This window comes from Mesoplodon densirostris, chromosome 13 (genome assembly GCF_025265405.1).
Source record: "Mesoplodon densirostris isolate mMesDen1 chromosome 13, mMesDen1 primary haplotype, whole genome shotgun sequence".
Classification (NCBI taxonomy): Eukaryota; Metazoa; Chordata; class Mammalia; order Artiodactyla; family Ziphiidae; genus Mesoplodon; species Mesoplodon densirostris.
Window position 1 is genome coordinate 60,687,079 of NC_082673.1, and position 1,073,374 is coordinate 61,760,452.

Here is a 1,073,374-nt window from a genome sequence, read left to right on the forward strand (position 1 = left end):
CTGATGGTGTGTGTTTATCTATCATAGTCCAGAGAAGGTTAAAAATTCAGATACTTGGCCTCTGTACCTGCCAACTCGGTTATTCCTCAGACACAAGTGGGCAATGTCCGTCCCTTCCTTCCTTCCTTCCTTCCTTCCTTCCTTCCATGGATTGTATATTATTCAGTAAACATTAAATGCCAGCCCTGTGTCAGGCACCGTGCAGATGCTGAGAGTTTTGGAGTCTGACCAGTCACGGTTGTATATCCTGAATTTGACAGTGAACTTAATAACTAGGGGCCTGGCTTAGACGCTGGGGTATAGTGTATGGTGTGAATTGCTCTGCAGTGTAATCTTAATTTTATAGCCAGGATAGGTTTCTGTCCTAAACTCCAGATCTGGACATTCTCCTAATCACTGTCCAGGCCTTTACTGTGCACAAAACTACACTTTCCCAAACCTTTGTCATTTTGTGATTCTTTGAGAAAGTGGAAGATCTTTCATCCTTGGGCCCTTGTTGTCACTCACATACAGTAAGCCGGAGCTGATGAGGTAGTGTTAGCCGAAGTTGGGGGTCTCCAGCTCATGAGGGCCCCCGCCACTCACTTTGGCTGACACACAGCAGCCTCCCCATTTGTTACCTGCTGGAGCCCTGAGACATTTGTGTTTGCAACCCCTGCACCAAACTGTGTTCCCAATATATTGTTTTCATGTTCTTTTTAGGAGTCATCAAAATATAGAAGGTCCTTTTACCCCATTCCACATTCTGGAAAGTCAATCTCAGGAGAATTTTCTGTGTAGGCAAACTACAAACATGATTTAATGGTTAACATTCTATATTCACTTCCCCTTTCACTTACTCCATACGTATTTATCAAGAAGTTCAATGTGTCAGAAGGTAGAATATGGTGAGGAATAAAATAGACTTGTACCCTGCCCTCGTGGAGCTGGTGTTCTAGTGGAGAAAACAGACAATAACGACATAAAGAAATTATTACGATAATTTAAGGTGGTGATGAATGCTGAAAAAAAAAATGTTAACAGGAGGATGGATTGGAGGGAGACAGGAATGGAAGCAGGGACCATTTAGGAGGCCACCGCAGCAGCCCTGGGGAGAGATATAGGGAACAGAATAATGGCTGTGAAGATGGGTAGAAGTGGATGGATGCTGAGTACATTTTGGAAATAGAAACATTAAGATTTGCTCATGGATTGGTTGTAGGAAATGAAGAGAAGGGACAAACCAATGTGATTCCTAAGTTTTTTTTTTTTTTTTTTTTTTTTTTTTTTTTTTTTTGATCAACAGGGTTCTTGGTAAGTTAGTATAAGACGAAGTGAAAAAACTTGTTTGGGTTTTTTGACAGGGCGGGTGGCTCTCTCAGCTGGGCCACGTTTACCAGCCTGCCTTGCTGTGAGTTGCTAAACTACTTCAGCAATATTTAATTCTCCTTAAAGTACTTCAAATTGTTCCTTAAGACCATCCCTGATGGAAGACCATAAAAGCCAGCATCAGAAGGGACATATACTTAATTCTCTTGGGAATATGGAACAGTGAAATGATCCTGACATTATCAGACAATAGATCACCCGGATTGCAACCCAGCAGAGAGCTAAGTCTGGGCACGTATTGCCAGAGTGAGCATTGCAGTTTCAATTTCTTAACTAGACCTTCTCCAGGTAGGACTTCATGTTAAAAGGAAAAGGGGTAAATAATATTGCCCTTTCTGATCCAAATAGCCATTTTCATACCATCACCGTGTGCCAGCGAGGTGGCTGAATTTGTTTGCTTTTTAAATTTTATTATCCAGAGAAAGTCTCTCTCTGTTCTAATAGATAAATCAACCATGGGATGGCCTCTGAAACAAGGGGCTGCAGCCAGACAGCCAGGAAAAGCAGAGAAGACAGGCTTCAGGTGCAGGAGACAAATCCTAACCTGGCATCTAACAGCTTTGTGCCCTGGGGCAAATGGTGGAGCCTCTCAGGGGAAATAGTAGCATCTTTCTGAGAGTGTGTTGTGAGGATTAAGTGAGATAACACATGCAGATAACATACTGTGTGCCACGTAATAATAATCACGGCCCTGTGCCAGGTACAGTGCTTGGTGTGTCACACACACGATCTGTAATCAATAAAGCTGCCCTGCCACATGAGCCTTGTTAGCCCCCCTTTACAGATAAAAGGAATGGAGACTAGAAGGTCAGAGGCCATGCAGCTACTAAACGGCAGAGCTGGGATTTGAACCTATGTCTGCCTGTCTGGGAAAACCCCTGCTCTGGCCACTGCACCATGAGTAAGTACCTAGAATGTGTTAATCTTCTTCCTGTCATGATGGATGGCAAGTGACTTCACAGCCCTTTTTATAGCATCGGTGTCTCAGCACCTCCAAGTTGTCCGTGTTAATGCCAGGATCAGTGACAGCACCCTGGATACAAATCTGTGAAATTTCATCTTTGTTTCTTTTAAACTTTTTTCTTAACAGCAGCAAAGGCAGTAGCCATCTTTTGGTTGTGCTACAATATTAAAATTCCTCTGAAAGTAATACTAGTAAATTTGGGGGTCTTTCTAAAACGTATTGCAAACCTAAGTATTATAGATCTATCATAGTAATCACTCCTTCCTCTTTGTTCTAGAATAGGAAGATGAAGGCCTGGGCTAGCTGGGTCCCCCAGGAGAAAGGGCAGCACTGTGTCTTATAGAAAGGGATGAAATGGAATAGAATTAGTTTCTAGTGGAAAAAAAAATTTAGCAGGTGGAAAGAATTATGATTGCTTAGCACTGACGGTTGGCAATATGGCTGCACATTGGAATCACCTGGGAAGCTTTAACGACTATTCAGGCCTGTTCCCTCCCCCAGAGATTCTGATTTAATTGGTCTAGGGTGCAACCCATATATCAAGACGTTTCAAAACTCCCCAGAGTGTTCTAATGCGCATTTAGGACTTAGAACCAGTGCCTTAGCAGATCACAGACAGAATTAGTGTCTCCAAAACTCTCTGAGAGGGTCTTAAATCAGAGTCCCTGGGTTTGGATCCTGGTTTCACCGCTTACTAGGTTTATGACCTTGGGTAAGTCACTTACGCTCTTCATGTTTCTGTTTGCCTGTTTATGAAATGAAGCTAAGAGTATCTCATGGTGTGACTGACTAGGGTTCTTGGCCTCCTTAAACAATAGAAATTGATAAGAGACCAGACAAGAAATTCAGGCGAGGCTTTACTGGGGCTCCTGCTTCAGCAGGGTGGAGCCAGAACAAGTAACAGGTTCCCCTGCTTCCTCCCTGAAGTGTGGGGGGGCGAGCTGGTCCCTTAAATGGGGTGAGGATGGGGGCTGATTGGTTGGTCAGTGGGAGGGGCAGCTTAGGTGGTCTGCCCACCCCCTCCTTGGTGGTGCTGTGTGCAGGGTGCATGCACAGTCCCCTGCTTTTGCTCCCAGCTCCTCAGAAGTGGCAGTCAAGTCTTTGGTCTTTTTGTATCTTGTTGTTCATAATTTGTCCCAACTGAGCATGCATGCAGTTATTTTTAGTCCCTTATAGTTTCTCTGTATTTTGTTGCTCCAGCAGACGTTTGTTCAGGTGCAAGCACTGCAGCAAATGGTCCCAGGTCCCATGTTTCAGGTCCCAGCTTGTCTCAGTGATAGCAGGAGGACTTAGTAAGGATGTATTGATACATGTAAAGCTCTTAGCACAGTGCCCAGCATATGAGGATAAACACAAGGTTGTTTATATTGTTGAACTGTTATCCAGCCCTGAAAATTCCAGGACATGGGCAAGGCCTGACATATAAAATTCAGCTCTTAAAGGTAAATGTACCAGAGAGCTGGCTCCTTACTTAAGTACTTTGTTTCTTCTCATGAACCACAAATGTACCTTTTTCCCAAGTAAGTACTTCTTTTGTTGGGTCTTCGTTTCTGTGCGAGGGCTTTCTCTAGTTGTGGTGAGCGGGGGTCACTCTTCATCGCGGTGCGCGGGCCGCTCACTATCGCGGCCTCTCTTATTGTGGAGCACAGGCTCCAGATGGGCAGACTCAGTAGTTGTGGCTCACGGGCCTAGTTGCTCCGTGGCATGTGGGATCTTCCCAGACCAGGGCTCGAACCCGTGTCCCCTGCATTGGCAGGCAGATTCTCAACCACTGCGCCACCAGGGAAGCCCAAGGTAGGTACTTCTTATCCAATACAAAATGTACCTTGGGCATCATGAGATGAAGACAGCAACCATCTTCAAGAAATCTTCCTAAGGAGCCTGTGCTTTACTCTGAGCAGAAGAACTGACCCAGGATAATGCAGAGGAAGAAAGCTTGCTTAGTTAGTTTTGGGTTCTGGAAACTTTATGCTGTCCCTTTAAACTTGTCTGAGCTTTCATTGGTAAGTTCTCTGGAGGGTAGTCATCCCCAGATTGGTAACTAGCAAGTGAGACATGATTTTAGATGTAAAGGAGTCCCGTGTGAGGAGTGGTACAGCCATGGATTTGGGGTTTCCACAGTTTTCCTTGGCACTAATAATGTCCAGCCGCTGGCATCAAATGTGCGATGCTGTTCTCTAGGAAGACAATGCCCCATTCCAGCATATTGGACAAAGCTGGCAACACCCCTGCAGATCCTGTGCAGACCTGTTTGGTTCTGTCTGTTCTTAAGACATCCCAGCTTTCTCCCTGGCTGTCACAACCAGGAAAGATTCAACTAAATATGTATATTCAAATATATCACTTGAATGAGCACAGAAAATTAATCCTTTAAAAGAAAAGATCCTTCTAAAACAGCTTTGAGAACTCTAAAAGAAGAATAAGGACAGTTCATGTACTACTTCTTGAGCAAAATCAAGGCTAACTTCTTTTTTTTTGGAATTTTATTTTTTTATACAGCAGGTTCTTATTTGTTATCGATTTTATATATATTAGCGTATATATGTCAATCCCAATCTCCCAGTTCATCCCACCACCACCACCACCACCCCCGCCGCTTTCCCCCCTTGGTGTCCATGTGTTTGTTCTCTACATCTGTGTCTCTATTTCTGCCCTGCAAACCGGTTCATCTGTACCATTTTTCTAGATTCCACATATATGTGTTAATATACATATTTGTTTTTCTCTTTCTGACTTACTTCACTCTGTATGACAGTCTCTAGGTCCATCCATGTCTCTACAAATGACCCAATTTCGTTCCTTTTTATGGCTAATATTCCATTCTATATATGTACCAAATCTTTTTTATACATTTGTCTGTCGATGGGCATTTAGGTTGCTTCCACAACCTGGCTATTGTAAATAGAGCTGCAATTAATATTGGGGTGCATGTGTCTTTTGGAATTATGGTTTTCTATGGGTATATGACCAGTAGTGGGATTGCTGGGTCATATGGTAATTCTATTTTTAGTTTTTTCAGGAACCTCCACACTGTTCTCCATAGTGGCTGTATCAATTTACATTCCCACCAACAGTGCAAGAGGGTTCCCTTTTCTCCACACCCTCTCCAGCATTTATTGTTTGTAGATTTTCTGATGATGCCCATTCTAACTGGCGTGAGGTGATACTTCATTGCACTTTTGATTCGCTTTTCTCTGATAATTAGTGATGTTGAGAAGCTTTTCACGTGCCTCTTGGCCATCTGTGTGTCTTCTTTGGAGAAATGTCTATTTAGAGCTTCTGCCCATTTTTGGATTGGGTTGTTTGTTTTTTTAATATTGAGCTGCATGAGCTGTTTATATATTTTGGACATTAATCCTTTGACCATTGATTCGTTTGCAAATATTTTCTCCCATTCTGAGGGTTGTCTTTTGGTCTTGTTTATGGTTTCCTTTGCTGTGCAAAAGCTTTTAGGTTTCATTAGTTCCCATTTGTTTATTTTTGTTTTTATTTCCATTTCTCTAGGAGGTGGGTCAAAAAAGATCTTGCTGTGGTTTATGTCAAAGAGTGTTCTTCCTATGTTTTCCTCGAAGAGTTTTATAGTGTCTGGCGTTACATTTGGGTCTTTAATCCATTTTGAGTTTATTTTTGTGTATGATGTTAGGGAGTGTTCTAATTTCATTCTTTTACATGTAGCTGTCCAGTTTTCCCAGCACCACTTATTGCAGAGACTGTCTTTTCTCCACTGTATATCCTTGCCTCCTTTGTCATAGATTAGTTGACCATAGGTGCGTGGGTTTATCTCTGGGCTTTCTATCTTGTTCCATTGATCTGTTTCTGTTTTTGTGCCAGTACCATATTGTCTTGATTATTGTAGCTTTGTAGTATAGTATGAAGTCAGGGAGTCTGATTCCTCCAGCTCCATTGTTTTCCCTCAAGATTGCTTTGGCTATTTGGGGTCTTTTGTGTCTCCATACAAATTTTAAGACCTTTTGTTCTAGTTCTGTAAAAAATGCCATTGGTAATTTGATAGGGATTGCACTGAATCTGTAGATTGCTTTGGGTAGTATATTCATTTTCACAATATTGATTCTTCCAAACCAACAACATGGTATATATTTCTCAATCTGTTTGTGTCAGATTTGACTTCTTTCATCAGTGTCTTATAGTTTTCTGAATACAGGTCTTTTACCTCCTTAGGTTGGGTTCCTAGGTTTTTTTTTTTTTTTTTTTTTTTTTTTGTGGTACACAGGCCTCTCACTGTTGTGGCCTCTCCCGTTGTGGAGCACAGGCTCCGGACGCGCAGGCCCAGTGGCCATGGCTCACGGGCCCAGCCTCTCCGCGGCATGTGGGATCCTCCCGGACCGGGTCACGAACCCGTGTCCCCTGCATCGGCAGGCGGCCTCTCAACCACTGCGCCACCAGGGAAGCCCCCCATCCTTTTGTTTTGATCTCCCCCTTCCTAATACCATTTCCTAGTTCTATAAATGTGTCCTCATCAGTGTGCCTTGCGTCTGGCCATCAATGGCTGACTCTTCACCAAACTGCTCAAATCATAAACTCTGGAGTTACCTTTGACTATTCCCTCTCCCTCTGTTGTCAAATTCGGTTTCATACACTTCCCACCTGCCTCTCACATCTGTCTTTTCTACTCTCAGTCTCACAGCCACCTCCTTAGCCCCAAGCCAACAAATCTGGATTTCTGCCCAAGTCTCCTCACCTCTCTGCCTCCCACTTTGCCTCTAATCCGGGTTCCACACTGCTGACAAAATTATCTTTCAAAAATGCAAATCTGATCAGAGCACTTGCTGCCCTCAAGATTTGGACTCTAATAAAACTAGCTGACTAAATAGTTGCTTGAACATCTGGCTCCTTCCATCATCTTCAGTCAGTTTCTACATGCAGATCAGAAAACCTTTGGGCTTCCCTGGTGGCGCAGTGGTTGAGAGTCTGCCTGCCGATGCAGGGGACATGGGTTCATGCCCCGGTCCAGGAAGATCCCACGTGCCGCGGAGCGGCTGGGCCCGTGAGCCATGGCCGCTGAGCCTGTGTGTCCGGAGCCTGTGCTCCGCAACGGGAGAGGCCACAACAGTGAGAAGCCTGCGTACCACAAAAAAAAAAAGAGAGAAAATCTTTCTTTATCTTCTCATTGGGAAGATGGGAGATGATCTTATGTGTGAGATGCTTTCTTTTTGGGAGTGACTCAGTGGATGAATGCAGAGGAAACAGCCCTCACTTTCTCTCAGGTGGCGCCCCTGGCTTCCGTCTCGCTCACTCCAGTCCTGCTTACCTCGGCACATTGAATGTCCCAGGGTTGTGGCTGGGGTCTGCTGGGAGTACTGAGTCGAGGGACCTTGGTACAATTCTGTGTCTGCCGCTTGCAGTCCGTTCGATTGTGGGCAAGTCATTTCATCTGTCTGAAACTCATTTGCCTCACCTGTAAAATGGAGACACTCAATAAACATTAATTAAATCTGAACAGTCCCTACTCTAAATTTCCAGTAGCTCTCATTGCCTGACTTAACAACTAATTTCTGAGTCTGGCTGGTTTTCAGAGCCCTCCCTGTCTCTGCAGCTCTGACCAACTTGCACATATTTTAGGCTTCCACCTAGGCTGCTTGCAGCCCGCTGAATGCCTATCACACTTCTGCCCTTGGCCCACATCTCCACTGGAGCATCCCTCTCCACTGCTTTTGGAATCTTATTCATCTTCTGAGGGTCCGTTCCAGTGCTACCTCATTCCTCAGTGAAAATTTCTTAATCCTCTTAAACCAGTGTGATCCCTCTCTGCCCTGAACGCCTCAGTTTTACCTCTGTAGCTTCGGGAACAAGTCTATTCATGTTAGAGATGTTCTTTTGCTTGTCTGTGAAGTGATCCGGGTACTGACTTTATTGTAAGGGACTCAGCTTCATAGAACACACTCTGTTGAACATTCTATATGTGGCACCATTCTATAGAATCCATATTTTAGATTAAATATCTAACAACATTCTTTTGAGGTGTTTTTAGATACCACAAATTACTTGGACTTTCTGTTCCATGTACTTTTTGATTTGCTTGTTCTCCGATGGTGGCTATCAGTAGGAAGCTTACAACTTTAAAGAACAAAACAATATTTGAAAATACCAAGTAGAACAAGATAACTTTTATTCTTTCATTTTAGGAAAAGATAATTTATCCGAAATAGTCCAGCTATTCCTTATTGCTCTAAGCTGCTCTTTTGTCCACCTAAGTGGAAACAGCCCTGCAATTGCTCTCTAAATGTCTTGATGTGAAAGCTGTGAAGGAAGATGCTGCCACCCAGGCCACCAGGAAGCAACAAAAGCCCTTGCAAGCTAGAGCATGACTCATGCTCCACGATACATACGTCTTTGAGGGCTCAATGTGACCTTCTCTGGCAATGAACTCAAGATGCTGGGAAAAAACCTGGACAAGCGGAGGGCGGTAGGGACAAGGAATTCAAAGGGCAGAGGAGTAAGGAAGAGTGGGTCTGGAGAGAGAGGTGGAAAGAAAGGGGACAGTCCAATGCTTGGGTCACGTGGAATGTGGCCCCGCCCACTGTTTTTGTAATAACCCCGTAGAAACTTTGTTGGACATCAGTTGATCTGAGAGTCAAACATGTTGGTGATTCTGGGTCAGATCTTTTTCCTCTCAGCACCGAAGAATGAGGAGCCAGCCTAGCACAGGGGATGACTCATCGTTGCATTGCTTTCCCTCCCCCTTTTTAAAGGATATAGTTATTAGGTACTACGATGAAGAAAAATCATGTAGATGAAGGGAACATGGGTTATTTAGTCCAGACTGTGTCTCTCAGAGGAGCAATGTTCATTTCATGAGAAATAAATCCCTGATTTGTATTTTTTAAGACAAAGAGGTTAAAATTGTCTTATAAAAGCTATGCCCATAAAAGTATATATTTTATGTCATAGAGTACGGTCTAAGAGCTTGGGCTCAGGAGGAGGATGGATGTCTGTTCAAATCCCAGCTCCCCAGTTACCAGTTATGTTGCTATCATGCTACGCCTGTTTCTGCCTCCATGGGATGAGAATAATAATAGTGCAAATCCACATCATACATTTGATGTGAAGATGAAATGCTGGTGCTGGAAACTCCAAGCGAGCCATCGATGTTAAAAATATGAGAAAAATTGCCTATTTAGAATTGATGACATATGGTCTGCAAAGCACTTAGAATAGTGTCTGGAACATAATAGGTGCTGATTAAGCCTCAGCTATGATCAGTGTCATCACCCTCTTCCTCCTCATCACCATACTAGCTTGAATTTCATTACCTATGACAATGTTTAGCCCCAAGTTAAGCTATTTTTGTAATACTTTTCTTTCTTTTCCCTCTAATTGCCAATGAATTTCTCCTAATATGTACTGTATTTATCCCAATATTTCCCAAAATGGCTCAAAAAAGTGTTAATCAGTTCCCCATGACCATGAGACAATACTGGATTCACGGTAAATGCTCAATACATATTTGTTAGTTAATATTTCAAAATATTATCTCTGTATACAGTTACTTTATTTTGTGACCCAAAAGTCAGGATTCATCATTATATCCATGGTCTGACAATGGGACAGAACATTTAGAATTGAGACGTCCCCAAATCATCCTGACTACATACTGTGCTATAGATATTTATTGGACTTGACCAAGCTTTGTCATCAAAATCGCTTCCTAATCAAATTCTGACCTAGGAACCCCATAGCATGCCTCTATTTAAAGATGGATGGGTCTCCTCTCAAGGAGAGTCCTGGTAGGTTCCTTGTTTGTACAATAGGATGCCAGCTTTCCTCCTGCTTGTCTAGTTCCTAGAGTACCTGCTCTCAGACAGCATCTCTACCTACCAGTATTCCAGAGCCTTATAAGAGATAGTGTCAGTCTGATCTTTTGCTTCTAATTAAGCCCCACTGAGAAAAGAGATGGTCCCTGGTCACTGGCTGAAGAATGTGTTCTTCAGTCTTCTCCTAATTGCTAGAGTTGTATCACACTGAATCCAAAGCTATATATGAATATTAATAACTGATGTTTATTGAGCACTAACTAGTTCCAGGCACTATGTAAGCACTCTATACTCATTATCTCACTTAATTCTCAAAATAATTCTTTGAGGGAGAGTCTTTTATTATTTCCTTATGGCTGACCCTGTAGAATGGCTACTCAAAAGTAATTTACATCCCTTTCCTCTTTCGTGACTGAAATGCTGGTTTGAGCATGAGGGTACAGCAGCCATTTTGCAACCATGAGGCAATAAGCATGAAGACAGAGACCTTCATGCTAAGGACGTCAAAGCAGAAAGACGGAGTGAACCTGGAGCAAGACAACATTCATTAATAGCTTCATTGGCTCTTGGATGGACCAATCCTGGACTTTTTATATCAGAAAAATAAATCCCCAGTAACTCTGACAGATTTTTTTGTTCCTGTAGCCAAACCTATCTCTAATTAATGCACTTCATTTTATAAATGGGAAACTAAAACTCAGTGAGTTTGGGTAACTTTTTCAAAGTCATGCAACCAGTAGGTGTCAGAGACAGGATCTGTACCCAAATCTACCCAACACCAATGCACATGCTCTTAATCACAAAAGCAGCTGCCCTACCCTTGCATCAACCACAATGCACATCTACGCCTCAAAGCTTGTGAGAAATCCTGCAACAAAGAAATCTGCTTGACTTTGATTAACTCAGTAGTTCCTAAACTTAATTGAGCATAGAGCACATTTTTTTAAGTTACACTCATACTAATATTCTCAGAACATTGTTCCCTAGAATATCAATTTGAGAGGTCATTCACAGAATTTTAACTGTTATTTTCTTAGCTTTGTTTTTAAAGTAAAACAAAATGAGTCATAAACAATTTGCTACTTTGTGAATATTGTTGAGGATTTTGTCCACCGTGCGACTTGGGGCCCCTTATAAAGTCCCAGAAGAAAAATTTCTCAGGGCTTCCCTGGTAGCGCAGTGATTAAGAATCCACCTGCCGATGCAGGGGACACGGGTTCAAGCCCTGGTCCGGGAAGATCCCACATGCCGCAGAGCAAATAAGCCTATGCGCCACAACTACTGAAGCCTGAGTGCCTAGAGCCTGTGCTCCACAACAAGAGAAGCCACCAAAATGAGAAGCCCTCACGCTGCAATGAAGAGTAACCCCTGCTCGCCACAACTAGAGAAAGCCCGCGCAGCAACGAAGACCCAATGCAGTCAATAAATAAATAAATAAATAAAAAGATAAATTTCTCTGAGAATTTGGTTCCAGGACAAAATATGCACCTCCTGAGGAAGTTGTCTGCTTCCTTTTTTCTAATAATGAGAATTATGTGACTTACTGTGCCTTCTCTTTTGCTTTGGCTTTCCGGAAGCTCAAAGACAAATGGGACAATTGCTGGCTCAGATTCCTGGGTTTTATATGTTTTAGTTTTCTTTGTTCTGATCTTGATTTTCCTTGGTCCTGATTCTGTATTTGAATTTTATTGGTAGTATTGTGTATGCTCTTGTGAGTGGTGTCGTATTCTTTGTGGAATGGGGTGGAGTATAAAATAATTAAACAAAAATCAAGACTGTCCTGAAAAAATGTCACACGGCCTCCTTGTCTACATGGTCGTGCTGCTGGTGCATGATCAAAGAATCAAGTTAATTCATGTAAATTGATACTGTAAAACTTGAAGTTAGGTCGTATAAATATCTAAAAAAGGAAGGGGAGTAGACCTTCAAAGGGGGAATATAATCTTGGAGATGAAACATAAATATCTTTACTTTTATTTTACTATGTTCTAGTACAAACTGAATATTTACTGGAATTAATTCTATTTCTCTAGATTCCAGAGCTATATCAGCATCCATTCCATCAACTTAGGTAACCAAATTCATCACAACCTTGCAGAAAAATAAAATTAAGAATGATAGACATGCCCTGTGATACATATCTATTTCAGGAAACTGAATTTAGTTAACCATGGTTGAATAACCATTACTTCCTTAAGAAGGAATAGAATATTTGCTACATTTGTCAACACAGGAGCTGCAGTTATTCATGAGGTTGGTTATCTGTGCCACTCATCGAAGGGGCAAACTGACAAGCCCCAGATCAATAAGGAAATGTGAACTAAGGGCTCACTGTGAAATTCAGCAGGAGATACAGAGAAATATGATACAGATGTTGACTCCTCAACTGTTGAGGGGAGAACTCTTAGGCTTGAGTAGCAGCGGCTGGGAGTGACAGATCAGAGTATGCCATCTGCAGCCACTGTTTTCAAACAAACTCCTGTAGAGCTGGACATTGTCAAATTTATTGAGAAAATTTTGGACCTCGTCAAATTTATTGAAAATCTTTCATTTCTCTCTGTGTTTTCTCTTAGATCTGTAAAGCTCTAAATTACAGGCTTTAATCCGAGACATGGTGACAGTTTGGATAAATTTCATGTGTGAAGATAATAACATTTGGAAGCATTAACATTTGCTTCTTTCTCTCTACTCCTTCAGGCAGCAGGAAGATGTCCTCCTCATGGAAAGGGTTGTTACAATATAAATGCAAAGAAACAAAGGGAATCCAATTTTCGCTTTTAAGTTTCAATGTAGACCTTTGAAATGAATGACAGAGAAAGTAGCTTGAGAGAAAAGGGTTTTCAAGAACAAAAGCCAAATCCCTTGTTAGAGTTAGTTAAGCTGTGTGAAACAGAAAACAAAAACAAAAATGGAAAAGGCATAAATATAGTAAATATAGAAGTTTATTTCTTTCTTATGAAAGCAGTCTGGTAGTGTAAAGCTGGTATTGTCATCAGATCCTCAGACTTCCTCTATATTTCAGTTCTCTCCTAGTCCTTGTTCCTTGCAGTTGCAAGATTACCTCCTGGTACAAGATGGTTGTTAGAGCTCCAACCATTATATCCACATCTGAAGAAATAGGAACTAGGGAAAGGCAAAGAGTATCCCTTCCCATTGAGTCAACTCACTTACATGGCCATTTTAGAAGTCCCATACAACACTTAGACTTACATTTCATTTGCCATAATTTAGTCACATGGTCATGCTTAGCTGCAAGGGAGCCTAGAAAATATAATCTTTTGTAGGGCACAAAACTGATCTAAATAAAATCAATACTGTGTTAGGGAAGTAGAAAGGGAGAATGAATATGTTGCAAATAGCAATCTCTGCCACATTCCTGAAGAACTCAAGGTGTAAAGTTGAAACCATAAATATCGAGAATAGGGTTATACAAGAGCAAATTTTCTCACCCCAGATGAGATAAGCATCCTTTGGACTGGGTGATGAGGGGAGGAACAGCCGAGAGAGGTCCACAGGCCTGAAGATGCTTTGAGATTGAGATGAGAGGGATGCAGGGTGAACTTCCTGGACCAACCACCAGAGACCACATGGAGAACCCAGATGTCCTAGAAATTTCCTGCAGGGATGAGGTACATCTCTCTAGATGCCGGCAGGGACAGATGCCTCCCCCTCCTTCAACACTGTGGCTCTGTGAATGCTCCCCGTAATTTAGACCTAATCCAGATAATGGGGGGTGGTGGAGAAAACCATGAACTGACTGCAAAAAAACCACCTGCTTTGAACGAGAAAACTGATTTGACTTAAGTTTTCTTCAGAATGGTGAGCATTACAGTCTGCCATCAGGCAGAATGGGGACCTGAGATGAAAATTAAGCTCAGTTATAGGAAAAGGAGTGTATGACTTGAGAAAATTTATCTGCAACACACACGTTCTCAGTTTGTCAGATCTCACACTCGGAAGTCATTCAGCTCAGAATTTTGACACCTTTCTTCAATTGTGTCTGAAAAGGAGTGACAAATGAGCGTTTTGCTGCTTCAACTGAAGTTATTTTGAGAGAGCAGAATTTCGCTGTCACGTTGCTTCAATAATATTGTGCCTCATATCTATGACTCACAAACACCCTCCCCATTCCCTGCCTACAAGCGGCTCCATAGATGGCCTAAGATGTAGTTCCCAAATCTGAGCTGCATCTGAGGTGACCAGTTTGTCCTGGCTTGCCCAGGGCTGTTCAAGTTTTAGCAATACAAGTCCTGTGTCCCAAGAATCCTTTCAGTAGTCCCAGGGAAACCAGGACAGTGGGTCACCCTTGCATCAGAATCACCTGGAGGACTTGTTAAGCAAGATTCTTGGGCTACCCCAGAGCTTCTAACTCAGTAGGGATGGGGGTGGAGGCCCAAGATTTTGCATTTGTGGCAAGCTCCCAGGGATCTGATGCTACAGGTCTATGGTCCATGTTGTACTACCTAAGAGATAGGTCCATTTTTTCCCCAGCGTTACCATAATAAAGCAATGATGTTGATCCATATATTTAATCAATGACAAATTCATGGGAAAAGCTTTGACCAAGAGCTTAACTTTTTCTCCTCTTGCTTTACAGCAATTCCCTGGCCAAGTCAGCTCTGAACTAGAGCTCATCCCTGGGGGGCTTAGCCTAGACCCTGCCCCTCCAGCCCTTCCAGAAGTTCTATAAGAACCTAATTTTTTATGGTAAATCCCTTTCTGCTAAAACCAGTGAAAGAGTGTTCTGTTATCTGTAACTAAATGCTGACTGATAAATCCCAGGACATCGGATCACAGGGCTTAAGAAATGGTAAAGGAAGGGGGAAAAGAGTTTGTGCACAACTCAGGGACCAGGAGAGAAAGAAAAGCAGAGATTTCCCATGGGTGCAAAGGCCTGTCTAGGCAAAGATGCCCTTGTACACCTCTGCCATTTACAAAACACTTATAAATTCAGCTATAGAAAACGATATCAATACATTCCTGAACAATTACTGCAGTCAGCAGAGAAATGACGTCATCCTCCTCTCAGTCAGAACAATAAGCCTGGCTCTAACTCTGTATACAACAAAAGCAAAATCTGATTCTCTAACAGATGGAAATAAACAGGCTTTAAACTCATGGTGATCTTTCTGTGGTCTAACTAGTCTCCCCCAGTACTATATCTCACCGTAAAAGATTACAAATCGAAACACTAGACACAGTAAAATCACCTGAGCCTCGCGAAGATTGCTAGAACCAGAGACCCAGGTCCTGCCGTACTAAGGGGTTTAAACACAATCTAGAAGAAAGGAGTCTTCAAATTCTCACATATCTTCAAAGAAATCAACTTCAAAACCATTCCTTTTGAACTTTTATTTAAGCCTTAAAAACTTAATTCACTATGTAAGGTAGAAAAGAGATGGCAGACATACTCTCAATTCTAAGGTCACTAATTTGCTAAATCAAGCATGGAGGGAGGAAAGTAAACCATGAAATCTCAATGTAGTCAGTCCTTGATTTTAACTCAGACATGCCCGTTAAATTCTTTTTTTTTTTTTTTTTTTTTTTCTTTTTGCGGTATGTGGGCCTCTCACTGTTGTGGCCTCTCCCGTTGCGGAGCACAGGCTCCGGACGCGCAGGCTCAGCGGCCATGGCTCACGGGCCCAGCCGCTCCGCGGCATGTGGGATCTTCCCAGACCGGGGCATGAACCCGTATCCCCTGCATCGGCAGGCGGACTCTCAACCACTGCGCCACCAGGGAGGCCCGCCCATTAAATTCTTTAAAGTGGATCATGCATGTGTAAGGAACCAGTGTTAGATACTAAAGTTAATATTGCTCCTGATGAAGCGGCACTTCTGCTAAGACTCAGCAAGTTGGTCAGCACCCCGATAGCCCCATCCATCAGCGGTGGCACTGACACACCTGGGGAAGTACCACACTTTTTTTTTCTATTATATTATTTATTTATCTATTTAAAAAATTTATTTTATTTTCCAGCTTTATTGAGATATAATTGACATATAACATTGTGTGAGTTTAAGGTGTACAACAGTGGTAATTTGATACACGTATATATATTGCAAAATGATTACCACAATAAGGTTAGTTAACACCTCCATCACGTCACATAATTACCGTTTTGTGTGGGTGTGGTGAGAACATTTAAGATCTATCTATTCTCATAGCAACTTTCAAGTATATAATACAATATTGTCAACCATAGGCACCATGCTGTACATGAGATCCCGGAAGTACTGTACATTTCACTAGACTGATTCTCATGCCATTGTAGGCACCTTATATGGCCAGCTTTGACTCACTTAAAAAATTCTGACTTGCAGAAGAAGTGCGATTGACCCTCTTTATGTAAACCTGATTACTATTCTGTAAGGTCCCATTCTTAGGAGACCAAAGAATCAGCAGCATCCTTTTTTTACCCTCTCAAAATGTGACTTCTTATCTCAATAGAAACTTTTCACCCACAAGGCTGTATACAAGGTATAAAACAATCATATGTTGCAGTTGTTATATTTTTACTTCTGCTTTTCTCTCCTGCTGCACTTGCAATAAACTTCCCATAATAAATTTATACATTCATTGGAAAGCACTTTATGTACAACAACTCGTCAAGTTATGAGGGAAGAGCAAAAGGGTGGCTGGATATGTAATGACTTGTTTCTACTCTTGCACATCTCTGATCCTTCCTCAACACAGCAGCAGGGGCTTTGCAAAATTTAAAACTGATCGTATCTCTCCCGCTTAAAAGCTCTCAGTGGTTTCCCATTGCACTCAAAATAAAAACAAACTCCTTTCCATGGCCCATCATAGCAGACCTCCTGTCTACAGTTTTTTTGTAAGTTCATAAACGTAAAACTCTTGGAACTGTGCTGGCACATAGCAAGCGCCCAGTAAGTCTCAGCTATCCTTCCCTTCCCTCCTCACCCTCTTCTTCCTCACCCCTACACGACAAGGCTTTCCTGCTTCTGTCCCTGGCCTCACTCTTCACTCTCAGCCATCTCCTCCCTCCTTCATATGCTGCATCCACACTACTCATCTTTCAGATACTTGAGCATGTCAAGCTTTTTCCCATTTCAGAACCTTCCCCCAGACTGCTCCCTCCCTTTCTTCCAGGTGGTTCCTCCTAGTCTTTTAGGCTTCACTGGCTCCTCCTCAGAAAAGCTTCTTTGTCTGCTTGCTCTCAGTTGGCCCCTGTGCTATTCCCCCAGGGCACCAGGTTCTTTTCTCTCAGCATCCTAATCACAATTTGTAATTGACACTTGTTTTACATCTTTAGTGTCTCTCTTTCCTATTAGCCTTTAAACTCTGTTGGGAAAGGGGACATCTGCTTTGTTCACCACTTATACTTGACATATAATATCTGGGACATAGAGAAAACTCAATATTGAAGGAGAAAAAGAAAAATAGTGTAAAACAACTTGAAATATTTATTAAACCTTTGCTACTTGGCTAGGCATTCTGCTGAACCCTTGGCACGTGCGAGCTCATCTAATCCTTCGAATGTCCATGAGGTAGATAATTACCTCCATTTTACATTTGTAGAAAGTGGGACTCAAAGAGTTTATAAAAGCCACATAAGGACTAAGTTTCAGAGTTAGGATTTGAACCGAGGTCTGTCTGGCTCCAAATTGCTTTGAGTAACAAGGCGGAGAGGGTGTGTAAGATTATGCAACATGATAAACAGCTGGTTCTACCTCATTTATGGCACCGTAAAGTCTTTCTGAGTGAGCGGTTTAGTTCTCTTGGAATTTGAAACACCAATGAGACAATGTGCTGAACTGTGATGAGCTTTGCCTTGAGTATGTGCTTTATACTTAAGTCAATAAATACTCAGCAATACTCCAGATCTTGGGTATGCACTATGTATTAATTGTGTGACTTCAAAGTACTGAACAGATAGTGCTCCCCTGAGGGCTGTGTTTTCTGTCAGGTGCCTTTAGGCTCTGGGCTTGTTATTGGTGTGAAAGGGAAAATGGTCCATTTCCAAAACAATCAGAGGCATCCTCTGCAAAACATGCTCACTGGGAAGAAAGCAACTGAGTATTAAAGGGACAAGGGAAAATAATGGGGGAAAATCTGTTGATTCCAAATCAGCAACTGTCAGTCTTAAAGTCAGTAACATCTTGTTATAGATTGAACGTTTGTATCAGCCCCAAATTCATATGTTGAAGCCCTAACCCGCAATGGGATGGTATTTGGAGATGTGGCCTTTGGGAAGTAAATAAGGTTAAATGAGTTCATGAGGGTGGGGCCTTCATGATGATATTAGTGCCCTTATGACTTATAAAAGGAAACCTGAGAGAGGTCCTGCTTCCTCTCCCTCTCCCCCTCCCCTCCTCCTCCCTCCCCCTCATCCTCCCTCCCCTCCCTCTCCCTCTCCCTCTCCCTCTCCAAGCACATGCAATGAGAAAAGGCCATGTGAACACACAGTGGGAAGGTGGCTGTCTGCAAGCCAGGAAGACAGTTCTAACAAGAAACTGAATCAGCCAGCACCTTGATATTGGACTTCCCAGCCTCCAGACTGTGAGATATGAACTTTTGTTGTTTAAGCCACCTAGTCTATGGTATTTAGTTATGGCAGCCTGAGTTAATACACATCTTAAGTTATAAGAGTGATTACCCATAGGCTAAAGGCTCTTTGGCTCCTGTTTTATTTCCTATTTTTTCCCAAATAGTGGCATATCCTTAAATATTGAGTTTTAACCTTTCTAACTATTTCCTTGAAATTTTCTAAGTGAAGCTAATGTTAATTGCAATTCATGCATCACTGGATTTATGACATATTAAGCCTGAGCTAATCAAGCTGGGAAGGGCAGCAATGGGGCCCAGGAGGAGGCATGAGGAATGGGAAAGAAGGAGAGGAAGAGAACTACTATCTCTTCACCCACAAAGTAATATTTGTTTGGCCCACATCATATGGCTGTTGCAAGAATCAGAGGATCTACATTTCAGCAAGTGCTTTGTATTCACAGTACACCATATAAATGAAAGGAATCATTACTGTTTAATAAGCCAGGGAAACAGTTCACTAAATTATTAGTGGTCTGAGTTACTGTTCAGTTCTTATGTATAGGATCATGCCTAAATGTTCCAAAGAAAATTTTGATGTTTGAAAGATTGGTGTGTATTATAAATATAAACTAATAATAGAGTCATTAATTGGCATAAATTGTCCTGCTACTGTGACTTAATGACATGTCAACAAAAATCTAAAATACATAATAAAATTTTCTCAATACCTTGACATAATTTGAGACAGAATTGAGACAAGGATATAAAAGCACTTTGTTAACTGGAAAATGCCAAACAGGTGCAAATTATTATTATCAGTTGAATTAAAGTTTTATTTATTGTCCTTTTTTTTTTTTTAAGTTCATGTTGAAATATATCAACCAATTTCCAATTCAGTCCCATGACAGTATTTATTGGTGCCATCTGCTGGAAGTTCCTGAAAAATTGATGATGTTAAGATGAACCAAATGATAAACAGCACAGTACATAGCATTTTAAGTACATGCATTCCTCACACATTAAAATTCATGTAGGTAAAATTCCTGGCATGCATTTCTTGTATTAAAATTTGCTATGCAAAACATTTTGATGTTGAATAGATGAATATATTTCATAAATTGTAACATTCAGTCATTGCTTCATTCATTCAACCATTATTTTGAACTCTGGCTGTCTGCCAGGCCTTGTGATGAAAACTAGGGATGCAGGGAGGTGTAAGTAACTGTCTCTGCTCACAAGGGGTCAGGTCCTCCATTTAGTGGGGGGATGACAGATCCACAAGCAACTAAGTGTAACGCATTGGGCTAAGCAAAGACTCCATGGGGGGAACTGAGGAGGGAACCTCTCCAATACAGGAGGCGATGGTCTTTTTCACAAAATATGGAAATCCACTATCTTTGCACAGGTGGAGGAGAGAAGGAAGAATTATAGAAGAAAAATCAAACTTGAGAAAGTGAAGCCATCAGAGAAGCAGAGGTAGGAATAAAAAAAAAACAAGCTTCCTCCAATTCTGTGAAACATCACAGGTGTCAAGTGGTCTCCATGAACTTGAGTTCTATTTAAATTAATCTAGCCTTTTGTCTATTAAATGCACCATGGATTTCAGTATATATTCTGAAGACATATATTTATCATAAAACCCCAGCATAATTTGCCCTGCAATGAATTCAGACAAAGCACAACTCTATAAGCTTTCATTCTCGTCAGAAAGCCCATGCCAATCAGTTCATTAATCCCACAATAATGCAACCTGCATTTTATTTTTTATTTTTTTTTTCTATTTTTTTTTTTTAATTTTACAAATTTAATCAGTTATACATATACATATGTTCCCATATCCCCTCCCTTTTGCGTCTCCCTCCCACCCTCCCTATCACACCCCTCCAGGCAGTCACAAAGAACCGAGCTGATCTCCCTGTGCTATGCGGCTGCTTCCCACTAGCTATCTACCTTATGTTTGGTAGTGTATATATGTCCATGCCGCTCTTTCACTTTGTCACAAATTACCCTTCCCCCTCCCCATATCCTCAAGTCCATGCTCTAGTAGGTCTGTGTCTTTATTCCTGTCTTACTCCTAGGTTCTTGATGACATTTTTTTTCCTTAAATTCCATATATATGTGTCAGCATACAGTATTTGTCTTTCTCTTTCTGACTTACTTCACTCTGTATGACAGACTCTAGGTCCATCCACCTCATTACAAATAGCTCAATTTCATTTCTTTTTATGGCTGAGTAATATTCCACTGTATATATGTGCCACATCTTCTTTATCCATTCATCCGATGATGGACACTTAGGTTGTTTCCATTTCCGGGCTATTGTAAATAGGGCTGCTATAAACATTTTGGTACATGTCTCTTTTTGAATTATGGTTTTCTCAGGGTATATGCCCAGTAGTGGGATTGCTGGGTCATATGGTAGTTCTATTTGTAGTTTTTTAAGGAACCTCCATACCGTTCTCCATAGTGGCTGTACCAATTCACATTCCCACCAGCAGTGCAAGAGTGTTCCCTTTTTTCCACACCCTCTCCAGCATTTATTGTTTCTAGATTTTTTGATGATGGCCATTCTGACTGGTGTGAGATGATATCTCATTGTAGTTTTGATTTGCATTTCTCTAATGAGTAAAGATGTTGAGCATCCTTTCATGTGTTTGTTGGCTGTCTGTATATCTTCTGTGGAGAAATGTCTATTTAGGTCTTCTGCCCATTTTTGGATTGGGTTGTTTGTTTTTTTGCTATTGAGCTGCATGAGCTGCTTATAAATTTTGGAGATTAATCCTTTGTCAGTTGCTTCATTTGCAAATATTTTCTCCCATTCTGAGGGTTGTCTTTTGGTCTTGTTTATGGTTTCCTTTGCTGTGCAAAAGCTTTGAAGTTTCATTAGGTCCCATGTGTTTATTTTTGTCTTTATTTCCATTTCTCTAGGAGGTGGGTCAAAAAGGATCTTGCTGTGATTTATGTCATAGAGTGTTCTGCCTATGTTTTCCTCTAGGAGTTTGATAGTGTCTGGCCTTACATTTAGGTCTTTAATCCATTTTGAGCTTATTTTTGTGTATGGTGTTAGGGAGTGATCTAATCTCATACTTTTACATGTCCCTGTCCAGTTTTCCCAGCACCACTTATTGAAGAGACTGTCCTTTCTCCACTGTACATTCCTGCCTCCTTTATCAAAGATAAGGTGACCATATGTCCGTGGGTTTATCTCTGGGCTTTCTATCCTGTTCCATTGATCTATCTTTCTGTTTTTGTGCCAGTACCATACTGTCTTGATTACTGTAGCTTTGTAGTATAGTCTGAAGTCAGGGAGCCTGATTCCTCCAGATCCATTTTTCGTTCTCAAGATTGCTTTGGCTATTCGGGGTCTTTTGTGTTTCCATACAAATTGTGAAATTTTTTGTTCTAGCTCTGTGAAAAATGCCATTGGTAGTTTGATAGGGATTGCATTGAATCTGTAGATTGCTTTGGGTAGTAGAGTCATTTTCACAATGTTGATTCTTCCAATCCAAGAACATGGTACATCTCTCCATCTATTTGTATCATCTTTAATTTCTTTCATCAGTGTCTTATAATTTTCTGCATACAGGTCTTTTGTCTCCTTAGGGAGGTTTATTCCTAGATATTTTATTCTTTTTGTTGCAATGGTAAATGGGAGTGTTTCCTTGATTTCACTTTCAGATTTTTCATCATTAGTATATAGGAATGCCAGAGATTTCTGTGCATTAATTTTGTATCCTGCAACTTTACCAAATTCATTGATTAGCTCTAGTAGTTTTCTGGTAGCATCTTTAGGATTCTCTATGTATAGTATCATGTCATCTGCAAACAGTGACAGCTTTACTTCTTCTTTTCCCATTTGGATTCCTTTTATTTCCTTTTCTTCTCTGATTGCCGTGGCTAAAACTTCCAAAACTATGTTGAATAAGAGTGGTGAGAGTGGGCAACCTTGTCTTGTTCCTGATCTTAGTGGAAATGGTTTCAGTTTTTCACCATTGAGGACGATGCTGGCTGTGGGTTTGTCATATATGGCCTTTATTATGTTGAGGAAAGTTCCCTCTATGCCTACTTTCTGCAGGGTTTTTATCATAAATGGGTGTTGAATTTTGTCAAAAGCTTTCTCTGCATCTATTGAGATGATCATATGGTTTTTCTCCTTCAGTTTGTTAATATGGTGTATCACGTTGATTGATTTGCGTATATTGAAGAATCCTTGCATTCCTGGAATAAACCCCACTTGATCATGGTGTATGATCCTTTTAATGTGCTGTTGGATTCTGTTTGCTAGTATTTTGTTGAGGATTTTTGCATCTATGTTCATCAGTGATATTGGCCTGTAGATTTCTTTCTTTGTGACATCCTTGTCTGGTTTTGGTATCAAGGTGATGGTGGCCTCGTAGAATGAGTTTGGGAGTGTTCCTCCCTCTGCTATATTTTGGAAGAGTTTGAGAAGGATAGGTGTTAGCTCTTCTCTAAATGCTTGATAGAATTCGCCTGTGAAGCCATCTGGTCCTGGGCTTTTGTTTGTTGGAAGATTTTTGATCACAGTTTCAATTTCAGTGCTTGTGATTGGTCTGTTCATATTTTCTATTTCTTCCTGATTCAGTCTTGGCAGGTTGTGCATTTCTAAGAATTTGTCCATTTCTTCCAGGTTGTCCATTTTATTGGCATAGAGTTGCTTATAGTAATCTCTCATGATCTTTTGTATTTCTGCAGTGTCAGTTGTTACTTCTCCTTTTTCATTTCTAATTCTATTGATTTGAGTCTTCTCCCTTTTTTTCTTGATGAGTCTGGCTAATGGTTTATCAATTTTGTTTATCTTCTCAAAGAACCAGCTTTTAGTTTTATTGATCTTTGCTATCGTTTCCTTCATTTCTTTTTCATTTATTTCTGATCTGATTTTTATGATTTCTTTCCTTCTGCTAACTTTGGGATGTTTTTGTTCTTCTTTCTCTAATTGCTTTAGGTGCAAGGTTAGGTTGTTTATTCGAGATGTTTCCTGTTTCTTAAGGTGGGATTGTATTGCCATAAACTTCCCTCTGAGAACTGCTTTTGCTGCATCCCATAGGTTTTGGGTCGTCGTGTCTCCATTGTCATTTGTTTCTAGGTATTTTTTAATTTCCTCTTTGATTTCTTCAGTGATCACTTCGTTATTAAGTAGTGTATTGTTTAGCCTCCATGTGTTTGTATGTTTTACAGCTCTTTTCCTGTAATTGATATCTAGTCTCATAGCATTGTGGTCAGAAAAGATACTTGATACAATTTCAATTTTCTTAAATTTACCAAGGCTTGATTTGTGACCCAAGATATGATCTATCCTGGAGAATGTTCCATGAGCACTTGAGAAAAATGTGTATTCTGTTGTTTTTGGATGGAATGTCCTATAAATATCAATTAAGTCCATCTTGTTTAATGTATCATTTAAAGCTTGTGTTTCCTTATTTATTTTCATTTTGGATGACCTGTCCATTGGTGAAAGTGGGGTGTTAAAGTCCCCTACTATGATTGTGTTACTGTCGATTTCTCCTTTTATGGCTGTTAATATTTCCCTTATGTATTGGGGTGCTCCTATGTTTGGTGCATAAATATTTACAATTGTTATATCTTCTTCTTGGATCGATCCCTTGATCATTATGTAGTGTCCTTCTTTGTCTCTTCTAGTAGTCTTTATTTTAAAGTCTATTTTGTCTGATATGAGAATTGCTACTCCAGCTTTCTTTTGGTTTCCATTTGCATGGAATATCTTTTTCCATCCCCTTACTTTCAGTCTGTATGTGTCTCTAGGTCTGAAGTGGGTCTCTTGTAGACAGCATATATATGGGTCTTGTTTTTGTATCCATTCAGCCAGTCTGTGTCTTTTGGTGGGAGCATTTAGTCCATTTACATTTAAGGTAACTATTGATATGTATGTTCCTATTCCCATTTTCTTAATTGTTTTGGGTTCGTTATTGTAGTTCTTTTCCTTCTGTTGTGTTTCTTGCCTAGAGAAGTTCCTTTAGCATTTGTTGTAAAGCTGGTTTGGTGGTGCTGAACTCTCTCAGCTTTTGCTTGTCTGTAAACGTTTTAATTTCTCCATCAAATCTGAATGAGATCCTTGCTGGGTAGAGTAATCTTGGTTGCAGGTTTTTCTCCTTCATCACTTTAATTATGTCCTGCCACTCCCTTCTGGCTTGTAGAGTTTCTGCTGAGAGATCAGCTGTTATCCTGATGGGGATTCCCTTGTGTGTTATTTGTTGTTTTTGCCTTGCTGCTTTTAATATGATTTCTTTGTGTTTAATTTTTGACAGTTTGATTAATATGTGTCTTGGTGTATTTCTCCTTGGATTTATTCTGTATGGGACTCTCTGTGCCTCCTGGACTTGATTAACTATTTCCTTTCCCATATTAGGGAAGTTTTCAACTATAATCTCTTCAAATATTTTCTCAGTCCCTTTCTTTTTCTCTTCTTCTTCTGGAACCCCTATAATTCGAATGTTGGTGCGTTTAATGTTGTCCCAGAGGTCTCTGAGACTGTCCTCTGTTCTTTTCATTCTTTTTTCTTTATTTTGCTCTGCAGCAGTTATTTCCACTATTTTATCTTCCACCTCACTTATCCGTTCTTCTGCCTCAGTTATTCTGCTATTGATCCCATCTAGAGTATTTTTTATTTCATTTATTGTGTTTTTAATCGATGCTTGATTCATCTTTAGTTCTTCTAGGTCCTTGTTAACTGTTTCTTGCATTTTGTCTATTCTATTTCCAAGATTTTGGATCATCTTTACCATCATTATTCTGAATTCTTTTTCAGGTAGACTGCCTATTACCTCTTCATTTGTTAGGTCTGGTGGGTTTTTATCTTGCTCCTTCTCCTGCTGTGTGTTTTTCTGTCTTCTCATTTTGCTTATGTTACTGTGTTTGGGGTCTCCTTTTTGCAGGCTGCAGGTTCGTAGTTCCCGTTGTTTTTGGTGTCTGTCCCCAGTGGCTAGGGTTGGTTTAGTGGGTTGTGTAGGCTTCTTGGTGGAGGGGACTACTGCCTGTGTTCTGGTGGATGAGGCTGGATCTTGTCTTTCTGGTGGGCAGGTCCACGTCTGGTGGTGTGTTTTGGGGTGTCTGCGGACTTTTTATGATTTTAGGCCACCTCTCTGCTAATGGGTGGCGTTGTGTTCCTGTCTTGCTAGTTGTTTGGCATAGGGTGTCCAGCACTGTAGCTTGCTGGTCGTTGAGTGAAGCTGGGTGCTGCTGTTGAGATGGAGATCTCTGGAAGATTTTCGCCGTTTGATATTATGTGGAGCTGGGAGGTCTCTTGTGGACCAGTGTCCTGAAGTTCGCTCTCCCACCTCAGAGGCACAGCACTGACTCCTGGCTCCTCAATTTGGGATGATTTGTTGTCTATTCATGTATTCCACAGATGCAGGGTACATCAAGTTGATTGTGGAGCTTTAATCCGCTGCTTCTGAGGCTGCTGGGAGAGGTTTCCCTTTCTCTTCTTTGTTCTCACAGCTCCTGGGTCTCAGCTTTGGATTTGGCCCCGCCTCTGCGTGTAGGTCGCCGGAGGGCGTCTGTTCTTCGCTCAGACAGGACAGGGTTAAAGGAGCAGCCTCTTCGGGGACTCTGGCTCACTCAGGCCGGGCGGGAGGGAGGGGCACGGAGTGCGGGGCGAGCCTGCAGCGGCAGAGGCCGGCGTGACGTTGCACCAGCCCGAGGCACGCCGTGCGTTCTCCCAGGGAAGCCGCCCCTGGATCCCGGGACCCCGGCAGTGGCAGGCTGCACAGGCTCCCGGAAGGGCGGTGTGGACAGTGACCTGCGCTCGCACACAGGCTTCTTGGCGGCGGCAGCAGCAGCCCCAGCGTCCCACGCCCGTCTCTGGGCTCCGCGCTTTCAGCCGCGACTCGCGCCCGTCTCTGGAGCTCCTTTACGCGGCGCTCTTAATCCCCTCTCCTCGCGCACCAGGAAACCAAGAGGGAAGAAAAAGTCTCCTGCCTCTTCGGCAGCTCCAGAGTTTTCCCGGATTCCCTCCCGGCTAGCTGTGGCACATTAGCCCCCTTCAGGCTGAGTTCTCGCCGCCAGCCCCAGTCCTCTCCCTGCGCTCTGACCGAAGCCCGAGCCTCAGCTCCAGCGCCGCCTGCCCCGGCGGGGGAGCAGACAAGCCTCTCGGGCTGCTGAGTGCCGCTCGGCACCGCTCCTCTGTGCGGGAATCTCTCCGCTTTGCCCTACCCAGGTATGTGGGGAGTTTCTTGCCTTTTGGGAGGTCTGGGGTCTTCTGCCAGCGTTCAGTAGGTGTTCTGTAGGAGTTGTTCCACGTGTAGCTGTATTTCTGGTGTATCCGTGGGGAGGAAGGTGATCTCCGCCACAACCTGCATTTTAAATGACTGAAATTTTTGGACCCCACTTATGGAACTCTAGGAGGATTTACAGGTATGGATAATAAAAGTTGTCTTTAGACCAGTGGTAATCAAACTTCAGTGTGTAGCAAAATTACCTGGAGGGCTTCTGAAAACACAGATCTCCTGGGCTCCACCCTCAGAGCATCTCATTCAGGAGGTCCTGAGTGGATCTGATACTTTGAGTTTCTAAGGAGTTACCCAGTGATGCTGATGCTGCCGGTCACTCTGACCAGTACGCAACAGTACCTCCTTGTAGTACTGGTTTGCATTTCTCTAATAACTGAGGCTTTTACTACTGTTGCCAGAGCTACTGACACATCACTGAGGCCCAGTGCTGCGACAGCTGCCACCCACTGACCAGCAGCAGCTGTGAGCCGCTCAAACTGCCTAATGGCACTGGAGTTTGTAGCCATTCTCCCTTTCTCCCACCTCCCATCAGTGTCTTCCATGGGCACTGGGAGTTTATTGAAAGGAAATGTAGTTTTCAGGATCTAGAATTCAGCACTGTCCGGTAGAACTTTCTGCAGTGATGGAAATGTTCTATCATCTTTGCTGTCTGATACAATATCCACTAGCTACTTGGGGACTATTGAGTGCTTGAAATGTGGCTGCTATGACTGAGGAACTGAATTTTAAATAGTGTTTAATTTTATTTTTTTATTTTTATTTTTGTTAATTAATTTATTTATTTATTTGGGGCTGTGCTGGGTCTTCGTTTCTGTGCGAGGGCTTTCTCTAGTTGTGGCAAGCGGGGGCCACTCTTCATCGCGGTGCACGGGCCTCTCACTATCGCGGCCTCTCTTGTTGCGGAGCACAGGCTCCAGACGCGCAGGCTCAGTCGTTGTGGCTCACGGGCCTAGTTGCTCCGCGGCATGTGGGATCTTCCCAAACCAGGGCTCAAACCCGTGTCCCCTGCATTGGCAGGCAGGTTCTCAACCACTGCACCACCAGGGAAGCCCTGTGTTTAATTTTAAATTAATGTAACTTGAAGAATCACATGTGGCTAGTGGTTTCTGTATTGGACAGTGAAGATTTAGCATCCTGCAATGCAGAGCAGATCATGGAAGGGCTAGATTGGAGCTAAGAGCAAACAGGCAAATGACTGGTAGAGGGTCAAAGGTCAGAGAGACCTGGGTTCCATCTTGCTCTCTACTTACTAGTGTGTAACCCTGGGCAAATTACCCGATCTTTAGAAGCCATCTGTAAAAATGGCAATGATAATAGTACTTACCTCCTAGGATTAGAGAGTTATTAGTAGAACCAAATAAGATGATGCAACCATTCAGCAAATGCCTGACTCATGTTAAGTACCAAATAAATGTTCATTATAATTATCATCTAAAATAAATATTTCCAAAATTTTTATTGGGAGGGAGAGGGTAAGGTACAGGAAGTCTTTAGAGAGATGGTAGTCTAATTCGTTTCCCAATGTTTCTTTTAGCTATAATTCTGTGCATATATTTGCTGAACATTTTCCTTTCCTATGTTATTCTTTGTCTCTTTGTCTAGCAAGAGATTTTAGTCTTTCTATCCTTCTTATAATATATATAGACTGTTTGGTTAGTTTTTGTTTTAACTTGACTGATAATTACTGATAATATTAAAGCCCTACTATTATGGAAAACTGACTTGATTATCATACGTTATAGAAGCTCACAATCATGCCAAAATAACGTTTGTTGGACTTGACACAGTGATAGAAGTTTTCTTGCTTTTTACTGTTTTGTTCCCAGGGGTGATTTCTCTGGCACCACTATGACATGCTATGAGGCTTTAATCACACTTTATTACACTGTATGTTTATGTTTACCTTTTCCTTATCATATTCTGAAAGATTTGTAAATGTTTTATAATAGTTCTAATATGATACTTAATTTATTACCAAATATATTATTTTGTGCCCAAACTAGCTATCTTTCCCACAATCTTTTCTGCTTTTTTGATGGTTTGGACAAACAGACTAACATCTGGATACTTATTTTTTACACAAATAACATTGATATGGCCTATATGTTGTCAGCTGCTTAGAGAACAATATTCCAGTTGAAAATGACAGGAATTTCACAGGACATAGCCATCCTTGCAAGGGTGTTGGAGGAGCATCTTATCTTGGTTCAAGTCAGAAACAATGCTAATGAGACACACCCAGGAGTGAAATAATTCTCTCATGAGTGTAAAATATATATATATATATATTTGCTCAACTACATTGTTAAACATGGTACATTTCTTAGATAACTTATGAGGGAGCCCCATGAGGAAAGGGTAAACATAAAAGAAATGTTGAGCTTTAAATGGAACCTAACACAACAGTAACAAGATGAGGCTGCAAGCAGCCAGAGTGGGCTGTGATTAGTATTCCCTGATGACATGTCCATGGCACTTAAGCCAGTCAAAGTCGTGTATGCTCTGAATTTTTCCTGTGTATATGCTATTAGCACTAGTGGGAGAGCTTTACATTAAGTAAAAAAAAAAAAAAAAAAAAAAAAAAAAAATCACAGTCTGCCATCCTGTCCCTCTCATGTTAAATCTAGTCCTCACATCTGGGAGACTGATCCCTAAGGACGGCGTTTGCTAAGACTAGGATCAATTTTTTTTTTTTTAAAGCAGTCTAAGGCACTAGAACATAGAAGTCAGTAATTTGCTACAATCTTCCTTTCTAACTCTGAACAACATTTAAACCAACGGCGGGAGATTAGCCGCAGGTCATCAGTTAGCGTTGTCTTTCAATTTTAAGTTATTTCCACATAGGTTATGCATACAAGACTGTCACTTGAAGAAAATCAGAAGAAAGCACGTGAGAAAATGCAGATGAGATGAAGAGGCAGTCACACAGTTGTTTTCCTACACTTTAGAGGACACAGAAAGGAAAACAGAAGAAAGCTTATTCAGCATTTACCTGTAACATTTGACAGTGCTATTACCGCTTTCCAAAAGAGACTCCGTCTAGTTGCCGTGCCCTGAGTTACAGCTGCTGTGACGCCCTTTAGCACTGTGTGAAACTCCTGGAAGGATGCCTGGACAAAAGAGGGCAATTTCTCTCTAACTTTGGCTTTCTAGACCACGATTCTTGATTATCAACAAGAGCGTGGCGTGGCACATTCGTGGGGAACTGAGACTCACAGTATGAGATTATTTAATCTTGGAAGGGCTTTGAATTTCCATTTGCTTGCACTCTCTACGGTCATCCCAACACTCCTACATAACTCTACCTCTGATAAAAGGAGTAAGAGAACCTGGAGGAAGGGAATGGTGGGCTATTAGAGATGCAAGCTATCCTGGGGACCACAGAATCCGTCTCCTCCCTTACACATTAAGGTAAAGCTAGAGTGGCTTGACCCAAGTTTTCTTATGATTCTTTCCAGGATGCCACGCTACACATCATGAAAAAGCATCAAGTAAAATTCACAGCGTCCATCTAGTAGAGAGTGGGCCGTGGAAGGACTCACTAAGCATCAGGCACCATGCTAAGGGTTTTATGTACATTCTCTCATATATTCCTCATACTAAATCTATGAATTATTATTATTCTCATTCTGCAGATTTATAAACTAAAGCTTTGAGAATTTAAGTCACAGAATAGTAAATGTCTGAGCCAGGATTCATACCCAGTTATGTCTGACTGGAAAGGCCATTTATTCAAACTGCTACACCATACTATATTGTCTATGTACAGTATAAACTCATTCTAAAGAAAGCATTGCCAAGAAGTGGAGAGTAATTTGAGATCCCAGGAGACCGTGAGATCCCAGGAAACATATCCAGGGCTACAGTTATCCCTTGATAATACTAATAATAGTGATAGTTGCCATTAACGGAGGGCCTACTAAAAGGCCAGGCACTTTATATTTGTTACTTCATTTAATTATCACAACCACCTTGTGAGGTAGAGATATTATATACCCAGTTTTCACATGAGGAAACTGAGAATTAGAGAAATTAAATAAATTTTCCAAATCACATAGTTGGCAAGTGGTAGAATGAAACTTTGCATTAAATATGAGTGCTTTGAAACACCACACTCTTATTCATATTAAGATGAGTGCCTGGCCCATGGAATCTGTTTCATAAATATTAAATGCATGAACAAGTGAATGAAAAAAAATGCATGAATGGGAACTAGAGTAGAGTATGTACCTGTTATGTAATGCCCAAGTAGGCCTTAATTAGAATCTTTTGAAAACAAATAGGTAATGCATACATAATGTACTGTTTTGCTCCAAAAGTTAGAACTGGGACAAATCAGTGGGAATTGCAGACTTCATGTGGCTTCCTGTACAGGAATCTGGCTACAAAAAGTTCATTGCCTGGATGACCTTTAATTCTGTGATTCAAAGATTCTATGAGAGTCAGTGTCTCTACAGAGGCATAATAAAGAAAAGCATTTTAACAATGACAGCTGCCTGGTAAAACAGTGACCTGCCCATTTTTGAGGGTGTTCCAGCTACGTGACCACCTGCTGGAAAATCTGTAGAAGAAATTATTAAATTGGGCACTGTAGAAGATTGTTTGCAAAAAATGGCTGCAATTATTTTCTTCCCTTTTTCCACTCCCCTTTGCAAGATGACATTGAAGCTCTGCCCATTGAGAAATGGCATTTCCCCACCCCTTGAATCTGGGCTGGCCTTGTGGACTGCTTTACCAAACAGAACACAACAGAAGCAATACTATGCCAGTTCTGAGTCTAGATCTCAAAAGGCCTGTCAGAGTTTCACTCTCCTTCTAGAAATTTCTGAGACCCATATGAACAAACCCTAGCTAGAATAGTCTGCTGGAGAATGCCGGGCCATATGGAGAAGTATCACAGCCAATAGCCATCCTACCTCTGGAAGCAGAGTCGCCTAGCTGACCTGTAGCTGATCACAGATACATGAGAGAGCTTAACCTTTAAATTCATGGGCAATAGTGGTTGTTGTGTGTTTCTCAAAGCACCTCCTGAGATGAAAGGAAGAGATAGGGAATGCCCGATGTCCCAATCAGAATAGGTCAGGCCACCATCATCTACCTGTATTCCAGAAGGCCTCCAGGGACTTTCTTCAGTGGACTTAGTGGTCAACATTAATTGGGCATCTTACTACTCTCCAGGCCATAGTTTTAATGCTTTATGTAAATTAATTCTTAAGCCTCAAAAGATCTAGTGAGAAATGTATTATTATTGAACTGATTTGACAGATATAGAAACCACACCAGAGAACTGAAGGCACTTATCTAAGGTACAGAGTTAGTAAACGTCTAGCCTATGTTTTTTTTTTTTTGTTTTTTTTTTTGCGGTACACGGGCCTCTCACTGTTAACAGTGGCCTCTCCCGCTGCGGAGCACAGGCTCCGGACGCGCAGGCTCAGCGGCCATGGCTCACGGGCCCAGCCGCTCCGCGGCATGTGGGATCTTCCCGGACCGGGGCACAAACCTGTGTCCCCTGCACCGGCAGGCGGACTCTCAACCACTGCGGCACCAGGGAAGTCCTAGCCTATGTTTTGAACTCAGGAAGTCCAAAGCTACAGCCCTAGGTGTTAGCCACACTACTCTGCCTCTTGCTATCTGACATAAAGGAGGAGATTGCCTGCAGGAACTATATATATCTTCACAAAACCTGGTAGTTGTAAATACTCCACCAATGCCTTTCACCAGGCTCTCTTTACAGAGCCTGGGATGTCACCGAATACCTCATTCATTTTCCAGGCCTCTCCCATCTCAAAGTTGTTTTCTTACTTCCCATTTCCTAAGGAATTCCATTGTTAATCTTAAAGTTTAGAACCATGATCAGGAGAAATGTTTTAAAAGACTCATTACCCAAAGCATGGGAGCAATTAGAAAAAAAACAAAAAACAAAAACCTCATTTTCCAAAAGAGAATCAATTTTCCAGTATGAGAGTTTCCATCCTACCCAGGAATGAAAATGTGCATAAATTAGGTTTAGAAAAATATATGAGATGGGCTTATGCAAAAAGGCTTAACCAGGGAATCAAATGCTAAATAAAATGACAAAAGCAGATCTAATAATCATGCTTAATGTCCAATATGTGTCGGGGTTTTTTCCTCCATGATACAGTTTCCCTGCAGCTCATGATATTTACAAAATGTCTCAAATCACTGTTTTTCTTGTTGAATAAAATGGACTGCCAACACTTCAACCATAGGTAAACCAGTCCAACAGGAAAAAAGCCAAGGAATATATCCATTCCAACATTTTTTGCAGTCTGCTAGTATATAGCTCTTTGGGAGAACTCCAATTGCCAAACTGGATGAAAAATGACCAAAACATACACATTTTTCTAGAAATTTCCTCTGCCTTATCTAATTTTTCCATTAGAGCAGGAGGTAGGACTCATTTCCCTCCCATTCTGTGTGTGTTTAGAGACCTCTCGTGGGAGAGTGGGTATCCTCTATCTCTTTCCACTTCACATCCCAGTGCTAGGGATTTGACCCTAGCAGAGCAGTGTGAATGCCTGTGTGTCTGCATGCAGACCTTCCTTTTATTTTACCCATTTGTCTAACTAATTATATTATTCTGTAATCTCAACTCCTTCTTGCCTGTGGCTTTTTAAGGCCCCGATAGGGACTCCTAACTTCACCTACCCCTTTAGACTAACCATCAAGCTCTCAAAAGCAAGATTCCAATCTTCTGGGAAGTTTTCCTGGAATGCTTTCTTTTTCTTTTTCTTTTCTTCTTTTTTTTTCTTTTCTTTTTTTTTTTTTTTTGTGGTGCGCGGGCCTCTCACTGCTGTGGCCTCTCCCGTTGCGGAGCACAGGCTCCAGATGCGCAGGCTCAGCAGTCATGGCTCACGGGCCCAGCCGCTTCGCGGCATGTGGGATCCTCCCAGACCGCGGCACGAACCCGTGTCCCCTGCATCGGCAAGCGGACTCCCAACCACTGCGCCACCAGGGAAGCCCTTCTTTTCTTCTTTTTAATAGACTTTATATTTCAGACTGGCTTTAGGTTCACAGCAAAGTAGAGGAGTAAGTACAGAGAGTCCCCATACACTCCCTGCCCTCACACACACAGCCGCCCCACTATCAACATCCCTGCCAGAGTGGTGCGATTTGTTGCAATTGATGAACCTATGTTGACATCATCATCACTCAGAGATCATACTTTACATTAGGGATCACTCTTGGTGTTGTACCTTCAGTGAGTTTTAACAGATGTCTAATGTTATGTATCCACCAGTATAGTATCATGTAGAATAGTTTTACTGCCTTAAAAATCCTCCGTGCTCTTCCTATTCATCCCTCCTTCCCCACTAACCCCTGGCAACCACCCATGTTTTACTGTCTCCATAGATTTGCCTTTTTCAGAATGTCATAGAGTTGTAGCTTTTTCAGATTGTCTTCTCTCAGTAATATGTATTTAAGATTCCTCCATGTCTTCTCATGGCTTGATACCTCATTTCTTTTTAGTACTGAATACTATTCCATTGTCTGGATGTACCACAGTTTATTTATCCATCCACCCACTGTCTCAGTCAGCTTGGGCTGCTATAGCAAAACACCATAAACTTGGAGGCTTAAACAGCAAACATTTATTTCTCACAATTCTGGAGCCTGGGAAGTGCAAGATCAAGGCATCAGTGGATTCGGTGCTCTTCCTGGCTCACAGATGGCTGCCTTCTGGCTGTATCCTTACATGGTAGAAAAAGAAAGCTCTGGTGCTTTTCTTCCTCTTGCAAGGAACTAATCCCATCATGGGGGCTCCACCCTCATGTCCTCATCTAAATCTACTTACCTCCCAAAGACCCCACCTCCTAATAACATCACATTAGAGGTTAGGGCTTCAACATATGAATTTGGGAGTGGGGAGGGGACACAAACATTCAGCCCCTAACACTACTGAAGGACATTTTGGTTGATTCCAAGCTTTGGCTATCACAAATAAAATTGCTGCAAACATCAGAGAGCAGGTTTTTGCATGGGCATAATTTTTCAACTTATTTCGGTAAATACAAGGGGGTATGATTGCTGGATCATATGGTTGTATGGAAAGTTACCGACCAGGGTCCCTGGACGCTTTAATCAATAGAAGTTGATAAGAGGTCAGACAAGGAATTCAGGCAAGACTTTACTGGGACTCGTGCTGCAGCACAAGGGAGCGAAAACAAGTATGAGGTGCCCTTGCTTGCTCCCCGAGGGGTGGCAGGGGGTGGGCTGGTTCCTTAAATGGGGGGAGGGTGGGAGTGGATTGGTGGGTCAGGCTGGAGGGGTGGCTTAGGTGGTCCGCCCACCTCCTCGTGACGCCGTGTGCAGGGATCGTGCACAGTGTCCTGCTTTTGCTCCTGGCACCTCAGAAGTGGCAGCTGGGTTTGGCCTTTTTGTATCTTGTTGTTCATGATTTACCCCAACTGCACATGCACACAGTTATTTTTAGTCCCTTGTAGTTTCTTTGTATTCTGTTGCTTGAGGAGATCTTTGTCCAGGTGCAAGCACTGCAGCAAAGGGTCCCAGGTCCCATCCTATCTCAGTAAGAGTATGTGTAGTTTTATAAGAAAGTGCCACACAGTCTTCCAAAGTAGCTGTACTATTTTTCATTCCCACTGGCAACTGAATGAGAATTCCTGTTGTTCCACATCCTTGTCAGCATTTGGTGTTGTCAGTGTTCTGGATTTTGGCCATTCTAATAGATGTATAGTGGTATCTCATTGTTGGTTTTAGTACTGTGTTTTTCTTTTTTCTTTTCTGTTGTATATATACTACATTGTAAGATTTTCCTACAAAATGTTTTTATAAGAGTAATATATGCTCTATAAAAGTCCCCTTTGCACATCAGCCTCTGCCTTAGACTCTAATATTCTAACCAGCCACAGGGGACTCAACATCAACAGTTTCTTATACCTCCTTAGAAGTATATCTTTTTCTCTCTCCTCTGCATCTCTATCCCTCCCACCATGTCCTGGTCTCACCCAACTCAAGCCTAGACCTGTCAGTGTGTTTTTGTTTTTAAATAATTAAATTTATTTAGGAAAACTTTCTGTAAATTTCATATTTGTTTTATAATTACAGTAAGCCCAGAGAAACGATTTTACAGTCTCTGGTGTCTCTGGTTGTTGAACTACCCATGTAATTCTCTTACTGTCATTTATGCTACAGTGGATTTATCCATCAAATTCAAATACAATATTTATTTTATACAGAGTTTTTACTAAAATGGAAACATTTTATTCATAAAATTCCTGGTTAAACCACCTCTCTTTTTAAAATAAAATATTATCCTTAAGATTGTAATCCATTCAATTTGAGCAGAAGTATCGTTATTTAAGTAAAAAGTGCATGTTCAAATTAAAAATGAAAGTGATCATATGAAATTATACATAAAAAGAGATTGAAATTGACCCAAGTTTTTATTGCGGTTTTAGTTGTTCATTAGTAGGTTTATTTGGAAGCTGAATCCACCTTGAGTGTGGATACTACTTTCCGATAAGGCAGTGTGGGAAAGAAAATCCACCCAATGGAAGAGGGTGATAAAGACCACCTCCCTATCCCCATCCTCACCCTCCACCTCCACCCCAATGGGAAGAAATGCCTCATCATTAACGGAGAAGGTGAAGGGCCAGGCCAAGCAATGTGAGAGAAGGACTTCCTTTTCCCATGAACTCTCCCTTTGGCAGCAAGGGCTCTAGATTGGAGGAAGTGGTGGAGGGCCAAAGACTGGCGCGGCTTTCCCTGGCATGAAGATTTCTGCAGCAAGAACGGGCATGTACGTGTCCTGCTCCGCACTCCATTTCCCCTCAAATTAATTAATTAAAGTTTTAAGCTTTGCCAAAGTTATACAAACAAAAGTTAACTAGTTCTACAAGGTTTATTATTAATAAGAACATAGGTCAGTAACCTCACCTCCCGTTATTTCCCCTTCCCTAGAGGAAATCAGTTAGACTCTTTTAATTGTTATTAACTGCCTCAAAGTCCACCTGAATTACTCCATTTCTCCGGCCTCCACTATCTTGTTTTCCTCCTTTCAAGAGGAACGAATTCTGATTGTAAGTTTCTTGAAACTTACAAATTTTAGGGACTCTTTTTAAGAGAAGGTCAGATTTCAAATGTAAAATAAAATGGAGCTCTGAGGCTTGAGCTTCATTAGCTTCATGGTAAATCTGCCTCTGCCTTCCAGTGAAAACACACAAGGCCTATTGTTTTAAACTATCCTGTTTCCCAATCCACATACCATGTCTGGAACACCAAATCTCTCAAAAATTTTACATTCCAGTTGCTTCCGAAAGCCCACCTCCTCTATAAAATCTTTTCTACTGAACAGTAGAAACAGTGATATTTCTTTAATTCCAGTTTCTCTAAAATTTAATTCCATTATTTTCCTCCACTTATCACCCTACAACACATACTTATCCCATTTGTTTTAAGTCAATTTTAGAAAATGACATATAGTCATGAGCAGCCCATGCACACAATTAGGTATAAAGTTGGCTTTGCATATCAAAGGACATTAGTTATTATCTTTATCATTACATTTGAGGCAGAAGCCCTTTTCTAGGTCAAAAAGATTTAGGGAAATACAATTTCTATTGTTTGACTTAATATAGCTGATTGGCTAGAAAAAGGGACAAAATATTAAATATTAAAGATGACCAGATGGAAGGTAGTGAAGCCACTAAAAACAAAACCAAGTAGGGTAAAATCACAGGCACAAAATGCAACTCAAAGCATTAGTAGAGCTGAAGCTGTTTTTCGTTCGCATTATGAAACTCTTTATCTGCAAATGACAATACCAGAGCTCCAACAAGGCAATCTTATACATCAAACTGTTACGAAAATATGTGGCTCTTTCCTGCAGTGTCATGTTACTACCAAAATTTTTATTTTCCAGTAATACTGGAGGTAGTAATTAGAAGGTGTATTATTTCTGGCCAACCATAATGGATACAACCACAGCAAAAGGTTAATTGTTATGCTACAAACACTGCAGTAATTAGCTTTTTTTTTGAATAGATCTTTATTGGAGTATAATTGCTTCACAATACTGTGTTAGTTTCCATTGTACACCAAAGTGAATCAGCCATATGCATACATATGTCCCCATATCCCCTCCCTCTTGAGCCTCCCTCCCATCCTCCCTATCCCACCCCTCTAGGTCATATGGTACCCGTGAACCTAGTTGCAGGGCAGTAATTAGCTTTTAAAGCAGGGCTCGACAGGCAACATACTTCAAATGAAAGCTTTTAAATAAAGGTTATCCTCGATGTTGTGCCCGTAGACTCCCCTAAATTAAGTCAATAAGCCATCAAATTCACACGTGTCACCTGGAGGGACTGGAGCCAAGAAGACTTTGGGAGGAAACTTCAGGAGGGAAGTAGCCCATGCAGCCCAAGCTCCTCTCTTTCCCTCTGTTCTTTTCTATGCCTCTGCTCAGTTCAGACTCCTCCAGTGGAGGTCCCCCTACTGCTGTTTGCTCCCCAGCCCCCTAACGCCTGGGCATCAGGTGAGTGGTCACAAGCAAGCCTACCCACATGTTTCTAGGCCCCAGGCAAGAGTACAAAGGAGGGCACCGTGCTCTATTTATTTTTTTAATGGAAGTATAGTTGATTTACAATGTTGTGTTAATTGCTGGTGTACAGCAAAGTGATTCAGTTATACATGTATATATATTCTTTTTCATACTCTTTTCCATTATGGTTTTTCCATTCAGGATACTGAATATAGTTTCCCATGCTATACAGTAGGACTTTGTTTTTATCTATTTTATATATAGTTGTTTGTATCTGCCAATCCCAGACTCCTAATTTATCCCTCCCCCACCCCCTTTCCCCTTTGGTAGCCATAAATTTGTTCTCTATGTCTGTGAGTCTGTTTCTGTTTTGTAAATAAGTTTACTTGTGTCATACTTCAGATTCCACGTGTATGGGATATCATATGGTATTTGTCCTCTTTCTGACTTACTTCACTTAGTATGATAATCCCTAGGTCCATCCATGTTGCTGCAAATGGCATTATTTCATTCTTTTTTATGGCTGAGTAGTAGTATTCCATTGTGTATATATACCTCATCTTCTTTATCCATTCATCTGTCAATAGACATTTAGGTTGTTTCCATGTCTTGCCTATTGTAAATAGTGCTGCTATAAACATTGAGGTGAATGTATCTTTTCAAATTATAATTTTGTCTAGATATACGCCCAGGAGTGGGATTGCTGGATCATATAGCAACTCTATTTTTAGTTTTTTTGGAACCTCCATACTGTTTTCCATAGTAGCTGTGCCTCTATGTTTACATAGTTAAAAGTCATAAATCAAGCTAACAAACTGTTAAATAAAATATGTTCAGTCTTCCTACATTTATCCTAAGATAAAAATTTTTGTAATGTATAAAGCTATATTTTAATGAGTATGGACAAGCTATCAGCGATGAAAAAATTTAATTATTATCACGTGTGTCTGCATAGTCTGGTGATAGGCTGTAGATGTTTGGATAAGTAATAAAATAAAAATTCACACAACTTACTCTATGACATTAATTTTCTCCCCTTCATTTCAGCCAAATCATTTAATGATGCTGTTATAATCATGATTTTCATATTGATATAACCAGTGTTCTATTAATAATAATGCCAAATTACATAATATTGTAGCTTTGGAATTTTTAAATTTAATTTCTTGGAGAAACTTTGTTCTGCTAAGGCAGTAGCAGTTGGAAATGTCAATCAAATTCTTAAAACAATACTTATTTTAGAAGATGAAGGATTGGGGTTTCTGGTCTGGCATGTAAAGTGTATAGAAGCCATCACTCCATCCTAACAAGTAAAAAGCTGAACAAACTGAAAATCAACAACTCTTCTTAGATGTGTTAGAGAATTGAGATCACAAAGCAAACTGCTGCTCCCAAAACTGGAGAGACAAACAGGCAGAAACAGAGAATCACAACTTACTGGGCAGAAACCTCCAGGGGAATCAGTAGGTGGTATGAAAACCTGAACTGTAATAGATGAACTCCTGGAGACTCATTGCAGAAGACTGCTAGAGTTAAAAACTCCATAGGGACCCAGGCTTTGGGGGATACCCACAGTTTTGTGAGTTTTATTTTCTGAAGCTCTACCAGATTCTCACAGTAAATATTGGAGAAAAAGCCCCTTACGTTTCTGGCAGGGAGGAAAAAAAAGGAAAATTGAAATATGTCAGAGCATTCTGTTCTTAACCAGACCTGCTCTTCAGAGAAATTATCTCACCAGAGGCTAATCTATTGGGGTTTTATCAGAGCCTAACTGACCAGAGGGAAGAGAAATACCCAATCCCAGCCCACTCTAGCCATACTATCCCACCTAATGGGGGTATAAACTGAGAAGCACTTGTGAAGTTCATAGCCCAAGGCCACAGGCTCACTAAAAGACTGAGACCTAACCATAGGTCTATAGAATGCGTCCCACACCACCCCCACCTTAACACCACAGCACTGAAGCCTTGTTTACCCAAGTCCCTTTTACCCAGTACATCATGTCTGACTTTCAACAAAAAGTTATATGGCATACTATAAAGGAAAAAACCCAATTTGAAGAAACAGAGCAGGCATCAGAACCAGACCCAGATATGGCAGTAATGTTGAAATTATCAGACCAGAAATTTAAAATAACTATGATTAATATGCTAAGAGCTGTAAGTGAAAAAGTAGACAACATGCAAAAGCAAATGGATAATGTAAGCAGATAAATGGAAATTCTAAGAAAGAATCACAAAGAAATGCTAGAGATCAAAAACAGTGTAATGGAAATGAAGACTGCCTTTAATGGGCTCTTTAGTAGACTGGACACAGTTGAGGAAAGAACCTCTGAGTTTGAGGATATGTCAATACAAACTTCCGAAACTGAAAAGCAAAGAGAGACAAAAGATTGAAAAAAAAATGGAATAGAATGTCCAGGAACTCTGGGACAACAACAAAAATGTAACATATGTGTGATGGGAATACCAGAGGAGAAGGAAGAGAGAAAGGAACAGAAGAAATATTTGAAGAAATAATGACTGAGAATCTTCCCCAAATTAATGTCAGGCACCAAACCACAGATATAGGAAGCTCAGAGAACACCAAGCAGGATAAATGCAGAAAACAAACATTACACCTAGGCATATCAAATGCATACTGCAGAGAATTAAAAATAAAGAAAAAATCTCGAAGCCAGAGTGGGGGGAAAATCTTACTTATGGAGGAGGAAAAACAAGAATTATATCAACTTCTCCTCAGAAATCATGCAAGCAAGAATAGACTGGACTGAAATATTTAGTGTTAAGAGAAAAAACCCACCAACCTAGAATTCTGTATCCTGCAAAATCATCCTTCAAAAGTTAAGGAAAAATAAAGATTTTCTCAGTCGAACATTGAGGGAATTTGTTGCCTTGCAAGAAATGTTAAAATAAACTCTTCACAGAAAACGAAAGTTATATAGGTCAGAAACATGATCTAATAAAGGAAGGAAAAGCATTAGAGAAAGAATAAGTGAAAGCAAACTAAAACTTTTATTTTTCTTATTCTTAATTGATTTAAGAGATAACAGTTCTTTCAAAACAGTAATAGCAACTACATATTCAATGATTATAGCTTATGTATAAGTGAAATACATGACAGCAATGATATAAAGGGTGGGAGGGAGGAATTAAGAATGCTTTGTTATTATAAGGCACTTGCACAACTCCTGAAGCAGTATAGTGTTATTTGAAAGTGGACTTGGATGAGTTGTAAACATATATTGCAAACAATAGGGCAACCAATTTTTTTAAAAAATGTAAAAAAAGAAGTATAATTGATATGCTAAGAAAGGAGAGAAAATGGAATTATACAAAACGCTCAATTAAAACCACAAAAAGCAGAAAAAGAATGGAAGGAAAAAATAGCAACAAGACCAAGGGCAATGAATAGAAAATAGTATCATAATCCAACTATATCAATAATCACTTTAAACATCAATGGTAAAAATCCACTAATTAAAAGGAAGAGCTCATCAGAGTGGATGAAAACACAAGCCCCAACAATGTGTTGTCCACAAGAAACCCATTTTAAAAATAAAGACACATATAGATTAAAAGCAAAGGAATGGAGAAAGATATGCCACACTAACACTAATCAAAAGAAAGCTGGAGTAGCTATATTAATTTCAGAAGAGCAGACTTCAGATTTATCGTAGGTATACAAGGCTGATTCAACATTTGAAAATTCATGTAATCCATCACATCAACAAGCTAAGGAAGAAAAATCATATAATCATATCAATATATGCAGAAAAAAACACTTGATGAAATCCAACACTCATTCAAGATAAAAACTCTCAGCAAACTAGGAATAGAGGGGAAGTTCCTCAAACTGCTAAAGAACATCTACAAAAAACCTACAGCTAACATCATCCTAAAAAGCTAGAAGCTTTCCTGCTGAGATTAGGAACAGGCAAGAAGTTTCCTTCTCACTACAGTATTCCTTTTCAACATTGTACTGGAAGTCCTAGCTAATGCGATAAGACCAAAAAAAGAAAGAAAGAAAGAAAGAAAGAAAGAAAGAAAGAAAGAAAGAAAAGTATACAGATTGGGAGGGAAGAAATAAAATTGTTTTTATTTATAGATGACATGATTGTCTATGTAGAAAATCTGGAAAGATCTACTAAAACACTCCTGTAACTAATAAGTGATTATAGTACACTTGCAGGATACAAGGTTAACATAAATCTCATCGCTTTCCTATATACCAGCAATGAACAAGTGAATTTGAAATAAAAAATACAATACCAATTAAAAACAAACAAATAAACAACCCCAATACCATTTACATTAACATCCTGAAAAATGAAATACTTGAGCATTAAACTAACAAAATATATATAAGATCAATATGAGGAAAACCACAAAACTCTGATGGAAGAAATCAATGAAGAAATAAATAAATAGAGATAGTTGATGCTCAGGGATAAAAAGACTCAATATTGCCAAGATGCTAGTGCTTCCCAAATCTATTGATCTATAGATTTAATGAAATCCCAATCAAAATCCCAGCAAGTTATTTTGTGGATATTGACAAAATGACTCTAAAGTTTATACGGAGAAGAAAAAGACCCAGAATAGCCAACTCAATATTGAGGAACTGAGGAAGAACAAAGTTGGAGACTGACACTATCAACTTCAAGACTCACTACAAAACTACAGTAATCAAGGCAGTGTGGTATTGGTGAAAGAATAGACAAACAGATCAATGGAACAGAATAGAGAGCCCAGAAATAGACCCATATAAATACAGTCAACTTATCTTTCACAAAGTAGCAGAGGCAATACAATGGAGCAAAGATCATCTTTTCAACAAACAGTGCTGTAACAACTGCATATGCAAAAAAAGAAATAAATCTGGTCACAAATCTTACACCTTTCACAAAGATTAACTCAAAATGAACCACAGACCTAAATTTAAACACAAAACTATAAAACTCCTAGAAGATAACATAGGAGAAAATCTAGAAGTCCTTGGGTTTGTGATGACTTTTTAGATACAACACCAAAGGTACGATCCATGAAAGAAAAAATTAACAAACTGGACTTCATTAAGATTAATAACTTCTGCTCTGTGAAAGATGAAGTCTAGAGAATTAGGTGTTAAACCACAGACTGTCAGAAAATATTTCCAAAGATACACCTGATAAAGGATTATTATCCAAAATATACACAGGACTCTTAAAACTCAACCATAAGAAAACCAACAACCCAATTAAAAGACAGGCCAAAGACCTTAACAGACACCTCATCAAAGAAGATATACAAATGACAAATAAGCACATGAAAAAATGCCATATCTTATTTCATCAGGGAAATGCAAATTAAAATAGAGATATCACTAAACACCTATTAGAAAAGCCAAAATCCAGAACAGTAACAACATAAAACCCTGGCGAGGGGTTAAACACCAGGAACTCTCAAGCATTGCTGGTGTGAATGCAAAATGGTATAGTCACTTTGGAAGACAGTTTAGCACTTTTTTTCTCTTTTATAAAACTGAATATACTTTTACCACATGATCCAGCAATCTGGTTCCTTGCTATTTACCCAAAGGAACCGAAAACTTACTTCCACACAAAAACCTGCACACAGATTTTTTTTACAACAGCTTTATTAATAAGAGCCCAAACTTGGAATCAACCAAGAGGTCCTTCAGTAGGTGAATGGATAAATAACCTGTGGTCCATCCAGACAATTCAATATTATTTATCACTAAAAAGAAATGAGCTATCAAGTCATGAGAAGACATGAAGGAACAGTACTGAATGACAGTGGCCAGTCTGAAAAGGCTACATACCGTACGATTCCACTGGAAAAGAGAATGTGTGACATTCTGGAAAAGACCAAACTTGGTGACAGTATGAAGATCTGGTGATTTTCAAACGTTAGAGGGAAGGGATGAATAGGTAAGCACTGTGAGATGACGCGTGGCACAGCTGGTATTAAAAACTGGGTTGACTCCTAAAGCAGTTGAACTTTCTATTACGGTTCTGAATCAGTAAACCATAGGACCTGCCAGGGCTGAAACCCCATTGCCACCTGTGCCTCCAGCTGGTGACCAGACTCCCTGAATTAATAAAAGGGTTTTTGGGTTTCTTGTTTTGTTTTTTTAAGACAGATACCCAGCAAGTTACCCACTCTCCAACTAAGGTCACTTAGGCAACTGACTTTCCAGAGCAAATTGGCCCCGTTTAAGAATTCTTGGCTCCTGAAATTCGGAATAAATTGGGTTCTTCTAAAAGAAGCTTTATTTGGGATTCTAGGCTGAACCCCTCTGGACGGCACGTAAGAGACGGCAAAGTGAAGGGGGCTCCCCGGCCCAACAGCTGAACCCCGACACCGCGACACCGCTCACCCCGGCCCGACGGGGCCGGCCCAGAACCAGGCCCGGCCGGCGCAGCGCGGGCGGGGCCCGGGCGGAGAGCCAGACCCGCCGCTGCCGCCGCGAGCCGTGACCTGCCCGCCAGACCTGGCGGCGCAGTCTCGCGGGATTCCTCAGCTCTCGCTCCCGGTGCGGCTCCTGAGGTGGCTGGAGTCCCGGACACTCCCGGAGCCGTCTCTGGTCGCGGGGGTACGGTGGGCTTGACGGGGACGGGGAGGAAGGTGCCTTCGACCGCTGCCCGAGGTGAGGGTCCCCGGGCCCCGACTGGGCGGGCGGCCGCGGCCAGGCGGGTGCCGGGGTGAGCGGGGGCGGGCCTCGAGGGGTGCGGGGCGGGCGGGGGGCGCTCGCTTGTTGCCGCAGGTGCGGGGAAGGCGGCGGCGGCGGGACGGTCCTCCCCGGCCAAAGTTTTCCCGGAAGTTGGGGAAAGGCGACGCCGGTGTCCGCGGGGCCAGGGGCAGGTGCCCGGCGCTGGGCCCGGGGCAGGTGCCGGGGGTGGGGCGAGTTGCCCTGCCTGGCGCTGGAAGTCGGGCACCGGTGTGTGTTGGGGGATGGGATGAGGGCGTGCGATTATTCGTGGCTCCGGGCCCACAGCCTCCCTCCCACCGAAACTCCGTCGCCGCCGCGGGACAGCTTTGCTCATTTTCCTTTTTCGTGAGATCGCTACTCCCCCCAGCCCTTGAATACTAGTTTCGCTCCTCCGCAGTAGAAATCCTGGAAGTCTCCCTCTACTTGGCATTTTTAAAAACGTAAAAGTATGTCTCCAGAAGAGTGCCACAAAAACTGGCCCTTTAGAGTCTTTAAAGAATTGAAGAACTCATGAGATCTTAAGGAAGTTCCCCGGTACTCGGTTTTCTTGTGCGTAATAAGATAGCCAACAGGGGCTTTTAGGTTTTACAATTCTATCAGCCCTTCTTAACTTATTCCTATCCCCACCATGTTCTCCATCTCACTCATCCAGTGCCCCCCTTTTACCCTGTGTTCCGTACAGCGCAAGCCTCCTATCATCCGTTCCCTAGAGATGAGACTTCCTCAGCAGGCGATAGATTCTGTGCCAAGGCAGGTGGAAGAGGATCTCGATGGGACGAAATTTTCCGTCGTTTTTCCGGTGTTAGTTACCTAGGGTGAAAATCTTAACTCTGCACTCTGACGTACGCATTTGAGTCTATGACAAACGTTGCTGATACACCCTTTTGGTTGTTTTTACAGTAATTGACCCAGAACTCATTTTCAGGAAAAAGGGCTTCCTTCAAAATGGTAAAATAATTAAACGAGGAATTTGAGCATTTTATCTTTGGATGGAAATCTGAGAATGAAAAGAGCGATTAATCCAAGCCATGTGGTAAAATTAGGAATTTGAAGAGAATGGAAACGTTTACATTTTTGTGGACATGTATTTTTCTACCCCTCGTACGAGGGCACAGTCTTTTCACCTGTGAACCAATTACTGTTCCCAGATGTATGAAAATGGCCTACAACATGACATTTTTCCCTAATCTGATGGGTCATTATGACCAGAGTATTGCGGCTGTGGAAATGGAGGTGAGTGATTCTTCGTATCTTTATGGAAAAGTAGTTTATGCTCTGTTCTGGAATAAACTATAAATAGGACCTTTTTTAAAAAAAAAATACAGACACAGTAAGGGATTTCTTCAAGTTGTATGTAAGTCCTACTTTGAATAAATCCCTTTGAGAATTAAACCTCCCTACTAAGTTACGCTCGTGTACAGCTGTGGCCCTGCTTAGTGGATTTGCTTAAGATCGGGTTCATTTTATATGAAGTATAGTTATGAATGATTTTGCAATGTTTTGCACCTGCCAAATATTTTGCTCTCCTGAGTAAATTATGGTAGTTCCTCTAGAAATGTGAATTCTGAATTTTTCCTTATTGATTGAACGTATAATCTATATTGCCTGGACTAAAAAGTGCTTGGATTACATATATTTTCATAAGTAATTGTTATGTTCACTTGGCCCTGTTTTTCTGAAGCAAATCAATGACTAGAAGATTTTGGGGCTGTAGATAAGTGTTTTGCTAAAAAGTGACTTTTTCTTTAAGCAGTGCTTCAGTATTCTTTGTAAGATACCTGTTTAAAAAAAAAACAAAAAACAACACACACGTCAGGGGAGGAGCAGAGTGACACTAAAGATTGCCTCAGGTGCCTCAGTTACCTGCCTCTGGTTTAGAGATTGCTAGGGAGGTGTGGGAAGAAAGAGTTACCTGTAGAAACCTGTCCTCTCCTACAGATCTGTTAGGTGGATAACTTTCATGAAGGAAAGAAGACAACTGTTTCTGTAGTTTTTTTCCAGAAAAACTGAGGATGGTAAAGGCTTTTTCCCCTCAGATTGTTTCGAAGAGTTGAAACCCCGGCAGTTTTAATACAGACACAGCTTTAAAAACTGACCAGACTTGATTTCGCAGCTTCTAAAGTCTTCCATTGTTGTTTAGTTGAATAGTTGTCCAGCTACCTCATTGTAGACTCATGTCTGAAATAGGAAGGCTTTTGAATACTAAGTAGAAGTACTTTTAAAAGATATTGCAAATTATATTACTATAATCTTTCAGTGGTTTTTCAAACCAGTGCAAGGTGTCTTGAACACTGAGCAGTTGAACGCTGAACAGATGATGTGGTGAGACTTCCATTGGTTAATCAGAACCATTGTGATTGTTTAATCTGATTAAATAAAGTATGTAGTATGAGTAACTTCAAGGAATAATTACAACCTTCATTCACATTTTTTCTGATAAGTGTTTTATAACTCATATCTTATAGAGTTCTTTAAAAATTTTTAAAATCTGGTCTCCTTTTTGTATAGTAGCTACATGCATTTTGAATGCTGACATTGACCTTATAAATTCAGATAATTTAGAATTCCTTATCATAGAGTACCATTATGAAGATAGGGAGAGATGTATCCCTGCTATTAAATACTGTAATTTTAAGATGATAAGAAGTAGTTTTTGTTCTAGACATGTCTTTTTAAAACCAATTGTTTCTGACTGAAAAAAAAGGTTATTTTTCATTTACCTAGCTTCTCTCCCAGGTAGTTTTGTGTCTGGACTTGATATCAAGAAGGCATTTTTGTTTTTCCCTCCTTTATTTGATTGCTGACATTACTAATCATTATATAATCTACACTTTCTCTTAGCCTTTACTATTAAGTTTTATTCCATAAATCACATTTCAGTTGGTTTAAGGATATAAAAGAAAGCCATCAAGCAGTAGTTTAATACCAGCATTAACCTAAGTTTACAAAAGAAGAAAGGGAAATGGAAAGGCAAAATAATATCAACCTAAATCAGACTTTAAATCCCTATAAATTATCTGTTTGGTCCAGTGTATTACGCTTTTCCTATTGCCCCGTTCTTATTTTTCCTTAGCCAGTGGCATTCTCTTTTAGTTCCTGTATTGAATGTCCAAAATTCTATAATTCGAGAGTTGTGACTTAAATATCATGCAGAGCTTCTTATCCTCTTTTGTGCCATTGACCCATTCTCAGAATTTTAAAATTTAAATAACATGAGTAGGATTACAAAGGAAACGAATTATATTGAAATGTACATCTATTTATAGCCCAGGTTAGGAAGCTTTGAACCTGTCATTATATAGGTGAAGAAACTGAAGCCCAGAAAAGTTATGATTTGTTCAAGATCTGAGCGCTATAATCTAATGCAGTCTTCTCTGTCAACGTGGACCATAATGTCATCTTTAACGGTTTTTGTGGGTGTATTTTTTATCCTTGACCTTATTAGATAAAAAAGAAATATTTCCTAAGATTAGGATGTCCTGTGTTAATTTCAATCTTTGCTGCTTCTTCCTAAACTTCATTTTGATAAAAATTAAGCTGAGAGATTTTTTTTTTTTTTTTTTTTTTTTTTGCGGTACGCGGGCCTCTCGCTGTTGTGGCCTCTCCCGTTGCGGAGCACAGGCTCCAGACACGCAGGCTCAGTGGCCATGGCTCACGGGCCTCCTAGCCGCTCTGTGGCATGTAGGATCTTCCTGGACCAGGGCACGAACCCCTGTCTCCTGCATTGGCAGACGGACTCTCAACCACTGCGCCACCAGGGAAGCCCTGGGAGATTTTTTTTTTTTTAACCTCTAATCAGCTCTACCTTTCTGTTTCTCATCCATTCCTTGAATACAAAGTCTTGTCAAAATTTTTAGATCAAAAATAAAATCCTTTGGGGCCTCCCTGGTGGCGCAGTGGTTAAGAGTCCGCCTGCCGATGCAGGGGATACGGGTTCGTGCCCCGGTCTGGGAGGATCCCATATGCCGCAGAGCGGCTGGGCCCGTGAGCCATGGCCGCTGGGCCTGCACATCCGGAGCCTGTGCTCCGCAACGGGAGAGGCCACAACAGTGAGAGGCCCGCATACCGCAAAAAGAAAAAAAAAATAAAAAAATAAAAAATAAAAAAAAATAAAATCCTTTGGCTTTAGCCTGTCCCCTCTGGTGGTGCCAAAGTGATTTCAGTAAAATGCAAGTCCACTCTGGGTTTAAAATTCTTCACCATTTCCCTAAAGCTGGAAAAATAAAGACCTGACTAGCGCGGCACCTAAGGTTCTTTATATGAGACCCTGCCTTCCTGTCCAGCTTCCCATCTCGTTGCTTCCTATGTTACACACTCTGCTTCGGCCAAGCTGACCTGTTTGTAGATGTAGAACTCAGATCCATATTACTCCCTCTCACTTCCATACAGTTGCACATATTGTATCCACTGCCTCCTGGGCTCCTTACCTACCCTTCTTCATCTGCTCAATTTCTTTACATCTCAGTTAAAGCAATAACTCTGTCTTTAGCGAAGCATTCCTTTCACCTTTCTCCCAAGCGTATTTAATCAGCTCACTCTCTACACTCTGATAGTACATAATACATACAACTGTTCTTATATTTACTGTGCTGTATTGCACTTATTTACATGGCTCTCTCCCTAGCTTTTGAGGTTGTTGAGATTAGGGATGTTTATTCATTTCTATGTCTAATGCCTAGTACAGTGTACAGTGCCTCTGAGCATGGTAGATGTTCAATGAAGGCTAAATAAAGGAAAAGGAGATGTTTCTTATTCTAATAAATCATCAGTGAGAATTTTCCCTCCAAATCTTTACCTTCCACCTTTATCTTCCTTCTGCAGAGTCTACGTGAAAGGCACTAATATTTTTATTTTTTATTATTTTTATTTTTTTTAACATCTTTATTGGAGTATAATTGCTTTGCAATCATATGTTAGTTTCTGTTTTATAACAAAGTGAATCAGTTATACATATACATATGTTCCCATATCTCTTCCCTCTTGCATCTCCCTCCCTCCCACCCTCCCTATCCCACCCCTCTAGGTGGTCACAAAGCACCGAGCTGATCTCCCTGTGCTATGCGGCTGCTTCGCACTAGCTATCTTATTTTATGTTTGGTAGTGTGTATATGTCCATGCCACTCTCTCACTTTGTCACAGTTTACCCTTCCTCCTCCCCATATCCTCAAGTCCATTCTCTAGTAGGTCTGTGTCTTTATTCCCGTCTTGCCCCTAGGTTCTTCATGACCTTTTTTTTTAGATTCCATATATATATGTTAGCATACGGTATTTGTTTTTCTCTTTCTGACTTACTTCACTCTGTATGACAGACTCTAGGTCCATCCACCTCACTACAAATAACTCAATTTTGTTTCTTTTTATGGCTGAGTAATATTTCATTGTATATATGTGCCACATCTTCTTTATCCATTCATCTATTGATGGACACTTAGGTTGCTTCCATGTCCTGGCTATTGTAAATAGAGCTGCAATGAACATTTTGGTACATGACTCTTTTTGAATTATGGTTTTCTCAGGGTATATGCCCAGTAGTGGGATTGTTGGGTTGTATGGTAGTTCTATTTTTAGTTTTTTAAGGAAACTCCATACTGTTCTCCATAGTGGCTGTATCAATTTACATTCCCACCAACAGTGCAAGAGGGTTCCCTTTTCTCCACACCCCCTCCAGCATTTATTGTTTGTAGATTGTTTGATGATGGCCATTCTGACTGGTGTGAGATGATATCTCATTGTAGTTTTGATTTGCATTTCTCTAATGATTAATGATGTTGAGCATTCTTTCATGTGTTTGTTGGCAATCTGTATATCTTCTTTTGAGAAATGTCTATTTAGGTCTTCTGCCCATTTTTGGATTGGGTTGTTTGTTTAATATTGAGCTGCATGAGCTGCTTGTAAATTTTGGAGATTAATCCTTTGTCAGTTGCTTCATTTGCAAATATTTTCTCCCATTCTGAGGGTTGTCTTTTTGTCTTGTTTATGGTTTCCTTTGCTGTGCAGAAGTTTTTAAGTTTCATTAGGTCCCATTTGTTTATTTTTGTTTTTATTTCCATTTCTCTAGGAGGTGGGTCAAAAATGATCTTGCTGTGATTTATGTCATAGAGTGTTCTGCCTATGTTTTCCTCTAAGAGTTTGATAGTGTCTGGCCTTACATTTAGGTCTTTAATCCATTTTGAGTTTATTTTTGTGTATGGTGTTAGGGAGTGTTCTAATTTCATACTCTTACATGTACCTGTCCCGTTTTCCCAGCACCACTTATTGAAGAGGCTGTCTTTTCTCCACTGTATATTCTTGCCTCCTTTATCAAAGATAAGGTGACCATATGTGCGTGGGTTTATCTCTGGTCTTTCTATCCTGTTCCATTGATCTATATTTCTGTTTTTGAAAGGCCCTAATATTTTTATGTGGTTTACATATCATCCACCTTTGATCTGCCTGAGCCTAGTTCTAATAAAATACATCAGTTGATATCCTCTATGTTCTTTGCCATTATTAGCTTGACACATGTTTATTTTGAATTTATTCAAAAGATTAGATTTTTTAACCATTTATATTTATTTATATGGAGTGAGAGAATTAATCTTTTGATTGGACCATTGTATTATAAACTATATGTGTCAGATTTCTTTTCAAACACTGTACTTTAGTACTTAATCTATAGTCCAGTCAAATACTAAATTATAACTGAATAGACCTCAGCTTTTACTTTTAAACAGTGTTTTATAGTTTCTCTAAAGAACTGATTGTGTTTTACACTTCCAACCCAATTGCCTTTGGCTCCTGCTGGTCCCGGTTGAATTTCCAGTGTTTACTATGAATTAACGTTAGGATGAGGGGCTGAAGAATTATCTGATGATTATGGCAACCAGTTGCGCCTTCTTAACTACCAAGAATTTCATGTAAGTCAAGAGATCTATTTCCCTCCTCTTTTATGCCTTAGTTTTCATTATGTGTGATGGTTATCCTGGTTTATAGAATTTATAACATTTGTGGTCATTGCTGATCTGTGATTATATGAGATGGTTTAGGGCAGTGGTTGTCAGTTCATAGACCAGCAGGTTGTGAGCTTGTTAGAAATGCAAATTCATGGACCCCATCCCAACCTACTGAATCATGATCTGTGAAAGTAGAGCTCAGGAAACTGATTTAACAAGCTGTCCAGGTGTTCCCTATGAGCGTTAAAATTTGAGACCCAGTGGTTTAGAGCATGGAATGCAGACATTTTCTGTAAAGGGGTAAATAATAAATATTTTTGGCTTTGCAAAACTTCACTTTCTGTCACAGCTATTCAACTCTTCAATTGTAGCCAATACAAATGAGTGTGGATGTTTCAATAAAACTTTACTTATAAAAACAGATAGGGCTTCCCTGGTGGCGCAGTGGTTGAGAGTTCGCCTGCCGATGCAGGGGACGCGGGTTCGTGCCCCGGTCCGGGAGGATCCCGCATGCCGCGGAGCGGCTGGGCCCGTGGGCCATGGCCGCTGAGCTTGTGCGTCCGGAGCCTGTGCTCCGCAGCGGGAGAGGCCACAACAGTGAGAGGCCCGTGTACCGCAAAAAAAAAATAATAATAAAAAAATAAAAACAGATAGTGCATCACTTTTGGCCCACAGGCTGTAGTTTGCTGAACCCTGGTTTAAAGTACTTGAAAATGTTCTTAAGGATTATACACATAAAGCATGTAATAAAAATCATTATTGTGCATTCTTATTAATATGTTACCATATGTGTTATGTGTTATTTTCTTTCCAGATAATTTTAAGTCAAATTTATCACAAACCAAAGGATCTGACTGAGATATCCTGGTCCTTTAGTTTTGTTTCAGAGATTGCTTGAAATAAGGGACTTCGATTTTTTTCCTTATTTTATTATCTGAGACTGAAGTCATTTGTATTATTACAAAGAGTTAATTTACAATTCTGAATAGTAACTTGGCTTTGTAATGAAAAGGATGTTGTACAGTCCAACTCTCCCAAGTGGAAAAACAAATGGTTGCTGGTTTTCCATTGTGTTGCTTTTTGTTTCATATCTAGAGCATTGTTTCTCAAATTGTGAGGTTGATGTCCCTTGAGAGACTGATTTCATCCAGAAAGAGCTGAGACTGATCTAGGGAAAATGGAGACCAGAATTTTGTATTTTTCTTTTTGAATTGCCTTCATTAAGTCCTAGACAAAGCTAAGTCATGTATTGTGTTTGGAACAGCATGTGGTTGTTCTACTTTTGAACAGTCTAAAGGGAAGTGAGCCAAAAAAAAAAAACCTCCTTTCCTTTCCACCTGTTAATATGCACTCTTTGAGAATGACTGCTCTAAGGCAAGTTGGGGAAGATGTGTTGCTGTCCTTGTTAGGTGAAAGTAAATTCCTTTTGGAGGAAAAAGCATTGGCCAGATTAGAGCTGCATATGTGTTGCCAAGGCTGTACTGATTTGCTATAGTAGAGAGACCACATCTGGAAAAGTACCTTAGCCATTTGATTAAGGTTGCTTAAGACAATGTATTAATAACACAGCCAGTTAAAATGGACAGGTGCCACCGATTACTACCCCTGAATCTGTTTTTGGTGGTGTCACTCATCTCTGAAAGCCCTGTCTACAGTATTGCTTTTGATTTTCTATCATGGTAGGGGGAGACCTCTAATGTTTTTTGTTTTGCCACCTCGACCATAAAAATGTTTATCCAGGAAGCCAGCATGGTGATTGTGCTATTGTGAAATACAGCTATTTGAAGTATACACACCTGGGCTTGGGAAATTACACTGGGTTGGGTTTGGGATCTGTTAGTTTGCATCCTCCTCCGGAGTTGCCCCTGTGTAATCTGAAACTGGCCCCCATACACAGAGGGCAGGGAGCGACTGAAGAAGAGGCAGACCACTCCAGATAGGGAGGTGGCAGGTTTAATAACAAGAAAACTTACATACGAGGCTTGTATTGGGTGGCCACAAGAAGAGTAGATCTCTGCACCCACCCAGCCAGAATCTTAAAAGTTTATATAGAGGCCTTCACTGGGCTCAGTCACACATACCGTCCAGGTGGTCTCAGCACCACTTTACTATCTCAAGGCTGAGACCTTGGGCAGCTTGTAGTGCGGGGAAGGCCAGTGGAACATACCTTCAAAGGGCAGGAGAGGGGATGAGGGACTTCTGTTTGCCAGGGTCCAGCTCATGGGTCACGTCCTCTCGATTATCTCCTCCAACAGGGTCCCACCAAGCCCCTGTCAAAAGCCCAGTCTCTGAAGCTAGCACGTTGAATCTAGAATCGATACACTCCTATCAGTATTCGCACCGTCTAAAATTTTGTTCTTTCCTCCATAATCCAGCACCCTCAAACCAATATAAGTGTATAGTGTCTTACAAATAATGTATAATCCTTTTTTTCAGATTTAATTTTGACTTGAGCCTCCCAGGGCACGGTGGGGTAGAACTCTTCTTACAGATTGAGACATTGAAGTGTGGTGGGGATGGGGTATGAGGCTATTTATTTGCTTCTTACAAAGTAAATCTTTCAGATGAGTGCCTCAACAGACCAGGGATGAGGGTTTGTTTTGAGGGCTGGGGGTTCAGAGTCCTGTGTGGGGATTCTGAACCTTGTCATGTATCCCCACTTCAGATCTTGATGTCCCACTGCCTTCTTATCACAATATCGCTGGATCTCCAATGTGAAAGGGAAGCAAATTTAACTGATATAATTTGGCAACCTGCAGGATCAAACTGTGCCTTTGGTTTTCAACTTCAGCCTTGAGATAGTAAAGTGGTGCTGAGACCACCTGGACGGTATGTGTGACTGAGCCCAGTGAAGGCCTCTGTATAAACTTTTAAGATTCTGGTGGGCGGGTACAGAGATCTGCTCATCTTGCGACCACCCAAGACAAGCCTCGTATTTAAGTTTTCTTGCTTACTAAATTTGCCACCTACCAATCTGGAGTGGTCTGCATGTTTTAATCTTTCTGTTTCACTCCACACCTTGAGCCAAGAATTCAGGGATGCCAGTATGTCGCTCTCTTCCTAAGCTGAACAACGCCCCTAGAAGCACTCACTTCAGCCCGTAGTCCTTGAATATGTGATGGTCTTTATACCTTTCTCTGCTTGTCTGGCAGCAGCCACTCAGCCTTGTCTTCACTGGGCACGTATTTCTAAGAAGTTCTTTGAATCTAAGTGATTATAAGGATAATGCAATTAGTTGTTTTTCTGCTGTATACCATGGGCTGCCAGATTTCCATCTTTAAATAGTGACAGAATGTTTGCTCGCTTTTGGCCCCAGTTAGTCCAGAAAACCAGTTCTAGAATTCTTCCCATTTCACCGAGGTCGCTTACAACTTGTTCTTTATATAATTTTTATGCCAGTTGGCCTTCTTGGTTGCAAACAATAGAAACCAACTTCGACTAACTGAAGCAGAAAATGGGTGGATGTTGGGTAGCTTGTCGGATCAATGGAGAGGCTGGAGAACCAGGGAGAAGCACAGGGAACCAGAACACAGCGAAGATCATGCCGTAAGGTCAGTCTATCACCAGTGCCAACGCCAGTGGACACCTCCTGAACCACTGTCCCTGCACACTTATTTTGGCACCGTGGGTATTATTGATGCCACTGCAACTACCTCAAATAATCGGACTGTTCTTTTATACAAGAATCTCAATACCTGGAGCATCCAGCTGGCCAAGCTTAGATTGTGTGCCTATGTTTTTGTTGTCAGGTTGCACCCCTGCATCTGTCCTTAAGCTTCTGTAGCATCCCACCTGGTTTGGGATTCCCCAAAATAGGACTGCTGGGCAGATGGATATGGAAATGTTCACCGTAAACCTCAGTGCGAGACAGAGTTGGTTAACTAACAAGGAGAAAATTTCATTGTGGTACCTACAGTTGCTTTGAAATTTATGTCCAGCTCTGCTATTCAAGTCTTTGTTACCCTCTTCATAAACTTTCTGAGCCATAAAGTGTCCTTCCATCCAGTAGTTCATCATGTTCATTTTACTGATGAATGCTCTGAGACTCAAAGACAGAAGATTACCTGCCAAAGGTGACACCAGCAGTTCATGACAGAGCTGGAACCAGAATTACAACGCTGGCATTATTTCCCGCGAAGGATTCTGTAAAATACTCCACGTCTTTTGGTTCTCATTGTCTCTATACCATAGTTTGGCTCTGCTCATGTTCAGAATGGAGGTATAGTTTGCCTTCTTAGTTGCCCTCTTCTTCCTTCTTCTTGCTAGTACTGATAGTAACTACCACAGGATTTCTACCAGGAACTGACCATTTTCTTAAAGGTTCCTACCTTTTATTTCTCTGAGTGTTAAAAGTATAATCAACAGGACTATTTTAATTATTACTTAATGGTAGAATTTCAAAAGCAGCATTGATTTTTTTTAATGCTGTGGTTAGTTATTGGGTGAGTTTCTGAGCCTTCTATGAGAATAAAATTTGAAAAGGAGAAATTCTTGCATGAGACCATGAAGGCTCTGGGTTACTGAGAGAGTTGAAGAAGGTGTATCGTTCAGGGAGGAGAGAGGGAAAGGACTGAAGAGCCTAGAAAGTTTGAATCATTGCTCAGTTCATGGGTTTACATAGCACTTACCATGCTAAATACTAGTTTAATAATATGATATTCTGAGTATAAGATTAAGGACACAGAAATGTCACAATGTGTCAGGTTAGTAGTCTTTCCATCTCAGTCAGGGTTTGGTTTCTGTGAATGATACCTAGGACATTTTGTGGAAGAACATAAAAGATTGCTGTCAAGAATTTTATTTAAACAATTAGCTAAATATGCTCATTCTGTTTTTTCAACCGTTTGGGATGAGTTCAATAACAGGCTGACTATCCATTATTTAAAGTGCTATTATTTGTTCTAAAATTACCTGTTCCAGGGAATTCCCTGGTGTCCTGTGGTTAGGACTCCAAGCTTGCACTGCAGGGGGCACGGGTTCGATCCTTGGTCGGGGAACTAAGATACTGCAAGCTGCGTGGCGTGGCCAAAAAAAAATTTTTTTTAGATAGATAGATTAATTGATTTTAAAAATTACCTGTTCCAGAATTACCTGCTTCAGGAGGTACATGTATCATCTGAATATGATAAACATAGTTTGAGGTTTTACTGTCTTTGATTAATGTGTCCTGTGAACATTTGTTGAGTTTTGTTTCATGTTAGAAGATTCTCAGTCCTCTTTTGATATCCTCCTTCTCCTTCATTCTTATTGGCATTCCCGCCTGTCTCATGCTTTGGGGAAGGGTAATTTTCAGGGAGAGTTGGGTGGCAACTTAGTATCAGGGTTGCAGAGGACAGATCTGGAGTCACTTGGACCCAGGTTCCTATCCTGGTTGCCACTTACTACTTATGTGACCCTATGAAAGGTGCTCTAAGAGCCTCAGTTTCCTTATCTGCAAAGTGGAGATAAGAACATCCCTCTCAGGGACTTCCCTGGTGGCACAGTGGTTAAGAATCCGCCTGCCAATGCAGAGGACGCAGGTTCGATCCCTGGTCCAGGAAGATCCCACATGCTGCAGAGCAACTAAGCCCGCGGGCCACACCTACTGAGCCCATGTGCTGCAACTACTGAAGACTGTGCTCCACAAGAGAAGCCACCGCAATGAGAAGCCCGAACAAAAAGAACATCCCTCTCACAAGATTGTTGTAAAAACAACCGGTATATGAGAAAACACAGTGCCTAGTTTATGGTAGGTGCTGAATAAATCTCATTTATTATCAGTAGCATTAGCTCAGGAATAAGGGCACTTAATTCTAATTTAGGCTAGATTTGGGGATTTCAGTACCAATTTCAATGAGAAATTGGATTTCATTTTCTCACTTGTAATCTGAGAAAATGGATTAGCTCAGTAGTTTTCAAACTGTGATCTCTGGAGGTGCTTTGAGGTCACTGGTGGGGAAGGGGAGCAGTGAGAGGTGTCTCAGAGGGAGGGCTTCCTGTTCAGCGGGAGCAGCTGTGCTTTTATTTGTTTAATATATTAAGCTTCTTTGTAACCTCTTAGTTAAAGAAACTATTCCTTGGCAGAATGCTCACACACATTTTAAAAACAACAGTCTTAAAAGTCTACTCAGGTCCCTTCCAAGTCTAAAAAAATTTCTTTATGTCTATTAGTTTGCAACAGCGCTTGAACATTAGTGACCCACACTAGATCTGATCTGAAGACATGTTTGTCCTGTACATTATTTTAAATGTTCACATTAAAATTTTTTTTTAATTTGGAGATTTCACGTACAAATCCAGGTTCTGTTTTCTTATGAAAAATTGAAATACCTAACAGCTCTGTGCTCCCACTCTCCAATAACAGTCCACTAGAACTGCGTAGCAGCTGCTCCCCAACTACTCCTGCTATCTTATACCCTTCTGAATTTATCTTCCTGGCTACTGAAGGTATTTGAGTTTTCAGCATCTGATTTATCCCTGCAGATTGCATGAACAGCAACGTTATTGGATTCACCAGTGTTGGCACTCTAGAAGAATTAAACAGAGCATGTGACTGCCATGTTTGCCCCATAAGAAAATTGTTCTAATTTAGCAAAAAGTACATGTGTTACTTTCATTTTGTCTGCCCTGGACAATAATAGTTCTTAAGTGCTGACCATCAATTTATTTATAGCTATTGTAGAATGGCTTCTGAGTTAGAAGAACTAAACAGTGTGTTTTAATTATTTCCATCAAAAGATTTGATTACCAGACACTCAAAATTTGTAGGAACTAGGCTTACTTGGAACAGGAAACAAAGAGGTAAATGCTACCAGTTGCCCACGCCTCCCTTTATTCCACCTCAGTCCGAGAGGAGGATACTCACACAAGCTGGGCATTCTCCCCTTTCAGACAGAGAAAATTGAGAAAAGTACCCTACTGTTTGCTCTCCAACAAGCTCTTATTAGGTGGCAAAGGTTTAGGCCTCACCACCATTCAGATAAGGGAGATACAGTGTACAACCGTGGCAGCCCTGTCTTTGCTCAGTCACTTTGCCCCATCAGGGCAGGGTGAATTCTCCACTGGTCCAAAGTCCTCCACAGCTCTTGTCCTCTAATTGTTGGGTGTGGGTTCTGTATGTGCCCTTTAAATGAGACTTGTTAATTGTACTATTGTAATCACATCTCATATTTACTTATTAATCTTTTTTTGTCTGCTTGGCCTTTCATTTACTAAGAAATATGAATTGAAATTTCTGATTGTGATCATGGAATTGTCCACTTCTCCTTGTAGATTTGTTGCTTTTCATTTTACATATTTTATGCTATTTTATTAGGCGTATGCAGTGCTCAGCAATGCATTTTAATGTATATCTGTTGCATTTTATCTAGAATCTGAATGTTTTGTGGCCAGAGATATTTAATTGGTCACAATGCTGAAAATAGAAGTCCTCATTCTCCTATTTATTTTTCAGAGATGTCTCAGTGTTCATAGCTCACTGATGAGACCGTTCCCCTGTTTTTTTGTACAGATATAGATTTTCTTTTTTATCTTTAAACATTTTCTCACATTTCAGTGGTATTTGGAAAGGAAGAAGACAATATATAAGTTCAGTGCATTGAATCAGATTTTTTTTTTTTTTTTTTTTTTTTGCGGTACGCGGGCCTCTCACTGTTGTGGCCTCTCCCGTTGCGGAGCACAGGCTCCGGACGCACAGGCTCAGTGGCCATGGCTCACGGGCCCAGCCACTCCGCGGCATGTGGGATCTTCCCGGACCGGGGCATGAACCTGTGTCCCCTGCATCGGAAGGCGGACTCTCAATCACTGCGCCACCAGGGAAGCCCCTGAATCAGATTTTTGAATCCAATTTTTCGTCTAACTCTTCATGTTCTCTTTGGATAATTACATTCAATTATTTCAGTTACTGTTTTTATAATGATGACTTCCACATCTATATCCTTAACCTAAAGTCTCTCACCTGCAGAGCTCTATTTGTTTAACTTCCTGTTAGTAGACATCCACACTCAAATGTCCCACAGGTACGTCATACTGTCCATCAACAGGTGAATGGATAAACAAATTATGGTATAGCCATACGATAGAGTACCACTCAGCAATTAAAAAGAATGAAGTATTGATACACAGGACAACAGGATGAATGTCAAAATGATGCTGAGTGAAAGAAGCCAGACAAAAAAGAAAATATACTGTATAAATTTATGAAAAATTCTAGAAAATACCACTCCTTAGTGACAGAAAACAGATCAGTGGTTGCCAGGGAAGGTTACAGGTGGGGGAAGAGGGGATGATGAGAGGGGAGATAAGTGGAGGGATTACCAAGAGGCAAGAGGAAACTTCTGGTAGTGATGGATGAATTTGTTACCTTGATTATGGTAATGGTTTCAAAACCCATCAATGTGTGGATTTTATACATGTTCAGTTTATCGTACTTCGATTGTACCTGAATAAAGCTGGGAAAAAAACCCTCATTATTAAAGACTTTTAACAGAAAAACAATAATCCCTGTCCACTGTTCTCTATCCCCACCCAGTCCTCCTCCCCAGTGGCAGCCACTTTGAACTCTTTTAGGTGTTCCTCTGCTACATAGGCCATATTCTACCTAATATGCTTAGTGTGTTATTTGGATTCATCAATTTAGAACTTCAGGCAGTAGACTTTTAGTCTTTCCTTCATTATGGTAGTTGATAATATATTTCTCTTACTTTACCACTTTTACTTCTCCTCTCAACCTCTTAATACAATTTTTTTCACTGCTGAATCAAGTAGTATACTTTGATTGCATTTATTTCCATAACCCACCCCGACGTAGTTAATACAGCAATTGCATTTTTCCCCATTTGCTTTGTTTTCTGTGTACCTATGGTTTTTTTTTTAGATATCCCAGCAGACCTGTTAGACATATAGCAGTAATTATCTCAGATGCTCAGAATATCATATAATCTGTCAGTTCCAATCCCCCACTCCCATCCCCTTGGAGATCTTCCTCCTTCAGCTGTCTGTCCTCCTATCAATATGCTCTGACTTCTTTTTGGTCTAAATGCGTAGCTGTCGTGCTGTGTCTTCCCCTTACCATGCTTAGTGTTGGATCAACTAATTCCCGAGTCCCACGTCATTTTCCTTCTTAGTTTATTCATGTACTCCTTCAGTTGGTTTTAGGAATACTACATCCTCTAGTTGCTTCCTAAAAAAGAATATTTGAAAGTTAAAAATTTTGCTTCCTTACAGGGCCAAAAAGGTCATTATTTTACTGTCACCTAAATGTTTGGTTGGGTATAGCATTCTAGGTTGAAAGTAATATTGCTTCAGAATTTTAGAAATTATTTCTGCATTGCCTTCTAGCATGATATTACCAAATAGTCAGAATTTAATTCCTTTGCATGTGACCTGTTTTTTTCTATCTGGAAATATTTATGATCTTTTCTTTATCTTGATGCTCTGAAATTTTTGGACATGCCTTGTCATTGTTCATTCATTGCTCTAGATAGTTATTGTTTATTCAGTAAATATTTATAGAGAAATCACTCTACACACACACAGTTCTAGGCACTATGGATACAGGAGTAAAAAAAAAAAATAGGTAAAATCCCTTCCACTCATGGAATTTACATTCTAGTGGTGAAGGCAGAAATTAAGAAATAAACTAGTGAACATATAAACTAGTAACATAATGAAATGTCACATACTGATAAGGACTATAAAGAAATACAAAACATAATAATGGAACTGAGAATGACAGTATAATTTTTTATGTAGGGTGGGTAGGGGATGCCTCTCTGAGGTAACCGTTGAGCAGAGACCCAGTTGAGCAGAGACACAAGCCATGTGACTACCTGGTGGAAGAGTGTTCTAGATGAAGGGAACAACAAATGCAAACCTTGAAGCAGACATAACGTGGAATGTTGAGAGGCAAAAGGCCAGTTTGGTGGCAATAGAGTAAGAAAAGGAGTTACAAAATGAAACTTGAGACATAGCTAAGGGCCAGGAAATTTAGGGCCTTAGAGGACTTGGTAAGGACTTTGAAATTTTTTCTATTGGGGTCTTTTGAACAAGGACAAACTTGCATTTTAAAGAATCACATCGGTAGGAGTACGGATTGGTACAGAAATTGTAAGATTAGCAAGAGTGGTAAGTAGTGAGACCTGTTAGGAGGCTATTTCAGTAGTCTAGGTGAAATATATACTGGCTGAGATGTAGTAACTTAATAACAGTGAGAAATGGTCAAACTTGAAATATGTTTTGCAAGGAGAGCCAATAGGATTTGCTGATGGATTGGATATGGGGTGAGAGAAAGAGAGGAGTAGAGGGTGCATGTTTAGATTCTTGGCCTGAGTAACTTGGTGGATGGTGGTACCACGTTACTGAGATGGGGAGACGAAGGGAGTGTTTGGGGGGTGGGGTGTAGTGGGTTTGAGTTGTGTTTTGGACATGGTGGGTTTGAGATAATGTGTTGGCAGACAAGTGGAGTTGTCCAGAAGGCAGATGGTCATTCAAGTCTGGGGTTCACAGGAGAGATGGAGGCCAGAAATAAACTTGTGAATCCTTCATGTATAGTTGGTGTTTAATACCACGATTCTGGATTAGTTTCTCCTGAGGAGTGGGTATACATAGGGTAGAGGTCTGAGGATTGAGCCCTGGAGCTCTTCAATATTGAGACTTGAGAAATGGAAGAAATCAGAAAAGGAACAGACAGTGAGATCTGTAGAAATTCAGGAAAATTCATATTCTAGAAGCCAATTGAAAAAAGTGCCTCAGGAGGAGGACAGGATCCCACTGTGTCAAATGTTAAAGAGTTGAGTAGGATGAGGACTCAGAATTGACCATTGGATTTGACAATTTGAAGTTTATTGGTAGCTCTGACAAGCTGTTTCATTGAAGTATGGGGATAAAACCTGATTGGAGAGTGGGCTCAAAAGGAAATGGAAGAGCAGAATTGGAGAAAGTGGGTAAAGACAACTGTTTTCAGGGTTTTTTCTATAAAGAGGAAGAGAAAAATGAAATAATAGCTGGGTGGGGGTGGGAATGTGGAGTCAAGGAAAGATTTTTTTTAAAAAAATTTTTGGCTGCATTGGGTCTTTGTTGCTGCACGCGGGCTTTCTCTAGTTGCGGTGAGTGGGGGCTACTGTTGTTTGCGATGCGTGAGCTTCTCATTGCGGTGGCTTCTCTTGTTGTGGAGCACGGGCTCTAGGCTCACGGGCTTTGGTAGTTGTGGCACGCAGGCTCAATAGTTGTGGCTCATGGGCTCTAGAGCACAGGCTCAGTAGTTGTGGTGCACAAGCTTAGCTGCTCCGCGGCATGTGGGATCTTCCCAGACCAGGGATCGAACCCATGTCCCCTGCATTGGCAGGCAGATTCTTAACCACTGCGCCACCAGGGAAGCCCAAGGAAAGATTTTTTTTTTTTATGGTGAGAGATAATAGAGTAAGTTTGTATGATGGGGGAATCACTGTAACACAGCGGGGGAAATCACTGCAAGGATAGGAGACAGGACAGTTACCAGAGCAAAGTCCTTGACTAGACAAGTGGGAAGAGATCCAGTGTACAAATGGAAGACTTGGTTGGTTAGGAGTTCAAGCTGTTCAACCATTTAAATAGTGAAGGCAGAGAATGTGGATAAGCTGCAGTTAGGTTTGGTACCTTTTGTGAGAGACTAAGGAAGTTGTCTTCTGGTTATTTCTGATTTCTCAGTGAACTAGGAACAGAATCATCAACTGAGAGGATGGGGTGTGGAACTGGAGGTTTGAAAAAAGAGTAGAATGTGAGAGAGACCTCTGTACAAGAGAGTTCATTGACTGACGTTTTAGCCCAGAAATGTTTTAGTAGCAGGATTGCAGTGTGCTGACAACCTTTTCAGTGTGGAAACTGGTATCCTGTTCTGAGAAATGTTCTTAATTTCTTCTTTGATTATCACTCCAACTCGCATTTTCCTTGTTTCTTTCTGGAAGTCCTTTAGTCAGGAGTTGGACACTTGGAGTGATCCTCCTATTGTCCATCTCTTCCTTCAGCTTTATCTTCTAATCCTTCTATAGAGTTTTTAATTTCAGCTATCTTACTATTTTTAAATTTTCCATAGCATCTTATTCTTTTTTAATGGAAGTGATAGCTTCTCACTTAAGTTATTCAGGGTTTTGTTTGTTTTGTGATTTGTTTTCTTCTGTTCCCTGCATAGTCTCTATTTCCTCCAAATTTCCTTTTATCTGCTTGCTTGTTTTGGTCTCTGTCTTTCATGATGCTTTCTTCAAATGCCTGATGATCGTTGGCTGCCCGTTCATGTTTGTGGGGCCCTGAAAAGCTCTGTGTGCATGAATGGGACTGGTCACCGGTGGGCTTCGTGGTAAGGTGAGCTTGAGGTTGACTAGCTTTTTCATTGTCAATGTGTAGAGAGAGGTCTTTTCTCCAAGACTGTCGGGTTTTTTCAAAGATTGGGGATGGTAGGTATATGCCTGTTTGCCAGCCTTTTGGGAATAGAGCAGGAAAAGAAGGTGAGGGCTTCCTGTTTCTGTAGGTAGACTCTTACTCAGTCCCCCTTTCGTCACTGTAGATTGTACTTCTGCCCTGCTCTGTGCCTGATACCCAAGTGCAGAACGTCTCTAGTGCCATCTCTTCTGGAAACAACTCTGGTAGAATGCGGTGGTCATCTGGCTGCCTGGGTGGGGATGGGGGGTGACATAGTGAGGAAGTAATTTTGTAAACATTCCTCCAATTTTAGCCTTTTATGCTACTTGGTGCTTCAAAGAACTGAGACTCTCAGATTCTTTAGGGCAAATCAGCTCATTCTCACGTGAATCCCTCCACTCCAGCTTTGTCCCGTTAAGTGACTTATCACTCCTCTAATAGCTTTCTGTCGCTCAAAGTTTAGGGCTTTCTTTTTTGTTGTTTTGTTTCATTTTTGTTCTTTGGAAAACTCAGATATGCTAATGTAGTTTCTCTTGTTCACTTACTAATAGATTAGTACCTTTTTTTTTTCTTTATCGTCAAGTTACTGAGGAAGCAAGGAGGAGGGAAAGGAGATAAACATATGTGCTCAATCTACCATGTTTTTCCAGAACCTGTCCACACTCTCTAAAGGGTAATCACAATAACTAATATTTATTGAGTACTTACCTGTATGCCAGACACTGTTATAAATGCTTTACATTTATTAACTTAGTATTCATAATGATCTTATGAGACAGGTACTGTTATTATTGCCAGTTTACAGTTGAAGAAACTAAGGCACAGAGAATTTAAGTAACTCGCCAAAGTTATAAAACTAGTAAATGTGGAGCTAACATTCAAACTTAGCTGTCAGACTGTAGAGACACCTCCTGCTTACAACTCTCCCATAGTATCCCACTCGTTATTTTTAAATCCAAGCAATTTAGCATGTCATCCATGCTCTCCATGATCAGGTCCAGAGAACCTCTCCAGTCTCATCTCTCTCTACTCTGTCCTTGACTTCACCTCTTTGACCTTATCTTGTAGTCATACTGGACTTCTTGCCCTGAATACTCCATGTTCTTGTGATCCTCATGCCTTTTTCATGCTGTTCCCTCCACCCCAAACATTCCTTTATTCTCTAGAATACACAGTAAAGTGTTAAGGTATTTCAGCATATACTTACAAATTAAATATTTGTATGATCTGTTTCATCTAGCAATCAACTCATACTTTTGATTTGTTTTGATTTAGCATGTCTTCTTGAAAAATGCATAGTTGAATAAAATAACATTTCACTGTGTATTAAGGGTTCTTATATCTAACTAAACAAAAGTATCTCCTCAAATTTGATTATATTGAGAGTGAGATTTAAAGATTCTTTTGGAGACTAAGTGAAAAAGTATATACCAAAAAATTCATTTGTTATATTAAAATATTTTCTAACCTTATCTTACTGTTTTTCTTAATAGCTTTTTCTTCCTCTTGCAAATCTGGAATGTTCACCAAATGTTGAAACTTTCCTTTGCAAAGCTTTTGTACCAACCTGCACAGAGCAAATTGATGTGGTTCCACCCTGTCGTAAATTTTGTGAGAAAGTGTATTCTGACTGCAAAAAATTAATGGACACTTTTGGGATCCGATGGCCTGAGGAACTTGAATGTGACAGGTAAATTATGTTTTCATCTGAAAGCTACTGATGATATTTCAATATTGGTATTAATTTTCCAGAATATTAGTGACAGGCTTTCATTATTTAAGTCAACAGCTGTTTACTGCACACTTAATATATGTTAGGCACTTACTATATATCAACACTGTAAACAATGGTGAGCAAAACCAGACTTGGTTCTTGTTTTCAGGGAACTCACAGTGGGGTGGGAGGAACAGAGAGTAATCAAATATATCATAAAAATAAATGCAAAATTACAACTGTGTTAATACAATAAATGAAGGTGCATAGTTCTATGAGAATGTGTGATGGTGCCTTTGCCCTAAACTGGGGAGAAATGGGCCTTATTATCAATTCATGGACCTTTTTGCATCTGTCTTGATTGATTACTTTTATCTCCTATTCTCTAGACGTTGGGAGCTTGTAATTTGAAATATTCTACTAACATAATGACACCTCATATAATAAATGTGGGAAGGAAGGTGGCTCTCTTTTTGTTTCTTTATCTGTAGACTGAAGAAACTACAGACCCTTGTGGAACTCATACATTTCTGGTAGATACCTAATCACTTTCCAGAACAACTTAGTACATAGTAAAGGTGAAGATGCTCATGCCATACATCTTAGGAGATCCCCTTCTATAGAAACTTTTTCACAAACAAGGAATCGTATGCAAGAATACTTATTGTAGCATTATTCGTATTTTTTTTAAAATGAGAAAAGGTCTGAAAGTCCACTGTAAGAATGATAACTAAATTGTGATGTACTTACACACTAGAATACTACTATACAGTTATAAGATGAATGCAGTTGACCCACATCTGTCAAAATGGATAAATCTAAAAATTATGGCATAAGTAAAAAAAAAAGTATGATGTATATAGCACAATGTCATTTATATAAAGTTCAAAACCTGTAAAATAATACTATATAACATTGTAGTTGGAAAATAACATAGTAAAATATTTTAAAATGCATGAGGAGAAATAAAAACTGAACTTGTAGTAATGAATATTTTGGAAGAGACAGAAAAGAGAATAGGACCAGAAAGGGGTCCAAACTGTATCTGTAATGTTATATTGCTTTATTTAAAAAGATATAAAATAAAACTGATATACCACCTTTTGAAAAAGCTTGTAGATACATCTGTGTTGTTTTTATGGGCATATGTTTTATTATTTTCTATTCTTATCTAAAGCATATTTCAAACGCTTTCTCCTTAAAAACCTCCACTAATTTCTAAACTATGTCGATCCTCCAAAATAATTCTGGTGTGTGGAGACAACTCAGTGATAAAGTGCTGCACAAAACAGCCATATCCCTTTCTATCACTCTGGTCTGCCCATAAACAAGGGAGGCAAACAGCCACACTGCAACAAAATGGTGATGTGAGTTAAGCTGGTCCTTGGCCTTCCTCTTCTTGCCCTTCTTTATGAACTTAGATATCACTTGAACTCTGTCCTCTCCATCCAGGAAATGATCTCATTTCAGTCATTTTAGTTGTCATCACCTTACTATGTGGCTGATCTACTTTGCTCATGGACGCTAGAAAATAAAAACTAATTTCCCCAAGACATATTTCAAATGCTTAAACAGACAAGCCAGCATTTTTTTGTCTAGAGAATACCAGTCAAGATAAATTCTTTCTTAAGTACTTAGTCTTGAAACCAGAAATTATTTAACAATTACTAATTGATTGTTTTCTGAGTAAGGGAGTTTTCATGTTCACTTGCCTGATACTTAATATATTTGTTAGTGTGTTGGGGCCTCATTAACACCTACAAGTTTTTAGTCAACTTCAAAATTTTCTCCCCAGCTCTAAAGCTGTAATCTCTTTAAGCTCGTATGTCTTCCCATCAGTTATGAATGCATAAGGAAATATTTTATAGTTGCAAAGCAGAGTATTAAAATAGTGACTCAAAAATGTCAACTTCATGTATTATTTTTTTAAATCTTTACAGATTACAGTACTGTGACAAGTCTGTTCCTGTAACTTTTGATCAACACACAGAGTTTCTCATTCCTCACAAGAAAACAGAACAAGTCCAAAGAGACATTGGATTTTGGTGTCCAAGGCATCTTAAGACTTCTGGGGGACAAGGCTATAAGTTTCTGGGAATTGACCAATGTGCACCTCCATGCCCCAACATGTATTTTAAAAGTGATGAGCTAGAGTTTGCAAAAAGTTTTATTGGAATAGTTTCAATATTTTGTCTTTGTGCAACTCTGTTTACATTCCTTACTTTTTTAATTGATGTTAGAAGGTTCAGATACCCTGAGAGACCAATTATATATTACTCTGTCTGTTACAGCATTGTATCTCTTATGTACTTCATTGGATTCTTGCTAGGCAATAACACAGCCTGCAATAAGGCAGATGAGAAACTAGAACTTGGTGACACAGTTGTTCTAGGCTCTCAAAATAAGGCTTGCACCGTTTTGTTTATGTTTTTGTATTTTTTCACAATGGCTGGCACTGTGTGGTGGGTGATTCTTACCATTACTTGGTTCTTAGCTGCTGGGAGAAAATGGAGTTGTGAAGCCATTGAACAGAAAGCAGTGTGGTTTCATGCTGTTGCATGGGGAATACCAGGTTTTCTGACCGTTATGCTTCTTGCTATGAACAAAGTTGAAGGAGACAACATTAGTGGAGTTTGCTTTGTCGGCCTTTATGACCTGGATGCCTCTCGCTACTTTGTACTCTTGCCACTGTGCCTTTGTGTGTTTGTCGGGCTCTCTCTTCTTTTAGCTGGCATTATTTCCTTAAATCATGTTCGACAAGTTATACAACATGATGGCCGGAACCAAGAGAAACTAAAGAAATTTATGATTCGAATTGGAGTCTTCAGTGGCCTGTATCTTGTGCCATTAGTGACACTTCTTGGATGTTACGTCTATGAGCAAGTGAACAGGATAACCTGGGAGATAACTTGGGTCTCTGACCATTGTCGCCAGTACCACATCCCATGTCCTTACCAGGTAAAACCTATCATTTGTGTTATTTCACTATTTAATTTTTTTTTTTTTTTTTTCCTTTTTGCGTTATGTGGGCCTCTCACTGTTGTGGCCTCTCCCGTTGCGGAGCGCAGGCTCCGGACGCGCAGGCCCAGCAGCCATGGCTCACGGGCCCAGCCGCTCCGCGGCATATGGGATCCTCCCAGACCGGGGCACGAACCCGTATCCCCTGCATCGGCAGGCGGACTCTCAACCACTGCGCCACCAGGGAGGCCCTCACTATTTAATTTTAACATGGCAAATGTTCCCTGGAAATATCTTTGAATTAGTCATGACCATAAAATTAGATTTCAGGTGAGAAAATCCAATAGACAGAGGGAGTTGTTCCCTACGCCTCGGTTGAAACTAGGGTAAGTGTCCCAAAGTTCTTTCCTGAAGTTTTAGCTTCAGTTACAATAGTAAAGTGCCTCCTTTAGCTATTCTTTTAAAAATTAAATTGGATTGCAAAGGCAGATGAATAGTACTGCAGAACAGAATCAGAAGAACAGGTCTTGTCATAGGGAGAAAAAGAGAAGTAGCTTGCAGGATTTCCCTGGCATACAGTGGTTAGGACTTGGCGCTTCCACTGCAGGGGGCCAGGATTCAATCCCTGATTGGGGAACTAAGATTCTGCAAGCCGAATGGAGCAGCCAAAAAAAAAAAAAAGAGAGAGAGAAGTAGTTGTTTTTAATTCTTCAGTTAGTTGGGGAAACCCTTATTTGGGTTTATAATAAAATGGTATATATCATCTTATACTTTGCTTGTATATGCTTATAAAAACAGAATTTATGCCAAAACCACCGTGTCATTTCTTATGACAAAACGCACAATTAAAACAAAATATGTTTCATATGTTTCTGGTTGGATTAAAGTGATGATTTTAGGATTAAAAAAATAAATATCTGAAAATAGAAAATCTCTTAAAGCATTTTAGTTGAGTTTTTTTAAATAGAAACTTTGTTTTTAATAGAATTTATACATTTTCTTGAATATTTATATATGGTATTAACTAATTATATTGAGTGTGAGTGCCGTCATCACAGTGTATCAGATCAAGCAATGTGTGGGCTGAATTATTTTACATAATTTATATTCTAGAAAATTACTTCACTGTAACACAGTGAAATCTATTTTACATACTGATATGTGGGGATAATGGTTTTACTTGCCTTACATCCTGTCCATAGTGTGTTATCCATTGTCTGTTTTTACTATATGATTAATAAGCGAGCTCTCTTAAAGTGATACTGCTGTATTAAATGTCTCCTAGATTCCTCAGTATTTTTGGCAAACTAGAGGGGGAAGGCAACTGTTACATACTACTAAAAAGTTTAAGATATATGATTTTTTATTTTTTATTATTTTTTTAAATTTATTTTTATTTTTGGCTGTGTTGGGTCTTCGTTTCTATGCGAGGGCTTTCTCTAGTTGTGGCAAGCGGGGGCCACTCTTCATCGCGGTGCACAGGCCTCTCACTATCGCGGCCTCTCTTGTTGCAGAGCACAGGCTCCAGACGTGCAGGCTCAGTAGTTGTGGCTCACAGGCCTAGTTGCTCTGCGGCATGTGGGATCTTCCCAGACCAGGGCTTGAACCCGTGTCCCCTGCATTGGCAGGCAGATTCTCAACCACTGCGCCACCAGGGAAGCCCAAGATACATGATTTTTTAAGTTTACGTTTCATGTAAAGAAAGAAACGATATTAGAAGATAAAATGAGAAAATTCTAATCTTATAGTGGGGAAGGACTTTATGATATAAAATGCAGGAGCTATAAAAGAAAAGATTGCTAAATTTGACTAAGGAAAAAACTTTTTTCAGATTCTGCGTGGCAAAAAACCCCACCATAATCAAAGTCAGGAGACCAACGGGGAAAATTTATTCACTCATCACATCATAATTGAAGGGCTAATTTCCTTATTTATAAAGAGTTCCTATAGATCAATAAGATAAAAGCCAACAATCTGATATAAAAATGAGGAAAGAATGTATAGAGGGGTCACAAAAAAGGAAAATAAAAAAGCTGTTCTTAAACATGAAAAATGTTATGACAGATGCAAATTAAAGTTATAATAAAATTATATTCCTGCTTACGACAGGTTTTATAACCACCGTATTGATGAAACTGGCAAAATACACGTTCTAGACTTTGCTGTTCAATTAGTTCAACCTTCTATGGAAAGCATTTTGATAATATCTGGCATTTAAAATGCTCATACTCTTTGATCCTGTCCTTCTGGGAATTTATCAACAGCTCTGTTCACAAATGTGAGAAATTATATACATACAAAGATAGTCACTGCAACATTATTTGCAATGGCAATAGGTTGGAAGTAACCTGAATATCTATTAGTAGGGATAGCTGAATAAATTATAGTTCATCCAAACAATGGAACAGCCTTTAAAAAGAATGAAGTACTCTAGAATGGTCTCCAAGAAATATTACTAAGTGCAAAAAGCAAGATATAATGCATAATGTATAGTATTTTGATACTTGTAACATTTAAAAAATAATATTTGAAAGTTTATGCTTGAAAGAAAAGCATGATTTAATTTTTACAAAATTTCCACATTTTTACATTTTACTGATACTTATTTTGCTCTAAGTTTTTGTAACAAAACATCAACAATGCATAAAGACTCTAAAATAGTATGTTATTATAATGAGTTTAAATGTATTTTTTAATAGATTATAGTGAAGGAAAAGATAAATATTGAGAGGCAGATATTTTGGCAATTATAAGAAGCTGCTGTACTTATAGGGAAAAAAATGCCAGATATCAAGCCAAGATGTAAGACGTCCTTCCTAAATATATTTAATAAGTATTTTTTCCCTTTCTAGCTATATATTTTGATAAAAGTTCTTTGTTCAGAACTTCTATATTACCCTTAAAGCACTTTTCATATTATGTTATATCAAACATTTCATAATAAAACAAACTGATTTATACTTTTTGTTCAAGTTTTGCATTGACTGTGTAGACTTTTCTCCACTTTAAATGTATCACTAAAATTCTTATTAATTACTTTTTTGTAGGCAAAAACAGAAACTCGACCAGAGTTGGCTTTATTTATGATAAAATATCTGATGACATTAATTGTTGGCATCTCTCCTGTCTTCTGGGTTGGAAGCAAAAAGACATGCACAGAATGGGCTGGGTTTTTTAAACGAAGTCGCAAGAAAGAGTAAGAATCTATTGAATTATATGACATTGTTTTAAAATAAATAGATCAAATACCAAATCATTGTACTGGAGTTTCATTATGTCATCTGTTGTTTCAAGTTGAAATCTTTTTCATGGAGAGATATGCTTTATTTTAGCATTTGTTACAATAGTCTTTGACATGTACTATTCTATTGAAATATGAATGAAAAGTTTGTAAAAAGTGCATTTTCTTTACATGGCTTATAATATATCCAGTATTATTACTGCTATCATTAAGTTCATTGCTTTGGGTTCAGAATTTTAAATAATTTTATCCTTTTTTATCAATGATGAAAGATGAAATGGGTCAAATATATGTAAGGCAATCTATAGAGTACGATTCAAATGTGATGTACAATCATTACCTTTAAATTTTATTACACATAATACTGACTTAACATGTCACTTATTTGCCTTGCTTAAGATGGTAAAAATTTGAGCTTATGAAATATTCTGTAACAATATAGTAGATTTACATTTATGAGTAAATAGTTCATTTTGTTATTTATATGTGTTATACATTGTGTACAATCAACAATGTAGTATAGGGTTTTTTAAACTGTTGCCAGTTGGTTTGATTAATGAACTCTTTTTGTGGTAAAAATTTCAGAACCTTTTCACAAATAAGTTTTTGAAGTCTGAAGAATTGCATTGAACTGGACTTTAATTTTTTTGAACTATTATTATATCTCTATCCTGTATTTATATACCCACACTAACTTCAGAATAACTTGCTATAACTTGAATGTTAGAAAGAAAACAATTGCATTTAAACAAAGACCACTAATTATATTCTGTGTTCTTTCTCTTTGGTTTACTTTCATATTTGATATATTTATATATGATACACATACAGATAATCCCCTACTTTATGCTGATTTGAGTTTTCTTGCCCTCATCTTCTGATTTTGTCTATTTAATTTCTTTCTACTCTTTATGCTGACAAAAGCAACTAACAGTGTATGCACAAAAAGATTTCATTTCATGGCAATCTACTTATATCTCATAGTATTTATAATCCCAGATTTTATAAATAATGTAAATCATATAGATCATAACTGTAATGAATTAGGATTTTTGGCACAAGATATGTGATATGCTTTATGATTTCTTTTATAACACTTAACATTTATCAAGTAAACTCTCTCCTTGGATTTTCTTACAGTCCAATCAGTGAAAGTCGAAGAGTACTACAGGAGTCGTGTGAGTTTTTCTTAAAGCACAATTCTAAAGTTAAACACAAAAAGAAGCACTACAAACCAAGTTCACATAAGCTGAAGGTCATTTCCAAATCCATGGGAACCAGCACAGGAGCTACAGCAAATCATGGCACTTCTGCAGTAGCGATCACTAACCATGATTACTTAGGACAAGAAACTTTGACAGAAATACAAACCTCACCAGAAACATCAGTGAGAGAGGTGAGAGCAGATGGAGCGAGCACCTCCAAATTACGAGAACAGGACTGTGAGGACCCTGCCTCCCCAGCAGCATCCAGCTCCAAACTCTGTGGGGAACAGACCGACGGGAAAGGCCGGGCAGCCAATGTGAATGATAAGAGCAGTGTGTCTGAAAGTGCACGGAGTGAAGGAAGGTAAGCTTGGGCTTTACTATCTTAAACCATGACTTTTTTGAATACTGCATTGCACATTTTTCATTAAAGCATAACATAGCTGGAAAGAAAGCATTCTTGAGATGACATGTCTATACACTTAATCCAGGGAAGTTTGGGTTTTGTCTATAAATGCTATTTCGTAGTTTAATTCTTAGTATTGAGAAGACCCTTTGATGTTTATTGTTCAAATAGAAAAGTAATGTTCATTTCTGTGGTAATTGTTAACAGTTGCTTGTATATTTAGGGAAATGTTTAAGATTCATATAAAATACAGGCCATTAAGTTTCAGTTAGTACTGCATTATAGTACTGTCTAAAAGGTATTTGTCAGACTTCCCTAGTGGTGCAGTGGTAAAGAATCCGCCTGCCAACACAGGGGACATGGGTTAGATCCCTGGTCTGGGAAGATCCCACATGCCACAGAGCAACTAAGCCAGTGTGCCACAACTACTGAGCCGGCGCCCTAGAGCCCACGAGCCACAACTACTGAGCTCGCTTGCCTAGAGCCCGTGCTTTCCAACAAGAGAAGCCACTGCAATGAGAAGCCTGCACACCACAATGAAGAGTAGCCCCTGCTCGCCACAACTAAAAGCCTGCGCGTAGCAATGAAGACCCAACACAGCCAAAAATAAGTGATAAATACATTGAATATATATATATATATATATATATATATATATATATATATATATATATATATATATAAAATAAAGAGAAGCAAGAAGAACTACAATCCTGCAGCCTGTGGAACAAAACCCACATTCACAGAAAGATAGACAAGATGAAAAGGCAGAGGGCTATGTACCAGATGAAGGAACAAGATAAAACCCCAGATAAACAACTAAATGAAGTGGAGATAGGCAACCTTCCAGAAAGAGAATTCAGAATAATGATAGTGAAGATGATCCAGGACCTCGGAAAAAGAATGGAGGCAAAGATCAAGAAGATGCAAGAAATGTTTAACAAAGACCTAGAAGAATTAAAGAACAAACAAACAGAGATGAACAATACAATAACTGAAATGAAAACTAGACTAGAAGGAATCAATAGCAGAATACCTGAGGCAGAAGAATGGATAAGTGACCTAGAAGACAGAATAGTGGAATTCACTGCTGTGGAACAGAATAAAGAAAAAAGAATGAAAAGAAATGAAGACAGCCTAAGAGACCTCTTGAACAACATTAAACGCAACAACATTCGCATTATAGGGGTCCCAGAAGGAGAAGAGAGAGAGAAAGGACCAGAGAAAATATTTGAAGAGATAATAGTTGAAAACTTCCCTGATATGGGAAAGGAAATAGCCACCCAAGTCCAGGAAGCGCAGCGAGTCCCATACAGGATAAACCCAAGGAGAAACACACCGAGACACATAGTAGTCAAATTGGCAAAAATTAAAGACAAAGAAAAATTATTGAAAGCAGCAAGGGAAAAACGACAAATAACATAGAAGGGAACTCCCATAGGGTTAACAGCTGATTTCTCAGCAGAAACTCTACAAGCCAGAAGGGAGTGGCATGATATACTTAAAGTGATGAAAGGGAAGAACCTACAACTAAGATTACTCTACCTGGCAAGGATCTCATTCAGATTTGATGGAGAAATCAAAAGCTTTACAGACAAGCAAAAGCTAAGAGGATTCAGCACCACCAAACCAGCTCTACAACAAATGTTAAAGGAACTTCTCTAAGTGGGAAACACAAGAGAGGAAAAGGACCTACAGAAACCTAAAACAATTAAGAAAATGGTTATAGGGACATACACATTGATAATTACCTTAAATGTGAATGGATTAATGCTCCAACCAAAAGACACAGGCTTGCTGAATGGATACAAAACCAAGACCCATATATATGCTGTCTACAAGAGACCCACTTCAGACCTAGGGACAAATACAGACTGAAAGTGAGGGGATGGAAAAAGATATTCCATGCAAATGGAAATCAAAAGAAAGCTGGAGTAGCAATACTCATATCAGATAAAATAGACTTTAAAAGAAAGAATGTTACAAGAGACAAGGAAGGACACTACATAATGATCAAGGGATCCATCCAAGAAGAAGATATAACAATTATAAATATATATGCACCCAACATAGGAGCACCTCAATACATAAGGCAACTACTAACAGCTCTAAAAGAGGAAATTGACAGTAACACAATAATAGTTGGGGACTTTAACACCTCACTTACACCAATGGACAGATTATCCAAAATGAAAATAAATAAGGAAACAGAAGCTTTAAATGACATAATAAACCAGATAGATATAATTGATATTTATAGGACATTCCTTCCAAAAACAGCAGATTACACTTCCTTCTCAAGTGCACACAGAACATTTTCCAGTATAGATCACCTCTTGGGTCACAAATCAAGCCTCAGTAAATTTAAGAAAATTGAAATCATATCAAGCATCTTTTCTGACCACAGTGCTATGAGATTAGAAATGAATTACAGGGAAAAAAACGTAAAAAACACAAACACATGGAGGCTAAACAATACATTACTAAATAACCAAGAGATCACTGAAGAAATCAAAGAGGAAATCAAAAAATACCTAGAGACAAATGGCAATGAAAACACGACGATCCAAAACCTATGGGATGCAGCGTAAGCAGTTCTAAGAGGGAAGTTTATAGCTATACAAGCCTACCTCAAGAAACAAGAAAAATCGCAAATAAACAATCTAACCTTACACCTGAAGGAACTAGAGAAAGAAGAACAAACAAAATCCAAAGTTAGCAGAAGGAAAGAAATCATAAAGATCAGAGGAGAAATAAATGAAATAGAAACAAAGGAAACAGTAGCAAAGATCAATAAAACTAAAAGCTGGTTCTTTGAGAAGATAAAAAAAATTGATAAACCATTAGCCAGACTCATCAAGAGAAAGAGGGAGAGGACTCAAATCAATAAAATTAGAAATGAAAAAGGAGAAGTTACAACAGACACTGCAGAAATACAAAGCATCCTAAGAGACTACTACAAGCAACTCTATGCCAATAAAATGGACAACCTGGAAGAAATGGACAGATTCTTAGAAAGGTATAACCTTCCAAGACTGAACCAGGAAGAAATAGAAAATATGAACAGACCAATCACAAGGAATGAAATTGAAACTGTGACTAAAAATCTTCCAACAGACAAAAGTCCAGGACCAGATGGCTTCACAGGTGAATTCTATCAAACATTTTGAGAAGAGCTAACACCCATCCTTCTCCAACTCTTCCAAAACATTGCAGAGGAAGGAACACTCCCAAACTCATTCTGTGAGGCCACCATCACCCTGATACCAAAACCAGACAAAGATACTACAAAAAAAGAAAATTACAGACCAATATCACTGATGAATATAGATGCAAAAATCCTCATCAAAATACTAGCAAACAGAATCCAGCAACACATTAAAAGGATCATACACCATGATCAAGCGGGGTTTATCCTAGGGATGCAAGGATTCTTCAATATACACAAATCAATCAATGTGATACACCATATTAACAAACTGAAGAATAAATACCATATGATCACCTCAATAGATGCAGAAAAAAATAAAAGGTATTTGTCATTTTATATGAAGATGATTATAAAATGTTTTTATTTTCTGAACATGAAAGGATATTGACATTATCTTTAATTAATTTTTCCAAATGGTCATAGGTGATCCAAACACAGGTAAATATCAAATTAGCCAAAATACTGACAGCTGACTACTTTAAGGTCTCAAGGTTGTCTTACCTCATCTCCTCCCAAATAGGCCAAATGTACCTCCAACAGCTTTTGCATACTGGATTATCTATGATTAGATACATGCCTTTATCTTTCACTAGATTTGTAAACTCCTCGAAGGCAGGGCTGAGGTCGGACTCATCTTTGTGCTCCCAACCTGTTACACGGTGTCTGATCCATGGTAGGAAATCGATAAAAAATTTGCTAAACTGAAGGCAAGAATCAAGCTGTCTTATTCCCCATGAGACACCATGCTCAGCCCATACAGGGGTGGTGCTTGATGAAGTTTCTGAAGTTAGCAAAAATTGTATTTGAAAATAAATTATTTGTACTTTGAGGAGTTAAGAGTATACATAAAGAGTTAATTATTTCTGATAAAAGTGGATACTGGTTGGAATAAAACTCATGGAAAGAGAAACAGCAATTATGAGGACAACTGGCATCACATTTGTGCTTTGGTGTGTATGTACATCAGCTTTTGTTCTTTTACCTAGGCTAACTCCAAAGAGTGATGTCACTGAAACTGGCCCAGTGCAGAGCAACAGCTTGCATGTTCCCAGGTCTTCAGAGCCAAGCAGCCTCAAAGGCTCCACATCACTGCTTGTTCACTCAGCGTCAGGAGTTGGAAAAGAGCAGGGCACTGGTGGTCCCTCAGATACTTGAAAACCAGATCATCGCGTTACTAAGAAGTGAATTCCTGTTACACTGGAGTTGACAGTACACTGTCTTATAAGAATCACTGTTATATTCTTCTTCTGCACTTAAAGCTACATTGCCTCCTGTTACACTGGAAACAATAGATTCTGAGAATATGATTCATTTCACATAGAGGTTAATTGACAACAGTATACCCCCAAAACGGAAATGTGCAGGTTAATGATATTTTTTAAGTTGTGTGGGAGGAGGGAGTATTAGAGGAACCTTCCTTTTCTATTTATGAAGATTCTACTCTTGTTAAAAGTATTTTAAGTTGTACTATGCTATTTCACTTTTATGGTATAAAATCAAGATTTTTCTTTGCTGAAGTATTTAAAACTTACCTCTGTATCTTTTTTTTATATATTTGAAAACAAGTTTATATGTTTTGAGCTTTTTTTAGAAATCCTGGAAAGTCTTTTCAAATATTTTTATTACATTATTCCAATACCTTATTTTAGCACTGCTTTGGTAGCTTTTACACTGAATTTCTAAGAAAATTGAGAAATAGTGTTCTTTTATAATATAAAAAATAGTTGATACACCAAAAGATGTTATAATGGGAATTCAACTAAAAAAATCCATTTACTCTACCTTATCGTCTTCAATGTGTGAATTTTTTTTTTTTTTTTTTTTTTTTTTTGCGGTATGTGGGCCTCTCACTGTTGTGGCCTCTCCCGTTGCGGAGCACAGGCTCCGGATGCGCAGGCCCAGCGGCCATGGCTCACGGGCCCAGCCGCTCCGCGGCATATGGGATCCTCCCAGACCGGGGCACGAACCCGTATCCCCTGCATCGGCAGGCGGACTCTTAACCACTGCGCCACCAGGGAGGCCCCAATGTGTGAATTTTATAAAGTCTAGTTGGTTTAGGAATTTCACAGATCTAATATGCAGCTGAAATAAGGTGCTTACTGAGTGTCCACTGTTGATAATATTATGCTGCTGGCTGATCCTTCTGATTTTTTAAAATAAAATGTCCTGAAGGATTAGTAGATGATATGTTACTCCTTTATAAATTAAGCCAAGTGCAATTGATTTCCTTTTTTTAATATATCATGACCACCCAAGATTATGTTTGTATGACCATTTACAGTTGCTTATACTTTTGTTTTAACTTTTGTTTTTTAACATTTAGAATACTACAGACCCTTTGCATTTGTGCAGTATCTTTCTCAGACATCATGTAGAATTCACCTCTGCAGCTAAATAGGATTTTGCTGAACATTCAGAAATGTACTAGCAGTGTTAGTGCCAAACAAATGGAAAAAAATGTAGTCCTGATAAACAGAATGAAATGTACTTCATATAACATACTTTGAAATATTAAAGAATTTTCTTAATTTTGTTTCCAATGACTTATTCCTTGAACAAGGTTTTCTTATACTTCTGTTTTTTTTCTCTATTTAACATTCTGTTAAAGCTTAAAAAGAAAATTATCATGTACTGTATGAAAAAGTTTGTAAATATTAACTTTTCCACATTTTTTAACTTTGTATACAAAAACTTTGTGTGACCTTTTCAGTAATAAAATTTTCTCTGTATATGAGATTGTAGAGTATTCTGTGGTTATGCACAGTGGTTCTGGCCCAGGAAGTGGTATAATTTTTCCGATCAGTGGCTCTATGACTAATAAGCCAGTAGCTTCTTTTTTTTTTTTTTTTTGCGGTACGCGGGCCTCTCAGTGTTGTGGCCTCTCCCGTTGCGGAGCACAGGCTCCGGACGCGCAGGCTCAGTGGCCATGGCTCACGGGCCTAGCCGCTCTGCGGCATGTGGGATCTTCCCGGACCGGGGCACGAACCCGTGTCCCCTGCATCGGCAGGCGGACTCTCAACCACTGCGCCACCAGGGAAGCCCTACCAGTAGGTTTTTAACTAGAGAAGGAGAAGACAATCAGGACTTGTGTTATTTTCTCTTTGTCACAGTTTCTTCCCAAAATATAATTATAGAGCTATATTTGTCATAACTTTTTAAAGCCAGTTTTAGACCTGGGATATGGGGTAAAGCAAAGGGAACCCAGGACCCTGCTTTCACTCCTGACAGTGGGAAATAAAACAAGATCATCCTGAAAACATTAGAAAAACCTAATAAGATCATGTGAAATAATTGCCAGTTTAAGATCTGGGAGAAGAGAAATTCATACTGCCAAGCCCAACATTTGGTGCTTCTTTTGCCTAAGGAGCATTTGATGATTTGGAAAAGCTAGCTGAGACATATTTTTTTCTGCTTTATAACAAATTTAATCAGTTATACATATGTTCCCATATCCCCTCCCTTTTGCGTCTCCCTCCCACCCTCCCTATCCCACCCCTCCAGGCGGTCACAAAGCACCGAGCTGATCTCCCTGTGCTATGCGGCTGCTTCCCACTAGCTATCTACCTTACGTTTGGTAGTGTATATATGTCCATGCTGCTCTTTCGCTTTGTCACTAGCTGAGACATTAACAGTGCTATTAACAGCCTCAAAGTCTGGAGGACAAGGAGAAGGGAGTCAGAATTTTGACCTCAAAGGTCAAAATTACATACATCTAGGAGTAAGAATAAATTAAATACATCTAGGAGTAAGATGAACTATATGGAAAGCAACCCTGCTTTGCTATCTGGGTGGACTAGAAAAATCTCTAACCCTGGAATTAGAATACTGTAGTTCTGGATGACTAGTACCCTCAGGCACCAGGCAGAAACAAATGAAAATCTTCTCTGGAGGAAGAAAATGTCATTTTACATACACTGTGAATACTTTTTCAAATGTCCATTATATAATCAAACATAGGTATGCAAAAAGACAATACATGAACAAGAATTGGCACAAGCATCAGACAAGAGAAAAAGATGCAGAGATACTCCTAAATTACCAGGCATAGTTTCATTAAACTCATATAACTTAAAAAGATAGCAAAGAAAACAATAATGAGATACTGCTACACACCTATTAGAATGGTTAAAATCCAAGAAACTGACAACATCAATTTCTGCTGAGGTTACAGAGCAACAGGAACACTCATTCGTTGCTGATGGAAATGCAAAATGGTATAGTCACTTTAAAAATGGGCGTTTTCTCACACAACTAAATAAGGTCTTACCATATGATCCAGCAATCACACTCCTAGGTGTTTATCCAACTGATTTGTAAAGATATGCCACCCTTGAGGTGCAGTATAAGACCCTCCACTCCTTCAGTCTGGACAGCACATAGTGACTTCCTCCCAAAGAATACAGTATGGGAACAGGGTGGGGGAAGAGTATTTGTTACAGTAGAGAAACTTGACAAACACTACCTCCACCAGGTGAAGGTCAGTATCAACAGTAGTAAGTCATGTTGAGAGTATGTACCCTTCACACTGTGTGCTGAAAATGGCACTTGACCTCTGTGATCTTCCTCCCCAAAATCTGTAACTTCATTCTAGTCATGACTTGTCCAGTCACATAAATCTAGGCAGATGGACATTTTACAAAATACTCCTCAAAACCAGTACTCCTCAAAACTATCAAGATCATCAAAGTCTGAGAAACGGTGACAGCCAAGAAGAGCCTCAGGAGACATGATGTAAACGTAACGTATCCTAGAAAAGAAAAAGTACATTAGATAAAAACTAACAAAATCTGAGTAAAGCATGGGCTTTAGTTTTGTCATTCAATTCAATGGAATATTCTTGAATTATGTATGTGATAAGTTTCTCCCTTCTGCTTGCTCTTTGTCTCTGGATTTCCTTTTCATCAGCTGGATTGATGCTCCAGTTTTCTTATCTTTCCTCTCCTTTTGTTCATCTCTGAATTTTTGTTCTCTAAGAAAATATCTCAAACTTTTCTAAATTGCTATTGAATTTTTATTTTGGCTATCATTTTTTTAATTTCACAGAACATTTTATCTCCTCTTTTTAAGTAGTATCTTCCTGTTTTTATGACTTTTATATATATTGGAAGATATATAATTTACTTTTTAAAGGTCATAGAAAATATATTAATGTTTAATTTTTATTTTGTAACAGATGACTTTATTAAAGTCCCTTAGTCCCTAATAATTTTGTAGTTGATTTTTCCCGGATTTTCTAGGTGGATGATCTTTTCATCTCAAATAAGGATAATTTCATTTCTCACCTGTTGAAGCCAGTAATCATTAATAGTGGTAGCAGCAGGCATTCTTGTTTATTTTAATGAAAATGCCTATAGTACTCCATCATTAAGAACGATGTTGGCATTTGATATAAGGTAGATATTTTTAACAAGTTAATAAAGAATCCTGTTCCATTTGACAATTTTTTTAATTAGCAGTAGGTGTTGAATTTTTATCAAATGCCTTTTTGTTATCAGTATTAGTCAAGGGGGCTAACTGCTCTAGCAAACCTCAAAATTTTAGTAGCTTAAGAAACTGTTACCACTCACATGACAGATGCAAATCCTTGAGGTAGCCTTCCCAGTGATTATTCAAGGACCCATCTCTTCCATCTTGTGATGCTGCCATCCGTTAGGGCTTCAGATTCTTCTGCAGGATTGTCCGCACCCAGCCAGCAGGTGGAGGCAGAGAGACAAAGAGTAACCGACTGCACACACACAAAAATATGGGTGGAGCGGGAACTGGCTCACATCATTTTCAGCTAACATTCCATTTGACAGAACTCAGGCACAGATCCATACCTAAGTGCAAGGGAGGTTGAGAAGTGTGGTCTAGGTGCGTGCCTGGGAGGGCGAAGAAACAGGCTTAATGAGCAACTGGACAGCAATATTTCAATCTACAAATGTGAGGTAGTCAGTACTTTTCCTAGTATGTATAATGTCATCCTTTCACGCCTTGAATAACTGTAATTGATCATGGTTTATCATTTAATATACTGCTGGATTTGATTTGTTAGTGACTTGTTTAGGATAAAAATTTTCATCTGTATCCACCTATATTCCAAATGATGTCTCAACCATGGGCATAATATTTGTAATCAGTAAGCTTGAATTTTTTTAAGTATTCATTTTTAATTACAAACTTCAAAACCATCATCTAATTCAAAAGAAAAGGGCAGTTTCTCTTTTTCGTGGGACAAGAGTCTTGGATGCAAAAAGAGCCTGCTATTTCAGAGCTGGTGACATTAATTTTTATAAGAATTTACATAGCATTTTTTTAACCAAGAACGTTTTAACCTAAATTACATAATATGTTTACATTTACAATGACAAGGTTGGCATGAGCAATGTGCAGCTGAGCTCAACAGCAGTAAAGATGTGATAAAGCAGCATTTCACTGCTTTTTATGACAGTCAGCCACAAGTTCTCAACAGAACTTTATGGAATGCCATCTTTAAAAAAAACTCAGTACCTCGTTGGAATCCATCACTGCTGGGCTATTCGTGGTACTGAAGGAACCTTGCTCTACACTCTCCTTGAAAAACTGGACCGAAAACAGCTTGTAATTGCCACCCATCATCAAAATCACAGTTTCAGTGTTTCCTTACTTCTCGGAGCTATACCACTGGTGAGAGTTTCCAGTTACTACTGCTGGAAAGTTTTAACACTGCCAAGGCAGTTAAACACTGGTACTCTCAGGAAATGAAAGATATAATTTTTTTTTTTTTTTTTTTTGCGGTATACGGGCCTCCCACTTTCGTGGCCTCTCCCGCTGCGGAGCACAGGCTCTGGACGTGCAGGCCCAGTGGCCATGGCTCACGGGTCTAGCCGCTGCACGGCATGTGGGATCCTCCCGGACCGGGGCACGAACCCACGTCCCCTGCATCGGCAGGCAGACTCTCAACCACTGCGCCACCAGGGAAGCCCGAAAGATATAATTTTTTAATAACCACAGGAGCCCTGGTGTTACTTTGCTGCATGGAAAGCATAATCTTTAATACCTCACTGTTCACACCACAGGTCAAAGACTTAAAATTCCAGATGCTAAAGGTTTTAACAGTAGCCACTGGGATTTATCATGTGCAGAAGAATCACACTTTCATTAACTCACAATAGCAATGAATCAACAAAGAGAAAAGAGAAGAAAAGATTAAAAGGATAATCCAAAAGTATCAAAAGACATTGGGACCCAGAGCTAAAAAGTAATGAAAGTGGCATAGTAAAGTTTGCTGTGAACATAACCGGAGGAGTGGAAAATAAAGGAAGCAGTATGAAGGAAGGGTGATAAAAGAAAAAGAAGGTGGAACTGGAAGTTGTAAACACTAGTTAGAAATGAAAACAAATGAAAAAATGATTGCTAGTTGAATACATTTTAGCAGGCAAATTGGAGGTTTTTATTTTCTATCCCAAGAAGAAAAAAAGGGAAAACCAGGAAAATGGTCTAAGTAGGTTTTCTAATTCTCCACCACAAAAGGTGGGGGTGAGAGGGGGTTAAGCTACTTAAGTTTTCATAGGAACATCTTGGAGAAATTTTTTCAAATAAACTATCTTCCAAATGCTTGCCATAGTTCATTTTCCTTTACAGTGGTCCTATTTTAAATAATTCCTGCTTATTTGGTTTCACTTATACTGTTGTTTTTTTTTAATTAACTAATTAATTAATTTTATTTATTTTTGGCTGCATTGGGTCTTTTTTGCTGTGCACAGGATTTCTCTAGTTGCGGCGAGTGGGGCTACTCTTCGTTGCAGTGCACGTGCTTCTCATTGTGGTGGCTTCTCTTGTGGAACACGGGCTCTAGGCGCGCAGGCTTCAGTAGTTGTGGCACGCGGGCTCTGTAGTTGTGGCTCGTGGGCTCTAGAGCGCAGGCTCAGTAGTTGTGGCTCGTGGGCTCTAGAGTGCAGGCTCAGTAGTTGTGGCTCGCGGGCTCTAGAGTACAGGCTCAGTAGTTGTGGCATACAGGCTTAGTTGCTCTGCGGCATGTGGGATCCTCCCGGATCAGGGATTGAACCCGTGTCCCCTGCGTTGGCAGGTGGATTCTTAACCACTGCGCCACCAGGGAAGTCCCTATACTGGGTTTTAACATACCTAAGTGCAAAGTGTTTATTAAACTCTACGTTTAATACCTATGTTATAAATACACTATTGCATACTATTACATTTAGGATATGTTGAGAAAAGAGGTATGAAATCAACAGAGATTAAGAAAAACTTTTTCCTAAACTCAGAAGGAAATAAAATATATTAATATCTTCTCCATTTATCTTCCAGAGTGCGAACCAAAGCAAAACTGTCTAGTTGTGAGTTTATTTCCTTGGGGGCCTATTCTAGGAGCTAATTAGTTTCACGGTCAGGAAATATATGAATCTGAATATATAGACTCCAGACTTTATCTGGGAAAAGTCATCAGCAAAGTACAAGCTCCCTAGTGGTTTCAGTCCTTCTGAATGGCCATTCCAGTGCCCCCATGAAAACTTTCATAAAACAGGAACCTCCAGAGCCTGTAAACCAAGCTGACAACTGGCAAAACCCCTTGCTGGCATTTTCAGCCTTTTATAAAACAGGAACCTCCAGAGCCTGTAAACCAAGCTGACCACTGGCAAAACCCCTTGCTGGCGTTTTCAGCCTCTTAGCTGCCACCTCTGTTAGTTCAGAGTCCAAGTGAAGAAGAATAACACACTGTGTTTCTAGAGCTGACCTTGTTGGCAGGCTGTGTGCAAATAAAAAGTAGAGTAAAACAAAACAGGCGGACTGTGTTTCCTCAACTGACAGTCATCACTGCCTCTTTGTCACTGTTCTGAGACTCCAGGTAGGGCTTTCCAGGCTGGCCCTGCAGACACTGAGAGATCCAAAGGTTTTCTTTATGAAAGCAAAAACCAAGGGAGGGGCGTGCAACACATCCAAAACTGGGGTGTTACCGACCAGGGTTCTCAGAGTCCTTAATCAATAGAAATTGCTAAGAGGCTAGACGAGAAATACAGGCAAGGCTTTACTGGGACTCACGCTGCAGTATGAGCGAGGGAAAACCAGTAACAGGTGCCCTTGCTTGCTCCCCGAGGCGGGGTGGGCTGGTCCCTTAAATGGGGGGAGGGTGGGGGAGGACTGGTGGGTCGGGCCAGAGGGACGGCTTAGGTGGTCTGCCCGCCCCCGGGTGGTGCCGTGTGCAGGGATCATGCGCAGCTCCTGCTTTTGCTCCTGGCACCTCAGAAGCGGAAGCTGGGTTTTGGTCTTTTTGTACCTTACTGTTCGTAATTTGCCCCAACTGTGCAGGCATGCAATTATTTTCAGTCCCTTATAGCAGGGCTCCCCAACCCCCGGGCCGTGGACCGGTACCGGTCCGCAGCCTGTTAGGAACAGGGCCGCACAGCAGGAGTGAGCGGTGAGTGAGTGAAGCTTCATCCGGGGCTCGCCATCGCTCGTCATGGCTCCCCATGGCTCCCCATCGCTCGCATTACCACCTGAACCATCCCCCCCACCGCCCCCGTGGAAAAGTTGTCTTCCGCAAAACTGGTCCCTGGTGCCAAAATTGTTGGGGACCCCTGCCTTCTAGTTTCTTTGTATTCCGTGGCTCAAAGAGACGTTTCTCCAAGCGCAAGCACTTCAGCAAAGGGCCCCAGGCCTTAGCCTGTCTCAGGGGCAGGGTGCCTTGGGGACTTTGGAGGCAGGGCAGAGTCTGGCTACCCTGGACACCCTGAAGAGACCAAGGACAGTTTAAGATCCTGTCCCTTCCGTTCAGCAAGCATAGAGCGTGACGGAAGGGGCTGACTTCACACCTGCAAGAGGTAAGAACATCTAAAGAATTAGCGTGAAATCTAAAGGCACTGACACGGAAGCCTTCCAAAATATTGCTCAGCACAAAAAAGCAAGTGGCAAAACTATACTTACAGGGTAACAGCACGTATGTGACCAACCCCCAGGCCACAGAATAATGCTGTATGTTTTCTCTAGTTACATAAGCAGGGACTCTGGAAAATGTAACGTGGGTTATCTCTGTGGAGGGGACCAGCATCGTAGGTGATGATCACAGCAGACTTTAGCCTGATCTGTAATGTTTAAATTTTTATAAGGAAGATCTATTAATATATCACATGGTATGATTAAGAATTAATTTTTTAATAGAAGATCTACTAAGCACCTGTCTAGCTAATGGCGACACAGTGGGTCCGCCCACATCTGGCTGCAAGGGTCCTTGCGTCACTGATGTGCACACCTACAGGCCAGGGAGGGGCAGCAGCCCACACCAGTGAGATCTGGAAAGGCCACCAGCTCATCCAGTTCAAACTCCCTTTGCGTCCTCCCTCCTGTGCTTCTCTCTGTCCCTGAAACAACCTTTAGGTGGCAATGAGCATATGGGCTTTGAGAGTGTCCCTTCCCCAGACTCTGCTCCCATCCCCACAAATAAAGCTCAGGCCTGCTGACTTGGTCCAGCCCTGGGAGACAGGACCAGAGGACCAGCCCCACAGGGTGTGATACGGCGGGACACGAGGGAAGGAAGAGAGGCTGCAGTAGGCTGAAGTCAGCTGAACAACCACAACGGCAAATCCTTTCTATCCACCACCCCTCCACCTTCCCACCCCCTTACACACGGACCACCACCACCTCAAGTGCTCCAGCAGTGGGTAAGTCAACATACAACTTGTTTCTGTGTTCATGAATTTCAGGTTGGGAAACTGGTCAAAAGTGAATGCCAGAGTCTGGAATCTGAAAGTCAGGGAGAGTCTAAGGTGTTTGTGGCTTTCTGAAGGAGGCAGACCCCTGCTTTTTTCTAGCGACTCCCCCAGTGTAGTCACCCACCCCTTAGGGCCATGCAGTTGGCCCAGGCTCCTGAGTCCTGGGCTGAGGGATTGGGGCCCACGGATCTGAGAAACAAGTTGGCTGTTTATGGCTGGCTCTGTCCTAGCAGCCTGGCTAGGTCCTCTTGGGACCACCTAGTTTTGATCAACCATTCCCAGCTGGCTCAGTAGTTCCAAATTTAGGCTGGACTGTGAAGGGAATAAGTTTCTTGTCTGTACCTTCCTGCTGCCTAAACTGCTAAGGGATTAGGTCTTGATTTTAGCAATTGACATGGTCTTTTCCCTCCAGACCAGGTGAGTCAACTTCTGCTCCTAACATGTTTGCCAGGAGCAAAAATAACCTTCTTAACCACCTGACACTTAAAGATTCACTAAATGTGCCAATAGGAGTACTATATATATCAGCCGAAGACAAGGCCCAGCTGTGGGCCATGAGAGCCTCCCACTGCTGGGTCTGCCATTCAGCTCCAGAAACAAGCCAAGAAGAAAACGTAAGTTATGTTTTGGCACGATTACTCACACACTGTAAACCTGAACTCAGGAACTCCCAGTAGCTATTTTGTTTGTATGTTTTGGTTCAGTTTTATGGTTTCTGCAAAACTAGAGGCTGGTGTCCAAGTTGGATTGTGTTCCTCCCAAGAGGCAGGTGCTGTAGTCCCTCCTTAGCATTTCCAGGCGGTGGAGGTGAGGTCCTAAAGGCAGCCATTGTCCGGACCCCAGGCTGAAGGCAAACTCCTCCTGGAATGGGACTCCAGATACACCAAGGAGTTAACATTATGTGTCTCATACAAAGAACAGGGGTCCATGACAACAATACAACTTTGTTTTTTTAAATATTTTGCTAAGACAGTTATTCCATATCACTTTGGATTTGGAAACAGGATCATTTCCTGGTTGTAAAAGCCTATTCATGAAGGAAAGCAAAGGGTGCTCTTGGCATTCCAGTTTAAAATGGATAAATATTGGGCTTCCCTGGTGGCACAGTGGTTGAGAGTCTGCCTGCCGATGCAGGGGACACGGGTCCATGCCCCGGTCCGGGAAGATCCCACATGCCGCGGAGCGGCTGGGCCCGTGAGCCATGGCCGCTGGGCCTGTGCTCCACAACGGGAGAGGCCACAACAGTGAAAGGCCCGCATACCGCAAAAAAAAAAAAAAAGGATAAATATTAAATGTGGGGGCGTGTTTGGAGGGTGATGGGAGTCGGTGTAAGCTTTGGAACCTCTAAGAAAACCTCACATCAAGCCTCCATCATGCACACTCAGGCAGATGAGTCTGTTCTGGAAGCTCCAGTTTTCCCTTGGGTGACCTGTTCTGAGGTCTAAACTTTGGAGGATCAGGGGGCAAGGAGCACAAGCGAGCCCACATGGCTCTCACAATAAGCCACATTCTCCAGTAGGTGTTTAATGTTAACAAAAGTAGGATATTTATCTTCATCTGTCTGACTTCTGTATCAATCTCTCAATTGCTTTCAGACGGAGGTATCATTTACTAGAGACCTCCAAAGACAAAAATTTAGCATGCAGTCTTGAAAATTAAGGAGGTAAAACTAAACGAGGAACCACTCAGACAAGCCATAGAGATTTTGGTAAATCAAACGGAAAAAGACAGGTTTTGCTTTCTTGAAACCCTGTGTTGCTAATCAGGGTTGGCTAGGTCAAAGTAAAGACTGAAAAAATTCACATACTTCAACAAATGGTGCTGGAACAGCTGGATATCCACATGCAAAAAAAAAAAAAAAAAAAAAGAGCCTAGGCATAGAACTTACACCCTTCACAAAAATGAAAATGGATCATAGACCTAAATGTAAAACACAAAAAAGTCCTAGAAGATAACATAGGAGAAAACCTAGATGACCTTGGGTTTGGAGATGACTTAGATATAACACTAAAGGCATGATCCATGAAAGAAATAACTAATAAGCTGGATTTCATTAAAATTTAAAATTTCTGCCCCATGAAAGACAGTCAAGAGAATTAGAAGGCAAGCCACAGACTAGAAGAAAATATTTGCAAAAGATACATCTGATAAAAGACTGTTATCCAAAATATATAAAGAACCCTTAAAACTCAAAATAAAAGAACAAACAACCCAATTTACAAAATGGGCAAAAGACCTTAATAGACACGTCATCAAAGAAGATACACAGATGGGAAATAATCCATCGGATTCCATCAAGAGCAAAGGGGTCTAGGGATGTGAGTGACTGAACGTGTCCTGGCTCCCCACCTACCCCATGCAGCCAGATAAGTTGTAAAAAGGAAAGGAGCTGGGTGGGGGGTGGAATTCCAGAGACCTGAACTGGTTCCTAATTTTCAGACTGGAAACTTTGAAGGTTTCAGAGAAGCAAATCTCCAAAAGGGCACTGCTTAGGCAGAAAAGAGTTCTAAGTGGCTAAGTAAGGGAACTAAGCAGGGAGAGAGCAGGAGTGGCTACCTCCCACCACGTTCCCCTCGGCTTTCATGCCTCGTGGAAGGGATCTAGAAATGCCCAAGTGCTCCCAGTAATAACAACAAATAATATTAACTCTCCTGGGTGCTAGCAATATAATGAAGAACAAGAGACAAACCCCTGCTTTCATGGGGCTCATATCCCAGGGGGTGTCAGACTATAAGCAAGTAACTGAATAAACCATCAAGGTAAATTCAGATAGGGATAAGCTTTTTACTAGAATATTATTCAATGATATTAATTGATGCATCATTTATAACAGAAACTTAAGTGTCTACAAATATGCAACTAGTTATATAATTCACTTCATTGAATGGAATACTGTGAAAATATTATAAAGAACAAGGAGGGGGCTTCCCTGGTGGCACAGTGGTTAAGAATCTGCCTGCCAATGCAGGGGACACGGGTTCGAGCCCTCGTCCGGGAAGATCCTACATGCCGTGGAGCAACTAAGCCTGTGCACCACAACTACTGAGCCTGCGCTCTAGAGCCCAGGAGCCACGACTACTGAGCCCACGAGCCACAGCTACTGAGCCCACGCACCGCAACTACTGAAGCCTGCATGCCTAGAGCCCATGCTCTGCAACAAGCAAAGGCACTGCAATGAGAAGCCCACACACTGCAACAAACAGTAGCTCCCGCTCGCGGCAACTAGAGAAAGACTGGGCGAAGCAACGAAGACCCAACACAGTTTGTTAAAAACAAACAAACAAACAAAAACTATGTTCCGTAATATCCCTTAAAAAAAAAAAAAAGAACAAGGAGTAACTCTAAATATTCATAGTGAAAGAAGTCCAGGAAGTATCACTGGTGAAAAAAAAAAGCAGGTTATAGAAAATCTGTTCCATCGTGGATGTATTTTCCGCACCACCAAGCAGTTAATTCAATTCTGACGCCGGCTGTCTGGAGACAGAAGTAGGTTAAGGCTTCAGTCCTGGAATTCCCCGGCAGACCGGTGGTTAGGACGCCGAGCTTCCACTGCCGGGGACCTGGGTTCTATCCCTGGTCAGGGAACTAAGATATCCCACAAGCTGCGTGGTGTGGCCAAAAAAAGGAAAGAAAGAAAGAAAATTATTGCTCACCAGATAAATATTCCTTTTTTTTTTCAATTTTGTAAAAGACACAATATGCTTGTTTCTATATGCATGAAAATTTCCTACATGATGTAAATTTTCATTTATTCCATGTTTAATATTAATGTATAAAATACATAGTTGATTTTACTTCCTACTGTAACTTGGTTTGGAACTTGACTTTGATGAGTGATCTGTGTCTCTGGATAGAGATCTTAGAAATAGTTGACATGTTTTAGTCCTATAGTGAATTCTAAGTTAAATATTTCAAGATGGCTTTGATCAGCCAAGCTAGACAGATGGTATGCAGACATGAGTAAATCACTAAGAAAAACAGTTAAAACCCTGACTTTGGATACTCAGCTTGGAGATTGGCATATCTGTTGAATGTATTAACAGTGACTCATAACCACATGAGTTAAATATACTATGGAATTAAATGTTTAGCTCATAGCTCTGGATGTGCTGAGGTCTAGGATTACTGTAACACCAACAGAAAATTGGAATTGAAATAGATGTACTGGACTTGACTCCTAAGTTCAAGGCCAAGAGTTTGCTAATAATGTATCTTGCTGGGTTGGGACAGTAGGGGAACCTCCCTGTCTCCCTCTGCCTTCTGTTTTCCAGGACTCTGTCAGGCAGGAGGGGGAAAATTCCATTGCAGCAGCCCATGGTATAACTTGGATTCTTGCTCCTGATTCAACGTCCAAAAATCTCAGAACAAAAGGAGCCCTGGTGACAAGTTATAAGGAGAGGGAAGTCTGTACTCTCTCACCTTCGTAGGGAATCCCCAGGAGTTCCCTGGGACTGGCATCTGGTCCCCTCCACCGGTGGAGGCAGCTCGCTGGCACGGTGTCGTCTGCTCTCAGCACATTCCTGGTCTTGGGGGTCATCCCTCTGCAGTGGGAACACCCCAGAGCTCTAGCCCCTGGGGCCAAATCCTGCTCTCTGGAAAGGAGCTGATGCACTCACTCACTCATCCTAAACTGTAAATGCTGATGGGGTATCATCTCTGAGAAATGGATAAACAAACCATGGAATTTTGCTCAGTGATAAGAAGAAACAAACTACTGATTTTATAATAATAGATGGATCTCAAAAATATTATGCTGAGGGCCTCCCTGGTGGCGCAAGTGGTTGAGAGTCCGCCTGCCGATGCAGGGGATACGGGTTCGTGCCCCAGTCTGGGAGGATCCCATATGCCGCGGAGCGGCTGGGCCCGTGAGCCATGGCCGCTGAGCCTGCGCGTCCGGAGCCTGTGCGTCCGGAACCTGTGCTCCACAGCGGGGGAGGCCACAACAGTGAGAGGCCCACATACCGCAAAAAAAAAAAAAAAAAAAATATTATGCTGAGCAAAGGCAGCCAGAGCCATGAGTACACAAAGGGTACATAGTCTGAAGGGGGTGAGTATGAGGCTAGGCCTGCTGAGGGGTCAAGTGTTGTACTACAGGCATTTCTAGCATCTCCCCATAGAATGTGCGGGGATGTGTCCTCTACTCGGGCTTCATCCAAAGTTCTGAGGAAAAGGGAACAGTCATCTTGAGCATCCTGTTATATATACCTGTGTCCTCAACCAGAAGCTGTTGGTTACCAAATCAACGTTCATTCCCCCATCTGTTTTCATTACCAACTACCCCAGTTTACTCACGTAGCAATTCTATTCTATGTGGAGAGTCTTCTTGATTTGCTGAAGTCTATTGTGGTTATCACCTTTCCCTCGTTAAGGATTACTTTAGGGATGAGTTTGTGACCCCCTTCTGGCCAATGAGATGTAAAAGGGCTGGGGGCTGCTGGGAAAGATTCTCTTCCTCCTAAAAAGGAGACATCATGAGAGATGGTCCTTTTATTCCTCTCGACATAGTTGCATGCAGCAGGGACACTTGGACTGGTTCTCTCCCCAGGGTGGGTGATGACGTGAGGACAAAGCCAAAACTCTAAGAGTAGCAGAACAGCAAAATGGAAAAAATCCGAACCCTTGATCATGTATTGAGTCACATGGAACAGCCTTACCTCTGAACTTCATGTTAATAGAGAAAAGAAATTTCCTTATTGTTTACACCACACAATTTTCTGTTACCTGCTGCTGAAAGCATCTTAACTGATATAAGAATCAGCTCCTTGGGGGTGATACATAGCCCCCAACACAAAGTGTCTATCACACAAATGATGCTCAATAAATGTTTATTGAAATATTATAAGAATGTATATATCAGGCCTCTGATGATCTCAACTAGAGTTACATCATTCCACCCAATACCACTGAATTTGAGCTTGTTTATACTGCAAAATGAGTTGCAAAGTAAGAGGACATGGTAGGGTTTACGCAGAGTGAGCACATCTGGGGATCACAGATGGTCAGGAGTCAGCAGGGAAGGCAGCAGTAACCAGCTGGCTGAGGAAATGTGGTTTATGCCTTGAGGGACTTCAACCTTCAGTGTGAAATGCTTGAAAATTCTGCTAGAAACGTGATGGCAGAGCAGAATAATAACTGGTAAGCTGAAAGCTTTTCCCAATCTGAGGTCTGGTGAGCAAAAATGAAACAGATACAGAACCTTTAGATGACAGGTTTAAAGCTTTTGGCTATGCCCTGAGTTCCTGTACTCTTTTGTACATACTTAGAGAAATGCCACTCCATACAGATCTGCTTTGCACATTCAAAGTGATTTTTGCAAAGGGGGAGATGGCAATTCTAGGAAGACTTTGTTCAAAAAATGACCCAGAGCCATAAATTCATGGGGACCTTATCCAACACGATACTATTCTACACAATCATACCCAATTTAAAAACAAAACAAAACAACAGACTTTTTTTAGAGCAGTTTTAAGTTCACGGCAAAGTTGAACAGAAGGTATAGAGGTTTCCCATATACTGCCTGCCCAGCGCATGCATAGGCTTTGCCATTATCACCATCACTCACCAGATCGGTACATCTGTTACAATAGAAGAACCTACTTGGTCACACCATTGTCGCCCAAAATCCACACTTTATATTAGGGTTCACTCTTGGTGTTGTATATTCTATGGGTTTTGACAAATAAATAATGTCATGTGTCCATCATTATAGTATCACACAGAATAACTTCACTGCCCACCATATCCTCTGTGCCCTGCCTATCCATCTTTCCCTCCTCCTCTGACCCTGCCACTCCTGGAAACCACCCATCTTTTTACTGTTTCCATAGTTTCGCCTTTTCTAGAATGTCATTTACTTGGAATCACGTACTGAAGAGCATTTTGGCTGCTTCTAAGGTTTGGAAATTATGAATAAGGCTGCTATAAATATCTATGTGCAGGTTTTTGTGTGGACGTAAGTTTTCAACTCATTTAAACTCATGTAAACACAAAAGAGCATAATTGCTGGCTCATATGGTAAGAATATGTTTAGTTTTGTAAGAAACAACCACATTGTCTTCCAAAGTGACTGTACTGTTTTGCATTCCCATCAGCAATGAATGAGAGTTCCTGTTGCTCCACATCCTCATCAACATTCGGTGTTGTCAGTGTTCTGGATTTTGACCATTCTAATAGGTATGTAGTGGTACCTTACTGTTGTTTTAATTTGCAATTCTCTGATGACATATGATGTGAATATCTCTTCATACACTCATTTGTTGTCTATAAATCTTCTTTGGTGAGGTATCTGCTCAGGTCTTTTGCCCATTTTTTGATAGGGGTATTTGTTTTCTCATTGTTGAGCCAAATATTTAACTTTATTTTGTTGACAGATTTCAAAAGAGATTGATCCTCATCCCATCTATTTTGGCTACTCTGGAATCATAGGAAAGCAAGGCTAGAATTTCAGTTCAATATAATGCACATTATTTAACATCTATTATGTGTCCCCACACATTGCTTTAAGTATTGTCAAAGATACAAAGACATGTCAGATACAATCCCTGCCATTTTGGAAATCTTTGGGGGAACCAAAAATATGGCTATAAAAAAATTAGACAGCACAGAAGGATATAAAAGGTTAATTGCCAAATGTGTGTTATCCCCTCTAAGTACTTACCATGAAAGTTTTTGATCTAATCAAAACTCAGGGCTTCCCTGGTGGCGCAGTGGTTGAGAGTCCACCTGCCGATGCAGGGGACACGGGTTCGTGCCCCAGTCCGGGAAGATCCCACATGCCGCGGAGCGGCTGGGCCTGTGAGCCATGGCCGCTGAGCCTGCGCGTCCGGAGCCTGTGCTCCACAACGGGAGAGGCCACAACAGTGAGAGGCCCGTGTAACGCAAAAATAAATAAATAAATAAATAAATAAATAAATAAAACTCAAAGTTTCTATCTATACATTTAAAAGATATTTTATGAAAAGTGATGATCAATTAGGCAGGTGTTTTACTGAGAACTATTAATTTATAAACTTATAAACTGCATATACATATCATTTTTACTGATGCACTGAACTACAGCAAGCAGAGTAGAAGAAGGAATGGAGCAATCCTCTTATACCTCTTTCAAATAGATAAATTGGTGGAGAACTCTGTAAATGGAGAAAGCATCACAAGGACTTATACTTTCTTTTTTGGTGTGGAAATAACGACCACATCAGTGGAAAAAAAGACTAGTGTGGAAACAACCAACCAGTGAGCTAAAGTACAATAGTGATTATTATAATAGAGGCATGATAGCAATCATTAATAGTAATTTGGAAACCAATGCCTAATAACTGAGTTTCTACCAATGGACCAATCCTTCAGGAACGTGGAGCCTGTAATGAGCCTAGGAAAGAATATGAGCATCAGGGGAGAGCCTAAGTTTCATCTGAGGCATTATCAAGAGACAGTAAAATGCCCATGGAAGAATGACTGACCAGAAAACCTTCGCTTGTCAGTGACATTTCCCAGACTTACACAGGCTCTTTGGAAAGTGGGGCCCCCCAGATGATCACCCCAGAGGGAAAAGGCACATTCCTTTGAGATTAGAATTACTGTGGCGGGGGGAAGCAAACATTACAGACAATACACTGAATAAGCAGAAAAATGTGTGCAAGCTTCTTGGACTTTGCATAAAACACTCATAAAAAATGGATCTTCTCAGACACATTCCATTGCAACCACACTGAGATGGTGCTATTCCCCTAAAATTAGAGCTCGTTCTCTGATTAGCCTTTGTATACTAGGAAAAGTACCAGTACAAGAAGAGAGTAGGTATCATGGGTTAATATCTATGAATGGAACTTGGTGATACATCCTTTGAACTTAAGGGTTTACTTCCTCTGGTGCTTTGCCCTAAGCCTGTCACCCAGGCATCTCCCATTTCCAAAAGATATCCAGAACTGAAATGACTGATGGTTGGTTGGATAAATAAACCAAGGACTTTCCTGAGGTTGACAGGAAGGGGGAAATGGCAAGATTATCACTCTGAGGGTTTCATTTTATCTTATCTTGTGGCAGATACACTCAGGTGCCTACCCAGTAGTCAACCGGCTATGCCTGCCACTCACCCTTCTTCCTTGCTAGTAGAACCCAAATGTTGTTCATTGTCCTCCAAGAAGCCATGTTCTTCAGGGGAGGCACAGTCTCTTTTTAGCCCCACAGAGCTAATTTCTCTTGCCCAAGGGATTTGTTTTAGGCAACAAGCATGTGAGACAGTCCTGGCCAGTGAAACTGGAAGGACGTCTACAGGGAGGACTCAGGAAAGGAAGCTCTTACCCTTGAAAGGGAGCACACAACAGGGTCATTTCACGTTTCTGCCTCTGGAAGAATGCTAATCTATATTTAGTTATTCAATTAATAAATCTGTATTGCCCAGCATGTGTCCTGAAATCCAAAGTCTATCTGTCTTTGAACTGGAAAGGAATGGCTTTTAAAATGTAGGTGAGTTTCAAAACCACAGTCTAATAAAGTCCTATACTTTAAAAATAGAGTGGAAAGGTAAAGGAAATAGCAGACCAGAAGAAGTAAGGGCTGGGTCTCTAGCTAGACAGTTCTGAAAGCCTAACTTGGTGGAGAGGTTGGGGGGCAGGGGGATGCTTTGTCCACATGCCTATTTCCAGAATGTAGTCTTGGTCTTCCAGAATCAACTGAAATTGCCCTATGCAAACCACCCCCAAATAAGAGGCCTCACAGAGGTACCACCGCACGTACTCTTTTTTTTTTTTTTTCCACACTATGAGGCTTGTGGGATCTTAGTTCCTGACCAACGATTGAACCCGGGCCCTCACCAGTGAAAGCTGGGAGTCCCATCCACTGGACCACTAGGGAATTCCCCCACTACACATTCTGACAGCACCTCTGTTCCTGCCTACCCACAGCCAGGACACGGGGATGTCTGTTGCAACGCAAGCAACATCCTCAATGATCACTTCCACTCTTCGCACCTCCTGGAACGTAGCAGTCACTCTCAGAGAAGTTTACACCACCCCATTAGTGCAATAGACCAAGGCTCTTCTCTCCCTTTTGTGACAGCCCTTCAGATTTTTGCATCTTGTCTCCTCTTAAGCCACCATGCTCTGGTTTTTTCAACTGTTCCTTCTTTGAGATGGTTTCTAAACCCCCTTACATTCATGCTCACTCTACTTAGAAACATTCCTGTGCTGTATTTGCAAATGTTCCTCTTAAACATGTTGCCTAGAAGAGAATACAGTACTCCAGCAAGTTCTTCACCATGCAAGACAGCGTTTGTCTGTCAGTGGATTTGTTTCTTATAGTGGTTATAATGCCACTAAGATTACCTTTGTTTATAGTAGCCACATCATCCTGGCCTTGATAATTGTGAAATATGGAGCCATATAATTATAATCAGAGCAGAAATTCAGGCCTTTGCCTTTGTCTACGTGCATGAATATGGGCTGGGGAGGCAAGGGGACTGGGAGATAGCCCAAGAATCTAACATTCCAAACACAACCTTGACATGTCATCGGACACTTAATAAAGGATTACCAAGAAGCTGAAGCTCCTGGAGACATATCAAGCAGACGCTGAGGATGTGACCTGGCTTTCAGAAGGATTCTACCTAAACGAAAGTGGTAGAAAGGACTAGGACACGAGTACAAATTTCCTGTGATGCTCAAGGGAGCGATCACTTAAAAATTAAGGTCCATGCCAAAGACTCCAGTTACCTAATGAAGAGATTTCACAATGAAACCCTGAGGAGGTCAAGCTCCAGGGTATTTCTTATCACCCCTGGTATGGGAGTCACACACAGCTAGTGGCAGCATCTAATCTGTGAATTTAAAATCCAAAGGAAATTTGTGTATGGATGGGGTTAGTAGACTTTTACATCTGTTTAATGAATAAGTGAGACTTTTAATTCTCTCTCATTATTCAGTGTCAGATGACTTTCCTCTGTATAACAATTCTTTGGTTTTCACTTAGCAAGTGGCTAATTCCGCCCTGCCCCCCTCACCCCCAGATCTATCCTCCCTGATCTTTTTCTCAGAAACTGCTGCAAAGCTGATCTTTCCCATCTGGCTTTAGTGCAGACAGCTTGAGCTATCTCTTCCAGCTTTGGGTCATCTATAAATTTCAAACATGCTTTCCATAGAATCCATAAATAAATGGGGGGGGGCAGTGTCCATAAAAATAGGAATCATTAATCTAGCCAAGAGTTAGAAGGGAAAGTGGTAAGAGGATGTTTCTGATAACACTGAAAATTCTGTAATTCTGATGATTCTGATAATACTGCCCAAGTATTATTAATGTTGCCAAAGGGTTATTTTCAAGTCATGGTAAGGAACATGGGAAGGGAGTTTGCCTAGACTTGAATTCTACACAGTGGGTAGTAAGTCCTATGACCACTAACTTTTATGCCATAATTGACAATGAATTATTCCATTAACTTTTTTTAAAATTTATTTATTTATTTATTTATTTATTTTTGGCTGCATTGGGTCTGTTGCTGCGCACCGGCTTTCTGTAGTTGCGGCGAGCGGGGGCTACTTTGTGTTGTGGTGCACGGGCTTCTCATTGTGGTGGCTTCTCTTGTTGTGGAACACGGGCTCTAGAGCGCAGGCTCAGTAGTTGTGGCGCACGGGATTAGTTGCTCCGTGGCATGTGGGATCTTCCCAGACCAGGGTTTGAACCCGTGTCCCCTGCATTGGCAGGTGGATTCTTAACCATTGCACCACCACGGAAGTCCCCTATTCCATTAACTTTTGTTTTTTCTTTGGACATTTACCCATTTCGTGTTTTGTATCCAAACCTCTTGATCTCTTTCTCTCACCTGTCACCAGTCAATTCCTATTTTGTCACTGTTTAGCATCCTCTATTGGACAGATTTGGGAGATGTAAAACTGCATTCAGCTTGCTTTGTCATTTGATAAAAACTCTGATAGGTGAGGGAGGGGATTAATATTACTGGCTTATTTCAATTTCCATTGCAATGGTCTGACTTTATATCAACAAAACAATCATATCAGGGGAGCTGGAGAAAAAGAATAACCAGAATCCACATTTTAGCTGATGGGGTTGGATATCTGTGGAGGGGGACAGGAGACCTGGATGTATGTTGTAAACCTAAATGTTTTAAGATGTAATTCCAAATATCCTACTTACTTTGGCTTTTTTTTGTCATAAAAGAGACAGTGCTTTGTGCCTGGAAAGAGACACAGGCTGCAAAGACTCATCTGAAATGTTCAGAAACGTCTTTAATCTTGACCATTTTCAAACACAGATCTCCATGGTGAAGAATTTTCTAAGGAATTCTTACAATGCAGAGTCTGTTCAGAGGATTCTGATTTCAAAACCTCTGTACACAGGGCATAATGAAGAGAGAAAGAAAGTGCACAGCTTTGGGTAACTTAAGAAAAAGGAAGAAGACTTGACAGGAAGTGCAAGACTACCCAAATAGAAAGCATGTAGCATGCTATGACTCAGAATAAACGAAATGTAACTCGAACTGTGTAACTCTTCTGGTCTAACACAGACCGCGGCTTGCCCTCAAGCACTGCAAAGGATGCCAGTTTCCAGTTGTATACATATGCACAAGTAAAACAGGATACATGTAGAGTGTACTTGCCATGATCGTGGGCAAGGGACTCTTACTCATCTTTCATCAATGATTTCGGTTCTATAATTTTCCATCAAATTTTATTCTTTTAGAACTATAAAAATTCCAATCACTCATGAGCTGGTAAGGGAAATGTATATTTAATGTCTATCAGTGCAGGATGTGGGTAGATTAACTATTTAATACCGATTTGAACAGTCTGGTAATCTAGAGATTTAGGAATGCAGATGAAGCCACTACATTGTTGGATTTTATTGCTGACTGTGTGTGCATGTGTGAACTTGAGCCAGTGGAGGGAGGAATTCAGCCCCCCGTTTCAGGACTTATCAGTGTTGTTTGCCCTCAGTACCATTCTTTGTGCTTCTCCTGCCCTGCTCTGTATCCCAGGAGGCTGACCTCTGCAGGCTGTTTCCAGGCTTGTCTGTTTCCCAGACTCTTATCATTAATACCACTACTTTTCCTTTCTTCTCCCTCCCTCCCTCCCTCCCTTCCTTTCTCTTCCTCTAGCTGGGTTTGGTCCATCAGAAATTGGAGGGTGGCAAAAGGGGAGAAGCCAGAGTACTGATCATCTTCCCTCTCCTGTAGTGGCTTCATCTCTTCCTTGGCTCCAGCTTCCAATGGACAGGCCCAGTATGATCCCAGCTTTGACTGGTCACCTACGTCTCTCCAGCTTAGGAGTGGTAGCAGCTTATAGCTATGACCAATCTGGGGTTGCTTCACTGTCCCCTGTTGAGCTTCTAGCCTTTGTGGTCAATTTCCTACATTAAATTCCTTCTGTTTTAAATACCTGGAGTGGTTTCTGTGTCCTAATTGGATCCTAAATGATACAATTGTTTTGTAGGTTAAGTGTCATCTATTAAATCAAGGCTTCCTTTAATTTTATACAGAATCCCCTACTTTTATAATAAAAATAATAATAGCTAACGTATATTGAGCACTTTATAAGTACCAGGTAAAAGTACTGAGTAAGTAACTCAGCAGAGGATAGCTACAGCTTTAGCCTCCAGCTTCTCTTGGCAGCAGCCATGCTATACTCCCTCGGAGGTACCAGCACCAGCTGCCCATGACCTCCTTGGTGGTCCAAATACTATGCACTTGGTGCTCCAGCCAGAAGTCTAAGGACAGCTATGCACCCTAGAGTTGGGGTTGGGACTTCCTCCAAGCTCTAGCTTCTAGGACCTCCCCCAGAGACTCTTCCCTTTTGGATTCTAGCCCTAGGTGTGGTAGCTGCTTCCTTCAGTAACTGTCTGATTTACCTCAGCATCCTGGCTTTCCAACATCTGGAAATACAATACAATATCCTGTATTAAATCTCCTCTGGTTGAAATAGTAGCATGGTTTATGTTACTGTGACTAGACCTTGACCTTGACTAATACAAAAGTTCTTTCACCTTAATTCTAGTAAGTGTCCCATTGATTCTAAACAGTTGGCACTTTCAGCCCATTTATTTCTATATGTATCTCAACTATACTAAGTTTAAGAGTTCTTATCATTACTATCACTACTTTTTTTAGAAAATACGAAAAATTATCAAATAATTGCACAAATAATGTTTACAAAGATAGAAATGCTGCTGAAATGAAATTTTGGACTGACAGGCAGTGATTATGTGATACTTTGAAATGTTTATCATCAACTGATGCATCAAAGATACACCTAGGGTGCTTCCCTGGTGGCGCAGTGGTTGAGAATCTGCCTGCCAATGCAGCGGACGTGGGTTCGAGCCCTGGTCTGGGATGATCCCACATGCCACGGAGCAGCTGGGCCCGTGAGCCACAACTACTGAGCCTGCGCATCTGGAGCCTGTGCTCCGCAACAAGAGAGGCCACAGCGATGAGTGACCCCCGCTCGCCACAACTAGAGAAAGCCCTCACGCAGAAACGAAGACCCAACACAGCCAAAAATAAATAAATAAATTTAAAAAATGAATTAAGAAGATAAATGACTTAAGAAAATAAATAAACATTAAGATTTGGGGAAAATGCCATATTCAACAAAAGAAAAAAAAAGGTACACCTAGCATGCAAAGGGTGATGGAGAGATATGTGAATGCTTAACAATTTAAAAGCTGAGGAACTTCCCTGTGGTCCAGTGGATAGGACTCTGTGCTTCCAATGCAGGGGGCCCATGTTCGATCCCTGGTCGGGGTACTAGATCCCATGTGCATGCCACAATTAAGAGTCCCCATGCCTCAACTAAGAAGCCCACGTGCCTGAACTAAGAGTCCACGTGCTGCAACTAAGAAGTCTGCACGCAGCAACTAAAGATTCTGCATGCTGCAACAAAGACCCCACGTACCACAACTAACACCTGGCGCAGCCAAATAAATAAATAAATAAATTTTAAAAATAAATAAAAGTTGAGACTCTCCTGTATTTGCTTTCCTACAAAAGAAATATAGAACTCTGTTGGCTGACTCTGACCACTAGTGTGATTAGAATAGTTTTATTGGCCATCTTGATCTTCTTGCCACCTACCGGACTGGTTACTTTTATGTCATAAGAAGGCAACTGTTAAAAATCAAAAGCTTCCAGCTATAGCCAGTTGATACATTTTGTAGACAGAACTCTGAGATGACTGCTAAGATTTCTGCCCTATGTTGTATAATCACCTCCACTTGAGAATGAGCAAAACTGTGAATATGGTGGATGTTGCTTCCATGATTATGTTACTTTATATGGCAGAAGGGATTTTGCAGGCGAAATTAAGTTTCCTAATCAGTTTACTTTGATTTACTCAAAAGGGAGATTATCCTGGGTGAGCCTAACTTAATAGTGTGAGCCCTTAAAAGGAACTGGACCCTTCCTGAAGACAGAGATTCAAAGTGTGGCAGAGGATCTATGGAAGGGGGCTATATGGCATAGACCTGACAGTGGCCACTAGTAGCTGAGAATGGTCCCCAGATAACAGACAGCAAGGAAGCAGGGGCCTCAGTCCTACAACCACAGGGAAATGAATTCTGCCAACAACCTAAGGAAGCTTGGACGCGCATCTTTTCCCAGTCAGGCTTCCAGATGAGGACTCACCTGGCTGACACCTTGACTTCAGCTTTGTATGACCCTAACCTGTGCTGGACTCATGACTCACAAAACTGGGAGGTAATAAATTTGTGTTAAGTCACTAAGATTGTGGCAATTTGTTACACGGTAATATAACAATAATACAGTCAGTGGGGAGGTGTAGATTCCATTTGCGACACCAGCAAAATACATAGTAGCCACGATAAAGAATATATAAGACCTATATAAGGAAAATTTTTACCTATGCATAAAATAGGATTTGGATACATGGGGAGCTATATTATGTATCTAAATGGGAAAATTAAATATTTAAAATATGTCATTCTTGAAGGAGTTTTTATGGGACTTCCCTGGTGGCGCAGTGATTAAGAATCCGCCTGCCAATGCAGGGGATATGGGTTCCAGCCCTGGTCCAGGAAGACCCCATATGCCGGGGAGCAACTAAGCCCGTGTGCCACAGCTACTTAGCCTGCACTCTAGAGCCCGCGAGCCACAACTACTGAAGCCCGCGCGCCTAAAGCCCGTGCTCTGAAACAAGAGAAGCCACCACAATGAGAAGCTCACACACTGCAACAAAGAGTAGCCCCCGCTTGCCACAACTAGAAAAAGCCCACATGCAGCAACAAAAACCCAATGCAGCCAAAAATAAAATTGAAAAATAAGTTACTAACTGTATGAAAAAAATCTATTAAAAAAGGCGTTTTATGACATAAGAAATGCATTAATAGCTCACTAGTGGGACTTCCCTGGTGGTCCAGTGGTTAAGACTCTGTGTTTCCACTGCAGGGGGCACAAGCTCGATCCCCAGTTGAGGAACCAAGATCCTGCATGCCACGTGAGAACCAAAAAAGTTAAAAAAAATTTTTTTAATTAAAAAATACAGTTCGGGCTTCACTGGTGGCGTAGTGGTTGAGCGTCCGCCGCCGATGCAGGGGACACGTGTTCATGCCCCGGTTCGGGAAAATCCCACATGCCGCGGAGCGCCTGGTCCTGTGAGCTATGGCTGCTGGGCCTGCGCGTCCGGAGCCTGTGCTCTGCAATGGGAGGGGCCGCGGCAGTGAGAGGCCCACGTACCGCAAAAAAAAAAAAAAAAAAAAGTTCGCTAGGAAAAAAAGTTAAATATTTGAACAGAAAATATGTAGAACATTTGGAAATCTTCAGGAAAGATCACTCTGGAAATAGCACCTAGGACTTTAATCCATAATCCCCAATGTAAACTAAAAATCTGTAATGGTAGAATGGGTCTAAGTTTTAAACCAAGAAAACAAATTCCAGAGGTAGTAGGAAAAATGACTTTGCAAACCCACAGACGTACAGAAGTAAGCATAGAGAGAGCGAAGTTAATCAGACCCAGAGTGGGAGTACTTTTATGATAATTTTAGGATCTGAGAGGGTATATGAAAGCCCTCTGTATGCTGTAAAACACTTATACATTATTATATATTATCTTTGAAATATAGATAACAATATCTCGTTTACTTATCTTACAGTGTAATTTAAGTAACTGTGGAGGTGTAGATTAAAATGCATGGATGTTAACACAGGATTCGCTAATTGCTAATCTCGACCCCAAATTCACACAGAAAGGGACCATCTGAAGTCACTGGGTGGTAGTATTGGCAGCAGTCACAGCAGCAAGAATTGTGGATAGAAGACAGACGCTGGTGGCGCCCTCTTCTCCTCTCCAGCCTGTAGACTGGTTTGGCTACAGAAGGGCATCAGCTGGGACCCTGTCCAGCTTTACACAGGGCCGGTTTCATGGGTGAGCAGCCCGTGTGGCTGCACTAAGATGGGTCCCATGCTTGGTTCTGTTAACACTGTCTTGAAATTCTTAATAATTTTTCAACAAAGGACCCTGAATTTTTATGTGCACTGGGCTCCACATATTATGCAGCCAGTCCTGGCTGTAGAACCCATTTGGATGTTTGTTTCTTCTGACAAACAGGAATGGAATTTACCTGAATTTAGGCACTGGCCCAGGAGTGAACACTCCTAGAACTGCCCTGAACTGCTCCCCTGCCAGACTGTTCCTTCTTTTTCATATCCATCTGTTGGGCCCACCATAACTTCCCAGAACCTGGCTGGGTCTGTAAAGCGAACCCTGCTGTGCTGAATTTGACCTCAGCATCATCGCCATTCTGTTGGCAACCTCTGTGGTTGCCAAGAGGTTGTGGTGTGGCAAGACTCCTGTCCTGCCTGACTCCAGCTAGTGGTGTATAAAGAGCTCCTGCTCTAGCCTGACCCTAGCTGGTGGGTGGCCTGGGTCTCTGAGGATGCTTTCTTCCAGAACGGACAAAGGAGGACAGAGGGGGTTAGAAAAAGCTAATTATCAATCAGAGGTCAAGAGTGACTGCTCAAAAGTGGACTTCTACCACTGAATGTTGCCTAACCTCCCGAGCCTCCGTTTCCCCATCTGTAAATGGGGCAAGCAGAGGAGGTATCAACTTCCACAGTACTGCCAAGAGGACAGAGAGTATGGGTTAAAGACTATGTGGTTCCTGGAGCTTTGTGTTAGCACTCTGTGAAGCAGGGGTTCTTAATTATGTGGGTCATGGGCCCCTGGGAGAACCTGATGCTATCTATGACTCCTTCCCCGCCCTTCCTACGCCTCCCCAAAACGTCATCTCTCAAAAGAGCTCGCCCACGGTGCCAGGGTTTGACCCAGGTGTTCCTGGACCCAGGTGAAGGCACGGGCCTCTTCAATGCTCATTTCAACGGTGCCGTCTCCACTCGGTTCTCGAAGCCTCCACCTGTGGTTCACTAAACACGGTCACCCGCATCCGCACCCGCACCACCCCTCCCAACACCAATTCCCTCCCCCGCCTTTGCAGGGTTCTGATCCCAGCGGCCTGCACAGCCCCCGAGGGTCCGCGCGGGCAGAGCGGCCGCAGGAGGGGGCGGGCCCGGCTGTCGGCCCGCCCCGCGTCGGGCTCGGGTTGAGGGCTCCGACCTATGACGGGAGGGAAACTCCTGTGTCCGGGGGGCGGGAGGGAAGCGCGCGGCTGAAAGGCGCATTGATGCAGCCGGCCTCGGAGCGCGGCGGGGTCGGACTGGGATCACGTCCCGGCTCCCGGGTCGTCGCCTCCTACTTCTCCTCCTCGTCGCCTGCTCCGCGCGTCCCGGGGCCACCGCGCGCCATGCGCCTCCAGGGCCCCGCCACCGCCTCCCCGCAGCGGCTCCTCGGCCTCCTGCTGCTCCTGCTGCTGCAGCTGCGGGCGCCGTCGAGCGCCTCCGAGACCCCCAAGGGGAAGCAAAAGGCTCTGCTCCGGCAGAGGGAGGTGGTGGACCTGGTGAGTCCGGTGGAGGGGACAGAGCTCCGAGAGGGGACGGGGGAGGGGGTGTATGTCTAGCGTGCGCCTGGGGGCCCCGCTTTGTCTGAGTCTCCGGGGAAGGAAGGACCTGGGCTTTGCGGGTAGTGGAGTCCTGGAACTGGCGAGGGAGACCGATATGAGAGGGCCATCGTGAACCAGAGATGCGCCGCGGGTCGTGTGGGACGCCCCACAGTACAGGGAGTCGCCCAATAATTTCTGACCTCTGAGCCCCCATCGATTCCCGACCCCCACACCCCCAGGGATGGAGAGGGTTAGGGCTACAATGAGAGTAGAATGGGGAGCTTGGGTAGGTTAGAACGTGGGCCAGGGAGCTGCCTGGGACACCCTGGACTAACTGATATCCTGGGTGGGCCTGGGCCAGGGACTTGCAACGTGTCCTTTGTTGGGGCTGGTGGCTACGTCTGCCAGCGGGAGAGAATAACAATCCTCACCCAACATCCGTCCAACTAACTCTTTGTAACTTGATGACAGTGAGTCATGTTGGGTTATCTTCCTAGGGAGTATGGGCTTCAGTTTACTTTGTGGGACGACCACAGCTGGGCCAGGAATTGTTCAGAGGGTTTACGATCAGAAGGGGAAATGAAGGGGCCCAGCACTAACCCTCCAAGGACCCATTTCATTGTTCTGTTGAGACAGATGGGCAGCCCTTCCAGACACCCTGGGTCTTCAGCCTGTGACCTCCAGGTAGGAGCATCACAGCCAAACTAAGGGGAGAGGACAGTTACCAGCAGAGCAAATAAATAGCCCAAGTGCTTTCCGAAGGGGTAATCTATGGGAAGGTCTGTTTACTTAAAGCTCTTTTCTTCTAAAAGTCAACAAACCCAGTGAAGGGCAGAGAGGTTCTCTACCCTGGAGCAAGAGTGATCCTTTCAAAACCACCATATTCCTTGGCATATAATAAACTTCAGTCTTTAAGCAGACAAATATGGGTTACAGGCATTGCAGGACATAAGAGGGGGCATTTTTTTGATAAAAAACTGTTTCGAATTTGTTAAGCTGCCATTGTAAACTGAGCTAATTAGCCAAGCTCCCTGGCAGCTAGTTCTATGCCAGATTCAAAAGCTCTGTAAAAAAAATTCCTGCCGTTCCACACTGCACTTTTTGGTGTGGTGCTATGTAATTTTGCTCCACAAAGCAGACTGTGTGTTCAGGGCTACAGTTCTATTTTTAGTGCCTAAGTTGTTTAAAACTGTACCAAATGAATGTGGTTCATGTGCAGTCTGCATTTTATGAATCTGTCGTTATGATACATAAAATACCCCCTTTCCCTATAAAGCTAGCAACTTTTTTTCTTTCTCTCCAAGGATTTACAGTACCTGCGGTTTCCCACAACTCTAGCCCGACTTGGAAAACTTTATTGTGCAGCCTGGCTCAGGTGCATCCTGTAATTGGATTTGGTTTTGCTGGGGGAAAAGAATCCACACAGTCATTAAGGTTTCAACAGATTCTATAAAGCACCTTCTTTGTACAGGATCTTTCAAAGCCTTCCTTTCAAGCGTGCAACAAGCTCTGCCCCCTGGTGGCCAGTGAAAGAAACAGGGGTTCCTTCCCCGGACATTTATGGAACCCCTACCTGATACTAATCATGTGCTGGGTTAATGAAAGAAGTGAAAGAAGGCAGATGTAATACCTGTGGAACCGAATTCAGTAAAATTTTGTGGTCTCTGAAATGCAGTTTTTAGATAAAAAGGTGAATAAAAATTCTCAACCATGGCACAATTGACTTTTGGGGCTAGATGATTCTTTGTTGCGGGGACTGTGCTGTACATCTAGCATGCTTAGCAGCATCCCTGCCATCTACCCACTAGGTGCAATTAGCAATCTCTCCCTCCCAAGCTGTGACAACCAAAAATGTCCCCAGACATTGCCAGGTATCCTCTGGGGGACAAAATTGTCCCCGTTAAGAACTGCTCATCTATAGAAAAATAAAACTTTGCTCTGAGGGGAATAACAGTGAAAAAAAATCAAAGAATACCAGAAGTTTTATTGTTTCTCCCTTCTCTCTTGAAATCTATGTGTAAACATTGCATATATCTGCTAGTGAAAGTAACCTATCTACTAAATGAAAATTAATATCTACTAAATTTAAATTTAAATCTCAATAAAATTAAAGTATATCTACCAAAATCAAAATTAAGTATAAAATAAAGCCAACTAGAATGTTTTATAATTTGACATGTTTTTGAGTACTTTTGCAATTTTGTTACATACGTTTCTTATTATTTCTCTGGCAGCAAATAAATAGAAGTGTCTTTTTTTTTCTTTTTTTTTTATTTTTGTAGTTGTTTTGTTTTTATTTTTTTATTTTTTTTATTAGTTTCTGCTTTATAACAATGTGAATCAGTCATACATATACATCTGTTCCCACATCCCTTCCCTCATGCATCTCCCTCCCTCCCACCCTCCCCATCCCACCCCTTTTTTTTTTCTTAAAGTCAGGAAAATGGCACTGGTCAAAGTCATAAAAATCATTTAGCAAAATAAAGATCAAATTGGTGATGTGAGAAGATTGATTGGCAAACATTAGATACAAAAGGATCTTCCCTAGGTGGTGTCATTACTGAATTTAATAATATGACCATATCCGATCCTAGATGGTGAAATTAAAAAATAAGCTTTGTTAGAGAAATGCAAATCAAAATTACAATGAGGTATCACCTCACACTGGTCAGAATGGTCATCATCAAAAAATCTAGAAACAATAAATGCTGGAGAGGGTGTGGAGAAAAGGGAACCCTCTTGCACTGTTGGTGGGAATGTAAACTGATAGAGCCACTATGGAGAACAGTACGGAGGTTCCTTAAAAAACTAAAAATAGAGCTACCATACGACCCAGCAATCCCACTACTGAGCATATACCCTGAGAAAACCATAATTCAAAGGGCATATACCCTGAGAAAACCATAATTCAAAAAGGGTCATGTACCAAAATGTTCATTGCAGCTCTATTTACAATAGCCAGGACATGGAAGCAACCTAAGTGTCCATCGACAGATGAATGGATAAAGAAGATGTGGCACATATATACAATGGAATATTACTCAGCCATAAAAAGAAATGAAATTGAGTTATTTGTAATGATGTGGTTGGACCTAGAGTCTGTCATACAGAGTGAAGTAAGTCAGAAAGAGAAAAACGAATACCGTATGCTAACACATATATATGGAATCTAAAAAAAAAAAGGTTCTGAAGAACCGAGGGGCAGGACAGGAATAAAGACGCAGACGTAGAGAATGGACTTGAGGACATGGGGAGGGGGAAGGGTAAGCTGGGACGAAGTGAGAGAGTGGCATTGACATATATACACTACCACATGTAAAATAGATAGCTAGTAGAAGCAGCTGAATAGCATAGGGAGATCAGCTCTGTGCTTTGTGACCACCTAGAGGGGTGGGATAGGGAGGGTGGGAGGGAGATGCAAGAGCGAGGGTATATGGGGATATATGTATACATATAGCTGATTCACTTTTTTTTTTTTTTTTTTTTTTTTTTTTTGCGGTAGCACAGGCTCCGGACGCACAGGCTCAGCGGCCATGGTTCACGGGCCCAGCCGCTCCGCGGCATGTGGAATCCTCCCAGACCGGGGCACGAACCCGTGTCCCCTGCATCGGCAGGCAGACTCTCAACCACTGCGCCACCAGGGAAGCCCTGATTCACTTTGTTATACAGCAGAAACTAACACACCATTGTAAAGCAATTATACTCCAATGAAGATGTTAAAAAAAAAAAAAGCTTTGGGCTTCCCTGGTGGCGCAGTGGTTGAGAGTCCGCCTGCCGATGCAGGGGACACGGGTTCGTGCCCCGGTCCGGGAAGATCCCACATGCCGCGGAGTGGCTGGGCCCGTGAGCCATGGCGGCTAAGCCTGCGCATACGGAGCCTGTGCTCTGCAACGGGAGGGGCCACAACAGTGAGAGGCCCGCGTATAGCAAGAAAAAAAAAAAAAAGCTTTGAAGTTATTTTAATATATAAGGAATCTTGATTTTTTTGGTTCTCACTGGACAGTATATTTATAGAGAATGATAATATTAGATCATTTATACAAATAGGGATTGTTAAAGTAAAAATTTAAATGAATTGGGTGTGCGGTTTGAAGGGTCTAATAATGGACCAATTCAGGGATAGGCACGAGAATTAGGCAGATGGAGATCCAGCTTTATCACCGATGCAACTATATTGCTGTGTGTGGCTTATGGCTATGTGTGTTAGCCAGCAGGTTTGCTAATGCTCTCTTCCCCAGTCCTAGTCCACTCAAGGGAGTGGACACACTTGCCCTGGGCCACTATCTCACATGGTCTTGAGGAAATAATAAGAATAATCATGGCTGACTATACTATGTGCCAGGTACTGCTCTAGTACATTTTATGTATTATCTCACTTAAATCTCCTACAAGGTAAGAATCTTTATTATTTTCCCCATATTTCAGTTAAGGAAACAGGCATTGAAATGTTGAATAACTTGCTCCATCTCACATAGCTAATAAGTGGTGGAGCCAGGATTAAAATCCAAAGTATATGACTCTAGAATCTATCACTCAACTTCTATGTGATACTACTGCACCACCCCCCAAGGAAAACAGATAATCCTAGCACTTAAGAGTTTGTTAGATTACTGCCACCCTATTAAAGACTAATGGTCACTTGCAATGAGATTATTTATTCCTTCTTTTTTTTTTTTTTTTTTTTTTTCCTTTTTTTTTGCGGTATGTGGGCCTCTCACTGTTGTGGCCTCTCCCGTTGCGGAGCACAGGCTCCGGACGCGTGGGCCCAGCGGCCATGGCTCACGGGCCCAGCCGCTCCGCGGCATATGGGATCCTCCCAGACCGGGGCACGAACCCGTATCCCCTGCATCGGCAGGCGGACTCTCAACCACTGCGCCACCAGGGAGGCCCTATTTATTCCTTCTTGATGGGGAGGGCTGAGTGGGGTTGGAGGCCAGAAGTGTTCCAGCACTTACTCCACATGAAAATAGGGAGGAGAAGCAGGTGTGCTTATCCAACTTAGAGATATTGCCAGTGTAAGATAACTATTGAGTTAAGATTTTATTTTATAATTATATCTCTGAGAATTTATCTTACGGAAATAATTGAAAAGAAGAAAAAAGCTATGTGGATAAAGGTTTTCATTACAATAATGTTAACGATAGAAAAAATAGAAATAACGATCCCAAAATAGTGCAATGTTTGCATAAAATTGTAAAAGTATAATTCTGAAATCCAAGTCTCTTTACAATATGTAGGGTTAGAAGAAAAGAGCAGTATATCAAATTATGTCTACCTTAGAATACAGCCATTTAAAAAATTATGTATGCTTTTAATGAGCAGTAGAAAAAAGCAGGCAAATGAAAACATTTTCTCTTCTTTGTGTGTGTGTGTAAAGTCTGCACACACAAAAAAAGAATAGGAAAGAAATCCCAATATTTTAGAAATAACTTTAAAAATCGGTTCTTTATATATAAAAACTCATCTGGAACATGGGCAAGTGGTATGAAGGGATTCTTGACTCCAAGGCCTCAAAATAAATGCAGTTCTGATCAGACTGAGTCTCTGAATCTTAAGTGAAGGGAGTTTTTCCCCCTTTCTTTTTTCTGATGCAGTATAATGGCATGTGCTTACAAGGGCCCACGGGGGTGCCTGGGCGAGATGGGAGCCCTGGGGCCAATGGCATCCCTGGCACCCCTGGGATCCCAGGTCGAGATGGATTCAAAGGAGAAAAGGGGGAATGCCTGAGGGAAGTCTTTGAGGAGTCCTGGACGCCTAACTATAAGCAGTGTTCATGGAGTTCACTGAATTATGGCATAGACCTTGGAAAAATTGCGGTAAGTAAAGTCTGAATTATTTTAAAGTTGAAGTAAAACTTAAAGGTTTTCATAGTTGAGTGGTAATTTTAAGTGTGCTTTTATTTTATTTTTACTAAAAGACAAAAATATTAAGGAATGGGTACCGTGTGACTTCTAACTTAGAATTAGGAAAACATTGATAACATTTCAGAATTAATTTTATAAAGCTATTTCTGAGATAAATATATCACCGTATTATTTTAGCCCTAACAATACTTAAAATAACTTACTCTTTTTTTTTTTTTTTTTAATGGAAACAAAAAGGGAGAGCATAGGCGTCTGTGTTGGACAGTAAGCAACTTTCCAATCTTGTCCTAAAGTGATTTTAAATTAGTCTAAGAAATTCTGCTGTGGCTCCAGATATAAAGGTGGAAAGAAATATCCAAGAAATTAACACATGATTGGAATTATCTAGGGGGGGGATTCCATTGGTATTAGTCCTTATTCTGGGTAGCAGGCCCAGCTTAAAATTGCTACGCTTAAGAGAAGTACAATGGACCAGAGATACACTACAATGACCATTTAAAATTATTCTGTGATGTTTAGGGAGAAAAATTACTCAAAACAGCCTGTCTGGCAATGCATTTGGATTAATGACTCAGTCACTTTGATTAGTGTTTGCTTCCAAAGTAACTGGCAAGTCCACTGGGATGGCACAGAGTTGAAGTTGGTGCCATTTCAAGCCTCTTTCTTCTTTTGTTGACAAACTCTGTACATGGTTCTGTATCCACAATATATTATTCCTTGATATTAACCACTACTACCACCAGGCAAATGGAAGTGATTTTATTTTCATAAAACTCTCAGGTTCTAAGTAGCAATCTGTGTATTATCTCTGCTCCTCTTTCAGCTCTTTAATGCCTGCTCTATTATCTATAAAAATGTTTGAGACTGTCGTGATTTGATCTCTGTGTGGTAGAATTTCTATATAGCTTCCATAGTTTGGTGACTGTGACCAGTTATATTTTCACATGTGATTTCTTAGAAAGCATTTTGTTAAAATGTTGCCTACTTCTTTAAACACCTGACGTTGATAGACTGGTTGCTTATTTATAGTTCATCAAAAGTTGCTGGCTGAGTTCTCTCTAAAAACTTACCCTATGGACTCTGGATTATTAATACAATATGTTTTCAAGTTCCTTTTAGCAGTGGTCGGAATGAGTTTGGGAGCCTTCTACAGGTAAAAGATAGTAGGACCATGAGCCAATAGACAAACAAATTTTGCAAAGACCTGGGTCTTATCATTGTGTCATATAGGTAAAGACTAAAAACCCCACCTACGCTTTATTCCTGATACTGTTTTCTGTTGCTTAAAAAGAAACAGGTCAGGGACTTCCCTGGTGGTCCAGTGGTTAAGACCCCGTGCTGCCAATGCAGGGGGTCTGGGTTCGATCTCTGGTCAGGTAGCTAGATCCTGCACAAGGCAATGAAGATCTCTCATGCCTCAACTAAGACCCAGCGCAGTCAAATAAATAAATAAATATTAAAAAAAAAAAGAAACAGGTCAAAGTGATATATTTGGGCAGTGCTAGCCTAGAATTTAAGTTCCATGAGGGCAGGGATTCTGTGTTGTTTACTGTTGTATCTGTAGTATCCAGAACATAGGAAATAATTTTGGAATAAAAAGAAAAGTAAATACATAGACTGTTTTGGTCTAAAATACTGAAGACTGGCTGTTTTTGGTAAAAACTGAAAGATACTCTCAATGGAGTGAATAATTCTAAGAAAGCCATAATTCGAGTTTCTAATATCAGAGTCTCTTTTCCATCTTGCAGAGAACTGCTTTCCCTCTGTAAAAGCTAAGCTTTTAAAATGCAGTTTTGGCAAAAGGATCGTTAAATAAAATGCACAATACAATTTGAAAGCATCTTTTTAGTTAAAATGAAAATGCTAATTAAGCCCTATTTCTGTGTTTGTGACAGGAGTGTACATTCACAAAGATGCGTTCGAACAGCGCCCTAAGAGTTTTGTTCAGTGGCTCGCTTCGGTTAAAATGCAGAAGCGCATGCTGTCAGCGTTGGTATTTCACGTTCAATGGAGCTGAATGTTCAGGACCTCTTCCTATTGAAGCCATAATTTATTTGGACCAAGGAAGCCCTGAACTGAATTCGACAATTAATATTCATCGCACTTCTTCTGGTACGTAGAATGGGGACATTGCAGAATGTGCCTCAGGTCTTTAGAGACCAAAGATTAGTTTTGAGTCCACTATCATGGTAGGTCATAGCAAGCTTTCTGTGCATAATTCTCAATCCTGGTTGCACTTCAGAATTTCTTATAGATCTTTTAAAAACTATGTGGATGCCTGGGTCTCATCTCTGATCAACTGAATCAGAATCTTGGGGTAAGACCCCAGCAGCTGTATTTTTTAAAAGATCACAAGGTTGAAAATCACTGAGCTAGATGAAATGGTGAAATAGCCAATAATGCCGTAGAGCAGTGGTTTTCAACCTTAGCTATACCTTGTGTTCAACTGGGGAACTTTAAAAAATCACCGTGCCTGGGTAACACTCCTCCATGAAGGCTGACTTAATGGGTCTGGTTGCACCCCAGGCAGTGGAACTTCCAAAGTCTCTCCTGGTTATCTCAATGTTCAGCCAAGCTTGAGAACCACTAGCTTAGATTGATAAGAAAGCTGATTTCTCTGCCTTGTTCTTTAAAAAGGTAGGTACAGTCTGCTGCATTTGTAAAAGAGAACATTTCTATATTGTTTTTGCATTCTCTGTTGGCTTCTACCTCCTATAAAAGAAACGACATTCAATTAAACCAGTGGTCACTTAAGCTGTTAAAAAAAAACCTTGGACTTCCCTGGTGGTCCAGTGGTTAAAACTCTACGCTCGCACTGCAGTGGGCACGGGTTCCATCCCTGGTCAGGGAAGGTCCCGCATGCTGTGCGTGGCCAAAAAACCCCAAAACTATTGGGTTTTTTGTTTTGTTTTTGTTGAGTTTTTTGGGGTTTGTTTTGCTGTATTTTAAGGTTCATTGAAAGAGTTTAGAAGCTACCAAAAGTAGAAGGGGAAAAAACTACCTATTAATGTCATCACCCAGACACACCACTATGAGTATTTGGCTGCCAGCTATTTTGCTTTCTTGAGTTGCTGTGTGGCAGGAGCTGGGAGTGTGGCACACCATGACAACACATGCCGAGAGAATCACAAGGTGTCGATAGCGATAGCTTCATTTCCCTGATTTCTTGAAAGGATTTCTCACAAATCTTGTACTTAAAAATGTCAGAGGGAAGAGAAGAGATCCCCTCACTGCTAACCAGAAGAAATATTTCAGCATTCTTTGGGACCAAGTCAGATGCTGATCCCCCAAATTAATAGAGCACATTTATCCCTAAGAAGTCAAGGGCATCCCTTCTATTTTCTTCCTCAGATCCCCACAATATCCTCAAGACGTAAAGAAGATACTTTAACCCCTTCTCTTTGCACATGGAGGAGGTCCAGGGAAATAAAGTATCTTACGCTGAATAGTAGACTCAGTGTCCTGAAGAGCAGAAACCAGAGCCCTGCTCTCTTGTCTCCCAAGACAAGGTTTGATCAGATGAAAAAGCCTCTTCACTAAGTTCTGTGCTGTAAAGGAAGAGGTGCTTTCCATCTGAGAAGCAGTCACTAAAATTTTTTAAATCTGGGTATATAAAATACAAAATTTGACTAGGAAATGATAGGTGTTTAAATAGTAGTTGATATAAGCAACTTACTTTCTATAGTAGTATCTTTAAATGTGTGTGTTAATATCTTGCTATAAATGTGTGTGTTAATATCTTGCTATAATGTAAGCTCTCAGGCCTAGGAACTGTGACCTATACATACATATACTTTGTAAATTATTTAACATAGCATTTCCCAACCATGTTGTGGAAACTTATTTGGTGTGATCAGTTGGGTAGAATGTCAGAAGTAATTTGTTATTCATAACAGTTTTTTCTTAAGATGAGTTAAAGGTTACCTCTATAATAAATTCACTTTCCCTTGCACACTGATACTCTTTCTTGAGGGAAAGGAAAGGGATGCACTTACAGTTTGCACATCAGAGGATGACGTTAAGCCTTGGATATGTCCATGGGAGTTTGACATACATTAGGATGTCATCTTCTTATCTGGATCTAGGAGGAAAACAGGTTGAGAACCCCTAATCCAACATAGTTTAGGTGTTTAATAATACTACCTTATCACAGCGAAAATGTTCATTCATTCAAAAAACATTATTTCATTTGTTAAAGACCATGAAGTGACCACTTGACTCTCCCCGTGTGAGGCTGACACCAAACGCAAACTTGTCTGATCTCCTATGGGATGAAGTGAACAAATTTTTAGGCTGTGGATGTCAAGACCTTGGGAGAACATGAGGATTTCCAGGCTTTCTCACCTGGCATGATACTGAGAATTCTAGATTAAATGGGATCGTGGGCATGCACTGCTTAGTTCTCCCAACTTTGAAAGGGGCCTGAACCAGTCACAGGTCCCAGGATTCAGAGGGACTTGCCTTCAATTCACTGATGTCACAGCTGGTGGAAGCAGATTGCTTTAGGCCTGCAACCCCTGGCTTGGTTCAAATGCACTGACCTTAACCAGGTAGGAAAAATAACTAGTCACATGCTGTCATCCCTACCCTACTTATATGTAAGAACCTGTTTTCTTAAAGAACATACCAATCTGCCAACCTTTTCCCCCTGACACAGACGTCAAAGGGGTTGTACCTTTTGCCTATTAAAATCAACACTGGGGGGATTTTTTTTTTTTAAGATATTAGCCATGTATTTCTTCTTTAGGTCTTTTTAAAATTTATTTATTTATTTATTTTTATATTTATTTTTGGCTGTGTTGGGTCTTCATTTCTGTGCGAGGGCTTTCTCTAGTTGCGGTGAGCAGGGGCCACTCTTCATTGCGATGCACAGGCCTCTCACTGTCGCGGCCTCTGTTGTTCCGGAGCGCAGGCTCAGTAGTTGTGGCTCGCGGGCCTAGTTGCTCCGTGGCATGTGGGATCCTCCCAGACCAGGCCTCGAACCCGTGTCCCCTGCATTGGCAGGCAGACTCAACCACTGCACCACCAGGGAAGCCCCTGGGGGAATATTTTTTAATGTTGGAGAAGAGCCTTGATAAGAAGGAATGCAGCTTATATATATTAGTATGTGAAAGTCGAGAGGACCTGTGAAAAGGCACGTGTTTATAAAGCATAAAAACACAGAGGAAAAACAGGATTTACTTAGTTTTTTGGTTTTTTTCATGGTGAGGAAATTCTGGATTGAAGGACTGATAGAATGATTACTCTAGAATTACTTTTAATGTTATTCAAGTCCTTTTTTTTCTAGTTGAATACCATCAAGTGTATATAGGTAAGTGTTGGAAAGGGCTTTCTTTAAAAAAGACTTACATATCACATCAAAGTCTTGGCTTTTAAAAGTGTAGGCTTCCTTTGTTTAGTCAAATAAATTGCTTTTTTTGTTTTAGGTCATCTCTGTAACTAAACAAAGTCTCCCTTTATGATTAAAACCTCTAAGAAAATTCCCCGTGAAGCTTATTTCATAGAATGGATATGTATACATCTTTAAAAAATATTTATGTGCTAAGAAAAAGAGAACTTATCTTTATGAGACCTTTATTAAGTATTAGCATTTTTAATTCCCTGTACATTAAGTAGATTTAACCTAGGTTGCTGAAGTAATATAGTTGAGCTAAAGGTTTTTGCTCTTTGTTCTATAGAGATTTGTAATTCTCACCTTGTTTTGCAGTGGAAGGACTCTGTGAAGGAATTGGTGCTGGACTAGTGGACATTGCTATCTGGGTTGGAACTTGCTCAGATTACCCGAAAGGAGATGCCTCTACAGGGTGGAATTCAGTGTCTCGTATCATTATTGAAGAGCTACCAAAATAAATCCTTTCATTTTTGTTCCCTACCTCCCTTGTATTATACCTTTGAATGGTTCATTTTAGTGACCCCTTATATAATTTTTATGTGTACATCTGAATGAAAAAACAAAATTAAATGTGTTTACAGACCAAAGTGTGATTTCACACTGTATTTAGATCCAGTATTCATTTTCCTTCCATCAAAACTGGTTTTGGGATTTTGTAGAAGATTAAAATACTTTCTTCATATATCCATTCCCTGAACCTATAATTTGGAATGTTATTGTGGTCTCCGTTTCTTTCCTGTTCTCTTAGTGTAGCACTTCTTAAAATATAAAAGCTACCAGTCTTTGTATAAGTTGTAAATGTTCAGAATTGTTTAATAGCTGTGAAATAAAACTTATTTCAAACAACCTTAATATCTTTAACGTAATTGCCACTAAAATGAGGGTTTCTGGTACTTTATATCTGGAAAGTTGAGGATAAACCTGATTTTGTATTTATCCATTTAACAATCATGTTTTATATTTAGTACGTGTATAGTCCTGTTCCATATTTTGAGGGATTCAAAGAGAAAGGGATATTTATGTGTCAGGAAATACACTAGCACTTTAGAAATTTTATCTTAATTTAACAGAGTAAAAAGACGGGGACTCTGGTCTCAAATTGCTTACCATTTAGTAGGGAAACTAAGATACACACAAAAATAACAAATCAAAGATTAATATGTTGATTGTGACAGAAGTTGTTGAAGAGGTGGTATAATTCAAAGAAAGACCTATCACTTCTGGCTGAGGTCATCAGAAAGAATTCATGATGAAGGAAGTACAGGTGTAAGACTGATAAAGTTAAGTAAATCCTGGGCTTGACTTGGATAAAGTATCTTATGAACTCATAAGTTACTTTATCTTAAATAAAGCTATAAAACAATTAACAACAGAATCTCCTAGCTTTGTTTACTGAAAAGACCTAGAAATAAAGACCAAACTAGTAATACCTGGATTGTGATCTCTATATACCATTTCCTACTAAAAGGAACTAAGGCTCCTTGAAGAAATGGGTGATTTCAGCTCTGGGGCAGGAAATGTAGAAGATGAGCCTGGAACATCTTGGCAACTATGAAAGACAACTCAACAGGATCCAAGAGCCAATGTGGATTGGTTCTCACTGGCAGAGATGATACGATTTAAGCATCAATGAAGGTAACAACTGGAATGGTTTGAAACACATCAGATATGTTTAAATGCATGAGTTCATAATGATATTAAAATAAAATTCATTGGTCAACTTAGAGGATGCCAGGAAATCAACTTGTTACTTTGAAATTTGGGGAAAAAAGCAAAGCATTTGTTCTGCTTTCTCTACATGAACTGTATTTCTGGGTAACCAAATTGTTGATGAAGGAAAATTTCTCTGTAGAATGTGTGTGTGTGTGTGTGTGTGTGTGTATATTTTATAGCAATATATATTGGTATAGATAACAAATGAAGACAGTGATAGCATATCCCTCTTTTCAACCCTGCATGATTTTAGGGCTCTAGCAATGATCATCAATGATTGATAACATTCCAACATGAGAAGAAGACTCTGTGCCCCCTAAGGAAAGCACATAACACCACCCGAGAAGTTGTTTTGCAAGAAAGAATCAAACCTGGATCTGATTTAGCCTCCAGATACAATCGTTAAATTTTAGGCAATACAGGGGATAGAAGAATATGTTAGTTGACATATCAGGATTATAATCAGCAAATCAGGACTATGGAAAACTTGAAAGACAACTGGGTTTCTTCAACAAATATGCTGCAACAATACTTGTCCCAGGGGGACAAGCCAGTCACCTAGTGGCAGGCTGATTACACTGGACTTCTATCATGGAGGGGCAGAGATTTGTTCTCATGGAAATGACATATATTCTGGATACAGATTTGTCTTCCCTGCCCTTAATGCCTCTGCTAGCACTACCATTCATGGACTCACAAGAATGCCTTATCCACCACCTTACATTCTAAACAGGATTGTTTTATTTAATTATTTATTTATTTATTTATTTGGCTGTGCTGGTTCTTAGTTGCAGCATGTGGGATCTTCATTGCTGCGTGCGGGATCTTCAGTTGCGACATGCAGGATCTAGTTCCCTGACCAGGGATTGAACCCAGGCCCCCTGCATTGGGAGTGCGGAGTCTTAACTGCTGGACCACCAGGTAAGTCTCTAAACATCATTGCTTCTGATCAAGAAACTTCATGTCACAGCAAAGAAGTGCAGTGATAGGGCTTGTCCCATGGAATTAACTCGTCTTTCCACATCCCCCATCACCTGGAAGTGACTGGCCTAAATGAAAGGGGAAATGGCTACTGAGGACTCATTGATGGTACCAGTTGGTAGACAACATCCTGAAAGAGTGGGGTTCTGTCTTACAGGTGCAGTATATGCTTTGGATCAGAAAGCATTACATGGTGTTCTCACTCCTATAGCCAGAATACAAGTGGCAGAAGTGGAAGTGGCTTCTCTCACTATTACATCTTAGAACCCATTTGCAGATTTTTGCTTCCTGTCCTGACAACTTTGAGCTCTGCTGGTTTGGATATCTAAGTATCCAATAAGGGAATGCTTCTGCCAGGGGATACAACAATGTTTCCACTGAATTGGAAGATGAGACTATGTGTTTAAAATAACAGACATGTCTTTATCCCGTGGTTTCTGTGGGTCAAGGATCTAGGCACAGGTTAGCTGAGTCCTCTGCTCAGGGTGTCACCATGCTGAAACCAAAGCATCGGCTGAGGCTGCAATCTCATCTGGGGCTCAGGGTCCTCTGCACAGGTCATGTGGTTGTTAGCAGAACTCAGTGCCTTGCAGCTGCATGATTAACGTCCCTGTTCTCTTGCTGTCAGCTGGGGATGGCTCAGCACCTGGAGGTCATTCTCAGGGCCTTGCCATGCGGCCCCTCCTATCTCAACATGGCTGTTTTGCTTCCAGACTAGCAAGAGAACTCTTCTGCTTTTTTATTGTTCTGAAACATGTTTTTATTTTTCATTTAACATTAAGAACATCTTTGTTGTTGTTGTTGTTGTTTTGGTGAGATTTTTTTGGTTTTTTTTTTTTTGGCCTCTAGTGCAGCATGCAGGATCTTAGTTCCCCGACCGGGGATCGAACCTGTTCCCCCCTGCAGTGGAAGCACAGAATCTTAACCACTGGATCCCCAGGGAAGTCCCAAGAATGTTTTTTCATGTAGACAAATGTATGTTTACCTCATCCTCGTAAACAGCTGCACAGCATTCCATTGTAGTAATAGATCATCATTTATTTAGCTAGACCCTATTGACTGACAGTTAGCATCGCTTTCTATTCCCGCTGTTCCAAACAATGCTGCAGTGAAATTTCCGTGCACACACAGTATGTCCTGGGGCATTTCTGCAAGTGTGCCTGTAGGGCAAATTATCCCTGGGTCCAAGAGGAAGCATGTTTCAAATTTTGATATATTACTGACTTACCCTCAATTATGACAATTTTCACTCCTGCCAATAGTGTTGGAGAATTTCTGTTCTCCCTACCCTAGCCAGCATGGGATATTATGAAACTTTTTTTTCCTTCCAGTTTCCTTGAGATATAACTGACATACAGCACTGTATAAGTTTAAGGTGCACGGCATAATGATTTGGCTTAAGTACATCTTGAAATGATTATCACAATAAGTTTAGTGAACCTCCGTCATCTCATATAGATACGAAATAAAAGAAATAGAAAAAAATTTTTTTCCTTCTGATGAGAACTTAGAATTTACTTTCTTAACAGCCTTCACAGATAACATACAGCAGTGTTAATTACATTTATCATGTACATTGCATCCCTAGTACTTATTTCTATAACTGGAAGTTTGTACCTTTTGACTATTTTCATCCACTTCCCCCTCCCCTCAATCCCCACCTCTAGTAACCACAAATCTGATCTCTTTTTCCATAAGTTTGTCTGTTTCTTTTTGAAACCTAATTGACCTACAACACTATGTTAGTTCCTTTTGTACAATATAGTGATTTGATATTTCTATACATTTCAAAATAATCGCCATGATAAGTCTGGTTGGCAACCAGCTGTTTGTTTTCTGAATCTACGACTCTGTTTCTGTTTTGTTGTGTTTGTTCATTTGTTTTGTTTTTTAGATTCCACATATAAGTGAAACCAAACAATATTTGTCTTTGTAAATATCTTCTCTCATTCAGTAGGTAGCTTTTATTTTTTCGTGAATAGATGTTGAACTTTGTCAAAAGATTTTTCTTCATCTATTGAGCTGATCATATGATTTCTATTCTTCAGTTTGTTAATGTGGTATGTCACACTGATTGGTTGGTAGCTATTGAATCTCTTTCATCCCTGGGATAAATCCCACTTGATCATGGTGTATGATCCTCTTAATGTGTTGTTGAATTCAGTTAATATTTTGTTGAGGATTTTTGCGTATGTGTTCATCAGTGATATTGGCCTGTAATTTTGTTTTCTTGTGTTCTCTTTGTCTAGTTTTGGTATCAGGGTGATGCTGCCCTTGTAGGATAAGTTCGGAAGAGTTCCTTCCTCTGCAATTTTTTGAACTAGTTTGAGAAGGATAGATGTTAACTCTTCTTTAAATGTTTGGTAGAATTCACCTGTGAAGCCATCTGGTCTGGGATTTTTTTTTTTTTTTTTTTTGCAGTACGCGGGCCACTGTTGTGGCCTCTCCCGTTGCGGAGCACAGGCTCTGGACGCACAGGCTCAGCGGCCATGGCTCACGGGCCCAGCCGCTCCGTGGCATGTGGGATCCTCCCGGACTGGGGCACGAACCCATATCCCCTGCATCGGCAGGTGGACTCTTAACCACTGTGCCACCAGGGAAGCCCTGGGATTTTTTTGTTTGTTGCGAGATTTTTTACTAAAGACTCAATTTCATCCCTGGTCATTCATCTGTTCATATTTTCTACTTCTTCCTGATTCAGTCAGGAGATTGTACCTTTATTGGAATTTGTCCTTTTCTCCTAGTTTGTCCACTTTATTGACATATAGTTGTTCATTGTAATCTCTTATGATCCTTTGTACTTCTGTGGTGTTTGTTGTAACTTCCCCTTTTTGTTTATGATTTTATTTTGGGGGGCCTTCTCTTTTTTTCTTGATAAGTCTGGCTAAAGGATTATCAGTTTTGTTTATCTTTTCAAAGAACCAGGTCTTCATTTCATTGATCTTTTCTATTTTTCTTTTTTTTAGTCACGATTTCATTTATTTCTGCTCTGATCTTTATATTTTTCCTTTACTAACTTTGGGTATTGTTTGTTGTTCCTTTAGATGTAAGGTTAGATTGTTGATTTGATATTTTTCTTGCTTTCTGAGGTAGACTTGTATCACTATAAAATTCTCTCTTAAAACAGCTTTTGCTGCATTCCATAGATTTTGGATTGTGTTTTCATTTTCATTTGTCTCCAGGTATTTTCTTATTTCCTCTTTGATGTCTTCAATGACCGATTGGTTGTTTAGTAGCATATTGTTTAGCTTCCACGTGTTTGTGTTTTGGGTAGTTTTTTCCTTGTAGTTGATTTCTAGTCTCATAGCACTGTGGTCAGAAAAGATGCTTGCTATGATGTATGGTCAGGCCCTCAAGATGGCTGTTCTCTTGCTCTCTGTACCTCCCCTGATCAACCAGTCCCTGCTTTACTCACATGACTCTCTAATCCTCTTAATTATAGGGCTTAATTAGTAACTGCCTACCTACTTGCCCCCTGCCCCAGCTGCTGGTTTCCATGGTAATTGATGAGCTAATCTGGCATCAATTCACCCTATAAATGGTAGCCGCCCTCTCCCCGGAGTGGTGAAGACTGCTTCCATGTCCTGCCTGCTGTCTGCCACGCATAGTGAGGTGTTGCTCCAGGACCTTGCTTCATGTGTAAGTTTCTCTTGTCCAATAAATCCCTGATGTTTCTGTTGCTGTCTCTGGGTGAGAAAATTCCTGGGAGCTGAGATGTCAGGACATAAGGATGGGAAACAGAAGTTGTGGAGGTGATCAGGAGGAAGCCATTTACTAGCATGTGGGGCCTTGTGGTAGCTGTGTACCATGAGAGATGTCTTTTTCTTCCATTATGTTGATGATATCCTGTTAACCTCAGTCTTTTCCCAGTTTAAAAGTAGCAGCCCAGTGCTCCTCATTCATCTGACTGCACGGGGGTGGCTGGTGAATAGAGCCAAAACTCAAGGACCTGGATTATCTACAAAAGAAAAGCATACCCCTGACCTACCACCCCTAAACAATTACAGACACAGGCTTTAAGGGATATGAATTCAGAGACAGACTTGTGAATTAACATGGCCCGTTACCCAGGAGTGTTTGGTTGAGGTCTGTGGCAACAGCAAAATAATAGGAGTGCCCTTGGGCTTCTGGTCCCAACTATGGAAGGGGGCAGAATGATGATAGAGTGTGATGAAACAACAGCTATATGCAGTCTACGATACATTACAACAGGTGGAAGACATTCCAAAAAACCTACCCGATTCTTTGAGCATGCAAAAAACCACTATTCATTTGTATGCAACATATAGGATCCCCGTGGACATCGATAGTGACCAAGGAATCTACTTTATTGGCCATGAAGTTCAGGAATGGGCCGATACAAAGGACATACAGGGGCATTTCCACCTGCCTTGCAACCCCACTGCTACTGGCTATGAAGAGACTACTTAAACGACAATTGAGATGGGAAACTCACTCAACATGTAGACACATCCTAGGAGCAATTATCCCAGTGCCGAGGCCATGTTAACCCGGAGGTAACTTAGTCAACACTGTTCGAGTTCAACTGTTGACAACTGAAGGACTGTTGCCAACTACAGGTCAGGACAGCAACTCATTTTTGCCCTTCACAGGATCTATCCCCAGGGGAACATATTATAAATAGCCCTTAGGACTGGCAGGTAAGTCCTCAGTGGTTTGGGTTTGCTGTCCCATTGGGGAATAGGATCAGAAAGGGATTTACAGATTTCACCTGTCTTCTACCCAGCCCCACCTCAGATTACTAAGGTAATTAATCCAGGCCTCTACTGTAGAAAGGCACCATTATACTAACCCTGTGTACTGTTACACCACCTCTCCAGTATTCGGCACTGGCTATGGAGACTGGGGGTGGGCAGGTGGTATGGTATTGCAGGACAGGACAAAACGCTTAGGCAGGGGTGGCATTACCTCAGAATGATGTTACTGCTCGTATTTTGCTTAATGGTCATGATCTTCCCTATATTGTGCCTGTTAGACATCTTGCATCTTGTCCTACTCTGAGTGAAGGGAATCTGTTTGTGGACTGGGTGACAATGGTGGCCTCACTGAGAAATGAGTTTGATTGCTGGCTCTACAGCTAAATGCCATTGTCAACCTCTGAGAGTCCATGGAAAAATTGACTTGATAAGCTCCTGGTTCCAAAGCTTGCCCACCTGTTGGACTGTCTGTATTGCATTTGTGGTATGTGGGTGCAGTTGCACTTCTACCTACCTGTCCTCAGGGATATAGCAGAAGAAGTATGGGCCAAGATTACAGAGGTCATGCAGGGTATGTAAAGGTGGAGTGTTTGAACACGCCATTCAGGATGACTGTCCTCTTGCTCTGTATATCCCCTGTTCAGCCAGTACCTACTTCACTCACATGACTATCCAATCTTCTTAATTATAGGGCTTAATTATAGGGCTTAATTAGTAACTGCCTATGTGCTTGCTTCCTGCCCCAGCTGCTGGTCTCTCTGGTGATTTATGAGCCAACCTGACATTAATTCCCCCTATAAATGGTAGCCTCCTTCTCCCCCGGGTAACAAAGACTGCTGCCATGTCCTGCTTGCTGTCTGCCACAAACAGTGAGGTGTTGCTCCAGGACCTTGCTTCAGGTGTGTAAGATCCCTCGTCCAATAAGTCACTGATGTCTCTGTTGCTGTCTCCAGGCTCTTCAGTCTTGAGGCTGGCAACTACAAGCCTTGCAGGCCTGTAGGGTGCAGCCCAACATACGATTTTAATCTTCAATTTACTGTGACTTGTCTTGTGGCCTAGCATGTGATCTATCCTGGAGAATAGAACTTTTGCTTTTAAAAGACTTGCCTGATTAGATAGGTTGGACCTACCCAGGATAATCTCCCTTTGAATTATAGTCAACTGATTAGGGACCCTAATTTCATCTGCAAAATTCCTTTTGCCATATTGTTGTATAATCATGAAGGTGATATCCAGTAGTATTTACAGGTCCTTACAATGTTCAAAGGAAATTACACTGGTGTTTACCCCAGGGGGCAGGAATTGTGGGATCCATCTTAGAATTCTGCCTACCACAGACTGCCCCCTGGCCATCTTAAACTCCTTATACCACTGAACCAACAGGTGAAAAAGGTTAATCTACTGGTGTTATGATCTCAGTTACTGCAGGAAATTGGTTGCCTTTATAATGGAAGCAAGGAGGACTTTTCCTGGAACCCAGGAGATATTTTCTGGAACCCAGGAGATTTTCTCTGGAACCCAGGAGATTTTCTGAGGTTCCTTTCAATACTTCCATGCCAACAGTAAAGATCAATGGAAAGCTACAGGAACTGGTAAAAGGCAGGACAATTGAGGATTCAGACCATTCAGAAGGGAAGGATTGAATCATTCTACCAGTAAAGAATCTGGAGCTGTGGGCCCTGGCTGTGGGCAAGGAAAATAGGGAATAAGTGGGTGATGGTGGAAGCTATAGATGTCAACTCTGACCTCGTGAATAACTACAGAAACCAGGACTGGTAGCTTTGCATATTTTCTGTTATATGTGTTTATTCTAACTTCTCCTTCCCATTTTAATTTTATATAACACTAGGTGGAGGTCAACTTTACAATGTAGTCTTTAGTGGGACCTAAGACTGAAATTGAGGCCTAATTAATATAGGCAGCACTGGATTCAATGACCGTTGGGGCTTTGTGTTTTACCTGGGGGAAGGACAAGAACTTCACTTATCAGAGGGTTAGCTGTTTCTTGCTAAAATGTAGTTTCTTTGCTGGGCAGGCGTTGAAATGTGTGTAGAATGGTGCATATGAAAGCTGAGAAGTCAAAGGGGTCGACTGAGCTGGTTATGAACTTACTGCTTCCCAGCTCCAAATTCATTCTCCAATTGCACACCCAGAGTGCTCAGTCCTTTGACTGTCTTGTAGCCCCAGCCCAGGAGCCTTGGTGATCACCTTTCTGCGGTCTTAAGAGGCACACCGCATGCTTCTGGCTTCATGCTGTAGCAACCCACAGCCCTCACCATGCACACTCCCAAGCATGACCAGGCCCGACTTCCCCGCCCCCTGCAGGGCTGTTCCTGAGACCTTTCCAAGGTGGATAATGTCTGCTCTGGCTTGGCACCTGCAGAAACATCCCAGCTTCCTCAGCAACCTGCTTACATGTCTTGGCTTGCCTGTGTCCTAGGTGATTGTTTCCTGTTTATCAGATGACCCTAAACCAGTTCTGGCACAGGCAACCCAGCAAACATTCTCACCAGCCAGTGGTCGTCTGCAACCGTACCTTCTCCAAAATTCAATTAACTATCAAGTTAAGAAAAAGGGAATTCTGTTGGAGCCAAACTGAATATTATAACCTGGGAAGCAGATTCTCAGAAAGCACTGAGAACTCTTCCACCTGTTAGAAGTTGAAGGCATAAACTTATACATTTTTTTTTTTTTTTTTTTGCGGTACGCGGGCCTCTCACTGTTGTGGCCTCTCCCGTTGCAGAGCACAGGCTCCGGACGCGCAGGCTCAGCGGCCATGGCTCACGGGCCCAGCCGCTCCGCGGCATATGAGATCCTCCCAGACCGGGGCACGAACCCGTATCCCCTGCATCGGCAGGCGGACTCTCAACCACTGCGCCACCAGGGAGGCCCAAACTTATACATTTTTGAGACAAAGAATCATACATCAAAATGACATGCTGATATTTTATACAAAGTTCACCAAAGATGCATAGTCCAGGTAAGCACATACAAAGTGAGCAGGGAGTCATGGTGACCCCCTGCAGAGCTGGGAAAGAACACTATTCCTTTAAGAAGTTACATTGCTAGCATCAGAAGAAAGAAAAAAAAAATTGAGCAGGCACTCCCACCTTTAAGGAGCTCTGCTTAATGTGTAATGCAGATGCACACTGGACATTAGGGAGGGAGAAGACCCAAACAGAATTTTATGTTTAATTTTTTTTGTCCGGCCTTTAAATTTTATTCCATCAGAGGTATGAATGCCAGAGGGGGATCCTCTTCCAAGCTTGCCTTTCCTTGGGTACTCTCCCTCTGCCCTAGGGTACTGTTAAGAGTTCTCAACATGCAGTCATCCCTCAGCATGAGCAAGGAATTGGTTCTAAGGCTCCCCCTGCACCCCTCCAGTCCCCTGCAATTGCTGAAGTCTCTTATATAAAGTGGAGTAGTACAGTCTGCCCTCAGTACCCCGGGGCTCCACATTGGAGGATTCTGCATCCGAGGATTCAATCTACTGCAATTCAATTTACGGTTGGTTGAATCCGGGGTGCAGAACCCGTGGATACAGAGGGGCAATTGTATTTATTTCACTCTATTATAGCTTAACAATTCTGGTTAAATTTACCGTGTTCTGTCTCCTGGTTGGACCCAGATTTGTAGAGATGTGATGACTTGCTTGAGTTTGGGACAAAGAAGTGAGCATGAGTAGCACTTTCTCCCCTCTCTTTGGGAATAAGCTGCTCACAGAAAGCATGTATTGGGCCCCATTTCTCCATAAGCCTTACAAGGGCAGGCGGCAAAATAGTCTGGGTCCAGTGCTGTCTGTGGCTGGATGCGTATGTCTGTATCATTATGGGGCTCGGTGTAAGGAAGCCTTCTTTTACACAGATATAAGGCTGAAATTAGAGAATGAGCGTTATTAGTAATAAAGACAATACATCATGCTCCATATACCTCTTGTCTACTTATGAATTACTTTAGAACCTGGGTGGGGAAGAGGTTAACATGCTTCACTTAAGGGAAGAAGCTTATTGGTATTTCTTTTGACAAGTTGAGTGTGAATTGGTTTTATCACTTTCTAGGCTTGTTCTATTCATAATTAACATATATTGAAACTTACATTAATATAAACAAACAATCCTGCAATATTTTCTGTCAGAAAATATATAAGGGACAACCTTCAAATCCAACTTTTGTGTAGCTGGGCCTTCAACTATAAGCAGCTTTTAGTTATTTTTCTAAGTCGACTAGTCAATCTCTTATGCTTTTCATGGTGAGTTGAATATCTTTATTATATAAAAAAAAGTTTCTCTGTAAAACTAAACGTTTTAAAGAACCTATACAACATACATAAGGGTCCCCAAATGCTCACTTTTCATAAGAATGACATCTATTTCCATAGATGAGTTCACCAACATCCTGACAGCTGATGGAAAAGTGACACATAGACTTTAGGGTCTAGATCACAGATTCTGTCACCTAGGAAGCTTTCAAGTACAGCAAGTAATAGAAAAACCCAACTGAGGATGGCTTACATAGAGTGAACCAATTAGCTTCCTTTGAAACTACAGAGATACATGTTGCTAGGAGTGAGACTAGAAGCTCACATAATGTGACTTAGAACATAGTTTCTTTCAGTTTTTAACTGTCACTTCCCTGGTGTTGACTGTTTTTGAACAAATTCACTCCCTCCCCCCTCCCCCACCCCAGTTCATAATCCTAAACTGACTTTGAGGAACTCTAAGAATTACATGAATCCTTTTTGTGAAACAAAGAGAATCTATATCATATATTCAGCAAAAGTGTCTAAGAGTCACTGATTAGACCAACTTAGGTAATCGTGCCAATTCCAAAACATTCAGAGATGGCACATTCAGGTTGGCTCTATGAATCAGGGCCTTTCTCTGGGGCAGGTGAGGTCCATTTTCCATCTAAATCACAAATGTGAGAATGGAGGGATGGGGTAGGTACTAAAAAGAAATTCAGGCTATTACTCCAAGAAAGAAGAAAAATAGATACTGGGCAGCCATATAACAGGTATTCATTATAGGTACTTCCAGAGTCTATTTCCTATTTACTCAAAGAAATTTAAGACTTTAGGTAACCCCAAAATTCACATATTTTCTGCATGTTACCTAACACATTTTTAGAAAATAAAAAGGTAAAATAATGTGAAATGATTTAATTTCTATAAGTGATCTTATAATCAAAGAGACCTTGCTACAGAAGTGATAAACTTTATCTAGAGGATTTTATATTCAGTGAAGTGTTCACATTCAAGAGCAAATTCTCATTCTGATGACTCATGAAGTCACTTGTGATATTCCTTCTTTAGTGTGGTGTTTATATAAAAACATGAGTCTCTAAAATTGCCATGGCAAAAACACATAGTGAAGCTTGATAACCTTCTTTTCACAAAGCATGGTTTCCATCATTGTCTTGGATCACACTGTACCTTATGTTCATTCTCTGGTACAGAGCTCCAGCAGATTTTTTTTTTTCTTTTTCTCTTGCCCTGCATCTTAATCTTCAAGCATTCTCCTACAGTCATGTTCTGGTTTTCTCTTTGTCAGTCTCCGCCACTTCCACACCCTCCTAGACTCAAGTACTTTTTTCAAGCTAAAGTTCTTTACCTTTATCTGCTGAAATCCAAGAAAGAGTCTGTAGTGAAATGAAGACTTGCAGTTTTCCCCACCTGCTTAGTTGCTTGCAATCTACTACTTTGCTTAGTTGCTTAAATCTACTACAATTTGAATCTGCCTCAAGTTATCACTGGCATTAATCTTCATCCTACAAAAATATTTACATGGTTGATAACCCCTTTTTCTTTGATCCTCTTATCTGATTGGTCTTCCTCTGTCACTCCTAAGACATAGCCATGTCTTTCTGTTCTATTAATTTCTCTCATTGCTCTTTTATGCATCAAATAAACAGGTTTAGTAAGGCTCTGAAAGTCCTCATCTTTCTGGTCTCAATCTTTCAACTTCCTCTTCCATTTCTTGTTCCATTACCACATTGACTATTCACTGCTCAAGACATGTCATCTGTGCTTTTTTCCAAGGTTCCCTTGGAAATATCTTCCTTCAAGGCTCAGCTTAAATATTTTCCCTCCATGAACGCTGCTCTACTTTCCTCCAAACTTGAACTACCTCCAACTCCGTTAACCAGGTCCATGCTCTATCACCAGCTCTTGATGGAATATTTGAGAAAGCTCTCTAGCTAGTATCCCTGCTTCTTGCCTGTCTTCTACTTGTTTCTCCATGCTACCACTAGAAGTGTCTCTCGTACAATCTTAACCCTTCATTGTGGCCTATAAGATCTGGCTCCTGCTAATGTCTATTTGTCCAGGAACTGTGCTAAGAATTTTACTTGAATTAATCCATTTAATCCTATGAGCTACATACTTAAAAAAATTTTTACATCTTTATTGGAGTATAATTGCTTTACAATGTTCCTCTAGTTTCTGCTGTATAACGAAGTGAATCAGCTATACATATACATATATCCCAATATCCCCTCCCTCTTGAGCCTCCCTCCCCTCCCTATCCCACCCCTGTAGGTGGTCACAAAGCACAGACCTGATCTCCCTGTGCTATGCAGCTGCTTCCCACTAGCTATCTGTTTTACATTTGGTAGTGTATATATGTCCATGCCACTCTCTCACTTCGTCCCAGCTTACCCTTCTTCCTCCCCATGTCCTCAAGTCCATTCTCTACTTCTGCATCTTTACTCCTGTCCTGCCCCTAGGTTCATCAGAACCTTTTTTTTTTTTAAGATTCCATATATATGTGTTAGCATATGGTATTTGTTTTTCTTTTTCTGACTTACTTCACTCTGTATGACAGACTCTAGGTCCATCCACATCACTACAAATAACTCAATTTTGTTTCCTTTTATGGCTGTAATATGCCATTGTATATATGTGCTACATTTTCTTTACACATTCATCTGTTGATGGACACTTAGGTTGCTTCCATGTCCTGGCTATTGTAAATAGTGCAGGAGTGAACAATGTGATACATGTCTCTTTTTGAATTATGGTTTTCTTAGGGTTTATGCCCAGTAGTGGGATTGCTGGGTCATATGATAGTTCTATTTTTAGTTTTTTAAGGAACCTCCATACTGTTCTCCATAGTGGCTGTATCAGTTTACATTCCCACCAACAGTGCAAGAGGGTTCCCTTTTCTCCACACCCTCTCCAGCATTTATTGTTTGTAGATTTTTTTTGTGTGTGTGCGGTACGCGGGCCTCTCACTGTTGTGGCCTCTCCCATTGCGGAGCACAGACTCCGGACGTGCAGGCTCAGCAGCCATGGCTCACGGGCCCAGCTGCTCTGCAGCACGTGGGATCTTCCCGGACCGGGGCACGAACTCGTGTCCCCTGCATCGGCAGGCGGACTCTCAACCACTGAGCCACCTGGGAAGCTCCTGTTTGTAGATTTTTTGATGATGGCCATTCTGACCCGTGTGAGGTGATACCTCATTGTGATATCGATTTGCCTTTCTCTAGTGATTAGTGATGTTGAGCTTCCTTTCATGTGTTTGTTGGCCATCTGTATGTCTTCTTTGGTGAAATGTCTATTTAGGTCTTCCACCCATTTTTGGATTGGGTTGTTTGTTTTTCTGATACTGAGCTGCATGAGATGCTTGTATATATATATTTTTTAGCATCTTTGTTGGAGTATAATTGCTTTACAATGGTGTGTTAGTTTCTGCTTTATAACAAAGTCAATCAGTTATACATATACATATGTTCCCATATCTCTTCCCTCTTGCATCTCCCTCCCTCCCACCCTCTCTATCCCACCCCGCTAGGTGGTCACAAAGCACCGATCTGATCTCCCTGTGCTATGCAGCTGCTTCACACTAGCTATCTATTTTACATTTGGTAGTGTATATATGTCCATGCCACTCTCTCACTTTGTCATAGCTTATCCTTCCTCCTCCCCATATCCTCAAGTCCATTCTCTAGTAGGTCTGTGTCTTTATTCCCATCTTACCCCTAGGTTATTCATGACGTTTTATTTTTTTCTTAGATTCCATATATATGTGTTAGCATACGGTATTTGTCTTTCTCTTTCTGACTTACTTCACTCTGTATGACAGACTCTAGGTCTATCCACCTCATTACAAATAGCTCAATTTCATTTCTTTTTATGGCTGAGTAATATTCCATTGTATATATGTGCCACATCTTCTTTATCCATTCGTCCAATGATAGACACTTAGGTTGCTTCCAGGTCCTGGCTATTGTAAATAGAGCTGCAATGAACATTTTGGTACATGACTCTTTTTGAATTATGGTTTTCTCAGGGTTTATGCCCAGTAGTGGGATTACTGGGTCATATGGTAGTTCTATTTGTAGTTTTTTAAGGAACCTCCATACTGTTTACCATAGTGGCTCTATCAATTTACATTCCCACCAACAGTGCATGAGTGTTCCCTTTTCTCCACACACTCTCCAGCATTTAATGTTTCTAGATTTTTTGATGATGGCCATTCTGAGTGGTATGACATGATATCTCATTGTAGTTTTGATTTGCATTTCTCTAATGATTAATGATGTTGAGCATTCTTTCATGTGTTTGTTGGCAATGTGTATATCTTCTTTGGAGAAATGTCTATTTAGGTTTTCTGCCCATTTTTGGATTAGGTTGTTTTATTTTTTTTGTTATTGAGCTGTATGAGCTGCTTGTAAATTTTGGAGATTAATCCTTTGTCAGTTGCTTCATTTGCAAGTAGTTTCTCCCATTCTTTGGGTTGTCTTTTGGTCTTGTTTATGGTTTCCTTTGCTGTGCAAAAGCTTTGAAGTTTCATTAGATCCCATTTGTTTATTTTTGTTTTTATTTCCATTTTTCTAGGAGGTGGGTCAAAAAGGATCTTGCTGTGATTTATGTCATAGAATGTTCTGCCTATGTTTTCCTCTAAGAGTTTGATAGTTTCTGGCCTTACATTTAGGTCTTTAATCGATTTTGAGCTTATTTTTGTGTATGGTGTTACGGAGTGTTCTAATCTCATAGTTTTAGATGTAGCTGTCCAGTTTTCCCAGCACCACTTATTGAAGAGACTGTCCTTTCTCCACGGTACATTCCTGCCTCCTTTATCAAAGTTAAGGTGACCATATGTGTGAGGGTTTTTCTCTGGGCTTTCTATCCTGTTCCACTGATCTATATTTCTGTTTTCGTGCCAGTACCATATTGTCTTGATAACTGTAGCTTTGTAGTATAGTCTGAAGTCAGGGATCCTGATTCCTCCAGCTCCGTTTTTCGCTCTCAAGATCGCTTTGGCTATTTGGGGTCTTTTGTGTTTCCATACAAATTGTGACATTTTTCTTCTAGTTCTGTGAAAAATGCCAGTGGTAGTTTGATAGGGATTGCATTGAATCTGTAGATTGCTTTGGGTAGTAGAGTCATTTTCACAATGTTGATTCTTCCAATCCAAGAACATGGTGTATCTCTCCATCTATTTGTATCATTTTTAATTTCTTTCATTAGTGTCTTATAATTTTCTGCATATAGGTCTTTTGTCTCCTTAGGTAGGTTTATTCCTAGATATTTTATTCTTTTTGTTGCAGTGGTAAATGGGAGTGTTTTCTTAATTTCACTTTCAGATTTTTCATCATTAGTGTATAGGAGATTTCTGTGCATTAATTTTGTATCCTGCTACTTTACTAAATTCATTGATTAGCTCTAGTAGTTTTCTGGTAGCATCTTTAGGATTCTGTATGTATAGTATCATGTCATCTGCAAACAGTGACAGCTTTACTTCTTCTTTTCCGATTTGGATTCCTTTTATTTCCTTTTCTTCTCTGTTTGCTGTGGCTAAAACTTCCAAAACTATGTTGAATAAGAGTGGTGTGAGTGGGCAATCTTTTCTTGTTCCTGATCTTAGAGGAAATGGTTTCAGTTTTTCACCATTCAGGACGATGTTGGCTGTGGGTTTGTCATATATGGCCTTTATTATGTTGAGGAAAGTTCCCTCTATGCCTACTTTCTGCAGAATTTTTATCATAAATGGGTGTTGAATTTTGTCAAAAGCTTTCTCTGCATCTATTGAGATGATCATATGGTTTTTCTCCTTCAATTTGTTAATATGGTATATCACGGTGATTGATTTGTGTATATTTAAGAATCCTTGCATTCCTGGAATAAATCCCACTTGATCATGGTGTATGATCCATTTAATGTGCTGTTGGATTCTGTTTGCTACTATTTTGTTGAGGATTTTTGTATCTATGTTCATCAGTGATATTGGCCTGTAGATTTCTTTCTTTGTGACATCTTTGTCTGGTTTTGGTATCAGGGTGATGGTGGCCTCATAGAATGAGTTTGGGAGTGTTTCTCCCTTTGCTATATTTTGGAAGAGTTTGAGAAGGCTAGGTGTTAGCTCTTCTCTAAATGTTTGATAGAATTCACCTGTGAAGCCATCTGGTCCTGGGCTTTTGTTTGTTGGAAGATTTTTTATCACAGTTTCAATTTCAGTGCTTGTGATTGGTCTGTTCATATTTTCTATTTCTTCCTGATTCAGTCTTGGCAGGTTGTGCATTTCTAAGAATTTGTCCATTTCTTCCAGGTTGTCCTTTTATTGGCATAGAGTTGCTTGTAGTAATCTCTCATGATCTTTTGTATTTTGTAGTGTCAGTTGTTCCTTCTTTTTCATTTCTAATTCTGTTGATTTTTGAGTCTTCTCCCTTTGTTTCTTGATGAGTCTGGCTAATGGTTTATCAATTTTGTTTGTCTTCTCAAAGAACCAGCTTTTAGTTTTGTGTTTTTTTTTTTTTTTTTTTTTTGTGGTACGCGGGCTTCTCACTGCTGTGGCCTCTCCCGTTGCGGAGCACAGGCTCCGGATGCGCAGGCTCAGCGGCCATGGCGCACGGACCCAGCCGCTCAGCGGCATGTGGGATCTTCCCAAACCGGGGCATGAACCCGTGTCCCCTGCATCGGCAGGCGGACTCTCAACCACTGCGCCACCAGGGAAGCCCCAGCTTTTAGTTTTATTGATCTTTGCTATCGTTTCCTTCATTTCTTTTTCATTTATTTCTGATCTGATCTTTATGATTTCTTTCCTTCTGCTAACTTTGGGGGTTTTTTGTTCTTCTTTCTCTAATTGCTTTAGGTGCAAGGTTAGTTTGTTTATTCGAGATGTTTCCTGTTTCTTAAGGTAGGATTGTATTGCTATAAACTTCCCTCTTAGAACTGCTTTTGCTGTATCCCATAGGTTTTGGGTCATCGTGTCTCCATTGTCATTTGTTTCTAGGTATTTTTTGATTTCCTCTTTGATTTCTTCAGTGATCACTTTGTTATTAAGTAGTGTATTGATTAGCCTCCATGTGTTTGTATTTTTTTACAGATCTTTTCCTGTAATTGATATCTAGTCTCATAGCATTGTGGTCGGAAAAGATACTTGATACAATTTCAATTTTCTTAAATTTACCAAGGCTTGATTTGTGACTCAAAATATGATCTATCCTGGAGAATGTTCCATGAGCACTTGAGAAGAAAGTGTATTCTGTTGTTTTTGGATGGAATGTCCTATAAATATCAATTAAGTCCATCTTGTTTAATGTATCATTTAAAGCTTGTGTTTCCTTATTTATTTTCATTTTGGATGGTCTGTCCATTGGTGAAAGTGGGCTGTTAAAGTCCTCTACTATGCATGTGTTACTGTCGATTTCCCCTTTTATGGCTGTTAGTATTTGCCTTATGTATTGATTTGCTCCTATGTTGGGTGCATAAATATTTACAATTGTTATATCTTCTTCTTGGATCAATCCCTTGATCATTATGTAGTGTCCTTCTCTGTCTCTTGTAATAGTCTTTATTTTAAAGTCTATTTTGTCTGATATGAGAATTGCTACTCCAGCTTCCTTTTGATTTCCATTTGCATTGAATATTGTTTTCCATTCCCTCACTTTCAGTCTGTATGTGTCCCTAGGTCTGAAGTGGGTCTCTTGTAGACAGCATATATATGGGTCTTGTTTTTGTATTCATTCAGTCAGTCTGTGTCTTTTGGTGGGAGCATTTAATTCATTTACATTTAAGGTAATTATCGATATGTATGTTCCTATTCCCATTTTCTTAATTGTTTTGGGTTTGTTATTGTAGGTCTTTTCCTGCTCTTGTTTTTCTTGCCTAGAGAAGTTCCTTTAGCATTTGTTGTAAAGCTGGTTTGGTGGTGCTGAACTCTCTCAGCTTTTGCTTGTCTGTAAAGGTTTTAATTTCTCCATCAAATCTTAATGAAATCCTTGCTGGGTAGAGTAATCTTGGTTGTAGGTTTTTCTCCTTCATCACTTTAAATATGTCCTGCCACTCCCTTCTGGCTTGCAGAGTTTCTGCTGAAAGATCAGCTGTTAACCTTATGGGGATTCCCTTGTGTGTTATTTGTTGTTTTTCCCTTGTTGCTTTTAATATGTTTTCTTTGTATTTAATTTTTGATAGTTTGATTAATATGTGTCTTGGCGTGTTTCTCCTTGGATTTATCCTGTATGGGACTCTATGTGCTACCTGGACTTGATTAACTATTTCCTTTCCCATATTAGGGAAGTTTTCAACTATAATCTCCTCAAATATTTTCTCAGTCCCTTTCTTTTTCTCTTCTTCTTCTGGGACCCCTATAATTCGAATGTTGGTGCGTTTAATGTTGTCCCAGAGGTCTCTGAGACTGTCCTCTGTCCTTTTCATTTTTTTTTCTTTATTCTGCTCTGCAGTAGTTATTTCCAATATTTTATCTTCCAGGTCACTTATCCATTCTTCCACCTCAGTTATTCTGCTATTGATCCCTTCTAGAATATTTTAAATTTCATTTATTGTGTTGTTCATCGTTGCTTGTTTCCTCTTTAGTTCTTCTTGGTCCTTGTTAAATTTTTCTTGCATTTTCTCTATTCTATTTCCAAGATTTGGGATCATCTTTACTATCATTCTGAATTCTTTTTCAGGTAGACTGCCTATTTCCTCTTCATTTGTTAGGTCTGGTGGGTTTTTATCTTGCTCCTTCATCTGCTGTGTGTTTTTCTGTCTTCTCATTTTGCTTATCTTACTGTGTTTGGGGTATCCTTTTTGCAGCCTGCAGGTTCGTAGTACCCGTTGTTTTTGGTGTCTGTCCCCAGTGGCTAAAGTTGGTTCAGTGGGTTGTGTGGGCTTCCTGGTGGAGGGGACTAGTGCCTATGATCTGGTGGATTAGGCTGGATCTTGTCTTTCTGGTGGGAAGGTCCACGTCTGGTGGTGTGTTTTGGGGTGTCTGTGGCCTTATTATGATTTTAGGCAGCCTCTCTGCTAATGGGTGGGGTTGTGTTCCTGTCTTGCTAGTTGTTTGGCATAGGGTGTCCAGCACTGTAGCTTGCTGGTTGTTGAGTGAAGCTGGGTGTTGGTGTTGAGATGGAGATCTCTGGGAGGTTTTCACTGTTTGATATTACGTGGAGCTGGGAGGTCTCTTGTTCCAGTGTCCTGAAGTTGGCTCTCCCACATCAGAGGGACAGCACTGACTCCTGGCTGCAGCACCAAGAGCCTTCCATCCACATGGCTCAGAATAAAAGGGAGAAAATGTAGAAAAGAAAGAAAGAAAGAAAGAGGATAAAATAAAGATAAAATAAAATAAAGTTATTAAAATAAAAAATTATTAGTAAGAAAAAAAATTTTTTAAGTAAAAAAATGCAGACGGATAGAACCCTAGGACAAATGGTGAAAGCAACGCTATACAGACAAAATCTCACACTGAAGCATACACACAGACACTCACAAAAAGGAAAAGGGGAAAAAATAATATATCTTGCTCTCAAAGTCCACCTCCTCAATTTGGGATGATTCGTTGTCTATTCAGGTATTCCACAGATGCAGGTACATTAAGTTGATTGTGGAGCTTTAATCCGCTGCTCCTGAGGCTGCTGGGAGAGATTTCCCTTTCTTTTTTTTGTTTGCACAGCTCCTGGGGTTCAGCTTTGGATTTGGCCCCGCCTCTGCGTATAGGTCGCCTGAGGGCATCTGTTCTTCGCTCAGACAGGACGGGGTTAAAGGAGCCTCTGATTCAGGGGCTCTGACTCACTCCGGCCAGGCGGAGGGAGGGGTATGGATGTGAGGCGAGCCTGCGGTGGCAGGGGCCAGTGTGAGGCGCGCCGTGCGTTCTGCCGGGGAAGTTGTCCCTGGATCCCGGGACCCTGGCAGTGACGGGCTGCACAGGCTCCCGGGAGGGAGTATGCGGATAGTGACCTGTGATCGCACACAGGCTTCTTGGTGGCGGCAGTAGCAGCCTTAGCGTCTCATGCCCGTCTGTGGGGTCTGCGCTGATAGCCGTGGCTCGCGCCCGTCTCTGGAGCTCCTTTAAGCCGCGCTCTTTTTTTTTTTTTTTTTTCTTTTTGCGGTATGCGGGCCTCTCACTGTTGTGGCCTCTCCCGTTGCGGAGCACAGGCTCTGGATGCGCAGGCCCAGCGGCCATGGCTCACGGGCCCAGCCGCTCCGCGGCATATGGGATCCTCCCAGACCGGGGCACGAACCCGTATCCCCTGCATCGGCAGGCGGACTCTTAACCACTGCGCCACCAGGGAGGCCCTAAGCCGCGCTCTTAATGCCCTCTCCTCGTGCACCAGGAAACAAAGAGGGAAGAAAAACTCTCTTGCCTCTTTGGCAGGTCCAGACTTTTTCCCAGACTCCCTCCCGGCTAGTCGTGGTGCACTAACCCCCTGCAGGCTGTGTTCATGCCGCCAACCCCAGTCCTCTCCCTGCGTTCCGACGGAAGCCTGAGCCTCAGCTCCCAGCCCCGCCCGTCCCGGCGGGTGAGCAGACAAGCCTCTCAGGCTGGTGAGTGCTGGTTGGCGCCAATCCTCTGTGCGGGAATCTCTCTGCTTTGCCCTTGGCACCCCTGTTGCTGCGCTCTCCTCCGTGGCTCCGAAGCTTCCCCCCTCCACCACCCGCAGTCTCCGCCAGCGAAGGGGCTTCTAGTGTGTGGAAACCTTTCCTCCTTCACGGCTCCCTCCCACTGGTGCAGGTCCCGTCCCTATTCTTTTGTCTCTGTTTTTTCTTTTTCCTTTTGCCCTACCCAGGTACGTGGGGAGTGTCTGAGGTCTTCTGCCAGCGTTCAGTGGGTGTTCTGTAGGAGTTGTTCCACGTGTCGATGTATTTCTGATGTATCTGTGGGGAGGAAGGTGATCTCCACGTCTTACTCTTCCGCCATCTTCCCCTCCCCCCCGCTTGTATATTTTGGAGATTAATCCTTTGTCAGTTGCCTCGTTGGCAAATATTTTCTCCCATTCTGAGGGTTGTCTTTTCATCTTGTTTATGGTTTCCTTTGCTGTGCAAAAGCTTTGAAGTTTCATTAGGTCCCATGTGTTTATTTTTGTTTTTATTTCCATTTCTCCAGGAGGTGGGTCAAAAAGGATCTTGCTGTCATTTATGTCATAGAGTGTTCTGCCTATGTTTTCCTCTAAGAGTTCTATAGTGTCTGGCCTGACATTTAGGTCTTTAATTCATTTTGAGTTTATTTTTGTGTATGGTGTTAGGAAGTGTTCTAATTTCATTCTTTTACATGTAGCTGTCCAGTTTTCCCAGCACCATTTATTGAAGAGGCTGTCTTTTCTCCATTGTATATTCTTGTCTCCTTTGTCAAAGATAAGGTGACCATAGGTGCGTGGGTTTATCTCTGGGCTTTCTATCCTGTTCCATTGATCTATATTTCTGTTTTTGTGCCAGTAACACACTGTCTTGATTACTGTAGTATAGTCTGAAGTCAGGGATCCTGATTCCTCCAGCTCCGTTTTTCTTTCTCAAGATTGCTTTAGCTAATCGGGGTCTTTTGTGTTTCCATACTAGCTCCCTTCAGGCTGTTTTCACATAGCCAACCCTGGTCCTCTCCCTGGGGCCTGACCTCCAAAGCCCGAGCCTCAGCTCCCAGCCCCCGCCCACCCCAGCAGGTGAGCAGACAAGCGTCTCAGACTGGTGAGTGCTGGTTGGCACCGATCCTCTGTGTGGGAATCTCTCCACTTTGCCCTCCGCACCCGTTGCTGCACTCTCCTCTGTAGCTCTGAAGCTCCCCATCCCCGCCAGTAAGGGGGCTTCCTAGTGCGTGGAAACTTTTCCTCCTTCACAGCTCCCTCCCAGAGGTGCAGGATCCATCCCTATTCTTTTGTCTCTTTTTCTTTTTTCTTTTGCCCTACCTATGTACCTGGGGATTTTCTTGCCTTTTTGGAAGTCTGAGGTCTTCTGCCAGCATTCAGTAGGTGTTCTATAGGAGCTGTTCCACATGTAGATGTGTTTTTGATGTGTTTGTGGGGAGGAAGGTGATCTCCACGTCTTACTCCTCTGCCATCTTGAAGTTCTCCTGAGCTACATACTTTTAATATCCTCACTTGCAGTAGATACTGTTGACCACCCACCCAGATCCCTTCTACAGGACTGGTGCACCCGCAGCCCAGCTGCTGCAGGTGTTGGCTAACAGCTCATACTTCCACCTTACTTGGAGGATTGCCTTTGACTGAGTAGATGCACCCAGCCAGCCCTCCAACTCCTCCTTCCCACACCACAGGTAGTCAAGGACTGCCTGATATGGGAACGTAATAGCCCAGCCCCTCAACTCTGGGCAGGACCACCCTGTGGTCCATCCATACTGCAGAGTGCCCTGCTGGGTCAGGCTGAGGCTGAACTTCTGAAAACTCTTTTTCCCCTGCCAAATGCTGTTTTCTTTACTCCCTTATAAATATCTTCTAAGGGCACTTCCTCAATAAATACTTGCCCAGGAATTCCCATCTCAGGCATGGCTCCAGAGGAACTGATTTTACAGATGATGAAACTTGAGACAGAGAAGGGTAAAGCCTTTGCCTTAGGTCAAACAGAAAATGGAAAAGCTGAAGTTTAAAGCCAGACAGTCTGGCTCCCAGCCTGCACTCTTCCCCACCAGTGTAATGACTACTTCTCCAACCTCCTTTCTGGCCACCTCCTTTCATAGGTGGCTGGGTTTTTGTTAAATTTGGCTTAAGTTTTAAAGAATGAGTTGATATATGGTTTGAACAAAACTTTTTACTACTGAAATAAGAGACTGAATTATTCACCTTTGAAGAGTAAAAGGACATATTGCTCCTTCTGGCCACAAGGCAGTCCTATAGGGGAACCCCACTATGACCATAAAGTAAGTAATGCACAACCAGGGGGCACAACAGAGGCTGATAACCTAGCCCCCCAACCACCCATGACGGTTTTAGGCCATCATAGGGAGAAACCAAGCCACATAAAAGAAGTCGAACCCATCCAAGGATAACTCCTTGGGGAGCTAGACTCAGAAGCAGCACACATGTGATCTACCACACTGTCCTCAGAAAGTTGTTCAGATATCTCATATCTGAATTAGGCTACGAAATTAATACTGGGAAATTATGCCCATGAAAACAGCCACCTGTGGGAATGCCAGCTGGGTTTATGTATGCTTGCAAGTACTCAGTTGGGCACTAAAGGAAATCAGGCCCTGAAATGGCCAAATTGGGGTCCTTTTGACACTCCAAAATGATTTTGAGTGTGAAGTTAAAGCCGGCAGTCTTCCGGATCTGTGCCTGCAACGTTTACCGGAAACAACAGTTGTAATATTTTTCTAAAATTAGATTAGGGGAAAATATTTGTAGGGCTAGCTCCATGGATCCTTTGGAGAAACATCCAAGTTGTTAAAATTTTAGAGAGCTCTTAAGCTATTGTACCTATTTTAATTGGTATGTAGATGCCCCCAAAGGTTTCAAAATTCCAAAATAGCCTCATTGAAAGATTTGTTGTAGAAGACTAATGAAAGTAATGATATAAAAGGTACCTAAAACTTTAACTACTGTTTCCCTCCATCCTTCTTTGAGTACTCATTCTAGTAATCTTCTGAATTGCCTTTCCACTCTGAAGACACTATTAAATGGTTACCTTTAGAAATGGGACCACATGAGGCTGTAGGCAAGCCTCTTCATATCAAAGGCCAAACTGAGGGTCGTAGTTAAACCCAGGGAGGATCCTCAAAAGTGTTTGTAAGTGGATTCCCAAAATGGGAGGCCACCAGTCTGACTGGTGGAGCCTGACAGGAATTGGAGCCTGATAGGAACTGTTTTTTGGGGGAGGGGCACTTCTCCCCCAAGCTAAATGAGGGAAAGTAAAATATTCTAACATAGATGAATGAGTGTGTCAGTCCTTTGATATCATTGAGGTGGCCACTCAATTCTTTGAGGAAAAAAAACTGTCCTTGTTTTACAAGTTTAGTCTTTACAGGACCAGAGGTGTGGATCCAGAAATAATCCAAAGCCTACCAATCCTTTTACCACTACCCAAACCTCCCCTATTTTATCAAAAGAGGCTTGTAAGTATTGAGGGAAAAAAATTGTTTTCTGGCCTTATGGGAACAGTCATCCTAGAAGGAACTTGCCTTTCTCCTTCTATGCCTTTGAGATGCAAATGTTTTACTTATCTTTTCCAGGAACGCTTATTTCTGCTATGTTTTTAAAATGCAAATTCCAGGAAAGGGGGTAGGTAATTTGGAACTTATCAAGGACAAATAGAAATCTTAAGTGTCTTTTTCATAAATATTAGTAAAAAGTGTTTAGCCATAGACATGTGAACTTGATTTGTTCCATCTGCCGGAAACCCAATGTGAATCCAACCTCTTTTGTAACTGATCGATTTCATATTGTTGTACCTGATTCATGACTGAAATTTTGGAATGGGAACTATGAGGTCTCTGTGTTTGTGTGTTTGTACGTAGCTATATGTGTGTTGTACATCTGTGTTGCAGATGTGTGGTATTGCCAAAATTAATTTGTAAAAGAGCTCTACTTAATTGGCTTAAAGGAAATTAAGTGTTTACAAAAATACTTGGAAATATAAAAGAAACTGGCCAGAATGAACTTCAGGTTCATGTGATCTAGAAAATATTCAGTATTGAATTAATATCTGGTATTAAAGTTAGACTAAGATTGTTGGTTTAATACGGACACGTCTTTAGAAAAGATTTTGTAGCCAAGAGTGGGGCACGAAAGGATGGTCATGTCCCAGGTCTCGGGCGAGTCCCTGGAATGGCCACCAAGTGTGGGTTCTTGGCTTTGCACAGGAAAGAATCAAGAGCGAGCCATGGTAAAGTGAAAGGTTTATTCAGGGAGATACACATTCCATAGACACAGTGTGGGCCATCTCAGAAGGCAAGAGGCCATGGGAGAAACACACTCCATAAACAGTGTGGGCATTCTTGGAAGGTGAGAGGTCCCAGGGTATATATAGGGCTGTCAGTTTTTATAGGGGTGGGTAATTTCATAGGCTAATGAATGGGAGGAGTATTCCAGCTGTTTTGGGGAAGAGGTGGGGACTTCCAGGAATTGGGCCACTGCCCACTTTTTTGACCTTTTATGGTTGGCCTTGGAGCTGTCATGGCACCTGCGGATGTGTCATTTAGCGTGCTGATGTGTTACAATGAGCGTATACTGAGGCTCCAGTCGACTAGTCTGCCATCTTGGACCTAGTTGGTTCTAACCAGTTTATGATGCGTCCTTGGGCTATGTCATTCTTTTAAAGGTTGTGCCCTGCCCCTTTCCTGTCTGAGTCATCAATATTAAATATAATACTTTTACTGTACCTAGGTTTACTAGAAATCAAATAAGACCTTATTACTGTTAAAGTTTGTCAGCAAGAAAAATAATGGTATGAAAACTTTTTAAGTAAATAAAATAGAGGTAAATGAGAAGAGCTTTAGGTAAACTCTTTAGGAATAACTGTTTTGGGAATGTCTACTTTAAGGATAATATCTCCATATTTTGGTAACCTGAAACAAAACTAAGTTAAACTACGAGAATTTCTTCACTATCTGGGTCATTACAAGTAGGATAAAATACTAGAACATTAACTGCTAGGCAGGCCTAAGTTTCCCTACTTTTGTCCTATGAGAAACTGAAGATGTTTATTAGATACATGTCTTGTATCACATTGAGGAAAGAAATTCTATAAGAAGGTGTATGTTTCTAGAGGTTATAAAATACGTTCATAATTGTCAATCAGGAAATGCTGGTATGACAGTTTATAATTACTTGCTTCTTGGTTTTCGCTAGAGATTAAGATTCTAAGGTTAAGAATTATAAGGGAGGGCTTCCCTGGTGGCGCAGTGGTTTAGAGTCCGCCTGCCGATGCAGGGGACACAGGTTTGTGACCCGGTCCGGGAGGATCCCACATGCCGCGGAGCAGCTGGGCCCATGAGCCATGGCTGCTGGGCCTGTGCGTCTGGAGCCTGTGCTCTGCAACGGGAGAGGCCACAGCAGTGAGAGGCCCACGTGCCGCAAAAAAAAAAAAAAAAAAAAAAGAATTATAAGGGAAACATTTCAGTATGCAAAGAAAGTAGGATGTGTGTTTTCAGCAAAAAAAGAGGAATGAAAATGCATTGTTAAAAAAGGTCATTTTGTCCTAGAGCTGGTTGTTTCTAAATGGATACATAAAGTTGTCAAATGTTTGTGCAAAGGGAACACTGAGAGTTTTGTACATCATCAGGATTGGCTTAGATACGATTGAACTTAATTAAGAAAGTGAATTTTAAAAGTAAAGTGGTACAAAACCTGAATTTGGTTCTCTAAAAGGACAAAGTTTTCTTAAAATATTGAACTGTTTTTGATAATAGATTGTGAGTTTCTTTAAGTGTTCTGTATTTGCCAGTGAGATCTTTTATTGTCACTTTAGTTAAGTGAATGGGTATTGTTTCACAGTGACCTGTGATTCTATTTGACCAAGCATTGTAAAACTTCTTGATATTTTTGACAAACTTCCTAAAGATAAAATCCTAAATGAAGCTCACCTGACCTCTAGCTAATTTTGAAGTTTTCCAAAGGGTCCCTAGAATACCTCAAAATATTTGTTTTCTCTCCATCTCAGAGAGAGGAATATTAATTAGCCTTATTTGGTATGTTAAATTACATGGGAAGCATTGTCAAATAAGTGGTGATAAAACTTCTTAGATTGTATCCTATGGGTAAATGTTACCAACATACATATTCTAGAAATTATATGGAACTCCTAAAATTCTGGTAGGTCCTGGTAAAAATTATATCAGTCATAATTTTAGTAATTATCTTAAATTGTTGTGTGTCACAGCAGTAACCCAGTTTTCCAATTGCATTATAATCAGGTCTTTAACCTTGACTTTTTAAGTCTTTTGACATTTATAGGCAGTTATTGTACTCTTTTTGCAAAATGCTTCATCTTCAAGAAGATCCACAGAAAGTACTTTTTGACATGAACAGATATCTGATAATTTTCACATCATACTGCTGAACTGGGTAAGAAATTAGAATTCTAATAAACTGGATGGCTTCATGTAACTGTTACCAGAAGATTAAGATCAAGGACTAGTCACATAGGAGTGGGTGAACAGACTATGGTTATAATTTTTGGTTTTTGTCTGAAATATTACTGGGTTTTAATCTGTTTTCCAGATATAAGGAAACCTTTAAAATATACCTCTGTAAGTAGAACTGAAACCTTATCTTTTCTCTCTACCAGATGCCTCCAGAATTTGGGAACTCTTAGGTTCCCAGCAGCTTTATCAGGCATATAAGGAAGGCCACCTCCTAAAAGGTATGGGAACCTCACAGTATTTGGGGGACCTCGAGAAGAGAGGAATTCGCCTAAATCCATCACCCAAATCCATAGATATCACAGGTTGAATCTATGACATACCTTTGGTATGGGTTACCTAGCCCTGAGGTTTTTAAAGTTCAATCTGAGATTCTTTATGAAAAGTTCCAGCACAGCCAATTTAAAAGTCTATGTGGTCAATTACCCCGACTTATTTTGCAAACAAATAAGTCTTAATTTGGCTATATTTGGTAGAAATGAGGGTACTTTTAGAGAGAAAAAGATTGTTTCAGTGAATACAGAATTCTAGTTTTGTTAATTGATATCTGTATTTACTGGCAAAGACTCACTTCCCAGATAACTCCTTGTTAAGTTTAGTCATTAAAAAGACACTGTTTCTGAAGTTTATCACAGTAATCTAACTTTGGAAGAAGATCGAGATGCATCATGACCTGCAACCAGCTTACGCATACTGGAAAAGACATCAGATAAAGGACCCCTTTTGGCCACTTCGGAAGGGACCTTATCAGACCTCTACAACTGAATGAACTGCAACTCCAATTTCTGACACCTGACTTAGACTAAGACCAGCACTACCAGACCAGGATGAGAATATTACTTCAGAAGTAGACAGCTGACCCAAGATGCCAGAGCAGGTCTGTATACTGATTACTTTGACAATTGCACATACTTTTGCTAATGAGCCAAATGTATTTCTTGGGCTCAATCACATGCAAGTTTCAAAAATCAATCCAATTGCTGGGTTTGTGGCCATTTACCAGTACCCCCAGGTTGCCTTGGTGGATTTCTCCTCTCCAGAGCTCTAACTGGATGGTCCTTAGAAATTTTATTTCAAACGAAACTCTAGCACCATGCAAGCTAACATTGCCACCAATATCACTGATACCCTCTTACCTGGCCAATTAATGGTGCATGTTCTGAACCTGGCCATAATACTCCTTTTTTATTAGATGTTGAATACTGGGTAGCTCCTAACAGGACCCAATGGATTTACTGAACAAGTTTATGACCTTGGCTCTCCCCAGGTTGGTTAAGAAGATAAAAAACTGGTTTCCCTTGGGCTCAAGGTCACCTATGGCTACTGTGGAAACAGCCCCTATCAATCTGTAATGTGAGTACTCTGGTTACTATCAGTTTTCCAAATGGCATGACCATTTAGCCATGATAATTGTTTACTCATCTTATGACCCATGAAGTGTCAGATTTCTGCTCTGAACAATCCTCTTCCTAGTTTAGGGGAAATACTAGGAAAATGGTTTTGTGCAGGAGGATTTTGGCTTAAATCTTTGCTAATGATATTGCTACTACTACCAATTTAGTTTGTGGAACTTATAAGTTGATACTTTCCTGCCTTTCATGCTGTGTCACCTACTCATACTAAGATAATGTCTAAATGACTTGAAACTATAGATCACATCTGTAGTTCTGTATAAAATAATGGACATACCCTACACACGTGAGGAAAATTGGCTTAAGTCTTACTGGACAACTTAGAATTGAATGTCAGTCCTTGCCAAACATCCTGCTAGTACAGCTCCCCTGAAAGGAGAGAATCGGGCCATTAAGACCAGGCATCAAGGGACAGGCAAGCAGCCACCCTGGTTTTGAGGGACCAAATATTTGATCACCTAACAAACACTTTCTACTGAAAGATTATTTCACAATTTCCCCCCATTGATCATTAAAGTGCGTATTTTATGGCAAGACTAGAAAAACTTAAACTTTTCTCTGCCCTTTGGTGACCTCTCTCGCCACTACTATGCATTGTGTATCTGCATTATGCATCGGCCAAACCTTCCCCATTGGCAGAAATACCTGCTCAACCATAAAGAGCAACACTCTCCTAGCATCAAAAAGACAACTCCTTAAAAGACAGTATTCCTTCTTGATCTTGTAAGGGGCCATGATGACGCTTAGCCTTGGATTGTGTAAACTGTCAATAATACGTCATCTAAATGTATAGCCTTCTGTCTCAACAAACTTCTATAACTAACTGTGCGTTTACTTCACTTCTCAGAGCTTTCTGAGATGCTCTTCCTGGGTTGTAATATCCAAATTTGGCTCGAATAACAGTTTCCATTTCTTAGGTTGACTGATTTTGTCAACATCTCATAGTGGCTTGCTTCCTCACTTATGTCAAAATGTTTCAAATACTACCTCCTCAGAGACCTTTCCCGACCCCAACTCTCCTACCTAGCACAGCAACACTATTCCCAACTCCTTAGTTTTACTTCTAGCATTTAATATTTGAAATTATATTATGCATATTTGTTTTGTCACTCACACTAAAATGAAAATTCCCTGAGGGCAGGAATGTTTTGTAGCTCATTTACTGCTATATCCTCAATGCTTGGTAACATACATGGCACAGCGCAGGAAGGGGTGCTGTAACTGTTGATCGAGTGGAATGAATTCTCTTCTCAGAACTCGTGCAGGGCTTGTAGAAATCTTCTTGCACGTTCTTAATCTAGAACTGTAGTTATTTAATGCTTATTCATCCCGCAAGCCTGTATGCTCTCAGAGGACAGGAATTATGGCTTATTAATTTAGGGGTACACAGGAGGCATTCAAATAATGGCACTACCTCTAAAACTCCAAACATCAACTGTAACTTGTCTTTCCATACAGGGACTACTATCAGGATTTCATATGAATAATAGTATTATTCAGAAGGAGGAAAATACATCACATTTAATTTATAATGCATTCCTCTGCATGTAACGAGATACAGAAAATACAATTAAGTACTTATCTTTATTTTTAAAACAAAGCCATTTTCAAAATATAAAAAATAGACCTCTTCTCAAAGAACCATTTAAATATGGCTTTGAGAGCCACAGTATTTTATTTATAACAAATAGATGGTACTGCAAAAAGCATTCGTAGATGTTTACGTAAATAAAAATGTTAGTATCATTCTGGCACCCTTTTGGGGCAGGCCTTTATATTTATAGAAAAATTACCGTAACTCAAAAGTAAAATCAATAATGGCCTTTAGTGTAATTTGTATTTAAACCTGAATTTGAGCAACCAATGTAGATTGGTAACTTATTTGGGATCTGGACCCATATATCTGAAATCTGAAGTAGAAAGCTAAAGCTTCTCACTTCCATACAGTTTGTCAACAAACGTACCCCAGTCATTCTAGTATCTATATAAGGTGATCTATCAGCAACACCAGTAAGTGATTTATAGACAAATATGCTAAGTAAGGGCTGACACAGCTGGATCCTAGTTCAGATTTTATAAAAAGACACTAAGCACCTATGCTGAAAAATAATAATGCGATCCAAGATTACATTTTAAATTATGAGAGAGCTTCTGGGAAAAAAATTCGTGATGGAATGACAACAGATGTCAGGTACTTCTCAAATTAAGAGAAGTACATAACTGCATTCCAAATGAATTCAAACAAAAGCACATTTACAGTGGATTTTTTTCCCCACCAAACTTTCACGTTTCAAAAATGGTCAGGATTTGGGCAACATCTTTCCCAGCAAACTCTTGAAAAAGCAATGACATCTTTTAAGAAGCCATTTTTTTTGCTATTGCACAGAGGTTGATTTTAAAGCCAATACAGACAAATGAGTTCAGAAAAAGCAGCAGTCTTCAAATCCATTCAGCAAGTGCTGCAAATCAGCTTCTACTTAGACAATGAAATGGAGAAAATCTGTGAAACTCTCCATTTGGTGTCAGTTTTACTGTTGTGTTTGCTGGCAACCATTTCAGGTAGAGGAAGCCAAGTCTCATATGTATGGGGAAAGCAAAAGCAGAAAAACAATGTGAAGGCTTAGCAGTTCTGTGACTTCTAATGATTATAGACTGAGTTCAATTATGAGCCATGTTGCTGTGCAGTATTCTTCTGAGTTTCATGTCTCAAATACAAAGGAGCACATGGCTGCCTTGGGCAGATATACTGGAATTATCTTCTTTTAGTTTACTTTTTCTTTTCTCTAAGGCCAAGTAAAAAATGTGAGGTATTTTCATATACCACAAAGGTAATACAGCAGGCTGGAGTCACTCTAATCAAATTGGGGGCAATTCCTTTGTAAAATCCACCGATGCCTTCTTTCCTTTAGAGAGAGAAAAAAAAGTATATATATACATATATACATATATACTTAATTTCCTACAGAGCTAGCCTGAAGATATAATCATAACCATCTTTCAAATGCCTTTAAATGTATGAACATGTAGGAGTATTAGCTGATCTAATGTAGGCATTAAACATCTCATAACTAATAAAAATGCTAGACAACACTAAATATAGCACACAAAAATAAAACTTTTTTAAGGACCATCCAGTTAGAGCTTTAGAGAGGAGAAATCCACCAAGGCAACCTGGGAGTACTGGTAATTGGCCACAAACCCAGCAATAAAACTTTATTTTCTTAATGCCTAGAATTGGAATAAAGCCTTGAAACTTTTCACTTACATTCTCAATATATATATTTACTAAACTGAACTGAATTTGAAATTTAAATACTCTGTTCTGGCCTTTTAGAATTAAAAAGAAACATGGGGATGTATACCTATAACAATTTAAACATTCCCACACTGAAGACATGCATGTCTTCCATACATGGAAACAAGTGTTTGCAAAAGTTCTGCTACCAGTAGCAGATGTGGGGCCTTTTTTTTTCTTTTTTTAAATTGGAGTATAATTGCTTTACAATGTTGTGTTAGTTTCTGCTATACAATGAAGTGAATCAGCTGTATGCATACATATACCCTTCCTTCTAGGACCTCCCACCCCATCCCACCCATCTACGTCATCACAGAGCAAGGAGCTGAGCTCCATGAGCTATACAGCAGGTTCTTTTAAGGATGGTCCTTAGAAATTTTATTTCAAATAAAACTCTAGCACCATGCAAGCTAACATTGCCACCAATATCACTGATACCCTCTTACCTGGCCAATTAATGGCGCATGTTTATCTTCTCAAAGAACCAACTTTCAGTTTTATTGATCTTTGCTATTGTTTGCTACATTCCTATTTCATTTGTTTCTGCTCTGATCTTTATGATTTCTTTCCTTCTACTAACTGGGTTTTCTTTGTTCTTCTTTTTCTAGTTGCTTTGGGCATAAGATTAGATTGAGATTTTTCTTGTTTCTTGAGGTGAGACTGAATTGCTATAAACTTCCCTCTTAGAACTGCTTTTGCTGTGTCCCACAGGTTTTGGGTCGTCGTGTTTTCATTGTCATTTGTTTCTAGGTATTTTTAAATTTCCTCTTTGATTTCTTCAGTGATCTCTTGGTTATTTAGCAGTGCACTGTTTAGCCTCCATGTGTTTGTGTTTTTTACAGTTCTTTTCCTATAATTGATTTCTAATCTCATAGCATTGTGGTTGGAAAAGATGCTTGATACAACTTCAATTTTCTTATATTTTCCGAGGCTTGATTTGTGACACGAGATGTGATCTATCCTGGAGAGTGTTCCATGTGCACTTGAGAAGAAAGTGTATTTGTCCGTTTTCAGATGGAATGTCCTATAAATATCAATTAAGTCTATCTGGTCTATCCTGTCATTTAAAGCTTGTGTTTTCTTATTTATTTTCAGTCTGGATGATCTGTCCATTAGTGTAAATGGGGTGTTAAAGTCCCCCACTATTACTGTGTTACTGTCGATTTCTCATTTTATGGCTGTTAGTATTTGCCTTATGTATTGAGGTGCTCCTATGTTGGGTGCATATATATTTATAATTGTTATATCTTCTTCTTGGATTAATCCCTTGATCATTATATAGTGCCCTTCCTTATCTCTTATAAGAGTCTTTATTTTAAAGTCTATTTCATCTGAAATTAGTATTACTACTCCATGATTTTCATTTGCATGGAATATTTTTTCCATCCCCTTCCTTTCAGTCTGTATGTGTCCCTAGGTCTGAAGTGGGTCTCTTGTAAACAGCATATATATGGGTCTTGTTTTTGTATCCATTCAGCCAGTTTGTGTCTTTTGGTTGGAGCATTTAATTCATTTACATTCAAGGTGATTATCGATATATATGTTCCTATTACCATTTTCTTAATTGATTTGGGTTTGTTTTTGTGGGTCTGCTGCTTCTTTTGTGTTTCCTGCCTAGAGAAGTTCCTTTAGCATTTGTTGTAAAGCTGGTTTGGTGGTGGTGAATTCTCTTAGCTTTTGCTTGTCTGTAAAGCTTTTCATTTCTCCATCGAAGCTGAATGAGATCCTTGCTGGGTTGTAGGTTTTTCCCTTTCATCACTTTAAATATATCCTGCCACTCTCTTCTGGCCTGCAGAGCTTCTGCTGAAAAATCAGCTGATAACCTTACAGGGATTCCCTTCTACGTTATGTGTTGCTTTTCCTCTGCTGCTTTTAATATTTTTTCTTTGAATTTAATTTGTTAGTTTGATTACTATGTGTCTTGGTATGTTTCTCCTTGGGTTATCCTGCCTGGGACTCTCTGTACTTCCTGGACTTGGGTGGCTATTTCCTTTCCCACGTTAGGGAAGTTTTCTACTATAATCTCTTCAAATATTTTCTCGGGTCCTTTCTCTCTCTCTTCTCCTTCTGGGACCTCTATAATGCGAATGTTGGTGCATTTAATGTTGTCCCAGAGGTCTCTTAGGTTGACTTCATTTCTTTTCATTCTTTTTTCTTTATTCTGCTCCTTTGCAGTTATTTCCACCATTCTGCCTTCCAGCTCACTTATTTGCTCTTCTGTCTCAGTTGTTCTGCTATTGATTCCTTCTAGTGTATTTTTCATTTCAGTTATTGTGTTGTTCATCACTGTTTGCTTGTTCTTTAGTTCTTCTAGGTCTTTGTTAAACATTTCTTGTATTTTCTCCATTCTATTTCAGAGATTTTGGATATCTTTACTATCATTACTCTGAATTCTTTTTCAGGTAGGTTGCCTTTTTCCTCTTCATTTATTTGGTCTTGTAGGTTTTTTACTTTGCTCCTTCGTTCGTAACATTTTTCTGTTGTCTCGCTTTTTCTGATGGGTGGGGCTGTGTTCCTGCCTTACTGGTTGTTTGGCCTGAGGTGTCTAGCACTGGAGTTTGCAGGCAGTTAGGTAGAGCTGGGTCTTGAGGACCTCCGGGAGACCTCACCCTGATTAATATTCCCTGGGGTCCGGTTGCTCGGGGGCTCCTCTCATCCCCTTAGGTGTCTGTGGTTCCCCACCAGTGCCTGGTAGGTGTCCTAGTTGTGAGGAGTCACGAACTCCGCGTCCTCCTGGTCTGCCATCTTGACTCCTCCCCACCTTGGGGCCTTCTTAATTCTATTAAACTAGGTTTTTTTTATGACTTCCTCTGTTCAATGCCATTCAAATATTTTATAACACCTAAATTTTAATTAATTTGTCAAGGTACTTTCACACATCTCATTTGATTTTTATAAAAAACTGTCAACCTAGATATTCAAATTTTATAAATGAAGAAGTTGAGGCTTATGGTTTTCTATGGAGTAAATGGGATATGGGGAGGAAGGGTCCATCAGCCATGTTTTCACCACAGACACTGGTCTTTGCTATAAAACTAATGATGTCAACTGGACAGTTTAAGATTTACAAGGTACCTCCTAAGAGCCATTTTGATATACCACATACTCTTACCTCCATGTCTTTGTGATTACATCCAATACACCATTGTAAAATATGTGTTGATCCTGCAGACGAGCTCTTACAACTTGGTATGGGTATGTTGCTGCCACAGCAAATATTTTGGATAATGCTGCAACTGATATATATTCTACTGTGCTCTAAAATGACAACAGAAAACATTTGTTTTTCTTTAGGTAGGGTTTCTTTAAAAATATAGAAGTAAAATTTACATAGGGGAACCAACAGTGAAGTGGATCCACAAGTGAAAATACTGTTTCCCCTCTTGAAACAAGGTCTGTGCAATGGGGTTCTATTTTTTACAGTTGTGTGCCATTATTCTGTAAAGTATTTAACTATAAATTAAATTAGCGGCAGAATCGGTACTTATCATCATAGCAATACTACCAAAGTAAACGTGACAAAATTTCCATCTATTAAATGCCCATAAAAATAAATACCAGTGTTTCTTTCAAGTATCACCTTACCAACTGTGCTTCTGGTAATCTATTGGTATGTTGGTTGTATTTCAATTTCAACAATTCATATGCCATAAACTGAAGGGCACCATGTGATGTTCCAAACAGCCCAGGAATAAACCCCTAGAAAGGAACAAGTGAAGAAAAAAAAAAGCTAAACTAAGCGAGTATCCAAGGGACCACAGCTTCCGGGGAGGGGAGTAAGGAATGAGTGACCTCAATGTGTGACTTAGAGAAATGGTTACTCAACAAAGTTTTATTTTAGACAGTCCTTCTCACACCCACCAGTGTCACGATGATACTTCTTATGGTAATGAGGATAAACAGTTTAAAGTACAATCTCAATACAGATTCCGGTTGTCGTTAAATTGTTCCTTGCCTAAGTCTGGTTTCTTTTCAGGACTGAGTACAGGTCATTCCGAACTCAGACAATAGAGCCAAGGGAAACTACAATTGTCAGCTATTAAAATATATTGATAATAATTCATTACCTTATACAATCCACGCACACCTTCATACTTATATATTTTCAAAAGTGTATCAAACATTCCTTTATATTGCCGCTGTGAAGCATTAACAACACCATCGTACTGTAACATAAGGCGAGTTTTTGTTACCCATAATGGGTTGGTAATGCAGAGGGTCATGGCTCCTGAAATCAGATTTAAATAATATTACTCAGCATACAGGTACTTTCTTACTTCTGACAAGCTGAATTAAGAACAGTCCATTTATATAAAGAATGGGGCTGTACCTGCAACAGCAAGGTGTGGTCCCTGAGGCACAGACCTAGGGTTAATGGGTAGACATAGTTTTTGGTGGTCTTAAAAAGTTCCCCATGTGGTTAGTGAGAAATAAATTTAAAAGGTGATAAAAATGTGAAACACTTTCCCTTTGTGGTGTGAGGGTAGCAAAGATGTCCTGGCTCCTAACCAAAGTGGCCTAGTGTAGAGAACAGACCAAGGTCCTGGGAAGCAGATGCTGATAAGGAGATACATATACTTAGGAGGAGGACACAGTATAACCCAGAGGGGCTGAAGATTAGGGGAAAAGGACCAGCAATCCAGCACCTCACTCATCTGTGCATGTGCACACATATCTGCCCCAACTTTATCACACTCTTCCTCAAACCCATTCAAAGTAGCCACAACACCTCAAAAATTAAATAACTATGTAATATCAAAAGAAATATTTACATTCCTTACAGAGAGTGATGATTTTGTTAAAAAAAAATTCAAATGGTTAAGTTTCTCATTTGCCAAGTTTCCTAAGTAGTCCTTTATTCAACAAGTATGAGTCAGGTCTCTGCTAGCAGCTAGGTATTCAAAATAAGCAAGATAATTCTTGCCTTAAAAACAATCAGTAAACATTAAGAAACCAAGGTGGGGAATTCCCTGGCAGTCCAGTGGATTCGGCACTTTCTCTGCCAAGGACCTGGGTTCAATCCCTGGTTGGGAAACTAAGATCCCACAAGCCGTGCAGCACAGCCAAAAAGAAAAAAAAAACAAAACACCGAGGTAACAAGGTATCAAAGTAGGAGTTAAAAGACTTATGAGTCGGGCTTCCCTGGTGGCACAGTGGTTGGGAGTCCGCCTGCCGATGCAGGGGATACGGGTTCGTGCCCCGGTCTGGGAGGATCCCACATGCCACGGAGAGGCTGGGCCCGTGAGCCATGGCCGCTGGGCCTGTGCGTCCGGAGCCTGTGCTCTGCAATGGTGGAGGCCACAGCAGTGAGAGGCCCGCGTACAGCAAAAAAAAAAAAAAAAAAAAGACTTATGAGTCCTACTTTGTTTTTCCTTCTGAATATTATACATACATGAGGCAATTAAACAAGACTATTAAATTGTTTAATCTGAAAACTGAAATCGTATTTTAATGGAAGAAACACTATACCAAATCATCTTAAATCATTGGAGAGTCATAACCTTTCTAAATATTATACCCTTTGTGACAAGTAAAATTCTTGAAATCCAGAGTAATCCATCACAATACTTGCCTTCTAAGAAATTTCATGTGATAACTGACTAGTATAGTTAGATGAGCATATTTAAACTCAGGTGTTCATAGGAAAAAAGGCAAATAAAGAACAAAAGTGAAAATCAAGTTGGAAGTTGATATTTTACATTTCACACACTACCTTACCAGCTTCAGCAGCTGAGATGAGATATTCTGTTGCCTCTAACCTTTCTGCTCTTCCTTCTGTCTTATATGATTTGATGGCATTGTAACTAAAAGAATTAAACATGAACAGTTGTATAAATATTTGAATGAGTGACATAAAGCAGTAAATTCTATTTTAAAGTGTGGGTAACTTAGAAATACCTCAAAAGTAGAAGTCAATGCGTAATCCAACTACAAAACAAGACCTTTTTCAAATAATGGATTTACTGGAAATGGTTTACTGTAAGACTATACCATCTCTCCCCCCAAATATGTAGTAGGCCGGCAATACATATATAAAATATTTTTTATCACATGTTCAACCATTAATAAAAACAGCAAACAGGAAAAATGGAAGTGGGAGGGTGTACTGGTGCAGCAATTGGGCAGACAAAAAAAGGGCAGCTAACTATTATGTTCAGATACTGTGGTTGGCAATTCTGATGAATAAAACACTCCACGGATCCCATCTCACAGATTAACAAGGACCACAGTGGCACACAAGAAATCCTAACAAAAGATAACACAAACAGTATCATGAGAGATTCAGGAAGTATTACTGAGATCAGAGAAGGCTTTGTGTAGGAGGCAACACTGAGCCAGGTATGGAGAGACAGGTGCAGTTTCAATAGGAAAACACAAGCATGAGCAAAAGTTATAGGGGTGGATGGGAAGGCAGGGCAAACTGAGCTACACTTGAGTGGCACACTGACACTTATGCTTTACTTGGCAGAAAACAGCCACAAAATGCTTCTGAGTAAGGGAGTTAAATCACGTTTTTTGTCAAACTCCAATTTCCACTTTCCTCCAGGAAGAAGACTTCAACTAAATCTTTCCAAACTTGACCAATCCATTCTATCATAAAACAAGTATACTGCTTTATGATAATTTCAACACATAAACCTTACATGGCTTGCCCTTAGAAACTCTCTTTAAAGAACCCACACAGCTCTGAAATTATTAACATAATAAATTTTATACATACGGTTTCACCCATCTAGGAATGTCTTACAACTGAAAATAGGAAAAATGTTTAAACAATATTAAGGCTGATTTTTATTTTGATTTCACTTAGGAAATATTTTAAGGTTGGTTTGTATACTGCCATAAGATTATGAGAGATCAAGTAAAATGTAAGACACAAAAGAGAAGAAGGCAAATATACCAGGTATTGATGTTTTCCTAAAAATGCCATGTATTAAAACAAAAGACTCCCCATTCATGGATTCAGTTTCAGGTATCAGAAGCAAGCTCAGAGCAGTACACACTCCTCCACTGCGGTGTGATAATACTTTGTTTCCATGCCCTTGTACACTCAACAACTTGAATATGGCTGCCACAGGTGTTTTCTGTGGCTTCTTCAGTAAGCATCCAATAGCAGTTATTACAAACGGTGATGATACCTGACAGTGAAGGAGTGAGGAAATGAATGAGCTACAAAGATGAAGGAGCAGGTCAAGTAGGAGGTAAGAAAGAACATGCCTCAGACTCTTTCAGTCATGCACTGGCTTTGGCTTTCTGTTCCCATAGGGCCATCCTGTGATACATGGTCTTATGAGGACTCCAAGATCTGTCCTCTTCTGCTTTTCCAACTTCATTATGAATCAATGTATTTTGGGAAGCCACCTTCCTGAATCCATCTCACAGAAATGGCTTCTGGAAGAATGTTTCTCCATCTCATTCTTTTACCTTCTTCTTATTAATAACTTTTTTCCAGACTAAATGCCTCTGATAATAGCTTACAGAGAATGAGACCAATATGCCATTTTGCTCTTTCTAGCCCTTCCAATTCAGAGAAACTGATTAAATGACTCACCTTGCTTCACCAACTGATTTTTTAAAAAATCATTAAAAACATAAATTCCTTTTTATTTACTACTGTAAAATCTCCCAGACCTACTCACAAGAAAAAGTAGAGTCCCCAGGATAAGCCTGCACCCCACACATTTGGGGTTACTCCTTGGTAAAGTCCCCGTAGTCCATCAAGTTTCCAAATGGTGGTCAAGCAATGCAAAACGCCTTTATATTTCGGTCTCAGTTCCAATCCATCACTCACTGCAGTAAAAGATACACAGAGTTAGGTGGGAGCAAAGTTCTATCTCTGAATTATATATAAACATATAGATATCACACAATCAATCACAGAAAGGAGGTAAGTTCAAAAGAAAAAATTTTTTGGTAGATAAAATTATTTTCCAGGATTTGATATTTTTAAATTAATAAATTCATATATTTATCTAAGTTTTAAGTGTGTAGTATACCCTCAATAAAAACTTGGATAAAGATGTGAGGAGTGATAAAGCAAATGTAGAGAATGGGATAAACTTTCCTGGAAATTCTCTTGCCACAGTCCCCACCAACACACACACACACACACACACACACACACACACACACACACACCAGAATAGAAAGTAGAAAATCCCATCCATTGTTTTCTTACTCTCAAAAGTTCTAAATTAATAAAACATGATAGGGTAAAACAAAAACTGATGCTACACACACTCTGTGTTACTTAAATAAGGAGAATTCAAATCTGTTTTGGAAGTTTAAAAGATAATGCTTATTTTAAATAACTTCTATTTCATGAAAGACTCCACACACCAATAAGAGATTGAAAAAATTTGTAGTATAGGGTTAATATATCTAATTTACAAAAAGGATTCACAAATCAATAAGAAAATGACAAACAGCCTCTAAAAAACTTATGGGCAAATTACATGAACTATCAATTCACAGAAAATTACTATGTGTAATTACACACAGTAATTTTCTGTGGATGGAACAGAAATGGAACAGAATGAAGAGCCCAGAAATAAACCCACCCACTTATGGTCAATTAATCTATGACAAAGGAGGTAAGAATATACAATGGAGAAAAGACAGTCCCTTCAGTAAGTGTGCTGGGAAAACCAGACAGCTACATGTAAAAGAATGAAATTAGAACATTCTCTAACACCATATACAAAACTAAACTCAAAATGGATTAAAGAACTAAATGTAATACCAGATACCATAAAACTCCTAAAGGAAAACATAGGCAGAACACTCTTTGACATAAATTGTAGCAACATTTTTTGAATGTCTCCTAAAACAAAGGAAATAAAAGCAAAAACAAACAAATGGGACCTAATTAACCTTAAAAGCTTTTGCACAGCAAAGGAAACCATCGAAGAAACGAAAAGACAACCTACCAAATGCGAGAAAATATTTGCAAATGATATGACCGATAAGCAGTTAATATCCAACATGTATAAACAGCTCCTATAACTCAACATCAAAAAAACAAACAACCCATGGCACAGGGGCTGGGTGCTGAAACACAGGCTGCAGTGAACAAACTTGGGGAGAGGACTGGGGTTGGCTGTGCAGAGACTGCCCAAAGGGACTGAAGTGTGGTCTGGGCCGCAACAGGGTGTGTGTAGGGTGCAGCCCAGATCTGCCATAAAAGCCCCATTGTTAATACACACACAAACACACACACACACACAAAGTGAGGGGTGGGGCCCCGCCATAGCAGCCTCATTCTCAGTGTGCTCACAGCACGTGCAGCTCCGCTTCTAGGAGCTCTGGGAGTGTGCAAGTGCCCACACGCAGAGATGAGGCTAAAATCTGAGCAGATCCCCAGTGCTAGAGACTTCAGAAGTGGGGCTGAAATCTGAGCCATGTCCCAGCAGCTGTGTGGATTTATGCCACTGGGGCTCTGAAAGTGTAGTGCCTGTGGGACATTGGAGCATATTACTGGCACTGGAGCAGGTCTGGTGTTAGCACTGGTGGGCTTTGTGGGCACCTGCATGCGGAGGTGGGGCTGGGGTCTGGGCTGATTCCATAGCTCCCATGGGTGGATCCCCATGCTGGACTTCAGTGGCTCTGTGCTGGCGGCTTTGTGAGCACAGCACCTGAGGGACATCCTGGCCGACTGCCTTCATTCCCAAGGCTGAGGGCAGTGCCAACAACACTGTACTTTGTGAGCTCACACAGGTGACACTACAGAGTGCATTTTCTGGTGGACAACTCCTGAGGAGGAATACTCAGCGGCTCCTATCCCAGCAGGAGCAATCCAGTCCCACCTACCTCACACTGTAGCTTAGAATTGAATATGGGGGCTTCTACTCCAACAACTGGGGAGCAGACCCTGCCCCTGACAGTGCTGTGACAGCCACAGAGCAAACATGAGGTCCCGTTCACGATCCAGTGCAGGCTCTGGTTACCACAACAACAATCACACCCCTTCTCAAGGGAATAACAGCCAGCACACACTGAGAAAAAGAAGCAGCAGGCATCCATACTAAAAACAGCCCTTGCACCAAAAATATTAGACTCACGCAGGCTACACAGGGATGCTCCCACATAAAAACAGCCTTTCAAGACCACAGTAGATAACTGTTTTTCCTAAACTCATAGTCAGACAAATATAAATAAAATGAAGAAACAGAGAAACCACTTGCAACTAAAATATCAAGAGACTTACCCTGAAAGAACAGACAATGAAATAGCCCTTGCCAGTCTACTAGACCCTGAGTTCAAAAAGGAGGTAATAAAAATACTGAAGGAATTAAGAAAGGATACCAACAGAAATGCAGATCACTGTAAAAATGACATAGAAACTATAAAGAGGAGCCAATTAAAATTAGAAAACTCATTTGCTAAGAAAAAAGCTGAACTAAAGGCAATAAATAGCAAACTGAATAATGCAAAAAACAAATAAGTGATCTGGAAGACAGAATAATGAAAATCACCCAATCAGAACAAAAGACAGAAAGACACATGAAAACAATATATGAGACCTATGGGATAACTTAAAGCATGGCAATCTATGCATAATAGGGATCCCAGAAAGAAGAAAGAAAAGGTGATCAAAAATGTATTTGAAGAAATTATGGCTGAAAACTTCCCAAACCTAAAGAAGGAAACAGATATCCAGGTACAGGAAGCACAGATGGTCCCAAACAAGATGAACCCAAACAGACCTACACCAAGACATATTATAATTAAAACAGCAAAAGTTAAAGATAAAGAGAGAATTCTAAAGGTAGAAAGAGGAAAAAAAGTTGATTACAAGGGAACTCCTGCAAGGCTATCAGCTGATTTTTCTACAGAAATGCTGCAGGCCAGAAGGGAATGGCAAGATATATTCAAAGTCTTGAAAGGGAAAAACATGCAACCTAGGATACTCTACCCAGTGGGATTATTGTTTAAAATAGAAGGAGAGATAAACAATTTCCCAGACAAGCAAAAACTAAAAGAACACAGCAATACAAAACCTATGCTAAAAGAAATATTGAAAGGTCTTCTCTAAATAGAAAAAAAGCAAGAATCTATAGGAAAGAGAATCACAGTTGGAAAGTAAATCATTTAAATAAGATAAATGTTTTTTGTGAAAGCAATTATAACTATAAACAGATAAACATGAAGATGTAAAAGAGGCCATCAAAATCATAAAGTGTGGGGAAGGGGAGTAAGAAAACATAGATTTCTTCTTTTTTTAAGAATGTGTTTGAACTTATATGACTATGAGTCTAAAGCAGGTATATAGTAATGGTTAATGTACTTGAAAAACAGGGTAACCACAAATCAAAAACACAACAGATTCACAAAAACCAAAAAGAACTCGTGCATAATTTTTAAAAACCCATCAAACCAAAAAAGTAGAAAGAAAAAGAAAGAGAAGAAATATAAAATCAACTGGAAAACAAGGTTTAAAATTGGAATAAATCCCTATCTATCAATATTTACCTTAAATGTCCATGAACTAAATGCTCAAATCAAAAGACAGAGTGGCAGATTGGATTAAAAAAACAAGAACCTCCAATATACTGCCCACTTTAGAGCGAAGGACACACATAGATTGAAAGTGAGGGAACAGGGACTTCCCTGGTGAGGCAGTGGTTAAGAATCCGCCTGTCAATGCAGGGGACATGGGTTCGATCCCTGGTCCGGGAAGATCCTGCATGTCACGGAGCAACTAAACCCATGCACCACAGCTACTGAAGCCCGCACGCCTAGAGCCCGTGCTCCGCAACGAGAAGCCACTGTAATGAGAAGCCCCCACCTGCCACAACTAGAGAAAGCCTGCATGCAGCAACAAAGACCCGACACAGCCAAAAAAAAAAAAAAAAAAGAGAGGGGATAGAAAAAGATATTCATGCAAATGGAAATGACAAGAACAGGGTAGGAATACTCATATCAGACAAAATAGACTTTAAGACAAAGGCCACAAAGAAAGATAAAGAAGAACAGTATATAATGATAAAAGCATCAATACAAGAAGAGGATATTACACTCAATATATATGCAACCAATATGATCACCTAAATACATAAAACAAATACTAACAGAGAGAAATTGCTGGGAATACAATAACAGTAGGAAACTTTAACACCCCACTGACGTCAATGGACAGATCTTCCAAATAGAAAATCAAAAAGGCAACAGAGATACTAAATGATACAATAGAACAGGTAGACTTAATTGCTATTTTTAGGACATTATATGCAAAAAAACCCCAGAATACACATTCTTTTCAAGCATGTGTATTTCGGAATACACATGGAACATTCCTTAGGATACACCACATACGAGGACACAAAACAAGCCTCAACAAATTTAAGAGGATAGAAATTATTTCAAGGTCTGCCCTCTGGGCTTGACTGAGGCTCCCTGGCCGCTTGCGCTTTTCGCTCCTTCTCCAAGATGGCGGCAGTCAGCGCACTGAGGCAGGATCCGGGTGAGCCTAGTGAAGATTGCTTTGATGGTGATCACGGCTTTTAGAACATAGGGCAAGCTGCTGGCTGAAGCCAACGAGAAAAGAAACATTCTTACAAAGATTTTTTAAGGGAAGAGGAAGAAATCACTGCTCAGGTCAGGAATTCTTCCAAGAAGAGGTTAAAGGACAGTGAACTTTACTTCTTGGGGATGGACAAGCACAAGCAGAGGGAGCACCCCTCTGATGATTACTACTATGGAGGACAGTGATTCTTGTTCTGAGTGCCGATAAACCAGGGTGAAGGAGGAGAGAGGTGGAGAGCTGGTATTTTGGAGGATTCAGCGTAGGAGAACAGTCTTCATTTGTGATACACCAGATATTTTGTCTTTGGAATTGTCACAAAAGAAAAAGAAAAAGTCCAGCCCGCAATCTGCTGATACAACTATGGACCTGTTGAAAGGGATCACTTCCCCTCTGGCAAAAGGCACCAAGCCCCCCAAAAAGACAGGAGAAAAGTCCTCCAGTTCTTCAAGCCATTCAGAGAGTAAAAAGGAACAACACAGGAAGAAAGCGGAAGCAGTGGGGAGCTGCCCCTGGAGGACGGTGGTTCCCACAAATCCAAAAAAATGAAACTGCTCTGTGTGAACACTGAGACACAGACCCTTTGGGAACCCGATGGGTTAAAGATGAAACTTATTCACTCACCAAAGGAGAAGGGAAGCAGCTCAGTTGATGAGGAGTCTTTTCAGTACCCCTCTCAACAAGCAACTGTGAAAAAACCCTCTAAGAAGTCAGCTTGAGATGAGCAAGGTGCTTTACTCATAGGACACGAGTTACGGAGCTTTCTGAAAACAGCCTGGAAGAAGCACAAGTCATTCTCAGATTCACGTTCGTCTCCTGGCCCTGAAGGCTATGGGTCTGATGCCTCCCAGTTCCCAGAATCCCACAGTGCTAACCTTGATCTTTCAGGGCTTGAACCTATTCTAGTAGAATCAGGCTCCTCCTCTGGCAGGGAGCTGGAGGCTGGGGAGTTAGTGATTGATGATTCTTACCGGGAAATCAAGAAGAAAAAGAAGTCAAAGAAGAGCAAAAAGAAGGACAAGGAGAAGCATAAAGAGAAGCGACACTCCAAGTCCAAAAGAAGGTTGGGACTTCCTGCTGCAGCAGTGGGAGAGGTCCCAGCGCCTCCTGGCCCTCTGCCCAGCATCCTGTACACTGGAGCAGCCACCCTTCCCCCACCATTTCCTGGCCTCCACACAGATAGGCACAGTGAGAAAAAAAAAAGAGAGGAGAAGGACAAAGAGAGAGACAGAGGAGAAAAGCCAAAAAAGAACATGTCGGCCTACCAGGTGTTCTTTAAGGAGTATCGTGTAACCATTGTGGCTGACCATCCAGGCACAGATTTTGGGGAACTGAATAAAAAACTGGCTGAGGTGTGGAAGCAATTGCCAGAGAAGGACAAACTGATTTGGAAGCAAAAACCTCAGCATCTGCAACACAAACAGAACAAAGCAGAAGCTACAACTGTGAGAAGAAAAGCATCCAGCTCAGAAGGTTCCATGAAAGTGAAAGCTTCCTCTGCAGGAGTACTGTTGCCCGGAAGAAATCCCCACCCACCAACCTGCTATTATTACCCGCCTCGCCAGACAAAGCCCCCAAGACAGAGCCTGTCGACGTGGCCGCTCATCTCCAGCTGTTGGGAGAGTCCCTGAGCCTCACTGGACACCACCTGCAGGAAACCGAGGGCATGGTGGCTGTGTGTGGCAGTTTGTTAGTGCTTCTGGATTTCATCATCTGTGTGCTTGGCCCCTTGGCGTGTGTGACCACACAACTACCTGAGTTGAATGGCTGTCCCAGACAGGTCTTGTCAAACATACTAGACCACATTGCTTACATCATACCTGGACCGTGATAGCAAAGACTCCTGGGACAGAAACCTTATCTTGCCTGTTGCTGGCTTGTGTATATGCGACTGTTACAGATCCCTTCACTGGCCTCTGGGTGTAGGTTTTAAATTTTTATATATATGCATAATGTGTATATATATGTTTATATAATGTATAATATATACATAGGACTGTAACTACTTTGCTTTTAATAATTTTATGAAATGGCAAAGGTTTAGCCAAGAGGAAACCTTGGCATGAATATGGGCTTGGGATTATTTATTTTCCTGTGGTGGATAAATCTGCCTTAGAAATCAATGTAACTTGGGGGCTGGGGGCTTGTTCTGGATGTCAAGTGCATCGCTTTAAGGTCAGCCAAAATGTGATTTTTTTCCAAACTCAATTGTACCTCCAGACCCATCACTGACCATTTTGCCTTACCTGTCTTACAGTCTGAAATGCAATAGGAAAGATTATGGGAAGACGTCAATTAACTGAAAGTACAAAGCTTTTCAACTTGAAGTGACCTAGGTGGAAGGTGATAACATCGTTCCCATCTGAAAGTTGTTGCGATGGCTTAAGTGAACTTAGTAGGGGGGTTCATTCCAATTCCTGCTCTACCAGTGTCCATGTCTCAAAACTTATTGTAATCATTGGTACCACTGGCAGCCTCAGTCGGAGCCAAGGAGATTTGTGAGCCCTGGAGAGGGTAAGGCCGTCAGTGCCACCAGCTGAATGGACTATATTGTGAGCTGACCCACAGCATTTGGTCTGCAGAGCTAAGAGCTGGTATCTTCCATTGGCAGCGTCAGCTTAGCTCACAGTTCTGCTGCTTAGTTGCTTGTTGGGTATGGAAGGTGAGCTTTGCCCAGCCTGATTCCTGGGTTCATCTCATTGGCTCCCCTGTTGGGCAGATACACAGTGTTCTGCATTCCACACTTAAGCAAATTGCGAAAAAAGTACTCTATTCTCATGTAGGTTTGTTTATGTGCGTGTGTGGATGTGTTTTAATTATGTGTATTTAACTCTTTAAACTCTTAGATTTTAATTTATCCTGTAAATTTCCGTATATATAAGTTAAAAACAAGAGCCTCCACCAGCAGCAACAGCATGTGGAAGATACAGATTTGTCATTTCTTCCTCCCTTCCTTCCTCTGGTCTCCTCTGCAAACTCCAAATCATCTACTTTCAGGTACTGTGCCTCGAAAAGGAATCATATAGGGATTCTAGTTCTTTACAACTGAACAATGTCAAGAAACTAAATAAAAAGGAATGTTACCATTCCCAGCTGCCCTTATGTCCAAAGAACCAGATTTTTGCTTCCCAGATCCAAAGAAAACAGTTGAGCGCTTCAGGGTTGTTTTTAAATTTGGTTTGAGAGTCCACGTCAAAACCAGGCTCTGAGGTGACTGCTTTCTTCCCTTGGCCTGGATGGAGCACCACAGTACCAAAGTAGATCTTTGAGGAAAGTGCCGCCAGCCTGCATCCTATTTAATTCCTTCCTTTCTTCCCACCAGTGTGGTCACAGGGCTGTTTTTCTTAAAGGTATTCTGGCTGCTGAATGCCATTCTCACCTCAGAGCAGTTTTGAGATTTAACTGGGGAAACAGAAGGAAACAGGAACGTCTGGGAACCAAAATCACGAAGAGCAGAAATCCTGGTTTGAGTTTGTGTGTTAGTACCTGTCCCACGCCTCCTCTGTACCCATGTCAGTTTCCTGTTTGACACAGAGTATCAAGGAAAGGCCTCAGAGACATGGATTAGTACAGAAAGAAGTCAATCCTACCATTGTCATTTGTACACATTAATAAAGTCCTGATGAGGACCTGATTTTTGTTTGTTTGTTTTCCTTTAAAATCCAACCCTATTGTATTTGTATTTAAAATTTGTACACATTTGTATAATAATCTGTTCCTTGTGATATTTGGTACTGTTAGAGGAAAACCTTTGGATTCAAACCTTCTTGCAGTTTTTATATCATTGTTTTATTTTGTCTTTTAAATAAATTCTAGCAGTTTGATCCAAATCCCATTAGAGTTGTATAAAGAAATAAAATTTTGTACTTACATTATTAAAAATCAAATTTTTAATATTTGTAAAGAAAAAAAATTATTTCCAGCATCTTTTCTGACCACTATGATATGAAATTAGAAATCAACCACAGAAAGAGTAATGAGAAAAAAAAAGAAAAAAACCCCACGATTATATAAAGATTAAATAACATGCTACTAAAAACCCAATGGGTCAACGATGAAATCAAAGAGGAAATTAAAAAATACCTTGAGAAAAATGACAATGAAAACACAACCATACAAAATCTATGGGATGAAGCAAAAGCAGTCCTAAGAGAGAAGCTCATAGCAATAGAGGTGGTCCTCAAAAGGCAAGAAAAATCTCAAATAACCTAACGTACCACCTAAAAGAAAAAAGGACAAACAAAACCTAAAGCTGGCAAAAGGAAGGAAATAATAAAGATAAGAGAGGAAATAAATTCAGAGGTTAAAAAAACAATAGAAATAGTCAATAAAACCAAGAGCTGCTTTTTTGAAAGGATAAACAAAATTGACAAACTTCTGGCCAGGCTCACCAAGAAGAAAAGAGAGAGGACACAAATAACCAAATTAAGAAATGAAAGGAGAAAAAACTGACATTACAGAAATACAAAAAGACCGTAAGACAATACTATGAACAATTATATGCCAACAAACTGGACAACCTAGAACAGATGGATAAGTTTCTAGAAACATACAGCCCACCAAAAACTGAATCAAGAAGAAATAAATACTCTGAACAGAATGATCACTAAAAGTGAAATAGAAACTATATAGGAAAACAAAAACAACGCCCCCCCCCCCCCATAAACCTCCCAGCAAACAGAAGTCCAGAACTGGTGGCTTCACTGGGGAATTCTATCAAACATACTAAGAACTTATACCAATCCCTCTAAAACTCTTCCAAAAGAAAAGATACACTTAATAAAAGTCCAGGACCTGATGGCTTCGCAGATGAATACTACCAAACATTTAGAGGAGAGTTAACACCTATCATTCTGAAATTGTTCCAAAAAACTGGAGAGGAAGGAACAGTTCCAAATTCATTAAATGAGGCCATCAACATCCTGATACCAAAACCAGACAAAAAAAAAAATCACAAAAAAGGAAAATTATACGTGAGTATCACTGATGAACATAGATATGAAAACCCTCAACAAAATAGTAGCAAACCAAATGCAACAATACATTAAAACAATCATACACCATGATCAACTGGGATTTATCCCAGGGATACAAGGATTTTTCAATACCTGCAAATCAATGTGATATACAACATGAATAAATTGAAGAGTAAAAACCAAAAGATCATCTCAATAGATGCAGAAAAAGCTTTTAACAAAATTCAACACCCATTTATGATGAGAAAAAAAAAATCTCTCCAGAAGGTGAATATAGAGGGGACATGCCTCAACATAATAAAGGCCATATATGGCAAACTGGTAGCTAACATAATAGTGAAAAGGTGAAAGCATTTCCTCTAAGATCAGAAACAAGACAAGGATGTCCATTCTTGCCACTTTTATCCAACATAGTTTTGGAAGTCCTAGCCATGGCAATCAGAGAGGAAAAAGAAATAGAAGAAATTCAAACTGGAAAAGAAGAAGTAAAGTTGTTACTGTTTGCAGATGACATAATACTACACATAGAAAATCCTGAAGACACTGCCAGAAAACTACTAGAGCTCATCAATGAATATGGTGAAGTTGCTGGATACAAAATTAATACACAGAAATCTGTTGCATTTCTATACACTAATAATGAAATATCAGAAAGAGAAATTAAGATAACAATCCCATTTACCACTGCATCAAAAAGAAAACAAAATACCTACTAATAAACCTACCTAAGGAGGCAAAGGAACTGTTTTTGAAAACTATAAGATGTTGATGAAAGAAATTGAAGATGATACAAACACATGGAAAGATATACCATGTTCTTCTTGGATTGGAAGAATCAATACTGTCAAAACAACTATACTACCCAAGACAATCTACAGATTCAATACAATCCCTCAAATTACCAATGGCATTTTTCACAGAACTAGAACAAAAATTTTGTAAATTTGTATGGAAACACAAAAGACCCCAAATAGCTAAAACAATTGAGAAAGAAGAACAGAGCTGGAGGATTCACACTTCCTGACTTCAGACTATATTACAAAGCTATGGTAATCAAAACGGTATGGTACTAGTATAAAAACAAACATATAGATCCATGGAACAGGATAGAAAGCCCAGAAATAAACCTACACACTTATGATCAATTAATTTATGACAAAGGAGGAAAGAACATACGATGGAGAAAAGACATTCTCTTCAATAAGTAGTGCTGGGAAAATTGGACAGCTACATGTAAAAGAATGAAATTAGAACATTCTCTAACAAAACATACAAAAATAAACTCAAAATGTATTAAAGACCTAAATGTAAGACCTCTTGCAGGAAAACATAGGCAGAACACTCTTTAAAATAAATCGCAGCAATATTTTTTTGGATCCATCTCTTAGAGTAATGAAAATAAAGATGAAAATAAACAAATGGGACCTAATTAAACTCAAAAGCTTCTGCACAGCAAAGGAAACCATAAACAAAATGAAAAGACAACCCACAGAATGGGAGAAAATATTTGCAGATGATGCAACCAACAAGGGATTAATTTCCAAAATATACAAACAGCTCATACAGCTTAATATCAAAAGAATAAACAACCCAATCAAAAAACAGGCAGAAGACCTAAATAGACATTTTCCCAAAGAAGACATCCAAATAGCTGACAGGCGCGTGAAAAGATGCTCAACACTCCTAATTATTAGAGAAATGCAAATCAAAACTATGATGAGGTACCACCTCACACCAGTCAGAATGGCCATCATTAAAAAGTCTACAAATAATAAATGTTAGAGAGGGTGTGGAGAAAGGGAGCCCTCCTACACTGTGGGAGGAATGTAAATTGGCACAGCCATTACAGAGAGCTGTATGGACGTTCCTTAAAAAAATAGTTATCTTATGATACTACAATCCCACTCCTGGGCATATACCCGGAGAAAACTCTCATTTGAAAAGATACATGCACCCCAATGGTCATAACAGCAGTATTTATAATAGCCAAGACATAGAAGCAACCTAAGTAGCCATCAACAGATGAATAGAAAAAGGAGATGTGGTACATATATACAATGGAATATTACTTAGACATAAAAAAAGCATGAAATAATGCCATTTGCAACAACATGGATGAACCTAGAGATTATCACATTAAGTGAAATAAGTCAGAGAAAGACAAATATATGATATCACTTATATGCAGCATCCAAAAAAATGCTATCAATGAACTTATGTACAGAACAGAAATAGAATCACAGACATGGAAACAAACTTGTGGTTGCCAGAGGGGATAGTGGGCAGGGGGGTGGGGAGATAAGTTGGGAGTTTGGGATTAATGTATACACACTACTATGTATAAAAGAGATAAACAGCAAGGACCTACTGTATAGCTCAGGTAACTATATTCAGTGCCTTGTAATATAATGTGTAGTGGAAAAGTATATGAAAAAAATATATGTATCTGAATCATTTTTTTAAATAAATAAAATACTTAGGAATAAACCTGATCAAGGAGTTGAAAGACTTATACACTGAGAACTATAAAATATTGATAAAGCAAACTGAAGATGAGAAATGGAAAAATACCCCATGCTCTTGGGTTAGAAGAATCAATACTATTAAAATGGCCATATCTACAAATTTAATGAGATCCCTATCAAATTACCCATGACATTTTTCACAGAACTAGAAAAAATAACCCTAAAATTTACCTGGAACCACAAAAGAACCAGAATTGTCAAAGCAATCCCAAGGAAAGAGAACAAAGCTGGAAGCATAACCCTCTGAGACTTCAGACACTACTACAAAGCTACAGTAATCAAAACAGTGTGGTATGGGCACAAAAACAGACATATGGGTCAACGGAACAGAATACAGAGTCCAGAAATAAATCCACACACCTACAGTCACTTAACCTTTGACAAAGGAGGCAAAAATATACAATGGAGAAAAGACAGTCTCTTCGGCAAGTGGCTTTGGGAAAGCTGGACAGCTGCATGTAAATCAATGAAGTTAAAACACTCACTCACACCATATACAATAATAAACTCAAACTGGCTTAAAGTCTTAAATATAAAACATGCCACCATAAAACTCCTAGAATATAACATAGGCAAAACATTCTCTGACATAAAATCATACCAGTGTTTTCTTAGGTCAGTCTCCAAGGCAACAGAAATAAAAGCAAAAATAAATAAATGGGTCCTAATCAAACGTACATGTTTTTGCACATCAAAGGAAACCATAAACAAAATGAAAAGATAACCTATGGACTGGGAGAAAATATTTGCAAATGATGCAGCCAACAAGGGCTCAATTGCCAAAATACACAAACACCTCATACAGTTCAACAACAAAAAAACCAAACACCCAATTAAAAAAATAGGCAAAAGACCTGAACAGACATTTTTCCAAATTGGAAATGCAGATGGCCAACAGGCACATGAAAAGATGCTCAACATCGCTAATCGTCAGGGAAATGCAAATCAAAGTCACAATGAGAGATTACCTAATACCCATCAGAATGGCTAGCATCAAAAAGAACACAAACAACAAATGTTGGGAAAGTTGTGGAGAGAAGGGAACCCTTTTACACTGTTAATCGGAAAGCAAATTGGTGCAGCCGCTGTGGAAAACAGTATGGAGGTTTCTCAAAAAAAAAAACAAAAAACTAAAAACAGAGCTACCATATGACCCAGGAATTCCACTCCTGGGTATATATCTGGGAAAAAAAAAAAAAAGAACAAAAACACTCACTAACTTGAAAAGATACGGGCACCCCAGTGTTCATAGCAACATTATTTGCAATTGCCAAGACATGGAAGCAACCTAAGTGTCCATCAACAGATGAATGGATAAAGAAGCTGTAGTACAATATATCTGCAAAATTTAATACTACTCAGCTATAAAAAAAATGAAATTTTGCTATTTGCAGCAACATGGATGGACTTGAAGGCCATCATGCTAAGTAAAATAAGTCAAAGACAAATACTGTATGATATCACTTATACGTGGAATCTAAAAAATACAACAAACTAGTGACTATAACAAAAAAGCAGCAGGGCTTCCCTGGTGGCGCAGTGGTTGAGAGTCCGCCTGCCGATGCAGGGGACATGGGTTCGTGCTCCGGTTCGGGAGGATCCCACATGCTGCAGAGCGGCTGGGCCCGTGAGCCATGGCTGCTAAGCCTGTGTGTTGGGAGCCTGTGCTCTGCAACGGGAGAGGCCACAACAGTGAGAGGCCCGCGTACCGCAAAAAAAAAAAAAAAAAAAAAAAGCAGCAGACTCACAGATATAGAGAACAAACTAGCAGTTACCAGTGAGGAGAGGGAAGGGGGGAGGAGCAATATAAGGGTAGAGGATTAAAATGTACAAACTATTAGGTATAAATTGTAAGAATATATTGTAGGTTGAGGGGCAGGGCCTTGGGGGGCTCTGGATGGAGTGGGTGGTGGAGCCAGTAGGAAGCGGAGCCCAGAGTGCCAGGAAAAGTGTGGACACTTTTCTACCATGCTGATGGCATTCTAAATATATTTGTCAGTTTTCCCAAATTTTAACTGAAGAAAGCCTTAAGAATTTATGCTTAAGGACTAAAGTGTGACTGCCAGTAATCAGGCTTTCAATATGAATCTGGAAAACCTCAGCAAGCTGGAACTCCTAACACTATTCAGCATTATCAAAGGAGAGCCTGAAGCAGGGGACCTTGTTATAGAAGCTTTAAAGAATTAGCTGAAAGAGTCTTGAGGTCTGCTCTCTGCCATGGGGGCAGGGGCTGAGGGCACAGCCAGCAGGCAGTGCATCACGGGCTCTGAGGCAGCCCGCTGAACGTTAGAGAAATATTAATCGAAGATGGCAGAGTAGGACTTGAGTTCACCTCCTCTCACAAAAACATAAAAATCACGATTAACTGCTGAATATCCATCAACAAAAAAGACTGGAACCTACCAAAAAAGATGTTCTACACCCAAAGACAAAGAAACGACGAGACAGTAGGAAGGGTGCATTCACGATACAGTCAAATCCCATACCTGCTGGGTGGGTGACCCACAAACTAGAAAATAACTGTATCGCAAAGCTTCTCCCTCAGGAATGAAAGTTTTGAGCCCCACGTCAGGCTCCCCAGTTTGGGGGGGTCAGGCATTGGGAGAGGCCCCCCAGAGCATTTGGCTTTAAAGACCAGCAGGGTTTCATCACAGGAACTTCACAGGACTGGGAGAAACATAAACTCCACTCCTGAAGGGCACAGAGAAGGTCTCGTGCACACTGGGACCCAGGGAGAAAGAAGTGACTTCACAGAAGCCTGGGCCAGACCTACCTGCTGGTCTTGGAAGGTCTCCAGGGGAAGCAGGGGGCAGCTGTGGCTCACTGTGGGGACAAGGACACTGGTGGAGGAGGTACCGGGGAGTACTCACTGATGTGAGCTCTCCTGGAGGCAGCCATCTTGACACCAAGACCTGACCCCACCCAACAGCCTGTAGGCTCCTGTGCTGGGATGTCTCAGGGCAAACAACCAGCATGGTGGGAACACAGACCCACCCATCAGCAGACAGGCTGCCTAAAGCCTTCTGGAGCCCACAGGCACCTCTAAACACACCCCTAGAAACGGCCATGCCCCCCAGAGGGACAAGACTCAGCTCTACCAACCAGAGGGCAGGCTCCAGTTCCTCCCACCAGGAAGGCTGCACAAGCCTCGTAGACCAGCTTCACCCACCAGGGGGCAGACACCAGAAGCAAGAAGGATTATAATCCTGCAGGCTGCAGAACACAGAAAGTTAGACAAAATGAGATGGCAGAGGAATATGTTCCAGATGAAGGAACAAGACAAAATCCCAGAAGAACAGCTAAGTGAAGTGGAGATAGGCAATCTACCTGAAAAAGAATTCAGAGTTATGATAGTAAAGATGATCCAAGATCTCGGAAAAAGAATGGAGGTACAAACCAAGAAGATACAACAAATGTTTAACAAAGAACTAGAAGAGATAAAGAACAGAGTTGAACAATACAATAACTGAATTGAAAAATAAAGTAGAAAGAATCAATAGCAGAATAAATGAGGCAGAAAAATGAATAAGTGACCTGGAAGACAGAATGGTGAAAATCACTGCCACAGAAGCGAATAAAGAAAAAAGAATGAAACGGTATGAAGACAATTTAAAAGACCTCTGGGACAACATTAAATGCACCAATATTCACATGATAGGGGTCCCAGAAGACAAAGAGAGAAAGGATCTGAGAAAACATTTGAAGAGATAATAGCTGGAAACTTCCCTAGGGGCTTCCCGGGTGGCGCAGCGGTTGGGAGTCTGCCTGCCGGTGGGGGGGACGCGGCTTCGGTCCCTGGTCTGGGAGGATCCCGCGTGCCACGGAGCAACGGGGCCCGTGCACCGCTGCTGCTGAGCCTGCGCTCTGGAGCCCGAGAGCCACAACTGCTGAAGCCCACATGCCGTGACTACTGAGGCCCGCATGCCTTAGAGCCCGTGCTCCGCGGCGGGAGAGGCCACCACAGTGAGAGGCCCACACACCGCGGCAGGGAGTGGCTCTCGCTCGCCGCGGCTGGTGGAGCCAACACAGCCAAAAATAAAAAAAAAGAAAAAACAAAAAACAAAAACTTCCCTAATATGGGAAAGGAAACAGTCACCCAATTACAAGAAGCACAGAGAGCGCCACGCAGGATAAACCCAAGGAGGAAAACACCAAGACACATTAATCAAATTGACAAAAATTAAAGACAAAGAGAAAATATTAAAAGCAACAAGGGAAAAGCAACAAATAACATACAAGGGAATCCCCATAAGGTTATCGGCAGATTTTTCAGCAAAAACTCTGCAGGCCAGAAGGGAGTGGCACAATATATTTAAAGTGATGAAAGGGAAAAACCTACAACCAAGAATACTCTGCTCAGCAAGAATCTCGTTCAGATTTGAAAAAGAAATCAAAAGCTTTACAGACAAGCAAAAGCTAAGAGAATTGAGCACCATCAAACCACCTTTACAACAAATGCTAAAGGACACTGTTGGTGGGAATGTAAATTGATATAGCCACTATGGAGAACAGTATGGAGGTTCCTTAAAAAACTAAAAATAGAACTACCATACGACCCAGCAATCCCACTACTGGGCATATACCCCGAGAATACCATAATTCAAAAAGAGACATGTACCACAATGTTCATTGCAGCACTATTTACAAAAGCCAGGACATGGAAACAACCTAAATGTCCATGGACAGATGAATGGGTAAAGAAGATGTGGCACATATATACAATGGAATATTACTCAGCCATAAAGAGAAATGAAATGGAGTTATTTGTAGTGAGGTGGATGGACCTAGAGACTGTCATACAGAGTGAAGTAAGTCAGAAAGAGAAAAACAAATACCATATGCTAACACATATATATGGAATCTAAAAAAAAAAAGGTTCTAATGAACCTAGGGGCAGGACAGGAATAAAGACGCAGACATAGAGAATGGACTTGAGGACGTGGGGAGGGGGAAGGGTAAACTGGGATGAAGTGAGAGAGTCGCATGGACATATATACACTACCAAATGTAAAACAGATAGCTAGTGGGAAGCAGCCGCATAGCACAGGGAGATCAGCTCAGTGCTTTGTGTCCACCTAGAGGGGTGGGATAGGGAGGGGGGGAGGGAGATGCAAGAGGGAGGAGATATGGGGATATATATATATATGTATAGCTGATTCACTTTGTTATACAGCAAAAACTAACACAATATTGTAAAGCAACTACACTCCAATAAATATGTTAAAAAAATGCTAAAGGAACTTGACTAGGCAGAAGAGAAAAGGCCACAACTAGAAACAAGAAAATTACGAATGGAAAGCTTACTGGTAGAGGAAAACATACAGTAAAGGTAGGAAATCACCCACACACAAATATGATATCAAAATCAGCAACTGTGAGAACAAATGAAGGATACTGGAAATCCATTTGAAATTAAGAGACCAGCAACTTCAAACAATATTGTATATATAAAGACTGCTATAGCAAAACCTCATGGTAACCAGAAACCAAAAATCTACAATAGATCACAAAAAAAGAAAAAGGAATCCAAACACAACACTAAAGATAGTCTTCAAATCACATGAGAAGGAAACAAAAAGGAAAGGAAGAAAAAAATACCTACAAAAACAAATCCAAAACAATTAGCAAAATGGCAATAAGAACATACATATTGGTAACTACCTTAAATGTCAATGGATTAAATGCTCCAACCAAAAGACAAAGACTGGCTGAAAGGATATAAAAAGAAGATCCGTGTATATGCTGTCTACAAGAGACCCAATTCAGATCTAGGGACATATACAGAATGAACACGAGAGGATAGAAAAAGGTACTCCATGCAAATGGAAATCAAAAGAAAGCTGGAGTAGCAATACTCATATGAGACAAAATAAACTTTAAAATAAAGACTGTTAGAAGAGACGAAGAAGGACACTACATAACAATCAAAGAATCAATTCAAGAAGAAGATATATATCATATATCATATATATATATACACACACATGCACACACACACTTATATATATACACACACACACCCAACATAGGAGCACCTCAATATATAACACAAATGTTAACAACCATAAAAGGAGAAATTGACAGTAACACAATAATAGTGGGGGATTTTAACACCCCACTTACATCAGTGTACACATCATTTAGACATAAAATCAATAAGGAAACACAGGCTTAAATGACACATTAGGCCAGATGGAGTTAACTGATATTTATAGAGCATTCCATCTGAAAGTAGCAGAATACACATTCTTCTCAAGTGCACATGGAACATTTTCCAGGATTGACCACATGCTGGGCCACAAAGCAAGCCTCGGTAAATTTTAAAAAATTGAATTTTACTGAATTTCACAACATTATGAGATTAGAAATCAACTACAAGAAAAAAACCGTAAAAAAAAACCCCACAAACACGTGGAGGCTAAACAATATGCTACTAAACAACCACTGGATCACTGAAGAAATCAAAGAGGAAGTAAAAAAATACCTAGAGACAAATGAAAACAAAAACACGATGATCTAAAACCTATAAGATGCAGCAAAAGCACTTCTAAGAAGTTTATAGCAATACAGTCTTACCTCAGGAAACAAGAAAAATCCCAAATAAACAACCTAACCTTATACCTAAAGCAAATAGAGAAAAGAACAAACAAAACCCAAAGTTAGCAGAAGGAAAGAAATCATAAAGATCAGAGCAGAAATACATGAAATAGAGATGAAGAATACAAAAGATCAATGAAACTTAAAGCTGGTTCTTTGAAAATATAAACAAAATTGATAAACCTTTAGCCAGAGTTATCAAGAAAAAAGGGGAGAGGGCTCAAATCAACAAAATTAGAAATGAAAAAGGAGAAGTTACAACTGACTCCACAGAAATACAAAGGATCATAAGAGACTATTACAAAAAACCATATGCCAAAAAAATAGACAACCCAGAAGAAATGGACAAATTCATAGAAAGGTACAATCTCCCAAGACTGAACCAGGAAGAAATAGAAAATATGAACAGACCAAATCACAAGTGCTGAAATTGAAACTGTGATTTAAAAACTCCCAACAGGGCTTCCCTGGTGGCGCAGTGGATAAGAATTTGCCTGCCAATGCAGGGGACACAGGTTCGATCCCTGGTCTGGGAATATCCCACATGCCGTGGAGCAACTAAGCCCCTGTGCCACAACTACTGAGCCTGTGCTCTAGAGCCCATGAGCCACAACTACTGAAGCCCGCGTACCTAGAGCCCATGCTCTGCAACAAGAGAAGCCATCGCAATGAGAAGCCCGAGGACCAAAATGAAGAGTAGCCCCCGCTCGCCACAACTAGAGAAAGCCCACATGCAGCAATGAAGACCCAACGCAGCCAAAAATAAATAAATAAATATTTAAAATCTAAAAACAAACAAACAAAAACCTCCCAACAAACAAAATCCAGGACCAGATGGCTTCACAGGTGAATTCTATCAAACATTTAGAGAAGAGTCAACACATATCCTTCTGAAACTATTTTAAAAAATTGCAGCAGAAGGAACACTCGCAAACTCATTCTATGAGGCCACCATCACCCTGATACCAAAACCAAAGATACCACAAAAAAAGAAAATTACAGGCCAATATCACTGATGAGCATAGATGCAAAAATCCTCAACAAAATACTAGCAATCTGAGTCCAACAGCACATTAAAAGGATCTACACCATGATCAAGTGGGATTTATCCCAGGGATGCAAGGATTTTTCAATATCTGCAAATTAATCAGTGTGATACTCCACATTAACCAACTGAAAAGTAAAAACCATATGATCATCTCAATAAATGCAGAAAAAGCTTTTGACAAAATTCAACACCCAATTATAAAAACTCTCCAGAAAGTGGGCATAGAGGGAACATATCTCAACATAATAAAGGCCATATATGACAATCCCACAGCTAACATGTGAAAAGCTAAAAGTATTTCCTCTAAGATCATGCACAAGACAAGGATGTCCACTCTTGCCACTTTTATTCAACATAGTTTTGTAAGTACTAGCCATGGCAATCAGAGAAGAAAAAGAAATAAAAGGAATCCAAATGGGAAAAGAAGTAAAACTATCATTGTTTGCAGATGCCATGATACTATACATAGAAAATCCTAAAGATGCCACCAGAAAACTACTAGAGCTCATCGATGAATTTGGTAAAGTTGCAGGACACAAAATTAATACACAGAATTCTGTTGCATTTCTTTACGCTAACAATGAAAGACCAGAAATTGAGGAAACAATCCCATTTACCATCACATCAACAAGAATAAAATGTCTAGGAATAAACCTAAGGAGGCAAAAGACCTGTACTCCAAAAACTATAAGACATTGATGAAACATCAAAGATGACACAAAACAGATGGAAATATATATGATGTTCTTGGATTGGAAGAATATTGTCAAAATAACTATACTACCCACGGCAATCTACAGATTCAATGCAATCCCTCAAATTACCAATGGCATTTTTTGCAGATGTGGAACAAAAAAAAAATTCTAAAATTTGTATGGAAACACAAAGTCTTGAGAAAGAAAAACAGAGCTGGAGGCTTCAGACTCCCTGACTTCAGAGTATACTATAAAGCTTCAGTAAACAAAACACCATGGTATTGGCACAAAGACAGACTTACAGATCAATGGAACAGGATAGAAAGTCCACAAAAAAACGACACATTTATGGTCAATTATGTATGACAAAGGAGGCAAGAAAATACAATGGAGAAAAGACAGTCTCTTCAGTAAGTGGTACTGGGAAAACTGGACAGCTACATGTAAAAGAATGAAATTAGAACACTCTCTAACACCACACACAAAACTAAACTCAAAATGGATTAAAGACCTAAATGTAAGAACAGATACTATAAAACTCTTAGAAGGAAACATAGGCAGAACACTCTTTGACATAAATCGCAGCAATATCTTTTTGGATCAACCTCCTAAAGTAATAAAAATAAAAAGAAAATAAACAAAGAGGACCTTATTACACTTAAAAACTTTTGTATAGCAATGGAAACCATAAATAAAATGAAAAGATAACCCACAGAATGGGAGAAAATATTTGCAAATGATGCAACCAACAAGGGATTAATCTCCAAAATATACAAACAGTTCAGGCAACTCAATATTAAAAAACAAACAACCCAATGAAAAAAGGGGCAGAAGATCTAAATAGACATTTCTCCAAAGATGACATCCAGATGGCCGACAGGCACATGAAAAGATGCTCAGCATCACTAGTTATCAGAGAAATGCAAATCAAATCTGCAATGAGGTACCACTTCAAAGCGGTCGAAAGGCCATCATCAAAAAGTCTACAAACAATAACTGCTGGAAAGGGTATAGAGAAAAGGGTAAACTCCTACACTGTTGGGGGGAATGTAAATTGGTACAGCCACTATGGAGAACAGTATTGAGGGTCTGTAAAAAAATAAAAATAGAGCTACCATATGTTCCGGCAATCCCATTCCTGGGCATATATCCGGAGAAAACTCTCATTTGAAAAGATACATGCACCCCAATGTTCACTGCAGCACTATTTACAATACCAAGATATGGAAGCAACCTAAATATCCACTAACAGATGAATGGATAAAGAAGATGTGGTACACACACACACACACACACACACACACACACACACACACACACACAAGGACTACTACTCAGCCATATAAAAAAGAATGAAATAATACCATTTGCAGCAATGTGGATGGACCTATCATACTAAGTGAAGTCAGACAGACAAATATCATATGATATCGCTTATATGTGGAATCTAAAAAATGATACCAGTGAACTTATTTACAAAACAGAAATAGACTCAGCGATTTAGAAAACAAACTTATGGTTACCACAGAGGAAAGGTGGGGGGCAAGGGATAAATTAGGAGGTTGGGATTAACATATATACACTATTATATATAAAATAATCAACAAGGACCTACTGTATAGCACAGGGAACTCTACTCAATACTCTGTAATAACATATATGGAAAAAGAATAGATACATGTATATGTATAATGAATCGCTTTGCTGTACACCTGAAACTAACACAACGTTGTAAATCAACTATACTCTAATATAAAATAAAATAATTTGTAAAAGAAATAGTAATATTAAAAAATATATTGTACAACATGGGGAATAAAACAAATATTTTATAAGTATAAATGGAGTATAACCTCTAAAAACTGTGAATCCCTATACTGTACACCGTAACATGTAATATTGTACATCAACTACTCAATAAAAAAAAGAAGCTCTGAAAAAGTTTTCAACCTCACCAATAAAATACAAATTAGACAAGGTGGCTTTTTTTTTTTTTTCCTCCAGATGGAAAACAATTTTAAGGTTTGTTAATTCCCAGTGTTGGTGTGGGTATTTGGAAATAGACACTTTCATGGCCTTTCTGAGAGCAGTTTAACACTAATAAAAATTCAAATGCAAATTATTCTTTGACTTAGCATTTCCATTTCTAAAAATATATCCTATAGAAATATAGCCCCAAATCTACAAAGATACACATAGAACAATGTTCACTGAAGCGTCTTCTACAACAGCAAAAGTGACAGTAATTTCAACATCCACCAATAGGGAAATGTTTAAATAAATTATGATACATGTATACTGTGGACTACTCTGAATATTTAGAAAAATTGAGAGCTATGAAAGTAATAGATTGAAACACTGCATATGGTTAATAGTAGCTATCTGCAGGGAATGAGACTGGCTGTGAGTGGCTGTAGGAGGAGAATGATAAAGAGAATTCAACAATACAAATTTCATGATGTAAAAAGTAAACAAAGATGACATACACCTTTTGTAATAAAATAAAACAGCGGCCCTAGGGAAATTTAAAAAAATTTTATTTCTGTTATCCTTCACCCAGGAACATTTTCAGATGCTTTATATCTGCAACTGAAATAGAGTAATTTTAAAACCTTTTCCATGTAATAAATATTAAACCAGCATACAATCATTAAAAATGGCTTTTTGAAAAGCAAAACGTGTACGCTGCAGAACATTTACAAAATATAGAAGGAATAAAGAAAATAAAATCACCCACAATGCCACCACTCCAAGATGACTACCCTTATTGTGGTATATTTCCTCCCTTTCTTTTTTTGTCTGTGGATATAAATGCCAGTTCTCTATCCCTAGACCAGACCTTTTTGCTTATCTTCAGATCTACATAGATAAATGCAACTAACAAAAGTTGCAGTTTGAACATACCCAAAATTGAACTAGTATTCCCTATCCCTATTGCAGCTATTCTTATTCTGCTGATGCATATTGGTCAATAAACAGAACTACCATCTACACAGATGCTCAAGACAGAAACCTGGGGACCATCCATGAACACTCCTCCTCTTACAACCTCTTACCAATTAAGATGTCCTGTTGATTCTGTATCACAAGTCTCTCCTGGACCCATTCACATCTCTCGGTTCACACTGCCATCACCCTACTTCAGGACACCATTTCTCAACTAGCAACAGAATTTAACCTTCTTATATCCAGTTTTGCTGCCCCGCCCCCATTAATTGCACTGTAGGTTAGGTAATCTTTCTAGAAACATGCATTTCAATAAGTCATTTATCCACTTAAAACTATTCTACACCCCAAACAATAAAGAACATATTCCTTTTTTTTTTTTTTTTTTTTTTTTTTTACGGTACACAGGCCTCTCACTGTTGTGGCCTCTCCCGTTGCGGAGCACAAGCTCCAGACGTGCAGGCCCAGCGGCCACGGCTCACGGGCCCAGCCGCTCCGCGGCATGTGGGATCCTCCCAGACCGGGGCACGAACCCGTGTCCCCTGCATTGGCAGGCGGACTCTCAACCACTGCGCCACCAGGGAAGCCCAAGAACATATTCCTTAACATAGTACATAAGGCCCTCCATCACTCTTCTGCAACAAGCCCCAGTCTCCTCTTTATTCTCTCCCTGCATTCAGTGACGCTGCCTTATGGAACTTACTGCATAGCGCCTGGCTCATTGCAGTTTACACTTCAAAATATTTGATGAAAGTTGCTAGAATGTTCAACAACTTTCAGCTCTTATACAGTCTCTGACCTTAACGCTTTGGTACAGGCTACTCTGTCTGCCATGAACATTCTCTTCTTACCTATTCCTTCACACAGTTAACTTTGATTCCTCTTTCAGGTCTCAGTTTAACAATCATTTCCTACCCTCTAGATGGGGTCAAGTTTCTCTGTTCCCATGGCATACGATACTTTCCCTACCACAATAAAACACTCTTCATTGCAATTATTAGATTTTTTGTTCAATGATCCTGGCTTCTCAGTAGCAAGATGCTCTGTGAGGGCAGAGACTACTACTTCCTCATTGCAATACGCCTACTCCTATCATAGTGCTTGGTACATTGCAGGCTCTCAATATATATGTGTTCAATTAATATAGCCTGAATATCTTCCGTTTCCTTTCCAGATCCAGGGTCCACCTCTCTCAACCATGTTCTGCTCCAGAAGCCTGATCTTGCCTTCTAGCTTCTAGCTGAGTTGGGTTAGTGGGGAGCCCTGGCAGATCAAAGGGATGGAAGAGAGCAGATGCAGATATTTAATCTTGCAGGGGTTGGCTTGGGCAGGCTGCATTCCTCTACTGAAGGTCACAGCTCCTCTCAAGGTGGCCCTCTCTCAATGACTCTTTCTCCCTGTCCTTTGGCCCTTCAGGTGACAGCAGCCCAAACGGTTTCTAGCCCCAAATACTACATTATTCCTTTCGGTTTTCCTATGATCTGCTTACATCTTTGTGAACAATCCTTTTAGGCACCCCCATGCCCCAGAGCTATACTATTTTGAATGTGCCTTCTGTTTCCTACAGGGAAATGGCATGAAAGAGAATGCCAAATTTATAATCTTAATTATGTTTTTTATAAAATTGGTATATCGTAAAATAAGGTTTCCAGAAGACTCAAAAAAAAAAAAAAAAAACGATTTCAACACTGACATGACGGTTTTGCCTCTCACAGATATCCCATCATTTGTACAAACAGCCCTCTAGTTGACATGTGAATTGTTTTTTTCTCTTTGCTATTATTAAAAGGTCTCTAAAGAAAATTCTGTTCAACAATTTTTTTTCTTATATCCTTAGAATGGGAATTAGAAGGGGTCAAAGAGTATAAATTTGTTCAAATACACATAGAAACTGCACCCCAGAAAGTTTATACAAATTACAGTCCACTAGTCATACTCAGACAGGCCCAGTTCACTGTCCCCTTGCCACCAATTTACTGTGCATACTGCAGCCTGGCAAAGAACCATTGACTGTTTACCAATGCCAGGCAAAGGGGGAAAAGTCAATTTCTTTCATCATAAATCTGACAATGTTACACCATGAAATGAGATTAAAGTACACTAGGCTCTGTTAGAAGACCTGGGTTTGATATCTAACTTCCCTAGTTAGCTACTTGGTCTTTTCTTCCTGAGCTTTAGTGTCCTCTTTAAGTGGGGATAAATATTACCTACCTTGCAGGTTCTCGTGAGGTTTATAAAAGATAAGTTTAAAAGCAAGTAGCAGAGCTACTGGTTCTCAAGAAATGTTTTGCTGTGTTCTTTATAATCTTTCTGATGCTTCCCTTGGATTTTATGGCTCTCATTCTCCTGTATAAATGTCCTCTAAGTAAATTTTCCTTTCAATAATAAGCTCACAACACAAGTTCTCTCTTGAGGTTTAAAAAAAACAAAAAAGCAAACAAAAAAATACAAATCACAAAACACCATCTTTGCTTTTCACAGATATGAACCAATGATTTCTTTGTTTTAAGAAGTCAATCCTAGAACTGTAGAGTATGAACTATCTCAGTAATAGGCAACAACATTCTGTACCCTATACTTCCTTAATACTATAATCTTATCACTTTATCATAGTTAGGATCCAATCTTTAATTTTGAAAGATGACTGCTTGTTCACAGATAATTATTTATTTTAAAAAATTAAGAAAATGATTTATTGACTATCACTGCCAGGCAAAGAAGGAATATAAACATAAGTAGGACACAAACCCTGACCCTGAGGAAGATATAATCTGCAAGGCAAAATGGACAAGGAATCTCATTACAAAGTTATGAGCACCATGGTAAACCTATGAAGTGCTATAGGAATATAGAGGAAACACAATCAACACTTGTGTATGGAGGAACTGGGGGGATGTAGGAGGGTGACAGGGAAAGTGGGAGAGCAGATACTGGGTAGAGCCCTGAAGACTGATTAGAAACTTGTCTTTGGGAAAAGGAGAGAAAGTTTATCTCTAGACATGTGGAACAGCTGGTACAAATACATGAAGTATCACAGCCCCTGGCACTGCTGGGGAGAATACCGGGGGAATGGTTCAGCTGAAGTAGAGGGAAAGGTTGGTAGGAAATCAGCCTCTAAAGAAGGGTAAGGGCCTGTTTAAGGACTGAATTGTGTCCTTCCTCCAGTTCATATATTGAAGTCCAAACCCCCAATGTAATTGTATTTGGAGATAGGGCCTTTAAGGAGATAACTAAGATTAAATGGGGTCATAAGGGTGGGGCCCTAATTCAATAGGACTGGTGGGTCCTTATAAAGAGGAAGACACACTAGGAGTGCATATGCACAGAGAAAAGGTCATGTGAGGACACAGCCAGAAGGAAGTCATTTGTAAGCCAAGGAGAAAGGCCTCACCGAGAAACCAACCCTGCTGGTCCCTTGATCTTGAACTTCCAGCCCCCAGAGCTATGAGAAAACCATTTACTGTTACTTAAGCCCTCTGTGGTATTTTGTTATGGTAGCCCTAGCAGACTAAGATAGACTTAATTGCAAAGGTTCTTGAAAATCACAAAAGAGAGTCTGCCTATGATCTCAAAGTCCCATATTTCTCAAACTTGGGTTCAAGTGTGCCTAAGATAACCAAATATGTGTTTAGAAAGGAGACCCAGGCACCCTGGGGGGAATGAATTTGAAGGTGGAAAACCTGGAAGCAAGAAAACAAGAGGCCACTGCAAAGTTACTGAGATGAAGAGGATCTGAATTAGGGCCTCTCTAATGTAGAATTAAAATTGCTATGTAAATAAAATACAGTAAATCCTCTACATATGAACAAGGTCCATTCTGAGAGCACATTCGTAAGTCCAACACTGTTAGCCTAGGTACCCAACTAACACAATCGGCTATACAGTACTGTACTGTAATAGGTTTATAATACTTTTCACACAAATGATACATAAAAAACAAACACAAAAAATCAAGAAAACATTTTTAATCTTACAGTACCTTGAAAAGTACAGTAGTACAGTACAACAGCTGGCATAGAGGGGCTGGCATCGAGTGAACAGGCAAGAAGAGTTACTGACTGGAGGAGGGAGAGGAGGTGGGAGATGGTAGAGCTGAAGGATCCTCAGCAATAGGAGACGGAGGGCAAGCTGCAATTTCACTCACGCCTGACGCTGATGGCACAGGTTCTGCTTCCTTGCTGGATTCGATTCTATCGACCCTCTTGAAAAAGCGATCCAGTGATGTCTGGGTAGTAGCTCTTTTTTCCTTGTCATAGATGACACGGTAGCACTGGATTGCATTCTGAATGCCTGCTGCAACCTGCGTGTACTGTCCTACATTCAGGTTCCGTGACTCAAAAAGGAACAGTGCCTCCTCAAATAAAGAAAAGAAAATCCCCTTGCCATTTCCTGCATCGTGAATCTCTTTGATTCTTCAGTTACTCTTTCTTCCTCTTGTCTCTTCGTCCTTTCTCTGCGCCTCCAATTCCACCAGGTCTTTATTAGTAAGCTCCTCGTTTTACACAGCAAGGGGTTCAGTGAAGTCGTCCTCTTGCAGATCTAGGTCCAGCTTTTCTCTGAGAGTCAATAAGCTGCTCTTTGGACTCCATCCACCTTCTCAAACCCATGAAAATCATCAACAAACTGCAGGCAAAGGTTCTTCCAAACCCCATTCATGGTGACAGCCGTAACCTCATGCCAAGAAAAGTCAATGTTTTTTATGGCCTTGTAGATGTTATAGTCCTTCCAAAATTGTTGCAAGGTTGTTCCTGATTCATCACTCGCCTTTACTGCCTAACGAAAAGTGTGATGTAAAAAATATTTTTTGAAAGTCACTATAACTCCCTGGTCCATAGGTTGGATGAGCCATGTACTATTCAGCAGCAGATGCACTACTTTGACTTTGGGATGAAAGTTGTCCATGAATGGAGGGTGGCCCAGAGCACTGTCAAGCAGCAAGAGAATGTTAAATGGGAGATCCTTCTCCAAGCAGTATTTCTCTACCTCTGGGATAAAGTGATGGAAAAACCAGTCCTGGAAAATGGCCTGTGTAACCCAGGCTTTGGGGTTATTCTTCCATACAAGAGAAGCCCTTGGCTATGTTTTTAAGGGTCTTGGGTTCTCTGAATGATAAACTAAGAGAGGCTTCAGCTTCATATCACTGGAAGCATTGCCACCAAACAGGGTTATCCTATCCTTTGGTGCCTTATAGCCTGGCATCAACTTTTCCTCCTTACTGATGTAACGTCAGTCTGGCATCCTCTTCCAGTATAGTCCTGTCTCATCCACATTAAAAACCTGCTCGGGTAAACACATGCCTTCAATAATTTCTCAAAGCGTTTCATGAAATTCCCAGGGAGCTACCATACCTGCACTCGCTGCCTCGCCACTTACTTTTACGTTGTGAAGGTTAGCGCTAGCCTTGAACCGACGAACCCAGACATGGTTGGCATTAAAAGATGCACCCTCTGATTCTCTGCTGTTTCTTCTTCAAGTCTTCATAAAGGCTTTTAGTTTTCTCTTGAATCAGCATTAAGGTGAGCAGGATGCGACACTGATCTACACACTGAGAAGTTTCTCCATGTCCTCCATCACTTTTCAACGCTTCTTTGATATTATTGTCAACATCATCGGCACAGCAGACTTCACAAGTTCCGTGATCTTGTCCTTGTTCTTTAGAATCATGCCAATGGTTGAACAATTCATGTTATAAGAACGAGCGACGTCTACCATCTTTTTGCCTCGCTCCACTCTCTCAATTATTCACTTCTGTTTCCATCGTTATTACTTGGCGCTTCTTAGCAGTACCAGCTACATCACCACTGCTTTTACACCTGCTTCTGGACATCATGGGCTTGAAATAAAGATACTGTACTGCAGTACTCTACACAGCACTGTAAAGTACACAAAAGCACAACCACTTGTAGAGGATGCATGCACATGACAATGTATGGCAGACACGTGAACTTACATGACTGGACATTGAACACACATTCGCATCTTTGAAAGTTCACGACTTGAAGGTTTGTATGTAGGGGACTTACTGTACAGTGAATATTTTTGGCCCAAACGGCCTCGTAATTGTCTTAAAAGCACTTGCCACCGAAGATTTAGTAGGTACATCTAAATACCTTCTGCATAATTGTTACAACGGCCTACGATAGTACTAAAAGATGTCAACAGACACAATTGGAAGATAGAAAAGTTTGCTGTGCAGGAGGGAGCCAAGACAGGGTACACTAATTTTTACTACCCTACTACAACCTGTTTCATTTGTTGGGTATTAGTTTTACCCCTCCTTTCCTCTGTTATAAACTGAAGAGTTGGTCAAACCAATCCCCTCTACCTGTACTCTATGTCAGCATTTTGAAACCTGCAGATGGGTCAAGAAATCTATTGAGGAGGTCATTAAAACAAAACAAAAAAAACCCAAACCAAAACAAAACAACAAAAAACAGCACCAACAACAGACTGGAATAGAAGACAATATAAATGACATCAAAAGTAGTACAGATAACTATTACTGTAAGGAACTTGTTTCAGTAATATGTGTACATGCATGCTCGCACCAGATAGCAAAGATAAAATTTATTTCCTACTGAGGGTTGTGGCCAAAAAAGTTTGAAAGAGACTGCTCTAGATTCTGCTTAGAACCCCTTAGAATTCTTACTCATTATCTTCCTGTCTCCATCTCCAATCTCTTTCTCACTTTTAGTTTTTTCCCATTAAAATGTAAACAATAAAGTATCTCCTGAGTGTCTCCTCTCAGATCCCAGTGCCTCCCTGTCAGTTAAGCTTCTGGAAGAGATAACTACAATCTCAGCATGGACTTTCTCACCTCCATTGCTTCTCAATCCACTGCAAGCTGGTTTGGGCCTCCACCTGCTACTGCAGGTTAAAGACCTCCAAGTGAACTTTGGGATTCCTCTCTATTTAACCCTTGAACAGCACCTGACATCGTTTACCTCCTGAAACACACCTCTTTGGGCTAGTTTCACTGTCTCCTGATTTTCCTCTTACTTCTTTGGCCACTAAATTTCCTTTGCAGCCTCCTTCTCTTCTGCCCATCCTTTAAATGTTGATTTTTAGGCAGTCTTTCCACTCAACAGGGGTAGTCTCTCAATCATTAAGTAGCTTCAATTTCTATCCCTGCGCTATGGTTTCTACATCTCTAGTCCTGATCTCATTCCTAACATCCAGACCTGGCTTCCATTTTTACATGGCATAAAAGATGTGTCAATCCAGAAGCTTAACTTTCTGGAATAATTTTCGTTTCAACCTTTAGCATTTTACCCTTTAGTTACACCAAACTACCTACTTATGGTTTCAGTCTAACAGCATATGCTATGAAATCAGACTTCCTGGGTTTGAACCCCAATTCCAACACTTACTGTGTGACCCTGAGTAAGTTACTAGATTACTCTGTGCCTGAGTTTTCTCATCCACAAAATGGGAAAAATAACAGAACCTAACTTTAAAAGTTACAGAGAATTAAGTAGGTTAATACATATAAAGCTCTTAAAAGCATGCCTGGCACATAGCAAACATTCAGTAAGTATTACTTTATTTATGCTACTGGGTCTTGCAATACCATATACATACAAAACTTGACTGTATGCTATTCTTGTTACGGGCTCTACATTTTGGTTCCTTGATTAACCTACAGATTAGGATTTCAGGTTATTTTAGAAAATTACTATTTTTATACCTCATTCACATTCTTTGTTGGGGCTCCCTCTCATCATTCTTGATGACTTAAAGTGTCATCTTGAATACTTTAAGTCTTGAAGTTATAAGGGGCCTCAATAATCACCTCAAGTGACCTTTCCACCCAACACAAGAATATCTTCTAACCTCTGTCATCCAACTGCTGAACCACTGCCAGTCATTGCCAGTTTCACTTCTGAGCACCACCACTTTGCCAGGCCAAAATCTGCTTCCCTGTAATTTCCACCCAACCTCTGTCTGCCCTTCAGATCACCTGCAATAAGGCAGCTTCTCTTCCCACATGGCAGTTCTCTAAATACCTTAAGTCTCTCCCACCCCCTAAGTTAAACTAGTTCCTCCAGTCATTTCTCGTATGAAATGATTTCTAATCCTTCGACTACTCTGGACACGTCTGAGTTCCAATCTGTACCTGAACTCACTGAAATATTGCAGGTTTGGTTTAATGGTCAAGACTAACACCCCCATCACTAGGTATAATTTTATTATAAGGGCTTAATTTTATGAAAGCATAAAAACTCTAGTACTAATGCTGGTGGCCAGGCAACTATTTTGATTTCAGTTATTTATCCTCCTAAGTTTTCTTCTTTCTTATCACCATTTCACAGCCACACTATGGGCTTGTTATTACAAAGTTCTGCTTCAACTCCTAGATCTTTAATTTTGTCCCCCAATCCTATCTCAGTCACTTCAGCCCTACTGGTCTCCTAATACTCTCTCCATTTCACCAAGACTACCAATATTCTCAGGTACCAAGAATTCCCTTTTCTCAGGCACAGTTTGCTTCACGGCACTGTCTTAAACTCATCAGGCCAACCACACTATTCCCCAGTGATCATCTCAACCATCACCTCTTCTGCTCTTACATAAAATGCTGCAGAAGAGAAATACCAAGTCATATAGGTCTGCATCTGCAGCCAAGTCCAGAATTCCTGCCTTCATGTTCAAGCCACAGTATACCAGGAATTCATAGAGGTACTGGGGTAAGTCGTTAAGTACCAGAGGGTACTTGAGTTAGCCTGCCTGGGTTCAAATTCCAGATCTACCTTTATAAACTTGTGACTTGGGCAAGTTAGTCAGCTTCGATTATTCTCACCTGTATAACGGGGATAATAAATTCACAGGGTTGTTCAGAGTAGTAAATGATATAATGCAAGTAAGGTTCTTAGTTCATTGCTCTTGCTGCAAGTAAATGCTCAATGAATGTTCCCTGTTGTCATAATTATTATTTGTGTGTGCATGGTAAACTATGGAAATTATATGCCTCTGTGGGTTTTCTTCTAGGGAGAACACTCCATAATTTTCACTGATTTTCAATGGCTTCTTGCCTCCTCTCCAGCTGTCAAAAATTTTAGTCCTTCTCTGGGGAACCTCAAGATCTAATGGAGGGCTTCCCTGGTGGCACAGTGGTTGAGAATCTGCGTGCCAATGCAGGGTACATGGGTTCGAGCCCTGGTCTGGGAAGATCCCACATGCCGCGGAGCAACTAGGCCCGTGAGCCACAACTACTGAGCCTGCGCTCCGCAATGAGAGGCCGCGACAGTGAGAGGCCCGCGCACTGCGATGAAGAGTAGCCCCCGCTCCCCGCAACTAGAGAAAGCCCTCGCACAGAAACGAAGATCCAACACACCCAAAAATAAATAAATAAATACATTTATATTAAAAAAAAAAAGATCTAATGGAACATTTACAGATACAGATATATATCTGTGGTCATCACCAATCTACACTTTTCTTAACAGTCTATCTCTACTCATGTTTTGGTATTTGCATTTATTCCATTTTGCCCTTAATTTTATGTTGTCTACAATTACTTTTTATTTGACTTAGTCTCAAACCTACCATTAGAATGTAAGTTTCCTGAGGGCAAGAACTTTAGGTGCTTCTGTATCCCATACAGCAGTCTACAAATGTTAAAAGACCAATATACACCAGGTGAACAGAATACAATTACCTACTCTTTAAGATAATCCACTTCTGATCTAATTCTCATGGTAGAAATTAACTTGTAATGAAATAGAGCAGGACCCTATGGTCCTTTCCCCCCACATCCTTTGCCTGGTTTTGCCTGTAGAAAAACTTTGGTCAAAGAATAAGTTTAATTAGAGAAGTGAGAAAATATGGAAGCAAAGGAAAACGGTCAAACAGGACCAAATAATAATAATTTACTCATTCAGCAAAGTCAAGGACCTTTAGTTCCTCTTCAAGGGCTGTAGATAATATTCTGAGCCATATCCTTTGAGCTGTTTTGTAGATACTGAAATGCTCGCCAGGTGGAAGAAGTTAACTACATGATGACCAGATTAGCCATGACATAAGCTGCCACAGTTCCAAGAACTGGCCTCAAAGAAATGGGAACAAACCGACCCTGGAACTGAAGACGAACTGTACTTAAAACAATCAAGATAATGCTGCACGGGCCTCCCTGGTGGCGCAAGTGGTTGAGAGTCCGCCTGCCGATGCAGGGGATACGGGTTCGTGCCCCGGTCTGGGAGGATCCCATATGCCGCGGAGCGGCTGGGCCCGTGAGCCATGGCCGCTGAGCCTGCGCGTCCGGAGCCTGCGCGTCCGGAGCCTGCGCGTCCGGAGCCTGTGCTCCGCGACGGGGGAGGCCACAACAGTGAGAGGCCCGCATACCGCAAAAAAAAAAAAAAAGATAATGCTGCACGACCAATTTCAAGAGGACTGTCAGAGCTGCCTGTGTTGTTTCTACATGTAGTCCCCTCCCTCCGCCTATAAAAGGTCTTACCCACTGACTGTCCGGGAAGTGGGGGGGTGGGAATCAGCCTTTGGACACGAGGTCCCCCTCCCGCCCCCAGATGCCTGCCTCTGAAATAAAGCAAACTTTCCCTTCCACCAATTTTGCCTCTTTATTGGCTTTTGAATGCCGAGCAGCCGGACCCCACTTTTAGTAACAGTAATAAGAGAACTGAAATGACATAAAATACTTTCCAAATAAAGTTATCAAAGACCTTCTTTGAATCTATCTTTTCCAGAATTTAATGTTGAGTTTATGTTATCAGTTTATCTGTACTTTGTTAATTTCAATATACTTAATTCACTTAACTCAATGAGCTTAATTCAATAAAGCTAAATAAAGAACAATACTATTTGAATTCTAGCTACTTATTCCTTCACAGGACATTCCTTCACAGTACACTGTAAACACCAAAAACAAACTTTCAAGAGAATTCTATCCCAACCTCATTCATAACCGTCTGCTAAGGATTACTCCCTACTCCAAGCACTTGCATTTCCCTCTCAGCCCTGAGGCCAAACACGTGACTATCCTTAGCTTTCAAAGTACAGGTTTCCCTGGCTATGCGAAAGTAAAGCATGAAAGCTTTAATAAGCCAAAATTGCATAAAGCGAAGAAGCTATTACCTTAACACACACCTTGCTAATGGATGAACAAAATAAATCCAGATAAAGCACAGATGCTCACAGACACAGTTCAAAGTTAATGGCGGCTTGATGCTGAGATGCTGAGTGCAGTTCCCAGGAAAGGAGCTGGTGGTGCCACTCGCGCTGCTGGCGGTGCCACTCGCGCTGCTGGCGGTGCATGCTGCCTCTACAAGGGCTTGCTGCAAAACAGACGCTGAATGCTATTTTCGCTTTTCGCCTTTTATTTGTAATGGCGAAAATCCACTTCGGATTTCTTTCGGATTTTTGGGTTAGCGGAAAACAGGTACTAATGTAAGCCTTTCCTAAAAGGGAGGTGCTGTAAAGCGAACTTTCGAAAAGCGGGAGAAACCTGTACCTCCAAGGGTGAATGATTTACACCTGTGAGGGTTAAGCCCTAAAATGTGATAAACCCTTTATTTTATAAATCAGGCTTTGAGTCCCACGTTCTATACCAATGAGAACTTTTCTCAGACTTTTATATCCATGTTCCTCATCCCTCAGTATTAGGGAAAGGGGACGACGGCTGCCATACCACTTTACCAAACACCCCTTCCTCATATCTGGCCCCAGGCGAGCCCTGACAGCATCTTCTTCAACGCTCGCCTCACCTGCCGTATGGAAGAGGCAGGAGAGGCCAATGCCTCCGTCTGCGTCTTTTATCACTCAGTTCGGGGTGACAGCAAGGAGAAGTCCAGGGTCTGAACGGTTTCTTACCGGCGAAGCGGATCTTCACGAGATCCAGCGGGTGCAGTGCGAGGTTGGAAAGGACCCCGCCGCTCACGCCCGCCACCAGATTCTCGTACCGGACGTGGCGGAATACTGTGCTCCACGCCGACGACCCGGACGCCGACTGGCCCTGGCCCGTCATGGGCTCAGGGCCCGGTGATGCCGTGGAAGTGGGAAGAGATGCAGTGGCCGCCACCGTGGCGACGGTCGCCACGCTGGAGCAGAAACCGCAGGGCACGAGCCCACTTCCGGGACCCGCGCGTGGAGTCACACGCCTGGGCGCGGGATGAAGCCGAGAGACCCAGGGGCCAGGGGTACAGGAGAAGTGTGCTGCCGCACGCCACGCCTACCTGGAGGAGAGTGAGAAGGGGCGGGGCGCCTCCGCCAAGTCCCCGCCCCGCCTCGCCCACCTCGGCGGCTGGCTTAGGCCGAAGGGCGTGGATGGGAGACCACCTCTGAAACACCGCCCCCTGCCAACCTTTGTCCTCAAAACTACGGAGCACCGCAGGGCCCAGCGGAACCCGGTTTCCGCTCCGTAGAAGCCACGTGACAGGAAGTAGTCTAGAAGAAGCGGAAGTGGTGTGTGTTGGTACAGGAGGAGGCGGCGGCAACAGGAACCTGAAGGGGTAGGCTCGTGGAGTCGGGAAGAGCTAGGAACAAGATGAAGGTGAAGATGCTGAGCCGGAACCCGGACAGCTATGTCCGCGAAACCAAACTGGACTTACAGAGAGGTGAGACAAGTTAGTCGGGAGTCCGCCAGGCTTGGATCTGGCCTCGGCTTCCACGGAATAAAGCTGGAGGGGAGCCTCGTGTTCCACTCTCGTTCTTTTCCTGTTCCCTTTCGCCAGGGCATAAAGCCGCTCTGGTACTGGGTAGCAGAACCCTTGTCTTCAAGTACCTTTTCTAATAACTTTCTCTAGGGGTAAGAGGGAAAGTTAGTTATATGGGGAAATGATTCCACCTCCCCCTTTCCAGCTGCTGCTCCCTGATTGTTCTCAGGTTCCTGTTGAAGAAAAGTGGAACTTGAGTGAGCCAAACTCGTGGATTGACGGATTTAACAATTGAGTAGACTTCTTTAAACCTTTCCTTTTGCTCTAACTTTTGGTTAATTTACTACTTAAAATTACGTCCTTCTGGATGTGGAAAGAGATAAAGGTGAAACGTAAAGCCATCAGTTCTCTCTTAAAAACTTGTGGAGAAGTTTGATGTGGGAATGGCTAAAATGAAATTAATGAGCTTTATTTTTCTGTTACTGGGTGTCTTGTTTCCCCATTAACATGCTGACTGCTTATGAATTATAACTCGTGTTACCTAAATGACAAGGGACCATCCATGTATGAACAGACTATTCTAAGCGAAGAGAATAGCAGGTGCAATGCCTTAGGGCAGGAATAAACGTAAGGCATAAGAAAAGGGCCATGTCTTCGGAGTTTGAGTAAGGGGTTAAGCCGTACAAGGTGAGGCTGTTTCACTATCATTGAGTCGTGGAGATTGTATATTATGAGCAATGCTAAGTAAATATATATTAAGTTATATTAAGTAACAAAACAGTAATGCTTCTAAAATGCAAATTAGGTTGTGTCATTTGGACTTGACATCATCCCTACTCCTTGAACTTGGTCCCATCTTCCTCTTCAGTTTCACCAGTGATTACTTTTCCCACAACAAGCTTATGTTTACTCTTGCCAGTCTGAGTGCATTTCAGTCATTTTCTTTGGGGCATCCTGTGTCACAAGCCCTCACCCAGTTTCTCTCCTAGCTCTGGGAAGCTTCCTCTGAACAATAATCTTTCCAAACTTATCCCCTGCACGTTTCCCCCCATCCTGTACACACTTAAGCACTCTCCTTCTATGCTTCTGTCACATATTTTTATACTAATATCAGAGTTTTTATTACATTGCCTCGTTCTTATCGTGACTATCGGTCTTTCCCATCAGACTGAGCTTGCAGAGAGTGGTACAATCGTATTTGGTTCTATATCCTGTATTTAGACATCACCTGGTACCTAGGAGTTGCATTATTAATGTCTGAATGAAGGAATGAGTGAATGACTGACTGGTCACAGAATCTTGAGGTTAGGAAGTTATTAGTTACCTGATCTTGTTATTAAGGGTCTTATTTCTTATAACATCTTCCTATTTCTTTATAGTTTCTGGATGGAAGTGTTAATAGATAACAAAATGGAAAGATTGAAGTATTGGAGCTCTGTGAAACATAAAATAAGGAAGACAATTCCATGATTTTCTGGTAATTTCGGAAAGGTTTTGGACAAAGGGTCTTCAACTTTTGTATTCTCCACAGTACTAGACACAGACAGTGTCCCTGCTAAAGGTTTTTTGAGGAACAAATTGAATGATTAGCTGAGGAAGACCACAGGAAATATTAAATGTGAATTATTTTATTAAGAGGAATCATTCTTATTTCAGTTCCAAGAAACTATGATCCTACCTTACATCCTTTTGAGGTCCCACGAGAATATGTAAGAGCTTTAAATGCCACCAAACTGGAACGGGTTTTTGCGAAACCGTTCCTTGCTTCCCTGGATGGTCACCGAGATGGAGTCAGTTGCTTGGCAAAACATCCGAAGAGTCTGGCTACTGTCCTTTCTGGGGCATGTGATGGAGAGGCAAGTGTCACTCTAATCGTTGATATTTTAAACTAAAAATAGTTATATTACAAATGTTCTTCCTTTAGCTGTGTGTTACTGTGGGTTTTAACTGTTTTGATTTTATTTTTCTATGTTCTGTTTTCTAATTCTCAAGAGTAAATTCTATTTGAATTGGTAATTTCAGTAGTTTCTTATCTAAACCTAAGATATTTAAAATGTATAACTTAAGGCTATTCGACAGTAAGTAATAAGGCATGTTTACAGTACAGATATTTAACTGTGAGTTTTTTTCCACAGAGGATGTTATTAACAATTCAACACTTAATTTCCCCACTCTGGCAAAGAAAGAAAGCTTTGAAACACTTTAAACTAGAATCAACAGAGCATTTAACAGATTCAGTTTTCTGCTTGTTGATATTCTTCTCCATAGACATTGCATTATTTTAATATAGAGGATTTGGTTTTTAGCTGTCTGGTAGAGTGATTTACAGCCTTTTCAGTGTTGAATTTATTTTTCTTGCAATGTACTCCTGTGTCTGAACGTTTTTTATTTATAATTCACTGAAATTTCCTAGTATGCTTTATCGTAGGTTAGAATTTGGAACTTAACTAAACGAAAATGTATTCGTATGATACAAGCACATGAAGGTTTTGTACGAGGAATATGTACTCGCTTTTGTGGGACTTCCTTTTTTACTGTAAGTATAATGCAGTTAAATCATTAACTCTTTTCAACATGTATAAGACTGATGTAATTGAATATTTTCTGAGTTCATTTACACGGACCAAGGCCCTTTCAGAGTTTCACAGTGCAAAATAACTTATTAAAACTTGGAAAAGTCCTGGTTTTCTTTATGTAATCCAGCCTTTTCCATACTTTTCAATCTTTTTATACATAATTACTTAACATATTACTCAACTAATGTTCTATAGGACACTCAGAAGTGGGATTAAAACAAGATGAGTAGGGACTTCCCTGGTGGCGCACTGGTTAAGAATCCGTCTGCCAACGTAGGAGACACGGGTTTGATCCCTGGTCTGGGAAAAATCCCACATGCTGTGGAGCAACTAAGCCCGTGCGCCACAACTACTGAGCCTGCGCTCTGGAGCCCGTGCTCCGCAACAAGAGAAGCCACTGCAATGAGAAGCCCATGCACCAAGAGTAGCCCCCGCTCGCCACAACTAGAGAAAGCCTGTGCACAGCAACGGGGACCCAAGGCAGCCCCCCACCCAAAAAAAAAAAAAAAAAAGCAAGCCACTTTAAAAAAAGAAACAAAACAAGATGAACAATTTGTACTCCTTTGTCTGTTATTAATACATCATTGAAGGATTTTTGTGTATGATAAAATATGCATAACGTAAGATTTACCATTCTAACCATTTTTAAGTGTACATTTCAGTGGCATTAAGTACATTGACATCATTGTACACCATCACCACTATCACCTTCCCAGACTGAAACTCTGTACCCATTAAACACTAACTCCACACCTCCCACCCCTACCTCCCACCCCCGAGCTCCCGGTAATCACTGTTGGACTTTGTGTCTCTGTGTGTCCCTGTGTGTCGCATTTATTTCATTTAGTATAAAGTCCTTAAGGCTCATCCATGTTGTAGCAGGTATCAGAATTTCTTTCCCTTTTAAGGCTGAATAATATTCCATTATATGTATATACCACATTTTGTTTATCCATTCATCCATCAATGGACGTTTGGTTTATTTCCAACTTTTGGCTTTTGTGAATAATGCTATCATGTACAAATACCTGTTCAAGTTCATTGAAAGCTTTTTAATAGGGGAATGACAGAATCTAAGCTGAGCTTTGAGATTTTGACAGCAGTAAGTGATCAGTTTGGAGGCTGTTTTAATAGTCTGCATAAGCAATAATAGTCACTCCTGGGGAGTGAAAACAGTTGAAAGTAGTTGTTAGGTTTAGAAACATTTTTATTTTGGGGATTAGAAACAGTTTTATGGAGGCATAATTGACATATAGTACTGTGTCAGTTTAAGGTGTACAGCAATAATGATTTGACTTACATGCATCATGAAATGATTATCACAGTAAGTTTAGTGAACATCCATCATTTCATATAGATACAAAATTAAAGAAATAGAAAAAAGATTTTTTTTTCTTGTGATGAGAACTCTTAGGATTTAGTCTCAACAACTTTCATATATAACATACAGCCATGTTAATTATATTTATCATGTTGTACATTACATCTCTAATATTTATCTTATAAATAAGTTTGTGCCTTTCACTGCCTTCATCCAGTTCCCCCTTCCACCTATGGTAACCACAAATCTCATCTCTTTTTCTGTAAGTTTGTTTTTTTGTTTTTGAAGTACAATTGACCTACAGCACTATGTTAGTTCTTGGTGTACAACATAGTGATTCAATATTTCTATGCATTTTAAAATGATCACTACAGTAAGTCTAGTTATGATGTCACCATATATAGATACCCATAGTTATTGACTATATACACTTATTTTGCAACTGGAAGTTCATACCTCTTAATCTCTCTCACCTATTTCTCTCATTCCCCTCCCCCCTCCCCTCTGGCATCCACCTTTTTGTTCTCTATATTGATAATTCTATTTCTATTTTGTTATGTTTGTTCATTTGTTTTTTAGATTTCACATATAAGTGAAATCATACAGTGTTTATCTTTGTCTGACTTATTTCACTTAGCATTATACCCTCTAGGTCCATCGATGTTCTTGCAAATTGCAAGATTTCATTCTTTTTTTAATGGCTGAGTTATATTCCACTGTATATATATAACACATTTTCTTTATCCATTCATCTGTTGATGGGCACTTAGGTTGCTTCCCTGTCTTGGCTATTGTTAATAATGCTGCATTGAGCATAGGGGTGCTTATATCTTTTCTAATTAGTGTTTTTGTTATCTTCCAATAAATACCTAGGAGTTGAATTGCTGGGTCATACGGTAGTTCTATTTTTAATTTTTTGAGGAATCTCCATGCTGTTTTCCATAGTGGCTACACTGATTTCCATCCCCACCAACAGTGCACAAAGGTTTCCTTTTCTCTGCATCCTCACCAACACTTGTTATTTGTTGGCTTTGATAATAACCATTCTGACAGGTCTAAGGTGATATCTGATTGTGGTTTTGATTTGCATTTGCCTGATGGTTAGTAATGTTGAGCATCTTTTCCTGTGCCTAATTTGCCATCTGTTTGTCTTTGAAAAAATGTCTGTACAGAGCCTCTGCCCATTTTTTATTTGAGTTGTTTTTTTGATACTGAGTTGTATGAGTTCTTTGTATACTTTGGATATTAACCCATTATTGGATATATTGTTTGCAAATATCATTTGCCTTTTCATTTTGTTGATAGTTTTCTTTGCTGTGCAAAAGCTTTTTAAGTTTGATGGAGTCCCATTTGTTTCCCTTGCCTGAGGAAACATTTCCAAAAAAAATTAGTAAAATTGATGTTTACCTAATATCTTGAACATATCTGCCACATACCAAAGTCTAAATTACCATAGTTTGTTGCCTTGCTTTCATTTGGGCTAAGGCGCCAACAGTTCTACCCACCATTTCTTTCACCATCTGTGCAGCTGTCAGCTTAGTGAAAAGACAAGCAGTGCCTTTACTAACACGAAAATAGTCTCAACGTCCTGGACCCCTGAAAAATTCTCAGGGTCCTTCAGAAGTCTACACTTCACGGTTTGACAACCTCTGACTTAATAGTTTCTGTAGTTTTGTGTCATGCAAAGAAGGACTTTACCCATGCCAAGATTTAAAAATGCCTTCTCTCTAGTATTTTTTATGGGTTTTGTTGCATTTTTTACATTTAAAATTACCTGGAATTTTATTTTTATATAAGATATCAGATTGGTTCATACTTCTTAAATGACCAATCTGATCTCGCAATACCATTTTATTGTAATTCATTTTCCTCCCTAATTTGAAGTCATCTTTATTACAATAATGCAGTTTTTGCCATGTTTATGACCTAACTTTGTTTCTACCCTACTCTTCTTTTGCTCTGCTCATGCTGTTTTAAATTTTGTGTACTTCATGTGTTTGTCACAAATCTTTACTATAACAAGGTGGGACATAAATGCATCAATAAATACAGTACTGGAAGAATATGGTATGTGTTCTTATTTATTTATTTATTTATTTATTTTTGCGGTACTAGGGCCTCTCACTATTGTGGCCTCTCCCGTTGCGGAGCACAGGCTCCGGACGCGCAGGTTCAGCGGCCATGGCTCAAGGGCCTAGCCGCTCCGCGGCATGTGGGATCCTCCCAGACCGGGGCACAAACCCGTGTCCCCTGCATCGGCAGGCGGACTCTCAACCACTGCGCCACCAGGGAAGCCCCTGTGTTCTTTTTTAAACTGAGAGGTTTATAATTTGATGTATGTGTTGGCAAGTTTACAGTTTATAACTTGTTCATTATCATCATCATCATAAATATTTCTAGGTTGGTGATGACAAAACTGTGAAGCAGTGGAAAATGGATGGACCAAGCTATGGAGAAGAGGAGGAACCATTGCATACAATATTAGGAAAGGTACAAAAATAAATTGACCCATACTTGGGCTATTAGAATTCTTCTCTTTTACCTACAATTATTTCATAATTTTAATTTCAAAAAAGATATAAATAAGAAATCAGAGACTTTAGGCTGCAATAATTGGCCTGTTCTAAGCAACATTTAATGCAATGAATGTCCTTTGCAGTTCAAGAATTTGAACAGTTCTTCGGTGTTCATTCCAGTAGGGTTCAGTTTCTGTTTTTAGCTAGAGGATGCAGTGAACCATTTCCTAGAGCAAGAAAATGGGAGGAAATCTGTAAGGTCAGAAAAAAATGCTTCAGCTTCTGATTTATATCATCATGGATCTTTCACAAAGCTCAGAATTTCTTACTTGAAAGAATTCTTTAGGAAATGAATAAATGTAATAGTGTGGTTTTTGTATAAATCTTACTTACATTTCTTAACATTCTGCAAATCAGATGATATAGTTTAGTTATAGCTTAATAGTTCAGATAATTTGGCCTACCCATGTTTTTTAATGCTTACGTTTTGATACTAAGTGAAATTCTAAAATTAGAATTAATCTTTAAATATCACATCTTTAAAATCTCTTTGTCATTTCAGTATTATATTTAGTATATATTTAGGTTCTGCTTTTCAGGTTTCAAGAAGTTCTAAATGTTCTTTCTTTAAATGAGGGGTCCAGCCCATGATCAGGGCCTTCCTGTGTTCTAATGGTCAATCTGCGTGTTCTTGAAGGGACATGGAGGTGGGATATTAGTATGAAATGGAATTAATTTGCAGATGGTAAAAAATAGTAATTCGTAAAACAAAATTGGTTTCATTCTTGTAAAATGTCTTTTCTTTAGGAGTTCCAAAGATTTTTGAAACATTTAGTGTTACCCCTTCTCTGTGGTATTGGGGGTTAATTCTTATTATGGAAAAGTTTGTAGGACTTGCCTTCATGAATAAAAAATAATTCTAAATCTGCGGATGCTGATAAGAGTTCTTAAAAGCTTAGAGTATTGGCTAAATAGTTCCCTTTAATTTGCTTTGCAAATATTTTTTGCCATACAGTACAAAGGTAGACTTTAAGCTGGTCCTGAATAGATGAGTCGCATATTTTTAAGTAAAGCATACCAAATTTATGAGATTTTATTGCTTTTAACAGTCTTAGCATCCACGCTCGCCAATTTTATTTCTCCCCATAAATTTTAATGCAGTTGTCCATATCTGTGTTTCTGTCCTGGGAATCAGTACTTCATATGTTAAATGTGGAATTAAGTTTTTTAGAAATTACCTTTGTGTTTCATTAGTTGGTTCCAAGATCCTTCAATACCCAATGATGATTTAAAAATTACTTCAGTGATATGTATTCAAACTTAATTAAATACATCCCATGTTAACATTTTTTCTTTATTCCCAGAAGGTGTGATAAGAAACATCATTTCTTATGGTAGAGTTTTCTCCTTTCAGTGAGGGCTTCAAAGAAACTTCTTTGTGAGCTGGGATTTTCTTAAACAAATGAGAGTGTAGAGAAATATATTTAAAATATTCTGTAGATTTGAAGTACTAATGAAAAGACTCATCTATAACAACATCTTTGCTTTAAAAGACAGTATATACAGGAATTGATCATCACTGGAAAGAAGCTGTTTTTGCCACATGTGGACAGCAAGTAGACATTTGGGATGAACAAAGAACCAGTCCTATATGTTCAATGACTTGGGGATTTGACAGCATAAGCAGTGTTAAATTTAACCCAATTGAGGTAATGTTCCTGTTTGAAATATGTTCTGCTTATTGTTTTCTTATTATCTAGTCATTTCAGCTCTGTTTAGGAAACTTTTGAATGTATGATACAAGAATTTTCTGAATTTTAGTGGTGTTCTAGCATTCGGTCCATTTTCCAGATTACATCTGAGTTCTGATACCTTTGGTCAGGTCTCGACAGGTTTGCCTGCAGTTATAGTCCCAGATACTAGTGTTCAGCACTGTTAAGAGGTGAGTGTGTGCATGTGCTCGTGGGGGTAGAATCCAAGCACATACTGTCCAGTGAAACTCTGGTTTTATTTGTGCCTTCAACACTCGATGTTCCACAGATTAACATTTTTGTACCTTTAGGAAAATGTGAATTTTTCTTAACTCTCTTGGAGGTCAGGAGAAGGAGTGTTGAGCATTGTTTTCTTTAATTATTTGTACGTGGCAGGGGCACCAGTGCTTCAAAATAATATGCATGGTTATTTTTGTACTACATGATAATTATATTTTTCTTTGCTCAAAAGTCTGAACTGTGATTCCTGATTTCTTCCAGGTCTAAGGGAAGAGTTAGAGATTAGCCTACTTTTTAAAAAATAAATTTATTTATTTTATTTTTGGCTGCATTGGGTCTTTGTCGCTGCGTGCGGGCTTTCTCTAGTTGCGGCGAGCGGGGGCTACTCTTCGTTGCGGTGTGCGGGCTTCTCATTGTGGTGGCTTCTCTTGTTGCGGAGCACGGGCTCTAGGCTCACGGGCTTCAGTAGTTGTGGCTCGCGGGTTCTAGAACACAGGCTCAGAAGCTGTGGCACACGGGCTTAGTTGCTCCGTGGCATGTGGGATCTTCCTGGACCAGGGCTCGAACCCGTGTCCCCTGCATTAGCAGGTAGATTTTTAACCACTGCTCCACCAGGGAAGTTCCTACTTATTGTTTATTCAGGTCCGAGTTTGGGAAAGGAGGCTTCCCTGAAGGCTAAGCTATCCCCTGGACTCCAGACTTTTCCCTGAGCTTTTCCTGAATACATAACAAATGATGAACTCATTTTCCAGAAGACTCAGTAGAGATGGCTTTTCCTGCAGAAAGAAAAGGAAATCACTGCATGTGTAAGCTGATTTTAGAAATCATCAGGAGATTATCTTGTTAGATGGTATCAGAGAAAATCCTGATCAGCAAGTTTTACACTCTTGGAGACCCTAACTGATAAATGAGGAAAAAAGGTTAAGTCACAGTAGCAGCGTATTAAGACTGAGGTGCTGCGGTGTGATGTGAACTTGGCTTTGAGGTGCTGCTGAGAAGTCAGTCAGAGGATGCGCTCCTGCCTCCAGCACACAGCTGCATATACACTTCTGGGAGAGGCTGCAGGTCTAGAGCAGGGGTTGCCAAGCTATGGTCTGTGAGCCCACTGTCTGTCTTTGTTTAAAAAAAAGTTTTACTGAAACACAGCCGTGCCGTGCCCTTTTGCTCCTTTATTGTTTGTAACGGCATTTGCACTACAAAGTAGAGTAAGCACTGCAGAAACCATATGGCCCACAAAGCCTAAAATACTTCCTTTCTGGCCCTTTACAGAAAATGTTTGCTACTCGCTGGTACAGGGTATCTGTCCCTACTATATCTTCCTCACTCCATCCTCTGTCTACCTTCCCTGTGTTCCCCTTGGTTGTAGAAGTGAGATATGGCATGAAGGGGCAAGCCAGCTTTTCAGAGCCAGCCCGAGGTGACACTAGGCAGAAGCAGGTTACAAACACAAGCAACTTGTGGGAACATTTTATGTCTTACTTGCGGTGGACCTAGGCTGGAACTGTATTTCCTGCCAGCATGCCTTTGCATTGACCTTATACAAGTCACAATTTTTCTCTGTATTTGTTTATTTTTTATTTTATTTTATTTTTTTAATAAATTTATTGATTTATTTATTGGCTGTGTTTGGTCTTCCTTGCTGCGCGCGGGCTTTCTCTAGTTGGAGTGAGCGGGGGCTACTCTTCGTTGTGGTGTGTGGGCTTCTCATTGCGGTGGCCTCTCTTGTTGCAGAGCACGGGCTCTAGGCATGCAGGCTTCAGTAGTTGCGTCACGTGGGCTCAGTAGTTGTGGCTCACGGGCTCTAGAGCGCAGGATCAGTAGTTGTGGCACACGGGCTTAGTTGCTCCGCGCATGTGGGATCTTCCCAGACCAGGGCTTGAACCCGTGTCCCCTGCATTGGCAGGCGGATTCTTAACTACTGCGCCACCAGGGAAGCCCTGTATTTGTTTATTTTTAAAATGAGATTAATTATATCTTCATTGTGCTTCTTAGGTTTGTTGTAAGCGTAAAATGTGATAATATATGTGAATATTTTTAAAAGGTGCTCCCCAAATTTAAGATGGTGGTGTTACTGCTATTAAAAAAAAAAAATAAACAGGAGGAACAGATAGATACTGATTCCTAGTTCTCTAAAGGGTGAATGAGATCTTTTGTTTCTCTGTTTTGGTGAACACCTGTGTCAGAAGAGCTGATGGCCAATTCTAAAATCATAATTAATTATGAGTGATGACCTAGCAACCATGTTTTTCAAATTTGCCTGTATAAAAACTCTATTTGTTCAGCTGTGTGTGAATGCGTGTTTTATTAACCTACGAACTGACTTAGTGGTAAAAGCAAATGGTGTGCATGTCTGTTACCCTGTTTTAAACTTAATGGAAAGGGCATGTTGCTATGAACAAATGGAGTGTATTTGTCTCCTAATCATTAATAATTAATTTTTTGTTAAAATATTGAAGCCTAGAATTCTCATAAAGCCGAAAGTTTATGCTGAGCAGTGCTACATTTTACAGTATGAAAGTCAGCTTTCCGTCTAGGTAGAATTTTTTGCTTTGTTCAAATTAAAGTCTTTACTTTTAGAAACAGAACCTGGTCAGACTTTGGAGTGACATAATGAGAAACTAAGAAAGGTTGAGAGGAGTCACTAGGGGAAAGGCTTAGAGAAGAAGTGGTTTAAGAAGGAGGGTTTTGGAAAGAACTGAGAAGAGATCGTGATGGTAGCATTGGCTTTATGAGTTTTATTTGAACTATATACACCCATGTAGTAGGAGCTGGCAGGCCATACAGCTGCTTACTAAATAACTCTTTTAGTTCCTCTTAACGCTTGCAGTAGGAATAATAGAGGCAGAAGCCAAGAGTTGTATCAGGAACCATGGGTGAGGAGGAATGGTACTACAGAGGGTGGGATTTGGGACTCCACTGGTGGGTAGACAGCTTATTTTCACTTAATGCCAAGGATTATGTAAGCACTTAGCACATTTATAACTGACTTACAAATAAATATTTTAAACATCTTGGAACAGTTGGACAAAGGACACGCCTAGTTTATATGGAGAGTTAATAAACATGAGGAAATGTTTAACTGCTAATAAAGCAGTAATTTATATAGTAGGCCCTCCATATCCACGGGTTCTGTGTCTGTGGTTACAGAGGGCAAGGGACTCATGCATCTGTGGATTTTGGTATCTGTGGGTGGTCCTGAAACCAGTCCCCCACAGATGCCAAAGGATGACAGTATATAGGAAATATTGCCATACAGATATTATTTTTAAATGGCACTACCTATTGCTGCCCAGTTGCAGTAAAATTAATATATTTCCACATTGTAATGTATATTGGTACAACTCTTTGGAAAACAATTACTCCTAAATATCAAAAGCCATAAAATTGTTCATACTTTTTTTTTTTTTTTTTGCGGTATGCGGGCCTCTCCCTGTTGTGGCCTCTCCCGTTGCGGAGCACAGGCTCCGGACGCGCAGGCCCAGCGGCCATGGCTCATGGGCCTAGCCGCTCCGCGGCATATGGGATCCTCCCAGACCGGGGCACGAACCCGTATCCCCTGCATCGGCAGGCGGACTCTCAACCACTGCGCCACCAGGGAGGCCCGTTGTTCATACTTTTTGATTGAGTAATGCCACTACTAAAATCTTACCCTTAGAAAAAGGAGAGCTAAATGTATGCAAATGTTTTTTGAAGTGTTATTTATAATACTGAAGAACAGGAAACAGGTCTAAGTTGAAGCATGGATAAGTAAAATATGTTGTTTTAAAATAGAATGCAGAATTATCTGTACAGTATCATCACAGGCATCTAAAGTGGGGATTTAACAATGAAAATACTTGGCTTAGGTTGCTGAGATTATGAGTGATTCATTGTACCCTCTGAAAATTGACTTTAATGTTATAACTTTGTATCTTAAACATAAACATTGAGGGTAATTAAATCATTTGTTCACTGAATGGACATGGTTTGCTGCCAAGCCTAGCTTTTAACTGATGATTGTTATACTTATTTTTAGACATTTCTCTTGGGAAGTTGTGCTTCTGACAGGAATATAGTACTATATGATATGAGGCAAGCTACTCCTCTGAAAAAGGTGAGTTTCAATTTGTCTTCTGCTTTATACAGTTGTTAATGCATCCCCCTGTAAGTGGAGTGACTGAAAATATGGAGCAAATGTTTTTTCAGAATTAAAAAAAACTCTTTAATAGAGGTGTCCTTGGAACCCAAAATGACCATAATGGCATTCTCTCAATTTCCTGTTGCTTGTTAGAGACCCTTAAATTTCCATGAGGTACTGTATCCTAGTCTTTGTGTCTTCCATAATGCCAGCAGATTTTAGGCATCTAGTTTGTACTTACTGAATTGGAAGTTCTTAAAAAAGTATTGCATCCCATTACGTCAGGCCCTGTGATTATCATATGACACATACGGTATTTTATTCCAGAAAGTTTTATAACAAATTTACATAACTACCTTTATTTGTTTAGTTACATGCCAAGGGGTTTGACGTTTTATTTAGACAAGCGCTGTCCTGTTCAAGGTGTCAGATTTCCCAACAGTTCTAAAGCAGTCATTCCAGGACTTAGATATCAAAGTTAATACAACCTTAAGCTGACTCTAGAGAGGGAGAGAAATATTGTTGGTAAAGAGGGGAGTGCCATTATAAGTAAAAAGGTATAAAGTTGACTTCGGGTGCTAGAATTGAGAGAGTGCAAGAAGAGCTAGACCTTGTTCATGTGCCACAAGTCCAATGTCATAGTCCACAGGTAACAGAAATGTTTTGAATATTTTTGTTGTTCCTAACAGGTAATAAATTCAGAAATATTAGGAGTAGAGTATATTCCTTGAAGTTTGAACTAGATAAATAGGATAATCTTTCCAAAGTATACTACCACTCCAGTCATTTCACTCATTCATGTGATATGGAGGGAAGATCCTGCATGAACTTTGGTGTTAGACTTTAAGCAGGTAACTTAACCTGTGTTTCTCCTGTGAAATGGTGGTATTAATAGCTACCTTGCAGCCCAATGGTAAGAATAAAACAAGATACTTAGGCATTTAGCAGAATGCTAACATGAAGTACTAGTTTAATAATAGTAATTTCTACCTCCTTCACTCCTCCATTCTCAGTTGTTAATAATAGTGCTTCATTACTTTTAGGTTGAAGAAAAGAACTGTAGCTCTCAAGGGCCTCCAAAATAACTGGTCCCAAATTGTATTCCATTTATTTATTTGCTTTAGTCAGTAAGAGTTTGTTACATGTATGTCACGTTGATGGATGCAGACATTCTACTTTCTATTATTTCTCTGTTCTACCTACTAGGCTATCAATGTTTCTTCTATCTTTTCTCTCCTTAATGTAGCTGTTCTCATTCAGGGGTTGTACCACCCAACCAAGTATATTTTTGGAAGTGTGAGAGGGACATTTAAGAGACTGTTACTCGCATTTAATGGGCCGGCTCCTGAGAGGCTAAATATCCTCCAGTGGACAGTCACACACACCAAAAGATTATCCTGCCCAGAATGTTCCTGTTGAGAAACACGATAATATTTCTGGACCTTCACAGATCAGCTCAAATCATGCTTATCTTTTGAAACCTTTCTTCTCCACTTTAACCTAAGCTCACCGTTAATTTTGCCCCTGATTTGATACTTGATTATTTGCTGCTTCACTGTTTATATTTTAACTCTTCTTATATGTATCTCATTTTTCCTGACTAAACTATAAGCTTTTTGAGGTCAAGGGACCGTTTATTAAGCATTTTTATAATTTTCAGTATTTAGCACTCTGCCTGTGTGTTCAGTAAACAATTATTGATTTTCTTTTCCTATTGCATTGAGCCAAGTACTGTGCACGTAATAGGTGTTTACTAAAGTACTTGCTTAAATCAGTGATAAAAGAAGGAAAGGAAATGAAGTGGGAACTTATCCATTTTAGAGGGACTTAATTTCATAGTAATGGGTTAGTGTATGCTTCTTTTCTTAGGTCATCTTAGATATGAGAACAAATACAATTTGCTGGAACCCTATGGAAGCTTTCATTTTTACTGCAGCAAACGAAGATTACAAGTAAGTTTCCCTCTTTAAAACTTACTTAATTTCTATGAGAAATAACTCAGTTGTATGTCTTACTAATGAAATATGTTTTCCTAGGTAGTATTCCTTCCTATACTCTAGAAAATTGCTATTTGTTTTGCTAAAAAAAATATTTCTCAAATTAGAGAAGTGCTTCTTAAAAAGTATTCTCAGTTTTCAAAATGATACAGACCATGGATGATAAACTGTGATCTGTGGACCAAATCCTGTCTGCTGCTTGTTTCTGTAAAGTTTTATTGGAGTATAGCTACATTTATTTCTGTATGGAATATGGCTGCTTTTGTGCTATAATGCCTGAGTTGAGTAGTTGCAACAGAGACTATATGACCCACAAAGCTAAAAATGTTTATTATTTGGCCCTTTACAGAAAAAATTAGCTGATCCCTGACATAGACCATATAAATAATGGCTGAATCACACATGTTTTGAGAAACTAAAAATATCTGCCTACAAAGTGTGTAGCTCTTCAGGTAGTTGATACTCATGTGGTCATGTTATCAACTACCACTATTAATTCAGTAAGACAAAAGGAAAAATAAAGTTTCAAGCTTTACGTTAATATTTGCAGATATATTATTCTGTGACTTCATGTAAAGGTGACATAGAAGCCTTATGTTCTTGACCTAGATGGAATTTTATGATTTCTTATATACTGCTTTAAAACTTGTTGAAGCATTTGTCATCAGCTAACTTATTTTATCTTTGCAGTATCCCTGTAAGGTGGATAGGACATGTATGTTATTCCCTTTTTACAGATGAGGCTATTGATGTAGGAAGTTTAATCTCCTGATGAGGAAAGAGTGTCTTATTCATCTTTTTTTATCCAAGCATTTATTGTAGTGCTGTGCATATGATGGACTCTTAATACATGTTTTTTGGGGAAGGTGGAAGTTTGTCGTTAGATTGAACTTTAGATCGTCTGTATTTAAGTTCTTTGTTCTTTCCACTACTGTTATTTATGAAAGCATAAGTTAGCTCAGAAATAGGACTTATTACATGATGTTTTAGTGGTACCAACTAAAAACATCTCTTATGACTTTCCTGTACTAAAAAGAAGCTCAGTTGGATTCTCATTAACTAGCAATACCAAACCACATTAATTGAAGCCCTTTTAGCCTTTCTCTCATGTAGAAATTAAAACAGAATTTACTAAAAATCAAAATTTTCTAAAACAAAACAAACCTGATTGAGAACCACTGCCTTAGATAGGGACTGTAAGGCAGTTGTCAACTCAGAAATTTAACCTCAAAGATCAGTATGACCTTGGCTGACAATCCTGTGGTATGTTTGAAGATTATGAAAGAGAACAATGACTTGTCTCTTGATGAGAATTTCATGGTATTTGGAAATTTGTATCATTAGCATCAGTGACTTTTCATAATAATTGTATGTAAAAATATTCTTTTTGAAGTGTTAGGTCTTTTTTTTTTAATTTTTGTTTTGAAATAATTTTAGGCTTACTGAAAAGTTACACAAATAGTACCAGTCAGCCAATTTCCCCAAATGTTAATGTCTTACATCCCCACAGTTTAATTAGCAAAACCAAGAAATTAACATTGGTACACTACTATAAACTACAGACTTTATCCCATCACCAGTCTTTCCACTCATGTTCTTTGACTGTTCTAGGATCCAGTGCAGGATCCCACACTGCATTTGATTGCCACGTCTCCTTAGCCTGCTCACTCTGTGACTTTCTCAGTCTTCCCTTTTCTTTCATGACCTTAGTACTTTTGAGAAGGACTTTCTTGTCAATTATATTGTAGACTGCCCTTAATTTGGGTTTAACTGGTGTTTTCTCATTATTTCATTGAGATTATGCATCTTTAGCAAGAATACCACAAAATTGATATGCCCTTCTTGGTGCATTGAATCAGGGGTACATAATGTCAGTGTATCTTATTATATTACTGGTGATGTTAACCTTGATCACTTAGTTAATGTACTGTCTGCCAGTTTTCTCCACTATAAAGTTACTATTTTTTCCTTTTGTAATTAATACATGTCTTTGGGGAGATACTTTGAAATTATGTGGATATCTTGTTTCTCCTCAAACTTAATCTTCATATGTGGAAGTATTTTGATGTTGGGAACTTGGTCACAGTAATGCTATATTACTACTGTCCATCATCCATGTTGGCTCATTTGAAGCACTGTTTTTTTCGCTGTTGATTAAGAATTTTTAAACCTCGAAAATCATGAAGTCATTGTTTTTGCCAATTGTGCGCAAAGTATAGTTTTCTAATTTTAGTATACCCTTTGAAAAGCTGTGCTCACTCATATATCACTGATGGAGTATAAATTAGTGCAACTTTGTTGGAAATGATTTGTCAACTCAAAAGACTTAAATATGCTCATGTCTTTTCTACTTGTAGGAATCTATTCAGATCTAATTGAATCTGTCCCATTCAATTAAAAATTAAATATGTAAAATTAAAATTTCATTTAAGAATTATTTATAGTAAAATGTTGGAAACTTTATTAATAGATTTATTTAAACAAATAATTATTTTAACTCATATTTACATATGAAAACATTAAAAATATTCTCAGATTATTTAATGGATAAATGTTCATAATATGCTACATGAAATATCAGAATATAGAGCTTTATACAGTATTATCTTAATTTTATTAAAAGGTACATAATTAAATAGTATGGTGAAAAGATTAGAAATAATTACACTGTGCTAACTGACTTTCTCTGAGTGGTGGAATTAAAGGTAATTTTGTACTCTTCGTACTCTTCTGAAGTTTGCATATTTTCTACAATGAGATTTATGTTTATAAGGTTGAAAGTGTGTAAGTGTAATCTTAAGGAATAATAAAAACTGTTGATATTTTTCCCTATCCCTTACCTACTGTGTAAAGAATTGAGCTATTTATTTAGATGTGCATTATTTAGCCAGCAGTCTTATTTTCACTAGTGTCTCTTAGTACTACTTATGCTTTTTTTAATAGAAATTTGTATCAAATAATTAAAAATTCTTTTACAGCTTATATACTTTTGATATGCGTGCACTGGACACTCCTGTAATGGTACATATGGATCACGTATCTGCAGTGCTTGATGTGGATTACTCTCCTACTGGGAAAGACTTTGTGTCTGCTAGTTTTGATAAATCTATTCGAATCTTTCCTGTGGACAAAAGTAGAAGCAGGTATGTTACTACTGATAAACATTTGTTTTTTGTTTGATGTTTTTCCTTGTCTTGATCATTTATCTTTTTTGAAAGGTTATTTGGTTGTGTGTATATGATGGAGCTCACACCCAGGTGTTGTGACTTGGGTTGCCAACTTACACTGCATCATCTATGGGTAAAATATCAGCCTACTGGGCAGTTTCTTCATTGAACAGGATATTATCTTTATATAATTTGTTTATATGAAATCTTAGTGTTTGCCTTAGAGCAAAACCTTTTATTTTAGTATTATTTTTAAGTGTTTTATAGTAATTTTTTTAAATAAAGACTTAATTTTTTTAGAGGAGTTTTAGGTTTACAACAAAATTGAGAGGAAGGTAGAGAGATTTTTCATATATTCCCAGCCCCTACACATGCAGAGACTATCGCATTATCAACATTCCTTATGGGGTGGTACTTTTGTGACCTCACCAGAATGTAAGATGAGCCTACATCATAATCACCCCAAATCCATAGTTTACCTAGGGTTCACTCTTGGTATTATATATTTTATGGGTTTGAATAAATGTATAATGACATATGTCCATCATGATACTATCATAGTATTTTCACTGCCCTAAAATGTAGTAAACTTAAAAATTTTTTAAATTTGATACTGAAGGACTTAGATAAGGTTTTCCCTAATACAGTTTAAGAGCAGTTAATAACAATAATACCTTACATTTGTTATTTCTTACTTATTTAAGTTCAGCTCTTACACACTGAGGCAAAAATAAAAAAGAGAAAAATAACAGTTTAAATTGTCAGGACCATTTTTCCTCCATCCCACTCTAGTAGGTATACGCCCTGGAATGATCAGGAGGTGGGAGATCTGAATGCTCAGCTGTCGTGCGCTCAGTTTGTGTGTCATTGTATTAGCACATTGAATGTAATTCTAGTATTTAAGAGGTGTGTTGTTTTGTACAGCTTGGCCCTCTACATGTTATATGTTACTGAATGTAGTATATATTTATACATCCATATTATTATTATGTCGTATGTTATTGTATTGAGGTAGTTTACAGTAAACTGTGGCATTTTAAGGTTTTCAAGGATAATTTTGACTGAATTTGATCTTTTGCTTTATAGGCCAACTTTAAAACTTAACTCCTATGTAAGATACAGCCCCTTGTATAGTGTGCTATGATTTACAGAGCACTTTCATGCATATTCAAAGCAAATCCAAGCAAACTAGAAGAAATTTTCCCATAAAAAATGATAGGTAAAGGATTATGGTGGTGTTGCTCACACTTGAAGATATCACCACCTCCATTTTAACACAGCAGTAAAAGTAACAGTAAAATGTAAAAAGAAAATATAAACATTCTCTCTAAGATAATATATATATACATGTATATGTGTATATATGTATACACACACACACACACACATACATACATACACAATACATGCATGCATATACATAATACTTGCTTGGGTGACCTAGTCTTGCTTTCGTGTGGGAGAAGGTGGACGTGGTAAAAGACAAAGGGGAATGATTGGAAGTCATAGAAAAGGAAAGGAGAAAAATAAGCAGAATCAGGGAAAAGAAAGAACAGAAAACCTGTATACTGAGGGTGGGAGGTGATGATCTGTTCTAGAGGACAGCAGTGTGGAGCTGGTGAAGCCGTTTCCCCAGCTACATAAAGATTGATTAGCAGAGAAGTTTTCTGGGTCCCTTCCTTCACTTCAAAAAAAGCAAACCTAAAGAACATTCAATTTAGTGTTGTAACTATAACAGGGTATAGAAATCTCACCATTTTAGTGCAATGATAAGAATTTTGATTATTACTTTTAATGATAACTAGCTAGCTTCTACAGTGCTGAAGGTGTCTGAACTTTCTGAAAAAATGATGTTCATTTTCAAAGACATATCCTCCTTTTTATGGCTGAGTAATATTCCATTGTATATATATGCCATATCTTCCTTATCCATTCATCTGTCGATGGACATTTAGGTTGCTTCCATGTCCTGGCTATTGTAAATAGTGCTGTGATGAACATTGTGGTACATGACTCTTTTTGAATTATGGTTTTCTCAGGGTATATGCCTAGTAAAACTAACACACCATTGTAAAGCAATTATACTCCAATAAAGATGTTAAAAAAAAAAGACATATCCTCCTGACTCACCGTCTTTCTGTTCCAGCAGGGCCAGGACTAGAGTACATCTTAGTGAGCTGCCTATGGTTCAGAGTTCAAGGAGTTACCCATTCTGAGGGTCATGCAAGTGCCAGCCCTGCATCTGCACCACCCTGAAAGAGATGCTTCCTTAAAGTTTAAACTGTAGGCACCGCATTTGCCTCACCCTAGTCCCAGCCCTGTGTTCACACAGAGCCTCTTCTTTAGAGTCACACAGCTCTTTTTTTGGTCATAGCCAATCTGCTTGTCTAACTCTTTGGTATTTTTACTTGTGATAATTGCATCTTTCTCCCCTCTAATTTGAGGAAACCATATTAATTCCTAAACCTTTTTGTATAATCATGAATTGCTAGCAAATAATTGTCAGCATCGTCATGTGTATGATTAAAAAAGTGCTTGAATTGGAATCAAAAGCATACTGAGTGGGTGTTCTGGTGACTTTGATCTTCATTCCATCATCTCTGCTGTGGAACTCCTCCTGGGGTTGGTTCTTATATGGCTGTTACAACTAACTTGATATTCTCCAAACTGTCATGAATGGTTTGTTGGGAATTGTTCAGTCAAGCCCAAGGCAAGGCTGAGAGTTTCCATTCTTCTCACCTCTCTGGAAAATATTAAGAATCAAGAGAGTGTGGCCCTCCATCATTTCTTGGCACCAGGACCTCCAAAGGTAGTAAGTAGGACAATACTTTTCTAACATGATGCGTAAGCAGACATAAAGAACAAAGGAAGAGTATGAGAAATGGGAATGTTTAGGCACCTATGATCCCAAGAGCCCTGCAGCTGAGCTCCAGCTGAATTGTTCTGCAGCCAGTGTGGGCAGTTAAATGCAAGTCTAGTTAAAAGCTCAAATTATTCCAAAACTGTATGAAGTGAGGAGTTCTTATACCCCGTTTCCAGGGAATTGTCTCCTGATGTCATTCGAGATTTTGTAATCACAATTTAATATGTGTTACTTCCTGTTGGGTTTAGTTATAAATGGTATTCCCTCTGACCTTCGTCTGCTTGAAAGCTGCTTCTGGTTTGTTTCTGTGGTCTGCTCTAGTTTCCTATCATTACAAACATCAAATAACACAGGCAACGCTTTGAATGATATGTATTTTTAAAATGTTTTCCTTTGAAAGATCTTAAAGTAGTTAAAGTGTATTTTAAAAGTAAATTTTGAGTAGGTTTTCAAAAAGTACAGTTAAATGAATATTTGAAGGTAAGCTTCTGTTGGGATTTCATTCAGTATTTACTTAGCAAACAAGTAAATTCAGTTGCATTCACACGGAACAATTCGTTTATCTTGACTACATATATAAAGAGTTTAAGTTTTTAAATGTATTTATCCCCAAATAGTATAACTTATAATGAACTTTATGTATCTATTTTAAGTACAAGCATAAACTTTATCTAGAAGTTAAGAACCCTGTGTAGTTTACCGTTAAGGAGGATTCTAAGTTGGTTAAGTGACTAACCATTGGATTTGTCTGGTCTAATACATGAACTGATCTAATACATGAATAGGTTATTTTTAATGGTTACCAAAGCCTAATCGAATTTCCTAATATTTAAATTCAATACATTGCTTTGGGAAAAAAGACATCTTAAATAGGTAGAGGTTATAAGAATTGAGTCTTGTAAAAGCAGAGCATTGAGAGAAGAAAAAGCAGTCTGTCTCATCTACTTTTTCTTTTAATAGGATGCCCTTTCTAACCATACTCTCTTTTAGAAATAAATTTCTTATGGTCTAGCTACATGTTCATTCAAGAGCTCAAAATGTATCTGTTGGAAACAGTGTAATAGACTAGTTTTGTGAGTGTACTTCAGAGATGTTTTTATAGATATGAAATCTGTTTGATTTCATCATCACATACGGGTTTTCTTTTACTGTGCAGAATTTACTGAGCGAGTTTCCTTTCCCTCAAGTAGTCTGCATTTTGAATCACTTAATCCAGATATGGAAACTTTACTTCTCTATAACTCTCATCCTTTTATTTTTTCTGACCTTGTCTTTTACTTGCTTTTTAATTCTCTGCTTAACACTTCCTAATATAGTATATTCTGTGAATTCACATAGTATGTTTCACAGCTTTCCAAATAGGTATGATATTTGACATCTCCATTTATTAAATGATCCTTACCTCATCACTTCTATAGCCCTCCATTTCTTTTCACATATGTAAATCATCAGCTCTCACTTCAATTAATTGAGCTTTTTAAACAATTTGACCAAAACAGAAATCAGACATTAGGATCAACATATCAGGATGTGCTCTTAGAGTGCCACTGCATTTATTTTTCAATTAAAAGAAACCCCAAAAAAAGTGTGGTGGTTGACCTTATTGTTACAAAATTACTCTAGCTTCAACATATTTTATTTGTGTTATATGCCCTCAGTTATTTTGTGATCTTTTCTGGACATCTAGTTTTGCTTAGTTTGTTTATACTTATTTTTCTTATTGGATTATAACATCTCTGAGGGCAGGAATTTTTAATTCCCCAACACTTAGAATAGAATCTTGTTAGATTGGTCCCATAAAGATACATTTAAATGAATTTTAATCTCTCTTTTATACTCTTTTAGGACTCAAAAATGTTATCCTGATACTTGATAGGCGTGGTTAAAGAAAATCTGTACCAAAATCCTAAGAGTTTTAACTTAATTCCTCTTCTATAGGGAAGTCTATCACACAAAGAGAATGCAACATGTTATCTGTGTAAAATGGACTTCTGACAGCAAGTACATTATGTGTGGATCTGATGAAATGAACATTCGTCTATGGAAAGCTAATGCTTCTGAAAAGTTGGGTGTGGTAAGAGACCCCATTTTCTTTCATTGTCATAAAGCTAGTTTCTAGATTTATTGAATATCATTATATTATAAAGAGAATTTATTTGAAATGTGTTAGTTGTGATAAAAAAGGCTAGCAACAAAACAGGGTTGTATGAGGTTTACTTTTTTCATGTCAAAGGCACCTTCAGAGGCCTTTGTTTTTTGTTTGTTTGTTTGTTTTTGTTGGCCATGCCGCATGGCTTCTGGGGTCTTAGTTCTCCGACCAGGGATTGAACCTGGGCCCTTGGTAGTGAAAGCGCTGAGTCCTAACCACTGGACCACCAGGGAATTCCCCCAGAGGCTTTTGTTAATTAAAATGTTTGATCATATTTGAGCCTTCTTGTTTTTTTGTTTTCTCCTTGAGGTGGGGAGAAAAGATGTAGGGACTAGAGGCTTAGAACTTAGAACGCCCATTTCTTCTGTTAAAGGAATAATAATCAGGCAAGTCAAAGGCTGCAAGTCTCTGTGAGGTATTTTAATATCAAAAAGACAGTGAAACACTTAAAAAAAATACACAGCTTCAGACTTTTAAAAAAGACTCAGTGAAAATATAACAAATATTACCATTGGCTAGTTACCTCTGGGTTGTGAGTTATGGTTGATTTTTGTTTGTTCTTAATGTTTTTCTCAATGTCTCATGTTTTCATACAGGGTATTTATAACTGAAACAAATATTAAGTTTAAGAAGGAAAGGTTAAGTGTGGGTTATGGAAGGAAAATCAAGATATGATAAGTAGTAATTAAAGATAGTTTTATTTTAGGTTTAATGACTACTAAGTACTACACTATGCCTAGGTTTCAGTTCATCATTAAATGTTCCTCTAAATCATATCATCCTTAACAGTTGTTAGACGAAGGCTAGTTATTACGGCATCAGACGCTTTCTTTTCTGTTTCAGAAGTTATTTTTACAGAAAAAAAATTTTTTTGAGTGATTCATTTAAGTGCTTTTACTATGCCTAGAGTGGTTCACAGAGCCCAGCTCCCTTGGCACTGCTCTTTTTCACTTGGTGGCATCCATCTACATTGTAGGCATGCTACCTAAAAGATTCAGTGCTCGCAAACCTGGTATCACTAACATAACCTTGTAAAGGGTATAGTTACATTAGCAGTTTTGGTCGCACGTCATGAAAATTTAGTTTTTTGGGGAAACATTGCTCCTAACTTTGTTGTACTGAAGCAAAACAAACACACCATTCATTAAAATATCAAAATGCATTTTTTCAGCTTACGTCACGAGAAAAAGCAGCCACAGATTATAACCAGAGGTTAAAGGAGAAATTTCAACATCATCCTCACATAAAACGTATTTCTCGTCACCGACATCTACCAAAATCTATCTACAGCCAGATTCAGGAACAGCGCATCATGAAAGAAGCTCGTCGACGAAAGTATGTTTTGGAGCATTTGACTCTCTCTCAGTACCCTTTTCTAACTCCCTGCCTTGCGTCTCACCAAAAAAAAAAAAAAAGTGCCTTTCAAGGGAATAGTTTATGTGCTGTTGTGCATCAGAGGTGTTTTTTTGTTTTTAATTGGGGTATAATTGATTTACAATGTTGTGTTAGTTTCAGGTGTACAGCAAAGTGAATCTGTTACACACACACACACACATATATATATATATATCCACTCTTTTTTAGCTTCTTTTTCCATGTAGGCCATTACAGAGTATTGAGTAGAGTTCCCTGTGCTATACAATAGGTCCTTATTAGTTATTTGTTTTATATAGTAGTGTGTATGTGTCAATCCCAATCTTCCAATTTATCCCTACCCCCCATATGCCCCTGGTAACCATAAGTTTATTTTTTACATCTGTAACTCTATTTCTGATTTGTAGAAGTTCATTTGTAGCCTTTTTTTAGATTCCACATATAAGCAATATCATGATATTTGTCTTTCTCTGACTTATTTCACTCAGTATGAGAATCTCTAGGTCCATCCATGTTGCTGCAAATGCCATTATTTTGTTCTTTTATGGCTGAGCAACATTCCATTATATATGTGTACCACATCTTTATCCATTCCTCTGTCGATGGACATTTAGGTTGTTTCCATGTCCTGGCTCTGGTAAGTAGAGCAGCAGTGAACATTGGGGTGCATGTATCTTTTCGAATTATGGTTTTCTCAGGGTATATGTCCAGGAGTGGGATTGCTCTATTTTCAGTTTTTTAAAGGAACCTCCATATTGTTCTCCAAAGTGGATATACCAGTTTGCATTCCCACCAACAGTGTAGGAGGGTTTTCTTTTCTCCACACCCTCTCCAGCATGCATTGTGTGTAGATTTTTTGATGATGGCCATTCTGACCGTGTGAGGAGGTATCTCATTGTAGTTTTGATTTCCATTTCTCTGATAATTAGTGTTGTTGAGCATCTTTTCATGTGCTTTTTAACCATCTATATGTCCTCTTTAGAGAAATGCCTAGTTAGATCTTCTGCGCATTTTTTGATTGGGTTGTCAGAGGTGTTTTTGAATACTTCTCTGGGCCTTTTTCCTTTTCCTGATAAAATTGGGGGCAATGGTCATCTCACATGGTGAGAATTTTCATTACCTATCTTTGAGCATATGTTTAAAGGGCAAACAATGTCAGTGACTTATATCAAAATAAGAAAATACTTTTGCTCATGCTAAAAAACTATTATAAATGGAGAATGTTTGTAAAAAATAATTTCTAGGGCTTCCGTGGTGGCACAGTGGTTGAGAATCTGCCTGCTAATGCAGGGGACATGGGTTCGAGCCCTGGTCTGGGAAGATCCCACATGCCGCGGAGCAACTAGGCCCGTGAGCCACAACTACTGAGCCTGCACGTCTGGAGCCTGTGCTCCGCAATAAGAGAGGCCACGACAGTGAGAAGCCCACGCACTGCAATGAAGAGTGGCCCCCGCTTGCCACAACTAGAGAAAACCCTTGCACAGAAACGAAGACCCAACACAGCCAAAAATAAATAAATTAAAGTACCCTTAATTAAAAATAAATAAATAATAATAATTTCTAACGTAGCTGGAATTAAGACGTATTGTGTATTTTCCAGCTTAAAGACTGCCAAGAACATTTGTTAGATAAAAATATGTCTACTATGCTTCATCATAGCATTTGGAATCTAACATTTTGGCTCTAAAGCGTAGCGTTCTACCATCACCACCATTTCCCCTGTGGAATATTCTTCTCCTTGCAGTCTTTGAATTCATGTGAAGTGTTGTAGAAATTCTAAGACAGAGTTCTTTTTTTCTTTTAATTAGACTATTCAAATGATTATTTTGTTATCTTTGGGTAGATGTTGGGGTTGAGTCACTTTTAAATATTTTAACAACTGCAGCAGGTTTTTAAAGTTAGTAAAGGACACCGATAGGTAGTAAGAGAAGAAGCTAATAAATAAGTTAACAAAACCTGATTTCTAGCTGCTTTTTACCTAATCTCATTGTGAAAACTTTTTTTTTTGTTTGTTTTGCTTTTTTTTTTTGCGGTACGCGGGCCTCTCACCGCTGTGGCCTCTCCCGCTGCGGAGCACAGGCTCCGGACGCGCAGGCTCAGCGGCCATGGCTCACGGGCCCAGCCGCTCCGCGGCATGTGGGATCCTCCCGGACCGGGGCATGAACCCGCGTCCCCTGCATCGGCAGACAGACTCCCAACCACTGCGCCATCAGGGAAGCCCCAACTTTTTTTTTAATAGATGGTTTTCCAGTGAAAGAAAATGCCTTGTGATTTATCTGAGGAAGTTTTCTTTGGTTAAGATGATTTCTCATAAACTTGCTTATATTTTGTGTATTTTGTTTTATTTCTAGGGAACTGAATCGTATCAAACATAGCAAGCCTGGATCTGTGCAGAGGGTGTCAGAGAAGAAGAAACGCGTAGTGGCAGTTGTGAAATAATATTTGGTATTCCTACCAATACTGATGTATAAGTATTTGTTATGTTTTGATTTGTGAACTCTACAAATAAAAGTACTGGCTCTAGTATAACAACGAATGTTATAGTTGTATGTGTAGAGCTTAATCGTTGCACATTTTTGCTATCCTGAAAAATTATCTTTAAATGTGACCTGGTCGATAAGACTATCCAGCATTTTATTCCTGATCTTCTTTCTTACTGCATTAAAGAATACAGTATTTACAAACTAACTTATTTTTTGCTGTTAGAAATTGCAGATATACTTTCGCTTTGATTTGTTATTTTAGACACTCTACGTCTGAATTTACATTTAAGACCAAACATCTCTTTTGTTACCTTTTAATATTACTTTAGATAATTATTGCAGTGATTCTTCCTAGGATTCCATAAACACATAGGAGAATTATGTCAGAACTTTTTTCATTTGAATTTATTTTCTGTGCTTTATTTATATTTGGCTTTTTGAGACGTTAAAGATGATCAGCCGGGGCTTCCCTGGTGGCGCAGTGGTTGAGAGTCCGCCTGCTGATGCAGGGGACATGCGTTCGTGCCCCAGTCCGGGAAGATTCCCACATGCCGCGGAGCGGCTGGGCCCGTGAGCCATGGCTGCTGAGCCTGTGCGTCCGGAGGCTGTGCTCCGCAACAGAAGAGGCCACAACAGTGAGAGGCCCACGTACCGCAAAAAAAAAAAAAAAAAAAAAGATGATCAGCCTACATTTATATAACTTTTATAAACAGTAATTTATAACGTATGGTCAAGTCAAGATAATAAAACATCCTTTTTCTCAGCATTGTGACTTTGATCCAATTCTGCTAAATAATTTCACTTTAATCTCACTAAATTGTAAATAGTTCTGTGTGACAAAGGTTGGTTTTTTTTTTAAGTCATCAGTTTAGTAAACTGTATTATAAATACATATAAGTCTAATTTTTAGGAAATTATAAGTTAAAAAGAAATTAAAAATCCAAAGCAAAAATATGTTGTTTAAGAATTCATATATTTAGGGACAATCCTGGCGGTCCAGTGGTTAAGACTCTGTGCTCCCAATACAGGGGGCAAGGGTTCAATCCCTGGTTGGGGAGCTAAGATCCTGCATGCTGCATAGCGCAGCCCCCCAAAAAACAACATATATTTGTAGTAAAAATATTATAACATGCACAACGATGATAAAGATCAAAATCTGGAGAGTGGGGGAAGGGTACAGTCAGAGTGGGATACACAGGAGATTTCAACTCTTTTGATAAGGTTTCTTTTTATATACATAAATTTATTTATTTATTTTTGGTTGTTTTGGGTCTTCATGGCTGCGCGCGGGCTTTCTCTAGTTGGCGTCGAGCAGGGGCTGCTCTTCGTTGCGGTGCGCTGGCTTCTCCCTGGGGTGGCTTCTCTTGTTGCGGAGCACAGGCTCTAGGTGCGCAGGCTTCAGTGGTTGTGGCACGCAGGCTCTAGAGCACAGGCTCAGTAGTTGTGGCGCACGGGCTTAGTTGCTCCACGGCATGTGGGATCTTCCCGGACCAGGGCTCGAACCCGTGCCCCTACATTGACAGGTGGATTCTTAACCACTGCACCACCAGGGAAGTCCCAATAAGGTTTCTTTCTTAAGCTGTGTGTTCATTCTGTTATTTTTTATGCTTTCTTGGATATCGTAAATATTTCATCATGTTTTTCTCAAGGCTGATAATATCACCCATTTCCTTTTCAATCCTTAGGAGCTATTGTAGGCCTCGAATTACTTGATTGACAAGGTGAACAAAGTTCTCTGGGGCATCTGTACTGCTCTTAGTTTGGGTGTGGTTTCAAAGAAAATAATGCAACTACTGGTCTGTAAATCTGAGCTTCTGTGTCAGTTTGATTCCATCAAGAAGCAGATGCCTATGGAAGACACGTCGCGAGAGATTGATTGGAGGGAAGTGTCTTTGAAGCATAAAGAGGAGGTGCAGGAGGAGGCAGGCAGAGCCTTCCATCTGTACTGTAGGCTTGACTCCTGGGGCAGGGGAGCAGGAAGGAAGGAGCACCGGCTGGGAAGAGCCTCAGACTGCAGTGCAGTTCTGAAAAAGGTTGGGCCAGGCTGTTGGGGTGTCCTCGAGCTCACGCTGTTTGTCAGAAGAGTCCCATGTTGTGCAAGACCGGGCCAGCGCTGGTACCCTCTCTGTGCTCAGTCAGTGGCAGGGAGCAGCCCCAGGGAAGCCTGGCCGTGCAGCAAATGCGGCGGTGAATCCAGAGCGGTGGCAGCCAGGACCCCTCAGCGGGGACTCAGTCAGCTATGCTTCCTGCAGCCAATTCTCGAAGGAATTCTGAACGGAGCATTCCTAAAGCTGCACCCCTTGCACCCCAGCGACCCACTTCTTGCAGGATTGGGGAGCAACTCCGTGATTTCTATGTACTTTGCTTAAGGAGGAGTTGAGTTGGATCATCGGTATCCCCTGTCACTGAAGGCCCACATCTAGTATTCATCCTGTCTTCCATCATTGATTTTAAATGTTCCTCATCCACAGCTATCACCTTAGCAGGTTTTTGTGGCTTATCTAATGGTGTGACCCAAACCTTCTTTCCTGAGGTGTTCCGACCTTTGCTAATCACACCCTTATCAGGCTGGGGTTGTTACACATATCCATTTACAGCTGCAGTGGAGCAAGGGAATACCAGTAGGCACCAAATGGGTCACCTGCGTTCTGCAGAGAGTTCTCCCAGCCCCCCGACTCCCGCTGGGCAACGTCAGTGACCCCTGCCAGAAGGGTGACTGCTCGTCTAGCTTGTTGGTCCCTGGACATAGGAAGTCTAGAGTACCTTGGTGACAGTAATGGCGTGTAGTTCAGTAGGACTTTTACTGTGTACCCTAGTAAGAGTGGATCCCCTTTGGTGACCAATTCTTGCAACCCTGAAGAGCCCAGAGTTTTAGGAATGGTAAGCAGAGTCCTCCAGTGGTTCACTGGAAGTGATGGTAATTGGAGCCATCACTTGTATCCTCTCATCTTGTGATTTGATGCATATACTGCATCCTGAAGGATGGTACCCCATCCTTTCAGCATGTTGCCTCTGAGCTGGTGCTTACATTGTGTCTTCAGTAGGCCACTCCAGTGATCTGTGAGACTGCAAATTGTGTTATGTGATATGATCAGTGGGTTCTGTGGTTGGGCCCACTCTCACTCCTTTGCTGAAATAGATCCCCTGGATGAAAACTGTTTTGGGGTGGGATTCATGCCTGTGAATTAGGCATTCCATTAACATCCAAATAGTGGTGCTGGCTGAGACTTTGTAGCTCTGGTATCTGGGGATATCAGAATAGGTATCCCTGTGAAGTTGAATTGCTGGCCTTTCTAGAATCAAAAGGATCCATTGTAGTCAGGATGACAGCAGGTGGTCTGTTGTCCTCCTAAAGGAATAGCACCATATTGGCATAGCATTAGTCTCTGTTGCTGACAGATCGGACAGTCAGAAACACAACAGCTAGGTCAGCTTTGGTAAGTGGGAGTTCATCTGTTGGGCTCAATCATAGCCTCTGTCTTTGCCACAAGCAGTTCTATCCATGTGCCCATTTTGCCTCTTCCAGGGTGGCCAGTGTCAAATGATGGGATCATTTTATCTACTTGGTTGTAGATGAAAGTGCCTCTTCTATGGTGGATGCCCACACCCTCACCAGAGGGCCAGCTATTGACCACTGCCCAGGAATCTCACCTAAGGCCACTTCTACATAAAACTATGAGCAGGTACCTTGCTCCCAGATTTTCTTTCACTACTGTCTTTCAAGGCCCACCCCTTTATATGTCTCTAATGCAGCCATGGCCCATTTGTGTCTCGCACCCACAATTTGAGCCAAGCCAACCCACTGGTTTTGGGCATCGTCCTCCTTCAGCTGGTTGTACCCCACCTCCCCATATGGCTGTAGGTACAAATGGGGAAAACAGCATTAATGCAACTGTGATTGACGTGTAGGTCTGGGCTACCTGCTCATTCATCTCACTTGTACCCTCTGGTCTTGCTTGGGCTCAATCACATACGTACCATTTTTGTCTTCTGAGGGACTGCTGCTGAGTTCATACAACTTTATATATCCTGGTGGGTCTGACTAAACTCGTAACGGGCAGTTCCGGACACGTGGTTACTTGGTGTTCATGGTCAAGCATGCTGTGTCTACCAGAGCTCAGCAACCTTTTAGGAACTGTTTCTCAAATGGTTTAATCAGCTGCAGATGACACGGCTTTGCTCTGGAATCCTAGAGTCTTGTGTTGTGATTCTGCTACTGGGGCTTGTCATAAACTCCACACTGCATCTCTCCCACCAGTGATGCTTCCTATACCGGAAGGTCTGCTGGATCTTATGGCCCAAGTTTCAGGGTTGCTTGCACCACAGCCTCCTGCAGCACTATTTTCTGCCCTGGGCCCCATGCAAAGCTGGTAGGCTTCCACGTTACCCGACATACGAGCCAGAGCATAAATATTCCTAGGTGTGGAATATGTTACCTGCACAACTCAAAGGGACCTGCCAGGCACAGTGCTTCCTTCCAATGCAATATTTTGGAAGAGATATCATGGCATGCCCCTGATCACTAGACCTCTAAAAAGTCACTAAAGTGGCAGATCGCTGAACTTTCATAGGATTAATTTTTCACCCTCTTGACTGCATATGTCTTTACCAAGGCTTCAAGGGTACTAGTCACCTCTGGCTTGTCCTGTCCAATCAGCAGAATGTCATCAATGTAATGGATACATGTAATGTTCTGTGGGATGTCCAGTCAGTCCAGATCTCTCTGGATTATGAGAGAGTGCAGGAGAGTTAACAGCCCAAGGGCAAAATTAAATGAATAGTATTCATTCCATGTGAATGTGAACTGTTGCTGGTCCTCTTTTTAAACTGAAATAGAAAATGCATTTGCCAGATCAATAACTGCATACCATGTACCTGAGGCCTAGCAACACATCTGCTCTAGCAACGGTACTATGTCCATCACAGCAGTTGTGATTGGGCCTGCTTGCATTGACATTACAGTCATTCTCCAGAATCCATCTGGTTTGTGCAGAGGTCAGACTGACAAATTAAACAGAGATATGAAAGAAACCACACCTGCTCCTCTCCCTGCCCCCCCGCCCCCATATTTTAAGTCCTTAATGATGACACTAATCTTCCCTATCCTACCCACCCCCAATGCTGTATTGGTTTTTATTTGCTAGATTTACCTTGGTTGGGAGGATGGGGTGAAATTTAAGTTTTTTACTTGTTTTTCCTTACCCTCTTACCTTACAGGGCAAGGATTCAATATGGTGTTTACTCCAACTACATCATTCCCATTTATGCATTTGGGAACTGAGGAAACGACAACTGGGTAAGTCCTTGGACTTAAAACTTACCCAGTCTATAAGTTAGACTTTAGATAGATCTTCATTTATTAAATGGCCCTCATGAGCTTCCATTCTAACAGGGTCATGATGACTCTTTAGGTCTTTGGGAATAAAACTCTGGGTCCAAGAGTCCTTGCCAATATCTAGCTATTCCCCCTTTCTCACAGTTCCCTGAGTAAATGGTCATAGGTCCTTTTGAGGAACCACTGTTGCGCATACTTGCTGTGGTTTTGCAAGGTCCTTCCTCCTAGGGACCCAGCCACCTCTCTAGTCAGTGGTTCCAGATATGAAAGCTGGCTCAGGTCTGGTAACTGAGCAAGAGCTTGTGCTTTTTATTTATTTATTTATTTGTTTGTTTGTTTATTTATTTATTTTTGGCTGTGTTGGGTCTTCGCTTCTGTGCGAGGGCTTTCTCTAGTTGTGGCAAGCGGGGGCCACTCTTCATCACGGTGCGCGGGCCTCTCACTGTCGCGGCCTCTCGTTGCGGAGCACAGGCTCCAGACGCACAGGCTCAGCAGCCGTGGCCCACGGGCCCAGTTGCTCCGCGGCACGCGGGATCCTCCCGGACCAGGGCTCGAACCCATATCCCCTGCACTGGCAGGCAGACTCCCAACCACCGCGCCACCAGGGAAGCCCCAGCTTGTGCTTTTTACTGTGACTACACTTGGCCCCCCTACTCCTACAGTCTTGCCTTTTTCTGGTTGTAGGCATCAAGGAGTACCCTCACTGGATGCCCATCCGTTTTGCCTAAAGGACACCATGCTTTGTTTTCACAGTTCCCTGCAGATTAAGATTATTTGGCTGTCCCTCAGCCTTGCTGATCATTACAGCCTCCTGGCTTCTAATGGTGAAGCACCACCCCATGACCTCTATTACTGGTATATATTTGGGGGCAAACGTATGGTCACCATAGATTTTAATGAGCCCAGCTCTGGCCTGCAGAGGAGAGCCAGCAATGAACATTTTGGTGATGTTAGTGCTCCTCTCACCAGCACATTCCTGTTGACCTTGGTGAATGGTGTGTCTTCTAGGCTTTCCCATGGAACATAATCGGTTTTAGCCTAACATAATAATATATCCATCCAGCATGCCAACTTCCTTCAGCTCTTCATTTCTTCCTTTATAGGCTACCAAAGCAACACAGGTGTTTCCACTTTGCTCAACATTGGCTATCACTTTCTCTAGGCTTCCAAGAGCCACACTTGTTTGCCCCATCTCCTGAGCCCTTGCCAGGGTGGTAAATCCCATGAAGTAAGAAAGTGCCCCCAGTTCAATGCGTTCTTCCTTTTTCAGTGTTATGTTCCTGCCCCCTTGATCAAGCCCCCTTAGAATCCAATCCCAGCAGCACTCCTCTGGCTCCTGCCAGTGTACACATGGCTCCTTTGATGTGTAAACTCTTTCCTGTCTTGTCAAGGCCAACATACCCCCAGACAAGAAATGCTGGAATTTAACTTTAGTTATTGGGCTGGCAGCATGCAGTGTAGATGGGGAGAGCTCCATACCTGCTGTGTTGCAAGGGAGAAGCCTCTGCAGTATCTTCCCATATGGGGAAGTGCTAGCCCTTGGGTGGACCACCTCTCCAAGTTCTAGGGATTCAGGGAGCTTTGCAGTGCCCCAATCCTTGGGACATCCTTAGAGATCTCCCACCCCATATTTCAAAATCCTATGTTTTCTCTACCAGAGCCCTGTCCTCAGCATAACAGACCTACATTGGCTGAGCATTTAAATGTCTCAGGAGCTCTACAACTCTCATTATCAAATCCTTTGTCTGCTTCTCATCTTTGTCTGCACTTATACTGCAGCAGCTGAGGGCCTCTTTGGAAGCTAGCAAAGCCTCCAGTCTCTGGCTCTCACACTTACATTTAATTGTTAATGGCCCTCTTTGTTGCTCTGCAGGGCACCAATACAATTTAATTACCAGTGACTCTGCAATCCTTACAGACTTTTTGCCCCTCGTATCTTTCAGATGCTTGAATCATCACACCTGCAATGGTAGTTTCCTTCATCAGGATATTTTTCTAGGTCATCACCACTGAAATCTTCAGCAATTGGGCCACTCAGGAGAGTTTTTATCAGCCAGGCAGTGAGTGAGCCTATTTCCAAACTCCATCTTACAGTCTATGTGTTTTCTTGAATCACTCCCCGTATCACCTGCGTCAGTTCAGGTTCTCTGAGGAACAGACACCAATCAGGGTTAGACAAGCCAGAGATTTACCGGAGGGAACTGTGTGTGAGGGATAAAGGGGAGGGAACAGGAGTAGGCGGCAAGAGCCGTCCACCTGTACTGAAGGCTTGACACCTGTGACAGGAGATGGAACGCGGGTCTGAGTAGGAAGAGCCTCCGACTGCAGTGCAGCTCTAGGAGGCCTTTAGCCAAGCCAGTGGGGAGTCCTTGGGACAGAGCTGCCTGTCAGAGAAGCCCTGAGTCCCTTGATGCCAGGCCAGCACCAAGACCCCTGCTGTGCTCAGACACTGGCTGGGAACAGCCCAGGAAAGTGTAGCTTGACAGGAGCCTGGTGGTGGATCCAGACGGTTTGCAGCTGGGGTTCTTAGGAAACAATGCTCCCCGTTGCCAGTTCTCTTGAAGGAGATCTGAGTGGCACATTCCTGTGGCTGCTACAGCCACCTACTTTCATTCGCATTGTCATTATGATTTAATACCGATTCGTATTTCTGTATAGGAGATCTCAGATCACTGTTAAGTGCACAGTAATTTTTTTACTTATCCTGAAATTAATGTAAGTGAAAGTGCAATTCATTTGTAAGGTGCTATTTAAATATTTGTCTTAAGTGATATTCACTTAAGTGATATTAATTTAATATTGGTCTTACGTGAAAGTAACTGTGACGTGATTGGGAGTGACCATGGGAGAGGAAGCAGCCAAGCTCAGCACTTAGCACTTGGCACATAGTGGGTGCTCAGTAAGTGTTTGTTGACATAAAACAAAACCCAGACTTGGGTTCCTGGTAGAATATTTGCTTATGATTTTAGTTACGTATTTTCATGACTTAGCTCTTTTTCCTTAATGCCTTTGTCCTCCATAAGCCGAGGAACGCAGAATGTCCCTATGTAAGGAGAATGCTGCCTTAAAATATATTTTGTCCTGAAATAGTAAAAAAAAAAAAATCGTCCACATGCATGAATAAAAAACATGTGGCTCAATTTTTTGATGGTTCTAATAATAAAAATTGTATTTGATACAACAAAAAATTGATTAAATTCATTGAACTATGCATTATAGCTGGTTACATTCTTTTTTTTAATCAATGTAAGTTTTTTTTAACATTTATTTCTTTATTTTATTTTTTGGCTGCACCGTGTGTTAGTTGCGGCACGCAGGATCTTTCGTTGCGGCACGTGGGCTTCTCTCTAGTGTGGCGCACAAGCTCAGTAGTTGTGGCGCACGGGCTTAGTTGCCACGTGGCATGTGGGATCTTAGTTCCCCGACCAGGGATCGAACCCGTGTCCCCTGCATTGGAAGGTGGATTCTTTACCACTGGACCACCAGGGAAGTCCCTGGTTAAACTCATTTTGATGAAAATATTCAAGGTATTTTTTGTCACCCATACCACACCTCAATTTGAATAAATTAATTGAAATAATTGATTAAAATAATTGAAAATATATCCATATACCAAAATTCAATCAAATATTTAAAGTTAGGCCAAATAGATGTTTACAAGATACCCTTCTGATGTTATTGTTCTGTTGAAGAGTAATCACGGTAACTGAAACAGGACCCAACCGTGACTCTTAAGGGACAGAGGATGAGAGTGCATATATCCGGTCATGTAGTTAAAAAACAAAGCCCCAGTTTTCCCTTTTGCTTGATTTCTTTTTAACCATGCTATATTTTTTCTTAAATTTTACAAAGCGTAAAGGAGGACCACAGATTTTTTTGCTTATTGAAGGTGATGGGCAAGGGTATTCAAGTGGTGGAAACCCTAGTACTAGTACAGTGTTCTGGCCGACCCACAAGCCATTTGATCACTTTTGAAAATTTCCATGTTTGCCATCATTCTTTCTCATGTTTACTTGAGGGCAGTGTAGAGGGAAATGATGGAGGGTGAATGGTCACAGAGCTTACTCTCAAGTATGATGACGGAGTTCTCAACTTGAAGTCAAAGAGAGAGGTCGATAAAATGAATGGACAGAAGCATTTTCTAAACAACATATAAAGTAATTATATATAGTATATATATATTATACTCGGCACATGTATTGCAGATGTCTAGGGAGGGGGAAAACTTCTGAAATGAGTCTTATTCCTCTGGCACTGAAGCTTAAAGTTCAATGTAAAAAACTTTTTTCCTCAAAAATGTTAAAGAAGGGCCTCCCTGGTGGCGCAGTGGTTGAGAGTCCGCCTGCCGATGCAGGGGATACGGGTTCGTGCCCCGGTCTGGGAGGATCCCATATGCCGCGGAGCGGCTGGGCCCGTGAGCCATGGCCGCTGGGCCTGCGCGTCCGGAGCCTGTGCTCCGCAACGGGAGAGGCCACAACAGTGAGAGGCCCGCATACCGCAAAAAGAAAAAAAAAAAAAAAATGTTAAAGAAGAGTCTGGATTCACAGCTCCCAGACACCTGGGAGCAAGGCTTTTTACCTTTGGACCTGTGGTTCTCAACTGGGGGCAGTTGTGTTGCCCTGGGGACATCTGACAATGTCTAGAGACATTTTTTATTGTTACAACCAACTGGGTAAGGGTAGAAGTTTGTTGTAATAGGGGTGGGGCAGGTGCCACTGATAGTGGTCCTGCTCAGCCATTGGTTGGCACCGCGGTGGGCCCCTCCCCCTCCCCTTCCTCTGTATAAAAGGAGCCCGAATTCGGACTGAGGCAAGATGGTGTTTGGAAGTCTGCCATTTTCTCTGTCTGCTGGCTTTCCGATTCAAGTAGTTATTCCTTGCCCCCAACAACTCGTCTCCAGATTTATTGGCCTATAATGTGGTGAGCAGAGTGAGCTTGGGCTGGGTAATACTGTCACTGGCATCTGATAAGTAGAAGCCAGAGATGGATGCTGCTAACATCCTGCAAGGCACAAGACAGAACCCTCACAAGGAAGAATTATCCGGTCCAAATGTCAATAGTGCCATCGTCAAGAGAGCCTGCTTTAGTCAAATTTAGCCAAGCTGCTACCAAAATTCCACCAGGGAGCCTTCTTTTTTTTTTTTTTTTTTAATTAATTAATTTATTTATTTATTTTGGGCTGTGTTGGGTCTTTGTTTCTGTGCGAGGGCTTTCTCTAGTTGTGGCAAGCGGGGGCCACTCTTCATCGTGGTGCGGGGGTCACTCTTCATCGCGGTGCGCGGGCCTCTCACTATCGCGGCCTCTCCTGTTGTGGAGCACAGGCTCCAGATGCGCAGGCTCAGTAGTTGTGGCTCACGGGCCCAGTTGCTCCGCGGCATGTGGGATCTTCCCAGACCAAGGCTCAAACCCGTGTTCCCTGCATTAGCAGGCAGATTCTCAACCACTGCGCCACCAGGGAAGCCCCCAATCCTTCTTTTTTTAAAAATCAAAATGCAAAACTGCAAATTTTTAACAGTTTGTATTTCATTAAGGAAAAAAAAAAAAAGATTCCAGGCAACAAAGCTGATCATCATCTAGCAATATCTTATCCTTACAGGTCATAAGAATGCGCCTAACAGGAAAGCGCATCCTTCCCTTACAGCTTCCCCTGAGTAATCAGTTCCAGTCACTGAGGCCAACTTTCAAGTGTTTTGCAAAGCTGAGTAGAATGGAAGTTTACTCTTTTTTTTCTCTCTCTTTCACCACTTGACTCTCATCTTTCTCTTGCTGTTTTTCCTGCTCGTGTTTTGGCTGATCTAAAATTTGGTTACACCTGAGCCCAGTGACCGTCAGTGTATACCACCTAAACAATGCAACACCCATAGTGTGCTGTTTGCTTGGCATCTTGTTGGGGCACTGGCTACTATTGACTTGAAGGGAAGTACCACCTGCTGAGTCACTGGATTGACCTCCTTCTACCACCTGTGGTTTCCATAGTGACGTCTCAGTGAATTGCTCTCAACAGAACCTGACTGGTTAAAGATGAGCAATTTCCTGTAATTTGAGCCTTTTACTAATCTTGAAATGGAAACATGCTTTCGACCATTCTGAAGAGTAAATTTTCCAGTCAAAATCTTTTGGAATAAAATGCACAGAGATGTTTGAAGAAGTGAGGTTATTAAGGTAGAACGCTGAGGGAGAAGATAAGAACGGTGGTGATATGGAAGTGTTGCTTAAGGAGAGAGAAATGTTAGTAAATACAGAGGGTTTCCAGTAGCTCCTCAGGAAAGAAAAGTTGCCCCAAATACCTTGTTATTAAGTCTTGCCACTTAGTCACTGCCAGCACACTTACCTGATAGAACCAGAGGAAGCAGATTGTTATTCAACCTATTTTAAAAAATAATCTCCACTCATCTTATTTTCGGAAAAAAGAAAGGGAAAAGATTCCCCTCACCTGCCACCCACTTAGCGATGTGAACACAGAACAGTCTTTTTGTCTTTTTCTTCTTTCCTTCCTTCTTCCTCCATCCTCTTTTCCACCTCCTCCCCTTCCTCCTCCTCCTTCTTCATTTGCTTCTATGTTTTACAGTTACAGGACAGATGAGGGAGAATTTTTCATTCTCCCTAGTATGTAGATGGTGTGACATCTACATACCAGGGAGACTTGAGGACTAGTTATAGGTAAGGAGGGATAATCAAAAAATCAGGCATCTTAAGTCCTTAGAGAACATTCGTGGTCAGTTTGGATGTTTGAACAATGAATCCAAAATTGGTTGCTGCCCAGTGAACATTGATTATTTATACAGGGCCTTAAAGCCCCATATTAGAAGGTACTAAATAAATATTTGATTATTTGGTGAAAGAAATTTAAAAACATATAATAGATCAGTGTTCTTCAGTTTTTTGACATTATAACATTCATAATAGTGCTAATGGTATATACAATTTAAAATAAGCATTACGTTTACTTTGATCCCGTTCCTTAAAGCTATTGAACAGCTAGGGTTAAATCAGGGCCAAGAACTCGTTTATTGAATGAACAAATGAATGAATGAATGAGCATTCTCTCATTTAGTCAACATTTACTGAGTCTCGACAATGGGAGTGTGTGTTTTTAAGTTAGCCTCATGCTTGGGTCTCTACATAAGCATTGAAGCTAATGTCCCCAAATGAACTCATTATTTTGCTCCAACTCCCAAATTTTATCTCCTTTTTAGTTCCCTATTTCTTAATGGCACATCACTCACAGGGATACCCAGACAGAAAGCTAGGTGGAAGGAAGCAAATTTTATTAATGATAATCGTAATAGTAACAATAGCTGCTAATGTTTATGGAACTCTCACAACACTGCAAATGCTTTGCATGCACTTAATTTAAATTCATTTACTTTCAATTCTCCTAAGAACCCCCAAAAGAAGGCCCTTTATAATCCATATTTAGTCTCTGTACTCTGTGCTCAATGTATAAAAGATTCTGAAAGGAGCGCAGTCTTTTTTTTTTTTTTTTGGCTGCGTTGGGTCTTCATTGCTGCACGTGGACTTTCTCTAGTTGTGGTGAGCGAGGGCTACTCTTCAGTTGCGGTGTGTGGGCTTCTCATTGCAGGGGCTTCTCTTGTTGCGGGAGCACGGGCTCTAGGCACGGGCTTCAGTCGTTGTGGCGTGTGGGCTCAGTAGTTGTGGCTCGCGGGCTCTAGAGCACAGGCTCAGTAGTTGTGGCGCACGGGCTTAGTTGCTCCACGGCATGAGGGATCTTCCCGGACCAGGGCCCGAACCCGTGTCCTGCACTGGCAGGTGGATTCTTAACCACTGCGCCACCAGGGAAGCCCAGGAGCACAGTCTTAAAAGAGATGGACTTGTGAAAACAAGACATTGCAGTACATTTTGATGCCTGAGAGGATACTACAGCCTCTCCCAAGAGAAAGGTCCTAGCTTCCTGTTGGGGAGGAAGAAGCCTCCAGAGCTGAATGGTGACCACCCGAAGCTGCTGGTTCTGGCATGTTGCCTGGGTGAGTAGAAACACAGCAGGACTGTTTTCAAAATAAATCTGTGATCCCTCATTCAGATGTATCACTATGAATGAAAGAAACTGTTACAGCAATGCTTATCAGAAACCTATTACCTAGGTCAAATAATATATAAGGTTTAGGGTAGTACTCTCTAGGGAGATAAGAGAGTTGAGGATAGGCATTTCACTAGGCACTGAAGATTAAGGGATCAGAAAGCACAAAAATTATATCGAGGGGTCTTAGGGTAAGTGGTAGGTAAATATAAAGGTGGCTGTGAGTAGCAGAGGTGCTGAGCCAGAGTAGGGTGCGCTGCAGGTCCCGGTGGGTGACCCATGGCAAGCTCAGCCGCCGGCAGGTGCCCACACACGTGCCCATGTGTGTGAAGGAGCGGGGAGAAGGCTGGCCGCAGTGAAAGGGAAGACGTCTTCTGATCTTTAAGGCCGTAACTCATCCAAACAAAGGAGGGAGTCAGGTTAACTTTTAGGGCCAGCTTCAAAAATAGGCCTGAATGCTTTTGTGGTTCCCTCTGTCCTGCCCCCACTAAATAAACCATCTCATTATTGCAACTAAACACAAAGATTGAAAATACAGGGATTGGTTAATACATTGATTTTTTTGGTTTGTTTTGTTGTGTATAGATTGAGGGTCATTTTGTCACAAGGAACAGTATTTTCCCCAAGGCAGTTCAAGAAATTTATGGGGAGGAATCTCACAGAAACCCAAGGACAGGACCCCCAGTACAGCTGAGCCAGATGGCCAGGACTCTGGAGCTGGGTGTTGGAGAGCCACAAGGAAACGAGACTCCTGCATCTGCTCTGCCTGTTCTCTACCAACTGGCTTCTTCTCCTTGCTTGTCATTGCTGCTTTTTTGTAACTTCAACTCTTCAAGTCCACAAATGGCTGCCCCAGCCTGATTCAGCATGGCTTTCTTGACCCATCAATTGGCTCCTTACCTCTATGTCTTTCAACTTCAATTCCTGAGAGAGGGAAATCCCTTAGTTGGGAATCACTTACTTGGGGGCAGAGTCCTTTGTAGCAGAGTCACGTCAGAGGCCCTGGCCCGCAGATCTGCCCTTGACCACTCGCATAGCGTGGGCTAGAGGTGGGACGTCTTCAGAATGAGCTCTGGGAATGCAAGTCCCCCAAATGCTTAATACAGTTCATTTAACCATCAAAACAAACAGCACTCAGTATTTTGCAATCATATCAGCAATCATATCAAAATAAACCACATCAGTATTTGATATGGGCAAGGAGGTGAAGACAATAGGAAGGAGTTGGGAGTCCACAGTATGGGACAGGTCACTCCTGAGCTGACAGAAGGGCACAGAGAGAGGAGATGGAGGTCAGCCTTCACTCACGTTGACTGCCTCTGCTTGCCTAGCTCCTCCACTCCGGGTCTCCTGATGCTCGCCCCAGACACATCCCAGTCTGGCCTCTGCTGTATCTAACCGAGGTAGGAAGTACAGGGGAGGCTTGGAATTCAGTTAGACTCCCTAGACCCTCAATGTCTCCCTGCGTCTGGTTGTAGATCCCAATCCTCCTTTCTCTCTATGGTCACCCTGAGCCCTGGTGGTGAGTAATGCCACGGAACTCTAACTAGTTCCTACTAAATTGGCCTCCCCCGTGGCTGGATCCTGCTGGCCAGGCCCTACTTTCTGGCGTAATGGATGCTTTGGCATGTGTCTTGTCTGGTTCCTACACTGAACCACCACTCAGGAACCCTCCCTCCATGCTCTGACCAACCACTAATAAGCCCCTGAATGCTTCTCGAGCTTGCTAAACCACAGCACCTCTGAGAGCACTGCAGAATTACCAGCATCCACCGCCCCTGTGTTGCCAGGCCAGACCTTATTCTTGCTGCTGAGGTCCCAGCATGCCTTGCACCTGAGAACAAACTTTGCAGACTTCATAATTACCTCCAAGGGAATTTTATCTTCACCTTAGCAGGGATAAAATAGAAACTCTGTACAGAGGTGTTGTTGTCCTGCTAACACGTTCAGGAAGCCTTGCTTTGCATGATTTATGAAGCTTTTTGTTGGCTTTAACACCTTGAACTTCCTCATGAAGAAACATTTCCCCAAGTATTCCTTAATCAAAACTTCACAACGTTAGACTTGTGAAAAAGTTCCCTTCAACAATTAGAATTTGTAGGGAATTTAAGCCCAAATATAGAGTTTGGCATGATGGTAATACACATTCCTCAAAGCTATTCTCAACATCCATAATTTTAATTAAATTCATTTGAACTTGTGTTATCACTGTACACAGAATCCCAAATATAAAAGTTTCAAACTCAAACACAACAACTAACTAGAACAAATATATTTGAGTCTAGTTTCAATTCTTTAAGGAAATAGGTCAGAAATGAATTTATAAAAAGCAGTCTTGTTAATTAGATTCTTTCCAGGTGAAATGTGAAGCTTTGAATAGCATTATCTATTCTGATTTATAATTAATGGACTCAATTTCTATTGTAACGAAGAAATTTCCTATTCATCCATCAGGGACTTTCAAATCACTATCATTCATTTTATGAAGAAAATATGTGAAATAATCCTAGATGAAATATATATTTAAAAAATAACTTTACAGGGGCTTCCCTGGTGGCGCAGTGGTTAAGAATCCACCTGCCAATGCAGGGGCCGTAGGTTCGAGCCCTGGTGCGGGAAGATCCCACATGCTGTGGAGCAACTAAGCCCATGCACCACAACTGCTTGAAGCCCGCGCGCCTAGAGCCTGTGCTCCGCAACAAGAGAAGCCACCGCAATGAGAAGCCCGCACACCACAACGAAGGGTAACCCCCGCTTGCTGCAACTAGAGAAGACCCACGTGCAGCGACGAAGACCCAATGCAGCCAAAAGTAAATAAATTAATTAATAAAAATAATTTTAAAAAATAATAATTTTACTAGTCGTTTTACTTAAATTGGAGTAAATAAGGTAGAAGAAATTAATTACTCCAAATCTGTTTATATTCCATAATAACCAATTAGGCCTATAGTACATGATTATAGGCAAAACACTATCCTCTCTGAGACTCAGTCATGTCATATGTAAAATGGGTATATAAAATGGATATACCTACACCTTCAGAGAGCTAAGGGTTTCTAATGAGACAATGCCACAAGTAGACAAATGGCAATCTTGACAAAGATGTGTGCTTCAAGATCTAAGAATCAAAGTCAAATGTAGACCTGGGTGGTGTTTATTATTTGAGTCAGCCAGTGAAAGTAACTGTTAGGCAGAATTTCTTTGCTGCCCTTGCAAATGCTTTTGAAATCCTTGGCTGAAATTCTACCATTTCATTAAAATAACACTTTAGTAAATTATCAGAAGCAGGGTGCAGTGGGCATTTGTCCTCTTTGTGGCTGCCCAGTATCTACTCTGATGGAATCCATTCTGTGTGATTATTGGAAGTGACGGAGCCAGACGTTCCCTCTCCCCATTCCCTTATGGGAAAACCCAATTGGATGTTTCTGCCCAGTGCTTTGAATCTGGGGCTAGTGAAACTATTATACAGGGACAGTTTTGAATTCACACATGGAGGTGCATCCAGCAGCAGTGGAAGGCAAAAATGGCTGTCATGTCCATTGAGACATCACAAACAGACGATTCTTGCAGTGGGAATTTGGCCTGCTCCCTAACTTTCCCTGGCTCCTCTCAAATTTCCAGCCTTGGAGTCTAGCCTTCCCATCCAATCTATGACCTATCCTCTACCTTTCCAACAAATTCCTTTTCTGCTGAAGTTAGCAATAGTCAGTTTCTGTTTTTTTAAGACAAGCATATAGCTCTGAGCCAATTAATTCATTAGGAAATTACCATTTGGTAGTTACATTAGAAATAACTCTATTACTTTTTCTTAAGTAAATCTTGCCTTTCAGAGAATTAATTTTCTTAAAAAAAAAAACAAAACAGTTGAGTGAGAATCCTACAAAGAATGGTAAGCCCTGTATTGATTTGGGTATCTTGCATATGAACTGCCTCCTCTTCTGATTTCAATGGGGACTCTCTTTTTGTGCCTGTTGGGAATGTATCTTTCCCTTTCTCTTTCCATTTGTAAGTCTGTCTTGCTTTTCTCAAGACTATTTTTTTGGGACTTCCTGGTGGTTCAGTGGTTAAGAATCCGCCTGCCAATACAGGAGACACAGGTTCGAGCCCTGGTCTGGGAAGATCCCACATGCCACAGAGCAACTAAGCCCCTGTGCCACAACTACTGAGCCTACGTGCCACAACTACTGAAGCCCACATGCCTAGAGCCCATGCTCTGCAACAAGAGAAGCCACTGCAATGAGAAGCCCGCACACCGCAAGGAAGAGTAGCCCCCGCTCACCACAGCTAGAGAAAGCCTGCGGGCACCAACGAAGACCCAGTGCAGCCAAAAAGAAATTAATTAATTTTTAAAAACTTTTTTCTCATTGTTCAATCCCTGCCCTACTCCACATTCCTGCCACTGATCCACAGATTAGCCCCAGTTGGTCGAGGAAGAGAGATTCCATAGAGAGAAGGAGCACAAAGGAAGGGAATCTGCGGCAGCGTCTGGGAAGGGGAGAAGGGGCAGGAAGGAAAGCCTATCACATTTCTACTTTAGTAAACTTCACTTTCCTACATTCCCTGGGCAGTTTCTGCTTTCCACTCTTGGGGTAGAGAAATGAGGAAGGGGTAAAGGTAGAAGAGGAAAGAAAACCTTGTTGCCATAACTCCTATCCTCAGCCCCTTATTTCCAACTAGGCTGCAAAGACCTTTGTATTGTTTGTTGTTGATTTCTCAGCACATAAACAGAATCTAACAGATGCTAGACTGAGCTTGTTGAGTAAATGTGATGGATCTCTTCAACATGATTTATATAGATTCTTATTCTAGCTATATTAAAGCTTAAAATAAATTTTTATGAACTGGTTTGGGAACTCATGATTTGTAACTTATTCTATTAGAAATTATATTCCAAGAGTCAAATAGTAGTCTTACAAGTAGGCTTCTATAAGGCAAGTTCAGGTAGACTAGACACTGCCCTTCCAGTACTAATGTTGCCAGTGATGATTTAGTAGGCAAAGGAGACTTCAGCTCAAAGTTGATTTGTGTTGATGAAGAAAATATTAACAGGATCTTAATATATGAATTGGCTAATAACTTTTCTCCATTTTAAAATTATCTGCTCAAATTCTACCTTCATCAGTAAATCTGCACCAGAGAGCTAAAGTGAATTTTAGTAAAATATTTAAGAAGTGTTTTTGAAAGTGGCAAAGAAACCTCAGGAGCCTCCCTCCCCACAACCACCCACATTCCGCTTCCTACTGTCATCCTAGGCATCAATCCCTGCCTTCTCCTCCCGCTGCCATACCAGCATCCTACACGCAACCTCCGGCTTCTATCTGCCCTGCAACTTGCTAGCATTGCTCCACTAACTAGTTTGATAATTACCCAGACGCTAGATTTCTACCTTTGGATGTCCCGGGCTCTTCCCTGTCTTTCCATTAGTAATTAAGTCCTAAGTACCTTCTAATTATCTTCGAGTCTTCCCTCTCCTTCTCCATCCCCACTGTCAACACCCCAATCTAGCCCTCCACCAGCCTTCACTCAAAGTACAATTAGGATGCAAAGACTTCCTAATAGGTCTTTTTACATAAATTTCTCCCTCTTCTAATTTGTTCTCTACCGTTTGGCCAAAGTAATCTTCTTAAAAAAGCAAATTTCACCATGACTCTCCTGTGTTGAAAAGCTTTTCCATAGCTGACTGTTGCCATTAGAATAAAGTCCAGGGTTCTCAACACGGTCTGCTCTCTCAATCAGCATCACACCTCCGCCTTGTGCTACACTCCTCCACCTCTGCTTTCCCCTAACTGAACTTCTCTCAGTTCTTTGATCACATTGTGCTTTCTCCTGCCTCAAAACTTCCACAGTGTGTTCCTCCTGCCCCCAGGACTCGTCCCAAATGCTTCAGATTTTCTCAAGCACCATTTCCTCAGAGAAAACTTTCTGGATCCCATAGGGCAGGAAGTTCCCTCATTCCGAAATCTCTGAGCGCTTCTCTGAGAGCTCAAAGGGGACACAGACCATGCTTGTCTTAACCTCAGTTGTATTCTCAGCTCCCTGACCTGCTTTGTCACATCCCTGAAAAAATCCCTCTTCCCTATATCCTGAGTAGATGTTATTTCTTTCATTCTTTTCTCATTCGGACTCTCTCTAAGCGAAAGGTATCCAACAGTTAACCGACAGGCCTGGCAGTTAATGAGAGAGGTCTCTAATCAACCTATTTCAATAAGTAATTTTAGAGAGAAAATAGTACAGTAGTAAGATCGTGGTCCCTCAAGTTAGACTGCTTGGGTTCAAATCCTGACTTTGCCAATCACAAGGAGTATAACCCTGGGTAAATTACTCAACCTCTAGCCTTGACTGAGTTTCTTCATCTGTAAAGTGGTAGGGATGTTGGGAGAATTAAGTGAAATAACATATGTCAAACACTTAGTGCCTGGCATAAAACACATGCTATGCAAGTATTAGCTATTATCACTTCTTAAACATGGACTCTGCACCACATTAGACTAACAAAGTTAGGCCTGTGAGGAGAGGGCTTATGCTGGTCTTGTTTAGTTTGGTTTTCCCAATCACTTGCACAGTACCTAGCACTAAGCAGTTGTCCATTAAATACTTACAGCATGAAATCAAGTATGACCAAGTGAATGATTGTCATTTGTTATACATCATCATAGTGGAGAATAGCAGAGAAGGGATCTAACTTTTACTGAGCAATTTTCCTAAGCCTCCTCTCCATATCTGAAAATGGTGGTAATATCTTCTTCACAGGAAACTTGTGAGATTTCAGTGACAATTAAGTATGTAAACTACTTATTCCAGTGCCCAGCACTCTTAGCTCACCACTTATGGGATAGCTATTACTATTCTCCAAGTTTGGAAGCTAGTAGGTTTAACTCTTTCTTTCTCTAGGTTCCAATATTAGATTCTCATGTCTGCAACTTTGGCTGTCCTTCTTCATTATAGCATTTGTGACAAGATGATTTTCTGTCTTCTCAGCCTCTGATCGTTGTTGTAAAATGTCTATGAAAGGTCAGCAGACTCTTCTGCCTTCAATATTAGCCAACACTTTCTGCGTCTGAAGCTTACTCCGTCCTTACGGGTATTGGGAAGATAAATGGAAATGATTAAATGTACTTTCCAAAATATAAAACACTGTACTATAAGAGTTTGCCAAAGGGAATTAATATAACCAGATATCTGTAGAAGAACTTTATGAAGACCCTGTGTAACTCTCAACCTTAATATCTAAGATTGTAGATACGGTAGTCTGTAAACAGCATGTAAAAGCAAATTTATTAAAGTCTGGGACAACTGCATTACCCAGCTGTACACAGCATGTTCTTTCCTCAGACGCTGAGATAAATGAAAAAAAATGGTTGCCATAGAGATAGTTAAACTGTGCCCTTTGGCTAGCAGATTAGAAGTCCATTTCAACCTGGGAGAAGAGAATGTATTTTGCCTTTCCAGTGATATTTACAGATTATTCCTATCACAGTTGCAACCAAGTTATTAAAGCTCAAATGCTAAACCTATAAACATTGCACTTTATGATGACTTTTGTTCTTTTGCTAAAACTTATTTTTCCATTAATGTGCAAACCTTAAAGCTACTATCTTTTTTTCTCAGAAAATGTATTTTTAAAGTTCTTCCCCCTAAGATGTTATTAAACTCTTCCTTGAAATCTATTCTACCACACAGTTGGCTTCATTTCCTTTGAAGCTCATATTTTATTTTTGAATCATTTGTCAGAGGCAATATGTAGTATCACAAAGGATGCGCCAGCACAGGAAATGCTTATGAAACATGGAAAACCCACTTAATAATAACTCATACTAATCAGTTAGCAGAAAGATTTGTGGGTGGTCATATTCGGATCCTTATGTAGTCATTTAGTCTGTTCTTCAAAATTAAGAAAGTCATTACAAATCCGTAGCTGGGAAAATCTGCCAGCTGATGCAAGCATTTCCTGCAGGGAGGCAATTTGTCAAGGTTAAGCTTAACTTTGCCTGGTTGGGTAAGATAGGTTCTGTGGATAACAAAGAGGAAGCTGGATTTTTTTGGGAAATTGAATGTATTTTATGTCATCATAAATCTGACCACTATTCCCTAAAATATTGCTGCATAAATCCATTTCTCAGGTGTGATAACTTAAAAGAGATTTGTATTCCCTAGGGAAAAAATAATTTCCCTCCTTTCCTGGCATTGGGTATTCAGTCACAGCCTTGCATTGCCCAGGGCAAGGTTTAGGTAATTTCTTCCTTCGCTTATGCTGGTGGTGACTATTTATAATCTGTGTGTGTGTGTGTGTGTGTGTGTGTGTGTGTGTGTGTGTTTGTAAGTGTATGTGTTTAATTGGGCATTTACAGGGAGGAAGAATAGTAGGGACAAAATACTTGGCTAAAATATCCTGAACTCCAAGCCAGGACCCCTTAAAATTTCTAAATTTGGGTGAGTAAATGATCGTGTGGCTCATTTCTCATCTTCCCCTCATCCCCAGTCTCCACTGTCTTTCTCTTAAATGTAGGAAAACCAAACGAGTCAATATGCATGAAGATATTTTAGGACCTGAAAAGGAAGGCCACAAACCATTTAAAATAGAAGATCAGTTTTCCTTTTTTCTGAAATGAAGTGGAAACAAGCATCTTCACACTTCCTAGATTAAGAGAGTTGGAAAAGGAGTCATACATTGTCCATGTTGTTATTATCCATAAAATTGGTTATTTTACTTCTCCATCTAAGAATCTTTTTAATGTTTGTACAAGGAAAAGTGTGGCAAACAATGAAATAAGACCAACCTAAACCCATTCCCCGCCCTCTTCCCCATTCCCAACCCTCCACTAGGGAGGCTAGAAATGCTAAATATTTTCTTTCTACCAGGCTTACAGTTAGGTCTGGCCATGTGACCTGTTCTGGCCAATATGGCATAAGCAGAGATCTACTGTGAGCCTTCCGGGAAAGATTTTTTTTTTTCCTAAAAAGGGGCAGATGTGGCTGATGCCACCTTCATCCTCCCAGCACTCATCCATCTTTCATTATGTCTTAAATGTGAACATGATATCTGGTACGGTGGTAGCCATATTGTGACCATGAGTCTAAAGTATGAGGCTAAGTAGGATGGAATAGAAAGATAGAAAAGGCCAGGGTCATTGATGGCATCATTCAGCAGGAAATCTGACCTCCTGTCTTCTAATTCTGTGAGACAAATAAATCCCTACTGGTTTAAGCCACTGTTTGATTTTCTGAATACTTACAGCCGAGAAAACATCTTAACTGATACCAGACTTGGTTTGAGTTTCAGTCTAACCACCCCCCACCCTACCCCAAAGGATAAACATAAGTTTTCATTTTATTTCTTGGCTATTTTAGGTGAGATTGTTCCATCTGTAGTGATCATTATAAGCTTTTTTTCAATTCGATAAGTAAACTCGACTTTTCCAAAGGGTGGAAGAGAGGTGATAGTTTAGTGTTATGGAAACATTTGCACGTTATCAAGCTGTGCATGTAACACAGTTCAAGAATCATCCTTAGGGTGATAATTTTTAACCAGTTTGGGAAATGAGACCAGTTACAGAAAAGAGCAAATTTAAAGTTAATCCCTTTTAATCAGAGGTTCAGGTGGCTCATATCAAAGCATTTCTTTGTGTGTAAGTTAATAAAACTGACTTCCATACAATAGAAAGCACATCTTCCCTGTAAGGATTCTTCATTTTTCTACCCCAAATCTGTATCTCTGGGGATAGAACCTGCTCTCCTGGCAGATTCACCTGCTTTTAGTAGAGTGATGTACAACTCTTCTAAAGCACTTCTCCTATTGATTTCCCGTGGTCCTAATTAGTACTCCTCAGAATAGCAGATGTACTTCTTTAGTTTCTAAGCTGTCAGCTGCAGTGCCATGTATCTATCAGCTTCATCACCTGGCACTATCAAGTTCCCCAGGATCTCCTAGTCACTTCGGATAGCCAGTCGTGTTCAAATTAATGTCACTTGTTCTGAACCAATTCTCCATCAGTTATGGGGAAACAGTGCTAAATAATTTATACTGCTATTTAACAGATATCAGCTAAACTTTGAGCATACACACTCATAAAAAGGATTCCCCTGAAAAGATAGCCTTTTATGGTTCTTTAGAAAATTATTTCAATTCAGTGGGCTGTATACGCCATCAAAAGTCATGGCTATAACAATGGGGCCTTCTGTTGATTCTGGCTTCAATTTTGCATGTCAGATCATTAAGTAACAATTATCAACTGCTTTTGGTTTTAAACTGAGGTTAAAGTCACATAACATAAAATCGACCAGTTTAAAGTGTACAATTCATTGGCATTTAGTATATTCACAATGTTGTGCAACCACCACCTATATCAAGTTCCAAAACATTTTCATCACCCCAAAAGAAAACCCATACCCATTAGGCAGTCACTCGCCATTACCCCCATTCAGTCTGGAGCAAGCACCAATATGCTTTTTGTCTTTATGGATTTACCTATTCTGGATATTTAATATAAATGGAATCATTTAATATGTGACCTTTTATATCTGGCTTCTTCAACTAGCCTCATGTTTTTGAGGTTTATCTACATCATAGCAGGTATTGATACTTTATATCTTTTATGGCTGAATAGTATTTCACTGTATTCATATACTATATTTTGTTTATCCACTTATTCATTGATGAACATTTGGGTTGTTTTCACCTTTGGGCTATTATGAATAGTACTGCCATAGACATTTATGTGAGAGTGTTTGTTTGAGTACCTGTTTTAAATTATTTTGGCTACATACCTTGAAGTAGATCTGCTAGTCACATGATAATTTTATGTTTAGCTTTTTGAGGAACCACCACACGATTTTCCACAGCAGTTGCACCATTTTAGTTATCCATCAACAAGGTACAGGAGTTCCAATTTGTTCACATCCTTACCGACACTTGTTTTCCTTTTTAAAAATTATATCCATCCTACGGACTTCCCTGATGGCACAGTGGTTAAGAATCCGCCTGCCAATGCAGGGGACACGGGTTTGAGCCTGGGTCTGGGAAGATCCCACATGCTGCGGAGCAACTAAGCCTATGTGCCACAACTACTGAGTCTGCGTGCCACAACTACTGAAGCCCGCGCTCCTAGAGCCCATGCTCCCAACAAGAGAAGCCTCCGCAATGAGAAGCCCGTGCACAGCAAAGAAAAGTAGCCCCCGCTTGCTGCAACTAGAGAAAAGCCCGCATGCAGCAGCGAAGACCCAACACAGCCAAAAATAAATAAATAAATGTATATAAAAAAATTATATCCATCCTAGTGGATGTAAAGTGGCATCTCATTGTGGTTTTGACTTGCATTTCCCTAATGATTAATTGGGCATCTTTTTGAGCATCTTTTCATGTGCTTGTAGGCTGTTTGCATGTCTTCTTTGGAGAAAAGTCTATATAGACCTTCCTCGACTTCTGGTGGGGCTATGTCCCAATAAACCCATTGTAAAGTGAAAATATCATAAGTCAAAAATGCATTTAATATACCTAACCTACTGAACAAGATTCAGCCTAGCTTACCTTAAACATACTCAGAACAATTTACCTTGGCTTACAGTTAGGCAAAATCATCTAACAAAAAGCCTGTCTTATAATAAACTACTGAATATCTCATGTGACTTATTGAATACTCTACTGAAGATGAAAAACAGAATGGTTGTATGGGTACAAAATGGTTGGAAGTGTATCGGTTGTTTACCCCCATGATCTCGTGGCTGACTGGGAACTGTACCTCACTGCCAGTGCCCAGCATCGTGAAAGTATCCTATTGCATATCGCTAGCTAGCCCCAGGAAAAGAATAAAATTCAAAAATCAAAGTACGGTTTCTATTGAATGTGTATCATAAAGTCAAAAAATCACAAGTTAGGGATCATCTGTACATCTCTTTGCCCATTTTTTAATTGGGCTATTTATTTTTCTGTTATTGAGTTGTAAGAGTTCTTTATATTTTCTGGGTACAAGTCCCCTCTTGGATATGTGATTTGCAAATTTTCTCTCCAGTTATGTGAGTTTTTTCAGTTTTTGACAATGTCCTTTGATGCGCAAAAGTTAAAAAAATTTTTTTTAAATAAATAAATAAATTTATTTATTTATTTTTGTCTGTGTTGGGTCTTCGTTTCTGCGCAAGGGCTTTCTCCAGTTGCGGCAAGCGGGGGCCACCCCTCACCGTGGTGCGTGGGCCTCTCACTGCTGCGGCCTCTCCTGCTGTGGAGCACAGGCTCCAGACACGCAGGCTCAGTAGTTGTGGCTCACGGGCCCAGCCACTCCACGGCACATGGGATCCTCCCAGACCAGGGCTCGAACCTGCGTCCCCTGCACTGGCAGGCAGACTCTCAACCACTGCGCCACCAGGGAAGCCCCAAAAGTTTTAAATTTTGATGAAGTTCAACTTACCTATTTTTTTCCTCTATTGCTCTTGCTTTTGGTGTCATAGCTAAGAAGCCATTGACAAACCCAAGGACATGAAGATTTACCACTGTGTTTTCTTCTAAGACTTTTATAGCACTAACTACTTTTTAGAAGTTAGCACAGCGTGACCACTTAAAAGAAAAATAAAAAGAAATAAAGTTTATGTACTAACCTGCTCCAGACAGAGCTTATTTAGTGATAAAGACTTTGTTTTCAGTACTGTATAATTAGGTTCTGGATTTTGCTACCTAGCTACCTAGACATCACCTTGTTCTCTTAGCATCTAATTAACAGAGTTTGTTAACTGATGAGCTAAGTGGGCAAAAGACAGCTTAACAAGAAGGTCAGCATAGCCCTTGGAAGACAGGCAGATGGTTTGGTGAGAAGAAGCCAGTCTTCTCACCAAATGAAGGCTTCTAGCACAAACCAATCTTTGTTTCAAAATACTCTACCCACCACATAAGCTCATTTCATTTCTTAAAATACTCCATTAGTGAATATCTTTCATTGACTATCAAGGCAGAGCCTCCATTAGTAAGATGTTAGATGTAGCTTTGAGATGAGCAATAGGAACCCCTCGAATGCTATCCAATGAGCAGAGCCAGCCTGTGGAAAACTGGACCAGAGATTAAGTTTGTCTTTAGTACCCGTTTACCTATTGAGGTTTCAAAGAAAGATAGGCTAGCCTTCTGATCAACCTGGGCCCCAGCTATGAATGATTTTCTTAGTAGAGCCTCCACAGATGTTTAGCCTTGCAGGTTGAAAAATTATTTCTTCTTACAAAATTGTTCAAGTTTAGGGGCAACTCATTCATTCTAACTTGGAAGAGGCTGATTTATAAGTTAGGATGCCAGTTTCAGAATTTACAGAATTTATATCTATCCAGATGCCAACATTGGCTATTTGCTTCAACTTCTCTCTCTTAGTGGTAAATCCAATTGGGAGACAAAATGTTGGTGCTACATTTTGGTAGAAACTCAATAAGGATGTGTGCAGTGGGTCCAAGTAGGCTGGATCTTTACCTGTTCTTCATAGTATGTGGGTACTTGAATATAAATGTTAGTTGATTTTCTCCAAAGAGGGTCTGTCTTTCAACAGGTACACTGTTCATTCCCATCCACAGCTTTTCTTTATGGTGTGTTGTAGCCTGAATAAAAGCATATTCAGTGTATCCAGGAGCAATCAGTCACTCCATCTGCCTCTCTACGTACACTTCCTTCCATACCAGGGGAGAGCTTGCTCTTCTATTAATCTAAAGCCCTCTTACAAATGGCTGCCCCCCTGGCTTACACTTTGAGTAATCAGTGGTTTCAATAACTTAAAAATAAGTCCCTGAGCCACCCAAGTAGGAGGGAATTAATGATGCTATATTTTCACTCCTTTTTCCTCTCAAAAGGGAAGGAACCTGAAGAAAAAGTGAGTTCTAAGTGCATTTAGTACTTGCTTTCTTACACACCAAACCACAACATTACTGTAGACAAACAATATATTGATATACCTTAGGGTTTCTCAGAATGGGATCTGTGTATCACCAGTTGTACAATACACAGGTTGATTTATTCTGTCACACAGATGAAGAAATTTTAAGGTTATACATTTACGTTAATATATGTTAGAAAAAGATGTAACTAGCTTATCAAACTCATGGGGTCATAGATACTATTGTTTAGGATGAAGCTAACGTGTGAAAAAAATTAATTGTTTTAAAGAATTACATTAAACAGAGTATAAGTGGTATGAGGATGTGGCCAAGATGATAAAGGTAGTTCCCAAAGACTAAAACTGGGGAAACCCTGAACTTATATCTTATACTAAGTAACACAGTTCTAGCAGCATTTATGCAATCTGTCTTGATAGCTGATTTAATACATCCAACTAATCAAATGCTATTCCCTATCTTCTACTTTGGTTCTAAATGCTTACCCCTCAATTGCTTGACATTATAAAGTATCAACTTCATTGGGAAAAAAATGCTTACTATGGCAAGCTTCACATGGGACGTCTTCTCCCAATTTTCCTCTTCATGCAGGCATTTAGATTCAGGTGTTATCTATAAATGCACTCCCTTGTGATTATGCCTCATCCTAACTTTCTCTTATCAGTAGGTCAGCCTTGCCTTTCTCTGAGTCTTTCTTTCTGTTCACCCACTCCTGAGCTGCATCTCTTGTGAAACTTCCATTTAGCAATTTATTTTCCTATCTGGCACTAAATGTACATTATTTTCCTCATCCGTGACATTCATATCCGCTCCTCTTCCTAGTTCTCTCTGCCTACTGCAACACTTGGCGAAAATAATAACAACAAAAATAGTTAGATGTAATTACTGGCTATTTTTTAAAAATTAAGTGTACCTTGCCCCTGCTCTATTCTAGGTATAGTCTAACTAAATAATGGACATTGGTCCTCTGAAGCCAAAGTGTCCTGCCATCTGGGGATGGTGGGTAAGTCTAATATCAGCTTGCTCCCTTGCCTTCCTTTTCTTAGGTCTGAGGCCAGCTTCCAATCCTCCTGTTATGACAGCACAACAAGAATCTGAGGCATTTGACAATATCCCTGAGTGGACTAGTTTTTTGAGAAACCCAGTGACTTTCTTAATTGGACTAAGAGACAATGGCTCCATTCGGGACATGTTTTTAAATAACTGAAAGTGAGTCATTTTTGCGGATGCAGTCCTATCCAATTTTTTTAGTTTGAATATCAGAAGCTAACCTTCCCTTGACCTCATCCCCAAATTTTGGAGCTATATTCTGTCTGGAGCCTTAATGAATGACTGTAATCTCCCATGTGGTTCCTAACCATCTCTGCATCCAGGTCCTAGGCTATGCCCTATGATAGGGTCTTCCCGTCTTAATCAGGTGCCAAATGTAAAGCAGTCTTGGCTAACAAGATTTTTGATGATTAAACTTGTGACTAAAATAAGATAACCCTTCCCCAGTGAATGTGTGGATTTAAGGATATAGTGCTCTTGTTCATATGGAAGCAAGAGTAACTGAAATGTAAATGGGCTTTATGTTTTATCAAGAGGGATAGGATGAAGGTTCTGGAAGTCCTGGAGGTAAAACTATGAGAGGAAAAGATGGATAAAATGAAAGGTAGAAGTTACTTAAAGAGACACTTGGGGAAAGTTCCAGAGGCATGAGGAGCCAGAGCAGGAAGGACACTAGGAGAGTCCAGTGGGAGAAGTACATTAGCTTTATACAGATAAGTTATCTAGAAAAGGCTTAGAATGAGGAAGAAGCAGCTTAAATCACTTCACCTGAATAGGCCTAGGGCTCCTGAGATTAGAAATTTGATAAAGAGGTTTAAGATAGACTCCAAAGAGAACTGTTCAAGCAGTATCCGGAAGTTGCAGAGAGAAAGCTGTTTTCATTAGTGGCTAGAACTGAGCTGAATCACCAGCTGACCTGGCAGTGAATTTTGAGTAACAGTCTGTTAAACTTGGGTTTAATGAGTTAAGAAGCATCAAACTGGTTTAAGTAGCCAGACAGTACTCCTATCACTCTGGATAATTTATATCCTGAAATTTTTGCACTGCAGAACAAAGCCATGCTGAAATATAAGTGACTGACTGCCTGAGATGAGATAACAAGACTCAGAAAGGAGGGGAAATCAGAGACAAAATTAATTAATTAATTAATTAAAAGAAAAGCCACAGTCCATATGACAGGTGATGATGCCAAAACTTACCAGTCAGGGAATTCTAGGAAGATACTCTCTGGGGGATATTCTGATATATTTTTGTCCCAAGGTATAAAAAAGATTATTTTAGGGTATGAGATCTTTCTAGTTACCTCCAAATCATGCCGTGTCTAGTCCTGAGAATGAACTGAAACGGGTCAAAATGTACCTTTTCCCCCAGTACGCACTGAAATCCAATGTGTGACTGCAACATAGTGAAAAACTTTCACATACATTTTCCTTCAAATCAAATTTTCCCTATGTCTGAGGTTAAACCAAAGAAACATATGTTCCAATTCTTTATTCTCTTTCTACCACAATTGCTCCATTCTTCCCTACAGGTAGAGGTTCATGTAGCCATTTAGGTTTGGTGAGCAATGGTATGTTTTTGATTACTTGTAACTCAAATGACTTTTAAATTATTTTGCTGGCAGTGTGATTAAACTCCAAACACATTTTTCTTAGAGCTCATTTTCCCCAAAGACCAATTCTATTTTAACATAGAGGATTTTTGTAGCCTTGTTTTTAAAACAAAGCTGCTAATTGAATCCAGTGGATAACGCAGGCAACACAAAATTTTGACTTTAGAATGTGGAAAAGGTTTGGAAGTTATTAAAACGAAGTGACTTGGGTGGTAGAAACAGCTCTCTAAGTGAACAAAAGAAAACAGGGCATATGACACTGTGCTATCTCAGAAATGGGAGACCCGTACCCGTGTCCAGTGTCAGTAAAAGATGGCATCTGGTTCAGAGACAGCCATCAGCCAGATAAGGCAAACCTGGGGATACTCTCCTGGGCTCTTATTTAGTGCCCTGCCCTCACTCACTGTGGTGGGAGAAAAACCCAAGGGGCAGTCAGACAAGGGAAAAAGAGATGGTCCATATTGCAGGTAATAAGATAAGAACTTCATAAATATACCCTTGGCAGCAGAAGTGCAGGCAGAAATTGACATGTAAGCCTAAGGAAGCAAGTGGAGTGGGTAGGGGTGATGGATAAGGCTTCTTTTGAGAAGGGAACAGCCACATAGGAAAGCTGCTACACTTTGTCTTTCATCTCAACCGTTTCTCAGTCTTTTTTTAAATGATTTTATTTGTTTATTTATTTATTTGGTTGTGTCGGGTCTTAGTTGCTGCTGCAAGTGGGCTCCTTAGTTGAGGCTCTCAGGCTCCTTAGTTCCGGCATGTGAACTCTTAGTTGCAGCATGCATGTGGGATCTAGTTTCCTGACCAGGGATGGAACCCGGGCCCCCTGCATTGGGAGCGCAGAGTCTTAACCACTGCACCACCAGAGAAGTCCCCCCTTTTCTCAGTCTTGATTTCACACTGCTTCTTCTACATCTTCCCATCATGGTACTAACAACTGCCAAACCTCATGATAGGAAATTGTTGGAAAAAAGCCACACTATAGTTGATACCTAAAACCTTTCATCTCCAAGGCAAATTGAGAGCTCCTGTACCCCTCCTGCCTCCTCCAATTTCCTTCCCAAACATAAGCACATGTGTGCGCATGATATTCAAGCTGTTTGTAGTCCTCTGTGACTTTTTCCCCCACCATGGTTTCACTGATGTTCATCTGTAAATGTTTCCTGTCCCTATAGAATGGCCCTGTTCAGACACCATGTACTCTCCACTACGCATATATTGATACAGTCAGTGGATATTCATGGAGAAGAACCTGCAGGTGGGTGTGATCTCCCCCTGTGTCTGCAGCTCCCAGGGGTTCTAAACTCTATCACTAGCCCACACTCAGCCTTTAGCAATTCATTAAAAAATTAGTTGTAGCCTTCTTACCTGCTTGTGCTGCACCTGGAGTTTCTCCCTTTTGTGCTCTGCCACGAGTGAGCCTGTGTTCTTGACCTCTCTCTCCTTGGAAGTTTCTGTCTTTCTTTGGATTTCAATGTACTTTTTTTGCCCTGTGATATCAGCTGTTTGATGGACTTAAGAAAAGGTATGAATATGTTGATTGACCTGCTTTTTCTTTTTATTAAGGTGGAAACAATATTCTTTTCAGCTCTCTCCATCCTAGATAGAAGTGGATTTGATTTGGGCTGGTGGCAAGATAAGCATGCAGATATTTCTAAGAAGTAGTTACAAATGTGAGACATAAGACATGAAAATTCAGGTGTCACCTATAGATGTGGTCATCAAAACTGATAGAATAGATATTTTAAAAAATTTTTATTTATTTTATTTATTCATTTGTGGCTATGTTTGGTCCTCGTTGCTGCACGTGGGCCCTCTCCAGCCGTGGCGAGCGGGGGCTACTCTTCGTTGCAGTGCGTGGGCTTCTCATCGTGGTGGCTTCTCTTGTTGCGGAGCATGGGCTCCAGGCGCGTGGGCCTCAGTAGCTGTGGCTCATGGGCTCAGTAGCGGTGGCTCGCAGTCTCAGTAGTTGCGGCTTGCAGGCTCAGTAGCTCCGCAGCATGTGGGATCTTCTGGGACCAGGGCTTGAACCTGCGTCCCCTGCATTGGCAGGTGGATTCCCAGCCACTGTGCCACCAGGGAAGCCCTAGAATAGATGATATTTTAGGGGAAGAATAAACTGGAAAAAAAAGCTCATGGTTGGAGAGACAGAATGAAATCATTGAACTCACTGTTAAAAGAATAATGTTTGTGTATATGTGTGTATTTGATGGCAAGTGGATGGTTGAACAAAATAATAATTATACTTTACAGTCTGCCATTCCAGTTTTATATCTGGTTTCCTGCTACCTGAGCCTTTTAGTTAAGCAGAACTGTTCCTAGAAAATCATCTGAAAGTTTTTCCTTTCTTCTTTCTCAGCTAGTTAATATTGATACATCCTGGCTTTATCAGCAAAGAAAGAAATCACTAATTCTTTTATATTTTTTTCCTTCAAATTTCATTAATTATTTAAAGCGGTGCTGCTCCAAATAGCTAAAGACTAACAAAAAAACCTAGCGGTGATTCATTCATTTCCTCTGCCAGAGCCACGTCTCAGCCCAAGGGCTCCTGATGGCAGCAGCCTGAGGTTAATTCTGGAATCACAGGCTGCTTGCCTGAGAATTGTTAGTTTTACTGCTCTTCTCTTCTGGGTGGGGAGTTCACACTGATTGCATATGCAGAATGATAGTTAGCTTTCTAATTGGGAGGTAGGTATTTTGAGCAAAATTAGGGATGATGTAGGTAGGGTGGATTTGGTTGAAATGACAACCCCCCAACAAAGCCCTTAAAATATACACACATACTAGATAACAAAGCCGCTATCCACCCTCAAGAACAAGGTAAATCACCAAACATCTGCAATGCCCTACTAGTTTTCTGGCAATAGCAGCATAGTACGATAATTAAAGTAATTAAGGCTCTGGACTCTGAGTCTAAATACCGGTTGCATCACCTGCTAGCTGTGTAACCTTGAAAAGTTATTTTGACCTCCCCAGGTTTCAGTTTCCTCTCGTGTTATATAGGGGTTAATAAGCATAACAAACATGCATCAAATATATGCTGTGTACAGTGTCTACTCACTTATTCACTTATTTTTTTATTTTGAGAGTGCATAGAATTCTTTATTTAGACAACAAAGTATATGTAAATATTTATTTTTGATTTAACAAACTGGAAGAAGGGTCAGAAAAAAGTTTTCTGACTTAAGCTCCAAAAGGGATAAAAAAGACAGAAAAGAGAGGAAAAGATAAATTGGACACAGTGAATAGGTTTAACACATGTAGCTGGAGTCCCAGGAGATGAGAGAGAAGGGGGGAGAAGTTTATATTGCCAGACCCTTCTCTAAGCACTTTACAGATATAACCAATTTAATCCTCATAAAACCTCTATGAGGGCCTCCCTGGTGGCGCAGTGGTTAAGAGTCCGCCTGCCGATGCAGGGGATACGGGTTCGTGCCCCGGTCTGGGAGGATCCCATATGCCGCGGAGCGGCTGGGCCCGTGAGCCATGGCCGCTGGGCCTGCGCGTCCGGAGCCTGTGCTCCGCAACGGGAGGGGCCACAACAGTGAGAGGCCCACATACCGCAAAAAAAAAAAAAAAAACCTCTATGAGGTAGGTACTCTTCTGGCCACACTCATTTTACGGAGGAGAAATCCGAGGCATTGATAAGTTAGGTAACTTGCCCAGGGCCACTTAGCTCCTAAGTAATGGAGCTGAGATGTAAACCCAAGCAGTCTGTTTTCACAGCCCACATTCTAAACCAGTCCAAACCTGAGGACATTATATGTATTAACTCATGAAATGCTCACCCAAAAGCCCTGTAAGGTAAGTACTACCATTATCCTCATTCTCTGGGTGAGAGAGGTTAGGTAATTTGCCCAAGATGACACAGCCAGCTAATGATGGGGCCAGGATACAATTCCAGGCAAATCTACCTCTAAAGCCCACCGTCAAAATCATCATGCAGTATCCCCTCTCAGTAACGGTACCTACATCATAGCGTTCTTGTTCTTGTGAGAATTAAATTAAGTATTTAAAGCACTTAGCCCATTGCCTGGCACACACTCAGATGGTATGCCTACTACTACCACTACTACTACTGTTACTGGTTACCCTCTGATGGCTTGTGGTGCGAGGAGCAATTGCAGTGAGGCGGGAATAGCATGAATGTATAAGACCGTACCTGATAATGACACCCTTGCTCGCTTGCTTTCTCTTCCTAAGAAGAGGGTCTTTGCTGGAGAATCTTTGTATCCCTCTTCATTTACCTCCAAGACCTAACTGCAATATAGCAGGCGACTGGATACCAGAAAAATTGTAGGAAAAGAGAAAGGGTCATAAATCTTTTGCTGGGAGTTTTTAAAATTTGATAGAATTCCAATCTATCTTAACTGACAGCAAGCTAACACAGAATACCACATCCCACTTCCCAAATGATGCCAAGGCATTTATAACAGCAAGAGGTTCTGTATAATCTTTACTCTGTGCCAAGTACTTTTCTAAGTGCATATATGTTAATTTACATATTCCTCAGAAGAGCCTTATGCGGTGAGTGCTATTATTCTGTCCATTTTATGGACGAGGTTCCCAAGACCATACAGTCGTTAAGTGGTAGAGCTGGAATTTGAACCCAGTTTGGCTCCAGAATCCAGGCTCTTATGTCCCTCTTACACTGGTACTAGATTTAACACTCTTCCCATATTACTGACTACTGACATATCTTATAAAGGAAACAAAAGATTAAATATATAATTTAAAATACAAAGTAGGCATTTTTTATGAAGTTGTTTCGGGGTCCTCCCAAATTAAGGATGCCTCCCATCTCTCTCCACTAAATTGCATTTTGATTCTTTTTTTTTTTTTTTTTTTTTTTGCTGTACGCGGGCCTCTCACTGTTGTGGCCTCCCCCATTGCGGAGCACAGGCTCCGGACGCACAGGCCCAGCGGCCACGGCTCACGGGCCCAGCCTCTCCGCGGCATGTGGGATCTTCCCAGACCGGGGCACGAACCCGTATCCCCTGCATCGGCAGGCGGACTCTCAACCACTGCGCCACCAGGGAAGCCCTGCATTTTGATTCTTTTACCTATAATGCTTTCAACCTTTCACCAAAGGTGAGATTCTTGATTTGTTCTGGATCCATTTGGGAGGGCTTGCTTGGCTATGGAATGGATAGAGGTATCTTCTTTCATCCATAGCCAAGCCTGTGGAGATAATCAGATGGGAGGTGCTGGGATGTTGTCCTCCTCTGCTTTTTTTGGGGGGGGGGCTCGCCACTCGGCTTGTGGGATCTTAGTTCCACAGCAGTGAAAGCGCTGAGTCCTAACCACTGGACTGCCAGGGAATTCCCACCCCCCTGCCTTTTATTACTTTGCCTAGGGTAGAAATTGTTGGCACATACTAGCAACCAATGACAACCTCATTTCACCTTATCTGGGATCCTAAGAGATCAATTTCTCCTAATTTATTTATGAAGAAATATTTATAATACATATATATTGTATTTATATAATAACATAATATAAATATCAATACATAATATATAATGCATATATTATTCTATATATATTATGTAAATTGTATATAATATAAAAATATGTGTATATATCTCAAAAGACCAAGCAAACAGGATTTGTAAACAAAGGAGATTTAGGGAATTTGTAGGTCTTACATGTTTTTCTTCCTCGGTGCAGATACACAGCTTATTCTTTTTTTTGGAAGGGACAACGAAAAACTTACTGTAAGTAACAGTATACAATAGTCATGGTCTGCTAATCCCATCTGCTTCTCATGAGAAGAAGAAAGATCTGTGAGGCATTTGCCCCCTTCTGTAAGAGGTTTTCCTGAGGGTTTTACATAATCACGTGTTTTGCTTGTTGACTCCTTGGTGGTACTGGATTGAACAATCTATGCTGATATGTAGCACATTGATTAATGCATTTTCCAAACTCATGGCCAGCTATATTTCTATAGATTAGATCTTATAATATAATCTGTAAATGTAAATGTAATACTATTTTGTAGTATTTTAAGAGATATTAGTGAAGGACTTGAAAAATTAAGAGGCAGTATAATGCTAAAACTTTCTCTTTGGATAGTTCTGGCTATTACTAATGTGAATTTGTTGATACTACTCTGATGCTAATAGTAAATTCTTTGAAGGTAAGGTTTTTATTTTGTAGCCCATAGTGAGCCTAACATAGTAACTTGGATGTACTAGATACTTCATTAATATTTGTTGAACATGTGGATGATTAAGTAAGTATAAATATAAATATAAGTATGGATAGATGGATACATCGTGTTGGTTCTGTTTCTCTGGAGAACGCTGACTGATACAGACCCTCATCTTCAGGGTCCAGTGTGGCATCCGTATTTCGAAAGCAGGATGCAGGAAGGCCCGTAGGAAGAAGATCCAAGAGCAAGCTCCAAGTCTCTTTTGAGAGGTTCCCAGAAGCTGCCACAGGACATTCACTCTTACATTCCATTAGCCAGAGCCTAGCCACACAGGCCACATGAACACGGCTGGAAAATGTTCTCTTTATCCTGGGTGGCTACCTGCCAGCTGAATGTTCTAATACCAAGTAAGCAAGGAAAATGGATATTGGGGACACCTAGCAATCTCCCGTTACAAAACCAAACTTAGGTCCACTTGCCTGCGAGTGGTAAAGCCAATCTACTGACACTGGGTTGTGGTGAAGGACAGTGCAGCGTTTATTGCAGGACGCCAAGCAAGGAGTTCAGGACTGCTAGTGCTCAAAAAGCCCAAACTCTCCGATGGGTTCCGGAAACCATTTTTAAAGGCCAGGTGAGGGAAGGGGGTTGCAGTGTATGCGATCAGCTTGTGCACAGTTATATGACTGGTCAATTGTGAGGTAACCGGGCAGTGTCACAGGGATTAACATTATCAATCCTTAGGCTCCGAGGCCTGGGGGCTACATGCTCATGGTCATCAAGTAGTTAGCATCTTCCATTTGGTGGGAGTTTTCTCGTCTGTAAAACAACTCAGGAAATGTGCATCATATACTGTTATCTAGGTACTTCAGAGAGGTGCTAAAGCAGAGGGCATGGGGGAGGGGTCTGTCCCAGGAAGGCCCCATGGGGTACTGCTTAGTTACAAGCCCAGTCTTCAAACTGGCACCTTCAAAGTCATTTCAATTAAAAATTCAATTAATTAAAAGTTTTTGTTTTCCATGATAATTTAAAAACTTAACTTTCATGTATGATGTCATGCAACTATATAAAATAATTTGCTTAGAATGGAAAAACTACTTGGTGAACACATTTTCACCATTACATTAATTTCCTTCTAATATACAAGAATAAGAACCCTAACCATGCCTTTTATTATAAAACTGTCTTCCCTCCAAGCAATATTTAAATGAAAATACAAAATAATAGTTTATTTTTAAAAATACAGTAAAAAAATTTTCCCCAGAATACAATCCAAAGTTACCAAATTATAACTTTGTCTCATTTGTTTAACACTGAAATTGCTTGAGAAATAAAATGTGTTGCAAGCTGAATAGAAAAAAAATCAAGTGAATTTCATTTTCCCAAAACTCATGATATTAAAAAGATAGGCACAGTGGATAGAGGAAAGAGCGGAATAAATAGAGTACAGGATTTTTAGGACAGTGAAACTATCCTGTGTGATATTATAATGGTGGATACTTGTCATTATACATTTGTCAAAACCCATACAATGTACAACACCAAGAGAGGATCCCACTCTAAACTGTGGACTTCGGGTGATAATGATGTGTCAGTGGAGGGTCATCAGTTGTACCACTCTGTGGGATGTGGATAATGGGGGAGGCTATACATGTGTGGGAGCAGGGGTATAATATGAGAAACTTCTGTACTCTCTTTTATGTTGCTGTGAACTTAAAACAACTCTAAGAAAGAATTTCTATTTTTTAAAAAAGTTGTGCATAGTGTCAAGTCAATTTTTGTGAATCAAATAATATTCTTCATTCATTTAACAAATACTTATTGCTCTCCTACTATGTTCCAATTATGGCAGAAGATACAAGCATCTTTAGGGACTTTTAGAAACACCTGGGAAATAATCTGTTGGAAGGTAAGACTTCAAGCAGGTTGAAGACTCAGGTATTATTATCTAGAAACTGAAGGGACACACTAGTATTTGAAGGTAGGAGAGACCAGGCTCATCTTTTACTAAAAAATTTTTTAAAAATCAAATCTGTTTTTAAAAATGAAATTTTACTTCTATCAAAGTAATTTTTATGAGCTAAATAATAACGAATTCTTAGGTGAGAGGCTAAATTATTGTAACAAAAATAACCATGAATACAAAGGCTGAAGCAAACTAGAAATTTATTTTTCTCTCGTTTAACAGTCCAGGAGGGTGGGTAGCTCTGCTCCAAAGGGTCATCCAGGGACCCTTCTACCATGTTACTCCCAAATCCTCTAAGGTAGTTTTCTTTTCTGCGTGGTTGAAACTGGCTCACTGCCAGTAAGTCCATGTTCCAGCCTGAAGGAAGAGGAAAAGAAGAGAGGAACACCAAGCAGCTTTCTTTTAAGGACATAAATTGGAAGGAGCGATGCCTCTCTTTTCATATCCCGCTGACCGCTTTAGCACAAAGGGGAGCTAGGAAGCAGTCTTTAACTGAACAGTCACATGTCCAGCAAAAATTCAAGAGGTTCTATTACCAAAAGAAAAAGGAGAAGAATGAATATTGGGGACAGTTGTAGTCTCTGGCTTAGGTACTGGAGAATTTCCTTGAATGACGATGATTCTTGGCTATCCATTCCTATTTAAGAGTGAGGCACTAAGGACCTGATTTGAAGATTGATTTGCGGTAGTGAGCAGGTGGGAATTAGGCTTCACTGTTGGTTCATTTGACAGACAGTTTTTTCCTTGTATGTGTGAAACTCCTAAATGTCAATAGTTGTAGGGCTTTTCTCTGGGACTGTTCAGTTTTTCCAGAAAATAGTCTTCCAATTCTGCCTAAGGACAGATGTATTAGTTCCCTTAGGGCTACGGTAACAAACTACCACAAACTGGGTGGCTTAAAACAATGGAAATCTGTTCTCTCACAGTTTTGGAAGTTGGAAGTCGGAAGTCAAAATGTCATCAGGGCCATGCTCTGAAGGCTCTAGGGAAGATTCCTTCCTTACCTTGTCTTTAGAATAAACTTTTTTTTCCCTATCAAAGTAATTTAAAAAGCTAAATAGCACTGAATAAGTAGGTGAGAGTCTAAACAATTTTCACAAAGATACCCCCAAATACAAGGCTGGAGGATTAGCCATTGTATTTGATGGCTCCCAGCAATCCTTGATTGATGGCTCCTGGCAATCTTTGGAATTCCTTGGTTTGTAGCTGTATCACTCCAATCTCTGCCTCCATCTTCACTTGGTCTTCTGTCCACGTGTCCCTGTGTGTTCTCTCCTCCTATAAGGACACCAATCATTGGATTTAGAGCCTACCCTAATCCAGCATGGTGTCTTCTTAACCTAATTACATCTGCAAAGATCCTATTTCCAAATAAGTTCACATTCTAAGGTTCTGGGTGTACATAAATTTTTGGAGGACACTTGTCAGTCAACTACAATAGGTATTGGTGCCTATTGTCCTGGAACCAGGGCAGTAGAGGGGGGTCCGTTAGATTGGCTTAATCTCTTCTGTTAGCCCTTTGTCTTCCTACTTTACCCCCAAGCCTGGACAAAAGTCAGAGGCTCTTTGGTTCAGGGTCCCCATATATCTATGGTATCGTGGTGAAAGTGTTTGGGAATATGGTAGGGGTGGAGGATGGGTGGTGGTGGTGGATATGGAGTCATAAATTACATGGGGTTGAAAAGAGAACCTAGGGAGTCTAATCATTTTCTGTCCAGATTTTTCAACCAATCCTTCTTTCAGCCCCAAACCTTACCTCTGCCATTTGCTGTATCTTGGACCTTCAAGTTGAAGCCTTTCCATGGTTCTAAGGTTAAATCTCCTTCATTCTCTTTAATATCCTCCCTTCCTGAAGCTCCTCCTGCCCCCACCAATTTCACCCCCATCAAGCACTTAGGTTTTGGCCTAATCCACTCTGCAAAGTCTGTTGCCACTTCTTCATCCTTCCCCATGGTTAGGCAGATGTTCAAATTATATTAAAAGATACAAGAGGGGCTTCCCTGGTGGCGCAGTGGTTGACAGTCCGCCTGCCGATGCAGGGGACACGGGTTCGTACCCTGGTCCCGGAAGGTCCCACGTGCCATGGAGTGGCTGGGCCCATGAGCCATGGCCGCTGAGCCTGTGCCTCCGGAGCCTGTGCTCCACAGCGGGAGATGCCACAACAGTGAGAGGCCCGTGTATGGCAAAAAAAAAAAAAAGCAAATTGGTAGAACAGTATGTAAATTATGATCTCATTTGCCTTAAGTACATATTGTATATGCATAGACATATTCTGAATGATTTTGGCAGAATCCATTAATACCGGCTACCTCTGTAGAGTGGAACTGGGGCTAGTGTGACTGGGGATAAAGAGGAAAACTTTTGAATTTTCTTTTGCCATGAGTATAGTTTATTTTTAAGAAGCTACTTAATATAAATAGTAAAAACTTACACCACGCCAATACTGTATACATTTCTAAATTTGTACAAATTCCTGAAAATTTTTCCTAAATCATAATATTTAAATTTCAGTTTTTCTGTGAGTCAAAGCACTAAGAATAAACAAAGGCCCAACTCATTTTATACAACACTGGAGGAAAAAAGGAGTTAAAAACATGGCCCCAAGTAGCTTATAACCTTCCTAGTAAAGCTTTTTTTTTTTTTTTTTTTTTTTTTTTTTTTGCTGTACGCGGGCCTCTCACTGCTGTGGCCTCTCCCGTTGCGGAGCACAGGCTCCGGACACACAGGCTCCGCGGCCATGGCTCGCGGGCCCAGCCGCTCCGCGGCATGTGGGATCTTCCGAGATCGGGGCACGAACCCGTTTCCCCTGCATCGGCAGGCGGACTCTCAACCACTGCGCCACCAGGGAAGCCCCCCTAGTAAAGCTTTAAAGAAAGAAATATTTCTTACTTGCACTAACTATAAGGAGAGAATGATTTCAGAAATAGGACGCATCCGTGTTGTTACAGCCAGAGTAACTGAAAAAGGCCTCTTTCTGGCAGTGGGATTTGAACTGAACTTTGAAAATGAGACAATTTAGTGAACAGGGCAGCAGCAAGGTCCTTTCAGCAATACACTGGTACTTGCACAGTCAGTAAAGCAAGAATGGGCTTGGGATTGTGGGAGAAGTGCTTAGATAGATGTCCCTGTCTGAAATGAGTATATGTTTTAGGTGGTATTGGAAAGTAAAATTTATACAAGGAGAGTGGATTTGGATGGTGGAGGGCTCTTATTTCTCCGAAAGAGAAGCTTGGCCTTGATACTCTAGGCAATGTAGATTCTTGAGAGGATGAATGGTGACATGATGGAAATAATTATTAGGAATATTAATCTGCTGGCCTTAATACAAGACAGATTGAAGTCTGGTGAAGTGGCAGTTGAGAAGGAAAGAAAAAAGAGTAGAGAAAATGGTGAAAGTAGAAAGAATTTAGTGACAGTATAGATATAGGGGACTCAGTGGAGGAGTCAAAGGTAGTTCTCATTTCTTCTGGTCTACAAGCCTAGAAAAATTGATTAAAATACTCAAGGCTCTAGACACTGTTAATTGGTTTATTGAAGCTAATGAGGACCATATTTCTCCATCCTTTATGTACCTCCTGGGTATAATTTCTTCCCTTCAAATTCAGGAATATATATAGATAAAGATTTTTTTCCCCAGTCATTTCTTCTGCCATTTTTTTCTCAGTTATATTTGTAAAGACCCAACCCACAATTTCCCCCTGATTTCAATGCTATTTCTCTTTTATTTTAACTCCTCTAAACTTTCCTCTAACTGAATTTTATATCTTCTTTTACTATCTCTCAATATTGTTTCAACTCTATTAAATCTCATACTCCCAATTATTACTACATATTTGAAGCCATTAGGGACTTATCTTTGTACCAGCCTAGCACAGCATCAAGTGCAGTAGAAGATAATCATCAGGCACCATGGGGCTCTATAATTAAATTGATGGTGATGGTACTAGCCAAAGATGTCCCCAGGTCTTTAGTCTTGTTTTGCTGAGATTTTCCTCACTATTTTTCTACCTCCTTCTCTTAGGGAAATTACATGAGTTAAGAGTGCTTAACTCATGCTTAAGAATGATCTTATAAACTTTGTGAAAATATGTGTCACGATGCTGTGTCACAACCCTTTTCTTATAAAAGCTAAAACACAAAACCTTCTGAAGTTTTGTCAGTGAAAATTGTGGAAGGAAAATCTCTAGGAGGAGAAGCCAAGCAAATGACCCTAATTATTTCACCTCCATTTTCATCTTCCCTTGGGAAGATTTGTGCTGTCCCAATTTGAATTATGCTGGGTACCAAACTCTGGTCCAAATGTGAACAATATTTCCTTCCTTGGTTCTCCTTAGGACAGAATAAATAAGTGGTCATTTTGAAAACTTCACTAAATATTAAGATAGAACAAAAAATTAAAGGAAATAGCAAAAAAAACCCCACCCCACCTCAAGCATAAAAGATGTGTTTTTGATTATGAAATAATTATAACCATACAGAAACCTTAAAGGATTCGATCAATTTTGCAAGCACGGTTTCCTTGCCTTTCATCTCCCTCCTTCTATATGACAAGGCATCTCAGTACCATTACAAGAGAGGTGTTTTCATCACATACTGACTCATTCTTGGACTAAGGTACAGGAGACTGGCTTAAATGTCTCAGATTAATTGGGGTCTTCTTATGCAGTTCAGGTTTCTAGCCTGAGGTATATACCTTATCCATAGTGGATTATCGGAATTATTGGAATTCACACAATATCTAAACCTTTCTGGCTGATCTGCCAACTTCTTGAGGATTCTGTGAGGAAGTGATCTAAAGGGTCATTATCATCATCATCACAAAGGGACTTAAATCATATCCCTATAACACATACACAGTAACAAAAGAATAGTCCTTTCATAGAAACACATGGGAATGAAGAAGGAAAAAACATCAGCAATCCTGTAGCAGAAAATTATGACCTCCTACACTCAGCATTAAAAAAGAGTTTAGTCATTTTTCTTCTTTTTCTAAAAAAGTAAAATTAAATTAAAAGATAAATTAAAACTAAAATGAAGATGATCTAGGATTTGAAAATGTGATGTTTTATCACTAACCAGATATATTTACTTTTTTTCAATACTTAGGTTAACAATAAAGGCTAAAAGCAAAAGGAAAAAAAAAACCTCAGCATTTTTTTTTTTTAAGAAGATGTTGGGGGTAGGAGTTTATTAATTAATTAATTTATTTTTGCAGTGTTGGGTCTTCGTTTCTGTGCGAGGGCTTTCTCTAGTTGTGGCAAGTGGGGGCCACTCTTCATTGCGGTGCGCGGGCCTCTCACTATCGCGGCCTCTCTTGTTGCGGAGCACAGGCTCCAGACGCGCAGGCTCAGTCGTTGTGGCTCACGGGCCTAGTTGCTCCGTGGCATGTGGGATCCTCCCAGACCAGGGCTCGAACCCGTGTCCCCTGCATTAGCAGGCAGATTCTCAACCACTGTGCCACCAGGGAAGCCCAAACCTCAGCATTTTAAATGAGGAAAATCACATTCCTATGCTTAGATGTTTTTCTTTCAAGTGTCAGGATTTTAGAGTCAAAATATTTCCTATTAATTCCTGGTTTATTAGCAGGGCTTATTGATTTTTAATTAGATTTAATAAATATTCAGTGGTATAGAAAGCACTATGCTAGAGAATAAGTGAATAATAAGAATAAGGCATTTCACATACCTTCAGGAGTTCAAAATTCAGTGGGGAAGACAGAACAATTATTGAAACTATTACCTAAAAATGCATTTTTTAAGGTTTGAGAAAGAGAAACTGCAGTAGTTATTTGCATACTTATTGTTTATTGAAACTGTTTTTAGAAATGAGGTTTTTTTTCATAACATGTTAGTAATTCTCACCTCTATACTTTGCTATGTTGTTCTGGTGAATCTGACTTTATACAAAGAAACTTCATTTGATTTAGCATTATTAGGAGAATACTTAATAGAGAGAAAGAAAGCATTAAGTGAGTGCTAATGATCTCAATTTATAAATAAAAGGTTGCCTCACAGTTAGACAGCTGGATTTGCTTTCTTCTTTTGAAACGCAATGATTCAAGGAGAATTTTTCTAATTATTTCAGATCAGTCATATTTAAATTAAAAATGTAAATTAAAAGTTAAAATGCCATCCAGCTGCAAATCTACAAGCAACAGTTGTACTGTGAAGCCTTTATTATTAGAGACATTAGATACACAAATTTCAAGTCATAACATTTCAATATAACATACTGTGTGGTTTCCATTAATAAAATATTTTGTATAGAAATAGCAAAACATTTTCATACAAAGCAGTGGGTCTGTCATCACATCCATTTGCAAAAGATGAAGACTGTCAATAATTAGTCCTGTTTGCAAGAGCATCTTGGGTTCTAATGGTTAGGGGAGCAATAAAGAGGTCAAGGGAGCAGTTACGAAGTAAATGAACAGAATATGTTTTCCCTGATACCACGTGAGGAGAAACACTTTGCGAGATCCAAAGGAAATAAGAAGCTTAAATTGAGATGATCAAGGCTAAGAAAGCCACTTGTGGAGGCATAAATATCATCATCAAACAGAGCTATTAGAAAATCATATTGGCCTCAAATCTGAAAGTAAAAATGGGATTCCTATCACTACCCTAATCCTATTTTGGGGAGTGACACTTCCTGAATTAATTTACCCAGTGATCCAATACCTAGGTTGTTCCTCTCCCCCAGAACTGTTCCCACCCCACTTCTTTCAACCACCTAGTTCCACTTTCCAAAGCACTGAATCCACCATTCAACTATTTTATCCTTCAGGGAGTGCTCTCTATATGTGCTTAGTGTGAGTAGGAATATAATGTCCCTGACTTCAGGAATTTTTAATCTACTGAGAGAGGCAAGACATATACATAGTATAAAGCAAGTCAAAGCAGTGTTTATAGAAACTAACATCGTCCAAGAGATAGTCTTTAATTGGGCCTTAGGGATGGTGGAGTGGACATTCTTGGCTCCATAACCAATATTCGTTATTTGCTTTCTCACTATTAACAGCATTCAGACTTTAGCTTGGATAATATCTTCTACCATAAGCTCAAGTATTTGGAGGGAACCTGATCCCACCTCAAGTTTCAGGGGGATTTGTGGTTGGTTTAATTTCATCACTGGCACATTCCATTTCCCCTGGTCACATCATTGATTGGGGCTGAGGGTTGGGGATGGGAAGAGGAGACTATGACCCAATCAAGGTGAATTTCAGGACTCTTATTTGGAATACTGGGAATAATTTCTCCCTCAAACAACAGGGTGCATGAATATGAAGCCTGGAACAACTAGAGCCATTGTTTTCCAGGTAGTAAGTCAGCCAGAGGGTCAAGGAAATATACAGACAAGGGCACTGCCAGGAGAACTGCAGAGAAACAGAGGTGGAGCCACTGGATCCAGCCAATCTAAAACCTGCCTTGGGACTTCCCTGGTGGTCCAGTGGTTAAGGCTCCGCGATCCCAATGCAGGGGGCCTGGGTTTGGTCCCTGGTCAGGGAACTAGATCCTGCATGCTGCAACTAAAGATCCCGCATGCTGCAGCATGCTGCAATGAAGATCCTGCATGCTGCAACTAAGACCCAGCACAGTCAAATAAATAAATATATAAATATTAAAAAAATAAAATAAAACCCGCCTTGCCACCAGGCCAAACATTTCCTTATTGTTTAACCTAGTTTAAGGTTTTTGTTTGTCCATTTGTTTTACATGTAGCTGAAAGCCTTTTGATTTCAAATAAGTAGACAAAAGAGGCTGACATGTTCCAGGCATAAGTGGCATTGAAGAGGTGCAAATAAGTCAGAAAGCCCTTGAAGATAAAGAGTAGACCAACATGTTCAGGAAGGAGGGTCTATAGAATGTAACAGTAAAGACAAGTGTAAAAAAAGTGGATCAGAGGTACATGCAGAAAAAGTTAAAACTCTGGCTACAGATTTTGGACTTGTTTTGTAGGCAGGATCAGTTGTTGGATTTTGATTGGGTAATGTAAGAATAATAAACATTTATTGAGCACTTAACAATGTACCAGGCATATACGTGTATTACCTCATTTAATTTTGAGCTCTTTAATGAGGTGCTATCTGTTTCCTTGTTCAACAGATGAGGAACATGCTTTGTAACGTGGCTGATAAGTGGCAGAGCTGAGGTTAGAGTCCTTGCATTCTGACCTTAGAGCTGGCACTCTGAACTGTTGCTTTAGTCTGCCTCCTACATGTCATAGTAAAAGGGGTGTTTTTAAAGGTTGATCTGATAGCAGTGTACTGAATGATTTGGAGGGGAAAAGTAGAAGAGACTGAAGCAAGGGGAAATAGTTCTGGCACAAAATTTTAGAACTGAAGAGAACATAGTGACAACCTTGTCCTGTCCATTTTATCTTTTTAATTTTTGGCTGTGCCACACACATGCCATGCAGGATCTTATTTCCTGGACCAGGGATGGAACCTGCACCCCTGCATTGGAAGAGCAGAGTCTTAACCACTGGGCCACCAGGGAAGTCCTAGCTCTATTCATTTTATAGAGGAGTTTGGGGCTCAAAGATTGTGATACCTAAAAGGACATAACTAATTGGTGGTATACGGAGTCCAAGTCCAGTGATCTTTCTCCGACTAGGATATTGCAATTATTTGAGTGGGATGTGATAATAACCTAGGTTAGAGTGGTGGCAATGAGAATAGTTTATGGGATATCTCTGAGATATGATAAAGAAATAATTAATAGTATGCAGGGGCTGATTACATATAAGAAAAAACATAAGGAGTGATCACAGATGTTTTCGACATTCCTGCCACAGAAGATTTGGGGCTGGGGGGTGGGAGTGGGAATAATGATTCCAATGACAGAAAAATAGAAGTTGGAAAAGGAACTTTTTGTTGTTGCTGGGGAAGGGATAGTGGATAAATTCTGTTTTAGGCATATTAAGTTTGAGGTGGTAGTGGAATCCTCAAGTATAAATACTTCATAGACAGCTGAGAATGAAGAAGTGAAATGAGAGTTTTAGATATTAGTTTCATTGAGGTAGACGTTGAAACCAAAATTTTGTCATTAAACATCAAGTGAGAGTAAAACAAAGTGTGGGCATTATTATTACTATTATTATTATTTTTAATCTCCTGCATCCACCTGGGGTCCTTTTACTTGAAAAAACATTAGGGGAATAAACTTTCAGTTATTTTGAAAAACTTTTGAAATGTTTCTACTGGATTTGAATAAAAATCTTCCAATCAACAATGGAGAAAGGTAAGCAATAACTTGCTTAAGGTTGTACCTTATCATGGTCATCAATTCAATACGTATTTGTATATTAGAAACTCTATTTATAAGGTAATTAATTCCTATGTGTGTATATTTTAACAGTAGGGTGGCCAAAGTCCTTCCACTTTACTTTTGGTACTGCTTGCATTTTATGAAAGATTCTCATCTATAGCTTTAGAGTAAAATATGAATATATCCCAATTATCCTTATACCATCAATTCTTTTTGAACCTATTTCCCCCACTTTTTGTGGCTGCGGTAAAAAGTAAAATTTACCTTCATGCCACCATTTTCTTCCTTATGCTTTCTCTAATGTGATTTTTATCTGTGAATCTGAAACATCATTTGCTCATTTTCACATTTCAGTGTTTTTTCTTATCAAGAAAAAATGGCTTGGAATGTAAGGATTTTAAAAAATAAGTTGATATAAATGAGAACTAAAAAGTTGTCTTCTTTTTCTGCTGACATTGTAAATATTATGGTTATTTCCCCAACATCTATTTCAGTCTTCCCCTTTTATGTGGCAACCACGTGGTTTGGGTAGGCGAAGCCTCTTGCTAGGATGATGGATTCAGGTTAGTCACAGCTAAGTTAGCAGAGCGTGGACTGCCCTGGCCCCAGGCATGAATGAGAAGTGCTCTAATCAGTGCACAGTTTAGAACTTCTGTTGAAGGGATATGGGAGCAGACTAGCTTAGGTATGAAGAGGCCCTGATTATTTTTGTCAGCCATATTATGTCAGTGAAAGTAATCATTGTTAAAATAAAGTCAACACCATGTACAGATTTAGAATGAAACTGAGTCCTTGATAAAACATAGCTAGACTGCTAGACCAATCAATTCTGAAACCTTATCCACTTCTGGATTTTCTAGTTAAATGAGCCAATAACTTTCCTTATTTGTCAGTTTGTGTCGAATTTTTCTGTATACATCACTGAAAGCATCCCATGAGGTAAAGCATTCTTTCTCTGTTGGTAAGCTTACTGTTGTTACGGGGAAAAGTCCTGGAATAGACTCTTTCTTTAAACCTCTATACTCAGTTTTTTATTCTTGACTAAACTACTCCTGACACTTGCACAAGGCTTTAAAATTGAACCTTATTTACTTATTGCTTACATATGGGGAATAATGTATCTTTTATCAGTCTCACAGACTTACTTAAAAATGAGCTCATTTTCTCAAGGGTGTTATGATCTTGAGACGTCTTCTGGGATTTTCAAACCTTGGTGTTGTTTCTCAAAAGAAAACAATGTTGTTGAGTCTGCCAAGATCTCTTCACCTTCAATATGGTTTTCAAACATTCCCGTTTCTTTCTTTCTTTCTTTCTTTTTAAATGTCTTTTCAGGTCTTCTGCCCATTTTCATTATTTTTTTTTCAATTTGAATTTCTTTTTTAAAAAAAATTAATATTTTATTTTTGGCTGTGTTGGGTCTTCGTTGCTGCACGCAGTCTTTCTCTAGTTGTGGCGAGCAGGGGCTATTCTGTTGTGGTGTGTGGGCTTCTCATTGCGGTGGCTTCTCTTCTCTAGGCACGTGGGCTTCAGTAGTTGTGGCACATGGGCTCAGTAGTTGTGGCTCGCAGGCTCTAGAGCACAGGCTCAGTAGTTATGGCACAGGGGCTTTGTTGATCTGTGGCATGTGGGATCTTCCCGGACCAGGGATCAAACCCGTGTCCCTTGTATTGGCAGGCGGATTCTTAACCACTGTGCCACTAGGGAAGTCCTGTTCCTTTTTCTTAATTCATTGTCACACTTAAAAAAAATACTAAACTATCTTACAAATAAACAAAGAATAAAGATAATGGAATATTTTTCCTAATGTTGACTCCTTGCAATACAGATGCCTAGATGAGCCTCTATTAGTGCTGTCCAATAGAAATTTCTTCTGAGATGAAAATGTTCTGTATTGATGCTGTGCAAAATGGTAGCCATTAGCCACATACAGTTATTGAGCACTTGAAATTTGACTAGCGTAACTGAATAATTTAATAAAAAAATTTTTTTTATTGAAATATAGTTGATTTACGACGTGTTAGTTTCAGGTGTACAGCAAAGTGATTCCGTTATATATATATATATATATATATATATATATATAGTAGATATAGATATTCTTTTTTTGATTCTTTTTCATTATAGGTTATTACAAGATATTGAGTATAGTTCCCTGTGCTATAGTAGGTCCTTGTTGGTTATCTATTTTATATATAGTAGTGTGTATATTTTAATCCTAAACTCCTAATTTATCCCTTCCCCCCTTTCCCCCCTGGTAACCATAAGTTTGTTTTCGGTGTCAGTAAGTCTATTTCTGTTTTATAAATAAGTTAATTTGTATTATTCTTTTTAGATTCCACGTGTAAGCAGATATGATATTTGTCTTTCTTTGTCTGACTTACTTCACTTAGTATGCTAATCTCTAGGTCCATCCATGTTGCTGCAGATGGCATTATTTCATTCTTTTTTTATGGCCAAATAATATTGCATTGTGTATATATACTACATATTCTTTATCCATTCATCTGTTGATGGACATTTAGGTTGCTTCCATGTCTTGGCTGTTGTAAACAGTGCTGCTATGAACATTGGGGTGCATGTATCTTTTCGAATTTTAGTTTTCTCCAGATATATGCCCAGGAGTGGGATCACTGGCTCATATGAAGAACTGATTTTTTCTTTTTTGGTTGTGCCATGTGGCATGCAGGGTCTTAGTTCCCCAACCAGGGATTGAACCCATGCCCTCTACATTGGGAGCATGGAGTCTTAACCACTGGACTGCCAGGGAAGTCCCCAAGAATTGAATTTTTAATGTTACTTAATTTTAAGTAATTTAGTAATAAATTAATATAAATTTAAATTTACTAGCCACCTGTGGCTAGTGTGGTTCTGGCTAGTGACTACCATATCAGACAACACAGCTCTAGATCAACCTTAGACTATTACAGAGTTAAATAGGAAAAATGGCAAAAGATTGTTGTAGCCAAACAAGTGTACTTTTTTTGGTTGCACTGCATGGCTTGTGGGATCTTAGTTCCCTGACCAGGGATCAAACCCATGCCCCCTGCAATGAAAGCACAGAGTCCTACCCACTGGACTGCCAGGGAATTCCCAAAACAAGTGTACTTTTACAGTCTTTTCTTATCTTTGGGATGAAGTTCGACATTGATTTAACAAGATTTTATTCGTTTAAATCAAATTAATTGATAGGAATTCCCTGGCGGTCCAGTGGTTAGGACTCGGCGCTTTCACTGCCATGGGCTCCGGTTTGATCCCTGGTTGGGAAATTAAGATCCCGTAAGCCATGCAGTGCGGCAAAACAAAACAAAACAAACAGACAAAACAAAAACAAAAACAAAAAAAACCCCAAACACCAAATTAAGTGAGTTTATTGGATTCTTTTGTGGACTCTTCTCTCTCCCTCACCTGTCCCAGCTGATTGGTCACTAAGTCCTATTCTTCCTACATCTTCAGAATATCTTAAAGATATTACCTCCTTTCCATCTGCATTACCACTGTTCAGGTCCTATCTGACCTTTATTATTTTAACAGCTTCTCAATTTTTCTTTTTATTACCATGCTTCTCTCCATTTCACTTCCTACCTTTTTATAGAGTAACCTTTCCTAAAAACAATCTTACCATATCACTTCCATTCTTTAGAATACACTTCACACTTAAAATGTGGTCCATGGATCAGCAGTATAGGAGGCATTGCCTGGAGCTCATTGGAAATGCAGAATCTCTGAGAAGCAGTTATAGGATGAAGTCCAAACTCTTTAACATATCATAGAGGTTCTGGTCTAGCTCAGTTTCTGGCATCATCTCCGGCAACTACCCCTTTCCAATCTCTTAAAACCCATATTCAATGTTGTACAAAATAATTTGTAATTCTGAGTATTCACCTTTGTTCCACTGCCTAAAAAACTTTTCTGCTCTGATCTTCAATACCCATTTGAAATTTCTCTTTCTATGGTTTCTCATAAGAGTTAGGTGTTATCTTCTTTGTACTCTACAGAATTTTATAGATACTTCTCTTACAGCATGTATCAAATGGGTTCTAAGTACTTGTGTGTCTCTCATACTACACTGTGAACTTTTTGATATAGACATTATTTTTCATATAGTCATGCTGTTCTCAATAGTTCCCAATCCATGCTTGCTGTTTGAATGATATGTTTTAGAAGAGAGTATTAGATAATGGCAGTATTTCATACAATGGCTGCATTCAAAATGTAGAAAGAATCCGTATACAGGATTTTTATTTTACAAGAGGAAAACTGAAGCCCCCAAAGTTGAATGACTTTCTCCAAGTTATTGGCATGGTGACATTCTTCTCTGCATATACTAGGCACCCCACAAAGTATCCAGCCAATAAATATGATAAACTATTTTTCTCTCTCTGGTTTTTGGATGAACTAAATTTCCCTTGACTAAGTAAGGTAAAGACTCTAATAAACTTGGATTATTCTCTATCTCTTCTGCTTATCTTTTCCTCACCTTTCCCTTGTGGGAAATGACAGGACTCTTTTCTATCTCCTCTTCACCTTAGTGTTATATTACGCTAATCAGAAAGATAGTGAAGTAATTAGGGATACAGTACCATCAGTACACAGCTGATAGTAAGCTTTGCATCTCCTTTCATCAGATCTAAGATGTGGTTTCTTGAATTTCACAGTGTCTGGCGGAGTAAAGGACATGGACGAAAGCAGTTGGATCAGGCACCATCTTGATAAGACCAAAGCAATCCTCATAGGCAGAGGGAGACATTTGAAGTATACAGCAGTCAGTTTACATTGCAAAAGATCAACCCACCCCTTGTCTCTGAAAGCCACAGTACTGTGGGAAATCTTGGATTGCAGGCTATTCCTACATGATTAGATTTTGGTCAGATTTCTACAATCCCTTCCTACATGCTATCAAATAAAAACCATTATCTTTTCTTCTAGTTGGGAAGCCTCCTTTGACTTTATCTTCTTGCACTGTATTTCAGCCTACGTTGATGACTTCTATATCAATTATTTATTATACTTGGCTTACAAATCCTAGGCAGTTTGATTCATTTTGCCATGTTTCTTTGTTAAAAGTTGGGCTCTGTTTTCCTGGTATTCCTTTTAGCTATTTCTGGATTCCAGCTGGGGTAAAAATCTTGTCCTAGGGGAGAATATGATTTAATTAGAGTGATTTATTTTTTAAAAATTTACTCTTTTGTAATGGAGAACTCACTAACTCTATTTCAACCAAATTTATTAAATGTCTACCATATAGTGTGGTAATTACAGGATGGTTATGACATAGACCTTTCCTCTGGGAAATACTGTTTGAATTTTATAGAAATTTCTATACCCATTATGTATTGTACACCTGAGCCTAATTCATATTACACTAAGTATAGCATGACTGTAAAATTTGAGGTGCAAACTGGGATACTTTGAAAGGAGTTGCAACTAATAATTACACCTGATCAACAGATTAAACAAGGACTGTCCTGGGCAAACTGGGATAATGTTGGGCAAACTGGGATAATGTCAGGCAAACTGGAACATTAACAAAACATTTGTTTCTGTTATAGTATTTTTTTTGCATTTTAAGTATTATAGTTATTAGGGAGCAGGTTGGGTTAAATATAACTATTTTATGATGCCTATTACATGCCAGACACTACAGTAAAGTATACTCAGATTTTAGTCAGGAAAACAGAATATATACATATAGCTATATTAAACAATTGTGTATAGTGGCATGAATACTGGATAGAAAGTCAGGATACCTAGAATGAAAATTTGCCTTGAAATTCAATCTCTTCCTTTGGTCGAATCACTAAACCTCTCAGGCTGTCTTCTTACTTATAAAATGGAATGATACTTATTCTTTGTAGGATGGTGTGTGAAAGTGATAAAACATGTGAAAGCAGCTAACATACTATCTATCCAGCAAATAATGAATGCTTGACAATGAATGTCGACTTTGTTGATTTTCTAGTTTAATGAAAGGCAGCTAGAGTGGAAGTTAGAGACTCTTATTTTCTTTCCAAAAACTTTTATTACAAAGAATTTTTTACTATCATCTTCCACAGCCAATTTTGCCCCATGCACACCCCGATCCATATTATTTTGAAGCAAACTCAGATATCACATAATTTCATCTATAGGTATTTTAGTATGTATCACTAAGGAGTCTTTACTTTTTTAAAACATCATCACAATATCATTATTAACCAAAGAAAGCAAAAATAACTCCACATTGTCATCAGGTACCTAGTTACTGTCCAAATTTTCAGTTCTCTTATAAAAGATTTTTTACTCTTTTTTTTTAAAAATCAAGGTCCAAATGAGGTCCACAAATCCTTGCACTTTGTTGATGTCTTTTAAGTTCCATTTAAAATATAAATCCCCCCTCCATCTCTTAATTTTTTTTCCTTGCAATATATTTGCTGAAAACGCTGGGTTTTAGGGAAATCCCTGGTGGTCCAGTGGTTAGGACTCTGCACTTCCGCTGCTGGGGGCCCAGGTTTGATTCCCTGGTCGGGGAACTAGGGTCCCACAGGTCGTGCAGAATGGCCAAAAAAGAAAAAGAAAAAAAACAACAGTTGGGTTTTGCCCTGTAAAATATTCTATAGAGTGTTCCACAGATTGCAATCCCATGGTGCAGTTTAATCATGTAATAAATTTTATTTGATATTAATACAAGTCTTGTTCAAGTAAGCTCTGTCATTAACATGCACATTTGTATGTCTTGTATGGTATCTCATATATTGGGTCTACTTGCAATTTTCAAAGATTCCTATGGTTGTCCTACAATGTGCCTGAGTGGGATAGAAGCACTGTGTTTAAGAGAGCAGAGACTAGAATTGAGACACTTCATTGTGAATTCTGGTTCCACCACTCACTAGTTGTCTGAAGTAAGCCTCCCTTTTTAGGTTTCTAAAATGGGGTTAATATCTCAGTGGGTCATTGTTAGGATTAGGTAAGTGAAGCGCTTAGCATGTTATCTGACACACAGGATGGCTCTTTTTTTTTTCGCGGTACATGGGCCTCTCACTGTTGTGGCCTCTCCCGTTGCGGAGCACAGGTTCCGGACATGCAGGCTCAGCGGCCATGGCTCATGGGCCTAGCCGCTCCGCTGCATGTGGGATCTTCCTGGACCGGGGCCCGAACCCGTGTCCCCTGCATCGGCAGGTAGACTCTCAATCACTGCGCCACCAGGGAAGCCCAGGATGGCTCTTAAGTGTTATAAATATTTTTTACAATGAGGATAGTAAAATTTGGCCTTGAATTTACAATGAAGTTGGGGAGATGGAACAGATACAAAAATTAAATAAGTATAAATAAATATAGTCAAAGTGGTCATGGGAACTGAGATTTAAAATAGAACTTGATGGAGGAATAGTTCTGAGAAGAGAGTTTTATTATATACCTGCTACTCTGCATGATGCTGTAAGCCCAGTTGTTCAGTCCTCACACCCACACTAGGAGGGAACATTTCTTACCAGGTCATGTGTGAGAAGTCTGAGGCTCCAGGAGGTCACTATCTTGTTCCAGGTCACCAGTTAGTGGGGGACCATGGTGTAGTTTAATATGTTCCTCTGTTCTCAGTATTTCCTGTAAATTGGTAGGTGGATCTAGAAGATGTTGTAAATTCAGGTTTGATTTTTTTTTTGGCCAGACAACTTCACAGGTTGTATAGTTTTTCCATCAGGAAGCACATAATGCCTGGTTGATTATTTTTTATGATGTCAGCAGCTGTTGCTATTTAATTGATATTTAATGCCTAGATGTATTTTTTCATGAAGGGTTTTATATTTATTTCTGATCTTATAAAATTCACTTGTTTTTTTTTTTTACTTCTGAAAATGGTCAGAGTTGTCATTAAGATGAAGATATAATTAAGAAAATAGTTACATCAGTTACGCCTATATGTCCCAACCTCCAATACTGTCCTATTTCACTTTAAAGATGTGCTCATTGATTGCTAGGAGGGCATAAAAATAGAAATAACTTTATAATGCTATTAGTGAAAGATGATTAGAATATGATTTTCCCAGACCTTTTAAATATAAATGGCTCTATGGGTTTTATGACATAATAATTAAGTAATAACCTCCTATATTGCTAGATACACAAAAAGTAATTAATAAAACTTATCTACACTAACATCCTCAAAATTTTTCATTACTTCTTGGCTTCAAATACCAATAATTAAACTGTACTAATCTGTAGCTTCTTTTCTAGGAACAAACAATGTATTCTTTCTCTGATGCTGTGCTCTTTTGTTAATCACCAATTTAATATTCTTATTTTTATTTAAAATTACAGTGTGGTCCTATAGTCACAGTTAAGCACTTTGAGTTACTTTTCCAATAATGCTGATTAATTTTTGATGAACCAGTCATATCCTTCCACCCAGCTCCTTGTCAAGAAATAACATGTTGTCATCTGACAACTGGCAAAGATTAACAGTCAGCTGTGGCCACTGCACTGACTGACTCACCCAGGGATTTAAACCATGACCTTGGCCTCATTATCATGCTGTTATAATCTACTGAGCAAAATAGCCAGAAAAATAAATTCTGAAGACAGGAAGTAAAAAATTCTGCTATTTGTATCCCCAAACCTAAACCACTGCACATCTGTGTCCTTTCAGCAATTCTCTTAGCAGGTGTTTTGGAAATGGATGAGGAATTGAAGGCAGGATATTCTCCTGAAAATCAAAGCTGATCATGTCAGTTCTCTGGCTAAAGAAACCACCACTGCCTGCCTAATGCCTATAGGACAAGTTCAAATTCTTCAGCAGTGCATATAAGGTTGTAGCATAATCTTGCCACAGCCTATTTTCCTAGCTTTATCTCTTGCTGCAACTCCCTGCTTCCCTCTCTTCATACTCCAGTAACAGTGATTTTTCTCATTGTTTTGTGACTGCTCATGTAATTGTGCATATATTTATCGAGTCTTTGTAATATATGAGACAGTTTGATAGGCCCTAGGGAAACTGGAGTGAAAGTCATATTCCTTGTCCTTAAAGAATTCATGGTCTAGTTGAGGAGGCAGACAGGGAAATAAATGGCTCCAACAGTGTGTGACAAGTGCTATCTGTGAGCAGGGTATGTGCAGTGCTAAGAGATCCTGGGGCAAACAGGAGGAAGGAGGAAAAAAGGGAGGCATGAGCACATGGTGGAGAAGACAAAGAAGTTAACTGACAGAGAGGGAGGTTATGGCAGAGGGAGTAGAAAGGGTGGTCCAAGTTGAGGGAATAGAAAGTCCCAAAGACGAGAAACTACATATTCAGTAAAGTGCAAGTCAGTTGTCGCGGCTGAAGAGGGGTGCGTGTTCGTAGGCTGGGTTGGAGGTAAGGCTACAGAGGTAGGCAGTAGCTGAATCCTAAAGGAACCTCTATTTACCTTGACAAAGAGTTTAGATCTTACTTCTCTGCACCTGTGTTTCCCTCTTTCGAGGCTGCTTTTTCCTTTTTGCCCACCCAACTTAAACCAGTCATGGCAAATTCTCTCCCCAGAAATTCATTCAACAAGTATTTGTTGGAATACTTACTATATGCCATGTATCGTTCTAGGTGCTTGGGATACATGAGTAAAAATCCTACTCTGTCCCTGTGCTTATATTCTAGTGGGGGAAGTGAAAGGTTAATGATAAACGTGATAAGCTGGGATATTATTCAACTTAGAGTAAAAGTAAAGTTGGAGAGTGGCGAGTGTTATGGAAAAAAAGAAAAAGTAGGGTAAGGTAAAGGAGACTGGAGTGACCGGGGAGCAGGTGGGGCAGGCTAGAGTATTAAATAGGGTGGATAACTGAGCAGAAATATGCAGGAGAGGAGGAGTCAGCCGAGTGGATACCTTGGTGCATAGTGTTTTGGGCAGAAGGAACAGCTAGAGGAAAGCCTACAAGGGAGTAGCAGATGAGGTCAGAGAGGTTATGTGGGACTTGCAGGCCATTTAAGGAGTTTAGTTCTGACCCAGTCAAGTGGGGAGCCACCACACGGTTATGATCAGTGTAGTGATGTGGTCTGACTAATGTTTTAGGAGGCTTTCTCTTTATGCTGTGTTGAAAAAAGACTGTAAAGCCACAAGGATAGAAGCAGGGAGATCTACTAGGAGAAACTGAGATGATTCCAAGCATTGTGAGGCAGCCAGATCTCTTAGCAGAGTACTGAGTCCTCAGTAAATTCCAGTGATTATTTCAGTTTATGATTTTAGTTTAGATATGCCTCCTATAAATTATTTAGTAGATTACAAGTAATTAGCCCTTACTCACATGTAAAAATGAAAGTCCACATGCTTACAGTCTTCACAAACTTATGCTTCTATAGGAACTGAAGAAAGGACTTACATTTTGGAGTTAGTTTGTGGCCTGTCAAGAAGACCTTGAGAACTCAGGGAGGAAGACGAAGATGGATAGTTACTTCTAAAGGTAAATAAGAACAATGCACTTTCAACTCAACGTCAAATGTGTTCATATATTTGAGGGACATGCCCAAGTAAAACATAATGCTATACAAGATATAATGAGATGTGATAAAACATTTTAGGTAAAATACTAAACCGGAACAGAGAAAACAAAACACTTCTAAGATCCATATTGTAGTAAAATTGAGAGACCTTTGGAAGGTATTTCAGTTTTCAGCAGAGCAATCTTACTTTAAATTGGGCCTACTACTTTGAAAAGTAGCCCATTTGAAATTCTATGGGATTCTATCTATATGTTATATAAATACTGTGACAAATTTTTATTTTGAAAAGGTGTACGAGTCAGGGTGGAAGATGATTTTAAGATGCTTCCACTGCTAAGGATTCCCTTTTTAAAAAATTAATTAACTAATTAATTAATTATTTTTGGCTGTGTTGGGTCTTTGTTTCTGTGCCTGGGCTTTCTCTAGTTGTGGCAAGCTGGGGCCACTCTTCATCGCGGTGCGCGGGCCTCTCACTGTCGCGGCCTCTCTTGTTGCGGAGCACAAGCTCCAGACGCGCAGGCTCAGTAGTTGTGGCTCACGGGCCTAGTTGCTCCGCGGCATGTGGGATTCTCCTAGACCAGGGCTCGAACCCGCGCCCCCTGCATTGTCAGGCAGACTCCCAACCACTGCGCCACCAGGGAAGCCCTAAGGATTCCCTTTAATAGGAAAAACACATGTAATTGTTTGTAGTAAAGAAATGTAAAAAGGAAACACACCTCTGCTTTATTCAGTCCTGTAAGAAGTCAGGTGTCCCGGTGGCACCAGCTCATGCACACTGAGTTTTATATGCTGGCATTGTCTCCAGGCAGGTGAGAGGCAGCGGGGGCTCTGAGAGACAGCTGCAGGCACCCAGCGCACTTTGTGTCTGGTAGAAAACAGGCCCTGGCCCAGGGTGTGACCCAGGGTGTAAAGGAAGCCCAAATCGTCCAATTTGGACAACCTCTTTTAGGTTCACAGTTTATGTACTCAAAATAAGCATGCTATTTTAGCCTCAGGGTAGTCTGTTTCTGCTTGGGTTGATAGCTGGCTGGGGAGTGGAGGTGGTGTTACTTCAAACCTGGCTCAGAAACAGTTGAGTAAGGTAGAGTGTTCCACCCATCCTTTTTGTTTTTAGTTCTGTTCTCCTTTCTTTTAAAGGAGCTTTTAGTGTATTTCAGTGGCAGGGAGGGTTTCCAAGGCAAAGGTCACAGATACATGTATTTACTGGTACCTGTCATTGCATATGAGTGGAAAGGAAAGTGTGGATGTTATTTAAAAACTCAACATTTAAATTTTAGGTAAAAAGAAAAATCAGTCTCTCTAGACGTGTTCTCTTTGTTTTCTGCTTCCCAGTTTCTCCTCCATTATCTTTTATTGTAATGCACATAGTGTAATTCCCAACCTTTACTATATATTAGTCACCTGGGGAGTTTTCAAAATATACCCATGACCAGGGTCCTAACCCCAGAGCCTGATTCATTTGCTCTAGGGTTACACTCAGGTGACATTTGAAAAAAGTGACCCAGATAATTTTAATGTGCAGCCAGCGTTTAAAACCACTACGGTTTCAAACAGCAGTAAAAGTATCTAGGTTCTAGTTGCAGTGCTGCCATTTACTAGCTGGCTGATCTTAGTCTTCTGTTTCCCATAGGATAATGAGGTTGGATTAGAGGTATATAAAAATTCTCTAACTCTACAACAAAATTACATAAATTGGGATTCATATGATCTCATCAAACTAGCTCCAAAGAGATGAAAACGGAATTATTTAGAGTGTGAGAGTTTGATTTGAAGTAGGTAATATACATACATACATACATACATAAAAGCACTTAAGTAAACTTTTCCCTCTTCCCAATTACAAGGGGTGGGAGAAAAGAAACATAAGACATTAATGCTTAGAAATCACAAGAGACTTCTGGGGCTGCTGTGTCTATCCCCAGCTCTCTTAAGTTGGGAGCTAGTCAGGTGGTACCTGGGGGACAGCGAGGAGAGAGTTTGCTACACACCAAGCAGATACATATATACAAACCCCAAAGGGCTTACACTACTCATCAGAGCATAATCTGGCCTGGTACTAAACAGAGCTAGCGTACGTAGACACACACCCGCGCACGCGCACACACACACCCCAACTCTGTCATCCACAGTGCTTGCCGAGAGCAGGCAGAAGGGCTGATCCCAGGCAACCCGCCCCCAGACCTCAACCCCACCCCTATCCACCAGCTCCCTGTCCCGCCCCGCACCCAGAGGGTTGTGGGCCGGGCCCAGCCCCACCAATAACAGAAGGCAGCGGCAGCCACGACCATCCTCCAGGAGCGGGTTTTCTGTCCACTCTCAACCTCTTTGATCTTACCCGTCCCTGTGCTCGGAAAACCGTACTCTGACTCTAACCCCATCCCCTGGCTTCCCTGCCAGTCTATATAGACTAGGCCCTCCAAAAAGGACCAAATACAACTGAAGCCCTTGGCCCAGCAGCGGCTCATCCTCACCCTCCGGTTGATCCTTAGTCCTTTCGTGCTCCCACTCGCAGCCTCTTGTCTCGTCCTCATCCTCACACCTGTCCCAGACAAACCCTGTCTTCCCCTATCTCACCTCCCCGCTTCTCCAGGCTCTCCTACTCCCTCGGCTCAGTAGCTCTCCGACCATTCTTTGCCATGGGGACCCCACGCCACGCTTATACTCTCCCTCCTTCCAGGACCCCTCCCACGACATCTCGAGAGTCCCTCCACGCGCTCACACTCTTCCACCTGCAGCCAGACACCATGCCCGCACCCCCCGCCCTCCCGTTCCAAAACCCTGGGAGCCCTCACTCCCGATCACACCCGCTCTCCGGACGCGACACGCCCCGCCGCCAGTGCCCATACTCCTAGTCTTCTGCCTCTCCAGCTGACCCACAGGGCGCCCCCATCCACCTCGGCTCTCGCTCTTTCCTCTCTCCCGACGCCGGCTCGCACGCTCACATTCGCCACACCCCCGCCCTTGAAACTCCCGCTCCCCGCCTCCGCCCGGCTCACACTCTTAGCCTCACATCTCCCCGCCCGGCCCCAGTCCACAGATCGCGTTCGGGAGGGGTGGCCGCCGCCCGCTGGGCGTCCGCGGTGCCCGGGCCTCAGCGGCCGGGAGGTGACGCGGCCCCGCGGGAGGAGCCCGGGAGGCGGAGGGGCGGACGAGGCGCGGCGGCGGCACCGAGCGGCGGCGGCGGCAGCAGCGGCGTAGGGAGCGGGCCCACCGCACCCACTCTACGGACCCAAGGGCGGCGGCGGCGGCGGCTGAGGGACCCTGGGCGGGCGCGTGATGAGGAAAGACCGGCGCCCGACCCTGCTGCGCGTCGGAGCTCGCTTGGATGCGGGCGTTGCCAGCCGCGTAGCCCTGGCCCCGGGACTCTCCACCGCTAGCCCTTGTCATCCCTTCTCCGCTTTCGCTTCCCCGCTCTAGCCTAGAGGGGTCTCTGGCGGCCGTCCCCTGCCCCGCGGCCCTCTCCTCGTCGTGGCTAGAGGGGGGGGGTCTTCCCTCCGCGGCGCCGGGAGCCCTGTGACGCGTCAGCCGGCTGGACGGCTCAGCGGCTTCTCTGGGAAATTAGCCCCTGCTTCCTCCCTCCCCCCTCTGCGCCCCTCCGGCTCGCGGGACGCTGCCTCTGGGCGCTCGGAGCGAGTTCCCCGGACTCCCCCCGGGGGGGGGGGCTGGGTCGCAGCCTCCTCTTTCTTCTCTCAGGCGGTGCGCGCACCCCCCGCCCCCGCCGCGGCCGTACACACTCGCGCCCCGGCCGGCGCGCCGCCCTCCTGCCCGCTCCCTCCAGTCACCCCACCCTCAGTCGTCCCCGCCACCTTACTCCACCACCCTCCCCCGCCGCTCCGCTCACTCCGCGTCCCGGCCCGGCCTCCCGCTCCTCGCTCCCTCAAACCGCTCACTTGCCAGTCCTTCGCCCCCGGGAAGAAGAAACATTTCTCGGAGCGCACTCTTCAGCTCTCCTTTCCCCCGCGCTCGCCCTCCCCTCCCCCCACTCTTTCTATCTTGGAGGAGCGGGGCTGTCGCCTGGGATTGAAGGCCATTGATTTGTATGTATTTGTCCCAGCGCCGGAGGCTGCCCCAGCCGCCCGCGCGGGTGCCGCCGCCGCCGCCGCCAGTGGAGTTGCCTCCCTGCTTCCCTAGGGTGGTTAGACTCCACCAAATATGTCGGCTCCTGTCGGGCCGCGGGGCCGCCCGGCTCCCACCCCGGCGGCCTCTCAGCCGCCTCTGCAGCCCGAGATGCCCGACCTCAGCCACCTCACGGAGGAGGAGAGGAAAATCATCCTGGCCGTCATGGATCGGCAGAAGAAAGAAGAGGAGAAGGAGCAGTCGGTGCTCAAGTAAGGACCTGGCTCCATCTTCCCGCCTCCCTCCCTGCCCTCCGCCCCCTCGGTCGCTGCCCTGCGGCCGCTTGCGCGCCCCGGATCGCCGCCCTCCCTCCCGCCGGCGGCGCCCGGGCCACGAGGGTTGCGGCCGGCGGCGGCCGCCGGGGCTGCTTTCTGGGTGTCAGAGCGCGGGGGTGTGTGTCGGGGAGGGAGGGCGCCGAGGCCGGCTGAGGTGAGGGTGGCGAGCCTTTGGGCGTTGTAATTTTCCCGGGCGTCCTTCTGGCTTTCCCCGCGGGCCAGTTCGGCTCCGTGGCCCCGGCGGGGCTGGGGCTGAACCCAGGCTCCGCGCGTCCCTTCTCCCTTCCCGCCGCCCCCGCGCGGAGGCAGTGACTGGGGCAAGGAATCCAATATGGCCGTGCACAGGTGCTCCCCGGCTGGGACCCGGGCAAAGGCGCGCCGGCCGGGGATGAGGGCGCCGCCGGGGGCGCCTCGTCGCCGCCTCCGCAGGGCGGCTCGGAGAGCAGAGCTGCCCACTGTCGTCGCGGGCAGGAGGGAGGCTATGCGGGCGAGGGGCCTAAGCTCTGTCGCGTTTCGGGTGGGTTTGCGGCCGCCGCCATCTTCCACCCCCTCCCCCTCGGCGGGTTCTAACACCCTGCACTCTGCTGCTCTTCCTGTTTGCAACTAGTAAATCTGTTTAATCCTGAAGGGACTCTGAAGAGACTCCAGTTCCTCCCATTACTGCGCTTTGGGATGCTTCCTACCTTGTGAAGTTCTACTATTCGTGCTGATAGGCTAGGCAGCCGGGATCTTGCCGAGGGTGGGACGGTGAAAGCAGCACCCAGGCACCCGCGCAGTTTAGCGGCTGTTTAACTTCAGCACCAGGGAACTGTCCGGACAGATATCTGTAGCTTTGAGACTCCTTTTCTTGTCAGTCTGGCAAAGAGATTGGTTTCTGCAGGTTTGCTTTTAAATGTTTTACGGTTACTGTCCGGACAGATATCTGTAGCTTTGAGACTCCTTTTCTTGTCAGTCTGGCAAAGAGATTGGTTTCTGCAGGTTTGCTTTTAAATGTTTTACGGTTATTTGATTTCTCAGTTACTACGTGAAAGAGAGTGCGCAGATGTGTAACCCTTCTGATATTTTTCCATCTCAACTCTTTCATTTTTGCTTGAAATGCATTATTCATTAAGAGATTAATTTGTACAGTTTATATGCCAAAGGTGCGACAGTTATTTTCTGTGTTATCAAATATACTTTTCCCATATTCTCCACAGAAACACATAGTTGAAAGTGTAAGAGTTCCTCTAGGAGGGAACTAACACACTGACCTCTGATCATTAACTTTTAAAAACAGGTTGTTGCATTCAGTATTCTTTAGCACTTACAAAGAAACAATTCTGTCTATACATACATATTTGCATATTTTAATGAAAAATACTCCTTTAAATAATATAATAACAAATGTATCAAATATATTTACATGTCCAAGAAAAATACTAGTTCTCAAAAATATTGAAGCACTAAGAGAGCAAATGTGCTCCTAACATATTAACTGAAAGAAAGAATTGCTTCTTCGAAACTGATTTCTGGGTTAGAATACTTGTTTGGGAGTGTCATTTATTAGTAGGCTCGGGAAATGAAAAAGGTTAAGAGATTTGAGTAGCTTATTTCAACTAATAAAGAATAAAACATTATTTTTAAAAGTTTTTTGAGCATACTTCTAATTTTGCTCAACTTTACTATATATACTAACAATGCCAAGCTTTTTGATGACTTAGATTTGATGTTTAGATATATGAATCTGTATTTTTCACTATAATTGCTACAAAATAAGTATTTTCAAAATGATACTCAAATTAAATGTGGTTTTATTTCTTTGACTCACATATTTAGATGTAGAATGTGTTTTTTTTTATGGTATGCTAAATCATGGTACTTACTGGCTAGTTCACTATAGTTCCAAATCTATTTATTGTTCTAATATATAGAAATTTAAATGAAGTTTTGAGTACTGAATTAAGAATTACTCAAAATGAACTATATGTTATATAGTGTGAAAGGGTTTTCCAGGTAGGTACATGTGAATATACTACATTTCTATGTAAAACTTACATACTGTGCAAATCATATAAAGTTTGTGCATTCATATTTGTATAGTTTAGGTAGAAACAAGCATTCTCTACACATATAGTTATACAGTATATGAAATTACATTGATGAAAAATCTGTTCATATTTATTTAAAATATCTATTTGAATTTTTACCTGAGACTTGGAAGGAGTCATACCTCAAAATGACCTACGTGGTTTTGGAATTATTTTTGTATTCATTTTAACAAGAAGCTATTTGGAGGTTAAAGCATAATATATTTGAAACTTTAATTGTTAATGTTCTTTAAAAATACTTTTGGCTTTTGTAATAAGATAAGAGTAGGCAAAGAAAATGAGGAAAAGAATAGACTTTATAATAGAATGATAATAATGCAAGACATTGTTTTGAAGAATTTGATAATTTACTAAGTAATATATTTTCAATGTTGTTTATTAAGTTACAAATGCTATTTATAAGAAAAAATAATACTAATATTCTTCAATGATTACTATTTCCCGTTAAGTTTTAGGGGCCATTTATCTGGTCATGACTACACTTTGTTCTCTTTAGTGATGTGCATTTAATTGCATGTTAACATTTATTCTGAGAGAAGGTCATGGGCAGAGAGAAATAAACTGAAATTCAAATTCATGTCTGCTGCCTTTTAACAACTATGTTAAAAAATAAGTTTGCTGTGTGAAAAATTGAAACTGTTGCATGAAAATATTTTTGCATGATCTGTGAGTTTCAATATTCATGTTAAGTATTCATACAAAGTGGAGTGTGCATACCCAAGGGCATCATAAGCTGATGTATTGGATTACAGGAAGAAAGTAATAAAACATATTTACATTTCTATTTGAAAAAGAAAGAAATTAAGCTTTACTAATACTTAATATATAGATTGACAGTGTAAAGATGCATATAATTTATAAATAAATATACATATTTTAAGAAGTTCATGCCTGAGATATTTTTGGTGAGAGAGGTGAGCGATCAAAACTGCTTGAGACCACTACAGTAATCTCTCTTCTAAGGAGCCTGAATAATTAAAAACTATTTATAGTTATTTAATCATTAGCAATTTCTTCAAAGTCTAGCTGAATATCCACATACTCTGGAAGTCTTTGGTCACCATCAAATAATACCATTTTACGTGTGAGTGAGATATTAGGCCTTTGGAAGCATTTTTATATCTCAGTATATCCCTCAGTAGATCAATAATTACTTTTTTTGTCCTTATGTAAATTCCTTTAACAGTTTTAGTTTGGATAACGCAATCTATCAGTAATACCTGTTATGTCCTTTTATTGATTAAAGTTTTTATTATTATTTTTTTACATCTTTATTGGAGTATAATTGCTTTACCAATGGTGTGTTAGTTTCTGCTTTATAACAAAGTGAATCAGTTATACATATACATATGTTCTCATATCTCTTCCCTCTTGCGTCTCCCTCCCTCCCACCCTCCCTATCCCACCCCTCTAGGTGGTCACAAAGCACTGAGCTGATCTCCCTGTGCTATGCGGCTGCTTCCCACTAGCTATCTATTTTACGTTTGGTAGTGTATATATGTCCATGCCTCTCTCTTGCTTTGTCACAGCTTACCCTTCCCCCTCCCCATATCCTCAGGTCCATTCTCTAGTAGGTCTGTGTCTTTATTGCTGTCTTACCCCTAAGTTCTTCATGATATTTTTTTTTCTTAAATTCCATATATATGTGTTAGCATACGGTATTTGTCTTTCTCTTTCTGACTTACTTCACTCTGTATGACAGACTCTAGGTCTATCCACCTCATTACAGATAGCTCAATTTCGTTTCTTTTTATGGCTGAGTAATATTCCATTGTATATGTGTGCCACATCTTCTTTATCCATTCATCCGATGATGGACACTTAGGTTGTTTCCATATCTGAGCTATTGTAAATAGAGCTGCAATGAACATTTTAGTACATGACTCTTTTTGAATTATGGTTTTCTCGGGTATATGCCCAGTAGTGGGATTGCTGGGTCATGTGGTAGTTCTATTTGTAGTTTTTTAAGGAACCTCCATACTGTTCTCCATAGTGGCTGTACCAATTCACATTCCCACCAGCAGTGCAAGAGTGTTCCCTTTTCTCCACACCCTCTCCAGCATTTATTGTTTCTAGATTTTTTGATGATGGCCATTCTGACTGGGGTGAGATGATATCTCATTGTAGTTTTGATTTGCATTTCTCTAATGATTAATGATGTTGAGCATTCTTTCATGTGTTTGTTGGCAGTCTATATATCTTCTTTGGAGAAATGTCTATTTAGGTCTTCTGCCCATTTTTGGATTGGGTTGTTTGTTTTTTTGTTATTGAGCTGCATGAGCTGCTTATAAAATTTGAAGATTAATCTTTTGTCAGTTGCTTCATTTGCAAATATTTTCTCCCATTCTGAGGGTTGTCTTTTGGTCTTGTGTATGGTTTCCTTTGCTGTGCAAAAGCTTTGAAGTTTCATTAGGTCCCATTTATTTATTTTTGTCTTTATTTCCATTTCTCTAGGAGGTGGGTCAAAAAGGATCTTGCTGTGATTTATGTCATAGAGTGTTCTGCCTATGTTTTCCTCTGATTAAAGTTTTTAAACCTTGTCTTTCAAGACTAAACGCTTGAGGGCAAGAATAAAAACTTACCCTTCTTTTCTTTGGAGTTTGTGTTTTGCAGCATCCTTAACACCTGCACGTGGTAGGTACCTAGTAAGCAATGTTGATTTAAATTGTAGTAATGTTCATTAACAAGTAGTTTACCAAACTTGTTGGGAAAATGAAATTTTTGGGACAAAAGTACATAATTTATTAAAAGTTTATATTTTCCAGTGAGTGTTTATTGTTGTTTTTTGTTTGTTTTTGGTGTGATATTGTGAAAAAAAAATGTATGAGGAAAGCAAACCTACTGAAATCAACAGAAAAGTATTCATTCAGTAAATACTTATTGAGTTTCTACTATCTGCATATCATAGTCTTTCAGATGAGGTGTTTTTGCAACAAATTAGAAATTGTGTGTTTCTTGACGTGTAAATTATCTTTTCATTCTCAGTTTAGATTTTCTGTTAATGTCAAAGGGATAATTTGCTCCCCCAATAAAAGAAGATGATAAGTAAAAATTTCCATGATAGATCAAAGTAATAATTTAGCTTATATTTAAAACATAGGTAAGCAGTTCTAATTTTTTTTAATAATTCAATTTTAAAAGTACTTTCCAAAGTCAATTTATAAACTCCTTTATTTAATAGGTAACACATACATAATGTACAAAATTTCTTAGCTACCTGTTTCCCCTAGCCAGAGGCAACTGCTGTTGCCAGCATATTGTATACTCTTTCAGAAATATTCTATGCATGGGAGTAGATATGTGTGTATATCAAATACTGTGTGTCTGTATATGTAGGTATGTGTGTGCACACACGTATGGGTTTATATTTGTAAACATAAACACAAATGTGTCTTGTAGTTTACTTTTTAGGAGATCAATTCCATACCTGTGAATATATGTGCCTAATTCATTTTAATGGCTGTGTAGTATCCCATTTTATGAATGTTCTGTAACTTCTTTAACTAGTGTCATATTCTTAGGTATTTACGTTGTTTCTAATTATTTTGCCATTAGAAATAATGCTGTGATAAATGTCTTTGTACATGTGCCATTTCCCACATGTGTGAATATGTCTCTGGAATAAATTCCTAGAAATGGGATTGCTTGGTCAAAAGGTCATAAAATATAACTTTTATATTTTTTATAACTTACATAAAATAAAAAATTTAAATTTTAATAAATATTAAAAAATATTAAATTTCACAAAGGAAGTATGCATAAGTGACATATACTAGGGAGATTTTCACACATCCTTGTTAACTCAGTATGTGATAGTCCTTGCCAATGTTTTGGTGAAAAATATGCCATTCTAGATTTAATTGCAGTTTTCTTACTATCAGGGAGGTTGAGAGCCATTTACATTTGTTTAGAGCCTTTTGTATTTCTTTTTCTGTTTGTCATTTTTAGTGATTTGTTGAATCTCTTTATTTGTCACCTGTTTTATGACCTTGTTTATACCTTTTTTTTTTTACAAGTCAGGGTTTTTAAAAATGTATTTAAATTTATTACTTTTTATTTTATGGCTTTCCGGTTTTGTGATATGCTTAGAATGATCTTCCTCATTCTAATATTTAAAATACTACCATATTTTTTCTTATAGCTAAATGAAATTTTGAGTCAGATAAATGATGTAACAGTCATGAAGACTTAAATAAAAATCGTTATTGTACATGTAAATAACCATGGTCATTGCCAAAACTTGAAACTATAGTTTTTAAGGATTCAAAATGCATTCTAAAATATTGATTGGCATTTTATGAGAGAGTACCTAATAAATTCTTTATATATATTCTATATTTTAAAGTAACTAGGATAATTAAATAATATCTTATTGACAATATATATTGATAAAAAATTGATTGTACAGTGTGATGAAGAGAGAGGTAGTGGAGGCAAGTGTGCTGGGCTAGATGGATTTCGACTTGGAACTTTATTTTACTAATTGATAACTGTAAGTTCTTGCTTACATTATTAAACTCTCTGAGCCCGTGTTTCCTCATCTGTATTATCTGAGTAATAACATCTACCTTGAAGGATTGTTGTAATCAATATAGACTAGTTAAGTGTCCTGGCACAAATAGGTGTGAAATAAATAGTTGTTATTAACTGATTATAGACAGGAGTCTCTAAACCTTAATATTATAGCATTCCTGGGTGAAATTTGTCCCCCCCTCCCCTTTTTTTGAGAGATTCTTTTCCTTGTCTACTGGGAAGTCAAAATATGCCTGGAGGACTTTTAGGTGACTTCATTATTTGTCTAGAAGGCTAAGAATGAGGAGAGGGAAGGTGATGAATTGGAAGCAGTTTCCTCAGCAAAAAACATTAATAAGGAGTCTGATAACTAAGGTGTAGCAGTGAAAATAATACTGACACCATGTTATTGGTTATTGGCAAGATACTGATTGTCCTAGGTGAATGTGAGGGAACTAATTTGTGGAAATTACATTGTGATTGTTCTTAGATTTGCCTGGATCAATTTTTCACTCTATTAGTAAATCAAAAATATGTATTTACTTATTTGTCTTATTCATATTATATATGAGGACTCAGAATCTTATCAGGTTAATCTAATTCTGAAGCATGGTTTTTAGAGTTTAGAATGCTCATCTCCTTTCCTTTGCCCTTTAAATACACACAATTTTTGTATGCCTGCCTCTTTCTCATCCTTCTGGCCTCAGCTTCAAATTTGTCTCCTTAGAGAGTGCTTTCTTTTAGTCATCACATCTTTAATATTTCCCCAATTATTTTTATCAAAATTTACATTGGAATCTTTGTTTATAATCTGTGTACCCTGCTGGACTATAAACTCCCAGAGAACAGGCACCATGTCTGTCTCGTTTATCATTTCAGCCTCAGCTTCTAATCTAGCACAATGCCTTACACATTGTAGCACTCAAAAATATTAGTTGAGGGGCTTCCCTGGTGGCGCAGTGGTTGAGAGTCCGCCTGCTGATGCAGGGGACACGGGTTCATGCCCCGGTCCGGGAAGATCCCACATGCAGCGGAGCGGCTGGGCCCGTGAGCCATGGCTACTGAGCCTGTGCGTCTGGAGCCTGTGCTCCACAACGGTGAGAGGCCCGCGTACCGAAAAAAAAAAAAAATTAGTTGGGGGAATGAATGAAACATTGGGAATTAAATGCTCACTTAGAAATTAAATGTTCATTTAGATAGTGCTTGCTTTCAAGGTAAAATTCAGTAATCTGAAAGAAAAAGATTTGCTTAGGTAGTAGTGCCCTTGTTTTTGAAATGAAATGTAAGTTTTAAACATACGTCCAGTTTTGCTTATTTTACTGGAAGCAAACACAGTATTTTTGTATGATTGCAGCTCATCTTTCTTTTGGACTAAGAGCATATCTGTTTTGACTAGAAACCAGAAGAATATTGTGATATATCATTTTCCATTTAAGGAATATTGCAAATTAAGGAATATTTTACTTTAAAAATGATTACCTTACTTTTAAAGCATTTGCAAATTTCCAGTATGTTTAACAGAGCTGAATGGTAAGAAACATACAGAATGTGTTGGTTAGAAATAATTCATTTCCTCCAGGAGCGGGCAGTCCAAGGCCAGGCATAATCATATGAGCACATAAAGATGTAAAGTGCCATGAAAAAACACTGTAAAGTTGTTTTTAGCACATTATAACCATAGCAAAAAATATGTTAGATAATCCAGTGAGTAGTTTGTTGTCTCTTTGGTATTGTTTGTGGGTGTCAGACAGTTTTTTCTTTTAAAATCTCTAGAAATTTCACTCCTAGATATTAAAGATAGTAGAGACTAGAGATATCAATACTTTTGTATTCTCTAGTCATGTAAGGAAATGCAGACATCTCTGGGTGTTAAAAACACTTTTAACCATTATCAGCTAATCCTTGAGGAACTCACTGTAAGAACCATGATAAACCACAATTAAACTATTGCATAATAAGTGCTAGGAGACCACTGAGCACAGTATATCTTGGCTATATTCATACAGAGGAGTGCCTGATCCAGTCTTGGGGAGATAGTATCTAGGCTGAGTCTCAAAGGATGAGTAGATGTTAGCTGAGCAGAGGAAGATGTTGCGAACAAAAATACTAAAACTCCCACATCTCTCTCCCCCAAAACTTTACCTTTCATTTGTAAAAGAGAGGCAGGGGATGGTGGAGAAACTCACTTGAAGTGGTTCAGAAGGTCTGGAGCACAGGGTTTAAATGGAGGTGAGTTAGTAGAAGAGACTGGAGAGATGGCAAGGTTCAGAGTTGAAAAGATTTTACATGCTATTCTTTGGATTTGGATTTAATCCTGAAGGCAGTAGGGAGTCCAGGAATGATTTTAAGCACTGGCGCAATATAATCAGACTTTTGTTGTCAAACTACCTCCCCGTACCACTTTTTCAAGTACAATGGGTTGATGAGAATACGTAATGCTAGAGACAAGGACAGTAGTTGGGAGACTCTTACAGTATTTTGGCTGATAAATGATGAAGATATGAAGTAAGGCAGTCATGGTCGAGGTGGAGAGGCAGGACAGATTTTGAAAAATTTAGAAGCCAAATGGCCATGATTCGACAACTGTGTGTAAAGGGTGAAGTAAGCTCTTAGGATGCCTGACTTGCTCAACTGACTGCTGTATACATAATACCTATTTGTCTTTGTCTGCTTATGTCACTGATGGTCAGCTCTCTGAACCCGTCTAGTTTCAGGACCAGTGTTCTCTTGAGAGGGTGGTGGGGAAGTGGCTTCTTTTATTGTTTTAGTTATTTTAAAGAGTTTATAACATGAATATGAGTACTAGAAGTGACTACAACTTGGGATGTAGTGGGGGTAGGATGGGAAATAATAGAGCAGTAATAAAAAGGGAGAAAGGAAAGAAGGCAAAGAAAAAGGGGAGAACAAGGTCAGGACTATTTGAATCCATTCCTAATAGGAAGGAACCCTAATAAATATCTTTGCTTATAATACTTTTTCCTGCTGGATATATTAACGCCATGTAATCTTTTCCAGGTCTCTCTTCCTTTTTTTGAACATTCCTTGCTCCCATTGACAATTTAATCTCAGTGAATTGCTCACCAACTGGTTTTGTTTCATTCTTTGGGTGTTTAAAACTATTATGCAGTCTTTGTTGTATATGTTAGATTTAATTAGGACAAACTTCCTTTTTTTGTATATCTTCCTATATCACTTCTGAGGAAATTTTGGAAATGCGAGTGTATTTTAGGAAAATATAGAGAGGAGATTAGCTGTGGAAATTACATGTTGCAGATGATGAAGATTCTTTTGCTCTTTATATGATCTTACTGAATTATTGCAGAATTTATAAGTTTTGTTGGATTTTGTAATGGGAAGTTCTAGAAATAGGATTAGAGCTAGGATTATAGAAAGGGAAAAGTTGAGAACAGGTTTAGACCTAGGAGTGATATAATATTGTTTCACCTACTCTCTCTCTATAATTGTTACCAAAAAACTGGTGGGCAACTACATAGTATAAATTAAGCTAAGAATGAACAACTTTTATATAGTTTATATATTATGAACATGTATTATATCTATATTATATATATACATGTCAAAAAGCTCTAATTTATATTTTCCATACAACATCCTGCAACTAGGCTTCTGGGATGCTAAAACTGGGAAAAAAGGATACACTAAATAATATACCTAGATAGCAGAATAACCACAATGGTGTTTATTGGTATTTGATGCTTTGGTATTGTTCAGCTGACAGATGGAGATGATGCTCACATCTGCCTTGTTTTGTTGGCGTATGAGGTGTCTATTACAATTGTTGTAATGGTTTGCTTCTCAGGCACATACATGAAAAATCTGTTTAATCACATATCACATCACACATAATTCCTTTTGACCGAAAGCTGAAATAATTAATTAATGCTTTTATTGGCACAAAATTTTTTTTTGTCAAAAATGAGTTTTGTGGTGGAGGTAGCTAGGTGTTCATCAAAGATTTATATTCCTCTTTCATAGAGTTGTTGCTATGCAGTAGCTGTCTAGCCCTGGACTACCTTTTCCAGCTCCTCTTGTATTTAGGTGGGTCCATGTAATAGAGCTCCGGCTGATGATTATCCTCTCCCTCTGCCCCCCAACCCCGCATTAGATTTTTTTTTTTTTTTTTTTTTTGCGGTATGCGGGCCTCTCACTGCCGTGGCCTCTCCCGTCGCGGAGCACAGGCTCCGGACGCGCAGGCCCAGCGGCCATGGCTCATGGGCCCAGCCGCTCCGCGGCATGTGGGATCCTCCCGGACCAGGGCACGAACCCGCATCCCCTGCATCGGCAGGCGGACTCTCAACCACTGTGCCACCAGGGAGGCCCCCGCATTAGATTTTACATGAATAAGAGATATACTTCTGTGTTAAGTCATTGTGATTTTGGAGGCATATCTTTTACTGTGGCCAATATCACCTAATCTAATACAAATTCTCTTATGATTACTGCCTGTTATTTATTTAACTTTGGAAAAGCTTTAAAGTTCACATCTGCATTGGTCGAATCCAGAAGTACTTCCACGGTATTGAATTTTACCATCACAGGCTGATCTCTCTTCAACGATTGTCTGGTCTAACCTAACCTAAGTCTTAACTCAGTCATTGATTCTTGAATACAGAATTTATCAGGAAATGTCTTTTCCACCTGTTTGGTGACAATTGGGCTGTATCCCAACTGAGGATTTGTTATTGAAGTTTCGGGAAAGTACTTATACTATATCTTAACAGAGATACTTGCTCTGGAAGCTAACATAGCATATAGACTTAATGATGAGAAAGAAAAATTCACAACGCTAAGGATCCATTTTAGAACAAATTGAAGCTTCGTGTTAAAAGTTTTGCAGGTTGAAGGCTAATGGTTAAACTCCATCTCCAAACTCTTAAGGTTAGGAAGATTTACAAAACTGGGAGGTGAATTTTTTTTTTTTGCGGTACGTGGGCCTCTCACCGCTGCGACCTCTCCCGCTGCGGAGCACAGGTTCCAGACGCCCAGGCCCAGCGGCCATGGCTCACGGGCCCAGCCGCTCCACGGCACGCGGGATCCTCCTGGACCGGGGCACGAGCCCGTGTCCCCTGCATCGGCAGGCGGACTCCCAACCACTGCGCCACCAGGGAAGCCCTGGGAGGTGAATTTTATAAGACCAGACGGAGATATAGTTGAATGTTGTTGAACTTTACCACACTGCATTTTACGTATTTTTCCATTCACTGCTCCAGGTCTACTCCATTTTTTTCCCCCCACTTTGCTTTGTACTATAGGAGGCTGACCTCTGTGGATTGCACCAGCAGGCTCCCTTGTTCTCTGACCTCCAGGTGGGTTCTGTTGATGTGAGATGTTGACAGATTGGATGGAAGGAGAATGAGGTCAGGTTATTTGTTCCCAAGTTTCCTCCATACTAGTCTGGTGGCCCTCTTAGTATAGCTGTTTTTCTTCTGGTTCTGGAAATTGTTTCCCACTGTTGCTAGCCCCCATACTGCACTGTCCCTTGTTGGTTTCCTTAAGCCCTGCCCACACCTTTGTAAAACAGTCCCTTTATTAAACTCTCTTTAGTTACTCTGTTTGAATATGCCATCTGTTTCCTGCCAGGACCCAGACTGACACACCGGAGTTCAGTAAAAATTTATTGGGATTATGAATGTGAATGGACCATGACTTTAGGTATTCACAGTCCACTTCTACGTAATCACAGTAATCTTTTTACGAATCCCTCTCTGTGTCATGTTCTTTAACTCTTTGATTATGCACATCCTCTTACTTTACCTGATATGCTGTTTTGTGCCTAGCTCCATTGCTGTGAAAAGATACATCTCTCTGATGTATTTCTGCCAGTTGGGTGTCTCTCCTTTCAATTTCCATAGCACTTTGTAAATAATTATTTTATAATGTTTCAGATTTTCAATATCAGTTACTAATCTCTATGTTCTTCTTAGTATAACAGGTTTCTTTGATGTCATGGACCAAGTTTTGATCATCTTTTTATGCCCAGGGTAGTACCAGGCACGTAGTTGTGAGTCAATAAACATTTGTTAATAAAACCTGGAGGTCATGGGAGTCATTCTAATTTCCTCCCTCTTCCTCAGCCCTCAAATATAATCAGTTACCAAATCCTGTCATTATTATCTCCCAAATATCTTTGAAATCTGTCTCTTTCTCTCCATCTTCATTGTCACTGCATTGTTTCATGCCTTTACTATGTTTTCCTTAATTATTCATTTCTAAACATGGATCTTTTCTTCAGGCTCACTTCCTGTAATCCAACCTCTGTAATAGTACAGCACTCTAACATACAAATTTAATGTTGTTAATATTCTTCAGTACCTCCCCATTGCATTTATGATATAGTCCAAACTTCTAGGTATATCATAGAAGTCCCTTTGTGATGTTTTATCAACCTTTATATCCTGGCAGTCTTTCATGAGCACTGCCTGTTTTGACTGTATCAAAATATTTGAAGTGAGTTCCCTATTTTTTTTTTTCCATCTTCTGTTGTAGTTTAGCATATACTGTTCTCTATGACTAGAAAGCCCTAGCCACTTTTCTCTGACTAAGTCCTCCTAGGTCTTAACTGAGATTAATCTCAGGTTTCCAACCTTTTGGAAACTGGGTTAGATGACTCTCGTTTGTGCTCTTACAAACTCTTGTTATATACTTCTATTATATACATTAATACTACATTAATGCTCGAGCCAACATTTATTGAATGCTTACTGTGCTGTTGCTATGCTCTATTATATATGCATTATCTGATTCAGCCGCTACAACAATCTTATGAGATAGTTATTATTTTCCCCAGTTTTACAGATTAAAAAAAATGAAGACTTCAGTTATATGCTCAGAGTTTTCAGTAGGGAGCGCGGATTTAAGCCCAAGCAGTCATATTCCAGAATTTATACTCTTAATAACCACACCTTATTATGTTATAGTTGTTGACTTCTTCCTCTTTTCTGATAGATTGTAGAAAAAGGACAGTGTTCCCAGTGGGTAGTCCATTGTAAGTGGATATAATTTGTTTTTGAATGAATGATTAAATCTGGCACTACCTAACTGACAGAGTGGATAGCTGCTAATACCTCAAGAAATGATTATCTTTAGGATTTAGTGGTCGCATTTGTAAGAAGTTTATTGTTACTTCTCTTGGACATGAGAGCTATTGGTTATGGTGCATGGTATTAAACTAACAATCAGGTAGTGGGCAGCAGATGAAAACAGTTGAGAACAAAATACATTTAATAAGTATTTTTTTTTACATTTAAAAAACTTTTCATTTAATAAACATTTATTCAAGGATGTGAGAGATTAAGCCACCTTTTGCTGGTGCACCAGTAGACACTGTTTTTTTGCTATAGTGTTGAGTATTTTTCTATTTGAAATAGTAGTTAGCATTTTAGAGAATTCCACCAACAAAAAAAATTCTCTGGACAATAATAATGGTGGTATTACAGGGGTAGGAAGCTTTGAGGACAAAACATCTTTGTTAAGACCAGGTTCAATGTCTAGAATATGAGGTGATGAAGTTGATTTCTAGATGATAAAGAATATAAAGAATATTAGCATATGGTCACTCTTCAAATATGTTAACAAGAATAAGGTAACGTGGTAACAAACTTGAGCCAAAGAAATGAACCAGAAGGTGTGTGTAAGAGCTGCTTCATTTGAGGTAATCTATGGCTAAGATTTCCTTAAAGAGGCTTTACCCTACCTATACCTCATGTTTAATTTCTTAAAAAATTTCCCCCTTACTTTGTAATTATGTTCTTAATGGTAAAATTCCAGTATATTTTTTGTTGATATGATAGAGCATAGAGTACTCCTAGAGATGTGTTGTTGTGGTACCATTGGTCGTCTTAGCTGAGATCTGAGGAGGAATGTGTAAAATTGAGGAAAGAGAAGTGGAAATCCAAGAGTATGAGACTAGTGTTCACTTTTTATCTTAAGCCTCTTCCATATAGGGTTTTCTTTGAATTTGAATATATCTCTAGACTTGTAGCAGGAATTGAAGGAGGGAATTAATATTTCTTCAGTGTCTACTATGTACTAGGATCCAGGTTACAAAGCTTATGAGTAACAGAACACAGATCTGTACCTAGATCTTTCTAACTCCACAACCCAGTCTCTTTCCATCACATTGCTGTTTAGTCTTATGGAAAATAGTTAAGAGCCTGGTGCTGAAGCACTTGGACTCTGGAGTCAGACAAGCTTGGGTTTGAATCCCAGCTCTGTTACTTGGTAGTTGTGCACCTCAGTGTCTTTATCTGTAAAACGGGGATAATAATACCTACTTCATAAGCTGTTATGAGGATTGAGTTTACATTTATAAAGCTCTTAGAAGAGTTCCTAGCACATGATAAACATCATGTGTTTGTTAAATAAATAAATTAGCTGAAAGAGGAGAATATCAATCCAGTTTATCTTCAATATATACTTTTACGAATCCCCAATATTTTAATACCTGTTGAAAAGACATTGCTACTTCCTTTAATAAAGTATGACCTAGATCTTCCAAGGTTATAAGTAGTATCCCTTGTATTAATTAGTTTTCTACTACTAACAAACTTAGTGGCTTAAAACAATAAAAATGTATTATACAGTTCTGTTAAGTCAGAAGTCTGACATGGGTCTTACTGGACAAAATCAAAAGAACTGGCTGTGTTTCTTTCTGGAAGCTAGCAGGGGGTGTTTCCTTGCTCATCTGGGTTGTTGAAAGAATTCAGTTCCTTGATGTTATAAGACTGAGATCCCCATTTCCTTCTTGGCTATCAGCTGAATGCTGTTTTGACCTCCTAGAGACCTCTCTCCAGTCTTGCACATAGCCTCCTACATCTCAGAACCATCAATGGGGCATTCAGTTCTTCTCAAGATGCCGTCTCCTTGACCGTTCTTCTGTCACTGCCTCTCTCTCTGTCCACAGCTGCGAAAGATTTTTCTCTTTTAAGGATTCATATGATTAGATTGGGCACACCCAGATATTACAGAATAATCTTCCCATCTTAATCACATCTCTAAAATCTCTTTTACCATGTAAGGATACACATATTCACGTTCCTGGGATTAGAACGTGAACATTTGGGCAACCATTATTCTCCTTACATTTCTATAGTAAGTGCCACTAGATATAAGTTTGGATATATGTTTTTATAAAGGAGACATTGAACTACTCTTATTTTTAAAAATGTACTTTGTATTCAGAGACACAAATCCTAGAATGGTATCTCTGAAATAATATTTTACAATAGGTTTTTTAACCTATTTTTTTACCTATTTTACAATAGGTACTTTTCCATAGGTTTATTATACTTTATTGCCCTCAAATTACTGCCAATCTGCTCTTCACTTTTCATTTATTTGTTTCCTCTTGAATTAAAATACTGGTCAAATGGGAAGTGGGGTTGGGGGGTTGGGGGCAAGCAGTGAGAATTGTTCTTAGCTCTGCACATAAAGAACACTTAAGTACTCTTCCTGAGTAGTCTTTTCCGTTAATAATTGGATTTATTTTTATAGATTGAGGAATAAATAAATTTGCCATATGACTAACATAGTGAAGAGTTATTGAAACCTTTCCAAATGCAGCATTTTCATTATCTGATGGCCATTTTAAAAGACTCAGTATAAACTTTATATTATATAAGAGTAAATAAAGATTGGGATTTAATCTTTTGACGAGAATGTAGTTTCTCTTGGCATGTTTGGTTGAAGAGCCATTTCTTACCACACAATAAATGTGCTTTCATATATTATTTTTCTTTCTTATAATTTTTAGCCAAGAAGTCTGATTTAATGAAAAGATATAGTATGTAGTATGACTTAAATTTTATGTCTGGTTAAAATATAATCTATTGTTTTCATTTTAGTACATAAAAGATTAAAAGTAGCTATGATATAGCTAGAAAAAGAAAATAACCAAGGCTGTCCTTCAAAACTACTAACACAAATTCATGTTTCAGCATTTTTTTTTTTCTATATATATGTTAGTAATTGCCATTCTTTTTTTTTTTGGCTGCGTTTGGTGTTCATTGCTGCGTGCGGGCTTTCTCTAGTTGCGGGGAGCAGGGGCTACTCTTTGTTGCGGTGCACGGGCTTCTCATTGTGGTGGCTTCTCTTGTTGCAGAGCACGGGCTCTGGGCACGTGGGCTTCAGTAGTTGCAGCACACATGCTCAGAGGTTGCGGCATGTGGGCCCTAGAGTGCATGGGCTTCAGTAGTTGTGGTGCGTGGGCTCTGTGGTTGCGGCTCATGGGCTGTAGAGTGCAGGCTCAGTAGTTGTGGTGCATGGGCTTAGTTGCTCCACAGCATGTAGGATCTTCCTGGACCAGGGATTGAACCCGTGTCCCCTGCATTGGCAGGCAGATTCTTAACCACTGCGCCACCAGGGAAGTCCAACATATAGTTTTATATGTTGGAGTAGACTAGATAACAGAGTCCAATCGGGAGACAGAAACTACAGTAGTAATTTGAACAGGGAAATTTTAATATAAAGGTTTATTGTAGCAGAGAGCAGCCACCTCCTTTAGGGCTGAGGCTGAGTACTCAAGGAAGGAACAAACTTGGAAGAGGTCCCTTCCCCCATGACTAAGGCTGAAATTCAGCCCTTTTTGGAGGTCGTGGCAGTGTCCCATTGAGCTGCCACCAGCTGAGGCAAGCAGGCAGGAAATCATCTGTGGGGATGTTGGCTGCTGAGAAGATGGCTGGAGTGCTCAGGAAAGTCCCTCACTGGGGAGCCACCCATGGGTGTCCATGAAACTTGTTGGGATACTGCCTGCTGGGATGTTGCTGAAATTTCTGGAACGATGCCTGTTGGGGTGCTGTTGAAAAGTGCTAGGAGAGTGAGTGCCACTGGGTATCCTGTAAGCTCCTGGCAGCCAAGCATCGAAGGAAACACTACAGAACTCCCAGAACCAAAGAGAAAAGCCCCTTCTTCCTTTTGCTCTGGCTCCCTCTACTGACAAAACTTAACATTGTGCCGACTGGTAAAGGAGAAATGGTCATGGAGTCCAGATCCAGTATCACCAAGTAGGACAAAGAAGGATGGATTAGGAGCTGAGAGGCAATACATGTATAAATTTACGGTAGGCTATGCTGTCCTCAAATATCAGTAGCTTAAAACAATATAGGTTTATTTCTTTTTCATGCTATATGTTTTTTCTGGCTCAGTTGGGGTCTTCACTCCATTGTCAACTCAGAGAGCAGATGAAGAGAGAGACTGGTGAATTGCAAGTTGTCTCTTAAAGTTTCCTATCAGAAATATGTATATAACTTCTGCTCACATTTCATTGGCCATACATAGCAAGTTACGTGATCATGCCTAACTCAGGGTAGAAAAGTGTAATCCTACCATGGATAGAAGCAGAATCGGAAATATTTGTTGAAAAATATAACTACCACAGGATTGACAGGATTGGTATTAGAAAGTTTGTCAATCCCTAGGATAATTATTTATAATTCTGCCTTAAAAATTGTTTAATTTGCTTTGTAGTTTTTAGGAATTTTAGTGAAAAATAGGATCAACATCGGGCCTCCCTGGTGGCGCAAGTGGTTGAGAGTCCGCCTGCCGATGCAGGGGATACGGGTTCGTGCCCCGGTCTGGGAGGATCCCATATGCCGCGGAGCGGCTGGGCCCGTGAGCCATGGCCGCTGAGCCTGCGCGTCCGGAGCCTGCGCGTCCGGAGCCTGTGCTCCGCAACGGGGGAGGCCACAACAGTGAGAGGCCCGCATACTGCAAAAAAAAAAAAAAAAAAAAAAAAAAAAATAGGATCAACATAAAAATTGATGGTGCTCTTAACTTCAGTGACCTCAAATCTGACAGTGACCTTACTCATTTGTGTAAAATAGTGAGGGTGAAACATATTTAAGCAGCAGGAAATATATTTTTTGAAGGTTAGATACAGACTTTACTTTAAAATTTTGCATTTAAAATTTTTATATTAGCTTATGCTTACATGATATTACATGAAATATGAAATGTCTTTATGCAGAAAAAGATTTTTCATTTATGGTCAGTCTTGGATAAGGAATAAAAAACAAGATTTGGGTATCTGGATTAGAGTCCTGGCACCATCATTTACAAGCTATGTTACCTTGAAGAAGTCACTTCAACTCCCTAAACTCTGTAAATGGAGATAGAAAACACAGGTCCAAAATTCCTTAACTGAAACTTGTTTTGCCAGCTGTATTTTATAATGCAGCTATTTTGGATTTTAGAAATGTAAAGTGCATATACCATGGAAATGTGTAACTCTCAGCGGGTCAGGACAGCAGCCCCTAAGCGAACACATTTATATTTCTCTAGTGAAACATGAATATTTACAAGTAGGTTAAATAAAGACTATATAAAGCCTCATGCTAATTCATTCAGATCACGAATTTTGGCACAGACTCACAAAAAAGTTCTGTTTTCAGAGCTTTTGGATTTTGGAATCATGGGTAAGGAATTAGAGTCTGTAGTATCTTTCTCATAGGGTTAAGGTGACACTGTAAATGAAAGTGCCTGTGAGCTATAAATTGCTATAACATGTTAATTATCATAATCACAGTGGCCATTGATGTTATAACTGTCACCAGCCATTTAAAATATTCCTATATTGCTAGGTGCCTGAAAGATGGGAGGAAGGGATGGAGTGGGAGAAGCTAGTTGGCAGGGGTCAGTTGTACAGGGCCTTGTATGAAGGACTGGTATTCAACTGATGTGTACCAGTACAGAGATACTAGTTATTAAGATACTGAATCACTTACACGCAGATTGGTAACTTTTATTGGAGAATGTTACCTAATGATGTTGTCCAGTGCAATCTGTAGGGGTGAATGACATGTCCTAGTAACGTTGCTGGTGTGGATTAATGTGGTCCTTGGAAGGCACATAGTGACTGGAGCTGGAGCTTTAGTGCCTGCCTAATACTTCAGCATTTCCTGTTGTTGGAGGTAATGGAACAGGCTGCAGTGCACGTAGTTTCTGTGGCACCATTTTTTGGGGGAATGTCCTGAGGCACAGGGGTTTCATGGGAAACACTAGCATCCATATTGTATGTGACAGTGACATGCAGGCAGCATGCCCAGTTGCCTTACAGCTGCAGCAAAGTGCTGCTGGGTACCAGGGACTAATGACTGTCATTTTAATGAGAAAGATGTTGGGAAAAGCTTGGTGTGGTTCTAAATATCAAATCATGGCCCCTTTAAAGAGATTAAATCAACACTTCTAAAACTTAACAATTGATTTGGAAATTGTTAAAATGACTATGTGTATAATTTATGGTACAACTCTTATTACAGTAGTGCCCCTTAATCAGCTGGGGATATGTTCCACAGCCCCCAGGGTGTGCTTGAAACTGCGGATAGTACTGAACCCCATATGTGCTGTTTTTTCCTGTATGTAAGTACCTATGATAAAGTTTAATTTATAAATTAGGCACAGTAAGAGCTTAACAACAATAACTAAAAATAACATAGAACAATTATAACAATATACTATAATAAAGGTTATGTGAATGTGCTCTCTCAAAATATTGTACAAATTTAATGCTTTTTCCATCTTAACTTATCATTCAAGTTAAGGCCATAACTTTTGAAGTTTGAGTTGCGACAGCAAAACGAGTGCAAATTTCTTTTTCCTTCTTCACAATTTCACAGAGAATTTGATCTTACAGTAAATCTTAGCAACCTCAGCATACAATTTTTTTCTTTCATTATTAAGTTGAGAACTTTCACCTTTTCACTTAAAGGAAACATATTATGGCTTCTCTTTGGCATTTACAAATTGCCAGCATCGCTAGTCTTGTGCTCTGGGACCATTATTAAGTAAAATATGGGTTATTTGAACAGAAGCACTGTGATACTGTGAGAGTTGATCTGATAACCAAGAAGGCTACTAGGTGACAAAGAGGCAGGATGAGCTGGACAAAGGGATGATTCACATCCTGGGTGGGACAGAGCAGGACAGCTTAAGATTTCATCACGCAGTTCAGAATGACGTGCAATTTAAAACTTATGAATTGTTTATTTCTGAAATAAACATTTTCCATTTAATATTTTTTGACTGCTGTTGACTGCGGATCACTGAAGCTGCAGTAAGCAAAACCGCAGATAAGGAGGGACTACTGTACACAGTAAGCATCTATAGCTTATTTGGAAAAAAATTTATTTTTTTAAAAAATTTATTTATAATCTTTAAAAAACTTTATACAATTTTTAAAAGTTACTTTCCATTTATAGTCATTTCAAAATATTGACTATATTCCCCATGTGTACAACACATCCTTGATCCTATCTTACACCCAATAGAAATTTACTCTTAATGTTAATTTATATATTTATTTGTATATTAATTTTATATGGTTGTATCAGTTGTTAATGCTTGTATGCCATGTTAAGAAATTTGAGTTTATATCACTGGCATGTTTGATTGCCGTGAAAGATTTTGAAGTAAGAGCGTGTTAGGGCCTGTATATTCATAAATTCCATTGATTTAGTGTCAGAAAATCTAGCTAGTGTGAGAATTCTCACAGTGTGTTTCCACCAGTATCGCCACTGTCTCGTATTCTGAGATCTTGTGTTTCTATCCTAGATTTGTCCTCTGTATAGTTTCAGAGTACCGTCTTAAAAATCAAATTTAAATCATTCACTCCCTAGTTTAAAGACCTCTTTAGCCTTCCTCTTGCTTTGGATAAAATTCAGACTCCTTACTTTTGTACACAAGTTCCTTTACAGTCTCTCCCCAAACTATCTTTCCAGCTCATCATCCACCTTCCCCTTTTATAGATCTTTTCTTTTAGCCATAAGATTTTCACTGTTCCTGGAGCACTGAAGTAGGGAAAGGGGGACCCTCTTATAAGGGGAGCATATATGGAATATATGATTTAGTGAATTAATATATCATATATACTATGTATCTTAAATATTTGAGATTGGGAACAAATCAGTGGTGCTTTCATTTAAAAAGTTATGCTAAAACTATCTTTTTCTTTTTTTAATTAATTATTTGGCTACGCTGGGCCTTAGTTGAGGCATGTGGTATCTTTGTTGTTGTGTGCGGGATCTTCACTTGCGGAGTGTGGGATTTTTAGTTGAGGCATGTGGGATCTTTAGTTGCGGCACGCGGGATGTTTAGTTGCAGCGTGCGTGATCTTTAGTTGCAGCGTGCGGGATCTAGTTCCCTGACCGGGGATTGAACCTGGGTCCCCTGCAGTGGGAGTGCAGAGTCTTAGCCACTGGACCACCAGGGAAGTCCCTAAAACCATCTTTTGAAGAGACTCACATACCACTAAGGACATAAAACTCTCATTACTCATTTTCTTCAGCTTCAATAGGAAATCTTATGGAATTGTTTTGGAACACATGCTTCCAATCTGCCACCAGATTTTGCAGCAGGAATTTATATAACCATGCCATAGCTCAAACTGTCGTGAGACAGTTTACCATATGTTTCAATATTTCCAATGTTTTCAAACACTCTCCTCTTTCCCACCCTTTCCAGTTCACATTTCTCAGCTCTGTCCCGGCTTTTACCCTATAATTCTCATTCATTTCTGTGATTCATGAGTAATCTCTGTTATAGCCTTCCCGTTGAGAGTCAGTTCTCTAGTGTTTCTCTTTTCCTGGACCCTTTTCTAGGCTATTAACATAAGCAGTGCTTTATCCTCAGTTAGCACTCTTGATTCCTGCTCTAGGTTCAGCAGTCTAATCTCAGTCCTTTATGGCTTTGCTACTTGTCTTTTACCTCTGTTTAAAGTAGAGTCAGAAACATTATGATTTAGAGCTGGCTGGTTCCTTTAACAATATAAGACGGAGTTCTAGTAAAAATTTCCCTGTTATGGATCCTGTTTTTGTCTGGTTAGAATTTAGGGGCATTTATATAGTCTAAGTCAATTCAGATAGCTTATATAAGTAGCCGGATTTTTATGATTGCAAATATTGACTTTTCTTCTTAGTTTCCTCCTTATTCTATGTTTCCTTAGCTGGTTTCAAGGAGTTAAAGCAATGCAGTGTGTAAGCAGCGTAAGGGGAAGGCTTTGGCATTAGTCAACTCTGGGTCATATCCTAGTTTGCCTAGTTGTGTGACCTTGGGCAAGTCACTTAATCTCTTGGTTTCTCTGTTGCTTTAACTATAAATTGAGGACAATAACACCTGTTTCATAGGGTTGTGGTGAGATGCAAGTATAATGTACCAGGTACACAGAAGATTTATGATAAACAGTAATAGGAAAAGATAAGCACTATGCATTTTAGGTTACTTTTTCTGCTACCAGTCTTGTGCTTGCCATCCCTATATGAAGTTAGATTCATTTGTTTGTATGAAGGTCAATCTTGAGATTAAAAGATGAGAGTAGAGTTACAGGAAGTGAGAAGAACATCAGTGAAATTCATCAGGGTATTTGTCCTTGAACATTTTCTTCACTAAAAGATTCTTTAGATTGAGTGTAGCAAATGGCCCTCTTGAGTCCAAAAGGTGGTTTAAAAAATTTTTTTAAATAAACAACATGCTGAAAATAGTTAATCAGAATCTCAGCTTTGCTCTATTCTTGTCATTAGTAACCTGACAATTGTATCTTAAAGTCTTTTTTTTTTTTTTTTTCTTTTTGCGGTATGTGGGCCTCTCATTGTTGCGGCCTCTCCCGTTGCGGAGCACAGGCTCCGGACGCGCAGGCCCAGCGGCCATGGCTCACGGGCCCAGCCGCTCCGCGGCATATGGGATCCTCCCAGACCGGGGCACGAACCCGTATCCCCTGCATCGGCAGGCGGACTCTCAACCACTGCGCCACCAGGGAGGCCCTAAAGTCTTTTTATAACTAATTAAAAAGTAATAGTATTAAAATAGTTGTTTTTTAAAATTCTGCAAATAGCTCATCCAAATGTAAGCCCTGCTATGGACTTAATCTGTAGTTTGACAAGTGTGTATTTCAAAGATGTTCATAACTTTTTCAAATTGACCAGATAGTGTACTTCTAAATTTATATTAATTCTCTTTGGGAGAATGGATTCTCCTCCATTCTTGTTTTTAATACCTGCAGAACATTTAATTGCAATTACAGCAAAAAAAGTTCAGCATTCCAGTATTCATTTTTGCTGTATGTTTTGCCTTTATCTCTGCCCTGGAGTCAAGCCAAATGTGGAACACAGCTTTATTTCCTGGATTTTAAAATTTTACTCATATCAGACAGCCGTGTTCATAGAATTTCTCTGGAGATTTAGGGATAATGATGATGCGGTTTCCACATAGTGGCTAATTCAAAGTTGAATTAGACTCTCCCATTCTTAAAATGTCTCTGAGCCTTTTTCTGCCTATTTGGGTTCCAGTTTATGGCATATTGTTAGCCCTTCCTTCTTTTTGCTTTCCCTTTCTTTTCTCCTCCATTTCCTGCCCACTCACTTCCTCCCCACTCTCCAATTTCTATTACTGATAATTTATATATATATCAGGTTAGCTATGTTTTTTTGTTTTTGTTTTTGGTCATGCCACGTCGTTTGTGGGATCTTATTTCCCCACCAGGGATTTAACCTGGGCCCTGGGCAGTGAAAGCGCCGAGTCTTAACCACTGGACTGCCAGGGAATTCCCAGGTTAGCTATGTTTTTGTTTTTTTCTTTCAGTCTATTCCCTTGAAGTTCCCCTTCCACTGTGAAGTAGCATATCCAGATATTTTCCTATTTTCTCTCTATTCTGTTGCAAACATTTTTCTGTAAATTGCCGTTTAGTCGCTCTTGGTTGGTTTTTAGGGGATTCCTTCAGACTATATGTTCACTTGGACCTGAATAATATTAAAAGGTGGGTAAGAGTTTTACAGCATCTACTTAAGAGAAAGGTTAAGGAACACTAGATGAATTATAATTAAATTTCACCAATATTTTCCTTAGGTTTATATGGAGTAGAGTGATAACCTTGATTAATAAATCCTCTGAGGACATAGCTCTTAGTAAAATAGAAAAAAAATCATTAGTTTTGTGAAACGGGATTGTTGTGATTCTTGTGGCCCAAAGACCATGTTTCTAATGACAGTGCAGTTTCTATTTATCTGCCCAAGTTTGATGATAAAGAGGACTGGGCCACGGTACAGTAGAGAACTTGTTGGAACCTGATCTCGGGTGGCCTCGGCCTGCAGCGGCTTGAAGCAGGATTTCGGTTCCTGGCCAGTGATTGAAGTCAGGCTGAGGCAGTGAGAGCACTGAATCCTACCATTAGACCACCAGGGACCAGTGGCCAGTGACAAGGCCCTGGCCTGTCAGCTTTGTAGAAATAAATTTCCACAAAGAGACGGAAAGCAGTGAAACAAGTAAAGTGTTTATTAGGAGGAAAAAGAATACGTGTGAATAGGCACACATGGGCGGGCTCAGAGAGAGAGCCGTGCCCTTGTGGTAGTTTGAATCACTTATATGGGGCATTTCTTCCAGGTTTCCTTTGGCCAATCATCTTGCTTTGCCTGGTTCTGAGTCTGTATTTGGTTTATCTCAGGGTCCTCCCATGTGTGTGCGCATCTCGTAGCCAAGATGGATTCCAGCGAAGAGGCCTCTGGGTAGGTTGTTATCACTCCGTTTTTGACCTCCAAAGAGCCTCTCTGCGCTTGTATAGTCGGGAAGGGCTCCTTGACCTCGAGAATGAGAAATATATGGTCTCTGTCTGTTATCTGGGCAGGGCTCAGCTTGTCTCTTGCTCCTGCTATTTTGGAGAATCTGTCCACAGGGGACAAACTCCAGATGCTCAGCCTGGGGCCCATCTATCTCCTGCCTCAGAACCTATCTTGCATTCCTCCTAGTTTTCCCATTTGATACTTTTTCTCTATTTGGAAATGACTTCTTTGGGCATTTACTGCCATCCTATTCTTTAATCTTCTCAATCTCTACCACTTAGAAAAAGAGTGATCAATCATATATATTTTCTCAAATGGAAAATAATAAAAAAAAGTAAAATTTCCAAGTGGCTAATAATAATGTTATAACCTTAAACAGATATGTATTTATAGGTTCAGCCAGTTATTAGTAAGTTATGTGTATGAGAAGAGAGGGCAAGAATTGTGTATGATGTATCACTCTATTCCTTTTCGAGGTTAGTTAGCATAATGCCTGACACATAGTAGGTGTTCAGTAATAAGTTAATGAAGGAACTAAAGACACCTTGTTTAAAGAGTTTCAAGGTACTGATAGAAGATATGAAGGGGTATGGTGACAGGGAACTTTAGAGTAGCATTAGAAATACTCTAAAAGCTGACCCTGAAGGTAAACCTGAATTAATCATTTTGGTATAGCCATTAATGAGGATGTGGGGTGTGTGTGTGTGTGTGTGTGTGTGTGTGTGTGTGTGTGTGAGAGAGAGAGAGAGAGAGAGAGAGAGAGAGACAGATGCAGAGACATACACACATACATAAATACATATGGGGGAAGCACATGAGAAATGGTTTACTCTTCACCATAGAGGAGTAAGTGTGAAGGTCTTGAATCTTCAGTATCCATTCTGTGTTAATGGATTTCCTGCCAAACTGTACAGAGTATTTCTAATACTACTATAAAGTTCCCTGTCACCGTACCCCTTCATTTCCTGCCAAACTGCCACCTTCAGTTTTGGATTGAGCATCAACTTACTTGCCATCTATTATTTGCCTAAAAAAGATATGATTTGGGCTTCCCTGGTGGTGCAGTGGTTGAGAGTCCGCCTGACGATGCAGGGAACACGGGTTCGTTCTCCGGTCTGGGAAGATCCCACATGCCGTGGAGCGGCTGGGTCCGTGCGCCATGGCCGCTGAGCCTGCGGGTCTGGAGCCTGTGCTCCGCAACGGGAGAGGCCACAACAGTGAGAAGCCCGCGTACCGCAAAAAAAAAAAAAAAAAGATATAATTGACTTTGATTCTATCTGCTTTTCTGGATGCCTTAGGAGTAAAGTTGAATTAGAAGTAGAATGATCTCCTTATAAAATAAAACCCAGTTTAGAATCATCCATATCATTGATTAGATTAATGATTTTCCAGGATTATAAGTGACTCTAACCAATTGTTAAAACAAATATAAATCCTCTCTGGAGGAAGATAACATCATCCTAGACCTCAGATAATTTCTATAGTTTTTACATAAAGTGTTTTGCATGCACACCAAAAATAACCAGTCAGCAGGAGACAAGATCATATGACTGCAACTAAGAGAAACAAAGACCATAGCAACGGGCTCACAAGGGATTCAAATAATGGAGTTCTCAGATACTCAATAGATCAAGCAGACAAAAAATTAATAGTAACATAGAATATGTGAACAAAATGATTAATGTGCTGTACCTTATGACATATTGGAGCACTGCACCCAACAACTGCAGAATACATACTCTTTTCAAATGCACATGGAATACCAAAATTGACTATATCCTGGATCACAAAGCAATTCCCAACAAAAATCAGACAATTGAAATATACAGAGTATGTTCTCTGACCACAGTGCTGGAAATCAATAAAAAATTGATAATTAGAAAATTTGCATGTATTTAGAAATCAAGAAATCCACTTCCAAAAAATCCAAGGATTAAAGAAGAAAGCAAAAGAAACATTTAAAGATATTTTTACATGAATGATATTGAAACCACAACTTGTCAAAATTTGTATGATGCAGTGAGGGTCCTTTGAAGGTAATTAATAGCTTTAAGGGCATATATCATGAAATAAGAATGGGCGAATATTTATGATCTAAGCATTTATCTCAAGAGAGTAAGAACAGAATCTCCAGCAAGTTAAACCCAAAGAAAGCAGAATGAAGTAGATAATAAAGACAAGAGAGAAATTATTGAAAGGAAAAGCAAACCTAAAAGAGAGAAGATCAACAAAGAAAAGGTTAATAAAAGTTAAAAAAAGTATCACTGATAACACTGTTAAAAAAAAGTAAAGAGAGAAAATACGGAACTAACCAATACCAGGAATGAAGAAGAGTACATCACTGTAGACCCTATAGACATTAAGAAAAGTAATTAAAGGCTATTATGATCTATCTTATGATGGTACAGTTAAAATTCATCGATATGGATAAATTCCTAGAAAAAGCAACTTACCAAAAGCTTACTAAAATTACTACAAGAAGAAACAGAAAACTTGAACTATCCTATAACTCTTAATGAAATTGAATCTGTAATTTAGGGACTTTCTCACAAGGAAAACTTTAAGACCAGATGGCTTACTAGATATATAAAAAGGAAATAATACTTATCTTAAACTCAGAGAATAGGAAAAATGAGAATAATTAAAAATTCATTTTATGAGGTCAGCAAAACTTTGATACCCAAACCTGACATTACTATAAAGGAATAGTACAGGTCAAATTTTTCTCAGTAATGTAGATGTAAAAAGCATAAAAAATAGAAATCTATCAGGAAATAAAAAAGATAATAGAACATGATTAAATTGTGTATATTCTGGGAATGTAAGGTTGAAAATCAATGTGATTCACAACATTAGCAGAATAAAGGAGAAAAAAATTGTGATAATGTCATTAGATGTAGAAGATGTATTTGATAAGACACATTATCCATTTTTGATAGAAAGTCAGCAAATTAGGAATTGTTAGGAACATTATTAATCTGATAAAAATATTACAAAACTCTGTAGTAGATACCGTACTTATGTTAACATGTTGGAATATTCTCTTTGAGATAGGGGATGAGAAAAGGATGCCCACTCTCACCATTTCTATTGAGTCCTAACGAGTACAATAAGGTAAGAAAAAGAAATACATTGTATAGGGATTGGGAAGAAAAAAAAGCCTTTATTATTTGCAGTTGTTGGTATGGAGAGAATTAAAAAAAAAACAACGAAAAATATACTTTTAGAATTAATAAGGATTTTAGTAAGATTTCTGGATACAAAGTTCATATACAGGAATCAAGTGTATTTCTGTATAAACACAGCACCAGAAAATAAATCTAAAATATGATTTACATCAAATAACTAGAAATAAATCCAAGAAAAGATAATGCAAGGCCCTCATGCTGAAAACTATGAAACATTCTTTAGATAAATTAAATAGGATTAAATAATGTTGATTAAGTTGGAAAGCTCAATGTTATTAAAATGTTAATTCTCCCCAAATTCATCTCAGTGTAATCCCAATGAAAATTACAGCAGTTTATTTTTTAAGTAAACTGATAGGCTAATTCTAAAATTTATGTGGAAATGCAAAGAACCAAGAACAGTCAAAGACACTCTTTTAGAAGAATAAAGTGAAAGCAATTGCTATACTAGATATTAAGAATGCTTATGCTACCATAATTAAGATTTTGAGTTAATGGTGCAAAGGTTGACAAATATATCAATGTAACAGAATAAAGAATCCAGAAACAAAACCATAGATGTGTGGACACTTGGATTTAGAAAGGCACAGAAAAGCAGTGGGGAGAGACTGTCTTTTCAATAAATGGTACAAGGTCAATTGTGATATGCTGGTGGAAAAAAATTTATATTTTCCTCATACCTTACACTATTCCCAGGTATCAATACCAGATCTAAAGGTGAAAGCATAAAAATAAAGTTTCTAAAAGATAATTTGGGAAAATAATCTTCATGACTTGGAATGTGAAAAGAATTCTTAATAGGAGAAAACGGTAACCATATAGCAAATGATCGGTAAATTGTATTATATTGATAAGAACTTGTGTTCATCAGAAAATACCTCCTAAAGAGTACAAAGCAAGTCAGAGAGTAAAAGGTATTTGAAAATTTGGGTGAAAATCATAACATGACTGGAAGTAGTCACAGTATCTCTTAAATATAGATATAGTACACATTATGTTAGATATTTTGTCTACTGACCTATTTCTTATATTCATTAGTACAGTTGCTCAGATGGGATCTTATGAAGTTCTTTTTTGCTGGTAAAGGACCTACTTTATTTAAGCATTATATTAAATAACAATATATTTAGTCCAAAGGGACTGTGCCTTTTTCTATTTTCTTCTTATGACGCTATAATAAAATGATCTGTATGTGTCTGTCTCTTCACTAGACCCTGAGCTACTTAAGATATTTGCTCTGTTTTATTTATTACTTAGTTTGAACTCATTATTGTTTGATACATAAATGAATAATACTGATTTAGGTTGGCAATGATACCACTAGTGGCAAACTATAAACATGATTATTGTAAAGTCACAACTCAGGGCCATTTCTGGTTAGCCAAACTCAATTTACTCACATACTGGAAAGTCAGTTTTTATACCTTTATGTAGAAAATAGTGAAGAGTTCACACAATCTCCTCTGAGAATTATGATTGTAAATAAAGAGTAGAAGTGAGCATTGTGCTAGGAATCAGGTCATCTGGGCTCTAGTCCTACCTCTTCCATCCATTAGTTCTGTGGCCTTTCATACTTTCATTTGTAAATTTAAGAGGCTGGGTTAGATTATCTCTATGATGTTTTCCCCACTTTTAATGTGCTATAATTCTATTAATAGAAAAATATTTAATTTTTTACCCACTTATTGTATTATGAAGCTAATGAATTTTACTTTAGGTTTTTTATGATTATTGAAATATAGAACTTTTAAGAGTTTGAACAGTACATATCCAATTTCTGCTAATTCTTGTAACATTCACTGTTCTATGGTTATGACTTTAAAATTGTATCTGATACAGAAGATACATTTAGTATTAATACTTAATGTTATTTAAAATTATTTAAAAACTCTAAGAAATAAATTGGTCATGGTTTGAACAACAGAACATTTACTATAATGTTGACTGTCTTTATTGGATTCAGGAAACAGCATAGGTTTTGGAAGCAGACAAAGCTGGTATGGAATATTTCTTCTGCCATCTATTAGTTTGGCCTTTAATAAGTTATTTACCCGGAGGGACTGTAATTTAAGGTAATAGTATCTACCCAGGGCTGGGAGAAGTGATGAAACATACGAAGTACCAAATACAGTACGTAGCCATAGTATTTACAGTTAATGATTCTCTTCTGTTCTAGTCTCAATGCCCCAGGGGCTCTCTACCTGAGGCTACATAAAGACCAGAGAAATATTTAGAAATGACACACTATGCAATGTTCAATAAGTAACTAAAATTAATTTAGGTATAAATATGTACAGTAAAGTACAATAATATGCAGATAATAACTATTGTGTGCTTCTAGTGTTAATTTCCGATTATTCCCCATTAAGTTACGGAGAAATACTCAGCTAGGTGAGGCTGAAGGAAATTGCTTTGTTATGGTCCCTATCAGATCGTCTTCTTTCATAGTTTGGGTCTTTATTTTCCACAAATATGATCCTCTGTTTCATTCAAATTACATCACAGAATTATGATTCATTATATCTAAAATGTGGTCCTAAGAGTGAAGGAAAATCTTCTCTAGGACGTTCTGATTTTTATTTTTATTTTTATTTTATTTTTATTTTTATTTTTTGGCTTTTTTTTTTTTTTTTTTTTTTTACAAATTTAATCAGTTATACATATACATATGTTCCCATATCCCCTCCCTTTTGCGTCTCCCTCCCACCCTCCCTATCCCACCCCTCCAGGCGGTCACAAAGAACCGAGCTGATCTCCCTGTGCTATGCGGCTGCTTCCCACTAGCTATCTACCTTACATTTGGTAGTGTATATATGTCCATGCCGCTCTTTCACTTTGTCACAGCTTACCCTTCCCCCTCCCCATATCCTCAAGTCCATGCTCTAGTAGGTCTGTGTCTTTATTCCTGTCTTACCCCTATGTTCTTCAGGACATTTTTTTCTTAAATTCCTTATATATGTGTCAGCATACAGTATTTGTCTTTCTCTTTCTGACTTACTTCACTCTGTATGACAGAATCTAGGTCCATCCACCTCATTACAAATAGCTCAATTTCATTTCTTTTTATGGCTGAGTAATATTCCATTGTATATATGTGCCACATCTTCTTTATCCATTCATCCGATGATGGACACTTAGGTTGTTTCCATCTCCAGGCTATTGTAAATAGGGCTGCTATGAACATTTTGGTACATGTCTCTTTTTGAATTATGGTTTTCTCAGGGTATATGCCCAGTAGTGGGATTGCTGGGTCATATGGTAGTTCTATTTGTAGTTTTTTAAGGAACCTCCATACTGTTCTCCATAGTGGCTGTACCAATTCACATTCCCACCAGCAGTGCAAGAGTGTTCCCTTTTTTCCACACCCTCTCCAGCATTTATTGTTTCTAGATTTTTTGATGATGGCCATTCTGACTGGTGTGAGATGATATCTCATTGTAGTTTTGATTTGCATTTCTCTAATGAGTAAAGATGTTGAGCATCCTTTCATGTGTTTGTTGGCTGTCTGTATATCTTCTGTGGAAAAATGTCTATTTAGGTCTTCTGCCCATTTTTGGATTGGGTTGTATGTTTTTTTGCTATTGAGCTGCATGAGCTGCTTATAAATTTTGGAGATTAATCCTTTGTCAGTTGCTTCATTTGCAAATATTTTCTCCCATTCTGAGGGTTGTCTTTTGGTCTTGTTTATGGTTTCCTTTGCTGTGCAAAAGCTTTGAAGTTTCATTAGGTCCCATGTGTTTATTTTTGTCTTTATTTCCATTTCTCTAGGAGGTGGGTCAAAAAGGATCTTGCTGTGATTTATGTCATAGAGTGTTCTGCCTATGTTTTCCTCTAGGAGTTTGATAGTGTCTGGCCTTACATTTAGGTCTTTAATCCATTTTGAGCTTATTTTTGTGTATGGTGTTAGGGAGTGATCTAATCTCATACTTTTACATGTCCCTGTCCAGTTTTCCCAGCACCACTTATTGAAGAGACTGTCCTTTCTCCACTGTACATTCCTGCCTCCTTTATCAAAGATAAGGTGACCATATGTCCGTGGGTTTATCTCTGGGCTTTCTATCCTGTTCCATGGATCTATCTTTCTGTTTTTGTGCCAGTACCATACTGTCTTGATTACTGTAGCTTTGTAGTATAGTCTGAAGTCAGGGAGCCTGATTCCTCCAGCTCCATTTTTCGTTCTCAAGATTGCTTTGGCTATTCGGGGTCTTTTGTGTTTCCATACAAATTGTGAAATTTTTTGTTCTAGTTCTGTGAAAAATGCCATTGGTAGTTTGATAGGGATTGCATTGAATCTGTAGATTGCTTTGGGTAGTAGAGTCATTTTCACAATGTTGATTCTTCCAATCCAAGAACATGGTACATCTCTCCATCTATTTGTATCATCTTTAATTTCTTTCATCAGTGTCTTATAATTTTCTGCATACAGGTCTTTTGTCTCCTTAGGTAGGTTTATTCCTAGATATTTTATTCTTTTTGTTGCAATGGTAAATGGGAGTGTTTCCTTGATTTCACTTTCAGATTTTTCATCATTAGTATATAGGAATGCCAGAGATTTCTGCGCATTAATTTTGTATCCTGCAACTTTACCAAATTCATTGATTAGCTCTAGTAGTTTTCTGGTAGCATCTTTAGGATTCTCTATGTATAGTATCATGTCATCTGCAAACAGTGACAGCTTTACTTCTTCTTTTCCCATTTGGATTCCTTTTATTTCCTTTTCTTCTCTGATTGCTGTGGCTAAAACTTCCAAAACTATGTTGAATAAGAGTGGTGAGAGTGGGCAACCTTGTCTTGTGCCTGATCTTAGTGGAAATGGTTTCAGTTTTTCACCATTGAGGACGATGCTGGCTGTGGGTTTGTCATATATGGCCTTTATTATGTTGAGGAAAGTTCCCTCTATGCCTACTTTCTGCAGGGTTTTTATCATAAATGGGTGTTGAATTTTGTCAAAAGCTTTTTCTGCATCTATTGAGATGATCATATGGTTTTTCTCCTTCAACTTGTTAATATGGTGTATCACATTGATTGATTTGCGTATATTGAAGAATCCTTGCATTCCTGGAATAAACCCCACTTGATCATGGTGTATGATCCTTTTAATGTGCTGTTGGATTCTGTTTGCTAGTATTTTGTTGAGGATTTTTGCATCTATGTTCATCAGTGATATTGGTCTGTAGTTTTCTTTCTTTGTGACATCCTTGTCTGGTTTTGGTATCAAGGTGATGGTGGCCTCGTAGAATGAGTTTGGGAGTGTTCCTCCCTCTGCTATATTTTGGAAGAGTTTCAGAAGGATAGGTGTTAGCTCTTCTCTAAATGCTTGATAGAATTCGCCTGTGAAGCCATCTGGTCCTGGGCTTTTGTTTGTTGGAAGATTTTTAATCACAGTTTCAATTTCAGTGCTTGTGATTGGTCTGTTCATCTTTTCTATTTCTTCCTGATTCAGTCTTGGCAGGTTGTGCATTTCTAAGAATTTGTCCATTTCTTCCAGGTTGTCCATTTTATTGGCATAGAGTTGCTTATAGTAATCTCTCATGATCTTTTGTATTTCTGCAGTGTCAGTTGTTACTTCTCCTTTTTCATTTCTAATTCTATTGATTTGAGTCTTCTCCCTTTTTTTCTTGATGAGTCTGGCTAATGGTTTATCAATTTTGTTTATCTTCTCAAAGAACCAGCTTTTAGTTTTATTGATCTTTGCTATCGTTTCCTTCATTTCTTTTTCATTTATTTCTGATCTGATTTTTATGATTTCTTTCCTTCTGCTAACTTTGGGATGTTTTTGTTCTTCTTTCTCTAATTGCTTTAGGTGCAAGGTTAGGTTGTTTATTCGAGATATTTCCTGTTTCTTAAGGTGGGATTGTATTGCCATAAACTTCCCTCTTAGAACTGCTTTTGCTGCATCCCATAGGTTTTGGGTCGTCGTGTCTCCATTGTCATTTGTTTCTAGGTATTTTTTAATTTCCTCTTTGATTTCTTCAGTGATCACTTCGTTATTGAGTAGTGTATTGTTTAGCCTCCATGTGTTTGTATGTTTTACAGCTCTTTTCCTGTAATTGATATCTAGTCTCATAGCATTGTGGTCGGAAAAGATACTTGATACAATTTCAATTTTCTTAAATTTACCAAGGCTTGATTTGTGACCCAAGATATGATCTATCCTGGAGAATGTTCCATGAGCACTTGAGAAAAATGTGTATTCTGTTGTTTTTGGATGGAATGTCCTATAAATATCAATTAAGTCCATCTTGTTTAATGTATCATTTAAAGCTTGTGTTTCCTTATTTATTTTCATTTTGGATGACCTGTCCATTGGTGAAAGTGGGGTGTTAAAGTCCCCTACTATGATTGTGTTACTGTCGATTTCTCCTTTTATGGCTGTTAATATTTCCCTTATGTATTGAGGTGCTCCTATGTTTGGTGCATAAATATTTACAATTGTTATATCTTCTTCTTGGATTGATCCCTTGATCATTATGTAGTGTCCTTCTTTGTCTCTTCTAGTAGTCTTTATTTTAAAGTCTATTTTGTCTGATATGAGAATTGCTACTCCAGCTTTCTTTTGGTTTCCATTTGCATGGAATATCTTTTTCCATCCCCTTACTTTCAGTCTGTATGTATCTCTAGGTCTGAAGTGGGTCTCTTGTAGACAACATATATATGGGTCTTGTTTTTGTATCCATTCAGCCAGTCTGTGTCTTTTGGTGGGAGCATTTAGTCCATTTACATTTAAGGTAATTATTGATATGTATGTTCCTATTCCCATTTTCTTAATTGTTTTGGGTTCGTTATTGTAGTTCTTTTCCTTCTGTTGTGTTTCTTGCCTAGAGAAGTTCCTCATTCAGATTTGATGGAGAAATTAAAACCTTTACAGACAAGCAAAAACTGAGAGAGTTCAGCACCACCAAACCAGCTTTACAACAAATGCTAAAGGAACTTCTCTAGACGTTCTGATTTTTAAATCTCTTACTCCATTGATGGGTTTTGGCTAGGGGTTAGCAATTTAGTGCCTATGAGCCAAATCTAATTCACTCTCATTTTGTATGACGTGTGAGAATGATTTTTACATTTTTAAGTGTTTAAAAAAATCAAAAGAATATTTTATGACTCCTGAAAACTGTATGGAATTCAAATTCCACTGTTTATAAATAAAGTTCCATTGGAACACAATCATGCTCATTTGTTTGTCTTGTTTATGGCTGTTTTGCTCTTGTACGTCAAAGTTGAGTAGTTGAGACAGTGACTGTATGTGGCGCTCTCTTCACTTTTCATTCCTGGTTGTTCCATTCCAAATTGCAGTGTTGCAGTTAAAACTCAACAGTATTTTGAGTGCTATGTGTACTGCTGTACTGTGATATTTAGTTCTATTTATTTTTTACTGACCAGTGCATACCCATCACGTCAATACAATAAGAGAAGAAAAAAGGGACTTCAAATGTTGTACTTTTAAAGCATAGTAGAGTGGGTGGATTATTTTGTTATCAAGTTAGTTGACCAAACGTTGTGTTTATTATGTATTGATGCTATAGTTGTGCTAAGGGAATACAGTATATGTAGATATTACGTTACTAAGCACCTATCACAATATTCCCATCTAGGGAGAATTAGAAAATTTAAAGAATGAAAATGAGTCTTGAATCAAAAAGTTTCTGAATGGCTAATTTATTAGCCAATCCGTTTACCATGGTGAGTTAATTAAATCACATTTGATTGCAGCAACTGAAAAAAATGTACCCAGAGAAAATAAACTTGTTTAAGACTGTTAACGCTTTCAATGAGAACAGATTCTCAAAGAGTTGAGGGCATTAGGAGCAACATCTTATGGTGAATTGATAAACAAGACAAATGATTTTGAGTGCTTTTTCTTGGCTCTTGCCAAGTTGACAGGTTTTACCGATACCGCTCTGTTTATTTGGAAAGTCAGTACTGTTTGAAGTGACTGAAGAATAAGCCTATATGAACAGTCAATGTGGAACAACAAGAAGCAAAAACATTTTCAAAGAATTTGAGAAAACACTGATTCAGTATGACCTGAAGTGAAATCTGCTAAGATGTGTTAAAAATGGTGGTGATAAAAATAAGTATAGGTAGAAAAAGGCTAAGTTGGAAAGATTTACAAAGACTGTGAAAATATAAGCTGTTTAAAGCCCGTGGTTATTTACTGTGTTATTTATAAGTAGGTACTTTGCAGAAAATATTTGAATCATCATGGATTACTGAAGCAGTAGTGCCAACGGTAAAACTTCATTCCCTCTTGAACCATTAGTTCTGTGCATTTTTGTCAGAAATAGAAATTGACTATCATGACTTGCTCTATCACATAGAATTTTAATGGCTTAGAAGTGCTAAAATTTTATTACCAGTTTTTGAGCTTAGGGCTCACATTTGAACTGTTTCTGCATGAGAAAAACACCCTTATCCACTGTTATTGAACACTGAATGGCTCTGGAAATTAGCTTTTGTTGCAGAATTGATAAAGTTTCTGAGTTCAAACTATAATTACAAGGCAGAACTGTGCTTATATGTGGAACGTATACTGTTGTAAAGTCATTTCAGTGACAACTAATATTTATCACAAAGAATTTCAATTGCTTTATATGCTTCCCATGTTGCCAAAAGTTAAAACAAGTAGGAAGCTCTCCATTCCCACACAAGTTTCCGGTGGATCTATTTTCTCAGCTCAAACTTTGATTCCAACAGCATTTTTAAGACTCTGATGCAAGTGCAAAAAATTTACATATTTAAAGCTTCATTTAACTATGCAGTTGAAGAGCTACCACTCAAACTTAATCTGCAATGTAATGATGTGCTAAATGGCAAATATCAAGAGAAGAATCTAATTCAATTCCCTGCATCCTCTTAGTGAAGAATATAGTCAATTAAATCATATTCTCATGGATATGGATATCAGTACTTGATATTTGTTATCTGTGTCCAAAGACGTTTATAAGATGAAATATGTAAAATTATATTCTAGATCAGCATTAACAGAAGAACATTTGCAATTGATTTGGATGATTTGGAGGACTAACTTTGAATCCCAACTGAGTAAAGTGTTATTCTCCCCACAAAAGAATTCTGTATATTCTCATTAATAGACCTATATTATTGCACTTGGTTGTTTGAATTTTGTCAATAGGAATTCTGTGGAAATGTGTTTATTCTCTTGTTATATTAGTAGTACATATTATTCCCAATTTTGTCTTTTGACCCCAAAGCCTAAAATATTTACTATCTGGCCCTTTAAAGAAAAAGTTTGTTGACCTTTGATTTAGGCCAATAAATACTAGTAGATACTAATCTGAAGTCTGTACACTGTGTTGGCTTTCTTCTTTGAGTAATCAAGAGGAATCTTAAGCTTGAAATGTCCAGTTTACTGTTGCCTCTTTCTTGCTAAAAGAAATTTTTTTGAGGAACCTTTGAATATAAATTGTTATTTACAACTTCAGAATATAATTATATATGGTTGCTCTCAACATTATCATGTCCTTTTTTGCATCCTTTACAAAGTGTGGACTAACCAGAAACAACTGTAAACTGTGTACAGAACTAGAACAACTATCTTCATCATCAGCTCTGAAAATCAGAGCTCCTTTCTTCCAATGAAATTATATCCTAGCATTGTCAGAATTAGCTCTAGTAGAGATTAGGCTAGTAGGAGTAGAGTAGGTATGGAGGGTTAGTATAAGTCCTTCTTCCTCCCTTGCTATGCAGCCTATCAGTTCACCCTTAATTACTTCTAAATAGTCTAGCAATGAGCTATACTGCTAGAAAAGCCTTATCTATACCCATATTCTAAGCTTTTGACTCTGATATTAGAAACTACCAAGAGCCTTGTTCATAAATTGATTATTCATTCCATAAGTGGCATATCAGCCTCAAATATATCTCCAGGATTTTAATATTATAATGTTTAACCCCATCATTGAGGTGATCACAGCGAAAAGAACTGCTTAGAATACCTGCAGAGCTTTGTCAGAGTTCTACGTTAGCTTTTGACTAGCTTCCAAGAGCCATTAGTGAACCTTGGCCATATGGTCTGCTTCTGCACTTTTAGTTCTTGTCAAAAGGTGAGGCAAAAAATTGGGTTGATGATAGGCTTAGCAAAGGGTGATGAGTTAGGCTTTCAGGTAGCTAAATGTGACAAGATGAGTAGAGCTCAACTTTGACAATCTTCTGAATAAGCTTAGAGTGAAGGAGAGAAGGTGAAAAGGCATAAGGAGCAAAGTTAAAGAAGGGGCTAAAATTTAGAGTGGCAGACACTGTGCTAGGTGCTCTACATGTATCATTTTATTAAATTACAGCAAAAAATCTGAGAGTGAGGCACTACCATGCTTATTTTATAGATGAAACTCAGAGATCAAGTAATTTAAAATAGTAAGTAGTAGATTAGAGCTCAGTCCATCTGTCTTTAGTACTTGACTCCAATGATACAGTTGACACAGGTAGATACTATAGCAGGAGAAATAGCCAAACATAAAACAATAGTTTGGGACACCTCTGACCTTAGCTTCATTATATTTTTTTTTGTTGTTGTTTTGTTTTTTGTTTTTTTCTTTGCGGTACGCGGGCCTCTCCCTGCTGCGGCCTCTCCCTTTGTGGAGCACAGGCCCCAGATGAGCAGGCTCAGCGGCCACGGCTCATGGGCCCAGCCATTCCGCAGCACGTGGGATCCTCCTGGACCAGGGCACGAACCCGTGTCCCCCGCATCTCAAGTGGACTCACAACCACTGTGCCACCAGGGATGCCCCATCATATTTTGTTTTATTGGGAAGTCCAATTGTGTTTGATCCAAACTTTTTTCCTGGGAGTGGAACTGCAGAGAATATTCTGACCTCTATTTTTGTTGTTAAACTTTAGGAGGAAACTCTTTTGACTTTGTCTTAGTAGAAACACATAAGGGCACTTCTGTGGGTATGGGATTGAAGACAGATTTTACATAAGAAAAAACTTTTAAGTTTATTCATATATTTTTGTAGATGTGCTACATGTGTAGAGGAGGCTTAAAGAGTTTCCATGGACCTATGAAAAAGCAATAAGAATTAATGAGAAAGTATTAATATGGTGTGTAGAAATTGTGAAAAAAATCTCAAGATATACACTGGTCAGACTGACTGAGTAATGTCTATTTTTGAATTGTAAAGTTTAGAAAAGATAAGATATCTACCGACGGAAAGCCTCAGATGTTGTCAATAGTCTGTAAAACAAAAACAAACTAACAATTGATTAATTCACTGATCTATTCATCTAACTTTTATCTCCACCATGCAGTAGCATCTTTGCTAGGTGCTGGGGAATATAAAAATGAACAAGACATGGTCTTTGTCATAATCTCTCTAAGTTATGGTTTTCTCTTTCATTAAATTAGTTTATAATACTTAACTTTAAAGGATTTTTCTGTGAGTTTTATATAAGAGAATATATTAAAATTCTTATAAAGCATTTGGCCACATAATAGAGATTCAGTTAATACAATAGTCTAGTAAAGGAAATCAAGAAGTGAACAGTGATTGTAATTGTAATTGAGATATGTACAAATGGTATGGGTATAACTCCTCAGAGCAGATGGCAATGAATTCTGAAGAAGGCTGAACACAATTGGGAAACTGAGTTTTGGAAATGAAAACTTATAACAGTTCAAAAGGTGTCTCACAAGGTACTTCCTTGGTGGTCCAGTGGGTAAGACTCTGTGCTCCCAATGCAGGGGACCTGGGTTCAATCCCTGTTCGGGGAACTAGATCCTGCATGCATGCCGCAACTAAGAGTTCACATGCTGCAACTAAGAGTCCGCACGTCACAACTAAGAGTCCGCATACCGCAACTAAAAGCCCTCATGCTGCAACTAAAAAGATCCTGCATGCCACAACAAAAGATCCCGCATACAAAAACTAAAGATCCCACATGCCACAACGAAGATCCCGAGTGCTGCAACTAAGACCCGGTGCAGCCTAAAGAAGTAAATAAATAAATATTAAGGTGACTCACAAACTGGAGAACACTTATACCACAGAAGTCCACCCACTGGAGTGAAGTTTCTGAGCCCCATGTCAGGCTTCCCAACCTGGGAGTCTGGCAATGGGAGGAGGAATTCCTAGAGAATCAGACTTTGAGGCTAGCGGGATTTGACTGCAGGACTTTGACAGGACTGGGGGAAACAGAGACTCCACTCTTGGAGGGCACACACAAAGTAGTGTGTGCATCAGGACCCACGGGAAGGAGCAGTGACCCCATAGGATACTAAACCAGACCTACCTGCTAGTGTTGGAGGGTCACTGGGAGAGGCGGGGGGTGGCTCTTTCTCACCATGAGGACAGGGACACTGGCAGCAGAAGTTCTGGGAAGTACTACTTGGCGTGAGCCCTCTCAGAATCCTCCAATAGCCCCACCAAAGAGTGCAGGTAGGCTCCAGTGTTGGGTCGCCTCAGACCAAACAACCAACAGGGAGGGAACCCAGTCCCACCCATCAGCAGACAAGCGGATTAAAGTTTTACTGAGCTCTGCCCACCAGAGCAACAGCCAGCTCTACCCACCACCAGTCCCTCCCATCAGGAAACTTGCATAAGCCTCTTAGATTGCCTCATCCATCAGAGGGCAGACAGCAGAAGCAAGAAGAACTACAACCCTGCACCCTGTGGAACAAAAACCACATTCACAGAAAGATAGACAAGATGAAAAGGCAGAGGGCTATGTACCAGATGAAGGAACAAGAGAAAACCCAAGAAAAACAGCTAAATGAAATGGAGATAAATCACCTTCCAGAAAAAGAATTCAGAGTAATGATAGTGAAGATGATCCAGGACCTTGGAAAAAGAATGGAGGCAAAGATCGAGACGATGCAAGAAATGTTTAACAAAGATCTAGGAGAATTAAGGAACAAACAAACAGAGATGAACAATACAATAACTGAAATGAAAACTACACTAGAAGGAATCAATAGCAGAATAACTGAGGCAGAAGAATGGATAAGTGACCTGGAAGAAAGAATGTTGGAATTCACTGCTGCAGAACAGAATAAAGAAAAAAGAAAGAAGAGAAATGAAGACAGCCTAGGAGACCTCTGGGACAATATTAAATGCAACAACATTTGCATTATAGGGTCTCAGAAGGAGAAGAGAGAGAGAAAGGACCTGAGAAAATATTTGAAGAGATTATAGTCGAAAACTTCCCTAACATGGGAAAGGAAATAGCCACCCAAGTCCAGGAAGCACAGAGAGTCCCATACAGGGTAAACCCAAGGAGAAACAGGCCAAGACACATAGCAATCAAATTAGCAAAAATTAAAGACAAAGAAAAATTATTGAAAGCAGCAAGGGAAAAATGACAAATAACATACAAGGGAACTCCCATAAGGTTAACAGCAGAGTTCTCAGCAGAAACTCTACAAGCCAGAAGGGAGTAGCATGATATACTTAAAGTGATGAAAGGGAAGAACCTACAACCAAGATGACTCTACCCAGCAAGGATCTCATTCAGATTTGATGGAGAAATCAAAAGCTTTACAGACAAGCAAAAGCTAAGAATTCAGCACCACCAAACCAGCTCTACAACAAATGCTAAAGGAACTTCTCTAACTGGGAAACACAAGAGAAGAAAAGGACCTACAAAAACAAACCCAAAACAATTAAGAAAAGGGTCATAGGGACAAAAATATCAATAATTACCTTAAATGTGAAAGGATTAAATGCTCCAACCAAAAGACACAGGCTTGCTGAATGGATACAAAACCAGGACCCATCTATATGCTATCTACAAGAGACCCACTTCAGACCTAGGGACACATAAAGACTGAAAGTGAGGAGATGGAAAAAGATATTCCATGCAAATGGAAATCAAAAGAAAGCTGGAGTAGCAATACTCATATCAGATAAAATAGATTTTAAAAGAAAGAATGTTACAAGAGACAAGGAAGGACGCTACATAATGATCAAGGGATCCATCCAAGAAGAAGATATAACAATTATAAATATATATGCACCCAACATAGGAGCACCTCAATACATAAGGCAACTGCTAACAGCTATAAAAGAGGAAATCGACAGTAACACAATAATAGTGGGGGACTTTAACACCTCACTTACACCAATGGACAGATCATCCAAACAGAAAATTAATAAGGAAACAGAAGCTTTAAATGACACAATAGACCAATTGATTTAATTGATATTTATAGGACATTCCATCCAAAATCAGATTACACTTTCTTCTCAAGTGTGCACGGAACATTCTCCAGGATAGATCACATCTTGCACCACAAATCAAGCCTCAGTAAATTTAAGAAAATTGAAATCATATGAAGCATCTTTTCTGACCACAATGCTATGAGATTAGCAATCAATTATAGGGAAAAAAGTGTAAAAAACAGAAACACATGGAGGCTAAACAATACGTTACTAAATAACCAAGAGATCACTGAAGAAATCAAAGAGGAAATCAAAAAATACCTAGAGACAAAGGACAATGAAAACACGACGATCCAAAACCTAGGGAATGCAGAAAAAGCAGTTCTAAGAGGGAAGTTTATAGCTATACAAGCCTACCTCAAGAAACAAGAAAAATCGCAAATAAACAATCTAAGCTTACACCTAAAGGAACTAGAGAAAGAAGAACAAACAAAACCCAAAGTTAGCAGAAGGAGAGAAATCATAAAGATCAGAGTAGAAATAAATGAAATAGAAACAAAGAAAGCAATAGCAAAGATCAACAAAACTAAAAGCTGGTTGTTTGAGAAGATAAACAAAATTTATAAACCATTAGCCAGAATCATCAAGAAAAAGACTGAGAGGACTCAAATCAATAAAATTAGAAATGAAAAAGGAGAAGTTACAGCAGACACAGCAGAAACACAAAACATCCTAAGAGACTACTACAAGCAACTCTATGCCAATAAAATGGACAACCTGGAAGAAACACAAATTCTTAGAAAGGTATAACCTTCCAAGACTGAATCAGGAAGAAATAGAAAATATGAACAGACCAATCACAAGTAATGAAGTTGAAACTGTGATTAAAAATCTTCCAACTGGGTCTTCCCTGGTGGCCCAGTAGTTAAGAATCCACCTGCCAATGCAGGGGACACGGGTTTGAGCCCTGGTCCGGGAAGATTCCGCATGCCGGGGAGCAACTAAGCCTGTGTGCCACAACTACTGAGCTTGTGCTCTAGAGCCCTCGAGCCACAACTCCTGAGCCCGTGTGCCATAACTACTGAAGCCTTCAGGCCCCTAGAGCCTATTCTCCACAACAAGAGAAGCCACCACAATGAGAAGCCTGCACACCGCAGTGAAGAGTAGCCCCTGCTCACCACAACTAGAGAAAAGCCCATGCGCAGCAATGAAGACCCAACACAGTCAAAAATAAATAATAAATAAATACATTTATAAAGAAAAAAAGAACATGTATATCATCCTAAGGAGGAAGACTAAAGACAAACGCTTACCGTATACCAAATGCTATCCTAAACGTTTAAAAAAAAAAAAACTTCCAACAAAAGTCCAGTACCAGATGGCTTCACAGGTGAATTCTACCAAACATTTAGAGAAGAACTAACACCCATCCTTCTCAAACTCTTCCAAAAAATTCCAGAGGAAGGAACACTCCCAAACTCATTCTATGAGGCCACCATCACCCCGATACCAAAACCAGACAAAGATACTACAAAAAAAGAAAATTACAGACCAATATCACTGATGAATATAGATGCAAAAATCCTCAAAAAAATGCTAGCAAACAGAATCCAAGAACACATTAAAAGGATCATACACCATGATCAAGTGGGATTTATCCCAGGGATGCAAGGATTCTTCAATATATTCAAATCAATCAATGTGATACACCATATTAATAAATTGAAGAAGAAAAACCATATCATCATCTCAATAGGTGGAGAAAAAAGCTTTTGACAAAATTCAACACCCCAGATACTATGTTTATGTTCTTCTGAGGTTCTGTTAATGAATATAGATGTACCCCTTATGTTAAGTTGGAATTGGTTAGCCACTTGACTAGTATTGCTTGCAAACAAACCAGTAAACAAACAACAACAACAACATAAAACCCCGCAAACCAAAGACCAATGAAAATGAACCAGCAACCAAAATTACTGCCTGTATCTTTAAATTCTTATATGTGTTTTGGAATTTGTTTGACAAAGTTAAGTTGGTTTTAAAATTTAGCACAGTGACTCAGTTGCAGCTGTTCCAAATAATTGGTCATGAGCTTTTTATACTATCTGGCTTAATTTAACAGAGTACAGCTTCCTGCCATTTTTTCTTGTCTGTGATCCAGAATCTGAAATATACACTTCTTAAGGGATTATATCAATTGTTCATATTTAAGAATAACAATCTAGCATAGGCTTTACGAAGAGCAGTTTTTATATACTTTTTATTTTAGATACTTTCATCTGGATAGACAAAAAATAATAGGAATTGCAATGTATTTTTATTTATTTATTTATTTATTTTATTTATTTATTTTTGCAGTACGCGGGCTTCTCACTGTTGTGGCCTCTCCCGTTGCGGAGCACAGGCTCCGGACGCACAGGCTCAGCGGCCATGGCTCCCGGGCCCAGCCGCTCCACGGCATGTGGGATCTTCCCGGATTGGGGCACGAACCCGTGTCCCCTGCATCAGCAGGCGGACTCTCAACCACTGAGCCACCAGGGAAGCCCTGCAATGTATTTTTGAAATAAGAAACCTGTGCTCATTGTATGAATTTAGAAAACTCAGGCATATAAAGAAGTAATCCTTACACTTAGAGATAGCTACTTGAACATTTGGCATATGACCCAATAACTACATCTTGACATCTGATTTACTAGTTTTGCAATGATTAAAACTATTTATATATTATTGTGGTGGAAGTCAATACATACATACATAAACAAATCACCAGTCATGATTCAGTGAGAACCATTTCCTTTAAAAAAAAAAGATATACTTCCTTACTCACAGTAGCAACAACAGTACAACCACAGCAACAAAACAAAAAGGTGTGCTCCTAATACATCTTTTTTTTTTTTTTTTTTTTTTTTTTTGCGGTATGCAGGCCTCTCACTGTTGTGGCCTCTCCAGTTGCGGAGCACAGGCTCTGGACGCGCAGGCTCAGCGGCCATGTCTCACAGGCCCAGCCGCTCCGTGGCATGTGGGATCTTCCCGGACTGGGCACAAACCCGTGTCCCCTGCATCGGCAGGCGGACTCTCAACCACTGCGCCACCAGGGAAGCCCCTAATTTAACTTAATAAACATTAGCTACTTGACAACCATAAGGATGAGTTAGCACCTACCTGACTGGGTGACTCAAGATCTTTATATAGGCAGGTGTTTTCCCTCGGACTGTTTTCGTGTCCTTAAAGCACAGTTTATACTGTGGCACTGCAATGTTTAAGTCTGTTGCTCATTTTTGGTCCTAATTCTCCTGTATAGAAGAGGAACATAACATTTGTAACACATGCACTGAAGTTAATTTCTCTGTTCAACTCTTTTTTTTTTTTTTTTTGGTGGTATGCGGGCCTCTCACTGTTGTGGCCTCTCCCGTTGCGGAGCACAGGCTCCAGACGCGCAGGCCCAGCGGCCACGGCTCACGGGCCCAGCCGCTCCGCGGCATGTGGGATCTTCCCGGACCGGGGCACGAACCCGTGTCCCCTGCATCGGCAGGCGGACTCCCAACCACTGCGCCACCAGGGAAGCCCTCTGTTCAACTCTTAACTCATGTATTTATTTGAAATATGATTATAGGGAAAAATGAACTGGTTTTTAATAAACATATCAGGTCCTATACCTTTGAACGGATATTTATTCCTTTAAAGTAGTCATCTTGGGAGACTAGGTTTATTCCAACTATTCTGTCATTACTGTTTACATTTTTTAGGGATTAGGCATAGGCATCTTTTGTAAGAGTGAAAGCATGAAAGAGAGAGTAAAAGAACAGAAAGAGCAAGAGGATCAGCAGGAGAGTCCCACTGTTGTGTGACATAGTTCCATCTTCATATTTTCAGCCAAGCATTTAGAGAAGCCTCGTACTGGGGACTCTGGCTGGATCCTATTTAGATTCTCAACTGAGACTTGATGGACATATGGGCTAAAGACATGTATGTGTATAGAAGTTGATTATCTCTGATTAAGATTTACACCTAGCATCGGAATGCATAGCATTAGTGCGTTGATTAGGGACAGAAAATTCCAGGTACATTTTCACAAAGCTACCTTCCAGCAACTCTCTTTAGTTCCAGTGGTTTTTGTTAAGATGTAGAGGTGCTAAAGTGAAGGAGGGAGAGAGAGGAAATCTTGGTTCTGATTTTGTGATATTATTTAGTTTTTCAGCAAATGTTGGCAATGTTACGGAAAACCCGAACGAACTTTTTGGCCAACCCAGTATTTTTGCCTCCTATAGAATTGTATTAATATGATTACTTCAATCTAAAAAATAGAAAATTGAGAAGACTGAAAGATAGAATTTTACTAAGGGTGAAAAGAGGTCAAGACTAGTGCTGTAGTCTTAGAGTGCCAGAAAGCAAGAAGAGGGCTCTCTTTCCCAGTTCTTTCAGGGATACTCCCAAACTTTATCATTCTCTTTGAAATTTCACCTCCTTTCCCATACTCTTCACTCTCAATTGGTGACCTGACTTCCTACTTCATTGGGAAAATGGAGTCCATAACACACGAACTCTCTCATTTTTATACATTCTACTTAATATTTGCTTGTATATATTGATTTACTTGTATTTATGTTTTGTGGTGAACATTTGTTGGTTATTTCCCCCAGGATATTTTCCTATTCCTCCTAACAGTATCCGGTCTCCTAGTCTTACAGTTTAGGTGGTAGCTACTCTGGAACAAGATGTAGGGAATGTTCAAGAGCAGTGGTGATCTTGTTCTATATCCTTTCCCATATCCTTGTTCTATATGTTGTTTTAATTATTCCTATTTTATACTAACCCTTCATTTTCTTGGCTAAATTCTTAATTGGTTCTCTCTCTCTGACACTCTCTCTTTCTCCAGCTTTATTGAAATATAATTCATGTATACAAATCACTCTTACAAAGTGTACAATTTAATATTTTTTGGTATATTCACAGTGTTGAGCCATCACCATGATCTAATTGTAGAACGGTTTTCTCTCCCTAAAAAAGTCCCTGTACCCATTAGCACTCATTAACCCCTTTCCCCATCCTAAGCAACCATAACCTACTTTTTATCTCTGTGGATTTGCCTATTCTGGACATTTTGTATAAATAGGATCATACAATATGTTGTCTTTGTGACTGGTTTCTTTCACTCAGTATAACTTTTTCAAGGGTCATCCATGCTGTAACATGTGTCAGTACATCATTTCTTTTTTTTTTCTGATTGGGATAAAATACACATAACAAAATCTATCATTTTAATCATTTTAAAATGTACAATTCAGTGACATGTAGTATATTCACGATGTTGTGTAACTGTCACAACTACCTAGTTCCAGAACATTTTCATCACCTAAAAAAGAAACCCTGTACCTATTAAAGCCACTCCCCATCACCCCCTCCCCCAGCCTCTAATTTGGCAGCCACTAATTTGGCAACCACTAATCTGCTTTTGGATTTGCTTATTCTGGATATTTCATATAAATTAAATCATGTAAGGTGAAGTCTTTTGTGTCTGGTTTTTTATTTTCTTAAATTTATTTTATTGAATTATAGCTGATTTACAGTGTTGTGTTAATTTCTGCTGTATAGCAAATTGATTCAGTTATATATATATACACATTCTTTTTCATATTTTTTCCATTATGGTTTACCATAGGATATTGAATATAGTTCCCTGTGCTTTATACAATAGGATGTTGTTGTTTATCCATTCTATGTATAATAGTTTGTATCTGCTAATCCAAAACTCCTAATCCATCCCTTCCCCAACCCCCCTTGACAATCACAAGTCTGTTCTCTATGTCTATGAGTCTGTTTCTGTTTCATAGATAAATTCATTTGTCATATTTTAGATTCCACATACAAGTAATATCATATGGTATTTGTCTTTCTCTTTCTGATTTACTTCACTGCGTATGATAATCTCTAGGTCTATCCAAGTTGCTGCAAATGGTATTATTACATTCTTCTTTATGGCTAATTAGTATTCCAGTGTATGTATATATATATACCACATCTTCTTTATCCATTCATCTGTCGATGGACATTTAGGTTGTTTCCATGTCTTAGCTATTGTAAATAGTGTTGCAATGAACATTGGGTGCATGTATCTTTTCGAATTATGTTTTTCTCTGGATATATGCCCAGCAGTGGAATTTCAGGATCATATGGCAACTCTACTTTTAGTTTTTTGAGGAAATTTCAGGATCATATGGCAACTCTACTTTTAGTTTTTTGAGGAACTTTCATACTGTTTTCCACAGTGGCTGAACCAACTTACATTCCCACCAGTAGTTTAGGAGGGTTCCCTTTTCCCCACATCCTCTGCAGAATTTATTATTTATAGACTTTTTAATGATGGCTATTCTGTGTGTGTAAGGTGGTACCTCATTGTAGTTTTGATATCCACTTCTCAAATAATTAACAATCTTGAGCATCTTTTCATAGGCCTGTTGGCACTCTGTATGTCTTCTCTAGAGAAATGTCTATTTAGATCTTCTGCCTATTTTTTCGATTTTTTTCTGTTGTTATTGAGTTGTGTGAGCTGTTTGTATATTTTGGAAATTAAGCTCTTGTTGGTTGCATCATTTGCAAATACTTTCTCCCAGTCCATAGGTTGTCTTCTCATTTTGTTTATTGTTTCCTTTGCTGTACAAAATGTGTCTGGCTGCTTTTATTTAGCATAATGTTTTCAAGGTTCACCCATGTCATAACATTTATATTATTTCATTTTTCTTAAGTGACAGGAGAATAGTCCAGTTAATGGATAGACTAAATTTTATTTAGCCATTAATCAGTTTTTATTATTAACATTTAAAAAATTGATTTATGATTGACTTATAGTATTATATATTAGTTTCAGGTGTATAACATGGTGATTCAGTATTTTTATACATTACAAAATGATCACCATGATAAGTCTAGTTGCTATCTGTCACCATACAAAATTATTACAATATTATTGACTATATTCCCTATGCTGTACATTACATCCATGTGACTTATTTATTTAGTAACTAGAAGTTTGTACCTCTTAATCTCCCTCACCTATTTCATTCGTCCCTTCCACCCTCCCTCCCCTCTGGCAACCACAGGTTTGATCTCATTATGAGTCTGTTTCTGTTTTGTTATATTTGTTCTATTGTTTCAATTTTTATTTTTCATGTATAAGTGAAATCATATGGTATTTGTCTTTCTCTGTTGGGCTTATTTCACTTAGCATAATACTCTCTAGGTTCATCCATGTTGGTGCAAATGGCAAGATTTTATTCTTTTTTATGGCAGAGTAATATTCCATTGTATACATATATCACATCTTTATCCATTCATCTATTGATGAGCATTTAGATTGCTTCCATATCTTGGCTATTGTAAATAATGTTCTAATGAACATAGGGGTGCATATATCTTTTCAAATTGGTTTTTTCTTTTTTTTTTTTGGGAAAAATAACCAGAAGTGGAATTGCTTGCTTATATGATAGTTCTATTTTTAATTTTTTTTGAGAAATCTCCATACTGTTTCTTTAGTGGATGCACCTATTTACATTCCTACCAACAGTGAACTAGGGTTCCCTTTTCTGCACATCCTCAATAACTCTAGTTACTTGTTGTCTTTTTGATAATAGCAATTCTGACAGGTGTGAGTTGATATCTCATTGTGGTTTTGATTTGCATTTCCCTGATGATTAGTGATGTTGAGCATCTTTTCATGTACCTGTTGACCATCTGTGTGTCTTCTTTGGGAAAATGTCTAGTCACGTCCTCTGCTCATTTTTAAATCAGGTTGTATGTTTTTTTTAATGTTGAGTTGTATGAGTTTTTAGTATATTTTTGATATTAACCCCTTATCTGGTATATTGTTTGCAGATATCTTCTCACATTCACTAGGCTACCTTTTCATTTGTTGGTAGTTTTTTTTTAACATCTTTATTGGAGTATAATTGCTTTACAATGGTGTGTTAGTTTCTGCTTTATAACAAAGTGAATCAATTATACATATACATATGTTCCCATATCTCTTCCCTCTTGCGTCTCCCTCCCTCCAACCCTCCCTATCCCACCCCTCTAGGTGGTCACAAAGCACCGAGCTGATCTCCCTGTGCTATGCGGCTGCTTCCCACTAGCTATCTATTTTACATTTGGTAGTGTATATATGTTGTTGGTAGTTTTCTTGGCTCTGCAAAAGCTTTTCAGCTTGATGTAGTCCCATTTGTTTATTTTTTCTTTTGTTTAACTTGCTTGAGAAGACATATCCCAAAAAATTGCTAAGACTGATGTCAAAGAGCATACTGTGTTTTCTTCTAAGAGTGTTATGGTTTCATGTCTTAGATTTAAGTCCATAATCTATATTAAGCTCATTTTTGTACACTGTGTGAAAAAGTATGAAAGTACTCCAGTTTGATTCTCTTGCATTTAGCTTCCCAGATTTTCCAACACTATTTACTGAAGAGGCTATTTTTTCCCCATTGTATATTCTTGCCTCCTTTGTCATAGATTGGTTGCCCATACAAGTGTGGGTTTATTTTTAGGATCTCTATTCTGCTTCATTGATCTACGTGTCTGTTTTTGTGCCAGTACCATACTGTTTTTTTTTTTCTTTTAGTATTAGTTGTTCTTTCTGTTTGTTTTTTTATACTGCAGATTCTTATTAGTCATCAATTTAATACGCATCAGTGTATACACGTCAATCCCAATCGCTCAATTTAGCGCATCACCATCCCCACCCCACCACAGTTTTTCCCCCTTGGTGTCCATACGTTTGTTCTCTACATCTGTCTCAACTTCTGCCCTGCAAACCGGTTCATCTGTACCATTTTTCTAGGTTCTACATACATGCATTAATATATGATATTTATTTTTCTCTTTCTGACTTACTTCACTCTGTATGACAGTCTTGAGATCCATCCACGTCTCAACAAATGACTCAGTTTTGTTCCTTTTTAAGGCTGAGTAATATTCCATTGTATATATGTACCACAACTTCTTTATCCATTCATCTGTCTGTGGACATTTAGGTGGCTTCCATGACCTGGCTATTGTAAATACTGCTGCAATGAACATTGGGGTGCATGTGTCTTTTTTTTTTTTTTGCTATACGTGGGCCTCTCACTGCTGTGGCCTCTCCCGCTGCGGAGCCCAGGCTCCGGACGCGCAGGCCCAGCGGCCATGGCTCACGGGCCCAGCCGCTCCGTGGCATGTGGGATCTTCCCGGACCGGGGCACGAACCCGTGTCCCCTGCATCGTCAGGCGGACTCTCAACCACTGCGCCACCAGGGAAGCCCGCATGTGTCTTTTTGAATTATGGTTTTCTCTGGGTATATGCCCAGTAGTGGGATTGCTGGATCATATGGTAATTCTATTTTTAGTTTTTTAAGGAACTTCCGTATTGTTCTCCATAGTGGCTGTATCAATTTACATTCCCACCAACAGTGCAAGAGTGTTCCCTTTTCTCCACACCCTCGCCAGCATTTGTTGTTTGTAGATTTTCTGATGATGCCCATTCTAACTGGTGTGAGGTGATACCTCGTTGTAGTTTTGATTTGCATTTCTCTAATAATTAGTGATGTTGAGCAGCTCTTCATGTGCTTCTTGGCCATCTGTATGTCTACTTTGGAGACATGTCTATTTAGGTCTTCTGCCCATTTTTGAATTGGGTTGTTTGTTTCTTTAATATTGAGCTGCATGAGCTGTTTATATATTTTGGAGATTAATCTTTTGTCCACTGATTCATTTGCAAATATTTTCTCCCATTCTCAGGGTTGTCTTTTGGTCTTGTGTATGGGTTCCTTTGCTGTGCAAAAGCTTTGAAGTTTCATTCGGTCCCATTTGTTTATTTTTGTTTTTATTTCCATTACTCTAGGAGGTGGATCAAAAAAGATCTTGCTGTGATTTGTGTCAAAGAGTGTTCTTCCTATGTTTTCCTCTAAGAGTTTTATAGTGTCTGGTCTTACATTTAGGTCTTGAATCCATTTTGAGTTTATTTTTGTGTATGGTGTTAGGGAGTGTTCTAATTTCATTCTTTTACATGTAGCTATCCAGTTTTCCCAGCACCACTTATTGAAGAGACTGTCTTTTCTCCATTGTATATCCTTGCCTCCTTTGTCATAGATTAGTTGACCATAGGTGCATGGGTTTATCTGTGGGCTTTCTATCTTGTTCCATTGATCTATGTTTCTATTTATGTGCCAGTACCATCTTGTCTTGATTACTGTAGCTTTGTAGTATAGTCTGAAGTCAGGGAGTCTGATTGCTCCAGCTCTTTTTTTTTCCTCAAGACTGCTTTGGATATTCAGGGTCTTTTGTGTCTCCATATAAATTTTAAGATGATTTGTTCTAGTTCTGTAAAAAATGCCATTGGTAATTTGATAGGGATTGCATTGAATCTGTAGATTGCTTTGGGTAGTATAGTCATTTTCAGAATATTGATTCTTCCAATCCAAGAGCATGGTATATTTCTCCATCTGTTGGTATCATCTTTAATTTCTTTCATCAGTGTCTTATAGTTTTCTCCTTACAGGTCTTTTGTCTCCCTAGGTAGGTTTATTCCTAGGTATTTTATTCTTTTTGTTGCAGTGGTAAATGGGAGTGTTTCCATAATTTCCTTTTCAGATTTTTCATCATTAGTGTATAGGAATGCAAGAGATTTCTGTGTATTAATTTTGTATCCTGCAACTTTACCAAATTCATTGATTAGCTCTAGTACTTTTCTGGTGGCATCTTTAGGATTCTCAGTATCATATCTTGTGCAAACAGTGACAGTTTTACTTCTTATTTTCCAATTTGTATTCCTTTTATTTATTTTTCTTCTCTGATTGCTGTGGCTAGGACCTCCAAAACTATTTTGAATAATAGTGGTGAGTGGACAACCTTTTCTTGTTCCTGATCTTAGAGGAAATAGTTTCAGTGTTTCACCATTGAGAATAATGTTTGCTGTGGGTTTGTGGTATATGGCCTTTATTATGTTGAGGTAGGTTCCCTCTATTCCCACTTTCTGGAGAGTCTTTATGATAAATGGGTGTTGAATTTTGTCGAAAGCTTTCTCTGCATCTATTGAGATGATCATATGGTTTTTCTTCTTTAGTATGTTAATATGGTGTATCATATTGATTGATTTGCATATATTGAAGAATACTTGCATCCCTGGGATAAATCCCACTTGATCATAGTGTATGGTACTTTTAATGTGCTGTTGGATTCTGTTTGCTAGTATTTTGTTGAGGATTTTTGCATCTATATTCATCAATGATATTGGTCTGTAATTTTCTTTTTTTGTAGTATCTTTGTCTGGTTTTGGTATCGGGGTGATGGTGGCCTCATAGAATGAGTTTGGGAGTGTTCCTTCCTCTGCAATTTTTTGGAAGAGTTTGAGAAGGATGGATGTTAGCTCTTCTCTAAACGTTTGATAGAATTCACTTGTGAAGCCATCTGGTCCTGGGCTTTTGTTTGTTGGAAGATTTTTAATCACAGTTTCAATTTCATTACTTGTGATTGGTCTGTTCATATTTTCTGTTTCTTCCTGGGTCAGTCTTAGAAGGTTATACTTTTCTAAGAATTTGTCCATTTCTTCCAGGTTGTCCATTTTATTGGCATAGAGTTGCTTGTAGTAGTCTCTTAGGATGGTTTGTATTACTGTGGTGTCTGTTGTAACTTCACCTTTTTCATTTCTAATTTTATTGCTTTGAGTCCTCTCCCTCTTTTTCTTGATGAGTCTGGCTAATGGTTTATCAACTTTGTTTATCTTCTCAAAGAACCAGGTTTTAGTTTTATTGATTTTTGCTATTGTTTTCTTTGTTTCTATTTCATTTATTTCTGCTCTGATCTTTATGATTTCTTTCCTTCTGCTAACTTTGTGTTTTGTTTGTTCTTTTTTCTCTAGTTCCTTTAGGTGTAAGCTTAGATTGTTTATTTGCGATATTTCTTGTTCCTTGAGGTAGTCTTGTATAGCTATAAACTTCCCTCTTAGAACTGCTTTTGCTGCATCCCATAGGTTTTGGATCGTCGTGTTTTCATTGTCATTTGTCTCTAGGTATTTTTTGATTTCCTCTTTGATTTCTTCAGTGATCTCTTGGTTATTTAGTAACGTATTGTTTACCCTTCATGTGTTTGTGGTTTTTGCGTTTTTTCCCCTGTAATTCATTTCTAATCTCATAGTGTTGTGGTCAGAAAAGATGCTTCATATGATTTCAATTTTCTTAAATTTACTGAGGCTTGATTTGTGATGCAAGATATGATGTATCCTGGAGAATGTTCCGTGCACACTTGAGAAGAAAGTGTAATCTGCTGTTTTTGGATGGAATGCCCTATAAATATCAATTAAATCTGTCTGGTTTATTATGTCATTTAAAGCTTCTGTTTCCTTATTAATTTTCTGTTTGGATAATCTGTCCATTGGTGTAAGTGAGGTGGTAAGTCCCCCACTATTATTGTGTTACTGTCGATTTCCTCTTTTATAGCTGTTAGCAGTTGCCTTATGTATTGAGGTGCTCCTATGTTGGGTGCATATATATTTATAATTTTATATCTTCTTCTTGGATTGATCCCTTGATCATTATGTAGTGTCCTTCCTTGTCTCTTGTAACATTCTTTCTTTTAAAGTCTATTATATCTGATATGAGTATAGCTACTCCCAGTTTCTTTTGATTTCCATTTGCATGGAATATCTTTTTCTATCCCCTCACTTTCAGTCTTTATGTGTCCCTAGGTCTGAAGTGGGTCTCTTGTAGACAGCATATGGATGGGTCTTGGTTTTGTATCCGTTCAGCAAGCCTGTGTCTTTTGGTTGGAGCATTCAATCCTTTCACGTTTAAGGTAGTTATTGATATTTATGTCCCTATGACCCTTTTCTTAATTGTTTTGGATTTGTTTTTGTAGGTCCTTTTCTTCTCTTGTGTTTCTCACTTAGAGAAGTTCCTGTAGCATTTGTTGTAGAGCTGGTTTGGTGGTGCCGAATTGTCTTAGCTTTTGCTTTCTGTGAAGCTTTTGATTTCTCCTTTGAATCTGCATGAGATCCTTGCTGGGTAGAGTAATCTTGGTTGTAGGTTCTTCCCTTTCATCACCTTAAGTATATGATGCCACTCCCTTCTGGCTTGTAGAGTTTCTGCTGAGAAATCAGCTGTTAACCTTATGGGAGTTCCCTTGTATGTTATTTGTCATTTTCCCTTGCTGCTTTTAATAATTTTTCTTTGTCTTTAAGTTTTGTCAATTTGATTACTATATGTCTTGTCGTGTTTCTCCTTGGGTTTACCCTGTATGGGACTCTCTGCACTTCCTGGACTTGGGTGACTATTTCCTTTCCCATGTTAGGGAAGTTTTCGACTATAATCTCTTCAGATATTTTCTCGGGTGCTTTCTCTCTCTCTTCTCCTTCTGGGACCCCTATAATGTGAATGTTGTTGCGTTTAATGTTGTCCAAGAGGTCTCTTAGGCTGTCTTCATTTCTTTTCATTCTTTTTTCTTTATTCTGTTCCACAGTAGTGAATTCCACCATTCTGCCTTCCAGGTCACTTATCTGTTCTTCTGCCTCAGTTATTCTGCTATTGATTCCTTCTAGTGTAGTTTTCATTTCAGTTATTGTATTGTTCATCTCTGTTTGTTTGGTCCTTAATTCTCCTAGATCTTTGTTAAACATTTCTTGCATCGTCTCGATCTTTGCCTCCATTCTTTTTCTAAGGTCCTGGATCATCTTCACTATCATTACTCTGAATTCTTTTTCTGGAAGGTGACTTATCTCCATTTCATTTAGCTGTTTTTCTTGGGTTTTCTCTTGTTCCTTCATCTGGTACATAGCCCTCTGCCTTTTCATCTTGTCTATCTTTCTGTGAATGTGGTTTTTGTTCCACAGGCTGCAGGGTTGTAGTTCTTGCTTCTGCTGTCTGCCCTCTGGTGGATGAGGCTATCTAAGAGGCTTGACGCGAGGGACTGGTGGTGGGCAGAGCTGACTGTTGCTCTGGTGGGCAGAGCTCAGTAAAACTTTAATCCACTTGACTGTTGATAGGTGGGGCTGGGTTCCCTCCCTGTTGGTTGTTTTGTCTGAGGCGACGCAAAACTGCAGCCTACCTGGGCTCTTCGGTGGGGCTAATGACGGATTCTGGGAGGGCTCATGCCAAGGAGTACTTCCTAGAACTTCTGCTGCCAGTGTTCTTGTCCCCATGGTGAAACAGAGCCACCCCCTGCCTCTGCAGGAGACCCTCCAACAGTCGCAGGTAGGTCTGGTTCAGTCTCCCCTGGGGTCACTGCTCCTTCCTCTGGGTCCTGATGCGCACACTACTTTTTGTGTGCCCTGCAAGAATGGAGTCTCTGTTTCCCCCAGTCCTGTCGAAATCCTGCAATCAAATCCTGCTGGCCTTCAAAGTCCAATTCTCCGGGGATTCCTTCTCCCATTGCTGTACCCCCTGGTTGGGAAGCCTGACGTGGGGCTCAGATCCTTCACTCCAGTGGTTGGACTTCTGTGGTATAAGTGTTCTCCAGTTTGTGAGTCGCCCACCCAGCAGTTACAGGATTTGATTTTATTGTGATTGCACCCCTCCTACTGTCTCATTGCAGGTTCTCCTTTGTCTTCTGATGTGGGGTATATTTTTTGGTGATTTCCAGTGTTTTTCTGTTGATGATTGTTCAGCAGTTAGTTGTGATTCTGGTGCTTTCACACGAGGGAGTGAGCACACGTCCTTCTACTGCACCATCTTGAACCAATCTGTATTTTATTCTTTTTGATGCAATTGTTAATTGGATTGCTTTCTTAATTTCTATTTCTGATAGTTTGTTGTTCATGTATAGAAATGCCACAGATTTCTGTATACTGATTTTGTATTCTGCAACTTTACTGAATTCATTGCTGAGTTTTCATAGTTTTTTGGTGGTGTCTTTAGGATTTTCTATATATGGTATCATGCCATCTGCAAACAGTGACAATTTTATTCCTTCCTTTCTAATTTAGGCTCCTTGTATTTCTTTTTCTCTTCTGACCGCTGTGACTAAGACTTCCAATACTATGTTAAATAAAAGTGATGAGAGGGGGCATCCTTGTCTTGTTCCTAATGTTAGAGTAAAATGCTTTCAGGTTGTTTTCATTGAGTATGGTGTTAGCTGTAGGTTTTTCGTATATGGCCTTTATTATGTTGAGGTATGTTCCCTCTGTATTCGCTATGTTGAGAGGTTTTATCATAAATGGGTGTTGAATTTTGTCAAAAGTTTTTTCTGCCTCTATTCAGATGATCGTGATTTTTATTCTTTTATTCTTTAGTTTGTTAATGTGTTGTTAGGTGTATCACATTGATTTTGCAGATATTGAACATCGTTGCATCCCTGGGATAAATTGCACTTGTTCATAATATATGATCCTCGTTTTGTGTTGTTGAATTCAGTTTGCTAGTATGTTGTTGATGGTCTTTGCATTTATGTTTATCAGTGATATTGGCCTGTGGTTTTGTTTTCTTGTGGTATCTTTGTCTGGTTTTCATATCAGGGTGATGCTGGCTTAGTAGAATGGCTTTGGAAGTGTTTCTTCCTATTTGACTTTTTGGAATAGTTTGAGAAGGATAGGTGTTAACTCTCCTTTAAATGTTTGGTAGAATTCACCTGTGAAGCCATCTGGTCCTGGACTTTTGTTTGTTGGAAAATTTTTATTCACAGTTTCAATTTCATTATTTGTGATTGGTCTGTTCATATTTTCTATTTCTTCTTGATTCAGTCTTGGGTGATTATATGCTTCTAGAAATTTATCCTTTCATTCCAAGTTGTCCAATTCATTGGTGTATAGTTGTTTGTAGTAATCTCTTATGCCCCTTTGCTTTATGATTTTAGGTGTTCCTATGTAGGTTGTGTATATATTACAATTGTTATATCTTCTTGTTGGATTTTGTAATGTTCTTCTTTGTCTTTTGTTACATTCTTTGTTTTGGAGTCTGTTTTGATATGTGTGTATATATATACATATATATATATATATATATATATATATATATATATATATATTCCCCAGATTTTATTTTCATTTCCATTTGCATGGAATAACTTTTTCCATCCCCTCACTTTTAGTCTGTATGTGTCTTTAGATCTGAAGTAAGTCTCTTTATAGGCAGCAGTTTTCTTTTTTTAGAGTTTGAATTTTTTATTTTTAAAAACAATTATTATTTTACATCTTTATTGGAGTATAATTGCTTTACATTATTGTGTTAGTTGCTTCTGTATAGCAAAGTAAATCAGCTATATGTATACATATATCCACATATCCCCTCCCTCTTGCACCTCCCTCCGACCCGCATATCCCACCCCTATAGGTGGTCACAGAGCACCGAGCTGATCTCCCTGTGCTATGCAGCTGCTTCCCACGAGCTATATATTTTACATTTGGTAGTGTAGATATGTCAGTGCTACTCTCTCACTTAGTTCCAGCTTCCCTTTCCCCCCTCCCCTGTGTCCTCAAGTCCATTCTCTACATCTTCCTCTGTATTCCTGTCCTGCCCCTAGGTTCATCAGAACCATTTTTTAAAATTTAGACTCCATATATATGTGTTAGAATGCAGTATTGTTTTCCTCTTTCTGATTTACTTCACTCTGTATGACAGACTTTAGGTCCATCCACCTCACTACAAATAACTCAATTTCATTTCTTTTAATGGCTGAGTAATATTCCATTGTATATATGTGCCACATCGTCTTTATCCATTCATCTGTCGATGGACACTTAGGTTGCTTCCATGTCCTGGCTATTGTAAATAGTTCTGCAGTAAACATTGTGGTACATGTCTCTTTTTGAATTTTCATTTTCTCAGGGTATATGCCCAGTAGTGGAATTTCTGGGTCATATGGTAGTTCAATTTTAATTTTTTAAGGAACCTCCATACTGTTCTCCATAGTGGCTGTATCAATTTACACTCCCACCAATAGTGCAAGAGGGTTCCCTTTTCTCCACACCCTCTTTGGCATTTATTGTTTGTAGATTTTTTGATGATGGCCGTGGCGACTGGTGTGAGGTGATACCTCATTGTAGTTTTGATTTGCATTTCTCTAATGATTAGTGATGTTGAGCATCCTTTCATGTGTTTGTTGGCAATCTGTATAACTTCTTCAGAGAAATGTGTATTTAGGTCTTCCACCCATTTTTCGGTTGGGTTGTTTGTTTTTTTGATATTGAGCTTCATGAGATGCTTGTATATTTTGGAGATTAATCCTTTGTCAGTTGCTTCATTTGCAAATGTTTTCTCCCATTCCGAGAGTTGTCTTTCTGTCTTGTTTATGGCTTCCTTTGCTGTGCAAAAGCTTTTAAGTTTCATTAGGTCCTGTTTGTATATTTTTGTTTTTATTTCCATTACTCTAGGAGGTGGGTCAAAAAGGATCTTGTTGTGATTTATGTCATAGAGTGTTCTGCCTATAGTTTCCTCTAAGAGTTTTATAGTGTCTGGCCTTACATTTAGGTCTTTAATCCATTTTGAGTTATTATTTTTGTGTATGGTGTTAGGAAGTGTTCTAATTTCATTCTTTTACATGTAGCTGTCCAGTTTTCCCAGCACCACTTATTGAGGAGGCTGTCTTTTCTTCATTGTATATTCTTGTCTCCTTTGTCGAAGATAAGGTGACCATATGTGTGTGGGTTTATCTCTGGGCTTTCTATCCTGTTCCATTGATCTATACTTATGTTTTTGTTCCAGCACCATACTTTCTTGATTACTGTAGCATTGTAGTATAGTCTGAAGTTAGGGAGTCTGATTCCTCCAGCTCCATTTTTCTTTCTGAATTGTTTTGGGTATTGGGGGTCTTTTGTGTTTCCATAGAAATTGTGAAATTTTTTGTTCTAGTTCTGTGAAAAATGCCAGTCGTAGTTTGATAGGGATTGCATTGAATCTGTAGATTGCTTTGGGTGGTAGAGTCATTTTCACAATGTTGATTCTTCCAATCCAAGAACATGGTATATCTCTCCATCTATTTGTATCATTTTTAATTTCTTTCATCAGTGTCTTATAATTTTCTGCATACAGGTCTTTTGTCTCCTTAGGTAGGTATATTCCTAGATATTTTATTCCTTTTGTTTCAATGGTAAATTGGAGTGTTTTCTTAATTTCATTTTCAGATTTTTCATCATTAGTGTATAGGAATGCAAGAGATTTCTGTGCATTAATTTTGTATCCTGCTACTTTACCAAATTCATTGATTAGCTCTAGTAGTTTTCTGGTAGCCTCTTTATGATTCTCTATGTATAGAATCATGTCATCTGCAAACAGTGACAGCTTTATTTCTTCTTTTCCGATTTGGATTCCTTTTATTTCTTTTTCTTCTCTGATTGCTGTGGCTAAGACTTCCAAAACTATGTTGAATAATAGTGGTGAGAGTGGACAACCTTTTCTTGTTCCTGATCTTAGTGGAAATGGTTTCAGTTTTTCACCATTGAGGACGATGTTGGATGTGGGTTTGTCATATATGGCTTTTATTATGTTGAGGAAAGTTCCCTCTTTGCCAACTTTCTGGAGGGTTTTTATCATAAATGGGTGTTGAATTTTGTCGAAAGCTTTCTCTGCATCTATTGAGATGATCATATGGTTTTTCTTCTTCAGTTTGTTAATATGGTATATCATGTTGATTGATTTGCATATATTGAAGAATCCTTGCATTCCTGGGATAAACCCCACTTGATCATAGTGTATGATACTTCTAATGTGCTGTTGGATTCTGTTTGCTAGTATTTTGTTGAGGATTTTTGCATCTATATTCATCAGTGATATTGGTCTGTAATTTTCTTTTTTTGTAGTATCTTTGTCTGGTTTTGGTATCAGGGTGATGGTGGCCTCATAGAATGAGTTTGGGAGTGTTCCTTCCTCTGCAATTTTTTGGAAGAGTTTGAGAAGGATGGATGTTAGCTCTTCTCTAAACGTTTGATAGAATTCACTTGTGAAGCCATCTGGTCCTGGGCTTTTGTTTGTTGGAAGATTTTTAATCACAGTTTCAATTTCATTACTTGTGATTGGTCTGTTCATATTTTCTGTTTCTTCCTGGTTCAGTCTTAGAAGGTTATACCTTTCTAAGAATTTGTCCATTTCTTCCAGGTTGTCCATTTTATTGGCATAGAGTTGCTTGTAGTAGTCTCTTAGGATGGTTTGTATTTCTGCAGTGTCAGCTGTTACTTCTGCTTTTTCATTACTAATTCTATTGATTTGAGTCTTCTTCCTTTTTTTCTTGATGAGTCTGGCTAATGGTTTATCAATTTTGTTTAACTTTTCAAAGAACCAGCTTTTAGTTTTATTGATCTTTGCTATTGTTTCCTTCATTTGTTTTTTATTTATTTCTGATCTGATATTTATGGTTTCTTTCCTTCTGCTAACTTTGGGGTTTTTTTGTTCTTCTTTCTCTAATTGCTTTAGGTGTACGGTTAGGTCATTTATTTGAGATGTTTCCTGTTTCTTAAGGTAGACTTGTATAGCTATTAACTTCCCTCTTAGAAGTGCTTTTGCTGCATCCCATAGGTTTTGGTTCGTTGTGCTTTCATTGTCATTTGTTTCTAGGTATTTTTTGATTTCTTCTTTGATTTCTTCAGTGATCTCTTGGTTATTGAGTAGTGTGTTGTTTAGCCTCCATGTGTTTGTATTTCTTACAGATTTTTTCCTGTAATTGATATCTAGTCTCATAGCATTGTGGTCAGAAAAAATACTTGATATGATTTCGGTTTTCTTAAATTTACCAAGGCTTGATTTGTGACCCAAGATATGATCTATCCTGGAGAATGTTTCATGAGTACTTGAGAACAATGTGTATTCTGTTGCTTTTGGATGGAATGTTCTCTAAATGTCAATTAAGTCCATCTTGTTTAATGTATCATTTAAAGCTTGTGTTTCCTTGTTTATTTTCATTTTTGATGATCTGTCCATTGGTGAAAGTGGGGTTTTGAAGTCCCCTACTATGACTGTGTTACTGTCAACTTCCCATTTTATGGCTGTTAGCATTTGCCTTTAGTATTGAGGTGCTCCTATCATGGGTGCATAAACATTTATAATTATTATATTTTATTCCTGTATTGATTCCTTGATCATTATGTAGTGTTCTTCTTTGTCTCTTGTCATAGTCTTTATTTGAAAGTCTATTTTTTCTGATATGAGAATTGCTACTCCAGCTTTCTTTTGATTTCCATTTGCATGCAATATCTTTTTCCATCCCTTCACTTTCAGTCTGTATGTGTCCCTAGGTGTGAAGTGGGTCTCTTGTAGACAGCATACGTATGGGTCTTGTTTTTGTATTCATTTATCCAGTCCGTGTGTTTTGGTTGGAGCATTTAATCCTTTTACATTTAAGGTTAAGTATCGATATGTATGTTTCTATTGCCCTTTTCTTAATTGTTTCGCGTTTGTTATTGTAGGTCTTTTCCTTCTCTTGTGTTTCCTGCTTAGAGAAGTTACTTTAGCATTTGTTGTAAACCTGGTTTGGTGGTGCTCAATTCCCTTAGCTTTCTCTTGTCTATAAAGGTTTTAATTTCTCTGTTGAATCTGAATGAGATCCTTGTTGGGTAGAGTAACCTTGGTTGTAAATTTTCCCCTTTCATCACTTTAAATATGTCCTGCCACTTCCTTCTGTCTTGCAGAGTTTCTGCTGAAATATCAGCTGTTAACCTTATGGGAGTTCCCTTGTATGTTATTTGTCATTTTTCCCTTGCTGCTTTTAATAATTTTTCTTTGTCTTTAAGTTTTGTCAATTTGATTACTATGTGTCTTGGTGTGTTTCTCCTTGGGTTTATCCTGTATGGGGCTCTCTGCACTTCCTGGACTTGATTGACTATTTCCTTTCCCATATTAGGGAAGTTGTCAACTATAGTCTCTTCAAATATTTTCTCAGTCCCTTTGTTTTTCTCTTCTTCTTCTGGGACCCCTATAATTTGAAAGTTGGTGCTTTTAATGTTCTCCCAGAAGTCTCTAAGAGTGTCCTCTATTCTTTTCATTCTTTTTTCTTTTTTCTGCTCTTCAGTAGTTATTTCCGCTATTTTATCTTCCAGGTCACTTATCCATTCTTCTTCCTCAGTTATTCTGCTATTGATTCCTTCTAGAGAGTTTTTAATTTCAGTTATTGTTTTGTTCATCACTGTTTGTTTGCTGTTTAGTTCTTCTAGGTCCTTGTTAAACATTTCTTGTATTTTCTCCATTCTATTTCCAAGATTTTGGCATATCTTTACTATCATTACTCTGAATTCTTTTTCCAGTAGACTGACTATTTCCTCTTCATTTGTTTGGTCTGGTGGGTTTTTACCTTGCTCCTTCATCTGCTGTGTATTTCTGTGTCTTCGAATTTTGGTTAACTTACTGTGTTTGGCGTCTCCTTTTCGCAGGCTGCAGGTTCGTAGTTCCCGTTGTTTTTGGTGTCTGCCCCCAGTGGCTAAGGTTGGTTCAATGTTTTGTGTAGACTTACTGGTGGAGGGAACTAGTGCCTGTGTTTTGGTGGGTGAGGCTGGATAGTTTCGTTGTGGTTAGCAGGACCACGTATGGTTGTGTGTTTTGGGGTGTCTGTGATCTTATTATGATTTTAGGCAGCCTCTCTGCTAATGGGTGGGGTTGTGTTCCTGTCTTGCTAGTTGTTTGGCATAGGGTGTCCAGCACTGTAGCTTTTTGGTCGTTGAGTGCAGCTGGGTCTTGGCGTTGAGATGGAGATCTCTGGGAGAGCTTTCGCTGTTTGATATTACATGGAGCCGGGAGGTCTCTGGTGGACCAATGTCCTGAACTTGGCTCTCCCATCTCAGAGACACAGTCCTGACACCGACCCGGAGCACCAAGACCCTGTCAGCAATACGGCTCAGAAGAAAAGGGAGAAAAAAGAAAGAAAGAAATAAAAAAAGAAAATAAAGTTATTAAAATAAAAAATTAAAAAATTATTAAAAACAGAAAAATTAAAAAGAATTTTAAAAAGAAAAAAAGCAAGCAAGCAAGTAAGGAAGCAAGCAAGCAAGCAAGAAAGAAAGGAGCATCCAAACCATAACCAAATCCACCAATGATAACAAACGCTAAAAAGTATACTAAAAAAAAGGAAAAAGAAAAAACAGACAGACGGAACCCTAGGACAAATGTTAAAAGCAAAGCTATACAGAAAAAATCACACAAAGAAGCATACACATACACACTCACAAAAAAAGAGAAAAAGGAAAAAAAAATGAGAGCAACCAAATCAACCAAAGAGAAAAAGGAAAAAAAAATGAGCGCAACCAAATCTACCAATGATAATAAACTAAATACTAAACTAAGATAAACATAAAAGCAGAAAGAAATTAGATGCAGAAAGCAAACCCCAAGTCTACAGTTGCTCCCAAAGTCCACCATCTGAATTTTGGGTTGATTCGTTGTCTCTTCAGGTATTCCAGAGATACAGGGTACATCAGGTTGATTGTAGAAATTTAATCCACTGCTCCTGAGGCTGCTGGGAGAAATTTCCCTTTCTCTTCTTTGTTCGCACAGCCCTTGCATTTCAGCTTTGGATTTGGCCCCGCCTCTCTGTGTAGGTCACCCTCTGGCGTCTGTTCTTCGCTCAGACAGGGCGGGGTTAAAGGAGCAGCTGATTAGGGGCCTCTGGCTCACTCAGACCAGGGGGTGGGAGGGCTACAGAATGCGGGGAAAGCCTCTGGTGGCAGAGGGCAGTGTGTCATTGCAATAGACGGAGGTGCGCTGTGTTTTCTCCTGGGGAAGTTGTCCCTGGATCACGGGACCCTGGCAGTGGTGGGCTGCACAGGCTCCCGGGAGGGGAGGTGTGGATAGTGACCTGTGCTTGTACACAGGCTTCTTGTTGGCTGCAGCAGCAGCCTTAGCATTTCATGTCCATGTCTGGTGTCAACACTGATAGCCGCCGCTTGCGCCCATCTCTGGAGCTCTTTTAGGCTGTGCTCTGAGTCTTCTCTCCTTACGCACCATGAAACAATGGTCTCTTGCCTTTTAGGCAGTTCTAGCCTTTTTCCCTGACTCCCTCCTGGCTAGCTGTGGTGCACTAGCCCCCTTCAGGCTGTGTTCACGCACCCAACCCCAGTCTTCTCTCTGGGATCTGACATCTGAAGCCCGAGCCTCAGCTCCCAGCCCCCGCCCTCCCTGGCGGGTGAGCAAAGAAACCTCTCAGGCTAGTGAGTGCTGGTTGACACTAATCCTCTGTGCTAGAATCTCTCCACTTTGACCTCTGCACCCCTGTTGAGCTCTCCTCGTGACTCTGAAGCTTCCCCCTGCCCACTTCCGCCGTCTCTGCCAGTGAAGGGGCTTCCTAGTGTGTGGAAACTTTTCCTCCTTCACAGCTCCCTCACAGAGGTGCAGGTCCTGTCCCTATTCATTTGTCTCTGTTTTTTCTTTTGCCCTACCCAGGTACATGGGGAGTTTCTTGCCTTTTGGGAAGTCTGAGGTCTTCTGCCAGCATTCAGTAGATGTTCTGTAGGAGTTGTTCCACATGTAGATGTATTTTTGATGTATTTGTGGGGAGGAAGGTGATCTCCACGTCTTACTCCTCCGCCGTCTTGAAGGTCTCCAAGTCTTATACTTCTTTTGGTAAATTTATACCTAAATATTTTACTCTTCTTGATGGTATTTTTAAATGCCGTTGTTTTCCTAGTTTCCGTTTTTGGAATGTTCATTGCTGGTATATAGAAGTTCAATTGATTTTTGCATATTGGTCTTGTATCTTGCAATTAGTTCTAATTTACTCAGTTATTAATATTCTTTGCAAATGTCATCTCTGGGAAATTTTCATAGTCCCTTCTGGAGTGAATTAGTCCATAACTCTTCTTTATGTTGCTATTAATCCCTACCTATCCTCTCGTTATACAATACACACCTATAATATTTTGTTATTGTAGCTTTATTTCTAGACCTCTCAGGTAAACCATTAGATTGGCTTTCTGTCCTGCTATTGTAACATACCTGTGTGCCACCGTTAGTGAGAAGGTTTGTCTCAAATATTTCTTACTAACAGTAGTTTGAAATACTGAAATTTGTGAATGCTTTACTTACTACTTAATCATAGCTAATGTTGAAACTCTGTGAATTCTAACTGTAACAACAAAATAAGGTTCATTTTTCTATCTTTCAATGGCACTTATTCCCTCATCTTATTTATAATACCTATAGAATGGAGTTTTGGGGAAAAAAAGACCAGCTTTGAAAAAATAGAGTTCAGGATTTTAAAAATTATCAGTCTTATTTCCTTTTTGTCATTGCTTATCTATCCCTGGTAAAATGACAAGTTTTGTTCTTTAAATGAGTTTACTGCATACACATGCATATCAAATGTTTTTATGAAAAAGTCTCTCCTACTCCATTCATTTTCTGATGCTTTAATTCTGTGGACATTTTTTTTCCAGGAAAAAATTTTGACAGGGGAGTGAAAATGTGTTTAGAGATGGAAAAGGTTAAGAATACTCCAGCAGACTGAGTTTTTTAAGGGCAAGGAATTGTGTTTTATTTATTGTTAGCACAGTACCTGACACATAATATTTATCAATAAATTCATAATTAAATCAGTGCTTCTATCTGAAAATCTTAGATAGTTTTCTTCAAGAATAACACATTTAATTGAGCACCTACTAAAGGCCAGATGCTATTGTAGATCCTGGGTTTCAATAGTGATTGGAACTTTCATGGAAGTTATGTTCTGGTGGGAAGAACTTAGATTCAGAATTTTAAGATCAAGTTCATTGTATTTGTTGACAAAACCTATTGCTTTTTCTGTTTTTCTGAAGCTAGTTACTCAAAATAGGTATTTTGGAGTCATTTTTGACTACTCTCATACTATCCTAGTGACTAATGTCTACTTCTAATTTTTCCTTTTTTTTCTTTTTTAATCTATCTGTATCTATTCTCACCCATTTTCTTATCCATCCTTTTCAGTGTTACCTTTAAAGAACATAGATGTGATCACATTATTATAAATTCCACTAAAGCAGCTCTCATGTATATTTATTCTCTGATATAGCTTCTGGCACATAGTAGGTACTCAGTAAGTATTTACTGAATGAGTAAGTGAATGTCACTTATCTTCTTAAAAACTTCATGTATCCCTATTTTTGACAGAATAAAATTTAAATACCTTAACATGACATATGACATTCCTGATAACCTGATCAATTTACCTTTCCAATCTTATCTGCATTATTCCCCTTTTCTCACCTTATGCACACCAATCTGCTTGGGGTTTCTTGAAAATACTGTAAGAGGATATTAATGGAAACAGGTTATTAGAAGATTTGGCCAAGATTCTATGATAACAAGACATTACCACCCAAATGTATTCAGCTCTTTATCATCTGTGTATATGGAATAAAGCTGCTTTCCTTTTGTGTGTGTGTGTTTGTATGTGTGTGTATATATATATTGCAGCAACAAATAATTAAAACCCAATTATTTGATATGTGTGTTTGTGTACATTTTCATTCATTTTGTGACTTCTAGACATAAGATGTTGTAATAGTACTTTTTTCTTTGAATTAAAAACTTAAGTTAGCTTAAAGAAAAAAAATTATTGCAAGTCCTGTAAGTGATCGGATCTGGGGCTTCAAAGAATGTCTTTAGGACTCTCTTCTCCTCTATTCTTTTGGTTCTGCTTCCTTTTATTTGTTGGCTTCAAAAAAATTTTTTTCTATCTGCTCTGCAACTGACAGTGAGAGACTTCTGGCATATTTAGGCCACATTTTCCAAACTTAGCAATCTTACCATGTGTTTATAACACCAATAACAAAAGCAATAACAATAGTAATAGTAATGGTATTAGTAGTTAATAATAAAATTTATTTAATTCTTTTTATATGCCAGTTACTATGCTAAGTTCTCTATGTGTTTTACAGTGTTTATCTTCATCATAGCTCTGTGAGGAAAGTGTTATTAGTAGCTACATTTTAAAGATTAGGAAGTTAAGAGATAGACCAGTGTAATCATTCAGCTAGTCAGTGATAGAGCCATGAAATCCAGGCAGACTCTATGTGCTTACCACTATGCTATACTCTCTGCCCAGTGTCAGCTCAGGGAAGAGCTCACTGTCTTTGCTTTTGTAACATGCCCATTCTCAGCCCAGTTTCTCTGTGTAAAGAAATAATGGTCCCATATTTACTCAGAGCTGAGTTATCTTCCTGGCCCCACTGACAGCCTTATTAAAACCCTGTAGTGTGGGGTAGGGTCATTCCCTAAAAAAAGTGATCTGGGACACATAAGAAAAAACACATATGTCCACTAAACAAACATTTTATTTACCATGCTGCTTAGCAACAGAGAGTTCCATATTAAACATTGAATGGTCAGTTACAGCTGTCAGAGGCCAACAGTATTATCAATTTTGATTATAAACTTCTTAAATGTGTTGTGTTTTTTTAAGTGAGGCCATTTGATAGTAGTACATTATTTGAGTGGTTAAATTATGAAAATCTTAGACTAATGAAAATTTTAAAACAAATCACTTTTCACAGTTTCTAAATGCTTTAAAACTATCTGTATTTTACAAGATATTTGATTTATGATAACCTTAAGTTTTAGATGGAAAAAAGGAAAATGAAGCAGATAAAATAATGACAAAAGATACTTTTCAAAATATTATTTATACTTCTTTAAAAAATATTGAAATCCAGTGTAGATAAAACAAAGCTTGTTAAAGCAAGTGACTAGAATAACCTGTGATTCACACAGAATTTGTCTTTTACCTCTACACAGATTTCTTTTAGATATTTATATTATTTTCAACTGGTATGTCAATATTGTGTTTACTTGTTTCAGGTTTCTGCATCTTTCCCATGATTTTCCTCAATTGGCCATTGATTCCAGTAAGCTTTTTTTTTTTTTCTTATTAAAGTCTTTCCTCTGGCTAGTATATGTAGACTTCATTCTTTTGTGAGGTCAACTGCTCACTTTTATTGTAATCTATTTGAAACTATTGAAGAGACAGCACTTATTGGATGCTATTCACAGAAAAATTAGAGATTATATTTGTCCTAAGCTTCCCCAGTTTATTAAATATAAAGATATTTGGACCAAAGGTATTTCTGAAAACCACAATAATTCTGGTGTGGAATGCTTTTGTTATTTTTCTTACAGGAGTGAATCTTCAGTCCATAATTCCCTACACCAGTCTTTCCTTGTACATTTTTCAGTAATACTTTGTTACATAAGAACAGATATCTCTCAATGTAATATTGTTCATAGCCTTATCCTGAACTCCTTGGCCCAGTTTATTATGATTGACTTGTTCCTATTTCCAGAGATTCATTTTCCTTTTTATTTCTTTACTTTACTCCTCTGATACGTAACTATTGTACTTTGATAACATTGTTAATGTTTGCATTCACTGCAATTTCATTCTCTCTTTATAAGATGTCTTTGATTACCCTGTAAAAATATGTTTTTTGGTCCTGCCTGGTTCCTGGGACTTCTAGTACTTCGCCTGGTGTATACACTTGCTTGAGCTTTAGTAATTGGCTAGTTACCCGGAAGCCCTTACTTTGGAAGATAAATGAATTGTTTACCTTAGGGGACTCTTTTATTTATATGCATACTTAGTGTACACTAAATGTATACTTAGTGCCTAGGATCTTCAGAGGATACCAAGGAGATAGGAGATATTTTTAGCCCCTCCTCTGAAGTACCTTTTAATCTAGACTTTTAGCCATATTACATTTAATGTTTATGATAAAAAAAGCACAATGTCAGCATTGTAGCTTTCAAAGTTTTTTATAAGGAAAAATCCCCAGTAGAGCCATGAGAATGCTTCCTTTTTTACTCCAAAAAGGTTCTAATTTATGTGACATTGGACTCATCCAGAATGTATAAACAACTCACACAAATCAACAAAACAAAAAACCACCCAATTCAAATATGGGTAAGGTACTTGTGAAAGTAATGGATAAAAGAGGTTATACAAGTGGCTAATAAACTTGTGAAAGGTGTTTAACATCATTAGTCACAATGGAAATACAGATTAAAACCACAACAAAATCTACTGCGTACCCATCAGAGTGGCTGAAATAATAATAAAAAAAAATGACAATACCAAGTGTTGCAAGGATATTGAATAATAGTAATTCAGATACAGTGCTTTTGGAAGTCTAAATGAATTCAAATGCTTTTGAAAAATGAAAAAAATTCCCCGACTAAAACTGGACATGTGATACCCCATGACGCAGCAGTTTCATTCCCAGGTATATATGGAACAGAAATGAGTGCATGAATACACTAAAAGAAAAGGCAAGAATGTCCATAGCAGCATTATTTGTAATGTTCCTATGTTAGTGTCCCATTGTTGCTGTAACAAATTACCACTAACTTAGTGACTTTTTAAAGCAACACACATTTCTTTTAGAGTTCTTGATGTCAAAAGTTCAGAATGGGTCTCACAGAGCTAAAATCAAAGTGTTGTCAGGTTTCTTCTTTTTGGAGTCTCTAGAGAAGAATCCCTTTCTAGCTTCTACAGGCTGTCCTTATACTTTGGTTTGTAATCCCATATTTCACTGCCTTTTCTCTTTTTGCTCCTGTTGTCACATTGCCTTCTTCTCTGACTTTCTTGCATCCCTCTTATAAAGATTACATTTGGCCCACACAGATAGTCTAGGATTATGTTCTCATCTAAAGATCCTTAACTGAATCATATCAGTAAGGTTCCTTTTCCCACATAAGATTATATATTCACAGGGTCTGAGGATTAGGATGTGGACATCTTTGAAGGGTCATTATTTGGCCTACCGCAATCCCCAAACTGGAAACAACTTAAAAATTCATTGAGAATAGAATGGATAAATGCACAGTGGTATATTTGTATAATTGAATGCTGAACAGTAATGCAGATGAAAGAACTAATACTAAACCCAGAAATGTGATAAATCTTTCACAAACATAACGTTTACAAAAGAAGCCAGATACAGAAAGAATATATACTTTGTGATTCTCTTTCTATAAATTTCAAAAACAGGTAGAAAGAACCTATAGCTATTGAAGTCAACAAAGTGGTTAACTTTGGGAAGTCTTAATGACTGAGAGCACAAAGAAACCTTTTGGAGTGCTGGTAATCATCTAATGATTTTGGTTCTGATTACATAGGTGTAATCAGTTTGTAAAACTTAATTGATCTGTACACATATGATTTGTGCACTTTTATATTATACTCCAGTAAAGGAACTCTGAGTAACTATGACTTCAGTTTATAAGTGTTTGATTAGGGGAATTACCAACTCTTTTCCAGTCAATTTTATGGAGTTAAATGCCACTGATGAGGGGGCAAGGGAAGTGAGTTATACAGAGTAGAGAAATGAAATTAGGTGAAAATGATGTTCAGGAAGAAAACATAGATATGATTCAAGTAGAAAAACCAATTTTGGTGCAATAGTGACAGAATAACTAGAGAAGAGCAGTGAAAGAATATCTTAGGTTGTGTTACCAAGGAAATAGATTCTGAGATAGAGATTTGCCTCCAGAAGTTTATTGGAGAGTGCCCTTGGTAATACCAGGGAGGGAGTGAAGGAAGCACAACTAAGGAGAAGGAGAATTTGAACTGTGATGCAGTTGTAACAAGGCCCTTAACTGAGTCCAGGGGGAGTTCTGGAGGTGGAATGGCCCTTCAGGGTTGCCTTGACTTGAGGCAAAGTTGCTGGGCATTTGCATGTCCTTATCCCTGGGTCATTGGTTGTGAGCTGCCCTTGGGAAGCTAATAAACTTGGATGAGGAAGTTCCTTTCACCTGAGGGAAGTTTCTGGGGAGGCATTCCATTGTAAGCTGTCAGCAGGCAATACTCTTGAAAGCACTGACATATCACATGACGTTATCCTGAAAGGGTATCTGAACAGTGCACCACAGCATCCACCACAAAAAGGTACAGGTCTTCTTGATTAACAGGCATGTTTGACAGTTCTGGTGAAATACAAGCATTAAGAGAATCATATAACAATAAGGGGATAAATTAGGGAAATTATGTAATGGAAATATCAGATCTGGAACTGACTAAATTTCAGAAGTCAGGTATAGTGAAGAAGTTGGGTGTATGTTGATATCCTCTATTGTGGTTTGGGAAGGAAAGGGAGAATTAGAATCCTAAAGTTGTGAAAGGAGCACCTAAGTATCTAAAGCAAATTTAAATAGACCTGAAGGGAGAAATAGACAGCAATACAACAATGGTAGGGGACTTCAGTTCCCCACTTTCAATAATAAACATATCATCCAGACAGAAAATTAATAAGGAAACACTGGACTTAAACTACACATTAGACCAGATGAACCTAACAAACATTTACAGAACATTCCATCCAGTAGTGGCAGAATACACATTCTTCTCAAGTGCACATAGAATATTCTCCAGGATAGATCATATGTTAGGCCACAAAATAAGTCTTAATAAATTTCAGAAGATTGAAATCATATCAAGCATCTTTTCCAACCACGATAGTATGAAAGTATAATCAGTTACAAGAAGAAAACTGGAAAACTTATAAAATATGGTGACTAAAAAATATGCTACTGAACAACCAATAGGTCAAAGAAGAAATCAAAAGGGAAATTGAAAAATATCTTGAGAGGAACAAAAATAGAAATACAACATACAAAAATTTATAGGATGCAGCAAAAGCAGTTCTAAGAGGGAAGTTCATAGTGATAAAAGCCTATCTCAAGAAACAAGAAAAGTCTCAAGTAAATAACCTAACATTACCCCTCAAGGAATTTTAGAAAAAGGAGAACAAATGAAGACCAAAATTAGTAGAAGGAAGGAAATAACAAAGATCAGAGAAAAAACAAATAAAATAGAGACTAAAAGACAATAGAAAAGAATAATATATTTTTTTAGATAAAAAGTAGACAAATATTTAGCTGGATTCACCAATTAAAAAAGAGGAAGGACTCAAAGAAGTAAAATTAGAAATGAAAGCAAAGATGTTACAACTGATACCACAGAAATACAAAACATCATAAGAGCTGCTATGAACAATTATATTGGACAACCTACAAGAAATGAAAGAAATTTCTAGAAAAGTACAACTTTCCAAGACTGAATCATGAAGACATAGAAAACTTGAATAGACTGATTACTAGTAAGGAGATTGAATCAATAGTCTAAAACCTCCCAGCAAACAAAAGTCCAGGACCAGATGGCTTCACTGGTGAATTCTACCAAAATTTAAAGAACAATACCAGTCCTTCACAAATTCTTTTAAAAATTGAAGAGACTTCCAAATTGAAAATCCTTCCGAACTCATTGTATGTGGCCAGCATTACCTTGGTACCAAACCAGACAAGGATACTACAGGAAAAGAAAATTACAGGTCAATATCACTGATGAACATAGATGAAAAAACCCTTAACAATATATTAGCACACCAGATTCAACAGTACATTAAAAGGATCATATCCCATGATGAAGTGGGACTTATTCAAGGGATGCAAGGATGGTTCAACATATGCAAATCAATAAATATGATTCACCACCTTAAAAAATGAAGGATAAAAATCATATTATCTCAATTTATGCAGAAAAAAAGCATTTGATGAAATTTAACATCCATTCATGATAAGAACTCTCAACAGGGCTTCCCTGGTGGCGCAGTGATTGAGAGTCTGCCTGCCGATGCAGGGGACACGGGTTCATGCCCCGGTCCGGGAAGATCCCACATGCCGCGGAGCAGCTGGGCTCGTGAGCCATGGCCGCTGAGCCTGTGTGTCCGGAGCCTGTGCTCTGCAACGGGAGAGGCCACGACAGTGAGAGGCCCGCGTACCGCAAAAAAAAAAAAAAAAAAAAGAGCTCTCAACAAACTATGTAGAGAAGGAACATACCTCAACATAATAAAGGTCATATTTGACAAGCCCATAGCTAACATCATACTGTTGTTGAAAAGCTGAAAGCTTTTCCTCTAATATCAGGAATAAGACATGGATGTTAACTCTCACACTTTTATTCAACACAGTACTAGAAGTCCTAGCCAGAGCAATTAGGCAAAGAAAAGAAATAAAAAGCATCCACATCAGAAAGTAAGAAAGAAGTAAAACTATTACTATTGAAGATGACATGATACTATATACAGAAAACCCTGAAAATCCACCAAAAAACTGTTAGAATTAATTAACAAATTCAGTGAAGTTGCTGGATACATGATCAATACACAAAAATCACTTGTGTTTCTATACACTAATAATGAACTAGAAAGAGAAATTAAGAAAACAACCCCACTTACAATTGCATCAAAAATAATAAAATACCTAGGATTAAATTTAACCAAACTGGTGAAATATCTGTACACTGAAAACTATAAGACATTGATGAAAGAAATTAAAGGCAACACATATAAATGGGAAGATAGTCTGTGCTCATGTGTTGGAAACATTAATATTGTTAAATGTCTATAGTACCCAGAGTCATCTATAGAGTCACAGCAATCCTTATCAAAATTCCAATGACCTTTTTCACAGAAATAGAACAAACAATTCTAAAATTTGTATGGAACCATAAAAATAACCAAGTAATTGTGAGAAAGAACAAAATTGGAGGCATCACATTTCCTGATTTCAAACTATATTATAAAGCTATAGTAATCAAAAGAGTATGGTATTGGCATAAAAACAGACACATAGATCAGTGGAACAGAAGAGAGAGCCCAGAATAAACCCATGCATATATATTGTCAATTAATTTATGACAGAGGAGCCAAAAATGTGCAATGGGGAAAGGATAGTCTGTTCAATAAATGGTGTTAGAAAAGCTGGACAGCCACATGCAAAAGAATGAAATTAATCTACTCTCATACTGTATACAAAAACCAACTCAAAATGGCTTAAATACTTGAGCATAAGACCTGAAGCCATAAAACTCCTAGAAGAAAACATAGGGGGTAAGCTCCTTGACATTGTTCTTGGCAATGATTTTTTTGGTTATGACATCAAAAGCAGAAGCAACCAATGCAAAAATAAACAAGTTGGCACTGTATCAAACTAAAAAGCTGTGCAGCAAAAGAAACAGTCAACAAGAGGAAAAGGCAACCTATGGAATGGAAGAAAATATTTGCACATGATATATTGGATAAGATATTAATATCCAAAATATTAAAGAACTGATACAAGTCAATAACAAAAGTACAAACAATCCAGTGAAAAATGGGCAGAGGAATTGAATAGACATTTTTCCAAAGAAGACATACAAATGGACAACAGGTCGATGAAAAGATGCTCAACATCACTAATCATCAGGGAAATACAAATCAAAACCACAATGAGATATTACCTCACATCTGTTAAAATAGCTATCATCAAAAAGACAAGAGATAACAAGCGTTGGCATGGATGTGTAGAAAAGGGAACCCTTGTGCACTGTTAGTGGGAATGTAACTTGGTACAGCCACTATGGAAAACAGTATGGAGGTTCCTCAAAAAAACTAAAAGTAGAACTACTATATGATTCAGCAATTCTACTTCTGGATAAATAGCCAAAGGACATGAAAACAGGATATCAGAGAGATATGTGCACTCCCAATTTTTTAAAAAAATTAGTTTTATTGGGGCTTCCCTGGTGGTGCAGTGGTTGAGAGTCCACCTGCCGATGCAGGGGACACGGGTTCGTGCCCCGATCCAGGAAGATCCCACATGCCGCAGAGCAGCTGGGCCCATGAGCCATGGCCGCTGAGCCTGTGCATCCAGAGCCTGTGCTCCGCAACGGGAGAGGCCACAACAGTGAGAGGCCCGTGTACCGCGAAAAAAAAAAAAAAAAAATTTATTGGAATATAGTTGATTTGCAATGTTGTGTCAGTTTCAGGTGTACAACAAAGTGATTCACTTATACATATACTCATTCTTTTAAAGATTCTTTTCTTATGTAGGTTATCCCAGAATACTGAGTAGAGTTTCCTGTGCTTTACAGTAGGTCCTTGTTGGTTATCTATCTTATATATAGTAGTGTGTGTATATTCATCCCAAGCTTCTGATTTATCCCTCCCCCCGCAACGTTTCTCCTTTGGTAACCATTAGTTTGTTTTTGATGTCTGTAAGTCTGATTCTGTCTTGTAAGTAAGTTCATTTGTTTCATTTTTTAAAAAAAATTAGATTCCACACATGAGTGATATCATATGATATTTGTCTTTCTCCGTCTGACTTACTTCATTTAGTATGGTAATCTCTAGGTCCACCCATGTTGCTGCAAATGGGAGTTTTTCATTCTTTTTTATGTCTGAGTAATAGTCCATTGTATGTATGTACCACATCTTCTTTATCCATTCCTCTGTCGATGGACATTTAGGTTGCTTCCATGTCTTGGCTATAGTAAATAGTGCTGCAATGAACACTGGGGTCTGCACTCCCAATTTTATTGCACCATTATTCACAACAACCAAGATATGGAAACATCCTATGTCTCCATCAATGGATGGATGGATAAAGAGGATGGGATTACACACACACAGACACAGACAGACACATACACAGACACAGACACACACACACAGACACAGACACACACGCACACAATGGAGTAGGAAATCCTCCCTTTTGTGACAACATGGATGGACCTTGAGGGCATTATGCTAAGTAAGATAAGTCAGACAGATAAAGACAAATATGATATCACTTATATGTGGAATCTAAAAAAGCCAAGCTCAAATAGAATGGTAATTACCTGTGGGTGTGGGTATTGGGGAAGTGTTAAAGAGTACAAACTTACAGCTAGAAGATGAATAAGTTCTGGAGAGCTAATGCACAATATAGTGATTATGGTCAACAATATCATATACTTCAAAGTTGCTAAGAGACTGGATCTTAATTTTCTCACCACACACGCACATGCACACACACACATAAAAGATAATTATGTGATGTGATAGAGGTGTTAGCTAATGTTAAGGTTGCACTCATATTGCAGTATATAAATGTATAAAATCAACATGTACATCTTAAACTTTCACCATGTTATATGTTAAATATATCTCAATAAAAAACCCAAACCAAAACAAATAAATGAATAAAAATAGTGAAATGGTTATTTTTGGTAACCTATCTCCTACTACTAGGTTATTTTTTAATATTTCTTTCTTACAAACCATGTGGCAGTGAACATGCTTGTACATTCTTGGATTGTAGGGTATTTGCACTTTTGCTCCTTTAAATTTTTCTAAATTGCTCTTCTGAAATTTTTCTTTACAAAAACATTGTTTTGGTAAAAGTTTTTGTAATTTCCTACTTAATAAGTCAATTGATTAGGGACAATTTCTAAATTTTAAAATTGTTGATATTACTAGTGCTATATACATTTTATTTTATATAATATTTAATTATCTAAAATTGGTATTTGTTTTTACTCTATTAGCTTGTTACTGAAATTTAGCTGTGAATAATTTTTTGCCAATTAATTTAGATGTTCATCAATTAATATGATAGCTAATACCACATAGGCCTTATAAAAAATTTATTTGTGGCACGTTTGCCTAATGATGAACTTGATTGAATAGGTTTTGGTGAATTTTACTAGGTGGTGAATTAGTTCTTCTCATAAATGTAAATGTCTGATTCTGATAAATTTAAATCTGACCTCAGTTTGAACTTTCCCTTAATTTGTTACATAATTGCTGATTCTTGTTCTTTTCTAAGAAATAAAAAAAAAGCAAAAAGCAAAAAAAACAAAACAAAACAAAAAACCTATCCAGTTATTTTTCAAAGACACAGCTTAAATATTGCCAAATGGTGATCACTTTGTAGCAACTGCATCAGTAATTTATTGAATTCTCTTGCAAATAGTTTTTTTATTAGTAAAGACTAAGAAAAAGATAAATAAAAAAATTAGTTCCTTGTCATATAGATCTTAAAGTATTTTTCCAGTAAAAGAGCATAGGTATTTTTATAGCATAATTATATGCATGAAGTATTAAAGAAACTGGGAAACTGGATCTGTAAAGAATGCAAAACAATGTGGCAGAAATTAAATTTGATTCTAAATTCTGGCAGTTAAAAATTATCAAATAGAGGAAGAACGTATGTTTATTTAATCAGTCGAGCATTTCAATTAAAATGGGTCAAAATTATTGACAGGAAAGAGATGCTAATTAATAGAGCATAATAAACCAAGACCGTATTTTTTTTAACTATACTGAGTGTTAGCTGCATATAAAGTTCTAGTTCTCTGATAGCCTGAGAGAACACACATAATAGCACAGTTCCATGCCTTTCTGCTCTCATGCATGAGGCAGCCAAATGCCATCAGCCTTTTTTCCTTTCTGACATAGCACATTATTTTCTGTTGGCCTTGTTTTCCGCTTGTGTGCCTGTTTTTGCTTTCCCTTTTGGCTCTGGCTGCATTTAGCCTCCTGCTTCAGGTTCTACTTTTTTTTTCCTGGCTCTGTTTATCTTCCATTCTCTGCTTCCTTTGTCAGCCCAGTGGGTCCTACACCTCCTGCCTCTCTGCCTACTTAATTTTTATTTCCTTTTCTCCACTCAGTGCTTATGCCTACCTTATGGCCCTAGTAAACCCTCCTCTTGTGACTTACCCTCCTCTGCACTCCTTTACATGGAGAATTACAATGATTTAAACCTATTGGGGGACCCAACAGCCTATCATATCTGCATGTATAATAGGTGATTATAAAGGCACCTCGTGTTATTTGGCTATTTTTGAGTCTTAACCTGCTCTCCTAAACTCTAGGAATATTCTGAAGGTCATGAGGAACTCAGAAGATATGGATTTGGCCTGAGGTTATAAGGTATAATCTACATGTAGTTACTGTAGAGGAGTGTTTTTCAAACTGTGGCTCATGAAATCAACTTAGCGGAAGTACAACTAGCAATTAAAAGAAACAGTAAATTGAAAAGAACAGACAATATCATTGTGTATTACACTTAGTTAAGTATTTTGTCATGGAATTTTATTATATGCACTTATATAAATGTATATACTATGTGTAAAATGTATTTCTTACTGTGGGTCATGTTAAAAAAGGTTTGAATGTCATTGAGTAGAAAATTTACTTTTGGTCTGGCTGCTTTCAGATGATACTTATTCAAAGAGATCAATCCATATTGAAAGAGTGGGTTTGAACTAGATTTACAGTAGAAGCCCTTGAATTCTATCACAAAGCTTTACATGAGCCCCAGAACAACATTACTGTATCTGAGATGCCTGACTCAGCATTTAATTTGGTGAAGCCACCATGGAAACTGGGATTGCAAAGTAATTCAGCAGCATGTGGCATTTGAAGCTCTGTTGCAGCTCCTTTCGTTCTGTGCTACATTTAGAAGTGACTAGGTTAATAAAGGTGGGCTGAAAGATGTGCAGATATTGAAATCCTTATTCATCTTCCTATTCATAGCTTACAAAATTAAATTCATTGAGATAATGATTTTTTTGTCAGAAAAATATGCAGTAGGGGGATTGTGTACTGTGTTAGGACCAGAAATTTGGCTGACTTAAGTGGTAGCAAATTTTCAACAAATAAGAACATAGCACAGGGAGATCAGCTCAGTGCTTTGTGACCACCTAGAGGGGTGGGATAGGTAGGGTGGGAGGGAGGGAGATGCAAGAGGGAAGACATATGGGGACATATGTATATGTATAACTGATTCACTTTGTTATAAAGCAGAAACTAACACACCATTGTAAGCAATTATACTCCAATAAAGATGTTAAAAAAAAAAGAACAAATAGTGTTAGAAGCAAATCCTTATCCCTATGCTCTGTCCTGGTACCACGACATTATTTGTCACTTGCCTGAATGGGGAGTGTTCTTCGAACCTTATGCTATCATATGAACATGGTTTTCAGCAGTAAGTCCTATTTTCAAAATATTTCAGACCAAGAGCATCTCTTCCATAGTTTAAGGTACAGAAATCTGAAGTTTCAGCTAAATACTTGAGCAAAAACTTGAGATAGCGACTTCCCTGGTGACACAAAAGTTAAGAATCCACCTGCCAATGCAGGGGACACAGGTTCAAGCCCTGGTCTGGGAAGATACCACATGCTGCAAAGCAACTAAGCCTGTGCACCACAACTACTGAGCCTGCACTCTGGAGCCTGCGAGCCACAACTACTGAGCCCACGAGCCACAACTACTGAAGCCTGCATGCCTAGAGCCCATACTCTGCAACAAGAGAAGCTACTGCAATGAGAAGCCCACACACCTCAATGAAGAGTAGACCCCCCCGCTCGCTGCAACTAGAGGAAGCCCGAGTGCAGCAATGAAGACCCAATGCAACAACAACAACAACAACAAAAAAAAAACAAACTTGAGATAGAGCTGCTGCTGCTCTTTTTTTGGCTTTGCATGGAAGCAACCTAAGTGTCCATCGACAGATGAATGGATGAAGATGTGGCACATATATACAATGGAATATTACTCAGCCATAAAAAGAAACGAAATTGAGTTATTTGTAGTGAGGTGGATGGACCTAGAGTCTATCGTACAGAGTGAAGTAAGTCAGAAAGAGAAAAACAAATGCCGTATGCTAACACATATATATGGAATCTAAAAAAAATGGTTCTGAAGAACCTAGGAGCAGAACAGGAATAAAGATGCAGACATAGAGAATGGACTTGAGGACACAGGGAGGGGGGAAGGGTAAGCTGGGACGAAGTGAGAGAGTAGCATTGACATATATACACTACCAAATGTAAAATAGATAGCTAGTGGGAAGCAGTGATGCAAGAGGGAGGGGATATGGGGATATATGTATATGTATAGCTGATTCAGTTTGTTATACAGCAGCAACTAACACAACAAGGTAAAGCAATTATACTCCAATAAAGATGTTAAAAAAATAAAACAAAATAAAAACAACAACAAAAAAATCCTGGCTTTGACCACATGTAGTCTATAGTCTGCTTCTATGCAGAAATAGCATGTCCAAGGTAGGATCTTTTTTTTTTTTTTTTTTTTTTACTATAAGTTACTGTCTTTACCATCTGTGTATCTTCTAGTTAAAATGTATTGCTCTTTTAGTTAACTTGAAGACCTACTCTTAGCCACCATAGCCTTGAATATTTTGTTCTCTCAGTTTTTGCCAAGGGCTAGGGAGAGATAGCTGATAGGAAAGAGTTGTCTAAAAAGCATATTAAAAGTTTTCTTCTCCTTCTCCTCCTCTTTATTTTCTTCTCAACAACAAGTACTACTACTACCAATTGTTGAGCACTTAATATGTGGACTAGGACTTTTCTATATGTTTCGTCTGTATTTTATTCAAATGTCAAATTGTGAAGTAGATATTGTTTTTAATCCCCATTTTTACAAATGAGGAAACTCAGGCTCAGAGGGAGAAGGGAATTGTTCAAAGTATCACAGGTTGCAGTGAAATCAAGATATAAACCTAGTGTGCCTGACTCCAGAGTTTATATTCTTAAAATTATGGTGATTACAGCCACTCCCTTTTCTTCTCAAGCTTCCACAATTGTTCTCTATGTGAAAGATCAGCAGAAAGCTATATAAATATCTAAGTATATCTCTGTATTGCCTACAAAACTGATTCAATATTATGTTTTTGAAAATTGCCGAAGTCCCCAGAATTAACAACTGTGTCATTTCTACATGTTTTGGAATAATGTTATTGAGGATGTTTAATATTTTGTTCACTGCTCTTTATATGAAGACACTTGTGACAAATTCTTAACAGAGATTGGGAACTTTTGACTTTACTGGAGAACTGGCATTTTTTTTTTTTTTTAGAACTATGTATCTCATTACATTGCTCTTTCATTTCCAATTACTAATTAGCTCTTTTATGTTTTTATCTTTTGTTTATATCTTCCTGGATAATAGCTATTGTAACAAAACTCTGGCTTATTATATCCTAGGTACTGTGCTAAATACTTTTCATGCATTATTTAACTTAATTCTCACAACAACCTCAGATATTATCCCTTTTTTTAAGATGGTAAGATCCCTGAGTCTTAGAGACGTTAAGTGACTTGCCCCAGTGACCTAGAAATAGCAGAGGCTGGCTTAGAATTCAGCTCCTTTTGACTCCGAATCCTATGTTTTTGACACAATGCTAGAATACTTAACCATGTTTTATTCTTTGCAACCACCTCACAAGGACAATATTATTTACCTGTATTTCAAAGGTAAAAAAGTTGAAATTTTTCACACAGCTAGAAAGTGTTGGAGCTAGGCTTCTTAGAACTAAGTGACCCCAAATCCTGTACTCTTTCCATTAAATTGATTATAAACCACTTCAGAGTACTTTTATTTTAAGCCAGTTCAATACCTTTTTGAAACAGGTGGAGGCATAAGTAAATTAATATATATAGAGCAGACAAATGAGGTATATGTGGAAACACTTTCATGTGTGCCTAAAGAATGCTTGTTTGATTAATTGGAAAAGGTAATATTGGTGTTTTCTTTTGGAAAGTATAGAAAAGCATAAAATGTGGCCATGGGGTACTATACATTTCAATCTGCCTCCATTAAGGTGCTTTCTCCCTGAGTGTAGGCATCATTAGATTTATTATGATTTTTAAAGTAACAATTTAAAATATTACTGTGGCACTTTGATGGTCCTAATACAGCTGATATTATAAACCTAGGCTTATATCTGTTCTTTAAATTAGCTTACAATGATTTAGAGGTCTAGGGAGCTCTAATCTAATTTTCCACTATTACCCAGATGTCTGTGAATCAGACCTCACTGGTAAAATAAGCTTCAGTTAGGGAGACAACTTACTGCTTAGCTGTATCTATTAGGCTTGGTCATGTGGTAGCCAAGAGTCTTACTGCTTTTTTTTTTTTTGCGGTATACGGGCCTCTCACTGTTGTGGCCTCTCCCATTGCGGAGCACAGGCTCCGGACGCGCAGGCTCAGCGGCCATGGCTCACAGGCCCAGCCGCTCCACGGCATGTGAGATCTTCCCAGACCGGGGCACGAACCCGTGTCCCCTGCATCGGCAGGCGGACTCTCAACCACTGCGCCACCAGGGAAGCCCCAAGAGTCTTCCTGCTTTTTAACCGGTGTTAGAAGAATAGAATTACAGAATGAGTGGTTACTAGACACACTTGCTCATGTGTTATAATTTCTTCATTTCTTTCAATTTACATGAAGCACCATGGAAATACTCATTTGTGTGTGCGTTCCTCAGTTGGTTAGTACTTAAGAAAAACAGACTTGCCGTGTTGAGTCAGTTCCATCTCTTTTGAGCCTAAAACATTGTTTTTAACAGTGATATCCTTGGATGATTCATTGGAACTCAGACTTATCCTTCGGAATGCCAGTCTCAAAATATACGGGATGTTACCCCACCCCACTCCCCAGTACCCCGTCACTAACATTTCTTACAAGGCATTCCTTGTTTTTATATTTTCATCGTATTTAGAAGGCAGAGTACCTGTGTTTTGTCTTGAGAAACTTATTCTCACTTGAAAACCCCAAATCTGTCTGTACTATGGAGAATCCTGCTAAAAATCATCATGCTGTGACAGGGCAGTCAGTGCCTATTATTTGTTATTTTTAAACCTTCTGATATAAGGCAGTAATACTTCTTCGTGCCTATTCTCAATTTATCTCCTTAAATTTGAATAGAAGTGCCTTGTCCTCTATTTAATATGTTCATTCTTTATTTAGGTTTTAGTTCTATCTCCCTTCAGCCTCATTTTTTTCAGACTGAATTTTAAAAATCTGACCTGATTTCAGCCCCATTCCCTCATAGATATCAATTGATCTTGCCTTGGATCTTTTGTAACTACATATAATGTCTTTCTTGGGATAGAATGACTTAAAGAACGTAATATAAAATGTTGGTTTCAGTTTAGAAAAAAAAAGATACCGTAATTCCTTTTGTTCAAGTGCATTTATGATATCGTCTTCTCGTGCTGATTCTGGCTGTAATAGAACACTGAGCTTTTCTGAATGATAGAGACCTTAGATGTGGAGAGATTTAAATTAATCCATCTAGTATTATATTACATATGATAGTTATATGTATATGTAATAATATATCTCATATTCCAGTTGAGTGATTTTTCTAGATTTTATATTTCCTTAGGCACAGTTGCTATAGATTGCTTTCTTTCCTGTGTGTGGGCCATACTTCCTTGTTTCTTTGCATATCTCCTAGTTTTTTGATGAAAACTGGACATAATATATTGTGATAGTTTTGGAATAAGATTCTCCCCCTTCCCCAGGGTTTGTTTTTGCTGTTTACTGTTGTTTGTTTGATGACTTTTCTGAACTAATTCTGTAAAGTCTGTTTTCTTTGTCATGGATGATCACTGAAATCTCTACTTGGTTAGCTTGGTGGTCAGCTAATGATTGGACAGAGATTTCCTTAAATGCCGGCAACAATTTTTGCCGAGGGTCTCTGTGTGGGTGTTGAGGCATGCCTTCAACATTCAGCCAAGCAGGTTGACAACTCTGCCTTTGCCTTCACTTCCTGCTTGCATTGTCCCAAAGGTCAGCCAGAGGTGAGAGCTTAGAGCCTTCTCCTGTTTTCCTGAGCAGAGGCACAGTCCTATGCACGTGTGTGGCCTTCTAGAATCCCAGGAATATGTTAGAGCTTTCAAAGCCCCTATGAACATGTCATTCCTTTTAAACTTTTTGGTTAGTCTATTATGTGCTCCAGTTGTTATCCACTGCCTCTAATTGTTTTTGACAAACTCCTCCAGGGAAAAGGCTTTTTTTTGTATTGGGCGGGCTCCAAGTCAGGTAAAATAAGGACAGCCTTGCAAATGGGGCTCTTCCAGGGTACCACCAGACAGGTCAAATAACGACACTTCTCTGGGAAGGAGGCTTTGAAGGCCCTCCAGCCCTATTCTGCCCCTTCTTCCTGTTTTTTATTTTAGTGTGTATTCAACCTGTTTAGGTTAAATATGCACATTCTGGCCCACTTTTTTGGGTTATGATTAAAATGGCAGTTTAGTTTTTGAAACCTTTCCAGTGTTCTTCTGGTTTGCCTTACTTATGTGTTATCTAGAGGCCAATGTGGAACCTGGGTGGTATTTCACACTGTAGTTCTCAAACCTTTTGCTGTGTTAATTTTGGTTAGCTTTATGCACTGGCTGCACATAGATCTGCTGAGGACTTCCTATGCAGGTTTAGAAAATTCTTTCCTCTAATCCCTTCCTCTTGATAATCTTCCCTCCACTCTCCAGTTGGGAGGAAATGGTATTCTGCCTCATGATTACATCATGGAGATGGAGGACAGGGCACTTATCTTGCTGCAGCACCCAGAGTGGGGAGAAAAGGGTACCATTTCATTATTGCAGAGCAAGGATGCAAGACAGGCTCTGCTCAGAGTCTGTAGCTGGGAGAGGGACCTATTTCCTTATTACAGGATGAGGATAGGAGACTGGGCTCTTCTCATAGTCCCCACAGCTGAGGAGGGGTTACTGTGGAGATGCTAGACAGGGCTCTTCTCATAATCTCTGCAGTTGTAGGGCTTAGTGGAGAGTGGAGAGAAGTAATCTGTCTTTTTTCATGCTGTTCGCCTGGAGTAGGGCAGGCACTGTAAATGTTCTGCTGGACTGCTTTTTTCCTGATCCTTTGGCTAGAGATATCAGGCTTTTCTTGGGACTTTTGTTGTTGTTGTGCCTGCTGGTGTTTCTGGGTTGTGGATCTCTTTAGTGCTTATGTTAGGATATATAGGACATGGGGGGGAAAAAAAAGGCCTCAGGTATCTCATTCCCAGAGGTTTTTCCTTGAGTCTCAAGGTTCTTATCCAGTCCACGTTCTTTTCTTTGTCTTCTAGTGTCTTCTGTCGGTTGCCTTTTGAATTTTATTGGGAGTTTAAAGATTGTAATTAGTAAGAGAAATCGGACGGTGTGTGTTTACTCCATCTTGTCTGGAATTAGACAGTTACTTTTCGTTCTCCTAATCTTTTGTTTTCTCACTATATTTGTTTACCCCAGTGCATTTCCATTCCTTATATAATTTGGCAATAATATTACATTAATTACAAAGAAGTTACAGATAATACTGGATTATGAAATTGTTAGATGGGTCTAGTTAATATGTATCCAGGCTCTCTGTAACTTTGGAGCACCAGTAGCCATGAAAAGAGTTGCAAATTAGGTACCCAGTTATATAAAGAAGCAGGTGCATTTAGGTTTTTCAAAGGCACTAGATTAGCATAAATTTGAAGCAACTGAAGTATGCTTTGTCTAAACGTAAAGCATAAAAAATGATTACTTTCTACTCTGAATAAAATGATCTCAACTCATTACTATTTTCTATTTGGATTTGACTATCATTATCTTACAGTGAGAGAACTCAGTTGTTCTCCATTGTAAAATTGAGAACTTTTTATTTTTTTGATGAACTGCTTAATTGTTATAATTTTTAGCTGATGTCCACATTTTTGTGGTTGCTGTCCTTTATTTGCCTTTACTTATGGACTTCTTTGTTATTATTACTATTATTATTGTTATTTTCTTTCTTGGCTTCTGCTAGTGTAGTACTTCTTCAGTGACTGCCCTATTAAGTTTCTATACAGATCAAAGAAAAATTGGCAGGAGCAAATGATTGTAATCAGTTGGTAATAGAAGAGGGTGACAGCTTAATAATCATGCTTTATTATGAATTGATTATCCTCAATCAATGAATCAAAATTCAAGTATTAAACTTTAACAATTATCTTAATAGAAATATCTGAAAGAGACATCCTCATGAGAGTTAATCATAAATTTAAATCTATCCCCTATGTTTCTGATAATGTACCACCTGAAGTATTAAAATATAGGGAAATTCATAATTCACTCATTCATTTAACATTTATTTTACACTTATTATATGACAGACATTGTGTTAGGTTTTGGAGTCACAAAAAAGAGTAAGACATGGTCCCTGTTCTTAAGGAGTTCATACTCTATTGAGGAGTATAAATATTAAGAAATATTTATATTCCTGGTAGCGTGTATCCATGTGTGTATGTATGTGTGTGTATATGTGTATATTTAAATGTATATATATTTATAAAATAGTAATAATATATAATATATAAAAAAGTATGTACATATATACATACATATATATATGAATAGAATCATTGTAGAAGGCCAGCAGGTTTGCAGTCTATGTATTTTATCAATGTACAACTATAAATGTTAATGTCAGACCTGTGTACACTCAATAAATATTTGAAATGTTAACTGAATTAACATAGATGATATTTACTCATTTTGCTTTTTCTTAAAAATCACTATACTCATTATTAAAACTGTGATCTTGAAGATATCATTTAAACTATATGATCTTTAGTTATCAATATGTTAAGTTAGGCTTTGTTAGAAATAATTCTGCCTCTGTATGTTGTTGTAAGAATTAAATTAATGCATGGGAGAGCATTTTATAAACTCTAAGGTACTATGTTAGTTAATATAAAGAATCCTATACTTGACTTTGTATATGAATACAAAGCCAAACAAAAGCAAAGTGTTCTATTTAAAATCCATTTTCTCATTTCTGCCTTTACAGTACTCTGGCCTAGAATATAGCTCTCAAACTAGAATTTGAGTTCTTTGAGTAGCACCTACTCTAGTTCTAGACTGTAAGTAGTTCTAGGCAGTAAGTAGTTCAAGGCAGTAAGGATAGAGTAGTAACCAAGACAGATAATGACATATTCTGAGTCTTCATCTGTCTTGGTTACTACTTTATCCTTACTGCCTAGAACTATGCCTGGTATAGTAGGTGCGTAAAAAATATTTGTTGATGGACAGCTTTGCTTTGTAGTTAGAAGGTTTCATTATGCTCTGAAACAAACAAAACCCCTCAGCCCTTTACATACCTATCCCTTCCCCCCAACCAAAAAAAACAATTGTATATGTTAATAGAAGAATGAACAGGAAAGGTAGCCAGTGGAAGCAGGAAACGTTAATTATATAAAAAAGTGTGACAAAACATAAACTCGAGTTCTGTAGGTATTGCATTTGAATCCTGTACTTTCCTTGACCTCTTCACACTCCTCCCCCTAAAAAGGGAACAGTGTTTTTCTGTACACTATTTTATTAATTTTTGTGTGGATATGTAGGTATAAATATGCATTGCTTAAAAATTAGAAAATAAAGATAAGTATAAAGATGAAAACCACTCATAAGACTCATCTTTAAAATGAGGATAATAATAGTACCTCTTTTAGAGTTAAGAGGGTTAAATGAGTTAATGTTAGTAAATTACTTAGAACAATGCCTGGTACATAGTGAATCACTATGTAGTTGTTTGTGTACTAAAATAGAATAAAATCCCACAAGTGAATGACTTCCACTATTCAGATTATGCACATACACATATACACCAGAGGTTAGATTATTTCTTTAAGAATTTTCACAGTGACAGTAAGGAAGAGAAATTCTGATAATGAACCTCGTTAGACAGCAAAGCAGAAACATAATCTTCCCCTTGTTTTTCTGAGAGTAAATGGCATCAATCAGTATTTAAATATAATTGGGTTTCCTTTCTTTTTCTTATTGATTTGTAAGAATTCTTTGAATATTCTAGGCATTAATGCCTTTTTAATGTTGCAGATATTTTCTCCCAGTGTGTTACCTTCCTGTTATGATAGGCGTCCCATGTGTCCTTCATTAAACAGACATCTTTAATTTTTATGTAGTCAACTGTGTAATTTTTTACTTCATTGTCATATTAAGAAATCTTTATTCACTATAAGATGTTAAGATGTTTTCTCTATTTTCTTATGTTAGTTTTAAAGTTTTATCTTTTTCATTTAGTACTTTATAATCAATTTGGAATTTTTTTTTCTTTTAATGGTGTGAAGCAGGGCTTGTCAAACTACAGCCCCCAGTCCAAGTCTTGTTCAAATCTGGCTGAATTTTTGTACAGCCCATGAGTAAAGAATGGTTTTATATCTTTAAATGTTTAAAAAATCAAAGAATAATAATACTTTGTGATATGTGAAAATTATATGAAATTCAGTTTTTGGTATTTCATAAATAAAGCTTTATTGGAACACAGCCATGTTCTTTCATTTATGTATTGTCTATGGCTGCTTTTCTGCTAAAATGGCAGTGTTGAGTATAGTTGCAACAGGGACTGTAAAGCCTGCAAAGCATAAAATGTTTACACTCTGGCCCTATAGAATAATTTGCTGACCTCTGGTATAAAGATATACATAATTTCACTTTTCCTCTTATAGTGAGTTTCTATGATATTATCAACCAAGACATTGCATTTTTTTCTTCCATTCATTTGTGATACTGCCTATTTTACAGATTTTGTTTTCTTTAATCACTCTGACTTTGTGTTTTAGCCATTAAAACTGTAGGGGTCCTTAAAAGCGGGTTCCTTTTTACAATCAGCATCAACTTTTTCTTTTCTGGATTTAATTGATCAATATTTTCCTATTTGTGGTCCTTTTCTCTTAGGCATTAAGAACAGTCCCTCTTACACCCTTGTGCTGAAAGTCATCAGATGATGTTTATTTAATGTGATAAATCTGCCTAGAGGTAGAGGTCTGAAGTTGGTGACCTCCTTTAGTCCCTTCCTTTTTTTCATTTCTTTTTTTTTTAAACTAAAGACCACTCTGGTTTAATTCTTATGTGTGTAACAAGGAAGTGAGTCAACATTTATTGAGAGTCCATTATGTGCCACTCAATGTACCACATGTTTTTATAATATTCCAAACATATAGAAACATGTGCCATGTATTTTCATCCATTATTTTATTTAATTCTAACTATCACTCTATGAGGTAGCTAGCTATTTTAGTTCCCATTTCTACAAGTGGATTATAAAATGGTTAAGTAACTTGCCAGGTAGTGAACATTGGAGCCAATATTCAAACCTCAGTCTGCTTGACTCCAAAGCCCATACTCTTCCATATAAAAACTGAAAAATTAAATTGGGAGATCATGTTATCAACCTCAAGTATGTCAGAACAAAATCCTCATCATCCTCATTGTCTTTGAGAGTGTCTTGTGGATAGGGGCAGACACTTAGTGTCTTTCTTTATTCCTTTTAAGTTTTTTTTCTGAAAAACTTCATTATGTTAAGTGCTCTCATATGTTGTGACAGCAGGTTCCTTTGTCAGCCATATCCTGTTCAGAATAAATAACCTGTGCTATGCCAGCATGATTTATTGCTGCTACTTCCTTTCTTTATGTTTTGAGTAATTTTATCATAAAAGGATATGAAGTGTTTTAGACATGTGCAAATGCCTGAGTGACTAGAGCAGTTCACCTGGCTGCTTGGCTACCTGCCTGTGGACAGTGCTTCATTTGATAGCAGAGACGGTAGGAGAACAAATTAGGATTTTAAAACAGGACCAGTATACTGAATCCTATCACCATTTCTCCTCTAACGACCTCCACAGAGAATTTACGGGTTTCAAAGGATCAGAGCACATATACATACGATTCTTCGAGCAATCTAAGTCACCGTGATGAGGACAGAAAGAGCAGGTTCCCTTGCTGAACAGGTGTTGCTAATTGTAAATCCCTTTTCTTGGGTACTTTGAAAATGGATTTTACATATCTATGTGTAAGATTAATCTTTAAACTGCCTATAAGCATAGGATACACTGGATGGTTTCTTCTTTTTTAAACCAGGTGATATCTTAAAAATATTATATATATTTTATCATGAGAAAATAGAATTACGTTAGAGGAGATTTGGAAAATAGAGGCAGGAATCTACCCACAATCTTGCTACTCTAATAAAAACAATAATAATATTTTGATGTATTTCGTGCTTGTCTTTAAAAAAATCTTATGCATTAAAAACCCAAAAAACTTAGAGCTAATCTTGCAGATAATATCTTAACGTCTCTTTTGGACCCAAGGTTGTATGATTTATAATGATGATGCCAAGGATTTTCAAAATGTGTATGTTTGTGTCATGGACTAATTTGTTGCCTTGTCCACTCTGAATTATTAATTCTTATAATTTACTATGGAAAAACAATTTTTCATTCTTCATGATTTATTTGGTTTTCTCAGTTATAAAAAGTAATGACCTTATTGTAAGCAATTTTTAAATTTTTGAGAAATGTGTTTTTCTCTACAAATCTCTAAAAATTAATGATAGTTTTAAAAAAATGTTTGATGCTATGGCAAATTACCATGTATTTTGGATTGTTTCTCTATATACAGACACTAAATGTATCATTTGTGGAATCAATTATTTTTGGTTTCCTTGATAGCACAGTTAATTAAGTCATACTCATATTTTATTATGTAATTTAGGTAGCTAGAAACTGTAGAGAGCCATTTTCAGTCTTATTTTTGCTACCATATATATATGACCAAAATGTACATAGAGGTCTCAACCATTCATCCACTCCTCCTGATATTTTTGAATGTTTACTGTGTGCCTAGTGTTGTTTAAAATTCTTGTCCCAAAGATGAATAAGACATAATCTCTGCTTTCAGGGGGCTCACTTACATAAAATTATTAGGTCTTTATGCGCTACATTTATTTAATATAAATGTTTTGGATATATTGGTTTACTATTTTATTGATTTATTTTCAGTACAGATACATAATATAATACAATGCAATATAATACAAAAGTTATAAAAATATGTTGTGAAAAGTTTCTTTTCCAAAACGTTTCCCCATTTATCTGTTGTTCTTTGCTAAGGAGAATATATTCATAGAAATGAAATGTAAATAATTTAAAGGCAGGAATACCTGAAAAAGTTTGAATTTAGTTTTGAAAAGGAAATTCAGTTTTGAAAAGTGTACTTTTGTTTATTGAGTAACCACTATGTGCCAGGCACTTTCCAAATACCTTAATCTATCTAGTCTTGTCACAATTTTATTAATTACAAATGGAGGTTCAATGAAATAAAGTAAGTTGCTCATGATTCCATGAATATCAAGTAACATAGCTAAGAAATAGGAACTAGTTCTGTCTAAATTCTCCTGAGCCCATTCTCTTGGTTCATCAGCTATCTTACACAAATTAATGCTTTGGAATTTCAATTGAGTTTACATTAAAATGTTATTGTTTTTCCCTCAGAAAATGGTTAGGAAATAGATTTTTACACTAAACTGATAATGATAAACTTGAGTAACTAGTGAAAGAAATTTGGGAAAAGATGTATGAAGAAAAGATTATAGTTTTTAAATGATACAGTCAATATTTCATAGCTTGTGTTAATATAAAAGAATAAATAAAAATCATCTTGTCTTGAATTTACATTCCATTATAGATTTACTGTCATCTATATATTTAACTTACAAAAAAATTTACGTTTGCATTCCCTGAGTAAATACTATGTGGCAGTGGGGGAACATCTTTTGGTGTTAGGGGGAGAACAATTTGGCATTGAAAAGTTGTCACATATATAATCCAGATTAATTATGTAACTTTTGTCCACTAAATTTAATATGGAAAGGACTTCAGCATTCATTGGCAATCACTTCATTGACTAACAGCTTGACAAATATTCTCTTCCATTATTCATAAGCATAGTGGCTCATTTTTACAGACAAAGGTAGCAATAGCTAAGGTTCTGGAACCATCATTTCTAAAACACTGATTTGTTTGCTGTGAGTAACATGCAAAAAAATTGGCCCATTTATAGGCGTATACAAATGTTAAAATGTTTGGCATTATATAGGAAGTTATGTGGTTATTAATGGAAATGTTCATATTTTTCCCCTGAATATGTCCAGATATTTTCATAGATCTTGTGGCAGAAAGTGCCTGGCCCATTTTAGGAACTGAAAGAAAGCCAGAGTGACTGACATACAGATTAAATGGGGATCATGGAGAGATGTGGGCAGGTGGTGTAGCAGCTTTAAGTGCTGATGCAGAGGTAGGGGCAGAGGCAGCAAGAAAGTTTTTGGTCTCTAGTCTGCCTTATTTCATTTTGTTTACATTTATATTAGAGAGTAGAAGTCTTTCACTATGTGGTCTCTTTTCTTTGCCCCTTCTCCCTTTTTTGTAATTCTGATATTATAAATATTTGGTGGCTTAAGTTTTATTTTAATATCGTTTCATAATATCCTTAGCCTCCTCTTTCTTTAGACATTGGTTCCCTTCTAAGGTCTGTGATATAGCTGGGCTGCTTCCTTGAATTAACTTTCCCAGAGTAGGATCTTCCAGACTTTACGCTAGAGGACATTTGCTTGGCTGCTAGTGCCATGTTGTTAAACTAGAGTCTTAACATTCATTATATAAGATTTTACTTACTTTCTCTGTGTTCAGTATATTGCTTTTGCCCTCATCTCTGCTGGTATCCCCTAGTTAATCCCTCTCTGTTTTACCCTCTCCAGAGAAGATGCTGTTAAGCTTCTGCTGAGGCTGGGGAGAGGCATGGAGTGAGTGCAGGAATTTGGGTCCTAATCTTGTTCTTAAAGAGACTTTCAACTTGATTTTAGTCCCATTTTTACTCTTCACTTCTAGAGATACCTGGTGTAGCCAATTTTGGTGACTAATGGGGTTCCAGGATGTTAATTTGCTTCTTTGCTTTCTTCACTGCTACTTCAAGATTCAGCTTTGTTGGGCCTGCTGAAGTCAGTTACACTTGTCTGTCTGCCTTGCAGCTCAGTAAATTTTGCTACCATTGGATCTGTTAGGGTCCATGGCAGGCTGCCCCAAAATATGCCTCAATGCATATTGATTATTTTGAATTAAAGTGACTTGAGAAACAGCTGGTGAGAAAAAAAAATGATGTTTAAAAAAATACTATGAGCTGCCTCTTTCCCCCTAAAAGCATGGAAATAAACCTCCCATGTGAAGGTATCCTCCCTATACCAGGAGGGTAGAAAGAAAGCATCCTTATCAACAGTTAGGGAATTCAAGGCTAAGAGACCTGTATAAACAAATTTTATTACGTCTTCATGAGCCTGCAACCCCAAGCACAAGTCCTTTTGTTTTATTAAATCTTCGCAAATAATTGTTTCTTTGTCTAAAAATGATAAATACACAGCCTGCTTTCGTTACTTCAGAGGAACCATTTCTATGGGACCTTCATGCATATGAATTAAATAGTTTTTTTTTCCTCCTGTTAATCTGTCTTATGTCAATTTAATTATTAGACCAGCCAAAAGAACTCAAGAGGAGTAGGGAGGAAATTTCCTCCTCCCTGACAGATCCTAACCCATTCCATTGATAAACAAACAAAACACTATTATTGTTTCTTTGGGATAGTTTTTGGGAGAGAATGAAACCAAATGCTTGTGTTCATAACTCCACTCTTGGTTAATCTAATAATTTGAGCATAATAGCTCTGGTTTATTAATTATATTCTATCTATCTACCTATTATCATCATCGTCTTTATTCTTCTCTCCCTCCCTCTTTCCTTCTATTTATCTATCATCTAGTTTTGTCTACTTGTTTTAGCAGTTTCTGAGATGGCTGTGTTTACATTTTCAGTTATAATTGCTGATTTTTCTGTTTATTCCTGTAGATTTGTTTATTGCTTGATGTATTTGGGTACATATATGAGTATGATGGATATATTTTATTTTGTTGTTTCTTTTACAGATACAGATAAGTAATTCTTTGTCCCCTTAACTGTTTGGTCAGCTATCAGTCAGGGTCCAGTCAGGAGATACAAAAATTTCAAAAAGGAAGTTTTCATATAACAAGTGAACTATTTATAGGGAATTAAGTGCTAAACAGAGATAAAAGAGAATGCCCTAGGACTGAAGGAGTACTCAAGGAAAGAATAAACTTGGAAGCCAGGGTCCCTCCTCAAGGCTGGATTCAGAACTTGTTGGAGAGGATGGAGTTGTAGCCCATTGGATAGTGGAGAGAGGTTTGTTATTGCCCTGGGCCAGAGCTGGCCATTGTCAGTAGCAAGGATGGTGGGAGGAGAACCACAATCTGTGGCTGGCAGGTTGAAAGCCTTTCCACTTGGGTGCTTGGCAGGATGAGGGTGGTGGGCAGGTTACCAAGGGCCAGCACATTTGTAGGTAGGAAGCCCTCAACTGGAGGCTATTGGGAGTGAAACTGCTTGCTGGGGTATTGATGAAGTTCACCAAAAATCTGCTTTGGGGGAGTACTGTTGAACTTTCTGGGAAGTGGGCTGGGGTACTGGCTGACTTCCTAGAAAGCTGCTAGCAATTCACCTGTTTAATGTGCTGTTGAATTCTATGAGAAACTGGATGAACACCCTCAGAACTCACTGGATATCCACTCTTGGGGGTCTCTGCTGAACTCAGCACTGAGAAGCCAGTTGGGATTCCCATGGACCTTATTGGAAAGCTGCCCATGCAGTGCTGCTGACCTCTAGTTTTGTTCTTAGAGTGTTTGCCATTATCTTGAGACCCATAGTCATGCTTACTTACACACCCAAATATAGTGCAGAGCTTTGCTCTTCTTTGAAAGCATGAACAGACAGTACAAAGAAAAGGAAACACATAGTAAAATAAGTGAAAATTAAAATTTCAATAAAATTGATAAAGATTAAAAAGTTGGATACATTGTCTTGTTGAGGTTGTGGGAACGACATTTTCATACACTGTTAGTGGAAATAGAAATTAATACAACTTTAGAGAGGGCAATTTGGAATATTGAACAAAATTTGAAATGTTCCTCAATTCTACCACAAGGAAATTATCCTAGAGGTATACTTGCACATATGCAATGTGACATGTACAAAAATATGTTTATATTAGCAGAAGTTTAGCTATAATCTGATTAAATAAGTTGTGGCATATCCATACAAAGTAATAATGAATTCATTAATATAAATGTGATAATTCTATATACACCAATACAGAAAAAAATCCAAGATATACAAGTAAGATAAAATTAAGGTACAGACCATTTGTGTAAAAATCATATGTCTATATAATATCTGTCAGAATATACAGAAGAAAATGTTGCTAACAAGAACACGAAGCAGGAGGAAAGCAAACAGAAAGCACACATTTTGAAAAAACAGGAAAGTACACATTCTTTCTCTTCCAGTCTTGTAGTCTCCCACTAGCACCTCCTAATGGCAGAGCCTACTATAGGTCCAGCTGACAAAGCAGAAGTGGGTGGTGGGTGATATCACAGCATCAGAATCAGAGTCAAGTGTAGAGGGTGGGTTTGGAGCTGAGAAAAAATAACTCAATAACTGGCACATCTTATCTGTTTCAGAACTCCGATCAGATGATACATGTTTTCTAGTTTGTTGTCCTGCTTTTTAGGTTATAGGCCATAGTAGATTCAGCCTGCCATAGTCATGATATATTATCCTTTTTATATTTTGCTGGATTCAGTTTGCTGATCGATTAAGGATTTTTGCATCTGTGCTTATAGGGGATGTTAGTCAGTCGTTCCCTTCTCTTTTTTTTTTTTTGCGGTACGTGGGCCTCTCACTGTCGTGGCCCCCGTTGGGGGCACGCAGGCTCAGCGGCCATGGCTCACGGGCCCAGCCGCTCCACGGCATGTGGGATCTTCCCGGACCAGGGCACGAACGCGTGTCCCCTGCATTGGCAGGTGGACTCTCAACCACTGCGCCACCAGGGAAGCCCGAGAATGAGTTTTAAAAGTGTTCCCTTGGCTTTCCTTTCTGGGAAATTGTAGAGTATTGGTATCATTTCCTCTTTAAATGTTTGGTAGAATTCACAGATGGAACCGTCTGGAACTTGGTGATTTCTGCTTTGCAAGGTTATTAGCTATCGATTCAATTTCTTTAGTAGATGTAGACCTATTCAGATTATCTGTTTCTCCTTGTGTGAACTTTTGTAGATTGTATCTTCCAAGAAAATGGTCCATTTCATCAAAGTTATTAAATTTCTTGGCATAGAATTCTTCTTAACATTTTAAAAATCATTTTTAATGTCATGGAATCAGTAGTGATGGACTGTCTTTTATTTCTGTTATTAGTAATTTGTGGCTTCTCTCTTTTACTTGACTAATCTAGATAAGGGTTTATCATTTTATTGGTCTTTACAAAGAGGCAGCTTTTGGTTTTGTTGATTTTTTGTTTGTTTGTTTGTTTGTTTTTTTTGCTGTACGCGGGCCTCTCACTGCTGTGGCCTCTCCCGTTGCGGAGCACAGGCTCCGGACACACAGGCTCCGCGGCCATGGCTCGCGGGCCCAGCCGCTCCGTGGCATGTGGGATCTTCCGGGATCGGGGCATGAACCCGTGTCCCCTGCATCGGCAGGTGGACTCTCAACCACTGCGCCACCAGGGAAGCCCCTGGTTTTGTTGTTTTTTATCTGTTGATTTCATATTTTAAATTTCACTGACGTCTGCTCTAATTTTTTTTTGAAGAAAACAGACTTATTAACTTAAAAGAACTTGAAACAAATGTTCAAAAGAAATTTGTGCCTTTATTAGAATGGTGTTAGGCTTTAAAAATGACCAATTTTGGTAATCAAATGATTCATTTTTTTGAATAAGAAATGACACTAGAACTGCAATACTGGTCCAACAGTCTTATTTTTACTTTTCCTTTACAGCAAGAAACAGAATGAGAATTAAACAGAAAGCACTGGCAGGCATCAGTTAATCCAAGATAATAGTTTCTTAGTTCCAAAAGCACTTGCAACGAAAACCATGGTGGGACACAAGGTATGAAAGCAATTCATAATAACTGGAATCCCTTGAGCGTGTGTCTTCACCAAGTGTCATAGGCTACTTTTTGAATTTGTCCTTTACTTGGTCACTTTTTTTTCCTCAAATACTAGTTTTCCTGTGACTTTTCCCTGAAAGTGTAAAAAGTATGAAATACAAACAAGGTCTTGCATTGTACACTTAGAAGTGTACAATTCAAGCATTACAGAGCTATCTACATACCCTCAAGTCTTGGCTAATTCAATAGTATAGAACCTATCAGGGCACAGAAAGAACTAACACCTGCTTCTTTTTGTTACACATACAATTCAAATATTGAATCTGAAGAAAAACATTTAATCATTTTGTCTCTCCTCTACATTCCCATGTTGATAAACTTACTAAACTATTCCTGTGTAATTTAGTTTGGTCTTATTATTTCAAGTCAGGGTTATTATTTCAAGTCTTATTATTTCAAGTCAAAACCAGCCATCCAGACAAAAAAGGCAATCAGAAAGATTATTTCTTCCTCACTTCCCTAACCCCAGTGACTACGAAGTTAATTTTATGACTTAACTCCAAACACTGGATAGTGATGACAAATGCTAGGCCCAATTTCTTCATAATCCTTTTTGGTGTGGCATACATGGTAGAATTCAGGTGTAGAAGCCAGCATGGATCCTCCAAACCACATTGCATTTGACTGCATTTTGGGTGTGATGACTTGTACATCGATAGGTTTTCGTGTCAGTCTACCACCACTCAGTTCCTCACTTAATTTCAGCCTGGCATCTCCAGTTCTTTTCAAATCTCTTTGCAAATGATGTCCAAAGTCCCTGAACATGGTTGAATCTCCAGAGAGGACAATATTCTTGTTGAGAGGATCTATGACATCAGTAGGACAATTGTGATTATTTACTTCATCTACAACTTCTGAGATAGTTTGAGTAAAGCCTGGATTAGCAAACTCTAGATAAAAAAAAGTCACGTCCCAAGAACCTCTCAATAACCAACACCAATGGAGAATTCTTTCTTTGAGATAACATTGATTCCAGTATACTGTTTAATCCACTTTGCTCCATCTGTGTCATACTTGTTAAATTCTTTGACCAAATCTGGGCAAGCATAACTATAGTGCTCCTTTAACGTTCCCAAGGATTTCTCTGATGGATTCTTACTTTTCCATCTCTCAGCAATTGCTGAATAAAATGTTATATTACATACATGTAAAATATGTTATATTACATCCTGTGTTATATACACAGCTGTTATATTACAGCTGTGCTTAATACAGCTGCCAATTACATATACCCTTCAGCCACAGGGATGACATGGGTGACACTGTCTCCACTGTCTATTACCGTATTGCTCTAATTTTTATTATTTCTTTTCTTCTGCTTGTTTTAGCTTTAATTTACTCTTCTCCCCCCCCCCCCAGTTTCCTAAGGTGGAAGTTTATTTTATGGATTTTAGATCTTTCTTTTTTCCCTAACGTATGCACCCAATGCTAGAAATTTCCATCTAAGCACATATTTAGCTGCGTCTTGCAAATTTTGATACATTTTTATTTTCACTTCAGGTGAAATATATTCATAATATTTCAAATTTCTTTTGAGAATTTTGACCCTTGTGTTATTTAGAAATGTATGGTTTAATCTCCAGATATTTTTGGATTTCCTACTACTGTTCCATAATTGATTTCTAGTTTAATTTGACTGTGAACTCAAAGCATACTTTGTATAATTTGTATTCTTTTAAGTTTGTTGAAGAGTGTATTATGGCTTAGAATGTGGTCTGTCTTGGTGAATATTCCATATGAGTTTAAGAATAATGTGTATTCTGCTATTATTGGATGAAGTACTATAGAATGTCAGTTAGATCTGTTTTATTGATGATGCTATTAAGTTCAGCTATATCCTTGCTGATTTTCTGCCTACTGGATTTGTCAGTTACTGATAGAAGTGCGATGTCTTTAATAAAGGATTTGTATATTTCTTGTGCCTCTTGTATTTTGACATTTTTTTCCTCTTGTATTTTGACATTTTTTTCCTCTTGTATTTTGATATTCTATTGTTAGGCTCTGCAAATTAAGGATTATTATGTGTTCTTGGGAAATTCTCCCCTTTATCATTATGGAGTGCCCCTCTTTATCTTTGATAATTTTCCTTGCTCTGAAGGTCACTGTCTGAAATTAATATAGATTCTCCAGCTTTCTTTTTATTAGTGTTAGCATGGTATACCTTTCTTCATGACTTTACTGTGTCTTTCTATTTAAAGTGGTTACTTGTAGAAAATACATTGTTGGTGCTTTCTCTGTTTTTTTGTGTACTTTGACAGTTTCTACCTTTTAATTGGTGAATTTAGATCATTCACATTTAAAATGATGATTGATATAATTGGATTAATAGCTATCATATTTGTAACTGTTCCAATCATTGCCTTTGTTCTTTATTTACTTTAGAGTTCAGTATTTTATATGATTTGATTCCATTTTCTTTCCTCACTTTGCATATGAATTATACTTCCTTTTTTTTTTTTTTTTCTGTACGTGGACCTCTCACTGTTGCGGCCTCTCCCGTTGCGGAGCACAGGCTCTGGACGCACAGGCCCAGCGGCCATGGCTCACGGGCCCAGCCGCTCTGCGGCATGTGGGACCCTCCCCGACTGGGGCACGAACTCGCGTCCCCTGCATCGGCAGGCGGACTCTCAACCACTGCGCCACCAGGAAAGCCCTATACTTCCTTTTTTAAAAATAATGTTTTTTAATGGTTGCTGAAGAGTTTGAAACTGATTCAATAATTTACAACTAATCCAAGCCTACTTTCAGATAACACTATATCACCTCAGGGGTAGTATAAGTACTTTATAAAAGAGTATTCCTAATTTTCCCCTCTTGTACCTTGAAAGTTGGTATCATTCATTTCACTTATCCCTAAGCTATAATCATTAAATACAATGTTACTACTATTATTTTGAACAAACTTAGATCAATTAAGAATAAGAAAAAGAAAATATTTTATTTTGCTCTCATTTATTCCTTCACTAATGCTCTTCCTATTTTTTATATAGATGTTTCCAACTTATATCATTTTCTTCTCCCTTTTTTTACACTCTTTGCAAGGCTGGTCTATTGATGACAAATTCCCTCAATTTTTCTTTGTCTGAGTAGGTATATTTCTCCTTCACTTTTGAAGTGAATAATTTCACTGGACACAGAATTCTAGGTTAGTGGGTTTTTTTTCTTTCAACAATTCAGATATTTTATTCCACTTTCTTTTTGCTTGCATGGTTTCTGAAGAGAAGTCCAAAGTAATTCTTATGTTTGTTTCTCTGTAGGTAAGGTGTTTGTCTTCTTTTTGGCTTCTTTCAGAATTTCCTCTTTGGTTTTCTGCAGTTTGAATAGGATTTGCCTAGGTGTAAAAAAGTTTTTTTATATTAATTCTGCTTGGTGTTCCTCATGCTTCCTAGATCTGTGGCTTGGAGTCTGTCATTAATTTTGGAAAGTTCTCAGTCGTTATTACTTCAAGTTTCTTCTGTTCCTTTCTTTCTTCTCCTTCCAGCATTCCCATTGCATGTATATTATACCTTTTTGTAATTATCCCACAGTTCTTGGACATTCTTTTTTTTTTTTTTTTTTTTTAAAAGAAGATGTTGGGGGTAGGAGTTTTTATTTATTTATTTATTTATTTTTGCTGTGTTGCGTCTTCGTTTCTGTGCGAGGGCTTTCTCTAGTTGTGGCAAGCGGGGGCCACTCTTCATAGCGGTGCGCGGGCCTCTCACTATCGCGGCCTCTTGTTGCGGAGCACAGGCTCCAGACGCGCAGGCTCAGTAGTTGTGGCTCACAGGCATGGTTGCTCCGCGGCATGTGGGATCCTCCCAGACCAGGGCTCGAACCCGCGTCCCCTGCATTAGCAGGCAGATTCTCAACCACTGCGCCACCAGGGAAGCCCCTCTTGGACATTCTGTTCCATCTTTTTCTTTCTTTTCTCTCTGTGCCTTTCAGTTTTAGAAGTTTTTATTGACATATCTTCAAGTTCATTTATTTTTTCTCAGCTGAGTGTAGTCTACTGATGAGTCCATCACAGGCATTCTTCATTTTTGTAACAGTGTTACTTATCTCTAGAGCTTCCTTTTCATTCTTTCTTAAACAATTTATTTCTCTGCTCACAGTACCCATCTGTTCTTGCACATTGTACACTTTTTCCATTAGCACCTTTAACATATTAACTGTATTTATTTTGCCCAATTCCAGTTCTCTGCCTTATCTGAGTCTGTTTCTGATGTGTGCTTTGTCCCTTCAGACTGTTTTTTCTTGCCTTTAGAATGCCTTGTATTTTTTGTTGAAAGCTAGACAAGGTTTGTTGGGTAAAAGGAACGTAGGTAGATAGCCCAGTAGATAGTCCTTTAGTGTGGCAGATTTTATATTTATCTGGCAGTGTTTACTAATTGGTGTAACTGTGGTGCCAGAGGCTAAAAATTTCCTCTATTGTCCTTAACTTTTTTCCAATTTTTTTTTGTGGTAAGATATACAAACATAAAATATTCCATCTTAACCACTTTTAAGTGTATAGTTCAGTTTCACTAAATACATTCTTAATGTATTTATGCATGAATGCATTACTACCAACCATCTCAAGAATGCTTTCATGTTGTAAATGTGTCATACACCATGACCAAGTGGGAATTATCCCAGTGATACAAGGATGGCCCAATTATCTGTGAATCAGTGTGATCACATATATCAATGTGATACACCACGTTAACAAATTGAAGAATAAAAATCATATGATAATTTTACTAGATGCAGAAAAAGCTTTCAACAAAATTCAACATCCCTTTATGATAAAAACTCTCAACCATGTGGGTATAGAGGGAAGATACTGCAAGATAATAGCTGCCGTATATGACAAACCCACAGCTAACACATCATACTCAGTGACGAAAAGTTGAAATCATTTTCCTCTAAGATCAAGAACAAGACAAGGATGCCTACTCTCACCACTTTATTCAACATAGTATTGGAAGTCCTAGCCACCGCAATCAGACAAGAAAAAGAAATAAAAGAAAATCCAGATTGGAAAGGAAGAAGTAAAACTATCACTGCAAATGACATGATACTATATATAGAAAATCCTAAAGATGTCACCAGAAAGCTATTAGAACTCATCATTGAATTCAATAAAGTTACAGGTTACAAAATTAATATATAGAAATCTGTCACGTTTCTATACACTAACAAAGAACTATCAGAAAGAGAAATTAATAAAACAATCCCATTTACAATTGTATCAAAATGAATAAAATAGCTAGGAATAAGTCTAACCAAGGACGTAAAAGACCTGTACTAAGAAAACTATGACATTGATGAAAAAAATTGAGGATGACACAAACAAATGGAAAGACATACTTGCTCATGGATTGGAAGAATATCGTTAAAATGACCATACTACTCAAGGCAATCTACAGATTCAGTACAGTACTCATCAAAATACCAATGACATTTTTCACAGAACTAGAACAAATAATTCTAATATTTGTATGGAAACACCAAAAACTCCAAATAGTCAAAACAATGTTGAAAAAGAAGAACAAAGATGGAGATATCACAGTCCCTGATTTCTTCTAAGAATTTTATAGTTTTAAGTATTAAATTTAGGTCTTTGGTTGATTTTGAGTTAATATTTGCATATGATATTAAGCAAGGATCTAACTTCATTCTTTTTCATGTGGATAACTAAATTTTCCAGCACCATTGTTGAAAAGCCTGTCCTTTCCTCATGGAATGGTCTTGGCACACTTGTCAAAATCCAGTTGACTTTATGTATATATGGCATTTATTTCTGGGCTCTCTATTGTATTCCGTTGGTCTATGTCTGTCTTAATGCCAGTACCACACTGATTACTGTACCTTTGTTGTAAGTTTTGGAATCAGGAAGTGTGATTCCTGTATCTTAGTTCTTACTTTTCAAGGTTATTTTGGCTATTTGGGCTGACTTGAGATTCCATATGAATTAAGGATGACTTTTTGTATTTTGGCAAAAACATCATTGGGATTTTGATAAGGACTGCATTGAATCTATAGATTGCTTTGTGTAGTATTTAGATATTGATCTGTGGTTTTCTTTTCATGTAGCATCTTTGTGTGGCTTTGGTATTGTGGTATTGGTGATTTCAAACAATGTGTTAGGGAGTGTTCCTTCCTCTTGAATTTTTGGGAAAGTTAGAGAAGGATTGGTATTAGTTCATTTTTAAATGTTTGGTAGAATTCACCAGTGAAGGCATCAGGTCTAGAGCTTTTCTTTGTTGAGATTTTTGATTAATGATTCAATCTTTTTACTAGTTAGAGGCCTATTCAGATTTTCTATTTCTTTGTGATTTCTTGGTATGTTTTGTGTTTGTAGGAATTTGTTCATTTCATCTAGGCTGTCCAATTTGTTGGCATAAAGTTGTTATAGTACTCTCATATTCCTTTTTATTTCTGTAGAACAGTAGTAGTGTTATCACTTCCATTTATGATTTTAGTAATTTGGTTCTTTTCTCCTTTTTTCTTAGGCCATCTAACAGAATTTTTCATTTTGTTAATCTTTTCAAAGAACTAACTTTTAGTTTCATTGAGTTTCTCTATTGTATTTTTTTTCTATTTCATTTATCTCTTCTGTAATTTTTATTATTTCCTTCCTTCTGGTGGCTTTGGGCTAATTTGTGTTTCTTTTTCTAGTTTCATAAGTGCAAAATTAGGCTCTTGCTTTGAGGTCTTTCTTGCTTTTTAATGTATGGATTGGCCAAAGAGTTTGTTCAGGTTTTTTTTCTATCACCTTACGGAAAACCCCAAATGAACCTTTTGGCCAAGCCAATAATTGTTTATAGCTATAAATTTCTTGCTTTGCACTGCTTAACCACATCCCATAAATTTTGGTACATTTTTTGTTTTGTTTTGTTTTCATTTTTCTCTGAGTATTTTCTAATTTCCCTTGTATTTTCTTTTACCCATTGTTTTTAAAGTGTATGTTGTTTAATTTCTACAAATATGTGATTTCTCTGGTTTTCCATTTCTCACTTTATCCTGTTGTGTTTGAAGAAGATATTAGGGTGGCCAAAAATTTCGTTCAGGTTTTTCCATAACATCATATGGAAACACCCGAATGAACTTTTTGGCCACCCCAGTACTTTATGTGATCTCTATCTTTTAAAGTCTACTGAGACTTAATTAGACATATGGTCTCTCCTGGAAGATGTCCCATTTCCACTCAAGAAGAATGTGTTTCCTGTCCTTGTTGAGTATTGTATTCTATATGTTTGTTTGACTTAGTTGGTTTATTGTGTCTTGGTATGGGTCTCTTTGATTTCATCTTTTGTGGAATTTGTTCATTGTCTTTAATGTTTATATTAATGTATTTCATCAAATTTGAGAAAATTTCAGCCATTGTTTCTTCAAATATTCTTTCTCTCTCCTCCTCTGGAATTCCCACATCAAACCTATGTCTGCTTAGTGGTATCCCACAAGTCCTTTAGACTGTCTTTTCTTCAATCTGTTTTCTTCCTGTTCTTCAGATTCAGTACTTTTCATTGTTTCATCTTCAAGTTCACTGATTATTTCTTTTCCCTTCTCAAATCTGCCTCTGCATCCTTCTAGTGAATTTTTCATGTACGTTTTTGTACTTTTTTGGGAAGGGGGAAATTTGTCTGGTCTAATAATTGACACAAGGAAGATTAACAGAAAAAAATTTTTAATTTGTATGCACAGAGGTCTCATAGAAATGGAACACCTGAAGTGACCAAGGCAGGCTGTTTATAAAAAAAAATAATTTTAGACAAAGAAACAATCATTTGTGAAGATTTAACAAAGGGACTTGTACTTGTGGTAACAGACTAATGAAGAAGTCATACAGATTTTTTTATACAGCTTTCTTAGCCTTGAATTTCTTAATTCTGTTGATAAGGATGCTTTCTATACTTTGGGTTTGGGGGGATACTTTCACATTGGAGATTTCTTTCTTGCTTTCAGGGGGAAAAAGAAGGATCAGAGTGTTGTTTTCTTTTAAGTATTGTTTTTTTTTTTCTCACTGACTGATTCTCAAGTAACTTTAATTCAAAATAATCTATATGCCATTGTGGCATGTCTTGGGGTAGCCTGCTCTCAGTCCCAACAACTTTCAGTCCAGAATCCTTTTTGGGTTCTTTTTAGGTTTTCTGTCTCTTTATTGGTATTTCCATTTTGTTCACACATTATTTTCTTGACTTTCTCTACATCGTCAGTTCTTTGAGCATTTTGAAGATGATAGTTTTATTTTTTATTTTAAATTTTTAAAATTTTTAAAAATTAATTTTTATTGGAGTATAGTTGCTTTACAATGTTGTGTTAGTTTCCACTGTACAGCAAAATGAATCAGCTGTACATATACATATATCCCTTCTTTTTTGGGTTTCCTTCCCATTTAGGTCACCATAGTACATTAAGTAGAGTTCCTTGTGCTATACAGTATGTTCTCATTAATTACCTATTTTATATATAGTATCAATAGTGTATATGTGTCAATTCCAATCTCCCAATTCCTCCCCCCAACCCCACCAATGTTGTTTTAAAGTCTTTGTCTAATAGATATGCCAGGTGTTTTTCAGGGCCAGTTTTTGTTGTTCCTTTTTTTCCTTTGAGTGGCCCATACTTTCTGTTTCTCAGTGTGCCTTGTGACTTTTTTGTTGGAAACTGGACATTTGAATCTAAATATGTGGTAACTCTGGAGATCAGATTCTCACCTTTCACTAAGTTTTATTATTTTCTGTTATTGTTTTTATTTTATTTTATTCTTTTTTGTTGTAGGCTGTCTCTGTGCTGAGGATCAGGTTGTGTTATAAACTTAAGGTCTTTTCTGAATCTGTTCCTTTCCCTGGGCAAATGTGATTTTCTGTTTTCTCTCATATACGCAGTTGCTTTTGAATGTTTCAGTCTTTAACGTCTGGCTTCCAAAAGGAGAAAAATAGAAAAACAAAGGTTGTGGTGGGGGGGGGGAACTGCCCAGGCTCTTTAAAAATATCCTGGAAGTCACCTTAGCCAAAGGGGGAGGGGCTTGCAACAATGGGGGGATTGCAACAACAATGGCCACTTACCTCTTTGTATGGACCTCTGAGATGAGAAGCAGTAATCAGGGATCAGAGCACAAATCCGATATTTGGAGGACAGTGTCCTTTTTACCCACTCTTGCTCCTGCAAACTGTGTATAGGTTGCTCCAAGAACAGGTAAGCAGCTACCTTCCATGGAGCAGGGTGGTAGGGGATGGGTAGCTGCTACTATGCTAAGAGCTCAAATTGACTGAAATTAACAGCAAGGTACAGTCCAAGCCTTCTTCTGAAGTTGAAAGCCTTCAGTAGACTCCAGATTTCCAAATTAGTTATGTCAGACAGATTGTCTAGGTTGCGGGGGGCAGATTTCTGTTGCTTTCTACTTTGTCATCTTCCAGAATCCTCTCTTCTATTGTCTTTATTTTTGTCTTCCTTTCTGTTTTGTGTTTCCCTAGAGACTTCTTACTAAATAGTGTTTAAAGCTTGCAGTTGTTATAGTTGTAATCCTGTTATTATTCAGGAACTCTAATGATTTGGTGGTAAGGTTTTGCTACAGGACAAGCATTCACCAGTCCTATAATTAGGTCTTATTCTTCTAGTGTGCCTGAGTTACGTATTTGCCTTCCCCCATGTTGAAGGCTGGAGGAAGCTGTAGTTTGGTATTGTCCTTCTCCCACATAAAAGGCTAGAGGGTGATATAATAGGTAATTACCTTCTACAGGCTTGTTTGGTTTTGGTAAAATGCCAGTTGGTTAGGCTCTGGTAAAATATTTTCCCTTGAGTTTAGGATTGTTAAAGAGAGAAGAGGGCTCTGGGAGTATTTCAAAATGGTTTCTTTCCCTTCCTCCTGCTTGATGCAGGAGGAAATTTTTCTCCGATCTTCACAATGAGCGAGATAAAATTTATGGAAGTGTGGTTGTATGCCCCAAACTGGGACTCCTTGGAATTTTAAACTCTCAATCTAGTCCACAGTGAGTCTCCAGCAGCTGGCCAATTATAGTTAAAAGTGTTCCAACAGACACTGGCCCCAGGTGTGGGCTTCTGCTCCTGGGCTTTACTCTTGGTAAACTGTGATAGTCTGGATCCACTTGTTTGTTTTTCTAGTTTTCGTGGCAACATTTTGCCTGCTCTATGACCTAAATTCTTTGATGGCTCTAAGAAGAGCTATTGATTTCCGTTTGTTCAGCTTTTTTTCTTGTAAGGGTGGGAGTGATGATTTCCAAGCGTTTTATGTATCTTATTGGAAACTGGAAGCCCCTCATACACTTTCTGGAATGCAGGAATGTAGGAGTTCATTGTCAATAATGTTAATGTATTGTCAAAGAAATATATAATTACTTTTTAATATTACCAGTTCTTAAATTATTATCTCAACATGAATTTTAATTATGGTCTGATACTTTGAGGTTTGATTTTATCTAACATATTGGACAAAAGAAGAAAATTTTTATACTCTTGATTTAAAGACAAGATAAATATTTTTACCACCATATTTATGACATTTTATTTGGGAAGCTGATGTAAATGTTTGTATATTTCACATATAGATATTTTACAAAGCCCAGAAATAATTTCTGAATTGGTAATTTAAATTTTTATGTCTATTAATATTTTCAAGTACAGATTTTGAAATTAGAAACTGATTTATGATTAATATAAATTTGTTTATGGTAAAAACTTTTGTCACTAATTAAGAGCAAATATGATTCCTTGTAGAGAATCACCCAGGACTTCTTTAACAAATATCTTCTCCTCTTTTATGTATTCATTTAATTATTTTTGATTATCATGCATATTTGGTGAAGGATACTCTTGAATTGTTCTCCATTTTGATGAGCTGGTATGGTAATTTTTCTTTGTCATTATATGGGTACTGTTTTGTTCTAAAACGTTAAGAGATTTTTGTATCTTATTCTCAAAGAAACACCATGATAAGTTTTCTAGGTAGAATCCATTGTCACTATAGTTTGCTTGTATTTGTGTGTTTCTATATTGGGTGCTAAATATAATCTTTTACTATTAATCCATTATATCTCTACTTAAATACTAAATGATGTAACTTTAGCTCTAGGTCAAAACTATTGTACTTTTTGAAGTTTATGCAGAGAACATGGGATAGCCTTTTTTAGTTAATATAGAGAAATATAAATACCAATTATATTCATTGGGACACAAAAATGTATAAGGGTATACATTTTCACTTATTGCTTATATCATTTAAAATAAGAACACACTGAAAAGATCAATTTAATCTAAAGAGAATTTAATTTACAATGTTAATATAATTTCCTAATGAAAGTCCTAGATTTTGGTGACCCATTTTAGTTACCAATTCTTAGTCTTTCTTTGGGAAAGTAAAAGCTAATCAACTGATCACTGAGTCATAGGTTTATCTCTCAGGACCAGTCCCAGGCAAAGTGTGGGAAGCCACATTTCGGAGGCATCACTATCCTTGTGTTTTATCTTTCTCCACCTTTTAAATATCCAGTGCTATTTCAGTGAAGCACCGAGTTGATTATAGGTTAAATGCATTTTTAGTCTGTTATAGTTATATGAATGATTTACTTTAGCTTATGAATATTTTAAATTTAACATACATAATTATTTTAGTAGCTATTTTTAGGTATTAGATGCATAATCCCCCAATTCCTTTATCTGTTCCTTTGTGAAGTAAATGAATCCATTTGTAAGGCTTTTAAAATACATTTATAAAACCCTACATTTTATTTAAGATATTTATGCCTTTACTTCAATTTATATTAAGGAAGAAATTTTAAAAATAAAGAGGAAATCTGTTTATCTTCTGTAGGCCAAATGTAACTGTGTTTAATATAATACTTTAAAATAATTATTTTAAATGCTTCAATATCAATATTAATGCAAATATGCAGAAAACTTGAGGACCAAATCATGGAATCATTAGGATAGGAGTAGAATTTTAACATCAGCCCTCTATTAAGAACAAATAATTCAACTTTTCCTTTTTGTGTCAAATTAATTCAAATGTATAATTCCAATTTATAGCAAAACATTAATAAGCTTTTCTATGTAACAAACTTCATTTTTCATTTTTATATGACCACAGATCTGTAGATAGAAATTTCTTCCTAGTACAGTGCACTCAGTTGTGCAAACTTATCTTTTTAGGGTCAAAGAAGAGCACAAACCACAACTGACACAGTAAGTAAATTTATTAAGAGTTCAGTAGGCTTGACTTCTGTACCTTTGCCACATTCTGCTTTCTGCACCTTGGATGGTATTAGCTTACACTAATACTGGATAGGCTGCAGCTAGTGTGTCTTCTGCTTTTTGACTCTCTGGCTTGTAAGAGAGCTGCCTGCAGCTTCTTACTTCATCTACATACTGACTAGATTTAGTTTTTTGCTGCCTGCTTGTGGACTGGTTAAGTATTCAAACTTAATTTCCCTATATTCTGACTGCCTGGATGATAATTGGAGCTCATATTTCCATTGGCTGTAGCTTTTGTGCCTGTGTATTTTTATTAGTATGGATAAGAAAACATTTGACCTACAATTGTTTTATTCATTTGGTTATTCAGTCACATTATTTGCTTATTTAAACAGGTGGTTTCCCTTTAGTGGGATCACTGAACTGGTAAATAACGTTCTCCAGCCCCAGCAAAAACAACAAAATGAAAAGGAGCCCCAGACGTAAGTAAGCTGATCTGTACAGACTAAGTATTATCTCTAATAGCATAACATACTGAAGAGTATGTATTAAAATACTGCCCTTGGAATAACATTCCTCAGAAATGAAAATTGTTAGGTTATGAGTTTGATATTTTCACCTTTGATACTTCATATCCCATGGAAATATTAAAAGAAAACAAGGATAATTTATAGGGTAGTAAGAACGAAGAGGTAATTCTCCCCCCAACTTAAGTATAAATTATATAAACTGTACTTATCCAGTAAAATATCTTTCTCCAATAATGCAGTATATTCCAAAGTATATTTCTTTCAAAAATAATTCCAGAAGACATTAAGAGGTATTTACCCCCCAATTCAATCTTTGGTCAAGTAGTTTTGGAAGGGTTCTTTTAAAGAAGGTTAAGCAGGTTTCTTTATTGTTATACTTCTGAGTGTCTAAATATGCTCCAAGGTATTAGAACATACAATATTAACTAAATTTATGTGACTATTGAATCCTGTTTTCACTGAATATTTCATTAGGTTATGAAACATAATTTGGGAAATCCAGCAATTTATTATCACATTGGTCTGAAATATTAAAAAATGTCAATTCCATTTATTTCAGTTATTAGTAGATTAAAATACACTCTTTAAGAAGTTGTTCATACTTGTATCTTTTTAACTTGGTGCAAGAAATATTATTTATGTTGTAAAGTGCAAGTTTCTTTGAGAATGTGAGAAAGATTGCATAGATTTAAATTCCACACTCCCCATGATAACTGCCATCTTACTCAGAAATGCTCTTACCAGTCAGCCTTTGCACTTCATAAAAGTAGGAATTATGTCTATGGAGTAGATGGTTTGGTTGTAGGAATGGGTAGACTGAAAAGTGACATGAGCTCTAGGAGAGAACAAGAATAACTACCAGGAGCCTTAAGATGAAACATTCAGAAAAACATTCACATTTTGCCTTTAATGAAAACTAGAAGATGTCTTTTTGTTTTGTTATTATTGAGGGTAATCCCTCATCCATTTTATGTTACCTTGTATGCATTTTATTTTAAATTTGGTCAGTGTTTCATTTTCAACTGAAGTAAAACTGTATTGTGATATGCTTCTCCTAATAGCTGATAATGTAGTTCTACGGTTGGAATTGTTGCTGTATTTAAGCCAGTTGAAGTCAAGGCCTGTATTTGTCTTGTCTACATTCTATCCTTGACATCTAGCAGAGTGACTGATCCATGGTAGGAACTCAGTAAATGCGTCTTCACAACTGATTTTACATGTTTTACCCTTTTATGATGTAAGAATACTGTGTCCCAAGGAATAGAAATAAATTCAATAATCTTTCTCTAATCAGCAAATATTGTATTAAAATTGCACACAATGTCATTGTTTTGCTGATTTTTCTCTAAGGCACTGAAACATAATAAGGTAGTAAAATCAATAGCAAAATATAATTAGATGCGACTTTGTCTCAATTTTAAATGATGTCAATTATGTATCTTGTTTGTAGGTTTTAGAAAATAATCAAGATTGTTATGTTATTTAGTAGATTACAGTGGACATTAAATAAAATAGATGTTTTGTTAGTAACTTTAAAAAGTGATCACTAATTATTGAAACAAAATGACATTTGATTGGGATAAACAAAGATCAAGGCAAATTTGAAAAGAAATAGCTTTATTTCAATAATAAATATAATATAGTTTGCTTTGATTTTTGGCTAGGAAGATTGTAGGAGAAAAGACTAGTACTTTCCGATAATTTAAAAATTAATTCCAAATTAATAACTATTATTTCCATTAATGTTTCTTGGACAGCTAATTCATTCTTCTTGTTCTGTGATTTATACAATTTAAAAAATCAGAACTAATAAGGTCTCTTAATAGCTACTTTCTTCATCTTACAATCTTATTGTGCTGAAGATTTCTGATATATAATTTTCTAGGAGCTTTCCTTTTATCCTTCTGATTCACAGATCGGGGTACTTCTGAATCTTCTCCTTTAATTCATCTTCTCTTTGATCAGAGTCTAGGACTTCTTATTTCTGAATCACCTCATTTGTTTCTCTCTTTGACTACCATTTGAGAAAGATAACATCCTATATGCTTACTTTCTATTCACTCACCTATTAAATTATTTTGGAGAGTTGAATTCTAGGTATTCATTTTAATTTATAAATGTTAAAAAGTAGGACTTATGCTTTTCATATTCTGTATGAACATTTTCACAGTAGAATAACTAAGTAAATATTCTATCAGATAGTATTTAAAAATCTAATATTTCCTGAACAGTAATTTCATTTTAATGAATTTCTATAAATTCCATGTTGTGATTTTCAAAGCTTTAATAATATAGGTTCTTTGAGGTCTGTATTTTTGGAATTTGTTTATTTCATAGTTTTTTTTTTAATGTAACAGGAATGTAATTTTGAACTTTGAATGTAATGTAATTTTGATTTGGGCAATTCATATGAAAATATAGGTATAAGTAGAACAATGTATGCAATTTTGACTTTCCATAAGTACTGAGGCATAGAAAATGGATTGAGCCGATTTTCAGTTGTCAGTTCATTCAGTCTTTGCAGAAATTGCTTAATATACAAATTAAATAATTTTAAATTCTTTTCTTTCTTTCACTATTTTTTCACATTAATATTAAAAAGAGGAAAAATTGTCTGTAAAGATAATATAATATAGGTTATATGTAGGGTGTAAACGAGTCTTTGGATAATTAAAATGGGCATACTAGGAAAAAATGATAAATGCTATTTAATGCAACTGTTATTTTAACTTGGTGTTGCCAATATGTAGCATAACATCAAAGGTAAGTTTTTTAATACAGATTAATTAAACCAATCAATTGGATTAGTTTGATTTTGAATTTTCATGTAATAACAGTTTTATTCATGTTGTGACATGTTAAATAATAAATGTACTTTTGAGGGCTTCCCTGGTGGCGCAGTGGTTGAGAGTCCACCTCCTGATGCAGGAGACACGGGTTCTTGCCCCGGTCTGGGAAGATCCCACATGCCATGGAGTGGCTGGGCCCGTGAGCCATGGCCGCTGAGCCTGTGTGTCCGGAGCCTGTGCTCTGCAACGGGAGAGGCCACAACAGTGAGAGGCCGTCATACCGCAAAAAAAAAAAAAAAAATGTACTTTTGAAATACTAGGAAAATCTAAAATTTGAAATATTGGAATGAGATGGCCACTAGTATAGTAATCCTCTTTGATAATGAGGTATTTTAATAGGAAAAATATGCTAAGGGGATTTTAAGCATAGAGAAATCATAGGTGAAAGTTTTTAGGTAGCAAAGGGTTTGAGAGACACAAAGAAGACTAGTGTGGCTGTAATGTAGTGGACAAGAGGGAGTGTGGCAAGAAGTGAGGTTCTGGAGGTAGGACTCTGACAGGGCATTGTTTCTCTAGAGAGTGAGAAGGAGTTTGAATCTGAATGTCAGTATAAAGGGAAGATACTGAAAAGTTTTAAACATGGGAGTCACATAATTTAATTTATGTATAAAAATCAATCTGGCTGTTCTATGAGTAGAGTGAGTGAGGATGGAGGTCGAGAGAGTAATGAGGAGGCTTTTGTGAAGAACTTGGCTAGAGATTATGATGACTTGGACCAGGTTGATGATACTGAAGATGGAGGGAAGTGGATTGGGGATATATTTGGAGGTTGAAATGACATGATTTGTTAGTGGAGTAGATTTAGAAGAAGTTAGTAGGGAAGATGAGAGAACCAAAGAGGACTGCCAGATTTCTGATTGGAAGAACTCATTGGGTGGTGATACGATTAACTATGATCAAGAAGTGGAAAGGATGAACAGGTTAGAGGTAGAAACTAAAACTGAAGTTTTAAATTTTTAAAGTTTAAGATGCTAATAAGTTAACCAGCTTTGAAGGAGAGATGTGGATTAGCTGTAGATATAACTTTCAGAGTTGTCAGTATGATGCATAAAACTAGAAGAGGAGACAAGATGACGTAGAGAGAGAGTATGTGATGAAGAGCAGATAAGAAGGTCCAAGACTGGGCTTCCCTGGTGGTGCAGTGGTTGAGAATCTGCCTGCCAGTGCAGGGGACATGGGTTCGAACCCTGGTCTGGGAAGATCCCACATGCCACGGAGCAGCTAGCCCCGTGAGCCACAATTACTGAGCCTGCGCGTCTGGAGCCTGTGCTCCGCAACAAGAGAGGCCACAATAATGAGAGGCCCGTGCACTGCGATGAGGAGTGACCCCCACTTGCCGCAACTAGAGAAAGCCCTCGCACAGAAACGAAGACCCAACACAGCCATAAATAAATAAATAAAATTAAGAAAAAAAAAAAGCAAAAGAAATCTGAATGAAGTATGGTCTTAAAAAAGAAAAAAGAATAAATAGCTTTAAAAAAAAAAAAAAGAAGGTCCAAGACTTAGCCCTGAAAATTCTCACACTGTGCATGGTACTAGGCATCCAGAGATAAAAGGACTATGGTTCCTGCTCTTAAATATTTCATATTCAAGAGGGAAAACATGCTGATAAGTAATTAAAAACAATATTGTGGAGACTTCTGGTTTCCTCTTTGACATATAAAGAGTTTGGAAGCTGTCACTCCCATCCTTACAATGAGAAAAATGCTGAACAAACTGAAAATCAACAACTCTTCTTAGATCCCAGAAAATTGAGGACACAGGACAAATCAATGCCCTGACAACTGAAAGAAGAGGTGAATAAAGAGAATCACAGTTTCCTGGGAGCAGAAACCACCGGAGCTAGGAGCTGGTAGGAAATTGAGGAAATACTGAAGGCTGAGTGTGGACTAACTTAAGAGTTAAAAATTCTTGGAAATCCACCTTTAGGGGATCCCCCACCCCAGTTTTGTGAGTTTTACCTCCATGAACTCTACCAAGTTCTCAAGGTAAAGATCAGTGAAAAATACCCTCATACTTTCACCAGGGAGATGGGAAAAGTAACCATTTTGACATATTCCCAGAGATTTTCATTCTCAAAGGAAACTACTTTGCCAGAGCCTAACCAGCATGAGTAGAGAAATACCCAATTATTGTCCCCCTAACCTTCCTGTCTCTCCAAAACAGGAAAAGAAGCTGAGAAGCACTTGTGACAGTCACAGCCCAGGGGCACTAGCCCATGAAAAGGCTAAGACTTATTTATAGGACTATAGAATGCTTCTCTTCCAGGTGTCAGTTTACAGATCTAGGCTGCTTCCATCTTGTTGGCAAGCCAATTAGAACACATAGCTACCAGGATTGCTGCATCAGAGGAAGAGAGAGAAAATGTAAAACTCACATTTATTCTTTTTTTTTTTTGAAGAAATAGAGACATTTAAAATTATTGTCAGTGATTACAAAATCTATCAATAATTGATAGAACAAGTAGACAGAAAAATCAGTAAGTATACAGAAGACCTGAACAATACTATCAACCAACTGAATGTAATGAATTTTTTTAGAACAATTCTACTCAACAGCAGCAGAATACTCATTCTTTTAAAGTACACACAGAAATTTTACAAAATAGAACATATTCTATGAGCCATAAAACGTCTCAATAAATTTAAAAGAACTCAATCATAAAACTATGTGCTATGACCAAAATTATATTAGTTATTAATAACAGAAAGATATCTTAAAACTCCCCAAATATTTGGAAACTATTATATAATCCATGAGTCAAAGGAAAAGAAAAGGAAATTCATATATATTTTGAACAGAAATAAATGAAAATACAGCATATTAATCTTTGGGAGATGAAGCTGAGGCAATACTTATAGGGAAATTTATATGATGAAAGATTTACACTCATTTATTCTTTTTTTTTTTTTGCGGTACGCGGGCCTCTCACTGTTGTGGCCTCTCCCGTTGTGGAGCACAGGCTCCGGACGCGCAGGCTCAGTGGCCATGGCTCATGGACCCAGCCGCTCCGTGGCATGTGGGATCTTCCCGGACTGGGGCACGAACCTGTGTCCCCTGCATCGGCAGGCGGACTGTCAACCACTGCGCTACCAGGGAAGCCCTCACACATTTATTCTTAATTGTGTAAGATAGGAAGTGACATAGGTCACTTTTATTCATAGCTCATTGCCCAGAACTTGTCACAAGGCTCTTAACTAACTGCAAGGAAGTCTAGAAACTCCATGTCCTCATGAAGAGAGGCAACTCTATATAGTGAGCACTAGTAACATCTAGTACAGTTAGTTTACATTTGATTTTTATTTATTGCAATGAGATGGATATTGCAGGATGCCAAAAGATAAAGACGTGCCAAAAGAATGCTGTAGTAGCAAAGGTAACTCCAGGATTAGTCCCCATTCTTGGTACTGTTGGTTCTTCTGAAACTGCTGTAAGTAATGACTTGAGATCAAGATCTAGTTTTTACAATACTGAAGGGTAAGGTTAATAATATGAAGAAAATTCAAATACAGAAGTATCCTCTCAAAGGAAAGAAATTTGCTGTATGTAGTGTTTCAAGGAATACCAATTCAATTTTGTCAGTGGGATTACAGGGAGATTTTTTTGTATTCTCTTAGGTGGCAGTGAAAGGAGATTAAAAATGGGTTAACAGTGAAAATATGTGAAAGCATACTGAGAAACCCTTAGTTGAACATTAGAGATTACAAAGTACATAATAAATAGGATAATTTTTAAAGGGAGGAGTGAGATATCAGAAAATCATTCTTCTGTTCTTGGATGGAAGCTGTCTACTTTGGTTTGTCATCTGTTTGATCCAAGAGTCGTTGGCTAGCTCTTTCGCTCCAAAGACCATTTGTTTGTAGACTCCTCTTATTTAAGGTCTCCTGATGGAGCAGATTTCCAACAGTCCATGCAAAATTGTTTGTGTCTTTTTTTTTTTTTCTGCTGTACGCGGGCCTCTCACTGCTGTGGCCTCTCCCGTTGCGGAGCACAGGCTCCGGACACACAGGCTCCGCGGCCATGGCTCGCGGGCCCAGCCGCTCCGCGGCATGTGGGATCTTCCGGGATCGGGGCACGAACCCGTGTCCCCTGCATCGGCAGGCGGACTCTCAACCACTGCGCCACCAGGGAAGCCCTGTTTGTGTCTTTTTAATTGTGAAACATAACTCCAAAGATCAACATTTTTAGGCTTTTGTTGAAGTGCTAATTGTTAACATGACTTATTAACAGTCTTTTCCATCATAACTCTGAGGTAGTTTTTCTGTCCTATCTCTTCCAGAAGACTAAATCTGTAGGTTTCAGGTCATAGAGTGTTCCTTAGAAGGATGTTTTGGAAATCCTGCTTGTACCTGTTGATGTTAAGACTAAGTGTATCACATGATTCCTTTGCTGTGCTTAATCATGTTAACTTGCAATAACGCTGACTCTAGGGTCAGAAGTGAAATACTAAATGCCTGGGCAGCCTATTATTAACTTATAAGGGAAAGCTGATAGATCTCCCCAAAAGTTGATTTTATTGTTTTGAAGGCTAATGACAATGGAAATTGAAGGGTCATTGAGAATATTGTTAATTTACTTTTACTTAAAAAATTCCACTTGTTTTTTTTCTACTTTTTCTGAAGCTTGAGGATGATATGGACAAAGATGTTTTCTTGTAAGCTACGTACTTCTTATTGGTGCTTGACTGGTCAAAGCAGTTGATATGGACTTGTGAAATAGTGAAGGCAGTTCCTGCACATGAATATGTTTCCAGGTCCAACATAGATAGTCTTCAACCTGAGTGGTCTAAAATTGACTGCATTTGTCATGTATCTTAGAACCACCTTAAATTCCTTTTGGCTCAGAAAAGGGATCAATAAATAAAGAAAAATTATGATGATAGATTCCTTGTTCAGAAAATGCATTTAGAAAAATTAATAAAAGTACCAAAGTGTTTATTGCCAAGTAAAGTTTTTATTAAAACATAACATATGTAGTGAAAAGTGCACAATTTGAAAATATACAGCTCATTGAATTGTCAGACAGTGAATATATCTGGAAATCACCACTGAAAGCAAGAAGCAGAACATTACCAGCCCTCCAGGATCTCTTCCTTATGCTCCCTTCCAGGGAGGACTGTCTACCAACCCAAGGGGTGGCTTTTATCTTGAATTTTTTCTAGCACCACATATTATTTTTGCCTACTTACATTTAGACTTCATACAAATAGAATCATATGGTATATTATGTCTATATTATTTTGCTTAACGTGTTTGTGAGATCCATTCATATGATTGCATATAGTTGTATTTCATTCATTCTCTTGATTGTATGGTACTCTAGTGTCTGAATATACTACAGTTCATTTATGTTTTACTATTTCTGTACATTGCAGTTGTTTCCAGTTTTTGGCTATGAATAGTGCTGTGATATACATTCTGATGCCATTATTTTTTCTTATTACTTTGGAAAATTTTGTAGTTATTTGTGAAAGTGAAGTATTTCAGCTATTTAAAAATATTTTCAAATGTTAAATCTAGTTACTATGTCAGCGTGTCTATGTCTCTAGCTTCCTATTTATTTATTTGATAATGCTATAGATACCGTTTCTTGAGCATGCACTACTGTTTGATGTTTTGGTGCCTCTGCATCTGGCCAAGAAAGGGAGAAAAGGCATTCCAGGGAGAGGAACAGGATGATATGATCAGATTTGTATTTTAGAAAAACAGTAGAGTTGTAATAGTCACTTAGGAAGCCATTTAGAAGTTCAGAGGAGAGACCTGCTCTGTGACTGGGATGGCCATCTGTATGACATATGTTTATTCTTTTTTTTAATAAAAGGACATTAGTCCGTTCTGTCAGCGGATTAGTAAAGCAGTGGCTTTTATACTTTTAAAAAAAACTTCCATCCATAAAAAGAAATATATTTTGCACTATAACCCAGTATACACATACCTACATAGAAATATACATATATATGTGTAATAGAAACAAGATTTATATGAAATCTTACTTGTACTCTTTCCAATGCTGTGATCTATTCTATTTCATTAATAATCATGAGTCTTGGCCTGCTAAATTGAGTTTATGTCCTTATATTGGGTTGCACTCTGCAGGTTGAAAAGCACTCTATAACGTGTGTGACTGCATTTAATGATCACATTTTATAACTGCATGCCATGAACTTGTAGAAAGCACAACTTCAAACTCATTATCTAATGAAAGTTAGTGTTATGGAAATCATGAAAGTACACTTCTAAGATGAATGGGAAAACACCAACAGCAACAAAAACCTATGTGGCTGGGCATAAAATTACCAGGCACAGCAGGATTACTAGGAGCTAACAGATTGAAAAATTTCTGTTTTCTTAAAGAACTCAGAAGTGAAGAAATTTTACTTTGGAAAACAGTTCAATGAGTTGCTTTGGTGAGGATGGAGAAAATAGACATGAAAAATTTGGATAAAACAGCTTTTTGAAATAAGAAAGTGGAAAAAGCAATATTTCTAAATTGATATATTGTTGTATATGTCTTTTAAATATTTATTTGTCATAAAAGTTTTAAATTAAATATGAGTACATCTTTGACTCTTTTATCTGTATCAGGGATCTGCAAAATATGACCTATGGGTCAAATCCTGCCTGCTGCCTGTTTTTGTAAATAAACTTTTATTGGAACACAGTCAGGCTCATTTATTTGTTTATCTATGGCTACTCTCACATCCCTTTGGCAAAATTGAGTAGCTGTGACAGAGACCCTATGGTCCACAAGGCTTATAATATCTACTATCTGGACCTTTGCAGAAAAAGTTTGCTTACCTCTGATATATATCACTGGAAACTTATGTATTTACCTTTATATTTATAAACTTAAATATATAAGCTTATATATTTAAGATTGTTTAGACCTTTCATTGTATTTGGAGTTTGGTTCTGACAGTGTTGTTTTGGAGTGGAACAAACAAAAAACCCAATGAAATAGAATGCAGAGTCCATAAATAGACATTTGCACATGTGAGAACTAAGTATATGATAGATTGCTATCACAAATCAGTGGAAGAAAGGATGGTCTATTTAATGGTGCTGGGAAAATAGTCTCTATACGGAAAAGATTAAAATTAAGTTCTTGCATCACATCACATATAAAAATAAACTTTAGATCGATTAAAAGCCTAAATGTGAGAGACAAAATTATAAAGCTATTAGAAGAAACTGTAGAATTTTTTGTGACTGACTCAGGGGTAAGTAAGGATTTTTATTATAGCCAGCCACCAAAACCAGGAACCATGCAGGGAGAAACTGATGTATTAGAATGCAACAAAATTAAAGAATTCTGCTTAACAAAGAACAGAATTAGCCGTCATTTGTCAGACTAGGACATTTGCTATGCTCAGCTTATAAAGAATTAACATATAGGCTTTACAGGGTTCTTCTGCAAATCAGCAAAAACAAATAAACAACCCCATAACTCCCCACCCCACCCCCGCCCCACCAGGAAAACCAATAGAGTTTTGGTAAAGGACAGCCTGAATAGGTAGTTCATAGGTAGAGCAGTTCAACTGGCTGAACTTCATTAGGAGTCAGAAAAATGTGAACTTAAAAAAATAAAACATCAGTTCATATCTACCCAAGCTGCAAAATTTTAAAAATTGAATATCATGTATAGGCAAGGATAAGAGAAAACTGGAGCCTTCATACCCTGCTTGCAGGTGTGCTAACTGGGTTAAGCCATTTGGAGGGAAGTTCAGAAATATTTAGTGAACTTGAATATGTCTATTATACTTCTGTATACATATCTCAGAGGAAAACATATATGTGTTTATAAATATCTCATTACAGAAATATTACAATTTATTGGAAATATACAGTAATGAATTATAAAGGGCCAACTTATTTATTTACTAATTCTTTTTTTAAATTGAAGTATAGTTGATTTACAATATCGTGTTAGTTTCAGGTGTACAGCACAGTGATTCAGTTATATATATAAATCTATTCTTTTTTAGAATAAAGTGCCAACTTTTAAAAAATAAAGGGATGAATAAAATGTAAATAGGGAACATTATACAGCCATTAAAATGTGTAAACTTATAGTTATTGGAGCTTGGATTCTGCAGCAACACTGAATTTGGATCTGCCTTTACTTACTAGCAGTGTGACTGTAAGTAAAAGTAGCTTCTCTGTAGGATAGAATAATAGTAGAATATTTATAATAGTACCTATCTACCTGATACACAATAAGCACCATATGCATTAGCTATTGTTTATTCTATTTAGATTTTAATACAAAAATGTAAAGACTGGTTCCTGAGAGAAGGGAAGTCACATTGGGGAAGGGAAAATAGTTAATTAAAAAGGGAGCCAAGCATGGATCAGTGCAACCAAGCTCATGATCAACTCTATTTTGGATACCTCCGGTTTAAAAAAATAGAAAGAAAATTAAAAGAAAGGTGTGCATTGTAATCTATCCTAGGAGGAGGTGAGAGCATGTATAAAATATAAATGCCCTATATTGGATGCACCATAGTGAGTCTAAAGGATGAGTGGCTTTAGCAGAAAGAGGGGAAAGAAGCAGTGCAAAAAATGAGGTTGAAGGGGTGAATGTGTGCGAGAACATTCAAGGCTTTGTTTGTCTTCATAAGAAGACTTTTCTTCTTCTTAAAAGCAATCAGAAGCCATTAGCGTATTTTAAGCAGTGAGATGACAAGATAATTTTTCTGTAGTACGCAGAAGGGGAGAAGTGTGGATGTGAGTAGCCTAGCCAGGAGGCTAGGTGGGCATTGATGGTAACAAGGCCTATGGTATCGACAGTGGATTCAGAGACAAGCGGAAGGATTCAAGACACATTTAAGAAGTAAAATTGGGGCCTCCCTGGTGGCGCAGTGGTTAAGAGTCCGCCTGCCGATGCAGGGGATACGGGTTCGTGCCCCGGTCTGGGAGGATCCCATATGCCGCGGAGCGGCTGGGCCCGTGAGCCATGGCCGCTGGGCCTGCGCATCCGGAGCCTGTGCTCCGCAACGGGAGAGGCCACAACAGTGAGAGGCCCGCATACCGCAAAAAAAAAAAAAAAAAAAAAGAAGTAAAATTGAAAGGGCTTAGATTAATTATGCATTTGAAGGAGGGAGATATTTCTAGAATAATTCTAGATTTCAGGCCTGCATAATTAAATGGTGGCACAATTCACTGAAATTGTGCACTGGAAGGGAATTTAGTTTAATAGGAAAATTAGGAGTTTGCTTTGATACGCACCGAATTCCAACTGGCATTGAGACTTCCAAATAGAGATGTCAAGTAGGCAATTGAATATTGAAGCTCAGAGGAGAAGTTTGAGCTGAGGATTTACATTTATAAGTAATTTATATATAGGTGGAAATTGAAGTCTTAGGTGTGGGTATGATTGCCTAAGAAGACATAGAATGGAAAGAGAAGAGGGGCCTGAGTCTTGACCTTCAAAGGAGAAAGAAAATGAAAGACAGATACAGGAGGAAAACCAAGAGAGTGTAATGAAAGCCCAGTGGGCATGTGGACATAATTTCAAGTATTGTTGAGAACTCAGTAAGATGGAGACTAAAAAAATTTGTCCATTAGTTTTAGATACTAGTTTTAGATACCAAGGGAGATCCTTGGTAAACTTTGTGAGAATTAAGAAGTAGACTGGAAATTAGATTAGATTGATTGAAGAATGACTGGGGTGAGGAAGCAGAGATAGAATTTGGCCTATTTATAAATGGGAAGGGAAGAAATGCTCTTTTTGGCAAGGAATATAATTTAGCTCCCGAATCTACCTGTACACCACCACTTCTACATATGGTAGTTTCTCATATTACAGGACTGGAAGGATGAATACACAAAATCTCTCTGTAAGTCCTCTCTTATCGCCTCAAGCTGTTGTAGTCTAGTCCCATCTGAATTTCGGCTTCTCTCTCTCTCTTTGCTCCCTACAGCTGGGAAGATTTGATCCTATCCTACTGCTGTATTCTCTGGGATTACTACAGTTGTTATGTAAAAGAGTTTTAAATAGCTCTAATCTAGCACTTTGGGATACATAATTACTAATTTTTCTGCTAATGTGATTGGCCTTCTCCCTGTTTGTGAAATGGGGTTTCTACTTCCCTTGAGGCACTATATCGTAGAACAATTGACTTAACTAGATTTCTGCTTTTTGTTCCAGTGTGACTTGGTAACTTGCCTAGTACTCCAGTGCCTCTAGAACTAAAACAAAGTATTACTCTAATTTTCTTCTTCTTTCTCTGTTTCCCAGTGGGGTTCAGCCATGTGCTGAAAGATATGCCAGAGATCATAAGTGTGTACACAGGTATACAGTAGAAATGTATAATATACCTCACACATAGAAAGATAGTTCCCCTAAATGGTTGGGAGAAGCTATGATGCAGAGTTCATTCAGTGGTCCACTTAAAATCATGCTTGCTCTGGTACATGTTTATGAGCTTGAGTTTCCTGTAGTGGTGCTTATTTTGTGTTAACAGAGATTCACTTAAACCTGGTGGGAGATCATCAGGGAAAAACAGTATGTTGTCTGAAGTTATAGAAAAAAATTGAGAAAACTGGCACGGCTATTTGAATTTACTAATATTAGGTGTGAAAAAGGAAGTCTGCTTTTGTGGGTAAGTAGGTAAAAGGACTTACATAGATCTATTTTTAATCTACCTACTGACTTTAGGTTAGCACTTTGAAACTAACTTTTTTAAAAGTCAGGCTTATTTGAGGTATAGTTTATTTGCAGTAAAATTCACCTTTAAGACATACACTTCACTGAATTCTGGAAAACATACAGTTAAATATCTACTGCCATAATCAAGACAGACTATTTCCTTCACCTCCAAACGTTCCTTGTGTCCATTTGTAGTTAATCCTCTTGCTCTACTCCCGCCCCTAGCAACCATTGTTCTGATTTCTGTCCTAATAATTTTGCCACTTTCAAAATGTTATATAAATGAAATCATATCATTTAAAAGTGGGCAATCTGCGACCCATAGGCCAAATCTGGCCCACTGCCTGTTTTCAGTGCCCATAAATAATATTTTATTGGAACACAGCTATGCTCATTCATTTATATACTGCCGTTGGTTGCTTTCTGGTTCATGCCTTTTAGATTCTATTGAAGGTATGCTTGCCTAATCTAGCTAAGTAGTCTTTGTTTAACCCAAGGCCTCACTTTTTGTCAATGTTTTATCTAGAAGTTTTATAGTTTTAGTCATTTTATTTAGTTCTGTAATCTATTGTTTACAGTTCTGTAATACATTTAGTTAATTTTTGTATAGGTGTGAGGTATGAGTTGAGGTTCATTTTTTTACACATGGATTTCCAGTTACTTTTTTTACACATGAATTTTCTGTTGCTTTAAAGGGCTGTTCTTTATCATTGAATTACCTTGGCATCTTTTTAAAAAAGTAATGACCATTTAAGTGTTGGACTATTCTGGACTCTGTTCTGTTCTATTGTATGTGTGTTTATCCTTTCATAGTGTCTTTGCAGCCAACTAATGTCGAGACTATTGAATAGATTTAAACAGTTAGTGAGACCACTCATCCAATGTTTTCCCATCTGTTTGGATTCTTAAGGTCATTCCAGTTGAGCTTCTGTCTCAATGATTTGAAGTTCTTAGGTTTTGGTTTCACTGTGTAAGTCAAATCAGTCTTTTTGTGAAGCTAAACGGTTGAAAAATAACATTGTAAATATTTTACGGTATATGATTGAAAATATATTGCAAGTCGTTGGTAGAAATTTTACAATTACAGTTCAAATAAGTATCTTAATTGTATTGTTTCTTAAATTAGCATGTATATCAGAAGGCAGAACTAGTTACAACACTTTTATGATGTGATGTGCCATAAAGGATGTTATTCTATAAACAGAAAATTAAATGTTTATTCTGTATTCTCCTATGGATTTTTTTGGATATAAAATTGTGTCCACAGATTGTGGTAATTATTATTATTTTTTTGAGACATCAGGAAACCAAATTTTTCTTATCTGTGTTCTCTGCAGAAAACTTCATCAGCAGTTTGAAATGTATAAGGAGCAGGTAAAGAAGATGGGAGAAGAATCACAGCAGCAGCAAGAACAGAAAGGTGATGCTCCAACCTGTGGTATCTGCCACAAAACAAAGTTTGCTGATGGATGTGGCCATAACTGTTCATATTGCCAAACAAAGTTCTGTGCTCGTTGTGGAGGTCGAGTGTCATTACGCTCAAACAAGGTACAGAATGAAAATTATACTTCATAATTGTCTTATACTTAAGCTTATCTTAAATAAAATAGACAACTGAAATTAATATTCAGGTTAATCAATGAATAAGAACCTTCCTTAGTGTCTTCAGTTCAGATAAAATAATTTAAAAAATTTTCCTCTGAATTAAAAAGGTATTTGTCTCATTGTTTATGTTCTTTAGCTTATGATTTTGTTTAGACTCATAGGGTCTTAGACTTTCAAAAATGAAGAGAATTTAGAGATCACTTGGCCTAACTCCTTATTTTAAAGGTATAGAAAACTCAGATCCAGAGACAGTAAAATTCATCTTGAAGTCATACAACTGATTAATGTTTGGGTTGTGTCACAGCTTTTTCGATTACTTCACATAATTTTATAAACTTGGTAGATCTGCTCTTCCTTTGGCCTCCGTTTTCTTTCTTTTTTAAAGAGCCTCTTTCCGGCTTTGAGATTCTGTGTTTCATAATTTTATAGCTTTTGAGGCTACTTTACTCTTTATTTTTGTTTTAACATTAATGAAATAAACATTAGACTATGGAATTTAAAGAAGAAATGTTAAGGCTGTATTTTACACCTGTACTAGATTTTTGTAGTTTATCCATCCACTTCAGGGAATATATTAATATTTCCCAAAGAATGCTATGTTGAAATTAGTAAAAAGCAGTATTTTAAATTGTTGTCTCACTAAGTTTTTTATAATTTGTATTTATCTCCTTCGTAGTATTTTATCACTCAGTTCCTAGATAGCTCAAAAATATGAAGCTGATGTCTTTACATACATTACCTAAACATTATTATGGGAATTTGTTCCCCTTTGTGATTTCACTTCTCCATTTTCTCATTGTTTCCCTTTTCTCATTGTTTTGTTTTGCCCAGAACTAATAACTTTTCTTTATTTTTCCTTATCTTTCTCCCTGGTTTACCTGCTTATTTTTCTTTTCCTTGACTAGTTGCATTGGCTAGAAACTCCAGTGTAATTCTGATTGGAAGTGATGAGAGAAGCTATCCCTATTGTATTCTTATCTTGGAGAGAAAGCATTCAGTCTTTCACTATTAAGTATTATGTTAGCTATCATCTCTTCATAGATGTTGTCTATTATTAATTTGCTGAGAGTTTTTGTTTGTTTGCTTGTTTACCTCAGGAATAGATGTTGGATTTTGTTTGTTCTCCATCTATTGAGATTGATTATATGTTTTTTGTTAATATGGTGAACTACATTGATTGATTTTGAAATGTTAAACCAACTCTATTCCTGGAATAAAACCCATTTGGTTATGATGGATTATATATTTTACAAATTAATGGATTTGATTAGATAAAATTTTGTTTACAATTTTTGCTTCTGTGTTCATGAGGGTTGATATCTGTAGTTTTCTGTTCTTGCAGTGTCTTTCTTTAATTTTGGTATTAGAGTAATGCTGGCCGGATAGAATGTGTTGGGCAGTATTTCCTCCTCTCCAATGTTTTAGTAGAGTTTCTACAGAATTAGTATAATTTATCCTTTAATGTTTTGAAGCCATCTGGGCATACAGTTTTATTTTGGGGGGAAAGTTTTTAAGTACAGTTTTAATTTCTTTAATAGATATAGAGTTGTTCAGATTATTTTTTTCTTGAATGAGGTTTGGTAATTTGTATCTTTCAAGGAATTTGTTCAGTTCCTCATAAGTTATTGAATTTATTAGCATCTTGTTCACAGTATTCCATTCTCATTCTTTTAATATCTGTATAATCTGTAGTGATGCTAGCTCTTTCATTCCTGATATTGGTAATTTACATCTTCTGTCTTTTTCCCTGCTTAGTCTGACAGATATTTATCAATTTTATTGATCTTATCAAAGAACCAGCTTTTTGTTTTATTGATTTTTTAAATTGTTGATTTCATCTTTGATCTTTATTATTTCTTTTCTTTTGCTAACTGTAATTAATTGTCTCTTCTTTTTCTGGTTTCTTAAGGTGGAAGCTGAGGTCATTGCTTTGAGGTGTTCCTTCTTTTCTGATATAGGCATCATGTGCCATCAATTTCCCCTAAGTACTGCTTCAGTGACATCCCCCAAATTCTGATATGCTGTCTTTTCATTTTCATTCAGTTGAAATACTTCCTAATTTTACTTTTCATCTTTGACCTATGAATAACTTAGAAGTGTGTTATTTATTTTTTAAATATTGGGGGTGGATTCCAGAGATCTTTCTGTTAATGATTTTTAATTTAATTCGGTTGTGGTCCTAGATATACTTTGTATGCCTTGAATCCTTTGAAGTGTACTGAAACTTATTTTATGGCCCAGAATATGGTTTATTTTGACAAACGTTCTGTGTGTTCTTGAAGAGGGTGTATATTCTGCTATTTTTTGACAGTGTTTTTAAATGTCCAATAGGTCAAGTTGTTTAATAGAGTTGTTCAAGTCTACTATATCCTTGTTGATTTCCTACCTATTTATTCTATCAATTATTAAGAGAGGGGTATTGAAATATATAACTAAACTTGGATTTGTCCATTTCTTTTTACAGTTTTATTGGCTTTTGCTTTATGTATTTTAAAGTTCTGTTTTTAGGTGCATAAACATTTAGCATTATTACATCCTATTAAATAATTGGCCTCTTTATAATTATTAAGTGACTTTATTCCTGGTAATATTCTTTGCTCTGAAATCTGTTTTGTCTAATCTTACTATAATCATTCCAACTTTCTATTGGGTATTAGTAACATTGTTTATGTTTCCTGTTCTTTTACTTTAAACTAATTTGTGTCTTCATATTTGAAGTACTTTTCTTATAGGCAGCATATAATTGGGTATTGCTTTGTTAGCCAATCTGACAATCCCTGCCTTTCAGTTGGGTGTTTAGATAATTTATATTTAATGTGATTACTGATGTGGTTAAGTTTGATTATATCATTTTGCTCTTTTTCTACTTTTACCATCTGATCTTTATTTCTTTTTTAGTCTCCTTTTGGATTAATCAAGTACTTTTTTGATTCAGTTTTATCTGCTTTGTTAGCTCATTAGCTTTGTTGACTCTTTGTTTTGTAGCTTTGTTGGCTCTTTGTTTTGTTATTTTATTAATTGCTTAAGGATTTGTAATATACATCTTTAAATGATCACAGTCAACCTGAACTGATATTATACCATTTGGTGTATAGTATAGTATAAGAATATATAATAGTGTACTTCCATTTCTTCCCTTTTGGACTTACATTATTGTTATCATATAGCTTACTTTTACCTGTTTTATAAATCCCACAATACACTGTTTGTTTGTTTGTTTTTTGTTTAAAAGGCTTATGTTTTAAGGAGTTTTAAATAATAAAGAAATACGATGTATTTACTTGTGTTGTTACCATTTCTGGTAGTGTTCATTTCTTTTTGTAGATCTGTATTTCTGTCTGGTATCATATTTCATCTGCCTGAAAGATTTCCTTCAATATTTGCTATAGTACGAGTCTGCTAGTGATGAATGCTTTCAACTTTTTATGCTAAAATTTTTGCCCTTGTTTTTTTTAAAAAATATTTTTGCTTGGTATAGAATTCTAGTTTAACAGTTATTTTCTTTCAATATTTTAAATATTTTTGCTTCACTGCCTTCTCCCTTTCAGTATTTCCAATTAGAATTGTAATACCATTCTCATCTTTATCTCTCTGTATATAATGTGTCTTTTTTGTCTGATTGCTTTTAAGATATCCTTTTGATCACTGGTTTTGTGCAATTTAATTATGATGTTTCTTGGTTAATTTTCTTCATGTTTGTTGTGTTTGGAGGTTTTTTGAGCTTTTTGGATCTATGTGTTTATAGTTTTCATAGGCTGTATAGCATGTTGTCAGTTTTTTCTTCATATATTTTTACTGGCCCATCCTCTCTCTCTTCTCCTTCAGGGAGTCTTGTTACCCATGCACTAGGCTGCTTGAAGTTGTCCTACAGCTCACTTATGTTCTTTTTATTAAATAAAATTTTAATTTTCTCCATTTTCATTTTGTTTATGTTTTATTTCTATGCCCCAGGTTTACTAATCTTTTCTTCTACAGTGTCAAATCTGCTGTTAATACCATTCAGTGTATTATTTTACCTCAGACATTATAGTTTTCATGTCTAGAATTTCAATTTTAGACATTTTTTTATCTTCCACAGTCTAGTTAACTTTTTGAACGTGTAGAATACACACTCTGTAATAATTGTTTTGAAGTTCTCCTATGCTAATTTTAACATGTTTGTCAGTGTTGGGTTGGTTTTGATTGATTATTCTCATTATGGTATGTGTTTTCCTGACTCTTTACATGCCTAGTATCTTACGTTGAATATCAGGCATTGAAAATTTTACTTTGTTGGGTGCTAGATATTTTTTCATTCCTATAACTCTCCTTGAACTTTGTTCTGGAATGCAGTTGTTACATGGAAACAATTTGACTTTTGTATCTTGCTTTTGTGATTTGTTAGGTGGAACTGGAACAGTGCTCAGTTTAGCACTAATTATTCTCTTCTACAGAGGCAAGGCTTTCCTGAGTGCTTTAACCAATACCCCATGATTATGAGTTTTTCTTGTCTAGCTGGTAGGAACATCTACTGTTTTCTCTAATCCTTTCAGATGATTTTTTTCCCCACTCCTGGGTATTTAATCACATTCATGCTCACTGATCATTACTAAGTTGAACACCTGAAGGGTCTCTCTGTAGATCTCTGGAGTTTTCTTTCTCTGTTCACCTTTCTCTTCTCTGATAACTTGTTCAACAAAAGCTAGCTGTGTTGGCCTCCTCAGGCTTAGTTTGTTCTCTTCAACTTAGGATGTCTGCCAAGTGAGTTTCAGCTGCTCTGTATTACTCTGCTGCATGGAAAGCCTCTCAGAACAGTAACCTGGGGCAATTGTAGAGCTTATCTTGTTTGTTTCCCATATTTCAGCTGGGCTTTTTTGCCTGATGTCCATTATCTTGAATACCATTCTTCATACATTTTGCCTATTTTTTGTTTGTTTGCTTGTTTCAGGCAGCTGAAGGAATCTAGCCCTTGCTACCCCATTTAGGCCACAAGCAGAAGTCTGTAATGACATCTGAATATAGTTTGCTTAAAAATATATTTTCTGGTTTCTAACATATGGTCTCTTTATGCTGAGCAAAGTTCTTGTCAATAAGTTAAGTACAGTGAAAAACTGGAACACCCCTTGAACATTTTTTGTATTGTAATCAACTATAAAACTCTATATATTGTGGATTAGCCTGATGTGGATGATTTATGGAAGAAGAAAGGAAGCAGAGAGAGTAACCTCCATGTTTCTCATATTTTTTCTTAGATCTGAGGGAAATGTTAGGGACTAAACATAAAAAATAATTTTCATTCATAATTTACTTGGGAAAGCATTCCATATATCCATATATATATATATATATATATATATATATATATATATATATATATATATATATATGGCCTGTATTCTAAATGAAAAGAATAATGAGTTTAATTCCTCTTTTCAAATTGGATCTTCCTACGTATACTCAGTTGCCTTATGTACTAGAAGAAAGCTTTTGCTCACAATAGATACTGAACACATTTTTTTGACTTTTATTTTATTTTATTTTTATACAGCAGGTCCTTATTTGTTATCTATTTTATACATATTAGTGTATATATGTCAATCCCAATCTCCCAGTTCATCCCACCCCCCCACCCCCGCTTTCCCCCCTTGGTGTCCATATGTTTGCTGAACACATTTTTTGATTTATCATAACTCCAAAGGATTAAGCTCAGTGCATTTTGGTAAGATTATTTTTATGAAGTAGAATAATGACAATATAAATATTTTATAGCTTAAAATTTAATTATAAAGCAATTTAAAAATTATTTTAGTAATCTCTTAAAAGAACAAGATAAAATAATCTTTTGTTTTAATTTTAAGGGTCTTTCATGTGCAGCCATCCTTAACAATTAATTAACTCTTCTGAGGTGCATTTAGGATACAGAGAGAATAAATGAAGTACAGGACTATGGCATACCAGTATAATAAGATTTTATGAAATATTGCTTTCATTTATTTTCTTAAGATGATACTCCTTAATAAATTAAAACTATATATTTAGTTAAATTGAAAAATAATGACTTCCTAAGGGAGATATTATTTTATAATCATGGAATAGAGACTCTAGTGGTAAAGACATTAAAAGTAATTTACAGTCAGGATTATTTTAAGCTTCAGAGTGTGGCAACATTAATTTTTTGTTTCTTTTACTTTTTGGGAAAAATAGATTACCATCTCTCAATGGATAATCTAATTTTGAAAAAATAAAGAATATACGTTTTTTAGAATTATAGTGTTTAATTTGCAAATGTAACAGATATAGATTCTTTTACTATAAATTAGCAGATTTGAAACAGAATGAATGATACCTTTAGTATGGTTGTAAAAGAAAGTGATTCTTAAGAAAGTCCCTTAAAATATATTGATATATGTGTGTTCAGTATATCAGATGGTAAGTCTTTTAAAAAAAAATTCAAGTCACTGTAATTACCTGCAAGTCTGTAGTTAGTGTGCTTGTGTAATATATAATCAGTTCCCATACCCCAAATCAAACATATCATGTATGGATTTTCTGTTAGAGTTTTATGAAATCACTACATTCCAGTATATTGGTAAAACTTTGACATTGTCTAGGAACAGGGTGACTTAAGTTGAGACAACTAGGAGAACCAAGTTTTGTTCCTGCCCTGGTGTTACATGACTCTTGTTGACATATCACTTCATGTCTTAGTGCTTCTGTTTTAAAATCTGTAAAATGGTAGCATCAATTTAAATGATTTCTAAGGTGGGCTTAACATTTTATGATTTTTAAATTAATACTAGATTATTCATGTAATCCTTGAAAAGGAATATAGTCAGATATTTCTACTGCTTAAAGAATTTATAAAAGGAATTGAGAAGCTTCATTAATTCTGTTATGTCAGTATGTCTAGTATATTGTTAAGCTTTGGCAGTGGTCTTGAAAGTGTACCCTGTTGTGGAAGGAAGGCTTTTTGGAGAGGAGACGGGTGCGAATAACTTCAAGGGCACAGATTTCCATATGTATCCTTTCATTTTTTCTTAAAATTGATCTACCTGAGAACACTTTTCTGTTTTATAAATTTTTCTTTCCAACTCACTTTTTAAAGTGGGTGGCTTCTACTCTTAAAAAGAAAAGCATGCTCCTCAACCATACCTAATCTGAATTTTGGTCTTTATATAATATATTGCCTCAGGATGTAAAAATCTCTGGGGCACCAGGCAAAGTGACAAGGAGAGTTGCCGCTGAAGGAGAGTTGTCCTGAAGGAGAGATTCATGAGGGCAAAGCAGTGAGAAGTTTTGTAAGAAACATAGAATGAGGCAGCATGTTATTTCATTCAGGCAACAGACTTTTGGCGAGACTCTGGTGCTTCATCTCTCTTTTTCAGAATTGGAATTTTGAGATGACTATCATGGTGACCCATAATAACACATTTATATGAATTTAAAAATGAAGTTGGACTCTCTTTGATATAAAGTCAGATTTGTGTGATGGTTTGACAATGTGGACTAGTTTGCCAAATAGCTTATAAAGTAGATATTTTCTGTATGTTGAACGAGGTAAATCTACAGCTCCAAGCTTTGATAAAAATATAATTAAGTCACACCAACAATACACAATGTATCTGAAAATGTATCTTTGCAGCTATTTAAACTTAAAATTTAAATGCTATCTTAAAAATGTGCGAGGGGTACGTGGTTTTAGAGATTTCAGAGAAGAGAAAAAAATATTTGTAGACTACTGATGTATAACAGGTGCAAGGTATTCTTGGTTATTGGCAGACGTGCTTTTTTTTTTTTTTTTTTTTTTGCTGTACGCGGGCCTCTCACCGCTGTGGCCTCTCCCGCCGCGGAGCACAGGCTCCGGACACACAGGCCCCGCGGCCACGGCTCGCGGGCCCAGCCGCTCCGCGGCACGCGGGATCCTCCGGGATCGGGGCACGAACCCGCGTCCCCTGCATCGGCAGGCGGACTCCCAACCACTGCGCCACCAGGGAAGCCCGGCAGACGTGCTTTTGAGAGTTGTCTTTGGTATCTCTTTGCTCCTAACCTCTTGGTGGAAAGGATACTGCTCAGTACCTAATGTCCTCATCAATAGATAAAGTGAGCTCCTTATCATTAGAAAAGATGAGCACCAGGTTAAATAGATTTTACTTAGTATATATGGAGAAGATTAGTATTAGCATCTGAAATGAGTTCTGATCATAATAGGAGACTATATAGAGTTTAATAAATTAAGGAATTCAGGATATAACCAGAACTTTAGGATGGTAAAGCAGACACTAGAGAGTGGAGCACAGTGGAAATAGAATTGCAGGTAATTGTGAGAGGACAGTTAGACATAGTCATGAATTTCTCTTTCTTCACCCAATAAATCTCATCTAATTTCTTTTAAAGGATCCCCAACAAAAATACTTAACTTCAAACATAAGCAAAAACAAGTGAAGTCCTATCTGAAGCAATTTTTTTTTAAGTTAAAAATAATTCTGATCCATGAAAAGGACATGAGGGGACTCAAGGAAAATTTTGGAGGTGACAGATATGTGTGTTACTTGATTGTGGGGATGGTTTCATGGATATATTCGTAAGTTCAAACTCATCAAATTGTATACAAAAATATATGCAGTTTTAATATATCTATATAAATAAATAAATGGTTCAATTAAAAAAAAAGGACATAAGCTTCTTCTTTTGAAGTCTTGTCTTTTAAACTCCCTTTCAATAAATATATTAAAATACCACTGACTCTCACTTAGGCCAGAACAGACTATGTATTTCCTATTGCTGGAACAATGCCCAGATCTACTTCTCCTATAATTTTCAACTTTTTGAATGACACCACTATATGCTATATCACCTAAACTAGAAAGCCAGGAATCATCTCAGATTTCTGTCCTTCACCATTCTTTCCCCACAAATTTTGCATTTTATTCTTTCCTCTCTGTCTACATAAACTACTAACTGCTCTCTTATTTGGGCTCTCATCCTCCATCACTTGGACTAATGCTAGTTTCCTAACTGGTCTCTTTGCTCCCATCTGGATTCCTCAAACACATCCTTCACATGCTGCTATGCTGATATCTGTAAAATGCAGATCTGATTATTTTACCTTCTGCTTAAAAACTATTTAGTGACTCCTCATCTCTTCAGTGAAGTTTCTAATGGCATAAAGAGCCCTCTCCCTATGGTTTATTCCCTGCCTAACTCAAAGAATATGCTTCACTGCATTCAGTATACCCCGACTAAACTACACTGCAGTCCTCCCTTGGTGTCCCATGTCCTTTGGGGATTGGTTCCAGGACTGGCCCCCCCCCCACGCATAGCAAAATACATGGATGCTCAAGTTATTATGTAAAATGGCATAGTATTTGCATATAACCTATGCACATCCTCCCATATACTTTAAACCATCTCTAGATTGCTTATAATTCCTAATACAATATAAATGCTATATAAATAGTGGTAAATAGAGTGTAAATGTTATATAAATAGTTACCAGTGTCTCATATTCAAGTTTTGTTTTTTGGAACTATTGACACAAATAAGCAATAAACGGTCTCTAATAGGAATAGGAAAGAGTCTTCTTTGAGACACACTGAGGACTATAGCCTGGGAGACACAGATTCAAGAAGGACTTGAATTGTGTTCAGTCAGACTAAAAAATAGGGGAGGCTTATATATGTAAAAACTAGAAAGTTACATAAACTGCTTGTCAAGAATTAGGATTGGATCTGACAAGAAGTAAGAGTGCTTACTAAGCAAGGATTGATTGGGGTCTGAAATGGTTGCATGGTTACAAGGGGAGACCTTGAGACCATAACGTTGAAGCTGGTAACTGCTGGAAGATATTGCTTTGAGAATGGCTGGTGGTCTCCTTGAGTTTGATACAATTCAGAAAATTCAGGGTCTCAGTGATGCAAGAACGTGTCTGAAACCACATCCACAATAGTCACCCAGCTCTGATTTGAATGCCTGAACCCGTCACTTCGTCTTGATTTTTAAACACATTCTTTCCTTTAATGGTTAAAGCAGATGTACAATGCATGTTTGACAGGCCATAAGACAGACTGTTCTAGTTAGCATAAAGTTCAAGCCAAATCATGTATAAGCCAGAATGACTTGCCCATACCTCAGTATGTGAAAATTTCGTCTATCAGAGCTTTCTGAAATTTTTTTCCCCCAAATCTTTTCTATACATGGTTGCTTGAATCCAAGGAAGCAGAAACCATGGATATACTTGTACTTCTCTTAAATTACCACTGTCTTTTATGTCTTTTGCTTTTGCTTACCCTGCTACTGTAATCTGAAATACATCTCTCTGCTTCCCCTGGACCCCATTCCACCCATGACCCTTACCCACTTCATGAACAATTACTCATCTTTCTGAATTTAAGCATCATCTCCATGATGCTTTCTTTGGGTATCCCTTGTGAATTAACCACTCACTCTTTTGTGCCTCAATGAATTCTACAGACTTCTAATGTATTACTCTTAACATTTTATTATTATTGATTGATTAAATACTTGTTGAGTGAATGAATGGAGGAAAGAAATTGGGTGTACTTATAAATGGGCATGTTATTTTGGGATAAGCTTTGTCTTTTTTCTTTTTTTTTTGCGGTACGCGGGCCTCTCACTGTGTTGTGGCCTCTCCCGTTGCGGAACACAGGCTCCAGACGTGCAGGCTTAGCAGCCATGGCTCACGGGCCCAGCCGCTTTGAGGCATGTGGGATCCTCCCAGACTGGGGCACGAACCCACGTCCCCTGCATCGGCAGGCAGACTCTCAACCACTGCGCCACCAGGGAAGCCCTAAGCTTTGTCTTTTGATCCAGCTTCTTGCTGCAGCTCAGCACTGTGATGATGTTTTCTTGAAGATGGCAGTCCAAACTTGTGGATGAATAAAAAGATAAACTTATACTGCCTATACAGCAGTGTGTAATTCTTGCAGTTCTTGAAAAAAAGAGTCCAGGCTTGAGAGAGAAGATGGAGTATTACTGTAGTGATGTGAAAAATAGGTGGTTTTGGATTGATTATAGAAAGTAGGCAAGAAGAGAGAGACAGGTGATGGTGGTATAACTCTGGAGAATGTACAACATTGATATATAGAGAGGGATATATCTTTTTGGCAATACAGATGAGCAAGTAGTAAGAGAAAGACTTAATATCTAGAGAAGGAATCTGAGGGAAACTGACATTAGTTTCCTAGGTGACTGGGGAACTAATGAAAAGTTGCACAAAGAATAGTTGTTGGCAGATGAAATTGCCATATTTAGTCTGAAATGGTGCTATGACTATCAAGAGGAAATATCAGAGAGGAAAGAGAACAATAGAGCCAGTGATAGAAGGTAGATTAATACTTAAAGTACATTGATCTTGGGAAGAGACAATGTGATTACTTATCAGCAGAAGTGGTAAGACAGTAAGGATGGCCATAGGGAGAGTTGATTATGAAGAAAAAATGCTAAGTATAAAATTCTTTTAGAATATAAAATACAATGAATTTTTAATAACTATTTAAAGGAAATTAATAAATATAATTTGTACTATTAAAATTTTAATAAATGCTTTTGGACATACCCTAAGTTATTATTAGAGTTTTCATGTCTAGTAATTATGACCTAAAATCATTAATTCATCAATTAAATTATAGAAAAGATACATAAAGCCAACAGAGGACACTGGCATTATATAGAGGCAACACTGTGTGGTGGCTTCAGCTCAAGTTCTGAAGTGAGACTAAGCTTAAATTCCAGCTTTATCATTTATCAGCTATGTGACCTTGTACAAGATGCTTTGTCTCTCTGCCTCAGTTTCTTCATCTATAAGTAATAGAAGTAATAATAGTACATATCTTACAAGGCTATTGTGAGAATAAAATGAATTAATATTTGTGAAGCACTTAAACATGTAGTTGGCACACAGTGAGTGCTTTAAAGTGTTTTGCAATAATTTCTATGCTATTAGATTTCTCCTTACCGAACATATATATCAGGTACCATGCAAGATGCTTTCACATATGTTTTCTTATTCAATTAGATAATCATATTTGTAGATTGGATTAGTATATTCCTTACTGTATACCTAAACTGAGTCTGTCATTATGAACATGTATGTAAATATATATACCTTATTTTAATCTTTAATCTTTGAATTGACCATTTAGTCTTTTCTTTTTTTAAACACAGACTAAGCGTAAGCTGAAGTAAATATCCAAATGATTCGATTGAAGATGCACTTTTACCCATTTAAAAATATCCAGGTTTTCCATATGTTTAAAATTAAACTACTCCTCCACAGCAAGTTATTTTTCATATTTCCCAGGAGATTTTAATCAGTCTTTGTCTTAAGGACCTTGATAATATTTATATTTATACATTACCTTTGTTTTTCAAGCAACTCAATTCCAGTTTGATTATTGATGAGATTAAAATCACTTTTGACAAATACAGTGAAACTTCTGACTTAAATTGTATATTAGAATCTGATTAGGAGAGATTACTAGTCCTTTCACTTTGAATTTCTTTTCTTTGGAGTCTTGCCAGTTCCAAGAGAAGAACCATTTTGATTATGGGTCATCTTCCTCATTTTTCTTTTTTCCTTTAACAGTTTCCTTGGGAGATTTTATTCACTTTCATAGCTTCAGATTCTGTATATATGCTGATGATTTACAGATATGATTTCACTAGCCAGATTATTCTTTTGAGCTCCAGATCCACCTCTGTAGCTGCCTACTGAAAAGTCTCTGCTTGGATATATTAATGGGCACCTCAGATTCACCTTGTCTATACTCGAAGTCATTATTTTCCCCCAAATTTGCTTCTCCATGTGTTTTTTTCTTTCAAGGAATGGTCTTCTTATCCTCCTGGTTGCTTAAACCGGACTCTGGGAGTCCTTCTCTACTTCTTCCTCTTCCTCCATCAAGTCTTAAGGGGCCTTACTTCTTAGTATCTCCTAAATCAGTTTACTTCTCTCCTTTCCTCTTGCTACTACTATAGTTTATACCACTATCACATTTGTTTCTTGCCCCAAATATTGCAACAACTTCCTAACTGGTCTCTCTGCTTCCAGACTTATCTTCTTCCAGTCTGTCTGCACATTTTAGCAAAGTAAACACTTTATAAGTAGTAGCAAATAATGTTATGCCTTATTTATAAATCATATAATAGATTTGTATTTATTTTTTATCCTTATTGAAAGATAGTAAAGGTATAATGGCAGAGTAATATTCATGTGTATATTATAGCTAAGTTTTTCATGTGTATAACTAAAATTGAACCTGTATTATCTGTTAAGAGGGATTAACTATTAGCAAATTCATTAGTTATGACTTCATTTTTTTCCTTCTTTTTAAAAAAATTTCTGCAATGTGAGTTATTTTGTGAAAGTATTCTGCTTCTAAGCTTTTGCCAGATATTAATATAGTTAACCATGGAGACTTTAGTTCAAACATGTCAATTATAATTCAGTCATTTCCAGCTACTTGTGTCCAAATATGCCAAGCATGTTTGTGCTTCTGTGCTTCTTGCACATTCCATGTTCTTTGCATAAAATGTTCTCCCTCACTAGTCTTGCTGACATTCTCTTTATTACTTTTTTTAAAAAATTTTTCTTTTATTTATTTTTTATACAGCATCTTCTTATTAGTTATCCATTTTATACATATTAGTGTATACATGTCAATCCCAATCTCCCGATTCATCCCACCACCAACCCCCCCCTTCCACTTTCCCCCCTTGGTGTCCATACATTTATTCTCTACATCTGTGTCTCTTTATTACTTTAAAGGCCTGCTTACATCTCATAAACTTTCTCTTATTTCTTTTTCCAAGTCTTGCTATCTCCTCAATCATTTGTGTTTCCACAGTGCTTTGTTATTCCCTTGCTTTCAGACATCTCTCTGTTCTGCAGTAACTTGTTCATTTCCCTCTCACTACATTTAATTCCTTGATGGCAGAAACTGTCTTATGCATTTTTAATGTTTCATAAATCTAGTGTAGTGCCTGATACATATATATGAGTGCTCCATAAATGATTTTTGTTGGACTAAGTGGTTAGCAAAAATTTTCCTTGACTGTGTACAATAGCTTTTATATGATCTTTTGTAACAAATGAATCGGTCAAGAACACAGTATTGTAATGAATGCAATCCTATCCCTTCTACACAATATCCTATGTTTTAATCAGCTAGAATATCAGATATAGAACTGTGTGTCAGACACTGTATTGAGAGCTTTTCATGTTGTTTAACTCTGAGAAAACCATATAAAGTAAATATTAATTTCCTGTTGTGCAGATAAGGAAGTAAAGGCCTAGAAAGCTTGAGAAAATTGCATAAGATATACAGCTAGAAATGTTTCAGACAGTGATGCCTAAAAACACGATTTTAATTTGTAATTTATATAAGTTCTTATAATATATCAGGTCATTACTACATTATTAATTTTACTATTATTATCATTATTTTATATTTAAATAAAGAGGAATGCAACATTTTTAAACTTTACCATATTTAAATATGTTCTCTTGACCAAATCATGTATCTTATTGATTTATTTATTTAATATTCTTTCCCATTATGGTTTATTACAGGATACTGAATATAGTCCCTTGTGCTATACAGTAGGACCTTGTTGTTTATCCATTCTATATATAATAGTTTTCATCTGCTAATACCAAACTCTCACTCCATCCCTCCTTCACCTCCCCTCTCCCTTGGCAACCACAAGTCTGTTCTGTATGTCTGTGAGTCTGTTTCTGTTTCATAGATAAGTTCATTGCTGTCATATTTTATATTCCACATATAAGTGATATCATATGGTATATCTGGCTTACTTCACTTAGTGTGATAATCTCTAGGTCCATCCATGTTGCTGCAAATGGCATTATTTCATGCCTTTTTATGACTGAGTAGTATTCCATTGTATGTATGTACCATGTCTTTTTTTTTTAATTGGAGTATAGTTGATTTACAATGTTGTGTTAGTTTCAGGTGTACAGCAAAGTGATTCAGTTATACAAAGTGATTCAGTTATACATATACATATATTCTTTTTTTTTTTTTTTTTTTTTTGCGGTACGTGGGCCTCTCACAGTTGTGGCCTCTCCGGTTGCAGAACACAGGCTCTGGACATGCAGGCTCAGTGGCCATGGCTCATGGGCCCAGCCGCTCCGCAGCATGTGGGATCCTCCTGGACCGGGGCACGAACCCATGTCCCCTGCATCGGCAGGCGGACTCTCAACCACTGTGCCACCAGGGAAGCCCCCATATATTCATTATTTTTTAGATTATTTTCTCAGAAGTCATGTATCTTATGTATTATTTTATTTTCTACATTTATGATGTTGGGGAACTATGACCCCAAATTACCAATTGTAATCAATAATATTTTATCTTTAATGACCGTTTCTACTTATTTATTCTTTCAAGTTATAAAGTTTAGAGGGCCTAAATTAATGGGACAAAAAAACTTTTAGAAGCAATATGCATAATTCATATAGAATTACATTTTGTCTGCTTTTGATAGTATATGATGAAATTAAAGATAAACAGTGATACTGTGTTTTATTGTCTTTGTACATAAAAGCTTTATTCCTTAACGTTTTTCAGTTTCTTTCTTTGAGTTAATTGAGTGTTTAATTAGGATTTTATTTGTTGAAAGAGCATTCTCCTTTTTCTGATGTTTGGGTATTTACTTGCTTTTATATAAATTATTCTGTTTATATATCTTAATATATTCTAGTATATAGCATGTTCTTGCTTGAAATGTACGGAAAAATTTTCCTCTTATAATGTTTATATTTCAGTCAAAATGTAATTTAGACTTTTTCAGAAGTTTAATTTCACTGTGAAATGAACTCTTAAAAAGTCTTACTCGTTTTAAGAATGGGATTAATTATTTCTTTTTTGTTTTGTCTTTTCTGTCCTTTCTAACTTGCTTTCGTGGATATTCACACCAGGAGGACAAAGTGGTTAGAGTCTTTTTTCTGTCTGATATTATTTTTTTTTCTTATTGTTATTATTACTAATTTTAATTTTGTAGTTACATTTAATTTATATATACTTTTAAGTGTTTTGTTACAGTTGTAGTGCATGATAATTGCTAGACATTAAGATATATTTTAAGCATGCTATCTGAATTTACTGAAAGACACATTTTATTATAGATGAAATTTAGATTATTTTACTTGAATCTTAAAAAGGCTTGCCTTGTATATGTATGACTGATTCACTTTGTTATAAAGCAGAAACTAATAAAAAAATAAAATTAAAAAAAAAATAAAAAACTACTCAAAAAAAAAAGGCTTGCCTTTTTAAAATTTAATATTTTTTTAAAAGAGATCTTATAACATTCCTCATTGTGATAAGAATTCCTTTAATTTTATTATGTTCCCTAAACTAATCGTTGTACTGGCCAGAGTTTTTAAAATAAGGTTCTGAGTTAGTATAAAGATTCAATTTTTGTAATGAGTCACAGTAACATTGAACATGGGTTTTCTGAAGTTTATATTTATAGTTGATTTAAGTATTTAGTATATCTTAATTTTTCTTAACAATATGTTTTAGAGATTGGTAAAATGGTAAAAATGGTAAAAAGATTGGTAAAATCTTATATCCTCATGTTGAATATTAGATATAATTAAAATTTAAATATAGGAATATAAAATTTGACAATACACTAGATTATAATAATTTGCTAATGTCTGCCTTTAGAAGTCTGATTTGAATTTGGATCTGCTCTGGAGCCTGGTGACTTCCTGCGAACAAAGATAAAATCTTTCTATTCTGATTCTTTACGATGAATCAGACTAAGACTTGAGGTCTTTTCAAACTTTGCAAATTCAAACTGGCATAAAACCCAAAGAAAACATCCTTTAGCTGAGGTCTTCTAAACAGTGCCTTCTTTTTTGTCAGTTGGAGCCTTTTCATTCTCTTCAGTCTTCAGTTACTAGGTTGGAGATAATGTAGACATTGGCAAATATTGATGTGAGTTTAGAATGAACTCTCTGAGCAGAAGAAAAGATACTGTGCATCATCTTCAACCCGAGCGGGTCCTCTAGAAGACCTGCCAGCTTTCTACCAGTCAACTTTATTAGCTGACTCTCAAGTAGTACAATTTAGGCAATTCAGAGCCTTTTAAAATCTCTGGTGCGAATTTTGTGTCCAGAGTTAACGCAGGATATATAATGGTTTGATTATTGTCTGTAGTTTTCACAATGAATTCTGACACCTATCCCAGCAATGAGACATATAGTGATAACTAAGCTATAGAAATGACTTCCATGTACTGACACAATTTCATAATGTAACCATCTATATTTTAAGCCATGGATTAACTAACAGATAATACTAATTTTATGTGGATTTGGAACATTGCGGTTAAAATTTAACAGGCCTTTCAATGATACTCTTTCTGTAGCACTGTTCACCAATGATGAAGATGTTTTATATCTTCACCATAATACTGTAGGCTCTAGTCACATGCAGCTATTGAACACTTGAAATGTGGCCAGTGTGACTGAGAATTGAACTTTCAATTTAATTTTAATCAAATTTAAATTGTCATAAGTGGCTAGTGGCTAAAGAAAGCCCAAGTCTGGATAGCAAACATTCTATGACTATTCAATCTCTAAGGCAATTCCCTGCACACATAGTCGCAGTATGATGTGTATACTATCAGTGGAGATAAAACTGGACAGAACACAAGAAGGGTACACTGTCAATGCCAACCTCATATATAGTCAAGGAGGATAATGGACAAGGGACATCCTTTCAAAGGGCAGAACAAGGGAATCTGAATGACAGCAGTCAAGGGAGAACCTCCTAGATGGCTAAATCAGGACTTGCCAGATAGAATAAACAAGGAAATTTAGGTGTTGTATGTGTAGGGATTGCTGTGTGCTATGGACAATTGACCATGGTATATTTCTCATTCTTCCTGTTTTTTTTTTTTTTTTTCTTTTTTTTTGCGGTATGCGGGCCTCTCACTGTTGTGGCCTCTCCCGTTGCGGAGCACAGGCTCCGGATGCGCAGGCCCAGCGGCCATGGCTCACGGGCCCAGCCGCTCCGCGGCATATGGGATCCTCCCAGACCGGGGCACGAACCCGTATCCCCTGCATCGGCAGGCGGACTCTTAACCACTGCGCCACCAGGGAGGCCCTCTTCCTGTTTTTGAATGAGAGGTTTCGTTGCATTTATATCATGTTGTATTGGGTGTGTTGAGAACAGATAACTTGTGAATTACAGTGATTTACAATATCAGTTGTTTATAGTAATCTGCACTTGACCATGATGGAAAGATTTGTTCTCTTTCACAGATCTTAGATTTAGAGCTAGGTTTTATAACTAAATGAGAGTTGGGAATTACCTCCCAACTTAGGGAGGGGGGAATGTGTTACATGTAAACCATATGTATGGAAATTGTGAGTAGTTGAAAGCAGAATGTTCTAGACCCTGTTCAATCACTATCCTAACAGACATTTTCAACTTCCTTCTCTCTTGAAGTCCCCAATAGAGGGACTTGAACATTACAAAATCGTTTGGCTTTCCTTGCAACTGGGAATGGCTGTGTGACATAGTTCTAGCAAATGAGTTGTAAGAAAATTTATGAGGGCTTCTAGGAAGTCATGAAAAAAAAAGATATAGGTGGCGCTACTGTTTAATGAAAAAGTGGTGTTCTGAGCTTCACCAGCAACTTGTGAAGATGAGGGAAAAGCCAAGAGTATTTGAGTCATTAGTTATGACATTGTTGAGCGACTGATCCAACACCATCAGACACTTTTCCCGAATGTGAGAAAAATACCCATCCCCAATTTGTTTCCGCCATCAATAGTCAGATTTTCTGTTACTTATAGCCAAAAGCATTTCTAAGGAAACATTACTGGAGATGCAGTATACAGCAGGGAAACCATATGCGTATTTAGAGTTGTGCTTCAGAAATACAGAAGTAGAATAAAGAAGTACGTGTTGATCATTGCCCAGATCTATCTACTTTTGCCTCTATAAATGTTTGAAGAAGCAGGATCACTTAACACATCTGCTCATATGTAACACAGAACTTACCTCAGGATGCAAACAGTAAATTAGTATGAATATTTTGGTCTTAGATATTGAATATTTCATTAATATGAATTTATTCGATTTCATATATAGAATCAAAGTAAAGGGCGTTGAATTTTTAAAAATATATAATTTAGATGTTTCTCAGATTTTTTAGGATGTGTGGAAATAAACTTTCACGGTGAATTATTTTCCATAAGTTAGGACATATACCTAACTGTTCATCTTTAAATAAATACTGATCTACTCATGTCTAGCAAGAGCATATAGTGAAATTATAGTTTTGGGAACAAAATGGTGCTCATTTCACTGTCTAGAGACAATATTATCTGTTTATATAGAGACCATTTTAATGAGGACCTTAAATAATTCCTCTTTCTCTTTTTACAAGTTATTAGTTCTAAGATACCAGTATCTCTTGAGACAACATTATTGACAGGTTATTGAGCTTTACTATAAAAAATAATGTTATTAATTATATTGTTATTGAAATGAAGGGTGTGAAAGGATGATATATGATCTATAGTATTTCTCACATTTCAGAAGTATAAAGGTTATCTGTTCGGCTGCAGCTGCAACTATGATATTCAGAGCAAGTTGCTCTTTGTTTTTACTGCAACCTGATACTTTTTCTGATTTAAGCACATTTTCAGGCTTCCATACCCTATGTGTTTATGTAGCTGCCCATTGTTATTCTCATATGGAGTTGCAATTTAGCATATACTTAAAAGTACTTTCAAGTTATAGTATGTTTGATTATTCCATTTCAATCTGGGCAATAGCTAGGGAGCTGCATTCCAGTAAATACTGCCTTAACAGTGGTAGATTAATTTATTTGCTTCTGCATTTCTATTTAATTACAATATAACATGTATATGACCTTAATAAAATTGTTCTAGAAATTGAATATAATAGCTCTGTCAGGGCCAACTCTTATAATAAAATTACAGGTTTAAATACTACTACTACTATTCTGCCTCTTTTACTGTTAGCCTGACAAAGACCAGAATTCTTACATGTGTAAGTGAACTTTGAAAATCTAAGTCTCTTATAAAAAGGGATTAAAAACTTACACTGTGAAAATCCTGTGAAATAAAATATCCCACAAGCAAATTATAAAAAACATATGACAAGTTAAAATACTGGTACAGATAACATGCTGAAGTCTTATAGAAGTTGATGTTACTAATAAGAACTGATGTAAAGTGACAGTTTGGCTCTGATAGAGTTCAGAGGATGTTGGAAGACTACAAAGTATATTTACAATTGCAGCATAGATAACTTCTCGAGACAAGGGATAGATCCTACGTTTTGATTATGTATTGTGTTACTTTTCCATTTCTTGGATAACTTTTGCTCTGATCATGTTATTCCAATCATTTATACCATTCCATCCAATCTATAACTGAAAATGAGACCTATTTCTTTATCCTTTGTGGGAGTCCCATCACTACTAGAATGAGGGTTTTTGAGCTCCCGAAATAGAAGAGTGCCAGTGGCTGTATGATGTGATGGATTTGAGAGCTGAGAGTTAAAACTGAGAATTGGTGGTTGAATAAAGAGCCGGGATGACAACCAGGTTTTTTTTGCATTGAATGAGGATATTTGTGCTGAAGCCAGTAAGTATATAAAGGATGGAGGGCATATTTGAGGCAGGGAGGGAAGGCACAATGAGTTTAATTATGGAGATAATGAGTTTGAAGAGCTTTTACAAAACCAAGCAAGAGATGTTTATTAATAATGACAGCTAACATTTATTAAACAATCATTATGTGTAAAGAGTACTATAGTAAACTTTTTAACATGTATGAGTTCATTTAATTCTCATGACAATTTTCATCTAACAGTGAGCTGTAGGAGAAGGCCTAATAGGTGCTGAGGTGCGATGCAACATAGTAAAGAACACAGACTCTAGTCTTAGAATTCCTGAGTTTAAAACCAGGTTCTATCACTTTGCTAACTATAGTATTTGGGCCAATCACTTTATCACTTTAAGCCTCATTTTCCTCATCTCTAAAATGGAGGTAATTTAACAATTAACAGTGCCTAACTTGTAGGGATATTGTGTTTGATCATTATTTTCTTCCCCAAGACTCTGAGTACCCTCTTTCCTAAGTGCAAAAAGGGAAGTTAAACCCACCATCGTGTCCCAAAAATAAATAGGAGGATTTATTATATTTTAACAGAAAAGATGAAATAGAACAAATATATGGTATTGGCTTGGTGATTGTCCTGTGGTATTCTTAGTCATTGGGTCCAATGGTGATCTACCAGGTCCGGGAGGTATTCTTCCCCTATTGGCTCTGCTTGGTTTCTCCAAGGCTTTGATTTAATTCATCTGATCAGGACAGAACCAGGAGAAAACTTGTTATGGGCTAGTTCTTCTTAGTATGGAGCTGCTGTGAGTCCACTTCCTGGCAGAATAAACTCATTTCTTATTTTCATGATCTTCTCCATTTTCTTCTTCCTTTTTAGCAGTCTCTGCTCTCAAATGCCCCTCCACCTGAATGGCACTTTCAGTCCCTTAATTCTTTCCTCTGGTCCCATCCTATCCTCCATTTCCTATGTCTCTCTAGAATCTGGTTCTTCACCACTGCCATGTTAGAGTATATACAAAATATTTATGCTTATTTTAAAGAAAATTATTATGTATTTGGATAAGTAATATTGGGATATGGTACAAAATTCAAAAGATACAAAAGTATATATAGTGAAAACTAAGTTTCTTTTCCATCCCTGGCCCTCAATTCCCCAGTTTCTCAGTCCCTCAGTTCTTTTCCCCATAGGCAACCAGTTATCATTGTCTTCTGTATATTCTGACAGATATTATATAGACATATGGCTTTTACACAACTGTTCTGCACCTTAATTTTATCTCTTACTTGTATATCTTGGATTTTTTCTATATTGGTGCATATAGAATTATCACATTTATGTAAATGAATTCATTATTACTTTGTATGGCTATGCCACAATTTATTTAACTGGATTATAGCTAATCTTTTCTATTATAAACATATTTTTGTACATGTCACATTACATACATGCAAGTATACCTGTAGGATAAGTTCCTTGAAGTGGAATTGTAGAACATTCCAAGTTTTGTTCAGTATTCCAAATTGCAGTCTCTAAAGTTGTATTAATTTCTCTTTCCACTAACAGCATATGAGAATGCTCGTTCCCACATCGTTGACAGCACAATGTATCCAGCTTTTTAATCTTCACCAATTTTATTGTAATTTTACTTTGCATTTATTTTACTATGAGTGATATTGAGCATCTTTTCATGTTTAGAAGCCACTTGTGTTTTCTTTGTACTGTCTGTTCATGCTTTCAAAGAAGAGCAAGGCTCTGCAATGTGTTTAGGTTTTGAAATCATCAGAAGTACCTTTATTATTACTATGTACTCATATTGGATGAAGATGCTTTTTTTGAAAAAATTTACTTATTTTATTTATTTATTTTAGGCTGCACTGGGTCTTCATTGCTGGGCGCGGGCTTTCTCTAGTTGCAGAGAGTGGGGACTACTCTTCATTGCGGTACGCGGGCTTCTCATTGCGGTGGCTTCTCTTATTGCAGAGCACAGGCTCTAGGCGCGGGCTTCAGTGGTTGTGGCTCACAGGCTCAGTAGTTGTGGCTTGTGGGATCTAGAGCGCAGGCTCAGTATTGTGGCGCACGGAATTAGTTGCTCCGTGGCATGTGGGATCTTCCCTGACCAGGGCTTGAACCCACGTCCCCTGCATTGGCAGGCGGATTCTTAACCACTGTGCGACCAGGGAAGCCCGAAGATGCTTTATCAAACACTAAATGTTTCACTATGTTTTTTTTTTTTTTTAATTAAATATTTTTTTATTAAATATTTTTTTTTAAATATTGAGGGCTTCAGTTTACTCAGAATTCATTTTGGTGTAGGTTGTATGGTATAGATCAACTTTATTTCATATTGTGACCCATTTGTCATAATGTTATTTATTGAAGGATTCATTTTTTATCCCTTAATATACATAGCCACCTTTTTCACATATGGAATTCCCACATGATTATGGTCCATTTCTAGTCTCTTTAATCTGCACATTGATTTTTCTGTTCTTGAGCCAGTACCAAGTACAACATGGTTTAATGACTGTACCTTTTCAATATGTGTTACTAATACCTTGTAGCCCTTGTCCAGTGGCATGTAGGGAGTGGTGGGAGTGGGCCACCCTGGCCACAGGAAGTATGAGGTGGGGGAAGTGTTGTCTGTAGAGAATATTAAAAACAAAATAAGAAAGCTAATAATAATGGGCCTGCTTATTATTATCTCCATATTCAGGCAATTCTAAACCATTTAGTAATAAAATACTCCTTCCCTCTGGGACAGATTACTTCAAATCCTTAACCCCCTTCCACTGGAGCTAGTTTCCTCACAATGCTCCTCTTTGCTTTTCAAAAATTTCTTGGCTATTCTCTATTATTTTTTTCTTTTTAAAGAAAATGAAGTGTAACTTACAATCAAATGCACAGGATTTAAGTACAGTTTGATGAGTTATGAAAAGTATGTATATTCCTCTGTAACCATTGCCCTCACCAAGATGTACATTATTCCCATCCTCCTAGGAAGTTCACCCCCCTCTCCCAATAGGCAATCACCTTTCTGACTTCTATTACCATAGATAGCTTTGCTTGTTCCTGAACTTAATATAAATAGAATCATATGGTATGTACTCTCTTCTTTCTCTCAATTCAAAGTCTAGAGACGCATGTCATTGCCTGTAGCAATAGTTTGTTCCTTTTTATTGTGTGAATTGTGTGGATATACCACAATATGTCTAGCCACTCTCCTGCTGAGGACATGTGGATTGTTTCTGTCTGCCTTTTTTGGCTATAATTAATAAAGCTGCTATAAATTTTTGTGTTACGGGTCTTTTTGTGGGCATGTATTTTTATTTCTCTTTGATAAACACCTAGAAGTAGAATTGCTGGGACAAGAAGTTAGATGTATGTTTAACTTTTATTACAGACAGTTTTCCAGAGTTCATGTGCAATTTTACACTTCTATCAGCAATATAAGAACGTTCTAGTTTCTTTATTTTAAAAAAATGTTTTTTTGCGGTACGCAGGCCTCTCACTGTTGTGGCCTCTCCCATTGCGGAGCACAGGCTCCGGACGCGCAGGCTCAGCGGCCATGGCTCACGGGCCCAGCCGCTCCACGACATGTGGGATCTTCCTGGACCGGGGCACAAACCCGTGTCCCCTGCATTGGCAGGCGGACTCCCAACCACTGTGCCACCAGGGAAGCCCGAAAGTTCTAGTTTTTCTACAACCTTGCCAGCATTTGGTGTTGTCAGTCTTTTCATTTAATTTATTCTAGTGAGTATGAAGTGGTTTGGCTCTTATTTCCATTTCCCTAGTGACTAATGATTTGAGCATCATTAGTGTCTATTGGCCATTCATATTACTTTGCTTGTGAAATGTCCGCCTAACTGTTTGCCTGTTTGAAAAGTTCATTTTTTCTATTTATTATAGATTTGCAGGCATTCTCCCTATATATGTTCTGAATACAAGTATCAGATATATGTATTGAGAATATTTCTACCAGTCTATGGCTTGTCTTTTCATTTCTTAATGGCATATTTTTGAGAATAGAAAAAATTTTTTAATTGAAGTATAGTTGATTTACAATGTTGTGTTAGTTTCAGGTGTACAGCAAACTGATTTCAGTTTTATATACTTTTTCACATTCTTTTCCATTAAAGGTTATTACAAGATATTGAATATAGTTCCCTGTGCTATATAGTAGGTCCTTGTTGTTTATCTCTTTTATATATAGTAGTGTGCATCTGTTAATCCCAAATTCCTAATTTATCCCCTCCCCCACCTTCCCCTTTGGAAACCATAAGTTTGTTTTCTATGTCTGGGAGTCCGTTTCTGTTTTGTAATTAATTTCATTTGTATCAGTTTTTAAGATCTCATGTATAAGTGATATATTTGTCTGATTTACTTCACTTAGTGTAATAATCTCTAGGTCCATTGATGTTGCTGCAAATGACATTATTTCAGAGAATAGAAAATTTTAACTTTTATGAAGTCCAATTTACTAACCTTTTCTTTCATGGTTAGTGCTTTTTGCGGCCTAAGGTATCTTTGCCTATCCCAAAGTTGCAAAGGTATGCCCTTGGCTATACTTGCTTATTTATTTTTCCTTCTATATGTTAGAATTAATTTGTTTAGTCCTAAATAAATCATATAGGTATATTTTTTTACTGAGACCACATTTAATATTGAAAAAATTAGGAAAGAATTGTCATTTTTATGGTGTTAAGTCTTCATATTCAAAATTAGAATATGATTTTTGATTTGTTCACTTTCCCATATATCTCTCAGTAGCATTATTTATATTAATTTTGCATATTTCTCAATAGTTTATTTTAGAATTATAAGTGAAATAGTCCTTTTTTTTTTTTTTTTTTTTTTTTTTCCGGTACGCGGGCCTGTCACTGTTGTGGCCTCTCCCATTGTGGAGCACAGGCTCCGGACGCACAGGCTCAGTGGCCATGGCTCATGGGCCCAGCCGCTCCACGGCATGTGGGATCTTCCTGGACCAGGGCACGAACCCGTGTCCCCTGCATCGGCAGGCGGACTTTCAACCACTGCGCCATCAGGGAAGCCCGAAATAGTCCTTTTTTAAACTTATTTTTACATAGGAATATATTGATCTTTGTACGTTCACAGCCACCTTTCTAAATTATATTGTTTATTAGAGTTTTTCAGTTGTTTCTTTTGAGTTTTAACAGTACAAAGCCATATGACTTGAAAATAATAACTTACCTCCTCCTTTCTCATTTATTTCTTTTTTAATTGTATTAACCAGAACCTTCAAAACAATTTGAAATCAAAATATATTCACATATGTAATTAGAATAATCTATGTAAGTTGTCATTTTGTTGTTTTTAAAATTTACAATTGTATAATTACTTTCAAGTTCTCCCCCTGCACTCACTGCCCCTGTGCAAACGTGTTTTCCATTTCCAGTGCAGAGTTTTTCCAGTTTTGTTTAGAAGTTTCTTGATGTAACAGTTTCCTACTTCATGGTCTTTTAAGGGTTATAAACCATCCAACTCTCTTTCTTGTCTTTTGCTAAGTTTTGGTCAGCTCCAATTCTAAGGACAGTCACTGAGACATATTAGTTGTAAGAATTTTGGGCCACTTAATGAGGAAGTGGTTAAGATGGGGTGGGTGTATGGGGATAAAAAGGCAGATTTTTGTTTTTAACCTGATGTAAAATTCGTACAAAGGCCAAGGAGGACATTGAAAAGAAATCATAAAATATTTTTGTTATTGATTTTGTCTTTATTTAGGATTTTTTTCTTCATCTATTGATATCTTCACATGATTTTTCTCCTTGAGTCTGTTATGTGGTAAATTAAAATTCTTGATTTTCATAAGCAGCTTTGCATCATTAGGGTAAAATTCACTTGGTTATGATACAATATTTTAAAAAAATATTTGATTTTTATTTGCTAGTAGTTTGTTAAGGATTTCTCTGTTTATGTTTGTGAAGGATATTGGTATGTAATCTTCTGTTCTTCTCTGTTCTTTTCTGGTTTTGGTTTTAAGGTTATGATGATTTCATAAAATGAATGGTTTTATTTCTACTCTATTTTTCTGAAAGAGTTTGTATTATTTCTTCCTTAAGTGTATGATAGAATTCACCAATGAGGCTGACTGAGTATAGAGTTCTCTGTGCAGAAGTTCTAAAATTATGTGTTCTATTTTTTAAAAGACATATAAAGTCATTCAGATTATTTCTTGTTGTATGTTTCTGTTAAGTTTTGTTTTTGAGGGAATTGGTCCATTTTATCTAAGTTGTTGAATTTATTGCCTTTAAGCTGTTTGTTATAACCACTTGTTAACCATTAATGTTGATATGGTCTGTAGAGATGTCCCTTTTTCATGCTTGGTAGTGATAATTGGTGTTTTCTTTCTCTCTCTCTGTTTCTGTCTGTCTCCACAATCAGCCATGTAGTGGTGAATCAATTTTGGTTTTACTTATTTATTTTTTGTGTTGTTTTGTTTACTTTTTATTCAGTTCTTTTCTATTCTTATCTTCATTATTTCCTTTCTTCTACTTGCTTTGGGTTTATTTTGTTTCTTTTTCTAGGATTTTAAAGTAGAAGCATACCTTATTAATTTTATTCTGTTCTTTTCTAACACAGGCATTTAAAACTATAAATTTCTTACTAAAAACTGCTTTAGCACATACATTTTGATATGTGTGCTTACATTTTGTCATCAGGTAAAATATTAAAATTTCTTTCCTTATTGATTTTTTAATTTGATCTGTAGGTTATTTTAAATATGTTGCTTTATTTCCAAGTATTTGGGTACTTTTTAGGTATCTTATTGAGTTCTAGTTTAGTGCCATTGCAGTCAGAGAACACCTCTGTGAGGTGATCCTTTAGGATTTACTGAGACAACATGTGTTGTTTCTTGGTGAATGCTCCATGTGTACCGGAGAAGAATGTGATTTCAGAGGACCTCAATCTATGGGCACCTTGTAGCCATTGTTGATTGTGTAGCTCTCAAGCAATTAAATTTTTTTTTTCTTCCAAGTTTTTTTGTAAAATTTCTGTCCTGGCATCAATTTTCTTGATAAGTTCTGGGTTTGTGGGTTCCTGGATCATGCTACAAATTACAAAGCTATGTGAAGTGCAGGACAACTTTTTCAATTCTCAAGGGAGACTTTCTTGTTAGTCCATAGTATAAGCAGAGATACATTTCCTTGTGCAGTAGCTTCCTAATTAGTCTCTGCTTCCTTTCTCCAACCCAGTCTCCATACATCTGCTTGGGTGATCTTTTTCAAAAATGCAACCAGATTATGTCATTCTTCTGCTTAAGTGCTTTCTCACACAGCTTCTTTCTGGGGCATACAGGGAAGGTGATTTGTGATCTGGCTTCTGTCTCTTTAACATCATCTCCTACTGTTCTCCCCCTCATTGCTTTTTATCCCAGGCATTTCTGTCCCTGAAGCCACAAAGCTCTTTCCTACCTATAGACATTTACATATGTTGTTTCTTCTACCTGGAGTGCATTTCACCAGCTTTTCACATGGAAGGCTCATCTCATCTTTGGTATCAGTTCACCTGTCATCAGTTCAGAGAGGCCTTCTCTGACCTATGCTTTGTAGGGTATTATTCCCATTCAATACCACTTTCTGTCTATCATATCACTCTTAATTTTCTCCAAAGCACACATGTATAGTTACCTTGCTTATTTTATTTTTTTCCTACTTTATTTTTTTTTATTTATGTATTTATTAACATCTTTATTGGAGTATAATTGCTTTACAATGATGTGCTAGTTTCTGCTTTATAACAAAGTGAATCAGCTATACATATACATATATCCCCATATCTCCTTCTTGTGTCTCCCTCCCACCCTGCCTATCTGACCCCTCTAGGTGGTCACAAAGCAGCAAGCTGATATCCCTGTGCTATGCGGCTGCTTCCCACTAGCTATCTGTTTTACATTTGGCAGTGTATATATGTCTATGCCACTTTCTCACTTCGTCACAGCTTACCCTTCCCCCTCCCCATGTCCTCAAGTCCATTCTCTACATCTGCGTCTTTATTCCTGTCCTGCCCCTAGGTTCTTCAGAACCATTTTTTTTTTTTTAGATCCCATACATATGTGTTAGCATGGGTGTTTGTTTTTCTCTTTCTGACTTAGTTCACTCTGTATGACAGACTCTAGGTCCATCCACCTCACTACAAATAACTCAATTTCATTTCTTTTTATGGCTGAGCAATATTCCATTGTATATATGTGCCACATCTTCTTTATCCATTCATCTGTCGATGGACACTTAGGTTGCTTCCATGTCCTGACTGTTGTAAATAGAGCTGCAATGAACATTGTGGTACATGACTCTTTTTGAATTCTGGTTTTCTCAGGGTATATGCCCAGTAGTGGGATTGCTGGGTCGTATGGTAGTTCTATTTTTAGTTTTTTAAGTTACCTTGCTTATATGTTCATTTACTTGTCTGTCTCCCCCGCTAGACTGTAAGCCCCATGAAAAAAGAACTTGTCTGTTTCTTTATCACTGTATCTCTAGTAAGCAGCATAGGGCTTGGCACATAGTAGGGAGTATTCAATAACTTTGTGAATCTATGAATTATTAAGTGATTGAATGAAAGAGATATTTCCTGATATCTCTAAATTTTCCCTGCCCTCAACCCAAAATGAGCAGATAAAATAATAAAAAAGACATAAAATTAGATAATTATTTTATTATTTTTAAGAAATAACAGTATCGGGCTTCCCTGGTGGCACGGTGGTTGAGGGTCCGCCTGCCGATGCAGGGGACGCGGGCTCGTGCCCCGGTCTGGGAGGATCCCGCATGCCGCGGAGCGGCTGGGCCCGTGGGCCATGGCCGCTGAGCCTGCGCATCCGGAGCCTGTGCTCCGCAGCAGAGGAGGCCGCAGCAGTGAGAGGCCCGCGTACCGTAAAAAAAAAAAAAAAAGAAATAACAGCATCATAAAGCCAATTGAAGTGGAAAGATTTTAAATTTTAATTACTTTGATTTAAGCTCCAGTATTATTTCAAATTTTAAAAAGTGGTCAGGCATAACAAGTGAGCCTAGATGAAACTGGCTGCATGAGGCCTGGTGATTCTTCTTCTGTTAATACCAGTTTTCTAATTTTTGGTTCAGTCATCATTCCAAGCAATTTTAAAAATCTGTGTCTCGGGGACTGGTAGTTTCTAGGAACAAAATATACTACTTTCCTTAAGTCTAATCATAGATTAAGTCTTTAAGTGCTATAGTCATGTATCTTAGAGTCTGTTCCACTTTTGAGGGTTGTACTTTCTATATTGCATGGAGGAACTGAACTGAAACAGTCATAGATGAGAAAGGTATGTTCTGGTCTGCAGCCCTCGAGTACTTCATTGCAAGAGACTCTGGATCCAGACTTCCTGCAAGCCCACCAGAGTGTAATCAGCTTGGGAGCTGACCAAATTCGAACTCTAAGAATAGCTCTGCATTAGCTCTAGCCAGCCACAGAGTAACTGAACTTGGCTTTCAGTGAACAGGTAGTGATCCCTCAGGGACTTGTGTCTGCTAGGCAGGACGTGCATTGGTAGCTGGCTTAACATTTTGTCCAGAATTTATTTTTAGGTATTTATCAGAAGAGAATTTGCTGAGTTGTTTGTGTGTGCCTTTTAAAAATGCCAGCACCTTATGGTTCTTGGAACTGAGGGTACACTTATTTAGTTGAAGATGGCACCAAGTGAGGCTAGTGTTAACCTAATAGTATACAGAATTTAGTGTGATGTTGAAAAAGCAGGGAAGTGGCCAATTAAAAGTTAGATAACGTTCACTAGGAATGCACCAAAAGTAGCCCATACAAGAGCCAGACAGAGTCCAAGAACCACTGATTTGATTAAATATATTTAGTTTGAGGAGAGGACAGGGTCAAGAGGAAGCTAATAATTGCTAATGGGATTTAGCTGTAATGGTGAATAAGACCTTTCATCAATAGGATTTTTTTTCCCGGTTCTGTCCCTCTTTTTAACAAAACATTTTTTTTAATGAGGTAAAATACAACCATTTCAAAATGTACAGTTCAGTGGTATTAAACACACTCATAATGTTGTACAACCATAGGCATCATTCATCTCTTTAACTCCTTTTACCTTTTAAAACTGTAATGCTGTGTGTATTAAACAATAACTACCCTCCACCCCCAACCCCAGCCCTTGGAAACCACAATTCTACTTTCTGTCTCTGATTTTGACTTCTCTAAGTAACTCATGTAAGTGGAATCATACAGTATTTGTCTTTTTGTGACTGGCTTATTTCACTTAGCATAATGTCATCAAGGTTCATCCATGTTACAGAATATGTCAGAATTTCCTTCCTTTTTAAGGCCGAATAATATTCACTTGTATGTAAATACCACATTCTGCTTATCCACTCATTTGTTAATGGACCCTTGAGTTGTGTCCACATTTTAGCTATTGTGAGTAAGGCTGCTATGAACATGAGTGTACAAATATCTCCTCAAGGCCTTGCTTTCAGTTCTTTTGGGTATATACCCAGAAGTGGAATTGCTGAATCATCTGATAATTCTATTTTTAATTTTTGTAGGAAATGTCATACTGTTTTTCATAGTGACTGTACCATTTTACATTTCTACCAACAGTGTACAAAGCTTCCAGTTCCTCCACATCCTTGTCAACACTTGTCATTTTCTGTTTTGTTGATAGTAACCATCCTAATGAGTGTGAATGGTATCATACAATAGTTATGATTTGCATTTCCCAATGATTAATGAGGTTGAGCATGTTTTCATGTGCTTCTTGGATATTTATATATCTTCTTTGGAGAAATGTCTATTCAAGTCCTTTCCCCGTTTTGAGTAGTTTTGTTGTTGTTGTTGTTGTTGAGTTTTAGGAGTTCTCTACATATTCTGGATGTTAATCACTTATCAGATATATGATTTGCAAACATTTTCTCCCATTCTGTGGGCTCCCTTTTTACTCTGTTTTTTGATGGACAAAATTTTAAATTTTAATGAAGTCGCACTTGTGTTTTTTTTCTTTCATAGCTTGTCTTTTGATGTCATATCCAAAAATCATTGTCAAATCCAATGCTGTACAGGTTTGTCCTATGTTATCTTCCAAGAATTTTATAGTTTTAGGTCTAACATTTAGGTCTTTGATTTTTAGTAAATTTTTGCAAGTGGTATTAAGTAAGTATCCAACTTCATTCTTTGCATATGGATATCTAATATTCTCAGAACTATTTGTTGAAAACACTGTACTTCCCCCATGGAATGGTCTTGGCACCCTTGTCCAGAACCATTTGACTATATATGTAAAGTATTATCTCTGGGCTCTCTATTCTATTCCATTTGTCCATGTCTGTCTTTATGCCAGTATTGTACTGTTTGACTACATATTGTGCTTTGTCGTAATTTTTGAAATCAGGAAGTATGAGTCCTCCAATTTAGTTTTTTTTCAAGATTGTTCTGGCTATTTAGGGTCCCTTGAGGTTCCATATAAATTTTAGGAAGGGTTTTTGTATTTCTGCAAAAAATGTCATCAGGATATTGTTAGGAATTGCATTGACTCTGTAGATCTCTTTGGGTAGTGTTGGGATTTTTAAAATTAACATCTTTATTGGAGTATAATTGCTTTACAATGTTGTGTTAGTTTCTGCTGTATAATAAAGTGAATCAGCTATATGTATACATATATCCCCATATCCCCTCCCTCTTGTGCCTCGCTCCCACCCTCCCTATCTCACCCCTCTAGGTGGTCACAAAAAACCAAGCTGATCTCCCTGTGTTATGCAGCTGCTTCCCACTAGCTATCTACTTTACATTTGGAAGTATATATATGTCAGTGCTACTCTCTCACTTCGTCCCTGCTTCCTTTCCCCCCCTCACCTGTGTCCTCAAGTCCATTCTCTACATCTGCATCTTTATTCCTATCCTGCCCCTAGGTTCATCAGACTTTTTTTTTTTAGATTCCATATATATGTGTTAGCATATGGTATTTGTTTTTCTCTTTCTGACTTACTTCACTCTGTATGACAGACTCTAGGTCCATCCACCTCACTAAAATAACTCAATTTCGTTTCTTTTTTATGGCTCAATAATATTCCATTGTATATATGTGCCACATCTTCTTTATCTATTCATCTGTCGATAGACACTTAGGTTGCTTCCATGTCCTGGCTTTTGTAAATAGTGCTGCAATGAACTTTGTGGTACACCTCTCTTTTTGAATTATGGTTTTCTCAGGGTATATGCCCAGTAGTGGGATTGCTGGGTCATATGGTAATTCTATTTTTAGTTTTTAATGGAACCTCCATAGTGTTCTCCATAGTGGCTGTATCAATTTACATTCCCACCAACAGTGCAAGAGGGTTCCCTTTACTCCACATCCTCTCTGGTATTGTTTGTCGATTTTTTGATGATGGCTATTCTGACCCGTGTAAGGTGATACCTCATTGTAGTTTTGATTTGCATTTCTCTAATGATTAGTGATGTTGACCATCCTTTCATGTGTTTGTTGGCAATCTATATATCTTCTTTGGAGAAATGTTTATGTAGGTCTTCTGCCCATTTTTAGGTTGGGTGTTTGTTCTTTTGAAATTGAGCTGCATGAGCTGCTTGTGTAGTTTGGAGATTAATCCTTTGTCAGTTGCTTCACTGGCAAATATTTTCTCCCATACTGCAGGTTGTCATTTCATCTTGTTTATGGTTTCCTTTGCTGTGCAAAAGCTTTTAAGTTTCATTAGGTCCCATTTGTTTATTTTTGTTTTTATTTCCATTTCTTTAGGAGGTGGGTCAAAAAGGATCTTGTTGTGATTTATGTCATAGAGTGTTCTGCCTTCATTTTCCTCTAAGAGTTTTATAGTGTCTGGCCTTCCATTTAGGTCTTTAATCCATTTTGAGTTTATTTTTGTGTATGGTTTTAGAAAGTGTTCTTATTTCATCCTCTTACATGTAGCTGTCCAGTTTTCCCAGCATCACTTATTGAAGAGGCTGTCTTTTCTCCATTGTATATTCTTGACTCCTTTGTCAAAGACAAGGTGACCATATGTGGGGGTTTATCTTGGGCTTTCTATCCTGTTCCATTGATCTATATTTATGTTTTTGTGCCATACTGTCTTGATTGCTGTGCCTTTGTTGTATAGTCTGAAGTCTGGGAGCCTGATTCCTCCAGCTCCGTTTTCTTTTTTTGCAGTACGCGGGCTTCTCACTGTTGTGGCCTCTCCCGTTGCGGAACACAGGCTCCGGACGTGCAGGCTCAGTGGCCATGGCTCACGGGCCCAGCCGCTCTGCGGCATGTGGGATCTTCCCGGACTGGGGTGTGAACCCATGTCCCCTGCATCGGCAGGCAGACTCTCAACCACTGCGCCACCAGGGAATCCCAAGATTTTCTGTTTCTTTGTGATTTCTTTGTTTTGTTAGGTATATTTTTCGGGATTTGTTTATTTTATCTAGGTTGTCCAATTTTTTGGCATACAATTATTCATTTTACTCTCTCATAATCATATTTATTTCTGTAGAATCAGTCACGTCCCTTCTTTCATTTATGATTTTAATAATTTGAGTTTTCTCTTTTTAAAGAGACACGAATCTCTTTAATGTTTCTGTTCCTTTTTACACATTATTTTCTCTGTCTAGAGTCTCCTTCTCTATTTTGTCCATTTAACAGACTCACACAGATACTTCCAAATCCAGCCTAGATATTTCTTCTTTCTTAAACCCTAATAGGATTTATCAGTCCTTGCTCAGTATCTTCTGAATGTTATTACCATCCTTATAAAGTTGTACTCTAATTTATTGATTTACCTATATATCTCGCCTGTTGTTTTCCTGAGGGCAAAGATTGAATTTTGTTAATTTCTTTATCCTAAGCATTTAATACAATTACTAAGAGATAGGAGATACTTACACAGTTGATATTCAAATTATTTTAAAATCAGCAGGTCCTTTGACACGAACCAATCAGAATATATAACTGACTAGTCAGAATAGACAATGGCTATTATTCCATACTTTCATATACTGGCTGGGTATTAGTCCTGGGTACTTAGTCAGTGCCTCTAGAGTGAATGAAATGGGCAAGAGCTTTTTCCCTTTTCCCCCCTTTTTAGGTAGTGATTGTGTATGATTGTTGTTCCTCCTGTGTAATTAAAAGATATTCTTACTCTTCCCTAATACTGTTTTAAGATTAATAGAAAGGAAGAAGCTGAGAGAAAGAATTTTCTTTACTTCTATGGAAAACATTTTAATTTCTCAATTTCTTATTTTTCTTTGTATATACTTATTTTTTAATAAATTATTGTGCTCTGTAGGAGCTGTGAGGGAAAGAGGTTTAATGTTTTCACCCTTATTTTAACTCAAACATAATTAAAGTCATCTCATACAATTAAGAAACAGAATAAATACATAACTGACTCATTATGCCCAATAGATAGCCAACTCTTGGGGTGAAAGCCAGGCCTCACTTGAGCTTGAGACTTTTCTTAGGATTGGGATATGTCAAGAATGAAAGGAGATGTGAGGAAGCTATGTTATTTTCTGGTTTATCCATAAACTTATGACTTCATCTCTGCATTAAACATTACCACCAAAATTCATTTCATATGGATGTAATTTGATTTTTTTGTTTGTTTTTTTGTTTTTTTCTGTAATTTGATTTTTTATGTCTTTTTATGGCAACAAATTCTTTCTTAGTAGAGGCAATTTAGAATTATTGATAAAAAATGAAAATTTAAGTGTATTCTATATTATATTAAAATAGTATTAATACCAAATCTACTTTTTCAAATTGCATACCACATGTACCTCTGAAAAGATAAAAAAGGATTGTCTTGAAAAACTATCTCTAAAGCAAAATTACATATCTTGAATCATTTTCGAGTGGTTTTCATTAAAAATGAAACATGTATTTCCATTCTTAGAGTTCCTAAATACTGTAGCTGTTGTAGTCAATACTACCACAGCCTTCTTGCTTATATTAATACACACATGGTTGCTGTACTCGTGTGCCAGTTGATAAGCATTGACAGGTGAGCATCAGAGAAACAAATTTTTTAATTGAGAACTTTTTGCTATGTATTTAAAATATATTCCATGAATTTAAAATTCCCAAACAGTATGCAGATATTCCTTAATAGAAAGAGTAGATTGAATTTTCTTGCATTTAAGGATTCCTAAATATGCAGTATATCAACAACACTTATTTAGAAGCTACTAATGACCAGATACTGTGCCCAGGGATTATACAACTGGATAAGACACAGTCTTTCTTTTTCATGAGCTCAATTATCTGCATTTTTAAAAAAATCTAGAAGACAGAGCCTCAAATGGATTAAGTAATTTGCCCAGAGTTCCCCAACTAAGACAAGTGTCAGATCTAGGATGATTTATCTCAGGAGTTCCCTAATGCTTATCCTTTGATTGGTTTTATCAGAATTATCTTGGGAAGCTTTTTAAAAAAATTACACATTTCCACACACACTGGACTGACCAAATTAGACTAGCTAAGGGTGATCACCAGGATGTTTATTTTTATGATATTTCTCAGATGATTCTAATGCATAGTCAAGATTAGACACCACTGATTTATCTGACTCTAAAGATCATACCTTTTAAAACTTGAAGCACTGCCTTTCTTTTAGTATTAATACAATCAGAAATCAGTATGTCATGAATCCTGGATTTCCAAAGATAGAATATGTGTGAAGAATAAAATTGTATACAGAGAGCCTGTGGATGAAACCTTTAAGCAAGAAAGGATTCATAAATATGAACTTTGTTCCTGGCCTGGAGAGCCTATTTGCTCTGTGTACCTTAACTCAGAATGGCTGGGAAATGATTGAGTTAGATACTGTTTGTTTTTTGTTTTTTTTGATCAAAAATGTCAAGTTTACATTCTCTTTACATGTTCAGGAATATGTTTACATGAGCAGTTTACATGTTCAGGAATATGTAGCTTTTCATCTCTTTTCATAATAATCACTACTATTTGGATTGTGGGGCAGTAAAGGGAAGGAGGGGAAGAATATATATTCTTTACATACCAAATTGGGACTCAAAATGTATTGATATTTTCTCGTAGAAACAATTTTGTAAGTGGTGATTAAATGGAATCTTAGTGGGTATTATTGCATAAGCCATGCTGACTTAACCTAGATTCCTGCTGGCTTCTTAGCAATCAGCTGGTGGGGGAGGGAAGGAAGACCTCAATAGGCAAGGCCTGGGTTATAGGACTTGTAGAGGATGGTCACCTACAGTCTACAGGACTCTGCTCAGAAAATATTGTGCACTTTAGCTTAATAGAAGATAACTATGGATTGGAGAACTTGATTAGTCTGAAGTTTGGGAGTGGAGGAGGCTGAATATTATAAGCAGTAGCTGAGACTGTAGTTCAGACATTGATCTTGAAATGTGTTTATATCAAGTCCCCAACTTAATTTTTTAAAACTTTTTACCTCAGCACATATTTTTTAAGATGACATCTAACATTTTCATTGTATGTTTAAATGGTTGCAGAGTATAATTTCTAGCATATTACTAATACCGACACATCATAGTAAAACAGTTATAGCTTCTTTAAAAATATTTTCAAAATCATGTATCAGGTTGACAGCTTCCATTATTCTTAAAAAATCAAACAATGAACAAAGTCATTTTTAACAATTGAAAGTTTTCCTTCCTTGTTTTTCTTGAAAATGTATTTACATTCCACTTCCCTCACAGTATTTTATCCCCATATATTTTTCACTAGAAACCTTAAAAAAAAATCACCTTTTTGTACTTTGTTCCAATAAAAAATATATATTAAATTAAATATTTAAAACATTTCAGTGACCATAAGGCTTAAAGTTTTGAAAAATTTCTAATGGATTGAGTTTATGATAATTACCAATAGTAAATATAATAATAAACTGTCATAAAAATTATTTTAAGTTATATATCAGCTGACCACTTATTTAGTCTATTATTAATTCACAATTGGTTAAAATAACATTAATATAAAGTTTGATTAAAAATTATTAAATATAAGAAACAATTTACTAGAAATTTATTACTTAATGAAATGGATAGAACTGGTTTTCTTTTAAACTTTGTTCATAAATCCATATGTGAATATTACTTATTATAGACTGAGACAGAATGCAGCATCAATTCAATTTTTATTTCTTTTATTTTTATAGATGCAAGTACTGAAGAAATTTGTTCATATTGACAACTAGAGTACGTGACTAGAAATTTGTTCACATTAATGTGAATAGAGGTTTAGTTATAATGATTCATTCAATTCTTGGAACTCTTTCCAAATTATGTGACAAAAAATCTAGCTATCTACCATCAAAAGTTATTTTGAGTTATATAAGAGCTGACCATTCATTTAGGTTTTTCTTCAGTTTGTTCAAAGCAAGGAGTTGAAAACACCAGGCTTGCAAAATGATTTGTTACCCAGTTAGTGATTCAGTCTGTCAGTTTCTGGGAGTTATACCAAAAAGGCTTTACCAAAACTTATTAATGACTATTTATTCTTATTACTTTTTCACTTAGAGACATCTTGTTTAAACCAGTATACTAAAAATGATTTGGAAAATGTTAATTTTAGTACCTACCAATTACAATTTACAGTGATAAATTTATTTTGCCTTTGCTTTAAATTATTTTTATAAATATCTTAGAACTGCATATTTAGCTTAGTTTATGGAAAATATGTAACATATGAGCTACTAGGTAAAGCTAGTCCTTGTTGTCAAACCAATTAGGCAAATGAAATTTTCTGAAAAATCTCACTTTATTTTTCAATTAAAAAAAGTTAATATTCTTGAATAATCTTAATGTGATTTCTTAAATGTGACAAAAGCTGTTTATGAGTAGACCACGTTTACTCGTGTCACTTGAAAAAAATTGAATGTTATATATTAATACTACAGTAATAATATTTCCCATTTTAATAATAGCATCTGATACTGAAATAGGGACTCAACTTTTGGCAGACAGTTTCTTTATGAATAGAAATGTTCTCAGTGAAGGGTTTAAAGTTACAGGTATTATCCATAATGCTATTTCTTGGGATTACTCACTGAATCACCTCCATTCACAGAGATCCTACATTGCCAACTAAGCCCCAAACAACCTGAATATTGGTATTCACAGTTTTGAAATCTCGTCACCATTTGATTCCTGGGCAAGTCACTGTGTGTTATAATTTCATCAGTTATGTTGTTCTTAGTAAAACTGGGAATGATTGGAAACATCTATAGATTAATCAATGTGTAAGTAACATCTTCTGTCTACCACAGTTATTGTCACAATCTGCTTGCTGAAAAATGCCTCCTGAAATTTTATGACCTCTACAAAGTATGGCGGTATCTATAAAGGTTTAATAAAATTGTGCTGATGGACTTACTAGCTATCATCTTTTTACCTATTCACTTGTGGAGCAGAATAATAACTTTTTTTTTTTGTCATATAGGACCTTCTAGTTTTAACTGTGAGCAATATTAATTTGTAAAAGTTTTCCAAAGTCAGTCTTGATTTCTACTTGTAAATTTCTAATACCTTGAGTATTCTTCTTCTAACATTAACAGCTTTCTTTAAGGTTTGAATGTTTTGCAAATAAAGGATGTGTAGCAAGATAGATGGTTTCATGCTGTTGTTTTACAATAGTGTATCAAAAGCAGTCTCTCTTATGGTCTTTCTGGAGCAGTACATTCTTTCACAGTTTGGAGTCACTTTCCCAGAATGGGTATATATCCGAGGGCATTTTCTTATATATTCTCATAACTCCCTTCTTAACTCTGAATGGATTTTAACAAACTACAGGTTATTAAATGGCATTAGTTTATTTTTGGGTAGCATATCACAAACAGGCTTTATAAGGTATGATCTACTTTATTAGCAATTAAAATATTTTTATAAAGAACAGTGCCAATTAAAAATGATAATGTCAGTTGCTTCTTACCCTTAAATTATATTTTTTAGTATTATTGCAATCAGAATTAGATTCTTGCTATGGATTTTTTCAAAGTTTGTTCAGCCAGTACCGTCATTAGTCATGGATGTATAACTGTAGCATCCCTAATGTTCTCTGAACACAGAAGAAAACTCTGCACATATATGCAAGTGTTGGCATTAGCTGTTGACACAACTCCATTTATATCAATATCTCATCTACAAGTATATTGTTTGTATTATGAATATATGACAGGAAGTAGCCACATATTTCTTTCTTCTCAAGCTATTTGTCAGTTATCTATAATAAATACTTAACTGCTATATTGAGAAACTAAGTTAAGAAAATCATGATTTCATGTATAATAAGACTGCTAGGTGAATTTGCTCATCTGCAGTTTCTATTCCATTGAGGTGATGCTAGTGTTGATTAGAAAATCTTCTCTTAGAATTGATAACTCCAGATTATTGACATGACAAAAAAACACATTACACTATAGTTTATTTACAACTTATCCAGTTAGCAAGGTCATTAACAATATGACACAACTGGAGCCTCATTTCTGTCATCTCCTGTAAACAATAAGGATCTATATTTCTGGATTATTTGTCTTATGGTTTTGTTGATATTTCAGATTCTTCTGCCTACTATTATCTTGCAAACATAGACTACTTTATGCTCTAAGGAAGTACGGGAGAAAATGAAGTTTTATTTGGTCAGAGGGATCTAAAACTTCTCCATTAAGTGTAACCTTTGCTGAGGGTTTTTGATGTATAATTTTTACTAACCTAAGGAAATGCCATTTTATTCCTACTTTGATTTTCAAGGTAAAGAGATACTAGTTTTCCTAGGAGTTAATTTAGTATTCCTAGTTTTCTAAGTTACTTTAAACCGTAAAATGGTATTGAATTTTATTAAATGCTTTTCTTCATTGATTGAGATAATCATATGATTTTTCTTCTTTAATCTGTTATATTGATTGCTTAACTAGATTTTCTGCTTTTGCACTGTCCTTACACTGCTGGGGTTAAATTGTGGTTGATAGTGATATAACATGTTTTTTGTGTTTTTTTTGTCTTGGATTTTGTCATTTAAGTTTTAGTTTATGTTTTGACTCTACCTATATGTGAATGAAATTGGTCTGTGCTTTTCTTGTCTTATGTCATAATTACATTTGCTTCGTAAAATGAGTTATATGAGTTTTGTTCTTTTTTAAATTTAGTTTTATGAAACAGTTTATATAGGATATGAATTAATGGTCCTTTAAAAGTGTGGTAGAATTCACCTGAAAATTGTAGCAATTGCTCTAGGTAACCTTCTGATAAGCCTTCAGCCCACCCCAGATGACAACTACAAATTGTTCCCGAACATACCAGTAGCTTCCTGCATCTCTCGGCCTAAGGGCATTTTATGGCCAAAGGAATAGGCTTAACATGAAGGAGGGGCACAGAAGTGCCAATGAGCTAGTAGATAATACCCAGCCTCCTTGCCTCTTAGTGGGATGATTCTAAGAGGGTTCCATCAAGGTTAAGCTCCATTTGCCTCCAGAAATAATGTACTCTTTAATTGACTGTTTATTGGTTTTTTTTCCTTCCATGTTTTACTTCCCCACTCTTTCACTGTACTTCTTGGTATCATTTTTCAAGTAAACAAACTACTTTGCATTCAAATCTTTGGTTCAGGATCTGATTGTGGAGAAACCCAAAACAGGAAAAACCATTTTGGCCTGAGATTTTCTGCAGAAGTATTAAAAATTTTTAAATTGAGCTATAATTCATATAACATAACATTCACCATTTTCAAGTGGCTTTTAGTATATTCACACGTTGTGCAACTATCACCACTACCTAATTCCAGAACATTTTCATAACCCTGAAAAGAAGCCCTGTGTCCATTAGCAATCACTCCCATCTCACCCAACACCCAGGAAACCAGTAATCCACTTTTTTTCCTCTATAGATTTGCCTATTCTGGACATTGTATATAAATGGATTTATGCAATATGTGGCCTTTTGTGTCTGGCTTCTTTCACTTAGTATGATCCTTTTAAGGTATCTGTGCTGTAGCAAGAATTAGTACTTCATTCCTCTTTATGCTTTAATAATATCCCACTGCATGGATTTATCATATGTTGTACATTTGCTCACCAACTGACGGACATCTAGGTTGTTTATACTTTTTGGGTATTATGAATAATGCTGTTAGGACCATATACTTGCAAATTATGTGAACATATATTTTCAGTTATCTTGGGTATTACCTGGTAAAGAAATTGCTAGGTCATAAGGTAATTCTATTTTTTAATTTTTAAAGAACTGCCAAACTTTTCCACAGAGACTGTACCATTTTTTATGTGTACCATGAATGTACAAAGGTTACAATATCTCTAGATCTTCACCAGCACTTATTATTTTCTGTTTTAAAAAAACATTATATCTATCACAGGGTGTGTGAAGTTCTTTTGAGTTCATTTGCTGCCACCACTGTCCACTATAGACATGGCTGAAATCGGATGTGAACCAAGGAGTGCCAAAATAATCTGCAACATGAGACTTAGGATGGACTTCATGCAAAAAAATCTAATGTCCTAGGTCATAGTGGCTGGGGTTTGAATTCTGGCTGTATTACTTATCGGCTGGAAGACCTTTTCTGTGTGACTTAACCTTTTCAATCTTCAGTTTCTTCATCCATAACTAAGGTGTAGATTAAATGAGATAACAAGTATGCAAGAATTGGACGAGTGTCTAGAACATAGTGAGAACTCAGAAAGTTCTGTTCTTTGTTATTGTTGTTAGTAGCGTAGCAATGGCAGTGGTAGTGGTTGTGGTGGTGGTGTTATTAGTAGTAGTACCAGGGTTGTGGCTACAGCCTAGAGTTTGACTCACAGTCCAGTCTCTGCAAAGTGTGGTCTGCAAACCAGGAGAAGGAGCATCACCTGGGATGTTGTTAAAAATTCAGAATCCTTGCCTCTCTGGCCCCAGACTTAGGAATCAGAATCTGCATTTTACAAGTTCCCCTGGCGATTGGAATGCACATTACAGTTTGAGAAGCATGGGTCTAGTACATCATTTTGCTATTCTCAACTTATCCAATGCAGTTCCCACAATTTTGTTTTTAATTTTTGTAACAGCTTTTTTGCAGGACAATTGTTATACAAAAAAACTGCACATATTTAATGTATACAATTTGATGGCTTTGAACATATGCATACACCCATGAAATCATCACCTCAATTGAGGTGATAAACATATCCATCACCTCCAAAACAAACAAACAAACACACACACATAATTAAATGTGATTCTCCCTCACCCACAATAAAAAACCAAGTAGTATTCTGAAATCAGTTGGGTTAGATCAAAAGTAGGACATTGATCAAACAAGTCTGGAAACCTCTAAGGTAAGCTATACATATTTTACTTTCATTTAAATATTTAAGCAATTTTAATACATGTAAAATAATCTTAAAATACTTCGTGCGGGGCTTCCCTGGTGGGGCAGTGGTTGAGAGTCCGCTTGCCGATGCAGGGGACACGGGTTCATGCCCCGGTCCGGGAAGATCCCACATGCCATGGAGCGGCTGGGCCCGTGAGCCATGGCCGCTGAGCCTGCACGTCCGGAGCCTGTGCTCCGCAATGGGAGAGGCCGCAACAGTGAGAGGCCCGCGTACCGCAAAAAAAAAAAAACAAAAAACAAAAAAAAACTTCGTGCATTTTGACTTTTGATCAGAAAAAATATTTTTCATAATAATACTTGTATTTGGGAAATCCTTTTTTTTCTGCTTTATAACAAATTTAATCAGTTATACATATACATATGTTCCCATATCCCCTCCCTTTTGCGTCTCCCTCCCACCCTCCCTATCCCACCCCTCCAGGCGGTCACAAAGCACCGAGCTGATCTCCCTGTGCTCTGCGGCTGCTTCCCACTAGCTATCTACCTTACGTTTGGTAGTGTATATATGTCCATGCCGCTCTTTAGCTTTGTCACAGCTTACCCTTCCCCCTCCCCATATCCTCAAGTCCATTCTCTAGTAGGTCTGTGTCTTTATTCCTGTCTTACCACTATGTTCTTCATGACATTTTTTTTCTTAAATTCCATATATGTGTGTCAGCATACAGTATTTGTCTTTCTCTTTTTGACTTACTTCACTCTGTATGACAGACTCTAGGTCCATCCACCTCATTACAAATAGCTCAATTTCGTTTCTTTTTATGGCTGAGTAATATTCCATTGTATATATGTGCCACATCTTCTTTATCCATTCATCCGATGACGGACACTTAGGTTGTTTCCTAAATTCTTAAATGTTATTTTATTTTTTCCTTAAAGACAATTTCATGAGGTCCATGGTATTTGGATTATAGAAGTTTGCTAGGCAAACAGATTTCTTTTTTTTTTTTTTTTTGCCGTATGCGGGCCTCTCACTGTTGTGGCCTCTCCCGTTGTGGAGCACAGGCTCCGGACGTGCAAGCTCAGCGACCATGGCTCACGGGCCCAGCCGCTCCGCGGCATGTGGGGTCTTCCCGGACCGGGGCATGAACCCGTGTCCCCTGCATCGGCAGGCAGACTCTCAACCACTGCACCACCAGGGAAGCCCATAGGCAAACAGATTTTAAAGAAAGTAATGTATAACTATTACATACTTATTGTTAATATATTAATTCACTCATTCATTGAACATGTCTTGGTGTTTTCTAGGTACTTGGGATATAGCAGTGAACTAAAATAGAGAAACACCTCTTATCTTTCTGGGGAGTATATTCTAATTAGGAGATGCACACAACAAGTGAGATAAATAAATATTAGAAGGTGTAAGTGCCCTGGAGAAAATGAAAATCTAGATACTTAATTTTGGGTGATGTTGGAATTTTAATTTGGATGGTCTTGGAAAATGACAGTTGAGCAGCAACTTGAAAAACTTGAAAAAGGTGAGGGAGCTAGCATTGCTGATATTTAGGGGAAAAGCAGTTTAGACTGAGGTAATAGCGAATACAAAGGTCCTGTGGTAGGGGCATGCTTGACTTGTTGGAAGAATAGCAAGGAAATCAGTGTGGCTGGAGCAGAACAAGTGGGTGAGAATAGTGAGACACAAAGTTAGACAGTGAGATTGTAGAGGACCTTCTGGATCTATGGATTGCAGAGGACCTTCGGTAAGGACTTTGGCATTTATTCTGAGCAAAATGGGGAGTATGAAAAGATTCTGACCAAAAAAGTGACATGATGTGACTTACATTTTAAAACATTTTGAAGAGTCTACTTTGATGGTTTTGTTGGGATAGATTAATGAGAGTGAGAAAAGAGTGGCATCTAGGAGACCAGTTATGAGGATATTGCAATAATTTAGGCAGGCAATGATGGTGACTTAGATTAGGGTGGTTGTGCTGAAGGTGGTGAGATGTCATCTCTGTAGATATATTTTAAAAGTAGAATCAAAATGATTTTCTAGTTGAATGTATGTGGGGTATGAGAGAAAAAGATTATTCCAAGATTTTTGGCCCGAGGCAAAATGGGAGGATGGGGAATTGCCATTAACTGCTATGAGTAAGACTGTGGATGGACCAGTTTGGGGGTGAAGGTCTGGAATTCAGTTTTGGCTTCGTTAAGTTTGAGATGAATCAAAATACAAATGCATTGAAACTAGATAAAAGTCAGTGCTTTTAATTTTGTGCTGTGATAGGGTTATGATACAGTTTATCTTTCATAGAATAGTAAATCTCCCTTGGGTGGGCCAAGTTGGACTTCCCTTACATGGCACTGTGCTTTGAAGTAGATCAGATGACTGTATGATTAGTGATGTTATTGCCTTTTAGTAGTTACAGGAGCAAGAAGCACAATTTGCAAAAGGAAGTCCATATAGTAGTGCATGGCTTCTGGAAATTTACTTGCAAGGATCTCATATAGTTTTATCCATTAATCTTAAAGTTTTAAAGAACTTTTCTTCTCTGAATTAATGCCTCTTCCTTAAAAATTTCTCTTTCTCAGGAGTGTTCTAGTGATTTCCATGCTACCATGTTTTGTTAGTGATTTGTTACTATTTCCTCTAGTTTTACACCTCTGATTCTTTTCATTTTGGATAAAGCATCATTTTCTAACCTGCATGTAATTATGTTCTGGCCTCTCCCTTTATAAGATGTCCTCTTCAGAAATTATGTTCTGTTCTCCATTTTAAATGAAACCTAGGTGAATATGCTTTATATTTTACAAAAAATTAGACTTGCTTTCCTCCAATTTAAGCCATAATTTTACTTTAAATTTATTGAAATGATTTTATAGTTCTATAATTTATAAGCAGAACTTTTAAGTTATATATGTTGGAAAAGAAAACTCAACTGATAGTACGTTTGTACTCTATTGAATTTTTTAGTAAGTTAACATGCAATGGAAAATAATTATTCTAATTCATACCATCACATTTTATAATGTAGAATAATGATACTCTTTCAACTCACTTTTTAATTTTATTAAAGTTACTATATTTTTAACTGAAATTTATTTTTAGGGAAAAAAGTAGGTTAACAAATGTAGTGCTAATATGCAAAGAAGCCAGTAGTCCAGATTGAACAAAGTGCTATAGCACAGACTAGTGGGAAAACTTAATAACTGCAGAAATGTTTACTTGCCTTAGAATTGCTGGATATACCTACTGTTTTAAGAATTGTCTTTTCTTTTAAAAACACTTAGAGAAATTTAAATTTAAAATGCAATTCTAATTAAAATAAGATTTAAAAGTCAAGTATTTATTATGAAGGCAACAGCTACTTATTCTGATAATAATCAATGTACAATTAAATTCTCCTCAATGACTAATTTACTTTGACAAACACTTCCCTAGTTTTTTGGATAAAATTTATTTTAGAACAGGGAGTTTATAAAATGAATCAAGTTCTTTGATGAAAAGAAAAACTAGAAACAACACTACAAAACATGTACAGCTAATTGGTTACCTTTTACGTAATCTGACTCCTTCACTCACACCTCTCCATAAAAAACAAAACAAAACAAAACTCTGGAAGTAAGCTGTATTGTATTTTAAAAATTATATTTGTATGAAAATTCAGTAATTAGTTCTCAGTTAACTAATATATTTATGGTAAACTCACATTTCCTTTTAGCATGATTATGAGTATCAGTAAATGTTTTCACTAGTCCAATTAACCTTAACTGGTTCTCTCTTTTTTATTTTGAAATATTTCAAACATGTTGGGAAGTTTAGAGACTACCGAGCAGTTATACAAATCTTAACATTTTGCCATTTTTTTGGTATTTTTCTTTGTTTTTTTTTAAGAGATAGAGCAGTTATTTCGAATACTTATCATTCTACATGTTTTTATTTGTATAGTTTAACTTAATATCTAAACACTGCTAAACCATATGTAGTATTATTTTACAAGGTTTTAAACTTTATATTATGGATCATACTGTATATATTTTTCTGAAACTTGCTTTCTTTAACTCTGTATTTTGAGACTTATCTCAAAATTTAGATTCATCTAAATCTAATTCACTCATTTGACTGCTGAATATAATTCTTCTGCATGAATATGCTAGTTTATCTGCTGATTTAGGTTATCTAATATTTTTTCCTAGTAGAGGTAGTGCTCAATGAACATCCCTGTTCATGTCTTCTTGTAATTTCTCTAGGGTAGAAGTAACATTTCGGGATCCTACAGTATATAAGTAGCCATTTTCAGTTTCACTAGATATTGCACAATGGACCTCCAAACTGTTTTGCAGTCCTGGGAGAAATGTTTCTGAGTACTGGCTCCTCTACTTCCTCTGAAATGCTTGGTATTGTCAGACTTTTAAATGTTGTCAAACTAACGGGAGTGAAATAGTAACTAATTTTTTTAAATTTGTAATTTTTCACTGATGAGATTAAGCTCCTTTTTATTTGTTTATTGTCTAGTTGGGGTTCTCTGTGGAGTTGTATATTCATTTCTTGACCTATTATTCTGCTGTGATGTTTGTCTTTTTCTTATTGAACTATGGAAGTTCCTCATATATTCTGAGTGCATATCCTGTATAAACTGTATACATTGCAGTAAAACCTCTCTCAGATTGTGGTTTCTTCTTTTACTTTATCATATTATATTACTATCCAAAAATGTTTAAACATTTTAATATAGTAAATTTTAGTTTGTGCTTTTTGTATTTGAGTTAAAAATATTTTGCTTCTTGACATTTGTTCTAAAAGTTTGGAAGTTTTGTCTTTCACGTTTCAGTGTTTAATCCATTTGGAACAGATTTTTGTATATGGTGTGAGGTGTGAATCTATTTTTTCCCCCATTATGGACAACCAGTTGTCTTGGCTATATTAATTTAATAGTGTGTCCTTTCTCCACTGATTTGTAATGTGATCACTGGCATATGTGAGAGTCTGTTTCTAGAGCCTCTAGTACGCTCCATGTTCTATTTACCACTTCTCTACAATACCACACTGTCTTAATTTCTGTCACTTTATAGGTGGAGCAAGTCCTCCTTAAATTGTTACTTATCTTCAGAATTAATCTAGATTTTCTTATCTTTGGCTCTTCCATATTGATTTCAGAATTAGCTTGATAAATTCTATGAGAAACATGGTAGGAGTCTGATTAAAATTGCACTGAACGTTGTAGATTTAATTCGGGAGACTGACATCCTGGTGGTATTTGGTCTTCTCATTGCAACAGAGTATATCTTTCCATTTATGTAAGTCTTCTTTTAGACTCTTGTATACTAATTTTCTTTGAAACAGGTATCTTTAAAATTTTTTTATTAAATGTTTATGATTGGTTATTAGTGGTGTACTGAAATGCTGTTTATCTTTGTCCATCTTTTTTTTTTTTTTTTTTTTTTTTGCGGTATGCGGGCCTCTCACTGTTGTGGCCTCCCCCGTTGCGGAGCACAGGCTCCGGACGCGCAGGCTCCGGACGCGCAGGCTCAGCGGCCATGGCTCACGGGCCCAGCCGCTCCGCGGCACATGGGATCCTCCCAGACCGGGGCACGAACCCGTATCCCCTGCATCGGCAGGCGGACTCTCAACCACTTGCGCCACCAGGGAGGCCCTGTCCATCTTTGATCTAGGAAACTTATGGAGCTCTCTTATTACTTCTAATATGTTGTCTGTAGATTTTCTTGGATTTTTCTGTCATAATCAAATGGTTTTCACAATCATATAGTATTTAGATAAGGACAGTTTTATTTCATCCTTCTTCTTGTCTCGTGTGTGTGAGATTTACTAATAAGCTAGTGCCTCCAGGACAGTGTTGAATAGAAGTGATGATACTTGGGATCTTTAGCTCATTCCTAACTTTAAGGGAAACGCTCTTACTTTTCATCTTTAAGTATAAAATAGGATTTAAGTTTTTGTAGATACCCTTTATCAGGCTTAAGCACTGCTTTTCTATTTTTTGTTTGCTAGATTTTATTTTCACATGAATGAGTCTTACATTTTATGAATGCTGAATGGTTTTTCCGTATCAATATGATCACTTTTTTTCTATTTTAATCTATTAATGTGGTGAATTACATTGGTATATTTTCTAATATTAAACTATTCTTGTTATAATCTTCCCTTTGTCATGATAGGTTCTTTTTGTTCTTTATCATATATATTTGCTGTATGAAATTTAACATTTGATTTTAAGATCAATGCATCCATTTTTATTTGTGCTATTGGCCTATAATTCTACTTTTATATTGTCTGTGGTAGGCTGAAAATGACCCCTCAAAAAAAATCCATGCCCTAACCCCTGAGCCTGTGAATAACCTTATATAGCAAAACAAACAATCTTTGCAGATGTCATTATGTAAGAATCTTGAGATGGGGAGATTATCTGCCTGGGCCCTTAATATAATCATTTGTATCCTTATAAGAGGGGGATTACACACACACAGAGAAGGTGATGTGAGGATGTAGCAGAGAGATATCTGAAGATGCTGTCCCTGAAGACTGGATTGATGTGGCCACAAGCCAAAGAATGCTGGTAGCCATCAGAAGCTGACTGCCAGAAGAGGCAAAGAACTGATTTCCCCTAGAGCCTCTTGAATGAGCATGACCCTGTTGATACCTTGATTTTGGCCCACTGATACTGAATTTGAATTCAGACTTCTGGTCTTCAGCACTGTGAGAGAATATATTTCTGTTGTTTTAGACCACCAGTTTGTGGTAATTTGTTACAGCAGCCATAGGAAACTAATTACTGCCCTTTTCTGATTTTGCCATTAAAATCTTTCTAGTCTTACAAATTGCATTGGGGACTTTACCTTTTTTTTTTTTTTTTCCCGTTTCTATAATAGTTTGAAAAAGTTTGGGGTTATTTGCTTTTTCAGTGTTTGGTAGGAGTCAAATGTAAAACCATTTAGACCTCATTTTTTTTTTCTTTTTTGTGAGATGATTTTTTTAAAAGTTTTCACTGTAGTTTCTTCCTCTTCTCTCTATCCTCCTCTTACCCTCCCTTCTGCCTCCCCTGAGCTTATCCCGTCCTTATTAACAATTTTGTGATTGCCTTCATGCAGTATCTGGGCTCTCCAATCCAGAACCAGGTCTTTAGGAGTGAGCTGGGATCTTGTTTCCATCTTGATATTTAGTCATCTTTCAAATTAATATATTAGTGGTATTTTAAATTAATGATCTTGCAAATTCATATATACAAACCAAGGTCATGGTTGGCTTTGTTCAGCGTCTTGTTGCAAGACTGTGTCCCACTTTTCTGAACGCACAGCTATGTGTAATCTGTAGGTTGAGGCAGCTTTCTATAGCATTTTCCAGCTCCTTTTATTAGTGAAGAAGGACCTGGGCATCAAGAAGTAAACCTGACTCCAGGTTTTCATTTTATATGGGGCGCATTTAGTTTTGTTATCCCAAAAGAGCTATGCTCTCAGCTATTGGTGCTTGCTTTTTGGCTGGGGGCACAGTGGCCCCAAGGCTGCAGCTCTGCTTATCTGCCTTCATTTCTCTTTTGTTTTAATTTAACTTAATTAATTAATTAATTTTATTATTATTATTTTTTTGTGGTACGCGGGCCTCTCACTGTTGTGGCCTCTCCCGTTGTGGAGCACAGGCTCCAGATGCGCAGGCTCAGCAGCCATGGCTCACGGGCCCAGCCACTCCGCGGCATGTGGGATCTTCCCGGACCGGGGCTCGAACCCGTGTCCTCTGCATTGGCAGGCGGACTCTCAACCACTGCGCCACCAGGGAAGCCCTATTTCTATTTTTTTATAAGCTAAAATTCTGTACACAGAAACAAAAATCTTTCTGTACAAGCAATGTCTATTTTCGCTGAAAAATGTTAAAAGTAAGATTTATATCATGACATAAGACAAACCAATATATAGAAATAAAAGTAGAGTTTAAGGAAAGAGGTGTAAAGGTTTAAGTTTAGCAGAGTGGTAGAGATCACTATAATTTTTAATTCTCTATAATTTCTCTGAGGTTTTAAGTATAAATTAAAATTGCATTTTTTGGCAATTGTGTGTTTTGTTTTGATAAACAGTGCAGATACCCCAAATTTTCAGTAATATTGACTGCATGGTAAAACAATAAATGATTATATTTTCAACTTAATTGTCTTTCATTTCATTTCATTTTCTGTCTTTTAAAAGACTAGGTTCCTTTTCTGTGCTGTGCAGCCTCCCACCCCACAACTCCTGCCCAGAGCAGAGGAATCAGCCATTTTATCAGAAACTTGAAGCTCTCTGTGGATCTGGTTCATACTTTGTACTTAGGCAAATATTAATCTCTGAACATAGCTGACAATATTCAGATCACAGTGTAATAGGTATAGTATATTTGAAGTGCCTCCTGGTTTAGATTATTTTATCAGTAAGCTGGCTTCTTTTTTCATTTTTGCCATGAAAGTAACGGATGGGTTAAGAGAAGCCTGGAGATCATTAGTCCAAGACTGAGGATTCTTGGGGAAAGTGTCAGGTATACAGAAAAGGGAAGTCTAGGAAGAGCCTGCCCCTTCTATTTCCGTATATTATGAGGAAGGAGAAAGACAGAGGTAAGGCTAGTGGGTGATCTAGTTCTAGTCTATTTTTTCTAGGCTTTGCTCAGGCTGAGGATACATATTGGTTCAGTCAAAGGGCAGCTCTTACCCTTCTTATTATTTGAGGTTCTTGGAAGAGATCATCTTTCTGGATGCCCTGCCAGCATTAGCTTTCCAGAACTATCCTTAGTACCAGGATAGTTCTGGAAAGCATGGAGGACACAAAAGTAGCTGCATGTCCCTGTCGTGACACTCCCCTGATGGTGAGGGATGAGGGATGAGGTTACTTTGCAGAAGAGACTGCAGTACAGGTAGCTGGGGCCACGGCTGAATGGAGGATTGTTCTGAGACTAAGAGGAGCCAGCAGTGCCCTGGGAGCTGAAGTGAGATCAAGTCAACAGTGGAGCACAGTCCTGTCTAAATAGAGCAGTACCACACTGGGAGTTAGATGAGCTGCAGATTTCAGCAGCAGAAGCCCCACGGGACACCCAGATACCTTCTTGGAAAACAGCAAGGGAAGGTCAGGTAATATCAGATACAGAGAATTTATCCAAAGGAGCTATTTAGCAGACAGAAATTTAGTAGGTGGCTTTAAAAGAAATCTGGCTAGTATGCTGTTGAGGAAAAATCAGATCAAAAATAGAGAAATAAACAAGTTTCTCTGTGAGTAATTTTTCGAAGCCACAACAATAGCCACCTAAGACTTGGAGACGTTCCAAGTTAAAGTTTCTTCTGTACTGCTGCTGTCTCCTGAGGGACTTAGGGATGACACCACTGAACCCTCCTGTATCAACGTACAAATATGACTGTAGCTAGAGATGCCATGCTTGTGCTTCATGGGGAATCTGGGAAAGTCTTGCTGCTTGTCTTGGGGTATCAGACGAAGGAAATTTTCTGATATCTGTTGTGTAATCTAGAAGCCTATTATATAGAAATTACATTGATTCCTTAATTGCTTAGGGCAGCGGTCCCCAACCTCTTTGGTACCAGGGACCATTTTCGTGGAAGGAAAATTTTCCATGCATGGGGGCAGGGGGAATGGTTCAGGCGGTAATGCGAGCGATGGGGAGCGGCAGATGAAGCTTTGCTCGCTTGCCCGCCGCTCACCTCCTGCTGTGTGGCCCGGTTCCTAACAGGCCGAGGACGGCTTGGGGACCCCTATTCTATAGAGGGTTAAGGTTTTTCAAATGTGTTCCCTAAGCCAGGGGTCCCAACCCCCAGGTCCGTGGCCTGTTAGGAATCAGGCCGCACAGCAGGAGGTGAACGATGGGCGAGTGAGTGAAGCTTCATCCGCTGCTCCCCATCGCTCCCCATCACTCTCATTACTGCCTGAACCATCCAGCCCCCAACCCCCGCCCTGTCAGTGAAAAATTGTCTTCCATAAACCGGTCCCTGGTGCCAAAAAGGGGATCACTGCTCTAGGATATGGGCCGGTACTTCAACTTTCCAGATCCACCATGATAGCGCTGGAGAAGGGCTTGTAGGTTAGTAGCCCACAGTGCTGCTGAATTCTGCCTTTTGAGGGACAGAAACACCATAGATCTGATGATGGGAACACTAAGGAATACTGTAGTTGACCTTTTGCAGATCTCTGCATTCTTCTTTTTTTCCAAACACAGCCTGGGCCAGGGGAGAGGAAGCACCAGGGATTTATGGTGTGACTGTATTCCTTTTGTAGCATTTATCACAACTGTAATTAAACAGTATTTGTGCAATTATTTGCTCATTGTCTCCCCCACTATACTGTAAACTCCACAGCAAAATCTGTCTGCTGAGCTGTATTCACCAGCTCTTAGCATAGTGTCTGGCATACACTAGGCATTTAGTGAATATTGTATGAATGAATAAATAATTAATGAATTAGTGTTAATAGTTATTTGCCCATCTGTAAATAAATGGGAATTTTATGGTCTGAATTAATTTTATGGTAAATTACAGCTTCATCCAAGTTTATCTTCCAATACTAAATATAGTATTAATCACTTAGTAGACTATACGAGATACATTATATTCAGTGGTGTGCTGATAAATGTTAACAACGGGCTCTCTGTAAGAAAAAGCCCTGATTTGTGGCATTTTCCAACTTTCATATTCTAAAAACATTCACCGTGGCTACTTTCAAGTAATCCAGGTTACTTCATCGAATGCAGAGCTGAGAAGAAGTGTGCATAACCAGTTCTTAGGACTCAGTGAAAGCTGGGTCCAGAACAACACTGAAGCACATTTATATGCCAGTTTTAGTAATGCATTGTTCTCCACATACAAAGATTCTCCTGGTGACACATTCAGTAGAACATGTACTTTAAAAATATTTGAATTAGTTAAGGAAATGATATCAACTGCAAATGATAAAACTTAAAAAGTTTCTGTAGCTCAACATAATAGAAGTTTATTTCTCACCAATGTGAAGTCCACACTGGTGTGGCTGATTATCAGAGGGCTCCTTTCCAAGTACTCATGCAGATTCCCAGGTTCCCTTTTTTTTTTGTGGTTCCTTTACCCCCCAGGGTCTTGAATGAAGAGCATGACAGTAGCATATGAGAGTTTTTAATGGTCATGGAAATGGCACACATCATTGCACTTATAATCCATTGGCCAGAACACAGTCATATGATCACGGCCATCTCTAACAACAAGGGAGATTGGGAAATGTAGTTTTCTAAGAGAAAAAGGAAGTAAGTTTAGTAGCTAACTAGCATCTTCCACAGTTTTCTAGTCATGTGATAGGGTTAAACTGATCAATTTACACTCTTCTCTGACAAATGCATACATTTATAAGCATTGTTGATTAGCAATAGAGTGTAGTCTGATTAGACTGGAGTCTAGTAAATCCTTTTATTTTGTGCAGAGTTAGCTGGTCTTATGAGCTTTGCCTGTGGTCTCATTAGCACCAGTCTCTAACCAGTAAATCCTTCCCTTCTCTGAATTATTCTATTATTTATTATCCCTATTTAGATGAAAATCAGAGTTTTCAGAGCATTAAACTCCTTTTAGTTATTGTATGCACTTAACATAATTTTGTTTTTGACTATGCAGTTTAGCTATTACATTTATCGTTTTTATGGTTTTAAAGAGATATTCCTATTTTCCTTAGTGTTTCTTTTTCCTTTTTAACCCCAACAAGGATGTCTGTGGAATGGAACATACGATAATAAGTGACAAATTTGGGTCACTAGTGTTCCATCTCTTATATTGCTGTATTACTTTGAAAATATTGGTATTTTTTTTTTTGTGGACCATTAAAAAAAATAATTTATTTATTTATTTATTTTTGGCTGTGTTGGGTCTTTGTTGTGCGCGGGCTTTCTCTAGTTGCAGAGAGTGGGGGCTACTCTTCATTGTGGTGTGCAGGCTTCTCATTGCGGTGGTTTCTCTTGTTGCGGAGCACAAGCTCTAGGCGCGCGGGCTTCAGTAGTTGTGGCTAGCAGGCTCTAGAGCATAGGCTCAGCAGTTGTGGCGCGCAGGCTTAGTTGCTCCACGCATGTGGGATCTTCCCGGACCAGGGCTTGAACCCGTGTCCCCTGCATTGGCAGGTGGATTCTTAACCACTGTGCCACCAGGGAAGCCCTGTGGACCAATTTTTTTCAAGTCCTTATTGAATTTGTTACAATATTGCTTGTTTTATGTTTTGGTTTTTTGGCCACGAGACATGTGGGATCTTAGCTCCCCGACCAGGGATCGAACCCGCACCCCCTGCATTGGAAGGCGAAGTCCTAACCACTGGACCAGCAGGGAAGTCCCAAATATTGGCATATTTAGAACTGAAAGTAATAATACCTTATAATTTTGAATCCTCTATGTCTTTGTATTCTTAGGGCCTAGATGTTTTTTGATAAATGATGACCAGCCACACTAATAGGCTCTAACCATGGTGATTTACAGGCATGTATATTTCTAAGATATTTTTAACAGCATTCATCATAAGATACATTTGCTGGTTAACTTAATTGGTTAAAGGGTTCCATTAACAAAAGTCCTGCTATTCTGTTCCCAAATTAGTTAAATTATTTTCCACGGACACAGACTTTACCTCTAATAGATGTTGATTATTTCACAGCCAATTAATGAAAAGTCATCTCATAGCATGTGTATGTGTTTGTAAGGCATCCTGCAGTACCATCAATGTACAAGTTGCAATGTGTGTAAAGGGTTTCAGTTGAAAGTGTCAGTCCCTGTACTAATTTAAGTGAGTGAATTTAGGCTTCCTAAGCTTTAAAGATTAGTAAGCTCTTAATCCAAGAGTAGGAGGAGATAGTAAGAGAAGGGTAATTTGTTGTTAGGATATAAGGATTACTAGAAGCCAGCAGTTTAGGAGGGCACATAGGATCTAGTCCGAAAAAGAGCAACCAATGTGGATAGCCCAGAGAGTATGGGAAGGGTATTAATACATAGAGAGTCAGACATCATCCTTCACACTTACAGTCATTTATCTTATATAAATATCTATTAGGTGTTAACAGATGAGGAAGACTAAGCCCATAGTGCTTCCAAGTCTTTTTTTCATTTTTCACTATATGGAAATGATGCTATTTGTACAATGAGTAATTTGTTTAAAATAAAGCAGAAAAGTTGAAGTTCAAATTTAATTTATTTTAACATTATTTTCTGGTTCTATATTTAGTGCGCCTTTCACTTTTAAAAGATATCTGCAATACCTATAATTGCCACAAGATGGCATTGAAAGGCTGAAGATCTTGGTTGAAATTTGATTTTTGAGATGATTGATGAGTTAGATATATTAATATTTTGTATGTATTCAAAGCAAAAGGAATTTGGACTATGATGTATTTTTTAAAATTTGAGTGAGATGTTGGTATTTTAGTATCAAAAATACTTTATTTACTTTTAAAAATAAGATAGTCACAAAAATTGATGTTATTGCTGACTGATTCTTTTGGAAATGGATTAAACATAAATCTTAGTGTAATAGTATAAAAAATTTTATTATAATACATCCCCCAGAAAGACTTCAAAAGAATTCAAGTTAGCAAACATTTAGAAGGTCTTACTGTTCTATAATTTATAAGGTCTTATTATGCAAATAGAAGATACAGACCTTGCCCCCAGTGAGCTTTCAATTTAGTTGGAGAAAAGAGAAATGTATATACAATTTGAAGAGAGAACAAAATAACAAAATGATCAAGTACAGTGTTGTATGATATAAACTATACAAACAATGTGAACTGGGAATAATGAGAAGTTAAGCAAAAATTTTAAATGGTATTTTACAAAAGCATTCTTGTATCAGTTGAAAATACCATGTTGAAGTTTTCTTTTACTGTGATTATCTATATTATAATTTATTTAAACTATGAGGAAATGTTTAGCAATCTGGAGAGCTGTGTAAGATTCAATATTTGACATAAAACATAAAAAACACTTGAAATATTAACTTACCTTTTATTTCATGAATGTATGATTTTTTTTCTAATCGAAAAATATTTTTCAGAAGAAGGCGAAGGTTTTCTGGTCAAACAGATGTTAGTTTTAATATTCTTAGATTCCTGGAGTCTGAAAAACATATCTATTAAAAAATCAAGTGTAGAATGGTGGTTACCAGGGGGTGGGGGGAGGGAGAAAAGGGGATTTGCTGTTTAATGGATATAGACTTTGAATTTTGCAAGATGAACATTTTGTAGATCTGTTTCACAGCAATGTGAATATACTTAATACTACTGAACTGTGCACTTAAAAATGGTTAAAATGGTACAATTTATGTTAAGTGTCCTACTAAAGTTATGAGCAATTAATAGGTTTCTATTGAGGATCAGCAATGTTCCTAGCTTTATTTTAGTCATTAGGAGCTACTCAAAAGAAATAAAAGCCCCTTCAAGAAACTGTAATATAGTTGATGATAGAAGATTAACCTAATAGTAGGTAATCTATTGAAGTCCAACATATACCAGGCATTGTGCCAGACATTTTATATAAATTATTTCAATCCTCAAAACAATATAGGGGAATGAATATTATTATACTTATTTCTTTATTTTATCATTAAGGAAACTAAGTTTTATAGCTATGAAGGTTCAGTACCTTGTTGAAGGTTGCCAAGTTTCCAGTCTTGCAGTTGGTATTTAAACCCAAGTTTTTCTAACCTCAAATCCATTTTCTTTGTATTATACTATGCCCCTAATTTAAATACAAAGCAATTAAAGAATATAAATAAACAACTAGTAATTTCACATTCTAGTTTGGTGTTTCTACTGCCAGTAAATATTGTCAGTTTTGTCTGTTGACAATATTAAGATATGTGATTTAATTAACAATAGCAGTTGATCAGGATTACATTTTAACTTCAGAAAGGATAACCATGTACTTTTTTTGTTACCTTGAGTTGTCTGTATTTTTATTTGCTTTTAACTTTTGGAAACACTAATTTCTTTTCCCTGTATATTCGTGTGCAGGTTATGTGGGTATGTAATTTGTGCCGAAAACAACAAGAAATCCTCACTAAATCAGGAGCATGGTTTTATAATAGTGGATCTAATACACCACAGCAACCTGATCAAAAGGTTCTCCGAGGACTGCGGAATGAGGAGGCACCTCAGGAGAAGAAAGCAAAACTGCATGAGCAGGCCCCGTTCCAAGGACCCTCAGGTGACTTATCTGTACCTGCAGTGGAGAAAAGTCGATCTCATGGGCTCACAAGACAGGATTCTATTAAAAATGGGTCAGGAGTGAAGCACCAAATTGCCAGTGACGTAGCTTCAGACAGGTAAACATTTTGCTTAATCTTTAGGTAAACATTATTTTTAATCTTCATTCCAAACAGAAATAAAAATACATGAAATGTTTAGGCAACAAATGTGTTGTCTAAATATAATGTAAATGTCCATATGTTTTATAGAAATGCTGAAAGTGATGTTCAGGACTTGAGCTATTATAGGTTTGAACAGTCTTAAGTTTGATGTGGGAGTGTCAGGTTTTTCCAGAATAAAGTGAAATGAAACAGGGAACCTAGATAGGTTATGGTCACAGGAAAGACAAACTGGCATAAGAGCAAGGGGAATGAAGAAGAGATTTTTTTTTTTAAGACACTTTGGAGAGGTTCGATTGATGGGACTAACTGGAAGAGGAATTAAGAGAATGGGGAAGATTAAGGATGTCTCCAAAGGTTCTACCTTGGGTTGACGGATGAAGTGGTCTTCCAAGCAGGTAAATATTGATGAAAGGGTTTCGTGAGTTTGATTTTTCCATGGGCTAACTCTGTTATGTACTCTTTTGGCTCAGTTCTATGGGCTTCTCCATGTTCAAAGGGTTAGACTTTTTAAAACAGTGTTTATGGTTCTTAGAGTTCCTACTTTTGGAAGGAGGAGAATGAAAAGTTTTCTTGGGAAGATTATTTTTCTATACCACGTTCCTCTGTTTAAATTGAAAATTAAAAACAAAATCTGGTTTACACTATGTTTGTTATCTAGAATTGGCAGATACATTTACATGTGAATAAGTAGAAAGTCATGCATTTTGTGGAAAAACAAATCTAAACTGTACTTATAGGCTGGTGGGTCCTGAGCATTATCGAATGCAAGTCTGTGTGCCCGACGCACAGTGAGGCCAAAAAATACCAAAACATCAGAGTTTGGAGCAGAGAAAGGTATATTGCAGGGCCATGCAAGGAGACAGGTGGCTCAGGCCCCCCAAACCCTGAACTCCCCATAAGCTTTTAGCAAAACCCTTTTATAGGAAATGTGAGGGAGGGGTGTAGTTAGTTGTCAAACTTCTTGGTGTCAGAACCTTTGTTCTTGAGGTCAGGTCATGGTCAGGTAACGATGTTCCTGTAAACCTCCACCAGAATGAATGTTCTTCCCTGTTCTGACAAGAAAGGGCAAGGTCCCAAAGCTCAAGTTTCTCCCTCCAGGGTCCAGGCCCTGGCTAAGAGGAGGGGGTCCCTGCGCGGGCCGTTACCCTGCCTGGGAGCGTTCATCCAGCACCCAGTCTGGGTCCTCCTGCCAGTGCCCAGGCTTGGCTGAAGAGGCAGATCTCGGCTGGTGGTGCCCTCAGGGCTGGGTTGTCAGACCCTGCCCAGCCATCATCACTGAGGGAGCCAAGTGCCCAGGACCCAGCTGGCCCTCAGGCTTTTCACTTAAACTGGAGCAAATCACTTGTAGCAAATACCCGTCAGGTGAATTCCCAGCTCACAAGAATTGTCCTTCTTTGAGAAGAGCCCCGGCCACAGAGGTGGACCTGAACTAATGATGTGCAGTGTTCTTGCAACTTACCCCTGACCTCCGGCCACCTCTTAGGGGGGTAGACAACTGATCTAAGCTGTACCAATTTTCAAAACTTGAATGGACAGACTGAAGCTGATTGAAGCTGTTACCTTAGTGGCAGTGTCCATACAATCCAGGTGCTGAGGCCTCCATTGACTGGGACCCATGGAGACTGCTGCCGCCATTAGGTCAAGGCCTGGGCCCAGCCAGTGGGCGGCCATGGCAAGGGCTCTGGAGCTTTGCAGGACACAGCCCTTAGCCTGTCCTGGGCCCCCCAGCTCACCCACCAGCGTGGAGGCTGGAGGACCTCGAGCCCTGGGGAGAAGGCCACGATCCACCGCTCATGGCACTTTCTGCCCGGAGGATCACTGCGAGGCTGACTGCTGGCAGAGCGGGACCTCTAACCGCTGTCCTAAGGACCTCGTGCTAACGGCCACGTGCTGGCCAGGTATTAAGGGTGGAATGCTAAGGGCTGCCCGCCCGCCCCGCCCCAATTACAATTTGAAGGCGAAGAACAAATCTCTCTTTTAAAGTTAACATCAGATTTTGCTCAACACGAGTCCCTTAGTAACAAAAGTTGAGTTAGGTTTTGTGATGTAGACTCTCCTCCAACTTGAGGGCAAGTGACCCCCGCCCATTTACACAGCGACAGCCCTTACCTGCCTTTCTGCGGAGCCTGGACTCTGGCTGCTGGCCTGAGGTCTGGTGCTGGGTGGGGTGGTGCTGCCCTCCAGCCGCTGTTGGCCACTTGATCAGGCTTCCCTGGCCCAACACCCTGCCAGATGCTGGGGATGGAAAAGCTCAAGCCCCAAACCCGAATGAGGGGAGTGTTGGCCAAGAACTGGAGGGCTGTGAGCCTTCAGGTATGCAGGGTTGGGGGAGGGGCTCAGCTGAGCCCGAAGAACCCGAGCGAGGCCAGCTACCAACTGGACCGCGCCCTTGTGTCCGTGCCCCACCCCACACCAGCATCCCAGCCTCTCCTGTGTGCGGCTTGGTGGGAGGCATACCCGCTCCTATTACGTGAGCACTCAGTTATAACAGGTAAGGTAACTGGGCGTCATTTTAGAGGGTGGCTAAAGCCATCACTCTGGTGTGTTGCTATGTCTTGGGAGAATAATAAAATGATGGCTGTGCCAGATCTTTTGAAAACTAGCAAAAGTGAAACAATGTAATCCTACCTTTGGGCAAAACAGTTGGTGATTTCATGGCTGGTGTGCTATGAACTCGTCTCAATGCAAAATCTCAGGAACCCAGGAATTTTAAGGTTAGAGGACCATCTTAGATTGAGGACCGCCTTAAGCACACAAAGATTTGAGAGTGAGTAGTCTATATGGAAGGCAATCCCAGGCACTACCTGTAGGGAAGTGGGAAATGATCCAGTTAAGAGAAAGAATACAATATTGGATGCATTCAGGAGCAGGTAACCTCTTTTAGCCGCTGTGTCTTAATCTTACTGGGACTTTTGGGAGACCCGGTATCATGACCTCAGTTATCCCATATAATGGGCAAGGAGGCTGGGGATATTTATCCATAACTTCCCTTTGCTATTGGTCTAGGGCTGTTCCTGGGGTTAACTCTCTAGAACTCATTGCTCTAGCATGCTACTGTGCCAGAGAAAGCACTCAGGCAGAATATTAAAAATACAGTAAGAAAACATTGCTATGTGGGGAACAGTGAAGGATACGGCAATGTGGGTTGAGACAGTAGCAATGTCTGCTACACAAGGACTTTAGAAATCAAGAAAACTTGTAAAATGGCAAGTGAAGTGGTCAAGGTATATGAGCTTGGGTGAAAAAAAATAGATGATAACCAATGGAGATAGGATTTTAAATGAATGAATGACAATAACATGGATAATGGGAACAGACTCCTTCAAAAACTAGATAGCTGCGTGAGATAGTTTCCTTTGGACTTTAGAGAGGTAGGTTTGGGAAGAAGAAAGGAAATACTTAAACACTGGGTCACATAATCAATTAGTAAGTTTTGGAGTGCATATTGTCAGGAGGTTACGGATGTTAAAAATAAATGCAACAAATTTTCGAGTAATTAATTCATCACTGAAGGGAAGCTAGAAGCATATCTCTAATGTTTGAAGAAGGTGGTAATGAGAACAAATATATTTCTTTCAATATTATCTCTTAATGCTTCTTTCAATGACAAACTACTAGCCTGAATAAACAGTAGAATCTGACCCATTATGGGGAAGCAAGGTGTAGTAGTTCCTTTTTTTCTTTTGCCTGGTGCCTTTGACAGCTATAACTAGTAAATGCACACTTTCATGACTCCTTGCTTTCTGAACCTAATACAAGTCAGACCAATAGCTTCTTTTGTTAATAAGAATGACTTTTAGTCAGGGAAGAAGTTAGGGTTTAATATCAGATTTAGTAGTTACGCCTAGAAAATGGAATTGGTTATAATTGTAAAAAGTTTTATTTGGAAAGTACTTTCTCTTCAAGAGTAATTTAATTCCCCTTATCATCAGCAAGAAAGAGCCTATGGTTTATTATTTTTTAAATGCAGATTCTATTTTAATTTATTAGGCCTGTATCTTTGAACCTTTTGAATTCTTTCCCCTAGAGCAAGGGATCAGCAAACTACATCCCTGGCACCAAATCTGTGCCATCTGTCTTTTGTAAATAAAGTTTTATTGGAACACAGTCACACCTATTAGTTTACTTATTATCTATGGCTGCTTTCAGCTACCACTGTAGTTATAAGAGTTGAGTAGCTGCAAGAGACCATGTTATATGGCCTTTGTAGCCTAAAATATTTACTTTATGACCCTTTACAAAAAAATTTGCCTTTTCTTGCCCAAGAGAGTAAGTAGTTAGTTCCCTTAGTGGTGTTGAAATTTCTCCTTTCTTTGCTCATTTTCTTTTGTTACTATTTAAATTACTTCAGTTAAGCCTGTTTTCTTGTTAGCCTTACCTCCCGCTCATCTCTCTCTCTTTCTTTCTCTCTGTCTCTCTGTCTGTCTCTCTCTCCCCATGTTTTTCTCCTTTCTTACCACAATGGATCTTTCAGCAGTATTTGACTTGGACAGTAAAATGGAGCATCTCATAAAAAATATAACTCCAGTTTAAAGTATTATTAGTAATTTGTTCTTCAATACTACTCAGAAACCAGTGGCCTCAAAAAGAGAAACTTTGGTTTAATTAAATTTAAATCTATGAACCTAGAAGTATGTTTGAGAGAAGAGCGTGTTACATTTCCTTCTTTTTCGGAGCTTTAGTTTAATCTTTAACTATATACTGCAGTGGTTTTGACCTGTTTTATGACTTTTTACTTCTCTCACAGATCTTAGCACAGTGCTTTACACATAGACCTTTAGTATTTACTGAGTGAATGAATACCAAGTTGGCTCTAGTCCTTAGCTTTGAGTTAATGAGTATTTACTTAATTCATTTATTCATAAAAATGACAAATGTTTATTATCAATTTAGCTACAAAATATTGTTAGAGATTTTCAAATATGTCTTTTTTAATTTCAAAATACGTATTGAAATAATCGCTTTTTTTGTTATGTGTAGTTTGTTTACCCTCTCCCTTACTATGTCCCCCAGGAGTGCCCAGTGGTTTCTCAGCCTTTAATTTACATCCATATAACCTGACGATCTTATTTAAATATAGATTTGAATTTGATAGGTCTGAGGTAGTACCCGAGAATCTGTGTTTTTAACAAGCTCCCAAGTGATGCCAATACTACTTACTAGTGGAGACCAGTAGCAAAGCACAAAGGCATCTAGAGATATATTAGGGAGGGAAACACCAGTGTCCTTTAATAGCTCAGTGGCAGTTGTCCTTTGTAGCTCCGTCACTAAGAGGCATAACACTTGGTGGACCTTTGTGGTTCTTAGAGGCAACATCGTTCCACATTTGAGTATACTGTTTTGACACATTTACTGAGTGGGGTACAGGTTGACCACATTCATGTAGGTGTAAGTATCTGACTCCTTTATTATGACATCTTGAGTTGTTGTGCCTGAGCATTTACTTATTTAAATATATTTTATTTTTTATAAATTATTTATTTTTCCTTTTATTATAGAGTTAGGAATATATATATGTCTTAAAAATTATGTAAATTCTCAGGACATTTTTTCCTCTGGATTTCCTTTTCAGGGTAGTAAAGGGGATGTTACAAAGAATTTGTTTTACAAAAAGGCTTTGGCCTGGAAGAGGGTTGTGAACCACTGGGTTAGAGGATCTAAGATGGGATTTAGAGGAGGGTGGGTGAAGTAGCCATTTTTAAAACAATATTATTTTGTAGAAAAATTACAGAAAAACCAAAGTAAAACTGTTTTACAACACTGAGTTGATGTTTTATACATTTGGAATTATTTAAAAGTTGGATGCTCATATTTTCCATAGTTGAAAATTAGCGAAATTTAGGAAACAGCTAATTGTTTTTTTCTTTCATGTAACATTTTACTATTTATTTATTTAGCACTTCCTGGAATGTTGGGAGAAGTTAAAAAGTAAGAAATATTATGGCTAATTTGTATGGTGGAAGAGATACAAAAACTGGAAGTTAGAAGATAAAGGTCCTGTTCTAACTTCTTCCCTTTACTGTTAGCATTTGTAGATGTATATCTTTTCTTTGTGTTCACTTTTCGATCTCTGAAATAGGAAAGGTATTCTCCAAGATCTTGAAAAGACCTCCAGGTCTAAAATTATTTATGTTGTATTTTAAGGTCTTCTGCCATGGTATAAACTTGGAAGCATTCTCTTCCATTTTTTCTTCCTCTCCTATAATTGATAGTCTTGTGTTCAATTAGTAGAGGATTGTATTCATTCATATTAAACTCATTATTATAATTAGTTTATTCAACAAATATTTATTGAATTTCAGTACAGATATTACTTGTTACCACATGGCCAAATAATTTCACCATGATTCATATTGAAAATTGAATATATTGGCAATATTAGGTTAAATCTTCACTAAGAACATCTTGTAATTGTATTACTATGTAATATTTCTTACTCTATTTTCCCTACTTCCTTATTCTATTGTGAAACAAAAGTTTAAAAGTGATAGGAAAAAGTAACAGTTATCTGCTGTTAATGGACTATGAAGCATTTTTAAGGAGCATCACTACAAAGAAACAATATTTTATAGGCATTACAGATTCTTAAGTATTTATTTCTGCATTTTACTGCTTAAATAATGACACAATGAGAGTACTGAGAGACTACATTATGATTTTGTCTGGAATTTTAATTAGACAAGAGTGGAAAACAAAAAAGTCATATGACTAAATTACATCTCAGTGCATTTTGTTAGATGGTGACAAATGCTACCAGGTGTAAGTGATGACAAGAGAGTAATACAATATAAACCGATTATCTTAGATCTAAAGTGTAAAGCTTTAAAGCAAGTTAAAACTTGTATAATGAATAGTTAACAGTTTGTTAATAACCATCATTTCTTTATTCTCCGTTACTGTTGACCTTCCAAGTATCTTTGTGAGCATTTGATTATTTTAAAGTAAAATTAATGATTAAAATATATGTTTAAGACTTCTGCTATATGTATAGATGGAATAATAGGGCCTCGATGTACCTTTTTGCCCAGAACATCTGTAAAGATAGACAAACTATTTGAAACAATGGTTTTTAAGAAACTGGGCATCAGGCAACAGAGGAGAATAATACCTGAGAAATGGGAAATAAAGCGAGCCTTATGATTGCCTTAGCATACTCCTTTGAGAGTTTCCAGGATTTTGCAAGGGAGAGAAGTATAGGCAGAGCCCAGAGGTCTTCCTGAATTGAGGAGACAGTTCTGAGGGTATGGGGAGACCAAGGCAGCTGGATTTTTCTAGAAAGAGTACCAGAGAGGAGAGAGCTGAACAGCAAGATATCCTGGAGATCTACAGATGGTAATTCTTGTGTATTCAGTGGAGGAATAATTGGGACATGCATGCGAAGAAACTACTCGAGGCCAGGGAAAGAATCATCCAAAATGATTAGAGAAACACTGGCCTGCATTCACACAGGACCAAGAATAGTGTCTGTTCCCAGCAGCCAGACTAGAAAACCTCAAGATTCCTGGAACTCTGGGTAGAGTATTTTGGAAAGTCTTGCCTCAGCAGTGGGGAATAATCAATACTAAACTGGGTACTGCTCTCAGACAGAATAACAAATCATAAAAACAAGACCTGAAAGGATCAGCCTGTTTGCAAGTAACTTAATTGCCTCCCAGAACAAAGTTCAAGAAGATTTATAGGAATACAAAAATACCCAGCACCCAACAAGATAAAAGTCACAATGTTTGGCATTCAGTCAAAAATAACCAGGCAAAACAGCAGGAAAGCACAATCAATAGTGAGAAAGTAATCAGACACTGGACACCAATCCAGAAGTGACACAGATATTAGAATGAGCAGGCAAGAACATTAAAAAAGTTACTATAATTGTATTCCATATAATTTTAAAAGTTAAGTAGAAATATGTAATATATGAAAATAAATGCTAAAATGATCTAATGCTAAAATGAGATGAGAATTATAATATTGGAAATGAAAAATGCACTTGATGGGGATAATGGAAGTTTAGGTATTGAAGAAGAAAAGATTAGTGGATTTGAAGACAAACCAATAGAAATGATCCAAATTGAAACACTGAATAAAAAAATGAATAAAATAATTTAAAAAGGGAAAGAGAATCATGAACTAAGGGACAATATCAAGCAGTTAATATACACGTACTTGAAGGGGGAGGAGAGCATGCAGAGTACAAAGAAAAATGTAAAGAAATGATTGCCAGAATTTTTTCAGATTTCATAAAACTACAAATCTTTATTAGCTCTGAGAAGGTCTATAAACTCCAAACACAAGAAACATGAAGAAAGCTACACTAAGGCATATCATAATCCAGCTTCATAAAATAAGTAATAGAGAAGCAATCTTAAAATCAGCCAGAGAAAAAAGACATGTTTATATATAGACATGCTTACAAAGTTAAAGATGACAGCAGATTTCTTGTTGGAAACAATGTAAGAGAGATGAGAATGAAACAAATGTCTTTAAAGTACTAAGAGATTTAAAAACATAAATAAGCCATCAACCAGTATTTTATAGCCTGTGAAAATCTTTTAAAAATGAAGGCAAAATACCTTTTCAGATATACAAATGTTGAAAAAATTCATCACCAGCATAACTGCATTGTAGGAAATGATAAGCAGAGTCCTCTAGGCAGAAGGAAAATTATACCAGATAGATATATGTATCTACACAAGAAATGAAGAACAATGGCAGTGATAAATACATGGGTAAATATATAATCCTTTTTTCTTGTTACTTAAAAATCATTAGAAGATAATTGTTTAAATAAAAACAATAATAATGGGGCCTCCCTGGTGGCGCAAGTGGTTGAGAGTCCGCCTGCCGATGCAGGGGATACGGGTTCGTGCCCCGGTCTGGGAGGATCCCATATGCCACGGAGCGGCTGGGCCCGTGAGCCATGGCCGCTGAGCCTGCGCGTCCGGAGCCTGCGCGTCCGGAGCCTGTGCTCCGCAACGGGGGAGGCCACAACAGTGAGAGGCCCGCATACCGCAAAAAAAAAAAAAAAAAAAAAAAAAACAATAATAATGTATTTTGGGGTTCATACCATATGTGAAATAAAATATATGACAGCAATGACGTAACATTTGGGATGGGAGACATAGAAGTACACTATTGCAAAGCTCTTTCATTATATTTGAAATGGTGTAGTACTGTTTGAAGAGGGACTATGATAGGTTAAAGATGTGTATTATAAACCCTACAATGACAAAACAAAGAATTATAGCTAATAGATCAACAAAGGAGATAAAGTAGGATACAAAATATACTCAAGCAAAAGACAGAAAAAGGGGAGAAAAGGAACAAACACATCAGACAAGTAGAAAACAAAGAGCAAGACTGATGGACAAACCTAACCATATTGATAATCGTGTAAAATATAATTTGTCTAAACACCTCAAGGCACAGACTTTCAGATTGGTAGTAATTGAAAACCGAACAATACACTATCTACAAGACACAGACTTTATGGGCTTCCCTGGTGACGCAGTAGTTAAGAATCCGCCTGCCAATGCAGGGGACATGGGTTCAAGCCCTGGTCCAGGAGGATCCCACGTGCCGCGGAGCAACTAAGACTGTGTGCCACAACTACTGAGCCTGCGCTCTAGAGCCTGCGAGCCACAACTACTGAGCCCACATGCCACAGCTACTGAAGCCCGCATGCCTAGAGCCCATGCTCCACAAGACAAGCCACCACAGTGAGAAGCCCGTGCACCGCAACAAAGAGTAGCCCCCACTCGCCACAACTAGAGGAAGCCTGCGTGTAGCAATGAAGCCCCAATGCAGCCAAAAATAAATTTAAAAAAAAAAGAAAAAGAGACAGACTTTAAATATAAAGACAGACATAGCTAAAAAAGTAAGAGAATGGAAAAGATATAGCGTGCTAAGCCTACTCATAAGCTAGCTATATTCAGATCAAAGTAGATTTCAGTGCAAACAATCTTATTAGGAGTGAAGAATGTTTCTTCACAGTAATAAAGAAGTCAGCTAATCAATAGGACATAAAAATCCTAAATATCTATGTCTATATTAATAAAGCTTCAAAATACATGAAGGAAAAACTGATAAAACTACAAGGAGAAATCAACAAATCCACAATTATGATTGGAGATATCAATACTCTTCTCTCAATAACTGATAGAATAAGTAGGCAGAAACTCATCAAAGATATAGTAGACTTGAACAACAGTATCAACCAACCTGACCTAATTGATATTTACAGAACAATCCAGCAAACAACAATAGAATATTCATTAGGGGTACATAGAATAGTACCAAGGTAGACCATGTTCTGGCCTTTAAATAAGTCTCATTAAATTGAAAGGAATTCAAGTAATAAAAATATGTTCTCTGATCACAATGAAATTACATTAGAAATCAGTAACAGAAAGACCTTTGGAAAATCCCCCAATATTTGGAAGCTGAATAACACACTTTTAAATAACCTGCAGATCAAAGAAGACATCAAAAGAGAGCATAGAAAACGTTTTAAACTTTCATTAAAACGAAAACACAACACCAGAATTTGTAGGATGCCACTAAAGCAGTACTTAGGGCACAATTTATAGCACTAACACTGGTATTAGAAAATAAGAAAGTTCCTAAAGCATTGATCTTGGTTAGAGGTCCAAACACTACCTGATTTGAAAACATTATAAGTCTACAGTAATTAAAACAGTATGGTATTGGCATAAAGAAAAATGGATCAAGGAAACAGAATGGAGAGTCTGTAATATGTACCCACTCATACTGACAACTAATTTTCAACAAAGGTACAAAGGCAATTAAACAGAGAAAGGACAGAAAGGAGAAGAAGACTGAAAGCAGGTTGTACTGTAACAATGAATATCCATTTAAAAAGTGAAATTTGAAGCTTGCTTTTTTACCATTTAAAAAAACCCAAAATGGATCATAGCTATAAATATAAAAATTAAAAGTATAAAACTTCTAGAAGAAAATATAGAAGAAAATTGTTGTGACCTTGCTTTGGGCTAAAACTATAAAGCTTCTAAGGAGGAACCAGAGGAGGCTGTCTTCATGATGTAGGCAAGGATTTTGAGATAAACACAAGAAGTGCTAATTATAAAAGGCAAAAAAAAATGACAAAATAGACATCATCAAAATTAAAACTTTGTTCATCAAAGATACTAAGAAAATGTATAACCAAATTATACTTCAAGAAATTTCAGGAGAAAATATTTGCAATACATGTAGCTTAAAAGGAATATAAAGAGCACTTACATTTAAATAATAGAAATAAAAATAACCCTAAAAAGTGCAAAAGTATTTTCTTCACAACAGAAATACACAAATGGCTAATAAACAAAAGAAAAATGTCCTATGTCTTTAGTCCTTTGGGAGATTTAAAGCATGATGACCATGAGATACTTTGATGCACTCACTTGGAAAGCTACAATTTAAAAAAAAACAGTGAAAAACCTGATATCACTTAACATCTGTGAAGATTTGGAGCAACTGGATCTCTAATACTTTGCTGGTGAGAGTTTAAAACATGTAAAATGGTACAGGCATTTTGGAAAAGTGTTTGACAGTTTCTTATAAAATTAAATATACACTTGTCTTGTGCCCCAGTAATTCTACTTTTAGGTATTTACCTAAGAAAACTAGAATCATATGTGTATAAAAATACTTGTGTATTAAGGTTTATCGCAGCTTTGTTCTTAGTAGCCCCCAAATGGAAACTTCCCACATGTCCACCAATAAGGTGAATGGATAAACAAATTTTGGTAAATTCAAATGTATTGTTCATTAATAAAACTAGAGAACTATTTACATGCACAGAAACACGGATATCTCAAAACCATTGTGCTGAGTGAGAGAATTTAGACATTAAAGAGTATATAATATATGATTCCATGTATATTAAGGTCAATAAGAGACAAAACAAATCTTTAGTGTAAGAAATCATAACAATGCTTTTGTTGGGGAAACTACCTGGAGTGATGGAAATGTTCTGTGTCTTGAGAGGGATATGGATTACTAGTTGTATATATTTGTCAATAGCTATTGTAGTGTTACACTTAAGATTTGTATACTTTTTACTGAATGTAAATTATATTTCAATAAAAAATTAAAAGGGAATTATGTGCATAATTGCTATATTAAATTGTTTAAATTAAAAATTTCCCAGTTTTATTGAAATATAATTGACGTACAACATTGCATTAATTTGTGTGCAACATGATTTGATATATGTATATACTGCAAAATGATTTCCACAATAAGTTTGGTTAACATCCATCACCTCACTTGGTTATACATTTTTTTTGTGTGATGAGAACCTTTAAGATCTTCTCTCTTATGTTTCCTACATTTTAAGATTGCTAGTTTCATTGAAATTTTATTGGTATTAAATACTTAAGATTTATTGTGAAATTGCATCAGAAGTGGATAATTTTTCTTCATAATCTTTCAACAACGGCTCTTTTTAATAGATTCAGAGATGTCCATATTTATAGAATGCTGATAGTAGACCTAGAATCAAACCAATTATATTTAGAGTTTACTAAGTGTGGATTACATATGATGTACAGACTATGTGGATTGTTTCTATGAGCTGTCCGATGAAACTGTGACATAATTCTTATGAATCTTATTCAAAATGGTTATATGGGGTATGTGGTGAGGGAAAACTAACATGAAGATGAGAGGAGGTAGATAAAGAGATGTAAAGGGAAATAATTTTTAAAGGGAAACAACGTGTAGTTAAGAAAGAGATTAGACTGTAAAGAGCCAAGGAACTAGAAAAGGTAAAACTCCGATGGTTGCCTTAGGAGAAAAAGAATCATAATAACATGGAAGCAAGTGGCCTTATAACCTTTATTCCTAGATATTTCTTCTATAATTTTTAGAATATCAGATGAAACAACAAGGCAACAAAGATGACTAGATATTGGGTGGCACTTCCAGTAATTTATGCACATTCAATAAATGGTTGGTGCAGATGCTGAATGAGTGCAAATTGTAATACTAATGCCTTTGACGTGACCAGTGTCATTTCTGTAGCATCTTTGTCTTTTATTGGCAGAACGATCAATCAGTAGACGTGAAGATATATAATGGCATGTTCTCATATAGCGAACACTGAAGAGATATCTTTATTTTTAAGAATATGATATGAGTACCTGAAGACAAACTATGGCTTTTTTTTAAAAAGGATGTTTAACATATTATGAGAATTGGTTTGACTGTGTAGAAGTCAGATAGGCTGTTCACTCAGAATAAGTAATTTTAATAGTTTTAGTGTCAATATTTAGGTGAAAAAAGAGTATTCCTATTTTCAATTGAATTAAGCTTGAACCATTGTCAAGTTTCTTTCATTTAAGTGACCTATAAGTAGAATTGCAATGCATGCCAGTTTGCCCAGGACAGTCCAGTTTACACCTGCTCTCCTGGCAGCCTGCATAGGTTGGCATTTGTCCTGGATTTTTTTATATGAAATATTTTATTAAGCGTTGCATTATAAGCTGGGTTGAGTTTGGTAGGTCTCCACCTGGTACTTATAGCTTCTGACATGACTTCATTCTGTGTGAGATTCATGTGCAGTGAACAGAGTTCTCACCTGAAATACAGCCAGCAATAATCTATCTTTTCCCCAAGTTTTTGGACACAAGGTAACGAACATTTCTCTTTTAAGGACAGGACGCACAGTGCTCGCTGACAAAATGAAGTGTGATTGAAAGGTCTCTGGTGGTGGTTTGAGAGGTATTTGACATTGCTGCCCCGCTTACCCTTTGGTGTATAGGCCAGCTTTGTCATGGCTCATTCTTTAGCATTTGAGATGCAGGAATCAAGGTTTGTGTGAGACTTTGGAAAATTTAGATAGGTGCATATGAAATATGTGCAAGAAATAGAGGCTGAATAATCTTGTACAATGTATGGAAAGTAGTCTGGATGTTTTTTCTACAGTGGTATTGTCATTTATTGCATAGTGTAAACATACAACTATTTATGTATTTTATTATTCAGTAATTTAAAAAACTTTTGCAGTAAATATTTCATCAGCAAGGTGTTCTAAAATGAAACTGTGTTTTAACTGATTATGTGTAACCTGTACAAAATTTTTGTTTCATTTACCATCTACTAGGGGGCTCATAGTCACTGAATATGTGAATTCAAAAAAGAAAATAATATCTGGTAAAAAAGCAACATCTATTTCAAAAGTTAGTATAGTTATTTTAAGAAGAACCAAAAATGACAGAATAATACAGATACAGAGGTATATTTTATATGTCATTCTGTGAAGCATGACTTTTCTTTTACATGAAATGACTGTGCTTTAAAATTAATTTTAGTCATTTGAATTCCAAGTTTCTGTGTGCACTCAAAAAGTAAATTATTGGCTTCATTAACAGAAGAACTCCATTGCACTGATAAGTGTTGACCTTTTAAAAAACATTTTAAAAGTGGTGGTTAACAACTATAAGACATTGAAAATTTTCTCTACAAAAGTAAGGGAGGAATTGAACAAATTAAACAAACTTCATGATGCAAGAGTCATGTGTATCTTCTTCATCAATGTATTCCTAGCACCTCACATAGAAATTGATATGTAGTGTGCTCAGTGAACAGTTGTTGAAAAACTGAATGAATGGAATAATAAAATAGCTTAAGGAAAAGGGGGGATGAATTATAAGGATATTGGGGTGTCTGACAGAAAGAACCCCAGGAAAAGAATGAGGATAGACTCTATGAACAATTAGAGTTATGGATTCAAATACTACAAACTCTATCTCAGCATCTTTTTTTCTATTTCTCAGCCTATCTATTCTATTCTTTGGTCTTTCCAAAATGGTTTTCACTATTCAGCTGTTCTACATGGTGGGAAAGATGACCACCAGTAGAAATTTGTTGAATAAATGAATGAAAGGAGTATTGTAGTAGCCTTCATATTGAAAATCAGTATATTATTGGCATATGTATTGTACATAATGCTTGGGAATTTATATGATAAGTTAACTTAAACAAAAGCGATATAGACTGATTAGTTAAGAAACAAAACTTTGCTATGAAAATGCAGTTAAAGTCTGAGATAACACATAGTTGAACTAGAATTTATGCTACTTAGGGTTGAGATAGAGCATGAGTATAAACTCTTGCTATTTGAAACCTATTAAAATGTCTCACCATTTTACTGTATAAGAGTATTTTAGGATGGGCTGTGTGCATTTTGGTGTGACATTCAATATCAAAATTGATCTTGCCAGTGGACCATAAAAAAATTACGTGGCCTAAAAAAGGATATAAATAGAATTTTATGTTTCATGCCTCTTAAACTGGGTACAAAGTCAAGAGCAGCAACTTCTGAATTCATTCATAGCATATAATTTTTAGTAAAATTAGATTAATTTATTTTTTTTTATCAGCAAGTGTTAGGAGTTATTTTCTCCTAAATGACTTAGTATTATTCTATATTCTTAGTATTATTCTATAGAGATAGCTTTGATAGCTACTTGAAAAATAACTATGGTAATTTGAAATATGGTTTAAGATCTTATTCCATAATTACCCACATTTTTGATTCACATCTTCTTTTGAATTCTTGTTTTTGGAGTAAATTTTAAGACTTTCAAGATCATATGAAAGGATTGTCTTATGCTTCAAAGTGTATTTCTTCTTCTATGTATTATCTCCCTGTTCTATATACCTACTCCATACCCTAGCCACTCAGTTTCTTTTTCTTCTACAAACACTGTTACTATTTTTGTTAGTGTGTATTTTTATAGTTATTCTCGGCAAATATGAGAATATATTTTTACATATATAAATATTTACATATGTAAATATATAAATATTTTATATATAAAATATATGTACATATGTGTTCCTTTAAAATGATAGCATATATATAGTATCCTGTTATTTTTTTTCATTTAATAACATATGTTTACCAGTACATAATGATTGTTCTTCATTATTTTTAATGGATGCATCAAAATTATTTAGTCCCTAATGATTGACACTTAGGTTATTGCCAAATTTTTTTGCTTTTGCAAACACTGTTGTAATAAATAATCTCACATATATATGGATACATATATATGTTTATACTAAAAAATTTTGCATAAGAGTAAATCTATAAGATAAACTAAAATTTCCGGAAGTGGAATCACTTGGTCAAAAATTATGTGCAGTTTAATTTTTTTGTTGGCATTGCCAAATTGTTTACTATAGGGAATGTACCAATTTATACTTCTATCCACAATTATTAGGAATCCTGTTTTCTAATTCTTTAGCCAATGCAATGTTATAAAACTTTTAATCTTTACCAGTCTGCATTATACTCTTAATCTTTCTTTCTTATATCATAAATAAATCAAGTTGAGCATTTATGTATATGTTTAAGAACGTTTAGATTTCTTTTTTCTCTTTAAACTCTCTCTTCATATATCTTGCCCATTTTTCTATTGAGTTGTTAGTCTTTATCTAAATGGATTTTTAGCATCTCCATTTGTATTATGGAAAATGACCCTTTGTGGAATGGATTGTATATTAATTTTCTAATGCTGTGTAACAAATTACCACAAACCTGGTGGCTTAAAACAACATAAATTTATTATCTCAGTTTCTGTGGGTCAAGATCAGGCTACCGGTTATTCTGGATCCTCGGCTCAGAGTCTCACTAGGCTGAAATCAAGGAGTTGGCTGGGGCTGCGATCTCATCTGATGCTTAGGGTCCTTTTCCAATCTCACTGATCGTTGGCAGAATTCAGTGCCTTGCAGTTAAGGGCCTCAGCTCTTAAAGTCCACCCACAGTTCCCTGCCAAGTGTCCCTCCCCGCAGCATGACAGTTATTCTTTAAAACCAACAAGAGAATCCCTGTGCTGCTCTGAGTCTCTCTGACTTCTCTCTCTGACCTCTATAAACGATCTTTTAACTTACTTGATCAGGCTCACGTTCCATAATTTACCTTTTGATTAATTTAAAGTCAGTGGAGTAGGTATCTTAATTATATCCAAAAATCACCTTACTTTTGTCATATAATGTAACCTGATCATGGAAGTTAAATCCCATCATATCCACAGGTTCTGCCCACACTCCAGGGAAGGGGATAACACAAGGTGTGTACACTGGGTGGTGGGAATCTTAGGGGTTATTTTAGAGGTCTGCTTACCTCAGATTGCAAACACTTTTTCCCAGTTTGCTATTATCTTTTGACTTTGCTTATATTGTTCTTTTTCCAATGTATAAACATAAGTACACCTTTTACTGTAGAATATTTTTTCTTATACGACTCTCCATATTTTTAAAAAATGGAGATATAATTCATTTGCAAAAAAATTCACCCCCTTAAAGTATGAAATTCAGTGGATTTTATACTTTAAAGGGGTGAATTTGTGCAACCGTTACAACTATCTAATTCCAGAACATTTCCATCACCCCCAAAAGAAACTCTATACCCATTAACAGTTACTTCCCATCCTCCCCTTCCATCAGCTCCCTGACACCACTGATCTACTTTATATCTCTATGGTTTTGCCTGTTCTGGACATTTCATAAAAATAGAATCATACAATATGTGGCCTTTTGTGTCTGGCTTCTTTCACCTAGCACAGTGTTTTCAAGGTTCATGCATGTTGTAGCATACATCAGTAGTTTGTTCATTTTATGGCTGAGTGATATTTAATTGTACGGATATACCACATTTTGCCTATCCATTCATCAATTCATGGACACTCGAGTTGTTTCCACTTTTTTTGTCTATTATGAATAATGCTGTTATGCAGGTTTTTGTGTGGACATATGTTTTAGATTCTTCTGTCTTGTCTTTTTGATTATAGTCATCCTATTCAGTGTGAAGTTTTATCTCATTGTGGTTTTAATTTGCATTTCCCTAATGATTCATGATGTTTATCATCTTTTCTTGTGCTTATTGATCATTTATATATCTTCAATGGAGAAGTGTCTAATCCTTTGTTGTGGCCCTCTCCTCACTAAGATTAAAAAATATTGCTATGATTTCTTCTAATACTGTTATGATTTTACTTTTACATTGTAAAAGAGTGAGCTGTCTGAAATTTACTAAAGTATGGTATGAGATGCAGATCCAACCTTGCTTTATTTTGCACATGATTACCCCTTTGGCTACTATATTTATTGAATGGTCAATCTGTTCTTCCCACTGATTTGAGATGCCATTTTATCACATATTGAATTATATGCTAGAGTTATATTTATAGGTGTTCTGTACTGTTCTATTGATCAGTTTGTTCAAAGCATGTATCTAGTTTCAAAAACCATTTTATTCCTTAAACAATCCAAACTATTAGTTGTTGAAAGCAAGAAACTTGGCAACATGAGCTTTAGTAATACCCTTAATTTCATAGTTATTTAACTGTCTTGTGGTGTATATTGGACTAGGCAATGAGTGAATTATGAAGAAGTGTTAAAGTCCTGGAGAGCTGAAAGGTTATGTTTTTACCAATACTTCTTCCAGTTATATAATTTGAATGTGTTAGTGGCCAGAGTAAAAATGAGAAGAGAAATAGCAGTTATGATAGAAATGAAGAATGAAAGATCCTTTCCGTGTAATATATTGCTGGAAATGCTATTGATAAGCCAAATGACAAGTAAGGGATCATCTCAGCTTTTGAATGATTAAAAATTAACCTGTATTTATAATTTTTGCCACCAGATGGTGAACGTACTTCTCAAAAGCAAGACAAGTTAATTCTGTGATTATTCCACCTGAACTAGATACAGAGTCGGTTATAGATTAATACGTGGATTAAGTTGGCATTTGAGATTCTGAGATACAGTACTTCTTGTGTATCATTGCCTTTCATATTCAAATATATTTATCCCCAAAATGTTTATCTCTAGTTCTGAGGTCTTCATTTACCAGACTTGTATTTTCAACCGCAGGTTGTGCAGTCTTCCCTTTCGTTCCACAAATATGTCAGAATCAAAGTGTTCTGAAACTTGTGTCTGTTTCCTTCCAAAGTAGCAGCTTTCTTGTCATTCTCTAGCCCTGCTGGTTGCACCACCAGTCATCCTGCTGCCCAAGTTAGGATACCTAGGTATTATTTCCTAATCCTCTTCCTCTTGATTTTCATATAAAGTTTTTGGGCAATTCCACTTTTGTTACTGCTCTGTTTAGGCATTAATTGTGTCTTGCTTTCTTTCTGACTTCCTGCTTCTCAGTTTATTTGCTTTTCTACATATTCTACTTTGTTTCCAGAATTGTGCTTTTTAAGTATAGATGGGATGAACTCATTTATTTGCTCACTTTTGATGGCTTCCCATTTTGTACTTAAAGTTCCAATCCGTAGTTTTCTAAGGGAAATTAACATTTATTGAGTACCTACTCTGTTCTAGGCTCTGTGAAAAAATTTAAGGCATTGAATTTTAATTTCCATAATGATGTTGTAAGGTGGGGTTTAAGAGACCCCTTTTTATACTGCAGTGATTTCTCAAGATTCCAAAATTAGAAGTAGAATTTCAATTGAAACATTGGTTTTTCTGACTCAAAACCCTATCATTCTACTTTTTGAGGCTCACTATCATCTGTCCTTTCTAACCTCATCACTCACCACTTCTTTTCTCTCCCCCCACTAACCTACAGCTACAGCAGATAACTAATGAATTAAAAAAATCCTTCATTCTTAAAATTTTAAGTATTTGCTCCTGCTATTCCTCTTATTTAGAATGCTGTTCTCTCTAGGTTTACACTAATTCAACAAATATTTATTGAGTGTTGATTGTGTGAGAGACGGATTTCTAGGTGCTGAGGGTATAGCAATGAACAAAATAGACAAAATATCTCACAGAGATTGCTTTTCAGTTGGGGAAGACAAAAGAATAGGAAGTAGCTAGTATACTGGATAGCAGCACAGCTTGAGGCCTGTGCATTCGACTTCACGGGCTGTGCAGAGAAGAACGCTAGAGGGAGCCATTCACGTAGATGTGAGTGGCACACCCTGTCGCTGGCACCTCCCAGGCCCTGCTACGGAGGAAAATAATACAGGGGGAGGAGGGATGGGGATTTCTGAGGGGGATGGTTAACAATTTTTAATTAGAGGTGAGGGAAGGCCTTAACATTGAGTTAAGACTTGCGGCAGGTGAAGGAGTAAGTCATGTAGATATCTGGGGGAGGAACACTCCAAGCAGAAAAATTGCAAAGGCCAAGATCCTTAAGTAAGGGTGTGTCTTGGTGTGTTTGCCTAAATCTTACTTTTTCTTCAAAGTCAAGGCCCCGTCTCTACTTACATGAAGCTTTCTTTTGTTTTTTTCCCAGTAAGAATTATATTTTTTGTTTATACCTTTATATATATGGTATATATGGTACCTTTATATACGTGTGCGTATACATAGACACATGTATACGCACACATATATATATATATATACTTTATATTTGTATATTTTAGCACTTACCACTGTCTGACCTTTAGTGTACTTGTTATCAATGTTTTTTTCCCCTCTTACTTTGTTTTGAACAACTTGAGGGCATACTTTCTTTTATATCTTTGCATCCATGCATGTCTAGTTTAGGTTCTAGAAATTGTAGGCACTCATTGAATATTAGTTGAATTGGAATGAAGTGAAATAAATTGAATCATTGAAAAGACAAGCAGATAGCTATCTTTCCCATAACTTTTACCTGATGCAATTATCCTGTGTTTAAAAACATTAAATTTACTTATGGAATCAAGTACTGTATTTTTCTGTCTCTTAGACTCTTTTTTTTTTTTTTTTTGGTAATAACTTTGTAAAAACGTGTTAACCTGTATAAGACAACCAACTATTGGTTGTTACATGTAAGATTGCTCTCTAGAATTCTATTGTTTCTTAGATGCCTGCAATGATGATGGGGAATTTTAAGTGCTTTAATATATTTTGAAAGAAATTCTATGTCTGTTTGTTTTGACCGGTCACATTTTAGCTTCACCTTAAAGAATTTGATTTAATGTATTGCTGTTTTCCATGTTATTCAATATATTTTTGAGTAGGGTGACCTATGTCCCATTTTGTCAGGGCCTATTCTGGCTTATACCTTTTTTCAAGCATAATTATTAAGAGCACCCATTTCACTCTCAAAAGTCTCCTTGTGTGGAGGATAAATTACATGATCTCCCTATTCTTCTTGGAGGATTTCCAGGTGATATCTAATGAAAACACTGCATAGTACTTAGACTTATGGAAAGTTCCCCATGGAACTATATTGTAACAAATATTACTTCAGGTACTTAGCCTACAATATTTATTGAGTATATACTTTCTTTATAACACTAGTTTATATGGAGAAATACAAAGACAGTAAAAGATGCACTGTGCCATAAGAATTTATTATCTAATAAGAAAGTCAGGATTAATGATGTAGTTATATAAACATAACTGTTTGAAACTGGTAAAAACATGTAACAAAATATAACTTAGAAATATATGGAAGTAGTCAGAGAATTAAATGAACAAATCTAAATGATGGAACAAAATAGGGCAGTTTAGGGGAAGTTTTGTAAATTTGTTAGAACTGCAACAGAATTTTAATGAAGGAATTTTAAAGACAGAAGAAGATAACAGCATGATATAAAAATAGTAGGAAAGCAAACTTGTGTAGTGTAGTTATTCCTAGATCATCAGTGTCAGTCTGCCACTCTTTGTTTTATTTTGGTTCTCAGACGTAGTGAGTTTTGTTAATCCTATTTATCAGTTTATGGCACTTCAGTGATCTGTGTAAGGCTTCTGTTGTGTTTCTTCACCTAAATATGTATCTTTGAATGATAAAAAATGTTGCATTGTGTATGTATGTGTTTAAATTACATAAATGATATGGTGCTTTAGATCTTGCATTTTAAAAGATTGATACATGTAGGAATATTAATTCATTGCTCCAGACTGCTGCATTATATTCTGTGGTAGACAGAATGGTGGTCTCTGAAGATGTCCACGTCCTGATCCCTGGGAACCTGTGAATATGTTAGTCTGTGTGGCAAAAAGGACTTTGCAGATGTGATTAAGGTTATGGACCTTAAAATGGGGAGATTATCCTGGATTGTCTAGGTGGGTCCAGTCTAATCACATGGAGAACCTCTCCTGACTAGGTGAAAGAGAAGAGATGGAAGAAGGAGGAGTAGAGATTCAAAGCACAAGACAGACTTGATTGGCCATTGTTGAATGTTGGAGATGGAAGAAAGGGGCCATGAGTTAATGCAGCCACCTCTAGAATCTGGGAACCACCCTCAGTTTATAGCCAGCAGGAAAATGGTGACCGAAGCAACTGAATTCTGCCAACAACCTGAATGAGCAAAAAATGGATTTTCTAGAGCCTTCAAAAAGGAACTCAGCCAGCACCTTGATTTTAGCCCTTTGAAGCCTCTAGAAGACTTCTGACTTACAGAACTATAAGAAAATAAACTGGTGTTGTTTTAAACTGCTAAATTTGTGGTAGTTTGTTATGGCAGCAATAGAAAACTGATCCATATTCCCTAGTGTGAATCTACCATCTTTTATTTGACATTCTATTAATGATGGACAATCTAGGCTATGTGAAAACTCCTTATCACTACAAACAGTGAACCAGTGAACAAACATCCTTGTAACATGTCTCCTTGTGGACCTATGCAAGACTTTCTCTGTAGTCTGTATAACTAGACGGGGAATTATGTGATATAGGGTGTATATAAATTTATTTCACTGATTCTGTTCTCAGGAATGGCTCTGTCCATACTTCTACCTGCAGTGCTTGAAGGTTTGTGATTCCCCATATCATTACTAATATTTAATATTATTCAGACTTCTGCTTTTTGCCAGTCTGGTGGATATTAAAGGATACTTTGGTTTTAATTTGCAATCTCCTGGTTACATAGAGCCAAGCATTTCTTCATATACTTGTTAGCTATTTGGGTTGACATGACTGTGACTTGTTTTTTTATTTGCCCATTTGAAAAAAATTAGCTCCCCATCATTTTTGTCTATGGTCTCTTTGTTGAACAGACATTCATATTTTGATGTCGTAAAATGTATTACTTTTTAACTTTACAGTTTGTCATCTTAGTCATGATTAAGAAGTCAGACCTCACCCAAGACCCTCTAAATATACTGTTAGCTTTTAGTTCTACCTTTCTCATATATGTCTTTAATCAATCTGGAGTTCACGTCAGGATATAGTAAAGTATGAATTCAAGTTTATTCTTCCCATATAGTGAGTCAGTGTTCCCAGCAGCAGCAGTTCATTTGCATACCACTGGTTTTTGGTACCACTTCTGTTTATAACATGTTCCTGAATACAGTTGGGCCATTTTTGAGTTCTCTCTTCTGTCCTGTTAGTCTAATTACCTATCCCGTGACAGTACCACACTATTTTTTTAAAAACATTCTTTTGTGTTTTTTACATAGATGATTATGTTACCTGTAAAAAAGATAGCTTTATTTCTTACTTTTCAATTTGTAAGCTGTATCTTTCCATCTTTTTTACTGTTTGGCTAGTGCTTCCACTTCAATGTTAAATAGATGTGGTCAGAATGACATCTTTGTCTTATTCCCAGTGTTAGGGTGAATACTTTGAGTCTTTCACAGTCAAATATGATGTTAATTGTAGGTTTTTCATAGATGTCTTTTATGAAGTTGAGGAAATTCCATTCTATTATTAGCTGAGAATTTTTTTTATTATGAATGGCTGTGGAATTTCGTCAGTTGCTTTTTTTCAGCCTCTATTGAGATGATAATATGATTTTTCTTCTTTGGTTTGTTTGTAGAATGAAATGACACTGATTGTTTTCAAATGTTGTACCAATCTTGCGTTCCTGGGATACTCCTTTTGGTCATGATGGTGTTATTCTATTTTTTTATTGCTGGATTTGACTTACTAATATTTTGTTAGAGATTTTTCAGTTTATGTTCATGAAAGATATTGGTGTGTAGTGCCTTTTCCTTGCAATGTCATTGGTTTTGGTATCAAGGGAATGCTGGCCTCAGCAGTTAGGAAGTGCTTTTCTGTCTTCAATTTTCTGCAAATTTGTGTAGAAAGAACTTTGCGTAGAGTTTGTGTAGAACTGTCATTATTTCTTCTCTAAATGTTTGGTAGAATTTGTCTCTGATGCCAGGGGCCTGGGGTTTTTGTGTGGCTAGGTTTTTAAAACTATGAATTCAGTTTCTTCAATAGGTATAGAACTGTTCAGATTACTTATTTATTCTTGAGCATATGGATATTTTTACAGTCTAGTTTTATAAGCCATGGCAGCTGTATTCATTTTGGGAATGTCTCACTAATCATTTGAAAATCATTCTATCGTCTTCCTTTTAAAATATTTTAGACACAATAAGACCTTTTGGTAGGATACTTCTTTCCATTTTAACCTTTTCCATGTTCCCTACTGATCTACATCTTAGAACTATATTTTTTCCAATTTCAACTCACCTTTATATCTGCTGGTATCCTTGGGATAATTTCAATGATGACTCCTCTGTGTCTCTGGCTGCTTTTGGTGACTTTTTACTTTATGTGTAATGACATTCAGTCATAATTACTTTGCCTTATAGAAGTTTTGCCTTTTAGTCTACTGTCTACTTGTTTTGTTCTTCTTATTTGAAGTCTAGGGAGGTTGTTACTTTCTTTAGAGTATGACTTGACTATACTGTTCACTTTTGAAGTAGTTGCTTTTCAGTCATACTTAAAATATTATAAGCCAATATCCATTCTCCTAATCAGTGACATTTAATTGACTGAGACTCTACTTATTACTTACTCTTTCTTGAAAGTGTCTATAAATTCATTTTTAACAAGTTTCCTTTGAGTGCCTTTTATTCACTTCCAAAATATAGCTCTATATTGGTTTTGATAATGATATCAAGGAAAATGCTTTAGTAGTAAAGTTAGAAGGAGAGAATAGCTAGTAAGACATTAAGATGGGGGTAATTTATTAGGTATTGGTGGTGGTTTTGTTAACAGCAGCACTTTTTTTTAAGCTGTTGCTGCGAAAATGATTGGTTAACACCAAAATGACCATTTTTGAGACTCTTTTTTCATTCCAACAAAATAAGTATTTTGAATTACTTGGGTCACTCATGCATTAAACATATAAAATTTCATAAATTGTAACAATTTTTAAACTAATATTAGCATACATTTTCATATAATCCTTTTACACAGATTTTTTTTACAGATATTTTGGCAGTAGAAATGTATGTGTGAATCTGCACAGTGAGCTGTGGGAGTATATTGCTTCTAGTTTGGCTTTTATGACAATATTAATGTCATGTACTTACTTCTAGGGGATTTCACCACCTCTCCCTTTACTCTTTGGCTCTCCTGATATACATCAAGTAAAGCAGTTCTCATGTTGGTCAAGGATGTGATAGATAAGGGCTATGAAATTGGACTGCCATATTGAGGTGGGCAAGGGTGAGTGTTGGTGAGTGTAGAAGTGCTTCTCAGATCTTTTAGTAAAGTGAGTAAAGTGGTAATCAATGAAAGTGCTTTGAGGTAAATGCCTGCTTCCATTTTTTGCACTGTATATTTTCATCTCTTATAGCTGATGTGATAAGACAGAACTGAGATGAAACAATTGGGAAGTACCCTTTGGAAGATCAAAGGGGAAGAAGAGTGAGACTAAGGAGCCGTCCACTATATTTGTCTTATCTGGTACTGAAACTTAAGGAGCAAGAATAGTCTTTTCAAGGCTCATATAAAGGCTAGCATATCTCACTAGAGTTAAAAAATAGGGATCTGGAGTCCAAGCTTTAAATAAAAATAAAGATACATTTTCCTATTTGATATCTTTAATTGTTCAAGGATTCAGGCATCTAAATTCATCAATCCATAATAACATGAATAATAGTAGTCAGCATCATGGTGCGGTCTTTGAATTCTTTTGTACTCATTTACACTGAAATATCTGTGCTCATATTCTCTAACTTATTGCATTTTACTATAGATAAACAATCCCTGTTCCAGTTATGCCTAGAACCTACATGTTTTTATCTACTCAAGAAGATTGCTCCTACAATTCCCTGAAATTGTGAAAGTATGGGATTGGATGGGGAATATTTAAACATTTGTAAAAATAAATGATTATAGTTCAAATTTTCAAGCTAAATATGATATGGAAAGCTAAATAACTTGAGTCATTTCCTCAATTTAAAATTTCATTTTATATTGGGAGCATGACTACTGCTTGTTTGTTTTAAAATAGAAACACTATTTGCAGAAAGTAAGTTTTCATATCTTTTTTTTTTGGCTGCGCCTCACAGCTTGTGGCATCTTAGTTCCTCTACCAGGGATTGAACCTGTGCCCATGGCAGTGAAAGCACAGAGTCTTAACCACTGGACCATCAGGGAATTCCCTTGTTTTCTTATCTTTTATCATGTGTCAAATATAAGAGGCAGCAAATATAAGAGGCAGCTTAGATTAGAGCAATGATTCTCAAACATTTTGGTCTTGAGATCTCTTTACAATCTTAAAAATGATTGAGAAAAAAAAAAAAAAAAAAAGGGCTTCCCTGGTGGCGCAGTGGTTGGGAGTCCGCCCGCCGATGCAGGGGGCGCGGGTTCGTGCCCCGGTTTGGGAGGATCCCACATGCCGCGGAGCGGCTGGGCCCGTGAGCCATGGCCGCTGAGCCTGCGCGTCTGGAGCCTGTGCTCCGCAACGGGACAGGCCACAACAGTGAGAGGCCCGCATACCGCAAAAAAAAAAAAAAGATTGAGGACCTCAAAGAGTGTTTGTTTATATGGATTATATTTATTGATGTTTATCATATTAGCAATAAAAACTGAGAAAAAATTAAAATATATCTTTATTAACTAATTTAAAAATAACAGTAAACCCACTGCATATGGAGTAGATAGAATTCTAAGTTGAGCTGTGAAGAGTTTACCCTTCCTTTGGTTACGTATGGAACTTGTGACTTGTTTCTATCTAATAGAGTATGGCAAAAATGATGGGATAGTCACTTCTGTGCTTATATTACATTATGCAAGACTATGTCTTAGACTGAAGTAAGAGATTCTTCTGCTTGCTTTGAAGAAGTAAGCTACCATGTTGTGAAAGGGCTATGAGAGGATCACATGGCAGGCATATGTGATGGAGTCTCTAGGAGCTGAGAGCATCCCCTGGCTGACAGACGGCAAGAAAATGGGGCCTCAGTCTTAGAGCCACAAGGAACTGAATTCTGCCAACAATCATATGAGCTTGGAAAAGGACCCTGAGCATCAGAAAGAAATGTGGCCTGGCCAACACCTTGATTACACCCTTTGAACCATGCTTAAGTTCCTGACCTATAGAAACTGTAAGATAATAAATACATGTTTTGTTAAGCCACCACCAAGTGTGTGATGATGTGTTCTGCAGTAATATAAAACAAATATTTCAATATTTTAAATGAAAATGTATATAAAAACTAACATTTCAAGTATTTCAAAAAAAAAAAAGAAAATTTTAGTGAGAAAATTGGCATTATTTTTACATTTTTGCATATCCCTTTAATGTCTGATTTAGTGGAAGACAGCTGGACTCTTTTATCTCCTTTTGTATTTATTATCTTGAGATGTCACACATAAGGTAGCCTCTGGAAAACTCCACTGTACACCCATGAGAAAATGAAAGTCCAAAAGGCAAATAACATTTTAGTACTATTATGAATATAGTTTGACCCTGCAGATTCTCTGAAAGAGTCTTGGGGACCCCACTAAGGTCACTAGACTACACTTTCAAGATTTGCTAGACTGGAGATTCAATTTTTAGTAGTCTCCTGCTTCATCACCAATAGAGTATTTAAATATATACAGACAGGATTATAAAAGATAACCTAAAGTATATGAACCTCTCTGGTTTTGTCCTTGAGTTTGTTTATGCTCTGCTCCTCCTGATAAGTAAGTGCAAAAGATCTTTGCTGACTTTAGTTTCTAGCAGGAGTGGTAGGAATATGTTTAATATGTAGTGGATTGGGACAGGGGTTTTTCTTGAAGTGATCCTGGCATCTTTTGACTGTAGCCTCTACCTGCAAAGTTGCTGCAGCCATTGAGAAATTTGGTTTAAAACTCAGGAGCAGTTTTCAAAATGTATTTTTTAATTTGTAAGCAGTTTACAGAAATTGTCATTTTTACTTTTAATTATGTATGTCCATTCTTGTGTGTGTGTACAGTATTTAATAATGGTACTAGTGTGTATTTCTCTTAAGTGTTTTTGTTTTAATTTTGTGTGATCTCTTTTATCCCTAGGAATCCTAAAGAATGAATTAGTCTCATGCATCTCAAGATAGCTCAATACATGATAAATTGCTGTTGTCCTAAGATTTGGGATTCAGTTTGCTGTTAGGAATATTAATATAGAATCTTCCGGATTTCTTCTTTAGTAATCTATGGCTACTCTAGTTTTTTCAAGCAAATAATGCAACAAAAATAAATAGTGTAGAGAATCAAAATTGTTATTACCTATAATCAACTATTTCTATGTCCGTGATATATACCTGAGAGATGCTTGTATATGTTATTTGACAGAGTTGGAAGTTCTGAGATATGATTTGGAGGTCTTTGTCTGGAAAGGTCTTTCAAGGTTTGTTTGAAGGTTATTGGTGAAACAGTTCACACTGTGCTTACCTAATTGCACAGTGCTTGAACTGGAAAATTAAACTTAAGGGTGACCTCCCCTCTCTACTGATGCAACCCCCAGCCATTTTTTTCTTTTCAGTTCTTTCTTTTATTACATTTCCACCCGAGCATTTTTTTGTTTGTCTATTCTTATGTGTTAGTTCTCAACTTATTTTTTCTCAGTAATATTTTCAAATTTGTATTGAGCTTTCCGTTTATCCAATCTTTAAAACTATTTTAGTCTTCCTTTTCTCTGTGTAGGAGTTGATTTATGTTCATAGAGCAGGATTGACAAATTTTAGTTACATCTCTCAGAAAAAGTTTATATTTTTTCAAACAGCCAAGACTGTAAGACTACAGAATATATGAACTCAAAATTGTTGTGATGTAAAAATAACTTTTTCACTTCAGTGGTATATATCTGAAATTCATTTGTATAAATATTTGACATGGTTGAAAGTTTTGAGGTTGATTTAATACTTCTGTCTGGAAAGTGGTAAGAAACCCATTTCTTCTGGTTGAATTTGCTTAATAAGAAGTCATGTGAATGGGGAGAATTATGAAAATTTGATTTTTTCATTGCAGTATTTCCCCCTTCTGCCTAAATATATTTTGATCCAGTGCTTCAGTGCATCTTTGTGTTTTATTCTCTCAAAAAATGTGAGATTTGGGGGTTATGTTTATGTCCAAGACCTACATTGGTCTTTTTATTTATATTTTCACATAATCCTTTATTTTTTACATTCTGGGAACACTTATAAACTGTAAAAGTAGCTTACATTTTACTTTATTTATTTATTTATTTATTTATTTATTTATTTATTTATTTATGGCTGCGTTGGGTCTTCCTTGCTGCCCGCGGGCTTTCTTTAGTTGAGGCGAGCAAGGGATACTCTTTGTTGCGATGTACGGGCTTCTCATTGCGGTGGCTTCTCTTGTTGCAGAGCACGGGCTCTAGACGTGCGGGCTTCAGTAGTTGTGGTACGCAGCCTCAGTAGTTGTGGCTCGTGGACTCTAGAGTACAGGCTCTGTAGTTGTGGTGCACGGGCTTAGCTGCTCTGTGGCATGTGGGTCTTCCCAGAACACGGCTCGAACCCATGTCCCCTGCCTTGGAAGGCAGATTCTTAACCACTGGACCACCAGGGAAGTCCAATCATACCATTCTTCTTAAAACATTGTCTTTTATTAAGGCTTAGAGACCACCACACTTCCCTGATTTCCTCCTACCTCTGTGGCTTCTTCTCTTCTTTCTTCTTTATGCTTCTTCTTTACCTGATGATAATGTGGAACTTTGTTCCCTGGTACACTGTCTTAGACTTTTTTTTTTCCACTTTGAACTTTCACTCTGGGTGATCTCATCTAATCATTACTAACATGCTGATGCTTCCTGAATTTATATCTTTAGCTGAGAACTCTTTTCTGAACTCCATAGTGACATCCAATTGCTTACTTATCTGGCTTTCTAGCTATCTTACATGCTCCTTAAATTCAACAACTCATCATCTTCCTCTTCCTTTTCCCTCAATCTGCTCCTCCTTTAGTGTTCTCTTTCTCAGCAAATTTTAAGATTATCTGCTTGATTACTTAAGAAAGAAATCTGAGAGTCATTTTTTATTCCTCTCTTGACCTTCATATACTACCTTCCACCCCTGTGGCAAATCAATCATTGTGTCTTGGTTGATTCAACATCTACCTTTTTAGTCTTATTTTGTCTCCATTTTACTGTGATCTTTTTTTTTTTTTTGCGGTATGCGGGCTTCTCACCGTTGTGGCCTCTCCCGTTGCGGAGCACAGGCTCCGGATGCGCAGGCTCAGCAGCCATGGCTCACGGGCCCAGCCGCTCTGCGGCATGTGGGATCTTCCCGGACCAGGGCACGAACCCGTGTTCCCTGCATCGGCAGGCGGACTCTCAACCACTGCGCCACCAGGGAAGCCCTACTGTGATCATTTTAATTCAAGCCAACTAATACCTTGGTTTGACTGTCGTATCAACTTTCTAATTGATGTCCTTTTATCCACATGTGGTGAGATAATTTTTTGGTCTATTTATGATGTCTCCACTCTTCCCTTTTTTCATGATGTAATGAGTAGAAGGAAATTGCGTGAAAGAAAGGAATTGTGTGTATTGTGTATATTCAATATCAATATCCCATAATAAACCATAATGGAAAAGGATAAAAAAAGAAAGAAAGGAAAGAAAGAAGAAAGAAAGAAAGGGACTGTGGATGGGAACTCTTGGAGGCCACTATTATTGCACAGCATTTCATTTGTTCTCATATTTTGCTAAAACACATTTATAGTTGTGCCAATGATTATCATTTTTCATTTTCATATAATGACAATGTGCAGTCAGTATTTCTTTCTTGAAGAATCCAGGGATACTTGGAATTTACTAGGTAGTAGAGGTGCCTTCTGGAGGCAGTTTGCAAGCTTTAGTTGAGTGCTTGGAGTCCCAAGGCTATAAATATTTCTATACCGTCGTTCCTGGACAGTGGCGCTATTAGAGATGGAGTTGGATCTTATTCCTATGGCTGTTGCTCCCTGAAATTGTAGTGTTGCTTCCAGTCATTCTCTTGATAATTATCAAGGGAATATTTACTTGGAACTAGCAGTCCTAATACTAGAGGGACTTACCAGAATGTATTTTCAGAGGTCTTGGTTCTCTTTCCTCTAACAGATAGAACCTCTAGGTGTCAGAGCAGATAATCACTCTGGATATTTTCATTCTAGGGTTTAAATCTAGGATTAGCACTCTACAGCCTGATTCTTGAGTCTGATAGGAAAGGTATTCCTGCTGCCAGCTTGTAGGTGTGGGGACTGCTCTGGTAAGAGCTGCTCTGGACTGTTGAAGCAGCTCTGTAATACTTCTAATAATGCAGCTTGATTCAAAGCACAGTAGGATTAGCCCTCATATATCTGGCCTAGAAAGAGGAGTTGGGGAGATGATAATGATTGTGGCACTTCATACATTTGTGGAGGCTTTCACTGTTTTCCCTTTCCATTCTGAATTAGATGGTAGAAACTGTGGAGGCTGTTCTGCCTCACTGGTCAAAACTAGGGAGATAGATGCAGAGTTCAAGCCCTGGGAAATGCTACAGAATTTTTTTGGTACATCAGAAAATAACTGAGGATTAACACATTTAAAAAAACTTACTATGAGAACTGCTGTAGGTATCTTGAACTAAACTGTTTCCTGATTTTTATCTGAAATTTTTAGATTTGTCATGTAATTATTTAGGTCTGGGCTATTCCTCCTCTATTTCATCCCTGGATGTACTGTATGGTCCACCCTAATTTGAAGCACAGGCCAATTTCTGCTTATTGAATGTCTTTTCTTTCCTTCTTTTGTGGGAAATTTAATCTGCCTTTTACTTCTTTGTTTATTTGTTATCCCTGAGGTGAATGGTTTCATGGTCTTGCCTCAGAGACATATTTACAATGCAAGGCTTTAATTTGCAAAACATATGAAGACACCTTGTTTTCTGGACCATCTTTCTTATAAGCCTTAGATTTTTATCAGATGCTTCAGAAAGTCAATGGAACAAGAATAATGAATAATGCAATAGAAGAGATAGTGCAGTTGTTTTAATTATATAGATAGAACTACAGATCTGTATTTTAAGAAAGTGAAAAAATTCCTTTAGTGTTTCAGGGATTTTTTATTATGGATTATACATATTATATAACATATGGTTTCACTAATTGATTAGCAATGTTTAGGTGTTTGCATGTGTGGAACATTTTAATAGAAACACTTTGGTACTCTTAAAAATTAAAAATAAACCCAGACATCTTTAAAACTGTAAAATTTAAATATGCCATGAGTGATCGTGCCTTAAGTAAGACACTTGTTTTGTTAAGAAGAGTATAATTTCCCAATTTTTATCCTTTCGTTTAATTTTTGAGTTTTCATTAAATTTCTTGAGACGTCTAGCTTATTGCCTCTAGGTATTTGTAAACCAAGATTCTTTTTCTTTTGTAAAATTTTTATTTATTTATTTATTTGGCTGCGTTGGGTCTTAGTTGCAGCATGCGGGATCTTCGTTGTGGCATGCAGTCTTCTCTCTAGCTGTGGTGCGTGGGCTCCAGAGCGCACGGGCTCAGTAGTTTCGGTGTACGGGCTCTCTAGTTGCGACACAAGATTCTTAAATAATTTTAATTTAAGACATACTTCAAATATTTTTGAGGATGATGTAAAGAAGTTAAGTTTTGTTTTCTCCTCTCATTTGGTTGTTTCATAGTACCAATTAAATAATTTGACCTATTGCAGAATTTTAGGAACCTATCGATAAAGAAGAGAATAGATACCATACCATTGCTAATGGATATAGCCAATCATGGGAAAACTAATAATCTAGTATTTGATTTACTTGAGCATTGCTAAGCAAAAGTTTATGGGCTAATACCATACTTAATATATGATGGTTAATGAATTTCATTGTAATTGTAGAAGTCTCCACATTACGTAGGTTAAATTTTGGCTTTTCTTGTGGGTACTGTACCAAAAACTACAGTATAATGGAAAAAAAATTCTGTGATGTTTTCACCCAGAGATAATATTAACATTTTGGTGTTTATGCTCCTAGTGTTCTCTCAGAATTTGAACATTTTAAAAGTTTTTACTACATACTACTAAATATTTCTCAAAAAGGCTCTATCAGTACACACTGCTGCCAGTAAATATGGTTTAAGAGTGCCCCTTCTCTCACCTTCTGGGCAATACTTTGCCAATTTAATAGGCAAAATAAATTATGTTTTTATTTTTATATGAAATTTGGGGATTACTTTTAGGTTGAACTTTTTAAAGCATTGATTGACTTTTTTGCTATCATCTTTAATGAAATTGCCTCTGCTGCTTAAAGTTTCTTAACATCTCTTCTTCCTTGGGAACTCTAGTTAGCATTGTCATTTCCATTGAGGAGCTAAAGATTCTAATAGAACAGTCATAGAGAAAACAATTGCCACCAGCTACACCATTTGTGAGAGTTAATGCCTCTCTGCAGGACTAGATGTAAGTATGGAGCTGACCTTACTTGAAGGACATTCTGAATTTATCTCATTTTTGAAGAAAGGTGTAAGCATAAGCATTGCATCCCTTCATTCAGCATCTAACGAACAGGGATATAGAAATTTACCCAAAGAAATTTTATAAATATTTTTTGCATGAATAAATATGGTAAGTAAAAGATACCTAATATTATTGTTAGAATCCTGGTTCCAATAATTTGATTCCTTAGATAGTTCATAGTGAGGTTACTTCCAAGTACTATATACGTTATAGTTTATAAAATACATTTATATATATTACATGTTTTAATATAATAATAACTTTATGAAATAAGTGATGTAGCTTATTTTACATTTGAAGAAACCATAGCTTGGATATATAAAGTGAACATCCTGAAGTATTAGGGCTAGATAGTATTAGGAGTCAGTACTTAAATCCAGGCCATTTGACCTCAAGTGCCATGTTCTTTCTGTCCTTATAGAAACCTCTGATATTTAAGTTACTTGTGAGCCTTCAGTACGTAGAAAATTTAAAACAAATATTAGCTATAAACGTTCTTTATAATATTTAGGATATTTATAACAAATTACAAAGTCCATCCAATGAACAATGTTTTTCGTTGCAAATATTGGTCTTTCTTCTATTTCTTGAGCCTTATAACATGATGTGGTAGGCTAAAACAAACAAACAAACAAACACAGAAACTAAGAACCAAATTAAGCCCTGAGCAGTTTCCTATCCTACTTAGGGGATGCGAATAAAAAATAATTAAGTTTTCCATAAAATTTAGGCTTCTTATTTATTAAGCACCTACTCTGTACTTGGCACTGTGGTAAACAAATAAATGTGGGCCTTAATCTCATGGAACTGAGGGTGAAAGACATTAAACATTCTTTTCAAGTAAATATATAGTTATACTTTTATCAAATGCTATGAAGAAAACGTACAGCATACAATGAGAGTGCATAATGGGAGACCTAATCCCGGTCAAAGAGAGTCTTTCTGAGAAAGTGACATTTGAGCCCTTAAGGATGAGTAGAAGGTGGAAGGTGATAATGAGGTGGGAAAGTGGAAGAAATCTCCTCTGAGATATTGAAGGAACTGTGAGAAAGCCAACCAGAAGTGTGTGTTGTACAATGACAGCTGGAAAATAAGGCTCTGAGGAAGGTCGTTGCTATATTGTTTACTTCAAAGAAACCATTTTGAGGCTCATTCCAGTAGTCTTTCTATTGCTTAGACCATTTTTGAAACTCTTGCTGTGAGCTTGCCTTCAAAGAAACTTTTTTTTTTAACTACAGAGAGTGTTTTGCAGTGTAATCACCTTCTTATTTAATAGAGTTGCTTTAAAATGGCTTTTGATTATTTATAAAAATTGAATCTACCCACAAGGGGGAAAATAAATATATATATATATCACAGATAGTATAAGCTTTGAAAGTAAGAATTTAAAAATGCATGTTTCCACTTATGGAAACTGACCTTTCATAGATGTGAAAATCAACCTTGTAATCAGAGGCTTAAAAATTTGAAGCACATCAGGTTGCTTCTGTTTGAGTTAAATGGAAGAAACCCATTTAAAGTTACTTGTGAGTTGAAAAACTTGAGATGTTTGCTCTAACTGAAAAATACTTGACTGGGTCACTGGCAGGTAGGTTTTCTGTTCATCTATGGAGACTGATCTATTTACAAATAGATGTGCGTATGTGTGTGTATATGTGTATGTGTGTGCGCCCACGTGTGCACGTATATAGAAGACAGAGTAACAGGGAAGGAGCATGTGAAGTGGAGTCCGAAGCAAAGACCTTCATTCAAATACTCTATCTTTTACAAGCTGTGTGATCTTTAACCCCTTAACACCTAAGTTTCTTTTCATCTATAAAACGGTAGCAACATTATCACTTACTCATAATGTTTTCTAGATATCAAAATAATTTAGAAGTACTTTATAAGCCAAAAAATACTTTATGACTATTACGTGTATGTGTATATTTCATAAATAGATTAGTGTGCACCTATAAAAATCTAAAATAATAAGCAAAATAGGAGCACTCTTAGTTGAGGACAAATCCATAATTGAAGACCTTAGTTTATAAAAGAAGTAAATGATTTGTTTAAAAGTTTATATTATTACATGTTTACTTTGTATCATTTAAAAATTTATATTATTGTTTATTTTGTGTTGTTATTTTGTGACATGTTTATTCATGTCAAAAAAGAATTCACCACTTCTAAAAAAACTTCTTAGTGTATTTAAGTGCGTATTTATTGATAGTGGTATGTGTGTGGAAGGGGATAGAGGAGGTTAAGGCTAAAAGTTGAGGGAAAAAGAGCTAAAAGGGATGTATCTGTTAAAGAAATATCATGATTTAGGAACAATTAGAGATCAGTAAATATACTAATCATCCCTATAAGTGAGTTGATTTTTAAAATTTGGTTTTAAGTTCACCAGAGCTACACCAGAGCATCTGTTGTTGAAAGATGGATGATTCTGGATATAGAGTAACCTAAGATTTTATCTAAACCAGAATTACTCATTAAGAATGGATGGTGATCTGGGGTACTCTAAGACCACTGGGGCCGTCAGGAAATATCCTTCTGAAAAATACTGTGACCACCATTGTTGAAATAAATTAATAATAGTTGATAAAGTCTCTCTGCCCTTCGTTGTGTTTTTTTGATTTGTGAGAAAGTTCATATTTTATGTGTGCTGTTTAAGTAAGTTTTAATTGATAAGGTATAATTTTTTTCTACCATTACATAAATATCATGTAGTCACTATGTATGGCCTTTAGAAAGGGCCCAGATTGAACATTGTTCACTTTCCTTTAAAAATAAATAGATGAAGACGTTTTAAAATTAAATAAGAATTAAGAAAACTTAAGTACATATTTTCCAAATGTCTCTTGAGAATTATGGCATTATAAATGCAGGCAATAAAAGCCCTATTGTCTGTTATATTTTTATTGCTTCATGATATCAAAAGAAGGATATACTACTTTTTTTTAAGTATTTTTTAAAAATTTATCTAATTTATTTATTTTTGGCTGGTTGGGTCTTTGTTGCTGTGTGCGGGCTTTCTCTAGTTGTGGCGAGCGGGGGCTACTCTTCCTTGCGGTGCATGGGCTTCTCATTGCGGTGGCTTCTCTTGTTGTAGAGCATGGGCTCTAGGCGCACAGGCTTCAGTAGTTGTGGTTCGGGGGCTCCAGAGCGCAGGCTCAGTAGTTATGGCACACGGGCTTAGTTGCTCCGCGGCATGTGGGATCTTCCCGGACCAGGGCTCGAATCCGTGTCCGCTGCGTTGGCAGGCGGATTCCTAGTCACTGTGCCACCAGGGAAGCCTACTACTTATTTTTTGAGTGTTCTGGTCCTATGCAGCAACCTGTACATTGATGAGACCTATATACTCTGTTGCTGGAGTTATTCATTTTTCAGGGAAAGAGAAAAGGGTTGGGAAATGTATAATTTCTCTCCCTCTTACTCAGTAGTAACATTGAGAAGATACCTTGCCCCATTTTTATTACTTCTGAGATTTTATTGCTGGTAGCCAGATGTGCTGAAACTCCTGATGACAGCATCTATTCATTGCGTGTTTTTAATAGGCTGAGAGAAATATGAGTAGAGTACATGAAAGCAGCTCAGCTTCGCACTTCAGCTGGGAATGCCCAAAAAGCTTACTGCTGTTTAGAATTCTTGCTACAGTCAGGAGAAAGCCGAAAGCCGCACGGGTACTGAATCTTCTACGACTGAATTAGAAGAATAATGACTGTACAATTAACTATCAACCTCTGCTCATTTAAGCGCAGTTTTTACAGAGCTCAGGAGAAATATGGAACTTGATTGGCATGTTTTTATTTGATGGTGTCTGCAAATAGATGACTTTAGAGACAGGTGGTAAGGAAAAATAAGAGAAGGAAGAAAAAAGGAAGGAAAATGCAATTTGAGACATTGCGCCAGGTCTGCAATTCTGTTTTGTCTCATTTTCATGGGGTTTTTTCATCCCCACCAAATATTTTACAAAATGAGCTTTTTGGACAAACACTGAACAATACAAGGTGGGTAAAGCTAAACTATATATTCTTCTAGTATTGATATTTTCAGAATAATAATCTTATATGTCTGTAAAATTGTTCAGTATTGAAATATTAGTATTATAAGGGTGTTGTCTTTTTAATCATAAATATAAAATTTTATGTAGTTCTTAATTGATTTTAAGAAGGAAAATAAGCTTACCTCAAAGCACAAACAGCATCTTAAATTTAACTAGCTTGACCTCTGAAACATAATACAGGCTGTTTCATGATTTCATTTTCTAATAAAATGATTAACTTAAAATGTCTGATATTTTTCCTTTGTGATCACGCCAGTGATTACATTGCATATATAAGGATGGGGATATATAATCATATGTGATTTGTTGGAAAATCTGAATTAGCAATCATGCATGCTCTTTAAAAAACATGCAGAAGATGTTTTCTAGGTCTAAGACATTTCTCTATGCAGGGTAGATCAACAATCACTTTAAAACAAGCTATATTATGGAACTGCTAATAATGCTTTGTATTAGGTCAGCTAGTTTGGAAGGATGCTTTGTTATAAATTCCTATTGCTTTTTCAACCTGATCTTTTTTTGGTGTGTGTGTGTGTGTGTGTGTGGTGAAGGTTGTTAAATTATGGACATATGTTTTAGATGGTTTCTCTGGCTTACACTAAAAGAGATAGCCTATTAAAGAATGCTTTTAAAATGCTGTTTTATCACCCAGTTCTCCCCTCATTTAAGTTGTTTGCATTTTGAGAATTTCTAATGTTATATACCTAGTGTAGAAGAGACCCCATTTCAACTAAATATATGTGGTGAAAGACTGAGAAGGAAATTCTGTGAACATGGTAATGCACTGAAACCTTCTGGAAATTGAGGGAGAACTAAGAGTGCATAGAATATTGAATGGTTTTTGCTGGTCTCTTCCTTTTAGGATCTCTGAACAATGTGAGGCAGCCTATTTTAGAGATTTAAAAAATACCTATTACACAGTATATGTTTTGATTTAGCAAATGAAAAGGAGGCTTTTAGAATTTGTTGACATTTAAAATGTTTCTGATGATAAATATATCTATGACCTTTTCATGGAATATAGAATAATGTATCGGTTTTTTATAAAATTTCACTTCTTTCCCCATACAGTTCTGTTCAATTAACTAATTTGATTGTTTTTTACATTTAGTTTTTGGACTAATTTAAAATATGTGAGTTATGAAATTCTGTGATTCTAAAATAGGCTATCTATATTTTAAGATTTTTTTTTAGTTTAGTAATACATTGCTTGAGTATCTGTAATGATAAAAATAATCTGTATTGCATTTTACATTTACATAAAAGAGGCAGTATGGCTTTCTTAAAATTTCCATGATCTGAAGCTATCAGACTTTTAGGATTGGTACTCATCCTTTATACATCTATTCCTTGTTTGATTTCTATTTGTTTTTTTTTCTGCCAAGAATTTATGTGTTAAAAATATTAATATTTGGGCTGGGTGTACATTCACTTTAAAAGTGGTGCTATTAACAGCATGGTATGGAATTAGTTTTATAGTATATGTTAGTAGTTTTAAAATATGAGAATATCTATTTTTTGAGGGAATTGTATGCATCCCTATTACTATTCTTTTCCTTGGCCTCAAGTTTCTATTATTGTTGGCATGCTTATAATTGCAATGCTCTCATTATTAAAAAACCTGGAATTTTATGTTGCTGCAGTTAAACATTAAATTGTGAAGTTTCTAATGCTTCTGTGAGGCCAGTCTTTATTTAACTTTTTTGATTTTTTTAATCTAAAATTATCTGAAACTACCAGTTAATCAATAAAGATTTATTCTGTTTTAGGAGGAATAAATCCCCTGCCTTTATATATTTTTGACTTCTTAGTCTTCAGAAAACATGACATTTTTTCACATGTAGCTCTACTGATCTTCATAAATGCAAACTACTTGATTTACTTTTAATCAAGCAAAACCAGTTATACAAATAGTTATTATTTTAGAAGTATCAAAGGTGAAAATAAGTTTATATGAACTTATAATTAATATTGCCACATATTCTAATGTTTTGGTTACTTTGGGTTCAGATCAGATACAGTGGACTTTTAAAATTCTTATTTTGCTTAGACACTGAATTAGAAAAGTAAGATGTAGACTAAAAAATCATTCTTGAAGAAAAAATTATGGAACAAAGATGATCTGAGTATGTCATCAGATGATGTGCTCTTAAAACAACTTTAAAAATGTTTCTAAATAACAGGCCTTTCAACTTTGTGGACTGGACATAATAAAGGTCTTAAAGTTGAAGCATCAATTCTATAACTGTCACTCTGGAAAGAACAGTGTTGGTTGTTATTACATTAATAATAGTTGTTTAATTGGATTAGTTGAAATGGAATATTCAGTCATTGTATTGTGACATTAAGTATGATCTTTAAAGTGACAGAAACATAACATCATAGATATGGACAATTGCATTATATTTTATTCTGAATTGCTTTCTAGGAGAAATTACTAGAATAGTACTATGCGTTAATAGTAGACAATCTATTATCGAAAGGGAACTCTGTCAAATAGTTTTCTTGAGACTTTTTCTAGGTAACTAATCTTGTCCCTAAATTTGCAACTCAACTTTCATCAGATTTTCAGGTGGTAGGGCAGTTTACTTCTATGACATACAAGCAATAAAAAGTGAAAAATGAAAATCTCCCATAATAATTATTCCAAAAGCATTTCCAGATTCAACTTGTCAAAGAAGCAAAGATTTTCAATACACAATAATATTATGCATCATAAGTCACTAATCTGGAGGTAACTATAGATTGTTAAAATATTTTGCTATCTAATGAATAATTGAAATTTATTTATGAGTGAAAAAAATCGAAATATTTTAGATGGGCTTTTTGTTGGAAACCATATAGCATGACCCTTATGTTTCAAACTGAAAGTTCTTAGCTGATTCTCTTATCATTGTGGTTCTTCAGTACCATTTTTGTGCATAAAGGAAGTGGAAGGATATTATCTTCTTTTACAGCTAAAATAAAACAACCGAAGGTCCAACAAGAAAAAAAAAATTAGTGTTGGCATCCAATGTAAATCCACTTGATAGGTTTTGATAAAATGACACTTTAAATTCTTATTATCAAATTTTCTTACTGTAAACTCATTTTTCCCCAAATTAAATTATTTTTTAAGTATACAAAGATAATTGCTTTTGTTACCAGCAAAAAGTTCTCAAGTACTAAATTCATTATGAAATCTAAATTTCGTGATCTTGTCTTTGGAAGCAAACAAAAATGTTGGGATTCTAGAAGGTATATTTTTAAGTGTTCAGGGCCTTGAGTAATCAGTTGCTTTGAGCAGTATTCAAATAACATAATAATGATGACTATCTTTTGTGATAATATTTGTGGAAAAAATGTACTTAATAAGTTTTTCAATTTTCGGATTTTTAGTAACATTTGTTGTATTTTCCTACAAGCCTGTAATTATTTCTCTGTCGCTAAATGTGTGACAGTGAATTTGCTGTGATGGCTGGCCACACAGGGGCATAACAGGACTGGAATTTATTCAAAATAGATAATAAAATAGAGACAGTCTTTCTCTCCTTTCCATCTACATATAATGAGTTATGCAGGCTTTAATATTTAAAAGTAAGATTTAAAAAACTTACTAGATCAAAGAAGATTTGGATTTGTTGGTGTTTTCAATTACAAGTAAGGTAACCATATTATCTGATTTGCCTGGACTGGTCCCAGTTTATGCCTGCTGTCCCCCACTTATTATTATTAGTACTGCTTTTCTCTCTCAAAAGTGTTGTTATTTGACAATAAATTACAGAGCCACTCTAATTATAAAACTGAAATGTAAAGCTTGAATTCACCTAGTGTAAATGGGCTCTTTTCCTCTGAAACATTCCCACAGTTCTAAAGCGTTAATATTATTTTAAATAAAATTTGATTTTGCAAAGTAAATATTTAATTATTTCATCTGGTAGTGTTTTTGGTCAGAAGTATTTAGTCCTTTACGTAGCATTTTCTATTGCTTTGGTTTATAATGAAGCCATCAATTTATGCTCAGGATTTTTGGCACAGACACCTGTTATTCATCATGGCATATTAACGACTACTTTGACATTGAAAGAACAGCATGCTTACTTTTTATAGTTCTGGGAGTGCAGTCTGCACAGTGTGCATTGTTTGGAGTTGTTATGATCACAGCACAATCGGTTTTTCATTATAGGAACATATTTCATGAACAGTCTGTATTCTGAAAGACAAAGCACCCAAGAGTCTGATATGCATGCACACATGTGCATGCACATACCTACACACACATATATGTACATGTATAAACCTTGTTAAATATATAATTATTATGATAATAGTTATATTATAGACATAAAAGTTTATCTTAACAATTATCTCTTTATATTTCTAATCAGAGTGACTTTTGATTCCTAGATGTGTACCATTAATATTTTTACCAGAATGTTTACTGTGAATCTTAACCATATACCACAATTATTAGTATAGATACTTAATCTGATACTGATGTACAGTCTCTAAGTACTATTTTCTCTTTTCAAAGAACTTTTTATAAAGTTACTGCTTTTGTTGATGACTGACATGTAAAAGTTAGCTATACTTTTTTATTATCAGCTTCTATATGATTGTAAGGAGTCTGAGAAAACTCAAAGAAGATAATTACTGGTAAACTTAATTTGTTTAATTCTGGCACTATTCACTGAATAGTAAAGTGAATTCACTTCATATATGCTATGAGCTGTCTTCATATCCATTTATGAATTACTGACAAAGATTCATGTACCCAGGAAAAGAATTCCTAGGGCTGATCTAGGAATTTAGATTCTGAATTTGAGAAGTTTTAAGGATCTCAGAAATGTTTGTGAGCACTTTTTTGGGGGCAAAATGAAAAAAAGCCATTGCACGTTAAAATTGTGGCATCTTAAACTATGAGGGATCTTTATTTTGTCTAGTGTTTTTCAAGCCATGGTTTTTGTTTGTCTTTTGATTTTAGCAGAGAACACTTCCTTTAAAATCTAACTCAATATGTAAAGCAGTTAAAAGTGGAGCAGTTCTGGTTTAGAAAGTGAGACATGGGACCCAGATTAGGCTATAAGGAACACGATTTTCAGCTGCTTACTTAAACTCAGGACTTCTTAGCTGAGTTCCTTTAAACTTTCCATTTCATTGCATGACCTTTGAAATGTCAGATATAGAGGTAAAGGAAAACCTCAAGGAGAGCTGCCATGTTTAGTCAGCAGTTGATTTGTGCCTGACTTTTCTACATATATTGTGGTAGCTTTACATTGTATAGTGAACACAGGAATTGTGTTCATATCTTGGGTCTGCTACTTGCTGGCTATGTGATATTGGTGAAGTCACTATACTGTGAGCCTCTTGAATTAGGGGCTATATATTTATTAACTCTGAATTCCCACACTTATATCCCTCATGATTCTTTACAGTCAGTACTGGCTCCCTTCAGCCTCCAGAACCATATATTGTTCTGATTTTTTTTTCTTAGTATAGATTGTTTTGTCTCTTCTAGAAGTTCATGTAATTGAAACCATGTAGGTGATACTCTTTTATAAAAGACTTTTAATCAGCATAATTTAAAAAACTTCATCCATGTTGTTGCATATTTTTTTTTTTTTTTTCTTTTTGCGGTATGCGGGCCTCTCACTGTTGTGGCCTCTCCCGTTGCGGAGCACAGGCTCCGGATGCGCAGGCCCAGCGGCCATGGCTCACGGGCCCAGCCGCTCCGCGGCATGTGGGATCCTCCCAGACCGGGGCACGAACCCGTATCCCCTGCATCGGCAGGCGGACTCTTAACCACTGCGCCACCAGGGAGGCCCCCATGTTGTTGCATATTGAGTAGTTTTTCCTTTCCCTAGGAGAGTAGTATTCTATTTTATGAATATTCTACACTCATATTAATCTGCTTGTGGACATATATTTTTATTTCTCTTGATGAATACCTAGAAGAGGAATTCTTGGGTGATAGGATAGGTCTATATTTAGTTTTATAAGGCCAGATCGTTTTTTAAAAATAATTAAACTCTCACCAAGTATGTTTGAGAGTTTTGGTGGTTTCACACACTTTCCAACATTTGATGATATACATCTTTTTAATTTTTTGTCATTCTGGTGAGTTTATAATAGCAACTCCCTTTGATAGTATTTGCCTAATGACTAACAATGTCAGGCACTTTTTCATATGCTCATTGGCCATTTGTATATCTTCCTTTCTGAAGTATCTATTCAAAATTTTAGAAAATATCTTCCTTTGTGAAGTGTCTATTCAATTTTTTTAAATTTAGGTTTTTGTTTTTTATTAATGAGTTGCAAAAGTTCTTTATTCGAGATATCAGTCATTTGTCAGATATATGCTCTGTGAATATATCTTGCAGTCTGTTGTTTGCCTGTTTATTTTCTTAGTAATTCTTTTAGATGAGCAGAAATTTTAATTTTGATAAAATCTAATTTATCAACTTTTTTCTTTTAGAGTTTTTGTTTTCTGTGTGCTGTCAAGCAATTCTTTGCCAATCCCTAAGTCATCAAACTATCCTCCTATATACCTTTCAGAAACTTTATAGAGTTTTAGCTTTTTAATTTAGATATACAATGCATCACATTAATTTTTGTGTGTATGGTGTGAAGTAGGGGTCAAGATTAATATTTTTCCTGGTTGATATCCAGTGTTTTACCACCATTTGCTGAAAAGACTTAAAGACTTTCTACTCTCTACTGGATTGCTTTGTCACCTCTGTAGAGGATTAAATCATTGTATAAGTATGATTCAATTTCAGGGCTATCTATTTTGTTCCATTGGTCTATTTGTCTATCTTTCTGCAGTATCCTAATGTCTTACCTTTATAATAATCTTGAAGTCAGGTAGTGTAAATTCTCCACCTTTATTCTTTTTCAAGATAGGCTGGATATTCTAGGTCCTTTGCATTTTCATATATATTTTAAAATCAATTTGTTAATTTTGATTTAAAAGTTTGCTAGGATTGAGTCTAGGATTGTGTTGTATTTCTGTACATTGATTTAGGGAGAGTTAACATCTAAAAATATTGATTTTTTTCCCTTTGGATATTTCTTCATTTATTTAGGTCTTCTTTAATTTATCTAAGAATGTTTTGTAGTTTTAAGGGTAGAGGTCTTGAATGACTATTTTTTTCATAAGTATATAAAGTATTTGATCATACTATAAATGGAATTATTTTAAAAATTTCAGTTTCTAGTTGTTTTCTGCTTTTATGTAAATAATTTATTTTCAAAATTAACATTGTATCTTTTGACCTTGCCAAATTTACTTATTAGTTTAATAATTGTTTTGTAGATTTGTTATGATACCTTATGTAAACATTCATGTCATCTGCAAATAAATACAGTTCTACTTTTTTTTCCAGTATTTATGCTTTTTGTTTATTTTTCTTGTCTTATTAGGACAAATAGTACAATGTTAAATAGAAGTTGTGATAGTCCATTAGTTTATGAACAGTTTAAAAAAGTTACAAATTTTGTAATTTTCCTTTATTATCTTTTTAATGTCTATGGAATTGATAGTGATAACCCTTCTTTTATTTTTGGTATTGGTATTTTGTAATTCATGAAATTCGTCTTTTTGCTTGACCGGTTTATTTTTTATTTTAGCTTTGTTGATTTTCTCTCTTGTTTGTCTACTACTTTGCTGATCAGTGTTTTTATCTTAACTTTCTTTTCATTCTGATTTTCCAATTTTGGTATTTTAGACCATTTAGAAATCATCCCAGATATTCCATAATTAAAAATTTTTTCTCTCTTTTTCAGATTTTGTAATTTTCAAGATCCTTTCATAATCTCTATCAGATGAAAAGCTCATCTAGTGAATTTTTAATTTCAGATATTTTATATTTTGTTCTAAAATTTCCATTTGGTTATTTTATTATTTTTTTTTTACATCTTTATTGGAGTATAATTGCTTTACAATGGTGTGTCAGTTTCTGATTTACAACAAAGTGAATCAGTTATACATATACATGTTCCCATATCTCTTCCCTCTTGCGTCTCCCTCCCTCCCACCCTCCCCATCCCACCCCTCTAGGTGGTCACAAACCACCGAGCTGATCTGTCTGCGCTATGCGGCTGCCTCCCACTAGCTATCTATTCTACGTTTGGTAGTGTATATATGTCCATGCCACTCTCTCACTTTGTCACAGCTTACCCTTGCCCTTCCCCATATCCTCAAGTCCATTCTCAAGTAGGTCTGTGTCTTTATTCCTGTCTTACCCCTATGTTCTTCATGACATTTTTTTCTTAAATTCCATATATATGTGTTAACATACGGTATTTGTCTTTCTCTATCTGACATACTTCACTCTGTATGACAGACTCTAGGTCTATCCACCTCATTACAAATAGCTCAGTTTCGTTTCTTTTTATGGCTAAGTAATATTCCCTTGTATATATGAGCCACATCTTCTTTATCCATTCATCCGATGATGGACACTTAGGTTGTTTCCATCTCCGGGCTATTGTAAATAGAACTGCAATGAACATCTTGGTACATGACTCTTTTTGAATTATGGTTTTCTCAGGGTATATGCCCAGTAGTGGAATTGCTGGGTCATATGGTAGTTCTATTTGTAGTTTTTTAAGGAACCTCCATACTATTCTCCATAGTGGCTGTACCAATTGACATTCCCACCAGCAGTGCAAGAGTGTTCCCTTTTCTCCACACCCTCTCCAGCATTTATTGTTTCTAGATTTTTTGATGATCACCATTCTGACTGTTGTGAGATCATATCTCATTGTAGTTTTGATTTGCATTTCTCTAATGATTAATGATGTTGAGCATTCTTTCATGTGTTTGTTGGCAGTCTGTATATCTTCTTTGGAGAAATGTCTATGTAGGTCTTCTGCCCATTTTGGGATTGGGTTGATTGTTTTTTTGTTATTGAGCTGCATGAGCTGCTTGTAAATTTTGGAGATTAATCCTTTGTCAGTTGCTTCATTTGCAAATATTTTCTCCCATTCTGAGGGTTGTCTTTTGGTCTTGTTTATGGTTTCCTTTGCTGTGCAAAAGCTTTGAAGTTTCATTAGGTCCCATGTGTTTATTTTTGTTTTTATTTCCATTTCTCTAGGAGGTGGGTCCAAAAGGATCTTGCTGTGATTTATGTCACAGAGTGTTCTGCCTATGTTTTCCTCTAAGAGTTTGATAGTTTCTGGCCTTACATTTAGGTCTTTAATCCATTTTGAGCTTATTTTTGTGTATGGTGTTAGGGAGTCATCTTAATCTCATACTTTTACATGTAGCTCTCCAGTTTTCCCAGCACCACTTATTGAAGAGGCTGTCCTTTCTCCACTGTACATTCCTGCCTCCTTTATCAAAGATAAGGTGACCATATGTGCGTGGGTTTATCTCTGGGCTTTCTATCCTGTTCCATTGATCTATCTTTTTTTGTGCCAGTACCATACTGTCTTGATTACTGTAGCTTTGTAGTATAGTCTGAAGTCAGGGAGCCTGATTCCTCCAGCTCTGTTTTTCGTTCTCAAGATTGCTTTGGCTATTCGGGGTCTTTTGTCTTTCCATACAGATTGTGAAATTTTTTGTTCTAGTTCTGTGAAAAAATGCCAGCGGTAGTTTGATTGGGATTGCATTGAATCTGTAGATTGCTTTGCGTAGTAGAGTCATTTTCACAATGTTGATTCTTCCAATCCAAGAACATGGTATATCTCTCCATCTATTTGTATCATCTTTAATTTCTTTCATCAGTGTCTTATAATTTTCTGCATACAGGTCTTTTGTCTCCTTAGGTAGGTTTATTCCTAGATATTTTATTCTTTTTGTTGCAATGGTAAATGGGAGTGTTTTCTTGATTTCACTTTCACATTTTTCATCATTAGTGTATAGGAATGCCAGAGATTTCTGTGCATTAATTTTGCATCCTGCTACTTTACCAAATTCATTGATTAGCTCTAGTGGTTTTCTGGTAGCATCTTTAGGATTCTCTATGTATAGTATCACGTCATCTGCAAACATTGACAGCTTTACTTCTTCTTTTCCAATTTGGATTCCATTTATTTCCTTTTCTTCTCTGATTGCTGTGGCTAAAACTTCCAAAACTATGTTGAATAAGAGTGGTGAGAGTGGGCAACCTTGTCTTGTTCCTGATCTTAGTGAAAATGGTTTCAGTTTTTCACCATTGAGGATGATGTTGGCTGTGGGTTTGTCATATATGGCCTTTATTATGTTGAGGAAAGTTCCCTCTCTGCCTACTTTCTGCAGGGTGTTTATCATAAATGGGTGTTGAATTTTGTCGAAAGCTTTCTCTGCATCTATTGAGATGATCATATGGTTTTTCTTCTTCAGTTTGTTAATATGGTGTCTCACGTTGACTGATTTGTGTATATTGAAGAATCCTTGCATTCCTGGAATAAACCCCACTTGATCATAGTGTATGATCCTCTTAATGTGCTGTTGGATTCTGTTTGCTAGTATTTTGTTGAGGATTTTTGCATCTATGTTCATCAGTGATATTGGCCTGTAGTTTTCTTTCTTTGTGACATCCTTGTCTGGTTTTGGTATCAGGGTGATGGTGGCCTCATAGAATGAGTTTGGGAGTGTTCCTCCCTCTGCTATATTTTGGAAGAGTTTGAGAAGGGTAGGTCTTAGCTCTTCTCTAAATGTTTGATGGAATTCGCCTTTGAAGCCATCTGGTCCTGGGCTTTTGTTTGTTGGAAGATTTTTAATCACAGTTTCAATTTCAGTGCTTGTGATTGGTCTGTTCATATTTTCTATTTCTTCCTGATTCAGTCTTGGCAGGATGTGCATTTCTAAGAATTTGTCCATTTTTTCCAGGTTGTCCATTTTATTGGCATACAGTTGCTTGTAGTAATCTCTCATGATCTTTTGTATTTCTGCAGTGTCAGTTGTTACTTCTCCTTTTTCATTTCTAATTCAATTGATTTGAGTCTTCTGCCTTTTTTTCTTGATGAGTCTGGCTAATGGTTTATTAATTTTGTTTATCTTCTCAAAGAACCAGCTTTTAGTTTTATTGATCTTTGCTATCGTTTCCTTCATTTCTTTTTCATTTATTTCTGATCTGATCTTTATGATTTCTTTCCTTCTGCTAACTTTGGGTTTTTTTTTGTTCTTTCTCTAATTGCTTTAGGTGCAAGGTTAGGTTGTTTAATCAAGATGTTTCCTGTTTCTTAAGGTAGGATTTTATTGCTATAAACTTCCCTCTTAGAACTGCTTTTGCTGCATCCCATAGGTTTTGGGTCGTCGTGTCTCCATTGTCATTTGTTTATAGGTATTTTTTGATTTCCTCTTTGATTTCTTCAGTGATCACTTCGTTATTAAGTAGTGTATTGTTTAGCCTCCTTTTTTTTATATTTTTTACAGCTCTTTTCCTGTAATTGATATCTAGTCTCATAGCATTGTGGTCGGAAAAGATACTTGATACTATTTCAATTTTCTTAAATTTACCAAGGCTTGATTTGTGACCCAAGATATGATCTATCCTGGAGAATGTTCCATGAGCACTTGAGAAAAATGTGTATTCTGTTGTTTTTGGATGGAATGTCCTATAAATATCAATTAAGTCCATCTTTTTTAATGTATCATTTAAAGCTTGTGTTTCCTTATTTATTTTCATTTTGGATGATCTGTCCATTGGTGAAAGTGGGGTGTTAAAGTCCCGTACTATGAGTGTGTTACTGTCGATTTCCCCTTTTATGGCTTAGTATTTGCCTTATGTATTGAGGTGCTCCTATGTTTGTTGCATAAATATTTACAATTGTTATATCTTCTTGGATCGATCCCTTGATCATTATGTAGTGTCCTTCTTTGTTTCTTGTAATAGTCTTTATTTTAAAGTCTATTTTGTCTGATATGAGTATTGCTACTCCAGCTTTCTTTTGGTTTCCATTTGCATGGAATATCTTTTTCCATCCCCTTACTTTCAGTCTGTATGTGTCTCTAGGTCTGAAGTGGGTCTCTTGTAGACAGCATATATATGGGTCTTGTTTTTGTATCCATTCAGCCAGTCTGTGTCTTTTGGTGGGAGCATATAATCCATTTACATTTAAGGTAATTATCAATATGTATGTTCCTATTCCCATTTTCTTAATTGTTTTGCGTATGTTATTGTAGGTCTTTTCCTTCTCTTGTGTTTCCTGCCTAGGGAAGTTCCTTTAGCATTTGTTGTAAAGCTGGTTTGGTGGTTCTGAACTCTCTCAGCTTTTGCTTGTCTGTAAAGGTTTTAATTTCTCCATCAAATCTGAATGAGATCCTTGCTGGGTAGAGTAATCTTGGTTGTAGGTTTTTCTCAATCATCACTTTAAATATGTCCTGCCAGTCCCATGTGGCTTGCAGAGTTTCTGCTGAAAGATCAGCTGTTAACCTTATGGGGATTCCCTTGTGTGTTATTTGTTGTTTTTGCCTTGCTGCTTTTAATATGATTTCTTTGTGTTTAATTTTTGACAGTTTGATTAATATGTGTCTTGGCATATTTCTCCTTGGATTTATCCTGCCTGGGACTCTCTGCTCTTCCTGGACCTGGGTGGCTATTTCCTTTCCCATATTAGGGAAGTTTTCAACTATAATCTCTTCAAATATTTTCTCAGTCCCTTTCTTTTTCTCTTCTTCTTCTGGAACCCCTATAATTTGAATGTTGGTGCGTTTAATGTTGTCCCAGAGGTCTCTGAGACTGTCCTCAGTTCTTCTCATTCTTTTTTCTTTATTTTGCTCTGCAGTAGTTATTTCCACTATTTTATCTTCCAGGTCACTTATCCGTTCTTCTGTCTCAGTTATTCTGCTATTGATCCCATCTAGAGCGTTTTTAATTTCATTTATTTATTTTATTATTTTTTTAAATTTCATTTATTGTGTTGTTCATCGTTACTTGTTTCATCTGTAGTTCTTCTAGGTCCTTGTTAAATGTTTCTTGCATTTTCTCTATTCTATTTCCAAGATTTTGGATCATCTTTACTATCATTCTGAATTCTTTTTCAGGTAGACTGCCTGTTTCCTCTTCATTTGTTAGATCTGCTGGGTTTTTATCTTGCTCCTTCATCTGCTGTGTGGTTTTCTGTCTTCTCATTTTGCTATCTTACTGTGTTTGGGGTCTCCTTTTTGCAGGCTACAGGTTTGTAGTTCCCATTGTTTTTGGTGTCTGTCCCCAGTTGCTCAAGTTGGTTCAATGGGTTGTGTAGGCTTCGTGGTGGAGGGGACTAGTGCCTGTGTTTTGGTGGATGAGGCTGGATTTTGTCTTTCTGGTGGTCAGTTCCATGTCTGGTGGTGTGTCTGTGGACTTATTATGATTTTAGGCAGCCTCTCTGCTGATGGGTGGGGTTGTATTCCTGTCGTGCTAGTTGTTTGGCATAGCGTGTCAAGCACTGTAGCTTGCTGGTCGTTGAGTGAAGCTGGGTGCTGGTGTTGAGATGGAGATCTCTGGGAGATTTTCGCCGTTTGATACTACGTGGAGCTGGGAGGTCTCTTGTTGGCCAGTGTCCTGAAGTTGGCTCTCCCACCTCAGAGGCACAGCACTGACTTCTGGCTCTAGCACCAAGAGCCTTTCATCCACACAGCTCAGAATAAAAGAGAGAAAACACAGAAAGAAAGAGGATAAAATAAAATAAAGAAGAATAAAATAAAATTAAGTTATTAAAAAGTAATTTTTAAGAAAAAAAATTTTTTAAGTTAAAAAAAAAAAGAAAAGGACTGATAGGAACCTAGGACAGATGTTGAAAGCAAAGCTATACAGACAAAATCTCACACAGAAGCATACATATACACACTCACAAAAAGAGGAAAAGGGGAAAAAATAATCTTGCTCTCAAAGTCCACCTCCTCAATTTGGGATGATTCGTTGTCTATTCATGTATTCCACAGATGCAGGGTACATCAAGTTGATTGTGGAGATTTAATCTGCTGCTCCTGAGGCTGCTGGGAAAGATTTCCCTTTCTCTTTTTTGTTCGCACAGCTCCTGGGGCTCAGCTTTGGATTTGGCCCTGCGTCTGCGTGTAGGTCGCCGGAGGGCATCTGTTCTTTGCTCAGACAGGACGGGGTTAAAAGATCAGCTGACTTGGGGGCTCTAGCTCACTCAGGCCTGGAGGAGGGAAGGGCGCAGATGCGGGGCGAGTCTGCGGCGGCAGAGGCCGGCGTGACGTTGCACCAACCTGAGGTGCGCCGTGCGTTCTCCCGGGGAAGTTGTCCCTGGATCCCGGGACCCTGGCAGTGGCGGGCTGCACAGGCTCCCCGGAAGGGAGGTGTGGAGAGTGACCTGCGCTTGCACACAGGCTTCTTGGTGGCGGCAGCAGCAGCATTAGCGTCTCATGCCCGTCTCTGGGGTCTGCGCTGTTAGCCGCGGCTCGTGCCCGTCTCTGGAGCTCCTTTCAGCCACGCTCTTAATCCCCTCTCCTTGCGCACCAGGAAACAAAGAGGGAAGAAAAAGTCTCTTGCCTCTTCGGCAGGTCCGGACTTTTTCCCGGACTACCTCCTGGCCAGCCGTGGTGCACTAACCCCCTGCAGGCTGTGTTCACGCCGCCAACCCCAGTCCTCTCCCTGGGATCCGACCGAAGCCCAAGCCTCAGCTCCCAGCCCCGCCCGCCCCGGCGGGTGAGCAGACAAGCCTCTCGGGCTGGTGAGTACTGGTTGGCACCGATACTCTGTGCGGGAATCTCTCCGCTTTGCCCTCTGCACCCCTGTTGCTGTGCTCTCTTCCACGGTTCCGAAGCTTCTTCCCCCCTCTGCCACCCACAGTCTCCGCCCACAAAGGGGCTTCTAGTGTGTGGAAACCTTTCCTCCTTCATGGCTCCCTCCCACTGGTGCAGGTCCCATCCCTATTCTTTTGTCTTTTTCCTTTTCTCTTTTGCCCTACCCAGGTACGTGGGGAGTTTCTTGCCTTTTGGGGGGGTCTGAGGTCTTCTGCCAGCGTTCAGTAGGTGTTCTGTAGGAGTTGTTCCACGTGTAGATGTATTTCTGATGTATCTGTGGGGAGGAAGGTGATCTCCGCGTCTTACTCTTCCGCCATCTTCCCCCTCTCCCTCAGGAGTTTCTCTTAGATATATTCCATTTTTATGTTCAACTTTGAGATAATAGCAAAGTGTTTTCTTACAAGTTTTTTTAAGCAATGATAGTTCAATGCATTCATAAGTGGGAACGAAACAATTCAAGAGTAAAACTTTAATAGAAAAAGTTGAACAATTTTAAACATAGCTATCTCCAGGAGGTGCACTTGTTAATTTGAGGAAAACAGTCATAGAATAAATGTATTTTAAATGAGTGTGCTCATACCAGAAGTTTTCTTCCTCCCCCCGTCCATTTCTTCCTCCCCCCCTTTCTTCCTTCCCCTTCCTTCTTTCTTTTTTTCTACCAAAGCAAGGTATAAAACTTTCCTACATCAGTAAGGAAAGACCTTTGAAATTGGCATCAGCAGTGGGTGTAGAGCAGGCTTTAAAGAAAAAAAAGGTCTAGCATTTTTATGGATAAAGTCTCCAGATTGCTGAGAAAAACTGTGTTGTCAGTAGCATTATTAAATGAGGCTCATCTAGGTCCTTAATGCTGTCGCTTATGAATTATTTAATTTATTTATTCTCAATTAATTAGTTATCACAATTTCCCTCTCCTCTGCACACACCTGTATTGGGAAATGGATTTCTTCTGGATTTTTATCTTATTTTTATCTGAAACAATAAATGCTAAATCTGTAAAACTTGTTTCCACATCTGAACTTGTTGCCTTCTTTCTTATTACCTCTGAAGAATAGGTTTTATTTTAAAACTTCTTTCTCTCCTACCTGATGTTACTTTATGAATTATCTTGTTTTACTTGGATGTTTATTGTAAAACACTGAAAAAACTAGACTTGTCAGTTTTCTGTCAGTGTGCATGTCCATTATCAGCAATAAGATGCAAGCAAGTGAATCAGAGTAAGATTTTCAGTCCTCACAGCCTGACAGTGCCCTATCTCATTGTCTCTAGTGCAGAAACGCAGGTGAGCCTTGTTAAGCTAGTCAGCTGGACATCTTCCTCCATTGAATCTTACAGATGGTTCAGATGTTTCTTAGCATCTGTTTAAAATTCTCAAACTGTTTTCACCAAATTTGTTTGAATCCTATTTGTGGTTACACTTGATTATACATCTGTAGACATTTGAGGATTGGCATTAAGAAATAACTTTACGTCTGATACTTATCCGATACTAGCATTACTTCTAGTGCAGCTATAATTGAAGTGAAAAATAAACAAAAACAAAGCTAAAAATGTATGAAATTAGGGTATTCAAAGAAATAAAGCTTAACTTCATTTTGTGTGGGGTCGTAAAATCTTGTACAAAAAGCAAACTCCAAGTTTTCTGTTGACTTCCTTTATACTTTCAGTGATTTAGTAACAGAATTTGACTTTTTGACTTCACCCATGTCAAATGAAAAAAGAACATAGATGTGGTTTTTGTTTTTGTTTTACAAATAAGAAAAAAGCATAGAAAAAACAAATGAAAATATACCAGAATATTAACAGCAAATGCTTTGGGTTTTATAATTTAAAATATAACTAAAAAATAAACAAGATGACAAATTTTTTGAAAATTAAATGAGCTAAAATATGTAAAGCATTTAGAACATGGCCTGGCAAATAATACACACTAAGTAAATAATAATAGTAATGGTAATTATTATTATTATTATTTTAAAATTTATTTTATTTATTTATTTTTGGCTGCGTTGGGTCTTCATTGCTGCGTGTGGGCTTTCTCTAGTTACAGCGAGCAGGGGCTATTCTTTGTTGTGGTGTGCGGGCTTCTCAGTGCGGTGGCTTCTCTTGTTGCAGAGCACGGGCTCTAGGTGCGTGGGCTTCAGTAGTTGTGGCGAGCAGGCTCAGTAGTTGTGGCTCGTGGGCTCTAGAGCACAGGCTCAGTAGTTGTGGCGCTTGGGTTTAGTTACTTTGCGGCAGGTGGGATCTTCCTGGACCAGGGTTTGAACTCGTGTCCCCTGCATTGGCAGGCGGATTCCTAACCACTGTGCCACCAGGGAAGCCCATATTAATTATTATTATTAATTACACCTTTTTCTCTATTCAGGCTTTCACTCTGAAAGATTCCCTGAAGTCCAATTACTAGGTCAAAAGCTATCAACTTTTCTTAAGACTCCTCTTACTGCCGAATTGCTTTCCTAAAAGGTTAAGCTAATTACATTTCCAAATGAACACATAAAATTGCTTTCGTAATTGGCACTGGTTGCTTTTATATTGTCCTACTTTTAATTTCATTGGTTATTAAATAGATTTTTAAAATACTAAAAAAAAACTGTGTACACATCTATATTAGTTTGCTAGGGCTGCCATAACAAAGTGCCACAGACAGTGGCTTCAACAACAGACATTTTTTTCTCACAGTTTGGAGGCTAGAAGTCCAAGATCAAGGTGTCTGTAGGTTTGGTTTCTCCTGAGGCCTCCTTCCTGGGCTTGCAGATGGCCACTTTCTTGCTGTGACCTCACACTTCTTTCCTATATGAACATGCATTCCTGGTGTCTCTTGATGTGTCCAGATTTCTTTTAAAAGGACTCCAGTAGGATTGGATTAAGACACTGTTCCTAAGTCAGACATTTCTACTATGGCATGCACTCATATGCTGCTAGCATGTTGTTATCAGTGGAATAAGTCTGGCCAGAAGGAAACATAATGGTTAGTTAAGTAAAAGAGGAATAGGTAGATAACTCCGATCTGAATATACAGACTGCAGGATAAAACAAATGCAAGAAAGAGCAAGAGAGGTCATAGAAAGGAATTCATAGCCTTTGCAAGGATGTTTGATAATCATTTTCCAGGTTTTAACTGGATTGAGACATCCCTGGGCCCCAAATATGGTTCCATTGTAGCAGGAGTAGTAGAAGGATTTGATCGAATCAAGTGAGATAAAGGTTACCTGCACTTCATCTCAAAGTTTTTATGTTTTCGATGCTTTCTCAGTAGTTTATCATCTACTGATTTGCTTCTTTTCCTGTTTTTCCTAATTTTGTGTCTTATGCACTGTTTGAAATGTTACCTGGCTTTTTTCTTCCACAACCTTTTCTGTGCAGATTCTTTTTTCTCTGCTTTTTCACCTTTGTGGAGATTTGCACAACTTTAGACAAAACTCAGACATGTCCTTTAATTTTAATCTGGAACCTGGAGCCTGCTATTGGTATTAACTTTTGCTAAGTCCTTTTCTGGGGCACCAGGTATTCATAATTTTCTCCCTGCAACGAGGTAAAAATCATCTGTTTTAAACAAAGGCAGCTATCAAGTACTTTATTTTACTAATATTTCTTAAGTACCTACAATTTGCCAAGTGCCCTACAGGCACTGGGGGTAAGTTGGTGAAAAAGACAGTATCCAAGGCCTCTATCCTTGGAGAACTTATACTGTGACATGTTAACTCACTACAAGGAAAACGTATGTTTAAAAGAACCATTCTTAATCTAGGCTTTTGGTTCCACCTTGATTCTGCTCTAACTGAAAAGTCACTTGCAGATGACTGACTCTCTCACTTCCTTTTTTAGTTTGTATGGAATCTGGGGCTTGAGGACTAGAAGTCAGAATATTGGTATTTAATTAATATTAACCTTGAAGTCTACTTTCTTCTTGCTGTCTTGCATGTAAAAAGTCCAGTTCAGTAGAATTTATGCTAAGAGTTAGAAAAAGAAAAAGAGGATATCTTGGTGCAAGTTGTCTAGAAACAGAGCCTGACAGGAATGCAGGTACATAGACTTTATTGAGTGAGGTTCTTTAAGAAAAAACTCTAAGGGAATGAGTGAAGTGGGATGGGGGCAGAACTAGTCAAGGATGTGGTCTCAGGTTAAGTCTAGCCATTGGGGTGGGGGTCTCTTGAGCATGAATCATTCCTCAGAGTTGTTCCTCCTATCTATGTACTCCTCTCTCAGTCCCTCATTGGTTGAGTGCTATCTCTTGGATGAGGGTACCCTCCTGGGTGAGATGGCTGTCATCATTTGGGGGCATTTCTTTGGTGAGCAAGGGTAGTTGTGAGCAATTAGCTGCCAACACTCAACAGCAGCTGGAAGATGGGTGCACTGACCTGACAAAGGGGATTTGGGCAAGCCACCAACAATGTGTACTTTATTGTATCCCTTTCACCATTTGGAGACAGTTGCCTCTGACAATTAAGTTTAGTCCATTCAGGCACAAGTCCTCCAGGATTCTGTATTCATAGTTTCTGTAAAAATTTATAGGAGGGCTCTCTCCTACCACTGCAGTTGACCCTATGGCCATAATTGATACTTATCAACTCCCCTTCCCCCCACCCCACTTCTTTTGGTCTAAGTGACTCACCTGCTACATAGACTGACTCTCATAGTACAGTGGTACTTGCTGAGGCACTTTGGGCAGGAAAGGCAAACCCATACCTGGATGCCTGTTTGAACGAATTATAGGCCCTTATAGGGTGTAAAGTGTCCAGTGCAGCCAATTTATTACCAAACATCCAGTTGTTCTCTTTGAAGAATGCAATCATATTGCAGGCATTCTGTCCTTGACAGGTCAGACATTCAGCAAGTGAAGGAGTTTTATCAATCATGGTAAGAATGAAATATGCTGTTGGGTACATGCATAGCTTACATATCTGCCACCATGGCTTTATTTCACTTATGGAGTTGGGTGGGGTTGGTGAGGACAGAGGCTGGCCAATTCATTGGTCTACTTGGTTATTTAATGCCTCTTTTGTAGCAGTTTTTCTCTGGTACATGTAATGTGCAGTACAAAGATCCAGATACCTTTAGCTCACTCTCACAGTTCCATCTACATATCTCTTTATTGGAACTCCTTGTCTCACATCTTTCAGTCTTGCTTCTGTTCTGACCCCTGATCCATCAGTTAAGCTATTCACCACTATCCATCAGTCCATCTGTTTTCTTCTCATCACACAAAGTGGATAAGCTCTGCCTGTTGAGAGGATTGCCCCTCATCACTGCTCTTCAGGGGCAACCTTGAATCTGAGGTCCAGCAGCACTCCATTTTTAGCTTATACTCACATACAGAGCTGGCCCATTCGTTATCCAAGCTCAGCCTTTTTCTTTCATCTTCAGCTGATTTTAAGTGGATATGAACTTCGGGGGAAGCATTAACGCTTGGTAGCCTGGGCCACCTGTTTGGGCAACTTATTTGTTCCCTCTGGACCTGCTCAACCCTAATCCCAGTTGAATTGCTTTCATTTTTTTATGGGATGCTGCTGAGCCTGTCCGACTTTATGGTTTGGTCTCATGATGGGCTCTTCTGGATGTACGGTCACTTGATACCCCAAGGTCAGATGTTCCATCCCCTCTGGGACCCAGTAGCATGACAGAAGCAGTTTTTTGAGTGGTTCTCTGCTTTGGTAGCATGGCCTTGTTCTAGAATCCTGTGTGTTTGTGTTGCAGTTCTCCTATCGGGACTTCCAGAGACTCCACATGGCTTCTTTTACTACCACAGATATCTCTAGTACCATGGGTTCTATGGGATTTTATAGCGGCCTGGATCCACTGCAGATCTTTTTTTTTTTTTTGCTCTGGGCCCTACTCACACTAAGCAGCCCTTTTTTTTCTCTGCCAGAAAGGGTCAGAGCAGTATTCTCAAGAACAGAAAATGCCACCTTCAAAACTCAAAGGGTTCTAACAAATTTTAGACTTTTTCCTTAGTGTTTGGAGGTGCAAGGTGCAATCAACATTCCTTTATGTTGGAGATGTTCTGGAATGTTCCATACCCTTGAAATCCTAAAAACTTAAACTTTTGAGGTTTCTCTCTCACTTCCTCTTCTGGAATGCATGTACATTACCCTGAGGTTGCTGTTCTGGTCCAGTTAACATGCTGTTATCAAAGTAGTTGGCCAAAGTGATTTCTGTGGAATATTTATTTAGTTAGTAAGTTTCCTTCTGACTATATTACATCAGAGAGAAGGAGAATTAACATAACCTTGGGGTAAGTCTGTATATATACAGTTGTTTGGCCTATGTGAATGTAAATTGCATCTAATTCTTCTTTCTGATGGTGGAAAAATAGTTTCACCAAATGAATAACAACACATCACTTATTCAATATTGTGTTCATCAATTCTGGTAAAGATACCATGGTTGGCACAGCACGGCTGCATCTGGGGCTACTGCTTGGTGATGTTTACAGTAGTATATCATCATCTTCCATGGTCCATTTGGATTAGCAAAGGCCAGACTGGTAAGTTAAATGGGTAAATTATGGGGACCACCAATGAGTCACCATTTACATCTTTGAGCGTGGCCCTAGTCACTGACATTTCCCTCAGAATGCAAATTGTTTTTCACTTACTATTTTGACGGTGGTGGTGAGGTTACAGGTGCTCTCCGGGTTAAAAAACCAATCTTATGTTTCTGCCAATTGCTGAGTATGTCCATTCTGATGATACATTTGGGAATCAGGTAAATAACTCCTGGCTGGGTCCACTGTGAGGCAGACATGGGCTGGGACTTCATTTATTATCTGACACTACATGCCCCTTCTCTAATTGGTGGGGGGTGGGTTATGATGGTGCTTTAGGTCCCTGGATATTCGTGTCCACGTGGATCATGTATCCACCCCTCAAAAGGTCTGGATATTCCCCTTTCCCATCATCCCCACTGATACTGGGGAGCCCAGTTTTCTAATAGCATCTTCTGCTCTTAGCCTGGGCCTGTAGAGGATGGCCACCACTAGCTCATCAGCTATGTTCATGTCCCCCTCAGCAGTGTATTTTTGTACCAAGTTGGTAAGTGGAATGTTCTCCAAGTTCTCCTGAGGAACATAGTCAGCCAGTACATTTTCCAGTCTTATAGAGCAGAACTATTCCATCATACACACTTCACTAAGTTTTTTGCTCCCTCCCTCAACAATTTTCCAGGGCAGTACTGGCATCTCTGTTTCATTTAATGTAAATCATCACTTTTAAGCTTTCAGGAGCAATCTAGTTGCATATCAATACCATCTGCTGTGGCCATTACCAGAGTTAAAATCCTGTCTTATCTAAATTCTCTTATCTAGCTTTATATTTTACCCTCTTTGACTCCACACTTTTAGGATTCACTGCCAGTCATACTTTCCCAGTTCCTATTGGAATGTGTTAGCTAGGTTTGGTTTTGAGGTATAATCTCTTTTTATCCTTAGCAAGGCCAGCACTTTCTCAGTTGGGTTATATTAAGATTTGACCCTTTCTGATCAGATGGCAGATCCCGAGGGAAGCCAGCACAGTGCTGGAAGGCCCCTACGTCACTTGAAGCTTCTGCATATTCTTCAGTCAAGGGGGTGCTCCATCTTCCAATAAGTGGAGGTGGGGAGGGTAGGTCACTTCCATAAGCCTAAAGGACTCAGGGAATCTGAGTTTCAGGGACCTCTTGTGTAACTACTTAGGGAGTCCCATCTGAAGTCTCATGTTCCCATTGCTGTCCTGTCAGGGCCCTCACTTTGACATAGACAATTTGCCTAGGCTGAGAATTTAGACTTTTCTGAAATTCTTGCACTCTTGTAATTAAATTCTGAACTGGTCTTCAGTTCTGTCTTTCTTCTGGCTTTAATGGAAGGGGACCCTTTAAATGAGGCTGGAGAGGCCCTTTGACTCTCACACTTTGCTTTATATTGGTGACTGGCTGCCCTGAGCTTGTCATTTTTTATTTTCAATGCATCTGACTGGCATTCAGCAGTAGCCATCCAATCTCATTCCTTACAATTACTCTTTCTCTCATACTCCTCAAATGACAGAGATATTGCACGATCCAATGTATCCCTTTCTACCTATAATCCATTCCAATTCACTACAGGTGAAAATCTTTACAACTTCATCACCATTGCATGTCAGGGACCATCAGTATTGCACTTACACCAATAATAGGTTACTCATTTCCCATCAGCCAGCGAGTGAGCCAAATCCAGAATCTTCCTTAGAGTCTGTCTCCTAGGTTCACTCCTGGTATTAATTGTCTTAGGTCAAGTCCATTAGAAGCAGAGACTGAGACACGGATTTCTGTGTGTATGATTTATTAAGGAACTGTTCTTCCAGAAAAACCTTTAAGGAGGTGATAGAAGCAGGCTAGGGAAGGGGAAAGAGCTGAAGAGGGATGTGGTCTCAGGTAAAGCCTTGTCTTGGCCTAGCCTAGCTTAGCCTGGTTATGGGTATGCATGGGAAGGTGTATGTTTGGGGGCTTGGATCTTGAGTTAATCACAAGACAGTGTTTTCTCCTTTGAGGCAAGAGTGGCAGACTTTGGTATCTCCATCTCAGTAGGGGATTGGCTCTGGGCTATACCTGGGGAGGAAATGGCCATGCTACTTTCCAGAGGAGGTGACTCATGTTAGTTGAGGAGGGCAGTTTTCTGAAGCGGGGGGAGTGCATGTCATTATAGGAGCCAACACAGCAGCTGGGGGGAGGATTCATCAGCCTGGCGAAGGGGAGCTGGGAAGGACACTAACAGTGTCTGCCTTAAGGAGAAAGAAAAATTACGTGCACTTCTTGGAATAAAGTGACTTAAGGACTGATTTCAGTGTTTTACCCTTTCATATAGAATTGGCTGTTTTGGCTAGAGAAGGAGGAATCTATATATTTCATAGAGTAATTAGTGAGAAAAAGTGTTGAGAGGAAAAATGATCTAAATATGTGTTTACATATAACTTGGTTAAAGAGGATGAATGTAGAAAACCTCAAATATTGAATGGATTTTATACTGCAAAGATAACAATAGTTTGAAATTGGGATATTTTTCAATATCTTATCTAATAAGGTATTAACATTGTTTTTCACTCACTTTTCCAGAAATTTTTCTTTGTACTTGAAGATAACATTACTGATGGAATACTCGCTGTTTAAATGTAGTTATTTAATCACATGATTACATATGAAAAATCTCCAAGATATGCATCTGTAACTTGTTTGCAGAGGAAGAGAATAAAATACTATCCCATTTTAAGAAAACATTTTAATGAAATGGGTATTTAATTTTAAAATGTAGTATAAACTTCATAGTGATAACAAATTGTCAAATTCTCATTCCCTGACACTCGAGGTCCCTAAGTCATTGATGGCTCAGTAACTTCCTCTGGTGCGTGTGCCACTTGGAGTCCTGTTACAGAGGCTGCTATCTTGGAGGAAGGATCATCTTCCTTTGTAGCTCCTTGGTGCCTCTTTAGTTCTCCAATGAATGCCAAAGACCAAATGCTCTGGTTTTTGGTGGAGGGTGAAGAAACTGGAGGCACCGTCATTCTGATCTTTTTAATCTTTTGTAGCTGCCTATTCTTTCTGCATGACTATGACTTTCTAATTTTACTTTGCACTTGTATTTCCTGTTAACAGCTCTAAGGGAGCAGAGCTAAGAAAGTAGACTTGGGGTTTAGTAGGTAAGTCATGTATTTTTAATACGAATGATTAAAATATATTGGATCTGCCCTGTTGCGCATGATCTTCTTATTTGGAAGTATATTTAGAATCCTGCATTCTTTCTTATCCAGTACCTACTACTGGATAAGACAGCTAATTCTTGAGTATAAAGTGTATTAACTATATTATTTTCTATATTAAATCTTCCATGTCTTTGAGTGGGGCAAGCTTCTGGTAACTTTTATATAAATGTTAAAGAACATCCTAGGCATTTATTCACTTTGTCAGAGTTTTGGAAAATTAATTTTAACTTTCATTATACTTTATAGTTTCATATTATAAATTGTTTACTGGCATACCTGATGTGAATTTTTACATTCAGGCATGAACGGCATTGCATAGTGAACAACTCTTTTAACATTCATTTAAAGTTTTCTTCTTTATGAAGTAATATGGTAGATCAAAAGGGAAATAAAAAGTTCAGAGTTATAGTCAAATAGTTATATATCATTTTTCTTACTGATATTTTTTAGAGCCAGGAAAATTGTTTAAATGGTTGTGAATTTTCTATTGGTATACTTTTGATAAGAATTATGGGCTATTTGTTATTATGTTTTGCTAGTTATCTGTAAAGTTGCCCTATAATTTAAAAATATTTGTAATGTCCATAAAATATGAAAAAATCTGATAATGTTATGGGGAGGAGTCCTTGAAATGAGTGGAATAAGAAATCTAAGAAAAAGAATGTAAATAAAAAAGTTGTATTCTACATAGGTAGAACAATTAGCTTTCAAATATGTGACTAACAGTTGTGTATATTTTTTTCATTTTCTTCATGCTCAGAAAATAGTTTGACTTCAATATTCTTACAATTGCTAGCTGCAGGCTGATTGTGTACGTATGTGTGTATACCTGTGTGTATATGATGTATATGTACACACATACACACGTGTCCAGCCCAAAAGCTGAAGATTAAAAAGATGACATAGTTTGGTCTTAAATAAATAAAGCCAAAGAAATTATTTACAGTGATGTAAAAAATGGGACAGAACATATATTATGACTTCATTTTCTGTTTATATTCTTGTAAGGGTAAATAAAACATGAAAATGTAATTGTACTTTTAGAAAAATCGTTAATTATTTTATGATTGAACACTGTAAAGAGCCAAGAAAAGAGCAAAGACATGTGAATTGTAGCTCCCTATCCTCTCCTGTGTAGATGCTGCAAGTGATATTCAAGCAGATGGATATTTAGTCTTCTACTGCAGTTTCTGTATCCTTTCCCTTACTCTAAGATAGGACGGATACTAATGACTTTTTCTCCCCGAAACATTATATTAGAGAATGAAGAGGCTACTTTGATGGTAAAACTATGGTTGCAACTTCCAGCAAGACCAGGATCCTGTTTTTTTTCTTATGACACAGCAGCTGGTTTTCATGAGGGGAAACAGCACTAATAGAACTAAGAAACACAGCTGGTGACAAACAGAGTATGTATAGTATGGGTGTAATAGCAATAGACTCATGTAGGGAATTGGAACTAATTTTAGCAGTTTATCAAAGAATTAAGTACACCAAAATGTTTTTCTTTATTTGAATTTTGAAGGAAGGTCAAGGTAATATTACAATAGTAAAATATAAATTTTGCAGTTTACAAAGCATTTTTACATACAAGTTTTAACTGACTAGCGTGGCACATAGTAATATAAAACTGCATCTCATCGGTGACTTTTGCATTGGGAGGGCATTCCAAAACATCTTTTATTCAGATGTTGTCATGTCTGCTTCATGATAATTTTCAGTTGTTACTGAGTAATTTGTTAGGAACAAGTATTCACCTGGCAATTTGAAAAGAGGGATAAAATTGGGCACAAGAAAAGGAGAAAGTTGAAGACCTTTTACAGTTTTCAGGCTATGTCTAAAAACATTCATTTTTAGGGCTTCCTGGTGGCGCAGTGGTTGAGAGTCTGCCTGCCGATGCAGGGGACTTGGGTTCTTGGGTTCGTGCCCCGGTCTGGGAAGATCCTATATGCCGCGGAGCGGCTGGGCCCTGGGCCCTGGCTGCTGGGCCTCCACGTCCGGAGCCTGTGCTCCGCTACGGGACAGGCCACAACAGTGAGAGGCCCACGTACTGCAAAAAAAAAAATAAATAAAAACATTCATTTTTAAATAACCAAAACACTGATTCTACTTATGATAAAAACAGCATATATCTAATACTAGCTATGATAGACGTTAATTAAATATTTCCATTAATTGTTTGATTTACCAGCTTTAACATAGCCAGGAGAATATTAGTTTATAAAAATGCCAACCTCCTACCCATAATAGGAAGTACAAAAGCCCTCGAACAAATGAAAATTGCTGCTGACATTATTATTTACCAAGTATTAGTTAATGTTAATTAACTAACTTTCTTTAGATTGTGTTATATATTTAAAAATTTGATATTCATTTTGGTAGTAGTCATTGGATCCTCTGTGCCTTTATTCAATCATAAAGGAAAATGCTCCTTCAATTTTAAATATTAAAGTAAAAAAGTGAACTTTCCAATTTGTTTTAATGTTGGTATATAGAAAAACATTGGATTATCATGTAACATTAAGAGAATTAAATTAGCATGGAGATTAGCTGGGCTAACCTTAACTCAGAACCTAATTACCTAAAGTTATCGTGGTGTATTTCTCCTGGATGGGTAGTAAAAATTATATAACAGTGTAGTTAGTATTGTAGGATCATAACTTACAACAATAGAGTATACAGTATTACAGGACTGCAGTAAGGTAGAACTAGAGGGGATCTTCATTTTCTAGTTTGAATCATGCATCTTACAGAGAAGGGAAAGTAGAGGCCCCTTAGATGGATATTTTTGTCATTTATACATGGGTATAAATGGATTCAATCTGAGTGGTTCTTTACAACATACAGTTGAAATAGATAATTGTGGCTTGAAGAAATTTTCAGTATTAAATAAGCTTAAATAAGTACTAAAAATGCTAGCTTGCGATAACATAAGACACTAAAGTGGGTCTTTTTCTGTTGCTTTGGAATTAGAGACTGAACCTAATGTTGAACAAAAAAGCATTAAATACTCCATCATTAAACAACAGTCCCGCCAGTTAATTGGGACCCAATACTTCTCTCAGGGTTTTCCAATATTAGATAAACTGGCAGCTACCTTGAGCCATCACCCCCAGGGGAATCTTCACTTTGCATAATAAGAAAGAGACCAGGAAGAGGGAAGTAGGAAGAAAGCAACTCAAATAATGAATCTGGAGCCTAGTTGGGGAGTGCAGTGACCTTCTCCTCCCCTTTCTACCACTTTGGGAAGGAATATACTATCCCTCTCTACCAAAAACCAAGTGAAGGGAATCTCTGAGTTACTTGTAGCGATTAGAGGTTCTAATCAGGAAGGGGATAGATAGCATTCTATTCTCTGGTTAGCTAAGTACTTAGGTAGTTGAGTTATTGATCTATCTAACCTGTGCTTATTTCAATAGAGGAAAAGGGAATTGGAAAGGGAGTGGGAGTAGGGGTCATGGTCAGAGAACAGCCTGTATTTCCAAGTGAGGTAGAAGGGAATGTATAAGAGTATTATTCATGATGGGCAAGGTTATGTAGCAGTAACAAGCAACTCTAAAATATCAATGCTTAACACAGAAAAATGTTTACTTCTTGGTCTTGTGTAGTATGGTATAGTGTGGTACTCTGAATAAGGGTGACTTTCCAGAGGAATTTCTTCACATGTGGTTCAGCCATACCAACTCCGTCATCTTGCAGCTGTACTATCTAGTATCTGGGCAGAAGGAGAGACATTGGAGAATTGGGCATGGGCTTTTTTTTTTTTTTTTTTTTTTTTTTTTTACCACCTCAGCCCAGAAATGATACACTTTCCGTCAAAGCTCATTGGACGGGATCAATCACTTGGCCTCTCCCATTGGGAAAGGGAGATAAGTACAGTCATCTGTGTGCTCAGAAGAGGAGGATACTTTGCTATCACAGAACTCTAGTAGTATCTACGACAGTGAATTTCCTGTAGGTCAGATCAACATCATTGAAGGTGGCTATATTGAGCTATTCTAGATGTCATTATGGCATGAGAAAGGTAGATTCAACAGAACATAGTTGAATGCACTGATTGGAGAAAAATAATAACATTTTCATATTTATTCCCTGGCAAGCTGAGACAACTCACTAAACTGCACACGTAAAGGAATGGAGTGTCTTAAGAGTACAGGTTCTGGAGTAAAACAAACTGGGCTCAAATTCAGGCTCTGTCACTCCCTCATTGTTTTCTTTTACTTAATCTCTCTGAGCTTTACTTTCCTTATTTGCACAAAGGGCATTATAATAGAACTTTCTTCATAGGTTGTTTGGTAGAAGTAAATGAGATGGTATAGTGAATTGCTATGCGTAGTATTTAGCAGATAAGTATTCAATAAATGTTAATGGCCATCGTTGTTAGGCCATTGGGAGCTTAAGGAAAGGGTAAACTAGGGGTAGAGTAAAAGATGTGAGAAAATATGTTTCACAAATTTAAAAAAATTCAACATTTCTTTTAGGTTCAAGTAAAGATAGAAAATTTGCTTTTTATACTATGTAATCTCTGCATTCTCAGTGAGCAGAAACTTCCAAAAACAATGCCTTTCATCACTGAGTACTTACTGTATGCTAAGCATTGTGTTAAGCACTGAATATATATTATCTCATTTAACTTTTTTAAAAGAGCTAGGTTTAAAACTGACTCTGCCTAAGCAATGAAATGTGATTGTAGTATATAGTTCCCTTGTGGAATAAGACAGAAAAAAATCTAATGAAACATATAACATCCCATGCATCATTATTAATTAGGCATATAGGTTAAACATTTAACTGCAAGTGCTTATTTTTTTAAATCAAATCCATTAGTTTTTAGTTTTCATCTTATTTGTTAGTTTTGCCAGCTATTCAATTGGCTTTAAGAGTGACAGTTTCCCTGATACCATGTATCTTTCATGTGTGAGGGGTGTTCACATACAGCATAGTGTTTAAGGCAGAAGCCCTAGAGCCTGAAGAGCTAGTGTTGTCCACTAACCAAAGACAACCAGGAACAGATCTCTAGTCAAAGTAAAGTTGAGTGTCTTACTATTCGCTGCAGCAAGGAAGACCACACACCTTGTGAAATTGTGGGGTATCTTTGCCAGAAGGGGTCAATGGAAGCTTGTTACAGGATTTGGGTTTGTATTAGGTGGTTTGGGAGAGCATTCAAAGAAATGGGGATCTATGTTGAATTGGATGCTTGTTAGAAAACAGGGGCAGTTTGCATATCTTAATTTTTATTTAGGAGGTGGGAGGAACAGAACAGTGCTAGCACTACTACTGGAGAAGAAGCAGTAGTCACTTTGCAGCTAAGGGAGGGGAATGTTTGCTCATTTTCATTGCACAGTGTCTTTGGTTTTATCGCTGTTCAGATCTGATTGTGGAGTGGTATTGCTTTTGCCTTGTTCCATAATAGTCACAGAAAGCTCTTGTCTGATGGTGATATTCTATGAAATTGTTTACATTTACTGGGGGCATACAAGCCTAACCAATAGCAACTAGGCCGGCTACAAGCTGATGGCTGTAAGGGCAACTTTTTCTTTTACTAGTTTCAAATTCTTCCTGTACCATTTTCCAGCTGTGTGATTTTAGGCAAGGTAAATTGCTGTGTGCTCCGTTTACACATCAGAAAAATGGGGATGATGTTAATGGTACCTTCTTCACAGGATTATCTTGAAAGTGGATACATATAAAATTACCTGGTACACAGTCAGTGCTCAGTTTGGCTAAACAACCACCACTACCACATAATGATAAAATCAATAATTTGAATGATTATAAAATATAATCTACCAAATAGACAAAAATGCTCATGTTGGCTAGTTAGAATATCTTCTCTTCTGTTCAGTGATGGAGGAACACTGCCAGATTCTTACTGTGCAATGTCATTTATGAAATACATTTATTCATTGGACAATCAAATATGTATTTTTCTTACAAACTTTTTCCTTTTCTTCTGCTCTAAGTCTTATTTATTCAGTCCCTCAAGAAATAAAATTCATAGACAGCTTTTGTTTCTTTTTTCTTACCTCCTGCATCAAATCTGTCAAAAACGTTCACAGATTTAGCCTCTTAAATATGTTTTGTTTCATTCCTCCTTCCACTGCCTTAGCTAAGGACCTCATAATTTCTTACCAGAATCATTGGAATAATCCAGTTGATCTCCCTGCCATTAGACTTGCTTCTGTCCCTTGGTTTAACCAGATTAGTGCTTGAGTTAACTTGCTAATACAAAACGTCTGATGAACTCCCCTTTGCCTACAGGATAAAAGCCTCAAAATGCTTAGCATGGTACACGAGCCTTCTAAATCTTCACCCAGCTTTCATTTCTGGCCTCTTGTGCCACTCCTGAGTTTGTTTCTGGTTTTCTGTTTCTACTTAACTTTTTTCTGTATTTTACTTTTTGTGCCATTTAAAATTTTTTGTGCCAAGAATTACACATAAATAACTCCAATAAATAAAACCATGTAAAGGGATTTTGCATAATGTAAAAATCTAGAATAATGAAAAAATGAGAACAGTTCTTTAGTGTGGGTATCTCAAGATGTAGATTCGGTTGTATAATATAGTGCCATCTAGTGGTAACTACTTTCAGTTTTCTCTGTATAACTCAGGGGAACTTTAAATGCTCTTTGACACCCTCTTTCCCTGTCAGCTGTCATTACACTGACCACTGGATCTTTGGACATCATGCTTACTAAGGTTTTTTTAAGCTCTAATATATTTCTTTTTCTTTTCTTTTTTTTTTTTGCGGTACGCGGGCCTCTCACTGTTGTGGCCTCTCCCGTTGCGGAGCACAGGCTCTGGACGCGCAGGCTCAGCAGCCATGGCTCATGGGCCCAGCCGCTCCGCGGTATGTGGGATCTTCCCGGACCGGAGCACAAACCCGTGTCCCCTGCATCGGCAGGCGGACTCTCAACCACTGCGCCACCAGGGAAGCCCTCTAATATGTTTTGATTTTATAAATACACTTAAACTCTGTCACAACGTGCAATTCAAACAAAAGAGTGTAGGATTGGGAGTGGAATGCCATATTCAAAGAATTTTCAGGTATCATTAAATTAAAACCTGAGCAGTTTGTTTTCCTATTTTTAGTTCTTTTGGAAAGTCAAATTAACTCTATAGTTATCAATGACTGAGAAAGAATTCTTTTATTCTCCCTTCTCTTCCTTTCTCAAACAGTGACTGAACTGCTGAATGTCAGGCTCTCTATTATATATTCTTTTCACTAATGAAGGCTCAGATGAATAGTGGTAGCTCTTTGGCTAACCATTGCACTTTTTTCTAGGTTCTTGTTTAGCTGAGCAGTGGGGTATAACTAGTGGTGTGCTGGTAAATATTTGACAATCAGCTTTCCAAAGGGAAAAATAAAAACCCCGGTTTGTAGCATTTGCCGATTTTCGTGATGTAAATATTGCCAGCATGCCTGATTTTAAGCTGCCATTGTGACTTCACTGAACACAGAGTTGGGAGGAAATGTTTACAATGGGCTCTTGGCTCCAGTGCACCACTGGATAAGGAATTAAAATCTGCACTATACTATTCTGCCTCTGTCATTTGAAATCACTCTCCCCTTGGCTTATATTCATTAGATAACCTACACCTATTTTCTGTTCCTAGACCTTTTCACCTATGGTAGCCTCTTATTTACTTGTTTATTTTCTACTGAAATAGAGCCAGGTAGTGACTCCAGATGCCTTACACTTCTTCCTAGAGACAAGTCTCTCTCTGGCCTCAGTTAGCATTGTGTTTAGCTATACGTAACACAAATATCATAACTACAATGCTTAAGTAAAGGAGGAGTTTATGTTTTTCTCATGTAAAAACAAGACTGGAGACAGACTGCTCAAGGAAATCAACAGAGACCTATACTCTGTTTTTTTCTTTTCTTTCTTTTTCCCTGCTACCCACAGTGTGTGGCTTTCAAACTTATGATTAAAAGAGGGCTGAGTTATAGGAAGTAGGACAACATTCCAGTCATAAAGGAGGAAGGGCAAAGTATGAAAGGTATATGCCAGTTGGGTCTATCTCTTACTTAGGAATAATTAGCTTTGTAGTAGCTGTACTTAGTAAACGTCTATCTAAATATTATTTGCCTGAAGTATGTCACATAACCACCCCTAGCCACAAGAGCGCCCGGAAAATAGTTTTTTTTAGACTAAGCACACTGTTGATCTGAATAAGATTATGATTCTATGTGTAAGAAAGAAAAGACACAACCAACTGTGTCTGCCACATTCTCTTTTGCCTTTTGTCCTGGCTCTCCCCATGAACTTTATAAAGCTAATTCCCTACTATTGTCTCATCAACTAACAGTTTAAGCAAAGTGTATTTGGAACTCTAAATTATGAAGTCCTGTGTTCAGTAGAGCTGCTTTAACTTAACACAATTCTAGACTTAAATGTTCCAGGGTTTTAGTAGATAGGATACCCTCCTTCCTTATTCCTATGGTTCCTTCTACATGGAGAATGCTGCTCTAGAATACTATTCCTGGCTTCCCTCCACTTGCTATTCTACTTTGCCCTTGGGGATAAGGAATTGATTGAGTGTAAGTAGCACTTTGTTTCTTTCCTGCTTCTCTTGGGAACAAGCTGCTCACAGCATGCATTCTCTTCTGTTCCTGCCTTGAGTTTTATAGGGACAGGCTATAAAATAAATGGTCTTAGGGGCTTCCCTGGTGGCGCAGTGGTTGAGAGTCCGCCTGCCGATGCAGGGGACATGGGTTCCCTTGGTGGCGCAGTGGTTGAGAGTCCGCCTGCCGATGCAGGGGACACGGGTTCGTGTCCCGGTCCGGGAAGATCCGGCTGGGCCCGTGAGCCATGGCCGCTGGGCCTGCGTGACCTGAGCCTGTGCTCCGCAACGGGAGAGGCCACAACAGTGACAGGCCACAACAGTGAGAGGCCCGCGTACCACAAAATATAAATAAATAGTCTTAGACCAGGTTGTCTGAGCATGAATAGGTGTGCTCCTACGATTCTGAGGCTTGGTATTAGGAAACTCACTTTTACATAGATATAGGTCAATTTTCCAATTTCAGTTTTATCAGTAATAAAAGTAATATTTCATTTGCTGTCTCCTACCTCTTTTCTGTATTTCTGAATTAGCTTAGAAGTTGGGTGGGGGATAGTTCAATGTGACTTACTTAAAAAAAGCAGCTTGGGGCTTCCCTGGTGGCTTAGTGGTTGAGAGTCCACCTGCCGATGCAGGGGACATGGGTTCGTGTCCCGGTCCGGGAAGATCCCACATGCCGCGGAGTGGCTAGGCCCGTGAGTCATGGCTGCTGAGCCTGCGCATCCGGAGCCTGTGCTCCGCAACGGGAGAGGCCACAACAGTGAGAGGCCCGCGTACCGCAAAAAAAAAAAAAAAAAAAAAAAAAAAAAGCAGCTTGTTGCCGTTGCTTGAGACTTGTTGGGGTGTGATTTGTTTTTATTGCTTTCTGGGCTTAAGTAGAATCAGTCTACTATCATAATTACCAAATGAAATGTAATATTAAACCTACCAGAAGCAGGTCCAGATTTGTGGGCCCTGAAGCTAACCAAATTTGTGTGACCCTCTTGAAGAAAAGAAATCAAACTCATAAATTCAAAATTAAGTACAAAAGTGAATATGTATTTAGAAAGGGAAAATAAATCACAGAAATCACAAATTTGGAAGCCTGGCAAATACCACACACATCATAAAATCCAGAAAAAATAACACAATATTTTAAATAATTGCCTGACATATTCTTTAATCATGGAAGTTTGTAATTTTTGACTGCCTTCATCCAATTCCCGATTCCCCATTCCCCACCACAAATCTGATCTCTTTTTCTCTGAGTTTGTTTGTTTTTGAAGTATAGTTGGCCTACAACTCTGTGTTAGTTCTTTCTTTCCATTTTTAATTTTCACTAAGTGGATACTGACTCCATTTTGGGAAGACTCCCCCAACTCATGACCCAAAATTGACTTCAGTAGCTCTGAGAGTTATATGACTTCTCAATCATAAAACAGGAAATCTGTGTCACCGCTGACAGGCAAATGTCCTTAAGAATCATTGTGATTGGGCCAGCTTAGGTGGGATGATAAAATACATGATTTATCTGGAGGAATTTGTATTACAAAACATGTCTGCATTCGAAAGGAAGTCCTAACTCCAGTGTCTAATCTGGTGACTCATCATCCTCATGGGTTTATCCCTCTTTTAATGTGGTGTTTAAAAGAGGACATCACATGTTTCAAATATTATAAAACCACAGGAAAACACTTGAAATTTAACAGCCTCTTTTCACAAAGCTCAGCCCTACCAGTGGCTTCCATTGCATTCTGTTTCATCTCCTCTGGGGTCTAGCTCCAGCAAGCATCATACTTTTTTTTCCCCTGGCTGTAATACATCATTGACATAGGGAATTTGTAGAAGAGTGTGGGGGACAAGCTGATAAGAAGCTAAGAGAGCTTTATTGAAGGGAGAATTACTTCAAGGAAAGAGCATAATTATTAAAAAGAGGATGTTTTATGGAAGTTTGCTCTATTGGGTGCAATACTATCTTCTTCACGTCCTCAGTAAACCTTCCTTAAAATTTCCGTCATGTTTTAATATTAAACCCATGTAGATATGTGTGTTTTGGGTACACTTTCTGAGACTGGGAATGGAGTGAAAAGAATGCTGCCCCAGGGTAAAATTATATACTACTTTCAACCACTTTTGAAGACAATCTGCTAAAGATTCCATTTGATGGTCTTTTACTGGTCTTGAAGAATTAAGGAATCAAGAGTATCTATTTCCAGAGAATATACTGCATATGTAAACAGTAGTGCTGATTGATGCATAATTTGAAGCAATGCAATATTTGATAACCATAACTAAGGAACTCCAACATACCATGCTAGAATGCCGATGTTAGGTGCTGTTTTCTCTGTTTGAGAAAGAACATTCTGTTAACTGGAAGATAAATCTGGTTTCTTTAATAAATCTAATTGAGTCAGATCTGAATGTGCAGATCATTTAGAAATATTTTTTGTCAGTTCCTTCAGCTTTGTATCAAGATATATAACATGCTATGTGAGTATTTATTGGTACATTAAAAATACAGGAATAATTCACAAAAAATTCGATTTCCACAAATGCTGGTATAATGAAGTTTCCCACATTTAAGTACAATATATTATTATTTTGTTTATTTGTTTTTGTTTTGTCATGGCAGTTACTCCAAACAGTACAGTATTGATTTGGTTATCTTATCATGAATTCTCTTCCAGGAAAAATCTTGTTCAGAAAATGCTTTCTATGTACCTGCCACATTCTAAAATAAGTTGATTGTGTGGTATTCTCATGCAGATTAGTGGCAGGCTAATTGACAGAACTAGCTCTATTTTCAAATATTTTTTCTTTCTGCTATCAAGAAGCAGCTTTTCTTTAACTCCTCACCTCTCCCTATCTCAGCAATGCAGTTTTCTCCACATTTCTGAAAAAGTCACTTGAATTTTTAAATCACTCTTAAAAATCAACAAAATTGGACAAAAAGATTTAATAGCTGGGAAAGTGAAGAGGTCAGTATTCTCAGAACTCACGCATCAAAGGCACATCTTTTGCTTGTTCACCTGAGAGTACTATTTTGAGTAATTTGTCAGTATATTTTTCAAGGTAAAATGCAAAGAAGAAAACAAATATTGTGAGTTTTGACTAATCCTATTAAGTTTATATTGTAGATAGGTTGGGAAATTGGGTGGATGACATTTATTTTCATCATAGTGTAAAAAATACCTTGCTTGGGTAGCTTTATTTACTTATTCAATAAATACTTATCAAGTACCTACTGTATGCCATGTATTTGGGATAAAGTGACCAAAACAGTGATGCCTGCCTGTAAAACTTACACATGAAGAAGCAGACAGAAAATATGACAAATAAAAATATATATCATAGAGAGGGCAGACAGCAGAAGCAAGAAGAACTACAATCCTGCAGTTCCAATTTTGTGGAACAAAAACCACACTCACAGAAAGATAGACAAGATGAAAAGGCAGAGTGCTATGTACTAGGTGAAAGAACAGGATAAAACCCCAGAAAAACAACTAAATGAAGTGGAGATAGGCAACTTTCCAGAAAAAGAATTCAGAATAATGATAGTGAAGGCGATACAGGACCTCAGGAAAAGAATGGAGGCAATGATCAAGAAGATGCAAGAATGGACATATATACACTACCAAACGTAAAATAGATAGCTAGTGGGAAGCAGCTGCATAGTACAGGGAGATCAGTTTGGTGGTTTGTGACCACCTAGAGGGGTGGGATAGGGAGGGTGGAAGGGAGGGAGATGCAAGAGGGAAGAGATATGGGAACATATGTATATGTATAACTGATTCACTTTGTTATAAAGCAGAAACTAACACACCATTGTAAAGCAATTATACTCCAGTAAAGATGTTAAAAAAAAAAAGTTTAGGGATGTTAAGTCACAGACATTCCTTTTTAGAGGGAGAACATGGCCTTAAATCTGAACTTATGAGTTGGTGTTCACTATACCGCCAGCCTCCAAAGGATTATAATTATCACATGAGAAAATAGACAATTAAAAAATATATATACAGCTTTTAAGCATAAAATTGAAACAGAGTGGATATTTTCATTAAAATGTCTACAAATGATTTCTGCTAGAATTGAGTTACCTGTATAGTTCATGCTGTAATACTACAGAATAATTGAAGCATTACTATTATAATACCATTCATTCCATATAGAATGAGTGCTGACTGAATGCCAAGTCCTATACAAGGTGCTGGGTGCACAGTGGTGATCATTCTCTGTATTTCAGCGGTAATCTCTGTACTTAGGTTTCAGTGGTTCTAAGCACTAAACATTGATCGTTTACTAGGATACTCACTATAGTGTAAAATGGCAGGCTGAAAACCCAGACCCAGAGCGGACAGAACAACAACAAAAAAGATGCAAGAAATATTTAACAAAGACCTAGAAGAATTAAAGAACAAACAGAGATGAACAATACAGTAACTGAAATGAAAAATACACTTGAAGGAATCAATAGCAGAATAACTGAGGCAGAAGAACGGATAAGTGACCTGGAAGACAGAATGGTGGAAATCACTGCTGCAGAACAGAATAAGGAAAAAAGAATGAAAAGAAATGTAGACAGCCTAGGAGACCTCTGGGAAAATATTAAACGCAACAACATTCGCATTATAGGGGCCGCAGAAGGAGAAGAGAGAGAGAAAGGACCTGAGAAAATATTTGAAGAGATTATAGTCATAAACTTCCCTAAAATGGGAAAAGGAAATAGCCACCCAGGTCCAGGAAGTGCAGAGAGTCCCAGGAAGGATAAACCCAAGGAGAAACACACCGAGATACAGTAATCAAATCGACAAAACTTAAAGACAAAGAAAAATTATTAAAATCAATAATAACGTACAAGGGAACTCCCATAAGGTTAACAGCTGATTTCTCAGCAGAAACTCTATAAGCCAGAAGTGAGTGGCATGATATATTTAAAGTGATGAAAGGGAAGAACCTACAACCATGATTACTCTACCCGGCAAGGATCTCATTCGTATTTGATGGAGAAATCAAAAGCTTTACAGACAACCAAAAGCCAGGAGAATTCAACACCACCAAACCAGCTCTACAACAAATGCTAAAGGAACTTCTCTAAGTGGGAAACACAAGAGAATAAAAGGATCTACAAAAACAAACCCATAACAATTAAGAAAATGGTAATAAGAACATATATATCAATAATTACCTTAAACGTGAATGGATTAAATGTTCCAAACAAAAGACACAGGCTCGCTGAATGGATACAAAAACAAGACCCATCTATATGCTGTCTATAAGAGACCCACTTCAGACCTAGGGACACATACAGACTGAAAGTGAGGGGATGGAAAAAGATATTCCATGCAAATGGAAATCAAAAGAAAGCTGGAGTAGCAATACTTAGATCAGATAAAATAGACTTTAAAATAAAGAATGTTACAAGAGACAAGGAAGGACACTATATAATGATCAAGGGATCAATCCAAGAAGAAGATATAACAATTATAAATATATATGCAACCTGCATAGGAGCACCTCAATATATAAGGCAACTGCTAACAGCTATAAAAGAGGAAATCGACAGTAACACAATAATAGTGGGGGACTTTAACACCTCACTTACACCAATGGACAGATCATCCAAACAGAAACTTAATAAGGAAACACAAGCTTTAAATAACACAATAGATCAGATAGATTTAATTGATATTTAAAGGACATTTCATCCAAAAACATCAGATTACACTTTCTTCTCAAGTGCACATGGAACATTCTCCAGGATAGATCACATCTTGGGTCACAAATCAAGCCTCAGTAAATTTAAGAAAATTGAAATCATATGAAGCATCTTTTCTGACCACAATGCTATGAGATTAGCAATCAATTATAGGGAAAAAAATGTAAAAAACAGAAACACATGGAGGCTAAACAATACGTTACTAAATAACCAAGAGATCACTGAAGAAATCAAAGAGGAAATCAAAAAATACCTAGAGACAAATGACAATGAAAACACGACGATCCAAAACCTAGGGAATGCAGAAAAAGCAGTTCTAAGAGGGAAGTTTATATCAATACAAGCCTACCTCAAGAAACAAGAAAAATCTCAAATAAACAATCTAATCTTACACCTAAAGGAACTAGAGAAAGAAGAACAAACAAAACCCAAAGTTAGCAGAAGAAATCATAAAGATCAGAGCAGAAATAAATAGGAACAAAGAAAACAATAGCAAAGATCAATAAAACTAAAAGCTGGTTCTTTGAGAAGATTAACAAAATTGATAAACCATTAGCCACACTCATCAAGAAAAAGAGGGAGGGGACTCAAATTGATAAAATTAGAAATGAAAAAGGAGAAGTTACAACAAACACTGCAGAAATATAAAGCATCCTAAGAGACTACTACAAGCAACTGTATGCCAATAAAATGGACAACCTGGAAGAAATGGACAAATTCTTAGAAAGGTATAACCTTCCAAGACTGAACCAGGAAGAAAGAGAAAATATGAACAGACCAATCACAAGTAATGAAATTGAAACTGTGATTAAATATCTTCCAACAAACAAAAGTCCAGGACCAGCTGGCTTCACAGGTAAATTCTTTCAAACATTTAGAGAAGAGCTAACACCCATCCTTCTCAAACTCTTCCAACCAATTGCAGAGGAAGGAACACTCTCAAACTCAATCTATGAGGCCACCATCACCCTGATACCAAAACCAGACAAAGATACTACAAGAAAAGAAAATTACAGACCAATATCACTGATGAATATAGATGCAAAAATCCTCAATAAACTACTAGCACACAGAATCCAAGAACACATTAAAAGGATCATACACCATGATCAAATGGGATTTATCCCAGGTATGCAAGTATTCTTCAGTATATGCAAATCAATCAAGGTGATACACCATATTAACAAATTGAAGAAGAAAAACCATATGATCATCTCAATAGATTCAGAAAAAGCTTTTGACAAAATTCAACAGCCATTTATGATAAAAACTCTCCAGAAAGTGGGATGGAGGGAACCTACCTCAACATAAGAAAGGCCATATATGACAAAACCACAGCAAACATCATTCTCAATGTTCTAAAACTGAAAGCATTTCCTCTAAGGTCAGGAAAAGGACAAGGATGTCCACTCTCGCCACTATTATTCAACATAGTTTTGGAAGTCCAAGCCACAGCAATCAGAGAAAAAAAAAGAAAAAGAAGGAATACAAATTAGAAAAGAAGAAGTAAAACTCACTGTTTGCAAATGACATGACGCTATACATAGAGAATCCTAAAGATGCCACCAGAAAACTACTAGAGCTAATCAATGAATTTGGTAAAGTTGCAGGATACAAAATTAATGCACAGAAATCTCTTGCATTCCTATACACTAATGATGAAAAATCTGAAAGGGAAATTAAGGAAACACTCCCATTAACCATTGCAACAAAAAGAATTACCTAGGAATAAACCTACCTAGGGAGACGAAAGACCTGTACTCAGAAAACTATAATACACTGATGAAAGAAATTAAGATGATACAAACAGATGGAGAGATATACCATGTTCTTGGATTGGAAGAATCACTATTGTGAAAATGACTATACTACCCAAAGCAATCTACAGATTCAATGCAATCCCTATCAAACTACCAATGGCATTTTTCACAGAACTGGAACAAAATCTTAAAATCTGTATGGAGACACAAAAGACCCCGAATAGCTAAAGCAGTCTTGAGGGAAAAAATGGAGCTGGAGGAATCAGACTTCCTGACTTCAGACTATACTACAAAGCTACAGTAATCAACACAATATGATAGTGGCACAAAAACAGAAATGTAGATCAATGGAACAGGATAGAAAGCCCAGAGATAAACCCACTCACCTATGGTCAACTTATCTATGACAAAGGAGGCAAGGATATACAATGGAGAAAAGACAGTCTCTTCAATAAGTGCTGCTGGGAAAACTGGACAGCTACATGTAAAAGAATGAAATTAGAAAGCTCCCTAACACCATACACAAAAAGAAACTCAAAATGGATTAGAGACCTAAATGTAAGACTGGAGACTATAAAACTCTTAGAGGAAAGCATAGGGAGAACACTCTTTGATGTAAATCACAGCAAGATCTTTTTGATCCACCTCCTAGAGTAATAGAAATAAAAACAAAAATAAACAAATGGGACCTAATGAAACTTAAAAGCTTTTGCCAAGCAAAGGAAACTACAAACAAGACGAAAAGACAACTCTCAGAATGGGAGAAAATATTTGCAAATGAATCAACGGACAAAGGATTAATCTCCAAAATTTATAAACAGCTCATGCAGCTCAATAGTAAAGAAACAAACAACCCAATCCAAAAATGGGTAGATGACCTAAATAGACATTTCTCCAAAGAAGACATACAGGTGACCAAGAAGCACATGAAAAGCTGCTCAACATCACTAATTATTAGAGAAATGCAAATCAAGACTACAATGAGGTATCACGTCACACCAGTTAGAGTGGGCATCATCAGAAAATCTACAAACAACAAATGCTGGAGAGGGTGTGGAGAAAAGGGAACCCTTCTGCACTGTTGGTGGGAATGTAAACTGATACAGCCATTATGGAGAACAGTATGGAGATTCCTTAGAAAACTAAAAATAGAATTATCATATGACCCAGCAATCCCATTTCTGATCATATACCCAGAGAAAACCATAATTCAAAAAGTTACATTTACCCCAATGTTCATTGCAGCACTGTTTACAATAGCCAGGTCATGGAAGCAACCTAAATGCCCATCAACAGACGAATGGATAAAGAAGATGTGGTACATATATACAGTGGAATATTACTCAGCCATAAAAAAGGAATGAAATTGAGTTATTTGTATTGAGGTGGATGGATCTAGAGACTGTCATACAGAGTGAAGTAAGTGAAAGAGAAAAACAAATATCGTATATTAACACATATATGTGGAACCTAGAAAAATGGAACAGATGAACCAGTTTGCAGGGCAGCAATAGAGACACAGATGTAGAGAACAAATGTATGGACACCAAAGGGGAAAAGTGGTAGGGGTGTGGTGGTGGTGTGATGAATTAGGAGATTGGGATTGACATGTATACACTAAGATGTATAAAGTGTATAACTAATAAGAACCTGGTGTATAAAAATACAAGTAGGGCCTCCCTGGTGGCGCAGTGGTTGAGAGTCCGCCTGCCGATGCAGGGGATACGGGTTCGTGCCCCGGTCTGGGAGGATCCCATATGCCGCGGAGCGGCTGGGCCCGTGAGCCATGGCCGCTGGGCCTGTGCGTCCGGAGCCTGTGCTCCGCAACGGGAGAGGCCACAACAGTGAGAGGCCCGCATACCGCAAAAAAAAAAAAAAAAAAAAAAAAAATACAAGTAAAATAAAATTCAAAATTTCAAAAAAAACCAGGGAATAAAAAGTAGGATAAAAAATGTATCATAATTAGAAGGTGATAAATGTTATGAAAAAGATTAAAAAGTAAAACAGGTTAATGGGGGCCTCCCTGGTGGCGCAAGTGGTTGAGAGTCCGCCTGCCGATGCAGGGGATACGGGTTCGTGCCCCGGTCTGGGAGGATCCCATATGCCGCGGAGCGGCTGGGCCCGTGAGCCATGGCCGCTGAGCCTGCGCGTCCGGAGCCTGCGCGTCCGGAGCCTGTGCTCCGCGACGGGGGAGGCCACAACAGTGAGAGGCCCGCATACCGAAAAAAAAAAAAAAAAAAAAAAAAAAAAAAAAAAAAAAAAAAACAGGTTAATGGGACTGGGATTTGGAGGGTGGCAGTGGAGGCAGAGATTGAAGTATTCAGTAGGGTGGCCAGGGTAGGCCTCCTTGAGACCACGTTTCACTTTGAGAAAGTGAGATATGAGGGAAGAATTGAAGAAGCTCTCTACTGACTAGCCGACTCTGTAGGAACAGCATTCCAGGCAGAGGGAGCTGCTAGAGCAATGGTCTTAAGTGAAAACATGCAGGGAAGCCAGCGTGGCTGGATCTGAGTGAGCAGCTGAGGAAGAGTACAGGGAGCAATGGGTGCCGGATCCTATAGGCCTTGTAAGCAAAATGGGGAGTTGCTGAAGTGTTTCAAGCATGTTAATGATATGGTCTGACGTACATTATTGCTGCTGTGTTGAGACTGATCTGAAGGGGGATAGAATAGAAGCAGGGAGACCAGTTAGGAAGTTTTTCAATAATTCACACCAGAAATACTGGTTAAATCAAGCTTGTACTGGTGGAGTTGGTGAGAAGTGTTTGGGTTCTGGATACATTCTGAAGGTAGACCCAGCAGAATTTCCTCATGGATTGGATGAATAACTAGAAGGAAAGAATAATCATTAATTGAGACAGAAAATGCCACTTCTCCTTAAAACCACTTACCTGTATTTTCTATATTTTAAAACACTGTATGATTCTTTTTCTCAATAAGGAAATAAACCCTTAAGATGAAAATTAATTATATGCATGATTGATTTGCAGATAAACAGCATCTCTTTTTAAATTCGATATACACTTCAAGATATGTTTGTTTCATTTTACAGGAAAATATTTCTCTTCTCTGAATAACTATAATTGCAGGCCCTAACCAAAAATCTGTTGCCTCTTTGGAGCAAATAGAAATAGGAGGAGAGAATGGAACAAGTGTACGAAACCAATAATTGAAGTTCAGTAGAGGGGCAGTAATATTAAAAGAATATAAAGTTTTCAGTGGAAAATAGAACAAAATAACTCTTTCTAGGGCCTTTCTCTGATGCTTATGGAAGTTTAGATAAACTTATTTATTCTTTTTTCCCTCTTTTATTTCTTCTATGTTGCTCATTGTACTTCTTTGTATTGATTCTAGTGAATCTTTATTGTAGGATTGTTTCTAAGGCTGCCATAGACTTCGATAGAGCACCTTAAAGAAGGGAAATAAAATTACTACAGGTTCAGATCACCTTCTAGTATAGAATGGTTCCTAGTCTTTGTGTCTCTTTTTGACATGGCAATTTTGGGAGGGATAGTGGGGAAAGGGGAGTGGCCCAATGTGTTACTATAAGGGAGCATCATTTGTGCACCATTTTCTAGAGATTTGCATGTACTAGGTCTTCATCTTTCAAATATAAGTTGAAAATATTGTCACAAATAAAATAAAATTAATTTAAGCTTGTATCTGATTCACAGAATCTTTTTGTTAATTTGTATTTCTGAAGTGGTCAATGGATACTAAAATTGTAATATTTTCATGAAAACTTTTTAAACCCCAAATTGGACCTTCATAAATTTGAATGCATAAGAAGTACTTATCTAGGGAATAACTGAACAAAAAAAAAAAAGTAAAAGTAAAGAGTTTGAAAAAGGACAAGATATTGGGTTGGCCAAAAAGTTCGTTTGGGTTTTTCCATACGATGTTATGAAAAACCCGAAGTTTTTGGCCAACCCAATAACTCTCAAAGGGTGGGGGAGAAGAAATTGGAGACACAGAACAATCTGTGGAGAGTAAAGAGAAAGCAGCAGTGGTGCTAGAAATGATACGAATGACAGTCTGAGGTGGACAAATAAGAGGAGCTAGAAACGAGGTTAATGGGAGAGGAGAGGAAGGGTCGCAGAGCGTGCATTACCGTTGGGAACACATTGCCAAGAGCTCACTGAAGGGGTAAAAGTGAATGGAAGGAAAATTAAAGAAGACAGTTTGCTATCATAGCATCACCTGTAATGTTGTTTCTGAAATCTTCTGGACTTACCAACTTGGAAGAATCAAAATACTATGTGGATTTTTTTTTTTTTTCAGTTTGAAATGAACTGTGGGGTCTAAGTGGTTGAATTTTATTATTGGTTAATATTTTTGTAAAAATGAATTAACTTGCATTTCTAATTTTTATTGCATTTCTGTTTGAATAGTCTACAAGTCTGTATTAGGAATCTCAGAGGGTAAAAATGGCTTTATCTGTCCCTGTTCCCCATGCCCTGCCTCCCCCCGCCCGCCCCTTGTGTCCAATGTCTCCAAGGTCTACATTTTAGGAGGGAATTCGGAGAGAATTCTGTAGATGAATACTGCATAAGTAGTTGAATGGTGCTACAACATATTCCTAAACCCTCATTTAAACTTGAAATTTGGGAGACCAAAACACAGCACACTACTTTCGCATCTCTCCCTACTCTTCAAACACTGACTTTTCCTCAGTTATATATAAGTTTATTTGGAATCACTTAAACATAATTCTCAGAAGTATAACATTAACATCTAGGTAATTGGCTTTTGGTAGAAAGGAATCCATGGTGTTATTTTTTTTTCTATTTTTTAGTTTTTTGAATGACTGAATAGAGCAAAAGTGAGCAAAGCTTGATTGAAACTCAGTGTCTAACCAAATTCTTAGCTTACGGAACACATTTTTAATTAAATTTTTACAGAAACTGCTACTTCCTGTTTCGTTACGCCTTTAGGGGAGCATTCTCTTTTTAGTAAAGATTAAGAAACTTCTTACTGAATAATTGAAAAGAAATGATAGAGTAGACCTGTTAAACCATCACCATCTTTTACTATCACTCTTCATTTTATAGTGAAAGCAGTGTGGTAGACATCAATAGCAAACACAACAAATCCTGTTATTTTAGAAATTCTGTAATTCATATAGGAGAATGTGGTTTACAATTTTTGAATCTGTCCGTTTTAAGTATAGTGCCCAGAAATGCCTTGGATGTAGGATGCATCTGGTGTTCAGTATTGTGAGGCTCTAATCAGCTAAGTACCATAATCCTTCTTACAGGGTACATTCTTACTTGACCTGAGCTATATACAGCCACATAGTAATGGCATTAAGGAATAACCTTTTTCTTAACAGTCCCATCACTAGAGGATTTTATGACTCCATCCGTGAATGAGTTTTGTTTTATGTGTAACTTTTTTGGTAATTGAGTTTTGAAATAAAATGACTGTGAGCAAGTAGAGACTTTCAAATCATCTGATTAAGGATGGCTCCTATGATTTTGCTAGAGCTAGAAGGATTAAATGAAAGCATTGCCCGGCATAGTGCCGATGTATTTTTGTCAACATGATGCTTCATGCTCGACAGATGTGCATTGGTTGAGCGAAAGGTAAAAATATAAAAATGTGTTGAATACTGTGAAATGTAAAAAAAGATTGTTTTTATTATGTTTTATGATGAATATAAATTGTTTGATTTGTAAAAATTCCTTTTTGTAGGAATTATAGGAATAGAACCTACATATTTTATGTTTTACAGGATTGTATGCTTCTGTTAAATCCTTGATTTAATGTGTCTTAATAGCTTCAAATTTCAGAATTTGATTGCAATATTATGTTTAAACTGTATGGCTAGCATTGTGTAATTGAATTAATGAAGTCTTTCAATTTATTTAGCAAAATCATGCCTTATTAAGCTTTTAAAAAGTTGGAGGTTTTTTCAAATTATTGACTCTTCAAATGTCATCTCTATTCTTTTATATATAAAATGACAATTATTTAATAATCTCTACTAATTAAACATTATGAGTAAGAGATTTTCATATAGGTAATGCTTAATTGTAATAACATAGATTTGAATTTACAGAAATTCTTAATCTTCCAATTCTTCACTCTTCTCTCAATGTCATTATGATTCTTAAAAATTGCTTAAGTCTTAAGAGTTAAAAATATATGAATATTAAAACTTAAGTTTCCACGTAACCTTTCGCTGTCCTTGTAAGTGTTTTCAAATGTTTACTGGATTATATTTTCAGAAACTTGATGATTATTTTATAGTATATATGGTCAGAATTCTAGGTAGTATAATAACACAAACCACATAGGATGTTAAACGTTGTAAATATTAAAATAGAAACTAATATTAAAAACATCATGAATTAGTATACAGTATATAAATTGAGACTGCCTTTGGGAAATTGTCAAAAGTGGCTTTAATTGGGAAAGAATCTTTTTATTTGGAGTTTCTCTATCAGTCAATATGATTTTTAGACATGGAATTTTAAAGAGACTAATTGGTAGAGTTTCTTGCTCAACCTATTATGCCTAATCAGACATTTATAATGGAGTGGGTGTGAATATACAGCTAGAATATTTAGAAATAGATTGAATAATTAGTCCAGATGACAAAAAACGTATAAGCAGTGAACAAGAAATGCTACTGATTAAAGTAGGTTTAGGGGCTTCCCTGGTGGGGCAGTGGTTAAGAATCTGCTTGCCAACGCAGGGGACATGGGTTCGAGCCCTGGTCGGGGAAGATCCCACATGCCACAGAGCCACTAAGCCCGTGCGCCACAACTACTGAGCCTGCGCTCTAGAGCCAGCGAGCCACAACTACTGGAGCCTGTGCTCTGCAAGAAGAGAAGCCACTGCAGTGAGAAGCCTGCTCACTGCAACTAAAGAAAGCCCGCGGACAGCCACGAAGACCCAATGCAGCCAAAAGTAAAAAAAAAAAAAAAAAAAAAAAAAAAAAAAAAAAATATATATATATATATATATATATATATATATATATATATATATTTAGGACATTTCTTTTTTTCTTTTTTTTTTTTTTTGTGGTACGCGGGCCTCTCACTGTTGTGGCCTCTCCCGTTGCAGAGCACAGGGTCCGGATGCGCAGGCTCAGTGGCCATGGCTCACGGACCCAGCTGCTCCGTGGCATGTGGGATCCTCCCGGACCGGGGCACGAACCCGTGTCCCCTGTATCGGCAGGCGGACCCTCAACCACTGCGCCACCAGGGAAGCCCCTAGGACATTTCTTTATGTGATTTTTCTATAAACTAGTTCCAGTTAAGACCACTATAATATGGTGAAAGAGAAAATAATTGTAGCAACCTAGGTTTTAATAAAGAGAAGTAAGATGAACAGATATTAGGTAAATACAAAGTGAATATAATACTGATACTGTTATATATTAGAACTAGAGATTGATTGATGAATAGGAGTGAAAATTAAGGCACTACATAATGTCACAAATACATTTTATTCTAAAAAAGTCATAATTATGGATTCTGCCTTTTAATTTCTAAGGGTCTTTGAAGGATTAAGTGAAATATAACATCTTAGATGAATTGCTATGTTCTTCTGAATTAAAATTTGTGGGTTAAATACTGCTAAATGCTTTATGATCAGAGAAGTGTACAGATTATCTTTATATTCTTTTTCCTATTAAATGTTTTTCATTTGATAATAATAAATGCTGGGGCCTGCTTATAAAGGCCAGTAGGGAAAATAAAGGTTAGAGATATAGTACTTATATTTTCATGGATTTTCTTCAATTTCTGAAACAATATAGTGCCTAAGATATATAGCAATTTTAAGTTTAAGAAAGTATATATGAAATAATTAATGATATGCCTGGTAAAAATTGTTTTGATGAGTATTTGAATATTTTGGAATAACTGATAGCACATTCATCATTGTTTGGTAAGAGTATTCTTAGAATAAAATCTTGCCTTGCTTCTAACATGACCTTAATAAATATACTATCAGGTATTCTACCTGAAAGCATAGAGTTAAGTAACAGTGACAATAGTCATCCCAATTTCAGAAATTATGTTAAGGAACAGTGACAATAGTCATCCCAATTTCGGAAATCATGACCAGTGTTCTATTTTTACTTAAATCCAGTACAAATCAGCATCTACAGTCTGATTCACATGCTTCAGGCAAATTATATAATCTCTAGAACAAAGTGATTGCTGGATTTAATATTGGATTCAGTTTTCCTAAGGTATGATCTTTAAAAAGCACTTAAATAGCTTGTTAAGGTCTAATTAATAATAGAATTTCTTTTAGAATTGAACTGTATAATGAATAAATATTTTTATTTATCAAGACAATGGAATATATATTTCCTGTGTTATAAAGGTTCACTATATTCACTTTTACCCTACTTTCAAAAATTTATGTTAATTCCTCAGGGATGAAGTGTTGTTGCTTTTTTTCTCCCCATTTCTGTCCATACCCAGCATGATGTTAAATGTATTACTAGAAATCCCTAATTTACAAAGAGATTTTTTTCTAAATGTTTAGCTCTAAAGGGATTGACACTCAAAATACATTTTTGCCAAAGAAGTCATTTTATAAATAATAGTCTGAAGTTCAACAAAAGCCAAATTAACATACAATAGAGCTAAATTACACTACTAATGAAAGTAGTTTCTTCATTGCACTTAAGGCCCTATTACTGCCATGGGAGTAGTAGGGGAAAGAGAAGATCTAGACTATTTTAGCACATCAGTGGGTTTGAATACAGAAGAAGAGAGCAAGCCATGAAAAGTAGAGATAATCTAAGGGAGAATTAATCAATCGGTTCTTTAATTCAGAAGATTGAGCACCTACTATCTGCCATCCTCCTTAGACCCGGGTTGCCTGTTCTCTTGAAACTTAACATTTGAGGAGTATTATAGACATTTCTGGATAGAAATGGGTAAGATTACCTAGGGAAGAAGTGCAGTGAGGAAGAAGGCCATCATTAAGTTGACCGTCCTTCAAAATATCCATTTTTTCCCTGAACATTTTCTGAAATTTTTTACTTCACTTTCTTGTATGGGTTTAAGTTCCACATTTTAGAGATTAATTTGTATTAACAATCTTAGGCATGTAAGTATTTTTGATAATATTGTAAAACCAGTGTCCATTCATTCTGATTTGGTCTGCTTGTTTTTCTTTTGACTTTCAACTGAGATAAAATATAATGAAGTATTTACCAAATATGGTAAATTACAGTTTACTCATTTGGGAGCATGAAATCTTTTGAAAGGGAGGAGCATGTGAAAAAGGCTTATGGACTGCTTTTAGATGGGTTCTAGAGATGAACTACCCTGGAAAATCCTAGATTCAATAAAATAACAATTAAGAATTCAGTAAATTTATATTTTATAAAACAGCTTTGAGTAAAATAATAATAAGGGAAAGAAAAGAAAAGAATAGCAACTTAATGAGAATACCCAAAACATCTCCAGCAAAGCTGTATGTTTTACATAAATGGGCTACATATCATGTAACTATGCTCTTCAGGTCTCAGTTCAAATGTACTTTTTTAGAAAGAATTTCCTTATTGAAAGTAGCTTCACTCAGTCACTTTTTGTAATTTTACCCTGTTTCAGTTTTCTTCTATAGGACTTATTACTGTATGAAATTACCTTAATTTGTTTATATGCTTACTGTCTGTCTTCCCTACTAGAAAGAACTTCTTGAGGGCTGAGACCTTATGTGTCTTTTCTCTGTTGCATTTCCAGCAACCAGAATCATACCTGGCCCATAGTAAGCACTAATAAAATATTCATTGAGTGACTGAATAAATACTGGAGGTACAAAGGTGTGTTAGACATAGCCCTTTCTGGTTCAAAATTTGAAGTCTAGTGGACAGTACAGAACACTAGTTAGGTAATTGTCTGTAGGATGAGTAGTAATATGCTGGGGAAACACAAAGGCACAAAAGTGAGCTCTAGCTGATGAGCTGCTCTTACTGGCCTATTGTCATGAAGTAAAACTGCTTTCATTTAGCAAATCACATTTTACTTATGTTTCCAAAATTCATATGCTTATATATAGCTATAAAGTTTCCTATTCAGTCCACACTGAATTTTAAGGAAATTAAAATTTATTTAATTAAGCAATCGCTAAATGAAATTTTAAAAATTCTTTTCTTATGTACCATATAAATCTGAGAAACACTAGCCTTACTCTTGAAACAGTATCAATTTCTTTATATTAAATTAGATTTATGAATAACACATTTTTAGAGAAAATATATTTATTAACTTAGATTGGAAAAACTTGTTATATTATTTTAAACATACTGAAATGAATTTGAATTCCTAACATAAATTCTACATCTAATCTAATGGATGTTAGATGGTCAGTTTGAGAAGGAACTAATTTAATTGCTTATTCTTTAGAGTTCCCTAGAGAAATTCTCACTTATCTCAGTTAGTATATATATTTTTAGTATAGTTAGTACTAATTAGCTAGTTAATGAGATGTGAGTATATTGAAAATTGGCACTAGTCAGTTAATTACATCTTGATAAGAGCATCCTTATTATTTTTTGCAATGCTTTAAGCTTTCATTTAGGCATATTAACTTGATGGAGTTGTGGTATCAATATTATAAGATCATAATCTCTAAGAAATGAAAGAGGGCTTTAGAATCATTCAGCTTCTTGTAAGGGTCATCTCTTAATCATTCCTGTATTCCTAATCTATATTATAGTGTGTGGCATTTAGTTCTTACCTAATACATATCTGTTAAAGTAATATTTGAATTAATGTGTATAATCTATGTCTCTCACTTTAAAGCACAGACTCTCAAAGATTAAATGGCTTTATAGGTTCAAGTAACTGGTTAATAGCAGAACTAGGACTAAGAAACCCAGATCCCTTAACTCTAGTGTTCTTTTCATGATACATTGCTACCATACTAGAGTATTTTTTCTTTATTCATATGTATAAAAATAATGACAAAAAGTAAAATGAATTATGCATAACAGACACATAAATAGGATATTATGTAGATTAATACTGTATAATTTATTTTGAGTGTTGTGTTTTGATTGTATATTTTAAGCTGTAGGAATCTATGGTGTTATGTAACAATTGGAACCTAAAAGATTTGTAATTAAGTCCTAAATGTTTTATATGTAAATGTAAAAAATAAAGCGCATACACTTGCTTAATCATAAAACATTTAAGGGAACAGGCCAGCTCCTTCATTTACTGCAATACTTTTCCCTTTATGGCTCTAGGTTAGAGTCAACCCTAGCAATGCACATGTGTGAAGTTTGAAAGGTAGAAGAGCTATAGAAACCATGATTGTCAAGGGGAGTTGTTGGCAGGCAGATAGGCAGATGTGAAAGTCTTAGTGGCTCCTAGATGAAACTCCTTTTAATTGATCACCCTAATGCTGTAGGCAGCTGAGGTAATTGGTGGCAAATTCCTCAAGACTTTTTGAATTCACAGCAGTTTCCTAATGACCATTTTGAGAACCCTGTCTTTGGTTCTCCAGGCTAAGAACAGCATTATCTTCTCTGACGTTCATTCCTTAGCAGGTTCAACAGTTGTGTGGTTTTGATTTCTATATTGAAACCCCGACTCCCTGGAAAACCTAGAGTGACTTTTGTTTCTGTTAAGGAACCCTAACTGATGCATTAGCAGACTGAATTCCAGATATGGGGGAAAGGGACTAGGTAATACAAAAGAGGATTGAGAGGAGAATGCTGCTGCTGCTGGGTTGGGTCACTCCATGTGGATCCTTTCTCTGCTCTTTCTTTTGGAATCAAGAAAATATTGTCTAAGAAATTCTCAACTGAGCTATCTAATCTTGGTCATCTTTAACCTCAACTGACCCCACTATTTCATGTGTCCTGGCAAAATCTCTGTAACAGTTATTCTAAACCTTTTCTGTCATCTTCAGGATTCCAGTTCCATTGCTTCTCATGGCTAGTGATTGCTATTATCTGAGTTTGTGCCAGAGAAGAGGACAGCGTGAATATTTTGTTGACAAAGAGTATGATTTGTGATCGCAAGTTCTACCAGATTGTACTGGTGTTAGAGGGGCAGGTTGAAAACTTAACAAACACTCTCTTCTTTTGAGTCTGTAAGGACGTATTAGGAGTCAGCTTTGAAGACAGAGAAGTGTCATGGAGCTGGCCTTAATTTAATGAAGATGGAATAAAAATAGCAGATCTTTCTGACTTCTTTTTTAAATGAACAAATCATTATAGTTGGTATTTATTTAAATTGATTATCTCAAGATAGAGCAGTAAAGGATTGGAGATATAATGATAAGATGAAGATTTAGATGAACCGATACTAGGAGTGATCTAGGTAGATGTTGAATGAAAAACGATTTTTAAGAGCCAGCCCTTAGTTTCAGTTGAAAGCATTCAACTCTTGAGCTGTATCAGTTTGGCTTCATCACGTTTTCAAGTGACTATGAAATCAAGGTGTCAGGAATAGAGAGAAAGGAAGGTGGAATTTTTCTAAGCTTCTGAATAACAGTTGGGAGATAGCTTCAGTGTATTGAGCCAAGCAAAGAAATTAGAATAAAAGTTCTTTTGCTGCAGTAAAGTATGATTTTGATTATCTAATTTCAGGGCCAATGTATATTCCATATGGGCGTGCCAGTCATTTAAAAAGCATGTTAAAAGTACCTTTTAAATTTCCTATTTGAACTGAATAAAATGAATATTAGTAAAACTTTTGTTTTGGTCTGATTTTAAAATGAAATTTAAAAAAAAAGGAGCAAAAGAAGTATTTGAATTTATCCATCAACCTGCCAGTGAATCAGTAAAATGTGAAATTGCCTAAATTCTGCTCTTTTCCTCATTCTTTTTCTTTGGTTACTTAGGAAACGAAGTCCATCAGTGTCCAGAGATCAGAATAGAAGATACGACCAAAGGGAAGAAAGAGAAGAATATTCACAGTATGCTACTTCGGACAGCGCGATGCCTAGATCTCCATCAGATTATGCCGATAGGAGGTCTCAACGTGAACCTCAGTTTTATGAAGAGTCTGATCATATAAATTATAGGGACTCCAACAGGAGAAATCATAGACATTCCAAAGAATATATTGTAGATGATGAGGATGCGGAGAGCAGAGATGAATATGAAAGACAAAGGAGAGAGGAAGAATACCAGGCACGCTATCGAAGTGATCCGAATTTGGCCCGTTATCCAGTAAAGCCACAGCCCTATGAAGAACAAATGCGTATCCATGCTGAAGTGTCACGAGCCAGGCATGAGAGAAGGCACAGTGATGTTTCTTTAGCAAATGCTGAACTGGAAGACTCCAGGATTTCTATGCTAAGGATGGAACGACCATCAAGGCAAAGATCTGTATCTGAACGTAGAGCTGCCATGGAAAATCAGCGATCTTATTCAATGGAAAGAACTCGAGAGGCTCAGGGACCAAGTTCTTATCCACAAAGGACCACAAACCATAGTCCTCCTACCCCCCGGAGGAGTCCATTACCCATTGATAGACCAGACATGAGGCGTACTGACTCGCTAAGGAGACAACAGCACTTAGATCCTAGCTCTGCTGTAAGGAAAACAAAACGTGAAAAAATGGAAACAATGTTAAGGAACGATTCTCTCAGTTCTGACCAGTCAGAGTCAGTGAGACCTCCACCACCAAAGCCTCATAAATCAAAGAAAGGAGGTAAAATGCGCCAGGTTTCATTGAGCAGTTCAGAGGAGGAATTAGCTTCTACACCCGAATATACAAGTTGCGATGATGTTGAGATTGAAAGTGAGAGTGTAAGTGAAAAAGGTAAGCACTATATACTAATCACACATTTTCCTGTAATTGATTAGATAAGGGTTTTCTTTTTAGGTTGTATTTCTGAGTAGACATTTGTTAGACATTTCTACTTTTACTTTTAAGTTCTTTAATGATGCTGGTTATGTGAAGAAAATTTTAAGTTATAAAAAGTGAATATCTTCGGTAATTCATGTAGTAGAAAAGTCTATTGACATTTTTAAGAATTGATTTTTGCTTTGTTTCTGAAAATGTTCTTACATCACTTGATGGCATATTTAAAAATACCTATTAACTATAGTTGTAAAAATAACATTTTTTGTGTGTTTCCTTTTAAAAGGAACAATATGTTTACTATAGAACATCTGAAAAATTGCTCAGTGTAAAGAATGAAATACAAGCTATCCACAATCCTTTCCCCCATATATAGCTATTGCTAACATTTTGTTGTATTTTCTTCCCTTTTTCCGATGCATGTGTATTTTACATATCTACAAAATTGGTATCATACTATATAATTTTGTATTCTGATTTTTTTCAGTTGATATCATACCATTAACTTTTCTCCAAGCCTTTAGATGTTCTTCAGAAATGTTTTAAATGGCTGCACTGATGTTCTGTCATAAGGCTGTACCACAAACTATTCATCTATCTGGGGTCATTGCAGTTGCTTCCAGTGGCTGGTAGAAATAATATTATAATGGCTATCTTTATACATAATTTTTTGCCTGTTTTCTGAGTATTTCACAAATACATATTTGTGCTTTGATTCTTTTAAGCTTTTAATTCAGATTACCAACCTGCTCTCTAGAAAGATTATAACACTCCATTCTCCTGTCAGACGTGCTTGAGTTTTCATTCTTGATACACCAAATTTTTGCCATTTGAATAGACCACAAAAAATAGCATCTGTCATTTGTATTTGAATTTGATTGTGAAGATGAATGTTTTGTATGTTTATTGGTGTTTGATATATTCTTCAATGAATTGTCTTGTTCATTGCTTTTATTTCTTCTGCCCATGGTCCTGTTGGGTATTAATTAGTTTTGCTCTTATTGGTTTATAAGATTTTTTTTATGGTTAGAATTTAACCCATTTAACTGTCATCTGTTCCAAATGTATTTCCCATTTTGATGTTTAGCTACTAATTTTCTTTGGTCATTTGGAAATACTGAATTTAGTATAGCTAAGTCTTTGCATATTTGGTGATTCTTTCCCATTCCTTTTAACCCTAGAAACTCTTTATTCATCCCCAAATCAGTTGAATATTTAACTGTATACTTTCTCATGTTTTTATTATTTATTTTTTTTAACTTGAACTTTTTAATCTTTCTGTAATTTATTTTGGTGAACGCCACAATACACCTGATAGATATCTAAGAAGATTAAGAAGCTAAACTAACTCAAAGTTAATTTGTAAGTGCATAGCCAGAAGGTAGATTTACAAATGGGAATAGAGGAGAGTTTTCTGTTTCTTGATAAATTGCAACATGTAAAATGTTTAAGATAGTAATTCCTTCTAGTTGCCAAAATATTTCCTTGTTAATTATGGATAAAACACTATGTTAAGCATTTACCTAGAGAAAAAGGATTGTTTTTAATGGATAACTTAATATCCAAGAAACATATCTAGTATATATCAAGGGAAAAATCTTCCAGATTTCAGTTTGTGGGATATTTGAGAGGGTGTTTAGCTAGCTGGATGAAAAATTAAAAGGAGAGTTAAATTATAGATTAGTTGTTGAAGTTAGTTTGGTAAATAGGAAACGTTAACCTTTAACTTACGTTGAAGTCTCTGTTAAATTGAACTAGAATATAGTAGATGATGCCTAGATATTGCTATTTAGAATAGCCTTAAAATTTTAATGATGAAATTGGTTCAATGGATAGAAAAATACAAAGCTTTGTGAAGGACATATTGCTATTAATTGATAAGAGGCAATTAATACCCTAATGGTGTTACAAATGTTTTACAAACCAATTTTATTTGACTTATAAAAGCATTGAAATAGCAAAAAAGTTGGGTCTATTTCAGTATTTTGAGAAGTATACAGTGGATTCATTCATTCATTCATTCATTCTTTATATCATTCAACTAAAATATATTAAATATCAATAATTATAGTACCAGAGTATGAAACATGAACTATGAAAGCATTTCCTATCACCCTAGAATTGCAGCTTTGTGGAACAGGAGTAAGAACTGTGCTGAAAATTTGACTGCATTTATGCTAGCTGACTCATCCAAGAAAATTGTACGTAGGATGGACTTTTGTTTTTGTTAGCTTGAACTTGGAGCTGTCTGTCTGTTTTCCTTTCTAGGATGTATCCATGAGAAGGGCTTCTTGAGGAATTACTTGGGGGAGATATGGGGAGATGTGTTTCAAAGCAAAAGGGCAGCTCAAATTATTGCCATCCTTAACCCCATTCTCCCTGGTACTGCTTATCTGCCTCTTTTTGTAGGGTTTAGGTTGGTAAAGATCTCTTTCAGGAGCAAATAAAGTCAGCCTGACAAAATAAGCATGGAATCCTAGAGTGCAAGAATGTTGTTAACTCTTTCAACAGAGGATCTAATGAAATATAAGTGAATGTTTCATTTCATAGGGATCTAAGATGCTCCTGATACTTTTGTCCAAATCTTGAAATATATAATTACCTTAATTCGTGGAATGGATTGTTGAATAAAATAGTAAGATCATGAAAACTGTGAACTTTAATGAATGATCAAGATGATAAGAAAAGTTAGACTGTATGTAAGATGAAGGACATCAAAAAAAGGAAACTAAAAGAGAATAAAAGGGTGCTAAAATTCTAGGTTTAGAATAAATGAGTATGAATGGAATACATTTCAGTCTCTTCAAACCAAATGCATTTTAGATATGATTATATATGTAGAACCTAGAAAAATGGTACAGATGAACCGGTTTGCAGGGCAGAAATAGAGACACAGATGTAGAGAACAGACGTATGGACACCAAGGGGGGAAAGTGGCGAGGTGGTGGTAGTGGTGGTGGGATGCATTGGGAGATTGGGATTGACATGTATACACTGATGTGTATAAAATGGATAACTAATAAGAACCTGCTGTATAAAAAATAAATAAAATTGGGCCTCCCTGGTGGCGCAGTGGTTGAGAGTCCGCCTGCCGATGCAGGGGATACGGGTTCGTGCCCCGATCCGGGAGGATCCCATATGCCGCGGAGCGGCTGGGCCCGTGAGCCATGGCCGCTGGGCCTGCGCGTCCGGAGCCTGTGCTCCGCAACGGGAGAGGCCACAACAGTGAGAGGCCCGCATACCGCAAAAAGAATAAATAAATAAATAAATAAATAAATAAATAAATAAATAAATAAATAAATAAAATAATATTCAAAAATTAAAAAAATAGATATGATTATATCTTACACAGTAGTACACATATTTAGAAGTGTGTGTGTGCATGCATGAATGTGCACACAATGTTCAGAGTCAGCAGTTCAATCGAGTTTAAATTTCTTTCTTACAGATGACTGTAAAAGCCACTTTATATCAGCATATCCTACTCTATACATGTTGAGAATTTTTTAAAGAAAAAATTTATTTCCCATGGGACCATTGCCCTTTGCTTTGTTATTAAGGATACCTAGGTTTTGATTAACCTAGAATTGGGGCTTCATATCCTATTCTTGAGATAGTAGAGGGGGCAAGTCTCCAAATTTTACTGAGGAAACAGGAAATATGTGTTTCTAATTTTAAACTTTATGTATTTTTTCAAAGAAATAATAAGTGACAATAAATTATATATTTTTATGTATTTGATTCAGCAAATTTAAGGAGCCAGTTCCAGCCACTAAGCTAGGTACTTGGATCCTGTGGTATAAAAGACATGTGCCTATTTTTGTTTTGCTTTAATCTGGGAAAGTTTTAAAATTTCACCTTTATTTTTGGAGAATAATTTCTTTGGATATAGAATTCTTGGTTGAAAGAGTTTTTCCCCCTCTCTCAGTACTTTGCATACATCATTGCAGTTTTTTCTGGTGATAAGAGGCTTACCTTCCTATGGGTCGCTGCTGTGTCTGCATAGTCTAATTGCCAGCTAGAGATTTGGACAGAAATTGTGCTCAAATATTCTCAGCTTTTAAGGCTTTCACCCTCTGCTAATCAATCTGTGTATACTGTTGGGGACACATTCAGAGTTCAGCCAGTTTTCAAGTCACTTGCTTGGATTTTACTTTCTACCGGAATATCTCAGGATCTACCCTGAACATGGTATAATTTCCTAGTCAGTATGATATGTGTGGAGAGTTTATCAGTTTTTCTTTCTGTGGATCTCTCATTTCCAGGGCTTCCCTGTCAAATTCTGGCTGGTTTGCTATTCACCGTATGTGCGACTGCAATCTGAGGCTAGCTAAGCTGCTGGTTCTCTCTTTGTTTCCTACTGGGTTTGCTTCTTCTAGCTGACAGAGCCATGGGTTTTCACCCCACCCCAAGGCAAGTAGCAAAGCTGCTGGTTTTCCCAACCAGGCTTGTGCTGCTGAAACTATTGATCCTTTATGTATGTATACCAGAAGGGGGCTGTGGGAGCAGCTCCAGGTAAGAAGGTAACAGACTTCTGTTGTTATTTTCTGAAACTCTAGCATTTTTCTCAATTTTTTAATGTGGCTTTGTTTGACTTCCACAGCCATGCAATTGTTGTTTTTGTCAGTTTCATCCAGGCTTCTACTTGTTTTTTTGTACCGAGAACTAGTTGACACTTCAAGCCACTGAGCCATAAGTTCTTCCTTTATCATGATTTTTTGAGTCTGGAACTCAGGCAGGGTTCAGTTGCGTAATTTTCTTCTTCATAGAGTGTTATGTGGAATATAGTAAAAAATACTGTAATAATTTTGTATGGTGACAGATGGTAATGAGGCTTACTGTGTTGATCATTTTATAATATATAAAAATATTGAATCACTATGTTGTACAACTGACACTAATACAATATTGCAAGTAAATTATACTTCAATAAAATATAAAATGAAATAAAACAGGGATGTATTGTGTTAAGTAAAAAATAAGGATGCAGGATGATGCATCCTTATTTTTTATTTAATCTTTACCAGTTGGGGAGGGTATTTTCAGATGTTTCCAGTTGGCCCATTACGATAGTTTTTGTTTGTTTGTTTTTTAGGCCGCACCATGCGGCATGCAGGATCTTAGTTCCCCGACCAGGGATCGAACCCGTGCTCCCAGCAGTGGAAGTGTGGAGTCCTAACCACTGGGCCACCAGGGAAGTCCACATTATGATAGTCCTTAATCCCACAGGCCAAGGAATATTAGTTCTTCCAAATGCCAAATCTGTCTGTTTGGGGACTGCTGTAATTACCACTGTTAGAACTTGATAAATTAGTAACAACACCTGTGAGGGAATAAGGGCGGAAAGACTTTGAAGAGGAAGTTAAATTGTGAACAGATACCTCAACCAATCCCACAGGAGTTTGAAGCTGGTGTAGATCTTCAGAGATGACCTAACTGAGGCAGGGGCCAGGAGGGCTCCATATGGCTGCCCCCTGGGGAGGGAGTATAACTTCTTTGGTAAAGGACTCATCTATGAGCACTGAGCATGCAACACTTGGGGGCAGCTTGAGGAATGAGTGCAGTTCTGAGGGGTTCATACGGGTGGTATACAACAACATCCACTAAGATTTTGTTCTGAGTATTGTCCCCTTGTGTTTACAAGAGGGATATAACAATTTTAAGCATCCTGTACTCAAATACCCTTTTGAAACTGAGAGAAACTTTTCTAGAAGCCTCCTCTGTATACTTCTTCATGGGTTTTTTGGGCCATAATTGTTACTCATGCCAGTTCCTAACTAATCACTGGCAATGGAGTTAGAATTATCAAGATTGGCTAAGAGTTCACAGTTCTAAGGGGATAGGAAGTAATTGTTGGGTAGAGAACCAATTATGCCTGCCCAAAGTATTCATTGTAAGGGTTATAATAGTGCAAAACTGGAGAAAACTTAACTGTACAAAAATAATGGGCTGGAGCTGGTTGATACCAACTTGTGAGAACCAGTTGTGTGCATCTCTTCCCAATTCTGCATTCAGTGACATACTGTTGGTAGTTCAAAATTGGCGTAAGTGAAAGTATTTGCACTATGGAAGTAGGCAAATGTTACAAAACAGGTTGTTAAAAATTAGTTACCATATCACTAAAATCTATTTGAAGTTTTGATAATTATGGAGGCTATGGTAGCAAGGAAAATTATCCAGGCTATAATGTAAACTTATTTTAGAAGCTGAATTAAAAGTTATATCTGCTATGTTAAAATGAGATATGCATATAGAACTAGAAAGAAATAAGGATAAATTAGAAGTTTGGGGGGCAACAGTTTGTAAAAAAAATTTTAAAGTAGAATTTCATTAGTATGGCTATAATGTTTATGTAATAAAAATGAAAAAAGGAAACTGTTAACTAAGTTGTCTTACTGTATTCCATCTTTAGTGATCATCCACCATGCACTCTCAGAGTACAAATCAAAAAATATTGTGAATATAATCTTATGCATTAGGTAGGTCATGCTTAATGCCTAAAAAATGTGAAAAAGCCCTTTATTTACTTTATAACAACATTCATTTCCCCATAACATTTTCCTCACAACACCATCAAATTTTCTAGGGTGCTGACTTTTTTTATGCTTTATGCTTCATCTTTATATTTGCATTAAAATTCAAATAAAATTAAACTAGTCATTCATTAACTATCTCCTTTTGATATGCATGCCTTACCCAGATCACATAGCCTTCCAGAATCTTTACAAGCTGGAAATAAGCATTTAACATGTAACAGTCCTTTCAGGAAATTTCTCAAGACTAACATTTTAATGGAGTCTAATAGGACAATTCATTACTTGAGAAAACTTTTTTTTTTTTTTTTTTTTTTTTTGCGGTATGCGGGCCTCTCACTGTTGTGGCCTCTCCCGTTGCGGAGCACAGGCTCCGGACGCGCAGGCCCAGCGGCCATGGCTCACGGGCCCAGCCGCTCTGCGGCATATGGGATCCTCCCAGACCAGGGCACGAACCCATATCCCCTGCATCGGCAGGCGGACTCTCAACCACTGCGCCACCAGGGAGGCCCGAGAAAACTTTTGACAGGCTACTTAAGTGATTACTATATCCAATAGATGCAAAACATTTTTTTAAAATGTTGATATCAAAATATAGCAAGCAGTCTCCTAGTTGATTTATCTTTATTTTCTGTCATATGCAATGCTACTCTGCACAGAAGAGGGATTCCATTATAGTGTAGAATGGCCACTAGCACAAAATAAAAATTTCAAAAGAAAACTTTTCATCTCCAAAATGTCAGTAACAATAATGAATTAAGATCTCTCATTCAAATGTTTATTTGCAAATATTATATAAAATAATAAATGTTTTTAAGGTATGCTGTATAAAATTTTTCCCTTTTCTGCTTATTTATTAAAAACTGAAATGAATGCGTTTGTGGTGTTGATATTACCAAACTGCTATATTGGAATACATTTATTTGTAGTGAAAATGTGTACCATCTTTAAATAAGACAACTTTGATTTTGAATTACAGGCCAGGCAAGTATATTCAAATGTAGGTATCAATAGCGTATTCTGACCATTGGTTAACTTCTGTTGATTGAGAAGTTTGACATTCACTTTGTCAGATTTATTTGAATGAAGTAGTAAACAAAAGTAAACTAAATGCTGGCTAAATAGTCTTCATCTAATTTATTTTGAGACAACTGCAGTTGTTTCTGTGATCCAATTATACTTAGCTATATTTGGAAAAATTACTTGTCATTGCACTTTGCTTCTTTTATTACCCTTTTGCTGAGCTGGTTCATATGCCCCCACCACATGCTCTGTCTCCCTCTTTTTCTCTGTATCTCTCTGCTTCCCACTGAGGCTTTCCTGTTCCCCATCTCTTTCTCTTTTGCTCCTCTATTGTGTACCCTCACTTCATGCACTTGACACTTTTGTGTGGTGCCTTCAGTCAAGATTTGTTATATTTCAGGTAGTCTCATAAATTGTGTGTCCTTTTCTTTTAATCCAACCCACCTTTATAATATAAATCTATTTTGTTTAAATCACACATCGAGGAACAGATTCTATTAATTAAATACTTCTAATGCTAGAAAATTAGAAGGGCTAGTGTAGGTACTTTTCGTTTAATAGTAGGCTACCTTGAGAACTCACAGAAAAGGAAAATATGTTGTACAACCAGATGCCCATTCCCTTCACCCCCTCCCCTGCAGATTCCCTTTTGGTAGACTTTATATGAAATTAAGATTGTATTGAAGTGTGAATTTCCCCATGACACAAGACTTTTAATATCAACTTGATTACAGCACACAATTTTAATTATATTAAGTAACTAGTATTAGAAGTACATAATGCCACCATTCTGTGTTTGAATTTATATGTTATTTATTAATAATAGCCTTGACTGCTTTAGGTGTTGGAAAGCTTTTAAATTTGTTCAGAAAAAAAGTATAACATAGCTATTTAGTTTTATGAATTATAACTGATAGAGCCCATTAAAACTCATTGTCTTATTATGAAAATATATTGATTTAGGAAAGCATGCTTAACATTTGCTAATATTTTTTCCTGTTTTTATTCTATTTTGTAGTGGTTTCCAGTGGTTAAAAATTGTATAAACATGATTTTTAAAATATTTGTAACAGTGAAGACCCAAATCAAATGATTGATATTCAAATTATAAATGCCGGGGCCTCCCTGGTGGCGCAGTGGTTGAGAGTCCGCCTGCCGATGCAGGGGACACGGGTTCGTGCCCCGATCCCGGAGGATCCCACATGCCGCGGAGCGGCTGGGCCCGCGAGCCATGGCCGCGGAGCCTGTGTGTCCGGAGCCTGTGCTCCGCAACGGGAGGGGCCACAGCAGTGAGAGGCCCGCGTACAGCAAAAAAAAAAAAAAAAAAAAAAAAAAAAAAAAAAAAAAAAAAAAAAAATTATAAATGCCAAGTAAAGATTAGCAGAAGAGAAATGGAAATTAGAATTAATTAATAATGCAAAGTCATTAAAGAGAAATAACTGTTAGGTTTCAGATATGATGAGTTTGATAAGAATCTAGCTTAACTGATGAAACATATGGTGATGTGAAAGAAAGCATATTTCTGCTTGAACTTCCATAAAATACAGATTATAATACCAATATTTTCTCAAACCTCACTCTCAAATTCTGTTTAATACAGTTTAATTCAGTAGGAAAAAATGTATTTCATGCCTATTGTGTGCCTGATGCTGTGCTAAGTGTTATGTGTAAGATGAGTACAGCGTGATCTCTGCTTGAGAGAAGCATGTAAGCAAACAAGAGGAATACAATATGTTAGATATGAAATAATTTAATACGAGTCAGAGATGTAATTTAGAGAAGGTATTGATAATTCTACCTTGACTTATCAGGAAGGACTTTACAGAGGAGTTGCTATGTGTATTGAGTTTTGAAGGTTGAATAGAATTTTCCAGGAGAACAAAGCAGGTATTGGATGGGGATAGGTGGTCATTCTACACATTGGAGTATAACAATTATGTCAGTAAGAACAGTTTTTATGGAGTACTGACTGTTTGCCAGACACTGCTTGACATTTGAGGGGGGCAAAGATGAAGAAAGACATTTCCTTTCCTTAAGAAATTAATAAGCCTTTAAGGAGCTAATGTGGTTGATAGGTTTATTAATTATCCTTTTCTAGAGAGAAGCAATGTGGTATATTAGACCGATGGGTTGAAAATACACAAACCAGGTTCTTTTCAAGGCTTTGCCAGTGATATCATTGTAATCTTAGGAAGGCTATTTAACTATCTGGTCTTTAATTTCCTCTCAAAAATAAAGAAAATAGACTCAATGTGTTAAAAACTATGGCAATGGAGCACCAGATTTCTTTTTCTTTGTTTTGAATTTTATTTTATTTATTTTTTACACAGCAGTTTCTTATTAGTTATCTTTTATACATATTAGTGTATACATGTCAATCTCAATCTCCCAATTCATCCCACCACCACCACCACCACCACCACCACCACCCGCCTCCAGCTTTCCCCCCTTGGTGTCCATACATTTGTTCTCTACATCTGTGTCTCTATTTCTGCCCTGCAAACTGGTTCATCTGTACCATTTTTCTAGGTTCCATATATATGAGTTAATATACGATATTTGTTTTTCTCTTTCTGACTTACTTCACTCTGTATGACAGTCTCTAGATCCATCCACCTCACTACAAATAACTCAATTTTGTTCCCTTTTATGGCTGAGTAATATCCCATTATATATATGTACCACATCTTCTTTATCCATTTGTCTGTCGATGGGCATTTAGGTTGCTTCCATGACCTGACTATTGTAAATAGTGCTGCAATGAACATTGGGGTGCATGTGTCTTTTTGAATTATGGTTTTCTCTGGGTATATGCCCAGTAGTGGGATTGCTGGGTCATATGATAATTCTATTTTTAGTTTTTTAAGGAATCTCCATACTGTTCTCCATAGTGTCTGTATCAATTTACATTCTCACCAACAGTGCAAGAGGGTTCCCTTTTCTCCACACCCTCTCCAGCATTTGTTGTTTGTAGATTTTCTGATGATGCTCATTCTAACTGGTGTGAGGTGATACCTCATTATAGTTTTTTTTTTGTTTTTTTTTTGTTTTTGCTGTACACAGGCCTCTCACTGTTGTGGCCTCTCCCGTTGCGGAGCACAGGCTCTGGACGCGCAGGCCCAGCGGCCATGGCCCACGGGCCCAGCCGCTCCGCGGCATGTGGGATCTTCCTGAACTGGGCCACAAACCCATGTCCCCTGCATCGGCAGGTGGACTCTGAACCACTGTGCCACCAGGGAAGCCCCCTCATTGTAGTTTTGATTTGCATTTCTCTAACAATTAGTGATGTTGAGCAGCTTTTCATGTGCTTCTTGGCCACCTGTATGTCTTCTTTGGAGAAATGTCTATTTAGGTCTTCTGCCCATTTTTTGATTGGGTTGTTTGTTTATTTAATATTGAGCTGCATGAGCTGTTTATATATTTTGGAGATTAATCCTTTGTCCGTTGATTCATTTGCAAATGTTTTCTCCCATTCTGAGGGATGTCTTTTTGTCTTGTTTGTAGTTTCCATTGCTGTGCAAAGCTTTTAAGTTTCATTAAGTCCCATTTGTTTATTTTTGTTTTTATTTCTATTCCTCTAGGAGGTGGATCAAAAAAAAGAACTTGCTGTGATTTACGTCAAAGAGTGTTCTTCCTATTTTTTCCTCTAAGAGTTTTATAGTGTCTGGTCTTACATTTAGGTCTTTAATCCATTTTGAGTTTATTTTTGTGTTTGGTGTTAGGGAGTGTTCTAATTTCATTCTTTTATATGTAGCTGTCCAATTTTCCCAGCACCAATTATTGCAGAGACTGTCTCTTCTCCATTGTATATCCTTACCTCCTTTGTCATAGATTAGTTTTGATCATAGGTGCGTGGGTTTATCTTTGGGCTTTCTATCCTGTTTCATTGTTCTATATTTCTGTTTTTGTGCCAGTACCATATTGTCTTGATTACCGTAGCTTTGTAGTATAGTCTGAAGTCAGGGAGTCCGATTTCTCCAGCTCAGTTTTTTTTCCCTCAGACTGCTTTGGCTATTCAGGGTCTTCTGTGTCTCTGTACAAATTTTAAGATTTTTTGTTCTTGTTCTGTAAAAAATGCCACTGGTAATTTGATAGGGATTGCATTGAATCTGTAGATTGCTTTGGGTAGTATCGACATTTTCACAATATTGATTCTTCCAATCCAACAGCGTGGTATATCTCTCCATTTGTATCATCTTTAATTTCTTTCATCAGTGTCTTATAGGTTTCTGAGTACAGGTCTTTTACCTCCTTAGGTAGGTTTATTCCTAGGTATTTTATTCTTTTTGTTGCAATAGTGAATGGGATTGTTTCCTTAATTTCTCTTTCTGATCTTTTGTTGTTAGTGTATAGGAATGCAAGAGATTTCTGTGCATTAATTTTGTATCCTGCAACTTTACCAAATTCATTGATTAGCTCTAGTAGTTTTCTGGTGGCATCTTTAGGATTCTCTATGTATAGTATCATGTCATCTGCAAACAGTGACTGTTTAACTTCTTTTCCAACTTATATTCCTTTTATTTCTTTTTCTTCACTGATTGCTGTGGCTAGGACTTCCAAAACTTTGTTGAATAATAGTGGTGAGAGTGGACATCCTTGTCCTTTTCCTGATCTTAGAGGAAATGCTTTCAGTTTTTCACCATTGAGAATGATGTTTGCTGTGGGTTTGTCATATATGGCCTTTATTATGTTGAGGTAGGTTCCCTCTGTGCCCACTTTCTGGAGAGTTTTTATCATAAATGGCTGTTGAATTTTGTCAAAAGCTTTTTCTGAATCTATTGAGATGATCATATGGTCTTTCTTCTTCAATTTGTTAATATGGTGTATCACAATGATTGATTTACGTGTATTGAAGAATCCTTGCATCCCTGGGATAAGTCCCACTTGATCGTGGTGTGTGATCCTTTTAATGTGTTGTTGGATTCTGTTTGCAAGTATTTTGTTGGGGATTTTTGCATCTATATTCATCGGTGATATTGGTCTGTAACTTACAATGGACGCCGCAGAAATACAAAGCATCATAAGATACTACTACAGGCAACTCTATGCCAATAAAATGGACAACCTGGAAGAAACGGATAAATTCTTAGAAAGGTATAACCTTCCAAGACTGAACCAGGAAGAAATAGGAAATGTGAATAAATGAATCACAAGTAATGAAATTGAAATTGTGATTAAAAATATTCCAACAAACAAAAGTCCAGGACCATATGGCTTCACAGGTGAAATCTATCAAACATTTACAGAAGAGCTAACACCCATCCTTCTCAAACTCTTTCAAACAATTGCAGAGGAAGGAACACTCCCAAACTCATTCTATGAGGCCACCATCACCCTGATACCAAAATCAGAACACCAGATTTCTGTGGTATTGTTTCAGGAACTGCTGAAGAAGCTCAGAGAGCATGGGTGACTATCAGGGATCTTCCACTTTGTTTCAACCAAATTTTGCTCTTAATCACTTTTATATTAGGGAGTTCTGTTAGCAAAGAGACTCCACTGCATAAAGAAGTGTGAAAGTGACGACTTGATATTTTAGTTCATCAACTAATTTATTCAATTAATTTTTGTGTTCCAGGCACTTCTATGTGTGCCAGAGGCTACAACAGTTAAACAAACAAACAAAAAATAGGCAAATTTCCTGAGGTCAAAGAAGTAGTAAGACGCCAGATCATATAGGGCTTTGTAAGTCATTGCAAGAACTTTGTCTTTCATTCTAAGTGAGATGACAAGCCAGATGACTTCATCTGATTTACCTTTTGAGGAGTAGTCTTGATGCTGTGTTGAAAACAGATTTGAGGGGGGCAAAGATGAATTCAGGGAGACCAGTTAGGTGGCTAATCCAATACCTAATGAGAGATGATGGTTGTTTGTACCAACTTGGTAGTAGTGGAAGTGAAGAGAGGTAGTCAGATTTTGGATATATTTTGGAAGTACAGGCAGCAGAATTTTCTGATGGTTTAGAGATGGGTGTGACAGTAAGAAAGGAGTAAGTTAAGGATTACTGCAAAGATTTTTGCCTAAGCAAATTGAAGCAAAGAGTTGCCATTAATTAACATAAGGAAATTGTGGCAGACAGATTTTTGGGAGAGTGCAGGGAGGATCAGCCATTCAGTTTCGTACATATTGTTCAATTTTCCTGTTAGATATCTAGTGGAGGTGGTGCGTAACCTAGCAGATATATTAATCTGGAGTTCACTGGCATGGTTAGGTTTGGATACATACATTTGGAAGTCATCAATATATGTATGATATTTGAAGCCAGGCAGCTGGAAGAGACTACTAGGGGAGTATGTTTCTAGGAAAAAGAAGAGATTGCAGGATTAACCTGGGGAATACTCCCACAATTAGAAGAGGATGAGAAAAAGCCAGCCAAAGAAATTGAGACTAACTGGCCAGTGAAGTAGGGGGAAAACCAGGAGGAAAGTGATATCCCAGAATCCAACTAAAGAAAGGATTTCAAGGGGAGATCAGCTCGGTGCTTTGTGACCACCTAGAGGGGTGGGATAGGGAGGGTGGGAGGGAGACGCAAGAGGGAGGGGATATGGGGATATATGTATACACATAGCTGATTCACTTTGTTATACAGCAGGAACTAACACACCATTGTAAAGCAATTATACGCCAATAAAGATGTTAAAAAAAAGTATTGATTGTGTCAGTTGTTGCTTAGGAGTCACATTCGATGAGGATTGATTGATCATTAACCACTAGATTTAGCAATGCAGGAACAGATTGCTGGTGTTGGTGACCTTGACAGGAGCACTTTTAGTGCAGTGGTGGAGTTGCAAGTCTAAAGTGGGCTCAAGAAAAAAAGAAAAGGAAGGAATCGGAAATAGTACAGACAGCTCTTTTGGGGAGTTTTGCTGTAGAGAGGAACAACAACAAAAAAGGAATTGGTGGCTAGAGAGAGGGATTTTTAAAAGGTAGGAGATAAGACAGCATGTCTGTGTTCTCATAGCAGTGATAGCAAGGGGAAATTTGTTGATGCTGGAGAGAGAGAGGACAATTGTTTTTATCCTTAAGTAATGACAGATGATAGGATTTAGTGCATTAGTAGGTGGGATGACTTGCTAAAGGGACAGGAGCAGCGTGTTTATAATAATAGGAAGGAAGGCAGAAAATATGAAAACAGATGCATGTTGGTGGATAAATATGGTTGGTTCTAAACCATATTTAGTGTGGAATGTCTCATCTAATTTTTTTCTTTTTTTCTGGAAATGGAAAAGGTAGCAGGACCATTATCTGAGAATCAGGATCAGGGGAGGAGGTTAAAGTTCTGTGGATAGAAAAAATGTGAAATCCTTTTCTAGGAGAATGGAGATGATAATGAATTAAGGAAATGTAGTCCAATTACCTGGAAGCAATAAGAACTGACCTGGAATTAGTGGTTATAAATTTTTATGGCAACTAGTTAGTGTGGTTTTGTGTTTTTCTCTAGATATGTGTATTTCTTACACATGGATTCACAGCTCCCAGGGTATGTGTCCAGAGAGAGACTGAGGAAGAAACCATGCTGTCCTTTTAAACCTAGCCTCAGAAGACAGAAATGTTACTTCTACCACATTCTGTTGGTCCTAGATCGTCCTGGGTTCAAGGGGAGGGAATATAGACATTGCCCTCTAAGTAGAGGGATGTCATTGTCACCTTTTAAGAAGAATATGTGGAATGGGGTATGTAATGGTGTAGCCACCTTTGGAAAATACAATCCACTCAACTGTTTACCCCAATTCCTGGCACAAAGTAAGTACTCAATAAGTGTCATTATTATTATTAAATAAAACCTGAAATGAGGCCTCAATTCTGGATAAGTACCTTAGGGTAGCAGTGATACCATAGCAGGTTATCATGTATAGTTATTCAATCAGTCTTTTATTCACTAATCACACTGTATTAGAAGGGAAAGGATCTTTGCAAAATGGTTCGCTTTGTAAAATGATTGGCTTCAGGTCATAATCCAGTTCACGGCCTGGATTTTTCTTTTTTTTTTTTTTTTGCGGTACGCGGGCCTCACTGCTGCGACCTCTCCCGTTGCGGAGCACAGGCCCCGGACGCGCAGGCCCAGCGGCCATGGCTCACAGGCCCAGCCGCTCTGTGGCATTTGGGATCCTCCCGGACCGGGGCTCGAACCCGTGTCCCCCGCATCAGCAGGCGGACCCTCAACCACTGCACCACCAGGGAAGCCCACGGCCTGGATTTTGATTCTTGTCTTCTGATTCATAATTCTCTTTGAGTAGCTCCCAGGATTAAGTATAGTATTTCATCAAATCTACATATTTTCCCCACAGTTTTATCATCTCTGAAATTAGGACAGAATTGCAGCATTTTATTTTTTTCCCTTGGTAATACAGAAAGCAATCAATGTTGTCTTAGATCTGATGTAATTAGTTATGTGAATTGATAATAAAGATCAACAATTCCCAACCATTTTTTACAGTATGAAACATAATTCATACTCAGGCCTTAATGCTTTCCTACTGATGGGCAACTTCTAATTTCTTTTGGTACTTTTACTCCTTTCCTTTCCCTCTCACTTAAGACATTAACTGAGATTTACATTAATATAGATGCAAAGTTGGAATTATTCTAATTTAAAATTACTCTATTTTAAAAATTGGTTTGTAAACTATGTTACTTTATCAGTAGTAGCATTACTTGTGACACACTTTACAGCTGTGTTACAACATAGTGGTTGAGAACTACTGATCCAGATCATGAAACAATATCCAATTACAGATCTAGGAAAAGGTTACTTGTTAATAATCTACTACCTGCCATTTCCAAATGTGTTATATATATTCATACTGGCAGCAGTAGTTTGATATATTCTCTTTTCTCTGCCAGGATTGTCCAGTTGTTTTCCTCTAAGAAAGTAAAATCCTCCAATAAGTAAAATCTTACTGCATATCTCAAGGTACAGTTTAAATATCACCTCTATAGTGAAGCATTTCTTAAGTTTTAAAAAATCTCTCCCCTTTCTGAATAATCAACATTTTTCATGAAATGCCATAGGTTTTTCATACTAAGAAGCAAATTTTTTCACATTATAACATTTTGAAAATATAAATTCTTTTTGCCATCAAATGCTTGGCATCGTTTAATGGTAGCATTTTTTCCTTTCTAGTGATATAGAAAATAATTGTGCATATTTTAATTGATAGCAACTTAGCTGTAATGAAATAGGATAGCATGGATATATATTAAGATATGTTACACTAAGCTGTGCTGTCATATATTTTACCTGTCTACCTTTCTTGAATATAAGTTTCTTGAGGTCCTATTTGCACCCACAGATCCTAAAACAGTTTCACACTGTGTAATCATTAAAATGAATTCTGATGTGTGTAATCTATACAATCATTTAATCAGTCACTTGTTATTAATGAAGAATACATTGGTAATACCAAAGGAGCAAGATGTTTAAAAACGAGCTAATTATGGAGAATAATTTACCTTCCTATTTCAAATATTGTATTTTAGCTAGCCTTGGTTTTGTTTTGGAACTTGAGAGTTGGTTGAAGCGTATCTGGCCCTTTAGATCTACTGACTTTTATGGTTTGGTCCCTATCTTTAAAATCTGCTGCTTTCAGAGCTGGCAATGCATTAGGAGCACATTACCACAAACTTAGTGGCTTAAAACAACACATGTTTACCACCTTACAATTTCTGTTGTTCAGGAGTCTCAGCATGGCTTCACTGAGTATTCTGCTTAGGATCTCAAGCTACAATCAGGTTGTTGCCTGGGCTGTGTTTCTGGAGGCTTGATGGGGAAAGAGTCTAATTTCAGGTTCAATCAGATTGTTGGCAGAATACGTATCTTTTTGATTGGATGCAACTTGAAGTTCCTAGATGGTGCCCATCGTTCCTAAAGACTGCCTGCTGTTCCTTGCCACGTGGGCTGCTTACTTCATCAAGCAGGCAAGGAGGCTTAGAGCAAGTTGACTAGCTAGGGTGGATATTTTAACAGTATCATGAGAGTGACATTCCTTCACTATGCCATTCCACCACTTTGATTAGGAGCAAGTCACAGATCCTTTACAAAGGCATGAACACTATGAGGTGGGGATTATGGGCACCATTTTAGACTCAGTTCTCCACACTCACCCCAGTAGTTGTCTCTGAAGCAACTCCATGGAACATAGTTTGAAAACCATTGCCTTTGATAATATTCCCAATGTATAACATTTTTTTTCTTTTTTTAACTTGGGCTATTAGTCTCCCTTAATACTGAATATTTTCCTTGAAGGACTTAAGCCTTATGATCAGTTTTAATGGCTTTCTTAGGAAAAATGACCCTCCAGGAAGGTTTCAGCATTATGTATCAAAATATAGTTCCTGGAACACTTGTCCTATGGGAAAGGTTAGACTTCCAAATACATTTGTGGAAACTGTAGGTTACATAATTCTTGTAAAGAAGCATATTGTCATTACTATAGGAAAAATTCTTCACTCAAGAAATCTATTTAATAACATTTAATCCAGAGTTTTCTAAGCTTATTTGACTAGAGGACATTTATATCACTCAACCCTATTAACATTTTGCAGAAGCAGTGTTTCTTGTTGGAAAATGCCAACACAAATAGCCTGACAAGCTGAGGAAGAAAGTAAAATACCAAGAAGAAAAATGAGAGGAAAAATAAAAGGGCCATAGATAAATTTTCCCTATCTATTTAGAATGAAAGTTATGATTATTTTACCTTAATAATGATGAAGATGGTCATGATACCATCAACATTGGTATGACTCTATAATTTGCCAAACACTTTCATGACCATAATCTTACTTAAGCCTCTCAACAATCTGTGAGATATCACGATTAATCTCTTTTTATACAAATGAGTAAATGAGGCCTAATGTATTATGTGATTTGCCCAAGTCATAAAATTAGTAAGGAGTGGAGCCAATACTTTAACATAGGTTTTGTGGCTTCAGCTATAAAACTCTTTCTGTTGCAACATGCTGTGACTTTATAAACATGATTAAGTTAAAAATAAAGATGTTGAAGAATACCTTTATATAGTATGTGATTTAATTGAAAACATTTGTTAACCTAAACAAATGAAAAACTGTGACCTAAAACAGTTTATAAACTCTTGCATTCATTTAATGACTGTAGGGAAAATGTTATAAATAGAATATCTCAACTTTTTTTCCTCTGTGCATCAAACACAATGTGACACAGACACACTGTGGGTTAGTACTATTGGGTTAGTTTATATTTTGCAGTAGAGATAAGTGAAGGAGAAAATCTTAGCCTAAGATGTGAATCTTTTGATTATTTTTAACCAGGTTTTATATTTAAATGTGTTTAATTCAAACTAATAGAATCACTGAATATCAGAGTTCGGTAGGATTTAGTGCTCCTTTAATGTAACTTTATTACACTGATTGTTCTCTATATCATGCTAACAAGTGGTACTCCAGCTTTTCTTTGAACATTTCCAGTGATGGGATTACCAATACCTATGAAGGCAGCAACACATTATTTTTAACTTTTAATTTCAAAATAATTATAAATTTGCAGGAAATTGCAAAGATAGTACATAGAGATCCCATGTGCCCTTTACCTAGTTTCCCCCAATGGTTACATCTTGTTTAACTATAGAACAATATCAAAACCAGGAAATTGACATTGGAACTATGTGTTTGTATAGGTTTGTGACATCACATATATGGATTCATATAAGTACCACTGTTACAAAGATACAGAGCTATACCATCACAGAGATCTTCCTTATGCTGCCACTTTATGTTTAGTAACACCTTCCTCCCTCCCCACCCTATCCCTAATCTCTGCTAACCACTGATTTATTCTCCATTTCTATAATTTTATTATTTATACTATATAAATGAAATCATGTGGTATGTGATATTTTGTTATTTTCTTTTTCATTCAGCATATTACCCTTGAGGTGTATCTATGTTGTATGTATCAATAGTTTTTTCCTTTTTATTAGTGAGTATTATTCCATGGTATGGATATAACACAGTTTGTTTAGCCATTTGCCTATTAAAGGACATTTTGTTTATTTCCACTTTTTGGCCGTTACAAATAAAGATATCCTTTTTTGTGAAATTTCTCGTCACATAAAGCATTTTGCCTTTTGCCTTAAGTATGATCTTAACTAGGTTTTTGGTTGATGTCCTTTATTTATTTGAGCAAATTCTCCTCATTCCTTGCTTTCTATGAGTTGCTTTTTTTTTTTAAATCATGAATTTTTTCTGCATCAATGAATAGGATCATGATATTTTTTCTTTTGTAACTTGTGAATGTGATAGTTTACATTGATTTTTTTTTCTTTTTTTTTTTTTTCCGTACGCGGGCTTCTCACTGTTGTGGCCACTCCCGTTGCGGAGCACAGGCTCCGAACCTGCAGGCTCAGTGGCCATGGCTCATGGGCCCAGCCATTCCGTGGCATGTGGGATCTTCCCGGACCAGGGCATGAACCCGTGTCCCCTGCATCGGCAGGCAGACTCTCAACCACTGCGCCACCAGGGAAGCCCTACATTGATTTTTAATATTCAACCAGCCTTGCATTCTAGCAATAAATCCCACTTGGTCAGAGTATATAATTCTTTTTATATATTGCTGAATTATATTTGCTGATATTCTGTTAAGGATCTATGTGTCTATTTATGAGGGAATTGGTCTGCATTTTTCTTGTTTGCCATTTTCTTTTTTGTTTTCTGTTTGTTCCGTTTTTTATTTTTGCTTTCTTTTTCTTGCCTTTCTATAGGTTATTTGAACTTTTTTTAAAAAATTGCATTTTGGGGCCTCCTTGGTGGCGCAAGTGGTTGAGAGTCCGCCTGCCGATGCAGGGGATACGGGTTCGTGCCCCGGTCTGGGAGGATCCCATATGCCGCGGAGCGGCTGGGCCCGTGGGCCATGGCCGCTGAGCCTGCGCGTCCGGAGCCTGCGCGTCCGGAGCCTGTGCTCCGCAACGGGGGAGGCCACAATAGTGAGAGGCCCGCATACCGCAAAAAAAAAAAAAAAAAAAAAAAAAAAAAAAAAATTGCATTTTGAAGCATCTGTAGTGTTTTTGAGTATATTTCTTTGCAAAGATGTTTTTCTAGTGGTTGCTCTAGGTACTATATTACATATGTATAACTTATCACATCCTGCTGGTGTTGATATTTTACTAGTTAGACAGATGTAGAAACCTTACATACTTTAAGTTCTTTTGTCTTTCCCTGTTTATAAGGTAATTATCTTAAATATTTCTTCTATGTATGTTGAAAGGCATATCAGACAATGTATACTTTTTACTTCAAACATCAACATAGTTTAGAAAACTGAAGAGGAGGAGGAAAGCCTATTGTATTTACCCATATTTTTACTTACCATGTTCTTTATTCCTTCTTGATATTTTCAGGTTCCCTCTTTTTTTGTTTCAATTCAGGGTTGACATTTCTTTTATTTCAGCAATTGAAAAATATTGTGCCATTTCTTTCTGGCCTCCAAGGTTTCTGATGAGAAATTTTATCACTGTCATTGGAATTATCTTTCCCGTTTAGATAAGTTGTTTCTTTCTTGCCTATTTCAAAACAGTTTGTCTTTAGTTTTTAGGTTGATTATGATGTGTCTTGGCACAGATTTCTTTGTGTATTTCTTATTTGGGGGCTTATGTAGTTTCTTGAATCAGTAGGCTTACATGTTTTGCAAATGTGGGAAATTTTCAGTCATTACTTCTTCAAATACTTTTTCTGACCCCATCTTTCTCCTCTCCTGGAACTACAATGACATGAATCTTTTATTATTTTAATTATATTTTATAATCCCCGAAGTCCCTGAGGCTCTGTTTATTTTATTATTTAGTCTATTTTCTCTCTGTTTTTCAGATTGGGTAATTTCTGTTCTATTTTCAAGTACATTGTTGTTCCTCTGTCCTTTCCATTCTGCTCTTGAACCCATCCATTTGCTTTTTAAATTTCAGTCATTTTTCAGAAAGTTCTAAAATTTCCATTTTGTTCTTTTTGTCTTCTATTTCTTGTTCTAGAACTGGAAAGTCCAGCAGTACATTTTTGACTGCTACTATATTTACTCATGTAAAAAATGTTTACTGAGGGCCTACCATATGTGACTTTTTTTGTTTGTTTGATATTTTCGCTTTAGCTTCAAATTGTCAAACAGCTGATTTCTTATTTATGTACAGAGGGAAAAACTACATTTCCGCAATTTTGGTAGTTTGTAGGCATACGGGAGAAGAGAGATTGCAAGCTGAAGTCTCACATCTTTACATAAACCAGCCCAAAACTTTTATTTATAGTGTCCATATTATATTTAATCCAATTCAGAGATTTATCAATACTTTGTTGTGGAACAGTGGTGTATTTCAAAAGAGTTACAGGTTTTCTGAGATACAGATACGCTCAGGGTTTTGGGTAGCCATAAAATCTTAATTGTCAGTGCAATTAGTTTGTTAGTTTGTGCAGTGAAAAGGATTGGGAAGCACTTCTCTAGTTAACAGGTTGAAGAATGTTTTTTTTTCCCCTACAAATTGAACTTTGTGTATGTTAATAGCACAGCTTCATCATCCTTTTCAAATAAACTTCTGTGAGTATACTAAAGACTATTGAATTGTACTCTTTAAATGGGTGAGTTTTATGGTATGTGAATTATATCTCAATAAAGTTATTAAAGTTAAAGAAGAATTGTCTCCTGTTCTTCTCAAACAGTGAGATCATAATCACCTGGTGGGCTTGTTAAACCAAATTTCTAGGCCTCACCTACAGAATTCCTGATTAAGTCTAGGTGGTACCCAAGAATCTGCATTTCCTTTTTTTTTTTTTGATATCTAAGCTTTTTAATCTACATAAATTAAAAACAAGAGGTTAAAAAAGCCCAGAAGTTAAGGATAGCTATTACATATGTCAAGGATGATTGAGAAACAATAACAATTGAGATCCTTAATCTAAAGAAACTAATGAATTTACATTAAATATAATTTTTTATAATGCACAGTCCTGTGAATTTTAACAAACACATATAGTCGTGCAACCACCACAATCAAAATATAGAACAGTTTCATCATCCACAAAAATTTCTTTATTCTCTACTTTGTAGTCACTCAGTCCCTTAAAACACCCAGCCAAACTTTTCCCGAAAACACTCAGCCCATGGCAACTACTTTATTGGCATAAAGTTGCTCATATATTCCCTTAGAATCTTTTAATATCTGTACAATATGTAGAGGTGCCACTATTCTCATTTGTGACTTTCCCTCTTCTGATCAGACTGGCTAGAGATTAATTGATTTTTACTGATTTCAAAGAACCAGCTTTGATTTCTCTCATTATTTTGCTTTATATTTTATTGATTTTTGTAGGGATCTTTAGTATTTCATTCTTTTGTTTGTTTTGGATTTAAAATATTCTTTCATTTTCTTTTTATTTATTTATTTATTTATTTATTTTTTATTTTTTGCTTTATAACAAATTTAATCACTTATACATATACATCTGTTCCCACATCCCTTCCCTCATGCATCTCCCTCCCTCCCACCCTCCCCATCCCACCCCTCCAGGCGGTCACAAAGCACCGAGCTGATCTCCCTGTGCTATGCGGCTACTTCCCACTAGCTATCTATCTTACGTTTGGTAGTGTATATATGTCCATGCCACTCTTTCACTTTGTCACAGCTTACCCTTCCCCCTCCCCATATCCTCAAGTCCATTCTCTAGTAGGTCTGTGTCTTTATTCCCGTCTTACCCCTATGTTCTTCATGACATTTTTTTCCTTAAATTCCATATATATGTGTCAGCATACAGTATTTGTCTTTCTCTTTCTGACTTACTTCACTCTGTATGACAGACTCTAGGTCCATCCGCCTCATTACAAATAGCTCAATTTCATTTCTTTTTATGGCTGAGTAATATTCCATTGTATATATGTGCCACATCTTCTTTACCCATTCATCCGATGATGGACACTAAGGTTGTTTCCATCTCCGGGCTATTGTAAATAAGGCTGCTATGAACATTTTGGTACATGTCTCTTTTTGAATTATGGTTTTCTCAGGGTATATGCCCAGTAGTGGGATTGCTGGGTCATATGGTAGTTCTATTTGTAGTTTTTTAAGGAACCTCCATACTGTTCTCCATAGTGGCTGTACCAATTGACATTCCCACCAGCAGTGCAAGAGTGTTCCCTTTTTTCCACACCCTCTCCAGCATTTATTGTTTCTAGATTTTTTGATGATGGCCATTCTGACTGGGGTGAGATGATATCTCATTGTAGTTTTGATTTGCATTTCTCTAATGAGTAAAGATGTTGAGCATCTTTTCATGTGTTTGTTGGCAGTCTGTATATCTTCTGTGGAGAAATGTCTATTTAGGTCTTCTGCCCATTTTGGGATTGGGTTGTTTGTTTTTTTGTTATTGAGCTGCATGAGCTGCTTATAAATTTTGGAGATTAATCCTTTGTCAGTTGCTTCATTTGCAAACATTTTCTCCCATTCTGAGGGTTGTCTTTTGGTCTTGTTTATGGTTTCCTTTGCTGTGCAAAAGCTTTTAAGTTTCATTAGGTCCCATGTGTTTATTTTTGTCTTTATTTCCATTCCTCTAGGAGGTGGGTCCAAAAGGATCTTGCTGTGATTTATGTCATAGAGTGTTCTGCCTATGTTTTCCTCTAAGAGTTTGATAGTGTCTGGCCTTACATTTAGGTCTTTAATCCATTTTGAGCTTATTTTTGTGTATGGTGTTAGGGAGTGATCTAATCTCATACTTTTACATGTCCCTATCCAGTTTTCCCAGCAACACTTATTGAAGAGACTGTCCTTTCTCCACGGTACATTCCTGCCTCCTTTATCAAAGATAAGGTGACCATATGTCCGTGGGTTTATCTCTGGGCTTTCTATCCTGTTCCATGGATCTATCTTTCTGTTTTTGTGCCAGTACCATACTGTCTTGATTACTGTAGCTTTGTAGTATAGTCTGAAGTCAGGGAGCCTGATACCTCCAGCTCCATTTTTCGTTCTCAAGATTGCTTTGGCTATTCGGGGTCTTTTGTGTTTCCATACAAATTGTGAAATTTTTTGTTCTAGTTCTGTGAAAAATGCCAGTGGTAGTTTGATAGGGATTGCATTGAATCTGTAGATTGCTTTGGGTAGTAGAGTCATTTTCACAATGTTGATTGTTCCAATCCAAGAACATGGTACATCTCTCCATCTATTTGTATCATCTTTAATTTCTTTCAACAGTGTCTTATAATTTTCTGCATACACGTCTTTTGTCTCCTTAGGTAGGTTTATTCCTAGATATTTTATTCTTTTTGTTGCCATGGTAAATGGGAGTGTTTCCTTGATTTCACTTTCAGATTTTTCATCATTAGTATATAGGAATGCCAGAGATTTCTGTGCATTAATTTTGTATCCTGCAACTTTACCAAATTCATTGATTAGCTCTAGTGGTTTTCTGGTAGCATCTTTAGGATTCTCTATGTATAGTATCATGTCATCTGCAAACAGTGACAGCTTTACTTCTTCTTTTCCCATTTGGATTCCTTTTATTTCCTTTTCTTCTCTGATTGCTGTGGCTAAAACTTCCAAAACTATGTTGAATAAGAGTGGTGAGAGTGGGCAACCTTGTCTTGTTCCTCATCTTAGTGGAAATGGTTTCAGTTTTTCACCATTGAGGACGATGCTGGCTGTGGGTTTGTCATATATGGCCTTTATTATGTTGAGGAAAGTTCCCTCTCTGCCTACTTTCTGCAGGGTTTTTATCATAAATGGGTGTTGAATTTTGTCAAAAGCTTTCTCTGCATCTATTGAGATGATCATATGCTTTTTCTCCTTCAATTTGTTAATATGGTGTATCATGTTGATTGATTTGCGTATACTGAAGAATCCTTGCATTCCTGGAGTAAACCCCACTTGATCATGGTGTATGATCCTTTTAATGTGCTGTTGGATTCTGTTTGCTAGTATTTTGTTGAGGATTTTTGCATCTATGTTCATCAGTGATACTGGCCTGTAGTTTTCTTTCTTTGTGACATCCTTGTCTGGTTTTGGTATCAAGGTGATGGTGGCCTCGTAGAATGAGTTTGGGAGTGTTCCTCCCTCTGCTATATTTTGGAAGAGTTTGAGAAGGATGGGTGTTAGCTCTTCTCTAAATGCTTGATAGAATTCGCCTGTGAAGCCATCTGGTCCTGGGCTTTTGTTTGTTGGAAGATTTTTTATCACAGTCTCAATTTCAGTGCTTGTGATTGGTCTGTTCATATTTTCTATTTCTTCCTGATTCAGTCTTGGCAGGTTGTGCATTTCTAAGAATTTGTCCATTTCTTCCAGGTTGTCCATTTTATTGGCATAGAGTTGCTTATAGTAATCTCTCATGATCTTTTGTATTTCTGCAGTGTCAGTTGTTACTTCTCCTTTTTCATTTCTAATTCTATTGATTTGAGTCTTCTCCCTTTTTTTCTTGATGAGTCTGGCTAATGGTTTATCAATTTTGTTTATCTTCTCAAAGAACCAGCTTTTAGTTTTATTGATCTTTGCTATCGTTTCCTTCATTTCTTTTTCATTTATTTCTGATCTGATTTTTATGATTTCTTTCCTTCTGCTAACTTTGGGATGTTTTTGTTCTTCTTTCTCTAATTGCTTTAGGTGCAAGGTTAGGTTGTTTATTCGAGATGTTTCCTGTTTCTTAAGGTGGGATTGTATTGCTATAAACTTCCCTCTTAGAACTGCTTTTGCTGCGTCCCATAGGTTTTGGGTCGTTGTGTCTCCATTGTCATTTGTTTCTAGGTATTTTTAAATTTCCTCTTTGATTTCTTCAGGGATCACTTCGTTATTAAGTAGTGTATTGTTTAGCCTCCATGTGTTTGTATTTTTTACAGCTCTTTTCCTGTAATTGATATCTAGTCTCATAGCATTGTGGTCGGAAAAGATACTTGATACAATTTCAATTTTCTTAAATTTACCAAGGCTTGATTTGTGACTCAAGATATGATCTATCCTGGAGAATGTTCCATGAGCACTTGAGAAAAATGTGTATTCTGTTGTTTTTGGATGGAATGTCCTATAAATATCAATTAAGTCCATCTTTTTTAATGTATCATTTAAAGCTTGTGTTTCCTTATTTATTTTCATGTTGGATGATCTGTCCATTGGTGAAAGTGGGGTGTTAAAGTCCCCTACTATGATTGTGTTACTGTCGATTTCTCCTTTCATGGCTGTTAGTATTTGCCTTATGTATTGAGGTGCTCCTATGTTTGTTGCATAAATATTTACAATTGTTATATCTTCTTCTTGGTCGATCCCTTGATCATTATGTAGTGTCCTTCTTTGTCTCTTCTAGTAGTCGTTATTTTAAAGTCTATTTTGTCTGATATGAGAATTGCTACTCCAGCTTTCTTTTGGTTTCCATTTGCATGGAATATCTTTTTCCATCCCCTTACTTTCAGTCTGTATGTGTCTCTAGGTCTGAAGTGGGTCTCTTGTACACAACATATATATGGGTCTTGTTTTTGTATCCATTCAGCCAATCTGTGTGTTTTGGTGGGAGCATTTAGTCCATTTACATTTAAGGTAATTATCAATATGTATGTTCCTATTCCCATTTTCTTAATTGTTTTGGGTTCGTTATTGTAGGTCTTTTCCTTCTTTTGTGTTTCTTGCCTAGAGAAGTTCCTTTAGCATTTGTTGTAAAGCTGGTTTGGTGGTGCTGAACTCTCTCAGCTTTTGCTTGTCTGTAAACGTTTTAATTTCTCCATCAAATCTGAATGAGATCCTTGCTGGGTAGAGTAATCTTGGTTGCAGGTTTTTCTCCTTCATCACTTTAATTATGTCCTGCCACTCCCTTCTGGCTTGTAGAGTTTCTGCTGAGAGATCAGCTGTTATCCTGATGGGGATTCCCTTGTGTGTTATTTGTTGTTTTTGCCTTGCTGCTTTTAATATGATTTCTTTGTGTTTAATTTTTGAGAGTTTGATTAATATGTGTCTTGGCGTATTTCTCCTTGGATTTATTCTGTATGGGACTCTCTGTGCCTCCTGGACTTGATTAACTATTTCCTTTCCTATATTAGGGAAGTTTTCAACTATAATCTCTTCAAATATTTTCTCAGTCCCTTTCTTTTTCTCTTCTTCTTCTGGAACCCCTATAATTTGAATGTTGGTGCGTTTAATGTTGTCCCAGAGGTCTCTGAGACTGTCTTCTGTTCTTTTCATTCTTTTTTCTTTATTTTGCTCTGCAGCAGTTATTTCCACTATTTTATCTTCCACCTCACTTATCCATTCTTCTGCCTCAGTTATTTTGCTCTTGATCCCATCTAGAGTATTTTTTATTTCATTTATTGTGTTTTTAATCGATGCTTGATTCATCTTTAGTTCTTCTAGGTCCTTGTTAACTGTTTCTTGCATTTTGTCTATTCTATTTCCAAGATTTTGGATCTTGGAAATAGAATCTTGGATCATCTTTACCATCATTATTCTGAATTCTTTTTCAGGTAGACTGCCTATTACCTCTTCATTTGTTAGGTCTGGTGGGTTTTTATCTTGCTCCTTCTCCTGCTGTGTGTTTTTCTGTCTTCTCATTTTGCTTATGTTACTGTGTTTGGGGTCTCCTTTTTGCAGGCTGCAGGTTCGTAGTTCCCGTTTTTTGTGGTGTCTGTCCTCAGTGGCTAAGGTTGGTTTAGTGGGTTGTGTAGGCTTCCTGGTGCAGGGGACTAGTGCCTGTGTTTTGGTGGATGAGGCTGGATCTTGTCTTTCTGGTGGGCAGGTCCACGTCTGGTGGTGTGTTTTGGGGTGTCTGCGGACTTTTTATGATTTTAGGCCACCTCTCTGCTAATGGGTGGCGTTGTGTTCCTGTCTTGCTAGTTGTTTGGCATAGGGTGTCCAGCACTGTAGCTTGCTGGTCATTGAGTGAAGCTGGGTGCTGGTGTTGAGATGGAGATCTCTGGAAGATTTTCGCCGTTTGATATGATGTGGAGCTGGGAGGTCTCTTGTGGACCAGTGTCCTGAAGTTGGCTCTCCCACCTCAGAGGCACAGCACTGACTCCTGGCTCCTCAATTTGGGATGATTTATTGTCTATTCATGTATTCCACAGATGCAGGGTACATCAAGTTGACTGTGGAGCTTTAATCCACTGCTTCTGAGGCTGCTGGGAGAGGTTTCCCTTTCTCTTCTTTGTTCTCACAGCTCCTGGGTCTCAGCTTTGGATTTGGCCCCGCCTCTGCGTGTAGGTCGCCAGATGGCGTCTGTTCTTCGCTCAGACAGGACAGGGTTAAAGGAGCAGCCTCTTCGGGGACTCTGGCTCACTCAGGCCGGGCGGGAGGGAGGGGCACGGAGTGCGGGGCGAGCCTGCAGCGGCAGAGGTCGGCGTGACGTTGCACCAGCCCGAGGCGCGCCGTGCGTTCTCCCAGGGAAGCCGCCCCTGGATCCCGGGACCCTGGCAGTGGCGGACTGCACAGGCTCCCGGAAGGGCGGTGTGGACAGTGACCAGCGCTCGCACACAGGCTTCTTGGCGGCGGCAGCAGCAGCCCCAACGTCCCACGCCCGTCACGGGGCTCCGCGCTTTCAGTCGCGACTCGCGCCCATCTGTGGAGCCCCTTTAAGCAGCGCTCTTAATCCCCTCTCCTCGCGCACCAGGAAACCAAGAGGGAAGAAAATGTCTCTTGCCTCTTCGGTAGCTCCAGAGTTTTCCCGGACTCCCTCCCGGCTAGCTATGGCACATTAGCCCCCTTCAGGCTGAGTTCTTGCCGCCGGCCCCAGTCCTCTCCCTGCGCTCTGACCGAAGCCCGAGCCTTAGCTTCCAGGGCCGCCCGCCCCGGTGGGCGAGCAGACAAGCCTCTCGGGCTGGTGAATGCCGCTCGGCACCGATCCTCTGTGCAGGGATCTCTCCGCTTTGCCCTACCCAGGTATGTGGGGAGTTTCTTGCCTTTTGGGAGGTCTGGGGTCTTCTGCCAGCATTCAGTATGTGTTCTGTAGGAGTTGTTCCACGTGTAGCTGTATTTCTGGTGTATCCGTGGGGAGGAAGATGATCTCTCAAGAATCTGCATTTCTAACAAGTTCCTAGGTGCTATTGATTATGCTATTTTAGGGATTTTGTGAACCATTCATCTACACAAAATTTTCCTACTTCCTCATCTTCCTTTGACTCTTCAGTTACTTCAGTATGATTTTAATTTCATCATTCTACCCAGAGTGCTTTTTCTAACATCCTTCCTGATATTAATGTTGCCAAATCAAATGCATAATTTTCAGTTCCTTATCTTAGGTGATGTGTAGAAATCATTCTGTAGTTGATTTCCCCTCCAGTTTAAGAAACTCTCTTTCTCTTTGGTCTGGAGACCTCCATCTTTCTCCCTCCTTTCTTCTTTTCTATCTCTGCATGCTCTCAGTCTCTCTCATCTCAAATCAAACTCTGTTAGAATTCAATCTGGGTCTTCTTCATATCTTACCTTACTCTCTGTTCCTCAGTGATCTAGTTACTCATGGCTGTATGCTAATAATGGCCAATTTTTGTCTTCAGCTCAGACCTTCCTTCTAAGCTCTATTATAATTTAACCAATTGATTTCCTGAATGAATTACAGGTATTTGGAATAATATATCCAAAATCAATCACCATGTTTAATAAATTCTAAGATGCATATTTTTATCATTTTAATATCTATGAATCTTACAGATTCCATGAAATAAAGTAACTGTTTTCTCTCCCTTACCTAATAAAAAGTGCTTCTTACTCTCATAAATGGTCTTTAATTCTGTTCAGTTGTTAATGCCAGAAACCTGGGAGTTATCCTTGATGCTTGTCCTTAACACTCTTATTTCTACCTCCAAAACATTTCTCAGTTCCCTTTCTTACCATGTCTATTACCATCACCTATGTTCAAGCCATAATCACCTGTTGCATGAGTTAGTGCAACTGTCTTAAAAAAAAAAAAGATTTATTTATTTATTTTTGGCTGCATTGGGTCTTTGTTGCTGTGCGCGGGCTTTCTCTAGTTGCAGCAAGCGGGGGCTACTCTTCATTGTGGTGCATGGGCTTCTCATTGCGGTGGCTTCTCTTGTCGCAGAGCATGGGCTCTAGGTGTGCGGGCTCAGTAGTTGTGGTGCAGGGGCTTAGTTGCCTCGCAACATGTGGGATCTTCCCGGACCAGGGCTCAAACCCATGTCCCCTGAATTCACAGGCAGATTCTTAACCACTGCACCACCAGGAGTCTTTTAACTCATGGTGTCTTCCAACCCAACCTGTCTTTAGTATTTAGATTCATCTTTTAAAAATGTAAATCAGTTCATGTATCTTGCTTAAAATCCTTCAGTGAATGAAATTCATACTATTTAAGATGGTATAAGAAGCCCTCTCTAAACTGGTCTATGTTGCCTCCCCAGTCTCATTTAGCACCATATTCTCCCTCAGTCTTTTTGGTTCAGACACATTGGTGTTCCATCAGTCTTTTTACAGTACCATCTTGTTACTTCTTCCTGAAATGCTCTTTCCTATGCTTTTCATCTGCCTTTATCTTTACCTGTACTTTAAGTCACATATTTCAGTTCTCATCTTAAACATCACTTTTTTTAGAGGTGTTTACTGACCCCCAAATCTAAATTAGATGTTATTATACTCTTTCAGTGTTTTGTACTCTCCTATATGACACTGATGATTTGTATATTGCATTTATCTCCATTCTGCTGCATGTCTCATTGTTGTACCCCTTATGCTAGACTTAGCACAATGCATAGCAAATGGAAGGTGTTTACTAAATATTTTTAAATAAATGAAAGTATGACTAGAGCTTAAAAGGACATGTGCACATATAGATGAAAAAATTCTTTTTCAAAGGTAAGGCAAATAAGGAGCACATAAGTTTGGGAAATGGATATTCATTCTTTTTTTTTTTTTAAATGGTTTGCTGTTTTTTTTTTTGTTTAATTTATTTATTTTTTGCTTTTTTTATTTTATTTTTGGCTGTGTTGGGTCTTCATTGCTGTGCGTGGCCTTTCTTTAGTTGCAGGGAGCAGGGGCTACTCTTCGTTGCGGTGCGTGGGCTTCTCATGGCGGTGGCTTCCCTTGTTGCAGAGCATGGGCTCTAGGCACGCAGGCTCAGTAGTTGTGGCACACGGGCTTAGTTGCTCTGCAGCATATCGGATCTTCCCGGACCAGGGCTCGAACCCGTGTCCCCTGCATTGGCAGGCGGATTCTTAACCACTGCGCCACCGGGGAAGCCCTGGATATTCATTCTTAGTTTCCAATTTCATAAATTGTCTGAAAAAATTATTTTTAAAGAAAATTTATTTTTTAGGAGAATGCAATTTCTGAAAAAAAACTTGAAAAATTGTTTCAAAGTAATATTAAGTAATTCAAGATATTTAAGGAAAGTTTATTTCTACTAATAGAAATTGAGTGAACCTGTTTTGTCATTTTCATATAATCTTTTGTGTAACCAATTCTTTTTTTTTAATCACTCAATATTTTTAGGTGGTTTCAGCATTATATATATCATACTACCTTCCAGAAACAACCTTTAAGTACTTCACTTTTCATTGTAGTGGTTATTAGCAAACCACTGTTTAATTTTTTAAATGTTCCTTAATCTTTGGAGAAAAAACTCATGTCTATAGGCCAGCATGAAAAAAATAGCACGAGTAACAGACCTAGCTGAAAGTCTTTTTCTTTTTCAGAATATATAATTTTTTTCATTTCTATTCCTGTTTATTATTAGCCTTTTCTCTTCTTACAGCACTTTTGTCCTGTAGGGTCCGTCTAGCGTACATAAACTATATATTCTGTATTCTATAAATTTTAGTCATTTGAAATCTTAGCTTTCTCTTGGTAAATACAGTGAGTGCTACAGACAAATTTCTTGAAACCGGAGAGGATCACACAGTTTAAAATGTTTATTATGTCTTTGTCTGTCCTTTCTTTCGCCGTCTCCTTTACTTCCCTCTTTTGTCTGTCTGACTCTCACAGGAGACATGGATTACAACTGGTTGGACCATACGTCTTGGCATAGCAGTGAGGCATCCCCAATGTCTTTGGTGAGACATGTGGAGCCTTACTATTTAACTTCCGTTATCATTTCACTTTTCCTTTTTGATTTACACCTTTGCATGTTTTCTTTTTTGTATTTTTTTTTTTTTTTATCCCACACCTGTAGGGGACAGTCAAAAGGGAAAAAGAAAAACTAGTGAGCAGGCAGTTCTGTCGGACTCTAACACCAGGTCTGAGAGACAAAAGAAAATGATGTACTTTGGTGGCCACTCTTTGGAAGAGGATTTGGAATGGTCTGAGCCTCAGATTAAGGACTCTGGGGTAGATACGTGTAGTAGCACAACCCTTAACGAGGAGCATAGCCATAGTGATAAGGTACTGAGATTGTGGAGCCTGCCTTTTAACCTGCTCATTTGGTCTTCGTTTGCTCTCTGTCACTCATTCAAACAGAACATAATAAAAGGACAGGGCATTTCAAGGGTCAATGTAGCATTTCTTAAGGTGCAGAAAAGAAAAACAAAACCAAAACAAACTAACCAACCAAAATACTTCTTGTTGCTTTGCTGTTTTTGTTTTTTGACGGCATACCAAAAAATAAGTAATTGAAAATAAAAATTAGGAACAAAGGAATGTTTTGTTTATGGTCGCATGAAAGAACTTTGTAATGTTATTATATACCACAAATATAAAGAATTTTTTTGGATTGGCTTATTTGATTGCTTGCATATATTTTCCTTGGGATGAAAATTAAATTATTAACAGTTTGAATCCCAGGCAAAAGGGAGATGATTGGGTCTGTTTGCACAGAAAAAGTTGTTTTTCTTTTTTCCCTTTCACTGTCATTTTGCTCTTTTGTTTTATTGTCATAGCATTTTAGTGTAGTATTAATTAGTATTAGAACCATTGCCATCTGCTTTGGTATTTATTATTTTGCTTTTACTATAGTGAGACTTTTGAAATCTTTTTACCATATAGATGTGATTTACTGGAACTTGTCTTTTGCCTGCTAAATTTTGCATGAAGGTGTGCATGTTACTTTCAGATAACTGTGATTACACAAATCATTTACTTTGTTATTTGATATATAATTCATAATGGAATGGTATCATGATTTATAAAAGGCTTGGTTCTGCCCTGAGATAAACTACTAATATTTTCAACGTTGTTTAACAATGGATACCATTGAATTATCAAATAAAATTAATTTGCTAAATAGATCAGAGACCTGAAAGAATCAAGGACCCTCCAAAAAGTGAGAAATATAATCTATCATCACCTTTGAATTAGGCCTGTTTCTCCCATGCACGTTCATTTGGAAAGTTACTGGAGCTTGTGTATTTTTAATAATTTTAATCTAGAAACCTACTTCAAGAAAGCCCTCATCACAGGTTCAAATTCATATTTTAATATAGTGTGACCTTTTAACTTTTACTGTAAAAAGTCTTTCAAAGTCTTCCAAAATTGTTTGAAGATTAAATTCTCATTTTTAAATGAGCTCGATTGCATAGAATTGCAGTCTCTTTTCTGCTTGTGAATTTTTAATCTTCAGTGTGTAGATAATTAGAGTTTGCATGTATTTTCAAGATTTCTCAGATTTTGTAGAACTATAGAACTTCCGTATTGTGTCAGAACACTGTTAGATTTTGCAGTAACTGGATTTTGAAAAAACATGAGATTATTAAAATGAGGTTATAAACGTAATCTAGTAAACCCTTTTGATCAATGTTTTGAATAAAAACTGGTTTGTGTAATCATAACACTTTGGAAGTTGGAAATTTAGAGAGATTGCACACTAAGGGGTCATTTATCATAAAATAACATTAATTTTGTGTTTATTGATGCAATATGTCAGCACCCTGTGACGTGGCAGCCATCTAAAGATGGAGATCGTTTAATTGGTCGCATTTTATTAAATAAGCGTTTAAAAGATGGAAGTGTACCTCGAGATTCAGGAGCAATGCTTGGCTTGAAGGTATGTGATGAAATATATGAGATGTTGCTCTATACTCATTTATAGATTTATCAGAAAAGCAAAAGACATAATAACCCTATACCAATTTAGTGGGGTTTTTTTCTATTTTCAAGAATTCCTAAATGTTTGCACTCATTATCCAAAACCTTTTCATTTTCCAAGTATTATTTAAGAAGTTGCCATTATTCTACAATAATACTTATTTATATAATTTTGGAAAATAGAACTTGAGTTACATACTTGAGTTCTTCAAATTTATTTTACCTATAGTTTGTCCTTTAAGTCTATATATGTGTTTATATTCTTTTAAAATGATAGCTTTGTTCAATTATTAAATGTACATACTTGGGAAATACATGTATGTATTACATATTACATAGGAATATAATTTTTGTATTAGAGTAGCAAAATGTGCGTGCGTTTGTGTGTATTTGTGTGTGTGTGTGTGAGAGAGAGAGAGAGAATACTGTTTGAAGTCTGGAAACTCAAAAATACTTATGTTAGGAGATTTAATATAAATATTGATTTATATTTTACTGTAAAATACCAGATAATTATTTGGTAAGTACACCAAAGAAAGCTCTGTTTATTTTTTGTGCATCTATAAGGTGAATTAAAAACTGAAATGCGAAGAGAGTAAATGTTTTAGATTTAAGCCATTGCTACAGAAGTAGTTGTGTAGATTCCAGTAAGTGAGAGATATTTGAAAACTTTGGTTGTAAATAAAATTGAGCATCACTTATTGGCTGGTTGCCATGCAGTTGGCACTCATCTGAGCACTTTATGTCTATCATATTATTAACATTCACAACAGATAAGAAATAAGCTTAGAGAGGTGTCATAACTTGCCCATGGTCTTAAAGATGGTGATGAAGGTGAGAATTAAATCCAGATCTGCCCAGTATACTGTTAGAGCAGTGTAGTATAGAAGTTGAAAAGTCTTGGCTTGATTTCTAGTTATAGCATTACTAGCTACATGACATTAGGCAACTAAACCTCTCAGCCTCAGACTCCTCATCTGTACAATGGAGATAATAATACTTACTGAATTATTATCTAAAAAGACTAAATAAAGCAGTATACAAACATTTAGTACAGTGCCTAGCACTCTGAGATTTCAATAATAATATAATCAGTATAATTATTATTATTAAAGTTTATCAAGCCAAGAAACTTTAAAAATATTAACACAGGGGGCTTCCCTGGTGGCACAGTGGTTGTGAGTCCGCCTGCCGATGCAGGGGACACGGGTTCGTGCCCCAGTCGGGAGGATCCCACATGCCACGAAGCGGCTGGGCTCGTGAGCCATGGCCGCTGGGCCTGCGCGTCCAGAGCCTGTGCTCCGCAACGGGAGAGGCCACAACAGTGAGAGGCCAGCGTACCGCAAAAACAAAAACAAAAACAAAAAACAAACAAACAAAAAGAAATATTAATAGGTATTTCAGCCCATAATATCTATATATATAATTTTCAGAACCAAACATAGGCATAATGAGTTAATATTAACTGAAATGCAACTGAGTGTAATTCACTGAAACTGGGGACTAAATACACGGAATAAGATAAATCCATGATTTTTGAATTCTGTATTCAGTCAATTTAGAAGAGGAAAAAAACTATTCTAGTCAATGAAGTTGGTTACTATTATTTGCTTAACTTGCTATAACGTTGATATATTGATTGAATGGCAGTTAATGAGAATCAGAGCATTAATTTTTAAGAGGCCAGTCTTACAGCTACACATATGACTTCACAGCATTATTGCTAACCTTTGTTTTTTTCTTTTTCTGAAAGATATGTATTAATAGAAATGTAAAAGCAGAAAAATTGGGATGCAGATGATCTAAAGTTTACATTAATTCTGATGAGATTAAGTATATTTTGTAACTTTCTCAGGAAAAATGCATCATCATGATCATCATGCACATTATCAATATGCCCAAATATTACCAACTAATAAAATTTTTAGAAGATATGATAATATAAGTAACAAAATATATGACATTTGACATCTATAACTAGAAATGTTAATATAATTATGTAGTACTGTAATAAGTTTTTAGAAATGACAAAAGTAAGAATTCTGTAATAAAGGCAAAAATTATAAATCGTTAAGTTGTTTCTAAGGTATGAATCATTTTCAACAAATAATTTATTACATGTTAAACATTTGGAATATGTAGAGTCTACACTTGGGACATGTACTCAGTTCCTATTAGTAACACTATATTATTTAAAAATTATTCTTAGCATATTAAACTATAGTTTCAAAACCTGCAATTGTCTAGTTAGTTTTTACTCGAATCTTCAGCTGTGTTCATTTGAACAATATGCTTGTTTTAACATTTTCTTCTTTTAAACAGGTTGTAGGAGGAAAGATGACTGAATCAGGTCGGCTCTGTGCATTTATTACCAAAGTTAAAAAAGGAAGTTTAGCTGATACTGTAGGACATCTTAGACCAGGTAGTTTTCAATCTTTGATTATTTACATTTAAACTGTTAAACTTAAGTAGTTATGAAAAAGTTATCCTCATTTAGACGTGACTTCACTGAAAATAAAAAGTTCATTTAACTTATATTAATCTTTATTCATTAATGAAAAGTTGTAACTACTAGTTCTTGAGTCACATTAGATAAAAATATTTTTATATTTACTGATCTTATTTTTTTGCTGATGGATATTCCTAGTCTGTATCTAGGATTAGATTAACCTAATTTGTTTCCCATAACCCTTCCTATTTCTTTTGAAGAACTTCCAATATAATTTAGGAAATAAACTTCATGGATAAATACATATTTCCTGAAATGTGTCACTCCTTATCTCTTTGATAATAGATACTATTGAAGAGATCCTTGAATGCCTTGGAGAGGATTCAGTAAGATGCTTAGTATTAAGCTTTTTACAAAAGTTTAGACAAGGTGCTCAGCTGCATGTATATTGAGAATCCTAGAATACAGAGTTATAAAATTTTCAAAGAGGCAACTTATCTTAATAGTTTCTAGAATTGGAATTTCTATTGAGAAATCACAGAGACAAGGGTGATGTCACCAAGTTGGAGACATAGGTTGTTCCCAACTTGCTTCCTCTTGCAAGAAAAACAGATAACTATTCAGGGACAAGACACCATTGAGAAAATTCTAGAAATCACAGATACAACTTTTATGTAATCTTTTCCTCTGACCCTTCCTTGTCCTTTTGTGTGAAATACACTAATTATCCTGGTCATCAAATTTTATGCCACTGGAGCTGTTCTCAGTATGTTTCTTATTCCATAAAGGAATTTTGTTCTACAAAATTAATCACAGTTTGAGACTGCTTTTGTTTCGAGTGCATTTTATGGGATTAGTTTTTCTTTCTAAGATTATCATTACTGACACACACTGTAGGTGATGAAGTATTAGAATGGAATGGAAGACTATTGCAAGGAGCCACATTTGAAGAAGTATATAACATCATCCTGGAATCCAAACCTGAACCACAAGTGGAGCTTGTTGTTTCAAGGCCTATTGGGTGAGTTGGTTTGAATATTTTATACATGTATAAAGTTGACTACTATTAAATAATTTGTAATGTGCAATCCAATAATGTCTGATTGCTTTATAAAACTAAATTATTTTGAGGACAATGCTTTTTTCTCCTTTACTAAAAATACCTCACCAAAAATCATGACATCTCTTTATTGATCATGCTAGAATATACAGTTAATTACAAAAGAAGAAGGGATATTTAGGTGTATTATTTTTATTATCTTAGTTGCTCAGGAAATGGATAAAAGGATTAGTGGAAGGGGACTGTAGTAACAATTACTTTCAAGAGAAGTTTCATAAGCTATGGTTCTCTACATTGTACATATGAGAATCAACTATATTCTATGAATTTTACTTTTTTTTTCCAAAATGGAGATTTCATATAAAAAAGAGAGGGCTAAGGACATTCTATTACTAGATGGTGGCAACTGTTTAAAGAAAAACAACATCTTTAAGGTAACATGAAAAATAAGCAAATGTCAGTTACTCTTTGACTTTTTAAATTGCAGATAAATATAATCCTTTGTACTATGTTCCTTTTAAAAGTAATGAATCTGTCACATGAAATTATATCTATTTTTTATTTTGTCTTTTCATAGTTTTGTAATGTGGTAAAACTGTACTGTATCAGCTTAGGGTATTAATCAAATATATTTCTTGGTGTTAAAGGATGCTCTAATCATATTTTTGTTTAATGTCTTAAATATTTTTGATACAGTTTTCTGAATGAGCTTAACCATTAATATATACCCCTCCTGGCAAATCTCAAACAAAAATGTACATACTTTTGGTGTAAATACAATTACAAGGTAATTATGTTAAGTCCAATAAGAAACATGTTTGCATTTTTCTCAGTAGAATTATTATATTTAAAAAATTTCAGTGACAATCTGAATATTTTAACTTTTGTTTTGGTGATATTTTATTTGAATTTCAATGTTCTGATTTGAACAACAGCAGGTAAAAGAGTAGAATATAATTAAAATATATCTATAAAACTTACCCTGTTGAATATAGAAATTTTTTAGAATGGATAATTGTGTAGTGAAGCACATAGGAAATAAAGTATATATTTTTACAAATCTGCTCTAAATGCATATGAGTTTTAATTCCTTTTAAGTAGTAGGGTTAGCCCAGAACACTTTTATTAGCAAAAAGTACTACGACTTATTTTTTTCCTTATTTCTATAGTGCTGCTATAATACACAATTTTGTCCATTTTACATTGTCCTGTTATAATATAGTTTGATAATGATCAAAATAGCAGTTGCTACTATTTGTTGAAACAATTTCTTGTTTTTTTCTTTTTCTGTCATTTCAGAGATATACCTAGAATACCTGATAGCACACACGCACAACTGGAGTCCAGTAAGTTTCATTTATTTTAGAAGAAAATGTTATTAATAAAATCATTCATCATCAGGGGTCAAATGAAGTCTTTAATCTATTAATACAAAGTAAGAAATATAATAGTGTTGTTATCAAGTATGCAGTCATATAAAGATGGAAAATTTAGTATTATTTCATGTTATTGTGGAAAAAAGTATTAAAGTCTATAATATTTTAAAGATTTTTTTTAGACCACGCTGTCTTAACTACTATGTATTTTTATTTTTTTTAATTTATTTATTTTTTATTTATTTATTTATTTTTTTTTGCGGTATGCGGGCCTCTCACTGTTGTGGCCTCCCCCGTTGCGGAGCACAGGCTCCGGACGCGCAGGCTCAGCGGCCATGGCTCACGGGCCCAGCCGCTCCGCGGCATATGGGATCCTCCCAGACCGGGGCACGAACCCGTATCCCCTGCATCGGCAGGCGGACTCTCAACCACTTGCGCCACCAGGGAGGCCCTATGTATTTTTAGATAGCCTTATTAAGATATACTACTATAAACTGAACGTATTTAAAGTGCACAGTTAAGTAAGCTTTGATATACATGTGAATCCATTATCATCATAAAAAATAATGAACATATCATCACTCCCCAAAATTTCACTCCCTCCCCAAATTTCACCTAATTTTAAAATTTACTACTTTGTAAACTAATCCTCAGTAAATGAAGGGAATGCTTGGGACAATCTAGTGAATAATTACATATTCTAATTTATATTTTGAGAAAATGGGGTAATAGTTCTGATTTAACAGAGTAGTAATGGAGCAATAGACATATAAGTTAAAATAACATTAAGTATATAGACACTTTTTATTACTTGTGTTTGAGTACTATTTCAGATACTAAGCAAATGAATTTTTTCCAGTGAATTAAGTTTGTTGATTGAGAGTAAGTCATGTTGTGAAAGAAGAGAGGAGGAGGAGGGTTGCAGTTTGAAATACATTGATCAGGATAGACATTGAGAAGTAAGGATTGGAGCCAGATTTGAAAGAGTGGCGATCTGAGGGAAGAGCTCTCCAGGAACAGGGACCAGAGGTTCAACTCTAAGGCAGGAAAGATTACGTTGCATTTAAGAAAAAGCAAAAAGGCTGTTGTGACTGCAAGAGTGAACAAGGAGAAGAATGGCAGGAAGGAGGACAGGGAAGTAATGGGAAGCCAAACTGCATAGGTTTTATAAGGCACTGTAAAGACTTTGGCTTTTACTCTAGGGGAAATCAAGAGCTACATAGGATGTTTTTGAGGAGAAACTTATGTTTTAAAATCAGGCTACTATGTTGAAAATAGATTAAATGGAGCAGAGACACCAGTGAGAAGACTGTTTCAGTATTTGGTGAGATTGTGGTAATTTAGACCATGGTGGGTGCAGTGAAGGTGGTGAGAAGTGGTTGGATTCTCTATACACACAACAATTGAGAATGTACTGTTAAAATAGATGTAATTTTTTTTTACATTTGTATTACAATTATGAGTATACATTAAAAAAAAATCTTTACCAGAGAGGTGAAATCCTTTTAGAATGGCATAGCTCTAAACTTTAAAATATGATTGTATGACCTATTTGATTTTGTACTTTTGGCTAGTTGCTAAATCATTTTATCCAAAATAATATCGTGATCACATAAAACTATAAGTACTAACATAATGATAATAATTATTATATATAATAATATTATCATCATAAGTGCCTGGAACTGTGCTAGATGTTGTACCTACACCATCCCACTTAGTTTTCACAGCAATCTATGAAGTAGGTAAGATTTTCATTCACTTACGTTATATCACTCAGATATTGTGTGAGCAGTGTGGAATCCTTTATCTTACTTATAGCGATTTGAAAAACCTCTAGGCTACATTTCCAAAATTGTTCCTGTAAGGACAGGGGTCCTTTCTCAAATTAGATTCAATTATTTATGCTTTAAAAGTTGAAGAATAGCTTTCTCCAAGGCCCAATTCTTAACCTTCTGTTTTTAGTTCCTCAGTAAATTTTTCTCTTCATATGGTTTTAATTGCCATATGACTCCTAAGTTTACATTATCAAAATGATCTATCATTGTCCCTTCATCCCTGGATGTTTAAAGAATATGTTCTAAGTGTCTTCCTGTTACTTGAAGCTTAGCATTTAGAAAACTTGGCTTATTTCTTAGTATAAAGGCAGCATTCTTTTCAGTTCTAAATACTATTTAAGGTTTCACCATTACTTCTGATCCCAAGGCTTGCAGTTTCCCCTTTCATTTTACACTATACTCTCTCTAGAAGTGAATTTTATCCATTTGGGCCTCCAGTTAGGGAGACACTTTACAGTTTAATTTCTAACACTAATTATCTACTCAACATTTGGTCCCATCCACATATCCTGTTACCTGCTTTGCATTTCCCCTCGGAGGTCTCTGAGGTGTCACAGGGTCACTGTGACAGGTTCCAAATTAACTTCTCCAGCCATTCCCTAACACACAGGACTTCTCCAGTGTTCTACAGCCCAGGGAATATCAGCACTGTCCTGTGCAGAGAACAAGACAGAAACATAGGGGACTTTCTTGTCTCCATATCTGGTTACAGGACTTGAAATCTTCATGTTTTCCCCCCCTTTTCGTTTATCTCTCATATCTAATTAGTTTCTGAGTCCTTATTTTCTAATTTTGTAATATTGCCTCAATTCTTTCTTTCCATTCCATTTTCTAGTCATTCCTGTTATTATTTTATTGAATTCCACTTGTTCTTACCTGTTTTCCATCTCACTCAATTCAGTCTACACTTTAAAAAATGGTAAAGACATCTTCCTCAAATGCAGTTTTTATTACCTTACTCATAAAAATTTAGCATGGATATTTTTTTAATGCCAAAATTTGTAGCCCAGAATTCCAGGCATTTAATTCTGTCAGTATCTCATTAGCCCCATTTTTATTCACTTTCCAATTTATTCCTTCCCCTCCATACAAATAAATTCGTACATATAACTTCTGGGTATTGAAGTTCTGCTTTTTCTGCTCTTCTGTATCTTTTTTTTCATAGCCCCTCACTTCCTTTTTGCCCATCTAATTTATTATATTATTCCAGATATGGTTAAAAATCACTTCCTGAAAACTTTTCACAGTTAGCATTCTAGTATTTATGGTTTTAACATTACAAGTTTAGACCATCTTTGAGTTGCTTTATTGATTTAGGTTTTGGTTTTTCCTCCCTAAGTTTCTATTTTAAATTTTTCCTGGTGTGTTATTGTAAGATATGAGTTTAGTACCCACAACAGATGAAGTAACTAAGTTCTGAGGTCTGTCTCTACTATAATGGGCACAGAAAATGGTTTACCCTTGGTCTTGAGAGAACCCCTAAGCTGCACTTATGCTTTAAAAAACCCCTCTAAGTATATCTGGAACATTGTGGCTAAGAAAATGATGTATATAATGGCATTTTGTGTGCATTAAAAATAAAAGATACATGGTAAAGATTATTAAATACTAATGAAGAGCCATTGTTGTTATTCTTTATGTATAATTACCATTTCAGGTTCTAGCTCATTTGAATCTCAAAAAATGGATCGTCCTTCTATTTCTGTTACGTCTCCCATGAGTCCTGGCATGTTGAGGGATGTTCCACAGTTCTTATCTGGACAACTTTCAGTATGTAATCACTAGATTAATTTCTCTTTTTGGAATATCAAGTAGTGTTTTTACTATATGATGGTATTTTTTTTGTAAACCAAGTTCTATTTAGAATATAATTGTGCTTTTAACCATCAACTTTCTCATTCTTAGTAATTTTAATTAATTTAAATTTAATTATAATTATCTAGCAGAGTGCTTTCTTTATTAGAGTTAGATTTTCTGGAATTTAATGAGAATTAGAATTTGTGATGCTATCTAAAACCTTTTTCACCTTAGTAATATTATTCCAAAATTCAAGGTCATGATTTTTGCTCAACTAAGTAAATGGGGAAATATATAATAGATTACTGAGCATATCAGGTAGATTTCATATTAAGTGATCCCTAATTTGAACATTTTATAATAAAAGTTAAAAATTCAGTTAACCGTCATATACCCATATTAGAAGAGCTTTGCAAATTCAGGCTCTCACATTTTATTAATTTCTAAAATTTGAAATATTAAAATTTATCTAGCTATATTTTAGAAACAAACAGGTTAATATTGACACTAATTCTGTTGAGTTACTAAACAAAATTTTATAAGTATTAAAAACTGTTTAGATTCTCAAAATTCAGACATTGAATTTTGGATAATTGTTAATGTTGTAGTTAAAAACTCAACTATTCTTGGGCTGATATTTTAAGAGGAATTTCTAGCTTTTTGTTAAATCAGGTACAAAATTTCTCCTTTTATTTTCTGGAGGAAGGAGAAATGTTTAATTTTTCTGAAGAATTTTCATTAATTAAATGGAGATACAGGAAGTATTAGCTGAATTAACATAGTAAAAGTCGTTAGACACATCTGTTCTGGGACTACTTTGATCACAAAAGTGGTAATAACAGAAAAGCTATGTAAGAAAGAAGATGAGATACCATTAGGAGATTGTAAATGTCTTACTAAAATGAATTTCTTCTCTTTATTATTTTCTTTTCCTTTCTCTTTCATAAACAGAGTGAACTTTTTCATTTGAGGACAGTGGTGTTTTTTCCATTTTCCACAATAAGTAGCATCCTTTTACTTATTCTCTTACATATATTGACAGCACAGATGTTGTCATTTATGGTTACGAATATATGTGTATTTTCTTCCACCATTTTAGAAAGTGCTAATAAATGTTAGCTTCTTTATTTTTAATTGTGGCTCCCTTTAAATATTCCACCTATAAATAATGCTCTGGGTGGCTGATGATGCCAGTATATAAATAAATCTGTGTGTGTGTGTGTATGTGTGTGTAATTGGCTTCAGTTGGTGGATGAGGGAGCAGAAGTTAGACTTCCATAATAAGTAAGTACCACTTTGTTGCTTCTTTTGAAATCCCAAGGCTGTATTAGAAATTGGACTAGGAGGGGAGATTGAGGAGGATAGTGCAGGCATTTAGACAGATTTCAAATTCAACTACTTTTCCTCATGGTTCAAAGTGAATATGGTAGAAAGGTAAGACTGTTAAATATTTGGGGGAAATATAAACTTAAAAGTATGTGATATTTGTATTTATAAGTGATGTTGGTTTAAAATCCATATAACTGTAATTTAAAATGAGTACCATTTTATCAATTTTTATGACTCAGAAGGAGTATGTTCCAGCAAGATAATGTTTATAAATATAATGCATATTTGTTTTGGTAAATCTAGAAAGCACAGATAAATAAATAAAAAATAAAAATCACCTGTAATCTTGCCACTAAAACATAAACATACATATAAAGTTTTAAACAAAACTGTAATAAATCTGTGTATACTATTTTGAAACTTGCTTTTTCACTAGTAATATATTGTGTACTTTTCCTTTAAACATTTTTCTTTAAAAATTCCTCCTAAAATGATTTTAATAGATATCTAATACTCCATTTTAACTTAATTTGCTATTATAGGATATCTTGCTTTTTTCTAATTTATAGTATTTTAAATAATGATACCATGGAAATCCTTGAATATAAATCTTGCATATTTTGTTAGGACAAAATTCCTTTGTCAGGATAACTTTTCCAGATGTAACAATATAGAAGAAAAAAAAGTTTTAAGATTCTTGAAATCTTTTACCAAAATTTTTCTCCAAAATATTTTTACCAAATTAAGCTACAATTATCAATTCAAGTAATGTATTTTAAGATCTAACCCCAGGTCAGTCATAATCCTAGTAGCTGAGAATACAACAGTGAACAGATAGCCATGGATTTTACCTTCATGAAACTTAATTTTATGTTCATTTTTTGCATGCAGCAAGACATAAGCAAGATACCCTTTTGGATATAGTATTTTCCTTTATATTTAACCCCATTTCTGCCAACTGGAGACAATTTTGGTTTGCTCTAATGTTGTAGAGGTTGAGAAAATATTTGTCCACAAATATCATCCTTTGAGGAAACTTGTAGGAAGTCACAAGGCAACATTATGATTCCTTTATCCTTCTATTCTACCTTTGGGTATTTTTGCTTTTGGTGAGATTTTACCTGGGCCCATTTAGCTTACTTACAAAATCATGACGTTACTAATGCCTGACAACAAAGATAATTTGTATATTATGTGAGCCGACATTCCTAATATATTTATGTCAGTTCACGGACTGATATTTTCTCAAATATATAATATACATATAATGCAAATTGTTATTTAAATTTTCATGCACAAGGCTGTTGATGACTTAAAAAAATTATTCCATTTATTTCTTTTCCATGCTTGAATTGTGCTGCTACTTGTTATTATTCTAGGGCATAACTATGAAAGTGCCATTAATGTATTTGGTGAGAAAATTAGTATGAGTTCAGGTTTATGACACCTGGACTGTATATTAGCCTTTCAGTGTCAGCACTCCCTTATTTTGATTCTTTTTAAAATTTGTGTTCTAACATAATTTAGCAGTTTTCTTGTTTGGAGGATTACTTTTGTAATTCTCTCAATATTTTAAAATTAATTTACAGCCTTTGACTAATTTTTTGATAGGGTGCTAAAATAAGATATAGCCTTTAACTATTTTCAAAGTGAGGAATGGCTCAGAATTCTTTCTTTCTATAGGAACACATTAATTCTTATTGACAAACATATTTTATTTTACTTCAGGGTCTATGGCTGACTTATGGTTGAAATGTTTCCCTAAGTTACATGGTTTTAATATTTTTCTGACTCCACTTTTAGTGATGAGCTTGTAAATATTGTACATATCCATTTTATATTCCCATTTAAAGGGAATAAGTCACTGAAGAATAGGCATGTGTCCTTTATATCTACTTAGAAACTCGATAGTCTTTTTAAAACTTTCTGTAAATGAAAGGTTTTTCTTTGAGCTTTTATCTTTTATATGTCATTGTTACAACCTTGTTATTTTAGAAGCATTGCATAAAAGGAATGCCCTGAAGTTAGTAGTGCTGTATAAACTAGGAAGGACATTAAAAATACAAAATAAATTGGGGTGTACAAATTCAAATTCTTCATTTGTGTGAGGCTGAATTGTTATAGATATTATCAGATATTTCATGCTTAAAATAAATGAATTAATATTAATTACAAATTGCAGTGAGATACATAATACTTCACCATTTCTTTATGAAATATCTAGAATCTGAAGAGATAGAAAGCAGCTTAGTAGTTGCCAGAAATTGGGGCAATGGGGAAATGGGGAGTGACTGATTACTTAATAGGTACAGGATATTCTTCTGCTATGATAAAAAAGTTTTGAAACAAGAGGGAGGTGGTGGTGACACAGCATTGTGGATGCACTAAATGCCACTGAATTGTACACTTTAAAATGGTTAATTGCGTGTTATTTTAGCGTCACCTCAATTTAAAATAAGCTGAAAAAACAAATTGTGTTTACGTAGCCAAGTTTAATGTATAAGCTTACGGGTGAAGGTTAGGTTTAAACTGGCATAGATTTTAGACAATTGATTTCAAAAAATCTGTGAGTCGCTCATTTAAGGTCATTTTAGAAGATGCAAAAATGTTTACCTTAAAGGATTACTTTCTTTCAAAGTACTATTTCTTTCAAAGTAAATCTTTTAGTTATAAAGTAATATTTACTGGCAAAAACCTTTCATTACCTTGATATTTTTGGTCTAAAACAGGTAGGAAAGGTGAGAAGGCAAGAAAAATAAGATCTTTTTCTAAATTGAGTGACTTGTTTGTCCTTTTCTTCAGCATGCCTAGTTAATCTCTATGAATTTCATATATCCCTTACCCATTGGCTAGAGAATTATCCATCTAGGGTTATACAGACAGATATCAGTAACACTCCATATCTAAACATTCCTTTCTTCCTTTGGAAATGTCTCCACACAAAAAGGAAGACATCTTAGACTTGAGACCGTCTTGGTTTTTGCAGAGAAAGATGACTCATGATTGAATGATAGTCTGCTTTTAAGGTTTGCTTTCTTTTGGGTTTTAGATTTATGTCTTAAACTATCTTCAGGGTCTGTCTGATGATCGTTGAATTCGACAACAGTCCTCCTAGTAGCAGTGGAAAAGTCTGAAGCCTTTTAACTATTTACAGCTGTTAATTAAACAAGAGAGACATCCATGAGAAATGCGAGGAATGGGATGGAATCTTGGTGAAAGAATAAAGATTAAATGCCCTGAAATCCATTCCCAAACAGAGACTTGCATCTGATTTTGTTCCTCTTTTAACTGTTAACATGCCTTAATAAAGGCACAACATTCAGATGATTGTGGTATCTTTGGAAACTGTTTCAAAATGAAAACAAAATAAGTTAGAAGATGAAAAAAAAAAAGAAATCTGATTTTATTCTAAGAATTTGAAATAGAATGATTTAGTCAGAACTGAGCTTTATTTTCTTTCTTTTTAAAAAAATTTTGGCTGTGCTGGGTCTTTGTTGCAGTGTGCGGGCTCTGTTGCGGTGCATGGGCTTCTCTAGTTGTGATGTGCAGGCTTCTCTAGTTGCAGCGCGTGGGCTCTAGAGCGCGCAGGATCAGTAGCTGCAGTGCAGGGGCTTAGTTGCCCAGTGGCATGTGGGATCTTAGTTCCCGGACCAAGGATCAAACCCGCGTCCCCTGCATTGGAAGGCAAATTCTTAACCACTGGACCACCAGAGAAGTCCCAGGGTTTTATTTTCTACCTTTACAATATCTTACTTTTTGGTTGGGTGTGAGCAAGTCTATCTAGTCTTTTTAAAATGTCTCTGTTTCCACATCTGCATATTGGAGATAACAGCAACTACCTCCCAGCATTGTTAGAGGGAATAAACTTGCAGTAACTGTCAGTAAAGGTTTAAAAAAATATGAAGAACTGTATAAATAAAAAGAAATGTGATATTATTGTCATTAATAAGTATGATTAGCTCTAAACAGTGTTATCTCAGGTGGTACACAATAAATGTCTGAAAATGATGTTTAAATACTAGAGCCTGTTATAGATTCTTAAAGTATGAATCAACTAATTATTCCAGTGTGTTCCAGCACACTCTTTATCTTTCTGTGTTTATTCTTTTAAGAAATGCTAAAGCCAACTTGGCTAATGTTTTTTAGACTTTTATTAGCCATATTATCCCTTTGGAAAGTTACATGTATGTCCCTTTGGAAACATTACTTCTACAGATGACTTTTCACTAATAATTCTATAATGTATTTTCATCTGACTTCATCTTGGACTATGATTTTTTTCTATGTTGTGTGTTCAAGGGTGAAACCTGAAATATGTTGACTTTGTATTATGTTTACACTCATTCTTTCAGAATATATTAGCCCGAATCTGTTATTTTACGTTCAGTCTTAATTCCTGTTATGTTGATTACATTTAAAAATCTGATTTAAATCTTCTAAGATTTTATATAGTTTTTATCTATTTAAGCATTTTGGGAAAATTAATTTATTCATTACATTGAACTACTTAATTTAGATATATATTGTCATGGAAAAATGTACTTAAAGGATAGTTGTATGTGTTTTTTACTTTTGGTCTTTTAGTTCCAGCGTGTTGTCCTTTTTGGTTTTGTTTTATTGCTTTTTTCTTTAATTTTGCTTACCAGAGCCAAAGCCTTAGTAGAAGAACAACGCCTTTTGTTCCTAGGGTTCAGGTAAAGGCCTTGTCTGCCTGATAGAAACTAAAGTTGTGTTTTAACCCTTATTTGTATGTTTTTGGAAAATGCGTAGTAGGAAAACTTTTTTTGGTGTGTTTCTCCAAACCATATTATTGACTTTCAAATCATTTTATGAGCCAGCTTGTAAAATTCTGCATGGGGATTAAAATACAATAAAAATTTAAAGAGACAATATTTGTTAGTGGTTTTATATGATGGACTGAATACTGAAACTCATAGGTTTCTGGGTGGCATTTAATGTAGATTCCACTTACATTGGTAATATTGACAGAAATAGCTGATTTGATACTGTTGATATTTTCCTTTATTACACTAAGGTTGCTGTCTCTTTAAATCATTCATTATATCACTTAACATCTACATTCTCTTGCATTTTCCAAGCAATGACTCCTTGAGGAGATTGGCAAATAAATTTGTACCTTATCTAAAATATGAATTTTATGCATATTATATACAAGATTCAACTTTTGGAAAGTATATTATTTTGAAAGAACAAAAATCACAATCCAAATAAAATATGTTGGGTTTATTTTGTTTACATTTCATAATTGTAATTCCATTTAATTTTACTGTAATACTTGGGTACAAGTTGTTTGCCTCTTTTCATTAGGAAACCCTTATATGGTAAAGTAATGTCAACAAAGTTTTTTTTTTTTTTTAAAGTAGTATTATGCTTTCCTTACTTTGCTGCATGGTTTTTTTTGGTTGTTGCTGTTGTTGGTTTTTAATACTAATTTAGTTTAAATTTAAAAAATTGGAGTTGTTCTAGTTAACACTATGTAGTGTAAAATATTTACTTAGAGTTATGTTCTGCTTGGGAAATTTAAAAGTGGTTACATGGAAATTGTATTAAAGCAATTAAAATGATATCAAGATTTTTATTAGTGAAAATGAGGTAAAATAAGAAGTATATCATATCTAGAATTGTGGAAACACACTTGTTTTATTTTGAAGAATCAACAGATATATTCTAATCATTCATTTAAAAAACACAGAGAAGATATTTAGGAGTGTGATAAAGAATCTAGCAAATAAAATAATTCTTTTTTGATAGTTTGAAGTGGATATCTATTAAAAACTTCAATGCAAGTCCTGTAATATAAAATGAAAATTAAGGCTATTGATCAAATGCCCCGTTTGACAGTTTATTAAAAGGTATAATTTTGGTTAAAAACTCAGTAAAATTAAAGTGTGCCTGTTTCATATCTATATTATTTTAATATTTATATATTTGTAAAGTATTATTTAATAAAACATAAAGTATTAATATGAAAATATGAAAGCCATATGCCTAATATCTGTTTGTGTGAGAAATGAATATTATTAATTAGTGATCTTTTTGGTTTTCCATGGCATAAGAAAATCTAAAAATAATACTATTTACTAGGCAGTTGAAACATATATCTTAAATGTTTACCTGTAATGATTTTAAAGAAGCAAAAATATTGCCCATGGAAATGACGGCAAAGGTAGTCTCAATCCCTGAAAAAAAAAAAAAACTCACAGAAATCAATAATTTGCTCCAATAACTATGAGCTTAGTCTAATAATACTTTTTTCTTTGTTTTTTAAATGTACTGTTTATTGGAAAACAATTTTTTAGCCTTTCAGAAGTTTTTTAATATCATGGAAAATAAAGCCATAAGGTTTTTTATTGATATAGAAAATAAAGAATATTAGAATTTAATGTGGTTTTGCTCACAAATGTAGAGGAACCATGGTGCTCTCTGACAACACCTGTTTGATCTCATACATGAGACACTCTAGTATTTCTTACTTTTTTCCCCCCCTCATATCTTTTGCAAGAATGGTCTCTTTTTTCCATTTATCCTCATCTGTATCTTTGTTCTACTATTGTCAGGCAAGCAAATATTTGAACTTTTTTTCTTTTTTTATAGTAATTAAAAAATTTTTATATTGGAGTATAGTTTACAATGTTGTGTTAGTTTCAGGTGTTGAACTTTTTTTTCTGTTTAAATGTCAGAGGCTTTTTTTTCAGGTTATTGGTCCCCTAGTCTAAGGCAGTGGTTCTCAAGCTTTAATGGCAATGAGAATCACTGGGAGCACTTGTTAAAATGCAAATTCCCTGGGCCCCATTCTGATTCAGTAAGTGAAAGGTGGGCCACAGGAATTTGTAACTTTCCAGATAATACTGTTGCAGGAGTTTTGTGAACCACAGTTTAAGAAACACTTGTCTAGAGTCTGTACTTATCAACTCGATTCAGAAAACTTTTTGTTACACAGACTCAGGATAATACCTGCGTTAAACATAAGGACTTAACATAAAGAGAAGCAATAATCATTTTTAAAATTTAAATGTTTGAGGAGTAATTCCATTTGACCAAAAAGAAAAGTGTATAAATAATTTTATTACTCTTCTGGGCCATTAGTCTTCTGACTTAAAAATCTTGCTCGGCCTCTCATTCTCTAAGATATGAAGTGAGGGACTCAACAAAGCCATGTTAGAATTGGAACTGAACTACTGATATATCATATACACATATATTTATTTGTATGATTTTTATGTAGATGGTCTATATTTATTTATATATCCTGGAGCCTGGCCTAGAGCTGACTGTCTGCTTTGGAGAAGAGAGGAAGGGACTGACATGAGATGTATATTTAAGTTTTTAAACTACCACAAACATTGTAAATCCAAGTTAAAAGAAAAAAATCAAACCATTGGATACACACACACACACACACACACACACACATATATACACATATAAAATGAAAAATATATATTACCTAAATAGAACTTTTTCCCAAATTCCAAATTTCCGATTCAATTTCAGTTTCAAGATAGTGGTCAGAGATGTGCTGAATTCTGAACCGAATGTGGATCAGAGCCATAGTCATCATAGATCCTGATATGGTAAAATCAACTAGCTAGGTGTGGGAGTGTGAGGTATGTGTGTGGGAGGTGACAATTGTTAAGTCAAATGAATTCAGCAGCTGAATGTGAAGTTCTGATCCTTAATTATGGCATAGGCAAATTATTCTAATTTTCTCATCTCGAATTATAAAATATACCCTTATTATTCTGAGGATAAATACATTTGCTTCACACACAAAAAAAGACTTTATGTCTGCGTAAGAAATTTTAAAAGACAAATTTTTTGCAGTTTTAAATACAAACTTAAGGAGTAGATTTACTAAAGCTTCTAGTAATTCCCAGTTACTTATAATTTTTGAAAGGTCTTTGCTGTGGTATAACATAAAACATTTGCTTAAAAATTCCCTATGGATATGGGAACATATGTATATGTATAACTGATTAAATTTGTTATAAAGCAAAAAAAAAAAAAATTCCCTATGAATGCCATATAAGGAACTTACCTATTCAATTCATTTTGAGCACTTATTCTGAACTCACTATTGTAGGGGAACCAAAATGAACTACCGTGGTTCCTGCATAAAGGTAGACACAAAGCAATCCTATATAAAGTCCTTAGTTATGGTAGTGTAATTATTATGTGCATGTTAATAAGCTATCAAATGAGATTATAAAAAGTTCAAGTGATTTATCAATCAAACTAAAATATCTGAAATAATTTCTCTGTTCACTGAAGTTATTATAGCATATCCTTTTACCTTAACTGCAATTTACGAAGTGAAGTTTATATTCTGTGCTAATATTAGTGTACGAGAATGGGGCAAAGATTGGGAATGTAAACATTACGTTATATTAGTAAATGTTTAAACTGATAAATGAATATTTTTGCTTTTCAGATAAAACTATGGTTTGACAAGGTTGGTCACCAATTAATAGTTACAATTTTGGGAGCAAAGGATCTCCATTCCAGGGAAGATGGGAGGCCAAGGAATCCTTATGTTAAAATTTACTTTCTTCCAGACAGAAGGTATGGGTATGAAACAAAAATAAATATTCTTGAAAATAAATGAGAAACGTTAATATCAGGAGGTGTTTTGATTCTGTATCATTTATTTTAAAATATCATGCCAGTTAGATACTTATGAAGTTTAATATAAGCATAATGATTCTTAAGAATCAAAATAGTGACAGTAAATACTTTGAGATTGTTTTAAAACCTATGTCAAATGTTTATAATATAGATTATTTTATTAAATATTTATTTTAGATTGTGTGGCTTACTTCTTAAATAATGTATTTTTTAAAAATCATGCTCCTTTAAGTCAATACATTTTTAACATAAACTACAGAGGCAGAAAGCTGGAAATGATACTAAAGGATACTCATCATGTTCCTCTACAATTTTTACCTCCTTTTACTAAGATATTATTTCTCCATATTATGTAAAATTAGTGAATGTGCTTTATATTTCACCACCCATATCACCAAGGAACCTTTACCACTGGGCCTAGAATCAGCTACCTAAAGTGTCCTTTGCTTTGTGTCCATGCTAATCAACATACGTGATATTGATCTATCCTGATTTAAATACAGGAATCAGGATAGGAGAAATAGCTTATCAAAAATCATATAATCATTTTTAATTTCAGACACATACAAAATAGAAGAGATTATTCAATAAGCATCATGAAAAAAGAAAGAAGTAATGCACCAATTTCCCTTTCCCCAGCTGTTCTGCAACACTGGTTTTCAGGGCTGGGCTGGTCATTTTTCTCAGGTTGGAAGCAGCTGGGCACAGATGTGATCTTAAACATTTATACACGTTTGGACCCTCTATTACTCAGTTCAAGTTAAAAGTCATCAGTGTTGAGTGCCAAGGTATCATCTGAAGAACGATTTCAACAAAGAAAATAACAAAAGAAAGGAAGTAGGCAATTAGCAAAGGTCTTACACTTTATTTGATATATATTTTGAAATAAAATTTGTAAAATGAATTAGAAAATATGCAGGGGTGCCATAGCCTCTTAAGCTATTAGAAGCTGTGTCGTATAATTTTATCTTACAAAGTTGACTCGAAGGAGGTTGTTCTCTAACAACTTAGGTTGTCTTTTGGAGAGGGGTACACTTTGAACTGCAAGGGAAGAAGAGGATATGCAATAACTTAACTCCAGCGTAAACTTCAGTAGGATGACAGATGTCACAGCCATATTACCTACCATCCTGGATGGAGGCCAAGTCACTTGGCTTCTCAGAGCACAGTTTATTAGTCTAAACATCCTTAGAATGCCATCATAAAAACTCGGAGAAAGTGCTGTATTTCCATCTGTGCTTTTATGCACACACATAACTTAAGTTTCTACTTATTCAGATCTTTGAAGAAAAATGCTTGCTTTTCAAGATGATAAAAGTCTCTCAAATTTTTGGGTTTTGGTTGACTACTTGTGTTTAGTTTTATTTTTTATACCTCCCCTCACTTTCTAAGCAGATAGAGGTCAAATGGAAGGGAAAGTCCCTTTAAAGACTCCTTTATATTCCAGATGTAGGGTTTTTATCTTTTCTCAATAGCAAAGAATGTGAGAAATTTCTTGTGAGAAAAACTGCAGGTCCCAGGAAGCCCATGGATACCAAAACCTGCAATGCTTAAGTTGCTTATATAAAATGACATAGCTCTGCATCTGTGGATACTGAGGGCCAACTGTACTTGACTAAGTAAACAGAAAAAACAGTTGATGCCTTTTTATTGATAAGAATTCCTGGAGGGACAAGTGAGGCTACATAGAAGGAATTTAGTCTAGAATGTCAGTATGTCAGTTAAGCCATTCAGAACATTTATTTTCTATATAATATGCTAGGTACTCTAAAAAATAGCTAGGTATGCTCTAACACTTTTTTATATCTTTTTTATATTGGTTGCCAGTCAAAATATATTTTCCCCTTCATTTTGAATAAAAATATCAAGTCTTTGCATGCTGTTAAATCAAATGGAAAACAGAAGTACTGGTAACATGAAAATAAATAGAAAAAACTTTAGTTAGATATTTTTAAAATACTTTCTCAACATTTTAATGATGTTGTAGAGATCAGTTATCTATTTTATTATCCTTAGGCTGCTATTTAAAAATATCTCTATAGCAAGCTTACTGATCTTAGTTTTTAAATAATTTTAGCAACTTTTCAGTATTTGACTTACATAGAATGATCATATTTTGAAGGCTTTAGTTATACTTCTTGAAAAGAATAACTCATTTACTTTTTTTTGTAACTTGCTGAAGATAAGGTAACTTTCCATGGTTATTTTCATGGATTGATGCTTCAGTACACACGAAATTGCCTTCTTAAATTGTAATCATATAAGGTAGGTTAGTGAGGAACTTCAGAGATAATCTCGTCTCCCTCCTATCCAGCATTAGAAATCCCCCCTAAAATAGTCATTCTTTGAGAACTTTTTTCACTCCTTAAGAGAAAGTCAAAGCTTATTCTTCTGTTTCCTTTCACGTTGCAGTATAAACCATTCTTGGATTAGATGGCACGGTTCCCCCTAAATGCTTTCTTCCTGGCCTTGATGGAAGGAATTTTATCTCTGACAGGGTTTCATAATTCATTCTTTAGTGGATAGAATATAAGTAGATGCTTTATAAATATTTGTCGGGCCTCCCTGGTGGCGCAAGTGGTTGAGAGTCCGCCTGCCGATGCAGGGGATACGGGTTCGTGCCCCGGTCTGGGAGGATCCCATATGCCGCGGAGCGGCTGGGCCCGTGAGCCATGGCCGCTGAGCCTGCGCGTCCGGAGCCTGCGCGTCCGGAGCCTGTGCCCCGCAACGGGGGAGGCCACAACAGTGAGAGGCCCGCATACCGCAAAAAAAATAAAAATAAAAATAAATAAATAAATAAATAAATAAATAAATATTTGTTAAAATTTTAGGAGGAAGTGACAAGAGTCATAAGTCATAGTCCTTGTCATTATTTCTCTTATTCAGGTATTTTTATTTACAGTACCACTTCTTTTTTCATAAATTTGAATGGAGATAAAATTTCCTACATGGGTTTCCAAAGTTATTTTCCTATGGAGGCCTTAGAAATTAATAAAGATACATTGCTTTAAAATGGCTTTCTGCTACATTAAATATATATGCTTTGGAAACATACATGTTCTTGATTAAGTCAAATCTGTATTAAACATTAAGCTCTGTATTCACCTGGGAGAAGTTGCATACCCTCCCTAATTTGGAGGCACTCTGTCCCTTCTTAGTTCTCCCAGCTTCCTATTTCCCAACACTCTTAGAGAGCATTTGTAGAAGTTAATATGGTTCCACTTGGAGTTCACTGGCACTTCTCACTTCAAATAGGCTCTTCTAATAGCTTAACATTGCCGTCCTAGATGATTTTCTTCATTCCTATTCAGACACTGATCCTCTCTAATAAGCTAGAGTAGTGATCTCCAAAAAGAACGGATGTACCCAGGAGATGTATGAAACAATTCATTGGAGTTCATAAAGAAATATTTGAATTTTCATTTTCACCTATCTTTAATTCCTATTTTTGTATATTTACCAATGAATACAATATATTAGTACAACAATATAGTAATACATACATATAATTTATAAATATATTTATAAATATATGTGTATACAATGGAATGCATAATCAAAAGCATTCACTTGATAGAAATATGAAGTCAAAAAAATGTATGAAAGCTTCTGAGTTGGAAGTTCTATCAGGATGGCCAGCTTGCATTTCCAGCCCAGATTATAGCAGCTACCTCACACAGAAATAATTTTACCATGTTTCTAAAGACTTGATAGATGTCAAATGAGCAAGTATGTATTAATTATACATAAGTGAGTAACTTGATAAGATGTAATTACAATTGCTTATTAGCTAAACTATATGGATGTAAAGTTGTGAACATCACAATTCATTAGACTTATTGTACAAGGGACTTCTGTTAGTTTAAGTGAATAGTATATTGGTTACAAATACTAAGTACAGTGTTTGCATTTGCATATGTACAAATACTAAAAGTAATACTATATGTAACTAACAGGTTAATTTCCAATTTAAAGGTTTCCAATAGGGCAATGTGTTAAAAAAAATTAGAGTTAAGATTCTTCAGTCTGGTTTTATTTAGAATTTGAGAAAGGTTAAGTTTTTAATTCTCTATCATGGAAAATTTTCAGATTTATTGAAATATTTCTATTATTAAGTCATACTTATAAGGTGATATAATTATATACCTTATAAATTTTAATAGTAATTTTAAAGATTACAGTATATTTAAGGTATGATAAATTTGTGGGAAAACTTCACTTCTTTCCTGAGAAATTTTAAATTAGTAAATTTTAGGGCAAAAGTTAAAATGAAGATTTATGTAAGTTCATATATTCTTATTTTTTTCATAGTGATAAAAACAAAAGAAGAACTAAAACAGTAAAGAAAACATTGGAACCCAAATGGAACCAAACATTCATTTATTCTCCAGTCCACCGAAGAGAATTTCGGGAACGAATGCTGGAGATTACCCTTTGGGATCAAGCTCGAGTTCGAGAGGAAGAAAGTGAATTCTTAGGAGAGGTATCTGGAACTATTTTAAAGCTTAGACTATTCATGTCATCCTGAATACTTTTGTTTATATGACTATCAGTAAAATATTATATTTTGAATAACTGAAACACCTAGACATAATTTAACAGAATGAATTTACCTGCTGTTTTAAGAAAAAACTTATTGATGCCTCTATAGTACATGTATTTCCTTTCAGTTTACTGAACCAATTGTACAACTAGTAATTAAATCATTTATTTATAGATAATTTTTTCAGCCCTGTACTGTATCTGTAATGTGCGAAGGACTGAGGTGTCAAAGGCCAATAAGGTATATTACTTTCTTCAAGGAATTTATAATCCACTGGGATACACACAAGTGAGTGAACAATTATAACGTAGTATGGCAGATGCTCTTTCAGGGAAAGTGCAGTAGGAATACATAATTGCTGTGCAGGGAAGGGGAAGTGGTCCATGGAAGGATCCACAGAGAAACTGGAATTTAGCATAGTCAGGGGAAGTAAAGTTCCTGCAGAGGGAATAACAAAATACTAGAGTTGCAGGGGTCTTGGACAACTGCATTGAAATGGGAAAGGAATGTGGTAAGAAATGAGTCTTGAGGGTTAAACTGACACCTGATCATGTCCCTTCATATATCAAGAGTTTGGATTTTATCCTGTAGATAATGGGAACAAATGACAGGTTTTAAAGAGACTGGCTTGATTGCATTTGTACTTGAGAAAAATATTTCTAGCTGTAATGTAGAGAATGAATTGGAGACGGGCGGATGAGAGGCAGTTTTCCCTCTATTAACATATAAGAGAACTGCTTTCAGTTTTTTCAGTGTGGTTAGTTTTCCTGAGTAGATTAAATGTAATACCATGGGGAAAGCAACAATCTATAGAAATATTGAACTGAATGTTGTTAGCTAAGGAATCAAAGAGTGGTAAACCAGTTGGAAAGAAGGGTAACATAATGGCTAGGAGCAGAGGTTAGTGCCAGCTGCCTGGTTCTGCATTCCTGACACTACTACTTCCTGGCCTTGGTCCTTGAGCAAGTTATTTAATATATTTGTGCTTTAGTTTCCTCTTCAATCAAGTGAGAATGATAGTAGTATGCAATTCAGGGTTAGAGTGAGAATTAAATGTGTGTGTGTGTGTGTGTGTGTGTGTGTGAGAGAGAGAGAGAGACCATTTGGAACACAGTGCTTATAATTTTGAAAATGACTAGGGAAAATTTAGGAAGAATGAAGAGTACCTTAGTTGTTTTACATTTTTACCTCCCATAGCTAAATAGTGATTTATCATTATATAGCAGTTCTCATATACTTAAACCAGGCACTGTCATATTTGCACATGACTTTAAAAGAAAATAAAAAGAATCATTTATTTCTATGGACTGATTTCCTTTATAAATTTATTAGATATTCATATTATAACATGGTTCATATTGAAAATCCATTCTTTTTTTTTCTTTCCTGTTTTGAATCCTTAGCAGCATGATATGTTAAACAGAATTTTAAGTAAGACGGCCTTTGACTTCTTACAGCTCTTTCACTAACCAGTGATGTGGGCTTAAACAAATTTTTTAACCTTTTTCAGCCTTGGTATCCTTATTTGTAAAAGTTGAATAATAAGACCAACCTAGTAGTTTTTTCCTGAGAATTAAGATAACATATGACATGGTTCTTAACACACAGTAAGCACTTCTAATTTGTTTTTTAATCTCTCCATTTCAGAGTTTGTAAAGGTTAAATTAATGAATGTAAATGAAAATGTTTTTTAAACTGTAAAATGGCATATATATATATATATACCAGTTATTATTACAGACTTTTAGTAGTAAGTGCTATTTATGTAATGGCATATTTAACAGCCTCTAGCAGATAGGTGTTCAAGGGTCTACAAAATAAATGTCTTAGATATTCAAAGCCATTAACTTAATAAGAAGTTGTATATACTTATCTCTTATTTAGTTATTGTCAAACATATGGGCAATTCTGCAGCATAACCTTGCTTTTGACCTAAAATAGCATTACTATTATAATTATCATTATTATAATAAAACCATTTAAGAGGATTTCTGTATTATTGTCATAAGACAGTCTTTTGTCTCTTGGCTTTGTAGATTTTAATTGAATTAGAAACAGCCTTATTAGATGATGAACCACATTGGTACAAACTTCAGACCCACGATGTTTCTTCATTGCCACTTCCCCACCCTTCTCCATATATGCCACGAAGACAACTACATGGAGAGAGCCCAACACGGAGGTTGCAAAGTAAGTTTTCAGTAAAATTTATTGTACCTTTATTGACTTATCTTGAATGATATATAGGACATTGAATTTGAAGATACCATTATGGGTATTAACAGTCATCTGTTAGTATTTTCATAGCTACTATTGAAGCTTTTAAATTGTTTGATACACTCAACTGTATACATGTAGTATTCACTCATCACAGTATGACACACAATGAAGCATAGTTATGTTTTAATTTTACCTCTTAGAATCGAAAATATAGGAATGAGATAGCTAATGTAGTAGAATTTGGTGATGTACCTGTAGATATCTGAAATTATGATATCCACTGTCATTAAGCCAAGTATTTTATGAATATGTAGGATAACAAGTATAGCATAGTGGTTGAAACCATGACCATGAACATTACTCAAACAAACCTGAGTGTAAATATTAATCCTCTCACTTAAGAGTTGTATGGGGGCTTCCCTGGTGGCGCAGTGGTTGAGAGTCCGCCTGCCGAGGCAGGGGACACGGGTTCGTGCCCCGGTCCGGGAGGATCCCACATGCCGCGGGGCGGCTAGGCCCGTGAGCCATGGCCGCTGAGCCTGCGCGTCCGGAGCCTGTGCTCCGCAACGGGAGAGGCCACAACAGTGAGAGGCCCGCGTACCGCAAAAAAAAAAAAAAAAAAAAGAGTTGTATGACTTGAGGTAGGTCATCTCTCTCTGTTTGACTTTCCTCATTTAGGAAAAGGAAATAATAGTACCTACATCACAGAGTGGTTCTAAGAGTTAATCTCTGGAATGTAAACTGATGTTATTATTGTTGTTGTTGTTATTATTATTATTATCAGTGTTTGCATTTTACTCTGAATTATGCACAGTTCAAACTATAAAACAGATCAATCCAGAGAATCTTAAAGGAAACTCAGAAATGTTTTCCACATTGAAAAGTGGCATTGTTGGTTTGATGCTCCTACAGCTCAAATTTATTTGTTTTTATCTGATGAATCTTATTGAAATTAACAACAGAGTACTTTACAGAAAATCCTCAGATAATACCTTTGAAATAGAGAAGGGCATAGTAAACTTGGATCAGTTAAATATGTCATTAAACCGTAGTGTCCAGATCATTCAAGATGTAAGAAGGATATGAAATTATACTTTTACCATAGTGTTCTTGGCAAAAAAAACATTATATATTATTAATGTGGAGCATACTCTGAGTTTTACTGAGGACACATTGTTATATGTAGACACTGTTCCCAAGAAAAAAGATGCATGATCCAGAGTTATCTTTGATGAACACAAACAGCAGAATGACATGAAGAAGGGAGAACACTACAAAAATATTTTCTTTACTAAATATATACCCATTCTAAATTCCAGGGTTTGAATATGTTATATTAATATGAATTTTCATATATGAATAAATCATTATGATTATGAATATTATTATTCTAAATATTTAATAAAAATTATTTGACATGATACAAAGATGTCTACAGAGAATTTTAAAACTACTAAAAATGTTAATTGTATCAGCATGTAAAATACTTCTTCGATATATTTACTTAGATTTACAATTATGTTCAGTGTTTTTAAGGAAATATTATATAACAATTGATACTACAATTTAAAATTATATACATTATAGAAACTGAATCTTTTTTAAAGTAACGTTATTTTTATTTATTAACTATATAACACACCACTATCATGCTTTTTTCTACAATTTTTTGCTGCATGCTCGTGATTACCTCTTTGTATGACAATTTTGCAGTATCAGTTATTTACATGTGATCTATTCATTGTGTAATTTTTAAAATATTACTTTATCTTCTGCTTTTTTTTCTTGTTTAGAAAGGTTGTTGTAGCTTTATCTCTTCTTATTTTCATTGTCTTTATTTTTGGATGATGAGGCTCTTAATTATTGTTACTCTCAGACTTTTCTTTTACTTTGTGGTATAAGAAGAGATTTTGACATCTTGAAGCATCATCAGTCTTTTTACTTTCAGTTTACCTTAGTAGCTTCCTCTAAGATCATTTCTTCCTTCCTATTATATTTTAATTTCAATATGGTAAACAATTCTTTTCCGATGGTATGCTGGAGATAGAGCCAATTGTATATGTATCTCTTCCCTTCCCATACAGTGACTTTGGTAGCTTGAAATTGGCTATATGGGAGTAATTACATTACGGAAATAGGCAAGTGTTACAAGTCAAGGCTTTTTTTCCCCCCAGAGAGACAGTTGTTAAACCTCTACCAGCACACCACTGCCTTTATATACCATATACCAAAATTAATTTCAGAATTAACAAAATTTAAAAAGTTAAAATGTTAAAGGACTAGAAAAACATGAGTGAGTATTTAACCAAGTTCCATATGAAAGTAATGGAAGGAAACTCAGAGAAGATTATCAATAGATTTTAAAATTTTGTGATGAATATAGTCAATCTATTTTAAATGAAAATGTTGTAAAGTAAGTTTGAAACCTGGTAATTAGAGTAATAGTAAGTGTTGCTCAAATGAATTAGAATTTATGTTGATTTTTAAAAAATCCTAGTTTAATCTAGTTGATTCAGTGTATTGTTAATTTATGAAAATATGCCCTTGATAAAATGTTACAACGCAAACTATTTAACTCTACTATTTTCTAATTTCTACAATTTTATACTTATGGCCTTATGAAGTTCCTATATAGTGGCCAGAATAAAGTTTTTTTTCCCCAAAATAGTCTATATAATTCCAGCAATGTATAGATTACCAATGGGACAGATCAATCATGAATAATAAGGCCTAATGTACTACTTTTCTGTTTGTTAAGTAAAGTTTAGAATCAAGTCATTCAAACTTAAAAAAAATTTAATTAAACATTAGAAACTAAGCTTCTATAATAACCAGTGAACCTGTTGTTTAATTTTCCTGTGATTTATTATCTTTTGGCTAACAACTTATATGTGTCAGGGTAAATATTTACTTTTTTCCAGGTATTATGGCATCTTTTCACTACTTAGTATTATTGTGGCCTGATAGTTCATACATTCCTTTAAATTTCTAATGTATATTCAGATGATAATTTACTTATCTTTAAATGTAAAAACAATTTGTTAATATTGTGCTACCTTTTGAAACTTAGTCAATATTTAGAAATAGAAGAATCTAACTAATTTGTATTCTGCTAACTTACCTGTGATGATTTCTACATTTATATTTTTTACTGAGTGAGAACATCAAAATAACTTGTTCTTTATGAATTTTCAAAGTTTTCCTCTTCCAGAAAGAAATCAAATTTAAAATATACTCTTTCCAAAATCAGGAATCCCCAAATTAATAATGTTTTTCTAAGATCCCTTCAATTTAAGTTCATTAGTTGCTTCTTGTATACCAAATTTCTGTGTGTAACAATTATCTCTCACATTTCATGGTATGTTATGTGGCCACATAGTATAAAATAGAATTGATATTGATAACCATTAGTATGCAGGGCAGGCCTATTATTGTTTGATTTTATGTACCTTCTCTAATTTGTACTTCTCTGTTAGCCTCTAATTGTTTCATTTAATCAAAGTCTCTACTAACATATTTATAATTTGAATTTTTACTAATTTAGATATGATGTATCTTCCTTTGTTATTTTATTCTGAATTAGTATGGCCTTTTAAACTTTTAAATGAAAATGTTAAACGACAGTCCGTAATGTAGAGCAGAAATTAGATTTTAATATCCCTTTTGCATATAAATATTTTTAAGTATATTTTTGACACTTTAACTTTTTTTTTCCAGATAAAGCCTTATGTTCATATAATTCAGGTAAATTTTAACATGTACAATGCTTAATGCATGTATTCATATGCACAGTTTAATTAGTTTGTTGTTTTGTGCTTTGTCTGGCTATTGTGCATATGTTAAATTCCTAAACAAAATATCACTAGCTTCCTTTTTCTACCTATAGAACTTTTCCAGTATCTCCATGTTGACATCTTTATTATTTTGGTATTAAAAACCATTTGTTGAAATATAGTGATTTATGATTTCAGTGTGTCTAATCTTGTCTCCTTTAGTATGGTATTATTTCATCAATGAAGTATGTTTTAGTGTGTATTGTGTTATCATGTACACTGTTTCAGAACTTTTGAATTTATATGGATGTAATTTGCTATATTTTTGACTTATGGAGGGATAGTGTTAAAAATTCTAAGTATGTTGAATTAAAACTGCAATGTTTGCTGTAGTTTCTATCATTTTAACCATTTTTTCATATCTTCTAAAGGAAACTGAATAGATTTAGGTTTTTTTACTCCAATGTATTATGACTTTTAAATTCACACATGCACAGAGTATATGTCAAGATATTTAAACTGATGTTAAGTTTTTTAACTGGTTACTGGGATTTCTCTTGGTTTTAACAATTTTAGTAAGGTTAATATTTTAAAATATATTTAGTCTAATGAACTTTTATATTTAAAAAATTTTTCTTCTTGAATAAGATTAGGTAAAATTTGTTTTAAAAACTTAGGAATAGGGGCTTCCCTGGTGGCGCAGTGGTTGAGAGTCCACCTGCCGATGCAGGGGACATGGGTTCGTGCCCCGGTCCGGGAAGATCCCACATGCCGCAGAGCAGCTAGGCCCGTGAGCCATGGCCGCTGAGCCTGCGTGTCTGGAGCCTGTGCTCCACAACGGGAGAGGCCACAACAGTGAGAGGCCCGCATACTGGAAAAAAAAAAAAGGAAAAAACAAACAAACAAACAAACAAAAAAAACTTAGGAATAGCAAACTGAAGTTTCAGTCCCTAAATGAAAATGAGGTAAATGAGGAAGGATTTACCGTTTACAACCAGGATTGAGTAAAAGGGGTTGCACTTTCTTTCCCACCTCAATTCCCAACAAAACAACAAAAGTGGACAAATACATGATATAACTGTTTGAATAACACTGGATATTAGGCAACTGAGGACAGTAATTACTAAAATAAGGTAAACAAATGAGTTGAACCCTAAAATTGCCCTTGCCTACCTCTCTTTAAGAGAATTTCCTGCACACAGCATAGTGGAAGAAACACAGATGGAACCTACAGACTTCCAGAGTTAGGGAGATGGAGCTGAATTCAGGGAGACAGAAGGCTAGAGTTCACAGAACAGAATACAGGAAAGGAGAGAACTGTGCAAAGAGAGAACTCAAAGATCCACAGAGGGTCCCTCTCAAGTGTTCAGCTGAATTTGATCAGTGAATGAATGGAGGAATCTACCCAACGCTGGGAAAAGAACCACCCAAAAGGATTAGAGGTAATAGTACCTGAGAATAGTGTCTGTTTTTTTCAGTGAGTCTGAAAACATCAAGTTTCATGGGACATTGTGTTGAGTATGCAGAAATGTCTGACCTCAGTAGTGGAGAACAGTTAGCCCTAGAAGTGAACACTTTATTACATTAAAAAAATTTTAGAGCAAAAACTGAAAGGATCAAAGTGAACTGTGGACAACTTGAAGCTACCTAATACACAGGTAATTTAAGTCCCTGCAGGAGAGGAGAGGGGGAAAGCACAAAAATATTTGAAGAAATAATGGTTGATCAATTGTCCAAATTTGTTGAAAACCATAAACCCACATATCGAGGAATCTCACTGAACTTCCAAGCACAAGAAACATGAATAATATACCAAGGCACGTTAAAATTAAGTTCTTTCAAACTAATAACAAATAGAAAATCTTACAGCGTCCAGAGAAAACAAGCTCAGCACATAACTGAGGAGTAAAGGTAAAGATGACCACAGATTTTTCATTGGAAACAGTGCAAGTACATAAGAAAAAATATCAATCTGGAATTTATACCCATTCATATTTCTTTCAAAAATGAAGGCAAAATAAAGAGTTTTCAAGCATACAACTACTAAAAGATCTCTTCACTAGAAGCCTTGCACTATAACAAATGTTAAAGGAAGTCCTTCAAGCAGAAGAATAAGGATACGAGACAGAGATATATAATAGAAATGTATATAAAGGAATGAGGAACCCCAGAAATGGTAACTTCGTGGATAAATATATAAGATATTTTCTTGTTGTTTAAATACCTTTAAATATAATTGACCATTGAAACAATAGCAATACAGTATAGGGTTTGCAATATATGTTAAAGTGAAATATGTGACAACAGCAGCACAAAGGTTAGGAGAGGAAAAATAGAAGTGTACGACTGTAGTGTTTTTATAGTATACTATATGAATAGTAGTATATGAATTGAAAGGAGATTGTAATAAGTATGTATACTGTAAGCCCTAAAACCACAAAACAAAAGGTTATAGCTAATAAGCCAACAGAAGAGAGAAAATGGGACCAGAAAAAGAGCCATTTCATCCAAAAGAATACAGAAAAAGAGGGAAAATGGAACAAAGAACAGATGGGACAATAGAAAATAAGTAGCAAGTTGAAAGATGTAAACCAAACAAGTCAATGATCATATTAAATGTAAATAGTAAAAATGCCCCAATTAAAAGGCATTTTGGGTTTTTTTTAAAAGGCAAAACCCAGCTGTATGCTGGCTACAAGAAACCCATTTTAAATTTAAAAACACAAAGAGGTTTAATGAAAAGTATGGAAAAGATAACACATTAATAACAAAAGAAATATGGATTACCCTATATTAATATTAGACAAATTAGATTTTAGAGCAAAGAATATTACCAGGGATAAATGTCATTTTATAATAATAAAATGGTAAATTAATCAAGAGAACATACCAATCCGAAACATTTAAACATGTAATAATGCAGCTTCAAATTACACAGAGAAAATCTATAGAGATTGTTAGATTGTATTAATTTTTAAAAAACGAAACAGGGCTTCCCTGGTGGCACAGTGGTTGAGAATCTGCCTGCCAATGCAGAGGACACGGGTTTGAGCTCTGGTCTGGGAAGATCCCACATGCCGCGGAGCAACGAGGCCCGTGAGCCACAACTACTGAGCCTACGCATCTGGAGCTTGTGCTCCGCAGCAAGAGAGGCAGCGACAGTGAGAGGCCCGTGCATCGCAACGAAGAGTGGCCCCCGCTCGCCGCAACTAGAGAAAGCCCTCACACAGAAACGAAGACCCAACACAGCCAAAAATAAATAAAATTAAATTAAATTAAAACAAAAACAAAAACAAAAAAGGAACTAACTATGGTTTTTGAAGAGCTCAACAAAATTGACCAAGAAAAAAGACACAAATTACTGAAATGCATTGGAATTCACTACCAATTTAACAGAAATTAAAGGGATTCCTATGGGAATTCTTTGGAGAATCACATAGGAATATAATGAACACCTTTATGCTATGAAATTAAACAACAGATGAAATGGGCAAATTTCTAGAGAGTCATAAATTACAGAAACTGATCCAAAAAATCTGAATAAACCTATAACACGTAAAAAAGCTGAATCAGTAATGAAGATTTTTCCACAAAGAAAAGCCTAGGCCCAGTGGCTTCACCAGTGATGAATCTGATGAATTCTATGGTAAATGTAAATGGAAATAACAATACTTCTCAAATTCTTTGAGGAAAAAAGAGAAGGAAATAGTTTCCAATTAATTTCCTAAGGCCAATATTATCCTGATACCAAAGTCAGACAAACATATCACAGGAGAACTATAGATCAATATCCATGAATATAAAGAAATCCTCAACAAAATATTAGTAAATCAAATCCAGCAATATGTTATATACTATAACTGAGAAGGATTTATCCCAGTAATGTAAAGTTGGTTTACTAACTAAAAATCAATTCAATATATTAATAGAAAAAAGGACAAAAACCATGTGATCATTCACATGAGATGAAAAAGCTATGACAAAATCCAACATCCATTCACAAAGAAAACTATCAATAAAGTTGGAATAGGAGGGAACATCCTCAACCTGATAAAGAGAACGTACAAAAACCTACAGCTGTCACCATTTTTAATTGTAAAAGACTGAATACTTTCCCTTTAATTGGGAACTAGGTAAGGATGTCTGTTCTTACCACTTCTATTCAGCAGTGCACTGGAGACTCTAATTAAAGTAGTCAGGCAAGAAAAAATAAATAAAAGGCATTCAAAATGGAATGGAAGAAGTGAAACTTTTTATTCACAGATGACATAATTCTATATGTAGAAAATTGTAAAGAATCCACAGAAAACTACCAAAGCTAATAAACAGTGTCAGCAAGGTTCAAAGATAATTGAACAATATGTGAAATCAATTGTATTTTATATACTAGACACTAACGTTTTGAAAAGGAAATTTAAAATATTGATATTTTCATTCATAATAGAATAAAAATATTTTAAATATTTGTGAATAAATTTCAAAAATAAGTGCAAACTTGCATACTAAAGAAATCACAAAAATTGCTGAAAACCATTAATGGACAATTTACATAAATTGAGAGGTATTTCACATTCATGGATTGGAAGACTCAATATTATTAAGATGGTGATATTTCCCCAAATTGGTTTATAGAGTCAATATAATGCATATCAAAATCTAAGCAGGATTTTTTGCTGAAATTAATAAGCTGATCTTAAAATTTATTTGGACATGCCTAGGATCCTAAGCAGTCAAAACAAAAACAAAAGCAAATTTGGAAGTCCTACATTTCCTGATTTCAAAACTTATAAAGCTACAGTAATCACAATATTGTGGTGCTGGCATAACGATAAACGTACCAATAGATGGAACCTAATTCAGAATTTAAAAATAAGCCCTTATATTTATGGTCAGTTGATTTTCAACAGAGGTGCCAAGGCAATCCAGTGGGAAAAGAATTATCTTTTTAACTAATAGTGCAAGAACAATCAAATATCCACATGTTAAAAGATTATTTTAGAGCCTATCTCACACCATCCATAAAAGTTAACTTAAAAATGAATCATAGACCTGAATGTAAGCTAAGACTATAAAACTCTTAGAAAAAAACATAGGAGAGAATTTGTATTACCTTGGGTTAGGCAAAGGTTTCTTTAATACAACACCAAAGGGAAAATTAATAGAAGACTGAAGAAATAAATTGGACTTCATAAAAAATTAAAATGTTTGGCTTCAAGACACCATTAAGAAGGTGAAAAGATGAGCCACTGACTGGGAGAAAATACTTGCAAATCATATATTTGACAAATACTTGCACCCACAATATATAAAGAAACCTTAAAATTCAATAATAAGGGGCTTCCCTGGTGGCGCAGTGGTTGAGAGTCTGCCTGCCGATGCGGGGGACACGGGTTCATGCCCCGGTCCAGGAGGATCCCACGTGCTGCGGAGCGGCTGGGCCTATGAGCCATGGCCGCTGGGCCTGCGCATCCGGAGCCTGTGCTCCACAGCAGGAGAGGCCACAACAGTGAGAGGCCTGCGTACTGCAAAAAAATAAATAAATAAATAAAATTCAATAATAAGAAGACAAATAATGCAATCAAAAGTTGGGAAAAAAATTAGAATTGTGATTTCATGGAAGAAGATGTACAGATGACAAATAAGCACATGAAAAGATGCCTCAAATCATTATTTGTTAGTGAAATGCAAATTATAACCACATTAAGATTATCAGTTCATATCCACTGGAATCAGTATGATACAAAAGACGAATAATAACAAATTCTGGCAAGGATAGAGGTTAGAACCATAATTTGTTTACTGCTAGAAATGTGAAATGGTATCGTTCTTTGGAAAACAGTTTGGTGGTTTGTTAAAAAATTAAAAATAAATTTACCATGTGACCCAGCAATTCACTGGCAGGCAGGTGAAATGAAAGTGGATATCCACTCAGACTTGTACATGAATGTACAGCATTATTCATAATGGTCAAAAAGTGGAAGGTGGTATCCATACAGTGGATTACTATAAATAACAGGGAACAAAGTGCTAATACAGACAACAGTGTGGTTGAACAAAAAAATGTTATGCTAAATAAAATGCCAGGTACAAAAGGTCAAGTGATTTAAAAAGTGAACTTCTATCCACATTTCACACCATTAAAAAATTAACTCAAAATCAATGTAAACCTTAAAATTATAAAACTCCTAGGAGAAAACTTTGTCACCTTGGGTTAGGCAGAGATTTCTTAGGGTACCAAAATTGTGTTCCATTATGTAACAAACTGATAAATTGGCCTTCCTCAAAATAAAATTATCTTTTTTTTTTCTTTAAAGGAAACTGTTAAGATAATGAAAAGCCGAGCCACAGGCTGGGAGACATATTTGCAAACCATATATCTGATAAAGCACTTATATTTAAAATATATAGAGAACTGTCAAAACTCATCAATAAGAAAAACAACCAATAAAAAGTGGACATAAAATATGAAAGACCATTAAAGAAGATATAGGGATGGAAAATAAATATATGAGAAGATGTTCAACATTAGTCAGAGAAATGCAAATGAGATACTATTGCACACTTACTTAAATAGCTAAAATGGAAAAGCCTGTCTGTGCTATATATTGGGGACAATGGGAAGTGACTAAAACTCTCATACGTTGCTTGTGGAAATGTAAAATGTTACAGCCTCTTTGGAAAATACTTCGGCAGTTTCTACACCTACTATATAACGCAACCATTCCACTCCTAGGTATTTATCAAAGTGAAAGCATATATCCAAACAATAACTTGTACATGAATGTTTATTGTAGTTTGATTTGTAATAGCCAAACAACCCAAAAGCCCCTCAACTGGGGAATGGACAAACGATCTGTGGTATAGACATAAAATGGAATGTTACTCACCAATAAAAAAGAAGGAACTGTTGATATACACTACAGCATGGATGGATCTCAGAACAATTGTACTGAGTGAAAGAAGACAGACAAAAGGAATACAGACTGTATGATTCTATTTATATACAGCTCTAATAAATGCAAATTAATGTATGAAATAGAAAACTAACAAAAGAAGAAATAACTAAATATATAAAATTCTGAAAACTCTGACATTATCAGGAACAGATTTGGCACAAAAAAATAACAGCGTAAAAGGAAGAGATAATTTCAGATAAAGTTGATATTATCATAAGTACAGTTAGGCTATTGGAACTCTGTCTACAAGTATACAAAAATAACTTCAAAAACATGGACATATTATGGACAAATTCCTGGAAAAATAGTATTTATGAAAACTGACTCAATAAGAAATAAAAACTTTAAACATTCCTTTAACCACAAATATTATTAATATGTTGAAAGTTGTAAAACTTTGAAAATAAAAAACCCACTAGAACAAGTCATTTTTTGCGGGTGATTTATACTAACTTTTAACAGGTTATCTTAAGCTAATAAGACTCTGGAATGTAATATAAATAAAGTAAAAATGTTTCTAAGCTTATTTACAAAGTTAACATAACTTTTATACTTTTTTTTTTTTTTTTTTTGCGGTATGCGGGCCTCTCACTGTTGTGGCCTCCCCCGTTGCGGAGCACAGGCTCCGGACGCGCAGGCTCCGGACGCACAGGCCCAGCGGCCATGGCTCACGGGCCCAGCCGCTCCGCGGCACATGGGATCCTCCCAGACCGGGGCACGAACCCGTATCCCCTGCATCGGCAGGCGGACTCTCAACCACTTGCGCCACCAGGGAGGCCCCACTTTTATACTTTTATAAATTCTACAAAGCCATTCCAAGAAGGGAAATTTATAAGTCCATTTCACTCCTAAATATAGATGACCAAAAAGCTATTGAAAATAAATCAATTCCAAAATTTATAAAAATCTATTAATGTGGTTAAGCATGTTTACAGATTCAGGGAGAAAAACTATGGTCATTTTCAATAATGAATAAAAAGCATTTGTAGAATTCAACATAAATTCATATATATCTGTTAGCAAATTAGTAGTTAGAAAAGAACTTCTTCAATTTGATGGAATATCTATTAAATATCTACAGGAAATTTCTTCTTAAATTGCCAATGATAGAATTATTCTTTTTTAAACCCACACAAGAAAATGATTGTAATGGAGGTTTTAGTACATGAGACAAAAGAATCTAGAAACATTAAGGATTCAAAGGAAGAAAAAAGATATTTGCAGTTGACATGATTGTTTAACTCAAACTTTGAAAAGAATCTATAGACAAATTATGATTTATCAGGAAAGCTGTACATAAGATTAATATATAAAAGTTAATTGCCGGGCTTCCCTGGTGGCGCAGTGGTTGAGAATCTGCCTGCTAATGCAGGGGACACGGGTTCGAGCCCTGGTCTGGGAAGATCCCACATGCCACGGAGCAACTAGGCCCGTGAGCCACAACTTCTGAGCCTGTGCGTCTGGAGCCTGTGCTCCACAACAAGAGAGGCCACGATAGTGAGAGGCCTGCGCATCGCAATGAAGAGTGGCCCCCGCTTGCCACAACTAGAGAAAGCCCTCACACAGAAACGAAGACCCAGGACAGCGCAAAATAAATAAATAAACTTAAAAAAAAATAAAATAAATTTAAAAAAAAAGTTAATTGCATTTCTATACCCTAGTATCAAATAGAATAAATAAATTTTAAAAGATGTAACTTATAATAGTAACAGAGAATATCAAATATCTAGGAATAAATCTAGCAGAAGTTGTGTAAAACTACCATAGGACAAAATTTAAAACTTTTATTAAGAAATATTAAAGAACACTTAAATAAATGGATATATGCCATAACCATCCATAAGAAGACTCAACATTATTGTCAATTTCCCGTTTGACCTAACGATTCAATTCAGTTCCAATCTTATCAGATATCTTTATCGAAACTGATGGCCAGATTTTAAGTGTACAGAGAACTAAAGGGCCAAAAAATAGTTAGAAAGCTTCTTGTGAGGGCAGGGAGGAGCTAATTGTTTGATCAGATATCAGCATTTAATGTACTTGGCATGGTGTGGAACTGGTATGAGAATAAATCAATCAGTAAAATAAGTAAAGAGCCCAGAAGCAGAATCTCTTATATAACACTGTCTTATATAAGGATCTGAAGTAATATGTCAGATCAAGAGGGGGGAAATAGGCAATTTAATTAAAGAGCTGGAAAAAAATTATTATCCATAAAGAAAAGAAAATAGGTTAAATTAAATCTCCTGTCTTGCAATATGTACAAAAAACTTAACTCTAGCTGGATTAAGAACTTAAATACTATATAAGTTAAGCTTCAGTCAGGAAGCTAAAGCACTATTAGAGATATGGAATAAGAAATTTATTATAAAGATTAAATTTTACAAAATTATAGGATAAGCTGGGACTTCTTTGTAAGAAGGTTTTTAAAAGCATAATTGAAGAATCTGAGTAAAGTCACTTGCCAGAAACCACAAAGGGGAGCTAGTGAAAAGTATGGAAGGCTGTCCATCCACTAGGAGGTCCTAAAGTTACTGTAAGTCATAGGTCAGGTTGGAAAGGAAAAATGCATGAAAACCAGGAAAATCAAGGAAAACCAGAACCCACGAGGACAAACTAGAACCGGTGTCTGTCTCTAACCCTGATTTTGTGGGTGACCATCAGAAGCAGCCGGTGTCCTTTGTGTGCAACTGCAGATGTGCGTGGCACAGGCCTGGAGGAAGCTGTAGGAGAACCAGCAGGAGCCAGACGAGCATCTAAAATCCTAGACTTGGTTATATCACACCTATTATAAAAGTGAGAAAGAATTGAAAAGAGAAGTTGAAAAACCACAATCATAGTAACGGTCTCCCAGAAATTTGAACTACACAGTTAACCAACTTGAATTAATAGAACATATTCCCAATAGAGAACATAAATGCTTTTCACCTACAAATGAAACGTGAAAAATTTTGCTACTGATTTTTAATTAAGTAATACATTCATAGGGTATAAATTCAAAAGTGTATATAGTGAAAAAAAACTATCATCCCTATTTTTTAAACATCTAGTTCTCCTTCCCTGAATGAACCACTCTTACCAGTGTCTATATTTTTGCAGAGATAATCTATGCATACACAAACAAATATATATAGATAATTCTTTTTTTCTAACATATTCTGTGCCCTCTGTTTTTTATTTTTAATCTCTATTCTTTTAGTAGTTACTACTGAAATTATAACATGCACCCTTAACAAAGTAATACTAACATCGCTACCATTTTTCCCAAACCATATAAAAAAGTTAAAATCTGATTCACAACCTCACCCCTACCATTTAACATATTACTGCCAGAATTTTACCTCTACTTCCAAATTAGTAATTATTATAATTACTGTCATTTTGTTCCTTCAGAGTTTGTTTATGTTTATATTTATCTGTATTTTTATGGCTCTCTTTGCTCTCCTTTTTTTCATCCCTTTCTCCTGGGATAAATTTCTCTATTTTGAGATACACGTTTTAATCTGTATACCTTCCATTTATTTCCCTTGCTGTATTTTACTGTCATGCAAGTACAGTATTGAATAGAAGGGGTTGTAGTGGACATCACTGACTTATTCTTTCTCTTAGGGGGAATACATTCTATATTTAATAATTGTTATGTTAGCTGTAGGTTTTTTGTAGATGCCCTTTATCAGTTTGAGGAAGTTTCCCTCTCAGTAGTTTGCTGATACATTTTTATCATGAATGGGGGTTAAACTTTTTCACATGATTTTTTTACGTCTATTAAAATAATTCTAAACTTGCATGTATAAATGAAATAACTTCTATAAGCATTAAGTTAGAACTAGAGAGAAAAATCAACAAATGTACCGCCATTAAAGAAGAGTTTAATATAATTCTCAATCATTTATTGGTCAAGCAAACAAAAATTTAGGGAAGATAGAAGAGAATCAAACCACAGAATTAACAAATTTAATCTCATGGTCAAAGAACTCTGAACCTAACATTTGATGAATTCATATTCATCTGTTATGTCCATGAAACACTTGTAAGAATTATTAATATACTATTCAATAATTCATTTTTTGACAAATTTCAAAGAATTGTTATGCTGTAGGCTATTTTCTTCAACTAGAGTGTTACTATGTAAATTTTTTTAAAAAGAGATAAATTATACCCATACATTTGATAAATTTAAAAAATAAACTTGTACTCTAAAGAACATTTTTTTCAAGATCTATTATCTCTGCAACTGTCATGGATTATTCAGTTAATAGTGTCTTAAATTTAATGAAGTATGGTAAATATCTTATAGACCCAAGAAGAAAATACCTAGAACTGAACTTTAATGAATATACTACATACAAATATTTGTGTAATGCAAAGAAGTACTTGGGGGAGAATGCTTATGTTAACAAAGTGTTCGAAGGTTGAAAATTACGATGTACTCATTCAGTTTTTTAGGAAAAGAATAATGAAATAAATTAAAAATAGAAGGAAAGAAATCCTAACAATAAGAGCAAAACCCCAAATAAAACAAGAAACAAATTTCTGGTTAGGATTATGGACCTCCAAATTTAATCCTTTAAGTCAATTACAAAATAAACCTGTAGTGGGCTTCCCTGGTGGCGCAGTGGTTGAGAGTCCACCTGTCGATGCAGGGGACACGGGTGCGTGCCCCGGTCCAGGAAGATCCCACATACCACGGAGCGGCTAGGCCCATAAGCCATGGCCGCTGAGCCTGCACGTCCGGAGCCTGTGCTCTGCAACGGGAGAGGCCACAACAGTGAGAGGCCCGCGTACTGCAAAAAAATAAAATAAAATAAAATAAACCTGTAGTGAAGAAATAAAAAGAAGGTATGGTTAGTATTCAAATGGATGTATAATTGATATATCAGAAAATAAATTATAAAATAAAATTTAAACATTGTAGCAAGCACTTTGAAAACTTAGACAAAGTGAACAAATTCCTGTAAAATATATAATTTACTAAATCTTGAATTAATAAGTCATTCTACATCTACCAAAAAGTGGAATTAACAATTTAAAATATACCCACAATGGAAATACCAGACCATGGTAATTTTATAGATTAATTCTCTCAAAATTTCAAAGAACAGATTTTTTTTTTTAATCTACACAAATTCTCCCAGAGAATAAAAAAGGACTAATTCTCAATATTTAGTTGGGCTAGTGTAACCTTGATTCTAAACCAAAAGGTTAGTACAGGAAGGAAACAGGCCAGAATTAATTGTAAATAAAAATTGAAAATCCTTTATGAAATATCACTGAACTTATAAGAGACTTTCCTCAATCTGATAGAAAGTAAATTCAGCAGATATCACTTTAAATGGATAAATATTAGAAAAATTCTATTTAAAATCAGAATTTAGAAAGAAATGTAAAATTTCTCTGTTTCTTTCCAGTATTATGCTTACTAGCATAGAAAGACAGAAAAAAGAAAGAAAAAAGGCATTAGGACTGGGAAGTATATTGTCTCCATAGAAGAATTCCAATTAAACCATAATAAATTTATTAGAAGTAAAGAAAAAATAGACTTTAACAAGATGGTTGATTAACATTATTTTACAATAAAATTGCATTTCTGTTTATGAGCAATTAGGTTAGAAAACATAATTTTAACAGTATTTCTAATAGCAATAGAAATGATAAGATACAAAAGATAAATCCAACAAATGCAGAAAATTTGAGTGACCAAAGTTAAAAATTTCATAGAGAGATCTTAAAGAAAACTTTAATGAAGAGAATGGCATGTTCATGGCTAGTAAAACAATGCTGTAAAATATGCCATTTCTCCCTGAATTGATGTATTGATTCAATGCATTTCAAATCAAAATCCCTATAGGATGTTTTTGTGCAGTTTTATAACCTGAATCTAAAATTTAAATGGAAGAGCAAAGGAGAAATATCAAATATATGAATAATTAGGTAAAGTATTTGCTTTTCAATATATAACATTGTAATAACAAAGACAGTGAGTTACTAGTTTATAGATAGACAGCCTGTACAAGGAAAAAGAAGGAGAGCACCAAACAAATTCTAGCAGGTAGAATACGTTTATTTGTAACAGAAGTGACATTGCAGATCATTGTGGAAAGATAGAATGATTAAATAAACAATGCTGAGATACGTGTTATCCATATAGAAAGTGAAGTTGCATCCTTATCTCATGCCGTACAGAAACTTAGTTCAAGATGGATAGGATATAAATGCACAGAGCAAAATTTTTAAACTTTCAGAAGAAAATAAGGGTATCTCTGTGCTTGTATACAAGCTCAGGAAATTTCTTAAAGAGATTTTAAAATTTCTTCTCTTTAAAAGAGAAGATTGATCCATTCAGTGACATTAAACTTAAGTACTTGATTTCATCAGAATGTGACAAGATCCACATAGAACATAACTGAAATATATTTAACCTCTAGAGGATTAATATCAAAATAGGTCAAGACTTCCATCAGGAAAGTAATCAAGATTCTGAAAGGAAGTAGCATTTACAAACCACATATAATACCTCGCCTCCCACTCTCACCGGCACCCTCACACAAAAGATGGCTCGTAAAGGCTGATAAAATGAACTTCATCTTTTGCTGGTGTCATTCTTATTTTACATTAAAAGCAGATCTAGGGCTTCCCTGGTGGCGCAGTGGTTGAGAGTCTGCCTGCTAATGCAGGGGACACAGGTTCGAGCCCTGGTCTGGGAGGATCCCACATGCCACGGAGCAACTAGGCCCGTGAGCCACAACTGCTGAGCCTGCGTGTCTGGAGCCTGTGCTCCTCAACAAGAGAGGCCGCGATGGTGAGAGGCCCGCGCACCGCGATGAAGAGTGGCCCCCGCTTGCCACAACTAGAGAAAGCCCTCGCACAGAAACGAAGACCCAACACAGGAAAAATAAATAAATAAAATTAAAAAAAAAAAAAAAAAAGCAGATCTGATCCTTGACCAATATGAAAAGCACGTAATCTTTATGCTTTGTACTGGCACATTAAACTAATCATTGCTTTGTCCTTGATCATTTACAAGGTGAAATCTCGTTACAAGCTGAGCAATTCTTATTAAGTCTCTCCTCAATAGCCCCATCTGTGTTATCCCTCCTTTCTCCCAAGTTCATTTAGAATGTATGTCCTAATTCTATAAATCCTTTTGTGAGCATTCTGATGGGATGTTGTCAGATAACTGTAGTTTCCATATTAACTGGTGCTGTAAGAGCCTCAGATTCAATTGGGTCCAAAACTTTATGACATAAGGATTTGGAAGGAAAATAGTAGTGAGTACACTCAGTGGGATGACATGACCAAAAAAGGTAGGTATCTTCTACCTAAACATTAAAAGGAGAAAAACAAGAACTGCAGTTCCTGGCAAAAAAGAAAGACTCTCCCTCTCCCAAGAGGGCAGGGATTACAACAAAATATAGAGAGATTATTTCTAAGGGGAGGTTGCAAATGTTGGAGGGCATTCCTAGAACGTTTTAATTATTGCTATTTTACACAACATGAGCTTACAGTGTTTTATAAACCTTACAGGAAAGTATTTATTTTCTGATAACAGAGTTTAGTCTATGTAATGAGTAATGAATTATGTAAGTAGACAGACAAAACAAGTTCTCTTTTGAAATAGCAACACTGTCTTCATTTATCATTAAATATTTTCTGATACCAAAGAAGGGGAAAATGCTTTAAATAAAAGATTCTCTTATGTAAGGTATGCCTATTCCTGAGACACATATAGGAGAAAAGATAGATTAAAAAACAAATTATAACATGTTTATTTATATATGTGATATATGTCATCACTAAGTGTGAAGACAGTCTGCTTTAGCCATCAAAGCTCTACTTAATTCAATTTAATGTTATTTTTGCCATAGCATGATTAACGTTTTAAAGTTTTGTTATAGATCTGTGTTGTAAGGAAAACACACACAGGGCTCTTGAATTATAGTAATTATTATTGTTCTGTCTTATGTTGTTTCTTAGAAAGCATAACACAGTTCACAATGTGTAAGTCAGTTTGTGGATGACTTATTTCAGAGCAACAGAAAACAACTAAAGTAATAATAAGGGAAGGACATTTAAGATGTCTTAAATTATGCTTCCTCTCCATGAGTGTGAAAAATAAAGATTAAAGAATTGGGTATATTTAATTCATTAGTCATGCATATTAGAAAAAGACACATGAATGTCTTTGAATATAACATTGTTTGTATTTTGAAGTTTACTAGATTTAAATGCCTTTGTCTAAAAGCATCTAAAACTGACCTGATTGAGCTATTTTTGACTCGGCTTTTTGCCCAATAGATTTTATCATTCAGCATCAAATCACTAACATGTATTATTTAATATTTAATATTACTTCAAGCTTTAATCCTTTTAGGAACTTTATCGGATACATTTCAAAAATAATATCCTCACATAATGAAATATATGTAAAAACAGGTGTTTGTGTGGTCATAATGACTTTTCTTCTCTCTCTCTTTTTTTTATTCTCAGGTATTCCATTCAAAATCCTTTCATTTGTTTTTCAGGTTGGTGAGGGGTTTTTTCCTTAAATGATCAGCAATTTTAATTATTGCTATTGTTTGCTTCATAGGGTCAAAGAGAATAAGTGATAGTGAAGTCTCTGACTATGACTGCGATGATGGAATTGGTGTAGTATCAGGTAAGAATTTCAGAATTATTTTATAGTGATAATAAGGAAGTGTGACTCATCATTATTTACCAGTAAATATGTAAATAGATAGATAAATATAATGAGGTACAAAGGACTTGCCTCTTTATGCCCCCTCCCCCGAAACAGCCTATGGCAGTTTAAACTGAATAATTCTAGTTGCTGGAATACCTGTACCAGTTCTTAGATTGAACATTCTATTAAAAGATGTCTCATAAGTAATACTTACCAATTTTCTGTTTTTAAACTACTAAGTAATAAGGATTTCACTATAAATTTGAGAAGTTATATAAATGAAACTTCCTTCTACTTCACTAATAGTGTGAAAAAAATCTTTTTAATATCACTAACATACCCAAGTATGTCAAATATTTGAATCCACTTTTTTGAAATTTTTTCATTGTTGTTACGTGGATTAGTATCAGGTACAGCTACATTTTGAAATTATGGTATTGTGGTTTAAAATATTGCCTCATTTATGGTTAGAAATTTATCTGATGATTTAATATTTTAGGTAAGTAGCTATTTTTTAATAAATTCTGGCAAAATTTTTATATATATTATACTCAAAATATTATAAAAATGTTTGATTCTCTTCTTGAAGGTTAGCTTAGCAAATTTCATAAGCATAACCAATTTTATCATGAACAAAATATGTTTTATTGTATGTAAGACATGCTGCAGTTGCATCAGTGATTGATAGTTTTTGTTGGACAGTTTTTGATAGAATATGAGTCAGTTTGCATGCTACCAGTGTACTACTTTTAAAAAACCCAATGACTATCTTTTAGCCTTTATTTTTTACACTAAGGGTTAACAATGTATTAATTCACTAAGACTGAAAAAATATTTTTCGTGTTTTATGGTTTGTGAATTAAACCTTAATAAAGTCAAACTTTTCATGATCTCTTGCTTGGAGATCGTTAGCAGTTTTTTCCTGCTTGTGTTCTAGTCCTTTAATTGACTTTTCAACTTCTTCTCTTTATTAAATATCTAGCCACATCAGATTTTTTTCACCCAAAATATTTTCCTTCAGGTCATTAAAGCTCTTTATCTTGATGCCATTTTTGGCATATTTCAATTCTTTTATTTTCTATTTCCAGGATGACGAAAAAATGATCATGTTATTATTTTTCCGTTCTGTTAAAGGAACTGTATTTTTTTTTTTTTTTTTTTTTTTTTTTGCGGTACGCGGGCCTCTCACTGTTGTGGCCTCTCCCGTTGCGGAGCACAGGCTCCGGACGCGCAGGCTCAGCGGCCATGGCTCACGGGCCCAGCTGCTCCGTGGCATGTGGGATCTTCCCGGAGCGGGGCACGAACCCGTGTCCCCTGCATCGGCAGGCGGACTCTCAACCACTGTGCCACCAGGGAAGCCTGGAACTGTATCTTTTGAAAAAATTTTTCAGGAATCATTCATTATTTTGGTTAATACTCTCTGGAAAAATTTTTGTTGTTACAGAATAGTATTTCGCAAACCTACACAATTCAAAGTGTTTACCCTGGGTTCATTACTTTTTACTACCATGAAACATCATGGTTTCTTGTCTCAATGTTGTTATTAATTTTTTTACTATATAGTGAATCATTTAATAATCCATTGAGGAAAAAAGACTGCTGTAATATCCTATATGTTGCTATTTTGAAATCCAGTGTAATTTTTGAGACATGGTTTTTTCATCATATACCATACTTTAATAATGCATTTGAAAGATAACATTTCAAAAACTACAATACCATAGTCCTGATTTTGATGTTTATAAAAAGGATATGGAGATAACTTCATATACTTGGAATCTATCGGAATTTACATATTTACTTCAAATGGTATTCAGAGTGCTTTCTAATATTGTTTATTTCTTAAAGAAATAACTAGACTATAGAAATTAGAAACTTTTTGTCAAGTTAATCATTTTATTTATTTATTTATTTAATTTTTAAAAATAGATCTTTATTGGAGTATAATTGCTTCACAATACTGTGTTAGATTCTGTTGTACAACAAAGTGAATCAGCCATATGCATACATATATCCCCTCCCATTTTTTTTTTAACATCTTTATTGGAGCCTCCCTCCTTTATAATTGTTGAGAACTATTTGAAGGTCTTCTAGGTCAGTGAAGAGATGAAAATGTTTTTAGAATAAACTTGAATCTTTTACTGAAGATTATTAACTGTGTAAAAAAGTTTTACTCTACCTAGCATAGGGCCTTGGACATAGTAGCTCTCTAAATGTTTGAATATTTGTCTTTAATTTTCAATTTAAGTGTTTATAAAATATTTTTTATCTTAGTGTTATGCTTTATTCATTATGCTTTATATTTAGTATATTCAGAGCTTTTCAACTTCACTAACATTTTATGTTTTTTCAGTGAAATACAAAATAGAAAAGATCTTAGTGTATAGATAACTATAATCTTAATATTTCCACCTTTAGATTATCGACACAATGGTCGAGATCTTCAAAGCTCAACATTGTCAGTGCCAGAACAAGTAATGTCATCAAACTATTGTTCACCATCAGGGTCTCCTCACCGAGTAGATGTTATAGGAAGGACTAGATCTTGGTCACCCAGTGTCCCTCCTCCACAGAGGTAAGACAGCATAACATTTTATTTGTAAGATGATATTATAAGCCTATTTATCATAAAGTATTATTGGAAATTTTCAAAGATAATAAATTGTTGTAAAAAAAAGTTACTTAGGGAAAAACATACCTGCTATCAATAGCCTATATAATGAGAGTAAGATGAAATATGGGCTACTTTGTAACTTTAGATGACCTATATATAATTTTATAGTTATAGTTATAAAGAAGATCCAACTTCCAGTCTCATATGTATATTGAGCAGATCTAGTTAGACCCAACTGATTATACTCATGTATTATATAGATATTGATAATTTAAGAAATTGGAAAAAAAACATTTGATGGAGCTATATACAATTAAGAACAATCATGAGAAGACTAAATAGGAATGCACGGACAGTGGGAAGAATTACTTGGAAAATCTGCAACTCCAGGTCTTATGCTTAGTGGAAAACTCTGATCAATCCAGTTAAGTACAGAAAGGCTTAATGGAGTAAGAACCATGGAAGTAATGTGTTTCCTAACAGGAAATATGTGCATAATTTCACATTTTATATACTTGCAATGTTTAAGGAAATTTGAACTCTTAGAACGACAGCCTTATAACGCTTAGTTTAAATGAGTAATTGAGTTAGTTTTAGGCATTTAGACTTAGAATTTTAAATTGTAATCTTAATTTTGTACATGGTATTGGACTATTTAAGAGAAAAGGTATATTATATTTATAAATTTAACAATTTATAGGAATATTAAGGACTTTAAAAGTGTTAATTTAGACAATTAATTGAAGAGAAAAATCTAATATGTTAAGCTAACAAACATAGTTTAAAGTGTTTGAAGATGTTGAATTAACTAAATTTGTAAATGGGACTAAAATTATTAAAAGTCTTCTGAAAAGTAATTGTTTAAATGTGGTAGGCCTATCAGTAGGGTAATAAGATTTGTAATCTGAAATTTAAAGTGCCAGAGAGAGAGATTTTGAATTCGTAGCTTTAATAAATTAAGTCCTTCCTTGTTAAAAAAAAAAAAAACTTGACTTTTACCAGGGAAAAAATATTTGAACATGCCAATAGAAAATTGGCATGGGTTTTAGATTAGATTCACCTGCATGTAATAGGAAGCCCGTAATAACAGGAGCTTATGTAAAAGGTTTATTCCATCATGAAAAAGAAGTATATAAGTAGAAAATCCAGGCCAAGAATGGCAGCTTAAAAAAATATTCATTAATCAATTCTAAAGACATCAGTTTAGATTTTAAAAGAAATAACAATTAATATCCCTAAGATAAGATCCACTGATATATTGATCCACTGATATATTGTCTATAAGCAACATGCTGAACTCATTTTCTCCATACAAATCTATTCCTCCTCCTGTGTTACATATATCATTATCACTACTATACACCTGGGAGTCATCCATTAATAGTTTTGATAATCCTTATCTCCATCTCCATTGATATTATCTTACTTTTATGTTATACCTCTGTTATAGCAGCAATCTCCTATTAGTTAAAACAAAACAAAAACCTTGGACTTGACATTACAGTGATTTTTGTCTTTTTCTACTGTCTTTATAAATAAACTTTGTTTCTTAGTATAATATGTGACTATGATCTATTAAGATATTTAGTGGATCTTGCTATTTCAGTCGGAATGTGGAACAGGGACTTCGAGGGACACGCTCTGCTATGGGACATTATAATACAATTAGCCGAATGGATAGACATCGTGTCATGGATGACCATTATTCTCCAGATAGAGACAGGTAAATATGATCAAATACTATTAGAGCTTATTATAATTGCTGCCTTCAGAAAGAAGGTATTACCATAAAATATTTTCATCCTGAACTTGGGTATTTCTTATCCTAGTTTCTAAAACCATATGCTTCCTTTACAATACCTACATTGATTCTTGTGATTGCCACATCATTAAAAAAAATTAAAGAAACAAAAATAAACTTTTGTTTGGTAAGAAAAAAATTCATTTTGCTCTTTCAATTTTGGTACTTTGTTAAATCAAACCAGTTAAGTTAGTGAATTTGCACATGAGGTTATAATGATAATCAAAAGGAAAATAAGATGTTTTATTATTTTTACCATATCATAACCAATTATCATATAGAAAAATACTTTCATGAGACAACAGATGTAAAGTCTTTTACATTCATCAGGGAAATAAGTGTGACTTTTTTTATATAGAAGTGTTAAGACAAGTTTGATTTGTTTAGGAAACAGACGCAAAAACTGATTCACGAGGAGGTTTTTCCTCATGGCTTTCAGTAAACCTTTTAAGCAACTTAAAGAATCATGCTTGTCAGCTGCTGTACTTGAGAGACTTCTCTGAATTTGCTCTATTAAATGTGATATACTTAGAAGTAATATGGTACGTTTCAGTACATACGTTAATTACTACTTATTTTTTTAAGTTAAGCAAATTGGTTAACCCTCTAATTCATGTTTTGGTTACATATAAAATAGAAAATGCTATATTTCCCCAAAACTATTAAAAGGATTTAAGATAAGGATTAGGATAGAAAGCTTAAATTACTATTCAGAGAATATTATGATGAAATAACACGGGAACTCAGAAGTCTCTTTGTATGCATATGAAACTAATTTTAGTAAAATTAGTTTAGTAAAATTTAGTAAAAACACTTGGGGGTTTTCAATCAATTGATATGAAAATTTGCTGTCAATATTTATATATTTAATTGTTTTATCTAAATCTAGGGTTATACTCAGTTCATGCTTATAATTTCATTGTGTTGGAGTACACTTTTCCAAAATAAAAGATAGGGAATATCTTAGTCTTTAATAGTGTCAAGTGTTGGCTTTTGTGTCTGAGATCTAAGAAGAAATAGGAAATTATTAAATTAATATCTTTGTTAGTGTTGAATGAAAGTTTATGTAGTGTTTTATTTCTTTTTCATTTATTTGACTTTTTCATAGTGGTCTGTGTCTTTAGGGGTAATTATAGGCATGCTACCTATAGAAATTGATGCTTATCAAGTACAATAATAGTGAATATGTTAGTGTGATTAGGAAGGAGTCATAGGGTGGATAAATGAGTTTTTTGTTACCTAACAGAACTTCAGTAATTTTTGGAAATTATTTATGTAATGATTCATAAACTCCTTGTTCATTGAAGGTTTGTTAAGCAAATGATGAGGGAGAAAAGTCTGAAATGGCTTTAAATCTTCCAAGTTTATATAAAATGGACTTGATATTTTCTCTGAAGATAATACGGTATGGTCTAAATCTTGCAGAGAAGAATAGAATAAAATTAACCTCTAGAATTATACTTACAAACAAAAATAGTCACTATCCTATCAAATGCATAATATTTTATCAGTATTTTAAGACATATAGCCCTAAGGTTAATGACCAGAAAAATGCTATTAAATCCTTGGTATTAGTTAATATTTGAATTAGTCATAATTGAAATGTCATATTTTCTTGTTTACTTTATAACTTTATGAATCTTTTAGTTTAGCAAAAATGTTCAAGTAATTCAGAAGTTTTGGGGAAAGATGATCCATGTGGTTTCATTACTTTTGTGTTGTACATTACCAGGTCATAATTACTCTTAATTGTGAGCTGTTTCAAATGCTTTTTGAAATAAGTAAAATACCATTTCATTTAAATAGGTCTGTAAAACCATTTCTAATATATTAATTTTGAGTTATTTTTGTAATCATTATTCATTAACATGAAGAATCAAAAATAAAAATACAGTGTTATTCATGTAGGTTATTAAACAATGGGTTCTTAATTTCTGTTTTATCCTAATATTCTAAAAGGTTTTCTATAATAGAATGCATGTGAAAGCATTGTAATTTTTATGTACTATTTAGAAGGTAAGAATACTTTAGACCTCTTACAGTGAACTTTCATGAACAGCATTTTATAGAGTCAGTCAATAATACTGTTGATTAAAAAGCCTAAAAGAGAATTTCCTTTGAGAGAGTAGGTAAAATTTAGGTATTTTGAGTGGTGCATTAACCTTTGTCAGTAAGAATTGACACACTGACCTTAATAGTATTTCATGGAATTTACTTTTTTCATAGGATTTGGAACCAAATGGCATTGGGTTTGAATTTAAGCTTTTTGCCACTTGCTAGCTGTGTATCTTTGTGAAAACTAATCTCTTTAACACTTGATTTCCTTATCTATAAAATTAGAATATTAGTACCAACTTTATAGGTTTGTTGGGTAGATTAAGTGACATAGTGCCTCCAATTGCATGGTACTCAAAAAAGGTGCCTTACTCTTAACATTTTAAAAGGATTTTTGGCTTACAAATAATTTACATTTTAATGTGCTTATCAATTAAGCAGAGAAAAGAGAAATCAGTCAATTCAGGTGTTTTTTAAAGACATTTGTAGAGAATGTAGGACATGAGTTGGACCTTGAAAAAATGGGCATGTTTATTCAGGCAAGAACAAAAGCAAAGGCACAGAGACAGAATACACATGTACATCAGAAAGACCCAGTATGAAGGATGAAGGACTCGGGAACATATTGGAAAGTTGTGAATGAAGATAATGGCTTTTACATTGGCTATATTGGGTGAGAAATGATGCTATTTGACATTAATTTGTAGTACCTGGTTAAACTTAAGGGTGTAACAATATCCTTTTCTTATAGGTAACATAAAAAAGAATTATATATAAAATTTCGATTGGATCTTTCTCTGCACATCTCACTTTATTTCATGAGTCAAATTCCTATTATATTTTGAAAAGAAAGTAGGTTCATTACAAGTAATTCAGAAACTTGGATACAAGGATAAAAACGATTAATCGTAATGGATATCTTTCATCTTCCTTTTCATCGCCCATACTTTTTGTATCATTGTTTCTCTGGTAAATCCTGGTAACTACTACAAGGAACATCATTTTTCTGGGGCAAACCATATGACTTTAGTATTAGAAATATTTCAAGAGTTTATTTGTTTACAGGAGTTAATTTACTATTAGAATAAGTGTAGAGTACTAGATACTATTTCTGTAACATGTCAGAGATATCTTACAGTACACATTTTTGTTTTGTTTTGTTTTGTTTTTGTGGTACGCGGGCCTCTCACTGTTGTGGCCTCTCCCGTGGTGGAGCACAGGCTCCGGACGCGCAGGCTCAGCGACCATGGCTCACGGGCCTAGCCGCTCCGCGGCATGTGGGATCTTCCCGGACCGGGGCACGAATCCGTGTCCCGTGCATCGGCAGGCAGACTCTCAACCACTGCGCCACCAGGGAAGCCCTACAATACACATTTTTATGTCTATCCTAGAGACTAAAATATATCGGTTGCATTTAATTCCATAGAGTATACTTTTAGCATAATAAGAAAAAAACCATAGCACTGGCAGAAGATATATTACTTCATAAACTTTTTTCTTCTGTGCATTCAATGAATGCAGTTATATTCTAAAAAGAAAAATGCCCCGTTATATGAATCTCTGAAATACCTCACACACACGCTATTTCTCTACTCTTTATCAGGCAACCAGCTACCAGAAACTGCCAAACATACCTATAACTATTTGTAGTCTTTTTGTGATCCTTTCAGTTATAAACTATGAGAGAAATACATCTCTGAAAGTTTGAAACTATAGAGAAAGTAAATGGAAAAAGAGAATTCATCATACAAAAATAATACAACTTTTTATTCATTATATTTCAGGAGTATATTTTAGCTTATTTAAATCATATTATATTTTAGGAACTAAGGTAGCAAAACAGTAACAATATCAAAGACAGAGCAGAAAGTTTGGTATTAGCTTGAGATTGTTGGAAACTTAGCTTTCAAAATCTACAGGTTACTTAAGAATAAGATTTTTATCTCCTTTTGTAGTCCTTTTTATGTATCTGCTAGTCCTAAAAGGTAACATTCAGGCTAATGAAATATATGGAAGGATAATTCATTATAAATACAATTTTGTTTTGTCTTCAAAGATTATATTTCTTAGTAAGAATCAGAGTGTGTCAGGAAATTGGATCAGTAATCTTGTTCAGTTCTTTGAATAGTGATTTTTTTTCTTGTGATTTGAGAATCTGTTACTTCATTTTTTTCTCCTTTTAAAATTTAGTCACTTTTTTAGTTTTCTATTTTATTCTTTTACAGTGAATTACAGCTCTGCTCAATTTTTTTAAAATTTCAAACAAATTGGATTAAATGCATTTTGTAATATAACAACTTTGTTTAACTCATTATGTATATTCATCACTTTATTGCTTAGACTTTATAATATCTGTTAATTTGGGGAGAAGAGTAAGCATGCTTTAATAGAGAAGTGTAAATAAAATGTTTTTAAGTTGTACTAATTGGAAGCAGCAAAGGACTTCTGTATCTTAAGTGGATTTTAGGAGGCTTACTAAAACAGTATGGTTAATTTGTGTAATATTCATAGATGCGTCTTTATACTTTTCACTCCATCTCAAGGGGGAATCATGACCAGATTAGGTTAAGAGGTATAACATACCTATAGAAAAGGATATAGTCAGGGTTCTCCAGAGAAACAGAACTAGTAGGTTGGATAGAGAGAGAGAGAGGGATTTATTATGAGGAATTGGCTCACATGAATATGGAGGCTGAAAAGTTCTACCATCTGCTGTCTGCAAGGTGGAGACCCATGAAATGGTGGTATAATTCAGTCCAAGTCCAAAAGCCAGAGAACCTGAGAGCTGATGGTATAAATCTCAGTCAGAGGGCCAGAGAGTTATGAGATGTCTAGCTCAAAAATGAGGCAGGAAAAAAGGGAAAAATTCCTCCTTCTTCTTACTTTTGTTCTACTCAAGCTCTCACCAGATTGCCTGATGTCCACCCACAATGAAGAGGGAAATCTACTGATTCTACTGATTCAAATGGGAATCTCATCCTGAGACACCTTTACATACATACCCAGAAATAATGTTTAATGTGGACACCCCTTGGCCAATTAAGTTGACACATAAAATTAACCATCACAAAAAGGGAAATAAAACAAACTGTTACTTGATGAAGGTGATTCCTGTATAATGTTTTCTTTTACATTATAGAGACAAAATTAATTATAAACCTCCCCAAGGAAAATATTAGAAATTGGATGATGATATATATGTTCTATGAATATGAAAATTTTAACAAGCTTTGAATTTTACACATTTTTGTTACTCTTAAGTAATTCTAAGAGACAGTTGATTCCTTTTTAATGCAATAAATCCCAACATCACTACTGCTGGATTTTCTTTCTCCTCTTTGTAAAGCCAGGAAAGTCTCTTTTTGATACCGTTTTCCCTATTTTCTTATACTACATAGGTTTGTAATTTTTTATTTACAGTTCTAGAATGTTTCTATGATTATGTGAATGACTACTCTCTTTGGACAGTAGGTTGACCATGAAAACAGCGTAATTGTGTTATACATTTTAGTTCAACCCAAAATATATTTATTGAGTGGGTCAGGCATTATGCACAAAGATTTAAAATAGGCTTCCTCCTGGTCTAGATAAACAGATGATCCAACTGATTATACTAACTAATTCATACCAACTAATTATACAATATACCAACTAGTTATAAAATGTAGAAGACTGGGAGGCCTAAGCATAGTAGTGTTGGAACAGATTGGAGAGAAAATTACTTGATTTGATCTATTGGGAAGACCTTCAAAGAGAAGTTGGACTTTAAAAATGAGAAGAATTTTGAAAGGCAATGAAGTGGAGACAGGGAGTATGATGGGCATTCTTGGATGAGTGATGAGCATGAACAGAGTCTGGAAGTCAGGAGAGTATGGGATATATTTAGAGAATCTTAGGTAGTCTGTTGTACCTAGATAAAAAGTTGTGGTATGGGAAAAGGGAAGTAATAGGAGATGAAGATTGAATGTAGCTTACAACTTAATTTGTGTAACATTTTAAAGAATATATACTTGTTTTTTGATATGGGAAGCCATTGAAGGATTTGGAGCAATGTGCCTACATGACCAGAAGCATACTTTGTAAATATACTTCCATAGACAGAGTGGACCAGGAGAGGGTTGGATTCTGAAGGAAAGGAGACCTAATAAAAGGTTATTTCAGTGGACATGGTAAGCCTGATTTAAGGTAGTGGCAGAAGAAAAGGAAAAGAAGGAATAAATCTGAGTTATTTAGGCATTAGAATGAGCAATGTTTGTAAATCAATTGAATGTGGAAAATAAAGAAAATGGAGGAGTTAAATTTTGATTTTTTTTTTTTTTTTTTTTTTTTTGCGGTATGCGGGCCTCTCACTGTTGTGGCCTCCCCCGTTGCGGAGCACAGGCTCCGGACGCGCAGGCTCCGGACGCGCAGGCTCAGCGGCCATGGCTCACGGGCCCAGCCGCTCCGCGGCATATGGGATCCTCCCAGACCGGGGCACGAACCCGTATCCCCTGCATCGGCAGGCGGACTCTCAACCACTTGCGCCACCAGGGAGGCCCAAATTTTGATATTTTAAAGCTTGGTTTATTAAGTAAATATTTAAATCCTTAGTTGAAAGTGGAATTAAAAGAAAAGGAATAGCTCAAGTATTATATTAAATTCCAAAGGGGGATTAAAGAGTTATATATGAAACTAGAAGGGCCTTTAGAGGTTATAGGGTTCTATGTTCTTAAGAGGTACGTGAAGGATTGCTGTTGTAGGTAAGGATGAAGCCAAATGGGTAGGGTCTAGGCTTCTTACTCCCTCTGTAGCAGCACCATTTTGATTTTATTGAATTCCTAAATATTGGTTTTACATAAAATTTTGTTTGAAAAAACAACTGGTCTTCTGCTCAAAAAGAAAGTTGGAAAACTACTGCTCCAGCTCCCTTATTTCACAAATGTAGCACCAGATGTCCAAATAGGCCAATGTCTTGCTCGTCTCACAATTAACATGTGTTTTTCTAAAATGCCTACATGACACTCAAGCAGCCATGTGGAGATCCCAGGAAGCTGCTGGAAATGTGAAACCCAAAGACAAATCAAGGCTAAACCAAAGTGAGAATTTACACTATAAAAACAAATAATATTATCCAGAAAGAAGGTGTTGGAGTATAAAGAAGGTCGAGGAACAAATCTTGGGAAACCACTGTCTCTGAGGAATAAAAAAGAAAGGGAATCAGTAAGTGAAATGGATAAAGAAGCACTTAATAGGCAGAGACCAGACCAATGTGTACATGTTAAGAGCCTGAATTTTGGCTCAAGAAAGCCCTGAGTTTGAAACCAGTCCTGCTGCTTACTTTACGGCTGTGCGCAAGCACTCAGCCTAGTTTCTCTGTCTGTGGGAATACTAGACCCTATCTCAAAGAGTTGTTACGGGAAGTAAATGAGATATAGACAAGGCTTTAATGGAGTATGTGGCACATAGTTAAGTTGTTATATAAACACTATTTTTTTCATTGAAGTATAGTTGATTTACAATGTCGTGCCAATCTCTGCTGTGCAGCAAAATGACTCAGTTATACACCTATAGACATTTTTTAATATTCTTTTCCATTGTGGTTTATCACAGGATATTGAATATAGTCCCCTGGGCTATACAATAGGACCTTGTTCGTAATCCATTCTAAATTTCTAATAGCCAGAGAGAATAGTGTTTCAGAAACCAAGAGAGTGTCAAGAAATAGAGGTTGAAAATCATTGTCTAAAACCATAGATAAGTGGAGTGTGATGAAGATCAAGAGGAAATTAAAGGACTTTTTAGAATTTCACAGATAATATTCACAGCTTCAAGAGAATGGTAGAGACAGAAATCAAATCACAGTAAGCTTTAAGCATGAGAAGTGAGAAAGTGGTAGCAAGAATTGTAGATATGTCTAAGATGTTTTATGATGAAAAAAAGAGGAAGGCAAGGTTAGTGAAGTTTTATTTTTAGGATTAAGTGCAGTTGTGGAAGGGAAGGCATGAGACAAAAATGAATGAAACAAGGTCATGTGGGAAGTAGGATTACAAGTAGAGGAATTGCCTCTTCGTTTGTTGCAAAAGAGGACAAGTGGAGATATAAATATATATGAACTCTATATTTAGAGGTGTTGAGAGAGACCAAGATTGGTTTCCATTTTTTACTGAAACATGATCATCTGCCAAAATTAAGTGTTTTGACATGAAAGACTTAAAAAATAGAAAAATTTAAAATCAGTGCTATAGAAAGAAGAGAATCAGCTACAGAAGGGTAAAAAGGTCAATGTGCTACTTTGATGGCTTATGGTAGTCATGAGGCATGAAGTGTAGCAGAGCCAATAGCATGTAATAAACATATAATAAACATAGTGCATGGAAAATGGATAGCATCTGATACATTTACAAAATAAAATTAGTATTCAATTAAAGGAATTTGAATCAGTTAGCTCCTTACTAAATGGAATTTTATAAAATCTTTTAGTTACTTTTAATTAGTAATGATTGAAAAAGAAATAGCTACCTCATAAAATCTCCTAAGTGTGATAAATATTAGAAATTACCTCTTTTATTATTTTCTTCTTAAGCTTTCTGGTTATTTTTATTATTTTTCTCTTTCTACCTTTCCTCCTAAAAAATGAGAAAGCATCTGTATTGTATAACATTTTATAGATGGTGCTAAAGATGTTTGAGTGATAATTGATAAGATTTTATTTTGAAATATTATTTGTTTAATCTCAATTTGTTACATTTTCTTGTGTTTCGTTTTAGAATATTTAGCATATTTTAACCTTTAGCACTGCCATATTACACTGGACATTGGGAGGAAGGAGCAAGCTTTCCAGTAACAGTTTTCATTTGCTTTGCTTACTATCTGCTTATCTTTTTTGAATCTCACTTTAAAAATTAAAATGTACTTTCTCATTTCTTTCCTGAGTCTCATTTATATTCTTGTTTCTACCATGCTTTCAGTCATTTTCTTACTCTACCTCGCTCCAGATACAGTCAGACCATTGAACATCATCACAGGGACGGCAGGTATATTTTTCTTACAATTGAGTCTGTTCGTAGAATTGCATGTGCCTGTCTATTGATATGATATAACTCACTTCTATTTTTGTTTTTTATATATACATATATGGTTACTGATGAAACATAGAAGTATTATCCTTATAAAATAGTAGAAAATAAAGCATATATAAACACTTTAATTGTGTTAGGATGTCAAAAATATAGCTTCCCTTAATGGGCTAGGATCATCTCTTTGATGATTCTAAAAGTTTAACTCACCAGAAATTACATTTGACTCTTATTACGTACAAAAGTAGAATAACAGTATTATTAAAAATTAATTTGACAGCTCACCTTCCTCTGCAGCACTAGTTGATTAGATATTTAGGCAGCACTAGTTGATTGGTACATATCTTAACAGCCCCCTTCCCCCACCTCCCTCCGAAGTCAGTCCTTGAAAGTGCTTAGGTTGGACTGAGGTTTCTGAGGGTAAACTCAGGTTTATCGTTACTTTGTCAAAGGTGGCTGTGATCTACTCATTGGTCATAGTAGATGAACCCAGATTGCTGGAGAATACTGGGTCTGTCTACCCAGACCCAGTATTTCTAGTCTACCACCATTCTCCTTGTACTGAAGGGAAATATAAATTACCTGGCATTTAACAGAAAGGAGAATTAGCTTTCTAGTTAATCCTAGAAGGAAATTGAGTGGGGAAAGAAGGTCTGTAAAGCTTGCAGTTTCTCAAGGCTAAACATAGCTTTAGGGATTTGAGCCAGTTCAGTGACAACATTTTTAGGCCCGGTAGGCAGAGAAAGGAATGGCAATGATAATGTGATTGTGGATTCAGCTGTATAAATAAGGAATTATGTGCTGTACTCACTCTGACTATGGTTTCAAAGTGATTTGGGTTATGTGTGATCACTTTTATCCTATTAGTTTAGTTAATTAAGAGTTGATAATGAAAGAGCTTAGAAAAAAATAATTGAAACTAATAGGTAAATTCCTAAGGATTTAATTCATTTAGACAAATGTGGAAGGAAACATAGAGATATCATCAATAACAAATTCCTAATAATTCAAATTTTGTGATGTCTTTCAGTAAATGTAATTGAAATTTAGTGCCTTCCAGTTTTTTTTATATGATAGTGGTTATTGCTATATTTTATTTTCTTTTACATTTCTCAGTCTCTTTTTCTGTTATTTTGCTTCAATACTAAATAATTTTTACTTTGTTGTTGTCTTTTATTTTTATTATTGCTGTATATTACATTCAAACTATTTTTTGGTTGCAATGATCATACATTTATCTTACAGAAATGTGAAAAGCAGTTTTATAATTTATAATTGGGCAAAAAACAGTTTTATAATCCTTATAATTGGGCAAGACCTTTCTTAAGGTGGGTGGCATGAATGAGACATTACTGATTATAGACTTATTCTTCTTACACTGGTATCTTTCCATTTAAATGTAAATTAAGATCATGAACCACATTAGTTTTTTATACTCTGTATTTTTCTTAATTATCAATAAGTAGCTTGTCTGCTTCATATCATTTATTCTTTCAGTAACCCAACGTAGATAGAACCAGTTCTTTATCAGCTCTAGGTTGGTTATCAATTTCATATACTTACTCAAATTCTCAATCTCAGCCTAGCTGGCCTATTTTGAAAGAGAGATTTCTGAATTGTCTTTTGTGCCATAATTTAGTTTATATTCAGGAAACACAATATCATTGATGTTTATATTAAAGTAAAACAAGGTTAGAAAAATCACTTTTAGAAAACAAGTTATCAAATAACTTACTATAAGATTTACTGTCACTTAAATGATTCAAATTTGTGAGTCTAGTGTATACCTACTCCAGAAAAGTTGGATAAATTTTGTGAGAATGCACTCTTTAGTTGCTTTTAAAAATATTATCTTTTATCGTTATTACTTTGACACATACAAAAGAATGTGTGCATGTTTCAAAGCATAGTAATAAAATAAGCATTTATGAATCTACTACCCGAACCAAGAACCAGAATATATGGTTGGTTATACTCCTTGCATCTACCTGTAGGCTCCTTGCCTATTGCATTCGTATGCCTCTTCCAAAGAAGTAGTAAGTGCTGTACTGAATATTCAGCTTAATATTTCCTTCCTTTGTTTTTTTTTAAAGTGACTTTGATCATTTATTTCACTCTGCTAACTTTCTGAGTTACTCAGTCCCTCTGACTCCCACTTCAGTCCACTATGAGATTCTGGGGATTGTTGAAAATATAAAAACTCATCTAGTCACCTATCCCTTCTTCTTTATTTATTACCATAATATTCCATGCTTCTTGTTTAACCCCTGAACCTTTTGTAGGTAATGCAACTGAACACAATCACCCATTTCTCTTACACGTTGATATCATCTGTTGACCTCTTGGTTATGCTATTTTATGCATGTGGCTTTAGTCTTCCTCTTTATCACAATTTCTGCCATGAGCCTGAGTGCTGTTAGCATTCACCTGAATGATCTGTTCAGCACCCACTCACTTCCTTGACCATCTCAAATTGGAGGTAGTGAACTTTACCCCCAGTTCTACTTCACTCAGTCACTCCCATGGCCATGCTCTGAATATTATCGTCACTTGAAATTGTTCTACCTTTGAAATCTTTTAAAAATTTTAATATTTTATATAATTTTTAAAGTTTACTTTCCATTTACAATTACTACAAAATACTTCACTCTTGGACAAGAACTACACATGGTTCCTTCTTATTCTTTCATTGAATTACTTTTAACTCACTGGTTCTTTTATCTCAATAGACAACTCCACTCTCTTTACCCATTTACCTTTCCCAATTAGTCTCCACTTTTCTTTACTTACTTACATATCCAGAGGTTGAATCCATTCTCAGAAATATCATCAGTTCCCTTGCTACATTGTTCTGCTTTTACCTATTTGACAAAGTCCAAATGTGGATCAATTTCTGTCTCTTGCCAAATCGTTTTTGATCTAAATTACCCAAGTTCTCCCTAACTACCTACTTGAGAAAAAAAACCTGAACATTTAAAGGAAAAGTGACCTCTTTATTGAGGATTGTGGAAAGAATAAAAAGAAGTTGGCACCAACTTTCTAAGTATCCAGTTTCCTGGTCTAGATTTCAACATGGCATTAACTATCATGGTCCGGGAATTCCCTTTCTGTGAATAAATATGTGTTAATAGTTCCAAGTAGACCATAGTTTGGCTGTATGAAATCTGGAATTTTCTGAATGGAATAAATGTAGTAAACTCAACATGACATCTCCAATAGGTGAAGAATCAGAACAATTGGTCTCTCTGTTTCATGTTTGTAAAATGAAATATTATGAGTGCTTTCTCTTTGGAACAGATGAAGAGAAGCTTAAATAATGTTTGCTAAACTTCTTTTATATTACTTCAGGAAACAAATATTTAACTAATATTAAGAATCAAAACTTTTTTTTCTTCTGAACAGGTTATGCTGACCAGTGCAAAATTATCTCTGATCATTGTGTATTTTAAAACACATTCAACATTTAAACAAACATATTTAGAATGGATATCAGGTTACCTTTTATTGATTTCCCTTTAAGATATATCCTTTACTTCAATAAATATATCTTTTATATTTTAAAATTTACCCCCAACCCTACTTTTCCTCCTAGTAATTATCTTTACTTAAAGCTATACATAGCATATTAAGGAATCACTGACATTGCTGGTGGACAGCGTGGCAACTTTTACATAAAAATGTGATGGAGGAGATGACAACTAGGCTATATCTTAAAGGAAGAATTAGAATTATTTAGGGGGAGGTAAGGTAGGATGTTGGTGGAATTTTCAAGAAATATATGAGCAAAGTTACTAAAGTAATAAACACCGTGTTTTAGTGCTGTTGGAGCATTAGCCACAAGGCAGGGAATAGCAAGAAATGAATCTGGAATGATAGAGATGGTCCCGAATATGAATAACCTTGTATACTCTGTTAAGGAACTTAGGCCTAAGACGGTAGTGATAGAGGTACTTTGAAGAGTTTTAGTTTGGGGATGGCTATAATACATTTATTCACTCTAGAATAATTACTCTAGAGACTCTGTGGGTGGTTGATTTGAGAGAAAAGAGTTTGGAAAAGAAAAGCACATACTGAGGTATTTGCCTTGTTCTAGGACAGCAGAAACTCTTTGAGGGCCTGAACTAAGTAAGGTAGTGGATGGAGAGATAGAAGATGAGAGTTAACCAATTAAAATCAATAATACTTGGTAAACAATGGGATTTGGATGTTGAGGGGGAACCAAGAGTCAAGAAACGCTCCTAGTCTTACAGCTTGGGTAACTGGGTGCCTGTGGTACCTTAACAAAGATGGGGGGAATTGTTAGGAGAGGGATCAGTTTAAGTGAGAGACAAGTTCAGTTTTGGAATTATTGAGAGGGCTAAGAGGAAACCTCTAGCAAGGAGTAAAGTAAATAATTTTCAAGCTTAAAGAAGTAGTTTAGTCTACGTAGAGCAATTTGCGAGTAAATTTACTAGTAATGGGAAGTAGCCACAAAATGAAAGTGAAATCAACCAGAAAGACTACCCATGAAATGAGAGCCAAGGAGTTTTCCTCTGCCATGGGAAACATTAACATTTAAGTGGTAGTCGAAGGAAGAGAAATTTCTGAAGGACATAGTGAAGGAAGAATGAGAAAAGTAAGAAGAATAGAGCTAAAAAATTAGAGAGTTTTAAGAAGGAAGAAATAATGTCAGCAATAAAAATAATAAATGAAAAATGCCCATTGATTTGTCAAGGGAGAAGTCATTGGTGACTTCCACTGATGATTTTGGAAGGGTAGTGAGGGAAGAAAGGCAGAATTCAGTGGCCTGAGGCATGACTGGGAGATAAGAAAATAAATACACCAAAAGAGTGTGGAGGAGAAGTATTAGATAGGGGTATGTGATACCAGAGTAGGTTTCTTTCTTTTAGAATAAGAAATATACCCTGTGTTGATAGGCTTGGAGGAAAGAATGCTTTAGGAAAAAAAGATAGGTTGAAAACACAGGAAAAAAAGAGGATGACTGGAAGAAAGGTCTTAGAGCAGTAGGTAGGGCTAACCACACAGGTGGAGTTTGTAAACATAAAGAAGCTCTTATTTACCATTGAGGCAGGAGGAAAATAGATGAGAGAGTTGGAACTAAGTAAGTTTTTAAAGGATGTTAAATTGAAGGTAATTTTGTTTGATAACCTCAATTTTGTTGTTGCTGTAATTGAGATTACATGATTGTTTTTGAGACAAATTCCTGAGGGTTCCCAGAGGTTGAATACGATGTTTGATTGAAAATGAGAAAGTTTAAATAGTTGTTGGGTAAAAACTGATGGGAACTGATTAAATATAGGTAAAAAGATTTTTGGTGATGCCACCACGGCAAATGTTGGAAACCATGAATTTGTAATGTACCAACCTGTATGAATGTATGCTTTGCTTAAGCAATACCCAGTTGCCTAGATGTTGAAGAATCAGATTATGGCATTGAACCAATTTTAGGGTTTTGATGAATGTTTGGAAGATTTGGTATAAAAGGGAAGCTGAGTGTTTTTATAGGAGGAGTTCAGATGATCAGTCATAGAGTAGGATGAGAAGGATGGAAGAAAAGCAAAGAGGGTGCTATATACTGGCAGGAATTGGTTGGACCAAGGAACAAAAAGTATCAAATGGAGATCAAGTAAATTGGGAGTGAGATTATAAAACACCTGACAGAAATAATGATTGTCATCAGTTTGAGATATTGGAGTTTAATATTTGAGATATTGGAGTTCAATTATTATATTAAATAGTTTCATTGGATTCTAAGATCCACAGTATTTCCCCAGGAGGGAGCGCTGAGGCAGGAAAAAAGTGACAATTATTGAAGTTTTGAAGATCCAAGAGTTGTGGTTCAGATTATCGAACAATTTTCTGCATGTGCATTGAAATCTCCTAGCATTACCATAGGAATTACGGTAAAGAAGACGGCTGACACCCAATTCCTCAAATTATCAATGACTAAGGGATAGTGATTGGAAGTTGGATAGATATTAGCAACGTGAATTAATAATGGATCTTATAGCCAAGGGGCATGCTTAATAGAAATAAGGACGTGTACATTACAGTGGGAGAGTAATGGCCAGGGTGTCTCTAGGGAACCAATCTCTCCTGAATCCATGGGCTTTGAAATGTGAAAGAATAAGTAGCTTCTGCAGGTGAGAGTTACACTGGAAAGAGAGTCTGCAGAGTTGAGCTAAATGTTATTTAAGGTAGGAATATGCAGAAACCATTCTGCAGAATGGTTGATGATGTAAGGAAGTTAGTTAACAGTGGATAAGGATTCTTGAAAATATAGCTAAGAGAATCAGAGAAGATTAAAATGGTACAGAAGAGAGTACAAGAAATGAAGAATTTAGAGAGAAGATATCAGGGGGCAATTGGGCTTGCCCTTTACTTGATACTAAGAATTACAGAGATAAGATGCTTAAATAGAAGTGATGTACCTCAACTATCCTAAATTTATCCTAAGTTGTTTTGGTGCCAGAACTGAGTTGGGTTCTGGGAAGGGTCTGACCTGAGGCTAGAGTAGTGCTGAGGGATGCCATCGCGTTTGAAGAGAGGCAGTGAATGGTCTTTTCTTAAGGTATTTAGGGCCATGACTAGGACCCTAATTAGAGAAAGGTTTCTGACAAAACTAGTGGAGTCACAGGAGGATGAGATTCCTGTGTGGAATGTAGAATGTTTTCCTGTAGATGCCCTATCTGAGAAGTAGACTGAAAGCCCTTAGTGAATGGGATCAAATCTAAGTAATTCACACTTCCTGAGCTACCCCTCCCCCTTTTGCCTTAATTTCTTTGCATTGTTACAAACCTTCTCCTTTCCTCTTAGAAGCATTTTCTTCTCCATCACAAGTAATCTATTTGTGTTTCTGACTGTACACTTTCTTAATTTCTCTGGAATTTTCCTCCATTCATTATTTCTTGTTTCTCTTACATTTCAATCTCTCTTACTTTACTAATTTGTTTTTCCTCAAATTGTTGTTACGGAGGACTGTTGAAATCTCCTTAATAATACCTTCTTTCTATTCTGCCACACCTTCAAGCTCCCTTGAGAATGATCAATTTCTCTCTCTTACTTAGGTCATGTTTCTTGACTATGTATTTTTACATATGCTTTCTCCACTCCTTCATCGGCTCCTAAGCTTTAACCCTCTACAGTCTGACCTCTGCTTCCAGCACTTTATTTTAAATGATTTTCTCCATGGTTCTTATTTGCTGTATCTTTTTACACATATTTATCCTTGTTATGTCCTTGCATCTGCCATTATTAACCACTTCTCTTTTTAGCCTCTCTAATGAATAGTGAAATATTAATATAATACAGTGACTTCTCAAACTGACTATCTGACTGACATCTGTACAAGAATATTCTTGCAACGCTTCACAAATTTAAGTCCAAACCTGAAGTTACTCTCGTTCTTCCCAAGAATTCTTCTATTTCTGTTAATAGATCATCCTTTCATTTTGGAGGCTGGGAATTTCAGACTCTTTCCTTGGTTTATTCATGTCTTTCATTTAATTCATATGGTGATTTGCCAAACATTATATAGAGGAAAAAAAAAAAATCCCTGGTCAAAGAAGTTAACAGGCTTTAGAACCAAGAAAGCACAATTCAAATTCCAGCTCAAAAAATATCTAATTGTGTGACTTTGACCAAGTTTCTGTGAGCCTTAGTTTGCTTATTTCTAAAATGAGAGAGATTGAATTATACAATTTATGAGATTCCTTCTCACCTTAAAATTCTGTTTGTATAATTCTGTATATTGTATATTTTGTACATTGTAATTTATGTTTGTCATCCATACCTTCTTCTGTTTCCAGACTTTTACTACAAGTCAGCCTTTTCCTACTCTAATTCATTCCATACAGTACTGCTGAAGTCATCTTCTTAATTCATTACTTAAAAAGTACCTTTGTTCAGAACTTTTTGGTCACTCTCATTGAAAATTAAACCCTGTCTTAACCTCTTAACTAGATGTTTAAGATCTCTATAAACTGACTCCAAGCTAATTTTCTAACATTTTACCACATTCTACTTTCTGTTATTTCTAGTATTTCCATTTGACTCTTTTTCTCCCGTCCAACCAGATTTATTGACCATAAGAAAATTCTATATACAAAGTGACCTAGACCTGTTGCTTCAAAACAAGATCTTTTCTTACTAACATTTTGATAGGTCAGTCCATACAATGTCAAAAAGTGCTTACTCTAAAATTAGTAGAAAAATGTCCAATGCATATTAAATGAATGACCTAACTATTGAAACTTTAATAACTCTTTAAGATAATTAACATAGGTAGACTGTAGTTCCTATCACAGGCTTCTGGAGCACTGACATGAGACGTCAGAAGGCCATTTTGTGCAATGCCACTGTGACGCCTTTGTGTTTCTGGATCATGACGTTCCCATTGTCCGATTCACAACACAGGAATATCCGTGGGGTCAGAGGTTAGCTTAACTGCTTGCTGGGCTAGAACAGATAGAACCCGAGCCTGCTCATCTGACCGGGTCCCACGGCAGCCCAGGTTAAGTCCCTGTGAATCTGTGACCAGGACTCCATCAATGGATGGATTCTTCACTGTGTCCTCCAAGTGCTACTCAGAAGTCGCCTCCATCCCACCCACTGTGTGCCAGGCCCAGGACCGCACAACACATGGCGTCCTTCTTCACCACCGGCCTCCCATTTGACTCTTTTTTATGGTCGCTGTCTATCTGCTGATATTTCTTCAGCTTTTCATGCAGAAGATATTGTTTGTCCTTTCTAAGATAGTCTTTAACATGCCAATCATATAATATTTTAAATTCCCTGCCTGATAGTCCCAACATGTGTCCTAGCTGAGTCTGACTCTGTTGATTGCTTTGTCTCTTGACAGTGGGCCTTATCTTTCTTGCTTTTTAGTGTTTCTAGTAATTTTGACTGTTAGACATCATGTCATCATTAGTGACTGAGGCAGATAGTATTTGTGCCTGAAAATGTGCATACCTTTTGTTCTGTGTGTATGTATGTGTATTTAGGAGGGGATTAATCAGTCCTCTGACTACTATCTCTATGTGATTTGAACTGACATTATGAAGTAACAGCTAGGGGCAGCAGGCAGCAGTGTATATGAGGAATTTCCACTATCCATGTAAAACTAGCAAACAAAAGAAATGCTAGTGAATTGTTCAAAGTTGACCAATGAAACTTTTGAACATGGCACTCAGATATTCTAGAGTGAGGAATATGCCTAATCACATTTACTCATGTCATACAATAGCAATGCATAATTTGGTTCTTTCGAGATACATCTTTAAGATACATCTTTAAGATGTTTGTTATTTTATGGAATCTTTGAGGACCTGGGAAGGGAAAACATACTATCAATACTTTAGTGAGATAACTTGAATTTCTTACAGTTAACAAAATGGTATTAATACTTCAACATCCACTGAAAATGGAAACTATTTAGTAAAATAAGAATTTTATAGATAGAAGGTGATAATTATATCATCTCTCAGGATTTTGAAAAAACATATTTTAAAGATGTATTAATTTGCAGTATGTTCATTGTTGCTGAGTAAATAATCTTGCTTATTTGTTGTTTTGTTTCTGTTATTTTTGAAGTAAAAATGAAATAACATTGAGAATTATAACTACTATAACTGCTATAACTACTAATAAAATACTCAAAATATCCTCAAGATATTTATATTTTACATGTTTCTGTGTGTACAATATATCTTTATTGTTCTGGAGAAAATTGGGGGAATCTTCTTGCTGTTTCTAACATTGACTATTTTTTAGAAAATACTTCTATAGATAAGGGAACACTTTACTTCTCTTTCTGTTGATAAAATAGGGTTATGAGAAATAGTAACATGTTTTTCTACATTAAAAGTGTTTGGTTTCTCTCATCAATATGTGTATTATTACCATTGTCACATGGTAGATTGTTATTAACTTGGCTGACCCTAGATATTGCTGTTATTTTTGAATAATATCATTTACTTTTAACTAACATACAGAAATTAATGTTTAACTGAACAGAAATGTTCTGTAAAAAAAAAAATGCTGTCGTGCCCAAGGAAAATTAATCTATCTTCCTCCAAAATAATAAAATATTACTCTTCATACACATGGTAAATAAGTATTTCTGAATATGTACTTATTACCATGGTATTTTGTGTACTTGAAATTCTCTTAACTTTGGAAGCAATGCTAAAATAATATAGAGTTTTTAAAAAGTTAAACTGTACCTTGCATAATATGATGAGTATGAAAATTATAGAGTTGAATCATATAATTGCTTTAAATTACTTGATATGTTATACAAATCTATAACATTTTATATTAATTACCCTAAAATATCTCATTTAAAAATTCTGTAATATATTTATTTCTTCAATTATGCAGCTAATGCTCAGAAAATCTCTATAAACACTGAAGGTGTTTTATCAAAAGTATAATGCTGCTGCTGTTAATCAGCTTACTATATTACATAATATAGATATAGGGAAGTCATTTCTTGCCCCAAACATGAGATTATACTTCTTGTCCTTCAGAGGTACATCCAAATTTATTTTTAATATTTCAGCTTTATAAAGAAATAATTTCTTTATAAAAAAGAAAAAATAGTAATTCCTAAGTAGCTTTACTTTTTACAAGTCTGTTTTTTAAAAAGCCCTATTACATTTACTTATCTCATCTTTACAGTATAAATCCATAATAAGTCTGTCTGATTTAACATAGACTCTAAAGTCTGAGTTACATTGTAGGACAATTTTCATTGATACCTGAATAATACTTTGAAGTATTGTGATGTTTGTTTTTCATTTTTTTAGTATTCTTAGTATTCTTCTATCGTATTTAGAGAGATAGTCTACATTGAGCTTATGTTAATCTGGAGTTGTATCATTGCAATGGTTGTATATAAGTGAAAGAAAATGCTCACTGACCTATTCTTTTCTGTTACACTGCGAAACTCCCATGTACTTTGAGACTAGGAGAAGTAAGTAGCAAAGGTGATGAAATAAGTAGGAAGCTGTGCCAGATACCTGGAAATTAAAAAATCTTTCAAAGGCGACTATACGAGAGGAAAAATGATTGAAAACATACAACTTCACTTGATGATTATAAAATGATTTTTCCCTTAGAAATCCTCATCAATTCTGCATGTACTATCATATGCTTTTAAAGCTGGGTTGTTACAATACTGGGTCTTGTTTCGATAGTGTCAGTCAATATAATTCAAAAAGTCATGTACCACAATGTTTATTGCAGCTCTATTTACAATAGCCAGGACATGGAAGCAACCTAAGTGTCCATCGACAGGTGAATGGATAAAGAAGATGTGGCACATATATACAATGGAATATTACTCAGCCATAAAAAGAAACTAAATTGAGTTATTTGTAGTGAGGTGGATGGACTTAGAGTCTGTCATACAGAGTGAAGTAAGTCAGAAAGAGAAAAACAAATACCATATGCTAACATATATATATGGAATCTAAAAAGAAAAAAAATGGTTCTGAAGAACCTAGGAGCAGGACAGGAATAAAGACGCAGACATAGAGAATGGACTTGAGGACATGAGGAGGGGGAAGGGTAAGCTGGGACAAAGTGAGAGAGTGGCATGGACATATATACACTACCAAATGTAAAATAGATAGCTAGTGGGAAGCAGCTGCATAGCACAGGGAGATCAGCTCAGTGCTTTGTGACCACCTAGAGGGGTGGGATTCGGAGGGTGGGAGGGAGACACAAGAAGGAGGAGATATGGAGATATATGTATATGTATAGCTGATTCACTTTGTTATAAAGCAGAAGCTAACACACCATTGTAAAGCAATTATACTCCAGTAAAGATGTTTAAAAAAAAAAAAAAAAGATGTTGTGAAGACACAGGGAGAAGACAGCCATGTACAAGCCAAGAAGAGAAGTTTCAGGAGAAACCAACCCTGCCAACTACTTGATCTTGAACTTCCAGGCTCCAGAGCTGGAAGAAAATAAATTCTGTGGTTTAAAAAAATATGAGTTAGCTCTATTTTTGGAGTATCCTCTGCAAATGCTTGCAGTTTGGAATAGCAGCCACTAAATAAGCAGAGCTATAATCTGTATCTATCCAGGTAAATGGCACATACAAACTCTGAACTATTTTAAACATATATATCAGAAAATGTAAACTAAGAATAGAATTCTGACAGATATTAAATCACTTTTAAAAGACAACCAAATTATTTACCTAAGAAAGATTTAAATATACAAGTCAGTGTTTCCTAACTTTTATATGGCTTGATTTTGTCAGTCTTGTAAAATCTGTGTTTACCCTTTTTAGAATAATATTTTGAAATACATAAGGTAAAATAAAGTGAATAAGTAGGATCACAAAGGAAACTATTTACATTGAATTATAGACCCCAAGTTCAGAAACCCAGGTAAACACTTAAATATTTTATGCCTTGCAAATGGTTATCTATTATTTCCCATGCCTCAGTTGCTACTATTCAAAATTAATTATTTATAAGTTCTTACCTTAAAATTAAAACTCACTAAGAATTTAGGTGGAAGTTGGCAAGTCTTATATCTCAGTCCCTTAAAGAACCTGCTATGAAGCTGGGTATTATATATGAGACTTAGGCATTGCTGCTTTCAATTTTCTCAGCAATAATCTTAGTTCTCACCTAGTAAGACCTTTTCTTACCCAACTGTGGGAGCAGGAGCCTATCTTGACCTTCTACTGTGTTATCAAAGTTTGAAATATGATAGCTTTCCCCTCCCCTTAACTGTGGTGGAACATTTCAGTAAATTTCTACCTTCTACTGTGGTTCTTGTCATGTTTCATTTATTAAACAATTTTCATTTCACACTATGGAAATCATATAATTCATATTATTGATGAATATGGAAAGAAAAATATAAGTAAAATTTAAAACATTGATTATAATCTTCAAGCAACGTTTTCACTAAAGAGATTTTTTTAAAGGGATATTTCCTAAAGAGTGACCTGTTTGCTTTAAAAATAATAGTATCCTTTCAAGGACATAGAACTTAGCAACACATTTGAAATAATTCTCTGGATTTCACTCACGATTATATATTTCAATTATTAAAATATAGTGTCGAAGAAGTGTAAGTGTATATATCCTGATATTTCACATTCCACTCGGAAAAATTACTCGATGGAATCAGAATAAATCAAATTTTGCATAAATAAGTGAAATATTAGCTTAATTTTCTGTTGGGATAGTCATAGATATTCCAGAAAGTTGTGTCACTACATGTTATATAATGAAATAAGGTTATTACTAATTTAAGATAATAGGAAATATGAAAATAATGTAAAGATTGGTACTTTCCAAAAATAGGTTTTAAGGAATAAGGTATACACATCCCTTTGATTCTGGTTACCTATTGTGTTGAATATATACAAAGATATGTACACCAACAACATTTAACAAATATTGAGCATATTTCTTTCTCTTTTTTTTTCTTTCTTTTTTTTTTTTTTTTTTTTTTTTTTTTTGCGGTACGCAGTCCTCTCACTGCTGTGGCCTCTCCCGTTGCGGAGCACAGGCTCCAGACGCGCAGGCTCAGCGGCCATGGCTCACGGGCCTAGCCGCTCCACAGCATGTGGGATCTTCCCGGACCGGGGCACAAACCTGCGTCCCCTGCATCAGCAGGCGGACTGTCAACCACTGCGCCACCAGGGAAGCCCTCTTTTTTTTTTTTTTAATAAATTTATTTCTTTATTTATTTTGGGCTGCATTGGGTCTTTGTTGCTGTGCATGGGCTTTCTCTAGTTGCAGTGAGCAGGGGCTACTCTTCGTTGCAGTGTGCGGACTCTAGGCACATGGGCTTCAGTAGTTGTGGCACGCGGGCTCAATAGTTGTGGCTCGCGAGCTCTAGAGCTCAGGCTCAGTAGTTGTGGTGCATGGGCTTATTTGCGCTGAGGCATCTTCCGTGGGATCTTCCCGGCCCAGGGATCAAACCTGTATCCCCTACATTGGCAGGCAGATTCTTAACCACTGTGCCATGAGGGAAGTCCTGAGCATATTTATTTCTAAAGAGGCGTGTTCTCTCTAAAATAGTTTTTCAGGAACAAAAATGGAATTATGATTTCTTACACTATCAGGTTGCCTTTTCATTTCTCTCTTTGACTAGTAATTGAATATTGTATATGTATTTACATTTAATCTCAGCTTATTTTCACATATTCTGGATACACAAAAAAACTAAATTCTTAAGAAATCAATCATATTATAGTACATGGACTTAAAAATAGTTTAAAAATTATTTGCCTTATATGTTACCCTATAATTTGAAAGTGTCAGATAATCACAAGGTAACGTTGTAGAGTAAATCCAGTATCCAGTTCCTAAAGTCATCTATTCTAATGCCTACTGGTCCAATATGCCACATAATTACTTATATTTGGGAAATTGTGTCATTTCTTTTCTTAATTTTCTTTAATTGCTTGCATTTTTCATTATCAAAAATAAGATTGAGAGAATTTATAGGTAAAGTGGAAGTCCTTAATACAATAGTCTTGAGGGAGACTACTGCTTTCTTTACTGTCTATAATATATAAACATTTCCATTGCTGTGGTTACGACTACGTGCGGGGGTAGTAGCTTCATTTGAAGTATACTTTGGAGTATGTGTTACTTTGGAGTTCTAGAGCCAAAGCTAGTGTTTTTTGGGTTGTTCCATAGATAGTGGTGCTGGTGTTAGGAGACATTTACTGATTACATGTTAGATGTAAAAGCATTATGCTAGACTCCAGGGATACAAAAATTAGTATTGATAGGTTATTCATTTAAGTCTGCTTCTTTCAAGAAGGATTAGGTTTTGATGTTAAATTTATTTGTGGTCAAATTGTGTGAAATCACATTGTTTCAGAACCATTATTATTTCAGTCAATTAATACCCGTTCTGAATTGTGTTGGTTGGCATCACTAAACTGCACTGAGATACATAGCATAGATTGGTTGATTAACTCCTTTTCTATACAGAGATTTTTCTTGTGGACCATGTTTAAATATGGCTACAGACTGCAAAGTTGCAGTTTTCTCGTAACATTCTTTTTTTTTTTTTCTTTTTGCGGTATGTGGGCCTCTCACTGTTGTGGCCTCTCCCGTTGCGGAGCACAGGCTCCGGATGCGCAGGCCCAGCGGCCATGGCTCACAGGCCCAGCTGCTCCGCGGCATATGGGATCCTCCCAGACCGGGGCACGAACCCGTATCCCCTGCATCGGCAGGCGGACTCTTAACCACTGCGCCACCAGGGAGGCCGTCTCGTAACATTTTGATTCTGCCGTTTGAATGTTTAGGTGTATCAATACACGATGATTGTGCCGAAAGCCATTTTATATCTTAGTTGGTATACTAATAAACAGCCTTAGGGACTTGAGAATTAGTGCTTTTATGGTTTTCTTTTCTCTTTTGAAAATGTTAGGAAAAGTCAAAGAATTCTTTTCAAACAGTAGAATACTTCACATATTTCACATGTTCCATTTAGAGAATTCATTTTGGAAAACAGTTTTGTTTTGATTATAACTGAGCAACTCCTATTGTCTTCACTGGGAATTGCTATTAAAGGCAGATGTTGGTTCCTTAAAAGTTCTTACGAAGTTCAGTGAGAATTTACTCAGAATATGTTGGGGAAGAGAACATTTTTTCCATACTCAATAATTTTAAACAATTACCTTTTTCAAAATCAGTTTGATGCATCATAACAAAATAGCAGAAGGGCACTAAAGATCAACTGAGCTGCTTTTTGACTAACGTTTCAGGGATTGTGAAGCAGCAGATAGACAGCCATATCACAGATCCAGATCAACAGGACAACGGCCTCTCCTAGAGCGGACAGCTGCCCGCTCCCGATCCACTGAACGTCCTGATACAAACCTCATGAGGTCGATGCCTTCATTAATGACTGGAAGATCTGCCCCTCCTTCACCTGCCTTATCGAGGTGAAAGATAAATCAATCAGACTAACTTCCCCTTTGCCCCACCAGCACACCATTTTACTTTCCCAGCAGCGAAGTGGTCTCTTCTGTCATCCTTGGCTGATCACTAATAACAATCGACACTAACCTTTTCAGTGTAAGCACACTATTTATATTCAGCGGATATAATAGTGTGTGACTGCCATTGTAATTTGTTTATTAACTGTCCTGACCTCATTTGTTTTGTGATTTCTCATTTATCAGGAGTCCTGGGTATATCCCCACATAATGCACCTCATGACTAGCATGTTCTCCTACAGAATGAGAAATTGTTTGTGTCCATTAGACATCACTTTTGGAATAATCATCATAATGACAATAAATAAAACTAGATTTTTAGTTTCTTTCTATCAATACTAATATCATGTATTAACTAGTATCTTCTTTAGCTGAATTTTGAATTGTTCAGGGTTTTATTTGTAGTCTTGTGAGATAATTTCTAATAAAGGGATATCTAATATAAGCCTGAGCAAAAATCTCTTAGGATCAAGGGAGGGAGGTTAGTGTTAAGAGTTTGAAATCTGGTAGAAAGAAATGTAAGCATTATCTTTCATTCTTTTGAGCTGCAGAATTCTCTTCTTGCTTTCATGTGGATAGAATACTGATCTACATTAATAATTCCATGGATCTTACTGTAGGGTTTTGTGTGCATGTATCTGTGTATGTATGCATATTACATAAAAGTATAAACATCTTTTGCTATTTAGATAATCATTCAAATATCCATATTTTGTCCTACTTTCCTAACCTTTTAATCAGCAGCTAAACCTCTTTAAAATTGCACCATACAGCTGTCATATGAACCAAATGTATTAAAAGTGTTTTAACTCATTCTATTGAAAAATGAATATTAATGATGTATCTTGTAGGTCTCACACTCGTACTGGGTCTGTCCAAACAAGCCCATCAAGTACTCCAGTGGCAGGACGAAGGGGCCGTCAACTCCCACAACTCCCACCAAAGGGAACATTGGAGAGAAGTAAGTTTTATTTCTAATTGTGTCATATAGGAAATACCCATGGAAGCTAAGGTGAATCAAGATTCTTTTTTACTACCTTTGTGTTAGCTTTCTTTTTTTGTCAGTGGAATGTCTTAGCTGCATTTGCTAGTAGTTATATTTATAAATATATTTATAAATATTATATATTTTGCATTTAAATTTTATAATCTTTGCAGGCAAAAATAACCTGTCATTATTGCTCTTGCACATTTTTCAAACTTTAATAAATGCGTTTTAAGAAGTAAACTTAATGCTCTTAAATAAGCAGTTGGGTGATGTTTCTTTGCTACAGTTAAGTTTATGTAATGTTGATAGTTACATAAAGTTTATTAGTAACTAGCCAAATTAATTTTCACACACTGCAAAGGGCTGGTTAGCTGATGCACAGCAATGGTGATCCTTCTCAAAACTGGAGTACCAGAAAAAGGTAATCATGAATATACAAGAAAGATGCATGTTGTACTGATATTTTTAATGCTTTCAAATTTTTGCGTAAGAAGCACTATTTGCTTACACACAGATGAACGTACTCCCCAAACATCTGTAAATTCTTGGATAAAGGACCTCTGAAAGCATGGATGATAAAATATAATAATTTTTAATGTCATTTTAAAAAATGGTCCCTTTATTTGGTAACTGGATGTGCTTTACCAAAACAAACAAACCAACAAACACATTTAAGTCACCATTTAACTTTTCTTTAATAGATGATACATTCTGTGCCTTTGGAAATTTCTGTTGTTTTTAACCCCTGTGCTTTGGTTCCCTTTTTTGTTTTGTTATTTTGTTTTTCCTAGACAATGGAGTCAAGGAGATAGAACCTTATGAAGGTCTGTACATAAAGGAGGGTTTGTTTTGTGCTGACAGCCTTTTTAGGGGTTATGTGAGCAAAAATAAACCCAACTGCAATTGATGTCCCTCCACTGTATAGACCTTTATTACAGTAAAATTACTTTGTTTTATGACTCCGTGAACATATTTGACTTTTGTCTTACTTGGAAAATATACAAAGGAGTTAAATTTTTTGATTCAATCAAGTAAGAATGCAAAGAATTTAACTTCTTTTAAATCACAAGGTAAATTTTTCTTTTTTAAAAAATTTGCTTTTTAAATAGAATTTGATGTTTTGTGTAAGACTTTAACCAAAGATATCAATTGCAGTCTGTGTTTATGTCATTGAGGATGTACACCTAGTCTAGTTATATTTATCATCATATATTTCATTTTGTATTTATGATGATCTTTCAATTATTAAATTTGGCTTTCTAGAAAAGAAAATTATTGCATTAGATAGTGATTGTGCTTTGTATTTCCTGCATCATTTTTCATGTTGTAGCAAAACTATTTATAGTGTAACAAAGTTAAATATGTACAGTTTGATCGTCAATGCTACATTATGACTCAAGAGAAAATATTGAGTCATGATATATGGAGTGTCATACATTTACCAGGACAATAAAAATTCCTCTGCTGATTATAGAATTCTGCAATTGACTTTGTAACTTTGAAGAATTGTTAACTGTTTTATTTACTGATGAATCTCCAGCACATAGAATAATGCCTGGCACATTATAGGCCCTCAATAAATATTTGTTGAATGAATGCATGAAATATTTATTTACAAATTGAAAAGCTACTTCAAATAGTGTAAAAAGTACCATTAAAATAATCTTGTAATTCTATATATGTTTATAGTAAAATTCATATTTGTAACACAGTTTTAAGTGCATTTCATTTGAGCAGCAGTACTTTTATTGCCTTACATAACTTAGAACAAGTTGTGATCTTGTTAGTTGTAGCTGAATGATTTATCAACTCCTATTTTGTGGTCCTTTTTATTTACTATGTACTGTGAACTATAATTGTAAACAACTCAGTGCTATCATGACTAGTGGTCTGTTATACAGCCTGATAAAAAGATATTAGCATTTCTATAGTTGTCAATTATTTATATAAAAATGGGAGTGTATAATTTTAAAAGTAGTTTCCGTAAGGAAAGTTCTGTAATATATACAGAATCTTTTGTCTCCTTTCCCCACAATTTTTAAAGATAGAGTTTTGGCATCATTTGTTTGCATATGAAGTCAGAAACATAATTCATGCCATAATTTTTTCTAAATTCAGTTTTAATATCTTCTGTAGCAATAGTCCATTGAGATATGAGTTGTTCCATTCTTTGTAATAATAAATATACCAAAAAAACTGACATTAAAGCTGATATTGAAGGTCAGGGAAGTTTTTCATGGGCTTGTCAATAAACATTCTATTTTCTATCTGGTTTTGCCCTATAGAATCTATAAAAACCACAGTTTTCCTATGTCTCTAATTGTGACTTTTCCATTTTTATAAATAAAAGAGAGGAGAGTCAAAAACCTCTCTTATTCTTTCCAGTATGAAATAAAAGGATTTGGGGAGTTTTGGTTGTTTTGTTTTGCTTAAAAGTATGAATGATTTTAGCAGTGTTTTCATAAATGTTGATATGAAGACTCCAGCAGATACATGACTGTATCTTTTCTTTAGCTTTAAAGGCAATATATAATATCTTTTTTAAAGTCTTCAACTTCTAACTGAAGTTAAAGGTATAACCCAAAATTGACTATGGATTAATGGTCTAAATCGAATTATGTTTGGATTATCTCTTAAAAAGTTGTCAGACTTTATAATTTAGCGACACTGTTTTAGAATCAAAGAAATGACATGTTTATTTTCTGATCCTGTTCAATAGCTGAAAAATGAGCAAGTCCTAATTTAATTCCTTTTGACCTGGGATATATTTTAGTCTGTTAAAATCGTATATATGTTGGTCTTGACAGTGGTACAGTATTAGTCATCTTCTTTTTGTCTGAGAGTCAGAGAAAATAGAAACAATATAATGAAAGTACAATGTACTAAACAACCGTAAGGCATTATTATTTTTAATTTACCCCTAACTTTGATGTACTGGCATTTTATAAAAATAAAAATGAGTTTATAATATTATTTTTTGTTTCTCTAGAAGAAAAGTTATATAGTATCATTTTTCTAAGAGTATATCAAGTTTATAGATGAAGTATTTTGCCTGTCTTACAGTTATTACATATTACAAATACTTATGGGCCACAATTTCTTTTATAATTCAAAGTTATCATAAAAGGAGACAGTAAGATAATTTATTAACAGTATACTTATGTGCTTCCATAACATGTCAGAAACTCATTAAAAATAATCTATTTGTCTCCTTATTATCACTCACATCATGAATAATTTGAAATTTGTTGTTTTGTTTTACTTAAGAGTAACAGATGTACATATCTGGTCTCATCCTTTTCTTTACCTTTACTTTTGCATATACAGAAGTTAATGAAGTAACTGGGCATGTGGAAGAGCAGGGGGGAGAAAAGCAGGGTGAAGAGGTCAAGGCAGGTCTGTCTGACTGTGTGTCCAAAATAAATAATCAAATGTTTTAGAAGTATGACTTTTCTATTTCACGTAACACTTTAGGCTCCAAATTTATAAATACAGAGTAAAGAACAGATTGTTCAGTACTACTTTTAAAATAATTACTTAAATTTATTAGTGGAAAGATATTACATGAGCTAGCTACGTAACTTATCAGGGTATTTAATTTACCTGTTTGAACATTCTCCTTATTGTTTAAATCAAACTGAAATTATAGACAATGCCTCTCATGAAGATTTATACTTATCCTTTATCCCAGCCTTACATTCAGTTCATATATTTACTCAAAAATGTTTTTTGGGTACCTACTAAAACACTGTATTTCACTGAGTGTAGGTTCATTGAAGTCCTAGTCTCTTCTCTCAACAATTTTGATTTTTTAGAGGTAAATTACAAGTAAATATAGAGCAGAATATAAATTACAAAATTTTAGTTCTTGAAACTTTTAGAAACTATTATAATTTATCCATAAACCTTTTTCTAAATTAAGAACAATTAACTGTAGCTTCATCTTCAACCCAGCTCAGTATTGCGCTATTTATTGACATCCTGATTTCTCCCCAAAGCGTCCTCCTTCTAAATGGAATGAAGACACTTCATTTTGATGTTTTTAAGCCCCTATTATGTTTACATACCATAATTTTTGCCACTTTCTTTGTCAGAATATTTCTGAAAGTATTGTATTCATGAATGGTAGCATGTACTTTATGTGCCTTTTGTTCTCTCCTTTACCATTGTGTGAAAGCAATGTTATGTATATTGTGCATAAGATGTATTTTCATGGATGCATTCTTGCAGTAGTGTTTGTGGTTTAAGACAGAGAACCTCTTAAACTGCAATTGCAAATTTTTTAGTAGCTATTTTTAAAGTCATAAAGGTGAGAAAAGTCATCAGAGTACATCTGGTAATGAAAACAAAGGCAAGTTTAGACGCATATTTATATCAATAAGAAAGTATAACTATCTCTCTTCTGAACATATCGTGTACTAACTACTAGAATGTCACACATCTTCCATTTTCCTGAAGTGCTATAGGAATAACATTTTTAGGGAATACTGTAAGAATGAATTTCATTTTAATTTAGCTGTGTAGTTAATGTTTCCCTGCTTGCCCATTCCTGTGTATCTGAAACTAGTCCATACGAATACCGAAAGGCTTTCATACTGTTCACGAATTGGCTTTTGCAGTAAAGTCATTGTTTAGTATATCATTAGTTTGGGGACTTCAGCGGTAATTAATATCACTTTTATTTATTTTTAACTTCATTAGAATAAAGAAGCTCATTTATTGAGCCAGTTTGTCGCCTATGCTTAATTCTCAAAATGAAATTGGTAAATTACATTAGTTCTTAGAATAAAACCATAACTACAATCTTCCTAACTTATTATAAAATGACTCGTTATTCCTCATTTTATTTTTGTTTTTATTACTTTTCTTATGGGCTAGGAAGTGTATACTTTACTCTTCTGTTCATTAATGTGAGGTGTCATGTTAGTGCATGGATTTGTTTCTCTGGTGTGTGATGTCATCTTTTGTGGTGTGCTTGGTTTTTTATTTGCGTTGTTAATGACCTTAATTATTAATCACTGTTGTCTGTTTTCAATGTTATAAAGACAATGAGGGAGAAACACCAAGCCCACCTAATAATGGGAAAAAAGGCAAGTCTAATATGAAGTTAAGAGTGCCTTTCTCTATATTAGACACTCTGTTTTGACATTTGTAATGTGCATGAATATGCTTTCTTAAATAAGTATAAATACAAGTATAGTCCCAATTTAAGTTATCCAATATTTAAAGTGTATGCTCTTTTTTAAATACATTTCTGAATGCCAAATTTGTTTCTGAAGTACTTACCTTACTATTGGATCCTGTTACAACCCTATTCTATTGAAATATATGGCATTAAAAAGTTTTGCTTTATTGGTCATAAGGAGTAAGATTCTGAGGAAGATAGTTACGGTCATGATATTATGCATTTAGAAAAACACAACATGCATATTTTTCAACCCAGAAATTATTAGTGCATGGATTTGTTTCTCTGGTGTGTGATGTCATCTTTTGTGGCGTGCTTGGTTTTTTATTTGGGTTGTTAATGACCTTAATTATTAATCACTGTTGTCTGTTTTCAATGTTATAAAGACAATGAGGGAGAAACACCAAGCCCACCTAATAACGGGAAAAAAGGCAAGTCTAATATGAAGTTAAGAGTGCCTTTCTCTATATTAGACACTCTGTTTTGACATTTGTAATGTGCATGAATATGCTTTCTTAAATAAGTATAAATACAAGTATAGTCCCAATTTAAGTTATCCAATATTTAAAGTGTATACTCTTTTTTAAATACATTTCTGAATACCAAATTTGTTTCTGAAGTACTTACCTTACTATTGGATCCTGTTACAACCCTATTCTATTGAAATATACGGCATTAAAAAGTTTTGCTTTATTGGTCATAAGGAGTAAGATTCTGAGGAAGATAGTTACGGTCATGATATTATGCATTTAGAAAAACACAACATGCATATTTTTCAACCCAGAAATTATTAGTGCATGGATTTCTCTGGTGTGTGATGTCATCTTTTGTGGTGTGCTTGGTTTTTTATTTGGGTTGTTAATGACCTTAATTATTAATCACTGTTGCCTGTTTTCAATGTTATAAAGACAATGAGGGAGAAACACCAAGCCCTCCTAATAACGGGAAAAAAGGCAAGTCTAATATGAAGTTAAGAGTGCCTTTCTCTATATTAGACACTCTGTTTTGACATTTGTAATGTGCATGAATATGCTTTCTTAAATAAGTATAAATACAAGTATAGTCCCAATTTAAGTTATCCAATATTTAAAGTGTATGCTCTTTTTTAAATACATTTCTGAATGCCAAATTTGTTTCTGAAGTACTTACCTTACTATTGGATCCAGTTACAACCCTATTCTATTGAAATATATGGCATTAAAAAGTTTTGCTTTATTGGTCATAAGGAGTAAGATTCTGAGGAAGATAGTTACGGTCATGATATTATGCATTTAGAAAAACACAACATGCATATTTTTCAACCCAGAAATTATTTTAAGAATATTTTAAAGTAGAAATCAACTTAATTCTGAGTTCAACAGTATTAAACAACATTTGTGATATTTGTAGATTTTTCACAGTACTAAACTAATATTTGCAGTTTTATACATTATTATATTGCCTAGGCAGGTAAAAAAGATGATTGATTTTAATACTTATATTTAGTTTTTCCTATAATTATAAGTGACAATTCTGTCATCCCCCACAACTAAGTTCTGTCAAAAACATTAGGACTGATTTTAAAGCCAGCTAAAGTAACATTACATAAAATGCCTATTGTATGCATTTTGACCTAACATTTTTTTCAAAAAGATTAAAGCTCTTTATAAAACAAGAAAAAAAAAAAACAGTAGGACTGTATATGTTTTGCAGTAATTGATAATCAAATATAGCTACATGTTGATTTAGAATGTCAGCATTTTAAAATGGTTACATCAAAAAAAATCAGCCTTCTAAAATATCTTTTTATCCTAACAACCTCCCTTGTTATTGAGCCAAATTAAGAAATGCATAGTGTTGTGCTTCAGTAATTTAGTTGAAATGTCCTTTAGTTTTCAATATACTCTTTCTTCCCTGTCTTCATCTTTTATAAATAATGTCTACAATGTCACATTTAAGATTGATTTAGCACTAAAATAATTTTATAATTCTTACTTTGGAGTGTTAATTATTCATTAATACCTCTCCAAGCATAAAATTCTTAAAATATGCTAGGTTATTATGAAAAGGTGAAAATAGTATAGTAAAATAAATAAAATTATATCAAGTATTGTAATTAATCAATATTCTCCATAAAAAAACACAAAAATTTAACTGAGCTTCCAATGTCTATTTACATTTGTCATTTTAATCTATTTCTTGACCTCCATGAGTGAAATAGGAAGATTTTGATTAAGGTGACACAATACCATTTCTTTTTAAAAAAGATCAGTTTGATTGTTACATTGAGAATAACCTGAAAGAATTAAGATTAGAAACAAGAAGAACTATTAGGAGGCATTCCCAATAACCCAGGAAAGAGGTGATGGTGACTTAGACCAGAATGATAGGAGTAGTTGGATTCTGGATAGATATTAAAGGTAGAACCAACAGAATTAACTGACAGGGTAAGAGAGATCCCATGATAAAATCCATGTTTTGGGCCTCAAGTAATTGGGAAAATATGGAGTTTCTATTAATAGATTTGGTGGGAATATCAGGTGCTCAGTTTTCGATATAAGTTAGAGATGCTGTTAGACATGTAGGATAGGATGTCAAACAGGCAGTTTGAAATATGTTCTGGATATCAGGTTAGAGATCTGGACTGTAGTTATAGGTTTAGGATTCATCCTTACAAAGAGAGACTTAAAACCATGAGCCTCATTGGTATCACTGAGAGAACAAGCATAGGTAGCTAAAAGAAGAGGTCCAAGGACTATGAACTGAGCTATTCTAACATTTAGAAGTTGAAACAATGAAGCAGGAAAGACTGAGGAGCATCAAGAGTAGGAGGAGAGGTAGTGGGGAAACCATGGATTGTAGTGTCTCTGAATAGAAATAAAGAAAGTGGGCTTCCCTGGTGGCACAGTGGTTGAGAGTCCACCTGCCAATGCAGGGGACACGGGTTCGTGCCCCAATCTGGGAAGATCCCACATGCCACGGAGTGGCTGGGCCCGTGAGCCATGGCCGCTGAGCCTGCGTGTCCAGAGCCTGTGCTCCGCAATGGGAGAGGCCACAACAGTGAGAGGCCCGCGTACAGCAAAAAAAAAAAAAAAAAAAAAAGAAATAAAGTGCTTGAAGCAGAAGAGAATTATCAAGACTGTGAAATGATCACTAGATTTAACAAATAGGAAGTCATTGTGTTAACCTTTATTAAGAGTAGTTTTGGTGGAATTGTAGTGGGTGAAAGGCCAATTACAGTGGATTGGGAAGACGAGAGAAATGGAGATGTTATAGGCACCTTTTAAAGAGTTTGGCTGTAAAGGGAAGAAAGGAAATAGAAATCTAGACTAAGAGGAGAGGTCAGGGGAACAAGAATACATGAAAGATATATGGGAAACTTTATGTTCATTCTCTGACTTCTAAATTGAGATCTGCCAATTTGTTCTATAGAGCCATCTGGCCCCAAGCCATCTGCCTATAGTTCGCCAAGACATTTATCAGTGTTCTGTAGCTTTGCTCCTAGATTTAGAATCAAGACTTAGATTTGGAAAGAACCTTATAAATCTTTTAATAAAACAGCTTTTCTTTACTGATAAAAGAGTAGAATTCTAGAGGACAATTAGCTTTCTTCAGTCCACATAGGAGCAGACCTCTAGTCTTGACTCCCAATCTTGTGCATTTATATACCATGCCTTCTCAGATGAATGGCATTCTCCTTGCATGTGTTTCAACCATTTGTTTTATTTTAGATATTAGTTAACAGTTTAGCTCAATTCAACCGATAGCTGCTATTTTTAGTTTGTTGTACTAGGTAGTCATTGAGGATGCAATGATCAATAAGATATATTTCCTGCTTTGGGGCGCTCCCAAGGGAAAAATAAAACAGTAATAATATAATGATAACAAATGAAACATAGTTGGTAAAATTATTTTATAACATGTCAATTACATACAGTCTCTTAAGATTGTGATACTTATAGAGGAGGTAAGTTTTGAGGTGTTACGGGCATTTTTTTCAGCCCCAAATATTTCTCCCACTACTTGTGATAGTACTTAGTATTCTGATATTCTTTAATGGTTTAATTATTTTAATAATATAAAGCATAGGCCTTCCAGAACACTGAAATGTAAATATTCCTTAGGGACTGACCCGAGTTATTATTACACACAAATTTCATAGGAAGCAAGTTAGAGCCTGTGAATGGAGAAAGGCAGGTGTAGGGAGAGAGATGCTGGAAAATGTGCAAGAGCACTGGGTACCTTGGGACGGTGATAATGATAAAATCTGCCTTGAACTAGCCCCTGTCTACTCTAAATAACATTCCTTTCTATGTAGATATGCTATAAATTAACTTTCTTAAATAATTTGGTATATTTAAATTGTTTATAACAATACTTGTCACATAATAAGTACTATTATTTCTTGCTATAATTTTGTATTTTCAGCACAGAATCTGAAAACTTTGGATTTAAAGTGAAACTAAACCTGATTATGATCATCACTCTGAACCAATTATTCAATACATATTACTTAGTGGTTTTGAGGAAAATAGTAACCTTGATGCTATTCTTGATCACATGGCTTGCATAAGAAACAGTACAAGGAGGAAAGAAATCAACTGGATTGCAGCATGAATTGTTGCATATTGCCCAACATTTGTACATTTCAATCCACATGTAAAACCCAACATGCAAATATTTAGCATAAGTCAAAATTGTTTAAACCATTTGGACTTTTCATAATGTTTAGAGAACTCCATTGGAAGTTAATAAATTGCATCTTAAACTCAGTTTTACAACTGAGCATATGTTCTCTGGCAAAGCTTTTAATTTCCCTGAACTTCAGTTATCTCTTCTGTATAATAAACTATCCTGTAATGATTTTTAACAGAAGCTAAGTGTTTTGGAGACCTGGCTAATAACTTGTAAGGTCTCAAATCATTTTGTTTTTAATTTATTGCTTATGTTGTTATTGTTGTTTGGTTGGTTTGGTTTTGGAAACTTAACAGATATAACCTACTATTGTCTGTTAGTGAGCCATTTGCTGTGGGATTATAAACTAAACCCTAATATACTGCCTTCACAAGTCAAGTCCCTAAAGATATACAGTGAGATGGAAGGAAAAATATTTTATTCCTTTGAGTCTCAGTGTATAGTTACCTACATTATTTCATATATAGATAACCTTATAAATAGGAAAGAAAGGAAGAGAGGAAGGAAGGATGGGAAGAAGAGGGGGAAAAATACAGGTTACAAAGGAACCAAAAATAATAAAATAATTTTAACAGTCTTTATAATGGATGCCTGCTTCTGTAAGCATTCAAGGAATTGGATAGCATTTAGGGTAACAGGGTGTGGACAGGTTTTGTTTTGCTGCCTCTCTGTATTCTCATGAATGCTTCTAGAGTGAGGAGAATACCAATACCATGTCTTAATTTCCAAATTTGACATCCAAATTTGATATCTAGATAGGAACGGATTTTATAGTGGCATTGGTAGATATTTCCTAAGTACAGCATTCCCTGCCAACTTAGATAAATGACAATTTGACAAAAATTAAAATGGGAGAGATTCAGGGATACTTTAAAATAGCAAGGATTTATCATATATTTTATTCAATTACATCTCTCTTATGGAATAATAACTTGGTGACAATGAACACGATGGAGTTGAAAGAGAAGAGACTGAGGACATATGACTATTTAGGTTATTTCAGTAGTCAATTATATGATGGACTCTATCACTTAACTTGTAAACAAGTATTTTCTAATTTCTTTTCCTAATCTTTCCTTTCCTTCCTGGAGACCATTCCTCCTTATTTTTCTTTTCTTCCCCTTTTGCTCATTTTATTTCTTCTAGACTTCCGAAGCCTCAATTGACTAATCAGATTTAGGAGAGAACCCCTTCCACCTCATACATTTCTGCAAACTTCAGCCATCTTTCAAAACATGTCATTGTGGCTTCCTAAATACAAACCTAAGGCCATCTTCTGTTTGTTGAAAATAACATAATCTTAGGAAGGTGATATGGTACTACAGAAAGAGCACAGGTTTTGGAACCTTGGCTCAGGGCCTGCCTTTTCTAGGGAACAACTTTGCAACTCTAGGCCCTTAACCCAAGTTAGTTCATCTGAGAAAAGGAAATCTTAGCATATTCCTTTTATTCCCAATATGCTTTTTTGAGAATCAAATAAGATAATGCATGTGAAATTGTTTGTGAACGAAGATACCTATTTAGTTCTTATCCTTATTAATCAGCTCTTTGTTTTCTTACCTGTAAAACCACCTGATAGAAGGTCCTTTCTGTGTTTTATAGGATCAAATATGATGCTGTATGTGAAAGCACATTGAAACACATAGTGTTATGGAAGTATAATCTTCTAATATAGGAATTTGTGCTCTTTAAATTGTTGTCTTGATATAGGATTGGCTACATGGTGTGATGAAAACTAGCTGGAATATAGTTAGTTTGTAGAAATGTGGGTTTTTAAAATATCATTTAACCTCATAGTTAAGTCTTCATGAGTAAATTGTTTCTTCAAATTATCTAATAGTTATTAAATCAATTTTTAAGCTTCCCTATCTACAAATTAAATTCACAACTATTTACTTGATGCAGTTATCCCCCTAGAACAAAATGTTTTCTGTACTTGAATGGATTTCTAGTTTGCATCTGAGCAATGTGACATATTCTTTCAAAGTCATACTTACAATTAAATTACATTATGCATTTTTCACTTTTACTCTTTGGTAGTAGATGTACAATATCATGGGCTACCACTTAAATTTTAATTTTAAGATCTTTATTATTTAACATTAAGAAAACTTTTATTTTTTAAATTACCATAATAGTCCTTTAATAGAAAAGACTATCTTTATCTTTAAGGTGCTGCATACTTAGAGCTTTTTTGCTATTTTTTCTTTAATGTAACTAAAACACTTTTCAAACAATTTGAGCATTTTCCTGACATAAAACTAGTTTGCTTTTAATTACATTAAATATTTCATTTTAATTATATGACCTATAAATTCAAATAGGGCTAGGTATGAGCTGTTCTTAGCATTGTTTTTTGGGTGATGAATTAATGAGTTGGTAGTTCTGTTCTTTTTACGACTTTAATTCTGTTTTAAAATAGACACTTGGGTTTCAACATAGGATTTGATAATAGACACATTTAGAACTTCTGGAAAATCTTCTAGACTCAGTGTCTTAATTTTACCATCTCTGATACAGATTCTCTCCCATAAAACCTGACTAATCAGTGCTAAGAAGCCAGAGCAACTCTAATTTTAGAGCTGGAAATAACCTTAGAAATTTCAAGACCAGCTTTCTTACCTCAAATGTAACAAATTAGAGGCAGAGGGGCTGTGGCATTTGTCTAAGTTTATACCTCTAGTTAATGGCAGAAATGTTCCTAAAAGCCTCCTGAGCCCAGTAATGTATCTGTTACCTCCCTTATGTCACTGATAGCCTTGATCTAGGTCTTCTTTCATTGTTATATTGCCTGCTATTTATAAATGGATGGTTATGAGGGTTTTTTTGTTGTTGTTACTGCCATATAATAGATTTTCTTCAACTAAAATGTTTGTCAGTTCAGAGAAAGTGTTTAAAAATTAACCCTGTTATATGTTAAGGTATTTTCCTCCACACTTCCGAAGATGCTTTCTACCGGTATATAGAAAGGCTAAACCATTTTCAAAACAAGCCATTTCTACTTCTGTATACTCAATTTTACTTCAGAAGGTAGCGTGTCCTTCTTTTTTGGAACATCACAAACTTTATCAAATGGTGATAGGTGAAACAACTTTTTAAATGACAAGTGTATAGGATTTTAGAAAATTTATTTTAGGAACAACCCTTTATTGCTTGTGAAATCTTAAATATTATGTATTGATAGATAACCCAAAGTGCAGGTTATTCAAAATCAAGAAATACTGTATTATAAATGAGTTTATTATTTTCCTCAACATGGGGAAATTAGTCTGTTGTTTTTGTGTTACGACAGGTTAACTTTGGTTAAGGAGCAGATGATTCCTTTGTTCTTTTAGCTAAAGAGGGCTAAACTAGTCTTGGAATTTGCCAGATTTGTATATTCTTTAAAGGTTTTAAGATTTTTCTTTCCACTAGCAGTTGATTCAAATATAGCATCTTTATCCAGATTGTTTACCACTTGGGAAAACTATATTGCATCTTTATCAGATTATTTACCAATTAGGAAATCAGGGGGTCAACTACACACCAAAGTGTAAATTTAACTCCCAAAGCAAGAAGTGTGCTTCCTTGCAGTAACTGATTTATGTTGGACCAGAACAAATGTCCTTTATTAATAACATTTATTTCAGGTCTAGGAACTGGAAAACGCTTACACTTAATGCCGTCATTTCTAGCAGTATAAGTAATCAAAGTGGTGTATCCAAAATCATCCATATTTGATGTTGCAGTATAGCATATTTTTTCATTTTTCATAGTGATTTTTATCTTCATATTTATGTTTTGCTTAGCTTAATATTATAAAATAGGTTAGTATTTCACTATTTATGGCCAGAGGTGAATAAGTACCAGAAAATTGTTTATGGCATAGTGAAACTTCCTGGGGATTAAAATGTACATAGACAGTAACTGTCTACTTGACTTACTGCTTTAGAAATATGTGAGTAAAAAGAAAAGCAAGTGTATACTTAAGTGTTTATGAATGCTACTATGAGATTAAGATCAAATGGTGACCAGTGAATCTTTTGATACATGACCTACAAGAACCTACATGATCTGTACTCCCTCCACTTTCCATTCCATTACCTCTTTAACCTCGTCTTCTGTGACTTTTCCTTTTGTTCACTCTGCTCCAGCCACAGAGACCTTCGTGCTTTCCTAGAACATGTCAGACATGCTCCCACCTCAGGACATTTGCATGTGCTGTTTTTCTACCTGTAATGACCTCCCTAAATAACCATAGGGTAACTCCCTTACTTCCTTAAGTTTTTCACTCAAAACCTTCCTTCTTAATGAGGATTTCCATGACTAGTCTATTCAAATTTTCATTACACCCTGCACATTTTATCTACTTCTTACCTAGTTCATGTTTGTCTTCTTAGTACTTATCAATATCTGTCACAAAATATTTTACTCATTTATCTTGTTTATAATTTATTTCTCCCACTAGAATATAAACTTTATGAGAGCATAGGTTTTTGTCTTTTTTTTTTTTCTGTTATATCCCCAGTGCCTAGACATGCCTAGGTTATAGTAGGTGCTGAATATATATTTGTTGAATGAATAAATATTATATTATGCTACAGATAACTCTAAATGATTTTAGATAAGCCAGGTAACTCATATTCAGTGATACCAAACTGTTACTAATTTTTACTGAAATAATATCCCATAGCACATACATTTTTCTGTTGTTTAATGAAAGTACTAAATATGGTAGTAAAATAAATAGCCATCTTATCATATGTTAAAATCTTATGGATTTTCTCTTGATATATATGAAAATCTCTGCATTTTAGTTCCATATAAACATTTCATTTCACCACATTAAAATAATGTTTAGCAAAATGTTTATTTCTAAAATAAAATTATTTAATATCAACTAAGAAGAAAACTTTATTTGACAAATCATTTAAATCATCATTTTCTTCATACCTTCAAAAATTCTTTTATTGAAAATAGATTTTAGAATTTCCTGGAAGTAAACTTAAATGCTTTGGATTTTGAAATCTATAAAACAATTTTAAGTGTCACATTTCTATATTTAAAACATTAACTACGTACTACTGAAAGCTTATGGGAGAATTTAGGGGAAAAAATTAAAAAATAATTAGATCCCTGAAGTAATTTTAGGTTCTTATAACACAAATTATCTAATGTTTCTGACAAACTCTGATTATTTTTTTTGATTTATACTAGAAGTTACATGGGAAGACCAGCAGAAAAAGGTGAATGGTACATTAAGTGATGACAAACCATTGCCGAAAGAGAAACACCAATCTGAGCCAGGTTTGTCAGGATTTGGAAAGCCCCTGAAAGCATGAGGCGATAAGCATTGCATTTCATGCTTTTTAAATATGTGTGTGCTTGTTGTACCTCATTTTTCTCATTTTGGTGTGAACTTTAGACTGTGTAGAGTCTGTTTAGATTAGAGTGGTGAAAACTTTATTTCAAGATTTGTTTAGAAAACTAATTACACGTATTTTTGGGAAAATAACAATTATTTTATTATTTAGGTTATTTCTTTAGGAAAAAAATGGCTCACTTAAGCACAAATGATAACTTAACTTATATATTTGGTTATTTTGATCCAAATTAAACTACCCTCATGAGAGGTGCTTACGTCCCTAAAAAAGTACTATAGAAAGCTCAATATATATTTTTTAATGTTTGTCTTCATAGGCTCTTCCTTATTTTTTAATTGCAAATGCTATCGAGATATTTTACCAGTTGGTAACAATTTATTTATAATTCTGGAGCTAAAAATATTACAACAAAACCAAGATGGAATGATAGCATAGTATTCTAATTCAATAAAGAGCCTCTTCAAACCATTAATTCTACGAATAAATTGAAATGAAGTGATTTTATTTTCTCTCTCTATCTTCTCTTTTTTGGGGGGAGATAAGATTAATTAAGCAGAGGACAAAAACTTAAACCAGGAGTAAAAGGAAGAGAAACAAAATGCAGAGATAACCAATCAACTGAATAATCAGTACTACTTTTAATCAGTAATTGGATGAGAGTACAATGAAAATTTCATTCAAAATTTTAGAATACAGATGGATTTTTTTATAACACTATCATTAAATGGCTGAGTTTATAGTAATAGGGTTAATGTATTTTTATGTGGTAACTTGATGCATGTTAAATCTCTGAAACGTATAGTTTAAAATATGTCAATATATAAATTAAACTGATTTATTAACAAGTATTCATTGCTATCCTGTAGTATGCCAGGCATTATGGTAGGCACTGAGTTACTGCGGTAGATAAGAACGATGCCGCAATTGCCCTCATAGAGCTTACATTCTGGCAAAAATATGTAAGTTAAAAATAATTATAACTAAAGATTTAGTTATTATAATTGTGATAGTGCTATTAAGGATAATAGGATGTTTTGAGAAAAGGTATTATGTTACGTAAGTCTGGAGAGCAAGGAAAAATGCCATAGTGCAAATGGCTTAATCTGTGAATTCTCTTTTAGTGAAACAGTTACATACTGAAAATAAAAAAATTAAAAAATAAACTGGAATTCACATTGCAAATTTAAATATATTCATGCAGTTGTAAGAAAAATATCTTACATGTTTTTTCAAATCTTCAATTAAGAATCACTTAGCTTATTTGGAAAATAATAATTAGCTTAATATATTTCAGAGGATTTTAAAAAGTAAACAAAGTATAAAAGGGGTTTTATGTTATGATTTATACAACAAAAACTATTACTCTCAAAGTGTCTCCTTGCTGTGCTGTGTGATGTAGGTTATCCTTGGTCATAAATTATTATTTATTTGTCTTGTTTGCCATCATTTCTGATTACATGAATATGTTTGTGGCCATATATATCTATAGTAAATAAATTATATTGACTATTAAAATCATGAAAGAATGCAATATTTGGCTAAACATATTTTTAAATCTCACAAACAAAATTTTTTAAAAATTTTCTTTAGATATTATTAATTTGTGTATTCTCATATATTGCATGTATTTTTTTTATCACTTAAGCCTTCTAACTGAGTATAAACTATGTGCACAGTAGAGGAAAATTAATGTAATTAGAGTGCCTTAATGTCATGGTTTAAATTGCTTATAGATTTTCAATCTTGGCAGTTATGCATTTTCCTATATACTGGGAAATTCCTGGAAATTCAAATCCTAAATGTCGTGAGTAAGTATGCAATATGCTAAGGCCATATGCTGTGTTAAATTTTAGTATTAATAAATATTTTTATTTGTTTGTTTCTAAAAGCGAGGTAGGATATGTTGAGAATATTTTTAATTATTGAAACTTTGGAGTGATAGAATGGGAGGAAAATAGTGGGATATCAGGTGGGGCTAATTGCATTTCAGTAACATGTTTATGAGCCTGGGCTTTACAGAAGACATGTTTGGATTCATTCTTTGTTTTGTATTTAGATACATCTACCATATTAATAATTTAGTAATTGTAATCAGGGTTTAAAACATAAGTTTTATTCACTAAAATCTAGGAGATCATCTTCCATTAATAGTCAAGGATTCTTCATCAGAGGATTATTGTAGGAAACTTGTGGCATTAGAAAAAGTTCGTAAGGACTCGAACCCAAACCCAAGATGTAAAGTTAGCTATGTATCAATAGCATATATCGTTATCTTTTCCTTTTGCTGTTTTATGAAAACCTATGCAAGAACAATACCTAGGAATTTTGCCATTTTAAGGATGTATACTAACAATTAAAGCATCACTTGAAATTTTTATTTTAAATATAAGACTATGGAACTGGAGGACTAAATGGCACTATATAGACTAGAAAAATGGGTTAACAAACATTTAGATGAACTTTAAGTAATATGCATTAGTATCTGCTTCTTTTAAGAAAAATACATCTCTGAATTAGGCTGTTCTGAGAGAATTATGAGCAAAATGGGTGATTTTTTTTTCAGTATTTCTAACTTAACTAACAACAATGTAGATGAAAATCCCTGGGAAAGAGAATGATGTTTATCATGTTAGTATTTTTGATGTGATCATACAATATAAGAATTCTACAAATGATTTTAAAACCCAGATGTTATGGATGATGTTCAGAGTAAATCACTAAATGTCTTCCTCATTTAGAATGTGGATTAGATTTTGTTTAGGCTGTAAAGCTAACAAAACATTCTTAATGCAAATCAAGGACATATGAGCATGGAAAATCTGTTGTTTATTTTCTCAATGAGCAATCTGATTCTGGATGAGAATACTATGGCCTACAGTAATGCAGTGTTATTAAACATTGAAAACAAAGTTTAATCTGTTGAAATTTATTATTTTCGCTTTGTGAGTTTATCTGTTCTTCTAGTAATTAGGACAGTAACTGGGAAAAGAGCATATTTTTACATAAAATATTTTATCTCATATTTTACTTAAACTCAAAAGTAGTGTGGTGACAAAGCTAACTTCAGTTAAACTAAATGAATGTTTTGGAACTGATATAGTTTCTTAGTTTCTCCAAAATAAAAAAGTCTTGGACTTAAATAGTTCAGAATCTACTTTGAGATGTAATTATAAATGATTTCTGATATGTTTGATGATTACCTGATACTATTCATAAAAAGATTGCCCACCTTGATTTGTCATTTTCTAAGTAGAAGGTATGCTATATCTAGGAAAACCTAGAATTGACTTAGCTACTTTTTCTCTCATTATCCTGAATCATGACAATGCTACTTACCTTGCTGTATCTTATCTGGAAAATAAATCCTTGTGTTTTTCTGGAAAAGTGAGGGCAATGAAACACTTTGCTGGGTTACTGTATGATTATACAGTATTTTGGAAATTGAAAATATTCAAAGTAACAAGTTGTGTTTTGCTACTTGCTTTTGTGTGCATAAGCCCCTAGTTTTAGCATTGTTGTGATTTAATATATTAACCTTTGATTTTTTCCAACATGGACATTTCCGTATTGTATTCTTTATGGATTTGTAATTATGGTGAAGGTAGGGATTTTCTTTTACTTAGTTCAACCTTTGGAATTATGCTTTATAAAATTTATCATCAGGAAAAGTAAATATTCAAAGGTGTATTTTGTGGGTGAATTTTATATTTCAATTTTTTCTTGACTATTTTGGTGTTATGAACTTTTGCTTCCTTTCATTATTGAATAATTTGACATTTTTAAAAAGTAGAAGCAATTTATTTCGGTCTAACTCAATATTCTAATTTAGTCTTCAAATTAGATGCTAGTCTAATTCATCTAATCTGGTAAAAAAAATCGAGGTTGTGTTCTTGGTCAATATTAGCAGGTTGGTAATTTCTGATTATTTCTGGATTGTTGTAGAATGAATGTACTTTATTTTTGGCAGAGAAAGTGATGTAAAACAAGCCAAGTAAATATCTTATAGAACACAAATCAACTGACGGAATTTTGGAATTAAGTACTACTATCTTCTTTGAGAAATGGGTGGACTGGGGGTGCAAAAGAAAATATGGCATATAACATGTTAATTTAGGAGTACATTTCAGGAGGACAATACTTTTCTAGTGGTCAATCCTATTGGCAAAGTCTAGTTTGTAATATAATCGTGATGAGATTTACTGTCTAATTTTGAACAGGTCAAAGGTGTGCTCACATAATAATCAAAATGACATTGTTAAGTTTCAAAATGGTCATTTTTTTTCAGTTCTCTATAATAGGTTTTCTCTTTTCTCTTAGAAAAAAAGTTTTGGATATCTTAGCCCTTCTTTCCTAGTGGAAAATTTTCATTTTCTCACTATTCAGAGAAAGAGATAAGTTTGTTATTGGAAAGATTTCTCTCAAGAGTTATCATTTCAATATATCAATATTCCAAATATATTTTGGTATAACAGGTTTTTCTATAAATCGCTCAGAAACTATGATACAAGTATTGCAGAAATGATGTGGTGTTTTGAATTAAGAACTTTGTAATACCTAATTTGAAGCTAAGAAGGTAATTAAAATAGGACATTTTGGTTTTGTGTTATATTGTTCATCCGTATCAATCATACTAATACTAACTCATTAATATCTTTTGGAAAAAAGTTTTCTTAGAATGCTCAGTTTAGCAGACATTTCCTGCTTAATCACTGTATAAAATGTCTTCTGAACTTCTCCACTACCAATGGGTAAAGAAGTGTTTCCAAAATATGTGCTGTATCTATTATAGTAGATGTTGGACTTGGATGGGCAAATTTAAATGGAAACATCAATGATCTGTTATGTGGTGTCTGTAAGAATTTTCTGAATAAGTAAGCCTCATAAGGTAATATGATCAAAGAAAATTTGTCTAAATTGAAGATTAACTTGAATCTTTAATGTTTAACTAAAGCCATATATTTCAGCTACTCTTTTTTATGAGTTTTATTATATTTGTTACTCTCTAGAATATTTTTATAATAATATTTTGCTGTACTGAAGTAACTCAATGAATTACTGGTCTTTATGGTCATACTTATTTTCATGTATGTACTCATCAATTTAGGAAACTTAAAAGACACAGAAGTCTGATCAAGCTATTTTTATTGCTCTTTTTAAGATGATTCAATTAAGTTCTTTCCTTTCAATGATAAGTAAAAATTCTAAAAGCATTTTCACAGATCTTAAATGGACTCAGTAACGTCTTAAACAATATGGTCATACAAGTAATGTTGTTTTTACTAATGGTATCTTTCTTCAGCATCACTGTTCAGGAGTGGCTGTCCATAAATAATTGTAAACTTTTGAATCCTCTTTATTTCTACACTAACTTTGTTTTTCTGATCCTGCTAACCCATAGTTCACCATCAGTTCTTCCATATTTTTTCTTTTAATGTGGTATGTATATGATTATATCTTCCCTACAACTGTGCACAGGATCTTTTCTCAAAATGATTTGAGGCCCTTTCCTTCAGTGTCACTTTTTACCTTTTGAGTACATCCACTCACATCCATCTTCTTTGTCTATGTCTGTCCATTACACGATGTGATCACAGAAGAAGTGGACTCCACAAGGAGAAGACATGCAGGTCTGTCTCTTCTACTGCTTTTCTTTGTTATTTTTCATTTATCTAACTTGCCTTAGAAATCTTTTACTGTTTTTTACTTATTTTATAATTTTTCATTCTCTTCCTATATTAACAAAATGTTAAATCTGCAGGCATTTTTATTTTAGGTAGTTGTATGTTCAACTTTTAACAGCAACTGCTCCAATTAGATGGATAAAAATAAAATGATTAAATTTATGTCATAGGTATATATGCATTTTTTCCATAACTGGGTAACTAACTCCAGATTCACATATATGTATATTTATATATAGTCAGGTAGATTAAATTAACAAATTAATCATAACTTGTAATTAAGTTTTAGACTTATTTTCAGCTTTTTAATACATAATTCTAAAAGTATTTTATTTTTATCTTGAGTTCAGCAATGTGCTAGATTATGGAAAATACTAAAGACCTAATACATGCCCTAAACAAGCTATCAGTATCACAGAGGAGTTAAAATATGTGGGTAACATGCTGTGTTTATGTGCTAATGTAGATGACTCTAACAATATATTCTACAAAGGTATAAAGTCAAATAAAATTTGCTTCACATAGATGGCCAGACAAAGCTTCATGAGAGAAATAACACTTGGACTAAAACTTGAACATTCATTCAACACATTTATTAAGCACATACTGTGTGGTACTGTTCTAGGTGCTGGAAATAACAGGACACACAAAATGGCCCCCATCCTCCCGGGCTTTTTCTAGTGTGAGTTTAACAAGTAAACTGAATAATATTATAGGTGCTATGAGAAATCTATATATACATGATTTATGTATATATAGACTACAATGGAATCACAAAGGATGGTGTTATTATTTCCACCTAAGCAGTATGGATATTAATTAGTTCAAGAAAGACTTCACAGAAGCAATAATCCTTGAGTTGAACGTTAAAAACCAGAAATATGTTGGCCTTGTGTGTAGAGAGTATGACAGGCAGAGGAAACAATGTGGTAAAATGGCTTCAAACAAGTTTAGGCAAAAGAAGGCAGGGGAGGGTTTCTGAAGATTGTGTAAGTTATTGAGATGTGTAAAGCAAGCGAGAGACATGATCAGATATTTGTTTCTAGAAAGACTACTTTGGAGACTAGGTAAAAAATGTAACGGAGCTATATAAGCAGAAAGATCATTTATAAGGATATTGCATAAATCAGTTAAGAGATCATAATGGGTTGAATCAATAGAGGCAGTTGATACATGAGAAGTTATTTAAAGATGTAGAATCTATAAGACAGTTTTCGATTGGATATTACTGATGCAAGGAAAAGGAAGAATAAGATAATCTTGCGTGACTGAAATGTTTGGATATATGGTGGTATATTTTATCTTACAGGGAATATGGGTTGAACAAATATTTAAGTGCAAAATAAAGACTTCAGTTTGGGGATGGGTTAGTTTGAGGTTCCTTTGGAACATTTAAGTGTAAATATCTAACAGCATTCATTGGGTGTATGGGGCTGGAACTCTGGAGAGAAGTCTGGGCTAAATTATTGCAATCACAGTATTCTTTTTAGCATGAAAATGATTCCCTTTTTTGTTTTGTTTCTTTGATTGTTCTGAATATTGTCCATTGGTATGTATTTCGAATTTTCACTTCAATTCTTATTATATTTGCTTGGCATCTATACCATATTTTCAGTGCTGTGAGCTTTCATTTGCCATTTTGTTCTACTTGCATTATGTTCTAAAAGGTAAAGAGAAGTAACATTCATTGTAGGGGAAGTTTAACATAAGTGTATATGTGTATACATATAAATGCACATATAAACTGTTACTGAAATTTCTCCAAATTTTCAATTATTGATTTACTACCAAACTTCTCATTACATATTCTATTTATTTTATAGATATTCTCTGTTCTTCATTACTTCCTATATTTAATGGACTTAATATTATTAACAAAAGTCTAAGACACAGGTACTCAAGATTGCTCAGTCATGGGGAGTTCCCTGGCGGTCCAGTGGTTAGGACTCCGCTCTTTCACTGCCGAGGATGCGGGTTCCATCCCTGGTCAGAGACCTAAGATCCCGCAAGACACACGGCATGGCCAAAAAAAAAAAAAAAAAAAGTGCAAGATTGCTCAGTCATGAAAACCATAACCCTACTACACTGAAATCTTATCAGAAAATGAAAATCATTCAGTTTATAAGGAGGCACATAATGTCAACTCTATGTTCAATACTGTGTTAAATAGCTTAGATGTTATGAGAGACACAGTAGATTTGAGAAATTTTTATATAAGTTTAAGCTTAACATTTTATTAAGTAATATTGTGATATTTTAACCAAAAAGTCTCAAATGAAATATGTGTATGTACATATATATAAAAACATCACATCATATATGAAAGCTACTATTGATAAAGTGTAATACTTAATTTTTTAAAGCCTATAGATACTCAAATAGAAGAGAGTTAAGAAAGTTCATGGATCTTGAAATAATAGGAATACCCAAACATGGAATAAACATGGTTTTGAGCATTTCTTCCTTGTGTGGGGTGGTGTGGAGGAAATTGGAAAGATTATTAGAAGTCAGGAGATCTAGTTTTAGCCCTAATCTTGCTAGTGAACTATGATTCCAGACACGTAATTTAATGTCTTCAGGTTTCAGCTGTCTCATATTTAAAATGGGGGTTTAGAAAGCATTGTTTTTACGTTCTTTATGGAAATAAAATTGCATCTGCGTTAAGAACTTAATCCTGATTGTAAGATGTTACTGCTAAATTCTCAAAATATTATTCATGCCCTGTTAATACTATGACATTCAATTTTACCTAGGCCAATTGTCCGGTTTAACTCTCTTTCATAAGAATATCTGTGTTGGAGGAAGTATTGTTCTGGTAAGAAACAGTCTGAGAAGCAGTATTAGAGCACAGACTATACAGCTAGACCGCCTGGTCGGTCTCACCACTTATTTGCTGTGTGATCCTGAGAAAGTTGCTCTCTCTGCCTCAGATTCCTCACCTGTAAAACGGAGATAATAATATTGGGTTGGCCAAACAGTTCCTTCTGTTTTTAAGTAAAAATAAAAGACATTTTTCATTTTCACCAAGAACTTTATTGAACAACGTATTCACCGTTTTGTTCCACTACCTTCTGCCATTTTTCAGGCAACTTTATAATTCCATCTTCCCAAAACTTTTTATCTTTTTGAGCAAAGAACTGTTACAGGTGCCTTTTATAGTCTTCCAGGGAATTGACATTTTTTCCATTAAGAGAATTTTGTAAAGACCTAAATGAATGGAAATCTGAAGATGCAATGTCTGGTGAATACAGTGGATGGATCAGAACTTCCCAGCCAAGCTGTAACAGTTTTTGCCTGGTCATCAAAGAAACATGCGGTCTTGCATTATACTGATGGAAGATTATACATTTTCTGTTGACTAATTCTGGACAGTGCACAAATCGTTTTTTGTGTTTCTGTTGTGTTTTTACCTTTCTTGAAATCATAAAGCATAATATGCGGAAAATGTTGCTCTTTTTCTTCCATCTTCAATATTAAAATGGCTACACAAAAATTCACCAAGTTTGATAAGTTTTTTTTAAAATGCACGCTGATATGACAGCTGTCACAATAAAATCTAACAAAATTGTTTCGAATGAAGTTAAAGACAACTAAGTGCTACTAGAGCCATCTTATGGAAAAAACCAAACGAACTTTTTGGCCAACTGAATACTGCTACGTCAAAGTGCTTTTGTAATGATGAAATCAGTTAATATTTAATATGTAAAGCACCTAAAAACAGTGTCTGGTACATAGTAAGCTCTATACAAGTGAAGCTATTATTTTATTATTGTATAAAACATATTAAAAAACAATTTTTATTTTGAACCCGCTGTATTGAAGCCAATGCATTTTGATGTGTAAGCATTCTTTCCATGATATGATGGAAAGATAAAATTAATTTATTTTGTTTTATGCATTACACATATCTTATACTAGTTTGTGGCTACCAGTTTAGGAGCTAGTTTTCATACAAACTTGTGCATCAGGACTGCTACACCAGAAATGCACTTTATCATTTCTGAGGCAAGAGAGTTGGATAGAAACAGCAAGAACATTGAACCCATTTAGGTCTGAATTCTAAACCAAGTTTTGTCACCCACTAGGGACGAGACTTTGGGCTGCTTGCTTATACTTCCTATTAAACAAAAGTGAACTGCGGTGAGATAGAGTTAATTATGTTTAATGAAAGCATAAAAGAGCTTTTCTCTGGAGGGAGAATGCCTTTCTAAGAATAAAAGCAGTGAAGTAAATTTAAAAAGAGAGATCTGACTACAGTGTCTCAGGTATAAACTTCAAAATATCAAAATCAGCATAAACAAGTTAAAAAGCAAACAACAAATTGTGAAACATTATTTGCAGCAACTCAGAGTATTAAAAGCCTTAACACCTGAATCACTTTGTTGACCAAATTATATATTCTATAAAACTCTAATAGAAAAATGGGCAAAAGACATATACAGACATTTCACTAAACAAGAAATTCAGTGGTCAGTAAATATATAAAAAATACTTTATTTTTTTCATAACCATATAGGTGACTTTTTTTTTTAAAGATACTATGTTTTACCTACTTTAAAAAACAGCATTTTAATGCTGGGGAGAGTATGGTAAAATAGTGGCAGCATAATTTAAGATTTCTAAAAAGCAATTTTTTTAATATATGCCAAGGGCCTTAAAAATATTTGCAGATTCTGATATGGTACAAATAGAGATTCAGATAAAAATGTATGTACTAGTTTCACTAAAACATTATTTGTAACAACAAAAAGGATGCTACCATGAATGTTAAGTAATGGAGGAGGGGGTAAATAAATTATGATATATATCCAACCATCTAACTGAATAATTTTATTGACATAGAAATGAGAAACAATTATTTCTATATTTTTTGTAATTTGAAAAAAATTGAAAGTAGTAATACTTGTAAAGAACTTGTCATGGAGTTTTGTCCATACTAGATAATCAAAAAATGGTAGTTCTTTTTAATCATTACTACTAAAACAAATTATACCAAAGGTTATTTTTTCAGAAAGATATACTTACTTAGCTCTTCACTTATGATTTATGTTTGTTATTAGCTAAATCATGGGTTTTGCAATAGCGTTTTGAATCTAAATTTAATATATCAATAATCTACATAAATGAGTAAGGAGTTCAGATAATATACCCACGTCTAGGATTGTTTAAAAATGGAGAGAAAAATATTTTAATAGTAGAGCTGGGCATTGGACTGTGCTTATTGACCAGTTTGGTTGTCCATCTGTAGCACGAGAAACAAGACAAACAACTTAATTCTAGATATTTTTAAAAAACAAATATGCTTTACTTTAAGGACAGTCAAACAAGTAATGTTTTATCCTCTATTGTCCTATTAAGGAAGCATGAATGTTGATGTAGCAGTAGAGTGTGAGATTTGAAGGCCTCTGTGATTTTAGGCATCATAATCTCTCCAAGTTCCAGCTTCGTCTTTAGTAAAAGAGAGTTGATAATGTGTGTGTGTGTGTATGCATATACTTTCAATCCTCAAAAGAATAAAAACAAATGACGAGCCAAAATGAAAAAATTTCTATTTCAAGAGTAAGCAAATAAATGCGAAAAAAGGAAAAATAAACAAAAAAACTGTGAGCTACCACTTTTCTCATAGAGGATTGAAAGATTGTTTTAAAGATTAGATAAATTTTTCATAAAGTGTCTGGCAGGTAGCTAATAAGTTATTTTTAATACATATGTCATGAATTGTTCAAACTATTCAAATTCCTTCTCAGTGTTTTTTGAACACCAATATATATATATTTTTTCTACTCAGAATTATAGTTAATTCTAGGTTTGCTGTGTAAATAATGATAATTAGTCTTTATTATGAGAGGAAGAAAAATCCAAAGCAGAGGTTATTAAGATACCTTTATAAAATACACAATCTGCAAGTTTGACTATGCCAGACACATACTTCTATAGGTATCATAATGGCATATTAAACTATCATATATCACAATTGGCTGAATTAAAAGAGAGCTATTTCTGAAATTCTTATTCCAGTGATATAAAGGTACTTCACAGCCTGAAAATTCATTGTTCAACAAATACCTACTGAATATTTATTATATGTCAGGTGTTATTCTAGGTGCTAGGGATATAACAATGACAACAGCAGACAAGGTCTCTCCCGTTGTGAAAATTATATTTTTGGGAGGGTTAATGGTCACTAAATTCGGTAAGTTTAGATAGTTATAAGTGCTATTAAAAACACTTATGTAACCTAGTGCAACTGGAATGAGGAAGACGTTATTTTAAATGGAGTGATCCAGGAAGTCTTGTCTGAAGAAGTAATATCTGAACTAAACCAGAAGAATAAGAAGAACCCAACTATGTAAAGGAGCTAGGAGATACATATGTAATTAAGATCAATAAACAAAAGGTAAAATAAGGGCATTTAAATTTCAGAAGAGAAGAATTATTTTTACTGTAAAATATTTTTCTGAAAAGGCATTTAAGTGTCAGTGGCAGATGAGTTTTAAATATTTCAGATTTCCAAACAGATGAATGAAGAAAGTATAGCTCTGGGGCTTCCCTGGTGGCACACTGGTTGAGAGTCCGCCTGCCGATGCAGGGGACACAGGTTCGTGCCCCGGTTCGGGAAGATCCCACATGCCGCGGAGCGGCTGGGCCCGTGAGCCATGGCCGCTGAGCCTGCGCGTCCAGAGCCTGTGCTCCGCAACGGGAGACGCCACAACAGTGAGAGGCCCGCGTACCGCAAAAAAAAAAAAAAAAAGTATAGCTCTGGATGGTAGTTATGGTTAAAATATATTTTTAAAATTATTTCAGTTGAAAGGAAAGTGTACATATTGTTAAGCCAAGTTAGTAAGCAAGTTATTTAATAAGTATTAACTTATACACAATACTTGCTGAATATTCATAAATCATGGTAAAAGCACATTATGATTGTTTTCAGATCACTTTCTTCCTCTTTGCTTGTTTAAAGGTCTATATTTTAATATCTATAAAAATATTGTAATATAAATGGGTTGGCATAAGCAGTAAATAGGTTTAATATAAAAAAGGGTAAGTTGGCATGAATATATTGGAGATAATTGCCAAGGGAATGTAAATTAGGTTATAATTCAGCTGAAGAGAAGGATGTGACTTGACAGATGGTGGTTTCTTTTATCAACCTGCTTAAAGGCTTGAGGGGATGGGGTGTGGGATGTGAGGGTAGGGATGAGGAAGGGAACTAACAATGGGAAAGGCAAAGTTTAATGGAAAATGAAAGACAATAAATAGAAGTATTGCGTTAATTAATTACATGATGCAACTGATGGGAAGAACCTAGTCATAGATTATAAGGTCATGCAGAGTGTGAAGGAAGTTGATAGACCAATTCAAAGTAAGGGATGAGAATCAGAAGGAATCTCTAAAAGGAAGATTACAGATTAAAAATGACTATATCACAGGTTAAGATTGGGCTCATAGGGAAATAAGTTGAAGAATGATTACCAAAAAAGAAAATTAGCCAAAGAGGAGATGCAACTAGAAACGAAAAAGGGAAGTTTTAAAAGGGAGAACATTGGGAAGAAAAACGAATTAAACAAGAGTTGAGAGTGGTGTGTTGAGAGAGAGAGAGAGAGAGTCATTTCATGACTAAATATTTCAGATTATAAGTTTTGGAGAACAGACCAATGTCAGCCACCTTACAAATTTTCTAATGAGTAAAATTGAAAAAATAATAAGTCCTACCACAAACAGCTGTGCTGAGTGAGTAACATAATTATAACACATGCAAAGCTCTTAGCACAATTCCTGGCATGTACAGAGTATTACTATCATTGTTAAGAACTTAATTGTGCCAGAACATTAGTATCAAGTTCTAGAATGCAAGATTTTAACTGTGTTTTTTTTTTTTTTTTTTTTTTTGCTGTACGCGGGCCTCTCACTGCTGTGGCCTCTCCCGCTGCGGAGCACAGGCTCCGGACACACAGGCTCCGCGGCCATGGCTCGCGGGCCCAGCCGCTCCGCGGCATGTGGGATCCTCCGGGATCGGGGCACGAACCCGTGTCCCCTGCATCGGCAGGCGGACTCCCAACCACTGCGCCACCAGGGAAGCCCTAACTGTGTATTTTTAAAAGCATTGTTACATTTCATTTGCTATGCCTTGATCAAATAAAATTTTAGTCTAAAAACATTATTGAAGGAAAATTAAAAGCTAGATCAAAATCTGATCAGTGGTTATCTGAGCTGGCAGAGAGAGGACTGACAGCAAAGCTACACCAGGGAACATTTTAGGGTGACAGAAATACTCTGTAGCTTGCAGTGAGGCTGCATGACTATATATATTTATCAAATGTCATAGACCTTTGTACCTAAGTAGTGTGAATATTAATTTTTATAAATTATGCCTTAATAAATCTGACTTTAAAAACTATTGAAAATATACAAAGTTAAAATGAATTTTAATATATTACTCAAACAGTACTAAATATATGCTAATAGAAAAACTTAATCTAACACAACTCAAGCAATTTAGAGCCAAATCCCACCCCAAAACAGAGCATGGTAATGGATAGGGTTGACCTACAGCTTCAGAGAGAAGAGATGACTACAGCGGATGAGCTGGGAAACCAAGAAAGGACTAAAGCTTTGAGTCTAAAGCAGTGGTCAGTTAACCAAGAAAGATCAAGAACAAGCAAGGCAATTAACAAAGAAGTAGATTCTGGATATTTTAGACATTTACTGATAACTAAAGGAAGAACAGACATGAGAAGTAACTTTAACTTGTTTGGGACAAGCTGAGTTTTAGGTGCTGATACGGATTTTAGGTGCATTTAGGAGATAAGCAGAAATGTGAATCTTAGGGTTACAGGAAAGGTGAAGGTAGGAACCCTCATCATTGAAGTGACAGTTGAAGCTGTGGATTTAGACAGAATCACTCAGGGATAGAATAAAACTTTAGGAAATGCATGTATTTGAAAGATGGACTGAGAAAGATGAGCCAACACAATGTCTAGTAAAGAGTGAACTAAAGGAGTGGCATTAAAGTGCATGGCCAAACAGTTGAAGGAGAGAGTGTCAAGGATAGTGTAGTAATTATATCAAGTGCTGCAGTGAGGGCCAGTAGAATGGTTCTGAGGAATGATCACTGGGTTTGGCAAATATGACATTTGGGGGTACCTTTGAGACATAAGTTTCATAATGTCAGACTTAACTACAGTACTCAGTGATAAAGTTTTTCTTTGAGTAAAGTCACCATGAAATAAGAGGGAACCAGCAGTAACCAGATAACATATTGCACTTGACTCAGTATTGGAGATACAGTAATAGGCTCTCTACATTTGGGTATTCTAACTTTATAGCGCAAATACATAAGGCTCACTTATAAAGGCACAAATGCTCACATCATGTAAAAATCCATTGTTTTTATACGAGATACGGTGGGCCCCACTTACCAAACTTGGAATGGTGATGAATAATTGGTGACTTGGAAGTTAATTCCACATACTATAGATTTTACTCTTGGGAGACCCAGTGTAAGAACTAGCTCAGACAAGGGGATTGGGAGGGTTTGGGCTTGGAGTAGTTGCAAAACTAGGACTCAGTGATCAAAACCAACTTGAACTTTGCATTTCCTCAATCACAGATTTCAGAAATGCTGTCAACATTTTGGATAATTTTAAGTCACTGTAGTGTAAATTATTTTAATCCATAACAGAGTTTCCCATCCTTTGTAAATACTATTTTTAATTCTAGTTTATAAATTGAAAAATTCAGATACGGATCACTTAAATAACTTAACTCCAGTCATTTAAAGCTGGAATTTAAACTGAAGGAATCAGATTTGGTGCCAGAATCCATGCCCTTAATCTCAGGAAATGGGCACTTTATCTGTGACAAGGTGGAGAATGCAAGAGGGGACATTTTATGGCACACAACATGAAAGAACAATACTAGAGGTCTAGAAAGAGGAGAGCAGGAAGCGAGGAATTCAGAAAAGGAGCACTAATGTCAGTGGAGACCAACTCAATCCAATTTGCAGTTTTATTTAAGGATCCTCCGTGCAACTGATATTACCATGTGGGTATTTGGAAAGTTGAATGAAATTCATTTCAGTCTCTAACTTAGGTTAGTCTCTCCTGATGCCTCTTCATCTAATCCTCATCCTTCTTTCTCTGAGTGATCTCATCTAAATGTTATTCCTCTTTCTTCTCAGTATTGAACAGGAATGTTTTTTAAAATGTCCCTATTCATGAAATATTTAGGATGCATTTCTTTGAATTCTGAGGGAGTTGTATACTGTGTGACATTAGTTGCTCCGTATACTGATTCTTGTACCATTGACCAATAGTAATCAATATTAGCATCCTTGGAGAAAGAAATACAGCTTGATGTCCAAGCAGAAGTACTACTTGAAAGCCATATTTCTAAATACTTCATTCAAGGGCATATATCGATTTATTATTAATTACCACACTAATATACATAAGAAAAATTATATGGGTCTCTTTTCCAGCATAGGTCTTATCCCAGTTTTCATATGATGGATATTTTTATTTTTTCATGATTTTTAAATTAACTGTCAGTGTTTCTAAGTATATTTAAATTTCTATTTGTTTCTAAACAAATAAATGTAAAGATGCATTTAAATTTCTTTATTATGCTCCTTTCATATCTTCTGTGCAATCTTTTGATGTGTGTAAAGAGTGGATGTAGTTGAAATATATCTTAAGGATATGTTAATTAGGCCCCAGATGTGGGACACAGTGGTCTGTGATAATTGTGTCATACCAAAACACAATAGGAGACAAGTCATACTCATGGTAATAATATGTGCTACTCTGTGGATTATCTCTTCCTTAATGTAGATTTTAGCTATCAGGGAAAAGTCAGAACATTCCTAAGTGCTGAACACATATGAGAAATAGTTTATTAACCTGATGAATCTGACTCATGTTTTTATCTTTTATCAATGGTTATTGCATTTTTTCTTAGAAGCAATTTTAGTGATAATCACTGCATTCCTTCCTTAAGGCCTTTCATTTTAAGATTTAGTTTATCCTCTGAACTAAAGGTTATTTTAAAGATATAGGAATTGTGACTAACAAGTTTAAAATAATGAAGTTATTAGAAGGTTGCTAAACATTTTCTCCTAAAGATGTCACTGTACACCCTGCGACAAATGTATCAATATGTAGGTGACACAGTTACACTTTAGCTAGTCTAAAAGATGCTTTTAGATTAGATCACCTTTATGATTTTTTTTCTCGGGCAAATTTCCTGGTTTAATGAGCTTTTCAATTTTCTCTTTCCCTCCCTTCCTCTTTCTTTGCCTTTCTCCTTCCCTCCCTTCTTCCTTCATCCCATTCCTCTCCCTGCCTCTGTACACACACACACACACACACACACACACACATGCATACACACATTCTATAAAGGAAATTTTAATGAATGCAATACCAGGGCAAATAGAGCAAGAATTTCTAGTACACTTTACATTATCTATATTGATGAAGTAGGTATTACAATATAAAAGAACAAACAAACATCATTTGCCTTCAGAATTAACTAACTAGAGAGTTGTAGAGCAGAAGGAATCATAATGAGTATCTGGTCCAAATTATTCATTTTACAGATGATAAACTTTATGCTCAGAAGGGTGAAATGAAGTGCTTGCAGTTATAGGGCTCATGAAATTAAGACTCAAACCCAAGTCTTGACTCTTACCTTCTAAACCAGTGCTGTTTTTAAGATTTTCTTCAATCCTATGTATCATAAATATACTCATTACCCTAAATCTGGGCAATTCCAAAGCCCTATCAACTCTGTGATGATTACCTTCTCTGCACTCTCCATGGACAAAACCCTGATCTTCCACCGTGATCCCAAGTACATCCTGATTTTACATGTTGAAACATAAAATGATGCTAAAATCCAAGTCCTCTGAATAATAAAGTCTCAGTAAGTCTGTTCACTGAATGTAGATATCAAAAGTAGACATACTCTGTTTCCTGAGATCACTAGATCACTCCTTATAACTTATGTCCTAAAGTAGTTTGCATATTAGTTTCTTTTGACTATAGTGAAAGGAGTCTGAAATTTATAACGTCTCCTTTGAAGTATTATTTAATGAATATGGCAGAGAGTTAATAAAGAAACAGAATACAGATACACAGGTAAGCTAAGTATCTAAAACAGATCATAAAGGTTTAGAACATAATTCAAAAGACTATAGCCCATAACTATGAACCTCACAGTAGGACACAGTTTATAAGTTTCTAGAACTCTTATGTTTCATTTAATTCCACATTTTACTTAGGCAACTATGAAGTTCAGTTTTCCTGCATTCCTAGGAGCAAATAAGTAAACACATTATAAGAAAAATAAATTATATTTTCTTTCATTCCAAATGTGTTATTTCCTAGTGACAACAGTAGAAAAATCCTCAAAATTGATTGATTTGGAAATAATTATTCCTCAAAATTCGTGTATCTTAGTTGCACAGTTAAGACTAAGTTTATTTACACTTTAAAAGAAAATGCTTCTATTTGCCCTAGTAGTAATACAAAATAATCTGGTGCATAATTTTTAATTTTTTCACAATATTTATTTCCATACTTTTTCTCAATTTAATGTGTTCCAATATTTGTTATTCCCTGCATTACATCTCTTTTAACAAATAATTTAGCTAACAAAAGTGTACTTTTTTTTTTTTTTTTTTTTTTTTTTGCGGTATGCGGGCCTCTCACTGTTGTGGCCTCCCCCGTTGCGGAGCACAGGCTCCGGACGCGCAGGCTCCGGACGCGCAGGCTCAGCGGCCATGGCTCACGGGCCCAGCCGCTCCGCGGCATATGGGATCCTCCCAGACCGGGGCACGAACCCGTATCCCCTGCATCGGCAGGCGGACTCTCAACCACTTGCGCCACCAGGGAGGCCCACAAAAGTGTACTTTTTATGTGGTTCTAGTATATGATAAAGTTTTTGTCTAAAAATATGAGAAAATTCATTACAGGCAAGTGATTGTGAAGAAATCATTTTAAAGTAAATTTGATTTTTGTTGCATAGTTTCTTAAGTCCTACACTTGAAAAAACTAATATGGAAAATTTTAAAACATGTCAGATCATTTTTTGAATTAACATTCATAAAAATTGGAAAGATCTGGGCCTCCCTGGTGGCGCAAGTGGTTGAGAGTCCGCCTGCCGATGCAGGGGATACGGGTTCGTGCCCCGGTCTGGGAGGATCCCATATGCCGCGGAGCGGCTGGGCCCGTGAGCCATGGCCGCTGAGCCTGCGCGTCCGGAGCCTGCGCGTCCGGAGCCTGCGCGTCCGGAGCCTGTGCTCCGCAACGGGGGAGGCCACAACAGTGAGAGGCCCGCATACCGCAAAAAAAAAAAAAAAAAAAAAAAAAAAAAAATTGGAAAGATCTGCGCTTTATTGCATTTGGAACTATTTCTTATTTTGTACCACTTTTAATCAATACACCCACAGCTTTTATTTAACAAATATATGTCCCTAAGATAAATTAAATAATGAATGATTGCATATTTGCACCTTAAAAATTATTTAACATTTATTTCCAAAGCATTCTATCAAATCATGACAAAAAAATAAGGTTTTCAAACTGGAAAATTTGTCCTTGTTCACATAAACATTATATTTTGTGTGTTTTTAAAATATCTTTTCTGTATAGTATATAATCATTGTGGATACTTTATAAACTATATATTAACCCAAATAAAAAACCAAAAGCACTTATACTAACTTCTAATAACCAGTGATAACTGATAAGTACTCTGGTATGTAAATCTTAAATCTTTTTCACTCCATGTCTTTGTCTTTTTTGTCAATTTTGTGCATATATGTTTTTATGAATATATATGGTTTTTTACAATACAAACTATAGTACCATATCCACCATTTAGTGTTTTATAATTACTAATTGTAGTATCTTTATTTTATATAATTTATATGTGTGAATGCACATGCACACTGTTCTCATCATTTTTTGTGAGTATATAATATTCTGTAGATATACCATAAATGCAGTTAACTAATCCCCTATTTTGGACATTTGGAGTTTCTTTTCCCTGGCCTTTGCAATTATCAAACAATGGTGTAATGAATATGTATGTACATCTTTGCACATTGATTTATTTCTTTAGGAAAGATCCTGGGAAGTGAAATTTCAGGGTCAAAAATATGACCATTGTAAAGCCTTTTAATACACAGTACCAAATATGTTTTATTTTTAAGTAATTTGCTTTTAATATTTGTACATCAGGTACTTTGGAAAACTTTCATATAAATGACCATTAATTTTTTTGTCAACAGCTAGTTTATTACTGTCACTCTGAAAAGTGTTTCTGCAGTTATTAGACTCTTGAAAGAGCAGGTAAAATAAAACCAAAGACAGTATTTTGTTTTTAAATTGTACTGCCTTTGAAAATAATATTATAACTAAGTATTACATATTCTTTTTTTTTTTTTTTGCGGTACGCGGGCTTCTCACTGCTGTGGCCTCTCCTGTTGCGGAGCACAGGCTCCGGACGCGCAGGCCCAGTGGCCATGGCGCACGGACCCAGCCGCTCTGCGGCACGCGGGATCCTCCCAGACCGGGGCACGAACCTGTGTCCCCTGCATCGGCAGGCGGACCCTCAACCACTGCGCCACCAGGGAAGCCCAGTATTACATATTCTTATCTCAATGCATTTTAACAATTTCTATTCCTATTCCTTTGACTTTTGAAAGACATCAGTAAACTGTTTTATACTCTATCCTACTGAATCTACAAAATAAACACACAAATAGCTATGCTTTTTCTTGTGTAACTGTTACTTCAAAGTGAGAAAACAGCTGCATACACTGATTATACCTTTTTTTATTATACTTAATTTGGCACATGCCTAACTGGTGACTGTAGCATTTAAAGAGTACATGAATTTGGCCTTTTAAACTTTGTCCATTAGGAATATGTTATTTCTGTCACTGTCATCATTATTGTCCATAATCATCATTTGTTTTGTTGTGCCTCTTCCACATTGTTTGTATTTTTTTAGAAGAAAAGTTTGTAAACTAGGATTCAATAGGATAGTTATCAAAAATTTTTTTCCTTTCTTTGATGATTTGGCAAAATATAGTTAATTTTGTAAATAGATTTCTAATAGGTAAGTAATATACTTTTTTAGCTTCAATCAGAAAAAGGCCTCATAATATTTTGATTTATGTTCAGACTACATTTATGATATCTCTGTATGTATTTTGTGCAAATACATTTTATTTATATTGTCATCAATTATTTAGATAGTTTCAACAAGGAATAGTTTTTGTTGGAAATCTTTCACTATTAATAAAAATTTGATTAAGACATTGCACAAATGTCTTTAATTCTTAAATTTAACTGGAAAGCAAATTTAACATGTACCTTTACAAGGATAAACTTTAGAAGAAATCCAATGATAAAATGTAAATTTTTAATGATCACTCCACAAATTCTTGATGTATTATTTTGTTAAAAATATGAACAATGGGGCTTCCCTGGTGGTGCAGTGGTTGAGAGTACGCCTACCGATGCAGGGGACGCGGGTTCGTGCCTCGGCCCGGGAGGATCCCACATGCCGCGGAGCGGCTGGGCCCGTGAGCCATGGCCGCTGGGCCTGCGCGTCCGGAGCCTGTGCTCCGCGGCGGGAGAGACCACAACAGTGAAAGGCCCGCGTACCGAAAAAAAAAAAAAATTATATATATATATATATGAACAATGTAATTTGTTTTCTAATCTCAGATTATTTAAAGGCACATCTTAAGTTTTGTGAAGACATATAATAATCAAAGAAAAAAGGAATTACAGATGTGATTATTTTCATCAGAAACCCTCATGAAACAGATAGCCACTTAGTGAAGTGAAACTTTTTAATCTCAGTTAAAGGAAGACTTTTTTAAACCTGAAGCCAAATATTTATATATCAATAGAAGAAAAGGATAGGGTGGGGAAAAGAGAAAAATCATTAAATTAGCCACAAAAATTTGGGATACTAACCAATGCAGTTTCTGGATTTAGATAAGATTAATAATAGTCTTAAACTTCCCTGATGTTGTAATCATAGGTTCTCTAATTTGTTTTCTGAATTTTGGTGTTCTTTCTTTGAGCTTTGCTGTTGGACTTGAGATTTTTCCCTCTTAAGATCCCCAGATTTGAGCATTTTGCTTAAGATCACAAGATGGGGTCACTGAGTCAGCAGTCCTACAATATTCTGATCACTGTTTAGCTTCATTATGAATTGCATTATTGCCAGACCTATATCCCTATTTCAAAGAAGTGTGGTGTGTGAAGCTGCTTTGGGACCCCAAGAGTGTGTGTGTGTGTGTGTGTGTGTGTGTGTGTGTGTGTGTGTTTGGAAAAGCAAACTTAAAACTATTGCTTGAAGTGCACTACAGAAATCACTGAAGGTGAACCTGATGATCTTCGTAGTGTAAATGTAGAAACCTAAGCAACCACTGTCTTACTGTTGGTTAATATGGCCATTTTCAATTGCATCTCTGATTACAAAATCTACCTATAACTTAACTTTTTTTTTTTTACTTGATTGCCATACCAACACAATAAATATGACTTTTTAACTTTTTGGACACATTAAGTAGTCTTTTTCAAGTTCAGAATAACCACAATTAGTTTATTGGTTTAAAAACAAGTAAACCTCTTAAATGGCTTATGTTATTAAGATATTAATGAAATAAGAAATCATATTAAGATATTAATGAAATAAGAAATCATATTTTCTTAGTTTACTTGATTAATAATTTACCTTATACCAAAAAGAATTTGAGACAATTTGAATATTACACATTATTATCTAATAATCAGGAAGAATTTAATGTAGTGTCATAGGAGGTCGATGTCCAGGAAATAGTCTCAATATTAGAAAATGTATATATGTATGTACGTATGTATGTGTATATGTCAATATGTATATGTATATTTATGTATATGTAAAATGTGTTTAAACTTTGTCTATTGGTGCTATTTATATTTAAAATACTGTTTTGCTACTATAATATCAAAATTAAACTTTTTAAAAGAAACTTCCCAAACACTTAATTTAGCTAATATTTTTTTCAGCACACATAATTTTTTGAAGCTGGGATGGCTTTTTTGTTCCCTTGCCCTTGGAGAAAATAAACATATTTATCTGAGAATATCTCTTGAGGTACAAACAATTCCAATATTGTATTTTAATAGAGTAATAGACATTTATAATTGACCATATTTCACACTTATATCATGGAAGCACTCACTTGGTTTTGTGTATCATTCAACTGATATTAACATTATATTTCTATTCCCCATTTTATAATTTGGCACAGAATCAATTAATCAAATCATTATTAAAATTTGACTCAAACTGTTTAGTTGATTTAAATTTGCTCTTTTACTTAGATGTCATATAATCTAAACTCTTTATACATTCTTTTAGTCAAGATTTTCTTAATCCTTTTTGAAACTTTTTCTTCCCTTTGTATCTTACTTTAATTATCAAATTTTACTTAAAATTTTTTTACTAGCAGTTATCAAATATACAGTGAGATTTTTCCCAGGATGAGTATTAAAATACCTATTTTTGAATGGGCACACTTTTGTCTATATGTCTTTACTGCAGTTTTAAAGTTATGATCTTAAGCCAGGGGTATGTGTGTGTATGTTTACATTCTTACCTAGACCCAGTGTTTGTGGATTTACATGACAACATTTTATTGTAGAAACCCACTGAACCTACTAAGCTATGATTATTTTTCCCAGTTTGTAGGTTTGTAGCATACAATTGAGATTTTGTTTTTCCATTATGCCTATTAATGAGAAATGGAATTTCTCTATAAAATCTCTTTAATAAAAATCATAAATATAATTTTAAAGCACTTTTTCATGTTTGCTAAGGTTTGCTTACTGAATTTAGTTCTTATTCTAACCAAAGTTCTTAAAGACCCTCTTGATATCTATAGTTGATGTGTTTTGGGGAAGCACCTGTTATAGACAGCATTAATCTCATCTTATTATAGGCTTACTATCTCAGTTTCTCACCTCCTTACATTCTTGTTTTCCCCTAAAATGATTTCAGTAATACTTTGTGCCTCTACAGGCATGGTATGTTTTCAGGAGTATTATTCCAAGTGCCTCTTTCTTGATCCTAGTTCTAGAAAATTCAAGTTCAAAAGATCTTGATAACTGCATCCATACGTATGTTGGAGCAACCTGCTTTAATACATGGGACGATTTTATGATAATTCTAAATGCAGTTGTAAAATTGTATTTGAAACCAATGAGACAACCTCTTTCCAGTAAATAATTCGAACCTTGATGAATTCGTTACAAGCCAAAATTCTTATAATATTACTATTGTCATATTTACGTGCTGTCAAATATATTCTCCTGGACATACATGTACCAGAAGGTGTTTTCTATCTAATGAAGATTTGTTGTCTTCTATTTACATTTGTTTACATTTTATTCAGATTTAAATTATTTTACATATTTAATAATCATGCTTTTATTCACCAAATTGCATACTTAAATAAATCTAAAAAATGACATTTAATTTGTACATACTACCTTGAATGAAAGTAATATATCATCCTAGCATTTCTTCTTTTATATGTCCTGTAAGTTGGGCTCAGAAATAAGAACTGAACATTAATTTTATGGGTTTCTTTCTACTCGATAGGTGCTATGGATATAGAGGAGAGAAATCGCCAAATGAAAATTAACAAATACAAACAGGTAGCCGGATCAGATCCCAGACTGGAACAAGATTACCAATCAAAGGCAAGACATTTTTCTTTTTAAAAGTTGTAAAATAATCAGTTAATCATATGAAACTGTTAGATTCTCAAACTGCTGAATGCAGATTAGTCAGACACAAACATATAATGCAATGGCCCCATGATATTATTAAATGCTAAAATTTATGATGTGTTTGTATACCAACTTTTAGGTATAGACTTGCCTTACTATTTAGAAAAACCATTATATAATATAGGAGATTAAGGAAATGAAACTCATAAATGATCTGAAGAACAAAGCTTTTAGAATTTTTCATTTTATAAAACTTATAAAGGCCCTAACACCCTCAAAAATGTTTAGGAAGAACTTCTATTATCATCTTATGGTTTTCCTACAAATAGAATTTTTTTACTTTATAGCGTTTTAATTCAATCTGATTTATTAATAAGTTATTGGAACAAAATACATACTCATGAGGTGTTGTAAAGAATTCAAAAAGTTTTTTAGTGAGAATCTTTTTGAACCACTTTTTGGTAATAAATTGAGGTGCAAAGTCTACCAATGTAGGAAAAAAATATTATTTCATTGCTCTTGCCCTTCATTGCCTTTATATTTTCAAAACATTTTTAGGCTCATCATATTATTCATTCAAAGACTTTGCTCTGAGGTACCTATTTAAGATTTAACAAAAGAATGAAAATAGCAAAACTTATTCCTAACATTTCATTGTTATGTGGTCTAATCATTGTAGTCATGTAATATTTGTGGTCTGTTATCTGTGTATTAGAGAAAAGCAATTTGGATTTTTATACAGTTAGGTCTATTTTATCCTTACCTTCAGTTTCTCTCAATTATAGCCCATTCTTCAGTAAAGATAAGACTTATGAAGTAAAGCACAACTGGCTATGCGGGATGTGCGTATGTGGTAGGTAGCATAGGTTTCAGTTTCTCCATTATACAACCTAGAGGAGGCAGATATTCTTACCTCAGCATCACCTTCCAAGCCACCAATCTCTTCCCCAGAGTACATGAATATTGACTGATGTGGTGAATACAGAATTGTTCTGCTGTCCTGGAAATGGCACAGGCCTAATGCCAAGAGAAAGGTAAATTTAAGACAAACAAAAAATAGCCTTGCCTTTACTTAGCAGGTTTTAACTTCTAGAAATTTCATTCTAAAATGAAAATATGAATAACTTCAAATAGGTTCAGTGAATTTCACAGAAAACAGATTTGCAGTGATAGAATATTTCAGATACATCTCTAACCTTTTGAGCTTGGTATCAGAAATGATATCTGTGCCTTTCCAGGTACTTTTAAAAATATTTCTGCCTAGGGCTAAATAGGAAGAAAGACCTGATCTTTTGTGGCATCTGCTATGCTCTAATCTCTCATTTATACATATTATGTAATCCAAAGACCAAGGCATGAAGTCCTGATAAAATAGGATATTAAAGCTTCCATAAACATAAGATAACACATATTTGTTTTGTTTGTTTATATCCCACTATACTTCATGAAGGAATGTAGATGATTCTTAAAAATACATAAAATACTCTCAATAATATCATCAATGAAGAAATTAGTATCAAGGGAAAATGAGGTCAAGAAAAAACAAGGTAATGCCAGAAGTAAAGCTTGTGAACAAAATGCATAGTGTGAGATCCTATACACCTGCTACATGTGGGGCTTATATTTTGACTGTGAGCTTCCTCACAAGCAGCAAAGGCAGAAAAGGAAACTGGGTCACTCATATGATTTACATTGTTCATACAATAAAAACAAGTTCCTTAGAAGCAATGCCAATGATTCTTGTTATGGATACCTGACAGAAATTCATTACAAGGGGATGGACCAAAGGAATACTAAAGAATGCCTGAGGCTTCGAAGTTTTATAACTTTGACACGAATTATTTTAGGTTAGAAAAAATTTAAGTCTTGGCAAAGGACTTATTATGCTAAGCAATATAATTTCCTAGGTATTCTCTAAGGCAGTGGTTTTCAAAGTGTAGACCCAGACCAATAACCTCAACATCACCCAAGGACTTTTGGAAATGCAATTCTCTGACCCGCTCCAGACCTACTTAATCAAAACTCTAGGGGTGATGTTCCTGGTTTTAAAAAGCCTCCCAGGTGATTGAGATGTGGACTACAGTTTGAGAACCACTGCTCTAAGGTGGGCTGCATGTAAAATTTACTTCCAGGTAACTGAATGAGTTGACTTCCTCTTTTTAGGGTTTTAGCCAGAAGCCAGTGATGGATGAGGTCATTTAAAAATGAAGACTTTCTTCTGAGAATAAGTGATCTGACTCCTTTACAAGGCCTCTCCTAGTATCTAACAAATCCTATCTGTTGAATGTCAAGTACATAGAATTCTGTTTACTATTGCTGGAGTTGTGCACTCAGCCTAACCAAAAATGCAATCAAGTCATTAAGGTACAACTTTTGAAAAGGATCCAAAGCACGACTCTGTTTTGTTCCACTACAAATTTCCTGATGTGGAACTGTCTTTGCTGGGTCATCTATCTGCCTATCATCCCTACCTTGATCTAACTCTCTCATGGATCAAAGAGAAAATTACAGAAGATTCTTTTCAGTCAAGCGCATGTATAGATTTATTTATTATTCATTTCCATACTAACAATTATTTAGATTCAAATTTTCAACTGCATCCCCTCTCTCTCTTTTTTTTTTTTTTTTTTTGCGGTATGTGGGCCTCTCACTGTTGTGGCCTCTCCCATTGTGGAGCACAGGCTCCGGACGCCCAAGGCTCAGCGGCCATGGCTCACGGGCCCAGCTGCTCCGCGGCATGTGGGATCTTCCCAGACCGGGGCACGAACCTGTGTCCCCTGCATCGGCAGGCAGACTGTCAACCACTGTGCCACCAGGGAAGCCCCATCCCCTCTCTTTTTAACTAGGGATATTCACCTTATATTTCCATTCTTTTCTTCCTTGTTTGAGAACAAATGCCAATTAAATACTTGCTATTGAGCTATGCACTTTAATACATTAACTCTAATTCGTGAAAAAAATCATTTAATTGGTAAGGGAACTAAGCCATAGAAAGGTTAAGTAATCTACCCAAGTTCACATTAAATCATGGAAAGTATTATTTGTAGCTAATCTGGTTTTCAATTTTGAGATAACTGAGATTAAATCCAAAGCCTATAGAGCATATGCTATACTTATGAGCTATATTCCTGAAATTCTAGTGAAGCTATTAAGAAGCTTTCATGGAATATAATTGTTAGCGAAGTGTTTTTTAAACTACACATTCCACATTTTAAATGGCTTTGCTTCCCTGAATTTTTCAAGCATTCTACACTGACAGTTGTAAACAATTCTTACTAATTTATAAAATATATCCTCAGTAATTCACTTTGAAAGTACCTGCAGAGCAATGCCTATTAAGTTACTGTCTTTCTAAACATATTTTAAGTATATGAGGAAATTTGTAAGCAGACAGCCTATATTTAATAAAAGCATCAAAACCACATGCAGACATGATTCCTATTTAGCCAGTGGATGATTTCTCAGGGCTTTTCCCTCAACAGAATTTAACTATGTAGCCAATGCACCCTTTCATGCCTACTGCATTGTCTGTATCCCAGTTTACATGTGATTCATCTATTCTACTCTCAACATAATTTAAGGATCAACTTAAAACCAATGTTCTCTGTTCTTCATTGGTTCAGAAAAACATGATTTGTTTATTACATTTAACAATGTGAATTATAATTCAGCATAGACCAACTACCCTTCCATGAGTTACATAATTACAATAATTAGTAATAATTGATAAACAATGTAGGTATATCTGAAAATTAATATGGAGAATTTGATAATATTTATATAACTATATGATGTTTGCTTTTTAAATTAGCCATATTTAATGTTTTTAAATGAACTTGGAGGATTTTTTTTTTCTTTTTTTTGCGGTACGTGGGCCTCTCACTGTTGCGGCCTCTGCCGTTGCAGAGCACAGTCTCCGGACGCGCAGGCTCAGTAGCCATGGCTCACGGGCCCAGCAGCTCCGCAGCATGTGGGATCTTCCCGGATTGGGGCACGAACCCGTGTCCCCTGCATTGGCAGGTGGACTCTCAACAACTGCGCCACCAGGGAAGCCCTTGGAGGATATTTTTTAAAAGGGTAGTCCATCAGATTTCAACAGAGAAGCTACACAGTTTATTGATACCATGTTTATTTGGAACTCAAAGCTTATTTCTCTGTAGGAAGAAAAAATGTTCCTTTTTGGTGGTAATGTTCCCACAAAATTATCACAAAAATATTTTACCCCTATTGTAGCACTTATAATCTTCTGTTTTCTTATTTATCACTCTAGAATTAAGCAAGATAGCTCATAAATTTTGCAGAACTTTTCAAATGTGGACCAGAAGTTCATATTAATCCATTTAACCTGCAGTCTAATAGACTGATCAGTATTCTGGGAGTGGAGCACAACACTGCAAAAGAAAGGAAAAAAATTTTTTTCTCCATTCTTTGTACATACCTGATCCTGGGCACTTGTCACCTTTTCTTCCAGGCTTCTTGTCTTGTAAGGATCCACTCATTGATTTCAAAGAGACATATTAGAAAGAAAGCAATCCCACTAAAGTAACTTACATTATAACATGAACTACACAACACAGAGATAGTTTTTTAAAAAAGGTCTGTAAATACAAATAAACCTCACACGATGGAGCTGTAGGCAGTATCAATATAAAAAAATTCAGACTTTTAAAGGCAAAGTATTTTTGGCGGGTAGATCACCATTGTTAACTAAGCTGTTCCCTTAATTAGAGCTTACTCTCTTCTCAACACTGAGAATACACATTTAAGGCCAGCCTTAAGTGTTTTAAATTGACTTTCAAAACACAAGCAGTAAGGACCAGAAGAGGGGAGACAGGTTGGGGCTGGTGAGGAGTGGCACCTATGGGCTGCTTATAAGTTTGATGTTTGTGAGTCAGGAGTACTTTAAGACTCTAATATCACCAAAATATGGCAGCAGCACTTGAGTACAGTGTAGGAGATGAGAACACAGCCTGGAGACAAGCAAACTCCACCTGGGTGACTTTCGGTAGGTTAACCTCTTACTCTCAATTTCTTTATTAAAAAGGGCTTTGAGATCTATTTCATACAGCGATGATTAGGCAGAAATGAGATAATGTATATACATGGTTTAGCATTTAGTAAAATGCTTAATAAATGGTGCAGATATTTGTTATTATTTTTTATAATAACAGCAAATGTGCCATAGGCACCAGAAATGAATACGACAAGGTTGAAAAGAAATGGTAAAGAAATTACTAAGCTGATGAAAAGGATTTTAGTGTAACTCAGCTATCATTGAATGTTCCCTTTATTCTCAAATAAAGAGACTGAAGCAGCAGAGATCAAATTTAGGGGGAAAGAATTTATGAATCTTCAAAGAATATGGAGATAAAAAAATAAAAAGAGCCTGGAACATAACATATCATGAGAATTACAAGCTAAATTACTGAAATTAAGAAATGATGTTGGGCTTCCCTGGTGGTGCAGTGGTTGAGAGTCCGCCTGCCGATGCAGGGGGACAAGGGTTCGTGCCCCGGTCGGTCGGGGAAGATCCCACATGCCGCGGAGCGGCTGGGCACGTGAGCCATGGCTGCTGAGCCTGCGCGTCCGGAGCCTGTGCTCCACAACGGGAGAGGCCACAACAGTGAGAGGCCTGCATACCGCAAAAAAAAAAAAGAAAGAAAGAAATGATGTTATCAAGGTTGACATTCAATGAGCCTGGCTCTTGGAAAGATGATTAACAGGTAGGCATATGGCTATGGGTATGGGTATTTAAAAAGAAATACTCTTTAACAACAGTGACATAAATGGATCTGAAAACTGAAAAACTAAATTTATAAAAAGTGCATTTTAAAATTACATTAGGTGGCCTTATGCAAATCACTAAGATGATATGTGGAAATACATGTATTTATTGAAAGTGAAGAAATGAAAAATATAATTTTATTGCAGTGATTGATATAAAATGCTAGGGGATTTTCTTTTTGGATAAGCAGAAAAGTTGAGTTTCTGGTAACATATAACACAGCCCAATAATAGTACAGTTGAGCTGGGCCTGGTGCCCGCTGGAGGAAGAGCTGCTCCATCATTGACTCTCAAGTTACCCAGAGAACCTGGTATTCTCATGAAACAGATACCACTGTGCCAGTGTTAGATGGAATCATGTGATATATAGAGCAAGAGAATTCTAATAGGAGTGATCTTAGTAACCCAGTCTTTACCCTGCAAGGTCCTCAAGGAGTAGGTAAAGAAGTCCTGTGGGAAGTAATGAAGCATCCTTTCTTGGAATAAGCAGTTCAACTGTTTTATGAACAGAAGTAGGATTCAGATTTTCAAAAAAATTCCTGCTAGGCTTGGTCTAGCCAGATATCCAGCAGAATGGTTTCATTTTTAAAAAATCAGAATTAAGATCACCTCCTCATAGTTTCCATCCCAAACTAGTCAAGAAATCTAATCACTTACTGATGAAGATGCCAGGGAGAATGCCAGTGGCTGCACCTGGATTTCTTCACTGAAACCTGCCATTTCTCTAAACGTCTATTCTACTTTGTCAATTTTCTCTGATGTTGTGTTCATTTCTGTATAACCCTGCAATAAGATAGCTTCACGTTCTTTAGCAAAATTAGCACAGTGTGCTAATAATAGTACCTACCTCATAGGATTGTTTTCCAGATTAAGTCTATTTATATGTTATGTATAACTCAAAAAGAGTTTGGAATATAATAAGGAATAAGTAAATGTGAGCCATCATATGATGATGGTGGGATGGTGATGGTGATATGATGATGATGATGGGGAAGAAAGAGAAAAAGAGAAATTATTTTCAACAGATACCCTGCTCTTACCAGGTCTATTTCTGTTGCCAGCAACAATCTACTAGATACAGATTAGTATATCTTTAAGGTAATCCTAAAAAATAGGTGGGTGGAAAGGGAGGAAAAGTGTAAAAACTAATGATAATCTAAAAAGTTAAAAAGTGATTTGGGTTGTCTCATTTTTATCAGGTTAGTCAAATTTTTATCTACCACAAATTATCATTCTTGCCATTTCTACTCTTTAGCCAGCTGGAATGTACTTCAAATTTAACTTAAACATAGAGATAAATTTACACATAATTTATCTAAATCTATGATATGCACACACACATATCCTAAAGCTCTGAGCCAAAGGACAATTCCTCTCCTCCATATTTTAGCTGATGGAAGCAACAAATATTTATTTCTTCCTTGTCTCACATGTACAAACATACCTCACTTTATGTAGCAGACCCACAGTTACAAACTTAATAGTAGATAATTTTAATGGAATTTTAGAAATTTTATAGTTTTATCTGTGACTAATCTTTGAATATAAAAGTTTCTGGGCTTCCCTGGTGGCGCAGTGGTTGGGAGTCCGCCTGCCGATGCAGGGGACACGGGTTCGTGCCCCGATCCCGGAAGATCCCACATGCCGCGGAGCGGCTGGGCCCGCGAGCCATGGCCGCGGAGCCTGTGTGTCCGGAGCCTGTGCTCCGCAACGGGAGAGGCCACAGCAGTGAGAGGCCTGCGTACAGCAAAAAAAAAAAAAAAAAAAAAAAAAAGTTTCTAACTTTAGGTTTCTTTTTTCTTAACATTTGCTAGGGCTGTCATAACAAAATGCCACAGATTAGGTTGCTTAAACAACAGAAATTAATTTTCTCACAGTCTGGAGGCTAGAATTCCAAGATCAATTGTTGGCAGGTTTGGTTTCTTCTGAGACCTCTCTCCTTGGCTTGGAGTTGGCCACCCTCTTGCTATGGCCTCAAAGGGTCATCCGTCTGTGTGTATCTATGTTCCAATTTCCTCTTCTTGTAAGGACACCAGTCATATTAGATTAAGGCCCATCAGTGTGACCTCATTTTACCTTAATTACTTCTTTAAAGGCCTTATCTCCAAAACAGTCACATTCTGAGGTAATAGAAGTTAGCACTACAACATATGAATTTGGGGGATATACAGTTCAGCTATAACATATCTATACAAAGTAGTTAATGGTCTTTTAGTTTATCACCTTAATGCATTATGAAAGCATATTTGATTATAATGTAAATATGTATTTTTAGGCAACTAACTATAGCTATTTTGTTTCAAACTTTTTGATTTTTTAAAATTGTGTTTACTTTCTCTGTTTCTCCAACTACCTTCTCACATCCTAGGAGATGAAATATTTTTGTGTCTGCAAGTTCATTTTAAAAATTATTTTTCATAGTTATAAAACCACATTTAAATTTAAATATGTTTTTCTTAGACAGACATTCAAGCATGTGTCTTCTTTCTTTACATTATATTTGTGAATTGCTACCTCATACTATACAATCACATATCAGGCCAGGAAAACCACATGTCAGGTCAGGAAATATAAAAAAGATATTTTTAATTATGAAGAAGTCATTTGAGATGACTGGGACAGCGACTTACATGTTGTAGAACACTATAAAATTACAGAAGAAATTGTAATTTCTCTCTTTTTAGTAACTATAATGTTGCTAAAAACTAACAAAAGAAAGATCTTTAAATAAATTGCATCTAGCTACTCTCTGGTAAAAGGGTCAGTCTATGGACAGTAGCTGCTATTGCCAAGAGCATAATTTCTTCCTATATATTCCCTAAGAACACACAAAGGAAACATTTTTCTTTTACCTCCAGCAAAAATAGAAATTTATGCATTCACCTTTGCTTTCATCAAGCCTCCAGGATTGCTGGTTTGCTAACAACTAGAGCGCCCTTTGGGGGATACAAGGAATGAATGATATGGGTCACCAAAGGGTGAGAGATCTTGCTTTATAGAATCAAGGACGATAAGAGGAATAAGGAAGGAAGAAAATGTGGTAAATAATGCAGAAACATTCCTTCCAGCTCAAATTTCATGTAATTGAAAAGGATTAAGTATAGCCATATAAAAAATTACAAATACAAGAATATTCAAGACAACAGAGATATGATAACATATAAACCCTCTGAACCAATCATGACATTTATCACTTCCTAAAATACATATATTCTGTCTTATGTGGTGCTTATTTGCTTGTTTCTTACCTTTTTATTAAACTTCACACTTCTTGAGAATGGGGATATAGTTTATTCATCTATGTAGTCTCTCCAGGGGCAAGTAAGGACAAGATAGGAACTTCTGGAGAGGGTATGGGTAGGTTATTACCCAAGAGTCTAAAACAAATTTTCTAATGGACATATGATTATTGGTTTTTGTCTAGAGTTAATCATAATAGAAAGAATACTCAGAAAGAATTGGAAGACTTAGGTTCTAATTTTGATTCTGCCACTTATGTGCTAACTTTGGATACATTGCCCAATAGTTCTTCACAACCCAACTTTTTTCTCTGTACAAATTCTGTGTTATCTATAAAGTGCTACACAAATATATGGTAGTTTGGAGGCCACGTTGAAAAACATCATTATGTATTAACACTTGGGTTTTAGGCAGCCTCATCATTAATTAAGCAAATCATTTAATCTTGTAGCTTAATCTTTAAAATTAGGTTTGAACTAGATCTTCTATATTTCATTTCCTTTATCTAGTGTTGTCTCATTATTGATTCAGTAATCTCTGATCAGTGTCAGGCTCTCTACTCAATGTATTCTCACAGATGATTGAATCTACAGATTTTATAATTAACTTATGGCATAATAATTATGATTTATAGAATAAATGTATGTGTATAATGTTTTTGCTTCATACTTCACATGAAATAATTGATAACTAAGTTTGAATTGAGACTTAAGTCAAAACCTTTAGTCAATTAAGGCAATCAGTCAACTAGGAGGGCAGCATGGAGTCTTCCACATCTATAATTTCAATTTAATTTGGCTAATGATAATTTGAACATATCTACAATTTTATTATGTAATAGCTTTGCTCATGAGCACAAAAATTAGTTGTAACTTTTCTTCAGTTGGAAGGATTACAGATATTATTTATTAGCAAAATTAATTTACTAATATCTTCCTAAACATGGAATTTTGATTATTTCTACATCATCAATTTTGAAAATTATAAAATAATACTCCAGACTGGAAATAATATAGCTAACCTTGGAATATATCTCTTATGAGGAAGGAACTTTTGGCTGGTGATAATTTCAGGAGGTAAAAATATTGTATGTAAAAGAGTACAGAACTCAGCTTGGTACATGGGAAAGCCCAGTAATGGTAGCTGTTTTTATTATTTATTATAACAAGTGAGGTAGGAGTAATAACAAAAACTTTACAGTTGAACTCGATTCTGAACCAAACCCACCATTCAATATAACTTTATGACTAACAAAGAAAATGGCTATGATTTTATGATTGACCCTTCTTAGGTCATTTTCATGACTAGGAATACTCACTTCAAGGCTAACAGTCTTCAGGGTCAGTCATGTACGAACATGTTACTTCTCAAGCCCATTTTCACTTTCTGCCAAAAAGAAAAATCATCGGAATTTTAGATGGAATATGAAGGTGTTAATTAAAAATGACATAAAATGTCTTTTTATTCAGGTTAGTTTGTATTTTTTTATTATTTAAATATCTTACTTGTTTAAAATTCATCCACTTATGGGCTTCCCTAGTGGTGCATTGTTTGAGAGTCCGCCTGCCGATGCAGGGGACACGGGTTCGTGCCCCGGTCCGGGAAGATCCCACATGCCACGGAGTGGCTGGGCCCGTGAGCCATGGCCGCTGAGCAGCTGGGCCCGTGAGCTATGGCCGCTGAGCCTGCGCGTCCGGAGCCTGTGCTCCTCAGTGGGAGAGGCCATGACAGTGAGAGGCCCGCGTACCGCAAAAAAAAAAAAAAAAAAATTCATCCACAAATAGTTATAAGCAGTATAGTAGTGTTATTTCCATGCTGGTTTTGTATTCTGATTATACATGTCATTTTATATAGTTTTCAAATTTCAGAAAAGGAAGCAAATCTTTATTTTAAAGAAGAAAACTATATGTGAATATTTTAAAAAGAAATGGCTTAGGTTCTAAATATGCTGCCTAGTATCCCCTTAAACATGAATTTATGGTTCACAATTTATTTTGATGAAAAGAAATAGAATGACTTTAATATTAACAAGTTAGTTGTATAAGCTTAGTTAATTCATTTAACTTCTCTCAATTTTCTCATCCATAAAATGAGGAAGGTAGGGCCTCCCTGGTGGCGCAAGTGGTTGAGAGTCCGCCTGCCGATGCAGGGGATACGGGTTCGTGCCCCGGTCTGGGAGGATCCCATATGCCGCGGAGCGGCTGGGCCCGTGAGCCATGGCCGCTGAGCCTGCGCGTCCGGAGCCTGCGCGTCCGGAGCCTGTGCTCCGCGACGGGGGAGGCCACAACAGTGAGAGGCCCGCATACCGCAAAAAAAAAAAAAAAAAAAAAAAAAAAAAAAAAAATGAGGAAGGTAGATTACATCCTCTCTGAAGTCACTTTCAGCTTTAAAATACTGTGATTTTTTTGAATGACTCAGTGACAAGTGAATAACTAAAAGTATGTTTCAGTGCCAAATAATTTTCCTGGGCATTTTTTCTTAAAGGATGGTTATATGAGTCCTCTTTTTTAAAATATCTGAATGTATTTTGTTATCTCGGGGAACATTTAGTAATGTTCTCTTTTCTGCTACTCAGAACTGCATACCGCAGGTATCTCTGAAGCTGATCAGCTTTAAGTCTGGATTCTGGTTCTGCAACATTAAAAGAAGAAAAATTACCAGAAAAACAATCAAATAAATAATAATAAAATGGAGGACTAAGTGAATGAGGAAGGAATAAAGGAAGAAAGGCATAAAGTCAGGAAGAAATGGAAAAAAGAAAGAGGAGGGAGGGAGGAAAGGAGGAAGCAGGAAGGCATAATCCTTCCAGTCTAAGAGTTCATAATTGAATTAGGGAAACACGTGCACAAAAAGTAGTGCTCGTACAAAGTAGGCCGTGTTAGGTAGTACAATACAAGTAAGTCATGCAAAGGAAAAATAAAATGAGAAATGTTCTTTTGGCTTCAAGAAATCTGGGAATACAATGTAGAATATGACATGACATGAAGGACATATCAGGCAGAGGGAGAGCTTAAGCAGAGTTATAAAAGCATATGAGCACAAGCTATGTTTTAAGGAACAGCTAGTAGTTCTTTAGGATAGAAACATTTAACAAATCGGGGTACATATTAAGAGGTGAGAATGGAAAAGTTGTCTGGGACCAGATTGTGGAGGGCTTTAAATCACTCAGTTAAAAATCCAGAATGTTCTTCTTTAAAATCATAAGCTTTGAAGATTTTTTAAGTCACCAATATCTACAAATCTGTGCTTTTAGAAGAAACTCTAATGGTATACTTCAGATGAATTTGAAAAGGATGTTAAAGACAAGGAGTCCTATTCAGATGCTACTGCTAGAGTTTGAGCAAGACATAATTGTCATTCCTTGCCATGCTTGACTGTTGACTCCACCCCAAATGGTCTTCATGCAAATCCAGCTGATCCTACCCTACCTTCTCACACAAGGAGTAAGGGTAGTGGGCCTCTTCCAGATTTTCAACAGAATGTAATTATATCTGCCCTGTGCTTGAATTTGATCCATCAGGGCAATTCTCAGGCCCTTTTAGTTTCTTCAATAATATGTTGTTTTTCAGGCTATTATTTAGCTCTGATTCTCTTAGATGCAAGTACCTTGAGTTACTTTATTACTTTCTAAGGTACTAATATTTGAAAGGGAACACCACTTCATATCCTCAATCCATTAATTTTTCTTGTATTTTTGCCTGTTATAGATTCCCAGGACCATGATCCTACTGCTATGTTCTCATGTCTTATTTCCGTTACAACTTTTGGGATGCTAGCCTGCTACTTAATATCTATAATATCACCACCCTATGTCCTAATAAAAGATATAAATATTCTCTATAAAGTTACATAATAAGCCACATAATAGTTAAAGATGTTTACAAAGAACTAAATGTCAGGAATTTTATGACTAAGGAGAGTTTATTTATGATATTTCTTAATTCTAGCTGGATCTTACAAGTTTATAATCCGAGGGCTTGGAGAAGCATTTAATCATAATAATGGTATAATTGCTTTAATAGTAACTCCTTTTGTGGAAGAATAATGGACTCACTGGTTTTTGCACTAGCAGCAGGCATTCTGTTCTACTCTCTCTGAGCTTGGATGTAAATGAAATGTTACGTATATCGGAATGAGATATTGTTATTAATACATTTAAGGGTCTGGGAAGAACAGACTTCTTGATTGAGGTAGAAATTTCAGATGACATTTGTTTGAGATATTACTGAAAAATAAATGGCATAAAAATAAATCTAAGACTCAGTAAAGCTGTGGAAAAAGAAACCAATTATTTACCTCATGTGGATACATCTAAAATAATAAATGGCTAAGTATTAATACATATTATCTGTAAATTTAAAAAGTAATAGCTGTCTTAGATTTTGGGGAAAAGAAAATAATATATAAAATATTTGAAAGTTGTTTCTAAACCATTAAAATTATTCACATTTTAGTAATTATTAGTGTTATGGTCATGGATTGTTATGTTCTTTGGTTTAACTTTCCTTGATGCCAAGTATAAGCATAATTATAAAAACCAACCCCAGGGGGCTTCCCTGGTGGCGCAGTGGTTGAGAGTCCGCCTGCCGATTCAGGGGACATGGGTTCATGCCCCGGTCTGGGAAGATCCCACATGCCGTGGAGTGGCTGGGCCCGTGAGCCATGGCCGCTGAGCCTGCGCATCTGGAGCCTCTGCTCCGCAACAGGAGAGGCCACAACAGTGAGAGGTCCGTGTACCTCAAAAAAAAAAAAAAAAAAAAAAAAAAAACCAGGTTAACTTTTTCAAGAATGAAAAAACATGAATTTCCAAGTCAGGTTTAATGTTATCCTACCCTAAGTAAATAAGCCAATCTGGTGTCAAAGGACAATGCCTTATTTTTTTTAATGAGATATGGAATAGGGACTTGTAAAGTTTTCATAGCTATTTTCAAGTTTTTTCAATTCAAGATAAAACATTTGAGATCATAGCCAAATGATGATGAAAATTGAGTATCAAAATCTAGAGCTTCTGGAGTTTCATCATGGAAACTTCTTATTACATATAATAAAAACTTACAGTTACATTCCTAATTATTATCATGATGAATATTTATTATGTGTCAACACCTGTGATCTTATTCAAAGCTCACATCAGGCTCACAGAAGTTAAGAGATTTGCCCAGAATCACATAGCTACCAGTAAGTGGGAGAGCAGTTACACATTCATATCTTCTAACTCTATACCCTGCGGTCATTACGCTATACTGGCTCTTATCATTAAAATTAGATGACTACATTATGGGTAAAGAGTGTACCTTTTTACCATGAGGTCAGAACAGGCACAGAACAGGATGAGTGATATACCATTTGGGTTAGCATTCAGATGTTCATAACAAATAAACAGACAAAGTCATCTGAGTAAATAAGGATTTTTTTTTTCCATAAGCAAGAAATTCAAGCAGCAGTTCAGGGCTGGTACTACTGTTTCAAAAGCCAAACTCTCTGTTCTTAGAACTTGTCTTTCTGCTCCCTGTTCTTACAGGAAGGCATTCACCCCCATTGTCACAAAATGACTACTAACATAGGCTCATATGTAAACTCCAATCAGAAAGAAAAGCCAAGAGGGAAAGGCAAAGACCATAACAGCTAAGCCAGCCCACTGTAATCAGAAAAGTAATAGTTCTCTCCAAACTGTTTCCCCTAAATTCCTGCTTATACCTCAGAGGCCAGACTCAAGTGAAAGGATCACCCTAGGTACAAGGGATCCTAAAAAATGAAGTTCTTTTCTTTTTTTGTTGTTGCTGTTAGACCACCAAAATAAATCTGATTCTTTTAGTAAAGAACAAAGGGGAAGAAAGAATATTGGTAGACATTCAACAGCAAGTGAGACAAATAAGTAGGTATAACAGACTCTAACTATGAATATGAAAGACCAAGGACCCATTCATAAGTCCCAAGTAGCTTATCAAGATATTTGTTTGCATAAAATGAGTGATACTTCTTAACTGTTTAGAATGGAGAATATTGGAGAGAGAGAAGTCAAAGATAACTCACAAGTTTTCTAGGTTTTAGTTGGTTATTAAATAATGGAGGAAATATAAGAGATACAAGAACAGCTGGTTTGGAGTGAAAGAGAATAAATTTGATTTTGGCCACATTGAAATCGATGTATCTACAAAACAACATATGGTAGATGTCCTGTTAGATGCCCTGGAAATACAGGTCTGAAGCTTGGGAGAGAAGTGAGGGGGAAAGATAAGGATTTTTTAGTCATTACATGGGTAGATAATGGATTCGATCATTCTGTGGGAATACGTATAGTGAAAAGAAAAGAAGGCTAAAGATTGAAATTTGGGGAGAATATAATTTAAAATCAGGTTAGAGAAAGTGACGCCAGCAAAGGAGATTAAGAATAAACAGTTAGAGGCCTTCCCTGGTGGCGCAGTGGTTAAGAATCCGCCTGCCAATGCAGGGGACACGGTTTTGAGCCCTGGTCTGGGAAGATCCCACAGGCCACGGAGCAACTAAACCCGTGTGCCACAGCTACTGAGTCTGCGCTCTAGAGCCCACGAGCCACAACTACTGAGCTTGTGTGCCACAACTACTGAAGCCCACGCGCCTAGAGCCCGTGCTCCACAATAAGAGAAGCCACCGCGATGAGAAGCCTGAGCACTGCAACGAAGAGTAGCCCCCGCTCGCCGCAACTGGAGAAAGCCTGCACACGCAGCAACAAAGACCCAATGCAGCCAAAAATAAATAAATAAATAAAAGTTTTAAAAAAGAATAAATAGTTAGAGAGATAGGGGAGAAACCAAGAGTGACATTATCTGAGAAGCCATTATGGAAAAGTTTCAGGAAAAGAGAGGACTTCAACAATATTAGATGTAATAGCAAAATCAAGAAAGAAGACACGACAGCTACACGTGCAACAACTCCTACAGAACACCTACTGAACGCTGGCAGAAGACCCCAGACCTCCCAAAAGGCAAGAAACTCCCCACATACCTGGGTAGGGCAAAGCAGAGAGATTCCCGCAGAGAGGAGCGGTGCCGAGCGGCACTCACCAGCCCGAGAGGCTTGTCTGCTCCCCCGCCAGGGCGGGCGGCGTTGGAGCTGAGGCTCGGGCTTCGGTCAGAGCGCAGGGAGAGGACTGGGACTGGCGGCGAGAACTCAGCCTGAAGGGGGCTAATGTGCCACAGCTAGCCGGGAGGGAGTCCGGGAAAACTCTGGAGCTGCCGAAGAGGCAGGAGACTTTTTCTTCCCTCTTGGTTTCCTGGTGCGCGAGGAGAGGGGATTAAGAGCGCCGCGTAAAGGAGCTCCAGAGACGGGCGCGAGTCGCGGCTGAAAACGCGGAGCCCAGAGACGGGCGTGGGACGCTGGGGCTGCTGCTGCCGCCGCCAAGAAGCCTGTGTGCGAGCGCAGGACACTGTCCACACCGCCCTTCCGGGAGCCTGTGCAGCCTGCCACTGCCGGGGTCCCGGGATCCAGGGGCGGCTTCCCTGGGAGAACGCACGGCGCGCCTCGGGCTGGTGCAACGTCACGCCGACCTCTGCCGCTGCAGGCTCACCCCGCACTCCGTGCCCCTCCCTCCCGCCCGGCCTGAGTGAGCCAGAGTCCCCGAAGAGGCTGCTCCTTTAACCCTGTCCTGTCTGAGCGAAGAACAGACGCCCTCCGGCGACCTACACGCAGAGGCGGGGCCAAATCCAAAGCTGAGACCCAGGAGCTGTGAGAACAAAGAAGAGAAAGGGAAACCTCTCCCAGCAGCCTCAGAAGCAGCGGATTAAAGCTCCACAATCAACTTGATGTACCCTGCATCTGTGGAATACATGAATAGACAACAAATCATCCCAAATTGAGGAGCCAGGAGTCAGTGCTGTGCCTCTGAGGTGGGAGAGCCAACTTCAGGACACTGGTCCACAAGAGACCTCCCAGCTCCACATAATATCAAACGGCGAAAATCTTCCAGAGATCTCCATCTCAACACCAGCACCCAGCTTCACTCAACGACCAGCAAGCTACAGTGCTGGACACCCTATGCCAAACAACTAGCAAGACAGGAACACAACACCACCCATTAGCAGAGAGGCTGCCTCAAATCATAAAAAGTCCGCAAACACCCCAAAACACACCACCAGACGTGGACCTGCCCACCAGAAAGACAAGATCCAGCCTCATCCACCAGAACACAGGCAGTAGTCCCCTCCACCAAGAAGCCTACACAACCCACTGAACCAACCTTAGCCACTGGGGACAGACACCAAAAACAACGGGAACTACGAACCTGCAGCCTGCAAAGAGGAGACCCCAAACACAGTAACATAAGCAAAATGAGAAGACAGAAAAACACACAGCAGGAGAAGGAGCAAGATAAAAACCCACCAGACCTAACAAATGAAGAGGTAATAGGCAGTCTACCTGAAAAAGAATTCAGAATAATGATGGTAAAGATGATCCAAAATCTTGGAAATAGAATAGACAAAATGCAAGAAACAGTTAACAAGGACCTAGAAGAACTAAAGACGAATCAAGCATCGATTAAAAACACAATAAATGAAATAAAAAATACTCTAGATGGGATCAATAGCAGAATAACTGAGGCAGAAGAACGGATAAGTGAGGTGGAAGATAAAATAGTGGAAATAACTGCTGCACAGCAAAATAAAAAAGAATGAAAAGAACAGAGGACAGTCTCAGAGACCTCTGGGACAACATTAAACGCACCAACATTCGAATTATAGGGGTTCCAGAAGAAGAAGAGAAAAAGAAAGGGACTGAGAAAATATTTGAAGAGATTATAGTTGAAAACTTCCCTAATATGGGAAAGGAAATAGTTAATCAAGTCCAGGAGGCACAGAGAGTCCCATACAGAATAAATCCAAGGAGAAATACACCAAGACACATATTAATCAAACTGTCAAAAATTAAACACAAAGAAATCATATTAAAAGCAGCAAGGCAAAAACAACAAATAACACACAAGGGAATCCCCATCAGGATAACAGCTGATCTCTCAGCAGAAACTCTAAAAGCCAGAAGGGAGTGGCAGGACATACTTAAAGTGATGAAGGAGAAAAACCTGCAACCAAGACTACTCTACCCAGCAAGGATCTCATTCAGATTTGATGGAGAAATTAAAACGTTTACAGACAAGCAAAAGCTGAGAGAGTTCAGCACCACCAAACCAGCTTTACAACAAATGCTAAAGGAACTTCTCTAGGCAAGAAACACAACAGAAGGAAAAGAACTACAATAACGAACCCAAAACAATTAAGAAAATGGGAATAGGAACATACATATCAATAATTACCTTAAATGTAAATGGACTAAATGCTCCCACCAAAAGACACAGACTGGCTGAATGGATACAAAAACAAGACCCATATATATGTTGTCTACAAGAGACCCACTTCAGACCTAGAGATACATACAGACTGAAAGTAAGGGGATGGAAAAAGATATTCCATGCAAATGGAAACCAAAAGAAAGCTGGAGTAGCAATTCTCATATCAGACAAAATAGACTTTAAAATAAAGACTACTAGAAGAGACAAAGAAGGACACTACATAATGATCAAGGGATCAATCCAAGAAGAAGATGTAACACTTGTAAATATTTATGCACCCCACATAGGAGCACCTCAATACATAAGGGAAATATTAACAGCCATAAAAGGAGAAATCGACAGTAACACAATCATAGTAGGGGACTTTAACACCCCACTTTCACCAATGGACAGGTCATCCAAAATGAAAATAAATAAGGAAACACAAGCTTTAAATGATACATTAAACAAGATGGACTTAATTGATATTTATAGGACATTCCATCCAAAAACAACAGAATACACATTTTTCTCAAGTGCTCATGGAACATTCTCCAGGATAGATCATATCTTGGGTCACAAATCAAGCCTTGGTAAATTTAAGAAAATTGAAATTGTATCAAGTATCTTTTCCGACCACAATGCTATGAGACTAGATATCAATTACAGGAAAAGAGCTGTAAAACATACAAACACATGGAGGCTAAACAATACACTACTTAATAACGAAGTGATCACTGAAGAAATCAAAGAGGAAATTAAAAAATACCTAGAAACAAATGACAATGGAGACACGACGACCCAAAACCTATGGGATGCAGCAAAAGCAGTTCTAAGAGGGAAGTTTATGGCAATACAATCCCACCTTAAGAAACAGGAAATATCTCGAATAAACAACCTAACCTTGCACCTAAAGCAATTAGAGAAAGAAGAACAAAAACATCCCAAAGTTAGCAGAAGGAAAGAAATCATAAAAATCAGATCAGAAATAAATGAAAAAGAAATGAAGGAAACGATAGCAAAGATCAATAAAACTAAAAGCTGGTTCTTTGAGAAGATAAACAAAATTGATAAACCATTAGCCAGACTCATCAAGAAAAAAAGGGAGAAGACTCAAATCAATAGAATTAGAAATGAAAAAGGAGAAGTAACAACTGACACTGCAGAAATACAAAAGATCATGAGAGATTACTATAAGCAACTCTATGCCAATAAAATGGACAACCTGGAAGAAATGGACAAATTCTTAGAAATGCACAACCTGCCAAGACTGAATCAGGAAGAAATAGAAAATATGAACAGACCAATCACAAGCACTGAAATTGAAACTGTGATTAAAAATCTTCCAACAAACAAAAGCCCAGGACCAGATGGCTTCACAGGCGAATTCTATCAAGCATTTAGAGAAGAGCTAACACCTATCCTTCTCAAACTCTTCCAAAATATAGCAGAGGAAGGAACACTCCCAAACTCATTCTACGAGGCCACCATCACCTTGATACCAAAACCAGACAAGGATGTCACAAAGAAAGAAAACTACAGGCCAATATCACTGATGAACATAGATGCAAAAATCCTCAACAAAATACTAGCAAACAGAATCCAACAGCACATTAAAAGGATCATACACCATGATCAAGTGGGGTTTATTCCAGGAATGCAAGGATTCTTCAATATACGCAAATCAATCAATGTGATACACCATATTAACAAGTTGAAGGAGAAAAACCATATGATCATCTCAATAGATGCAGAGAAAGCTTTTGACAAAATTCAACACCCATTTATGATAAAAACCCTACAGAAAGTAGGCATAGAGGGAACTTTCCTCAACATAATAAAGGCCATATATGACAAACCCACAGCCAGCATCGTCCTCAATGGTGAAAAACTGAAACCATTTCCACTAAGATCAGGAACAAGATAAGGTTGCCCACTCTCACCACTCTTATTCAACATAGTTTTGGAAGTTTTAGCCACAGCAATCAGAGAAGAAAAGGAAATAAAAGGAATCCAAATGGGAAAAGAAGAAGTAAAGCTGTCACTGTTTGCAGATGACATGATACTATACATAGAGAATCCTAAAGATGCTACCAGAAAACTACTAGACCTAATCAATGAATTTGGTAAAGTTGCAGGATACAAAATTAATGCACAGAAATCTCTGGCATTCCTATATACTAATGATGAAAAATCTGAAAGTGAAATCAAGGAAACACTCCCATTTACCATTGCAACAAAAAGAATAAAATATCTAGGAATAAACCTACCTAAGGAGACAAAAGACCTGTATGCAGAAAATTATAAGACACTGATGAAAGAAATTAAAGATGATACAAATAGATGGAGAGATGTACCATGTTCTTGGATTGGAAGAATCAACATTGTGAAAATGACTCTACTACCCAAAGCAATCTACAGATTCAATGCAATACCTATCAAACTACCAATGGCATTTTTCACAGAACTAGAACAAAAAATTTCACAATTTGTATGGAAACACAAAAGACCCCGAATAGCCAAAGCAATCTTGAGAACGAAAAATGGAGCTGGAGGAATCAGGCTCCCTGACTTCAGACTATACTACAAAGCTACAGTAATCAAGACAGTATGGTACTGGCACAAAAACAGAAAGATAGATCCATGGAACAGGATAGAAAGCCCAGAGATAAACCCACGGACATATGGTCACCTTATCTTTGATAAAGGAGGCAGGAATGTACAGTGGAGAAAGGACAGTCTCTTCAATAAGTGGTGCTGGGAAAACTGGACAGGGACATGTAAAAGTATGAGATTAGATCACTCCCTAACACCATACACAAAAATTAGCTCAAAATGGATTAAAGACCTAAATGTAAGGCCAGACACTATCAAACTCCTAGAGGAAAACATAGGCAGAACACTCTATGACATAAATCACAGCAAGATCCTTTTGGACCCACCTCCTAGAGGAATGGAAATAAAGACAAAAATAAACACATGGGACCTAATGAAACTTAAAAGCTTTTGCACAGCAAAGGAAACCATAAACAAGACCAAAAGACAACCCTCAGAATGGGAGAAAATATTTGCAAATGAAGCAACTGACAAAGGATTAATCTCCAAAATTTATAAGCAGCTCATGCAGCTCAATAGCAAAAAAACAAACAACCCAATCCAAAAATGGGCAGAAGACCTAAATAGACATTTCTCCACAGAAGATATACAGACAGCCAACAAACACATGAAAGGATGCTCAACATCTTTACTCATTAGAGAAATGCAAATCAAAACTACAATGAGATATCATCTCACACCAGTCAGAATGGCCATCATCAAAAAATCTAGAAACAATAAATGCTGGAGAGGGTGTGGAAAAAAGGGAACACTCTTGCACTGCTGGTGGGAATGTGAATTGGTACAGCCACTATGGAGAACAGTATGGAGGTTCCTTAAAAAACTACAAATAGAACTACCATATGACCCAGCAATCCCACTACTGGGCATATACCCTGAGAAAACCATAATTCAAAAAGAGACATGTACCAAAATGTTCATAGCAGCCCTATTTACAATAGCCCGGAGATGGAAACAACCTAAGTGTCCATCATTGGATGAATGGGTAAAGAAGATGTGGCACATATATACAATGGAATATTACTCAGCCATAAAAAGAAATGAAATTGAGCTATTTGTAATGAGGTGGATGGACCTATAGTCTGTCATACAGAGTGAAGTAAGTCAGAAAGAGAAAGACAAATACTGTATGCTGACACATATATATGGAATTTAAGAAAAAAATGTCATCAAGAACATAGGGGTAAGACAGGAATAAAGACACAGACCTACTAGAGCATGGACTTGAGGATATGGGGAGGGGGAAGGGTAAGCTGTGACAAAGTGAAAGAGCGGCATGGACATATATACACTACCAAATGTAAGGTAGATAGCTAGTGGGAAGCAGCCGCATAGCACAGGGAGATCAGCTCGGTTCTTTGTGTCCACCTGGAGGGGTGGGATAGGGAGGGTGGGAGGGAGACGCAAAAGGGAGGGGATATGGGAACATATGTATATGTATAACTGATTAAATTTGTAAAATAAAAAAAAAAAAGATGCAACACAAAAAAAAAAAAAAAAAGAAAGAAGACACTACTGGCTGATAAATTAGGACATTTTTGGTATTTGTTTGTTTTTTGAGAACAGTTCTAGTAAATGATAGATTAGAATGGGGGAAGAGTTAAGGATCCTGAGAAGGAAAATAGTAAATGCATTTGTTAAAGGCAAAAGCACAAGCTCTGCAGCCACCTGAGATTTCTAAACCTGGGATTTCATCGCAGAACTGGCCTTCCCATCTCTGAAAATTGTGAGGAATCAATGGAAGTAAATAAAGGATGAGGTTCCTTGAACAGCTAATTACTAAGAGACACAGAGTTCCCACAGAGCCAAACCTTTGAGAAGGTCAGCATTGACTACTAGCATTAATTCCTCTTCTACAAATTCTCCAGGAAACTTACAGATTTCCTTCAGACCAAGAGACAGTGGCTCTTTAGTAAATCTTTGCTTCCAAGCTAATGGCTACTCTGTCTGCAATTGTGTTTCTTTATCTTAAGCTGTTATTGTTCCATCTTTCACAAGATGAGTAGTTTGCAGGTATGATATCTTGTTGTCCTGTACATCTTTTCTCCTAACAAGTCTTTGTGAGTCCTACAAATAATGCATTTATGTCTAAGCCCCCGCCCCTGTTGGTATGCACCAACTCTGCATTCAGTGACCATTTGGTAACTTGAAATCAGCCACAGTGGGAGTATTTAGCCTTCAGAAATGAGCCAACTCTGTAAATCAGAACTTTTTCCTTTTGGATAGCTGGTTGTTAAATACATATAAGCACACCACTTCCTATCTATACCCATCACAGAGAATGAAAGGATTAAGTGACTCAACTCTATTCAGCTATCATTACAGTAGTTTATACTCTGATTTGGTACTTCATACTGGAGATAATACCTCAGTATATAGCCCAGATAAAACAACCATTCCACTCATTTCTATTCATTAAACATTCATTGAGTTTCTAGTCAGGCACTACTGATCTAGATAACGGGAATACTAAAATAAATATGACAGTAATTATCCTCAAGGAATTTATAATCTAGCAGGATAGATAGATGGTAGATAAGTAGATGATAGATAGATAGATGACAGATGATAGATAGGAGAGAGACAGAGACTGAGAAAGAGAGACATGATAAAAAGTATAAGAAAGGCATAAATAAAGTAGTTTAGGAATACTCAAGGCAGTGATTAATTCTCTTTGAAGGAATTAAAGAGTTTTCTAGCTGGGATTTCATTTGCAGGATACTGTTTACAAAACTAAATCTTAAATTAACCCTCAGTTTTCTGTGGCCTTTCCTCACTGTCTTCTCCCTCCAAAGTAGAGAACTTAACACAAAATACCTTCTTTAGGAGTCCAATCTAAAGAAAATTATCTGTTGACAAGCAGAGTTTTACACAGTCAGCATTCAAATCAGACCATGATAAGAACTTTGGCTAAGACAGAGAAAAACTCATCTGGAAATAGCTCCTCAAAAAGCAAGTACCTACAGTTGTGCTACTAACAAAACACAACTTCTACTCTCTTTGAATTATTATATGGAATAAAAATAAGATGATGCAAATGAGAGCGTCTTCTTGCTCATATGATTGTTTCATTTACCACAGTGCCAGGACCCCCTCTGCTCTGTTCTTTTCTCGTCTAGACCCGCCAGACTGATATCAAGAGCCCTGCCCAGAAATTCAGCCTCTCTCTTATCTTCCAAAGATTACGTTTGCCCCAATTTTTTCCTACTTTTCTATCTACTCATGTTTTCTCTCTGAATATGATGTAACTATTCCTCCAAGTACTTCTTGATAGCCTAAAATTTTTTTCTTCAAACATGGGCTTTCTTGCTTCCCAGTATTTTGCCATAACCAATTCTTGGACTAGAGCTTTAGACAATAATTCGCAGTTTTATGGTGAGATTCAATAAATTGAAGACAAGCAATGCTTAAGGACGTCTCATAGAGGTTCATGTACAAAGCTCAAATGACCTGAGTTGCTGAGATGCTGTAGAGAACTCAAACTAGGAAATTACTTAATCTAAGTAGTTGAAATGAGTATACAGGAGAAAATGAAAATTTTTTTTTTTTTTTTTTTTTGCGTTATGCGGGCCTCTCACTGTTGTGGCCTCTCCCGTTGCGGAGCACAGGCTCCGGACGCGCAGGCTCAGCGGCCATGGCTCACGGGCCCAGCCGCTCTGCGGCATGTGGGATCCTCCCGGACCGGGGCACGAACCCGTGTCCCCTGCATTGGCATGCGAGCTCTCAACCACTGCGCCACCAGGGAAGCCCGAAAATTTTATTTTAGAAATCTGAGTTTACTTTTTGCTCAGGAATATTATTATAAAATTTTGATAATAACTTTCCTTGCAATAGAGCTGTGCTGATGTACTGTTATTTTCCACTAATGTTAGATAAATAGGGAGAACATTAACTTTTCCAGGCCACTTAAGAACTTTAGAGTCTGGAACATCCCGGAGAATAATAATTTCCCGTAAATTTTTCTGCTTCATGATCTGCTTAATAGTAATGTACAAAACATCAAAATGTTGTCGGGAAAAGCTCCCTCACTGTCGTCCAAGACTTTAATGATCTCCAGTCAGCACAGTTTTCAGCTGAAGCCTGAGCTATATCCCGAAGGTAAACATGTTAGAAATAGACAGAAAAATGCATTTGGTACAAGCCTTAGGTAGACAACAAAATCATCAAACTAGAGCTTTTAGCTAATTTGTAGTTTTTCTTTATTTAAACTATTCCATTCAGTGTCTTTTTATTTATGACCCGCTGCTTTCAGTGTTGGAAATGAGCAGCTGCTATGCGCTAAGCACACGATTGGGTATTTTGCATATATTATTTCTCTTACTTCCCACAAGAATCCTTAAAATGAAATTTATCCTTATCTTACTGGTACAAAAGCTAAACCTCCAAGTTTAAATTAAATTAAATCTTTGATTCTTAGGTGCTAAGAGACTTACAAAGATAAAGAAGATATTGTTCTGGCTTTTTGGAGCTTTTATTCTAATAGAAGGTTTGAAAACTACCAATAAATATGAATATACTCACACACACACACAGACAGACAGACAGACAGACACACCTATAACAAGAGGTAGCATGTGATGAATTATATAAAGGCTTAAAACTATAGTACGTGGAATCTTATCTTTCCTTAAATTTTGCATATCCAAAATTTTAGCTCAGCAAACTAGATTATTTGAGAGGTCTTAGCCAAAGATATGTGCAATGTGTATATACCATGTGTGTTTCAAAAAAATTCTTAAGCCTTAGGCTAGCCTGTATGTACCTATGAATCATAGCAACAGGATCAAAAGTCATGATGACCTGAAAAGACAAAGGCTAGAATATGCAAAGTCAGAATCCTAACTACTGAAATACAAAAGTCAACAAGCAGTTAGGATTCAGAAATGAAGGCAAAGAAAATCAGAAAAGAAGCAATCAGGAAGACATGGGATACACAGGTACCAGGTGGCTTTGGATATTAGGATAAAGTACCAGAAACAAATATTAAAAATGAGGCATCTTCTATGTCAGCCAAGAAGTGTCATTTATTTCCTGCTGAGATAAAGCTATTCCTTATCCTGCAGTTGAGAATTAGTAGTTCCCTATGAGGCGATGAGATATGAATGAACCTGTCCAAACGGGAAGGTGAGGCCTGAGAACATACTAGGGGGAAAGTTTGATTTAATATTTTATTTTGCTTTATAAATATATTTTCTGAAATGTGTCTCTTAGATATATATAGAAATAGTTACATTTTTATTATAGCTTAGAGCAGTCTTAAAATAATAAATTTACTCTTGGGTATTTTACCTAATATTTCTTTTGGTAAATATATTCCTGGAATTGATACTAAGCCAGTATTCAGCTACTATCTAATCATCATGATCATCATTGTCATCATTTGTCATTTATTAAACACTTCTTATGTGTCCAATATTGTGCTAAGTGCTTTATGTACATTATTTTATTTAATTCTTGCAGCAAACCTAGGAGATGGGTATGATTGTTGTCCACATTTTAACAGATAATAAACTGGAACTCAGGATCACAAACCTAATAATTTATGTAGCCAAGATTCATACTAATGATTCAGTCTCACTCCAGAGCATGTGCTTTTCATGATTACATTTACCCTTAATACTTCCTGAAGTTAAAAGTTGTGGTTTTTCATTTGCATTTAGATGATATAGTAATCCCATGAGCAAAAGCAAAGAAAAAAATATAATACCAAAACTGCTTTTCTATTCAATGATAAATTATTTTTAAAGACATAAATAGCAATATGCCTCTCCTTTTTATTATAAATTCTAAGAATGAGTAAGATAGAGTTCTCCCAATACAGTGTAGTATTGGGAACAATTTAATAATTTTGAAAAATTTCTTGAAACATCCATTTTTCATATATATATGAAATGTCCAAAAATGGAAATTACTTCCATTTGTGTCTCAACTTGAGATCAAATTTACTTTTAATAAATAGCATGGAAAAAATACATATATACATATATCCAACGTTATCTATGCTAGCCAGTATATACTGGCTATATATGTATATATATATTATATATATATATTTTTAAATATAATGGTTAACATAGATAATATTGGATCCAACCACTGAAATGCTATTCTAGGCAATGGCTGAAGACATTGTCATTTAAAGTAAATTGTTTTTGATATTTTAAGATGACCTTAGTTTGAAAAAATATACCATGGACTAAATGTTCTCCAAATAAATCCACTGTAAATAAATAGTCTTCCTTTTAAAATCAAACATAACAGTTCTATTTACATAGATATTTCCTGGAAAAAAGGCAATAACTTTTTGAAGAATTTAACTGTATTTTTTTTTGATAATTGAGAATTCCAACAAAGTCAAAAGTTACAGTGGATTAAGAAAGGCCATATCTCACCTAATATAAATATATATTTCTAGATTAAGGATTTGATTATTAAAATTTTGTGTAGCCTTCAAAATAATTCTTATATTTTACATTTAAAGAAAATGATCAGTTATTAACTCAAAAATATACAACAAGATACTGGGGGGAAAAAAAAAAGCTCATTTGAATCTGATCTAATGTTTACGCTACACCCTACTGCCATTCAACTTGTCTTACCAAAATGTTTATATCTAGCTAATATTTTCAGTGAATTGTTGTTCATACAGAACTATTTATTAGGGTAATGATTATTCAAGTCACAGTAAATGGTTTATATAAGATAATCATCTTTCTAATGCTTTATGAAATTTGCCAGTAGCTATGATTTAAAAGATCTCCATTGTGAAATTGAACAAGTAAGGATTTTTCACCATTATGTTTAAGAGCATATTTACAAAAAAAATCTATTAGCAGATAGTCTGTTAACCTAGTAATAGCCATCAGGTGGTAATCATACAGTAATAATACTGGCTGCATTATTTTATATTATACCAGACACCACACATGTATTATTTCCTATTTTCAAAACAGCCCTGCAAGGAAGATATTATTTTCCCTATTATTTTATAAACAGTGTTTTAAAGGTGAAATAATTTGCTCAAGTTTACCCAGCTAGCAAGTTTTCCTTACTCCACATTTTTCAGACTTCAAAACCTGTTCTTTTTTACATTCCACATGTCATTAACATAAAGCATTTATGAAGGTTTTCAATTTATCAGAATATTTGAACACCCAGAACACCCTGCACCCTGGCTGTGCCAGATGACCATCTGATTATTTCAGTTCCAGAAAGTTTGAACTATTGTAAATAATAACGATTTTTTCTAGTACTTCTAGGATTCATCAAAATTCCAGCAACCATTCAGAAATTAAACTTTCTCTTTTCTCTTGGCTTTTCTTTAAAAAGTTAGTGTTTTAATAATTAGATTTTGTATTATCTCTAGGTTTTCAGTGAAGCATAATGGATTAAAGAGAAAATTGATGCTACTAAAATTGGTTTTTATAAGTTACAATGGCAACTTCATCATACTTTTTTTTTCAAATTCAGAAATAAAAAAACTTTTTCTTCCTAATATTAAGCCAAATGTTTATTTCCCAGATTTTACCTAAATGTTCTTCCCTGAGGCCATTCCTGTTGTGAAACTGTTTTAATGGTCTTCATTTGGGTGTGGTAAAAATTCTCTAATTGTCATTGCTAAAAACAAGAGTTTCATATAAACTGAATTTTTCTTTTAGGATAATTGCCATTCACTTTTGTTTTATATGCAACTGAGTGGGGTTTTGCAGTATCCTCTGTGGACAATTAAAGTGCTGAAATAGGAGAAGTGAATAATTGCTTTGTGTGGTAATACTGACAACTTCTGCGTATTTGTCAATCTGTGTTAACAGTATCGATCAGGATGGGATCTTCATAGAGGGGCAGATAATATTTCCACTAAATCTTCGGACAGTGATGTAAGTGATATATCTGCGGTTTCAAGGACTAGTAGTGCTTCTCGTTTCAGCAGCACAAGCTACATGTCTGTCCAATCGGAACGGCCAAGAGGAAATAAGAAAATCAGGTGAGTAAGGGGACTTTAAGCAGGAAGTTCCTCTAAATATATTTTAGAAGGTCTTTATTTTTCTTTGGATAAATGTAAAATCTTTTACTTCTAAAAGGTTAATATATATCATTAAGACAATAAGAACTTCTGTACAGATTACTTTTAATTATATTTTGGTCTCCATTTCAAATTTCTTGCACAGAAAAGTTTTACAGAACTTATAACTATTTTCTTACTAGATTATTTGAAATAGTATCATTAGCTATTTTTTCATGTTTCTTATTTAAAAAGTAATTCTGTTATTATATCTTTACTGAAATTAAAGTGCTGGTTAAGTGAAGACCTGAATTTTTTAATATTCTAAGGAATATGAAAAATCATATTTTAGAGGGGATTTTTCCTAGCTGAATACATTTTAGTAATTCAGAAAACACAAGAACATTACTTTTTTAGTAAGGTGCTCTCCCATCCTCTTGAAACTTTTTATAAATGCATGGAAAAAGTTCTCAGTTTCTCAAGAAAATTTATAAATGTAATGTATGTTTGTTAGTATAATTTTCATTTATCACCCAACCTATAGACCTATAGGAAAATATGACTTAAAACCAATTATGATTTAAGTGTTGCTTACACAGTGCTTCTCTGGTGTACACTGGAGAAAAAGTTTTCAATGCTTAAAAGATGTCATTTTTATTTATGTTTTAGTAGTTATCATTACTTTTCTATTTAATTTTGTATGCATTTTTTCTTGACTTTTTCTTTCTTTTTTGTGTTTATTTGCATGCCTTCAATTTATGTTGCTTTCAAAAGGCCAAAGGGAATAGAAGAGGGAGGGAAAGAAGGGGATAAGCATGAAGAGATAGTTCATGAGGAGGAAGAGGTAAAGGAAGAAAGAATTAATGAGAATGAGAAAGGGAAAGAGATTACAAAAACATGTAATAAGGAGAAAAACAGAGAATCAGGAGACGAGGAAAAAACACAAGATATACCTGAACAAGGGAAAGAAAAAGAACAGTGGAATAAAGAGGATTTGCAAAAGCAATTCTCGCAAGATGATGACAGGTAAAATTTGCTCATTTTCGTAGACATTTCCTATTAGTAATGTCCTTTCTCCTACCCTTAAAAACTATTTTGCCATTTACATTTAGTTTATTTTCTTGTGTTTTATCTATTTAGCTTCTAATGCAACTAATTAATGTTAGCAAATTATTACCTAACAGATTGATTTATTAAACAGTCTTTAATTTGTATACCATAGCTCTGAGAGTCTGATTTAATTGGGTTTTCAAGTTCTTTTTGACTCGGTGGATCAAAGGTAAATTTCCCTTTAGTTTTTTTAGCATGAATTACTGTATATCTTCCTCATTTGTAGAGTCAAACCTTTAAAATGAGGTTCTTAAGGGGCTGAAAAAATGTAGCCTGTACTATAAGAAATATTATATACTAGAACTTTTAAAATGAATGGCAAAATAGGTAGCAAAAAGTAAGCTTTATTCTGTCTCTGAATAAAGAAAAAAGCAAGTCCCTTGCCTCGTCATAGTTATCTGGTGGGGTCTAGTGCAGTTTTGATTCCTGAGGAAGATTGTGGAGTAGGAACAGTGCTCTTTGATACTCTGAGAAGATAGAGGCCTTAGGGCTTATTAGAAGGCAGACATGTTGGCGTAGCCCCCTCTAGAAATTCATTCAGCTAGAGAAACTGCCAGAGAAGGAGCTTTGAACAGGGGAAAAAGGGAAGAAACATAATCAGCAAGGCATAACAACAACTATGTTTTCATTTTCATAACACAATGCACTAAGTAAGTATGAAGCCATCTTTACAGTGCTGTACTGAAAGTCATGTCAGCACAAGTCCGCAGTAGACTCCATCCTTCTGCCTGAGGAGATGAGATCTGTCTAGTTACATTTCTCTGAGAATGAGAATTGCAAATCATGTGCATTTTGGAGGAATTTGGTTTTCTAGTAATCCATCCAGACCTTGATTTTGTGCTAGTATGCTCTTGGCATAATACTCACCCCGATTGTAAGCCAAATTTTGCTTTATTGTATCTAAATCCAATCTCAGTTTGTGCTTTACTCAGAGTTAATGAGAAAGATAATTGGAATAAATGTTTACCCCCTGGGTATACAATTCAGTGGTCTAATTCTGTGACACTTCACTTTCTGTCTCAGATTGGTATATTTAACTATATCTGTGATCTATGAAGGTTTCTGTGTAACAGACACGAAACCTGAAAGTAAATCTTAAATTAGGCATATTTTGTGATTCGAGTCTAAACTAGTAATTTCAAGTCTATTTTGTTGTTTATCTAACTTTTGATAATTACATTACCTTATTAATGAAGGCCATTTTTCTGATTTGTTTGGCATAGGGTCATTTCATCATTAATTCACAGAGAAAAGCTTTCCAAGATTTCCTTGGAAAGAGACACAGAGTTTCCTTTCTTCCAAAAGCAGAGCAAAATGTGAGCCTCTAATGTGTTTTCCATTCTATAAACTGTAAAGGAGAACACATGAGCCCCTTGGTGTCTGCCTGGAGCCAAAAGCCTATGTTAGCATATCTGGCTTGGTGGGGAAAAGTTTGAAGATTATAACCTTGAGTTCTCGATTTTTTAATATTACTTTCTTCACCATTTTCTTCTTGAAAAGACCACGTTATTTTTTACACAGGAAAGGGAAAGATGGTATATTCCTAGCGATGAGTCATCAAGGCATTGTACTCCGCTTAAGTAACTATATAATACTTTCGCAACTGTAAACTTTAGGGGGCCAGGCTGATGTCTCTAGGGAACATATATTCCATATGATGGCAAAAAGTGTCAACTGCAATTATTTGTGAGAAAATGCTGGTGTTGCTCATTAATTATTGCAGCATAGGATCTTGAATTTGCTTTCATTTCTCAGAATAAAATGAACAGTCTTTATTCCAAGAGAAGCTATGTCTGAGTACTACTGCCAGTAACATTTTGTTTTGGTAGTTGATGAACAGAACCATAGATTGTTTAAATGCCAAAAACAACTTATGTGCTTATACAACGTTATTGGAAATAATCTTATTCTATAATGCATCATTGACGTTTACTTGTTATCCAAATTTTGTAAAGGAAAAAACTTTTTCTGACTTCAGGGTTTAAGTATCTATAGCAATGCTGGTATACTTAAAATTAACACAGTGACTACAAAGAACCAAATCCATTTTAGTTGCTATTTTCATTATAGTAATTGTATCTCATTGTGTGATACAGAATTATGTTGTTTGTGTTATAGTAAGTCTATTAAAGTAAGTCTTCTGAATGTACTAGTAGGAAATGAATAACAAAAAGGTAAATTCAAAAAAAGGTCCATTAAATATTTGAATATAATATTTTTTCAAAGTTGATTAATAAATAATACATTCACATTTAGCTATTTATATTTCCACACATGTATATTAGCCTGGTTAAATGCCCCCCTACCATTAATGATTATTTGGTAATCATTTCTAGAAAATCCAAAATTATATTTAACATTTAAAATATTTTTCTCACTCTGTGTACATAGGTATGCTTTAAATTTTATATCTATCTACATTTGCTGATTACATACCATATATATGTGGTAGGCTGGCCCAGAAAAAAAGTGTTCAGATGTAAGGAGAAATCATTCGTTCAACCAATATTTATTCAGAAAATTTGTCAGGCAATATATACTATGAACTGGGGGATAGAGGTGAAATTAAGCATTTCTGAACTTCTAAGCCTGAGGGTGAAGCAGTTTCTTAGACTTGTGTGGATGGATGTTTAAGGATAGCTCCATATCCAGAAAATTTCATCAAGAAACCTAAACTAATTCACAAGGATATTTGATGAAAGAATTTGGCACAAGAAGTGGAGATCTTAAGTAAATCTGCAGTGGAAGATAGAAAAACAAATATTGAACAGTATAGTATTGTCAAAACCAACAACATTTGGTAGCTTTATGATCAGATTACTCATCCATTCCCCCAGGTTCTGTCCTGGGCATATAAGACACAAGAAAAAATAATTCAAGAAACTCGTTATCTATAAATTTTCATAGATAACAAAATAAGATATACCAAGCCTCAAAAGATTGCCTGCTTCTCAGATCCTCTCATATTTTTGTATTACCCAGCTTTCCTTTTAATAGAAATGTTACAGTTTATAATGAATGCACTGCCTAAAAACTTTATGGCTTCATTATTGTAAAACAGGTTCAAGATCTATGGTAAGAGTGAAATATTCACAAAAAGATCTGCATTAATGAAGAGTACACAGAAAACCTTTTGAGGATTTGTGTGGATCTGATATTTAGCAAATTTTTGTGCTTTACATTCTTACAGAAGAGTCAATTTAAAAATGATTATTTGTAAGACCAAAATATAAATTAAAAGTTTCAAAAGTCAAAAAAAATTTTACTTCTCAGGCATGTCTATAAACGGTATGGAATTATGTTTTCTCTTTTTAAAGAAAACATTCTTGAGATAGGAAAATTTTTTAAAGGAAAAAGATGGCATCAGTTCAAATATTCATGAATAGCTGTTTTTAAGGCTTAAGCCATATAAATTATCTAGCAGAAAGTTCTTATAGTCTTTAAAAGGGCAAGCAGAATAATTGTTAATGAAATATTTATTACTGCTAACTTACAGATCAGAGTTACAGATCAGAGTTAAAATGTGATAATACATTTTCCTGACTATGTAATATAACGACGTGTACTGCATATTTACTCCTATGTTATAGACCTCCTCTGTTTTATGATTGTGCATAAAAAGGGGACTTTTTAAAAAAACACTGAATATCACTCTTAGAATTTTGATCATGTAAGGACCCAGGAATTTGCATTTTTAAAACAAACACCCTCCAAGTGGTTATGATGCTGTCCTTCCTCTCTTTGGGGTTGCTTATATTTCCTAATGAATACTACGGTCAGCTTGTCAATTTGGGGGGAAAAAGGCAGCTGCGCTTTTTGACTGGGATTGTGTTTAATTAGATCAATTTGGGGATTATTGCCGTCTTAAAAAATGTTGTCTTCCAATCATGAGCACAAGGTGTTCCATTTATTTATGTTTACTTTCTCTAGATGATGTTTCACAGTTTTCAGGGAACATATACTTCTTTTTTTAAAATTTATTCCAAGTATTTTATTTTTGGTGCTATTGTAAGTGGAATTCTTTTATTAATTTCATTTTGAGACTGATCATTGCTAGTATATAGAAACACAATTTATTTTTATAAATTGATCTTGAAACCTGCAACTGTGCTGTATTCATTTATTAGCTCAAAAAGTTTTTAGTTAATTCTTTAGGATATTCTATATGAGATCATGTCATCTGTGAATCAAGATTACTTGATTACTTCCTCCTTTCTGATCTGAATGCCTTTTTATTTCTTTGTCTTGTCTAATTGACCTGGCTAAAACCATCACTACAATGTTAAAAAGAAATGCTCATGGAAAGTTCTTAAAAGAAACAGCCTAGTAGAATTACTTTGCATTAGCTCTAAAAACATTTTTGAGGATGTCTCCTGTGCCACTCATCCATTTTAGAATAGTCTATATGAAACTTTCTTTTAAAATTTTGTGAGCAGCTCTCTTAAAGAATAGATGTATCTACTTCACTGAAAACAAAACAATGTAATCCATTGTATGTTCTCTTTAGTCTATCAGGAAGTTCAAGTTCATAGCCAAAGACATGATAATTCCATTCAATTTCTTGAACTACATTATATTATAATCATTATATTATATATAATAATTGATATTTTTATTTTTGCCTCTTTTTTGAGGCTTTGCTCCTTTACCTCTATTTTATTACAGTTGTGTTATGTAACTTTTTTAAAAAGCTGCCTCAAATTGTATATGCTGCTAACTTGTAACAGTTTTCATATAGTATCATGCCAACCTTTAGAATTCAACACCTTTACATTCTCTTCTTGAAATGCTCTTTTCTCTGAGCTCTTGTGATTGTACATTCCTTTAGTTCTCTAACCATCTCTCTGATCACCTCTGTCTTCTCTGGGAGCATTCTCTCTGCCCCTTCCATGTTGACATTTTCCAGAATCCCATACTAGGCCTTCTTTTCTTTACATGTTCTATCTTGATGCTGCCTTCTATTCCGTGGGTTCCAGTAGCATCTGTGTATTGATGGCTTCCAAACTGTATTTCCAGCCCAGGTTTCTTCCTTAACCATCTGCCAGATCTATCCAGTCCTGTCCTTGCCATCTTCTTGTCTGTCTTGGGTACGTACCAAACTCAGCATGTAAAATTAAATTCATCATACTGTCACAGAAGAGGCAACTACATTTAATAACCCACTCCTCCTTCTGTGCTCTGTTTCTCAGTGGGTGGCACCGGCATCCTCCCACTTGCCCAAACCAGGAACCTAGGCATCACTCGACTAGTCCTTTTCCACTGAGCACGATTCCCTCCCTCCAATCAAGTCTTATTAATCTTAATGCTTAATTATCTCTGAAGTATTCCATTTCTCCCTAACCCTATATCTACTTCTATAATTTAAGCTATTATCTCTTATGGAGATTAGTTTAGTAGTTTAGTTTCATAGATTAGTTTAGTAGGAAAATCTTGTCTTTTAAAAATAATAGCCCTTAAATCTGAACTCGTTATGCTAATAGCATAAAAACATGAGTAGTCAGTTTTTCTGAAGTTGTTCCTTTGTGAACTGTATACTTCTAAAAGATGAATTTTATGGGATGTGAATATATCTTTTAAAATGCTCAAAAGGTCTCTGCAAAAAAAAAATCTGTAATTGGTGTTGCTTCTTCAGTAACTATTATGAGTGTAGTGGTGATAAAATGCAGATGATATTTTGTTTAGGGTTAAGTTTGTCAAGCATGTCTTTTTTTCTATTCCAATACTTCTTAAGAGACACCTTTCCTTAAAATGTTCATCTCTCTCTTTTTTTTTAAATTCTTGCATACATTTTTAACATCACCAGGGTGCTGAAGATGAATAAAACACAGACCTTATTCTCAAGAAAAGGTGATGATTTACTTTTCCTTTTTTTTTTTGCAGCCCCAGATTTATCCTTTTCACATAAATATAATTGTTGGCCTACAACTCTGAAATAATTCTCCCTTTCTATGTGTCTCTGTCTCTGTCTCTGTCTCTCTAGATAGATAGATAGATAGATTCCTCAGTTAATAAGTAAATAAGTTATTCTCATAAAAATTTAGGGAATTTCCATGTGTGGGAAATCTGAGTGCGCCGTGACTTCACAGTCTCCATATTGGATCATTGAAAGTGAGAAATTTGAGATTTGATCATGTATATGGTCTGAAGAGAAAGGGCATTTGAAGATGCGGAAGGCACGGGTACTAGAGTAAGAACCTGGAGATGGAGGAGGGGTTAGGGTCAGAAGCATAGGTAGACTCTCTTTGGGCTCAAACCAGATGAAAAAGACAGATAATAAAAGAGATGATTTATTAGACAGGGAGCTGGGAAGTTGGTTGTCACTGCCTAATGGCCCTAATGTTCTCAAACACATAAGAGGCAAGAGTATAAGAGTCTGGAAGTTGAATTTGAGATTTAATTTGAAGATTTGGAGTAGTCACTGAAGAAAATAGGGGAAAGTCGCTTACCAAAGGCAAATTTAAAAGTTGATGAATAGTTCTGCAGATCTAGCTGAGGGTTGGAGACCAGCAATTTCAAGAGACACCAATGTGGGAGAGTAGTGTGATCTTTTCTAGCAGCACTGAGCCCATCCAAGTGTAGAAACAGAACTCAGATTGTAGCATTTGTGGAGAAGTGGGAGTTTTGATGGATGGGGTTGTTGGAAAAATAGCAGTGGAAAGCAATTGAGGGTGCTTGTGTAAATGTCAGTGTTATAGACAAGAAGGAGGAAAAGTCCAGATGGGAACTGATAGACCAGGACAATATAGAGAAAATCCAAGAATTGGAAAACTAGATCTTGTAGTCAAAAAGTAAGTTTAGGGTGTTGGGAGGATAAGCGGTTTTAGTTATAGTATGTCATTGAAACAAGATTTTGTGATGAAGCTATTTTTGTTAGTTGACAAATTCTAAGACATAGCATTGGAGTGAGTAGAAGAGTGGAGGAAAAGAATAAAAATGAAGGTAACTGGAGATATGTGAGTTTCAGAATTATGAGGCATTTGGTTAGGTCTTCTTAATGAATACTTATATTTCATACTGTTATGAGAATTTGGGAATTGAAAAGAAGACTAAGCCAGCTCCTAAAGACTTCAACGAATGAGTCAGTGACCATGAGCTCATCAGATGACAGGATGAAAGGGAAAAAATGATTGGTATATGTCAGCATAGCCAGAAGTCCTAAGCTGCAAAGAAATTCTAACTTTTAAATAAACTAGAAGAGAAATATATTTTTATAAAGTAGCCAGTAGTTAGAAATATGACAACCTATGAAAAAAGATAAGTATTTGGCACTAGAGATGATTTCAGGGGAAGCAGTGTGTTCAAGAAAGCACCAGGTTTTAGTTAAGATGGTAGTAAAAAGGGTTAGGAATGAGTGGTCAGGGGATAGCTTTGTAACAGCGCCACCTGGCGTTGCTTTGTTGCTGGTGTCACCACAGTTTCAGAGCGGTCTTTACAGCTAACTCATAATATTTATACTTCAATACCACATCTCTATTCTTTGATATGAAATCGGAGATCGGTGTTAATTAAAATTTACTCCTACATCTTACATAAATTAATAGACTTATTCAAAGAGTAATTGAAAGGGACCTATTCAATTGAATTGACTTTGTAGTGTAATCGTTATTAGCAATTTCTGTTAATTTGTATTTCTGTGGTGACTGGTTATTCTATCCTGTTATCACAACAGGAAATCTTATTCAGAGATGCCTACCCAGATTCATTTTTACTGATGAATTAATTGCATTCTGGTTAGAATAGCAATCTAGGATTATATACATTTAAAATGTCCATTAATATTCATTTACATATTAAACTTTTGTTTTCTAGCATTACCACTATTGATTAACCTATAGGTAAATAATGTTTCTATTTACCTATCTGCTATAATGGATACAATTCATTTTTATTTATAACATTGTTAACATTTATTTCTAACATTTTCCCCACTGGCTGTATGTTAGAGAGTAAAATAAATTTAGTGTGAAAGTAGAGAAATAATTAAATTGGAATGACTTCTACCATACAAAATAATAGCAGTAGAAAAAACTGCTGCAGTAGTTTCCATCATATTCAGTATTTATTTTTACAAGCCAAAGAGGACGATTAATTCACAACTGTTATTCTAGACTACCTGCAATATTCTGACAGTGACTCCTAATAGAAGTACAGGTATCCCTCAGGATGAACAAATTTAACATATAGAAGTTTGATTTTTATAGAAATAATAAAAATAATATCAAGTTTGAAGTGAAAGGATTCCCGTGCATGAGTATTATTGTGTTAGATGCCAGTATATCAGTACAGTGTGGTACTATATGGTGTGACATCTTTTTCAAATGCTGATTCTCCATATAGAAAGGGGGAGTCTAATTTTAAGTGATCAAAATTCAAAAAAAGAAAATCCACAGACACCCAGCCTGAGACTTTAGAACCTTAATGACACAATTCCAATCTTTAATTTTTAACCTTATCTTGACTTCAGTCTTTCACATTTACTGGCCCTTTTCCTCACAGGCTCTTGCTTTTATTCCTTTGTGTATATGCTCATGTTGCTTCTGGTGTCTAAAGTATAGCTTCTTTCTTTCTCTTTATGAGTAAAGTATCTGCCCATCCTTCAATATTCAAGTCAGGTCTTCCCTGGTGGCGCAGTGGTTGAGAGACCGCCTGCCGATGCAGGGGACACGGATTCGTGCCCCGGTCTGGAAGATCCCACATGCCGCAGAGTGGCTGGGCCTGTGAGCCATGGCCACTGAGCCTGGGCGTCCGGAGCCTGGACTCCGCAACGGGAGAGGCCACGATAGTGAGAGGCCCGCGTACCGGGAAAAAAAAAAAAAAAAAAAAAAGTCAAGTCAAATACAAATTCATCCAAGAGAAACCTCCTCTGCTCTTCCTCCATAATTTATCTAATATTCTTTTACAGTAACAGTTGCTCCTGTGGTGCTCATTTTCCTCCCCTGTGATATAGTTAATTATGTATACATTTAATCTACCATTGTTGGCCATTAGTTAGCCTTTTGAGGATATGTATTTATCATTTTTATCTTTTTGTTGTCTTACCTCTCAATATCTACAATACCTCACACATAGTAGGCACTCAATAAAAGTTTGTGCATGAGTGTGTGAATCAGTGAGATCATAATAAAGCAGTGGAAGTTTAGAGGTGTGAAGAGCTTCTGACATAGCGCAGTACCCACATGCTCATCTCAATCTTCTCTGACAACAATGACCAAGAGGTCACCTTTTTCCCCAGTGAAAATAAAACTATTTATTTTAGAAGTCAGTGGAATTTACTTCAGAGGAGTTTGTTTTATGACACATATGTATTCCAGTTAGAAAAGATTTAGTTGGTTGGTTTACTGATTTGATATGTGATGAATGATAATTATTATTTTATAGATAAAAATCCTGTATAAAGTCTAACAAGAATGGGAGAAAAACAGACAAGAAAAGATAGCAAAGGGTTCATTAGACAGTATTTGAAGATTAGACAAACTCATACCAATCTAATGTGTCCCAAAAGAATGGTGTAAAATGAATTCTAAAATCCTATTGAAAGGTGCAAAGATGAGAGAAATGACTATCATTTGGGGATGGCAAAAATAAGAAACTTTGCAAATTAGTCTTCTGAGACTTTCTATCAAAATATTTTGAATAAATGATATGTAGCATTTAATACTGAAGTTATCTGAAGACAACTGCATATTTTCAGGACACTAAGAATTAACCAACTTAATTTTACTATTTCTGTTTATCATGGAGGATGAATTACTACCTTCCATGATGCACCTGTCATGTGCAGAGACTTAGCCTTCCAGTCTGGCACGTTAGGGATTCAGCTGGCTTGCTTTGCAAAGTTGTGAATAAGAACTTGGTGCCATGTTACACTGACTCATAGTAAGCATAATATCACTTATCCTCATCCAGAATTTATTTTTAGTGTCACTAAAGTAATACTAAAGTAATACCTAAGTATTACTAAGTAATACTAAGTAATACCTAAGTCCTCCAAAAATATACATGAGAGATAATACAGCATGATGGCTAAAACTTAGCTCTGGATTCAGACAAAACTGGGTTGAATCCTAGTTCTGCCCGTTCCTAACAATATAAATTTGGGCAAATAAAAACCACTTTCTTCACCTATATATTGGGGGCAATAAAAATAATATTCTTGCAGGATTGCCATCAAAATTTAATAAGCTTATATCCTGAAAGCTTCTAACATCATTCCTGGCACATGACAACCATTTGATATATAATAGGGGTTGATAAAGAAAGAAAAGGAGAGGAGATGGAAAATACATTTATGAAATTCTCACTTTTTAAAGCTTTTAGATCTGCATATTTCATAGAAACTTTCCTATAACACTTTGCCAGATGACAATTCAGAATAAGACCGATCCTTCTTATGTTTTGTACAAGAAAAAATAATTTCTGAAATGCAAAAAAAATTTTATTATAAGATCATTTCACAAAGTAATAAGTATAGTAGAGATTCTGGAAAATTTTTATGGGATGTGTTTCATAGTTTGAAGTGATGGACCTTTAATAGTCTTGGAGTTAAAATGATTTTATTCCTAAATTGCCTTCGTTTATTCAGCCAATATTTTTGAACATCTTCTATATGCCAGATTCTGTGCTAAAATACTGGTTAACAAGACCTAATTCCTTCCCTCAAAGAGCTTAAAGTCCAGAGGGGAGATAGAGAAGTAAATAAATGATTACAATATAGAGTAAAAGTGTAAAAAGTAATTTTAATATGTGATTTGATAATGCTTACCTTTAGTAAAACATTTAGAATAAGTGAACTGAGGCAGGAAGAGACAAGTGATTCTTTCAGCATTATCCAGGATAGGAAAACAATGTCAGAAGAAAATCCACAATTTCTTATAAGCCACTAACCATTTAAAGTCTTTCTGAATTAATAGCTTAAGAACATACTTGAAGTTTGTCAAATAGTTGTTTTAGCTCTGAGGCAAACAAAGCATAAGACTTTTTAAAAATCTTTTTAAAAATACAATAATTAAAACATTATATATTATTTTTCACTTCAGTCTCCTAGGTTCTCCTATTAGTTGTTTGTTTTTTAATCTTCCTGCGATGTAAATCTGAAAGGGTCTGTCTCTAGCTAAAATCAATCAGCAATGTAAGAATATGAAGTGTGAATACTTAGAAATATAAAAACAAATCTTTTGAATCAATGCTTTCCAAGTGTATTTCCAGAAATTCCCATGAACTGATGATTAAAAATAAATGGTTTTAAGGTCAATAAATTTGTACTACACATGCTATCCTTATCTTCGAGATTTCACCTAAGTGAAATTCTGTTTGGGCATTTTAAATGGTGTTTTTTCCCAGGATAAATGTTGCCATGTTCCATTTATCTCTAGTACATTTATATCTGCATTTCACTCTCTATGTACAAATTGTTTCTCCATTTGAGGTTATTGCACAATTTAATATTAAATCAATACATCATACATCTTGTATTGAAAGGTTGAAAATAACTTAAAAATGTGAAAATTTACCTCTTTAGCACAATTTTAAAACATTATAAGTTTGTAACAATGTTTTTTTTATTTATTTTTTATTTTTTTTTTATTTTTTATTTTTTTTTGCGGTATGCGGGCCTCTCACTGTTGTGGCCTCCCCCGTTGCGGAGCACAGGCTCCGGACGCGCAGGCTCCGGACGCGCAGGCTCAGCGGCCATGGCTCACGGGCCCAGCCGCTCCGCGGCATATGGGATCCTCCCAGACCGGGGCACGAACCCGTATCCCCTGCATCGGCAGGCGGACTCTCAACCACTTGCGCCACCAGGGAGGCCCAACAATGTTTTTTTTAAAAAAAACAGGAATATGAAGATGAAAGAGGACTCACAGGTGTTCATCTTTGATATGAAAGACATTGAAAGAATTAGTTAATATATTTTATTTAAGAAATATATAAATTGTGCTATAAAACGTTTTAACTAGTCTTTTGTGTAAAGTCAAGTCTAGTCATTAGTAGTATTTAAGCCTTTAGAAATCTGCTCATAAATGTTAATATCTAATATTTCTGTTAGTCAAAGTACGACTTCAGAACCAACTCCTTTACTTTGAAAACTCTGAGAGTTCCATTTTTCTGAAGTGATGGATTAGATATCCATGCCTTCCTTAATCATCAGGAGAGTTGCTTTGGAGAATAATAGACTGAAAATTCAATATTCCTACAATGCTGTTATTGTTCAATTTTGTTTTTTTCTTTTTTTAATTTATTAAAATTTTCATTTACATAAATTTCTAAGAAAAATATTTATACCCTGATAGCTTTTTAAGTTTGTATTGAAGGATTGCATTTTTTTTTTTTTTTTTTTTTTTTTTGTGGTACACGGCCCTCTCACTGCTGTGGCCTCTCCCGTTGCGGAGCACAGGCTCCGGACACGCAGGCTCAGCGGCCATGGCTCACAGGCCCAGCCGCTTCACGGCATGTGGGATCTTCCCGGACCGGGGCATGAACCCGTGTCCCCTGCATCGGCAGGCGGCCTCTCAACCACTGCACCACCAGGGAAGCCCAGGATTGAATAGTTTTAAACTCTATTAACTATGAGAACACCTGTGAGTCAATATTGTTTATGAATTGAAAATAACTAGATGTATTATCTCAGAATATTACTACATAATAGTTTATAATAATTTTTCTGAAATGACAAAATATAATAGTAGCACTCTGAAGCTGAGAGTATAAATGTATTTAAATTTGCATTCAATTAATTATAAATCGTAAAATATAATCTTAATAAATAATGATTAAATTTCTTAAACTTTTAATGAAATAAATTGCATAGGAATAACAGCTGTTTCTTTTTTTCTTGTTTCTTTTTTTAAATTTATCTGTTTTTCTACTTACTTAAAAAATTTTTATTGAATTATAGTTGATGTACAATATTATAGAAGTTATAGGTGTACAATGTAGTGATTCACAATTTTAAAGGTTCTAGTCCATTTGTAGTTATTATAAAATATTGGCTATACTCCCCTTCTGTACAATATATCTTTGTAGCTTATTTTATACATAATAGTGTGTACCTCTTAATCTCCTACCTCTATATTGCCCCTCCCCCCTTTCCTCTACCACTGGTGATCACTAGTTTGTTCTCTATATCTGTGACTCTGCTTTTTTTGTTATAATCACTAGTTTCTTATATTTTTTAGCTTCCACATATAAGTGACATCATGTAGTATTTACCTTTCTCTGTCTGACTTATTTCACTTAGCAGAATACCCTCCAAGTCCATCCATGTTGCTGCAAATGGCATTATTTCATTCTTTTTTCTGAGTAATATTCCATTTATCCATTTACATATATATATGTATTATATATATACCACAACTTCTTTATCCATTCATCTGTCGATGGACACTTAGGTTGCTTCCATATATTGCCAATTGTAAATAGTGCTGCTGTGAATATAGGGTGCATGTATCTTTGTGAATTATTGTTTTGGGTTTTTTCGGCTATATACCCAGTTGTGGAAGTGCTGGGTCATATGATAGTTCTATTCTTAGTTTTTTGAGAAACCTTTATACTGTTTTCCACAGTGGCTGCACCAATTTATATTCCCAGCAACAATGTACAAGGGTTCCCTTATCTCCACATCCTTGCCAACATTTGTTACTTGTGTTCTTTTTTTGTTTTTTTTTTCTCGGTACGCAGGCCTCTCACTGTTGTGGCCTCTCCCGATGCGGAGCACAGGCTCCGGACGCGCAGGCTCAGCGGCCATGGCTTACGGGCCTAGCCGCTCTGCGGCATGTGGGATCTTCCCGGACCGGGGCACGAACCTGTGTCCCCTGCATCGGCAGGCGGACTCTCAACCACTGCACCACCAGGGAAGCCCTTGTGTTCTTTTTGACGATAGCCATTCTAACAGATGTGAGGAGATATCTCATTGTGGTTTTGATTCACATTTCCCTGATGATTAGCTATTTTGAACATCTTTTCATATGCCTGTTAGGCATCTGCATTTTCTCTTTGTAAAAATGTCTGTTCAGGTCTTCTGCCCATTTTTTTTTTTTTTTTTTTTTTTTTGCTGTACGCGGGCCTCTCACTGCTGTGGCCTCTCCCGTTGCGGAGCACAGGCTCCGGACACACAGGCTCCGCGGCCATGGCTCGCGGGCCCAGCCGCTCCGCGGCATGTGGGATCTTCCGGGATCGGGGCACGAACCCGTGTCCCCTGCATCGGCAGGCGGACTCTCAACCACTGCGCCACCAGGGAAGCCCTTTCTGCCCATTTTTTAATCAAGGTTTTTTTTGTGTGTGTTGAGTTGTATGAGCTGTTTATGTATATTGGCTATGAATCCCTTATCAGTCACATCATTTGCAAATATCTTCTCCCATATTCCATAGGTTGTCTTTTCATTTTGTCAATGGTTTCCTTTGCTGTGCAAAAGCTTTTAAGTTTAGTTAGGTCCCATTTATTTATTTTTGCTTTTAGTTGCTTAAGAGATGTATCCAAAAATATATTGCTACAATTTTTGTCAAAGAGTGTTCTTTGTCTTCGTCTAGGAGTTTTATGGTTTCCAGTCTTACATTTAGGTCTTTAATCCATTTTGAGTTTATTTTTGTATATGGTGTTAGAGAATGTTCTAATTTCATTAGTTTACATGTAGCTGTCCAGTTTTCCCAGCACCACCTATTGAAGAGACTGTCTTTTCTCCATTGTACATTCTTGCCTCCTTTGTCACAGATTAATTAATCATAAATGTGTGGGTTTACTTCTGGGCTCTCTATTCAGCCCCATTAATCTATGTGTCTGTTTTTGCGCCAGTACCATTGTGTTGATTACTATAGCTTTTTAGTATAGTCTGAAGTCAGGGAGCATGATTTCTCCAGCTCTGTTTTTCTTCTCAAGATTGTTTTGGCTATTTGAGGTCTTTTGTGTTGCCATACAAATTTAAAAATTATTTGTTCTAGTTCTATGAAAAATGCCATTGGTATTTTGATAAGGATTGCATTGAATTTGTAGATTGCCTTGGGTATTATGGTCATTTTAACAATATTAATTCTTCCAATCCAAGAACATGATATATCTTTTCATCTATTTGTGTCATCTTCAGTTTCTTTCATCAGTGTCATAGTTTTCCAAGTACAGGTCTTTTACCTCCTTAGGTAGATTTATTCCTAGGTATTTTATTCTTCTGATGCAGTGGTAAATGGGATTGTTTTCTTTATTTCTCTTTCTGATAGTTCGTTGTTAGTGTATAGAAATGCAACAGATTTCTGTATATTAATTTTTTATCCTACAACTTTACCAAATTCATTGATGAGCTCCAGTAGTTTTCTGGTGGCATTTTTAGGATTTTCTATGTAAAATATTATGTCATCTGCAAACAGTGATAAGTTTTACATCTTCCTTTCCAATTTAGATTACTTTTATTAGGACAAAATCTTTCACTTTTCCTCCTGACAATGTAGAAACAATTGCTCAGTGTTTCTGGTATTGACAAACTAGAAACAAACTATCTAAAATTGTAATTAGTTACAATTTACTCTCATGCTTTACCAGAAATAGTAAAGTACCATAAAAACTACCTACACCAGGATAACTGCGATTTCTTCTAAAGGCAACCTCCACAGAATTTTCTGCAGACTTATTAAGTGTAATTTCTGTGACTCCTACAGTTATAGTGTTCTAATACTAGTCTGGGGATCTTAAAGTCAAAAGGCTTAACAGGACCAAGTAGGTAATATGAGTGATTAAAATCAGATTTAAGGATGAGGTAGTGTTGGTACTCTGGCCAACTGGAAAGCGCGTGCTCCCTTTGAAGGGGGAAATTGCTGCTCGGCTTCAGCCAGTTGTTGCCACACAGGCGTGCAGGCGATATTGCCAGATCTCATGTTTCAGGAAACCAAGACCCCTAATTCTTATATTAACTTTGTAAACCACTCTTCTGGACAAAGAAGGTGTACATCAGTGGGCCAGATCTGCTGGATGGGCCACGAGTTTGCAGCTGAAATAGTAATTATTGTTAAAATAATGACCATGAGTTACTAAAAGTTCCAAATGGTCAAAAAAGGAATAAATTATATTCTTCATATTGTTCTAAGAAAACTGCTCATGTGTTTTAGAACATTCTTTAGTAATGTATATACAGATTAATCAGAATATTGCATTTCTAAAATATAAGTTGATAAGTAGGTAGGTAAGTAGGTAGAGAGAGAGATGTTATAAACAAATTAAGCTTTGGCTCTGCCTCATTCGTCTCTGATAACAAGCAAAATAATAGGATGTTATATGGAATTGTTGTGTATAATACTGTAAAGTCCTTAAGAGATACAAAAGGAAGCTCTGTAATGGATCTTAAGTGTGTAGGAGTGGAGCTAATTATAGAAATGCTAAATAAGTATAAATAAATGATGCTGCCCATGTGAAAAACTGTTTTCTATATTTTATAATATGACTACCTAGATTAAGGGGAAATTAAATTAAGCTTTATTGAGATTGTTAGAAAATGAAAACAGCTAAATACTAAAAATGGTTTTAATAAAAGCATCTCTTTAAAATGCAAAATTAAATAACTATTCTTGATTGATTTAGAGTTCATATGGTATACAGTGAGATAAACTGAATTTGATACTTTTAGCTAGTAATTTTGGAATTTAGGAAATACTATTTAATTTACCATGAAAGAGAATGGTTTCCATTTTGTTTTTAACTCTGATCAAATGTGTGTCTAAAACCAAATAGGCATGGCATATTACAATGTAGTAATTATTATTATTTGTAAAGATAAATAAGATTCCTTTTAAAAAAAAGACCAATTTTTCTATTGGTCTAACAAGTATAAACAGTATATCTCTCATACTTCTCAGATTTATTTTTTAAATGATAAAGACATTTTCTTAATCACTCTAAGTATAATAAAGTATTGCATGAATTTGGAGTAATTCAATAACTGAATAACATCAATAACTGTGCTTTGGTAATCTGCTCACAGCTTTGCCGTCTTTTTTTTTTTTTTTTGATTTGGTAACTCAGAAATTTATTTATGCAAGTTTAATACAGCTTTGTCCAAAATTCATCACACTGTATATGTTAATATTTAAATTATATAAATGATATATATGAGCATACAGTGTGTATATTGGCATATTTTCTTTATTTCATGGATATAATCTAATGCATTCAAACAGGTTTACAGTTTTAGGGTAATGGAACTTTAAATTTTTGTAGGAATATATACCTTTGAAAGAAAACTTATCTTTGAGAATTTCCAGAGAATGTAACTATGCACAAAATAATATTTACATTTTCTATTGATTGGTTATGCAGAGTATTATCTTCTGCTTTAATCAACAAAACCCAATATCTTAAGATAAGTATTTGGGAAATTTTGTCTTCTCTCTTATACTGAATTCTGAGATCTCTACATAGCCTTATCAAATTTCTGGTTCCACTCAGGCTGCTCAATATCTATGCACATTTAAATATCTAAATGTATAATTTCAGGGAATTCTTAAGTTTTTGAATTGATTTCCTACTGGAACATTTATATTATGATTACGCAGATTGTTTAGAATCATGTGAAGAGCACAGTAGAAATGGATTGCAGTTCTGGACAGAATATGCTATGAACTTCTATTGGCATTGACTACTGAAGATTTCAGTAGAAGAAATGAATTATGAGAAGAAAGGAAAAATACTTCCAGTGACTAAGAAAGCTATCCCAATGATAGAGGAGTTTCCTTTTCTTAACTCTATTTTATCTGTTTAGTATCATAGATAAGAAATTTTAAAATTTTAGAATTCTTTATGTAGTATGAGAGATACGTGTTACTGTGAAGAAAGAACTTTATAAGGAAGAAGTTTATGAGAATGTCATAGGAAAAAACTTGATAAGAAGAGTCACTCTATTTCCAGTTGATAACTATAAATTCCTAGGTTAAAGTTTCATGGTTAATGTACATAAAACATAGTTTTAAAAATTATTGTATAGAACCAGAACTTTGTATGTGCTTATAGTATTTTAGGCATGCTATGTGTGTGTATATGTATGTATATATATATATATATATATATACATACATATATATATATAAATATATAGCAGTTAAAGAAAAATGCTTGGCAAAATATACTTTACCCATAAGTTTGAAGAGTAAAATTTTCAAATAAGTTCAAAATGCCCCAGTGTTCACTTATTCATTAGGGTAAGATTGTCTAAATGTTAATTTAAAAAAATATTTTTAAATTTAAAAATTATGGTATGTTATTCATTTTTGTTTACTTCTAAATTCGATTTCTCAGTGTTCTCTCTGAAACAAAATTTACAACACAAATAAAGCGTGTCTGTTCTGGCCGTCAGCTTCTACTTGATTGGTGTCTGAATCAAGTGCTCCCAGGTTGAAGCTGAATAAGGGCAATTTAATCATTCTTGCCTGTCATATTGCTGCAGTCTTGCTCAAAATAAAACCAATGGTGACTGAAAAATTGCAGTGACCTAGAGCCTGCAAAAGTGGCACACCCTTATCTTTTGATTGAACAGCAAAAGCAAGTGCATATATGGACAGAAATTTTGATTGAGATTAATATTCTGTCATGTTTAATAAAAGATTATTTTGGAACTCTGTTTTTACTTAAGCATAGTAAAGCTCTTGTATTTTTAACAAATGTGGAGCACATTGTGATAAGCAGAGTTAATGTCCAATAATTTTCCTAGCACATTTCCATATGTTGTAGTAGAAACAGCATTCAATTGGATAGATTCTAATTCCATCTGGCTATTGGTACTCTGTGAGACCTGGGGCAAGTATTTTCATTTCTCAGTTTTTTTTTTTTTTTTTTTTTTTTTTCTTTTTGCGGTATGCGGGCCTCTCACTGTTGTGGCCTCTCCCGTTGCGGAGCACAGGCTCCGGATGCGCAGGCCCAGCGGCCACGGCTCACGGGCCCAGCCGCTCCGCGGCATATGGGATCCTCCCAGACCGGGGCACGAACCCGTATCCCCTGCATCGGCAGGCGGACTCTCAACCACTGCGCCACCAGGGAGGCCCCATTTCTCAGTTTTTGCAATCATATAGAGAGCCAACCAGATGATCTTCAAGTCTCTTTCACCTACTGAACTCAGATTTTTATCATAATTTTAACTTTTAAGTAACATTTAATATAAGCATTTAACAATCTAAACTCCAAAGAATATGAGCTAGATCATAATTTATAACTTTGAAAAATGAATGCTTAATATTTTTTGCTTTTACCCAACAATATAAAGCATATTATATTATAATTTGAATGAGCCATTTAATAACTCAAGTTAGTTGTTGATAATTTCTTGAAAAAGTATCTAGTAACTTTTTCAACTGTGTTTTCTTCCCCATTTTATAATTTTGAGATGTGTTTCTAGCTGTGCTGTTCATGAGTGTGAAGACAGTGTATTAGTCATCACTGTATCCATCAACCAAAAATAGTAATTCATTCACATTGAGAACTGTGTATTGCATTAGATTAAATAAATAACTTATTAACTAAAAAAGTTAAAGGCTATTCTTATTCACTCTTTTGGTTCATTTTATAACACAGAATGTATAATCAAATTAAGCACTGATTTTTATTTAAAACTTTTTAAACAAGTTTTCTAGGGAAAAACACTGGGATAGTAATCTTACAATAAGCAGCAACAGTACTGTAAAACTAAAATACAGAAAGGAGGAGGAGGCAAAAAGGAAAAGACCTTAAAAATATCACATTTTAAAGTGTCCAGACATAATGAATTCCATTGCATTTTGGGGGAAATATCGCTGCATATAGGTACATGAAGGATCCAGTCCTTTCCCTCTAGTCACCACTGAAATGTAGAAAGAAATGAACATGTAGATTAAATAAGTGTCCCCTCTTCTTAGCAGTATTTGACAGGTGAATGGACTAATTAACTTCCTTCTTTCTTGCCTTCTTTCTTCCCACATCCTCTCCTCTCTTTCTCTCTTTCCATCCCTTTGTTTCTCCAGCCATTTTTTCAGTTGCTACATTTTGGCAATTGTGATAATTCCTAGAGAGCTACTGAGATGTATGAAAACAGTTCTTAATTTGAGGAAGTCAAAGCTAGTGAGGACGTGGACACTTAAATAATTACAACACACTATTATAACTACTATTATAAAGATATATTCAATAATTGAATAGTTCATAGTTACATATATTAAATATTATAAAGTTACACATATTAAATAATCAGTGATTCCTCCTTTTCCTTATGTAAGGAAGTGTAAAGGGAAGACACACCAGTCAAGTTTTAAAGAGCAAATGCCTATTCCCAGTTTTACCATATTTCAGCATTTGCTTTATTACCTCAGAGTAGTACTATTCCAATTAATCTGAAAATGGAGTTAGTTTGGTTTTAATAAGGTGCTGGACTGGAGAGATAGCAAGAAGGGCCAAAAAAGGGAAAAATCCAAGACTATTACAAAAAATTAGTCAGTAGGGTTTGATGATTGATTGAATTACTTCATTCATTTATTCAACAAATATTTATTGAGTGCTTATTAAGTGCCAGGCGCTATATGCTTGGGATACAGTAATGAACTAACAGACAAAATTCCCACCATCATGGAGCTTGTATTCTGATGGAGGACACTGACAAAGAAGTAAATATACTGGATGTGAGATGATGAGAGGCAAGGAGGACAGTAGTGCGCTAGAGTAAAGGAGATGGAAACGTTGCCTCACTGCCCAGAGAACGGGGGAAGATCTGAATCCAGAAAGTTAGTGCAGGTTTAAGGATTCTGAGCTTTGTGTGGTGACAGAAATTAACAGGGATGAAGGGAATAGATAGTGAGATTAGTCCTGATAGCAGGGGTGAGGCTGTTTGCTGGAGTTGGGGTTTCTCAGGAGGAGCACACAGAGTTCCAGGGCCCACTTCCCTCAAGCCTGTGGTGTTGGAGGGGTGATCTTACACATAGCCATTGATGCTTGGTGTTCCCTCTTGTCCTCAATGTAGGAAGAAAAGGGAAAGGAAGAGGTGGAAAACCTCAGTATTCCTATATTTGGTAACTATGACTGTTGAAAGAAAAGTTGGGAAGTGTAAAGGGTTAGTAATTTGGAGCAGATGAAGAGTAAAAGATTTTCAAATTTTTGAATTTTTAAAAGTAAGGCATGAAATTGGCCTGAAGCTAATTGGAGAGTGGATTTGCATTATTTCTGTTTAGATTCACACATATAATCTGTTAAAAGGAAACAAGAAACCATCCATGTTATTGTTACTGAAATAGATATTAACTTCATGTTTAACTTTAGTTTTTAAAGCTATGGTAATAAAAATAAGTCATTAATTATACCACTTTCAGACTATTTTAAACTATTTCCTCTGCAGACATTTAAATTTCCTATTACCCTATATACTTCCTAAATAGAGTACTTAACTATCAAAAAATTACTCTTTTCCTTTCAGAATGCCAAGAAACATGCATCTAAAGAAAGTTTCTTGTACTGCGGAATAAAGGAAAGAATATATGATTTACCAAATGACACTATATTTTGATATCTTAATTTTCAGATTGCTAAGGTCTTTGCATTGTTGTCATGTTATTTTTGTATAATGTAATCTCACAAAAAACGTTCAATAAATTAGAGAGTGAAGTGGAATGACATTTTTAAGCAAAGAAAATATTGCATTTGAATATGGGACTAACTAGATTTTTGCCATCTGAAAAAAATATATTTAATTACCTTTTATAGAATACGTTTATTTTATAACGCTACCCTTCATTCGATTTGTATATTTCTTGATTTTACTTAATCTAGGATCATAGGAAATGAAGGGGCCTTATGATGTTTCAATAACTCTAAAAAGGTTTTATTCTAATTATTATAAGCAATAATTCTGGAAAGTCTGAGTCACAGAAAAATCATTTGTATCCTTCAGTTTAGTATGGAATGCCCCAGATCATTCTACTTAGGCAACATTTCTCCCATTTAAAAAATAAAAACCTCTAAGAATAAAGTTTTACACTAGTTATAAAAATAGTACTTAAGAATTGAAGAGTATGACAAGTATTATTTACACTAAATTTCTTATTACGGAAATGAAAGGACAGTAAGCTGAGGCATAATAGTAGATGATTTTTTAAAAATAACATATTTGATATGCAAACTAGATCTTTCTGTTATTTCTTAAATACATTCCATGTAGGAACAGGATATAGCCAAATGTAAAACATCGGTAGATTACAAAAAACCATTGCAAATGATGGTTAACTTGTATTTTTTAACCAATTTTAATATATAAGTCTAAGGTTGCTTCATAGTGATTTAAAATTATTTTCAAAGCTCAAAATACAAATGGTCAAATGTTTAAAGCCTTCTGTGGTCAAAAATTATTTCAACTCCAGGAAAATAAGAGACTAGTAAGGTCAAAAATTTAATAAGACACAGAATACATAAAGTAAAATTAGCTAATTTCCAAATAAAATTTTTATATATAAATACATGAAAAAAATCACAGAGTTGATTTTCTTAAGTGTGGAATTATCAACCAAAGTGGACCTGTAAAATCATACCAACTGCTGTACCAAAAATACTACTTTATTTTTCTCAAAATTTAAAATCAACCAGTGTAAAAATATTTAATGATATACAATCATATCCATACATGAGGGAAAAACAAACACTTTTTATCAAAATCATTCTTAAGTGTATGCGAATTAGAATAACACGAAGAAGCATCTAAAATGACTCCAGGTGTATGAAGAACTAATTAAAGATAATGCAGATCATCCTTTTGTTAGATGGTTCCAAAAATATGTGTAACTGGGGCTGAAGAAATCCAGTAATATCTGCTTGCTGATAGACTTAGGAATTTAACCATAAAATTCTATCTAAGCTAAAAGGCAAAACTAAGTAAGATATTTTAATAAGGTCACTCCGTATTCTCCTACACCAGAGTTTCTTAGTGGTTTTTGTATGGTCACTTGCATTAGAATCACCAGAGAAACTTTAAAATGCAAATTTCTGGCTCTCATGCCAGAAATAGCATATTAGAATCCCCAAGACTAGGTTGCAGACTGTAAGCTTGAAAAGCTCTTTGGGTGATTCTGGCAAACACTAAAACTTAAGAACTACTCTTCTAATTCATCTGGAAACTGTGTACTTCATATATTCTTCCAACTGAATAATATTTCTAATTCAAGAACAAAATTTACTGCTTGGCTCATTGCCCAGCTCACTTGAGGAATCTTCAAGTTTCTGGAATTATCCCTAAAAGCTTTGCCGAAAGAGAAGCAGATTTGTCCAACCCGCAGTAAGAGAAGCTGAAAAGATTACAAAGATTACAGTCAGCATTCTGTGATTTGTCAGTTTGCCCCATGGAGAACAAGGAACACTTTGACTTACTGGTCATGTCTATAAAGGTTTTGCCGCTGAATATGGAAAACAAGAAGTGACAGGAAAAGAGATTGTATTAAAAGATAGCTAGTGGTGAGCAGTTGCAGGAGCAGTGCAGAGGCAGTGGAGGGGGTCAGCAGACACCCAGAGGAGAGCATGGGCAGCAGAGGAAAGACTGAAAGCCAAACCATCCATATAACTGAGTTGTGCTCCCCGTGATATGGGACCGTGTTATGAACACATATAAATCAAGACATCTCGACCAATCACCTCTGAGTGACTGAAGTTGAAAAGAAAGTAAGCGTCTCTACTTCTGGTCAAGTTGAAAGTCTAAATACTTCTAAATGCCAATTGACTGAGAGATGTGTATTTTAAGAGGGTACGCTTCATCACTTCAAGAGAGGCAGCACGAGCTCTAGGGTCACACTGACTTTGTTTGAGCCCTGATTCTACACCTTCCTCAAGTTTTCTTGTCTTTAATTGAGATAAAAATAGTACTTACATCATAGATTCTTTAAGACGTTTAAATTAGTTGATATACATAAAACAGAACAGTGCCTAGCACATAAGTGGTTGCTGTTATCAATATTATTATTCAAACTAAGAGACAAAATTACGTAACTTGAGTAAAATGTCAGCAATCCTAAAGCTCTGGAAGGATGTCGTGGCATTGCAAATAAGACATCCATTGACACAGGAGTCTCCTGAACAATCTTAGTGAGCTAATAACATTTATAATGACGGCCCGCTTCCACCATGGCACACGTCAGTAAATCGGGTGTCTCCAGTTTGAAGACAAATAAGAATTGACCATCTTTTCTTAAATGTATGTTAATCTTGGTGTCAGAAAATTATTATCCTAGACCTTTCAAAAGGTCACATATTTAACCACTTAAAAATGCAAGGTAAATCTTTTCTGTGGGGAAAAGCATTCACAACTCCAAAATATTTGATGAATAAATGAATCGCTGTTGATCTTGAGGGTCTCTTCAAAATTTGTGAGAAATGAAGTTGTAATAGGCTCATCTTTGCTGGTCTTTCTTTGTATTGAAAATTTTCTCCTCAGAAGCAAGGTTTAGTGCTCCTGTGCTTGAAATTAGGGAGTAGACTAGTGAAATTTATTTCAGTGCTGTAACACTAGTATTTTCCTAATAAAAACCAACTTGTGGGGAGTTCCCTGGTGGTCCAGTGGTTAGGACTCGGTGCATTCACTGCCGTGGCCCAGGTTCAATCACTGGTTGGGGAACTAAGATCCTGCAAGCCATGTGGCGCAACCAAAAAAAAAAAAAAAAAAAAAAATTCTGTATCCTCCTAACCCCCCAAATCCAGAGACTCCTTCCTCCCTAGTAGGGAGAAATCAGAATTTTGGTCAATTTTTTTACTATTTTCCTTATGTCTTAACTATGACTGGTAAAAAGCAAGTCCACTCTAACTTTACTTACTGAAAAGTAATAGAAGTATGGAAGTTGAGAAATTACTGTCAAAATGCAGAATAAGGGACTTCCCTGGCACTCCAGTGGTTAAGACTTCGCCTTCCAATGCAGGGGGTGCGTGTTTGATCCCTGGTTGGGGAGCTAAGATCCCACATGCCTTGGGACCAAAAAACCAAAACATAAAACAGAAGCAGTATTGTAACAAACTCAATAAAGACTTGAAAAATGGTTCACATCAAAAAAATCTTTAAAAAAAAAAGCAAAATAAAAGATTGACCCAACCAAAAAAAGGTAAGCTAATGCATAAATGGAAAATAATGTTATACTGGTTCTTCTACCTTTTTGCAACTTCAGTGAAACATAATTTCCAAACTTACTTGAGGGTATCAAAACTCTTCGATGGCTAGATATCAAATAGTGCCGGTGAAGTCAAGTGATGGGTATAAACTGATTTTAGAAAGAACATATGAGGTTTTATTAGTGGGTGCATCAGACGTGCAGCAGAGTACAGTGCTTCAACAAATGGTCTCTAGAACCAGGTAAGCCTGGGTTTAAATCAAAACTACTCGTCAGCTTGTCAGAGTGAACAAGTTACTGCCCTAATAGTCAAGTTTCTTTATCAGCAAAATGGAGATAATTACCCACCTTAGAGTTTGTTATGAATGTGAAACGAGATAAAATATATGTGAGGTGCTTAACACAATGGCTAGCATGCAGTGAGCATTCAGTATGTTTGACAACGTTAGAAGCTGTTGTTTTTGAAGCAGTATGAGAAAGATATTTTGAATGCAACTGAAAATCCAAAGCACATTGATGACATTAGTGAAAATAAGATTTTTTTTAAGGCAAGAAATATCCTTTGATAAAGTTGCTTTGGTCTTTGATTTTATATAGCAACACTTGCCTCCAGAGATAAGGGGTCAAAGAGAAAGTACAAGTTTTCAAGCCTATTTCCATCATGGCCACTGTGAAGCTAGTGCCCATTCAGCCCTAAGTTCCAAATTATCTGAAACTCAGAATAATAAATGATATTTATAATTATCCTAGTCATCAAGAAAAAGTTAAATGATTTCAGTAGCTTTTGTAAAAAGTAGGAAAATATATAATACCATATATATGTTAAATTTTAGTTCTGTTAACTCTCTAGAACATTCACTTCTTTCAGGCTAATTATTTCCATAAATATGTCTACTCTTGGCTATTCTAAAATATTGCCTTTTAAGGTTGTACTTGCTTTAATTTAAATTATAATTACTTCAGAAGTGACCAAAGGATTTACAAAAATGGAATAAAGTTGAAGTAAAACCATTAATTCAACAAAAATCTTCTGAGTATCTTACTCAGTCCCCAATGCTGGTATATATAGTAAGTGCTCACTAAATGTTAGAAAGAATGGATGAATGAGTAAATGAATGAAAGAGTAATGTGTGTAGGATATAGCATTATTTTAAGAGTGAAGGCTCTGGAACCAGACAGTTGGGTATGAATCCTGGCTCTTCTACGTACTATCTTGTCTGTGCACAGACCTTGGACAAGTTACTTAGCCTCTAAGTGCCCAGTTTTCTCATCGGTAAAATTGTGATGATATTAATGGTTTCCTCACTGGATTGTTAGAGGATTAGGTAAATGAAAATTAACAAACCATTTATAACAGTGACACATAGTAAGCACTGGTAATTATTTGCTAAAATAGAATAAAAAAGAAATATTAACTATAACTTTGAAGGTAAAACTTATACATGAAATGCCAACACTTTAAAGTCATGTACTACTAATTTAAAATTTCTAGGAATGAAGACTAGCTTGGTAACTCAGTTGTAGCCAGCTGATACTGACTCTGCCCATATATCTCATATGCAGGCCTTTCCTTCACAGGTTGGTGACCTGGGAAAAGGGGGAGGGTGTCTGAATACAGTCTATAGTAACACTCACATGTTGCTACATCAGATCACATCTTAGCCCACCTAGCCCAAGATTCCATAAGCAACAGTAAATATTCTCTCTTACAAATTGAAAAGGTATTTAGCTTAAACAGGTGAAACAGGGAGGGTCTTCTGAGTCTAATGAAATGACAGCTCATTGGTTGTACCTGGGAAGATGCCCAGATGTGCCAGTTTTAAGAGTGGGAAGGACCTAGCACGAAACTTACATTCCCCCCAGTTACCATCTGATCAGAAGATCATACAGCTAGCCCGGGCAAGAATGTGTTTATCCAGTTTTGAGGAGGGTATTTAGAAGTTCCTCTGTGCTGGTGAGTTGGATATTTGAGTATCAAACAATTTCCAAGGGCATTTCCAAGGGTAATCGCTTTTCGAAATGTTACCAAAATGCTACATTTTAAATAGTCAAGTAATAGGTCATTTTATCTTCTAATCTTTGAGGAATTAAGATATAAAAATAATCTTTCTCTGACATAACAGAATAAGTGGTACTATTTAGTCAGCTGTGCCCTATTTCATTAAAATTTTTGTTTATTTGATATGCTAGGCTAAATTTAAATAGAGTGGCTAAACATCTTAAAATAGAGTGTTTTCACCTGTTTTAAATAGCATGGCTAAATGTCTTCAATTTGTAAAAGAAAAAAATGTATTTTTTTTTATAAAATCTTAGGCTACATGGGCTAAAATGTGATCTGATGTAGCAATTCCTGAATGTTACTCCATTCTAGATCCAAATACAATTTCTTCCTTAAGTTATGTCTTACATCCCTACTTTAAAAAGCAACTAGACAACAAAGTGATACATTCTAGACTAGGCTGTTTTTATGTAGAGACAGAACTGAGACTTAAGAACAAGATTGTATAACAAGTAAATAAAAATATTTGCCGACATCTCACTGTATGCTTAACTATCCTCACATCGTTGAAGATGTAAGCTAAATATAATGGAAGATAAAAGGAGTAGTTTAAGTGGAAGAAAGAAGGAAGCTGCTCCAAATTAGTGAAATGCTTTCAGTATCAGCATAGAAGCAAAAATGAGTGCAGCGTCCGGTAACAGCATGGTCTGCATTGGATGGAGGACTGTTGTGAAGTGTACAGATGGACAGAGGAGATTAGTAGCATTCTTAATTTATTATCTGAAATTCTTTATTATTTGGTGTCTTTAGCATTTACTTGACACTTACCATGTTTTGCCCAGGGTTATATGTTGTCTTTATGCTTCATTTAGCAAACTGAGTTATAAGTGGTTTTAGAACAAATGCCATGTCTTATATTTCTTTATAATTGGCATAGTATTGACTCCTATGTCTTGTACATAGTGTGTATAAAAATAAATTAATTGACATCTATCTATTTCTAAAACATTTATTAGGAAGTTTTGTTTTCTTTATCACCAGCGAATATTTACTGAGCACCAAAATGATTTATGGAACTTACTAGATGCTACTTAAACATTAGGATTTAATTATCCCTACATTACAAGGAGCATTCATTCATATAATGAATTTATTGAATTCACTTATTCAATGAATTCTTTCTTTAGATCTATTTAGTGCCAAGTATCAGGTACTGGGCTGCTGAAATACACTGAAAAATGAACTATCTGAGTTCCATTAGAGCAAACAATTTCAATATAATTTATATAATGGAGATATAATAAAACCCTGAGAAAACACTATAATTGGCGTCCGAAAGTCCATGATGTCAAATGTAATGTTGGTTCATGAAATGATATGCACCCTTGACTTTCCAACTTAAGCAACTTGGTGAATAGTTATACTCTTTGCTGAAACAGGGAAGACTGAAGGAGGAATATATTTGATTAAAAAGATTAAGTTCAGTTTGGGACACATCAAATTTGTGATATCCTGTGTGACAAGTAGGTGATTGGGTAGATATTGCTGGAGTTCAGAAAAGTAGCTTAGTTAGCTAACTTAAACTTAGAGATGTTTGGCATATATACATATATATGTTTGTGTATGTATGTGTGTTTATATATATAGGTGTAAACTTTGTGTATATATATTATTTTTAAGGTAAGATAATTTCTTCTGATAGTTCCATTTTCTCTATGAAGTGTAAGGAAAAGTTTTCTGCTAAGAGCAAAGCAAAAGGGTTTGAGTAGCAGGAAGGAGTGCGGTGGTTATTGTGGAGAGTGGGGAGCAGGTGTGAAGAGGAACCTTTGTGGCTGATGACAGTGAATTATAATGGAACCAATGTGTCCTACTGAATTTTGTTTTCTCAGCAATGCTCAAGCATTGAGATGTAGGCATAGAAGAAATACATCGTAGCCTTCATCAAAAGGTTCTGCCAGTTGGATGCCATGTAAAGAGGGATACTGAGAAAGTTGAGGGAATTTGCAAAAGAGTGATTGAAATGATAGGCTATAGAGTCTAAGCTAGTTAAATGTAAGTAAAGATGAGGGGGCTGATAATTGGCGAAAAAGTGAAGAAATTAAAGCTCTCGTAATACTGAAAAGTGAGAATACCTGATGAAATGAGCTAGAAAGAAAGGAGATAGAAAAGCCTCGTAGCAACTTTCTGAATAAGGTTGGGATAGTATTTTCCCCATTTTACATAATAGGGCAGCTGAGATGCGAACTATTTTGATTACTCAGTTATAGCGTGAGTAGCACACTACATCTTAAATGTGAGTCTCCTGGTTAAACTCAACTGGCTTCCCAGTAGATAATTATTTTTCTTACTAGATATGCAAATCATAGATATTCTTTGTTCAAGACTAGGAATCTTTGCCCTTAATAGAGTTGAAATACATATGTCTAAATAAGTATCAAAATAGAAAAATAGATTGTTCATTTTAGAGCATGTTTCGGCCTCATCTTTTTGTAGTAATCTTTTTTTTATTTATTTATTTTTATATTTATTTTTGGCTGTGTTGGGTCTTCGTTTCTGTGCGAGGGCTTTCTCTAGTTGCGGCAAGCAGGGGCCACTCTTCATCGCAGTGCGCGGGCCTCTCACTATGGCGGCCTCTCTTGTTGTGGAGCACAGGCTCCAGACGCGCAGGCTCAGTAGTTGTGGCTCACGGGCCTAGTTGCTCCGCGGCATGTGGAATCTTCCCAGACCAGGGCTCGAACCTGTGTCCCCTGCATTAGCAGGCAGATTTTCAACCACTATGCCACCAGGGAAGCCCTTAACCTCATCTTTGTAATAACTATTTGCTGAATATTCTTTTACTGCTTTATATTTTCACTTTCAATGTATTTATTTTACCTTTTGAATGTCGTATTATAGTTGTTATTTTTAGTATTAAGCTTAATATTTTGTCAGTGATAGCATTTGATTGCCTTTATAAGGTTTTTGCATTAGTCTGTTTTATTCACAACACAACAGTAATTTCATAATTAATATCAAAGGGAAATGATAATTTACATAGGAAACTACACTTCATATCAAATATTTTTGCTGAAATCTATCTATGCCATTCTAAACCAGTTATCTAGAGCAGCAGCATCCAATGAAAATATAATGTGAGCCAAACTTGTAAGTTCAGATATTTGAGTAGGCACATTAAAAAAATTAAAACAAGCAGGTGAAATTAATTTAATAATATATTTTATTTAATCGAATATATCCAAAATATTCTCATTTCAAATTTTAATTTATATAAAAATATTAACACATTTTTTTCTCTTGGGGGGTGTACTAGCACTTCTAAGCCTTGTGTATATTACAGTGTATAATATATCTAAACAGTGTGTATAGGACACAGTGCACCTCAATTTGGAGGAGGCACATTTCAGGTGTTCATAAGCCACATGTTGCTAGTGCCCACGGTACTGGGCAGTGAGATCTAGAGCCTTCAAAAGGTATAATTGAACAAAGTAATACAAAGTCAAGCTCTGTGTCTATTTGTCCGGAGAAAAGCATGGTTTAAGAAATCTTGGTAAGGAAAGATACATATTTGTTAGAAAGAAGAAAGAAAAAATAGTTTTGTTTTAAATAAATAGACTTTCAAATTGCTACAGATTTCTGGTCCCTTTTAGTACAACTTTATTGGTAAATCCTCTTTACCATAATTTTTTTCATTAAACTTTTTATATATGCCTACTTGCAAAAATATGTATATATGGCATAATTGTGTTTATTTAGATAAATTTGACTCTAAATGACTAATGATAAATCTTGGGCAATTTAATAGTTTCATAGTGTATTAATCTATAATGTAATCATTCAAAAGTTCTGAGGATTTATAATTTCCATTTATGGAACATAAGAATTTTTAAGTATAAGGATTTAATCCTGTAGAATGTAAAAAATGTTACATTTTTACATTTAAAATTTAGGGTTTCCACTTAATGACAGTTAGCAACATTATTGGTTTCAACATATAAAGTCAAAATCCTATTATGAAATAAATATTCAGTGTAACTTGAAATATATAAACACATCTGTTTTTTATATGCTTATAACTGAATACTGTAAGAAATGTCAAGGTGAAAAAAATACTTTGTATTCTCATTTGTGCATGCAATTCATTATTCACTCATTCAAACATGAGTTTAAGAGAAGTGGCAGGTTATGTTCATTAAAGAAAAGAACTTAATACTAGATAAATATCCTTGAAAGCAGAAGTAGTCAATAAATAAACTGCAGGAGAAGTATGTTTGAAACACGACATTTACAAATTGCTTAAATTCTATTTATCTTTATTATTTCATTATGGTGAATAGATATTATCTACGTTATTTTCTAGGCTTTGGCTTCTCAAAATTCGTTTGAAAATGAAACTGTATTAGTTTCATAAAGTAGCTAACTGCAGTGGAGGTAATAATATCCTTGAATTAATTTTTGTTGTTAGTTTTCAACACAAACTTGAGAAAATAATACTTTAGTGTTTCATGTGAGCACTTTTGCCACAAATATGCCCAGGTTACAGTGGAGACCCCGGGCATTATTTTAAAACCTGGACTCTAGCAGTGGACAAAAGAGATAAAGGTCTTGCCCCATAAAGCTTCAAGTGGAAAGGTATATAATAAAAAGATGAGAAAACTAAAGTTCAGAACAGGTTAAGAAGTATGCTCAAAGTCATGAACTATTAAATGATAGAAATAGGATAGAAACCCATGTCTGACTGACTTTGAACCTAAACTTACATTTCACCTCTTAATGAAATTGCCAGATTTTGTTGCCTTGAATAAATCACTGATATTATTGAAGTACATATCTACCTAAGAGTCAAATATAAAACTTTTCCTTTGAGGGACCATGACCTAAGCTTAAGAGAATCTGAAAAGTAGAACTACCTCCTTACCCCAATATGAAGAATTAGGCCCATTGCAAATCTAATTTGCTTTTCTTTGAAGCATGTTGAACAGTAACTCTCTTAAAATACCTTATTTTTTGGCAAGCAAAATGTAAAACACCTAAAAAATCATTTTGTTGATTACTCCAACCGAAGAAAGTGTATAAAATACTGACACTTAGAGAAGCATAGATTTATTCTTGACATTCTCACTGTATATTTTGCTTTGTTTGTTTAATGAGGCCAAAGATGCAATATTTAATACCTCACATTTATGTCAGAAATTCTAAATATTAAAGAAAGCATACTTTAGCTCAGAAAAATTTAGCGATGCTTCTTTTTTTTTTTTTTACACTGCATGGTTTTACCATGTTATTCTTTGTCTTTCAGTTTGATAATAATTGTAGGAAAACTTCAAAAACCATGCACTAAACTAAAAAATGTCCACCTAACTTCCCTATGTTAGCCCCAATTCCAGTGGATTTTCTAACCTTAAAAGACTAGCATTGTGTGTACCGAGACATGGTTCCAGAACAGAAATTCACAATCTTTGTAGAACTGATTGACTTTGGAATCTAAAAAGAAAAAATAAATTTAGATTTCTAAGAAGCTGAAGGCTTTCCTCTAAATGGTTCCAAGGAAAATTCAGTATATATGACCAAGGACATCTTGTCAAAATATTACTGTCATTGTAATCACTGAAGGAGATTATAATCTTTCTGTTCTTGGTGATTTCTGAGTGACATGTAAAGCAAGCTTATACTTGGTTAATGATGACTGGAACATTATCTACATGCATAAATACAAGCTAAGCAAATATACTAAATTAAATCATGTATTTGCACATTTTTACATGAAAGAATAATACCATTTTCCTTAGGGTGAACAAAGAGATAATGTCGGGAATTTGAAGACATTGGGTTTATCAACACTGCATTTAATCAAAGAGAAATTACCAGTACTCAGTAATACTGAATACCAGTAACCGTAGTTCTTGACAAGAAGTATTGTTATTTTATACACACATACATACATAGTATTCTTTGTTCTATGTAATGGTCGGACAGATATGGCCACAGAGGAGACACAGAAGGGGCTCAGGAAAACAAAGTTTATAATAAGCTTTGTCCCAAGAAACAGGAGGCATGCCACTACACGCAAAGCCATGTGGGAAAGCAGCAGGGTAGGTCAGGAGGCAGAAGGGGCAGGAGTGAGAGAAAAGTCAAGGACAGAACCTTTATTGGGGGGGGGGCAAAAAAAGACAAGCTAAGGCAGAGTAAACAGTTGAAGATTAGCTAGTTTGAATAATTTCTGCAGGATGGGCTTTGGGTTATAGGGGTGGTCTCTAGTTGCTTTGTACCAGGCCCTGGAATGATTTAGGGCAGGGAAATATTGTTTTGGTGTAAATGGGCCAGATAGAAGAGGTTTGTCTCTGGAGTTGGCTAATTTGCATATCAAAGGCATGCCCCAGGCTGAGCCCTTTACTGTCTCTAAGGATTGGCTTGCACCTGAAGGGGCGATCTCTCCCCAGCCAGGAAGGTTTTTAAATTGGCAAAACATCATAATATCTTGAAAATAAAAAATATAATCAGTACACATACGCATGCATGCACACGCGTGCGCGCACACACACACACTTTTTTAAAACATTTTTATTGGAGTATAATTGCTTTACAATGGTGTGTTACTTTTTGCTTTATAACGAAGTGAATCAGTTATACATATACATATATCCCCATATCTCTTCCCTCTTGCGTCTCCCTTCCTCCCACCCTCCTTATCGCACCCTTCTAGCTGGTCACAAAGCACCGAGCTGATCTCCCTGTGCTATGCGAATGCTTCCCACTAGCTATCTATTTTACGTTTGGTAGTGTATATATGTCCATGTCACTGTCTCACTTTGTCCCAGCTTACCCTTCCCCCTCCCCGTGTCCTCAAGTCCATTTTCTAGTAGGTCTGCGTCTTTATTCGCGTCTTGCCCCTAGGTTCTTCATGATCTTTTTTTTTTTTTTTAGATTCCATATATATGTGTTAGCATACGGTATTTGTTTTTCTCTTTCTGACTTACTTCATTCTCTATGACAGACTCTGGGTCCATCCACCTCACTACACATAACTGAATTTCGTTCCCTTTTATGGCTGAGTAATATTCCATTGTATATATGTGCCACATCTTCTTTATCCATTCATCTGTCGATGGACATTTAGGTTGCTTCCATGTCCTGGCTATTGTAAATAGAGCTGCAGTGAACATTGTGGTACATGACTCTTTTTGAATTATGGTTTTCTCAGGGTATATGCCCAGTAGTGGGATTGCTCGGTGGTATGGTAGTTCTATTTTTAGTTTTTTAAGGAACCTCCATACTGTTCTCCATATTAGCTGTATCAATTTACATTCCCACCAACACTGTATGAGGGTTCCCTTTTCTCCACACCCTCTCCAGCATTTATTGTTTGTAGATTTTTTGATGATGGCCATTCTGACTGTTGTGAGATGATATCTCATTGTAGTTTTGGTTTGCATTTCTCTAATGATTAATGATGTTGAGCATTCTTTCATGTGTTTGTTGGCAATCTGTATATCTTCTTTGGAGAAATGTCTGTTTAGGTCTTCTGCCCATTTTTGGATTGGGTTCTTTGTTTTTTTGATATTGAGCTGCATGTGCTGCTTGTAAATTTTGGAGATTAATCCTTTGTCAGTTGCTTCATTTGCAAATATTTTCTCCTATTCTGAGGGTTGTCTTTTCGTCTTGTTTATGGTTTCCTTTGCTGTGCAAAAGCTTTGGAGTTTCATTAGGTCCCATTTGTTTATTTTTGTTTTTATTTCCATTTCTCTAGGGGTGGGTCAAAAAAGATCTTGCTGTGATTTATGTCATAGAGTGTTCTGCCTATGTTTTCCTCTAAGAGTTTGATAGTGTCTGGCCTTACATTTAGGTCTTTAATCCATTTTGATTTTATTTTTGACACACACACTCTTTAGACGTTAATTTTTTAATACCCACTAAAATTGAATTAAGGAGTACAAAAAATTTTCACTTGGAGCTTTGTTGTTTAGGTATTTTTAAATATCTGTAATCATTGGCCTGTCACTATGTGCTATTGATGAAAGAGCTCCTTCTTGGCTTTTTATCTCTAAGCCCAGAACCCTCATTTTCTCCCGAGCAAGCAAGGACCTGGTAACTGGTAACAACACTGTCTCAGAAAGCACAATGTGCTCTTCTTCACTGACAGTTCCACATCCTATGGCCCAGTCTCCTGAGCCCTGCTATCTGTTAAAGAGGATAGATGGTAAAAATTGCTATCTTTTCTGATAACAAAGGCTTTACTATAGCAATAATGCAAAGCTCACTAAAAGAATAATGTGCCAGGTGACATGATGCCACAAATTCTAAGAACTTGGAACAGTGGAAGTTATTTCTGGTTCTCTACAAATTATTTTACCTGACTCCCACACATGCTAAGAAAGATGAAAGGGCAAGAAACAACTTCTTTTTGCTCAGTTATTGTCAGTCAAGTATAAGGAACACATAGACAACTTCAATAAAGCAACCTTGTTTCTAAATATAAAATAATAATGTATGGATAATATATATTTGGCCTCTTGAAAAAAATTCTAGAATGAGTTTTTGGTTTTGTTAATCCTTTGGGACTCCAGAAATTCTGGTAGATTCTTCTATATGAATTTGAAAAATTGATTTTAATTAGATATGGGAGTTTTATAGATAGTAATTAAATTTAATCAAGATTTATAAGTTTAAAGTATGTTTGATGCAATGAGATTACAAATGATGCAATGTGATTACACAAAGTAGAGATTTTTTTTAACATTGATTTGATTTGTAATCAAGTTTTTGAAAAAAAATCTGAGTATCCACTATTTTTCAAAATATGGAACTAATGTACTTTGTACTTTAGAGTCTTTAGAGGAATTAATATCTTTAATCTATAGCCATTTATACATTTTTATACATTTTGAAACTCAACATGTAGTGATTTTATTTAGGTTAAAGTTACAGTCCAAGAATATTTTCGTATTATAGTTTAGCTTTCAGTGTTATTTTTAGCAGCATAATGTGAATTTTTATGTAGTGTAATCATTTCAATAGTGCAGAATATTCATCATTTGTTAAATACTCTACAAAACTTGGTACTCTGATTATAGAGCTGGATGATTAGCAAGAATAAATCAAGTTCTCAGGGGTTTTTTTGGTTTTTTTCCCACAAAATTTTAACTATTAGTTTTCTTTTGATATTAGTAAGAATGGTGAAAAGTATAAACTGATCCTTGAAGTAATAGGCCAGTGAACATACCTTCTGATAATTTGTCAAGGACTTTTTCATGTTATTGAAAGTACTATGTAATCATGTGGTAAAATCAGACAAGCTGACCTGAAAATGAATTAGAGGGAAGTCTATTTCTGCCTAAAATATTTACATATAGAAATAATGAGGTTAGTTGAAAAGTACAGGTGAAACAATAGAAAAATTTAAGGAGATTATATACACATTGAATTGATGAGTTAGAATTATGGAATTTATTCTGGAAATTTGTGAAGGGAGACATGTTATTGCTTAAAATACATATATCAAGGGAAATCGTGGGGAACAGTAGGCAAAGCTGAATGAAAAAGAAAAAGAGGGCTTCCCTGGTGGTGCAGCGGTTGGGAGTCCGCCTGCTGATGCAGGGGACACGGGTTCGTGCCCCGGTCCGGGAGGATCCCACATGCTGCGGAATGACTGGGCCCGTGAGCCATGGCCGCTGAGCCTGTGCGTCCGGAAAAAAAAAGAACCGTGAAATTTTCAAAGGGATTAATTTTAAAAACCACATTAACGGAGGCATTATAGTCATAAAAATTTGGAGGTTAAAAGTACCTTAACAATGATCTTTAACCTCCTCATTCGCTAAGTTAGGAAAAGGAGGACCAATGAGTAAAAGAAACTTTTCTGGTAAACCATTACCCGTGTAGTTTTGGATCTAGAAATTGTGATAAGACAGTTTTATTAAACAGATATACAGATGGGTTCCTTCTATTCCCCTTTAATAAAATTCCTCACAGCATAAAAATTTAATGTTTTAAATCAAACTCTTTCACTTGAGTTTTTTAAAAAGTTTTCTCCATCTTGAAGGAATTTCTCTATTTCAATAGGAATTTCTCTATTTCAGTAGCTGCTTTCTTAAAGGTAAATTGTGCCCTCTAAACCTCTAAATCCATAGCTTTTCTTAAATGTTCCTGCTAATTAACTCTGCATCATTTGACCACCACAACTGTCTTGAACCTCGTTCTTCTCTTGTCTTCTGTGGAATTTAACCCTATTCTATTTTTCTTATTTCTGAGAATGCATCTCTATTCACCTCAGTCACTCTTCTTTTTCCTAATCTTAAAATATAAGTATTCCTTGGACTGTCTTCTCAACCTTCTTCATTTCTCTTTACCCTCTTGGCTTGCCTACTTAGGCCATCCTGGCTTCATCTGTCCTCTCCTGTTCAACAAATACTTATTGACTCCATCTGTTGAGCCCTGACTATTCCCTTGAACACTTGGCCTGAGTGTACAGCCTCCTCTTACTCAGCCTTTCCATCAAGAAATTCCACTGGTTCCGGTGTTGATCGTTTCCTAAATCAGTACCACCTGGACAAACACTATACTCTCTAAGGGTCTCAGTTTTCTTTAAGAGTTGTTGTGAGGATTACATGAGTTAATTCATATAAAGCACTTGAGATAGCCTCTGGAATATGGTATATGCTAACTAATTTGAACTATGATTATATCTTATTCCCAGGTCCAGATACTAAGCTGTATAGAAGGTTCCTTCCAGATAACTTTTACACTAATCTTTGCTTTCTATTAGTAATAGCAGTACAGTAGCCTAAGTTCTTATTTACTTTCCCAGTATTATTGCTATAAACTCCTAATTGATTTTTCCATAGCCAGTGTCTCCTGACTTTGTTACTCAAGACATATTAAATTGTGCTGCTGTGATAAACAGCCCTGGATTCTTAGATGCATAATCAACAAAAGTTCATTTCCGTCCATTATAGTCACGCAGGGGCTCAGTCTGATAGAGGCCCTGTCTTTCACAGTCCCAGGGGCAGAGGGAAAGAGAAGTTGGAGTTGAACACCACCGATTAAATGCTTCTCCACAGAAGTGCTAGGACTCACTTCCACTAACATTTCATTTGTCTCAACAAAGTCAAAAACCCAATCACTGTGTGATAGGCAGAGAGAGAAACATACACTTTTGATTTATAAAGTTTAAAATTTTTCCTTAAAGTAAGTTTCTTCAAACTCATGGCAGGGAGGGGATCTGTTATTCAATGATTTGATGGAGAACTTATAAATTCAAGAGATAGTAAAGATAGATAGGTAGGTAGGTAGGTAGATAGATGGATAGATAGATAGGTGGATAGATAGATAGATAGGTAGACATAAGAGTTTAAATGGATTTATGAATGCTCAATTAATAAAGCAATTTTCCTATTCCTTTAATGATCTAGCCTTTATAAATTTGTCACTGTTTAAAGAAGGTAATTATGTTGTCTCCAAATTGTCCATTAATGATATATTTAGAGGTAAAATATTGGCTGGGTCCCAGGGCTCTATTTAGGGTTCTCTCCTAACCACCTTCCCAGCTCTCAATAAGATGAAATATTTTTTCATGACTGTATATTTTATTTACAATGTTACTCTTATGCTCATACCCTCACAAACTCAGAATTTGTCCTGTGTTTGCTGTTTATCTTAACAGCTAGACTACTCAGTTCTATTCATTCAAACCTATTAAAAATACTTTTGGCCTATAAACTTCATTTAGTTTAATCACATAGCTCCTATAATCCCGTAAATATGCTATTTAAGTCTTTGGAGAATATTTACAAATATTTTACCTGCCTTTCATTACCTTTCTCCCAATGATAGGTGATACTAGATTTGCCCTTTAAAAAATCTTTTGGGATACAACTTTCAACAACTACAATCATGTCATAAAATAAATCACTTGTATTGGCAATTTTACACATTTCAAGAATACTAAATATATAAAGTTCTTCATTATTTTTCTAATGCCAAAAATTAGAAAACATGCATAAAACAATATTTAGAAATGTGGAAACACTGTGTTTCTTTCTGGAATTGAGCATCCTATATCAATGCCCAGTATTATTGTGTAGTAATCTCTTAGAATTAGCTTGAAAGCCATGGTACACCTTTAGCCCATGGAATGAACTATGCAAATTGAATTATTTGGCCTGTTTTTGTCCTTGATTGCTCTTTTCATTTGTCTGATTGTTTAATTTTTTTCTTGTTACCAATACCTTTTATGTTCATTTTGGAAAAAACAAAATAGAAAAAAAAGGACATTTTTAAAAAGCATGACTACCAACCAGAGAAAATAAAAATTATTTACTTTTTAGCATGCTGTTCACAGTACATCCTTTAGATTTCTTGCTATGACACTTTTTTTCCCAAAGAACATAAACATCCTGAACATATTTTATTTTTCTTTATATTCCCTTAATTCCCCTCTTGTGCAAATAACTAGTAGATCATCTATGAATCCAGGTTTCCTGAACTACCCAGTTTATCAAGAGATGTTCATTTCTTTTTATATGAATTTCTTTTCGTTTGTTTGTTTGTGACAGTGTGTCACTCTGGGATTTGAATTTACCTGTGTCCCCTAGTAGTAGGGTAAATTCCTATTTGGTATGTGTGCCAGCCAAAGCTAAGTTGTAGATACCTGGTTCCTCTTACCCTTTCTCCCATATCAAGAACATATTTTATGTCAATAAATATTTATTTACAACAGCATTTTCAAAGGTACATTCTATTTTATTGATGAACATAACTTATTTAAACGCCCTCTACTGTTGGACATTTATGGGGTTTTACCATGTGTGTGTATGTGTTTTACTATTATAATAAATTCTGCAGTAAATATCATTCTTGCTAAATCTATGAACATTGCTGTTTTCCCTTAGGATAAGTCCTAAAAGTAGTATTGATAGGTTAAAGGGTAGGCATGTTTTTTAAATGCTTTTGATACATATTGCCATATTGCCCTTCAGAAATCTGTCATTGGTACTAGCACCAGCAGTATTGGAAAGTTACCATATTACCAGACCCTTACAAAATTTTCTTTTAAAGTAATTGATAATGTAACGAATGGGTCTGTGCTTTCTTAACCACACTAAGCATTCCAAATGATCGCCCATGTTTACAGATTCTTTACTACAAAGTAGTCCTTAAATAAAGAGTCATAAAACTTTTAAAATGTTGGTTGATAGCTTGTTTGCTTGCAGTATTGTTTGCTTATAGTTTTAGGTGATGTCCAAGTGAGGAAAGTAAAGGAAACCAGTAGTGATACCCTAGCCTCAGTCTCCCTCTCTTCAAAACACAGCACTGGAGAGCAACTACTCGTAAACTCATCCCTGGTGATCTCTAAGTTTCAAGGAGATGAGAAGTAGAACCATTTTACAAAACTTTTAGTAACGCTTTTTGTAGATAATGCATTATCAAAGTTGTTAGGTTGAAGAGAAGTATACTTCTTTAAAACCAAATGGTCATTAAAATACTTATCTGTAATCTGATTTATCCGTTCAGTTAGTATTTTATTATATCCTGCTTAATTTTGGACAAGTTCTTTATGCCTTATATCCAACCATGAGAATTAAAATGCAAAAATCACAAGGTACAATATTTTGAGAGTCTATCTTTGACTTCTTTGGTAGGTAGTAGATTAGGAGGTTCTTTTAGAAAAGTATGTTTGGGGTAAAAATTCCTACATAACAGGAGTACTAGTTATTGTGACTATGGAACATATTATTTTGAAAGTCTTAGTCTCAACTAAACTTTGACTTTCCTAGACAATACCATGCCTTTTCTGACGATAGCATACCATAAAAGTCATACGTTGCATTTTTATGTTCATTTGCCCAGAATCCATGAAACAAGAGATACTTGGGGAGCAAAGTGTTTCGTAGTTAAAGGGGACCTTATAGATATTCCAGTTCAGCATGTTTAATGGATGCTTAATGGATGATGATGGTGCTGGTGGTGGTGATAATAATAAGGAGAAGGAGGAAGAGAGTAATTTCGGGAGCTCTTATGTGTTTCCCATTCTTCTTAGTGCTTTACTTAGGTTTTCTCATTTATTAAATGAGAAAGTTAAGTTCCAGAAAGGGAAACAACTCTCCCAAGATCAGTCAGTAAAGCCAAAGATCAAACCCAGATTTCCTGGCTCCCAGTATAGTCCACTCTCCATTACATAGTGCTGGCTATATGAAAAACCAGTTTAGACGTTTGAATCTCAGAAGTTTTAAAATTTATAATTATAAATATCACTTCTATTGATGCTGTTAAGTATTTACATATATAATACATGTTGAAGGGCTTTAACCTTATTTTATCCATTGTCTATATTCCCTAATATTAATTTTTATTTACTGAATTTTTACTTTAGATATATTATCTCTATTCTTTAATATAAGAAAGTACAATAAGATATTCTCTTATAAATGAGGAACCTGAGGGTCAAGTAGAGCAATTAATGTTTCTAAAGGAAGTCAGTTAAGTAGCAGCAAATCTGGGTTTTAAGCCCCCATCTGTTGCCTCCAAAACTCTTTCTACTTTACTCTATAGTTGCTTATTGAAGAATAGCAAAATTAAACAAGCTTGGAAATGATTGATTTGGGGCATTGTAGAAGTGTTATACACTGTCTCCTCTCTTTCTCTCTTGTTTATTTATGCCTCATTTCTTCTTAAAACTAATGTGAAGTAATGTGAATAGTACAATTTACTGTCTTTTTAAAAAATTTCATACTGAGTCTTTTCCCTCTTAAATACTTGGAGGAAACGAACATATTTTAATAAAGGTAATGTGTTGGGAATTCCCTGGTGGTCCAGTGGTTAGGACTCCATGCTTCCACTGCCGGGGGCCCAGGTTTGATCCCTGGTCCTAACCTTTCAGTAGGCTTTACTCTAGGACAGAGGGGAAAAAATATTTAAAAATTTTTAAAATGTTTTAAAAATTATTGCCTTCTGACCATATTGTCTAGAAAACTGAATGTTTCTTTCTTTCAAATGAATGCAAGAGGAAAATCTTTTCTTCATTTTTGGAATATAAACTTATATCAATATATGAAAGTGTAAAGTGAAATAAATTATTTTTAATTCAAAACTAATGAAAACATCAATCCCTGTTAGAAAATTTAACAACTATTAGAAAAATCTCATTAATAAAATGAGAAACTTAAAGAGCCACTCTTAGCAATAGATGCTGTAATTCTTGCCATTTTTTGTAAAATTTCCCCACTCTTCGAATTTCTCTTTGAAAGCCATAGTAAAGCAAATTCGAGAAGAATGCTTTGGAAACTTCTTTCATATGTTATAAGACTGCCTCAAAGTTTATTGCACTTGCAGGACAGCATATTCTCTTAAATGAGCCCACTGATTTTTCGCAAATATTTTTTTCCTGTGGCCGTGCAAACCAGTGCCTTCTTTGAAAGCAGAAAGGAAATCATGTCTGATTTTGGATAGTTACGTTAAGGTTGGCCCTGAATAGTAAAACCCATTCAAGACCATGGTATTTGAAAATTTTTGAGTCCTAAAAATATGTCCCACTAATGATATACTTGAATTATACTCCAGATATTTCATCTAAAATACCTTTTCTGTCTTTTCCTTTTTACTCTTGTCCTCACTTTTAATGATCCATCGGCCTACAGTGTCTTTACATCCAAAATGCAAAGCAGACAAATGGGCATCTCAGGGAAGAACATGACTAAAAGCAGCAGCATCAGCGGAGACATGTGCTCGCTGGAGAAGAATGATGGCAGCCAGTCTGACACTGCAGTGGGCGCCTTGGGCACCAGCAGCAAAAAGCGGCGCTCTAGCATTGGGGCCAAAATGGTAGCTATTGTTGGTCTCTCCCGGAAAAGCCGCAGTGCTTCTCAGCTCAGCCAAACGGGTAGGCATTTTTATGTTACTCTTTTCACTTCCTAACTGAGTTGTAATTAATTAAAATACATATTCTTTTCTCTTATTCTGTCTCAGTAATGTGTAGATGATGACATGTTCCAGAAGTAAAGGGGCATATTTTAAACTAGTTAACTTTTCCGAAAATATAACAATGACTTGATTTTTCAGTGATCAGTGAACCTGCTTCTCAGTGAACCTTGGTTACTGTTCTTGAAATGCACTTAACGTCTTTTGTCCTCAGAGAGAAGTTAAGCTGTGGTCCTCCTGATTGTCAGTTGCTGGTCCTTTGTAAAGGTACTCTGATCTGTGAGATATTTACTTTTCTTTAGGTTCCTCAAGTTGGAACCAGCCAAGTTAATTTCCACTCCCAGCAAGTTACCGTGATGAAGGTGACACCACATATTTTGTGTGAATAATATACTTCATTTATTGCTGACAACCTAACTTCTTTTTCAGTTTGTAAGCAGCATTTACCAGTTGTATCAATTTTCTCACTGCAGTTTTTATTTCCCTGTTAACACTTCAAGCAGCAATATTCTCCAGCAGCAGGGATGGAGGAATTTTCTGCTGACAGGGAAGATACTCAAAGCTTTGCTACTTTAAAATTCAGTCTCATGTAATCACATCTGCAAAAATAAATTAGATACCACACTCCTACTCAGAAAACCCACTGTTAGTAATTAAGAAATTTGTGAGTCAAAGCAATGCCTTTTTTCAAATGGGTGTTGATAATTAAGCATTAAGTCCCTGATATCTTGGAAATAATAGCATATCTTCTACTTAACACACAAACAAAAGCATATAATACGGTGTTTCTTTTACAGCAAATAAATTATAAGCAAATGGATTAAATCTCATTTATGTCTGAATACTAGGGTTCTGGTACAGAGAAGCCAGGGCATAAATCTACAGCACAAAAGAATTTAAGGATATGTTAATTCCTGGACCCGGCTAACCTTGGTTTTACAAACTGTAACAGTGATTCTGGAATTTGATCCTTATATAATAGTATTATTTTGAGATAATTATTTGATGGCATTCCTTATATCCTGGTTGTAACTTACTATATTTAATGTGATTATGTTAGAGTAATTTTTCACTTGGTGTTTTAAAATGTTACTTTGCATTTTAATATAGAATTAGAAATTTAATTTATGGACATAGAGATCATATTTAAAGGATTTTTAAAATTGCTAACATTTATACATAATTAACTGTGTTGTGCTAAAATGATAGATGTTGGCCTTTTGAAATTGAGAGGTTTTTTTCCTCTCGCAGTTAGAATTTTATTTATTGCATTTTTCTCTTTAAAACTTACAAACATTTGTAAAGCCAAAACTGCTCTAAAAAATAGTCTATTAATCTAAAAAATGAAGATCCTAAAATAGACACTGATAAGACTACAAGTTAGAGAATATGTGGTGTACAGATGTACAACATAGTGATTCAAAATTATTTTTTTAAAAAAACTAAAAAAAAGAAAGATGAGCAGAAGTTCATCTGATGCATAAAAAGAAACAAGTATTCCAAACACAAGAAAGGGTAAGCATGCAGAGGTAGAAATAAATGTCTTCTTCAGAGCAATGCAAGTCTTCTATAGAGCAAAGAGTATATGGTTAAGGGATGATGAGGCCAAATAAAGAGGACAAGAGTCAATCTATAAATTATTTCTTCAATAGATTTTTACTGATGTATAGTTGATTTACAAAATTATATTAGTTTCAGAATATGTGGTGTTAAATGAAATAAATAATTCTATTCATTCAGGGGTTTGAGCACTTACTATGTGCCAGGCACATGGAGAACACAGATGAATAAGAAACCATTTATAACCTGAGTTGCTTATACTCTAGTAGAAGATAGATACTTAAACAGATTGCTTCAAGATCCTATGTCAGTGGTAAAACTAGAATTACATAGAAAGTGTGCTGAGTGCTCAGAGGAGGATTGTTTGAACCAACCTAGAATTCCAGGAGTGAATACCTGGAGGAGATGTTGCCTGATCCAAGGCCTGAAAAAAGAGTGATTGATAACCAGGTAAAGGACAATTAGAAAGGTGTTCCAGATAGAAACCATAATGACAAAGTAATGGAAGTATTACATATATGGGAATGATAGGAAATAGGTGTGATTTTAACAAAAAATTTTGGACTGAATGTGGCTAGAGGCAAGGTCGATAGGTCATGGAAAGTCTTATAGATCATATTAATTTGTAGGTGATAGGAAGTTTTAAAGGGTTTTCAGTAGAGAATTGATATGGTTAGATTTGCATAATATATATTTTGTAGGCCATTCAGGCTGCCATTACTTATCTAACATATTTTTTGAGCATCTACTATATGCTGTATTCTAAAGAAAACATGGACAGGACGAGATCCTTCTCTTGGAACTTATATCTAGTGGAGCTGCAATAAAGAAGTAAACCTAAGTCAGCATCTGGTAAAGAGGATTTTAGGATGAATTAGCAGAGTAGTACAATATTTCAGATAAGAGATAAGATCCTGAACTAAGTGAGTTGTCAGTTCTTAAAATGTGCAGTTGCAGTAGTACAATATTTCAGATAAGAGATAAGATCCTGAACTAAGTGAGTTGTCAGTTATAATAAAGATAGAGAGGGGTTGATAAATTCAGGGGATTGTTAACAAGTAAAATGAGTAGTCAGTCACCCGATTTATTGATGGGTCGGATGTGGGGAGGTGAAAGAGAGAGGATTTTAAGGTAATCCCCATATTTCTGGCTTGCATCCCTGGATGGATGGTTGTGGTGCTATTAATGGATATTGGAAGTATAAAAGAAGGAGTAGGTTGGGAGAAGGAGAGGTGTCAATTTAGGACACTTTGAATCTGAGATATCTATGGAGCATCCAAGTAGAAATGTCTAGAACATAATTAAATAAACTCTTCTAAAGCTCGTGTCAGAACCAGAGACATAAATCTGGGAGTTATAACGTTTAGAGGTTGCTTGAAACCATGAACAAGAGTGAGACTGCCCAAGAAGAACACTACAGATAAAAGAGCAGTAGGTGAAGGCAGTACTCTGTGGAAGATTAACCTTTTAGAATTGGACAGAGGAACAGGAGCCAATGAAGACCAAGAAGAAATTATCATGAAGAAAGGACAAACACTATGAGAGAGTAGTGTCACAGAAGCTAAGAGTATAGAACGTTTGAAGAAGGTGGTCAATATTTCTCAATGATCAATTTCATGTCTTCATAGTTTTGGCATTAATATCCCATATATCTTTCTTTGACAATATTTTTATTTAAAAATAGAGATCTGTTGACCATACACTGATTTGATTTTTATTGTCAAAAACACTGTGATGTTAGTAGATTTAAGAAATGTAGTTTAGTTCTTTGTTATACCATATAGCCCCTTCTTATGTATATAGCATAGCAGAAAATAACGTGTTCCTTTTTGTTGTTGTCTACATTTATATTCAGTAACATTATAATTGTTAAATTTTTGATCATTCTTAAAATGTGCAGTTGCATTCCTACGTACACACCGTATAGCTTCGACCTACATTGACAATAGAATTCAGAATATCTCTCATTTTAAAGCCAGAGATTAACTGTACAATAGCCAACAGAGATTGTTTTGTAATTACTGGACTCCAAACTTTCAGTGGGTTTCTAAATTCTGTATTTCTGTGTATATGTCTCAAGTAAGGTTTTTATGTTTTCTTAAAAATGCAGTAACAAGCTCTAGCAGTGTTTAAAACTGAAATCTTCCAATTTAATACCTAAACTCTTTGGTCATATGATAACATTATCTAAAACAATGAATGGATTTATGATGTTGGATCTTACAATAGATCCTTTGTTTTGATTTTTCTGGCCTTTGCATGGAGATCTGCATGTAATTAATTTATAGTTATCATTTAATTAATGATATACCATAATATCTTCAACTTCTTAAAATGATACTCATCATTGTAAAAGTAAATATCATTTTACCAGTGTGGATTTCAAGACCAGATAAAGACTGCTTACTTGACTTCTGAAGAGTAGAAAACTCAGCAAAATGATATCTTTCTAAAGAATGCCGAAATTATTCTGGATTATGATTGTGTATGATTATGTAGGATCAGTAATCATACATAAACAATAATTGGTGAAGGGGAAACCACTTATAAAGATATGTTGGTTAATACACATAGTAGCTAAGTCATATCTCCCTTCTTTTCCCAGGCTATTTTGTATCCTTCTTTGACTGTTAAGTGGAAACTCACCATTTTTAAAGCTTAAGTATATCTTGCTAAACATCACAGCCTTGTAGAAAGCACATAGGGTGAATAAGGAGAATTGGATGCTATTGCTTACTCTGGGTTATATAAGATATCAAATATGGCCACTTAAGAAAACCTGCCCAACATATCTGAGTCATAGAATGTTCATCTGACAGTTGGGTTTAACACCTGCTGTCCTAACAGAGTTTTTATAAAGATAATACTTTAAATGTATAAGAAAATGCTTTCAGAATTTAAAAATCATTTTATAGATGTAAGCTATCAATAGCAAATTCAGCTTCATGGGGAATCAGGAATTCTATTTTAGACATGTCGATTTTGAGATGCCCATGAGACATCTAAGTACAGTCATTATATGGTTAGTTGGATATGCATCCATAGTAGGTCAAGGCTAAGCATGTAATTTGGGAGTAATCAGCAGGTAATATTTAAAGCCATGGCACTAGATAATACTACTTTGTGTAACTTGAATCAAGAAGAAAACTAAAGACAGAGCCCTGGTATATGCCAACATTTAGATATCAGGAAGAGAATCCATTAAAGGAAACTTAAGAGAGAGCAGCCATTAAAGAAAATGAAAAAGAAGAATATGGTATCTTGGAAACCAAAGGAAGAAAATATTTTAAGAAAGCTGATCATCTCTGTCAAGTGCTTCTGGTAGTTCAAATAAGATGAAGATTGGGACTTGACCATTGGATTTCACAAGATGGAGGAATTTGGTAAACCTTGACAAACCTTGCAATGGTGGACAAAGCCTGATTGGAGCAGGTTAACAAAAATGGGAGGTGAAGTAGAGTCCGTGAGAATAATTTCAAGAATAAAAATTAGAACACCTAATACTTATTGAGCACTTTCATGTGCTAGGCACTGTTTTAAGCACTTTACATGTAAATCATTTAAATCTTACAATGTTATGGAGCAAGAATTAATTAGGGCTTCCCTGGTGGCGCAGTGGTTGAGAGTCTGCCTGCCGATGCAGGGGACACGGGTTTGTGCCCCGGTCCGGGAGGATCCCACATGCCGTGGAGCGGCTGGGCCCGTGAGCCATGGCTGCTGAGCCTGTGCGTCCAGAGCCTGTGCTCCGCAACGGAAGAGGCCACAACAGTGAGAGGCCCACATACCACAAAAAAAAAAAAAAAAAAAAAATTAATTACTATTACCCTCATTTTATAGATGAGGGAATCAAAGTAGGCAGAAGGGGAGTAACTTCCCCAAGTTTACTTAACTAGTTAAGGGTCGAAGTTGGGATTTAAATCCAGGCAGTATAGACCTGGAGACTTCATTCTTAATTATTCTGTTATAGTCTAGACCAGCACTGTCCAATAGAACCTTTAGCAGTGTTGGCATTGTTCTATATCTGCATTATCCAATACAATATGGTAGACAACATGTGGCTACCATACAACCAACATGTGGCTATTGAGCACTTGAAATGTGGCTTGTGTGACTGAGTAACTGAATTTTAAATTTTTTTACATTTTTAATTTATATAATTTTAAGTAGGCACATATGATTAGTGACTACTGTGTGCAAATAAAAACAATTTCTAGGATTTTTGATAAAAAGGGAAATAAAAAAATAGGACTATAGCTTGGAAGAAATAGATCAAAGAAGAGTTTTGGTTTTTTAATGAGAGGGGATACTTGTGGGAACAACTGAGTGGGTGAGAGAGCTTCGGATCCAGAGCTTAAGTAGAAATCAGCTGTTATAACCTGTGGCCACTCAGAAATCTCTGCTCTTTTCATCTTGTAGTAATTTCTAAGCTCACCCAGTACTTTATATTTCCTCTAATTATAATACTTAATAACTGTAATCATTTATGTATTTGTCTATCTCTTGGCTAGACTTTTTTCTTATTTTGTACATCCTTCTCAGTGTCTGGTATAGTATCAAATATAGTGATCTCCGATGAAAGGCCCATGTACTCCTTTGGGGTTCATGATGAAGTTCTCTGGAGGATGGAACAAAAATGGTAGAACTTATTTTTCCTTTTAATCTAAAAGACAAAAAAGAAATTAAGCACTACCGTATTTAACATATGGCTTCACCCTAGTTTTCTCAGTTGGTCTGGATGTCAGTCAGGTGTTGCATGCCTTTCTGGAGATGTTAGTTTCCTTAACCACAAGAAAATGGGCAAGAGGCTTACAGAGATTCCTGCAATGAAACTGGATTAAGTGTGATACTAATACTGCAACTACACAAAAAAGGTAGTCCTGAAACTTCTACTCCTAGTCAGGCTTTTCGTTAGCCACTGATGAAATAAACAAAGTGACACCCTAAGATCTGACAAGAAGTCACTAAAAATTCCTAAGTTCTCAGGAAAATTAATAAAATACAGATTTATATCCACTATTATTAACAATGAACTTTACTCTACATTTATACTTTATATGATCTATGGTGTTTTGTTATGAAGTTTCTTTTTCAACTATGACATTATTAAAACTAAGTATGAGAAAACTGAATTTGGAAGCACACCTTCAAGTTGCTCTATTTAGTAGCTAAGATAATACCAGCTGCAATAAAATATAAACTTTGAAAATTTAGTAGAAAAGAAGTTCATTCACTGAGCAAATATCAGTCCAATGCAGTTATTCCCAGTGGGCCGGTGGCCTGCCCTATGGTCATTCAGTTTGAGGCTCTTTTCATCTCGTGGCTCTACCGTCTTCTAGGGCCTTGGGGCCCTCTGTATTCAGCCAGCACATGGGAAGTTTTTATGGGCAAGATTTGGAAATAATGAAGTCACTTCTGCTTTTATTTCATTGGCTACAACTCAGTCACAAGGCTGATGCTAGAAAATGGGAGGTTGGGAAATGTAGTCTAGGGAGTGCTCAGGAAAAAGAGGAAGCAGTTTTGTAAGCAAACCAATATTTTTAAAAACTATAATGTACATTACTTCAAACATTTTTCTTGAGAGCATAAAGTCTTATTTTACCATTTGAAATAATGATTTGCAAATATTTATTGCATTTTAATCTTTTAAAATATTTGTATGTATTTTATGTTTTCTAAAAGTAAATACATAATTTATAATTTTCTTTTTACTGAAATGGAGGTGGTCTCTCATTGTAGTTCAGATTTGTATTTCCCTAATGGTTAGTGATACTGAGCATCTTTTCATGAGCTTATTGGCTGTTTGTGTATCTTCTTTGTAGAAATGTATATTTGCCCATTTTCTTTTTTTTTTAATTGAGGTATAACTGACATACAACATTATATTAGTTTCAGGTGCACATGATGATTCAGTATTTGTATATGTTGTGAGATGATCACTACAATAAGTCTAGTTAACACCTATCACCTTATATAGTTACAGAATTTTTTTGGGGGGGATGAGAACTTTTAAGATCTAATCTCTTAATAATTTTCAAATATGCAATACATTATTATTATTACAACATTATTATTATTACAACATTTTTATTAGTCACCATGCTGTACATTACATCCCCATGACTTGTTTATTTTACAACTGGGAGTTTGTACCTTTTGACTCCCTTCACCCATTTTACCAATACCCCCACCTGGCCTCTAGCAACCACCAATCTGTTCCCTGTATCTATGAGCTTAGTGCTTTTGGGGTTTTTTTAAGATTCCATATATATATCAAGCAGAATGATATTTGTCTTTCTCTGTCTGACTTATTTTACTTGGCATAAGCCTGAAGGTCCATCCATGTTCTCACAGATGACAAGATTTCATTCTTTTCTATGGTTGAGTAGTGTGTGTGCGTGTGTGTGTATCATATTTTCTTTATCCATTCATCCATCAGTTGATACTTAGGTTGTTTCCCTAACTTGGCTATTATAAATAATGTTGCAGTGAACATGGAGTACAAATATCTTTTCAAGTTAGGGTTTTCATTTCCTTCAGATAAATACCCAGAGGTAGAATTGCTGGATTATATGGTAGCTCTACTTTTTAATTTTTTGAGCAACCTCCATACTGTTTTCTTTAGGTGCTGCACCAATTTACATTCCCACCAACAGTGTACAAAGGTTTCCTTTCCTCCACATCCTCACCAATACTTGTTATTTCTTGTCTTTTTGATAATAGCCATTCTACCAGGTGTGAGGTGATATTCTCATTGTGGGTTTGATTTGCATTTCCCTGATAATTAGTGATGTTGAGCATGTTTTAATGTACCTGTTGCCCATCTGTATGTCCTTTTGAAAAAATGTCTATTCGGATCCTTCACCCGTTTTTAAATTGAATTATTTGGGTTTTTTACTACTAGTTCTCTGAGTTCTTTATGTATTTTGGATATTAATCCCTTATCAGATATATTATTTGCAAATATTTTCTCCCATTCAGTAGGTTGCTTTTTCATTTTGTTGAGGGTTCCTCTGCTGTGCAGAAGCTTTTTAGTTTTATGTAGTCCCACTTGTTTATTTTTGCTTTTATTGCCTTTGGTTTTGGTGTCAAATTCAAAAAATCATTGCCAATATGGATGTCAAGGGGTTTACTATGTTTTCTTCTAAGAGTTTTATGGTTTCAAGTCTTAGCTTCAAGTCTTTAATCCATTTTGAGTTAATTTTTGTGTATGGTGTAAGATAGTGGTCAGTTTCGTTCTTTTGCATGTGGCTGTCCAGTTTTCCCAACACTATTTATTGAAGAGACTGTCCTTTACCCATTGTATATTCTTGGCTCCTTTGTTGTAAATTAATTGACAAAAATGCATGAGTTTGTTCCTTGGCTCTCTATTCTGTGCCATTGATCAATGTGTCTGTCTTTATGCCAGTATTATACTATTTTGATTACTATTGCTTTGTAATTTAATTTGAAGTCAGAGAGTGTGATGCCTCCAACTTTGTTCTTCTTTCTCAAGTTTGCTTTGGCTATTTGAAGGGCCTTTTGTGGTTGCATACAAATTTTAGGATTGTTTATTCTGTTTCTGTGAAAAATGCCATTGGAATTTTGATAGAGATTGCATTGAATCTGTAGATTGCTTTGGGTAGTATGGACATCTTAACAATATTAATTCTTCCAATCAATGAGCACAGAATATCTTTCCATCTATTTGTGTCTTCCTCAGTTTCTTTCACCAATGTCTAATAGTTTTCAATGCACAGGCCTTTAACCTCTTTTGTTAAATTTATTCCTAGGTAATTTATTCTTTTTGATGCAATTGTAAATGGGATTGCTTTCTTAATTTTTCCTTCCGGATAGTTCATTATTAGTGTATAGAAACCCAATTTCTAATTGGACTGTTTATTTTTTTGTTGTTGTTGAGTTGAAAAATATTTTTAATGGCAAAAAAATATAAGCCTGTTTTTTAGATTCTTAAGGGTCATCTGTGTATTAATAACATTTTATATATAACTTATTTGAATTTGTCTGAATTCCATTGGACTTCAAATCCTTGATGGAAATAACTATATCTCATTCATTTTTATATCTATGGTACCTAAGATGATAGTTGATATCTACTAAATACTCAATATGTTTTTGAATGAATGAATGAACAATTCAGTGCATCTTTGTTATAGACAAGAAAATTTAAAACTATATTCCTCCAGATGTTAAACTGCTACATTGAAGTTTTAAAAGCTATAAATGATTATATAAATATATCAAATATTTCTTATTTCTCATCTCATATTTTAGTGTTTTGTTATGATTTTTTATGGAAAGAATAGCAGAGCTCTTGAAAGATATTGTTAAGGAAGTATCCACTTACATCTACAAATTATCTTTCATTATCCCTTCTCAAGCCTAAATATTACATTCTTAAATTATTAAAAATTTGCTAATGAATTCTTACGGTATTTTAATAATTTCCCTAAAGCACAGACATTACCATGCATTTATTCATCTCATTAAGTAAACATTTTTATCACTCTTTGCAAGGAAGGCATCTTAGTGGGTGCTATGGAAGACAAAACTTAACAAAATGGAGTCGCCACTCTCTCACAGCTGTTATACTCAATCTTAAAATCTACTAGAGGAAATGAGTTGTAGGCCTGAGTAAATATAAAGCAAGTTGGAACATGATGAGGACAAGCAAGAGGTACAAAGAATATTCTATAAGGGAGTGTAACAGAATGGAGAAAAGAGACTTTAGAGTTTTAGATACTAGATCCCATCTCTGCTACATGGGCATGTTACTTACCCTCTCTAAACCTCCATTCTCAGCTGTATAAATAATGGAATCTGTCTTCCTACCTCATGAGGTTGTTATGCAGACTTATGAAAGCACGTAAAACATTGTCCAACAAGTTCTCAATAAATGGTGGCTGCAACTGTTAATATTATTTACAGTTTAGCTGTTAATGTTAATATTATTATTATTATATTATCATTAGTGTAGCAGTGGGAATGATTACTTTCTTTTTTTTTTTTTAGATTTTTTTTTAAATTTTATTTTACAAATTTAATCAGTTATACATATACATATGTTCCCATATCCCCTCCCTTTTGCGTCTCCCTCCCACCCTCCCTATCCCACCCCTCCAGGCAGTCACAAAGAACCGAGCTGACCTCCCTGTGCTCTGCGGCTGCTTCCCACTAGCTATCTACCTTACGTTTGGTAGTGTATATATGTCCATGCCGCTCTTTCACTTTGTCACAGCTTACCCTTCCCCCTCCCCATATCCTCAAGTCCATGATCTAGTAGGTCTGTGTCTTTATTCCCGTCTTACCCCTATGTTCTTCATGACATTTTTTTTCTTAAATTCCATATATATGTGTCAGCATACAGTATTTGTCTTTCTCTTTCTGACTTACTTCACTCTGTATGACAGACTCTAGGTCCATCCACCTCATTACAAATAGCTCAATTTCATTTCTTTTTATGGCTGAGTAATATTCCATTGTATATATGTGCCACATCTTCTTTACCCATTCATCCAATGATGGACACTTAGGTTGTTTCCATCTCCGGGCTATTGTAAATAGGGCTGCTATGAACATTTTGGTACATGTCTCTTTTTGAATTATGGTTTTCTCAGGGTATATGCCCAGTAGTGGGATTGCTGGGTCATATGGTAGTTCTATTTGTAGTTTTTTAAGGAACCTCCATACCGTTCTCCATAGTGGCTGTACCAATTGACATTCCCACCAGCAGTGCAAGAGTGTTCCCTTTTTTCCACACCCTCTCCAGCATTTATTGTTTCTAGATTTTTTGATGATGGCCATTCTGACTGGTGTGAGATGATATCTCATTGTAGTTTTGATTTGCATTTCTCTAATGAGTAAAGATGTTGAGCATCCTTTCATGTGTTTGTTGGCAGTCTGTATATCTTCTGTGGAGAAATGTCTATTTAGGTCTTCTGCCCATTTTTGGATTGGGTTGTTTGTTTTTTTGCTATTGAGCTGCATGAGCTGCTTATAAATTTTGGAGATTAATCCTTTGTCAGTTGCTTCATTTGCAAATATTTTCTCCCATTCTGAGGGTTGTCTTTTCGTCTTGTTTATGGTTTCCTTTGCTGTGCAAAAGCTTTGAAGTTTCATTAGGTCCCATGTGTTTATTTTTGTCTTTATTTCCATTTCTCTAGGAGGTGGGTCAAAAAAGATCTTGCTGTGATTTATGTCATAGAGTGTTCTGCCTATGTTTTCCTCTAAGAGTTTGATAGTGTCTGGCCTTACATTTAGGTCTTTAATCCATTTTGAGCTTATTTTTGTGTATGGTGTTAGGGAGTGATCTAATCTCATACTTTTACATGTCCCTGTCCAATTTTCCCAGCACCACTTATTGAAGAGACTGTCCTTTCTCCACTGTACATTCCTGCCTCCTTTATCAAAGATAAGGTGACCATATGTCCGTGGGTTTATCTCTGGGCTTTCTATCCTGTTCCATTGATCTATATTTCTGTTTTTGTGCCAGTACCCTACTGTCTTGATTACTGTAGCTTTGTAGTATAGTCTGAAGTCAGGGAGCCTGATTCCTCCAGCTCCATTTTTCATTCTCAAGATTGCTTTGGCTATTCGGGGTCTTTTGTGTTTCCATACAAATTGTGAAATTTTTTGTTCTAGTTCTGTGAAAAATGCCATTGGTAGTTTGATAGGGATTGCATTGAATCTGTAGATTGCTTTGGGTAGTAGAGTCATTTTCACAATGTTGATTCTTCCAATCCAAGAACATGGTACATCTCTCCATCTATTTGTATCATCTTTAATTTCTTTCATCAGTGTCTTATAATTTTCTGCATACAGGTCTTTTGTCTCCTTAGGTAGGTTTATTCCTAGATATTTTATTCTTTTTGTTGCAATGGTAAATGGGAGTGTTTTCTTGATTTCACTTTCAGATTTTTCATCATTAGTATATAGGAATGCCAGAGATTTCTGTGCATTAATTTTGTATCCTGCAACTTTACCAAATTCATTGATTAGGTCTAGTAGTTTTCTGGTAGCATCTTTAGGATTCTCTATGTATAGTATCATGTCATCTGCAAACAGTGACAGCTTTACTTCTTCTTTTCCCATTTGGATTCCTTTTATTTCCTTTTCTTCTCTGATTGCTGTGGCTAAAACTTCCAAAACTATGTTGAATAAGAGTGGTGAGAGTGGGCAACCTTATCTTGTTCCTGATCTTAGTGGAAATGGTTTCAGTTTTTCACCATTGAGGACGATGCTGGCTGTGGGTTTGTCATATATGGCCTTTATTATGTTGAGGAAAGTTCCCTCTATGCCTACTTTCTGCAGGGTTTTTATCATAAATGGGTGTTGAATTTTGTCAAAAGCTTTCTCTGCATCTATTGAGATGATCGTATGGTTTTTCTCCTTCAGTTTGTTAATATGGTGTATCACGTTGATTGATTTGCGTATATTGAAGAATCCTTGCATTCCTGGAATAAACCCCACTTGATCATGGTGTATGATCCTTTTAATGTGCTGTTGGATTCTGTTTGCTAGTATTTTGTTGAGGATTTTTGCATCTATGTTCATCAGTGATATTGGCCTGTAGTTTTCTTTCTTTGTGACATCCTTGCCTGGTTTTGGTATCAAGGTGATGGTGGCCTCATAGAATGAGTTTGGGAGTGTTCCTCCCTCTGCTATATTTTGGAAGAGTTTCAGAAGGATAGGTGTTAGCTCTTCTCTAAATGCTTGATAGAATTCGCCTGTGAAGCCATCTGGTCCTGGGCTTTTGTTTGTTGGAAGATTTTTTATCACAGTTTCAATTTCAGTGCTTGTGATTGGTCTGTTCATATTTTCTATTTCTTCCTGATTCAGTCTTGGCAGGTTGTGCATTTCTAAGAATTTGTCCATTTCTTCCAGGTTGTCCATTTTATTGGCATAGAGCTGCTTATAGTAATCTCTCATGATCTTTTGTATTTCTGCAGTGTCAGTTGTTACTTCTCCTTTTTCATTTCTAATTCTATTGATTTGAGTCTTCTCCCTTTTTTCTTGATGAGTCTGGCTAATGGTTTATCAATTTTGTTTATCTTCTCAAAGAACCAGCTTTTAGTTTTATTGATCTTTGCTATCGTTTCGTTCATTTCTTTTTCATTTATTTCTGATCTGATTTTTATGATTTCTTTCCTTCTGCTAACTTTGGGATGTTTTTGTTCTTCTTTCTCTAATTGCTTTAGGTGCAAGGTTAGGTTGTTTATTCGAGATGTTTCCTGTTTCTTAAGGTGGGATTGTATTGCCATAAACTTCCCTCTTAGAACTGCTTTTGCTGCATCCCATAGGTTTTGGGTCGTCGTGTCTCCATTGTCATTTGTTTCTAGGTATTTTTTAATTTCCTCTTTGATTTCTTCAGTGATCACTTCGTTATTAAGTAGTGTATTGTTTAGCCTCCATGTGTTTGTATGTTTTACAGCTCTTTTCCTGTAATTGATATCTAGTCTCATAGCATTGTGGTCGGAAAAGATACTTGATACAATTTCAATTTTCTTAAATTTACCAAGGCTTGATTTGTGACCCAAGATATGATCTATCCTGGAGAATGTTCCATGAGCACTTGAGAAAAATGTGTATTCTGTTGTTTTTGGATGGTATGTCCTATAAATATCAATTAAGTCCATCTTGTTTAATGTATCATTTAAAGCTTGTGTTTCCTTATTTATTTTCATTTTGGATGATCTGTCCATTGGTGAAAGTGGGGTGTTAAAGTCCCCTACTATGATTGTGTTACTGTCGATTTCTCCTTTTATGGCTGTTAATATTTCCCTTATGTATTGGGGTGCTCCTATGTTTGGTGCATAAATATTTACAATTGTTATATCTTCTTCTTGGATTGATCCCTTGATCATTATGTAGTGTCCTTCTTTGTCTCTTCTAGTAGTCTTTATTTTAAAGTCTATTTTGTCTGATATGAGAATTGCTACTCCAGCTTTCTTTTGGTTTCCATTTGCATGGAATATCTTTTTCCATCCCCTTACTTTCAGTCTGTATGTATCTCTAGGTCTGAAGTGGGTCTCTTGTAGACAACATATATATGGGTCTTGTTTTTGTATCCATTCAGCCAGTCTGTGTCTTTTGGTGGGAGCATTTAGTCCATTTACATTTAAGGTAATTATTGATATGTATGTTCCTATTCCCATTTTCTTAATTGTTTTGGGTTCGTTATTGTAGTTCTTTTCCTTCTGTTGTGTTTCTTGCCTAGAGAAGTTCCTTTAGCATTTGTTGTAAAGCTGGTTTGGTGGTGCTGAACTCTCTCAGCTTTTGCTTGTCTGTAAAGGTTTTAATTTCTCCATCAAATCTGAATGAGATCCTTGCTGGGTAGAGTAATCTTGGTTGCAGGTTTTTCTCCTTCATCACTTTAAGTATGTCCTGCCACTCCCTTCTGGCTTTTAGAGTTTCTGCTGAGAGATCAGCTGTTATCCTGATGGGGATTCCCTTGTGTGTTATTTGTTGTTTTTGCCTTGCTGCTTTTAATATGATTTCTTTGTGTTTAATTTTTGACAGTTTGATTAATATGTGTCTTGGTGTATTTCTCCTTGGATTTATTCTGTATGGGACTCTCTGTGCCTCCTGGACTTGATTAACTATTTCCTTTCCCATATTAGGGAAGTTTTTAACTATAATCTCTTCAAATATTTTCTCAGTCCCTTTCTTTTTCTCTTCTTCTTCTGGAACCCCTATAATTCGAATGTTGGTGCGTTTAATGTTGTCCCAGAGGTCTCTGAGACTGTCCTCTGTTCTTTTCATTCTTTTTTCTTTATTTTGCTCTGCAGCAGTTATTTCCACTATTTTATCTTCCACCTCACTTATCCGTTCTTCTGCCTCAGTTATTCTGCTATTGATCCCATCTAGAGTATTTTTTATTTCATTTATTGTGTTTTTAATCGATGCTTGATTCATCTTTAGTTCTTCTAGGTCCTTGTTAACTGTTTCTTGCATTTTGTCTATTCTATTTCCAAGATTTTGGATCATCTTTACCATCATTATTCTGAATTCTTTTTCAGGTAGACTGCCTATTACCTCTTCATTTGTTAGGTCTGGTGGGTTTTTATCTTGCTCCTTCTCCTGCTGTGTGTTTTTCTGTCTTCTCATTTTGCTTATGTTACTGTGTTTGGGGTCTCCTTTTTGCAGGCTGCAGGTTCGTAGTTCCCGTTGTTTTTGGTGTCTGTCCCCAGTGGCTAAGGTTGGTTTAGTGGGTTGTGTAGGCTTCTTGGTGGAGGGGACTACTGCCTGTGTTCTGGTGGATGAGGCTGGATCTTGTCTTTCTGGTGGGCAGGTCCACGTCTGGTGGTGTGTTTTGGGGTGTCTGCGGACTTTTTATGATTTTAGGCCACCTCTCTGCTAATGGGTGGCGTTGTGTTCCTGTCTTGCTAGTTGTTTGGCATAGGGTGTCCAGCACTGTAGCTTGCTGGTCGTTGAGTGAAGCTGGGTGCTGGTGTTGAGATGGAGATCTCTGGAAGATTTTCGCCGTTTGATATTATGTGGAGCTGGGAGGTCTCTTGTGGACCAGTGTCCTGAAGTTGGCTCTCCCACCTCAGAGGCACAGCACTGACTCCTGGCTCCTCAATTTGGGATGATTTGTTGTCTATTCATGTATTCCACAGATGCAGGGTACATCAAGTTGATTGTGGAGCTTTAATCCGCTGCTTCTGAGGCTGCTGGGAGAGGTTTCCCTTTCTCTTCTTTGTTCTCACAGCTCCTGGGTCTCAGCTTTGGATTTGGCCCCGCCTCTGCATGTAGGTCGCCGGAGGGCGTCTGTTCTTCGCTCAGACAGGACAGGGTTAAAGGAGCAGCCTCTTCAGGGGCTCTGGCTCACTCAGGCCGGGCGGGAGGGAGGGGCACGGAGTGCGGGGCGAGCCTGCAGCGGCAGAGGTCGGCGTGACGTTGCACCAGCCCGAGGCGCGCCGTGCGTTCTCTCAGGGAAGCTGCCCCTGGATCCCGGTACCCCGGCAGTGGCAGGCTGCACAGGCTCCCGGAAGGGCGGTGTGGACAGTGACCTGCGCTCGCACACAGGCTTCTTGGTGGCGGCAGCAGCAGCCCCAGCGTCCCACGCCCGTCTCTGGGCTCGGCGCTTTCAGCCGCGACTCGCGCCCGTCTCTGGAGCTCCTTTACGCGGCGCTCTTAATCCCCTCTCCTCGCGCACCAGGAAACCAAGAGGGAAGAAAAAGTCTCCTGCCTCTTCGGCAGCTCCAGAGTTTTCCCGGACTCCCTCCCGGCTAGCTGTGGCACATTAGCCCCCTTCAGGCTGAGTTCTCGCTGCCAGCCCCAATCCTCTCGCTGCGCTCTGACCGAAGCCCGAGCCTCAGCTCCAGCGCCGCCCTCCACAGCGGGGGAGCAGACAAGCCTCTCGGGCTGGTGAGTGCCGCTCGGCACCACTCCTCTGTGCGGGAATCTCTCCGCTTTGCCCTACCCAGGTATGTGGGGAGTTTCTTGCCTTTTGGGAGGTCTGGGGTCTTCTGCCAGCGTTCAGTAGGTGTTCTGTAGGAGTTGTTCCACGTGTAGCTGTATTTCTGGTATATCTGTGGGGAGGAAGGTGATCTCCGCGTCTTACTCTTCCGCCATCTTACCCGGAAGTCTCTGGGAATGATTACTTTCAACACTGATGCCAAAGTGACAGTTGATCTGAGCCTTGAATTTTAAATGTTGTTTAAACTTGTGAAGATGCTGGGAATAGGCATGGATATTTCAGACATGGGCAATATTAGACCCAGAGACATGGAAATGCAGTTTTTGTATGAACAGAGCAAAGAGTAGTTGACACTTAGTGGGAGATGACACGAGCAATATAGGTTGGGGCAAGATTACAAAAAAACTTAATGTCAGGCCAAATAGTTCAAACCATAGAGTTGGCAGTAGGGAGCTATTGCAGTATTTGGAGCAGGGTCATGACAATCAGAGCTGGAAAGATTTTGTCATTAAAGACTTGAGATCAAAAATAAGAGACAGTTTTTTTAGTTTAGAGCAGAGATGATGCAGGCCTAATCAATGCTGTATTAGTTTTCTGTTGCTGCCGTAAGAAATTACCAAAAACAAATTTAGTTACCTAAAACAGTGGAAATCTACCACTCTGTCCGAAGTCTAGGTGATCTTGGCTGGTTTCTCTTCTCTGTGTCTTACAAGACCAAAATCAAGGTGTCATCAGTATTGGGCTTTTATTTGAAGGCTCAAGAGAAGACTCTTTCTCTGAGTTCATTCAGGTTGTTGGCAGAATTCTGTTCCTTTTCTTCATAGGACTAAGGTTTCCATTTTCTTTGACACATGACACCCTTCATCTTCAAGCCGACAATGTCACATTGAATCTTTCTTGTGCTTCTAGTCTCTCTGAGTACCCATTCTGCTGCATCTCTCCAGACAGAGGAAGCTCTCTGCTTTTAAGGGCTCATGTAATTAGATTGGGCCCACTCAGATGATCCAGGATATCTCTCTGTTTTAAGCTTCTTAACCTTAATTACATCTGCAAAGTGCCTTTTGCAATATAATGTAACATATTTATAGATTCCAGAGAATAGTGCATGGACATCTTTAGGGACAATTCTGCCTATCACACATGATGATAGTGGATAGAGATGGAAAAGTGGGGAGATTCAAGAAATATTGTAGATATATTTTTAAATTTATTATTTACATCCTGTATGCTTCCTGGGAGTCAATGCAAAATGGAAATAAAAGTTAACTTTCACAATTTACACTATCTGACCAAAGAACACATACAAGTTATCAAGATATAAGCTTTTTTTCTAATATAAAATTAAGAAAATAACTTGTAATCATTAAAAAGACATAATTAGCAATAGCCTGAGTTTGTTCATTTGAATTTTCACAAACTGAGATATATAATTTATCATCCTCATTTCACATATTAGAAAACTGAGACTTAGAATTTGTATGGACAGATAAACTCAAAACTGGTACTCTATGTGACCCCACTGCTGCTAACAGAATGTTTTAATAATTAGTTCTTTTCATATCACTAAGAGGAAAAAAATGTTCTCTTCAAAATAAAAGTTTCTCAGGGAACTACTTTTAATTTAATGTTGGTTTTATTTAATGTAATTGGACATAATTTTAAGACGTAAATAGCCAGAGGATTAGATTGTACATCCTAGTTATCAGTAAAGGCCCAATAAATAACTAAACCATAATGAGTTTAATTGTAAGCTAAGCAGCACATATTAAAGAAAAGAAGTCTTTTAATTTTATTAAAATTAAGTGCTTTAAGGTTTTTGAGCACAGAGTATAAACAGAGTATAAAAACCCAATTTTAAGTTAAAGGCCATTTTTAATGAAATTCCCATATACTCTGAATAGGTATATGGAGCTACTAGATGCTTTTTATTTGATGGGTCCTTTTTCTGTTACCCACTACGAAGACTTCCAAAGAGACAGTTGCAGGTATTTGTTGGAAATGTAATAAAGCCCTAGCTAAGCAGTGTAAAATTCTACTAGGAGTAATCATAACTTGTTTTTTCAACATATGGAAGAAGGTAGGAGTGTTGGCTCATTGTCCCCTTGGGCTTTGAAACCTCTTTGGTATCACAGACTTTATAGAATGAAAAACACTAAGACAGAATCTATCTTTCCTCTCTGATGCTGCTCTAAGTAGACAAATCCTTCTACCTTTTTATTGTATGACTTTTGTAAAAAACTGGCATTCCTATTCACTACCTTATAACATCTTAACATATTGCTTTTTAAAATTTATTTATTTATTTATTTATTTTTGGTTGTATTAGGTCTTTGTAGCTGCGTGTGGGCTTTCTCTAGTTGCGGCGAGCAGGGACTACTCTTCGTTGTGGTGTGCGAGCTTCTCATTGTGGTGGCTTCTCTTTGTTGAGGAGCATGGGCTCTAGGCATGTGGGCTTCAGTAGCCATGGCATACAGGCTCAGTAATTGTGGCCGGCAGGCTCTAGAGCGTCGGCTCAGTAGTTGTGGCGCACGGGCTTAGTTGCTCCGTGGCATGTGGGATCTTTCCAGACCAGGGCTCGAACCTGTGTCCACTTCATGGGTTGGCAGGTGAACTCTTAACCACTTGGCCACCAGGGAAGTCCCCATATTGTTATTTAATAAATATTTATTGAAATTCTACTCTGTGGCAGACACCATGGTATATATTAAGTGGGATCCTCTTCATATGGTATTTATGTTCCAGTGGGAAAGACAGGCCTTAACAAATAAATAAAGTAATAATTAGTCAAAATTACAAAGTTTGCCTTGATGGAAATGTACCACGTAGCATGAAAGCATATCACAGGAGATGCTAACTTAGTCTGGCTCATCTTTACATCCACCCCGGCTCTTGCACATAGTCGGGTTTCAACAAATGCCTATTGAATGATATACACATATGTACAGTGCCCTTCTGTCTTTATGTATGGTTTATTCAGCAATCTCCACATTTATGAATATGGTCCACAAATAATCTCCCTGTGGCATCTGTGTGTGTTTCTGTTAAAAACAGTTGAAAGACAAATGACCTTTTGAAAAGGGATTGAAATTCAACTGTATAGGATCTGCATTTGTATACTATGTATATTCTGAGGGAGAGAGGCAATAGATACTAGTTTAACCTAGATATATGCTTGGTTGAAACAGTGAGAAAGTGGATCCAGTATAATTCTCTTACACATTAAAGTTTGGTACTGACATGAGAATGTAATTTCTGTACCTTTTAGTCCAAAGAACAGTTTGGTTTGGTTTGGGTTTGGGTTTTTATTTTGTTCTAGTATGTGAGGAATCCATTGCTTTATACTTGAAGCTTCATGATGACTTACAAAATGAGATTGGGACAATAGCTAATAGTGAAGTATGAGATGAGGTGGGGGAATATACTGATGAGGCAATTGATGGTGAGGCAGCATGGAATGCAGAAGTAAGAAAAAATAGAAGTGTGTAGAGGCAGGGAAATAATTGCAGAAAACCACAGAGAACCTGCAGTGGGACCTGCTCATAACTGAGTCATTTCTACTTCAGCACCTTTCATCCAAACCCTCCTTTCTAAGGGAAAGATAGTAGCAAAATGTAGGAGAACAATGGCCACCAGCCTCCGCTTGTGTCTTCCTCCTTCCTCTGCCAGAGCTAATTTATCCTAAATTAGAGCTATCTGTGTCAAAGGGAAGATATGCGACCAGAGGTTTCTTACTTCCTCTCAACCAGGCTGAATTATTCTCTTAACAAGTCAGTTGTAAAATTATCTTTCAGGAAACGACGATTTGTTAGTTCTACTTCAATACGTTAAAATAGATTCCTTTAAAAAATACAAATGCTATTTAAGAATCTGTGTTCATTTGACTTCTTTCATTTTGAAAGTTTTCCCCCCAAAATAAGGACATTAAAAAATTATTTTGCACAAATGAAAATACCTGTGTTTTAGAAACAAAATAGTAAATGTACTGAGCAATGAGAGATATGGCATACCATATAACTAAATACCTATAACTCTATGTTTGAAAGTCCATTTCTTATTTCCAACTGAAATGGAAAACTGAAGTTTATTTCCTTCCTCAAGGAAGTATAATATTTCTTCTTCCAAATCATACAGCACATGCACAATTTTAAGCCTACTTAGGGTCCTCTCTTTGAATCATGTGCTAGAATTTAATCCATCTTACAATCAAATCGTTTTTTGTTTTATATTTTAAGTGATGAAGACCAAGTGGTTCACATTCTCTGTATAGTTGAATAATATTTCACATATTTAGATATGAATTAGCCTCCTTATTCTGAGTTACATAATCTCAACTTCAATAAAATTTCCTCACTGACTGCATAATGGACTATTCCTCTTTTTAATCCTTTCAATCATATTCAGTATTCCCTGGATGTGTATTTATTCTGCATTTATCTTAATGAGTAGAAACTTGAACTGGAAAATATTATACAAATGTTATATAAACATACTGATTTTTTCATGGAATATTTGTGTGTCAGTAAAATCTTATGATGGCTCTTTGCTTCTTTTTTTTTTTTTTTTTTGTGGTATGTGGGCCTCTCACTGTTGTGGCCTCTCCCGTTGTGGAGCACAGGCTCTGGATGCACAGGCTCAGCGGCCATGGCTCACGGGCCTAGCCGCTCTGCGGCATGTGGGATCTTCTCGGACTGGGGCACGAACCCGTATCCCCTGCATCGGCAGGTGGACGCTCAACCAGTGCGCCACCAGGGGAGCCCTCTTTGCTTCATTTTGAATAAGAGAACTGTATGAGTTCATTTAGTTTTAATCTGCTTTAACTTTTTGGTCTTTTATGGTTGATAATTCTTTATCTATTCTTGGTGTAATTTGATTTTTGTTCTTGTAAGAGTCCCCATTTAGTTTCATTTTGTTTCCAATGAGACATTTTAATATACTAAGGTCAGTTAAAATTCCATTGCATTTAACTATTGCTTAAAATTTTAAATAGACTATTAAACTAGCACTGAACTTTGACTTTTTAAAAGTATTACACATTTAAAATATCCAGTCAATATGATTCACTGTGTTTCTAATAAAGTAAGAGTGCTGTGCAGGTACTATAGACTACTAAAAAATTATACAAATTATACAAAAATTATACAAATCACAGACACATCTTCAAAAAGCTTAAAATCTATTAGGGAAGATGTGTTAGATAGCATTTCAGTAGCAGAAAATACTGTAAGATTTCAGAAAGATCACTTCTTACTGGAATTAAATTTTGGATGACTTCTTGGGAGGTTTACGATTTGAGCTAGAATTTGAAGATTAAGTAGCCAGAATTTTAAGATTAATGAAATGATATAGGAGTGCATGTCAAGCATAGAAAACTTTAGTAGTATAAGCATAGGAAAACATAGAGTATGCATCAGAGAAATATCAGTGATCTAATTTGACTCAAGTGTTGGTTTTCAAACTTTTTTCTAAGCAGTTGGAGCCCTTTTAATATTTGGAAGAGCCACACAATATAATCGGTAAGGGTGTTCAGAGGGGAGTATGGCATGCTCAAGGAACTAAGCTATGTTCAGGGTGCCCAAAGCATAGAGTACAAGAGATAGGGTTGAGATGTGAGGATGGAGAGTTGGGCAGAGGACAGATCATGGAATATCTTAAAAGTCATGTTCAGGAAATTGAATTTTAACCTAAAACTATTGACAGTTTTGCTAAAGGGAAACTAGAGGTAGGGAGAAGCTGCTGGAGAGCTTTGCAGTGATTTTGCAAGGGAGGTAATGGCCTGGACCACCAGGTAATAATGGGGGGAGGGAGGATGTGAATGGGCGTGATTAGAGAGAATTAATAGGAGTAGATGGTAGTTAGAGGTGAGGCAGTGAGAGGAATCAAAGCCGATTTCTGAAAGTCTGGCTTGAGCAACTGGGTAGACAGTTGTTTTGCTATTTATTGAGATAGGCAATGAGAACCATTGAGGTTACTTTGATGAATATAAATCTGTATTAGTACCTACTATTTGCCAGGCACTGTGCTAAGAGTTTCATATATGCTGTCTTCAATGCATTATCTATTAATTATCTTTAATCCTTTACCTAATTTAATCCTGAATAAATATTAGCTTTTAAGATGGAAGAAAGCCAGATCATCAGGGCTTTAAGGAGGAAATGGGTGGTAGAATCTGGAGGTTCCTGCTATAGAGAAGCTCTAGTTCAGGCGCTGGCAACCTATGGATCAAAGGTCAAATTTGGCCATGCTGCTTTTTTTCTTGATAAATAATTTTTTCATTTGGTAAAGTTTTATTGGAACACAACCAAGTTCATTTATTTACATGTTGTCCATGGTTACTTTTGTGCTATAGCAGCTCAGCTGAGTGGTTGCCAGAGAAAATAATGTGATCCAAAAAGCCTGTAGTATTTATCATATGGCTCTTTACAGGGAAAGTTGGCCAAGCCCTTGTCTAGTTTGTTGCAGGTGGGGATCCAAACATGATTTTATCCTCCAAGATGAGAAAAATCTTTTTATGATTGCACTTACAGGGAAGGGATTAATTGAAGATAAGAGAGGAAATGACTAAGTGTAGAAAGAGACTCCCAAACATTTTTATTGGATAATTTAAAAATCTCAAATATAAAAAGACTTTAAATGTCACTTAATCCAGCCAGCTTTCTATCTCCTGCTTAATTTTTAGTTCTTTCAAACTCCAAAAGGAGTTCTCTACCCTGGCAAAGCTGATCACTCCAGGAGTATCCAGTCAAGAAGTGTTGCTCCCTTGCTGTGAGAGAGTGGGGTTTTCCACTAAAATAACCTCGAAATTTTATCACTGTCCATACATTTGCCATCTAGCACATTTGTCATACGCTCTGCATAAAACAACAGCTGTCCTGCTTACCACCTCTGCCTTTGGTTCACTGAACAGTGCTTCCTCTCACTTTTGATCTTCTCATTTTGTTTTTCGGATTAATATAGCGTAAGCATTTAAGATTGTATAACAAACTCAATACACGTTAAAAGAAAAAATTCTTTGCCGTGTTCCTTATCATTTCTCCACTTTGTCCAGAATGCTATTGGAAGATCCTTGTTTCTTACCCTGTAACCTAGAATCTTTATCTCTGGATTTTGGCAGTCTTTGAGAAAAATGACACGATCATAACAGTTAAGCCATGCTTCTTCCAGATGTGTGTAGTTTAGCAAGTTCTGTTCTTTGTGGATAATTGTAGGTTAACGTTGAATGCTATTTATTTTAATAAACATCAGATTATGTTACTGAAGTAATAGTCAGTGTGTTTTACTATGAATTTAGTCATGAGCTTCTATATTGTTATGAAACAAAAGTCTGTTTTATACAGAAGAAAAAAGTATAGGCTATTGCTTTCTTAAAATATTTACTGCTGTAGCTTTTGTGACTTTTTGTAATTGAATCTGATTCTAGGACTCTTAAGTTATGCATTATCTGTTACAGATAATGGGTAACATCAAAGGGAACATTTTAGCCATTACTAAAAATGTTTGACAAAAAGGAATCAAATAAGTGAAATTTAAAGCAGGGCCTTGTGATAGTTGTTAATAGGCTCCTGAAATCTTTTCTTGGGGATGAAGGTTAAATGGCAAGTTGAAAAAATTTGAACTTAAAAAGGCACATAGGGCTAAAAAAAAAAGTTTAGGAATAATGTTAATATATCATCTTCTTGATATCTGTTTATTTACTGTCAAATTCATTGAGGAAATGCTTTTCCTCTTGAGCCAAATGAAACAGCCAAGAGCCACAGAAAGAGAGTAATGGACATTTACTGGAGCACCAGCTATGTTCTAACTTATTAACTCTTTTGATCTCCATATTTGCTCTTCAAAGTGGGGATTATAATCCCTACCTTTCATTTTTATATGAGGAAACTTAAAGCAGCAATAGAAAGAATGATGGTGGGGATAGTGGGGGAAGGAGAGGAACAATGCCTTGAGCAAGTCCTATTCAAAATTGTGAAGCAGGAGAATTTTCTCTGATGGTCTCTACTTTCTGTTCTCTTTGAATGGACTCCCTTCCTTTCTATAGCTGATCCCCCTTAAATATTTCCAGACTCTTTCACCTTTTTCTTTTTTCAGGAAATAATTGACTACTCATTCCCATTAGGATATAGAATAATAGTTGGGAATGCTTAAAAGCCCTCTACAAGTATTTGTATATTCAGAATTGGAAAGTCTTAAACCAAAATAGTGAAGCTGTATTATTGAGATTTCAGGCATCAACAAATGGAGAGGAAAGTTTGGAGAGGCAGAGAGTCTCCCTGTATCTCCAAAATCACCCCTATGATGATTATATAATCTTTCTTTTCCATACCCAAGTCCACTTTTGAAGAGCTGCCATTTTTGTTAAGCCAAGTGATGTATTACCTGCTAAAATATTATGGTTTTAGCATAACGACTTTTCAGGAACTTTTAAGTTGCACTAACAAGCACAGAGACTTCCCTATTCACATTATTGGAAGTTAAATCCCTCCTAGGTGCAATAAACTTACTCTTTCTCAATATGGATTTTGAAGAACAGAGATACAAGGACAAAGAACAAGTAGAGAAAAGTGTACGATCATTAGTCATGTATGGCTTTCACACCTTGGAGTTCTTTCCATAAAGCTTGCAGAAGTACCAACATCTGAAGCATCACTGAGCAGACCCAGTAATCTCTATAGATCCAGGTTGTGGCACAGTTTCTAGAGGTGACCAGTCACGAATGTATGTTCTCTTCTTTCACTCTTCTTTCCTCTAAAGAGGAAAAAAAACTGAGCCAAGCTGCACATTCCTCTCTATCTTGGGAAAGGCATAAAGTCTGTAGCTATGTTCCAAAACCAGTTCAGCTTCTCAGGATGGCAAATTCATTCTCTCTCTCCTGTTGTTCTATCTACAGTTCTATCTAAGGCAGGAAATATCTCCATATCAGGAGCCCTTGGCCCTACAGTTTCATATCTGTTACTCTGACTTGCTTACAGCTGTGCTGTCTTGCATTGACCCCCTGGCAACACGTGCTCCCTCCCTTCTAGCTTCTTGGCTGGTTCTGATTCATGGCTTTACCTGTATCTCCAGCTCTCCAGCTCTGGCTTCTTTTCCTGTCTTCCATTCTAAACTCATCTAAAGAACTAAGGTAATAGGTAAATTTCTTAAGCATTTTTCTTCTGATTGTAATAGCATGCTGAATCAGGAACAATCTAGAAACTTTCTCTGATTGGACTATAACATTGACCACCTACCACCACCATTAGTACCACCACCACCATCACCATTCTTGCCAGTCTATTCCATTACACCAGTCCTGGCCCGGCTTCGTAACATAATGGGCATTTAATTCTGGCTTTAGTTCTGCTGCTTTAAGCTACTGGTTTATTTATTCTCTCCTGTTTGATGTTAAATTATAGAAACTATTTCCATAGTAAAAGTAATAGTATCACCATAGCTGTGGAGAGGAAAGGTGAGGCATAATGAAGAAGAGATGCATAAACATTATATGATAGTGTTCTTTTTAAACAAATAAATTTATCAGATATTATTAAATGATAGTCGTATTTCTTCCACCAGGCTTTTTCAATATTTCTGAACTATATAGAAGTTATGTATACTTTTGAACTTATAACTGAAGGGGAGAAAGCACATGGTTGTACTTACGTATTACTCTTATTTTATCATTAGCAACCTTTACAAATACTTACTTAACTACAAGCAGTATGGTTATTTGACATATGTGAGAAATGTCACAAATTCAACAACTGAGTATATATTGAAATATGAAAGGCCAATATACACATGTGTATAGAACAGTTTTATAATACGAGTTAGTCAACTATAATATGTTTAAATATTGGTGAGATTATTTGTGAATGTGAAACTAAAGCAAAAAATGTTGTGACTTTCTTGAGTTCTCATAATAATATTAATAACAAAGCAAAGATCAAAGCTAGTTCTTGTTTAATAATGTGATTGTGCCACCTTTGTACTAGGAAAGTTGCTATGTAAATTCATAGCTATTGTCTATATAGTAGCTATTTTCAGAAGGAGTATCTGGATGGCAAATTTATATAACATATGTACTATCTTTACTTTTTTCAGAACTAAATTGACCCCTTGCTTAATAAGATATCACAAATTTATGCCCAATTTATAGCTTTTACATGTCAGTCAAGATGAACTGCTTCTGAAAAATTTTCCTAACATATAATAAATGATTATAAAGATAAAATAACAATGCTTAAAGGAGATTTCTTCAAATTAGTTACACAAGCAAAGAAGGAAGAACCACACATTGAATACATATGTAAGGCTGTAACAGACTGAGGCAAAGTGGTGTTTGGTAATAGTGTCTCCACAATGCATTTCTCTCTGGCCCTTGCTTTCTTGGTTCTAGACTTAAAGGGAGATACTAAAGCTGCAGATAAGGAATACTAATGATGGACTGGGTCTACCACATGCAAGCAGGCAAGAAACTAAGATGAGCTAGAGTCTGGGAGATTATATTAGTTTTTTGTTGCTACTGTAACAAATTACCATGAATTCAGAGGCTTAAAACAACACAAATTTATTATCTAACACTTTCTTTAGCTAGAAGTCCAGTGTGGCTCAGCTGATTCCTTGCTTAGACTCTCTCAAGACCAAAATCAAGGTGTTGGCAGGATTGTGTTCCTTTCTGGTGGCTCTGGGGAATGAATCCTCTTTCAACCTCATTTCTTTCAAGCTTATTTAGTTGTTGGCAGAATTTCATTCCATGCAGTTGTGGGACCGAAGTCCCCATTTCTTTACTAGCTGTCAGGTGGGGATCATTCTCAGCTTCTAGAGGCAGACAGCATTCCTTTGTTGGTGGGTACCTTCTTTCATTGTCAAAGCCAGCATCAGCTGGTCAGGTCCATCTCAGCCTCCCAATCCATTTGACCTCTCCTTCTGCCTCATCTCTCCTTCACTTTCCTCTTATTTTTTTAATTTTTTTTATTTTTTGTATTTTATTTTATTTTTTTATATACTAGGTTCTTATTAGTTATCTATTTTATACATATTAGTGTATACATGTCAATCCCAATCTCCCAATTCATCACACCACCAAAACCACCACCACCACCCACCCCCGGCTTTCCCCCCTTGGGGTCCATATGTTTGTTCTCTACATCTGTGTCTCTATTTCTACCTTGCAAACCAGTTCATCTGTACCATTTTTCTATATTCCACATATATGCATTAATATACAGTATCTGTTTTTCTCTTTCTGACTTACTTCACTCTGTATGACAGTCTCTGGGTCCATCCGCATCTCTGCAAATGACCCAATTTCATTCCATTTTATGGCTGAGTAATATTCCATTGTATGTATGTACCACATCTTCTTTATCCATTCGTCTGTCGATGGGCATTTAGGTTGTTTCCATGACCTGGTTATTGTAAATAGTACTGCCATGAACATTGGGGTGCATGTAACTTTTTGAATTATGGTTTTCTCTGGGTATATGCCCAGTGGTGGGATTGCTGGGTCATATGGTAGTTCTATTTGTAGTTTTTTAAGGAACCTCCATACTGTTCTCCATAGTGGCTGTATCAATTTACATTCCCATCAACAGTGCAAGGGGGTTCCCTTTTCTCCACATACTCTCCAGCATTTGTTGTTTGTAGATCTGATGATGCCCATTCTAACTGGTGTGAGGTGATACTTCACTGTAGTTTTGATTTGCATTTCGCTAATAATTAGTGATGTTGAGTACCTTTCCATGTGCTTCTTGGCCACCTGTATGTCTTCTTTGGAGAAATGTCTATTTAGGTCTTCTGCCCATTTTTGGATTGGGTTTTTTGGTTTTTTAATATTGAGCTGCATGAGTTGTTCATATATTTTGGAGATTAATCCTTTGTCCATTGATTCATTTGCAAATATTTTCTCCCATTCTGAGGGTTGTCTTTTCATCTTGTTTGTAGTTTCCTTTGCTTTGCAAAAGCTTTTAAGTTTCATTTGGTCCCATTTGTTTATTTTTGTTTTTCTTTCCATTACTCTAGGAGGTGGGTCAGAAAAGATCTTGCTGTGATTTATGTCAAAGAGTGTTCTTCCTATGTTTCCTCTAACAGTTTTATAATGTCCAGTCTTGCATTTAGGTCTCTAATCCATTTTGAGTTTATTTTTGTGTATGGTGTTAGGGAATGGTCTAATTTCATTCTTTTACATGTGGCCTAGCACCACTTATTGAAGAGACTGTTTTTTCTCCATTGTATATCGTTGCCTCCTTTGTCATAGATTAGTTGACTGTAGGTGTGTGGGTTTATCTCTGGGCTTACTATCCTGTTCTACTGATCTATATTTTTGTTTTTGTGCCAGTACCATACTGTCTTGATTATTGTAGCTCTGTAGTATAGTCTGAGGCCATGGAGTGTGATTCCTCCAGCTCTGTTTCTTTTCCTCAAGATTGCTTTGGCTATTCGGGGTCTTTTGTGTCTCCATACAAATTTTAAGATTTTTTGTTCTAGTTCTGTGAAAAATGCCATTGGTATTTTGATAGGGATTGCATTGAATCTGTAGATTGCTTTAGGTAGTATAGTCATTTTCACAATATTGATTCTTCCAACCCAAGAACATGGTATATCTCTCTATCTGTTTGTGTCATCTTTGATTTCTTTCATCAGTGTCTTATAGTTTTCTGAGTACAGCTCTTTACCTGCTTAGGTAGGTTTATTCCTAGGTATTTTATTCTTTCTGTTTCAGTGGTGAATGGGATTGTTTCCTTCATTTCTCTTCCTGATCTTTCGTTGTTAGTGTATAGTAATGCAAGAGATTTCTGTGCATTAATTTTGTATCCTGCAACTCTACCAAATTCACTGATTAGCTCTAATAGCTTTCTGGTGGCATCTTTAGGATTTTCTATGTATAGTATCATATCATCTGCAAACAGTGACAGTTTTACTTCTTTTCCAATTTCCATTCACTTTATTTCTTTTTCTTCTCTGATTCCCATGGCTAAAACTTCCAAAACTATGTAGAATGATGGTGGCAAGAGTGGACATCCTTGTCTTGTTCCTGATCTTAGAGGAAATGCTTTCAGTGTTACACCATTGAGAATGATGTTTGCTGTGGGTTTGTCATATATGGCCTTTATTATGTTGAGGTAGTTTCCCTCTATGCCCACTTGCTGGAGTGTTTTTATCATAAATGGGTACTGAATTTTGTCAAAAGCTTTTACTGCATCTATTGAGATGATCATATGGTTTTTATTCTCTAATTTGTTAATATGGTGTATGTATCACATTGATTGATTTGTGTATATTGAAGAATCCTTGCATCCTGGGATAAATCCCACTTGATCATAGTGTATGATCCTTTTAATGTGTTGTTGGATTCTGTTTGCTAGTATTTTGTCAAGGATTTTTGCATCTATATTCATCAGTGATATTGGTCTGTAATTTTCATTTTTGTAGTATCTTTGTCTGGTTTTGGTATCAGGGTGATGGTGAATTCGTAGAATGAGTTGGGAGTATTCCTTCCTGTGCAATTTTTTGCAAGAGTTTGAGAAGGATGGATGTTCGCTCTTCTCTAAATGTTTGATAGAATACACCTGTGAAGCCATCTGGTCCTGGACTTTTGTTTGTTGGAAGATTTTTAATCACAGTTTCAATTTCATTACTTGTGATTGGTCTGTTCATGTTTTCTATTTCTTCCTGGTTCAGTCTTGGAAGGTTATACCTTTCTGAGAATTTGTCCATTTCTTCCAGGTTGTCCATTTTATTGGCAAGAATTGCTTGTAGTAGTCTCGTATGACGCTTTGTATTTCTGTGGTGTCCGTTGTAACTGCTTTTTCATTTCTAATTTTATTGATTTGAGTCCTCTCCCTCTTTTTCTTTTATTTATTTATTTATTTATTTATTTATTTATTTATTTATTTATTTATTTATTTATGGCTGTGTTGGGTCTTCATTGCTGTGCCCAGGCTTCCTCTAGTTGGGGGCTATTCTTTGTTGCATTGCACAAGGTTCTCATTGCAGTGGCTTCTTGTGTGGAGCACTGGTGCTAGGTGCATGGGCTTCAGTAGTTGTGGCTTTCAGGATCTAGAATGCAGTCTCAGTAGTTGTGGCACATGGGCTTAGCTGCTCCGCTGCATGTGGGATCTTCCCAGACCAGGGCTCGAACCCATTTCCCCTGCATTGGCAGTTGGAGTCTTAACCACTGCACCATCTGGGAAGTCCTCCCTATTTTTCTTGATGAGTCGGGCTAAAGGTTTATCAATTTTGTTTATCTTCTCAAAGAACCAGCTTTTAGTTTTATTGATCTTTGCTATTGTTTTCTTTGTTTCTGTCATTTATTTCTGCTCTGATCTTTATGATTTCTTTCCTTCTACTAACTTTGGGCTTTGTTTGTTCTTCTTTCTCTTGTTCCTTTAGGTATAAGATTAGATTGTTTATTTGAGATTTTTCTTGTTTCTTGAGGTAGGATTGTATAGCTATAAACTTCCCTCTTAGAACTGCTTTTGCTGCATCCCATAGGTTTTGGATCATCATGTTTTCATTGTCATGTGTCTCTAGGTATTTTTTGATTTCCTCTTTGATTTCTTCAGTGATCTCTTGGTTATTTAGTAACATATTGTTTAGCCTCCATGTGTTTGTGTTTTTTATGGTTTTTTCCTTGTAATTTATTTCTAATCTCAGCATTGTGGTCACAAGAGTAGCTTGATATGATTTCAATTTTCTTAAATTTACCAAGGCTTGATTTGTGACCAAAGATGTGATATATCCTGGAGAATGTTCCATGTGCACTTGAGAAGAAAGTGTAATCTGCTGTTTTCAGATGGAATGTCCTATAAATATCAATTAAATCTATCTGGTCTATTGTGTCATTTAAAGTTTGTGTTTCCTTATTAAATTTCTATCTGGATGATCTGTTCTTTGATGTAAGTGAGGTGATAAAGTCCCCCACTATTATTGTGTTACTGTCAGATTCCTCTTTTATAGCTGTTAGCATTTGCCTTATGTATTGAGGTGCTCCTATGTTGGGTGAATATATATTTATAATTGTTACATTTTCTTCTTGGATTGATCCCTTGATCATTATGTAGTATCCTTCCTTGTCTCTTGTAACATTCTTTATTTTAAAGTCTATTTTATCTGAAATGAGTATTGCTACTCCAGCTTTCTTTTGATTTCCATTTGCATGGATTATCTTTTTCCATCCCCTTACTTTCAGTCTGTATGTGTCCCTAGGTCTGAAGTGGGTCTCTTGTAGACAGCATATATATGGGTCTTGTTTTTGTATCCATTCAGGAAGCCTGTGTCTTTTGGTTGGAGCATTTAATCCATTTACATTTAAGGTAATTATCGATATGTATGTTCCTATGACCATTTTCTTAATTGTTTTGGGTTTTTGTTTTTGTTTGTTTTTTTAACATGTTTATTGGAGTTTTTTTTTTGTAGATCCTTTCTCCTCTTGTGTTTCCCTCTTGGAGAAGTTCCTTTAGCATTTGTTGTAGAGCTGGTTTGGTGGTGCTGAATTCTCTTAGCTTTTGCTTGTCTGTAAAGCTTTTGATTTCTCCATCAAATCTGAATGAGATCCTTGCCAGGTAGAGTAATCTTGGTTGTAGGTTCTTCCCTTTCATCACTTTAAATATATCGTGCCACTCCTTTCTGGTTTGTAGAGTTTCTGCTGAGAAATCAGCTGTTAACCTTATGGGAGTTCCCTTGTATGTTATTTGTCATTTTTCCCTTGTTGCTTTTAATAATTTTTCTTTGTCTTTAAATTTTGTCAATTTGATTACTATGTGTCTCGTTGTGTTTCTCTTTGGGTTTATCCTGCCTGGGACTCTCTGCACTTCCTGGACTTGGGTGGCTATTTCCTTTCCCATGTTAGGGAAGTTTTCGACTATAATCTCCTCAAATATTTTCTCTGATCTTTCCTCTCTCTCTTCTCCTTCTGGGGCCCCTATAATGTGAATGTTGTTACATTTAATGTTGTCCCAGAGGTCTCCTAGTCTGTCTTCATTTCTTTTCATTCTTTTTTCTTTATTCTGTTCCACAGCACTGAATTCCACCATTCTGTCTTCCAGGTCACTTCTCCGTTCTTCTGCCTCAGTTATTCTGCTATTGATTCCTTTAAGTGTATTTTTCATTTCAGTTATTGTATTATTCATCTCTGTTTGTTTGTTCTTTAATTCTTCTAGGTGTTTGTCCTTTAATTCTTCTAGGTCTTTGTTCAACATTGCATGGATCTTTGCCTCCATTCTGTTTCTGAAGTCCTGGCTCATCTTTACTATCATTATTGTGAATTCTTTTTCTGGAAGGTTGCCTATCTCCACTTCATTTAATTGTTTTTCTGTGGTTTTCTCTTGTTCCTTCATCTGGTACATAGCCCTCTGCCTTTTCATTTTTTCTGTCTTCCTGTGAATGTGGTTTTCGTTCCACAGGCTGTAGGACTGTAGTTCTTGCTTCTGCTGTCTGCCCTCTGGTGGATCCACTTTCCTCTTTTAATACAACTCTGTAAATGACTCTTCTGCCTTCCTCTTCTGCTTTCAAGGGCTCATTTAATTACAGTGGGCTCATGTGGATAATCCAGGACAATCTCCTAATTTTAACATCAGCACCTAGATTAGTATTTGATTAAGTAACCTCAGGATAGGAATCTTAGTGGGACATCTTTGGAATTCTGCCTACCACAGGACCCTAGAAACAGTAAGCTATACTTTATAAATGAGATTGTCTAGTTTCAGGTTAAAATTTTACATTTATTTGTTGTTGATATTACAAGCATTTGTGAAGTCATATTTAACTGTTCCAATCATCTCTACTATGTCTCAGGGAAATTAAGAAAAAAGTTGGACACTCAACCACACATACTTAAAACAGAGTTGGAGGAGGATCAGTGTGGTGGTGGCAACAGCAGTTAGCAGGAAAACCTCAAAGACTTTCTTGAATAGTAAGAGAAACCGTGCTCAAAATGTTTCTCCATGTGGAAATTCTTACAATATTGCTGGCTTGAGAAAACTGGGATTTTATTTTATTAAGGACATGAGTGTCTTTGCAGTAGCTAGGGAATACCATGATAAATGGTAATTATTAGATGTTTACCTGAATTGATTTTTTTTAATTTAAAATACAATCTTTAATAGTCTCCATTTAATTGGTTTATTTGTTGTTTGAATTGAGTTTCTTGATTGTTGAACCATAGTCCTGGTATGACTAGTGGCCTTCAGGTTTTTGCTGTTGTGTCATTAGACATAGGAAGACTGGGTATAATAATAAGAATAGCTCAGGTTAATCTATAAAATCCCAAAGTAGATGTCTCCTACTAATTAAGAATCAGAATCTTTTTGGTTATCTTCTTATTTCAAGGACAACAAACATACATTGTAATAGTTTGGTAATAGTGACTATGTATGAAATATCAGTGCAATGGGATAATTGGATTTTTATAATGATAAGCTTCTGGTAATCACTCAGTTCTTCATGCTCATGTTTATTATTTTATTGAATTGGATTCTAAGAAGATCTTTTCTCGATTTGTACTGAAATTTTTGATTTCTCCTATACTCTGACTAGCCTTTATTAATAATAACGCACAGGAGAGTCAATTTTTGCTTCATAAAATAAAATATGGTATTTTATTCAGAATTTTATGTAACCACTAATTACTTACTACACCAAAATTTCTCCTTTAGAATTTGTATATCTATTTTGTTGTTAAGTAAACTGAGCCACTGAAGTAAGTGGATTGACTAAGGAAAATGTAATAAAATAATAGCACATTATTTTCAAATTGTAAATCTCCTATGAATATGCATCTACTAAGTGTAATCATCACCTTGTCTGTACAGGAAAACATGCATCAAAAGTATTTGCTTTTCTGTGTTTCTATTTTAAAAAAAACAATATTTGCTTTTCTCTTTTTTTTCTTTTCTTTTTTTTTTTTTTTTTGCAGTAGGCGGGCCTCTCACTGTTGTGGCCTCTCCCCTTGCGGAGCACAGGCTCCGGAGCACAGGCTCAGCGGCCATGGCTCACGGGCCCAGCCGCTCTGCGGCATGTGGGATCCTCCCAGACCGGGGCACGAACCCGCGTCCCCTGCATCGGCAGGCGGACTCTCAACCAGTGCGCCACCAGGGAAGCCCGCTTTTCTCTTTTAAGAAACGAGATAATACAAACACCTATAATAGAAAATAAAAGTTGCTTCCTCACTTACCCACCTCCTCGCCTTTGATCTCATCTCCCAGAGATAACCACTGTTAACATTTTGTTGCAGAAGCTAATCATCCAAACTTTCATCTATGCATCTTTCAGTATACACTCTCCACATGTTCTATTGCAATTTGCTTTGGGTTTTTCTCTTCAAAATGTATTTTGGCATCTTCATATGTCAGTATGTGTAGATTTATCTCATCTTTCAGGGAATTCTATTGACTACTCTTTTACCTCATAAATTTAACATAATGCTCTATTGAAGGACATTTAGGCTTTCCTATTTAATGCTACAGTGAACATCCTTATACTGATCCTAGTGTATGTCTGACTTATTTGTAGAGTAATTCCTGTGAGTAGAATAGCTAAAAGGGTGTGCTTATTTTAAATTTTGAAAAATATTGCAAATTCCTCTCCAGAAGCATTGTACTATTTACATCCTCTCCAAGAGAATATGAGAGAGCTCATTTTTGCCCACTCTTGGCCATACTAGTGTTTATTTTTTCTGGTTTTGCTAGTTTAGCACAAATTTTCATTTAATTCAGTATTCAACAAACACTTACTGAATGTGTTCTTTGATTATTGGTGGGGTAACAAATATTTCAATGTACTTATTGGTTTATTAACCATTTTTATTTCTTTATTCCTGTGAAATACTAGTTCACAGTTTTTGCCCATTTTCCTAGTTCTGCGCCATCATATTTAGTAAACACTTTTCCTCTCCAGTGCTATAAAAATATTATTATATTTTATTCTCAGATGTGTCTATAAAGTTTTTATGAGTTTAGATCTTTGATGCAGCTGGAGTTTCTTTTATAGATGGTGAAAATTAGAAATCTAAGTTTATTTTTTCCATATAGATAGCTGGCCCTAGGTAATTCATTGAATAACCCAAACTTTATTTCCATAAAATCCCATCCTTTATCTGTATCAAATTGTCCTTATTTTTTATTGTTCCTGTGTTATTTTCTATTCTGTTCTATCAGTTTTAGGAGTGAAAGCAGTACCATAATGTTTTAAATACTAATCTATCTTTATAATTCAGTTTACCAACTTACGGGCAAGACTACCATTATTACTCATCTTCAAAATTCTCTCGTCTAAACTCCCATGTTTTCTTTACTTGGTAAACTGTAGAGTTAAAGTTGCATTAAAATTTAGACTAATTTGGGGACAATTGGCATATTTATAATGTTGATTCTTCCTATTTAGACTCATAGTATGTCTTTCCATTGATCTATGCCTTCTTTTAAATCCTTCAGTAACATTACATAATTTTCATCATATATTTTCTAAACATAACTTGTTAATATTGTTCCCAGGTATTTTGTAATATATATTACTATTGTAAATACCATGTTTTTTTTTCTATTACATTTTCTAACTGGTTATTTTTGGTATTCATCTGTTAAAATTATTGATTTAAATAGTGCTTTAAATCTTGTACCACCTAACTGAACTCTGATTAGTTCTAATACTTTTTTCTCATATACTTAATTCTTAGTTAATATTTAATTCTACTAGTTTTTTCTTTAGATTTCCTAAATACAACCTCAGATCTTCTGAAAATAATTTTCTCTCTTCCTCCAAGTGTACTTTCAAGGTGCATCCGCCCAGGTCTATCACAGATTAATTGGAGCATTGACTTGAGATATGTTCAGAAATTATTTTGCATTTGTTCCCTGCTACTCTAGAAAATGGATCAATATGACTCGCTGCTTTTTAAAAAAGGGAGGGAGTAGAAAAAGCAATATTTTTTCCTTCCCAACCCCAAATCTGCATTATATGTCATGTTGTCAAAAAAGAAAGCAAAATTGTTTTCCTTTGTAATGTATCCTGTGTAGTTCTTTGAAGCATAAACTTTTATCTGTGATTTATTGCTTTTTAAAGTCATTGCACTATTTAATGTATTGATATGACATTGGGCCTTTTGCCAATATAAGATCTATTTCCAGCTATCAATGTTTTCAAAGGCATGAAAAAGTAAATTTTAAAAATGAATTAACAAAGTGACAGGAGCAAGGGCAAAAGTAATCAGAAAGAAGCATGTTTAATAAAGGCTTCTATGCCTGTGGCATTCTAACTTTCCTCATTTAAATGTGTTATTCGTTAAAAATGGACAATATCAGGCGTGAAAATGGAAAACGTTTTCACCTAAAGTATCATTTCTTGAAAAGTATACCTCAGAGCGATAGGTCTCTGGATGCCAACAGATGTTAAGCAGAAAAATAGGGCTCATGGTCAAATAAGTATAGAAAATGTGGGTTAAACAGTTTTAACATGTGTTTTCTGTAATTGCAGGACTTCATAAAGTCCTTTGCTATATTTATGTACTTTTTCACTTTTCAAAAGAAAGTTAGAATATGTAACTTCTCTCTAACTCACTTTGGCCAACCCTTTGTGAAGCATATCTTGGAATTAATATCCTTGGAAAACACCTAAACATCCTTAAATTTAAATTGCAGCATACGTTTTGTTTTGTTTTGTTTTGTTTTGTTTTTTGCGGTACATGGGCCTCCCACTCTTGTGGCCTCTCCCGTTGTGGAGCACAGGCTCCGGAAGCACAGGCTCAGCGGCCATGGCTCACGGGCCTAGCCGCTCCGCAGCATGTGGGATCTTCCCAGACCGGGGCACGAACCTGTGTCCCCTGCATCGGCAGGCAGACTCTCAACCACTGCGCCACCAGGGAAGCCCTGCAGCATATGTTTTTAAGAAAACATAGAGTTAGAAGTAGATGACAAACTTTTCTTTGATTATCTAGTTGCATATCTCTAGTTACATTTTACATTAAATGGATTGACTAAGGACTAAAATGGCCTTCTTAGCTGATTTATGTGTCTCTGCTCCATTCTTTCACTGAATCATAAGGAGACCACTCAGAACGAGCAGCATTGGTAATAAGTGAGATGAGAGGTGTAGTAGGAAGAAGAAAAATGCAATGATAGAGAAAAGGAATCAGGTGAAATAAAGGTACAGTGATCTAGCTGGAAATGATTTGGTCTAATCTAAAGTGGTACCTATGGCATTAATGGGACGTGTAGATTTGAATACATTGTGGTGATAAACATAGTATGAATATTGTAATTATTTTAAAATGTCCTTAATGTTGTGTATGTAGAATCTGGGGATAACTTTGAGGGACATAGAGTAAGATTTATACCACAAATGATGAAAGCTACAACTACCAAAGGCAACAATTGAGAAATTTTTACAAAAAGGATTATTTATTTATAAAATAGTATTATTAATGTGAATATTAAGGGCAAAGTATATTGGGAAAGTGTCAAATAGGGCTCTGAGATTTAGTTTAGACAAGTGTGTCCAAAAGAAATAGAATGTCAGCTACATCTATAAATTTAAATTTTCGAGTAACACTATTGAAAAAGTAAAAGGAAACAGGTGAAATTAATTTTAATATATTTTATTTAACCCACTTTAGTTTCATTGTGTAATAAATAAAAATTATTAATGAGATATTTTACATTCAATTTTTGGTACCATGTATTTGAAACCTGGTATGCATTTTATATTTATAGCACATCTCAATTCAGACCAGACACATTTCAAATGCTCATATGCCATGTGTGGCTTGTGCCTGCTGTCTTGGACAGTGCAGGTTCAGACTCCTCCACTTTGTAGATGTGCATATTCTTGAGCTTTGGCTTCCTCATCTGTATAATGGAAATAATATCCATTTCAATGGGTTACTATAAGAATCAAATTATAAAATGTATGTGAAGATATTTTGTCAGTTGTTTACTAATATTGATGATTTTTATAGTATGTCATGTTGCAGTTGCAGTTGTTCCAGAGATGCAACTAAAAGCACATTCTTCCTTTAAGTCTCAGAAAAAATGAAATAAATAAAGGTGTTGAAAATGAATCCATGAAAATATAGAAGCTACTACAACTTTCACCCCATATTGAAAGTTGTATTGCTGCTCTGTGTTCTATTCTTTCTAATGGAGTACAGCTAAACAAGATAAACCCTTTCATGTACTAGTCTTCCAAAGAATTAAATTAGGAAAAAGATTGTTTTCTATAGAAGAATTGGATTTTTTTTCTGTCTAAATATTTAATTCTGTACTCCTTATTACTTTGTCTACCAAGAAGTTCAAAGTTAAATTTGAAGTTTAATTATAACAATTAAGTGGAACTTTATAACAGTATATTTCTACTTATTTACATTTTGTTATTTTTCATTCTTTTTTTTCTACTTTATTTTACCATTATTTTTTCCACTTATCCTTCTTAAGTAAACTCATATACTTTGTAAAGCCAGAAATGTAAATAAATACAAATTTTACAGATTTTTAAAGTTAATAGGATAGATATTAATTAGACAATTCTGAATACTAAAATATTATTCATACCAGAATGCAGAAGTTCCAGAATACCATGAAAAAAAAAGAACATTATTTTGAAAATAAACTTTGACTTTTTTACAAAGAGAAAAAGCTAAGTTATCAAAAAATATAGAACTGAAATTTAGGAAATGCTACAGATAATCCTTTAAAAAATTAAATTCTGGACAGTCATCAGAATATAAAAGAATATGATTTTGTTGGAGGTGAGAGCCACTGCTTTTACCATAACTAAGTTTAATGATGTGTAATAGAATTAAATCTGTAGTCTATATTTGATAGTCCCATTAATTATATATATTTTTATCATTAGAGGACTTTTGGGGAAAGCAGTAAGTAGTCTAAGTTCTGCAGATATAGATAACTTCTGAATTCTGGGCTAGAGTTAAAAACTATGAAAGCAACATACTTTTGGTAAAACTTCCTATAACACTCAATAGTAGTCTTACGTTTTGGGGATCTACAAGGAGAAAACTATTGCTTTTTCAGTTAACATTGAAGAATCTTGCTTTTAGTATGGGCTCATCTATAAAGATTATGAAAACATGGAAAGGTTCCCAGAAGGAGGGAAGGAAGGGAGGGAGGGAGGAAGGAAGGGAGGAAGGAGGGAAGGAAGGAAGGGAGGGAAGAAGGAAGGAAGGAAGGAAGGGAGGAAGGAGGGAAGGAGGGAAGGAAGGAAGGAAGGAAGGAAAGGAGGGAGAAAGGAAAAAGAGAAATAAAGAAACTGTGAGTTGTCTATGTCATAACTTGTACTCTACCTCATTATGTAGAAGACGGTATATAACGTGATTTTTTAAAAAACAGGTCATCTATGCACCAGAGACAAAAAAGGTAGCAATCCTATGACATGAAATTTAGACAGACGCTATTTCTGATGCCCTGTATTTATTTTCTCAAGGTTATCATGTCTATACTCTCCTTAGATTGCTCATACTGAGTTAGATTATATGCTTCTCAAACACAAAGATTTTATCTTCTTTAGAAACTATTATTCTTAAAGCATCTACACTCAACCTTATGTGTTTTATTTTTTATGTAATTTGAGTTACTAGTCACCCAGCTAGATTAAAAAACTACTAGAGAGAAAACACCATTTACTATAACTCTTTTACCTATCTTGTGATACTCTTATTGGATAGTGTGACAGGTATGTCTTTCTTGATTGGTCATAAATACTCTTTCTTATAGTATCAAGATAAAAGCACTCACTGACTATGGTCCTAAGTGATTTCTCTTCAATGTCTAGGTTTGGAACTGTTTCCAAATAGATCAAAGAAGTTTTCAGTGTTCTTGTAGTTGCTATTGAATGACTTTTTATTTTATTTTATTTTGGTTAATCTTAAAATATTCAGTAAAAAATTAAGATAAAATAAAGTGATGTACTTCCTAGAAATTCTTAGTAAAACAAAGATTGATTTTAAGTAATCAAGAACAAGTCATTTAAGACTCATCTACCTCCTTTGAAAAGTACTGTGTTTAGGAAACCTTTTAGTTTAGATATATGTAGATACGTACCATGGTAAGAAAGTAAGATTCTAGCAAATAATAGAGAAGAAAAAAAAGAAAATTCATGGACTACGGAATCGTTTTTTGCTTCACTTCTGCTGTTTTGCGTATACAATAGTACTAGTTAGCATCTGTTCCGACTGGTAAGTTGTAAAATATTTTCAGTGTTAACTCTGGTTTGTGTGAAGTATAATTGCCTTAAATATTTATTTTTACGCATATGAATAAATGAAAATGTGTTTAAATTTCTACAGTTAACATTTACATTTTATCCCAGTAACTTAATTTCAGCTCAGTAACCCCTGAGAATAAAGCATAAAATCTTGCTTAAGCCAGTAATTAATTATATTTCATTGCAAACAAAAATGATTTATTAAACTTTTATGTTTTTCCTTCCTGGTGATAGCAGGTTATACATAAATTTTTAAGTATCCCTGATCTCTGTAACCTTTCAAAGCTGTCATTTTAAGTGTTCTTTTATTTTCTGATTAGAATGAAGTGTCATTCGACATGTCTAAATAATATATAGGTGTTATTTCCAAAAGGCCTAAGGCCATTCATTCTTTCTAGGTTTGCCTGATCAGTGTTATCTGTAGCCCAAAATCCTGACCAAATTCACTAATGCAAATAGTAAAATTATATTTAAAGAGAGCCTTCAGCTAAGAGATATAAATAGACATTAAAGAGATTCGTCATTAAAACTCCAAATGTAATCAACATCTAAAGGTTAAACATAAGTTCATGGTTTTCTCCCTCACTAAAGATCTCTACCACTCTTTACTCTCAGAGCTCTGACTTCTAGCATTGCCAGGGTAGAGAGTGGGGAGGCAGAAAAAATTGGGGAATTAATAATTCTCTTTGTCTATAGGGCTGACTACCAATGTTACTACATTCTCAGAACTCCAAGAGCTGAGAATGGCCCTTCATGTTAATAGTCAGGCCTCTGGCCTTCTGTGTTAATGCCTTCCACCAGCTACATCCTTTTGTTCTTTTAAGCCTCACCTGCTCATAGATTGCTGAGCTGCAGTGTAGAAAGCTTCTCCACATAAAGCCAGATAGTTTCCAGCATCTGTATTAGAGAATATTTGATATTCCATCTCCTTGTCCTTTTACTTATTCAAGGACCAACTCAGGATCCAAAAAAAAAAAAAGCTCTTCTGGCCTAAAAAAGGCCATACCCCTTGCTTGACTCTAGCAATCAACTGGTTTTTCCAAAGTGCGGGAAAGAATATGATTCAAAGGTAAATAGAGGGAAGAACCTATTTCCACAGGGACGTCTGAGAAAAAGAAAGAAAGGATGAGAAGACAGCACTGACAGACTGAGTAGTAGAACAAAGACACAATTAGTCTCAAGTCTCAAGTTATGTGATTTTAATATGCTTTCTCTTACAAGAAGTCAAATGGTTGCCTTGGAGCAAAGATAATCCATGCAAAAGTCGTTATATGACTCTTGCTTTTCCTCCATAGATTTCATGAGGCCCACTCTGCAGAAATTTAAGTGTGGAAAATATATGTTCTTGTAAATTCCAAAAGAATTCAAAATGTAGGCACATGGTTCTGTGGTTTGTTGTTCCTCTTCACTGTGAGAATTTCTATTCAGTGATTCTAATGTGAACAATATAATGATGATAATCTATAGTGTGTAAGAATAAATCTCAAGGAACATAGTGATGTGACAGGCAAATAGTTTCCTGCTGCTAGTGAAATATCAATGCAGAGTTAAAATAGCCTTAGAAAATAAATCTGTAGGTGAAACTGAAACATTTCAAAGCAAGAGTCTTTTGTTCTATCACTATGTTTAGATCTACCACAGGAATGTAACTTTATTTTTATTTAGCTATGTACCTACTTGAAAACTAAATCTCTTGCTTTCAACATGAAAAGCGAAACATTGTGTGCTTCTTAAAGTTCTATTTGGAAGCATGAAATCTATTTTGTTTGGCTGAAGGTTTTTCTTTTATTCTTGTATTTTTATTGAATTATTTTAAATGATTTTATGAATAATTAAGGAAGTAAAACACAATCATATTTCAAGTATATTATTTACTACTTAGAAATCGTGATATTCTGTAGAGGGTAAGACCAGCCAGACCCTTTAAGTCTTCATTTTGATAAAATTTATCAGGCTTGAATCCAACATGCTTCTCTTAACAGTGAATATCTTCCAACATCACACACACTTCTTTGTCATAAATTCTTATTACTAGAGGTTGAAATAATACGAAAGGGGTTTTTAATAACTTTTTTATTGTGAAATAATTATGGAAGTTGCAAAAATAATGCATAGTGTCTCGTGTATCCTTCAGCCAGCTTCCCCTAGTGGTAATATCTTCAATAGATATAGTATAATATCAAAACCAGGAAATCTAAATCGGTACAATAATGTTGATGAAACTACAGACATTAGATGTGATAAATGAATGTGAGAGGGAATCTAGAAATTTTTCCATACTTGAGATATATGATTGATTTAGTAGCTATTGTAGTTTGCTCAGGCTGCTATAACAAAATACCATAGACTGGGTGGCTTAAACAAGAGGACTTTGTTTCTCACAGTTCTGGAGGCTGAGAAGTCCAAGACCAAGGTGCCAGCTAATTTGGTTCTCCAGTGAGGGCTCACTTCCAGGCTTGCAGACAGCTACCTTCTCACTATGTCCTCTAATTCCTGGGAGAGAGAGAAAGCAAGCTTTCTGGTGCCTCTTCTTATGAGGGCACTAATTCCATCATGAGGGCCCCACTCTCATCTAAACCTAATTACCTCCCAAAGTCCCCATCTCTAAATACCTTCACATTGGAGGGTTGGTGCTTCAACATACGAATCCAAGAGAGGGACACAATTTAGTCCATAGTGATGGTAGAAGCATTTATCAAAAAATGAATGAAGGCAAGGAGAGAAATACTATTTCCATCTTGGGAATGATGAGTTTTGACATTCCTATGGAAAAAGCTAGGAGGCAGCTGATACACCAATTGGGGGATTGGGTTGGGCTGCATAGACAGAATAGAAAATCTAAGAGTCATCAAAAAATGATAGTTTATAGGATGGGAATTGATGGAGCCTAACACATCTGTTCAATAGGACAGTGCTTACTGGTTGGTAATGAAAGTTATAGAAAGGGGAGTTCAGCTTGGGTACCGTTTGTCAGGTAAGGTTTTATGAAAGAAGTAGGACTTTGAGTTGTTTAAATAGAGAGGGTATATGTCTGTGTGTATGTATAAAATCATCAAAGTATATAGTTGATCTATCTAATTTTTTACGTAGAGCTATCCTGAACTAAAAACTCCTCAAGATTCCCAGTATTCACTTCAGGATAATCTTGTATTCAATTCACAAGGAGTAAATAATAAACATATCTAGGGTCCATTATGTGCGAGGCATTATAGAACTCCTAGATAGTCAAGTATAAATAAAATTTATATATTTCCTATGCATGAAACACTCAAAATCTATCAAATAAGTCAGATATAATGTGTGCCCCATCTGAGAGGTGTGAAATAATTAACATTTTAGTGGATATTGTAGAGAAATGTGGTATCCAAATGAGCGTCTGCAATGTTTGCATGGGAAAAGGCTCACAATGAGTAAATTTTTTTAAAAGGACACAAAATTATAGGGTATGATTCAGTTTTCATTAAATTTAATTACAGATAATAAGTACACCAAAATATAGTTTCCTTCATTCAGGTAGTGAAAGTATAAAGTTTATTTTTTTCATTAGACTTTTCAGTATTTTCCAGGTTTTCTACAATAAACCAATCATATTTTAAAATTATACATTCTTTTATATTCTTAAAAGAAAAAAAAACAGCAGTTGTATAGCACTGCTAGTGAGCATGACTAGTCTTGAGAATTACAAATATTGACCTTTCCTAAGTATTCCTCTATTGGTTTGCCCATGTCTACAAGTTGCTCAATCTTCCTTAACTTTAATTGCTTTGTAAATAAAATTATATTTTGTGTTTTAAAAAGTAAATTGTGAGTCAACTTCTTAATAGTTATTTTAAGAGCAGTAAATAGCCAGAATTTTCCATAAGTTATCCTACAACATAGCTGTTTCTATGAAAATCAAAGAAAGAAAAGGAAGCCTCCAGTGTGTTTCCAAAAGAAGAAATGAGAAGGAACTGGAAAAGAACATCTTCTCTCTCCTTAAGACTTATAAAGCTCTTAGCATTAGAGAAGCATTCCAGAACGTACATGCTTAGGTCTCTGATGGAGGACAAATCGTTAGGCTTTTGTCACGAGGTCATTGGTCCATCTTCCAGACCTGGGGATGGCACAGAACTGTGAACTCCCTTAGGTGCTCCCTTTACCTCTGATACCCTCTTACTGTTGAACTGAACCTATTATTTCTCTAGAGGTCCAAAAGAATGAAATAGTAGCATTATTTGATATCTAGCATAAACTCTGGAAAGTCCTGGCTAAATGTCAATATGGAAAGCAAGAAATATATGCTCCACATGTATATATATTTCAAATATATATATATATATATGCAATTAATGCTGAATAATGGCTGCAAAATTATAATTTGAGGTGGTATATTTTTATTAATTATTAACTGATGAAACAAGACAATTTTAATATGAATCTCTGAAGACAAATAAAAACTCATTCATCACTTTGCTTCGGAGATCATAGAATGCCAGAACTGGAAGGGACCATCTAATCCAACTACCCATTTGTTGCTTGAATCTTGTCATATCACCTTCCAGGGTCATTGTCCTATGCTAACCACCTCCAGTGACAGGGAACTCACTACTTAAAGATAAGGATACTTACTTCATCTTTCCAAGAGCTTTGATTATGATTTGTATCTAACTTGCTATGACTTCCAATCATTGGTCTAGTTCTACTTGTTGGACTTGTGTAACTCTTATATGACATTTTTCCATATTTTCAAAGACAGTTCTGATGTCCTGCCTGAGTTTCCTTTTTAGTATTTACCCTTCTTGTCTTTACTATCCAAGTCTCCAAATGCTTTGATTCTACTCCTCCAAATGTATTCAAGTTTGTATTTATCCTTAAGTTTGGCACTGAAAAGTGAGTAAGGTTCTGAGTGTGCAGTGACTACATTGACACAAAGTGGACTGTCACCTCCTTTCCTATAGATTTGAGAGTATGCATCTATTCTGGCAGCCTAAGAGCACCCTGACTTTTGGGAAAACTAGTTAACAGCACTGCCATTTCACAGATAATTTCAAACCATCAAAAATAAGAAAGCTGCAGTTAACTGCTGTCAGGTTTTGCATTGTTGTAGAGGGTTGCAACTATTTTAAAAGCCTATGCTTTTAATGCTTTCTCAAACATTTGAGGAATGTTACATTTATTCTTTCTCTTTTCTGTTTGTGAGTGTGTTTTAACCTCTTTCTTTTCTGGGGTGGGAAAGAGTAGGGAAATTTGGTAATACATAGAATCAAGCAAAAATATCCAGTCAGTTCTTAATGATCATTTCTAAAAACCAGAAGAGACAAAGAGTTTGTTACCTAAAGTGTTCTGCTTTTTTGGAGTCTCTCTATTAGCAGGATCTAATTTTCACTATTGGCTACTAAAAAAAAATTAATCTGTGAAGTGAAACGTAGTCTATATTCCTGTGGGATTTATGGTGGGTTTCTCAAGACAGTGATAATCAAGCCTATCATTTCAAGCCTTATTTTTGTAAAGATTGTGCCATGGCTTCTGCCTAGGAAATGAATAGGCTCCTGCAAAGAATATAGCTGTTTGTAAATTTCCATTTTTATGAATCAGCACACTCTACCTAATAGGTATTTTGTGGTGAAATAAACTTCTTCTACTTACCTATTATATATATATATATATATATATATATATATATATATATATATATATATATATATATATATATGTCTCAGGACCCTGGTTTTTCAGATCAGTAAAGATCTGATTCAGTAAAGTGAGGCACTATGCATACTAGAGTGACTTCTGTGCTTTTCCAAGAAATAATTGAGCTCAAGACCACTATAGAAAGAGGTTTGGAAGAAAATGTATTGAAAGTAACACATGATTAAAAGCCAGAAGAGATTATTTAGAAGCTTTAGCAGTTCCAAAGAAACTATTGTCTAAGTGCAAATTATCTTGCATTAATTAGTATTTAACCCTAAAATATTTGACTATTTCTAATCTGTTAATAATAAGCAATCAAATGATGCAATGCAGACTTGTTAGTTTAGAGCTGATCAGCATAGCCCTATGGCAGAATTCTATTTAAGTAAATTATCTTATGTCCTGAAAAATAAGTTCATTTCCCAAGAAGAGCAGTTATGCTAGAAAAATGTTCATTCCCAGAAGAATTAAGTCTAATGAAAATTTTCACTATAATATGTATGAACAAAAAATGTAGTTTTACTGTAAAAGAAAAGCTAGGATGCTAAAGCAGTTAAAAGATTCTTTGTTTGGGAAGTTTATTCATAGGTAAGAATTCTTTAAATTGCAGGCAGTAGTGAATGGGCATTTATGAATTCTGGTGGAAAAATCAAGGATCAACAGTATCTGCACTGAAAGGATAGGGTCATTTGTTCCATACTGTATATATCTCTTTGGCAGTACATTATTTGGTTCTAAGTGAAATACGTTGTAAAGGCATACTTTGTGAAACTGTAGGTCAAATGCTATTCTGAATCATGTTGTAATGTTACATTACATGCTGAAGGAAAACTCACTGAGAGCTTTTGTGACTCAGAAATTCCAATATAAGAGAGCATAATAATCCTATTTCGATAGGAAAATTATAGTGTGCACACTTTAAATTTTAAAAGAGAAAAGCATTTCTTGCCATTTGAGCAGTAGTATCTCTTTATCTTGCTAACAAAAAAAGCTGAAGATAAAAATCTTTATTCTCTCTGTTTTAAACGTAGAACCTAATACAAAAGTGGTTCAGCCAGTGCCACATGTGAGTATCATTGAAAACAGAATTGCTGCTCTATCTGCTTCACTTGAATGAAACCTAAGAACTTACCTTTCTTGAGACGAAACCTGGAATTTAACACTGAAAAGATCCATGTGAAATTTTTTTTCAAGATCTTAAGTTCAGCTTTTGGTTTTCTGTCTGTTAGCATGGGTCAGCCAATGTAAAATTGTGCATTCATTCATTCCTTCAACAAATATTCCTTGAATGCCTACTGTGTACAAGCATAGTACCAGGTACTGAGGATACAGCAGTGAATGAGACAGACACATGGTGCCCATTGTCATGTGAATTAAGACCTGGCTGTAGAGACATTTAACCTATAATCACACTGTGGAGTGGTTGAAAGGAGTTAGCACAAGGAAACACTTAGGGAAACAGGGTGAAGAGGGGTCACACAGGTCCACACTGAGAGAAGAGTTTCTCTCTCCATCTCTCTCTTCCTTTCTCTCTGCCTCTGTCTCCCTCTTTACTGAATCCCCTTTAATCCCTGTTTTCCTCCCTCCATCTGTTAGGATGGTTATTTTAATATGTTTAATGTGTACCTTCAGTATATCTATGTGCTCTCATAAAATGTGCATTATTGTTTTATGTATACGTATATGTGTTTATGCATTTTTAAGTTACATTCCCTTTTTATTTTCCTCATTGAGCATTATGTTTTCAGAGCATCTGTGTGTACATTTATTCCTGTATTTCTAACTGCTGTATAGTATGCTCCATGGTATGCATTTACCACATTTTTCCTCTCTGTTCTTCCAATGCTGGACATCCAGATAGACTCCAACTCCTGCCACCACAAATAACACTGAGATGAATATCCTCATTTATGTCTCCTTATGAGCCTGGGTGAGAATTTCTTTTACATATATCTATGTATACCCAGAACTAGATTTATCGAGTTGTTCAGTGTGTGTTTAGTTAATTTGGCCAAGTTCTGTCAGCCTTTCACCAGATCTCCTGCTCTAGTCTACTATCCAAACAGCAGTGCATAAGAGTCTCTATATCCCAACATCCATGCCAGCAACTGGCATTACTTCCTAATTTTTAATATCTAATACAAGTATTTCTGATCATATGTGTGATGATTAGCATGAGTGATATTAGCAATGAGTGATTTCTCATTGTTGTATTAACTTGCTTTTCTCTAATAACTAATGAGTTTGAAAATCTTTTTATACCCATCAGTCTTTTTGTTTGCTCTTACGTGAATTGCCTGTTTCTAACTCTTGCTCATTTTTTTTGTTGGGACTGCTATCTTTATCATTTTGGTTTTCAACAGTTTCTGATATTAACTCATTCTTTGGTTTGAGATATTACAGAAAAATTTTCCAAATCTATCATCTGGAAGATATTTTTTTTCATTATGAAAGTGGCAGGGTAAAATCTGGAAGAATCCAGAATCCCTCAAACTAGACTGTTAACCATTAAGCAGTATAGGCATAGTGCCTAGACCCTGTGAGGATCTTTAAATGGTCTTTTTTACAGTAGCTGCAATATTTTCCAGACTGCTTAGAATAAATTCCCATAGAAAACGTCAATATTATGAGAGTTTTCTTTTTTTTGTATTATCAAAATACTCCTATATTCCACTTTTATATTTGATTCTTTGTTGCATATGATTACTCTTTAACCTTCAGATACTGTGACTCCAAAATTCATATTTTGGAGAAAGCAAGCTTTCTGCCAATAGTTTACCAGAATAATGAGCATTTAAGATTTCAGAGTTTACAAATATTATTGTGCATTATTTATACTGTATGATCATATAATTTTTTAAATCTTCATAGTGTTTTGTAATCAATGATAATTTTTTTCTCAAAAACATCTTAATGTCAAGACTAAATATAAAAATAAATCAAACAAAGTGTGTTTTGAGCTATTACTACATATAAAATACTATGTTAGACATAGAGTAAGGACATGAGGGTGAATGGAAATAAATTCAAATAAATAAAAATTCAGTTGGGCATATTCACTCATTCATTAGCAAAAATCATTTATTGAATGTCTATTACATGGCACAAAAAGTTTCCTGCCATAGGTATTCAATAAGTACTTGAATGAATGAATGAACATAATTATAACATAGCTTTTAATACTGTGTAGTAGAGACAGACTCCAGATACTGTGGAATCTCAGAGAAGGAGCATTTACTTCCTCAGGAGATTAGAACTTGTTCCCTGGAGTAGAAAATGTCTAGGTAAAGAGAAAAGGAGGGAGGAAGGCATTTGAGGTATCCCACCTTCAAATATATGTGGGAGAGGTAAGTAGTAGCCTGGAAGGTGCATGGCAACTCACACAATCCAGTATTGCTAGAGCTGGGAGTGAGAGGCAGGAAGAAGCAAGAGAGAAAGAAGGATAGTAGGCATGCCTTTTAGGCCAAGAGAAGGAATACCACTGCAAAGTTTTTAAGCAAAGCAATGTGACATGGGCTAATCTGCTATTTAAATAGATCATCTGGGGCTTCCCTGGTGGCGCAGTGGTTGAGAGTCTGCCTGCCGATGCAGGGGACACGGGTTCATGCCCTGGTCCGGGAGGATCCCACATGCCGCGGAGCGGCTGGACCCGTGAGCCATGGCTGCTGAGCCTGCGCGTCTGGAGCCTGTGCTCCGCAACGGGAGAGGCCACAACAGTGAGAGGCCCGCGTACCACAAAAAAAAAAAAAAAAAAAAAGAAAAGAAAAAAAATCATCTGGCTTCATGAAAAATAGATTGAAAAGTACTCGGATTAAAGATAGAGCAACAAATTAGGAGTCTTATATAACAGAAGTGAGAGATTGTGGGGCCTTGAACTTGGGATGAAGAAGAATCAGTTTCGTAGATATTTAGAAGGTGTGAATTAGGACTTGATGATTGATTAGATATGGATGGGGGTATGAAGAAGAGGGAGAAGTCAAAAATGACCCCAGTTTTCCGCCTGAGGGACTGAGTGAGTGAATGGTACTGTCACCTGCTAAGAGAGGGAGTACAGAATTAGGAGCAAGTTTGGCAGAGGATGAGGCATTTGGGGATATTTTGAGGGGTTTATATCTCTAGAACTTTCAACTAAAGATGTACAGTAGGCAGTTGAAAAAGAAAAGTTCAGTAATAATGCAGGTAGACTATGATAAGTACCCAAAGAGCAAATGAGATAAAGGGATTTCAGAGTAGGAAGGCATCACTATAGACCAGGGGATTCAGAGAGCTGGTGAAATGAAACTGAATCTTGAAGGACAGGCACTGTATATAAGCAGAGATGCAGGAGAGCATTCTGACCAGCACACATTCGTGGCTTTAACAAGCTCTGTATTTACAAGGCCGCTGGGACCTTGAATTCATAAGCCTAGGATTGGGAGGAAGGAAACTTGAACTGGATGGTGATGGAGATGCTGTAGAGCAGGACCCTCTTCCTTAGCACCCTGACTCACAGTCTAAAGTGTGCTGTAAAGAGAGATGTGATGAAACTGGGACCCACTTGATGAAAGGAAGTGGGGAGGGGCGAGGTGACAAGAGAAACTGCCTAGAAATGGCAATATTCAGAGTCAGACTAGAAGCTCTATCAGTGATGCTGAAGGTCTAGAGGGTGAGGGTATGAGGAATCCAATAGCTTCCAGCTCCAGGATAAAGGAAGAGTCAGGGTTGCACTTAGCTCTGGCACAGCATACAGGAGGCTTTGGACAAGAAGACGAATTCCCCACCCTAATAATGGGCTCAGATGAAAGAAAATAAGAAATGAGAAGTAAAAAGGTGTGTGGGGGGCAGTGAATAGAGTAGCAAAGTTTGATTAAAGCTGTATGTGTTTGAAAAATAGGAGTGATATTGGAAAGTTCTTTTTGTCAGAAGCCCTGAATTCCCAGATTGGTGGAATAGATTTTGTGCTATCAACTCGCTGAAGGTTTGTTTGTTATTTTTCTTAGAAAGAGACTTGATAATAAATCTATTCTACGAACATGTACCTGGCAAAAATGTCCAGAATGGATTAAAAGGGAGGGACTGGAGGCAGGAATGCCAATGAGTGGGTTGTGAAAGACTCCAGACACAAATAAAGAAGTCTGGGGCCAGGGCATGGGGACTGGAAGCTGAAAAGAAGAAATATTTATCATATCAATTTGTAAATCTGGGTTAGTACCAGCATCAATAATTATTTTTATCTTAAAACTATACCAATGTGCACTGAAACGAAGTTTTAATCCTAGCATAAGAATTGATTTTTGAAATAATTTCAAGAACATAATTAGATATATTTGCTTTGTCCGTGTGTGTGTGTGAATGATATAGGTTTAGGATCATAAATACATACTTAAATTTATGGGAATTTAAAATTGCTAGGTGGATCAGTGCATTCCAACACTAATTTAGTAACAACACTTCGGGTTTCTATATTCTATAGTCTTTCAGAACTATCACAAAATTTTCAAAATATTCACAAAATAAACTTTAACTCACTTCAGTTTGATATGTGTCATTAATGATGTCTAGGAGAAGGAGATGGTCATGAAAGCAAATGAACAATTTGAGGGGTATAAAGAATTCAACATCACAGGTTTAAATGATGATATTGGATTAAGACATCTTAAGACAAGATTAAGACAAGATTTTACATTTCTATTATATTTAATTAATGAGGTAGAAAATGACACAGTTAATTTTTTTTTTTTTCTTTTTGCGGTATGTGGGCCTCTCACTGTTGTGGCCTCTCCCGTTGCGGAGCACAGGCTCCGGATGCGCAGGCCCAGCGGCCATGGCTCACGGGCCCAGCCGCTCCGCGGCATGTGGGATCCTCCCAGACCGGGGCACGAACCCGTATCCCCTGCATCGGCAGGCGGACTCTTAACCACTTGCGCCACCAGGGAGGCCCGACACAGTTAATTTTTAATGTATTCTGTGTTTAAAAAATTAGCTTGGCTTCTAGTATTGAACACTTCATATGATGAAAGTAAGAAACATATGTTTACTTTTGATTTGCTTCCTGATAAGTGGAGATAATAAAAGATGTGTTCAGGGCATCCATTTACTTTGCTGAATTGGGTAAGTTAGAACTGCATTCGGTAGAGCCTTTTAAATATCAAAAAACTGTAATTTGTAAGTAATGATTTGGAATGCTAATGAAGAAAAATCAATTTCAAGAGCCACATCCACAATAACAGTAGTCAGATGATTCATTCACATTCACCACAGAAGCTGGTGTTAGCAGTTTTCACTTTAACCCTTTTCTTTAACAGAATAATGAAATAAGAATTTGAGTATGCCTGTTGGTAACGAACAGCTCCTTTTCCAGAATTTATTTAGGTAAAATAGTGTCCTTAGAAGCAAATCAGTGAACTTGGCCCCGATCATGGTGGTAGGCTCTGGGAATGCAAATAATATCATCAATAAAGTACAATTTCTGCACTTAAGAAACTTAGTCTTATGTATATAAAAATGTAGTGAAAAGTGTGGGGGTTTTTGGCAAGTGTGTTTTTTTAAGAGACTGTGTAAATAATTTACCTTTTTATAAACTGGAAGCATAGTATCCACCATTGGCCTAGAAACACCAGCTGTTAAAACAGCAGAAGTAATTAGAAAATACCATTTGATTTATGGAAATTCACTTTACAGCTCAACTTTTATGATACAAAAAGACCTGGTTTATTGGGACATCAAAATTGTACAGGGTGTTTTAAAAAATTAGACTAGATCTAAATATGCTAAGTAAACTTCTTAAATTTTTAGAAAAAAAAATGAAAGCTTTTGAAAACACTGTAAAGATAAAGATTAAGGGGACTTAATCTATCTCAAAGGATAGGGAGCTAGGGCTGCCATAATAAAATACTACCGACTGCATGGCTTAAACAACAGACATTTATTTTCTCGCAGTACTGGAGGCTGGAAGTCCTTTCTCCTTGACTTGTAGAGGGCACCCTCTTGCTGCCTGTTCATATGGTTTTTTCTTGGTGCACACACATCCCTAGTGTCAATTTGTGTGCCCATATTTCTTCTTATGAGAACACCAGTCATATTGGTTTAGGTTTGAATGCTTCATACAGCTTCATTTTAACTTAATCACCTCTTTAAATACCTTATCTCCAAATGCAATTACATGCTGACATACTAGGGGTTGGGACTCTGACATATGAATTTTGAGAGAACACAATTCAGCCATAACATCTGTGAAGTGGCATTATATATAAGAGATATGAATCACGATAAATTTTCTTCAATTTACTAGGACCAAGGATGGAATGAAATGTAAAGGGCTGTGTCTCTAAGATGTCTAGGAGAAATAAGTTTTAAAAGTTTTAAAAGTCATGTTTTAAACACAAGTTTTAAAAGTCATGACCCTGGAAGTACAGGAGGTTAGGAAGCATCTTTCCAAATATTTAGAAGAGAAGTATAATTGATTGACTTCATGTAAAGTTGTACTTATAGACAGAAATTATACTAGAACATTCTCAAGACATTTTCAGATCTTAAAGTTATTGTCATTCTTCCCAATCCCCCAGATACAAAATGATTTATCAGGCCTAGAAACTACAAAAAAATTGTGGTAGTAACACACAATATAATTATCCAGTTCTTTTACCAGAAACAAATTAATTTTGAGAATAGAAAGTTACATGCAATTTTTAATACCACAAAATTTCATTGTGTAATGTATGTCTATTATTATATTCAAAAAAGAATTATATTAGAAAAGATGTGTGAGAGGGTTTTTTTAAAAAGTAAGTTCCTTAAACTGTTATCATGTCTCATAAATATATTATGTCCCAAATGCAGAAACCTATTTAAATGATCAGGTAGGCTCAGCACTTCCCTGGCAACTCAGTGGTTAAGACTCTGCACTTCCAATGCAGGGGGCACGGGTTCAATCCCTGGTCCAGGATCTAAGATACCATGCCACAAGGCGTGGTCAGAAAAATAATAATAAAATAAATAAAATAAATGATCAGATGGGCTCTAAGTTAAGAGAGCAACTTAGGACCATATAAAACCAATTGAATTTTCCACACAAGTTTTAAAAGTTATTTTTCATGCAACTAGAAGCTATAATTTAAAAAATTATACTAAATGAAATGATTGAAAGAATTCATCCACTAGGGACTACTTCTGAAGCATTCAGTTCAAACTTTGCCTTTTTGCTTTGGTGATTTATGTAGAGAATGACTATAGCTACTTCTCACTAGTAAGGGAAGAGGCAAAACCAATAGTTTGAATATTTTAAATTGACACTTTCCACGTCTTCAAAGTTGTTCCACAGTCAATGTGGCACGAGTAGTCGATGCAGCAAGACCCTCCGCCTTCCACTCCACCCACATGAAAATGCTAGATAAAACATAGCAAAATCATTTGGGGACATAAATTTATCCTGAATCCATCTGGCCACTTGAATAAAATAAAATCTGTGTGCAGTTATTCACATATGGACCTACATTAAAATATAAATAAATGTACTGTACAGTATTCCACATTGGGGACCAGTTTATGTACGTATACAATGTTAGGGGTAAATTCTGAACTTCTATAAATGCGTGTGACACTTTAATAATCTTTGTGATGTTCACATCATAGTCATGAAGTAATGCAAACTACGTGATAAACTTGTGTCCTGAAAGTGGAATGAATCACTTTGAGATGGCTGCTTTGTCAGGCTTGGTTTAATCAAGAACCTGTCTTGTCCAACATAATGCTGTTAGGTTAATGTGTAATATTTGTGTGTGGTGTTCTCCCTCTGCCTCAAAGGAGTGTTTCACAGAGGCTGGTGTTAAATTTCTTATATAGTATTAATGAAATTTGAATATGTTAAAAATATATGCACAGATAATTCTTTAACATACAAATGCCTGTCTGAAAAGCAGGCCCTAACCCCTCAACCTCCACCTGTAGAACACCTCTAGAACACCTGATTTTTAAAAGAAATTATTTGGCCTTTGTTCATTTTTAGAGGACAGAGAAAAGCTGTAACAGAGCTGCTACTCAGGAGAACTGAGCTCAGAGAAAAATCTCAGGAGAGCTTGTTTATATGTGAGAAAATATACCAGTTCTTCCCTAAATTTGCCTAGGTATTTTAAAATTACTTAGCACTGCCTGAAATTTCACCAATTAGTTAAGGATATTGTTTGAAAATGAAAATATGTCTGAAAGATGAATCCATTTCACCAGTTCATGTTAATCTTAAAACCAGCCTGAAGGTAGCAGTGCTTCAAGAGTAGAAGTCTTAATTGGAAGAGGAGAAATATGGAGCTGATGATTTGGAATTTCTGAGCTTCACGCTCACTGTTAAATGAGATCATTCTCACAACAACCTACAAGGTCATTACTATTATTATGTCCCATTTATAGATGAGAAAACTGAGGCACAGAGTGTTTAAGTAATTGCCCAAGGTCATACAGCTAGGAAGTGGAAGAGCTAGGATATATATCCAAGCTTGTCTAATTCCAGAGTTCACACCATTAACCACTGTGCAAATAGTTATGTAGATGGGATCAAATAATATAATATTATTAAATTATGAAATGTTAACTAATAATAATATACAATATTTGACAACCTGTATCATGGTCCTGAGGTTCTGAGCCTACCACCACTGTTTTAAGCTGGTTAACAGTGTTTTAAGCTGGTTACTTATTCCTTTCTCAAAGACTTTTTCAGGCAGATACCCAGATTCTTTTTTTGTGTGTGCGTGTGTGTGGTACGCGGGCCTGTCACCGCTGTGGCCTCTCCCGTTGTGGAGCACAGGCTCCGGACGCGCAGGCTCAGCGGCCATGGCTCACGGGCCCAGCCGCTCCACAGCATGTGGGATCTTCCCGGACCAGGGCACGAACCTGTGTCCCCTGCATCGGCAGGTGGACTCTCTACCACTGTGCCACCAGGAAAGCCCAGGAAAAGTTTTTATAGGGATTCTTATAATATTGTTGACACAACTGTCAATAATTGTTTCGTTGGCATTATTTTTTTTAAACCAGCACACACACAGAACATTAGAGAAAATATAATTTGGAGAATTTTTCTTATCGTTATTGTGATCATTATAGTGAGAAATACATGTTGATAATAGATTCTCATAGAGTTATTTAGTCTCCAGTGCCGTTTTACATTTTTCTTAATGGACTCCACTATGGAAAAAAACTATGATCTTTCTCACAAAAACTTGTATTAAAAGGAGTACTGTAATGTATGGACACAAAGAGGAACTTCAGTTATAGGGGGACATTTCCATCCCATCATCTATGTCAAAAGTTCATCCACAGAGTGGTGTAAGCAAAGGAGACATGGTGGTTTGGTAAATCCGGGGTAATCACGGGATCCGAGTAATAATGAACGAGGTTGAGAGTTAAAGTTGGGATAAGACTGTGGATGGAGGTGGGACTCAAATCTAAGAGTAAGGAGGTGAGTGGAGCTCTGGTTCTGCAAGGATGGGGGCAAACTGTGTCTTACAAGGTAGACAAGGGGCTTGTTCACTCACGCTATGACTTCTCATTGACTCCTGAACTCTAGGGCTCTCTGACAAGCACCTTCTAAGTGGCTGTAGAAACCAGAAAACGTACCCTTTGTCAGCTGATCTTAGCGTATAATCTGAAGTTGAGAATAAAAATGAATCATTTTAATAAATGAAATTAGAAATAGAACCAAAAATGTTCTATTGGTTTAAAATTGCAGTCACCTTGAATTGTGATAAAATATGTAACAATTACAGTTTTTAAGATCACTGTCCTTGAGAAGTGTCTTTCAGTGTTTATTCATTTGCGATACAAGATTTATTAAGATATAAAATTTGTATTTTTGCCTCACCCAGAGAACCCCTAAAATGCTGCCTTCATAGTGTGAAATACACTATTATTTGAAATGAAATTAATAGTTTATAACAGTGAGTTGTGAAGCAATGACTTTCTTCTAGATGTTAGATCAAATGCCAGATAATCACCAAAAAATAAGTAACAGAACAGAAAATAAAGGAACTCAGAAATTCTACACCACAGTTTTTCTCTGTCCAAATGCTGATAAATGGTGGCTACACTACAAATAAACATTTCTGGAAAAGCTTTTTGAATGGTGTGGCCAAATTTAAGTATATATAGATATAGATATATATAGATATAGATATACAGTTGCATATTTAGTTATTTTTTAGGCTGTGAATCGAGACTTCCGGCTCCTCCCTAAATGTCTTTTCCCAGTTTGGTGTCAAGTATGGGAAAGGAGGTTGGGATTTGAAACACTACTCTGTTAGGCTGAGTTGCAGAAGGAGTTGCCAAGCAGAAGAATCCAAGTTATAAAGCAGTGGTCAGGAAGAAGCATTACAGAATATCCCCATAACTAGAACACATACTGATTTGCCTTTTTATAATTACTTGCGTTTCTTAGAGATTTTTTGTATGACACCACAAATTTACCTCTTACTGAGACTGTTTTCTCTGGGAAATAAACCTCTGTCTTCTTAGACCTGAGCTTCTCATCTTATTGTGGGAGGATAAAGAAAGCATATTAGATGGAACCATTTTGAATTGAATTTTAGGAGGGAAACATATTTAGTCTGTATTGCTGTTTCCTATTATGAAGTTTTATATCAACACGACAGATGAACTGTTACTTTAAAGGCATCTTTAACACAGAGTACCTTAAGTGTGTGTCAGCTGATAATGACTTGCTTAGTTTGGTTCCTAAGTTGGCCACTTTGCACACAATCTTAACTGTTTACCAAAGGTACTGAGCTCTGAATAGAAGTTCCTTCAGGCAGCAATTCACTTATGCCCAATCTAGGTGATGTTTGACCTGGATCTGTATACCATGAATGTTTTTCCTGGGCTTTTTATTTTTGCAATATACGATTTAAAATCCTGCAATTTTTAATGCTTTGAGAGAATCCTCATTCTTTTTTACTGCCTTTGATTTTTAACAACTTTAAATAACTTTGTTATAAATTTTATGCCTTGATATATACTGAAAAATAATTAAGGTGCCTGCAATTTAAAAGTCAACCAGACAATTAAGCCAAATTTCTGTGAAAAATGTTGTTTTCTATTTTTATATCAGCATGGTATCAAGCAGTTTAAACAGTGTATAACCATTTATATACAACAAACATATGATTCAGTTAAACTAAATGGTAATCAGAAGTCTTTTATGCTATGTATGTTGAAGTGAATACATGAAGCTTTAACCAGTAAAGAAAAAGAAGGAACAGTGACAAGTAGGAATTAGACTTAATTGTAATTAAGAGAATCCCTCTATTTTCCATGCAAACCTAATATTATGCTCATCACACTGTGGTGTAAGGAATAAATGAGTAATGAGTAAATGAATAGTGAATGAATAAATTAATAATGAATGAATAAAGCAGTTTAAATGAACACACTTTTTATAACTATTGTATAGTTACTGGCATTGGTACCTGAAATGTATATCTAATTTTTAAACCTTGCTGTGTATTTGGGCAGAATGTTTACACTCACAAAATGGTGATGCTATTGATCTCATAATGATATGAGAAGTTGCTAGGTGATGTTCATCTAGAATCCCAAGGCATTTATAATAGAAGAAGTGTTTCTTCTTTTCTCTCAAATGTTTGAGAATGTAACTACGAAGGCTGTGTAAATTTATCACAAAGCCAGAGCACTGGCTGGAATAGTGGAAGAGAGTATTGGAGCAGGAAGTTTCTCAAACCTGGAAACCATCCTTGCCATGATCACTGTCCTAAAGGACTCTGTGTGTATATATATGGACTCTGAGAGTTGGGTTTTTTAATTTTATATTGGAGCCTAGCTGATTTACAATGTTGTGTTAGTTTCAGGTGTACAGCAAAGTGATTCAGTTATACATATACATATATATCTATTCTTTTCAAATTCTTGTCCCATATAGGTTATTTCAGAGTATTGAGTAGAGTTCGCTGAGCTATACAGTAGGTTCTTGTTGAATATCTATTTTATATAATAGTATGTATATGTTAATCCTAACCTCCTAATTTATTCCTCCCCTGACCTTTCCCCTTTGGTAACACTGAATTTGTTTTCTAAGTCCATGAGTCTGTTTCTGTTTTGTAAATAAGTTCATTTGTATCACTTTTTAGATTCCACATATAACTGATATCATATGATATTTGTCTTCCTCTGTCTGACTTACTTCACTTAGTATGATAATCTCTAGGTCCATCCACGCTGCTGCAAATGGCATTATTTCATTCTTTTTTATGGCTGAGCAATATTCCATTGTGTATATGTACCACATCTATCTATTCCTCTGTCAATGGACATTTAGGTTGCTCCCATGTCTTGGCTATTGTAAATAGTGCTGCAATGAACATTGGGGTGCATATATCTTTTTGAATTATGGTTTTCTCCAAATATATGCCCAGGAGTGGGATTGCTGGGTCATATGGTAGCTCTATTTTTAGTTTTTTAAGGAACCTCCAGACTGTTCTCCATAGTGGCTGCACCAATTTACATTCCCACCAACAGTGTTGGAGGGTTCCCTTTCTCCACACTCTCTCCAGCATTTATTACTTGTAGACTTTTTGACGATGGCCATTCTGACTGGTGTGAGGTAGTGATACCTCACTGTAGTTTTGATTTGCATTTCTCTAATACTTAGCAATGTTGATCATCTTTTCATGTGCTTTTTGGCCATCTGTATGTCTTCTTTAGAGAAGTGTCTATTCAGATCTTCTGCCCATTTTTTTTTTTTTCTTTTGCGGTACACGGGCCTCTCACTGTTGTGGCCTCTCCCGTTGCAGAGCACAGGCTCTGGACGCGCAGGCTCAGTGGCCATGGCTCACGGGCCCAGCCGCTCCGCGGCATGTGGGATCTTCCCAGACCGGGGCACGAACCCGTGTCCCCTGCATCGGCAGGCGGACTCTCAACCACTGCGCCACCAGGGAAGCCCTTCTGCCCATTTTTTGATTGTGTTGTTTGGTTTTTTGATATTGAACTGCATGAGCTGTTTGTATATTTTGGAGATTAATCCTTTGTTGGTCACATTGTTTGCAAGTATTTTGAGAGTTGGTTTTGAATAAAACAAACCAAAATATATCCACAAATATTTCTATTTAGTATGGAATTATTTGCTGTAGAGCGGAATAGCCCAAAGTGGCAAAGGTAATTGACATCAATTGTGAAAACTGAGGTAGAGATGAATTCCTATATTATCAAGAGCAAATGTGTATCAAGAAGAAAGAGGTTAATTCAGTCTGCAGTGTGGCTTTATAGCCTATCCTGAGCAATTCCTATCTCTTTTAGCAACCAGCCATTTCTGGGTTGACTGGATACACTAAATAGTGACGGCGGAGTAGCAATAAGAGTCCTTTTTCTATCTCTTTTTAGCATATCCACTTCTAGGCCTTATTATTTGTTTGTTCCAATGCTTCCCAAAAGGACTTACTTCATCTTTCCTTCTCTTTATTAGTAGTAGTTTGCATTCTCATCATCATCACCTACATCATTTCTAGCATAGAAAAGGGCAAGGCTGCCAAAGGCATGAGTGTGTTCCCAGCTGAACTAATCCATGGTCTAGACACTACGTAACTACTTCACAAAATAACCTTTTTATGCATTCACATCAGTGACCAAGCCTCTATTTCAAGAATAAACTAATTTAACATACTTTAAAATTTTGGTGATTTACTTTGGCGAGGAAACTATTATAAAAACTGATACATAAATGACATGTAACTTTCTAGCCCTGTTAAGAATTGATGAACTGAAATACATATATGGTTATGTAATATTAATATGTTTTGATTAAAAGGGCAAATATGGATTTAACATTGGTATATAGTTAGAGTAAACATTATGACTTTTAAATATATTTTTTCAATATTTATTTTATTTTGAACCAAATAATTTACTACATAGTTCATATTATATCTATCATCTGTGTTTTGCATGTGTTTCATCTGTGCTATGTATATGGTATGAGACACCTGTGATACAGTGTATGGGGCACTGAACCTGAAATCAGAAAATCAGTGGCTCTGCCACTTTCTAATTAAACAAGTCATTTAATATTATTGAGTCTTTATTAGCTCATCTATAAAGAAGAAATAATGATGACACTCTCAGGATTGATGTAAGAATTAAGTGGCGTAATTGGTGTGATATGTTTCATATTCATCAAATAGAATGCTATGATTTTTTATGCAAGTTATATCAATCTATATATCTTTTCTTCAAAAATATGATTTTCTTATACAGTAGTGGAATCTTTTTTCAAGGCCAGAATTTGCATTTAGAAAGCAATTAGTATGTATATTTGTGAGTCACTTTTTCTCTGATAATTTTGGATGAGTAAGAAAGTTATAAATATATTATAAATAATTTGAATACTAGACTATAATTGTTCTGGAATTACACTTTGTTTTTATAATGAAACTATGTAGTGGTCCATCATTTGAAAACTACATCCAAAGCCATTTGAATGTACTTTCTGGTATGGAGGAAATGACATTTCCTATCTTTTTATCAGTAGTTTCTTTTTTATATAAATTCTTAAATTCCTTTAGGATTGGTAGTTCATATATCAGAATGGGATAAGGAATAGTAAATCAACTTTTAAAATATATGTAAACCAGAAATATTGTTTATATAATATTTATTATAAAGGAAAACAATTGAGCATAGGACAAAAAAAAAGTGGAATTGTAAGTTTTCTTAGTAAGTTCAGTATATTCCACAAGTTATCATTCAAGACTAGAAGTCTCTTGGCCATTATTGTGGTTTGTCTCTCTGATACCTGTGTGCCAATAGTCTTCTTTTTCTTTGAAGCTTTCTTCCCTGAAATAAGGTGATTTTCTTCTTTAGTACTTCCTGTTTCTCTTTGTGTCATTCTTTTATCACTTATCTATATCTCTCAAATCCCAGCTATAGGAAAAAGTATCAAAAAGCTTCCCAGGACAACTTTGTTCTGAAGCTGCAAGAGAGAAATGATGCTCATGAAGAAACAGATGCATCTGGGCTATTCCAGACTAACCTCTTCTTGGTGCATAAAGTCAGGTTATTAACATAGAGAAGGCAGGGCCCAAGCAACCTGAGTGTGACCACTGATTGAGTTATTAGATTCCCTATCCCCATGCAATCACTAGTAGAAACCCAAGATAATTCCCTTCCTAAGTGACTTTCAACTATCATTATGATGTCCCTGGGTGCCAAAATAAAACTTTTCCACCCTTGGCCAATTTATTTTTCTAGGATTTTCCCACTTAGTCCCTCTTCCATGAAACAACTTAGTACACACATGTGTGATCACAACTTAGTACACACATGTGAACACACACAAACACACAGGGGTGCATACATATTCATGGAACAATACTGCAATTGATACAATAACTACATGGGCTACACTCTAATATTTTATTTCATTTTATTTTTTAGAATGCTGATCATTCTAATGATAAGTTATTTCCGTGACTCACTAAAAATTTGTGACCCACAGTTATAAAAAACACATTAGATGACTTAGATGACTTACAATAGTCCTTTCAGTTTCCAAAATTCTATGATTCTCTTTATTCTTATAATGAAAGTTTCATTTAATAAAAACATTTCTATTCTCTGAATAAAAGCAATATGGTATGAAAAAATACTCATAGAGTTCCTGGTTTTATCAGTGTCTGTTGAAATGCTGGTATTTTAGGAAGGTGAATAATGAATAGGAAATTGAACTAAGAGAGAATTGTAGGAATATTAATGAGAAATGACAAAAGCCTATCAGAAAAACAGAAGCAAGAAACCTGGATGATCCTAAGTCTAAGCAACCAGAAGTTGTTATTATGTAAGAGCACTCTTATTTGAAAGTTTCCTAATTTTTAGAAAGATTTGGGCAGATTATTACTTGAGTGCATTGTTTTGTACTTTCTAAATTGTGATGTGCTTTGGCCAAAGCTGTTAACATACCTAGAAGGCCCTGTGTGATCCGTCCCCTTCGCTGCCTCTTATCTCTCTGACCTCCTTTCCTTCCTACTCACTCCACTCCAGCTACCCTGGCCTCTTTGCTGTTCCAGGGACACACCAGGACATCATATCTTAGGGCCTTTGCACTGCAGGCTCTCTTTGCCTCAAACTAACTCTCTTCCTCACGTATCCGAATGGCTTACTTCCTCAACTTCTTCATACATCTATTCAGATGTTGCCTTGTCAATGATACCTACCCTGACAGCTCTTTTTTAAATTGCAGACTGTCCCATACCCCTTAACTTTATTTTTTGCCATTTTCATGTCTCTCCCTTTTAACACTATATAATTTACTGATTTACTGTGTCTTTCTCCCCCTACTAGAATATAAGTTCCATGAGAGCAGAGGTTTTTATCTGCTTTGATCACTATATGTCCTAGGTGTTTACAAAGGTACCCGACATACACTGGGAGCTCAATTACTATTAATTGAGTGAGTATTTGTATTTCCCAGTACATCAAGCAAAGAACTTGTTCATATATAGTACTCAGGAAATATTTATTGTATGAAAGAACCATTTTAGATTGTATAATTTACATTTTACAAAACACTTTTGAAATCCCCTGAAACACACAGCCAACAATCAAGCTATGACATGGTTAGGACTGGAATCATTGTGCCCTACCTTCCCACCTGCCTAGACAGGGAAATTGAGAGGTCTAGTGAGTTGTCTAAAGTTACAAAAAGTAGGACAGTCTTCTGACTTATATTAAAATGGAATTACGGTTGCTTTATGTTCTGGGATAGAGATTTGCAGTTTGCAGAATGTGATGTTATTTCACTTATAAACTGTTTTGTTTCTGGTATGTCTGTATGCTTCCAAATTTATGTTAAGAGGATGTTACCTGTTATTTAGATGCTAAAGCCTTACAGTGTTCATTGTCATTCTTAGCAACAATAGGTAGCAGATTATCTAATCTGGAGGGGAAAAAAAGCATTAAAAGTTCCCCAAATTAAAGCAAACTTGATAAACATCACAGTACTTTTTTAGTGTTGGTTCTTTTTCAGGCTCTTGATTTTTTTTTTAACCTTTTTTTTACCTTCCGTTGACTTTTTAATCTTTTTAAGAAAGAAGGTAAACGAGAAAGCTTTAATTCTAGGCTTTCGTGGGACCTGTTAAAAATTGGGGAGCCTTTGTTTTATGATTTGGAGAAAATTTCAGTATTTCCTATCTATGCTTGAGGAACGTTAACAAATTTTAAGCGAGACTGAGGAAAGTGACTACCAAAATTTGCCTGAGATAGTTCCCATCTGCGATGCCTAATGTATTGCGTCTCATTAACGACCATTCCCTGGTGTTAATCACGCGGGGAAAGGAGATAGTTCCCATCTGCGATGCCTAACGTGTTGCGTCTCATTAACGACCATTCCCTGGTGTTAATCACGAGGGGAAAGGGAAGAAAAGGAAACAGCAGGAGCTCCTCGGGGCTCAGCGTTGCCCCGAGCCCGAGGAGCGCGCTCCGGAGCCGCCAGCCCGCCTCCCCGTCCGGCTGCTGATTGGCGGGGACCTCAGCATCAGCAACATCTCCCTGCGAGGGGAGGGCGGCCAGACCGACTCGCAGCCGCAGCCTCCGGCACCTCAGCTCCCTCCTGGCGAGACCTCGGACTTCCACAGCGAGCAGCCGCGTCCCCGCTCGCCCCCGCCTGGATCCCCACCTCGTACCCCTCCCCAGAAGAGTGGAGGCCCCGGCAGCCAGGAAGGCCACGTCTGGTCCGGACCGGGTCAGGGAGGCAGGGGCCAGTACCCCAGGGTCCCGCGGCAGCATCCCGGCCCCCGAAGCGCTGCGGTCGCCGCGCCCCAGCCGCCAAGACGCCTCGTATCTTGTACCGCGGGAAAAGCGGGTCTTCGTCCAAGATGGGCCGGCAGGGCTTGGGGGGCGCCGGCGCCGCAGGGCGCTCCATGCAGCGCTCCCAGAGCCGGAGCAGCCTCTCCGCCTCCTTCGAGGCGCTGGCCGGCTACTTTCCCTGCATGAACTCCCTGGAAGAGGAAGAAGGAGGTGAGCCTGTAGTTATTGTGTCTGTGTACATCTCGCATCTCGGAAAGTCGGTGGTTGGAGGGTTGACAGGGTTGGAGAACTCCGAGTAGCAGTGTCCCTACCCCCTCCACTCTGGGGAACTGTGGAGCGGGAGACCCTCCCAGAGCGCCAGCTGAGCCGAGGAGAAGTTCTGTTGATTGGTTATTTGGGGAGCTCCACAGGCGCTGGCTTGGGAAGAGGCTTTCCTAATGAAGTTGAGTTAAACAGTGCTTGGCAGTTGGACGAGGATGGAGACAGGTGGGAGGCAAGGCGGCCCCGCTGGGTGCACCCAACTCTGTTTTGTTTTCGTTTACTCGTGCAGTCTTGGTATCCGCATTTGATTTCGAGGACAGAAATAATCAAAACTTAAAGGGAAAAGCAGCAGCCAAACTTTGAAACGGGAATTCCAGCCTGTGAACGCTTAGGATCCAAATGAGGGGAAAGGGTAATGCAATGGACAGGTCAAAGGTTGATAGCACTAAAGGAGGCTGGTTTGTGCTGTGGGCCTTTGGAACTTCGTTGGCCGGCACGCTTTGAATCTCACCATTGGTTGTTTGTCTCTGGTGTTTGAGTGATGTCATTACAATTAAGCTAATGAGAAAAACGGCGAAGGGGACTCAGACTTTTCACCAAGACACTTCAAGTCCTTTATAAAGTTTTCAAAACATACGTTTTCTTTGTGAAGAACTTTCCTATAAGATTTAACAACTAATGCTAAAAACATAATTTGTAAATCAGAGTAGGAATTGACTGCTAAATAATAGCATCCCAACATTTGAAATGCTGTTTATTAATTTATTGATAAGCCAGTTGCAAACTGTGTTCATCTTTGCTCGCACATATATCCAGAGTGGGTTGGTTGTCATCATTATGTTACCTCTATTATTGTATATATCATTGTATAGAATACGATTTATTTTGCTTTTATTCTGTGACAGTCAGTGACCTCTTACTAGGAAATCTGTAGTGACCCCTGATTTAGAAGAAACTAACTACCTGCTCTGAGAACAGGTAGAAATATTTTTTTTCCCTATTTTTCCCAGTGGAGGGCAGGGAGGAGGAAGATGGCTGATTAATAATATGTCTGAAAAGTGTTCTTTAAGATAATTCACTAGTTAGAGCTATCCAGGTTTCTTCTAGCTTATTTTTGCAATATCAGTTTGTACTAGATCAGTACAGGTTTAATAGTAGGGTACTTCTCTATGTAAATGTGACTTTTAATTTTCATACTAATCTTTTGCTGTTCTTGTTTGTACATTTACAGTTTGCTCATTTTCTACTATTAAATGTTTAACATTTCAGGAAATGTAAGCAAGTCAAGATATTAGAAAATCAAATTGGGTAAATGAATGATCATAATTGTAGCTAAAACTTTCAGTATCAGCTATTATCCAGGCACTATTCTAAGAAGCTGACATGCACTTAGTCTTTTAGGCCCATAACAACCTTACGAGACAGTGCTTTTATTATCTCCAGTTAACAAAGGAGGAAACTGAGGCAGAGAAATTCAGAAACTTGCTCAAGTTCCCCAAGATAGTAGGTAATAGAGTTAGCATATGAACCCAGGCAGTCAACAACACAATCTGTGCACCCAACCCAAGCTATATTAGTTTATTATTTGCATATACTTGGCCACAGTCACATACCTAGTAAGTGGTGAAACTAGAACTCAAAGCCAGGTGTGCCTAAAAATACATATTTAGATAAAACACATTATTATACACTCATTTCTCAATTTTTAATTTTTACACCAAGTCTTCAGCCTCGACTTTGCTTCAGTTGAACTATCATCATTCTTTCTTAAGTTGTAGCTAGAGTTAATTGGATTTACAAAATGCCATGTTAAAAGCCTTTTTGAGACAAGAAAAACTTATGTAAATGTGAAATTTTTTCAAAATTTAAAGTACATTGACTTAACCTTGGCTCATACAGACTAATCCCAAAGGAAATTCCTACATCTACACATGGGAAATTGGAACAGATTTCTGTCCTATAATATGGTTTCTTGAGTCGCCAAGACAAAATGAAGCCAAAGTAAGTAACTAGAGAGGAGGCATTCCCCATAAAATAGAGGTCTTTCCACTGGGGTGTAGTCATTTTACAGCCAAGAGAAGAAATCCTAACTTTCTTCTTTGATTTTGCTATACTACCACCCTTGAAAATCCTGAGATTTTTGAGGGTATTTCAACATACCCTGCAGAGTTATAAAAGTTAGAAATCACTGGCCTGGAGCAGTGCTTCTCTGCAATTATTTTCTCTTGAGACACCCACACAGGACACATAAAGTTCATGTGGATAACATACTGTCATAAGCTTACTCAGGACTATGTTATTATAGTCATAACTGTGAAACCCATCCTAATTTATAAAGAAAATCCATCATAACAGATGATTTTCACACTGGTTGAGAACAGCTTTTCTAAAGAGAGCAGTGGTCTACCAACCAGTGTGATTTGACTGAAGTACCTGATCAGTAAGTCAGTCTCATTTTACAGCTTCTCTCTCTCACTCTCACACTCTCTCTCTCTTTTTTTTTTTTCTCTTTTCAGATATAGTGCGATAGCTAACTAATCTCAAATGTACTCTGCCTTCCAGTTCCATATTCTCATTTTATTCTTGGGCAGCACATCCAGGCATTACCATTCTACACAAGAAGTGCTGAGAAATTTATTGAGAGACCATATTCTTTTCACTCATTCATTCAGAAATACTTATTGAGGCTCTGAGATGTGTTAGTCGCTATGCTAGTCCCTGAATTAGCTGAATATGCTCCCTACCTTCTTAGAGCTCACAGTCTAATGGAGATAGATATTAATAGACATAACTATGTAATTAAAACTGTGACAGGGCTTAGGAGGGTGAAGTACAGAGCGCAATAAGAGATGATACAAAAACCTAGTTGAGGAGTTAGAGAAGGGTAGGTACCCTGAGACAGTGAGGGTTACACAGTGATAGCTCTCATTGCCTCCTGCACACCTTTGAAAGCAATTGGCCCAGAATCCACGACCAGTAAGTGGGGGAGCTGAGATCAAAACCCATAATCTGGCTCTGAAGTTTAAAATCCCAACTACTCTGTGTATTGTTTGTTCGTTATTATACTGCATTTTCTTGTAATATGCTGTGTTTTGAAAATCAAGTACAATAATAATAGTTACCATTTATTGAGCACCTTCTCTGTGCTGTATACCTTTGATTTCATGATGATTCTTCAAGGAGATTATCATTTTCATTTTATATATGCCAAAACTGAGATTTAGAGAAATTAAACAACTTGGCCACAGATTATAATCTCAGTGGGGCTGACTTAAGTGAGGAGGAAAGGGACATTCGTACAAGCAAAATAAGTTAAGATTGTTGACTGGTCTTTGTAGCATCTCTTTTGCTTGCAGTTCTTTTTTATTTTACTTTACTTTTTGTTCTTTGTCTCGGGATATATTCCAGATAACTGTTCTCCAAATCTCCGGGTAATTTTTTTTTTTCAAGTAAAAGTAAGGATAATAGCACCTACATGTTCTTTAACTGTTTATAAATTATTTTTATCATTGAGCCCTCTGGGATAAGTATTAGCTTCACTATATAAAGTCCTTGGCCCCAACATTGAATCCTCTCAAGCTATCTTAAAGTGACTTGTGTTTCTGGGCTAGTGATTCTTGTTCAGTAATGTACATATAATATGTGATGAATTTGATTTGCTTGATTTTATGGCCTTCCTTCTTTGTTTAAAATAATGCTTGGCAATTATACAGAAGGAGAGATCCTATCATCTTAAGGTTATTTAACTGAATAAATTAACTTATTTAATTTCTTTTACATGCCACTATCTTGAAAATTAAGTTACAGGAAAATCATCTAAGAAACAAGAATTGTTTAAAAATCACCAGAAAAACTGAGGAAAGTATCTTTACAGGTGATAGTGAAGCTATGAGGAATTAATATAAAAGGAACTAAACAGACTGTTACTGGAAGACCTAGTTAACTATCCCCTACTCTTTAAGAGGCTACGTTATCTTATTCTAATCCTTTTGTAAATAATACACTTAATTCTTTTTTAATTTAATTTAATTTTTATTTTTTATTGAAGTATAGTTGATTTACAATGTTGTGTTAATTTCTGCTGTACAGCAGAGTGATTCAGTTATACATATATACATTCTTTTTTATATTCTTTCCCATTATGGTTTATCACAGGATATTGGATATAGTTCCCTGTGCACTTAATTCCTAATAAGCAGTCCCATTTGATTAAAATGGAGCTTAACACTTTGCTCATGCTCCACTGGAATAAAAAATTCTCCATACACTTAAATATAATCCTCCTAAGTACGGACATCATGTCTAGCACAGTAGGTATTCAGTAAGTGTCTATTAATAATAACAGTAAAAGAATAACTGTATAGTTCTACCATTCTTTTCAAGCTGAATATCAATGTAACTGACTGCTAGCCATCATATTTATACTATTTTAAAATTATAACATGTGATCTAGACTTACTAAAATTCAGTGATCATAGTTTTTGTACATTTTCACAATGCCAATATTGGGAACAGGACATGGATAGACAATAATAGTCCAAATATGTGTCTTTTCTTAGGGGATATTATTTTTCCTAGATTATGATTGGTTATGTATAATAAATCATTTCTTATACGAGTCCACATCATATTCAACAATAGCACAATTTTTATATTAGATTTACATTCTAGGTCGATAAAGTGAAGCAAAAGATTTTGGAATTTAAAAGGATAACTCAAAGAACAGTTCCACTCAGAATGCTTATCAGATATTTCATTTTTAATCTAAGATTCAGAATCTTTCACTGCCAAGTGTCCAAATAATACCCTTAAAGTAATTTAAATTTAATACAAAAGTCAAGTTAAACCCCAATTTGCTATCATCCTTCAGCAGGTTCACTAAATTCAAAAAACTAGAAATGGGGACAGACTTTCCTATGGAGACATCTTGTGTATAATGACTTATAAAAGAAACCCACTAGTAAGTTTCACTAGCTCTAATGGCAGCTTCCAGTTGCTGCCAAGGACTATGGTTAAGTGCTCTCTGCTGGTCTTCATAGACCATTATTATTGACCAGAAAAGATCGTTCTGTATATTTGTTCTATCTCATATTGTAATGGTATTTGATTGGAGAGGAGGGGATTTACCTAATGCCATGTATATATAATACTATTTGACCACTTGAAGAAAAAGCTAACACAAAAATGATAATATAAGTTCTACTTTTAAAGTATCATTTCTTTTTTTTTTTAATTAATTAATTTATTTTTGGCTGCGTTAGGTCTTTGTTGCTGCGTGCAGGCTTTCTCTAGTTTCAGTGAGCGGGGGCTACTCTTTGTTGCTGTGCATGGGCTTCTCGTTGTGGTGGCTTCTCTTGTTGTGGAGCATGGGCTCCAGGCATGCCGGCTTCAGCAGTTGCAGCACATGAGCTCAGTATTTGTGGCTCACGGGCTCTAGAGCGCAGGCTCAGTAGTTGTGGCGCACGGGCTTAGTTGCTCCGCAGCATGTGGGATCTTCCCGGACCAGGGCTCAAATCCGTGTCCCCTGAATTGGCAGGCGGATTCTTAACCACTGCACCACCATGGAAGTCCCTGCAGTATCACTTCTTAAGGTTTAGATTTTGCCTAATGAGACTAAAATGAAAGGGTCATTTATTTTAGCTATTCCAGTGATCAGTTGTTCTCTTATTATTCCTGTAAGTCGAGGGCCAGGAAAATAACATACATTGGTGAAGTAGGCCAGATATAATACAAAAGGGAAAATGCAGAACTCTGAAAATCTGGAGAAAGCTTATCCATCCAAAAAGGAATGGTGAATACTCAGTTCTAGCTAATTGATGCCAAATTGAATATCAGCCCAGGGTTGGCAAATTTATTCTTCTCTTTTCCCTAAGAGAAACTATAAATCTGAATGTTTACTTAAAGCCTTTAAATTTTAAAATGTTAGTGCCTAAGTGAAAAAATTTAAACATTATTGATTGAACCCACGTACTTATTGACCAAGTGTGGCTTAAATGTGTGCCACCAGTTGGCACCTTCTGCCAAGGAAATGCTTCCTTCCCAGCTTTTTTCAGTCCTTTTTCTTCCTTCCCATTCTCATTATCACCTTGATATCATTAGTCCTTGATAATTTAGGACTGAATTAGTCCATCTTTGAAATCATTTTCAGTTGAAGAAAAAGCTAGCACAAAAATGATAATATCAGGGCTTCCCTGGTGGCGCAGTGGTTGAGAGACTGCCTGCCGATGCAGGGGACACAGGTTCGTGCCCCGGTCCGGGAAGATCCCACATGCCACGGAGCGGCTGGGCCCATCAGCCATGGCCACTGAGCCTGCACGTCCGGAGCCTGTGCTCCGCAACGGGAGAGGCCACAACAGTGAGAGGCCCGCGTACCGCAAAAAAAAAAAAAAAAAAAAAAAAAGATAATATCAGTTCTACTTTTAAAGTATCATTTTTTAAAATGAATTTATTTATTTTTGGCTGCGTTGGGTCTTCATTGCTGTGCGTGGGCTTTCTGCAGTTGCGGCGAGCGGGGGCTACTGTTCGTTGCAGTGCGTGGGCTTCTTATTGCTGTGGCTTCTCTTGTTGAGGAACATGGGACCTAGGCGTGCGGGCTTCAGTAGTTGCAACACACAGGCTCAGTAGTTGTGACTTGTGGGCTCTAGAGCGCAGGCTCCGTGGTTGTACCGCACGGGCTTAGTTGCTCCACAGCATGTGGGATCTTCCTGGGCCAGGGATCAAACCTGTGTCCCCTGCATTGGCACGCAGATTCTTAACCACTGCGCCACCAGGGAAGTCCCCATCATCTTGATCTTGACACTACTGTCTCTCCAAAAACTTCAGTAGATTCCTATCTCCTACTAAATAAAACCTTTAGCCTAACATTCAAAGTCTTTCACAATCTGGTTCTTACATTCAGTTTAGCTTCCCTACCTTCCAAAGCCCTTTAGGAGCCCAGTGAATCAGTAGAACTAAGCTTTTGTGCTCTTTATCTCCAAATTCAGTAGCTTCAGATTCAAAGTTTGGGGCGGTGGTGTCTGATCAGCAGAACCTCAGCCATTTACTCATGTTGTAATTGCCAGGCAGATTGGAAAAATGACAGCTGACAATTTTAGCTTCTACAGTTAAAGGATGGGTTATTTCTCATACATAGGAAGAGGGTTCAAACGCTGGTGAGCCAAAAACCCTAACAAATATCCATCTAATTATATAATTACCAGTGGGGCGGGGAGAAACATTAAGCTCAGCCTAATTACCTATTTTTAAGTCTTTAAAAATACTGGCTTGCTATTTGGTCTTTGCTCAATAAGGTAAAGTATATGGCTCTCTTAATTTTAACTTTTCCTGCAGATTTGGCCACCCAAAATACCTATGGACATTTTTATTTTGCATATAGAACATAGTCAATCCCTCCCCCAGAAAGACAACCTTAAAATGTCATCCATATACCATGCAGATTGAAAACTAGGATCTTTGAGTGATGTATAGTCCTCTCCTTCATATCCACATGTGGCTTTTCAGGTTATAGTGACCTGTAAACCTAAAGACACATTATCTGCCTCCAGTACATCCAATTTAAATGGTAAAGCAGCAGCAGGATAACCAAAATAAAAAGTTTCATTTCTGAAGGAGAGAATAGGAAGCACAAAACAATCAGTCATCCACAGGAATTTTCCCACTTGGAGGGAATGGCGAAGATTGAGAGTAGAATACATTTCTTGGTTTACTCATCTGGGACCCTGGGTTCTGTTTTCTGGAAAGTGTTTCTTTGTCCTTTATTCGTTATGGCCACAAAGGTTTGCATTGAAGAGGGGGTTGCATAGCTTTCATAGCCCACTTCTTCCTAGTGCAGATTAGGAAAAAAGTAGGAGTTACCTTAGGGGTTGAACAGGCTTTTTTTTTAATATTTATTTTTTTTATTTTTTGGCCATGCTGCACAGCTCCCCAACCAGGGATCGAACCCAGGCCCACAGCAATGAAAGCATGGAGTCCTAACCACTGGACAGCCAGGGAATTCCTGAACAGGCTTTTGTAAATGGGCTAGTAATTATTTTTTTCTATACAGATCCTTCAAAAATTCAGGAGGCTGTTTGATTCTAGCCAGTTTCGAGTGTGAGTGACTCCAACCAAACACCTCATTGGACAAAGATTTTAAGCCTTGAGATTCTGTTCTTTTAGTTTCCACCCTCTGTGCCCTGCCTACTTCATTGTTCTCAATGGCAACCACCTTGATATCATCTGAAATCTGTGGGTTTGTGTGGGTAAGCAACCCCTTAATCCAGTTTGGCCAGCAGGCTCTCCCCATTTCTATGGCAAGGCCCCACTTTTTTTTTTTTTTAAGATGTTGGGGGTAAGTTTATTAATTAATTTATTTATTTTTGCTGTGTTGCATCTTCATTTCTGTGCGAGGGCTTTCTCTAGTTGTGGCAAGCGGGGGCCCCTCTTCATCGCGGTGCGCAGGCCTCTCACTATCGCGGCCTTTCTCGTTGCAGAGCTCAGGCTCCAGACGCTCAGTCTCAGTAGTTGTGGCTCACGGGCCTAGTTGCTCCACGGCAGGTGGGATCCTCCCAGACCAGGGCTCGAACCCGTGTCCCCTGCATTAGCAGGCAGATTCTCAACCACTGCACCACCAGGGAAGCGCCTCCCACTTCTTTATATATAGTTTTCTTCCTGCAAGTTTAGGATAATTTCACATTATTCCAGTCATTTTTCAAAGAAGGATTTGTATAGCATTTTACAGTTTTCAAAACTTTTTCACAGAGCTTACAGTATCTGGTCCTTATTTATCACTACTCATTAAATACCACTGCATTTCATATATTCTATGTCATAGGCTAAGTCTGACCTCAAGTTTGCACAAAAGAACTCTGAGCTTTGGAAAGGAGGTTACCTGTCCAGAGTTTGCTAATGATCGAATAAAGACTTGAACTCATATCATCTGATCCTAAAATGGCATGCTCTTCTCACCACAAAAATGCTGCCTCAAAATAGCAAACTTGAGAGTTAAGAAGAGGTTCGTGATATTTCATGTCCATTTTTGAGAGAGAAACAGGCACAAATATCAGTGGGCTGATGCGTGACCAAGGACAGATGTCAGTTAAAAAAAAAAAGCAGGGGGAACAATTTTCTAAATAATTTCATTTGCCATAATAGCAATGTCAGGTAGTAGGAACAAAAAAGTACCAAAAAAAGACAACCCCCAAAAGAGTACAGTGAGAGCTATAATTTCTTATATTTAAATGTGTTAAGAATACCAAGATGAGGGACTTCCCTGGTGGTCCAGTGGTTAAGACTCCACACTTCCACTGCAGGGTGTGTAGGTTCAATCCCTGGTCGGGGAACTAAGATCCCACATGCCATGCAGTGTGGCCAAAAATAAATAAATAAAGTCACTAATTTTGGGGTGGTTTGTTATTTAAAAAAAAAAAAAACACCAAAATGATAAGCCTCAACTTTTATGGAAAAATACTAGAATGATCTTACTGCAAAAGAGTCATAAGCTTGGTTTTATTTCTTGCTAAAATAAGGATTAATTATTATTATTATTATTTTTTTTTTTTTTTTGCGGTATGCGGGCCTCTCACTGTTGTGGCCTCTCCCGTTGCGGAGCACAGGCTCCGGATGCGCAGGCCCAGCGGCCATGGCTCACGGGCCCAGCCGCTCCGCGGCATATGGGATCCTCCCAGACCGGGGCACGAACCCGTATCCCCTGCATCGGCAGGCGGACTCTCAACCACTGCGCCACCAGGGAGGCCCAGGATTAATAATTATTAACAATATTAACAAGTAATAACAACAGGAGCAGAGTGTTCTGATTCTCTGGGGTAGTCTCTTTCTCTTGTAAGGAACCACCAAATTGTTTTCCAGAGTGGCTGTACCAGTTTGCACTGAATGAGAGTTCGTGTTGCTCCACATCCTCACTGGCATTTGGTGTTGTCAGTGTTCTAAATTTTGACCATTCTCATAGGTGTGTACTGGTATCCCATTGTTTTAATTTGCATTTCCCTGATGACATATGATGTAGAGCACCTTTTCATATGATTATTTGCCACCTATATACTATCTTATTTGGTGAGGTATCTGTTAGGGTGTTTGGCCCATCTTATAATCAGGTTGTCTGTTTTCTTATTGTTGAGTTTTAAGAGTTCTTTGTATATTTTGGATAACAGTCTATTATTGGATATGTCTTTTGCAAATATTTTCTTCCAGCCTGTGGCTTATCTTCTCATTCTCCTGGCAGGATTTTTTGCAGGGCAGAACTTTTAAATTTTAATGAGGTCCAGCTTATCGATTCTGTATTTCATGGATCATGCTGTTGGTGTTGTATCTAAAAAGTCATCACCATACTCAAGGTCATCTAGATTTTCCAGAAGTTTTATAGTGTTACATTTTACATTTAGGTCTGTGATTCATTTTGAGTTAATTTTTGTGAAGGGTTTAAGGTCTGTATCTAGATTATTTTTTTCCATTTTTTGCATGTGAATATCCAGTTCTAGCACCATTTGTTGAAGAGACTGTCTCTGCTCCATTGTATTGCCTTTGCTCCTTTGTCAAATATCAGTTGACTATTTTTATGTGGGTCTATTTCTGGGTTCTATATTTCTGTTCCATTGATCTACTTGTCTGTTCTTTCACCAGTACCACTGTCCTGATTACTGTAGCTTTATAGTAACTCTTGAAGTTGGGTAGTATCAATCTTCCAATTTTATTCTTCTCCTTCAATATTGTGTTGGTGATTCTGGGTCTTTTGACTCTCCATTTAAACTTTATAATCAGTTTGTCAATATCTACAAAATAACTTGCTGGCATTTTGATTGGGATTGCATTGAATTTATAGATCAAGTTGGGAAGACCTGACATATCAACAGTATTGAGTCTTCCTATCCATGAATATGAAATATCTCTCCATTTATGTAGTTCTTCTTTGATTTTATTCATCAGAGTTTTGTAGTTTTCCTCATATAGGTCTTGTACATATTTTGTTAGATTTATACCTAAGTAGTTCATATTTTGGATGCTAATGTAAATGGTATTGTGTTTTCAATTTCAAATTCCACCTGTTCGTGCTGGTATATAGGAAAGCAATTGACTTTTGTATATTAACCTTGTATTCTGCAAACTTGCTGTAATCACATACTAGTTCCAGGAGTTTTATGTTGATTCTTTCAGATTTTCTACATAGACAATCATGCTGTCTGTGAACAAAGACAGTTTTCTTTCTTTCTTCTCAATCTCTATACCTTTTATTTCCTCTTATTGTTTTATTGCATTAGCTAGAACTTTTGGTATGATGTTAAAAGGAGTGGTAAGAAGGAAAATTCTTGCTTTGTATCTGATCTTGGTGGGAAAGCTTCAAGCTTGTATTAAGTATGATGTTAGCTGTAAGTTTTTTGTAGATATTCTTTATCAAGTTGAGGAAGCCCTCCTCTATTCTTACTTTACTGAGAGTTTATATGATGAATAGGCGTTGGATTTTGTTGAATGCTTTTTCTGCACCTGTTGATATGATCATGTGATTCTTCTTTTCTAGCCTGTTGATGTGATGCATTACATTAGTTGACTTTTGAAAGTTGAAACAGCGCTGCATAGCTGGGATAAATCCCATCTCATCATGGTGTGTAATTCTTTTTATACATTGTTGGATTTGAAGCTTCTACCCTAAAGTTACACAGACCAGTTTTGCTCACATTTCATTGGCCAAGCAAGTTACATGACCACACTGAACTTCATAAGTGAGGGAAATGTGAATATATTTAGACAGCCCTCATGTCTACCGTAATTGTGACCTCTACGTGTAGCTCACTTACTACTTCATAATAGCTGTGACAAAGCTGTTGGAATGAATGGATTTGTGTTAAACTCTGAAACAATTTTGGAAATCAACTGTTAATTTCTATTTAATTGTTAATGCCAATCCTGGATTAGCCCAAAAGAAACTGTCAGATATTTGTCCGTATTTTGTTTAGACTTTCTGAGATTTGAATTATGTTTATTATAGTAAGGAGCCCTGACAAACATAAATATAAGTGCACAAGCTTTTATACACAACTACAGTAATCTACTCATGAGTGTCCCCATATTGAGGTCTTGCAGGACCAAATAGGTAAATAAATCAACCTCTTTATGTCCAGATGTAATATCTGCTGATGGGAAGTCATTTTTCAGAATCTACCAACCTGTCTTCAGCCTGTTTCCATAAATCACTTCCCATATTAACATCAAGAAAATATTGACTCTAAAGTGATTCTGTCTGCAAAAGGGGATGAGACTTTCCAGGTGAGAGCAAGTGGGAATGGGTTCTGTGGACCCAAGATTTGGAAAGAGGTCGCCCTGACTTTAAGTTAGGCATTTAATTGTGAGTCTCATCTTGGGGCTTAGGAGAGTTTTCCAATCAGTAGCAGAGAGGACCTTTTTTTTTTTTTAACATCTTTATTGGAGTATAATTGCTTTACAATGGTGTGTTAGTTTCTGCTTTATAACAAAGTGAATCAGTTATACATACACATAAATCCCCATATCTCTTCCCTCTTGCGTCTCCCTCCCTCCCACCCTCCCTATCCTACCCCTCTAGGTGGTCACAAAGCACGGAGCTGATCTCCCTGTGCTATGCAGCTGCTTCCCACTAGCTATCTGTTTTACGTTTGGAGGACTTTTTGATTTTTGTTGTCAAGTCACTCAAAGGATTTCGTGGTTTTCAGCATTGTTAGGGGAAACTGACACTTTGGTTGTTTATTTACTCAAGTGGCTTTCTTTGAATTTAGAGGGTGCCAAGCAAATGAGTCATCAGACTAAGTAGAGCAGAATAACAAGGACACCTCCTGTGTTGCTTTATGCTTGTGATCTTTTATAAGTCAAGAACTTGATTTTTACCTACAGGCACCTTCTCCAAATATACTTCGGCTTAAAATACCACACCAGAATGAGTGGTTTAAGAACTCTGCAACAACATAATCTGGGCGTTAGTTTTGTAGTTTGCTACCTGAGTATTTTTAAACATCTTTATATACACACACATCATATATATAAATATATGATATGTATGTAGTGTATATATGTATATATACTTTTAAAAATATATACTTTTTCTTATCATGGCTGTTGAGTTCTTACAGATAATTTCAGTTGTTCTACTCCTGTGGTCACAACGGTTATTTTTATAGATCTCCCATTAAAAAAATCTAAAGAATTACCTGTCATTGCTTGATAATTATCACAGGTTTTTACCAGCTTAAAACAACACCCATTTATTAGTTCACAGTTCTGTAGGACACATGTCTGGCATGCCATGACTGGGATCCTGCTTAGGGTATTGCATGGCTGAAATCAGGGTGTAGGCTGGTCTGAGTTCTTGTCTGGAGGCTCTGGGGGAAAGTCAGCTTCCAGGATCATTCAGGCTGTTGGAAGAATCCAGTTTTTTGCTGCCTGTCAGCTAAGGCATTGCTGACAGCTGCTCTCAGGTCCTTCCCACATGGCCCCCTCCATCTTCAAGCCAGGAAAGGTACACCAAATCCTTCTTGTGTTTCGAATCTCCCTGATTGACTTTTCTGGAACCAGCCAGAGAAAGCACTCTGCTTCTAAAGTTTTCATGTGGATGTGTTAGGCCAACCGAGATAATCTTTCTATCTTTAGGTCAACTGGTTAGTAACCTTAATTATGTTTGCAAAATCCCTCTTGCCATGTAAAGTAACATAGTCATGGGGGCCATCTTAGAATTCTGCCTACTATAGGCATTCTCTGTTATATAGATTCAGTTTTTAGGTTGAATAACATGACAGCATTCAAAACATTAAATGTGAATCACCATAATGAATTATATTTAGGTTAAATTACTTTTATTGTGAATGTGATGCAAAGGATTTGTGGTATTGAAAAATACATACTTTAAAACAGATAGCTAGTGGGAAGCAGCCGCGTAGCATAGGGATATCAGCTCTGTGCTTTGTGTCCACCTAGAGGGGTGGGATAGAGAGGGTGGGAAGGAGATGCAAGAGGGAGGAGATATGGGGATGTATGTATATGTAGAGCTGACTCACTTTGTTATAAAGCAGAAACCAACACACCATTGTAAAGCAATTGTACTCCAATAAAGATGTTAAAAAAAAAGAAAAATACATACTTTTAAAATAAGTCTATAAATATATCAGATAAAAGTACATTTAAAAGACGTATTTTAAAAAGCTATTATAGGGCTCCCCTGGTGGCACAGTGGTTGAGAGTCCGCCTGCCGATGCAAGGGACACGGGTTCGTGCCCCTGTCTGGGAAGATCCCACATGCCTCGGAGTGGCTGGGCCCGTGAGCCATGGCTGCTGAGCCTGCGCATCCGGAGCCTGTGCTCCGCAACGGGAGAGGCCACAACGGTGAGAGGCCCGCGTACCGCAAAAAAAAAAGCCATTATAAATGCTCAGCATATACCTAGAATTCTTTTGATTCCATCAGATGACAGGGAGTAGCCTTATCTCCTCAATATATGCTATTAATCATGGTCTTGGTCATTCATTAATGACACAAACTCATAGACTTTTAGAGCTAAAAGAGATCAGAGATCTTCTGGCACCCTCCCCCTCCTTTGTTTTTTGTTTGTTTGTTTGATTTTGCGGTATGCGGGCCTCTCACTGTTGTGGCCTCTCCCGTTGCGGAGCACAGGCTCTGGACGCGCAGGCTCAGCGGCCATGGCTCATGGGCCCAGCCACTCCGTGGCATGTGGGATCTTCCCGGACTGGGGCACGAACCCTTGTCCCCTGCATCGGCAGGCGGACTCTCAACCACTGTGCCACCAGGGAAGACCCCTCCTTTGTTTTTTTTTCATAAATGAGGAACCTGAAACTCGGAGAGGGATATGACTCCAAGAAGGCCATAGTGCCAGCTAGTCAGTGGTAAAGATTGGCCTAGAATACATGTTTTCTAATTTCCTTTCTGGTAGAAATAATAATAACAGTACCATTAATTGAAGATTTTCTATATAGCAGGCACTATCCTAAGCACTTTAAATATATTATTTTCCTCAACCGTCACAAAAATTATATCAGGTAGGCATTACTATTATCACTGCCATTTCACAGTTTGAGAAAGCTGAGTCACAGAGAAGGTAACTTGCTTCATGTCACCCAGCTAGTACATGATAAGAGTAGGGAATCTAAGAGAAACAGTTGGACACCAGGGCTTGACCTCTTCACCATTCTCTGCTCTTTCCACCCCACCAGCTGCTTCTAGCAGGGCCTTCCACATGTACTCATAGAGTTAGCTTAGTATCATCTCCATGGACAGCTGTCCAAGCTACCCACTGGTTATATTCTGACAACAAAATAGTGAATAGCAGAGAACTTGGAGTCAGGGAACTGTGTATAAACTCTGGTTCTGTCATTTTCTGTTTGGCTTCAGGGAATTGTGTAACCCGCTGGGACCCTTGGATACTGGATCTGTAAAATGGGGATTATGAGAGTTGTTCTAAAGAGGACACATGTAAAAAGCAATCTGTAAACAAAAGGATTACATGCTCATTGTATTGTTATTCTTTGCCAAATGGTGACTAGTTCTCATCACCCTGTAATAGTGGGTTTTCAAGTCACTTTTGCTGTGATAAGAGTCAGGCATTAAATGAAAACCAGTGGATTTTTCACACTGCAAAGGCCATGTCCTGAGACCTTTAGGAAGTCATGTTTTCTGTACTTATCCTCATTCTGCATTTTCAAACGTCACTGAAGTTGTATATCTCACTTGGTGGTGGTTTTTCATTCTTCATAGGCATTCTTCACAGGAAGTGAACGGTAAAGCTATACGGAGAGGCCAGGACTCAGCCATTGGCCTGGCTCCCTCACACCAGCCCAGCACCTTTCATGATTCCAGTTCACACCTGGACAAAATTTTACTACTTTTTTATTAATTTTTTTTGGAGTATAGTTGATTTACAATGTTGTGTTAGTTTCTGCTGTACAGCAAAGTGAATCAGTTATACATATACATGTATCCACTCTTTTTTAGATTTCTTTTCCCACATAGGTCATTACAGAGTACTGAGTAGAGTACCCTGTGCTATACAGTAGGTTCTTATTAGTTATCTATTTTATACATAGTAGTGTCTATATGTCATTCCCAATCTCCCAATTTATCCCTCCCCCACCCTTTCTTCCCTGGTAACCGTAAGTTTGTTTTCTACATCAGTGACTCTATTTCTGTTTTGTAACTAAGTTCATTTGTACCATTTTTTTAGATTCCACATATAAGCGATATCATATATTTGTTTTTCTCTGTCTGACCTACTTCATTCAGTTTAATGTGGCCTTTTGGGGATCACTCTCAAATGAAATCATAAATATTGAATGTATGGCTATCAAGGTCTACTCTTCATCCCCATCCTTTTTGTTATTGTTGTTGTTCTTTCATCCTCTTTGTTTTATGTATATGTGTATTTTTTGCTATACTGTTTAAAAGTAAGTTGCAAACATAACATTTCATGTCTAAACACTTCAGCATATGTATTTCCTAATGATAAGGAAATTTTTTATAATACATGCCACTATGTACCTAGGGAAATTAACAATTTTCTTATCCCATATAATACCCAATTCATATTCATATTTTCCCTACTTGTCCTACTATTGCTTTTAGTGTTTTGCTTTTAGGGTTTCTTTTTTTGTTGTTTTTTTTTTTCTTGAAAAGAAACCAGTCAAAGTATACTTATAGCATTTAATAGTTACACCCCCGTGATATTTTTAAAGCTGGAACAATTCCCCCACCTTGTTAGTTTGTTTTCATGATATTAACTTTAAGAGACTAGGTCAATTCTCTTGAACAAAATCCCATGCTCTGGGTTTGTCTGATTTTGTGTGTACGTATCCTTTATCTTGTTATTCTATCCTCTCTATTTTTGAAAACTTAGAAGTTGGTTGCAAAGACCTGATTAGAAACAGGTTGTGTACTTTTGTCTGGAACAACTTCATAGGTACTACAGTGATTGCCCCACTATTAGTGCTAAGTTTGCTCACTTGATTAAGATGATAATAGCCAGGTTTTCCAGTAGTAAAGTACCTGTTTTCCTTTAACAATTAGAACTAATTTGTGGGATGATTTTTTGGGCTCATATGAATATCTTTTTATCTAATGACATTAGCATCCATTGATGTGCCTTATTTGAATCATTTATTCCATTGGAGGTTGCCAACTGGTAATTTTAAAATTTTCTCACTTTTTACATATATTAACTAACCATTTCTCTGGAAGGAAGAGCCTTCCCTCATCAATGGGGGATGCTTTAGCTCCTCTCAGTAGTTCATATCAGTACAACATGTTTTACTATCAATTATCTAAAATAGGCTTAGATTATGGAACTGAGTTGTAGATCAGTGATAACATATTTTATATATACTTTTTAAAGCTTTTTGATGTACATTAAAGTTGGAAGTAGAGAAGACATGAAATTTAAAGCAGTGTTTCAAAATGGTGAGCAGATATTATAAGAGGTTTGATGGAAAGGATTTCCACAAGTCACTGTCAATATCACCAAATATTTATTGATCTAAAATAAAATTATTAATACCAGGCACTAAAAGAGCTTACCATATCCCAAAATACTAATGATATGAATAGTCAATGTGGATAAATATTTAGACCTGACAGGAAGTAAATTAATACAAGTAATTTGAACCATCCCCCTGTTGCTCCAGCTTTAGTCATCTCTCAGCTCCACATTCCAACATGCAAGGCCTTTGATACCTGGGGCTGTTTCTTGGATCCCAATCTGCCCATTTTTCAAGCCCAGCTCAAATCCCAGCTCCCTCTGTGATGCTCCTTCCTCCCTGTCCTCTGCAGATGGCACTTCGTACCTCTGTTACATCTGTGGTACTTGACTCAGTTTCCTGTTTGGTCTTCTAATTGGCTTCCATGAGCAAACCTCCTATTCAAACTGTTGAAGATCCTTAAGAACATGACTTTCCATGACCAAAAATTTTAAAGCTCTTTTTTCACATGGCATTGCTGGGTTTTGCATTCCTTATGAGAATCTCTCTGAAAGTTACGAACAGATGTGCAAGTGTTATCAGGCAAGGCTATCTCCTTAGTGTAGCTTTCTTTACTTTCTAATACTGATCACCCTGCAAAAACAGGTTTTTGTGTGAAAGTTAAAGCTAGAATTGAGGATTACTCACCACCTATTCTTTGGAAATAATGTGAAGGCCTACTTCTTTGACTATGACAAAAAGAAAGAAAAAAGAAACAGGCATAAATTAATCTTGATTTAAATATTACAATGAAAACAAAGCTTATTTTTTTACATAGCTTGAACCTTTTTGTTCCTTTTGTTACCAATTTGAACACTGTTTTAAATGAAAATAAAACAATGGTATTCTGTGCTTCTTGAAGATTTTTTAGAAAGTTTTTATCCCAGTCAACAAGACATGATTTGAAATACCTTTTCTCTCTTGTCTCCTTCATAAAAGCATTTTGTATTTATGCAGGTTTTTCATCTGAGGACCTCAAAGCATTGGCTGCTATTTTTTGTTACCAGATGATGATGACAAAACTATCACCCCTTTTGTTTTCTGTCCGTGCAGAAGCCAGTGGTAAAAAGCTACGGAGCACCGTGCAGAGAAGTACAGAAACAGGCTTGGCTGTGGAAATGAGGAACTGGATGACTCGACAGGCAAGCCGAGAATCTACAGATGGCAGCATGAACAGCTATAGCTCAGAAGGAAAGTGAGTGATGCTGGCTGTGCCGTGGTCTCCATGCCTTGCTGGAGACCTTCTTCTCTACCTCACTCTCTGTGCTTTCACCAAAGCTAACTCACATGCCCTATAGCACCATTTTAACTTTCACTGGCTGATTTGCTGTGAAGAAAACTTCTGCTTACCTGCCACTGAGAAATGTGACATATCTGGCTTTTTATATCAATGGAAATAGGTTTGGGGATAAAGTGTTTCAATTTAAGGGCAAGATGCTAAAATGTGACTGTCACAAATAGAAGTTTGCCCTACCTTGAAATAATACATAAAAGCACAGAAATAATAAGCACTTGTGCCCATGCCACATGTACAATGCTAATTTTTTAAATCTTTGCTCTAAGAGTTATTACTAAAAAATATAGACTATCGACACATACTTAGTTCCATCCAGTAACAAACAGTTTGGATAAATGTAACAGCCAAAATGAAATGCCACAAAGTTGGTGAGCCTTTCCTTTATGTAGTTATCATGTAGCTTTCCCTTGACACCACTGTGTCTGAGATATTTTTAAAGCATTTGTCAAGATTGTACAGCCCTGTCACCAACAAATTAACAATAATTAGCAACTGCAGATCGTAGATGGGTGCGTAAAGGACATTAATAGAGGAAAGTGAGGTTTACTGACCTCATCTGTCATCACCATGGAAGCATCAGGTGCTTAGGCAAATATGTGTAGTCAGTTCACAGACGTGAGGCCATCGAAGCAGCTGGCAGAGTGTTGATGATTTGCCCTAGGGATCATTTGTCTAGCACAATTATTACAAGAGATTATACAAGAGATTTATATGGTTTCCATACATTTATAAATAAGGTTATATGGGATATTTATGGAAGCATTAAAAATGTTCGGATTAACTGTATATTTGGGAATTAAGCTTGGGGGATGAAATAGATTTGACGTTAATCAAGGAAGTCTTAAAAGATGGAGAATCAAGTAAAAAAGAAATGTGCAGTGAGCACTCATCACTGCAAAGCACTGCGTTAGACACTGTTAGGGATATAAAAATGTTTAAACTATGACCCCTGTGCTCCAGGTGTTTATAGTCTTATTGGAGAAATGGGATGAATACTCATAAATTCATTCAACAGGTATTTCCATACCTTCTAGTGTTCTAGGCACTTTGCTATGAGTTGGGGATATATGTCATACGAGGAAGCAAAAATCAGTTGGTGGTTAGACCATAGGCTTTAGAATCATATAGGCTTAAATTCTAATCTGTTTTTTGGTGCTATAGAAATTTGGGCAAGTTATGTAATTTTTTTAAGATTCATTTTAATTAATTGATTGAGTTTAACAAGTACAGTATTTCAGGCATGGTTCTAGTGCTGGATATATATCAGTGAACAAATAAGAAAAAAAACCCTACCCTCATCAAACTTACAGTCTAACAGATAAGATGGACAATAAACTTGAAAGATTGTTCAAATAAAAGGAAAATATATAATATTTACTATATAATAGATTAGGTGGTGTAAGTGCTAAGGAGAAAAAGGTGAGAGAAGAGATGGCAGAGGTTAAGGGTAGGGTTTTATGTAGGTTAGACAGGGAAAAGGGAACATTTGATTAAAAATCTGAAGGAAGTTAGTGAACACATGAATGTCTGAAGGAAGAACATTTCAGGCTTAAGCAACGCTGAGGCTGGAGCTTACCTGGCATCAGTAGTGGGAATGGTGGCACTGGGGAATGAGGGCAGGAGTAGTAAAAAACTAGGAATTAAGATATGGGGGGCAGGGGTGGACAGGTTGTGTTGTCTTTATACATCATTGCAAGGACTTTGCTTTTACCCAGATCGAGATGAGAAACCAATGGAGGATTGTGAGCAGACGCCTGACATTATCTGGCTTCAGTTTTAACAGATCACTCTGATTGCTGTGGGAGTGGAGAGGAAGGTGGCAATGGGGAGATCATTCAGAAGGCTGTTGCAGCAATACAGAAAGAGAAAATGATGGCTTGGACCTGAGTGGTAGCATTAGTGAGGTCGGATTCTGGATGTGTTTTGACAGTAGAGACAATAAGCTTCAATAATGCATTTGATATGAATGTGAGAGAAAGAGTGTATTAGTTTGTTAGGGCTGCCGTAACAAAATACACAGAAACAGTACCACTTCAACAGCAGAAATTTATTTTCTCATAGTTCTGGAGGCTAGGAATCTAAGATCAAGGTGTCAGCAAGTTTGGTTTCTCCTGAGACCTCTCTCCTTGGCTCCCAAATGGCCACCTTCTCGTGTCCTCACATGGTCTTTTCTCTCTTCATGGATACCCCCGGTGTTTCTTCTTCTTATAAGGACACCAGTCATATTAGCTTAGGGCCCCACCTTTATGACCCATTTAACTTTAAATATCCCTTTAAAGGTTCTACATCCAAATACAGTCATACTGAGGATTACGGCTTTAATATTCAGTCCAGAGGAAAGACAACTCCAGGGTTGAGCAATTGAAAGAATGAAGTTGCCATTTAAGATAGGAATCCTCTGAGAAGAGCAGAGTTTGATGTTTTGTTTGTTTGGGGGTTGAGAGTCAGCTTGGGAGAAGCTGAGTTTCAATTGCCTATTAGACATTCAAGCAGGTAAGGCGACAGAGCGTTAGAATACAGGTCTGGGGCGCAAGTGAGCGGCCCAAGCTGGAGATGTCAGTCTAGGCAATATGAGCATAGATGGTGTTTAAAACCTTGAAACTGGATGAGATTGCCAAGGGAATCAGGACTTACAGAGAAGAAGTCAAAAGATGGAGCCTCCTCTATTTAGTGGTAAAATTAGCAAAGGAGACTGAGGAAGAATAGTCAAAGAGGAAAACCAGGAGGCTAGAGAGTCCAGGAAGCAAACTGGAGAAAGTGTTTCAAGGAAGAGGGAGGGATCAATTGGGTCAAATGAGGCTAATATGTTCAATTGGATAAGTCTGGAGTATTAATGGTCAGATTTACCACTGTGGCTGTTAGGTAACCTTGATCAGAGAAATTTTGGTGGAGTGGAGAAAAATTGAGGAAGAGAGCAAGGAAAAACTGATTCGATTTTCAAAGGAGAATGAGAGGAAAGAAATTGAAGGTGGTACATAGAGACAGCTCTACGAAGTTTCAAGGAGAGAAACGGGGTGGTAGCTGGGGAGGGAAGGAGGTTAGGAAAGGGATTTTTTTAAGGTGGAAGAAATAGCAGTGTGTTTGGGTGTTGATGGGAATGATCTGATCTGAAGACTTTCTTCATCGATAAAATGGGTTAAATAATAGAACCTCTCTCATAGTGCAGCTGAGAGATTCAGTATGCTAATGCCTGTCATGGAATAAGTGCTCAAAGTGTACTGAGTGCTATACATAGAAATCACAGTTCATGCCCTCCAGACAAGGAAAAGAAAGGCACATAAACAGAGGCTTGCAATACAGGACGAGGGCTGCTAGAGGATAAGGAGGGAGAGCGCGGTGCAGGTGCAGTGGGGTGGTTGGGATCCAATTAATGTAAGTAGCAAAATAGAGGTACCAACTGCTCCTGCCACGGAAAGGGGGCTAGATGGAAACAGGAGTCGAGGGTTTAATCCTCTGTGTTATTTTACTTTTAGTCTGATTTTCCCTGGTGTCCGCTTGGCCTCTGATAGCCAATTCAGTGATTTTCTGGATGGCCTTGGCCCTGCCCAGCTAGTGGGGCGCCAGACTCTGGCCACACCTGCCATGGGTAAGAATTTCTGTCATGTGATTCATTGTTTTTCTTTTAGATTATTGAAAACCACATTCTTTAATTTCATAGGATCTTTAACAGTATTATCAGGAATGAGTATCTTAGATTTAAACAAAAAACATTGACTAAATTTTTCCATTTTAATTTATATGCTTTTTAAAGTAAGGTATCTGATAAATTTTTAAATATATTTGAATTTGGGAAAAGATGTAGGAAATGATAAAACAATGTTAAACCAAGGTCTTTGGCACAAATATTTCTCTTACTGTTTGTTTCTTCCTCACACGCCATCAGGTGACATTCAGGTAGGAATGATGGACAGAAAGGGACAGCTGGAGGTGGAAATCATTCGGGCCCGTGGCCTTGTTGTAAAACCAGGTTCCAAGACACTGCCAGGTAAGAACAGAAGAGATTCTTCTATTATTGTTCATAAGCCACACTTTTCAATTCAGAGACTTTGTTTTTGATTAGATAATGGAAACTTCTCTCTTAAATGATCAAGGATACTAATAAATGAGACAGTTAAGTGGTAGTTTGTGTGTTTGTCCTGAGTGAGCACCCAGTGAGGGTGGCCAGATGGGGATAAGACAAGTCGTTAGATAAGCACATATGTGGTAGAAACCACTGCAAAATAAAACCTATCACATTCATTTTATATGACGTGTACATAAGAAGTTCTTGTTAGCTAGTGTTTTGTGTTATTCTTCAGTTTATCTGGAGCTTCTAAATTCTCCTTAAGAATCCTTAGAGTCCTGGAATTAGAATAAAAATAGCTACAGGCTCCCAAAGTAGCATAAGCCCATATGTGAAGGACATTCTAAGATTCTTACTTCCTGTAATGTATAGAGAGGCACCATTATAAGTTTTTATTGTGATGTCACATATTTCATACTGAAATGTCATAATCTAAGGTGCTTAGAGCCATGGGGAATGCCACAGATTCCAGATGTCTGATGCAGAGATGGAGAGAACATTGGATCTGATGTACAGAACAATTCGGAAACTTGGTTTCTTACCTCAGCACCTCCACTGACTGAACTGTAATTTTGAATCTCTAGTTTCCCTGTCCCTGCAGAAATTCCAAATTGTAATGTATGTTACCTATTGTACAACCTTGCAGTGGTGATTAAGACAGTTGTGTTCATAAACATCTTGGCGCTTAGTCAGCTGACTCTGCTAGAAAGAATCCTGCAGTTTGTACATGCATGAAAATGTTTTTATGAAGTCTGTCAGAAAAACTTCAACCCATGGTATTCATAATTAGTTGCCTCTTCCTGGCTAATTTGAACATATTACATCAAACCCCACTCCTGTTGTGTACCCACACCATCAATAAATAAACCCTTTTGAGTGATCAGTGATTTGTGGGGATGGGTGAGTAAGACAATATAATTTCGAGCACGTTTAATTAGATTTAAGTATTGACACATGAAAAACTGAGCGAGACATCTTTCTTGAAATTGTTAGGGAGTGGAAGCATTTCTCCTTTTCTTAATGCGGTTGTTCAAACCCATATAACCAGTTGATGGCAAAATAGTAATCAACTCAGAGGCTGTGTTAACATTACCTAAAACTACCTGAATGGCTGATAGTTATCTATTGTTTAGCTAATGATTTTGACGTAATGTGGAAAGGCCAGTGATTTTTGACCACTGGCTCTTCCAGCCTAAGATTAAGCTGTGGCAGATGTCACCCGTAAGCTGGGTGTTCCGTAACCATAGCTCATCACTTAACTCTCCTCTGTGTTTTCTTTCCCAAGCACCATATGTAAAGGTGTATCTATTAGATAATGGAGTCTGCGTAGCCAAAAAGAAAACAAAAGTGGCAAGAAAGACGCTGGAACCCCTCTACCAGCAACTGTTATCTTTTGAAGAAAGTCCCCAAGGAAAGGTTTTACAGGTATTTACTGAATTATATATTCCTTACCTAAGAAAGTGTCTTCATGGAGTCAAACTCTGTATCCAACATCTTTTCTTATCGCATCCTTTTCCATTCCTCACAGCTGAAATTCTTGGGAAACTTCAAAGTAGTGGCCAGTGCTATAAAGCTATACACACTAGGGAACTATCGATATATTCAATATCCTGTAATAAACCATAATGGAAATGAATGTGAGAAAGAAAAAAAAAGCTGTACACACTGTTGTTTCCTTTAAAGTGACTATAGACTTGTAAACCCCCATCACACATAAGCTCCCATCTTCCTTGATTGCTTATGATCTTAACACTCCTGTAAAGTTTTCCTAACGTACCTTCAGATTCTAGTAAAGACAACTATCCCAGTAATTAAATACAACTACATAACTTGATGTTTGATGTCAGCACATTAACTGAATGTATTTTAGTTTACAAGCTTTTACATACATGATTATACTGACATTGCTCTTTTAATTTTGCCAACAGATCATAGTCTGGGGAGACTATGGCCGCATGGATCACAAGTCCTTTATGGGAGTGGCCCAGATACTTTTAGATGAACTGGAGCTATCCAATATGGTGATTGGCTGGTTCAAACTTTTCCCCCCTTCCTCCCTAGTAGATCCAACCTTGGCCCCTCTGACAAGAAGAGCTTCCCAATCATCTCTGGAAAGTTCAACTGGACCTTCTTACTCTCGTTCATAGCAGCTGTAAAACTGTTGTCATAGCAACCAGCGTTACAAAAAAAAAAAAACCCCACAGGTCGCAAACCCTGGTAACACTGCATGCTTAATGTTGTGTCTTCTGAGCCTGTTTCTAGGGATACAAAGCGATCCTGTGTTCTCAGAGGAAGTTGCACACATTGTGCCCTAAAGAAGGCCCTCAGGTGAAAGAGCGGAGCTATGACGAACTATCAGGTTTGGAGTTCAATAACACTCACGTTTTGGTCCAATCTGAAGCCATGGATTAATCTCAAAGAATCAGTTTCATGCAACAAAAGCCCTTTTCAATGGCACCTTTATATTTTTATCGTTCCTTTTTCTTCATTTCTCTGACCCCAAAGTCCTGTGATACCACAGAAATGGAGCTATCCAGCCATTAAGCCATGTTACAAGTCAAGGCATGAAGTCCTAGGAAGCATCAGGTGAAAAGCAAGAGACCAAAGACTTGGTCCAGGACAAAAATGTCAGCCCTCCTCTGGACGGGGACGGGAGCAGCCAGTCCAACGTGACAGCGTGAACAGTGGCAGACTTAGAGCTCCAGCAGGCATGGCACTCACTAATGCCAAGATGAGTTGGACTCTGAAAGACAAAATTCTGTGGCTACACTGTACTGAATGAAATTAAAGAAACTTTTTTTTGCATGGACACAGATTAGCTGAATACTTAAATTATTTTCTTGGGGCTGCAACTTGCAAAAAATAAAAATAAAAATCAGCCATTTTCAACAATTTATATTATTTTTAAAAATAAATTTCACTAGTGCATGGTTTTAAAAAAGGGAGAGAATGCAACAGGGTGATACAAAGACACACCATGTTTATTCTTTAAAGTAATCATAGTCTGTGTTTTGGCAGACATTACAGAAGAAAATACTTTCTAGAAAATACTTAAAATTCTCTTCATGTGACAAATAAGTATAACATATTCAATTTATTTCCATGTTAAATATACAAATCTTAAAGTTCAATATGTGCAAAGTGTTCACATCTTTCTTCCTCTATCTCACTTTTCTTCTTCTCTCTCTTTTAAGCTTTTATTTTCTTTCTCCCTACCAGAGTGAACATTATGCTAAAAAATTACAAGTTTCTGACCTGATACTCTCTTATACCCCATGTTTGATTCAGAGCTGTAGATGCTTCTGAATCTCTGAATTTCTCAAAGGGGGAAAAAACTAAGAGCTTTCTTTATTTCAAGCATGTTGAAAAGGATTTTGCAACATGACTTGGGAGTACATTAGAGTAAGTCAGCATGTATTTGATAAAGAAGATATTTGAACTTTTGCAATTTATTGTACAGTGCATGGTAATTTTATTTTCATCTTCAAAGTTCAGTTTACAGGAAAATCCTAAAATCATGTGGCCATTGTAATGTCTAATAAATTTGTTTTTAGCACCAGCATTATTCATACAGGGGTTAAAGTATTATTTCTAGAAGGTCTTAGGTTTTGTGTTTTGTTTTCTAATTAATTAAAGCATAAAGCAATTCCTTTAGCCAATTTCCATTTACTATGTGAATAGAAACACTGCTAAGAATTTGGAGCCCTGAAACACAAGGCTGTTTATTAATTCATTTTTCTGTAGTAAAATTCAATTTTTCACAAATTATATTTCTAAAGAAATATAGCAAACATAAATTTGCAACAGATAATTTTAAAGCTCCAATTTTTAGGTGACTCAAAGAAAGTCAGTCTGCCTATTAACAGTTCTTTGATGCCATCACCGAAAGTCTGCACACAAATCCCCAAAATCAAACCCCTGCCTTTGGTTTTACAGACAGTTTTTACCATTGGGTGGTGCTGCAAGGTCAAATTTCTCTTAAGTTCCCCGACTTAGGAGAAAAGTCACCGAGTAATGTAATAAACCACCCATACTTCTTTGTTTCTTTCTGTGCACTTTGATAACACATTCTTATAGATGGATTTTAACTTCTTGCAACAACTTTTGAAATCCACGTACATACCATTTGTTTAAGGCCACGCACAATAATTGCTCTCTTGTGTTCCTTTTTAAGTTCAGTGTTGACCATTCAAAACTATCATGCTTGATATGGTGCAAAAGTTAAAAATGAGTATCACTAAAAATGCCTTCTCTTTATGTGGTGCAATACGAAATACACCGAGACTGTGTCTTGACATTCTGAGACCTACGATGGACCCAGGTAAAGTTGAAAAGAATGAATAAAACTCTACTGAAATAATTTAGACACTTGTGTACCAGCAACAATTGACTTAATAGACCTATAGTGTCTATACTCTCCCTTAGAATAAACGTTTACCATTTTCCTGATACTAAGATGCAGTCACATAATCTTTTGTGCATATTCCTATATAAATTATTTCTAATTTTAATAAGAAGGACATGACTGTATGGAATATTTGTACATACCTGTCATTATGCAGTATTTATTTTAATGTTGGTGTATTTTTTTTTAATTTTCACATGTCTGCACCTCGACTTGTGGTTTAGTCATGTAAATAGCACTATTCCAGTGACCATTGCTGCCCTGTACATAGTATGTTTTAAAAGCAAAGGGAATTCCAGTTGGAAAAAAAAAAGGGCAGATTAGTCCTGTAATGAACACCAACTAATGTAAAACTCAAATTCATTCTCGTGATGGTATTTAACACTTTAAATAAAACATTTTCTTTGCAGACGTTGTATGCATGGCCTTCTGACTTCTTCCCACACATTCCCAAGCCTGCTACAGCCCATTCCCTGAGCCCGCACATGATTTAAAGACAATGAAATCATCTTTCCTGCCTCTCCATGACAGAAGCAAACCGCTGGTCTTAGCAGATAGCCCTCAGTAGAGCACTTCTTTAAAATGCCAAAGGATTTCGGCTCACATCATTGCAAGTGGTTGCTTTTTAAAAAGATTATTGCAGATTGAGGTGCTTTCTGATGAAACGACTCAGCAACTCACAGATTTAAATGAGTGAGATTTCTGAGTCAGTGTGGCCTCCACGGACAGCAGTCAACGAGAATCACGCACAGGCTCTGCCATTCCCTGGTTGGAGATGGCGAGGGTGACAGTTGACACTACACTATGTGTTTCCACTGATGTGTCAGCTCAGCTTTGGGGGGGACTGGGGTGGGGTGCATTTTCAGTTGGGGACACACACGTGGTAACCTGACATGGAGCAACTGATATATAACAACCTGCCCAGAGACTGGCTTCTGTCACGTGAGTATGAGTGGAGGAGACTCCATACCCTTCTAGGGTGGTTCCTCAAACTGCGAGAAAGAACCCCAGCAGAGTTCCAGTGGAAGTCCTCCCCGGCTCTAAATTTAAGAGCGAGTTTGATTCATTAGAAATCCAATTGAAATCCAAACCTAGTTCTCTCTCCATGCCTCGAACCAGCCATTTCTTTCATTTCCAAGGACTCGATTCCAGCCCAGTCCCCCATATCTATCCCCTGTTTTCACTATTTAATATATACTCTCTGCTCTAGCAAGCTATTTCTTTGCTGTTCATACACTCCTAAAAATCTCCTTGCCTTTTTTATATGCCCTCTCCTGAAAAGCCCTTCTACTTTCTCAGAAGTAATCCATGTTGGTCCCTTCCTGCAATTCCTGGCTCAGGACTGAGCTCTCCTATAGCAGTTCCTGACTAAACCCTAACCACGTGGCTGCATCGACGCCAACACCTTCACTTTCCCAGGAACTCCAGACACCGAGGGTCCACAAGCAAAGATGAAGGACATGATGGTCACTATCATGGGGGCTGTGGGAGAATTGGCCAAGAAATCACCAAAGCTGTCTGTCTGTACTGACTTAACCTTTAACATTCTTGGCATAAAAATCACATTCTCTGCATGTTTGTCTCCACTCACACAGCTCATGATGCCTCAATATCCTCTAGCATCCATGGACTGAGTGAACAGAAGTTCACACATCCACCTTTGGTTTGTGAAATGTGTATTGAGAAGCAGTGTGTAAGAGGGAATAAAAAACACAAACAAAAACAATCTATGGCACTCAAATTCTTCACATGACTTAAGTCACTTAGTCTCTCTGGCAATCATTTCTTTCACCTGGGAAATAAGGAGTTTGAGTTAAACACTCTTCCATCATTAAATCAACACTTTGACTAACTTATAAGCTCCTTCAAGGAAGGAACCATATATGGTTTTTTTACCCCCTCTTTTGTATCCTCAGTGATAAGAACAATGCTGGACACATAGATGTTCCATAAATATCTGCCAAATTAATGAATAATTTAGTCCTTGCTATTTTGAGACACTATTTAAGGCATTGTAGTGAACAGAAAAAGCATGGCCCTATCCCCATGGGACTTTAATTCTACTGAGAAAGACACACATTGGGTAAAAAATTACAAGTAAGGTAACTTTCCAAAGGGGATAAAAGCTATGGGAATATACAGCAGTGTTTTAACCCAGTCAAGAGAGTCGAGGAAGGCTAATATCTATAAAAATGAACAGGAGTTAAATATATGGTGATGGTGGCAATGGGAGAGGGGAGTTAGGTGAAGAATATTCCAGGCAGAGAGAACAGCAGCTGAGAAATTTGAGGGTAGGGAACTGTAACTCTACCACTTAGTACTGTGTCTAAAGCAAAGGTGAGTTCATATGAAGTGCTTATGAGTGAACAAATGAATAAACAATACAGATTTCTGCAGCCTAAGCTATTTCTGAACCATTGAGGGTTTCCTTGAGAAGATAGTTTTAACTTAAACTTGATGTGAGGACTATTCATCAATAGTCATCGGTAAGGGATAATCCTCTATTTAATTATATTTAAAATGGTTCTCAGAATGCTCCTCAGTCCTTAATCCCATTCAATTGTTAGATCTTTGAACATAGGAACCATGGTCTAGAGCTCTGTACCCAGCATAGCACCTAGCTCAGCACTAAAGCACATTACAGTTGCCGAATACACAGACTTAACAGTGAATATCCCTTTCAGATATTCTCGGAAAGATTGTGGTTATCAACTTGGAAGATTCCCGAGTCCTAAAATTTATGTTCATAGTTTGTATACGGTGGAGTTAGAAGCACCAGCTTCCTGTCATTTTGCTTTGAGGTAGGGGACTATTTTGTTTAGTATGCTTCCTTTTCTGATCTATCTATAGTGTTCCCAAGAGACCTGCCATTTTCTAACTAGTCCCATTCTTCTGGCTTCAACTGATGGTGGTATAGGTGGTGCAGACTCCTAAAATGGGTCAGTCTGTACCCTTGCCTGTGAAGATGTGTTATTTTTTGCCTTGATACCAAAGAGGCAGTTCATCTCCAGTGACAGAAACTATTAGATGGGGGGAAAAAAAAGGCCAGGAGCTGTCAGTGGCTGTATTTTCTGATATATGATGGAAATTGGATTAAGGAAGAGAAGAACGTCAGCAAAGCCAAAGTGGAGGCATGAATTGAAGAGAGTCCTGCAGGTTTCATGTTCCTGGTTCTGTTACCACTGAGGATCAGCTGCATCTTTGCTCTTCCGAGAGAGCCCATACATTCAAGCTCTGGTTAGTTGGGTGCCTGCTATATGAAGTCACAAGTCCTAATTAATACATTTGGCCAAGGACAAGGCTGATGGAATCATAGAACCTTGAAGGAGCCTTTGAGGTTACCTAGGACAATCTCATAGCATTAAGAGAAACCCTGAAAGGTGGCCATCAAACCTCTGCTTGCAAGTGGCTGGAGAGATAAATTCAGGAATATCGCTCATTCCATGGTCTCTAACAGACTCTCCTTTCTAGCACCTAACCTAAATCTCCCTTCTGGAATTTTGCACTTCCTGGGCTCAGTGTCACCAAGTCCAAGCTCATACTGCTCACCACACAACAGGCCGATAAATCAAGAGATGAGTTGTTGGGGCAAGGAATAGCGACTTTATTTGGAAAGCTGGCAGACCAAGAAGATGGTGAACTTGTGCCCCAAAGAACCATCGTGCCTGAGTTAGAACTCAGGCTTCTTTTATACTAAAAGAGGAGGGAGTAAAGTCAAACACTTCCTGGTTCCGGTCTACCTCCATAGGGGATGTGTTAATTTCTTCCTGCCTGCAGTCATTCACAGGTGGGCCTGGTCAGAATGTTTCCTGTGAGCTAAACAAAGGTTTTTTTAGCTTAATGCTCATTACCTAGGAGGCAGGGTTCCCAGAGATGGGCCACTATGTATAATTTAAGCTTATAGGCAACATACTTTTAGTGATTAACTTGTAATAGAATACAAAGGTTCTTTCCTATTACAATTCCTGACTGCCAATGTCCACTCCACCAACTTGTGGGAAAAGGACGAAGACCGCTCTGGCTACTTCCGGAGGTGACAAACGTTCCTTAGAATATTTAGTCTGTCCTTTTTTATATCTACAACCATCTGAACCTGATGAAGCCCGTTAGCACTTTGTTGTCTAATTTGTAACTGAACTTGGGTGTTTTGGTTCCAGTTCCCAGTACATATACTAAATTCCTGTGCTATTTATTTAGACAAAATTAAACAACTTGGTTGACCCTTCTCCAGCTACAGTGAAATTCCCATCTACTTCAGTTAGATAGGCAGACCTGTTGGAGGCAAACTCATGAACAGAGATTAGTATAGTGCCCAAAGTTTCAACATCACTGGCAACTGCTAGGTCTTTTAAGGCATCTATAGATTCTCTCACCTGGGCAGACGCCTGGAATGGCCTACCATTCAGTGTTTCGAAGGGACTTAATTTAAGCCTGCTACTGGGAGCCACTGATCCCTAGCAGGGCAACTGGCAAGGGCTTATCTCAAATTAAATTAGTATCCATTTTCTCAGTTTTTCCTATTGATTGTGGTCTCCAGGATGAATGTAATTCCAATGCCTTAATCCAAATCAGGGGATAATTTCCTTAAGAAGGGCTTTAACCAATTAAAGGATACTGATTTTTAAAACTAATAACTTAAAACTGCCACACACAAAACAAATGGTCCACAAAAAATTCTCCTTTTTCTGAAGGTTTTACGATGAATTGTTATTAACCAGTCTTTTACAATGAAACTTAAATGGCCAATTGAGAAGAACTGTTCTGAGACCATCTTTGACCACTGATTAAGACTTGGGTGGTGGGTATAATATTCATTTTAACCTTCTGAGCTTTCTGGGCAGACTTGGTGACCTTGCCAGCTTCAACTGCCTTCTTGTCCACTGCTTTGATAACACCTATAGCAACCGTCTGTCTCATGTCACCACCAGCAAAGTGGTCCAGAGCAGAGTAGTTAGTCAGAGAAGGTCTCAACACAGTGGGCTTGCCAGGAACCATATCAACATCACAAGAATTTGGGGCCATCTTCCAGCTTTTTCCCAGAATGATAATCAATCTTCTCCTTCATCCCAGCAAACTTGCAGCTCATTCCCCACTGTCAATTTTACCCAGGGCTCCGGGTGTGGGGAATTAGGTACCAAGTCCAAGGGAGCCCCAGGCCTCTTCATTCATCAGAGTGTTCTTCTCTTTCTACCATGTGAGAGGCTCTCGTCTTATTGTGTTTCTTCTCATGATTCAGCCTAGGGCAGTCTGTTTTCCAATGTTCTTCCTCCTTACAGTAAGTGCATTGTTCCTTACTGTCGTGGCTTACCTCTCTTCAGGTTGCTTGCTTTCCTGGAATCCAATGCCACTGCCAAAAAATGGCATTTCGTTTTGCATCATCTTTCTTGTATTTCCCTGTTGAACACTTTAAAAGCAGCATCCACAGCTGAGTGCCAGGGGCCATGTGACTTAGGAAGCAGGGCTGAAATCTCTCCCAGTGACTGAGTGAGCCACAGTTTTACACCTGTGCCACCAGCTTTGTAAATTCAGCGCCTGTAGGACACCCAGTGCTTCTGCCACTGGGACAGGTCTGGCCTTAGCAGCTGTGGGCTTTGCGGGCACGTGCAATGTGGGGGCTTGGCCAGGGTCTGGGCTGCCTCCATAGCCTTCCACGTTGGGTCCAGGTGTGCAACTGCTGTGGTCCTAAAACCTGACTTCAGTGGATCTGTGCTGGTGGCCTTGTGAAAATGATGCCTGAGGGACACTAGGGCCGAGTGCTGGCATTCCCAATTGAGGTGGGGCCAAGGGCAGTGCAGACAACAATGTACTTTGTGAGCCCACACAACAGATAAAAAGGTGACACAACAGTGCACACTCACTGGTGAACAACTCCAGCGGAGGAATACCCAGGGGCTCCTTTCCCAGTGGGTACACTCCAGTCCTGCCTATCTCATACTGAAGCTCAGAAACTCAGCTCAGAAATGGATTGGGGGCTTCTACTCCAACAACTAAGGAGCAGACCCTGCCCCTGACAGGGCAGTGACAACCACAGAGCAAAGAGGAGGCCCCATTCAATATGCAGTGCAGGCTCTGGTCACCAAAATACCAGTCACACCTCCTATTAAGGGGATAATGGCCAGCATACACTGAGGAAAGAGGCAGCAAGCATCCATAATAAAAACAGCCCTTGCACCAAAAAGTATTAAACTCACGCAGGCTACACAGGGATGCTCCCACATAAAAATAACCCTCCAAGACCACAGTAGTTAATTATTTCTTCTAAACTCACAGAGTAGGAGAAATATAAGGGGAAAAAATGAAGAAGCAGAGGAACCACTCTCAATTAAAAGATCAAGAGAATTCCCACGAAGGAACAAACAATGAAACAAACCTCTTCAGTCTAACAGACACCGAGTTCACAAAGGAGGTAATGAAAATACTGAAGGAATTAAGAAAGGCTATTGACAGGAATGCAGATTACTGTAAAAACAAACAAACAAACAAACTAGAAACTATAAAGAGGAGCCAAGAAAAATTAGAAAATTCACTCGCAGAGACAAAAGCTGACCTAAAGGCAATGATAGCATGATGAATAATGCAGAAGAATGAATAAATCATATGGAAGATAGCATAATGAAAATCACCCAATTAGAACAGCAGACAGATACCCAAATGAAAAAAAAAATGAAAGAACATAAGAGACCTATGGGATAATATAAAGCATGCAATCTATGCATAATAGGAATCCCAGAAGGAGAAGACAAAAGGGGATTGAAAATGTATTTGAGGAAATTATGGCTAAAACATCCCAAACCTAAAGAAGGAAACAGATATCCAGGTACAAGAAGCACAGAGGGTTCCAAATAAGATAAACTCAAACAGACCTACACCAAGACATATTAAAATTAAGTTGGCAAAAATTAAAGAGAGGATTCTAAAGGCAGCAAGAGAAAAACAAAGAGTTAATTACAAGGGAACCCCCATAAGGCAATCAGCTGATTTCTCTATAGAAATGTTGCAGGCCTGAAGGGAGTAGCAAGATGTATTCAAAGTCCTGAGGGAAAAATCTGCAACCTAGAATATTCTACCCAGCAAGATCTTCATTTAGAAGGAGACAGAAAGAATTTCTCAGACAAGCAAAAATTAAAAGAATACAGCAATAAAAAACATATCCTAAAGGAAATATTAAAGGTCTTCTCTAAAAAGGAAAGAAGTAAGAATCTATAGGAAAGAGAAAATCACAATTGGAAAGTAAATCACTTAAATAAGCCAGTAGAGAGATTTAAAAAAAAATCTGTGAAAGAGATGATAACCACAATGAACAGCAAAAGGATGAACAGAAGATATAAAGAGGACAAAGTCATAAAATGTGGGGAAGAAGAGTAAAAAAAAAAATTGTAGAATTTTTTTTCTATAATGTGTTTGAGCCTATATGACTATCAGTCTAAAGCAAGTAGATACAGAAAGGGGTTAATATACTTGAGAAAACAAGGCAACCATAAATCAAAAACATATAATAGATTCCAAAAAAACAAAAAGAACATAAGCATAATACAAAAGAAAATCATCAAACCACAAAAGGAAAACGAAGGAAAAAAGAAGAAATACAAAATCAATGGGCAAACAAGGTTTAAAACGGTAATAAATACATATCTATCAATAATTACCTTAAATGTTAATGGACTAAATGCTCCAATCAAAAGACACACAGTGACAGATTGGTTAAAAAAACAAGAGCCGACAATATGCTGCTCCAAGAGACCCAGTTTAGGGCAAAGGACATGCATAGATTGAAAGTGAGGGGATAGAAAAAGGTGTTTCATGCAAACAGAAATGAGGAGAAAGCAGGGGTTGCAATACTCATATCAGAAAAAATAAACTTTAAAACAAAGGGCATAAAGAAAGATAAAGGACACTATATAATGCTAAAAGGATCAATACAAGAAGAGAATTTTACACTCGTCAACATATATGCACTTAATATAGGAGCACTGAAATACATAAAACAAATACTAACAGACATAAAGGGAGAAACTGATTGGAAAACAATAATAGTAGGAGACTTTAACACCCCACTGACATCAATGGACAGATCTTTGAGACAGAAAATCAGTAAGGCAACAGAGATCCTAAATGATACAATAGAACAGTTAGACTTTATATTTTCAGGACAGTACATCCAAAAAAAGCAGAATACACATTCTTTTCAAGTACACATGGAACATTCTCTAGGATCGACCACATACTAGGCCACAAAACAAGCCTCTAAAAATTTAAGAGTGTAGAAATTATTTCAAGCATCTTTTCTAATCACAATGGTATTAAACAAGAAATCAACCACTAAAAAAGAAACAAGAAAAAAACCCCACTCACATGGAGACTAAACAACATGCTACTAAAAAACAAATAGATCAACAATGAAATCAAAGAAGAAATTTTAAAATATCTTGAGACAAATGACAATGAAAATTCAACCATATAAAATCTATGGGATGCAGCAAAAGCAGTTCTTAAAGGGAAGTTCATAATGATACAGGCCCTCCTCAAAAAACAAGAAAAATCTCCGATTAACATCTTAACCTACCACCTAATAGAATTACAAAAACAAGAACAAACAAACAAAACCTAAAGTCAGCTGAAGGAAGGAAATAAATAAAATAGAGGTTAAAAAATGGAAAAAAATCAATAAAACCAAGAACTGGGGAGGAGGAACCAAGATGGCAGAATAGAAGGACGTGCTCTCACTCCCTCTTGTGAGAACACCAGAATCACAACTAGCTGCTGGACAATCATCGAAAGGAAGATACTGGAACTCACCAAAAAAGATACCCCACATCCAAAGACAAAGGAGAAGCCACAATGAGATGGTAGGAGGGGCACAATCACAGTAAAATCAAAGCCCATAACTGGTGGGTGGGTGACTCACAGACTGGCGAACACTTATACCACAGAAGTCCACCCACTGGAGTGAAGGTTCTGAGCCCCACGTCAGGCTTCCCAACCTGGGGGTCTGGCAACGAGAGGAGGAATTCCTAAAGAATCAGCCTTTGAAGGCTAGTGGGAATTGACTGCAGGATTCGACAGGACTGGGGGAAACAGAGACTCCACTCTTGGAGGGCACACACAAAGTAGTGTGCACATCAGGACCCAGGAGAAGGAGCAGTGACCCCGGGGGAGACTGAACCAGACCTACCTGCTAGTGTTGGAGGGTCTCCTGCAGAGGTGGAGGGTGGCTCTGTTTCACCATGTGGAAAAGGACACTGGCAGTAGATGTTCTGGGAAGTACTCCTTGACATGAGCCCTACCAGAGTCTCTCATTAGCCCCACAAAAGAGCCCAGGTAGGCTCCAGTGTTGGGTTGCCTCAGGCCATACAACCAACAGGGAGGGAACCCAGCCCCACCCATCAACAGTCAAGTGGATTAAAGTTTTACTGAGCTCTGCCCACCAGAGCAACAGTTGGCTCTACCCACAACCAGTCCCTCCCATCAAGCCTCTTAAGATAGCCTCACCCACCAGAGGGCAGACAGCAGAAGCAAGAAGAAATACAATCCTGCAGCTTGTGGGAAAAAAACCACACTCATAGAAACATAGACAAGATGAAAAGGCAGGGGGCTATATACCAGATGAAGGAACAAGATAAAAGCCCAGAAAAACAACTAAATGAAGTGGAGATAAGCAACCTTCCAGAAAAAGAATTCAGAATAATGGTAGTGAAGGTGATCCAGGACCTCGGAAAAGCAATGGAGGCAAAGATCAAAAAGATGCAAGAAATGTTAAACAAAGACCTAGAAGAATTAAAGAAAAAATGAATAGAAGAATTAAAGAACAAACAAACAGAGATGAACAATACAATAACTGAAATGAAAAATACAACAGAAGGAATCAATAGCAGAATAACTGAGGCAGAAAAACGGAGAAGTGAGCTGGAAGACACAATGGTGGAATTCACTGCTGCGGAACAGAAAAAAGAAAAAAGAAGGAAAAGAAATGAAGACAGCCTAAGAGACTTCTGGGACAACATTAAATGCAACAACATTTGCATTATAGGGGTCCCAGAAGGAGAAGAGAGACAGAAAGGACCAGAGAAAATATCTGAAGAGTTTAAAGTTGAAAACTTCCCTAACATGGGAAAGGAAATAGACACCCAAGTCCTGGAAGCACAGTGAGTCCCATATAGGATAAACCCAAGGAGAAACATGCCAAGACACACAGTAATCAAATTGACAAAAATTAAAGACAAAGAAAAATTATTGAAAGCAGCAAGGGAAAAACAACAAATAACATACAAGGGAACTCCCATAAGGTTAACAGCTGATTTCTCAGCAGAAACTCTACAAGCCAGAAGGGAGTGGCATGATATACTTAAAGTGATGAAAGGGAAGAACCTAAAACCAAGATTATTCTACCCGGCAAGGATCTCATTCAGATTCCATGGAGAAATCAAAAGCTTTACCAACAAGCAAAAGCTAACAGAATTCAGCACCACCAAACCAGCTCTACAACAAATGCTAAAGGAACTTCTCTAAGTGGGAAACACAAGAAAAGGACCTACAAAACCAAACCCAAACAATTAAGAAAATGGTCATAGGAACATACATATCAATAATTACCTTAAACGTGAATGGATTAAATGCTCCAACCAAAAGACACAGGCTTCCTGAATGGATACAAAAACAAGACCCATATATATGCTGTCTACAAGAGACCCACTTCAGATCTAGGGACACATACAGACTGAAAGTGAGGGGATGGAAAAAGATATTCCATGCAAATGGAAATCAAAAGAAAGCTGGAGTAGCTATACTCATATCAGATAAAACAAACTTTAAAATAAAGAATGTTACAAGAGACAAGGAAGGACACTACATAATGATTAAGGGATCAATCCAAGAAGAAGATGTAACAATTATAAATATATATGCACCCAACATGGGAGCACCTCAATACATAAGGCAACTGCTAACAGCTGTAAAAGAGGAAATCGACACTAACACAATAATAGTGGGGCACTTTAATACCTCAGTTACACAAATGGACAGATCATCCAAAATGAAAATAAATAAGGAAAGAGAAGCTTTAAATGACACAATACCAGATAGACTTAATTGATATTTATAGGACATTCCATCCAAAAACAACAGATTACACTTTCATCTCAAGTGCACACAGAACATTCTCCAAGATAGATCACATTCTGGGTCACAAATCAAGCCTCAGTAAGTTTAAGAAAACTGAAATCATATCAAGCATCTTTTCTGACCACAATGCTATGAGATTAGAAATGAATTACAGGGGAAAAAAAGTAAAAAACACAAATACATGGAGGCTAAACAATACACTATATAACAACGAAGTGATCACTGAAGAAATCAAAGAGGAAATCAAAAAATACCTAGAAACAAATGACAATGGAGACACGACAACCCAAAACCTATGGGATGCAGCAAAAGCAGTGCTAAGAGGGGAAGTTTATAGCAATACAATCCTACCTTAAGAAACAGGAAACATCTCGAATAAACAACCTAACCTTGCACCTAAAGCAATTAGAGAAAGAAGAACAAACAAAACCCAAAGTTAGCAGAAGGAAAGAAATCATAAAGATCAGAGCAGAAATAAATGAAAAAGAAATGAAGGAAACGATAACAAAGATCAATAAAACTAAAAGCTGGTTCTTTGAGAAAATAAAATTGATAAACCATTAGCCAGACTCATCAAGAAAAAAAGGGAGAAGACTAAAATCAATAGAATTAGAAATGGAAAAGGAGAAGTTACAACAGACACCGCAGAATTACAAAGCATCCTAAGAGACACAAGCAACTCTATGCGAATAAAATGGACAAGGTGGGAGAAATGGACATTTCTTAGAAAAGTATAACCTTCCAAGGCTGAACCAGGAAGAAACAGAAAATATGAACAGACCAATCACAAGTAATGAAATTGAAACTGTGATTAAAAATCTTCCAACACCTCCTCCTCCTCCTCCTGCTCCTGCTCTCTCAGGCTTCGGGCTTCGGCTCTGGTGCCAGCTCCAGCTCCTCCCGGCCACCCGGGGCCAAGGCGACAAGAGGTTGTAAAAATCCATGTGGGACGGCCCCGGGGCGAGCATCGGAAAATGGAAAAATTACTGGTTGAACCAGAGAGCTGTCACCTTATAGAAGTTGTACCTGGCTGTGATTATAAAGCTGTGCATTCAGCATTTCTTGAATGGACTGTGAGCCAATGTATACTGATTAGGATGGTCTTCATGTAGGAGACAGGTTTGTCAAGGAATATACCATGTTTGATTCTAGAGGACTGACTGTAAAAGCAGATCTCATTTATTCTGAATCCTGGGCATCATGACTGGGGTGTCAACGACTTTCTTCCCAGAAGGCTCCAGAATCTTTTATACATCAGAAATACATCTACACGTGGAACAGCTCCTACAGAACACACACTGAACGCTGGCAGAAGACCTCAGACCTCCTAAAAGGCAAGAAACTCCCCACGTACTGGGTAGGGAAAAGAAAAAAGAAAAAACAAAGACAAAGGAACAGGGATGGGACCTGCACCAGTGGGAGGGAGCTGTGAAGGAGGAAAGGTTTCCAAACACTAGGAAGCCCCTCGTGGGTGGAGACTGCGGGTGGCGGAGGGGGGAAGCTTCGGAGCCACGGAGGAGAGCGCAGTAACAGGGGTGCAGAGGGCAAAGCGGAGAGATCACGGCAGAGAGGATCGGTGCCGACCAGCACTCACCAGCCCAAGAGGCTTGTGTGCTCACCCGCCGGGGTGGGTGGGGCCGGGAGCTGAGGTTCGGGCCGGATCGCAGGGAGGACTGGCGGCGTGAACACAGCCTGAAGGAGCTAGTGCGCCACAGCTAGCCAGGAGGGAGTCCGGGGAAAAGTCTGAACCTGCTGAAGAGGCAAGAGACTTTTTCTTCCCTCTTTGTTTCCTGGTGCGTGAGGAGAGGGGATTAAGAGAGCTGCTTAAAGGGGCTCCACAGACGGGCGCGAGCCACAGCTAACAGCGCAGACCACAGAGACGGGCATTACACGCTGGGGCTGCTGCTGCCGCCACCAGGAAGCCTGTGTGCAAGCGCAGGTCACTATCCACACCTCCCTTCCGGGGAGCCTGTGCAGCCCGCCACTACCAGGGTCCCGGGATCCAGGGACAACTTCCCCGGGAGAATGCACGGCGCACCTCAGGCTGGTGCAACGTCACGCCGGCCTCTGCCACCGCAGGCTCGCCCCGCACTACGTACCCCTCCCTCCCCCCGGCCTGAGCCAGAACCCCCTAATCAGCTGCTCTGTTAACCCCGTCCTGTCTGAGCGAAGAATAGACGCTCTCAGGTAACCTACACGCAGAGGTGGGGCCAAATCCAAAGCTGAACCCCGGGAGCTGTGCGAACAGAGAAAGGGAAATCTCTCCCAGCAGCCTCAGGAGCAGCGGATTAAAGCTCCACAATCAACTTGATGTACTCTGCATCTGTGGAATACCTGAATAGACAACGAATCATCCCAAATAGAGGAGGTGGACATTGAGAGTAAGATATATTATTTTTTCCCCTTTTCCTCTTTTTGTGAGTGTGTATGTGTATACTTCTGTGTGAGATTTTGTCTGTATAGCTTTGCATTCACCATTTGTCCTAGGGTTCTGTCCATCCGTTTTTTTCTTAATAATTATTTTTTATTTTAATAACTTTATTTTATTTTATCTTACTTTATTTTCCTTCCTTCCTTCTTTTTCTCCATTTTATTCTGAGCCCGTGTGGATGAAAGGCTCTTGGTGCTGCAGCCAGGAGTCAGTGCTGTGCCTCTGAGGTGGGAGAGCCACCGTCAGTACACTGGTCCACAAGAGACCTCCCAGCTCCACGTAATATCAAATGGCAAAAATCTCCCAGAGATCTCCATCTCAACACCAGCACCCAGCTTCACTCAACGACCAGCAAGATACACTGCTGGACACCCTATGGCAAACAACTAGCAAGACAGGAACACAGCCCCACCAATTAGCAGAGAGGCTGCCTAAAATCATAATAAGGTCACAGACACCCCAAAACACACCACCAGACGTGGACCTGCCCAACAGAAAGACAAGATCCAGCCTCATCCACCAGACCACAGGCACTAGTCCCCTCCACCAGGAAGCCTACACAACCCACTGAACCAAATTTAGCCACTGGGGACACACACACACACAAAAAAAACAGGACCTACGAACCTGCAGCATGCAAAAAGGAGACCCCAAACACAGTAAGATAAGCAAAATGAGAAGACAAAAAAAACACACAGCAGATGAAGGAGCAAGATAAAAACCCACCAGACCTAACAAATGAAGAGGAAATAGGCAGTCTACTTGAAAAAGAATTCAGAATAATGATAGTAAAGATGACCCAAAATCTTGGAAATAGAATAGAGAAAATGCAAGTAACATTTAACAAGGACCTAGAACTAAAGAGGAAACAAGCAATGATGAACAACACAATAAATGAAATTAAAAATACTCTAGAAGGGATCAATAGCAGAATAACTGAGGCAGAAGAACGGATAAGTGACCTGGAAGATAAAATAGTGGAAATAACTACTGCAGAGCAGAATAAAGAAAAAAAAAATGAAAAGAACTGAGGACAGTCTCAGAGACCTCTGGGACAACATTAAATGCACCAACATTCGAACTATAGGGGTCCCAGAAGAAGAAGAGAAAAAGAAAGGGACTGAGAAAATGTTTGAAGAGATTATAGTTGAAAACTTCCCTAATATGGGAAAGGAAATAGGTAATCAAGTCCAGGAAGCACACAGAGTCCCATACAGGATAAATCTAAGGAGAAACACACCAAGACACATATTAATCAAACTATCAAAAATTAAATACAAAGAAAACATATTAAAAGCAGCAAGGGAAAAACAACAAATAACACACAAGGGAATCCCCATAAGGTTAACAGCTGATCTTTCAGCAGAAACTCTGCAAGCCAGAAGGGAGTGGCAGGACATATTTAAAGTGATGAAGGAGAAAAACCTACAAACAAGTTTAGTCTATCCAGCAAGGATCTCATTCAGATTTGATGGAGAAATTAAAACGTTTACAGACAAGCAAAAGCTGAGAGAGTTCAGCACCACCAAACCAGCTTTACAACAAATGCTAAAGGAACTTCTCTAGGCAAGAAACACAAGAGAAGGAAAAGACCTACAAGAGAAGGAAAAGACCTACAAGAGAAGGAAAAGACCTACAATAACAAACCCAAAACAATTAAGAAAATGGGAATAGGAACATACATATCAATAATTACCTTAAATGTAAATGGATTAAATGCTCCCACCAAAAGACATAGACTGGCTGAATGGATACAAAAACAAGACCCATATATATGTTGTCTACAAGAGACCCACTTCACACCTAGGGACACATACAGACTGAAGGTGAGGGGATGGAAAACAATATTCCATGCAAATGGAAATCAAAAGAAAGCTGGAGTAGCAATTCTCATATCAGACAAAATAGACTTTAAAATAAAGACTATTACAAGAGACAAAGAAGGACACTACATAGTGATCAAGGGATCAATCTAAGAAGAAGACATAATAATTGTAAATATTTATTCACCCAACATAGGAGCACCTCAATACATAAGACAAATACTAACAGTCATAAAAAGGGAAATCGACAGTAACACATTCATAGTAGGGGACTTTAACACCCCACTTTCACCAATGGACAGATCATCCAAAATGAAAATAAGGAAACACAAGCTTTAAATGATACATTAAACAAGATGGATTTAATTGATATTTATAGGACATTCCATCCAAAAACAACAGAATACATATTTTTCTCAAGTGAGCATGGAACATTCTCTAGGATAGATCGTATCTTGGGTCACAAATCAAGCTTTGGTAAATTTAAGAAAATTGAAATTGTATCAAGTATCTTTTCCAACCAGAACGCTATGAGACAGGATATCAATTACAGGAAAAGATCTGTAAAAAATACAAACACATGGAGGCTAAACAATACACTATATAACAACAAAGTGATCACTGAAGAAATCAAAGAGGAAATCAAAAAATACCTAGAAACAAATGACAATGGAGACACGACGACCCAAAACCTATGGGATTCAGCAAAAGCAGTGCTAAGAGGGAAGTTTATAGCAATACAATCCTACCTTAAGAAACAGGAAACATCTCGAATAAACAACCTAACCTTGCACCTAAAGCAATTAGAGAAAGAAGAACAGGGCTTCCCTGGTGGTGCAGTGGTTGAGAATCTGCCTGCCAATACAGGGGACATGGGTTCGAGCCCTGGTCTGGGAAGATCCCACATGCCGCGGAGCAGCTAGCCCCGTGAGCCACAATTACTGAGCCTGCGCGTCTCCGCAACAAGAGAGGCCACGATAATGAGAGGCCCGCATACCGCGATGAGGAGTGGCCCCCACTTGCTGCAACTAAAGAAAGCCCTCGCACAGAAAAGAAGACCCAACACAGCCATAAATAAATAAATAAAATTAAAAAAATATACCTAGGAATAACCCTATCTAAGGAGACAAAAGACCTATATGCAGAAAACTACTAAGACACTGATGAAAGAAATTAAAGATGGGCTTCCCGGGTGGTGTGGTGGTTGAGAATCTGCCTGCCAATGCAGGGGACACAGGTTAGAGACCTGGTCTGGGAATATCCCACATGCCGCGGAGCAACTGGGCCCGTGAGCCACAACTACTGAGCCTGCGCGTCTGGAGCCTGTGCTCCGCAACAAGAGAGGCCGTGACAGTGAGAGGCCCGCGCACCGCGATGAAGAGTGGCCCCCGCTCGCCGCAACTAGAGAAAGCCCTCGCACAGAAATGAAAACCCAACACAGCCATAATAAATAAATAAATTTAAATTTTAAAAAAAAGAAATTAAAGATGATACCAACAGATGGAGAGATATACCATGTTCTTCAATTGGAAGAATCAATATTGTGAAAATGACTATACTACCCAAAGCAATCTACAGATTCAGTGCAATTCCTATCAAATATACCAATGGCATTTGCTACAGAACTTGAACACATCAACTTAAAATTTGTATGGAGACAAAAAGGACCCTGAATAGCCAAAGCAGTCTTGAAAAAAATGGAGCTGGAGGAATCAGACTCCCTGACTTCAGACTATACTACAAAGCGATAGTAATCAAGACAATATGGTACTGGCACAAAAACAGAAACATAGATCAATGAAACAAGATAGAATGCCTCTAGATAGAAAGCCCAGAGATAAACTCACGCACCTATGGTCAACTTATCTATGATAATGGAGGCAAAGATATACAATGGAGAAAAGACAGTCTCTTCAATAAGTGGTGCTGGGAAAACTGGATAGCTACATGTAAAAGAATGAAATTAGAACACTCCCTAACACCATACACAAAAATAAACTCAAAATGGATTGGAGACCTAAATGTAAGACCAGACACTATAAAACTCATAGAGGTAAACATAGGAAGAACACTCTTTGACATAAATCACAGCAAGATCTTTTTTGATCCACCTCCTAGAGTAATGGAAATAAAAACAAAAATAAACAAATGGGAACTAATGAAACTTCAAAGCTTTTGCACAGCAAAGGAAACCATAAACAAGATGAAAAGACAACCCTCAGAATGGGAGAAAATATTTGCAAACGAATCAATGGACAAAGGATTAATCTCCAAAATATATAAACAGCTAATGCAGCTCAATATTAAAGAAACAAACAACCTAATCCAAAAATGGGCAGAAGACCTAAATAGACATTTCTCCAAGAAGACATACAGATGGCCAGGAAGCACATGAAAAGCTGCTCAACATCACTAATTATTAGAGAAATGCAAATCAAAACTACAATGAGGTATCACCTCACACCAGTTAGAATGGGCATCATCAGAAAATCTACAAACAACAAATGCTGGAGAGGGTGCAGAGAAAAGGGAACCCTTTTGCACTGTTGGTGGGAACATAAATTGATACAGCCACTATGGAGAACAGTATGGAGGTTCCTTAAAAAACTAAAAATAGAATTACCATATGATCCAGCAATCCCGCGACTGGGCACACACCGAGAGAAAACCATAATTCAAAAAGACACATGCGGGCCTCCCTGGTGGCGCAGTGGTTAAGAGTCCGCCTGCCGATGCAGGGGATACGGGTTCGTGCCCCGGTCTGGGAGAATCCCATATGCCGCGGAGCGGCTGGGCCCGTGAGCCATGGCCGCTGGGCCTGCGCATCCGGAGCCTGTGCTCCGCAACGGGAGAGGCCACAACAGTGAGAGGCCCGCATACCGCAAAAAGAAAAAAAAAAAAAAAAAAAAAAAAAAGACACATGCACCCCAGTGTTCATGGCAGCACTATTTACAATACTCAGGTCATGGAAGCAACCTCAATGCCCATCGACAGATGAATGCATAAAGAAGATGTGGTACATATATACAAAGGAATTATTACTCAGCCATGAAAAGGAATGAAATTGAGTCATGTTTTGAGAAGTGGATGGATCTAGACACTGTCATACAGAGTGAAGTAAGTCAGAAAGAGAAGAACATATATCATATATTAACGCATGTATGTGAAACCTAGAAAAATGGTACAGATGACTGGTTTGCAGGGCAGAAGTTGAGACTCAGATGTAGAGAACAAACATATGGACACCTAAGGGGGAAAACTGTGGAGGGTGGGGATGGTGGTGTGCTGAACTGGGCGATTGGGATTGACATGTATACACTGATGTGTATAAAATTGATGACTAATAAGAACCTGCAGTATAAAAAACAAACAAACAACAAAAAAAAAAAAACAAGGGCTGGTTCTTTGAAAAGATAAACTAAACTGAGAAACCTCAGGCCTGGTTCACCAAGAAGAAAAGAGAACGAACCCAAATAAACAAAATAAGAAATGAAAAAGGAGAAATATCAACTGATACCACAGAAATACAAAAAACATAAAAGAATACTATGAACAATTATATGCCAACCAATTCAACAACCTAGAAGAAATGGACAGCTTTCTAGAAACATACAGTGCACCAAAACTGCATCAAGAAGAAATAGATAATTTGAACAGACTGATCACTAGAAGTGAAATAGAATCTGTAATAAAACAAACAAACAACAACAAAAAAACAACTCCCTACAAAAAATGTCTAGTACCAGATGGCTTCAGAGGCAACTTCTACCAACATACAAAGAAGAATTTTACTGATCCTTCTCAAACTCTTACAAAAGTTTGAAGAGGAGGGAACACTCCCAAAGACATTCTATGCACAGGGAGATCAGCTCGGTGCTTTGTGACTGCCTGGAGGGGTGGGAGAGGGAGGGTGGGAGGGAGGGAGACGCAAGAGGGAAGGGATGTGGTAACAGATGTATATGTATGACTGATTCACTTTGTTACAAAGCAGAAACTAATTTAAAAAAATTTAAAAAGACGTTCTATGAAGCTGCCATCACTTTGATACCAAAACCAGATAAAGATACCACCAAAAAAGAAAATTAGAGGCCAATATCTTTGATTAATATAGATGCAAAAATTCTTAACAAAATACTAGCAAATGAAATCCAGCATCACACAAAAAACATCATACACCACAACCAACTGGGATTCATCTCAAGTTCACAAGGATGGTTCAACATATGCAAATCAATCAATATGATACACCATATCAACAAAAGAAAGGAAAAAACTCACATGATCATCTCAATAGATGCAGAAAAAGCATTTGACAAAATTCAACAGCGATTCATGATAAAAACTCTTACCAAAGTGGGTATAGAGGAAACACATCTCAACATAGTAAAAGCTATTTATGACAACCCACAGCCAATATAATACTCAACAGTGAAAAGCTGAAAGCCTTCCCACTAAAATCTGGCACAAGACAAGGATATCCACTCTCACCACTTCTATTCAACATAGTATTGGAAGTCCTAGCCACAGCAAACGGGCAAGAAAAAGAAATAAAGTGTATCCAAATTGGAAGGGAAGAGGTAAAACTGTCACTATATACAGATGACATGATACTGTATACAGAAAATCCTAAAGACTGGCACACAAAATCTACTAGAACTGAAAAATGAATTTAGCAAGGTAGCAGAATACAAGATTAACATACAGAAATTGGTGGCATTTCTTTACTCTAACAATGCAATAGCAGAAAGTAAAAAGAAAAAAAACTATCTTTTAATAAAGCACCCCAAAAAATAAAAATTAGGAATAAAACTGATCAAGAAAGTGAAAGACTTATATGCTGAGAACTACAAAACATTAACTAAAGAAACTAAAGATGATTTAAGCAAATGGAAAGATATCCCATGCTCTTGGATTAGAAGAAATAAAACTGTTAAAGTGACCATGCTACCCAAAGCAATATACAGACTTAATGCAATCCCTATCAAAATACCCATGACATTTTTCACAGAACTAAAACAAATAATCCTAAAATTTATATGGAATCATAAAAGACCCAGAATTGCCAAATCAATCCTGAGGAAAAAGAACAAAGCAGGCGGCATAACGCTCCCAGACTTCAGACACTACTACAAAGCTACAGTAATCAAAGCAGTGCAGTATTGGCACACAAAAAAAAGACATATGCATCAATGCAACAGAACAGAGAGCCCAGAAATAAACCCATACAACTATGGTCAATTAAAATTAGACAAAGGACTCAAGAATATAAAATGGGAAAAGACAGTCTGTTTCGCAAGTGGTGCTGGGGAAGTTGGACAGCTGCATGTAAATCAGTGAAGAACATGCCTTCACACCATGCACAAAAATAAACTCAAAATGGCTAAAAGACTTCAATATAAGACAAGACACCATAAAGCTAGAAGAGATCATAAGGAAAACATTCTCTGTCATAAGTCGTACCAATTGTTTCTTAGGTCAGTCTCCCAAGGCAATAGAAGTAAAAGCAAAAATAAACAAATGGGGCCTAATCAAACTTACAAGCTTTTGCACAGCAAAGGATACCATTTAGACAAATGAAAAGACCTACAGAATGGGAAAAATATTTGCAAATGATGCAACAGACCAGGGCTTAATTTCTAAAATATACAAACATCTCATACAACTCAACAACAAAAAACCAAATAATCCAATTAAAAAAATGGGCAGAAGACCTAAATAGACATTTCTCCAAAGAAGACATACAGATGGCCAATAGGCACATGAAAAGATGCTCTACTAATTATTTTAAAAATGCAAATCAAAACTACAATGACGGGGACTTCCCTGGGGGTCTAGTGGCTAAGACTCTGCACTCCCAATGCAGGGGGCCTGGGTTTAGATCCCTGGTCAGGGAGCTAGATCCCACATGCCACAACTAAAAGGTCCCATGTGCCACAATTAAGACCCAGTGCAGCCAAATAAATAAATTAAATAAATAAATATTTTAAAAAAACTAGGATGACATAACACCTCACACCAGTCAGAATGGCCATCATTAAAAAGAATACAAATAACAAATGCTGGAGAGGGTGTGGAGAAAAGGGAACACTCTGACACATCCTTTACTGATAGCCCCTCAATATATGTGGTAATGTATATATGTGAGAATGTAAATTGATACAGCCACTATGGAGAATAGTATGAAGGTTCCTTAAAAAACTAAAAATAGAGGTACCATATGATTCAGCAATCCCACTCCTGGGCATATGCCCAGAGAAAATCCTAATTTGAAAACATACATGCACCCCAATGTTCATTGCAGCACTGTTTACAATAGCCAAGACATGGAAGCAAACTAAATGTCCATCGACAGAGGAATGGAGAAAGTAGATGTGGGACGTATACACAATGGAATACTACTCAGCCATAAAAAAGAATGAAATAGTGCCATTTGCAGCAACATGGATGGACCTAGAGATTATCACACTAAGTGAAGTAAGTCAGACAAAGACAAATATTGTAGGATTATCACTTATATGTGGAATCTAATAAAGATACAGATGAACTTATTTACAAGACAGAAACAGACTCACAGACATAGAATACAAACTTTTGGTTACCAAAGGGGAAAGGTGGGGGGAAGGATAAATTGGGAATTTGGGATTAACATATTCACACTACTATATATAAAATACATAATCAACAAGGACCTACCATATAGCACAGGGAACTCTACTCAATACTCTGTAATAACTTATATGGGAAAAGAATCTGAAAAATACATATATGTATAACTAAATCACTTTGCTGTACACCTGAAACTAACACAATATTGTAAATCAAATATACTCCAATATAAAATAAAAATTAAAAAAAAAGCTAACAGCAATTACTGCCAAGGCAAAAAAGGAAAGAAACAAACAAACAAAAAACAAACAAAAAAACAATCCTACAAAAAGTAGAGCCCAGGGGCTTCCCTCGTGGCTCAGTGGTTGAGAGTCCGCTTGCCGATGCAGGGGACACAGGTTTGTGCCCCGATCCAGGAAGATCCCACGTGTCACGGAGCAGTTGGGCCTGTGAGCCATGGCCGCTGGGCCTGCACGTCCGGAGCCTGTGCTCCGCAATGGGAGAGGCCACAACAGTGAGAGCCCCGCGTACAGCAAAAAAAAAAAAAAAAGTAGAGCCCAGACTGTTGCAATGAAGAACAAAAATTCTATGAATGGATCAAAGTTGTAATAGAGGTATAATTTATACTTCTTCACTTTCTTTTCCAAATGCACACATTTTAACTCTTGAAAAAATGTCACTCTAGACTTTTTATTGATGTAGATCATTTATTCCAAGCCCTTCAGGTTGCCTCCCAGAAGATACCAAAATTTGAGCATTTTGGAAATGTGATAAGACCAGGAGTAAATATATAAACCTGAGTTGATTGCCACAAGTGTTGTACTACAAAACAAGTTTCTAAATTTTATTCGGTTCTTCCCCGTATTTTTCTTTTATGCATATGTGTACTTGACAGAGCCTATGAGACATGCCTTTTCCTAGCAGCAAAGGAGTCTGGAGTGAGTTTATGGAATCCTCTTTGAGCATGCTCACCTGTTAATGTGAGAAGGGTTTCTCTAAAGATGTTGGCTGCAGAGAGAGAGAAAGAATTAGAGGGAGAGAGACAAGCAGAGAGACAGAAAGATCTATAACTTCTCATTTTACAGATGACAAAATGGAGACAAGGACTATCGATGAAATTCAGGTTTTCTGCTCTGTTAGTGCTCTAGGATCACTGATACATGATTACCCTGTTTGTTAGTTGTGTACTGGACAGTTCTCATAATATTTCTGTATGAATATGAAAGCAAATGGGTCTGGACTTCATAAAATGGGCTAATGTTGACTATTTTCTTTTTAAACATGTTTGCATTGAGAAAATGTATCCTCTAGATGTGAAGAGAGACTTAGAATGAGGAGGTCAGAAATGCAATCTCTTGGGGGAACGTCAGTGTACAAAATGCACCATAGGAAACTACTATTCTGATGATGCTTTAGTCAATATGCTGGGGAAGGAAGTCAAAGGGGGAATACTAAATATGCTTTCACAATTAAGAACATATAAAGATTACTTCAATGATTTAAAGAATAGTCCATTAGGAAAAATATTTTTCCCATTTCTATGGAAAAAAAATTGGAGTTCAAGAAAAGTTCAAATTGTACAAAGTGAGATATATGACTGATATAAATTAATAGGAATTTTTAAATACATCACAACTAACTTTATACCAGATAGAAGATAATACTTATATCGTATATATATTCATGTCTGTTATTTTTCTATATTTTATTGTTTGCCATCTATATATTGTTATTTTCATAATAGATATAAACATTTTAAAAGTTATTTTGTTATATAAGGGGGCAAAGTATTTTTTTTGAAGTTCATTTATGATTTGAAATTGAATGTCAAGGGAAATGCAAGGCATGATACATTGACGCAAAGAGTTTTATTAATCTATTTTTGCCAACGAACTAGTCTGTGTTTATATGTTATGAACCATAAGAAGTATAGTAACAAATAAAAACAAAAAAGTACAGGAACCTCATAGTTCCCATTCCAAAGTTTCAGCCATGAATCTGGTACAACAATGTAATACCTATCAGTTACAAAAGAGGTTGGATTCAAACTGGGTTTCTGGCAGATGGGACAAATCAAGGTCACCTGTCTAGATGACTAAACCCTTTTCACTAATATTTATGGAAAAGGCACTTCTACTTGTATTCGTAGCTTTTGGTGACTGTAGGAACCAAGTGGAACCTTTCTCTTCTTCCGGGGAACGTCCAACTCTTGGAGAAGAACAGGCAGATTGATTGATTGATTGATTGATTGATTTTTCCTGTTCCTTCCCTACATTTGAAATCAGTAAAAGTATTAAATATCACAACTGAATTGGCTGCAAATGGAGAAACAGTACCGAACAAAACAAAATGAAAAACCCAAAGGACAAACAGAAAAACCTAAATAAACCCTCAAGTTTGCTCTTGGGATTTTACATATACCAATGACACAGGAGATCATAAACAGCATAATTAACACAGCAAGGATAGCAGTACATGGTGCACAGAGTCCCAACACAGCCCTGCCTAAACACCTTGTGGAGATCCTAACAGGTACTCTGGCCACACATTTTTACAATAAAATATCATCTTCCTCTCACCCATGTGTTCATAGTTGTAATCAGATCACTTATCCAAAATGCGCCTCAGAGGACTACAGGGATTATTGAAACGTTCCCCATTTTTAAAGACAGAAATTCAAGACAAACAAAACACAAACTTCACACACAAATGCCAGCATCCAAACAAACAAATGAAGCAGTTCACAAATCGCGGAGAAGTCCAACAACTCTTTCCTCTCTCCAACAGTGTGCCCCACTCAAATGCAAAACAAATTGGCTTATTCCAGAGAAAAAGCCCCAAAGGGAGAGAAACTAAAGTTCCCAGCTGCACACACTGGAGTGACTTACCCTGCTGTATGGGCCAGCTCCAGAAGGCCGATTCCTTGTTCCAGCCGCCAAGCGCTGGAGTAGGCACTGTTACTTCAGAGAGTTCTGAAGGGAAGATCCTCAGGACAAGTGGTCCCGGCAGATGCTAAGGCCTTACCTGAAAAGTTTCCAACAGGGGCCGGCCATCCAACCTCTGCTTGGCAGGAGGCTGGAGAGAGAAACTCGGCAATGCAGCCCATTCCATGGTCTCTAACAGTTAGACTCTCCTTGCTAAAGCCTAGCCTAAATCTCTTCTGGAATTTTACATTTCCTAGACTCCGTGTTACCGAGTCCAAGCTCATTCTGCTCACCACACCACAGACCAACTAGTTGGGGGAAAAAATACCGGCTTTACTCAGAAAGCCAGCTGACTGAGAAGATGGCGAACTCACTTCCCCAAAGGACCATCTTGCCTGAGTCAGAACTTAGGCTTCTTTTATGCTAAAAGGGGAGGGAGTAAAGTCAAACACTTCCTGGTTCCGGTCCGCCTCCAGAGGGGATGTGTTAATTTCTTCCTGCCTGCAGTCATTCACAGGTGGGCCTGGTCAGGATGTTGCCTAAGAGCTAAACAAAGGTGTTTTAGCTTAATGCTCATTACCTGGGAGGCAGGGTTCCCAGAGATGGGCCCTTTTGTATAATTTAAGCTTATAGGCAACATCCCTTTAGTGATGAACTTGGAATGGAATACAAAAGTTCTCCCCTATTACATTAGAACTAACTTCTAGAACTGTATGAAAAAGGGCTGATCTCTATTCCACAGGACAGTCCTTCAAATATTTTGTTAGCTGTTGAAATTTCCCCAGCTCTAAGAAAGCAGCAGAGCAAGCTGGCTAAAAGCACCAGTTCTACATAAGAATACTTGAGATCAAAAATATGCTCCTTCATTTACTAGCTGTAGAAACTTGAGTGGGCCACTAGCCTCTCTACGTCGGCTTCATCATCTATAAACTGGGGAAGCAGGGGTAACAATGGTACCTACCCCCCAAGGTTATTGAGAGGATCAAGTGAGATAACAGATATGAATTCTAGACATGTAAGTACCCAGTAAGTATTAAGCATTGCTGTAGTGGTGGTGATTATAATTATTACTACCACTATTGACTCTTCTCTCACCCCAGCACTTCTAATCCCTTCAACCATTTGTCATTTACTAGAAACCTGGTCATCTTGCTTGTACTTTAATATCGTCTCCAGTATTAAACAAAGGACCCCAGATGGGTACTGGCCCAAGAAGAGTACTAGACTATGGCCCCTACTTCTATAAACACAGCCTAAAATTCTGTTGCTTTTTTCTGCAGTCACCTCACATAGCCCTTTCACACTGGGATCGAGGTTAACCCAACCTCCCAGACCCCCCTTCAGTGAACTGCTTCCTCATTTTGTCCTTGTGGAATTTTGTTTCTGGCCAAGCACAGATATAAAAGTTCATTCTTGATACATTTTTTTCTTATTGGGTTTGTTGAATATTCCAGCCTGCTAAAATCACTATGACTGTCCCAACTCTAGCATCAACTCTGAATTATTAAGACATCAAATGTATCAGCTTTCATTGCCAGCTCAGGTGTTTCCTGTCTTCATCCATGTCTTTGATAAAATGTTGACTAAAATAGGGTCAAGATCAAAGCTTTGTAATCCTCTACTGGTAATATTGCTGGATATTAATAGTTATGGTCATGTAATACCATTATAGTTTATAAGATGCCTTTAATATACATAATCTAACTTAATCCTTATGAAGTAAATAGTGTTATTATCTTTATTTTGCACATAAGAAATCTGTAGTTCAGAGAGTTTACATAATGTGAGCAACGTCTCCCATCTGAGAAGTGGTATATCCAGATGCAAACCAGGGTCCTCTGACAACAAACTGAGTTGTTGGATCAATTATGAGACCACTTCACCTTATGTCATCCACCATGCATTTTCCCTCCTTATCTTTAGGCAATCCATGGGACCTTTCTCAAATGACTTACTGAGATACAGATTTACTACCTTTATTACTGCAAGGTGCCAACAAAGCACAGGGTGGGAGGGGGAGCTGGGGAGGGAGGAAGCAGTTGCTGGTTCTAATCATACCTACTTCTCTGAGTTATTATTTGGATTTGACTAGAACATGGATATGGACTTGGCATAAAGTGGGTACTCACCAATGGCAGTTCTCTTCCTTATCATGGAAACTCTTGCCCATCAGACCACCTTCCAACAGGTACATGCGTAGGTGCTATTTATCCTCACTTATGGGATAAAGTGAGGATATCCTCCTTTTCTCATCAGAGCTCATCAGTGGAGCCTCTCTGTAATTAGACTTTTCATTTATATGTTTGCTTCATGTATTTCTGTTTTGTCTGCCTTTCCCTTTTTTCTTGTTGGAATATTAGGATGATTGGTTTTCCCTAGATTGTTGCATGCCTCTTTCGCAATTACCACTCCTGCCAGGGAATCATCCTTATATCCTCTGAATTTTTCAACATGCCAGTAAAAGCTCTAGGACACCTGTCTGATGATGACCAGTATCTTCTTTCCTCACTGTGATAAATACAAAATGAAATAGTGACTTACTCACAAGAGGGTAAATGACTAACTTCTACTTAAGAAACCAGTTTGGGGGTTTTTGTTTGTTTTAGAATTACTCTACTGGCTGGTCCCTGGCCCTGCCACTTAGGGTTCAGCCTTGACAATATCATTTATATTCTGAGTCTCACTACCCACAGTGGCAAAATAGGAATAGTAAAACTATCCAATGCATTGGGTTCTCAGGAGGATTAAATGAGATTATGTAGAACCCACAGCAACATGAAGGTATAAAATAAGTGCTTGCACATGCCAACTATTACGAGCATAAGCAATTAATTAGAATGTCCTGAGAACGGTTTCATTCTTTGTTGGTCCGTCTCATCGAAGGTACAAGCACTGCTAAGGAAACAAATAGTTTCCTCTGTACATCCAGGGCACCAGCTGCTGGATTTGGAGGTGGGTCTGCTGAGTTCCCTAAGAGCAGACTTTGCCGAATCTGCCCTGGAGATGAAGGTACCCCGAATGGATTCAGCAGCCCACAGTCAGAGCTGCATACAAGAAAGACCCCAGTGAGGAATCTCAAGAAGGAAGGCAGCTCAGGGCCTTCTCAGAAGGGAGCAGCTGGGCAGACAGAGCTGAGCAGTTATCCAAAAGCTAGGACTTTAATAATACCCTGGGAGAGTTCACTCCATATGGGCTGGCTCTGTGTGTCCTGGAGCCTTGGGAATGGGAGGGGAAGTCCCGTCTCCTGGAAGCTAACACGGGATGGGAGCAGGGCGACCTCAGAATCCTCAGGATCCAGCTTCTCTGGATGTTTCCTAAGCAAGAAATAGGTCAGGCTCTTTTCTGGGTCTCACCTCCAGAGTCTGGGCTCCCCTCTGTCATAGGTCTGGCTGGTAGGCTGCCAGGGACAACAGACTGCTTGGGTTTCCACTCAAGGACAGCAGGGCCCGGCCCTGACAATATGCTGGGGTACACAAACCCTGAACCACTGATGGATGACTCGGGCCCTACCTGGGAAAGATGAACAGCACGGTAACAAGAAACTGTCTGTTAGGCCATCATAAGCTTTTCTGAGCAAATCTCAAGCTCTTGCTGGAGAACTATTGAAAAATGTGGGGAAAGGTGCATGTTGCCTAGTTCATTCTTGATTTGTGTGCTAACTGCCATGAAGCTTATGTAAGTTGCTTGTAATACAGTAAATGAAACTAACCAAACAAAAATCAAAATAGTTCCCAAAACCCCCAGTGCTTTGGTGGTATGGGGAGCAGACGGAGGGCTGACTGATCCTGAATGTGCTGAGTTCTGACAGGTGCTGAGCCCTCAAGGTTGACCATCCAATCAACCTTTAGGTACATGGTGCTTCAAGACTGTTAGAGAAATAATCCCAAACTCACAAAACCAAAGATCTAGTTCTTTACGGGGAGCAAAGGGCACAGTCAGGTGGGGAACTACAGGCACCCTCCACTTTGCACCCCTTCACCTTTAGGAAAGACCTACATTAGCATTGTTTTCACTAACCGAATGAAATGTGAAGAGGATTTTCGCTTTTATGAGAAAAGGTGAAAGCAAAAGTAGTGTCCAGCGTTTGTTCTGCAGTGAGCCCTTATAGAGGCAGCGCGCACCCCAAAGCAGTGAGAGTGGCCCTGCCAAGCTCTTTCCCCAGAAACTACACTCAGCATCTCAGCATCCACCTGCCATCGCTTTGAACTGTATCTGTGAGCATCTTGCCTTACCTCCATTTATTTTGTGCACCCGTTAGTAAGACGTGTCCTAAAGTAATTGCTTCTTTGCTTTAAGTCATTTCAGATTGTGAAAGTTTCATAGGAATGATCTACTTTGTGATGGCGAGGGAAACCTGTATCTTGAAATCTTTCCTGGAAGTTCTGCCCAACTTCCGGTCTTGGGGGGAAGTGTTCAATATTTAACTATTAAGTATTATGTTAGCTGTAGGATTATTGCAGATGCTCTTTATCATATTGAGGAAGTTCCCTTTTACTCTTAATTTGCTGAGGGGTTTTGACATGAATGGATATTAAATTTTGTCAAATGCCTTTTTTCCTTTTATTGAGATGTTTATATGGTTTTTCTCCTGCGCTCTGTTAATACGGAGAATTACACTGGTAGAAACATAGACCATAGCTCAAGGGTCCAAGGAACTGGAGGGTAGGCACCAGCAAGCAGCGGTCCCGGAGAGAGACCGCAGATTGTAAGAACTTTTTAGTTTTTGCTTTCCTAGTGGTAAAACTCTCCACTAATTGCCACTTGGCCCTTGTCTCTACTACACAGCTGGTGTTCTTAATAATGACAACTCTGGAGAATATACTGTAAGACAGTGTAGTCTCTGGATTTTACTTTTTAAAAGTATATATTAAATTCTGTTCAAGCACTAGCAATGCCATCGCAGCCATTCCAGGCTGCAAAAGGATTCTCTGGATATGTCCAAAGTGTATGTTTTTATGCCTAAAATCTGTGTCAGTTGCTAGATAAGATGTATAGTAGACAGGCACATATAGAGGAAGAACTGGTTAGTTTTCTTTAGGCAGAAATGCTCACTTGAAGGAGGTGAAATTTTCTGTTTTCTTTTCTGTTTCAGTTTACTCCTCTGTAAACTGAGGGGCAGAATGCCCACTTCATAGGGCTTTGGGAGTTTAAATGACAAAAGAATTGACCACATCCAACACAGCTTAGTATATAATAAGTGCTCAACCAAAGTTATTTCTTGAATTAGTTAGAGATTGCATTCAGTCATAGGTAACAGAGTCCCCAGTAAAAATAGCCTTAAAATATAGAGGCTTATTTTTTCCTCAAGGTTACATCCTTGAAGATGGTAGCTGCAGCTCCTGCCATCACAACTGCACTATAGGAATCCTGTGTTTTGTTTTGTTTCGTTTCTTCTTTCTTGTAGAACTTTAACGTGTCATTCCATTGTCTTCTCATCATAATGGCCTCCATTATTCGTGATGAGAAGTCAGCCATTATTCATACTCTTCCATCCCTTTTTTTAGTATATTTTTAAAAATATGACTGTTTTTAAGATTTTCTCTTCATCTTTGGTTTTCAGCAGTTTGATTACATTGTACCTAGATGTGCTTTTCTTTGTATTTAAATTACTATTAAGTCATTGGTGGGTCCTGTCAAACTTTTTTCATTCTATGTTAGGGCAGGCCTGTTTCAGTTTTGAACTTAGTCTTAGAGCATGGCCATCATCCCTAAGTTATGGTCTTTCTGGAGTAATAACTGAATGTGTGCATTACTCGGGGAGGTGTCTCCACTCCGGCTGGTCTAAAATCCCAACATCTCCCAGCATCACTTTTCAGATAATCTCCTCAAAATATTTGATCTCTAAAGTCTAGCCCTTTCCTACATAGTCTGGTCCTCAGCTCAGAAATTGAGGTGAATTATTATGCTGACTTCTGAGGTCACCTCTCTGTACAGCTACCTTTTCTCAGGTACTCTGTCCAAAACTTCCAGCTGCTTCAGCAGCCCAGAACTTGTCTCCTTGATTCCTTAGCTCACCAGGATGACAGCTTGGCTTGGCTTGTTCCTCCTTATGCTGACCCAGAAAAGTGGCCCCAGATAGAAAGCCAGCATGCCCACGGGCTCACTTCCTGTGTTTGCTCCCCTCGAGTTCACAGTCCTACCCTGAGTGTTGTCTCATGCCTGAAAACAGATGCTTCATATACATTGTTCAGTTTTATAGTTGTTTTGGGAAGTCCAGCACTTCACTTACTTATATGGCTAGAAGCAGAAACCTACTGCCAAAAATGTTATCTATTTATTATTTGATTGGTAGCCCTACTAGAAGTAACATGATACCATCAACTCTTTTGTGTTTTACAAAAATGTTTAAAATACTTTAATTTTTAAATATAAAGCATATAAAGAGTTATATTACCAGGTTGAACCTTTCTCTAACTCCTCCTTATACCTCTAGAGGCAACTACTATCCTGCATTAATGTGTATCACCTTTACGTATATCTTTATACTGTTTCCATTCATGAACATATCCTCAAACAGGAAAATGGATAAGTAACTGGAATACTTAAACATGGAATGGAGAGATGCTTTGGAGAGAGTATAGAAGCTGTATCAGAGAGAAAGATTCTAGAGGTAGGATGATGAATTAGAAAGTTGGTGAAATGGTCCATGTGCACTTTGGTGAAGCAGGGGTTAGGGCAAGAGGAATAGATAAGGAGACTCAAAGCCCAGTTACACGGAAGGAACAACATATTTAATTTGACTTAGAGCTTGAACTTTAAGTCTATTTATTGGTATTATTTAAATATTTAGAAATATAGTTTTCCAAGTTATGTCCTGTTAAACATTTAATGAGTGTCCACTATGTACCAAGCACTGTGCTGAGTTCTGTGGAGATGATACTGAGCAAAAAAACCCCATAGTTTCTGCTTATATGGATCATTTTGCTCGGCCCAAAGTCCATTCAAAAGGGACAAATCTAAACAGCTATTTTTCAGCCTGTTATTCAGCAGGTATGCATTCATAAGGCCATGCCAGTATGTTCAGTCAGTGTCCATTCTAATTGGTTGGCACCCTCTTCTAGTAGGTTGATTCTCCATTCTGATTGGTTGAGGTCTGCCTTGTATTAGTTATTAAGTATTTTACTCTCACCAAAAATAACCAGTAATGTGGCACCCAAAAGATAAGTTGAACTTATCATACTCTTTCTCTCAAAAGAAAAACACTGAAAGAATTAGCCCTACAACCCAAAATTGTGGATCACAAAAAACATGATTAAATAGAGGAAGTTAATTGATAGTAGGATTTTTTAAAAAGCAGACATATAAGACTGTAATTGCATCACAATCATGGTGTAACATTATAGCTCTGCCAGGATGCTTTGACCAGTCTTGAATTCAGAACCATCTGTCAGCTACAGACTGTGTGAGCCTCCACCCTATTTGAGATTTCCTCTTCTTAGATATCCAAGGGGTCTCCTAATCACCTGATTCCTCACATTAACCCCCTTCCCCCAATTTAAGCTGCTTTGAATGAGTCTCTATTTAACCTAAGAGACAAGCTAAAACTGTAACATAATGTATAATTCAGGATATTTGTCAAGCCATGACATCAATATTTTATCAAAAATGTTCATACCAATATTTTCATTAAATACACACACACACTCTGTCAGTGCAGGAATAGGCCTAATATATTAAGAACAGATGAGCAATCTAAAAGCTAGAGACACGTTTTTTTCCATAAGATGGCTTTAGTAGCACTTAATTATCTTTAACTTCATTCAAGACAATTTTGTTAGATTGTATGTGACAGCTGTCATATCCACGTGCATTTTTAAAAAACTTATAAAAATTGGTGAATTTTTGTGTAGCCATTTTAATATTGAAGATGGAAGGAAAAACCAACATTTTTGGCATATTATGCTTTATGATTTCAAAAAAGGTAAAAATGCAACAGAAATGAAAAAAAAAATTTGTTCAGTGTATGGAGAAGGTGCTGTGGCTGATTGAACGTGTCAAAAGTGGTGTGCGAAGTTTCGTACTGGAGATTTCTCACTGAACGATGCTCCACGGTCGGGTAGACCAGCTGAAGTTGATAGCAATCAAATCGAGACATTAATTGAGAGCAATCAACGTTATACTATGCAGGAGATAGCTGACATACTCAAAATATCCAAATCAAGTGTTGAAAATCATTTGCACCAGCTTGGTTATGTTAATTACTTTGATGTTTGGGTTCCACCTAAGTTAAGTGAAAAACACCCTCTTGACTGTATTTCTGCATGCAATTTTCTACTTAAACATAATGAAAATGTTCCATTTTTAAAACAAATTGTGAGAGGTGATGAAAAGTGGATAGTGTACAATAATGTGGAACAGAAGAGATCGTGGGGCAAGCGAAATGAACAACCACCTACCACACCAAAGGCCGGTCTTCATCCAAAGAAGCTGATGTTGTGTATATGGTGGGATTGGAAGGGAGTCCTCTATTCTGAGCTCCTTCTGGAAAACCAAACGATTAATTCCAATAAGTACTGCTCCCAATTAGCCCAACTGAAAGCAGCACTCGACGGAAAGCATCCCAAATTAGTCATCAGAAAACGCATAATCTTCCATCAGGATAACGCAAGACCACATGTTTCTTTGATGACCAGGCAAAAACTGTTACAGCTTGGCTGGGAAGTTCTGATTAATCTGCCGTATTCACCAGACATTGCACCTTCGGATTTCCATTTATTTTGGTCTTTACAAAATTCTCTTAATGGAAAAAATGTCAATTCCCTGGAAGACAGTATAAGGCACCTGGAACAGTTCTTTGCTGAAAAAGATAAAAAGTTTCGGGAAGATGGCATTATGAAGTTGCCTAAAAAATGGCAGAAAGTAGTGGAACAAAACAGTGAATACGTTGTTCAATAAAGTTCTTGGTGAAAATGAAAAATGTGTCTTTTGTTTTTTTACTTTAAAAATGAAGGCAATTTTTGGCCCACCCAATAGAATTCACTCAGTTCTCTTGACCTCATGTCTTAACAGATGATATTGAGCAGTGGTTCTCAAACTTCAGTGCCCAACAGAATCACCAAGAAGACCTTGTTAAAATGCAAATGTCTAGGCCCCATTGCCAGAGTTTCTGATTTGGTAGGTCTGAGAAAGGGCTCAAGAACTTGCATTTCCAAAAAGGGTCCAGGTGCTACTGGTGCTGCCGGTCTGTGGACTACACTTCTAAGAACTACTGATGTGGAAAGTTCTCAGAGCAAGTTCATGTTTCTGTTGGTCTGTATTTACGTTTCTCATCTTTAGAGAGTCATCAGCTCTGTGGTCACTCATTACTTTACAACACTATGTCATCTGTATTCCCAGAGTTAGATGGTGAGAAGCTGATAGCCAAGATCAAGGAGAAGGTTATAAAGGAGACATTTCAGTAATAAGGATTTTTCCTGGAAAAAAAAAATGATAGCAGGGAGATTTCAGGGTTTCTAGTTACTTCTCCAGTACTTACTGTGCTGTAAATAAACAGCCTTAAGTATACAGTTGGGATCTGACAGTATTTCTTTAATAAACTACACTGGGAAAAGCTAATGATGGTGAGCCACAGATGTTTCTAATGTTTAGGTGGTCATTATCACCAGCAGTACATCTCTAATTCACATCAAATGAAATTTCATAGCCCAGTGATGGCCCATTTTTTAATAGATGCAAAACCAAAAAACAACAATAACACTAATTATTGCCTAGACTCGATAGAGCTCTCCAATTTGTCAAATTGTGAACTTCCCACATGCATTCACTTTGCTTAGTCACACAACTTTTCTGTGAATTGAGTCCATGTCCTGGTGCTTCTTCACTCAACTAATGTTTATGGAAAAACAGCAAAAGTTAGGACCTGTGCTCTGTGGCGAAGCCAAAGGTGTTCAGGATATGGTGACTTCAAGGAGAAAGGGTTACTCTAGAGGAGATGAGACCTCTGCAGAAATTACTGTGACAGCAAGAAGTGGAGCAGACCAAGTAGCTGAGGACTCAAGAGAGTGGAGTCACTGTTTGGTTGGAATGATCAGAGAAGGTTCTGTGAAGAAAGTGGTATCTCAGCAGGATTTCAAGGGTGGACTTGGATTTTGACAGGCATATGGGAAGAAAAGCAAGGACAGGGAATTAATTCTAAGTGCACCAGAGGCAAACTAGCTCAGAGTATATCCCATTTGTAGTGAGTTAAGTAGTTCATTGCTCATGTAAGATTCATGCAAAGGAGTAGTGGGAGAGGAGATTAGAGGTGAGAAAGAAGGGGGTGTAAATGCTAGATCAAGGATTGAGAGTTGATTCAGTAGACGACGGTGGCACATTGACATTTTTGAACAAAGGAATAATATGATCTGGAATGTACCTTTATCACATTCATGAATGGCCAATGACAAAGGAAGAAGAGTTAATGGAAGCAGTGAGATGACTCAAGAGGTGTACTAGTATAGACTGACCCAGAAGTGTACTAATCAAGGCAAGACCCAGGAGGCACCCATCGGAACAAAAAAGTGGGGTATAAATAAAGGAGAGACAAAATATGGTAACCGATTGTATAAAGTTTAGGTTTTGAGAAGAGTGTTGGTACCATTAACCAAAATAGAAAAGTCAGGGGGAGTGGTATGTTGCAGAGTTGGGGAAGAAAATGATAAATATAAGTATAGATATGTTAGGCTTATACTTCTGTAAGTAAAACCAGATGGAAATCTTAAAAGCAGCTGGAGAAGTGGGGACTGAGCTTCAGAAGAAAGTCAGAATAGGCCAGCTTATGCTGCCATAACAAGCAGCACTAAAAATCCTAGTGACTTGAAACAATCGTGCTTATTTATAACTCACACACCATGGCCACCACAATTCAGCAAGGAGACTCTGTTCATCAGGGATGCAGTTTCATGGAGGTTCCATTTCAGTGTATTCTCAGTGATCATGGAGACTGGGCAAGGGGAACATGGACCACCAGGAGCCAGTTAGAAAGTTGAGCAAATTTTAATCTAGTGTTAATTTGTGCTGCTTCTTGTGCACGATAGCAGCAGTAGTATCTCTCTTGGAAATAAACATCCCATATTATGATGTCTATGAATATAGGTTTCCTTTTCTACCCTCCCTCCCTCCTCCCTTCCCTCCCTCCTTCCCTCCCTTCCCTTCTCTTTCTTTACTTTTTTGGAAATCACTTATTGTATATAAGTTGTAATCCAGACCTCATGTATCAATGGAGAACTTTCATATACAAATATCACCAAAAAAAAAAAAAAAACTGCTGCCCAGAAGTGTCATGTGCCTTTTTTCCCCCCTCACATTTCATTGGTAAAAGCAAGTCATGTGATCATCCTTGAGATCGGAGAATGTGGATAAATAATCCTACATGTGCCTAGGGCAAAAGAACTGCCATCTGTGCAACTGCTGTTCTGACTCCCATATGTATCATCTAAGACTGAGACCCTTGATGAAGACAGAGCAGTAGATACCATCTTTGATGTAAAGAGGAGAGACAGTGGAAAGCAAAACTCTAAGGACAGACACTTGAGGAATACATAGGAAGAACACATACTTACAGAGGCAAAATAAAAACACATAGAAAAGCAAAGGGCTCAGTTTACTAGGGCCACATTCATGAGACGCATCTCAGGAAGGTTCCTCACTACCAAATCTGGAGATGAGTCAAAAACATCCGAGGCCAAGGAAAGACCACTGAGTCTGACCTTGAAGGAGACATGGCTGACCTTCAAGAGATCTGCTTTATGGAGGCGATGGGGTCAGATACGAAGCCAGACTGAGGAAGGAGTGATCGAAAGTGGAGACAGAACATTGGGCTGCTGGAAAAAGGAAGGGAAATAAGAGGTCCGCTTGAAGTAGCAGCAAACTCAAAGCTGCTTTGCTACGTGAAGCCTGGCAGGTTTTCATGGGTTCATTCAGCACATGTTCATTGAACAGGGACTCTTGCCAAACACTGTTTTAGGAGCTGGGGAGTGAGCAAGATAAGCTTTCTGTTCCCATGAAGCTTATCTTCTAGTGGAAGCAGACATACAATAAACAAGTGAGCAAAGGAATCAATGAGTGAAAGAGATCATTTCCAATTATATTTAGTTCTGATAAAACTAAATAAATTATATTTAGTTCTGCCTTCCCTTCTAAAAGGGAGTCACAGGGTGGGTGGGGAGTATGGCCTGAAGGGTATGTCCTAGTCAGGAAAGGCATCTCAGGAGGGGATAGCATCTCAGGAGGGGATGCTAAAGGATAGCATCCTTTAGCATGTTGCCACCTAAAGGACAAGAAACATCAGCTCAGGACAGATTTGGAAACAGAGTGTTCCACAGCAGGCAGAATCTCTGAAGGAAAGATCAAGTTCTCATAAAAAATGGGGATTAGGGCTTCCCTGGTGGCGCAGTGGTTGAGAGTCTGCCTGCCGATGCAGGGGACGCCGGTTCATGCCCCGGTCCGGGAAGATCCCACATGCCGCGGAGCGGCTGGGCCCGTGAGCCATGGCAGCTGAGTCTGCACGTCCGGAGCCTGTGCTCCGCAACGGGAGAGGCCACAACAGTGAGAGGCCCGCGTACTGCAAAAAAAAAAAAAAAAAAAATTGGGGATTAGAAGAAACATTTTAAGGGACTCCCCTGGCCGTCCAATGGTTAAGATGTCGCCTTCCAATGCAGGGGGTGTGGATTCGATCCCTGGTGGGGCAGCTAAGATCCCACATGCCTCCCGGCAAAAAACCAAAACATAAAACAGAAGCAATATTGTAACAAATTCAATAAAGACTTTAAAAATGGTCCACATCAAAAAAATCTGTTAAAAAAATTTAAAAAAAGAAGAAACGTTTTAGCTAGCTGGTTGTGTATGCGTGTATGTGTGTGTGTTTGCGTGTAAATACTTACTGCAAATGAAGGTCTAGAAGAAATGTGCCTCTCAATGCACAGGATTCATTGGTTTAGAAGGACATGCCTTCTCCTTCAGGCAACCTACCACAGAACCTGCTTCAGTTGCTTGGGGAACATTGCTGCAGGGTAGAGATCTGCTGAGGCAGATTCTTTTTCTTGGTGTATTATATTGTGCAGAACATTTCTTTTTAAAGCTTTTGAAACAGGCTTCTCATGAAAATGCCTTTTATATCGGTACTTGCATTCTCTCCAGTTTCAGTCTTGCAAATTTTAGTCAAACGTTTGTATAAGGTCGACCTTTCTCACATGTGACTGAAGGTTTTCCTTATGGATTTTTTAAAAACAGAAGCTTAAACAAATCTCTGCTGAACTCTATGACCAGCCCCACTGGTCCTAGGAGGGCAGTCATCACGGCCATTATGATCTGAATTAAACCACCATTGGAAAAAAGTACCTATATTTTAAATTGGGGTATGCCACTGTGGTGGGATGATCTGCTAAAAGATTAATATGTGTTAACTTTTTTCTGTTTATTCATAATATTTGTTTACTGTCCCCACTGCCCTCCCCTGCTATAACATAAGCTCTACAAGGGCAGGAATATCTGTGTGCTTTGTGCACTGATGTTTCCTCAGTTCCTAGACAGTGCCGGGCACAGGGGAGATACTCAGTAAGTACTGGGTGAATTCGTGTTTCTTCTCTTTGTTGTGGGACCCTGGCAGGAAGGAAGGTTTTTCTTGGGCTAGTGCCAGAAGGTAGCCAAGTTCCTGAGTGAGGTGTCCTGTCCACCTCGAAAGCCCTCCTCCCGACATGCAGAGAAAAGCCTGTGCTCAGAACAGCAGGCTGGAGATCAAGGGGGATAGAGGTGTGAGGACAGGGTCATGGGGACAGGATCAGACCTTCCCTGAGTCTTTGAGCACCAGGGATAGAGGGTGTCTCTTGCAGATTGCCAAGGAGAAGGAGGCCCCCCTACTGCATTCTGAGGGGAGAGGGCTAGAATGTATTCTTCTGATTTACATAAATTCAAAACTTCCAAAAGAGATCTTAAAGGCCAAAATGGGATGAGAGGGTGGGGAACGCGGCCACAGTCCACATGTACTTTTTCCTCACGTGCTGTGTGTATGGGGCGGAGTGTAAGGGCTTTCCAGTCATTTTGTCACCCCAGTCTCAAGACCACCCTGGAGTCAGGTATAAGTGCAATCTCCATTTTGTAGGCAAGGGGACTGCAGTTTGGAGGGTGGTTGAACCTGGAGCTGGTGGTGGCTGGTGTGGCCTGGAAAGGAAGGACTAGAGCCACCGTGGTCAAGGACTCACAGAAGGGTCGTGAGCACGACCTCGGAGCTGTGGAGACTCACCCAGAACAGGCAGGTCGCCCCCAGTGATGAGTGTGGAGGCCAGGGGCATGGCTTAGAGACAGGCGGGGCAGGTGAACTTGACTGTGGCCTTGGATCCCCGCTCGGTATTTCACATGGTGGCTTCGTTTTAATATGCCAGCAATTTGGGGAAATCTTGGCCCAGGAGGTTTCAGAAGACAAATTCTGCTTTCAGTACATGCGTTGATGGAGGGAAGTTGGCTTCAAGCAGAGCTCAGCAAGGGCAGCAAAGGGGCAAGTCGGAGAACCCCAGCCCCTGTGTAGCCATGCCGTGTTCACAATCCCGGTTCAGTCCCACATTTCCAGTAGGAGAGAAGGAAAACAGAAGAGGGTAAGTGAATGCCAAAAGCCACTCTGCTAAATCTAATTTAACACAGAAAAATCACCAATGGTCATTTTGGAAATGAGACCCTTTCCCTGCAGAGCTGGGCGGGGTCAACAGCACCCTTCAAGAGAGAGGAAAGCTCATCATTCCCCGGGCCTTCCATGAAGCATCCTCTTGCCTGTGGGAGGCCAGGAGGGTGTCTGATTTTCCACCTTTCTGCTCCAACAGGCTGGGCACAGGGTCTTCGTTAGCAGAGAAGTGTGCAGAAGAGCTTGGTCTGCATGAACCTGTATTCTCCTGGCCTAGGTCACAGCCATGTGCCTCCTTGTCCCAGTGTCCTGAGGTCCCAGGAAATGTGCCAGGCAAATTCAGGGGGCTCTGACTTAGGGTGTGGGCTTGGGTCCATTCTTTTGTCTTCAGCCTCTTTTCCTTGTCCTTCTCAGGGCTGACCTGAAGGCTCAGCATCTCCAGGGCCAGCCGTGTCGCTCCTGTACTTGGGAAGAAAACCCGCTGCTGTTTGGTGACTGACACTAGCACTGGCTCTGGGAGGAGATGTCAGACTTGGGCTTCTGACGAGACGGCCAAGGGTGCTTTGTATCTTCTGCTCTGTGAGCATGGTGTGTACTCACAGCGCTAAAGCCCCGTGTCAAATGGATTCCCGCGTGTGACTCAAGCTCGGCTGGTCGCTCCTGCAGAGAGGAGCGTCAGTAGGGACGTTGGTCCCAGAGAACCTATTTCCACGGGTTTGGAAAGCTACGGGGCTCTGGGAGCATTTGATGATTGAAACAGATCAACAACATGTTTGCACCTTTTCAATTCCCCCCCCCAGACAACCTGAACTAGTATGTGAGAACAGAGAAAATTGGTTCCAAGGGAGACAATACTCAGGGTCAGATGACCCTGGCAGCCCCTCCCTCCTCTTTTCTATCTCTCCAGATCCTTAGGGCCAGCACAGTGTCGCCTCTAGGAAACATCCTCTGACCTTTATTAACTATGAAGAGTTCTCTCTTCTCACAGTTCCGATGCTACCTCAATTCCATTCAACCTACGTTTACCAATCTCCTACTTTGTTCCGGGCAAATGAAAACGACAGTGACACCATCCTACCCTCTCGGGGACTTGGAGGGCAGATAGGAACTCATTAGCACATCATAGCGCATTAATATATACTGCCTTAGAGTGTTTATTCAACTCAGCTGCATGTGTATATATTTATATTACATAGATATAGATAGACATTGATATATAATTGGTTTTCCCATAAGACTAAGCATTTTGGGCATAGGGGATGTATGTTGTATGATCATTCCCAGTGTTCAGGGTATAAAGCAAATGTATAATAATTCCTTTTAAAATTGAAAGGAAGTGAATTTGAGGTGGTAGAGCCCTATAGTCAGAGCATCTTCTGGAAGAAAACCAGCAAGTTATTCATGTTTGTTACAACTAAGCATTCATGGTTGGTTTCACTTGCACTTTTTCCGCTTGAAAATAACCCTACCACTTATGTAGTTAGAACAGAACAGAATCCTGCTGCTGACCTCAGGAATACCTTGCAGGCTGATTATTTCCAGGCTTATCTTTTCAAGGCAGACAAACAGGCCAGTAAGGAGCAATGAGGGATACTCATAAAGGGAAAAAAATTAAGTTGGATCTTTATCCCATACCATACACAAAAATAAATTCCAGGTAGATTAAAGATCAAGATGTAAAAAGAAAATCTAGATAATTAGAATATCTCTTTGTAATCTTGAGATAAGAAAGGCCTTCCTAAATAAGACAAAACAAAACCCCAAAAATTCAGGAGGCATAAAAAGAAAGATTGACAGATTTGAGCTTATAAAATTTAAAACTTCTCTAGTAAAGAAAGAAAAAAGTCTTTTTTTTTTTAAAGCCACCAAGTTGGAGAATATTATCCTCATAGATGGAGATCAGTAAGACAGGTGAATTTTTTAAAAAAGATAATCTAAAAGAAAAAAAGGATTTTAAAATGACATAAACAGAGAATTTATAAAAGTTTACAAATGGCCAATACAGGATACCTTTATTTTTGTCTCTTACGGTAAGCTATGCTTTTATTGCTGTTAGTCTGTTTTTGTCTCCATCATAGCAAACTTCATTTTGTAATATGATTTCACAAAATATAGCACCATTCTGTTATTAAAATCTTTTGGAAAGAAGTAAAGAATTTTATCTTTTGGAGATATTTTACCTCTTTGCAGTCATCTAGAATCCAGGTTTCCTCTTCATGACCTAGAAAAGAGAGGACAAGTTCACCAGGGCTTCAGGTTTGAGAAGCTACAAATGGAAGATAAAAGTCATGGAGCATCATCACCATGGCAGAGCCTCCTATTCATTGCCAAAAGTGAAGCCCCTTTGACTGTCACAGGGATCCAGCATTCTCAGCAGAGATGAGCTAAATGTGTGTTCCTTAGTGGCTTGGAGTAAACAAAGAGTTTATTTCAGCACCAGTGATGGTTCAGACCTGTCTCATTCAAAGGCAAGTTGACTTCAAATCACACATAAAGATAGGATGCCATTGTATCCCCAGGCATTAGAGGCCTAAACACACTCACTTTCTCATCATCTGACCCCATTTCATGGAGAGTCACTTCTATAGGCACGTGCTGCCTTGGTCACCCGGGCACACAGAGCCAAAGAAGAACTAGGAGAAATACATTTATATATCTATGAAAAGGGCTGTCAGGAGAGCTGAGAAGAGAGATTCTGAGAATTGGAAACCGACTTTGAGAGAGACAAGAACAAAGGTAACTCAGATAATGAGCTGTGAAGGTAAAAGTGCAACTTTGCTGAGTGTGATTGGAAAGAGAACTAAGAAGTGGATAAAGAAGTGTTGGGAATGTTTGTTAGTCATATGCCTGAGGTTGCTAACATCAGCTTTTTCTAACTCCCTGCCAGGGCTCAAGTGCTGGCAAAGTCAGGAGCATAGGGAAGCTGCCCTGTCATCCTCCCAGCCTTCCTCTTCCGTGCCTTGTGTGGAAACCATGGCATCCAAAAATTATTGCTGGCATGTTTGGAATTCTTAATGAAACTTTTCTTATTTACCTTAACAAGGTGTCAATGCTAAAACAGGTATCCCACTCATGCTCCTACCTCATGAGTGTAAATATATTGGGCAAATCATTGTCTTATTTTGCTGTTGCTTCCCTAGTATGAATGAACTCATCCTTCTTTCCTTCTCCTTCCATACCTTCTTCAGCATAATAATAACTGCTCAATTGTATATATTCATAAACATGTATATATAATATATGTTATTTAAATATGTACATGATTATATATTTTAGGTTTTTTTTTTAATAAATATAAAGCATACACATTATGTGTGGTTTAGAGAGCTTTGTGGTGGTGACCAGGTGCAGAACAGCTACAGGAATCCAGGAAGGTAAGTCAGCACAATACAGAAGCAAGTAAACCCTGGGGGCATTGTGTGCATCCCACTGGTCTAGAACATTAGTGCCCAGGGGGATGGATTCAAAGGGATGAGGCAGATCAAAGGCCACCACAAGTATTTATAGGTTTTAAAAAGAGTTACATCCACAGAGGAAAGGGAAATTAGAAACGCAAGAACCATTATGGCACTCAGAGACAAACATCAAGGACAACTGTCTGTCTTGAACTTAGACAAGTAACTCCCTCTCCCAACCCAAGAATTGTCATTTAGGTGACTCTTGGCTGTTGTTCCCCAAGTTGGCATAAACAAACACTAGTTATGCTCTCAACCCAGGCCTTAATTTTCACTGATAGAGTTGCAACAAATATGCATTTACAAAAAAAAAAAATCACAAAAGAGAAAATGAAACAATAGAGTCAGAATAAAAAATAAAGACCAGAACTACAAAGACTTCAGATATTGGGATTATGAAATACAGAATACAACCTGTTTAAAGAAACAAAGTAGGAATTAAAGCTACTAGTAAGGAGCAGCAGGTATCAAAGTGATAATGTTCAGATGAAATTTGAAAAATATCCAAGTAGAACTTATAGAAGTAAAGACTATCATAAATGAAATATAAAATACTAATCAATGGGTTAAACAGCAGTTTGGACACAGCTGAAGAGAGAATTGGTGAACTGGAAGATAGGTCTAAATAAATTACATGGAAGAAGAGGTGTCAAAAGAGATAGAAAATATGAAAGAATGGTTAACAAACATTTAAGATAGAGTAAAAATACCAATATACATCTAATGAGAGTTATAGAAGGAGAGGACAAAGAGAACTGGTAAGAAGCAGAATTTTAAAGCAAATGAGACTGCCCCTTACTACTGTAAAATGTTAATAATAGGGGAAATTGGGTGTGGGGTATATGTACTACCTTCTATCTTTACACTATCTTTGTGCTTCTGTAAACCTAAAATTGTTTTAAAATAAAAAGTTGATTAGCATATCTCCTCTCCCAGATAGAGAGAGAGAGAGAAAGAGAGAGAGAGAGAGAAATTTTCCAAATACTATGAAAGACACAAATCTTCAGTCAGGAAGCCCTATGACTTCCAAGCAGAATAACTAAGAAGAAGGTAGACAAAAGAACGTACTTAGACACATCATAGCAAAACTGCAGAAATCAGAGGCCATGACATCTTTAAGACAGCCAGTGAGAAAGGAAAGATAACCACAAACAAGTGATAATTAGACTGACAGCTGACTTAGCAGCAACAATGGAAGTCAGAAAATAGTATCTTCAGTATGCTCAGATAAGATAGTTGTCAAGCTAGATAGATATACTTAGCAGAACTACTTCTCAAGAACAAAGGCAAAATAAAGACATTTTCAGATAAACACTGAGGACGTTGACCTCCAAATGCTTACTAATTGAAATTCTAAAGTCTACACTATAAAGGGAGACAGAAAGAGAAAGAGAGGGAAAAAAAAAAGAATCCTCAATAGGTCTGAGATACAAGAAAGAAGGGTAAGTAAAATTTTTAAAAAATTCTGAATTTGGAAAAATCTTACATTGATGTTATAAAAAATAATATCTAGATTATGAGGTCAAAAAACAATGCTCCCTTTGAAAACTGTAGGGGAATCCTTACTTGTCTACACAGCTTCTGGTAGTTTGCTGGCAATTTTTGGCGTTCCTTGGCTCATAGATTGCTCCTTCTAGTCCTCCATGTTCACATCATCTTCCTTCTCTGTGTGTCTCTCTGTGTCCAAATTTCCCCTTTTTATAAGGACATGGGTCACATTTGATTAGGACCCACCCTAATAACCTCATTTTAACTTGATTACCTGTGTAAAGACTCTACGTCCAAATAAGGCCACATTCTGGGGTTCTAGAGGATAGGATTTCAAGATATTTGGGGAGGGAGGGGGAACAAGTCAACACACTCCCAGTTGTAACTGGTGGTTTGAAACTCCCGACTTCACCCTTGGTTCTAATTGCTACTCCCTCTTTCTTTTCCACCTCCCATCCTTTCAAACCTCCAAAGCCAGGGGTGCCCATGGTTCCATGCTCCTACGCTGCTTATTATGGGCTAAATTGTGTCCTCCCTAATTCATATGTTGAATCCTAACCCTCAGTACTTCTGAATGTGATTGGAGATAGAGCCTTTAGAGAGGTGACTAAGTTAATATGAGGCCAATAGGATGGGCTATAATCCAATATGACTGATGTCCTTATAAAATGAGGAAACTTGGACAGAGAGAAACACCAGAGAGGTGCATGCACGGAGGAAAGACCTTGTGAGGACACAGTGAGAAGGTGGCCATCTGTAAGCCAAGGACAGAGGTCTCAGAAGAAACCAAAGCTGTTGGCACCTGATCTTGGACTTCCTTCCTCCAGAACTGAGAAATCAATTTCTGTTGTTTAAGCCACCGAGTCTATGGTATTTTGTTCTGCAGCCTGAGCTGACCAATCCACTGCTCAAAGCCCCTCCTGGCTGCATCTGGCAGTGCTCCTGAGCACTGTCCCCAGGCCTAACTCCCTCGTCCCCTCGGTGGGCTCTTCCTTGACTTACATCTAAGTGCGTGAAGTCCATGGAGCCGTCTTCACAGTTTAGGTAGGTGGCATGGCCACCCACAGGGTTTGTTACGCTCCCAGCACTGTCCAGCGTGACCTTTGATGCCACAGCACCTGTGGCTATGATGAGGGGCGATGGGAGCGGATGGAAGGATGGATTCCAGCAGCTGGTTTGAGACTATTTATGGGCTCAGAGGATGTGAAAGACGATCATGTGAACATCAGGCAGCTTGCTGAAGGAGAAGCGTGACTGAAAAGCTCCGTTGAGACTTGAAACTCTTGTTTATTCCTGTAGGTCCAGCAATGCAGAAGGAAGGAAGCCAGCCCTTCTAGCCTCTTCTTCCTCCACATTGTCATCAGGCTCTGGATTTCTCCTTCCTTGGATTTCTCCTGGAAACAGCTTCCTTTACTTGGTGGCTATCCAGATGTTCCCCTACCCCATGGGTCTTTCCTTCCTCTTCTGGTTCTCCACTTGTTTCCTGGCCTCTCCTGCATAACAAGGGTTAACACAGTAAAGAGCCTTGAGTGTTGAACAACTCACCGTTCTGGGCTCCGTGGACACAGCTGTGGTCGAGGTTGACGTCAGGAGTTTATATTCTTGTGCTCTGGAGACCGTAGATAAACAAACAAACAAGAAAACTTTCGGGGACTCGTGTGCTGAGAATTAAGATGGGGAGATGAGATGGCAATTGATCAGGGATGGCTTTAGATCAGGTGGCCTTTGGTGCAGCTCTTGGGGTTGGGGAGCAGTTGACCGTTGAGGATTGACGGTACACTTACTCAAGCTGTGAAAGCACCAGGTACACAACAGAGTTCTGCCCTCTTGGCTCGACGTTACAAAAAAGTAAATGTTTGCTTATCTATACCAGACAGAGGGGGTAACCAGACCTGGTTAGAAAGTGAATAAAAAGTGCTTCCAGGTCTCATTTCCTTTGTCTATTTAAAGGGGATTTTTAGCCATCTGGAAGTTTTCTTATCAGACATCTGATAAGGAAAAGGGATGTTTTGAAAGTTGTTACCCAAGAACACATAAACCAGGAGAAACATATTTAACCTACCCTGGTACCTTCTTGAATTCCCAGGCAGTGAAAGGACACTTAAAAGTGACTCGTGATCCCAAAGCCAGGCACTGCCCCTTAGGCTCCAGCACTAAGTCCAGGGGAGCCCTTTCAGATGGGTACATTTTTGCCAAGGGTCTGAGAGCAAGGGCATGCAGCATCAGGTCTTACAGACATGCCCTGTGGAGCTCTGTGGCAGCACTCTGTGGGAGGGGTGCAGGGGAGGGGGCTGGGGGCCATATGGGGAGCATAGGTGGTGCCAGGAGCAGCTGGAGTCTCAAGGCCTCCCACCAACCTCATCCCAAAATGGCAGGAGAGAGCACTTGGCTCTTACCGATGATGAACTGATGCTCATTCCAGGGCCAACACACTGACCTTCAGCTCAGGAAGTGACTTCTTGGTCAGTTGCTGCTTGTGAGGGACCTGCCAGGATTTGAAATGAAGCAGCAGTTCTTGTAACATCCAGTCATAAATCTAAATCTTTTTTTTTTTAACTGAAGCAAAATAGTGAGATAACTTGACGTTTTGCATGCTTAAATTTAGAACAGATTATAGCAATTGAATACCCACATCATAAGCTGCTTCATTTAAGCACAACACACGTACCCAGGCTCAGCTTCATGTGATTTGAGTCTCGAGAGTGATTCTTCTTCTGCCAAAGTTTTTAAATCTTAGGCTGACTAATAAATTTCAGCCTGAGGATGAGGCCACCTGATCTCCAGTCCTGGCCCTCACTTGGTTGAGCAAAGGTGCCTCTCTGGGCCTCAGGAAACCCCTCTCTGAGATCTCACAGTGTGGTGTGCACACACTGTGTGGTGTGCACACACTGTGTGGTGTGTACACATGGTGTGGTGTGCAATGCCCAGCTCTTGTGCCAAAGGGTATCATCCCAGATGACCACAGAGAGTCTTTGGGATGATGTGAGTAGACAGATCTATGAGATTACATTATGAATCTATGGCTAATAACGGTTATTAATAATAGATGCCACTCACCCAGTACTTCTCACGTGCTGGGCACTGTTGGAAGCATGCTTTGTTTGTCTTAATTGTCCTAGTTCTCATTCCTCATTTTACCAATGAGGAAACTGAAGCCCAGAGACGTTAAGTAACTTGCCCAAGCGCAAACAGCTCTAAGCGGGGAGCCAGGATGCAAACCCAGGCATGTGAGTGCACCCTATGCCTTCTAGCCTTTGGGTATCAGCCCTGAGATCTCCCCACCGGCACTGACATAGAGGGATGAGAATGGGACGGAGCTAGAGAGTGATGTTGACTCAAAGATGGCTCCTTGGGCTTCCCTGGTGGTGCAGTGGTTGGGAGTCCGCCTGCCGATGCAGGGGACGCGGGTTCGTGCCCCAGTCCGGGAGGAGCCCGCATGCCTCGGAGCGGCTGGGCCCGTGAGCCATGGCCGCTGGGCCTGCGCGTCCGGAGCCTGTGCTCCGCAATGGGAGAGGCCACGACAGTGAGAGGCCCGTGTACCGCAAAAAATAAAAAAAAGATGGCTCCTCGTGGGGGTGATTGTCTCTGGGCCTGTCCCAGAGCTGGGGAGAGAGAGACGTGGAGGCAGGAGGGATGAATAAATACAAAATGGGTGATCCAATTCAGAAAAAAAAAATCATTGCCCCCTGACCATGAGCAAGGTGCAGTTTTAAAATTTCCCTTTCAAGATAATTGCTGTAGACCTCAGAAAAATGAATCTAATAGAAGAAAAAAAGAAAGGCAAAGGGAGCCCAGTGATTTGAGTATGAATATTCAGGTTTAAAACATCTTTTCCCCTTGAAATACAGCCTCTTACCTTGGTGGAAAGTCCTCTTACTTTAGCTTTGTCTCAACTCTCACTCTAAAGGCTGGCTGGGCTTGTCAGTCAGGACCATCTGTGCTGGAATGAGGTTTCTTCCAAAGACCTGATTTTGATTTTCTAGGAGCTACACCTGACCTCATACGTTTAAAGAGGAATGTCTTCATTTCTGCTTGCTGTCTCCCTTCCTGCCCAAATAGGCGCTTGCCTGATACTCTACAGGCAGGACAGCGGGAGGCAGGTTATTGGGTTTTCAGAGAAACCATTTCCTTTTCGTAGGACATAGCTGCAGAACCCAGGAGGTGCAGAGATTCAGCCAGAAATGTTTGCAGGCTTTGCCTGAGGACAAAACATCCAGACCAAAGTGAAGCATTTAGTCAAAGCCAGTGGGCCTAGTCTTTCCAGCCCTTTCTTTCTTTTTTTTTTTTTTTTTTCCTACTCAAAAGTTGTTAGAATGAATTCACCTTGCTTTTGGTGGGTTTTCTTGTGGATATTTGTTTGGACTGACTGCATTCATACACATGCTTGTCAGTAGTTTCAGCCCTTCTGTGACCTAATCTGGGCCCAAATGATAAATATTACAAGGCGGGTGCTATGAAGATGAGGAAATGGGAGAGAGTGGGCTTCACAGAAAATTGTGAGAGCCCCTGACTTTAGAGGCTTCCATTCAAATGAAGCCACCATCTAATGTTTAAATAGATCCATTTAAATAAATGCATAAAGTACAAGAGCGTCATCCCTCTTGTTGGAGCCGGATGGTTAAATAAGACTGAATTAGAGATATTATTGATAATAATGGTAAACGACACCATTTATTGAGCATCTATTATGTGCTTGGCAACATTATCATGTGGGAGGTACTATCTCTATTTGGATGACAGAAAGCAGACCCTGTGAGGCACCAAGGTCACAGAGCAAGTAGTGGCAGAGATGCAGGTCCGAGTCTAGAGTCTGTGCCCATGTGGCCCCAGATGCAGAAAATGAGACACAGATTCTCATGATGTGACTTACTCATGCACGGGTGCAAAACTTGCTAATGAATAAAGCAAAATAATAATAAAAGGAGCTGGCCTGAGGACCTGAGATTGTCTGGGTCCAAAACTGAGTTATAAATACAATTCCAATCATGAAACTCTCCATATGACACTGGATAAGTCACTTAAACTCTCTGAGCCTCTACTTCTTCATCTCCAAAATGGGCTAACAATGCTTAGTTCATAGCATTGCCATGAGGCTTAAATTAGATACACCATGTTATGTGCTGAACTCAGGACTTGGCATGTGGTATGTAATTGATAATGTTGGTTATTGTGCGGGTCTTCAGGGAGAGCAGGTGACTATTTGTCCAGGGGGCTTTTCTTGACCTTTTACACTCAGGCCTCCACCTCCACTGCTCCCTGCAGGAGTCCTGCAGTGTCAGCCATTATGCTCTTACACTGCTAACTCCCCTTGAGGTCAGAGAAGCAGGTGGCTGGGGATGGAAGGCAGTCAGGACCTTGGCCAACATACCAGTTGAAGGTCCTGGCCAATGGCCTTGACTTTGCCAGCGCTAACCTTTTTTATACCTGACAAGGCAAACTACCACGTGTCAGGTCAAGACAAGAACAGGGGTGCAAGGAGAGAGCCAGCCCATGAGATAGGAACAGGGGTAGTCCAGAGACCCCCTGGAGGTCACTTTCAGCCCTATGATTTGACATTGGCATAAAACTGAATGCAATACATTTAACTCTGAGACATTCCCACCTCCCACCTGACCTCAGTCTGGGCAATCTTCCTGTTAGTCAAGAGAACAAGCCATAAATCTCCCTGTGGACAGGAGTGCTGGGTGCACAATAGACTCCGCTGTCTCCCCTGTTTTCCGGAAAGGGTTGATGGATCCTTCCCCTCACATTTATTTCAGCACAGTAGAATTTCAACAAGACAGAAATAGAAGCCAGAAAGTTTGGTCCTGTCAAAGGCTCTTAATATAATTATGAGAGTCAGGCCTCTGCACGTACCACCCCCCAGCCCACGAATAATTAGGGTGCGAGAGGCCGGGAACTGAATGGAGGTCGGGGAGGAGTGGGGAGGGACGGCAGGCTGAGGACGTCGTGACTAGTGTAATGGCTGCTGCTTCTCTGCTGGGATGCCCCAGTCTTGCAGACTCCCTGGGAATTCTGCAGCTTCATAAAAGCTCCACTTGGAGCTTGGATCATCCCAGGCAGCAATTAGTGGCTCTAATAGTTTCAGCTGATGCGTTATGGCTGTCCCGCCTCAACTCCCTTTACTGAGGTTAGTTATATAGAGATATGCCCTCATCACCCCCGACATCCACAGTATATGCAGAAGGTGGCCAGGACATGTAGGCCATGGCACCAGGCTTCGGGTCTGATGGGGACCTCAGAGGCAGGCCCAGCCTGAGCATTCGGGCTACCAATGGGAAAGCAGAGTCCCTCTTCCCTTGAACATTTGCTTTCTGTTTAGGGTTTAATTTTCTCTCTGAAAAGCAATCTATGGAATGGGAAAAAAAAAAAAACAAACAAAAAAACCAGTCCCTAAAGTCCATTCGAGCTTTCTCTTCTCCAGGTTAATTTCCATTCTAATGCTTATGTAGCTCCCACTGCAGAGTTAGGCATTTGTTACTCTAATTCTGCTGCTATTCTCCCCAGGGTTTGCTGTTTTGTCAGGGGCCTGTGCTGTTCCATTTCTGGGTTTGGAGCAGAATTACCGAGCTCAGGGTCAATGGAGGGTCTCAGGAGGGGCCCAACACCCAGGGAAGGAGCTCTCCATGGATTCTTTCTTCCCAGCCCCAGAGGTAGGCTGTCCTTTAGCTCTGCTGCCTGCCACCTGGCTCCAGAGCATCCATTCTACACTTTTTTTTTGCGGTACGCGGGCCTCTCACTGTTGTGGCCTCTCCCGTTGCGGAGCACAGGCTCCGGACGCGCAGGCTCAGCGGCCATGGCTCACGGGCCCAGCCGCTCCGCGGCATGTGGGATCTTCCCGGACCGGGGCACGAACCCGCACCCCCTGCAGCAGCAGGCGGACTCTCAACCACTGTGCCACCAGTTTTGGGTCCCCAAAACCTGCTCCTCCATGATTCTGCACTTGGCCTCTGTTGACAGCGGTGCTGACTATATCTTTAAGAGACACCTCAGCTTATTCCTTAAAAGCTTGAGTCAAGCTGGATTGCTTTGGTTTGAATCTAAGAACTGCCACTTACCAACTACGTGACTTTGAACAAGTCCTTTAACTTCTCAGTTTCACCAGCTATAAATTGGATACCAACAGTACAGGGCATTAAAAGAGCTACCATTGTTGTTAGCACTAAATGAGTTTATAATAGATATAAATTGCCTGTAAGAGGGTCGGGCACAGAGCCAGGGCCAGCAGGTGGTGGCTATAATCACTATTACTGTTATTGGTTCCTCCTGGGGCTGCTCTGGCTGCAGAGGCAGGAGCTGAGTGCCCAGCAGGATGTGCCCTGCATCTCAGCGGGGCAGGGTGTGAAGGGATGGCCATCCCTGCTGGGTCCACCGGATGCTAACTGCTTCGTACCCACACACTGGATTCTCCTGGACCAATGGGTGCTTCCATCCCTTCACAGGCTCCATCCTTATCCCTCCAACCCCCCTGGCCTGGGGACTCCTGGAATGTGACTTCTTTGAGGAGGACAGGCAGGCAGGGAGGAAATCAGGAATTCTGATTCTCACTCTCAGAGGGATTCAGTCCCTAGGCCAAGGCCACTCAACCAGTAAGTGGCATTGCAGGAGCTCACACGCACACTGGATTGACTCCCAGGGACACACTTGCCTACGAGGCCCCTTGGGGTGATGACTCTTTGTCCAGGGGCCGCTCTGTGTCATTCCAGGCTGAGGAGTGGTGAGTGGTGTGAACGGTTCCAGCAGCGAATCTCTGAAAACAGAAGTGAGGCTGTTTCATAGCCTCCAAAGGCTGGAGACAGGCTCTGGTTCGAGACTCTCCAGGAGGGAGAAACTGGCCGACTTTGAAGGCCTCACCGAAAGAAGCGCCCAGCCTCTCCAGACACAGGGTGAGCTGCCACCTTCAGGCCAAGAGTGGAGGACAGAGCCTGAAGTGCCTGGCCACCAGTCCCACCCTTATGGGACCCAAAGCCTCACCAATCTGGGCCCCTGTGTGCTGGCAAGGGCCGCCAGTATCAACCCAGGGCCTGCTCCCTGCTGCCCAAGGGCCCTCCCTTCTGGGCACGTGTGGATGAACCCTCGGCTCCAACCAAACGAGCTTCCAGGCAGGAGAATGGGCAGCTGTCTCTGTCAGCCACCCCTCTGCAATTTCCTAACTTGTTCTGTGGCACGCCGCCAGCTGCACAAGTTGGCGGCTCCACAGTGTAGAAATGCCAACTGGAAGTCCGTGGGCACATCAGAGCTCCAGGCTGCACTGGGCCTCCAGCAAGCTGGGCAGGGTCCAGCGAACCCCAGGAGTGAGGATCTCCTGAGGGCTGTTCTCGGCCTTGGCGTGGTCAGACCTCCATGTCTGCAACCTGCCCCCCTCTCGTCCCCCCACTGCCCAGGGCCTTCAGTGCTGGACTCCCCCTTCAAAGAGGCCAGGCCCTTTGCCTGCCTGTGATTCTCTCCCTGCTCAGGCTCTGGTTATATCACCTGGGGAACGGCTGTTTTAGGCTGTATTTCCCTAGATCAAGAGTATTCCAGCTTTGTTCCCAGCAGGCCAGGCAGCCCCAGGGTGATCTAAGGAGCTGCCAGTGTTTTTGGTGCTGGTAACTTCCCAGCCATAACCTCCTCAGGTCCTGGCTTTCCTGTGATCTTTATGTACCATTATCAGCAAAGGTCAAGGATCTGGGCCCCTAAGGCATTCCCTTGTCAGTCTAGAGTCTTCACTGCCCCTGCTAAGAGATCCATCTTCCTGAGGCCCCTGCAGAAGAGGAGGGGTGAAGTGTCAAGGACAGAGCCTGGCTTTGGGGCCACATCTGGGCTCCAGGACTGGGATGCTGAGTAGCTCTGGGCAGGGGATAATTCTAGCACTCAGAACACTCCCCACACAGTAAGGAGAGTGGTAGCTCCACTAACTGTCATTATGTGGGCAGCCCAGGCCACTGTGCACACTCAGGGCTCCTCAGATGCCTGTGAAACGGTTTCCCATTAAGCCCATGACACTCTGGCTGCTGGTGAGCTTGGGCTCCTGCTGAAAGCAGGCTGCGCTTGTTTGAATCTGGGAGAAAGGGAAAGGAATGGCCTTGAACCTGGCCGCCTCCGGAAAGAGGTAGCAACAAAATCCAGAGCTTCCCTGAGCAGAAGAGCTAGGCATTGAAGGGCACGTGCAAAAGAAAGTGAAGAGGGCTTCCCTGGTGGCGCAGTGGTTGGGAGTCCACCTGCCGATGCAGGGGACAGAGGTTCGCACCCCGGTCCGGGAAGATCCCACATGCCGCGGAGCGGCTGGGCCCGTGAGCCATGGCCGCTGAGCCTGCGCGTCCGGAGCCTGTGCTCCGCAACGGGAGAGGCCACGACAGTGAGAGGCCTGCGTACCGCAAAAAAAAAAAAAAAAAGATCAGGCTGTTGGATGCACGGATTGGTCCTCTTGGATCTTGGGAGGTGTGCTGGCTGGAAGAGAGGTTAGTCCCACAGAAGAGCCTGGCCCACCACATGTCCGTCTGGCTGTGGGGCCCATACTGCCCCCCCGGGGCTGCCTGCATGCAGAAAGGCAGGGAAGTCTCAAGGAACAAGATGCACGAGCTGGGCAGGCGTGCAGGAGCCTGCAGTACACCTGGGCTCCCTCCTGTCCCGGGGAAGCCTCACAAGGCAACAGCACCCCCTACCCCAATGCCGTCCCATGAGGGTATCCCGAATACGATCACAGAAGAGGTATGTTGGTGCATTTTCAACGCTATAGACATAAATTAGGCAATTTCCCTGATACCTGAACTGCCCCACATGACATTTGATTTAATTCTTCATAACCAGCATCAGTAACTAACTCCAAAGCAACGATGAAGCTGCCCCAGGTTCTGCCGAAGAAGGTGGGTGCTGCCCCAGCCAGAGGTGTTCTGAGCCGCCAGGCACCACTTCCCCTGCTTAGTTCTCAAAGCCCAAGTCCCTTCCATCAGTTATTTCTGGCCTTATCTTATCGATCCTTTTAATAGCAGGCAGTAACAGTTTATTAGCACTTTTCCAGAGTCTCTGCCTCCTGGCTAGATCTTTCTCCATCCTGAGAGCTGAAGTAATATTTCTTCTAAATCTAGCTCTCTTCGAGGCACTACGGGAGGCCAGTCTGAGTGAGTCAGGGATGCTACAGAGAAGGAAGAATTAAGACATTTCCATTTTCCCCCTGCTTATTTATGAACAAATAAATTTGTTGGTTAACAAATTTTCCCACTGCTTATTTATGAACAAATAAATTGAACAACTGTATGGGGCTGGGGGGAGGGGACTACAGAGACCAGATGAAAACAAGCCATCTTTGATTTCCCTTTACAGAATTTTATATTTTTAATCAAAAAGATTTTTAATAGTTTTAAATGTTACTTTCTACTTACAGTTATTACAGAATATTGGCTATATTCCCAGAGTTGTACAATATACATCCTTGAGCCTATCTTACCCTCTCTACCCGACCCCGGTTTGTCCCCCGCCCCGGTAACCACTAGCTTGTTCTCTCTGTGAGCGTAATTTGATTTTTTAAAAGTGGGTTAGGAGGTGAAAGGACAGCACAGCTTGAGCCGGGTGGGTCGGGGGCTGGACTTCCCGGCAGCCCAGCCTCCCTGCCCTGCTCTTGTGACTCAAACTTTTGGTGCTTCAGTTTTACCCACGACCAAAACGAGGTAAGGAAGAAGCCACTTTCCTAACTCATGACCCTCTAGTTGATTCCTGACTCCTCTCCTTCTGGAGAATGAAGAACTGCCGGGAAGGCGCTGGCGGCCCGCGCGCCGGCAGGAGGCGCCCGACTGCGGGAAGGAGGAGAAATTCAGCAGTAACTGGGCCGCGGGGAAAGGGCTCCGGCAGCCCTTCTGGCTTCTCAGTTGTCCTCCGGCCCCAGCCAGGAAGCAATCAGGGACTCGGCCTGGGCAGGCGTCTGGGGCCGTATAAACTCAAAGCGTTTATCCTGTTGGTGGCTGAAAGGAAAGAGGCCAAGAAGAGGCCAGGGACTAAGAAAGTCTCACTGCGGGACCAGCGCTGCAAGCTTTTGGGCTAGAGTTGCCTTTGGAGCCAGAGGGACTGCTTCCCAGAGGAGGGACTGCTGGCCCAAGGCGGCTTCACCCTCCCCACGAAGGCCGTGCTCTGTTACCCTCCGGTCCTCTGCCCAGCACCTCCCACTTCCCAGAGCCGATCCACACCCCAGGCACCAGCTCCCCACGCGTGCGCAGTGCCAGCCCTTGCTCCCACTATCCACCTGACTCTAATTTGCCCAGTAACAGATGTCACTGTGCTCAGAGCAAAACAGAGGCTCAGAAAGGGTAAGTGACTTGTCCAAGACCACACAGCTAGTAACTGGCTTCAAATGCAGTCCATCTGCTTTATTGTTTACTTATTTTTCCAATATTAATACTATAGTAAGTTACTGACATATTGTTTTATATATAGAACTTTAATATATTTGTAAAATTATGCAATATATTAAATTATTTTTATAGTTAATGACTATTTTTATTATTACTGTTGAGGTTTTATTTATTTTTCGAATAGGCAGTAGTGCATGCAATTCAAAATTCAAAATATACCAGAGGAATGCAGTGAAAAGTCCCCTACCTCAACCTTTGTCTTTCCGCCCACCCAGGTCCCTCCTCTCCTCAGGAGCACACAGTTAATCCGTTTCTTGTGTATCTTTTCAGAGACAGCGGAATAGATAAAGATCCAGGGGTCCACTAGCCAAAGAATGTAGGCAGCCTCTAGAAGCTGCAAAAAGCAAGGACACAGATTCTTCTCTGGGACCTCCAGAAAGAGAAACAGCCCTACTGACACCTTGATTTTAATCCCTTAAGACCCATTGCAGACTTCTGACCTCCAGGATAATAAGGGAATAAATCTGTGTTGTTTTAAGCCACTAAGTTTGTGACCATTTGTTACAACATCTATAGGAAACTAATATGAGTTCCCAGTTTATAACTTATCAAATAAATATTAGATTAAATATTTAAATAGGAATACCATACAAACAAACAAACAAAACTTGTGGGGAGAGTAGATCTTATAATTATGGCTTCAAAGACAGAGTGAAAGCATTTTTAAAAACCTCTATATATTAAAAATAAACCTATAAGTGAAATTATCATGCAAGTTACAAACTGGAAAAATATTTGAAATGTATAAAATGAACAGAGAATCATCTTGAATGGTAAAGTTAAGGGTGATTTTCTACAATGAATGTGCTTTTTTTTTTTTGTAAAGAAGATACGTATTTCAACAGAAAGAAATTGTTACTGTGGCAGTTGTATTAAAAATGAATTAGAGACAAGTATGGGCACTTCACCAAAGAAGATATAGGGATGGCAAATAAGTGTATGAAAAGATGCTCCACATCATTGGTCACTAGACAAATACAAATTAAAACTACATTGATATACCACTGCACACCTATTAGAGTGGGTTAAATTAAAAAGACGGACCATATCAAGTGCTAATGAAGACATGAAGCCACTGGTGCTCTCACACTGCTGGAGAGGATGTAAAATGGTACAACCACATTAGAAAACTTGAAAGATAAGCATACACCTACCATATGATGCAGCCATACCACTCCTAGGTATTTTCCCAAAAGAAATGAAAGCATGTGCCCATACAAAGACTTATATGCAAATGTTCATAGCAGTTTTATTCTTAATAGCCCCAAAGTGGAAACAACCTGTCCATCAACAGGTTTATGGATAAACAAATTGTAGTATATCCATACAATGGAATACTACTCAGCAATAAAAAAGAATGAACCATTGATATCTGCAACAACATGGAGAGATCTCAGAATAATTACACTGCATGAAAAAAGACAGATAAAAAAAAAGACTACATACTGTATGGTTCCATCTATAAAATTCTAGAAAATACAAACTAATCTATAGTGGCAGAAAGCAGATCAGTGGTGGCCTGCGGATAGGGTGGAGTGGGGAGGGGAGAGAGGGAAGGGTCACAGTGGTGCACGGGGAAACTTCAAAACGAGTGGGTATGTTTACTATCTTGCTTGTGATGATGGTTTCACAGGTGTACACATACACTGAAACTCATCAAATTATGCACAGTTTGTTGTATGTCAATTATACCTTAATAAAGTGGTACTTAAAAATGGCTTGATCTTGGAAAGAGATGGAAGAAACTTAAACACATAACACTAAGTGAAAGAAGCCAATCTGAAAAGGTTACATACTATATTATTCCAACTATATGACATTCTGGAAAAGGCAAAACCATGGAGACCATAAAAAGATCAGTGGTTGCCAAAGGTTGGTGGGGAAAGAAGGATCAACAGGCAGAGCACAGAGGATTTTTAAGGCAGTGAAATTATTCTGTCTGACTGAGTATCCACTATAATGGTGGACACATTTGTCCAAACCCATCGAATTTACAACACCAAGAGTGATTTGTAATATAACCTATGGACTTTGGGTGGTTATGACATGTCAATGTAGATTCATCAGTGGTGACACATGTTCCGCTCTGGTGTGGGATGTTGACGGTGAGGGTGGCTTGTGCATGTGTGGGACGGGGTGTACAGGAGAAATCGCTGTACTGGCTGTTCAACTTTGCTGCGAACCTAAAACTGCTCTAAAAAGTAACGTTTCATTTTTAAAAACTGGCTTGAACCATTGAATATGTTTTGTCTCTCATATCAGGGCTCTGGGGGCAGAGGGGGTCAAGGGTTTGTTCAGGTGCTACAGACGCTACTGAGGACACAGATGCTTCCCATCTTTGGGCTGTGTCTCCCCTCGTGTTATGAAAATGGATGCAGCTTCTCAAGAAGCCACATACAGGCGCAGCCATGTGTAGCAAAGATGAACTTATTTCTTCTTTTAGACGTCTTTTTATAAGAGAGAGGAAAACTCTCCTGTGAGCTCTTCAGAGACTTTCCCTCAGGTCCCATTGGCCAAGGTTGAGTCACATATCCGTGGTCTGACTGTAAGGAAGTCTGGGAAACGGAAGGGGGAGGGTTTCCCCGTGGGCGTCCACCAGCACTCCACTGGCACTTCCAGGGCTATGTGGCTGTGCTCCTCCCTCCTGCTTTCTCCAACTGCTGTGCTCAGCCTCATTCTGTTCTCTCTGGCGCTCCCTTCCTCCACCCTCTACCCCAGAGGGTTCAGTGATGCTCACTGGGGTTCCCACAGGCCTTTCTATATAACTTCATTGTCCTTCTGTCTAGACTGCCTTATGCGGGCATATGTCTTAACGGCCAGACATGAGCTTCTAGAACCACCCCTCTTTCATTAGGGGAGTCCCGGGACCTAGCCCAGTTATGCTTGAAAAAGTGAACTTGAATAGGGAGAAAAGCCGATGGAGCTAGAAAAGGTCCCGGAGAGGACACAAAGCAAAGGTGGGAGGTGGTCGGCTAGGAGCCGTGTCAGTACAGAAGCGAGTACTAAACACTGGAAGACTTCAGTACTGAAGCAGCAGAAATGATCAAGATCTAGAATGATAAAGGACATCACTTGGATGAGCTCAGAAAAAATAGACCTGGGAATATCACTCTGAAATTAGAAGGAGAGAGTTTTAAAACAGAGCTGGCAGAGCTAGCCTCATGGGACAGAATTCTCCGTTCATTCAACATATGGAACTTATTACCTCTAAGAGGTCGTTCAGGGAAGACTACAACAATTTTTAAGTGGTTAAAAGCTACTGAATGGACAAAGTGACTACACTTGTTAATGCCAGGCCCCCGCAGCCTCACAAAACACCCTCTCCCGATCTCAGTTCTCCAGAGGTATCTTTGGGCTGGATGCATCACGTGCGTCTGAAGTGAGCCTCAGATTAGCCATGCTTCATGACTCATCAGATCGAAAATCACCTCTGTGGGGCACAGATGCCTGATAGCAGTAGAAAGAACAGGAGCTGCTCCTGACCCCAGGATTGTACAGTCATTTCAGTAGTGACTGACTGTTCCTTGCCAGCCATCCCAGGAAGAATTCCAGAGACACCCTGGAAGTTCGGGCCCCAGTCTTAGCTGGCTGGTGGCCAGCAGGCCCTAGCATTGGAATCAGGATGGTTCCTGCATATCAGGACCATTGCTGTTCTGAAGCCATTTATCTGCAGAGTACAGATGCTCTCTAAAGAGTCCAGCCCACTAATTGCAGACTCAGAGTCTTTAAGGAACATTTGAGCTGAATCAGGTTGAGATTCTCCACTGAGCATAGCTTTTCTAGTCTCTAAGTTCACAGGAAGCACTGGAAAGAAATCTTGCAGCAATAGCTGAATCTCATTCACCTGCATCCCAGTCCCCCAGCCTTAAGCTGCACCCAGTTCTAGGAGTCTCTAAGGTCTAAACCCAATTGGCCGTTTTCTCCCACTCCCAGCTTGGGCATTGCCAGGCGGCTCCCCAAACCACGCTCCCTGGCTCCCCGCGATGGGCCCTGGGGTCTGGGGTCCTCCCCCGCTCCCACTACTTCTTCCAGCAGCTGCTCCCAGATTTGCTCTCCTCAACCCAGCAACCTCTGTCTCCTTCCCTTCTCTTTGAGCAGAAGGGCCCCTCTTCTCTTTCCCCAAGAAGGCTGAGACCATCCTCACCAGCTTTCTTCCTTTTCTCCTCATCTGATCTCCTTTGTGAGCTTGATATGTTAAGTTTTCTCTGTTCTTCCAAAAACCAAAATCACTGCCTCTCTAGGACTTGCCTTCCCCTCTCCGTTTCCATCCTCAACACAACTACACAGTAACCTTTGGCTTGAGCCTCCCCTCCTCCCCTCTGGTTCCTTCCCCCACCCCTCTACTGAAATGGCTTCTCCCAGAGCACCAGTGACCTTCTGGTCACCAAAGTCTAGGGCCATTTCCAGGACTTTGTTCTTTTTCCTGCCCTCACGGTCACCAGCCTGCTTCCGACTCTCCTTCCCTGACTCTTCCCTGTCTTGGACCCCCAGCATTGCTTCCGGATGACCCAATCAGCCATCTGCACTGCACTCTGGACCTTCTTGTTTGAATGAAAACATCTTGCTTCAAGGGCTCTCGCTACCTACTGGACTAAGTCAGCCCCCTGACATGATCGTTGTCACAGATGTGGCCCCGGCAGGCTTGCCTGCATCATTTGTGACCACTTGTCCCTAGCCCCTTATACTTCAGTCACATCCAGATTTTTGTAGCCCTCTCATTGGTTTCCATGAGTTTGCAGGTGCTGTTTGCTCTGTCTGGAATACCTCTCTTCCCACCACCACTCGCCTCTCCACCTCAGTGGAGGAAGCCGTGCTCCTAATGCTTTTCTGGAATGTGTTCTATACACTTAATGACTCGGCAGCAGCCTCAGCCCTTTGAGTGCCAGGAAGGTACCCTGTAGCCCAGAACGCAACAAACAGAGATCCTCAGTCTTCTGCTTCCACACTGGTTCCCTCTGAAAATCCATTCCATCTCACAGTTTAGGCTTGCAGCTCAATTCAGCAGAAATGCTTGGATGCTACCCTGCAAGCATACGTTTGGCTAATTCTCAGCTCTCCGCCTTTATACCTCATGTCCTCTCCTAAGGCCAGACCCGTGTTCCTGCCTGTTCACAGGATGGAAAGTTCTGATCAGCACTGATTGCTTTCCTCTTTCTCCCCCAGCTGCCAAATTCTGTCCATTCACCCTTCACAGCCTAAACAGACAAAGAAGCAAAACAAACAAAGCCCTATGCTTTGTCTTTCCTTTCTAGTACTCAATCTGGTTGTGACGGTTCATTTTCTGTGTCAGTTTGGCTAGGCCACAGAACGCATTTGGTCAAACATGAATCTAGACATTAATCTGAAGATGTGTTTAAGATGAGATGAACATTTAAGTCAGCAGACTGTGAGGAAAGCAGATTATCCTCTCAAATGTGGGTGGGCCCTGTCTAATCAGTTGAAAGCCTTAAGAGAAAAAAGACTGAGGTCCTCCGAGGAAGAGGGAATTCCACCTGCAATCCACCTTTGGACTCCAGCTGCAACATGAACTCTTCCCTGGGTCTCCAGCTGCCAGCCCACCCTGCAGATTTTAGACGGGCTGCCTCTACAATCAATCATGTGAATCAATTCCTTAAAATAAACCTCACTCTCTCCACACACACACCCTATTGCTTCTGTTTTTCTGGAGAACTCTGACTAATACACTGTTCTACCTCCTAACTCGGCTCCCTCTTCCTGCGTTCACTCCCCTCCAGCCCACTCCAATGATGCTTGCTGATTTTTTTTGTGATGTTAATTTGCTCACAAAATTTGCTGGATCCCTACTGTTTATCAATGAATGGCTGTGTTTCCCAAACATCAGATGTTTGCGTATCTTCACCACATTTAACATGAGTTTTCAGTGTCTCATCTATACAGTTACTTGTTTTATTTATTTATTTATTTATTTATTTATTTATTTGCAGTACGCGGGCCTCTCACCGTTGTGGCCTCTCCTGTTGCGGAGCACAGGCTCCAGACACACAGGCTCAGCGGCCATGGCTCACGGGCCCAGCCGCTCCGTGGCATCTAGGATCCTCCCGGACCGGGGCATGAACCCGTGTCCCCTGCATTGGCAGGCGGACTCTCAACCACTGCGCTACCAGGGAAGCCCCAGTTACTTGTTTTAGATTTTTCTTTACACTGACCCTTCTCAGGGATGTTTGCATTTTGGCAGGAATGTGTGAAATTTTTTTTTACTTTTTATTTTTATTGGAGTATAGTTGATTAACAATATTGTGTTAGTTTCAGGTGTACAACAAAGTGATTCAGTTATACATATACATGTACCTATTCTTTTTCAAATTCTTTTCCCAATTAGGCTGTTACAGACTATTGAGCAGAGTTCCCTGTGCTATACAGTAGGTCCTTGTTTGTTATCCATTTTAAATATAGCAGTGTGTACATGGCATTCCCAAACTCCCTAACTACCCTCCCCCTTCCCTCCCCCCTGGTAACCTTTAGTTCGTTCTCTAAGTCTGTGAGTCTGATTCTGTTTTGTAAATAAGTTCACTTGCGTCATTTTTTTTCAGAATTCCACATATAAGCAATATACTATGATATTTCTCTTTTGCCGTCTGACTTACTTCACTCAGTATGACAATCTCTAGGTCCATCCATGTTGCTGCAAATGGCATTATTCCATTCTTTTTAATGGAGGTGTAATATTCCATTGTATATATGTACCACATCTTCTTTATCCATTCATCTGTTGATGGACATTTAGGTTGCCTCCATGTCTTGTCTGTTGTAAATAGTGCTGCGATGAATATTGGGGTGCAAGTATCCTTTCGGGCCATGTTTTTCTCCAGATTTATCCAGGAGTAGAATTGCAGGATCATGTGGCAACTCTATTTTTAGTTTCTTAAGGAACCTCCATACTATTCTCCATAGTGGCTGCACCAATTTACAGGAATGTGTGAATTTTTAAGATAAAAGCTCTTGCAGTCCCAATCAAAAGGTGGAGAGCAGTTTTGTGGAAGGGTTTTGAGCTTTCCTAATTCCCTGCCACCACGCAAGCTGGACCTCTTGACTTGAAGCTAAATTTCTAAGATGGAAGGTCCCAGCAAGATTGAGACGTGTGGGACTTCCCTGGTGGTCCAGTGGTTAAGACTCCATGCTCCCAATGCAGGGGGCCTGGGTTTGATCCCTGGCTGGGGAACTAGGTTCCCACATGCCGCAACTAAGAGCCTGCATGCTGCAACTAAAGATCCCACGTGCTGTCAACTAAGACCCAGCACAGCCAAATAAATAAATACATATTACAAAAAAAAAAAAAAAAAAAAAAGATTGAGATGCATGACACAGATTACTACACCTCTCTTGAGTCATCAGGGCAGAGGTGGCTCCTTCACGCAATTTGTCTCTTCAGCTGAGGTTGGGAGGGAGACGGTGAACATTTGGTTCCACCTCTGGGGGTAGGGATGGGGGTGGGGAGTATGAATGAAGGAGGAAGAGGAAGAGGGAAAGAGACCCGAGTTTTCATAACTCACTCTCTGACGTTTGAAAATACCCTATTTCATTATTTTCTAGGATTGGTTTCTGCAACATCTATTCCGAGAAAAATATTAGAAAGAAATATGTAGTTTCTTTGCATCAGTTATCCCCTTTGTCAATATTAAACGACTTAGTCACTTCTCTGGGGAGTTAAAGAGGTTGATTCATGGCTATGTGACCCTCTTGTCACTTCTGGTTCCTTTTTCCTTGTTCTATATCAAGACTCAGAGCCCTAGGGAAGGGCATTTTTGCACTCAGAGAAGAACCTGAGAGGAGCCTGTAAGTAAACTTTCAGAATAATCTTGATTTTGAAATTGCTTTTCTTTTATAAGAAAAAATTAAGTATTAGTAAATTGGAATAAACAGTTGAGACTAGAGGAAACTTGAAACCTCTGCCTCTATCCCTGACAGTTTACCTATGTACAGAAATATCAGAAAGTCTTTGTTAACATTGGCCTGAGGGATCTGAATCCCTCATCTCAGGCAGGACTGCAGCTTGAGCATCTTCTTAACAGAACAGCTGTGTGGACGTGGGCCATCCCTGGCTTTTGAAGAACTGATCTGTTAGCCAAGGCTCGGGTCGCGGAGAGGATCAGGGCTGGCTCGGAAAGGCTGCCAGGCCTCACAGACAGTGCCATGCCGGGCTGAATTGTTCTGTAGACACCCCTCTGTTTACCCAGTAGCTTTCATTAATCTTTCCTTCCTTGTGTGAAGGCTGCTTTCAGAGAGGAAGGCGTTCGCTGGCTTTCCCAAGGCGAGAACGACGAGAACAAAATGATGAGGAATTCATTCCACCTCTTGGCGCTGCTCGAGCTATTCTGGCAGGCCCGGAGAACACTGCGTTCCCGACCAATTTATAAGTTTGCAGGAGTTTTAAAAAAAGAAAGAAAGAAAAAGAGAAAAGGACAAGAAACGTTCCGTCCTCCTTTTGTCCCCCTTCCGGGTGCTGGGCTTCTGCAAAATGCAAGCGCCCAGAGTGGGCTCGGCCGCTCTCCTTTGCCTTTATTTCCGAGACTGGGGGCTGGCAGGACCCAAGGGAGCTGCGGACCCAGAGGTGAAGTAACCTATCCAAGGTCACATGCAGGCCAGACCCCAGGTCTCCTGTCTCCCTGCCCCGTGGTCTTTTTCTATCCCACTCTGCCCTTTCTCCAGATTCCCTTTAAAATCAGATTCCCATCAAGTCCTGAGGTCAGTGAGAGGCTTATGTGTCCAGACTAGGTTCCCACAGGGGGTTAGAAGAGCGGGTTGGAGGAGAGGAGAAAGAACGTCCGCAGTCGGGTTTATTTTCCCCCAGGGTGTCTGCAGACGGTACCTGGGCTTGTTGCGCATAAGCCATTGGCTTCTGCATGGGGAGCAGGGCCAGAAGGAACTGGTCTCACTTACTGGAAATCTCAGGATGTCCGACAAGGCGAGTGCTCCCCACTTGGGGAAGGAGGGGGTGGGCAATAGGACCGCGTTGAGTTCCTCGTCCTCTGGGTCCTTCCCCAAAGAAGGCTGCATTGGTTTTTCCTGCACTTGCAAAAGCAGTGATCCTGTGGGTTTCTGTCTGCCAGCGCCAGAGCGACACTGGTGATGTGCTTCTTCAATATCCCTCCAATCCTGAAGACGCCCAGGGTGGGCCACTTTGGAGGCTCTAGTTATTACTGTCACAGCTGCTGGCTGGGCCTTGTATCTGAAGCAAAGATGTGTTCTTTGCACCTTGAGAGTTAATCCGTGCTCAGAGGAATCACAGGACAACACAGGAATGTTCATCGCCCTGACTCCCCAACGAAGTGGGCGAACAGGGCTCTGGGGCTGGGGCTTGGGGCTGGGAGCCTGTGTCCTCCGTGCCAGGGCTTTTGCTGCTGCCACTGACGTTTAATAGCCCCCCGGGGAAAACAATCAAATCCACTGCGTATGCACCTCACAGCCGGCGTTTGCTGGTGTGCGCAGGTTGATGGAGAAGCCTGGCTGCCTCTGTTTCCCATGGCAACGGCTCAGCTCTGCGTGAAAGCAGATAAGTGTGGGCTCAGGCTGGATATACAGACCGCACAGCTCTGCATGGCTCCGGCCTTGGACCAGGAGCTTCTCATCACTGCCCCTGTTCCTTAACTTGTTCCCTCCCACCCAGCCACACAAACATTCCTTTCATCCCGTGAAAGAGAGATGGGTCCTTGGTGATATTCTCCTGTGAACTGCAGCTGTGGTTTCCTGGCCCCGGGTTGCGGCACAAACTAGAGTTTAGGGATAAAGGGAGGAAAGTGGTAATTATTCTTGGGATATTGCCGTTGGTAAAAGCAAAAAAGCAGGTACACGGTCCTGGGGAGACACTGATGTTGAGATAAACATTATTGATAATGGAGGCACCGTAAAGAGAAACTGCAGGTTAAAGCGATCAGGTTAGCCTTTTAGCTGCTGCTGGAAGAAGCAATGGCGAGAGAGGGAAGGGCTCAATCCAGGAGAGCAAGAGAAGGGAATAAAATAGAGCTAGAGATCTTTGGGGAAAAAATATTCCCAAGGCATAGAGAAAAACCTGTACGCATGAGACTGGAATCTGGCCTACAGCATGATTTTAAAAGGTACCAGGGAATAAAAAGAGGGTAACTCAGGTGACTGGAGGAGGAGGAGGAGAAGGGGAGGAGGAAGGCCGGGCAGAGAGAAGAGGAGGAAGTCACGCGAGGATTTCCCCAAACACCAAGGGTTGCAGACTGACAACCAGTAGCCAAAACCAGTGTCAGACTCTTTAAAAATAATTTGAGTCAACCTTTTTTTTTTTTTTTTTTTTAATCAGGAGATGCTACCCAAAGTTAATTAGATTTCTGGCTTCTCTTAAAAAGAAAAAAATCAGAAAATCTGGCAACACTGGGTCTGTGTACAGCCTCGAAGATAATCTGCTGGGCTGGAGCTGTTGCTCCTGCAACTTCAGCTGGGACATGGGCTCCCAGCCCCCAGGACCCACTGCCCACACCCCTGTCCCCCAGGAAGTCTCTGTATCTCCTGATTTTCTTCACTCTTTACAGTGCCTGTCTGACCCCTGCAGGCGTGTAAAGGCTCAGTGCTGCCCACACTGCCCTAATTTACCAGCAAAGGGAAAGCCCCGACCCTAACCCCCAGCTCAGCAGAGAAGGTGGGGACCAACACTGAATGCTGCTCTCATCCCCTGACGCTGGGAGAGACGGTTCAGTTGAGAACGAATGCCCTGCAGCCTAGACCTCAGACCAGGATGGGCCTGACACCCAATGGAGATCTGTAGTCAGCCCTGGAGGGTTTAGTTAGGCTGTGCTGACAGGGTAGGTGGAGGACGCCCCATGAAGACGACAACGCAAGGAGAGTTTATACCTACAGCGTTGAATGGCATTTCAGGATTCGCGCATGATTGGGATCCTGGGAATACATTTCAACCAAATTTAGAAGCTACTCTTTGAGGATCATGTTAAAGAGAGTCTGAGAAACTTGCCTATCCTGAACCCTCAGTGCCACGTAAACACGGGTTAGAATCCTGTCTCTCCTACTTACTCGCTGTGTGACTTTGGGCAAGTTATTGAACCTTTCTGAGCCTCAGTTTCCTCATCTAAAATATATCTATATAATCATACAGAGCTACTGTGAAAATTAGGAATAATGTATTTTGGATGCCGTTAACAGTGGCCAGACGCTTGGTAACAACTTGATAACTATTATCTATTATTATTACTATTTTGCTTGTCCACTTTTCTAATTATTTATTTTGTGATGCCTGAAGGCAAATTTGGTATGTGGGAAACTTTAACTACATTGCTTAGGAACTCTGGTAGGAATTTTAAAACAGGTTTCATGAAAAGTCAGAAATGAGATGTTGATGTGATGGGAAATGTGTCCCATTGTGGGCGAAAACTGGGGTCTCCCTCCCACTTCTGCCTCTAGTCCAGGACAGCCTTGGCCAGCCCAGTAGCCTCTTTGGATTTTCGTTTCCTCATCTGTGGAAACCAGCCGGCCAGGTGTTGCTCATCTAGAGCTGTGCTGTTCAGTAGATAGACACCAGCCACATGTGACTGTTTAACTTTAAATTAATTAAAACTAAATAAAGTTAAAAATTCAACTCCTCAGTTGCACCAGCCCTAAGTGCTCAATTGTCACATCAGGCTAGTGCTGACCATGTTAGACAGCACAGATACAGAACGTTTCCACCACTGGTGAAAGTGCTCTCAGACAGTCCTGAATTCTAGAGATGGCTACGCAGTGCCTGGTCCTCAGATGAGCAGCATCAGTACCACCTGGGATTTGTTAGGAATGCAAACTCTCAGGGGCCAGTCTAGACCTTTGAAATCAAAATCTGCATTTTGACAAGATTCCCCCAGTGATAACATACTCAAGTTTAATAAGCTCTGACCTGTAATATTTCTTCCAGCTCTAAAAGTAAAATTTAAGAATCTGGGGCTTCCCTGGTGGCGCAGTGGTTGAGAGTCCGCCTGCCGAGGCAGGGGACACGGGTTTGTGCCCCGGTCCGGGAGGATCCCACATGCCGTGGAACGGCTGGGCCCATGAGCCATGGCCGCTGGGCCTGTGCATCCAGAGCCTGTGCTCCGCAACGGGAGAGGCCACAACAGTGAGAGGCCCACGTACCGCAAAAAAAAAAAAAAAAAAAAAAGAATCTGGGTATCTGCCTGAAAAAGTCTTTGAGAAAGGAATAAGTAACCAGCTTGTCCAAATCCTGATTCCCTGCTTTTTCTAAAAGGAAAGAACTGGGGCCATCGGAAGAAAGAAAGATTAGAATGACTGCACCTCTGCAGGAGCAAGAGGATAGAGATCAACAGACATCTAAAGGCAACGTGTCAAACATCAGTGCTGGGAAGGCGGTGCAATCCACCTCCTGCCTCTGAGCCTCTCATCGTTGGGACATTGAAGCCTTGCCTAAAGAGCTTCAGAGAAGGGACGTTCTCAATTTGCTGTGGCAGCAAAGAAACAAGAAGAAATGGGTTGCATTTCCTAGGCACCTTATCTCCAAGGCATCTTACTGTGCTTGCCAAAGCTTCCCTCCTTAACCCTCACCAGGAAGGAGCTCAGGCAGGTCTTTTATTCAAGTAGGGAAAATGAGGAACAGAGACTGGTGAAGAAATCAAGGCCACATTCAACAGACTGGAACACCAGCCCTGAGCTTGTGGTCCAAACTCGCCTCTGCGGCTTGAGCTATAAAATAGGAGAGAAGGCATTTGGTCCTCTTGCTGCAGAAAGTTTTGATGTCCTTTGGTGACATGCTGTTTTCAGCACCAAAACAAAGGGGAATCATATTAGATCTGTTGCTTGTTAAGAAAACATGTGCCTCTTACAAGACAAAATTGCAGTAATAGATCTTATTTAATTGTTATTAGACTTTATTGCCGAAGGCTAAAATTTTAATGTATCCATAAATCTGTTTCTCACTTGCAGAGAAATCTCTTTATAAAGAACACACTGTACAAGGATGAAGGCAAGAGGAGGGGAAAATGAATCTAAAATATGCATTATTAATTTTTTAGAAAGCAGGCAACATGGTACCTCATAAAGGATATTAGAAAAAAATAAAACAGCTGGGATTTTTGATTTGCTGTAGAGAAAAGTCTGCTGATTAGAGAAACATTCTTACAGGGTAAACTATTTTGATGCAAAAGAAATGAGCAGATAGAAATGGGTTTGTGATATACACATCAGCTCTTAAACAGTCACTGGCAGAAAGTGTGATGCGTTTCCAGCAGATACAGTGGGCTGAGCATCCTGTCACATAACCCAGAGCCGTGGAATCTGGGCGTGGCTCGGGGGGCAGGGAGACCTGGTCTGAATTCTGCTACGCCACCTACTCTCCGTGTGATCGCTGACACATTTCAGCAAGCGCTCTGAGCCTCAGTGTCCACTGTGTGAAAAGCAACCTCCAGAGGCTTTAGGGAGGATGCAGAGAGATGCTATATATAAAGTGCTCCTAGGACATAATAGACAATTCTTATCTATTAGTGTACCAATTACTCAGACAATGGTTTGGGGTCAAATCCAAAGCCATACCGAAGAAAGCAAATGGGGACACAGAGGAGAGGCAGCCCCTCCCCATTTGCTGTGGTGCTGGGTGTCCTGCCCAGTGTCCGCCTGCTCTCTGCTGACTGATCAAGTCCTCCGACCCAGGCAGTGAAGCAGGGCTGACTCGCACTGGCAAGGCTGGGGACAGCTCAGGAGCACAGGGGCTATCAGCGATTTCTGGGGCTCAGGGAGGCATAGGAGTGGAGTTGGTGCATCGGAGTACTGCCAACCTCCAAATCAACCTCCAGTTCTGAAAGGAAGCAAGCTTGCAGGAAAAAAAAGAACTCTGTTCTTTTGCTGGTCCCCATTCTAAGGTCCATTTCTTCCAATTTCCTTTCCTCTGGATGGAGTAAGACCACCATCTTAGGGAGGAACTTGAATCTTCTATAAGGCCAGTCCCACGTGGTAATGACCCTTCTTCGACACGATGTCTCCCCATATCTCTTCTCTGCACTGAACTTTCCCGTTCAGATTATGCGCAGGAGCTGCAAGCCCTCTATATTATTGCCGAAGACATTTCCACAGGTTTGTTCCTAACCTGCCTATTTCCCCATCTCATTTCTGTCCTACATTAACCCCGTCCCACCCGAACCCAAAAAGAGAGCCATTTCTTCCTTTCAGATTGCTCAGTTCATGCCCTCCCGCCAGTGACTGGCTACCTTTCTCACATTACCAGTGTAATTCACTGGCTCAAACAGTATTAAGCTACTCCATAAATCCAGCCCCAAAATATTTGATGTGAGAAGTGATTTATTTGAGAGTGTTTAAAAACTGATCAATGTCTTCGTTAAAATTCCATACATAGGGTATAATGCTCATTAGATATTTTCATGTCAATTAAGAGAGCTCAAATTTATTTTGTATCATCCCAAATGAACCCAAGGCTCTCTGAGTGCATCACACACCTAAATCTGCATGACTGACAGAGCAGTAGCAGCCCCATAGCACCTTCATTTTAGATCTGGGAAAAAAGAAAAGATGATTAACTTGGTGACAAATTATTCTCATTTTCCTTGTAAGATTCTCAGGAGAGAACTGCACTCAGAGGGTAGGAGCAAGGAAGGGAAGGCACAATGGTTACAGAGCTGAATACAATGGCCTCAGTCCAATGCCACGTTTAAGTTTGGATGCCTTTGGTTTGCTTTCTTGTCTGTAAACTTAGAGCACAAGAAAATAGATGACTGTCAGAAAGTGATCTTATGTAATGCAGTTTGTTGAAATTTCAGCCTGTCCATCAACCTAAGGTCTGTTTCAATTAATAAGACCCATGGCACAGGATCGCTGCTTTTATCAGTTAAAAATCACTGTGCAAAAAAGCAGCACAGAATTCAGGGGCTCAAAGTAAATAAGCATTTCTTATTGCTCAAGTATCTGTGATCAGCTGGTGGCTGGGGACTGGCTGGTCTAGGATGCCCTATTTCACATATCTGGCAGTTGACTGGCTATTGGCTGAGTTGATGGAATAGACTGGTCATGTTCCTCTTGTCATTCAGCAGCCCAACTTGGTATGACGGGATGAATGACCCCACCCCCCTAGCCCCAACCAAAGATGTCCATGTCCTAATGCCCAGAACCTATGACTATGTTACCTTTCATGGTAAAAGGAACTCTACATATGTGCTTGAGTTAAGGACCTTGAGATGGAGAGATTATCCTGGATTACTTGGGTGGCCCCAGTATAGTCACAGGGGTCCTTTGGAGAGGGAGGCAGGAGGATCAGAGTCATGAGAGAAGATATAAGGATGGAAGCAGAGGTCAGAAAGAAAAGAAGATGCAACATGGCTCTCTTTGAGATGGAGGAGCGTCCACAAGCCAAGGAATATAGCTGGCCTTTAGAAGCTGGAAAAGGCAAGCAAATGGATTTTCCCCTAGAATCTCCAGCCCTCTGCAGCCCTCTGGACCAGTTTTAGACCTCTGACCTCTAGAACTGTGAGAGAATAAATATGTGTTTCTATAAGCCACTAAGTCTGTGGAAATTTGCTACAGCAGCAATAGAAGCTAATACACCTGGACTTGTCAACAAGTTAGTAGTAGGGTTCCAAGAGAGGCAGGAGGGAATCATAGACTCGGGACAGGCATACTATTACTTCTGCCACATTCCATTGGCCGATGGTGTCACAAGGCCATCCCAAATTCAAGGGCTGGAGAAATAAACCCCACCATGTGATTCTATTTCTCTCACTTTATTTATTTATTTATTTATTTTTTGCGGTATGCAGGCTTCTCACTGTTGTGGCCTCTCCCGTTGCAGAGCACAGGCTCCGGACGCGCAGGCTCAGCGGCCATGGCTTATGGGCCCAGCCGCTCCGTGGCATGTGGGATCTTCCCAGACCGGGGCACGAACCCATGTCCCCTGCATCGGCAGGCGGACTCCCAACCACTGCGCCACCAGGAAAGCCCTTATTTCTCTCACTTCTTGATGGGAGAAGCTGTAATGTCACTTTGAAAGGAGGTGTAGAAACTGAGCAGGACCCTGCAGGGCCTCCCCAGGGACAGACCCCGTGTCCCCCACCTCTTGTTTGTAGAAAAGCTTTAGCCTCGTAGGCCTCCCCCCAAGTCCAAAGAGCAAATTTAATGAGAAAAGTGAGAAAATGCAGAACAAAGGAAAACAGTCAAGTAAGACAAAATAGTAAGAGTTTAGCCATAACACAAAGTCAAGGACTTTTAGTGCCTCCTCAAGGCTGTAGATAATAACCTGAACCATATCCTTGAGGTGTTTCGCAGACATTAAAAGCCCCCACCAGGTGGAAGAAGTTAACTGCACGTGACGATAAGCATGTAGACCCCAGAGGGGTTGGAACCAGAGGTTGATGATGTTAATTCCTGAAACATCACGCTGTTACCTCACCACCCACAATTAGAAGGATGTACCAAGCTGATCAGGCAACCCTCTCCCTCACCTTGCCTTTAACAACCCTTCCCTGAAAGCCACTGCGGAGTTCAGGTCTCTTTTTTTTAAACTGTGTTTTTTTAAATTGAAGTATAGTTAATTTTACAGTGTTGTGTTAGCTTCAGGTGTACAGTAAAGTGATTCAGTTAGGCATAAATTTGTATATATATTCTTTTTCAGATTCTTTTCCATTATAGGTTATTACAAGACACTGAATATAGTTCCCTGTGCTGTACAGTAGGTCCTTGTTGTTTACCTATTTTATACATAGCAGTTAATCCCAAAGTTTTAATTTAGCTCCCCCGCACCTCCCCATCCCGTTATCCCCTCTGGTAACCGTAAGTTTGTTTTCTATATCTGTGAGTCTACTTCTGTTTTGTAAATAAACTCATTTATATCAAGTTCGGGTCTTTTGAACACAAGCTGCCCATTCTCCCTGCTTGGTCCTGCACTGGGCACTTTGCAATAAACTCTGCACTTCCCTTCACCACAATCCAGTGTCAGTGGATTGGCAGCGAGTGGGCCCAAGTTTGGTTTAGTAATAGTGTAGAGACTGAGGAGGGTAAAAAATTACGGCCATTTCTTGCAATCAATCTATCATCGTGCCCTTTACAAAGAGGACATTTAAAAGCAACATCTGACCCTGTTTCTCTTTCATTTCCAGGGACACAGGGAGCATGGGTGTCTGGACCTCAGGCACCAATATCTTCCTCAGTCTTTGGAGGACGTATGTGTCTCCAAGAAGCCTTGGATGGATGGACTTGACCCAACATTTGGGCACTTGCTGTTTTGTTGCTTTCATTTCCGTTGGCCTCCTCTCTGGGGCCTTCTACTGGTTTCTGTCCTCATTCACAGTCTTCACCACCTCCTGGATGGTCACGTGTGCTCTGCTGTGCTGCTCCAAGCACGCACGGTGTTTCATTCTGCTCTTCTTCCTCTCATGTGGCCTGCGTGAAGGCAGGAATGCTTTGATCACCGCTGGCACAGGGATAGTAATCTTTGGACACGTGGAAAATATTTTTCACAACTTTAAAGGTCTCCTGGACAGTATGACTTGCAACCTAAGGGCAAAGAGCTTTTCCATCCATTTTCCACTTTTGAAAAAATATATTGAAGCAATTCAGTGGATATACGGCCTTGCCACTCACCTAAGTCTATTTGATGACCTTGTTTCTTGGAACCAAACACTGGAGATCTCTCTTTTTAGTCCCAGCCAAGCCCTGGAGACACAGCTCAATGACACTACAGACAAAGCCCTGCGTGTCTTGTACCAGGTGGTGACAGCGACAGAGGTATTGTCTTCCCTGGGGCGGCAGCTATTTGCCCTCACAGGGCTTCTGCTGGTGCTACTTGGCACTGGCCTCTTCATGAGGCGATTTTTGGGCTCCTGTGGTTGGAAGTTTGAGAACATCTACATCACCAGACAATTTGTCCAGTTTGACGAGAGGGAGAGGCTTGAACAGAGGCCCTGCGTCCTCCCGCTGAATAAGCAGGAAAGGAAGAAGTATGTCATCATCCCATCTTTCTGGCTGACTCCTAAAGACAGGAAAAACCTGGGGCTGTTTTTCCTCCCGGTACTTACCCATCTGTACATCTGGGTGTTGTTTGCAGCCATAGATTATCTGCTATACTGGCTCATTTTCTCCATCAGCAAACATTTCCAAAGCTTGCCAGGGCTTGAGGTTCACTTGAAGCTGCACAGAGAGGTAGGTGCTCACAGGCCCGTCTCACTGTGTATCCCAGCTGTTTGCTGTGTGTTTGCAAAAGATCGTGAACTTCCCAAGGCAGGGCAGTGTCTTATTCCCCTCTGGATCCTCCGTGCCTGGCACGGAGCCTGGCATGTGGGAAGAACACCCAAAATGTGGGTTAGATTGAGTTGAAACCCCAATGTTAGAGCATGAGAACATTCTGAACATTTTTGACCACTGTATTAGTTTCCTGTGGCAGCCGTAATGCAACAGAGGAGACGATGGTTTTTGTTCATCCCATCTTTTCTCTTTTCCATTTTTCCCTGTGGAAATTTACGATTATGTAGACATTTCAGAGGATCTGGATACTGTCAGATACTTGTCTTATTTGTTTTTAAACCTAGCGTTCTGCGCTATGTGGAACGTGCACATGTGTGTGCCTCTGTGTGCATGTGCACACATAGTGCATGTAGTTGTATGTGTGTACATGTGCACGTGTGTGTGCGTGTGCGTGTGAATGTCATGCATGCTGGGTGGTGAGCACTAGCCCGGGCTGGTAAACACGCCATCTACTGTTTCCATATGTCTGATTTTCCCTCCTCTTTATCGAGCTACAATAGATTGTGCCTCTGCTGTAGAAATCTCAGAGGGGAAGGGCAGAAAGGGACCTGGAAACCCTCCTTTGAAAGCCCATTGCCTCCTGCTGCATCCACGCTCTCCCTCCCCTTTTCTCCTGGCTCAGCAGGCACTGTCTGGCCCCTGCCCCGCCTAATCCTGGGCTGCTTCTCGGAGTTGATTACTCTGAGCCCTCTGTTTCCTCTGAAGTCTTCAGTTAATTACAAGAGCCCCGTTGCTCTACATATCTGGAGGAGGGTGGCTAATGGAAGCAGTGTTTCAGATGAAAGCCAAACAAGATTTTCAGCCAGGCTTGATCCGGGGCGGCGGCCGGTAGAAGGGCTTCTCTCCTCCTCTCCCCCACAGTCCATCCCCCTCCTGTAGTCCCTTCTTTGATCTTCCCCTCTCAGTTCTTCCCTCTCCTTCATCTTTTTGCTCCTCTCTCATCTATTTCTCTCTGAGCCAAAACCCATGCCTGTTTTGTGAATTCTCACTGGTTTAGATAGACGGGGGGAGAAAAGCAAGTCTGCCTTCCAAAGAAGGCCCAGAAGCTTTCTAATGACAATGTCCTGGCAAATACATTTTGGGGTGTTGCTGGGTCCTGGGGATGCAAAGTTGTCTAGACCGTGATGGCTGCCATCGAGGGGCTCACGTCCTGGCGGGGGAGGCCACCACGTACACTCACAATGACAGCAGGGTGGTGGGCGCAGAACAGATGCGAGCATAGGACTGCTGTGGGAGCTTGTCTCAAACTCTCTCCTGCCGAGCCTGGGAGGCTGTGCCACCAGCAGCTGGCTTCCACATAAATGGCAGTGCCCAGTCCTTATCCCACGATGACCTTGGAGGTTCCTGGTCTCTCCATTGCAGCAGATTTGCAAAGGAGAAGTCAAGCAAGAAAAGAAACATTGGCTCAAGGTTTCTCCCACTTTTATACAATTTTAAATAAAGAAGAAAAGTGGGAAATGACGTGAATAGACCTGGATGGATAGGTGGACACTGTAAGTAAAAATAGCTACAGTCGGGCTTCCCTGGTGGCGCAGTGGTTGAGAGTCCGCCTGCCGACGCAGGGGACATGGGTTCGTGCCCCGGTCTGGGAAGATCCCACATGCCGCAGAGCGGCTGGGCCCATGAGCCATGGCCACTGAGCCTGCGCGTCTGGAGCCTGTGCTCCACAACGGGAGAGACCACAACAGTTAGAGGCCCACGTACCGCAAAAAAAAAAAAAAAAAAAAAAAAAGCTACAGTCTCTACTTATTGAGCACCTACTATGTGCCCAGCACTGGCCTGCATTAACTTTTCAGGACTGTCTGATACCAGAGTGAATCTTCCATCCATTACTCAATACCATCTTGGCAAATTGTTTACTTGAGAGAGGCAAACACATTTTAAAACACTGGGGTACCATTTACTACATTGCTCGGTATTTTGAGAGTTTGTAACCCTCCACCAAGCCCGTACAAAAGTGTTGACAACCTTTCTGAAGCCCTGACTCCCAGCTGCAAAATCCCCGGTTAGATTCCTAGACTAAAAACTTCTTCCCAGACCGGACACCCGCTGCTTTCTTATTGCAGGATTTCTCATCACTTACTCAATCGACGTGTTTGTTTCTTCAACAGTATTGAAAAGAATGCATGCCACTGCTCTGGGGACTGAAATCTCTCTATTTAATCGTAGGTGAACTGTCTTTTTAATAAGAGCAAAGGAGAGGCAACACAAATGCTTTCTACTGCTTAGCCACAGTGCTGGGGAAATTGCAGATCTGACTTGACATTTGTGTAGAAGTCCCAGGTTTTGGGGTTTCCAGACTTTTCACAGGTATTGGTGTAAATTGAAGGTGCGCGGTGTTCTCTGGGTGTGATTGGGTTCTTCTCAGAAGTCATTTTCCTCCTCTGGGCCCCAGGGCTCTAAGGTGTTGGGGTGATAATAACTTACTAAGTACTCCAGTCTGTAACGTTAATGCTCCATCCCTAAGGTGCTTAATTTACACTGGGAGTAGTTTATTCATGGGCAAGATCTGGTCCATTAATTCCTGTTTTACCAAATTGGAAAACAAATCAACCAAGAGACTATATGGCTTTCTCAGGTCAGGGAAAAGTAAGAGCTGAATCAGCACACACTTCTCCTGCTGGTGGCTTGGCTAGGTGGCTCAATGTCATCTGCCCTCTGGGTCAGTTTGTTGAGGGCAACTGGCTTATTCTCTTGCCTTCAAGCAGGGAGGAATGCACCCCTCCTATCATCTAAGAGAGATGTGAAAATGTCCTATTTTGAGACCTCTATAAATAGGATTTTAGAGACACTTTCAGTAAATATACTCTTCTTTGTATTCTTGCATCAAGAATAATTCCACCACCCGCCCCTCCCCGCCACCTCAAGCTCTAGAAGGATGACTTAGAACATAATTTAATGCCTCCACATCTTTATGACCTTGTGGTCTGCTGACGAGGTGTTTGTCGAGATGGAGAGGCTATGACTGGGTCTTGAGGGGCTCTGCTACAAAAAAAACTTCTCCCCCAGTTGAGCAAAAACCATCTTTCATTAATCCCACATGCTCTGAAGTGTAGAAACAGTGTTCCATAAAAATGGGTTATGTGGTCAAAATTAATAGGAGACTCGTTGGCTGAAGTTAAGGGAATTTCTCTGCTTTCTTCTCAGCACCTTCAACAGTCTCATGGCCATTGTGACTCTCTAAAGAAAGGATAGAGCAAACAAACTTATCTGATATCCTTCTCTCAAGGAAATCTATATTTCCACAATCCCACTTTGGAAAACTCTGCAATGGCTACAACTAAACTTCATCCCTTCTCCTTTATTCCAATCATAGCACATAAAAGGAGCTGGGATAGCCCTTCAGCCAAAGCTCCCTGCATATTTTAAGATAAATGTTACGTGCTACGGGGCAGTATTGAGACAGACAAGCACAGAGTATGAAAATGGCATGGATCTTGATGATTTTATTCTTTCATTTTAGAAACAAGAAGCTCAAGACATCATCCATGATTCTTCATTTAATATATCTCTGTTTGAACCCAGTTGCCTCCCTAAACCAAAGCTACTTCTGTCTAAGACCTGGATTCCTCTCAGTTTTATTCTTGTGATACTAGTGATGCTAGGACTGTTGTCCTCCATCCTGATGCAACTTAAAATCCTGGTGTCAGCATCCTTCTACCCAAGTGTGCAGAGGGAGCGCATCCAATACCTACATGCAAAGCTACTGAAGAAAAGATCAAAGCAGCCAGTGGGAGAAGTAAAAAGGAAACTGAGTCTGTACTTTACAAAGGTAAAGCCAAAATAGGGTTATAACCTGTAATTAGGGAAATTTTGATTTTGAAAGGCAAATGGAATTTCAAAGAACTCTTCAACATTACATTAGGGCTTATATCCCCAGCAACAGACAGGACACTTTCGGGGTGGGGGTGGTGGTGGCGGTGGGTGAACAGTGACGGGGAACAGATGTACATGGCTAAGTCCAGAAGACCCTGCAGCAATGCCGGTCCAGAGGATTCTACAAGATAGCCTTCAAAACACTGATTTCAAGTGAGTACATTCAGTCATATTGTAGAAAAGCTACTGGGAAGGCCCTCTCTAATGGCTGTTAAAGAACAATACCCGGGGCTTCCCTGGTGGCGCAGTGGTTGAGAGTCCGCCTGCAGATTCAGGGGACATGGGTTCATGCCCCGGTCCAGGAAGATCCCACATGCTGTGGAGCGGCTGGGCCCGTGAGCCATGGCCGCTGAGCCTGCGCGTCCGGAGCCTGTGCTCCGTAACAGGAGAGGCCACAACAGTGAGAGGCCCACGTACCGCAAAAAAGGAAAAAAAAAAAAAAAAAAGAACAATACCCAGTCAGAGTTACTTTACTGGAATAAATAAATAACAGAAGGGAAGTATCTACTGCAGCTTGGTAAACTCCAAAGAATTTGCTCATTCTCCAGCATTAAAAATTATATCTGATGATATATATATATGATATGTATATATTTATACATATATATGATAACATAATGACTTTCATACACATATAAAATGAGCACTTGTCAAAGATTTTATTCAACGTATTAAAGACGGAAAGAACAATTTATTTATTTATTTATTTATTTACTTATTTTGTGGTACGCGGGCCTCTCACTGTTGTGGCCTCTCCCGTTGCGGAGCACAGGCTCCAGACGCGCAGGCCCAGTGGCCATGGCTCACGGGCCCAGCCTTTCCGCAGCATGTGGGATCTTCCCGGACCGGGGCACGAACCCGTGTCCCCTGCATTGGCAGGCAGACTTTCAACCACTGCGCCACCAGGGAAGCCCCAAAAAACAATTTAAATCACACATATATACAGGTCATCTTGAATACCAAAATGAATTTGTTTAATAGATACAAAACTGGCTTCTTCCACAAGGGAGGATGGGAAGATCAATTGTACTCTGCAGGGTGAAATTCATTTGCATGTCCATGGACAAGAGTCATTTGCATTGTTGCCATCAGCTATCTACAGCTTACAGAACTGGAAAATAGTTCATAGACAATGAAAGACCAAAATAATCCCTAAGGGTCAGCTTTTCTGGCCATTTCCAAGTCTCGTGAAAAGTTTGTGTCAGTGGCATTTGAAATGACTCTAATGCTCATTCATCCAGCTTCGTGTCTTTTCAGATTCATTTCTGGCTTCCAGTCCTGAAAATGATTGGGAAGAAACAAATGGACACTGCCAGTGAAGACAACCCGTGAGAGGCCCCACACAGCTCCTCAGCCACACTGTTCCAGCAATTCTCCTTAAGTCTACTGATCGTGACCCGTACTCATGCCCAGCGACAAAGAACTACACTGCATGGTCCTTCAGCGGTTTGAGTTTGCAGGGCCGAACTACTTTTTTCCATAAGGGCCAAAGGGCTACCAGATAAATTGTTGTGCTGTCTGTCTCGCAAACAAGGCACATGATCTGGACTGTATCTCAGTGTAACAGGACTATAACCAGGCCCTTCGAGGAGAGTCTCAGCATAGAGTAATATTCAAAGAAAAAAACAGAAAAAAATTGGAAAAAATCAAAATCTCTACTGCAGGCTGACAAACAAATATCAAGGAGAACATGCATGTGTGATGCCAGCAAAATATCTTTAAACGCTTCTATCCCTTCTCTGCCCTTCTTAATATCCTTCACAGCTATTTCCTACCCACAACGGTCTGGCCTCCCCCTGCCCCCTTATTCAAGAGCTCTTTCCAAAGCCCACCTCCAGCAGCTCCTCCTTTCTTCTCACCACCTTCTCTGCTCCTATCCTCTACTTTCCTGGATCTCTTTTGTTTTTCCTCTTCTACCAAATCCTTCAGCCACAGTTATTTAGAGAACACATTTATTAAAATCCTATGAGAGGCTTCCTACAATGTGCATCTTGGGCCTCTTTTTCACTATAATCAATGTACACTCTACACTACAGGGGCCTATTTCCCCTATATTCAAAATACCTAAGAGGGAAAAATACTGATTCTATTATCTCTAAAGTGCCCGAATGGGAAGAAATGAAGAAACATTAAAATTTTAAAACAATTTTTTAACTTTTCATTTTGAAAATGTTTCAGCCTTATAAAAAAGTTGCAAAATAGTAAGTACAGCGTTCCATTTACCTATCACCCCTCATCCCAGAACATTAACATCTTACATAACCATAGCACAATTGTCAAAACCAGGTAAATAACACTGAAAAATGCATAATCTACAAAACTCTTTGGATTTTCACCAATTGTCCCACTAATTTCCCAAGGACTAGTCCTTGATCCAATCCAGGCTCATGCATCGCATTTGGCTGTCATGGTTCCTTAGTCTCGTCCAGTCAGGGACAGTTCCTCAGTCTGTCTTTCTTTTTCTTTCATGACCTTGACAGTTCTGAGGAGTGCTGCCAGTTATTTTGTAAAATGTGCTTTGCTTTGGGTTTGTCTGATGTTTCCTTATAAGTAAACCCAGGTAATGTATTTTTGGGCAACAATACTACAGAAGCGCTGACATGCTCTTCTCAATGCATGAGAGCAGGGGTATGTGATGTTAATATGTCTCGTTACTGATGAGGTTACCTTTCTTCACTTAGTTAAGATGGGGTCCTCTGATTCTTCCACTGTTGAGGTTACTATTTTCCTTTTGGAATGAATAAGTATATTGTGGGAAATACCTTCAGACTATGCAAACATCCTGTTTCTCATCATACATTTACCCTCTAATTTTAGCATCCATGGATGCAAAACTGTGCCAGCCAAATAGTGATTTTCTATTTTAATAATATCTTCTACATTTTAAAATTGAAATTCTACACTCTCCCCAGAATGAAACATTTTTTTCGAAGACCAAATTTTGTTTTGGGCACCAGAGTAGGCATTTTACACATAAGGTCTCATTTATGTTTCATGACAATCCTGTGAGGTAGGTAGTATTATTTCTATTTTATAGATGGGAAAACTCACCCTCAAAGACCCTGACTTAGCTGGCCTGGGCTGGGGCCTGGGCACTGGCATGTTTAAAGCTCCCAGGTGATTCTAATAGTTGGCCAGTACTGAGAACCATCATTCCAGGAAGTTTTACTGAATTGCAGGTCTTTCAACACAGGTCTTCAATGGTGAAATTTCTCTAGCAGAAGGAGCCTACATTAGAAATCTGAGTCAGCATTTCCCAAAGTGTGTTCCTCAGACCACTAATCCCTTAGTTGTTCCATAAAAGAGTTATATGATGTCAATAAATCCACACAATCTGCCTTCCAACCTTGAAGATTCATAATGCATGCTGGCATAATTTTAAAACTTTGAGAAACCTATAATAAAGAAATCTCGGGGCTTCCCTGGTGGCGCAGTGGTTGAGAGTCTACCTGTCAATGCAGGGGACATGGGTTCGAGCCCTGGTCTGGGAAGATCCCACATGCCGCAAAGCAACTGGGTCCGTGAGCCACAACTACTGAGCCTGCGCGTCTGGAGCCTGTGCTCCGCAACAAGAGAGGCCGCGATAGTGAGAGGCCCGCTCACCGCAACTAGAGGGAGCCCTCGTGCAGAAAAGAGGACCCAACACAGCCATAAATAAATAAATAAATAAATAAATAAATAAATACATAAATAAATAAATAAAAAGAATCCTTCCTTTAAAAAAAAAAAAAAGAAATCTCATTTAACCTGTTTCACACAAAATTTTCTCAAGCTATTAAACATGGAACAATTTTACCTGTAATAACTGTTAACAGCACATAGGACCAGTTCTACAGCCCATACTCTGGTAAATACTGATATAATTGGCATAACTTTCAACCAAAAAAGATCTGAGAAGGTAAAGATGAATTTGTAGTTTTGGTTTATTTAAATATTCTGATGATTTTATGCTTTACTGTGTTTTCTAAAGAAAACAAAACTGTGTTTATTAAAATTATATATTAATAAACTAATACAATATGTGATTTTTTTTACTCATTTTGCAATTATTCCTCCTACAGAGACAGGATCTGCCCCACATTAACTAGGCAAAGAATCAACTGCTCAAGTTAGAATGCACACTCTCACCATACACAAAAATAAACTCTAAATGGCTTAAAGACTTAAACATAAGACATGACACCATAAAACTCCTAGAAGAGATCATAGGCAAAACATTCTCTGACATAAATTGTACAAATGTTTTCTTAGGTCAGTCTCCCAAAGCAATAGAAATAAAAACAAAAATAAACAAATGGGACCTAATCAAACTTACAAGCTTTTGCATAGCAAAGGAAACCATAAACAAAACAAAAACACAACCTACAGAATGGGAGAAAATATTTGCGAATGACAAGGGCTTGATTTACACACAGCTCATACAACTCAACAACAAAAAACCAAACAACCCAATCCAAAAATGGGCAGACGACCTAAATAGACATTTCTCCAAAGAAGAAATACGGATGGCCAATAGACACATGAAAAGATGCTCAACATCGGTAATTATTAGAGAAATGCAAATCAAAATTACAATGAAGTACCACCTCACACTGGTCAGAATGGCCATCATTAAAAAGTCTACAAATAACAAATGCTGGAGAGGGTGTGGAGAAAATGGAACCCTCCTACACTGTTTGTGGGAATATAAGTCGGTGCAGCTGCTATGGAAAATAGTATGGAAGTTCCTCAGAAAACTAAAAATAGAATTACCATATGATCCAGCAATCCTACTCCTGGGCATAGATCCAGACAAAACTATAATTCAAAAAGATACATGCATCCCTGTGTTCATAGTATCACTATTTACAATAGCCAAGACATGGAAACAACCTAAATGTCCATCAACAGATGAATGGATAAAGATGTGGTACATATATACAATGGAATACTACTCAGCCATAAAAAAGAATGAAATAATGCCATTTGCAGCAACATGGATGCAACTAGAGGTAATCATACTAAGTGAAGTAAGTCAGAAAGAGAAAGACAAATAACATTTGATATCACTTATATGTGGAATCTAAAATATGACACAAGTGAACCTATCTATGAAACAGAAACAGACTCACGGACGTAGAGAACAGACTGGTGGCTGCCAAGGGAGAGGGAGTCTGGGGAAGGATGGAGTGAGAGGTTGGGGTTAGCAGATGTAAGCTATTATGTATAGAATGGATAAACAACGTCCTATTGTAGAGCACAGAGAAGTATATTCAATATCCTATGATGAACCATAAAGAAAGGAATATTTAAAAAATGAATGTGTATATATATGTATAAGTGAAGCACTCTGCTGTGAAGCAGAAATACATTATAAATCAACTATACTTAAATAAAAAAATTTTTTTAAATCAACTGCTCAAGTTTTAGAGAAAATTGGATCCTTTGGCCTTTCAAAATTCTACTAATTAACTAACTTACTTATTTACCTAAAAATATCACCAATATCTACAGCAAACATTTGAACAGGGCACACAGAAGGTGCTGGTGATGCCCAGACAGTTCTCCTTGGTCCCTGCCTTTGGGATGCTTCCAATCTAGTCAGGAAGACAGACAGATGCTTAGACAAAAAATAACAGTATGTGGTAGCTTTTGGTAAGTGCCAAGGGCACCAGGCAGGCAGTGCCTTTAGGGAATCATGCCCAGTTTCTCTGCCCTCGTCTATTATGAATGCCCAGTTTACCCCTCTTCTCTATGACAAGGGCACTGGAGGGGTTGGGAAAAGGGTCTTAACTTCCTTGAAACCAAACTACCTTTCTGAAGTAGCATAGTCTCTGTTGTTTCTAATGGACCGTGACTTTGAACAGTTCTCGAGACTTCTGGAGAGTGACCTGCTGTCTTTATCTGTTAGGCATGCTTGCCCTTACTCTGAAGTACTTGTCCCTATTGGAAGGACAGACTGGCAAAGAGGTGCTGTCACAAAAGGCAATTTTGATCTTGAAAACAAGATTTAGACTTGCTCATTAGGGCCAATCTAACGTAGGGCATAAAATGCTTATTTAATTGCAGCTTATCCATGTTAGATTTAAACAAATGGTTAGTTAAATTTCTTGAGACATCTATTGTCAAGTGTGCTTTGTTAATCTTGTAGAGGAAGAAAGATATTGCCCCAGGTAATTTAATAGAACTTCCTTTTCACCTCTAATATTAATGGCTTATAAAAGAGTATCACATTATGGTCTAAGTCACTATTTATCATCTAATGAATCTCAGCTTGGTGGCTGTATTTTGTTATAAGCGTCATTATGATGTCCTCATTGACTCCATATTTGTTGTCAGTTACGTTTCTCTTTGACAGTAAGATACAGTAATTCTAAACACCTTCATAGTAATAGATCTCTTTTACTGTTCTACTCAGGAAGTAAAACCTTGTCCTTCCTCATAGATCCTATATCTGCTGCTTTCTCTGCTAGAACCTAATCAATCCTAAATATAATACGGGATATGTTGACATCTTCACACATCATATATTTTTGTCTTAATTCACCTAAGAGAAAGAAATTAAAATATCTTATTTCTTTTTTTTGAATTTTATTTTATTTTTTTATACAGCAGGTTCTTATTAGTCATCAATTTTATATACATCAGTGTATACATGTGAATCCCAATCGCCCAATTCATCACACCACCATCCCCACCCCTCCGCAGCTCTCCCCGCTTGGTGGCCATACGTTTGTTCTCTATATCTGTGTCTCAACTTCTGCCCTGCGAACCGGTTCATCTGTACCATTTTTCTAGGTTCCACATACATGTGTTAATATACGATACTTGTTCTTCTCTTTCTGACTTACTTCACTCTGTATGACAGTCTCTAGGTCCATCCACGTCTCAACAAATGACTCAATTTCATTCCTTTTTTGGCTGAGTAATATTCCATTATATATATGTACCACATATTCTTTATCCATTCGTCTGTAGATGGGCATTTAGGTTGCTTCTGACCTGGCTATTGTAAATAGTGCTGCCATGAACATTGGGGTGCATGTGTCTTTTTGAATTATGGTTTTCTCTGGGTATATGCCCAGTAGTGGGATTGCTGGATCATATGGTAATTCTATTTCTAGTTTTTGAAGGAACCTCCATACTGTTCTCCATAAGTGCTGTATCAATTTACATTCCCACCAAGAGTACAAGAGGGTTCCTTTTTCTCCACACCCTCTCCAGCATTTGTTGTTTGTAGATCTTCTGATGATGCCCATTCTAACTGGTGTGAGGTGATACCTCATTGTAGTTTTGACTTGCATTCTCTAATAATTAGTGACGTTGAGCAGCTTTTCATGTGCTTCTTGGCCATCTATATGTCTTCTTTGGAGAAATGTCTATTTAGGTCTTCTGCCCATTTTTGGATTGGGTTGTTTGTTTCTTTAACATTGAGCTGCATGAGCTGTTTATATATTTTGCAGATTAATCCTTTCTCCACTGATTCATTTGCAAATATTTTCTCCCATTCTGAGGGTTGTCTTTTCGTCTTGTTTATGGTTTCCTTTGTTGTGCAAAAGCTTTGAAGTTTTATTAGGTCCCATTTCTTTATTTTTGTTTTTATTTCCATTTCTCTAGGAGGTGGATCCACAGAGATCTGCTGTGATTTATGTCAAAGAGTGTTCTTCCTATGTTTCCCTCTAAGAGTTTTATAGTGTCCGGTCTTACATTTAGGTCTCGAATCCATTTTGAGTTTATTTTTGTGTATGGTGTTAGGGAGTATTCCAATTTCATTCTTTTACATGTAGCTGTCCAGTCTTCCCAGCACCACTTATTGAAGAGACTGTCTTTTCTCCATTGTATATCCTTGCCTCCTTTGTCATAGATTAGTTGACCATAGGTGCGTGGGTCTATCTCTGGGCTTTCTATCCTGTTCTATTGATCTATATTTCTGTTTTTGTGCCAGTACCACATTATCTTGATTACTGTGGCTTTGTAGTATAGTCTGAAGTCAGGGAGTCTGATTCCTCCAGCTCCACTTTCTTGCCTCAAGACTGCTTTGGCTATTCGAGGTCTTTTCTGTCTCCATACAAATTTTAAGATTTTTTGTTCTCATTCTGTACAAAATGCCATTGGTAATTTGATAGGGATTGCATTGAATCTGTAGATTGCTTTGGGTAGTGCAGTCATTTTCACAATATTGATTCTTACAATCCAAGAACATGGTATATCTTTCCATCTGTTGGTATCATCTTTAATTTCTTTCATCAGAGTCTTACAGTTTTCTGCATACAGGTCTTTTGTCTCCCTAGGTAGGTTTATACCTAGGTATTTTATTCTTTTTGTTGAAATGGTAAATGGGAGTGTTTCCTTAATTTCTCTTTCAGATTTTTCATCATTAGTGTACAGGAATGCAAGAGATTTCTGTGCATTAATTTTGTATCCTGCAACTTTACCAAATTCATTGATTAGCTCTAGTAGTTTTCTGGTTGCATTTTTAGGATTCTCTATGTATAGTATCATGTCATCTGCAAACAGTGACAGTTTTACTTCTTCTTTTCCAATCTGTATTCCTTTAATTTCTTTTTCTTCTCTGGTTGCCGTGGCTTGGACTTCCAAAACTATGTTGAATAATAGTAGTGAGAGTAGACATCCTTTTCTCATTCCTCATCTTAGAGGAAATACTTTCAGTTTTTCACCATTGAGAATGATGTTTGCTGTGGGTTTGTCATATATGGCCTTTATTATGTTGAGGTAGGTTCCCTCTATGCCCACTTTCTGGAGAGTTTTTATCATAAATGGGTGTTGAATTTTGTCAAAAGCTTTTGCTGCATCTATTGAGATGATCATATGGTTGCTCTTCTTTAATTTGTTAATATGGTGTATCACATTGATTGATCTGAATATATTGAAGAATCCTTGCATCCCTGGGATAAATCCCACTTGATCATGGTGTATGATCCTTTTAATGTGTTGTTGGTTTCTCTCTGCTAGTATTTTGTTGAGGATTTTTGCATCTATGTTGATCAGTGATATTGGTCTGTAATTTTCTTTTTTTGTAGTATCTTTGTCTGGTTTTGGTATCAGGGTGATGGTGGCCTCATAAAATGAGTTTGGGAGTGTTCCTTCTCTGCAGTTTTTTGGAAGAGTTTGAGAAGGATGGGTGTTAGCTCTTCTCTAAATGTTTGATAGAATTCACCTGTGTAGCCATCTGGTCCTGGACTTTTGACTGTTGAAAGATTTTTAATCACAGTTTCCTTTTCATTACTTGTGATTGGTCTCTCCATATTTTCTATTTCTTCCTGGTTCAGTCTTGGAAGGTTATACCTTTCTAAGAATTTGTCCATTTCTTCCAGGTTGTCCATTTTTTTGGCATAGAGTTGCTTATAGTAGTCTCTTAGGATGCTTTGTATTTCTGCGGTGTCTGTTGTAACTTCTCCTTTTTCATTTCTAATTTTATTGATTTGAGTCCTCTCCCTCTTTTTCTTGATGAGTCTGCCTAATGTTTTATCAATTTTGTTTATCTTCTCAAAGAACCAGCTTTTAGTTTTATTGATATTTGCTATTGTTTTGTTTCTATTTCATTTATTTCTGCTCTGATCTTTATGATTTCTTTCCTTCTGCTAACTTTGGGTTTTGTTTGTTCTTCTTTCTCTAGTTCCTTTAGGTGTAAGGCTAGATTGTTTATTTGCGATTTTTCTAGTTCCTTGAGGTAGGCTTGTATAGCTCTAAACTTCCCTCTTAGAACTGCTTTTGCTGCATCCCATAGGTTTTAGATCATCGTGTTTTCATTGTTATTTGCCTCTAGGTATTTTTGATTTCCTCTTAAATTTCTTCAGTGATCTCTTGGTTATTTAGTAACGTATTGTTTAGCCTTCATGTGTTTGTGTTTTTTACGTTTTTTCCCCTGTAATTCATTTCTAATCTCATAGCGTTGTGGTCAGAAAAGATGCTTGATATGATTTCAATTTTCTTAAATTTACTGAGGCTTGATTTGTGACCCAAGATGTGATCTATCCTGGAGAATATTCTGTGCGCACTTGAGAAGAAAGTGTAATCTGCTGTTTGGGGATGGAATGTCCTATAAATATCAGTTAAATCTATCTGGTCTATTGTGTCATTTAAAGCTTCTGTTTCCTTATTTATTTTCATTTTGGATGATCTGTCCATTGGTGTAAGTGGGGTGTTAAAGTCCCCCACTATTACTGTGTTACTGTAGATTTCCTCCTTTATAGCAGTTGCCTTATGTATTGAGGTGCTCCTATGTTGGGTGCATATATATTTATAATTGTTATATGTTCTTCTTGGATTGATCCCTTTATCATTATGTAGTGTTCTTCATTGTCTCTTGTAACATTCTTTATTTTAAAGTATATTTTATCTGATATGAGTATTGCTACTCCAGCTTTCTTTTGATTTCTATTTACATGGAATATCTTTTTCCATCTCCTCACTTTCAGTCTGTATGTGTCCCTAGGACTGAAGTGGGTCTCTTGTAGACAGCATATATATGGGTCTTGTTTTTGTATCCATTCACCAAGCCTGTGTCTTTTGGTTGGATCATTTAGTCCATTCACGTTTAAGGTAATTATCGATATGTATGTTCCTATGACCATTTTCTTAATTGTTTTGGGTTTGTTTTTGTAGGTGCTTTTCTTCTCTTGTGTTTCCCACTTAGAGAAGCTCCTTTAGCATTTGTTGTAAAGCTGGTTTGGTGGTGCTGAATTCTCTTAGCTTTTGTTTGTCTGTAAAGCTTTTGATTTCTCCATCGAATCTGAATGAGATCCTTGCCGGGTAATCTTGGTTGTAGGTTCTTCCCTTTCATCACTTTAAGTATATCACGCCACTCCCTTCTGGCTTGTAGAGTTTCTGCTGAGAAGTCAGCTGTTAACCTTATGGGAGTTCCCTTGTATATTATTTGTCATTTTTCCCTTGCTGCTTTCAATAATTTTTCTTTGTCTTTAATTTTTGCCAATTTGATTACTAAGTGTCTTGGCATGATTCTCCTTGGGTTTATCCTGTATAGGACTCCCTGAGCTTCCTGGACTTGGGTGGCTATTTCCTTTCCCATGTTAGTGAAGTTTTCGACTATAATCTCTTCAAATATTTTCTCTGGTCCTTTCTCTCTCTCCTCTCCTTCTGGGACCCCTATAACGCGAATGTTGTTGTGTTTAATGTGCCAAGTCTCTTAGGCTGTCTTCATTTCTTTGCATTCTCTTTTCTTTATTCTGTTCCACAGCAGTGAATTCCACCATTCTGTCTTACAGGTCACTTATCCGTCCTTCTGCGTTAGTTATTCTGCTATTGAGTCCTTCTAGTCTAGTTTTCATTTCAGTTATTGTATTGTTCATCTCTGTTTGTTTGTTCTTTAGTTCTTCTAGGTCTTTGTTAAACATTTCTTGCATCTTCTTGATCTTTTTCTCCATTGTTTTTCCGAGGTCCTGGATCACCTTCACTATCATTATTGTGAATTCTTTATCTGGAAGATTGCCTGTCTCTACTTCATTTAGTTGTTTTTCTGGGGTTTTATCTTGTTCCTTCATCTGGTATATAGCCCTCTGCCTTTTCATGTTGTCTATCTTTCTGTGAATGTGGTTTTTGTTCCACAGGGTGCAGGATTGTAGTTCTCCTTGCTTCTTCTGTCTGCCCTCTGGTGGATCAAAATATCTTATTTCTGAGTGAGTAAGAACTAACTTTTTCACCCAAAGTCACTAATACTGACAAAGACCATTGAGGTCAATTATTTTATTATTATTATTGTTATCATTATTATTATTCTTGCATTTAAAACAAAATAAGGTTTAATAAGGTTAACTCATTTACTTTAAGGAAGGATACACACTAGATTGAATCTGATGTAAATGATTAGATTCATCAATCCCTCACACTGCCTCCAAGTTTAAAAAGTTAAATATTCTCAAAAAGATGTTGGGTACTACTTATTTAAAAGAAATCTTTAACATTACCCTAAGACCATAATCATTAAGCCTTATGGTAATGGAAGAGGTGGTGGTATGCATTTATATAAGTATTAATACAAAGTTCATACATCAGAGAATTTATAAGCTCAGTTTTTTAAAATATTGGGCTGGCCAAAAAGTTCATTCAGTTTTAAGTAAAAATAAAAGACATTTTTCATTTTCACCAAGAACTTTATTGAACAATGTATTCATTAACCAAACGAAATTTTTGGGCAACCCAATATTGCTTTCAAGGATGCCCAATATCTTTTTACATTTACAAAAGTGCTTACATAAATAAAACTTTCCAAACTTGTGTTAAATTGTAAGCACATTTGTTTAAAATTAATTATTGTAGAGATTTATTAATAAGTATATTTGGCAAAGTTAGAGGGAGAACCTCAATAGATGAAAAAACAGCTTTGAAAAGATTCCCATATAATTATGGTAAATGCATGCAGAGCTTTTGAAATGAGAACTTTGTTCTTTTAAATAAAATGACAAGTTAATTGTTTGTTCTTAATAATATATCATAGGAACCACTATATCTGTGAAGTTTAGTAAGCAAGAATTGAAGAGATGAATATAAAATATCTATTTGGACAAGCACTGATTAGCAAAGTCAGTCCATGAACTATTGCAGGAGAGCACAAGAAACACAAGGAGGGTAACCCATGATATTCGTAAATTTATTACTCACATACACATTAGAAATCAATGCTGTGCTTGGAAGAACTTATGCATAGCTCTTTAAGAGTGTTTGTTTTTTGGTTAAACAAATATTGTATTTTAAAATCACAATACAAGAAGAAAAAAGTCAATACAGATTCTGAAAGTGAGCTGGACAGCGACTAGAAGGTGGCATGAATGAAAAAGTCAATGATTGCTGGTGAGATTGTGGAAGATTATTTTTCATATTTAGAGCTTTCTAATGTGCTATATTGTGGTATGTGATTAAGAAGCCAGACCTTCAGGCAGCAGCTTTTAAAGTATGCAGGTATATACAATCCTATGGGACTGCAAGTGTATGCCTTGCTGGCCACCATCTCGAGGTGTCCCCCGGGGAAGCAGTCCCCCAAATTGGGACTCCAGAGGAGTGTACAAACTCCTGTCTGTGAGCTATAGCAAGGCAGAGGGAGAGCGCAAAGATGCCTTACACTAGCCTACCTTCCCTGAGAGCACATCCACGTCCATAGAGCCCTATAGGTGGGCCTGCACCTCGGACTGGAGGTCCAGGACCAGCAAAGAGGCTGCACTCGCAGAGAGCCTGGGGAGGGTGCCTCAGACGGCTGTCTGTGCACTGCCCCAGGTGGCAGACCAAGAACCACCTTGCAGATTACCATACTCCCAGGGGACCCAAGGACGCAAGCCCCATTGGCCAACAGAGCCAGGCAATCAAGGAGTGGCTCCTGGGTGGCAGCCAGACGCACATAAAAGCTCCACTCAGGGGACTCTGGACCCTGGAGGCTGTGGAAGGAGAGCCAAGATGGCAGCCGACAGCTCCCCACCTTCCCCCCAGAGCGCCAGCAAATGCCTGTCTGATCAGATGCCTGAGCCCAGGCCAACTACAAGACCAGCACGTGGGCCTCTCCCCCTACAAGTCCTGGCACCCTGCATCCACGCTTTGCCCTGAGCTTTGGGGCTGATGCATCCCAGTGCAAACCCTTTAAGAGCCCAGGTCCGTAGAGCCTTGTGGGGCTTGTGGACAGAGCCCCGGTTAGTTTTCAAAGCTAGATGTTTTGGAGGCCCGTCTCTCAGGTGCAGATCTTAAAAGTGGGAGGTGCCCAATGTGGGGTTTAAAGCTTTTGCTCCTCAGTGAGAAGCTGTGGGTTCTCAGGGGTCAAGGGGTCAAAGAGGAGGAGGAGAAGGAGGAGGAAGTGGGGCTTATGGCGAGACTGTGTCCCAGCCTCTCCTACCGGGGGCTTTTCCATGTAGACCTTCTCTCATTCGCTGGATGCTAGGAGTGGCTCAGTCAGTTTTTAGGTTTTTTCCAGAGGAAATTGTTCCATGTGTAGTTGTAGACTTGGTGTGTCTGCGGGAGGAGGTGAGTTTAGGGTCTTTTTAGGTCCCCATCTTGAATGGGAAGCTTGTAAATCTCTTTTACTTTTTTTAACAGTCCTGATTGACTTTTTTTTTAATATTGGAGTATAGTTGATTTACGTTGTATTAGTTTCAGGTGTACAGCAAAGCGATTCAGTTATGTATACACATATGTCCATTCTTTTTCCACATAGGTTATTACAGAATACTGAGTAGAGTTCCCTGTGCCATACAGTAGGTCCTTGTTGATTATTTATGTTATAAATATATAAACAGCTCATTCATCTCAACATCAAAAAAGCAAACAACCCAATCAAAAAATGGACAGAAGATCTAAATAGACGTTTCTCCAAAGAAGACATACACATGGCCAAAAAGCACATGAAAGGATGCTCAGCATCACTAATTACCAGAGAAATGCAAATCAAAACTACAGTGAGGTACCACCTCACACTGGTCAGAATGGCCATCATTAAAAAGTCTACATATAATAAATGCTGGAGTGGGTGTGGAGAAAAGGTAACCCTCCTACACTGTTGGTGGGAATGTAAATTGGTACAGCCACTGTAGAGAACAGTCTGGAGGTTCCTTAAAAAACTAAAAATAGAGCTACCATATGACCCAGCAATCCCACTTCTGGGCATATATCTAGAGAAAACCATAATTTGAAAGAAGAATGCACCCCAATGTTCAATGCAGCACTATTTGTAATAGCCAAGACATGGAAGCAACATAAATGTCCATTGACAAAGGAATGGAGAAAGAAGATGTGGTACAGAATGGAATACTACTCAGCCATAAAAAAGAATGAAATAATGCCATTTGCAGTAACATGGATGGACCTAGTGATTATAATATTAAGTGAAGGAAATCAGACAGAGAAAGACAAATATCATACAGTATTGCTTATATGTGGAATCTAAAAATTGGTACAAATGAATTTATTTACAAAACAGAAACAGACTCACAGACATAGAAAAGAAACTATGGTTACCAAAGGGGAAATGTTGGGGGGGGAGGGATAAATTAGGAGTTTGGGATTAACATATACACCCTACTATATATAATTATTTTATTTAATTTATACTATGGTAGAGGAACTGGCTAATAAAATGAATGTGGGTTGAGTGTGGTTATATATGTAAATTTAAAAGCCTGTTATATTAGGTTAATGTAAACCCTGTACAGTGGGGAGGAAAGATTTAAATTAATGTGTGTCTGAGACCACCAAACTTTCAGGGTACAAAGTACCTTTTGATTTTAATTGCTAATGGTTGTAGTGACATTTTTAAAAGTTGAAAATGACAGGGAGATGAATAACAGGGTACAGGGGATAATAGACTTTTATGATCTAAATTTTGGGTGTCTATGAACCTCACTTTTTAGTCAAAAAGCAGAAGTTAGTCAGATTTGTATTTGAGGAAATTTTGCAAATGCAAATGAAAAGCAAAAAAAGCAACAAGAGAAATAAAAGCATAACTAAACACAGTAACTACAATTAAGGCAGAAAGTGTCTGCACTGCTTTACTGGACACTGAGGAAATACATAGTGTGGGGTGTGAGGTGCCCTCGCCCCCAGCCTCTTTCAGCAAAGACAAGGAACAATGTACCCACTGATCACCAAGTGGGATTCAGGAAGAGGACAGGTTAGAGGATGTAAGGGAAGACCAGGAAGGACTGAGACAAAGATATGGACATCCATGCCTTCATGACCTTACAGAGTAGTGGTTCCCAGAGCTGATTAATCATCAGAATTACCTTCCAAGGTTACAAAATAATGTAAAATTATGGATTCCCAAACCTAAACCCAGATATATTAACTAGAGAGTCCTGGAAGGGTCCTGGGAATCTGTCTTCTAAGGGTCTTCATGGGCAATTCAGATGATGAGGCAAATTGGTAAACACTGCTTTAGAGAAGTGTAGCCAACTTTGGAGAGGAGGAATTGTTGATTAAATAAAAACCCATCTATGTGGTATCTATGTAATTAGTTGTGTGGACATACACACAAGACTTCCATTCTACAAGTTGCTGCAGGAGCTATTAAATCCATCAAGTTTAGCCAATAATGCAAAATGCTAATTGTCAAAATATGTACTATTATATTCTGCAGTCCAACTCCCCCACTTGTATAAATGAGCACCCAAAGGAAAATAAAACCCATGATGGCATCATGAATTAGACAATTGTAACCAGTATTTAACTATTTATCAAGTATGATTTGGTATCCAATATTATTTTTTAATTCAACTCTTTCAATTTAAGGGACGATATATCACCTTTTAAAAAATAGAAGGTAACCTTGACTATGACAATCACATGGTACAGAAGAAAGAACAGAGAGTTTTAGAATGGGGAAGGCTGGATTCAAACCTTCGTCCTGCTAATTATTAGTGACATGAACTTAGGCAACTTGGCTTTTCTCTCTCTTAGCCTCAGTTTTCTTATTTACTAAATGGGGCTTAAAAGAGCAATCTGATAGCATCTTTTTGAGAATTAAATGGGGTGACACATAAAAAGTCTCCCCCAATGAGACAAATAAATGTTAGCTCTTTCCTTTCTCTTTCTTCTTTCCCATTCTTCCCTGCCCAAGTCCACTTTATTCAACATTGACATTAGGGTCTGATACAAAAAGAATAAAAACAAAAAACAGAATTTCAACTAGGCTTGATATACAATGGAAATTGGCACACATTTTTTGTGAAGGGACTGATAGTAAGTCTTTCAGGCTTTGCAGTCATGTGGGTCTGGTACAACCCCCTCACCTCTGCCACTGTAGTGAGAAAGCAGCCATAGACAATCAGTAAAGGAATGAGCATGGCTGTGTTTCAATAAAACGTTATTTGCACAAAGAAGCAGCAAACTGGATCTGGCCTACCTGAAATGTAGGAAGGCTTTTCAGAAATCCATGAGTTGATGTAGGACATGATGCAATGCAGAAGCAGCAAACTGGATCTGGCCTACCTGAAATGCAGGAAGACTTTTCAGAAATCCATGAATTGATGCAGGACATGATGCAATGTCAGAAAAAAAAGGGGCGGGGGATCAAAATCCCTCTTTTTTTTCAAAGTTAGAAAAAAAAATGGTATCAAAATCCCTCTTTTCCACCAACTAGCTGGATGACTTTGCAAAAGTCACTTCACCTTTCTGAACCGAATTTTCTCGTCTATAAAGATGAAGGAGCAGGGATACGGGATCTCCGAGGAAGCTGCCATCTCTTAAGGTCTATGATTCTTTGGGAGACCACAGTCTCCTGGAGACAATCACCAATAAACTGCCACCCAAGTTTCAGTATTTGATTTGTTTGTTCTTTCATGGTTGATCAATGAATCATAAAGAACAACAGACGCTCTTGGGTCATAAGTATGATTCATTTGATGAAAGCGGGAAAAGATAACATGTGGTAAAAATAAATGTTTTCTCCACAGACACAAAGAAGCAATCGGAATATTTATTATATTCTAAATGTCATATGTAATTTCTTATGGTTTAAAGTCGGGCTGCAATGTCAGTTGCCTGAAGACCTGAAAATTGAAAGTCTTTCTTTTTCAAAGCAAACAGTGCACTCACTCTAAATGTGATATATTAATTAGAGAGTGAAAGAAATTGATCAAAATTATTTTTCCAGGGCTTCCCTGGTGGCGCAGTGGTTGGGAGTCCGCCTGCCGATGCAGGGGACGCGGGTTCGTGCCCCGGTCTGGGAAGATCCCACATGCCACGGAGCAGCTGGGCCCGTGAGCCATGGCCACTGAGCCTGCGCATCCGGAACCTGTGCTCCGCAACAGGAGAGGCCACAACAGTGGGAGGCCCACGTACCGCAAAAAAAAAAAAAAATTCTTTTTCCAAAAGGAAACCATTGTAGTGATTGTACACAAAGAATGAGTGCTATGTCTTGCAAGTCGAAATGCTAATACATACCAGAAAATAAATAATCCGTTGTTTTAAAATATGATACAATGAAAGAAAAAGAACGTTGAATTAGAAATTATAGGAACTGACTCCTAATTCTGGCTCTGCTATTAACTAGCTCAGCCAAGGCACTTCTGTCTCTTGAGTCAATTCAGCCCTTAGAAATCATAATAGGTATGATTTATCGAGCCCTTACTAGATACTAGATATTGTTTTTGGTGTATTATTTCCATTAATCCTCACCAAATTTTCATGAGGGAAGTTCTGACGCTGTTGTTGTTTTGTAGGTGAAGAAACCAAGTCACAGAGAGGCTAAGTAACTTGTCAGCACTGTGTTCTGGAAACAATATTCGAACATAGTTACTTTCTACCATGCTATCTCCTCAGCATGGTGTTGACCTATGGTTTCCCAGCTCAGAGATTTGCATCATAGGTCCTGGGGAGTTAACATTCTCCCCATTGGTCCTTTAATCTCCCCTCCAATCTGATCCCAGCCTATTTTGCCACCTTATTCCTCACTCTGCTTCTGCCCCAACCCTCCCTTTAGTCAAAAAGCTCTGCCCACCTGGCTTGGGAAGAGTCGCCTGCATTCCCCCTTCACGCCTTTGCTCTCTTGGACCTCCTCATTGCACACTCCAATCTTCTCTCCCCATTCACTTCCTCCCATTGTTCAAGTCCCACCTCCTCAGGAAGTGAGCACTGTGGGAAGAGCATGGATGGGAGTTAAGGGAATGGGGCGTTGTCCTGGCTTTGTCACAGACTCTGTGTGGGAACTGGGAAATGACATTTAATCTCTCTGGGCCTCAATTTCGTGATCAATTGAGTGTTGGACTCCATCTGAAATTTGCAAACGTATCAACTACTATTCTTCTAAGCAGTAAACCCCCCTTCCTCTAAGTCACCTTTTTTTAAACCTATATATTTTTAGTTTGTATTTTTTATTATGGTAAAATATATGTAACATAAAATTTGCCATTTTAACAATGTTTAAATGTACAGTTCAAAGCCTACAATGTAGTTTTTAAATAGAAGTATAGTTGATTTTCCATGTTGTGTTAGTTTCAGGTGTACAGCAAAGTGATCCAGCTTTTGTTTTCAGATTATATTTCATTATAGGTTATTACAAGATATTAAATATAACTCCCTGTGCTATACAGTAAATCCTTGTTGTTTATCTATTTTATGTCTAGTAGTTTGTATCTCTAATTCATTCTTTTTTTTTTTTTTGCGGTACATGGGCCTCTCACTGTTGTGGTTTTTTTTTTTTTTTTGCGGTACGCGGGCCTCTCACTGTTGTGGCCTCTCCCGTTGCGGAGCACAGGCTCTGGACGCACAGGCTCAGCGGCCATGGCTCACGGGCCCAGCCGTTCCACGGCATGTGGGATCTTCCCAGACCAGGGCACGAACCCGTGTCCCCTGCATCGGCAGGCGGACTCTCAACCTCTGCGCCACCAGGGAAGCCCCTCTAATTCATTCTTTATATCACCAGTTCCTAACCCAACAAAGACAGAGGTGCCATGCTTGAAACAGAGGCTGATGACCTGACAGGGCGTGGGGAAGGGAAGGATTGGGAGTTTGGGACTAGCAGAGGCAACTAGTATATATAGAATGGATAAACAACAAGGTCCTACTGTGTAGCTCAGGGAACTATATTCGACATCCTGTGATAAACCATAGTGGAAAAGAATATGAAAAAGAATGTATATATATGTATAACTGAATCATTTGCTATATAGTAGAAATTAACACAACATTGTAAATCACCTATTCTTCAATAAAATAAATTTTTAAAAAATAAAAGGAAACTTTATAACAACACCGTAAATAGAAAAACAGTATCACTTTCTGTAAATAGAAAGTAACTTATATAAACATCATATATACATTATTTATTATATACCCATATTTACATACATACATTAATATACACAATATATACATCTTAAATATACATATATAAACTATACATACCACACACACAGACATACACACACATTGAAAAAAAACAACATTATTACATTAACTCTAGCAAGATACTTGCCTGCTAAAGCCTGCGGCCTACTTTCTCTGTGTTAGCAGCTTGTAGAGCTCATGCCCCACTGAGGGGTGAGGGCCTGGGGTATTTAGACACCAAGTCCTACCAGGCCCTGATTGTGGGCCGCTGCTGCTTCTCGGTGGTATTTATTCCCTGGCACATCTGGCTTTCCTCAGTTATGAAAAAAGCCCCCAGGCAAAGAGATTTCAGAGTCTGGCCACTGGACAGTGGGAGTGCACAGAAGTGGTGAGGCCTGGGCGGGCGGTGGGGGGAGGGCCTCCACACCACCTGTAACAGCTCCATCTCTCCCTCAGTAAAGTGAGAAGGTTGCCTTCCATGATGGCTGAGCTCTCTGCCGACATTCAAGGCCTGCCATTGTCACGATGTGGTTCTCATCCATAACGCATTGACAATGCTTTGCTTTCATTCCTGATTCCTTTTCTCCAATAAAATGCCTGTTCCTGGTGCAGTGATATTTATACAACTAGATAATAGTTTTGCTGAAAAAAATCAGCATAATTCTCCAGGTAATCTACTGAAAAACTGTCATCACTGTACTTTGGAGTCCAAAAAAGTCATGGATCATTAATTCAGCTTTAATAAATGAATGATTTGTCTTTGAATATCTGCCCCATTCAGCCATGAAATCCTAGACAAGTTCCAGAAAGCTGTGACCCAGAACACCTTGATACCACTCAGAAGACTATTTTTAAGAATGCCCTATGTGCAGCAGTCTTAACAGGGTTTTTTTTTCCTTCTCAAATGTTCTCTAGCTCGTGTAGATGACATTTATGCAACTCAGAGAAAGGCGTCTCAACAGGATTAATCAGCAGCCAGTCCTTTGATGCAGCTTCTGTGATCTGGTTAAAAATAGGAAAAGAGGATGTTTTGCCTAAGTCATCACCATTGCGCAGTACGGGAGAACTGACCACATTTTTGGTTTCCACATCCTGTTGCTTTATCTAAAAATAGATGAAAAGTCTGTCCCTGACTTTCTGGACAAGACCTTAGCTTCTGTGACCTAGGCTCTCTAGTCCTTCTAGTCCTTCTACTCCCTGGGTTTTTTGCCGGGTTCTTTTCACCCGTGCCATTAACAGTCCCAACTCTGGCCTCGGCCTCGGGCTCAGGGCCTCTGCCTTTCCTCCCCTCCCAGGGCTGGCAGACTCCAGGGCTGGCAGGGGCCAGGTAGAGAATATAAGTTAGCAAAGCCGGCCAGGTAGATGGGCACACCAGCCTGTGCCTGCCTCATCTAAACAGAGGGCAGGGGCTTCCCTGGTGGCGCAGTGGTTGAGAGTCCGCCCGCCAATGCAGGGGACACGGGTTCATGCCCCAGTCCGGGAAGATCCCACATGCCGCAGAGCAACTGGGCCCGTGAGCCATGGCCGCTGGGCCTGTGCGTCCGGAGCCTGTGCTCCGCAAAGGGAGAGGCCACAACAGTGAGAGGCCCGCGTACTGCAAAAAAAAAAAAAAAAAATTTAAACAGAGGGCAGCTCTTCCTCCTTTCTCATAGATCCACTGGCTTTTCCCAGAGAAGCTAGACAGCCAGAGTTTTAGAGGAGCTCGCTTACTCTTTTTTTTTTTTTTTAAGGCCTTTTATTATTTTTTAATTAATTAATTTATTTTAATTTTTTATTAATTTTTATTGGAGTATAGTTGCTTTACAATGTTGTGTTAGTTTCTGCTGCACAGCAAAGTGAATCAGCTATATGTATACATATACCCCCTCTTTTTTGGATTTCCTTCCCATTTAGGTCACCACAGAGCACTGAGTAGAGTTCCCTGTGCTATACAGTAGGTTCTCATTAGTTATCTATTTTATACATAGTATTGTATATATATCAATCCCAATCTCCCAGTTCATCCCACCCTCCCTTCCCCCCTTGGTATCCATATGTTTGTTCTCTCCATCTGTGTCTCTATTTCTGCTTTGCCACTAAGTTCATCTGTACCATTTTCTAGATTCCACATATATTGCTTACTTTTTAAATGTTATAATCAATTTAAAAAATTGTTTTTGGCTGCACCATGTAGCTTGTGGGATCTTAGTTCCCAGGCCACAGCAGCACCAAATCCTAACCACTGGACCGCCAGGGAATTCCCAATAATCAGTTCAAACATTAATTAAAAAACACAGAGTCGAGGTCAGTCCAAGAGCTGGTGGTTTGCGGCCTCTGCTCATACATTCTTTTTCGGGAACCATGTTTGTTACCAGCTATAAAGCAGGGTTCTACAGAATCTACATGCTTCAGCCTAAAGCTTTCCGCTTTCTTCCAGTCTTCTAATTTGGAAAGAATACAGGACGATGATAGGAGTCCTGGATTCTGACTTGGGCTCTGTCTGTCGCTGGCCGTAGGATTTTGGTTGAGTAGTTTCCCCTCTGTGGGTCTCAGGGTGACCCTTGGAGTCAATGACTTTGAGAGCCCTACAAGCTCTATTAGCTCACGAGGCTGCTAGATGCCCATCCTCATCACCCCTCTTTCTTGCCCTTCTTAGTCTCAAAGATCAGTTCCCCATCACCATCAGTGACCCAAATATTTTCCAGATTTTCTCAGCTTAGGAGTCAGTTTTATTTGTAACTCTGTTTCTATCCAACACCCAACCAATTCCCTTGCTGCACATCTCTTGAATCTCCTTTTTTTCCCCAGTGTTAACTGCCACTATCACTTCCTTACCAAACCATTGCATTGGCTCCCATCCCTACTCCAGCTTCTCCATCAAGCCTCAGCTCTAGAACTCTTTCTCCCAAAACAACAAACAAACAAAAAATAATCTAAAAAGCAATTTGTGCGGAGCTTTTCCTTGGATGAGAATTTACAACGGTCATGAGTCATCCCCATTACTTATCACATCCAACCCCCAAGTTGCCTGCTGCCCTTGCAGATTAAGGAGTCAACTCAAGCAGTCATGTTTAATTCACTAGCTGGGCATGGAGGGAGGGTGCAAAGCTGTGCATCATGGTCAGGGGTGTGTCTCTCAAGCAGCCTCTTATCAGTATGTTAGGCATTCATACTCCAGGAGGAGCTGTAAATATTTAGGCAGTAGCTCAAATATGATAGTCTAATATATTACGGCTAACAATGATACCAATGTCAGGGGAGGAAAAAAATGTCTCTGTTCTTTTCTCATATCCAAGAAACAAACTGGGCAAATTCCCATTTATCCTTGGGGGATTTGAACGTTGGAGGCAGGACAAAATTCCCAACTTTCAAACTTCTTACCTTTATTTATTTTTCCAGTGGTGAATGTATGGGTTTCCTAGGGCTGCTGTAACAAATGACCACAAATTGGAGGCCTTGAAACAACAGAAATGTATGCTCTCATAGTTCTGGAGCCTGGAAGCTGAATTCAAGGTGTTGGCAGGGCCATGTTTCCTCCAAAGTTTCTAGGAGAGAATCTTCCCTTGTCTCTTCTGCCTTCTGGTGGTAACTGGCAATTCTTCACATCCTTTGGCTTATGGCAACACAAGTCCAGTTTCTGCCTCTGTCTTCACATGACCTTCATCCTTCTGTGTCCAATATTCTCTCTTCTTTTAAAAACAGCAGTCGTTGTATTCGGGCCAAACCTAATCCAGTATAACCTCATCTTAATTTGACTACATTTGCAAAGGCTGTGTCTCCAAATAAGGTCACGTTCACGGATAATGGGGATTAGGACCTGAAGGTATTTTTGTGGGGGACACAATTCAACCCAGTACAGTAAACAACCAGCAAAGACTTTCCCCTACAAGAATCACCCCTTGTACGGTATGTCTGGTATGCATAACCAACTCTCTAGAAAATATCTTCTACTGGGTTATAGCATAGCTGCACGGTTAGGATGAACTTTACACATCCTCTGATGAATTCTAACTCTAAATGCAGGTGTGAAAAGGGCAGGAGAAATCAGAATTGATTTTTTCCTTTTTTTTTTAATTGAAGTATAGTAGATTTACAATGTTGTGTTAGTTTCTGGTATACAGCAAGTGATTCAGTTATATATATATTCTTTTTCAGATTCTTTTCTCATATTGGTTATTACAAAATATTGAGTGTAGTTCCTTGTGCTATAGAGTAGATCCTTCAGAACTGAATTTTTTTTTCCTCTGCACAGTCAGAGGAAAGTTGTTCTATGGAACTTGGAAGTATATCTTAGCCACAATAAATAAATGTTCTGCTACATAGAGGCTCACTGAGCATTGCGGAAAAGATCTAAATGAAGGATCCCAGCAATACACTGAGCTGAGCCATGAGGGACCTTATAAGTGAGAGACACCAAATGTAGGAATCCATTTGGTGCTTTATGGGAAGGTAAGGAATGGTGAAAGGCCCCAAGTGAGGAATAGGATGAGCTGCTGGACCAAGGACAAGCCTATCCACACTGGCTACAAGTGGCAGGTGTGTGGCAGACAGTTCTTCCAGCAGATGTGAAAATCCGCCTTGAAAATAAAAGATGAGGTGATCCTGAATCGGCATTAGTGGGTCCCATCTGAGTGTTTCTTAAAATAGTTGACAGCTGAGAAATAGACTAAGGTCAAGACACAAGACACACTCTGTAAGTTGACCAAGATGGATTCTAAGAACAGATTAGCTAGATCTTTCTTCATTAACGTCATGAAAAACATGTCAGGAGCCTTAAAACACAAATGGACTGGTCTAATAAAAATGACACAATAAAATGAAATTAAATGTGCACTGTGACTCTTGTGCCTACATTTTCTTGGGATAGCGTTCAGATCTTCTTCGGTACCAAGGGAGAGATTGCTGGTGGTCTGACCATGGCAGTGACCAGCAGCGGGTAGAGTCCGCAGATGTAGGTGAAAGTTTGAGAGCCATACATTACTTCAGGAGCCAGATGCTTCTTCTGGTGACTCTTTCCAGGGCTTTAAAATATGCATGGAGAAAAAAGTTTTGAAAAGAGTCAGGAAAATGGCTGACAAGGGAACTTGTTTCTTGGCAAGGAAGTTGTGGAGAAAATTTATATTTCTAGTTGGAAAAAAAATTATGCCATAATGTGTTTAAATCCAATTTTTAAAGTTAATTTTCTGAGAAGACAATGTTCCCTTAATGTAAGACATTTTCTATCAGACAGGATATAAACACGGCTGGGAACTGACAGGGTTAGAAATCTGAATAAGATACGGCAATGCCTCGTAATGAGAGGCAGGGTGAGTGTAGCAAAATGAAGAAGCAAGTTGCCATGGAAACAAGCCGCTAAGTGGAACGTGGCCATATCGAGCACACCTACCATGTAAAGAGAAGGGAAGGAGACACACTGGGTGGCCAAGAGTTCTCAGAAGGGACCGTGAGGGTGGTTCCACATGAACTATTTGGCACTAGAAAGAAAGCCAAAAGCTGTCAAAAGCCACCAGAGGGAGGAATAAAATTCAAAGCTTATTGGGTATTTTGAACTTGGCCTTATTCTTTTGTCATTCATTTGCTGGTTCATTCCAATGAACATTGATCAAGTGCTTTCTGAACACCAGGCACTGTGCTAGGTAGTGAGGCTACAGAGAGCAATGGGACATAGTTCCAGGTCACCAGGAGCCTGCTGTCCCTGACTGCTCTCTGGATGAGCAAGACCTAAAAACACTGTCCTCAAGTCCCGCTCTTGGGAATCAAGCTTCTCTCTGCCCTGTAGCTCTGGTCCTAATCTAGGGTGTCTGCCAAGTCTCCTTCCTGACCAGGTAGCATCCTTGCCACCCTGCCTAGGATTCCAGCTCCTTCTGAACTGACCTTCTTGGCTTCCAACCCATCCCCACGGCAGGTCCTTATACCTCCTGGCAGCCTTCTCTGCCCAGATATCCGTGTGCTTGTCTGAGCTCCTCCCACTGCCTTCTGCTGAGCTTTCTCAGAATTCGCCTGGAGTGTCCAACTCCTCTCACCATCCTGGTCCTCCCAGCTCAGTGCATCTTCTCCATGGGTTCTTGAATGCAGTCCTAGCCTTCACTTGGCATGCCTGTTCTTGGCTCTAGCTTTTACATGTGACACTCAACAGGGATGGTACAGTGACTCACAGTAAATGCTCACATTATAAGCTCTTCCCCAACCCCATTCCTCTATATAGCAGTGAACAAGACCTCCAGCTTCCTCCAGTGGGACCCAGCAACACCTCCTCCTTCTCTGTGGCCCCTGTTAAACTTCTTGTTCAGTTCTCAGTTATTTAATCCTTTTCTTGTCACCCTCCCCTTAAAAGTGTCCTTCTGTAATTACAGTGGTCTCACCAGGCTATTTTAAAATCTCCCATGGCCTTTAGAATCTCTCTCATTCTGAATCTTCTTTTTACTACAAACCAGCTTTCCAGAGTAACTGAATTTTTGAGCCTGGCATTGATATTATCATCATATTATTATACTCATAACACTCATAATGTTTTATTGTCTACAAACTTCATTCAGTTCAAAGCAGTAAAGTAAGCAGGGCAGGTATTATCATTTCCATTTCATGGATCGAGAAATAGAGGTTCAGGGCTTCCCTGGTGGTGCAGTGGTTGGGAGTCCACCTGCTGATGCAGGGGACGTGGGTTCGTGCCCCAGTCCAGGAAGATCCCACATGCCGCGGAGTGGCTGGGCCCATGAGCCATGGCTGCTGAGCCTGCATGTCCGGAGCTTGTGCTCCACAACGGGAGAGGCCACAACAGTGAGAGGCCCACGTACCGCAAAAAAAAAAAAAAAAGAAATAGAGGTTCGGAGAGGTTAAGTGACATGTTGAGAAGTGATGAAAACCACTTTCTCATTCCAAATCCCAGGCTCCTGGCCCATGTCATGTGTCCTCTGGTGCATGAAGCATAACTTTTGGGGCTCTGGGTCTTTGCCCACACCCCTCCCATCTTATTCTAAGAATCTTTCCTTCTTCGTGTTATACCATTGTCCTCCAAAGAATTTCAGTAAAGAGAAATACCAACTCATGCCTTCAATTTCCCCTTTCATTAGCTCCATGGCATAAAGGTAGATTCTAGGATCCTACAACTAAGATTCAGAAACCTTCATTTTTTCCTTCTTTGCCTACAGGAAGGAGAAGCAGGGGGGGAGGGGGAGGAGGAGAAAGAAAAAACAATGCAAAAACCACAACAAGAAAATCCTTTTTTCAGGAACTCCCTTGAAATCCTACCACTGCTGGCATAGTTCCACTCCTAGGAATCTTAGTAATTTTTTGACTCCTCTCCCTGTAACATTTTTATTATAAGCTCCCTGAGGGCTGTGTCTACATCTTCTTAACATAAACCTCTCTGCCTCTCAGCAGACCTAGAGCCAGTAAATATTGATTGGAGGGGGCGTGCCGTGTTCTTTTAGAAAAGAGAAAGCAAGCCATCTTGTTACTAGAATTCCCCAGACAAGAGAAGTCTTTAGAGCGAGTTGCATATAAGGTGTAAAGCAACTCAGAGTATTGCAAACCACTTACGAAAAGAATGCAGGCCTTGGGAGGAGGGGGAGTGGAGAATAAATAATTCCCAAATGTCTGCCTGCAGAGGGGTGAGCAGGCTCCTGGTGTGTGGATGGGAGGAGATGCCGTCGGAATGGGTGGGGCTAGCGCTCACTCAGCCCCGCAGCCCCGTGACAGCCGCACCTGCGCAGGATGAGGGTCGGTGACATGCCCGTTGGAGTCTCGCTGGGTGATGAACAGGACAGGCACAAACACAGGGTGCGGGGGAGGTTCCGACGCTGGTCTGGGAACCGAATAATGATGCCGAAAGCTTGGCCTCTGTGCACCGGTGCCTAAGCGCGTCCTGGAGACAGAGTTTTGGGTGAAGTAGAAAAGAATAGCTTTACTGCTTTGCCAGGCAAAGGGGGACATCGTAGGCTCGGGCCTCAAAAACCATGTGTCCCAAACTGGGAGGATTTGATGAGGAGTTTTATAGCAATGATTCAGGGGCAGAGCTACTGATAAGGATCAGGGTGTGTGCAGGGCCTGCACTCCTTTAATCTGGCCTCAGGTGGTCTCCTCCCTTGTCTCTGCATCCCCTCCCTTCCCTGATTAGCAACTGTTCAAACCTGCCCTTTGGAAGGTCATGGAGGCTGAAGTCTATTCCCTGCAAACAAGAAACAGGGGACACTAAAAGGCTTCCGTGTCCAGGAGCCCCACTGGGTCCTGCTCGTTTCAATAAGGGCCTAAGAAATGTTATATTAATGATCTATTGAGCACATTTATAGAAATCATTAAAGAAAATGCCAAAGGTTCTGTGTTCTTGTGGAGACTACATCCTACTCTAAGGCAAAAAGCAATGCTTGAAAAAGCCCTGTTAATACTTCCTCACCCCAACAGCTGGTTATGGAAAACTCCGTTGGCCCATAGAGCCACAATCGCCAGTCCCCATTGAACCTCCATTGGCTGATGGCCCTGGCTGAGCCAACCTCTGCTTTTGCTGCCCTGTTCCTTTTCCTAGAATATACTTCCTTCTCTCCTCTGCCAGGTGTGACTGTCTTCATCAATAGGATTTTAAATCCTTTTCTTTCAGCGAGCCTTTCCAAATTCAGACGCTTTCCTTTCAATCCCCTCAGCCACAGTACATTAATTTCAATTCACCATGCCCATCGTGAAGGTCTGCCCTGTGTAAATCATTGTGCTGGTGTTGTTTGGGGCACAAGCTGTTAAGAAACTGTCCCTGCCCTCAAGGAACTTACAATCATAATGCAGTTGCAAATATTTTGTATAACAAATATAACATAGTTATTTTATCGTGTTAGATTATTGTATAGGCCGAGTTAAAATGTGGGCAAATATATTTCACAACTGGCCATTTAGGTTTTTACAAACTCCCCTGACACGCTATGGATAGCTCCTGAGATAAATGCCGTCCTGACCCCTGAACACAAATAATGGTTTGCTGTAGTGCTGATTTTCATTTGTGAATTATTTCTCTCTTCTTCCTCCATCACCATAATCTTCTTTGTCTTCTCTTCCCAAGATGAATTCGTTGAGCACTTCTTTGTGTTACTCACTGTAGTATTGAAGGACAGTGGCAGCCAAAACTGAGGGGTTTGGTTTGTGTTCTATAAACAGTAGGTGTTTAATAAATGATAGCTCCACTGCCTTTATTTCCTTTTAACGTGTCCGCAGATATTCTCCAAAAAGAAGGAAAGGGGGGCTTCCCTGGTGGCGCACTGGTTGAGAATCTGCCTGCTAATGCAGGGGACACGGGTTCGAGCCCTGGTCTGGGAGGATCCCACATGCCACTGAGCAACTAAGCCCGTGTGCCACAACTACTGAGCCTGCGTGTCTGGAGCCTGTGCTCCACAACAAGAGAGGCCGCGATAGTGAGAGTCCCAAGCACCGCGATGAAGAGTGGCCCCCGCTTGCCACAACTAGAGAAAGCCCTCGCACAGAAACGAAGAGCCAACACAGCCATAAATAAATAAAATAAATAAATAAATAAATAAATAAATAAATAAATAAATAAATAAAGCAAACTGTCAACAAGTAAAAAAAAAAAAAAAGGAGAGGGAGAGAGTAGGTTTGACACAAAGAAATCTAATGAATCTACTGGTGCCTTCAGGGGGTTCGATAGTAGGTAAGTGAGAAAGAAGGCAAAAAAAGAGTAAATGCAGGGCTTCCCTGGTGGTGCAGTGGTTGAGAGTCTGCCTGCCAAGGCAGGGGACACAGGTTCGTGCCCCGATCCAGGAAGATCCCACATGCCACAAAAAAAAAGCAAGTGTAGGGGAGGGCCACGAGAAAAGGATGAATCTGACCTTCCATATCATCTCAGTTAATCTTTTTGCCTCTTCCCTGCCAAGGAAGTATTATTTTTTTTTTTTTTTTTTTTTTTTTTTTTTTTGCTGTACGCGGGCCTCTCACTGCTGTGGCCTCTCCCGTTGCGGAGCACAGGCTCCGGACACACAGGCTCCGCGGCCATGGCTCGCGGGCCCAGCCGCTCCGCGGCATGTGGGATCTTCCGGGATCGGGGCACGAACCCGTGTCCCCTGCATCGGCAGGCGGACTCTCAACCACCGCGCCACCAGGGAAGCCCCAAGGAAGTATTATTAATTGTTCCAACCTTACCAATGGGGAAACAGGCTCAGGAAGGTCAAGCATCTAGATCACCTGGTTCAAATCCAGCTTTGTGACTTTAAAGGCAGCGACAGGCCGACACTCTTTCCCCCACAAGATGCTGTCTCCTCTCCAGTGGGCAGGCAGAGGGGAGAGAAAACACTGAGAGAAGAGGGTCCCAGGTGTAGCTGGCAGATGCTGACATTGGGACCTGCTGGATCTACAGGCATCACTTGAGAGCCAGGCTCTGCTCATCCCCCATATTTCTGCTCGTGCCCCTGCTGACTGCTCACATGTGCCAGGACCCAGGGCCACCATGCCCACTGAGCCCTCCCCAGGCCTGTGCTAGTCCCTCACCCTGTGCCTGCTCTCACTCCGCCCTTCCGGTCTTGGCTTCCATGCTCCTCCAGTTGCCAAAGGAGCTGGCATTACCAAGCCTGGTGAGCTTTCCCACAGAAGGAGAACAGGCAAGACTTCGGCAGTCTCTGGGCAGCACACTGTTTATTATTTCATCATGACACTATTAGCAGTAATCCTAGCTAGCCTGTGCTGACCACACAGTATGGGCTTTGTAACCCTCACAGCACCCTTGTGCATTAGGAAGATACTATTATTCTCATCTTATAAATGAAGACACTGATGCTTAGTAAGATCAATTAAACTGCATGATAAAAAGGAGCTCAACTTCATTAGCGCTCAAGAAAATGCAAATTAAAACTCCGATAACTTTGACAAGAATCAAATTAGCAAAGTCAGTAAGTTGGACAATATCTAATGTTGGTGAGAATCTGGAGCAACAGAAACTCTTACACTCTGTTATGGAGGGTGTATGTTTCCACTTTGGAGAAGAATTTGCCAGTATCTAAGGGGAGAATGCACCCACCTTCGGACCCATCAGTTCCACCCTCCTTCACTCAAGACGTACATGTTAGGGAAGCACTCAGTGAGCACAAGGAAATAGGTGCAAAAACACTTAAGGCAGTGTTGTTTATGATAATGGAAACAACCTAAATGTCTATCAACAGGAACATGGGTAAATAGATTATGGTGTGGTCATACGAGGAAATACTGTATAGCAATAAAATGGATAACTAGAGCTAGACCTAGCAAAACAATAACTCCCAAACATGTTGACTGCATAAAAGCAGAAACCAGAGAATACATACCAACAAACAAAGAAAAAACCAACACATACTATATAATGCTTTTATGAGATTTAAGCACTACGAAACAATGCTTAGAGATATGTACACATATAGCAAATATATAAAAGATGTATTGTACATGGGAATAAAACACCAGATTCCAGACACTGGTTACCTTGTGGGAGGAAGGGGAAATGAATAGAGAAGCACACAGGGCTCTTCAGCTGTACTGGTAAAGTTTTCTTTCTTAAACGGGATAATAGGTATATAAGTGTGATTATGTTAATTTTTTTGCTTTTGGTATGTTTTGATAAATTCATAATGTATTTTAATTTTAAGAATTGTTTTTTAATTTTAAGAATTGTTTAATGTATTTTAATTTTAAGAATTGTTAAATAGGAAATAGAAGTTTAGATCCCACACTTTTTTTCCCAGTACATCATACTGCCCATCAGAGGAAGGAGTGAATATTTACAAAAAAAAAAAAAAAAAAAGCTACTAATTCCATCTAGTCTTTGGACAGACCTTGAGAATGCAATTGTTTAGGGACAAAGGGACCCTTACTTTGTATACCAGAGGCAATCCTGAAAAACAAGCTATTAAATGTTAATAGCTCGAATCATGTTTTTCCATTGCCTTACATCACTTATTTAGAACTATGTTTCTACAAACATTTCCATGACAAAGCCTAAGGAAAGCAACAAAGGGATCCCCACATTCATTTCAAATGATTTTGTTCATGTAGAATCCTGAGGCTATTTCATTCTCCCAAAGAGGTCCATCAAATACTAGATAATGAATCAGTATTCTTCATTTAAAGCCCCTTTACACTAAAATACTCCACAAAATTTATCCTTATTTTGTTGAAAGTTCTCACTTAGTTCATCAGTATCAATTCAGGAACTTAGCAGGAACTCCTTCATGTCCTCTGATAATTATCCATTGAATGCCCATCAGTTGGTGCTCTGGTAGATGCTGAGGAAGTAACAGTGGACCAGACAGCCCTGCCCTGAACGAGCTTTCAGTTTCCTGGGGGAGGCCAACAAGTAAAGCAGGTAGATATAGTACAGTGGGGTGTGGTGCTGTGACAGGGTACGTGGTGGCCTTGATATGGAGGAACAGAAAGTGGGACTTAACCCTATGGTGTTGGGTCTGGGGAAGCCTCTGAGAGAGGGTGATATTTAAGCTGAATTCCAAATGATGAGTGAAAATTGGCTTCTAGTTAAAAAAGTAATTTCATTCTTTCTTTTCAGAGGATTCAGTCATCTTATTGTTGAATTTTTTCAGAGGGTTCAGTCTTCTTATCGTTGAATTTTTTCATCAACCAAAGTGGAGGAGAAAAGTCGTATTTTGGGCCTCCCTGGTGGCGCAAGTGGTTGAGAGTCCGCCTGCCGATGCAGGGGATACAGGTTCGTGCCCCGGTCTGGGAGGATCCCATATGCCGCGGAGCGGCTGGGCCCGTGAGCCATGGCCGCTGAGCCTAAAAAGTCGTATTTTAAGGTATCTCTTACCTGAGAAAAGAGACCTGTGATTCTTCCGAGATGTATTTCATCATCCTTTTTACTGTGTGTTCAAAACGAATCACAACTGAGTAAACTAGATTCCTACGATCCTTTGTCAAAAGTGTGACTACACCCCAGATCTAAGTGAGTAAGTCAGGGCAGATGTGTCTGCAGTGAGAATATAATTGCCCTGATTTTACTGCATGTTTTTAAAATCCCTCTTGGCCTAGTTACCCAAGAGAAGGAATATATAAACTCAGCTTCTCTGCACACACAGGAGGATCAGAGCACAGACCAGGAAGCATAGGGGCCGGAAGGTATCACTGCAGCATCTTTCAGCCACGTTGACTCCATTTAATTCCCTCAAATCCTGCATTCATCAGTGTAATTGGATAATTTGCCTTGGAGTTATTCTAAGGTTGAGTATCCAGTTTGATTACATGGGGTTTGCTGAGGGACCGGATTTCCAGGAGTTCGGAAGCAGATGTCTCTCAGGAAATTCTGAATCAAAACCAACCTCCCAGACTCCCAATCCCACTAGTTAAAAGAAGACACACATAACTCAGATAACAGGATATAAAATGAAGATCTAAATGTTTATTAATTACAATAAAGATCTAAATGTTTACAAATTACAATAGAATGTAAAATCACAGAGTTAACTATTTTTAACCAAATGTAGCCATTAAAAAACTTTAAACAAGAAAGTGATTTTTAAAAATTCAAAGTAAGAAATCTGGTGCAAGCAAAGATGACATTTTAAAGTATCATCAGTGAATTTTCACACAGACTTTCGATTACAATAATATTCATTTATATCTTCAATCTTACACAGCAACAAAGTCACAGTAAGAAAGACGGCAATTGCTCTGAAAGGAAATCAAAGAAGCCTAGAGCGATTATTTTTTCAAAAGGATCTCGGGGAGTTGAAATAAGGCCTGCTTCTCCACGGGCTGACAACGTTTAACTGGGATGGGAACAGCAGCATCCTTTTCTCTGATTTTACCTTTGAACAGAATAAAAGGAACCCAGTGTAACATTCTCCCTCACAAAGAGATGCAGAACCCAAGCCTGACCCCCAAGAAATCCTATAATCAAAGTAAACATTAATCCCACTCCTACAAATGCTGGTAATAGCATGTTACAGCATTCAATAAAATTTCTTCCTCTTGCTAATCTTCCTCTGGATTTTTAACACAACCTTCCTGGACTGGAAAAAGAGTTCCAATAGTCAGGAAATGACAACAAAGCTGGAACTGCTGGCTGTACAGCATTACTAAAAACTTAACAGCATTCAATAATGAAAGAGAACACAGCTGGGAGTACACAGGGCCCCATTATACAAGTCTTAGGGTTTATGTGAGGAAGCATAGGTTATCATAATGTAAAAACCTGCAATGCCTAACTGGGTTTGTATAAAACGAGTCCTTTGACAGACAGTGTCCCTAATTAACACAAACATCTCTCCCTGTCCATCTTGTCAACCTCCTCTGTAATCTTTTGCTGATTGCTACATGCTGAAACATCTGAATATGTATCACACATTAAAAAGAAAAAACAAAGCCATAGAGGCTAGTGAAATTGCAAAACTGGCAAAACATGTAGATTTCATGAAGTCAGTGGGAATGATGTTAGAGAAATGTTTAAATCACAGGAAAGCCATGGTGAAATAGGTACCTGGCAGAGCAGGACCAGAAGACAACTGGAGGGGAAAAAAAAAAAAAAAAAAAAAAAACCCAGAAAAAGAAAAAGAAAATTGACAAGGATGATGATAACACGTGCTTCAAAAAGAAAGATTTGAATGTCAAAAGACTAAGAGAAAACTGATGAAGCACTCAAATGTTTTTTAAATGACCGTATCTATATTATTCTAAAACTGTGTGAAATAAGCTATCAAATAATTTTCCTGAAAAATTATACCCAAAGCAACGATTCATTTTTCATTCCATTCTAAGTTCTAGAATATGGTTGCCTTTACAATACATAGATTCATTTCTTCCAGATAAAGCCCTAATCGGTTTATACATTTTGACTATAAACTTGCACTCTCACTTTTTTTTTTTTTTTTTTTTTTTTCTTTTTGCTGTATGCGGGCCTCTCACTGTTGTGGCCTCTCCCGTTGCGGAGCACAGGCTCCGGATGCGCAGGCCCAGCGGCCATGGCTCACGGGCCCAGCCGCTCCGCGGCATATGGGATCCTCCCAGACCGGGGCACGAACCCGTATCCCCTGCATCGGCAGGCGGACTCTTAACCACTGCGCCACCAGGGAGGCCCTGCACTCTCACTTTTAAGTAGTGTCAACGTTCCTCAATAACAGCCTCCCTCTGTGTTACCAGCCTCTTGCTCATACTTGATTCTCTAGGCCTCTGCGCGATGTTTCCTAACAGTCTCGTCTCAGAGAATAAACCTCCAGCTAGCCCAAGGCCTTCTTCAACCTGGAGGGCTCTTCCAAGTGTTCCCCGTCAAGAGGTCTTTTATCAGCCGGCCCTTTGGCTGAACTGTCTTTGAGTCTTAGGTCACTTTGAAGTCTTTGACCTTGACCGTGGACTCTTTAAGCACTTAGGAAGAAAGAGATATGCTAATTTCCTATGCCTTCAGGGAGGAGAACTTTCTCTGCCCACTATCCCTTGTTGACAGCACCTGGTTCAGGAGTGGGCCTGCTTCCTGGTCCCATGTGTGGAGTCTTCTTCTGTCCCTCTGGATTTCAGTGTGATGACTTCTCCCTTATAGGGTTCACGCTCCACGGGGGTAGGTGTGCAAGTCTGAAACAGAACATTTCATTTTTCTCTTGCGGCTTACTGGCTTCTTGAATTCAAAGCTAAGTTCTGCTCCCTAAGTGAACTGTGAGACCAAACATGAGTCTCGTGGATTTATCACGTGCCTCCCACGCCCTGCCCTTTCACAGAAATTCCCGGCGGCCTCGGGTACCGGCACTGCCCCACTCTTTCACTGGGGTTGACCTGCATCAGACAAAGGCCCAGGGAACACTTCCTAACAATCATTCCTTCCACCGCAACTTTCCCTGGGGCCTCTGCCATATCCTCACACATTCTGTTCTATAACCACCTTACAGGCTTTTCCAACATTCTACCTTTTTTTCTTGTAGTTTCAATTCTGGGTGTCTATATTCCCAGAGTGCTTTGTTGTATGTCTCCTAACACTTTCAGCTTTTTGTTTCAGATTCTAGCAATCTGTGTGTGTGTTTCCTCATTTTCCTGATAGTCCCCGCTTGTAACAAGCCTTCCATAGAAATCTCCCATGTGGGACTATACCTCTTTGGTGGCCAACTGTGTAGCAGAACCCTGGATTCAGCTAGAGTTAATTCAGTGCTTGAGCAGACTTTTGAAATCAGGACTTTCTAAACAAAGGGATTCAGAAGAACTAAATCCTACTGTTTGTCAGTGTGGACACAAATTCACTGGCAAGTCAAGTAACTGTAAACCACAGTGATTAAGGGCATGGGCTCTGGAACCAGCTTGCCTGGGCATGTTACTTAAAACTGTGCTTCAGCTGTAAACTGGGGATCGTAATAGTTCCTAATTTATAGGGGGTGTGTGAGGATTAAATATATGTAAAGCATTTAGAATAATGCCTTGCATATAAAGGCTCTTAAAAAGTAAATGTGTGTGTGTGTGTACGTTTGTGTACATCTGTCTTATTTTGACCACCAAAACTAATATATTGTAGCGATCAACTGTGTGGGCTTTGGAGAAAGGTAGGTCTAAGTTTGAATTCTAGCTTTGCCATTTACTGGCTGTAGGAGACTGGCGAGTTAATAAGCTCCTCTGAGCCTACTCACTCGTGTATGAAATGCAAGGAATAAAACCTCACAGGCACATGAGATTTCCCAGATACAAAGCATTTCCTTCATTCATTCAGTAGATATTTACTGAGCATACACGAGCCCCAGATATTTTGCCAGGCACAGAGGATAAAGCAGAGAACAGGACAGAGACCACGTCCCTACAGTGGGATTTGAAGCACACGCATCACTTACTGACTAGGAAGACCCCTGCCCTCTGTGCACAAGTCCAAGCCTCTGTCCACTTCCTGTGTCTGGTTGGATGCTTTGCTGGACTTGCATGTTGGATCGCTATCGACTCAGTCCTTCCCTTCACCCTGGATCCTGCCATCACCTTGAACATCGACACGGGGTAATGAAGCACCAGCTTCCCGTGGCTGCCACCCAGCCCCTGGACACTGTAGTTACCTGGAGCCAATCCACACCTGAAACTTTCAATTAATTTAATACCCCACTCTCTGACCACATCCCCCATTTCAGGTCTTTAGTCTCCATGTTTTTTCTTCTCCTGGTTTATTTTTCAAGCCCAACTATATGTATGTACTTAAGCCTAAGGTGACCATATAATTTATCATCCAAACTGGGACACTTCTGAGAGCGTAAAGGGAAGGATGTTGGTGGGAAGGAGATCCCCGGTTGAGCTCCTCTCCTCTCTGTATCAGTTATCCTGGCCAGAGCTCAGTTTCCCTCATCCTCTTTTGTTCTGCTTCACCAATGATCTGCTCCCCAGGTTGCACTTGCCCTTTGCACTTGTCTAAGAATCCCTTTCCGGCTGCTCAGTCACTGTACTAGCAATGCCACAAGGCCCCTCTTAGCCTGGCTGGTCACTCTGGTCACACTGACCGTCAAATGTCTCTGACCTGACTGGCCAGGTCTCACATGCACACAGCCTTCCTCTTCATCTGCTGCTGAGGCTCGGGACGGGCAGGGACCAATTTCTCGCCAGGATGGCTGTGGGCTGTCAACCACTCCTGCCCACACGGCAACCTCAGACACAGACTGGCCCTCTCTGGGGAGGCTTCTGCTGCTCCACACTTCACAGTCTTCCCCTTTATAGACAAGTTGACAGGAATCAGACAATCTAAGTTCTGGTCTCAAGCCTTGCAGTACTTTCAACCTTTGAATCTTTTCTTATCCTTAGATGTGGTTACATAAGCTCTTTAATGCTAGACCCAGGTCTTGTCCATCTTTGTACTGTCTATTGCCCGTGGCATTGTACTCTATATACATTTTAGAACCTCAATAGATGTTGACTGTGACGAAATGGAAAGGTGACGGCACTCGTTCTGCAGGACGTTAAGCCTTCCCTGCATTATTCCAGACTTCGGCTGCCCATGTTTTCTAAGCAGACTTACCCTGCAGCTCTCAGGAAAAGTAGTCACGTGGCTTCTCTCTAGTGGCAAATGGCAAATCTCCATCTCAGGTGTGATGTGCCCAGCCCTGACATGGGCATCAGCATCTGGTGCAACCAGTGCATAATGCTCAGAGGTTATCCTAGTGGTTGGGTCCAAAGTGGGCTTCTTTCCCAGGTATCCAGGATGAGTACAGTGATGACAGGGACACCATCATGAGTCTCCCAACTAAATGCATACCCATTTCTTTCTTATTTATTTATTTATTTATTTTTGGCTACGTTGGGTCTTCGTTGCTGTGCACAGACTTTCTCTAGTTGCGGCGAGAAGGGGTTACTCTTCGTTGCAGTGCGCAGGCTTCTCATTGCGGTGGCTTCTCTTGTTGAGGAGCACGGGCTCTAGGCGCAGGGGCTTCAGTAGTTGTGGCTCACAGGCTCAGTAGTTGTGGCTCGTGGACTCTAGAGCGCAGCCTCAGCAGTTGTGGCGCACGGGCTTAGTTGCTCCGCGGCATGTGGGATCTTCCCGGACCAGGGCTCGAACCCGTGTCCCCTGCATTGGCAGGTGGATTCCTAACCACTGTGCCACCAGGGAAGTCCCTGCATACCTACTTCTTAGAGGACATTAATGTAGCATAAAGCTCACAGAAAGACCAGGATGAGGTATCAGAGGGTTCTGGGTTGAACTAAGTAAGCAGGTCTCTTCTCTTCTTCGTGTTCTCCTAGTTTTCTTCTGATCTCACTGGTCAGCTTTTCTCAGGCTCCTTTGCTGGCTCCTCCCCTCCACCTCTCCTCAGCCTCTGAAGGTTGGCAGCCCCAGAGCTCTTTCTCAAGTCCCCTTTCTTCTCTGTCTACAGTCTCTCCGGTGGCCTCAGACTTGTGTTTTTAAATAAATGTAGATGCCAGGATTCCTAAATTTTATGTCCAGCCCCAATGCCTCCCAATTTCCGGACTCCTTTATCCAAGTGGCTAACTGACCTCTTCACAGGGAGGTGTAATTAGCATCTCAAACAGAACTAGAACTTAAGCACCACAAACTAGAGTTGAAAGAGAAGTAGGATTAAAGCTCTTTGAGCCCAGGGACTACTGTCTTAGTTACACCTGTACCCCCAGCACCTGGAATATGGAATTGTATCTGGTGTTTAACAAACATTTGTTAAATGAAAGATTTCTTGACTGTAGGACTTTTTAGAACTTTTTAGATTATATTGGGCAGTAGAATCACCTGAGGGTAGCATTATCTAAAATCTCTTGAAAGCTTTCTTAAGGAGCACCTAAAAGGGACTAGGATCCTGAGTGCACACCTTCGGAAGACTGATCTGGGTGGTGACATTTTTTCCCCCAGTACAGGCTGGCCAAAATTAGATGATCACACCCCGCCAGCAGTTCTTCCCATCTTGATGGGTTCACAATCAAATAGAAAGGTTTGAGGGTAAAACACTGTGAGAGGCTATCCTAAGTAATACAGGAAACATGGATGGGACCTCACCCAGCAGGGTGCTGGTGGTTTACTTAGGTAGATGGGAGTTCAATTTGAGTTCATAGTATTTAATGATGATTGTCACTGTGATGAGTTTGTAGACAAAAATGAGAATTATATCGCAATATGAAGTGCTCTGAATAAATATTAATTGCAATCCCTATACCCGCATGATTGCAGAAATGTTTTTGGTTAGCTGATCAGGGAAAAGAAGAAGCTTAAAATTGATAGAAAATTTACCTGTATTGTCTGCAGAGAGTAAAACGCTAGGATGCTAGATTTTTCTGAGATTTTTAAGACCATAGACAAGAATCCTGAACCCCAAGAAGTCACTAATACAATGTTGATCATGGAGGCTAAGATACTAAAACAGTGATAAAGACAACAGAACTTCCAAATACCAAACAGCAGACACTGACGTAACACCAAACAGTCCAAATGAGCAGCGACTCCCTGAGAATGAAATCCATGCCTGGCTGGTGAATTTACAGGTAGGTATTCAGTACCTGGTGAACTTCAAGGTTCTTAGAGGTCCTCACAGGACTGAGCTCTCCAGGGGACTATGAATCACTAGATTCAACAGAGGTGATCTATGACAATGAAAATTTGCATTTTGATAATATTTTACAATCCACCAAATGTTTCCATTTAATCCTCAAAATACCCTGTGAGCTATTTCTCAAGAACAATGTGAGCACATAATTGGTCATCAATAAGTATTTACTGGATGAACATTGAATGGTTAGGTAAAACATGGAAAGAGAGTACTTACAAAGTCCCTGTATACAGTGATGTACTGGTAAATGTTGACAACCCACCTTCCCCTTTTCTCACCACTCCCAAAGCCCTGATTTATAGCACTTGCCTATTTCTGTTGTGTAAATGCTCTCACCATGGCTGATTTCAAGCTACTGACATCACTGAATGAGGAGTCGGGAAGGGATACATACAAGTGTCTCTCATAAGCCAAAATGAGCTGGCTCCAACATATGTATCACCTTTTGCAATTACTAGCAATCAATCCGAGGATATTAGAATTACATGGCAGCTGATGATATGAAATTATTTTCTCTGAGCTACCACATTGAGAAAGACATTGATAAACTGTTACTTCGGAAATGGAGAACACCCATTTCAAGGACTAGATCAGCCATCCATTTAATTTTATCTTATCTAAAAGGCAAATTATGCTTATGGTTGCAAAGGCACAAGCCAGTTTAAAAGCTTTGGCGCAGTATTCTGAAACCATGCATTACTCCATGACGTTACCCCTGCTTCTCTAGAAAATGCAATGTGACCCTAATTTTCCAAAATAGATTGGGTTGCTTATTACTGAAAAAAGAGAAAAAGGGATGACTTGAAGAATATCTATGCTTCCAAATTTTGGTAAAAATTATAATACTCTAAACACACAAAAATTCTAGGAATAATAAACCATTTGAGTTTAAAAAGGTTTTGTGTTTTTTTTTTTGGTAAAGAATGAATAGTATGTAAGTTGATTTTCTTCTTTCAAAATGTACTTGAACACCCAAGTTGCTGTTACAGTGGTCCTCCATGTGCACAGTTGGTTGAATACACGGATAGAGAGGGCCAACAGTATAAGGGACTTGAGCAGCTGTGGATTTTGGTATCTGCAGATACTGAGCACCAAACCCTATGGATACCGAGGGACCATGTACTTTTTTTCCTTCCTCTTTTATTTTTCTTTCCTGAATTCCCCAACACTCTTCCTTAAGTGACTTTTTATACTGAACTGAAATATGTATTTTATTAGGTAACATATATCAAATAAATTTTGATGTTTCATCTTCTGATTTAAATTTTTCCCCTTAAGGATCCCCTGTTTAAATGTTAAAATAAAGTAACAATTCCCTGAAGCTGTCAAATTGCATTAAAATGTCATTTCTCTCCTTTGAAATTCCTCACAATATCCTTTAACAGTGATAGTTGCACAGCATGATGCCAAGTTTCACTAAGTAATAAAATCGTGGATAAGAATCAAGTTCACAGACAACCCCACTGTTTGGGACGAGGCAAGAGGCAATCTTCTGTGTAAATTTATTTCAAGTCCTTTCTATGACCTATGAAACTACAGTCTTTGCTCCTTCCATTTGCAATTTGCTTATTTATCAAACGCCTACTACATAGGAAGTACTGGGAATAAAAAAGTAAGTTCCTCAAAGAACTAACATTCTAGCCAGGAGACCAGCTGAGTTCTGGGACTGACAGACACTGGCGTGTCTCTACAATCTGTGCTTTGGAGTCCAGAGTGGTAAGTGATTAATTTTCTTGGGAAGGATAACAGGAGAGCAGGAGAAATGGTATGGGTCTTTCCTGCTTGCCTTCAAACTCTTATCCTCACTTACAAAGAAATCTGAATATTTCAAATGAAAACCAAAGAGCTCTAATTACCTCATGTGAATTTAAAATCTAGGATTCCTAACAACTTTTTGTTAACTTTAGCGTAATATTTTTCTCCTATAAAATTATCTTCGCCTGATGGAGAGAAAAGCGGTCTGAAACATCTCCACACAGTCCCCAAACCTCATTTTATTCATTTCATTGGATACTTTTTCCACATCGACACTTTTTAAAATAATGCATTCCCCATGATTTGAGTTTCACAACCATTTTCTTCTCTTTTCTTGCTCTACAGAGGTCTCATGTACAGCGGGAATCAGAACGGCCTTATCACACACCCTGGCTCTTACATTTACTTACTGCTCAGCCCAGGGAAAGTTACTTAATCTTGCTGAGAGTCAGTCTTCTGTTCTGTAAAATGGGGATGATAATATCTCCCACATGGCTTGTTGTGCAGGTTAGGTAAAATAATAAATATAAATTACACCAAATACATTGCCTGGCAGATAGTAAGTGCTCAGAACAATATCTTATAATACAACTATTACTTATTGCTATTGTAAAAACAATAATGCACTAGAATACCTAAAAAGTTGGTATCAGAAGAAAATACTGAGAAACTAAAATAACTCACAAAATTGATAGTGAACTCCTAAAAAATGATGTTGGCATTAATTTTGCCAATAAAATACCCAACAATGATTTGAAAAGGAGAACTGATGAAGCCAGTCATTCAGTGATCTCGGCATATTTTCCCTACAAGAGGAAGACTTGGGCAAAGTCAGGCCTTTAAATACAGTCTGTCAGGGGTTCCTGACAGTTAGTCTAGTGTCCCTGCTGGTGGCCAACTGGTACTGACAGCCAGGAGCAGGCTCGTCCTGGATCCACTTCAAGCGTCACATGATTCATCACCCAGTTCTGTCGGTACAGTCTCTTCTAAGTCAACGCTTATCTGCTCACCCCTTGGATCACTACTACAAGTGGCATGAATGAACTGGCTGCCATCAAGGCCTCTCGTTTAGGTTTTTTCCCCAAACCTAGCTCAGAATAATTTATCTCCCATTAACTCATTTAACTCAATCTTTATGGTTTATGTTACATGGTTTATTGCTTAAGTATATAGCTTTTGTAGTCAGATAACCGGAGTTTATGTTTTGGTCCTGCCATATACTAGCTGTGTGACATGACCAAGTTTCTTAATTTCCTGAAGCTTCAGTTTCCTAATATTTAAAGTGGGGAAAATAATACTCCCTCGCTCACAGGGTTGTTACAGTGACAGAGCCCCTAGCATTGTGCCTTGCCTTCAGTAAATGCTCAGTAAATGTTAGTATTGCTGTTATTTACCATGTGATGTTTAGAAATGCATGGAAACCTTATAGTCTCTACCTACCTGTAACCTGTCAGTGTCAATATTTACAAATTAACTCCCAGCAAAATAAACTGCAACCTTAAATATTTTGACTGAAATACAGTATATAAAGAATTGTAGCATCCTGAGAATTTAAAGCATTCTAGAGCACTTGTTTACTTAATCAAAGCTTTAGGAAGTGGTTAAAAAAAAAAAAGGATGAATCTTATCTAACAAACTCTGAGAATCCACAAGCAAAAAATTTTCACAAGACATTAGAGGAGAAATCAAAGAGACTATAAGACCCCAACGAAATGAATCGGAAAACAGCCAGAGAACTTTGGAAAAAGAGAAGTATATTTTAAAATGGAAAGAAAACACAGAAGCCTTAGAACTAACCCAAGGGTTACAAATTCTAATGGCTACACGGCCAAGCTGGGAACATTAATGAGTGAAGCTTGTAGGTGAAAATCAGAAAGGCTGCCTCTGTGTGGCTTGGCCATCCAGCTCCGGCCTCCTCTTACCATGTGGGATTGAGGGCACACAGTGCCCCGCCTCACTCCAAACCCAGCAATTTAGATGGTTTTAGTCTGAAAATTCTGATATATTACTGTATGTAGTTAAGTGAATTTTTAAAACTGTTTAAAACACTGCATGAGCTAAACAAGCAAACACTGGAAAATCCAAGACACACTAAAAGAACAAACACCTTTGTTTTTGCTGTACGCGGGCCTCTCACTGTTGTGGCCTCTCCCGTTGCGGAGCACAGGCTCCAGACGCACAGGCTCAGCGGCCATGGCTCATGGGCCCAGCCGCTCTGCGGCATGTGGGATCCTCCCAGACCGGGACACGAACCCGTGTCTCCTGCATCGGCAGGCGGACTCTCAACCACTACGCCACCAGGGAAGCCCAACACCTCTTTTTTAACAACTGGATTATAACAAAGACTTGGAGACCTTTATTATAAATTTGGTCATCAAAGGGGGAAAGCAAAGAGACTCAACTGATGTTTATTGACCTCCTACGAGTGCCTTAAGTTTTAAAATCTCATTTGACTCTTGCAATCTGTTGGGGAGAAAACACTGTTGTCATTTTCCAGATGAGGAAACAGACCAAGGATGATAGAGAAACTTGCTCTTGGCCACACAGCTAGGAAAAGGGAAGCCAAGATACAATTCATATTTACCTTGACCTCAAACTCTGCCATTGCTCTGGTGGTCATTAGAATACACCTTGCAGACCTTCAACTACAAGGAGCTTGATGTTTCAAGGGACAGTAGTTGAGTTTGAACTCCATCCTTTTGTTCGTCGGAGGACATGCCTCCCACTGCTGTTCTCAGCCAATGACAGCACGCCACGTGGCTAGGTGCAGGAGATGGCTCAAGGGCTGCTTGTAGGCCTTGCTCAACCTTTCTTGGTCTGTATAGTAGTCTAGGATGTTTCCACCACTTGTTTTTCTCCCTCTCTCCTTCACTGGGGCCAGACTTGAATTGCAGGCTGAGGGCTCTCCCAGCCTTTCCCGGGCTCCCACCCACTTTCTCTCCCAGGTGTTTAAAAAAGTTACACCTTTATCCATCTAGGTGGCTGCTTCTCAGAGGACCCTGACTAACAGCAATTGTCAAAAGGCCCACAGGGGCCCTACACTTGTCTGGGAAAACCTGACTTGGTCCATTAGGAAACCCGATAGACACCAATCTTCAAAAGAAACTGCATCCATCCAATAATGACTTTTTTCTTTGAAAGCTGTATTTGTTCATAACCTCTTCTAGCACCACGTGAATATGTTAACCAATTGTATGTGACAACGCCATCACCAGCATCCAGGAGCAAATAACAATCCAGCCCGTGTTAACAGCCCACTTAGCCCCAACTCACCTGGTCCTGCTGCTTGATCCGTTTGTAAATATATTCAGCAAATGGTTTACGAGGAATAAACTTCCCGTCTCCTGCTGTGACATTGAAAACTCCAGCTTCATACACCACTTTGCCTCTTGAAATAGTCACCAGGGGCACCCCATGGCACACCATGCCCTCGAAGATGTTGAAGTTAACAGCCTGATGATGAGTTTTTGCCGAAATGGTCCTGATGTAAAAACAAAGATGTTCCTGATCATTACCAGCTCATTTGACAAATATGAAATATTAAAAGAATGACTTAGAAGAAAATTTAGCAACTCTATTAAGCCATAGCTTTATCACTGGAACAAGTGACTTTAAGAATAGAACATAGCATTAACATTTTATTGCAAAGTAATTATATTTTCTGAGAGAAAAATCCAGTAGATCACTCTTTATGGTGATTAATGAGGATGGAGTGAGTGGAAGAAGGGCATTGTCTCTCGTGCTTATAATTTTAAGTTATTTTTACGTATATGTTTAAAGAATATTAATTATAAAATATTTCAAACATAGATGAGTATGATGAACACAATGACTCAATACCCCACTCTACAGAATTTTGACTTTTTGTAGACACAAAGTTTGAGGTTTCCTCAATACCTCCCTGTCCCTCAAATTCCATCCCTGGCCCTCCCTTCCCAGATGCAATCGTTAATTGGTAGTTATAATATATGGCCTTTATTATGTTGAGGTAGGTTCCCTCTATGCCCACTTTCTGGAGAGTTTTTATCATAAATGGGTGTTGAATTTTTTTAAAAGCTTTTTCTGCATCTATTGAGATGATCATATAGTTTTTCTTCTTCAGTTGTTAATATGGTGTATTGCATTGATTGATTTGCGTATACTGAAGAATCCTTGCATCCCTGGGATAAATCCCACTTGATCATGGTGTATGATCCTTTTAATGTGTTGTTGGATTCTGTTTGCTAGTAGTTTGTTGAGGATTTTTGCATCTATATTCATCAGTGATATTGGTCTGTAATTTTCTTTTTTTGTAGTATCTTTGTCTGGTTTTGGTATCAGGGTGATGGTGGTCCTGTAGAATGAGTTTGGGAGTTTGTTCTTTCCTCTGCAATTTTTTGGAAGAGTTTGATAAGGATGGGTGTTAGCTCTTCTCTAAACGTTTGATAGAATTCATCTGTGAAGTCATCTGGTCCTGGACTTTTGTTTGTTGGAAGATTTTTAATCAGTTTCAATTTTGTTACTTGTGATTGGTCTATTCATATTTTCTATTTCTTCCTGGTTCAGTCTTAGAAAGTTATACCTTTCTAAGAATTTGTCCATTTCTTCCAGGTTGTCCATTTTATTGGCATAGAGTTGCTTGTAGTAGTCTCTTATGATGCTTATCCCACTACTGGGCATATACCCAGAGAAAACCATAATTCCAAAAGACAGATGCACCCCAATGTTCACTGCAGCACTATTTACAATAGCCAGGTCATGGAAGCAACCTAAATGCCCACTGACAGACGATAAAGAAGATGTGTTACATATATACAATGGAATATTACTCATCCATAAAAAGGAATGAAATTGGGTCATTTGTAGAGACATGGATGGACCTAGAGACTGTTATACAGAGTGAAGTAAGTCAGAAAGAGAAAAACAAATATCATATATTAACGCATATATGTGGAATCTAGAAAAATGGTACAGATGAACCGGTTTGCAAGGCAGAAATAGAGACACAGATGCAGAAAACAAACGTATGGACACCAAGGGGAGAAAGTGGGGGTGGGAGGGGTGGTGGTGCTGGGATGAATTGGGAGATTAGGATTGACATATATACACTAATATGTATAAAATAGATAACTAATAAGAACCTGCTGTATAAAAAAATAAATAAAACTTTAAAAAATTCAACATAGAAAAAATTATACCTTGAAAAGGAAAATTATATCTTGAATTTCTTTCCCTTGTCTGTGGCAAAACTGGAAATTTGAGGACAATAAAAATAACAAAATATATTGAATATAATCTCAGCACATTTTGTCATGCATTTGCATATTCATCAGCATTCTCAGTAGTTTATTAATACTTTTCAATCTTACACAATATGACTAATGACTTCTAAGCTGGATATGTGGAAATACTGGGTGTTCGCCCTTCCCTAAATCACATTAAATGGAAAAGGAAAAAGAAAATCTGGCAGCAGTGGATCATACAAGCATAATCTGAAGTTTCTACACGTGCTTGCTCTCAGGAATGGCTTAAAGCAAAGTGTTTTGCTAACAATCCCAAGGCTAGGTCAGAGGAATAGCAGCTAAAAGCTCCCCTGTAACCCTAACCTGGAGGGGTGGAGCTGGGAGACTCAGAGCGCCACCTCCAGTGGAAATGAACGACACGACGCTGACCCTGTCCTGGGTTCCAGAATCCTGTACCCAATTATCTGTTTGGTTTCCACTCCTTAACACATCCAAACAGAACTCTTGATTTTCCATGACGACTCCAGCCCACACACTCGAGTCTGCTCCTCCCTTGAGTTTCTAATCCCAGTAAATGGCACCCCCAGCCACCTTTCCTCACTCCTCAAACCATCATCAAGCCTGTTGGTTCTACCTCCAAAAAAAAAAAAAAATCCCAAACCTGCCCATTTCTCTCCCCCTCCATTGCTCCCACTGAATCCACGCCACCATCATCTCTCATCTGGACAACCCCCAACACCTCTTACTGGCCTCCATGTTTCCGTTCTTACCCTCCTACACTCCTTACCCCCCCCGCAAAGATGCTCAAATGATATTTTAAAAATGAACATCAGATCAGGTCACTTTTCTGCTTGAAACCCTCTAGTCTGTTCCCCAAGAGACAAATAACTGTAAAAAAGCCCAGATAATAATAATCATGAAAAAGAATCTGCTCCCAATGAGAAATATCAGCATGGAAAAGAAAAAGAAGATCTTCCTGTATGGCAGGTGGATACTTTATGACATTCTATTTCATCTTTATAACACCTCTTCCAGGTAGAGAGTATTTTCTACACTTGACAAGTAAATAAATTGAGATTTACAGAGGTTAAATAACTTGTCAAAGGACCTAGGACTACTTTGATGAAACGGGAATCTTTTCATATTTTTTAAGTTAACATACAATAAAATTTTCATTTTTAGTGTTAGTTCTATGAGTGTTGACACCCGGATAGATTTGTTATCCTCACAACATTCCGGACACGAACAGTTCCATCACCCCCCAAAACTCATACCATCCCTGTGTAGTCACAACCTCCCCCCACGCATAACTCCTGGAAATCCTTGATCTGTTCTCTATCTCTTGAGCTGTCTCTTTTCAAGAATGTCATGTAAATGGAATCATAGAGTATGTAGCCTTTTGAAGCTGACTTCTTTCATCTGACATAACTATTTTGAGATTTATCCAAGTCGTTGTGTGTATCAATAGTTCATTCCTTTTTAATTGCTGAGTAGTATTCCAATGTATGAATACACCACAGAGTGTTTATCCATTCACCTACTGAAGGACACTTGGGTTGTTTCCAGTTTTTGATGATTATGAATACAGATCTTACAAAGATTCATGTACATGTTTGGTGTGAACGCTTTTCTTAGTGTAAATTCCCATGAGTGGCATCACTGGCTCATATGGCCAGTGTATGCTGCACAAAAAGAGCTTTCAGTATCCTTAGGAACCAACTTACTGGTAGAGAGAAACATTTAAAAGGTTAATGAATAGGAGGTAGATACAAATACAACAGCAATAATTTCAAACACTAAGGAGGAGGGAAGAGTACTGATCAAATAGTAAGTAATGTCATTAAAGTAAGAAAATGAAGAAAATAGTTAAAGGGTTACTAGGTATAGAATGAGTTATGATAAGTTATGAGTTGGTGATGAAAGATACAAACTTAAAGAAAATAAATCTAGAAAACAACATAGAGGAGATTTAGACCTTCAGACTAGAGTGTTGTTTTATGACCATCACAATCTCTCTGTGATACTTCCATAGTCTGGGCTACTGCTTTCCTGCATATCACAGTTACACTGATGGTAGAAGCTCTTGGGCTTATACTGTACAATGTTATAAAAGCATGTCTGGACAGATGTATTAGTAAGGCTGCTATACAGAGAAAGTAAAATGCATCATAATTCATGCTAAAATGGTTATTTACATACAAGAATGGGAGGCAAGAAAGGGAAAACACTAAGACATAAAACTTTATTTTTCCAAGCAGGAAGTTAAGAGTTACAGATGCTGTTAGGAAAATAATCTAACAGAAGAAATAAGTTCTATACACAAAAATTGCCATTACGATATCTAAACTATTGAAAAACTGAAACATAACAATTTTCCAATGATTACTCAATGGAATAGTGGGCTTCTGTGAAAGACTAGAAATAAGAATACACTGGGGAAGCAAAGAAAATGGTAATTATATAATTTAAATGGAAAAAAGTTACAGAAAGCGTGAGAAAATACATATGCATGTGGACAAATGCAAAAGGAAATATACAAATTAAAGTGCTTGTGTGGCCTAGGAAAAAACAAATAAATAAGAAAGCAAAAGATCTGTGACAACAAAATATCAAATCAGATTTCTCTGCCGCAGCCAAAACAAAGGTCATTTTTTTGACTTTCTCAGCGTTGGGGTTAGCAAGAGAAAGAAGGCAATTAGGCAACATCTAAGTGATTCTCTATAATAAGGCATTATGTCAATGAGGTCAAATTAACACAAAATGTAGATTCTCGACATTATCACCAGCAGCAAAAAGAATGTGCTTCCATTTTCACATTGGAAGGTGTGTGACAGGGTGTCATTCCTCACCCAACTTTTTCCTTCCAGACAGAGCTGCAAGTCTCCCGTTCTTTAGGAACTTCCACACTTCTGGGTCTTCCTTTTCCCTGGGGGCCCTTCTCACTGCTCAGATCTGCCCCCTCCCTGCCCCAAGACTCTGCTCAAATATCCTGGTCCCATGTCAATCATATCCTGGTCCCATGTCAATCATATCTCAATAACGCTGGAAAAGAAAAGAAGAAAATAGAAAAGAAAAGGAAGGAAATGAAACAAAAACGAAAGGGAAGGGAAGGGAAGGACGAGCTTCTGGTTCCTAGAAGCTGACCCTGACAACCCACGGCAAAACCTTGCATTTTCCTCTGTGTTGTAGCATTATCTGAATCAATTGTAATGATCTCTTGATAATTAGTGTTTTAGAAATAATAGAACACTGACTTCCATGGAATGTAAACATCCAATCCTAAAGTTCTGTTGTGTACTTAGCATTTCTGGTGAACTGTACAAGCTCATTAGTAATAAATAAATAAATAAATAAATAAATAAAGGAACATTGTTATAATTATCATTTTTAGTTGTATCTTATCCAGTTAGATGAAACATTTGTTTACTGATACCTAAAAATACTTAGCAATACCAATATTATCAACACAATTAAGTCCGCAGCTAAGTGCTATTACACCATGTCCTGGATGGTAATGCTGAAATACAGCTGTGTAAGAGTTTGCCCAAGGTTCATACAGCTTGATATTGAAGGAACCTCTGAGAGGTTGGAATCACTGCCACTTTTTGAGCATACTGGTGTATCTGTAACCCTGTCATGAGAAGATTAAAAAAATTGCCGTACATTTTCAATATTTGTTTTCAACAAAAAATAGAATGCAATATCATCATAACGTTTATAAAATTATTACAAAATGTATTTAAAATCTATTCATTACTAGTGCGGTATGGGAGACGTGGTCCATTAGTGGAATGAACACAAGTTCAAAGTCACACAATTGCCTTTCTAAGGATACTTGTTCCTTTGAACACGCTTCCTCCAAGGCAGAGGACTTCTGTTCTAAGGCAGAAGCCAGAACATGCCTTCCCAGGCCCCTTTGCAGCTGGGGCCCAGTCATGTGACCTGGCCTCCTCCAAATTGGTGCCCCAGCACCATACTTTGCATGGCAAGCTGGTGACTCAGGAAGCAGGTGCCGCAGGACCCATGTTGGTGAAGGTAGAGATGGATCAATCCTGTTTTTCAGGCCAGCTGTGACAGGGGTTTAGCACTAGGGTCCAAGCCCTGCCTCAGTGAAGCGGTCCATGGCAACTGAGCCCAGGGGCAGCACTGGGGCTCTACACTGTCCTATGGTAGGCCTGGGGCGTTGGTCCTGGCTACACAGCCTCTCAGCCTGGTCTTCTGGGCCTCCTGGAGATTCTCTGAGCCACCCAGTTCTTATAATACATTCCTCTTTTGTTTAACCACCTAGCGTAGATTTCTCTTGGTTGTAGCTAAGAGCCCTGCCTGATCCATCTTTTTCTTTCAACCATCTTAGAAGAAAGCAGGAACACACGTCTGGGCTCTAACTAAAAGGGATTCAGTCAATGGGCTAACATGTTATCGTCCTAAGGTTCAGCAACACTGTGAGATAAATTGGAGCAAGTGACATGGAGCTTTGCAGTGCATTTCAGCCACACACGTGATCCTAGTCTGAGAAATGCAGTGTAGCAAGCACTGTAGTTCCATCCCTTGGCATACACTCTTCCTTCCTCTGGTTTCGGCACTCCCCCAGTTTTTCTTTAAGAAACATCTCTCCCTCATTGGAGATATCTGGCAAGATGGTTAGGCATGGTGCCGTATTCTTCCCTTGCCAAGAGAGGGGGAACTGCATTGTTTCCCAGGAATTTGAATCTTTGGTAGAATGACAAAAAAAAAAAATTTTTTTTAAGTGATTGGAGGGTGCATCCCTGAACACAGAGCAATTCCTACTGCAGGCTGTCCAGGGCTGCCTTGGACTCTGTTCTTTCAAAGCCTGGAACACTGACTATTCCTTTGGTCTGTGAGCACCCCATGGCCTTCCCACAGAGTGTGTTTTTGCTCATCTGCGTGTAAGTTAGTTGCTATGGTTTGCAACCAAAGACCCTGACTGATAAAGACCTTGTCCTTTGGAGAGTAATTCCTGTAATGAAGAGCCCATGGATGTCTCCGAGGCACAGTTCAAAAGGTCTGTGACTCAAAAAGAAACTAGAAACTATTTTCCACCAAATCTGTCCACAGAACAGATGCGAATGTGGGGCGGTGCTCTGATTCCACTCATAAGTAAAACCAAAGAGCTGTGAGATTCATCATCAAATATTTTTCAAATTTAACAATATGACAGTCAGCTCAGGAGAGTAGAGAAATACCTTCTCTCTAATTACTGACTGGATGGCTAGGCTGTTGGCCTGTCCTGGTGGTGAGAGGAAGGATAGGAATGATTAAAGCCTTCCCATCTGATAAGTGAAGCTGGAGTTCCTGGGCCATTAACTCTTCATTAGCAGATTCTCCGTGGTCACCCTGCCCCAAGGGAAATGCTGCTCTTTGTCAAGCTCGCTTTGAGCCTGTATCAAACGGGCACATCTCTCTGCAGAGGGGTGTCAAGGTTGTCTTACTGAGTCCCAATTATACACATCTCCAAGGCTCAAGCGGACAGGAAAGCAGAAGCCTTGAAGGTAACATTAAGCTATTTTTCAACTTTGTCAATAACTCGGATACCACTCACATCACAGCCGCAGAAAAACACTCTGTCCCTTTGCAAATAGCTTCCTATCAAAGAGCTGCACGCTCCTATAGATGAGAAAATCACTGAAGCAAAAAAGCCTGCGGGAGACTGCCCGTGTGCATTCAAAGGGAACACTGGGGAAAGGAAGAGAATTTCTTAAAACAATGTGGGTCTTCCTGACCCCAGAGAAATGACTTGTTTAGGTATTTTGTTATATTTCCTCCAACTCAGCCACTTTGTCCATGGCATGGATGGATCCTTACCAGGTTGCCATGAGAACCAAAAAAAAAAAAAAAAAGTTTGAAAGAATCATATCAGGTCTATTAGTGGTTTCTTTAAAAATATACCTCATCTGGGCCTCCCTGGTGGCGCAGTGGTTAAGAGTCCGCCTGCCGATGCAGGGGATACGGGTTCGTGCCCCGGTCTGGGAGGATCCCATATGCCGCGGAGCGGCTGGGCCCGTGAGCCATGGCCGATAGGCCTGCGCATCCGGAGCCTGTGCTCCGCGACGGGAGAGGCCACAACAGTGAGAGGCCCGCATACCGCAAAAAAGAAAAAAAAAAATATATATATATACCTCATCTCTCTCATCTCTCTACATGTGTTATATGACATCTTGTATATTCAACATGAAGGAATAGTAACCACTTAAAGCTTCCCAATAGCACCATGTAATAGACAAGGATGATGAGACACAAAAAGGTGAATAACTCACCCCATGTTACACAGCTAGTAAGTTCATGCAGCTCAGGTGAGATAAAAGGTTGGGCTCTTAACCACTAGACAGTGTTGCCCCTTGAAAGCTCTATGAGAAGCTACTTGGAAAGCATGCAGTCAGTGAAAACATTCTTCATCCACCAGAAAACAAATGGGAAGCAGCTCGTTCCTTACTTCCCAGTGTTTCTTAGTCTGTTTTCTGTTTAGTGGCAAGGGATTTAGGATGCTATTAAAAATTCCTTAAACTGAAATTGGTCATTCTCCATGTGATCATGATGGAAAATATTTTTTTGACGTGTGTTCCAACTGTCTATTTCAGACTAGTTCTTCTGTCAATTTCTTGGACGTGACAAGTTATATAAACGGGGAGCAAAGCAACCACATCTCTGGAAATGCTAATCGGTGCTACTTCAAGTACATTCTCATTACTAAGCAAAGTTGCTGCTCACTGCACCCATCAATCTTCCATCCTCTATGCAGACTTCTGCACCATCTCCCACAGAAGAGAAAATGGGAATTGCTTCAGCCACATTATTAAATCTAAATTGGACAATAACTTGGAACTCTATTGGTGCTACATGGACGACAAAACAATACAGGTTCATAATAATGCTGCCCAAACATTGACTTAAAGAAATAAACTGATCAGGCAAGCCGCCTATTTTGTCCTTGGAGTTATGTCATCCAGGTCATGGATGGTGGTTCAGACCATGGTTAGATAAACTGGATTTAGATTCTAGAAGGTTGACCTTGGAAGTAGGTCCCACATCTTTCACCCCCTGTGCCCTGCACAGCACTGAGCAAATAGAAGGCATTTTAGATACATATTTGTTTATCTAAAAATAAGTTATTAGCAAATTTCGACATTACTACTTAACATAAATATTTCATGTTCTATATACTAGTTTTCAGAAAGTGGGGAATTAAAAATAATTTAATGTCTTGAAGGAAGAGGAGCTGAGGGCTTCCCTGGTGGCTCAGTGGTCGAGAGGCCGCCTGCCAGTGCAGGGGACGTGGGTTCGTGCCTCGGTCCGGGAGGATCCCACATGCCGCAGAGCGGCTGGGCCCGTGGGCCATGGCCGCTAAGCCTGTTTATCCAGAGCCTGTGCTCCGCAACGGAAGAGGCCACAGCAGTGAGAGGCCCGCGTACCACAAAAAAAAAAAAAAAAAAAAAAAAAAGAGGAACTGAATGTGAATCAGCAAAAGCTAGCATGATACTAGGATGTATGTCCTATGAATATTAAACAGGTAAGTGCTTATAGGTGAGGTATGATTATTAGCTTTTGGAAAGTGAGGCTGTTGGCCTCACATATTGGTAAGAGGTAGAAATAACTTTCGGGGTTGGGTGTGGACTTGGTCTTGTAATTACATTGTCACCCTTCCTGGGAGGCTGCCTTGCCCTTGGCAAGATGACAGTGTTTGACAGACTATCTAGGGGCACAACTTGGGCAGAAAAAGATGTGGGTTTTCTACACAGGAATACACTGGGTAAAATTCACACAATATCCTTCTTGCAGACCAGAGTTGGCCAGGTATTTATGATTATATTCAGCTCTAATACCATATTTTAGGAAGAAAGAAGACTTACTGGAATATAAAGGGAAGTCAGTAGGGTTCTCAATAAAGGGATGGGAAAGAGAACGCTGGATAACAGAAATGTCTGGGGCACTTCTAAACTTTACTGTTTTTTTTTGAAAGGAAAAAGATGACCTATTTTCCCTCCGTCCCTGCTGAGGAAGATAAAAAGAGGTAGTAAGCAGAAACGCTGGCAGATGACATGTAGTTTGACACTGGAAAATAACCTCGTGACAATTGGGAGTGAGGTGTGTTAGTGAAGAACACACCTGTGGCCAGGAAAGAGACCCGTGGACGCAGGTGGCCAATGAACTGTGTGAAACCCACCAGGACCGGCTGCAGCACCTCCTCAAAAGTCAGAGAGAATTTCCGGCTCTGCAACCGTAAGAACAGAGCCCTGGCCTCCAGCATTCCCGAGAAAGTGATAAGGCAAAGAGAACATCACATGACTCTATTTCCAAGTCACTTCAATTAGGGGCCCAGCAAGTTCCTGGTGTGGTCAATGTCCATTAAGCTAGATTCTAGGCTCTTCCATGTGCACTGCCTCACCTAATCTCTCAAGAACTCATTACCTCCATTTAACAGAGGAGGAAATGGAGGCTGAGAGGGGTTGAGTAAATTGTCCGAGTTACACAGGAAGTACGCGGTTGGGAGGAAATAAACACGGGCAGGCTGAACCCCCGTTCCATCCTCCTTCGCCACGCTCCACCATCCGTGAGCACCCCCTGCTCCGAGGATGAAAGCACTATATTCTTCACTCATTAAGAAGGTTACTAGAACACTTGGAATTGTAACAGTGAGTATCTGCTTTCCATCGGGGCAAGAACTCTGGTGACACCTAATCATCTATTTCCATCCTGGTGCACTGCAGCGCTTCATCGACCCTCGGAAAACAGAGCATTTTGGAGGCTCTGCCAGAGTTAGCACAGCCCCAGAGTCCCAGTTAGCGATACGGCTGTCTAGTTCAAACCTGACTGGACCCAAAAGGCAGCTGCTTCGAGGAAGCACTGGCGGGTCACAGAGGCAGGCGCCGGGGTTAACGGGGTCACTGCAAGATCACCTCTGACTGCCTTGAGTGGGCATGAGGCTCAGAATCCAAGGTGCTGATGCGGAAATGCAGCCAGTGAAACTGACTTTGCTACACCACTGAGCCAGCCTCAGGGCAACTCATCCGTAATGAAGCACGGAAAGGGAGCGACACCCAAGGAGGGCCTGACAAGCTACCTGCCACTGCAGAGAGACACGCAGAAAGCCGCTGACTTGAGCAAACTGGGGTAGTAACTGCCAACATTCATGGGGTGCTTACGGCCCTGGGCACTGTGGCAGAGAATCCACATGTATTAATGCTCTACATACAGCCTGTGGCATGGGCATTATAATCAGGCCCATTTGACAGATGAGCGAATGGAAGCAAGCCAAGGTTCAGTAACTTGCCCCAGGTTACACTGTCAGGGAGTGGAGAGGCCAGATTACAAACTCCAGAGACCACATGTTAACCTCTGTGTGGTAGGTATGCCTTCCTTCCCTGCCTTTTTGGGCAGCTGTAATTTTGCAGTGTTTAAGAGGTTAGACACAAGTCAACCAGGCCTGCTGTGAAGCCCAGCTCTACCTTTTGCAGCTGTGTGATTTGAAGCAAATGAATAACCTCTCTGTACCCCTCAGTGTCTTCACCTTAAAACAGACAACCACATTGATAAGACATCTAGGCCTCAGAGGGTGGAAGTGAAGCAGCGACCAATTTGCAGCTCAGATTATCTGCGGGCTCATCTGGTGTGAGAAGCCACTGGGACTGAGCCTGCTTCTCCTTCCTCTGGATCCTCCATCAGCCGCTCTGACCCCTGCGCCCAGTGTGTGTTTGGCCCCATGACCAAAGTTTGACATCCACGCCACACCCCCAAGGGCAGAGGCAACAAGAGCAGGCACGGTGTCACCCCGTCCTCCCTGTGGGGCCCAGCTTGCGCTTGTGGTTCCACCTTGTCTCTGCACTTCCCACTTGACCTCCATCTTCGCCTCCCGATGGCCTAACCACTGGACTTCAAGCTCCAGCATCAGATGCAAAGACAGCAGCCTCGCAGACACTGATCAACCAGCTCTTACAGTTGTGAAAGGTCAAATCATATATACATACATGTATGTGTATATCTATATATATATACATGTGCACATATATCTACACACACACACGTGTATATATGCATGGGTGCATGTGTGTATACATCTGTATCTGTATCTATATCTGTATCTCCAGGTGGTTCCACTTCTCTGTTTGAACCCTGACTGATAGATCCTGGATGGGTTGCTTCTGGGATTGTTTCTTGCAGGCATCTCTCTCTCTCTCCTTGTCTCTTGCTTTGACATTTTCACTTGCTTTTCTTACATTTGCTAATAGCACCTCAGTGGCTAAGAGCCATGGCCAAGCCATCTATGATGAACATGACAATAATAATATTCAGTTGCAGCCTCTATTTCCTGCTTGCTTATTTGCCAAACCCTATGCTAACATCTTTTCACACATTATTTTATTTAATCCTTACAATCAATGGAAGCAGGGTTTTTTAAATACCTATTTTATAAATGAAGAAATTGAGGCTCAGGGAAGCTGAGTAACTCACCTAAGGTCATAAATAAGAGTCTATGTGCCTCAAAACCAAAGCACTTAACCACCATGTATTGCCTTCCACTGTAAGTGATCCATCCAGAACACAAGTCTGGAGCAAAATGCACATTTATATGAAATTTTACCCCATCTTCTTCCAGAAACACTAAAGCACCTTAAAAGGAAAACATAATGTGAGGTACGATAATTAGGGATAAAAACAGAGCAGAGAAACTCTAGAAAAGAAGTTGGTACCAGGAACCTGTGGGTATTTGAATTTAAGTCTATACAGGAGATTAAACTCATTAGCATAAATCTGTATGCAAAACCTTTCCCGCAAAATAGGCAACCAAAGAATGAATCAATTTTAAGGCATACTGTCATGTTTTCTTTTAGACCTTGTGTACAATTTATTCTCATAATTGCCAGAAACCACAAGTGAGGCATGGAAAGACTAGGAGGCTTGTCATATCTTTAGGAATTAGAAAAGCTCTTATATAAAAATAGAACAACTTGGGTCTTCTATCACACTGCTGAAAGCCACACTGGGGTCACTAAACTCTCCTTGTCTCTGGTTTATCGCTTAAATAAATGAGGTAGAATTACTAATTAGGCTTACAATGTTACCATAAAGAAAGTTAGGTTCAAAGAAATGAGTTTCCTAAATGCAGAATGATAAGAACACTATTTCAGGGGCTTCCCTGGTGGCGCAGTGGTTGAGAGTCCGCCTGCCGATGAAGGGGACACGGGTTCATGCCCCGGTCCGGGAGGATCCCACATGCCACGGAGCGGCTAGGCCCGTGAGCCATGGCCGCTGAGCCTGCGTGTCCGGAGCCTGTGCTCTGCAACGGGAGAGGCCGCAGCAGTGAGAGGCCTGCGTACCGCAAAAAAAAAAAAAAAAAAAAAAAAAAAAAAAGAACACTATTTCATAGCTCTGACCTACCAGCCATACACAACTCTATTTGCTTCCAGCTTGAGGCAAAAAAGAAAATGAAATGAAGTCAACTTGGTGGAACATTGTAGAAAATCTCTATCCATCTATGTGTTGATCTCATATTCCATTCATTTAACATGTATTTATTGATCACTGCTCCATGCCACACACTGTTCTAGGCACTGGGGATGCAGCAGTGGATAAAACAGACAAAAATCCCAATGGGGAATGGAGCTCACACTCTAGTCAAGCCTATTTCTGAATTTGCAAGGATCTCTTTGTTATAAATATGACTCTAACATACGAACAAGGTCAATTTTTCAATAATAATAACATGCATATAGGTCCTTACAGTTTATGCAAAACACTTTCATGTAACTATAGCATTTATTTCTCAAAAGAACCTGGGGAGTTTGCAAGAAATAAGACAGACCTCTTTAAATGAAGAGACAAATAATAACATGTTACCAAATGAAAATGAACAAAGGGCGTGAACAGATATTTCTTCATAAGGAAGAAAACCCAATGACTAATAAACATGGAAAAATATTCAACTTCCTTAGTGCTCAAATATATGCAATTTGTAGCTGAAAGGTAAAAATTTTTACCTGCGAAAGTAACAAAAATCAAAGGAAAAAAAAAAAGATTGTACCCAGAGTTGGTGAGGAACCATGAGGATGTAACCACATATGCAGAGAACCCCTAAATGCATATACCCTTTGATACAGTAATTCTGCTCTTAGTAACTCATCCAATAGAAATAATCAAAAATTTGGATTTAAAATAGCAAAAGAAAAAAAATTTTTTTAACTGTAAAAAGTAATCCAAGTTATAACTAAAATAAAGAAATAACTAAAATTAAAACCCTTCTCTGGAGACCACTGCCCCACAGGGTCAGACATCCAACACTGATGAATGGCCCTTTACAATGTGACATCTAAGGGGCACTTTACCTAAACTACAGGTACAACTGCACCCCACTGACACGCCAATCACAAACTAAATGTGAGGAAGTGGATATGCATAAACAGGAGTGAAACTAGGATTGACAAAACAAACTGGAATTCTGGAACTATTGTTGATTCATGTAAACTTTTTTTTTTTTTTTCCTATAGGTCCTCACTTTATAAAAGTCGTTTACTTTGACACCTCCCTGCTAGGTAGTAAATCTCTGTGTCTTACCACTTTGTATGTGATAATGATAATATTAATGTTGCTTAAAGTTTTACCATATGCCACGCACCATGCTGAAGGTATTATCTCCTTCCAACAAGGCCCAGAGCTTGGCACTATGACTAGCATATCTACATTACTGTGCGTCTGAGAGGAAGCTGAGAATTGAAAAGGTAACTTGTCCAAGGTCATGCAGCTAGTATTTGAGATTTGAATCTGGTGACCCACTTCTGCTCTGAATCCCATGCCCCTTAACTACTGTGCCACACACCCTGACCTTTTACCTTATATTATAGTTATTTGAAGAGTTTTTTTTTAATTTAATCCGTCCAATATGGTCCTAAGTTATATAAGGGGAACACATTTCTCACTCAACTTTGAGTATATTTTGCACCCAGTTGGCACTCAATAAATGCTTGGGTCATAAATGAACAAAACTGCAGTTGTTTTGAAGTCATTTCTGACTCTTTTACCTCATTCAATTTTCAATCTTTCTCCTGGTTGCCAGGAGAATTTTTCCTCCCAGGGGGAAAAATGTCTTAAATCAAATTTTTCCCCCCATTTTCCTTGCCATCACCTTGTTTGAGGCCTTATCCCCTCAAGCCAGACTCTACCAATAGCCTCCTGACCATTCTTCCAGACTCCAACCCATCCTGCCCACTCATAACCCTAAAATACTATTTAATCAAGGTTTCCCAACTGATGAACCCAGATGCAAGATTGAAACTCTGAGATCCCAGGGTGACCAGGTGTGGGCAGAGCTCATAGGCTAGTCACCTTTGACCAAAAGTATTCTCCCAGGTGACAAGCAGTCCTGGTGTAGGCTGAGGTTGATGATTTGTCTGGACATGAGACTTTCAGTGCTATGGGAAAACTGGGAAGGTTCCAGGCAAACCAGGACAAGTTGGTTTTGCTATATTCTCCTCCCAGTCTCCAAATCCCTTTCTCTTTAGTGCCGTGGCTCTACAAATAACTATTTTCTACTTATGCCATGTAAAAATAGGGAGGTACAGATTTAGATCAATTCAAATCCTCACACAAAGACATTCAATAGCTCGTGCTGCCTAAGAGAAAATCTTGTGTACTAAAACTACCATTCAAAGCCCTTGGCAGTTTGGCCAGGACTAATCTTGTCTCCAGCTGCCTGCCACCTTGACCCCTCTGCCCAGCCTCCTGGGTCTCTTGATTGCCCACTGAATTATCTTTTCCATTTTCCCTCATTTATCCCTGACTTCTCCATCTGGAGGGCTTTACTGCCCCCTGTCTACTTATCCAGAACTGTCCCCAAGGATTCAGCTAGGTCAAAGCCCTTTCCCAAGCCCAACCCGGTCTTCTGTGAAGGCTTGATGACCTAAAACTCAGGACAATTATTTGGACCCCTCATTGGTAGGAGTCAAGCACATGAGACCCTCCCCACTTCTTGAACTGATGTGTTGAGCGTTTCTAATTTTCCTCTTCCAAGAGTTATCTTATCCTTTCCCATGTTTATATCTTGTCTGTCCAACCAGAATGCAGCCTCTTTGATAGCAGGTGTTACATCTTACATTTATGTCCCTCACAGCACTTAGCAACGCTATTTCTTATACAGAGTGAGCACGCAATAAATACGTGTTTGTAGGTAACCGGTTAATACTTTCTCCTCCCATCCCCACCATGCGAGGAACTCAGTAACCCTTCCGCACAGATAAATGCTCCTATTTTCTGTGTGTGGCTAAACTGCCTTTTCTTTTTTCTGCCTCCAGACTCTTAGCTTTCCTTAAATGCCTGGGTAGGAGAATAGAACCAAGAGCAAAGTATAAACATGTCCCTCCTTGGTGATTAAAAAAAAGGGGGAGGGCAGAATCACATTGGAGTGGGGTGGGAGGAGGGGAGACAGGAAGGACATAAAGGTGGTAAAGGAACCACCTTTAAGAAATTTTGGAGAGACAGAGAGCATTCCAAATATAGGAAAAGAGATAGAGAAAAGGTAGGGAGAAAAGGGCTTCACGGAAAAGAAAAAAATAAATAAAATGAAGCTGTCTATGTTAGAGTATGGCCAGAGAAACCTGCAGAAAGGCCTGGCACAAACGCCAAGCTCTGTGTGGAGGGGCAGCCTGTGTGACCCCCTCCAGAAGGCCTCCGGGGAGGTCGCTGTCCAGTCCCAATTACAGAACTGAAGGCAGGCACAGGGAACTGATGGAAAATTTCCTTCAGGCAACATAATCTCGGCATAAAAAGCAAGGCTGATCCATTTCCCTTCCAGCCAAAAATAAATCAAGTTAGACAAAGGAAATTAGGCAATAGGTTTAACGCGACTCCAGCTGCAGCTGCAAAATCAACTTAATGTACCTTCACTCTCCTTCCCCAGCTCTCTGCTGTGCACAGCCCGCTCTTCTGGGAGGGCACCGAGTAGGTGTTCTGCAGGCACAGGAAATCTTTTAAGTGGAAAATGTCCACTGTCCTCTGGTGTCCAAAGAATCCCCCAGCCAGAAGGATGTGCTGGGAAGTGAGATCCAGGAGCACTGGCAGATTTGCAGGGACCTATATGCCGAGTGCGCACTTGTCACCAAGGACAGAGCACACAGTCTGTTGCCCTGCAGCCCAGCGAGGAAGCTCTGACCTTGGATTCAGGGGTGCTCTGCTCAGCACCCCCAGCTCACCACTCTGCATGAACCTATATATATATACACATATATAGATGTGTATATATGTACATATAAACTTAATCTCAGTTTATACATGCTAAAGTGGGAAAATCAGGGCCAACATGTATGTTTATGCAAAATATGTGAGGCTGTAACCAGAGGCCCTTATGAATAGGAAACCATTATATGTCTGTGTTCATGTGTCTTTGTTTGATGCTAATACTCTGTATTTCAGGGGTTAGGGATGTAGTTAGAATAACAAAATAGGTACAAAGCCAGGTCTACAGGTGGAAATTTGCTGTGTCACCTCAGGGGACAGGAAGGGATCATAAGCCCAAGTTGTCTAACCCCATTTCCTACCACCCACACCTCATCTCCACATTCCATCCCACTCTGTTAGTGACAGCTGATCCCTGGAATGTCAGACTCGCAGCTCACAAAATAATGACTGCAGCCAAAAAGCAAAAGCCACCACCTCTCCACTAACCCTGCCCCTGCCACCCAAGTAAGGAGTGAGATTATGCCTCACTTTTGTCTTCAGCTGCCTACTGTGGTCTTTGACACATGGCAGGGGTCCAATATATGCTTCTTAATAACAGAATAAATGAATGTGGGACAAGATAAGAGGTAATTAGGCAATAGGTTTAACGCGACTCCAGAACAGAAAGTTCTGCATTTACTTACAAAGAATTGAGCAATTTTATATCTTTCTACTGGCAAAAATTTGACAGCATTTGATGTAAAACAAATCAGGGACTAGATAGATGTCCTATAGAAACTCTCACACATGTATACAAGGATGTACACACTGTCTGAAACAGTGAAAGACTGGAAACAACCTAAATGTCCACCAGCATAGGAAGATATATAATCAATCACCCTATATTCATAAAATAGAATACGATACAGCAGTAGAAAGGAATGAAACACCTACACACATTTCGACATGGTTAGGTGCCAATAAACATAATATTGAGAAAGTTGCACAAAAATATATATGGTATAATACAATCCATATAAAGCCAAAATACACAAAATATATTTATTGTGTATATATTGTGCTTGGGAATGCACCTATATATATATATCATACAAATAGGAAGAAATGCATGGGAGTAATAAACATCAAATCCAGGATCCAAGGTATTTACTGGGGGGAGGGGAGGAGATGGTCTTGGGAAGGTTAATACACAAATGTTAACTGCATTATTCTTTGTGACTTTTGTTTATATTAAATATTGCATCTTTGAAGAATTATGGACACTGTAAATTACTATCTGCTCAAATGGACTTAAAAGTGTGAAACAAACAAACAGACAAAAACCATTTAGCATAATCCTGTTATCTTAACATAAACACCAGAGAAGGCCTGATATAAGTTTTTATATTATTGACTGAATAAATGTGATAAGATATTAGAACTCCACGTAATTGCTCACATTTCACATTTTTAACCTACAAATGGCAATTTCATAAGGTACATCGCAGAAAAAAATGTCATAAAGGAAATGCAAAGTTCTGCATTTAGTGATAAAACCAATCAGCCTCACATGTTCCTGCTCTCGTGGTATTACAAGCAGAATCGGATCCAGTTCTGGGACTTGCATCTTTGTAGGATGTGGACAAGTGTGTGTCAAGAGAAGGGTGGAAAAAAAAAAAAAAAAAAGAGAGAAGGGTGAGCAGAAGTGTGGTCAGGACATTGGGATTCTACTAATCATGGACCTAAGGATCCACTGAGGGACCCAAGGATGCTTATCTGGTGATGGGGTAACTTACTGGAGCCAGTGTCTTTCTTTAAATGTTTGATTGAATGAATGAATGACCTATTATCTGAGAATGTAGATACATTCCTCATAGTTTCAGAGGCCAAACACATTAGCAGCTGGAAGGAGGGAATTTTTAATGCAACCAAAGAACATCCTAACAATTATAATCATCCCAGGAAGGACTGAACAGTTTGGTTAGGTAGTACGTTTCCTAAAACTAGTACTAATCAAGCAGGGCTACAGAGAACTCTCTTTGGGGAGTTAATTGGACTTTGAGTTCCAAAGTCTTCTCTCACACTATGAGAACCAGTGCTTCTTAAACCTGAGTGAGGAACAGAATCCCGTGGGGGGCTTGTGAGAACGCAGGTTGCTGGGCTCTGCCCTCAGAGTTTCTGGGACAGCAGGCTCCGGGATGTGCCTGAGAATTAGCATTTCTAATAAATTCCCAGCTGATGCTGATGCTACTGGTCCTGGGACCACACTTTGAGTACCACCCCCCTTTTCCTTTTTTTTTTTTTTTTGGCCGCACCGTGCAGCATGCGGGACCTTAGTTCCCCGATGAAGGATTGAACCCGTGCCCCCTGCATTGGGAGTGAGGACGCTTAACCACCGGACTGCCAGGGAAGTCCCAAGAACCCCTGTTCTTAAAAAAAAAAAAGAAAAAAGGTAAATTAGCTTACATTAAGGTTTTTTGTTTTTGTTTTGTTTTTTGAGCTTTGTTCGGCTATTAGAAAAGACTGTGCTTCCCTAAATTACTCACTGCCTCCAACAGACTTCCAATTGTGATCGTCTTCTAAAGAGGACAATGCCTAGTAACTGATGCTTCCTCCAAAGGCCTTTGTAGGAAGCCATGCTCTTTGCTGTGCTTTAAGAATATAAGGACACTGGGATTCTTTTCAGGTACTGATACTAAATTTCCCTCCATCCATTTTCATTCCATCTTCTGAACCCTCCATAACCAAGGGCCCATGTTTTTAAGATAACTGGCCAGAATTAGAAATGAGTCTGGGACCAAAACACAGAGTCGTTTAACCCACAAAAGGATCCAATCTGGCTTAAGCCACATTCATGGCCAGGCCAGGTCTGGCAATGTTACTGGCCACTGACTCTGGAACGTATCCTTGTCAAGTACTGCTTTGGGGAAGGAGAAGGAAGAAGTGCCAAGAATTCTTTTTTTTTTTCAACTCAGAGGGAAAAATGTAAAACCTGGATCTTGAATGTGTTTCTGAAGCAGATAAACAAAGCCCAACCAAAATTTTAAAATCACATTTGTTCACTGGCCCGAGACAATTAATATCTGGTTTAGTCATTCAATAAATAATTATTGAGCTGCTATATATTCCTGGCACTGTTTTGGTACCTAGGAATACAGCTGTAAATAAGACAGGCAAATGCCAAAGACAGAAAAATGTACAACATATGTCAGGTAGGAAGAAAAATATAGCAGGTTAGAAAAGCCTATGCCTTTCATACAACCACCTCCCCTTGGTGCTTATTTGTTACCCAAATCCTAATGCTTAAAATAAACTATGCTTACTCTGGCAAAGGCAAATCGTCAGTGATAGAATATGGGTTACTGTGGTCTGTCCCTAAGCCACTTTTCCTGTATCATTTGAAGAAAATTGCAGCTATTAGTAGTGAAGTCCTTGGAAACCATTTCTAGTTCACTTGAAAGGTTCAGCTGCATAAGAACATGTTTAAATAAACAACCTGGAATAAATAGTGGTTAAAATTTCACCCGTATGTAATCAGCAAGCCAGCTTTTTTCATGCATAGTCCAAAACTTTTTTTTAAAGCAAATGACTTCTGAAGGTCACAAAATGGATCTTAGGTGGTCTGTTGAAACTGTTTCACTGCAAATAATTTTTCAAAGGGGTCAGCTCTGGGGGCACATGAGTTCTGATTTAATCAGGTTATCTTAGCCTAGAGAATCCACTAAGCTCCTTAATTTTAGTCATTCTTGCTGCAAGTTGCAGGTGTGTAAGAAACACAAGAGATGGAGCTTTTACATGGAATATAATTTTAGTCCTGTTTGGTCTGAAGTAAGTCATTACTGCTTTTGAATCACAATTATAGTTAATAATAGCTCCCACTTATTTGATCAATTGATCATCTGCTGCCACTGACCACCTACTGCCACTGACCACCTACTGACCACCTACTGAGCACCTACTGCACGCCAGGCACTACTGAACATTAATTATGTACTACGCATTACGGGTATTTTGTTTTTTATTTCATTTATTATATCAAGTATTTTACGTACACTATCTTAAACACAACGTTATCAGATAAACGTCAATTATCATCATCCCTATTTTACAAATAAACAGACTGAAATTCAGAAAAATTAAATAACATTCCCAAGGTCACATCCAGTTAGTATGTGGCAGACAGAGTAGGTATTGAACCCCAAAGCCTTTCTCTTTACACTCTGGTTCTGCTCCTGCCCCCAGCAGCTGAGAAGGTGGGCTGGATTTTGTGTGGATTAGCAAAAGTCATTTATTCCTCAAGAAACTTTGCTATCATTTGCCAGAAAATTGTCAAAATTACTCTATAAATCTATGGTAACTACTCTGTGGCGGGTCCTCGGATAGCTGTGCAAAAGCAGAGCCTTGGTCAACCTTCACCTGACGCCAGGCTGCCCCCATGAACGTCTGCAAGACAACACGGTGGAAAAGCATGGCATAAATCGTCTTCATTTCCAGCCACGCACACGGTACAAGGCCTGGGTCTCTCTCCCCTCCTCCCACATGATGCGACGGTGTGGGTTTGGGGACTGGGAGAGGAGTGAGTTATAAACAGTCTTAGAAACAGGCATTAAAAGCAGAGTTTTCAGGCTGACCAACATTTACAAGCAGAGACACGGTAGCTGTGTTTATGTGCCTGTGTGTGTGTGTGTGTGTGTGTGCTAGCATGTGTGTGTGCAAATGCTTCTTTTGAGAAGGAAGATGATAGTGTACAAATTAGTTAAATGATACACGATGTGCAACTTCAAGGGAAAATGCTTAGTAGCTTCCGTGAAACAGTCACTGATAACATAGCTGTAATAATCAGCCCCAGTCATCACTATTCACCAAAGGGCACCTTACTCCCCATTTCTTCTTCTTCCCCACGTCCCACACTCCCCACTAGCCAAGGATGAAACAGTCATTCTTCTCCTTTTCACACACAAGACCCTCTCTAGAACTCAGAGGGGCACTTTCATTAAGCTGCAAGTCATTACTCTTCTCTGAATAGAGTAACATTCATTTATCTCTATCTTCAATGAGAAAGGGAAGGAAATTAAGCAGGAAAGACAGCACAATGCCTTCAAGAATGGTGTATTCATGGTCGAAGCCTGCCATATTGAGTTAAAAATAATAAACGAAAATAACTGTGAGCAAAATATGCCAGCTTTGCAAAATACAGTCCAGCCTAGAAGTCTTCATTAAATGTTCCAGTGCACACAGTATGTTAGCTGTGTGTTTGTGTGCTTGAGATTCTGTGATATACCCTACCGCTCATAAATAGTGAAAAGGGACAGTTGCCATGGTAACTAAGTGCTATTTAATGAACACAGAAGAACGGAAGCTCATAGGATAGTCTTAAATTGCCAGAACATGAGTTATTGCTGATGCTATAGGCTTGCAAGTAACTCACATGCCATCTTCTCTAATAAGGTTTTTAACAAGTTGGCCAATGTGACTGGTCTCTGTATTTACCACATGATACCACAAGATTCTGTCTCGACACTACATGAAAATCATAATCCTGATTTCGTCCTCCTGACTCTAAGCTCCAAGATATCCTACAGAAATGGGCCAAACATTTAGATAGGCAATGTGTCCCTGAATTTCAAGCTCTGACCCAAGTAGTGATGTGTTAGGGCACATACCTCTGTCACAAGCAATAGGCACTGGCTCAATGGGCCGTCACACTGAATACAGCAGACTCTTTTTACTTCCAAAAAAGGTGAATGCTCCACATACACCAAATGCAGTTTGTTTTGATTGTGCAATGACACAGAAGAGCTATTGCAGTTGATTTTTGCAGGACTTTTTACAGGCTAGTAACGTCTTAGGTAACCTTTCAACAGGGTGTCCAAACCTTCTCTACAGACGCCCACTCCCAGTCCTCTCTCAGCATCCAGCACCACATGTCAGATCCCTCACCCTGGAATTATCAGCTTTTTATAAATTTGAAAGAAAAAGAAACATGGCTGCACTGCCTGTCTTTCCCTTGATCTCCTTCAGCAACTTTAATGCAGTCCATTTTTAAGGTCACAGATCGTGTTGCAAGCATACTTCTACATGCCATTAATAAGTAATGAGAATTAAAAAAAAAAAAAAAAAGGAAAACATCCATGTTCCATGAAGCCAAATATCATTAGCAAACGCATCCATCCTCCAGAGGCTGGCTTTTTCTTGCATAACCAGAAGTTTGAATGGCCTGGTTGGGTCCTTTGGCTCAGTGTGGGCTGTGGGCGCCCCCTTCAGGCTCTGGGGTGAAATGCACATTGCTGTCATTTGACATCCTAACTAGTCAGCAGGGCAATTAATTGCTTTTGCTAAAAACCTTTCAGGAAATTTCGAAGGAAAATTCTGTTCAAACTCTAATGTTGTGATCAGACAGAAAGCCTTCACATCGCCAGCCTTTAGCTAATATTAAAATTAGATAGGTAAAATCAAAAGGAGTATCTTGCAAGAAAAAAAAACCCTACAGATGTATCTATTTGTTCATTTGATTAAATGATGCTTCTTCACTAGATGAGCTCTCTTTAAAACTGCCTGTGTCTTCCCCGGTGGCGCAGTGGTTGAGAGTCCGCCTGCCGATGCAGGGGACAAGGGTTCGTGCCCCGGTCTGGGAGGATCCCACATCCTGTGGAGCGGCTAGGCCCGTGAGCCATGGCTGCTGAGCCTGCGCATCTGGAGCCTGTGCTCCGCAACGGGAGAGGCCACAACAGTGAGAGGCCCACGTACCATTAAAAAAAAAAAAAAAAGTCTGTGTCTGTAATGAACAAGATTAAAGCTGGAGATAGGCAGCCCACGACCTCTTCATCCTCCAGTCCCTTTCCACAGCCTGAACCTGGTCTTTCTGCTTGTAATCCCCAGTCTAAACTGCCTCCACCCAGACCCTGCTACCAATGCCTCAGTCTACCTCACCTCCATGTTTAGCCTTGACTCTCAGCATCAGAAGCCTCATTTCCTCTCCTCTCTGACGTGACCCTAGGTCCTATGCCAATGACTGCACTAGCGCAAGAATGATCTTTCCTCCCTGGGCTTCCATGGCACCTTGTTTCTGCCTCCCACGTGATATCCTTAACACATTCCTCCTGAGGCTGAGACCCTTTGACTTTATCTCTTATCTCCTCTCCATAGACTGTCAGCTTCCCAAAGGCAGGGCCTGGCTCTTGTACAGCCTTGACCCTCATGCCTGGCTCTCAGTGATGCTCCTTGCTGACTGAATGAAAGAACCAGGAAGATAGCTCTCTGTTAACTTCATTTTCTTCTCTTATTTATTGTAAGAGCTGCTTAAAAAGCTAATTGTGCCCCAACCTCAAAAATGAAGGGGACACAAGGAAAAGAAGACCCGTGAAGCAGTTCTTTCTTCTTTCCTTACAGAATCCTTTCTCCTTTATTCATCTTCATTCATTTCAACAATTATTGATAACTTGCAATACGTTAAAGTGTGAGGAAGGGCTTCCCTGGTGGCGCAGTGGTTGAGAATCTGCCTGCTAATGCAGGGGACACGGGTTCAAGCCCTGGTCTGGGAAGATCCCACATGCCGCGGAGCAACTAGGCCCGTGAGCCACAACTACTGAGCCTGCGCGTCTGGAGCCTGTGCTCCACAACAAGAGAGGCCGCCATAGTGAGAGGCCCGCGCAACGCGATGAAGAGTGGCCCCCGCTTGCCACAACTAGAGAAAGCCCTCGCATAGAAATGAAGATGCAACACAGCAAAAATAAATTAATTGATAAAAAACTAAAAAAAAAAAGTGTGAGGAAATGCTAATTCTTCTTACTTTTCCTCTCACTGTAATTGTTGCTGAATAAAATCTTTCCAATTTTCCTTTATGTCATTTCTTTACTTTTCCTCAGCTTTATTGAACTGTAATTGACATATAGCATTGTGTGAGATTAATGTGTTGATTTTTAAAAATATTTATTTATTTATTTACTTATTTATTTATGGCTGTGTTGGATCTTCGTTGCTGTGTGCGGGCTTTTTCTCTAGTTGCGGAGAGTTGGGGCTACTCTTGGTTGTGGTGCGCAGGCTTCTCATTGCGGTGGCTTCTCTCATTGTGGAGCATGGGCTCTAGGCGTGCGGGCTTCAGTAGTTGTAGCATGCAGGCTCAGTAGTTGTGGCTTGCGGGCTCTAGGCGTGCAGGCTTCAGTAGTTGTGGCGCACGGGCTTAGCTGCTCCGCGGCATGTGGGATCAAACCCATGTCCCCTGCATTGGCAGGTGGACTCTTACCACTGCACCACCAGGGAAGTCCCTAACATGTTGATTTGATACACACTTACATATTGCAAAATGATTACTGCCAAAGCACCTCCATCGTGTCACATAATTACCATTTCTTTTTTGTGGTTAGAACATTTAGGATCTACTCTCCTAGCAACTTTCAAGTATATAATAGAGCTTATGCCATGTCTTAATCACATCAATCTTCCATACAGTGTGGAACCCCTATCCTTCTCACTCACCCCTTCAACATTTATTGTGTTTCTAGCCTGTGCTGAACTGGGTCAGACTCTGGGGTTGTAGAATCAATTAAAACATAAAACTAGAGCATAATTCCCCACTCCTTAAGTGTGGGCTGTGCATAGTGACTTCCTTCTAAAAAGTACAATATGGAAAAGGGAAGAAATGACTAATTGTACAGTGGAGAAAACAGACACAGCTGATCCAGGTCAATGACAGTGAGAAGTCACGTTGATAGTAGGTACCCTTGAAAGGCTGTGATGAAAATAGTACTTTGCCTCTATGGTCTTCCTCCCCAAACCCATAACCCCAGGCTAATAATGAGAGAAACGTCCAAAAAAAAAAAAAGGAAATAGACATTCTGCAAAATACCTGACCAGAATTCCTCAAAACTGTCAAGGTCATCAAAAATAAAGTCAGAAACATACAGAACAGACTTATAGTTTTCAAGAGGGAGGCATGGGGTGGGAGGCTGGGATTAGCAGATGCCAAGTGTTATATACAGAACGGGTAAACAACGAGGTCCTACTGTGCAGCACAGGGAACTATATTCAGTATCCCGTGATAAACCATAATGGAAAAGAATATAAAAAAGAACATATATATATATATATGTGTGTGTGTGTATAACTGAATCACTTTGCTGTACAGTAGAAATTAACACAACATTGTACATCAACTGTACTTCAATAAAAATAAAGTCAGAAAAATTCTCAGAGACCAAAGGAGCCTAAGGAAACATGATGACTAAATGTCATGTGGTGTCCTGGATGAGATCCTGGAATGGAAAAAGACTATTAGGCAAAAACTAAGAAAGTCTCAAAGTGTGAACTCTAGTTAATAATACCATATCAAAACTGGTCCATTCATTGTGGCAAATGTATCAGAGTAATGTAAGATAATCATAACGGCAACCCACTGTGGGGCATTTGGGAGTCTCTCTGCTAACTCTGCAACTTTTCTGTAAATCTAAAACTATTCTGAAACAACACGTTTATTTTAAAAAATGGAATTAGACTTCAAGAATGTTAACGAGGGAGAAAGACAGTGAATAAAGGCTGTGACGCAGCGTGGTCGGTGGGCGTGCGGCATTCCAGAGAACGCAGCCTGCGAGGCGAGGAGAGGCAGACCGTCACGGCGGTGGGGTAGTAGCTGGAGACAGGGGGAAGCTATGGGTGACGTGCGGACAGTTAGCGAAGGCTTAAAATATTGTCTCGCACCAGACAGGTCCTCCTTGAGGTCATCAGCATAAATTTTGGTCAGGAACAGCCAGCTCAGATGAGCAACTTTCTCCTAACAAGCAGGCCAAGGGTAGAGCAGGCTGGTGCTATGATCGACCCGGATAAGGGATCAGCATTCAGTTTCTGTCAAATTCTCTCTTTGGGTATGAACTATGATAAATGCACTTTCTCCTTGTTCAAATATTCCTTGTTCAAATATTCCTTTATATGTGAGGGAGAAATGAAAACACTCAAGCTGTCCAGTCTAATTCCTAGCAAGGTGGAGAGCCATGGGAAGGCCATTCCCTGTGATCTTCTTTTTAACCCTACACCTGGGTATCTCCAGCGGTACCAGCCTTAGTCTCCTCCGCTGTTGTAAAGACTGAGGACAATACCAGCTCAGGTGTAAAGCATTGTCTTCCTCAGATAACTGGACAAAGAAAAATGACCTGAACTCAAGGTTGTGAATAATTCACTCCCTTTACTTACCACATATATTGTTGCTGGGAGGATATTTATAGGCTGTGATCATGTCTCTTTGAGTCATGTTTTCAGACTATATAAATTTAGACCGCTCTCCCACCAGTGTTAGCTACTGATTTCTATAACATTCTTTGTCCTCCTTTTCCTAGTCAGTTGTTACAGAATAGCCCTTAATGATCCAGATGTTTAGTTCTTATTCTTTTTTAAGATCTATATATTACCTGCTTAATTTCCTTCATTTCTAGCCTAAGAATAACTAACTTAAGGTCAAGCTAAAAAGCCTCTGTGCTTTTAAGTTTCTATCACTTTCGCTCATCGGTTCTCTAGTATTTCTTATATATCTGTCCTTCACTTTGTAACAGTAATGATATCAGAAAATTAAATATTTACATTTTTATATGTGTCTTTTAGGAAAATGATACATATTGGCATGTGATTACTAGTGCTGAGTCTTCTCTATTGATGTCTGCTTATTGTGTATAACTAAGCGCTAAGCATAAAGAAAACCAGCACAGCCCAAGAGCCTGATGTGTAGATCCTGTTCCCAGCTCATTAGTGCCAAGCTGGAGAACCCAGGCATGTCATTTAAGGTCTCTGAATGTCCGTCCACTCTCTCATCTGTAAAATGAGATATTAATAGTTTTTATGCCTACTTCAGAAGGTTTTTGTTAGAATCTCATGAGAAATGCAAAAACGTTTTGTAACCTTAGAAATTACTAAGGTTATTTTATATTTATCTAGTTTGGCTGGAGGCAGATGAACCATAGGATTCTATTTCTCTGACTCTCGGAGACTTTTAAAAAACTGGAGACCTTTTTGTTTTTCTTTTCTTGTTTTAATGTCCTTTTGAAACACGGAGAAATATTATCTTTACTTGGGAGGATGTGTTGAAATGATCTAGCCCTCTTTGGATTTCTTTGTCTTACATCTTGCTTCTGCAACCCTTTAAGAATTTTCTCTAAGCCACCGTCAGAATTTTTTGCACTATCCTTCTTCATCTTTTTCAGTGTGAAAACTGCAGAATGTGAGAAATGGGATAGAAGGGATGGTTAAGAGGAGCCTCCATAGAAGAATGAATCTGGAAGAACACAGGCATACCTCGGAGACAGTGCAGGTTTGGTTCCAGAGCACTGTAATAAACTGAATATCACAATAGAGCCAGTCACATGAATTTTTTGTTTTCCCAGGGCATATAAAACTTACGTTTATACTATATTGTGTCTGTTAAGTGTGCAGTAGCATTGTGTCTAAAGAAACAATACACATACCTTAATGAAAAATTATTTTATTGCTAAAAAATGCTAACCATCATCTGAGCCTTCGGCCAAGTCCTAATGTTTTTGCTGGTGGAGGGTCTTGCCTGAATGTTAATGGCTGCTGACTGATCAGAGTGGTGACTGCTGAAGACTGAGGTGGCTGGCAGTGGCAATTTCTTAAAATAAGACAACAATAAAGCTTGCCGCATCGATCGACTCTTCCTTTGATGAAAAAATTCTCTGTAGCATGCAGTACTGTTTGATAGCGTTTTACCTACAGCAGAACTTCTTTCAAAATCGGAGGTAATCCTCTCAAACTCTGCCTCTGTTTTAGCAACTAAGTTTACAGAACATTCTAAATCCTTTGTTGTCATTTCAACACCTTCACAGCACCTTCATCAGGAGTAGATTTCATCTCAAGAAACTACTTTCTTTGCTCACACATGACAAGCAACTTCTCATCCATGAAAGTTTTATTATGAGATTGCAACAGTTCATTCACAACCTCAGGCCCCACTTCTATTTCTAGTTCTCTCACTGTTTCCACCACATCTGCAGTTACTTCCTCCACTGAAGTCTTGAACTCCTCAAAAGTCATCCATGAGGGCTGGAATCAACTTCTTCCAAACTCCTGTGAATGTTGATATTTTGACCTCTTCCCATGAATCACGAATGTTCTTAATGGCATCTAGAATGGTGAATCCTTTCCAGAAGATTTCTAATTGGCTTTGCCCCGATCTCTCAGAAGAACCACTATCTATGGCAGCTATAGCCTTATGAAATGTATTTCTTAAAGAATAAGACTTAAAAGTTGCAATTACTCCTGATTCATGAGCTGCAGAATGGGTGTTGGGTCAGCGGGCATGAAAACAACATGAATCTTGTGCATCTCCATCAGAGCTCTTGGGTCACCAAGTGCATAGCCACTGAGCAGTCATATTTCAAAAGGAATCTTTTTTTCTGAGAAGTTGCTCTCAGCAGTGGGGCTTAAAATATTCAGCCATATCCTCGGATGTGCTGTCATCCAGGCTTTGTTGTTCCATTTAGAGAGCACAGTCAGAGTAGACTTAGCATAATTCTTAAGGGCCCTAGGATTTTCAGAACGGTAAATGAGTATTGACATCAACTTAAAGTCACCAGCTGCTTTAGCCTGTAATAAGAGAGTCAGCCTGTCCTTTGAAGCTTTGAAGCCAGGCATTGATTGACTTTTCCTCTTTAGCTGTGGAAGTCCTAGATGGCATCTTCTACCGATATAAGGCTGTTTCATCTACATTGAAAACCTGTTGTGCAGTGTAGCCACTTTCATTAATGATCTTAGCTAGGTCTTCTGGGTCACTTGCTGCGTTATCTTGTGCTTTTATGTTACGGAGATGACTTCTTTCCTGAAACCTCATGAGCCAACCTCTGCTAACTTCAAACTCTTCTTCTGCAGTTTCCTCACCTCTCTCAGCCTTCATAGAATGGAAGAGAGTTAAAGCTCTGGATTAGGCTTTGGTTTAAGGGAATGCTGTGGCTGGTTGGATCCTCTATCCAGACCACTACAACTTTCTCCCTATCAGCAATAAGGCTGTTTCACTTTCTCATCATTTGTGTGTTCACTGGAGTAGCACCTTTAATTTCTTTCAATAACTTTTCTTTTGCATTCACAACTTGGCTAACTGTTTGGTGCAAGAGGCCTAGCTTTCAGCCTATCTCGGCTTTCAACTTGCCTTAATCATTTCTAGCTTTTGATTTAAAGTGAGAGACATGAAACTGTTCCTTTTGCTTGAACGCTTAGAGGCCACTGTAGGGTTATTAACTGGCCGAATTTCAATATTGTTGTGTTTCAGGGAACAGGGAGGCCCAAGAAGAGGGAGAGAGACGGAGGAACAGCCGTTTGGTGGAGTAGTGAGAACACACACAAGCTCACTGTCTTACAGGGGCTCAGTTCGTCCCCAAACATCAAAGATCACTGATCACCACAGCCAATGTAATAATAATGAAAAAGCTTGAAGTATTGCAAGAATTACCAAAATATGATGCAGAGACACAAACTGAGAAAATGCTATTGGAAAACTGGTGCTGACAGACTTGCTCCAAGCAGGTTTGCCACAAACGCTGAGTTAGTTAAAAACATGGTATCTGTGAAGTGCAATAAGGTATGCCTACATAGACGTCTATTTACTACAACATAACCCTTAATAGACTTTGAATAAATGCCTATTCAGTAAAGGTAGAAGGTCTTATCGTATCCCTGTTTGCACACATACGCGTGCATGCACACACACACGCAATGTTAAAGTATGTGGGATTTTCTCCATTACAGCTGCAGAGTTTATGAAAAACAGAAATCAGGATGCAGGTGTTGTCTGTGCCAACATCCTATAAGGAGAAATTAACAACGCTTCAGCTGCTGTTGAATACTTTTCTGAATTGGTGGAATCAGCCAAACCTGCGATACTCACATAGAATTATGGAAATTGGAAACAAAAAGCTGGAGTCTGCTGGGAATGACAGGCTCAAGATGAACTCAGCTGGAAAATCTGGCTAAAAGTGACATCCTTTGTGCTGGAATTTTTCTCTCTGGAAGCTGTAATTATTTCGAGTTTTCAATGCAGCCCTTTTCAAACTAAGCCTTTCCTTTTCTTCATGGCTCTGCACCTTTCCTCCATATGAACTCAGGCCTTTGCCAAGCACTGAAGTGGGAAATTTATACTGGTTTTATACACACATGCATTTCCAGGGAATGGGAAGCAACACAACTTTTGCATTCTCTATGCCAAGGAAAACAAAAGGATGTTTGTACATCAAAACCTTTATCTTGTGCATAGGCTCAAAATACCTGAGCCTGGCTAAATAAATCACCTAATAAGAAATGGCTGATTAAGGCCAATGAAAATTTCTTTGCAAGTTAGTGCTTTTTCTCCATGGAGAAGCCAATACAAAACTTAGACTTACCTTGTGGCTTTTGGGTCCCAAATCACTATGTCAGCATCTGAGCCCACAGCTATTCTTCCTTTTCTTGGATACAGATTAAAGAGTTTAGCTGCATTTGTGCTGGTAACTGCCACAAACCAGTTTTCATCTATTTTGCCATTGTGCTGTAAAACAATTCAAGGAAGAAAATACATTTCTTTTTCTGATAAATGATAAAACACTAAAAATCTCCCGTCAATCAAAGTACAAGAATTTTATCTCTTAGAACCAAATAAAATTGCACCTAATTTCTTATATCGTGAAGCCAAACACACCTGTGAATACTGATAAATCTTAAACAATCATAATGATAATGATGGGGATGAATGGGGTTATATATGGAAGCCTGAAGATAATTTTTCCAAAGCCTATCAGCTTAACAAAACAGCCCCATTAATTTTTCCCATTCTTTCCAAAATCACACAGACAAGAGCTAAATATTGGTAACAATGTTTCCAATTCTTGTTTAGAGTTTCCTACCACCACCGACTACATTTATAATCTGGGCCTAAGGTTTATGAGATGATCATGTAGACATTATATGGAATATTACAGAGTTAAAGTAAGATAGACCTATAATTCAGGTGACTACGCTTTTTTTTTTTTCTTTCACGGTATGCGGGCCTCTCACTGTTGTGGCCTCTCCTGTTGCGGAGCACAGGCTCTGGACGCGCAGGCTCAGCGGCCATGGCTCACGGGGCCCAGCCGCTCCACGGCATGTGGGATCTTCCCGGACCGGGGCACGAACCCATGTCCCCTGCATCGGCAGGCGGACTCTCAACCACTGCGCCACCAGGGAAGCCCGGTGACTACGCTTTTAGAAATCAACTAAGAGGTTCAATTTTGTGCTACTGAAATTTACATGAACCAACAGTCATGGACAGTCTGCTATAAGAGATTTTAATATGGACAAACTCCAGTGGGATGTGATCCCTCTAAAATGATTTGTTTTTAAATGCTGAGAATTTATCCCTGTGTACATTTACATGGCAAGAGCTTCCTTAAGGTTTATTTAATTATCAAAGGGTCCCCATCTCATAAAAACATTAAGAACCATGTCCTGAAAGTAATTTTGCCCTAAATAAACCATCTGAATATTTCAGAAAATAACATAGGCTCCTGTATATTATGAAGAAGTATCCGATCACTTTAAAGCCATTTATATACTTTATATATTATGAAAATCTGCTGTAATGAAGGTACTCATTTTAATTCATGCAAGTTCAAAGTGAAAGGTTGGACTGTTATCAAGAAAGTCTAAGCAAAGAGAAAGAGAAGAAAAGTCATCTGGGATGCTTAGAATTAGGGTAGAGGTAGCAGTGGGTGGAGAGGACAATTGGTAGAAGATAGGGCTGTAGAGATGTTTTGAAGATCCTTGCATGTAAATTAACTGTTCAAATATCATCCAATAAATAATGCTGAAAATTAAAGGATTTTAGAGATGAAAGTAGCATGAACAGACGCTGGTATTTGAAAGGCAACTCTGGTCTTAGAGTATGGGATAGATTGTAGCAAGCCAGAGAGTGGAGGCAGGGGCACCAGCTGTGAGACTACTGCAATGGTCTAAACAAGACATGGGCCTCAAAGTAGAATGGTGGACATGATGGTGGAAATAAGGAGGCATTTTGGAAATAAAATTGACAAAACCTGGTAAAATATTAGAGCTAGAAGTGAGGGGTATGTGTAAGGGATTCTGAGGTGTGAGATGTGATTAATGTGCCATTGAAGGAAGGGGTTCTGAGAGACGGGTGAGAATGGCATGAAAATGGGGACCTCAGGTCTTACCAGGCAAGTCTCCACTGCTGATCTTTACAACTACACTTGTCAGCTGGCTGGATAGGCTAACATATGAACATTTAGCCATTTGATTCTTCTTCGTCCTCAGGTAGAAATTTTTAAATCATGAAATTTAAAAAAAATCTCTTTCTATATTTTGGATTATTATTTATGTAACCTCATACAGCAGTTTTTAAAACATAATATCCAAAAGTTCTTTAAAAGGGATATCTACATTTTTATATGAAAAGGAGGTATGAACGTAATAAAAATTCTTCACGTCCTTTCAATCACTGCAAGTATTTATATCAGTGACACATGAGGAACTAGGATTCAAAAACATGGAAATCAAGTAGAAGTGCTATTACATTTCAAAGATTTCAAGAATAATCCTCTAGGTACCCAATCTAAATGTATCCCCTAATGTCTGCATCACGGTGCAAAGCATCCTCTAAACCATGCAGAGAAGAAAATTGTTTTTCATTATTATCTTGGGGGATGGCATGGTGGTGGTGATACGGTTGTATTCCCAGTTTCCACTCTAGTGAAAACAATCAAAAAACTTCTCTATGAAGGCTTTTGCCACTCTGGTCCTAAAATGGGCCAGATTCTGGCTGAAAAATCAGGCAAAGCAGACTGAATCCTGTGAAACTCACCACGCCTTTTTCCCATATTACTGACATCCGGTCCTCAACGCCATTCACTCCATTGGGAATCTTAGTAAAATCATCCTTCCCAAGAGCTTTCTGGCAGGTGTTGAAAGTGCAGTGGTCAGACCCTGTTATGGTTAGATCACCACTGTAAAAGAGAAACACACAAGAGCAATAGGGGTGAGTAGACAGAATATGTCAGGAGGAAGCTACCATAACCTTCCCTGGTCTCTGGACCCCATTCTCAACTGATAGTCAGAAAACTGCAATGGAGAATGAGCAGCTTTTTCAAGTACGTATTTCACCCATGCCTGTCTCTATTCCAGGAAACACTTTTGGAGAATAATACTCTTACATGAAGCATGATGAAGGATCGTGCTTGGGTCAGAAAAAGTGGGTTCTAGGCTCCATCCCCTACTGGTTATATGACTATGAGTTTGTCCAATGCTCAGTTTCTCATCTAGAAATTGGTAATTATATATACTTGATGACAATTATTCAGGGTCACTGGCAATAACATAAGTGAAAATTTCTTGTGAGTACAGAACCACACAAAGGTGAACCAGGGTGATCCACATGGACAGAGGCAGCCCCTGGCCACATGGCAATGTTGTGACGAGCAGAGGTGGGACACTGGCTGAGGATGTTGAGGTCACGAGTAACAGGAATTGTGCTTTGACCTGTGAGCCACCTCGGGAATGTAGAAGGCTGAAGGAGGTAGGAGCCTGAAAGGAAACGGCAAGTGAACTCTTGGACAGTCTGTGGTGAAAAGCTCTTTGTTAACTTGGATCTGAGTATCCGTGAATGGGGAATGTCCACGAATGGTGTATTTCTCAAGAAAAAATGTTCAAAATGTCTCCCAAAACAGCATCTGAAAATAGTTTGGATGGCCTTTCATGGGGATAACCTAATCAGAGGGTAGGATTTTGCCTTTCACCTCTCCAGGGGCTCTGACCTAGATCATCATCTCTTGTATCTATACAACAAGCACATCTGGTTCCTGGGTTATATCAGCCTAAAAACATATTCAAGACTATTCTGTATGATAAAAATAGGGCATATTGAAGAGACCTGGTCCTAGGCAGCAAGAGATAGAAAAGACAACGAAAAAATCAGAGCAGAGGAAAATGTCAGTAAAAAATGATCTGATTTCTCTGTGGCCAGGAGAGATTTTACACCACATCATAACACAATTAAGCCAATGCTTTGGGGTCTCCAGATGAAGGATTCCCCAGGGCCTGTGAGGTCAAGGAGAACAGAAGACTGGGAAGTCAATGGAAGGTCCAGATTGTAGGACAAGATCTCCTGCACTCAAAACACTCAAGTTTTGGGACCAGCAAAACAGCTTCTTTTGGCAAAACACCTTACAATCATCTACTAAACTATTACTTAGCCAACAGATTCATGAGGAAGTCAGGCGTTGAAGGGTCCGGTCGTAGGGGTGGCCCCATAACGTGATGGGCTGCATGGAGCCATTCTCTATTCCAGTAGTGAGTACCATCTGTGCCGAGACCTGCTGCGATGGGCTCTCCACAGACCACTTTCCCTGGGAAGTTCAAAGGGAAGCGTTCAGCACCTCGATTTGCTCTTAAGAGAGGCATTTGACAAACACATAAATATTAGTCTTCTCTGTCCTACCTAAACTACAGTTTACCTCTCTGATCAGGACTGAAAAGTAAAATCTACTGTTTACCGAGCCTTTACTATGCTCCAGTCAGTGTGCATTGCATGTTGTGGTAGACGATTGTACCCACTCGCTGATATTAGGCTTGGCCTCATGGCTTCCTTTGGCCAATTATATATGAATAGAAGTAACGTGTGCTGCTTCCAAGCAGAACCTGTTAAAGCCACAATGAGTTCTCCCTCTGTCATGAGACCAGTAGAAGCTGCTTCTTCAGGTGTGTCTCAGAATGAAGAGACTACAGAGCAGAGGCAGAGCCAACCGATGATGGATATGAGTACGAATAAGAAATAAATCTCTGCCATTGTAAGCCATTGATATTTTCAGTTAATTTGTTACTAGAGCATAACCTAGCAAAAGCTGGCTGATATATGTGCCATTCTAATGGAATCTTCTCAAAAACCCTATCTGGGAAAAGCTATTATTATCTCCATTAAAGTATGAGTCCTGGGCATATATCTAGAGAAAACTATAATTCAAAAAGATACATGCACCCCAATGTTCACTGCAGCACTATTTACAATAGCAACCTAAATGGAAGACATGGAAGCAACCTAAATGTCCATCAACAGGTGAATGGATAAAGAGGATGTGGTACATATATACAATGGAATATTACTCAGCCATAAAAAAAGAATGGAATAATGCCATTTGCAGCAACATGGATGGACCCAGAGATTATCATATACTAAGTGAGGTAAGCCAGACAAAGAAAGAGAAATATCATATGATATCACTTATATGTGGAATCTAACAAACGATGATACAAATGAACTTTTTTACAAAACAGAAATAAACCCACAGACATAGAAAACAAACTTATGGTTACCAAAGGGGAAGGGAGGGAGGGATAAATTAGGAGTTTGGGTTTAACAAATACACACGACTATATGTAAAACAGATAAACAACGAGGACCTACTGTAGAGCACAGGGAACTCTGTTTAATATTTTGTAATAATCTATAAGGGAAAAGAATCTGAAAAAGAATATATATATATGTGTATAACTGAAACACTTTGCGGTACACCTGAAACTAACACAGCATTATAAATCAACTATATTTCAATAAAATAAATAAATAAAAGATAAAACTTTTTTAAAAGATGAGGTTAAGGCTTATAGGATTAAGTAACTTTTGTACAGTTAAATTACATGCACTCAGCATAGACGGCGTGGAGAAGGTAGGGTCTGAATCCAGGCATTTTGACTTGAGTGGTCCTAACCTCTACACTATACTATCCTGATGTCAATGACCATATGGTCATACGGAGTCCAACCACACTATATCTCTGTTGCAAGTAGATTGATCATCTTTGCACACCCTTAAGGTATAAACCTCCTCTAAAAACTTATGTTAAATAAAATAACACTCAGATAATAAAATTGTAGCCAGAAATGCATATTTATAAAATCATGCAAATGAGGCCATCAAAAGCACACAGTGTTAGAAAAGTTAATAGCTTGTAGTGAATTTGAATTTAAAATCAGGAGCCTATCTCTGATTAGCATTTGTCAGCATAATAGATTCTCTGGCATCAACCTGCTCATATCCAAGCAGTCATGAAGGAGAGTGCACAGAAAGAAGCTGGCATCTCAATTACTTCACTCTGGTTAACCAGATGCCACAGACTTTAGTTAAAATCCTGATATACAACTGAAATGCACTGATTTCCTCAGAGTCCTGACAGTGGATGGCCACCAGCTACCTGAGTCATATTGAATTGGAACGTGGCACCCTATTACCTCACAGATCATTTCTCCCCGAAATGAGCCATCTTCCTCCAGTGAGCCTAGGGGTTTGAAAAACCCTGAAAGCAAGGCTGCTTGAAGCCTAACCAACTTTGCCTCTTATGTAACCTAGCATCAAACTATTGGTAATAAAAGCTATCCTCCAAGAACTTAGCCACAGCTAATATCCTTCACTTTCATGATATACACACACTAGATGAATCCCACCCCGTTTCTTACTGTCCTATTCCCAGAAAATAGGAAATGCCATTAGTATCTCCTTCTGGTGTACCGAACAAGAAGCAATCACGGGCTTCCCTGGTGGTGCAGTGGTTGAGAGTCCGCCTGCCGATGCAGGGGACACGGGTTCGTGCCCCGGTCCGGGAGGATCCCACATGCCGCGGAGCGCCTGGACCCGTGAGCCATGGCCGCTGAGCCTGTGCGTCCGGAGCCTGTGCTCCACAACAGGAGAGGCCACGGCGGTGAGAGGCCCGCGTACCACAAAAAAAAAAAAAAAAAAGAAGCAATCACTTTTAACATGAACTAAGAGGTAATGCACTATTTACTGGAGAGATAACAGGACGGGCGTGGTATTTTATTTGCAGGTACAAAGAGACCTTCCTATTCCAAGAGAACTTCTTATGGATGCTTGGACAATGAAAAACTCAGATTCTTGATCGGCAATCATTTTACAAGTTGCCAACTCAGGATTTTTCCTGGTATTTCATTACAGAGGAAAGAGTCTTATCACATGTTCTGTTTCTTCTGATTGCATTTGGCCCATCAAGGTGGTATGGGGATACAGTTCCAAAATTTCTACAATTTTAATAGCTCTCAGGAAAAATTAAAAGTGTCAGCATCTACCAGGAGTCTGCCAGGACTGTTTTGAAACCAGATGACAGGTAATTTCCTTGGAAGGGCTTAGCACCTTTACAATATGACGTGCCACTTCTTTGGTATATACAACAAGCTCTTCATTAACAGGCTTATTTTCAACTGTCTCCCCATTAATTATCTGTAAGTACTTAAAAAAATGAAAAAATAAAAAAGTAAAAATTCCTAACTATTCTTCCCTGTATTTCACAATGGTTCTAAGACATTTTTCACAGGACTAAACAGCAATGCAAGCTGTAAAAAGAAAACAAGGGGCCTGGATAATACATAAATTGAAGAATAAAACTAGATTAATTCAGCATAATGGTGGGTTCTGTTAGATTTGGGCCAGAAATAAAGTAGTAATAAACATATCTAATGTATGTATAGCACTCTAGAGTTTGCAAATACAGCTTGAAGATCATATATCTTACTTGACCTTCATGGCAACCCAAACACTGGTTTGACAGACAAAGAAACTGACACTCAATAAGACTAATTTGTCTATGACACAGTGGTGGTGAGTGGTACATCAGAATTAGAATCCTAGTATACTGATAACATATCATACATATGCAGTAGGAAAAGTATCATTTTTCATTTCTTGGTAAAGAGCATGTATTTTTAAAAGTCAACCATAAGATCTGTGGATGCAGTTAAGCAATTTTCCAATTTCACTTACTGGTTTGGTTTTACTACATTTAACAGGTTAGTAATGAAAAGTCCTAGATCTGTCCTAGTCTGATACTCTCCTGATTACATTCGAGACCAGATGATTTCAGCAACTCTTGGCAGATAGTACATATCCAGCATTAATATCCTCCCACTGTCTCAGCAAGTTTCACATTATGTTGTATCCTGTCTCCCCATACGTGTTCTCTCCTTCTTTCTCCATCCTTTAGCTCAAAACCAAAAAAGAATCTTCACTTATGATGCAATCTCCCAGTTAAAGGAGTTCTGCTCTCTGAGAGACTGTTACAATTTCCAAATAGTGAAACATGTCAAACCAACCAAAACTACCCCCCATCCCTGACCAGACAGCCCATTGTTTATTAGATGAAAGTGATAGAGCAGATGTTAACATCTTGTCTGAATTTGGGAGCAGCATTTAATCAAGTCATGGGATCTTTTAGAAAAGGTTGAAAGATGCAGAGAAGCTGGCATAGGTGCCCAGGAGTGGAGGCACTGGCTGCCAAATAGAAGGCCAAACGCTTTTATAAAAATAATTTCTTCCAGCTAGAAGGATAAGGTAGAACCTTCCTGGGCTTTGTTTGGATTCAAAATATTACACTTACAAAGAAAGAAAATAATTGAGAAGGAAAATATGTAGAAGCAGCATAATAAAGTAGACCACACAGATTTAGGTTCAAATCCTGATTTTGCTTTTAGTTGGTGACCTTGTGCATGACGAGTCATTGCTCTTGGTCTCAGTTTTCCCCATCTATGAAATGGGATCGTAATGTTCCTCTAGGGTGGCAATTTTGTGAGGATCAAACAACTTAACATATACGAAAATATCTAGCATCTTCCTGGGATCCTGGAGTCACTTCATGTTATGAGCTGAATTGTGTCCCTTGTCAAAATTCACATGTTAAAGTCCTAACCCCCAGTATCTCAGAATGTGACTGTATTTGGAGATAGGGCGCTTTAAAGAGGTAATTAGGTTAAAATGAGGTCATTAGAGGTGAGCCCTCATTCAATATGACTGGGGTCCTTAAAAGAGGTAATTAGGTTAAAATAAGGTCATTAGAAGTGAGCCCTCATTCAATATGGCTGGTGTCCTTATAAGGAGAGGAAATCTGGACACACACACACAGAGGGAAGACAATGTGAAGACACAGGGAGGAGACAGCCCTTCCAAGCCAAGGAGAGAGGCCTGGAGCGCACACATCCTTCCGTCAGTGCCCACAGGAAAACCAATGTTGCCAACACTTAGGTCTTGAACTTCTAGCCTCCAGGACTGTGAGAAAATTAATTTCTGTTGTTTTAAGCCACTCAGTCTGTGGTACTTTGTTAGAGCAGCAAACAAATACTTTCTACAAATGTTAGTTTCCTTATGGTTATACAATTCTTGTTTTTTTTTTTAATCTTTTAAAATGGGCAGTCTTGAACTGCTTTACAGTTGGACATAAGGTAAATCATCTCATTCTAAATTTAAAGGACAAGGGATGTTTGGATGTTCACGCACAAGAAAGAAAAAAGGAAGCCTGAGATTCAAATCCACCTTAACTCGGCACACATCAACCCTTTCTTAGGAAAAGCACTGGTTACCAAGCAAAGTTATCTTAATCATTTTTGCAAATCCAATGCCAAAAGCACAGTGCCAAGCATATATCAGGTGTCCAATAACTTGGTTTTTTATGAAAAGCATAAAGAAAACATTTTATTAATAAGTTCAAGTGAGAGTCATATTTATACCCTAAAGACACGAATATGGATATAAAATAGAATTAGCTTTATTAAGGTAAATTAAAACAAGTTAAACGGGGAACTAAAAAAAAAGTATTGAAAATTTCAGTCATTAATCGGTAAACAAATTTATTATAACAGATACACACCAAAGAGAGCATCAAGTAAGTTGCTGGGCGAAATCGCCACCATTCTAAGCAAAGCACCAGAAAAACAATGAATCCATGTGCATGCAAGTTTTACTGGGAGGTGGGAAGGAGAGGTGAACATAATTCCATATGTCAATACACGGCAGAAAAGGAACATCGATACCCAAAGCTACTCAAACCAAAGTAAAAAGTACCTCTGTCACTGAAACAAATGACATATACTGACACATATACTATTTGGACAAAGACCAGAGTACAGTGAGTGAGAGAGGTCTAAGAGTGGTAGGTGGGAACTTCTATATGAGATAAAATTTCAGCTGGTTTGTCCAACTTTATACTGGGGGTATGGAGCAAGGGAGGGGGGACTCTCCTTCTGGAAGAAAAGGATAACACTCTAGGGACAGCCTGCTGATTCCCTTGCCTCATTTTTGCAAAAGTGGCTTCTCACAGTAAAGATGGGAACTAACCTAGTTACTCAAGTTAGATTAACTGAGACTTGAAATAAGCATGAAATTGAAATTCCTTGCAAACGGTCAAAGGCAACTCAGCTTTCCATGGCTTGCATGTGAAAGCTTTCTTCTTTTCCCTGTAACCTGCTTTTCACTTTTTATTGCAGGTGCTGAATGCTAAAAGGAAATATCATGGTAGGGAAACCACAGGCTTTGAAAGAAAGTTGATGGACTGAACATGCATTCCCGTCTCTTGCTTCCCAGTTCATATCAAACCCTGGTGAAGATGTACAACAGATGAACAAAATCCAAAACTGTGCTGAGAATAAAAGAGGAACCATGGCCGACCAGAGGTTATGATAGATTGTAGGAAGACAGAAAGCAGATGGGATGGCAATGCTTATTAAGGAAAGTAGAGGCAGCTACAGCTTGAACTCAAACGAGCAGAAGGGTCATGACAGACATTCCTCCTGGTGTGGGGAAGGGGATGAGTTGGGGCAGTTAGCCCTCATGCCGCCCTCTGCCTGGGGAACAAAGCTTTCTAAGGTGGTGCTGATGCTACAGAGTGAAGCTCACATGAAAACCGAAGCTCACCAGTAACCTCACCCCATTTACATTCACAAAGTTCATAGTCTCATTGTTGGTGCTCTCATTTGGGGGCGGGGCCTACTCACCAGCAGAGGGAATCCACACCAGCTCCCTACTTAATCATCTGAACTGTCCAGTCATGAATACAGACAGCCCAAGATCACCAGACACTTAAAGAAAAAAACAAACAACATAAAAAGAAGGGCCAAGGGCTCCCCTGGTGGCGCAGTGGTTGAGAGTCCGCCTGCCGATGCACGGGACACGGGTTCGTGCCCCGGTCCGGGAGGATCCCACATGCCGCGGAGCGGCTGGGCCCGTGAGCCATGGCCACTGAGCCTGCGCGTCCGGAGCCTGTGCTCTGCAATGGGAGAGGCTGCAACAGTGAGAGGCCCGCGTACCGCAAAAACAACAACAACAACAACAAAAGGGCCAAGATGTTTAAAAAAAAAATGAAAAATTGACTCAGCAAGAAACAAAGATAATCCAGTAAACAGAATTTTAAAAAAAATCTCTGTTAGTATTCTAATGAGGTCAAAAAGATCTCATCCATTGAAGGAAAAAAATTAAAAAGTAAGTAACTGTAGGGAAAAAAAAGAGCTATCAGAGAACAAGTGTTTTCTTGGAAATAAATATATGATTACCAAAATGAAAGTTTATTAGAAGGAAAGAAGAAGTAAACAAAATCTTTTCCTAAAATATAAAGCAAAAATCAGGTTTTTTTTAACGGTGAAAGTAGTTAAAGGACATGGAGGCTTAGTTCATGAGGTCTTATAGTGGAGTTCCAAGAGAGGAACAGAGAAAATTAATATGAAGAAAATAATAGAAGAAAATTTTTCAGAATCAAAGATCAGCCTTCAGATTAAACAGACATGTGAACATGAAGGTGAATTTTTAAAATCCTACTGCTAAACATAGTCTTAATATAATTTCTGGAAGTCTAAAATGAAGAGAACATATAAAAATCTTCCAGATGGTGAAAAAAGTGACAAAAGGACATGAATTTTATTGGCATTTGTCTATGTATCAGTAACACTAGACGCCAGAAGAGAATCAAATGATACCCTTATAATTCACAAGGAAATAATTCTGAACCTAGAATGCTATGTCCGTTCAAGTTGCAAACAAGCTTGAGGACAAAGAATCAGAAAATTTACCTTCTAACACTCTTCCTTTAAAACTCACATGAGAGGGACTTCCCTGGTGGTCCAGTGTTTGAGAATCTGCCTTCCAACGCAGGGGACACAGGGAACTAAGATCCCACATGCTGCGGGGCAACTAAGCCCGAGCACCCTGGAGCCCATGTGCCGCAGCAACTAAGACCCGATGCAGCGAAATAACTAACTAAATAAATATTTTTTTTAAAAAATCACATGAGAATCTTCACAGTAATTCAAGAAAAGGGGAGAGATGGGAACCAAGAAACAGTATATCCAACCAGGATTTTGTGAAAAGAAATCCAAGGATTGCATCTCTACAGCTTGGAAAGTATAAAAATAAAGCAGAAAGCCAAAAGATTCTTCTCCTAAAAAATATCTCTGCAAGAAGAGCTGATTCATTTCAACAGAAGCTGATTCCATTCAATAGAAGGTATGAGGTAGAAGCTGGAAAATCTTCATGATATAGTAAAGAAGGTGTACATGTTTCTTCTCTGAACCTATATTAAAAAGAGCTAATTGGAAAAATTCCAAGCCAAAAAAAAGACAGGACAATAATGGTCTAAATATGTAGCAAACTAAAATAAGGCATGCCGTTAATCTTATGGGAGTGTAGGAAAGGAAACCCACTTCACCTTGACACTTGGCGATGGCCTCTCCAAGAGTTAAATGACATTAGCTTTCACTCTCAAGTTAGTCATATAAATTCCTCTGAGGTTCTCTTCTCCTGAATTGTTTCTACCAAGAAGAATATTTCCACAGTCTTACTTTATAACAGTTCTAAATTTTAGACCTAACCTATAGACAAAGCTTGGAAGACCTGATTCTAGTCCTAGAGCCAACTGAAAAGCTGTAACTCCTGTCCATGTAAAGACAATAATACAGCTGAAAGAAGTCAGGAGGGGGCAGAGAGGGTGATTCTGGGCCTCTCAATTCCTTTTCAGCCTAGTAGAGAATAAAGAGATACCACACACAAAAAATAGCCAAAACACATAAATTTAAGTAATATTACCAGAAGTAAACATTTACTACTAACAAAACTCAGCAGGTGAGAGGTAAGATTTATGTAGGCTAGACTGTTCTTTTTTCATCACTCATAGAGTGTCAAGTGATACTGTCAAAGATTTATAAGTCACTACTTACAAATTTATGGTTTAGAAATTTGAAGGAAACCACCAAAAAAATAGACATGGTTAAAAACTGCTAGTTCCAAGGACTGAGCTGAGAGAGGTAGAAGATGTTTACTCTTCACTTAATACGTTCTTGACCATTTCCATTTCTGGAATGTTTTCTTCTTTTAACAATGATAAAAAAAATAACAAAATGATGGCAATATTTTAAATAAATTTGTTAAAAATGTAAGGCCAATAAACAAAAGCAATTAAATATAAACTTGGTATCTGCATTTCCCAACTCTGTAAACTGATTTCTTCTGGAACAGAGTGGAGGGTAATAAAAAATGTGGGCTTTGGAGTTGGATAGACTTGAATTTCAGGTTTAGCACGCACTAGTAAAGTGATCTTGGGCTTAATTTACCAAACTTTCCCAAGCCTCAATTTCATCAGTTACCAAACAGTGATAAAATTTAGCTTGAAGCACTGTTATGACAATTTGAAAAAATATTGTGTATTACAATGCAGTGATGAGATACTATATAATAAAACTTGAAATGAGATAAAAGATATATTAAAATATGTGCCAAGCACATATTAGGCACTCAACAAAGTTAGTTGTTATAATCATTAACCCACACCTCAGATCGCCATCTTTAGGGTATATAGTTGGCAATTCAACAATAAAATCCAAGGTAATAAGAGCATTGTATTGCTAGGCAACTACAATAGAGACAATTACTAATTGGGTATCTTTTGTGCCTCCTGGGGCAGTGAGTCTCAAATTCAATACGCATAGGAATCACCTGGGGTTCTAGTTATAAAGGCACATTCTGATTCAGTGCATCTGGGATGGGGTCTAAGGAGCTGCATCACTAACGAGCTCTCACGGGATGTCAGCACTGTGTTCCAGGGACCACACTCTGAGTGGCAAGGCCCTAGATGATGGAATGAGCTGGCAAAGGTATTTACAGATGTTCATATTACAAATCTATAAGGCTGAATTTTTTCTTCTTTAAACAACATAACAATGAATCGATGTATCTTGCTCTTTTATGTTCAGAAATTACGTTACATAATAAATGCATACAGAGTAGAGGAATCTTCTGTAAAAGCTCAGTGTGTCCACCAGCTCTTATCACTCTGTACTCCCCATGGATCTGCCCTTGGATTGACTGATGCAGTCACCATGTGAATGGATTGACACTGCTTGACCACCTGTGAGAGGTCACATGCCAGCGATGGAACAATCTCTCGTGCTACTTTATTCTGGACCTCTGCTGCCTCTGACAATTGCGCGTTAGAGTATTTTCACAAGTGTTATTACGGTAAATCTGACTCAACTAGAGCATTTGGGCTGACGTTTTAAGTATTTCATGTTTACAACCCCTTTGCAAAGGGACTTAGCAACGTCCAAAAAGTAGATATGCACTTGCCCTTTGAACCATTTCCAGGTTCTCATTTCTAGGACTCCACCCTGAGGCTACACTTTTGTGGGAGACAGAATAATGGCGCCCCAAAGATGTCCATGTCCTAATCCCCATAACCTGTGAGTATGTCAACCCTACTTGGCAGAAGGGACTTCACCGATGTGAGTAAATTAAGGATCTTGAGATAGGGAGATTATCCTGAATTAATTAGGTGGGTTCAATGTCATCCAAGGACCCTTAAAGTAGAAGAGAGATCAGGATAATGCAATGTTCTCCACCCACCATTGCTGGCTGTGAAAATGGAGGAAGGGAGACAGCAAGCAAGGAATGTAGGTGGTCTCTAGAAGCTAGAGAAGGCAAGGAAGGGCATACCCCCTAGAGCCTCCGGAAGGAACACAGCCCTGCTAACTCCTTGGTTTCAGCCCAGTGTGACTGATTGCAGACTTCCGACCTCCAGAGCTATAAGGTAACAAATTTGTGTTGCTTTAAGCCGCTAGGTTTGCTGTAATTTGTTACAGCAGTAATAGGAGACTAATTATGAAATTATGAAAAATTTCATATTTCACAAATATGAAATAGCATAGGCACAGGACATCACTGTGGTTTTATTTGTAACAGCTAAAGATTGGAAACGACCCAAATATCCATAATTAGAGACTAGTTGAACAAACACAGTGGCAGCCTCTGCACCTCTAAACAAGAATGAGGAAGCTCTCTATACCTGATATGAGCTGACCTTTAGGACATATTTTCAAGTAGGAAAAAACAAGATACAGAACACTATGGATTTTACCTTTCAAGTAGGAAAGAAAGAAAAATAAGAATATACATATGTTCCTTTTTCATAAAGAGAAATACTACAGGATAGGCCAGAAATAAATTAATAAAAATAATTACTTATGGGGTATGTGATGAAGAAGCTAGGGAAGGAAGCAAGATATCTCTGAGAATATATCTTTTAATATATCACTTTGACTTTTGGGCCAGGTAAATGTTTTTCCACATTTAAAATATACAATTATATTTAAAAATAATTTAAAATAAAATTAAAATATTCATATTTAATTTTAATAGTTTTCTGCCTACGATTTACATTCTAAAACCTTCCTTAGACTTACTCCGCTGCTAATGGAATTCTATCCCAATGCAAAATAAATACTCAAATCGAGAAACTCTTTCCTGACAGAACTGGCAAAATCACAGATTGCTGGTGGGTTAAGACTGACCATTTCTGCTGATTTTGCTGTTTGTTAAACCATATTCTGACATTACGGACCTGACTGACGGGCTATGGGACACGGTACACCTCTTGCAAAGCAAATAGAGAAAACCAGTTTCATAGAGCTAGCAACAGCGCCATCTGGTGGCAACACCTAAAGCTATAACTTAAAATTGAAGTACAGATTCTTTTTGAAGTGGTGTGCTCTTTTATACTGAAATTATACTATATGTGGGGAAAAAAAGCAACCAGAAATGGCTGGTAGTAAGACCTTATTAACTCCTGTGTGAAACTGAGGTGACTCTTAATACACGATACTGATATATTACATTTAAAAATGCATTTAGCTTGCACAAAATCCTTATTGAAACTCAAGCAACAAGAAGCAATTTTGAAAAAATTTCTTTTAGTGTCAATTATAGACATGCCAAATCTATTTTCATAGTTTTTAAGATCCACGTTATAAAAAGGCAGCCAGTTTCAGTTTAAAAAAACAAAAAGCCAGGATGATTTACACAACTATTTCTGATTACCCGGGTTCCTAAAAGTGAGAGATAGAAACCACTACCACATCCCAAGAGGGTCTAAACTACTGAATAAAACACACCTTATTTGTTTTTCATTCTTCCTTTCCCAGTACTGGCCAATGAATAAATTTATTTCCATGTTCAATTCTTATCAAAAATAGGAGATTTTCTCTTTCTTTTAAGATGACTGTTTACACATAAAATTACACTATAGAAGTGAGGCAATTAAGCAATTTGGATTAAACATAAATTTGCTTTAAAAATCTTAAAATAATTGTCATAAAAACACTATTTGGATAATTGCTTCAATCGCGCCAACAAGTTGCTGTAAGACGAATCAATTCGATTCAAAAGAAATTTGTGGAGCACCTACTGTGTGCCCTGCCTGACCCTGATTCAGGTACTGGAAGGGCTAGTGGAGGTGCCTAAGAGCCAGGGAAGCTTCTGTAAAGTTCACTGGAGAGTTGGCAGTTAGTGGTGTGAGGGGCGGGGCTTGCGGCTGAAGAGGGCAGAAACAGACAGACGTGTAAGACTGCGAGAACACAGAAAGGATGCTAATAAAAAAGGAGGAAGAAACGTTGGGATTGGGATTGACATATATACACCAATATGTATAAAACAGATAACTAATAGGAACCTGCTGTATAAAAAAAAATTCAAAATAAAAAAGAAAGAAAAGTTGTGGAAATTCATGGGCAACTTTCTGATAAGCAAAAGCAGGGGTTGGCGTTATTTTACCTTACTCTTTAGCTAACAGTACTAGTTGTAAGCGAGGCTACAGTTCAGGACTTACCATCTCTCCTGGCATCTGCTATCACCCTTGCTGCGGACTTGCTCATCACGTGCACGACGCACAGAGGGCAGTTCACGGCGCCGGCTATGGTTATGGCTCTCAGCGTGGCTTCTGCCTCCACCGCTTCTGGGCGGCCCAGCTCATGGCCCTCGGGACCCGTTATCCCCAAAGCCAACATCTTCTTTGCTCCCTAAAAAAGGCAGCAGGAACATACACACTGGTGAGAAAGGTTTACTAACGACAACTCCCATAATTTTGTTGTGAAACGAATGCACTGCCAGGCTTTTATTTTAGATCTATTAGGTATAGGTGTGTGTGAATGTGTGCGTAGACAGTGTGTGTTTTGGGTAAAAATAATCTACTATTCTCAAAGCATATGTTAATTTTTCATATACATATTTCACAATCAAATTATTTTGATTGAAAAGGTGACAAAGATATGAGGTCTGTTCTAATCACAATCTGAAAAGCAGTGTCCATATTTAAGACTTTTTATTGGTTCAGAACAAAATATAATAAAACAAAGTATTCTAGTATTATGTCCTTGATGAAGCGACTCATGCTATTATGTAGTTAGTTGTACGTTTTACTGATTCATTCTCTTCATTGCCTTCTCCCCCGATCCACGGAGTGATATTAGACCAATATTTCCTCTCTCCAAAAGTGTCATTCCTTCCTTACAAAAAAGGCAGGAAGCTGAGACTCAGAGTGTCAAAATGACTTGCCTGGTGTCACACAGCTATGACGCGGAAGAGTCCAGTTTAAACCTGGTGTGTTTGAGCTTACAGCTCATGCTTTCCTCTTATCATCCCCCCTGCCCACCGCCACCCCCCCATCCTGGCCACGGGGCCTCCATCTCACTGACTTTAATGGGAACTGAGCCCAGGGAGAGAGAAAGATCAGCTAATATAAAGGGTAAGAGACAGCTCTTTAAATCTTGCAGATGGTGTACCCTTCGGGCAGTAATAATGGAACTAACATGAGAAATATCATCTAGATTCCTCCACAGCACAATTTTTTTTTTTTTTTTGCGGTACGCGGGCCTCTCACTGTTGTGGCCTCTCCCATTGTGGAGCACAGGCTCCAGACGCGCAGGCCCAGCGGCCATGGCTCACGGGCCCAGCCACTCCACAGCATGTGGGATCTTCCAGGACCAGGGCACAAACCCGTGTCCCCTGCATCGGCAGTCGGACTCTCAACCACTGCGCCACCAGGGAAGCCCCACAGCAGATTTTAATACCCAGTTTCTGAAAAGAATGGGGCTTTAAACAGCTACCTAATGCACCGCTTTAGTCATCAGATTTCACTGATGTCCACACTTTGGCATTTTGAACCAGCAGCTTGAGCTACTTAAAAAAAAAAAAAAATGCTGGGGACACACAAAAAAATATTTGTGTTTTTAGAATAAACCTTGTCTGAGATCTAATAACTGATTTGAAAAAGGGAACTCCTCAGTCCAATACATATACCACCTGCAAAAAACTCAGAGCCGGACAGCAAGTAATTCAAGTCAAGTGTTTCCAAGCCACATAAAATTAGTTTCTGAATTTCCTTTCTTCCAATCCATTAAATGAATTAACCTACATGGGGCCAGTCATCCTCACCTTAAGTTATGGCCATTTTCATTTCTGTGGAAGTTCTGGAAGGCAGTTACTTACCTCTGCAATTAGGTCTCCATTTTCTGCATGAACTTGAGCAATTGCTCCAATTTCCTTGCACTGAGAGAAGACCTTGTACAGCTCCACATCTCTCAGCATGTACAGATCTTTATAGGCCATAAACACCTTGAAGGAGTTCACACCTTTATCTTGGGTAAGGATTTTCATTTCTTCTTTAACCTAAAAGGGCCCAAAAACCACAACAGAATGTCACTCTTTAATTTAAAGATAATATCAGCATTCTCCAAAATCTTGCATTCAGAAGAAAATGAAGTAAAATAAGGACATCAGTTGAACTCCAGAAAAATGTAATTAAGGTCTTGATCTTTCCCCTAGGTTAGACCTCATGTCATCTGATGAACTGCTGTTGCTACGATACTTTTATTTTTTTATTTTTTAAAATTATTTATTTATTTAGGCTGCACTGGGCCTTAGTTGCAGCAGGCAGGATCTTTAGTTGCGGCATGTGGGATCTAGTTCCCTGACCAGGGATCGAACCCAGGCCCCCTGCATTGGGAGTGCAGAGTCTTAGCCATTGGACCACCAGGGAAGTCCCTACGATACTTTTAAATCATGAAGTAGTTAATAGCACTTCCCCCAAATACTTCATTGTTATACTTTATGAAATTCTCAGCATCTATCTCCTGATGAGAAGAAATTATTCTAGAACATGAAAACAAAGCCACTGGCAGCAACAGAAGCAACTGTGTCTCTAGACGGAATCAGAGCTAATGTGAAGTAAGGGTTTGGGGTCAAATCTGGAACCTCCAGGATGAGTTCAGAGATGCAGGTAGTGGAAGATGCGGACTGAGCCACTGGCAGCTCCTGGGAGGTGAGTGACTCGGGACCTGTCAGAAGCCTCAGGAGCCTTCTGGGTTGCCAACTAAAAGGTGCTGATCACCGATTCCAATGTGTGGAGGTGGGGAGGTTCCCCACCCTCACCAAGCGGCTCTCCAGACACCAGCTGGGGGGTATCCTACAATTAAACTCAATTTTCACACTATCTACCTGCACCAGGTAGACCGCACTGGGTTCCACAAGTTAAGGGTTCAGTGCTATGGGGTGTCCAGGTTGTCACCTGCACTTCTGACCAACTGGCTATAAGTCAGAGCTTCCCACAACCCCCTCCTCGGGTTCAATTAATTTGCTAAAGCGGTTCACAGAACTCAGAGAAGCATTTTACTTACTGGATCACCAGCTTATGATAAAAGGATACAATAAAGGATATAGATGAACATCTGGATGGAAGAGGTACGTCATAGGACAAGGAATGGGGAAAGGGCATGGGGCTTGAATGCCCTCTCTGAGAGCGCCACTCTCCCCAAATCTCCACTTGGTCACCATCCTGGAAGCTCTCCAAATCCTATCCTTTTAGGTTGTGGTGGAGGCTCAATTACACAGGCATGATTGATTAAAGCATTGGCCATTGGCAACTGATCCAGCCTCCTGCCCCTCTCCCCTCCCTGGAGGTCAGCTGGGTGGAACTGAAATTTTCAACCCTCTAATAATACAGTTGGCTCCTGGGTCAATCAGCCCCCATCTTTAGGTGGGGTCTGAAAGTCACCTCTTTAACATAATAAAAGGCACCTTTGTTGCTCTCATCACTTAGGAAATTCCAAGGGTTTTAGGAGCTGTGTGCCAGAAATGGGGATGAAGACCAGACATGCATTTCTTATTATAAATCGTAACATCAGGGCCTCCCTGGTGGCGCAGTGGTTGAGAGTCCACCTGCCGATGCAGGGGACACGGGTTCGTGCCCCGATCCCGGAGGATCCCACATGCCGTGGAGCGGCTGGGCCCGCGAGCCATGGCCGCGGAGCCTGTGTGTCCGGAGCCTGTGCTCCGCAACGGGAGAGGCCACAACAGTGAGAGGCCTGCGTACCGCAAAAAAAAAAAAAAAAAAAAAAAAAAAAAATCGTAACATCACACCAATGGTAAGGGACAAGTTAAGATCAAAACTAGCTTAGTAATAGCCCTTGCAGGTCCAGTTCTAGGCTCAACAAAGACTAAAAACTTCAAAGGAAAAGTCAGAGGACGATCAAATAAAATTGCTTGAATTTCTACATGCTAAAAAAAAAAACCACACACACACATACAAATATATATATAACATAAAATATAAAACAAAAATATACGACAAAACATAAAAATATAAAACAGGCATAGGATTATAGCTCTTAGTTAATAAAAAATTTAAAAAGAGTTATTGCTGTTTCTAATTGATAAGAAAAACCCTAACATTCTAGGTAAAAAATGTTACAGTTCAAACAGTAAATACAAATGACTAATAAACATGGAAAAAACGTTAACCTTCCTACTGGCTAAAAAGTATAAAATAGGGACTTCCCTGGTTGCACAGTGGTTGGGAATCTGCCTGCCAATGCAGGGGACATGGGTTCGATCCGGGAAGATCCCACATGCCACGGAGCAACTAAGCCCGTGCACCACAACTGCTGAGCTTGTGCTCTAGAGCCCACGAGCCACAACTACTGAGCCTGCGAGCCACAACTACCGAAGCCCACATGCCTAGAGTCCGTGCTCCACAACAGGAGAAGCCACTGCAATGAGAAGCCCACACAGAGCAATGAAAAGTAGCCCCCGCTCACCAGAAGTAGAGAAAGCCCGCGTGCAGCAACAAAGACCCGACGCAGCCATAAATAAATAAATAAACTTATTTTTTTTTAAAGTACAAAATAAAACAATGCAATTTTTCCCTACTGAATCAGCAAAGTGTTAAAAATGACAATATCACATGTTAAGTTACTCACTTCCATCACTATTTATTCCTTTACTAATTTCCCTTACTTACCTCCATGGCGCTTTATCACCTGGCATATAATATAGTTACTTGTTGATGGCCTTCCTCCTCCTCTAGAATTTCCACCCCGTAAGAGCAGGGCCTTTGTACAGTCTGTCCATTACTATATCCTAGAATAGTGCCTGGTCCATAGTGGCCACTCAATAGCTTTTTGTTGGATGAATAAATGCATGAAAAGGAACGGCAAACACCAAAATGTTGAGAATGGTCATCACTGAAATGATGGAATGGGTTCCAAGATCCATTAAGTGACAACAGCAAGGGCAGGACTTGGGATAGTGTGCCTCATTTTTTTAAGCTTCTTTATAAGTTCATATCTTCTACCATGAGTCTATTGTTTTTATAGTCAGAAAAAAAATGCTTTAAACATTGTTGGAATATTCACACGATGGGGTTCCCAAAGGGAGTTATGATCCGCATTGCTCAGATGAAATACCTATTCCTCCCTGAGTAGAAGAGCCTTTCTGAAGGTGACCTCGTTACACATCCCTGTCATCCACATCCTCGTCATCCACATCCTCATCCACAGGTAAGTCTCACTATACTGTATTGTTCTCGCACCATCAGCATCACCTGGGAGCTTGTTAGAAATGCAGAATCTCAGGCCCCGCCCCAGACCTACTGCAATGGGTTGACTGTGTCCCCCCCAGATTCATATGTTGAAGTCCTAACCCCCAGTACCAAATGTGACCTCGCTTGTGTAAAAAATTAATAAATAGAAACCTCAATTAAGCGTATGTCGGGAGACCAGAAGGGGGAGCTCTCACACCTGCATGTCACCACAGGGGGGAAAAAAAAAAGACTCCTTTCTTGGCAAGGTCTTAGCCAATGAAAAGTCACGGACTCGTTGTTTACTACAGCCCTCCCAGCTTCCTTTCCCCCTCGATGAAAGCCTGCTCCTTCCCTTGCCCCGCGGGGACTTGCACGTGGCTCGCCAAGCTTGAAGACCCTGAACCGCAATTCTCTGCTGATCCCAAATAAACCCATTTTCGCTGGAGAAATACCCAACAGTCTATTTGTTTCAGGTCAACATTTGGAAATAGGAGCATTGCAGATGCAATTAATGAAGATGAGGTCAGCAGGGTGGACCATAATCCAAGAAGACTGGTGTCCTTGTTAAAAGGGGAAATTTAGACACACACACACACACACACACACAGAGAGAACATCATGTAAAGATGATGGCAGAAATTCGGGTGATGCTCCTACAAATCAGAGAATACCAGAGATTGTCAGGAAACCGCCAGAAGCTGGTGAGAGGCATGAAAGAGATTCTTCCTCACAGCGCTCAGAAGGAACCAACACTGCCAACGCCTTGATCTCAGACTTTTAGCCTCCGGAACTGTGAGACAATACACTTCTGTTGTTTCGGCCACCCAGTTTGTAGTTCTTTGTTACAGCAGCCCTAGCAGACTAATACACTCACTACACATAATCTGTGTTTTAACAATATTCACCAGGTAACCATTTGCATATTAAAGTGTGAGAAACACTGGTAAGGGCAAACATCTTCACCTTTGCTCTATCTTATAAAATGAGAGAGGGAGGAAAGGAGGAAGGGAGAAGGGAAAGAAGGAAGGGAGACAGAGAGGAAGGACGGGAGGGAGGGAGGGAGGGAGGGAGGGAGACCCTAAAAGCACGAAAGAGATCAGATGCCTCAGTTAGAATGGCGTGTCTGGGGAAAAATTAACTTCTTCTCTGGACTATAAACCTTGCTATTACGTTTGCTGAACTATCTGTTAAAGACTGATTCCTTGTTTTATATTAACTTGGTGTCTAAAGTCCAAATTTTGGGAGGAAGGAGGGACATAAGTTACATGGTAACTTCAAATAAAGTCATCCCGTGAGCCCTTTCTGGCAAAACGAGTTCTGAATTAAGTTCAATGTGGAAAAACATGTTATTGATTTAAACCACAAGTAAAAGTTTCTTCCAAAGTACACATACACGTTTTCACGGGGAAAAAAATAAACATATTTTAACATCTCTCAAAACTGTCTTTTCTGTCTGAATCATGTGATCATTTCTGCCATGACCTAAATAATTAGCAGATCCGGAAGGTTGTGTAAGCTCTGCTTTGAAATGCTTTGACCAGGTGTTGATGTTAGAAGAGCACCAGGTCAGTGCACAGGGAGGAGAAGGCCTTGAACACATTCCCAGTCCGTCCCTTCCTTGATTTTTTCCCAGATATTAAAAACATTTGTAACTAAAGTTCTCATCTGTGGGTAAAGACTGCTTAAAAGTGTCCTGTATTGTTAAGTTGAGAAGTCCAGTACTTGAAAAAATTACATTTAAAGTATTTACAATTCATGAATTAAATATTAGGAAAGTCTTTTGTGAATGAGTATAAGGGATTTATCCTACCACTTTCCTACGCTTTAAAATTTTTTTTAGTTTTCTAAATTGATAATACCTCACAAGATTCAAAATTCAAACAGTACAAAAGAGTATGCAGTGAAAAGTCTTCCCTCCAACTCTGACTTCCAGGAAGCAACCAACATCACCAGTTTCTTATGTTTTGACATTGCCTGTTCCTTGATCTTTGCAAAGAGCAAGGACTAAAGGACTAAATGGAAAAAACTGGAACCCCCAGTGGTTCACCTGCTCACTCCACCATGTCACCGCCACATGAAGGCTGTAGTCACAGCAGACTTTGGGATCAGCCCAGCTTCGCCAGGTCTCGAAGGCCTCGATGAGGGAGTGGCCTTTGTGAGGAATGGCAAAATCAATGATCATGGTGGTGCCTCCTGCCAGGGCAGCCTGGAATCACAAAAGAGTTTCAACACGTTAGCCATCAGTTTTCTAGTTGAGTCATTTATCTCCTTGAACAACATGCATTTACAAGCACTTGGGCAAACTTGATGGGTCCAGGAAATTGCACAAAGATGCTGCCTGTTTAAAAGATCTAGAAAGACATGAATAGATGTTCCATAAATTAAAGTTTGAAGTATTAAAAGAGCTGGAATTGCTTCTGCAAAAAGAATGACACGTCTGATGAAATGAAAATGGCTTTGACCAAAGAAAATAGTGAAGGCTGTAAAGTAAAACCAAAATGGAAAAACGGAGAAGATTCAAACATTTTTCTTCTCAAGAAAACATCATTGTACAATCCACTTCATTAGAATCAATCTTGGTGAATTGTATCTCTAACTATACTGTGTTGCACACAGACTCCTGGGAGACTCACGTGATTCCCACCTCACCTTCATTCCCCACAACCAACTGGTGACTCCTTAATCTTTCCTTAATTCTCAGCTGTCCCCTCTAATCCATCGCCAATGCTCTGGTCCTAAAGTCACCCCTCAGCTTGATCTTCATGTCCCCAGTTTTGCTCTTACTTCCTCCAATGCAAACCCCTTTTTGCAATTAGGGGGAAATTCCAAAGCACAGATGTGACCCCTTGACTCCAAGGCTTAAAACTGAATGCTTCTCACTGCCTCTGGAATAGCGTTTAATCTTTTTAACATGATCTACAAGGACTTGCACGATCTGCCTCGAAGCTCCTATTTTCCCTGGCATATTACACTATGTTACATTACAACTGGATTAAAAACTATTAAGTTATTAAATCATGTCTTTGACTAATTACTGACTTTGATTTTATTTAAACTAAGATTAAAAGATGGTTAAATGTGTTTTTAACTGCTGTGTTCAGAAAATGTAGGTGGAAAAAAAAAAAAAAAAAAAAACATAGGCAGGGATATACTAGTGCACTGGTTAAGGGCACCGACCTAAGAGGCTTATTGGTTCCAGGGCACAGCTCAGATTCAGCACTTATCAGTATGGTACTCGGAGCAATTCCTTAACCGCTTCCTTCCCTCCTTCCTTCCTTCCTTAAATCGTTCCTTCCTTCTTTCCTTGTACAGTATTGTTCTGTACATTCTGCACACTTGGTCCTCAGAACTTATTCATCTTATAACTGGAAGTCTGTGTCCTTTGATCAACAGCTCCCCATTCCCCCCATGCGCCCTGTCCCCAGCCCCTGGCAACCACCATTCTACTCTTGGTTGCTCTGAGTTTGGCTTTTTTAGATTCCACATATAAGTGAGATCATATAATATTTGTGTTTCTCTGACTTTTTTCACTTAGCACAATGTCCTCAAGGTCCATCCACTTTGTCACAAATGGCAGGACATCCCTCTTTCTGGATAATATTCCATTGTATACATACACCATATTTCCTTTATCCACTGATTCATAGATGGACACATTAATTTATTTATATCTTGACTATTGTGAATAATCCTGCAATGAACATGGGAGTGTAGACAGCAATTTCTTAAACTCTGTGTGCCTTTGATTCCTAACCTGTAAAAGGAGGACAATAATTGTACCTGAACCATAGGGTTGTTGGGAGGATTAAATTGGGGTGACGTATATAAAGTGCTTAATACCGTGTTTGACTCATGGTTAAGTGCTTCATAAGCTTCAGCCCACAATGAGTGATGAGCCTTTGCACCACTGCTTTAGAATCAGGCATTTCCCCACTTTTCATACATTGACTCATCTCACTACCAGAAACATGGTCATGTTACAACAAAGAAGGGAGTGCCGCCAGCTTCCCTCCCAGGTCTGCACCCCTGTCACCTTCCCCCCCACTCACAGCCCCCCAGCCATGCCGAGTGCTCCCAAGGTCCCAGCTGCTACATTAGCTCCATTCTATCTCCTCGTTCTTGCTTACTTCAATGGGTTTTTATTTTTCCTTAAGTCACTTGGTCCCACTCCAACTCTTTTTGGTCTCAAAAATCTATTTATACAGGATCCTGTACTTTATCTTTAGATAACAATTGCCTTATGCATGGCAAAAAAATACATATTTGCATTTCTTAAGAAATCCCTATTGGTATAATGACAATACCAGAAAAAATTCCTTAGGCTCTATATTTTTATTTGAATGCAGATTAACCTTCTCACCTTCTTCCTTCTAAAATGTCTTCTCACAGATATCCCTTGAGGCTGAAGGGCATTCTTCTAATAGAAGGTGCTGTTAATTTAAGTGTTGGAAGAAAGTACTTTTTTAGTGTCTACTGAACTAGAAAATCAGGCTTAAAGAGCAATTCTTTCCATATTAAATGTCTATCACATGCAGGATGTGGGGAAACTAAATACAGTGCTCGTAGAAATATAAATAAAATGATGCAACCACTTTGGAAAATAGTTTGGCAGTTCCTCATAGAGTTACCAAATGACCCATCAATTCCACTCCTACGTATATACCCAAAAGAAATGAAAACATATCCACACAAAAACCTGTACACAAATATTCAGAGCAGCATTATCCATAATAATCAAAAAGTGGAAACAACCCAAATGCCCATCTACTGATGAATGGATAAACAAAATGTGGTATATTCATACAATGGAGTATTATTGGGCCATAAAAAGGAATGAGGTTCTGATGCACTTGCTACAACTTGGATGAACCTTGAAAACATGATGCTAAGTGAAAGAATTCAGTCACAAAAGATCACATATCATATGATTCCATTTATATGAAATGTCCAGAAGAGATAAATCCATAGAGACAGTAAGTAGAATAGTGGTTGCCTGGAGCCAGGGGGTTTGGGGAAAGTTGGGGTGATAGCTAAAGGGTATGGGGTTCTTTCTGGGGAGATAAAAATGTTCCAAAATTGATTGTGGTGATGGTTGCACAGCTCTGTGAATATATGAAAGAACATTAAACTGTACATTCTAAATGGCTAACTGGTATTGTATATCAATTACATCTTAATAAAATTATTACCAAAAAAATGTCTACCCAAGTGAGCCATTACAGGGAGTGAGGGGGCTGTTACACACAATGCAATGAAAAGTCTTCCCTCCAATTCTGACTTCCAGGAAGCAACCAACATCACCAGTTTCTTGTGTTTTGACATTGCCCATTTCTTGATCTGTCCATTTCTTGATCTTTGCACAGAGCAAGGACTAAGGGACTAAATGGAAGAAACTGGACCCCCCAGTGGTTCACCTGGTTACTGCACCATGTGACACAGTAATAATCAGACACACACAAATAATCAGACCGTCTAGAGGGGGAGACAGAAACATGCACAAACAATTATAATAAAATAATCAGATGGTAATAATAGGTAGCAAGTACACTTCCATAGTAAGTGTGGTATAGGAATTGCTAAAGGGAAGTTAAAATTGCTAAGCTCCCTAGAAGAGGAAAAGACTCCTGGGAATTCAGAGGAAGGAAACAGATCAGAGGAAGCTGGGATGTGAATTAGCATTAGGACATAAATGTGCAGTTGCCAATAAGGATAATAGTATCTAACTTGTAGTGAGTGCTTATTATGTGCCAGGAACTATTCTGATGTTCTAAGTGCTTTAACCATCTCATGAGCTCTGCAGCAGGTCGTATTGTTAACCCCTTTTTAGAGTTGAGGAAACTGAGAATAGCACCATGAAATTACTCCCCACATCTCACAGCTAGAGAATAACAAAGGCAAGACTGGACCCAGGTCATTGTGCTCCAGAGCCAGTGCTTTCAGTAACAGTTGACAGCAGCGGGGGAAACTCTGAGAAAAGGGTCCGTGAGGAAGCATCAGTAGAAAAGTGGTAAAGGGCAGAATGTACATGCAAAAGAGAAACAGACTCACAGATAGAGAACACACACTTGTGGTTATCAAAGGAGAGAAGGAAGATGGGGAGGGACAAATTAGAAGTATGGGATCAAGGGCTTCCCTGGTGGCGCAGTGGTTGAGAGTCCGCCTGCCAATGCAGGGGACACGGGTTCGTGCCCCGGTCCGGGAAGATGCCACATGCCGCGGAGCGGCTGGGCCCGTGAGCCATGGCCACTGAGCCTGCGCATCCGGAGCCTGTGCTCCGCAACGGGAGAGGCCACAACAGTGAGAGGCCCGCGTACCGCAAAAAAAAAAAAAAAAAAAGAAAACAAGTATGGGATTAAGAGATACAAACAACTATGTATAGAACAGATAAGCAACAAGGATACACTGTACAGCACGGGGAATTATACCCATTATCTTGTAATAGCCTATAATGGAGTATAACCTGCAAAAACACTGACTCACTATGCTGTACACCTGAAACCAACATACTACTGTAAACCAACTGTACTTTAAAAGCAGATGACTGGGATGTGTGAAGCAATGGTTCCCAGAAGAAGGCAAGGCAGTGGCTGGCTGCGGGGGTGACGGGAGTCCAGGAGCTGATTCTGACTGGAGTGACTGAGAGGTGGCAGACGAGGGGACAGAGGAGGGCAGCCGGTCTGGCCTTTGGAGGGAGCATGAATTCTGTGCAGAGGACCCTGAGTGTGAGGTGCTCGGGCACACGTCCACTCCGTGTGTTTGCAGACAGAGAAGCGCAGCCCTGATGCTGAAAGGAGCACTCACACGCAGGAGAAGGATGTGGCAGTCACCTTGCAGGGGATGCCAGAGGGGTGCCAAGGTCAGCGGAAATAACCGGAGAGAGAGACGCCATGGCAACATGCTCCAGAACATACCAGCCCTTAGCAAGAAAACAAAGCAGGTCTGAGCCAGTGGCTGTTTCTGGGTGGAGCGAATACAGATCCTTTTGATTTTCCTCTAGTTAAATTTTCTTTTCAATAGTTGCTACATTTTCTATAACAAAGCCTAACTTTCAAAAGAAGAAAAAATAAGGATTTTACATATATGTGATACAAATCCAGGTATGCATGTATATGCCATATAAATTAAGTAGCTCAACTTTGATGGGCCTCTTATGAGACTGAAGACGTCATGGTCAAATGGACACTTTTTTTTTTTTTTAAACTACAGCAAATTGAAATTCCTGGGGCTATCATTTAAAAGCCCATAAATAAGGATTTATCACAGATGCTCTATCTCCCTAACGAACAGAAAAGGAGCAGCCACTTGTCTTCTTTGGTTTCTTCTTGTTCTGTTTCTCCTCCCTAATTTCCTCCTTCTCCTCACCCTCAAAACGGGACCAGATCTAGAAAAACTATAGTGCCTGGGACAGGATAGCCTGGGCCAATCCTAGGCAATGGATTGAAAACGGAACCTGTCTTTTTCCAAACCCCTGGGGCTTTATCCATCCACCTGCCGCAGGGATCCTGGCTACTACCCTGGGACCTGGCAAACAGTGGCCGGGCACTGTCAGCGCCCCAGCCTCCTTTGAACCTCTTTCTTCCTCCTGCCTCTTCGGTTCTCTCTGGTTACCCAGGGTCCCTGGGCTGCCCAAAGTCATCTCAAATCCCTGACTATTATTTCAAGATCTGAAATGTTCCCTTCTTTCCACTGGATCCAGGGAGCCACGTGCCAGAGCTGCAGTTCTGTAATCCCAATTAGAGGGGACCCCAGGAGGTGTGAAGGAGACCTGCCCCTCCCGGGAAGTAGCTGCCTCTTGGAATAAGAGCTTGTTCAAATGCCCAGTCCTGGGTTAAGCATCTTACACACATTAGCTCACTGAATGAAGCCTTGCTATAGTCCTGAGAGGTAGAAACTGCTTTTCTTATTTTACAGTTGAGGATACTGAGGCTCAGAGAGGTCAAATGACTCTCCAGGCTCTCACAGCTGGTAAATTCTCATTGGGAACATGAAGGAGGATACAGCTTTGAGCAGGAGGTCTTACATTTAGCCTACTCTGGGCCTCAGCCCTAGGCAGGCCACTCCCCCTTATCTGACCTTCCATTTAGTGTGATCTGACTTCCAGCCTGTTGCCCCAAGTCATCAGTGAATCATTACTTGGAGAAAGACATAAGTTGGTAAAATGAATCAAGCATTTAGGAAACCCAAAGCCATACCAAAACAAAACAAGTCCCATCAAATTATAAATTGTAAATTCACAAATGAGACGCAACTTTATTAAGCTCATGTGATGTTCATCACTGCGACAACTGCCATGGAAATAATGCGCCCCTAAAAGAGTTATTACAAGGAAAGGCCCATATCAGTGCTTCTTGGCCTCCACACACTTGTTAGCCATGGGATGATTAACTTTATCCAGCAAACCAACTCATCAGAACATCTCATTCCTAGCTCACCTGGGATATTTTCAGTATTCGTTGAATTGCTTTTAACATCAGATGCTTCTAGATTCACTTCACAAAATGTTCACCAGGATCAACGTTTGAAGAATGAAGAGAGTTTAGGGGACGGAGAACCAGTAAAGGGTGGAAATTCCTTTCATATTTTTATACAAAGCCTAATTGTTTCCTTTGTATTTATTGCTGATTGACTTCTCCTTTCTTTGTCAGTTAGCCAAACAAAATGCGTTTGCCTTTTCTAATCTTGGCTCATAAATCAGTTCTTTCGGCTCCTAATTACTTTGGCTGTTCTCCCTTGAAAACCTTCCAATTTGTCTAAAACCTTCTCTTGAGGGGAAAAGAGCATGTGCTGTCTTAGGTGAAAACGTGATAGAACATAAATTGGGATAAACTCTTACCCAACAGTGGGGTCATAATATGACAGAACACGAGATTTTATTTAGGACTGTATTAGGTTGTAGATCATTATTGAAAGCATCCCAAGGATTTTCTTTCCTTTTCTGGGGTCACTGAATTTTCATTTCTAAGCTCATCCTAGAACAAGTGACTTTGTTTCACTAAAATTTATCAGAGGACCAGCTCTACCCAAATAAAACAAAAAGAAATCCAAAAGTACATTTGAGCCTTAGGGAGAAAAACACGTGGCTGAATTTTCAGATTTCTCATAGTCACTAAGACTTATGAAAACAAACTTCATGATCCCAGTTTACGTTCCAACTCTAGAAGCATATCCAGCTTTGTAAAGATGTCCTCCACAGTGCCTCTCCACACTCCTTGCCTCCCCAAATGTGAAACATTAATCACACCATCACCCATCCCACTGTGCAAACCACAGACTCGAGAGGCACCCTTGACGTCTACCTGTTCCCTTCCCTACATCCCCAAATCCAATCCATCAGCAACCTATCCCCTCCCCTACATACTCCATGAGTCTCCATACTTCCTGCATCTGCACCTCCGTTGCCCTGTGCCACCCTCATCTTCTGACTAGACTAGACCAGTTAGTCTGGGCCACTTCCAATCTGTTATTGACTTCCCTCTGCTCTCAGGATGAAGAAAACAATTATTACACAGCCCATAAAGCCCTGCACGATCTGAGTTCCTTTCCACCTCAGAGAGACAAGTCGCCCATACTCTTCTCTCCCTGTCCCCTCTCTACCTAGTCCAGTGACTCTTAACCCTGGCTGCACACTGGCATGGTCTAGGGAACTTTTATCCTGTCCCCCAGAGATGCTGATTTAGTTGATGTAGTTTCATCTCCATATGCCCTGTGCTGGTTACAGTGCCTGGTACATAAATACTCTTTAAATGTTTAAGGAAGAAAGGAAGAGAGACCAATGAATTTCTCCCAGAAATTATGATGGAAGAATTAAGATGGTTCACTTTTCCAACAGCAAAGTGGTAAAGCTGCGCAAGTTGCATATTCATATGAGATTTCGTTTCTCGAAAATATTGCTAGCCCTGGCTGTGTGGTTTCTGAAATCCTTCTATGAAAATGTTACTGTAGAACGTAGACTCTGAGCACACTTGAAAGCTGAATGCTCAGTTTTGTCCCAAGCCCATTACCTAATCAGCATTAACCAGGACTTTTAACAAAACAGAATTATAGTCTATTTCTGTATCTGTGCCTCCAATAATTTCCTGTTTTTAAGAAAAGATTATGGTTTGTGTTATTTTAAGCTTTTACGTGTGAACAGATCCTCAGGGCTCAGGAACTCATGACTATCACTATAACATGAAATTCCTCTATTAGATGCAATGAAACATAACAGAAAAATTGCAGTGTCCTCCCTCAACTGTTACGTGACATCTGAATAAAAGCACAAGACGGTGTTGAGGAGAAAGAAGGCTCTGGGGAGTGGCAGAGGCTCACTTATTGGAAAGGCAGCCCAGCGACGCCAGCAATTATGAATGGTGACCAAGCACAAGGGAAAACGCCAGGTCAAAACCTGTTCACTCAAAAATAGTCATAAATTTTCCAAGTTAAGTCTACAAGTCCACAAGTCCACTGTACATAATTTATTATTAAAGCCAAGATAAATTAGAACCCCATATACCTCCAGTCTGTCTGCCATTGCGAGCAAAGACCACAGTTTTCATCTCTATAACCCCAACCATAATGCCTGGCACATAGTGGGTTTCCAAGAACTATTTGTTGACTGAATTCATGGAACATAACTATCAACTTGAAAATTCCTTAGCTTAAGGTTATTCCATATTAGGTGGCAATGACAAGGTCCAGAATGTGTCACTGTGGCATAAAAATCATTTTGAGCTGCAGGCATTTGAGAATAGGCATTTTTTCCCTGAACTCCCTTACCTGCCTAAAAGCAGAGCTTTTCAAAAGAACTGAATTGTCATAAATGCCTTTCCAGGAAGATGACTCTTACCCCCTGAGACTAGAAGCCTGCACTGCACCTAAATAAACCTCGTCATGAACTATCGTATCTCCAGCTATTCCCCTAAGAACCCACTGGTCTTTCCTAAAAGTCATTTGTTTTTCCATAAGTGCCCTTCTTCCGCTCCCTTTCCCTTGTTAAGGTGATACAGAAGCCCCAAATTCTAACCGCCTCCTTGAAGCACATTTTTCGGTGAACTTGCACTGAATGTACATGAATTTTAAAAATCTGTCTTTTCTCTTGTGAATCTGTCTTTTGTCAGTTTAATTTGTGGGCCCCCAAAAACTAAACATAAGAGGTTAGAGGAAAAATTTTTCTTTCCCGACAGCAACGTCAAGGAAACCTTGAATCCTGACTACCTCTGTCAGACACTGAAGGCATGCAGTCCAGATAAATGAGGGAGAAAACAAGCAGTGGAAGTGAAAAGCATGCAAAACTCAAGTATGAAAACTGAAAGAAGGCAAGTCCCAGATTCTGTAAAATTCAGTGAAAGGATTCCTAACACACAATACCTTCAATAGGGCCAAAGCCCTATTTAATGTCAAGTGGCTTCAAATTAATCTTTGAGATGGTTTTATTTTCTTCCTCTGATTAGTGCAAAGATTAACTTTGTAATCAGTAAATAGCCACTGAAGGAAATCACAGAATTATACACTCTTACAGCTGGAACATGGAAGTTATTAATACAAGAATGTTCAAAGCTCAGCCTTACAAGCAATTAAAGAAATACTTGTTTAAAAAAATTAAGAAATTCTATGTTTTCCCTATTAAATTAGCATAGATTTTTTAAAAAGTCAATATCCATAATTAGCTAGGATGCAGTGAGATGGGAATTAGGATGTATTGCTGGGAGGGGGGCATAAACGGAAGGGCAATCTGGATGTATGTGTTAGACTCCTTTAGGATGGATCTAAAACTCACTGGCCCAGGCATTTCACCCTGAGGGGCAATTTCTACGTCAATCATCAGGAATCTGAGTGATGAATTACATCACAACATTGTTATGCACAAGCCAAAAAAGCTGGAAACCACCAAAATGTCCAACACGAACAAGATGAGGGTGGAGCTGTTAACAGTTGGGGAAACAGAGGATGAAAAATGGGTTGAGCACTTGAAGAGAAGGATAAACTTGGGCACTTGAAGTTTGAGGCGCCTGTGGGACATTCATTGTCAGATGGGCAGAAATGGAAGCTTGATGCAGAAGAGATACAAGACCAGAGAGAAAGATCTGGAACTCAGCCTCGGAGAAGTCAACAGGCCACAGAAATCACGTTCTCTGACAACAGTGAAGGCCGTGGGGAAAAGGTTTAACGAACAAGGCTGATTCCAAAGTGTATGCACCATTTAGTAGAAGGAAAAATGATTATATGTGCCCCCAAAAAGAAAAATCTGAAAGGAAAATGTTAAAAGCAAAATGTTGAAATTATAGATGATTTAGGTATTATTTTTCTTTATACTCTTCTGTATTTTCCTTTTTTTTTAAAAAAAAAGCAGTGTCTTCATTCAACTATGTATGATAAGCGAATATAATGCTCCAGCATTTTCCTGAATGATAAATATATGTATTTTTCATTACTTAAAAAAAAATTTAATCCGAGATGTTCGAACTATTGCCTTGTTTTACAGATATGGAAATGCTGACAACACCCGTAGAGGAAGTGACTTGCCCAAGGTCATGCAGTCAGCATGCACAGCTTCTGAAACCATCCTGGAGCTCCAGCAAGAAATGGAAAAAGGGATTCGGTTTGTAACCAAGCTCTCTGAATCACAGCTCTTCTACCAGGTGAGGAAGCTCTATAAATACAACCATAAATATGTGCTTAATCATATATCTTCCACTGCCTTATTATAAGTAATCACCTCCATGGCATTCTACCAAAATGTTCCAGAGCAAAGTATAATCTTCTCTCTTGATAATTTTGAGGACTTTTTGTCCTTTACAAAAAAAGTGTTCTGCATTTTCTCAATTAAAAAAAAAAAAAGATCCTTTTGCCAGCTACTGATGCTGCCAGGTTTTTAATGTGAGTCCACCCACTCCAAGCTGTATCTATGTCTGAATACAAATACATATATTTGAAGACTGGCCAAGTTCTTTTAATTCATTCTCTTATCACAGGATGTAGTAAAAGCAAAGTCATATTTCCTTCAAGTTTATCTAACTTTCAATACCCATTTGAATAAAAAAGTCCCATTGTCTTTCACGATGGATACTGAATTACTGGAAGACCACTGTACATCTAGTCTAGACCAACAAAATGAAATATGATTTCTTTAAAGCAGAACGCTATTTCCATTACTTACATCAGATGGAAAGCTTTTACCTGTAATTAAGTAAATCAATTATAAGCTTTAAACCTACCTCTGACATGAATTAGATTTCCAAAATATGCAACCTTTGGTTGACCTATATTTCATTTTTAAAACTGGGGTCCATCACAATCTAGTGATCGATACATAGAACACCACAAATAGTATCCCTACTGTTTGTCAGATATTATAAATGATTAGCATTATGCTTGCAGGAAGCACACAGCTGTTGGTCTAACCTTTTGGGGCCCATCTCCTGAAAGCATGATATATCGTTCTTACTTTATGGCTTTCTGTACTTAAGGTACCCAGTTCTGTAGCCTTAGGGATGATGTGGCTATAAATGCATGTATAAATGTCTCACAAACCCACACCGTGAGATGTGTATTTATTTTGACAACCTTAACTGCCTCCAGTGGCGGGAAGGTAAAGAAGGGCTAGTGTATTTCTGAAAGATGACTTTGCTCTGTCTTTGACAAAAGACATCTCACAGTAACACACACCTTTACATTTACAGCTTTTTCATCTACCTACTGCCATTCTGACGAATCTAAACATTACACTTTTTTTCAATCATCATTTCAGAAAGGAAGAGAACCTAGTAGGTAAGAGCTCTAGGGATGGCAGGCAGTCCTGAATTTGAAGAGCCACTCTGCCACTTACCAGGTGTGCGACCTTGGACAAATGACTTAAGTTTCAGTTTCTTCAACTGCAAAGAGTATACAATGGCACCTGGGATTGTCGGAAGACAATGCACAGCTTAGCACAGTATCTAGTACGTAGCACGGACTTGATAAAGTAAATGTTACTTAACAGTATTCATAAGATGTTTTTCAAGTTTGGTATATAATATGAGGAGCATTTACAAAAGACTTCTTTGTCCCTGTTTCCCCAAACCAGAAACTCCATCAACACTGCCTTGGGAATTATCGTGAAGACTCTAGAAAAGAGGACAAAATAACTCCACAATGCCCTTCTTTCAGAACTCAGGCCAATACTTTAATGCTCATGTTTATCTGTATTTACCTGGCTGGTTCCATTTTACGTAGCCTCATCTGTTTGTGGGATGGGGATGTCCTGGGATTCAACCAACCAATTTTTCAGTAGACTTTTGCAACTTTGCCGTTTTGTGAGTACTGTTTAATGTTCCACGTGAATTTAGTCTTTGCTAAATCTTTGACCTTATCTCGGACCATATCATTTTTCTGCTTGTGATCCTAGGCTCATGAAAAACACGTTTTCCTTTAATATTTTGACAACCTTTAAGTACAGAAACGCCTAGAGAATCAACTGGTGAGTAAGTTCTTTCAAATGGTGAGAACAGACTATACATAATATGCTACAAAAACCTGCCTTCTAAGTATGGAATCGTAAATCTCTCCACACTGGAATCCCAGAATGGCCAAGAACAGATAGAAAACTAAGAACCACCACCCAGGGTCTTGGGGCATGCACAGATAAGCTTGAGAATGAGAAGGAATGTCCTGCCCTGGCAACATTCTAACCCCTCTTCTTGGCTGCTTCATCTGGAACCCTGATCAGAGAAGGGGAAATAATGAGGGGGAATAATGCTAGTGGGCCTGGTGACTGATGGTCAGCCATAGCAGCGGGTCCCCACTTGGCAAATGGGGGTGTCAATGGAATGCCCTGCCATCAGCAATGCACTTAGTGAATGACGAGTCTGTGATAACAGAAAGTGCGTGTACTATAACTGAATACAACAGGTTACAAAACTTTTATAATACAGGTACACACATTCATACACACATGCACAATACAGCCTCAATTATGTAAAATAAAGCATATGAAAACCATAAAGACAATACACCAAAACATTGGTTGTCACTGACTGGGAGATTATGGGTAATACTTTTCCTCTTTCTACTTTCCTATTATTTTTTTCCAATTGTCTATAATCGTGTATAGCTTGGATATCTAAAAAACGTATTTTAAATGTCAACATAAATTCATTGAAATTTAGCAAATTTCACGTTTTAGCAAGAGAGAAAAATGAATACTCTTCACAACAGATAACGATCCTTCCTACAAACGACTTTGACCATTGTCCTGATGGTAACGGTTAATAATTAGTAACTAGAAGGACGCTTTGCAAATATTGGCGTCAGCAGCCTGCCCCAGACCCCTCTCTCTGGGTCAGATGGTTCTTTTTTCTGTGAAACATTCCGGTCTATCCTAGAGGACTGGGGAACGTGGAGGGAGAGAGGTGTAGGGCGAGTAAAACTGTTAGAAATTGGTTGGGTAACGGATATATCCTCAAAACTGCTCTGAAAGTGTTTGTAGCCTGTATCCGCACTAAACAGCCCGATCTGTTTCACACACACCAGGGCGTGGCCCACCAGGAAAAACCCGCGCATCCGGGAGTGACAGCTTAGACCTTAAGGATATTGATACTTCCACTTTGCAAGGAGCCGTTTCTCCCACCACATCCCCAAACGCAAGCCTCAAGGAGGGTGTAGGTTTGGCTGCAGCCAAAGTGCTGCGGGCAGTTTTAACTTTATGTCCCTGTAAGGCTGCCCTGTTCATCTCCTGATCTTGGTTTCGGGAACTCTGAAGATCCGTTTAAGGTTCTTTTCATAGACTGAGCCTCTAGGCCTTTGTGTCTAGAGACACCCAAGCCTCCCTCACCTGGGGACCTGTGATCTGATCCTCCTACACCATCAGTAAAGATGCAAGTGCTCAAACAGCAAGAATCAGGGTCTGTGTTTAATGTCCCCGGGGCAAGCACGTCGGAGAAGTGGTGGGGACACGTCAAGTGCGAGCGCTGGGAGACCATTTCTGCAACAGTTCTCTTGGAAACCCTTGTCCACGTCGCACTTTTTCGGCTGCTGGGCGGAAGCAAAGACTGTGGACGCGTGGGCTCATCACTATCACCCTCTGCGCACTGCCAACGTTTGAGTGACGGCAGTAACTTGTAGGTGAATGGATTTTCCACTCGGTTTGGGCTGGGGATGGATGATGGGGACAAACGGCTGGGAGTGTCGACTTAAAAGAGTCTATCGGGGCTTCCCTGGTGGCGCAGTGGTTGAGAGTCCGCCTGCCGATGCACGGGACACGGGTTCGTGCCCCGGTCCGGGAAGATCCCACATGCCGCGGAGCGGCTAGTCCCGTGAGCCATGGCCGCTGAGCCTGCGCGTCCGGAGCCTGTGCTCCGCAACGGGAGAGGCCACAGCAGTGAGAGGCCCGCGTACCGCAAAAAAAAAAAAAAAAAAGTCTATCGATTTTATAGAGGACTTGTGGACTTCCACAGAACACCCAGCGAAAAAGAGGGGTTCGGGGGGAGGGGTGCAGAGAAACGAGGGTGCGGGAATAGGCTGCCGTAAACCTGCCAATTACCCGAAGAGAGTAGGGGGCGCCCGGCTTGGCCAAAGCCGGGCTGATGCCACCGAGGAGGGCCACCTAGAAGAAGGAAGCTCAGCGTGGGCGCCTTGACCCCGCTCGGGTCTCCGCGGCTCGCTCCCGCCCCCTCAGCCCCCCGCGCGGCGCGAGCCGGCCCAGCCAGACCCCGGGGGGGCAGCCTCAGAGGCGGCCGAGGGCTCGGCGGGCGTCCCGGGGTGCAAGATGCGGCGAGGCGTGTACCTTGGTGCCCTGGTAGAAGTCGTCCACGGACCGCGAGCCCATGAAGGGGAACTGCATGTGCGTGTGCGTGTCGATGCCGCCGGGCAAGACCAGCTTACCGGCGGCGTCTAGGACCCGCAGCCCGGCCGGCGCGTCCCCAGGCGGCAGCAGGTCGCGCCCTAGCGCCCGCACCACGCCGTCCTCCACCAGCACGTCGGCCACCTGCGAGGAGTCTTCGTTGACCACGCGCCCCCCGCGGATCAGGAGCCGCGACGGCGCCGCCATGGCGAGGGCCGCACGCGCTGCGGGCCGCCCTCCTTCCAGGTGCACGGGGAGGACGCCCGGGCCCGGCTCCGGGTTTAACAAGGACCCGCTGTGAGGGGGTGGGGGAAGAGCGGCTCCACCCCCGGGGTCTGGGCTTGCGCGAAAGGCTGGGGCGGACCCGGAGGTCAGCTGGCTTCAGACCTGAAAGTTCTGCCGCCCTGAATCCAGGTGTACCTCCAGACCCTGGATGTACACCGAGATTTTTCCCTTCCAGTCATTGGAAGGGAAGAATCTTGGAGGTAGTATTTTTTGTTTGTTTTGTTTTGTTTGCGGCACGCGGGCCTCTCACTGTTGTGGCCTCTCCCGTTGCGGAGCACAGGCTCCGGACTCGCAGGCTCAGCGGCCATGGCTCATGGACCCAGCCGCTCTGCGGCATGTGGGATCCTCCCAGACCCGGGCACGAACCCGTGTCCCGTGCATCGGCAGGCGGACTCTCAACCACTGTGCCACCAGGGAAGCCCTTGGAGGTAGTTTTAAAGACGAGGGACGTTTGTTTTCCTTTCTAAGAAAAGGCACTTTGGGGAAAAAATCCACCTCATTTCTTCCCTTTATGAAGAGTGTGTCTGTACCAAAACGCAGAGAGACAGGCAGAGAGAGAGAGGAAGGGAGGGAGACAGACAGACAGACACCACCAGCAACAATGAAAATACCCACGCCCCGAAGAACCACTTGATCTGGGTTTCCTTTTAATATTCTTAACTATGCGAGGAGCAAAGATAAATGACATTCTCGTCCTCAAGGAGCTAAGAGCCAACAGTGACGCACATACATATTTCAATGGATAACAATATATGAACCCGAAACTTCTACCTTCGAGAGAGGCTAAAGATACGAGTTTAGAGGAAAGGGGGAGTTTATTTCTGCCTTGAAGGAAACTAGATATGGAAGATTCACAAAGAAGTATTTGAACTAGGACACAGAGGACATGGACATGGAGAGATGAGGGCTGGGAAGAGGGATGCTGTTCTGGGTGGGGGAACAGTCTGGATAAAGGCACCGAGAAGGTGGTGGCAAGTTGAGTGTGACCTCCGCGTGGTTAAGCTGAGGGGATAGGGTTGGACAGTTGTGGGCCACCCCTTTCCTCCCAGGGGAGAAGGATGAAGAGTAGACAGAGGAGGAGCAGTGAGAGAGAAGGGAGCTCGGGGAGCCCTGTGTGAGGGACGACAGCAGTGCGGGCTTTCAAGAGCACCAAGATCGAATGCCGTAGGAAGGGTGGGAGTGTGGTGCACGTGTGTGCGGTCCCATCGTCTAGTCTCATCCTCATTCTGTCAACAGTCACTGGAGTTTCTGTGGCAGGAAATCCTCCCCGTGCATTCTCGGAACACTCGCCTCGGTGGAACTGATGGGACCTCCGGCTCTGGGACTGATCTGCTTATCTAAGCACTGCCAGTCACAGCAGGAAGTCCTCACGGCCACGGTGATGTGTTCAGGGATGACACAGGTCCCAAGAAGACTAACTGTGCTCAGTGAGAGCGGATCCTAACTTGTGTTCGGCTGAGCAGATGAAGAGCTTTCTCTTTCCTGCTGGACTTGAATCCTGGAGGGAGTAAAAGACAACAAGGGAATAGTCCTGTGAACAGAGCCAACACAGAGAACAGGAAGGAGAGATGGAGAGGGACTGGGTTCTCGTGACACCATTGGTGCTCCTGAAACCAGCCATGCCTGATGGCAACACAGCAAAAATAAATAAATTAACTAATAAGCTCCTACCCCCAACATCTTCTTTAAAAAAAAAAAAAAGTAAAACACATAGAGCAAAATCCATCTTTTCAAGTGTACAGTACTATGAATTCTGACAGAAACATGCAGTCATGTAACCACCACCACAATCAAGATAGGAAATATTTCCATCACTCCGAAAAGCTTCCAGGTGCCCCTTTGCAGTCAGTCCTCTTCCCCCAGCCCTGGCCCCTGGCAACCACTGATCTACTTTCAGTCTTTTTTATTTTGTTGACTTGAGACATGGAAACAAAGTAAGTTGCAGGGTATCTTCTGGAGAGTTCAACTTCAGTTCTGCAACTTAGTAAAACTCTTCCTACGCCCTGCTGTTGGTGCTGTCAAGGTCTAAAGCTAAAAAGATTCAGAGGCGGACCTTACTAGGATTTACCTCAGTTTTTCCAGGAATCCTGGGAGGTCCTGGGCGTGACCACAGTTGGGGCTGAAGCAGGGACAGCAGGTGCCGCTCTCATGACACTGTGTACAGTTATGTAGATGGGACAGTGTCGAGACTGATGCCCCAGATGTTGGAGGCATCAGTGTAAAAGGAAGACCATAAGATACAGAGAAACAGTAGTCAAGGTGCTGCCCCTTTTACCTGCACTTGTCCCACCCGGGCCCACACCCTCTGAATTAGAAACTTTCTGTCTCTACCACTGTCTGTGCCATCTCATTTTACACTTTATTTCTCTAATATAACTGGAAGGGACTAGATTTGTATACCTTCCTTCTTTATTAAAACTTTTGTTCATCTTAAACAAATACGTCTTGGGAGAAACTTACTGTTCTGCTTGCTGTGAGAGGTATTTAGTATTAGACAAGGCAAGCACAGTGAAAATGTGATTTAAGGTCAAGGATAATACCAACTACCCGTCTGTTGTGTAACTGTACTTAAGGGCACTAATCTATGAGCTTCTGGAAAATGAAAACTGCATGGCATTTATTTTTGTATTCAAAGACCTATCACAGACCATGGTGACGGCTAAGAAGAGTTCACTGTGTACCTGATGTACTTCATTTCTAATCCTCAGAACAAATCTGTGGGGTAGGTCTTATCCTCTCAGACATCAGCAGAAGCTTCAGGAAATGCCTTTCTCATTGGGATTGGAAGCAGCATGACTCTTTGCTGTATTATATTTTCACATTGCAAGGATGTGGAGAAATTGAAACCCTCATACATTGCTGGTAGGAATGAAATGGTGCAGTTACAGTGGAAAGTGGTTTGGCAGTGCCTCAAAAGTTAAATAGAGTTACCCTATGACCCAGAAATTCTACTCCTAGGTATAGACCCAAAAACTTGCACATGAATGTTTGTAGTAGCATTATTCTTAATAGTTAGAAAGTAGAACTAACTCAAACATACATCATTTGATAAATGGGTAAACAAAGTGGGATATATCTAGTACTGTGGTTGGTTCTCAGGAAGTACTCAAAACATGGATGCTTATTTTCACTCCAAATCAAGGAAAAGGTTACAAAGAATTCCTTTGTGCACTTGGCTAACATCTCTAATGGCAACTCATGAGCTAGAGAAATGGAAATTATGTTGTATGGTGAAATCTCCATGGAAAACAGCAATAATGTAAGTTCCAACCCAAGGAAAGTAATAAGAACCCAGTGAAGTTGAAATTCACACAATGCACAATAACAAAGTCTATATTTAAGGAAAGTAAAAACTAAATCTAAAAGCCAAATTAGAGGGCTTCCCTGGTGGAGCAGCAGTTGAGAGTCCACCTGCCGACGCAGGGGACGCGGGTTCGTGCCCTGGTCCGGGAAGATCCCACATGCCGCGGAGTGGCTGGGCCCGTGAGCCATGGCCGCTGAGCCTGCACGTCCGGAGCCTGTGCTCCGCAACGGGAGAGGCCACAACAGTGAGAGGCCTGCATACCGCAAAAAAAAAAAAAAAAAAAAAAAAAAAAAGCCAAAGTAGATAAGGAATTTCTATATTCCTTGAAATCAGAGGTCAGCAGATGAGAGAAATATAAATATTCAAGTGAAATTTGATACTGTAGTGAAATTGAAAAAAGGTTTTGAATATTGTTTATGTTACTATAATTTTTTAATAGAAATACCTTCTCTGTATTTCTTTTATTTATACTCGCTCAACACATGTTACGAAGTCCATAGTGTGTAGCCACATCTTTCTTGGTCTGGGGCTCTATGGAAGTTCACAGTTTTGGCCTTTTTATAATAAAATAAAGACGTCTGTGCCAAGATGCCACTCTACCTTTGTTTAGTGAATCTACTTTTCATTGAGATACAGCCATAAGTTGCCCTGTAATCAAGAAAACAGGACAATGATTACTATAAGAAATATGCTCTTAAAGAAAGCTCTACTAATATACAAAATGCATAACACTCAGTGGTGGGGAGCTCGAAAAAAAGGTCATTTTTATTTGAAAATGAGTCTGTAATAATCACAATTAAAATTTATTTCAACCTCTTCTTTCTTTCTTTAGTTTAATCCTTGCAGTAACCCTTAAGCCTGGACGTTAGCCCATTTTTCAGATGACACAACAAGGCTTAGTGAAATCAAGTGATTTATTCAGTTATAAAACTCCTAAAGTAGCAGAGCCAGGAGTCAAACTGTGATGTGTCTGACTTCAAAGTCCATGCTTTCCCACCACACTCTATTACTTCTCCTTAGTAAAGCTTAGATATCCCTTTTTTGGAGGATATTAAGCTTCTTTGGGCTTTAGCCTCCCTCCAGCACGTGGGAAAATCCACTCCAATTGACATCTCGGTATCGTTACTTGAAATCACTCCGTAAATTCTTTTCAAGGTACTTCATGATCAGTAAACCATATGTGCCCTCGATTAGCATAGGGCAACTTAGTCTTGTCATGTTCTAGCACTGGTTTCTAAATTTTATTAACTCTCAAAACCCTTTGTTCAAAGGAAATCTTATAGGAAAGCCCAAGACATAAACAAGAGTTGCTGCTGGAAGAGAGAAGGGTGAGCAGTGCATTGATAAACTGACCATCATCAACTGTAGCCACATTTATTGTTTACCGAGCACTCATGCTGCCCTTAACTGTCATTATTTTAACTCACTAATCCTCATTAACTCTCATTTAATCCTCCCAACCACCGTTTTTACTCCCAACCTAAGACCCCGCCCATGAGTTAGGCATGTCTTACTCCGTGGGTGACAAAGAAGCCTACCACCCTTGCTTCATGGACCTGGGAAGTTGAGGGAGCCAGGCCAAGGCTGGTGCAGTTGCTCAGAGACATCAAGCTTCTTTTATCCTTTCTCCAAACCCTTAAAATGAGGCTTCTCTCCCTCTGGATGTTGAGGATGCACATTTGCTACAATGGAAGAACTAAGTGATCCAGAAATTACTAGGTTCTAGGAGACCTGTGAAGACTTTTCTCCAGATTCAGTCACTGTGGTTGGTAATTTCCTCAGGCCCCAAGGGCAGCACGATCCTGTTTCCTGGGTCTTGGAGCTCCCTTCAACTCATCACAAGTGGGCTGCTACTGTTTTTCCCCCCCTTTTCTTGCTCCCCGTTTGACTTTGAGCTGCCGGTTCACTTCCATGATGATCCCAGGGGAAGTGGCTGCATTCAGAAGCACCTGGGAAGCACATCTTCACGACCTTTGGAAACCATGAATCATTTTGGACTTTTCACATACA

The 1,073,374-nt window shown here is 38.1% G+C and overlaps 7 protein-coding genes and 3 pseudogenes across 19 annotated transcripts; 6 read left to right on the forward strand and 4 right to left on the reverse strand.

Moving 5' to 3' along the window:
- The first annotated feature begins 44,965 nt into the window (after positions 1 to 44,965).
- FZD6 (frizzled class receptor 6) lies at positions 44,966 to 78,506 on the forward strand. Of its 2 annotated transcripts, XM_060115979.1 has the most exons (7): positions 44,966 to 45,052; positions 46,016 to 46,348; positions 65,913 to 66,109; positions 68,074 to 69,091; positions 72,139 to 72,287; positions 73,473 to 73,901; positions 78,141 to 78,506. In XM_060115979.1, exons 2-7 carry the CDS (start codon positions 46,172 to 46,174, stop codon positions 78,307 to 78,309), a joined length of 2,139 nt encoding a protein of 712 aa, XP_059971962.1. In that variant the 5' UTR covers positions 44,966 to 45,052; positions 46,016 to 46,171; the 3' UTR covers positions 78,310 to 78,506. The 2 variants fall into 2 exon arrangements, with proteins under 2 accessions (XP_059971962.1, XP_059971963.1); XM_060115980.1 differs by lacking the exons at positions 44,966 to 45,052; positions 46,016 to 46,348 and adding an exon at positions 55,587 to 55,598.
- Positions 78,507 to 106,419: 27,913 nt separating this feature from the next.
- CTHRC1 (collagen triple helix repeat containing 1) lies at positions 106,420 to 118,892 on the forward strand. The gene is made up of 4 exons (XM_060116385.1): positions 106,420 to 106,748; positions 112,385 to 112,606; positions 114,550 to 114,766; positions 118,362 to 118,892. The coding sequence occupies exons 1-4, from the start codon at positions 106,476 to 106,478 to the stop codon at positions 118,502 to 118,504; spliced, it is 855 nt and encodes a 284-aa protein (XP_059972368.1). The 5' UTR covers positions 106,420 to 106,475; the 3' UTR covers positions 118,505 to 118,892.
- Positions 118,893 to 149,746: 30,854 nt separating this feature from the next.
- SLC25A32 (solute carrier family 25 member 32) lies at positions 149,747 to 195,087 on the reverse strand. Its single transcript, XM_060115774.1, has 7 exons — positions 194,604 to 195,087; positions 159,111 to 159,261; positions 157,189 to 157,274; positions 155,538 to 155,698; positions 155,056 to 155,169; positions 154,583 to 154,728; positions 149,747 to 151,078 (listed from the first exon to the last, which is right to left on the reverse strand). Exons 1-7 carry the CDS (start codon positions 194,755 to 194,757, stop codon positions 150,943 to 150,945), a joined length of 948 nt encoding a protein of 315 aa, XP_059971757.1. The 5' UTR covers positions 194,758 to 195,087; the 3' UTR covers positions 149,747 to 150,942.
- On the forward strand, positions 164,107 to 165,824 carry LOC132501066 (HMG domain-containing protein 4-like; annotated as a pseudogene).
- A 106-nt stretch (positions 195,088 to 195,193) lies between the features above and the next one.
- On the forward strand, positions 195,194 to 221,992 carry DCAF13 (DDB1 and CUL4 associated factor 13). Its single transcript, XM_060115773.1, has 11 exons — positions 195,194 to 195,346; positions 197,042 to 197,241; positions 197,814 to 197,921; positions 201,683 to 201,772; positions 203,352 to 203,507; positions 207,805 to 207,882; positions 209,776 to 209,858; positions 212,882 to 213,046; positions 217,872 to 218,007; positions 219,254 to 219,417; positions 221,808 to 221,992. Exons 1-11 carry the CDS (start codon positions 195,277 to 195,279, stop codon positions 221,893 to 221,895), a joined length of 1,338 nt encoding a protein of 445 aa, XP_059971756.1. The 5' UTR covers positions 195,194 to 195,276; the 3' UTR covers positions 221,896 to 221,992.
- A 61,780-nt stretch (positions 221,993 to 283,772) lies between these two features.
- On the forward strand, positions 283,773 to 874,003 carry RIMS2 (regulating synaptic membrane exocytosis 2). 9 transcript variants are annotated; one of them, XM_060115828.1, is made up of 29 exons: positions 283,773 to 283,974; positions 394,002 to 394,034; positions 394,439 to 394,525; positions 409,410 to 409,620; positions 467,576 to 467,886; positions 558,822 to 559,747; positions 592,438 to 592,646; positions 594,124 to 594,243; positions 596,607 to 596,706; positions 597,631 to 597,754; positions 599,093 to 599,139; positions 602,665 to 602,777; positions 608,780 to 608,827; positions 612,586 to 612,716; positions 617,091 to 617,262; positions 619,359 to 619,512; positions 638,859 to 638,927; positions 641,370 to 641,526; positions 643,172 to 643,288; positions 668,234 to 668,413; positions 669,319 to 669,428; positions 709,034 to 709,134; positions 737,917 to 738,089; positions 781,902 to 782,143; positions 866,576 to 866,717; positions 870,293 to 870,405; positions 870,703 to 870,804; positions 872,168 to 872,307; positions 872,811 to 874,003. In XM_060115828.1, exons 1-29 carry the CDS (start codon positions 283,799 to 283,801, stop codon positions 873,027 to 873,029), a joined length of 4,827 nt encoding a protein of 1,608 aa, XP_059971811.1. In that variant the 5' UTR covers positions 283,773 to 283,798; the 3' UTR covers positions 873,030 to 874,003. The 9 variants fall into 9 exon arrangements, with proteins under 9 accessions (XP_059971811.1, XP_059971802.1, XP_059971804.1 ...); XM_060115819.1 differs by lacking the exon at positions 608,780 to 608,827; XM_060115821.1 differs by lacking the exons at positions 592,438 to 592,646; positions 608,780 to 608,827 and adding an exon at positions 592,251 to 592,318 and having other exon boundaries at positions 872,811 to 874,002.
- Positions 382,362 to 389,441, reverse strand: LOC132501067 (actin-related protein 3-like; annotated as a pseudogene).
- LOC132501068 (ragulator complex protein LAMTOR5-like) lies at positions 660,808 to 661,078 on the reverse strand (annotated as a pseudogene).
- Positions 874,004 to 921,265: 47,262 nt separating the features above from the next.
- On the reverse strand, positions 921,266 to 1,068,044 carry DPYS (dihydropyrimidinase). Of its 3 annotated transcripts, XR_009534064.1 has the most exons (11): positions 1,067,719 to 1,068,044; positions 1,053,028 to 1,053,186; positions 1,047,611 to 1,047,790; positions 1,045,953 to 1,046,142; positions 1,033,229 to 1,033,385; positions 1,031,846 to 1,031,987; positions 1,029,396 to 1,029,538; positions 997,919 to 998,126; positions 970,033 to 970,118; positions 922,119 to 922,207; positions 921,266 to 921,331 (listed from the first exon to the last, which is right to left on the reverse strand). XR_009534064.1 is itself a non-coding variant. In XM_060115493.1 (10 exons), exons 1-9 carry the CDS (start codon positions 1,067,980 to 1,067,982, stop codon positions 988,350 to 988,352), a joined length of 1,560 nt encoding a protein of 519 aa, XP_059971476.1. In that variant the 5' UTR covers positions 1,067,983 to 1,068,044; the 3' UTR covers positions 986,623 to 986,710; positions 988,345 to 988,349. The 3 variants fall into 3 exon arrangements, 2 of the variants coding, with proteins under 2 accessions (XP_059971477.1, XP_059971476.1); XM_060115493.1 differs by lacking the exons at positions 921,266 to 921,331; positions 922,119 to 922,207; positions 970,033 to 970,118 and adding exons at positions 986,623 to 986,710; positions 988,345 to 988,466; XM_060115494.1 differs by lacking the exons at positions 921,266 to 921,331; positions 922,119 to 922,207; positions 970,033 to 970,118 and adding an exon at positions 986,484 to 986,710.
- On the forward strand, positions 948,192 to 954,530 carry DCSTAMP (dendrocyte expressed seven transmembrane protein). Of its 2 annotated transcripts, XM_060116485.1 has the most exons (3): positions 948,192 to 949,220; positions 952,786 to 953,094; positions 954,456 to 954,530. In XM_060116485.1, the coding sequence occupies exons 1-3, from the start codon at positions 948,192 to 948,194 to the stop codon at positions 954,528 to 954,530; spliced, it is 1,413 nt and encodes a 470-aa protein (XP_059972468.1). The 2 variants fall into 2 exon arrangements, with proteins under 2 accessions (XP_059972468.1, XP_059972469.1); XM_060116486.1 differs by lacking the exon at positions 952,786 to 953,094 and having other exon boundaries at positions 948,192 to 949,018; positions 954,456 to 954,480.
- Positions 1,068,045 to 1,073,374: the final 5,330 nt, after the last annotated feature.

Excerpts from the sequence above, each read along its gene's own strand:
- DCAF13 (XM_060115773.1), top strand. The coding sequence starts at position 195,277 with ATGAAGGTGAAGATGCTGAGCCGGAACCCGGACAGCTATGTCCGCGAA. Across the intron at positions 195,347-197,041 it reads CAAACTGGACTTACAGAGAG|TTCCAAGAAACTATGATCCT; the intron begins GTGAGACAAGTT and ends TTCTTATTTCAG. Across the intron at positions 218,008-219,253 it reads CTTCTGAAAAGTTGGGTGTG|CTTACGTCACGAGAAAAAGC; the intron begins GTAAGAGACCCC and ends GCATTTTTTCAG.
- CTHRC1 (XM_060116385.1), top strand. The coding sequence starts at position 106,476 with ATGCAGCCGGCCTCGGAGCGCGGCGGGGTCGGACTGGGATCACGTCCC. Across the intron at positions 106,749-112,384 it reads AGAGGGAGGTGGTGGACCTG|TATAATGGCATGTGCTTACA; the intron begins GTGAGTCCGGTG and ends TTTCTGATGCAG. Across the intron at positions 114,767-118,361 it reads TATTCATCGCACTTCTTCTG|TGGAAGGACTCTGTGAAGGA; the intron begins GTACGTAGAATG and ends CTTGTTTTGCAG.
- RIMS2 (XM_060115828.1), top strand. The coding sequence starts at position 283,799 with ATGTCGGCTCCTGTCGGGCCGCGGGGCCGCCCGGCTCCCACCCCGGCG. Across the intron at positions 467,887-558,821 it reads AGTGACGTAGCTTCAGACAG|GAAACGAAGTCCATCAGTGT; the intron begins GTAAACATTTTG and ends TTGGTTACTTAG. Across the intron at positions 872,308-872,810 it reads CCCAAGGAAAGGTTTTACAG|ATCATAGTCTGGGGAGACTA; the intron begins GTATTTACTGAA and ends TTTTGCCAACAG.
- DCSTAMP (XM_060116485.1), top strand. The coding sequence starts at position 948,192 with ATGGGTGTCTGGACCTCAGGCACCAATATCTTCCTCAGTCTTTGGAGG. Across the intron at positions 949,221-952,785 it reads ACTTGAAGCTGCACAGAGAG|AAACAAGAAGCTCAAGACAT; the intron begins GTAGGTGCTCAC and ends CTTTCATTTTAG. Across the intron at positions 953,095-954,455 it reads TGAGTCTGTACTTTACAAAG|ATTCATTTCTGGCTTCCAGT; the intron begins GTAAAGCCAAAA and ends GTGTCTTTTCAG.
- DPYS (XM_060115493.1), bottom strand. The coding sequence starts at position 1,067,982 with ATGGCGGCGCCGTCGCGGCTCCTGATCCGCGGGGGGCGCGTGGTCAAC. Across the intron at positions 1,046,143-1,047,610 it reads ATGGAGACCTAATTGCAGAG|GGAGCAAAGAAGATGTTGGC; the intron begins GTAAGTAACTGC and ends TGCCTTTTTTAG. Across the intron at positions 988,467-997,918 it reads GGATCAAGCAGCAGGACCAG|ACTTGCACACCTACCCCCGT; the intron begins GTGAGTTGGGGC and ends GTTCTGTTTCAG.
- SLC25A32 (XM_060115774.1), bottom strand. The coding sequence starts at position 194,757 with ATGACGGGCCAGGGCCAGTCGGCGTCCGGGTCGTCGGCGTGGAGCACA. Across the intron at positions 159,262-194,603 it reads CGTGAAGATCCGCTTCGCCG|TGAGTGATGGATTGGAACTG; the intron begins GTAAGAAACCGT and ends CTTTTACTGCAG. Across the intron at positions 154,729-155,055 it reads GATTACCAGAAGCACAGTTG|AGCACAGTAGAATATATATC; the intron begins GTAAGGTGATAC and ends TTGTCATTTTAG.
- FZD6 (XM_060115979.1), top strand. The coding sequence starts at position 46,172 with ATGGAAACGTTTACATTTTTGTGGACATGTATTTTTCTACCCCTCGTA. Across the intron at positions 69,092-72,138 it reads ACATCCCATGTCCTTACCAG|GCAAAAACAGAAACTCGACC; the intron begins GTAAAACCTATC and ends ACTTTTTTGTAG. Across the intron at positions 72,288-73,472 it reads AAACGAAGTCGCAAGAAAGA|TCCAATCAGTGAAAGTCGAA; the intron begins GTAAGAATCTAT and ends ATTTTCTTACAG.